Source organism: Pipistrellus hanaki (genome assembly GCF_964339955.1).
Source record: "Pipistrellus hanaki genome assembly, chromosome: 1".
NCBI lineage: Eukaryota > Metazoa > Chordata > Mammalia > Chiroptera > Vespertilionidae > Pipistrellus > Pipistrellus hanaki.
The window spans coordinates 94,636,782-95,790,214 of record NC_140503.1 but is presented as its reverse complement, the minus strand read 5'-3'; the positions used below and the strand labels follow the sequence as shown (position 1 = coordinate 95,790,214).

Here is a 1,153,433-nt window from a genome sequence, read left to right as displayed (position 1 = left end):
CATGCTCGGGTTGTGGACTTGATTCCCAGTAAGGGGGGCATGCAAGAGGCAGCCGGTCAATGATTCTCTCTCATCATTGGTGTTTCTATCTCTCTCTTCTCCCTACCCCTCTCTGAAATATATATATATATATTTTTTTATTCTCAGCTCTGAAAGTTTTCCTTATCATCTGTTTATATTCATAAATTCCCAAAGGAACTTTTGATATTTTTTGCCTTTTCTTTTCTCTCCAAGTTAAAGATGTGCTGCCAAATTTAATCATTTTAATTATTTAAAATTCTGCTCCATATGTACAGTACTTTCCAAGGTCTTGGTAGAATTTATTTCAAATTGTAATCTCATAGTTCCACTAATTCCCCCCTTCCTTTCTAATCTTGGTGCTGCCAGGGTTTGATTATTCATTGCCCTCCACCAGCTTATGCCTCTTTAGAATCCTATCACTGAAAAGTCCCTGGTTCTTTCTTCTGTAAGATTCAATAATGCAAAACCCTAGCTTGAATTCCTCTAGTGAAAGGAGTCACTTAGAATCATGAAGACAAGGAACATGCATCTGTGAAAAGATGGACAAACCTTTGCTTTCAATGTGCAGAAATACCAGTTTATCATCAGAATTATCTTATTTTGTATCAATTTCCCCAAATGTCCCTGCTAAGTAATAATGTAACTGACATACAAAAGAACACTGAGGAATGCCTTCTTCATAGAAGCAGCAGGAAAAGGCAAATGGAAAGGGTGTACCTGGTAACAGGGCCCTCCTGACAGGAGCACACAAAGGACCACACAGCTGGTCTCTGACTTGCAGGATGCTTGCTGGTGCTTCTGATCCCTGTAGTGGGTGGCTTTTCAATCCATCACCAATCGCATTACTTTGAAAGGGACAGGTATATGTGTGCCATACTGCTTCCTCTTAGGTTCAGAATGACCCTCATCCTGGTTCTGGGCATCAGAGTCTCCTGTTTTTCAAGGGTTCTTGGAAGGCCCCTTCCTTACCATCCTCCCAGGCTACAAAGGCAAAGCAACAGTAAAGGGCTGATAGCAGGATGAGAAGAAGCTACTATTAGTTAATGAGGAGATCTTAAGGAGTGAAAATGTGGGAGAAAAGTAGTGAACAAAACTATCCAGTCACAAGACGGGGATCCTATGTTGCTGGTAAAGCAACTCTAATGCCACTCCAAAAGAGGCAGGCAAAAAAGCTCCACTAAGTGACTGCTGAAAAAAAAGCATTGTTTCTTTGGATCTAAAAGTGCTATATATTGTTATTTTAGTGGAAAATGTTTTATTACTTTATAATAATATTCATATTTAATCATAAAAATTCCTATTGAATCTACTTCTGGAAGTCTATAGCTGAGAAATAAAGATTTGATTTTCTAGAGTTAGGAAAAAACTCCAGTACCCAGTTACTTGGGGTATGGTCACCATTCAAACAAATGCTTCGAGTTTGGGGAGCACTGTGAATCTACTTACATCTATGTAAGGTGAAGAGTGAGGGGACTGGAGTAATGTGGATAAAAACATAAAAGCACCAAGGAAATCCAGTTCACTGAAAGATTTAATTATGCATTTTAGATGCAGGCTAGATTGAATAGCAGCAGGGACAAGGAAAGTTACTAATACTGAAATAGCCCAATAACAAATCAGACATTACATTATTTCCACTTTCAAACACAACACACACACACACACACACACACACACACACACACTGAAAGCACATAACTGCCACAAAGAATATGCAACATAAGAAAGGACAACAATGCCGAAACCGGTTTGGCTCAGTGGATAGAGCGACGGCCTGTGGACTGAAAGGTCCCAGGTACGATTCTGGTCAAGGGCATGTACCTTGGTTGTGGGCACATCCCCAGTAGGGGGTGTGCAAGCAAGAGGCAGTTGATCGATGATTCTCTCCCATTGATGTTTCTAACTCTCTATCCCTCTCTCTTCCTCTCTGTAAAAATATCAATAAAATATATTTTAAAAAAAGAAAGAAAGAAAGAAAAAAGAAAAAAGAAAAGGACAGAAAAGGACAGAAAAGAAAGGGTAACAAGAGATCTTCACATCAAATTCTCACCAGGTGTACCTCTCCAAAATGCTACTGGATCAACCTAAAGAAAGTCCTTCTTCACTGTCACATCAAGGACAGGATGTAAGGTCTTTCCTCCTGTTTCTATAACCAGGAAAGCAGTAGCCAGGCCCCTGGTAAGCCTGAGAACTATCCAGGTTCTAAGTGAGGATTTCAGGCTGGTTCAGTCTATATGAGCACCATCCACCTATGCCAATGTCTCCTACTCCTCACATCCCTTCCTTGCTTACCATAACTGGATGTTGGAGCCCAACCTCCACATACAAGTTCTTCTAATAATATACTGTATCCTGTTCATCTTAATACCCCTTAGAGTGCTTCGCAAGGAGCTTTCTCTATCATATATGCTCAATAAATGATTAAAAAACAAATAAGACAAGTGAACCTGATCTGGTGAAATTGAGCAAATGACTGAATTTAAGGAGTATTATGATACTGTACCATGTCTTATTGTGATTCCATATTCAATGACACTTTAGAAAACTTTATGTAATAGAGCAGAAAAACAACAAATGTATTTCAAACATTTCATACTGATCATTTCCCTGAGCTTCTGGCTAAAGGTATTCTCCCTTTCCTCTTCCATTTGCTCAAACCATGTTATAACAACAGCTTGATACTTACTGAGTATATGCTACCTACCAAGTACTGATTGTACCAGGCATTTCACCTACATGAAGTCCAATTCCCCACAATAACCTTGAAAGTTATGATTATCCTCATTGTAAATATGTATTTTGTTAAATGAGGATTGGAGAAATTAAAGAACATCCCCGAACTCACACAGTTACTAATGGTGAGCAGAAAAAGGCATTCTCCCACTGCACAATGCAACTTCATTAACACCTCTGGCATGAGAAGACTCTATGTTAATGTCAGCTACTGCTTCATAAACAGACAACAGAACACCTAAAGCTTTGGGGGCGTAAGAATTTACATAGCTTTTGTTTCTTTATTCCAGACTGGCAGTTGTTTTAAACTCTAACAATATATGGACCTCAAACAGTAACCCCTCTTATTTTTTCCTTCATTTCTTTTAATCCTTTAGGGAACTGGGAGATGCATTAACTAACTACACTTATTAAACTTGGTGTGACGTACAAACGCACAGTATGCAGTACAATGTGAACCCATGAAGGTGCTTACCAATATATGTCTAGATAATAATGGGGATACTGAGATCTGCCAATTCCTCGGACTCCAGGCAAGTTATGATAGAATCAGGCCCTCAAGGGCTAAGCTGGGGTAGGAGCTAGAGACTGCACAGCACTATCCTTTCAGACCCTCTCTCAAAACACTGATTCTTCAATCATATAACTTCCTAAAAACCCTAGAGACCATGGCCCTGCCTCGTTGAAGTCGTGTTGCAGTGCCTAGGAAGTTCTGTGGCCTCTGCTCACAGCACTGGCCCAAGAGCCTCTTCTCAGCTCTGCCTCACAGTGAGCCTGCAAGTCTCTGCATTTAATTAAGGAATCTCATTTGAGCAAATTTCATCTAATTTTACACTCATCTAAACAAAAACTTTAACAATAAATTAGAATAAAACATCTTCTTTAATAAAATGTGATGGACCAAACAGAATTTGTTCTCTTCTATGTGGCTCAGCCTCAATCAAGGTCATGAGATGACTGACAAAGCAATTTCTATTTCTTAGTTTGACTTTGCTGTCTCTTCTCCCCACCCATGTGGGGTCATCAATCTCACCTCTCCATTTTCTGTTTTTACTCACTAAGGGCTGAAAGAAGAAACTATTTCTCTTGTTTAGAAGTGGATGCAAAGGAGGAACATGAGGGCAGGAAAAAACCAAGGACAGTGTTCCCCTCGGCCAGAGTGCTGATTCCCTGAAGGTAGAAATCCCTAATGAACAAGGTCACAGCCAGGCTGGGGAGCATTGGTTTAGAACTTCAGAGCAAAGATTTTAGGACAGGTTCTGGTTACACTCCCCACATCTCCTGCCTTCTAGACAGTGGAGGCTACACACAGGGACAATGAGTAAGATGACAGCACTTTTCTTTGTTGTTTGCTGTCACTCCCTACTATAATGTTCACTGTGCAATCTCTCCATCCAGAACTCTTAACAAATATCTGCTAAATAAGGAAGGAAGGAATGAAAAATATACCTATTTAAAATTTCTCTACAATAATTAATAACATCCACAATCCAAAACCTTTAATAAACTCTGTCTGAGCTGGAACAACTAAATTCAGGGGGGAAACTTACAAAGAACAGTGATAGCAAAAGACACCTGAGATTCTCTTCAATCTTAAAAGAAGAAGGGCCATTTTATCACAGTAACCAGTCATTAAGTATACAGCCAATACTGGGACTTTTCCCCAAAGTTCACTGCAGCCAGCAAGGAGCAGTTTACAGAAACTAACCCCCTAGCATTATACAAAACACCACTCTTTTCCTTGTAGGGAGTAAGGTCGTGCTTTCAACCTTTTTAAAACAAAAACAAACAAAAAAAAATATACATATCATGTCCTACTCTGTATCTCATCAAAAAAAGTAAAAGGAGAAAAAAAACAAAACAATTTGTAAAAATAAAAGGCAGAAAAAATTTCAGAGAAAATCCAACTCATATTTTTGCACTTATGATTTCCCTATAAGAAAAACGAAAAAAGTCTAAAATTGGATTACAGTAAAATAAATGTGCAGGATCCAATATAAAGATAATTATGATCCAATTAACTATTAACTTCTAGCAAGGCACATCATCCATCAGAACTTGCCTCTCACCTCTAAGAAAGAATAGGTAGGGAGTCTATGCAACAGAGACCTGTGTACAAAATGACCAGGAGATTCCAGAAGCCAAGAGACAAAAAAGGGAACTCTGATTATACACTAGACTGAAACAAGGCAACCACCACCAGGTTTCAGTGATAGACAACATCCAAAACACATGCACAAAGCTCTAAAAACTGAAATAATAGATGTATAATCAGAAATTATCTAAAAGCACACAAAGAAACTAAATAAACAAAATTAAAAAATGAAATAAGATTATAAGATGATATTACATCAAAGATGGAAAAACAGTACATATAGCTCAGAACAAATACAGTGGGGAAAATATGTGAGAAACCTAGTCAAGACAGCTATAATAGAAAATAAGTACACTATGGTAAACAACCCAGTGTATCCGTTTTCACATGAAAAAGGATAAAGTCATACATGATCTGACTCATTATGTGGAATATAAAACAAATATATGAACAGAAAATAAAAACTTATAGATACAGACAAGAGGATAGTGGTTACCAGAAGGGAATAGGGTGGGGGCAAAGAGTTGGGTCAGAGGAAGCTCGGATGACAGAAGAAAACTATGCTTCAGGTGCTGAACACACAAAAAGTATAAAGATGTTGTATTATATATGAAGTTGTACACTTGAAATTTATGTTATTAACCAATGATACTTCAATACATTTTTTGAAGTTTTTTTAAATAAATCTTTATTGTCCCTACTGTCCTCATCCATAGGTGAACGATTTTTGTTCAGTCTCTTCCCTCACCCCCCATATCTCTTTCCCCCTGAGAATTGTCAGTCCACTCCCTTTCTATGCCCCTGATTCTATTATATTCACCAGTTTGTTCTGTTCATCAGATTTTTTATTCACTTAATTTTTATATTCACTTATTGATAGATATGTATTTGTTGATCATAATTTTTATCTTTTTTCTTCTTCCTCTTCTTAAAGAATACCTTTCAGAATTTCATATAACACTGGTTTGGTGGTGATAAAACTCCTTTAGCTTTTTCTTATCTGTGAAGCTCTTTATCTAACCTTCCATTCTGAATGATAGCTTTGCTGGGTAGAGTAATCTTGGTTGTAGGTTCTTGCTATTCATCACTTGGAATATTTCTTGCCCCTCCCATCTGGCCTGCATAGTTTCTGTTGAAAAATCAGCTGACAATCGTATGGTGCTCCCATGTAGGTAATTAACTGTTTGTCCCACCCTGTTGGAAAAACTCTCACCTCACCTGTGGATGATTGCTTGAGGACATTCCAAACTGAATTTAATCAGTCTGCAGACAAAGGCAGTAGAGCAGTGTTTCCCAACCTTCTCTCATGATGAGAATCACCTGGTGGAGTTGTTAAAACACAGATTCCTGAATCCCAACTAAGAAGTGCTAAACTATAATAGAATTTTTGAGAACATATAGGTAAAATTGCATACCTAACTTAGTGCTCTGTATATAACATCTGTGTTAGAGCACTAGTTAAGCACTAGTAAAATTGCATACCTAACTTAGTGCTCTGTATATAACATCTGTGTTAGAGCACTAGTTAAGCACTAGTAAAATTGCATACCTAACTTAGTGCTCTGTATATAACATCTGTGTTAGAGCACTAGTTAAGTATACAATTTTACCTATATGTTCCCAAAAATTCTAGTTTAGCACTTCTTAGTTGGGATTCAGGAATCTGTGTTTTAACAACTCCACCAGGTGATTCTCATCATGAGAGAAGGTTGGGAAACACTGCTCTAGAGCACATGTGTCAAACACAAGGCCCGCGGGCCAAATCCAGCCCACCAGGCCTTGCAATGTGGCCCGCACCGCGCTGTCATCACTGCACTCCGCTGTCAGTTTATGACATTGTCAGTTTATGACTGTTCAGTAAACCATTCGGCCCGCGATTTAGGCTGGATTTTAGATTTTGGCCCCTTCTCTGATTGAGTTCGACACCCCTACTCTAGAGGCTTTGAGTCTTTGCCTAATATAATTAGAAACAGCAGTTTAGGTCCCTGCCATAGACACCATCCCAGACTGCTCAGCAAGGCAGAAGCCAGCAAGCTGCTATCTGCAGAATCAGCTCCATGGGGGATGGAAGTAGAGCCTAGAACAGAGTCAATCAAGATCTGAGACTCCTCTGGAATAAGGAGTCCCTGACCACTGGACAGCTGCCAGGAATACACTGGGATTGAACCTCACTGGAGTAAGTCGGAGGAGAGAAGTCCCACAAATGTGACATCAAAAATCAAGACCCAGTTACACCAGGAGAGCCCAAACCACGACACAGGGGCATTCCTAGAGCATCCAGCTCAGGTGAACAAAGAGGCTACACACACCACTGGACACCTCAAGACATTTTTTGGCACAAAATTAGACATTTTTAAGTTTAAAAATATCTATGCTGTTAACACCTTCAGAAAATTTGACATATGGAGTTTTGAAGCTTGCTGCCAATACAAAATAGCATACATATGAAATAGCACGTATATCAACATATGTGTAACTCCATCTATTGAAAAAAATTTTCATTAACTGCCGAAACCGGTTTGGCTCAGTGGCTAGAGCGTCCGCCTGCAGACTGAAAGGTCCCAGGTTCGATTCCGCTCAAGGACATGTACTTTGGTTGCGGGCACATCCCCAGTAGGGGGTGTGCAAGAGGCAGCTGATCGATGATTCTCTCTCATCAATGTTTCTAACTATCCCTCTCTCTTCCTTTCTGTAAAAAATCAATAAAATATTGGGTCGGCAGCTAAGTAATTGCGGGTTTCACACATATATGGCTTCAGTTGAATTTTTACGTTTGCAGACATAGTACAAATGTAAAACACATTTTGTTATTTGATAGTTGGCTATTCAGCTGTTAATCAGTAAAAAAAGTTTTTTGATCTGTTTTGTAGTTTTCGTTTGGCGTTCATTGAAAAATGGAAAATCAAAAGGAACATTTTCGTCATATTTTGCTTTTTTATTTCCCCAAAGGGAAAAACGCATCGCAAGCTCATAAAAAGTTATGTGCTGTTTATGGTGACGAAGCCTTAAAAGAACGGCAGTGTCAAAATTGGTTTGCCAAATTTCGTTCTGGTGATTTTTCACTCAAAGATGAAAAACGCTCTGGTCGTCCAGTTGAAGTTGATGACGCCCTAATCAAAGCAATAATCAATTCGGACTGTCACAGTACAACACGTGAGATTGCAGAGAAGCTTCATGTATCACATACATGCATTGAAAATCACTTAAAACAACTTGGCTATGTTCAAAAACTCGATACATGGGTTCCTCACGAACTGAAAGAATCACAGTTAACGCAACGCATTAGCAGCTGTGATTTGCTAAAGAAACGTAATGAAAATGATCCATTTTTAAAACGACTGATAACTGGCGATGAAAAATGGGTTGTTTGCAACAATATCAAGCAGAAAAGATCGTGGAGCAGGCCAGGTGAACCAACTCAAACAACATCAAAAGGTGATATTCATCAAAAGAAGGTTTTGTTATCAGTTTGGTGGGATTACAAAGGAATTGTCTACTTTGAACTCTTACCACCCAACCGAACGATCAATTCTGATGTCTACATTGAACAACTAACGAAATTAAACAATGCAGTTGAAGAAAAGCGGCCCGAATTGACAAATCGAAAAGGTGTTGTATTCCATCATGACAATGCAAGGCCACACACATCTTTGATCACTCGGCAAAAATTAATGGAGCTTGGTTGGGATGTTTTGCCACATCCACCATATAGTCCTGACCTTGCACCATCTGATTACTTTTTGTTTCGATCTTTACAAAACTCCTTGAATGGTAAAAATTTCAATAATGATGATGTCAAATCGTACCTGATTCAGTTTTTTGCTAATAAAAACCAGAAGTTTTTTGAACGTGGGATTATGATGCTGCCTGAAAGATGGCAAAAGGTCATTGATCAAAATGGGCAATACATTACAGAATAAAGTTATTTAGTTCCATGAAAAAATTGTCTTTGATTTTCTTTTAAAAATCTGCAGTTACTTAGTTGCCGACCCAATATATATTTTTTTAAAAAATTTGCATTAACTGATACACTAAGTAAAATGTCGAGACAAAGAAACAATCACCAAATGAGTGAAAAGAAGGAATCTGTAGGAAAAAAACTTAATGAGGTGGAGGCAAGCAATCTATCAGGAAGCAATGATTATAAAGGTACATAAGGAACTTAAGTGCACATTATAACAGCATGAGAAGGGAAATGGAGGACATTAACAAGAACCAGACAGAAATGAAGAATGACATGTCTGACATGAAGAACACACTGAAAGGAATTAAAAATAGGTTGGATGAAGCAAAACACAGAATCAGTGATTTGGAAGACAACGTAGAAATAAATACCCAAGTAAAGCAGCAAATAGAAATAAGAATTAAAAAGGAAGATAGCTTAAAGGAGCTCTGGGACAACAGAAAACATAACAACATCCACAGTACAGGAATATTAGAAGGGGCAGAGGATGAGCAAGGAAGAAAGCACCTGTTTAAAGAAATAATGACAGAAAACTTCCCAACCTAGGAAAGGAAAATGCCACACGAGTTCAAGTGGCTCAGAGACCCAATCAAGATGACTCCAAAAAGACGCACTCCTAGACCCATCATAATTAAAATGGCAAATGTTAAAGACAAAGAAAAAATCTTAAAGGCAGCAAGAGAGAGAGAGAAAAGTACATACGAATGAGTTCCCAAATGTTAACTGACTTCTCAAAAGAAACTTCAAGCCAGAGGGAGTACATGAAGTACTTGAAGTAATGAAAAGCAAGGGCTGAAATCCAAAACTACTGTATCTAGCATTATTATTAAAACTTAAGTGAAATAAAAAGCTTTGCAGACAAAAAAAAAAAGTAAAATGAGTACATAACCACCAAACCAGCAATGTACATCAAAATAAAAAGCTTTGCACCACAAAAGAAACCACCATCAAATTAAAAAGAGAACCCACTTACTGGGAAAATATATTTGTCAATAATATATCTGATAATGGGATAATATCAAAATATATAAAGTACTCATATAACTCAGCAAAAAGAAGATAAACAATCCAATTTAAAAATGGGCAGAAGACCTGAATAGACATTTATCCAAAGAGGGCATACAAATGGCAAATAGATACATGAAAAAATGATCAGACACTATCATCAGAGAAATGCAAATTAAAACCACAATGAGGCATCACTTCATATCTGTCAGAATGGCTAGCATTAAAAAAAATCAATGAAGGTCGGGAGCGGCCAGGCCTGGAGCGGCCGGGCCTGGAGCAGCCGGGTCGGGAGCAGCCAGGCCCAGAGCAGCAGCAACCAAGCCCGGAGCAGCCAGATTGGGAGCGGCCAGGCCCGGAGCGGCCGGGCCCAGAGCAGCCGAATCGGGAGCAGCCAGGCCCATAGCAGCAGCAACCAAGCCCAGAGCAGCCAGGCCCATAGCATCAGCAACCAAGCCCGGAGCAGCCAGGTTGGGAGCGGCCAGGCCCGGAGCAGCAGCAGCCAGGCCGGGAGCAGCCAGGCCGGGAGCAGCCAGGCCCAGAGCAGCAGCAACCAAGCCCGGAGCAGCCAGGCCGGGAGCATCCAGGCCCGGAGCAGCAGCAGCCAGACCCGGAGCAAGCAGGGCCCATAGCAGCCAGGCCCGGAGCGGCCGGGCCCGGAGCAGCCGGGCCTAGAGCAGCCGGGTCAGGAGAAGCCAGTCCCAGAGCAGTAGCAACCAAGCCCGGAGCAGCCAGGTCGGGAGCGGCCGGGCCCAGAGCAGCCAGGCCCAGAGCAGCAGCAGCAGCCAGGCCGGTAGCGGCAGTGGCCAGACCCGTAGCAGCTGGTTGTGGAGCAGACCAGAGCAACAGAGGCCAGGCCCGGAGCAGCCAGGCTCGGAACAGCTCGCTCCTCGCCTGCCCACGCCCCAGGGCTGCCTCTCAGACATGGCTGGAAACTTTTGGGGGAACTTGAGGGTCTGCTGAATCAAGTGATGAAGACTTAGATCTGGATGTGTTGAGTTATTATAGCGCTGGGGTGCTGATCTGTGAGTGCCTTGTGTGGGGTCTGGATGAGGTTGGTTGATGTATTTGGAAATGTCTTTTGTGTGAAGTATATCCTTGGGCATGTGGAGGTATTATTGATTTGAGAAAATGCTAAGTAACTGATTTACTATCTGAAAAATTTAAAGTTCTGAAAGTTTAAGGTCTCTTGCCAAAAAGAGGTTTTAAAGCTAACCTCTTAATTTTAATGGAGAAAGGGGAGGACAAGCCCTTCCCACCCAGAACAGGTAATTCAATTCCAACCAGCAGCTATCTTTAAACAATGTGTTCATTTACATTTGAATGGCTACACCTTTTAATAGCCTAAGGGCAAGTTTACATGTAAACAAGTTTGCTCTCAATTCCCAGGGCAGAAAAAACAAGGTTTAAAATTATTAGATTTTAAAATTTATTCTTAGAAGTGTAAAAGTTTATTAATTAAAAACAACAACAACAACAAAAAGGAGATTGAAAAACCTGATGGACAATATTAGCTGTTGATTGTAGTAGAGTCGGAGATATGGGAGGGGAGTGGACTGACAGTTCTCGGGGAAAGGGGGAGTGGTGGATGCAGGAAGAGACTGAACATAAACTGTGCACCTATGGATGAGGACAATGGGGGGGTGGGGAGGGGGTTGGGGGTGGGGTGGGAACCTGGTGAAGGGGGAAGAAATGAGGAACCTTTGTAATATGAACAATAAAGATTGATTTTAAAAAAATAAATAAAAATAAATAAAACCTCCCCCCTTAAAAAAAAAAAAATCAATGAACAAGTGCTGGTGAGTATGTAGAGAAAATGGAACATTAGGTTCACTGCTGATGGGAAAACAGATTGGTGCCACTATCAAATACAGTATGGAGTTTTTTCAAAAAATTAAAAATGAATCTTCTGTTTGACCCAGCAATCCCACTTTTGAGAATATATCCTAAAATCCACCCCCCCCCAAAAAAAAATACAGAATATATGCACCCCAATGTTCATAGCAGCATTATTTACAATAGCTAAGATTTGGAACAGCCCACATGCCCATTAGTATATGAATAGATTTGGAACAGCCCACATGCCCATTAGTATATGAATAGATAAAAAAAAAAAAGTGAGATATTTACACTATGGAATACTATTCAGCTGTAAAAAAGAGGTAGCTCTTATCCTTTGGGACAGCATGGAAAGACCTGGAAAATATTATGCTAAGGGAAATAAACCAAACTGAGAAAGAGAAATACCACATAATCTCACTTATTTGTGTAATTTTAAAAACAAAATGAAGTGACCAACAAAATAAGACCCTTCCAAGGAGGCATGGAAGAGACTGAGATACCTCGATATGGTGTTGGAAGTAAAGAGAGAGATTAACCAAAGAATTTACATACTTATACACATAGCCCATGGACATGGGCAAGAGTAGTGAAGACCTGAGGAGTGGATAAGGCTGGGAGCAGGGGGACAAAATGGGGGATATCTGTAATACTTTTAACAATAAAAAATACATTAAAAAATAAAATAAAATGCAACCAGAAAAAAAAAAAAAAGATCTGCTACTGTTTTTAATAAAACTTGAATTAAAACAAAAAATGTTTAAACAGTCCATTTTCTTTCTAAAGCTGAATCAAAGATAAGGCAATTAGCTTAGCACAATAGACATGCAGTCCTGAATTGTTCTGTTTGAGTGCCCTGATCAGACAGGGAGAATTGAGAATGTTCAGCAGAGCTAGAAGCACAGCCAGTGTCCAAAGTTTCCATTCCATCATGAAATGAGTCTGATAGATACAGCATTAGCCTAGTTGCAATTCATTGTGTGTGGGTTTCACATGGATATGGGTCATGTGGGCAAAAAATGAGGAGCCAAAAGAGCACGCCCCCCTGTAACAAGAGTCCCAAGAGAGCAAGAGAGAACTCCTTTGTTTAGGAGTTTAAGTGTCTCAAATCTTACGGAGCTTGCAGTGGCCACACCTATTACGGCCAATGATCTGTTCCCAGGTATGACTTGACAAACAAATACAGTTGACCCAGATTTGGTTCTGATTGGTCAGTTTCTATGCCAGTCAGAGTCAAGAGCCCTCCTCCTAGGCAGCCACTGGCTCCTCACAATTCACCCAGGTTCTGACTGGTCAGTTTCTATGCCAGTCAGAATCTCTGAGCCTATCTCTGGGCCTGATCATAGAGACAGGGCTGATCAGCAACTGCTCCAGGCTGCTGGTGAGCTGCTAAACTGCTGACATGTGGGAGAGAGAGAGACTTGGCAAAAGAGAGAGAAGAGCAAGGTTTGATCACCCTGCTTCTCTATCCGGGCCTCACCAGCAGCCACTGCCACTGCTGATCAGCCCCGCCTCTCTTTCTTTCTCTCTCCCCCTTCCCCCTCCTCCTCCCCCTCCCCCTTCTTCTTTTCTTCTTTCTTCTCTCTCTCTCTCTCTCTCTCTCTCTCTCTCTCTCTCTCTCTCTCTCTCTCTCTCTCTCTCTCTTCAAGAGGTCAGCAATTCAGCCCGCTCACCTGCTGTGCATGCAGTCTGGTGAATGGTTGAGCCTCCCAGTTGTTGTGGATGTGATGGACCCAGGGTTTTTATATATTAGGATAGGATAGGATAGGATAGGATAGTGTTTTTCAACTCTGAATTGAACCCTCTAGGTTATAAAATCACTTTATAGGATCATGATTCATCCTTTCTTAAAAATGAAATTAAAAAGTTCAGACATAATAAATAATATGGAGTCATAAGGATACCTACTGATTCAAATATGTTTATAAATATAAAATATAGATTTGATTCCGAACTAAAATGTATTTTCTCAGTGTTGGTTACAGTCAAAAGACTGGAATGCCACAAGTACTTTGGTAAAACACCAATACAGTTATTAGTAGAGAGAATATGCCTAACTGCAAAGAGACTTAAATATAGCAGATATTTTCACCTACTGATGAAAATACCCTTTTAAACTTGAAAAAGAAATTAAACAGAATTCAAAATAAGCTACCAAAACTACTCAAGTTAGACACTGAATAATTTTTCTAATTCAAGTATTACTAATCATATCTTTTCATATAGTAATTTTGTAGATTGCACCCAAAACGTTATATCATTTATCTATTCCTCAAATTATAGCCTAGCAAGATGATCATACTTGCCAATGAGGCTACAAGCCCAAAAATGTTCATGACTGCATCTATAATAATAAAAGCATAATATGCTAATTAGACTGGAAGTCCTTCCAGAGGTCCTTCCTTCTGGACAAAGCCGGAGCAGGTGGAAGCCATGGCAGAGGCAGCAAAGGACCCTGGCCACAATGGCGGATGAGGGCAGGGCCCAAGGCCCTTGCATGCATATTTTGATGCACAAAATTCGTGCACAGGGGGTGGGGGGATGTCACTCAGCCCAGCCTGCATCCTCTCCAATCTGGGACCCTCAGGGACAGGGGTCTTCAAACTATGGCCCGCGGGCCGCATCTGATCCGGCCCGCCAGGTTTTTTGGGCAGTGAGCGCAGCCGAGGTGTTACAGTAGGAATTAGTAGTTCATATAGTCTGGCCCTCCAGCTCTCTGAGGGACCGTGATCTGGCCCCCACTTTAAAAAGTTTGAGGACCCCAGCTCAGGGATATCTGACTGCCCGTTTAGGCCTGATCCAGGTAGAATCGACTTAAAAGAGCGATCAGACAACCCTCTCACAATCCAGGACCGCTGGCTCCCAACTGCTTGCCTGCCTGCCTTCCTAATTACCCCGAACTGCTTCTGCCTGCCAGCCTGATCACCCCTAACCACTCCTCTTACAGCTTGTTTGCCCCTAACTCACCCCCCTTGCAGGCCTGGTCCCCTGCAACTGCTCTCCCCTGCAGGCCTGGGTGCCTCCCAACTGCCCTTCCCTACAGGCCTGGTCACTCTCAATTGCCTTCCTCTGCCAGCTTGGTCACCCCTAACTGCCCTCCCCTGCTAGTCTGACAGCCCACAACTGTCCTCCCTTGCAAGCCTGGTCCTGCTTAACTGCCCTGCTCTGGTGGCCATCTTGTGTCCACATGGGGGCAGCCATCTTGTGGGTTAGAGTGATGGTCAATTTGCATATCACTCTTTTATTACATAGGATAGAGGCCTGGTGCATGGGTGGGGGCCGGATGGTTTGCCCTGAAAGGTGTCCTGGATTAAGGTGGGGGTTCCCTTGGGCATGGGGCAGCCTGGACGTGGGGCCAGTGATGGTTTGCAGGCTGGCCATGCCCCCTGGTGACCCAAGTGGAGGCCCTGGTATCTGGGGTTTATCATCTACAATTGAAACTTTATAGCCTGGAATAGAGCCAAGCCTTCTGCTTGCAGTGGCGGCAGCCATTTCCTTTGGGACTTATGTGCCTTCTGTAATTTAAACTTTGTAGCCTTTAGAGGAGGCCTGGGTCGCCAGAGTGTGCGGAAAGCTTGGCTTCCTCTATTGCTGGAGGCAACCCTAGCTTCTTACTCTTTCCAGCTCCATGGCTCCCGCCATTTCTGTTTGGATTTATATATCTTCTATCTTTGAAACTTTGTAGCCTTGAGTGGAGGCCTAGGCTGGCAAGGGCAGATGGAAAGCTTGGCTTCCTCTATTGCTGGGGAACTCAAGCCTCCCTCCTGCTCTCTGTGGCCATAGTCATCTTGATTGGGTTTATTTGCATGTTCACTCCTGATTGGTTTGTGGGTGTAACAGAGTGATGGTTAATTTGCATATTACTCTGTTATTAAATAGTATAAGGAAAACAACAAATAGCTAAATGTCAGGTAATAAGAGACTGAAGTAGATGGAAAATTTACTATACAGAAAATTTTATAACTACTAAAAACAAAATGTTTATAAATGCATTTGTAATTGGGACAATACTTCTACTTACCATACTAAGTAAAAAGTTGGAACACTTTATATGCAGTGTTAGCATAATTACACTAGAGGCCCGGTACACAAAATTCGTGCACTGGAGGAATGGGGGGGGGTCCATCAGCCTGGCCTGCGCCCTTTCACAGTCCAGGACCCCTCAGGGGATGTCTGCTTGCTACAGCCCCTGCCCACTGCAGCTCTGTCCAGGATCAGGGGGATCAGGCCTAAGCCAGCAGTCAGACATCCGTCTCACAGTCCAGGACTCCTCAGTCCTTACCACCTGCCAGCAGCAGAAATGGGAGAGGCTCCACCACCACAACTGCACTCGCTAGCCATGAATCTGGCTGCTGGCTAAGTGGGAGGGGGTTGGGGGAGGCCCTTGTGGTCATTGCACACCAATCATTCTGCTGGTCATTCCGCCGTTGTCTATTTACATATTAGGATCTTATTATATAGGATGTTATACAGGTTTTGGGATTTGGGTTTTCCTGTTTTGGTGATGGTTTTATTTAAATAAATTCAGCTTTTAAAGGTACTAGAAGAGGGGAAAGAAGTGTGGGGGGCAGTAGAGGAGAGTATAGGGAGGATAAATGGTGATGAAAGAAGATTAGACTTGGGGTGGTGAACACATAATACAGTACAGATGATGTATTGTGAAATTGTGTACCAGAAACCTACATAATTTTGTTACCTAGTGTCACCCCAATAAATTCAATAGAAAGGCGGGGGGGGGGGGGGGGGGGGGAATTTACATACTAGAAAAAATTACACATATTCACAGTAGTTCTTGTGTATAAAACAAGCATAGCTTTGTTTCTTTGTTTTTAAGTTGTCTATATTTCCCATTTGTGCTCTAGCAAGCATATTGAACATTCAAAATAAAGAGTGATGTTACAAACTTCTCTTTTTAAGTATATCAATGCCACGAAGTTTTTAAAGCTCACTATTAATTTTCCAACTTCAAGGAACAAATAAATTTATTCTAAAAATAGAGGCCTTGCCAAAACTGGTTTGGCTCAGTGGATAGAGCGTCAGCCTGTGGACTGAAAGATCCCGGGTTCGATTCCAGTCAAGGGCATGTACCTTGGTTGCGGGCACATCCCCAGTAGGGGGTGTGAAAGAGGCAGCTGATCGATGATTCTCTCTCATCGATGTTTCTAACTCTCTATCCCTCTCTCTTCCTCTCTGTAAAAAAATCAATAAAATATATTTTTAAAAAAAATAAAATAAAAAAAAATAAAAATAGAGGCCTGCTGCACAGATTCATGCACATTAAAAGTAAATTAATTAGAAGGTGGCTAGTGGGCGGGACTGCGCACTGGCCACACCTGGAGCGGCACCGGGGCTTGAAGGGAGTCTGCAGAGTGAGAGGGATCCCTCACCGAGGTGGGGTCTCTAGGCCTGGCCCCCAACATCCCCCAAGAGATCCCAGAGTACGAGAGGGCACTCTGCAAAGTTGCTGTGTTGCTCAGCAGCTCCTGCATTGAGCGTCTGCCATCTGGTGGTCAGTGTGAGTCATAGCTACCAGCCAGTTGGCCCGTCAGCCAGTTGCTTAAGCTTTTATATAGATTGTGGAAACTTCAGCAGTCATGTAGATGGGAAGGAAAATGGGTTAATAGAATCTTCACACCATGAAATGGGAAGACAAACATTCAAAATTAAACAAGGTTAAATTTATTAACTACTGAACACGAATATTGTTTCATTCTAAGTTATACTTGGTGTAAGGCAGTCCAAACCCACCATTATTACTGATCTGATATGAACTAAAAACAAGTTCTTTTGAGGTATGAGTAGGAGAAAAAAAGAGCCTGTCACAAAACTAATAATTGTAGAACTTGCTCCGATCACTCTTAAGTCTCAAATGTGGAATGCAGCAGAAACTGTTATAGGAGGACATTATCAACATCACAGCCCAAAGCTGCATTTTCATTATATAAACACCATTACTTACCACCTTTTCTTTGACATTTAAGAGGATAAGTTCTACCCTATTCCTTCACTTGTCCCATAAATTAATTCAGGTCAGAACACAGTGAAAATCACTAAGCAAACAAGACACTATAAGTCTGATTTGGGTATATGCTACTATTCAAACTATTAGCAGATAAAAAGGAAGAGCCCATCTTACTAAATATTGCACTATAATACAATATTAACATGAAACCAAGAGAGAGCGAATTTCCGTGGGGCAATTCAATAAAACTAACCAGGGAGTCAGTAATCTCAATCTCACATAAGAGCCCCAAACTTGCCCCACATAAGGTCCAGCCCTGGGGAGAGACCAGTCTCAGGTGCTCCTATGTCTGTCGTTTCTTTTTACCCATATAATAAAATTTCATTTCTCAAATCTAAGCACCCCTATTTGAGTGTCATTCAGAATTGATCCCTACAAGAGGGCCAAAAAAGAGGAATCAGTCCTGGTCAGGAGGCTCTCCCCTCTTTTCCCCTCCTCCCTCCCCTCCTCTTCCCTCCTCTCTCTCTCTCTCTCTCTCTCTCTCTCTCTCTCTCTCTCTCTCTCTCATTAATCAATAAAAATTAAAATAATATAAAAAGTGGAACTAAATCAAGCAAAGTTTGCTTGCTTGCTTAGGAAAGTGCTCCAGTTTCATTTGTTAAGCACAGCCTTTAGGCTCGCTGTACACTGCTATCAAAAAACCCTTCTGATTTTCTAGTTATTTTAAGAAGAAATGGAAAATTATTGGCTTATTCTGAGTCTGAGGCACTGGGTAACATTTACAATGTCCCAAGTACACACACTAAAAGTAAAAATACAGCCAGCTTTGAGTCAAACAATTATACCCAGGCAGCTAATCAATTTGTGATGGAGCAAGTAATTTTTCTTCTCTGTTTCTCTGGACAATTTATATAAACACATGCTAATTCTAAGTCTTCTTTAAATCCTTATCAATAGTACCTGCTATGCTGGGAAATACATGTTTATTCAACATAACACTCTTTTTTTTTTAAATATTCATTTGAACTTCCAGTCAACATAGCAGTGTAGGTAAACACAGAGTACTAACCTCCTCCCACTACAACATCAAAATTACAATTAAACTATAGAACAACCATCATTCAGAACCTCCTAAAAGCTGGCTGAATGGAAGTCCTACAATGAGGGAATTAAAGAATTCACATCTAGAAAAAAGAGAAACCAAGATGGTGGCATAGGGTAGACACCCAAATGCAGCCTACCACAACAAATTTGAATTTAGAACTGAAAAACAGGGGAAACATCACCCTGAAGCGCCAGACGGCTGGCTGAGAAGAGGCTCTACCATCTGGGAAGGAGAGAGAAGGCGCGCTGAACCCCAGGAACTGTGAAGGTGTGGAGAACTGTGCGCACGAAAAGGCAGCCGCAGAGTTCGCTGCTGGCTTACTCCCTGCGCGGCTGGCTTTCTTGTTCGGGAGGAAACCAGAAACACCCTATAGCGCTGATAGACGGCCCCAGACAGGGAGAGGCTAGACTAACAGGCAGTGGACAGAGATCTCTCGGAGGTGTGTGAAGCCAGCAGCCATTACTGTGAGACTCAGAAACCAGACCCTAGTAAGGAGGGGCTGAATAAAGCTTGTCTGCACCACCCGAGACTCCACCCCATCCAAGCAGAGCACAGAAGCCCTTCCAGTGGCTAGCTTTCTAGTTCGTAGTGAATGGGACTCTCCTAGGGAGTGACAGACAGGAATCTAAAGCTTGTCTGCGCCTATACCAAAGAGGTGCGAGCACCTGCAACCAATTGTGCGGGTTTCAACAAAGCTTGTCTGTGCCACCCCAAGACTCCGCCCCATTCAAGTGGAATACAGAAACCCTACTAGATGAGACACTTCTGATCCTCATAGCCAATTAGCTTGGAGATCAATGCTTCCCAGTGATACCAACAACAAGCAAGGCTTAACAAGAAGACTGCACACACAGCCCACAAAGGGCTACACCAAGACTGTCCACCTCAGGTAACTGGGAGGCTGACTCACTGAATCATATAGGACACCTTACTACACAAAGCCACCCTACCAACTCAGGGAAGCTGTGAAAATGCCAAGACAAGGAAAAAGATCACAAACAAAAGAAATGGAGGAAAAGAAGTGACTGGATATAGAGTTCAAAACCATGCTTAAAAGGTTTTTCAAGAATTTCCTAGAAAAGGTCGATAAGACCTATGAGGATATGAAAAGGGATAAACTAGAAATAATAAGGATCAACAAGAACTAATAAGGGATCAATAAGAAATAAAGAATACATTGTCTGAAATAAAAAATATTATGCAGAGTCCTAAAAACAGAATGGAAGATCGCAAGAATCAAGTAAAAGATTTGGAACATAAAGAGCCAGATGACACTCCTCCGCAGAAGCAAGAAGACAAGAGAATCCAGAAAGTTGAAGATAATGTAAGAAATCTCTGGGACAACTTCAAGCAAACCAACATCAGAATTATGGGGGTCCCAGAAGAGAGAGAGCAAGATATTGATAACATACTGAAAGAAATAGTGACAGAAAACTTCCCCAACCTACAGCCAAAAATAATCTACCCTGCAAAGCTATCACTCATAAAAAAAAGCTAAAGGAGTTCATCACCACCAAACCAAAATTATATGAATTGCTGAAGGGGGTTCTTTCGGAAGAGGAAGTAAATAAAGATAAAAACTATGAACAACAAATACGCAACTATCAACAAGTGAATCTAAAAACCAAGGGAATTAAAAAAAAATCTGATGGACAATATTAACTGGTGAATAAAATAGAATCAGAGGTATGGAAGGGGAGTGAAATGACGATTCTCGGGGAAAGGGGGAGAGGGGGGTGTGGGAAGAGACTGAACATAAACTGTGCACCTATGGATGAGGACAATGGGGGGTGGGGAAAGGGCAGAGGGTGTGGTGGGAACCTGGTGAAGGGGAGCAATGGGGGGGGGGGGGAAATGAGGAACATTTGTAATAATATGAACAATAAAGATTTATTTAAAAATAAAAAATAAAAAAAATAAAGAATTCACATCTAGATTGGTAGGAAGGAACAGATCCAAGATGGTGGCGTAGATAAACACCTAAATTGCTGCTTCACACAACAATTTCAAAACTACAACTCAAAGACAAAATGTCTATCACCCAGAACCATGGGAAAGCTGGATAAGTGGAAGTTTTACAACTATAAAAAAAAGAGAAAAGAGCATTCAGTACGCAAGCACTGAAAAGCTGAGGTACAGAGGTGCACATGAACCGGGCTGGTGGAGGGCGTTGCTTTTTTAACCCAAAGGGAGACAAGCTCCCAATTACTCTGAAATCCAGTTTCTAGGGAGATGTGGGGGACCCAAACTCCTACGGGGAGAAGCTGGACTGTCTGTCATTGGGTCGGAAAGTGAGGGTGGCTTGCTTGCAGAGCTGCAAGAAGGAATAATTGTTTACTGGGCGGGGGCTAGGGACATGGGGACGAGGTCGGAGACGCAGAGATGGCTAAATGGCAGCCATCGCTGTTTGCCATGCCCTAGCCTAGTGACACCTTGATACCCGCGGCACACAATCTACAAACCTACCCAAGCTCCAAGCAGCAGCTTTTGAATATGAATGGCCTGCCTCATCACAGCTTAACCTAGCAACTTGAAACCCTGGTCAGACAGCTCCAAAACCTCCAAACCCCAAGCAAAGAGGAGAAAACTGTAGTTCTCGCTGTAATTCCTGCAGGTTGGCCTCAGACAGTAGCTGACCTGTACCCCATTGGAGATCCAGAAGCCAGTTTACCTAGTGGTTAGGGTGAGACACAGATTTCAACTCCTCACATCCATAAGTGACACATTTAAGAGACAGGCTCAGTGAGCACCAAAGCCCCACTGAAACAAGTCCTGCACCATAAGCGTGTCTCCACAGCACAGCAGTTCTTCCATTATAGACACAGCGGGTCCTTACAGCCAAGTGGCCTGGAGGTCAATTTCTCCCAATGTACCAACAGCAATCAAAGCTTAACTACACCAAGACTTTGCACTCAGCCAACAAAGGGGTACACCAAGAGCATACACCTCAGGTGATTGGGGAGGCTGAGCTTTTGGCCCCTAGAGGTCACCTACCACACAAAGCCATTCCATCTACACAGGGAAGCAGCCAAAATGTGGAGACACAGAAACATGTCACGAGTGAAAGAAATGGAGAAAAGCAAACTACTGGACGACATAAGAGTTCAAATCCACATTTATAAGGTTACTCAAAAATCTTCTAAAAACCACTAAGAAACTTGATGAGATCTCCAAGGAGCTTAGGTGAGACATTCAAGGACCTTAATGAGAATGCAAAAAAAAAAAAAAAAAAAAAAAAAAAGGAAAAGGACCAGTCAGAAATTAAGCATACACTGTCTGAAATAAAGAATATACAGAAACTCAACTGTAGATCAATGTACCCCAAGAATCAAACCAAAGATCTGAAATATGAGGAAACAAAAAACACTCTATCAGTAAAGCAAAAAGGAAAAAGAATCCAAAAATATGAAGATAGTGTAAAAAGCCTCGGGACAACTTCAAGTGTACCAACATCAGAAGAAGAGAGAAAAATATTGAAAACCTATTAGAAGAAATAATGACAGAAAACTTCCCCTACCTGGTGAAAGAAATAGACTTACAAGTTCGGGAAATGCACAGAACCCCAAACAAGAGGAATCCAAAGAGGACCACACTAAGACACATCATAATTAAAATGTAAAGGACAAAAGACAGAGAATCTTGAAAGTAGCAAGAGAAAAACAGTTAGTTACCTATAAGGGAGCACCCATACGACTGTCAACTGATTTCTCAACAAAACTATGCAGGCCACACAGGAGGAGCAAGAAATATTCCAAGTGATGAATAACAAGAACCTACAACCAAGATTACCCAGCAAAGCTATCATTCAGAATGGAAGATAAAAAAAGATAAAAATTATGATCAATAAATACATATCTAACAGCAAGTGAATCTAAAATTTTTCTGTCTACAAGAGACCCACCTCTGAATAAGAGACTCACACAGACTGAAAGTGAAGGAATGGAAAAATATGTTTCAGGCAAATATAAATGGGAAAAAAACTGGGGTAGCAATACTTATATCTGATAAAACAGACCTCAAAGTGAAGGCCATAACAAGAGATAAGGAAGGCCACTTCATAATACTAAAGGGATCGAAAAAAACGAGAGGATAAACCCTGGTAAACATATATGCACTCAATGCATATACATAAAAAAATCTGGCAGATATCAAGGGAGATATTGAAAGCAATATAGTCATAGTAGGGTACTTTAATACCCCACTGACATCACTGGATAAGTCCACTAGACAAAAAAATCAGCAAAGAAACAACTATCCTAAATGACTCACTAGATCTGATAAACTTAATTGACATCTTTAAAACATTTCATCCCAAAGTTAGAGAATATACATTCTTGTCAAATGCACATGGGACATTATCAAAGACAGGTCACAAACAAAGTCTCTCCAAATTCAAGAGGAGTGAAATCATATCAAGCATCTTCTCAGACCACAATGGCATAATATTAAAAATAAACAACAAAACAACCAAAAAAATTCAAACACTTGGAAGCTGAATAGCATGGTATAAAGCAATTATTGGATTACCAATGAGATCAAAAAAGAAATTAAAAACATCCCGAAAATGAATGACAATGAAAACACAACAATCAAAAACTATGGAACACAGTGAAAGCAGTCCTGAGAAGTTCATAGCACTACAGTCCTAGACAGAAGTTCATAGGCCTACCGCAAAAAATAAGAAAAAAACGGTAATAAAACATCTAACTCTACAACTTAAAAAATTAGGAAAAAAGCAACAAGAAAAGCCCAGAAGGAGATAATAAAGATCAGAGCAGAAATAAATGACAAAGAAGCAAACAACAATAAATCAAACAAACAAACAAACACCCAATACAACAGATCAATGAAACCAAGAGCTGGTTCTTTGAAAGGATAAACCAGATTGATGAGCCTTTAGTCAGTTCTCGAAAGAGGTGAAATAACAACAGACCCTACAGAAATTCAAAGGAGTATAAATAAATAAATAAATAAATAAATACTATGAACAACTATTCCAAAAAACTAAACAACCTAGAGGAAATGGACATATTCCTAGAAAATTTTGACCTTCCAAAACTCAATCAGGAGGAATCAAAAAAATCTCAACAGGTCAAAAACTAAGGAGGAAACTGAAGCAACCATTAAATAAATAAATAAATAAATAAATAAATAAATAAATGGATAAATAAATAAATAAATATAAAACCAGCAAAAAAAAAAAAAAAGACCTGGGACAGATGGCTTCATACTCAGAAAACTATAGGATGATAAAAAAATAAATTTAAAAAAGGATAGAAGAAGACATAAACAAATGGAAAAATATACCATGTTCATGTATTGGTAAAATCAACATCATTAAAATATTCATACTACCCAAAGCAATCTACAGATTCAATGCAATCCCCATTAAAATACCATCGGCATACTTCAAAGATCAAGAACAAAAATTCACCTGGAATAAAAGAAGACCCCAGGTAGCTGCAGCAATCTTGAGAAAAAAGAACAAAGTTTGAGAGATTACTATACTAGATATCAAGCTGTACTACAAAGCTACTGTTCTCAAAACTGGTTGATATTGGCACAAGAACAAACATATAGGACAATGGGACAGAACAGAGTACCCAGAAATGGATCCTAGCCATTAATATTTGATAAAGGAGGCAATAGCATACAATGAAATCAAGACACTCTCTTCAAAAAATGGTGCTGGAAAAATTGGATACATGCAAAAAAAAAAAAAAGAAAGAAAGAAAGAAACTAGATCACCAACTTATACCATATACAAAAATAAACTCAAAATGGATAAAAGACTTAAATGTAAGACAGGAAACCATAAAAATATTAGAAAAAGCCATCAGCAGCAAAATAGCAGATATTTACCACAGCAATATGTTAAGGATACAGCTCATAAGGCAATGGAAACTAAGGATAAAATAAACAAATGGGATTACCTCAAAAGAAAACGCTTCTACACAGCAAAAGAAACCATCTACAGAACAACCAGAAAGCATATTTGCCAATGTTATCTCCAATAAGGGTTTAATCTCCAAAATTAAAGGGAACTCATACAACTTAACAAAAGGAAGATAAACCACCCAAATAAAAAAATGGACAAAGGACCTAAACAGACACTTTTGAAAGAGGACATATTGAAGGCTGAGATACATGTGAAAATATGCTCAAAGTCACTAATCAGACAAGAAATGCAAATCAAAATGACAATGAGGTACAATTTCACAACTGTGGAATGGCTATTAGCAAATCAACAAATGATAAGTGCTGGTGAGGATGTGGAGAAAAAGGAACTCTCTTGCTCTGCTAGTGGGAATGCAGACTGGTGCAGCCACTGTGGAGAACAGTATGGCTGTTTTCCTCAAAAAAATTAAAAATGGAACTTGCGCCCTAACCAGTTTGGCTCAGTGGATAAACTTAAGGGTCTCGGTTTCGATTCTGGCCAAGGGCATGTACCTTGGTTGTGGGCACATCCCCAGTGGGAGGTATGCAGGAGGCAGCTGATCGATGTTTCTCTCCCATGGATATTTTTGACTATCCCTCTCCCTTCCTCTCTGTAAAAAATCAGTTTTTGTTTTTTTTTCCTTAAATGGAACTTGCCTTTAACACAGTAATCCTACTTCTAGGAATATATCCCAAGAAAACAGAAGCACCAATCAAAAACGAGATATGCATCCCTATGTTCATAGCAGCACAATTTACAATAGCTAAGATTTGGAAGTAGCCTGTGTCCATCAGCAGATGAGTGGATTAAAAAACGATGGTACATCTACACAATGGAATACTATGCTACAGTAAAAAGAAAGGAATCCCTACCATTTGCAACAGCATGGATGGAACTGGAGATCATTATGCTAAACAAAATAAGCTAGTCAGAGAAAGATAAATATCACATGATCTCACTCATTTGTGGAATATAATGAACAACATAAACTGATGAACAAAAACAGAGACAGAGAACATCGTCAAACCTCTGAGGGAAAGTAGGGAAGGGTGGGAGTAAGGGGAAGAGATCAACCAAAGGACTTGTATCTATACATATACTGGTAAGCCTAACCAATGGACACAAGACACCAGAGGGGTGAGAGCATGAATGGTGGTGGGGGGTGAGATGGGATTGGGAGGGCAATGGGGGGATAAGAACACATACGCAATACCTTGATCAATAAAGAAAAAAATTTTAATTAATAAGGTTAATCTATCAGAAAGTACGATTAAGTATGCAGTGGGTGTTTCCCACTATATTTACATACAGAAAAAGGAAAAAATAAAAAGAGAGCTCCTTCTTGAAAGATCTTACAGTTATTCTCTTATAAAAAATTTCTGCAATAAACACAGTCTTACTTTTAGAAATACAGAACATGTCTTGAAAACATTTAATGGAACATATAATAAATATAATAGAAATTTTTAAAATTCATGTGACTAGGAATAGGCAATGAGATGGTCATGGAGAAAACTGGGCCATGAATGACTGGCAAATAAAACAGGACTAGAAGGGGAAGGAGAGGGTCAGGGGAAAAGATAAAGTGGACAATGGGGTGGGGGAGGTGAGGAAGGAGGGAGAAAACAGCAAGATGGAAGATAATCTCCAAATCAACAACTGAAGCTAACATCTATAGAGAATCTGCTAGATCCCAGGTTCTTCACAAGCATAATCTCATCAATCCTAAACCATCCAGTGAGGTAGGTAATATTGACACTTTAAAAAAAAAACTAGGGTGATTTGCCTTAAGTCACTAGGTGTTAGAGTCTGTGCTCTTTCCACTCTGCTAGCGATTTTTCAACTGGGTTCTGTGTTACCAGAGTTATGTAGATACTTGGGCTGAGGCTCCAGCCAAGAGCAGAGAAGGCTCTTGGTTACCTTTCAGAATCTACCTGAGGAATTCTACTTTATTCCATTTTATGTACTATTGAGATCTATATAAGATGTCCTTTTGTTTTAAGTGCAGCAGGAGTTTCAATACTTCACAAATTTAATAATTTGAAAACACTGGCCTGTGACATACTGCCACTACGAAGATCCCTGAGGAGCTAAGATGTATTTAGTAGGTCTGCTGGACTGGGGAACATAGAAGTAAGGAACAGGCCTGCCGTGGGTATGCGTCAGGAAGCAGAAAGAAATGAGACTAAAACACTAGGGCTAAGAAAGTTTCAACAGCTATAAAGTAATGCAGGAGGAAGGAAGCCCTTTCATTAACTTACAACTGTCTGCTTTTAACTCACACCAAAACCAGTATAAGGTACATTCTCAAAGAAACCAGCATTTAAATAGAAACTTAAGAAAGGCTATTGTGCCCAGATGGCATGGCCCAGTGGTTGAGCGTCCACCTATGAACCAGTAGGTCATGGTTTGATTCCTGGTCAGGGCATATCGAGCCAGGTCGGGGATGGATCCCCAATGGGGAGCGTGCAGGAAGCAGCCAATCAGTGATTCTCTCTCTTCATTGATGTTTCTATCCCTCCCTTTCCCTTCCTCTCTGAAATCAATAAAAATGTTTTTTTAAATATACTTGGCAAAGAAAAAAAAAATTCAAATACCAAAACAAATGCAACAGATGTGCAATTCTATTTTAAAACCATCTGTATGTGTACCAATCTTGCAAAAAAGTGTGGGGTTTTTTAAGCATTCCTCTCCTAGGGACAGGGATACTGTCTGCTGGCTCACTAGGCATCCTTGACAAGTTTTTGGGGGATGCCTCTCCATTTTAGGTTTGCCTCCTACTAATTAATTATTAAAAGGCAGCACAAAGGGCATTTAGATAAAATCAAAATTAACTGATAAGAATTTACCTACATTTAACCATAAAATAAAGCAAGATCAAATTCTGCTATTGTGCTGATTTAATTTATACGCTATATTTTGTACAAACAGAATCTGATAGTTCCCACAATTTGAAAGTATACTCCTTAAAAGAAAGCCAATGAACATTTGGTATGAGATTTCCCATTTTATAAATGCTGAACTATTAGATGATGCCTTTATGAGAGACAGCAACAATAATGCATCCTTACTGCACACACAACCTTGAATTTAATGTCTTTATGAAAGTCAAGAGATAAAAGGGTTTTTGAGTTCTCTGCTTTGCTGTAAAAGTGACAATTATTTAATTCTTAGTCTGTTCAGAAAATCAGACCTTGGCAAATACTCATCAAGCACCCTATCCATGCACTGGGTGCTATAGTAATGCTGGGAATTCCAAGATGAAATAGAGTACCTGCCTTTTGGAAGTTTATAAAATTTATTAGGAGTGAGCTTGGCTGCCGGAAATGGATCATTGTTTCACTGATAGAAAGATGCAGAAGTCTGGTCAACCTTGAAGCTCTGAAAGGTCAGAGCCAAATCTAATTGAGGCAACAACTTCCCCATCAAATAATCATGTAAATCCTTACTGATATGATAATCCATTTAATACCTAAGGGCTATGGGTGTATCCCAAACCTGCTTAAGGATAATGGGTATATCCCATAGTCTCAATAAAAGGGATAGCAAGGCCAGAGCCTAGCGGTAGTCCTCCCACTAGAGGACTCCCACCTGGCCCCCCATATTGCCAAATTAGATTTCTTCTAGTCTCTTTTCTTTTATGTGTGGCCCTTCTCCAGAACCTGAACCCTGAACCGGAATCCTAAACCACACGGGACGTGAAAGGGGTTCCCATACCCGGCCAGAGTGGCTTAGCAGTTGAGCGTCAACCCAGGAACTAAGAGGTTGCCTGTTGGATTCCCAGTCAGGACATATGCCCAGATTGCAGGCTCAATCCCCAGTAGGGAGCGTGCAGGAGGAAACCGATTTTCTTTCTCATCAGTTTCTATCTTTATCCCTATCCCTTTCTCTCTCTCTAAATATATAAATTTTAAAAATATATACAAAAACAGATAACTTCCTTATTACTTGTTACAGACCGGAGTACTAGGGAAACACAAAGATCCGAAACCGGCTGAAAGGTCCCAGGTTCAATTCCGGTCAAGGGCATGTACCTTGGTTGCAGGCACAATCCCAGTAGGGCAGGGGTCTTCAAACTACGGCCCGCGGGCCACATGCAGCCCCCAGGGGAGTCTGATCCTACCCGCCAGGTTTTTTGGGCAGTGAGCGCAGCCAAGGTGTTACAGTAGGGATTAGTAGTTCATATAGTCCGGCCCTCCAGCTCTCTGAGGGACCGTGATCTGGCCCCCACTTTAAAAAGTTTGAGGACCCCTGCAGTAGGGGGTATGCAAGAGGCAGCTGATCGATGATTCTCTCTCATCAATGTTTCTAACTCTCTATCCCTCTCTCTTCCTCTCTGTAAAAAATCAATAAAATATATTATAAATAAATAAATAGTAATAAACACAGAAAGAGCCTGTGGTAGGCAGAATAATGGCCCCAAAGATGTCAATATCCTAATTCCTGTGAATGTTACCTTAATGGAAAAGGAGAATTAAAGTTGCAGATAGAATTAAGGTTTCAACTTAATGACTTTAAAACAGGAAAATGATACAGGCTTGTTTGGATGGGCCCAATAAAATCCACTTAAAAGTGGAAAATAAAGGCAGAAGAGAAAGATGTGATGATAGAAGCAAAGTCAAGAGATATGAGGTTGATGGCTTCACAGATAAAAGAGGGGGACACAAACCAAGGAATATAGCGAGAAAGGCAAAGAAATAGGATTAACTCCTAGAGTTTCCATTAAATACTAACAACCCCTTGACTTTAGTCTAGGGAAAATTCATTAGTCAACAATACAATGATTGAAATTTCTTTTGAGAGCCGAAAACTGACTTCTGTGCATAAGCCACAAAGTTCCAATCGCACATGGTATTTTGTGGAAGAGCCACACTCAAGGGGCCAAAGAGCCACATGTGGCTTGCGAACCGCAGTTTGCCGACCACTGGTCTAGGGGTACACATGTCAGACTTCTGAATCAGAGAAATGTAAAATAAGACATTTAAATTGTTCTAAGCCACTACACGTTGTGATGTGTTGTGGCAGCAATAGGAAATTAATAAAGAGCATTTCAATTAGGAAATTCAATTATTTATATACTAGAGGCCTGGTGGATGAAATTTGTGCACTGGAAGGGGTGTCCCTCAGCCCAACCTGCACCCTCTACAACCTGGGACTCTTTGGGGCATGTCCAACTGCCAGTTTAGGTCCAATCCCGCTGGGGTCAGATATCCCTCTCACAATCCAGGACTGCTGGCTCCTAACCGCTCGTCTGCCTGACAGCCTGATTACCCCTAACTGCTCCCCTGCCAGCCCAATCGCCCCCAATTGCCCTCCCCTGCCAGCCCAACTGCTCTCTCCTGCTGGCTTGTTCACCCCTAACCACTGTCCTCTCCTGCTAGCCTGATCAGCCACAAGTGCCCTCCCCTGCTGACCATCTTGTGGTAGCCATCTTTTGGCAACATGGGGACAGCATTTGTGACAACGCGGGGGCAAGATGTGACCTAGGCTTTTATTAGTATAGGTGAAAAGGGAACAAACATTCCTCCCAGCGCTTCATCGGTCATATACACGGTCATTAACCCCTAAAACACAAATGCCAAGTTGTACATACTCATCTATACTAATAAGAAATATGGTGATTGACCGTCACTTCATGATGCCCAGAGCCTATCAGGAGGCCAGTGCTGAAAGAGGGGTCTGTGGGCAGCAGCCACAGAGCCGGCCTGAGCACACAGGAGGCTTGGATCACCCGGGACCAGTTGCCAAGGGAGAGGCCTGCAAACAGCCCTCAGCCAGCCCCTCACCCAGGCTGCCCTGCCCCCCAAGGGAACCCCTACCCTTATCCAAGGCACCCTTCAGGGCAAACCAGCTCGCCCCCACACATGCACCAGGTCTCTTATCTAAACTAACAAAAGGGTAATATGCTAATTAGACTGGGAGACCTTCCAGGAAACCTTGCAAAGGTTCTTTTGGACAAAACCATTGTGACGGGGCTGAGGTAGAGGTGATTAGGGGCCAAGAGGGGAGGGCAGTTGTGGTTTGATCAGGTCAGGATGGGACAGCAATTGCGGTTATTAGGCCAGCAGGGGGCGACCAGTTGGGGCAATGAGGCTGGCAGTGGGGGGGGAGGGACAGTTGGGGGTGAGCAGACTGGTGGGGAGGGCAAGTGTGGGTGAGCAAACTGGCAGGGGGGGCAGCAGGGTGCTAGAAGGCCAGTGGGGGGGGGGGAGCATTTGGAGGAGAGCAGGCTGGCAGGCAGAGTGGTTAGGGGCAATAAGGCAGGCAGGCGAGCAGTTAGGAGCCAGCAGAGTCCTGGATTACCAGAGGGATGTCCAACTGCCAGTTTAGCCCCAATCCCTAAACTGGCAGTCGGATATCCCCCAAGGGGTCCCAGATTGGAGAGGATGCAGGCCAGGCTGAGGGACACGCCATTGCCCTCCTCCCCCGTGCATGAATTTCATGTACTGGACCACAAATCCTATATAATACCAATAAAAGGGTAATATGCAAATAGACCAAACGGCAGAACAACCAACCAATCAAAGTATAATATACTAATGATATGCTAAGGCTGCTCAACCGTTCACTATGACATGCACTGACCACCAGGGGGCAGACAATCAACTGGTTGACCAGTTGCTATGACATGTATTGACCACCAGGGGGCAGATGCTCTGACCAGCAGGTTAGCTTGCTGCTGGGTTCTGGCCAATCAGGACTGAATGAGATGGGCCAGACACGCCCTGGGGCCCTCCCGCGGTCCCTTCCCAGCCTGACTGTGCACCAGTGGGGTCCCTCAGCCTGGCCTGCGCCCTCTCGCAATCTGGGACCCATCAGAGAATGTTGGAGAGCCAGCTTCAGCCCAATCCCGCAGGCTACTTCCCTTGGGGGGTGCTAGGCACAGGGCTCATGGCAGACAAGTACTGCTGCAGCGGCGCAAGCCTCTCCCAATCGGGACTGATTGGAAGCGAGCCTGTGGCAGGCACAGTGGAGCTGGGATGAGCAGGAGCAACAGGTAGGAGCTACAGGCAGCACTGGACTGCAGGTTTCAGCCCAAACCCTGCAGGCCACCCAGAGGGACCCCACCCCTGCACGAGTTCATGCACCAGGCCTCTAGTCTATATACTGGCATATAAAAGCCTAAGTGACTGAAAAACCGGTCCACTGGTCGCTATGACACACACTGACCACAAGGAGCACTCAACACAGGAACTGCTCTGATGGTCAGTGCACTCCCACAGCCAACCTTCCACAGCTGGCCAACCTCCCGCAGTCCCTCCCCCCAGCTGGCCAACCTCCCATGGTCCCTCCCCACAGCCAGCTGGCCTGATGACCCCAATGGGGGCCGCGGGAGGTTGGCCAGCTCTGGAACCTCCCCCTGGCCAACCTCCCGCGGCCTCAATCAGCCCCAATCACTGGTGAGGCCGAAGGATCCCACCTGTGCACCAATTTGTGCACTGGGCCCCTAGTCATATTATAAGAAGTCTTCAGTACCTATGCCTATAACATCCTTCATAAATTCACCGATCAGAACAGCTGAGTTTGGGAGGCAAACTATTTGTCAGTACAAGGATACAACAATTCTGCCAATACTACTGACACTGTTATGTTTTTTTTGTTGTTGTTTTTTTTTGTTTTGTTTTTTTTATTTTATTTATTTATTTTTTACATATTTTCTTGATTTTTTTTATTGCCCCCCTCCCTCCCTCCCACACATCCCCTCCCTCCCCATAGTTTTATGTCCATTGGTTGTACTTATATGCATTTATACAAGTCCTTCGGTTGATCTATTATCTCCCCCTGATATCCCTACCCTCCCCACTGTAATTTGACAGTCTGCCTGTTGCTTTACTTTCTCTATATCTGTCTCTTGGTTCATCAGTTTATAAAGATCTTTATCATCCACCGATGTGTGAGGTCATGTGGTGTTTCTCTTTCGTTGATTGGCTTATTTCACTCAGCATGATGCTCTCCAATTCCATCCAGGTTGCTGCAAATGATGAGAATTCCTTCTTCTTTATGGCAGCATAGTATTCCATTGTGTAGATGTACCACAGTTTTTGGATCCAATCATCTGCTGACGGGCACCTAGGCTGTTTCCAAATTCTGGCTATTGTAGATTGTGCTGCTATGAACATAGGGGTGCATATATCCTTTCTGATTGGTGTTTCTAGTTTCTTGGGATATATTCCTAGAAGTGGGATTACTGGGTCAAATGGGAGTTCCATTTTCAGTTTTTTGAGGAAACTCCACACTGTTCTCCACAGTGGTTGCACCAGTCTGCATTCCCACCAGCAGTGCACGAGGGTTCCTTTTTCTCCGCAACCTCGCCAACACTTGTCGTTTGTTGATTTGTTGATGTTGGCCAGTCTGACAGGTGTGAGATGGTACCGCATTGTTGTTTTGATTTGCACCTCTCGGATAATTAGTGACTTTGAGCATGTTTTTATGTGCCTTTTGGCCTTCCTTCTGTCTTCTTTTGAAAATATTCTGTTTAGGTCCATTGCCCATTTTTTAATTGGATCATTCATCTTCCTTTTATTTAGTTGTATAAGCTGTCTGTAAATGTTGGAGATTAAACCTTTATCAGTGGTAATATTTGCAAATATGATCTCCCACACCGTGGGCTTTCTTGTTGTTTTATTGATGGTTTCTTTTGCTGTAAAAAAGCTTTTTATTTTGAAGTAGTCCCATTTGTTTATTTTCTCTTTAGCTTCCATTGCCCTAGGGGCAGTATCAGTGAAGAAGTTATTTTGGCATACGTCTGAGATTTTGCTACCTGTGGATGCTTCTAGTATTTTTATGGTTTCCCGTCTGATGTTTAAGTCCTGTATCCATTTTGAGTTTATCCTTGTGAATGGTGTAAGTTGGTGATCTAGTTTCATTCTTTTGCATGTGTCTGTCCAATTTTCCCAACACCATTTATTGAAGAGACTGTCTTGACTCCATTGTATATTCGTGCCTCCTTTGTCAAATATTAATTGAGCATAGTGATTTGGGTTGATATCTGGGTTCTCAATTCTATTCCATTGATCTATTTGTCTGTTCTTGTGCCAGTACCAGGCTGTTTTGAGAACAGTGGCTTTGTAGTATAGTTTGAAGTCTGGTATTGAGATCCCTCCTACTTTACTCTTCTTTCTCAGAATTGCTGTGGCTATTCGGGGTCTTTTATTGTTCCAAATGAACTTTTGGAGAGTTCTTTCTAGGTCAGTGAAATATGTCGTTGGTATTTTAATGGGGAGTGCATTGAACCTATAGATTGCTTTAGGAAGTATGGACATTTTGATGATGTTGATTCTACCAATCCATGAACATGGTATGTTCTTCCATCTCCTTACATCTTCCTCTATCTCTTTTTTCAGTGTCGTGTAGTTTTCCACATATAGGTCCTCTACTTCCTTAGTTAAATTTATTCCTAGGTATCTTAATTTTTTTGGTGCGATGGTGAATGGAATTGCTTTTTTAGCCTCTGTTTCTGTAGTTTCACTGTTGGTGTATAGAAATGCCATGGATTTCTTGGCATTAATTTTATATCCTGCTACGTTGCCAAATTCATTTATTAAGTCAATTAGTTTTTTAATGGAGTCTTTTGGGTTTTTTATGTACAATATCATGTCATCTGCAAATACGGATAACTTTACTTCTTCTTTTCCAATTTGGATGCCTTTTATTTCCTCCTCTTGTCTAATTGCAATGGCTAGTACTTCCAGAACTATGTCAAACAGGAGTGGCGAGAGTGGGCATCCCTGTCTTGTTCCTGTTCTTAGAGGGAATGGTTTTAGTTTTTGCCCATTGAGTATAATGTTGGCTGTGGGTTTATCATATATAGCTTGTATTATGTTGAGGTATGATCCTTGTACTCCCACCTTTTTAAGAGTTTTTAACAGGAAAGGGTGTTGAATTTTGTCAAATGCTTTTTCTGCGTCAATTGATATGACTATATGATTTTTATCTTTCAATTTGTTTATGTGATGTATCACGTTTATTGATTTGCGGATATTGTACCATCCTTGCATTCCTGGAATAAATCCTACTTGGTCATGGTGTATGATCTTTGTGATGTTCTTCTGGAGTCGATTTGCTAGAATTTTGTTGAGGATTTTGGCATCTATGTTCATGAGGGATATTGGCCTGTAATTCTCTTTCATTGAGTTGTCTTTATCTGGTTTTGGTATTAGGGTGATGCTGGCTTCATAGAAGGAGTTCGGAAGTGTTCCTTCCTCTTGGATTTTTTGGAATAGTCTGAGGAGGATAGGTTTTAGTTCTTCCTTGAATGTTTGGTAAAACTCTCCTGTGAAGCCATCTGGCCCTGGGCTTTTGTTTGCTGGAAGCTTTTTGATGACGGTTTCAATTTCTTCCCACGTCACTGGTCTATTGAGATTTTTAGATTCTTCCTGATTGAGTTTTGGCAGTTTGTATTTTTCTAGGAATATGTCCATTTCCTCCAGGTTGTTTAGTTTGTTGGAATAGAGTTGTTCGTACTATTTTGTAACAATCTGTTGTATTTCGGTGGGGTCTGTTGTTATTTCACCTCTTTCATTTCTGATTTTGTTTATTTGGGTCCTCTCTCTTTGTTTCTTGGTTAGCCTGGCTAGAGGTCCATCAATCTTGTTTATCCTTTCGAAGAACCAGCTCTTGGTTTTGTTGATCTTATGTATTGTTTCTTTGGTCTCTATGTCATTTATCTGTGCTCTGATTTTTGTTATTTCCTTCCTTCTGCTTACACTGGGCTTTTCTTGTTGCTCTTTTTCTAACTCTTTGAGTTGTAGAGTTAGTTCATCTGTTACCATTTTTTCTAGTTTTTTGCAATAGGCTTGTAAGGATATGAACTTCCCTCTCAAAACTGCTTTTGCTGTGTCCCATAGATTTTGGATTGTTGTGTTTTCATTGTCATTTGTTGCCAGGATGTTTTTAATTTCTTCCTTGATTTCTCTGGTAACCCAGTCCTTGTTTAATAGCATGTTGTTTAGTCTCCATGTATTTGATTTCTTTGGATTATTTTTATTGTAATTAATTTCCAGTTTTATGCCACTATGATCTGAGAAGATGCTTGATATGATTTCTATCTTCTTGAATTTGAAGAGACTTTGCCTATGTCCCAAAATGTGGTCTATCTTTGAGAATGTCCCATGTGCACTTGAGAAGAATGTATATTCTGTGGCTTTGGGGTGGAATGTTCTAAAGATGTCAATTAATTCCATCTGGTCTAGTGAGTCGTTTAGGATTGATATTTCTTTGCTGATATTTTGTTTAGATGATTTGTCAAAGGGTGACAGTGGGGTATTAAAATCTCCTACTATGATTGTATTGCTATTAATCTCTCCCTTAATGTCCTCCAGCAGTTTTTTTATGTATTTGGGTGCTCCTGTATTGGGTGCATATATATTTACCAGGGTTATTTCTTCTTGTTGGATTGTTCCCTTTAGTATTATGAAGTGGCCTTCATTATCTCTTGTTATGTCCTTCACTCTGAGATCTAATTTGTCAGATATAAGTATTGCTACCCCAGCTTTTTTTTTTTTTTCCTTTCTATTTGCCTGGAAAACTTTTTTCCATCCCTTCACCCTCAGTCTGTGTGCATCTTTTTTTCTGAGGTGGGTTTCTTGTAGGCAACAGATGTAAGGGTCTTGTTTTCTTATCCAATCTGACACCCTATGTCTTTTGATTGGAGCATTTAATCCATTTACATTTAAGGTTATTATTGATAGGTACTCATTTGATGGCATTTTTATTCTATACCTATGTTCCTTCTTCAATTCCTATTTCTTTATTTTTACAGTAGACCCTTTAGCATTTCTTGCATTGCTGGTTTGGTGGAAATAAATTCCTTCAGTCTTTTTTTGTCTGTGAAGCTCCTGATTTCCCCTTCAATTTTGATTGATAGTCTTGCTGGGTACAGTATTCTTGGATTCAAACCCTTCCTTTGCATGACTTTGTATATTTCATCCCATTCTCTTCTGGCCTGATATGTTTCTGTTGAGAAATCAGTTGCTAGTCTGATGGGGGTTCCTTTGTAAGTAACTTTCTGTCTCTCTCTGGCTGCTTTTAAGATTCTTACTTTGTCGTTGTTGTTTGCCACTTTAATTATAATGTGCCTTGGCGTCTGTCTTCTGGGATTCATTTTGCTTGGGATTCTGCGAGCATCTTGCATTTGTGTGGGTTTTTTCTTCTCTATCTCAGGAAAGTTTTCTGTCATTATTTCTTGAAATACTTTTTCCACGTCTACCTCAGTTTCCTTTCCTTCTGGAACCCCTATTATTCGAATATTATTTTGTTTTGTAATGTCCCAAAGCTCCCGTAGGCTCTCCTCCTGCTTTTTAATCTTTTTTTCTAGAAGCTGCTCTAATTGGGTATTTTTTTCCATCTTGTCTTCTAGCTCACTGAGGCGGTCCTCCGCTTCATCTAGTCTACTCTTGATGCTTTCTATTGAGTTCTTCATGGTAGCGATGTCATTTTTCATTTCTTCTTGGTTCTTCCTCATTTCTTCTTGGCTATTGTCAAATTTCTCTTCCATTCTTTTTAGCCAACCTATAATCATTATTCTGAACTCTTGCTCTGGTAGGCTGCTTGCCTCTGGCTCGTTTACTTCCTTTTCTGGTGATGCCTGCTTTTCTTTCATTTGTGGGGTGTTTCTTTGTCTTCCCATGGTATCTCTTTTCAGGATGTCTGGTTATGTGGTGTTCTTTCTCTTGCGTTAATTTATAGGTACAAAATACAACACTACCAGGTACAACACGAGAGGCACTTAACAGGAATGTATTTACAATATTAATAACCTCTAATAAAGGTAACCCCTAGCGATAGGCAAATTAGGGTATAGGAGAGAAGGAAGGAAGGTAAAAATAAAATAGAGAAAAATTTAAAAAAAAAAAATTAAAAAAAAAAAGTCAAAGAAGAAATAAAGTAATGACAAAATGAAGTTAGAAAACAGGGAGAAAAAGAAGAGAGAGAAAGAGAGAGAGAGAGAGAGAGAGGGAGAGAGAGAGAGAGAGAGAGAGAAGAAGCAAACTAAAAAAATGGGAAACAAACTATATATATGTGGAGAAAATTGCCATAGATCAACCACTGAGCCCAGCCAATGCCGGTAACAATACTTGGAGATTAATACAAACTACAATACAATATCCACTATTATTAAGTAAGGTTATGATATACAGAAGTCAAAGAAACAAACAAAAACAGAGGATTTAAAAAAAAATACAAAGCAACAATAACAACACTGGAATAAGCATAACAATTTCACTGAAAAGCACAAATATTCACAATAATCAACCTTCACTCAAACAATGAGAAAAGGATAGAAAGTAGAACCGGTTTTTTTTTGTGTGTTTTTTTTTTTTTTAACTAGTTAATATAGTGCAGAGAGTGATATTTATACACTTGTATCAGGGGTTGGAACTTAGGTCTATGAGTATAGTGAGAGCTTTAGCAGGGGGTATACAGAAAGAATAGAGGAAAAACTAAAGCCGGAAAGGGATAGGATAAACTGGAGACTAAAAGGTTAAAGTTTAGTAAGAGAGTGATGGGGTAAAGGTCGAATTGAGATAGGGTTGAATGATGCTATAGTAAAGATTAAAATAGAATGAAGGTTACTCCCAATGTAAAATAAAGACGAAGTAAAATGGTACTGGAGGGGAAAAGAAAAAAAAAAAATTGCAAAATAGCAGTAATAATAGTGATGATAGAGATTGAAAAATGTAATAATTGAAAAGGTAAAATCAAGTAAGGAAAAAAGAAAAAAAAATCGTTTCTGAAGTAAAAGATGTAAAAAATGAAAATTAAATAAAAAATGTAAAAAATGAAAATAAAATAAAGAATAGTATAATTAGCATAAAATTGTCCAGTAGAGTTCAATCACTTCCTCTGTTATTGTATTTGGTATGCCTGGTTCTTGGATCAGAGAGTCTTGCAGTTCCCAGCATTCCACTGCACCTCAGTTTTGTAAGGTAGTCCTTAATTTTAGGTAGGCTATATCTTAGTTATTTGTGTCCATTTATTTTTGATTAATTAAAAGAAAAAGAAAAAGAAAAAAGAAAAAAAAGAAAAGAAAAAAAAAAAGGCAGTTTGTAGTTCAGCCCTTAGGTGTCAGTGTTACCAGTTTGACCTCCCAGACTTTGGTTGCTCTGGCCCTCTTTCTCTCTGGGGGCGGGCCCTCGCAGCTCTCCTGGGCTACAATATAGGCGGGGCCGCGGCGTTCCAGGCCGCACTGGGGGCGGGGCCTCGCGGCGCTCCGGGGCGCGGCGCTCAGGGCTGCACTTGACACTGTTATGTTTAACCCAGTTACAAATTAATAGGAAGAGAACAAAGAGAAGGCTAGATAATATGGGCATGCCATTTGTACAGCTTTGCCAGAAAGCTGAAGTTTAACACTCTCCAGATCTGTTCCCCGCAGATCCTGTGGGAAGGGATTGGACAACAGATGCATGCCCAGGAAAGTCTGGGTGTTATAGGGAAGGGTGCTCACCTGTCAGTCATACCTGGAAATAGGGCATTGGCCAGAATAGGTGTAGCCACTGCAAGCTCAGGAAGATTTTATATTTAAACTTCAAAACAAAGAATTCTCTCTTGGCCCTCTTGAGCATCTGCCTCTTTTGTTGCAGGGGTGCACTCCCCAGCACTTGCCCACATGGCCCACAGCCATATGGACCCTATACAAAACAAACTAGTGGACTAAAACAAGCCTGCTATTCTGCTGGACTCAACTCCACCATGGAATGGAAACTTTAAAGACACTGGTTTTGCTTCTAGCTCTGCTGAACCCCCAACTGCACATTTTCCAGGACTAGTTTAAGGGAAATGGGACTTTGTAAACTGACTAATGTAACTACACATGAATAAAAATCACTCATTCTCTAGTATAAGTCTTAGAAAATTCTTTTTCTCAAGATATCTCAAGAACCCGACCTCTAGCTCCCACTGGGGGAAAAGGAAACCCCAGTCTCACTAGCATCGGACAAGTTCTGATACCATTGTTAAAATCTGGTTATTATTTAACAGGAAGGAGTAAAAGGAAGACTAGATATTATAGGCATGCCATTTGTAATTTAGCACTCTCTCTGAGTTTGTTCCCGGCTGATCATTGGGGGAAGGAACTGGACAAAGGTGGTTTGGACGCATGCCCAGTATGGTCTGAGTAACGTGGGAAGATGCCTACCTGTCTGTCATTCACATGGGATCGAATCAGTGGCCAGAATAGGCATGGCCACTGTAAGGGCACGAAACCTGAATATTTAAATTTCTGAACACAGGAGTACACTCTCTTGGCCTTTGGCTCCCTCTTTTAACTCCCTTTGCAGAGATGTGCTCCCCTATCCTCACACAATGGATTAACGGACTGAATCTAGACTGAATGTACTAAACCCAGCTTCTGGAACAGAAGCTCCAGACACTGGCCTTATTGTTGGCTGTGCGGAATCCACAGCTGCCCCTCTTTCAGGACTGATTTAAGGGACTTGATACTTTGGAACCCAAGGAATGTAATTATACGCAAACAAGGTCTTTTACAACATCACATTCTCCCATGCAAATCTTAGAAAATCCATATTGCAAGAACCCCGCTCCCAAAAGCAATGGAAACGTTTGATTCTCCAGTGACAGTTCTACCCACGCAAATTATCTGATAACACTACCACTCTGAACACTGAAGCAGTGTATGAGGCCCCTGGAACCCTAAGAAATGCAAAAATTCACTGTTAATAATTCATTCTCGAATTGCCCCCCTAGGGGCATGTGCCCCAGGTTGGGAACCACTGAGCTTGGCTATCTTGTTCTGCCTTAGAGGTTGTTGCTCTAAATCACATGTGTCAAACACAAGGCCCGCGGGCCAAATCCAGCCCGCCAGGCCTTGCAATGTGGCCCGCACCGCGCTGTCATCACTGCACTCCGCTGTCAGTTTATGACATTGTCAGTTTATGACTGTTCAGTAAACCATTCGGCCCGCGATTTAGGCTGGATTTTAGATTTTGGCCCCTTCTCCGATTGAGTTCGACACCCCTAATATAGAGTAAGTGTATAAAACCAAACCAAGATCCAGGGCATACTTAGAAGAAATCTAATAAGAATTCAGAATAAATAGAGAATGTTGGTTTCTGGATCTCTGTGTTGAAAATGACTCAGCCACACTGGGCAAGTCACATCCTTCCCATATCAAATGCAGGGTCGTCGATATGAGGATGAAAGGAGATGGCCCAGCCCACCTACTGAAGGGTCTCGGATTTGACTCCCTGTCAAGGGCATGTACCTGGGTTGGTAAATTATTGCTTGTTGGTTTCTCCCATGTATACAAGAGGTATACATGTTATTAAATTTAATGTTTGTCTAATTATTCTTGTCTCATGTTAACTTAATTATTAGTCCAAAAAGAAAAAGGTTGAAGAGTACAGGATAATTTTTTCTACCCAACATTACCACTGCCCAAACGTTTTAGAACTCCCTCTTTAATTACCCTATCAAATGCAACTTTTATACTAGAAAAAAATAAAAAACAAACGTTTCTTTACATAAGCAAAACCAGTAACAATATTCTGCCAAGGAGGAAAAAAAAAGATTTCAAGGTTTTCTATTTCGGTATTTAAAAGCAACCTTCCTGGCAAGGCAAGAGATGGCCAGAGTGAACCAGCTGAGAGATGACCAATCTAAGATGATCTCTGTTCTCAGAGCCATCATAGGGGTACCAGAACAAGATGATCAAAAATTGAAAACCTATTTTGAAAAAAATACAGAAAAACTTCCTGAACAATCAACAGAAAACTCTCAGGAGAAACCCTGGTACTTGAGGACCGAAAGTGGAGACGGAATAGAGACTGGTAGGAGAGGCGAAGGGCACCAGCTAGGTGCCCACAAACAACAAGTGAAGTCCCACAGAGATATCTCAGTTTTGGGGGGTTGCCACTGACAACTATAGGATCTCATCCCCAAGCTGGGCTCCCCAGCAGAGAGCACCAAACTGAGGAGGGTACCCAAATAACATTTGTGAAAAGCAGCAGGGGTGCTATCTGCAGGACAGTAATAGCTAAAAACTCAGGCACCTCCTTAAAGGGCCAATGCACAAAATTCCCTGTGAAGTCACCCAACAGTGTTCTGACAGATGGAGGATGAAGTGAACTTGAGCAGAAGCCAGGACTGGGGACTTGGGGAACAAAACTCAGAAGGTAGACAGCCCAAGTTTCCTGGGCTAAGTCATTCCCTGACACAGCAGAGGATATCTTTCCCATAAAGACATCTGTCTTGCCTGGGGGGGAAGACAGTCTACACATCCTATTGGAAAACACCTGGCCCTGAGACAACTTAAGAGATTAAAAATAACAATTAGTTTCCAGGCAGAAGAAACTGCCCAACTCTACTGAAAAAAATAAATAAATAAAATAAAATAAAATAAAAATAAAAATAAAAACCTCTCACCACACCTGAGGACCACTGCCTGGGGAGGCAACTCAAGATGGAATCCTATCAGTATGTAGACAGAGGTGATTTCTGGAGGCTTTGAGTCTATGCCTGATCTAATTAGTAAGAAGCAGCCTTTAACACTGTCCCATACACTGAGGTGTTGATGACCTACTTAATACATAATCACAAACCCAAAAAATGACAGCCAAAAAAGAGGAGACAAAGCAGCAACCCCTAAATGAAAAAAAATATAAAATTTTCCAGAAGACATAAATGAAACAGAGATAAAATTCTCAACAAAACATTAGCAAATCACATTCAGCAATATATTAAAAAGATGATACACCATGATCAATTGGGATTATTATTCCAGGGATGCAAGTCTGGTACAATATTCGCAAATCAATAAACATGATACATTATATAAACAAATTGAAAGACAAAATTCACATGAACATATCAATAGACTCAGAAAAAGGATTCGACAAAACCCATTTTTGATAAAAACTCTCAGCAAAATGGAAATAAAGGGAACTTATTTCAACATGATAATGGCCATATATGACAATCCTACACCTACAGCCAACACAAGGGAAAACAAAGGCTACTACATAATACTAAAGAGATTGACCCAATAAGAGAATATAACCCTAGTAAATATGTACCCAATATAGGAACACCTAAATATATTTTAAAAACTTCTAATGGACTTTAATGGAGAGGTCGACAACAATACAGTCATAGTGGGGGACTTTAACACCCCTGAATTCACTGGCTAGATCTTCCAAACAAAAACTTAACAAAGAAACAGACTCTAAAGGACATACTGGATCAAATGGATTTAATAGACATTTATAGTACATTTCACCCCAATGCAGCAGAATAAACATTTTTCTCAAGTGCATCATACACAAAGACAGACCACATGTTGGGACATAAAACAAGTATCTACAACAAGCATGTCAAACTCAAAGGCTAACACAGGCCAAATAAGCAAGGTCTAAGTTTATATGGGCTGCAAAAAAAACAAAAGCTTCAATTTTCATAGACATGCTGAATACAAAGGGCTGAAATAATAGAGAAATCAACATAAAAGGACATTTTAATAAAAATTAGTATTTTTTCTTGAACATTAACTTACCAGACACTGAATAACTGCACAAATTAATAAGCATAACACAAATAAAACTATTTTTCTTGTTCTCTGAAAGCGAAATATTTCCTGTTGCACATACCAAACAAGTCAGTCCAAAACGTGGCGATCGGCTGCTAAAATATTCACTGCTAGTGTTAGTGGAGAGAAATGGTGTGCCTGCACACGTAAGGTGCATAAGGAAAATGAATGCAACATGATTATAGTAATCAGTCATTAGTGAACGTTGTAGTTTATTATTAATAACTACCCTGTTTCCCCGAAAATAAGACAGTGTCTTATATTTTTTTTTTCTCCCAAAGTTGCGCTAGGTCTTATTTTCAGGGGATGTCTTATCTTTCCATGCGCTAGGTCTTATTTTCGGAGGATGTCTTATTTTTGGGGAAACACGGGTAGTGACCCAGTGCACATATTCATGCATATTTAAAGAAAATTAATTAGAGGGTGGTGAGCAGGGCAGGATTGGATGAGATGGGCCAGACACACCCTGGAGCCAACCTCCTGCAGTCCTTCCCTGGTGACTGTGGAGTGGGGTCCCTAAGCCTGGCCTGTAGGGAACAGGCCAAAACAGGCTCTCTGAAATCCCCCATGAGAACTCATAGAGTCCAAGAGGGCATTCTTCAAAGCTGCTATTTAGGGTGTGGAACACAAACTCAAGTGTGCCATAAACCAGATTCAGGGCCGATAGTGACCCAGCAACAACATAACCTATGGTGGCAAAAGGTGGCCTCACAGCCCCATGAGGAATCGGGATGTCTCCTCTCTGGTTTTGGGGTACATCAGCCGAGGACCGCCACTGCCAAGTCACTGCAACTCAGCAACTCCTGCATCGAGCATCTGTCCCCTAATGGTCAGTGCACATCATAGCAATCAGTCGAGACTTAGCATATTAGCCTTTTACATGTATACATTACATAACAAGTTATTGTAAAAATTAAGTTACCAAATATTTATTAAAATGTTTCTTACATGCCATTATATTGGCTGGGCTGCAAAAATATTCATTGTGGACAGCATGTGGCCCATGGGCTACAAGTCTGACACACTTGCTCTTCAAGTTCAAGAAGATTGAAATCATATCAAGCTTCCCCTCTTATCACAGTGCAACAAAATTAAAAATCAACTAGAGTAAAAACACCAAAAAAATATTCAAACACAGAGAGGCCAAATAGCATGTTATTAAACAATGAATGGGTTTCCAACGAGATCAAGAAAGAATTCCTGGAAACAAATGAAAATAAACATACAACCCCAAATCTCTGGGATAAAGCAAAAGCAGTCCTTGGAGGGAAATTCACACTACAGCCATGCCCCCTCAAAAAAAAAAAAAAAAAAAAAAATCAGCAATAACCTATTTAACCCTACAAAAAAAAAAAAACTAGAAAGAGAACTATAAGCACAAAGTAGATGGAAGGAAATAATAAAGGTTAGAGCAAAAATAACAGACTAAAAAAAGAAAAAGAAAAAAAAGAAAATCAAGAGCTGATTCTTTGAAAGGATAAACAAAATTGATAAATCATTAGGAAGGCTCATCAAGAAACAAAGAGAAAGGACCCAAATAAATAAAATCAGAAACAAAAGTGGAGAAGTAACCACTAACACCACATAGATACAAAGGATTATGAACAACTATATGCCAACAAGCTGGACAATGTGGATGAAATAGACAAATCCTAGAAAAATAGTGTCCCAAAATTGAATCAGGAAGAATCAAAAAACCTGAATAGGCCAGTAATGACTGATGAAATAGAAGCAGTAATCAAAAAATTCCCACAAAAAAAAAGCCCAGGTTCAGATGGCTTCAACAGGGGAGTTTTACCAAACATTCAAAGAACTAATACTTACACTCCTCAAACTATTTCAGAAAATCCAAGAGGAAGGAACACTTATAAACTCTTTTTATGAGGCATTATACTAAATCCAAAACCAAATAAAGACACTACAAGGAAAGAGAATTACAGACCAATATCTCTGATGAACATAGATGTGAAAATTCTCAACAAAACATTAGCAAATCACATCCAGCAATATATTAAAAAGATCATACACCATGATTAATTGGGATTATTATTCCAGGGATGCAAGTCTGGTACAATATTCGCAAATCAATAAACATGATATATTACATAAACAAATTGAAAGACAAAATTCACATGAACATATCAATAGACTCAGAAAACGGATTCGACAAAACCCATTTTTGATAAAAACTCTCAGCAAAATGGAAATAAAGGGAACTTATTTCAACATGATAATGGCCATATATGACAATCCTACAGCATACATCATACTCAATGGGAAAAAAACTAAAACCATTTCCCCTAAGAACAGGAACAATACAGGGAAGCCCACTTCCACCACTCCTGTTCAACATAGTATTGAAAGTTCTAGCCATAGTGATCTAACAGGAAGAAGAAATAAAAGGCACCCAAATTAGAAAAGAGGGTGACATAGATGATATAATATATGGATGGGAATGGCTGGGATTTGGGAGGTCAATTGGGGAAAACGGAGACATATGTAAAACTTTATAGACAATAAAAATGAATAAACAACCCACATCTTTAAAGAGAAAAAATAGAGCCAGAGGAAAAAAAATTTTAGAATAGAATTCTGTTATTTGCAGAATTTTAATATTTTCTACAATTTTTGTGATAGTATACTCCATTACAGGCCCGGTGCACAAATTCATGTATGGGTGGGTTACTTGGCCTGTTTGATTATCAAGGCCTAATGGGGGGACGGCCAGGCAGAGGGAGGTTGGTCAGCCAGCCCCCACCCCCAATTGGCTCCTATTGGAGGTCTGGCTGCCAAGGGGAGGGACCACAGGAGGCTGGCCAGCCAGAGCCCCCCCCACCCACCCCCGCCTATCGGGGGTGGAGAGGCTGGCCAGGAGGTTGGCCAGCTACAGGAGGTTGGCTGTGGGAGTGCAATTACCACCAGGAGGCAGCTTCTGCACTGAGCATCTGCCCCATAGTGTTCAGTGTGCATCATAGTGATGGTCAACTGGCCAATCAGTTGTTCCGGTTGTTCCAGTCGTTTGTCGAAACAGTTGCTTAGAGTTTTATATATATAGATTAGTACAGTTTTGGTAATATTATTACATTTAAAATCTTTTTTTCTTGAAATATTAATGTTTATTGCATATATTTAAAAAAATTTTCTTGAAATATTAATGTTTATTTCAGGTAACATTTAAAATCATTTTTCTTAAAATGTTAATGATTATTGCATGTAAAAAAAAAACTATTTGAAAAAAATGACAGAAAATTTGATGAAGGAATTAAACGTACACTTCCAGGAAGTGTGCAATGTCCCAAACAAGATGAACCCAAAGAGGTCCACACCAAACATAATTACAATGGCTAAGGTTAAAGACATAAAAGCAGCAAGAAAAAAGCAGTTAAGTTGGCGATTAGGAAGTTCCCATAAGATTTCTCAATAGAAACTTTGCAGAGCAAAGGCATTGGCACAAGAAATATTTAAACGATGGAAAGGACCTATAACCAAGATTACCTAGCAAAGCTATCATTTAAAATCAAAGGTCAGATAAAGAATTATGCAGACAAGAAAAAGCTAAAGGAGTTCATCACCACCAAACCAGTATTACTAATACATAAAATGTTAAAGAGTCTTCTTTAAGAAAGAAAGAAAAATATAAGAAATGTGAACAATAAAATGGTAATAAATATATATCTATCAATTGTATCAAAAAAATCAAAATAGCCAAAACCGGTTTGGCTCGGTGGATGGAGTGTCGGCCTGCGGACTGAAAGGCCCCAGGTTCAATTCTGGTCAAGGGCATGTACCTTGGTTGCGGGCACATCCCCAGTAGTGAGTGTGCAGGAGACAGCTGATCGATGTCTCTCTCTCATTGATGTTTCTAGCTCTCCTCTCTATCCCTCTTTCTAACTCTCTGTAAAAAATCAAAATATATCTAAACAATTTATTACCATTGTTTAAAAAATCAAAATAAATGAACAAGCAAAACAAACAGATTCATAGATACAGAGAACATTTTAATGATTGCCAGATTGGAGGGGAGTTGGATAAATGGTGAAGGAATCAAGAAGTACAAATTGTTTGTTACAGAATAGTCATGAGAATGTAAAGTACAGCATAGGGAATACAATCAATAATATTCTACTAACTGTATGCATAGTGTCAGATGGGTGTGATATTTATCAGGATGATCTCTTAGAAAGTTATATATTGTTTAATCACTGGGAATATACACCTGAAACTAATAATGTATGTCAACTATAAGTGAAAAATGAAAAATAATTGTAGAGGAGTTTGCTAGAAAGAGCAGTATTTCTATTCCAAATTCTACAGCTAGCAAGCTTCCCATTCAAAGCCATAGAGCTCTATAGAACTTTACCCTACCCAACTCTAGAATTCCAGTTATCCTCTGGTTTACCTTGAATACCGTTAGGGGCAATCAGGTGCTGGCTTCTATGGGCCACTGAAGTTTGGTGTAGATCTTGGAACACACTTCATGTTTAATACAAGAAAATCCACATGAGTGCCTTGTTCATATCGACATTCGTTCATCTGTTACTTTTTGGCTTATTAAGTGGTTTAGTCTCCCTCCCTCCCTCCCTCCCTCCCTCCCTCCTCCCTCCCTCCCCCCCTCCCTCCCTCCCTCCCAAAGATAAGTTTTTCATTTATTCTAGAGAGAAAGGCAGAGGGGTAGAGAAAAACATCAACATAAGAGATTCATCAATCACTACCTCCTGAATGCATCCCAACCGGGCATGGAACATACAACCTGAATACATGCCCTGATTGGGAATTGAACCCGCGATCCTTTGGTGCATGGGAAACTGAGCCACATCAGCCAGGGCTTAGTGTCATTTTGATCCTCATTTTAGGTACATCAGGGCATAAGGCAAGGCAGTATTTTTAGATAGTATTATAAATAGTAAAGTGAGGCTCTGACAATAAAGGACAGAGATCTGACAATAAAGATGGAACCACAGAGCTGAAGGCACATTTTTATAAACGCCCTGGGAAGAGCTCTCACAGAATTCACTCCCCTTGAACTCCTCCCTCATTCAGAATAGAGCAGAGAGGAAATAGTCTCCTGACCAAGAGTCCCACCAACAAACTACTCAACAATTCAAGACGATGCAAAATGCTACAGGGAAAGTGAATTTTCTGCCTCCTTCCAGCAATAAGCTGAAAAAGATACTGAAAAGTGTGATAGGAGCTGATACTGTTAGTGCCATAGACTTACCATAGTTGCCTAAACGTTGAATCATGTTTTGGGCTTTAAAGTATGACAAGTATGATATTGTCAATAACTCTCTTGTGGAAGATACCAAACACTGCTTACTTAAAGTAAGCCCAACATGACACACATGGAGCAAAAATCTCTGACCCTGTGTGATTAAAACACTTTTAAAGCGACTCAAGTCTTGCCTCTTATTATGTTTTTTTCCTTTTGGTTCTGTCCTTTTCTGAATAGGAATGGATTTGATCTTTGCATTAGTTTCATCTAGCCAGAAATGTGAAAGCAATTCATCTCCTATGGTAATGGTAATAAATATATATCTATCAATAATTGTATCTAAAATATCAAAATAGCCAAAATCGGTTTGGCTCGATTGAGAAAATCTACCATTCCACAAAATTATTTAAATTTCACTCCTCTCAAGCAGCAGGGAAAAAAGTAAAAATCTTAATCACTAAGTATTGCTAACCAAAAACATACAGGCAACAACTGGATCCAAAACAAAGCAGCCATGGGCAGGCACCAGGATGTCAAAATCTAAACACAGATCCCTCCCTCCCTAATTAGTTGTCACAGGGCTATTGAGGTGTGGAACTCTAGTAAGTGATGGTAGATTAAACCCCAATTTTGTCACCAGTTAGCTGAGGAAACTCAAGCCCGTTTTTTAACCCTTAAGTTAAGGTTCAGTTTCCTCTCCTGTAAAATGGGTAGAACAATGTAAAAATTTAAATAGATAGAACTGCTTAGTAATTAGCAGAGTTCTTAGCCCAATGTTAACATGCAGAAAATTTTACTACCCCTGTCCATGACCTGTATGACCTGGGCAAGTGACTGTACCTCTCCAAGATATATTTCCTTATCTCTAAAGTGAGGGTATAATTCTAAATTATGAGAGTAAAACAAAATTAGCGTGGAGGTCACAGAGCCTTCATCATGCTTTGTGAAATGGCTCTCTCAGCACACCTGGACATTGTGCCTTTCTACACTGCTAACATGCAGTCAGTCCATGCAGAGGCAGTGTCTCCACAAATCTTTGAAGTCAGTATGCCTAATAAGTCTTAGTCGGAAATTAAAGACCACAAGTATGGTTTTGTCCATCAGGCTGGAAATATTAATGTGGGACTGACATTCAAGAAAAAGAACATTGAAGAGATACAGTTAAGTAGTTTGCAGATACCCAAAAAACCAAGAACAGAAGTTAAAGTTAACACTACAACAGGTACTATGATTTTAAATTGTTACTTGCCTCTTCACCCTTTTAATAATGTACTTTTTCTGGTTATACCTAGGATTAGCCCTTCCGGCTTCAAGCTTCTCTGGATATGGGAAGTTCAAACACCATTTACAATGTAATTTCAATTCCATGTAAGAAAATCAACATGAGTGACTATGCTCATAATTGCATATATTCATCTAGTACTTTTTGGTTTATTAAGCATTTTAGCCTCATTTTGATCCTTAAGAATGTTAGGCACAGCTAAGCCATTCATCTGAAGAGATAAGGAAAAAAGACTAAATAAATAGCACATTGTAACACAGAGTTCCTTTAACTACAACTTTCTTTCAGTTTGGGTTGGTTTTTCTTTTAATTATGCTTTAAAATCTATCCTGTTTCATTTTCAGGACTTCATCCTACCTGCTAGCTCTCAGGATAAAATACCAACAAAACAAAAAGAAATTCACATCCACTCCACTGGCAGTATTACAAGTCTTATCCATTCTCTACTTCCGCCTGCTTCCTCTCACCCAATAAATATATATGATGATGCTCTGACTCTGATGTTCTTAATAGGCTGGCTTCACTCATTCATTCAACAAATTATTAGTGTCTTCAAGATTTCAGGCAACTATGCTAGGCACATGCGTTATATATCCATGAACAAGACAAGAAAATGTTCTCATGGAATATCCATGAGCAGAAACAGTAACTATTATATGTGAATACACTTATACAGTGTCTTAGAGATGACATGTAATAAAGAAAGAGTAGGGCAAAGACTGTACACTAGGATTGCTGATAGGGTGGCATGAGGGACATTAAATGGGGTGATAAGGAAGCCCTCACTGAAAAGGTGAGACTTAAACCCAAATTGGAAACAGTGAGGATGTTAGCCAAGAGAATACACAGAGAGCATTCCAGGCAGAGGGACAGAGCAAAAGCCCTGGAGCAAGAGTATGTCTGGTATGTTCCATGAACAGCACTAACGGAGGCCAGTGTGGCTGCAATAAGCTAGTGAGTGATTGAGGAAGGCAGGCAGATTACAAAGGGCCTTGGAGCCCAGTGGAAGGCCTCCATTGTAAAAGTACACTGTAAAGCTTTTACTTCATGTGAAATAAGGAGTCATTGCAGTTTTTGAGCAGAGTGATCTGTTAAGTTTTAAAAAGGACCTCACCACAGCTGCTGTTAGGCTACTATATCAGAAGAGCAGCAGGAAAGGTTTTAAGAAGTGTCAAATTCTGGATATATTTTGAAGGTAGAGAGTCATGCTTTCCTAGCAGACTGGATTTGGGATGAGAGCGATACTGGTTGTCAAGGATAACAGCTGATCTACAAAGGATGAAGTTGCCATCAATCATTCTGAGGCCCAACTGATACTATGATACACGTTATAAGTATCCTGATTTATTTGGTCTCATCAAATTTTAAACTCTATTTAGTCCACTCTTCTCTTTCTCCTCCCACAGAAATAATCTACTCAGGGAAGGCCAACAATCTACTGCAGATAGATGAAGTTCCTTCTCAGAAAGGACGGCAATGATAAGACAGCCTGCTCCAGAAGGCAACCTCAAACTAGTTAATGTTTGATGACTAGTCAAGTAAACAATGGAAAGTTTCCACTGGTCATTTGTTGGCTGTATGACTTTGGACACATCATTTCTCCCTTCTCTGCCTCATTTCTTTGTCTTAAAGTAAGGATAATATTACCCATAGGGTTATTCTGAGTACTAAACAAACAGATGTCAAGCAGTATCTGGCACAGACTAAACAATACATAAAGGTTGTAATTATTACTATTATTATAAGAAATAATACCTAAGGAACTGATGAGTCTAATATAAATTTCAAAAACATGAATACTAATAATCTAACACTAATATACACTGAGTTAAAGACATGGTAAGCTTTTTTCTCACAGAAACCTAACGGCCTAACTCAATCACTGAAATCCTAAGGGACAAATATTACCCATGTGTGTTTGAACAGGGAAAACATGGATACATTAGTTCATTTATCTGTGTTTTAAAGAAACTAACCTGTTACAGAAGCCTCATGAACTTCTCTAAACCTTTCCATTCTATAATAGTTGTCTGGAACATAAAAATGATGGCGCCCAGTTGGCATGGCTCAGTGGTTGAGCAATGATCTATGAACCAGAAGGTCATGGTTCAATTCCCAGTCTGGGCACATGCCCCGAGTTTCAGGCTCGATCCCCAGTGGGGGAGGTAGGGGGGCGGCGGTGTTTGCAGGATACAGCTAATCAATGATTCTCTCTGATCATTGATGTTTCTATCTCTCTCTCCCTCTCCCTTCTTCTCTGAAATCAATAAAAATATATTTTATAAAAAGAATGATGGTACTTGAGCACCTCAGCTTTTATTATATGCTGTACTTGTTATATACTGTACTAGAATCAAGAATTGAGATGTAACCTACATAATTTTATTAACTAGAGGCCCAGTGCACGAAATTTGTTCCGGGGGGGGGGGGGGGGGGTAGGAGGGTGTCCCTCAGCCCAGCTTGCACCCTCTCCAATCTAGGATTGCTGGTTCCCAACTGCTCGCCTGCCTGCCTTCCTGATTGCCCCTAACCACTTCTGCCTGCCAACCTGATCACCCTAACCACTCCTATGCCAGCCTGACTTATGTCTAACTGCTCCCCAGCCAGCCTGTTTGCCCCAGCTAGCCTGGTCACCCCTAACTGCCCTCCTCTGCAGGGTTGTTCGCCTCCAACTGCCCTCCCCTGCTGGCCATCTTGTGGTGGCCATCTTGTGTCCACATGGGGGAAGGATCTTTGACCACATAGGGGCAGCTATCTTGATCTTGTGTGTGTTGGAGTGATAGCCAATCTGCATATCACTCTTTTATTAGATAGGATAGAGGCCTGGTGCACGTGTTGGGGCCAGCTGGTTTGCCCTGAAGGGTGTCCCGGATCAGGGTGGGGCAGCCTGGGCAAAGGGCCTGTGGTGGTTTGCAGGCTAGCCACACCCCCTGGCAACCCAAGTGGAGGCCCTGGTATCTGGAATTTATTTACCTTCTATAATTGAAACTTTGTATCCTTGAGTGGATAGAGTGTGTGGAAAGCTTGGCTTCCTCCCTTGCCTGGGAAACCCAACCCTCCCTTCTGGTAGCCATCTTGGTTAGGTTTATTTGCATACTCGCTCTGATTGGCTGGTGGGCGTGGCTGGTGGGTATAGCAGAGTGAATAATTTGCATATTACTCTTTTATTAGGTAGGCTGTTACCCTGGTAAATTCAACAAATAATTTATGTAGTTTTAAAATGTTTACTAAGCATCTAACACTACTGCATGCACACACATATCTATAATAATAAAAGGGAAATATGCTAATTAGACCGGACATCATTCCAGATGTTCTTCCTGACAAAGCCAGGACTGGAGGGAAGCCAGCCCAGTTCCAGGTGCCTGCGGGTGGCCCGAGGGAAGCCAGCCCGGTCCCGGGTGTCAGAGGGAAGATGTGCCTGTAGTCAGGGTAAAGATCTACTCTTGCACAATTTTTTGGGCATTGGGCCTCTAATATATATATATATACACACACACATACACAATGTATATACATGAAAATATATACACACACACTACATATACTGTATATGTAAATATATGTGTACACATATCCTCTTTAAGTTAAATCTGTTCTCTTGTCCAACCTCTAACACAGAATAAATTTCTATGGAAAGTGCCCTTGAACCATAGCAGCAATTCTCAATCCTGGCTGCATCTTAGAATTACCTCGAGAGCTTTAACCATGATCAAAGGCCCAGTCCTATATTTCTGAGCTAACTGACAACAATGCTGAGAACTGCTGGATAGGTAAATCCCAGAGTATTACATGAGCTTGGGAAACAAAGAAAACACTGTTTAAATATTTCTGGGTTTAAAGTAGCATCATCGTATGAACCACAGCCTAAATTAGAAATCTTCTTAACCTGACCTAGTCTCTTAAACTATGCTAAAACCTACAAAACAAGAATGTGATCTTCCAATGTTTTCTCAAAAGTGAGTGATGACCAAATTTAGATTTCTTTCATGTGAAAGAATACACAATACTATTCTATTTTTCTGGGGCAAAATCCTCCTAAGCCTTATTGCCAAATAGCTGGTTATAATTTCTGTGCATGCATGTGTGTGTGTGTGTGTGTGTGTGTGTGTGTGTGTAAGTTAACAGTATACAGCCTCTGTGTGTGTGTGTGTGTGTTTCCCTACTATAGAAACTAACAGTATACAGCCTGGCTCTAAGAAATGTGAATCTTTCTTCTGTTTGTATTTTTAATCCATTATCCTCCTATATAATATGCAAACTGACCATCATGCCCTCACACAAAATGGCCAGCAGGGGAGGGCAGTTGGGGGTGACCAGGCTAGCAGTGGGAGAGCAGTTGGGGGTGATCAGGCTGGCAGGGGAGGGCAGTTGGGGAACGATCGGGCTGGTGGGGGACAGGGGGACCAGTTGGGGGCAATTGGGCCAGCAGGGGAGCAGTTAGGCATTGATCAGGCTGGCAGGGGAGTGGTTAGGGGGCCAGCAGGCCAGCAGGCAGAAGCGGTTAGGGGCTATCAGGCAGGCAGGCAGGCATGCAGGAGAGAGGCTAGGAGATAGCAATCCCATATTGTGAGAGGGCTATGCCTAAACCAGCAGTCAAATCGGGCCTAAACTGGCAGTCGGACATCCCCTTAGGGGTCCCAGATTAGAGAGGGTGCAGGCTGGGCTGAGGGACACATACCCCCAGTGCACGAATTTCATGCACTGGGCCTCTAGTTTAAAACATAAAGCCTCACCCTGGCTGGTGTGGCTCAGTTGGTCGTGGGATATCCCTTGCACCAAAAATTGCTGGTTTGATTCCCCCCTCAGGCACAAGGCAGGCTTGAGGGCTCCATCTTCAGTAGGAGGCTTGCAGGAGGCAGCAGATCCACCTTACGCTCTCACACAGATATCTTCCTCCCCCTCTCTCTCTCTAAAAATCAATAAAAACACTTTTTAAATAATAAATTCTCTACCCAGTATTAGTTCACAGCACAAAGGAGAAATTATTGACATATGTTTTTGCCTGTCATATTAGCATAACTGGGATGGTGGGGGCTTGCCCTCAGGGGGATAGGAATAGCTGGGGGGAGGGGTCAATTGGGGGGAAATATATATATGTAAACCTTCAGACAAAAAAAAAATGTATTAAATAAATTAATAAAAATGTTTTTGCCTGCCAAGACAGTATAGGACTGGGTAATGGCTTTCTTTATTAAACTCATTCACTCACTCATTTCTTTAAAACGCAATACTTATTAACTCTTTATTATATACTAGACACTTCAGGTGTTTGTGACTATTCCAGTGATCAAAACATACTTCGTAACATCCTTTAGATGCCTTAAATTATATAAAGTATTCATGTAGTTCAAAAAAATCTAAAGAATAGGTTAAGATAATGGAAGTCCAAAATAATACTGGAAATGTCATATGGAACTTCTAATTTAATGAGCACCTATTATAAACAATACTAGAGGCCCACTGCACGGATTCGGCCTGCCCAGTGGGGATCATGCTGAAAATGGCAGTCCAACATCCCCCAAGGGGTCTCGGAGTGCGAGAGGGCACTGCCCAATCTTGCTGTCCATTGAGCATCTGCCACATGAAGGTCAGTGCATGTCATAGCTACCGGCCAGTGGCTTAGGCTTTTATATAGTATATAGATGCTGCAATGGTCTCTTTATATGTGGTACTCATTTAATACAGTTGCTGTCCTAAAGAAATCAAATCACTACTCAGAAGAATTTTTAAAAGGCCAAACATTCCTTTAATGGAGTTTAAATCTGGCTTTCCACACTAGAGGAAATACTCTATCCTAAAGTTGACAAGAATGAATGGCAGAGTTGAATCAATTTATTCATACAAGAATTTTTTTCAGATTAGTTCAACCACATCAACTGAGAGAATTTTAGTCAATAAGAAGAAAAATCAAGTTGTCATAAAAATATATTTAAAATTTTTTAAAGTTGAAAATTATGTAAACTCTAAGCATGATGCATAAATTGCCCGTCTGTAGATATTAAGCCAAGTAGCTTATTGATAAAATCGTATTAATGAAGATATTGATAAAAAACAACAGTAAAATAAATAAACTTTACTAGGTCAGTGATCAGTTTTTCAACTTCCTTTACAAACACTAGTCCAGAGCAAAAGTCACTGAGATCAATCAGGAATTCATAGAGCTGTAATTCAGCCCCAAGCAAAAACGGACAACTTTACCCAAAACTGTTTCCAAACCATTCTAACGATACTTAAGAAATTGTTTTAAGCATTCAGGTGGAGTTAGACTCCAATCCCTCAACCGCCTCCGGGGGGAGGGGTAAAGGGGCCCCTTGGTTTTGTTTTTCATTTTTAAAGGAAATGCAGGTGGGGGACAGCCAAGCGGGAAGTGGAGTCCATTAGTAAGTTTTCTGGGAGTTGACACAGGCCAACCCTAGTCTCCAATTCTAGGGGGACTAATCCCAAAAGGGTAGTCAACCCTCAGTTTGGCCAAAACCTGTCCATTCCGTTCACCTTTTAAAAAACCAACGGGCTCTGCCCGGTCGCCCAACAGCACGGCCGAGGCCCGGCCCAGCCGCCCCGCCCGGCCGGCGGCCCCCGCCCCCGCCCGGCGCCAGGCCGCCCCCGCCCGCGGCCCGAGGGCTCCGGGGCCGAGCCCGCGGCCGCGCTCACCGTCGATGTTCTCCCGGTCGCTGATGTGCTGCAGGTTGCAGCCCGTGTCCTCGCGGCTCAGGTCGGCGTCGGGCCGGTAGGACTCCAGCCGGGAGTGCGCGTTCCTCCGGAGCTTGGGGCTGGACGACACGCAGCACGAGGTAGTGTTCCCCATCGTCGGCGGCCCGGCGCCCGCGGCGCCCGCCGGGCTCCCGGGGCCGGACGCAGAGCGGAGGCCCGCCCGCCACAGGGACGGACGGAAGCGCGGTCAGCAGCGGCGGCGGGGGCTCGCCATGGGCGGCGGGCGGGGCGGCGGTGGCGGTGGCGACCAGCGGCGGCGGCGGCTCCCGCGGCCTCCGCGCCGCCCGGGCCCGTCCGCGGCCGAGGAGCACCGGCTGCGCGACTGCGGCCGCCGCGCCGGCCTCACCCCGCCGCGGCCATGGCGGGCGCCGCGCAGGCCGCCTCCCGCGCCTCCCCTCGGCGCCCGGTCCCGGCAGCGGCCTCCGCGAGAGGTTCGGGCGCGAGCGGCGGAGAAAGCCCGCGGGGCGGCGGCGGGGGCGGCGGGGGCGGCGGTGCGGCGCGGCCGGCTCGGCGCGGAGGCGGCTCAGTGCGGGAGGATGCTCGGCGCCGCCCCGCCCCGCCCGGCGCCGCCCCTTCCCGCTGCCCTGGAAGCAGATCCGCCCCGAGCGGGTTCGGCCCGGTGACCCGGCGGCCGGCCCGATGTTCTTCCTCCGGACCGAGGCTGCGCTGGGCCCGGGGAACGGGTCGGGTCGGGGGCCTTTCTTCGTCTTCTTTGTTAAGCTTTCAGAGGAAGCTGCCCTTGGTGGCTCTCTCCTCTGCTCTGAGCTTTGCGGAGGACCTGATGGCGGCCCGGGCTGCTTCAGTGTGGAGTCGGCCGCACCTCGTGCCCGCGGAGGAGGAGGTGCGGTGGTGACCCGGCCCCTGGCCACCTGCGTGCAGCCCTGCGGCGCCGGCCGGGCGGTGGATGCCGCTGGAGGTAAAGGGGAGCGCCTGCAGGGGGCTGCCTGAACCCTCACCCCATGCCCCCGCCTGTCTTGGCAGAAATAACCTTCCCACCCACTTCCAAACACTCCGTGAGGAGGGACTAGGGGGAGAATATTTTCAACACGAGGAAACTTGGTGCAACGCTCTTAATTTTTAACATTAGGAAACAGGCACAGAAAGATGAAGTGAGGGGAACAAAAGTACGGGAATTAATATTTAGGTGGCATCAGCATCTGTATACATCGTGCCAGAGGTTTTATAAACACTAATTCATTTAATTCTTGACATTCAGCCTTTTTTAAAACCTGTTCTACATTTAAACATTTTTATACGTTTATTAGGCCATCTTTTTTAAAAGCTCCTTGAACCAACAATATTAATGTTAGAATAAGCGGCGGATGTCCTTGCAATATAAATGGCAGCAAAGTGCTGATGTTGACAAGATGACAAAGGAAGTGTAGAAGAGTTCTGAAGCCTAAAAGCGGTGGAGAGATAGCAACAAGGCAAAATAAGGCTCTTCAGTAAGGTAGTCTGACACTCTTGCCGCCCAGGAAAGATGAACTGGAATATAACCACAAGTCAGTGAGTGTGCACATTCAGATTTTCAGGGCTACAATGTGGATAAGATGGCTGAAAATCAGTATATTTTGTATTCTGGATGCCATCAACACCCAATTACTAAACCATACGTATATGGCATATTCACTTAGGTACATTAAATAATTTTTATTTAATCATAAAATTTGCAGTTGATAAGGTTTGAAGGGCTTAAGAGGGTTGATCAGGTGGCACTGAGGAGACATAGCATGTCTGTCTCAAGGATTCTCTTCTGCGCATCACTAGGCAGTGTTAAGTGGGAAGAACATTTGAAGGCAGGGAAGACATGGGGGGGTGGGGGGTAGCCACAGACTCGAACCAAAAGGTGGGACAGCCCCTGATCTGCAGGAACTTTTCTGTTCAGACACCCCCTCCACCCTCTGTTTGACAGTTCCACTGTATTTCCCTTAGAAATGCACCTGTTGGACTTTTTCAGATATATGACTTTTGGTCAGTGGGCCTGGGGAGGAAAGATAAGTGCTAAAGCCTTACTAGTGATTTAGCTGAGTGCCAACCACCACACCCTTACACACATACACTCATCAAACTCCTCCATGCAGACAGATACACAGTGACACTTTAAGAAAGGTGTCACTTGTTGAATACCTGCTAAAAGCCAGGCATTGTGCCAACTATTTATGTATATATTTTTAATTGATTTCAGAGGAGGGAGAGGGAGATAGAAACATCAATGATGAGAGAAAATTACTGATCTGCTGCCTTCTGCATGCCCCACACTGGGAATCCCACCCACAACCCAGGCATGTGCTGTGATGGGGAATCAATCAACGGTGACCTCTTGGTTCATAGGTTGACACTCAACCACTGAACCACACCAGCTGGGCGCTAAGTATTTTTTACATATAAGCCTATGCTGTTATCTCCCATTTTACAAATAAAGACGCTTTAGTTCCAATAATTAAATCTGTCTAAGGTGAGACTACTGAGAAATGGCCTACCCAGAAGGTTCTGATTACAAAGTCCCCTCTCAGTTGCATCCAGCTGAGCCTCCTGCCCCCATCTCTAAGTATCACTGGACAGGACAGGAGCAGGGACAGATTAGAATAATGAGAGAAGAGATGTGCAGAAGCTTTGAGTGGAAAGAGACTAGTGTTGCTTCTTTCCTTTTGCTGACTGGAGTTGCAAGTGATCTCTTAGGACTAGTTCTAGACTTGGAGAAGAGAGAATGGAGCTTGCTAATTTCTGTGGGCCCCACCCTTCTCACCAGCATAAGTCTGATGCAGAAATTTAGTCGCACCTTCTCTGACATTGTATAACTTGTAAATGTAAATGTGGGGACACTTCCTCAGTATGATGGATATAGCCCAGGCTTGTGGCCGGAAGGGGAGAGGGAAGGTTACTGATCTCTCAAAACATTTAGCCTTCTTAGAAACCATCAGCCTGCATCTAATCAGAGCCAACTCTGCTCTTTGAGCCAAAAGAATCATGATATAATTCTTTTCCTTCATCTTTCTTTGTAACCAGGGTTTGAGAATTTGGTCATTATATGGAACTTTGGGTGAGCTAGTTAAGTCAATGCTCTTCACATTTTTTAGCAGTAGTAGCTTTTTTTTTTCCCCCAACAGAATTTTTAATGGAACCAAAATATTTCAAACAAATGATATTAGTATTAACTTAAATGTTTAAAGATCTTATAAAAACAAAATTGGTGAGTATATACCAACTTAATTAAATTAGGTGAAGCATAATAAGTACAGTCTTACTTCAGCTATACACATATCCATGAAAAATGAATCTCATTTGCACAACTCTCAGAATCACCTCCTAGAATACAGAAAACACTGAGACACATTAACCCAGGATCTGGACCTTTGGTCAAAAGAATGAAGAAGACTAGGCTCAGGAACAAAGGAAAAAACCTGCTCAAAGTATATCTGCCCTTTCCTGGCTACCTGGTAGGCAGTTTAGTATGTCAGTTACTCCAGCGTCTGTAAAGCAGTTGTGAAATAACCAAGACTCTGTTGTATTACCAATGCTCTTGTCACCCAATGAGCACCTCAAATAAGGACTCCCCTCCCTTTCCTATTCACTGGTAAGCAGTTCACAATGTAACAGCTTACTTAATGGGAAAGTATTTACTTTGGTAGCCACTTGACCTTGACCAATGTAGATGATTTGTTTATTGATAAAACATTTGAAAGAGTACTAAGCCAGGCATCTTGGGTATACAAAAATGGATAAGATATAGTCTTGCCCTAGAGAAACTCAATAGTGCAATAAACAGTAAAAAGAACAGATTGAGAACATGTACAGTAATATGAGTGATTATAGTCATTTAGTGCTAAATTATGAAGAATGCCAAGCCTGATATCTATAAATGTATACCTTTTTCACCGGTGGATACACCTATAAGATATTTATCCCATAATTTAAAGAATGTACCCAGAGACTGTCAGATTAAAAACCCAAAAGTAATTAAAGATGGCTAGTAGATTTAAACACCAATGACAAATCTAGACCAAAGTAATTGCTGAGAACATTATATTGAGAAGGATTCTGAGATCATGTTCCAACTTAACCAGGAAAAACTCTGCCATAAGGAAAGGAGGAGAGGAAGATAACACGCCACATATTTCCTACCCATGACTAAAACCTTGGTTTAAATAAGGAAGCAGAGGACATCATAGTCTCTGGATACCTGGGCAAAGGCCCACTTAGGAAATGATTTATCTACCTCACCACTGAGAATACACCACCTGTCCCCAGGTTAGACAGCCTATAAGAAGTCTAGTCTCTTTTGCCAAACTATCTTCTTTATCCCTCTTTGCTCACCATGGACAGAAAGGGTAAATGTATATGTAATCTCCAAGAACTAGGATGTGCTTTTGATAAGGCAAATTCCAGCATCTCACTGGGTCAAACATAAGTCAGGCTGGGAGAAGCTGCTACTTCCCTACCCATTGTCTATTCTTTCATCTCCCTTCGTACGGGTTCTCCATTTTGTGAGGAACAGCAATATGCCTGCCTCAAAGAGGATAGCTGGCCACATGGCTAAATCAGACCAATGAGATATGAGTGGAATATTCAGGAAAGCTCTCTGAAGAGGCTTCCTTTTTTCTACTTTCTGGAATGTGGACATGATGGCTGGAACTCAAGCATGCATGTTTGAATACCAGGTGACCTTGAAAATGGAAGCCATGAACTAAGGCCGTGGTTGGCAAACTGCGGCTCGCGAGCCACATGCGGCTCTTTGGCCCCTTGAGTGTGGCTCTTTCACAAAATACCACAGCCTAGGCGAGTCTATTTTGAAGATGTGGCGTTAGAAGACGTTTAAGTTTAAAAAATTTGGCTCTCAAAAGAAATTTCAATCGTTGTACTGTTGATATTTGGCTCTGTTGACTAATGAGTTTGCCGACCACTGAATTAAGGTAATATCCCTGTACTCTTCTTTTACCTAAGAGAAATAAACTATTGTATAAGCCAAGACGAGAACAGGTAACATTGTCTCAGGAAGTGCCTGCCAATGCTTAGATGGCTGATTAATTTCTTTTGGGGCTACCACTTCAGCTAAACACAATCATCTACAGGAACTCATTAATACACAAAGTGAGATCCATGGGATATTATCTGTTCTTGCCCTGGCTGATCCCTTGCTCATTCAGGGCATGTGTGGAAGGCAGCCAATCCATGGGTGTCTCTCACATTGGTGTTTCTCTCTATATCCTCCTCCCTGCCTTCCGATCACTCTAATAAAAATAAAATGTTATCTATTCTCTAATAACATAGTACCATTTAGTATATCTGATTAGCCAGAGTGATCACTTTTCAAGGCACTAAATGAATAGCAGAACATAGGGCAGCATCTTCACTCATAAAACTTAGGAGCCAGAGAAAAAGGAGCAATGAGAGAACAAGACCTGCTCCTCAGGGTTCCAGCCAGGAGCCACCAAGGAGTACACGGGAAAATAAGGGCACCAAATGCAAAGGGCATCAGGTGAAAAACAGTAAAATCAGTGTAGGGAAGACTCGTTGTACCTGCTTCCAAAATGTATACTTCACAACTTTGCCTTGGGACACTTCTGTGTACACTTACTATACAAAGCCATGGAATATAGTTGAGAGAAAAGGCAGACTGATCCTATTTACAAAAATACTGTATATTCCTATGAATAACAAAGAGACATTTTTGGGGACATTCACATATAGACTTAACAATGGTTATATCCAAAAAGCAAAACCTGATTCTGTTTTTCTCTCTTCATTTTTTCATTAAGTCTTTATCTTTTCCACTCACAATAATGTATTTCCTATTCCTCTCTCTAAAAAAAAAATAGCCTGACAAAATCCTTTTACCTTAAATGCTTTTCCCCCTCCTCCAGTTTTTGTCTAAACCATCGTGATTTGCTAAAACAAGCCAAGATTGTGCTCTGACTGTTGTGTCACAAGTTTGAATATCCATCAAGGGCATATACCTGGGTTGCAGGTTTCATCAGTGCAGGAGGCAACCAATTGATGTGTCTCTCTCCCCTCCCTCCCTTCCACTTTCTAAAAATCAATGAAAAAATATCCTTGGGTGAGGATTAACAACGACAATAAAAAACAAGCAAGGATTGTAAAGTAGAATCCATGCTCACGATAGAGCAGACTTCAAGTTACAAGAAGGCTTGGATTCAAGTGGAAGCCATAGTTCTACTGCAGCAAAGAGCAACCTGGAAATTTGCATTCTGTTCAGAATTCTAGCTCTTAGACCAGGTGTGGGGAACCTTTTTTCTGCCAAGGGTCATTTTGATACTTATCATTTGAAGGCCATACAAAGTTATCAACTTAAAATTAGCCTGCTATATTTGATCAAACAATTTACCCCTAAAGCCTTGCCAGGGCCAGACCAAATGATTTCATGGGCCAGATGTTCCCACACCTGTTTAGAACAAAAAATACTGGTGCAATTTATTGTCTTTGAGCATTGAACATATTATTCTCCATTTTATTTAACTTAATGTAAAATTATCTATGCTGCTACTTAAGCTAAGATACCTTCTGAATATATGAAACTATACAGTTTCGGTGAATCGACCTGTGCCTTTTAGTTATTAAAACAGTTTAAATAGGAAACCTCCAAAATGCAGACCATTGTCTTCTCCATTAAAAAGCATTTTCCACCCATCCACCATGACTTAGTGGTTTGAGCATCTAACTATGAACCAGGAGGTCATGGTTCGATTCCCGGTCAGGGCACATGCTTGGATTTCGGATCTCCATTAGGGGCGTGCAGGAGGTAGACAATCTATGCTCTCCCATCATTGATGTTTTTATCTCTATCTCTTCCTGTTACTCTATGAAATCAATAAAAATATATTTGGAAAAAAAATGTTAAAGCATTTCCCAAACATCTAAAATTGAAGATACTAAAAATTAAATATATTTTGTGTACAAAGGGAGAATGAAAAAAATAAACCAGCAAAACTAGGTTCATTTCCTTTAAGCAATATCTACTTAGAGGACTCCAGCATGTGGAACTCAGAACCTTGTCCCGAATGAGGTGATATATCACAGTACCTGCTCTGTAAAACCTGATATAGCCCTGTTATTGCCACTCCCGAATCCAGGTCTCCGTCCTCTGTTAATGTCTTCTCCATCCACTCAGGAGAATTACAGCAGCTGAGCTCTGTGAATTAAACAGAATGATCGAGCAATAGTGTTCTGAATACCTACAACATCTCTACAGAATTACTAGGCATTGAGATTATTTCAATTTGTAATGAAAGCTCTGTACAACAATGTTGTTGAATAAATTCCTTAATTCAATTAATCAATACAGAAAAATTAAATCAACAAATACTTAGGTATCTATCATGGGCCAAAGAATCTGAAGACCCGGCTGGAATGAGACTTAATTAGTCTAAGAGTTGAGAGAGAGAACCATCATTTTAGGCCTCAGTGGGCTGAGGAGGCTTAATGGGAAACACATTTATTCAGTGCCAAAATTCAAAAGGCCAGTAAGGCCGAAACCGGTTTGGCTCAGCGGTAGAGCGTCTGTCTGCGGACTGAAAGGTCCCAGGTTCGATTCCTGTCAAGGGCATGTACGTTGGTTGCGGGCACATCCCCAGTAGGGGGTGTGCAAGAGGCAGCTGGTCTTGCGGGCACATCCCCAGTAGGGGGTGTGCAAGAGGCAGCTGGTCGATGTTTCTCTCTCATCGACGTTTCTTGCTCTCTATCTCTCTCCCTTCCTCTCTGTAAAAAATCAATAAAATATATTTTAAAAAAAAAAAAAAGGCCAGTAAGGAATTTTTATAAATTATAGAGTGCTATTTTTATTATTTAAAAAAAAACACAAAAACATGAAGTTGTGAGTTGGGTCTGAAGAATAAAAGAAACTTTAAGCGATATTTAACAATGGAATTTATAAAGAATATTTTGTTAAAATTCTAATTCACTGAATAATAGCATTCTGAAGGCTATGGTGATAACATCCACTATCACCCAGTCCCATTCACAGAACCATTAGAAGAGATTTGAGTATTTTTTAAATCCTCACCAGAGAATATGTTTTTATTGATTTTAGAGGAAGGGAGAGAGAGAAACATTGATCAGTTGTTACCCACACACCCTGATCTGGGGATTGAACTAGAAACCTCTATATGTGCCCTAACTAGGAACTGAGCCTGCAACCTTTGGGTATATGGGACAACACTCCAACCAATTGATCCATACCAGCCAGGACGAGATTTAAATTTTAAATGTCAACATACTATAAAAATATAAAGAATTAGCTGCATAAATACTTTATCTACAAAAATACTTTATCTACAAAAATTTTTTTTGGAACTATGAAGTTGACATTTTTGCTATACTGGTTCAGTCAAGATGACCAGAACAATCTTAGAGAAGAACTAGAACTTAATTTTATTTGAACTAAGAAAATATAACTCTTATCATTGGTAAGGCCTTATTTCCTTTCTATTTTTTAAAAATCATTTTTAATGAGGTATGGTTTACATAATACAAGTTTCTCCCATTTTTAAAAATATATACTTTATTGATTTTTTACAGAGAGGAATAGAGAGTTAGAAACATTGTTGAGAGAGAATCATCGATCAGCTGCCTCTTACACACCCCCTACCGGGGATGTGCCCACAACCAAGGTACATGCCCTAGACCTGACCGGAATCGAACCTGGGAACTTCCAGTCTGCAGGCCCGACACTCTATCCACTGAGCCAAACGGTTTCAGCAGTTTCTCCTATTTTAATTATCAAAATATTTTCATGTATTTAAAAATTTAATATACCAGTGTAATCACCACTACTATAATCAAGATAAAGAACATTTTCATCACTCCAAAAATTCTCTTGTGCCCATCCAGTTCACTATTCCCCAACCTTTCTCTTTTTTTTTTCCCCTTAGCAAGATGGCAGAGTATGCCGTGACTACCCACATTGCCCATTTTTTTGGATCGGCATCTGCTTTTTCCATTTCTTGAGTTTCCCTTTGTAAAGAAGATATATAATGAAAAGGAATTATAACAAGGATATTGGCTCTCAAGTGATACCAGCATGGTAGACTTTGCTTTGGAGATACATTAGAATATATATATATATATATATATATATATATATATATATATATATTATTTATTTTATTTTATTTTTTATAGAGAGAGAGAGAGAGAGAAAGGACCACAGTTATAGCACAGCTAAAACAGCTTAGGCATAAACAGAACCAATTGTAATGTTTGAAGACCCAGAAACTACAAGATAAATGTAGTCAACCTGGGATGGTCAGATACTATTTGACTACTTGGCAAAAAAGCATGGTTTTAAGTAAGAATATTTAGATACTACAGATATGCAAAATTTCAATGTGAGTGTGGAAATTACTGTGTGGCAGCAGAATATCTTTACTTCTTTAGAGTGCTGGTTCCAGGAGCAGATAGAAATGCTTTGAATTTACTCTGTGGACAACTGACCGATGAAATCTTAATGCAGAATTGGGATGCAACCATGGAAGACCTTACATGGTTCAAAGAGACCATCCTATATACACCAAGTGGCCAGATTATTATGACCACCTGACGTTTGTAGGCAAATTAGCCGTACACTGCATCGTATGGGATATGGAAGCCAAAGGCCTGTTCTAACACCTTTGCTGTCTACAGTTACCAAGATAAAACGTCTCCAACTCACACAGGAACACAAGGATTGGACAGTTGAGCATTGGAAAAAAGTCATGTGGTCTGATGAATGACGTTTCCAGTTGCATCATACAGATGATAGAGTGAGAATTTCACCAAAACAACATGAAAGCATGCACTCCACATGCATGAGTACAATCCTTCAAGCTGGTGGGGGCAGTGTTATGGTTTGGGGCATGTTTTCTTGGCATGATTTGGGGCCTTTAATTCGTGTGAAACAACATCAGAACAGCACAACATACCTAAGTATCATTGCTGATCAAGTTCATCCTATCATGGTGATGGCATATCCCAGTGGAGATGGCTTCTTCCAATAAGACAATGCGCCATGCCACGGTGCTCGTATTGTGCAAGAGTGGTTTCAAGAACATGAGGGGAACTTTACCTTGCTTAGGTGGCCCCCACAATTACCAGATCTCAATCCAATTGAGCATTTGTGAGATGAAGTTAAAAGAGCCATCAGGCAACTGGTTCCACAACCATCAAATCTCACAGAACTGGCCGAAACCGGTTTGGTTCAGTGGATAGAGCATCGGTCTGTGGACTGAAAGGTCCCAGGTTCGATTCCTGTCAAGGGCATGTACATTGATTGTAGGCATATCCCCAGTAGGGGGTATGTAGGAGGCAGCTGGTCGATGTTTCTAGCTCTCTATCCCTCTTCCTTTCTGTAGAAAATCAATAAAATATATATTTTTTAAAAAATCTCACAGAACTGAACAGTGCTATTCATCAGGCATGGTGTCAAATTCCTCACATCACCTTTCAGCATCTCGTGGAGTCAATGCCAAAAATTGTCACAGTATTGAAGGCAAAAGGTGGCCCATCAAAGTACTAATGGGGTGATCATAATTATCTGGCCACTCAGTGTAATAAAAGGCTAATATGCAAATTGTCCCCACAAAACCAGAAGTTAGAGTAGACATGTACTGACCACCAGGGGGCAGCGAGGAACATGGCAGGCATCAGCAATGCAGTGCTGGCAGCAGTGGAAGTGCTTCTGGCCCCAATGGGCCCCAAAGAGAGTGGGACTGTAGCGGGATGGTGGAGCAGGTGAGCGGAGCAGCGCTAGACCAAGGCAGGTGCAAAAGGGAGGCCCCGGCGAGTGGTGGTGGCAGCCAGCCGAGGGAATGGAAGCCCCAGCCAGCAGCCATTAGGAACCCTACTACCCATGCACGAATTTCATGCACTGGACCTCTAGTAGGTAATAATTCTGTGAGTTCCCCACTCCAGTCTCTTCAGCAGTGTATGTGACTCATTCACTTGTCTCTTTTCTTCAACCACCCTGAAGGGTCCAATAAAGTTTTGATCACTTCCTTTACCAACCGCAGTATCTTAATGCAATATAGAGGATGTATTCACATATTATTTACTATTTGACTACAGCAGTCATAACAAAAATGTTCAAAAACGTCAGCAGGTACTAAAAGATCTAGTCAAAGTTACTCAACAGGAGTCTTACACATAGACCCAATTAGAGTTCGTTGAATTCTTTTTTTTTTTTTAATTAAATTATTATCTGTGTACATATTTTACCATTGCCCCCCACCCCCTTATTGAATTCTTATACGTTAACTTCTACTTTGGATCAAACTTGCAATCGAGGTATGTGCCCTTCATCAGGAATCAACAGGGGCTGAGGCTCAAACCACCGAACAAAAACGGCCAGCATATGAAACACTTCTTGTTGCCTTATCTTGAAGAATTCATTGAAAATGCCTGTCTCTTCCTATATGAGACTTTTCATTGCATCCTCCAGTGGATCAGCATTAATATGTTGGCAAAAACTGAACATGACTTCGGAAGAAGCTAAAAGGTAGATTGTAAATTTGATTAGAAGTACAAGTCTGGGCCCGGGCTGGTCACTTAGTTGGAGCTTCTTCCAGTAAACCAGAAGGCGGTGGCTTAGATTCCTGGTCAGGGCACCTACCCAGGTTTCCATTTTAGATCCCGGGTTATAGCACATGTGGAAAGCAACCATTCATCTCTCTCTCTCTCTCTCTCTCTCTCTCTCCCTCCCTCCCTCCCTCCCTCCCTCCCTCCCTCCCTCCCTCCCTCTCTCCTCCGCACCCCCTTTTCTCTCTCTCTTCCTCACTCCCTCTCTTTAGAATATCAATAAAAAAGAAAAAGAAAGGAATGCCACACTGGGTACCAAGATTGATCCTAAATTAGGTCATGTGGTTATGAGTAAAAATGTACTCCTATCTCTAAGTGATTGAAAAGACCAAAAGCTTTCATTTAGAAGCAACATGTTGGCCACGAATATTGAGAATAAGCTTAATCAGAATAGGTCAGAGGCTCCTAATTAGGCAACTCAAAAATTCTGAAAAACTGTAATAAAAAACTATAAAGGAAAAGAATAAATAAAACCACTATATAAAGGGTAACATATTGTACATTTAGAAACAACATATTTACCATAACCAATAAAGAAATTTTAAAAAAAGAAAACATAATGATTATAAGTTTTGGAGAATTTGAATAAAATTGGCTGTGTTTCAGGGGGAAAAAATAATTCTTTGACCCCAGACAACTCCTGATTTGTTTTCTGTCCCTTATGGATTATATTTGTCTTTTCTAAGGCTTCATAAGAATATAATCAAGGTAACACTCAGAGAAGGCAGGGGGCGGGGTGGGGTGGGGCAGGTTAGAGATCAGCCAAAGGACTTGTATGCTTGCGTATTAGCATAACCAATGGACACAGACACAGGACGGTGGGAGCGTGTCATAGGGGTTGGGGGGGGCGGGGCTCGGGCGGTCAATGAGGGGGAAAGAAAGGAGATATATAAAATATTTTAAACAATAAAAGAAAAATATATAGTCATGCAGTGTATATATAATTCTTTTGGTAAGGCTTCTTTCACTTTAAATATGTTTTACTGATTTTAAGAGAGAGAGAGAAAGAAACAACATCAATCTGCTCCTGCACCCCTTCCCCCACCACTGGGGAATCAAGCCAGAAAGCAAGTATGTGCCCTGACCAAGAATTGAGCGGATAACCTCTTGGTTCATGGGTTGACACTCAACCACTGAGACACACCTGCCAGGCAGTAAGGCTTCTTTTGCACAGCCTGTTTTGAGATTTATCTGTGTTGCTGAATGTATCAGTAGTTTATTCATGTTTATTGCTGAATAGTTTTCCAATGTATGGATATACCACATTTTATTTACATACCACAAATGTTGATGGACATTTAGATTGTTTCTAATTTTTGTCTATTATTAATAAAATTAGTGGCCTGGTGCATGAAATTCATGCATGCGGGGGGGGCGGGGGGGGTCTTTTCCCTCAGCCCAGCCTGCACCCTCTCCAATCGGGGACTCCTTGGGGGTTGTCCTATTGCCGGTTTAGGCCCAATTCCCCAGGCAGTCGGACATCCCACTCACAATCTGGGACCATTGGCTCCTAACTATTCACCTGCCTGCCAGCCTGATCTCCCTAACTGCTCTCCCCTGCCAGTCTAATTGTCCCTAATCACCTCTGCCCTGCCACCATGGCTTTGTCCAAAAGGACATCTGGAAAGTTTGATCTAATTAGCATATTACTCTTATTAGTATAGATTGATTTCAGAGAGGGAGAGAGAGAGAAGCATCAATGATGAGAGAGAATCATTGATTGGCTGCCTCCTCCATGCTCCACACTGGGAATCAAGCCCACAACCCAGGCATGTGCCCTGACAGGGAATTGAACTCCGGGCCCTTCAGTCCTCAGGCGGATACTCTACCCACTGAGCAACACCAGCCAGGGCTACACTTTCCCTTACCGCTGGGATGTGTTCTATCTGCTGGAGCTTAAACACTGAAGCTGTCTCACTGGGGCAGAGTGGGGTGCATCGGGCAGCTCAGGGCAGAGTGGGGTACACCAGGTTGGAGCAGGTGGAGCCCCCTGAAAGCTGGAGAGGGGCCTCATTTAACAGACACACTGTTTCATGGCTGTGCTGCCTCGCAGTTGAGCAATCACACTGTTGGGCTGTGCCACAGTCAGCGGGAGTTTACACAACTGAACTGTATGCACAGATAGCTTCCTCCTCACCAACCCCCCAAGCTGGGGGTTCCCCTTAGGGTGAAATGACACTGACTACCCTTGGTTGGTAGCCCAGTTGGCCACTTTGGAAAGAGAAGTGGGGAATCCTGATTTTATGTGAACGCTCCATTTTCTTAAGTTGGCAACTAATGCAAACTTCAGATGTTTGGGCCAAACCAGGGAGGTGGTCAGGCCTGGGTGGCACTGGGCTCAGCCCAGCTGTAAAGGGACCCTCAGTGTCTGGGCAGGTGAAGGGGTTGGGGGTGCGCTTGGGTAATTCTAATGTCACCCCACTTGGTTGTTGTTTTTTTCTACTAATCACAATTTACTATAATCTGTTGGCAGCATAGATAGATACTGGTTACCAGAACTATGTCTTCGTAGAAGTGGACAGGATGTAACCATTCTATGGGGAACTGTGTGTACTTAAACACATGATCTTTCAGTTTCTTTTTGTTGTCGTTGTTAATGAAAATAAGTGTTATTACATTAAGTAATAAATACAAAGAGGCAAACGGTATTAGTCACTTTCTTCCAAATGTTTGGATCCACTGATGGGAAAGGCGGAACTGAAATCTAATACATCCTTAGGGGAAATTTCAGGGGTCCTTGTCAGGCGAGGTTCAATAAGTAGCTCTTTCTTCTGTATTTGTAACTTGTGCATTTTAAAGATTGACTTCAAAGTACTAATAGTCATCCAAATGCGTAAGCACAAAAAACAATTACATTGGGCAGAATTTATACTGTGTGGTGAACGGCATGTGCTGAAACAAGCCCTCAGAGTGGGATCCGCCCAGAAGAGAAACATAAAGAACCTTGTGAGTAACAGAAATGTATCTAGAAGAGAAACACCGGCGTCTGGGAAGCCAACTACAGTTTGCTGTGAATGGTACTGATGTGCATCACGTAAATCAATGCCTTACAAAAAACACACAGAAAGCCCTGGGTAGTTCCTAACTAATATGTAAACCTAATAACTGCAAAAATCTCCATCTCAGCGATGGGAGGTTTGGAGCCTGACGGATCACATGAGGGAAACGGGGAGGAGAAACCAAGCTGTTACCATTTTGAAACCAAGTTTCATCTGAAAGGTGGGGAAGGGGACAGGGCAGAGTGGAAGGAGATGGAGAGCCTTTCGTGGTGACTCGGCGGCTAGGACCTGGCGTTTTTCTCCATCTCAGCCAAGCACCCCGGAACCAGCCCTCGCGTGGATGATGCCTCGTTTCAGTGGTATGGTATGTGTATGTTTAACTTTATAACAAACAACCAAACTCTTTTCCAATGTTCTAGTACCATTTTACATTCTGACCAGCAAGGTATGAGAGTTGTCAATAGTTCTACATTCTTACCAATATTTAGTATTGTAATTCTTTTTTCATCATTCTAGTGAGGATGTAGTAGTATTTTGCTGTGGTTTTACTTTGTATTTCCCTCATGACTAATGGTGTAGATATATTTTTGTACATGTATCAACATGGCTGTTAATATATATTATCTTGTAAAGTTTGCCCAATTTCATTAGGTTGCTTGTCTTATTGAGTTGTGATAGTTCTTTTTTGTTTGTTTTGTTTTTTGTTAATCCTCACCTAAGTATATTTTTTTTCCATTGAGTGAAAGGGAGGGGGAGAAATAGAAACATCAATGTGAGAGAGACACATTTAAAGTATTACATATGTCTCCTTTTTCCCCAATTGACCTACCCTTCACCCGTTACTCCCAACCTTCAGGACAAGCCCCCACTGCCCCATATGTGCCCAGACCAGGCCCAGGAATTGAGCCTGCAACTGAGGTATATTCCTTGACTAGAATCTAATCCAGGACCCGTTAGTCTATGTGCCAATACTCTATCCACTGATCCAAACTGGCTAGTGCATGATAGTTCTTAATATATGCTAGATACAACTCCCTAGTCAGATATGCACATAGTGAATTTTTTTTTTCCTAAAAATTAGGTTGGCTTGTCTTTTCTTGTTTTAGGTTTTGTTTTGTTGTTTGTTTGGTCGGTTGGTTGGTTTTTAGCAGTGTCCTTTGCAGGACACAAGGTTTAACTTGGTAAAAGTCTAACTTATCAGTATCTTCTTTTATAGCTGTTTTTTGTGTCCTTAAGAAATCTTCTACTATCTCCAGGTTGGGTTTAAATCTATCATTTTGCTCTCTGTTTTCTGTTTATTCTAAATCTTTGTTTCTATTTTTTATTTTCCCATTTTCTTCTGGGTTATTTTTTAGGATCCCATTTTATTTCAATTATTGGTTTATGACCTAGTTCTCTTTAATTATTCATGGTTGCTCAAAGATTTACAGCATAGCCCTTTAACTATCCAATCTAAGTTCAAATAATATTCCATATCATATATTATCTCTTACAACTTTATGCTTCCATGTTTCCTCTCTTGTCTTTTGAGCACTTGTCATACATTTTATTTTTACATTATAAACACAATAATACATTGTTTTATTTGTTTTTTGCTTTTGTTTTTTATATTTTTTGCTTTCCACAGTTACCATTTAACAAAATTGATAAAGAGATACAAAAGTTATTTTAGGGGATATTAGCCATTTCTGGTGACCTTCATTCCTTTGTGTATACCTAACTTTCATGTCTGGTAGCAATTTCCTTTGCCTGAAGAACTTCCTTAAATATTTTGCATAGTACAAGTCTGGAGATGACAGGTTTCATTTTTGTTTGTTTGGCAAGTTGCTTTTGTTTTGGAGAATTATTTTTACTGGATATAGAATTCTAGGTTGACTGCCTTTTAGCATTTTATAGAATAAGTTTTTTTCTTTCTGTATATCTCATGAGTCATCTGCTATAATTTTTATCTATGGTCCTCTGTATATAATATATTTTCCCTTAAGATGTTTCCTTATATCACTTCTTTTCAACAATTTAATATACTTCAATTTGTATAAAAATGTGTTTTTTCTGCTTGGGATTCTTTGTGCATCCTGGTCTGTGTTTTATAGTTGTTGTTTTATAATCCTCACCCAAGGACACTTTTTCCATTGATATTTAGATAGAGTAGAAAGGAGAGAGGAGGGAGAGAGAGAGAGCCCAAGCATGTTGGTCCACAGGCCAACGCTTTAACCACTAAGCAGAATGACCAGGGCAGTTATGTGTTTTTTTTTAATTAAAAAGTTTTAATGTTGACATTATTACAGGTGTCCCTCCACCCCTCTCCCTTTGCCCACATCCACTCACCCTCACTTTCCCTCCCTTGGCCTTCACCAAACCATTGTTCGTGTCATTGGGGTATGCATATTTGTCCTTTAATCCCTTCACCTTCTTTATCCATTTACTCCCATCCCCTTCGGGCACCTATTCCATGTATCCATGCTTCCGGTTCCATTTTGTTCATCAATTTATTTCCTTCATTAGATTCCACATATTTGTGAGATTATATGGTATTTGTCTTTCTCTGCCTGGCTTATTTTGCTTAGCATACTTCTTCCCAGGTTCATCCATGCTGTCGCAAATGGTAAGAGTTCTTTATTTTTTACAGCCACATACTGTTCCATTGGTAAATGTACCACAGCTTTTTTATCCACTTATCTGTTTGATGGGCACTTGCGCTGTTTCCAGTTCTTGGCTTTTGTAAATAATGCTGCTATAATTACAGGGATTCCCATCTTCTTTTTAACTGATGTTTATAGTTTTCATTACATTTGGGAAATGTTAGCCGTTATTTCTTCTGTTACCCACCCACCTTTCTGGGAGTTCACATACATACAGGGTGGGCAAAAGTAGGTTTACATATGAGTGACATTCCTTTGAATTAATAAAGCTATTGTAATAATTATAACCTGCATGTCTTTTTCCATATGAACAACTGTAAATCTACTTTGGCCAACCCCTGTATGTGCCATACCACTTAATATTATCCAACACGCATCACATAAACAAATTGAAAGATAAAAATCATATAGTCATATCAATTGATGCAGAAAAAGCATTCGATAAAATCCAACACCCTTTTCTGATAAAAACTCTTAACAAGGTGGGAGTAGAAGGATCATACCTCAACATAATAAAAGCTATATATGATAAACCCACAGCCAACATTATACTCAATGGGCAAAAACTAAAACCATTCCCTCTAAGAACAGGAACAAGACAGGGATGCCCACTCTCGCCACTCCTGTTTGACATAGTACTGGAAGTACTAGCCATTGCAATTAGACAAGAGGAGGAAATAAAAGGCATCCAAATTGGAAAAGAAGAAGTAAAGTTATCCTTATTTGCAGATGACATGATATTGTACATAAAAAACCCAAAAGACTCCATTAAAAAACGAATTGACTTAATAAATGAATTTGGCAATGTAGCAGGATACAAAATTAATGCCAAGAAATCCATGGCTTTTCTATACACCAACAGAGAAACTGCAGAAACAGAGACTAAAAAAGCAATTCCATTTACCATTGCACCAAAAAAATTAAGATATCTAGGAATAAATTTAACTAAGGAAGTAGAGGACCTATATGCGGAAAACTACACGACACTGAAAAAAGAGATAGAGGAAGATGTAAGGAGATGGAAGAACATACCATGTTCATGGATTGGTAGGATCAACATCATCAAAATGTCCATACTTCCTAAAGCAATCTATAGGTTCAATGCACTCCCCATTAAAATACCAACGACATATTTCACCGACCTAGAAAGAACTCTCCAAAAGTTCATTTGGAACAATAAAAGACCCCGAATAGCCACAGCAATCCTGAGAAAAAAGAGTAAAGTAGGAGGGATCTCAATACCAGACTTCAAACTATATTACAAAGCCACTGTTCTCAAAACAGCCTGGTACTGGCACAAGAACAGACATATAGATCAATGGAATCGAATCAAGAACCCAGATATCAACCCAAATCACTATGCTCAATTAATATTTGACAAAGGAGGCACGAATATACAATAGAGTCAAGACAGTTTCTTCAATAAATGGTGTTGGGAAAATTGGACAGACACATGCAAAAGAATGAAACTAGATCACCAACTTACGCCATTCACAAAAATAAACTCAAAATGGATACAGGACTTAAACATCAGATGGGAAACCATAAAAATACTAGAAGCATCCACAGGCAGCAAAATCTCAGCCGTATGCCAAAAGAACTTCTTCACTGATACTACCCCTAGGGCAATGGAAGCTAAAGAGAAAATAAACAAATGGGACTACATCAAAATAAAAAGCTTTTTTACAGCAAAAGAAACCATCAACAAAACAACAAGAAAGCCCACAGTGTGGGAGAACATATTTGCAAATGATACCACTGATAAAGGTTTAATCTCCAACATCTACAAACAGCTTATACAACTAAATAAAAGGAAGATAAATAATCCAATTAAAAAATGGGCAATGGACCTAAATAGAACATTTTCAAAAGAAGACAGAAGGAAGGCCAAAGGGCACATGAAAACATGCTCAAAGTCACTAATTGTCCGAGAGATGCAAATCAAAACAACAATGCGGTACTATCTCACACCTGTCAGAATGGCCAACATCAACAAATCAACAAACGACAAGTGTTGGCGAGGTTGCGGAGAAAAAGGAACCCTCGTGCACTGCTGGTGGGAATGCAAACTGGTGCAACCACTGTGGAGAACAGTATGGAGTTTCCTCAAAAAACTGAAAATGGAACTGCCATTTGACCCAGTAATCCCACTTCTAGGAATATATCCCAAGAAACTAGAAACACCAATCAGAAAGGATATATGCACCCCTATGTTTATAGCAGCACAATCTACAATAGCCAGAATTTGGAAACAGCCTAGGTGCCTGTCAGCAGATGATTGGATCCAAAAACTGTGGTACATTTTCACAATGGAATACTATGCTGCCATAAAAAAGAAGGAATTCTCATCATTTGCAGCAACCTGGATGGAATTGGAGAACATCATGCTGAGTGAAATAAGCCAATCAATGAAAGAGAAACACCACATGACCTCACTCATTTGTGGATAATAAAGAGCATTATAAACTGATGAACCAAAAGATAGATATAGAGACAGTATATCAACAAGTAGACTGTCAAATAAGATCTGGGGGAGATAATAGATCAACTGAAGGTCTTTTATACATGCATATAAGTACAACCAATGGACACAAAACTCTGGGGAGGGAGGGGATGTGTGGGAGGGAGGGAGGGGGGCAAAAGAAATCAATAAAATATATTAAAAAAAAACAACTACATTTTTTAAATGCAAATAAAATAAAATAAAGACAGCACATTCTAAAAAAAAAAAAAAAAAATCCAACACGTCTCCAAAGCTCTGTTCATTATTGTGTCAGATTTATTGAGTTATAATTTTTATACCATAGAATTCAGCCATTTAAAGTGTGCATAATTTTAATATATTGGGAAAGTTGTACAGTCATCACCAAATCTAATTACAGAACCCTTTTATTATCCCAAAGAAATAATAATTGTATCTATTAGCAGTCATCCCCATTTGCTATCCCTCCCAGGTCTAGCAACCACTAATCTTTGTGTCTGTGTCTGTGGATTTGCCTATTTTAGACATTGTATATAAACTGTATAATACAATATGTCATCTATTATAATTGGCTTCTTTCACTTAGTATAATGTTTTGAAGCTCATTCATGTTGTATAACTTATCAATACTTTCTTTTTGTCACCAAATAATATTCTGTTGTATAGATATACACTTGTTTATCCATGCATTAGTTGGTAGACAGTTCTGTTGTTTTACTTTTTTATTATTATGAATAATTCTGATATGAGAATTTATGTAGAACTTTTTATGTAGACAGATATTTTCATTTCTCTTGGGTGGGTAGATACCCAAAAAGTGGAATTGCTGGGTCAGGTCACATAGTAACATTTCAAGGAACGACAAAACTGTTTTTCAATATGGCTGTACCATTTTACCTTTCACTTGCATTAAATAAGGGTTCTAACTTCTCCACATCCTTGCCATACTTGTTATTGCCCTGTCTTTGATTATAGCCGTCTAGTGAGTGTGAAATGACATGTCATGGTTTTTACTTGCATATCTATGATGACTAATGATGTTCAGTACCTTTTCATGTGCTTATGAGGCATTTGTATATCTCTTTTGAAGAAGTGTCTATATTCTTTGTCCACTTTTTAAACTGTGTTATTTATATTATTGATTTGTAAGAATCATTTACATATTCTGGATACAAGTCACTTATCAGATATAAAATTTGCAAATATTTACTCTCATTCTATGGGTTGTCTTTTTATTTCATGGGCCCTCCCACATGGGAGTCTTTCACATGAGGGGTTCTTCCATTTGGGGGAGTCTTTCTCAGGTGGAGTCCCTTCACATGATGAAATCTATCTCCTGGTGGAGTACTCCCACATGATGAGATCCTACCTCACGATTAAGTCCACTTTGCCTCTCAAGTCTACATCTTTATTTCAGCTTCAGGAGAAACAGTCTCATTTCTGATTTTCCCTGTTCCACCCAACCAAACAACCTTTTCCCCTCCCTTTCACAGCCTAAGGCAAATCTTATTTCAGAGAATTTAATTACCTCACCATTAAAGCTGAAGTCTGTCCCTGATCTCCACTTCTGGTTTTCTGCACTTGATAACTATTTAGAAGAGCTTGAAATGGAGACTTTTTACAACAAATAGTGTCTGCTGGCCAGGTATTAGCCCTAAGAACTTTTAGAACCCTCTACTTAAAGCATTATTTCCTTAAATTTTCTCTCCCCTTTTTCCAAAAGAAGGTTTGAATCCAAAGATATAACTCTTACTGGTATCCATGGGTAGGGCCCTGCAATGCTAAAGCTTTACTGTCTAATATATCTATCAACCACATGAGGCTATTAGCACTTATAATGTAACTAGAGGCCCAGTGCATGGGGTCATACATGGGTGGGGTCCCTCCGTGTGGCCTTGTGGAGATTGGGCTGAAACCGGCAGTCCAACGCTGCCTGCTGCTCCCACTCATCCCAGCCATGCTTGTGCCCAGTCAGTCCCAATTGGGAGAGGCATCACCGCAGTGGCACTCACTAGCTGTGAGCCCTGTGTCTGGTGCCCATCAGTCAGCTGAGCAGCGCTCCTGCTGTGGGAGTGCGCTGACCACCAAGAGGCAGCTCCTGCGATGAGTGTCTGCTCCTGGTGGTCAGTGCACATCATAGTGACCGGTCATTCAATTGTTCAGTCACTTAGGCTTTTAGATATAGACTAGAGGTCCGTTGCATGAAATTCAGGAATTGGGGAGATGTCCCTCAGCCCAGGCTGCACTCTCTCCAATGTGGTATCCCTTGGAGGATGTCTGACTACCGGATGTCCCTGCCGGATCGGACTTAAACCGCAGTCAGACATCCCTCTCACAACCCAGGACTGCTGGTTCCTAACTACTCGTCTGCCTGGCTGCCTGATTACCCCTAGCAACTTCTACCTTCCAACCTGACAGCCCCTAACCACTCCCCTGCCAGCATGATTGCCCCAACCGCTCTCCTGCCAGCCTGTTTGCCCCTAACTGCCCTTCCCTGCAGGCCTAGTCGCTCCCAACTGCCCTTCCCTGCAGGCCATCTTGTGACAGTGTGGCGGCGGCCATCTTGTGATGATGTGGAGCAGCCATCTTATGACAACATGGGGTGGCCATCTTGTGACAACGTGGTGGTGGCCATTTGGTGATGCGAGGGCATGAGGGTCAGTTTTGCATATTACCTCTTTATTATATAGGATGAACCTGCCATCTTCTCAGGTACTCAACACCTAAATAAATCACTTTCCTTCCATCAGCACCTGTGCCATGCGTTTGGCTTCAGAGTGGCAGGCAAAAGAACCCAGGGGTCATTTTGGGCCAGTTTCAGAAGCAAGGTGCTAGGTGCTAATAGTCATAATGTGCCTGATGACAAATTCAAGAAGGTATATAAAACATGAATTTAAAGTAAAAAATTACACAGGGTGTTTTACAACCCTAAAAACTACCTTTAAAAAATATGAGTAGATTTCATGCACCTCAGATCAACCAGTTTTGTGATAGAAATGGAACATAGTGTAAATTATCTCAAGCATATCTTTGGACTTCTATGAGGAGCCAGATGGGTACCATCATCCCAAGGGTCATTACTCTAAAGATTCTGTATCAAGAGCCAGGCCCCAGTCAAGGATTTTGCTGTCATCAGTATGAAGGGCACCAACCTAATCTCTTTCCAAATGGACATCTTACCAGGAAGTATCCGTGTACCCCAATTATCAGTATTCAAAGATAGGAAGATATTATGACTGCTCTTTTTTCCTCGCAGGGGTAGGAAAAAGGAAGAATTAAAAAAAAGAAGCATGACTACAAACCATAGGCAACCCAAACACCACCTTATTTAACTGGGTGAACAATAACTGTGTTACAATCGTATGCTACCAGAGGCTGTGGCAACATATCTTGGTTACAATAAATTCACTATTAGCTGATGCCATTAGAATAAAATACTAATGGGCAGATTTTGCAAAAAACAACTTATTTATATCTGATATTTCATGTTCGTGCTTCCCAAAACCTCCCTGACACTGATTTGGTGTGCCCTCCTCCAGAATGTAAAGGATGTTGCTATATATTTCAAAGGGTAGCAGCATAGAGTTTTAAAACATACTCCTTAGCAAGGCAGAATTATAGCATAAGCTGTAAGAAAATTTCCATTTGTACAATACACTGAAAGCTTTGTAAATATAAAATTACAATTTGTATTAGAAGGTGCATTACTCATTTTGATATTTCCAATATATAACAGGTAAATTATTGGCCATGACCTTTATCTGACAACTCTGACTAAGGATTTTCCCAAGCAATGTCAGGTTTCATATTTTCCCAAACAGACAAAAGGGCATGCTAGTTCCATCCTGCACACACTTCTGTATTAGGCTACATAGGCCCTGCTATATGTAATTGTAATAACAGCTCTTATTAAGAGTCACTATCTTCAGATCAAATTACACTTGATTAATGTCTGTTCCATCCACCCCCATTTTTGGCTCCTCTTCCTCCGATCTCCAGCGTCTAGCCCCACTATTCCCCTAATGTCTGGAGACGTTTTTGGTTGTTGCACTTAGAGGGTGTGACTTGTGTCCGGTGGATAGAGGCCAGGGACCTTTGCTAAACGTCCTTTAATGCACAGGACTGCCCTCCCCTCCCCCAACAACAACAAAGGTGTCTGGCCCCAAATATCAGTAATACCAAGGTAGAGAAACCTTGGGCCTCCATTTGGGTCGCTGAGGGGCATGGCCAACCTGTAAACCATCATAGGTCCCTCGCTCAGGCCGCCCCATGCCTCAAGGGAACCCCCACCCTGACCTGGGACACACTTCAAGGCAAACCAGCTGGCCCCAACCCATGCACCAGGCCTCTATCCCATCTGATAAAATAGTAATATGCAAATTGACCATCATTCCAACACACAAGATGGCTGCCCCCATGTGGTCAAAGTACTCAGAGCACGGCACTGGGATTTCCCTGTAGGCCTGCTTGTGGACTTGTAGGGGCAGTGTGTGCTTCAGCAGAACACTGCAAATCGACTAATACTTTGGGAATTTTGATCAATGTTTTTAAATATCATTAAACCTCAACAGATCAGATTCAAAATCCTCAAGAGGAGGGAAGGTATGAATGGGAGGGAGGGGGGAATGGTAAGATATGTACACAGATAATAATTTAAATTTTTTTTTAAATCCCCAGAAAGAAAAAGAACAACATATATGTAAATCCAATATGCACCCATTACAAAGGATACATGGCATGATAGCACAAAATAAACTTATGGTTTTCTTTTTTAAAAAAAAATATATATTTACTAGAGGCCTGGTGCACAAAATTCATGCATCCCCCCCCAGCCTGCACCCTCTCCAATCTGGGACCCCCTCGAGGAATGTCCAACTGCTATTTTGGCCCGATCCAAGTAGGATCAGGTCTAAACAGGTAGTCGGACATCCCTCTCCCAGTCCAGGATTGATGGCTCCCAACTGCTCGCCTGCCTGCCTTCCTGATTGCCCCTAACCACTTCTGCCTGCCAGCCTGATCACCCCCTAACCACGCCCCTGCCAGCCTGATTGCCCCTAACTGCCTTTCCCTGCAGGCCTGGTCACCTCTAACTGCCCTCCCCTGAAGGCCTGGTCACCCCCAACTGCCCTCCCTTGCAGGCTTGGACCCTGCCAACTGCTCTCCCCTGATGGCCATCTTGTGTCATCTATCTTTGACCACATGGGGGCAGCCATCTTGTGTGTTGGAATGATGGTCAATTTGCATATTACTATTTTATCAGATGGGATAGAGGCCTGGTGCATGGGTTGGGGCCAGCTGGTTTGCCTTGAAGTGTGTCCCGGGTCAGGGTGGGGGTTCCCTTGAGGCATGGGGCGGCCTGAGCGAGGGACCTATGATGGTTTACGGGTTGGCCATGCCCCTCAGCGACCCAAATGGAGGCCCTGGTATCTGGGATCTATCTTCTATAATTGAAACTTTGTAGCATTGGGTGGAGGCCAGGGCCGGCCAGGGTGGGTGGAAAGCTTGGCTTCCTCCATTGCCAGGGAAACCCAAGCCTCCTGCTTGCTCCAGCTCCATGGCTGCCACCATTTTTTGTTGGGTTAATTTGCATACTCACTCCTGATTGGCTGGTGGGCCTAGCAAGGGTAAGGTCAATTTTCATGTTTCTCTTTTGTTAGATAGGATTGATTTTTAGAGAGAGAGGAAAGGAGAGGGAAAGATAGAAACATCAATGAGAGAGAAACATCAACATCCATCAGCTGCCACTTGCACACCCCGCGTGCTGGGGATCCAGCCTGCAACCCGGCATGTACCCTGATTGGGAATGGAACCAATGACCTCTTGGTGCATGGGTGGACACTCAACCACTGAGCCACACTAACTTGGCCTGGTTTCCCTCTCCTTTATAATTCCTAATAAATTATTCTTTTGGTTATATGAATGAGTATACAGGAACTCTGAGAATCCTCTATCCTATCTAATAAAATAGTAATGTGACATTTTTTACACATGCCCATTTCTACTGGCACTTCTCAAAATGCAACTTTCTAATCTTGATTATCTTTCCATTTACATGATTGCTCTGCCCTTACTGCTAAGTATTTTTATTAATGGCTATGATCTAGATTGAATTTGTCAACTATAAATTGTTCATTCTGAGATGCCCTTGGATGCCTGCAAATTATTTTTCTTGTTGACAGTTTTGTTCTTGATTTTAAAATATTAATGTATCAAAGTATGAACCTGCCCTTGCCAGGTGGCTCAGTTGTTTGGGCATCATTCCATGTACCAAAGGTTACTGGTTTGATTCCTAGTCAGGGCACATGCCCTGGGTTGCAAGCTTGATCTCAGGTAAGGGGCATACAGGAGGGAGATGTTCCCTCTCTTTTATGTTTCTCTTTTTTCTCTCCCTTCCTTTCTCTCTGAAAATCAATAAAAAATATTTTTTTAAAGTATTAACCTGTTTTTATAGAAAGATAGCAATTAAAATTTGCTTCTAGACAAAAGAAAACTATTATCAAGCTCACATATCTTAGGTGTTCACACGGTCAATGCATAAGAGCTTTGTGCAGCCAAGAATAAACAAAATGATGATTGCAATTTAACAGGGACTAAACTGAAGAGAGGGTACTTCCTTTTACCTCCACTCTCCTTGGTGAATATAAATGATTCTACTATAGGATATTTCCAGGAAAGTCTTTATGCCCTCTCAGACATCCCATTCTAGTGTTAATAAAAAACAAATACACACCTCAAAACACATTCATCGGGCCTTCCATCATGTTTAAGCATAGTAGCCATCAGTCTGTTAAACAAGGAATAATATGGTATTCAGGCAAAATTGTTCTAAATATTAATGTAGTGTCATAGTCAATATCTTAGTTCTGATGCCTAATTTTCTGAGTTTGAATTCTGGTCCTGCCACTTACTAGCTGCATGATCTCTCTAAGCCATCTTTCCTCCTATTTAAATAATAATAGGACCTATCTCACAGGGCATGTAAAGCACATAGAATGGGCTGGTATATAATAAACATTTAATAAAGGTTAGCTATTGTTGTTTCATCAAGTATACATGGATAATGACCATTCATTAGTACCTCCTTTTTTAATGAAAATTTTTCCTGATTATACTCATTACACACACTAATCATAATCAATAAACAGACATAAATGAAGAGAGTAAAAGTCCCCTCTAACCCTGCTCCTTAAAAATAACCACTGTTAAGAGCTTGGTATAGATCTTTTCAGATATTTTTTACAAATGCCCATTCACACACAAACACAGACACATATGCACATATACACACACTTTCACACATATATACATACGCTAATTTTTATCTCACAGGTTTCTGGCTTTGGTTGTCTATGCTTTAAAATTATGAACATATTTTTTTAAATATATACTTTATTAATTTTTTACAGAAAGGGAGAGAGAGAGTTAGAAACATCAATGAGTGTCATCAATCAGCTGCCTCTTGCACGCCCCCTACTGGGGTCATGCCCACAAACAAGGTACATGCCCTTGACCGGAATTGAACCTGGGACCCTTCAGTCCGATGGCCGACGCTCTATCCACTGAGCAAACTGGTTTTGGCATGAACATATTTGAGAGAGAGAGAGAGAGAGAGAGAGAGAGAGAGAGAGAGAGAGAGAGGGAGAGAGAGATAAACATCGATTTGTTGTTCCACTTATTTGTGCATTCATTGGTTGATTCTTGTATGTGCGCTGTCTGGGATCAAAACCATAACCTTGGTGTATCAGGACAACGCTAACCAACTGAGCTACCCAGCAGGACATGCCAACAATACCTGAAAAAAAGTTATTTTTTAAATATTATGATCCCAAATATGTATTTGTTGTTTCTCACTGCTGTGTGAAAAAAATTCTTTACTAATAGTTTGAAACTTGGGCAAATAAAGTTTATCTAATCCTAGTTTCCAGTAAAGAAAGAGAAACAGAAGGTAAAGTACATTATAAGGGAACAAATTTAGAATAAAAACATGTTTTCATCTCCTAGTTCTGAAGAGAATGTACATAAAACATGCTCTTTTTTATTGTATAAATTCTTTAAAAAATGCTTAGATCATGAGTATCACAAAAGTGGCATGAATCTAGTTCTTTCCCATGACAGAAAACAGGCTATAAAACTTCTCTTCAACACCTCAGTCACTTTGAGACTGTGATTTTTCTATTCTTTTAAGCCACATTTTTATTCTATTTAAGAGATGACAAATGAAATTGTATACACTAAGTGCCAACTAATAATAAAAATGCAAAAAACAAATTTTAACAAACCTGAATTGAAATCATACAAGGTATGTGCTCTAAACATAATGAAATTAAACTAGAACTCAGAAAAATAGGAAAATACCAAATGCTTGGAAATTAATACTCTTCTAACTTCATAAATCAAAGAGAAAGTCCCAAGAGAAATTACAAAAGAAAGTAGAACATATTAAAATTTGTGGAATGCACCAAATGCAGTGATTAGAGAGAAATTGATAGCATTCAGTGCTTATATTAGAAAAAGGGAAAGATCGCAAATCATAGTCTAAGCTTCTACTTCAAGAATCTAGAAAAAGAACAAAATAAACCTAACACAGGTAGAGGAAAGAAAACAATAATCACCAAAATTGAAAACAAAAACAATAGGGAAAATCAATGCTGGTCCTTGGAAAAGATCAATAAAATTGAAAAACCTCTAGAGAGACTGACAAAAATGAGAAAAGACACAACTTACCAATATTAGGAATGATAAAGGGGCTCCCATTGCAGACTTGGCAAACATTACAAGGGTTATAAGCAAATACTATGAACAACTCTATGGAAATACATCAGAACTGAGCAAGAAGGAGAGCAAGAGGAAACTGGGGATTATGGATATGTTTATTTTCATGATTTTGGAAATGGTTTTACACAGGTAAACCATGGTTTTACATACATAATAACATGAAATTATACACTTTACTGGTAAAGCATACTTCACTAAAACAGTTTTTTAAAGAAAACCTTTAGGGAACAGAACATTATGCCTTGAAAGTGGTTAGACCCTTTTTTGCATCCATTACCTATTGTCATGGCTGTCACCACCCTTACACATGTATCTTTTATTGTTCCTCCACCATTGACTTCCTCGTCACAATAACTGTCCCTAATACTTCCAGTATGTGCAATGACATCCTATATAATCCTACCTAATAAAAGAGCAATATGCAAATTAACCATCACCCTGCTACACCCACAAGCCACACCTACCAGCTACGCCCCACCAGCCAATCAGAGCGAGTATGCAAATAAACCCAACCAAGATGTCTACAGCCACAGAGAGCAGGAGTGAGGCTTGGGTTTCCCAGGCAGTGGAGGCCTCCACTCAAGGCTACAAAGTTTCAATTATAGAAGGTAAACAAATCCAAACAGAAATGGCAGCAGCCACAGAGCAAGCAGAAGGTTGGCTCCGCTCCAGGCTACAAAGTTTCAATTGGAGAAGGTAAATAAATTCCAGATACCAGGGCCTCTGCATGGGTCACCAGAGGATGTGGCCAGCCTGCAAACCACCACAGGCCCCTCACCTAGGCCACCCCACACCCCAAGGGAACCCCCACCCTGATCTGGGACACCCTCAGGGCAAACCAGCTGGCCCCACCCATGCACCAGGCCTCTATCCTATCTAATAAAAGAGTGATATGCAGATTGACCATTACTCCAACACACAAGATCAAGATAGCTGCCCCCATGTGATCAAAGATCGTGCCCCCATTTGGACACAAGATGCCCAGCAGGGGAGGACAGTTGGGAGACACCAGGCCTGCAAGGGAGGGCAGTTGAGAGGGACCAGGTCTGAAAGGGAGGGCAGTTGGGGGTGATCAACCCTGCAGGGGAGGGCAGTTAGGGGTGACCAGGCCGGCAGAGGAGGGAAGTTGGGGGCAAACAGGCTGGCAGGGAAGCAGTTAGGCATCAGTCAGGCTGGCATGGGAGTGGTTAGGGGGTGATCGGACTGGCAGGCAGAAGCAATTGAGGGGCAATAAGGAAGGCAGGCAAGCGAGCAGTTGGGAGCCAGCAGTCCTGGATTGTGAGAGGGATGTCCGATCAGGCCTAAACGGGCAGTCGGACATCCCTCAAGGGGGTCCCAGATTGAAGAGGGTGCAGGCTGGGCTGAGGGAGACAACTCCCCCACCCCAGCCTCTGTGCACAAATTTTGTGCACTGGGCCTCTAGTCCTATATAATAAAGAGGTAATATGCAAATTGGCCATCACTCCAACACACAAGATGGCTGCCCCAAGATGGCCAGCAGGGGAGGGCAGTTGTGGGCGATCAGGCCAGTATGGGAGGGCAGTTGGGAGGAACCAGGCCTACAGGGAGGGCAGTTAGGGGGGACCGGGCTGGCAGAGGAGGGCAGTTGTTGGGGGAGGGACCCAGGCCTTCAGGGGAGGACAGTTGGGGGGACCAGGCCAGCAGAGGAGGGCAGTTAGGAGTAACCAGGCTGGAAAGGGAGGGAAGTTAGGAGTGACCGGGCCAGAAGGGGAGGACAGTTATGGGTGATCAGGCCATTGGGCCTACACGGGCAATCGGACATCTCTTGAGGGGACCCAGATTGGAGAGCGTGCAAGCTGGACTGTGGGACACACACAACCTCCCCCATGCACAAATTTCTTACACCAGGTCTCTAGTATTATATATTCTATCCACATGTCTCATTCTCTATGCACTAAATTCTAAATCTGAAAGATGTTCATGTATACTATTGCTTAATTCACTTAAGTATAGTTTTTATCATCTAGTATTGTCAATTACAGTAGACTGAAATTATTCAGAAGTGTGTTCACCAGCAAACTTCCTAAAAGTACGTTTCAAAAGCCAGTTGGGCTTTAGGGAGAATCCACTGCCTTCATTACTGTTACACACTAGAGAACTTTATTTTAATTTAAAAATATTTTTTATTGGTTTCAGAGTGGAAGGGAGAGGAAGAGAGGGATAGAAACATCAGTGGTGAGAGAATCATGGATCTGTTGCCTTCTGCATGTCCCACACGGGAGAAAGCTCACAATCTGGGCATGTGCCCTGACCGGGAATTGAACAGTGACCTCTGGGTTCCTGGCTCAATGCTCAACCACTGAGCCACACTGGCTGAGCCAGACAAGAGAACTTTAACTAAAAGATCCCATTTAATGGAATGGTAACACCCAAGTGAAGTTCGCTCAATGTAGAACACTTCTTGGCACTAAATAAATACAACGTTGGAACACATCATAGCATGTAATTAGAGGCTAGAACTCTCTTGGGCACACTATTTGGACACTCTGAGGTTTATCTCTTCACTATCATTTTGTGGTTGTTAAGCAGATATGCAATTTATCTGTCCTAACAGACCAGCAGTAGCTTCTTCTTCATTGAAAGCCACACATTACTGCATCCCCATTTTCAATGTGTAGCAAAAAAGTCAGGAGGCTACAAAATAGAAAGCATGCACAGAATGAGCCATGTTTAGGTTGGAGCTTTGATTCCCTCATTTCTGTGTTAGTACAATCTACTCTGGAACTTCCTCCTCCTGCCCTCCTGCCTAATTTATTATTTTCTCGTTACCTTTCTCTCCTACCTTATCCTCTCTGGCACTGAATAGTTTCCAGCATGCTCTCCTTTTAAAGCAAACTGGCTCTTTGTTCCTTTTTAAAATGTAGACATAAACACCTACTACTGTGCAGACTAAACAAACCACAAACACATACGTGGCAAACACTAACACAGTATCCTGAGATCTAATAGTGGCTCAAAAATTGTAAATTCACTTCATTTTCACCATCACCTCTCTAAGACCAAAGTAGCAGCAGCAGTAAAGAAGAAAATGTGGCCAAAACCGGTTTGACTCAGTGGTAGAGCGTCGGTCTGTGGACTGAAAGGTCCCAAGTTTGATCCCGGTCAGGGCGTGTACTTAGGTTGCAGGCGCATCCGCGGTAGGGGATATGCAAGAGGCAGCTGGTCGATGTTTCTCTCTCATTGATGTTTCTGGCTCTCTATCTCTCTCCCTTCCTCTCTGCAAAAAATCAATAAAAAATATATTTTAAAAGAAGAAGGAGAAGGAGAAGGGGAAGGGCGAGGGCGAGGGCGAGGGGGAGGGGGAGGGGGAGGGGGAGGGGGAGGGGGAGGGGGAGGAGGAGGAGGAGGAGGAGGAGGAGGAGGAGGAGAAGGAGAAGGAGAAGGAGAAGGAGAAGGAGAAGGAGAAGGAGAAGGAGAAGGAGAAGGAGAAGGAGAAGGAGAAGGAGAAGAAAATGTGCAGGACCAGGAATGGTGAAATGGGAAGAAATCATACAAAAATGTCTATTTTCACTTCTTAGAACATTGGTCTGCTCAAAATGATTGCTCTCTAGCACAACTATCTGTTCTATAGTGATCCTACTTGCTTTGAAAGGAGAGTGACCCAGGTGGCCCAGTTCCTAACAAATGCTTCATGCTTTTTCTTCTCTTTGCTTCTAACTACCATTAGTAATTGGTTATTTATTCAAAATACTTTAGATGTTCAGCCCACTCCTTTCTTGGCTACTACTCGCCTCATCTATCCACACCTCTTTTTTTTTTTTTTAGATTTTAATCTAATAGATTTTTTTTATTGTTTAAAGTATTACAAATAGTAGTACATATGTTTCCTTTTTTTTTCTATCCACACTTTTTTAAAGCATTCTTCCCTGTTCTCCCTCACCTACAAATGCCTGATCTCTTGTCTCCTCTTCATAGTGAAACTGTAAAAATATTTTTCACTTCACATTTATTCCTCAGTCTACTGCAATCTGGTTTTTCCCAAAATCATCTAATCACTTATTCTACAACTATTTAAAGTGCGCCATTCTCTGCTAGATACTTTCTGGGTGCAAGTAGGCCTGCAGGATCAGAATGAAACCATCTCTCCAACATCCCCTGATGGGGCCTGATTGCAAGAGGGCACAGGCCAGGCTGAGGGACCCCACTGGTGCATGATCAGGGATGGGGAAGGTTGACCAGCTGGGGAGGGGTTATGGGAGGGTTCCAGGGTATATCCAGCCCATCTCACTCAGTCCTGATCAACCAGATCCCAGTAGCAAGCTAACCTACCAGTCAGAGCATCTTTCCCCTGGTGGACAATGCATATCACGGTGACTGGCCAACTGATCAACTGCCTTCCCCTGGTGGTCACTGCACATCATAACGAGCAGTTGAATGGCCATAGCATATCATTAGCATATTATGCTTTGATTGGTTGAATGGATGTCCAGACAACCAAACACTTAGCATATTAGGCTTTTATTATATAGGATATACCTATATTTATGCAAATGAAAGAACAAGAGAATTCTACAGAGGAAGAGAAATGAAATAAAAATAAGAAATTTATCTGATACAGAGTTCAGAATAATGATGGTAAAGATGCTCAACAACATAAAAAATATATATAACTATGAAAAAAGAGCAGTTAGAAATAAAGAACATGTTGGAAGGAATATACAGCAGATTAGGGGAAGTTTAATCAGATCAGTGAATCAGCAGTCACCAACCTTTCAAACTTCACAGACCACCAGTGGTCCTTCGACCACCAGTTGGCAACTGCTGAATTAGAAGACAGTAGAAAAAAAATAACTCAGTAAGAAGAAAAAAAAACAAGACACAATTAAAACTTAGGAGGGCCAAAACCAGTTTGGCTCAGTGGTAGCGCGTCGGTCTGCAGACTAAAAGTCCCAGGTTCAATTCTAGTCAAGGGCATGTACATTGGTTACGGGAACATCCCCAGTAGGGGGTGTGCAGGAGGCGGCTGGTCGATGTTTCTCTCTCATCGACGTTTCTACTCTCTATCTCTTTTCCTTCCTCTCTGTAAAAAAATCAATAAAATATTTTAAAAAATAATAATAATAAAATTAAAAATACCTTTAAATTAATTTTAAAAAAAACAACAACAACAACAACAAAAAAAGGAGATTGAAAAACCTGATGAACAATATTAGCTGTTGATTGTAGTAGAGTCAGAGATATGGGAGGGGAGTGGATTGACAGTTCTCAGGGAAAGGGGGAGTGGTGGATGCGGGATGAGACTGAACATAAACTGTGCACCTATGGATGAGGATAATGGAGGGTGGGGAAAGGGCAGAGGGTGGGGTGGGAACCTGGTGGAGGGGGGAAGAAATGAGGAACCTTAGTAATAATATGAACAATAAAGATTGATTTAAAAAAAATACCTTTAAAAAAAAAAAACTTAGGAGGACAGCTTAAGGGAACTGTGGGACAACATGAAAAGTAATAATATTTGCATAATAGTGAAAAGTAATATTTGCATAATAGTGAAAAGTAATATTTGCATAATAGATGCGCCAGAAGGGGAAGAAAGTGAGCAAGGGAAAGAGAAGGTGTTTGAAGAAATAATGACAGAAAATTTCCCTAACCTGGGGAAGGAAAAAGTTACACAAGTTCAAGAAGATTGAAATCATATTAAGGCACTTTTCCTCTATAGGTTTAAATGTTCCTCTGCTGGATAGAGTAGATTTTAACGTCTCCCTTTTACATTGTTGTGGCTTTTCCAAGAATTTATGACAATATCTGGTGATTTATCTTGGCAAGTTCCAAGATTGCTGACTTCTTTGTTCAATGGTGAAATTAGCCTCATTTTTTCCTTCTTTCCCTCCTTTTGCCCTAGCAGCTATCTTACCTGCCTAACACTGTTATTCCAATAATTTTTTTAAAAACTGCTTTTGTCCAGGTACCAAAATTTCCATGTCATATCCATGTGTCTATTGTCAAATTTTTATTATTATTATTATTATTATTATTATTATTATTATTATTATTTATCAGGAAAATCCTATCTAATAAAAGAGTAATATGCAAATTGACCATCACTCCAAGACACAAGATGGCTGCTCCATGTGTTCAAAGATGCCTGCCCCCATGTGGACACAAGATGGCCACCACAAGATGGCCTGCAGGGGAGGGCATTTGTGGGCAGTTAGGGGTGACCAGACCAGCAAGGGAGGGTAGTTGTGGAGGACCCAGGCCTAAAGGGGAAAGCAGTTGTGTGTGATCAGGCCAGCAGAGAGGGCAGTTAGGGGTGACCAGACTGACAGGAGAGGGTAGGTAGGGGTGACTAGGCTGGCAGGGGAGTAATTAGGGGTAATCAGGCTGGCAGGAAGAAGTGGTTAGGGGCAATCAGACAGAGGCAGGCAAGTGGTTGGGAGCCAGCAGTCCTGGATTGTGAGAGGGATGTATGACTGCCAGTGTGACAGGGCCTAAACAAGTGGTTGGACATTCCTCAAGGGGTCCCTGATTAGAGAGGGTGCAGGCTGGGCTGAGGAACGCACATCCCCTCCGAGCACGAATTTTGTGCACTGGGCCTCTAATCTATACTAATAAAAGGGTAATATGCTAAGTAGACTGGACATCTTTCAGGCATTCTTTTGGACAAAGCCACGGTGGTGGGGGCCAAGGCAGAGGAGGGCAGTTAGGGGTAATCAGGCTGACAGGCAGAGGTGGTTAGGGATGATCAGACAGGCAGGCAGGTGAATGGATAGGAGCCAGTAGTCCCAGATTGTGATCTTGTGAGATTGGACCTACACCAGCAGTTGGACATCACCTGAGGGGTCACAGAATGGAGAGGGTGGAGGCAGGGCTGAGAGACACCCCCCACTCCTGTGCATGAACTTCATGCACTGGGCCTCTAGTGAATAATAATTGGCTTTAAAATCTCATAAAGAGATTATTATTGTTATTGTTAAGATAATAAATAAGTATAACTAAAATAAAGGGGTTTTGATAAAGCATTTTAGTAATAATTATATATGCCTATATATAGTTTTCCAAAGTCTTTGGTAAATTAAAAAATGTTGAAACATTGCTGGGTTAAATAACTAAAGTTATTGAACATCTAGATATTTTTAAAATAACATGAAATACTGAAACACTGATTGCTAAACAAGTCTTAATTAAGTTTGCCTGCTTTTAGTTTTTCATTGCAAAGTCTGTAAAGTAAATTTGAAACTATTATATAATGTCTCCTACTTTGTTGAAGGTGTGTTTTCTTGAAAGAGTGTATTTAAAATGTTTCATAAACATCAATATAAGGAATGCTGGTATTTACTTTCAGTTATAATATACAGAAGAAAATGGCTTAGTTAGAGAAATTTACAATGATTTTGAACATGTAAAGTGTTGAAAGACTTCATTGTACATATTAATTGTATTAGCAATCAGCAGGTACTTCTGAGAAAAATATTTGCCTCTCATGTATTTTTGAACTAATAGTGTAAACAGTGAACTTTTGGTCTCATGGACTTAATAATCTTCAGTCCCATAGATTTTTGTCATAAATAGAGGTAAATCCTTATTCTCTCTACCCCATAACAATGTTTAGCAGTGGTAAAATTTTGAGATTTTTTTTTCAGCACAGAGTAAAAATTGAAATTTTTCTGAATGAAGACTTTTCTCAACTATTCTTGTTAAACTCTGAATGACTTTGGAAATTAGCTTTTGCTGCAGACTTGATAATGTTTCTCAATGAATTGAATTTAAAACTATAAGGCAAAATTAATCTTATATACAAAACTTATACTGCAATGAAGAGAAGATCCAAGATGGCCGCACAGGTAAACACCTAACTGCAGCCGCACACAACAATTTCAATAAAATACAACTAAAATATAAAATGGACATTGCCCAAAGCTACAGGAAGTCGACTGACTGAAAATTCTACAACAAAACTTATACTGCAATGAAGTCATTTTGATGATAACTCCCATTGTTTGAATTACAAGTAATAGCCAGCTGCTTTATTCACTTTCTATACCATAAAAAACAAACAAACAAAAAAAACAAAACAAGGAAGATGGGCGAGGGAGTGTAGTGGGAATAATCAACTAATGACCTTGTGTGCATATATGCATAACCCATGGACACAGACAATAGGATGGTAAAGGCCTGGAGTGGGGGACGGGGGCAGGCTGGAGATGGTCAATGGCAGGGGGAGAGGAGAATACCTAATACTTCAATAATAATGAATTATTTAAAAATGAATAAATAAAAATAAAGCACTCACAATATTGCGAGGCATATAGTAGATGTTTAATTAAGTATATAATAAAATTAAAATGAAGAAGTGAGATCTCCATCCCATTTATACTTGTTGGAAATATATTTCCCAAGCTCAACCTATAGTTCCAGCAGTATTTTTTGAACCTCAATACACATGTCTGTGTCCAACAGTATATATGCATACAAGTTCTTTGATCTCTCCCCATCTACTCACCCTCCCCCACCTTCCCTCTGACATTCCCCAGTCTGTTCTATACTTGTATGTCTCTGGATCTATTTTGTTCATCAGTTTATTTTGTTCATTAGATTCCACATATGAGTGAGATCATGTGATACTTGTCTTTCTTTGACTGTTATGCTGTCTCAAGGGTAAGAGATCCTTCTTTTTTACTGCTGCATAGTATTACATGGTATATTTATCCACTCATTTACTAAAGGGCCCTTGGGCTGTTTCCAGGTCTTAGCTATTGTAAATTGTGCTGCTATGAATATAGGAATGCATACATTCTTTCTGATTGGTGTTTCGGGTTTCTTAGGATATATTCCTAGGATCACTGGGTCAAATGGGAGTTCCATATTTAATTTTCTGAGAAAACTCCATACTGTTTTACGTAATGGTTCTCCACATCCAGTGTAATAGGATTCCCTTTTCCCCACATCCTTGTCAACACTTGTCATTGGCTGATTTGTTGATGATAGCCATTATGACAAGTGTGAGATGATACCTCATTGTCATTTTAATTTGCATCTCTGTGATGATCAGTGACTTTGAACATTTTTTCATATGTCTCTTGGCCATCTGTATGTCTGCTTTGGAGAAGTGTTTATTTAGATCCTTTGCCTTTTTTATTCAATTGTTTGTCTTTCTTTTGTTAATTGTATAAGTTCCTTATATATTTTGGATATTAACTCTTTATCATATGTATCATTGCCAAATATGTTCTCCCATACAGTGGCCTCCCTTTTCATTTTGTTGATGGTTTCTCTTGCTGTGGAGAAGCTTTTTATTTTAACGTACTCCTATTTTGTTATTTTCTCAGTTTCCTTTTGACCATAAGGATGTATCCATAAACATTGCTTCAAGAGAGGTCTGAGATTTTGCTGCCTGTGGTTTCTTCTAGGATTTTTATGGTTTCCCAACTTACATTTAAGTCTTAAACATTTTGAGTTTATTCTTTTTTTTAAATATATTTTATTGATTTTTTACAGAGAGGAAGAGAGAGGAATAGAGAGCTAGAAACATCGATGAGAGAGAAACATCGACCAGCTGCCTCCTGCACACCCCCTGCTGGGGATGTGCCCGCAACCTGGGACCCTTCAGTTCGCAGACTGACGCTCTATCCACTGAGCCAAACCGATTTCGGCAAGTTTATTCTTGTATATAGGGTTAGTTGGTGGTTTCATTTCTTAGTGGTTTTTTGTTGTTGTTGTTTGTTTGTTTTGCATGTACCTGTCAAATTTTGTGAACACGGTTTATTGAAGAGACTATCTTGACTCCATTGTATGCACTTGCCTCCTTTATCAAACATTAATTGAGCATAATGGCTTGGGTCGATTTCTGGGGTCCCTATTCTATTTCATTGATCTATATGCTTATTGTTGTGCCAGTAACAGGTTGTTTTGACTACAGTAGCTTTGTAGTATAAGTTGATATCTGGAATTGTGATCCATCTAACAATGTTCTTCTTTCTCAAGATTGCTGCAGCTATTCTGGGTCTATTTTGGTTCCATATAAGTTTTTGAAGTATTTATTCTAGATATGTGAAATATGCTATTAGTATTTTAGTAGGGATTGCATTGAATCTGTAGATTGCTTTGGGTACTATGGAAAATTTAATTATGTTAATTCTACCAATCCATGAACACAGTATATTCTTCCACTTGTTTTCTTTATCCCTCTTTTTTCAATGTCCTGTAGTTTTCTGAGTACCTCCTTAGTTAATTTATTTTTAAGTATCTTACTTTTTTTGTGCAACAATAAATGGAATTATTTGTTTATTTATTTTTTAAATTTCTTTTGCCAAATTTATTATTTATTATTATTTTTTTTTACTAAGGTATTATATTGTACATACCTTACCATTGCCCTCCACCCCCAACCCACTCCCGGATTATTTGTTTAGTTTCTCTTTCTGAGAGTTCATTATTGGTGTTTAAAAAATGCCATCAATTCTGGCTGTCAAATTTGTATCCTGCTACATTGCCAAATTCATTTATTAAACATAGTAATTTTTTTGGTTTTTTTTTGGGGGGGGGGAGTGTGAAGTCCTTAGTGTTTTCTTTGTATAATATCATGTCATCTGTGAATAATGAGAGTTTTACTTCCTCCTTTCCAATTTGGATGCCTTTTACTTCTTCTTCTTGTTTTATTGCTGTGTTTAGGACTTCCAGTACTATGCTGAATAAGAGTGGTGAAAGCGGACATCCTTGTCTTGTTCCTGTTCTTAAGGGAAATGGTTTTCATTTTTGCCCATTGAGTATGATATTCACTGTAGGCTTATCCTTTATCATGTTGAGATATGATCCCTATATTCTCACTTTGCTGAGAGTTTTTATTTTAAAAGTGGGTGTTAGGATAAAAAATTTTTTTAAAGAAAAAAAGCAGGTGTAATATTTTATCTAATGCTTTTTCTGTGACTATTGATATGATCATGTGATTTTTGTCTTTCAATTTGCTTATGTAATGTGTCACATTTATTGATTTGTAAATATTGTATCAGCCTTGAATCCCTGAAATAAATCTCACTTGGTCATGGTGGATGATCTTTTACTATATTGCTGGATTTAATCTGACAATATTTTAAAAAATATATTTTACTAGAGGCCCGGTGCACGAAATTCATGCATGGGGGTGGGGGTGTCCCTCAGCCCAACTTTCACCCTCTCCAATCTGGGACCCCTCAAGGGCTGTCTGACTGCCCATTTAGGCCCGATCCCAGGCAGTCAGACATCCCTCTCACAATCCAGAACTGATGGCTCCCAACTGCTCACCTGCCTGCCTTCCTGATTGCCCCTAACTGCTTCTGCCTACCAGCCTGATCACCCTAACCACTTTCATGCCAGCCCAATTGATGTCTAACTGCTCCCCTGCCAGCCTGTTTGCCCCCAACTTCCCTCTTCTGTCGGCCTGGTCACCCCTAACTGCCCTCCCCTACAAGGTTGATCGTCTCCAACTGCCATTCCCTGCTGGCCATCTTGTGTCCACATGGGGGCAGGATCTTTGACCACATAGGAGCAGCTATCTTGATCTTGTGTATTGGAGTGATGGTCAATCTGCATATTACTCTTTTATTAGATAGGATAGAGGCCTGATGCATGGGTGGGGGATGGCTGGTTTGCCCTGAAGGGTGTCCCAGATCAAGGTGGGGGTTCCCTTGGGGTGTGGGGTGGCCTGGGCAAGGGGTCTGTGGTGGTTTGCAGGCCAGCCACACCCTCTGGCGACCCAAGCAGAGGCCCTGGTATCTGAAATTTATTTACCTTCTACAATTAAAACTTTGTAGCCTGGAGCAGAGCCAAGCCTCCTGCTCGATCCATGGCTGCCGCCATTTCTGTTTGGATTTGTTTACCTTCCATAATTGAAACTTTGTATCCTTGAGTGGAGGCCTGGGCTAGCCAGAATGTGTGGAAAGCTTGGCTTCCTCTGTTGCCGGGGAAACCCAAGCCTCCCTTCCGGTAGCCATCTTGGTTAGGTTTATTTTCATACTCGCTCTGATTGGCTGGTGGGCTTTAGGGTGTAGTGGAGTGATGGTTAATTTGCATATTACTTTTTTATTAGGTAGGATTGTTTTTTACTGGGAGGAAGGGAGAGGGATAGAGAGTTAGAAACATCGATGAGAGAAAAACATCAATCAGCTGCCTCCTGCACACTGGGTATGTGTCTACAACCAAGGTACATGCCCTTGAGTCTGCAGGCTGATGCTCTATCCACTGAGCAAAACCGGTTAGGACCTAGTTGACAATATTTTGTTGAGTATTTTAGCATCTATGTTTATCACATATATTGGTCTGTAATTCTCTTTCTTTGTAGTAGTTTTTATCTGGTATCTGGTTTTGGATTTAGGATAATGCTGGCCTGATAGAGTTTGGAAGTGTCCCTTCCTGTTGGATATTTTGGAATAGTTTGAGGAGTTTAGGTGTTAATTCTTCTTTGAATGTTTGGTATAAATCCGCTGTGACGCTGTTTGGACGAGAGCTTTAATTTGCTGGGAGTCTTTTCTATTACTGCTTCTATTTCATCAAATTTTTTTTACATTTTTTTATTAAATTATTATCTGTGTACATATTTTAACATTGCCCCCCCCCCCCCCCATACATACCCTCCCTATTTCATCAGTTGTTATTGGCCTATTCAGATTTTCTGATTCTTCCTGATTCAGTTTTGGGAGACTGTTTTGTTTTTTTTTTAAATATCTCCATTTTGCCCACATTGTCCACCTTGTTGGCATATAGTTATTCATAGTATTTTCTTACAATCCTTTGTATTTCTGTGGTGTCCATTGTTATTTCTCTGCTTTTGGGGTTTTTTTGTTGTTGTTGTTGTTGTTTTGTTGTTTTTATTTCTTTATTGATTAAGGTATCACATATTTGTCCTCAACCCCCATTCCAATCCCCCACCCTTCTCCACTCATTCCCCCACCCCCCACTAATGTCCTTGACCACTGGTTAGGCTCATATGTATGCACTTAAGTCCTTTGGTTGATCTCTCCCTTTGTTTTTTATTTTATTTATTTGGGTCCTCTCTCTTTGTTTCTTGATGAATCTGGCTAGTGGTCATCAATTTTGGTTCTTTTCAAAGGATCAGCTCTTGGTTTCATTGATTTTTTTGTATTGTTTTTTAAGTCTCTATGTCATTTATTTCTGCTCCATTCTTTATTGTTTCCTTCCTTCTAGTTACTCGGGGATTTTCTTGTTATTATCTTTCTAATTCTTTAAGTTGTAGGGTTAAATAGTTTATTAATATTTTTTTTTGAGGTAAGACTGTATTGCTATGAACTTCCCTATGAGGACTGCTTTTATGTGTTTCAGGGATTTGGGTTATTGTGTGCTCATTTGTTTCCAGGAAGTTTTTTATGTCTAGCTTGATCTCAATTGGTAACCCATTAATTGTTTAATAACATGCTATTTAGCCTCCATATGTTTGAATGTCTTTACTGAAGTTGATCTCTAATTTCATGCCATTTTGATCTGAGAATATACTTGATATGATTTCAATCTTCTTGAACTTGTAGAGACTTGTTTTTTGTCCTAATATATGGTCTATTTTTGAGAATGAGCAATATACACTTGAGAAGAATGTATATTCTATAGCTTTGGGGTGAAATGTTCTATAAATGTGAATTAAATCCAACTAATCCAGTGTATCTTTAGAGTCACTGTTTCCCTGTTAATATTTAATCTGGAAGACCTATCCAGTGAAGTCTCTGAGGAATTGAAGTCCCCTAGTATGACTGTATTGCTGTTAATTTTTCCTTTAAACTCCTCTAGAAGTTGTTTGTTTGTTTTTTAATATTTAGGTACTTCTATATTGGGTGCATATATGTTCACCAGGGTTATATACTCCTGTTGGATCAATCCCTTTAGTATTATGTAGTGACCTTTTATGTCTCTTTTGATTGCCTTCATTTTGAAGTGTATTTTGTCATATATTATTATTGCTACCCCAGCTTATTTTTAAAATCCATTTGCCTGGAAATTTTTTTCTATCCTCTATCTCTCATTCCATTTGAATCTTTTGTTCTTAGGTGGGTCTTCTGTAGATAGCATATAATTGGGACATGTTTTTGTATTCATTCAGGTACCCTATGTCTTTTGGTTGGAGTAGTTAATCAATTTACATTTATGGTTATTATTGAAAGATACTTATTTATTGCCATTTTAATTGTCTATGCCCATTTCTCTCTACATTTCTTCTCATTACAGCAGTTCATTTGTCATTTCTTGCTTTGTTGGTTTGGTGGTGATAAACTCCTTTAGTCATTTTTGTCTGATAAGCTCTTTATTTCACCATTTATTTTGAATGATAGCCTTGTTGGATATAGTAATCTTTGTTTCAGATCCTTGGTTTTCATGACCTTGAGTACTTTATGCCATTTCCTTCTGGCCTGTAGAGGTTTATTTTATTTTATTTTATTTTATTTTATTTTATTTTATGTTATTTATTTATTTTTATGAGAAATCAGCTAACAGTCTATGGGAGCTCCTCTGTAGGTAATAGTTTTCTTTTCTTTTGCTGCTTTAACATTCTCCCTTTGTCTTTAATTTTTGGCATTTTAATTATGAAATGTCTTGATATGGGCCTATTTGGGTTCTTCTTGCTTGGGACTCTCAGTGCCTTGATATGATTTCAATCTTCTTGAACTTTTGTAACTTTTTCCTTCCCCAGGTTAGGGAAATTTTCTGTCATTATTTCTTCAAACACCTTCTCTTTCCCTTGCTCACTTTCTTCCCCTTCTGGCACATCTATTATGCAAATATTACTTTTCACTATTATGCAAATATTATTACATTTCACTATTATGCAAATATTATTACTTTTCATGTTGTCCCACAGTTCCCTTAAGCTGTCCTCCTAAGTTTTTTTTAAGTATTTTTATTTTATTATTATTATTTTTAAAATATATTTTATTGATTTTTTTACAGAGAGGAAGGGAGAGAGATAGAGAGCTAGAAATGTTGATGAGAGAGAAACATCGACCAGCTGCCTCCTGCACACTCCCTATCTGGGATGTGCCCATAACCAATGTACATGCCCTTGACTGGAATCGAACCTGGGACCTTTCAGTCTGCAGACCAACGCTTGACCACTGAGCCAAACTGGTTTCGGCCCTCCTAAGTTTTAATTGTGTTCTGTTTTTTCTTACTGATTGATTTTTTTTCTACTGTCTTCTAATTCAGTGGTTGCCAGCCGGTGGTCCAAGGACCACTGGTGGTCTGTGAGGTTTGAAAGGTTGGTGACTGCTGATTCACTGATCTGATTAAACTTCCCCTAATCTGCTGTATATTCCTTCCAACATGTTCTTTATTTCTAACTGCTCTTTTTTCATAGTTACTATATATTTTTTATGTTGTTGAGCATCTTTACCATCATTATTCTGAACTCTGTATCAGATAAATTTCTTATTTTCATTTCATTTCTCTTCCTCTGTAGAATTCTCTTGTTCTTTCATTTGCATAAATATAGGTATATCCTATATAATAAAAGCCTAATATGCTAAGTGTCTGGTTGTCTGGTCATCCATTCAACCAATCAAAGCATAATATGCTAATGATATGCTATGGCCATTCAACTGCTCATTATGATTGCACTGACCACCAGGGGAAGGCAGTTGATCAGTTGGCCAGTCACCATGATATGCATTGTCCACCAGGGGAAAGATGCTCTGACCAGTAGGTTAGCTTGCTACTGGGATCTGGTTGATCAGGACTCAGTGAGATGGGCTGGAGCCCTCCCATTACCCCTCCCCAGCTGGTCAACCTCCCAGGTACTTCCCCATCCCTGATCATGCACCAGTGGGGTCCCTCAGCCTGGCCTATGCCCTCTTGCAATCAAGGGATGTTGGAGAGATGGTTTCGTTCTGATCCTGCAGGCCAGGCCAAGGGATTCCACTGGTGCACGAATTTGTGCACCGGGCCTCCCGTGTGTGTGTGTGTGTGTGTGTGTGTGTGTGTGTGTGTGTATGAATTCGTGCCTGAGTGGGGTCCAGCCAGGCTGGTCAGGGGAAGGGGACATGGATGGTTGGCCCGCCTGCCTGCTGGTAAAACTCCTGGTCGAGGTGACAATTTGAATATTAGCCTTTTATTATATAGAATATATACTGAGTGGCCAGATTATTATGAGTCACATGGAACATTTGCTTACCATGAAGATTCCAAAACTTACTCCCAGATTTTTACTCAGTAGTTCTAGAATGAGGCCCTGGAATATTCACTCATAACAAACAATTCAGAATATTCTGACCTGATGACACAATGACAACCATATTTTGAGACATATCTTTATGGCTCCTGATTTTCATGGCCTTTGTTCTGTCCTTCACTTTAGGACCAAGAGGGTCTTCATAAAGCTCCATTTTTATTTTTGTATGCGAACTTCCTACATAAGAGGAAAGCTAGGAATAAAGTTCAGCCCATTCCACCTTGGTATTTTATTCAGTTACGTATTATAAATCTTCGCACTTATTTGCATGAAATTCTAGAATATAGCAGTGCCTTGAACTATTTTGTTTGTAACTACCTAGAAGAAACTCAGGTTTAAAGAGTCAACTACCAAGTAAGAAAACTTACAGTTGGAAAATATTGGGTCGGCAACTAAGTAATTGCGGGTTTCACACATATATGGCTTCAGTTGAATTTTTAGGTTTGCAGACGTAGTACAAATGTAAAACACATTTTGTTATTTGATAGTTGGCTATTCAGCTGTTAATCAGTAAAAAAAAGTTTTTTGATCTGTTTTGTAGTTTTCGTTTGGCGTTCGTTAAAAAATGGAAAATCAAAAGGAACATTTTCGTCATATTTTGCTTTTTTATTTCCTCAAAGGGAAAAACGCATCGCAAGCTCATAAAAAGTTATGTGCTGTTTATGGTGACGAAGCCTTAAAAGAACGGCAGTGTCAAAATTGGTTTGCCAAATTTCGTTCTGGTGATTTTTCACTCAAAGATGAAAAACGCTCTGGTCGTCCAGTTGAAGTTGATGACGCCCTAATCAAAGCAATAATCAATTCGGACTGTCACAGTACAACACGTGAGATTGCAGAGAAGCTTCATGTATCACATACATGCATTGAAAATCACTTAAAACAACTTGGCTATGTTTTAAAACTCGATACATGGGTTCCTCACGAAATTAAAGAATCACAGTTAACGCAACGCATTAGCAGCTGCGATTTGCTAAAGAAATGTAATGAAAATGATCCATTTTTAAAATGACTGATAACTGGCGATGAAAAATGGGTTGTTTACAACAATATCAAGTGGAAAAGATCGTGGAGCAGGCCAGGTGAACCAACTCAAACAACATCAAAAGCTGATATTCATCAAAAGAAGGTTTTGTTATCAGTTTGGTGGGATTACAAAGGAATTGTCTACTTTGAACTCTTACCACCCAACCGAACGATCAATTCTGATGTCTACATTGAACAACTAACGAAATTAAACAATGCAGTTGAAGAAAAGCGGCCCGAATTGACAAATCGAAAAGGTGTTGTATTCCATCATGACAATGCAAGGCCACACACATCTTTGGTCACTCGGCAAAAATTAATGGAGCTTGGTTGGGATGTTTTGCCACATCCACCATATAGTCCTGACCTTGCACCATCTGATTACTTTTTGTTTCGATCTTTACAAAACTCCTTGAATGGTAAAAATTTCAATAATGATGATGATGTCAAATCGTACCTGATTCAGTTTTTTGCTAATAAAAACCAGAAGTTTTTTGAACGTGGGATTATGATGCTGCCTGAAAGATGGCAAAAGGTCATTGATCAAAATGGGCAATACATTACAGAATAAAGTTATTTAGTTCCATGAAAAAATTGTCTTTGATTTTCTTTAAAAAATCCGCAATTACTTAGCTGCCGACCCAATAAAATGTGACCAATATTCATTGTTTATATCCCTAGTTGGTTTTCTTAAAAATATATATTTTATTGATTTTTTACAGAGAGGAAGGGAGAGGGATAGAGAGCTAGAAACATCAATGAGAGAGAGACATCAATCAGCTGCCTCCTACACCCCCCCACCCCCACCCCCCACTGGGGATGTGCCTGCAACCAATGTACATGCCCTTGACCAGAATCGAACCTGGGACCTTTCAGTCCACAGACTGATGCTCTATCCACTGAGCCAAACCGGTTTCGGCCCAAGTTGGTTTTTTGGGGGTTTTTTTGTTTTTTTTGTTTTTTTTTTAAGTCTTAAACAATGTATTAAACTCAATAGTCTTTCATTTTAGTGATTTTTTTTTAAAATCTCTACTGAAATTTCAAATACACATGAAAAAAACCATTCCTTATTGCATACAAAAGAGATAAATGCTTTTATTTTAAATAACCAAAGAGAGTAGAAGGGAATGGGCAGGGAGAGAGATAGAGAAAGAGAGAGAGAGAGAATGTGAGATAGACACATTGACTGATTGCCTCTCACACGTGCCGTAACTGGGCCAGGATCAAACCTGCAACCCTAGACCCTTTGGTGTATGGAATCAATGCTCTAACCACTGAACTGCCATCCAAGTGATTATTAATGGCTATGTTTGTGCAAGTTACACTTTAGTCCACACAATCCAATACCCTTTAAAACATAATACATTATTCAAAACAAAGGTTTTTTCTTCTAGGAAGAAAAATGATTTTACAGGATCAAGGCTCACCTGGTGGCAAAAAGCTCCAGGGAAATAATTTTCACTCCCAGCTCAGCTCCTGGTGTTGATGTAACTGAAAGGGGTGTCGGTTCATTGCCCAGTTTCCTCATCCATGTATCTGGAATAATAACACCTATTTTACAAAGGAACCATGAGGTACAGCAAACCAAATGACAGCAGAATTTTCCCAATTCAAGATATAAATTAGCGCCTCATTGTGATTTTCCCCACACACTCATCAATGATTCTCTGCTATTTTAACTATTAATTGCTTGTTCATTCTCAATTTCAGTACCTTCCAAAGTCAGATCACTTTCAGCCTTCAGTCTCTGTTGGTGAACCCCCAACAAGCTTTCTGATGAACATTATTCCTGACTCCTCGATCACCCTTCCTTCCTAGCAACCTCTGGCTCTGCAGGCAGTGCTCACCGCCATGCCCTGGCCTGTGATGTCTCTGGACAAGCCTGCCAGCCAGCCAGCTATTGATGGGGTGGGCACAATGGCTCCTGCACAAGATGGAGTGCACATCTCTCCCTGACTCCTACCCATTTCTCCCCTGTCAGTCCTGCACACACTGTAATAATGCCCCTTGTGTGTCATAACTATGTCATGACCCCCTCAGGGCATACATATGTCACCCCTTCTTTTAGATACCCAGTGGTCTGTACCTAGGCAGTTCAATATATGCCACCAACTCAGTAACTAATTGTTAGATTTTTATTCATCAATGATTTGGTTTGTAAATTTGGGTTGAATAAAGATGAGATGAGAGGTAATAGGCTTCAAATTCAGGAATCCTATAGTATCCTGAAAACTGATTTTATCTCTGCCCTCAAGTACCATTTCACATTTCAATGTCAGATTTTCCCCAGCTAAGTGGATTTCCTCTTTCTAATCTAATCAGTAAACATTTTACACAAATATCATTAACTTAAAATATAGTTTTATCTTAGTGTTTGTTGTTATTATATATATACATATATATAGAAAGGAATCTGTATGATTCATCCTCTCTAATAAAAGAGAAACATGTAGCCTGGACCGGTTTGGCTCAGTGGATAGAGCGTCGGCCTGGGGACTGAAAGGTCCCGGGTTCGATTCTGGTCAAGGGCATGTACCTTGGTTGCAGGTGCATCCCCAGTAGGAGGTGTGCAAGAGGCAGCTGATCAATGATTTTCTCTCATCGATGTTTCTAACTCTCTATCCCTCTCTCTTCCTCTCTGTGAAAAATCAATAAAAAGAGAGAAACATGTAAATTGACCGTACCTTCGCCACATCCACAAGCCAAGCCCAACAGCCAATTAGGGCAAGTATGCAAATTAACCTAACCAAGATAGAAGCTAATTTGCATATCCAGGCAAGAGTGAAGACTGATAACAGTATAGAAAGAAGCCAAGCACTGCAGAAGGGAGCGAAGTTGCAGAAAAGCAAGCAAGTGGGGCTGTGGAGTAGGAAGGGAAGCAGGCGAGGAGGGGGAGAAGGGAGGGAAGCAGGCTGGGCAGCAGAGACCAAAGCAGGAAGCCCTATTGCAAAAATCTTCCTACAAGGGGCCTCTAGTTATTATATAAGAAAACTAGAGGCCCGATGCATGACATTTTTGCATGGGGAGGGGAATGGCCCTCAGCCCAGCCTGCACCCTCTCCAACCTGGGACCCTTTGAGGGATGTCCGACCACCTGTTTAGGTAGTTGGACATTCCTCTCACAATCCAGGACTTCTGGCTCCCAACCACTCGCTTGCCTCTGCTGATTGCCTCCAACTGCTTCTGCTTGCCAGCATGATCACCCCCTAACCTCTTTCCTGCCAGCCGGATCAATGCCTAGCTGCTCCCTGGCTGGCCCAATTGACTGTAACTGCCCTCCCCTGCTGACCTAGTCACCCTTAATAGCCCTCCTCTGCCAGTTTGGTTGCCCCCAACTTCCCTCCCCCTACAGGCTTGGTAATCCCCAACTGCCCTCACCTGCAGGCCTGGTCCCCCCCAAATGCCTTCCTCTGCAGGCCTGGTCACCACCAACTGGCATCCCCCACAGGCCTGGGTCCCCACCCAATTGTCCTCTCTTGCAGCCTGATCCCCCCCAACTGCCCTCCCCTGCTGGCCTGGTCCCCCCAACTGCCCTCTCCTGCAGATCTGGTCCCCCAAAACTGCCCTCCCCTGCAGATTTGGTTCCCTCCAACTGCCCTCCCCTGAAAGCCTGATCTCCCCAACTGCCCTCTCCTGAAGGCATGGGTCTCCCCAACTCTCCTCCACAGAAGACCTGGTCTCCCCAAACCCCAACTGCACTCCCCTGCAGTCCTGGTCCCCCCAACTGCCTTCTCCTACAGGTCTGGTCCCCCCCAACTGCCCTCCCCTTCAGGCCTCCCTTACAGGAAGCTTGGCTTCCTCCATTGCTGGGGAAACCTAAGCCTCCTTCTCACTCTGTGGTTGCAGCCATCTTTTTTGGGTTAATTTGTATACCTGCTTCTGATTGGCTGGTGGGCATGGCTTGTGGGCAAAGCAGAGGTACAGTCAATTTGCATGTTTCTCTTTTATTAGTGTAGATGGAGCTCTTCCCTGTAATGCCACAATACTGGACATTACTATCCTATCTAATAAAAGAGTATTATGTAAATTGACCATCACTCCAAGACACAATATGGCTGCCTCCATGTGGTCAAAGATTGCCACCCCCATGTGAACACAAGATGGCCACCACAAGATGGCCTGCAGGGGAGGGCAGTTGTGGGTATTTAGTTGGCAGTTATGGTGACCAGGCCAGCAGGGCAGGGCAGTTGGGGAAAACCAGGCCTGCAGGGGAGGGCAGTTGGGTCAAACTATCCTGCAGGGGTGGGCAGTTAGGGGTGACCAGGATGGCAGGGGAGGGCAGTTAGGGGCATTCAGGCTGGCAGGGGAGCAGTTAGGCATCAATCAGGCTGGCAGGGCAATGGTTAGGGGGTGATCAAGCTGGCAGGCAGAAGCAGTTAGGGGCAATTAGGAAGGCAGGCAGGCGAACAGTTGGGAGCCAGCAGTCCTGGATTGTGAGAGGGATGTCCCACTGCCCGTTTAGGCCCAGTCTTATCAAGGAGTCCCAGATTGGAGAGAGCTCAGGTTGGGCTGAGGGACACACACCCCTGTGCACAAATTTCATGCACCAGACCTTTAGTCCCATATAAATGACAATTCTAGATTAATGAAAATTAACTCTTTGAAGATCAATCCTATGAAAAATTTTACCATTTTTCATGGAATGCTTAGTAATAAAATTAATACTAACATAATTGATTATCAATGGATTCTTTTCTAAAATAATATAGATGTCTGTCTCCTTTTACAATGGAAATCAAACATCATTTAACTTTTTCATCACATCTCCAAAGTATCATTAAGAGTATCTATTATTGAATATTGTATTAATCAAGTTCTAATTTTACTTCTTAGAATTCTTGTAGTTCAAGGGTTCCAGATGATACTTCATGCTATTATTTTACCTGTTGATCCCTTATAATTTACTGCTTTTAATATACTCCAGGTCAGCAAACCAGGTAATCAAATTTAAGAGTTAGAAACATGTTATCCACTGTTGGTTGAAGTGTAAAATGGTGCGGCTGCTATGGACAATAGTATGATGGTTTCCAAAAAATTAAAATAGAATTATGATATGATTAGTAGTAATTATATTTTTCAATATATACATCAAAGAATTCAAAACATGTTCTCAGAGAGATTTGAACACTCATGTTTATAGCAGCACAATGTGAGCCAAAAGGTGGAAGCAATTTAAGTGTTCTTGGACAGATGAATGGATAAGGAAAAGGTGGTATCTATACTATAGGATATTATTAATTGTTAAAAAGGAAGAAAATGTGGCACATGCTACTACTGGTACATGAATGAACCTTGAAGACATTATACATCAGGAAGTAAGCCAGTCACAAAAAGACAAATGTTCTATGATTTCATTTATATGAGGTACCTAGGGTAGTCAAATTCATAGAGACAGGGGGAAATGAGGAGTTGCTAATGAGTACAGAGTTTTAGTTTTGCAAGATGAAAAGAGTTGAGGAGATTAGTTTCACAACAATGTGAATGTACTTAACACAAATCAATGGTACCCATAAAAATAGTTAAAGTGGTCAATTCTATTCTATTTTTCCACTATTAAAAATAAACTTAAAAAATAAAATAAACTTAAAGAGAATTAGAAACATGTATCACTTCTTTAAATAAATATTTCTCTGGTGTCTATTATATATCAAGCCCTGTTCTTGGTTCCAGGGATAAGGTGTTGAACAAAATAAATTTTGGCCTCATGGAGCTTACATTCTTGTATACACACACACAAAAAAAATCAAGGTTTCTAAGAGTTAAGAATTTTAATTAATTGGAAATATATTGTGATAAAAGATATAAGGTATGGAAATATATTTTGAAGGAAAAAGGTTAATTGTTATAAAACTGGTTATGTCTCAATGGGTCTAAAGGCTTGTGAAAGTTATGTAAAGATTTGTAAACGTTATAGAAAGTTTGTTAAAAAGAAGTTATTTAGATGGCACAGGACAGTGATCCAGGATAAGCAGAATAGGAAAACTGAGACAAATAGATAGACAACAGTTTGCAGCTATCTAGGAAATTTTATTTTCTCTAAACCAAGGACAGAAGAATAAATGGTTTGCACATTTCCTCCTCAGCCAGAGGGTAAATACTACTCAGAACCAGAAATCCAATTAATCGCCAATTTATTTTATTTATTTATTTATTTTTTTTTTACCACACTCAAGGACAAGTGAAGTTAAGAGAATAAATCTCATTTTAGTATGTCAGCATAAAGTTGATAAATTATATGAGATTGTCCACTAAATGCCCAGTCTTTAAAACCCCTCAAAATGAAGGCCAAGCATGTGCTCTTCTGAAAAATAAATGTAATTAAGTAAATAAATTTAAGGATCATCAGTAAGCTAACATAGCCAAGCTGGTATGGCTCAGTGGTTGAGCATTGACCTAAGAACTAGGTCACAGTTCAATTCCTGGTCAGGGCACATGCCTGGATTGTGGGCTCGTTCCCCAGTAGGGGGAATGCAGTATGCAGCCAATCAATGATTCTCTCTGATCATTGATGCTTCTATCTCTTTCTCCATCTCTCTTCCTCTCTGAAATCAATTATAATCAATATATAATAAAGAGGGAATATGCAAATTGACAACTCTGGAGGCTATGCCCCCTGCCTGGCAGGGCTTTATGGTGAAGCAGCCATCCTACCTAATAAAAGAATAATATGCAAATTAACCATCAATCCGCTACGCCCACAAGCCAAGCCCACCAGCCAATAAGAGCAAGTATGCAAATTAACCCCAACCAAGATGGCTGCAAGCACAGAGAGCAGTTGGGAGGCTTGGGTTTCCCCGGCAATAGAGGAAGCCAAGCTTTCCACACACCCTGGCCAGCCTAGGCCTCCACTCAAGGCTACAAAGTTTCAATTATAGAAGGTAAATCCTAAGAAAAATGGTGGCAGCCATGGAGCTGGAGAGAACAGGCTAGGGTTGCCCCTGACAACAGAGGAAGCCAAGTTTTCCACCAGCCCTGGTTGGCTTAGACCTCCACTAAAGGCTACAAAGCTTCAATTATAGAAGGTAAACAAATCCAAACAGAAATGGTGGCAGCCATGGAGTAAGGGGCTTGGCTTTGCTCCAGGCTACAAAGTTTCAATTGCAGAAGGTAAATAAATTTCAGATACCAGGGCCTCCACTTGGGTTTCTGGGGGGTGTGGCTGACCTGAAAACCACCACAGACCCCTCCCCCAGGCCACCCCACACCCTAAGGGAACCCCCACCCTGATCCGGGACACCCTTCAGGGCAAACCAGCTGGCTCTCACCCATGCACCAGGCCTCTATCCTATCTAATAAAAGAGTAATATGCAGATTGACCATCACTCCAATACACAAGATGGCTGCCTCATGTGGTCAAAGATCCTTTCCCCATGTGGATACAAGATGGCTACCACAAGATGGCCGGCAGGAGAGGGCAGTTGGGAGGCACCAGGCCTGCAAGGGAAGGCAGAGGCGATCAACCCTGCAGGGGAGGGCAGTTAGGGGTGACCAGACAGGCAGAGGAGGCAAGTTGGGGACAAATAGGCTGGCAGGGGAGCAGTTAGACATCAATCAGGCTGGCATGGGAGTGGTTAGGGGGTGATCAGTCTGGCAGGCAGAAGTGGTTAGGGGCAATCAGGAAGGCAGGCAGGCAAGCAATTGGGAGCCAGCAGTCCTGGATTGTGAGAGGGATGTCCGACTGCCAATCCCAGTGGTGGGTCTAAATGGGCAGTCGAACATCCCTTGAGGGGTCCCAGGTTGGAGAGGGTGCAGGCTGGGCTGAGGAACACTCCCTGGACCCGTGCACAAATTTCATGCACCGGGCCTCTAATCTTATATAAAAACTGCTGCTTGAAATTTTAACCCTGCTATTTTCATTTCTGTAAATGCTTGCTTGCTTAAGTAATAAGGAAAATAAGACTACTCCCATTTCATTTTAATAAAGAGGAAATATGCAAATTGACAACTACTTTCATTTATCCTATATAATAAAGAGGGAATATGCAAATTGACCATCACAAAGATGGCAGTGCCCACAGCGGAGGTGGGGGTTTCCAGAACACAAGAAGGCTGCACCCACAGGGGAAGCCTAGTTCCCATAATGAGCGTTAAGGAGCAATCAGCAGGGACCTGAGGCTACTCCCCTCCCCCCCACCCCTGTGGGGCTTGACAGGGGACCTCAGGCCACATCCCCTGCCCCAGCACAAGGCCAGGGGACCTGAGGCCATGCCCCCCGCCCAGCAGGGCTTTACGGTGAAGCATCCATCTTATATAACACATGTGTCAAACACAAGGCCCTCGGGCCAAATCCAGCCCGCGGGCCAAATCCAGCCCGCCAGGCCTTGCAATGTGGCCCGCACCGCGCTGTCATCACTGCACTCCGCTGTCAGTTTATGACATTGTCAGTTTATGACTGTTCAGTAAACCATTCGGCCCGCGATTTAGGCTGGATTTTAGATTTTGGCCCCTTCTCTGATTGAGTTCAACACCCCTATTATATAAAAACTGCTGCTTGAAATTTTAACCCTGCTATTTTGGCTTCTGTAAATGCTAGCTTGCTTAAATAATAAGAAAAATAAGACTACTTCTATTCCAGAGAGGCCATAAGCTATGCTCCAGACAGAGTTGTCAGTGCTGGCACCAGGCCAGGCCTTGAGCTATGGTCTCATGGCCCCTTCCCAGCATGCAGGTCTTCTTTCTCAGAAGGCCCAGAAGGCTCATTCCAAATTTGGGAAATAAGAGAGCTAGAAAAAGTATAAATAGAGTTTCCTCCATGTTGGGGGACACAGAATTTAAGACACATTTTTCTCTGGGTCTGTGAAAAATTTAATAATTAAAATGCAACTCCCTTTCTTTAAGCATTGTTTTGTGTGTTGTTTTTTTTTCATCTTCTGTGGCATTGGGGGACCTCAAGATTCAACCCCTGCACTGGTGTTAGGCTGGGGGATGCCAGGCCACACACCCCTCCTGGCAGGGCTTGACGGGGGACCTCAGGCCATGCCCCCTGCCCTGGACCGGGCCAGGAAACATGAAGCTGCGCGCGCGCCCCCTCTCACCCGCCCCCCCCACACACACACACACACCTGGTGGGGCTTGAAAGGGGACCTCAGGCTGTGTCCTCCGCCTGGCAGGGCTTAATGGGGGACCTCAAGGTGCTCTCCCTTGCCCCAGTGCTGGGCTGTGGGACCTAAGGCCATGCCCCTCCCCCCAGCAAGGCTTGACAGGGGACCTGAAGCTGCGCACCCCCTCCATGTTGGGCTTGACAGAGAACTTGAGGCTGTGCCCCCCTGCCCAGTGGGGTTTTTCAGGGCATCTCAGGCTGTGTCCCCCACCTGGAAGGGCTTGATGGGGGAACCTCAAGGTGCATCCCCCACCATGGCCTGGGCTGGGGGACCTCAGGTTGAGCCCCCCATCCCAGTGCCGAACCAGGGGACCTGAGGCAGCACCCCTGCCCAGCAAGGCTAGACAAGGGTGGGACTGGCTAGGTTTGACTCTAGCCCAATATCGGGGGCAGCTGGGTCTGGGTCTTGTGCAATTTTGAGGTACACATGGGTGGGCAGGAACTTGACTCTGGGTCCCGTAGTGTGCCCCATACTGTGACAGAAGCAAGATTTTCATATACATTTTACTAATTTTCTTTCATCTCTGACACTTCTATTATAAAGGGCAAATAACAATATTTAAATATTTCCTCTAATTAATCCTTTTTTAATGTGCATGAATTTCACGCACCAGGCCACTAATAAAATGGAAATATGCAAATTGAGTGTACATCCATAACACCCACCAGCCAATCAGGAGTGAGTATGAAAATCAACCCAACAAAGACGGTGGGTTAATTTGCATATGCAGGCATGGAGCAGCAAGTGGGGCAGGACGCCTGCTATGAGGGTAGGGCAGGAGGCAGAGGGTGCTACAGGAGCAGTGCTCCGGCGGGGAGCCAGGACTTTCAGGCTCCCGGCAGCCAGGAGCAAAGTCAGAGTAAGGAAGGCCGATTCTTTTTTATTTTATTTTAATATATATTTTTTATTGATTTTTTACAGAGAGGAAGGAAAGGGAGAGAAAGCTAGAAACATCAATAAGAGAGAAACATCGATCAGCTGCCTCCTGCACACCCACCTCCCTCTGGGGATGTGCTCACAACCAAGGTACACGCCCCTGACCAGAATAGAACCTGGGACCCTTCAGTCTGCAGGCCAACACTCTATCTACTGAGCCAAACTGGTTTTGGCAGGAAGGCCTATTCTTGCACAAATCTTCGTGCAATGGGCCTCTAGTATATAATAAAAGCTAAGCAATCATTACAGCTGACTGGTCACACTGATAAGCTCTGGCCACCAGGGGGCAGATGCTCAGTGCAGGAGCTGCCCTCTGGTGGTCAGTGCACTCCCACAGGGGGAGTGCTGCTCAGCCAGAAGCTGGGCTCACGGTTGGCGAGAGCAGTGGCAGTGGCAGGAGCCTCTCCTGCCCATGCGGCAGCAGTAAGGAGCAGCAAGCTGAGCAGTAAGGAGCGAGGGCTTCTGGATTGGAAGAGGGATGTCTGCCAAGGGGTCCCGGACTGTGAGAGGGCACAGGCTAGGCTGAGGGACCACCCTCCCCATTGCACAAATTTTATGCACCAGGCCTCTACTGTGTGTGTGTGTAAGCTAACATAAAGTTAAAATTTGGTTCTTTTTTCACTTTGTTAAAAAGACAAGAGCTTTCCTTTTACTTTTCAGATATAAGATTTTTTTAAAGAACAATTTGGTAAATTATATATTTTTCTCCCTATGTGATACCTCCTAATTTGGCAATTCTTTTTTTAAAAAGTATTTTTTAAATAAATCTTTATTGTTCATATTATTACAATTGTTTCTTCTCCCCCCCCCCCATAGTTCCCCCCTACCTGGTCCCCACTCCACCCTCTGCCCTTACCTCCCCCTCCTACAACCAAGATTACTCTACCCAGCAAAGTTATCATTCAGAATTGAAGGGCAGATAAAAAGCTTCATGGATCAGAAAAAGCTAAAGGAGAACACCACCACCAAACCAGTATTATATGAAATGCTAAAAGGTATTCTTTAAACAGAGGAAAAAGCAGAAAAAAGATAAAAATTATGAACAGCAAATACATATCTATCAACAAGTGAATCTAAAAGTCAAGTGAATTAAAAATCTGAGGAACAGAATAAACTGGTGAATATAATAGAATCAGGGGCATAGAATGGGAGGGGATTGATAATTCTCAGGGGGAAAGAGGTGTCTGTGTGAGGGATATGGGAAGAGACTGGACAAAAATCATATACCTATGGATAAGAACAGGGGGGGGGGGGGGCGTGTTAGGGCAGAGGGTGAGTGGAGACCAGGTGTGGGGGGGGGAGAAACAATTATAATAATCTGAACAATAAAGATTTATTTTAAAAAATGTAATATGTTAATGTATGCTAAGGTTGTTCAACTGCTCACTATGACGTGTACTGACCACTAGGGGCAGATGCTCCGACTGGTAGTTTAGCTTGCTGCTGGGGTTTGGCCGATCAGGACTGAGCAAGGTGGGCCAGATACGCCCTAGAGCCCTCCTGCGGTCCCTCCCTGGTCCAATCATGCACTGATGGGGTCCCACAGCCTGGCCTGCATCCTCTCAAAATCCAGGACCCCTCAGGGGATGTTGGAAAGCTGGTTTCAGCCTGATCCCGCAGCAGGGCTCATGGCTGGTGAGTGCTGCTATAGCAGCACAAGCCTTTCCTGATCAGGACTGATTGAGCACAAGCCCACAGCAGGCACAGTGGGGCCGGGATGAGTGGGAGTGGCAGGTAGGAGATGCAGGCAGTGTTGGGCTGTGGGTTTCAGCCTGATCCCTGCATGACATCCGGGGGACCTCCTGTTGCACAAATTCGTGCACCGGGTCTCTAGTATTGTAATAAGGATGTATGGTGTCAGATGGGTACTAAACTTATTGGGATGATCACTTTGTAAGGTATGTAAATGTCTAATCACTATGTTGTACACCTGAAGATAGTATAATATTGTATGTCAAAAAAATTTTTAAGTATAAGGTTTGGTTTATGAGGAATATGAAGCTTATAATTCATACTTTATGCTGATCACCACTTCATTTACATGATATATTATAACTTAGTATTGTTCAATCAACCTTGTCACATGAGCAAACAGAGGCTCATCCTATATAATAAAGAGGTAATAAGCAAATTGACCACCACTCAACACACAAGATGGCTGCTCCCATGTGGTCAAAGATGGACATCCCCATGTGGATACAAGAGGGCCAGCAGGGAGGGCAGTTGGGAGGGACCAGGCCTGCAAGGTAGGGCAGTTGGGGGCAACCAGGCCTGCAGAAGACAGTTGTGGGGGACCCAGGCCTTCAGGGTAGCAGTTAGGCGTCGATCAGGCTGGCAGGGAGTGGTTAGGATAGATCTGATTCACATCAATGAAATCTCACACCACTGAACTTAAAAACATGGTAAAGACAGCACATTTCGTGTTTTTAAAAACCTTTTATTATTATTAAAAATATTTTTACTGATTTGAGAGGGAAAGAGAGAGGGGGGAGAGAGAGAGAGAGAGAGAGAGAGAGAGAGAGAGAGAGAGAAAGAAACATCAATCATGAGAAAGAATCATGGATCGGCCGCTTTCCACATGTCCCCCACCAGGTAACAAGCCATAAAAAAAATGGTAAATTGTATGTTATGTGTATGTTTTACCACCATTTGTAAAAAGTTCTTTGAACTATAGAAACTGAAAGTAGATTAATAGTTCTCAAGGCCTGGGACAGTGAGGGAGTGAGAGGCAGTGACTGCTAGTGGGTATTGGGTTTATTTAAGGGTGATGAAAATTTTTAAAATTGGATTGTGGTGATGATTAAGCAACTCTAAATATAATAAAAACCACTGAATTACAAACTTTAAATGGGTAAATTATCTTATGTAATTTAGATCTCAACGTTTTTAAAGAAACCAACAAGTTATACCTTCCCTATGAGCTCCCTTCTGTGCTGTCCATCCATGCAGTCCACAACTGGGTGCCCTGAGGGGACAGAGAGGACGAAATCTATTTGGTTCAGGGTTATTCAGATTTTGACTGGTTTCTGCACAAGGGAACCAAAGAAATTCCTATTGTAGATCTGGCATAGGTCTTATCTCTAACTCTCATCTGCTGCACAGGGAGATAAAGGCACCAATTGTAAGAACAGGGCAAATGCAGTGTGAGTGGGTATTAGTTCAAATAACCCATCCTGGCCCAGCCTTCAAAGCTGTTTTTCAAGATATTTTGAAAACAAAGACCTGGAAAAAACTCTGCATCTTTGTAAAAATTGACCGGCTTAGACATAACAGAGTTTGCCCTGGCCAGTGTGGCTCCGTTGGTTGGAGCATTGGCACAGGATGCAAGGATCATGGATTCAATTCCCAGTCAGGGCACATACCCAGGTTGTGGGTTTGTTACCCAGATGGATCGATGTTTCTCTCTCTCATCTCCTCTCCCTTCCTCTCTCTAAAATCAATAAAAATATATCCTCAGGTGAGGATTAAAGAAACAAAAAAGGAAATAAAATGGTTGTATTTTATTTGAGCAAGTACAATATAGTATAACAAAGCAGCTAGTTTTCTCCTTTTATTCATCATTTCCCATCCCTGCTGGAATTATTTGTGTGTAAAGAGAATAGTCCTGAAACAAATATCTTAAACCTCATTATAAGTTAGTTATCACAAAATGGCAAAATGGGTTTTTGAAGAACAAAGTGTTAAAAATGTACTTATGAGAAAATGAATTTATATAGAAAAAAGCTACACATAAAGCATAAAGATTAAGATACACCAAGCTTAAGAAATTCAGAATCAGGCCTGTGTCTTTAGGATGACCTTAGAAAAGAAGAGGCACATTTCTGAGAATTTTGGTCTACTACGATGAAATGATGTCATGGCTAGCTGGCTGGCAACAGTTCTTGTCTCAAACATGTCCAAATTGCTTAGTTGCTTTTCACTGCAATCTAGAATAACATAGTGCTGGTTTCACAAGTCCTCCCTATATATTTAAAGTTGTACTTTAGGCACACAGGAAGCATGAACTGGGCACAAGAAAACGGAAAAGGGATGGAGCATGTCTTGTTTCGTGCACGCGTGGTGCAAAAACACATTTCAACACAGAGAAGTTCATTTCTTTCATTTCTCCATTTCGCATGTTTTAACATGATGAACTACATAATTAAGTATGACAAGATGGTGTAACCCCATGATCCAGAATCAGTAATTTCTATATTCAAAAGTCCTGGTTCTGAAACTTTTGGAATGACCCCCCCTTTTCCTCCAAATTCAGCTCTGGATTCTATGCACCTATGTGGTCAAGATGTAGATATCCATGCAGCTTCCAATTTACTTCTTGCTGTGTTCAGCACATTTGTAGGCAGTGTCTATTGGAGGCTGAGAGTTATAACACCAAGCTATTTTCATAGCAAGAGCTTTGGTTTCACGGACAAACTGAATGAGCAAGAATTCAGTTCCAATGCACCTTTGAGAGCTCAGCTGAAGCCCTAGTTCAGCGTTTTTCAACCGCTGTGTGCTGCGAGATGTTGCCTGGTGTGCCGTAGGTGCAGACAAGACAAGAATTTTATAATTTTTCACTATTTTGTTTACTTAATATTTCATAATAAAGTAATTATAAAATACTTTCTTTGTGTTTATTTGATTCCTATTCAAGAGAATTACTTTATATATAGTCAATGTAGGCACAGAGTTAAATTTTTTAACATTTTCTAATGGTGGTGTGCCTCGTGATTTTTTTCATGAAACAAGTGTGCCTTTGCCCAAAAAAGGTTGAAAAACACTGCCCTAGTTATCTCAAGCTGTTACCACCTTCGGAGCAATGTATGTCCTCACCATCTCTGGATGGCAGCATTGTCAGTTGCATCAACAGCTTTCTTCCAGAACCCATTTTATTCAATATTGATGGCCATGCCTCACAGAAGCCTGGGACGGTCCCAACCCCAGGAGTTGAATCTTCACTGGAAATCCAGTGCTTTAAATTCCATTCTCCTTACCAGTGACTAGTTATGATAAAAATCTAGCTAGTAAGGACTCAGAGGGTCCTCTGTGCAAGTTGTCCTTGCTTTTCAAATAGGACAAAAGGAAGAGATGCTGCCTGTCTCCTCCCTGTAACTGGGACAGCAATATTAGATCAGGGGACCCAGCCTAAACAGAGCAGGGGAAAGGTCTGGTTGTGATGCCATTAAGTCACTGTGTTGATCAGCCTAGGATTTCCTACCTCTGGACTTATTTGGTGAGATAATAATATTTTATTTACTTATTTATATTTTTTTGTTTAATCCTCACTGGAGGATATTTTTTCCCCTTTGATTTTTTTTAAATCAATCTTTATTGTTCATATTATTACAAAGGTTCCTCATTTCTTCCCCCCTCCACCAGGTTCCCACCCCACCCTTCGCCCCCTCCACACCCCCCATTGTCCTCATCCATAGGTGCACAGTTTATGTTCAGTCTCTTCCTCCCTCCCTTTCACCGAGAACAGTCAGTCCACTCACCTCCCATATCGCCGACTCTACTACAATGAACAGCTATTATTGTTCATCAGGTTTTTCAATCTCCTTTTTTTGTTATTGTTATTGTTTGTTTGTTTTTATTAATAAACTTTTACACTTCTAAGAATAAATTTTTAAATCTAATAATTTTAAACCTTGTGGGTTTTTTTTTGTTTTTGTTTTTTTTTTCTGCCCTGGGAATTGAGAGCAAACTTGTTTACATGTAAACTTGCCCTTAGGCTATCTAAAGGTGTAGCCATTCAAGTGTAAATGGACACATTGTTTAAACATAGCTACTGGTTGGAATTGGATTACCTGTTCTGGGTGGGAAGGGCTTGTCATTCCCTTTCTCCATTAAAATTAAGGTGTTAGCTTTAAAACTTCTTTTTGGCAAGAGACCTTAAACTTTTAGAACTTTAAATTTTTCAGATAGTAAATCAGTTACTTAGCATTTTCTCAAATCAATAATACCTCCACATGCCCAAGGATACACTTCACACAAAAGACTTTTCCAAATAGATCAACCAACCTCATCCAGGCCCCACACAAGGCACTCACAGATCAACACCCCAGCGCTATACTAACTCAACACATCCAGATCTAAGCCTCCCTCACTTGATTCAGCAGACCCTCAAGTTCCCACAAAAGTTTCCAGCCATGTCTGAGAGGCAGCCTTGGGGCGGGGGCAGGCGAGGAGCAAGCTGTTCCGGGCCTGGCTGCTCCAGGCCTGGCCCCTGTTGCTCTGGTCGGTTCCACAACAAGCTGCTCCGGGTCTGGCCACTGCCGCTCCCGACCTGGATGCTCTGGGCTTGGCTGCTGCTGCTCCGGGCCTGGCCGCACCCGACCCAGTTGCTCTGGGCCCGGCTGCTTCAGGCCTGGCCACTCCGGGCCTGGCTGCTCCTGACCTGGATGCTCCGGGCTTGGCTGCTGCTGCTCTGGGCCTGGCTGCTCCCGACCCGGCTGCTCTGGACCCGGCTGCTCTGGCCCTGGCCACTCCGGGCCTGGCAGCTCCCGACCTGGCTGCTTCAGGCTTGGTTGCTGCTGCTCTGGGCCTGGCTGCTCCCAGCCTGGCAGCTGCTGCTCTGGGCCTGGCAGCTCCAGACCTGGCTGCTCCGGGCTTGGTTGCTGCTGCTCTGGGCCTGGCTTCTCCCAACCCAGTTGCTCTGGGCCCGGCTTCTCCGGGCCCGGCCACTCCGGGTCTGGGTGTTCCTGGACTGGCCACCCTCTGCTTGGCCACCTCCGCCTCAGGCCTGGCTGCCACTGCCCCAGGTCTGGCTGCTCCAGGCCTGGCTGTTGCTGCTCTGGTTCTGGCTGCTGCTGCTCTGGGGCCTGGCTGTTGCTGCTCTGGGCCCAGCTGCCACTGCCTTGTGCCTGGCCACTCCAGGCCTGGCCACCGCCATTCCAACATTCTGTTCTTTTTTTTAAAAAAACGCATTTATGTTGCAATGTTGACTGCTGAATTGAGTTCTGACTTAGTCTTCGATTTTTCAAGATCTTCTTTGTATTCTTTCTTAAGTAATTTTACTATCTTTTGCTCTCACTTTATTTCTTCATATTGAAAACTTCTTCGGTTTCTTCCTCCTTGTCCTGGAAGCTCAGCAGGTTGGCCTGTGGCACCCCTTTATTCTCCGTGGGCTCCTGCGCTGCTTCAGCCTGTTGCCAGGGTTGGCGCCGCCCAGGAACCAGCCCCTGGCCTTGGCTTCGTGGCCCGCGATCAGCTGTCAAGGGCCCAGGGGCACACCACCCCCCTTGGGGGCCCCGTCGCCCGGCTCCTTGCTGGCGCCCGGCTGGCCGGTGTCCGGCAGGGGCTCCTGCTCCTCGTCGCGTTCCTCCAGTCTGGAACTTTTTTTTCTCCTTCCCGCTAGGGGAGTTTAGCATCAGAGTCAACAGACTGTCCTCTGCGTGCAATGTGCGCGACTCCAGGGGCTCTGCTTTTCGCTGCTCCCCTGGGATTCCGCCTCACAGCCCAGTCTCCCCCTGCCTGAGCCTGGGTCCTCAGGGTCTGGCCTAGAACTGGGGTTCAGAGCAGTCGGGACTGGGGCTCAGAACCGCCGGAGGTTTTGTTTCTTACTGCCAGGGCAATACAGCATCAGAGTCAACATTCCTTCCTCTGCGAGCAATTTGCGCGACTCCGGGGGCTCTGCTTTTCGCCGCTCCCCTGGGATTCTGCCTCACAGCCCCGTCTCCCCCTGCCGGAGCCTGGGTCCCCAGGGTCTGGCCCATAACTGGGGCTCAGAGCTGCCGGTTCGGGGGTTCAGCCCAGGCTGGGGGTTTTATTTCCTTCCTGCTAGGGAACGCCGGGCAGCACCCAGCCCTCTTCTCCTCTCCGCACTCCCACGTGCATGCATGTGCGCAGCATGTCTCCGTACCTTAGGCTTTTTCAGCTCCTCTGATTTTCCTTCTGGTTTTCTCTTTTCTTCTTGTTGTAGAATTTTCAGTCAGTCAACTACCTGTAGCTCTGGGCAATGTCCACTCTACATTTTAGTTGTATTCCATTGAAATTGTTGTGTGCTGCTGCGGTTAGGTGTCTACCTGAGCAGCCATCTTGGATCCTCCCCTCTTCCTTTTTTATATCGGAAGGGAGGGTGGGAAGGGGAAAGAAACATCAATGTGAGAGACACATAGATTGGTTGCCTCTTACACGCAGGATCAAACCTGCAACCCAGATATGTGCCCGTGACCAGAAATTAAACCTGTGACCCTTCAGTCTGCAGTCCAACGCTCTAACTACGTAGCAACACTGGCCAGGGCTAAGTTTTTATTTTTAAAGCATTATGGAGATGAGGGGACATTTATTTTTGGCCCCAAGTAATCAGATGCAATCCTCTTCCTCTGAAATAACTATTTTAGAGTGAAGCACATTCTTTTTTATACCAAACTAATTCTTGTGTGGGTACTAGCTTGACCTTCCCCCTGTCCAAAATTTAAGCACCTTGGAGTGTGAGCTCTGGATTTCGTCTGGAGGACCTTCCTCCCCAGCACTATCACATCCACGTCTGGTTCAAAATCTGCCTCCTACAGAAACATTCTTATGAAATCCTTGCCTACACGTTGCTCTAATTCTCACACACAGCATTTACGGCTTGTCTGCTGACTCCTGAGTCTTCTCTGTGCCTGCCATTGGGCGCACATGATTTAGTGCTTACTGAACGAATGACTGACTGAGTACAAAGCACCATTTTCCTTCCCCTGAAACTTGGGGTTTTCCTTATTCTTCTTATCTTCTTTCCTCATCTAACATCTCTATAAGAGACAAAAATTGAGATAAATTTAGAGCTCAGACTCTAAAGAAAGGATAGGTGTTTCTAAAGAAAGCTCCAACTGGTATGCCCTGCCTTCTGAGTTACAAATAAGTGACAGAATTATGATGGGGGAGTAGTTAGATGCTTTATAAATGACCTCCCGCTGCTGAACCAGTTCTATCACGGAAACTAGGGATGGGAGGGCGGCATCCTCAACAAGGCAGAAGTTATAGTAGAAAATATAGTATAGCAGAGTCTACCACAGAGTAGGCCTTCAACAAAGGTCTTATGAGTGAATGAGAGAAGACATAGGCAAAGAACAGGGCATGGTTATGGCTTTGGGCTTATTCCTTGAAGCTTTTTATTATAAACATAGAATGAAATGTGGATACCAGCAATAATACTGCTGTCTCAATGTAACGAACTTCATCTAAGTGTGCTAACATAAAAATATTTGATCTAATGTAGACTTCAAGCTGTTTTGAAATGGAAAATAAAATGTTGGGTTGTTTTTACTTTAAAACTCCTATAGTTGTTACCTTTAAAACTCAGAATAGATGTCTATCAGCAGATTTCCAGACCCTCTGCCGAAAGGCCTACTCCACCACACAAGCTGAGCTCGAACTGTGGTTGTGCTGTGTAGCAGCTCTGGGCTATCCTTCAGAGGAGACGGCAGAAAGAGCATTTGCAGAAATCAGACCTGGTGTGGAAATCAGCCCGAGCACCCCTGAAGGTCTGCAAATACAGTTCTAAGTCTAACTTCTACCCCGTTCCAGGTTATCAACAATTTGTTGTAACTTTCACTAAGTAACATTACATCAACACTGGAGCTTTTGCAAGATCTTTTCTATTATACAATAGAATAAAGATTGTAGGAAACGTTCAGACAGTTAAATGACCATCGAACGCTACATGTGAAATCAACATGGTTTCGCTCAGTGGATAGAGCGTCGGCCTGCGGACTGAACGGTCCCAGGTTCGATTCCAGTCAAAGGCATGTACCTTGGTTGCGGGCACATCCCCAGTGAGGGGTGTGCAAGAGGCAGCTGATTGATGTTTCTCTCTCATCGACGTTTCTAACTCTCTGTCCCTCTCTCTTCCTCTCTGTGTAAAATCAATAAAATATATATTTTAAAAAAAAGAACGTCCTCCAACTACGGCATTCAAGGACAGTAACACAATATTTCCCGTACAAAGCAACTAATTATAAAAATCTGCAAATGCCATAAATGCATTTATAGGCTCTTATTATCATAAAGGCATGTCACTAGTTTCTTTCCAAAGTATTTTTTGTGGTTTATTTTTATTGTATTGCCAGATGCATTACCTTTGATCATCCTTTCCTAAAATGATTTTTAAAAGACCTGCAGAAAATTTTATTGCATAGGACACTATTGAGGACACAGAAATTGGGAACTGCAAATATGTGGCATTATAATAAGTCTTACAAATATTTCATTTTAAAAATTTGTTAAATACAATTTTTTTGTAGTTTGACTCTTTTAAAAAATTGAAGTTACAGCTAAGTTAACTACATACAATGAAGCATTTTTAGGAATGTTAGAAATTCGAGAATATGATGAATGATACAAAGGAAAAAAGCCATAATTCTTGTCGGCTACATATTGTATTGCCTTCAAAAGCAATTGTACATGTTGTATTCAGTTCATAGTTAAATATTTCTACTAATCTGTTTTAGGAGAGCAAATGTCTTTCAAGGTTTCAAGTTCCTCTATAAGCTTCTTGTTCTGGACTTCCAGCACTGCAACACGACTCTCCAGACATTTTACATATTCTTTCTTTCGACGTCGACATTCTTTAGCAGCTTCCCTGGAAAAAAATAGAAGCGAAAGGGCAAACAAACAATTTTTGCATGCATGCTATTGACAAACAGGCTGAAGTAAGCTTGTTATATGTGACATGGTTGCACTCCAAATCTTGGAACAACATTTCTAATTAAATTTCAAACACTAAGCCAAACCGGATTCTTAAGGGTCACAAATGTCCCTTCCATATGTCCACATGGCAATTAGAAGAATTGCTCCATCTCCTGCCTTGATTAGAGTTCACAGTAAACAAAGTCCACGTCAAAGACCGTTACTCTGCTTTATGGCAATAAAGGTCTTTAAGGGCCTTGAGTTCCTCAATGAGAGTCTTGTTTTGGTTTTCAAGCACAGCCACACGATTTTCAAGACATTTGACATATTCTTTCTTCTTCCTGCGACACTCCCGGGCAGCTTCCCTGGAACCAACACAAGGCAAATGACTCAGGAACAACCTACCAGCACCATCCAGAGGGGCTCAATGAACTCTGACCCCCAAACTCAATAGCCAGTCAGTCCTAGGTAAAATCTGCACAACGCCACATGACAAATGTACTCAAGCACATGCCATTTTTTAAGGTGACTAAGACAACAGGAACAACTTGAGAGCACAGTCCATTTGACCAGCATTCATCGTAAGTGGTGTTTTCTTAGGGTATACATTCCATGAGAACAGTGACCAGAATGGTTTTCAGTAACCTGAAACAATAGAACCATATCCCAAAGTGGAATTTCTACAAAAACATTTACAGATCCTTTCAATTATCTTAGTCATTTTTATCCACCAAAAGCCACACATTCCATCACAATGAGTTAACTTTTTTTTTTTAATCAAAAATGATTATAAAAATCAATCCTCAGAAACCTTAGATGTCAATATGGGAGATTTTAATTCTTCAAGACTAAATCTCAGTGAAACAAGTAAATCAATCACGACTGCAGTTTATTGACTGAGAAACAACACGAATAAAAATAACAATAAATGAATTATAAGTCATGCATATTTTCATAAACCAAAATGAAATGAACTCTGCTTCTGAAAATTAAAAAAGGAAGAAGGCATGGTACATAATAAATATTCAATAATTCAAACAATTTAAATCCAGTAATGTGAGACACCACAATTAAAACCATGAAAAAGAAGCTACTGAATAACTCAAAAGCACACCGCAAGACTCTTCGACCAGCACCTGTATTTACTAACCGACACACTGAATTTTAAAGTACTGTAGGCATGCCCAAAGGAAAAAATAGACCAGCAGCCAGTGCAACAAACACAATAAATAGATGAGTTACCGTCATTTTCATGCATGACCCTACCCTCAAAAAACAAAACTAAGAAAACAGCTAATATTTTCTCTCTTCTTTTCTTCAGGGTGGGGAGGGGTGGCAACTTCATAATTTAATTCCTTTATAGGATGTATCCTGATAATTTTATTTTGGAGTTTTCAATTCAGAATAAATGCCTTTGGAGTAACCTTCACATAAAAAAAATCCTACATTGCAAGATAATTCAACATTTTATCAAAAGTTGTATTGAATGTCAAAATACCAATGACTATAATGTCAATTACCATTGCTGCATTTCTGAACTTGGACTGATGGACACAACAGATTTGGCCAATTCAGCTGTATTTTTAGGATAGTTGACTCTAATAACTGTCTATTTGTTTTGTCTGTGGGAAGCTAAAGTCAGCAGAAAAGATCTTGAAATCCCAATGCAATGCAGGAAAAAAAATCACCCTTATTTCCGAGCCAGAAACAATGCACTCACCCTGTGAACCTGCAAAGTTCTTAGACTTCTCAACTGGTTGGTTAATAAAACAGTAATAATATACAAGTGAACTGAATCTGGTAAATGCTGATTAACTTAATCTAAATGATGCACAGGAAAAAGTTAAGAATAAATTCAAGCACACATAAATTTGCCAGTTGGTGAACACAATTCAGGAGCTAAAATATATTCAATTAAACCCGGGGTTTAATGAATAAAAAATTAAATTAAGTTCCAAATATGGAAGGAAGATAGTCTTTTTAAAAAGAATTCATCATTAAATGGAAATTTAAATGTCTAACAGGTGCTTGCTTTGGCAGCACATATACTAAAATTGGAATGATACAGAGAAGATTAGCATGGCCCCTGAGCAAGGATGACATGCGAATTTGTGAAGTTCCATATTTAAAATAAATAAATAATAAGTAAGTAAATATCTAACAGCAGTGTTGTGGTCTGATCAATTTTTAAATTTGTGTTTACCAAGGTGTACTATTTACTGTGAATACCCATACTTGGTATTTCACCTGTGTGCACATGTGTGCCACCAGAGTCAAATGTTACAAGCACAAAGCTTAATAATCACACTAGTAGATGGCACATTCCCAAGTATTTCTCAGCTATGGAAAACACCTGTTTCTCCTATTAATAGTTAGCTCTGTTTTCAGGCCTTGCATTTGTCTGGATATATCTTCAGCATGGAGAAAAAATACATGGTAAACAAGAAAAACTGACACGGCTGTAAAAATATAAAAACTGTCACCAGATTGGTAGAAATATAATTAAATATCCATTATAAATGGTAGCAAAGAATAAAAAAAGAAAAATGTATAAAAGCTCCTTCATGTTAATGAGCAAACCTACATTCTTCCTGTGAAGTTAAATCTGAAACTCACACTGAGATATTTTTGGGGTGACTCGGGTGTTGCAGTGGACAAGCTCTGGAATGAAGCCTGATTGCATGTCCAGGTTCTGTCCACTTCGCACTGCGTAACCAATTATGTAAACTCTGTGACCCTTAGTTCCTCAACTGCAAGGTAAGAATAATAACCAGCCCTATTCGCATGTGAAAGTTAGGTGACAGTTACAGAAACAGTAGTTATAACTTACATATGGTATTTACTCAACAGATACTGAACAACCTAATAGCCATTTATTATCTGTTTTTCCTTTGTCTTGCTCTGAAATGGAGATTTGGAAAGCGAAAATAGAACCTTCTCAGAATCCCTTGCAGCTAGAGATTCTATTAGCTATTTCTGCTCAATGAGATGTGAGTGAACGTTGTGGGAAGGGTCTTCCAGGAAGCGTGTTTAGAAGCGTCAGACACAAGCAGCCCGTTTCCAGCTCCAGTTCTTCTCCCTTCTTTCTAACTGAAGCGATGCCTGGAGGTGTGGCAGTCATGCTGTGATCACAAGAACGAATGTCACAGTCAAGATGACAGAGCAGGGAGGAAGAGCTGGATCCTCGATGGCACTGTGGAGCCTTTGTTCTGGCTGCATGCGCCTCTGGACTGACAATCCAGGTAACACCTACCAGGGTGAGCCTCCATTCCCTCGGGTTATTTAGAGCCCAAACACAAATGCTATCCAAAAGTTATTAAGTAATCATTTTTTTTAACTCTTAAATTTTATTTTTATTTTCCCCCTTAGGGAGAGCTGATATGCATGTGTATGTAGATGTGGGACACCTTTTATAGGAACCTACTGCCTAATATTTTGTCTAGTTTGTTTCTGTAGTTCTGACAAAAAAAATTTTTTTTTAAATATATTTTATTGATTCTTTTACAGAGAGGAAGAGAGAGGGCTAGAGAGTTAGAAACATCGATGAGAGAGAGAGTCATCGATCAGCCGCCTCTTGCACACCCTCCACTGGGGATATGCCCGCAACCAAGGTACATGCCCTTGACCGGAATCGAACCCGGGACCCTTCAGTCCCCAAGCCGACGCTCTATCCATTGAGCCAAACCGGTCCCGGCCTGACAAAATTTTTTAATCTAAAAATAAAGGTGGCCCTAGGTGAATAGAGCATTGGCCTGTGGACTGAAGGGTCTCAGGTTCAATTCCAGTCAAGGGCACATGCCCAGGTTGAGGGCTCGATACCCAGTAGGAGGAGTGCAGAAAGCAGTTGATCAATGACTCTCTCTTATCATTGATGTTTCTATCTCTCTCTCCCTTCCTCTCTGAAATCAATGAAAAAATACTTTTTTTAAAAAAGATGTGTGTATCTAATGAGCCTATTTCTGGTAATCTGTTGAGTTTCACAGGGTAGAAAATTCCATCTCATAATTTGTGATAACTAATAAACTCAGGAACTGTAACAAACATAAGAAGTCCTATAATATATCAAATCGTGCCATTTAAAAGGCTATATTAGTAACCTGAAAATAGCTGCTGCTGCTTCACGTTCCGTTACAGAGGATAGTGATGAACTCAGCAGTTGTTTCTGTTTTTGAGAGGCTCAGAAACCACAATTTCTACATTAACCAGGTTGCTCACATCTAGTAAATTAACTACTCCTATGTGGTCCTAATCATATGAAAACACATTAAGTCCATCTGAAATGTTTTGTTTTCTTACTTTAATTAATGACATTATTTAAAACCTAGAAATAAGGTAACAAGACAACAGTACTGGGAAAAGTCTATTCTTATTCTGTTCATTTTGAAAATCAGATTGATTTGTACCATTCTCCATAATAAATATTAAACCAAGAAATTATATGCAAACTAGATTTTAAAAAATAATTTTGGGAAATAGCATTTGTATGATATACTGCTTTAAAAAAAAAAGAAAAAAAAGCTACAGCCCTGGCCAGTGGGCTCAGTGGCTAGAGCGTCAGTCCATGTATCAAAGGGCCTCAGGTTCTATTCAGGTCAGGGGAACATGCCTGGTTTGCAGGTTTGAACCCAGGCCTGGCCCTGGCACATGCAGAAGGCAACCAATTGATGTGTCTCTCTCACATCAGTGTTTCTTTCTCTTTCTCTCTCTCTCTCCTCCTACCTTCTTTCCCTTCCACTCTCTCTAAAAATCTAAAAGTCAATGAAAGAAATACCTTGGGATAGGATTAACAAAAAATAAAAAAATAAAGTTACAGTGATAGGGTACAAAAACAAGTGAGAAAATGAGAGAGAGCAGGCTAGAAATGTATATACTACTAGAGGCCCAATGCACAAAATTCATTCAAGAGTGGGCCTTTCAGTTCCAGCTTTCTCAGCCCTCACAGTCCCGGCTTCATCTGGAAGGTTGTCCGAACGGTCATTCCACTGTTCAGCAGTTCAGTAGATTTGCATATTCCACTTTTATTATTTTAGACTAGAGAACCGGTGCATGAAATTAGTGCACGGGGGGGAGGAGAGTATGTGTGTCCCTCAGCCCAGCCTGCATCCTCTCCAATCTGGGATCCCTCTCACAATCCAGGATTGCTGGCTCCCAACCACTAGCCTGCCTGCCTGCCTGATTGCCCCTAACCACTTATGCCTGCCAGCCTGATCATGCCCTAATATCATCCCTGCCAGCCTGATAGATACCTAATTGTTCTCTTGCCAGCCTGGTTGCCCCCAACTGCCCTCCCCTGCTGGCCCGGTCCCCCCTAACTGCCCTCCCCTGCAGGCCTAGTCATCCTTAACTGCCCTCCCCTGCCAGCCTGGTTGCCCCTAACTGTCCCCCCCTGCAGGCCTGGTTGCCCCCAACTACCCTCCCCTGCAGGCCCGGACACCCCTAACTGCCCTTCCTTGCCAGTCTGGTCATGCCTAACTGCTTTCCCCTGCTGGTCTGGTTGCCCCCAACTGCCCTCCCCAGCAGCCCGGGTTGCCCCCAACGGCCCTCCCTGCTGGCCCAGTCACCCCTAACTCTCCTCTCCTGCAGGCCCAATCAGCCCTAATTGCCCTCCCCTACCAGCCTGATTGCCCCTAACTGCCCTCCCCAGCTGGCATGGTAACTCTTAATGGCCCTCCCTTGCCAGCCTAGTCACCACTAACTGCCCTCCCCTGAAGACCTGGTCCCCCCCACAACTGTCCTCCCCTGCAGGCCTGGTCACCCCTAACTGCCCTCCCTTGCAGGCCTGGTCCCTCCCAACTGCCCTCCCCTGCAGGCCTGGTCCCTCCTAACTGCCCTCCCCTGTTGGCCATCTTGTGGTGGCCATCTTGTGTCCACATGGGGGCAGCCATCTTGTGTGTTGGACTGATGGTCAATTTGCATATTACCTCTTTATTATATGGGATTATTATATAGGAAAATATCAGTAGTTATCCCTAAGTGGGGGAGGGGGTGGTTATGAGTAATCTTAATTCTTTCTGTTGTTTTGTATTTTCATTAGACTACAATTTATCGGAATAAAGATGTCTTTCAGTACAATCAAGAAAAAACAAAGTTACAAAATAGATCAAATGAAACGTGTAAAAAAATTTAAGAGCCCTACCCAGTTTGGCCCAGTGGATAGAGCGTTGGCCCACAGACTGAAGTGTTCCGGGTATGAATCCAGTCAAGGGCAAGTACTTCAGTTGCAGGCTCAATCCCTGGCCCAGGTCAGGGCATGAACTGGAGGCAACCAATTGATGGGGGTCTCTCACACCAGTGGGTCTCTCTTACTGATGTTTCTCTCCCTCTGTCTTCCCCCCTCCCTTCCACTATCTCTAAAAATCAATGGGAAAATATCCTTGGGTGAGGATTAACAAAAAATAAATAAAATAAAAAAACTTAAGAAAATTCTTAACACATACAAATTTATTTTACTAATAAAGTAGTTAGAAAATTATACTTATCACCTAACTTCACAAAATAAATACCAAGTACAAAATAAAATTTTATTTGTAATAAAGCCTTTCCAGCCCTAGCCAGTTTGGCTCAGTGAATAGAGTGTTGGCCTATGGACTAAAAGGTCCCAGGTTCAATTCAGGCCAACGGCACATACCTGGGTTGTGGGTTCGACCCCCAGTAGGAGGCGTGCAGGAGGCAGCCGGTCAATGATTCTCTCCCATCATTGATGTTTCTATCTCTCTCTCCCTCTTCCTTCTTCTCTGAAATCAATAAAGAAATATATATTTTAAAATAAAATAAAGCCTTTCCATCATCATTAAAAAAATTAATGTATCTTTCAGACATTACTTTTCTAACACAAGGATGAATCTCCTGCTGATTGAATAGGTTCATGGTTAGGAACTTAGCAGACAATCTATCATGCAGAGCACAAGTCCACATAAAATGCCACTTGATACTGAACTTGCGAGAAATAGCTTAGGAAAAGTAATTTTTGAATAAGCCCCAAATAACAAATTATATTTCCTGTAAGTGGTTGCTGATTTCTAGTGAACCATCTTACCTGTTTTTCATTAGCCTCAGCTCTCGTTTGCGTGTGGCTTCTTCTGCAAGTTGCTGGGGGCTGTGCAAACTTCCTGGGGAGGCAGCCATCACTACTCCCTGTGGCAAAGCAGTAGTAGGCGCTCGAATCTGGTAAGTTGGCATGTCACCAGTGGCAGCTGCAATAAAATATTACATGTTTATATAAACAATTTAGAACTTGATATTTTCATATAAAATTACCTGGAAGTAATATACTTCTTATTACACGTTCTAAGAAGTGATCTTGCCGAAGCCAGTTTGGCTCAGTGGATAGAGCGTCAGCCTGCGGACTGAAGGGTCCCGGGTTCGATTCCGGTCAAGGGCACATACCTTGGTTGTGGGCACATCCCCAGTGGGGGGCGTGCAAGAGGCAGCTGGTCGATGACTCTCTCTCATCGATGTTTCTAAACTCTCTATCCCTCTCCTTTCTCTCTGTAAAAAATCAATAAAATATATTTAGAAGAAAAAAAAAAAGAAGTGATCTTGCTAATGTTTAAGATGACTATTCTGAGCATTACAGAAATTGTAGGTATCAAAGATCTTCAGCACTTGGAACAATAATATTCCGCACGCTCTATACATTTAAGGTAGAAAAATGCCTAATGCATTTTAGATAAGTTTTTATCAAAGGCTAACGGTAGAGAGGTTTTTCAATTGAGAGTTTGCTAAATCTAAAATCAGTGATGTGCTGATAAATGTTTAACAACTAGCTTTGTGGGGGAAAAGCCCTGATATATCTGTAGCATGACAATTCCCATGATGTAAATGCTTGCACCATGGCCAATTTCAAGCTACCAATGTGACTTCAATGAATGTAGAGTTTGGAAGATATACAAAGTAAGTAGCATACCATACAGATAAAAGAGATGTAAGTAACTGCAAAAGCATAGGTAAAAAATTACAAATGATAAATTTGAGTATTTATTAATTTTTAAGTAACTTGTTAAATGTATATTTACATTTTTAATAGCTATTTTAACAATCAGCTCACAAAAATCCTTAAAAGTTAACAATCAGTTCTAGCAAATCAATGGGAGCTGGCTCTAGCACATCACTGTGAAAGTTTAATTAAGCAGAACATTTCTATCCAGTTAATTTTCCTATATACCCTCACCTAATATCTTTAAGTGGAAGTCCTAACACCAGAATATGATGTAAGTACTGGGAGGAAAATACTAACTCACTGTGTTTTCATTTAAAAGCAAATAAAAAACAAAACAGCAAAGCTCTATTTAAAACTGGTTTCTCTGGGGAATGATAATTTTTGTCTGTCTTAGGTTTATTGAGATAATGTTAAAAGCATGTTTTCCAATGATAGTATAATTATAGTTAAATGACACTTAGTATTTATTTAGTATTCAGATTGAATACTAAAGTCCTCAAAGTATCTTAATTTATAATCAAAATGTGTATCTACTGCAGTAAAAACTGCCTTAAGACAGAAAGATGGGTTGAAGTGATAAAACATTCCTACCATCACTGTTTCAACTTTGAGAACATGCAATCCAAAGTGCATGTGACATTCTGATGAAATATGACAAAATATATGCCCCCCTCAGAAATCAATGCAAGAAAATGGTTTTTAAAGTTATTAAATCCTATAAAACTTGGTCTGAACCAAATACTAATCAAAATATGAAACACATTGCTTCTATATCTCATAAAAATGTGTTATATCCATTGACTAAGAACTGAAATTTTACTCAAAAGGGAGACAAATGTTTTTTTCAGTTAAGTGGAATAGTATTACTGAAACTAGCCAATTAGGTTAAAAGGTTAATCAAAATTGATCTATGTGTTTCTTTTTGGGGTAAATGCCAGGTTTTTACACCCCCACCAATGGGCTTAAGAATTAAAGGAAAGAATAAAACAATAAAAATATGGCTTTGGGTGAAGATCAGAGATCTTTATAAGGCTAATTAAAATATCACTTACAATGTTGTACTGCTTTTTCTATATATAATTTAAGAAATAATAATTAGAAATTATGATAAATAATCATCACCAACTTGGAAAAAATCCTAAATTTGTTTTTGTGACAATTTAAAATAGTATATACACAGATGTCTCATTATATGTTAGAAATTTTATAACTTTGAAATATTTGAAGAGAATTTTCAAGTCAATTATAAACTACTTACTTACGATTTAAAATATATATATTTAAATCAGATTGTAGAGAAGATTGAATCATAGAATAATAGTTATCTTCTCTGTTCTCTTTACCAACATCTGGAAAGAAGGTTATGGGATAATAAAGGCTGAAACAATGGAACAGCTAGAGCCTACAAAGGCTTTCTAAAATTGGAACAATAGCAGTGACGATGGAGAAGTTTACATGTCATCATGTTGACATTTTAAGCAGCAGGGATGCAGACCTTGGTCTAGGGCTGTTCTTGCCAAATTGCTCCCAAATAAGAGCAATAAAATTAATACAAAGCTACAGAAGGGTTCATTATTCTCTCTAGTTTTGTACACATATGCTTTTTTTCTGTACTTAAAGCAGGATGTTTATACAATATACAAAGTAATTTCAGATTATCTATTTTTTTTAAATGAAAAGGGAAGGCAGGAATACTTCACAGATAAAAAATAAAGTTCATTCGTTGATCTTAGAATCAGAAATGGTTCTAAATTTTTGCCTATTTCCAAAAGCTGAAGCCACCTTCAAAAGATCAAATCTGGCACCATGAAGAATAAGGGCCACTCAAAAGAAGCATTCTTGCTGAAACTGGTTTTGCTCAGTGGGTAGAGCGTCGGCCTGCGGACTGAAAGGTCCCAGGTTTGATTCCGGTCAAGGGCATGTACATTGGTTTTGGACACATCTCCGGTAGGGGGTATGTAGGAGGCAGCTGGTCTATGTTTCTCTCACATTGATGTTTCTAGATCTCTATCCCTCCCCTTCCTTTCTGTAAAAAAATCAATAAAATAATTTTTTTAAAAAGAAGCATTCTTAAAACATGTTGAGCAACAGCTTAGAAAAAAATACCTAAAATACTAAGTTGGAAAGTGTTATCCGAAAGGGGACGTGGCCCTGAGCAGGTCTGCTTAGGGCCAGCAGGTAGTGTGTGGGTTCTTGACTTCATGCAGTAAAGATGTCACAATTTGCATCCAAGTGACTGAGAGGACATTTGTAAAAGCTGGGGACAGTGAAACAAGGAAGAGCCTGGCATAGAAGTAACAGGAAAGAGCTAGGCAGGGCTGCTTTAACTCACTAGGAAGTCAGAAAAAAAAGGGGCCTTAGGGACAAGTTCAGGGTGTCAGCCCAGCTGAGCTGCCACTGCCCATTGCTCCCCTAGTTGCAAGTTTTGTGGGAACTGCTGGAGTTTAGGTGATGCATACCCGTGGGAGAAGAGGAGGAAGGGAAAGCTATGTGTATATGTGCTGGGTTCTTTGTAGGGTTTTATCTCTTTCTTGCAGAGGGAATCTTAGTGGAGACCTCAGGGGCGGTTTCAGCAGAATATTCATCAGTTTTCTAGGTGTGCTCATTTGTTATCGTAATGTCTGCTGATGGGTCAGTGCCAGGGTAGGGGGTCATTAGCCACTGCAGCTGGTCCTGGTGTCCTCCACCTGGTTTTGCTGCTTTTCTGAGTCTAGAGCTGGGATAAACCCGAGGCCTTGATATTATCTCTAGGGGGGGTGACCTTCCGTATCTGCTGTCAATTGCTCTGCCAGTTTGTTTAGCTATCTGCCTCAGTTTTCCCCTTCCATTGGCCAAGGAATTTTCCTAGCTTCTTACTATCCTGCCTCCAAAGGATGATATATTTAAATGTATTCTCAAATGTTAGCTAACAAACTGGTTTTAACACAATTTTCAGGGATTTCTTCTTCAACAAAAATCTGATTTTATTTTATTGGTTCAAGCAGAAATATGAATTAGTATAAATTACCAGAAATTAGTATAAATTTCTGGTCATGATACATGTCCAATAGTGAATAAATATCAATGGATAAATTCCATATATTCAAATATGATCTATTAGTGAATACAGTAAAAAGATATGGGCAAAGAGAAGCCCTTGTTTTAAGGAAATCCAAATGTCAAAAAGTTTTGTTATTAAAACAAGTTATAGAAAAGTTTTTATATAAAAGTTAGTTTCTATTTCTAATATTACAAGTTTAGTGATAATTTAAAACAGATGAGATACCTAGCATAACAGTTCAAAGAACTACATTCTTTTTTTTTTCTTTCTTTTTTTTAATATATTTTATTGATTTTGTTCAGAGAGGAAGGGAGAGAGATAGAGAGTTAGAAACATTGATGAGAGAGAGTCATCGATCAGCTGCCTCTTGTACACCTCCCACTGGGGATGTGCCCGCAACCAAGGTACATGCCCTTGACCGGAATTGAACCTGGGACCCATCAGTCCCCAAGCCGACGCTCTATCCATTGAGCCAAACCGGTCTAGGCAAAGAACTACATTCTTTAATGAAAAGTCAATTCCTGTTCCACCTAACTACTAAAAGGGCCCAAATTATTTTTTATTCTAAAATTTCATTGTATAAATTATTTATGAAAATAAATGGGTCATCAATGAGGAGTGTAAACTCATGATTGAAGAAAGATAATAAAAAAGATACACTAATTTTATTCTAAGGCAGCAAAAAACTTGAGACAAGATACCTTTTTACCATGGCATCCCTACAATCCAGCACAGCACTTGGCATATATGGGTGATTGGTGAGTTTACTATGAATTTTGAACTTTCCAGGGTTTTGCACAAGCTCACTGCCATTTGGAATGTTTCAAATAGAAGCCTTATTAATATAATACTATTATTATAATTAAGTCTTTAACCCTAATACATGGAAACCTCTAAAAGACTTATTCAAACTGGCCTTTCTTGATAAAATGCATTATTTCCTAAATCTTCCTCTAGATACTAATAATCTAACCTGGAATGTTAGAAGCAGAGTAGTCCTACTTTAGTGTTTCCAATCATCTAACTCCTGACATGAAAACAATGTTTTAGGTTTGGTATCAAATATTTCACGGGAAAGAAAATTCCTGGAACTCTCAATTCATACCTCTCTGCGCAAGCTTTACACACGGTACAGGAGGAGAAGTGAGGGGGTTGGAATCTGGGTTCTAGTGCAGCTCTGCCACTTACCAGCCATGTGACTTGGGGCAAGTTCAGTTTCCTCATCTGTAAAATGGGATACATTATCTCATTTAATACTCACAATAAACCCTGTAATATATGTCAAAGTGTCTAGCACAGTGCCTGGCACATGGTAGGCATTCAGCAAATGTTAGTTCCCTTCCTCTTCCCTTCCTTAAGTTCTGAAAGACAATGTTCCAAATTATGCTTATACTGCATATTAATTAAAAGGCAAATAACATCCATAAATATATTATTCCCTTGAGTTTCCCTTCTAACAAATCTAGGTAACAGAATGATTGACATGTGTGGCTCTTATTCCTTATTTTGTTTATAAATATGCCTACTAAAAACATTTATAATTTTTATTATATCCCTTTAGAGAATAAATTATTAACAGATAATATCACATAATACCCCTTTAAATGTATGTAATAACTTAAAATAGATGATGAGGAATCACAAAAAAATAAAATGATATAATCTCATCAGAGTGGTAAACCCCACAAGTCAAAGAAGTGTTTGTTTCTTCCTAACAAAGAAAGAAATAAGAAACCTAGCCAAATGACCATCTTGATAGTTTCCAAAGTAAAAGAGTTTATCAACACCCTAATGGTGATTTTATTTGCTTATTATTTGTCGATTGAGATCTCTATAGTACTGAACACATTAACTGAACAAAACAATTTTTATTTTTGGAGCTCCTACATTCATAAGTCATTTCACTATGTGTCACTAATCCCAAGTACACTAGAGGGGCCAACAGAGGTAACGGTCATACTCAGAAGCAGAGAGCTCCTCACTTTTCTTTGTTCTCTCCCTCCCTACTCCACACCAGGTCTCCTAACGCCCAGATCACGATTGTCATTACCTGGCGTCTAACATTATCAAAAAGTTTCCCTCCTCCATTGCTCCACTTTTTCCAGTAAAATTAAATCCTACCTGAGTAAGACTATTTAAGCACTGAAGATTTCAAATTTGTTACAAACACAAACCACATAAAATTAAGTTGTTAATATTTACTTTAAGTTACACATGAGTTGTGGATTAAGTGAAAATCTTAAGAGTGAAAAAAAAGTTTGTAAAAAATTATAAATATCGACATTTAAAGTTCTATATAATAAACATATTGTCCTAGGAGAGTAATAATACTCTATAAAAAATCCATTTTATGTAGTCAAAATGATGTTAACTTCCTTTTTTATGTTTTATAAACAGTGTTAGTTTATCAATGTCAGGTGAACTTTGAGGAGCAATATAAAATGGTGTGACTAGAACCAGATACAGGCAGTCCTCGATTTACGTGGGACTCGACATACGTATGTTGTCATCTCCATTTATATATATATATATAAAAAAATGTTCCGTCATTTCAACTTATGTGCTTTATATTTTTTATTATTTATTTACCACAAATAAAGGTCAGGAATTGTTATCTTTAATTTTTTTTTTTACTGTGTCACTTCATTACGGCTGTGTATATGCTCTTTATGAGTGATATAGGTGCTTATGTAGGTGGGTTCCAACTTATGGCGAAAATCACGTTATGTCACTCCCTAGGAACAGATCTCTGATGTAACCCAAAAACCTACTGTAGTCTGAAGAGCCAAACTGGTTTACCACTTATTAGCTGTGTTAGCTTGGGAGAGTCATTTATCCACGCTGGTCTGTGTTATTATATGCAAAATGAATGTAATATCTGTATATCAGGGAGACTGCATGGAAACTGATTTTCCTTATGGGTTATTTAAATACTAGAGGCCCGGTGCATGAGATTTGTGCACTGGGGGAGGAGGGGTCCCTCAGTCCAGCCCGCACCCTCTCGCAGTCGGGGACCCCTGGGGGTTGTCCGCCTGCCAGCTTGGCACGATCCTCTGGAGGATGGGGCCTAAGCTGGCAGTCAGATATCTCTCTTGCAGTCCAGGGCTCTCCCAGTCCGGGGCCCTCGCTCCTTACCGCCCACTTGCAGTGGAGGTGGGAGCTGCTGCTGTGTGCTGCTGTGCTCGCCAGCCATGGGCCCAGCTTCTGGCTGAGTGGTGCTGCCCCTGTGGGAGCACACTAACCACCAGAGGGCTGCTCCTGCGTTGAGCATCGGCCCCCTGGTGGTCAGTGGGCATTATAGTGACCAGTCATTACACCATTCAGCCGATTTGTATGATTTTGTACAGAGAGGAAGGGAGAGAGATAGAGAGCCAGAAACATCGATGAGAGAGTCATCGATCAGTTGCCTCTTGCACCCCCCCCCACTGGGGATATGCCCGCAGTGGGGGGGTACATGCCCTTGACCGGAATCGAACCTGAGTCCCCTCAGTCGCCAAGCCGACGCTCTGTCCATTGAGCCAAGCCGGTCTCTCAGCCGATTTGTATGTTATGCTTTTCTTCTATAGGATGGTTTCCTCAGTGAGGCTTACTCTGATCCTTCAACCTATATTACCTGTGGGTCTTTCATGATCTGATAGTTTCTTTGATAGTTTCTTACCACATTTATATTTATTTTTATTTGTAACATTAAATGATTTTTTTATTTTAAAGTTTACATAAATGCAAAGTATTATTTTATTAGACAATATGTTTATATAGGCTAATTAAACTGGGAAAAGTAAAACAACTGTCCCAAATTATCTTTCATTAAACATTTTTCAAAAATAGTGGGAAAATAGCATAATGGCAATTTCATACAGATTTGGAATACTATTGAAACTTATGATGACTCATATTTCCACTTCCAACATGATTATAACTTGCCTTACTACCAACTTCAAGAAGCTATTACAACTGTTACAAATCATTCTTTTATATGAAAATATAAAAAAAAAACCTTTTCCTATCACAAAGGTGAAATGTATATCCCTGTATTCCTATTCTCATGCATCAAATATTAACTAAGATACTATTTTTCAAATTTGAATTAATTGGAATGTATGTTTTTAATAATTAGATGTCCATGCTGAATACTACTTCTGAGTTTTTTAGACTCAGGGACTAAAAGATAAAGAGTTAGGCTCTTAACATCAGCTTATAAATAAAGCCAAAACTATTTCTAATAAAAATGTAAATTATATCCAACAGAATGATATAATTCTGTAAACTATAAATATTTCCTTTTCACATTCAATTCAATGATCCTATAAGTAAGTGCTCATAAAAAACTTTCACAGGACAGTCATTGTTAGCAGCCTGATTTTGGTCTAGATCGTTTTTTTAAACTGTAAGATGTAGACCATTGGTGAGTTATAAAAATAATTTCTTGGGTCAAGAATAGCATTTTTAAAAAGGAAGTAGAAAAGTATGAATACATTACATATATTAAGGATAAACATTATTTTTAAATGGATTTTATACAAAAGTAGGGTACACACACACACATCTACCACATCATGATATAAATGTGGGTCACGATAAAAAAGTTTACAAGCCAATAATCTATCAATCCACCTCAAAATACAAACAAACAAAACAAGAGGCAATGTCCTTTCCACTTTCAAATAGCATTTCAAATGGAATTGATTCTGTCAGAACTGACCAGATTTCCAAAACAATGATTTTCAAAGGCACAATGAGGTCTAGTAAAAAAAAGTTTGACATTTTAAAGTTTCAGCATTTAGAAAACTTTGAATTGAAAGGGTAAACCATGAATAAGCATTATGGGTGATGTTCATTTATTTACAAGCAATAGTTTAAAAGCTGCAAATTTTTACCTTAAAGATTCATCTTTAAGTATATTCTGAGTATTTTCAAATAATTTTATTTTTTGTTTGATTTTCTATCAAGCTTAGAGAAGTCAAATGGTAAATTGAAAGGCTTAGTTAAGAAAGATATAAACAAACTAATCACTTTTAGAAAATGAATATATGCACAAAATGCATTTGGTTCTAAAATCATTTGACATGCAGTATTTGAGTTTAAGTCCATCTATATCTTATAATAGAGAACTTCTGCAATCTATAATATCACTAAAACTTTACAAAACTTATTTGAGAAAAACAATAGCTCAAGGTAATTTTAAAAACAATTTAATACCGGTGTTACTTGCTCAAGACAACGGAATGTTTCTATCTAGGAAGAGGAGCTGAGACCCACTTGTGAGCAAACTGTTTACAATTATCCATTCTTCATGAATTCAAATGCAATTCAGTACTGGGTAAAAAATAAAGCACCACTCAATAAACAAAGTTGCAACAACATAAAGGACATTAGCGACTAAATCAGAAGCATTACGTATGACTAAGAAAACCAAACCACAGAAAGCATTACAAATAACAGGTTTAAAGATTGTGGTCTGAGGGCGATTTCAAACATGCGCTTCCCTGCCTGTGCACTAGAGGGCGCCGTGAGTAGTAAATCCCGCAGAGAGGTGGGGTGAGGGTGCCTGGGCCCGGAGCCCACCTCTTCCAGCACCTGTGGCCACGGGAGTGGTGCAGGGCTCTGGGGGATCTGCCCACAAACGGGCGGTGCCAGCTTTCTAAAGTAAATACTTACCTGCAGAGAAACACTAAAGTGAGGCTTACAAATCAAGCTACTCAGTCCAAGAGCGATCTCAGAGACAGGCAGGCCAGGAGCTAGTTAACAGCCTCAAACCGTAACAGCGCTCTGCTCAGCTCGATGGAGCCGAAAGGAACTGACTCAATCACAACCTGACTCGGGGCTGACGTAAATGCGCAGTCCGCTTGGAGTTTAACTTTTCCACTTTCCTGAGGAACCTCGATTCCAGGAAATGCAGTGACGTCAGCCCTTTGAACTCCATTAGAGAGGAACAGACCATTTTAGACACTCGAGCAAAGAAACAAGTCGGTACACAAACGCTGGTCTGCTTTGGAGCTACGTTGCACACAGCCACGGAATCGGAAGCTTGGCTTTTTTACAAATTGAACCGTATGTATGTTTAACTTGTAGCTGCACTGGATATGTAACAGGTTGCAGATGAAGTAACAGCTTATTTTAGTGAAGCAGAAAGAGAGAACTGCCTTGGATCAAATAATATAATACTGAGCACAGAACCAATTACACTAAGATGCCTGTGTACTGAATAGATATAAAATTCCTCAGCTACTAGAAAAGCAATACTTTTGAAATACTCAGAGGTCCGTAAATATTTTTTCAAAACTTCCAAAGTAATTTTACAGAATTTAAATCTTTATCTGAAGTTCTTACCGGTTTCATCTCCAGTTACAGCCATGATGGGTTTCTGCATACAGAACTGCCCTGTTCCTCCTCTCACAGGTCAACACAAAGTGTTCCAACTAGCAAGCATGTGCAGTTATAAGTGGCAGTACTGACATCACAATGACATCACTAGCCTATCACTGCCATCAATCTGCTTTGTCACAGATGGGCTCACTGAAACCAAAGCCCTTATAAAAAGACTGTAATAAACCATCAACTGCTATTGTTTCTATTTTTTCATAAAAATCTGTTGAGAAGGGCTCTGACAAAAAAAAAAAAAAAGTCTCATTAGTATTAAAAGTTACCTGCTTGTTTCTTATGGGGCTACTTTATTAGTGTTCTGTCCAAGGTTTCTAGGTAAACAAAGGGGGCATTAGCCCTTTGGAGGACAAAAAACGTGGAGATTTAAAAAGTAAACAAGTGACAATCAGCACAGAGAGATGCTGTGAAATACACAGAAATGTATTTTGCAGACACTTCTAGATTCGCCAAGTAAGAAATAACTAAAACAACAAAAGAATAAAAAAAGAAATACCTAACGACCATTGTTTTCTTGTAACACATTTCTACTTGCAACCCCAGAAAATCCAACTGTTCCGAAGGGAATTTGCCAATTTCACTTGAAAGGAGTAAATACTGAAATTTTAAAAATTCAAATATAGTGTTATATAACCCATAAATATTAGATTGAACCATATGAACTTGCTCATATTTGACCTTTTTGGCCCACAAAAAACAGAAATTTGATGTGGCTCAATCTAATATATAATTTTACTAAATTAAAATCCCTTGAAAATATTTTTTTGACATTTAAAAATTCATAAATAAATCATAATTACTATTTGTAAAATTTAAAAATATATCCAATTTTATTCACTTAATGAAGGTTTGGTACATGGAAAGCTGGATCGCTATAAATTTATTAAGTCCAAGGTTAGACACAATATTGGTACCTGTTCAATAGTATAGCACCACAGCCTAAGGAAAAAAATGATTTGCATCTCTACAGCACAAAAGTTGCATGTCACTGAGAACTTTTACCTTCATCAGTGGGCTGTACAAAGTCCAGTCCCTTGTATGCTTAGAATTCAAGCTGACCTTAGTCAATGAAAGGTCATTCCACTACATTTTTTTAATCCTCACCTGAGTATTTTTTCCCATTGGTTTTTTTTAGGAAGAGTGAGGGGGGAGTGGGGAGAGAAAAGCATTGATGTGAGAGAGACACGCTGATTGGCTACCTCCTGCAATCGCCCTCACCAGAGCCGAAATCACCTCGACCAGGGCCAGGGAGCCAGCCTACAATCAGGGTACGTGCCCATGACCAGGAATCCATGGGAGTTGAACCTGCAATCCTTCAGTCTCTGGGCCCACGCTCTAACCACTAACCAAACTGACCAGGGCCCACTACAATTTTGCCTTATTCAGTGAAGCACCTTCTAGAAAAGGCAGGGACTTGACACTCAGATGCTAAGGAAGAGAAACATCAGGAAGGACCCATTACCAGTAATTCTCCAGAACACACCAACTGAAGACGTCCTGCTAGAGGCTCTATAAAGGACTCTGCCGTCACAGCCATGCCTCAGGGTTTGGATCTAAGAATACTAGTTGGTTTTATTTCAAATTTCAGAAAGTTCAGATTATTCTCAATATTTCTTTACATTGGCACTTAGGTGCTCAATAAATATTAGTGTAAAAAAAGGGTCAAGAAGAAAAGGAAAGAGGGAGGTTGGATGCTTGGTTGGCTACTATTAGTAAAGTTTTAATAAATTCCCTACACCCAATAAACTCAGTTAATCATCACACAGAACTAATAACATTTTCACCAGAGAAAGAGTATTTCATTTTCATTCAGTAAATGGCTACTGAATATTCATCATACTAGAGGCCTGATGCTGCACGAAAATTCATGCAAGAATAGGCCTTCCTTACCCTGGCTGCTGGCACCTCCTTCGCTCTGGCCAGATCCGCCTCCCTTCTTATTGGCTGTGTGCACCGCCATCTTTGTTGCAGAGTAATGGTCAATTTGCATATTCTGTCTTTATTAGATAGGATGCCAGGGACTGTGCTGGGGCCTAAAAATCCCTGTCCACACAGAAGTTACCATCTAGGCAGGACCCTGAGGGTCACAATTCAGTGATATATGCCCTGAGAAGTTACAGTGGGAACTGCAAGAAGTGACCTAAGCCAGATGTGCTCAGGGAAGTGCTAATCCAAGGTGAAACAAGAACAACGTCTCAGGGGAAATGGCTATGTGTGAAGGCCCTAGAGAGGAGAAAGGGCTCAGCTATGCCAGGAAATGAAAGAAATTCAGCGTAAGAGCTGAGAGGGAGGAAGTAAGGCCTAGATCAAACAGAGATTTGGCCATGTTAAGGATTTTGACTAACAAGTAATAACATTTGTTGAAGGGTGTTGAGCCAGAGGCTAACATGATTAGATGTGAATTTTAGAAATACCACTCTGAATTACAGAATTAAGAGTATAATGGAGAAAGGGAAATGTTGGATGTCTGCATTGTGTTTTTAAGAAATATTAGCTCCTAGAATCGGTGGAAAGGATAAAGAAAGAGAGTCTAGCTGAACTTTCAGGAACAATTACAAAAAAAAAACCAGGCAGAGAAGGGATATGCTGTCTCTGGCAGGATTAGGAAAATCGGTACACTGCTCCACAGCTACCAGCTTCAGGCCAGACACCTGGCAGACCAAAGTCTGCTGCAGGAATCCAGGTCAGAGGGGACAGAAGCTGGAACTGGGATTATAACAGTGGGGGTGGAGAGGATAAGTGATTTGGCAGGAGGAAAAATGAATGGAGAAGGTGAGGGAGAGTAAGACATGACATCCAGATTTCTGGATTGAAGCTACAGAATAGACAGAACCCATTACGGAAAGAGAGTAAACAAAAGGAGAGTTGGGGTAGGAAGTGGATGAGAAGTTTGGGATTTTAAAAGCCAGAGATGTGTGAGGTATATCTAAGTAGCCAGTTGGAGTCAGGGGACATAGTCATGGTGAACTGAAGCCATGGCAGGGATAAGTTCAACCTGGGACAGTACACAGTCAGATGGAAGTTGGTCCAGGATGCAACCTGAGGAACACCACGAACACTCAGGAGATGGGCAGAGGAAGGATAGACCAATAAAGGAGACTGAAAGAGAGGCAGGAGAGATAGAAGAAAAAATGGTAAGAATGTGGTATCAGAGAAGTGAAGGAAGCAGAGGTCAACAGGGTTAAATACTGCAGAGACACCAATCAAGATGAGATCTGAGATCTCAAAAATAAATCGCTGTGACCTTTCAATGGGATAAAGAGTAAGACAAAATTCCCACTGACATGTTTCACACAGAATTAGAACTCTTGGCCATCATTATTTTTTTTTAATATATATTTTAATTGATTTCAGAGAGGAAGGGAGAGGGAGAGAAACATCCATGAAGAGAGAGAATCATTGATTGGCTGCCTCCTGCACTTTACATACTGGGAATTGAACCCACAACTTGGGCATAAGTCCTTGACCGGAATTGAACCCAGGACCCCTGAGTCCACAGGCTCATGTTCTATCCACTCTGCCAAACCGGGTAGGGTAACCATCATTCTTTTTAAAAAGAAAAAAAGGAAAGGAAAAGAGGCAAGACAAGGAGAAAAAGAAAACAAGAAGAATCAAGATGGGAAGGGAAGAAACAAAATATCTTATTTGTACCTGATATAAATATTCACATAGTATCACATAGATTAAAAAAGAATCAGTATACTATTAAAATAATTAAAGTTTCAAAGGTTAACAGGCAAGATACTTTAAAAAATTAGTAATATTTTCTACACCACAACAACTAGAAAATATAATAAAAAGGTATCATTTAAAATAGCAGCAAAAACCTGGATATGTTAGTAGCATGGTGACTATAGTTAATAATATTGCATTGTATATTTCAAAGTTACTAAAAAGTAGATATTAAAAGATCTCATCACAAGAAAAACAAATTTGTAATTATGTGCAGGGATAGGTGTTAATTAGACCTACTGTGATGGTCATTTATTGTCAAATTATTATGTTGTACACCTAAAACTAATATCATGTGATATGTCAATTATTCTATATAATAAAGAGGTAATATGTAAATTGACCCTCACACCCTCATAAGATGGCTGCTTATGACCAGGCTGTCAGGGGGGTTAGTGAGGGATGACCAAACAACTGAACAGCAGGCTGCGTGGGGCAACCAGGCCGGTGGGGGGAAAAGGGGCAGTTGGTGGTGACCAGGCCAACAGTGGGGGCAGTTGGGGGCGACCAGGCTGGCAGGGGCAGTAGTTAGGGGAGATTAGGCTGCAGGGGGGGAGGGGGCAACTAGGCCAGCAAGGGGGAGGCAGTTAGGGGCGACCAGGCAGGCAGGCAGGTGAGCGATTAGGAGTCAGTGGTCCAGGATTGTGAGACAGATGTCTGACTGCTGGTTTAGGCCTGATTCCCGGGATAAGGCCTAAACCACAGTCAGACATCCCCCAAGGGGTCCCGGATTGGAGAGGGTGTAGGCTGGGCTGAGTGTACCCCTCAACCCCCTGCCCTGTGCATGAATTTCGTGCACTGGGCCTCAAGTACCTCAATAAAAAAAGAAATACTTAAGTTCTCGCTAAATTAATCTATAAATGAAATAAATCTCATCATTGGTTTATATTATTATTATTATTTAAAAACTCAAATGTATTCCAAATGCATATGAAAAAATAATGGTTTACAAAAGGTAAATCAGCACTTTAAAAAGACAAAAAAAGAGGAACTTGTTTTGTGAGATAATAAATCAGCATGATACTGGCATATAGAAAAAGAGACCAACGGTACAAAATACAGAGTTGTGAAACAGATCCAAGTATACATGAGAACCTATTGTATAATTAGATTGCCCCATACATTAATGGAAAAAGGACAAACCATCAGTAGGGGAAAAGTGGCTCCATGTGTAGAGAAAAAATAAAAATAGATCCCTGCCTAATTCTGAGGTGAACCTCCGGTGAATTAGGGACCTAAATGTGAAAGGTAAAACTATGAAGCTAATAAAATTTATGTATAAAAATATATAGGTGGCTTATGGAAGAAAAAAAGTTCTCAAATAAACCCCAAAAGGATAAAACTTGTGTATTATCTATGCAAAACAAAAAACAATTAAAAAAAAACTCTCATTGTTAAAGTATCGAGTTTGTGGTGGTGTTTTCATACTTAAAAATTTAGAAGAAATGATTATTCTTTATGATTATCCATCCTATCTAATAAAAGAGTAATATGCAAATTAACCATTACCCTGCTACACCCATCAGGAGCAAGTATGCAAATTAACCCCAACCAAGATGGCTGTGGCCACTGACTAAGCAGGAGGGAGGCTTGGGTTTTCCTGGTGATGGAGGCCTGATCTCAGTGGGATTGGGCCTAAACAGGCAGTGGGATTGGGCCTAAATGGGCAGACCCAGGCCTCCACTCCAGGCTACAAAGTTTCAATTATAGAAAAATAAATTCCAGTAGAAATGGCTGTAGCCACAGAGCGAGCAGGAGGCTTGGCTCCGCTTCAGGCTACAAAGTTTCAATTGTAGAAGATAAATAAACACCAGATACCAGGGTCTTCCCTTGGGTCTCCAGGGGGCGTAGCTGGCCTGCAAACCACCACAGGCCCCTCACCCAGGCTGCCCCACGCCCCACCCTGATCCAGGACACCCTTCAGGGCAAACCAGCTGGTCCCCACCCATGCACCAGGCCTCTATCCTATCTAATAAAAGAGTAATATGCAGATTGACCATCATTCCAACACACAAGATAGATGCCCCATGTGGTCAAGAATCCTGCCCCCATGTGGACACAAGATGGCCAGCAGGGGAGGACAGTAGGGAGGGACCAGGCGAGCAAGGGCAGGCAGTTGGGGGTGATCAAGCCTGCAGGGGAGGGCAGTTAGGGGTGACCAGGCCGGCAGAGGAGGGAAGTTGGGGGTGACCGGGTTCGCAGGGAAGGGCAGTTGGAGGGGACCAGGCCTGCAGTGGAAGGCAATTAGGAGTGACCAGGCCTGCAGGGGATGGCAGTTAGGGGTGACCAGGCTTGCAGGGGAAAGTAGTTAGGGGCAAACAGGCTGGCAGAGGAGCAGTTAGGCATCAATCAGGCTGGCAAGGGAGTGGTTAGGGGGTGATCAGACTGGCAGGCAGACGTGGTTAGGGGCAATCAGGAAGGCAGGCAGGCAAGCAGTTGGGAGCCAGCAGTCCTGGATTGTGAGAGGGATGTCCAACTGTTCTCAGTGGGATCGGGCCTAAACGGGCAGTCAGACATCCCTCGAGGGGTCCCAGATTGGAGAGGGTGCAGGCTGGGCTGAGTGACACCCCTCCTCCATGCACCAATTTCATGCACCAGGCTTCTAGTTTAAATATAAAAGGTTCATGAGTATGAGGCAAATGTACAGTCCCCAACTGAAGATAGTTTGTTTACAATTTTTGATTTTACAATGGTGAGAAAGTGACACTCATTCAATAGAAACTACACTTGGAATTTGAATTTTGATCTTTTCCACAGTCAGTGATGTCAGGTTCAATCCTTTCTCCCGATGCTGGGCAGGTGCAGTGAGTCCCAGCTCCCAGTTAGCCAGGGGATCACAGGGTCTATTGTGTTTGTTGTGTGACATGATTGTGCCCAACTGTGTCTAATGTGCCTAACTGAGCACATTTAAGGTAGGCTCAGCTAAGCTATGATGTTCAGCAGGTTAGGTGTATTAAATGCATTTTCAACTTACTATATTTTCAATTTACGATGGGCATTTCAGGATGTAATCCCACTGAAAGTCAAGGAGCACCTGTAATGTGTGGCTTTAATATACATTTAAAAGAAAACATTAGAGTATTGAGTAAGTAATATATAATATATATTTTTTATACACCATAAATGCTAGCACTTCAGTTCTTCATACACTTTTATTACAGTCCACATTAACCTTCAAAATACCTAGGAGTAAAGCTAATTAATAATATATATATATATATATATATATATATATATATATATATATATATATATAAATTATAATCTGCTCCTCTCACCAACCACTTGGAAGATTTTCAAACTAAAGGAACTAATAACATTCCTCTTAAAATTAGTGCTATGTCATAAGTCCTCAGTAAATGGTCCAAAAAGAATAGAATTAAATTTAAAATGCAGAATTTTGAAAGTTATAATAAAGTTATAAGCACAACTGAATGAAATTAAAATAATGTATAACTCTAATTTAATTGAAATCTTGGGTTTCCCTAAAATACTTAGGGCTACCATACAGCTGCTTTATTTCATTTCTATGAGCTTCCATAAGAGGTAGATCAAGTACCTCAGAATTCAACTATATTAATAACAGTCTAAAGAAAAAAAATTAGCTATTGTTTTGAAATGAGGGATCTACAAGACTTAAGTATAAGAGTTTGGGAAAGGCCCAAATTCAGTGCATAATAGACTGGATACTCAAATCTTTATAGTCTAAGTAATAAACATGTATTAGGTACATATATAACCCTCAAATAAAAGATTCTTAATTAAAGAATTCACTCAGACGTTCAACTCCATTTTTTCATCATGCTACTTTGAATTTAACTTTCCTTGAGAGCCAGTAAAACCTGCTAAAAACAAAATTCATATCATTTATTTAACTTTTTTAATATACTAAAATAATTCTTCTTCAAGCCATTTAGTGCTTCTTCCTCCCCACCCCCATCCCATCCCATCTACTTTCTGTATATTTCAGAAAACTATAAAATCCCCACTAAATGGTGTGGTATAGAAATCCACAGGTATTCTAAAGGTATCAGATTAATAAAATATACCTTGAACAACAACCTGGCTGCCTGGGACAAAGAACTGCTGTGTGCCATCAGCTGACTGCGCTGCATATTGTACAATTGCAGCACCTGGTGGAGGAGCTCCTGAATTTGTCATTGTTAATGCCTGTAGTCCCTGTACACCATCAGATCCTGGGTTAGAAATCTGGATTGTTCCACCTTGGGCTATAGCAACTTAACAGAAAAAGAAAAGAAATATTAGATTATTTCAAGCTTCATTTTTAATAATCTCATATTGGAAGAATATATTCTGGATCTACATGTTTATTACCAATATTCTCAATTTACCCATATTTCTCTATGTTAAATTGATAAGGAGATCCTCTTCACAGGACAATATCCTTTTTAAAAAATATATATTTGTATTTATTTCAGAGAAGAAGGGAAAGAGAGAGAGAGATAGAAACATCAATGATGAGAGTCACTGATCAGCTGCCTCCTGCACATCCCCTATTGAGGATTGAGCCCTCAACCCAGGTATGTGCCCTCGGCCAGAATCAAACCCGGGACCCTTCAGTCCACAGGCCAATGCTCTCCAGGGGTCCTCAAACTTTTTAAAGTGGGGGCCAGATCACGGTCCCTCAGAGAGCTGGAGGGCCGGACTATATGAACTACTAATTCCTACTGTAACACCTCGGCTGCGCTCACTGCCCAAAAAACCTGGCGGGCCGGATCAGACTCCTTTGCGGGCCGAACGTGGCCCGCGGGCCGTAGTTTGAAGACCCCTGCTTGAGCCAAACCAGCTAGGGCCAAGGGCAATATTCTGAAAAGGCTCCTAAGTACTTGAAAATAACTTATATTCAGAACTAATTAAAATATATAGAGCTCATGGAGCCTTCCTCTTCTCTGGCATCCACCTAACTAAATTATTTAAGAAGAGAGGAGATACATCTAGGGAGAAAGTCCAGCTTCAAGCGAGAGATAGAAACATAGATGAGAGAAAATCATCCATCCGCTGCCCCCTGCACGCCCCCTATTGGGGATCAAGCCCACAACCTAGGCATGTGCCCTGACCAGGAATTAAACTGGGAATTGAACTGTGACCTCCTTGTTCATAGGTCAATCCTCAACCACTGAGCCACATTGGCTAGGCCCTTTCAGATATTTTTAGATATAAACAGCATTCTTTTAACATTTAAGAAATAGTCAGTGAAATTCCATTGAGCATTATAAATACAATGAATTTGTACCTTTATTCAACTAACTACTTTTCTAATTTATCATCAGAAGAAAATAGCTTTTCATAGAACATATATTTTGTTTTTTAAAGCTCAAGTCAACAAAACTGTAGCCTTGACTATTTTGACTATAACAGGAGAATCCTGAAATATAAAATATTGAGTTGGAAAGGACCTTAAAAGATACTATATTGAAACAATTTGTGTTACAACATTAACCTCTACACCCAGTGTCTTAAATAACTAACTCAGCTAATAGCAACAACTATGAGGATTTCCTCTAAATATTGAGACTTGCCAGTCATGTTTAAAAATTAACATATTAACTGAAAGTTTCAAAGGAATAAATGACCAAGTAAAATGTTTTTAAATGTCACTTAATAGACAAATCTAAGTACCATTTGAGAGTTAGGTATGACTATGTTTTAAACACTAGAGATTAAGTGGAATCAATAGCTATCATATATATATATATATATATATATATATATATATATATATATATATATATAAAATATATATATATAATATATATATATATATTTCAGAGAAAATGAAAAAGGAAGTTGGAAACATCAGTGATGAAAGAGAGTCATCAATCAGCTGCCTCCTGCATGCCCCAACCGGGAATGAAGCCTGGAATGCAGGCATGTGCCCCGACTGGGTATTGAACCATGACCTCCTGGTTTATAGGTCGATGCTCAACTACTGAGCAACACAGGCCAGGCCTATCTTTTTTGTAATCACATAAACTAGCTAACTAGTTTTTAGAATGAAGAAAAAATAGCACATCATCAGAATAAGACAATACCAATAAACCAATGTACTAGTAAATACCTTACAGGAATGTTACAGTAGCATCTAAACAATACTCCGAACATTTCCAAGTCATTCCCCAATATTTTAACAGTATCTAAGCAAAGGGCCACTAAGTGATGAAGTGATCCTATAAACCTGTCAGAACTATTGGAAAGAGTGACAATAATAAATCTTTAATCCTTTGACATAAGGTTCTAGGACCTTACACAAAAAGATGGGTTACCATTTTTTAAAGAGTTCAACATAGATACATTCTTCGTGTTTTAGTTCACTGATAGACCACTCTTAGAATAGGATTGACAGAAACTGAAGAATCAGTTATGAAATATCAATATAGCAGAGGTTGAGAAACACAGATATAACATCACTTTATCTGGTTCATCCACAGCATTATATTCTGTACACATTTTAAAAACAAGATTTCATCACGACTTTCCAAAGATTTCAAGGGTCTCAAAATTCACCTCTTTCAATGAAAGGGTTTGGGAGAGATTTAACCATATCTATCTTCTTAAAAGAGAAGTACAGTATGAAAAAGAAGAGATAATGCTTCCTAAACCTTCATGGTGTGGCGTGAATAAATTTTGTTATCATACATTTGAATGTATGATTTCAGCTGATAATTAGTTTGATGTCATAGAAAAAGTGCTTTGAGAAAGAACACCCATAGTAATGTAACTACACTGTGTAAGAAACACAGGCCTAGTGTTAACCTAAATTTTAAAAGCCGAAATAAGACAACAAGCATTTATTTGGGGTCAAAGAATTGTAATTTGAGGTGCAGTTTCAGGCAGAAACTCAAATAGTGTCCCAAATACAGGGTGAAAGCAAGAAGTTTTTATGAGAAAAAGGAAAGGAATAATTATATGAAAAGAAAAAAAAATCATATTAGTACTAATAAGCTGAGTTACTATTGCTGATTCTATCTTCAGATAGAAAGTCTACAGTCATTACTCCTTGTGATCAGTCTGTTTGCTGACTTTATAACTGTAAAACAATAGTGGTTTGGCCCAGTCAGTCCAAAATTTCAAGAAACACATGGAGCAAGACAGTTCCTCTTGAATGGCTGCTTTGGCTCCATTTTAAAATGGCCTCATTCCTGCCATTTTTCACACTAACATATAACAGGCACCCAATATGATAAATGGATTCCTCATTTCCTCAAGACAGACTGTGTTATAAACAAGTTAAGCTACTTAAGGATCTAGGAGAGTTAAATTAAGTATGATTTCAAATTCTGATAATAGAACTTAATTTTTAATGTCAATTATTAGTTTTTGAACTGGTAAAAAATCTGAGGTGACAGTAGTTACTTCCAAAGATAAGAACTACAAAATAGGTAGATAACAAAGACCCTTACTTTCTTTATTTTTTTCAAAGTTTTTTTTTTTTCAACCCTCTCCTCCCCTCCCCCTTCTCTGTCAATATTTCCCCATAGTTCCAATGAAAATTTGTTGCTTTCACACTGTAAAAGCTGGTATATCAAGAATTTGTTACTCTCATAACTTTGTTTTTGGGTTAAGTCATTATAGAATTAGATGTGAAAAGCAAAAGTTGAATAGACACACAAGGTGGCTCTAAGGCAACCACATTTCTCCTGGTAAGTCTGGTACTTCTGCCTTTTATTCTTCTATAATAAAGGTACTCTTAACTATGGCATTATCAAATGAGAGAGGGCCTTCCCATTTCAAATGTTACCTCTCATTTGATAATAAACAAGATTTCCCAATGCTCCAGGATACTGGAAATAGGCTTTGCCTGTACATATGTGTATTCAAAAGATTTAGAAAATGTTTTAGATTACAAAATATTCAAGATAGTTCAATATTATTTCAGTAAACAGTCATTGAGATAAATAATGGGAAAATCTAAGATGAAATCAACTAAATGAGTTCAGTGTGATCTTTTGTTTAGCTCCTTTAAAAAAACCTTCAAGGAATTTTCTAGCAAGAATTTTGTGCCACCTATTTCCCCTGCCCACTCATCTCAAACTTTTTTTTAAATTTAGTTTGGAGTATTTCCAAGCAAATTTCAGATATCACATCTGATTAATCATTTTTAAATAAAATGTTTGGCCCATAACAAATCCATTAATAACCAATAAAAATAAAATGCCTTTGTATTTCCCACTAATTTTACTTTGGGGACCTAAGCTTTATTAATGCTTTCTTAGACTGACACATGCAACTGAAGCATAATGCCCATTCCTATGCCCACACTGATATGAGCAATGAAGAGTCCACATTGATCTATGAATATTACTTGGGACTCAAGCAGTAGTAAAATTGTTCTTTTATTCTGAACTATATGCATACTTACTTTCCTCTTTTAAGTAATCCTTAATAACATTACAGTTTCATAAAATATCTAAATTGAATTAAAAATGAATAACTAGATTATATAATCAACTAAATTCTACTCCAATGTCCAATATTAACTTGTTCAAGCCTGTTAGTATTATATGTTATCTGCTCATAGTAGTGGTGGGTAGAGGTTAAGCTCTATTGCTCTAGTTGTTCTGGGAGATACCTACCTTCCCCCATCCCAAATCTCAGGTTTGCTATTCCACATAATTAAGTGGGGCACTCTATATGCACCAGTTGAATGTTGGACACACTGATATTTCATTAAGAAAGAGATTGTTTAGGTAAAGTGTAATTCATTAATTTACTAAGTTATTTTTCTACTACATTAGTTATAGTGGTTACACAATGTTTTTATAGATACCCTTATATGGCATGGTATTAGTCTCAAATCAGTATTAACCCAAGTATGATTTCCCCATCTCCAATCCATCATTTAGCACAGTAACCAAGATGCTATCATATCAACTAATCCAAGCAATTAACTATTTTAAAATTCCTATTATACAAAACCATGTTTTAAAAATATGCTATTTCTACTATTCATTACCATTAAGGACTTCTCTCCTAAAACTATTAATATTATTGTACAGAATATAATTCTTATAGGATGAAAATTCAAAAATTTTGATTTTTTAAAAAGTTTAATTAAAAGATATTCTAAAGCCTTGCAAAATCAATAAAAGACAAAAAGAAAGATAAATAAGGGTAGAAAACAAGGAAAAAAGTTCATGAACAAATAAGGAAAGATAATTTATTTAAAATTTCATCTGACTGCCCCTAACCGGTTTGGCTCAGTGGAAAGAGCATCAGGCTGCATCCAGCCAAGGGGGCACATGCCCAGGTTGCAGGCTTGATCCCCTGTAGGGGGCGTGCAGAAGGCAGCCAATTGTTGATTCTCTCTCAACATTGATGTTTCTATCTTTCTCTCCCTCTCCCTTGCTCTCTGAAATAAATAAAAACATATTAATTTTTAAAAAAAAATCAAAAGAAGATAAATCTTAAAAAATAAAATTTCATTTGACCTCTTTTTCCTTGATACTAAGATATTTTTAAACCTACAGCTATATGAATGAGCTAATTCAAATACATAAACATGTATAAATGTTTAATTATATTTTAAAACCATATTTATTCCAAATTACAATGAAAAGACTCATGATTAAATTTTCATTAAATTTAACTTTAAATAGAACAGCAGAATTTTTTCCAGTGAGTTCTCAGCTTTAAATTCAAACTGTGAGTACAAAACAGATTGTGTAAGTAAGTACCCCTTAAAAGAAGAAAAAGCACTAAAACAGCCTCAAGCTAAAACAAGAATAGCAACACCAAGGTTAAAAAGCCAGATTTACATTAAGCAGATACCTTTGCTTTGGCAATTACCTTGGGAGAATGTAAGCAGAGTCACTACTTACAATAAATAAAAGCAACTGCATTTACTTTAGAATATGTAAGCCTATCATGTGTAAATTCTTATTATGAAGAATTGGATTTTGTTTATTCATTATGAATTGGAATTCTGAATTCTTTAGTAGTCCACACAGTTCATTTGTATCTTTTTCATAATGGTGGGTTTTGGATTGACCTACTTACCTTTAGTGTATAAGAATTCCAGTTAATAGAAACTCATTCTAACAAAGTCTCTAATAAAATAAAGTAGGAGTAATCAAAGAGACAAGGGACATTTGGAAAATTAATATTTGAAGTCTTGGGTAATAGTCCTTATTTGTTAAAAGGTTAGGCTGGGTATAGTAAAATGAGGGATAAAAAAATTGTCTTTAGAGAAAAGTCAATGAAATATACTTCAAACATTTTAATAATAATCTCTATAATTGCTTTAACTATGAATTTATGAATTTTCTCTCATTTAATTTATGTCTTACACAGGAAGTAAATTTTTTGCTAATTCTAAACTTCTGAACCACCATCTTTAAAAATATTCTCCTGCCGAAACCGGTTTGGCTCAATGGATAGAACGTCGGCTTGGGGACTGAAAGGTCCCGGGTTCGATTCCGGTCAAGGGCATGTACCTTGGTTGCGGGCATATCCCCAGTAGGGGGTGTGCAAGAGGCAGCTGATCGATGACTCTCTCTCACCGATGTTTCTAACTCTCTATCTCTCTCCCTTCCTCTCTGTACAAAAAATCAATAAAAAATTAAAAAAAATAAAATAAAAAAATATTCTCCTGAAGCGGCCAGGCCCGGAGCAGCCGGGTCTGGTGCGGCCAGGCCCGGAGCAGCGGCTGCCAGGCTGGGAGCGGCCAGGCCCGGAGCAGCCGGGTCTGGTGCGGCCAGGCCAGGAGCAGCGGCTGCCAGGCTGGGAGCGGCCAGGCCCGGAGCAGCAGCTGCCAGGCTGGGAGCGGCCAGGCCTGGAGCAGCCGGGTCTGGTGTGACCAGGCCCGGAGCAGTGGCTGCCAGGCTGGGAGCGGCCAGGCCCGGAGCAGCAGCTGCCAGGCTGGGAGCGGCCAGGCCCGGAGCAGCGGCTGACAGGCTTGGAGCGGCCAGGCCCGGAGCGGCCGGGACCGGAGCAACCGGGCCCAGAGCAGCCGGGTCGGGTGCGGCCAGGCCTGTAGCAGCAACAGCCAAGTCCAGAGCAACTAGGTCGGGAGCGGCAGTGACCAGACCCGGAGCAGCTGGTTGTGGAACCAACCAGAGCAACAGAGGCCAGGCCCAGAGCAGCCAGGCCCGAAACAGCTCGCTCCTCGCCTGTACCTGCCCTCTCAGACATGGCTGGAAACTTTTGCGGGAACTTGAGGGTCTGCTGAATCAAGTGATGAAGGCTTAGATCTGGATGTGTTGAGTTAGTATAGCGCTGGGGTGTTGATCTGTGAGTGCCTTGGGTGGGGCCTGGATGAGGCTGGTTGACCTATTTGAAAATGTCTTTTGTGTGAAGTGTATCATTGGGCATGTGGAGGTATTATTGATATGAGAAAATGCTAAGTAACAGATTTACTATCTGAAAAGGGATTTACTATCGGGGAAAGGGAGGGAGGAAGAGACTGAACATAAACTGTGCACCTATGGATGAGGACAATGGGGGATGGGGAGGGGGCAGAGGGTGGGGTGGGAACCTGGTGGAGGGGGGAAGAAATGAGGAACCTTTGTAATAATATGAACAATAAAGATTGATTAAAAAAAAATAAAAAAATAAAAAAATAAAAAAATAAAAAAACTTTTTGATGCATCTATAAGCATATGCAATTTTCTTTTCTTCTATTAAACTACCTTTTGCCATACAAAAAAAAAAAAAAAAAAAAAAAAAAAAAAAAAAAATATTCTCCTGAGACAGGATAAGTTTTCTTTGACCAGAATGATTTAATTGGCATACAGCAAACCTATAGCTAAGAATTGTACATTCAGTAACCATATTGAAGTGTAGTTCATTTTCTACAATAATGTTACAATAATGAATCCCTGCCCATTTTAAGTTATTTTTCCTAACCCCCAGTGTAGAAAAGTTAGCCTATCCTAACTTTCACTTCTTAGTTTTGTTATTAAAAATCAAGTTGAAGTAATAAGGCCAACTTCTGTCAAATATTTAACATTTAACTATTTAAAATTAACAACTTAGCCCTGGCTGGTATGCTCAGTGGTTAAAGCATAGGCCCGCCCACCAAAGGATGTCAGTTCAATTCCAGGTCAAGGGCATGTACCTGGGTTGCAGGTTCAATCCCCAACGTGGGCAGGCCACCTGTGAGAGGCAACCAATGAATGTGTCTCTCTCACATCAATGTTCTTCTCTTTCCTTCTCTATCTCTCTCACTCCCCTTCCCTCCTACTCTTCCATTCTCTCTAAAAATTAATAGGAAAAATACCTTCAGGTGAGGATTAACAAAGAATAAAATAAAAATAAGTATAAAAATGTGCCGAAACTGGTTTGGCTCAATGGATAGAACGTCGGCTTGGAGACTGAAGGGTCCAGGGTTCGATTCCGGTCAAGGGCATGTACCTTGGTTGCGGGCATATCCCCAGTAGGGGGTGTGCAAGAGGCAGCTGATCGATGACTCTCTCATCGATGTTTCTAACTCTCTATCTCTCTCCCTTCCTCTCTGTACAAAACCAATAAAATATATATATATATATTTTTTTAAAAAGTATAAAAATGTAACAACTTGCATATGGGGAAACCTGAATACATTTTAAAAAAAAAAAATGTTTTTATTGATTTGAGAATGAGAGAAAGGGAGAGGGAGAGATAGAAACATTGACGAGAGAGAAACATTAACTGGCTGTCTCTCGCCACTGAGAATCAAGCCTGCAACCTGGACATATGCCCTGACTGGGAACCAGTGACCTCTTGGTTCATGTGTAAAAGCTCAACCATTGAGCCGAAACCTGTTTGGATCAGTGAACAGAGCGTCAGCCTGTGGACTGAAAGGTACCAGGTTCGATTCTGGTCAAGGGTATGTACCTTGGTTGCAGGCACATTCCCAGTAGGGGTTGTGCAGGAGGCAGTTGGTCGATGTTTCTCTCTCATTGATGTTTCTAGGTCTCTATCCCTCTCCCTTCTTCTCTGTAAAAAATCAATAAAATATACAAAAAAAAAAAAAAAAAAAAAAAAAAAAAGCTCAACCACTAAGCAACACTGGCCAGGCAATCCTTACTTTTATTTCTTCAATTTGACACTCAAAGTTATTTACCTCTTTTTGTTTTTAACTTCAACTTATTATACCAGTTTAAAAATATTATGACATAATAATCTTTGAAAAAGAAGCAATGTTTTGGGAAAAGTCATCCACGGAAAAAGGTTAAAGAAAAAATTAATTTTTATAATAAAAGGTTATAAAAATCTCAAAAATAGGTACATGAAAATACATAGAAAAATCTTCAGAAATTCTAGTAAAATAAACTTCACCAGTCTAAAACCAAAGGACACCAGATTGTTTCTGTTTCTAGATATTTAGGAACATGCCGAAACCTGTTTGGCTCAGTGGATAAAGCGTCGGCCTGTGGACTGAGGGGTCCCGGGTTTGATTCTGGTGAAGGGCCTTGGTTGTGGGCACGTCCCCAGTGTGGGGTGTGCAAGAGGCAGCTGATCGATGATTCTCTCTCATCAATGTTTCTAACTCTCTATCACTCTCTCTTCCTCTGTAAAAAATCAATAAAATATTTTTTAAAAAATATTCACTCTTCAAATGAAAGAATTATCTACAGAAAAAAACTGTTACTAAATGTTTACGCAATTCATTTTTAACATAGGCAATACCATTTATTGTGAATCGATACATGCCAAATTTTACATGGAACAATACACATAGAACCAGCACAACTTTTCATTAAAATAATTGCCAGGACCAACATTGTATGTGTCCAAATTAAGAAAAGTAAGGAAGAGATAGTCCAGGACCTCTAATGTGGCAAATAGATAAATGCCTAACTTCTAAAGATTGGACTTTCCATTTTTCACCCAGAGATCCTGACTGCACCCCTTCTTGCCCCAACTCACAGTGACGTTTAAAGCTGAGATTCTTCTTCAAACTGCACCAAGAGCACAAGAAGTAAAGGCCTCGGGGATGTGAATGAGACATCGCCACAGCTAGCTTACATTTCTCTGTGACATGTCAAAGTAGCATGTTTCGAGAAACCAAGATGGCAGTATAAGGTAGACACCTGAATGCAGCCTACCACAACAAATTTGAATTTAGAACTGGAAAACAGGGGAGGCATTGCCCTGAAGCACCAGACTGCTAGCTGAGAGGAGGCTCTGCCATCTGGGAAGGAGAGGGAAGGCGTGCTGACCCTCAGAGACTGTGAAGGTACGGAGAACTGTGTGCGTGAAAAGGCGCTGGCTTAATCCCGGTGCGCGGAGAGGGAGGGCCGGGCCGAGATGGCTGCTGGCCGAATCCCTGTGCGCAAAGAGGGCAGGCCGGGCTGAGTTCGCTACTGACTTACTCCTGGCATGCAGAGAGGGCAGACAGCTAATGCAGGGCTGTCTTTCTTGTTCGAGAGGAAAACAGAATCACCCTATTGCTCTGATAGACAGCCCCAGTCAGGAAAAGGCCACTGTCAGGCAGCAGGCAGAAATCTCTCAGAGGAGTGTGAAGCCAGAGGCCTTTACTGCGGGAGGAGCCACTTGGGGAGGAGCCCACAGGAAAACAAAGCTTGTCTGCACCAACCCGAGACTCTGCCCCATCCAAGCTGAGTACAGAAGCTCTCCCAGAGGCTGGCTTTCTCTAAGGAGGGACTGGCTGGAATCTAAAGCTTGTCTGCGCCTTTACTAAAGAGGTGTGTGCGCCTGCAACCAATCTTGCGAGACTCACCCGAACAGGACTTTTCTAAGGCGAGACTGACAGGGAACCAAAGATTGTCTGCGCCACCCCGAGACTCCGCCCCATCCAAGTGGAGTACAGAAGCTCTCCTAGCTGAGACACTGCTGATCCTCACAGCCTATTGGCTTGGAGATCAGCGCTTTCCAGTGATACCAACAATAAGCAAGGCTTAACAACAAGACTGCACACACAGCCCACAAAGGGCTACACCAAGACTGTCCACCGCAGGTAACTGGGAAGGCTGTGCTACTGGGCTCTACCGGAACACCTAGCACACAAAACTATTCCATCAAGTCAGGAAAACAACTAAAATGCAGACAAGAGGCAGGACACAAAGGAAGGAGATGGAAGAAAAGAAAAGAATGGACATTGAGTTCAAAACTACAGTTATAAGGCTTTTCAAGAATATCCTAAAAAAAAGGCCGATAAAATAAATGAGACCTATAAGGATATGAAAAGGGATCAACTAGAAATAAAAAGGGATCAACTAGAAATAAAAAGGGATCAACTACAAATAAAGAAAACATTGTCTAAAATAAAAAAAATATTACACAGAGTCCTAAAATCAGACTGGAAGATCGCAAGAATCAAGACAAAGATTTAGAACACAAAGAGCCAGAGGACACTCCTCTGCAGAAGCAAGAAGATAAGAAAATCCAGAAAGTTGAAGATAGTGTAAGAAACCTCTAGGACAATTTCAAGCGAACCAACATCAGAATTATGGCGGTCCCAGAAGATGAGAGAGAGCAAGATATCGAAAACATACTGAAAAAAATAGTGACAGAAAACTTCCCCCACCTGGTGAAAGAATTAGACTTACAAGACCAGGAAGCACATAGAACTCCAAACAAAAGGAATCCAAAGAAGACCACACCAAGACACATCATAATTAAAATTCCAAGAGCAAAAGACAAAGAGAGAATATTAAAAGCAGCAAGAGAAAAGCAGGTAGTTACCTATAAAGGAGCACCCAAACGATTGTCAGCTGATTTCTCAACAGAAACCATGCAGGCCAGACGGGAATGGCAAGAAATATTCAAGGTGATGAAGAGTAAGAACCTACAGCCAAAAATAATCTATCTAGCAAATCTATCACTCAAAATCGAAGGCCAGATAAAGAGCTTCACTAATAAAAAATAAAAAAAAAAGCTAAAGGAGTTCATCACCACCAAACCAGTATTATATGAATTGCTAAAGGGGGTTCTTTCAGAAGAGAAAGTAAATAAAGATAAAAATTATGAACAACAAATACGTAACTATCAACAAGTGAATCTAAAAACCAAGGGAATTAAAAAAAATCTGATGAACAATATTAACTGGTGAATATAATAGAATCAGAGGTATGAAAGGGGAGTGAACTGACGATTCTTGGGGAAAAGGGGAGAGGGGGGTGCGGGAAGAGACTGAACATAAACTGTGCACCTATGGATGAGGACAATGGGGGGTGGGGAAAGGGCAAAGGGTGGGGTGGGAACCTGGTGGAGAGGAGCAATTGAGGGGCGGGGGAAGGAACACATTTGTAATAATCTGAACAATAAAGATTTATTTAAAATAAAATAAAATAAAATTTTAGAAACTCACACGCAAAAAAACAAACAAAAACCCCCCACAAAGTAGCATGTTTCTTTTCCCCACTTTTATCTGTTATCTCCTTGTGTCCTCACACTAACTCCAGAGTTTTCCAATTTACTATTATTCCCTCTTCAAAGACTAAACACCTGAGACGGGAAAAACAAAGCTTGCTTTGATACAGTTGGCAAATGACAGCACCAGGATGCCTTCACATCATCTCTAGCTTCAACATTCTCTCAACCCAATGTTTTCATGAGTTCAAAATTTCAGCTAATAATCTAAGCAAATTATCCCACTGCTCATCCCTGTCCACGTCACCTGTAAAGAGATCACTGCTTTTATCAATTCCTAAGTGGCATCAGGATATGCCAGATGATGTTCAAAATTATATGTTCAAGATGGCAGCATCTTAGATAGTTCCTCTAATTTTAAGATGTTCCCTGAGCTTTATTTAATCAGTAATTTCCAACCTTTTCCCTGTTATTACACAAATAGAAAATGATAATATGTGCACAGCTTGACCAGTCAGAAGGTTCCAGAAGGTCCACGCAAGCCCTGCACAGCCACTGTGGGGATGGTGGGGACTGTGTGCTGCACAGTGCCACGGCACACACCTGGCAAACTCTGACTTTCAGTTCTAAAACTCCCACCATACATTCGTGTGGCCCACACACAAAGGCATATAAATCTGGGAAGTAACAAAAGAGAAATGACAGTGAAAACATCAAGGTCCAACCTTTACAGACAGCAGAAAGTTTTGCTTTCCTAACACAGACTAAGGACATGTCCACTCAGCATCCTGTAGGGACTGTGGACAAATTATACCCCAATTCTGCCAGGTGTTCTGTAGGAGATACTCAAGGAACCAGAATAACCAAAGGAGAGTTTGATGCTGCAAATCTACCACCACTGTAAGAAAAATCCTAAAAAACCAATGACTCTATAAGGTTTTCCCAAAGACTAAAGGAGATTATAGCTTGTTTTAAGAGAAAAGTCTTAAATTAAGACTTGAGACTTTTTTAGGTATTACTACTTTAAAAAATATTTTAATTTTTTTTTTTTTTTTTTTTTTAGAGAAAGAGGAAGGGAGAGGGAGAGATAGAAACATCAATGACGAGAGAGAATCATTGATAGGCTGCCTCCAGCATGCCCCCAATTGCAGCCATGTGCCCTTGACCAGAATTGAACCAGAAACCCTTCAATCTGCAGGCCAATGCTCTATCCACTGAGCCAAACCAGCTAGGGCTAGGTATTACTACTTTTTAAAGGAAAACAGAAAACACATATGAAATCTTAACACTGTTTTTGGATCAACACAGTATTTAATATCACACATATTCCAGTACCTAAGCAGCTTTGGTGGACTTCTTTGCTCTTTGTCAGTCCTTTTTCTATCTTGTTTCCCTACACACTTTTTCCTTCCTAGGGCTCCAGTTTTACTAAAGTATTTTTATGTATCAAATGGTCTTGATTTGGGGAGGGGAAAACCTAGTGCCTTAATTGGAGTAAAAAGCAGAGAATGAACAGCCCATTAAAATGCACAAGACTAAATGTGACTTTATCTGTTTATTTAGAGCTTTTGGTGCTTAAAATTTCAAATAAAATGATCTGTCTAATTGCTGTAGTTTTAAAAAATTAAACATTTTTCCATTCCTGTCTGGGAAAAACTGCAGCACAAATCAACACAGTAGACTAGTGAAAAAGATTACATGTAAAAACATAATTTAGAAAACATATGTACTCATTTCAAAATTAATAAATAAAAAATGTAATTGTCGATAGTGAAAGCCAACAAGAATGAAATACAGACATTTGTATCTTATGTTTGCATGCATCATAAAGGAACAAAAAACAGTAAGTTTTAAATTTTTACTAAATATTAATATAAACATATAAATAAGAAAAAAAAACTACCTTTATTTTAAACTCAAAAATTCTTCTATATTCAGTAAAAAAAAATTTACTTTTCAAAAGTATGACAGTTGTCAATACAAATCTCTCACTTATTTAAGACATACAGTTTATGTATTATGATGCATTTTTAAAATGAAACAGTTTAATGTCAAAGCCCAAGTTGCTTCAATGTAACAAGAGAAAACTTAAAGCTAGCACTATCATATCAAATTGTAGCATACATACTGTATTGCCCCGTGCTAGTCTGATATATGCTAGTCGGTACTGCCATGGTAGCGATGTTAGGTGGTGTTCCTTCTCCCTCTGATTTTTCTTCTTCAATCTTGGGAACACCAGGCACATCAGAGGAAAGTTCATTCAGTATTTTTCTAAAACATAATTTAACAACAAATAATTAAGATAGAGTAATTAGAACTAAAACAGAAAAGCTATAGTGGAAGAATTGGTTTGGTGTATAATTAAAGTATCATTACAGTGGAAACTTAACTTACCGATAAGAGGGTCTTCGTGAAAGGATTTCTCTGCGTTTATGAGAATCAATTACACCTTCTGATTCTGTAGACTCATCTGTCTCTGTGATTGTTGCTACCTATAATACAAACGTTTCTGAAATGCATCGTAAGAGATGTGATCTCCCTTATTTAAAAAAGAGTAACTAAGGCCCTGGCTGGGAGGCTCAGTTGGTTGGAGCATCATTCTGTGCACCAAACGTGGTGGGTTTGCTTCCCATCAGGGCACATACATACCTAGGTTGAAGGTTCAAGCTTCAGTCAGGAGGCAACCAAAAGACATGTCTCTCTCACATTGATATGTCTCTGTCTCTCTAAAAAACATATACTCCAGTAAGAATTTAAAAAAAAAAAAAAAAAAAAAAAAGTGTGGAGAGAAACCAAGATGGAAGTATAGGTAAACACCTAACTGCAGCCTCACACAACAATTTCAAAAAAATACACTAAAATACACAATGGACATTACCCAGAACTACAGGAAAGTTGACTGACTAGAAATTCTACAACTAGAAGGAAAGAGAAAACCAGAAGGAAAATCAGAGGAGCTGTAAAAGCCTAAGATACAGAGACACGGTGTGCGCGGGGAGAGGACGGAGCTGGAGAGGATGGGGAGGCTGAGTGCCTGGCTGGCGTTCCCTAGCAGGAAGGAGATAAAAGCTCCGGACTGTGCTGAGCCCCAGTTCCGACAGCACTGAACCCCAGTTCTAGGCCAGACACTGGGAACCCAGGCTCATAAGGAGGGAGTCTGGGCTTTAAGGCGGAAACTCAGGGAACGGCGAAAGGAAGTCCCAGAGGAGCACACATTACGTGCAGAGAATGGACGGTTGACTGTGCTGCTGGATTGCCCTAGCGGGAAGAAGACAAAGCTCCAGACTGCTCTGAACCCCACTTCCAACTGAACTGAACCACAGTTCATTGGGGAAGAGCTTAGACTGTTTGGTAGTGGGTGAAACTCGAGGGCACCTTTCTCTCAGAGGTGCTTGCACTGAGTACCGAAGGAAACTGAGGAACACTGAGACTCAGGAACCTCATAGGACGGGGCTGACAGGAAGCCAAGGCTGTAAGCTCCACCCTGAAACTCTGCGCTATCCAAGCTGAGCACAGAGGCTTTTGCAATTTTCCAAGTCTAGTCGAATAAGGCTGTCTCTAGGCATAGACACAGCTGATCCTCACAGCCAATTGGCCTGAGGGTCAGTTCCTCCCAGTGATACCAACAACAATCAAGACTTAACTACATCAAGGCTATACACACAGTCCACAAAAGGGGTCACCAAGAGTTTCTACCTCAGGTAACTGGGAGACTGACTCACTGAACCATATAGGAGACCTTAGCACACAAAGCCACCCTACCAACTCAGGGAAGCTGCGAAAATGCAGAGACAAGGAAACAGATCACAGACGAAAGAAATGGAGGACAAAAAGTGACTGAATATAGAGTTCAAAACCACAGTTATAAGGTTTTTCAAGAATTTCCTAGAAAAGGCCAATAAAATAAATGAGACCTATGAGGATATGAAAAGGGATCAACTAGAAATAATAAAGGATCAACAAGAAATAAATAATACATTGTCTGAAATAAAAAATATTATACAGAGTTCTAAAAGCAGAATGGAAGATCGCAAGAATCAAATCAAAGATTTGGAACATAAAGACCCAGAAGACACTCCTCCACAGAAGCAAGAAGACAAGAAAATCCAGAAAGATGAAGATAATGTAAGAAACCTCTGGGACAACTTCAAGCGAACCAACATCAGAATTATGGGGGTCCCAGAAGAAGAAAGAGAGCAAGATACCAAAAACATACTGAAAGAAATAGTGACAGAAAACTTCCCCCACCTGGTGAAAGAATTAGACTTACAAGTCCAGGAAGCGCACAGAACCCCAAACAAAAGGACTCCAAAGAGGACCACACCAAGACACATCATAATTAAAATTCCAAGAGCAAAAGACAAAGAGAGAATATTAAAAACAGCAAGAGCAAAGAAGGTAGTTACCTATAAAGGAGCACCTATACGATTGTCAGCTGATTTCTCAACAGAAACCATACAGTCCAGACGGGAATGGCAAGAAATATTCAAGGTGATGAAGAGTAAGAACCTACAGCCAAAAATAATCTATCTAGCAAAGCTATCACTCAGAATGGAAGGCCAGATAAAGAGCTTCACTAATAATAAAAAAAAAAAGCTAAAGGAGTTCATCACCACCAAACCAGAATTATATGAATTGCTGAAGGGGGTTCTTTCAGAAGAGAAAGTAAATAAAGATAAAAATTATGAACAACAAATACATAACTATCAACAAGTGAATCTAAAAACCAAGGGAATTAAAAAATCTGATGAACAATATTAACTGGTGAATATAATAGAATCAGAGGTATGGAAGGGGAGTAGACTGACGATTCTCGGGGAAAAGGGGAGAAGGGGGTGTGGGAAGAGACTGAACATAAACTGTGCACCTATGGATGAGGACAATGGGGGGTGGGGAAAGGGGAGAGGGTGGGGTGGAAACCTGGTGGAGGGGAGCAATGGAGGGGGGGAAAATGAGGAACATTTGAAATAATCTGAACAATAAAGATTTATTTAAAAAAAAAAAAAGAGTGTGACTATGTGTCTCTGTGTTCAGTATTAAGCCAGGTGCTCAGGAAGTGTCCAGCAAACAGAACACACTGAAACAGCACTAATGGAGCTTACACTTGGGTTAAGAAAGGAAGCACAGACACAACCATTTCAGTTGTAGAACAAGTGTGTCTGAAAAGGAATGGTGCAGATAAGTATTCTGTAATAATAAGTATTACAGAAATGCAAATAAAAGAGTGATCAGCATGTCAAGTGAGGCTTCACAGGAAAGGCCTACATATAAGATACAGTAGACCAACCCTGAAAGCACTCTCACATATCCAGCAGGGAGTGAATGAGCCAGTAAGAGATGCAGGAAAAGCATCTTGATTTCACTGCCCTGTTCACAACACTACAGCTGACTGGAGCTGGGTTTTCAAATTAGACATTAAGTGGGCCCAAAGAAGGAAGAACATTTAAGTAGGTAAACAAGCCTGTATTACAAGTCCATTGGGGCTTGATAATGGTAGGTTTTGAAGGTCAAAATAAGGAATTTCTCCTTAAAGGAAAGATTTTTGTTTTAAGCATGACTTCATCTTTTTTTCAAGTCAATAACATGATTATTAGACAAAGTCAGAGAACTAAAATAAAAAATCTCTCTATAACATGACTGCTTTCATTATATTCAGCCATTTCTCATTCAAGGCCTAAGATAGTTCAGAGTTTACAAAACTCACTTGACTTAACATTGCAATTATATGGAAATTTTATTTAGGCAAAATCAAAAGAGCTTATTAAAATATGAACAATACAAGCAGGAATACATACTTCCCAAGGCACACAGGACAAGCATACATGTTCACCTACAAATATGACCATGCATCTGTGGTCATGGACGTTCCACCAATAAGCATACTTGCCAATGAATCGAATTTATTAGAAAAAATGTTGTAATCAAATAATCATATACACCATCAAATATTTATCAATTTACACTGGGCTTTCACATATCTCCCCTATAATCATAAGAACCTCCTTATGTGAGCTGTTTGTTAATCTACCCATTTCAGAAAGGCAAAAATTGAAGTTCACACAGGATTGACTTGTCCATCGTTCAACAGGTAAAAATTTTAAGATCCATCTCTACCTAAATCATCCATTTCACAAAATCCAAAAAACTTATTGAATACAAGACAATACTTTCTCCCAATACCAGCCAGGTTAAAACTAAGAAATATCTGTACACCAATGAAAGTCATAATACAAAAAGGACAGTGGAAAGATTTTCTTGTTTTATTATTAGAGTCAGAAAGAGTCAGACACTCTTGGAACAGAAGGATAAAAATAAAAAACAAGCCCTAGCTGGTTTGGCTCAGTGGATAGAGCATCGGAAGAGTCCCAGGTTTGATTCCAGTCAAGGGCATATACCCAGGTTGCAGGTTCAATCCCCAGTAGGGGGCATGTAAGAGGCAGCCTGTCAATAATTCCCTCTCATCATTGATGTTTCTATTTCTCTCTCCCTCTCCCTTCTTCTCTGAAATCAATAAAATTATATTTAAAATTTAAAAGACAATACTGAGAATTATTAAGACACATGGTGCTGCAAAGCTAACTAAGCTTTTAATGAATGTGGATTTATTACTTCAAACATCAAGTTGCAACCTTCATCCTTATTTTGCAATAAACTGTATTAAATATGCAAGGGAAAAACAAGACTGATTAAGTAGTGCTTCTATAATATTTTTCCCTCAAAGATCTTTTGTCACCAATTAGGTTCAAATAAGTCTAACTCTAAAGGTCAATTACAAACTGACCTAAAAAACGGAAGAGAAATAAATTCAATAGACAAGAAAAGTATCTATACTTAATAATTTACATTGATTGATACACACATAAAAATGTTGTTTCAAGAAATGCTAAGGATTTGAAAACAACCTTGAGCCCGGCTGGCACGACTCAGTGGTTGAACATTGACCTATGAACCAGGAGGCCACAGTTCAATTTCCAGTCAGGGCACATGCCCAGGGTCATGGGCTCAATCCCCAGTATAGGGTGTGCAAGAGGCAACAAATAAGTGATTCTAACTCATCATTGATGTTTCTATCTCTCTCTCCCTCTCATTTCCTCTCCTAAGTCAATAAAAAAATTTTAAAGGAAAAAAAAAACACACGCACACAACAACCTTGATAATGATAAGTAATAAAATATATCTCTGGATCACAACCATAATAATAATCACATCTACAAAATCAAGGTTAAATCTGAGAAGAGTATACGATGAATAAACATAAGACCAATAGACAATACATAATTAATTTCCATGGATTATGTATGCTGAATTAAAAGTAACATACTGCCATCTATCCCTCTCCCTTCCTCTCTGTAAAAAATCAATAAAATATATATTTTTAAAAAGACCTTAGCCGAAACCGGTTTGGCTCAATGGATAGAGCGTCGGCTTGGGGACTGAAAGGTCCCAGGTTCGATTCCAGTCAAGGGCATGTACCTTGGTTGAGGGCATATCCCCAGTAGGGGGTGTGCAAGAGGCAGCTGATTGATGATTCTCTCTCATCGATGTTTCTAACTCTCTATCTCTCTCCCTTCCTCTCTGTACAAAATCAATTATATATATATATATATATATATATATATATATATATATATATATATATATAATTTTAAAAAAAGACCTTAAAAAATAAAAATTAAAAAAAAGTAAAATTAAAAATAACATACTAATGCCTACTAATGTGATAATTCATGAAAATAGCATCAGTACTATAATCTTTATATTAACATGTTTATCAGGCATCTTTAAAGAATCTGCAAAATATTTTTAAGCACCTTTGGAGATCTTTGCTAAATAAATCCGAGTTTGAGCCAAGAATAACAATGTGAAGAATGATTTATCTGACAATTACTCATCCTGCAAATTAAAAGCTGACAGCAAAATGGCAACTCTTAAGTCATTGCAGCAGAGTACAATGCACCTCACAGGTAAAAGGAAAATCCATCCAATTCTCTAATAAAACAACTTGATCATAAAAGTTACCTAAGGAAAAGATGATAAATTAGTAAAGAAAAAGAAGAAAAAGCTCAAGCTCAAGAAAGTCAAAGACAAATCACCCAGGCAGCTAACCTGAACAGTTTGTATCTGTGGTGACTGAATAGCCGATGGCTGTGGTGTCTGAATTACGCTCTGGACATGTACAGTTTGGCCAGAAGGTAACTGCACTAGAGTTATAGCTGGGGAGCCTCTTCCGGAGCCGGATCCAGCTACAGAGACCTGCAAAGATGAGCATGGTTGAGGATTAAGGCTGGACCTTTTCGTTGTTCTTTTTGCTTTTTTTTTTTTTTTTTTTTGCTTTTTTTTAAGAAATATCATTACTATGATAACTGTACTATTTTTCCTGCTTCCAAGAAATAACAAGCAAGCCAGGATACTTACCATTAGGAAGTGGTCACTGTCCTGGAACAGTCATTCTCTGATGTGATAGATAGTAAAGAACCCATGCTCCTCACTTTCGGTTCCCATGCTTCGGTGGCTAAGAATGTTCTAAGCACAAAGTTCTAAAGCAGTTAAACTACCTCACTACAACCTCAGGACTACCAACAGGCCAGAGTATAAACTACCCTCTCTAACTTCTTAAGAGAAACTGGAGACAGAACTTAAATATGGTGAATTATTTTTAATAAATGAAATGTTTGGTGTGGTGTTCTAGAATTATTCCAGATGCAAACTAATGCCTTTTCTCAATACTGATGTAAATAGCAAAGTTACCTTAATGCCCTCCTCTCCCCCCCCTCCACCACCATAATCACGAAAAAGACACAGGCCAAAGAAATCCCAAGGTCTCTCATGCCCTTCGTGTCTCTGACCCATAAAAGGCTCATGCCTGGGAGTTTGTGTGACTCACTATTCCTCTCCCCTAGCTTGGGCATCCAGATAGAGAGCTAGAAGCATCACTTAGCTTGCACAGAAAGAAGACAGTACAGATATCTTGATTGCTTTTGACAGAGATCCCCACTAGGAAAACACAATACCTCCATGCCTCTGGTTTCAAAATCTGCCAGGTTTTCTAATTAGTAAACAGCTTGGTCAGCATACCCTTAGAAACTGCCACATTTTACTAAGTTTCAGTATTCATTATGACTTACTCAATAACCTGCCAGTTTCCATTATGAGTGGTAGAACCAAACAAATTTTGCAGAAAGCATCTGTGGGACCTCACTTTAAGAAACAGCAGTAATTTCCAATCTACTTATACTAATACTTTAAGAGAATTATTTAAAACTGGGTTTAAAACAACTGAAACTTCCTGGCCGGTGTAGTTCACTGGTTGAGCATCATCCACCTACGAACCAGGTCGTCACGGTCCAATTCCTGGTCAGGGCACATGCCAGGGTTGCAGACTTGATACGGGGGGGGGGCTGTGCATAAGGCAACCAATAAATGATTCTTTCATCGATGTTTCTCTCTCTTCCTCTCTAAATCAATAAAAAATATGTATATATTTTTAAACAACAACTAAGATTTTTTTTTTTATAACATCATGTCCTTGGAAAGTAAACTTCTTTAGCAATCCAAATATAAGAAAATCTTTTTAAAAATATATTTTATTGATTTTTTACAGAGAGGAAGGGAGATAGTTAGAAACACCGATGAGAGACAGTCATCGATCAGCTGCCTCCTGCACACCCCCCACTGGGGATGTGCCTGCAACCAAGGTACATGTTCTTGACCGGAATCGAACCTGGGAACTTTCAGTCCACAGGCCAACGCTCTATCCACTGAGCCAAACCGGTTTCGGCAAGAAAATCTTTTATTCATGCACTAGAATCTATGTGATGAGCATTGTACTGGGTACAATAGAGTAAAAAGCAAAATTACTAAGATGAACACCTAAGAAACAATAAATAGCACACCAAACAGTTGAGAGCCAGGTGCTCCATTGTATAAGCCATGAAAGTCTACAGAGCATAGAATAGAAAGATTAGTATGGACCTGAACAGTGTGTTAAGGCTTTGTATAGAAGCCAAAGCTTGAGCTGGGCCTCAGTATGAACCTGGAACAGTAGAACAAAAAAGTGAGAAACTAGGGCAGACACTCAACATGCAGTGTGTCCCCCAAAAATATATATACACACTTTAACAGTTGATAGCTCAATTTTAAAAATGAAATGTATATTAATAAACACTGCCTTTACAATTATTCAAAGTGTGTGTATATATTTATTTTGGACACCCTATATATACCAAGGGCAAATTCATCCCACATGCGCTAGGGTATTATTGTCTACCTTAGATTTTTGGGAAAATAAAAAAGTTATGGCATAATGGAACCAGTAGACTTAACAAGTAGAAGTTAAAAAAATAAACAAGCAAACGAGCAAAACTATTGGGAGTGTCTTTTCTTTAAGTGTTCCCAGCACAAAAGGCAAATTTTTAAAAAGGGTATCCACCTGTGTGAATCAATTACTAAAGGTACTCCTTTTGCTATACAACTAATTGTCAAACTTTTTGCTATCAGGACACCCCTTTACACTCTTAAAATTAATGGTGACTTCGAAGAGCTTTTGTTTATGTGATTTATATCCAGTAGGGTGCTATAAATGTTTAACAACCAGATCTTGGGGAGGGAGAATGTTGATTTGTACCTTTTGATGAATTATATAATGTAAATACTCCTACTACCCTGTTTCCCCGAAAATAAGACAGTCTCTTATATTAATTTTTTCTCCCAAAGGTCTCCCAAAGACCTTTCCATGCGCTAGGTCTTATTTTTGGAGGATGTCTTATTTTCGGGGAAACATGGTATGGCAGATTTCAAGCCAACAGCAGATGACACTGAACACAAATTGGATAAAGTGCACACAATCAGCTCTCATGAGTTAGTGCCAGCACAGCACTTGGTATATATGTTTTGATATATACTATGTTAGAAATTAAAACTGAGAAATTTAAAAAATACTTAGCAACTCATTAAAGAACAATAATTCTATTACAAACTACAAATAATATTTCATGAAGAATAATTACATTTTACAAAACAAAAAGTAATGACAAGTGTTTCACATTTGTACAAATATAAAAATATTTTGTAAATAACTTACCAAAACAGCTAGATTCTCATACCTACTCATGCACAGAATCTATTGTAATGTTATTTTAGTCAGTATGTGGGGGGAAAACCCCCCAAAAACTCTAGTTGAACCTCACTCAGACATGATTGGTAAAGGAGGAGTATTTTAATAGCTTTTTCAGAAAAATGTGTATATTGTTTGATATTACACCAAAGTGGTTGTCTCTTAAAGGTTAGTTGCAATGTGGAATATGAAATCATATCTGTTACATTAAAATCTATGGATCTATACTGTACTTTGCATGATTGTTATTCATGCACAATTTTGTAACATCATGCGGTAGTTACTTGGAAGATATTGGCTCATTGAGTTGAGCAGATCGCCCAAATGCTGACATTTCATTATATATTATCAGAAAACCACATTAGCGCCAGCACCGGTTTGGCTCAGTAAATAGAGCGTCGGCTTGTGGACTGAAAGGTCCGGGGTTCGATTCTGGTCAAGGGCATGTACCTTGGTTGCGGGCACATCCCCAGTAGGGGGTGTGCAAGAGGCAGCTCGTCGATGACTCTCTCTCATCGATATTTCTAACTCTCTCTATCTCTCTCCCTTCCTCTCTGTAAAAAATCAATAAAAAATATATTAAAAAAAACACCACATTAATTAAAATCAACATCAATCTCATCAGAAAACTATACATATTGGGAAGCTATCAAGCTCAAAATAGAAGATGCAGGCTTTCCAAACATCAAAACTTCTGCTTAAAAGTTGGAATTTTATCATTGGCAATAAAAACTGTCGTTTTCCTTGAAGTGACAAACTCACTTCATTTGCATTTGAGATAAAATGTGTTCCAAATAAGTGTGAATAGCCAGTTTGGTTATTAGACATTCTTTTGAGAAATTTATGTCCTGTGAAAAAAACTCAGCTAGTTCATCTTGCCACTCAAACAATAACTCGTGTTATCTTTTCAAAAACACCATTGGTCTTCAGTATGCAGCAGAAATGCTTTCAGTGATTGTCCTAATTTCATAACTCAGAATATTAAAACATGTACTTAAGGGTCAAGATGCAATACAACTGGTAATATTTACTGCTTCACCAAGAATATTCCTAAATGAAACTGACTTTTTTCCCCACTCTAAGTGAATGGCAGTGAAGAAAACAATGACATCTATCCAGTTTAGTGCCACTGACTTGATTCCAGCTGAGGCAGCAACAGTTTTACTCCCCATTATTTTGGCAACATTAGTATAAATGTCAACACAGAAAAAAGGAATATAGGTCTTAACATCATTGTGAAAGTAGTTTTATCCTCAGAGACTCCCTCAGCCTTCGGTGCACCACACTATGAAAATTGCTGCTCTTAATGTAGGCTCCAGGCCCTAACTCACAGGGTGAAGAGCAGGCTGTAATTTCACCTCCATAGTCAAATCACCAACTCCAGTAACCTTGATGGAGATTTCATATGTCAGAGAATGAGCAAACTATTATATAAATTATACCCAAGAGTACCACAAGTATTCCTAAAGACCACACCTGGGGATTGAGATGGCAGATAGTGCTAACACTCACTTTTGGGGGGGGGAGGGGGGAGAGCAATGGGGGAAAGGGGATGGACCACCTTCAGAGAAATTAAATATTTTGAGGAATTGAGAAACAACTCAAGAAAAAGTCATAGCTTTTTTTTTTTTTTATCAGTATAAATCATGTTTTAAGTTGCTTTGTCTTTCAAGTATAATTTTCAGGATTTTAATTTATTAAACAATCACTCTATCAAAATGGCTTAGTGTCAAGAATACTGCTATTGCTCAGTTGGTGTAGCTCAGTGGTTGAGTGTTTACCTATGAATCAGGAGGTCACGGCTCCCGGCTCGATCCCTAGTAGGGGACATGCAGAAGGGAGCCAATCAATGATTCTATCTCATCATTGATGTTTCTATCTCTTTCTCCCTCTCCTTTCCCTCTCTGAAATCAATAAAATAAAGAGTACCTGCTACAGAAAAGGAGCTGATCTAACTAATATAAAACTATATTCCCAGACTTCTAGAGATAGATCATATAAATTCTATAATTGCAAAGAAACTTCTCTATATCCAAACTATGGAGAGTGCAAAAACCTCATGAAACAACTCTTTCATTACCCGATTGAAATAAAGGCTGAGAATCAGCACAATGACATATTCTACGATCAGAATTCATATGTACAGTATCCTTAAAAACAAAACAAAACAAAACAAAACCCCTTAGATCTAGAGAACCTGTCAGACATTCTATATTCTCGTTGCCAAAAGTGACTGGCACTGAGTAGTATTAAGCCTGTAACTGTGTTGGTAGAGTTAACAGGCTAAATTTCACTTTTTTTTTTTATAATATATTTTATTGATTTTTTTTACCTTTCAGTCCACAGAGAGGAAGGGAGAGATATAGAGAGCTAGAAACGTCGATGAGAAAGAAACATCGACCAGCTGCCTCTTGCACACCCCCTACTGGGGATGTGCCCGCAACTCAGGTACATGCCCTTGACCGGAATCGAACCTGGGACCTTTCAGTCCGCAGACCGACGCTCTACCACTGAGCCAAACCGGTTTCGGCCTAAATTTCACTATTATTCATAAAATTTTAAAAAATTCACATGGCTCCCTATCTTGAACATCTTAGTATTATTTTATTATTATACTCATTATATAGCACCCATGTAGTATGGTACACAGATGGCACAGAAGGAACAGGCAATGACTGAAGAACATTCATGGTGGCCATAAAGGCAAAGATGGGTAAATAAAGAAACATCTTTTTGTTTTGGGTAAGGTGGAAGATTCAGTTAGAAAGACTAGCTTGGAAGCAATGGTAGGGCAACCAGGTGGAAATGTTTAATAGGCAAGGAGAATTATGAGACTCATGCTTGATTACAGCTCAGACAGAAAATAAAGATCTGAGAAATACTGACAAAGTATAATCTATAGAGTATTATAGAGTTACTTAATACAAATAGAATTCTAAAGAAGCCCTTGAAAGAAAAGGGAATTAAGTCTTTCTTAAAAGACACCAACTACTGTTACAGAGATGTAAACTTTACTTCACTTAAACTAATATATGCATACTGAAGGTAGAAATAGAAAATTTTCTTTTAGCCCTGGCAGGGTAGCTCAATTGTTCAGAGCATCAAACCGATATGCCAAGGTTTTAGGTTTAATCCCCAGTCAGGGTACATAGAGAATCAACAATGAATGTATAAATAAGTGAGTAGAACAACAAATTTCTCTCTCTCTCTCTCTCTCTCTCTCTCTCTCTCTCTCTCTCTCTCAAATTAATTTAAAAAAATTTTTAAAGAAAAATTTCTTATAAACATCAAATATTAATTTGAAGAGTTTCTAGTAAGCAAAAATCTCACAGGAACAAGGGAGCATGCCATGTTGACTAATCTAGACAGTAGGGACACAGCAGTGAACAACAAAAGTCTCTTCTTTCCTAGATCAGGAGGAGACAGAAAATAGATGAAGAGACAAGTATATAATTTGGGATGGTACTAAATTCTTAAAAGAAATAAAGCAAGGTAAATAATTAGAGACTGAAAATATTATTTAGAATATCTATCTTCCACTCGATGTGGAAAGCTCATCAGAGGAAACATTTGCGTAAAAAGCTTAAATGAAGAGAGGGAGAAAGCCATAGGAAGATCTATGAATATATTCACCACATTCCAAAAATCAGGTGGGTGTACCTTTTCAAAAACCAAAAAGTATTAAATGGATATATTTGTATTTCATAATTTTATACCACTTTTTATACAGAAAGATCTCACAGTTGACATAATTTACCTTTTTTTCCAGCTCCCCTGAATAATCCTCTTCTATAGGATGCCTGAAACATAGATTATGCTGATGCCACCACATCCACAGAAAACCCCACTACAGACAGTGGTTAATCTGAAGAAATAAGTTAAGATGATGCAATTGACAGCCTTAGTTGGCTTGGCAATAAAACACAAATCCTAATAATGACATTTATAACTGGGAAAACCTCACAATTTGTAACACAGTATTTTATTAACGCCTAGTAGACTACCTGCAATCCGTAGCTAGGTTCTTTTGCAATAGGGTTTATGATGTCACAGTGCATATGCAAATGTCACATGTAGTGGGCCTGCATTTAAAACAGTTAATAAGGGGTGGGGGAAAAAATGTGAGTTCACAATATAACAGATTTTGCTATCAACTCTGCTGCTGACAAATCAAAGCTATATACAATTACCTATTTTGATGACAAAACTACAATGAAAATCCATTAACAAAGCAAGCAAGAAGTTGGAAAACTATCTTGATTTCTGTGTATTAAGACAGTATTCTCGCCGAAACCGGTTTGGCTCAGTGGATAGAGCGTCGGCCTGCGGACTGAAGGGTCCCGGGTTCGATTCCGGCCAAGGGCATGTACATTGGTTGCGGGCACATCCCCAGTAGGGGGTGTGCAAGAGGCAGCTGGTCAATGTTTCTCTCTCATTGATGTTTCTAACTCTCTGTCCCTCTCTCTTCCTCTCTGTAAAAAATCAATAAAATATATTAAAAAAAAAAAAAAAAAAGACAGTATTCTCAAAGGACTCTGTTTCTTCCATAGAAGTATTAAAAAGAATATTTCAAACATTTTAAGGTGGAAAACAATATTATAAATGTGAACACTTGAATAAAGATGCAAAATATTTTAATTTGTTTTTAAAGTCTTATTTAATTGTGCTAAATGAAAATAAACACAAAATTAAAAAATGTAGAGTTGGTCTCATTTTAGTGTCTTTAGCAGCTTTTTTCCCCAATGAGTGTTGTTGTTTTTTAACAATGTGGCTAACAAATTGCAAAATCAATGCAGTTAAATTTTACTTAATTTTACTTTGAGAATATCAATTAAAAACATTTATTGAGCCCTAGCTGGTTTGGCTCAATGAAAAGAGCGTTGGCCTGTAGACTACAGGGTCCCAGGTTTGATTCCAGCCAAGGGCACTTGCTTGGGCTGCAGGCCCAGTTCCCAGTAGGGGGCGTGCAGAAGGCAGCCAATCAATGATTTTCTCATCTTCCTCTCCCTTCCACTCTAAAATCAATAAAATATATTTTTTAAAAGACATTTACTGATAATTTTATAACTCCAATGTTAAAATTCTAAAGAGAACTACATGAAGATATTATTGCCCCAAATCCTTTTTGTATGTGTAAAACATAAACAAATAAGATCTAAAATCTATATTTAATTTAAAAAGGGGAAAGTAGATCCCCGTTCCTGGTATTGTTAATATAAATAGCTGAATATTATGTCTCTTTTTAAAAAATTCCCCTCTTGAATCAAAACAAATATCAGAATCAAGTCATTCTTGCCTGGCCAGTGTGGCTCATTGGTTGAGTGTCAACCTATGAACCAGGAAGTCACGGTTTGATTCCTAGTCAGGGCACATGCCTGGGTTGTGGGCTCGATCCCCAGATGGGGCATACAAAAGGCAGCCAACCAATGATTCTTTCTCATCACTGATGTTTCTCTCTCTCTCTCCCCTTCTCCCTTCCTCTCTGAAGTCAAGAAAATACCTACACACATATATATACATGAATCAAGTCATTCTTAATTAGAATCTATTTTGATAATACTTCCAATAACCAGCACTGATCATTTGAGGACATATTAAAATTAGGAGTTCTTTACGCTTTGAAAAACAATGTACTTTTATCAATTCATTTTCCCAACACCATTTATTTGTTTGTTTGTTTGCTTGTTTTTTATAGATTTTTATTGATTTCAAGAGAGGAGGGAAGAGAGATAGAAAGAAACATTCATGATGAGAGAGAGTCATAGATCAGCTGCCTCCTGCAAGTCCCCCACTGGGGATTAAGCCCACAACCCGGGCATGTATCCTTGACAGGAATCAAACCTGGGACCTTTCAGTTCACAGGCCGATGTTCTACCCACCGAGACAAACTGGGTAGGGCCCAACACCATTTATTGAAGAGGCTGTCTTGACTCCATTGTATGCTCTTGTCTTCTTGCCAAATATTAATTGAAAATAATGACATGTGTCGATTTCTGAGGTCTCTGTTCTGTTCCATTGACATATATGCCTGTTCTTGTGCCAGTGTCAGGCTGTTTTGATTATAGTGGCTTTGCAGTACAATTTGAAATCTGAGATTTGATACCTCTTTGTTCTTTCGAAAGATTGCTACAGCTATTCAAGATCTTTTTGGTTCCATATAAATTTTTGGAGTATTTGCTCTAGATCTGTGAAATATGCTGATGGTATTTTAATAGGGATTGCATTGAATCTATAGAAACCCTTGGGTAGTATGGACATTTTAATGATGTCGATCTACCAATTCATGAACACAATATATAATTCCATATGTTTATATCTTTTTTCAACATCCTAGTTTTCCAAATATAGGTCTTTTGCCTGCTTGGTTAAGTTTATTCTTCTTAATTTTTTTTATTGCAATGGTAAATGGGATTGCTTGTTTAGTCTCTCTCTGAGAATTCATTATTGGTGTTTAAAACATCAATTTTTGGGTGTTGATTTTGTATCCTGCTACATTGCCCAATTCGTTTATTAAATCTAGTAGTGTTTTGGTGGAGTCTTTAGGGTTTTCTATGTACAATATCATGCCATCTGTAAATAATGAGAGTTTTACTTCCTCCTTTCCAATTTGGATGCCTTTTATTTCTTCTTGTCTAATCACTGTGGCTAGGACTTCCAGTACTATGTTGAATAAGAGTGGTGAAAGTGGACATCCTTGTCTTGCTCCTGTTCTTACGGAAAATGGTTTTAATTTTTGCCCATTGAGTATGATATTCACTGTAGGCTTATCCTATATGGTCTTTATCATGTTGAGATATGATCCCTCTATTCCCCTTTTCTATAAAGTCAATGCATGTAAAGCACTTAGAAAAGTGCCTGGAAAATATGGAGTATTCAATGAATGCTCAATTTTATTTTTTTTATTGTTAATTTTACGTTAAATTTTTAATTACATTAAAATATTTCATTGAGTCTGCAAAAAAAGAGGTCTTCTGCTACATAAAATATACCTTTTTAAAGGAAAACATTTTTCCTGAACTATTTCTATTTGCATTGTCTTCATCTTATATTGTTGCTTAATACATGCAATACCATAACCAGGCTTTTCTCTCCCCTGGCTTTTTGGAGAACAACAGTGTTTTATCTCTGATAGAGCTTAAGAAAACTCTGAAAGGCACTATTAAAATGTCATCATAATTAATCAATAAAGTGAAAATTTCCCAAAGCCCATGCTTTCCAAATGTAATTCCTTTAACAGTATGAGGTTTACAATGGTTGTAGTAACAAAAAATTAAACAAGATAAATAATCTCTGAATTTTATTCAAAGAAGAAACTATTAAAATGTTGCCCTTTTTCATATCCCAATGTCCTGTCTACTCTTTCATTGTTGTTCTGTTTTTATTGTAGTAAAAAATACAAAATAGAGCCCTAGCCAGCTTGGCTCAGTGGATACAGCAACAGCTTGCAAATCAAAGGGTCTCAGGTTCAATTCTGGTCAAGGGCATATGCCCAGGTTGCAGGATCGATCCCCAGAAAGGGGCATGATTCTCTCTCATCATTGATGTTTCTATCTCTCTCCCCCTCACTTCCTCTCTGAAATCAATAAAAATATATATTTAAGAATCCCATGAAACTCACATTAAAAAATAACATAAAATTTATCATCAGTAAATTTACAGTTCAGTAGTAAGCATATTCATATTGCAAACCTGAAACTCTATACCCCTAAGTAACAGTTCTCCTACTTTTAGTAGAGAAAAACCTAAGGATAAAAAGAATAACTGCATTTACACCCAGTTATTTTCCCATTATAGCTAGTGACAAACTAACCATTACTAAAATTAAGAATGTTAACATCAAACGAAAAAATCCAAACCTCAAAGAAAATCATTATAAACTAGAGGGCTGGTGCATGGATTCATGCACTGATGTAGTCCCTCAGCCTGGCCTGTGGCCTCTTGCAACCTGGGACCCCTCAGGAACTGGCCAAAACCAGCAATCTGACATCCCCTGAGGGATGTAGCAGTGCAGGAAATGTCAGGCAGCCGGGGAGAAGCCCAAGCAGGGCCAGGCACTGCTCCACTCATCCTGGCCCCACCGCACCTATTGCTGCTCGGTAGCGCTGCCACAGAGGCGGGAGTAGCTCACACCGATGCAGCTATGCTCATGAGCTCGGCTTCTGGCTGAGCAGTGCTCCTGCTGCGAGAGCGCACTGACCATCAGGAGGCAGCTTCTGCATTAAGCATCTGCTCCCTGATGGTCAGTGCGCGTCATAACAACGAGTCATTTGTTTGCTTAGGCATTACACACACACACACACACACACACACACACACACACACACACACACACACTAGAGGCCCGGTGCACGAAATTCATGCATGGGGGGTGTCCCTCAGCCCAGCCTGCAACTTTTCCAATATGGGACCCCTCAAGGGATGTCCGACTGCCAGTTTAGGCCTGATTCTACAGGGATGGGACCTAAACCAGCAGTCGGACATCCTTCTCACAATCCGGGGCTACTATCTCCCAACCGCTTGCCTGCCTGCCTAAGTGCTCCTAACCACTTCTGCCTGCCCACTCAAACACCCCCTAACACTCCCCTGCCAACCTGATCGATGCCTACCTCCTCCCCAGCTGACCCGACTGCCCCCCCTCTCCCAGCCCGGTTGATCCCACTTGCCCTCCCCTGCAGGCCAGATCTTGCCCCCACCTGCCCTCCCGTGCAGGCCTGGTCCCCCTAACTGCCTGCCCCTGCCAGCCATCTTGTGGTGGCCATCTTTGACCACATGGGGGTGGCCATCTTGTGCAAGGGTATGAGGGTCAATTTTCATACTGCCTCTTTATTATATAAGATAGATGACAGAAAATATTTAACTATCTCTCAAACACTAACACAAATTCCAATGCAGTTTTGTGATTATCCTATATATTAAAAGGCTAATATGCAAATCAACCAAATGGCAGAACAACCAGTCACTATAATAAGAACTGACCCTCAGGGGGCAGACACTCAAAGCAGGAGCTTCCCTCTGGTGGTCAATGTGCTCCCACAGGGGCGAGACTGATAGGGAACCAAAGATTGTCTGCGCCACCCCGAGACTCCACCCTAACCAAGCGGAGTACAGAAGCCCTCCTAGCTGAGACACTGCTGATCCTCACAGCCAATTGGCTTGGAGATCAGCACTTCCCAGTGATACCAACAATAAGCAAGGCTTAACAACAAGACTGTACACACAGCCCACAAAGGGCTACACCAAGACTGTCCACTGCAGGTAACTGGGAAGGCTGTGCTACTGGGCTCTACCAGAAGACCTAGCACACAAAGCTATTCCATCAAATCAGGGAAACAACTAAAATGCAGACAAGAGGAAGGACACAAAGGAAGGAGATGGAGGAAAAGATTGGACATTGAGTTCAAAACTTCAGTTATAAGGTTATTCAACAATATCCTAAAAAAGGCTGATAAAATAAATGAGACCTATGAGGATATGAAAAGAGAGCAACTAGAAATAATAAGGGATCAACTAGAAATGAAGAAAACATTGTCTGAAATAAAAAATATTATACGAAGTCCTAAAAACAGACTGGAAGATCGCAAGAATCAAGACAAAGATTTAGAACACAAAGAGCCAGAGGACCTCCTCTGCAGAAGGGAGAAGATAAGAGAATCCAGAAAGTTGAAGATAGTGTAAGAAACCTCTGGGACAATTTCAAGCGAACCAACATCAGAATTATGGGGATTCCAGAAGAAGGGAGAGAGCAAGATACCGAAAGAATACTGGAAGAAATAGTGACAGAAAACTTCCCCCACCTGGGGAAAGAAATAGACTTACAAGTCCAGGAAGCCCGAAGAACCCCAAACAAAAGGAATCCAAAGAAGACCACACCAAGACACATCATAATTAAAATTCCAAGAGCAAAAGACAAAGAGAGAATATTAAAAGCAGCAAGAGAAAAGCAGGTAGTTACCTATAAAGGAGCACCCAAACGATTGTCAACTGATTTCTCAACAGAAACCATGCAGGCCAGACGGGAATGGCAAGAAATATTCAAGGTGATGAATAGCAAGAACCTACAGCCAAAAATAATCTACCCAGCAAAGCTATCACTCAGAATCAAAGGACAGATAAAGAGCTTCACAAATAAAAAAAAAGCTAAAAGAGTTCATCACCACCAAACCAGAATTATATGAATTGCTAAAGGGGGGTATTTAGGAAGAGGAAGAAGATAAAGATAAAAATTATGATCAACAAATACGTAACTATCAACAAGTGAATCTAAAAACCAAGGGAATTAAAAATTCTGATGAACAATATTAACTGGTGAATATAATAGAATCAGAGGTATGGAAGGGGAGTGGACTGATGATTCTCAGAGAAAAGAGGAGTGGGGGGTGGGGGTGTGGGAAGAGACTGAACATAAACTGTGCACCTATGGATGAGGATAATGGGGGGTGGGGAAAGAGGAGAGGGTGGGGTGGGAACCTGTTGGAGGGGAGCAATTGAGGGGGGAAAGAGGATCACATTTGTAATAATCTGAACAATAAAGATTTATTTTTAAAAAATTAAAAAAAGATTATATTATATCTAGAGAATATGTGTGACTGTTTTAAAACTGCTTGTATGTAGTCACTTGGTTTTTCACCATTTTAGCTTTGGGAAAGGGTTTCCTCCTGGTTTGGTTATTTAAAATAGATTCTCCAAATTATTATTATTTTTTAAAATATATTTTATTGATTTTTTTACAGAGAGGAAGGGAGAGAGTTAGAGAGCTAGAAACGTCGATGAGAGAGAAACATCGACCAGCTGCCTCTTGCACACCCCCTACCGGGGATGTGCCCACAACCAACGTACATGCCCCTGACCGGAATCGAACCTGGGACCCTTCAGTCCGAAGACCGACACTCTACCACTGAGCCAAACCGGTTTCGGCAGATTCTCCAAATTATTACCAAGAGTTTTTCCAAGGGGAAGGGGAATGGGAATCTAGTCTTAATATATCAATACATATACTTAACAAATAAGATACCAGCTAAATTAAAAGTATATCAACATTAAAAAAAAAAAAAAAAAACCTGTGGAAAGAAAGCCATCACAGTCTTGCTCAGCCATTGAGAGTCAACCTATGAATCAGGAGGTCAGGGTTCGATTCCCAGTCAGGGCACATGCCCAGGTTTCAGGCTTGATTCTGAGGCTAGAGCATGCAGAAGGCAGCTGATCAATTAATCTCTCTCATCATTGATGTTTTTATGTCTCTCTCCCTCTTACTTTGTCTCTGAAATCAATAAAAGCACATATATTTTTAAAAAGCTGTCACAATATTTAACCTCAACGATTTGCCACCCCAGGGTTTATTTATGATGTAGGGGATAAAAAAATAATAATAATACTTTTCCTCCTACCTTCTAAGTTCATCTGGCTGAGCCAATAACTAACAGGGGGGAAAAATCAAAGTTTAATACATGCACATGGGGAATTCATGATCAATACATAAAAATCCCAAAGACAGTGAGGCAACTTGGGTATATAAACATTTTGGACAAAGGAGAAAAGGGGTGGGGAATAAATGGGTACTAGATTTCAGAAGTGAGAATGGGTGATTTATAGTTGAGGAAATGCAGACCACACAGGGAAGAAAATCCTTATTAGCTCTCTAACAATGGGACATAGAGAGTATCTAGCTAACAGGTGCTTGCCTAAAGCTGTTCAGTTTATCACACATAATTCAAACAGGCTGAGTCAGCATCCTAAGATCTTCCTGAAGCAGGTTTCTCTTCCTGAATTTTCCTGGGCAGGAAAGGGAAGAGGGCATAAGTTTCTTTCTGAGTCTTGTCCTATATAATAAAGAGGCAATATGCAAATTGACCAACACACAAGATGGCCACTCCCATGTGGACACAAAATGGCTGCCACAAGATGGCCAGCAGGGGAGGGGAGTTGGGAGGGATCAGGCCAGCAGAGGAGGGCAGTTGGGGGTGACCAGGACAGCAGGGGAGGGCAGTTAGGGGCAAACAGGCTGGCAGGGGAACAGTTAGGCATCAATCAGGCTGGCAAGGGAGGGGTTAGGGGGTGATCAGGCTGGCAGGCAGAAGCAGTTAGGGGGAATCAGGAAGGCAGGCAAGCGAGTGGTTCAGAGCAGTCCTGGATTGTGAGAGGGATATCTGACTTCCCACCGGGATCGGGCCTAAACAAGCAGTTGGACATCCCTCGAGGGGTCCCAGATTGGAGAGGGCGCTGGCTGGGCTAAGGGACACACACACCCCCATGCACGGATTTCATGCACCGGACCTCTATTTTTATAATAAATGGCTTAAAATCAATATCCCAAAAAGCAGCTTCTGGGTGGCAGAACTTTAGTCCCTACAATGGCATCTCCTAATTCCATCTCTTTCATATTATCATCACAGTGACTTCTATTTACTTTGAATACAAATAGAAGAGAAAGGCTCCATTTATAGCTTCGAAGTTATAAAACAGAAAAACTGAAAACTCCAACTTTCCTTGGAGCACTACTGCCTCCCACAATCAGTTAGTAGAACAGAGGTCTGTCAGCCAAGAGCAAGCTCAAGTTTACAGATCTTGTGATGATGTGCAGGGTAAACTTGACTAGCAGATGCTTTGGAATGGCCAGAGTACTCAAAACCACTACTGTTAGTGTAGGTAACTAGTTATAAATAAAGTAAGAAGCAAAGGAAATCAGACACTATTAAGCATAATAAACTAGGGAGCTAAATCAGACAATAAAGCCTAATTAAGTGTGGAAGTTACAACTTCAGACACCTCAGGAGGTCATAGCATTATGCCATCGAGGGGATTAATACCCCTCCCGTCCCTCTGTGGGAAGGAAGGGCCGGCTTTCCAATCTCCCCAGGGTACAACTAGTTCACTGGCTGTACTGGAAGTGGGAGGGGGCACAGGAAAAAAACAATAAAGAGGAAATTCCTCTACTGGGCACATGCCCAGTAAAAGACAAGATAGCACAGGAGGAAGTGCTTCTACTCGGAGACATATGGAGTTGGAGCCAGATGGCAACCATAAAGACCTGTTTGTCTAGCCTGGGGAAAGGATCAGATTGGATATGGGACCCAGAACCCCAAAAGATCTAGGAAATGGGATTGGTTAGGGAGAGGGCCCAACATCAGCCTGGGCAGGATTAGGAAATTGATAGTACAGTTTGCAAGAGCACCTGTTCCTTTCCAAACCCGAGACAATATAATCCAATCTTAACAAAGGCAAGCTCTCTCTATGGTCCTGTAACAAGTGTTTGTTCACATGTTCTCTCAGTAGTAGTCATGTGGGCCTAGCAGCTGCTAGGCAATGTAGCTCCAGCTGGAGTGTAATTGGGAGGAAGAGAGGATAGAAATGACACTAGACACTAACTGGAGGAACTAAGGCTGAACTAGACTAAGCTCCGGGATGAACTGAATCAAAGGCACAGAATTTGTGGGCGCTGGCCTTTCCTCTGGGCTTGATGAAGACAGTAGGACCAAAGAAGATGAGAGCCTGGGAACCTGGGGCAGCCTTCTATTTCTATTCTTTTTTTTAATCCTCACCCAAGGATATTTTTCCATTGATTTTAGAGAGAATGGAAGAGAGAGGGAAAGTCAGAGAGAAATATCTATGTGAGAGAAACACATTGATTGGTTGCCTCCTGCACATGCTCTGATCAGAGCCCAGGTTGGGGAGGAGCCTGCAACTGAGGCATGTGCCCTTGACTGAAATCGAACCCAGGACCCTTTAATCCACAGGCCAGCACTCTATCCACTGAGCCAAACCAGTGAGGGCTATTTCTAATCTAATAAACCTTATCACTACATCTCATCTTCCCATGCCTGAGTTTCTCAAAATGCTTTTTTTGTGACTCCGTGAAAGGACCCCATTTCCACCAGCAACACTATTACTATTAGTAAAAGACCAGATGCAAAGGATCAAAATGATTAAATCTTTTTTAAAAAAATATATTTTATTGATTGATCTTGTACAGAGAGGAAGGGAGAGAGATAGAGAGTTAGAAACATCGATGAGAGAGAGTCATCGATCAGCTGCCTCTTGCACACCCCCTACTGGGGATATGCCCACAACCAAGGTACATGCCCTTGACCGGAATTGAACCCGGGACCCTTCAGTTCCCAAGCCAACACTCTATCCATTGAGCCAAACCAGTCTTGGCAAAATGATTAAATCTTTTTATCACACCTTTTGTTTTCACACTATTTAATAATTTGAGCATGTAAAAAAGAAAATATTAAAGATTTCTCTTTATATAAAACTAAATATCATTTAAAATTTCTGAGAATTTAGTGCTTCAGTTTGAATAAAATGAAATAAGTGACAAGTAAATACAATGACACCTGGAATTATTCAGAAGAGTCAATCACTTTTAGCATACATTATAGGATAAGGATTTCAGTTTGGCCGAAACTGGTTTGGCTTAGCGGTAGAGCGTCGGTTTGCAGACTGAAAGGTCCCAGGCTCGATTCCAGTCAAGGGCATGTACATTGGTTGCGGGCACATTCCTGGTAGGGGGTGTGCAAGAGGCAGCTGGTCGATGTTTCTCTCTCATCGACGTTTCTAGCTCTCTATCTCTCTCTCTTCCTCTCTGTAAAAAAAAAAAAAATCAATAAAATATATCTTAAAAAAAAGATTTTAGTTTGATTTTCTAATCCTTCTATTATATAATATTGCATAATAATAATAATAAAGACTAATCATAAATGAACAAATTCAGGCATCATAAAAGTCTAAGTTGGTAATGATGTTTAGAAAATTTTGACTGCTGAGAACTGTGTCCTAATTCATCAAAAAATCATGATCTATGCATAACATAGAAGATAACTCTTCCGTTGTTGTTGTTAATCCTCACCCGTGGATAATCTCCCATTGATTTTTAGAGAGTAGAAGGGAGCGGGTGAGACAGAGAGAGAAACATCAATATGAGAGAGACACATTGATTGGTTGCGCCCCACATGTGCCTCAACCATGGTGGATGTGATCAAGCCTGAAACCGAGGTATGTGCTCTTGACCAGAACTGAACCCAGAACTTTTCAGTCAGTGGACTAACACTCTATCCACTGAGCCAAACTACCTAGGGCGAGGATAACTCTTATTTAACCAAAATAATCAATGAACTCACATACAGATTATTTCTTAATTTCTTAACATTCCTACTAGGTGAAAACCACAATTTATTTTTTTTATTATTTGTTAAAATATATTTTCATTGAGAAAGGGAGGGAGGGAGGAAAAGAGGGAGGGAGAGAGAGAGGGAGAGAGAGATATATATATATAAACATCAATAATGAGAAAGAATCAATGATCTGCTGCCTTCTGCACACCCCACCCCCAACTGGATTAAGCCCGCAGCCTGGGCATGTGCCCTTGACTGGAATCGAACCCGGGACCCTTCAGTCTGCAGTCTGAAACTCTATCCACTGAGCCAAGCAAGGTAGGGCATAATTTATTTTTTATTAAATATTTTAAAAACCAGAATAATATAGCAAGTTCATGAACTTGCTATCTAGATTTAATGAATATCAACAGTTGATAGATTTGAGATTTTGAAAAAAGTTAAGGACTATAAATGTAAACCACGGGCTTTCTCTAGTTCTGTGATGCAGCCTTCACAAGTCTCTATCTCCCCCTTCTATTTTGTTCAAAACACACAAAACTTTCCCACACCCCAGATCTCTTCTTTGTCTCACAGACCCATCTTTCTCTGTTATTTCGCAAAAACATTCCTTGAGGAATCTATACTTGCAATTTCTACTTCCTCTTATTTTTCTCTAACCCACTAAAACCTAGTTTTTGTTGGACTCTAATTCCAAAACCTCATAAATCCAACGTTACTTTGGAGGCTTCAGGACCCAGGCTGAAGGTCCTCAGAATTGCAAATTTATTATCTACAGACAATGGAGATCTATTGTTTTGACTGTGCAGGACCAGAATGCTAAGAAAAAGGCCTGTGTGGAGGTCAGTGAGCCAGTTCCTAAAGGGAGGGAAGGGGAGGCAGAAGGAAACTTTGCTTTAGACTACCACTTAGGCAAGGAAGAAAAGAATTTCAGCACAGGAATCATAAAAACTCTAGAAGACCTCAAAATCATGAAATAATATATGTGCACTCTATCATATTCACACACAGATGACTAGAGAATATACACCAAAACGCTAACAATGATTGATTATATTTCTCAATGTTAAGGAGAGCATTTATTTTCATATTTATAATAATACCAGTGACTCGTTACATGAAATCGCGCAAGACCTGGGACCCCTCGCCCCCCAAACCTCCCATGCCATAGCACCACCTCAAGTCCCAGAGTCCCGCCGCATGTGGCCAGTGCACGATGGGACAGCCGCAAGTCTTGGAGTGCCGCTCTGATGCCCTTCTCCAGGCCATAGAGTGGCCACCAAGACCCCTGTGCCCCCGTGGGGCTGCAGGAACCCCGGTGGAAGCTGCGCGGACCAGCCACTGGCCCTGTACCTGCTGTGCATGCCCACATCTTATGACAGCATTACGGCATGAGAATCAATTTGCATATTACCTCTTTATTATATAGGCCTAGCAGCCCTGTGCACAAAATTTATGCAAGGGGGGGGGATGCCCTCAGCCCAACCTGCACCCTCTACAATTCGGGACCCCTCGGGGGACGTATGACTAAACCAGCAGTCAGACATCCTCTCACAATCTGGGACCACTGGCTCCTAAATGCTTACCTAACTGCCTGTCTGATCACCCCTAACTGCCCCCCATAATGGCCTGGTCACCACAACTGCCCTTCCCTTGCCAGCCTGGTTGCCCCTGATTGTCCCCCTCTGCCAGTCTGGCCGCCCCTCACTACCCCCCATTACCAATCTGGTCACCCATAACTGCCCCCTTGCCAGCCTGGTCACCCCACACAACCTGCTATTCAGTTGTTTGATCACCCCTCATTGCCTCCCCTGTCGGCCTGCTGTTCAGTCGTTTGGTCATCCCTCACTACCCTCCCTGCTGGCCTGGTCTCCCCATGCAGCCCGCTGCTCAGTCGTTTGGTCAGCCCTCACTAATTCCCCTGACAGCCTGGTCACTCCACACAGCCTGCTATTCAGTCGTTTGGTCGGCCTGCCTGGTCGCCCCATATAGCCTGTTTGGTCATCCGTTCAGTTATTTTGGTTGCAATGGTTGCTTAGGATTTTACACACACACACACACACACACACACACACACACACACTCTAGAGGCCCAGTGCATGAAATTTGTGCACTGGAAGGGTGTCCCTCAGCTTAGTCTGCACCCTCTCCGATCTGGGATATCCCTCTTATAATCCGACTGCTGGCTGCCAACCACTCACCTGCCTGCCTGTCTGATTGCCCCTAACTGCTTCTGCCTGCCAGCCCGATCACCCCCTAACCACTCCCCTGCCAGCCTGATCAACATCTAATTGCTCCCCTGCCAATCCAATTGCCCCCAATTGCCCTAATCTGCTGGCCAAGTCGCCCCCAACTGCCATTCCCTGCTGGCCCAGTCGTCCACAACTACCCTCCCTGGCCAGCCATCTTGTGGTGGCCATCTTTGACCACATGGGGGTGTGCCATCTTATGCCAGGGCATGAGGGTCAATTTGCATATTACCTCTTTATTATATAGGATAGATACTGGTATATTTACTTTATTTTCTTCAATGAACATGCATTATTATTTTTTTTTTAAGTAAGAAAAAGGGTGCTATTTTTTTCCCCTTAAATAGCAATATATATAGATACCTGTCTTCCAAGGTAGCAAAGAAGGATGTTGCCAGGGAGATGCAGCTCCACAGAATACTTGGGAGAAGAAAACTCTGCAGGGTGATTGGGTGTCAGGAGCTTAAAAGAGTTAGCAGGCTGGGTGCATGAGGCTCACTTAATCTCAGAAGAGAACTCAAGGGTACCGGTCTAGCCTGAGACAACCCAGGAAATGCCTAGTGTGACCCCTGAGCCATCTTGTCAGCCGTCAGGCCCCTTATATTCTCCTTTCAAATATAGTGGCAATCTCATCGCTGTTCTGTCTGTCCCCACACTACCATGACCTCACACGAATGATAACCCCCTACTGGCTCACTGACTTCCAATACAACTTCCACACAGCTGCTAAGTGTTCTAAACACAGTGAACACTGGAACATATTTCAAGTATATTTAGAATACAGGATACTCTACATTCTCAAATGTATACAACCATCTGCTGACCTTGCCCAGCTCCAATTCCCAGCCCAGACACTAGCCTCGGTACCTGCAGTTCCCTGTCTGCACAGTTTTCCCTGGACTAGAATTTTCTTCCCTATCCCTACCTAGCTGGCAAACTCCTACACACCCTTTACATCTAGCTTCAAAGTCAATTCCTCTGCAAAGCACTCCTAGTCAACTGGCTTCTCCCTCCTCTATATGTTTTAGTGGTTTTGTACATCTTCTTGCTATCATTTAAATACCTATCTAGCCCTACCTGGTTTGGCTTACTGGATAAAGAATCAGCCAGTGGACTGAGGGTCCAGGGTTCAATTCCGGTCAAGGGTACATGCCTGAGTTTGTACATGCCCAGTAGGGGTTATGCAGGAGGCAGCTGGTCAATGATTTTCTCTCATCATTGATATTTCTATCTCTCTCCATCTCCCTTCCTCTCCGAAATCAATAAAAAAATATTTTAAAAAGTACCTGTCTATCCCACTAAACCATACTTAAGGTCAAGAACCACATGTCCTCATTCATCTAGAATAGTGCCTAGGGGTACTCAATAAATACTCGATTAACTAAATAAATACATGAATTTGTTTTTATTATAAATATCTATATTTTCATACAATCTCAAAAACAAATTTTAGAAGTGAGAAAACAAAGTTTAAGACCTAACTTTTTTAAAAAAGAAAATAAAGATTAAACCAAACATATACTGGGCAAACGGTAAGAATTCTGACATAGCCTATATAATAAAAAGCTAACATGCAAATAGACCGAACGGATGAACAACCAAACAACCAGTCGCTATGACGTGTGAAGACCACCAGGGGGCACGTGAAGAGTATGGTGGATTTTGGCAGCAGGTGGCAGAGCATGGAACATGGCGGGTGTCGGCCGCAGCAGAATGGTGGAGCAGGTGAGTGGGGCTGCCAGACCAAGGCTGGGTGCTGATCGTTGTCAATGGGGCAAGCCTCTGGTGGTTACTAAAAATTCTTTGCTACCATGTGCTGCTATCCCACCTGGCATTTGCACCTGCGGCTGGTGCCAGCCCCACTAGCACCCACTGCTGGCTCCCTGCGCTGAACCCGATTGCTCGGCGCCGTCAGCAGTGGCTGCAGGCCCTGATTGTCCCTCAGGGCTTCTCCACCTCTCCCTGCTCCTTAGGGGAAATCAGGGCCATCAGCTGCTTCTCACACCCACTGACAGTGCAGGAGACCCTGCTTGCACCTACTGCCGGTGCCAGAGCCAGCATTTGCATGTACTGATGGCGCCGGCCCTGCTTGCACCTGTTGCTGGTGCTGGCCCCAGTTGCTCCACATCAGTGTGTGGGAGCAGCGGCAGCAGGAGCAGGGCTGCCAGCAGACAGGGGACCAGTGGCCTCAGCAGGAGGGGCCGGGGCAGAGCAACGGAGGATGGGCTGAGACCCATTCCTATGTCCACCATAGCCTTGTGACCCACAGGTCCTTTCAAGGTGCAAAAATTTGTTCACTGGGCCCCTAGTTTATAAATATATATATACACAAAATAATAATAATAATTTGAGGATTATATGTTGTGGAGAGGTTTTTTATTTTTTCCTTTGCATAAGTGGTGGAGGAGCATGGCAAAGTGTCTGTTATAATGCAAAAGTAATTCAATTATGTACAATAGATTCCCTTCTACATCAAATCAGTAAGGATAGCTGATAACCAGGAAACAGGGAAACTTAACATCAATTGCAATAAAACAGAATCTAAACATATTTCTCATTTCCATATAGTTTAACTTTCATCAGTGTCTGACTATTGCCTACAATGAATTTACCTGAGCTAAATTAGGGATTGAATTTTGGCCAGTCTGGGCCAGCATATTTGCAGATTCTCTCTCTGTCAAAGAATCTGTTACACTTCCATCCTGTTGAGATTCAATTGTTTCCATGGTCATTTGTCTGAAAAGACAATAAAAAGGAAGAAATATTAAGGTCTTATCAGAAACATTTCTCTATTTTTACCTATCTTTCTTTTTTCTTTTTTTAAAATATATTTTATTGAGAAAAAAAGTCCCAATCAAGAGAGAATCCAAGATGGCGGCATAGGTAAACACCTAACTGCAGCCTCACACAACAATTTCATAAAATACAACTAAAATACAAAATGGATATTACCCAGAACTATAGGAAAGTCAAATGACTGGAAATTCTACAACGAGAAGGAAAGAGAAAACCAGAAGGAAAATCAGAGGAGCTGTAAAAGCCCTAGTTACGGGGACACATTGTGCGCCCGGAGAAGACAGAGCCGGAGAGGAGGGGCAGCTGAGAGCCTCGCTGGTGTTCCCTAGCAGGAAGAAGATAAAAGCTCCGGACTGTGCTGAGCCCCAGATCCAACAGCAGTGAACCCCAGTTCTAGGCCAGACCCTGGGGACCCCGGCTCATACAGAGGGAGCCTGGGCTGTAAGGTGGAATCTCAGGGGAGTGACGAAAGGCAGTCCCAGAGGCGCGCACAATGGGCGCAGAGGATGGACTGTTGACTCTGCTGCTAGATTGCCCAAACAGGAAGGAGACAAAAGCTCTGGACTGTGCTGAACCCCAGTTCCCACTGCACTGAACCCCAGTTCTAGGCCAGACCCTGGGGACCCAGGCTCATACAGAGGGAGCCTGGGCTGTAAGGCAGAAACCCAGGGGAGTGGCAAAAGGAAGTCCCAGAGGAGCGCACATTGAGCGCAGAGAACTGTGCCACTGGATTGCCCTAGCGGGAAGGAGACAAAAGTTCCAGACTGCTCTGAACCCCACTTCCAACTGAAATGAACCCCAGTTCCAGGCTCATTGGGGGAGAGCCTAGACTCTTTGGTAGCAGGAGAAACTCTAGGGCACCTTTCTCTCAGAGGTGCTTGCAGCGAGTACCAAAGGACCTTGAGGAATACAGAGACTCAGGAGCCTCATAGGGCGTGGCTGACGGAAGCCAAGGCTGTAGGCTCCACCCTGAAATTCTGCCGCATCCAAGTTGAACACAGAGACTTTTAAGGCTACCAAGTCAGGGAAGCTGTGAAAATGCCGAGACAAGGAAACAGATCACAAACAAAAGAAATGGAGGACAAAAAGTGATTGGATATAGAGTTCATAACCATGGTTATAAGGTTTTTCAAGAATTTCCTAGAAAAGGCCAATAAAATAAAAGAGACCTATGAGGATATGAAAAGGGATCAACTAGAAATAATAAGGGATCAACAAGAAATAATAAGGGATCAACAAGAAATAAAGAATACATTCTCTGAAATAAAAAATATTATACAGAGTCCTAAAAACAGAATGGAAGATCACAAGAATCAAGTCAAAGATTTGGAACATAAAGACCCAGAAGACACTCCTCCGCAGAAGCAATAAGACAAGAGAATCCAGAAAGTTGAAGATAATGTAAGAAACTTCTGGGACAACTTCAAGCGAACCAACATCAGAATTATGGGGGTCCAAGAAGAAGAGAGACAGCAAGATACTGAAAACATACTGAAAGAAATAGTGACAGAAAACTTCCCAAACAAAAGGAATTCAAAGAGGACCACACTAAGACACATCATAATTAAAATTCCAAGAGCAAAAGACAAAGAGAATATTAAAAGCAGCAAGAGAAAAGCAGGTAGTTACCTATAAAGGAGCTGTCAGCTGACATACGACTGTCAGCTGATTTCTCAACAGAAACCATGCAGGCCAGACGGGAATGACAAGAAATATTCAAGGTGATGAATAGCAAGAACCTACAGCCAAAAATACTCTACCCAGCAAAGCTATCACTCAGAATCAAAGGACAGATAAAGAGCTTCACTAATAAAAAAGAAAAAGCTAAAGGAGTTCATCACCTCCAAACCAGAATTACATGAATTGCTGAAGGGGGTTCTTTAGGAAGAGGAAGAAAATAAAGATAAAAATTATGAACAACAAATAGGTAACTATAAACAAGTGAATCTAAAAACCATAAGAATTAAAAAAATCTGATGAACAATATTAACTGGTGAATATAATAGAATCAGAGGTATGGAAGGGGAGTGGACTAATGATTCTCGGGGAAAAGAGGAGTGGGGGGTGTGGGAAGAGACTGAACATAAACTGTGCACCTATGGATGAGGACAATGGGGGGTGGGGAAAGGGCAGAGGGTGGGGTGGGAACCTAGTGGAGGGGAGCAATGGAGGGGGGGAAAAGAGGAACATTTGTAATAATATGAACAATAAAGATTTATTTTTTTAAAAAATAAATAAATAAATAAATAAAATAAAATCCCAACCAAAAATAAATAAATAAATATATTTTATTGATTTTTTTACAGATAGGAAGGGAGAGAGAGAGAGAGTTAGAAACATCAATGAGAAAGTCATCGATCAGCTGCCTCCTGCACACCCCCTACTGGGGATGTGCCCGCAACAAAGTACATGCCCTTGACCGTAATCGAACCTGGAACCCTTCAGTCCACAGGCCGACGCTCTATCCACTGAGCCAAACTGGATTCGGCTTTTACCTATCTTTCTGATACTCATTTTTGTCATCCAAATATACTAGTTTATTTTTCAAAAAATAAGTTTAGTGGCAGAGTCCCAACTCTCCAAAATTAGTTTCTCCTCTGCTCAGTGAATATGAACTGAAAATGTTTTATAAAAATTAGTTTACCAAAAATGTTTTGAATCTTATAGTAAAGTTTCCTTGATAATTCTTTTAAGCCCTATAATATAAATGAGTGATAAAAATCAGTGTTTTTATTTTACATAAAGTCCATGATTCTCAAGGCCAAATATATCTGCTTTATAATTTGATGTAGTATGAAAGTACTTTGCCACTGTCCTAATTGAATGCATTATCATCCTATATAGTAAAAGGCTAATATGCAAACCAATTTAACGGCAGAACCGGAACAACTGAACAACTGGTTGTTATGACATGCACTGACCAGCAAGGGGAGTATGGAACATGAGGGCATCAATAGCAGTGGATAGTGGAGCAGGTGAGCAGGAGCGCCAGACCAAGGCGTGGCACCAGTCGCTGTCATTGGGGCGAGCCTCTGTTAGTTACTCAAAATTCTTTGCTCCTGCAAGTGCTGTAGTCCCACCTGGCTCTCACACCTGCTGCCAGCGCCAGCCCAGGCCCAGCTCGAACCACAGCCAGCACCAGAGCCACTGTTCACACCCACTGCCGGTGCCCAGCGCCATCCCCAATCACTCCATACCATTAGCAGGTGTGAGTGGGGCCGTTGCCATCGATGCATGGGGGCAGCGGATGCAGGGCAGCCAGTAGACAGAAGATCGGGGGTGGTGATGAGAGCGGCCAGGCAGAGGCATAGAGGATGGGCCGAGACCTGCCCCTGTGCCCACCGCAGCCTCACGGCCCACAGTTCCTTTCAAGGTGCATGAATTCAAGCACTGGGCCCCTAGTCTTATATAATAAAAGGGTAATATGCATACTGACCCTAAAGGTGGAACAACAGGGAATTGACCAGTCGTTATGACATGCATGGACCACCAGGGGGCAGACACAGTGGTGATGGCAGAAGCCTCTCCCACCTCCGAGACAGCGCTAAGGATGTCCAACTGGGAGCAGGCCTAATCAATCATACTAGACATCCCCCAAGGGCTTCCAGACTGTGAGAGGGCACAGGCCATGCTGAGGGACCCCCCCCACACCCCGCCCAGTGCACGAATTTTTGTGCATGGGACCTATAGTATAATAATAAAAGGTTAATATGCAAATTGTACCCATGGGCGGGGGTTTGACCAACTAGGAGTTAGACATTCACTGACCACCACAGGGTGGCATGGAAATGGCAGGTGTGGGCGATGCAGCGCTGGAAGCGGGTGGCAGTGGAGGTGCTGCTGGCTCCGATAGGCCCTGATGAGAGTGGGATTGTAAAAGATGGTGAAACAGGTGAATGGGAGGCGCCAGGCCAAGGCGGGTGCAAGCAGGGTCCCCAATCGCCCTGCTGGTCACCCCAAAGCCCCAAAGACAGCGACCAGTGGCGGTTGCAAGGGGTGGGGCCAGCAAGCAAGCAGCACCAGGCCAAGGCAGGTGCAAGGAGGGGTCCCAATTGCCCCGCTGGTTGCCCCAAAGATGGTGACCCGTAGCAGTGGCAGGGGGCGGGGCCAGCAAGCAGGCAGTGCCAGGCCAAAGTGGGTGTGGGCAGGGGCCCCGATTACCCTGCTGGTTGCCCCACAGATCAGCCTTTATTACTCGCCAGTCCTAGGGACCCTACTAGTGCCCAAATTTCATGCACCGGGCCTCTAGTTATAATACAAAGGTGTATCTAGCTTTGTCAGCACTAAGTAGTTTCTGATAAACAAGCCTCTCAAATTAAATCAGTCAGAATGGACCATCTATCCTACATTTCCCGTTACTTAAAGAAGAGATTCTTTTTTTTTTTTCCCGGGAAAAACTTTTGTATTATTGTTTTCAATTTAAGTTAATGATTTCTACATGAATCTTTCAAAATAGAAGGTAAACCTCATCAAAATAAATTTTACCCTACTAAAAAGTTAAAATGCAAACAAAATAAACAAACTCAATTTTTTATTTCCTTTTTTAAAAAATATACACCTTTTAAAAATATATATATTTTTATTGATTTCAGAGAGGAAGGAAGAGGGACAGAGAAATAGAAACATCATTGATAAGAGAGAATCACTGATCAGCTGCCTCCTGCACGCCCCCTTCTAGGGATCAAGCTCGCAACCCGGGCATGTGCCCTTGACTAGAATAAAACCCCAGACCCTGCAGTCCACAGCCAACTCTCTATTCACTGAGCAAAACCAACTAGGGCTATTGTACATCTTTTAATTGTCAGTAATATAATATCCTTGTTTTCCGTCTTTGAGGTCAAAATATGTATCCAACAAGTATGCAGACCACTTACAACTTTGAATAAAATGTCCAGATCTTTTTGCCAGATTTAATTAGTTGCCAGATCCTACAGATCCTTCAGTTCAGTCTTTCACTTAATACCTTCTTTTGCATTTCAGCAGCCACTACCTACCTGAATCCAAGCCTTCCTTTCTCAAACCTGTGGGCTATAGTCTATGCAGCAGTCACCAACCGGTCAAGGACCACGGTGGGCCAAAATGCTGGTGACCCCTGGAGTAGCAGTTGAGCAGCACTTGTCAAACGCAGTTGACCACTAAAAACCCTTTTCCACAAAGCATGTCCTAGCAGTATTTTGGAAACAACTTGAGAAATGCTGTCTTATGCTATTTCTTACACCTTTGTTAAAATTCTCCTAAGGTTCTGTCAGGAATTTAAGTCTCAACTTTAATTACTGAAGAGCCTTCCCGAGTAAACTCTATTTACTTTAGAAACATTCATTTAGCACAATCTACATCACAAGCCTGAGAATACAAAAGTGGGTTAGTTACAACCCATGCCCATGCTCTAAAGCACATGTGTCAAACACAAGGCCCACGGGTCAAATCCAGCCCGCCAGGCCTTGCAATGTGGCCCGCACCGCGCTGTCATCACTGCACTCCGCTGTCAGTTTATGACATTGTCAGTTTATGACTGTTCCGTAAACCATTCGGCCCGCGATTTAGGCTGGATTTTAGATTTTGGCCCCTTCTCTGATTGAGTTCGACACCCCTACCCTAAAGGGATTCATTGACTAGTTGATTCTTAGTTTTCCAAGTATAGTCCTTGTGTTACAGGATTCCAGGGCAAGCAGGGGGTGGGGGGGAAGGGGGAGAGATAGGAAAACTGAGATAGGAAAGTTAAAACAGGACAAACAGTGTGGGCAATCTGCAGCCAGCTTGTAACTAACAAGCCATTATCTTCCCAGTCAAGAACACAGAGTAAATGGTCTTTAAAAACCTCCTTACTGAGAGAATGCAGAAAGAGGGGAAAAGGAAAAAAGGGCAGTTTTTCTCCCTAAGCAGAGAAGCCAGCAGTCTCAAGATCTGGCAAGATAAAGTTGCCAGGTGTTTCTCATGATTACTGGAAGACCTCCACGAATTAAAAAAAAAAAAAAAAAGGAGGAAGACATTGAGAATTAATTTCTACTAAAATGGTCAGCAAAGGAATTTTGAGACCTACAGACAAGAGGGTATATAACACCTCAGACTCCCACCCAACTTGCTCTTCAGACTACCTGAGCACCAGTCTGAGCTTCATAAGCCAAATGTATAGGTTTGCTTACTTTGCTTTTTCAATGAAGAGGCACGATTTTAATTGCTCTAGTAAATTGACTTTTCACAACACAGTCAAGGTCTCTCATATAAATATATTTATATGAGAAAACAAGGATGGAGGTTGGGGGCAGCCCTCTACCACTAACCCAGGGGCTGCCGTGTCCTCTGGTGTCAGTGAGAGGTGCCTGTAACACTTGGACAATCCAGGTCAGAACTAACCACCATAGTTGTTAAAAATAATAACAGTAATGCAGATCCCCAGGCTCAACCCCAAATCTACTGAAACAAACTTTGAGAATTGAATTTTTTATACTAAAGAGATCCCAATGTACATTAAATTTTGAGAAAAACTTAATTTATTGGTAAATTCTATCACAAACTGGCAGTCAGACATCCCCTGAGGGCGCAGGCCTGGCTGAGGGATACCACCCTCTGCCCCCACCCCACACGAATTTCATGCCCTGGCCTCTAGTTTACAATAATTATCCTGAGTCATTAAGAAAAGTTTAACTATACTTGGTATAGTTTAAGCAAAGAGGAGTACACATAATAGAATACAGGATGATTCCCATTTTTAAAAAATGCTTAAAAGGTAAACCTAAACAGGACCCATTTTTAGAGATATAACAAAAGACTTTATAAGTTAGTAATATTTTAAAATGTTTTACACATGAAAGTATTTTTATCTGATGCAATCACCTTAATTGTTCCCTTTTTTTACTAGGTCCTACCCAGAATTTAATCCTTTGTCCTTCTCCTTTTTTCAATCTACACATTCCGTATGGTGGTTAAGTCCCAAATCCCTTTTATGCACAACCCCTCCTGCTGGGCATCTACACCGAGGGTTTCAGACAGCCTTCCTTCCTTTCATTCTTTCTTTCGGTCAAAACCCTCACTGTCCATTAAGCTCCAAAGCTAGAATCATGAGTCAATACCACAAAAAAAAAACCTCCCTCTGTTAAATAACAGCTAAATCAGGATGCCACAAGGCCCTGAGCCTCCTAGTGAAAAAGGAAGGAATAGAAGCTTAGTTCATTCTTCTTGCTACACTTTGTATTATTAACTATCACTTCCAATCCCAACACTACACCAGCAATTGTAGTGGCTGCTCCTCACAATTGCTACTGTCCACTCTAAGGACCATATACCACAGACCATGGGCCTCCCCCAAAAGCCAGGACTAAACTGTGATGCCCTTGCAGCCATACCAGAATTACATCCATTAACACCTTACATTCTTATTTTCCCAGACAATGCGAAAGATAGATTCCCCTCCCATTATTTCATCTTCACTTTCATAGCTAGTGTTTCCTTTCCCTACAAAATACAATTACTTCTATTTTCCTTCTAAGCCTTTGTAATGTGCTACCTGAAACTCCAAAGTCTCCACAGCCCTCTAAAGAGCAGCTCATCTTCCCACACCTTATAAAGATCAGAATGTTGACTTGGCATCCTCTTTGATTCCCACTACTATTTCCCAGCTGTTCCTCCTCTGCTCCTTCGTAAAATCCCTTGTTCCCTCAATGTAGGGAGCGGTTATAAGATTAAGCTTCGGACTAACCTGCTGGCAAAGTCGCAAACAAGTCCCAGCTTGGAGGGCACAGTTCTCCAAGCATAATTAAGCCTGATCTTGTGACTGCTTCCTAGATCTTTCCTGGGTAGCTAATGGGCTGTGGGAAGGGCAGCAAGTGCTGCCAAAATAAGTGAAACTTAGAAGAACATTGTAAATTACCTATAAACAAAGCATCAGCTTTGCAGTCTGAATCTGTTCTGTGGCCTCAGCCAGACACAGAAGATCCACCTAGATCCAGTTTATTCTCTTTGCCGGTCTTTTCTTCATCCTTCACCAGCCCTCCCTCAGGCTCCCTGAACCCGTCCGTGGCTGTGCTGGCGCGGCACACCTCAAGGCTCACAGTAAGTAAGTATACCATCCTATAAATAGAGACTTTGGCACCTGCCTCAAGAGCCTTCCATTCCATCAGTCTGTGTTTTGTTCAATACAAAGGGAAGAACCCATTCCTCTCACCCTGATGCCTCAGTTCAATGACTTTCTCACTCCACTTCAAATACCTACTTGAGTGGCTAGCCATACATTGAATCTTTACTGTGTTCAAAACTGCTCCATCTCTGAAAAATTATTTCTGACATCCTATTCTCCCATCTTACATCCTCCCTCTATAACTCCTACCACTCCTGTTACTCAACTACACTGAGATCTCCAGACCACTTTCTTCCTTTCCCACAGCCTACCCATATCTTCACATCCCACCCGATTCAGTTTAGAATCCATGGTTTCTCGTTTTAACTACTATTTCCCAATATCCTTGGTAGAGAGCACCTGGGAAAGGCCCCTGAATACAGCAGTGCCAGGCAGAGCCATGCTCTGGGAAACATACCGTGCCAGAGACAGGTGTGTTGTCAACCTGACTTTCTGGGGGTGGGTTTCATTATCTAAATCCAGCCAAGTACCCGGAACAAACAAGATTATCCCAGCCCACACAGAAGTGATGATTACAAAGAAGTCACAAGAATGCACTTAATCTCCTTTGTCTTGGGCTTTAGTAAAACTTTCTGGTATTTTGCTGTATAAAATAAATATGCTTTATGGGCCCTGGGTCACTGTCTATCCAGAAGAGGACAGCTATCCCACCCGGCCCAGCTTTTTCCTTCTATCTGTGTCTGTCTCTTTCTTTCATTTTTCTCAATCCCCAGCCACTCCTACTCAGGAACCTGACCACTCTAGCCGGGCTGGATGTGGAAAAGAGAGCAATATTTAAAATCCTTTTATTGTATATGTTTAATAAATGCTAACTCAGACAAAATCAATTCTGTCTCTTCCATTCCTTCACCAGTATTAAAGTTATTAAATTCAAATGGGCAGTAATTTTATTCTTTTCCTAGCAAACTTACTCTCCCATTCTTTTTTTTTTTTTTTTTTTTTAATATACTTTATTGATTTTTTACAGAGAGGAAGAGAGAGGAATAGAAAGTTAGAAACATCGATGAGAGAGAAACATCCATCAGTTGCTTTCTGCACACCTCCTACTGGGGATGTGCCCGCAACCAAGGTACATGCCCTTGACCGGAATCGAACCTGGGACCTTTCAGTCTGCAGGCCAATGCTCTATCCACTGAGCCAAACCGGTTTCGGCTCGCCCATTCTTTACAACTATTATAAGTTTCCTCTCTCAAATTACTGAGCTCACCTACTATGTAAAACCTTGCTGTAAATAAGTACACATAACACTAACATCTGTAAATTAGCCTCAGCTGGTTCAGTTAGAATTTATTTATAAATATAAGAGAAAGATCCATTATACTCCTGCATTGATTATTATACATTTTATGATAAAATTGAAGAAACACAGAATGCTTCCCCCAAAATATCACTTTCTGCAAAAATCAAATATTAAACATAGTGTACTAAAAAATTAATAGAATAATATATCAATTAATTATGCAATGTTTTAATCTTAAACGATACTTCTTATTAGAGAGAAAACACCAATTAGTAACTACAAATTATAAGATGAAATAATAATAAACTAAAACAAACAAAAAAGTCAATTATAAACTAAAAGCAAACAAAATACTGGAAAATATTCCACAATTCTAAAGAACAGATAAGGATTTGCTAAAGTGGGTATATTTACACTTAAGATTAACGGTAGTAGCATATTCTTATATAGATTAAATATTTCACATGAAGTCTTCTTTTTATTATTTAGCAAACCATTTTCTTTTGATAGAAAAGGAACCTTATCTCAATATGTTCTGAATATACTGGAATTCAGTTTAACATAATATTAACATACTTATTGTTTTAAACAAATAGGATTCATCCATTAGCACATTTTTTAAAGATATCTCAGATTAGCTATTTTATTTGGGGGGGGGTGTAGAACTGTATTTGTTTGCTTTCTTTGTTATTTTCTGGGACATTAATAGTACATCTACATCATACTGCAATTACTCCCCCAAACACCAAAATACAACAGAATTGTACTGTTTATACAGTACAACATAAACAATAGATAGACAACCAATAACAAACTTTCAAGAAATAAATACAAAGAAATATATTCATAAAACTACATTTACAATTATAGAAATGCCAAGATAATTATGACCAAAGTTATTTAGGCATACATACCCTATTTCCCTGAAAATAAGACAGTGTCTTATATTAATTTTTGCTCCCAAAGATGCGCTAGGTCTTATTTTCAGGGGATGTCTTATTTTTCCATGAAGAAATATACGGTACACATTTATTGTTAAATGAAAATAAAGGAAATTTATTACCTGTATACGGTACGGCAGTATGGTAGTTGTCAACACAAACCAGACAAACTGTGAATCCTACAGTATCAAGAATTTACTCATTTATTCAATGACAATCAGGTCATCATCTTCTGGAATATCATCATAACAATCCAATTCCTGAATTTCCTGGTGAATTTCTTGTGACTCCATTTCTTTCAGAATCAGTAGACCAAATCTCTCATGTTTAGCAATAGCAATCTGAGACGGGGCCTTATTTTCGGGGGGATGCCTTATATTTCACTCAGAAGGAAACCTGTAAGTAGGTCTTATTTTCGGAGGATGTCTTATTTTCGGGGAAACACAGTATGCATCAAGAACACACAAGCCTAGTGAACAACATAGACTGATGAACAAGAACAGACCCAGAGATAAGGAGCCATGGTTCAGACTGTTGGACCTCAAAGGGAGGGTGGGGATAAAAGGGAGAGAGCAACCAAAGGACTTATGTGCACATGAGCCTACCCAGTGGTCAAGGACAATAGGGGGGTGGGGGCATGAGTGGGGGGGAGTGGGGGATTGGAATGGGGGATGGAGGACAAATATGTGATACCTTAATCAATAAAGAAATTTTAAAAAATAAAAAAAGAACACACAAGCCATGTAAGTAGGAGACAAAATGAGAAGAAAAAGAAAAGGCATTTTAAAGAAATGCTATTATAGTTACCTAGGAAAGTTTCTTAAAAGAGAAGATAGAAACAAAGAAAGGAAAAGGAAACAGGCAAAAAATATCTGAATGAAAATAAGTCAAAGGCAGTTTCCTAGTTATAATTAAAATGTTCAATTAACTAATAAACTTGTAAAATCTTAGTTGTATCTAACGTTGCAAAGACAAATTACCCTGGTAAAAAAATTTTTCACCTCTTTTAAAAACAGAACCCAGCTGGAAAAGAAAAAGTATTGTTTCTAGCCCTGGCCAGTTTTCTCAGTGGTTAGACCAAGGGTTGTGGGTTCAATTCCAGGGCAAGGGCACACACCTGTTGCCAGTTCACGCTGGTAAGGGCACGTACAGGAGGCACGTGCCCTTACGCCCTCCTCCCCATCTACTTCCCTTCTCTCTAAAAATCAATGGAGAAAATATCCTTGGGTAAGGATTAAAAAGTAATAATAATGCTCTAACCGGTTTGGCTCAGTGGATAGAGCATTGGCCTGCGGAATGAAAAGTCCCACGTTCGATTCTGGTCAAGGGCATGTACCCTGGTTGTGGGCACATCCCCAGTCGGAGGCATGCAAGAGGCAGCTGATAGATGTTTCTCTCTCATCGATGTTTCTACCTCTCCTTCTCCCTTCCTCTCTGTAAAAAATCAGTAAAATATATTTTTTATAAAAAAGTAATGATAATAAGTAAAGTTGTCTCTATTCTCTATTTCTAAATCGTTTTACAAAAAAAGTCATAGAAAATTTATCTTCTTTTTTTTTTATCTTCTTTTTAAAACTAGATCCAACTGATAAACCAAAATTTCTCTGAAAGTAACCAAAATAAAAGTTGAAAAATTCTAATTGGGTTTCTGTAAAATATTGGTAGAGACTTGAGCAAGGAGGGAGGAAAAGGAAAACTCTGTCCACATCCCTATAGATGGTCTCCTTCCTAAGGAGAAAGGCCAGCATTTAGAATAAGCTAAATGTGCAGGTCCACTTACTCCCTACAGAATCCAATAGAGTACATAGTTGAAGATGAATTCCTTAGTTGAATGGCTGAATAATATGCTGGTTTGGCTCAGTGGATAGAGTGTCGGTCTGCGGACTGAAAGGTCCCAGGGGTCGATTCCAGTCAAGGGCACGTACGTTGGTTGCGGGCACATCCCCAGTAGGGGGTGTGCAGGAGGCAGCTGGCCGATGTTTCTCTCTCATTGACGTTTCTAGCTCTCTATCCCTCTCCCTTCCTCTCCGTGGAAAATCAATAAAATATATTTTTAAAAAATATATGGATGCATATGATTATATCTTACTAGTAGCCCTGCGCATGAATCCATGCACCAGTAGCTCACTGCCTCCCTCCAGTAGCTCTCCACCCACTGCCCCACCCTCCTACAGCACCCTGCTGCCCCCATTGCCCCTCATTGCCTGCTGCTCCTATAGCTCTCCACTGCCCGCTTGTAGCCAGTAGCTTGCTGCTGCCCTCCCGTAGCTCTCCACCGGCTGCCCCACCCTCCTGTAGCTCCCTCAGGCCCCCCCACCCCCCTTAGCTTGCTGCCCTGACCCCTCCAGTCGCTCTCTCCCCCACCCTCCGGTAGCTCTCCACCACCCACCTGTAGCTCACTGCCCCACCACCCTGCTGATCCGGTCATTACGCAGTCAGTTATTACACTTCACAACGTAACAACCATTTGCATATTACATCTTTTTATATAGAATTATAATACATATACATGTATATTTATGTATGTGTACTTATCTACATTAACTTATACATTTTAACTTTAAATGCTCTAAGTAATATTTTCAAAACAAAAAAACAAACATATGTATACCACCTACCTTAAATTTGTCTTAATATATTTTTTCCTGCTGCATTTGTTCATTATTAAGACATTTGTAATCAATGCTTTGCTCCTTCTCGGTTTTCTTCTTTATTTACCCTGCAGTGAAATTATAATGTTGAATTGGGAGGTCATAATTTTTTTTAAATAAAACCTCTCAAAACTACACCAGAAAAATATCCTAATTTCTGTAAAATTGAGAGAGAAAAAAAAGCATAGAAAGCTGAAAACAATTCCATATTTTTTCAATTTTATGATCTTCCTAGGAAAAGATTTCAAAATCCTTAAATCATGTGTTCTCATTCTTTTCTACTGAAGAGAAAGCAGTGCTAATTACTTAATATGTACTATGCACTACTCATAGGTATCAGCTCTATTTTTATTTATTTTTCACTTTTTTAATCCTCACCAGAGGATATATTTTCAACTGAACCTGCAACAGAGGGATATGTCCTTGAACAGGAATCCAACCTGAGACCCTTCAGTCCCTGGGCCAACGCTGAGAAAACGTGGCCAGGGCTATGTTTAAATGGTAATAATCACTTAATAAATTGAATAAATCATTTTCCCTCTTTCCCTTTTATTGATTTTTAGAAAGAGAGAGGAAGGATATGGGAAAGGGAGAGACAGAGGGAGGGAGAGTGGGTGAGAGGGATAGAGAGAGAAACATCAATTTGTTGTTCCACTTATTGGTTCCTTGGTTCATTCTTGTATGTGTCCTAACCAGGAATCGAACCTACAGTCTTGATGTATTGGGATGACACTCTAACCAAATGAACTATACAGCCAAGACAAATCATCTTCTTAAATTTCACTCCACTGCAACAAATTTGTCGACCATTTTACATTTACCTTAAATCTGAAACTGGGTTTTGGCAAAGAATTTTAATTCCAAACAAAATATTAATGTTTATTTAAAATCTCCTTCGAGAGGAAGTAAGATAGCAGCATAGGTAAATGCCTATACTTGCTGCCTTTACAACCACATCAAAACTACAATTAAAATACAGAAAAACCATCATTCAGAACTGCCTGAAAGATGGCTGAATGAAAGTCTTACAAATAGAGAAAAACAAACACATTAAAACTGGTAGGAGGGGTGGAAGCAATGAATGGGCTAGTCCAGTGGTCGGCAAACCGCGGCTCATGAGCCACATGCGGCTCTTTTGTCCCTTGAGTGTGGCTCTTCCACAAAAATACCACGTGTGGGCGCAAACATACAGTGCGATTGAAGGAGTACCCTAATTAAGTTAATAACAATGTACTTATCTATATAAAGTTTAAAAAATTTGGCTCTCGCCAGCACCGGTTTGGCTCAGTGGATAGAGCGTCGGCCTGCGGACTGAAAGGTCCCAGGTTCGATTCCGGTCAAGGGCATGTACCTTGGTTGCGGGCACATCCCCAGTAGGGGGTGTGCAAGAGGCAGCTGGTCGATGATTCTCTCTCATCGACGTTTCTAACTCTCTATCCCTCTCTCTTCCTCTCTGAAAAATCAATAAAATATATTTTAAAAAAAAATAAAAAAAAAATTTGGCTCTCAAAAGAAATTTCAATCTTTGTACTGTTAATATTTGGCTCTGATGACTAACGAGTTTCCCGACCACTGGACTAGTCCAATACTCATATGTGCTGTTTTTTATTTTTATTATTATTTTTAAAATAAATCTTTATTGTTCATATTACAAAAGTTCCTCATTTTTTTCCCCTCCATTGCCCCCCTTCACCAGGTTCCCACCCCACCCTCTGCCCTTTCCCGTCCCCGCATTGTCCTCATCCATAGGTGCACAGTTTTTGTTCAGGCTCTTACTGCACCCCCACTCCCTTTTTCCCCGAGAATCGTCAGTCCACTCTCCTTCCATACCTCTAATTCTATTATATTCACCAGTTAATATTGTTCATCAGGTTTTTTAATTCCCGTGGCTTTTAGTTTCATTTGTTGATAGTTACATATTTGTTGATCATAATTTTTATTTATATCTTCTTCTTCTTCCTAAAGAACCCCTTTCAGCAATTATATAATTCTGGTTTGGCGGTGATGAACTCCTTTAGCTTTTTTTTATTTGTGAAGCTCTTTATATGGCCTTCGATTCTGAGTGATAGCTTTGCTGGGTAGAGTATTTTTTTTTTTAATATATTTTATTGATTTTGTACAGGGAGGAAGAGAGAGGGATAGAGAGTTAGAAACATCGGTGAGAGAGAGAGTCATCGATCAGCTGCCTCTTGCACACCCCCTACTGGGGATGTGCCCGCAACCAAGGTACATGCCCTTGACTGGAATTGAACCCGGGACCTTTCAGTCCCCAAGCCGACGCTCTATCCATTGAGCCAAACCGGTTTCAGCATGGGTAGAGTATTTTTGGCTGTAGGTTCTTGTTATTCATCACCTTGAATATTTCTTGCCATTCCTGTCTGGCCTGCATGGTTTCTGTTGAGAAATCCGCTGACAATCATATGGGTGCTCCTTTATAGGTAACGACCTGCTTTGCTCTTGCTGCTTTTAATATTCTCTCTTTGTCTTTTGCTCTTGGAATTTTAATTATGATGTGTCTTAGTGTGGTCCTCTTTGGATTCCTTTTGTTTGGGGTTCTGTAAGTCTATTTCTTTCCCCAGGTGGGGAAAGTTTTCTGTCACTATTTCTTCCAGTATGTTTTCGGTATCTTGCTCTCTCTCTTCTTCTGGGATCTCCATAATTCTGATGTTGGTTCATTTGAAATTGTCCCAGAGGTTTCTTACATTATCTTCAACTTTCTGGATTCTCTTATCTTCTTGCTTCTGTAGAGGAGTGTCCTCTAGCTCTTTGTGTTCCAAATCTTTGACTTGATTCTTACGATCTTCCATTCTGTTTTTAGGACTCTGTCTAATATTTTTTATTTCAGACAGTGTATTCTTTATTTCTAATTGATCCCTTTTCATATCCTCATAGGTCTCGTGTTTTTTTTTTTTTATCAGCCTTTTCTAGGAAATTCTTGAAAAACCTTATAAGAGTCGTTTTGAACTATATACCCAGTCGCTTCTTGTCCTCCATTTCTTTTGTTTGTAATCTGTTTCCTTGTCTCTGCATTTTCACAGCTTCCCTGAATTGGTAGGGTAGCTCTGTGTGCTAAGGTGTCCTATTTGGTTGAGTGGGTCAGCCTCCCAGTTACCTGAGGTAGACAGTCTTGGTGTAGCCCTTTGTGGGCTGTGTGTGCAGTCTTGTTGTTAAGCCTTGCTAGTTGTTGGTATCACTGGGAAGCATTGATCTCCAAGCCAATTGGCTATGAGGATCAGGAGTGTATCAGCTAGGAGGGTTTCTGTATTCCGCTTGGATGGGGTGGAGTCTCAGGGTGGCACAGCCAAGCTTTGGTGAATCCCGCAAGATTAGTTGCAGGCGCGTGTGTCTATTTGGTATAGGCACAGACCAGCTTTGATTCCTGTCTGTCCCTCCCTATGAGAGTCCTATTAGCGGCAAACGAGAAAGCTAGCCACTGAAAGGGCTTCTGTGCTCCGCTTGGATGGGGCGGTGTCTCGGGTGCAAACAAGCTTTATTCGGCCCCTCCCTACAAGGGTCTGGTTTCTGAGTCCCGCAGTAATGACCGCTGGCTTCACACACCTCCGAGAGATCTCTGCCCACTGCCTGACATTCTGGCTTCTCCCTGTCTGGGGCCGACTATCAGAGCAATAGGGTGGTTCTGTTTTCCTCCCGAACAAGAAAGCTAGCCACACACATTAGCTGTCCGCCCTCTCACCGCACAGGGAGTAAGGCAGTAGTGAACTCGGCCCGCCCTCTCCACTCTCCGCAAGCAAGCCAGCAAGGAAGTCTGGTGGCCGCCTTTTGCATGCAGTTCACCGCACCTTCACAGTTCCTGAGGTTCAGCGTGCCTTCTCTCTCCTTCCCATATGGCAGAGCCTCCTCTCAGCCAGCCGTCTGGCGCTTCAGGGCGATGTTTCCCCTGTTTTCCATTTCTAAATTCAAATTGGTTGTGGTAGGCTGCATTTAGGTGTCTACCTTATGCCGCCATCTTGGTTTCTCTCATATGTGCTGTTTTTTAATCAGGTTATCTCTGCTACAGATGCTGCCTGTGAGAAGCAAAGGGTCCCAGTTGCACACTAGACCACCAGCACAAGGTTCCAGAGCTGGGAAGAAAAGTCCCTGAAACTATAGGCTGTAAAAACCAGTGGGGATTGTGGCTGAGTGACAAGGAGGCTGCTGGAATACTTGGTGTTCCTCTTAAAGAGCCTGCACTCAAACGTACACAATCCGGCTTCTTCTGACCTCCAGCACCAGGAGACCCAGAAACATACAGGAGGAACTGGATTGTCTGGCATTGGGGCAGGAACTTGGGGACAGCTTTCTCCCAGACAGGGGGCATTGTTCCCGTGCTTTGACCTCCCCTGTTGCAGGGCTGACTGGCAGGCATATCTGAGGCTCCATCTGCCTGGAGCACATGTTTGCTCCACTTTGGGGATTCCCCGAGACCCTGCCACATCCAATTTGCAGCCCCTCCCAAATTGTTTGCAACAGCTTTTCCATATGAATGGCCTGTCCTGGCCCAGGCTTCAGACTTTGCTGAAATCTCTCAACAAGTTACAGCATGCCCCAAATCCATCAGAAAAGGCTTAAGACCCAGCTAGCACCAGCCTGCTTTGCTTCACCAGGGATTCCAGCAGCCTCCTTGTCATTCACCTGGCACCTCCAAGCTCAATACAAATAGCAAATTGCAGGTCCCTCTGTAGTTCCTACAGTGTGGCCCTAGGCAGTGGCTAACTTTGCATCTCCCTGGAGGTCCCAGAGCCAGTGCACTTGGTGGACAGATTCAGATCATAGCAGAATACAACTCTACACATCCATAAGCAACATATTCAAGGGGCGAACTCAGTGAGCACCAAAACCCCAATGAAGCAAGTCCTGCTCCATAGCGGTGTTCCCTGCAGAGCAGCTCTCCTACTGTAGTCACAGATGTTCCAAACAGCCATTGGCCTGAAAGTCAACTCCTTCCAGTGACATCAACAGCAATCAAGGCTCAACTATATGACTATGCACACAGACCACACCGGGGTGCATCTAGAGTGCCCAGCTCAGGTGACTGGGGAGGCTAAGTCACTGGGCCTTATAGGCCAGTCTACCAACCTAGCAGCTTTAACTAATACATAGAAACAAATACAGGGAAGCAAGTCAAAATGCAGAGACAAAGAAACATGTCACAAATTAAAGAAATAGAAGCAAGCAAACTACTGGATACAGAGTTCAAAACAATGATTATAAGTTTACCCAAGGATCTTAATGAGACTTTCAAGGATCTTAGTGAGAATGTCAAAGACATGAAAAAGGACCAGTCAGAAATTAAGTATACAATAACTGAAATAAAGATAGTTTACACAGTTTCAATAGTGCCCATTTAAATGGGCAGTGGGACATCCCTCAAGGGGTCCCAGATTACAGAGTATGCAGGCTGGGCTAAGGGACACACACACTGTGCATAAATTTTGTGCACCGGGCCTCTAGTGAATAAATAATGATAGAAAACTTCCCTAACCTGGTGGAAGAAGTAGACTTACAAGTCCAAGAAGCACAGAGAGTCCTAAACAAGAGGAAGCCAAAGAAGCCCACACCAAGATACATCATAATTAAAATGCCAAGGATTAAAGACAAATAGAGAATCTTAAAAGTACCAAGAGAATTACCTACAAGGAAGCACCCATATGACTGAGAGCTGATTTCTCAACAGAAACTTTGCAGGCCATAAATATTCAGTGATGAATAATAAGGGCCTACAACCAAGATTATTCTACCCAGCAATGCTCTCACTTAGAATTGAGGGTCAGATAAATAGTGTCACAAATAAGAAAAAGCTAAAGGAATTCATCACCGCCAAACCAGTATTATATGAAATGTTGAAGGGTATTCTTTAAGAAGAGGAGGAGGAGGAGGAAAGAAGAGAGAAGGAGGAGAAAAAAATATAAACAATAAAATGGTAACAAATACATATCTATCAACAATTGAATCTAAAAATCAATATAAGCCAAAACCAGTTTGGCTCAGTGGTAGAGCGTCGGTCTGTGGACTGAAAGGTCCCAGGTTTAATTCTGGTCAAGGGCATGTACATTGGTTGTGGGCACATCCCTGGTAGGGGGTGTGAAAGAGACAGCTGGTCGGTGTATCTCTCTCATCGACGTTTCTAGCTCTCTATCCCTCTCTCCTCCTCTCTGTAAAAAATCAAAAAATATATTTAAAAAAAATTTTTTTTAATCAAAATCAAAATAAACTAATGAAAGCTAATGAACAAAATACACTGGTGAATAAAATAGAATCAGAGGCATAGAAGCTTAGAACACACTGACAAATCTCAGAGGGAAGAAAGGTAGGGGTGGATAGGGGGTAGCAGGAAGAGATTAAGCAAAGTTCTTTTTTTTTTAAAATATATTTTATTGATTTTGTACAGAGAGGAAGGGAGAGAGATAGAGAGTTAGAAACATCAATGAGAGAGAGTCATCGATCAGCTGCCTCTTGCACACCCCCTATTGGGGATATGCCTGCAACCAAGGTACATGCCCTTGACCAGAATCGAACCCAGGACCCTTCAGTCCCCAAGCCGATGCTCTATCCATTGAGCCAAACCGGTTTCGGCCAACCAAAGTTCTTTTTTTTTTTTTTTAATATATTTTATTAATTTTTCACAGAGTGGAAGAGAGAGGGATAGAGAGTTAGAAACATCGATGAGAGAGAATCATCGATCAGCTGCCTCTTGCACACCCCCTACTGGGGATGTGCCCGCAACCAAGGTACATGCCCTTGCCCGGAATCGAACCCGGGACCTTTCAGTCCCCAGGCCGACGCTCTATCCATTGAGCCAAACCGGTTTTGGCCCATCCACAATATTTTTAACAAAAAAATTAAAATCTCCTTCAATCTATTAAAGAACTGTTTTAGACACTCTAGCAATTAAACTCATTTTTTACTAATATGTATTTTTTAAATTATATCTTTATTGATTTCATAGAGGAAGGGAAAGGGAAAGAGAGATAGAAAGAGCAATGATGAGAGAAAATCATTGATTGGCTGCCTCCTGTATGTTCCCTAATGGGGATCAAGCCCGTAACTCAGGCATATGCCCTCAACCGAAATCGAACCTGGGACCCTTCAGTCTGCAGGCTGATGCTCTATGCACTGAGCCAAACCGGCTAGGGCTAATAAATTTTTTAAATATGCCTTTGGGATGCTGAATGAAGTAAAATTAGCAAAGAAAAAAAGATAAGAGGATATCTGGGGGCCCTTATTTTAGGGTTGCAAAGGACAAAAGTGCACATCCAGAAGTACCTCTTAGGCATCTATCCAGCAATAGTGGTGCTTAGTCACAGACATGTCCCTTCAGAGTTCCCTCCAGAGTGGTCCCCTCTAGGGTGGTTGTACACCATCCCAGTAAATTCTGGAACTGAATTTGCCCCACTTAACTAAGGACACTATGGCAATGGTTATTTTTGCCACACCTCCCCCAGTACAAGGACAATAGATGGTAGGGCATATGAACCACACTACCTACAACATGACCAAAAAGCATACATGGTGCCACTCCTTCAGATTAAACTATGCCTCTGATCCTATTTTATTAACAAAATTTATTTTGCTCATTAGATTTCTTGTTCATTTGAGTTTTAGATTCAACTGTTGCCATTTTATTATGACATTTTATTTTTTTTAATTTATTTTTTTAAAATATATTTTATTGATTTTTCACAGAGAGGAAGGGAGAGATATAGAGAGATAGAAACGTCGATGAGAGAGAAACATCGACCAGCTGTCTCTTGCACACCCCCTACTGGGGATGTGCCCGCAACCCAGATACATGCCCTTGACCGGAATCGAACCTGGGACCTTTCAGTCCGCAGACCAACGCTGTACCACCGAGCCAATCCGGTTTTGGCAATATTATGACATTTTACATGGGGATATTTCATCTTCCATAAAAATTGTGGCAAGCACCACTTATTTATTACATAGTAATCTGGGCCCTCGCGGGTTTGGCTCACTGGATAGAGTATCAGCCCGCTGACTGAAGGGTCCCAGGTTCAATTCCAGTCAAGGGCCCGTACCTGGGTTTCAGGCTCCTCCCTGGCCCAGACCCTCCTTGAAGCGCATGCAGGAGGCAACCAATCTATGTGTTTCTCTCACATTGATATTTCTCTCAGTCTTCCACTCTATTTAAAAATCAATGGGAAAGTATCCTTAGATAAGGATTTAAAATATATATATATGTGTGTGTGTGTGTGTGTGTGTGTGTGTGTGTGTGTGTGTGTATATATATATATATATATATATATATATATGTATATTAGGCACCCATGATATATAGGCCTTTGTGCTTGGCATCAGAAACACAGATAACAAAATGTCCTTGCTCTCCAGGAGCCTGCAATCTAATGAGGGAAATGATTAAACAAAGAATAATGATTTTATTGGAATAATAACGATGATCAAGACACAATATAAGAAATAACTGCATTTTTTTTATAAGTTTTTTATTGATTTTGAGAGAGAAAGGAAGTGAGAGAAGCATCATCAAAAGAATTTTTATTGATTTTGAGAGAGAGAGAGAGAGAGAGAAACATCAATTGGCTACCTCCAGCATGCCCCCTACTGGGAATTCAGCCCATAATGTGGGCACATGCCCTTACTGGCAATTTTCCAATACATGAGTTGACACCCAACCAACTGAGTCACACCCGCCAGGGTATAACTGCTAATTTCTATATTTTTCTTGGAAATATTTTCTTTAGTTTAATTTTTTACTAAGTAACATATTCTTTTTTTTTTAATATATATTTTATTGATTTTTCACAGAGAGGAAGAGAGAGTGATAGAGAGCTAGAAACATTGATGAGAGAAAAGCATCGATCAGCTGCCTCTTGCACACCCCCCACTGGGGATGTGCCCGCAACCAAGGTACATGCCCTTGACCAGAATCGAACCCGGGACCTTTCAGTCCACAGGCCGTCGCTCTATCCACTGAGCCAAACCGGTTTCGGCAATAAGTAACATATTCTTAGGATTCAGAATTTAAGTAGAAAAGGATATTCAGTGAAGTCCAGGAATAGCCACTCATTTCCTATTCCCCGAGGCAAACAGCACTGAAGAGAGTACTAGCTTCCTGTTACCATAGCCATGGGATGGCATTACCAGAATAATGACCATCATGTAAACCTGACCCTGACTGAGGCTTATCAGAGAATTGTTTCATCCCAAATACTAAAAATTCATCATGGAATGACTGCCTGCTTGCCAAATCTAAAGTATACTTCTCAGTCCCTATCTTCCTTAACATTCCCACCGCGTTTCCTGCTCTCCAAATTTCATCCTCCTTTAACCTTTTGTTGTTATTGTCTTAAAACAACACAAATTAATTACCCTACAATTCCGCAGGTCAGAGTCTGAAATGGGTCTCACTAGGTTTATCAAGGTGTTGGCAGGGTTGTTTCTCTGGAGGCTCTAGGAAAGAATCCATTTCCTCGCCTTTGCTAGGCTCTAGAGGCTGCCCGTATTCCTCGGCCCCTTCATCCATCTTTAAGGTCAACAACATTAGGCTGTTTTTCTCGTGCTGCCATCTCTCTGGTTCTCTCTTCTTGACCTCTTAATGGTACCCTTAAATCCTTTTCTCCTAGATTATCTAGTCCTTTGTTCTGTCTTCTTTGGTCCACACTTTAAAAGGGTGGTATTCCCACCTGGCTGGTGTGGCTCAGTAGTTGAGTGTCAACCAATGAACCAGGAAGTCATGGTTCAATTTCTGGTTCCTGGTCAGGCATGTGTATGGGTTGCAGGCTTGATCCCTATTAGGGGCACGTGAAAGGCAGCCAATCAATGATTCTCTCTCATCATTAATGTTTCCGTCTCTCCTCTCCCTTTCTCTCTCAAATCAATGAATATATATATATATATATATATATATATATATACACACACACACATATATATGTACATATATATATATATATATATATGTGTGTGTATGTGTGTGTGTGTGTGTGTGTGTGTGTATATATATATATATATATATATATATATATATATATACCGATAGATAGATAGATAGATAATAGATAGATATATTTAGTTTTTTTAAGGTAAAAACTGACCTTGTCAGGAAAGATGCCAGCCTAGGACAACATCGGCTCAAAATTGAGTGAGCCCCACAAATAGTGGACCCAAAGATCTTTGAGTGTGTGAGTTTGGGTTTTGTTTTTTGTCTTTTTGGTGTGATGTGAGAAGATCTTTTGTTTTTCGTTGTTTTTCCTTCCTTTTTTTCCTTGCATGTCTCTAATTTCTCTTTCCTTTTATTCTATTGTGGACAAAACGGGCCACATGCTAACCTGACTAGCTCAGGGAAGGCCTGCATGGCAGCCTTGTAAACTCAGAGATCTAAAGTAACCAGAAAGGATGGTCTGAAATTAAACTTTTTAACTAAAAAGCAGTTTATGATGGGTAGTCACTTCCTAGGTAGGCATCTTCACTGATAAGATCAACCTTTACCTTAACTGAGCCTGTCTGTCTTTTTGCATCTATGATAACACACCTTTGAAATATCTGGGTAGTAACTTCCCTTTTTCCGGACCCCTTGGGGCACAACCTAATGTGCCAGGGCACCAGAACAGATACCACAAATTCCTTCATATTATTGTTATCATGTTAACTGTTGACAGTTGGGTCTAGTCTATCCTTTTACTCTTTATCCAATCCCAAAGGTTCCCCCCTCCTGAGCTTTCTCCCACCTCTCTAACCTAACACCAACGGATTTCCTATAACCCACCAACTTCCCCTTCGATTACATCTGTATCATTTCAACTTATTCCCCACTTGGTGCCTGCTTTTGGCTTTTTCATAGTCAAACAATTCCAGAATGGGCAACTGAAAGAGAAAATGAAGCAGAAACCGGTTTGGCTTAGTGGTAGAGCATCGGTCTGCGGACTGAAAGGTCCCAGGTTCGATTCCGGTCAGGGGCATGTACATCGGTTGCGGGCACATCCCCAGCAGGGGATGTGCAAGAGGCAGCTGGTTGATGTTTCTCTCTCATCGACGTTTCTAGCTCTCTATCTCTTTCCCTTCCTCTCTGTAAAAAAATCAATAAAATATATTTTAAAAATAAATAAATAAAAGAGAAAATGAAAAATAAATTTAAGTTCAGTGGTTGAGAGTCGACCTAAAACCAGGAGATCACAATTCAATTCCTGGTCAGCACACATGCCTAGGTTGTAGGCTCAATCCAAAATAGGGGGGGGAGGGGGTGTGGGCAGTAGCTGATCAATGATTCTTATCATTCATGTTTTTCTCTCTTTCCCTTTCCCTCTCTGAAATCAAAAACATATTTTTTAAAGTAAATAAATTCAAATAATCCTGGTCTACACTCCCAACAACACCACCCCCACTGCTACCACTAACTTCATGAAGGGCAATAAAATTTAAAATCTCTTAGGAGAGCTATTTGCTGGACAAGAATCATTGTAGAATTTTGTTTCATTACTGCAGTTGAAGTACATTCAAAACATTTATCTATACACTATATACCAATGTACTGACTACTAACCAGTAAAGCTGGGAAAGAGTAGATAATTGAGTCACCTTAAAGTTCAGAAACTAATTACAATGTTGTTATACTTACCTAGATGGATCCTATCTTGTGTATTTGAACAATACTGTACCTTTCTAGATGCAGAAACATGCCTAAATAAGTTAAATGTAATTCCTCCAGCAATTTTAGGAGTAGCATGTAAATGAAAAAGGGCCATGTGCTAACCTAACTCAGGGAAGGCCTGCATAATGGCCTTGCAAACTCAATAGACCTCAAGTAACCACAAAGGATGGTCTGAAATTAAAATCTTTTAATTAAAAAGCAGTTTATAATGGTAGTTATATCCTAGGTCAGTATCTTCCCTGACAAAAATCAATTTCAATCTTTACTGAGCCTATTGTCTTTTTGGATCTAAGATAACATACCTGTGGAATGTTAGGGTAACTTGTAACTTCCCTTTTTCTGGACTCCTCAGGGTACAATAAATGGCACCAGTGTGCAGACCACAAATTCCCTGTTACCATGTTAAATGTTGACTGTTAGCTATCCTGTACCTACCTATGTAAAAGAAGTATGTGTCTATCATTTTACTTTTTATCCAATCCCAGATGTTTCCCCACTTAGCTTTCTCCCACCTCCCTGATCTATCACCAATGGATTTCATGTAACCAAACTGCCATTCTCCAGAGCACTATCTCAATAAGTTGAGATTCTGCTTCCAGGCAATTGTTGACAGTTTGGCTCAAATAAACTCACAAAAATTCTTTACAGGTTTGAATGTTTTTGTTGTTGTTTTTTTATGTCATGCATCTATATACAGTGACATTGGTCTTTATGCAAGATATAGCTGCCCCAATTGCAGAACCAGAAGCTTTCATCATAACCAAGGCTACCAAAAAAAACCTTCTTAAAACATCTCTCAAAAACAAAAAACAACCCCAAACAAAACAGCCCTAGCCAGTTTGTTCAGTGTTTAGACTAGAGCACATGTGTCAAACACAAGGCCCGCGGGCCAAATCCGGCCGGCCAGGCCTTGCAATGTGGCCCGCACCGCGCTGTCATCACTGCACTCCGCTGTCAGTTTATAACATTGTCAGTTTATGACTGTTCAGTAAACCATTCGGCCCGCGATTTAGGCTGGATTTTAGATTTTGGCCCCTTCTTTGATTGAGTTCGACACCCCTAGACTAGAGCATCAGTCTAAGGACTGGAGTCACGGATTTGATTCCTGGTCAAGGACACATATCTCCATTGTTGTTAGATCCCATCCTCAGTCAGGTGGGTGCAGGAGGCAACTACTTGATGTCTCTCTGATGTCAATGTCTCTCTCTCTCCTTAAACCCCTCCCTCCATTACATTCTTAAAAATCAATGGAGCCGAAACCGGTTTGGCTCAGCGATAGAGCGTCGGCCTGCGGACTGAAAGGTCCCGGGTTCGATTCCAGTCAGGGGCATGTACCTTGGTTGTGGGCACATCCCCAGTAGGGGGTATGCAGAAGGCAGCTGGTCGATGTTTCTCTCTCATCGACGTTTCTGGCTCTCTATCTCTCACCCTTCCTCTCTGTAAAAAATCAATAAAATATATATTTTTAAAAATCAATGGAAAAAATATCCTCAGGGGAAGATTTATTTTTATTTATTTATTTATTTATTTTCTCAGGGGAAGATTTAAAACAAAAACAAAAAAAATATTTTCACGCACTCAATGGGGGGGGGGATGAGGCTGTTTGAGATTATGACATTATGAGTTAGGATTGTCTAATTTTAAGTCTGCAGAGTTGGAGAAAAAAAAGCTTCACTAAGATAACTGAAGGAACTTGAGTTTGTGAAAATCTCAAAGTAAAAATTAGAATCACATTAGCCAACTGTCAAAATTTCACAGGATTTTAACATTTAATTGGTCTGCTTTGTACTTTGTTCAGAAAAATATGCATAAAGAGGCTTCCTATTTTAGGAGAACTGGGAGGCTTCAAAAAAACCTCACACAAGAGTTGCTAGTAAGATTTCCTAGGAGACAAGCATGGTCCATCACTAGGGAGCCAGTTTATTTAAACAGTCTTTAAGCAGAACTCCCATATAACTTCCTAGCCAATGCTTTTCCTCAAAATTGTTTCACTTACACCCTGCCAGTAATTTCCTCCAACACTCCCAGGAAGGCCAGTGAAGAAATGTGCAAAATATTTTATTTTTAAACTTTGCTATAACTGAATTATACCAATAAGACTCAAAGTATCATCATGAATAATATCAGTATAAATTCCCATTAATGTTATCCTTAGGTTTTCCTCTTCATTCTCCCTTATTCTCTATTGGATATCCTAAAGCATAAAAAAAAGAAAAAAGAAAAGGAAAAAGAAAACCCATGAAGTTAAAGTGTTTACTTTTAACAGCACTGTTTATTGAGAAGTTCCTATGGTAAAAGGTATTTTAAATACCTTATGTATTCTTTAAAAGGAAATTAACAAAATTTTAAATGTTTATATCTACCTATGTGAAACAGGTGAGAAACACTTTCCCTGAAATCTACATTTTTATAATTTATATATTTATATTAACAATATTGAAAAACATTCAATTCACAATAACTTTTCTCAAAGTTGACTTTTATATATGGAATCCACCAGTTCAATAAAGTAGAAATACTTAACAGAAGGCAACATTTCAGGCTTATTTCCTTGATGTCAAATATCAATGGTTCAGGTGTTAAGTGTTTGCATCGTTCAGGTTTTTTGTTTTTGTCTTTCAGTCCATATCTAAATGAAACAGAACATTTGAGTGCTTTTTACCCACTTCAGCAATAGACCTGGCTTAATTTTTAGGCTCAATACAGTAGAAACTCGGTTTTCAAACTTAATCCCTTCTGGAGGCTATTCAAGAAGCTATTCGTGCTGAAACCCGTTTGGCTCAGTCTGCGGACTGAAAGGTCACGGGTTCGATTCCGGTCAGGGGCATGTACATTGGTTGGGGGCACATCCCCGGTAGGGGGTGTGCAAGAGGCAGCTGGTCGGTGTTTCTCTCTCATCGACATTTCTAGTTATCTCTCTCTCCTCCTCTCTGTAAAAAATCAATAAAAATGTATCTATATTTTTTAAAAAAAGCTATTTGTTCAAAAGACGAATAATCATTTCCCCATTAGAAATAATGTAAATTGAATTAATCATTCCAGACCCCTAAATGATTGTTTTTAACCTTTCTTATATACAGTACATGTCTAATGTACAGTTCAGTCTATAAACAAACACTTATTTTCTTAAATTTGTCAAACTATCCTATTAGCCTTAACCAAATCACTTTCTGCACTGGGTCCAGGGGTGTCTTTCAGGAAGTCAGAGATAGCATCCCCTACTTTCTATGTAACGGCCATGACTCTAAACAAATCTTATATTTTAATCATGGAATGACCCGCCTCAGTAGGAAACTAGAGTAATTTATGGAGTCTGGAGTTTGTTAAATTCATCAGATGTAAATTTCATTACCCTTCCAGGACAATGCAAAAACAAAACAATTCAAGAGCTCCTTTGCGTTTCCACATCCAATAAAAATTTATTCATATACTCTTACAAAAATATGTACACAAAACAGAGTAATTACAGCTTCACACTCGCCAAAAACAATTCCAGGTTGACCAGAAAGTCACTGGGAAAACATTTGGTTAACATTGATCTATTTACAAATTCAACAAAAACATTTTAAGTAATAATCAACACTTTCTATGACAATGCTTTCAGTGTTTACTCATCCAGGATCACATCCATTTAAATATCTCTTTAAAAGTTATCTTTGGGTCAGTTAAGTACTAGTTTTTAATACACAGTATTCACTGGTCAAAACGCACTGTTTGCAATTTGCCTTCCATTGGAGAAAGAAAAGTTAAAGTTAAAGGTTTAAAGACTACTCTGACTTATGAAAGGAAAGCAGCTTGTCACCCAAAAAGAGTATAAAGACTGAGAGAAAACTGGCACCTAAAAGAGAACATGAGTCATTAACGTAATCTATTACAATTTTCAAACTGCACCTCTATCGCTGTGCATCTAGGCTTTTATGTCATGGGAAAGGGGCTCCACTCTTCCAGGCCCGACACATGAAGCAAAAAAATAAATCCTATGCAAGCCACGCAGGTAAACCGCGGTGTTGGGGGCTCAGTGTTAGTCCCACTCCCGGGCGGACCCCGGAGTCAGGACTTCTGGCCGGAAACGGACGGCGCGGACACAGGCAGGTGTTCAAACCCCGGCTCCGGCGGACTGGAAATGGCAGTAGAATAAGGAGCTATGTTAATAAGTTGACTATTCCCTGTTCATTATGTTCTGGGAGCCTTACTAGTTGGCCATAAAGAGACAAAAATGAAAAGTAAACAGTAAGAAAAACCGCGCTGTAAGGCGGATTTGCTCTTCGCAGTTATCTCACCAGATCATGTCTGGGGCTCAAAGCGAGTCAAAGGCGATGTCCCTCAGATTCAAGTTTCGGCGAAGAAACGGGCTAACGTTAACTTATATGCCAAATGAGCACAGAAAGCAAGGGCCGGGACCACTCGCGGTCAGCGGTGGCCAAACCAGCGTCCGGACTTCGTGCTTCCTCTTTCTTTTCAGAGTGGGGACCGCTCAGGGCAAGGCTTTTCCGGGAACTTTCCCCTCGCGAACCGGGTTCACAGAGGCGGGCTGACCGCCGGCGAGCAGCCCCGCTCCGGCCGCCGGCCGCCGCCGCGGAGGCGGACGGAGCGGGCGGGGCAGCGGACGCGGCCGGGAGCCGGGAGCCCCGGAAAAGCCCGCTGCCCCGCACCCGCGGCCCGGCCAGGGCTCGGCCCCGCCTCCTCCCGCTGCCTCCGCCTCCGGCGCCGCGTCCCAGCTCCTGGGTCTCCAGTCCGGGCCGGCGCGCCACTTACCCACCGCGAAGGGATTTACGTAGCGGCCTCGTCACTGCTTACGGACGCGAGGAGGTGGGGACCGCAAACCAGCAGCGCGGCGCCGGCGGCGGCCCCACGTCGTCCACGTCAGCTCTGATGCGGCAGCCGCGGTCTCCCCACTGATCCGACCTAAAGTAGCGCAGCAGCCGCACGAACTGCGTCCGCGCGCGCGCCCCGCCCTCCCTTCCGCAGCTCCGCGACCGCCTCCCGGGGGACGCCCGGCAGAAAAATCCAAGCTCGAACTCCGCCCCCTGCCGGCCGCCTGCGGGAGTGCGGCGCTGACAATCCAACAATTAAATGGAACGGGGTACGGAGAAGCGCCAAGGGGCGGAGCCTCAGGCTGGAGAGGAGGAGCGATCAGGGGGCGGGGCCTCAGGTGGAGAGGAGGAGCGATCAGGGGGCGGGGCCTCGGGTGGAGAGGAGGGCGGTCAGGGGGCGGGGCCTCTGGTGGAGAGGAGGAGTGGTCAGGGGGCGGGGCCTCGGTGGAGAGGAGGACCGGTCAGGGGGCGTGGCCTCGGGTGGAGAGGAGGACCTGGAAGGGGGCGCAGCAAAGAGAGAGACCAGTGTGGGCCTGAGGAGAAAGACCTAGTGGCGAGCCAGGCTGGGAACCGGAAGCTTTCACCGCGCGTGCCCAAAAGCCAATCACCAGGATACAAGCCCGTTGGTGGTTGCTGACCCAAGCTGAGATCCGCGTTATAGGTCTCTCCAGCCTGGACGTGCAAATGCGGAATCTCAAGAGTCTCCTCTCTCCCACAGCTATACAGCGTGCGCCTTCCTGAGAAACGCTCCCATATGCTCAGTCTGCTGCCGCCGCCACCTACCACCCTCCCCCGCAGCGGCCTGGTCTGTGTATCTGTGGCTGAGAAACAGCCATGGCTCCCACTTGGAGATGCGCCAGTGGAGAGGAAGACTGTGCTAGCAAGGAAAACCCTCTGCCTGTAAGGGAGGATAGTTTTGTTTTCATCAACTGGGAACCTGGGACTGTAAATGAGGCGCTTGTAAACTAGGAACCCATTTATTAGTATGTGTACTCGGAACATACTAAGTTATCTTTAGGCAGAGTGGGCCCTCAAAATGCAGTGCTTTTAGCCTAAAAATAAGCCTCTTTACATTCAAGAAAAACGAAATCAGTAAAGTGTCATGCTTGAAACTGCTGTCAAGGCCTTCTGAATAATCCAAGCACTTAATAAGAAATGACAATAACTGATTTTTCGGTTTCTAATCTATACACTTACTCTAAAATTTATAGTAAACTTTAAAATGATATAATAGGGATAAAGAAGAACAGCATTATAACTGGACAATCAATGAGTCCAGGCTGCCAGTCACTACTTGAGCCAATTAAGCAGAGACAGGGTTAAATCATACATGAGGGTTTATTCCAATAATGCCCAGCATTATGATAGAGCAGCAGGTCATCCGCAAAAATCTGCTCAGCCCCTCCTTATAAGCCAGTTGCTTATATTGGGTAGAGGGACAAAGATCACATGGGAAAGTAAGAAATACACACATGGGAAAGTAGGCAAGTACAATGATTACAGGTTACAGGCAATGCGGGCTGGGGGGATTGCAGAGAGCTGGATAATAGTCAATAGGGGCCCGGGATTTGCAAAGGGTGTGTACCTCCAGGACTAGATTGTTTTATCCACAAGGTTGTAAATCTTTCCATAATGACAGGCAGTTCTTGTAAAAGGAAGATGGACAGCATTCCATTGTTAGCTCCCATGTCTGAGGGCATACAGCTCTCAGCCAGGTTAGAATGTGCTTTCTCTAATCAGAACAGAACAATCATGTTAAACAGCATGATTAATATTTCTTACTGGAGGCCTGGTGCATGAAATTCGTGCACAGGTGTGTTGGGGGGGATGTGTCCCTCAGTCGGGCCTGCACCCTCTCCCAAACCAGCACCCCTCAGAGGATGTCCCTGAGCCAGCAAGGAGACATCCCTCTTACAGTCCAGGATCCCTCACTCCTTAACACCTGCCTGTTTGCTCCTTACCACTCGGCTCACTGCTCCTTAGCACAGCCATGGAGGCAGGAGAAGCTCCCACCACTGCCACTGCGCTCACCAGCCACAAGCCCTGCTTCTGGCTGAATGGCCGCTCTCCTGTGGGAGCATACTGACCACCAGGGGGAAGCTCTTTCATTGGGTGTCTGCCCCTGCTGGTCAGTGCACATCATAGCAGCCAATTGTTCTGGTCATTCTACCATGATGGTCGCTTGGGCTTTTATTATATGGACTAGAGGCCAGTGCATGAAATTTGTGCACTCAGGGGGAGGGGGGGTCCTCAGCCCTGCCTGCACCCTCTTGCAGCCAGAAACCCTCAGGGGATATCCAACTGACAGCTGAGGCCTGCCCCCAGTTGGACATCCTTAGCATTGCCACAGAGGCGGGAGAGGCTCCCGCCACCACTGCTGCAGTGATTCACCCTGAGCCTGGCTTCTGGCTGAGCGCTCCCACTGTGGGAGTGCACTGACCACCAGGGGGCAGCTCCTGCATTGAGTGTCTGCTCCATGGTTGTCAGTGCATGTCATAACAACTGGTTGTATCACCAGTCTATTTGCATATTAGGCTTTTATTACTAGGACTAGAGGTCCAGTGCACAAAATTCGTGCACAGGGGAAGGGGAGAATTATCTCTCAGCCCAGCCTGCACCCTCTCCAATCTGGGAACCCTCGAGGGCAGTCCGACATCCCTCTCACAATCCAGTACTGCTGGCTCCCTGCAGTCCAGGACTGCTCGCCTGCCTGCCTTCCTGATTGCCCCTAACTGCTTCTGCCTGCCTTCCTGATTGCCCCTAACTGCTTCTGCCTGTCAGCCTGATCACCCCCTAACTACTCCCATGCCAGCCTGATTGATGCCTAACTGCTCCCCTGCCAGCCTGTTTGCCCCCAACTTCCCTCCTCTGCCAGCCTGGCCACCCCTAACTGCCCTCCCCCACAGGGTTGATCACTTCCAACTGCCCTCCCTTGCAGGCTTAGTCCCTCCCAACTGCCCTTCCATCTTGTGTCCACATGGGGGCAGGATCTTTGACCACAGGGGGGCAGCCATATTATGAGTTGGAGTGATGGTCAATCTGCATATTACTCTTTTTTTAAAAAATATATTTTTATTGGTTTTTCACAGAGAAGAAGGGAGAGGGATAGAGAGCTAGAAACATCGATGAGAGAGCTACATCAACTAGCTGCCTCCTGCACACCCATCACCAGGGATGTGCCCACAACCAATGTACATGCCCTTGACTGGAATCGAACCTGGGACCTTTCAGTTTGCAGACCGACACTCTACCCACTGGACCAAACCGGTTTCGGCTGCATATTACTCTTTTATTAGATAGTATAGAGGCCTGGTGCACAGGTGGGGGCCAGCTGGTTTGTCCTGAAGGGAGGGGATTCTCTTGGGGTATGGGGCAGCTTGAGTGAGGGGCCTGTGGTGGTTTGCAGGCCAGCCACGTCCCCCAGATACCCAAGCAGCCGCCCTGGTATCTGGGATATATTTACTTTCTACAATTGAAACTTTGTAGCCTGGAGCAAAGCCTACCCTCCTGCTTGTTGTTTCTGCTTGGATTTGTTTACCTTCTGTAATTGAAACTTTGTAGCCTTGAGTGGAGGCTTAGGCAGCAAGGGCAGGCAGAAAGCTTGGCTTCCTCTGTTGCCAGGGAAATGCCTCCCTCCTGCTCTCTGTGGCTGTAGCCATCTTGATTGGGTTTATTTGCATACTCACTCTGATTGGTTGGTGGGTGTGACTGGTGGGTGTGGCTTGTGGAGCAGAGTGATGGTTAATTTGCCTATTACTCTTTTTTTTTTTTTTTTTTCTTTTTTTGAGAGAGAGATTGCCTATTACTCTTTTATTAGGTAGGGTAATTATAGCTAGTCCCCAATATTCTATTTCTGCCCTAACAGTATGTTTATAGAGTATTCTCATTTTGTATTGTGGACAAAAGGGGCCACATGCTAACCTGATTAGCTCAGGGAAGGCCTGCATGGCAGTCTTGCAAACTCAAAGACCTAAAGTAACCATAAAGGATGGTCTGAAATTAAAATGTAACTAAAGCAGTGATGGTGGGTAGTCACCTCTTAGGCCATTATCTTCCCTAACAAGGTCAATCTTTACCTTAAGTGAGCTTGTCTTTTTGCATCTGAGATAACATATCCTTGAAATGTCAGGTTAACTTGTAAGTGCCCTTTATTCTGGACCCCTCAGGGCACAACCAAATGCCCTAAGCACCAGAACAGACACCACAAATTCCTTCTTTGTTATTGTTATCATGTTAATTGTTGACTATTAACTATCCTATACCCATCTAAGTAAAATAAGTATGTGTCTATCATTTTACTCTTTATTCAGTCCCAGAGGTTCCTCTCCCCCTTTGCTTCCTCCCGTCTGTTTACCCTACCCTGTTTCCCCGAAAGTAAGACAGTGTCTTATATTAATTTTTTCTCCCAAAGTTGCACTAGGTCTTATTTTCAGGGGATGTCTTATCTTTCCATGCACTAGGTCTTATTTTTGGAGGATGTCTTATTTTCGGGGAAACACGGTATCACCAATGGATTTCATGTACCCCACCTACATCTCTTCCGATTGCAACATATAAAAATAGATGAAACCCACCATTCTCTGGAGCACTATCTCAATAAGTTGAGATTCTGCTTCCTGGCAATTGTTGACAGTTTGGCTCAAATAAACTAACAAAAATTCTTTCCAGGTTTGAATATTTTTACCTTAACATTAGAATCAGCAACTTGTCAAACTCAAAAGAGTCTGGAGGTTTTGCTAGAAATAAATGATAAAAATTTATTCAAGGCTCTTAGAGTTTGCAAATCATGAGAAAGCCATGCAAAACCCCAGATGTTACAAGCAAGAAAGAGAAGTTGAGTTTTTATTGTTAAAAATGTATTCCTGAAATACTCAGTCCTGCATTCTTAGCCCTAGATTACATTTTCCATTCTTTTTCACTCCATTTTCTCACTAATTTTCTATACTTACCTACTAAAGTCTTACCCATCCACGTCTGATACTTCTACAAAGATTCTTAGTCAACTACGAATACCCAAAAATCAGACTGGAGGGAGGATATGCCCCTTTATCTTCAGAGCTGAATGAGTTCAGCTCTCATTTATACAGCGAAAGTTTTTTGCTCAGACTTTCAGAAAGCAATTCCAACTGAAAAGCTACCCTTGATCAGTTTGGCTCATTGGATAGGGCGTCGACCTGTGGACTCAAGGGTCCCAGGTTCGATTCTAGTCAAGGGGTGTGCAGGAGGCAGCTGATTGATGTTTCTCTCTCATCGATGTTTCTACCTCTCTATCCCACTTCCTTCCTGTCTGTAAAATCAATAAAATATATATTTTTTTTTTAAAGAAAAGCTAAAATCATAACCAGCCACCCATTTTTTCCCCTCCAGTCTCAGCTTATAGCCTTGGTTCTGTCAACCCATAACTTTAGTCCCACCTTGAGGATTTTAAAATACAACTCAAATAAAGTCAGACCCTCTACCAAAAGCAAGGAAGGATTTGGATCCAAGAGACAATTCACCCATGTTCACCCAACAGGCAGGGTACCAGCAGGCTCAATAGGCTCCTTGCTGGATCCTAGCATCAAGTCTTGTTCTGCAGGTTGGTTCTGAGTGAACTTCTTTGGAATCATGCTGACTACACCAAGTAATGTTAACATAAAACATTGAAATCTGTAAAGAGTTTTTGTGAGTTTATTTGAGCCAAACTGTCACCAATTGCCAATAAGCAGAATCTCAATGGATTGGGATAATGCTCGAGAGCAGTGGTCACCCCAACCATTTGGACCTCACGGACCACCAGTGATCCCTGCTCCAGAGAATGGCGGTTTTTCACCTATTTTTATACATTGCAATGAGAAGAGGAGACATAGGTGGGTTACATGAAATTCATTGGTGATAGATTAGAAAGGCAGGAGAAAGCAAAGCTGGAAAGCCTCTGGGATTGGATAAAAAGTGAAATGATTGACACATATTTTACTTGTAATAGATGGGTACAAGATAGTTAATAGTCAACAATTTTGATAACAATAATGAAGGAGTTTGTGGCGTCTGTTCCGGTGCTTAGGGCATTTGGTTGTGCCCTGAGGGGTCCAGAATAAAGGGCACTTACAAGTTAACCTGACATTTCAAGGATATGTTATCTTAGATGCAAAAAGACAAGCTCACTTAAGGTAAAGATTGACCTTGTTAGGGAAGATAATGGCCTAAGAGGTGACTACCCACCATCACTGCTTTAGTTACATTTTAATTTCAGACCATCCTTTATGGTTACTTTAGGTCTTTGAGTTTGCAAGACTGCCATGCAGGCCTTCCCTGAACTAATCAGGTTAGCATGTGGCCTTATTTTCATCCACACTGCATCCAAAGGATGCATTGATGACCAACTTTTTGTCAGATAATGGAGTCCCAGGATACTAGGAAGGCTCATTCCTAAGAAGTCTCAGTGTCAGCATTTGTCTTGCTAAACAGGGTAGACCACTGGGGATAGGGCAAGACCATAACCTTAGATGGCATTCAAAAGTACAATTATTATTCAAAATAAAAGACAGATAAATGAGAGACAGTGAGATCCTACAGATCCTTGTTAAAAAGTATTCTAGATCATTTTTCATTTTTGAGCCATCTTAACTCAAGTTTTTTTGCTGTTTGTGTTAAGTTTGATTTTTCTGCATCTAATGTAACATTTACTTACCTAGAACAAAAGTAACAATATTACACCAGTAGCACAAATTAGGAACAGGAATGTCTAATACTAGACAAGGAAAGATCTGAGGGGAACAACTATCTACTATTATCCAGAAGTTCTAATTTTTCTTCTGGGCAGTTAATTGCATCCATTCCTATATTTAGACAATACTCATCTAAAATACTCCTCTTAGATTGTAGCCTAAAAATGTACCAAAGCTTATATGGATAGAAGACCACCAGTGTGTGACAAAATATTAACATCATTATCATAGCTGATAATCAGAATATCATTGTCTAGTAGGTGGGAAAGATTAGCAGCTACCCAAGTTAATTTTTTTGTCTAATAAAAGGTTGAGGTCTGGGGAGACAGATATTGTTTCCACTAGGAAACCATAAGGAGGATAATATTAAAATTATTTTATATACATTCATTTAATAACAATTAGGTAATATAAGAACAAGGCTTGAACAGCATCAATTTGTGAGCATTACAGGCCTTGTTGATGTCTTCAGATAACTGCCTATCTCCTCCATAGTCAATGATTTCTCATCCTTGAGATGAAAGCAAGTGTAAGAAACAGGGGCAGATGTCCATTCCTGGCTAGGTATCTAATAAGGTAAGATATTAACATTGTTGGAGGGAGTCTTTAATTAATGTATTTCCCAGTGGTCAAATATCTCCTGGTTCTTGTGGTCTTTGAATCTTTATCTCCTGGGAGTACTGTGAAATGAATGTTACTAATTTACCAGTTGCTATAATGCAGAATGTCTGCCTTTTAGTTTTCCTTATGTTTGGGAAACAAAAAAATTAAAATCAACAATATTTTTTATCAGAGTCATAATAATAATTATTCTCAATTCAGTCAGTCCCATAACAACTTTTGTTTATCCTGATTATTTGCCAGTATTTTTTAAACAGAGTTATTCCTTGAAGTTCTATAAATCTTCATCTAGTTCAAAGATATATAAGCCTGAAAATTAGAGTAAGTCAGGGTCCCTTTCATGGATTTTTATAAAGATATATCTGCAAGTGCATCAGAATAAAGCTATGACTATCCATAAATGATAGAAGTTAAAAGTGGCATGGTTATAGATTTTATTATAATGCAATTGATAAAAAAAAAAACACCTGTTTTTCTACAAGATATAGCATTCCAAGATAACAATTTATTTTTTAAAAATATATATTTTATTGATTTTTTTACAGAGAGGAAGGGAGAGGGATAGAGAGTTAGAAATGTCAGTGAGAGAGAATCATCGACCAGCTGCTTCCTGCACACCCCCCACCGGGGATGTGCTCACAACCAATGTACATGCCCTTGACCGGAATTGAACCTGGGACCTCTCAGTCTGCAGGCAGATGCTCTCTCCACTGAGCCAAACTGGTTTCGACACAAGATAACAATTTCTTGGAGGATCCAAGATGGCTGCGCCCAGGTAAACACCTAGCCGCAGCCGCACACAACAATTTCAATAAAATACAACTAAAATATAAAATGGACATTACCCAGAACTACAGGAAAGTTGACTGACTGGAAATTCTACAACGAGAAGCAAGGAGAAAACCAGAAGGAAGCGCGTAGGAGCTGTAAAAGACCAAGGTACGGAGACACGCAACGCGCGGAGAGGATGGAGTCGGAGAGGAGGGAGGCCAAGTGCCTGGCTGGCGTTCCCTAGCGGGAAGGAGATAAAACTCCGACTGTGTTGGGCCCCAGTTCTGACTGCTCTGAACCCCAGTTCTTGGCCAGACCCCGGGACCCAGGCTCATCCACAGGGAGCTGGGCTGTGAGGCGGAACCCCGGGGAAGTGGCGAAAGGAGGTCCCGGCGGCGCGCACATTGCGAGCAGAGAAGGGATGGTCGGCTGTGCCATGGGATTGCCCTGGCCAGAAGGAGACTGGGGCTCCAGTCTTCTCTGAACGCCACCTCCAACTCCACTTCCAACTGAACTGAACCCCAATACCGGGCTCATTGGGAGAGAGCATAGACTGTTTGGCAGCAGGTGAAAATTGAGGGCACCTATCTCTCAGAGGCACTTTCAGTGAATACTGAAGGACCCTGAGACGCAGGAGCCGCATAGGGCGGGGCTGACAAAAGCCAAGGCTGTAGGCTCCACCCTGAAATCCTGTCCCATCTGTAACTGAGAAATGCGAAAACGAAATAGATCACAAATGAAAAAAATGGAGGACAAAAAACGACTGGATATAGAGTTCAAATCTATGCTTATAAGGTTTTTCAAGAATTTCCTGGAAAAGATGGATAAGACCTATGAGGATATGAAAAGAGATCAAATAGAATTAATAAGGAGTCAACAAGAAATGATAAGGGATCAACAAGAAATAAAGAATACATTGTATGAAATAAAAAATATTATACAGAGTCCTAAAAACAGAATGGAAGATCGCAAGAATCAAGTCAAAGATTTGGAACATAAAGAACCAGAAGACACTCCTCCACAGAAGCTAGAAGGCAAAAGAATCCAGAAAATTGAATGTAAGAAACCTCTGGGACAACTTCAAGCGAACCAACATTAGAATTATAGGGGTCCCAGAAGATGAGAGAGAGCAAGATATCAAAAACATACTGAAAGAAATTGTGACAGAAAACTTCCCCCCGCCTGGTGAAAGAATTAGACTTACAAGTCCAGAAAGCACACAGAACTCCAAACAAAAGGAATCCAAAGAGGACCACACCAAGACACATCATAATTAAAATTCCAAGAGCAAAAGACAAAGAGAGAATATTAAAAGCAGCAAGAGCAAAGAAGGTAGTTACCTATAAAGGAGCACCTATACAATTGTCAGCTGACTTCTCAACAGAAACCATGCAGGCCAGACGGGAATGGCAAGAAATATTTAAGGTGATGAATAGTAAGAACCTACAGCCAAAGATAATCTATCCAGCAAAGCTATCACTCAGAATCGAAGGTCAGATAAAGAGCTTCACTAATAAAAAAAAGCTAAAGGAGTTCATCAACACCAAACCAGAATTATATGAATTGCTGAAGGGGGTTCTTTCAGAAGAGAAAGTAAATAAAGATAAAAATTATGAACAACAAATACGTAACTATCAACAAGTGAATCTAAAAACCAAGGAAATTAAAAAAATCTGATGAACAATATTAACTGTTGAATATAATAGAATCAGAGGTATGAAAGGGGAGTGAATGGACGATTCTTGGGGAAAAGGGGAGAGGGGGATGTGGGAAGAGACTGAACATAAACTGTGCACCTATGGATCAGGACAATGGGGAGTGGGTAAAGGGCAGAGGGTGGGGTGGGAACCTGGTGGAGGAGAGCAATGGTGGGGGGGGGGGAAGGAACATTTGTAATAATATGAACAATAAAAACTTATTTAAAAAATTAAAAAATAAAAGTAAACTTAAAAAATAATAATATTACCTGGAGGAATAATAAAAAACAAAGATAACAATTTCTTGGTAAATGGTAATTACTATAAAATGACATAGAGAGTAATATAAAATCTGTATATATTTAGATTCAATACATAATTTCAGCATTTAAAGAACAAACAATATGTAAGATTTTAAAATGTGTCACATGGGTTATTGCAAGGGGTGTATATTGAATATTGAAACCCTCAATATGAGAAACACAAATGCCAGAGTATCACTGGCAGATTCCTCCCAACAAGGAATCACTTTTATCTTGCCTGGTGTCCCTGATTGGACACCTGCTACCCCTGAGAGTTTCTTGTTTGAACTTGGTTCTGAATCTTTGCAAGTTCCTTTTTGAAGCAGACTGAAATTTTTATAACATTCATTTAAACAAAATATATGTGTATAAATAGAACATAGTTATCATTCATTTTTATTTGACAAAGCTTCCCATATAATTTCAAATATATTAAATTAGCCTAATTTAGTTTAAAAATATTTCTCTTAAGAAGAGAGAATAAATCCTTGAGTTATCTGAGGGCCCATTGGAATGACTCAAAGTCATCTCTTGGTTAAAAAGTCTTAAAATTTAAACTTTGGAAATATTGTCAAATATATTTAACCAAAGATTATATCATAAGGCTTAGCAAATCTAGGGAAAACATATTTTATGGTAAGAACTCTAAATTAATCAAACTTAAATCTGTTTTAATATTAAAAATTTTGTAAATACTTACAAAAGTATTTAATTTTTTAAAATTAGGCAAATAAAAGATTATATCCTAGTAATTCCATCTGGAAGCTGAAAACTTACCACACATAATACATAGACAAAAATATACCACATAGCGGTTTGGCTCAGTGGATAGAATGTTGGCCTGCGAACTCAAAGGTCTCAAGTTCGATTCTGGTCAAGGGCATGTACCTTGTTTGTGGGCATATCTCCAGTGGGAGGTGTGCAAGAGGCAGCTGATTGATGTTTCCTCTCATCAATGTTTCTATCTCTCTATCCCTCTCCTTTCCTATCTATAAAAAATCAATAAATTATATTTAAAATAAACGCATAAAGACCATACACATAAAGATAATAGCATAATTCAAATTACTAATTTTTCAGAGAAAATGCATGAATTTTTTCCTCAAAAATGAATTTCCATACCTCATGCATTCTATTTTCACAACATATAAATTCTCTCAACTTAATTTGAATTTTTAACTCTTAGAAGTCTCAATTTCTAATAATAACCAAAATAAAATAAGTGACCAGTATTCCTTAGATTGATGTTTATGAACATGTTTATTTATTTTTTTTAAAAAAACTTTGTTGCTCAGATTATTACAATTGTTTCTTCTTTTTCCTCCTAAATCTTCCCTCCACTTAGTTTGCACCCTACCCTCTGCCCTTACCTTTCCCCCACTGTCCTCATCCATAGGTGTACGATTTTTGTCCAGTCTCTTCCTGTATCCCATACCCCTTTTCCCTTAAGAATTGTCAGTCCACTCCCTTTCTATGCCCCTGATTCTTATATTCACTAGTTTATTCTATCCCTCAGATTTTTAATTCACTTGATTTTTAGATTCACTTGTTGATAGATATGTATTTGTTGTTTATAATTTTTATCTTTACCTTTTTCTTCTTATCAAAGAGTACCTTTCAGCATTTCATATCATACTGGTTTGGTGGTGATAAACTTCTTTAGTTTTTTCTTATCTGTAAAGCTCTTTATCTGAACTTCAATTCTGAATGTTAGCTTTGCTGGGTAGAGTAATCTTGCTTGTAAATTCTTGCTATTCATCACTTTGAATATTTCTTGCCACTTCCTTCTGGCCTGCATAGTTTCTGTTGAGAAATCAGTGACAATCCTATGGGTGCTCCCTTGTAGGTAATTGACTGTTTTCTTTTGTTTTAATATTCTCGCTTTGTCTCTTGCTCTTGGCATTTAATTATGATGTGTCTTGGTGTTGTCCTCTTTGAATTCCTTTTGTTTGGGGTTCTGTGCTCTTCCTGGACTTGTAAGTCTCTTTCTTTCACCAGGTAAGGGAAGTTTTCTGTCATTATTTCTTCAAATAGGTTTTCAGTATCTTGCTCTCTCTCTTCTTCTGGCACCCCCATAGTTCAGATGTTGGTATGCTTGAAGTTGTCCCAGAGGCTTCTTACACTATCTTCATATTTTTGGAATTTTCTTTTCTTTTTGCTTTTCCGATTGGGTGTTTTTGCTTCTTTGTATTCCAAATCTTTGACTTGATTCTTGCATTCCTCTAGTCTGCTGTTGGATCTCTGTATATTATTCTTTATTTCAGTCAGTGTATGTTTAATTTCTACTTGGTCCTTTTTCATATCCTTGAGGGTTTTAGTAAATTTGTCAGCAGTTTCTAGAAAATTCTTGAAAAACCTTATAACAGTGGTTTTCAACTCTATATTGTCATTTGCTTTTCTCAATTTCTTTCATCTGTGATCTGTTTCTTTGTCTCTGCATTTTGGCTGCTTCCCTGTGTTGATAGAGTGGTGTTTGCTAGGTGTCCTAAAGGGCTGAGTGGCTCAGCCTTCCCAGTTACCTGAGGTAGACACTCTTGGTGCACCCCTTTGTGGGCTGTGTGCATAGTCTTGTTGTAGTTAAACCTTGATTGTTTTTGGTATTACTGGGAGGAATTGACCTCCAGGCCAATTGACTGTGAGGATCAGCTGTATCTACAATGGGAGAACTTCTGTGCTGGAGACACCCTTATGAGGCAAGACTTGCTTCAGTGGGGCTTTGGTGCTCACTGAGTCTGCCTCTTGAGTGTGTCCCTTATGGGTCTGAGGAGTTGTAATCTGGATGGTCCCACTCTAACCACTGGGTACACTGGCTCTTGGATCTCTAAGTAGGTGCTAATTTAGCTTCTGCCTGAGGCCACCCAGCAGGAGCTATAGAGAGATCTTCAGATTCCTTTTCTTGGTTTGGGTTTTGGAGATGCTCAGATTAGGCCCAGTTATGAAACAATGAAAGCAGCTGTGGGGCCTTGGGCCTTCTTTTGGATGTTCTGGGTCTCTCTGACCCAGCTTCAGTTTGTTAGGTAATTTTAGATTGCAGAGGGTCAGGACATTCATATGCAAAAGCCTCTGCGTACAGCTTGGGTAGGGTGGGATCTCAGGGAATCAATAGAGCAGAGCAAACAGCTATGGCTGATTCTCAACCCTTCTTTGGTGCGGTCCTCTTTGTCTTATTGTCCCTCTGAGAGAAAGCTGCCCTTGAGTTCAGCCTGATGCCAGACAGTCCAATTTCTTCCATATGAGTTTGCGTCCCCAGAGTCTCTCCCGGAACTGGAGTTCAGAGCAGTTTGGAGTTTGTGTCTCTCTCCTGATTGGAAAAGACAGCTGTATACTCAGTTGCCAGCCCCTTCTGCATGCGCCTCTATACCTCTGAACTTTACTTCTGCACCTCCTCTGAATCTCTGTGTGCTTTTCTCTTTCCTTCTAGTTAAAGAATTTCCACTCAAATAGCCTTCCTGTGGTACTAGATGATGTCCGTTTTGTCTTTTAGTTGTAGTTTTGAAGTGGTTGTGTGAGGCAGCAATTGCAGGTGGTTACCTATGCCGCCATCTTGGTTTCTCCTGGTATCTTCGTTCCAAAATTCACATTTTTTTGTATAGCATTTTCATTTGTGCATCAGCCCTTCCTTCATATCCTGAACCTCGCCATGCAGGTCGTGGCAGTTATCTACAAGGGAGCTCCCATAATACTGTCTACAGAAATTTTGCAGGTCAGAAGGGATGGGCGAGCAATATTCAAAGTGATGAAAAGTAAGATAACCAACACTACTTTACACAGCAAGACTATCATTTAAAATTAGAGGAGAAATGAAGGTCTTCCCACACAAGAAAAAGCTAAATGACTTTAAGAATAAAATGGCAACAAATATGCATGTATCAATAATCACCTTAAATGCAAATGCCTTGAGTGCTCCAATAAAAACACATATGTTAGCTCAGTGGTAGGCAAACTCATTAGTTAACAGAGCCAAATATCAGCAGTAAAACGATTGAAATTTCTTTTGAGAGCCAAATTTTTCAAACTTAAACTTCTTCTAATGCCATTTCTTCAAAATAGACTCACCCAGGTTGTGGTATTTTGTGGAAGAGCCACACTCAAGGGGCCAAAGGGCCGCATGTGGGTCGTGAGCTGCAGCTTGCCCCCCATGGGGTTAGCCGAATAGATAAGAAAGAAATAACCATATAAATGGGTCAACATGAGATTCACCTCCGAACAAAAGATACAAACAGATTAAAACAGGATGGAAAAAAATAATTAATGTGAATGAAAATGAAAAAAGAAAAAGACTTTAAAACTAAGGCTATAGATGGATTAAAAATGGTGGCAGAGTAAGTGGATGATACAAAGATACACTGCCAGGACCGTAATGAAATTACAACTAAAATACAAAAAATATCCAGAATAATCAACTGAAGACTAGCTGGGGATAACTCTGATATCAAAGAAAGAAAAGTAGACACTGGTAGGAAGAGCGGAGACACAAAAGTACTGGCTGGGCTCCCACAGACAGCAGCTGAAGTTCCAGTGAGATATATCAGCTGTGGGGGAATGCCACTGACAACACTGGGGTCTAATCCCCAAGCTGGGCCCCCAAGCAGAGAGCACCAGAACTGAGACAGGTGCCCACATAACATTTGGCTATGAAAAGCAACAAGGATGCTGTCTGCCAGGGAAAGATGGCTGTAAATGCAGGCACCCTCTTAAAGAGCCAACACACAAAATTCTCTGTGCAGCCCTGGCTGGTCTGGCTCAGTGGATAAAGCGTCAGCCTGTGTACTGAAGAGTTCTGGGTTTGATTCCAGTCAAGGGCACATGACTGGGTGGTGGATTTGATCCCCAGTGGGGGGCTTGCAGGAGGAATGCAATCAATGATTCTTTCTCATCATTGATGTTTCTATCTCCCTCTCCCTTCCTCTCTGAAATCAATAAAAATAAATTTTAAAAACATTTCTTGTGCAGCTACTCATCTTGTACTCTGGAAGAGAAGGACAGAGTATATTGGAGCTGTGTGAATAGAAGCCAGGACTGGGACTTTGGGGTTAGAGCTCAGAAAGCAGACACCCCATCTCCTGTGCTGAGTCATTCCCTCATGCTGAGGAGATCATCTTTCTCATGTAGACATTTACTATCCAGGCAGGTTTTTCTGAGTGTGGGGGAGGGGGAGAGGGAAGATAGTTGACCTACCCTATTGGAAAACACCTTGCCCCATGGTATGGAGTTTTTGAGGCACATTAAGAATAATAATTAGCCTCCAAGAATAAATTGCCCCACCTTGTTTGAAAAACTCTAACCACACCTGTGGACAATTTCCTGAAAGCTACTTAAGACTGAATCCAATCAGTCTGCAAGCAGAGGCAGGTTTCTGGAGGCTCTGAGTCACTGCCTGATGAAATTATTCAGAAACAGTGTTTGACACAGTCCTGTACAAGAGATTGAGAGGCATAGTATATCTACCTAATATAGATACAAACAAAAACAGTCAGCCAAAATGAGGAGACAAAGAAACAATGCCCAAATGAAGGAATAAGAGAATTCTCCAGAAGAAGAGATAAATGAAATGGAGATAAGACATTTGTCAAATATAGAGTTCAGAATAATGATGGCAAACATGCTCAACAGCAAAAGAAAAGATAGTAACTATGAAAAAAGAACAATAGGAAATAAAGAGTGACCAAGCACAAATAAAGAACACATTAGAAAGAATACACAGCAGATTAGGAGAAGTTGAGGATCAGATCAGTAAATTAGAAGATAGGCTATAAAATAATCACTCAATCAGAGAACCAAAATGGAAAAAAAAAAATTAAAAAACAGGAGGATACTTACCTGGCAGGTGGGATACCATGATCAGGAAGATGCTTTCCCCAGGGTGAAGCTTATCTATTGCACTCTGGATATGCTGATCCCTGTGATTTCCCAAAATCTGGAAAATTTGACTGCATAATTTGTGGTAGTGGGGGACTGTGTTTGTGCTCTATAAAAAACCAAATAAACAAACAAACAGAGGGAAACCAAGATGGCAGCATAGGAAAACACCTAAACTGCTGCCTCACACAACAATTTCAAAACTACAACTAAAAGACAAAACACCTATCACCCAGAACCATGGGAAATCTGGCTGAGTGTAAGTACTACAATGAGAAGGAAAGAGAAAAGAGCATTGAGACATGCACAAGCGCTGAAAAGCTGAGGTATGGGAGGCATGTGAATTAGACTGGTGGTGGGTGACTGGTTGTGCTGGTTTTTTCAACCTTAAGGGTTGAAATTGCTCCTGGTTACTCTGAACACCAGTTTCCAGGGAGATGCTGGGGACCCAAACACCTACGGGGGAGAAGCTGGACTGACTGTCATCGGGTCAGAAAGTGAGGGTGACTTTCTTGCAGAGGTGTGCCCAGCAATCATTGTTTACTGCGCTGAGGCTCAGGATGTGGAGCCTTGGAAAAGCGGAGATGCAGAGATGGCTGCCTTGCAGCCATCACTGTTTGCCATGCCCTAGCATAGTGACTCCCTGAAACTCCACCTTGCACAATCTACAAACCCACCCAAGCTCCGAGAAGCTGCTTTTTCATGTGAATGGCCTGCCCTATCGCAGCTTAACCGAACAAACTGCAGCTCTGGTCAAACAGCTCCAAAACCTCTAAACCCCAAGCAAAGAGGAGAAAACTGCATTTCTCACTGTAGCTCCTGCTGGGTGGTCTCAGATAGCTGACCTGCATCCCATTGGAGATCCAGAAGCCAATGTACCTAGTGGTCAGTGTGACACAATATTTCAACTACTCACATCCATAAGAGACACATTCAAGAGAAGGACTTGAGCACCAAAACCCCACTGAAACAGGTCCTGCTCCATAAGCATGCCTCCACAGCACAGAGTCCTTCCATTATAGACATAGCGAGTCCTCACAGCCATTTGGCCTGGAGGTCAATTCCTTCCAGTGACACCAACAACAATCAAGACTTAACAATAATAAGGGTGTACACACAGTCCACAAAGGAATGCACCAAGAGTATCTCTCCCGCCCCCCCAGGTAACTGGGGAAGCTGACCTTCTAGGCTCTATAGGACACCTAGCACACAAAGCCACCCTACCAACTCAGGGAAGCAGCAAAAATGTGGAGACAAAGAAACAGATCACAAACAAAAGAAATGAAGGAAAACAAATGACTGGATATAGAGCTCAAAACCAAAGGTTTTTTTTTAAGAATTTCCTAGGAAAGGCCAATAAATTTAATGAGATCCTCAAAGATATGAAAAAGGACCAAGTAGAAATTAAACATACACTGTATGAAATAAAAAATATTATACAGAAACCTAAAAGCAGATTAGAGGAATGCAAGAATCAAGTCAAAGATTTGGAATACAAAGAAGCAAAAAACACTCAACTGGAAAAGCAGAAAGAAAAAAGAATCCAAAAATTTAAAGATAGTGTAAGAAGCCTCTGGGACAACTTCAAGCATACCAACATCAAAATTATGGGGGTGCCAGAAGACGAGAGAGAGCAAGATACTGAAAACTTATTTGAAGAAATAATGACAGAAAATGTACCCCACCTGGTGAAAGAAAGAGACTTACAAGTCCAGGAAGAGCACAGAACCCCATACAAAAGGAATCCAAAGAGGACAACACCAAGACACATCATAATTAAAATGCCAAGAGCAAGAGACAAAGTGAGAATATTAAAAGCAGCAAGAGAAAAACAGTTAGTTACCTACAAGGGAGCACCCATAGGATTGTCAGCTGATTTCTCAACAGAAACTATGCAGGCCAGAAGGAAGTGGCAAGAAATATTCAAAGTGATGAATAGCAAGAATTTACAAGCAAGATTACTCTACCCAGCAAAACTCAGAATTGAAGTTCAGATAAAGAGCTTCACAGATAAGAAAAAGTTAAAGGAGTTCATCACCACCAAACCAGTATGATATGTAATGCTGAACTGTATTCTTTAAGAAGAGGAAGAAGAAGAAAAAGGTAAAGATAAAAATTATGAATAACAAATGCATATCAATTAACAAGTGAATCCAAAAATCAAGTGAATTCAAAATCTGAGGAACAGAATAAACTGGTGAATACAATAGAATCAAGGGCATAGAAAGAGAGTGAATTGATAATTCTGAGGGGGGAATGGGGTGTTTGGGATACAGGAAGAGACTGGACAAAAATGGTACACCTATGAATGAGGACAGTTGGGGGAAGGTAAGGGCAGAGGGTGTGGTGGGAACCGGGTGGAGGGGAGCTATTGTGGGAAAAAGAAGAAACAATTGTAATAATCTGAACAATAAAGATTTCTTAAATTAAAAAAAAAAGCAGGAGGAAAGCATAAGGGAGCTTTGGGATATGAAACATAAAAATATTAGCCGAGTAGGTGTGCCAGAAGAGACAGAAAGAGAGAAAGTTTTAGAGAATGTGTTTGAAGAAATAATGGCCGAAAACTTCCCTAACCTGGTGAAGGAAAAAGTCACACAAGTTCAGGAGGCACCAAGAGTCCCAAGCAAGAAAAACCCAAGCAGGCCCATACTGAGAAACATCATAATTAAAATGCCAAAAATTAAAGACAGAGAGAATCTTAAAGGTAGCAAGAGAAAAGCAACTTGTTACCTGCAAAGGAGCTCCCATAAGGCTGACACCTGATTTTTCATAAGAATCTCTAAGGCCAGAAAGGAATGGCATGAAGTACTCAAGGTAATGGAAAGGATCTGAAACCATGGTCACTATATCCAACAAGGCTATCATTCAAAATAGATGGTCAAATAAAGAGCTTCCAAAATTAAAAATTAAAAAGGTTAAAGGAGTTAATCTACACTGAGCCAGCATTACAAGAAATGTGAAAGGGACTGCTGTAATGAGAAGAAATACAGAGAGAAACCTAGGATACAGAATTAAAATGGTGATAAGTAAGTACCTATCACTAATAACCTTAAATGTGAATGGATTAAATACTCCAATCAAAAGACATAGGGTAGCTGAATGGATACAAAATCATGACATATGCTATACACAAGAAACCCACATCAGAACAAAAGACTCACAGCAAAAGAAAAAAAAGCTGGGGTAGCAATACACATATTGGACAAAATAGACTTTAAAACAAAGGCCATCACAAGAGACAACAAAGGTCACTACATAATACTACAGACATTCATCCAACAAGAGGATATAACCCTGGTAAACATATATGCACCCAATATAGAAGCACCTAAATATATTTTTTTTTAAATTTAGAGGACTTTAACAGAGAAATCAACAACAATACAGTCATAGTAGGGGACTTTAACACCTCGCTGTTTTCACTCTTTCCTTTTATTCTATTGTGGATGAAAGGGGGAACATGCTAACATGACAAGCTCATGAAGGCCTGATGGCAGTGTTGAAAATTCAAAGACCTAAAGTAACAACAAAGGATGGCCCAAAATTAAATTGTAATTAAAGCAGCTATGGATCGCCGGCCACGGAGCCGAGGCCGGGTACTGCTTCCTGGGCGGCGCCGACCCCCGCAACAGGCTGAAGCCGCACAGGAGGCCACTGAGAACAAAGGGGTGCCACAGGCCAACCTGCTGAGCTTCCAGGACAAGGAGGAAGAAACCGAAGAAGTTTTCAATGTGAAGAAATCAAGTTATAGCAAAAAGATAATAAAATTACTTTAAAAAGAATACAAAGAAGATCTTGAAAAATCAAAGATTAAGAGAGAACTCAACTCAGCAGCCAACATTGCAACATAAATGCATTAAAAAAAAAAAAAAAAAGACAAAATGTTGGAGCAGCAGTGGCCAGGCCCAGGGCAGTGGCAGCCAGGCCCAAAGCAGCAGCAGCCGGACCCAGAGCAGCAGCAGCCAGGCCCGGGGAAGCCAGGCCTGGGGCAGAGGTGGCCAAGCCCAGGGAGGCCAGGCCAGGAGCAGCCAGACCCGGAGCAGCCAGGCCTGAAGCAGCAGCAGCCAGGCCCAGAGCAGCCAGGCTCAGAGCAGCAGAGGCCAGGCCCAGAGCAACCAAGCCGAGAGCTGCCAGACCCAGAGCAGCGGGCCCGGAACAGCCGGGTCGGGAGCATCCAGGCCCAGAGCAGCAGCATCCAGACCCGGAGTGGCAGCAACCAGGCCCCAAGCAGCAGCAGCCAGACCCAGAGCAGCTGGTTGTGGAGCTGCCCGGAGCAACAGAGGCCAGGCCTGGAGCTGCTGGGCCCGGAACAGCTCACTCCTTGCCTGCCCATGTCTCAGGGCTGTTTCTCAGACATGGCTGGAAACTTTTGGGGGAACTTGAGGGTCTGCTGAATCAAGTGATGAAGGCTTAGATCTGGATGTGTTGAGTTGCTGTAGCGCTGGGGTGTTGATCTGTGAGTGCCTTGTGTGGGGTGTGGATGAGGTTGATTTATCTATTTGGAGGTGTCTTTTGCGTGAAGTGTATCCTTAGGCATGTGGAGGTATTATTGATTTGAGAAAATGCTAAGTAACTGGTTTACTATCTGAAAAATTTAAAGTTCTGAAAGTTTAAGGTCTCTTGCCAAAAAGAGGTTTTAAAGCTAACGCCTTAATTTTAATGGAGAAAGGGAATGACAAGCCCTTCCCACCCAGAACAGGTAATCCAATTCCAGCCAGCAGCTATCTTTAAACAATGTGTTCATTTACATTTGAATGGCTACATCTTTTGATAGCCTAAGGGCAAGTTTACATGTAAACAAGTTTTGCTTCTCAGTTCCCAGAGCAGAAAAAAACAAGGTTTAAAATTTTTAGATTTTGAAATTTATTCTTAAAAATATAAAAGTTTATTAATTAAAAAAAACAAGGAAATTAAAAAACCTGATGAACAATATTAACTGTTGATTATAATAGAATCAGAGATATGGGAGGGGAGTGGGCTGACAATTCTCGGGGGGGAAAAGGGGAGTGGTGGATGGGGGAAGAGACTGAACAAAAGCTGTGCACCTATTTATGAGGACAATGAGGGGTGGGGAGGGGGTGGAGGGTGGGGTGGGAACCTGGTGGAGGGGGGAAGAAATGAAGAACCTTTGTAATAATATGAACAATAAAGATTGATTTAAAAAAAATTAAAAAAATAAAACAGCTATGGTGGGTACGTATTTTCTGGCATATAAGACGACCCCCTAATTTTACTGTTAAAACATAGGTTTAGGCCTATATTCGCTGTATAAGACTACCCCCCACTTCCGAGGCAACACCAGTTCTTTTTTTAATAGACCACCTCTCTGACTCTGGCCAATCTGAGCAGGCTTTTTACTAGAACACAGTGTAGCTTCGGGTACAGAGCATGTATAATTTGCATGCATAAAAAGCCTGCTTGGATTCGCTGAGTTAGAGAGGCGGTCCGAACAGCCTTGCAGTGATTGGTGCGGGATCGAGTTGGGAAATTTGTTTAGCGGCATATCGAGACGTTTTTCGGGATATACTCGGTGTATAAGACGACCCCCGATTTTAGGTTGACTTTTTTTCGTTTCAAAAGTCGTCTTATACGTCGGAAAATACGGTAGTCACTTCATAGATGGGTATCTTCCCTAACAAGGTCAATCTTTATATTAACTGAGTTTATTGTCTTTTTGAATCTACATAACGTATCATTGAAATTTCAGAATAGCCCTAACCGATTTAGCTCAGTGGATAGAGTGTCGCCCTGCAGATTTAAGGATCTCAGATTTGATTCCAGTCAAGGGCATGTACCTTGGTTGCGGGGACATATCTCTCATCGATATTTCTGGCTCTCTGTCCTTCTCTCTTCCTCTCTGTAAAAAATCAATAAAATAAAAAAAAATTTTAGTGAAAATATTCTTTCACTCTTAAAAAAAAAAAAAAAAAAGAAATTTCAGAGTAATTTGTAACTGCCCTTTTTTTTTCTGGACCCTTTACAACCAAATGTCCTGGCACCAAAACGGATACACAAATTCCTTCATTGTTATTGTTACCATGTTAATTGTTGACTATTAACTACTGTATCCTATTACCCACCTAAGTAAAAGAAGTATGTGTCTATCATTTTACTCTTTATCCAATCCCAGAAGTTTCCCCACTTTTCTTTCTCCTGCCTCTCTAATCTATCATTAATGAATTTCATGTAACCCACCTACTTCTCATCCTTTGATTCAATGTATAAGAACAGGTGAAAAACTGCCATTCTCTGGAGCATTATTCCAGTCCATTGAGATTCTGCTTCTTGGTAATTGTCAACAATGTGGCTCAAATAATCTCACAAAAATTTTTTACAGACTTGAATGTTTTTATTTTAACACTATTCTTTAATCTAACACTTTAGCCTATTCTTATTGTTAACATTTCTTATTTTGTTTTGTTTTTCTCCTTTTCTTCATTTGTTTTCCATCTTATTTTTTCCTATCTGTATCTTAATATACCCATTATCACTACATTTTTAAAAAATATATTTTATTGATTTTTTACAGAGAGGAAGGGAGAGAGATAGAGAGCTAGAAACGTCGATGAGAGAGAAACATCGACCAGCTGCCTCCTGCACACCCCCTACCGGGGATGTGCCCGCAACCAATGTACATGCCCCTGACCAGAATCGAACCCGGGACCTTTCAGTCCGCAGACCAACGCTCTACCACTGAGCCAAACCGGCTTTGGCCCATTATCACTACATTTTAATTTCATTATTATTATTTCATTTATTTTCTGTTGCCTCTTTTTTCTTGCTAGTTCTTTTTTTTTTAAATATATATATTATTAATTTTTTTACAAAAGGAAGGGAGAGAGATAGAGAGCTAGAAACGTCGATGAGAGAGAGACATCCACCAGCTGCCTCTTGCACACCCCCTACCGGGGATGTGCCCACAACCAATGTACATGCCCTTGACCGGAATCGAACCTGGGACCTTTCAGTCCGCAGACCAACGCTCTACCACTGAGCCAAACCGGTTTCGGCTAGTTCTTTTTTCTTAATATATTTTATTAGTTTTTTTTTACAGAGAGGAAGGGAGAAGGAGAGAAAGTTAGAAACATCGATGTGAGAGAAACATCAATCAGCTGCCTGATGTATACCCGCTACTGGGGATGTGCCTGCAATCAAGGTACATGCCCTAGACCGGAATTAAACCTGGGACCTTTGATGCTCTATCCATTGAACCAAACTGGTTAGGGCCCTGTGCTAGTTCTTTTAGCTTTCTCTTTGCTTCCATATATTCATTTTTCTTCTTTCTCCCTTTTTCTTTTTTTCCTCATTACAATTCTTTTTATTCATGATCTGAATCTGTCTCCTTCATTATGAAGTGAATCATTATTAATCTGCAGTACTAAGAAAAGCATACAAAAACCTAGACTATTATTAAATCATTAAACTCAGAGTAAAGGTGGGCAAAGAAGCTCACATTGGAATCACTGGATAACTACCACCAGCTATGTTTTTAATTTATTTTCTATTTTATTTCCAAAGCAAAATATACTAATTATATTAAAGGAAAAATACTGTAATGTGTTTGATGCATGGGGCTGCTTTTTTACTTTTGTAAATGTAATTGCTGAAATTCTGTATTCTGTGGTACACAATATATCTTGTATCCATGCATCCTACTTGATACCTACAGGTGTCATCAAGTATGTAAAAAGTAAACTTACTAGGTAATAAAGCAAAAATAGGACAGTAAAAACAATATGGTGTTCATTTCTTTCTTTCTTTCTTTTTTTTTTAAGCAAAAGTGTTCTTAACAATTGCTTGCTGTTGGCTCACGGAACTAGAGAATGAATATTAAAACCTCAGTTCTCAGAAAATGATTTATTTCCCTTAGCTACTATTTGTCTAAGAAGTGATAAACCTTATAATTTACAAGAAAAAAACAAACTACCGAATCCTTCAGAAAAACACAACCTGGCAGTCTGTCTGACAAGCAAAACGATGAAGTGGCAAGGGTGTGATGGAGAAACCAGTCTTCAAGAACATCAGGTAAGAGAATCCAACTATGTTTGTATGGTTATGAAAATCAACTCCTTGTGAACAAATTCCACAAAAACTTTCTCGTGACTCTTTGAATCTTCTGTAACTCAGCTTGAGGAGATTTTAGTTTTGCTTGATCTGAGTAAGCCATTTGAAGGTTAAACTGCCGTCTAACCATCTCTAGCTTGTGGGAGTGAGAATTCTCGGTCTGAATTTTCCAACTGTTTATTTCTTTTTTCTTTTTTTTAAATATATTTTATTGATTTTTAACAGAAAGGAAGAGAGAGGGATAGAGAGTTAGAAACATCGATGAGAGAGAATCATCGATCAGCTGCCTCTTGCACACCCCCTACTGGGGATGTACCCGCAACCAAGGTACATGCCCTTGCCTGGAATCAAACCCGGGACCTTTCAGAAGAGAGAGGGATAGAGAGTTAGAAACATCGATGAGAGAGAATCATCGATCAGCTGCCTCTTGCACACCCCCTACTGGGGATGTACCCGCAACCAAGGTACATGCCCTTGCCTGGAATCAAACCCGGGACCTTTCAGTCTACGGGCCGACGCTCTATCCACTGAGCCAAACCGGTCCCGGCTGAATTTTCCAACTGTTTCTTGACCCATGGAAGACTAAGTATTGATAAATCCTTCTGCTTTATATTGTGTAAGATGAGTGTTCTTCAACTGCTGCTGCAAAGCTGCAGGCTTTACGTTGTGATATATTGATGAATGATATTGTTTCAAGAACTAAGCGAAGATCTTGTTTCTCAAGAGAAAATACAGCTTGCAGTTTTTCTTCCTCTTTTTCATGGAAAATGTTCTCAGTGTTGAGGTGAAGTTTTCGAAGAATTCATGTGAGCCATCATAGAAATCTTCCGTTATTTATTGCATTTATCAGTGACACTGCTGTTTTCATGCTGGGGCTCTCCCACACGATCATGGCAGAGGATGCTGCCAGCCATCCTTGAAGCTCTCTCCTTTTTTCTTTATACTCCCTCTAAGTCTTTGATCATGTGTCTCTTAGTACGCCTTTTTTTCTTTTCTTTTCTTTTCTTTTCTTTTCTTTTCTTTTCTTTTCTTTTCTTTTCTTTTCTCTTCTCTTCTCTTCTCTTCTCTTCTCTTCTCTTCTCTTCTCTTCTCTTCTCTTCTCCTCTCTTCTCTTCTCTTCTTTTCTTTTCTTTATTTTCTTTTTCCTTCATAGTCTTTCCTGTTGCTGATTGAGTAGCTTGATTTTTGTGGTGTTTCTGGTTTGGCCCTGTTTTATCTTATTCCATTCTGTCAGCACCTGTATAACAGCTGGCACGACAAAATTGGGGTTGAACCTCACTGGCAGCAAGTCAGAGGGGAGGTCCTTCCCACATATGGGACATTAACAATCAAGTCCCAATTATAATAGGAGAGCCCAATAATGCATGCAAGGAGTATTCCTAGATGTCAGAGACAGCAAGAGCTCTGCATGAGCACTGCTGCTCTGAGTTGTTCTGAGTCCATATATTCTTCTAAATTCTTCCTGACTTTGCCAGGGCAGGTTCCTTCTCGAACCCTGACTACTGTACTAACTGTTGGGAACTTAGTCCAAGTTCCTCCTTCATCCTCTGCTCATTAGGTACAGGTGTTGAGTCCGAGCCTCTCCTCCTATGGTGGGACCTCCTTGGACACTGGGTCTTAGATGGAGAAGCCATGAGAGGTTGTGGGTGTATAAGAATCAGTGCCTATGCAGAAGCCAGTGGCCACAGAGTCATCAGACAAGACAGTCCTTCACAGCAATCCCATATAGGCAACCGAACACCAGGTGGTAAATATATCCTCCCCACACATCAGCAGTAGCACCATTAATAGCCTCTGTGCCTACACCAGAGCAGCTGCATGCTGCCTCTAAACTCACTCCCTATTCAGGGGTCCTCAAACTTTTTAAAGTGGGGGCCAGATCACGGTCCCTCAGAGAGCTGGAGGGTCGGACTATATGAACTACTAATCCCTACTGTAACACCTTGGCTGCGCTCACTGCCCAAAAAACCTGGCGGGCAGGATCAGACTCCCCTGGGGGCTGCATGTGGCCCGCGGGCCGTAGTTTGAAGACCCCTGCATCTGAGCTCTCAGGCTCAGGAGCTTCTCCTGTCTCCCCTGCCCGGCACACTGGCTGGTCTCTGTAGCCTTACATCTATGTGTAGCACATTCCAGCAGACTAGTTGATACGTAACTTGTATATTATTCCAGAGACAAAGAAGGCTTCGTGCCAATAGTTACATCAACCATATTGTGGCTACAGAAGGGTATGCATGTGCAGTATACCATGGAATTCTTGTTCTTATGTCCTTGCACCGCTTATGGTATCTTAGCCTAGGCACAGAGTGGCCTTAGACATTCTATGTATTGACAAGGCCTCTATACTTTTATTGGTCTTGACTGTCTCTAGAGTGGTTCCCACACTAAAGCATCCAGCTCAGGTGAATAAAGAGACTGCACCACTGGGATCTGTCAAGACACTTTCTACATTAAGCCATCTCACAAAGACTCAGAGGGATAACAGCTCTATATAATGCATAGAAGAAAATATAAAGAGACTGCTAAAATGGCGGAGACAAAGAAGCAACCCCAAAATGGAAAAAGAGAGAGAGAGAGAGAGAGAGAGAGAGAGAGAGAGAGAGAGAGAGAGAGAGAGAGAAATCTCCAGAAAAAGAACTAAATGAAATGGAGGCAAGTAACCTATTAGACATAGAATTCAAAGCAATGGTTATAAAGATGCTTAACAAATGCAGTGCAAATTACAACAGCATAAAAAGGGAACTAGAGGCCATGAATAAGAACCAGACAAACATGAAGAATGATATATCTAACATCAAGAACACACTGGAAGGTATTTAAAAATACATTGAATGAAGCAGAGAATCAAACCACTGATTTGGAAAACAAGGCAGATATAAATACCCAATTAGAGCAGCAAATAGAAAAAAGAATTGAAAAGCAGGAAGATTGTTTAAGGAAGCTCTGGAACAACATAAAATGTAGTAATATTCATATTATAGGAATACCAGAAGTGAAAGAAAGAGAACAAATAACAGAGAACTTGTTTAAAGAAATAATAACAGAAAACTTCCCTAACTTGTTGAAAGAACATGTCACACAAGTTTAAGAGGCACAGAGAGTCCAAAACAAAGAGACCAAAGAGACCCACATCTAGATACATCATAATTAAAATGGCAAATGTTAAAGACAAAAGAAGCGGAAACCAGTTTGGCTCAGTGGATAGAGCATCAGCCTTCGGACTGAAAGGTTCCAGGTTCGATTCCGGTCAAGGGCATGTACCTTGGTTGCAGGCACATCCCCAGTGGGGGTGTGCAGGAGGCAGCCGATTGATGATTCTCTCTCATCGATGTTTCTAACTCTCTATCCCTGGAAACAAATTAAAATGAACACTCCAACACCCCAAACCTATGGGACATGGTGAAAGCAGTCCTGAAAGGGACGTTCATAGCACTACAAGCCTATCCCAAGAAACAAGAAAAAGCACTAATAAACTAACCCTATAACTAAATGAATTATATAGAATAGCAATAAAAGCCCAGAGCAAGTAGAAGGAAGGAAATAATAAAGATCAGAATGGAAATAAATGAAATAGAGCCTAAAAAGAATAGTACAGCCCTACCCGGTTTGGCTCAGTGGGTAGAGCATTGGCCTACGAACTGAAAAGTCCCAGGTTCTATTTCTGTCAAGGGCACATGCCCAGGTTGTGGGCTCGATCCCCAGTGGGATACTTGCAGGAGGTAGCCAAACCATGATTCTCTCTCATCTTGGATGCTTCTGTCTCTCTCTCTCCCTCTTCCTTCCTCTCTGAAATCAATAAAAATATGTTTTAAAATAAATAAAAAGAATAGTACAAAATATCGATAAATCCAAGAGCTGGTTCTTTGAAAAGATCAATCAGATTGATGAAACCCTAGCCAGACTAATCAAGAAACAAAAAAGAGAGGACCCAAATAAATAAAATAAAATAAAAAATGAAAGAGGTGATATAACTGATACCACAGAAATACAAAGGATTGTAAGCAAATACAACTATATGCCAACAAAGAGGATAACCTGGGTGAAATGGACAAATTCTTAGATATGCTATCTTCCAAAACTCAATCAGATAGAATCAGAAAATCTGAATAGTCCAGTAACAACTGATGAAATTGAAGCAGTAATGAATAAACTTCCAGCAAACAAAAGTCCTGGACTGGATGGATTTATAGGTGAATTTTACCAAACATTCAAAGAAGAACTAATACCTATCCTCCTCAAACTATTCCAAAAGATCCAAGAGTTAGGAACACTTCTATGTTCTTTTTACAAAGCCAGCATTATCCTAATTCCAAAACCAGATAAAGATACTACAGAAAAAGAAATATACAGGCCAATATCCCTAATGAACACAGATTGAAAATCCTCAATAAAATATAATATTAGCAAATCTGATCCAGCAATATATATAAAAGGTCATACACCATGGTCAAATGGGATTTATTCTAGGGATGCAAGACTGGTACAATATTTGCAAATCAATAAAGGTGATACATCACATAAATAAATTGAAAGATAAAAACCACATGATCATATAAATAGATGCAGAAAAAGTATTTTAAAAATTCAGCACCATTTTTTTTTGGTAAAAACTCTCAGTGAAGTGGGAATAGAGGAATCATACCTCAACATAATAAAGGTCATATATGACAAAACTAAAGCCAACATAATGCTTGTTGGGCAAACACTAAAAGCATTTTCCTTAAGAACAGGAATAAGACCGGGATGTCTGCTTTCACCACTCTCATTCAACATAGTACTGGAACTCCTAGCCACAGCAATCCGACAAGAAGAAGAGATAAAAGGCATCCAAATTGGAAAGGAGGAAGTAAAACTGTCATTATTCACAGATGACATGATATTGTACATAGAAAACCCTAAAGACTCCACCAGGAAATTAAAATGAATAATAAATGTATTCCACAAGGTCGCAGATACAAAACCAATATCCAAAAATCAATGGGATTTTTATGCATCAATAATAATCTCTCTAAAAGAGAAACTAAAAAATCAATCCTATTTACCATTGCAAGAAAAAGAAATAAAATACCTAGGAATAAATTTAACTAAGCAGGTAAAAGACCTGTAGTTGGAAAATTATAGGACATTGACGGGGGGGAAAATAGAGGAAGATAAAAAAAAAAATGGAAATGTATACCATATTCATGAATTGGAAGAATTAACACCATTAAAATATCTATACTATCAAAAGCAATCTACACAATTCAACACAATCCTTATTAAGATACCAATGGCATAGTTCACAGAGCTAGAAAAAATACTCTAAAAATTTATATAGAATAATAAAAGACCCTGAATAGCTGCAGGAATCTTGAAAAAAAAGAACAAAGTAGGAGGGATTACAATGCAGATATCAAACTATACTACAAAGCTATTATTATCAAAACAGCCTGATATTGTCACAAGAGTAGGCATGTAGACCAATGGATCAGAACAGAGACCTCAGAAATTGACCCACACCATTATGATAAATTAATATTTGACAAAGGTGGCAAGAACATACAATGGAGTAAAGACAGTCTCTTAAAAAAATGGTGTTGAGAAAACTGGACAGACACATGCAAAAAGGTAAATCCAGACCTCCAACTTATGCCGTACACAAGAATAAAATCAAGAGGGATAAAATACTTTATTGTAAGGCATGAAACCATATAAATCTTAGAGGATAAAATAGGCAGTAAAATCTCAGACATCTCACATAGCAATCTGTTTATGGATATATCTCCTAGGACAAAAGAAACTAAGGATAAAATAGACAAATAGAACTACATCTTTTTTCTCTTTTTTCTTTTTGGTTGGGGATTGTATCAAACTAAAAAGCTTCTGCACAGCAAAAGAAAGCACCATCAAAATGAAAATGGAAACTATTGTTTGGGAGAACATATTTACCAATGATGCATCTGATAAGGGGTTAATATAAAAAATATATTAAGTTCTCATACAACTCAATAAAAGGAAGACAGACAATCCAATAAAAATAAGGGCAGCTGAAACCGATTTGGCTCAGTGGATAGAGTGTAGGCCTGTGGACTGAAAGGTCCCAGGTTCGATTCCAGTCAAGAGCATGTACCTTGGTTGTGGGCACATCTCCGGTGGGGAGTGTAGAGGGGGCAGCTGATAGATGCTACTCTCTCATCAATGTTTCTGACTCTCTATCCTTCTCCCTTCCTCTCTGTAAAAAGTCAATAAAAATACACTTAAAAAATAATAGTAGCCGAAACCGGTTTGGCTCAGTGGTAGAGCGTCTGTCTGTGGACTGAAAGGTCCCGGGTTCAATTCCAGTCAAGGGCATGTACCTTGGTTGCGGGCACATCCCCAGTAGGGGGTGTGCAAGATGCAGCTGGTCGATGTTTCTATCTCTCTATCTCTCTCCCTTCTTCTCTGTAAAAAATCAATAAAATATATTAATAATAATAATAATAATAATAATAATAATGGGCAGAAGACCTGAATAGACATTTCTCCAAATAGGAGATACAAATGGCCAAGAAACAGATGAAAAAATGTTTAAAGTCACTAATCATTAGAGAAATGCAAATTAAAATCACAATGAGGTATCACCTCATACTTGTTAAATGACTGTCATCCAAAAATCAACAATCAGCAAGTGTTGGCAAGGATGTGGAAAAAAATGGAACACTAGTTCACTGCTTGGTGGGAATGCAGATTGGTGCAACCACTATAGACAACAGTATGGAGTTTACTCAAAAAATTAAAAATGGAACTTCAGTTTGACCCAGCAATCCCACTTTTGGGAATATATCCTAAAAACACCAATCAGAAAGAATATACCCTGTTTTCGCGAAAATAAGATAGTGTCTTATATTAATTTTTGCTCCCAAAGATGCGCTAGGTCTTACTTTCAGGGGATATCTTATTTTTCCATGAAGAACAATACGGTACACATTTATTGTTAAATGAAAATAAAGGAAATTTATTACCTGTATACGGTAAGGTAGTACGGTAGTTGTCAACACAAACCAGACAACTGTGAATCATACAGTATCAAGAATTTACTCATTTATTCAATGACAATCATGTCATCATCTTCTGAAACATCATCGTAACAATCCAATTCCTCCTGAATTTCCTGGTGAATTTCTTGTGACTCCATTTCTTTCAGAATCAGTGGACCAAATCTCATGTTTAGCCTGGGGGGGGGGGGGGGCTTATTTTCAGGGGGATGCCTTATATTTCACTCAGAAGGAAACTTGTAAGTAGATCTTATTTTCGGAGGATGTCTTATTTTTGGGGAAACATGGTATACACACCTGTATTTATAACAGCCTTATTAACAATAGCTAAGAGTTGGGAACAGCCCAAGTGCCCATTAGTTGGACATCCCTCTCAGAATCCAGGACTGCTGGCTCCTAACCACTCCCCTGCCTGGCTGCCTGATTGTCCCTAACCACTTTGCCTGCCAGTCTGATCACCCCCTAACCGCTCCCCTGCTGGCCAGATTGACACCTAACTGCTGCCCTGCTGGCCCGAAAACCCCCAACTTCCTTCCCTGTATGCCTGGTCACCCCCAATTACCCTCCCCTGCAGGCCTGGTCCCTCCAAACTGCCCTTCACTGCAGACCTGGTCACCCTCAACTGCCCTCCCCTGTAGGCCCAGCTGCCCCCAATTGCCCTCCCTGCCAGCCATCTTGTGATGACATGGGGTGGCCATCTTGTGGCATCCATCTTGTGACAACACAGGGGCGGACATCTTGTGACGTGAGGGCATGAGGGTCAATTTGCATATTGACTTCTTTATTATATGGATATGCATAGCCAATGTATGGGAACCCCTTTCACATCCGGAGTGGTTCAGGGTTCCGGTTCAGGGTTTGGGTTCTGGAGAAGGGCCACATGCAAATTAAAGAGAGACTAGAAGAAATTTAATTTGGCAATATGGTGGGTCAGGCAGGAGCCCACCTCTAGTGGGAGGACTGCTGCTAGGCTCTGGCCTTGCTATACCTTTTATTGAGAGCTTGTTTGGAGGTTCTAGCAGGGGAGTGCAGCTACTCGTATACCCTTGACCGAAGACCGGTCCTCTCCTCTTGGGGGAAAGTCGTCCTCTTCGACCGAGCGCGCAGCTTCGGGAGGGATGCACATGGATCGGTGAGGGAGGAGGGGGACACCCGCCTAGCCAGCCAGATCAGCCGAATCAACCCTGGCGATCAATGGGGTGACAGATGTCGCAGCCAGATCGCCCTCACATCCGCTATACCTTTTATTGAGACTATGAGATACACCCATTACCCTTAAGCAGGTTTGGGATACACGTATAGCCCTTAGGCAGATAATAAGCAGATTATCCTATCAGTAAGGATTTACATGATTACAAGATGGTGAAGTTGCGTTAGTTACCATTATCTCAATTAGATAGGGAGTGGTTGGTTCTGACCTTTCAGAACTTCAAGGTTGACCAGCTGCTGAAAGTGTGGTCTTAGACTAGCAGCTTCAACATTACTGAGGAACTTATTAGAAAAAAAGAATATCAGGTCCTTCCCAGATCTATGAATCAGAATCTAAATTTTAATAAGATCTCTAGGTGATTCCTTTGAACATTAAATTCAAAAAGTACTCCTTAGCCGAAACCGGTTTGGCTCAGTGGTAGAGCGTCAGTCTATGGACTGAAAGGTCCCAGGTTCGATTCCGGTCAAGGGCATGTACATTGGTTGCGGGCACATCCCCGGTGGAGGGTGTGCAAGAGGCAGCTGGTCGATGTTTCTCTCTCATCAACGTTTCTAGCTCTCTATCTCTCTCCCTTCCTCTCTGTAAAAAATCAATAAAATATATTTAAAAAAGTATTCCTTAATGGAGTCAAGTTATGCCAGCTCACCCTTTGGACTTCCCATTTACATGAGCCAGTACATTTCTTTTGTGCCTAAATTTGTTTCTGCCATTTGTAGTTATAAGATTCCTGATGATCAACGCAGTAACCATGTATTGTTAGGTGCTTTAGTCTCTATAGGGATTCATATAATTTTGTTGAATTTAAGTTATAATGGAATCAATCATCTATTCACATGCATGGATCACACATACAAAAATATTAAAAACAGCAAATAGATTTCAATTCTCATGCTAACCCTGGGCAATTGTTAGTAGCTCCCTGGTTACTCTCATGTTGAGAAGATTCTAGATTAGTATAAGGGTTCAATAACAAAGAATATACTTACTATTGACTGATAGTCACAAGCTAAGTACATATGGTGACATTGATGCCACCCTCTTATCTCAGAGGCAGAATCACATATTATAGTACAGTTAGGGGTGGTGGTGACAGGTCAGCTTCAGTATTGCTCATCACTCACTGATTCAATAATTATTTATTAAGATTTACTATGTCTCAAGAATTTTAATAGGTACAAGAATAAAATGGTATAAGACACACATGGTCCACTCAGACAAAACTTATTCTCAATTGGGAGAGACAGACATTACTTAAACATTAAATATACAAATATCTACTTGAGCCCTTGCCAATGTGGTTCAGTTGGTTGGCTGTCATCCTGTGTATCAAAAAGCTGCCAGTTTGATTCCCATCAGGGCACATGCCAGGGTTGTGGGCTTGACCCCCTGGTAGGGGTAAGGTAGGAAGCAGCGAATCCATGTTCTGCTCTTACATCAATGTTTCTCTCTATCACTCTCCCTTTCTCTCTCCCTAAAAATCAGTAAAAATATTTAAAAAATATATGTCTACTTGATGACACTGTGATAAGGATTTGAAGAAAAAATACAAAAAGTTACAGGGACATAAAATAAGAACCCAAGAAAGTCTAAAGGGCAAGTTGGTTTCCCTGAACAGGAAGCTTTTGAGCAGAATCTTGAAGGATAGATAGGAGTTAGTTCTGAATAGAGGCAGTATAAAATTGTCCTGGGCAAAGGACAGCTTGTAGAAAAGCTCTGTGTTTTGAAGGAGTTTTGGCATTTGAGGAAGTACAAGAGGACCAATATGGCTGGTGCATAGAGTACATGCAAGAGAGTGAGGGAGGTCAAGGCTGGAAAATTAGGCAGGGACAGAGCTCAGAGTCTCTTTACAACTACTATCTAGGAATTAGAAAGTCCTGAGAAAAATTTGGTCAGATTCAAATGAAAACCATTTCCAATCAAGAAATCAGTTTAATAATTGATTCCAAAACTTACGTCCAACATTATGAGCATGAGCTGCTCAGTAAGAAAATGAAACTAGAGAGACAAACATGTCTACCTGTGCTGAGGGATCTCCACTCCAGTGCATGAATTTTCATGCACCAGGCCTCTAGTATACTAATAAAAGTATAATATGCTAATTCAACCAGATTGACCAGACATCTTCTGGATGTCCGACTTACTTCCGGAAAAAGTCACGGTGGCAGGGGCCAAGGCAGAGGTGGTTAGGAGAGATCAGACTAGCAGGGGGGCAGTAAGGAGGCAGCCAGTCTGGCAGGGGACCATTTAGGGGGCGATCAGATCAGCAAGCAGAGGCAGTTACAGGCGATCAGTCAGGCAGGTAGAGGTGGTTAGGGGGCATCAGGCAGGCCAGCAGGGGAGCAGTTAGGGTGCAACCAGGCCAGCAGGAGGTCAGTTAGGGGACAATCAGGCAAGTAGGTAGAGTGATAAGGAGCCAGAGGTTCCGGATTATAAGAGGGATGTCCCAGATTGAAGAGGGTGCAGGCTGGGCTGAGGGACCACCCCCTAATCCCCACCCCTCCCCCATGCACAATTTTTATGGCACTGGGCCTCCAGTCCTATTTAATAAAAGAGTAATATGCAAATTAACCACCAGTCTGCCACACCCATAAGCCACACCCACCAGCCAATCAGATTGAGCATGCAAATTAACCCTAACCAAGATGGCTGCAACCACAGAAAGAAGGAGGGAGGCTTGGGTTTCCCTGGCAATGGAGAAAGCCAAGCTTTCCACATTACCCTGTCTGGCCCAGGCCTCCACTCAAGGGTACAAAGTTTCAATTATAGAAGATACATAAATCCAAACAGAAATGGTGGCAGCCACGGAGCTGAAAGAGCAGGGGCCTAGGGTTGCCCTGGGCAATGGAGGAAGCCAAGCTTCTGCAGCCATGGCCAACCTAGACCTCCATTCCAGGCTACAAAGTATCAATTATAAAAGATACATAAATTCCAACAGAAATGGCTGCCGCCACAGAGCAAGCAGGAGGCTTGGCTCCTCTCCAGGCTACAAAGTTTCAATTGTAGAAGATAAATAAATTCCAGATACCAGGGCCTCCACTTGGGTCACCATGGGGCATGGCTGGCCTGCAAACCACCACAGGCCCCTCTCCCAGGCCACCCCACACCCCAAGAGAACCCCCATCCTGATCCAGGACACCCTTCAGGCAAACCAGCTGGCCCTCACCTGTGCACAGGCCTCTATCCTATCTAATAAAAGAGTAATATGCAGATTGACCATCACTCCAACACACAATACGGCTGCCCCCATGTGGACACAAGATGGCCACCACAAGAGGGCCAGCAGGGGAGGGCAGTTGGGAGGGACCAGGCCTGCAAGGGAGGGCAGTTGAAAGGGACCAGGCCTGCAAGGGAGGGCAGTTGGGGGTGATCAATCCTACAGGGGAGGGCAGTTAGGAGTGACCAGGTCAGCAGAGGAGGGAAGTTGGGGGCAAATGGGCTGGCAGGGGAGCAGTTACACATCAATCAGGCTGGCAGGGGAGTGGTTAGGGGGTGATCAGGCTGGCAGGCAGAAGCAGTTAGGGGCAATCAGGAAGGCAGGCAGGCAGGCAAGCAGTTGGGAGCCAGCAGTCCTGGATTGTGAAAGGGCAGTGGAACATCCCCCAAGGGGTCCCAGATTGGAGAGGGTAAAGGCTGGGCTGAGGGACACTCCCCTCTCCCGTGCACAAATTTCGTGCACAAGTAATTGGAAGGCAGCTGATTATTAGAATTGAGGTTCATCAACTTCGGACTCCTCAGCTGCAGCACAAACCCACAGCATGCTCAACAATCACCTTGGTTGTTCCATTTCACCCCAGTACACTTGGGGGCTTGTGGCACGGGAAACCAGTGTAAGCACATAGCTGGTGCTTCCTTCTGTGCAAAGTCTTTTGTCTCTAACCTGGAAGTTTCATGTTTTCTACCAGCATTTATGAAAGTGTGGCAACTTGTCTGCAAGTAGTGTCAATTCTCAGACCCTTCACAGCTGTTAAGATAAGTTACAGCTCAATAGGTAAGTTACAATATGAAAAGAAAATTGCTCATAAAGTATGAGTATCAATACTAGTTCAACTTGGTGGTAGTGATTGGGAGAATAGAATCTGTAGGATGAGTAGGGCTCTTACTAATAGAAAAGAGTACAGGCAGTCCTCGGGTTATGTCAGACTTGAGTATGTTGTCTCTTGGTTATGTCACCATCTCCCATTTATTTATTAAAAAACAAGTCCCATCATTTCAATGTATGTACATATGTGCTTTATGTTTTTTATTATTTAGTTACCAAAAGTAAAGGTCAGAAATTATTATCTTTCTTTTACATTTTTTTTTTTTTTTACTGTTTCACTTCATTACTGCTGTGTATGTGCTCCATGTGAGTGACGTAGGTGCTCATGTGGGTGCGTTCCGACGTATGGTGAAAGTCGCGCCATAGGAATGGATCTCTGATGTAATCAGAGGACCTACTGTAAAGATATTCCTGATAGAGGAACAGTGTACATGAAGGCAAAGAGCCATTAAGGGGCTTGATTTGTCTAGAGACAGTATAAAGCTTGGTGTAAAACAATGATTTTATGAATACTGAAAATAATATTGGAAAGTATTAGCCCATTAAAGGAGGATATGTTCAAAACTATAAAATATAGCTGTAAATTGCAGTTTTCTGACCTTATTTTCAAACAAATTAATTCTCTCAGAAGTAAACATATCTTTGAGCAAACTTGTCTATTCTGGACAAATTTCAAATTCAAGTAGTGTTATTATTCTATATAATAAAAGACTAATATACTAAGTGTCTTGTCATCTGGTCAGCCATTCAACCAATCAAAAAGTAATATGCTAATGATATGCTAAGGCTGCTCAACCACTCACTATGATGTTCACTGACCACCAGGAGGCAGACTCTCTGATTAGTAAGTTAGCTTGCTGCTGGGGTCCAACCAATCAGGACTGAGCGAGATGGGCCAGACATGCCCTGAAGTCCTCCTGCAGTCCATCCCCAGCTGGCAAACTCCTGCATTCCTCTGTGGACCAGATCATACACTGGTGGAGTCCCTCAGCCTAGCCTGTGCCCTTTTGTAATCCAGGATTCTTTGGGGGATGTCTGAGAGCCAGTTTTGCCCCAATCCCGAAGGCCAGGCTGAGGGATCCCACTGTTGCACGAATTCGTGCACCAGGTCTAGATTTTTAACAAAGGAAATTGTTTAAATGTATAAGTATGTTTATTTTTTTAAGACCTTATAAAGCATACTAAAGAAGTTAATGGATTTGGGGATCACAAAATAATAGATTTTTGTTTGTCTTTTTAAATTTTTTATTTTATTGATTTGAGAGAGACATTGATTTGTTGTTTCACTTATTTATGCATTCATCAATTGATTCTTATATGCGCCTGACTGGGGATTGAACCCACAACCTTAGCATATCAGGACAATGCTCTAACTAATTGAGCTACCCAGGTAGGGCTGTATACCTTTTCTTAATACATATAAGTTATTGTTCATCATGCATACATACTTGTAATATATTTTAAAATATTTGAAAAATACCTTTTCTAAGATCAAGTGCTGTAGCTTAAGTTGTTTTTCTTTTAAATATCAGTTTTCACCATTTTATTTTATTTATTTTTTTCTTTCATTTTTTATTAAGGTATTATATGTGTACATATCTTACCAATCCCCCCCCCCCACTCCCATATATATCCTCTATCCTCTCTCCCCAGACTTTTGTATCCATTAGTTATGCTTATATGCATGCATACAAGTCCTTCGGTTGATATCTTTCCCATATCTCCCTCCCCTCCCCACTGTAATTTGACAGTCTGTTGCTTTACTCTCTCTGTATCTATCTTTTTGTTCATCAGTTTATAATGTCCCTTATTATCCATAAATGATTGAGGTCATGTGGTGTTTTTCTTTCATTGACTGTCTTATTTCACTCAGCATAATGTTCTCCAATTCCATCCAGGTCGCTGCAAATGATAAGAATTCCTTCTTTTTTATGGCAGCATAGTATTCCATTGTGTAGATGTACCATTGTTTTTTGATCCAATCATCTGCTGATGGGCACCTAGGTTGTTTCCAAATCCTAGCTATTGTATATTGTGCTGGTATGAACATAGGGGTGCATATATCGTTTTTGATTGGTGCTTCGAGTTTCTTAGGATATATTCCTAGGAGTGGGATTACTGGGTCAAATGGGAATTCCATTTTCAGTTTTTTGAGGAAACTCCATACTGTTCTCCACAGTAGTTGCACCAGTCTGCATTCCCACCAGCAGTGCACGCAGGTTTCTTTTTCTCCGCATCCTCACCAGCACTTGTCATTGGTTGATTTGTTGATGATAGCCATTCTGACAGGTGTGACTCACCTTTTTATTTTATATATTCTTTAAAAAAAAAAAAATATATATATATATATATATATATATATATATATATATATATATAATTTATTTTTTACAGAGAGGAAGGGAGAGGGATAGAAAGTCAGAAACATCGATGAGAGAGAAACATTGATCAGCCGCCTCTTGCATAACCCCTACCGGGTATGTGCCGGCAACCAAGGTACATGCCCTTGACTGGAATTGAACCCAGGACCCTTGAGTCTGCAGGCTGACGCTCTATCCATTGAGCCAAACCGGTTTTGGCATATTTTATATATTCTTTACCAGCACAGATAGGTAAAGCCTATAAATAGAATTGCAAATGTGGAATCTGAAAATAAACTTAAGATTCTTCTAGACTAGTATTATTCTGCAAGCTGGATGTAATTGTTCTACCACTGAAGGTGAAAATTGTTGACTTAATTAATAAAAACCATTAGGTTAGTAGACATAATATTTTAATTTTCAATTTTGCATTCTTAACATTTTTGCATAATTTTTGCCTTATATTTTTCAAATGAGAATCTACATGCGATAGCATCTGAATTAGAATAAATTAGTTATTAACTGTTAAAAGTATAGAAATAATCATTTTATAGTATTCCTTTAGAAATGTCTCAATTTCCAGGCACCATGTCTCTTACCCAAGTTTAAGTTCTCTAAATCCTTCCTTTCATAGAGGGATCTGAGACTTCCTTGGAGATTATAAAATTTGTTCAGATGAAAGATTGGAAACCCTATGTTATGAATATGTTTCCTGCTTTCCCACTGCCCTGGAGCCCTCTTCTGTTTTTAATTCCTCCTTCTTACTACCAGTACCCACTCACAGATATAGGCATTTCTCTTTCTCCCATTCTTTAGTAGGGTTGATTGGTTAGAAATGTCCAGGAAAAAGTGTGAAAAACTTAAATGAGCATGAACATGGATGAGAGTCCATGATGACATAGAAAGAAAACAAAGTGATATGAATAAGAGGAGAGACTACTGGGTGCTGGAAGTCTTCTTAATCCTAATCATGGTGGCTACACAGATCTATATATGTGTTAAAATTGATAGAACTGCACACCTCTCTCCCAATAAATTTTATTGTATGGTCATTTAAAATAAAAGTAAATGCAGGATACGAAGTGCAAACCTGTGCATGGGCTCCTGCCTCCAGTTTTTCCTATCTTCCACAACAGTTATATGGGAAAGTGTTAAGGATTTAGGCTATGAGTGAGTAATTTGTTTCAAATAGAGTAGGGTAAAGACCCACCACATTCATACATATGCTGCTTTCTAAGACTACATATTTCGTGCTTCACTTTGTTTTTTCTTCTGTATTCCCCACAATGCTCCCCCCCCAACCCCCAACCCCGACACACACACACTAGCAAAAGACATCTTTTTGGAAGCAAGAGGTTGATAACAATTTTTTTCAGTTTCGTGTGAATCATGAATATTTATTTTATTAAATATTAAACCATTATATAATTCTTACTATATTATTAGTCTTATTTGCTCTCCCACTGAGTAAACCACAAGGCATTAATACCCAACTAAATTTCTTAACCTTGCATATGTAAATATGCTATTTTAGAAATTTATTTGCATGTATATTCCTATTTCCAACATTGATGTTTTGCATACTTAAGCACTTAAAACCAATTTGGCACTTTTTATCAACTACCTTCCTTTGCCCAGAGACTATGTTTTTTAGCCCATTTACTAGTATCGTTGTTCTAAATTAGCTTCCTTCCAGACTTGTTACATTTGATTTGCTCTGCTTTCTTTGTTTCTTTCTTCTATCATCACTTTTATCTGGGTGGATCATGATTCATGTTCTAACTCCAGTGACACACATCCTTTAAATATGATGTAACAGTTAAGAAAAATACCTTCTCTATTTCTTTCACTTGTCACATATTACTTATTGCATTCCTTTACTCAGATTCACTCTCGAGTCCCAGTTCTGAGAAATCACCTTCTAAATGAACTCTCAAATGATGTAAATATTGGTATTTCTTTAAAATCAGCTCTCAACAGAGCCTTAATCTTGTTAAGTTACCTGTCTGAATGTGACTGCAAAAAAACGTAAAGGACTCATAGATAATATTTTTTTAATGTAAAAAATAATACATTTTCTTTTATTTTTTACTAGTGACCCAGTGCATGAAATTCGTGCATATTAAAAGGGGATTAATTAGAGGAAATAATTTAACATTGCTATTTGCCCTTTCTCTATAATAGAAGTGTCAGAGATGAAAGAAAATTAGTTAAATGTATATGAAAACCCTCTCCTGTCAGAGTCTGGGGCATACCACGGGACCCAGAGTCAAGTCCCCGCCCATCCACATGCACCTCAAAATCATGTGAGACCCAGACACGGCTGACCCTCCTCCCCCATTGGGCTAGATTCAGACCAGGCCAGTCCCACCTTTGTCAAGCCCTGCCGGGCAGGGGACATAGCCTCACATCCCATGGCCCGGCACCAAGAGGGGAGGCATGGCCTGAGGTCCCCCAGCCCAGACTGGGGCGAGGGGCGTGCCTTGAGGTCCTCCATCAAGCCCTGCCGGGTAGGGGACACAGTCTAAGATCCCCTGTCAAGCCCTGCTGGGTGAGGGGAATGGCCTGAGGTTCCCCGTCAAGCCTCGCCAGGTGGGGGTGGGGGTGGGGGGGATGGCGACGCAGCCTCAAGTTCCCCAATCCAGCACCTGGAGGGGTGGGTAGCTTCAGGTCCCCCATCAAGCTCCGCTGGGCAGGGGCTCCACCTGAGTTCCCCCAACCTAGCACTGGGGGTGCACCTTGAGGTCCCCATCAAGCTCCACCGGGCAGGGGGCATGGCCTCAGGTCCCCTGGCCTGGCACTGAGGTGGTGGTGCAGCCTGAGGTCCCCTGTCAAGTCCCAGGGGTCTGGGGAAGGCCTAGCCACAGGTCCCTGGTGATTGCTCATTAAGGCTCCTTATGGGAACTTGGCCTCAGCTGTGGGTGCAGCCTTCTTTGTGACAGAGGGATGGCAAAGTAGCATATTCCCTCTTTATTAGATAGGATTGCCTAAGTCCACACTTCATTCCCATTTCCTTAGCTTTTCTCTGATGTTCCATTCCTGACCCATTTGCCACCCAGGATTCCATATTGTTTATTCCTCAGGTCTGCTCAGGCTCCTCTGGGCTATGACAGTTTCTCAGAGGATCCTGTTCAGAACATCTCTCCCTGAGACTGCCTGATGTTTCTCCCAGGACATCCTGGTTACTGCCTCTCTACCCTCACAGTCCAGTGCCATCAGCCTCCTGGGCTCTGGGCTCAACAAGTCACATTTTCAGCATCTGGGTTTCTGCTCAGAAAGTCACAGTTCTATTCCTGACCTGAAGTGACTGCACAGTGAAAAGAGAAAAGGACAGTGTCCTGAGAGAACACCTAGGTGGAGTGCGTCCGGGAGCGGGCACCCGCGGCTGCATGTCGAGGTGCGCACCTTCTCACTAGGCAGACCTCTGTGGAGGGGACGCTGTGGGAAACAGGCCACAGTCAAGCAGGTGAGCAGGAAAGGCTTTCCCAGGAGAGGGCATGTGGGGGGAGGGAGGACGGGGAGACAGCCTGCTCAGCCTGGGCCGGGGCAGCTCCGCCAGCCCCGCGCACACCTACTGCTGGGTCCACCTCGGCCCCAAGTGTCACTCCGGAGTGGAGCTGTTCTTTCTTTCTTTCTTTCTTTCTTTCTTTCTTTCTTTCTTTCTTTCTTTCTTTCTTTCTTTCTTTCTTTCTTTCTTTCTTTCTTTCTTTCTTTCTTTCTTTCTTCCTTCCTTCCTTCCTTCCTTCCTTCCTTCCTTCCTTCCTTCCTTCCTTCCTTCCTTCCTTTCTTCTCTCCTCTCCTCTCCTCTCCTCTCCTCTCCTCTCCTCTCCTCTCCTCTCCTCTCCTCTCCTCTCCTCTCCTCTCCTCTCCTCTCCTCTCCTCTCCTCTCCTCTCCTCTCCTCTCCTCTCCTCTCCTCTCCTCTCCTCTCCTCTCCTCTCCTCTCCTCTCCTCTCCTCTCCTCTCCTCTCCTCTCCTCTCCTCTCCTCTCCTCTCCTCTCCTCTCCTCTCCTCTCCTCTCCTCTCCTCTCCTCTCCTCTCTCTCTCTCTCTCTCTCTCTCTCTCTCTCTCTCTTTCCTTTCTTAAATATTTTTAAAAATACATTTTATTGATTTTTTTACAGAGAAGGAAGGGAGAGGGATAGAGAGCTGGAAACATAGATGAGAATCATCGATCAGCTGCCTCCTGCACACCCCCTCCTGGGGATGTGCCTGCAACTAAGGTACATGCCTTTGACCCGAATTGAACCTGGGACCCTTCAGTTCGCAGGCCCACGCTCTATCCATTGATTCAAACTGGCCAGGGCAGAGTGGAGCTGCTCTAAGCGTGTGCCACTGTCCCCTGGACACACTGCGTCGCCTCCCGGCCAGCGGTGCTCTCCGCGGGGCGGACAGACAGCGGTGGTGGAGAGGCTTGCTGGCTGCGCCAGCTGTCCATGGCACTGGCTTCCTCTCAGCCTCTGCTCCATGGCCCTCAAAAGCAGCTGTTCGCTTGGCTGAAACTCTATAATTAGTACGCTGCAAGGAATTTTAACCAGCCGTTTCCATGGCAATCTGGCGTCTTGACGGCTTGTCTTCTCCTGGGCAAGGCTTGCCAGGATGCTCGGATGCTCGGGCAAACATGAATGACGAGCTCGTCGTCCCTGTGCTGACAGGACAGAGGCCTCCTCCAGTTCCATCTGCGTGGGCACCGTGCAGGGGTCACCTTCACCACTGTGAGCGGCTGACCCTGGTGGAAGCTGCACATCTCACTTCCCCACGGAGCTCCTCAGGAGTGGGCGTCCCATCCAGGCTGGTGATCTGGATGTCCCTGCACGCGTGGGATTTGAATAAGTGAGCGCTGATCTTGGTGGGCGCTTTGGAGAGCAGCAGTGTCACAGTTGAGCTCTGAGGACTAGGTGTCCCAATTCAGTCCCCAGAGAGAGGCAAGAGCAAGGCAGGAAAAGCAGGAAGGAAAGGGAGGATGATCTGGACCTGGGAAGGAACCCAGGGTGCAGCCCAGGGCAGAAAAGGGGTGTGGGAGGAAGGGGAGAACTGGAAGAGGAGGGAGAGGAAAGGGAAGGGCAAAGAAATGCAAAAGAGGAGAGGGAAAGAGGAGATGGGGAAAGGGAGGAAGGAGCAGAGGTCTGGAAGGGAAGGAAGGACGTTTTCTTTTCTTTTTAAATAGCTTTGAACCAGAATTTTCTAGGAGAGTAAAAGACACAACCTGTTCATTTGGTTCCACCTTCCCATACAGAAAATCTTAGGGGCTCCTAGCTTTTCTGATTAGAGACTTTGTACTTTCATTTTTCTTTTAAGTGTACAGTTGGGTGGTTTTAAAAAAATTAATGACTATTTTTTAGAATAGCTTTAGAATTTACACAAAAATTGAACAGTTAATAAGGAGTTCCCATTTACCTTCTTTCACTCACTGCATCCCGTTTTCTATATTAACATCTTACATTAATATGAAAATTTGTTACAATTGATGAATCTATTTTGATATTGTTAATTAAAATCTAAAGGTTCAGATTTTCTTGTGTTTTGTTTTGTTTTGTTTTTCCTAATGGCCTTTTCCTGTTTAGGATCCTATCCAGTATATCACAACACATTCGCTACTCATGTCTCCTCTTGTGAGTATTTCTCAGGGATGTTTTTGATAACCTTTTTTTTTTTTAATAAATCTTTATTGTTCATATTGTTACAAATGTTCCTCATTTCCCCCCTCTTCATTGCTCCCCTCCACCAGGTTCCCACCCCACACTCTGCTCTTTCCCCATCCCCCATTGTCCTCATCCATAGGTGCACAGTTTATGTTCAGTCTCTTCCAACACCCCCCGCCCCTTTTCCCTGAAAATCGTCAGTTCACTCCCCTTCCATACCCGATTCTATTATATTCACCAGTTAATATTGTTCATCAGATTTTTTAATTCCCTTGGTTTTTAGATTCACTTGTTGATAGTTACGTATTTGTTGTTCATAATTTTTATCTTTATTTTCTTCCTCTTCCTAAAGAAACCCCTTCAGCAATTCATATAATTTTGGTTTGGCGGTGATGTACTCCTTTGGCTTTTTTTAATTATTATTAGTGAAGCTCTTTATCTGGCCTTCAATTCTGAGTGATAGCTTTGCTGGGTAGAGTATTTTTAGCTGTAGGTTCTTGCTATTCATCACCTTGAATATTTCTTGCCATTCCTGTCTGGCCTGCATGGTTTCTGTTGAGAAATCAGCTGACAATCATATGGGTGCTCCTTTATAGGTAACTACCTGCTTTTGCTCTTGCTGCTTTTAATATTCTTTCTTTTTCTTTTGCTCTTGGAATTTTAATTATGATGTGTCTTGGTGTGGTCCTCTTTGGATTCCTTTTGTTTGGGGTTCTGTGCACTTCCTAAACTTGTAAGTCTAGTACTTTTACCAGATGGGGGAAGTTTTCTGTCACTATTTCTTCCAATATGCTTTCAGTATCTTGCTCTCTGTCATCTTCTGGGACCCCCATAATTCTGATGTTGGTTCTCTTGAAGTTGTCCCAGAGGTTTCTCACATTATCTTCAACTTTCTGGATTCTCTTGTCTTTTTGCTTCTGCGGAGGAGTGTCTTCTGGCTCTTTATGTTCCAAATCTTTGACTTGATTCTTGCGATCTTCCATTCTGTTTTTAGGACTCTGTATAATATTTTTTTTTATTTCAGACAATGTATTCTTTATTTCTAGTTGATCCCTTTTCATATCCTCATGGGTCTCCCTTATTTTATCGGCCTTTTCTAGGAAATTCTTGAAAAATCTTATAAGTGTGGTTTTGAACTCTATATCCAGTCGCTTTTTGTCCTCCATTTCTTTCGTTTGTGATCTGTTTCCTTGTCTCGGCATTTTTGCAGCCTCCCTGAGTTGGTAGCCTTAAAAGTCTCTGTGTTCAGCTTGGATGGGGCTGAGTTTCAGGGTGGAGCCTACAGCCTTGGCTTCCCTCAGCCCCACCCTATAAGGTTCCTGAGTCTCAATGTTCCTCAGGGTCCTTCGGTACTTGCTGCAAGCACCTCTGAGAGAAAGGTGCCCTCGAGTTTTGCCCACTACCAAACAATCTAGGCTCTCCCCCAATGAGTCTGGAACTGGGGTTCAGTTCAGTTGGAAGTGGGGTTGAAAGTAGGGTTCAGAGCAGTCTGGAGCTTTTATCTCCTTCTTGCTAGGGCAATCCAGTGGCACAGTCAACTGTCCTTCTCTGAGCGCAATGTGTGCGCCTCTGGGACTTCCTTTTGCTGCTCTCCTGAGTTTCTGCCTTACAGCCCAGGCTCCCTCTGTATGAGCCTGGGTCCCCAGGGTCTGGCCTAGAACTGGGGTTCAGTGCTGTGGAACTGGGGTTCAGCACAGTCTAGAGCTTTTATCTCCTTCCCGCTAGGGAACGCCAACCAGGCACTCAGCCGCCCCATCCTCTCCAGCTCTGTCCTCTCCCCACTCGGGCACCCTGTCTCCGTACCTTAGGCTTTTACAGCTCCTCTGATTTTCCTTCTGGTTTTCTCTTTCCTTCTCGTTGTAGAATTTCCGGTCAGTCGACTTTCCTGTAGTTCTGGGTAATGTCCATTTTGTATTTTAGTTGTATTTTATTGAAATTGTTCTGTGAGGCTGCAGTTAGGTGTTTACCTATGCCACCATCTGGGTTTCTCTCTGAAATCAATTGTTTTTGATAACCTTGATAGTTTGAAGAATACCGGTCAGGTATTTTGTAGAATGCCCCTCAATTGGAATTTGTATGATGTTTTTATCATTAGATTGGAATATATGGGTTTGAAGTAGGAAGATCACAGAGGTAAAGTGCCATTCTGGCACTGATTATCAACAATGAGTTATCATTGTTAATGCTGACCATAATCATTTAGCTGAGGTGGTATTTGTCAGGGTTCAGCACTGTAAAGTTACCCATTTATTCATTTATTTGTTTGTTTTAGACAGTTCTGTCTTTACCCAATGAGAGCGAGAAACTCCTCGTCCAGGAGCTCACAGCTTCTGGGTTTGGGCCCGAGAGCCAGTCCTATTTATTTATTTATTGTTGATTTTTAAATAATTCTTTATTGTTCAAAGTGTTACATATGTCTCATTTTTACCTCCATTAACCTGCTCCAGTTTGCCCCTGTTCCCTGCCCCAGGCCCTCATCACCCTATTGTCTGTGGGCCATGCATATATACATGCATGATTCTTGGTTGATTATTTCCCACCCACCCATCCTCCCCCACCTTCTCTCCAAAATTCCACACTCTGTTCCATGCTTCCATGTCTCTGGAGCCACTCCATCAGTTTATTTTGTTAATTAGATTCCACATATGAGTGAGATCGTATGATACTTGTCTTTCTCTTTCTGACTTCTTTCACTTAGCATAATACTCTACAGGTCCCTCCATGCTGTTTCAAAGCATAAGAGATCCTTCTTATTTACTGCTACATAGTACTCCATGGTATAAATGTACACCGCTTTTTTATCCACTCCTCTACTGATGGGCAGTTGGGCTGTTTACAGACCTTACCTATTGTAAATTGTGCTGCTATGATTGGTGTTTTGGTTTTCTTAGGATATATTCCTAGAAGTGGGATCACTGGGTCAAATGGAAGTTCCATGTTTAATTTTTTTGAGGAAACTTCATACTGTTTTTCATATTGGCTGCACTAGTCTGCCTTGCCATCAGCAATATACTAGGCTTCCCTTTATTCCACATCCTCTCCAGCATTTCTCATGTGTTGATTTGTTGATGGTAGCCGTTCTGACAGGTGTGAGGTAATACCTCATTGTCATTTTAATTTGCATCTCTCTTATGATCAGTGACTGAGCATTTTTTCTTATGTCTCTTGGCCATCTGTATGTCCTCTTTGGAGAGGTCCTTTGCCCATTTGTTAATTGGATTGTTTGTCTTCCTTTTGTTAAATTGTATGAGTTCCTTATATATTTTAGATATTAACTCTTCATCAGATGTATTATTGCCAATTATGTTATCCTATACATTGGGTTCCCTTTCTCTTTTGGTGTGCAGAAGCATTTTGTTTTGCTGTAGTCCCATTTGTTTATTTTCTCTTTAGTTTCTTTTGCCCTAGGAGATATATCCATAAACATATTACTAAAAGAGATGTCTGAGATTTTTCTGCCTATGGTTTCTTCTAGGATTTTTATGGTTTCAAGACTTACATTTAAGTCTTTTATTCATTTTTTTAGTTTATTATTGTATATGGTATAAGTTGGTGGTTTAGTTTCATTTTTTTGCATGTATCTGTCCAATTTTTCCAACACCTTTTATTGAAGAGACTGTCCTGGCTCCATTGTCAAATATGAATTGAGTGTAATGACTTGGGTAAATTTCTGGGGTCTCTGTTCTGTTCCTTTGATCTGTATGCCTGTTCCTGTGCCAGTAGTAGGCTGTTTTGATTGCAGTGGCTTTGTAGTATAACTTGAGACCTGGTATTGTGATTTCTCCAACTTTGATTTTCTTTTTCAAGATTGCTGAAGCTATTTGGGGTCTTTCTTAAATTCATATACATTTTGGTGTATTTGTTCTAGGTCTGTGAAATATGCTGTTGGTATTTTAATTGGAATTACATTGAATCTGTAGATTGCCTTGAGTAGTATGGACATTTTAATGCTTTTGATTCTACCAATTCATGAACATGGTATATTCTTCCACTTGTTTATATCTTTTTTCAACATCCTGTAGTTTTCCAAATACTGGTCTTTTGCTTTATTGGTTAAGTTTATTCCTAAGTAACTTAAATTTTTTGTTGCAATGGTAAATGGGATTGTTTAGTTTCTCTTTCTGAGAATTCATTATTTATTATAAAAATGTCACTGATTTTTGGGTGTTGATTTTGTATTCTGCTGCATTGTCAAATTCATTTTGTTGCAGAAGACCAAAGAAAAAACAAGCGATGCCTTAAAAAAGAGGAGGGACACTGTTTAATACACCGGACTCAGGGAACAGCCTTCCAAATCTGAGTGAAGGAACATGCATGGGGCTTTCCTTTATATCTCCCTCCCTGTGGTCCTTGTCCCACAAACATGGATTATGCTTCTGGTCCTTTTTGCAGGCCTTGCAAGAAGGCCCCAGTGTTGTGGGTCTCCAGGCCATATCTGATGGTCTGGCCTGGCGCCAGCCTTAATAACCCTCCCTCCAAGGCAGTGCACTGTTCACAGTAACAGGTTCTGCAAGATCAGTATCTGGGAAGGAAGTAGTAACTTAATTATAGGTTATCAGGAATGTACACTGAGCTTGCTGGCATGGATTCAGATTGCTAGCCCCCAAATATCAGGGTTACATTGGAATTAACCCTTTGTAGCCTTTTCAGTTTATTAAATACAGTAGTTTTTGGTGGTCTTTAGGGTTTTCTATGTACCATATCATGTCATCTGTGGAAAATGAGAGTCTTACTTCCTCCTTTCCAATTTGGATGCCTTTTATTTCTATTTCTTGTCTGATCGCTGTGGCTAGGACTTCCATTACTATGTTGAATAAGAGTGGTGAAAGTGGACTTCCTGTCTTGTTCCTGTTCCTAGGGTAAATGGTTTCAGTGTTTGCCACTTCTGTGTGATGTTCGTTGTGGTTTTGTCATATATGACCTTTATTATGTTGAGATATTGTAAAGTTATGCTTTTAAAATTCCATTTTGCCCTGGCCAGGTAGCTCAGTTTGTTAGAGCATCATCCCAATATGCCCAGGTTTGGGGTTTAACCTTGCATTAGGGCACCTACAAGAAGCAACCAATGAATGCATAAATAAGTGGAACAGCAAATTGATCTCTCTCTCTCTCTCTCTCTCTCTCTCTCTCTCTCTCTCTCCCCCTCTTTCTTCTCTCCCAAATCAATAAAACAAAATTCTCCCTGGCTAGTGTGGCTCATTTGGTTGGGCATCATTCCATGCACCAAAAGGTTGCCAGGTCAGGTCACATGCCAGGTTTGCAGGCTCAATCCATGGTGTGGGATGTGCAGGAGGCAGTCAATTGATGTTATACTGCCTCATTGATGTCTCTCTCTCCCTCTCCCCTCTCTCCCTTGCTCTCTTTCTAAAAATCAATAAACTGTTTTTGAAAAATTTCCTCTTCATATTATATTCTTTGGAAGGAAGTCACTCTTTCTGGTCTGCACTTTGGTGAAGAGTTATGCCACCTTCCTCCTTTGGGGTGAAGTATCTACATAATTTATTTGGAACTCTCCTGCATATGACTGATCTCCCCCATTTATTAATTTATTCAATCATTTATGTATATGAATGTGTGTCCATGAATATTTATTTTATTTTATTTTTAAAATATATTTTATTGATTTCTTACGGAGAGGAAGAAAGAGGGACAGAGAGTGAGAAACATCGATGAGAGAGAATCATTGATCAGCTGCCTCTTGCACACTCCCTACTGGGGATGTGCCCGCAACCAAGGTACATGCCCTCGACCAGAATCCAACCTGGGACTTTCAGTCTGCAAGCCGACGCTCTATCCTCTGAGCCAAACCAGTTTCGGCTATTTTATTTTTGGGGTTATAATCCTCAACTGCATTATTTTCATGCTCAAATTTTCTAGTGTTGGCCACAGGGAGCTCTTTCAGTTGATTCCTGTGCCCTTTGATAGAACACATATCAACGTAGATGTTTTTATTTTTGAACATTTCCTTACTTTCTTACATTGCAACATGCTCCAGGCTCATCATGTGTATACCTGATACAGTCCTACAGTCAAGATATTTTTCCAAAGAGGAGCCTGTCACTTTTATAAGCATAAAACTGCCCAGTAAATATTTAAGAAATAATTATTCTGATTTACTATATAGAATATGAAAATGTGATAAATTATTTAAAATCATAAGTGTCTCAGAAAAGGTAGGGCTCTTTGGGTTTCATGTCTATAAAGAAATAGTCTACTTAAAATATTTTTCATGGGAGGATCCAAGATGGCTCCATAGGTAAACACCTAACCTCAGCATTATACAACAATTTCAATAAAATACAAATAAAATACAAAATGGACATAACCCAGAACTACAGGAAAGTCAACTGACTAGAAATTCTACAATGAGAAGGAAAGAGAAAACCAGAAGGAAAAGCAGAGGAGCTATAAAAGCCTAAGGTACAGAGACACGCTGCGCACTCAGAGAGGACGAAGCCGGAGAGGAGGGGGAGGCTGAGTGCCTGGCTGGCGTTCCCTAGCGCGAAGGAGATAAAAGCTCCGACTGTGCTGAACCCCAGATCTGACAGCACTGAACCCCAGTTCTAGGCCAGACCCTAGGGACCCAGGCTTATACAGAGGGAGCCTGGGCTGTAAGGCGGAATCTCCGGGGAGCAACAAAAGGCAGTCCCATAGGTGCGCACATTTTGCACAGAGGACAGACTGTTGACTCTGCTGCTAGATTGCCCTAGTGGGAAGGAGACAAAAGCTCTGGATTGTGCTGAGCTCCAATTCTGACTGCACTGAACCCCAGTTCTAGGCCAGACCCTGGGGACCCACGCTCATACAGAGGGAGCCTGGGCTGTAAGGCAGAAACTCAGGGGAGCGGCGAAAGGAAGTCCCAGAGGTGCGCACATTGCGTGCAGAGAATGGATGGTTGACTGTGCCGCTGATTGCCCTAGCGGGAAGGAGACAAAAGCTCCAGACTGCTCTGAACTCCACTTCCAACTCCACTTTCACCTGAACTGAACCCCAGTTCCGGGCTCATTGGGGGAGAGTCTAGGCTGTTTGGTGGCGGGCGAAACTCGAGGGCACCTTTCTCTCAGAGGTGCTTGCAGTGAGCACTGAAGGACACTGAGGAACACTGAGACTCAGGAGCCTCATTGGGCAGGGCTGAGGGAAGCCAAGGCTGTAGGCTCCACCCTGAAACTCAGCCCCATCCAAGCTGAACACAGAGACTTTTAAGGCTACCAACTCAGGGAAGCTGCGAAAGTGCTGAGACAGGGAAACAGATCACAAACGAAGGAAATGGAGGACAAAAAGCGACTGGATATAGAGTTCAAAACCACACTTATAAGATTTTTCAAGAATTTCCTAGAAAAGGCCGATAAAATAAAGGAGACCTATGAGGATAAGAAAAGGGATCAACTAGAAATAATAAGGGATCAACATAAATAATAAGGGATCAACAAGAAATAAAGGATACATTCTCTGAAATAAAAAAAAATATTATACCTAAATGTATAAAAACAGAATGGAAGATCACAAGAATCAAGCCAAAGATTTGGAACATAAAGAGCCAGAAGACACTCCTCCGCAGAAGCAAAAAGACAAGAGAATCCAGAAAGTTGAAGATAATGTGAGAAACCTCTGGGACAACTTCAAGAGAACCAACATCAGAATTATGGGGGTCCCAGAAGATGACAGAGAGCAAGGTATCGAAACATACTGGAAGAAATAGTGATAGGAAACTTCCCCCACCTGGTGAAAGAATTAGACTTACAAGTCCAGGAAGTGCACAGAACCCCAAACAAAAGGAATCCAAAGAGGACCACACCAAGACAAATCATAATTAAAATTCCAAGAGCAAAAAACAAAGAGAGAATATTAAAAGCAGCAAGAGCAAAGCAGGTAGTTACCTATAAAGGAGTACCCATACGATTGTCAGCTGATTTCTCAACAGAAACCATGCAGGCCAGACGGGAATGGCAAGAAATATTCAAGGTGATGAATAGCAAGAACCTACAGCCAAAAATAATCTACCCAGCAAAGCTATCACTCAGAATCAAAGGCCAGATAAAGAGTTTCACTAATAAAAAAAAGCTAAAGGAGTACATCACCACCAAACCAGAATTATATGAATTGCTGAAGGGGGTTCTTTCGGAAGAGAAAGAAGATAAAGATAAAAATTATGAACAACAAATACGTAACTATCAACAAGTGAATCTAAAATCCAAGGGAATTAAAAAAAAATCTGATGAACAATATTAACTGGTGAATAAAATAGAATCAGAGGTAATGAAGGGGAGTGAACTGACTATTCTTGGGAAAAGTGTAGCGGGGGGTGTGGGAAGAGACTGAACATAAACTGTGCACCTATGGATGAGGACAATGGGGGGTTGGGAAAGGGCAGAGTGTGGGGTGGGAACATGGTGGAGGGAAGCAATGGATGAAGGGGGGGGGGGAATGAGGAACATTTGTAATAATGTGAACAATAAAGATGTATTAAAAAAATAAAAAAATAAAATATTTTTCATTAATTTTCCTTCTTAAACATTAATTTATAAATTATTTGCCTAAGAATTATTTAATTGTGCTGATAAAGATCAAGAAGTGGCTAAAAAGTAGCATTTATATTTTAAAAATAGCATATCTATAATAGGATCTAACTTGTATATTTAATCATATTCATAGTAAACTAGGGGCCCAGTGCATGAATTTGAGCACTTTGAAAGGAACTGTGGGCCACGAGGCTGCAGTGGGCATAGGGGTGGGTCTAGGTCCATCCTCTGTGCCCCCATCCAGCCCCTCCCCCCACAGCCCCTATCCCCTGTCTGCCAACAGCCCCCTCCCACCACTGCAGCTCCCACTTGCTGACCGCACCAGCCCCACTCGCACCCACTGATAGTTCTGAGTGATCAGGATCAGCGCAATACTGGCAGTGTGTGCGAGCAGCGGCTCTAGCACCAGCTGTGGGTGCAAGCAAAGCAGGAGCTAGCAGTGGGTGCCAGTGGTGGGCGGGACTGCAGCACATGGCAGCAAATAATTTTCAGTAACCACCAGAGGCTCACGCTGATGACAGTGACCAGAGCCCCACCTTGGTCTGGCGCCCACACTCACCTGCTCCACCATCCTGCTGAGGCTGATGCACACCATGTTCCACGCTCTGCCTCCTACTGCTGATGCTCGCCATGTTCTACACGCGCCCACTGGTGGTTAGTGCACATGATAGCGACCAATTGTTCAGTTATTTGGTTGTTCAGTCTATTTGCTTATTAGCCTTTTATTATATAGATATATTAAGGAATATTTATCAACCTTAACATGGCTGCCTATTTCTGTAATATTGGCAGGTTTTTTGTTTGTTTGTTTGTTTGTTTGTTTGTTTGTTTTTAACAAAAAAGGAGTTTTCCCTACCCAATTTGCTCAGTGGTTGGAGCTTTGGTCCATGGACTAAAAGGTCCAAGGTTCAATTCCAGTCAGGGGCATATACTTTGTACCTCCTTTACAGGCTCGATTTCCCACTCTGGTCCAGGTGCCTGTTGGAGGCAACCAAACCATGTGCTTCTCCCACATCAATATTTCTGTCTGTCTGTATCTCCTTTTCCCTTCAACTCTGTCTAAAAATCAATGGATGGTGGACACAGACAATAGGGTATTGAAGGCCTGGGGTCGGGGTGGGGAGGAGAAGTGGTGCTAGAAGGGGCTAACGGGGGGAATAAAGGGGACGTAGTAATACTTTCAACAGTAAAGAATTATTTAAAAAACAATCAACGGAAGGGCCTGGCCCTAATGGCTCAGTGGTTGAGTGGAGACTTACGAACCAGAGGTCATGAGTTCGATTCCCAGTTGGGACACATGCCCAGGTTACAGGCTTAATTCCAGTGGGGGGCGTGCAAGAGGTAGCAGATCAATGATTCTCATCATTGTTGCTTCTATCTCTCTACTTCTCCCTTCTCTGAAATCAATAAAAATACATTTAAAATATCAATGGAAAAAATATCCTCAGGTGATGATTTACAACAACAAAGGAATTCAATAAACATTATACAAAGCTCAAGCAAGCCCAGCTGGTTTGGCTCAGTGGATAGAGCAGCATCAGCCTGTGGACTGAAGAGTCCGGGTTCGATTCTGGACAAGGGCACATGCCCAGGTTGTGGGCTTGATCCCCAGTAGGGAGTGTGCAGGAGGCAGCTGATCAATGATTCTCTCTCATTATCGATGTTTCTAGGTATCTCTCCCTCTCTCTTCCTCTCTGAAGTCAATAAAAATATATTAAAATAAAAAGAATATAACATGCACACACACAAATAAAAAGCCTAAACATATCTAGTCTTTGTTAAAAAGTAAAACAAGGGAAGAATTTATAGATGAACTAGGATTTGAGGTTTAATTTGGAGGTGAAGACCATCCATTGGTTGAAGTGGTGGTTTGAAAGGTTGGCTAAAGGGTACCTTTTTTATTTCCGCAGAAGGAAAAAATTAAACTAAATTTAATATTAGGGGGTTGGATGCTGTAACTTTTTTTGAAATGTCTTTTTTTGAAATGTCTTTTTTGAATAAGCTATGATAGGATGAGAGAGACTTTGAAATTTAGAAATAGAGGGATGTTGTAGTGATACTTGTTTCACACTCTTTATGCTAGTTCATATCTCTCAATAAAGTTTATTTTTTAAAAATTGTATTTATTGCTGAAACCGGTTTGGCTCAGTGGACAGTGCATTGGGCCGCGGACTGAAGGGTCCCAGGTTCGATTCCGGTCAAGGGCATGTACCTTGGTTGCGGGCACATCCCCGGTAGGGGGTGAGCAGGTGACAGCTGATCGACGATTCTCTCTCATCGATGTTTCTAGCTCTCTATCCCTCTCTCTTCCTCTCTGTGAAAAATCAATAAAATATATTTTTAAAAAAATTGTATTTATTGCTTTGAGAGAGAGAGAGAGAGAGAGAGAGAGAGAGAGAGAGAGAGAGAGAGATATTGAGAAACATTGATGTGTTGTTTCACCCATCCATGGACTTATTATGGGTTGTTTCCTGTATGTACCCTGATGGGATGTAACCGGCAACCTTGATGTATTAAAGGATTCTCTAACCAATTGAGCTACCCGACCAGGGTTCTAGCTAGAGTTTAAAAGGAAGTGGTGAGAGCAGAGGTGGTTATGAGTCACAGCAATGGTTCTCCGACTTTTTGTTCTCTGAAACATTTTATACTCTTGAAAAGTATTAAGGTACTCAAAGTGCTTGTGTTTGTGTGTGTTATATCTATCAATAGTTACCAATTTAGAATTAAAAAATATCTTTAAAATTATTTATTTAAAAATAATAAACTTAAGCACATGTTAACATAAATTAAATGTTTCTATGAAAAGTAACTATTTTCCAAAATAAAAATTTTAGTGAGAAGAATGACATTGTTTTCCATTTTGCATATCTCTTTCATATCTGGCTTACTAGAAGATAGCTAGGTTCTCTACAGTTGAAATATATGAAGAAAATAGGAGGCCTTCGGAAGATACAATAATAGTCTTTTTGCATAAATGTGAATATCCCTTCTGACACTATAGAAAACTTGACAAGTTGTAGTTTCTTACAGGTTAATTGTAATGAAGAATCTAAAACCACATAAAAGAACCTTTGTATTCTGCTTTTATGTATGAAAGATTTAAGTTGGTGGTGCTGTCCTAGCCCGTTTGGCTCAGTGGATAGAGCATCAGCCTGTGGACTGAGAGGTCCCAGGTTGATTCTGGCCAAGAGCACATGCTGGATTGCAGGCTCCCTCCCCAGTAGAGGGCATGCAGGAGGCAGTGGTCAATGATTCTCATCACTGATGTTTTTATCTCTTTCTCCTTTCCCCTTCTTCTCTGAAATCAAAATAAATAAAATTAAAATAAAAAATAAAAGTTGGTGGTGCTACACTGGCAGGCTAAATAGCCATCTTAGTCAGTGATTTTTAAAACATTGAATTTATTGAAGGAAAAGGGGACAATGTCTGGGATATCCAAAGGGAAGGGCTACACTGAGAAAAGGGGGCCTTGGAGACAGGTTCAGGGGGTTAGCCATGGAAGAGCTGCCATTGCCCATTGCAAGCCTCATGAAGTCCCTTAGAGGTTATAGGAAATGTGCCTGCGAGGGAAGTAAAGAGGAAAGAAAATGTCAGGGGTGTCCTCCTTGGAGGAAAGTAACACTGGGTCCTTTGTCCTGAGCATGTTTATCTCTCTCTTGCGGTGGAAATCTTAGGGAAGGTCTCAGAAGAATGGCTCAATAGAATACTCATCAGCTTTCCAGGTGTGCTCTTTCAGGGTTCTGGTCTCTACTGATTGGTCGGTGTCAAAGCAGGGGCTTATTAATCAATGTAGCTGCTCCTGAGGCAGCCACTGAATCTTTTATCTGGTTTTGCTGCTTTTCTGGGCTTGAGGCCGAAATAAACTGAGGCCTAGATCTTTAGAGAGGAAAAGATTAGGGGGTTAAAACTGCCTGACCAGAGATTTGAATGATCCAGGATCCAAACAGCATGACCAGTGATATGCTAGGGGAGGATAGATTACCTTGGGAGTGAGGTTCTTGTTTTCCCAGATTTTCCAGCTAGGCATTCGGAGCTTTCTGCCCTTGGTGAGTATCTTTACCTGGCCCATTGTCCTTGCTCTGCTCATCTCTAACAATGTGTGCACACACATACACATATGTGCACACATACCTATATGTCCACTGGTCTATCTTGCAAGCTGGGTGAATCTTTTATCCATACATGATTTTGTAATGTATTGCGTTGGTCATTTGGAAAATGTTGGTTCATTGTGTCATGTAGATGACCCATATGTTGACATACCTCATAAGATATCAAAATGTCATATTCATTAATCACACTGCAGTTTCCTTAGGAAAGTCTGTAAGCTGTCAAATTCATGGTGGTGAGCACAACTTCTGCAAATTTTCAAATTTCACTTGAACACTAAATTGTATCACTGGTAACAAACACTGTCAAGTGTTCTGCTTGAAGTGTTAGGCTTATTTTGGAGAAATATTGCTTAATTCCTAAGTCAAAGTAACATTAGTTTGTTAATTGTTCTCTCAAGGAAAAATGATGTTCCATGAGAAAAGCACATAGTTCAGCTTATAACTCAGTCACACCAGTGTCTTTCTTCCAGTCATTTTAGCATGTGTATTTCCCATTACTTCTCACAGACTATTAGAAAGATATGTACACAGGGTTGACACTTATAACATTAATACTTTTTACTACCTCATCAAGGATATTCTGAAGTTAATTTTTTTAAACAGTTTTTGGCAAAGTAATATAAATGGCATGCCTATATCTAGTTTTCTCTTTCCTCCTTTCCTGTTAAGTAATAACCAGGTTATCACAATGAATAGTAGGGTAGTTTTGTGTCACCCTCTTGATTCCTGATAATGCAATGTCAGTAATATTACTATTGTTTTGTACATCACCAGTACAAATGTGACCCCAACACCCCTAAAAAGACAAAAAGCATGTATTATTATGAAAATTGTTTTTTAACCTCTGGATCCCAAAAGACTTTCAGATTTCCAGAGGCCCGGGAACCACCCTTTAATTGCAGAATTAATAGAGGGAGAACATGTGAGAAAAAGGTCATATAATGGAAATGTAGTAGGCAGTTAGACAGATGAACAGAGCAAGGACGATGGGCCAGGTACAGAAGGTCACCAGGATAGAAAGCCCCAGGTGCCTAGCAACGAACAATTGTAGATTGGAACCTCATCCCCAGGGTGACCTTTCTTCCCCTAGCATATCCATGGTCATGCGGATGGGACTCCTTGACCTTTCCTCCCTTGAGATAACATCTAGGCCTCAGCTGTATTTCAGCTGTAGATCCAGAAAAGCAGCAAAACGAGACCAGTGACCCCCTGGCTGACCTTAGGACCAATTGCATTGAATAATGACTCCCTGCCTTGGAGCCCACCAGTGAATCAGTGGAGACCTAAACCCTGGAAGGATACACCTGGAAAGCTGCCGAATATTCTATTAAGCTCTTCCCCTGAGCCCTCCCCTAAAATCTCCCTCCTAAAAACACTTAGGGTAGAGGGCCCAGTCAGCTCTCCCTCTCAGAGGCATGCCTGTGCCTCCCCCCTCTCCTCCAGGCTTGTTAGTTCCAAGCTTCAAGGGCCCTTCCTTTGCCTCTAAAACTTGTTTTCTAAGCCCATCTCTTCTACCAATTACCTTTTCCACCTCTGTGCTTTTATAACTAAACTAGAGGCCTGGTGCACGAATTTGTCCACATTGAAAGAAAATTAATTAGAAGAAATATTTTAGAGGCCAGGGAGGGATCGAGGGAAGGCTCCAAGGTATATCCTGCCCATCTTGCCCAGTCCTGATCTGCCAGACCCCAGCAGCAAGCTAACCTACCAGTCAGAACGTCTGACCCTTATGGTCAGTGCGCGTCATAGCCACTGGTTATGGATGTTCTTTTACAATTGGAGTCTGAAGTCTTCCCTAGCCAAGGTTAACAAAGGTTGCTGAATCCAGGTCCAGTCTGATCCCATGGGTCTAACACCCAGTGCTGTCAAGCAGCCTACAGCAGAAACAAACAGTTGAATTGACTTTAGTATATAATTTTATTAAAACAAAGGATACAGACTTCAAGTACCAGGAGAAGCAGATTAGGAGAAAAACGAGTGGGAGACAGGATTTTAAATGGGCCTTGAAGGATTGGTACAAATTGTCTGAAGAAAGGGTTGGAAGGTAAAGGCTTGCTCAAAACATGCAAATGAAGAACTAACCAAGGTTCTGACTAGACTGACCACTGAGATCTTGTGGATATGAAAGGCAAGTAAAGAATAATACCAGGCTTTTGTTCCATTGTGGTCCTATATATAGGAGGTGATCAGTAAATCTAGGTTGTCAATATTACCTTCAAAATTGTGAGGGAGCCCTATAGGTGGTTGAGTGGTTGAGTGTTGATCTATGAACCAGTTCATAGTTCAGTTCCCCGGGTTGCAGGCTCGATCCCTGGAGTGGGGGATAAAGGAGGCAGCCGATAAATGATTCTCTCTCATCCTCTCTCTCTCCCTCCCTCACCTTTCCTTTCTGAAATCAATAAAAATATGTTAAAATAAAATAAAATTGTGAGGGAGGCCCTGGCCAGGTAGCTCAGTTGATTACAGCCTCTTCCCAATACACCTAGGTTGTGGTTTGACCCCGCATCAGGGCACATACAAGAATCGCCTAACGAATGCATGAATGGGTGGAACAAGTCAATGTTTCTCTTTCCTTCCCTCCCTTCCTCTGCCTCTAAAATCAATGAATTAAAAAAAAAAAAAAAAAAAGTGAGGGAGGAAAGTTCTTTACACTGATAGACGGTAATGATGGGGAGGTCAAGACTCAGCATTTGTCTGTAGATGAAAATCCATTAGAAAAGGAGTATGTCAGAGAGAAAAGCAGTTTTGCTAATGTATTCCTGATTATTGGAAAAGCTCATAGGAGCAACTTTTCAGCCTTTTGGCTGAAATCAAGTGAAAAGCCCGTGGAATCGTTTGGCAAGGAAAAGGGGGTGCCTGAGAATATTCACACAGGTCTGGAAAAACTCAAAGAAAAATACTTGTGTTGAAAACAGCATTCCAACATATTATGAGTATGTCAGATCCAAATTCGGTGGGCTCTGAGTCTCTTGAGCTCAATGAATGAAACGTGGCAGCCTCCCTTCAGCCCAAGGCTGCCAGGCCTTTCGCGATTGCATAAAGCGGGCCCTCTGCGCTTGCCGTAACGCGGACTCTACCATTGCGCTCCGAGGGGGGGATTTGGCTGCAGCGGAAGAAGGGGAGCACAGGGTGTGTGTTGGGAAGCCGGGCCCTCAGGAGGACAGTGGCTTCACGGATTCCCAACCAACCCTTCCTTCTCCCCTTCACCCCTCCCCTCCGCCCCTGTCCGGCCCGGGCCTCTGTGTCTCCTCGCGGTGGCAGGTGAGCGTGGGGCGCGCGGGCTCCCGGGTTTCGCCGCGCACCCCCTGAGTCCCGGGGCGGATGGCGGCGGCCGGCCGGGGAGGCGGCCTCGGCACAGTAATGGCAGCGCTGTGAGCGGGGGAACGCGAGTGACAGCCGCCGCCGCCGCCGCCGCCCACTCTCCGCGCCTGGGCTTCGTCCTTCATTCCTTCGAGCTGCCTCCCCTCCCCTTGCCCCTGTCCGCGTCCCGCTTCTGTAGAAGGTAACCCCTCGGAGGGGCCGGGAGCCGGCTGCAGGCGCCGGGAAACTTGCCTCCCCGGCTGATGGGTGGCGGGGATGGGGCGGGGGAAGGAGTTGGGGGCAAGGACGGGGGATCGGGAGGGGGGAGCGGGTGGCCTGGGAAGATGGTGTCCTGTAAGTGTGCCCGGCGTCCCAGAGTGCTGTCCCCTGAGTCCAGCCACCCCCTGCACCGGGTCCCTGGCCTCCACGACCTGGCCTTGGCCGCCCCTCCCTTGGCCCCGTTTTCCTCGGGAGGAAGGAAGGTGAGGGTGCGTGTACTCCAGTGCTTATTGACGTGCTCGCAGGGACTCACAACTCTGTGTTTGTGGTAGGGGGCGGCGTCAGTCTCTGGCATCCTTACCACGAGTATTTTCACTTTTGTTTCCGCAGACAACGAGGATTGATAGCTATGGGGAGGAGTAGCCTATGTACATGCTAGCCTGGCTTAACAATTAGGGTCTGATGAAATAAGATCCTTAGGCTCTCTTCAGAGCACTTACACACGAGGAAGTCTGGACCATTCCCTACCACCCCACAAATGACGTGCTTGTAAATAAGACATCTGTGAATTGCACGCTGATTATTGTTACATCTTCTCTCTCTCTCCTCCCCACCCCCCCCACGGGTTACTATTACCATTGAAGGACCTTACTTTGGAAGTTTAAAGTTTGAAAATAATAAGATATAAACTGTTAACAGTATCTGTAGATCTATCCTCTACCCTGTGATTTTTCCATGTTTTATAAGTGTGAAGTTAGTTTACACGTCTTTTATGATCACCAGCCTGTCACTAAATTTAAAGTCGTGGATCTTTTCTAAAGTCATTTTTGCCTTGTCTATCAGTTAAATATTTATTAAGCACCTGGTTCTTATGCGAAGCTTAAAACACTGAAATTTCAGTTCTCCTGAAGTTTCAGTTTTGGTGGTAGGGTGGGAGAGATAGCCAATGAATGAGACATAGGAATAATTTCAGAAAATCATGTGTTATAAAGAAAATAAAATAGGGAGTTGTGATAGTGACTGGGAAACTACTTCAGATGCTGTGATCAGGAAAGCTCTGAAATGACATTTGGCTTGATATCAGGAAAGTGAGAGGGTCCTAGCCTTTGGAACTCTGACTGAAGTGTTCCTGTCTGAGGGAACAACAAATGGAAATGCCCAGAAGTAGTATCAAGTTTGGGTTTAGGGAACTGAAAGAAGCTCTGATAAGGCTCTAGTGAAAGATAAGAAGTAAGGTCACAGCCTGGGGCCAGATTGCGTGGGGTCTTATTGCCCAAAGGCAGTTGGCTTTTATTTTTTTAAAGTACTTGTACTGGAATTTTTGCAAAGCCGGGAGTGTTAGGGCCTGATTTACAATCTGACTGGAGGAGTTAGGATGAAAGGAAAAAGGAAGCAGGAAAACTGTAAAGACTGTGGTAGGCTGAGTAGAGTAGTGCTAGGGACAAGTAAAAAAAGGTTTTGAGGTAGATTTTGGAGTTAAAGGTATTGAATTTGTGGTTTGGATGGAAGTGCATTTGGTTGGGACTGATGCTTTCTGGGTTTTGGGGTTTAACTGGAGGATGGCAATACCATGTATAGAGATGGGGAAGAATTGAGGGAAGCAGGTTATATGGGGATAAAGTAGGATTGGACATGCTAAATAGAAACTATTAGATGTTCAAGTGGAGATTAGAAGTAGGCATTTGGATATGCAAATTTGGAATTTAGTGGAGAGGTTAAGGAGTTGTTTATTCAACAAATATTTTCCAAGCACCAGCTATGGACCAGGCAGTGGGGATATACTAGTAGTGAGAAAATAGATAAAAATCTCTGCCTTCATGGGACTTAACTTTTGATGAGGAGAGAAAGAGATGGGGACTCATCAGCATTTATCTCTTGGGTTATTTATGCTTTGAATAAAAACTACATTCACGTGAGTCAAAATTTAAAATGTTTAAAAAAATGTTTAATGGAGTATAGAATGAAAATCTATATTTTTTTGTCTTCCATTACCAGTTTTGCTTGGAGCCAAACAATATAAATGTTTCCACATATAAGCAAATATGTACATATTCTCCCTACTTTGCAAAATTGGTAGCATAATTCACCTGCTTTGACATCTTCCATTTTTTTTTAGAGTATTAAATAGTATTTAAAAGTTATGAAACATGAAGGGCCCACCTAAGAAAACATGTGGAAAGCAGAGAAGAAAGTCATGGGGCATGGCAACATTTTCTGAGTTGTTCTTTGCCCTCTGAGTTTTGGACCTATAGATGTGGAGTTGTTTAAAGAGCTTTTTGTGAGATGTTTTATAAAAGTTAGCATTGTTTATTTTGTGCCCCTTTCTTATCTGCCTGTTTTCTTTAAAAAGTTAAAAAAAAAATTGATTTCAGAGAGATGAAGGGCGAGGGAGAGAAAACTAGAAACATCAATGATGAGAGAGAATCATTGATCTGCCGCCTTCCGCACACCCACTACTGGGGATGGAGCCCACAACCCAGTTCCGTCCTGAAGGGAAATCAAACCATGGCCTCCTGGACTATGGGTTGACACTCAACCACTGAGCCATATCACAGGGCTGCATGTCCTCTTTATATGCTGGAAAAATATTTGATTATTATCGAAAGCACTTTTTTCATGTATGTATTCTCAAAGTAAATTGGTGATAGGATCAGGCCTTGAATCTTAATATGTTGAAAACTTTTTACTGGCTAATGTTAAATCTTGGAAAAAGAAGCAGAAATTTGGAATGTTGCTATCTTACCTAATAATAAACAAACATGTAAATTGACCATACCTTTGTTATGCCCATGGCCAATCAGAGTGACTATGCAAATTAACCCAAAACAAAATGGTGGTTAATTTGCTTACACAGGCGCCCAGATCATTGTGAGGTAAGCCCTGGGCAGGAGCGGACCCCCTGTGATTGATGGAAGGGAGTGGGGGCTCTCATCCTCTCCAGGCCGTAAGCCCCAGGGATCAATCTCAGGCAGCTGGGGCTTGGAGCAGGAGCGGACCCTCATAGATCCCTTCTGCTTTCAGCCTGGGCAGGAGCGTACCCCTGTGATTTATGGCAAGGAGCTGGGGCTCCACCCCTGCCCAAGAGGCTTTCCGGCCTGGGTGGGCCTGGGCAGGGGCGGAGTCCGTGATCAGAGGGAGCTGGAGGGGCCCTATCCAGGCTGAAAGCTTTGCCAAGAGGCTTTAGGCCTGGGCAGGGCCCAGCCTGTGATTGGTGTGAACTATAAAGGAAACACCTTTTCTTTTCTTCTTCTCTTTTTTTTTTTTAATAAACCTTTATTGTTCATATTATTTCAAAAGTTCCTCATTCCCCCTCCCCCCCACCAGGTTCCTATCCCACCCTCTGTCCTTTCCCCACTCCCCATTGTCCTCATCCATAGGTGCACAGTTTATGTTCAGTCTCTTCCCGCATCCCCCACTCCTCTTTTCCCTGAGAATCATCAGTCCACTCCCCTTCCATACCTCTGATTCTATTATATTCACCAGTTAATATTGTTCATCAGGTTTTTTGATTCACTTGTTGATAGTTATGTATTTGTTGTTCATAATTTTTATCTTTATTTTCTTCCTCTTCCGAAAGAACCCCCTTCAGCAATTCATGTAATTCTGGTTTGGCGGTGATGAACTCCTTTAGCTTTTTTTTATTAATGAAGCTCTTTATCTGGCCTTTGATTCTGAGTGATAGTTTTGCTGGGTAGAGTATTTTTGGCTGTAGGTTCTTGCTATTCATCACCTTGAATATTTCTTGCCATTCAGGTATGGCCTGCATGGTGTCTGTTGAGAAATCAGCTGACAATCGTATGGTGCTCCTTTATAGGTAACTACATGTTTCTCTCTTGCTGCTTTTAATATTCTCTCTTTGTCTTTTGCTCTTGGAATTTTAATTATGATGTGTCTTGGTGTGGTCCTCTTTGGATTCCTTTTGTTTGGGGTTCTGTGCACTTCCTGGACTTGTAAGTCTAATTCTTTCACCAGGTGCGGGAAGTTTTCTGTCACTATTTCTTCCAGTATGTTTTTGGTATCTTGCTGTCTCTCTTCTTCTGGAACCCCCATAATTCTAATGTTGGTTCGCTTGAAGTTGTCCCAGAGGTTTCTCACATTATCTTCAACTTTCTGGATTCTCTTATCTTCTTGCTTCTGTGGAGGAGTATCTTCTGGCTCTTTATGTTCCAAATCTTTGGCTTGATTCTTGTGATCTTCCATTCTGTTTTTAGGACTCTGTATAATATTTTTTATTTCAGACAATGTATTCTTTATTTCTTGTTCATCCCTTATTATTTCTAGTTGATCCCTTTTCATATCCTCATAGGTCTTATCGACCTTTTCTGGGAAATTCTTGAAAAATCTTATAAGCGTGGTTTTGAACTATATATCCAGTGGCTTTTTGTCCTCCATTTCTTTTGTTTGTGATCTGTTTCCTTGTCTCGGCATTTTCGCAGCTTCCCTGAGTTGGTAGCCTTTAAAGTTTCTGTGTTCAGCTTGGATGGGGTGGAGTTTCAGGGTGGAGCCTACAGCCTTGGCTTCCGTCAGCCACGCCCTATGAGGCTCCTGAGCCTCAGTGTTCTCAGGGTCCTTCGGTACTTGCTGCAAGCACCTCTGAGAGAAAGTTGACCTTGAGTTTCGCCCGCTATCCAACAGTCTAGGCTCTCCCCCAATGAGCCCGGAACTGGGGTTCAGTTCAGTTGGAAGTGGGGTTCAGAGCAGTCTGGAACTTTTGTCTACTTCCTGCTAGGGCAATCCAGCAGCACAGTCAACCGCCCGTTCTCTGAGCGCAATGTGCGCGCCCCTGGGACTTCCTTTCGCTGTTCCCCTGGGTTTCTGCCTTATAGCCCAGGCTTCCTCTGTATAAGTCCCAGGGTCTGGCCTAGAACTGGGGTTCAGTGCAGTCGGAACTGGGGCTCAGCACAGTTCGGAGCTTTCGTCTCCTTCCCACCAGGGCAATCTAGCAGCAGAGTCTGTGGTCCGTCCTCTGCGCGTAATGTGTGCGCCTCTGGGGGTCTGCCTTTCGCCGCTCCCCTGAGATTCCGCCTAACAGCCCAGGCTCCCTTTGTATGAGCCTGGGTCCCCAGGGTCTGGCCTAGAACTTGGGTTCAGTGCTGTCAGATCTGGGGTTCAGCACAGTTTGGTGCTTTTATCTCTTTAACACTAGGGAATGCCAGTTAGTCACTGAGCCTCCCCCTCCTCTCCGGCTTCGTCCTCTCCGCGTGCGCAACGTATCTCCTCTTATTTTCCTTTTGGTTTTCTCTTTCCTTCTCGTTGTAGAATTTCCAGTCAGTCGACTTTCCTGTAGTTCTGGATAATGTCCATTTTGTATTTTATTGAAATTGTTGTGTGAGGCTGCAGTTAGGTGTTACCTATGCCACCATCTTGGATTCTCTGTTGGGAGGTTTTTGATGCAATCTCTTTAGTGTGTTCATATTTTTTTTTTTTTCATGAATCAGTCTTGGTTGGTTTTATATTTCTAAGAATTTATCCACTTCTTCTAGGTTGTTGAAATTGTTGCATATAATTATTCATGGTAGTCTTCTCTGATCTTTTATATTTCTGTGCTATCAGTTATAATGTCTCCTTCATTTCTGATTTTATTGTTTGAGTTCTTGCTTTTTTGTTCGTGGTAAGTCTAGCAAAAGTTTTGTCAATTTTGTTTATTTTTTTAAAAGCCAGCTCTTAGTTTCATTGATCTTTTCTATTGCCTTTTTAAGTGTATTTCATTTATTTCTACTCTGGTCTTTGTTATTTCATTTTTTTGTATTAACTTTGGGCTTTTATAGTTTTTTGACTTTTGAAGTTAGGTTGTTTATTTGAAATTTTTTGTTTCTTGATGTGGACATTTCTTCCCTCTTAACACTGGTGTTGCTGTAGTCCATAAGTTTTGGTTTATTGGATTTCCATTTTCATTTGTCACAAGATAGTTTAAAATTTTTTAATTTCTTCTTTAACCCATTGTTTAACCTCCACATACATGGATAGGCAAAAGTAGGTTTACAGTTATTCCTATAGAAAAAGATATGCAGGTTACGATTATTACAATAGTTTTGTTTATTTTATGTTTTAAAATACATTTTTATTGATTTTAGAGAAAGAGGAAGTGAGAAGGACAGAGAGATAGAAACATTGGTCAGCTGCCTCCTGCACACCCCCAAATGGGGATTGAGTCTGTAACTCAGGCATGTGCTTTGACCTGGAATCGAACCAGTCACCTCTTGGTTCATGGGTTGATGCTCAGTGACTGAGCCACATTGACCAGCACTACAATAGCTTTATGAATTCAAAAGAATAAACTTGGTTTTGCATGCTTAAAACTATAAACCTACTTTTGCCAATCCTGTATTTGTGACTGAGTTTTTTTCTTGTAATTCATTTCTTGTTTATACCATTATGGTTAGAGAAGATGCTTGATATGATTTCAATTTTCTCAAGTTATGTTAAGACTTGTTTTTTGGCCTAATATATAATCTGTCCTAGAGAGTGCTCTGTGTGCATTTGAGAAGAATATGTATTTTGTTGCTTTTGGGCGGAATGTTCCATGTACATTTGTTAAGTTTATCTGCTCTAACGTGTTGTTTAAGGCTGATGCTTCCTTATGATTTTCTGTCTGGATGACCTATCCATTGATGCATAGGGGGTATTAAATTCTCCTCCTGTTATTGGATTGCTGTTTATTTCTTCCTTTAGGTCTGTTAATTTGTTTTATATATTTAGACATTCCTATGTTGGATGAATAAATAATTATAAATATGATATTCTCTTAAATTGACCCCTTTATCATCAAGTCCTTTTATTAATGTTTCTTGTTACAGTCTTTGTTTTAGGCTGCTTTTTTTCTGGTACAGGTGTAGCTGCCACACTTTGGTTTCTATTTGCATGGAATGTCTTTTTCTTTATTCACTTTCAGTCTGTGTGTATTTTTACATCTGAACTGGGGTCTCTTGAAGGCAGTGTATAGATGAGTCTTGTTTTTAATCCATTCAGACATTCTGTATCTTTTAAGAACGTTTTTATTGATTTTAGAGAAAGGGAGAGAGATAGAAACACCAATGAGAGAGAAATATCAATTGGCTGCCTCCTGCACGACCCTCACCAGTGATGTGCCCTGACTGGGGATTGAACCTGGGACCTCTAGGTTCATGGTTTGATGCTCAACCATTGAGCCACACCAGCTGGGTCCAAGCTATATCTTTTGATTGGAGAATTTAGTTCACTTACATTGAAAGAATTATTAAATATGTACTTGCAATCTTTTTTTTATTGTTTTCTGGTTGTTTTATAGTTCTTGTTTGTTTCTTTTATTCTATTCCTTTGTGGTTTGATGATTTTCTTTAGTGGTCTGCTTAGAGTACTTTATCAAGTCTTCTTGAATTTGTAGAGACTTAGACTTATGTGTGATCTTTCTTTGATAATGTCCCATGTGTTTTTGAGAAAAATTTATATTTTCCAGCTTTGTTGTGAAATGTATCTGTAAATGTCAATTAAACCCATTTGATCTAGTGTGTCATTTAGGGTCTTGTTTTCTTGTTGATTTTTTTTTTTTTTTTTTTTTTTTTTTTGTCTAGAAAATCTATCCATTGATGTCAAAATCTCCTACTATGACTATATTGTGGTTTATCTCTTCAAGTCCTCCATAAGTCTTTTTATATATTTGGTTGCTTCTGTATTGAGTACATATATGCTTACCAGGCTTATATCCTCTTGTTGTATTGGTCCCTTTAGTATTATGAAGTAGCCTTCATTTTCTCTTATGGATGTCTATTTGTCAGGTATAGTATTCCTATCCTAGGTTTTTTTGTTTTTGTTTTTGTTTTTGTTTTTGTTTTCATTTCCATTTGCATGAAATATTTTTTTCCATCGCTTCACTTTCAGTCTTTGAATCTTCTGATTTGAGCTGGATCTCTTATAGACAGCATATATATATGTGGGTTATGTTTTCTTATCCATTTAGCTATCCTATATCTTTTTATTGTAGCTTTTTAAGCCATTTACAACTAAGACTATCTATAATAATAAAAGCCTAAGTGACCATTGCAACCGAACAGAAGACTGAATAGGCTGTGTGGGGCAACTAAGCCAACAGGGTGGTTAGTGAGGGACGGCCAAACAGCTGAGCAGCAGGCTGCATGGGGTGATCAGACCAACAGGAGGGTTAATAAGGGGCGACCAAATGACTGAACAGCAGGCTGTGGGGGGCAACCAGGCCAGCATGGGGGTTAGTGAGGGGTTATCAAACGATTGAAGAAAGGCTGCATGGGGCAACCAGGCCAGCAAGGGGGGTATTTGGGGGCAACCAGGCATGCAGGTCGGGCCAGTGAGTGGCAACCAAATGACTGGGCAGTAGGCTGTGTGTGCGACCAGGCCAGCATGGGGATTAGTAAGGGGTGACCAAATGACCGAACAGCAGACTGTGTGGGGCGACCAGGCCCGTGGGGGGGCATTTGGGGGCAACCAGGCCAGCAAAGGGGGGTAGTGAAGGGCAACCAGGCCAGCAGAAGGGGGTCGTGAGGGGCGACCAGACTGGTTGGGAGCAGTTGGGGGCGACCAGGCTGGCGGGGGGGGGAGGGGACAGTAAGGGGCGACCAGGCTGGCATGGGGGGGGTGACAGTTAGGGGTGACCAGGCCTGCGTGGGGGGCAGTTCAGGGTTACTAGGCCGGCAGGTGGGGTAGTTAGGGGTGACCAGGCCAGCAGGGGTGCAGGTAGGGGCGATCAGGCAGGCAGGCAGGCAGGTGAGCAGTTTGTGAGAGGGATGGACAATTGCCGGTTTAGACCCAATCCGAGGGGTCCTGGATTGGAGAGGGTGCCGGCTGGGCTGAGGGGACCCCTCTCTGGCCTCTAATCTATATATATAAGCCTAATCGACCAGCTGACTGGCCAACCGGTAGCTATGACATGCACTGACCACCAGGAGGTAGACATTCAACACAGGAGTGGAAACCACAGACATGGAAACATGGAACAGATTAATGAATCTCAGAGGGAAAGGGGGAAGGGAGGGGAGGGGCAGAGATTAACCAAAGATCTTATATGCTTACTAGAGGCTGATGCATGGATTTGTGCACTGTGGGGTCCCTTGCCTGGCCTGCAGGAATTAGGCCAAAACCAGCCTGGTGTACAAATTCATGAACTGGTGGGGTCCCTTGGCCAGGCTTGTGAGGATCGGGCTAAAACCGGCAGTCTGACATCCCCCAGGGGCCCCTGAATGCGAGAGGGTGCAGGCCAGGCCCCTAGTCTCTGTATGTAAAAGGATAAGTGACCGGCTAAGCAGCTGACTGGCTGGTAAATATGATGTGCACTGACCACCAAGGGATAGATGCTCAACACAGGAGTGTTGAGCAACAGCAACTTCGCAGATTGCCCCTTGCACTCAGGGATCCCTTGGGGGATGTTGGGCTGCCAATTTTGGCCAGATTCCTGCAGACCAGGCTGAGGGACCCCACCTGCTGGAGGGAACCTGCTCACTCTGCAGATGCCCTTTGAGCCCTGGCGTTGCTCCAGGTCAGAAAGGGACCATGGGAGGTTGGCTCCAGGGCATATCTGGCCCATCTCGCCAGCCCTGCCCCACTGGCTACCTTTTTTTTAATTAAAAAAAATTTTTTTTTAGTATGTTTTATTGATTTTTTACGGAGAGGAAGAGAGAGGGATAGAGAGTTAGAAACATCGAAGAGAGAGAAACATTAATCAGCTGCCTCCTGCACACCTTCTACTAGGGATGTGCCTGCAACCAAGGTACATGCCCTTGACCAGAATCAAACCAAGGACCTTTCAGTCTGCAGGCCAACACTTTATCCTCTGAGCCAAATGGTCAGGGCTCTTTGGCTACCTTCTAATTAATTTCCTTTTAATGTGCATGGGTCAGTGTACCGGGCCTCTAGTTTTTAATAGGTAGTACTTATATGTTGCCATTTTTATTCTTTATGCCTGTGTTCCCCTCTTTCTCTCTCCATTTCTTCTTCTTACAACAGTCTCTTTAGCATTTCTTACAGTGCTGGTTTGGTGGTGATAATCTCTTTTAGCCTTTTTTTTTTTTTTTTTTTTGTCTCCATAACTGCTGGATAGTGTTTCATTGCTGGATAGAGTGGTCTTGGATTCAGTCCCTTCGTTTTTATTACTTTGTATACTTCATGCTATTCCTTTCTGGCCTGAAGTGTTTCTATTGATAACTAAGCTGACAATCAAATGTGAGCTCCCTTGTAAGTAAGTTTCTGTCTCCCTTGCAGCTTTTAAGATTCTTTCTTTGTCTCTGATGTTTACCATTTAAATTATAATGTGTCTTGGTGTGGGTCTTTTTTAATTCATTTTGATTGGGACTCTGTTTCCTGAATTTGAGTGACTTTTTCCTACACACGATTAGGGAAGTTTTCTGTCATTATTTCTTCAAACAGATTCTCTGTTCCTTGCTTAGATTCTTCTTCTGGAACTCCTGTAATTCATATGTTGTTATTTTCATGTTTTCTCAAAGATCTCTTAAATTCCCCTCCTGCTTTTTAATTGTTTTAACAATTGCTGCTCTGAATGGGTTTGTTTTTCTACCCATGTTTTATTTGCTGATTCGGTCTTCTGCTTCTTCTAGCCTACTATTGATTTCTTCCAAGGTATTTTTATTTTATATGTCATTCTTCATTTCTACTTGATTCTTATTCATGTTTTTTACCCCCCTCTCTCCTTTTTTTAATGCTGGTATAGTTCTCATTAAGTTGCTTAATCTCATTAAATTGCTTCTATTTTTCATTAAGTTGTTTGAGTACCCTTATAACCATTACTTTGAAATCTTTATCTGACATAATGCTTGCTTCCAGTTTATTTAGTTCCTTTTCTGGTGATTTCTCCTTTTCTTTCATTTGGGGGTTGTTTCTGTGTCTTCCCATTTGCGCTGTCCCTTTGTATTGTTTCTGTGTATTAGATTAAACTGTTAAACGCCCCAGTCTTTGTGCAGTGTCTTATGTCATAGATGTCCTTTTGTACCCAGTGGTGCAGTCTCTTAGATCTGATGACTTTGATGCTCTAGGAATGACCCTTGTTTGAGTTATTTGGGTTCTCAGGTTGTAATTGGGTCATGAATGTTATCCCATTTTTTGATGGAATCTGTTCTCAGCATGGCTGATTGAAGCTCACCTCTTTATCACATAGTCCAAGCTCTTATGGAGGTGCTGGCAGAACAAAACTAAATATAACAAAGCAAAACATGAAATAAAATAGAAATGTTCACAAAACCCCTACAACAACATCAAAAGAAACCACAAAATAAGAGAGAATTAGGAAAGAGAAGAGAGAGCAAGAATGATAGGAAAAAAAGGACAAAATGAGAAAAAAACAGAAGAAAAAGGATTATGAAAGAACAGAAGTGTAATAAAGTAAATAAGACAACAGAATAGAGGAAGACTGTATAAAAGAAAGAAGGAAGAAAAAAATTTAAAAAAATATATATTTTATTGATTTTTACAGAGAGGAAGGGAGAGGGATAGAGAGTCAGAAACATTGATGAGAGAGAATCATGGATCAGCTGCCTCTTGCACACCCCTCCTCCCCCCCTGGGGATGTGCCCACAACCAAGGTACATGCCCTTGACCAGAATCGAACCTGGGACCTTTCAGTCCGCAGGCTGACACTCTATCCACTGAGCCAAACCGGTTTCAGCACAGAAGAAGAAAATTTGAAGAGGAAGATAGAGGAGAAATCAATAAAGAAATATAAAAAAAGAAAAAGAAAAAAACTGTCTTCTTTTGGCTTTCAGCAACCTTTTTAAAGCTCCAAGCATTCCGCAGTTTTTGTCTGTGTCCACTACTTGACTGCACACAGGAGGGGCCAGGCTGCCCTTAAAGCAGGTTTGTTAACAGGACTGGGCCAGCAAACTTCCCTAGGTTCTCCAGGCTCTGCCTCCTCCTGCCTTTGTCTGCTAGCTAGCTGTCGATATTAATCACTCAAAAGTCTGTTTCTGAAAGGGCTTTAGGGGGAATTCGGAGTATGTATAGACTTCTGGGTTTCCTGTGTGAGGGAGGTGCTGTTCAGATTTCAGGGAAAGTGGTGTATTTCCCTGTCCTAGAGCTACTCCTTTCAGAGAGACCCAGGCAGAGTATTATAAGTCTGCCCTTGGCTAGCGGAGATTCCTGTAAGCAGTCCAGTGGAATCAGCTGGAAACTTAGAGTTCCTATCACTTCTCCCATGAGGGGGAAGCACCACACAGGTTCCCACCGCCAGTGTACTTACTGATGCTTCCTGAGACTGTTCAAACATGTAGACTTGGCCTCTGTTGCCATCTCCTCTGCAAAAGAGGTGATGGCAGAGTGTGGCAGTCAGGGCTCCGGAGGTTGTGGTGGGCTATATCACCTAGGGTGGGTTTTTTTTTTCTTTTTCTCCTGAGCTGTGACTTCTGGAAGAGGCTATTTGGGTGTGTGTGACTGAATACAGGGCTCACAGCTGCCTTTATTCCACATCTCCCCCCAATGCTTTCCACCCCAACACTATCCCTCAAGCAGAGGCTAGGATGAGTAGCTGTTAATGAAATTCTTGCTGTGTTCTGGTTTAAGAAAAAGAAAGAAAAAATAAACAAACGAGGCTTTCTCTCAAAAGAGCTCTGGCCTACTAAGCCCAGCCTGGTTTCTGGGCCTCCATCTTCTTAGAAAAATCCTCTCATAGCCGAGCAATCCCTCCTCACTCTTGACTTGCTGCCCCACAAAAGCTTGTCAGCCCTTCTCATGACCTCTCCCTTCCTCCCAGTCTCCAGGTGTTTTCCTTGATACAAATCTCCTCAACTGGACCTCAGTAGGTAATTTCAGGTGAATGTTCCCCAATTTACTTTTATTTCCAGTCTGGCCCTGGGAGGAAGTGCAAGAAAGGTCTGCCTATTCCTTCCTTTAAAATCTTGCTCATTGCTTGTAAACGATTGGAAATTGTTTGCTGAGCAATGTTTAATATTTCTGCAAGTTGTTTCTGAGTTTGACATGCATCTTCATCCAATAATGCTTGTAATTGTTGGTCTTCAAACATATTTGGTTGACCTGGACATTCTTTGTCTTTTCCATTGAAAGCATCACTTTTAAAGCGTTCACAAGTATTTTGAGATGGAGCACGTTCACCATAAGCTTCCCGAAGTATATGATAACTTTCAGCAGCACTTTTCTTCAAAACAAAATAATGAATTAAAACTTCCCACAAATGCTCTTTTTTTTGTCACAAAATTTGACATTTTTAAGTGTAAAAATATCTATGATATTAACACCTTTAGAAGATTTGACATATGAACGTTTGAAGCTTGCTGTCAATACAACAAAATAGCATACATTTCAAATCGCATATATATCAACATATGTGTAATTCCATCTACTGGAAAAAATCTGCATTGTTAACTGGTACACCTGGTAGAATCAATCAATGAGTGTATAAATAAGTGGAACAAGTCGATTTTTCTCTCTCTCCTTTCATCTTGCTCTCTAAAATTAATAATAAAAGGGCCTCATTTTAGAATTATTATAATTATACAAATAAATTCTTTAAAGTCAGATATCCCAGCATCATTTTTTTTTAAAAATCCCACCAGCAATATAAAAGTGTTAAATCTGCCCAGCCAGCATGGCTCAGTGGTTGAGCATCAGTCTATGAATAAGATCACACATAGTTCCACTCCCAATTAGGGCACAAACCTGTGCTGCGGGCTCTATCCCAGGTGGGGTTATATAGGAGGCAGCCGATCGATGCTTGTCTCTCATCATTGGTGTTTCTATCTCTCTCTTCCTCTCTGAAATGAATAAAAATATATTAAAAAAAATAAAAGTATTAAATCTAGATCCAAATAAGATTAATCACTATTTCATTAATGTCCTTTTTAGTCTATTTTAGGACAGTTCCCCTTTCATATGTCTCTCCTCTCTATTTTTCTCCCCTCTCTGTCTCCTATGTGTGTGCATAGTTTATTGAAGGAATTTGATAATCCAGGAGTTTCCTACAGACTGGATTTTGCTGACTTGTAGGTTGAGCATTAGTTATGCTTGTATATATAACATATATATACATATATGGGATATATGTGTATATGTATATGTAATGAAAAGTATATAGAAGGCATTTAATAAATGGTAGTTAACAATAATGCATTTTCCTCTCATCAATAAATATATATAGCAAATGTAACTTTGTCAAAATCTTTATAAGAAAACTTTGTAAAGAGAGCTTACTAATCCATTTTTAAAAAACCACTTAACTCAAAATTATTGATATTAAACAAGGCATTTTAATTGTGGGGAAGTCATCGTTTGTCATACCAAACATAGTAGAATGGATCCAGATACAGGCAAATGAAATAGTACTAGGATTAAGGAAATCCTATGTATTAATATGGAATACTTCCCCAGGGTACTGTTAATTGAATGTACTATTGAGTAGTATAATACAATTTATGTAAAACAGATGAAAAATATGTATATGTGATTTGTATAAAGGGGCAGAATAACAAATCCTATATGTGTAAATTACACACACACACACACATACACATATATATATATAGCCTCTGGGAGGAGCTGGTGGACTAGAGCATAGGAGTAAAAGGGACACTGAAATTTCAGAATTTGCAATCATGTAAATATACCTATTCTTCTTTCCCTCATTAAATTGCACTAAAGTTTTGATAGAATTCTGATTTCATTTTTTAAATGTATAACATCTTTATTGAGATGTATTTCACATACCATCAAGTGTACCCATTTGAAGTGTACAATTCAGTAGTTTTTAGTACATTTACAGAATTGTGCAACCATCATGACAATCAATTTTAGAACATTTTTATCACCTAATTTATTTTATTTTATTTTATTTCTATTTATTTATTTTTAAATATATATTTTATTGATTTTTTACAGAGAGGAAGAGAGTCAGAAACATCAATCAGCCACCTCCTGCACACCCTCTACTGGGGATGTGCCTGCAACCAAGGTACATGCCCTTGACCGGAATCAAACCTGGGACCTTTCAGTCCGCAGGCCGATGCTCTATCCACTTAGCCAAACCGGTTTTGGTTTATCACCTAATTTAGCAGTTTCTTTCCATATCTCTCCAAGTCCCCTAGCTCTTGCCAACCACTGAAACCCTTTCTGTCTCTACAGATAGATCTATTCTGCATATTTCATATAAATGAAATCAAATAGTATGTTTTTTTGTGACCAACTTCTTTCTCCAAGGATAATGTTTTTGAGCTTCATCCATATCGTAGCATCTGTCAGTGCTTCATTACGTTGTGTTGTAGAATACATTTGTATGGGTATACTACATTTTATTTATCCATTTATCAATAATTCCAGACATTGGAATTATTTCTACTTTCTGGCCTTTATGAGTTACAGAGAACCGGAATAAATCAAGCAATGCTCAGAGAGTTTGGAATCACACTTTATTCACTGGTGGGCTCAGAGAAAATGAATTCAAATTCTAAGCAGAACTACAAGCAGAACTTCCCTTTTTATTAAAGAGCCAGCCCTATGTGCTTGGTGGTTATCTCGCTAGTGGTCTTGAAAACAACATTGTTCTATCCAATTAGAAAATACACCTGGAATGGCATTGAGAGCATGGGCGTACCTAGTCTCTGGCCTATAAGGTCAGACAGCTAAATTTATCTTCCTCATTATTCAAGCAGGCTAGAGCAGGCTGAAAAGCAAAGTTATTATTACTATTTTTTTTTTTTTTTTTAAATAAGAGGCCATCTAAAAAAATAGCAGATAATTCCGAACAGTAGTTTTACAAAATAGGGGTTAGCCTTCTCACTCGGGTTACAGAGATCCGTGCCTATAGTGTGACTTAACACAATTTTTGCCATAAGTTGGAAACCACCTATATAAGCACCTACATCACTCACGTGGATCACATATACAACAGTAATGAAGTGACACAGTAAAATTAAAAGATAACAATTCCTGACGTTTACTTGTGGTAAATAAATAATAAAAAACGTAAAGCACATATGTACACATATCGAAATGAAGGAACTTTTTTTCCTTTATTTTTTTAAATTTCTTTACTGATTAAGGTATATGTGTCCTTATCCCTCCATTACTCCCCCATCCACCCCCACTCATGCCCTCACCCCCGTTGTCTGTGTCCATTGGAACTTTTTCTTAAACAAATAAATGGGAGATGGCAACGTAACCACGAAATGCCGTACGTCCAGTTTGACGTAACCCAAGGACTGCCTGTAATGCTGCTTTGAACATTTGTGTATAAGTTTTTGTGTAGACATGTTTTCTCTTGAATATATATAACTAGGAGTTGAATTGCTGGGTAATACGGTAACTGTTTATATAAATCACTTTTGTAATTATTTAATTTACTATTGATAGTTTAGAAATGGAGCTCTAGTGAGAAAAATCTAATCTACACATTGTTTTCAAATAAAGGAAAAAATTTAAAATATAGTTAATATTGCCCTGGTATCTGAAAACGTAGTAATTAAACATGAATTTTTATTTTGCCTTTTAAAAATATTTATAGCCTATGATTTATTTTTAGGTACAGTAATTATGTGCCAAAGAGTTAAAAATCCAATATTGCAAGACTCAGAAGAAAGCTAGAGGAGATTGTGATAATTCGAGATTTGAACTTTGCCAGACACTCAGTGGGACATAATTTAACTGAAAGTGGATGGAAGTGGTTCTGACAAGACATCAGGGATAGGACCATGATGTCCCTAGTTAGGTCTAGGAATGAATAAGACTCATATTTTTATGAGTTGTCTGACAGCTTGAGAGGCAGAGAAGAATAGTGCAGTGGTCATGGCTTTTTCTCTAGCCTTTCTCTTTCACATCCTTACATAAATTCTCCATGAATAAATTATCACCTAAACAATTTATTAAAATGAAAGAACTTACATTTTTTCATTGTATGTGCTTTCTTATTGGGCAAGCAATTTCAGCATACTTTCTGTTATTGGTTTATTAGCTTTAAAAAATATTTTTATTGATTTTTTCCAGAGAGGAAGGCAGAGGGAAAGAGAGTCAGAAACATCGATGAGAGAGAAACATCTATGAGAGAGAAACATCATGAACATCGATGAGAGAGAAACATCTATTAGCTGCCTCCTGCACATCCCCTAGGGATGTGCAGGAGGCAGCTAATAGATGTTTCTTTCACCTACTGGGGATGTGCCCGCAACCAAGGTGCATGCCCTTGACCAGAATCGAACCTGGGACCTTTCAGTCCGAAGGCCGACGCTCTATCCACTCACTGAGCCAAACCGGTTAGGGCGATTTATTATTATAGCTTTTGAAAATATATTTTTGTTGATTCCAGATAGGAAGGAAGAGAGAGAGAGAGAAACATCAGTGATGAGAATCATTGATCATCTGCCTCCTGCATGCCCCCTACTGCAGGGATCTAGCCTGCAAACAGGGCATGTGCCCTTGACTGGAATCGAACCAGGAGCCTTCAATCTGTAGGCCGACTATTCACTGAGCCAAACTGGCTAGGGTGGTTTGTTAGTTTTTAATGTGTTTCACTGGGCTTGTGCTTCTCTCATCTTGATTTCCATATGTTTCATTCATCTAAGAATGGGTTATCACTATACTTGTATCCATTCTATCATAAATCTGCTGGTCTCTGCAGAGAAGTCTGTGATAGTGATTCTGTCAAAACTTGATAAGGCTAAAAGACAATCTCTGCAACAATTAAAATAATTTTCAGCAGTGTGTATAATATCCCATTTTTAAAAAAATATATATTTTATTGATTTTGTACAGAGAGGAAGGGAGAGAGATAGAGAGTTAGAAACATCGATGAGAGAGAGTCATTGATCAGTTGCCTCTTGCACACCCCCTACTGGGGATATGCCCGCAACCAAGGTACGTGCCCTTGACCGGAATCAAACCCGGGTCCCTTCAGTCCCCAAGCCGACGCTCTATCCATTGAGCTAAACCGGTCTCGGCTAATATCCCATTTTCATAAGGGGGGAAAAGTAATATGAAGGGGACATTGACAACTTTTTGGTATACAGTTATAAAATAGCCCCTATCCTTAAGAAACATTCAGATACTTATAGTAGAGGTAAGCATAGAGTTCTCATTTCATATGTAAAATACCTTATCAAGCTTAAGTGGACTCAGTTTAGGTTTAAAAACAGATACACTGGACCAAGGCTTTTTTTTTTTTTCTTCATGTGTACAAATATTTATTTATTTATGATATAATAAATCTTTATTGTTCAGATTATTACAGGTGTTCCTCTTCCCCCACCCTCCCATAGCTCCCTTCCACCTGATTCCCCACACCACCCCATGCCCTTACCCCCGCCACTGTATTCATCCATAGGTGTAAGATTTTTGTCCAGACTCTTCTCGCACCCTTCAGACCCTCTTCCCCCCAAGAATTGTCAGTCCACTCCCTTTCTATGTCCCTGATTCTATTATATTCACCAGTCCATTTTGTTCTTCAGATTTTTTTTATTCACTTGATTTTTAGGTTCACTTGTTGGTAGGTATGTATTTGATGTCTTTTTGTTGTTCATAATTTTTATCTTTACCTTTTTCTTCTTCTCTTCTTAAAGAATATCCTTCAGCATTTCGTGTAATCCTGGTTTGGTGGTGATGAACTCCTTTAACTTTTTCTTGTCTGTGAAGCTCTTTATCTGACCTTCAATTCTGGATGGTAGCTTTGCTGGGTAGAGTAATCTTGGTTGTAGGTTCTTGCTGTTCATCACTTTGATTATTTCTTGCCACTCCCTTCTGGCTGTATAATCTCTGTTGAGAAATCAGCTGACAGTCATATGGGTACCCTTGTAGGTAACTATCTGTTTTTCTCTTGCTGCTTTCAAGATTCTCTCTTTGTCTTTTTCCCTTGGCATTTTAATTATGATGTGTCTTGGTGTGGTCCTCTTTGGAATCCTATTGTTTGGGGTTCTGTGTGCTTCCTGGACTTGTAAGTCTGTTTCTTTCACCAGGTGGGTGCCGTTTTCAGTTACTATTTCCTGAAATAGGTTTTCAGTATCTTGCTCTCTTCTTCTGCCACCACAAAAATGTGGATGTTGGTACGCTTAAAGCCGTCTCAGAGGCTCCTTACACTATTCTCACGTTTTTGGATTCTTTTTTCTTTCTGCCTCTCTGGTTGGGTGTTTTTTGCTTCCTCATATTCCAGATTTTTGGTTTGACTCTTGGGGTATGTTGATCGACAGTTGAGTTTCTATAAATTCTTTATTTCAGACAGTGTATGCTTAATTTCTGACTGGTCCTTTTCCATTTTTTTTTTTTTTTTTTTTGCATTCTTATTTAGGTCCTTGAAGGTCTCACTAAGCTTCTTGGAGGTCTTATCAAGTTTCTCAGCAGTTTTTTTTTTTTTAAATATATTTTATTGATTTTTTTTTTATAGAGAGGAAGGGAGAGAGATAGAGAGTTAGAAACATCGATGAGAGAGAGTCATCGATCAGCTGCCTCTTGCACACCCCCTACTGGGGATGTGCCCGCAACCAAGGTACATGCCCTTCACCAGAATCAAACCCGGGTCCCTTCAGTCCCCAAGCCGACGCTCTATCCATTGAGCCAAACCGGTCTCGGCTCTCAGCAGTTTTTAGAAGATTTTTGAGTAACCTTATAAATGTGATTCTGAACTGTGTTATCCAGTAGTTTACTTTCCTCCATCTCTCCCATTTGTGACATGCTTCTGTGTCTCCGCATTTTGGTTGCCTCCCTGTGTTGACTGAGTGGCTTTGTGTGGTATGTGTCCTATAGGGGCCAGTAGCTCAGCTTCCCCAGTCACCTGAGATGGTTGCTCTTGTCACACCCCTTTGTGGGTTGAGTGCAGAGTCTTGGTGTAATTAAGCCTTGATTGTTCTTGGTACACTGGAAGGAACTGATCTCCAGGCCAATTGGCTGTGAGGACCCACAGTGTCTATAAAGGAAGAACTGCTGCGCTGGAGATGCGCCTTGTTTCAGTGGGGCTTTGGTGCTCACTGACTCCGTCTTCCGAATATGTCACTTATGGGTGTGAGGATTTGAAACTGACCACTAGGAACACTGGCTTCTGGAGCTCCAATGGAATGCAGTTCAGCTACTGTCTGAGGCAACTCTGCAGGAGCTACAGCAAGAGCCACAGTCCTCTCCTCCCTCCTTGGAGCTTGGAGGCTTTGGAGCTGTCTGCACCAGGTTGCAAGTTTGCTAGGTTATAATGTACTAGAGAAGGCCATTCATATGCAAAGCCATTGCTTGGAGCTTGGGTGTGTTTGTAGATTGTGTGGGGTAGAGTCTCAGTGTGTTTTAGGTTAAGGCGTGGCTAACAGTGATGGCTGTCCTCAGCCATCTCTACCTCTCTCACCATGTCCCTGCATCTCCCTGTGTCTAGTGCCCCTGCACAGCATACAATTATTCTTGCTCGCAGCTCTGCAAGCAAGCCACTCTCACTTTCCAACCCGATGGCAGGCAGTTCAGCTTCTCTCCAGAAACTGGATTTCAGAGAGATTGGGAGCTTGTCTGTCTCCAGGTTGAAGAAAGCAACGCCCTCCGCTAGCCGGGATCCGCTGTCCGCCTGTATCGCGCGTGCCCTCGTACCTCAGTTTTTGAGCACTTGTGCCCTGAATGCTGCTTTCTCTTTCAGTCTATTTGTAGAGCTTCCACCCAGCCAGCTTTCCCATGGTTCTGGGTGATAGACGTTTTGTCTTTTAGTTGTACTTTTGATTTTTCACAGAGAGGAAGGGAGAGGGATAGTTAGAAACATCAATGAGAATCATCAATCAGCTGCCTCTTGCACGCCCTCCACTGGGGATGTGCCCGCAACCAATGTACATGCCCTTGACAGGAATCGAACCTGGGTCCTTTCAGTCTGCAGGCCGATGCTCTATCCACTGAGCCAAACCGGTTTTGGCTAGTTATAGTTTTGAAATTGTTGTGCATGGCAGCAGTTTAGGTGTGTTTTCCTATGCCGCCCATCTTGGATCCCCTGGACTAAGGCTTTAATGTTAGTAAGAGTTAGTTGAATGGGGGAAGATGAAAGTAGGAAACAGAAGAATTTTAAGTGTAGAAAACAAAGGTAAAGGCAGGGTGTGTGAATCAGTTCACTGGCCTCTAAGCACAAGTTACTGATTATGTTGTTGAGGAGTGTCCCATAAGAAGAAGCTGGAGAGGTGCTTTAGTATAAGTAGGGTCAAATCATGGAAGTTTGGTGTGCCATGTTGACCTTAAACTGAATGCTGTGCATAGTGGAAATTATTAAGAAAATGATAACATTCTCAACTTTTTGGTTTAGGTAGGTTATTTTTGTCTTTGAGTGCCTATTCTGATATTCTAATCTTTTTGAAGGTCAAAACTGTGTTTATTGATCCTAGAACAGTACCTGGCAAATATTTAAGTATTCCCTAAAAATGTTAGTAAGGCAGTATAGTTGCATATAGCAGTTTGAGAGCTTGGGCTCCTGCACAGTTCTGAATCTTGATGCCACCATTAAATAACTCTGTGACCTTGAGCATATTTCTAAACCACTTAATTTTCTTATCTAGGAAATATAAAGAACAGCAGAACCTACCTAATCAGATAAAGTGAGTTTATATAAAGCACTTAGAATAGTGCTTGGCTCATATTAAACACTATATAAATATTAACAGTTATTTCTTTTATGAATGAAAGATACAATACAAACTAGAGCTGCTAAGAGCTTGATCCCAGAGCATATGCAGAGTTACATAGTAAAGGATGGAGTTAAGAAATATTCAGAAACACAGTTGGATAGGATGTGGTAAATAAGGATTAGAAGGAATTAAGCTTACTTCCCTGATAGGGCTTTAGGTTTTCTCTCCAGGGTTCCTGTCCCTTCCACAACACTCAACACACACACAAAGAGTAACTAGTAAATGATGACTAATTTATTCTAGTTAGTACAGGAAATTTAAGGCCAGGAGATGAAGTCTTTGGTAGGTTGAGGAAAGCATTGATGAATTGTGGCACATCCTCTTTTGGATTTTTGTTTGGTTTTTCCCTGGTTCCTATTCTTTTTCTTTAAAAAAATTTTTTTTTTAAATTTAATAAATCTTTATTGTTCAAATTATTACAATTGTTTCTCTTTTTTCTCCCCATAGCTCCCCTCCACCAGCTTCCTATCCCACCCTCTGCCCTTATCTCCCCTTAACTGTCCTCATCCATAGGTGTACGCTTTTTGTCCAGTCTCTTCCCACACCTCCCCCTTTCCCTTTCCCCCAAGAATTGTCAGTCCACTCCCTTTCTATGCCCTTCATTCTATTATATTCACCAGTTTATTCTGTTCATCAGATTTTTATTCCCTTAGTTTTTAGATTCACTTGTTGGTAGGTATGTATTTGTTGTTCATAATTTTTATCTTTACTCTTTTCTTCTTCTTCCTCTTCTTAAACAATACCTTTCACCAGTTCATATAATACTGGTTTGGTGGTGATGAACTCCTTTAACTTTTTCTTGTCTGTGAAGCTCTTTATCCAACCTTAAATTCTGAATGATAGCTTTGCTGGGTAGAGTAATCTTGGTTGTAGGTTCTTGCTGTTCATCACTTTGACTATTTCTTGCCACTCTCTTCTGGCCTGCATAGTTTCTGTTGAGAAATCAGCTGACAGTCATATAGGTGCTCCCTTGTAGGTAACTAACTGTTTTTCTCTTGCTGCTTTCAAGATTTTCTCTTTGTCTTTTGCCCTTGGCATTTTAATTATACTGTGTTGGTGTGGTCCTCTTTGGATTCCTTTTGTTTGGGGTTCTGTGCGCTTCCTGGACTTGTAAGTCTGTTTCTTTCACCAGGTGGGTGATGTTTTCAGTTACTGTTTCGTCAAATAGGTTTTCAGTATCTTGCTCTCTCTCTTCTTCTAGCATCCCCATAATTCTGATGTTGGTATGCTTGAAGTTGTTCCAGAGGCTTCTTACACTATTTTCAACTTTTTGGATTCTTTTTTCCTTTTGCTTTTCCAGTTGAGTGTTTTTTGTTTCTTTGTATTTCCAATCTTTGACTTGATTCTTGCGTTCCTCTAGTCTGCTGTTGGGTCTCTATAATATTTTTTATTTATTTAAAAAATATATATTTCATTGATATTTTACAAAGAGGAAGGGAGAGAGATAAAGAGTTAGAAACATCGATGAGAAAGAGTCACCCATCAGCTGCCTCCTGCATGCCCCCCACTGGGGATGTGCCCACAACCAATGTACATACCCTTGACCAGAATCAAACCTGGGACCCTTCAGTCCGCAGGCCGACACTATCTACTGAGCCAAACCGGTTTCAGCTGTATACAATTTTTTTTTTTTCTTCTGTCAGTGTATGTTTAATTTCTAGTTGATCATTTCTCATATCTTTGAGGGTCTCATTAAATTTATTGGCCATTTCTAGGAAATTCTTGAAAAACCTTATAACCATGGTTTTTAACTATATATCTAGTAGTTTACTTTTTTTCTATTACCTTCATTTGTGACCTGTTTCTTTGTCTCCACATTTTGGCTGCTTCCCTGATTTGCTGGAGTGGCTTTGTGTGCTAGATGTCCTAGCAGGGCCCAATGGCTCAGCCTCCTCAGTTACCTGAGGTGGATACTCTTGGTGTGCCCCTTTGTGGACTGTGTGTGCAGTCTTATAGTTAAGCCTAGATTGTTAGTATCACTGTGGGGAGTTGACCTCAAGGCCAATTGGCTGTGTGGATCAGCTGTGTCTCCACTGGGAGAGCTTCTGTGCTACCCTTGGATGGGGTGGAGTCTAAGAGCTGAGCAGACAGCCTTGGTTTCCTCTCAGCCCTGCCTTATGAGGCCCCTGTTTCTCAATGTCCTGTGGAAATGGCTGCACACACCTCTGAGAGAAATCTGCCCAGAGTTTTGCCTATTGCCAGAACGAGTGAATATTTAAAGTCTCTCTCGGAACTGGATTTCATTGCAGTCAGGAGGTTTTTCCCCCCTCCTGAACGAGAAAGCTAGCTCGCGCTTGCTGCCTGCCCCTCTCTGAGAGCTGCGAGTAAGCTAGTCACGTATTCAGCCACCTGCCCTTTCTATGCTCCCCAACTGTGTCCTCCACAGCTACTCTGAGTCTCAGGGTCCTTTTTTTTTTTTTTTTTAATAAATCTTTATTGTTCAGATTATTAGATTATTATAGGTGTTTCTCTTTTTAATTTTTCCCCCCCATAGCTCCCCTCCACCCGATTCCCCACCCCACCCCATGCCCTTACCCCCCACTGCAGTCTTCATCCATAGGTGTAAGACTTTTATCGCATCTCTTCCCACACCCTTCAAACCCCCTTCCCCCTGAGAATTGTCAGTCCACTCCCTTTCTATGTCCTTGATTCCATTATATTCACCAGTCCATTCTGTTCTTCAAACTTTTTATTCACTTGATTTTACAGTAGTTTCACTTGTTGGTAGGTATATATTTGATGTCTTTTTGTTCATAATTTTTATCTTTATCTTTTTCTTCTTCTTCCTCTTCTTAAAGAATATCCTTCAGCATTTCGTGTAATCCTGGTTTAGTGGTGATGAACTCCTTTAACTTTTTCTTGTCTGTGAAGCTCTTTGACCATCAATGATACCTTTGCTGAGTAGAGCAATCTTGGTTGTAGGTTCTTGCTGTTCATCACTTTGATTATTTCTTGCCACTCCCTTCTGACCTGCATAATCTCTGTCGAGAAATCAGCTGACGGTCATATGGGTACTCCCTTGTAGGTAACTAACTGTTTTTCTCTTGCTGCTTTCAAGATTCTCTCTTTGTCTTTTTCCCTTGGCATTTTAATTATGATGTGTCTTGGTGTGGTCCTCTTTGGAATCCTCTTGTTTGGGGTTCTGTGTGCTTCCTGGACTTATAAGTCTGTTTCTTTCACCAGGTGGGGAAAGTTTTCTGCCATTATTTATTCTAATAGGTTTTCAATATTTTGTTCTCTCTCTTCTTCTTTTTGTTTTTCTGGTTGGGTGTTTTTTTTGTTTAATCGTTTGACTCATGGAGTATGTTGATCGACAGTTGAGTTTCTGTAAATTCTTTATTTCAGACAGTGAATGCTTAATTTCTGACTGGTCCTTTTCCTTTTTTTTTTTTTTTTTTTTACATTCTCATTAAGGTCCTTGAAGATCTCATCAAGTTTCTCAGCAGTTTTTAGAAGATTCTTGAGTACCTTATAAATGTGGTCCTGGACTCTATATCGTCCTGTAGTTTGCTTTCCTCCATTGTCCCCTTTTGCAACATGCCTCTGTTTCTCTGCATTTTGGCTGCTTCCCCGTGTTGATGGAGTGGCTTTGTGTGGTAGGTGTTCCACAGGGGCCAGTAGCTCAGCCTCCCCAGTCACTGGAGGTGGTTGTTTTTGGTTCACCCCTTTGTGGGCTGAGTGCAAAGTCTTGGTGTAGTTAAGCCTTGATTGCTCTTGGTACCCTGGGAGGAATTGTTCTCCAGGCCAATTGGCTGTGGGGATCTGCTGTGTCTATAATGGAAGAACTGCTGCGCTGGAGACATGCTTACCATGCAGGACTTGTTTCAGTGGGGCTTCGGTGTTTACTGAGTCTGCCTCTTGAATGTGTCAGTTATTGATGGGAGGAGTTGAAATCTGTGTCTCACAGTGACCACTATGTTCCCTGGCTTCTGGATCTCCAATGGGGTGCAGGTCAGCTACTGTCTGAGGCCACCCTGGAGGAGCTACAGCAAGAACTACAGTCCTCTCCTCCCTGCTTGGAATTTGTACATTATGGAGCTGTCTGAACCAGTTTGCAAGTTAGCGGCAAGTTAGCAGAGATAGTGAAGGCTATTCATATGCAAAAGCTATTCATATGCTTTGGGCTTGGGTGTGTTTGTAGATTGTGCAGGGCAGAGTCTTAGGGTGTTACTATGTTAGGGAGTGGCAAACAGCAATGGCTACTGGTCAGCCATCCCGCACCTTCAACCACATCTCCACGTCTTGTGCCCCAGCACAGCAAACAATTATTCCTCTGTGCCGCTCTGCAAGCCAGTCACCCTCACTTTCCGACCTGATGGCAGACAGTCCAGTTTGTTTCCGTAGGAATTTGGGTCTCGAGCTTCTCCCTTTCGGGTTGAAGATAGCAGTGCCTACTGACAGCCGGGATCCGCCGCCAACCCATATAGTGCGCACCCCCGTACCTCAGTTTTTCAGCATTTGTGTACTGAATGTTCCTCTTTCTTTCCATCTGGTTGTAGAACTTCCACTCAGCCAGCCATCCCGTGGCTCTGGGTGTTAGATATTTTGTCTTTTAGTTGTAGTTTTGAAATTGTTGTGCACGGCCGCAGTTTATGTGTGTTTATCTACGCTGCCATCTTGGGTTCCTGAAAAATATATGCCTGGTGCTGTTAGGTGTGGAGACGTGAGAGCAGTGCTGCCAGGAGGATGTGTCTCAGTGGCCTTTTATCTTTCCTTCTAATTGTAGAATTTCCACTCAGCCAGCTTTCCGGTGGTTCTGGTCGATGTCCACTGTCTTCCCGTTGCAGTTTTGAAATTGTTGTGCGAGGCAACAGTATAGGTGTTTTACCTATGCCGCCATCTTTGTTTCTTCCTCTTTCTCTTTCTTGAAGTCTATTTCTTGGACTCCTTTTGAGTCCTTTTCTTTACAAGTCAGAAACATAAGAAGGACTTACGACCACTTTGACCTATTTTCCTTCCTTGCCTCCTTTTCTCTTTCTCTTTCTGTCCCCTCCCAAACCCCATTATTTTCCTAGCCTCTTTTTGCCACAGTGGGAGACTTGAGAATAGATGTGCCTTCCTTGTTTGGCCTGGTTCCAGACTAGTTTGGTGTTTCACAATTCCCAGTAATAAGGAAAAAATAAATATGTTTTTCTTAGTACCAGCAGTTATTCTCTTGTGCACTTAAATTTAACTTTAAAAGGTTTAATTCTGTTCTCATGTGATATTGAGAAAGATTTGAATCTAGCTTTTGAAGCAAGTTTCTATAATCTTTTTTGTTTTAGAAACCAGCTAACTCTTGAATACAGCTTGTCTGCTAGGCAAAAGGAGTCTTTTAGTTCACTATTAGGCTGGTGAAGTTCACCTGAGCCAAGGGTTCCAAGCCAGAGTTGTGCTGTTTATTAGAGTAGTGGGGCTGGAATATCATGAGAATCTGAGAAGGAGCAACCCTTCTTTTTTGTTTTTCTTTTTTAAATATATTTTTATTGATTTCAGAGGAAGGGAGAGGAAGAGAGAGAGAGAAATATCAATGATGACAGAGAATCATTGATTGGTTGCCTATTGCATGTCCCCCACTGGGGATCGAGCCCGCCCTTGACCGGAATTGAACCTGGGACTCTTCAGAGTCCGCAGGCCGACTCTCTATCCACTGAGTCAGATCAGCTAGGGCCCTGCTCTTTTTTTGAAATCTTTATTTTAATATAGTAGTTTTTAACCTTTCTGATGCCACGACCCTTTAATACAGTTCTGCATGTTGTGGTGACCCCCAGCCACAAAATTATTTTCATTACTCCATAACTGTAATTTTGCTACTGGTATGAGTTGTAATGTAAATATGTGTGTTTTCTGATGGTCTTAGGCGACCCTGCTAGCGGTTCTCAGCCTGTGTATTTTCGTTGCTACTTCATAACAGTAGCAAAATTACAGTTATGAAGTAGCAATGAAAATAATTTTATGGTTGTGGGTCACCACAACATGAGGAACTGTATTAAAGGGTTGTTGCATTAGAAAGGTTGAGAACCCCTACCTTAACGATTCATGTGAATTATGCATTCTGCTCTAGAATTCATCTTTGTTTGTTTTACTATACATTTTCATTTCCTTCCTAATATTTTACCTAAACTGATGCTCGGGAAGATAAAACCTTCCGTTTTCTTATGTGTTCTCCTGGTCCCCTGCATACCACCTCATTTTCCAGCTTTTAAGGATTTATGGCCGAAACCTTTTTATTAAGTGTCTCTTGCATATTTCTCATGGTGGTAGATGGCCTTTGGCTAACTGAGTTACAACTTCTTAGCCTTAACACATTAAATAATGCTTCTAAATCCTGATTATAAATAATTTGTACTAAAAGCTTTTCCATTGTAAAAAATGCAAATATTCTGTGGAATTCCTTGTCTAGGTAGTCATAAGAAGGTAATAGTCAATGTTTATTGTGATTTTACTATGTGCCAGTTTCTGTTCTCACCCCTCTAATCTATCATGCTATTTAATTATGCAGTGATTTAAAAATAAATGATTTAAAAATAAATAACTGATCTTATGGAACTCATGCTACATTACTATTATTTATAATTAACAGATTTCAACACTAAACTTGCACAATGTCTTTGAAACCAAGAGTTGTAGATTTTGATGAAACATGGAACAAACTTTTAACGACAATCAAAGCTGTTGTCATGTTGGAATATGTTGAAAGAGCAACATGGAATGATCGCTTCTCGTATCCTTTCAGTGACATTGATACATGGTCTTCTATTGATAATGATATTATATTGATAAATATATCAATTAACATGATAAATGTTCTAAAATTGATGCACTTGTTCAAAAGTGAGAACAGGTTGAAACATAAATGGGAGAATATTCCAGTGTTCTTGTATTACTGTATACATTTCCAAGTTCATCACCTATATGTAGCAGTCATTAATCTTTGATATCCTTTCATTCAACTTATATGCCAGGTTTTACTTTAGGGGATCCATTTGTGAATAAAATACACTACTTTCTGTTCACTCTACTAAGTGAAACAAACAATAAACATATTAAAAAAATCTAATGCCAGTGCTTCTAACAGGGAGTGATAAATACTGTGGAGAAAGTAAAGCAGGATAAGGGCCATCAATTCCAAAGGAGACTAGCCAAGAAATGAAGAGAAGGCTGAGACTCACAAGGGTAGCAATGAGAGAATTAGGAAAGATCACCAAGAGCAAAAATGTGTCATTAGAGACAAGGCTAAGATCATCTACCCTTGTGTTTCCAATTATTGTGTACTGATGCAAAAGCTGGCAGTGAAGAAGGCTGAGAGGAAAAAAATGGATTCATTTGAAATATGGTGTTGGAGGATAGCTCTGTAGAAACTTGAATTGGAAGAAAGACAAGTGAGTCCAAGAGCAAATTAAGCCTGAAACATCTCTGGAGGTAAAAATGAAAAAAATGAAACTGTCCTATGTCAGACATTTCATGAGCAGGCAGGGTTCTTTGGGAAAGCTAATAATGCTGGGAAAAGTAAAAGCCAGCAGGAAAAGGGAAAGACAAAAATGAGTTGGATTGATTCCATAAAAGAAGCCACACGCATGAGTCTGCAGGAGCTGTGTGGGGGATATCACTCATTCATGAGGGGGTAGAAAGCCAACTCAACAACACAACAGTGGTGTGGAGAATGGTTGAAGTACATACATGAGTGGCTCTTTTGGAAGGGATATCAAGGAAGGCCTTTTTGAGGAGGATGATAATTGAGGATTGGCTGGAACAAAGTGAGGGAATAAGTCCTATAGATATCTGAGGGGAGGGACTGAGACAGAAACATGTTTTGTTTTATTTTAAATATATTTTATTGATTTTTTTACAGAGAAGAAGGGAGAGGGAGTTAGAAACATTGATGAGACAGAAACATCGATTCAGCTGTCTTCTGTATATTTCCTACTGGGGATGTGCCTACAACCAAGATACCTTGGCCCCTCAGTCTGCAGGCTGATGCTCTATCCACTGAGCCAAACTGGGTAGGGCACCATGTGTTTTTTTTTATTGGGTTGTCTATATCTGTGAATTTGGAGTTGCGTATGAAGAAACAAATATGAGGTTTCCCATTCTAAAACCTGGTGTCCTGCATTTCTACATGATGGCAATCTTAAAAAAAAAAAAAAAGTATTAATGTGTACAGTATATGATTACTTATATAATAAGTATATTTATTTGTATAATAAAATGTAATTTAAATAGTATCATGTATATAAGAGCCACACTGCAAACCTAGCACTTTGGGTATAAACTCTGGCACCAAGAAAAAAAACCCAAATATTAAAATACTTTAGCTTCTTGGGATTTGAGAGGTTAAGAGATCTCTGGGAATCCTTTGCTATAGGTTATGGACTGAGTTGTGGACAGCAGTCTTAACAACACTGCCTAGTGTTTGCCAGGGGCCATAGTGGGGTAAGCATGGGGATAACATATGTACATTGAAATATGTATACTGTCAGACTCCTGTGCCACCTCAGTCTTTTACCACAGGAAATAATCACATGTGTCACATCTCAGGGTGAAAAGGGGGGCAGGGTAGAGGCCTGGGTTTTGGGTCCAAATAGTTTGGCAGTATCCTAGGGTCCTGAAGGAGGACTTGAGGACTGGATGGACACTGTAGGATCAGAGATTCTTTCTGAAAAAAAGTGAGGTGAGAAGTATTCATAATGTGTATGGAGGTTCGGAGTTTTTTCAGGCTCTATGCTGCCTCTCTAGCAATCTTATGGGGCTAAAGGATGGGTACTTTTAAGGCTATTTGAACTAAAATAATGAGCAGAGAGAGAAGAAATTGTTGATTACAAAAAAAAGGGAAAATGAATATAATATAGAAAAGAATAGATTTGTTCTTCATTATTGTACAGAATATACAGCTTAATTGGTTGGTTTGTAAATGGTTTTGAAATAGCTGACTTACCTGGAAAGTCAGTTATTATTTTTAAGATGTTTATTGTTTGGTACCTCTAAGATGGACTAGTTATTCTTGACCTGATCATGGATTTTCTTCTGCTCCCCTTAAAATAATAATAAAAAAAATCTACAAAAACAGTAAATTAAAAGTAATCTCTCACTTTAATTTGTAATTAAGAAAATAAAGGGCTGTGTTACTAATTGTCCCAAAGTAGAATTTTCTCCATTTCCCTGTTATTTTGCCCAAGAATATATGATTGATTTCTGACCTTAAGTAGAATTTTAAATGCCATAAAACCTTAATATATATTTTTTTATTTTTTTATTTTTAAAAAATATATTTTATTGATTTTGTACAGAGAGGAAGGGAGAGAGATAGAGAGTTAGAAACATCGATGAGAGAGAGTCATCAATCAGTTGCCTCTTGCACACCCCCTACTGGGGATATGCCCACAACCAAGGTACATGCCCTTGACCGGAATCGAACCCGGGACCCTTCCGTCCCCAAGCCGACGCTCTATCCATTGAGCTAAACCGGTCTCGGCAAACCTTAATATATTTTGAAGATGAAAAATGCTCCTTGAAAACTGTGTACTGCCATATGTATTAATACTTGGGGGTGTGTGAAGTATAATACATATGTGGAAAAGCTTGTAAGATATACATGTAGAGTTCAATAAATAATTATAACACCTGTATAATCACCACCCAGGTTGGTTAAGAACTAGAACACTGCCAGCATCCATCAACTCCACATCACCACATGCCACAGTATAACTACCTATATACACAACCTTAAACAATATTGGTTAATTCTTTCTGTGTTTTGAACTTTATATAAATAGAATTGTACTATATACATTTGTCATTTTTTTCAATTAGTTGTTCAGTTAATTTTTTACAAATGACCTTATAAAATATGCATTATTAGTCCAGTTTTGCAGTTAAGAATATTGTGGCCCAAAATGGGTAAGATGACTTACTGGTATTGTAGGATAGAATGTTAGGGTAAAAATGCCCAAGTTTTGCAGTTGGCATTAAGGAAGCTTGACTGCCAATCGAAGTTAGGAAAGCTTTTTTCTGTAGTCATCTCTGGTTGGTGCACCAACAATACTTTTATTCTATGTTTCTAAATTAAATCAAACCAATATCTGATGTTGATGCTGATTCTAGTTAATGGTTTTTATTTTATTTTTTAAAAATATATTTTATTGATTTTTTACAGAGAGGTAGGGAGAGAGATAGAGTCATCGATCAACTGCCTCTTGCACGCCATGCCCCCTATTGGGTATGTGCCTGCAACCAAGTACATGGCCTTGATCGGAATTGAACCCGGGACCTTTCAGTCAGCAGGCCGATGCTCTATCCACTCAGCCAAACCGGTTTTGGCTAATTAATGATTTTTACATATTCATTTTTAAATGTGGCATTTTATTCTTTAGAAATGTCAAACATCTCTTCATTATAAATAAAAAAAATTTTTGTTTGTTGTCTTATTATTTTCAATGTTAAGATAATTTTTACTTTTATCACCATTTCAAAACTCATTGTGACCCACTACACACTAGGATTAATAGAGTTAAAACTCAAAATTAAGTCCAAATATAGGAAGCACCTTTTAATGGAGAAAAATGAATTAAATAATTTTGCTGCTGGCCAACACTATTGTGGTTGTAACAGTTCAGAGCTTTTGCTCTGGAACAATTTTGTTTTTGACTGAGAATTTTTAAGTGAAACGTTCATAAACAGGAATTTTTATATTCCTGAAGAAAGATTTAAGGAAAAGATAACTTTGGGGAACTGAATGTTTAAATCTGACCTCCAGATATTTCTTGCTTTTTGACTTTTAAAATATGCTTTTCTTGATTTTTTTTTTTTTTTCATTTTTTAGAGAGAGAGGAAGGGAGAGGGAGATAGAAACGTCCATGAAAAAGAAACATCAATGTGGATTGGCTGCCTCCTGCACAGCCCCATCATTTTTTGTCTTTTAAAGTGTCTTGAAAAATGCTCTTCTTGGGTTGTTTTTCCTAAGGCCTAACATTTCCATTGAATATTTGAATAAGTTAGAGAAAAAGAACATATTTAGGAATATATTTTAGGCAGTTGAATAAAATTAAAAAATGGTTAACTGAGATGAGTGAAATATTAATTTAAAAATGTTGTTAAAAAGGTGAGTCCAGCCAAAACTGGTTTAGCTCGGTGGATAGAGCATCGGCTTGCAGGTTGAAGGTTCTTAGGTTTGATTCCTGCCAGGGGCATGTACATTGGTTGTGGGCACATCCCCCGTGAGGGGTGTGCAGGAGGCAGCTTATTAATGTTTCTCTCTCATCGATGTTTCTGGCTATCTGTCCCTCTCTCTTCCTCTCTGTGAAAAAAATCAATGAAATATATTGAAAAAAAAAACTAAACAAACAAACAAAAACAGGTGAGTCCATTAAAAAATTGGAGCATCGTATCATACACCAGAAGGTGGCGGGTTTGATCCCCTCTCAGAGTGAGTGCAGGAGGCAGCCGATTCATCTCTCTCTCTCCCTCTCTCTTCCCTTCCTTCCTCTTTCTTAAATCAATAAAAATATATTTAAAAATATATGAATACATTCTCACTTATATTTGTAATGAAAAGGGAAAGTAGCCCTAAATTGCCTCCCCTGCAGAAAAAAAAGGTAAGCCCTATGTTGTGAATTCTTATAGTCAATTTTGTGTACATGTACATGCAATAGATATATTGAGAAAACATTTGAGCCCATAATTATCATATGGTGAATTTATGGAATTGAATAATTTTATTTTTTAATAGGTTTTTATTGATTTAAGAGGGAGAGGAAGGGAGAAGGATAGAGTTAGAAACGTGACATCCATGCACATCCCCACTGGTGACTGAGTCTAAAGCCTGGGCATGTGCCCTAACAGGGAATCAAACCAGTAACCTCTTGGTTCATGGGTTGATGCTTAACCACTGAGCCACGCTGGCTGGGCTGGTATTGAATCATTTTAATTTTTTAGTATCGAGTAAGTTGTGTATTGTAGAAATAAGTGTATATAGCCTAAGGAAAAAATGGGTGAAACAAATATTTTGGATGAAAATTCTTTAAGTAGGTATTTAGAACTTAATAATATTAAATAAATCACATTTTTACTAAAAGGATTATTGATCTAAATTCTGGCTGAATTTAATCTTAAAAACACACATGAGGAATACAAATGAATTTTCACAAAGTGAACGTACTTGTGTATTCAATAACTAGAACATTTTAAAAAAAATCCTTACCAGAGGATATGTTTATTGATGAGGGGAGAGAGAGAGAGAATATGAATGAGAGAGAAACATTGATTGGTTGCCTTTTGTACATACCCGCCTCATAGTCGAACCCACAACCTAGGCATGTGCCCTGACCAGGAATTACACCTTTTTGTTGTACCAGATGATGTTCCAACCAACGGAGTGACCAGACCAGGGCAATAAATAAAACACTCTTAGCACCCTCAAAAATTTCTTGTTCCTTCTCAGTCACTAACCTTAACTACTATCCTACACCTAATACATTTAATTCAAACAGCTCTTTTGTATTTGATTTTACTAGGGTAGTGAGTGATGAGTAATGGAGATCAAGTATAACTCTGTTAGGACAAACACAACAAAACTTTTAGAGATTTAAATTATGTAGTGAACTATAATAGAACTTTTTTTAAAAAAAATATGTTTTATTGATTTTTTTACAGAGAGGAAGAGAGAGGGATAGAGAGTTAGAAACATCGATGAGAGAGAATCATGGATCAGCTGCCTCTTGCACACCCACCACTGGGGATGTGCCCACAACCAAGGTACATGCCCTTCACCGGAATCGAACCCAGGACCTTTCATTCTGCAGGCCAACGCTCTATCCACTGAGCCAAACCGGTTTCGGCAAACTAGAACTTTTTTAAATAAAAGGAGTTTGTAGCTGAAACCTAGAGGGAATCCAAGTAGGATCCAGAGCTCATATAGTACCTTATTTTGAAGCTCCTTTATTGATGCCTGTTTCGTCTCCCATCCACCAAACCATTATTATTAATTTTCTATAGACTTTGTGTCCAGATAAATTCTTACCGGTACTTAGGTGGTGTATATTCAGATCTCTACTTTCTTTGTAATATAGGTTAATATTTTGATATGTTATTGCTGATCTTATATAGTATTTTACTTAGGTAATCTTTTCATTATTTTATCTGAGTTGATTTAAAACAATTGTAATAGTTTCCTATTTGTGTATATATGTACATATCCTGTATAATACAATAAAAGGCAAATTGTCCCCACAGGCAGGTGTTAGACCTATCGGGAGTTAGATATGCGCTGATCACGAGGGGGCAGTGGTGACAGGCAGCGGTGCGGGAGGGGAGGGGAGGGGGGAAGGCTCCGGCCAGTGGCCAGCAGCTGCTAGGGATCCTACCTGTGCATGAATTTATGAAAAAATCTGGCACAGTGATGTTACACTATATGGATATTTTTGGTTCACTGTTTTTTTAATATACAGAAAATTTTAGCCCTAGTAGGTAGGTCAGTTGCTTAGAGTAGTGGTTGCCAACCAGTGGTCTGTGGATCACCGATGGTCCATGAGGTCTGAAAGGTTGGTGACCACTGGTTTAAGGAAACCTTTGGAGCAGCGGTCGCTAACTGGTGGTCCGTGGGATCCGAAACGTTGGTGACCACTGGCTTAGAGCATTGTCCTGATATGGCAAGGTTGCAGGTTCGATTGCTGGTCAGGGCACATATAAGAATCAACTAATGAATGTATAAACAAATGGAACAACAAATCAATGTCCCTCCCTCTCTCTAAAATCAATAAAACCTTTAAAAAAGAAAATACTTTTATTTAATAAAATAATATTGAAGAAATATATACATATATACATGAAGATAGTTTATTTTTTTACTAATATTAATTAAAAATAAAGAAAGGGGTTTAAAGGAACATGGGAAAGTCTGACTGATATCTACCAGACTTTCATGTGAGGAAGACTGCTTGCTCTTTCCAGAGTAATGATACTAGGTTAATAGGCAGAACATGTGTGATTTGATTCCTATTTCCTTTGCATCACAAAGCATTGACTAAGTGTCTGTTACATGCCATGAACTCTGCCAGGAGGCTGGGAATATAGAGATGATTAAGAATAGGATAGTGTGGATAACAAAGCTATAAATAATTTTTACTGTATAAAAATAAGTTTTATAGAAGAAGAATATATAAACTAGTAGCTCTGTGCATGAATCCATGTGCCAGTAGCTCGCTTCCACCCTCCTGAAGCTCTCCACCTGCTGCCCTGCCCTCCTGTAGACCCCCTTCCCACCCCCCCTTCACCCCCCGCCGACCCTATAGTATATTGCCCTGCCCTCTCCTGTAGCTCCACCTCCAGCTTGTAGTTCACTGCCCCATCCTCCTGCAGATCTGTGATCTGTTACATGGTTGGTCATTATGCCTCACGGCGTAATGGGTAATTAGCATATTCCTCTCTTATACAGGATGTTATGGGGATTATAGATGGGAAGAACCTACATTTTATCTCTGGTATATTTTTAAAGTACACATTTTTATTTTGTCATATTTCCTGATTCTATGTTTAATAGAAATACTTGACTCCATCCCACATAACCTTATTTTCAGATTTTATCTGCATCTCTAATTAGGCTGGTTTCAGATTGCTTCAAGTGTGTTTTTTCCACATTTGGTGCTTTTACATAGATGAATTTACTTGGGTCTTACAAGAATCTATAGAGATGTCCTACGTAATGTTATCTTTATCTTAGAGATGAGGAAGTAGCCTTGAGAGGTTAAGAGACTTGGCCAAGATCACTGGCTAGTAAATGCCTCAAGCCAAAAATCATTTTCTCTGACTCTTGATAAAGAACTCTGTACAGCATATGACCTGTGATACCTAGCAAAGTACTTAGTGGGTGTTCAAAAACTTAATTGATATTGCTGATCATACTATAATTCTTCTAATAGATTAAATGTTAAAGGACAGCAGATAGGCTGTAGAATATTCTGATGGATACTATGGTGTGGGAAAATATATCAAGTGAGTAATTTTTGTAACTTGATTTTCAAAATTGCTTGAGTCCATATCTGCCGCTTGTGATATTCTATAGCCCTTTGTTGGTATTGTTTATGTCATTTTTTACATAAACCGTATTTTGTAGCTGACCCTCTGAATTTAATTTCTCTGAGAGGAACAGTTTTCTTTACCATCAAATAATCCTCAATAAATATTTGTTGAATGAGTAAATGAACATATCTTCTAATGCTTTTAAAGTAAGCATGGTTATAATTTTCTCTTTTGTTCTTTATCTATGTCTATATAATCTTAAACCACAAAAATGTGTGAAGCTTGAGTTAAATAAATCTCATTTGTTGTAAAGAATATTTCCAATAAATGTGAAAACCTTAACAGTTTAACTAGAGATATCTATGCTTTGTGTGTGGCCTATCCTGAACCTCTTGGAGAAAGACTTTATACAGAAACTAAGATTTTTTTGGAAAATCACGTACGGCATTTGCACAAGGTAAGGAATGATACATACATGATATAAATATGTTTGTAGTTGCATAGTTATTTGCTTAGTTCACTGTTTTGCACTACAGAACTAAGATCAAATTAAGGTTTATTTGTTTTGTTTCCTAAATGGCATTTTTTCTAGTTATATATATTTAAGATCTATTTGTCAAGAACTGTGCTTTTCCCACAAGGGAAATTAGTGTAGTTGCTCAAGATTATGTAAGTAGTAAGTGAAAGAGCAGGGTTTATTCACTTTTAAAATGTGTTCCTATGTTCTCTGGAAAGGATTAAATTTTCTCTTATTGTTGCTTCCCACCTCTTGGTATATCTGTCTTTATTATTATCTGTCAACTTGTTAGCTGCCTCTTCATATCCTGTTTAAAGTCTTACAAAAACCTAAAATTAAAAAGAGAAATGGTAAATTTAAAAGCATGATTGAATTTTTTTCTGACCAATTTATTAGGTTAGTATATCATGTATATAAGAATAACATCACAGACTTGTTCTGTGCAAAACTAAATTTGCAGTATCTGACTTGCCTACTGATCTTGTTCAGGAGTTGAGTGAGGTCATTTATTATCTGAGCTAGTAACTTGACTCTCACCTTTTAGTAGCTGTGCGACCATGGACAACTTACATAACCTACTTTAAGTTTATAAAATGGAGATAAAATAACACAGTCTAATGCCTAACCCTTAGAACAGATAGTTTTCAAAGTGTAAATAACTCATAAGTAAAGTCCAGTTGATCGAGCATATGATAGTTTCCTTTAAAACATTCAGAGGATATGCTCTATTTTCTTTTGTATATGGCAGAATCAGTGGTTCTTAATATGTACATTTACTAGTTCATGAAAGCGATGTTGATCACAAGTACTTCAAATCAGTCTTAAAATATTTCCTATGTTAAGTTAGTTTTAAAATTAAAGTTCTGCTAGGGTGAGCATAATTGATAATTGTTTAAGGCAGTTATAAATTTTGTAATTTTATATTTTAGCATAGGTTGTAAGTGATTTAAAAAAAACTGTGAAATAATTTTAGATTTATGGAGAAGTTACAAAAATAGTAGATCTTGTTCTCATATACTTTTAATCCAGTTTCTTAATGATAATGTCATGCATAATAGTGTTATGGTATTTAAACTAAGAAGTTGTGTGCTTAAAAATTGTATTTTGAAGTAGTTTTATGATAGTTTATAATAGTTACACACTGTATGTTCTCATATCCAGTGACAAAAAAAGAAGTTGGCTAATGTGTAGATGATAAAGTAAATTGTTAATATAGCCAACAAAATCAGTTTCACCTCTGAGAAGAAAAGAAAATTAAATATATTTTTATTGATTTCAGAGATGAAGGGGAGGGAGAGAGAGATGGAAACATCAATGATGAGAGAATCATTGATAGGCTGCCTCCTGCACGTCCCCCACCTGGGGGATTGAGCCCACAACCCAGGCATGTGCCCTTGACTGGAATTAAACCCGGGACCCTTCAGTCCACAGGCTGACGCTCTATCAACTAAGCCAAACCTGCTAGGGCTGAGAAAAAAATTTGATTTGATTCGGGGAGGGAACTTTTTAAATTACTAAAGTATTATATTACCATTACAAATAATTTAGGATATACAGATAAGTAATAAAGAAGAAAGTAAACATCACCATACATAACTCCAGAATTAATCATTGTTAATAGTTTCCGTATATGTTTATTAAAATAAATCTCCTTTGGTACATACTAATACACATGTAATTTGATTTAATAATTACTATAATGTATATTTTTGCTTTGTGTAGACTTCTATTTTTTATTAGAAAGATAACTTTAAAATATTGGACCTCAGATTTAAGTTTGATTTTCATTTTTTCAAAAAATAGCATTTTCTCTTAAGTAAATAAAATAAAAAATCTTGCTTGGGGTATGTGGAAAAAGTATCAATTTTCATAAATATTCTTATTCACAAAAGTGAATAATTTGAAGTAATGATATATCAGTCTGATTTACGTATATACTAGCAGGTTGATCACATGTTATAGATTTGAGGAAACATATAGAAACATGACAATAGAATTGTATTCTATATGAATTTATCTTAATATATTCTAGTCCAAAGAAAATTTCAAATCATTACACTTGTCCTTTTATCTTAGAGAATGAAACAGTTACTCTCCAGTATGATGCTTCACTTTCATATCTAAGACTCACACGTTTTTCTAGTTGTTTCTTAGAATGGAATTTATAAATGTAATTTATAATGTTTAAATTATGTCTGTTATTTTAAAATACTAACTTTTGACAAATTTTATAGCTTACAAATGAAAGTGATTAGTGCTTTCCAAGTGAAAAATTTTTCTTCTTTGTCTAGAGAGTTCTGGAATCTGAAGAGCAAGTACTTGTTATGTATCATAGGTATTGGGAGGAATATAGCAAGGGTGCAGACTATATGGACTGCTTGTATAGGTAAGTATTCTTTTAAGCTCTATGACAATTTCAACAGTATTGCTTGCATTTATAATTGAAGTGTTTTTAAAGATATTTTTATTTTTTAACTTTATTTTTATTGTTGACACTATTATAGATACTCCATTTTCCCTCCCTTTGCCTACCTCTACAATCCTCACCCCTCTTCCCTCTGACTCTTATCACTGCTGTCTGTGTCTATAGGTTATGCACATATGCTTTTTGGCTAATCCCTTCACCTTTCGTCTAGTACCCACTCCCCTGTCCCCGCTGACAGCTGTCAGATTATCACATGCATCCATGTCTCTGCTTCTACTTTGTTCATTAAATTCCACATATTATTGAGATCATATGGTATTTGCCTTTCTCTGACTGTTACAAAAGGTAAGAAAGATTTTCTTTTCTTTTAAAAAAAAATATAATAAATCTTTATTGTTCAGATTATTACAGGTGTTCCTCTCCCCCCTCCCCCCCATAGCTTCCCTCCACCTGATTCCCCACACCACACCACCCCATGCCCTTACCCCCCGCCACTGTCTTCATCCATAGGTGTAAGATTTTTGTCCAATCTATTCCCGCACCCCTCAGACCCTCTTCCCCCTGAGAATTGTCAGTCCGCTCTCTGTCTATGTCCCTGATGCTATTATATCCAACAGTCCATTCTGTTTTTCAAACTTTTTATTCACTTGATTTTTAGATTCACTTGTTGGTAGGTATGTATTTGATGTCTTTTTGTTGTTCATAATTTTTATCTTTACCTTTTTCTTCTTCCTCTTCTTAAAGAATACCTTTCAGCATTTCATGTAATCCTGGTTTGGTGGTGATGAACTCCTTTAACTTTTTCTTTTCTGTGAAGCTTTTTATCTGACCTTCAATTCTGAATGATAGCTTTGCTGGGTAGAGTAATCTTGGTTGTAGGTTCTTGTTGTTCATCATTTTGAATATTTCTTGCTACTCCCTTCTGGCCTGCATAGTTTCTTTTGAGAAATCAGCTGACAGTCGTATGGGTACTCCCTTGTAGGTAACTAACTTTTTCTCTTGCTGCTTTCAAGATTCTCTCTTTGTCTTTTGCCATTGGCATTTTAATTATGATGTGTCTTGGTGTGGTCCTCTTTGGATTCCTCTTGTTTGGGGTTCTGTGCGCTTCCTGGACTTGTAAGTTTGTTTCTTTTACCAGGTAGGGAAAGTTTTCTGTCATTATTTCTTTCAATAGGCCTTCAATATTTTGCTCTCTCTTTTCTTCTGCCACCCCAAAAATGTGGATGTTGGTACACTTAAAGCCGTCTTAGAGGCTCCTTACACTATCCTCACATTTTTGGATTCTTTTTTCTTTCTGCCTCTCTGGTTGGGTGTTTTTTGCTTCCTCATATTCCAGATTTTTGGTTTGACTCTTGGGGTATGTTGATTGACAGTTGAGTTTCTATAAATTCTTTATTTCAGACAGTGTATGCTTAATTTCTGACTGGTCCTTTTCCAATTTTTTGGTATTCTCATTAAGGTCCTTGAAGGTCTCATCAAATTTCTCAGCGGTTTTTAGAAGATTCTTGAGTAACCTTATAAATGTGATTCTGAACTCTGTGTCGTCCAGTAGTTTACTTTCCTCCATCTCTCCCATTTGTGATATGCTTCTGTGTCTCCGCATTTTGGCTGCCTCCCTGTGTTGACTGAGTGGCTTTGTGTGGTATGTGTCCTATAGGGGCCAGTAGCTTAGCTTCTCCAATCACCTGAGATGGTTGTTCTTGGCACATCCCTTTGTGGGCTGAGTACAAAGTCTTGGTGTAGTTAAGCCTTGATTGCTGTTGGTATACTGGGAGGAATTGATCTGTGATCAATTGGCTGTGAGGACCTGCTGTATCTATAATGGAAGAACTGCTATGCTGGAGACACGCTTATGATGTAGGCCTTGTTTCAGTGGGGCTTTGGTGCTCACTGAGTCCAAATGTGGCACTTATAGAAGTGAGGAGTTGAAATCTGGTGTCTCACACTGACCATTAGATACACTGGCTTCTGTATCTCCAATGGGGTGCAGTTCTGAGGTCACCCTGCAGGAGCTACAGTGAGAACCACAGTCCTCTCCTCCCTGCTTGGAGCTTGGAGGCTTTGGAGCTGTCTGCACTAGGTTGCAAGTTTGCTAGGTTAAACTGCAATAGAGAAGGCCATTCATATGCAAAAGCTGCTACTTGGAGCTTGGGTGTGTTTGTAGATTGTGCGGGGTGGGGTCTCAGGGCATCACTAGGCTAGGGCATGGCAAACAGTGATGGCTGCCAGTCAGCCGCCTTTGCCTTTCTGTCTGCGTCCCCATGTCTCGCGCCCCCGCACAGCAAACAATTATTCTTGCTCGCAGCTCTGCAAACAAGCCACCCTCACTTTCCAACCCGATGACAGGCAGTCCAGCTTCTCTCCAGAAACTGGATTTCAGATTGATTGGGAGCTTGTCTCTCTTCGGGTTCGAGAAAGCAACGCCCTCCGCTAGCCTGGATCTGCTGTCAGCCCGTATAGCGCGTGCCCTCGTACCTCAGTTTTTGAGCACTTGTGCCATGAATGCTGCTTTCTCTTTCAGTCTAGTTGTAGAGCTTCCACCCAGCCAGCTTTCCTGTGGTTCTGGGTGACAGACATTTTGTCTTTTAGTTGTAGTTTTGAAATTGTTGGGTACGGCAGCAGTTTAGGTGTGTTTACCTAAGCCACCATCTTGGATCTCTCCTTTTCTTTTTAAGGTGGTGTAGTATTCGTTTGTGTAAATGTACCACAACTATGTATGTATGTATGTATGTATGTATTTACATATTGATATTAGAGAGAGGAAGGGAATTACATCTACATATATATCTATATCTATATCCTTATATATCTATATCTATATCTGTATCTATATTATTTCAGAGAGGCAGGGAGAGGGAGAGGAAGATAGAAACGTCAATGATGAGAGAGAATCATTGATCAGCTGCCTCCTGAATCCTATTGGGATTGAGCCCGCAACCCACACATGTGCCCTGACTGAGAATTGAACCATGACCTCCTGGGTCATAGGGCGATGCTCAACCACCCAGCCATGCTGGCTGGGCTACATAGCTTTTTTACATACTCATCTACTGATGTGCACTTGGGCTGTTTCCAGATTTTGGCTATCCTATATAAAAAAAGGCTAGTATGTAAATAATGCCCTTGGGAGTTTGACCAACTGGGAGTTTGACTGCTTGCTATGACATGTGCTGACCACCAGGGGGTGGTGCCGAATGAAGGAAAGGTCTGGCATCTGGCAGCTGGGGAAGGAATGATCGCAGGCCAGGGACCCTACCCATGCATGAATTTCGTGCACTGGGCCTCAAGTTGTAAATAATGCTGATGTGAACATAGGGGTGAACATATTCTTTTGAATTGCTATTTTGGGATCCTTAGGATACATTCCTAGAAGTGGGATCGCTGAGTCAAAACACAGTTGCATTTTTTATTTTTTGAAGAAACTCCATGCTGTTTTCCACAGTGGTGGCACCAGTCTGTGTTCCCACCATCAATATAATAGGGTTCCCTTTTCTCTACATCCTCTTTAGCACTTGTCATTTTTTATTTTGTTGATGGAAGCCTTTCTGACAGGTGTGAGGTGATACCCCATTGTTGTTTTAATTTGCATTTCTCTGATGATCAGTGACTCTGAGCATTTTTACATGTCTCTTGGCCATCTGTAAGTCTCTTTGGAGAAGTGTCTGTTTAGGTCCTTTACCCATATTTTTAAATTGGATTTCTTCCTTTTGTTAAGTTGTATGAGTTCCTGCCTTAGCTGGTTTTGCCCACTGGGCAGAGCGTTGGTCTGTGGACTGAGAGGTCCTGGGTTTGATTTTGGTCAGGGGCACATGCCCACATGGCCAGCTCAATTCCCAGTAGGGGGAGTGCAGGAGTCAGCCAATCAATGGTTCTTTCTCATTGATGTTTCTACCTCTCCCTCTCCCTTCCTCTCTGAAATAAAAATATATTTTTAAAAAAAGTTTCATGAGTTCCTTATATATTTTGGATATTAATCCTTCATTAGATGTATCATTGCCAAATATGTTCTCCCATACAGTGGGCTCCCTTTTCATTCTATTGATGGTTTCTTTTGCTTTGCAGAAGCTTTTTAATTTGATGTAGTCTCATTTGTTTTCTCCTTAGTTTCCTTTGCCCTAGTTGATGTGTCCATAAACATGTTGCCATAAGAGATATCTCAGATTTTGCTGCTTCTAGTTTCTTCTAGGATTTTTATGGTTTCCCACATTTAAGTCTTTTATCCATTTTAAGTTTATTCTTGTGTATGATGTAAGTTGGTTGTCTACTTTTTTTGTTTTGTTTTTTTTGCACATATCTGCCCCAATTTTCCCAATACCATTTAATAGACTGTCTTGAGTCCATTGTATGTTCTTGCCTCCTTTTTAAATATTAGTTGAATGTAATGGCTTGGGTTGATTTCTGTCTTCTCTGTTCTGTTCCATAGATATACACTGAGTGGCCAGATTATTATGATCTCTGAACATGTAATAATCTGACCACTCAGTGTGTGTGTGTGTGTGTGTGTGTGTGTGTGTGTGTGTGTAGAGGCCCGGTCCATGAAATTCGTGCATGGGGGGAGGGGAGGGTCTATCTGTCCCTCAGCCCAGCCTGCACCCTCTCCAATCTGGGATCCCTCTCATAATCCAGGACTGCTGGCTCACAATTGTTCTCCTGCTTGCCTGCTTCATCACCCCCTAACCACTGCCCTATCAGCCTGATTGATGCCTAACTGCTCCCCTGCTGGCCAGATTGCCCCTAATTGCCCTCCCCTAAAGGCTGGTTGCCCCTAACTGCCCTCCCCTGCAGGCCTGTTTGCCCCCAACTGCTTTCCTCTGCTGGCCCAGTCATCCCTAACTGCCCTCCCCTGCTGGCCTGATTGCCCACAACTACGCTCCTCTGCAGGCCTGGTCCCTCCCCACTGCCCTCCTCTGTTGGCCATCTTGTGGCGGCCATCTTCAATCACATGGGGGTGGCCATCTTATGCGTTAGACTGCACATGTGTCAAACACAAGGCCCGCGGGCCAAATCCAGCCCGCCAGGCCTTGCAATGTGGCCCGCACCGCGCTGTCATCACTGCACTCTGCTGTCAGTTTATGACATTGTCAGTTTATGACTGTTTAGTAAACCATTTGGCCTGCAATTTAGGCTGGATTTTAGATTTTGGCCCCTTCTCTGATTGAGTTCGACACCCCTACGTTAGAGTGTCAGTCAATTTGCATATTACCCTTTTATTAGATAGGATATTAGAGGCTTCTGGATGAGTGGTGCTTCCCCTGTGGGAGCACACTGACCACCAGGGGGCAGCTCCTGCATTGAGCATTGGCCCGTGGTGGTCCGTGCATGTCAGTGCATGTTTGCTGTTTGGTCAGTTTCCATATTAACCTTTTATTATATAAGATGGATTTCAGAGAGGAAGGAGATAGAAATACCAGTGATGAGAAAGAATCACTGACTAGTTGCCTTCTGAATGGCCCCCACTAAGGATCGAGCATGCATCCCAGGTATGTGCTCTTAACTAGAATTGAACCTGGGAATCTTCAATCTGCAGGCTGACACTATCCACTGAGACATACCAGTTAGGGCAGTGTATGAGTCTTTTGTTGTGAGCTGAGTCTCTTGTAGACAGCATATAATTGGCTCATGCTTTTTCATCCATTCAGCTACATATTGTCTTTTGATTGCAGCATTTAATTCACTTACATTTAAAGTTATTATTGATAGATGCTTATTTATTGTCATTTTAGATTTCTATGCCTACATTTTTCTTTCTTTTTTTATTTTTATTGATTTTTTACAGAGAGGAAGAGAGAGGGATAGAAAGTTAGAAACATCGATGAGAGAGAATCATCGATCAGCTGCCTCTTGCACACCCCCTACTGGGGATGTGCCTGCAACCAAGGTACATGCCCTTGACCGGAATCGAACCCGGGACCTTTCAGTCCGCAGACGCTCTAGCCTAACTGGTTTAGGCTCTATGCCTACATTTTTCTTTCTATTTCTTCTCAGCAGTTCCATTAGCATTTCTTGTAGTGCTGGTTTGGTGGTGATAAACTCCTTTAGTCTTTTTATTTTTATTTTTATTTTTTATTTTTTATTGTCTGGGAAGCCCTTTATTTCACTATCTATTTAGAATGATAGCTTTGCTGAATGTTGTAATCTTGTTTTTGGATTCTCACTTTTTATTACTTTGAGTACTTCATTCCATTCCTTTCTGTCCTGTAGAGTTTCTGTTGAGAAATCAGCCAGCAGCCTTATGCAGCTCCTTTGTAGGTAACAAATTGCTTTTCTCTTGCTGACTTTAAGATTCCCTCTTTTAAAAAATTTTTTTGTCATTTTAATTATGAAGTGTCTGGGTATGTGTCTGTTTGAATTCATCTTGCTTGGAACTCTCTATGCTTCCTGATTTGTGTGACTTTTTCCTTTACCAGGTTAGCGAAGTTTTCTGCCATTATTTTTTTCAAACCAGTTCTCTAGCCCATGCTCACTTTCTTCTCCTTTTGGCATATCTATTATATGAATATTGTTACATTTTATTTTGTCCTACAGCTCCCTTAAGCTGTCCTCTTGTTTTTTTATTGTTTTCTTTTTTTAGTTGCCTGATTGAGTGATTTTTTTTTCTACCTTATCTTTTAATCCACTAATTTGATTCTTTGCTTTCCCTAATCTGCTCTGTATTCCTTGCAGTGTGCTTGATATTAGAGCCATGTCATTCTTCATAGCTCTCATATCTTTTCTAATGTTTTGAGCATTTTTACCATCATAATTCTAAACTCTATGTTTCATAAATTTCTTATCTCCATTTTATTTAGCTCTTCTAGAAAATTCTTTTTTCTTTCTGTTGGAGGTTTTTTGTCTTTCCATTTTGGCTGCTTATTTGGGTTTGTGACTGTGTATTAGGTAGATTTTACCTAATCTTTAGTGCAGGACAATGTCACACACTGTTTCTGACTAATTAGATCAGATGCCTCTTGATCTAATTAGATCAGAGCCTCGAGTCTAGAGACTACCACTGCCTGTAGAGTGATTGTATTGTCTAGACTCTAGAGCAGTGTTTCCCAACCTTCTCTCATGATGAGAATCACCTGGTGGAGTTGTTAAAACACAGATTCCTGAATCCCAACTAAGAAGTGCTAAACTAGAATTTTTGGGAACATATAGGTAAAATTGTATACTTAACTAGTGCTCTAATACAGATGTTATATACAGAGCACTAAGTTAGGTATGTAATTTTACCTATATGTTCTCAAAAATTCTAGTTTAGCACTTCTTAGTTGGGATTCAGGAATCTGTGTTTTAACAACTCCACCAGGTGATTCTCATCATGAGAGAAGGTTGGGAAACACTGCTCTAGAGTTGCCTCAGGCAATCCTCCACAGGTGGGGCAAGAGGTTTTCCTACAGCATGGGGCACTTATTTCTGCCAGAAGCTAATTGTTATTCTCAGTCTCTTAATGGCCCTCAGAAACTCCACAGGATGGGGCCCAGGTTTTCCAATAGGGTGGGTCAACTGTCCACTCCTCCAGTCAAAAACCCATTTTGATAGCAAAGGTCTCCCCCAGAAAGATGACCTCTGCATGGTGAGGAAAGGACTTACTATAGGAAACTGGGGTATCTGCTCTCCAAGATCTAACCCCAGAGCCCTAACCCTGGCTTCTGCTCACACAGCTCCAAACCACTCTTTCCTTTCTCTGCTGGTGCACAAGGTGAGTGGCTGCACACTAAATTTTGTGTGTTGGCTCTTTAACCAGTTGACTGCCTCAATATTTTGAATTTAATTAAAAAGGTCCTACGTTTGCATCCGCAGATGCAACCTTGCTGCTTTTCACAGCCAAATGTTATGTGGGCACCTTTCTCAGTTCTGATGCTCTCTGCTAGAGGCCTAGCTTGGGGATTAGATCACAGAGTTCTCAGTGACAACCCCTTATAGCTGAGATACCTCTCTGGAACTTCAGCTGCTGTCTCTGGGGGCCTTCATAGCTCTTCTGTGCCTCTGCCTTTCCTACCAGTATCTATGCGGTCTCCACTTTCCATCCTTGGAAAAATTATTGCTAGTTTTAAGTTGATTATTTAGGAAGATTATTTTGTATTTTAGTTGCAATTCCAGTTTTCTCCTGGGTTTGTGTGTATAGCATCCATTTACTCCACCACTATTTTTAATCTCTTAGAAACATTTTCTTTATAAAGCTGTTTTTCTCAGGTAGACAGAGCGATCAAAATGTCAGCTTTATTCATACTTCTTACGCTCTGTAACAATTAATTTCATTTTCTTACTCACTGATTGTAATTTTTTTTGTTTAAAATTGAAACCTTCAATCCCCAACCCTCCCTCTCCCACCGCCGCCGGCAGGGAAAAGTATAAATTAGAGAACATACCTGACTTTGAGTTTTTAACCATTTTCTTTTTTAATTATTTGCAAAGCAATCTTATTTCGACTTAACGAGAATGATCTGGAAATGATCTAATGAGATTGTTAAAGGGTTGTCTGTTGGATAGATCCATTAGGCTATAGGCTTTTGCAGTTTCTATATCCCTCCCTCCCTCTTTCCTTCCCTTCCTCCCTTCCTCCTTCTCTCCTTCCTTTTTTTTTTGTTTTTCTTCTTTTCTTCCCCTCATCCAAGTATATGTTTATTGTTTATTGATTTTAGAGAGAAGAAGAGAGAGATGTGAGAGAGGAAGAAACATCGATGCCTCCCATATGTTCCCTGGTCAGGGATCGAACCTATAACTATGTATAGACTCTGACCAGAAATTGAAACTACAATCTTTTGGTGTATAGGATGATGCTCCAACTAACTGAGCCACCTGGCAAGGATCTCTTGAGTTTTTAAATTGAAACTGTGATTATAGGTTGTTTTTGTTTTGTTTTGTTTTTGCTGCTCTAAAGGTCTTATCCTTTGTCTCTTAAGTCCTTACATAGAAAGTTGGGTAATAATTTTAAATCTTTTGGATATATTACTCAACTGCGTATTCTGTATTTGATTTGTAACCCTAAAATTATTGTTCCAAAGTTGCAAGCTATTTGTTTTCCTACCTATTTGACATACTTTTCAATGATATTACATTTGTTTTTCAGGTATCTTAACACCCAGTTTATTAAAAAAAATAAATTGACAGAAGCTGACCTTCAGTATGGCTATGGTGGTGTAGATATGAATGAACCGCTTATGGAAATAGGAGAGGTAAAAAATTCTTTAAAATACTGTCAAGCATAAGAATGTTTTTATTTATTTAAAAATATTTGGTTCACTGTCCTTTTTTTTAAAGGACACTGAATTAACTAGGTTAAAATTCAAAACATCCTAAATTTTAAATAAATAAAATACTATAATGATTTTCTAAGAAACTTCAAATAGATGAGAAGAACAGAAAAGATATGATAAGAATTTTATATTTTAAATTTTAAAAGTAATTTAAAGTAAAACAGTGATATATGCAGCTCAGGTAGTTTATTCAAATTTAAGTGTGGAGAATTATATAATGCATGTGCTGATTGTGAAAGAAATACTCTAGTATAATGTTTGCTTTTCCAGGTAATATGTATTTGTTGAGTAGCCAGACATGGTAGATGCAGTGGTGAACAAACATAAGGTCCCTGTCCTCATGGAAAGCAGATGCCAAAGAAGTAAAGAAATTAATGTTAAATTATGATGAAGGAAATAAACATAAGATGTAGTTATTGAAGGAAATAAACATAAGATGTAGTATTATTAGAGATTTACATTAGAATCATCCTTTTAAGAAATTTGTTGGAAATTTGTTTGAAAGTATTCCTTGCAGTCAAATTTATAATGGATAGACAATATAAATTTCCAGTGGCCAACAATAAAAAGCTTATATGGAAGAATATATCCAGTATGATTTTGTTATAAAAGTGGGCAAATGAATAAAACAGTAGTAGAATATGGTTCATAGGACCTTTAATGGTATATTTAATAGGAATAAAATTGAAGGGGAAAAAGGATACCGTGAAGCACATTAGTGAGAAATATCAGTATCTTAACAATGGTTGCTTTAATTTAGTCGGTTTATAAGTGAGTATTTTACTTAATGATTATTATTTATTAACCCATCAAACCTGCTCCTTTTCCCTGAGGAAATCACTATACACAATTTGATTTATATCTTTGCCTTCCCACCACAGCTCAGATTTAAGTGTGGAGAATTGTATAATGCATATGCTGATTGCGAAATAAATACTCTAGAGTAATGTTTGCATTAAAACATTTGTATTAAAATCTCATTTTATGTATTACCTTCTATTTTTACTTGTTCATGCTATTTTAAAAAAATGCAAAACTTGAAGAATGTTCCTTGTAAGAAAACAGATGCTTTTATTTATTTGAAATAGAATTACCAATGGATCTGAGTAGAGTTACTCCAGAGAAACAGAATATAGAGGCAAAAAAACAGTCTTATACCTCTGTTGATGCAGTTCAGTTAGAAACAGGAGCAATTAGTTTTTGATTCTGGAATAATTTGTACTATGTACAGGAAAAATATAATACAGTAGTTTAAAGGCTTAAATGTGAAAGGGAAAACTTGAAAACTTTTGGGAGACAATATAGAAGACCTTATGATCCTATGACCATACCCTTATGACCTTAGGGGAGGGAAAGACTCCTTAAAAGTCACAAAAAATACAAATGATAAAGGAAAAGATTGATAACTTTGAGCATATTATAATATATTTTTACTAAAAAAATAAAGTAAAAAGTCAAGTCACAAACTATGACAAACTATAATATGTAAAACTGTCAAGGGGTTAATTTCTATAATATATAAAGAACTCCTAGGTTTCATTAAGAATGAAATAAATATTAATGAGATAATGGGCAAGAGGTGAATTTCACAAGAAAAAAACTGATATGCACCATAAACATAAAATGATACTCAATTTCATTTGAGAAAAGGCCATTTAAAATTACAGGAGATGCTATTTTACATTCAACAGATTGGCAAAGTTTAAAGTCATACTTGTTGCCAAGGACGTTAACTAATGGGAACACTCCTTCATTGCTTATCTTCTTCTATAATAATAAAAGTATAATATGCTAATTAGACCGGATGACCTTCCAGATGAAGCCAGGGCTGCGAGGGAAGCTTGGGTCCTGGGTGCCTGGGGTGCCTGTTGGCTGCTGGAGAGAAGCCAATGCCGGCAGCCAGGGGAAGGAAGGCCTTCTTTTGCACGAATTTCGTGCATGGGCCTGTAGTGTGAGCACATATTGGAAAACCATTTGGCTTGACTTAATAAAGCTGTATATGTCCCTAGCCCTATAAAGCAGCATCTCCAATCATAGGTGTGTATCCGAGAACTTTTTGCTTATGTTCACCAGAAGATATATACAAGATAGTAGCATTTTTCTCAAATAGCAAAACCGGAATCACAAACATGTCATGAGCAGTAAAAAGGAAAAATAAATCATGGTGTATTTATACAATAGGTTACTATGTAGCAGTGTCAATGATTAAACTATATAGCTGTATCTTTCAATTTAGATAATTTCAGTAACAGTTAAAAAAAATTTAAAAGCCATTCATAAAAAAGTATAGTGTGATTTCATTAGCAAGGTCAGAAATGGTCAACTTTAAAAATATTATATGGGGATACTTATATATTTGGTCCAATTGTAAGTGAGGGAATGATTTAACACAAGATTCAGGATAGCAGAAACGTCTGAGGGGGAAGTAGGAGTACATTTGGGGCAATGGTAATGGTGAAGTCGTATTTCATAAATCTGGTAAATACAGATTTATTTTATTTTACTATCCTTTAAGTTGACTTATCCTTTTATGTTTGTATGAGAGGCTTTATAATTTAAAAAATTAGCTAATAGCCAAATTACATTATTTTATTCAATGTAACTCCTTTGGTTGTTACAATCTTGGCATCAATAGTCCCTCCATAATACTGAGCATTTAATAGTTATATAAGGTTTTATAAAAATTAATTATTTCTGTAAAATTTCAACTAATTTAAAGAAGGTTTATTCTGTTTTTTGTACAAGTCTGATATGTCATTTAAAATTAGACATTAATTTTCCTTACATTTATTAAATTTTATTTGAATTTTGAAATATTTTAGATAAAAGTCTTAAACAAATGTTATAAAGAAATACTAAGTAATTCAGTCTTTGATGGTTTTTATTTTTTTGGCAGCTAGCATTGGATATGTGGAAGAAATTACTGGTTGAACCACTTCAGACCATCCTTATCCGAATGCTGCTCAGAGAAATCAAAAAGTGAGTTCTGATATTTACCTTCTTGAGTCAGTTCTAATTTTCTGTTTTGATATTGTTTAATAGTTGCTTGGCTATTGACCAGACATAGGTCTCATTTTATTGTAATGAGCCTCATTTTCTATCTTAATGCCGATGTTTAAAAATTGTTGTTAATTTTGGGGGCAAGTCTTTGGTCTATACTTATAGCTTAAATGTGCTTAGTAAATAAATAAGTCCTTGAGGGAAGTAAGTCCCTTACTGTTTCAGTTCTGAAACCTCTTGGAATTTATAGGGAGTGCTGAGTTGTTTGAGCATATTATTTCAGTTTAAAGCCTGATGAGGATAACCTATTAAAGAAAGCAGATTATTCTAGTTAGTTCCTTTTCTCTTAGCCTCAGTGTTAAACCAGTAACTTGCCTGTTACTGTCGGGCAGATTTATGGGAAATAGCTTTCCATTCTACTCATGGCCCAGAGTGATTGACTCTTTACCTAATTGCTATGTGAATCGAGGTTGAGACAAAGGAAGTTTTCCTATGGAGTTCAGAATAGAATATCCGTGGGTCAGCTCTGGCTTAAAAGATTTTTACTAATCTTTGGAAGTCAGAAGAATTAAATCAGCTTTGGAGAAGCAAAAGCATTAAAAGTCAGTTAATCAATTTCAGGTTACTGGAACTAATGTTTATAGGAATTACTTAGACTATTGAATTGCAGTGTGATAATGACCACTCTATCGGAATCTTCTTTCTTTTTTACTTCTTTCTTATTTTTTAAAATTTAATTTTAAAATTTTTATTTTATTATTAAATTACAGTTTATAGTCTATTATTTTGTATTAATTTCAGGTCTATACATAAGCACATATTTTTTACAGTGTTCCCCCTGATATTTCCAGTACCCACCTGGCACCATACATAGTCATTATTGGCTATAGTAGAGGCCCGGTGCACAGAATTCATGCATAAGTAAGGTCCCTAGGCCTGCCTGGTGATCAGGGCCGATCTGTGAAGTGACCAGCAGGGCGATTGGGGGACCCCCACTGGCACCCTCCTTGGCGGACCTGGCGCTGCCCACTCATCAGCCCTACCCCCTGCTGCCGCCACTGGTTGCCTCCCTCTGCAGGAGGTGACCGGTAGGGCGATTGGGGGGCATCATTGGCCTGCTCACCAGCCAGCCCCAGCCGCTCACCAGTTAACCCCTCCTGCTCCCTTGGCTGTTGAACAGTATAAGAAAAGATTCCCCTTAAAGGTAAAAAGTCTCCTGTGCTTGAATGGGAAGAAACTCAGCAACTCTTGCAGATCTCTCTCTCTCTTTCTTTTTTTTTTTTTTTTTTAAATATATTTTATTGATTTTGTACAGAAAGGAAGGGAGGGAGATAGAGAGTTAGAAACATCGATGAGAGAGAGTCATTGATCAGCTGCCTCTTGCACACTCCCTACTGGGGATATGCCCGAAACCAAGGTATAATACATGCCCTTGACCGGAATCCAACCCGGGTTCCTTCAGTCTCCAAGCCGACACTCTATCCATTGAGCCAAACCGGTTTCGGCTCTTCCAGATCTCTTAGAGAGAACTAGTTATTAGCCATTTCAGTGAGTGATGTTCTATAGACAAATCTTATAATAGTGTTTTTGGTGAGTGAAGTTCAGATATTCTTGACCACCAACATTAAAGTATTGAATTGATGGGCTTATATCTACTCTAAAATTAAAGGATAGTTTTAGTATCAACAGAATATGCTTAATTTTACAATCAAGGCTTTTATTTATTGAAATGACATCCAATATGTTCACTAAATATCAAATATTAATTCGGCTGTTAAGTGAAAAAGTTAAAATTTTAAGTGTTATGACACATTGATGCTTTACAATTTAATTCAACTAATAGAATAAGCAGTCATGTTTTGTCATACTTTGGTATTTCCATAGTTAATTTGTGTTCTTAAGAATATTTTGTGTCATACTTTCTTTTAGTGATCGTGGTGGTGAAGACCCAAACCAGAAAGTAATCCACGGGGTTATTAACTCCTTTGTTCATGTTGAACAGTATAAGAAAAAATTCCCCTTAAAGGTAAAAAGTCTCCTTTAAAATCTTGTGTAATCAGACCTTTAATTTCTTAAATTGCTTGTTTTTATTTTTTTCAACCTGATTTTAATTGATTTATTTAGTTTTATCAGGAAATCTTTGAGCTCCCCTTTCTGACTGAAACAGGAGAGTATTACAAACAAGAAGCTTCAAATTTATTACAAGAATCAAACTGCTCACAATATATGGAAAAGGTAAGAAAGAAACGTATGTTAAACACATAATTTCTTATATTCAGGCATGGTTTTATGGAACAGTTTTCTTGTTAATATATATTTTTAATGAAAAAGTTTCTGTTTGGTATTTACTCCGAGTTATAGTTAATGTACAATACCTATTGATAAATTATTTTTCTTGCTGTAGCATATTCCATGAAGAAATGTGCTTTTCTGATTTTTATCATAACTGATACTTTTTGATAAATCCTGATTGCTTGATTTGCTTGTCTTTAAAATTAACATGTATTTATGTTTTGGCAAAATCTATCTTTCATGCTTAGTGGATATGTTTAGGGAATAGTATAGATGCTAGGTGTTTAGGTTTTTATCTTCTTCCTTTAAAATGGAAGGAAAAATATAATAATTTTGTAGATACTTGGATAGATCACTCTTCTGGTCTGTAAAGTTTTTAATGAAAAAAAATTTAATTTCTCCACAAGAAATTTTTATTTTTGAAATTGATTTCAGAAAGGAAGGGAGAGGGGGAGAGGAACAGAAACATCATTGATGAGAGAGAATCAGTGATCAGCTGCCTCCTGCATGTCCCCCACTGGGGAGCGAGCCCGCATCCCTGGTATGTGCCCTAACCGGGAATCGAACCATAACGTCTTGGTTCATAGGTCGATACTCAGCCACTGGGCCACAGTAGCTGGGCTCTCCACAAGAAATTTTAATCATTAAACCAACACATATTGATGACCATATTTAAAATTCTATGTGTATTTTCTCAGTAAAAGTATTAGTCATAGTATAAATTCAGTCATCACACAAGATATGTAAGAAATTTTAATAAGGTTTTTTTTTTCCCATCTGCAGTATTGGATTTCAAGCATTTCATTATAGGATGATTTTTCTAATTTAAGCAAGAAAGATAAATATAAGTAGAATAGCTATAGTATGTACATAGTTCATAGTATAGAACATAGGTCAAGAAATACCGTTACTTACTGATAAGCTGTTATATATTTCACAAAATCCAGGCCTAGAAGTCTGAGCTGTTTAGCCTCTTCCTTTTTTTGTCACTCATTAGCTCTTGAGTAAGTCATCTGGGGCATTTTCCTCCATCTATTGCATGCAGGTTACACATTAGTCCTCAGCTCTTAGCCTTTATGCATCTTAGACTCTTATTAAAGGATCTAGATCCAATCTAGAAAAGTGCTCACAAAATTAAGTGATGCATACACCTCATTATATCTGGCTCTCAAAAGAGGCCATTGGCAAAAATATTTTATACTTTTTAGATGAAATATCTAGAATAGGCTAATTCTTAGAGACAGAAAGTAGATTAGAAGTTTTTAGAAGGTGTGGATAGGGAGTTATTGCTTAAAGTTTGGTGTGATGAAAGAGTTTTAGAAATTGTTCATTGTGAATATAATGCCATTTAATTATATATTTAAAAATGGTTAAAATGGCAAATTTTATGTTATATACATTTTATCACAATTTTGAAAACACTAATAATCTAATATACCAAAAACTTGAATTCACCCTTGCATGGGTGAATCATATGATATGTAAATCTTATATCAAACTGTTAAAAGCTCTGTTGGGAAAATAGCATTTATAAGAGTAACCAAACTAAATAATGTAGCCTTCCTACTTCCCTTTCTATATATATTTCCTCTTAATTTTGGCCTTTCCCCCCAGCTATAGTGGTTTTATAGCTATTGAAGCCCTGATTCAGACACTCCAGCCTTGTCTGTTTCTCTTAATATGCACCTAAGCCTCAGCCCCACCCAGTTAGCAGTTTTCTTTTTCTCCTCCTCCCTTAGCTCCCTCAGACCCACATTCTTAATTACTGTTGCATTTAGTTAATCCATAAAATATTAAAGTCAGAGTATGGTATAAATAACTATTAGACATGCTACTTTTAGTACATTTTTATTTTAATTAATTTTAATTGAACTTATGGGTATTTGTCTATCTTCACATAATCATCTTCCCTCTGTATAAGAACTTATTTTTTATTTTTTTTATTTTTAAAAAATATATTTTATTGATTTTTTACAGAGAGGAGGAGAGAGGAATAGAGAGCTAGAAACGTCGATGAGAGAGAAACATCGACCAGCTGCCTCTTGCACACCCCCTACTGGGGATGTGCCCGCAACCAATGTACATGCCCTTGACCGGAATCGAACCTGGGACCTTTCAGTCCGCAGACCGACGCTCTACCACTGAGCCAAACCGGTTTCGGCAAGAACTTATTTTTTAAATCTTAAAAATATACTTTTATTAATTTCAGAGAGGAAGGGAGAAGGAGAGAGAGATAGAAACATCAATGATGAGAGAGAATCACTGATCATTTGCCTCCTGCATACCCCCACTGGGGATTAAGCTGGCAACCTGGACATGTAACCTGACTGGGAATCATAGATTGATGCTCAACCACTGAGCCATGTTGGTCGGGCAGGACTATTTTTATTTAAAAAAAAAAAAACGTGATGACCAAAATGACTTACTTTGTTGATGAAATACACTAGACCCCACCTTTGTTTCTACGACTTTGCCCTGAACTCCTGGCTCCACACAACATGGTAGCACAATAAGAAAGATAGGATTGTGTCTCTCAGTCTTGAGTCTCACTTTCATCGAAAGATATCTGAGAGGTTTCCAGGAATGTGTTATTTCCCCTCTCAACATCATTTTTTCTCTCAGCATCACCTTATGCACAGGCAAACTCAAGCAGTTCTTCCCAAAGGCTTAAATGCACAAAGTTCCTGGGACCAGTTCAGAAACTCTAGATCCATAGTTTTACATTACAGAATACTTTCCTTTTTCTGTTTTGTTAATCCTCACCTGAAGATATATTTTTCATTGATTTTTAGAGAAGGTATAGGAGAGGGAGGGATGGGGGGCGGGAAGAGGGAGGAATGGGAGGGAGACATCAATGTGAGAGACACATCAGTTGGTTGCCTTCCACAAGGAATGGAACCTGCAACCCAAGTAATGTGCCCTTGACTGAGAATCAAACCCAAGATCCTTCAGTGCATGGGCTGACGCTCTAACCACTGAACATGTCAGTCAGGATCAGAATATTTTCAAATCTAAACATTTGTGTATGCATGCTCTGTGCTGGCATGATTTTCATTGCAAATTAGTTTTGTTTTGAGGTAGAAATTAGCCCAATTCTCTGGCTGTTATCTTTATTAGTTCTTGTTAATGTTAACCAGTGTATTGTTTGTAGCTCAGTGCTTTTTATATAGGAAAAATAAAAATAAAGGTCTTGATCGACATATTTAACTATGCCTAAGTATATTTTGACTTACAAAAATTTTAATGAAATCTTTACTGTGATAGTTAACTATGATATTAATACCATTTTCAAGGCACCAACATAAAATAATCAGATTAATCTACTTGATCCAGTTAATATGACTTATTTTTATATGAATAATTAGATATTTATAAAGTGACTATCTATTTGGTTTTTAATAATCTTTACTCGCTTGTCCTATTGCATGTTAGGTTGTCTATATGATAGGATCAGTAAATGAAGACAAAATGTAGACTACATAACTTTAGTTCTTTTTCATAAGACTGTGGTGAAATATAGGTGACAGTTAGTAGCTTAAATAAAATTTGAATTCATTTATGGAATGTGGATTTAAATTGCTTGTGTAATCATTATTCATTACTTGGCCATGTTTAACTGAACCATTAAATTAGGCTACCTAAGCTACTTACTGATATTACAGTTTTTTTCTCCTGGTAGTTTATGCTATAACAATATATTTCTAAAGGTTCTAGGTAGATTAAAAGATGAAGAAATCCGATGTCGAAAATACTTGCACCCAAGTTCATATACTAAAGTGATTAATGAATGTCAGCAACGAATGGTAGCAGACCACTTACAGTTCTTACATGCAGAATGTCATAATATCATTCGACAAGAGAAAAAAAATGGTAAGTGACACGAAATATAAATGTAAATTAAAATAGAATTATAAACCACTTTTTATGTAGTCAAGTTAACTTAAATTTAAAGTATATTTTAGTCATAATCTCTAAATTCATAATTTATTTTAAAGGACTATTTTGGAACCAAGTATATTCACAAAGGGCATTCTAAACTAAAAGAAAAACCTGAGAAAATAGGTTTGCACTTTTTATGTATTATAAGAGCTAATTGCCTTAATTAAGAATTTTAATAACAATAGGAAAAAGGAAAAGAATATAGCAGGGAAATATAAATGAATTTTAAATATATGGAGATGCACAATCTCACTCAAAATAGGTGGCAGACAAAATAAAAATACAGCAGCTCTCTCTATGGAGCATGCCTGCACCTTTTCCCGGGTGCATTTTCCTGGTCCTGGTCTCTCTCTTCCTCCTAAGCTCCAAGAGCCTTTTTTGCTTCTGTAACTTGTTTTTTAAGCCCATTTATTCTACAGATCACTACTTGTAACTCTCTGACTTTCTAAATGAACTTTCTCTTATGGTTTCTGTTAAATAAATAATTAAAAATGAAAATACTTGATTTAAGGCAAAAGGGGCACTACAGAGTATTAGGTGAAAGATGATAGTCTTTTCAACCCATAATGTTGAATCAACTGGCTATTCATTTAGAGAAATGTGAAATTTGATCTCTACCTTAGACACTATATAAAAATCAAGTTATTATAGGCTTTTTAAAATCCTCACCCAAAGAGTGAGGATATTTTTTTCTACTGATAACTAGAAAGAGTAGAAGGAAGGAGGGAGGTGGAGAAAGAGAGAGAGAAACAAGACACATTGATTGGTTGCCTCCCATACCGGTCAGGAATCGTACCTGGGACCCAGGTTCATGCTCTCAATTAAGCAGGAATGGAACCTTTGAAATTCTGGTGTGTAGGCTGACACTCTAACCACTGATTCATGCTAGCCAGGGTCATTGTAGGCCTTTTTTTTTTTTTTTACTATATATATTTTATTGATTTTTTTACAGAGAGGAAGGGAGAGGGATAGAGAGTTAGAAACATCGATGAGAGAGAAACATCAATCAGCTGCCTCCTGCACACCCCCTACCGGGGATGTGCCTACAACCAAGATACATGCTCTTGACCGGAATCGAACCTGGGACCATTCAGTCTACAGGCTGATGCGCTATCCACTGAGCCAAACTGGTTTTGGCTCATTGTAGGCTTTTGATCTAAATGTAAAACAAAAATAATTCTAGGAGATAATATAGGAGAATAACTTTATGACCCTGAAATAGGGAAAGATATTTTAAGTAAGACAGAAAAAGCACCAACCACAAGGAAAGATTGATCAAGTGGACTGCTTTAAAATTAAGAACTCTGGTTTATCAAAAGATAGTCATAGGGTAAATATATATTTGCAGTGACTACAAAAGGTTTATGTTCAAATGTAAAATGGCCAAGAAATTTGAACAGGCACAGGAGAGTAGAGGATATCCAGATGGCCAATAAACATAAAAAGACACTTAATCTCATTAAAACAGGAGAATGCAAATTAAAACCACACTAAGCTATCAATACTTCTGATTGAAAGTTTAAAAATTAAAAATAATAATTTTGGACCTTGGTCAATGTGGCTCAGTATTTTGGGCATCATCGCAGGCACTGAAAGGTTGTCAGTTAGATTCCCAGTCAGGGCACATGCAGGGATTTGGGCTTGATTCCCAGTAGGGGCTGTGCAAGAGCAGGCAATCGGTGTTCACTCTCACATCAATGTTTCTCTTTCCCTCTCCCTTCCTCTCTTTCTAAAAATCAATTATAAAAATCTAAAATAATAATAAGTGTTGGGAAGCATGTAGAATAGTGGGAACTTGTTATATTCTGGGCTGAGAATATAAATTGATGCAACCACTTTGAAAAAAATGGCATTAACTGCTAAAGTTGAATATATGAAAGCTATCCCTTTCATATACATATAATTCCCTGGCAAAAAAATATGCAAATATATACAAAAAAGTTCATAGCAGCATTTTTTTGTAATAACCAAATGGAACAACTCAAATGTCTAATAACAATAGAACAGATGAAGTACAGTATATTCATACAATGGGATATAATAGAAAAGTGAAAATGAACAAATTATATTTACATATAACAACATACATATAAACATTTGAACAAAAGAAGGTAAACATAAAAGAATTGTATTGATTCCATTTTTATAGATAGTTCAAAACAGGCAAAAGTAATCTTTGGTTTAGTTCTTATGACAGTGATTACCACTGCAGAAGAGCAAGAGGAGTAATGATTGGGAAGAGGGGGGAAGGGGACTTCTAGGTGTAGGTAATGTGTTTTTTACCCTGAGTAGTGATTACATGAAGGTGTTTGTTTGTGTTCACTTGTGATAATTTATTGAGATACACACTTTTCTGTATGTATATTATATACTTTAATAAAAAAAAGTTTAAAAAGAAGCCTTTGGACTGAGACATTTTTCACCTCTCATTGGCACAGGTCAAAATGCTTGATAACACATTGTTGGCAAGGGAGCTTCCTGCTATTGGGAGCCCTGTTTAGAAGGATCCTTCTAGAAGATTAAGCTTTGACCCAGCAATACCACTTCTAGGGATTAATACCATAGATGTTTATGTCCATATACAGAACTATTAATTGTAACATTGTAGTATCAAGAGATTGGAAGCAACCAAACTTCCAACAGTTGTTAAGTAATTTTATATATAATAGAGTGATTTACAGTTGTAAAATATGAAGAAATGCTCTGTGTACTGATAAAAAAAAGTCTCTGAGTAAAAATGTATTTTGCAGTTGCAAATAATACACAAAATAAACTAAACTCTTATAAAAAGGGGCAGAGGGAAGAATATATGTACTTGCTTGAGTGTGCATGAAAGAGCATTGAAAGAACACAATATTGCTTTCCCATGGGAAGGAGGACTGGGTGGTTGGGAGACAGGACTTGGGGATTTTCTCTGCATACTCTTTCTGCATTTTGAGCCATATATTACCTAATATTTTAAACATATTTGGAAATCTAATACAAATTTTTCCCCCCTCAGACATGGCAAATATGTATGTCTTACTCCGTGCTGTGTCCACTGGTTTACCTCATATGATACAGGAGCTGCAAAATCATGTCCATGATGAGGGCCTTAGAGCGACCAGTAATCTTACTCAGGAAAATGTGAGTTATATAAGGAACTGGGGGATTTTTCTCTTAATCAGATTATCATGCATTTAGGTTTTTTGTTATCACTTTACTGTCTTTAAACAATGAAAAAAAAGTCTTACCATGCCAATAGATTAAACATCTTTATTAAAATGTTTCAAGTCTAAAGTCTGTTGGACACACTTTGGAGTAATCAAATTATTAGAAAATAATTGAATGAGATACGTTTTTTTCTTAGATATATTGATATGTTCACTTAGCATTTTAAACAATTGTATTTCTATATAACTAGCACTAATAGTTGTAGTGGTAATGAAATTAATCAATAGTAATATGGAGAACTGACAATTAGCTTTCTTTATATATACTATGAGTTTGATAGCCCAGGAAGCAAAGTTAGATTAAAATGATCTTCCCTAAATATATGCTTACTACCCAATGGTTACCACTATGTCCCTAATACCCACTTTTCTTTAAGAGTTCTCTGACAATCAAATGACTATTTACAAAAAGGCATCTTTCCTATCACTGTATTCCTATCATCAATCTTGTTGGACCATCTTGTTTTTACTAGTGATGTTTGATGAATAAATAGATATGACATGAGATGTTCTTTATCCTAAGTAGAGCTATTTACTTGTCATCTATAATGCAGTAATTGATAATAGACAACATTATTCAGATGATTATCACTTTAGTTGTAGATTTATTTGTCTTTGGCAAATCTTAGATTTTATGTCCTACCACTGTAATACAAACTATTAGTTGCCCTCTCTGGTTTGGCTCAGTGGATAGAGCATCCGCCTATGGACTGAGGGGTCCCAAGTTCAATTCTGATCAAGTGCACATCCCCATTAGGGGGCATGCAGGAGGTAGCCAATCAGTGATTCTCTCTCATTATTGATGTTTCTCTCTCTCTCTCTCTCTCTCTCTCTCTCCCTCTTCCTCTCTGAAATCAATAAAAATATATTTAAAAAAAATAAAAATAAACTATTAGTTGATATATTTTTATGTTTATTAATCTGTTATTTATTGGGTTTATTAATTAATTTTATTAGTTTTACAGATTCATGTTAAATCATATTCAGCATAGAGGCATAGAGTTTGCTTCAAAGACTGGGAGATAGAAATAAAAGAGAATGAATTTGTAATAGATTCTAATAATTTTAGCTGACTTAGTTAACTCTTAAGTACTATATAATTATCCCCATTAAGAGGGAAAACTTACACTCTAAATGGTTGCTTAGTGGTTAGAGCATTGGCTCAAGGACTGAGGGTTTGTGGGTTTGATTCTAGTCAAGGGTATGTACCCCAGTTGCAGGCTCAGTTACCAGCCCCAAGCAGGGCATGTGCAGGAGGCAATCAATATGTCTCTCTTACATGGATGTTTCTTTGTGTCTTTATCTCTCCCTTCCACTCTCTCTAAAAATCAATGGAAAAAATATCCTCGGGTAAGGATTAACAAAATAAAAAAATAAATAAAATAAAAAAAGAGTGAAAGCTAAGTATTTCCTCACTCTGAGTTGTGGGGGATTGTCCAAATCCAGGGATCTCAATTTTCACAGATACTTGCTTTTGAGCTCTGCTCTCTCTTTCAGACTTCAGCAGCTTTGAAGGCAGTTTTTGTTTATATAATCCTCTTTGAAAGTGATAGGTTTGGTGGTTCAGAGACTGTGTCTTGTTACCCTTAAGAAACAGTATTCCAACATTGGAGAGAAGTGTGTTTTCAGTGAGTTCTTCAGGCAGAGGAATTATAGCCCTGCATTGCTGGTGTTGAATGACAGCTAATTTCAACATTAAAGTTTTAGATTTTTAAGACAGTTTCTAAAAATATATATATTTTAATTGATTTCAAAGAGAAAGGGAGAGGCAGGGAGAGAGAATCATTAATGATGAGAGAGAATCATCAGCTGCTTACTACACTCCCCACACTGGGGATTGAGCCTACAGCCCAGGCATATGTCATGACCAGGAATCGAACTGTGATCTTCTGGTTCATAGATCAATACTGAACTACACCGGCCAGGCAAAACAATTTTAACTAAAAATATTTTTTGAGAAAGTGTGTGCTTGCATAACATTAATTTGCTTGGAAAAAACTTAATTAAATGACAATTTTTGATAATCTTAATTATATGTTTGAACTTAAAATGTATTTTGTATTTATAGATGCCAACACTATTTGTGGAGTCAGTTTTGGAAGTACATGGTAAATTTGTTCAACTTATCAACACTGTTTTGAATGGTGACCAGCACTTTATGAGTGCATTGGATAAGGTAACTTTAATAATATCTGTATCTACAGATGCTTCTCAAGTTATGACGGGGTTATGTCCTGGTAAACTTGGCATAAGTTAGAAAAATTTTAAATAAAAATTTATTTAATGCACCTAACCTACTGAACATCTTACCTTTGCTGAACCTACCTTAAACATTCTCAGGACACTATCATTAGTTATAGTTGGGCAAGGTCATCTAAATTCATGAGGGAGTATCATTATTTATGGCACACTTAACAGGAAACTGTGGCTCACTGCCACTCCCCAGCATTAGTATAGAATATTGTACCACATATCACCAGCTTTGGAAAAGATCAAAATTCAAAGTACAGCTTATTGAGCACGTATCGCTTTCTCACATATTAAAGAAAAAAAAAAATCATCTTAAGTCAGGGAATGTCTGTATAAATACAGTTGACCCTGGAACAATTCAGGAAATAGTAGCCCTGATACTCCTCTCCTTTAGTTGAAAATTCACATATAACTTTTGACTTTCCCAAAACTTCACTACTAATGGCCTACTGATAGCATAAACAGTCACTAAGTGCATATTTTATATGTTTAGAATAACTATATTATTACAAAGTAAGTTAGAGAATAAAAAATGTTATTAAGAAAATCTTAGAGAAGAAAAAATACATTTACAGTATTTGTATCAAAAATCCGGGTGTAAGTGGACCTGTGTTGTTTAAAAGTTAATTAGAATTCTGTTTCTTTATTCATTCTTTAGGGTGGTTTCAGGATTGAGGCTTCTAAATTACGAGTTTTCTAATCTTGACATGGAGATTACATAATTTAAATGTGAACATCAAAATAATAACACAACTTTCAAATTAATAACAAATAGTTAAATTGAATGTTAGAATTATATGGAGATTGAATTTCTCATGATTATGAGTACAGTGATTCTAAGGGGAATTGTTAGTAAACATTCTAACATGTTCTGGAAAAACATGTATAATTTTAATGTTTTAGTGCTGATTTTTAATTTCAATATAATCTGTAGGCTATATAAGTAATATTTCAAAGAAATAAGTATATTTTTACAAATTTTTGAATTTTGGTATTCTTTAAAGGAAATTTGCTGATATGGTTATTTTAAGATTTTTTAAAAATTTAGTTTTATTTTATCTGTGTTCAAATATCAGTAATGAGTTATAAAGAATAGCTTTCAGTAGGAATGGAATATATAATTGGTCTATAACTATCATGAGGCATATAGTTAGAGGAGTTTACCCTGTGTTCAAAATGAAAACAAAATTAACAAACTACAACCAAAATATTGTGTTTTGTGTAGGTTAATAATATATGGATTTGCAGATTATACCCTATTACTATTATAGTTAATTACTGGCTTGTTTTCTATTTAGGCTCTTACATCAGTTGTAAATTACAGAGAACCCAAGTCTGTTTGCAAAGCTCCTGAGTTGGTAAGTTTGATGATTGCTTAAAAATAATCTTATGGACATCAATATTAGAAAATGAAAACTGAGGAGAATGTTAAATTAATATGTATTTGTAACATTTTTTCAGAAGAAAAATCCATGAAACTAAATTATTAAAAGTAAAAATTATCTACATCATATATAATTTGGCACTTATTTAAGGAATATACTTGGGCCTATGTACTATAACCGTTTCTTGAGAAATAACTGAAGGAAAAAAATACTTTATTTAATATAAAGTTTGGTGTGTGTGAGTGTTTTAATATGAAATGCTTCACTGATTTGTGTGCATCTTTATGCAGAGGCCATGCTAATTTTCTCCGTTGTTATAATTTTTTTCAAGGCTTCTAAAATCCAAGCAGTACAGTTTGGGTTTTAAAGTATGTCTTCTTTGAAATAATTTGCATTACTTCTCATAGAGATTTTGTTTTGTCAGAAATTTGATGATAATTAAAGAAAATTTAATTATAAAGTTGTGGTAAGAATAAAAAAAGTAATTATTTAATGTCGAAAATTATAGAACTACTCAAAACGCATATAGGTGTTCTTTTGAAACTTCTGTTGTTTATGTTAGTGTTTTATTGTTCACTAAATGTTGATTGTATTTTTGACTTGTTTATAGGTTTCTTAAAAACTTGCCTTATGACATATTTTGAATTCTTTAGTGCATGTTCATAATTTTAAAAACAAAAACTTTAAGATGGCAGAGACTTTATCCATTGATATTCTGTACTATTGTCCTTTGCCTCTGTTGAGGCATGTATATAGAAGGGCCCTTTATAAGATATACTCTCCATTTCTATTTGAGCTTGCTAAGTACTGTGACAACTTACTAAAGAAATCAGCAAAGGGGATGACTGAGAATGAAGTGGAAGACAAACTCACCAGCTTCATTACTGTTTTCAAATATATTGATGATAAGGATGTTTTTCAAAAGGTAAGTTGTAAATAAAGAAGTTTTATTTGGTTTAATCAGATTTTATTTATTTTTGAAATATAAGTCATCAGAAAGAAAGTAATCTTTAGAAATATTTTTTAATATAGTTCTACGCAAGAATGCTGGCGAAACGTTTAATTCACGGGTTATCTATGTCTATGGATTCTGAAGAAGCCATGATCAATAAATTAAAGGTAATGTGAGCCTTTCATCTGATTATGTCCCAGAAATTATTCTACTAGCACAAAGAGATGTTCATTGTAGTATTAGATATAACAACAGGAAATAATCAACAGGTGATTGGTTAAATTTATAATGATATATCTATATGATGGGATATGCAAATACTGTATTAAAGAAAGCTCTCTCTATATACAAGGTGTCCCTTAAAATTTTTTACACACTTTGAATATATTAGGTGTACCAGTTAATAATGTGGATTTTTTCAGTAGGTGGAGTTACACATATGTTGATATATATGCTATTTGTTGTATTGACAGCAAGCTTCAAAACTTCATATGTCAAATTTTCTGAAGGTGTTAACATCATAAATATTTTAATGCTAAAAATGTCAAATTTCATGCCAAAATAAGAGCATTTGCGTGAAGTTATAATTCATTGTTTATTTTGAAGAAAAGTGCTGCTGAAAGTTATTGTTATACCTTAGGAAACTTATGGTGAGCATGGTGTATTTCAAGATACTTGTGAACATTGGTTTAAATGCTTTAAAAGTGATGATTTTGATGTAAAAGACAAAGAATGTCTAGGTCAACTGAAAAAGTTTGAAGACCAACAATTACAAGCATTACTGGATGAAGATTCGCGTCAAACTCAAAAAACTAGCAGAAAGATTAAACATTGCTTAGCAAACAATTTCCAATCATTTACAAGCAATGGGAAAGATTTTAAAGGAAGGAAAATGCGTGCCACATCAACTGAATGAAAGACAAATGGAAAACAAATAATCATCAGTAAAATGTTGCTTTAATGGCACCAAAGGAAGTCTTTTTTGCCTCGAATTATGACTGGCTATGAAAAGTGGATTTATTTTGAGAATCACAAATGCACAAAATCCTGGATTGTTCCAGGTCAACCATCAACATCGACAGCAAGGCCACATCACTTTGGAAAGAAGACAATGCTCTGCGTTTGGTACAATCAGGAGTGTGTGGTGTTTCAAAGGCTTCTAAAACCAGGTGAAACCATTAACACTCATTGCTACCGACAACAAATAATCAATTTGAACCACGCACGCTTTGATCATGAAACAACCAGAATGTGCCAGAAGACATGGCAAAGTAATTTTGCTTCATGATGACACACCATCATACACTTTAAAACCAGTTGAAGACACATTAAAAGATCTTGCCTGGGAAGTATTAACCCACCCGCTGTATTCACCAGACCTTGCTCCTTCAGATTGCCACTTGTTCCATTTGATGGCACATGCACTTTCTTAGCAGCACTTCAAAATGTACAAAAAAGTGGAAAATTGGGTCTCTGAATGGTTTGCCTCAAAACAAGAAAAGTTTTATTGGGACAATATCCACAAATTACCTGAATGATGGCGAAATGTGTAGCTAGTGATAGACATTACTTTGAATAAAGCACTTTTGATGTTTCTCTTGAAATTATCGTGTTTTCTTTGATTATTATTAACAGGTACACCTAGTAATTACAAAGGCAATGTTTATTAAAATATATTTTATTTTCATTTAACAGCTATCAGGTATTAAAAGTGTATACATTTTTTGGGACATTCTGTATATTGATATAGACTTATCCACAAAATAAACAGTATTAACAAAAGATTTACATTATTTATAAATAAATGCACCTGAAATATTCCTTTAAGTACAAGTTTTGTAGTGCTGTTGAATTTTAGTTTATTTTTGCTTCATTTTAGGTTACACATTGGTGAAATAAGTAGTAGCTGAGACATAGTTATGCTGAAATATCCAGTAGTTGATAATTTTTCTGAAGAGTAGACTTGAATATAATATGAATACCCTTGACCATAGAACTAGCAATAGTAACATGTTCTAATTAATTAATATGTTTTATTATTATTCTTTTTAAATCATGTGTTTGTTTTAAACTTTTTACAGCAAGCATGTGGTTATGAGTTTACCAGCAAGCTGCATCGGATGTATACAGATATGAGTGTCAGTGCTGATCTCAACAATAAGTTCAACAATTTTATCAAAAATCAAGACACAGTAATAGATTTGGGAATTAGTTTTCAAATATATGTTCTACAGGTATGACTATATGTTTTATTCTAGACATTTACTACTCATTTCAAATAGTCTGATCCAAACAATTAATAAATAGAGACCTCATTGCATTTTCTTCAATAAATGGATTGTAGCTTCTAACGTTATATGTTATATTGATTTGGAATGAAATGTACCAAGATAGTAATCTAATGAGTTTTATCAACATTTGAGAAAAGAAAAAAAGAGGTGCTTTAGTTTAAATCATTTTTTTAAATAAATATTTATTTTCAAGTTAGATGCTTGTCTATTTAAATTTTTTATTTTACTTATTTTCTTCTAGGCTGGCGCATGGCCTCTTACTCAGGCTCCTTCATCTACATTTGCGATTCCCCAGGAATTGGAAAAAAGTGTACAGATGGTAAGTTTGCAGGATATATATTAGAAGACCTAAGGAATTTTAATAGTTATCTTCATGTTAAATCACTTTAAATATTTTCCAAAGTCTTAATTGCTTGTGATATAAAATATATATTCAGAAATCAGTTATATACTTTGTAGGAAATGTAAATTATTAGTTTTTAATATTAAAACTCATAAGCAAAGGTTGTCATAGAGTTCTTTGTGAAAACATGACTCTTACAGTTAAATCTATTATCAGCTCTTAAGCAGTTTTAAATTACAAAAACTCTTGATATTAGAAGGAAGGTTAGAACTTAATACTTAAATCACTTTCTAATTTTTTATTTGAATTTAGAGCCATTTTTATACTTTATTTATCCCTTGAAGTTTTTTATTTCTGGGCAATTTTTTTTTTAAAACTAAATTTATTGGGGTGACATTGGTCAACATGAACATACAGGTTTCAGGTGTGAGTTTCTATGTTACAAGATCTGTATATTGCACCAGGTGCCCATCATCCACAGTCAGATCTTTTGTCACCATATATTAGGATCCTTTTCTATTCACAATGTCTTCCCTCTGGTAACCACCACACTGCTGTTTGTGTTCATGAGTTTCAGTTTTCTATCCTACATATGAATAAAATCATATGGTTCGTAGCCTTTTGTGACTGACTTATTTCCCTTAGCATAATGTTCTCAAGGTCCATCCACATTATTGCAAATGGTGCTATTTCATCCTTTCTTATGGCTTTATTAGAATTTCATTGTATGCTAGGTATATCACTTAATAATACAGATTTTGTATTCAAAGTAAGCACAATAATTTCAAGAGAAACATCAAAAGTGCTTTATTCAAAGTAAAGTCCATCGCTAGCTACACATTTTCACCACCTTTCAAGTAATTTGTGGATAACCAATCCAAATAGAACTTTTCGGTTGTGAGGCAAACCATTCAGAGACCCAATTTTCCACTTTTTTGTACATTTTGAAGTGCTGCTAAGAAAGTGCATGTGCCATCAAATGGAACAAGTGGTAACCTGAAGGAGCAAGGTCTGGTGAATACAGCGGGTGGGTTAATACTTCCCAGGCAAGATCTTTTAATGTGTCTTCAACTGGTTTTAAAGTGTATGATGGTGTGTCATCATGAAGCAAAATTACTTTGCCATGTCTTCTGGCACATTCTGGTTGTTTCATGATCAAAGCGTGCGTGGTTCAAATTGATTATTTGTTGTCGGTAGCAATGAGTGTTAATGGTTTCACCTGGTTTTAGAAGCCTTTGAAACACCACACACTCCTGATTGTACCAAACGCAGAGCATTGTCTTCTTTCCAAAGTGATGTGGCCTTGCTGTCGATGTTGATGGTTGACCTGGAACAATCCAGGATTTTGTGCATTTGTGATTCTCAAAATAAATCCACTTTTCATAGCCAGTCATAATTCGAGGCAAAAAAGACTTCCTTTGGTGCCATTAAAGCAACATTTTACTGATGATTATTTGTTTTCCATTGTCTTTCATTCAGTTGATGTGGCACGCATTTTCCTTCCTTTAAAATCTTTCCCATTGCTTGTAAATGATTGGAAATTGTTTGCTAAGCAATGTTTAATCTTTCTGCTAGTTTTTTGAGTTTGACGCGAATCTTCATCCAGTAATGCTTGTAATTGTTGGTCTTCAAACTTTTTCAGTTGACCTAGACATTCTTTGTCTTTTACATCAAAATCATCACTTTTAAAGCGTCTAAATCAGCCTTTCCAAGTATCTTGAGATGGAGCATGTTCACCATAAGCTTTCCGAAGTATTCAGCAGCACTTTTCTTTAAAATAATGAATTCAAACTTCCTGCACATGGGCCCAAAAAAGATGGTTGCTGGCAGGACAGAAGTGAGGGAGAAGAAGTGAGTGAGTGAGGGTGTGAAAGGAGAGTGTGTGGATGTGTGTGGTGTGTGTATGAGTGAGTGAGGGATAGTTAAATCTTGCAGGAGCAGCAAGGGCTGGTATACCAGGCTCTCTTGGACAAGGAGAGATTACTACTGCTGTGGACACTCCCTGGATTGCAGGACTCAGACACAGGAGCCCGCAGCATTTTAAAGGGAACAGCGGCCTTTTCTAGAAACTCAGCAGCACCACCACCAAGATAAGACTTTGACACTGTCCACGACCCACCAGCCATTCCAGCCAAAATCCTGCTATTGTAGCTACAGACCCATGGACCCTGGGACCTCCCCCTCCAAAGGTGCACCATTCCCACAGCAGTAAGTGCATCTTCCCCCTTCCCAGCGGCAGAACTCTGGACACCACTTCCATGCGTTTCCAGCCGCACAGGCATCCAGGGCACACCACTCTGCAGGCAGTGCCTGGGAGCCATGGAGATCCCCTGTTGGATGTGATTCTGTACAGACTAGGGTACGCTGCCCCACATATTTGGAGGAACTTACACATTTCTTCTAGATTATTGAATTTGGAGGCATATAGTGTTTTATAATATTCTAGTATGATTCTTCATCTATGATGTCTGATAATTTCTCCTCTTTCATTCCTGATTTTGTTTACATGGATCTTTTCCTTTTTTTTCCTTAGTGAGTAAAGCCAGTGGTTTATCATTCTTTTCAAAGAACCAGGTGTTTATTTTATCAAATTTTTGTATAGTCTTTTTTCTCTCTATTTCATTCAATTCTGCTCTAATTTTTATTATTGTCTTTTCTTCTGCTTTTGTTCTTTAAGATGTGATATTAGGTTGTTTACTTGTGATTTCTCTTGTTTCTTGAGATAGGCCTGTAATGATATAAACTTACTGCTTCTGCTACATCCCAGAAGTTTTGATATGTTGTATTCTCATTCTCATTTTTCTCTATATATCTTTTGATCTCATCTTTTATTTCTCCTTTGACACAGATTTTTTAGTAGTATGTTGTTTGATCTCCAAATATTTGTGAATTTCCTTACTACCTTTTTGCAATCGATTTCTAATTTCAAGGCATCGTGGCTGGAGAATATGCTTGGTAAAATTTCAGTCTTTTTGAATTTGTTAATGTTAGTATGGTGACCCAACATATAGTCTATCCTTGAGAATGTTCGATGTGCACTGAAAAAGAATGTGTAATCTGATATTGGGGGATAAAAGGTTTTGCAAATGTCAATTATCTCCATTTGGTCTAGTGTTTCATTTAAGGCTGATATTTCTTTATTGATTTTCTTTTTGGTTCATCTGTCTAAAGCTGTTAGTAGAGTGTTAAGGTCCCCAACTATGATTGTGTTTGGATCTGTTTTGACCTTTAATTCTGTGAGTAATTTTATATACTAGTATTTCAGTGCTCCCGGATTTTGTGCATAAATATTAAGAAGTGTTATATTTTCTTGATGTAATGTTCCATTTATCACAGGGGTCCTCAAACTTTTTAAAGTGGGGGCCAGATCACGGTCCCTCAGAGAGCTGGAGGGCCGGACTATATGAACTACTAATTCCTACTGTAACACCTTGGCTGCACTCACTGCCCAAAAAACCTGACGGGCAGGATCAGACTCCCCTGGGGGCTGCATGTGGCCCGCGGGCCGTAGTTTGAAGACCCCTGATAAAGTGAGATAAAAATATGCCTACACCTGCTTTTCTGTGGATGTTATTTGCTTGGAGAATCATTTCCCAGTTTTTACTTTGAATCTACCTTTGTCTTTGCATCTTTAGTTGTGTCTCATGTTGGCAGCATATGGTTGGGTTTTGTTTCTTTGATCCACTCTGCTATTCAGTGCCTCTTTATTGGTGAACTCGACCATTTACATTTAGGATACTTATTGATGTATGAGCATTTCCTATAGCCATTTTATCTTTTGTTTTCTGGTAGCTCTGGGCCTCCATTGGTTCTTTTCCTTTGTGTTTCTGTCTGTTTTTGTTTGGTGGTATTTCATACTTTTTTCCTCTGTTTCCTCTTTTTTTTAAGTTATGTGTCCTGGTTTGGGAATTTGTTTGTGTGGTTACCAGTAGGTTTATAAAAGATAGCCTTGCATATATATCATTTTTTTTTTTCTTTTGAGTTCATCTGATCTTTATCCTCTTTAGCCCCTCCCGACACTCTTACCTACTGAACCAAACCAACTAGGGCTGATAATGATTATTTAATGATTTAGTTAAGTAAGGTTTTACATCTTTTGTCTTTTTTGCTTTTTTCTCACATGAGGATATGCTTTTAAAATAGATTTTTAGATAAAGATAGAGAGATTGAGAGAGAGAGGAAAAAAAGTATATATAAGAGAGAAACATTAATTGCTGCCTCCTGTATATATTATGACCAAAGATCAGACCCATAACACAGGCATGTGCCCTGACCGAGAATTAAACCTGCTACTTACTGAGCACCACCAACCAGGAAATAGCTTTTGTCTTTTTTTTTTTAATTTTAATTGTCTTAAGTTTTACATATGTCTCCTTTTCCCCCCGAATTGAACTTCCTCCCACTTTCCCAACCATCCCACCCCTAGAAAGCCCCCACTGCCCTAGTGTCTGTGTCCATTGGTTATGCTAATATGCATGCATGCAAGTCCTTTTTGGTTGCTCTCTAACCTCTTCTCTCCACTGCCATTTATCTCTGGATCTATTCTTATTCATCAAATTATGTTGATAATTTTATCTCACATATGAGTGAGATCAGGTGATATTTATCTTTCTCTGACTGGCTTATTTCGCTTAGTTTAACGCTCTCCAGGTTTATCCATGCTGTTGCAAATGGTAAAAGTTTCTTCTTTTTTATAGCAGCATAGTATTCCATTATATAGATGTACCACAGGTTTTTAATCGACTCATCTGCTTATAGGAACTTAGGTTGTTTCTAAATATTAGCTATTGTAAATTGTGCTGCTATCAATATAGGGGTGCATATATCCTTTCTGATTGGTGCTTCTGGTTTCTTAGAATATAGTTCTGGAAGTGGGATTACTAGGTCAAATGGGAGTTCCATTTTAACTTTTTTTTTTATAATTATTTTTTTAAATATATTTTATTGATTTTTTACAGAGAGGAAGGGAGAGGGATAGAGAGCTATCAATAGAAACGTCGATGAGAGAGAAACATCAACCAGCTGCCTCCTGCACACCCCCTACTGGGGATGTGCCCGCAACCAGCGTACATGCCCCTGACCGGAATCGAACCCGGGACCTTTCAGTCCGCAGACCGACGCTCTACCACTGAGCCAAACTGGTTTCGGCTCCATTTTAACTTTTGAGGAAACTTCATACTGTCTTGCACAGTGGCTGCATGAGTCTGCATTCCCATCAGCAGTGCACAAGATTCCTTTTCCTCCACATCCTCGTCAGCACTTGTCATTTGTTGACTTGTTAATGATAGCCATCCTGACAAGTGTAAGATGGTACCTCATTGTCATATTATTATTATTATTATTATTATTAAGGTATTATATGTGTACATTTCTTACCATTGCACCCCCCCCCATCCCACTCCCACACATGCCCTCACCCCCCAATGTTTTGCATCTGTTGTTTATTCTTATATGCATTCATATAAGTCCTTTGGTTGATCTCTTATCTCTCCCATCTCTCCCTAACCTTCCTGCTGTAATTTGACAGTCTGTTTGATGCTTTACTGTCTCTGTATCTTTTTGTTCAACAGTTTATAATGTTTCTTATTATCCACAAGTGAGATCATGTGGAATTTTTCTTTCATTGACTGGCTTATTTCACTTAGCATAATGTTCTCCAATTCCATCCAGATTGCTGCAAATGGTAAGACTTCCTTCTTTTTTATGGCAGCATAGTATTCCATTGTATAGATGTACCATAGTTTTCTGATTCAGTCACCTGCTGATGGGCACCTAGTCTGTTTCTAAATCTTAGATATTGTAAATTGTGCCGCTATGAACATAGGGGTGAATATATCCTTTCTGATTGGTGTTTCTAGTTTCTTAGGATATATTCTCAGGAGTGGGATTACTGGGTCAAATGGGAGTTCCATTTTCAGTTTTTTGAGGAAACTCCATACAGTTCTCCACAGAGGCTGCACCAGTTTGCATGCCCACCATTAGTGCATGAGGTTCCTATTTCTCTGTATCCTCGCCAAAACTTCTTTGCTGATTTGTTGATGATAGCCATTCTGACATGTGTGAGATGGTACCGCACTGTCATTTTGACTTGCATCCCTCAGATAATTAGTGACTTTGAGCATATTTTCATGTGTCTCTTGTACTTTCTTCTGTCTTCTTTAGAAAAGATTCTATTTAGATCCTTTGCCCATTTTTTTTATTGGATCATTTATCTTTTATTAAGTTGTATATGCTGCCTATAGATGTTGGAGATTAAACCTTTATCAGTGATAACATTTGCAAATATGTTCTCCCATACAGTGGGTTTTCTTGTTGTTTTGTTGATGGTTTCTTTTGCTATGAAAAAGCTTTTTATTTTGATGCAGTCCCATTTGTTTATTTTCTCTTTAGCTTCCATTGCCCTAGGAGCAGTATCAGTGAAGAAGTTCTTTGGGCATATGTCTGAGATTTTGCTGCCTGTGGATTCCTCTAGTATTTTTATGGTTTCCTGTCTTATGTTTAAGTCCTGTATGCATTTTGAGTTTATTTTTGTGTATGGTGTAAGTTCGTGATCTAGTTTCATTTTTCTTTGCATGTATCTGTCCAATTTCCCCAACACCATTTATTGAAGAGAATGTCTTGGTTCCATTGTATGTTCATGCCTCCTTTATCAAATATTAATTGAGCATAGTGGTTTGGGTCGATATTCTCCATTTTATTTCATTGATCTATATGTCTGTTCTTGTGCCAGTACCAGGCTGTTTTGAGGACAGTGGCTTCATAATACAGCTTGAAATATGGTCTAAATTCCTCCTTCTTTATTCTTCTTTCTCAGGATTGCTGTGGCTATTCGGGGTCTTTTTTAATTAAAAATGAATTTTTGGAGAGTTCATTCTAGGTCTGTGAAATATGCCGTTGGTATTTTAATGGGGAGTGCATTGAACCTATAGATTGCTTTGGGTAGTATGGACCTTTTAATGATGTTGATTCTATCAATCCATGAACATAGTATGTTCTTCCATTTTTTTATGTCTTTCTCTGTCTCTTTTTTTTCAGTGTCCTGTAGTTTCCTGTGTATAAGTCTTTTACCTCCTTAGTTAACTTTGTTCCTAGGTATCTTAATTTTGTTGGTGCGATGCTAAATGGAATTGCTTTTTTAGTCTCTCTTTCTGTAAGTTCACTATTGGTGTATAGAAATGCCATAGATTTCTTGATGTTAATATTGTATACTGCTACATTTTTGAATTCTTTATTAAGTGTGTTAGTTTTGTGATGGAATCTTTAGGGTTTTTATGTACAATGCCAAGTCATCTAATAAGGACAGCTTTACTTCTTCTTTTTCAATTTGGATGCCTTTTATTTCTTGTTCTTGTCTAATTGTAATGGCTAATACTTCCAGTACTATGTCAAACGAGTGGTGAGAGTGAGCATCTCTGTCTTGTTCCTGTTCTTAGGAGAAATGATTTTGATTTTTGCCCTTTGAGTATATGTTAGCTTTGGGTTTATCATATATAGCTTTTATTATGTTGAGATATGATCCTTCTATTCCCACCTTGCTGAGTGTTTTTATCAACAAATGGTGTTGGGCCGAATCTGGTTTGGCTCAGAGGATAGAGCGTTGGCCTGTGGACTGAAGGTTCCTAGATTCGATTCCAGTCAAGGGCAAGTACCTTGGTTGCAGGCGCATCCCCAGTAGGGGGTGTGCAGGAGGCAGCTGATCAATGATTCTCTCTCATCGATGTTTGTAACTCTCTATCCCTCTCTCTTCTTCTCTGTAAAAAATCAATAATTTATATATATATATATATATATATATATATATATACACATACATACACACACTTTTTTTTTAAAAGGGTGTTGGATTTTGTCAAATGCTTTTTCAGCATCAATTAATATGACTATGTGATTTTTATCTCTTAATTTGTTTATGCGATGTATCACGTTTATTGATTTGGGGATATTGTACCAGCCTTGCATTCCTGGAATAAATCCTACTTGGTCATGGTGTAGTATCTTTCTGATGTAGTGCTGGATACGATTTGCTAGAATTTTGTTTTTGGAAGCTTTATTTTTTTTTTAAATATATTTTATTCGGGTTTTTTTGTTTGTTTGTTTTTTCAGAGAGGAAGAGAGAGTCAGAAACTTCAATGAGAGAGAAACATCTATCAGCTGCCTCTTGTACACCCCCTTCTGGGGATGTGCCTGCAACCAAGGTACTTGCCCTTGACCGGAATTGAACCTGGTCAGCAGGCTGATGCTCTATCCACTGAGCTAAACTTGTTTCGGCTTGCCCAAAGTTTTTTAATGACTGCTTCAATTTCTTCCATAGTTACTGGCCTATTGAGCTTTTTAGATTCTTCCTGATTGAATTTTGGAAGGTTATATTTTTCTAGGAATATGTCCATTTCCTCCAGGTTGTCCAGTTCCTTGGAATAGAGTTGTTGGTAGTAATTTTTAATAATCCTTTGTATTTCTGTGGGTCTGATGTAATTTCACCTCTTTCATTTCTGATTTTATTTATTTGGGTCATTTCTCTTTGCTTCTTGGTGAGCCTGGCTAGAGGTTCATCAGTCCTGTTTATCCCCTCAAAGAACCAGATCTTAGTTTTGTTGATCTTTTGTATTGTTTCTTTGGTCTCTATGTCATTTATCTCCGCTCTGATCTTTATTATATCCTTCTTTCTTCTTACACTGGATTTTCTTATTGCTCTTTTTCTAACTCTTTGAGTTGTAGGGTTAGTTAATTTATTACCATTGTTTCACATTTTTTGCAGTAGGCTTGTAGAGCTATGAATTTCCCTCTCAAGACTGCTTTTGCTGTGTCCCATAGATTTTGGATTGTTGTGTTTTCATTGTCATTTATTGCCATGATGTTTTTAATTTCTTCCTTGATCTCTCTAGTCATTCTTTAAAGCATGGTGTTTAGTCTCCATGTGTTTGATTTCTTTGGATTGTTTTTATTGTTGTTGATTTCTAGTTTTATGCCACTGTGGTATGTGGAGATGCTTGATATGATTTCTATCTTCTTGAATTTGAAGAGACTTTGCCTATGTCCCAACATATGGTTTATCTTTGAAAATGATAGACCCATGTGCACTTGAGAAGAATGTATATTCTGTGGCTTTGGGGTGAGATGTTATAAAGATGTCAATTAATTCCATCTAGTCTAGTGAGTCATTTAAGTTTGATGTTCCTTTGCTGATTTTTTGTTTTGAGGATTTTCCCAATGGTGATAGTTGGGCATTAAAGTCTGCTACTATGATTGTATTGCTGTTAATCTCTCCCTTGATATCCTCCAGGAGTTTTTGTATGTATTTGGGTGCTCCTATATTGGGTGCGTATATGTTTACCAGAGTTATTTCTTCTTATTGGATTGCTCCCTTATATTATGAAGTGGCCTTCCTTATCTCTTGTTATGTCCTTCACTTTGAGATCTAATTTGTCAGATATAAATATTGCTACCCCAGCTTTTTTTTTTTTTTTTTTTTTTTTTTTTTTCATTTCCATTCGCCTGGAGAACTTATTCCTTCCCTTCATCCTCAGTCTGTGTGTGTCTTTTTTTCTGAGGTGTGTTTCTTGTAGACAAGATATGTGGGTCTTGTTTTCTTATCCAATCCATTACCCTATGTCTTTTAACTGGGGTATTTAAACCATTTACATTTAAAATTGTTATTGATAGGTACTTATTTGTCGCCAATTTTATTCTTTACCCCTGTGTTCCTTGTTCGCTTCCTATTTCTTTCTTTTATAGCAGACCCTTTAGCATTTCTTGCATTGATTGCTGATTTGGTGGTGATAAATTCCCTTAGTTCTGTTTTGTCTGTGAAGCTCCTCATTTCACCTTAAATTTTGATTGATAACCTTTCTGGGTACAGTATTCTTGGATTGAGACCCTTCCTTTACATAACTTTGTATATTTCATTTCATTCCCTTCTGGCCTGATGAGTTTCTGTTGAGAAATCTAGTCTGATGGGGGTTCCTTTGTATGTAACTTTCTGTTTCTCTCTGGCCCCTTTTAAGAGTCTTACTTTATCGTTGGTGTTTGCAATTTAATTATTATTATTTTTTTAATATATTTTATTCATTTTACACTGAGAGGAATTGAGAGAGATAGTTAGAAACGTCGATGAGAGAGAAACATCGACCAGCTGCCTCTTGCACCCTCCCACTGGGGATGTGCCCACAACCAAGGTACGTGCCCTTGACCAGAATCAAACCCTGGACCTTTCAGTCCGCAGGTTGACGCTCTATCCACTGAGCCAAACCAGTTTCGGCAAAAAAAAACATTCTTTTTTAATTAAATTTTATTACAACAAAAACCATTTAAAAGAAAGAATAATGTTCACACTTGCATTGTTTGTTGATATATTTTACTTGAACGGACATTGTGGTAGGCAGCCTCTAAAATGGCCCCATGCTTTGGCCAGTATGGTTCATTTGGTGGAACACATCACATACACCAAAAAGTGGCAGGTTTGATTCCCCTTCAGAGCACATACCCAAGTTGGTGGTTCTATCCCCAGTCAGGGCAGGTGCAAGAGGCAACTCATTAATGTTTCTCTCTCTCCCACCCCACTTCCTTTCTCTAAAATCAGTTTTTGTTTTTGTTTTGTTACGTTTTTTTTAATTAAATTATTATCTGTGTATATATTTTAACATTGTTCCCCCTTCCATATATACCCTCCCTCCCCAGAGTTTTATGTCCATTGGTTGTACTTATATGCATGTATACAAGTCCTTCGGTTGATCTGTTATCTCCAAATCTAATTTAAGTGCCTTGGTTTCAGTCTTTTAGGGTTCATTTTGCCTAGGACTGTGTGAGCTTCTTGGATTTGTGCGGGTTTTTTCTTCCCTATATCAGGGAAGTTTTCTGTCATTATTTCTGCAAACAGGTTTTCTATTTCTTGCTTAGTTTCCTTTCCTTCTGAAACCCCTATTATACGGATGTTGTTTTGTTTCATGTTGTCCCAAAGTTCCCTTAGGCTCTCCTTCGTTTTTTGGTTTGTTTTTTTTCTCTAGATGCTGCTCTACTTGGATATTTTTTCCCACCTTGTCTTCTAGCTCACTGATGCAGTCCTTTACTTCTAGTTTATTACAGATGCTTTCTATTGAGTTCTTTACAGCAGCAATGTCATTTTTCATTTCTTCTTGGTTCTTCATTTCCTCTTAGTTGTTACTCATATTGTCAAATTTGTCTGCCATACTTTTGAGCCACCTTATGACTATTTCTCTGAATTATTTCTTTGACAGCATGCTTGCCTCTATTTCGTTTACTTCCTTTTCTGGTGATGCCTGCTTTTCTTTCATATCCTGGCTGTTTCTTTGTCTCCCCATGGTCTCTACTCTGGTTGGCTGGTTATGTAGTTCTCTCTCTCCTTATCCCACCTTTATGTGGTGGAGTGAAGGGCTCTTTTGAATCTGCGTGTTTGTCCCTATTGGGGACAGGTGTTTTGGGACTCACAGCTGTTTGGTGGCTGCTGCAGTTGTCGTTTTTCAGGCTTCTGATAAGATCCACTTTCCCCTTCAAGATGGCCTGGTCTCCGTGTCTGAGACTGTAGCTCCGGGTTGGGACCCAGCAGCAGTGGGGGCTGCCTGGTCAGGGGAACCCCATCCAGCAGTCCCTCATCTTCTCCTGGAGTTTAGCTGTCCCTTAACTTGCCAACAAACAGTCCCCATTTGGCCCTCAGCTGTTCTTTCTCTCTGCTTCGGGACAAGGCTCGGAACATGGCTATCTCTTCCACTGCCATTTTCTGCCTGAGCTCATTGTCATTTTAATTTGCATCTCTCTGATGATTAGTGACTTTGAACATGTTTTCATATATTTCTTGGCCTCTGTACGTCGTCTTTCAAAAAGTATCTATTTAGTTGTCTATTTTTTTATTGGTTTGTTTATCTTCCTTTTGTTAAGTTGTATGAGTTCTCTAGCTTTTGGAGATTAAACCCTTATCTGAAATAGCATTAGCAAATATGTTCACCCATGTATGGGCTTTCTTGTTGTTTTGTTGATGGTTTATTTTGCTGTGCAGAAGCTTTTTATTTTGATGTAGTGCCATTTGTTTATTTTCTTCTTTCTGCATTGCCTTAGGAGTTGTGTTGGGTAAAGACATTGCTATGACATATATCTGATATTTTGCTGCCTGTGGAGTCTTATATGATTTTTATAGTTTCTCGTCTTACATTTAAGTCTTTAAGCATTTGGAGTTTATGTGTATGGTGTAAGTTAGTGATCTTGTTTCATTTTTTTGTATGTAGCCTACCAAATTTCCCAGCACCATTTATTGAAGAGACTGTCTTGACTTCATTGTATGTTCTTGATTCTGTCAAATATTAATTGAGCATAATGGTGTGGGTCAATTTCTGGGCTCTCTGTTCTGTTCCATTGGTCTATATGTCTGTTCTTGTGACAGTACCAGGCAGTTTTGAGAATCGTGGCTTTGTAATATAGCTTGATATGTAGTATTGTGATTCCTCCAACTTTGTTCTTATGATTGCTGTGGCTTTTTCTTTTTTTTTAAATTCCAGATGAATTTTTAGAGAGTTTATTCTAGATCTTCGAAATATGCTGTTGGTATTTTAATGGGATTGCATTGAATCTGTAGATTGCTTCGGTTATTAGTATGGATATTTTAATGATGTTGATTCTTCCAGTCTATAAACATGGTATGTTCTTCCATTTTTTATGTCTTTCTCTGGCTTTTTTCAATGTCCTGTAGTTTTCTGAGTACAGATCTTTTACCTCCTTAATTAAATTTGTTCCTAGGTATCTTAATTTTTTTGGTGCAGTGGTTAACATGATTGTTTGTTTAGTTTCTCTTTATTTGAGTTCATTATTGGTGTATAAAAAGGCCATAGATTTCTGGTTGTTAATTTTGTATCCTGCTACATTGCCGAATTCATTTATTAGGTCTAGTAAGTTTTTGATGGGGTCTTTGGGTTTTCTAAGTACAGTATCATATTATCTGTGAATAAATACAGCTTTACTACTTTTCCAATTTGGATGCCTTTTATTTATTTATTTATTTCTTCTTGTCTGATCGCTATGGCTAGCACTTCCAGTACTATATTGGACAGGATTGGTGAAAGTGGGCATCGTTGTCTTGTTATTCTTAAGGGAAATGAGTTTAGTTTTTGGCCATTGAATATGATGTTGGCTGTAAGTTTGCCATGTAAGGCTTTTGTTATGTTGAGGTATGTTCCCTCTATTTCCACTTTGCTGAGATTTTTTTTTTTTTAATCAAAAAAGGGTGTCGAATTTGTCAAATGCTTTTTCTGCATGGATTGATATGATTGTGATTTTTGTATCTCAGTTTGTTTATGTGATGTATCACATTTATTGATTTGCAGATATTGTGCCATCCTTGCATCTCCGGAAGAAACCCTGCTTGGTCATGGTGTATGATCTTTCTAATGTAATGCTGAATTTGATTTGGTAGAATTTTGTTGAGGATTGTCCATCAAAGATACTAGCCTGTAGGTCTCTTTTTTTGTGATGTCTTTATCTGGTCTTGGATTAGGGTAGAAAGAGATTGGAAATGTTCCTTTTTTTTGAATTTTTTGGAATAGTCTGAGGAAGATAGGTTTTAGTTCTTATTTGAATGTTTGGTGGAACTCCCCTGTAAAGCTATCCAGACCAGGGCTTTAATTTGCTGGTAGATTTTTTAATCACTCCTTCAATTTCTTTAGTGGTTACCGGCATATTCAGGTTTTTCCTGATTTGAGTTTGGGAGATTTTACTTTTCTAAAAATATGTCCACTTTGTCATGGTTGCCCTTTTTGTTGTAATATAGTTGTTTATAGTATTTTTTTCATTATCTTTGGATTTCTGTGGGATCGGTTGTTACTTTGCCCCTTTCATTTCTGATTTTGTTTATTTGAGTCCTCTCTCTTCTTTGATTTGTAGGGTTAATTAATTACCGTTGCTTCTTGTTTTTTGAGGTAAGCCTGTAGACTATGAACTTCCCTCTCAAGACTGCAACAGCAAAACACAACACACAAGGCACCAAACACAAATGTATTCATACCAATAACCCCAAATAAATGTGACCACCAGAGAAATGAGAGTTAGGGGAGACCAGAGTGTAAAAATCATGAGGAAATGAAAAAATGCAAGAGAGAATAGAAAGAGAAGAAAAAAGAAGTGGGTTAAAGATATATATGGGGAGAAAAATCCAACAAACCAACTACTAATCCAAAAAATGGAAACAACAAATACTTAGAGAAGAAACACTTAGAGAACAAACAACAACTAATTAAAAAAAAATGCAAACAACAAATATTCAAACAACAAATATTCAAACAACAAATACCCAGATTATTCTAATGAGATAGAGCTTATTTCTAGAAGGTAAGGTCAAGGAATTCAATGAATGGGGAAATGGCCACGATTCAGTATAGACGAGGGAGATAGAGAATGAGTGTATAAGAAGAAAAATAATAAAATATTTACAAAAGAAAGTATATATATTAAAATATACATATTAAAAAATCCTATATAATAAATAGCTAATATGCAAATTGTCCCCTCTATTGGGAGTTTGACCAGGGAGCAGGGCTAGCCATCAAACCTCCCACATCCCCTCTCCCACAGCCAACCCGGGGCCGATCAGCCTCTATTGGGGTGGGCTGACTAGACCCCACCCATGCACAAATTTGTGCACCTGGGTTCTAGTAATGTATATGTATATATATAAATATAATGTGTGTGTGTGTGTGTGTGTGTGTGTGTGTATATATATATATATATATATATATATATATATGTATATGAACACACACACACTATACACACACACACACACACACACACACACACGTATACACACACACATTACTAGAGGTCAGGTGCACAAATTTGTGCAAGGGGGAGGCGTTGTTCCTCAGTCCACCCTGTACCCTTTCCAATCTGGGACCCCTTGAGGGATGTCCAACTGCCCATTTAGGCCCGATTCTGATGCAGTTGGATATCCTCACAATCCAGGACTGCTGGCTCCAAACTGCTCACCTACCTGCCTTCCTGATTGCCCCAAACCACTTCTGGCTGCCAGCCTGATCACCCCCTAACCACTCCCATGCCAGCCTGATTGATGTCTAATTGCTCCCCTGCCAGTCTGTTTGCCCCCAACTTCCCTTCTCTGCCGGCCTGGTCACCCCTAACTGCCCTCCCTTGCAGGCCTGTTTCCTCCCAAGTGCCCTCCCTGGTTGCCTGATCACCCACAACTGCTCTCCCTTTCAGGTCTGGTCCTTCCCTTATGCCCTCCCCTGCAGGCCATCTTGTGGTGGCCATTTTGTGTCCACATGGAGCAGGATCTTTGTATACACGGGGGCAGCTATGTTGTGTGTTGGAGTGATGGTCAATCTGCATATTACTTTTTTATTAGATAGGATAGAGGCCTGGTGCAAAGGTGGGGACCAGCTGGTTTGCCCTGAAGGGTATCCTGGATCAGGGTGGGGGTTCTCTTGGGGTGTGGGGTGGCCTGGGCAAGGGGCTTGTGGTATTTTGCAGGCCAGCTACATCCCCCTCTTCCCCTCAGCAACCCAAGCGTAGGCCTTAGTATCTGGAATTTATTTACCTTGTACAATTGAAACTTTGTAGCCTGGAGTGGAGCCAAGCCTCCTGCTAGCTCCATAGCTGCTGCTATTTCTATTGGAATTTATTTACTTTATATAATTGAAACTTTGTAGCCTGGAGTGGAGGTCTAGGCCAGCCAGGGCTGCAGAAGCTTGGCTTCCTCCAATTCCTGGGGAAACCCTAGCCTCCTACTCTTCCAGCTCCGTGGCTGCTGCCATTTCCAGCTCTGTGGCAGCTGCTGCCAGAAATGGAAGGAATTTGTTTACCTTCCATAATTGAAACTTTGTATCCTTGGGTGGAGGCCAGGGTGTGTGGAATGGTTGGCTTCTTTCATTGCCAGAGGAACCCAAGCCTCCCTCCTTCCCTCCTGTTCTCTGTGGCCGAGGCCATCTTGATTGGGGTTAATTTGCATACTTGCTCTGATTGGCTGGTGGGCATAGCAGAGGTATGGTCAATTTGCATATTACTCTTTTATTAGATATTTATGTATATGTATACACACACACACACACACACAGCGGGGACTTTATTCTATCTATGTATTCATCCATTTTGAGAATACAAGCCTGGGTTGGTGATTGAAAATAATTAAGCTATTAATAGAAGAAGAGAACAAGTGAGGAGAGAAAACACAGCACCAAAAAAAACCCCAAAACAACAACAACAAAAAAACCCAACAACCAAAAACAACAAGAAGACAGAAAGAAAGAAGGAAAAGGGGAGAAAAGGAAAGAAAAAAATTGGCTAGTGAAGAAAGCGAAGAGAGAAGAGTGCATGGACTTGTGGCAGGGAGAGGAAATAATACATATGAGTAAGATCTATTTTTGACAGTGAGTGAAAAAAAGGATAGAGAAAAACTAAAGCAGGAACAGGGTAAGAGAAATGGGAAAAGTCAGGAAGAGAATGTTGGCATAAAAGAATAATTGAGATAGGGAAAAAAAAATGCTAAAAGGAAAATAAAAAGAATGTAGAACACTGATTCTAACATAAAATAAAATAAAATAAAACTTTAAAAAGAAAAATAATAGTAATAAAAAATAGTAAATTAAGTGAGAAAAGATGAAAAATTAGTGTCTTAAGTAAAAGGTCAAAAATTAAAAAGTGATGTAATGAAGTTCATTCACTTTAGCGGGGCTTCGGTGACGCATGGGGCTCTTTTAAGACCCCATTTCTATTGTTGCGTCTTGCATGTCTTTTCTGTCAGGTAGTCAGCACAGTGATGAAGTTCCCTGCAGTCTACTGCTCCTGTGTCATAAGCCACAACCTTGTTTTCAAGAAGGTAGGATGTCTCTGATCACTTTATTTCTCTGCCTGCCTTCAGTTGTATTTACATAAGAGTCAATTTTTGACACTCCCCCTCGGTTTCTAGGTTAGTTTCCAGGACCAAATGGCCCCTTGAGCCAGTGTTTAGACTCTTCTTTCTCTGCCACACTTAATACTGAGTTAGAGGAATGGACTGCTTATCTCTCCTAATTGTGACACTCTGTTTCCACAAAAACAACTTTCCCCTGATCTCGATGAGTGTTTTTAATTGGAAGACCCTATGTACTGGGCTTAGCAAGCAAAAGTAAGGAATTCCAAAAGACAAAGCAATTGCACCGCCTCGTGTCTTTTTCCCTCCAGCACTGTAAGGTCAATATAGAACTGCAGGCTGCCTTTCTGGGCACAGTCTCCCGTGGCATCTAGAATTCCCCTCTGCCAGCAGCCCTGTGGACCCCCTTCCACATTCGAGGGCTGCACTGACCCCAAGGGCCACGGATTTGGTGGGGTGCAGTCTCCCTCTGAGACTCTAGTCCCTGCTGTGTGTATTTCTCCATCCAGCCCGGATCCCAGATCTCACCTCTCTCCAAGGGATCTCTGACCTTTCTATCCACGGATTGCCTCACCAGCTGTGTTTAAATTGATGATTTTAGGTGGGTGTTATTTGATTTAGCTGTTTCTTCTATCTGCTCTATGAGAAAGAGCAGGACCCCACCATGTATTCGGCCACCACCTTGTCTCCCCCTAGACAAACTTTTTAGGGGCCGGTGGTCAGAAAGACTGGAGTTTGGTATTCATCAGTTCACATCAGGTTCCTGAGTGTTGTACCTGTAGATACCAGGAGGTATCCGAGGTCTCCCCAGTTGAAGGTAAGGCTGGGTTTCTGAACATAGCTGCTCTCACTTCAAGATGGCGCAGTCTCTGCAGCAGAGCGGCCGCTTCTGGAGCAATTTCAGTAGTAGGAGATGCTGCCCAGCCAGGGGAGCCTGGTCTGCTAGTCCCCAACAGTCCTACGGAATATAGCTGTCCCTCACTCACAAATACCAACACTCCCTGCACATCCATGCACTCTCCTTTCGCTCTCTCACTCACTCACTCACTCACTATCTTGCAGCCTACCATCCCATTGGCCACCATCTTGGATCTCAGCTTCTGTCTTTTAATACCAAATAAATTTATATTATTCTCATTTAGAATTGAATCTTTTTGTTATGATTAGCTATTCAGATATTTAAATATAGAGTAATGGGTGTTTTTTTTGCATATCAGACAAGATCGGGCGCGTTCAGGGTGGTATGGCCGTAGACGTGGCATATCAATATCATCAATAAAATTTTACTCATAGTACCAGTTGCTAGGAGTAAAGAGAGGTAAAACACGTGTCTTCAAGCTTTGAATATATACCCTTTGAAGATCTTTTTGCAGTTAAATAATTTGTAAAGGACATTTATCAGTTGTACCGGTTAATAATAATGCGAATTTTTTTCAGTTGATGGAGTTACACATATGTTGATATATACCGTATTTTTCGGACCATAAGACGCACCAGTTTTTAGAGAAGGGAAATGAAGAAAAAAAGATTCTGAAACAAATAGTGTCCTAAAATATTTTATGTGCATTAAAACCCAACATCACAGTCATAAACACATGTAATCAACCCTGTAAAGTAAACAGCAGCATTTAGAACCATTTTAGAGCCGGGCAAGCACACAGAGACCACACAGAACCGGGCAAGTAAAAAAACTTTTTTTTTAAAGTATATGTGTAGGCTATATTTGGACCATAAGACGCAGGGACTTCCCCCCCCCGCCCACTTCTGGAGGGGAAAAGGTGCGTCTTATGGTCCGAAAAATACGGTATGTGATTTGATATGTGTGCTATTTTTTGTATTGACACCAAGTTTCAAAACTTCATATGTCAAATTTGCTGAAGGTGTTAACATCATAGGTATTTTTACACTTAAAAATGTCGAATTCTGTGCCCAAAAAAGAGCATTTGCAGGAAATTTTAATTCATTATTTGAAGAAAATTGCTGTTGAAAGTTATTGTATACTTCTAGAAGCTTATGGTGAACATGCTCCATCTCAAGATACTCGTGAACATTGTTTTAAATGCTTTAAAAATGATTTCGATGTGAAAGACAACATTCAAGTCAACCGAAAAAGTTTGAAGACCAACAATTAAAAGCATTATTGGATGAAGATGCATGTCAAACTCAAAAACAACTTGCAGAAAGATTAAACATTGCTCAGCAAACAATTTCTAATAGTTTACAAACAATGGGAAAGATTTTAAAGGAAGGAAAATAGGTGCTACATCACTGAACAAAAGACAAAATGGAAAACCGAAAAGTCATTAGTAAAATGTTGCTTCAGTGCACCAAAGAAAGTCTTTTTTTGCATCAAATTGTGACTGGCTATGAAAAGTGGACTTATTTTGAGAATCCCAAATGCACAAAATCCTGGGTGGTTCCAGGTCAACCATCAACATCGACTGCAAGGCCAAATCACTTTGGAAAGAAGACAATGCTCTGCGTTTGGTACAATCAGGAAGGTGTGGTGTATCATAAACTTCTAAAACCAGGTGAAACTATTAATACTCATTGCTACCAACAACAAATAATCGTGAAACGACCAGAATGTGCCAGAAGGCACGTCGAAGTAATTTTTCTTCATAATAATGCACCGTCACACACTTCTAAAACAGGTCAAGACATGTTTAAAGATCTTGCCTGGAAAGTATTAACCCACCTGCTATATTCACTAGACTTGCTCCTTCAGATTACCACATGATCTGATCGATGGCACACACACACTCTTAGTAGCCCTTCAAAACAAGATAAGTTGTATTGGGACGGTATCCACAAATTACATGAAAGATGGAGTAAATGTGTAGCTAGGTGATAGACATTACTTTGAATAAAGCATTTTTGATGTTTCTCTTAAAATCATTGTGTGTTTTTTATTACAAAATCCGCGTTATTAACCGGTACACCTAGTAAACTTTTATCAGTTTCAGAAATGTTTTCATTTGCTTTTGTCTACTAATTCATTATAAATGTTTAAAATCCTATATAATATAACCCTAATATACAAGTTGACCGAATGGCTGAACAACTGGTTGCTATGATGCACACTGACCACCAGGGGGCAGACGCTCAATGCAGGAGCTGCTCTCAGCCTACCGGTCCTGACCAGCTGTGGCAATGGGGAGCTGGTCCAGCATGTGGGCAGGGCCTGGCCAGCCAAGGCAGGTGCTAGTGGGAGCCCCCCTGCAGGTCACCGCGCAGATTGTCCCTGATCGCCAGCCAGGTTTAGGCATCTTATCCGTGCAGGAACTTTGTGCACCATGCCTGTAGTTAAATAATAAGCTGTGTAACAGTAATTTCATTTTATGAACACCCTTGGAGATTATTAATTGGTCAAAGCATACTTCTGGGATCCTTTTGTGACATATTTTTATTTTCTCTTTGTCTACATTTGAATTAGGAAAGAAATCTTAAGTATTCCAGGTGCCGATCATTTCCTATTCATCATGCAAAGTGTTTGATGGATTTGCTTATAGAGGAGAATGATGCACTCTTGAAGGGAAAACAAGTGTATCTTAGTTTCCTAGGAGTGAGCAAAGTTGGAATAAACTGCTGAAAGAATTTATTAATTTTCTTAGCTGAGAGTGATTAGTTTTGTAAGGAGTGAGCATAGTGCAGCTGATTGGTCAAATGTTACTAATTGCTTTATTTAAACTTCTTTTTGAAAGTACAAATGGTAAAGTTTGATACACAAATAAAAGCTTTATATATATTACATATGACACATCATTCTAAAATGTCTGTCCACATTCTGGCCACTGTGGCTCAGTTGGTTGGGTACTGAAAGGTTACTGCTTTGATTCTCGGTCAGGGCACATGCCTGAGTTGTGGGCTTGATCCCCAGCAGGGGGTATACAAGAGGCAGCCAATTGATGTTTCTTTCTCTCCCTCTTCCTCTCTATTAAAATCAATAAAAAAATCTTAATAAAAGTCTGTCCACAATCACAATTCAGAATTGTGACATTTCAATAAACTTGACTTTATCTTTTTAATGTATAAGTTTTATTTTCTCACTATATTTATGTAATAGCTGATAATAATTGAGTCTTGGCTGGGTTGCTCAGTTGGTTACAGTGTTGAACTGATATGCCAACCAACATTGCAGATTTAATTCCTGATCACAGCACATACAAGTATCAATCAATGAATGCATAAATAAGTGGAACAACAAATTGATGTTTTTCTCTTCTCTCTCTTCCCTCATTCCCTCCTCTCTAAAGAATATAAAATTATAATAAATAAATAAAGATATGAACTGTGTTTTTTGGATTAGTGTCCTACAATTGCAAATTCAGTCCAATAAATGAATATTTTTTAAAGTTACAATAATAGAATGTTTAATTTTTTGTAATAATATCCATAAGAGAAGATACAAAGATAAGTACTCTGAAGCTTTGCTTGTATTAGTGTTCTACTGGATGTAGAAGTTAAATATTGAATGTCGATTTATACTAACCACTGATATATTAACCTCTCCTTCCGCAAAGGTATATATATACATTGGCAAACAGATTAAAAATAAAAGTATGACTTGTATTTTCATATTGAAATTTATGGTAGTGTTTTTGGTTCGCAATTAATACAAAGTCTGAATTGATAACTTTATTATTTATTTATTTATTTATTTAAAAAATTTAATAAGTCTTTATTGTTCAAATTATTACAATAGTTTCTCCTTTCCTCCCACCCCCATAGCTCCTTTCACCCAGTTCCAACTCCACCCTCTGCCCTTACCTCCCCCCAACTGTCCTCATCCATAGGTGTACAATTTTTGTCCAGTCTCTTCCTGTACTCCCCACACCTTTTCCCCCCTGATAATTATCAGTCCACTCCCTTTCTATGCCTCTCATTCTATTATATTCACCAGTTTATTCTGTTCCTCAGATTTTTAATTCACTTGATTTTTAGATTCACTTGTTGATAGATATGTATTTGTTGTTCATAATTTTTATCTTTACTTTTTTCTTCTTCCTCTTCTTAAAGAATACCTTTCAGCATTTCATATAATACCGGTTTGGTGGTGATAAACTTCTTTAGCTTTTTCTTATCTGTGAAGCTCTTTATCTGACCTTCAATTCTGAATAATAGCTTTGCTGGATAGAGTAATCTTGGTTGTAGGTTCTTGCTATTCATCACTTTGAATATTTCTTGCCACTCCCATCTGGCCTGCATAGTTTCTGCTGAAAAATTAGCTGATAGTGTTGGTGTCACTGGGAAGAATTGACCTCTGGGCTAATTGGCTGTTAGGACCTGCTGTGTCTATAGTGGAAGAATTGCTGTGCTGGAGGCATGCTTATGGGGCAGAACTTGTTTCAGTGGAGCTTTTGTGCTCACTGAGTCTGCATCTTGAATGTGTAGTTGAAATATGGTGTTGTCTCACACAGACCACTAGATTCACTAGCTTCTGGATCTCCAATGGGGTGTAGGTAAGCTGCTGTCTGAGGCCACCCAGCAGGTGCTATAGCAAGAATAGTTTTCTCCTCTTTGCTTGGGGTTTGGAGGTTTTGGAGCTGTCTGACTGGAGCTGCAGTTAGTTTGGTTAAACTGCAATAGGGCAGGCCATTTATATGCAGAAGCCTCTTCGTGGAGCTTGGGTGAGTTTGTAGATTGTGTGAGGCGGGGTCTCAGGGAGTCACTAGGGTAGAGGGTGGCAAATAGTAATGGCTGCCAGTCAGCCTTCTCTGAGTTTCTGCATTTCCAAGTCCCCGTGTCTTGTGCTCTAGTGCAGTAAACAATGATTGGTGGGTGCACCTCTGCAAGAAAGTCACCCTACTTTCCGATACTATGACCAACAGTCCAGCTTCTCCCCGTAGGAATTTGGGTCCCTCACGTCTCCCCAGAAACTGGATTTCAGTGTAATTGGGAGCTTGTCTCCTTTAGGGTTCAAAAAAAGCAGCACATTCAATTGCCCGCCACCAGCCCTATTCATCTGCCTCTGTACCTCAGCTTTTCAGCACTTGTGCATGTCTCAGTGCTCTTTTCTCTTTCCTTCTAGATGTAGAACTTCCACTCAGCCAGCTTTCCTGTGGTTTTGGGTGATAGACATTTTGTCTTTTAGTTGTAGTTTTGAAATTGTTGTGTGAGGCAGCAGTTTAGGTGTTTACCTATGCCGCCATCTTGGTTTCTTGATAATTTTAAAAGATGATATTGAATTACTACGTTATTTCCAATTTTATTTTTAAAAAAGTCAAATTTGTAGGACTGTGTTTTAGTAGAAAGAATCCTTGACAAGATTGTAAGTGAAAAGAGCTGGAGTAATTTTCATATGTTGTTTAGAGACTTGCACATATGTGTTTTCTCTTTTGTAAAACAAGTAGATATATCTGATGGGATATAATGTCTTTTTATAACATGAACTTTTAAAAACTTTTTTTAGTGTAGTAATAGCCAAGTAAGTTGTTACAATCGTGGAAAATAATTTGACTTTTTTAATTTTTTACAGTTTGAATTATTTTACAGCCAGCATTTCAGTGGAAGGAAACTTACATGGTTACATTACCTCTGCACAGGTAAAACAAATTTAATTATATGTAATTTAATGAAATTTATCTGCTCTGATTATGGTAATAATTTAGAAAGAGATTTTCTGTAGCTAAATTGTAAATTGCTATTTTTCCTCCTACTGATGGTTTTTAACCTTTTCTTCTCTACCTTCCTTTCTGGTTATCATTAAAGCAACTAATAATGAAATTCAAGTGCAGCACTTTTTAAAAAATTTATTTCAGAGAGGAAGAGAGATGGAGAGATAGAAACATTAATGATGAAAGAGAATCGTTGATAGTCTGACTTCTGCACACCCCATATTGGGGATTGAGCCCATAACCTGGGCATGTGCTCTGGCTGTGAATGGAACTTCGACTTCCTGATTCATAGGACAATGCTTAATACTGAGCCACAGCAGCTGGGCTGGTCTAGCACTTTAAAATAGTATTTTATAGTTATGGGGCCCGTCAGCGGAGGGTATCTGTGTGGCCCTGGGCATGAAGCCAGATTTGGTGCCAGCAATCTCCCGAAGGGGGCACTTTAAGGCTAGTGCTGGAGTGGAGAAAGGAAGAGAGCCAAAAATTGCTCTGCAGGGGGTATGAGATGGTGTGGTGGCAGTGGGATCTGCTAGGTAGGGTGGTGAGCTCTCAGGCTGCTGAGACAGAGGAGCCATAGACTAGGGAACCGGCGGATGATCAGTGGGATCAAAAGTGGTGAAGGAGGAGGGGGATTTGAGATTCTCTGGGGGCTTAGAGTAAAGAAAAAAAAGTCTGGTGAGGGAGAGCATCTGTTACAGAGAGAAGGATGTGTCCTTGAATGTAAAAAAAAAAAAAAAAGCCTAGATATATATAGGATCTCAGACCACTTATCCTGCCTACGGCAGTAATAGTCAAGATCAATTAGTATTTGGAGATTGAAAGTGTCATTTTACTGAGACCAGACGTTCTGCATGAATTCTAGAGTCTGAAGGCTTTTAAGTAGACAGCCGAGAGGTGTGGTGCGGGCAATGATCGACTGCGAATTCCCCATGGTGACTGGCAATGGCTTAACGCGTTTTTTGTCTTCCGGACGGAAAGTATAATGTCAGTCACTGGTGACTGACTAGATGCTTAACGTGTTAAGGTCTGCTTTCCGTGAAGTTAAGGCCAGAAAGGCGTCCCTGTCTCCCCTTAACGTTCACAAGAAATGGACGGAGCCCTCCCTCTGTGACAGGCGTCCCCATCAGGAGAATGGGGAAGGGAACCTGGTTCCCCCAGAGGACTTGTCTGGAGCAGCGCTGGATTTCCATGGGGCCGGCTGAATAGTATCAGCCCAAAGCCTGGCTCTAAACACAAAATGACAGGACAGCCTGGAAGGAGGAAAACAGACTAAAGCCACTTACTTAAGAATCTATGCCTGGCGTCGATGCAGGAGACAAGGCAAGGAGAGGCCCCCTATCCAATCACGGGCGAGCACAACCAGACCAGTCCCGAGGAAGGCTAGGGGGGCCCAAGTAAGTGTTGTGAGTTTTGCAGAAGTTCAGCTGTGCAGGAGCCTGGCTGGGGGCTTCTCCTGACACAAGGGAGCTCAGGAGCTGGACGATCACGGTTTCTCTGAGTGCCAAGTGCGGTTGCTGGAACCTTGCAATGGCTCTTACCAGACCCCTCAACTAGACCTTTCCGGCTTTTGGCACCAAATGAAATGTTCAGAGTGGGCCGGGGTGGAGCACCTATGACATGTGCCATAATGTATCAAAAAATATTTTATTCCAGGTACCTGGGTGCAGGTGGACTGAGATAGAGAAAGACATCAGCAAAGAGAGCATTTTTAAGACTGACATTCTGGATTTGTCACATTATTTAATTGTGATGTATTTTATTTGTTTTCTGATTCCCTATATTTTCTGTTAAGTGGAAATTAGGTCTAAACGTTTCATTATAGCCGAAACTGGTTTGGCTCAGTGGTAGAGCTTTGGTCTGCGGACTGAAAGGTCCCAGGTTCGATTCCAGTCAAGGGCATATACATTGGATGCGGGCACATCCCCGGTAGGGGGTGTGCAAGAGGCAGCTGGTCGATGTTTCTCTCTTATTGACGTTTCTAGCTCTCTATCTCTCTCCCTTCCTCCTCTCTGTAAAATATCAATAAAATGTATTTTTTTAAAAGTCTAAATCACATATGTTAAACACAAGGCCCGCGGGCCAAATCCAGCCCGCCAGGCCTTGCAATGTGGCCCGCACCGCGCTGTCATCACTGCACTCCGCTGTCAGTTTATGACATTGTCAGTTTATGACTGTTCAGTAAACCATTCGGCCCGCGATTTAGGCTGGATTTTAGATTTTGGCCCCTTCTCTGATTGAGTTCGACACCCCTAGTCTAAATAAATAAATAAAAGTTTCATTATATTTAGGTTAAATATTGTTGGCAAGAATACTAAGGATTCTCTGATCTTAATAGTACAATAGAGAACATGTAATATCAGATTGTTTCACTATTAGCGACACTAAAGTTGCTCACTTGAATAAGGTGGTAACCAACAGATAGCTCCATTGTAAAGATATATTCCCCTTTTCATTTAGCAGGTAATTTGAAGGGCAATATTTAGGTCCCAGTCTTTTCATCCATAAGCTGACCAGTAAGAGCATGATGTGGAAAAACGGGAAGAGGTCCATGTATCCCTGATCTTGATAATTTATTTAAAAAAAAATATATAGCAAGAAAAAGGTGTGATACAAAGTTTACTAGTTGAGCCCTTTTTAAGTTGCAGACTATACTTGATAATAAGTTGTAGACTATATTTGATAGTGACACTTTCACCCCTTATTTGCACTGTCTCCTCATGCTGTTTTGATTATAGTGGTAATAAAAGACTATTTATGTCACAAAAGACTCGTTCTGTTTCCAAACCCATGGCAGCATATTACAACATCAAGGACATGCTTTCTGATGGTCTCATTTAGTCATCGAGGTGCTTGATACATCCTATATAATAAAAGACTAATTTGCAAATTGTCCCCTTTACCAGGAGTTCTACTGGAAGTTCAACCAGGGGGCGGGGGCGGCCCAGCCCAATTGGCCCATATGGGTTGGGCCAGCTGAACCCCACTCATGCACAAAACTATGCACTGGCCTTCAGTTGCTTTATATTTTTTTCTATACTAGTACGGCTAACAGTCGTCACACAAATGATAGAATATAGTTTATGTGATGTTTTGCTCCTTGCCACATTTTCCAAACTTACATGTTGAGATGAAAGCCCTTAATGTACTCTTTATATTAATTGTTAGTAGTGCACACTAGTGACAATCTCTTACTTAAAATCTTTGTGTGAAATGAATATTCTAATTAATATATTAAACTTTCTTTTATGAAAATTCAGAGATTAGGGATTTTTTCCCCCTCCCAAATAATTTTGAAGAATATTTCTGAATATCAGGTTTTATAAAAAAATAAGTCAAGGTATAATGAAACTTAAAATAGGCATGTATGTGCTGATAATAAATTGGCAAATTTATATTCTTTAAAATATTTAAATAGTGAATAAAGTACAAAATCTTGGTCAGAGTTACTAATATGGGGAATGCAGCCTCTGGGGTTCCGTTTACTAGTATGTGAAATACAGCTTCCTTGAGTTAAAATGTAGGGTTCTGAAACCAATTTTCATGCTGGGTTAGTTTACAATCCATTGACAGTCAAATAATGCAAGGTGTGTGTATGTGTGTGTGTGTGAAAGAGAGAGAGAGAGAGAGAGAGGAGAGAACTAGTACAGTCACTGCACCACATTTGTAGGAAGCAGTTCTTTGATTTACCTTAACTTTTTTTTACTGTTACTGAGGTTTACAGAATGCATACATGTTGGTCATACAGTTTGTTGCAAGCTTTTCAGTGTTCTATTCCTGGAATATTAAAAAACTGCAGTATGCCTAAACCTGCTGTATATTTAATAGCTCTTGGGGATAAGGTAGAGTCTAGCACACTGTTATTCTATCAGCTGTTTAAATTAAGATCTGTCTGTGTCTCCTCCCATTCTTGTTTTCCCCTAAAAAATTGCTGGGAAGAAAAATGTAATTTTAACAATTTTGGCAGAAGTTATAGTTTAATCATAGCTGTAGGATAAGCATTTCCTTTGTGCTCATAGACCTCCCCATAGGCTTGACCCTTCCCTGGGTTAGAGCAGATGGAGACAGCATATGAAGCCATTGCTAATAGCAATCCAACATTCTCTACTCTTTGTCTGTTTTTGTTTTTGTTTTTGTTTTTGTTTTTTGGTGTGTGTGTGTGTGTGTGTGTGTGTGTTTTCCTAACCTCAACTTCTCTTACTGTTTTTTTCCTAAGTTTTAGTTACCCTTCCATTAACTAAAGACATTGTTTAAATTCTGCTGGTAAAGTTATGATAGCTTAACCATGATTTATACTCAAAACTAAGAGCCCTACCCCCAATCCATCAAACAAACAAAATAATTGTATTGCTAGCAGGAATGGCTTTACAACAATTAATAAGTCCCTATTTCAGGAGAATAATATCTAAAATAAACAGTTATTATTTAAGTGATTTCAAAATGTTTTTTTGAATGACCAGTTTATTGTCACAATTTTGTTTTAATTGTAGGTGAAGTTAAAATGAACTATTTGGGCAAACCATATGTAGCCATGGTTACAACATACCAAATGGCAGTTCTTCTAGCCTTCAACAACAGTGAAACTGTCAGCTATAAAGAGCTTCAAGACAGCACACAGATGAATGAAAAGGAACTGACAAAAACAATCAAATCATTACTTGATGTGAAAATGATTAACCATGATTCAGAAAAGGTATGGAATTTAAAGATCTAGGAATTTAAAGTTATAAACATTAAAGCATTTTCATGGGATGTTCACAGTATTGAAAGTAGGTTATAATTGTTAATGCCCTTGGTACTTTGGAAAGCACTTGAATCAGCTACATTACTGCTGGTTTCTTACAACTGTGAACTTGAGGAATCACAGAGAAGGCTATGTAAATTGGTGCCTATATATACCTTTTACAATTTGATTTAATTTTTCCTATACTTTGACACTGTACTGAAAAATTGGGAAAAAATGCCACTGAGAATTTTTGATTGAGGTTGAAAACTGTAGCTTATCTTAAAATTTTCCAAGATACTTTCTCCCATGTATTTGGTTAATGTTTAATTGCATGGTTCTGTAGTAGGAAATGACAGCTTATTGATGTCATTTGTATGATATTTAACATATGTAACTTCAACCCAAACACACTCATTTTCATATCCTTTAATTTTAGAACTCAATCAGATTTTTAAAATATCCATCATGAGACTAGCAAGCCAAGAGTATATTCCTTTTTCTTTATAACTTTTATTTATAGTAGTAAGTTTTTGTTATTGTAATATATCTTGGATAATTAAATAGTTGTTTTGGGGGGGGGTAATTTTGTTTTTTTAAAAATATATTTTATTGATTTTTTACAGAGAGTTGGAGAGAGGGATAGAGAACTAGAAATATCAATGAGTGAGAACATCGACCAGCTGCCTCTTGCACACCCCCTACCGGGGATGTGCCCGCAACCAATGAATAGTTTTTAAAAAGCAGCAGATATGAGTTAAATCTCCTACTTTAAATTATTGTACCTATAAGAAAAAAATTCTTGTAGATGGTATTTCATTTTTATTTTGGTAAAATTGATAGCCTACAACTTATATCTCTCATCAATTCATTTTGCTGACATCTCTAAGATTATGATAACATTTTATAGCCCATAGTTGAACAGCTCTAAATTACATATATTCTGAAATTCAAATCTTTTTAAAGGCTTTTCTTAATTTTGAGAAGTGATTAATTTTTTTTACTTCAGAATCTTTACATGTTAAAATTCTTAATATTAAGATTTTAAATACAGAAATTATGACTTAAAGCAATTAATTTATTTTTTAAGGTAAAAAATGTTAAGCTTGATTGCTGAATTAGAAGCTATATATATTTTTGAAATGTGTTATTTTCACTGCCCAAAAATATAAAAAATAAATATAGGTTATTTGCACATTAAATTTTAAATATGAATCTGTTGGTTTCTTAGAATTTCTTAGTTTATTATTGAAACTGAGTCTATTTACCTTACTACGTGCATCTTTTTTTTTTTTTTTTATCTACATCCAAGTAATATCTTCTTCATTGATTTTCAGAGAAAGTGGAAGGGAGGGAAGGCAGGAGGGGAGAAAGAAAGAGACATGCACATGCCTTTGACAGGAATCAAACCCTCCACCCTTCGGTGTGAGGGTCAAAGCTCTAACTACTGACCCACACTGGCCAAGGCCTACTTAAGTGCTTCTTGATCCTGCTGGTAGAGAAATTTCAGTATATGATATAAGTGGCTTTCTTAAGCCTGATAGAGAAGTTGTGATTCTAAAAGTTGCCTTAAAAACTTTCACTTGAGAAAAGGCCACTTGCTTCTGGCAGAGTGAATAAAACATGAATTGAAGAGCAGACTCCTGGCAGAATCACACCAGGGTCATGGAGAAATGATACTTGTGTGCCACTGGAAACAGCTTGCTTTTATAGTCAGGTAACTTATAATTGGTATTGTTATTGCAGCACTTAATAAAACATTTGGTTCAGTTTTTCAAAATGGGGTGATGGGGAAATTATGAGTCATCATTTCATAAAATTTGAAATGTCAAATTCTGTGTAAGCCAATAAGCTTGATTCTTTTGTCTTATACAAAGATAATAATGTAATAGTCAGGCAAGAAATTTGCTTATTTATTTAATCTAAATTGATTAAAATTCTATCAAGTGTAAATGAGAAGAATTGTTTTTTGCTTCTTTGTTTGACAGAAGACAATTATTTTTCTCTCATAATTTTTATAATGTAAAAGATTATGAGAATTTAGGATGTCTTTTCTTGGTTATTACATAGCATATTTTTTGCAACAACTCTTATGTAATTGTTTTATGTTTTATAAATATAAGTGAATTATTTGTAATTGTAGGAAGATATTGATGCAGAATCTTCATTTTCATTAAATATGAACTTCAGCAGTAAAAGAACAAAATTTAAAATTACTACATCAATGCAGAAAGACACACCACAGGTAACTGCTTTTCTATGTCATTTCTTTTGGAAATATTTAAGCATCGTACTTTGCAAGTAGAGAAATATTGAGAGATGATGCAAAACTCTGCACATCAAAATTAATAATATGCTATATCTTTTCTGGCATATTCTTTGCACTTACTAATCTTACAAACAAAATCTCTGCCAGTAGTTTAGATTTTAAAAACAGTAGTATAATGGGTACCTAAGGAAAAGGGTGCTGCATTGCTCTTAAAATAAATGTATTGCTTTGCTTTGCATCTTTTTAATAATTCCTATGTTGAATAGTAATATAATATCTTACATTTTTTCATTAGTAAAATAAAGGAAAGTTTTTCTTTCAAAGGAAAATTGTTAAAAATGCTTCTCAAACTTTCATGTGTAAATGAACCACCTGGGAATCTTGTCAGAACTCAAATTGTGATCTATAAGGTGTGGAATGGAGTGCAGACTACCAGATAAGCCCGTTTGCATGTGTGCTGTTGATTCTTTAACTCAGCAGTGATTATTGCTTATTTCTGGATGGCCTATTCACATCACTTATGCTTCCTTATTGCTAACTTGGGCTTGGGGCAGGATGTGAAGGTATATTCAGGGGTCTTCAAACTACGGCCCGCGGGCCACATGCGGCCTGCAGAGGAGTCTGATCCGGCCCGCCAGGTTTTTTGGGCAGTGAGCGCAGCCGAGGTGTTACAGTAGGAATTAGTAGTTCATATAGTCCGGCCCTCCAGCTCTCTGAGGGACCGTGATCTGGCCCCCACTTTAAAAAGTTTGAGGACCCCTCATATACTATATATGATGTAAGGCACTCTTCAGGAACTTCCCCATGGGGAAACAAATGTTAATGAATTGCTATTAAATTTGAATCCTAAAATGTTCAATATTCTATTTCCTTCAGACTAATGAATAATAATTTGTAAGATATGGGTTGTATTTTTTTTCTGTTAAAAGCTATTATGAGATCCCTATTAATGTGGTATTGCCTACTTCTGTGTCTTGCTTCTATTGTTACCTTGAGCTATATGATTTATGCTCTTTTTGGCCCATTCTTTCTGGCTTCTCTGCTTGAACCAAATAGAACCCTCCACAGTTCTTCCCCTGGAAGCCTAGTCTAGTATGCATCTGGCCAATTACTGAAGCATCTAAAAGCATTGTGGCATATTATCTGCACTCACTGATAGGACAGCAGTCTTGAAAATTACTGTTCAGTGTCATTTAAATTCTTTATTGCCTGTTTACATTAAATACAGTCTGTAATAGTGTTAATTTTTTAAAATAACCTTCCAACTTAAATCCAACAAATTGTGTATATCTCATTGTACATATTTTTTTGGTAAAGATTATTTGATTTTGGGTTTATAATAACTGTATAATTTTAATGCTCGGTTTTTGTTTTTTGTTTTTTTGTCTTTTTTGCCTTTTTATTGAATTTATTGGGGTGACACTGGTTAATAAAATTACACAGGTTTCAGGTGTACAGTTCTACAACACATCCTCTGTTCACTGTACCATATGTTCACCACCCCAAGTCAATCTCCTCCATCATTATTTATTCTCCTATACCCTCCTCTACAGAATGCTCAGTATAAATGCTCACTGATAAAATGAATTCAGAACAATTATGATTTAATGTCTCATTTGCTTTTTCCCACCTGTAAAACAGGAAATGGAACAAACTAGAAGTGCTGTAGATGAGGACCGGAAAATGTATCTCCAAGCTGCTATAGTTCGTATCATGAAAGCACGAAAAGTACTTCGGCATAATGCCCTTATTCAAGAGGTAAAAGAGGGAAAAGTCTTCAAAACTTCTTGGGGTAGAGAGGATTACCAATGTACAGATGAGCAATGTTTCTCCATTGATTTGCAAACAGCATAAAGATATGCTTCATTACATATGGGAACAGTACCCATTTACAATTTCAGAATTAAGTTCAGATATGCTTTGGCTTGAGTTCAGATATATAAACTTTACCAGTTTATTGAGTCTTTTCTCCAGTTATTAGAGGAAGTTGATCACATCAAAGACTCATTCCATTAATAATATTGAGTGTCTATGGTGCAGTAGCACTGTGCTTGCTGTTGGGGGTTTAATGCAGAGCAAAGCAAAATGTGGTTCCTGCCCTTTTGTAGTTCAGAGTCTAATAGGGAAGAAACATATTATTGAAATAATCTCTATATATAAAAGCCTAAGCAACCATCTGACCATTCAACAGGTAGCTTTGATATGCACTGACGGGGGCAGATGCTCAATGCACAGACTGATGAATCTCAGAGGGAAAGGGTGGGAAGAGATTAACCAAAGATCTTATATGCATAATAAAGGCCCAGTGCATGGATTTGTGCACTGGTGGTGTCCCTCGGCCTGGCCTGAGGGGATCAGGCAAAAACTGGCAGTTCAACATCCCTTGAGAGGTCCTGGATTGCGAGAAGGCACAGGCCAGGCTGAGGGAACCCCACTGGTGTACAAACCCATGCACTGGGTCTCTAGTATGCACTATAAAATTACAGAAATATGCACTGAAAAAAGTTATACAATACTGTGAGAATGTACATAAAAATCTTGACTTAGAGATATTGGGGAAAGCTTTCTTGAAAAAGTGTTATTTCAGCTAAGAGCTAAAAGTTGAGTAAGGAAAGCTTGAGAGTATGGGTATTTAGTAGATTAATTAGTTTTTAGTTTTATTTATGTGTGAATATTATATATATATATATGTTTTGCATTTTAATTCCTTCACAACATAAACATTAGACTTTTTTCTTTGCACAAATTATTACTTTTGGTCATTATGTCAAAATTGATCTAATTCTCTCTCCTTATGCACTGCTCTCTGAGTTTAAAATTTTAAATATTGTTATGGCATTCTCTTACTTGATATATCACGTGTATCCATTTAATATGATTTTATTCTGTTTAATATAATTTCATAATTATTTTAAGTATATTTTTCTATATGGCTTAGATATCCCTGATGGAAACTCAATAAAATTGAGAAAATTTTATAGCTGATTGGTTAAAAGTAATTATTTATAACTGATTAATTGGCAGTAGTTTGACACCCATGTCTCTCTTACAGGTGATTAGCCAGTCAAGAGCTAGGTTTAACCCTAGTATCAGCATGATTAAGAAGTGTATTGAAGTGCTGATAGACAAACAGTACATTGAACGCAGCCAGGCTTCAGCAGATGAATACAGTTACGTAGCATGATGTTGCTCTCCTCCTGTGTGGGTGTGAGAAGATCATTGCCATCACCATTTGGTGTGTTCCTGTGGGGAAAAGAGCAGGCCTATGCCTCCATAATTTGGTCATTTGGCAGCCCCTGTTTTTCTGCTGTTTACAACATCACCAGTGCCACGTCATGAGCGTCAGAGAAAATGCCTAGAGATATTTCAAGCTCATGTCATTATGACATTTCTTAAAACTTTATTAAAGAATGAGTGAAGTATTGCTGAAATGTGGAAATTTGGTTGGGTACCATGCTTTTTCTCCCTTTCACGTTTGCAGTTGATGTGTGTTTTTTTTTTTTTAAATGTATCTTAAAGGACATAAAATAAAAATCTTAAATATCGTAATATGACAGATAACCTAATAATTGTACCTACATTAAAATGACAAACATAATATTGCTGCTTGTCAAATAAAAAAATAAAGAAGTAGAATGCCTTTTTTATGTGGATGGAGTATCACACTAAATCATATATGAATGTTCCTGAGTCATCAAAGCAGCGAATGCAGCTTTAGTTGCATTTTTATCTGAATGGTTTAATTCACTTGTACTCCTACTTAAATCTTACTTAAATATGTCGATTTTTCTAGAGTGCGTAAAAATGCATTCATCATAAAGAATATTTTCTTTTTAAGGATTAGAACTACATTGGATTTGAGCATTTTGAGTATTAAGGATTTAATTCCATCAACAGTTTCTGGTGATGTGCTACACCACAGAAATGGAGGATGAGGGGGATATGTGATGACTTCAAGTCTGGCATAAAAAGAGTCTTTCATTTAAAAGTCGTCTTCTGTTTTCATAATATATTAATTCTAACATAGAATAATGCTACCACTCTTTCGCTTTCCCCTCTCTACCTTTCTCTGAGTTGCAAGAGATCCTATCATACCAAAAGATCCTTATACCCCTCTAACATTTCCATGCTAGATTCATAAAACACAGCTATGCTTAGCAATGCATAGCCTAAACACTTTTTAAAAAGTCTGTATATTGGTACGTGTTGCCAGACTCTGTTGGTTAAGAAGGCCTCCTGGCCCAAGGCCCTCCTCTTGAGTTACCAGCTCATCGTCGTCAACCAAGAGACTACGTTCATTCTAATCAAGACTTGGAAGGGAAAAAAGTTGGAACCATCCTAGGAAGGACCCTATCTCATCTTGCTCACTACTGAGACTGCTGTTCGGACTACAGAATGAGGTTGGACCCATCACACATGGGTTAAGGGCGGACCACCAGCTTCTCCAGGTGGAAACACCTCAACTTGGATGGCCATACCAGGACATAGCCCCTTGAAAGTAACACTAAAGAAACTGTAAGCTGTCTATTTGCTTTAGGGCCCTGGCAAATTACAGGGACTTATAATGTGGGCTGGGGAAATGTGTACAATCTAGATCATGCTTACCCAGTTAAGTTATTGATTATAGACAACTTGAATGACTTGGATATTTCAGCCTTTAGGCCAAAAGGTTGGCTACCACTAGCTTTAAGAGTAGATGTCACAGGACAAGATACCCTAGGCCAATGTCACCACCATGTGAATAGAAGTAGGATATAAGGGAACGAATGCCTGGTTGGAATGGATTAAATAAAAGAGACTGTTATATTTGTATTGTCAGGAATGCTAGAGGCTCAAGTGGTCCCATTTTCATTCAGATAGACCTCAGACAGAAACGGGATGGAATATGTACTTGCCCTGTATCAGGAGAAAAATCGCCTGGGGAAACAATTCATGTAAGACTTTCTCCCTGTTCCCATCCAATAGAGGTAAAGAGCTAGGACCCTCCCTTCCCTCCCTCAGGCCCCCCCCCCAAAAAAAAAAAAAAAAAATTTGATCCAGCCTTAGTCTTCCACCGTAAACTACACCTCCTGCCTCTCAAGGTAGGAGAACAGTACGTGGAGTTTATGGGGAATTTATCCGGATGTGTAAATGGCCAAGTATCCTCAGAAGCCAATCTTTCTGCACTGTCGATACCCTGTGCTGATGTCTGGTGGTATTGCAGGGGACCATTATTTGTGACCTTGCCCAGCACCTGGAGTGGAACTTGCGCTCTGCTACAATTGGCTGTCCTGTTCACTTTGGCATATTGTAAATCTTTTTCAAAGGGCAGACAGACTAGGAAGAAGAGAGAAAGAGAGAGTCCGGGGGGCTCCTATGATCCTCATATTTACATAGATTCCATTAGGGTTCCAAGAGGGGTTCCAAATGAGTTTAAGGCTAGAAATCATATTGTGGCAGGATTTGAATCAGTCCTGTTCTGGTGGCTCACTGTAAACAAGAATGTGGATTGGATTAATTACATTTACTATAACTAACAAAAGATTGTTAACTATACTCGAGATGCAGTTAAAGATATAGCTGAACAACTAGATGCCACCAGCAGGATGACCTTGGATATGATTCTGACAGAAAGGGGAGTTTGTCTAATGTTGGGGGCCAGTGTTGTACATTAATCTCTGACAACACAGCTCCAGACAGAACCATTACTAAGGCCCTACAGGGTTGAACAACTTGAGCTGTAAGCATAGAATTCTGGAATTGAGGATTCTTTCTCTGATTTAACTAGAGCAATGGTTCAGAAAATAGAAGGGAATGAAGGTGTCCATATTCACCCCTTTGATAATCAGGTTAGGAGACATTGTAATGGGATGTTATATCATCCCCTGCATGAGAGGTCTTATCCAAAGGTTAATTGAAATCACATTGATCAAACAATCTCATTCTCCTACACACTGCAAAGCATGAAAGTCAGTGAATGTTAGCCAAGTTTGAAGAAAAGAGTTAAATAAGAAAAGGGGGAATTGTGAAAATAAACAAGTAATCTTTTTTGTCAAAGAAAGGAGTTTAGTAGATCCCCTGGGGGGCTGCCATTTTGAAACAGCAAAGGTCAACTCCTCCCTTTTTTCTTTAAATTAGCCAATTGTGTGAGAATGTGAGCCTGGCTCTGGCCAATTAAGAGTGAGGGACAGGTGATGTTCGTCAGGCATAAAACCCTGAGCAGACTGCCTGCTCAGTGTACGTGCTGCCAGACTGTTGGTACATACCCTTCTGCAGAAGTAAAGATATTTTCCTTGCACACACAAAAAAAAATCTGTATATTGTATTACACCAGGTGCCACTTATATAGAGACATGAAATTCCATTATTTTGTTTATTATATATATCAACAACCAGTATTAGAATACTGTGGTCTGTTATCATATTTATTACCTACTTACTCTATTTCCCCCACCAATACAACCCACACATACACACAACTCTTTTAGGTAGAATCTTTTAAAGCATCTTCCACACAAACCATTTCACTTGCAATACTTTAGTGTACGAATATTCTAGATAAGGCCTTTTATAAAAAAATAAAAACAATTGACTTTTACAATTGGTTTGGTTGTACTTTTTCCAACTTAGGTCTCCTAAGTGTTTAAAAAAATTCTCATGAGCTTATAATAACTTATATACTATATATCTCATTTTACCTTCCTCGAGAGAAAATAATGGCAACCATATAATATAGATTTCACTGTCAAAAAACAATCCTTTGTCCTAATAACTTTTTTATAAAATTTTTCAAATTGATTCTTTTTTACTTAAATATTTATAAATCTTAAATCAAGTCTTATTCCATTATCTGTTAAGAAAATACAGGGTGGGGCAAAAGTTAGTTTACAGTTCTCATATGGAAAATAATAGAATAATTCATTAATGATACAACAATAAATTCTGTGTTTTGTGTACTCACAACTATAAACTACTTTTGTCCAACCTGTGTATTATATTGGAAAGGGGGCAAAATAATGTGCTGAAGTCTACAGAAATGACTGGCAAGAGTTTTCTCCGCATCGTTTTTCCATTTTATCTGAAAGGAATATATCGAAGTTATGCTTATGCATGAGTAAGAAAGGCCAGATATGTTTAACCAAGCCATCAGCTCCAAAGGAAACAGTGTTTAGAATGAATTTAGGCCATATCTTCCCCTCAGGGTAGTGAGGGAAGGGTTACAGTCTCCTGAAATCCTTACTGCAGGAGATCTGAGCACACAGCCCAGAAGAGGTTGTATGCTTCCTGCTGTGGGCAGAAAGGGTTAGAGCTTCAAAAAGGAAAGACGAGGAAGGGAAGAGGATGGTTTCTCTGTGCTTTATTTCAGAAACCAAAAATAATGTTATTAAAGCTTCAGAGCTTAAAAAATATAATACTGAGATAGTTAACATGCATGAGTCTGATACATTTAATAGCTTGTGCAGTTCTTGTCAACAATCCATCCTTTCCCTTTGAAACCTAAAATGGTTATATATTTTATACATTGCTACAGTAAATGCAGATTCATTCTAAGATTTAGTTAAATATTTTATGATAGTTTGATTTAATACAAACAAAAGACTAGGGAGTCTGAGATTTGTGTTTTACTTTATGAAGTATATCTATAGTATTTTGTAACCTGTAAATCCTGCAGTGCTGTATTTTTTTTTTTTTTAACTTTTATTAAGTGCAGGTTAGGACAGGTGCTTCCACCTATGTTCTTTTATTTGATCTTCAGATAATCTTGTTGATGAGGCAATGTTCCTCTTGTTACTGAAACAGGTCAGGCTACTTGGTAGGTGTCAACCAAAAGAACACTCCACATTTGACTGTGTTAGTCGGAACTTTATTGCAAGCGCTGGAGCAAGGAGTGCACTGGGGATTATTCCCTGAGCGGAGCCTGCCCAGAACAAAAGACCACGTGGTACAAAGGGATAGTTACTTACATCTTCACATTTTAAGGTATGGTTTGGGTGAACATGAGCAGAAATGGAAATGGCTATACATATATTGCCTATGTAGAAGATGGTGTGTAAGTTCCACCTTGGGCAGAGATTTTAGTATTATAATGAGGGTATAATTAGAAAAGTTCATGCTATCAAAGGGTCCTCTGGTCTGGCGTGGTTTTCTAATCTTAACCTTCTAGCCCTGAAGGCAAGCTTTTGTTAGCAATCAAGCAATGACCAAGTTTAGCAAATGCTTAGGTCATTATATAGGTTTTCTCTTGTGCCTTCATCGATGAGAAAACTAATAGAGTTTTTCAGGAGTCATTGCCAGAAACTGCAAAACCTGAGTTTAATCCCATTCAAAGCTGTGATCCTAATAAATGTAGCACAGCCTATAATAGAAATAGCCTCATCTTATACATTAAGAATAGATTTTCCTGACTTTTAAAGAAAAATTTTTTTTCTAGTTAAATAATTTGTGATACTAAACACTTCTTTTTTTTTTGGTTCTTAAAATACTTATTTAAGATGTGAATATAGCCGAAACCGGTTTGGCTCAATGGATAGAGCGTCGGCTTGGGGACTGAAGGGTCCCGGGTTCGATTCCGGTCAAGGGCATGTACCTTGGTTGCGGGCATATCCCCAGCAAGAGGCAGCTGGTCGATGACTCTCTCTCATCAATGTTTCTAGCTCTCTCTCTCTCCCTTCCTCTCTGTACAAAATCAATAAAATATATTAAAAAAAAAAAAAAAAAAAAAAGATGTGAATATAATGGTTAAGTGGCTTGGCTCACAGCCGAATCATGGCATAGGGTACTTGTGAATATAATATTTTACATTCACATATACAACTATAGAACATTTATTTCAGTTCTATTTACTTAATGCAAACCTGTTTTCAGTTAAAATGAATAATTTATTGAGCCTTTCATTTTTGGTTCCTAAGAAAAATTTTTGGTTGAGCAAGGTCAAATGTGAAATGATATGAACTTTTAAAATTCTAATCCTAAAGGCAGTTACACATGGTCCTTAGCTAAGTGAATGGCAGTTAATATGGATAAGCCCACTGGTTGGAGTTCAATATGTTTATGAAGCATTTCTAAGGCTGAAGCAATTAGGCAGTCCATATATATATATATATTTGATTTTTTACAGAGAGGAAGGGAGAGGGATAGAGAGGTAAAACATCTATGAGAGAGAAACATTGACCGGCAACAAGGTACATGCCCTTGACTGGAATCGAACCCAGGACCCTTCAGTCTGCAGGCCGACTCTCTATCCGCTGAGCCAAACCGGTTTCGGCTAGGCATTCCTTATATGAAACAACTTCTAGTTTAGAATTCATTAAAGGTAGGATTGTTTTCAAATGCAGTAACTACACTTCACAGGGAATTCTAAGGTATTTTCCTTCCCAGCCCTCCATATATAACTCAGGAAGTCATCTTCCTTTCTCTTATAGCAAACCTTTACTAGTGCCAGGGTATAGTGGATATAGTTGCTGCAATGATTAGACAAGAATATAAGGTTTGTTCCCATATGGAACTTTTAGACATGTCATAGTCATAAATATGCCATTCCAAATATCAATACTTGTGAAGGGAAATCCTGGATACTCTGAGGAGAATTGCATGGGAGAAGTTAAAGGGGCAATGAAGGCAGGAGAGCATATTCTTAAAAAAAAAAAAAAAAATATATATATATATATATATATATATATATATATATATATATATTAATTTTTTACAGAGAGAAAGAGAGGAATAGAAAGTTAGAAACCTCAAAAAAAAAAAAGACACATCAATGAGAGAGAATCATTGATCAGCTGCTTCTTGCACACCCCCTACTGGGGATGTACCCGCAACCAAGGTACATGCCCTTGACTGGAATCGAACCTAGGACCTTTCAGTCCACAGGCCGACGCTCTATACACTGAGCCAAACCAGTTTTGGCAGGAGAGCATATTCTAACAGGAGTGACAGCTAAGAACCTGAGGTAAGAAACAGCAGCCAGAACCCAAGAATCAAAAGACCTGTATGACTGAATTATGTGGATTTTAAGCAGGGGAGTTATATTTGCATGAAAAAAATATTAATATGTTTTCTTAACTTGGGTGATGGGTGAATGAATATTCATTTTATTATACTTTATAGCATACATATTTATATATTTTTCTTTGTGAGCTATTTCATAATATTTGCAGACTTTAGTGGGAAATGGATAATCTGGATTAGGGTGAAGAATGAACTCTAGAGGCTAGTAAGGGGGTGGGACCTCGGTAGAAGATACGCAGTTTATGTGAACGGCAGTGGCTATCTCTGGGGGAATAAAGTAGGTAAAATTGACAGTTTAATGCTGGGTTGGAACGGGTTGGGTGAGTGAAGAAAAGGATGAATTGGAGAAGACACCTAGATTTTTGGCTTTCACAACTAATGCCATTCAGTGAGTGAGGAACCCTGGACAGGACGAAGATGGAGAACGCATATATGGCATTGGCTGTAGACACCTTGCATTTGATGTGCTTTTGAGATAGGTGAGTGGAGCAGGCCTGTCTGATCTCCACTACATGAAAGTTCTGATTTTGATCTTAGAAACCAATCCATAGAGACATTTTAGTCCATCTCATTTCTCTGATATGAAGCTCATGGATTAATATCTAGGTTAAATGTGACTAGAGAGTAACTAACATTTACCACATGAATATATTACATACATTTTTAACTCATAAACACAAGAATGAAAGGGTTGAGTGTTTAGTTGTTTAAAAAGTTCTAGGATATGCCTTCCTAGGACTTGAGTGGGTATCTTTGGCACTTCACCTTGAGGCAAAGAAACATTTATAGAAGTTGTGTAATTGAACCAAAAGGAAATCTGTCATCTGATTATCTCTCTTTTTTAAATATATAAATCATTTTATTTCTATGAATCAAAGGGCTATAAATTATTTGGCATAGATTTACAATTATTATCTTATATTCACAAATCTTTGTCAACTACTGGTTAAGCAATGCTCTTGAGGTAGAAATAAGTCAATGTTTTGCATTTTCCTGACAAGTTTAACAGTACAATTTTTCAGCAAAAGGAGAGAACATTTGGGAATCCATTTATGGAAAAGAACTTCATTAAGAAAGAAAGGGTTTTTAAGATTTTGTTTATTATTATTTCCTTTTCCCCTGTTGTTAGTAGCTTACTATTTTCAATAGTTGCAGTAATTGAGAATTTCAGACAATGTTGAAGTTAGCACTGCTGGGGAAGGGGTAAAGTTAGTGGATTGCTAATTTCTGTATTGACAGATAGGTATTTTCCTTGACAGAGTTTTGGTGTTGCAGAAAAAGATGTAAATTTTCTGTGACTTTATAACCAGGTTTGTTTAGGTATCAGCTAGCTCATGAGACTACTCCTAGCATAGCATGCAATCCTATGCAGAGAGCCTCAACTTCTTAAAGTGAGTGGTTTTACCTGTTTTCTAGGGAAGAAAAGACCCACATAATAAGCAAAGATCTACTTTTTGCCTAAATAAAATGGGTTAGCATAAGTTCTTTAGCATAACATCTGCTCCAAGGAGGTAAGTGATACAACAGAGGTACTCTGACATTAAAGGAAAAGTTGAATGCTGACTAGAAAACAACAAAAAAGCTGTTTTATCATTTTAGCTTATATATAGCTGAAGTGATTAAATTCAAATCAGTGCTATGCTTTGAAGTAAATATCTGAGATTCCTTATTTAGGTGATACATTTTTTTAAAATATATTTTATTGATTTTGTACAGAGAGGAAGGGAGAGAGAGATAGAGAGTTAGAAACATCGATGAGAGAGAGTCATTGATCAGCTGCCTCTTGCACACCCCCTACTGGGGATATGCCCGCAACCAAGGTACATGCCCTTGACCGGAATCGAACCCGGGACCCTTCAGTCCCCAAGCCGACGCTCTATCCATTGAGCCAAACTGGTCTCGGCTAGATGATACATTTTAAAATAACTGTCTCTAAACGTTGATAGCCAAGAAGAATGAGGCCCTCCAGCCACTTTGGTAAGTGGAATATGGAATGGAACTACAAGGTACCAGAAGCTGCCTGCTTTCTCTAGTTGTCACCCATGTGCTTGATCCTGGTTGGGGCCACCCTCTCCACTGCTCCATAATGCAGGGAGAGAGGCACTCAGAGCAAGGATGAGGTGTCCACTTTGCTGCTCTCTTCCCACAAGAGTTGGCCTGTGTCTAAACAGGGCTCCAGTTTGCATTCCTTAGGGGGCTGCCCGTTTAGGAGGTCAACCGTGTAACCTACCAAATATACAGATTAGCAGGTAGCCTAGCAGAGACTTTTATTTAGAATTCATAGCTTGGCTTAGCTTAACCTGTAAACACACTTAGATCACCCTAGATATTATGAGGTTTGTGTAACCACAACCTATAATTTGCTGGTTTTAACAGAAGGCTGAGACTTAATTGGTTAAACCTTTATATCTGCACCCTCCCTGACATTGACAACGTCCAGACTATCTTTTCAAGGACAAGCCCAGGATGATTTACAAGACGAGGGGCTGATCTGGCTCAAACCGCTCGAGGCTGACCAAAGTGGCTTGGAGGACCCTCTACTGACCTCCCGTGAACTTTTCTCACTGTGACTTCATTTTAATATAAAGTTCTCCCAGGGGCAGAGATTTTCCACCATTTTTGAACATATGAACCATGTTTTCTAACTGTGAAAGCACAGAAATACCCCTACCTATACATTCAATGACAAAGCTCACCTTGTTTACGCATGATTTCCCCAAATAAAGACAAACCCAGTCCTTTGTTCAGAGACACATGCTTTGGGAAGTAGCCTTCTCGCCTCCCTTCCCTTTTACTCCCATTTCCTTGCCTACAGCTGACAATAATGTATATGTCTTCTCATGAAATCTCGGAGTTGTCATTTGGCTGGCAACTACTGAGTAATTGGACCCAGTTTGGTCTGGTAATGACCTTTGTTCTAGAAAAATCAGTCAGGCTCCCTGCCAGATCTCAATCCAATCTGATTAGATCAGAAAGCTCTGAGACCAATTTAAAGTCCTTGAAGCAAGCAATCTGGAATTCTCTGGGATGTAAATAAAGGAAGAGGAGGATCAGACAACTAGCTAATTCAGTTTGGTCCCTACTACACCATCAAACCTACCAGGAGTGGCTGATAGAAGAGCAAATATGTGGCAAACTGAAAACTCTCACGGGACATAGTGGAACTTAGAGTGCTGTCGTTTCTGAAAATAAACCAGAAGTACAGTGAAGTGTGATGTGAACTCAATTCCTTTTCTGACTTGAAGTGCTTGTTAACTTCTTTGTTTTACAGTTGGTGGGTATGTTGATTTTTATGGGAATCATCTAATACCTTGTATTTAGTTACATATTGATTGTACCCTGGTTGGGGCCATCCTATTCACTGCTCCATAAAGCAAAGAAGTTAGTTATTGCATTGGGCTGGATAATGCCTCCTCCCCGCCCGCCTCTACCCCACCCCAATCATGTCCACTGAGAACCTGGAAGTGTGACCTTATTTGGAAATAGGCTTTTTGCAAATATAATCAAGGTCATAGTGGATTAGGGTGGGCCCTAACACAATCATGTTCTAACAAAAAAAGGAAAATTTGATCACAGACACACAGGAGAGAAGACCATGTGAAGACAAGCAGAGATTGGAGCGATGCGGCAACAAGCCAAGGAACGCCAGGCTTCCTGAGCACCTCCTGGAACTGAAGAGACGAGAAAGAATCCTCCTCTAGAGTTCTCAGGAGAGTGCAGTCCTACCAACACCTTGGTTTTCAACTTCTAGCCTGCAGCTCTGTGAGAAAATAAATTGTGTTGTTTTAAGCCACCAAGTTGATTGTACTTTGTAACGACAGTCCTAAAAACTAATACATTTCCCTTAATAAAGGTTTTAAATTGAATTGCTTAAAATTTTTGTGGGCTTTTATATTTTAAATGTTTTATATTTTATTTAGGAGATTACACTTTAATATAAAAGCCAGCTAAACAAAATCTTCTGGTTTTTCCTTAACAAAACATAGAGAAAATAATTTCTGAAGAATCACCACTTACCAGATGAAGAATGAATGAATATAATATATATATACATATACATATTATATTCATTCATTCTTAGTGTGTGTGTGTGTTAATAAAAGGGTAATATGCTAATTAGACCCGGAGACCTTCCGGACATCCTTCCTGATAAAGCCATGGTGGTGGACCAAGGCAGAGGTGGTTAGGGATGATCAGGCCAGGAGAGGAAGGCAGTTGGGGGTGATCAGGCCAGCAGGGGGGCAGTTGGAGGTGAGGAGAGGGAGCAGTTGGTAAGCAGGCCAACAGGCAGAGTGATTAGAGGTGATCAGGCTGGCAGGCAGTTGAAGGGTTAGGAGCCAGTGGGCCCAGATTGCAAGAAGGATGTCTGACTGCCTGTGGCCTAAATTGCCCGTTGGACATCCCTCTCACAATCGGCAGTCAGACATCCCTCAAGGGGTCCCAGATTGGAGAGGGTGTAGGCTGGGCTGAAGAGACCCCCCCCCGCCCCCCGCAACCCCCCGTGCACAAATTTCATGCACCCGGCCATTAGTATGTATATAGATATATATCCTATCTAATAAAAGGGTGATATGCAAATTAGCCATCACTCTGTCACAAAGATGGTTGCGCCCATAGCAACTGGGGTGGGACGCTCGTAGCATCACCCCAACAATGTGAGTCCAGCGTTCCACCACACCCCAATCACGTGGGTAGAGGGAGGGGCTTCTTGGCCAGAGGCTGGCGTGAGGGACACTGGCATTGCAGGTTGGGCTGAGGGACACTCCCCTCCCCTTCTCCCCCCCTCCTGCACAAATTTCATGCACTGAGCCTCTAGTATATGAATAAAAAGCCAAACTTCCACCCACAGGTATGATTGGTTAGTGTATTTGGAGAGAGAAGATTTTTCTTCAACTTTGCATTTGCTGAGGTTGGAAAACAGACTATTCCATGGGAACCTGAGGAAAGAATTTCAGGGAACTACACATGGGAGATTGTGGTATGGTGGCATGGTTTATTTGTGATGTAATATCAAAAGAGTTCACTTCCTGGTTTCCAATGTCCTGTTTCCATCTGTCTTACCATGGAAAAATACAACTGTGTTTTCACAAGGCAAAGGCCAGTGCCCAGAGCTTCTGCTTCACAGTCCTTGGAAGCCGTGCAGGCTGACACAGCCACTAGACCTGTCGCGTGCTCCCCAGCGGGAGATAACATGAACAAACAAGTTGAGTGCAAATCAGAGAGAGAGAGATTGAGAGATTCTTTGTACATCTGGATTATGAAATTATGTATTCTGAGGCTGGGAGGAGCCAGAAAGTTTTTGGAAATAACCATTTAGCTTTCCTGGGCTTGCATTGGCTCCACCCCCCCAACCCCCAGCCAATTTTCTTTGTCCCAGATTTGACTGACAGGTCTCTCTAGCACCTCCCCTATGCCATTTTGACTTGATTACACATGTGCTTACCTCACCTTTGTTCTATCCCTTCCCCCAGTGACTTAAGAGAACAGACTGGTGATTTTCTGAGGGAAATATGAAGCTATGGCTTCCTGGTGAAGCTAAAGGCCTCTGCTTACCAGAAGAATATGCTCAACAATGTCTGATTTCCTTTTGCTCTCTTTTCTTCTTCTTTTTTTTTTTTAATATACATATTTTATTGGTTTCAGAGAGGGAGAGAGAGATAGAAATATCAATGATGAGAGAATCATCGATCAGCTGCCTCCTGCATGACCCCTATTGGGGGTCACCACTCAACCATTGAGCCATACCAGCCAGCTCTTTTCCCTATTAATAACCAGCTACCTACAGTAGCACATTCAGTGCAATGTGTGCATATGATCTTCACTGCTCACTGGTCAATCTTCTCTGCCTCTGCAAATGTACACCAAACCCACTCCGACCAGGAAAAGTGAGGGAGATTTGAAGCAAACCCAAACCTGCATTAAAAACTTCAAAAAAAGTAATTGCTAATACCGGTAGTGAGTATGTAGCATCCTCTCTGCATATACAGCAAGGCACACACTAAAGAAACTCAATGAGGGAAAACCGCTTAGATCCTATCTCGTGGCTGTGTGAATGGCTGCTAATTATTTGCTGAAGAAAGCAAGCAGTTTTCCAGTAAGCAGTCTTCTCTGCTGGTTCTTCCTCTTATTTCATATTTCAAGGTAGGAGTCTCTTGGTTCAGTCCTTAAACTTTTTCTTTTTTCTCTTTTCATCAACCTTTTGGTGACTTCATCTAATGTAATGGCCTCACTCCTATCTGTGTCCCACCAACATCCAAAATAATAACCACACCTCTCTTCCAGTCCACACCTCTCTCCCACATTCCAGAAGTATCCAATAACTATCAGTCTCCATTCTTAGATGGTTAAACGACCTCTCTGGCTTAGCATATCCAAAAATGGACTCCTAATCGTTCCCCAATCCTATATGTGTTCCTCTTACAATCTTGCCCATTGCAGTTGCTGGCAATTTCTTCCTTCCAGTTTCACAGGCCAAAAGCCTTGGTTTGTTGTTGTTGTTGTTGTTTGTTTGTTTGTGTGTGTGTGTGTGTGTGTGTGTGTGTGTGTGTGTTTTCCATTCTCATCTCTTTATTTCACATCTCATAGCTCTGCTTTCAGAACATATTCAGATCTGGCAAATGGGTCATCCCAGAGACAGTGTCAGTAGTCCAGCAGCATAGCAGATATGTATCAAGGCATTCGCTGCAGATAAGCATACCAGGATTACCTGAGGTAAGGAGCACTCAATAGTATGGACAAACAGGGAAGGAGTCAGCAAATATCAGGATGTGGAATGTGCAAGCAAAGGCCCAAGGCTTAGGGAACAGAGATCCAAGTATGAGAAGCAGGACAAATCCCCAGTTAACCTCAGTGGAGTCTTGAGCATCTCAGAAATAGGAAGACATTCACCTATCAGAATTTGGACACCAGACAAGCCTGAGTCAGCAGTGTTAGACTATAAACCTCTTATTGCACAGATTAGGTCTAGAGGACAAAATGGGGCTACACCTACAAAGGGTTTTGGAAATATGTGAGATACTGGGTTGGAAGCCACACTGGCCTGACAACATACTAACAGGTTCACCAAGGAAACTTGTTTCTGAAATACTCCGTTTCCAAACAAGAAGAATGGCCAAGTTATGCATATACTAGAGGCCTGGTAAAATTCATGTATAGGGTGGGACGGTGTCCTTCAGCCAGGCCTGCATCCTCTCCATTCTGGGAACCCTTGGGGTATGTCCGACTGCTGGTTTAGGCCCGATCCCAGGGCCTAAACCGGCAGTTGGATATCCCTCTCACAATCTGGGACTGCTGGCTCCTAATTGCTCGCCTGCCTGCCAGCCTGATCACCCCTTAACCCCTCCCCTACCAGCCTGATTGATGCCTAACTGCTCTCCTGCTGGCCCAATTGCCCCCAACTTCCCTCCCCTGCCAGCCATCTTGTGGTGGCCATCTTGTGATGACCTATGCTTTTATTTGTTTAGATAGTAAGGACCTGAGATGTAGTTCCCAGGTCTTGTGTTTTATCAGACCCTGTAAGATCAATTCATTCAAGTTGGATAGGCCTTAAAGAGCAAATATTTAAAACTTTCACACTGAAAGATCCCCTTCTCAGAGCCTGACAGACTGGTCTCTGAATAGCGTTTATGATATTTAAGTCATCATAAGCCTACTGAAATGGCTCCCAGTAGGCCCTGCTTTGCTGTCTCTACCCCAGCTTCCCTAATCTTCCCTAATGCCACACATGGCATTTCATTCCCCAGGCCCACATGCACTTTCAGCACACCATGGTCCTGTGCATACTGGGCCCATTGAAGTGACCTTAAACTATAGTGCTCCTTGTGCTCTTTCTTACCTACCCCCTCTTCTCATTCCACTGGCCAAGTGCATTGGGTTAGCTTTAAACCATGAGTCTCTTCCCTTAATTTCTGTGCAGTTACCCAGCTTCAGCCAAAGACAGCTTTTTCAGAACTCAGATGATTATGAGGGAATTTGTCCTGTTGGCTCTGGCCCCCAACTTTTTGCCATTAGTGTTATGGTCCTTTGAGGAAGGACCAGGAACTGTTGTCTAGAATCCCTAGCTGCTGTTCAACCTATTGCATTGGAGCACCTGGTTTCAGTGACTGCCCACCTGGTGCTGAATTTACCACATTATCTGACACTAGGTTTTTTGTTTTGTTTTGTTTTGTTAATATGTTTTCTTGATTTTTTTTTTACAGAGAGGAAGGGAGATAGGCAGAGAGTCAGAAACATCGATGAGAGAGAAATACCAATCAGCTACCTCCTGCACACCCCCTACTGGGGATGTGCCCACAACCAAGGTACATGCCTTTGACCGGAATCGAACATGGGACCCGTGAGTCTACAGGCTGACTCTCTATCCACTGAGCCAAGCCAGTCAGGGCTGATACTAGGTTTTGAGATAGCATGAAGTTTTTGCAGGAGAAAGACTCTAGCTATGTGATTTTTTTCCCACTCCTTGTTTCCACAACTTCTCCACAGATCTTTTCCCTGCCTAGTTTCCAATATGCCTCATACCCAAGACAACCTATTGGTTCCAGTTTGGTTCTCTGGAGCAGCAGAAAATACATGCAATCTCCTGCTGCATGGTAATTTTTCACAACTTATTTCCTGCAAACTAAGCATCTTAATTTAATATGGTTTCCAAACCATTTTCTATAATAGTGCACACTCTTTCGCTCTCTAACCGGGAAGTCTTTGTTAGCTCAATTCTTCAAGTGTCACTGCTGAAGAGGCTCATGACTTGCCTAGAATGACCATGGGCAAAAGAGGAGTTGGGTTTTGTTTGGTTTTGTTTTTATCTTCTCCTGAGCATATACAAATTGATTTGAGAGAGAAAGAAAGGGGGTGGGGAAAACATCAATGCAAGATAGAAACATTGACTGATTAGCTCCCTATTTGCCCCAACCGGGGAATGAACCTGCAATGGGGATCAAACTTACAACCTTTTGGTGTATGGGATGGTTATTTTCAGCAGATTACTGGATCAGAAAACTATGGTACATCTACACAATGGAATACTATGCTGCCATAAAAAAGAAGGAATTCTTACCATTTGCAGCAACCTGGATGGAATTGGAGAACATTATGCTAAGTGAAATAAGCCAGTCAATAAAAGAAAAACACCACATGATCTCACTCATTTATGGATAATAAAGAACATTATAAACTGATGAACAAGAAGATAGATACAGAGGCAGTAAAGCATCAAACAGACTGTCAAATTACAGAGGGAAGGTTAGGGAGAGTTGGAGGAGATAGATCAACTGAAGGACTTGTATGCATGTATATAAGCATAACCAATGGACACAAAACACTGGGGGGTAAGTGTATGTAAAGGAGTGTGGGGGGGTGGGCAATGGTAAAATATGTATACATATAATACCTTAATAAAAAAATGAAAAAATATATAATAAATAAATAAATAAATATTTAAAAATAAAGTAATTGGGGCTATTTAATCTGATTTAAATTACATGGGGAACTTTGCCAAAGGAAAAAATATATATATACTATTTGTATACATATATTTTTATTAAAATGAATGTTCTAAACATTTCAATCTGCCCTAGGGAGGAACTTGTGAAAATTCAAAGCCAAGTTCAAACACGGAGCTCCCAGAGATAGCAGGTGTTCTGCCAGTGACATCAGGCAAGCCAAGAATAGTTCCCTGTGGGGAATTCTGGCAGTAATACTCCAGGTGTCTGTGCTCCATACATCAGGAGTTTATGAATTGTTTCTAATGCTCAATGCACATTTCCAATAAGCCATGTGCAATGTTTTAAAATCTTGCATATTATTAATTTTGTATATATTGAAATTGTGTATTTAATCTAATATATGTATGTGAGCTGGTATGTATAGATATATTTTATATACTTTACTCTATGTCATTTTACAGTAACTTTATTTACCAAGAAATTATTGTCTTGGAATGTTATATCTTATAGCAAAGCAGAGTTTTTATAATTACATTATAATCAATCTATAATCATGCCACTTTAAGTTTTTTCATTTATAGACATTGTATTACTCTAATACATTTGCAAATGTGTTACATCTTTAGAAAGATCCATGAAAAGGACGCTGACTTATTCTAAATTACAGGTTTGTAAACATGTCATATTTTGTAACTAGATGAAGATTTATGTGGTAGGCAGGAGACAGATATGGCAGAGCAAGGACAGTGGATCACGTAAGAAGATCCCGAGGATGGAAAGCCTCAGGAGCCTAGTAATGGACAATCCATTCTATTGATAGGATGGGACCTCGCCCCAGAGTGACTTTTTCTCCTTTAGCATATCACTGGTCATGAGGTTTGGACCCCCTGACCTTTCCTCCCAGCTCCAGACCCAAAAAAGCAGCAAACCAGCCTCAGGACCAGCTGCATTGAATTATGGCCCCTGCCCTGGTGCTGGCCAATCAGTGGAGACCACAACCTTGAATGGACACACCTAGAAACTTACAAATCTTCCCCTGAGCCCTCCCCTAAAATCTCCACCCTTAAAGCCCGTATGATGAAGGACCCAGTGTGCTCTCCCTCTTGGGAGCAAGTGCATGACTTTCCCGTCCCCCTCTTCCTCCCTGCCCCCGGCAGTTACCATTAGCTTCCTCACGCCCAAGCTCTAAGAACCTTCCTTTACCTCTACAACTTGCTCCCTAAGCCCATTTCTTCCAGGGGTTACTTCTTCTACCTCTGTGTTAACCAAATAAATGTTCTCTTACAGTTTGGGTCTGAATTCTTCTGACCCCACTAGTCAGACATGTGGTTTGCTGTTCCTGCTGCCTACAACACTAAGAAATAACGGAATTCATGAAAATACTGGCAAATAGCCCTGGTCAGTGTGGCTTAGTTGTTTGGGTGTTGTCTTGTGCACCAAAAAGTTACAAATTCCCAATCAGGGCACATGCCCATATTTCAGGCTTAATCCCAAGAGGAGGTTGTGCAGGAGGGAACTGATTGATTTTTCTGTCCCACATAAATGTTTCAGTCTCTCCCTTTCTCTTCCTCTCTTTCTAAACATCAATTTAAAAAAAATAATTTTTTTTTAAGAAAAGAAAATACTGGCAAATAATAAGGATAAACAAAGAATTGGTTATGGGACTAAATGAACTGAGGATAATTATTATTCTTATGACTCTGGTTTAAATAGTGCTGATTTTAAAATCTTTTTTTTTCAAATGTTAAAAATTAGGAGAGCCCCAAAGCCAGTGGTTCTGGCAGAACACAAAAAATACTTGAGAGCCAGACATCAAGGTAAATACCGTATTTTTTCATGTATAAGATGCTATTTTTATCTAAAATCTTTAGACTGAAAATCAAGGGGCATCTTATACACAGAAGTCAGCCGAGGAAGAAGCCACATGGGTGGGTAGCTGTCCATACCTTGTCAAAATGGTTTGCTCCAATCACAAGCGTTATTGTTACTGATGTCAGCTGACACCGTAATTAGAGGTGGAGGTGGAGAATGCGCAGATGCAACAAGGATCAGAGCATTCTGAGCTCATAAAGATGTCAAAAAATAAAAAGATAAATACCAGTAAGCAATTGTCTTACTCTGCAAAATTCAAACTAAATGTAATCAGCTATGCAAAAGAGCATGGAATTTGAGCTGCAGAGACAATTTGGACCTCCTCCCACTGAGTGTATGATCAGACAGTGGAGAAAACAGGAAGAACAACTCCTTAAGATGCACAAAAGGAAGAAGGCCTTAAGAGGAAAACCAGTGATACCAACAACAAGCAAGGCTTAACAACAAGACTGCACACACAGCCCACAAAGGGCTACACCAAGACTGTCCACCTCAGGTAACTGGGAGGCTGACTCACTGAACCATATAGGACACCTTAGCACACAAAGCCACCCTACCAACTCAGGGAAGCTGTGAAAATGCCAAGACAAGGAAATAGATCACAAACAAAAGAAATGGAGGAAAAGAAGAGACTGGATATAGAGTTCAAAACCACGCTTGTAAGGTTTTTCAAGAATTTCCTAGAAAAGGTCAATAAGACCTATGAGGAGATGAAAAGGGATCAACAAGAACTAATAAGGGATCAACAAGAAATAAAGAATACATTGTCTGAAATAAAAAATATTATACAGAGTCCTAAAGACAAAATGGAAGATCGCAAGAATCAAGTCAAAGATTTGGAACATAAAAAGCCAGAAGACACTCCTCCACAGAAGCAAGAAGACAAGAGAATCCAGAAAGTTGAAGGTAATGTAAGAAACCTCTGGGACAACTTCAAGCGAACCAACATCAGAATTATGGGGGTCCCAGAAGATGAGAGAGAGCAAGATATCGAAAACATACTGAAAGAAATAGTGACAGAAAACTTCCCCCGCCTGGTGAAAGAATTAGACTTACAAGTCCAGGAAGCGCACAGAACCCCAAACAAAAGGAATCCAAAGAGGACCACACCAAGACATCTCATAATTAAAATTCCAAGAGCAAAAGACAAAGAGAGAATATTAAAAGAAGCAAGAGCAAAGAAGGTAGTTACATATAAAGGAGCACTATACGATTGTCAGCTGATTTCTCAACAGTAACCATGCAGGCCAGACGGGAATGGCAAGAAATATTCAAGGTGATGAATAGCAAGAACCTACAGCCAAAAATAATCTACCCGGCAAAGCTATCACTCAGAATCAAAGGCCAGATAAAGAGCTTCATTAATAAAAAAAAAAAGCTAAAGGAGTTCATCACCGCCAAACCAGAATTATATGAATTGCTGAAGGGGGTTTTTTCGGAAGAGAAAGTAAATAAAGATAAAAACTATGAACAACAAATACCTAACTATCAACAAGTGAATCTAAAAACCAAACGAATTTAAAAAAAAATCTGATGAACAATATTGACTGGTGAATATAATAGAATCAGAGGTATGGAAGGGGAGTGGACTGACGATTCTTGGGGAAAAGGGGAGAGGGGAGGTGTGGGAAGAGACTGAACATAAACTGTGCACCTATGGATGAGGACAATGGGGGGTGGGGAAAGGGCAGAGGGTGGGTGGGAACCTGGTGGAGGGGAGCAATGGAGGGGGCGGGGAATGAGGAACATTTGTAATACTATGAACAATAAAGATTTATTTTTAAAAAAATAGAGGAAAACCAGCAAAATGGGCAAACTTGGAGCAGAGGCTTAAGACTTGGATTATGTGTGTGAACCAAGCTTATTTGATGTCAGGCAAGAATGTTTGCAAGTGAGATGAACATTGTTGATTTTATAAGAAAGGCAAAATGGCACTTCATTTTCATGAGGAGAGAAGGGTTGGCTATGAGAACATGAACAAAATTAACTCAAAAAATGCCAGCAATTTATGAGGATGATCTCACATATATAGACAGTGACTCAGAAGACAGAAGTAATACAATAGAAGTAGAAGAAATTGATGTGTGAAAGAATAGTGATGAAGAAGAGAGCAATGATGCAACAGAGGCTGAATAAAGTGATATGCTGCATAATTTCATACTACTGGTATGTAAACATTACCTGCAGTAACTACTAAATAAAAATTGTTCTGTTTTATATTTAAAATATTGATTTCTTAATTTTGGGTTAGAAAAGTGGGGGCGTCTTATACATGAGGGTTTCTTAACATGGAAAAATATGTTATCTTTATTTGTGCAGAGGATATTCAACCAACACAGGGTCTGGTAAGCACACATACCAAATAGGAAGTCCACTCAGATTTTTTTCCCTTTCGCCTGCCTTCTTTCCCTTCACTCTTGATTGGTCAGAACTTAGGTTCATATTCTTGCACAATTGAATAATTCAAAAGACTTGTGGAAGGGTTGAAGTTTACAATTTCAAAATGGCAGATGCTTAAAACCCTTTGACAGAAAATATTCCTTATTTATTCTCACAATATCTCCCTTTTCTTATTTAACTGATTTCACTCTTTTCTTCAAACTTGGTCAGAAGTAGCTAATTTTCATGCTCTGCAGTATCTAGGAGAAGATTATTTTGCTGTTTGGTCAATGTGTTTTCAATTAACCTTTGGATAAGACCTCTCATACATGGGATGACATAACCTCCCATCATTGTAATTCCTAACACAATTATCAAAGAGGTGAATAAGTATACCATCACCCCCTTCCATTTTCCGAACCATTGCTCTAGTCACCAGAATTCTGGAATTGAGGATCCTTTCTCTGATTCACTAGACTCTAGAGTGGGGAAAGGGCAGAGGGTGGGTGGGAACCTGGTGGAGGGGAGCAATGGAGGGGGCAGGGAATGAGGAACATTTGTAATACTATGAACAATAAAGATTTATTTTTAAAAAAATAGAGGAAAACCAGCAAAATGGGCAAACTTGGAGCAGAGGCTTAAGACTTGGATTATTCACTAGACTCTAGAGTCTAGAGAATCAGAGAAAGGATCCTCAATTCCAGAATTCTCAGCTAACTTATTAGCTAAAGTTGTTCATCCCCGTGAGGCCTTAGTAATTGTTCCATCTGCAGCTGTGTTGTCTGGGTTGAATGTGCAGCATTGATCCCCCAACATTACACAAACTCCTCCTTTTTCTGCCAGACTCTTTCCAAGGCCAACCTATTCTCCCACATTATCCTGCTGGTGGCATCTAGTTGTTTAGCTATACCTTTAACTGTATCTCGAGTTTAGTTAATAAAACTTTGTTGGTTATAGTAAATATAATTAATCCAAATCCACATTCTCATTTACAGTGGACTACCAGAACAGGACAGATTCAAATCCTGCAGGAATCTGATTTTTAGTCTTAAACTCATTTGGCAGCCCTCTTGGAACCTTAATGGAATCTATGTAAATATGGAGATCAAAGGACTCTGTCAGTTTGTTGAAAAAGGTTTATGATATGCCAAAGTAAAAGGGATAGCCAATTTTATGAGTGAAAGTTCCACTCCAAGTGCTGGGCCACAAATAATGGTCCCCCGCAATATCACTAGACATCAGCACAAGGTATCAACAGCACAGAATGATTGGCTTCTGAGGACACTTGGCCATTTATGCATCGGATAAATTTCCCATAAACTCTGAGGATTTGGAGTTAGGATGTATAGTTTATGTTGGAGGATGGGGGCCAGGTTGTTTTGGGGGATCCTTGCTCTTTACCTCTGTTGGATGGGAACAACAGGGAGAGGGTTTTACAGGAAGTGTTTCCTCAGGGCAAGTACACATTCCATCCCATTACTGTCTGAGATCTATCCACTTGGGCCCCTAGCCTTTCTGCCACACAAGCATAACAGTCACTTTTATTTAGGGAGTGTACAGAATATTTAATCCATTTCACCCAGGCATTCATTTCTTTATGTCCTACTTCTATTTGCATGGTGGTGGCATTGGCCTAAAGTATCTTGTCCTGTGACTTCTACTACTAAATCTAGTCTTAGCCAATATTTTGGCCTAAAGGCTGAAATATCCAAGTCATTCAAGTTGTCTATAATCAATAACTTAACTGGGTAAGCATACACATTTCCCCAGCCCACATTGTAAGCCCCAGCAATTAGGCCAGGGCCCTAAAGCAAATAGACAGCTTACAGTTTCTTTAGTGTTACTTTCAAGGGGCTATGTCCTGGTATGGCCGTCCAAGTTGAGGTGTTTCCACCTGGAGAAGCTGGTGGTCTGCCCTTAACCCATGTGTGATGGGTCCAACCTCATTCTGTAGTCTGAACAGCAGTCTCAGTGGTGAGCAAGATGAGATAGGGTCCTTCCCAGGATGGTTCCAACTTGTTTCCCTCCAGGTCTTGACCAGAACGTAGACTCCCAGTCGATGACAATGAGCTGGGGATTCAAGAGGAGGGCCTTGGGTCAGGAGGCCTTCTAACCTGAGAGAGATTAAAGTAGAAGCAATACCCAGTACATACGGTAGTTCTTAAGAAACTGGTCCTTAGTCTCTATTGTAGGAAGATCTTAAGGCATTCTAGGACCTATTGGAATGACCTAAAGCCAATTCTAAATCAAGAAAAAGTTTAACTTAATTTGTCCTTGGGTGTGGACAGCAAATGACTCTAATTGGATTTCTGCTGTCTCCCGGAGTACTTTGATATAAGCTATTTGCCCTCTGGTTAGGGAGGCAAAATGCAATTCATTTACTCTTAAGTGTCCTTGGTTTAAGGAAGATGGGGTTTACTAAATGGCTCCAAATTGCTGCTTAATCATCTCAATTTCCTTATTCTATATATCCTGGCTTACTGGAATGGGACATTTATATAACTTCCTTTTAACATTTCTCTTTACAAACTTTACCCTTCCTCACAAATGTTACAACTTCCAGAACCCACATTTTTTCCCTTCAAAATGACACCAAAACAATAATTTATTTCCAATTAGAGTTATTAACCCTTAGAAGCTTTAATATTTAGGTGATGTGTAAGTAATTCACATTCCTCTGATTAGCAATATATTCACATTTTAGAGAAATTTTATATAAAATACAAGACTTATTTATTGACAGATTCAAATCCATCCTTTAGTTTCTCCATACAATGCAAACTCAGATCAATATAGTCAGTATCCTGTTATTTCAAAATTTCTTTTTTTATATATATATTTTATTGATTTTTATACAGAGAGGAAGGGAGAGAGATAGTTAGAAACATTGATGAGAGAGAGTCATCGATCAGCTGCCTCTTGCACACCCCCCACCGGGGATATGCCCGCAACTAGGGTACATGCCCTTGACTGGAATCGAACCCGGGACTCTTCAGTCCCCAAGCCGACGCTCTATCCATTGAGCCAAACCAGTCCCTGCTATTTCAAAATTTCTTGATATTTAACAATTTTACCATTTAACCCAGCAAATTTTTAAGTTACAGGCCCCAGGATGTGGGGGTCAACTTTGGAAAGTGGTCCACTCTCATCCAAGAACTGCCCATCATCATGGAAACATTAACCCTGCCTAACGGGTTTGGCTCAATGGATAATGCATCGGCCTGCAGACTGAAGAGTCAGACTCTATTCTGGCCAAGGGCATGTACCTTGGTTGCAGGCATATCCCAAGTGGGAGGTGTGCAGGAGGCAGCTGATCGATGTTTCTCTCTCATCGATGTTTCTAACTCTCTATCCCTCTCCCTCTCTGTGAAAAATCATAAAATGTGTTTGTTTTTTTTAAAAAGCAGATTTAAAAAAAAGAAACATTAACCTTGTTACCTAAACAATGAAATCCCACCCCAGCCCGCATTGCTTACTTCCCCATGCCTTTAATTCCTACTTCACCATGTCACACTAAGTCCCCCAAAATATAGAAAGCAAGCAAGGCAAATCAGTAACCAAAATTACATTATAGACATATAGACAAAAATCTTACTAGCTAAGAGTTTCTGATGGCTGATGCCCTGAGAGGGAAAACAGAAAGGTCGCCAAGCTGGGATGCTCCTGTAATCTCTGCCACATGTTCAGTCTCACCATAAATAGCTGTCTCCCCCAAAGCAGCATGTGCCACATATTTAAACAAATTAAACCAAATAACAAAGAGACACAAAAAAAATCAACACAAATACTTTTAGACCGGTGCACATGACCCACAGACACCACAGAATGCCCTGCCTAAAAACCACCGAAGCAGAGCAATGTCTCCTGTGCTGAACCTCAGCATTCTCCCCAATGAGCTATTTGGGGGAATGTATTCCTTAGGCATAGAATTTTGTTTCCCATCCTTGGAAAGTCCCCAGTCACATATCCCCAACCTCTCAGGACACCCAGTCACCAAAGTGTACTCCGTCCAGTTTCCCACCTTGGCTCATGCCATGGATCTTGCTTGCTTTGGGCCTTCCTGTATTGCTGGCTGACTCTCCATCCCAAGCTCGTAGTGTACCTGAGGGTAATGGCTGCCCTCCTCACCTAGGTCACCGCAACTTGGCAGCGGGGTGCACCTCCTCAGGACACCTCATAGTGACCAATGAAATCCCTGATGAGCCCCCAAAATGTGGGGTCTTGGCAGAACACAAAGGGTACTCGGGAGCCAGACAGCAAGGCAAATACCTTCACTCCTGCAGGAGGGTGCACAGCACATGGCCAGGGAGCACAGCACCCTGAGCAGTGGTCTGCTCAGGCTTTTATTCCTGACACATGTGGTCTGTCCATAACTCCTGATTGAAAAAGCTTAGGCTCACAATCTTGCACAACTGGCTAATTTAAAGGGAGGGGTTGACCTTTGCTGTTTCAAAATGGCAGCTCCCAAGTCGCGTGACCAAAAATGGCTGCTGCCTTAACTCTCTTCTTTGACAGAAAAGATTTCTTGATTACTCTCACAGACTCCTGACCTTTCCTCCCTAGAGATAACATCTAGGTCTCAAGTTGTATATCTACCAGTATGTATTTCAGCTCCAGGCCCAGATAAGCAACAACCAGCCTGATCTCAGGACCAGCTGCAGTGAATAATGACCCTTGCCTTGGAGCCCATAATCACTCAGTAGAGATCTAGACCCTATAGGGAAATACTTGGAAAGCTGCAGAGTATTTTAATAAGATCTTCCCCTGTGACTTCCCCTAAAATCTCCATCCTTATAACCCTTAAGGTGGAGGATCCAGTGAGCTCCTGGTTCATAGGTCAATGCTCAACCACTGAGCAAACCTGCCTGGGCTTAAATACTTAAAATTAGGTCCAGAATAACTTACACGTGAATAATAAAATTTTCAGAAAGAAATGCTAACACTTCTGTTTTAGGAATGAATACAAACATAATGTGCTGGTTCTTGAGTCAAACTCAGAGCCATTAATGCCTTATCTTTGAAGCTGAAGTAAGGGTCATAGTCAAGGTCTGGCAAGATGCACAATATCCCTCACTCTATATTGGTCAGAGTTTAGGCTCACATTCTTGCACTATTGGCTAATTTATTGGAAAAAGGGAGATGTTGACCCTTGCAGTTGTCAAGTCACACAAGCCAAAATGGTGGTTTCCTATACTCCCTTCATTGACAGAAAAAATTGCTTATTTATTCTCTCAGGGATCATGGTCCTGAGTTTTTCATCCTGGGCATGGCAGGAGGCCTCCTCCTTCACCTGCCTGCTGACCTCAGCTTCTGCTACTTTAGGAAAAGAAGTTGGTAGTTAAAAAGGGATTAGAAAGAAAGTGTGTTACCACTGAGTTGGTTTAATCTAGTATAAACAACCATGACAATTTCCATGAAAGGACTTATTCTTTGGCTGCAGAGAGAGATCTTTATATTTATTACTAAAGGCCTGGTGTGTGAAATTTGTGTGGAGTGGGGGTAATGAAAAGGGAATTTGCTAATTGACTGCCACACCCTCACAAAGATGGCAGTGCCCACAGCCAGCAAAAAGGTAATAGGCTAATTGACTGCCACACCCTCAAATGTGGCAGTCAATTGGAGAGGGTGGGGGGGTGGGCTCAGCCCAGCCTGCACCCTCTCCAATCCAGGACCCTTCAGGGGATGTTCAGTGCCCAGCCTGCACCCTCTCACAATCCTGGACGGCTGGTTCCTAATCGCTCACCTGCCTGCCTAGTCACCCCTCATTGCCTCTGCATGCAGGCCTGTTTGCCCCTAACTGCCCCCTCACTGCCAACCTGGTAGCCCCAAACTGCCCCCCACCAGCCGAGTCACCCCTCACTGCACACCCTGCCAGCCTAATCACTCCAAACTGCCCCCCAGCTGTCCTGATTATCCCCATCTGCACCCCCCTGCCAGCCTGATTGCCCCCAACTACCTCCCCAACAGCCTGGTCACCTCTTACTGACCTCCTGCTAGCTTGGTCACCCCACACAGCCTGCTTATTCAGTTGTTTGGTCGTCCCTCACTAACCCCTCTACCAGCTTGGTCGCCCCATGCAGCCTTGCTTGTTCAGTCCTTTGGTCATCTTTCAGGCTGTCCCTGGGTGGCTGGGGGCTGAGGGGACTGGGAGGCTCTGGAGGCAGGACCATGGAGTGGCTGGGCCCACCTGGGGGCAGGCCCGGCTGTGCCGTGTGCCTGCTGCCCTGAGGGCTGAGAGGACTGCGCGCTGCCATCCTGTGGCTGTTGGGTGCTGCCACATTTGAGGGTGTGGCAGTCAATTAGCCTATTACCTTTTTGCTGGCCGTGGGCACTGCCATCTTTGTGAGGGTGTGGCAGTCAATTAGCAAATTCCCTTTTCATTAGATAAGATTGAATAGGCAAGCAAATATTATTTATCAAACACTTAAAATGCTAGGCTCTTCAGATAAATTATCTCCTTTAATCCTCACAAGGATGCTATGGTTATTGTTTGTTGAAAAATATTAAGGAACCTATTCAGGGTTACTGGAGGCAACTATTTTGGAGACTAGAATTATTCAACATCTGTTGAGTGTCTATAGTTCACCATGGGGCCAGGGACAGAAACACAGCCTTCCTGACAATCTAGATTCCACATCTTTAGTTCCTGCAACTTGTACATACATCATGCACTTGCACAGGTACATATACCAGTTGTTACGACAAAAAGGTACTACCCTAGCCGAAACCGGTTTGGCTCAATGGATAGAACTTTGGCTTGGGGACTGAAGGGTCCTGGGTTCGATTCCGGTCAAGGGCATGTACCTTGGTTGCGGGCATATCCCCAGTAGGATGGATGACTCTCTCTCATCGATGTTTCTAACTCTCTATCTCTCTCCCTTCCTCTCTGTACAAAATCAATAAAATATATTTTAAAAGAAAAAAAGGTACCACCCTAGTTGGGAAGACAAAACTTCATATTCTAAAAGAGAATAAAACTCACCCCAACATTTGAATGTGTTAAGTTACAATGAATCGCTTGTATTTGCTTAAACGCACACCACCCGAGGGAGACAAAGAGCTCTAGCTGTGAACAGTGGGAAATGTTTATTTTCCAAATTTGGGCTTCCTCTCAGTGTCTCTGCCTTTTCCACATCTCTGTGAGGTGATCCTCCCACTTCCAGAGCCCTTCAGATTGTCTCCTTCCAACCAGAGCTCAGGATTTGTACCTGAATCCTTCAGGTGAACAGAAAGTTAGTTTGCTGGTTTGTCTGATGAAAAAGCAAAAGTATTCCAAAATGTGTGAACATTCTCAGAAAATCAATTTGCACAACTAAGTCCAAAGGAATCTTGAATAGGTAAATTTTAGACACTGAGATCAGGGTAATATTTGGAGGCTGTTTTTGGTCTGAGATTTTTCCAGACCTTTTGAATGACAGTGGCATAGAAGCCTGCAATCCTGCTTCCATTCTAGAGAACACATTTTTGGTTTCCCAAGAAATTTTATCCTAGTGTCAGGGAAGAAGATGCCCTCAGTCCTCTTTCTTATAAAAACATAGGTAAAGCATTTGCGTCTCATATATTCTATTCCTCTAGACATCCTTCCACTTGGCTCTCAAAGGGAACACCTTGAACTTTATACTCTAACTAGCGGCCTGGTGCACAAAATTCGTTCACTGGGTGAGGTGGGGGGAGCTTCTCAGCCCAACCTGCCCCTCTCACATACTGGGAGCCCTCAGGGATGTCCTACTGACAGCTAAGCCACAGGCTGGCCTCCCTTTGTGGGAGTCAACCAGGCTGATCAGAGGAAGGCACCAGCCCCATCACCTGCTGCTGTAGCCACTGCCAGTCACCACAGCCACCAAGGTGTTTTCATGAACATGACTTCAGTCCCTTTACCAAGAAAAAATGACAACTTTCTTTAGGCATTTCCAAGATGTGTCTTTTATAGAATATGCATTTCTTTCTTTCTTTCTTTCTTTCTTTCTTTCTTTCTTTCTTTCTTTCTTTCTTCCTTCCTTCCTTCCTTCCTTCCTTCCTTCCTTCCTTCCTTCCTTCCTTCCTTTCTTTCTTTCTTTCTTTCTTTCTTTCTTTCTTTCTTTCTTTCTTTCTTTCTTTCTTCCTTTCTTATCCTCACCTGAGGATATGTTCCCATTGACTTTTAGAGAATGTGGAAGAGAAAGGGAAAGACAGAGAGAAAGATCAAAGTGAGAGGAACACTTTGATTGGTTGTCTCCTGCATGAGCCCTGACCTGGGCCCCGGCCGGGAGAAGCCTGCAACCAAGGTAGATGCCCTTGATCAGAATTGAACCCAGACCCTGTGGTCAGCAGGCTGAGGCATTATCCACTGAGTCAATCCGGTTATGGCAGGATATGACATTTCTTAGCCCTCCAGGAGTGTGGTGGGAAAAGCCTAGATCACCTTTTTGGATTCTTATTACCCAACTTACTAAGAATATTACCAGTGGCATACAGGAAGCTTAGCCAATGTGCAGTCAGAAAAGGTGTTTCCTTTATAGTTCACACCAACTGTGGGCTGGGCCCTGCCCAGGCCTAAAGCCTCCAGCTCCCTCTGATCTCAGACTCTGCCCCTGCCCAGGCCTGCCCATGTTGAAGGCCTCTGGCTGAGGCTGAGGCTTTGGGCAGGAGGGGACCCCCAGCTCCCTGCGATTGATCGCAGGCTCTGCTCCTGCCCCCTCATTCTGATTGCAGACTTGGCCTTGCCTAGGAGCCCCCTGGCTTGGGCCCTTCCCAGGGTGCTCTGGGCTCAAGGGGCCTTACCTCACAGTAACCTGGGTGCCAGGATGTTCCTGGGACACAGGCCCTGGGCGCCTATGTATGCAAATTAATCACCATCTTTTTTGTTAATTTGCATACTTACTCTGATTGGCTATGGGCATAGCGAAGGTATGGTCAATTTACATGTTTGTCTATTATTATGTAAGACTAGAGGCCCGGTGCACGAAATTTGTGCACAGGCCTCTAGTGTTAACTACAATATAATTACTGTTAGGGTTTAGCCAGTGACTAGGTTGTGAAAGAACTCACAACTAAAAGAAGAGTTGCAGAGAGGAAGTTTATTTTATTTACAAAAGGAGGAAAGGGTTGGTGTATTGCTAGTCCTGTAGTTTTCTGCATATAGGCCTTTTACCTCCTTAGTTAAGTTTATTCCTAAGTATCTTAATTTTTTTGGTGCAATGGTAAATGGGATTGCTTTTTTAGTCTCTCTTTCTGTAAGTTCACAATTGGTGTATAGAAAGGCCATAGATTTCTTGGCGTTAATTTTGTATCCAGCTACATTGCCAAATTCATTTATTAAGTCTATTAGTTTTATTTTATGGAGTCTTTCAGGTTTTTTATGTTCAATATCATGTCATCTGCAATAAGGACAATTTTACTTCTTCTTGTCTGATTGCTATGGCTAATACTTCCAGTACTATGTAAAAAAGGAGTGGTGAGAGTGGGCATCTCTGTCTTATTCCTGTTCTTAGGAGAAATGGTTTTAGATTTTGCCCATTGAGTATGATGTTAACTGTGGTTTAATTATATATAGCTTTTATTATGTTGAGATATGATCCTTCTATTCCCACCTTGCTGAGAGTTTTTATCAAGAAAGGCTGTTGGATTTTGTCAAATGCTTTTTCTGCATCAATTGATATGACTGTGTGATTTTTATCTCTCAATTTGTTTATGTGATGTATCACATTTATTAATTTGCAGATATACCAGCCTTGCATTCCTGGGATAAATCCTACTTGGTCATGGTGAATGATCTTTCTGATGTACTACTGGAGCCAATTTGCTAGAATTTTGTTGAGGATTTTGGCATCTATGTTCATGATGTATATTGGTCTGTAATTCTGTTTTATTGAGTTTTTTTTGTTTTTTTTTAAATCTGGTTTTGGTATTAGGGTGATGCTGGCTTCATAGAAGGAACTTGGAAGTGTTCCTTTCTCTTGAATATTTTGGAATAGTCTTAGGAGGATATGTTTTATTTCTTCCTTGAATGTTTGGTAAAACCCCCCTTTGAAGCCATTTGGCCCAAGGCTTTTGTTTGCTGGAAGCTTTTTAATGATTGCTTCAATTTCTTCCATAGTTATTGGCCTATTGAGCTGTTCAGATTCTTCCTGATTGAGTTTTGGAAGGTTATATTTTTCTAGGAATATGTCAATTTCCTCCAAGTTGTCCAGTTTGTTGGAATAAATTTGTTCATAGTATTTTTAAACAATCCCTTGTATTTCTGTGGGACTGTTGTTATTTCACCTCTTTCATTTCTGATTTTGTTTATTTGGGTCATCTCTCTTTGCTTCTTGGTGAGCCTGGCTAGAGGTTCATCTGTCTTGTTTATCCTTTTAAAGAACCAGCTCTTCACTTTGTTGGTCTTTTGTATTGTTTCTTTGGTCTCTGTGTAATTTACCTCCTCTCTGATCTTTATTATTTCCTTCCTTCTGCTTACACTGGGCTTTTCTTTTTCTCTTTCTAACTCTTTGAGTTGTAGGGTTAGGTACTTCATTACCATTTTTTTTTTTTTTTTTTTGCAGTAGGCTTGTAGAGCTATGAACTTCCCTCTCAAAACTGCTTTCGTTGTGTCCCACTGTGTATATATAAAAAGCAAAGGTCCTGGAGGGCTAAGAAATGCCATATCCTGCCATAACCGGATTGACTCGGTGGATAATGCCTCAGCCTGCTGACCACAGGGTCTGGGTTCGATTCTGATCAAGGGCATCTACCTTGGTTGCAGGCTTCTCCCGGCCGGGGCCCAGGTCAGGGCTCATGCAGGAGACAACCAATCAAAGTGCTCCTCTCACTTTGATCTTTCTCTCTGTCTTTCCCTTTCTCTTCCACATTCTCTAAAAGTCAATGGGAACATATCCTCAGGTGAGGATAAGAAAGGAAGAAAGAAAGAAAGAAAGAAAGAAAGAAAGAAAGAAAGAAAGAAAGAAAGAAAGAAAGAAAGGAAGGAAGGAAGGAAGAAAGAAAGAAAGAAAGAAAGAAAGAAAGAAAGAAAGAAAGAAAGAAAAAAAGAAAGAAAGAAAGAAAGAAAAAAAGAAATGCATATTCTATATGCATTCTATATATATTTGATTTTTTACAGAGAGGAAGGGAGAGGGATAGAGAGTCAGAAACATCAATGAGAGAGAAACATCAATCAGCTGCCTCCTGCACACCCCCTACTGAGAATGTGACCACAACCCAGATACATGCCCTTGACTGGACTCGAACCTGGGACCTTTCAGTCTGCAGGCCAACACTCTATCCACTGAGCCAAACCAGTTTTGGCTAGATTTTGGATTGTTTTTTCATTGTCATTTGTTGCCATGGTGTTTTTTATTTCTTCCTTGATCTATCTGGTAATCCAGTCATTGTTTAATAGCATGCTGTTTTGTCTTCATGCATTTGATTTCTTTGGATTGTTTTTAATGTAATTGATTTCTAGTTTTATGCCACTGTGATTTGAGAGGATACTTGATATAATTTATATCTTTTTGGATTTGTAGAGACTTTGCCTATGTCCCAACATATGGTCTATCTTTGAAAATGACTGATGTGCACTTGAGAAGAATGTATATTCTGTGGATTTGGGGTGAAATGTTCTGAAGATGTCAATTAATTCCATCTGGTCTAGTGAGTCATTTAGGATTAATGTTTCTTTGCTGATTTTTTGTTTAGAGGATTTGTCAAATGGTGATAGTGGGGTATTAAAGCCTTCTACTATGAGAGTATTGCTGTCAATCTCTCCCTTGATATTTTCCAGGAGTTTTTGTACGTATTTGGGTATTCCTGTATTGGGTGTGTATATGTTTATCAAAGTTATTTCTTCTTGCTGGATTGCTCCCTTTAGTATTATAAAGTGGCCTTCATTATCTCTTGTATGTCCTTCACTTTGAGATCTAATTTGTCAGATATAAGTATTGCTACCCCAGCTTTTTTTTCATTTCCATTCTCCTGGAAAACCATTTTCCATCCCTTCACCCTCAGTCTGTGTGTGTCTTTTTTTCTGAAATGGGTTTCTTGTAGATAGCAGATATATGGGTCTTGTTTTCTTATTCAATCCGTTACCCTATGTCTTTTGGTTGGGGCATTTAATCCATTTACATTTAAAGTTATTATCAATTGGTACTTATTTGTCTCCATTTTATTCTTTACCCCTGTGTTCCTTCTTCACTTCCTATTTCTTTCTTTCTTTTCTTTTTTTTTTTTTCAGCAGACCCTTTAGCATTTTTTGCATTGCTGGTTTGGTGGTAATAAATTTTCTTAGTCCTTTTTTGTCTTTGAAGCTTCTGGTTTCATCTTCAATTTTGGTTGATAGCCTTGCTGGATACAGTATTCTTGGTTTCAGACCCTTCCTTTGCATGAGTTTGTATATTTCATTCCATTCCCTTCTGGCCTGATGAGTTTCTGTTGATAAATCAGTTGCTTGTCTGATGGATGTTCCTTTGTATGTAACTTTCAGTCTCTGTCTGATTTTAAGATTCTTACTTTGTCATTGGTGTTTGACAATTTAATTATAATGTGCTTTGGCATTGGTCTTTTGCTTGAGTCTCTGGGAGCTTCTTGGATTTTTGTGGATTTTTCTTCCCTTTATCAGGGAAGTTTTCTGTCATTATTTCTTTAAACAGGTTTTCTAATCTTTGCTCAGTTTCCTCTTCTACTGGCACCCCTGTTATGTAAATGTTGTTTTGTTTTGTGTTGTTCTAAAGTTCCTTTAGTCTCTCCTCCTGCTTTTTAATTTTTTTCCTAGAAGCTGCTCTACTTGTTTTTTTTCCTATCTTGTCTTCTAGCTCACTGATGCAATCCTCTGCTTCTTCTAGTCTACTGTTGACTCTTTCTTTTGAGTTCTTTATAACAGCAATGTCATTTTTCATTTCCTCTTGGTTCTTACTCATATTGTCCACTTTATGATCATTTCTCTGAATTCTTTCTCTGACATGTTGCTTGCCTCCATTTTGTTTACTTCCTTTTCTGGTGATGCCTGCTTTTCTTTCATATGCAGGCTGTTTCTTTGTCTCCCTGTGATCTCTCTTCTGCATTGATTTAAAGGGACAAAATACAACACAACATGGCACAATGCACAAGGCACTGAACAAAAATGTATTCATAATATTAATAACTCCAAATAAAGATGACTACCAGAAAAAGGCAAATTAGACTATAAGAAAAAAAGATTTAAAAAAAAGGAGTGCAAAATGAAATTGGGAAAAGGAAAAAAAAAGTAAGTGAGAAAAGAAGGAGAATAGAAATAAGAGGGGAAATAATTATTTATATGTGGAAAAAGCTACAATTAGAACAGCCACTAATTCCAACAAATACCAGCAACAAATACCTAGAGATGAATGCAAACTACAAGCAACATCTAATATCAAGTGATGTGAGGGAAAACAGAAGCAAAAAACAAAACAAAACAAAACAAAAAAACAAAAAAAGGAAAAGTGAAACAATCTCACAAACAAGCATAAAAAACCAATATAGCCGGGACTGGTTTGGCTCAATGGATAGAGCGTCGGCTTGGGGACTGAAGGGTCCCGGGTTCGATTCCGGTCAAGGGCATGTACCTTGGTTGCAGGCATATCCCCAGTAGGGGATGTGCAAGAGGCAGCTGATTGATGACTCTCTCTCATCGATGTTTCTAACTCTCTATCTCTCTCCCTTTCTCTCTGTACAAAATCAATAAAATATATTAAAAAAAAACCACACAATATAGTCAACAATTAAGCAAACAACACAAAAAGACAGAGAGGGGAAAATTTTTGCATAGTGAAGAAAGAGAAGAGAGAGGTGTGTATGGACTTGGAGCAGGGGATTAGAAATTAGATATATAAGTAGGGTGAAATTTTAACAGGGGGTAAAAGTAAGGAATAGGGAAAATCTAAAGCAGGAATAGGGTAAGAGAAACAGGACAATAAAAGGGGAAAAGTGAGGAAGAGAGTGTTGGCATAAAAGTAAAGTTGAGATAGAGTAAAATGATGCTAAAGGAAAGATGAAAGCAGAATGTAGAACACTAATCCCAAAGTAAAATAAAAAGAAAATAAAATGACAATTTAAAAAAAAAAAAAGGTAAAATAGTAGTAGTAATAATACTGATTGAAAAGAAAAAATATAATTAAAAATGTAAAATCAAGTGAGGAAAAGAGAAAAAAATTAGTTTCTTAAGTAAAAGATGAAAACATAAATAAAAATAAAAATATGCAGTAGTGAAGGTCATTCACTTACTCTACTGTTCTGTTTGGCATGCCTGTTTCCTAGTCAGGACAGTATTGAAGTTCCCTGCTCTTCAGTGTTGTAGGCCACAGTCCTGATTTTCAAGCAGGCAGTACTTCTTTGTTTCTTATATTCCTTTATTTGAGTTTACATAAGAGTCAATTTGTAATTCAACCCCTGGGTGGCAGTGTTTCTGGATTGGCCTCTGGGTCTATAAGTCCTCTCTAGCTAGTGTTTAGGTTTTGTTTTCCCCGTGTCACTTAATACTGGTTTGGGGGAACAATCTCTGATTGTTATTCTCTGATCTGATTCCCAGGTTCCAGAAAACAAATTTCCCCTGCAGTTTCTTAGAGTGTCCCCAATTGGGTGATCCTATGTATTGGGCTCAGTAATCAAAGGCAAGGATTTAAAGAGGGGGAAAAAAAAAAAAAAAAAAAAAAAAAAAGAGCCAGAGTAAGTGTGCAAACTCAGGCGCTGTGTGCAAGTCTGTGCAGTCTTTCCCTTTGGGTCTAAGCAGCCGGCACACTTTTTAAATTTTTAGGCTGTCCTTTTGTACCCAGTTCCCTTCTGTTAGCAGCTCTGCGGATCGCCTTCCACATTCGTGGATCACACCAGCCCCAAAGGCCATGGAGTTTTTTGGGTGGAGACTTCCCCGGATCTTTCAGCTCCCATAGTGCTTGTTTCTCTCTCCTGCCTGGACCACAGACTTCACCTTACTCTAGGCAAAATCTGACCTTTCTGTGAGGGGGTGCAGAGCTCCTCTGAATCAGCGTGCTCATGCCACTTGGGGTCCGGTGTTCTCAGGTTCTCAGCTGTTCACTGCTTTAGTTGTAGATTCCTGGGCTTTTCAGGCTTCCGATAACATCCACTTTCCCCTTCAAGATGGTGTAGTCTCCACATCAGAGCCAGTCGCTCCAGGAGGAAGCCCAGCAGCAGTGGGGGCTGCCTGGTCAGGGGAACCCTGTCCTGCTGTCTCCTGGAATATAGTTGTCTCTCAACTCACCAAGGAACATTCCCTGTGTTACCACACACTCTCCCTTTTTTCTCTCACTCACACACTATCTTGCAGTCTCTAGTATCCCATCTTTAGATATTAGGCAACCAAATTATTTTACCTGTGGTAAACAGAATCGATCTTGTTCTTTCATAGCTAGCTATTGTAATAAGTATATTGTGTCCTTTTGGGAGTCTAGTAATTTTCTAGAACATCAAACAAAACCATTCACATATTGGATTAGAGTGGAATACCCTGTTTCCACCGAAAATAAGACAATGTCTTATATTAATTTTTGCTCCCAAAGATGCACTAGGTCTTATTTTCAGGGGATGTCTTATTTTTCCATGAAGAAGAATACGGTACACATTTATTGTTAAATGAAAATAAAGGAAATTCATTACCTGTATATGGTATGGCAGTATGGTAGTTGTCAACACAAACCAGACAATCTGAATCCTACAGTATCAAGAATTTACTTATTTATTCAATGACAATCAGGTCATCATCTTCTGGAATATCATCATAACAATCCAATTCCTGAATTTCCTGGTGAATTTCTTGTGACTCCATTTCTTTCAGAATAAGTGAACCAAATGTCTCATGTTTAGCCTAGGGGGGGGCCTTATTTTCGGGGGTATGCCTTATATTTCACTCAGAAGGAAACCTGTAAGTAGGTCTTATTTTCAGAGGATGTCTTATTTTCGGGGAAACATGGTAGCTAGGAAATTTAACATCATCTAAGCCAGGATTTAGTATCTATAACAATAAAAGCATAATATGCTAATTAGATTGGACAGCCTAAGGACCTTCCAATGTCATTCCAGACATCATTCTGGATGAAGCCATGGCAACAGGGGCTGAGACAGAGACAGTTAGGGGCAATCAGGCAGGCAGAGTGTTTAGGGATAATCAGGCAGGCAGGCAGATGAGTAGTTAGGAGCTAGCAGTCCTGGATAGCGAGAGGGATGTTCAGCTGCTGGTTTAGGCCTAAACCACAGGCCTAATCTGGCAGTCAGATATCCCCAAGGGGTCCTGGATTGCAAGAGGGTACAGGCCAGGCTAGGGACTCCTTCCACCCCTGCCTCCCATGCACAAATTTCATGCACTGGGCCTCTAATCTAAGATAATAGGTGAGATTCTTTGTATATACTTGAAGTGTTTACTATCCAAGTAAACTTTTGATTTTTCCAGGTTAAAGTGAATAAATATTGATTGTCTTTCTACTGAAATGCTGAAGAGGGCGCTACATAAACTTACTATTGAAAAAATTTGACAGTCCACAGGAATGGCTACTAATAAGATATGTGAATTTGAAACCATAGGATGTCTGGGAATAACTACCAGCTTATTTATAGCTCTGATAATTTTGTACAAATCTTTGTCATTTTCCATTTGGTTTCTTTACCGGAGGATAGGAGAATTATAGGGACTTGAACATGGAATTATAAGTGCACTTTTTTTTTATATAATTTTAATTTCTCCCAAGCTATTAATAAGGAGAAATGGAAATGCCTTCTTGTAGTCCTCAGAACAGCCCTGTGCTTGTTTCTCTGGGTGTGTTTTTAAAATCCCATTACAATTCCCTATAATCCTTAAAGTGGACAGACTTTTCTACAGGGAGTACTTATTTAGTAATTCTGTTACTTTTGCTCCCAGAAACCAGTAGACATATTAGTTGAAATAGGTTAGAATAGCCAGGATCACATATTCTAATAGTTAAATTTCTTTGCAAACCCATCAAAGTTCCAGAGAATATCAGGAACAATTGCTGGTTCTTTCGGGCTGAAACCAACTTTTCTCCATAGGGAGCTATTAGAATTCCTATTCTCGAGGGATCCAAGATGGCTGCGCCCAGGTGAATACCTAGCCGCAGCCGCACACAACAATTTCAATAAAATACAACTAAAATATAAAACGGACATTGCCCAGAACTACAGGAAGGTTGACTGACTGGAAATTCTACAGCGAGAAGCAAGGAGAAAACCAGAAGGAGGCGAGGAGGAGCTGGAAAAGCCCAAGGTACGGAGACACGGTGCGCAGAGAGGACGGAGCCAGAGAGGAGGGGGAGACGGAGTGCCTGGCGGGCGTTCCCTAGCGGAAAGGAGATAAAACTCCGACTGTGCTAGGCCCCCGACTGCTCTGAACCCCAGTTCCCCAGACCCCGGAGACCAAGGCTCATCCATAGGGAGCCGGGCTGTAAGGCGGGACCTGGGGAAGCGGCGAAAGGAGGTCCCGGAGGCACGCACACTGCGCGCAGAGAAGGGACGGTCGGCTGTGCCACGGGATTGCCCTGATGGGAAGGAGACTGGGGCTCCAGACTGCTCTGAATGCCACCTCCAACTCCACTTCCAACTGAACTGAACCCCAATACCGGGCTCATTGGGGGAGAGCATAGACTGTTTGGCAGCAGGCGGAAATCGAGGGCACCTTTCTCTCAGAGGCGCTGGCAGCGAGCACTGAAGGACCCTGAGACCCAGGAGCCGCATAGGGCGGGGCTGACGGAAGCCAAAGCTGCAGGCTCCACCCTGAAACCCCGTCCCATCTGTAACTGCGAAATGCGACAACAAAATAAATCACAAACGAAAGAAATGGAGGACAAAAAGTGTCTGGATATAGAGTTCAAATCTACGCTTATAAGGTTTTTCAAGAATTTCCTAGAAAAGATGGATAAGACCTATGAGGATATGAAAAGAGATCAACTAGAATTAATAAGGAGTCATCAAGAAATGATAAGGGATCAACAAGAAATAAAGAATACATTGTCTGAAATAAAACATATTTTACAAAGTCCTAAAAACAGAAGGGAAGATCGCAAGAATCAAGTCAAAGATTTGGAACATAAAGAGCCAGAAGATACTCCTCCACAGAAACTAGAAGGCAAGAGAATCCAGAAAATTGAAAATAATGTAAGAAACCTCTGGGACAACTTCAAGCGAACCAACATCAGAATTATGGGGGTCCCAGAAGATGAGAGAGAGCAAGATATTGAAAACATACTGAAAGAAATAGTGACAGAAAACTTCCCGCACCTGGTGAAAGAATTAGACTTACAAGTCCAGGAAGCGCACAGAACTCCAAACAAAAGGAATCCAAAGAGGACCACACCAAGACATCTCATAATTAAAATTCCAAGAGCAAAAGACAAAGAGAGAATATTAAAAGAAGCAAGAGCAAAGAAGGTAGTTACATATAAAGGAGCACCTATATGATTGTCAGCTGACTTCTCAACAGAAACCATGCAGGCCAGAAGGGAATGGCAAGAAATATTCAAGGTGATGAATAGTAAGAACCTACAGCCAAAAATAATCTATCCAGCAAAGCTATCACTCAGAATCGAAGGTCAGATAAAGAGCTTCACTAATAAAAAAAAGCTAAAGGAGTTCATCACCACCAAACCAGAATTATATGAATTGCTGAAGGGGGTTCTTTCAGAAGAGAAAGTAAACAAAGATAAAAATTATGAACAACAAATACGTAACTATCAACAAGTGAATCTAAAAACCAAGGAAATTAAAAAAAATAATCTGATGAACAATAGTAACTATTGAATATAATAGAATCAGAGGTATGGAAGGGGAGTGAACTGATGATTCTTGGGGAAAAGGGGAGAGGGGGGCATGGGAAGAGACTGAACATAAACTGTGCACCTATGGATGAGGACAATGGGGAGTGGGGAAAGGGCAGAGGGAGGGGTGGGAACCTGGTGGAGGAGAGCAATGATGGGGGGGGGGGGGAAAGGAACATTTGTAATAATCTGAACAATAAAAACTTATTAAAAAAAAAAAAAGAATTCCTATTCTCATTTTCCTTTAAGTCAGTAGGGAGTGTAGTGGAGGAGATAGAAAGGGAAGAAAGAAGGATGGAGAAGGGCAAGTTCAGACAAGGAAGCTCAGCAAAGGTTATAGTGAAGGAGCTATAGAAGGGGGAGGAATGGGTGTAGGCATTTATTAGCTTTAGAAGACTTCAGAGACAACAAAATTTCCTGAGATATTAGTGGTAAACTGACTCATTCAGGTGCATTCTCTCCTTTGTTTATGGCCTGAGAGATGCTTTTGTCATGCTAATGTAACTGCATGAAAGGGTTACCAAGACATATTCTCTGTGAACAACTTGGTCAAGAACCAAATTATTTGAGATGGGATACATTTGATGAAGTTTGACTGTATCTCAAACAAACCTCAGCATACTCTATACCTCTTGCTGAGTGGCCCCAGGCCCAGCATGTGTGGCAGCCTAGCATGTGGTTCATAGATGGGCCTTTCCTGGGCACCTCTAAGCCCAGCACAAGCAGCAGCCATTTGAATATTGCTTTGTAGCTCATGCAGGGTGACCCCAGACAGAACACAGGTTGACTGATTGGCTAGCACCTTGCAGTAGACTTCAGAGCCATCATATACAGTGGACAGCTTCAGATCACAATTAATCACCACCCAACCAACTCCACAAGTGACACATCAGAGCCCCACTGAAGTAAGTTCTGCAACTTATGGTGGGTTCCTAAATAGCTTATCCTTAATGGTAGTAACAGTCAGTCCTTGCAGCAGATTGGCCTGGGGGTAAATCCTTACCATTGACATGACAAGTGAAATCAAGGCTAACTACAGCAGGAAGGGGTTAAAAAAAAAAAAAAAAGGTTTGTGGGCAGTGGAAAGAGCAAATTATGGTGGGAGTGGGAGGCACAACTTGAGTGCTCAGACTGGGTGATCAGGAATGCTGTGCCACTGGACAATAGAAGACACCTCCTACACTAGGTCATTCTACCAACCGCAGGATATGTAGCACAGCTCTGCTTAATATATAGAAACAAATGCAGGGAGGATGCCAAAATGAAGAGACAAAGAAACATGTTCCAAATGAAAGAACAGACTAAAACTCCAGAAACAGAACTATACAAAATGAAGACAAGCAATCTACCAGTCACAGAGTTCAAAACACTGGTTATAAGGGTGCTCAATGAGCATAGGGGAAGAATAGATAAACTTAGAGAGAATTTTGTTAGCATAAAAATGGACATGGAAACCATAAAAAGAACCAGTCAGAAATGAAAGATACACAACTAAAATGAAAATAATTTATAGGGAATCAAAGGTAAAGTAGATGAATCTAAGAATCAAATCAGTGATTTGGAATATAAAGAAGCAAGAAATACCCAATTAGCAAAAATTGTAATTAGGAGAATAGTGTAAGGAACCTCTGAGATCACTTCAAGAGTACCAACATTCGCATCCTGGGAATGGTAGAAGGAGAAGAAAGAGAACAAGAAATTGAAAAGCTACTTGAAAAAAATATGACAGGGAGGAAACCTAAGCCGCCACCTCACACAACAATTTCAAAACAACAACTAAAAGACAGAACGGACATCATCCAAAACCATAGGAAAGCTGGCTGAGTGGAAAAATCTGCAACTAGAAAGGAGAGAGGCTCACGGATAAGGGAAGCTGCAAAGCTCTGAGATATAGTCTGGCCTGCATAGTTTCTATTAAAAAATCAGTTGATAGTCATATGCGTGATCCCTTATAAGTGACTGTTTTTCTCTTGCTGCTTGAAAGATTTTCTCTTTGTCTTTTGCCCTTGGCATTTTAATTATGATGTGTCTTGGTGTGGTCCTCTTTGGATTCCTTTTGTTTGGGGTTCTGTGTGCTTCCTGTACTTGTAAGTCTATTTCTTTCACCAGGAGGGGGAAGTTTTCTGACATTATTTCTTCAATTATGTCTTCAATATCTTGCTCTCTCTCTTCTTCTGGCATCCCCATAATTCTGATGTTGGTGTGTTTGAAGTTGTCCCAGAGGCTTCTTACACTATCTTCAACTTTCTGGATTCTCTTCTCTTCTTGCTTCTCCAGAGAAGTGTCCTTTGCCTCTTTGTATTCCAAATCTTTGACTTGATTCTTGCGTTCCTCTAGTCTGCTGTTGGGTCTCTGTATAATATTTCTTATTTTCATCAGTGTATATTTAATTTCTAATTGGTCCTTTTTCATATCTTCGAGGGTCTCGTTAAATTTATAGGCTTTTTCTAGAAAATTCTTGAAAAATCTTATAACCGTGGTTTTGAACTCTATATCCAGTCTTTTGTTCTCAATTTCTTTCATTTCCTTGTCTCCCCATTTTCACTGCTTCCCTGAGTTGGTAGGGTAGCTTTGTGTGCTTGGTGTCCTACATGGTCTGGTGGGTCAGCCTCCCCAGTTAACTGAGGTAAACACTCTTGGTGCTACCCTTTGTGGACTGCGTGTACAGCCTTGTTGTAGTTAAGTTTTGATTGTTGTTGGTATCACTGGGAGGAATTGACCTCCAGGCCAATTGGATGTGAGTATCACCTGTGTCTAAGCTGGGATACCTTCTGTATTGGAGACAGTCTTATAGGATCAGACTTGGAAAATTGCAAAAGCCTCTGTGCTCAGCTTGGATGGGGCAGAGTCTCAGGGCTGAGCTGCCAGTCTTGGCTTCCCGTCAGTCCTGCCCTTGTGCGTGTGCCTCAGACTTCTGCCTTCCATGGATCCCCTGAGTTTCTGCCTGACAGTCCAGATTCCCCTTGTAAGAGTGTGGGTGCCCCAGGGGGTCGCCCTGAACTGGGTTTCAGTGCTCAGTGCAGTCGGAGCTGGGGATTCAGTGCAGTTAGGAGCTTCTGACTCCTTCCACTATGGAGAGGCTGCAGCAACCTCCACGGTCAGACCTCTCTGCATGCACTCACGCACTGCGGCTCCCGGCTTCCCCGCATCTCCCAGACTCTGAGTCTCCGGGTGCCTTTCTCTACAGTCCAGACTCCACCCGTGTGAGCCTGTGTCCACAGGGTTTCGGCAGGGGCTGGGGTTCAGTGCAGTTGCAACTGGGGTTCAATGCAATTGGGGGCTTCCTTTTTCCTCCCGCCAGCCTGGCACTTAGCTGCCCTTCCTCTCTGTGCGAGCGTCTCTCTACCTCAATGCTTTGCGGCTCCCAATCAGATCTGCGAGCCTCTCTCCTTTCTAGTTGTAGATTTCCTGCTCGGCCAGCTTTCCTGTGGTTTTGGATGATGTCTGTTCTTTCTTTTAGTTGTTATTTTGAAATTGTTGTGTGAGGCAGCAGTTTAGCTGCTTACCTAGGCCACCATCTTGGTTCTCCTCACAATTTGTACTTAATCACTTTCTTTTCACTCATCCCCCCAACCCTTTTTTATCTTGCAATTGTCAAAAATGTTCTATGTATCTACGAGTTGGTTTTTAGTCTGCTTGTTCTTTATTTTTGGTTTTTCAATTCAATTGTTGCCAGATATGTTAATTGCTATTTTATTGTTGATAATTTTGTTCTTTTTCCTTCTTCTCGTTCTTCTTCTTCTCCCTCTTCTTCTCGTTCTTCTTCTTCTTCTTCTTCTTCTTCTTCTTCTTCTTCTTCTTCTTCTTCTTCTTCTTCTTCTTCAATACTCTTTAACATTTCATGTAATACTGGTTTGGTGGTAATAAACTTCTTTAGCCTTTTCTGGTCTGGAAAGCTCTATATTTGTCCTTTGGTTCTAAATTATAACTTTTCTGGGTAAAGTAATATTTGTTGTCATCCCTTGCTTTTCATCACTTTGAATATTTCATGCCAATCCATTCAGATGTGCAAAGTTCTGTTGAGAAATCATCTGACAGCTAAATGGGGGCTCCTGTGTAGGTAACTAACTGCTTTTCTCTTGCTGTTTTTAAGATTCTTTCTTTGTCTTTAACCTTTGGAATTTTAATTATGATTTGTCTTGGTGTGGGTTCTTCTTATATGAGATTCTGAAATTCCTGTATTTTGTATGTTTATTTCCTTCACCAGGTTAGAAATGTTTTCTGTCATAATTTTTTCAAATAGAGTTTAAATTTCTTGTTCTCTCTTCTCCTTCTAGCATCCCCATGATACAAATGATGGTATACTTAAGTTGTCATATGGGCTCCTCATTGTTTTTGGATTTTTTTTTTCTTTTTGCTGTTATGATTGGTTGTTTCTGCTATCTTATATTCCCAATTGATGATTTGATTCTTGGTTTCATCTACTTTACTGTTAACTCCCTGTAAATCATTCTTGGTTTCAATTGTGCAGCCTTCATTTTTGACTAGTCTTTTTTTAATGTTGATGAGGTTCTCACTAAGTTCATTGAACATCCTTATAACCAGTGGTTTAAACTCTGCATCTAAGAGATTGCTTGTCTCCATTTTGTTTAGTTCATTTTCTGGAGTTTTGTTCTTTTCTTTTATTTTGGGACATGTTTCTTAGTTTCCTCATTTTGGCAGCCTCCCTCAGTTAGTTTCTACATATTAGGTAGAGCTGCTCTGTCTCCCAGGCTTGGTAGAGTGGCCTAATGTAGTGGCACCCCCAGGCTTGGTAGAGTGCCAAAGCCTCCCTGATCACCCAATCTGGTCCCTGAAGATGCAGCTCCCATGTGGGCTGTTTACACACTTTTGTTGTAGTTGAGCCTTAATTGGTGTTGGCATGTCAATAGGAGGGGTTTACCGCTAGGCCAATCAGCTGCAAGGACTGGCTGTGAACACCAACCGCTGACCTCTAACCATTGTGAAGGAAGAGTTGTACAGAAACCTGACCCACAGAACTTACTTCATCAGGGCTCTCTGGCTGCTGAGTCTATCCCTTGAGTGTATTGCTTATAGAGAAAGGTGGTGGTGCTTTGGTGTGGTCTGAAGCTGTCTACTGGGTGAACTGGCTATGGATCCTCCTGGGACTTGCCAGCCAAGATCAGCCATCATCTGTGTCCTTCCTGGGGCCACCCAGCATGTGCTATAAAGCAATTAACATATGGCTGCTACTTGTACTGGGCTTGGAGGTGCCCAGGAAAGGCCAAGCTGTGAACCAAGGCCAGCTGCCACTAGTACTGGGTCTAGGGCCACTTAACAAGAGGTTTGGGGCAGGCTAAGACCAGAAAAATCTGAAGCACGAACCAAGACAGTCCATTTGTATGAAAAGCCACTGGAAATAGGATGGATAGGCCTGAAATTTGCCTGGAGTGGGCCTTCAGGGTATCACCAGGGCTGGGCAAACTGTGTGAGCCAGGTTTATGGAGTCTCAGATATGGCACAAGCCTGTTGGCTCTTTAGAGGGAGGTCTCAGAAAAGGAACAATGGCTTCTGCCAGCCTTCTGTCCGAGAGAAAGCTGTCCCACCCCCATCAGTTCTCACACTGATGCTGAACAATTCAGTTTCTCCTCATATATCTTTGGTGCCTTTCAAGTGCTGCACCAATGCTAGAACTCAGATGGACTGAATCTGAGTAAGTTCATGCATGGACTTTTTAAGAGGAACTGCCTGGGGCTACAGCAGCCCTATGTCCATTGTTTTTTTTACAGCAAGAAGTTATGGTGATTTCTCTTCCTGGCACTGGATCCCTGGGCTGGGGTGCAAGTGGTAATTTGAAGGAGCAAGGTCTGGTGGGTTAATACTTCCCAGGCAAGTTCTTTTAACGTGTCTTTAACTGGTTTTGAATGTGTGATGGTGCATTATCATGAAGCAAAATTACTTTGCCGTATCTTCTAGCACATTCTGATTGTTTCACTATCAGAGTGTGGTTCAAATTATTTGTTGTCAGTAGTGATTAGTATTAATGTTTTCACCTGTTTTTAGAAGCTCATAATATACTACACCTTCCTGATCCCACCAAACACAGAGCATTGTCTTCTTTCTAAAGCAATTTGGCCTTGCAATCGATGTTGATTGTTGATCTGAAACAATCCATGATTGTGTGCATTTGGGATTCTCAAAATAAATCCACTTTTCATTGCCAGTCATAATCTGATACAAAAAAGACTTTCTTTGATACCGTTGAAGCAACATTTTACTGATGACTTTTCGGTTTTCCATTTGTCTTTCATTCAGTTGATGTGGCACGTATTTTCCTTCCTTTAAAATCTTTCCCATTGCTTGTAAACTATTGGAAATTGTTTGCTGAGCAATGTTTAATCTTTCTGCAAGTTGTTTTTGAGTTTGACACGTATCTTCAACCAATAATGCTTGTAATTATTGGTTTTCAAACTTTTTTGTTTGATCTGGATGTTCTTTCTCTTTCACATCAAAATCATCACTTTTAAAGCTTTTAAACCAGCATTCACAAGTATTTTGAGATGGAGCTTGTTCACCATTAGCTTCTGGAAGTATACGATAACTTATTCTTCAAAATAAAGATTTAAAACTTTCTACAAATGCTCTTTTTTTGGCACAAAATTAGACATTTTTAATTGTAAAAATATCCATGATGTTAACACCTTCAGCAAATTTGTCATATGAAATTTTGAAGCTTTCTGTCAATACAACAAAATAGCATACATATCAAACCACATATATATCAACATATGTGTAACTCCATCTATTGAAAAAATCTGCATTATTAGCTGGTACACCTAGTAAAACTAAGAAACCAATATTGATACATTACTATTAACTGAATTCTAGACTTTATTTTTTTTTTCCAGTTTTGTTCCAGGATCTCAGCCAGTGCACTTAGTTGTCATGTTTCCTTGATTTCTTCTGCTCTAGGACAGTTTCTTGTTTTTTTTCTTTCTTCTTCTTCTTTTTACTAGTATATCTTGTCAGTTTTGAGACATATTGGCCAAGTATTTTATAAATTAGGTCTTATTTTAAAAATATATATATATTATTGATTTTTTTCAGAGTGGAAGAGAGAGGGATAGAGAGCTAGAAACATCGATGAGAGAGAAACATCGACCAGCTGCCTCCTGCACACCCTCTACTGAGGATGTGCCCGCAACCAAGGTACATGCCCTTGACCGGAATCGAACCCGGGACCTTTCAGTCCGCAGGCCGACACTCTATCCACTGAGCCAAACCGGTTTCGGCAATGGTATCTTTTAAAAAATAAAATTTCTAATTGGCTATTGTTAGTAAATAGAGTGCAACTATTGTTTATATGTTTATATCTATCATCTTGCCAAATTCAATTTCCTTTTTATATTTACTAATTTATTTGTTAATTCTTTTCAGTTTTCTATGAAAATAACCATATCATGTTATTATTTTACTTTTTGTCTTTTAACTCTTATGACTTGAATTTTTTTTTTTTAATTTCTTTATTGATTAAGGTGTTACATATATGTCCTTATTTCCCCATCTCCCTGAATTTATTTTTCTTGACTTATTTGGCTGGGACATGTTGACTGGACATGGTGAAAGTGGACATTTTTGTCTTCTTTCTGGTCTTAAAGGCTACTATTCCTTTTAATTTTAAAGTAAGAGTTATACTTCTTCCTGAAATGAGTTTGGAGTAATTTTTTCCCTCCATTCTCTACAAAAGTCTTTATAAAGTTAGAATGATCTATTCCTTCCTTAGGTAGACTTGCCTGTGGAGGTGAAGCCCATCTCTGACATCCATCATGCAATTTAGCAAGACACTAATTTTATTCATTTATTTCTTTACTCTAGAAATTTATTTTTATTTTTATTGAATTTATTGGAGTTGCTTTGGTTGGTAAAACCATACAGGTTTTAAGTCTACTCTAAAACACATCTGCATACTGCATTGTGCATTCACCATCCAAAGTCAAGTTTTTCTGGCTCTGGCCTACTAACTCAGTTGGTTAGAGCATCGTTCCAATATGCCAAGGTTGTGGGTTTGAACCCCAGTCAGGTAACATAAGATTCGACCAATGAATGCATAAATAGGTGAAACAACAAACTTACATGTGTGTTTTTTCTGTCTCCCTCCCTCTCTCTCTTAAAAAAAAAAAAAGTCTCTTTCTGCCACCATTTATCCCCTTGTTGCCCTCCTCCAACCCAAAACACTAATTTTATAAGCAAAAACCTATTAATGACACTCATTTTGTTAATAAAAAGACTCTCCCATTGAAGCCTTTGTAGTAATTGACTGCTGACTCTGCTGTGAGGCTTTAAGGTTAAATGTTAACTGACCATTCCTGAAGAGCAAGTTCCTGATGAAAAACTGACTTCTGCTTACGTGCATTTTAGAAGAAAACGAGAGAGAGAGAGAGAGAGAGAGAGAGAGAGAGAGAGAGAGAGAGAGAGATCATATTTTCTTGCAAATATTTTAAAGAAAGTTATAGCATTTTAAAGTCAGTGAATTTTCTTTGTGTAGATTTAAAAAATATATTTTGTGATCCCAGGCTGACATTTTTTTTTTTAAACACCAAGTTAGTCTACTCATTTGCTACCCTACTTGCTGAAACATGAATACCTGGAAAGAAAGCTCTCAGTGAAGCAGAGATTAACTGTGAGAAAGAGGAAGAAAAACAGGCATCTATAACAAGCCTGAGCAAGTTACTCAGGTATTCGTTAAGATTCAGTCCTTCATGGACAGACTAAACTCTTATTCCCAAAGATAAGATCAACTTTTTGGAGGAAATGTCAAAAATGTAAGAAAGCAGAATAAAGTCTTTATTAACCATTCACCCATTCATATAGCAGTGATTGAATGCCTGCTATGTGCAAGTAACTATGATAGACACCAACATTATGAAGAATAAATATGGAACAATTTTTGCCCTCAAGTAATTCACAGTCTAGATATAAAAGATACTTGAATATGCAAAGGGTATTATGAGTGAAGATGAGTGTTCATACTCAAGACTTTGTTATCAGTAAACAAAATAAATGATAACTCAATTTCTACTATGAGATATGAGCTGAACTACATAATACTCCAATCTTCTTGTTGAAACCAAAAACAAAAAAAAAACCTTAGACAACATGTTTAAATAAAATAAAATAAAAAAGCCTTTCTGAAAGCAACAAGGACCTAGAAAGATAGTGAAGAGATACAAGGATAAGATCTGGGATGAGAGAAGTTCAGGTTGTTCCAGGGGTAGAAGAGGCATGAAGGATGACATTCAGGACAGATACTCTGTGGGCAGCAGGAGTGGATTTAATACTTTTAAGCGCAGGAAAAATTATGACAGAGGTTACTCTAGTCTGCTTAAGAGAGATTTGGGGGCAAAACCCCAGAATCATTTTTTAGTGCTGCAAATTACACCAGCTTTGGAAATAATTGTATGTCTGCTGGGATACAGACCAGTTTTAGTACTTATCAGAATGGCTGTGATAACACTCCACAATATGGAAGTAATGTTCCAATATGCACAGTGGTATATGATCCAACAGGAATATGCATATCCTGCTATTACTGCTGCACCTGTGATTGGTTATCCAATGCCAATGAGATATTCTTATTAAGACTCTAAAAGTATATGTGAATGTCTTTTTTTCATAATTGAATTTTATATTGTGTGTTATCAGAAAAGATAGTTATTTAAGGAAAATGGGTAACGCAGAAATGACTGCAGTGTAGTAGTAATTATGGTGCACTTTCCCCCCTTAAAGTTGTATATTTCTCTACATTCCTAAAACAATTTTTGTGGGTTTTTTTTTTGTACTAGAAAATGCAGGAAATATTTTCACAAAAGTAAATGTACAGTTATTTGAAATATAATAAATAAAAGCAATGCATGGCTTTCCACTAAAAAAATATTTGAAGACTGAAAATAAAGGATATCTCTTATAATGACATAAAAATGATAAACTACTTAAAAGTAAGTCTTACTAAATATGTGTAAGATCTCTATGTACAAAATTATAAAATATTGTGAGAAGTGAAAAAGAGCTAAATAAAGTGAGAGTTATACCATGTTTGTGAATGGAAGACTCAGTACTAAAGATACCAAATTTCTGTAAATTGATGAATAGATTCAATGTGATTCTATCTCAACAGATTTTTTTTTATAATCTGATTTAAAAATTTTATGGAAATACAAAGGACCAAAAATAATCAATACAGTCCCTTTAAGAAAAGTAAGGTGGAAAATCTTTTTTTAAAATATATATTTTATTTATTTTTTACAGAGAGGAAGAGAGAGGGATAGAGAGCCAGAAACATCGATGAGAGAGAAACATCGACCAGCTGCCTCTTTGCACACCCCCTACTGGAGATGTGCCCACAACCAATGTACATGCCCTTGACCGGAATTGAACCCAGGACCCTTCAGTCTGCAGGCCGACGCTCTGTCCACTGAGCCAAACTGGTTTCGGCATGGTGGAAAGTCTTATTCTTCTAAGTTCCAAGACTTATTGTCACAAATATTAAGTCAACACTGTGTTGATATAACAATCAGCAGTAGGATAGAATATAGAGCCCAGAAACAGACCTTTGAATATATAAACATTGATGTTAGCAAAGGTGTCACTGCAGAGCAGTTGGGAAAAGATGCATTTTTAAATAAATGATCCCAGAACTTTTAAATAAATGGTCATTCATAAGAAAAAAATAAAAATTGACTTCTACCTCATACCATGCATAAACCTCGGGTAGACTGTGGATTAAATGTGAAAGGCAAAACAATAAAACTTGTAGAGAAGAATATAAAAGTATCTTTATGATCTTGCATTAATATTAAAATTTTTAAAAAGATTGATATATTTGCATACATTAAAATTAAGTTTATTGGAAGATACTAACAACAGAATACAAAAGGCCAGCCATAGATTGGGAAAAGATCTTTGCACCATGTCGAACTGACGAAGGGGCTATATAAAGAATATGAAAAGAAGTGCTGCCAATATTACAATAGAAACATTGGCAAAAGATTGATTAAATTTTACAAAAATAGAAACCCAGATGGTCAATATACATGGAATGATGCTTACCCTCTTCAGTAATTAGGGAAATGAAAATTAATAACACAATGATAATACTATTTCCCTCTCACCAAACTGGCTAAAATTTTAGAGAATGACTATTCCAGGTTGTGAAGCTACTGAAAATTGCATGCATTACTGGTGGGAATAAAACTGGACAATTATTTTGGGGAACTTTGGCACTGTCTCCCAAAATTGAAAATACCAATACCCTGTACCCCAGCAATTCTATTCCTGGATATATATGCTCATAGAAATTAAAGAGATACATGAAGATCTCTTTTATAATGATACGTAGCAGCGTAATAGCCTATGGCTGAAAAGAATCCAAATGTCTATCAACAACAGAATGGATAGACCATGGTATAATCAAGTATAAAGTGCAATGAAAATGATATTCATTGAAAGTGATGCTAATGAACTACAATATGTGCAACAATCAGGTAACAATTGAAGTGACAAGGAAGACCCTACCCTGAGTTGGAGAAAAGTGAGCACACCACACAGAGAAGCCCTGGTTGGAGATGCCTCAGTTCCCAGCTCTCAAACCCGAGGTCCCATCTGCTTCCTACTCCCCCTCCTTCTCCTTGCAGTGCTCTAGGTCCTTTATCATTTTAGAATCTTCAACTCGTTCTTTTGTTTTGTTTTGTTTTGTTTTTTAATCCTCACTCGAGGATATGTTTATTGATTTAAGAAAGAGAGGAAGGGAGAGAGAGGGATAAACAACAATGGGAGAGAGAAACACTGATTGGTTGCCTCCTACATGCCCCCTGACTGGGATAAGAACCTGAAACCTAGGATGTGCCCTGACTGTAAATTCGAAACTGCAACCAATTGAGCCACCCAGCCAAGGCCAACTGGCTGTCTTGATGAGAGTCCCCTCCTTTCTCAGGGTTCCTCATTAGCTTATCATTAGTCTCCCTACTAAGATGTAAGCTCCTCAGGGCAGATACACAAATCTGTATGGACCATTTCACATGACGAGGGCCTGAGAGGGCATAGTCTCACAGAAGAGGCTCAGTGACTACAGTTGTCTGATTGAAACCCGGTCCCACCTTAGCCTTGACTGGCAAAGCGACACTTAGCAATGATCTTACTCTTTCCTGGGTTCCCATCTCTTCCCCTGTGAATGAGTTCTACTCCGAATCCTACGATTCTCTGACCTTTGGTACTGGCCTCTGTAACATGTCACCCAGTATGCTAAGGAGTGGATGAAGAGGGAAATATTCTCCTTCACCTTTTCCCTCCTCCATCTTTCTCAGAGGAGGTTTGGAAAAGATCTGAAGCAGAAAGGCAAAGTGGAGTAAGTGAAGTTTAACTGAGTGCCAAGGTCTGTGATGGGCTCCCCATATTTTTTTCTCTTGTACTTAAAAATAATTTAATTATCAAAACAACCCTTTCAAGTGGTTGCCATTATCTCTTTTTCACAGGTGAGTTAACGGAGGTTTAGAAAAGGTGAACAATCTGCAGAGTCATCAGATTGTATGGCAGACTGGCTGCAGGGTTCCTGTGCTGCTCTCTCTGTTGTCTCCCCAGGTCTGATCAGAGGGCGTAGGGTAGTAAGTGAAAAGAGGATCAGTTGTGGAATTAGCCTCTGTCTTAAGTTGGAAACGGACTTCTACTTTCTTTAGGTTGTGATGCCTTAAGCAGTTTACTTAACATCTCTGAGCTTCAGGTTCCTCACCAGTAAAATAGGCAAACTTGGCCCTGGGGAGGTGCAGGTGAGCATTGTGCTCTGGGTGGGTTTCACCAGGTCAGGAGTTCAGGTGTGTTCCAACCTCTGCTCTGTCCTGTCTCCAAGTCTGAGAGGGGCTGGAATAATGGACACCTCAAGGGCAGCAGGTTTTTGAGGGAAGCTTCACCTCACCTGCACTGAAAACTCCAGGGGAGGATCAGAGTCCACAGGTCTGTAGTGCCTCCTAAGTGCCAACCCCTAAGTGCCACCACCTGACATGTGTGATGTGTTAGTTGCAGGACATTGCTACAGTACTTTGGATACTACAAAGTCCCCCTCTAACCCTGGGCTCATTTGTACCATCTCCTTAACTTCTACCTTAGAAAATACCTGCTGTTGAGTCTTGTTTATTCTAGAGAGGCTGAAGTTTTCTCAAAAAGGTCTTCATTCTTACTCCTTCAAGCTGTGAACTCTTCTACAGACTGTTGCTATGGCCTCCTCCCTTCTCATCTCCTTATACTGTTCTCTCAGCCTCTTCAGATCAAAATCCCACTCATCTTTCAAAGTTCAACAACTTGGCCACCTTCCCTAATCTCTTTAACTCAAGTTAAATCCTTTGATGCCCTTTCCAACTTTTATTATGACATTTGTTTCACAATTCTGTGGGTTTCTGTGTTTCCACACATGGATGGTGAGCTCCTTACAGGCATTTGTCTCTATCACCTCCAGTGCTGGGCCCTCACTAAGTGCTTGAGTGAGTGAATAAGGGAATGACTAAAGAATTCAATGGTCTTCATTCCTTTCCTCTGCTACTGATCAACTTGAAAGAACATTGAAACATTTCATACTGCTCTTTGCTCCTTTCTCTCAATTTTTCTTTTCTCTTCTTCCTTCTTGTGGCCCAAAACAGCACAGTCAGAGTCAGGGGTGGCCAAGTAACATGCATGGGAGATTCCAAAATTCTCCAGCTGGTCTTTTTCCTTAGACCTCCAGAAATGGAGTACTGGGAATCATTTATACTGCTTATCTGGAATGCATTTACTCTCAAGATTTGACTCCCAAGACTTCTTCCACTATATTTTAGAGAAGATGTTGTAGAGCTGCTCTTTTCTCCTATATGTTCTCCATTTCTCCAGTCAGAAGATATAATCTAGGGAGAACAAAAATGTACCCAGACCTGCATATAAGGTGATGCTCTGACAGTGGGTCTCTGCTCAGGCAAAGAATGTCCTCAGGATATTTTCTCATTGCAGTTCTCTTCTTCTCCCACCTCAATTCCAAAAAGGAAATGCTCAGCTTATAGATGTTCTGAGGCTGAGTTTTGGGAGCTCCCCAGCAGTGTCAGGCTGGCTTGTGGTCGCTGCAGAATCCCAAGGAGTTGTGAGTTGGCAGTGAGGGCTCAGGGTTAGTAAGAGAAAGGAGCATGATTCTAATTCTGGGAAGGGGGTGATAAAGGTCTCTAATGTCTGTAGATACCATCAGGATTTTCTAACTTGTGGGGTTGAGAGTTTGACTCCAAGAACCTCCAAAAGACTTCATCCCCTGGTCCTGCTTATTCAGGGTCTATGACTGTTTGTAAGTCTGCTTCTTGACAGAGGCTTCCACATTCTGAGGACTGTAGCACTCGGGAGGGAGCCTAAAAGCAGGGCACCAGCCTCTGTCCTGGGCTGGAGCTCAGGGCCTTAACACTGACTATGCTCTTGCTGATACTTTCTGCCTTCAGGGTCTTCACAGGTTTGATTCTATCTATCCCATGAAAACCCCTATGCCTGCCTAATTCTCCTTACTTCATAAACCTTCTTGGCTCTGAACTTCCTCAGAGGGCATTTATTTCAAATCAACAAAAATTCCTTGAGATTCTAGAGTTTTGGTCTCTGCCTTCAAGGAGTCTTTAACTTTTGTAGTTGTTACGAAGCAGGGTCCAATTTCTCAGTAGTTGCCAGTCAAAAGACAACTTCTAGACAATAATTTTAGGAGAAGGAACAAACTTTATTGGCAGCACACAGTGTGTGTGTGTGTGTGTGTGTGTGTGTATGTGTGTGTGTGTGTGTGTGTGTGTGTGTGTGTGTGAGAGAGAGAGAGAGAGAGAGAGAGAGAGAGAGAGAGAGAGAGAGAGAGAGAGAGTTTCCAAAGTGTTGTGTGTCTGAACAAAGGATTGGGTTTGCCTTTATTCAGGGATATCATGCATAAACAACAAGATGAGCTTTGTCATTGAATGTATAGGTAGGGATATTTCTGTGCCTTTGCAGTTATAAAACATATCTATACATACATCATATGTTCAAAAGTGGTGGAAAATCTCTGTCCTTGAGAGATTTTGGTATTATGATGAAGGTACAGTGAGAAAAGTTCATGGGGAGGTCAGTAGAGGGTCCTTTGGTCAGCCCTGGTTGTTCAAGTCTGATCAGCCCCCTGGTCCTACAAATTTCATCCTTGGCTTGCTCTTGAAAAGACAGCTTTGGCAGCCATCAATGTCAGGGACGGCATAGATATGAAAAAAAGTTTAACTAGCCCTTCTGTTAAAGTCTTAGCAAATTATAGTTTGTGGTTACAAAACCTTATAACATTTAGGGTAATCTAAATGGGTTTATACAATAGGTTAATCTAAGCAAAGTTATAAATTCTAAATAAAAGTTAATCTCTTTTTTAAAACAAAAAAGCAAAAAAGAAAAGAAGAGAAAAGAAAGAAAGAAAGAAAGAAAGAAAGAGAGAGAAAGAGAGAGAGAGAAAGGAAGAAAGAAAGAAAGAAAGAAAGAAAGAAAGAAAGAAAGAAAGAAAGAAAGAAAGAAAGAGAGAAAATCTCAAATAAGCTGCCCAAGGTCTAATGGTGAGGCTGAGATTTGCCCCTGGGTAAGTGTGACTTTAGAGCCTGTAATCTCTACCTATGAGCTGTGATAGTTCTTAATTTTTGGTTAACTAATTTCTGAAATAATGTTAAATTCTGAGCCAGATTGATGTTTAATCCTAGGTTTCTGAAATAAAAAGTATGAAGTTATTTTGGAAACTTTCAAAAAGTTATTTTGGAACTGTTGTGAATCATCTCTTAATGGAGAAGCTATGGATTTAGAGTGCCCAGTCTTGAAGAAATCATGGATAATGTGAGTATTGCTTATTTATGGAAAGTATGAATATACATGAATATTCTATCCAATAAAGAGGGAATATGCTAATTGACTACCATGCCCTCAAAGATGGTGGCGCCCATAGACACAAGATGGCGGCGCCCAGTTCCCTCAGCCCCACGGTGGAGAGGCGGCATGCGGCATGGTCAGGCCCATTTCCAGGTGGGTCTGGCCACTCCGCGTGCCTTCCTCCAGAGTCCCCCAGTCCCCTCAGACCCCAGCTGCCCAGGGCCGGCCTGAGGCACAGGCAAGCCTTGGATGGCAGCTGCACAGTAGCCCAAGGCTGCCTGAGGCTCAGGTAACCAGGCCTGGCCGAGGCTTGTGCTGCCGGCAGTGGCAGCAGAGGTGTGATGGGGCATCACCTTCCCCTGATCGCTGGGTTGCCTCCTGCCTCTGAGGGCTCCCAGACTGTGAAAGGAGCAGGTGGGCTAAGGGACCCACATCCAGTGCATAAACTTTTATGTACCGGGCCTCTAGTCTATATATAAAAGTCTGACAATCCAACCGTCCTACTGGTAGCTATGACGTGCAATGACCACCAGGGGGCAGATGGTCAATGCAGGAGATGCCTAGCGACAGCAACTTTGCAGAGTGCCTTCTAGCACTCTGGGACCCCTTGGGGGGTATTGGACTGCCGGTTATCAGACTCCTAATCCCTGCAAGCCAGGCTGAGGGACCCCACCTGCTGAAGAAACCCCGCTCACTCCACAGACACCCTTTGAGCACTGGCACTGCCCCAGGTACGGCTGGCCTGGGAGGGACTGTGGGAGATTGGCTCCAGGGAGTGTCTGACCCATCATGCCCAGTCCTGCCCCACTGGCCACCTTCTAATTAATTCCCTTTCAATGTGCATGAATCCATGCACCAGGCCTCTAGTAACAGTATATATATGGAACTGTATATGAATATATTAAGATTCTATGACACACTAAAGAAAAAAAAGTTAGTCTCTGCTAGGCTACCTGCAAGGCTTTATATATAAAGTTTAGGTTACATAGTGAAAATAAGACACTTCTACAAAAAGCAAAATGTAGCATGTGGTGAGTGTTCCAGCAGTTGGGGAAGCAAAGGGCTACTGGAGCATAGAGGAGGATATTATTTCCAAATGAGTAGAGGGAAAAGGGGTAGGGTAAACTTGGGAAGGCTTTTTAGAGGAGGTGGCATTGAGTTGGGCTTAAAAGATGGCATATGCTTCAGGAAGTACAGATGGTTGGACAAGGACAGTAGACAAAGAGAGGGCATGTTTGAGGAATTACCAGCATTTTGCTATGGCTCAAGTACAGGTGAGAAAGTGAGATAGGAAGGGTGCAAAGGAAGGTTGAAATGTAATTTAGGGTCTTCATATCAAGCTCAGAAGCTTACACTTTTGTAGATAAAAGGAAGCTGGTGAAGAATTTTGAGTGAAGAAATGCCCTGCTCTCAAACTGGGAGCCATTCATATCCCCATTCAGTCACCAAATCTACATTCATAACCTCTTTAGAATCTCCCCAAGTCTCTCCTCCCTATAGTATCACGGATTTTGTTCATGCCACAATCTCCACTCACCTGGATGATGCAACAGCACCATGACTAGCTTCCAGATTCCCCTCAAACACATCCACTTTTAATGTGTTTTCTTTGTCAAAGTGCAAATCTAATCATGTGAATTTTCTGCTTGGAGACTTTTAAGAGATTCTCTTTACCCTTGGAATAAAGTAAAAATTCCTTATGATGCACCTGTCTCCTGCCAGCATATTAAATGATCTCTAATTCTGCAGTCCCTTTCTCAATGGGCATGCCCCCTTCACTCATCACCTGGCTGAAACTTCCAGGTTGGTGAGTCAAGGTTCAGCTCAGGTGCCACTTTCTCAGGGACCCAGGGCTGACTACCACCCCACCCCCTGGCTTCTCCTGCTGTCTGTGCTTCCTATTGGCCTAGCACTCATCACAGTGTTGAAATTGTCTGTTGGTGTATTTCCCCTGCTCTCTATTTTACTATATGACCCATCTTCCCACAGAGAAGGTTCTTGGAGCTCCAAACAAAAAGTCATCAAAGGGATGAATAAATGCTCACTTCTCTCTTTTTTTTTTTTAAATCCTCACCTCGAACAGAGGAAGAAAGAGGGAGGAAGAGAGAGAAATGGGGGGTGGGGGAGAAGAAAGAGGAAGAAAAGAAACATTGATGTGAGAGAGAAACACCAATTGGTTGTCTCCTATACCCACTCTGACCAGGATTAAACCCTCAACTTGGTATATCCCCTGACTAGGAATCTAACCTGCAACCTTTTGGTGTATGGGACAACACTCAAACCAACTGAGCCACCAGCAAGGGCTACTTCCCCTTTTGACTGACTTCTCCTGTCCCCCACGGGACAAATATTTTGCTCCTGTTTCTTCTTCTTCCCATCGTTTTTCTGTCCTTACTTCTGTCCAACGAGATGACCGTGGTGCAGTAGAAGAACACACAGAGTCTTTTACAAACATTAGCTATGGAAGAAGCTGGAGTAAAATACCAAACATTAACAGTCGTGGTCTCTGAGAGATTATATTTTATTCTTTCTATTTTACTTTAATTTATTAAATTTATCGTTGTATTTTGTAATGGGAAGCTACTCTTTTTTAAAAGAAAGACTACTAGGCCAAGACCAAAAGAGGTTGGTTTCAGTCAAAATAGTAGAATAGTGTATAAATTATCATATCTAAAAAAAGAAAAGTAGAAAAGCATATATTTACAAAATCTTTCTGAAGGGACATAGAAGAAATGGACAATGTCAATCACCTCCTGATAGGGCAGCTAGGAGGTTGGAGCCCGGGGAGCTAACTTTACACCATATCCCTACATACATTTTGGATTTAGAACCATGTGACTCTACTAACTATGCAAAAATTAAATAACTAAAGTGTCAATTAAAAATAGCTGAACTTGAATTCTAACCTCCTGGATAACTTGGGAAGCTTCACTTTCTCCATCTGTAAAAAGGAATACCCCAGCCTCACAGGGCCATTGCAGGGAGTGGATGATGCAGGAGTGTGGATACACACATGGTGAAACAACACCTCTGGCCTTCCAATTACACCCAGTCATCCCTCCTTTTCAGCTCTTCTCAGACTGAAAATGAAGTTGTCAAGGTCAAACTCTGTGTCTGCCAACATATCCCCACAGGAGTTGCCTCTCCTGGTGCCCTGCCTGCTGGAACACAGCCAACAGCAGGAAGGGATAGCAACATTTCGAGGATCTAGGCATTTCAAAGCAGGCAAACAGCTCTTTTTGTTTCCTCAGGCTCTTCAGTTTGCCAGCTAGTTCCACACATTAGAAATATTTTGGGTCAGCAATATAGTTGGCAACCATAGCGGAGTCATTTTGTTTCATAACAACTTTCTTATAATAGCTCTGGGAAAAGCTGCACTGCGCCTAGTCCCAACCCTACTCTTGGGCTTTGCAAGGTCCATTCAAGATGGGGTCTTGGGTAATAATCATAAAAGACGTCAAACTCTCCTGCAACTCCCTAGGACTTAACCTAGAAAAAGGATTGTGTAGATTGAATTTCTAAAGGGCTGCCATTGCTCCTTCCTTCCTTCCTTCTATCCTTCCTTCCTTCCTTCCTTCCTTCCTTCCTTCCTTCCTTGCTTCCTCCCTCCTCCTCCTCCTCCTCCTCCTCCTCCTCCTCCTCCTCCTCCTCCTCCTCCTCCTCTTCCACATCAATTGATTGGCTCCCATACATAGCTCCAACTGTGTGGCTGAGGAACTGCAACCCAGGTAGGTGCTCTTGACTGGGAATTGAATCCATCATCCTTTGATATGACCTGTCATGACCTTCTAACTGTTTGAGACAGAAAAAGAAGCTTAATTTATCATATTTCTACTGGATTAGCTGTTCCTGCTTTTCTATGCAGCCAGTGGATTTTCTCTCCTATTTGTGAATGTTTACTGAGTGTTGATAAGAAGTGTGATGCTGAAGGAGGTACTTTCTTTGGTACCTGGGATACGGCTGCCAGCTCTTGCAAATAAAAATACAGGGCACTTAAACAAAAGTTCTAGTTACCCAATAGACACCTTTTTAATTTAAGTATGTCCCATGAAATATTTTCATACTAATATTAAATATTATTAAGTAGTGGCCCGGTACACAAAATTTGTGCATGGCTGGGCGGTGGCGTCCCTCAACCCAACCTGCATCCTCTCCAATCTGGGACCCCTCAAAAGATGTCCTACTGCCGGTTTACAGGGATTGGGCCTAAACCAGCAGTCAGACTTCCCTCTCTCACCTGTCTGCCTAAATACCCCTAACCACTCTGCCTGATGGCCTGCTCTGCTCTCCCTTAAATAATGCCCCCCCCCCCCCCAGCCTGATCAACCCCACTTGACACCCTGCTAATCTGCTTGCCCCCAACTGGTCCCCCTGCTGGTCTTCACACCTTCCAAATCCCCCCGACCCCCACCCCACTCCCGCCAGCCTTATCACCTCCAATACTCACCCCTCCACCCCCGCCGGCCTGATCACCCACAACTGCCATCCCCTCTTGGCCCCTAACTGCCTCTACCTTGGCCCCGCCACCATGGCTTTGTCCAGAAGAACGTCCAAAAGGTCTCCTGGAAGATCTCCCCAGTCTAATTAGCATATTACTTTTTTATTATATAAAGGCCTGGCGCATGGGTGGGGGCTGGCTGGTTTGCCCTGAAGGTTGTCCCAAATCAGGGTTGGGATTCCCTTGGGGTGTGGGGCAGCCTAGATGAGGGGCTTGTGGTGGTTTACAGGCCAGCCATGCTCCCATGGTGAGGAGCTGAGGGCTGTTTTCAAGCTGGCCACACCCCCTTCAGGGTGGGGGTGCCTGCTGGAGTGCCAGCCTGAGTGAGAGTCTGATGGCTGTTTGCAGGCTGCCCACCCCCCCCAGCAGGGACTCTTTCTCCATGGGGGCATGGCCAGTCTGTGTAAGGGGCTGAAGGCCATTTTCAGGCTGGCCATGGCCCCAGTGACCCAGGCTTCCAGCCTCTCCTTGAGCAGAGGCCAGGGTGGGCAGGAAGCTTGGCTTCCTTCATTGCCAGGGGCAACCCAAGCCTCTTGCTTGCTCCAGCTCCATTGCCGCCAATATCTTTGTTGGGTTAATTTGCATTCTCACTCCTGATTGGCTGGTGGGCATAGGGGAGCGAAGCCAATTTGCATGTTTCTATTTTATTAGTGTAGATTGTTGATCTGAGATTCAGATTTAATGGGTGTCCTATATTTTATCTGACAACCCTGTCTTTGAGAAACCAGGAGGCCCATTTCTCTTGCTCTCTTGCCTGGTCCTATTCCTTTAAACCTGGGTCACAGATTAAAACCCAAAAGGAACAAAGCCTCAGCTCACTTGCTTTGTGGCACACACACTCTCTCTCTTAGGACTGTGCTTCACCCTTTCTAGCACTCTGTTTCTGGAACAGTATCTGTACAGGAACTCCCAGTTCCTGTTTTAGCACCAGGTTTTTCTTCAGGCTTCTGCTCTGCCTGGAACTCATTGCCATCCCATACAGCTTGTCTGGGGTGCCTCACTCCTTTAGCAATGCACCTGCATTTTCTCTGAGTCTCTTCTGTGTCTACTCTAAATAACAATTCAGCTTGAGTCAAGGCAGCCCCTATAGCTTGCTCTGGTCCCAGACCCTTTAACTCCACTCTAGATGTGTCGATTCCTCTTAAGATGAGTCCTGGGTGTCAGGATCCAGCTCAGAGAAGGAGATTGTAAAATACTATCAGTCTAGAGGCCCTATTTCCATAAAGCCAGTTGCTTTTATTGAAAGCCTATTATCTGAAGCTGTGGGTGGATTCAGAGGCAGGAGTAACATGCAACTGTTCTGAGTTCCAGAACAGTTGGGCTCAGTCTTTCTGGTGTAGGTAGCGATAGGGGTATACTTGCTGAAGTTTCGAGCTGGCTCAGTAGGTAAATCTCCAGTAGAATTTGGGCCAGAGTCCTCAGAAAGAGCTGTGTCATCTGAGAAGACAGAATTTAAATTAGACTCACTTTGCACTGCCAGATGCCCTGCTAGCCCTGGGAGGCCCATGTTCAATCAATGACTTTCTCACAATTGTGCCTTGTGATGTGACCCTTTAATGAGTGGCCATGTGAATAAGCTGCCTTTGCAACTGATGGTCACCAACACGGTATTCAAAGATACCCCACTGTGGCTTACTGATACCTGACATTATGCTTCATGTCTGGTATAAGTCAGAAGGCATAAAATAGCAAAATCTGTGATGGTTTGCTAAAGCTGGTGTAACAAAGTGCCAGAAATTTATTGTCTCTGTTCTGGGGACTGGAAGTTCAGTATGGGGACCACACTGTCTCTGAAACCTGTAGGAAAGGACCCTTCATTGCCTCTTCCTGACTTTGGTGGTTGGATATCTCTCTTTGGTGTCCACTGGTTTGTAGACATATCAGTCCAACCCTTCATCTTTTTAAAAAATATACATTTTCATTGATTTCAGAGAGGAAGGGAGAGGGAGAGAGAAATAGAAACAATCATTGATCGTCTGCCTCCTGCATGTCCCCCGCTGGGGGATCGAGCCCACATCTTGGGCACGTGCCCTTGACCAGAATCAAACTTGGGACCCTTCAGGTTTGACTCTACTGAGCTAAACTGGCTAAGGCCCAATCCTTCATCTTCACATGGCTTTCTCCCTGTGCTGTCAGTCGAATGCTTCTGATACACATGAATTTCAACAAAAAATTATTGGTTGCTAATAAATAAAAATTGAAAAATTTTACACAAGTCTGGATTACTGTAGGCCTTTGTAATTAATTAATTTATTTATTTATTTATTTCTGTTAATCCTCACTCGAGGATATTTTCCTATTGATTTTCAGACAGTCAAAGAGAGAGGGAAAGACTGAAAGAAATATTGATATGAGAGAAACATGTCGATTGGTTGCCTCCTGCATGCTCTCTGACCAGAGCCAGGGCTGGGAAGGAACCTGCAACCAAGATATGTGCCCCTGACCAGAACTGAACCGGGGACGCTTCCGTCTACAGGCTGACTCTCCATCCACTGAGCCAAACCAGCTAGGGCAGGCCTTTGTGATTATGATTACAGTTTAGACTTTTTCAGGGAGCAGGTGACAGTTTTGTCACACACAAGTGTAAATGAGTTTGTCATATATCCTTTTCATAGGCTCTGGGCACTTGAGGTAGGAAGTCAGAGTGACAACACCGAATGGAGTAAAAATGAGGGGAGGGTGATGGAAGCTAAAAGGTGGGTGCTGAAGGCTGTCTACCCCTTGGCAGGCAGGGGCAAGGTGGTTCAACAGGCAGAACTGAACCTCAGACTCTTCCTGTGTGGCTCTGGGCAGCAATCCTGATGCTCATTCAGCCATCCTCAGTCCTCCCCTCCCTCTGTGCAACCTGCGTTCCAACCTCTCAAGGGTGTCATACTTCTCTAGAAAATTCCTCAGTCATGAGAAGAGGGTTTTCAAAGGGTATTTTTGGAGACCTTATAATACAAACAAGTTTTGGCTAAGGAAGTGTTTGCTTCAATTCCTGGTGGTGCCTCCTGGCATCCGGTTTTACATGATTTTTGTGGCCACCCTCAACCTTCAAGTTAGAGTTCTAATTTTCATTAATATTTTCACTATTTTTGTATTATTTAGAGTTTTAAAAAAATATATTTTATTGATTTTTTACAGAGAGGAAGGGAGAGGGAATAAAGAGCTAGAAACATCGACCAGCTGCCTCCTGCACACCTCCTACTGGAGATGTGCCCACAACCAAGGTACATGCCCTTGACCAGAACCAAACCCAGAACCTCTATCCACTGAGCCAAACCGGTTAGGGCTTATTTAGAGCTTTTGCTGAAAACAGTTCCACAAATTGACATCTCTCTTTATTTTTCTGTTTCTAGAGCAGAGTGTGCAGTAATTTGTTCACATCCTTGCTCCAAGGCAACACCTTAGCTAAAATTCGTCCCCTTAATTTACCCCAAATTTGGACTTTCCTGGTCATCACTGTCTTAATTTTTTAATTTTTTTTTTTTTTTTTTTTTTTACCTTCATCACTGATACATAGCATTTGGCCTTTTAAGGGCTATTTCCTACAAAGCTATTAGTCTTTTAAACATTTAAAGTATAATATATGCACAAGCTAAAAGGTTATAATTCTTCATGAGAGCTGGAATGAAAAGAGTTCACTGAGCTTCAACTGCTGGTGGTCAGCAAGGTGGGATGATTGGGACCCATTGTTCTGGGTTTACAATATACAAGATGCTAGCTATGTGTTTCACTTGCATGACTCTATGAGGTAGACATTACAATCACCCATGCATGGGTTAGAAAGAGATTCAGAGTAGTCATTTTTCTGGCTACAGTTAAATAAAAGGTAGGCAATGAGCTATGCCTTTAATTAGGAAAGAAAGGCACTCAGTGAGTGGGTGCCTTCTTCCCAGGGTCTTTTCCGAACTCATACTCTGGATCTTCCCTTTCCTCCTTTACTCAGACCCTTTGCGCTGACATTTGGAACTTGATTATCCTAAAAGCAGGCACCTGAAATCGCACTGGGTCCTTAGACAGATAGCTGGCAGGGACAGGTGCCCATGACAGTAGGAAGAAATTGCAATGTACGGTACATATTTCTAGTAGATGGAGCTAAACAAAAATACAACCAGCCTAATCCTAAAGCGCGTGCCAAACACAGTGGTGTGAAGACCTCTGTGATGAGTGAGTCCAGGGCTGGGGGAAGAAAGGCCCACGCATCACAGAAAGCTCTAAGGAACAGCGCTGCCTGGTGATCTGTGTTACCTGTGAAAGGGACACACCGAAGGTAAATGGCCACAGGCAGCCTGAGCTCCCGTCACACGTCTGGCTTTCCCTCCGTTAGAGGCAGACAGTAAAGCACAGAGGGGCAGCCAGGAGGAACTGCAGAAATGCTTTGGTTGAAATCTGAAGGGCAAGAGAGGACTTTATAAAGCGACTGCACATTTGTTTTACTGAGATATAATTGACATATACTATTATATTAGTTTTAGGTGTGCAACATAGTGATTTGATATATGCATATATTGTGAAATGATCACTGTAAGTTTAGTTAGCTTTCATCATCTCACATCTTTTCTTTTTTAAAATATATTTTATTTATTTTTTACAGAGAGGAAGAGAGAAGGATAGAGAATTAGAAACATCAATGAGAGAGAATCATTCATCAGCTGCCTCCTGCACACCCCCTATTGGGGATGCACTTGCAACCAAGGTACATGCCCTTGACCGGAATCGAACCCGGGACCTTTCAGTCCACAGACTGATGCTCTATCCACTGAACCAAACCAGTTTCGGCTCATCTCACATCATTTTATTCACAGATTGAATCACTGGTAAGTTTGTCATTAGTGTACATTGTGTCTGATCTGTTGAAATGCACTTCTGGAAACATATGAAACATTAGGGAAAACTGCTTCCACAGTGGAAATATTGTTGCAAGTTAGAAAAACCACTTTCTGAAGAAAGAAAAATGCTGGGCGGAGAAGCAGGGAGTGTGCCTCTTGGGACCCTGTGCAGAGTGGGCATGGGGATGTGGCCAGGGACCAGATCCCAGACCTCAGGGACTCTGCCAGGTAGGCCTGGGCTCACTGCACACACACAGCCAGAGACAAGCCCTGGAGAGATGTCAGCTCCCGGTACTCCCCACCATCGCCCACCACCCAGGGAGTGAGGCTGGGCGCCTGCACCACGCCCCACAGCGCTGTTTCGGAGTGAGCTGGGACTGAGGAACCAGAGGACTCACTGGAGTGAGGACTGATGAAGGAGAGCCCTGGATGGCCCACACTTAAAATCATAAAAGAGATTTTTTTTCTTTTTAATGAAAAATCTGAGCTAAAAAGAAGCATACTGACATGAGACTTGGGCACAACTACACACATTTCTCATTTCCTGGACATGTACACTTTGTTGGGTTGGTTACTCACAGTGGTTGGGTTGTGGGTTCAGGCAATCACTGGGGACTTGGTCAATCACAGTTGTTGTTTTTTAAAGAATGTCTATAGCATCTTTATTATTTTTTGGGGGGAGGCAATCACAGTTTTGAGAGTTAAAACAAATAAAGAAGATTGTATATGCATGCCTCTAAGTGGCTCAAAGCGAAAGGAGAAAGCAGGGTCTGCGTGTCAGCTGGCAAATGGACTGGAAAAAACCTGTTCCCTCACGTGCTAACTAAAGGGGAGGACTGTGTATATCAAATTTCCTGTGCCTTTGTCCTCTTATTTCCACCCACCCCTGCCTTGCCCTGGCCTCCAAAACAAAAGTAAGCTAAGCTAAGCCTAACTAAACCAAACAAACGAATAGAAAAGTGACGATGGTGGCTAGCTTATAGATAAGAGTTGTAAAAAAAAAGTCAAACTAGATTTTGAAGTCTGCCCTGCTTAAGCTACTTGCAAGTAGTTAAATCACACGTCTGGCTTCCCCTCCAGTTGGGTTGCCCTGGTTTTAGGATACCCCAGGTGTCTTTAATTATCTGAGGGCTATTGTGAAATTCTAAAAATAAAATCACTTTAAGTTCTGCAATTTAAAATAAACTCACACCTTATATTCTCTAAAGCACACAATTTTAGTGGGGAAAGTGATTGTGAAATTCAGCCCAACAGATGCCACAGAAACCAAAATACCACTTTGTGTGTTTTAAAAATATGCTTTATTGATATTTTACAAAGAGGAAGGGAGAGGGATAGATTTAGAAACATTAATGAGAGAGAAACATCGACCAGCTGCCTCCTGCACACCCCCTACTAAGGATGTGACCACATGTGACATTCACATGTACTATATATAATTGTTCTGAATACAATTTCCAACCCATAGATGAAAATAATTTGGCAAATTAATAATTTTCACAGTCATCTACTCATCTCAGTAGATAACCATCATATAAATTCATATCCACTCCTGGAATTTGACATAGTTTATTTGTATTTTGGGGAGTTGGAGCTACTAGTAAAGCTGCATTAAGTATATCAACACTCACTGAATCCAGAGAATACTGTCATATTATTTTATATTTTACTCTGAAGGAATAAAATAAAAAATTTTAGAATAGAAAAACATATGTAAGAAAAATCTTTATTTCCTTTGTAAATTGACCAATTCTGGCTGTATGCTTTTAACTTATTTCAATATTTTTACAATGTATAGTTAGATCTGCATAAAAATTTTATCATTCCCCAGAACATAATATACATTACAGAAAACTACTGTCCCACCGACAATTACAAAATGAAAAATCTAGAAACTAGAGTCTAGTTCATTTTCTGCAATAGTCATAAAAAGCAAATGTTTGTTTTCACTTAGGAAATAGGATGAGCATTATGCTAAATGAAATAAGCCAGTTAGAGAAAGATAAATACCACATGATCTCACTCATTTATGGAATATAATGAACAACATAAACTGATGAACAAAAACAGATCCATAGATAGAAAAGCAGCGATCAGACTGTCAAACCTCAGAGGGAAGGTAGGGGAAGGTGGGGCAAGGGGGAGAGATCAACTGAAGGACTTGTATGCGTGCATATAAACCCAACCAATGCACACAGACAACAGGGGGGTGAGGGCATGAGTGGAGGAGGCGGGTGGTTTGGGAGTTAATGGGATGATGAGGACACATATGTAATACCTCAATCAATAAAGAAATTAAAGATTGAAAAATAAAGAAAAATAGGATACATTTTAAAAAATGAAATTAGACTTCTGATCAAGATGAGGCTGTAGATAAAAGCAGTACTTGCCTCCTCTCACAACCACATCAAAATTACAAGTAAACACGCTCTGCCATCACCTCAGGGACCTCGAGTGGTTTGCCAAGCAGCGACAACAGACTCCAGTAGCCAGGAGCCGGCACCTTCAACCCCAGACGATGTCCGGCAAAAGCTCCATGATTCTGGCCTACAGTGGTGGCCTGAACACTCCTTCATTCTTATGTGGCCAAGGAACAAGGCCATGATGTCACTGCCTACCTGGCCAACATCAGCCAGAAGGAAGACTTGGAGGAAACTAGGAAGAAGGTGCTGAAGCTTGGGCCCAAAAGGTGTCCATTGAGGACGTCAGCAAGGCGTTTGTGGAGGAATTCATCTGGCTCTCCATCCAGTCTACTGTGCTGTATGAGGACCATTACCTCCTGGGCACCTCTCTGGCCAGGCCCTGTGTCACCTGCAAACAAGTAGAAGTTGTCCAGCAAGAGGGAGCCAAGTAGGTGTCCCACGGCGCCACGGAAAAGGGCAACGACCAGGTCTGGTTTGAGCTCACCTGCTACTCACTGACCTACCCAGATTAAGGTCTTTGGAGGATGCCTGAGTTCTACAACTGCTTCCAGGGCTGCAGCAACCTGATGGAGAACACCAAGCAATATGGAATTCACATCCCGGTCACCCCAAAAAACCCGTGGAGCATCACATCAGTTACGAGGCCAGAACCCTGGAGAACCCCAACAATCAAGCCCTTCAGGCCTCTATCCAAAGACTCAGGACGGCTAAAGGACCCAACACCCCTGATGTCCTTGAGATTGAGTTCAAGAAAGGGTCCCCGCAAAGGTGACCAATGTCAAGGTTGGCACCACCCACCGCTCTCATGATTCCCTGAGACCCTGGGAGCTCTTCATGTACCCAAGAGAAGTTGGGGCAAGCATGGCTGGGCCGCGTAGACTTCGTGGAGAACTGCTTCATCTGGATGAAGTCCCTGGGTATCTACGAGACCCCAGTGGGGACGGTCCTTTACCACGCTCATTTAGACATCAAGGCCTTCATCACGGGTTGGAAAGTGTGTGAAATCAAGCAAGGTCTGGGCTTGAAATTCGCCGAGCTGGTGTGCCCAGGTCTCTGGCACAGCTCCAAGTGTGAATTTGTCCGTCACTGCATCGCCAGTCTCAGTAGAAGGGAAAGTTCTGGTGTCTGTTCGAGGGCCAGGTGTACATCCTCTGCCGGGAGTCCGCACTGTTCCTCTACAACGAGGAGCTGGTGAGCATGAACGTGCAGGGCCAATACCAGCCGATCAATGCCACCGGTTTTATCAGCATTAGCTCCCTGAGGCTGAAGGAATACCATTGCCTCTAGAGCAAGGTCATTGGAAAATAGACTAGCTGACAACGAGGAGCTGGGCCTTCTCACTTTGTCCATTTCCCAAGTACAGGCTCTGATTGTCCTGATAATTTGTAGTTGTGACTTGTTCTCTGGATGGGGCTGGCAGCTCAGTGGGGGTGCCAGACTCCAGCTTTGTTCCCTGGTCCCCTGTAGCCTACAAAAGTGGTCAGTGAAGGGAGATGACAATTAAAAAAAACAAGATACACAAAAAATATTACAACTAAATTACAGAATAATCATCATTCAAAAGCACCTGAAATCTAGCTGAATGGAAGTCCTACAAGTGAGGTTCAGGGACAAGCTCCTCCTGGGCAAGACTTGACCTCCTGGGCAAGAAAAATCAGAAAAACATGCATGAACAAGCAGGAAAATGTGACATGTTTTATGCCACACAAAAGCAGCCACAGCAGGCTGGTCAGTGGCAGCTTATATAATGCTCAAACAAGCTCAAACAAAAGTGGCTTCTTGTCAAATAGTAACATCAATATTTTGGTTACAGAAAGGCATGTTGGCATAGTGTAAAGCTTGCAGCATCCTTGCACCTGCATGTAGTATCTTAGCCTTGAGCACCCTAATTAAGCCCAGGCTTAGAGTAGCCTTAAACATCTGGTGTATTCTAGACAGGGCCCCAAAGAGGATATAAAGAAGAAGCCACATTGCCTGGCCAGTGTGGCTCAGTAGTTGAGTGTCAACTCATGAACCATCAGTCCCCAGTTCAATCCCCTGTAGGGGGCATGCAGAAGGCAGCTGATCAATCTCTCTCATTGATGCTTCCATCTCTCTATCCCTCTCCCTTTCTCTCTCTCTAAGATCAACAAAAACATTTTTAAAAAATAAAGAAGAAGCTACATTGAGACTGGTAGAATGAGTGGGGCTGCGAAACAGGCTGGCCCCATGCCTATGTATGGTGGATAAAAATTGGGAGGGATATCTCGGCTGTAGAGGTCATCCTTGAGGAGTGAGGGGTCATAGCCTCATATCAGAACCCCCAGCCCAGGGTTCCAGTGCTGGGAAGAGAAGTCAGCATAATTTCTAGCTGTAAAAACCAGTGTGTGTGTTTGGGGGTGGTGGGGGAAGGCAACGGTGGAGGGTGGGGGAAGAGGACAACAACAGTGAGTTTTTGACTGAGTGAGATGGAGGGCAGCTGGAGCCCCTGGCAGTTCCTCTTAAAGGGCTTATGCACAGACTTACTTTGAGTTCCATCACTGGGGAAGCAACTTGAAAGGTACCAGGGATATAGGGGGAGGAACTGAACTGTCTGATATCAGGGTAAGAGTTAGAGGGACCGTGCTCGCTTCGGCAGCACATATACTAAGAGTTAGAGGGACAGATTTCTGCTAGACAGAGGTACTGGCAGAGGCCATTGTTCTTTTGATGATCCCCCCCTACAGCCCCCACACAAAGCCTGCAGATGGGTGCCATAACTGAGTCTCCATCACTCTTTGTCTTGCTCTCATGATTCCCTTTCCTACCCAATTTTCATGCCTACCAAAGCTGTTTCTAGTGGCTTTTCTATATCAGTGGCCTGTCTATGCTTAAGACTTGCCTAAATTTCCTCAAACAAGAAGCATCTGGCCTCAGCATGCCCATTACCTCACCCTAAGTAATCCACGTATGGCACTCATGGCAGCCTACCTTGGTTCACAGCTTGGCTTCTTTAGGACACCTCCAAGACCAGCACAAGTAGCAGCTATCTGCAGATCACCTTGTGGTTCATGCCAGGTGGCCCTGGGAAGAACTGAGGCAGTGACTGATTTTGGGTCCAGAGACAATGCACCTAATGGACAGCTCCAGATTACATTGAAGCACCACCGATCTACTTCTACAGGTGACACAATCAAGGGGCAAACTCAGTGGACACCAGAGCACCTGCTGAAGTAAGTCCTACTCCATGGGGCAGGCCCCTGCATAGCTGATCTTTCACAGTGGTTGCAGCCAGTCTTTACAGCTGATCTATATGGGGGAAATCCCTTCAATTGACTTGCCAATAGCAATCAAGGCTCAACTACAACAGGAATGTGTGTACAGTCCACATGGGGCACACTTAGAGTGCCCACTCAGATGAATAGGAAGACTGTGCCAGTGGACCCGACAGGACACTTCCTACACTAGGCCATTCTACCAACCCTGGAATATGTAGCACAGCTCTATATAATACATAGAAATAATCATAGGAGAATGTCAAAATGAGGAGATAAAGAAATGTCCCAAATGAGAATAGCTCGGAAACAAGGATGGTAGCATAGGTAAACGCCTAACTGCAGCCTCATATAACAATTTCTTTTTTTTTTTCTTTTAATATATTTTATTGATTTTGTACAGAGAGGAAGGGAGAGAGATAGAGAGTTAGAAACATCGATGAGAGAGAGTCATCAATCAGCTGCCTCTTGCACACCCCCTACCAGGGATATGCCCGCAACCAAGGTACATGCCCTTGACTGGAATCGAACCCGGGTCCCTTCAGTCCCCAAGCTGACACTCCATCCATTGAGCCAAACCGGTCCCGGCCTCACATAACAATTTCAAAAAATACAACTAAAATACAAAATGGACATTATCCAGAACTACAGGAAAGTTGACTGACTGGAAATTCTACAACTAGAAGGAAAGAGAAAACCAGAAGGAAAATCAGAGGAGCTGTAAAAGCTTAAGGTACGGAGACATGGTGCGCACATGGAGAGAGGACAGAGCTGGAGAGGAGGGGGCAGCTGAGTGCCTGGCTGGTATTCCCTAGCGGGAAGGAGATAAAAGCTCCAGACTGTGCTGAACCCCAGTTCTGGGCAACACTCTGGGGACCCAGGCTCATACAGAAGGAATCTAGGCTGTAAGGCAGAAACTCAGGGGAGCAGCGAAAGGCAGAGCCCAGGAGGCATGCATGTGAATATGCGCAGAGGACGGGCTGTTGACTCTGCTGCTAGATTGCCCTAGCGGGAAGGAGACAAAAACTCCGGGCTGTGCTGAGCCCCAGTTCCAACTGCACTGAACCCCAGTTCTAGGCCAGACCCTGGGGACCCAAGCTCATACGGAGGAAATCTGGGCTGTAAGGCGGAAACTCTGGAGCTGTGAAAGGCAGAGCTCCGGAGGTGTGCACGTGAATGCGCGCAGAGGACGGACTGTTGACTGTGCTGCTGGATTGCCCTAAAAGGGAAGGAGACAAAAGCTCTGGACTACTCTGAACCTCACTTCCAACTGCACTGAACCCCAGTTCCAGGCTCATTGGGGAGAGACTAGACTGTCGGGTAGAGGGCAAAACTCGAGGCCACCTTTCTCTCAGAGGTGCTTGCAGCGAGTACCAAAGCAGCAAGTACCAAAGAACACTGAGGAACACTGAGACTCAGGAACCTCATAGGGCAGGGCTGACAGGAAGCCAAGGCTGTAGGCTTCACCCTGAAACTCTGCCCCATCCAAGCTGAACACAGAGGCTTTTGCAATTTTCCAAGTCTAGTCAAATAAGGCTGTCTCCTGGCATAGACACAGCTGATCATCACAGCCAATTGGCCTGGAGGTCAGTTCCTCCCAGTGATACCAACAACAAGACTTAACTACAATAAGGCTGTCCACACAGTCCACAAAGGGGTGCACCAAGAGTGTCCACCTCAGGTAACTGGGAGGCTGACCTACTGACCCATATAGAACACCGTAGCACACAAAGCCACCCTACCAACTCAGGGAAGCCGATACAGGGAAACAAATCACAAATGAAAGAAATGGAGGACAGCAAGTGACTGGATATAGAGTTCAAAACCATGGTTATAAGGTTTTTCAAGAATTTCCCAGAAAAGACTGATGAAATAAATGAGACCCATGAAGATATGAAAAGGGATCAACTAGAAATAAAGAATACATTGTCTGAAATAAAAAATATTATACAGAGCCCTAAAAACAGAATGGAAGATCTCAAGAATCAAGTCAAAGATTTGGAATACAGAGAGCCAGAGGACACTCCTCTGCAGAAGCAAGAAAACAAGAGAATCCAGAAAGTTGAAAATAGTGTAAGAAACCTCTGGGACAACTTCAGCGAAACCAACATCAAAATTATGGGGGTCCCAGAAGAAGAGAGAGAGCAAGATACAGAAAACATATTGGAAGAAATAGTGACAGAAAACGTCCCCCACCTGGTGAAAGAATTAGGCTTACAAGTCCAGGAAACGCACAGAAACCCAAACAAAAGGAATCCAAAGAGGACCACACCAAGACACATCATAATTAAAATTCCAAGAGCAAAAGAAAAAGAGAGAATATTAAAAGCAGCAAGAGGAAAGCAGTAGTTACCTATAAATGAGCACCCATACGATTGTCAGCTGATTTCTCAACAGAAACCATGCAGGCCAGATGGGATTGGCAAGAAATATTCAAGGTGATGAATAGCAAGAACCTACAGCCAGAAATACTCTACCCAGTAAAGCTATCACTCAGAATCGAAGGCCAGATAAAGAGCTTCACAAATAAAAAAAAAGCTAAAGGAGTTCATTACCGCCAAACCAGAATTATATGAATTGCTGAAGGGGGTTCTTTAGGAAGAGGAAGAAAATAAAGATAAAAATTATGAACAACAAATATGTAACTATCAACAAGTGAATCTAAAAACCAAGGGAATTAAAAAATCTGATGAACAATATTAACTGGTGAATATAATAGAATCAGAGGTATGGAAGGGGACTGACAATTCTCAGGGAAAAGGGGAGTGGTATATGTGGGAAGAGACTGAACATAAACTGTGCACCTATGGATGAGGACAATGGGGGGTGAGGAAAGGGCAGAGGATGGGGTGGGAAACTGATGGAGGGGAGCAATGGAGGGGGAAAAATGAGGAAGATTTGTAATAATATGAACGGTAAAGATTTATTTAAAAAAAAAAAAAAAGGAAAAACAAAGAAATGTCCCAAATGAAAGATCAAAACAAAACTCCAGAAAAAGAACTAAAAAAAATTGGAGGCAAGCAATTTACTAGATGCAGAGTTCAAAATACTGGTTATAAGGATTCTCAATGAACTTAGGGGAAAGAGTAGATAAACATAGAGAGGCCATGGAAATAATAAAAAAAACAATCAGTTGGAAATGCAGAATACACAAACTGAAATGAAGAAAAGTTTATAGTGTTGCTTGGTTGGTTGGAACATTGGCCCATACATTGAAAGGTTCTATTCCCAGTCAGCTCACATACTCAGGTTGTGATTTCAAGTTCTAGTTGGGGTGCATGTTTATCTCTCATATAGACTCTCCCTCACTTTCTTCTGTATCTAAAATCAATAAAAAAAAATATATATTCCTCTAAGATTCTGAAATGGCAGCGGAGTAAATGAAAGTTACATTGACAATATGCCAGGACCAAGTTGGAAATACAACTAAAATAAAGAAAAACCCCCCTGAAAAATCAGCTGATGACTACCTGAAGAGAGCCCTGATAACCAAGCACAGAAAGTTGAGACTGTATAGAGACTGGAAGGAAGTGTGGAGACATGAAAGGGCTGACCGGGCTTCCACAGTCAGCAGCTGAATTTCCAGAGGGATATCATAGCTGTGGGCAGTTCCCACTTAGAACTCTGGGGTTTAAACCCAAAGCTGAGCTCCCTGGCCCAGAGCACCAGATGATAAAGGTGCCCACATAACAGCTGTCTGTGAAAAGTGGCAAGGTTGCTGTCTGCCAATGTGAGATGCCTGGACATGTAGGCACCCTCTTCAAGGGACAACACAAAATTTCACCTGTAGCCACTCACCTTTGGCTCCGGCAGAGGTAGGGCAGAGTGGACTCGAGCTGTGTGAGCAGAAGCCATGATTGAGGGCTCTGGGGTTGGAGTTTGGATGGCAGCCAGCCCAGTTTCCTTTGCTCAGCCATTCCCTCACACTGCAGAGAAAAGCTTCCTCATGTGAACATTTGGTATACAGGCAGATTTTGTATAGTGGGAAGGCAGCTGCCCTATCCTGCTGGAAAATCTCTCACCCCACCCTGTGGACAGTAGCCTGAGGATAATCAAGTCTGAAAGTCATTGGGGCTCAGGCAGAGGAGGAGTCTCTGGAGGCTTTGAGTCTTTACCTGCTATAATCTAGAGCCCAGGCTAGAAAAAGCAGACCCTGGTGCACACCATGGTCCTTTCCAAAGGTTCTTAGCCCCAGGAGAGGGAGCCACAAGCCCTGGATAGCTCTAAGCAGTGTACTCAGGGCCAGTCACAAAGAGGCCTTGTCCTGCACTAGAGTCTGGGAGTCATGGTAGATCAGACCCAGTGACCTCACTTCTAGAAATATATCCTAAGAAACCTGAAACACCTATCAGAAAGAATGTATGCACCCCTATGTTCATAGCAGTGCCATTTACAATCTCTGAAACAGCCCAAGTGCCCATCAGTAGATGAGTGGATAAAAAAGCTGTGGTACAGATATACCATGGAATACCAATCAGCAGTAAAAAAGAAGGATCTCTTATCCTTTGAGACAACATGGATGGACCTGGAGAGTATCATGGCAAGTGAAATAAGTTAGTCAGAGAAAGACAAGTACTGTGTTTCCCCGAAAATAAGACCTAGCGCATGGAAAGATAAGACATCCCCTGAAAATAAGACCTAGTGCAACTTTGGGAGAAAAAATTAATATAAGACACTGTCTTATTTTTGGGGAATATATGGTCTCACTCATATGTGGAATCTAAGTAACAAAATAAATTGGTGAATGGAGTGGATCCAGACATGGAAGCATGGAACAGAGTGTGGAATCTGGGAAGGAAGGCAAGGGAGGGTGGGTGAGTGGGAGATACTTTGCCAAGGACGTTGTATGCATTTATACATGGCCCATGGACACAGACAATGAGGCGGTGAGGGCCTGGGGCTGGGGGCAGCTCCTGCATTGAGCACCTGCCCCCTGGTGGTCAGTGCACATCATAGAGACTGCTCACTTTGCTGTTTAATCTATTTGCATATTATGCTTTTATATACATAGACTAGAGACCTGGTGCACAAAATTCATGCATGGGGTGAGGGGGCGTCCCTCAGCCTGGCCTGGCCTGCACCCTCTCCAATCTGGGACCCCTCAGGGGATGTTAGACTGTCTCTCGCAATCCAGGGCCTCTGGCTTCTAACTGCTCACCTGCCTGCCTGCCTGATAGCCCCTAACCCCTCTGCCTGCTGGCCTGATCACCCCTAACCACCTCTATCTGCCTACCTGATCCCCGCTAACTGCTCACCTACTGGCCTGATTGCACTTAACTGCTTCTGCCTTGCCCTGCTCCTGGGACCTGAGCTTCCTTCACTCTGGCCAGCCTCAGGCACCCAGGACCCGGGCCAGCTTTACCCGGGCTAGCCACAACCACAGGAGACCATGGGTGGACAGCTTCTCCCAGGCTGAAGCCACAGGCACCTGGGAGAGTGGAGCAGGCAGCTTGTCCCTCTCCCGGGCTGCAGCCACAGGTGCTGGAGCCTGGGACCATAGGGCGGGAGGCTTGTCCCTCTCCTGGGCCTCAGCCCCAGCCGCTGATGCCCGAGACCACAGGGCAAGTGGCTTGTTCCTCTCACTGGATGGGGGTGCAGCTGCTGGCACCCGGTTCTCAGGGACCTTGGGGAGTGCAGGTTGTCCCTCTTCGGGGCTGCAGTTACTGGCACAGCCTCTGATGCCCGCAACCACGGGGCAGGCAGCTTCTCCCTCTCCCAGGTCGCAGCCCCAGCTGCTGGTGTCCGGGACTGCGAGGCATGTGATTTGTCCCTCTCCAGGACTGCAGCCTGGCTGGTCCCCAGTCCTCTCTCCCCAGTGTTGAGTGTCTCAGCTGTTACCGTGTGATGGTGTGAGGGTGTGATGACCATTTGCATATTATCTCTTAATTATATAGAATAGGTCAGATATGGAAGCAAATGTCCATTAATCAAAGAATGGATAAAGAAGTGGTGCAGCAGAAACCGGTTTGGCTCAATGGATAGAGCGTCAGCTTGGGAACTGAAAGGCCCTGGGTTCGATTCCGGTCAAGGGCATGTACCTTGGTTGCGGGCATATCCCCAGTGGGGGGTGTGCAAGAGGCAGCTGATCGATGACTCTCTCTCATCGATGTTTCTAACTCTCTATCTCTCTCCCTTCCTCTCTGTACAAAATCAATAAAATATATCAAATCTTTAAAAAAAAAAAAAAAAAAAAAAAAAAGAAGTGGTGCATATCTACAGTGAAATATTATCCATAAAAAATACTGAAATTTTGCCACCTGCAACAATATGAATGGACCTAGAGTGTATTATGCTAAGTGAAATAAGTCAGACAAAGACAAATGACATATGATTTTTTTAATATTTGGAATCTAATAAGCAAAAGAAATGAACAAACAAAACAGAAACCATGTCATAGATACAGAGAGCAGACTGGTGGTTGCCAGAGGGGGAAGGAGGGTGGAGACTGGGTGGAAAAGAGGAAGGGATTAAGAAGTATTAATTGGTAGTTACAGAATAGTCATGGGGGCCCTAGCTGGTGTGGCTCAGTGGATAGAGCATTGGCCTATGGACTGAAGGATCCCAGGTTTGATTCTGGGCAAGGGCACATTCCCAGGTTGTGGGCTCACTCCCCAGTGTGGGGCATGCAGGAGGCAATTGATCAACGATTCTCTCTCATCATTGATGTTTCTATCTCTCTCTCCCTCTCCCTTTCTCTCTGAAATCAGTAAAAATATATTTTAAAAAATAGTCATGGGAATGTAAAGTATCAATATAGTCATGGGAATGTAATTTTGCTACTGTTATGAATCTTAATGTAAATATCTGTCTTTTCCAATGGTCTTAGGCTCTACAGCAGTGGTTCTCAACCTGTGGGTCATGATTGCCCCTTCTTCAACAAGCTTGCTCTAGGTCTTTGTCTTGAGGTATTTTTAATCTTTTTTTTTTTTTTTTTGGTGTGTGTGTGTGTGTGTGTGTGTGTGTGTGTGTGTGTGATAGAAAATGTTAGGGGAGGGTTTCAGTAGAATATTTATTAGCTTTCCAGGTGCATTATTAATATGCTGATGCTCACAATGAGCATATGGGGGAATTTGGGATTATTCTTTGGTCTGCTTTCCTGCTTTACTTTTATCTTGGGTCTGTCTGGCTTTAAAGGGGTTTTTGTTATTTGTTCCCAACTTCATCTGTCCTTGGGTTTAGCTGGCACAAGTGGTATTAATTGGATTTTTGTTCTCTATTTTCCCAAGTCAGGGTGATTTAAATTATGTATTCTCTGGTTGGGGAGAAGAGGTAGAAACCACTTGCTCTCAAGTGTCCTTGGTTGGGGAAGATAAGGTCTTGCTATTTCCAAGCTGGTTGTAGGTTGTTCTAATTGTTTGGACTTGTTTAATTTTCTTATCTCAGTTTCCCCATTCCACTTGCTCAGGAATTTTCCTAGCGTCTTATTATCCTGCCTCACTACAAGGAAAAGAAATGTCTTGAATGCTGTGTTTATAAACCTTAAGGAAATATAACACTATAGCAGTATGTTTTAAAAGTAAAGGTTTGAGTATTAAAGGGTGGCTTTAAAGACAAATTAGTTGAGACACTTAGTTTATTTGGAGAAAACTCAATTTTTATACCCTTCATCTACCTGGTACCTGGGAAAGCTTCCGTAGGAACATGGAAAGTCTCCATTCTGCTGGGGTTGTAACACCTTGTGGAGAAACAATCTGTAGGGTTCTAACGGTCTCAGTGGTCTCTTTGGGACTTACCTGTAGGAAAAAAAGGAAAATTACCAATTTCCTCCCAGCGCCTGTCATGGGCCTGCTGAAAACACTTTTCCAGGAGGCCTGCTTCAAGCAGTCTGGCTCAGGACTCCTTCCTCTGCTCACCAACCCCACTCCGACCCCCAAGGAGGAAGCCTGACAGCTCAAGGCTGCAGCCAAAACTGCCGTTGAAACCCCATGCTCTGATAGTTCCTGCAGAGACCACTCACGTTTTTTGCTTTGGAATCACCCTCTCCAGGAAAAGCCTTATATGAAACATTTAAAACTATGTAAAGTCACAAAAAAATATTCTTACTGACAAAGAGGCAGGAAGAGCCAGAGGCTGCCTGACTTTTGGTGAGGGCCATCCTTGACTCATCCAGGATCTACTTCATCAGTGCAGGAACTGACCCTAGCAGCTTCTTTCTCTAAGGCCAGAAATTCCAGGGCACTGGGTGAGGTGAGCCATGCTGTCTGCCATATCCCAACTGGAGCTGGTTATGCAGTGGCAGGCAGTCTCCGAGGACTCCTGTCAGCTCTGGACTCTGAGGCTGACTCCAGTTCACCGTTTCAAATATGCTCTCTTGATGAATGTCTGTGCTCATTCCTTAAAACTTTCTGAAACAGGCTATTAAATAACTGATGACTTCAACCTTAAATGGAAAGGAGTAATAAAAAATATAATGAATGTTTACATAACATCTTTCTTCAAGAAACACGAAGCACTTTGTATCCAGAGGAAGTCTTAAAATACAGTCCACAGACCCCAAAGCTCCAAGTTGCCTTTTGTCTCTTGCTATAGGACTCTGGGTATATATAAATATTTTTTCAGCTCTTTAATATATTACTTAAATTTGTTGCAATAGTCCATGCATCTGGTTTAAATAATTCCAACAGAGCACAAGGGCTTCATGGAAAGCCACAGGTTCCTGTCCTTCCTCTCTTCACCCTTTCCTCCCCCTGCCCTCTCCTTTTCTCTCGGCTTTTGTCAGGGTACTTTTCATTTTACATAGTCATGGGTAACATCCTTCAGAAATAGAACGGAATATGCTGGGCTCTATCTGTAGATTTAGTTCAAACATGTAAATGTCAAGATCTGTGTCTATGTGATCACAAAACAAAACCTGGCATGGTCCATCTTCCAAACATCCCCTTTGGGGTGACAGGAATCATACAGGCAAAGGTTCTCCATTTCACCAGATGTACATGGCTTGTGACCAGATTTGTGAGGCATGCACAGACACTGCGCAATTACCTGAGAGGTAATTACCAACTATGTCTTGCTCACTGCCTTGCAATAAAAATCAAAGAGTAGGAGTCCACAGCTCAACCTTGTTCAGGCCACCAGAAGGCCCACTATAGACTTCTGAGCATGAGTTTTAGGCCAGAAGAAGTAGAGCTGGCAAAAGTGAAAATGCAGGCTTTTGTTTAGTTTTCAGTGCACGTTGACATCATCCTGCATAGGCAGAAAAAAAATAAAAATTAAAATAAAATAAAAGATTTCTCGCTGAAACCGGTTTGGCTCAATGGATAGAGCGTTGGCTTGGGGACTGAAGGGACCCGGGTTCGATTCCGGTCAAGGGCATGTACCTTGGTTGCAGGCATATCCCCAGTGGGGGGTGTGCAAGAGGCAGCTGATCGATGACTCTCTCTCATCGATGTTTCTAGCTCTCTATCTCTCTCCCTTCCTCTCTGTACAAAAACAATAAAATATATTAAAAAAAAAAAGATTTCTCAAAGCTCTTGATAGACAAAGTACTTTTTAAACAGATGCAAAAATCCTTCTCATCAAATAATTGTTATCAAGTACCCACATTCAGGCCATTGCTCTGTGAATATCAGCAAAGCAACGACGCTCCTGCTTTCAGTTTCGGAGACTGGGTTCAGATGGACGCAGGTTTGATGCTTGGCTTTGTCCCTCATGAGTTGTTGACTCTGTGAACCTAATCTCTGTAGGACTGTTTCATAAGGTGTAAATGTACCTGCTATGTATTTCTTGTGGGATAATGACCTAACATGCTCAGCACAGAAGGATTAAATAAAAGCTGTTCCTTCTCATCTATGATTTCTTCTTTTATTCCAAGAATTTTGGGAGTTTTTACTCTAGCTGATCCTATTTCAGACAGGGTTGGGCCAACAACTGAAGACTGACTTTGTCTTCAAATGCATTTTTTAAACTAGAGTTTCTGGAAAGAACTGCAGCTGTTTATCCATTCTGCTTTTACTGACTGGAATTTTTAAATTTCAAAGTATTTTACCATACAGCTTTACTAAATGGAATTTTTAAGTTCCAAGATATTTTACCTTTTCCAGGTAGGTTAAAAAATAACATTCTTTTTAATTTCTTGACATGCAATACTATAAGCATTTAGAGATATGTAAATCTCAGTTAGACTAAGCCTACTGAGTTGGAGCGAGAGTGAGATGATAAAATTCTGGTGTTTTATGATTATCTAATGGAGATACAGAATGTGTGATACGTTCCAGGTGAGAAAGCATAATATGTATCTGCATGGGCCTCATTTTAGTGTTAGGATTAATTTCTAGTCCAAATTTTTAAAAGCTGACCATGAGTAAGAAAGCCTTTGTACTATATGATCTCATTTATTAAAATACTAGAGGCCTGGTGCACAAAATTTGTGCACTATGGGGGGAGGGTCCCTCAGTCTGGCCTGCACCCTCTCGCAATCCAGAACCTCTCAAAGAATGTCCGAATGCTGGTTTAAGCCCCATCCTGCAGGGCTGTGGAATTGGGCCTAAACTGGCAGTCAGACATCCTTCTAGCAATCCGGGACTGCTGGCTCCTAACTGTCCTCCTGCCTGCCTGCCTAATTGTCCCTAACTCCTCTGCCTGTCTGCCTGATTGCCCCTAACCACTTGCCTCTGCCTCAGCCTCCACTGCTGCGGCTTCATCCAGAAGGACATCAGGAATGATGTTTGAAAGGTTGTTCAGCTTTCCAGGCTAATTAGCATATTATGCTTTTATTATTATAAATAGCTATATCTCACCTATTAAAACCACGCACATTTCCATTTAACATAGTGACAATCCTATATAATAAAGAGGCAATATGCAAATTGACCATCACTCCAACACACAAGATGGCCGCCACAAGATGGCCAGCAGTGGAGGGCAGTTGGGAAGGACCAGGCCTGCAAGGGAAGGTAGTTAGGGGTGACCAGGTCAGCAGAGTAGGGCAGTTGGAAGTGACGAGGCCTGTGGAGAAGGCAGTTGGGGGCAATCAGGTCAGCAGGGGATGAATTAGGTGTTGATCAGGCTGGCAGGGGAGTGGTTACAGGATGATCAGGCTGGCAGGTGGAAGCAGTTAAAGCAATCAGGCAGACAAACAGACAAGTGGTTGGGGCCAGCAGTCCTGGATTGTGAGGGGGATGTCCAGTGGGATCTGGCCTAAACGGGCAGTTGGACATCCCTCAAGGGGTCACAGATTGGAGAGGGTGGGTGCAGGCTGGGCTGAGGAACACCCCCCTGCCCCCAGGCCTCTAGTCATTGAAATAAAGGAACATTATTGGTAGGTATAAATATATACAAAAATCGCCATCATTACTAAATAAGTTGTGCATTCAGAATTAATGAGCAATGAAATTACTCTTTTGCACTTTAACTCAATGTTTTTAAAAAAATATATTTTATTGATTTTTTTACAGAGAGGAAGGGAGAGAGATAGAGAGCTAGAAACGTCGATGAGAGAGAAACATCAACCAGCTGCCTCTTGTACACCCCCTACCGGGGATGTGCCCGCAACCAAGGTACATGCCCTTGACCGGAATCGAACCTGGGACCTTTCAGTCCGCAGACCGACACTCTACCACTGAGCCAAACCGGTTTCGACTAACTCAATGTTTTAAAGAAACTCTTGAGGCATCTTCAAACAAAATAAATGAACAAACAAAGGAGAAGCAAACTCATAGATACAGAAATCAGATCAACAGTTGCTAGCAAGTTTGGGGGGCTGGGTGAAAAAGGTGAAGGGATTAAAAAGTACAAAATTGGCAGCTACAAATAAATATATTATTTGGGGCCCACATATTTCCACAGATAAGAAAAACCTAAGGAGTTCATCACCACCAAACGAGTATGATATGAAATGCTGAAAGGTATTCTTTAAGAAAAGGAAGAAGAAGAAAAAGGTAAAGATAAAAATTATGAACAACAAATACATATCTATTAACAAGTGAATCTAAAAATCAAGTGAATAAAAAATCTGATGAACAGAATAAACTGGTGAATATAATAGAATCAGGTGCATATAAAGGGAGTGGACTGACAATTCTCAGGGGGAGGGGAGAGGTGTGGGGGGTGCGGGAAGAGACTGGACAAAAATCGTACACCTATGGACGAGAACAGTGGGGTGGGCGGTAAGGGCAGAGGGTGCGGTGGGAACCAGGTGGAGGGGAGCTATGGGGGGGGGGGGGAAGAGGAACAATTGTAATAATTTGAATAATAAAGATTTATTAAAAAAAATAAATTAAAAAAGGAGGTTTTCTCTATCCACCAAAATATTTAATTTGTGGCTAATCCAGATAGTTTAAGTGAGCTGTCAACTTTGGCTTCAGTAGTTGCTTTGCCTCCTGGCTTACCCCAGGAGGCTGTGAGTGGCCTGCCCTCTTTCCTTGACAGCTGTTGGAGTCAGTTCTAACCAATAGCCATCTGAGCCTCCAGCATGAAATCACCTTCATCTGCCCTGGGCCCACTTTTAATCTGAGTGTTAAAAGAAAAGGCAGAGCAAGGAATGAATATGCAGTGCAAGTAGAAAGTTCTGGTTATTTTGCTTAAGGAAAAAGAAGTTGGTAAGATGGAAATAAATTCATATACTTTTTAGATTTTAACAATATACTTTAGAATCTCTCTATTTCTTTCTTAGAACATATATTTCAACAGAGAACAAGTCCAGAGGCAGAGTTGGCTGTGAACATCACTAGACATAGGCTTCACCTTGCTTTTGCCGGCTGCTCAGAAGCTGGTGACCTCAGAAGCTGGGTGACCTCTGCCCTCTGCTGCCTTATCTATATTCAGCTGAAAAAAATGGCTGCTGTCAGTTGAGGCTGAACCAACTTTGTGCCATGCACTTGCTAACAATCCATGTCTTAGAAGCCTGCAGGCCAAAACGACTAATCTTTTGTTCAGTCTATTGATGAATTATGAAAAGCAGACTACTACAATTTGCCACAATGCATGAATTTAAAAAGGGGAAGCTGCAAACCTGTTGAACTTAGAAATTGCTCTGAGAATGTGTTTGGGGATATTTACAGTCCTTGAGCACAAGGCTGTCTAGTTGTCTACTTTCCATACAGTAATGGCTGATCCAGTATTTACAAGGGGCAGCTTCATCTCCATCTGGTCTATTCCAAGGAGCTACTGGAATAGGACATGCTTTTTTTGGGTGAGGGGCTGGTTAGACTGCTTTAAATGAATTCCAGCAGAAAATTGAAAAGCCAGTGTCCTCTTTAACTTCTCCAGCCCTCTCTGCCCCTCAGTCAAGTCTTCCAGCCTTGATTAGAACAGAGCTGCTCTGTTATTCAACACTGCCCAGCTTTAGGGGGAGCTAAAGTTCCCAATCTCTTACAGCTCAACCAAGTGTGAAGAATTCTACTATCAGAGAGCTTTCCTTGGTTTCCTTAGTCACTCTGGAGCCGGAGCCTTTTTTTTTTTGAGCAGGTGCCTTTAAAACACCACGGTGTGGCCTTAGGAGGGTAATATCAAAATGTAACTTTTGTTAGTTCATATTCAGAGATCACATTTGCTAGCTGTCACCTGGAGAAGCAGAGAGCACCTACTTCTTGGTGGGGAATGGGAAAGGTGAAGTGCTGAAACAGGGAGACAAACAGAATGCTGGGGAGAGACTCCTAGAAAGTCCTTATGGTGGTGGTGGGTCTCCCTAAGGATAATTTTCTTGCTTAATTTTGCATATGGTCTCTAAAATCTAAAACAAGTCAGCAAATTTCTAGAAGGGCTAGTGTTATTGTGATGTAAATCACTGTTTAAAAGATTCTAGTAGTTACTAGTAATAGTTCAGTTTGAGTAGGTCTACTGCTCATCTGTTTGCTGTTAAAGGTGTCATTGTAATATTCTTCAGCTGGAAGGAAATAAATCCTAGGTCCTGAAGGCAGATGAACAGGGGTGGCTTATGTACAATTGCTTTGGCTCAAGTTCAATTGCTTTATGACTGCCTAATAAACCCCATGGCTGTTTTTAGCTACTATAATACCATTTGATTTCCCCTTTAATCTGCTATAAATACATTTATAAATTCAACATCTTTATTTTCTTCAGAATTTTTATATATATAATTGAATTATTTAGGGCCCACATATTTTCAAAAACTGCTCACTATAATTATGTCTAGTTGTTGGATCCCAAGTCTAGAGATAAATATGGTCAATATTATTTGGCATTTGCCCACTAGCAGGGTATGTACTCAATGGGCTCAACAGCACGAAATAAGAGATGATTGCTCTTCTGACCAAAAGCACTTTCTTGAATGACAATGATGAAATGGATCTGCTGACTTGAAATCACACACAGGAAATCAAATAGGAAAGAAACTTGGTTTTGATACATAGTGCCCAAAGGACAATGGTCGAGTTCTAAAATCCCAGTATCCTTTCTTCAAAAACCATTTTATAGAGTTTTGCAATCAAAGTGCTCTCTGCAGCGATAATCTTCCTGCAGAGGATAATGCCTTTGAACCTGCCCAGCTCCTGTGGCCCCAATGTAGGCTTGCAAGAGCTAGACAAGCATCTCTGAGTAGTTCCCAGCAAGCTGGTTCTCACTCTCATCAGTGTGTGTGCTGTGTTCAAATGCAAAAAAATATAGGCATTCATGCACCAGCAGAGTGTATGTTCAGTGAGGAGTGGGACACTAGAATTCCAATTTCTACTTGAAATTAAAAATAAAATCAAGTTTTAATTTCCAACAATTCAGGGACAATGATTACTGAATGCTTATTTTTTGAGTACCAGGCACTTTCTAGGCACTGGAGATTGCCTGGGAGTAAAGAGAGTAAATATTGCTGCCCTTATAGAGCTTACATTTTAGTAAGGAGAAAAAAGACAATAAAGTAAACAGAAAAGGAAGAATACTATGAAGCGGAGTGGGAAGAAGGAAGTTAATGAAGGGAATGGTGATGTGAGGCTTGTATTCAGAAATGTAGCAAACTGAGTTGTTTAAATAGGCATGACCATGTTTTCAGCCTGGTTTATGATGAGCGGGTAAGCTACCAGCCCTGGTGTCACAGCACTGTCCTTTCTTGCTTCTGGCAGAAGTGCTGGGGATACCATCATCATGTTAGTTCCATTTGAGTTATCCTATCTAATAAAAGAGTAATATGCAAATTAACCATCATTCCGTGACAAAAATGGGGGCGCCCATAGACACAAGATGGCGGTGCCCAGTCCTCTCAGGCCCAGGGAGGACTGCACTGAGAGCAGGCAGTATGAGGCCCCGGCTTTGGCCTGGGAAGCGCCTTCGCACTCCGGCGCGATCAGCTCCCAGCCTCAATCAGGGCAGTGGCCTGGGAGGTGGCCATGCACCCCCCTCCCTCCTGTGTATCCCCCCCTGCGTGATCAGCTCCCAGCTGCAACCTGGGCCATAGGCCTGGGAGGCAGCGTGCACTCCCTGCATGATCCACTTCCAGCGGCAACCCTAGCTGTGGCCTGGGAGGCAGCTGTGCCCCCAAGAGTTATCTCTTCCCTAGGACAGCCTGGGGTGTCAGCCTCCAAAGGGCCTGCACCCCCATGGAGTGATTCCCCTCCTCCCCCTCCCTCACACACACCTATAGCCTTGGAATTTCCCTTGCCCCCAGGAGAGTGACTAGAAACAGAAAAGGAATAAAAGGAGAAAAGAAAAAAGGACAAAAGGTGAAACATCAAGAAAAGGATAGAGAAGGAAAAAAGGAAGAAACAACCACATGATATCACTTTTCCAAGGTCTCATGAAATTCCTGTTTAACGAGTTTATTTTATGACACTTTTAGTTTGGGTTTATATTTTTACTGGTTTGTCAAGACCATGGCAGGTACACTGTCTAATATGTTAAAGAAAAAAATCCTATCTAACAAAGAGGGAATATGCAGGGGAGGGCATTTGGGGGTGACCAGGCTCTCAGGGGAGGGCAGTTGGGAACTATCATGCCAGCAGGGGTTAGGCGTCAATCAAGCTGGCAGAGGAGTGGTTAGAGGGTGATCAGGCAGGCAGAAGTGGTTAGGGACAATCAGGCAGGTAGGAAAGCAATTGGGAGCCAGCAGTCCTGGATTGTGAAAGGGATGTCTGACTGCCTTTTTAGGCCTGATCCCCTAAACAGGCAGTCGGACATTTCCTGAGGGGTCCCAGATTGGAGAGGGTGCAGGTTGGGCTGAGGGACACCCCCCCCCCCCCCCCAGTGCATGAATTTCATGCACCAGGCCTCTAATAGGAGAAGGTAATGGAGAAGGTGATTTAGGATACAGTAGCCAGGAAGTTTGGTATCTCTCAACACCAGAAAATGCAGCCACATTTATGACCATAATTATGCATATTTTCTATAGAATAGTAGTCTCTGAATCTCAGAGAGAGAAGACAGACTCCATTGAAAGGCTAATGGGTCAGTATTTGATCCAATCCCATTTCACAACACAGATCTGGTGTGATGAGGGAGTGCTGATAAATGTCTAGTAATCAGCTCTCTGAGGAAAAAAAAATGTATATGTAAAATTTCATTATAAACTTTATTGATATAAAGGATATGTAGCACATAATATATAAACAACAACAACAATAATATATACAACTTTAGCAATACTTACAATTTTACTTTTACTTTTTAGTGGACACAAAGACAATTTGCTGACAGAAAACAGTAATTTGAAGAGCCCTGTTCACAGACAGTGACCCCCCTTCAAGCGGGTCTTTGTGGACATCTACTTTTCACAATACCGAGTCTTTATTATTAAAAGTATTACAGATGTCCCTTTGTATTAGTTTTTTTTTTAATTTTTTATTTCCCCATTGATCTCCTCCTGCACCTGCCCCTTCCAGGCTTTCTACAGACTATTGTCTGAGTCCATGAGCTATTCCTATCTAATACATAAAAATCTAGGAAGATTTAGAGAAAATAAAAGATATGCCAGGTAAATTTTAAATGGAAGAGCTGAAATTGGTGCATGAATATTGGATATAGGCTTGAAACTAAAACACAACTTATGAGATAAAGTTAGTCATTGCAACATAACAAAAGGTTCCTTTCACTAAAGAGATAAGATGGTTCCAAATATTTATACACATAATAGGACAGTGTCGGGGTTCAGAATGAGCCTCACCAAGATGTGTCTCAGTAATATGCAGATTTTTGAGCTAAGGGCAATTTTAGCTTCAGGCTCAAGTGAAAATTCTGCCCCTCCATTTAATTACCTAAAAAAAAAAAAAAAAAAAAAAAAACCCAAAAAACAAAAACAAAAACAAAAACCTGAATTAGAGGTTTTGCCCATAATAACACATTATCTTATATAATAAAATACTAATATGACTGAACAGAAGAATGACCGGTTGCTATGATATGAACTGACCACCAGGGGCAGATGCTCAATGCAGGAGCTGTCCTCTGGTGGTCAGTGTGCTCTCATAGGGCAAGCACTGCTCAGCCAGAAGCTGGGCTCATGGCTGGCTAGTGCAACAGCAGTGTTGGGAGCCTCTCTGAGGGCTCCCAGCCTGCAAGAGGGTGCAGTCCAGGCTGATGGACATCCCTTCAGTGCACAAATTTTGTGCACCAGGCCTCTAGTGGAAAATAATACAATAATTAATAAATAATGATAAAAGAATAAACTGTTGTGTGTACTCACAATGTAAATCTACTTTTGCTCCATCCTATATGTCATTTCCACCACATGAATACAAAAAATATAAATAGCCTTGAGAGCATAGACAATAATAAAATGTAGTATAATTATTAGAAAGATCAATTTTGAATACTTATTACCTTTGTTTTTAATAAATATTTTAACTGAAATTTTCAACTGTGGTAAAAACACATAACATAAAATTTGCCATCAGTGCCAAATCCACTGTCATGAAGTAGCTCCCTTTATGTTTCTTCAAAGAGTTTCATAGCTTTAGTCTCAGGTTAAGGTCTTTGATCCACTTTGAGTTAATTTTTGTATATGGTGTAAGCTAACGGTTCAGCTTCATTCTTTTGCATGTGGACATCTACTTTTCCCAATACCATTTGTTGAAAAGACTCCTTCTCCCCATGGAATGATCTTGGCATCCTTATAAAAAGTTATTAGACAATACATACAAGGCTTTATTCTGGGCTCTCTCTTTTATTCCATTGGTCTATATGTCTGTCTTAATGCCAGTGCTACACTGCTTTAATTATTGTAGCTTTGAAATAAGTTTGAAATTAGGGAATATGAGTTCTCCAACTTTGTTCTTTTTAAAGATTGTTTTAGCTACTCAGGATTCTTTGAGTTTAAATTTTAGTGTGGATTTTTCTATTTCTGCAAAAAAAAAAAAAAATGACATTGGGATTTTGGTTGCATCAAATCTATAGACTGCTTCAGGTAGTGACATCTTAACAATAATAAGTTTTTCAATCCATGAAGATAGGATGCCTTTTTATTTATTTTTTTTCTTTCTACATTTCTTTCAGCAACATTTTGTAGTTTTTAGTATATAAGTCTTTCACCTGGAATTAATAGAGGGAAACCAAGATGGTGGCACAGGTAAACACCTAACTGCAGCCTCACACAACAATTTCAAAAAAATACAACTAAAATACAAAATGGACATTATCCAGTACTACAGGAGAATTGACTGACTGGAAATTCTACAACTAGAAGGAAAGAGAAAACCAGAAGGAAAATCAGAGGAGCTGTAAAATCCTAAGGTACGGAGACATGGTGCGGGCGTGGGGAGAGGACAGAGCTGGAGAGGAGGGGGAGGTTGAGTGCCTGACTGGCGTTCCCTAGGGGGAAGGAGATAAAAGCTCCGGACTGTACTGAACCCCAGTTCTTGGCCAGACCCTGGGGACCCAGGCTCACACGGAGGGAATCTGTGCTCTAAGGAGGAAACTCAGGGGAGCAGTGAAGGGCACAGTCCCAGAGGCGCGCACGTTATGCGTAGAGGATGGACTTTTTTTTTTTCCCCCTCTAAATCAAGCCTGCTTTATTGGAAACGCCCACATGCCACAAATGTACGTGAAAATACCAAGATGTCGTTTAACACAAATCCAGGGGCAGGCGCGGCAGACGGACAGTATCCCCGACAGGCATTAGCACCTGGTCACACACAGGTGGACCCGCAGCCAGCCAGCCCCGGGGGGACCCGCCGGCTCAGCTGTCTGGTCAGTCACGCTGACGGGCAGTGGTGGAAGGCACGGCTGTCCCAGGGCTGGCCGTGCCCGAGGCCTGCAGGGTGTCACATTGTCTGTGCACCCACCTGCGCCTCACCCGCCCGGGCCAATGCGCTCGCCCGCAGGGGGCACAGCAGGGGCCGCAGCTCCCGCTAAGGACGGGGAGTGGGAGCCTTGCCAGGGTCACACAGCGGCACCCTCCTCCCCCCGGACCCACTCTGCCAGGCCCTGGCCCCAGTGCTGTGACCGAACGTGGAGGGTCCAGGGGTCTGGGGAGGCCTGGGAGGCTTTGACCTGTGACCTGTCCCCAAGCCCGCACCAGAGGCTGAGAAGGACACGCGGCCGGTCAGACCACAGCTGTCCTGTGTTAAGTGTCTTGGGTACTTATTCATCGCGCCCAGTGGACGGACACTGCTAGTCAGAATCTTGATCCCAATGCAAAGGGGCCTGGTGGCCATCGGGGGCCCTGGCCTCCCTCAGTCCCTCCCTGGCCTGGGGGCTCGGGCGAGGCCAGGGGAAGTGTGGGTGCCACGACCCACCCACAGCTCTCTCACCTCACGTTCTCAGGCTGAAACCTCTGGGTCCCTGCCAACAGCCCGCTCCCTCGCCCATGACTTATCCCCTTTAGGTCTCAGCGATCTCCTCCTCACGGAGTGGCCGTGAGGCTGAAGCAGTGGGAGGCTGCACCGCCCCAGCGCGCCGAGGGGCCATCAGGGCAGGGCCTCCAGGCCTGGACTCCAGGGCCAGGCCCGGTTCAGACCCCGGCCCACTCCCGGGCGTCTCCAGCCCAGCTCCTCGACCTCGGTGAGGAGGGCGTGTGGCCTCCCCAGCCAGGGCGCCCGCTGACCCTCGAAGCCTGGAGCAAAGGGCCCTGCCCTCCTGCCCTCGGAAAGGCAGCCGAGAGGGGGGAGGAACCCCTGTATGGAAGGGTGTCCGCAGTCGGCCTCCTAGGGCTGACAGGTGGAGAGGAGACAGCCGGAGCAGGGGGTCTCTGAGCCCCTCAGACCCTCGGAGCGCCTGCAGGCTGTGGCCGGGGGCGGCCTGGGGAGCGTCTCTCTGTAAGGAAGGGATAGACTCCAGACCCACCTCCCTCCCTCCTTCCCCGCCCCCCCCCCCCCCAAGCGGCTCTCGCTCACACACACGCCGTGCACACGAGTGCATACAGGCAGACACCTGATCATACACACAGGTTGGGGACCCAGATGCACGCACACGCCATGCACACATGACTGTGGAGAACACACACAGGTGTATGCACAGACACGCACGCACACACGCCGCTGCTGGCCAGGCAGCACATGGTCCTCTGCTTACAGCCAGCCCTGCCCACGGGGGACCGTCAGGACCTCTCCCGGCTGAAGCTGCGGAAAACTGCAGTGCACTCCGGTGCCAACACGGCAATTCGCCGGGACAAGCGCGTTCTCGGCATCTGGCGAGTCCTCCGCACAGGGTGGCGCGGTCCAGCTCCCAGTAAGAGGGTGGTGCAGGGGCACAGCACAGGCTTCCCGCTCCCCAAGGCAGCGCCCCCCTCCGGAGCGGCCCCTCCCGGCATCTACGATGCCCCTGGGTAGAGTGCCTGCTCCTGAGACCACCACCCAGGTAGGGCGAGGGGCAGGCACACGGCCACAGCACAGGACCAGAGAGCCCGGCCCCCTGCCTTCCCCCATCTTCCTGACCATCCTCGCAGGGTGGCCTCGACGGCCACCTAAAAGGAATCCCAGAAACTGGGGAGGGGTGCCCCCCAGACCTTCCCCTACTGCAGAGGATGAGGCGGCCGAGAGACAGGGCCAGGGTGCTGCTCCGGACTGGCGGCTGGTTGAGGATCCGGAGGCGGGGCTGCAGGCCTGGGGGGGGGGGGGCGGGCGGGGGGTGCTGAGGACAGGCAGAGCTGCTGGAACCACTGGGACGGAGGAAGATCCCAGAGGCCTGTGCGCCCCGGGCTGGCCCTCGGCCTCGTGCAGCCTCCACCACTGCACGGCGCCCGGACCCTTGCCTGGCAGGCGGGGCTGAGCTGTTTGCCCTTTGCGACCCCAGGAAGGGCCTGGGTCGGTACCAAGGGGCCCGGTGCCCAGTCCGTCAGCAGCAGGTGAACCGCAGGACACATAACACAGAAGGGGGTGGCTGTCACCTTGGAAACGGAGTAGGCCGACGGCCGAGCTGAGGGCCAGGTTGGGCAGTGGGGTGTGGGCAGGCCTTGTGGGCTCTGCACCTCCAGCCCAGAGGGGAGGGAGGTGGGGTGAGTCAGGCCCAGCTCGGGGAGCGGCCCCGCCCAGCGATGCCCTCGGAGGGCTCGAGGTGAAGGCGGCGGGCGGCAGGCACAGGAGCCCGCACATGGCAGGCGGGCCACGGATGGAACAGCGTGGAGCTGGGTAAAGTGCTGCGTAAGGGCGGCTGCCGGGGTAGTGCGATCGTCCTCGCCTCCTAATGAAGCCACAGCCCCGTCTCCCCAGAACTACAGGCCCCCTCCCCCGGAACTGCCATCTGAATGCCGCCTGGGAGGCCTCCCCCTGCCCCACCCAGCTCTCCCCGCTCCCAGCCCCTGCCCCACCCTCGGGTGACGCAACCTGGCTGAAACGCTCTGGACAGGGGGGTGAGCCGTCTTCCTGGGCAGGAGCCCCCCTGCGGGCTCCTCGCTGCCCCTCACAGGGACCTGCGGGCGGCTTCTCGGGCTGGGCCCAGGCCGCCCCTCCACACAGCAGGTGACCAGGAACGTGTGAGCCGAGGACACTCTTGGGGTTGAAGTGGGGGGGCAGCACTGGGACCCGGTCAGAGCTCCAAGAAACCGGGGCGCTGCTGGAAAACAGCTGGAAAACGCTCCGGCCAGGCTGCGCCGCTGGCTGCAGACTCTTCCCAACTCTGCTCAGTCACGCCGTCCACTGGGGAGGCCTCCGGAGCCGGCGTGCAGGGGGCGCTGCCTCCTCTGTGCCCCGGGCCCGGGGCTGGACAGGCAGCGGCACCGAGGCGGCCCGGCAGACGGAGGCCGCACACCCCCGAGCAGTCCCGCGTCCTGGGCGTGGACACAGGAGGCGGACGGCCGTCACCACCACAGGTTGGGCGGCTCCTTGGCTACGCGGCTCTTGAACAGGGTGATCTCGTCCAGGTGCGCCATGGGCACGTCCCAGATCACGTCCGCCAGGCCCCCATGCAGCAGCGGGAAGATGACCACGTTCAGCGCAGGCCGCTCGGCCTAGGAACTGCGGAGGAGGGTCTGCTGCAGGCTCCTGCAGGTGGCCAGGGACTCGCCGGTGAACATGTGGCACACGACGACGTGCGGGCAGCGGGCCATGAAGGCCAGCACGGCCTCGGGCTGCAGGGTGCCGCTGCGGGACACCAGGCACAGGCGCTGCAGCCGCGGAGCACTGGCATAGCGCCTGGAAGAACTGCGCGTTGGCGCTGAAGTAGGGCTGCTCCAGCCTGAAGTCCTTCAGCCGCTTGCAGTGCTTCAGCATGTCGGACAGGGCGGACATGTACACCACCTTCCCCATCATGCCCATGTTGGCCAGTGAGAGAGACTGGAGCTGCTGGCACTGCAGGCCGATGCTGACCAGCCCGGAGCCCGTGAGAATGCTGGGCAGCTGGGCCAGCGTCAGGTGCCTCAGGAAGGCCAGCTGGCCGATGGCGGCCACCGCCGTGTCCCCCACGCTCTGCGCCCGGCTGCAGGCCGGCAGCGAGTTGCGGATGGCAGGCTCGTTGCGGGGCATGGCGGAGGAGAAGTTGTACCCGATCAGCTCGAGGCGCTGCAGGAAGGGCAGGCTCTTCAGCAGAGACCAGAACACGGAGGAGGGCTGCGGGCCTGCCTGCCCCGGGAATGGACTGGGACATGCCTGCACACTGATGCGCACCTTCTTGCCAAAGCCGCAGGGCACGGCGTGCATGGCAGGCTGGGCTGGCTTGCGGTCGGCCCGCGGCGCCGAGTCGGCCACGGAGCAGAGGGGCACGGACAGGAAGCGCAGGTGGCTCAACTGGGCCAGCAGCTGGCACAGGTGCCGGCCCGGGTCCTCGGCGCTGTGGTGGTGGGCGGCCGACAGGTTGAGGTGCTGCAGGTTGCAGCAGGCGACCACCAGCGTCTCCAGGATGCCGTTGTCGATGTCGTCCTCCGCCCTGCGCAGCTGCGCATTGGGGGCCAAGCAGTGGGTGCAGCCGCTGAGGTTCAGTCTGGCCAGGCTGCGCAGGTCCTTGCCCCCGTTGAGGATGTGCTGGATCAGCAGGCTGCCCGATATGGTGCAGCGGCTGAAACTCAAGTAGAAGGGATTGTGGAAGCTCATGTGCTGGAGCAGGGCCGAGCCGCTGAGCCAGGACTTGGGCAGCTGCAGGGCGTCCAGCACCACGTTGCGGGCCATGGAGTCCAGCAGGTTCTGGGTGGCCCCGCTCTCGGCGAAGCTGCCGGGCACAGAGATGAGGAAGGCTGCAGGTTCTCGGGGGTGCGGTCGCTGAGCATGGCCAGGTAGAGCCGTACCACCTCCTGGTTGATGTAGCTGGGCGCCAGGCGGGCGTAGAAGACGCGCAGGTTCTGGTAGTGGGGCACGTTTCTCTGGCCCACCAGAAGCTGGCCGGACAGGATGGCGCCCTCACACGTGCGGTCCAGGATCTCTAAGTAGAGCATCAGCTTCTGAGGCTGGTGCAGCAGGGCATCACACCGAACGAGGGCGTGAACAGCGTCTGCCGGAGCTCCTGGACTCAGCTTCCTGTCAGCCCCGCCCTACGAGGTTCCTGAGTCTCAGTGTTCCTCAGTGTCCTTTGGTACTTGATGCAAGCACCTCTGAGAGAAAGGTGCCCTCGAGTTTTGCCCACTACCTGACAGTCTAGTCTCTCCCCCAATTGCGATCCCGCTTCCGATCCCACTCCCAACTGCACTGAACCCCAGTTCTGCAAGGCCACACTGAGCCGTGTGCCAGAGCTCCGGCAGACACTGTAGGCTCCACCCTGAAACTCCACCCCATCCAAGCTGAACACAGAGGCTTTTGCAATTTTCCAAGTCCAGTCGAATAAGGCTGTCTCCTGGCATAGACACAGCTGATCCTCACAGCCAATTGGCCTGGAGATCAGTTCCTCCCAGTGATACCAACAACAATCAAGATTTAACTACAATAAGGCTGTACACATACTCCACAAAGGGGTGCACCAAGAGTGTCCACCTCAGGTAACTGGGAGGCTGACCCACTGAACCATATAGGACACCTTAGCACACAAAGCCACCCTACCAACTCAGGGAAGCAGAGAAAATGCTGAGACAAGGAAACAGATCACAAACGAAAGAAATAGAGGACAAAAAAGTGACTGGATATAGAGTTCAAAACCATGGTTATAAGGTTTTTCAAGAATTTCCTAGAGCTGAAACCAGTTTGGCTCAGTGGTAGAGTGTCGGTCTGCGAACTGAAAGGTCCCAGGTTCGATTCCAGTCAAGGGCATGTACGTTGGTTGCGGGCACATCCCCAGTAGGGGGTGTGCAAGAGGCAGCTGGTCGATGTTTCTCTCTCACAGATGTTTCTAGCTCTCTATATCTTTCCCTTCCTCTCTATAAAAAAATCAATAAAATATATTTAAAAAAAAAAGAATTTCCTAGAAAAGGCCAATAAAATAAACGAGACCTATGAGGATATAAAAAGGGATCAACTAGAAATAAAGAATACATTGTCTGAAATAAAAAATATTATACAGAGTCCTAAAAACAGAATGGAAGATCGCAAGAATCAAGCCAAAGATTTGGAACACAAAGAGCCAGAGGACACTTCTCCGCAGAAGCAAGAAAACAAGAGAATCCAGAAAGTTGAAAATAGTGTAAGAAACATCTGGGACAACTTTAAGCGAACCAACATCAGAATTATGGGGGTCCCAGAAGAAGAAAGAGAGCAAGATACCGAAAACATATTGGAAGAAATAGTGACAGAAAACTTCCCCCACCTGGTGAAATAAATAGACTTTTAAGTCCAAGAAGCCCATAGAACCCCAAACAAAAGGAATCCAAAGAGGACCATACCAAGACACATTATAATTAAAATTCCAAGAGCAAAAGACAAAGAGAGAATATTAAAAGCAGCAAGAGAAAAGCAGGTAGTTACCTTTAAAGGAGCACCCATATGATTGTCAGCTGATTTCTCAACAGAAACCATGCAGGCCAGATGGGAATGGCAAGAAATATTCAAGGTGATGAATAGCAAAGAACCTACAGCCTAAATTACTCTATTCAGCAAACCTATCACTCAGAATCGAAGGCCAGTTAAAGAGCTTCACAAATTAAAATAAGCTAAAGGAGTACATCACCGCCAAACCAGAATTATATGAATTGCTGAAGAGGGTTCTTTAGGAAGAGGAAGAAAATAAAGATAAAAATTATGAACAACGAATAGGTAACTATCAACAAGTGAATCTAAAAACCGAGGGAATTAAAATATCTGATGAACAGCCAAAACCGGTTTTTGCTCAGTGGATAGAGTGTCAGCCTGTGGACTGAAAGGTCCCAGGTTCGATTTCGGTCAAGGGCATGACCTTGGATGTGGGCACATTCCCAGTGGGGAGGTGTGCAAGAGGCACCTGGTCGATGTTTCTCTCTCATAGATTTTTCTAACTCTCTATCCCTCTCCCTTCCGCTCTTAAAAAATCAATAAAATATATTTAAAGAAAACAAATCTGATGAACAATATTAACTGGTGAGTATAATAGAATCAAAGGTATGGAAGGGGAGTGGACTGACGATTCTTGGGGAAAAGTGGAGTCTGGGGGTGTGGAAAGAGACTGAACATAAACTGTGCACCTATGGATGAGGACAGTGGGGGGTTGGGAAAGGGCAGAGAGTGGGGTGGGAACCTAGTGAAGGGGAACAATGGAGGGGGAAAAAGGTGAGGAAGATTTGTAATAATATGAACAATAAAGATTTATTTAAAATTTTAAAAAAAGAGTCTTGCCGAAACCGGTTTGGCTCAGTGGATAGAGCGTCAGCTTGCGGACTGAAAGGTCCCAGGTTCGATTCCGGTCAAGGGCATGTACCTTGGTTGCAGGCACATCCCCAGTTGGGGGTGTGCAAGAGGCAGCTGGTCAATGATTCTCCCTTATCGATGTTTCTAACTCTCTATCCTTCTCTCTTCCTCTCTGTAAAAAATCAATAAAATATATATATTTTTTTAAAAAGAGTTCTTCACCTGGTTAGATAAATTTTTCCTAAATATCATTGACTATGATATTTCCGCTGACTTTTCATAAATGGCCTTTATTATGTTGAGGTAGTTTCTTTTTATTAAGTGTTTCTATCATATGAATGTGTTGAATTTTGTCAAAGACTTGTTTTGCATCAATATAGACTATCATGTTTTCTTTCCCTTCATTATGTTTATGTGGTATAGCACACTGATTTATTTTTAAATGTCGAACCACCCTTGCATTACAGGATGAATTCTTATTGGTGATGGTGTATAATCCTTTTAATGTGCTATTGAATTTTGTTTGCTAGTATTTTGTTGAGGATTTTTGCCTCTATATTCATTAAAAATATTAGTCTCTAGTTTTCTTATAGTGTATTTGATTTTCATATCAAGATGATGCTGGTCTCATAAAATGAATTTGAAAGTATCCTTCCTTCTCTAATTTTTTGGAATTAAATGAAATTTATATAAACTAATTGTTAAAAGTGTCTGTGTTTAGCATTTCAAAAACTATAGTTTTATTCTAAGAAACTGAAAACCAGAGCAGTTCTAATAACTATTTCCTAACCCTTTCTCTAACCTCTTTGCAGTGTTTACAGTTTACTGTCTTCTACTCATTCTTGATGACATGAATACAGGTACAGCCCAGCAGGTGTGGCTCACTGGTTGACTGTTGACCCATGCAGCAAGAGGTTGCTAGTTCGATTCCAGGTCAGAGTACATGAACGGGTTGTACCCTGGGCTCAATGCCCAGTAGGGTGCATGCAGGAAGCAGCTATCAATGACTCTCATTATTGATGTTTCTATATCTCTCTCCTTCTCCCTTTCTCTTTGAAATCAATAAAAATATATCTATATATATATAAAAGCCAAGTAACCAGAATGACCAGAATGACTGGAATGACCAGTTGCTTTGACAACCTCCCGTGGGCCTCCCCCTGGCCAGCCCGGCCCCGATCGCCCCCAATAGTGGTGGGGTTGGCCAGCAGACATCCCACAGCCCTCCCCACCAGCCTGGCCCCAATCAGCACTAATTGGGCCTCTAGTATTTAAATAAAAACAAATGGGTACAAACATGATTCTGTCTAACTCATCCTTCAGATAAAGAGCCTGACTCAGCTTTTTCTCACCATCTCCACTAGTATGGTTGAGGTCCAAGCATGGTCATCATTTCAGTCACTTGGCATTATTTCATTCACTTCATATTATATTATGCATGGAATTATATCTTCCCAAAATGTATATGTTTAAGTTCTAATTGCGGTGTGACTATATTTGGAGATAGGGCCTTTAAAGAGAAGGTTAAATTCAGTTAAATGAGGTCATAATTTAATATAACTATTATCCTTATAGAAGAGGATACCAGGAATGTGCACACACAAAAGAAAGGCCACATGGAGACACACTGAGAAGATGACTATCTTCAAGGCAATGAGAGAGGCCTCAGGAGGAACCTGCCTTCCAACACCTTGATCTTGCATGTCTAACTTACAAGATTGTGAGAAAGAAGATGTCTGTTAGTTAAGCTACCCAGCCATTTTATGATGGCAGCCCCAGCTGATTAGTATAACTCTTGACTGGTCTCCCTGCTTCTGCCTTTGTCCCGGTGGTCTATTTGCAACACAGCAGAAAGGTGAGCCTGTTGAAAAGTGATTATGGCACGTCTTCCTTCTGCTGAAAATCCTATTGGTTCCTTATGCAACTCAAGCCATAGCTCCTTCTCATGCTGGCCACAATCTGTTATTTAGATCTTGCTCTTTCTTTGACCTCATCTATTAAGTCTCCCTTTTTTTTTTTTTTCCCCCACATGACTCCAACATGGTGGCCTCTTTTCTCTTTCCCAAACATGATGAGCATGCTTCTGTCCTAGGGTTCTGGTAGTTGTCTTTTTGTCCAGAATACTCTTTGTCCAAATATCATCCAGGACTCACACATTTCTCCTTCTCCTGCAGAGTGCCCCTCAATATCATCCTTTCAGTTGATCATTCTGACCAAGCAACATAAAATAGCAAACTTTACCCTCAGCCCAATGCTTTTTATCCCCTTTTCTGAATTTATATCTCTTTGCATTATTACTGCCCTCTGACAATACACATTTGATTCTTTATTATTAATTTTCTGAGTTTGTTTATTGAATGAACAAAGAATTAATAAAGTTTCTTTATGTTCTTTCTACCTGTAAGTATTCTACTATGGTCTGATTTTATTCCTAAAGACTTGTGATGCAAGTATAAGGGGACTATTTATGCCAAGTATTAGGAATGAAGTCAGAAGATTAGGCTCCATGAGTTTCGGTGTGGTTTTACAATACTGGAGTGGGGGTCTCTCAAGACCTGGGAAGTAGCAAATGATAACATCATAAAAGCTGGGCCCTTGTTATTGTGTTTAAGTGAAACAAGTGCAAGTCAATTAAATACTGTGCTCTTGTCTTTGAGTGAGAAATAAATATATGTGAATTGCATATCCTTAACAAAAAGTTAATGGCTGTAAATTGGGGCACCAACTGCCACTGGCCATAATTAAAATAGAGTATTATGGAATTATAATTCTGTTAGATGCAAATCCATCTTGCAGGGAGTGTTAACAAATGAAGAATAAATTGCATTAGACACAACTACCTACTCAAACTGTGCTATCTAGCCTGGCCAGTGTGACTCAGTGGTTGAGCATTGACCTATGAACCAAAAGTCACTGTTTGGTTCCTGGCAAGGGCACATACCAGGTTGTAGGATCAATCCCCAGTGTGGGGTATGCAGGAGGCAGCCAATCAATGATTCTGTCTCATCATTGATGTCTCTATCTCTTTCTCCCTCTTTCTTCCTCTTTTAAATCAATAACAATATTTAACAACAACAAAAACCTGTGCTGTACAATACAAAGAGGCCTTGAAGGCCGCTTACTGTGCACCTGGGAGCTGTGGGTGGAATTGCCCCTCCTTTGACGTGTGTCACAGAGTGGCAGCTGTGCGGAGTGAAACAAAGCTCCCACCCCATCAGATTTTCAGTGATCAGGGAAGAGACACTAGAGACACAGTTGTAGTTTGGATCAGCTGGCATTTAGTGATATCTAAGGGGATTTCTTTGCGTCTTAAACTTATTAGTGTCTTCATAAGAATGATTTTGCTGTGATTAGCAAGTAGATATGACTCCTCAGGAAAATGGAATGAGAAGAAAATGTGAAGGGCCTCCTTTTTGAAGCAGCTGGAAAGTCCTGTCAGGAGGTGGTAAATCCTAGAGAACAACTGATTACACAAAAGGAGAGCAGCTGAAAGGGAGTCCCTGGAAGCCACTATCCCAGAAAGCCACTGAGCTGGCAGGCCTGGAAAGGCAGAGCTCTCCAAGTTGAGCTGACAGCTGACACTTAAGCCTCATCCCCAGCAGGGTCATTTTCCTGGGCTGGAAACTGGAAAAGTGGGAATAGCAATTCTAATTCAGCTGTTTGGGTAATTCTAAGCACTTGGCATTACCTCTGGTTACTGTTTAATGTATTTCATTTCACATTGGATATTGAGGGATGAAACTAGTCACCCACAGAGGCAGAGAGCGTGGAGAAAGAACTCACTTCTGAACAAGTCCTAGGGTCACAAGGTTAATATACTTCTATGGCTGTTAATTGAAGCATGGCTCAAGTCCAAGAATACAGGAATGTTCTTCCTCTAGTCATCGCTGTATTGTTATGATTACTTCATTCAGCTCCTCCTAGTGGTGACCCCCTCTGCCTTCTCGTGGATGCTACCAACTGCTAGGATGTGGTTGTCTGTCACAATACAACATTTGTGTTTTTCTGTCACTCAACTGTAATTTAGATCTGGCTCTTTAAAAAGAAAATTTCTAATACTCAAGTTGCATCTGAGTCATTGACATGTGATAATTTCATAAGAGCAGACATGAAAGATAGTAAGCATGAAGCATTGCTGTTATTATTACTAGATTCCTCAGTGGGAAAGGGAATTGTGTGTCCTTTAAATAGTGAGTCTTAGGGCAAAGCATGTGGGGTTTGGACATGGGTTTGCATTCAGATTCTGCCTCTTGAAAGTTGTATGACTGTGGACGAGTCCCACAGCCTATGTCCTCTCCTCTGAGTGAAGATAACTCCAGACCGCAGATGATTCCTGTGAGTCCAAGGAGATGAGCTATGCAAGCGTGCTTTGAGAGCTGTCCATGCAATACAAACACGGGTGGCCTTCTCAGCCTGGAGGATTTCAAAGCTCTCCATAGCATGCATGCCTGTCGCATGTCCCCTATTCTTCCTCCAACCTTGCCCCCCTCCCCCCCAGCATAACTCTTCTGTCCCACCTTATCTTCCTTTTCCCATTTCCATGCTCTTCCTCCTATTCTTCCTAAGCTTCAGCTACAATACATTCGTCTGGGAGAGACCTCAGTGATCTTTGAATTTGTCATCTGTGTACATCATTTAACACAGGAGTGACAGCATATCCTTCTCTACCTATCTCTGTGCCAAGTCGTCTTCTTCTTCTTCTTCTTCTTCTTCTTCTTCTTCTTCTTCTTCTTCTTCTTCTTCTTCTTCTTTTTATTCTTCTTCTTTTAAAATGTATTTTTATTGCTTTTTTTACAGAGAGGAAGGAAGAGGGATAGAGAGTTAGAAACATCAATGAGAGAGAAACATCTATCAGCTGCCTCCTGCACACCTCCCACTGGGAATGTGCCTGCAACCAAGGTACATGCCCCTTGACCAGAATCGAACCTGAGACTTTTCAGTCCACAAGCTGACGCTCTATCCACTGAGCCAAACTGGTTAGGGCCCAAGTCTTCTTGAGTAGATTCTTAATCCCCCAAGAGCAAAATCAAACTTGGTGTACTTTTCTGGCCATAATAGCCAGTTGGGAGGCTCAACAAACACCCAAGTGCCTACTTTCTGATGACAGGATTGAAATGGTTTTGTTGAAATTGTGTACTAGTTTTTCAGAGTTTTCTGTTATCCTCATCCAACTTGGAATTAAAATGCCTACCATTGATAGATGGTGGGACTGCCATTCCTTGTAGAAGAGAGGAGGCCCCAGGCTGACTGGGTGCAGGAAGATGGAGGCTCCTTCCACTGCTCTGCCAGCCTCAACTGAGCTGTTTGCAGAGCATCCTCAGAATGGGGAGTGGGGCCAGCAAGAGCCAGAGAGCTCTTTTGTTTCCAGAAACAAAGGCTTTCTTGTGACTTTTCTTTCTTATTCTAAAACATCTATTGAGCTTTCACAATGAGCCAAGTACTATTTATAAAATATCTAATAAGATGGTTCTTACTCTCAGAGTCAGTTTTAAAAGCACAGTAATCATAATATTTTAGGTAGTAAAGAAATTTGTTTTCCCAAGTTGCAAATGGCTGAGCCTGCCCATGCTGTAATTTGCAGCTCAGTGGACCCACAGAGGTTGGCTTTGGCAAAGCTGGGGAAGTAAACAGTGTGGTCTCTCCAGCCCAGGTGTAGCATCCTTCTTGTTGGTGTTCTGCTGCTAGCCATGCAGCCCAACCCTAGTCCTGAGCAAACCTTTCTATATCCCTTGCTCTCTAAAAGATAAAACTTGCACTACTAGGATGAACCAGACAAAATGTAGGACAAATATCAGAAATGCCTTATAGATCATCTAGTATATGTCAGATTGACAGATAAGCTTATTTTAGTTAATAACACAAGGTATCTTAGCTGTGAGTAGGAACCTAGGCTCCAGAGTTAGATAGGCCTGAGCTCAAAACCTGATGCTGCCTCCCTGGCTGCCCAGCATGATAACTGTCAGGTCCGTTATAAAATGGAGATACTAATGCCTACCGCGGAAGTTTGGGGTGACAATTAAAATTCCAACCTAGAAGTAGGCTCTCAATAACTGACAGGCATTTACTACTGGTAAGTCTTTTTTTTTTTTTTTTTTTTTTTTTTTTTTTATAAATACATTCTATTGATTTTTTTTACAGAGAGGAAGGGAGAGGGATAGAGAGTTAGAAACAACAACGAGAGAGAAACATTGATCAGCTGCCTCCTGCACACTTCCCACTGGGAATGTGCCCACAACCAAGTTATGTGCCCTGACCAGAATCAAACCTGGGACCTTTCAGACTGCAGGCCAACTCTCTATCCACTGAGCCAAACTGGTTTTGGCTACTACTGGTAAGTCTTTTTTTTTTTCTCTCTCTCTCTCTTTGACACATTTATCTCCTCCATGTATAGTCCAGGTGGCAGAAATAAAACACATGGACTTTGGGGGATATGTTTGACATTAAATACATATATGACCAGATCATGCTATTTTCATTTTAGATTTCCATTTGATGCTTCCGTGTGTCATACAGCCAATAAAATACTATTGATAGTATTATAGATGATTGTATAATGTTTTACAGTTGACTTGCAGCTGAATTCTTTTTTTTTTTAAATAAATCTTTATTGCTCAGATTATTACACTTGTTTCTTCTTCCTCGCCCCCCCTCCCCCACCCCATAGCTCCCTTCCACCAGGTTCCTGCCACACCCTCTGCCCTTATCCCCTGCCCCCTCGCCATTGTCCTCATCCATAGGTTATACGATTTTAATCCAGTCTCTTTCTGCACCCCCATACCCCTTTCTCCCTGATAATTATCAATCCACTCCCTTTCTTTGCCCCTGATTCTATTATATTCACCAGTTTATTCTGGTCTTCAGGTTTTTTTTGTTGTTGTTGTTGTTTTTGTTTGTTTTTTTGTTGCCAATGCAAAAACTAAACCACATACATGTTATTTTCAAAACTTGAATGTCAAGAGCAAAACTCTGACTATTAAATAATAACAACAGCGCCAATGCAAAACAACAAAATGAGAAATCAGAATTATGGACAGACATATTAATATTTTTAGCTACTAAATGAGTCTCTTTTGTTGCTGGTGTAGATTTACTCAGAGTCCTTGGACTTGCTGCACAAGACTTTGCAGAAGACTGAAAACTAACAAATGCTAGCATGAGCAGGAACATGATTAAAGAAGTAGCTTCCACTCCAGCCTTTAATTTCTTCAGATGACTCCATGTTGGCACCTCAGTCCCTTGTGTAGCCTTCAGTTTTCTCCTCCCACTTTGCTGTCGTCTGGGCAATCTCAGTCCTTTTGGGTGAAGGGACACAGGAGCTTCTCTGAGTCCATTCTGATGATGGACATAACACTCTGGTACCAGAATTGGCTGCATTGCTCCTTCTTTCCTTTCATTTTGTTTTTTATTTATTTTTATTTATTTTTATTTATTTTTTATTTTTTAAATATATTTTATTTATTTTTCACAGAGAGGAAGGGAGAAAGAAAGAGAGCTAGAAACATCGATAGAGAGAGTCATCAATCAGCTGCCTCTTGCATGCCCCCTACCAGGGATGTGCCTGCAACCAATGTACATGCCCTTGACCAGAATCGAACCCGGGACCCTTCAGTCCACAGGCTGACGCTCTATCCACTGAGCCAAACCGGTCTCGGCTTTCCTTTCATTTTGAACCCAGGGCTCGACCCCACAACACTCCGGGCCTGGCTGCTCCAGGCCTGGCTGCTGCTGCTCCGGGCCTGGATGCTCCGGGCCTGGATGCTTTGGGCCTGGCTGCTCTGGGCCTGGCTGCTCTGGGCCTGGATGGTCTGGGACTGGCTGCTCTGGGCCTGGATACTTCAGGCCTGGCTGCTGCTGCTCCAGGCCTGGCTGCTCCAGGCCTGCCATTCTTCCATTTCTCCAGCTGGTCACATTTTAAGAGCCCCATCGGTCCCTCATTGCTCTTATTATCATGTTAATTGTTGACTATTAACTACCCAGTACCTCCTTCCTGTGGTTTTGGATGATAGATGTCCTTCATATTAGTTTTAGTTTTTAAATTGTTATGGAAGTGGCAGACCAGTTTTTACCTATGCCACCATCTTGGTTTCTCCTACTACTACTGGTAAGTCTTGATGGCGTATTGGTAATGGAGCAGATCTTAGACAGCAAGTTTTCCTTCATCTGTATGGAATGCTTAGTGCATACACATCAGCACTGTTCTAAGTAGTTGACATGTATTATTGTGTGTAACTCAATAACAACCCTCTGAGATGCTATTATGATTATTATTCCCATTGTATAGATGAAATAGAAACACAGAGGGGCAATTCACACAGCTGGAAAGGGGCAGGTCTAGAAATTCAAATCCAGTCTGCCTCCAGAGCTTACATATGTAACCTTCCTGCATCTTACTTCTTTCTTATACCTGTAATCTACTAGGATATGAACTAGATTTTAAAAAAATGTCTTATTAAAAAATGGGCAAAATACCTTAATAAGCACCTCACCAAAGAATATACACAGCCAAAACCGGTTTGGCTCAGTGGATAGAGCATTGGCCTGCGGACTGAAGGGTCCCAGGTTCGATTCTGGTCAAGGGTATATGTACATTGGTTGCAGGCACATCCCAGGAAAGGGTTGTGCAGGAGGCAGCTGGTTGCTGTTTCTCTCTCATCAATGTTTCTAGCTTTCTATCCCTCTCCCTTCCTCTCTGTAAAAAAATCATTAAAATATTTCTTTAAAAAAAGAAAGAATATATACACATGATCATAAGATATGAAAAGTGCTGAGCATCATATGTCACTTAGGAATTACAAATTAGAACAATAGTGAGACACCACTACATAGCTATTGGAATAACTAAAATTCAAAACACTGACAGTACCAAATGCTGGAGAGGATGTGTAACAGGAACTCTCACTCACTGCTGGTGGGAATGCAAGATGGCACAGCCACTTTGAGAGACAGTTTGGCAATTTCTTACTAAACACGCTTTTACTGTAAAATTTAGCAATTGTGCTTTTGTATTCATCTGAACACAAAATAACCTGAACATGGATGTTTATTGTAGCTTACTTAATAACTGCCAACACTTGGAAGCAACCTATATGTCCTTCAATAGCTGAACGAATGAATAAACTGTGGTAATTTCAGATAGTAGAAGATTATTCAGCATTAAAAATAAATTACTATCAAGCCATGAAAAGATATGAAGGAACTTACGTGCGTGTTAGTAAGTAAAAAAGCCAATTCAAAAAGGCTACATACAGTGTGATTCAAGGCATATGCCATTATGGAAAAGGGGGGAAAAATACTATGGAGAAAAAAAAGATCAGTGGATGCCAGGGTGGAGGGGGATAAAGGGATGAATAGGATGGCACACAGAGGATTGTTAGGGCAGGGAAATGATTCTGTATGATGCTATGATAGCAGATATCTGTTATATATTTGTCAAACCCATCGAATATACAACATCAAGAGGTAAACTAATTGACTTTGTGTGACAATAATGTGTCAAGGTTGGTTCATCAATTAAAACAAAAACAAAAACAAAACAGTACACTCTGGTGAGAGATGTTAATAGTAGGTAAGGTTTTAGGTGTGTGGAGACAGGGGTAAACGAGGAATCTTTGTAATTTTTAATCAGTTTTTCTGTGAAACTAAAACTGTTCTAACAAATGGTTTATTTAAAAACAACACCACCATTTTTGGAGCGCAAAGAAAACTTTGGGCTGACTTTACCTTTAAATCCCCTAGGATCTAACTTCATCACTTAGAAAGAAAAATTTCTAGTCAAAACCGCTTTGGCTCAGTGGTAGAGTGTCGGTCTGTGGACTGAAAGGTCCCAGGTTCGATTCCAGTCAAGGGCATGTACAGTAGGGGGTGTGCAAGAGGCAGCTGGTCGATGTTTCTAACTCTCTCTCCCTTTCCCTTCCTCTCTGTAAAAATTCAATAAAATATATAAAAAAGAAAGAAAGAAAGGAAGGAAGGAAGGAAGGAAGGAAGGAAGGAAGGAAGGAAGGAAGAAAGAAAGAAAGAAAGAAAGAAAGAAAGAAAGAAAGAAAGAAAGAAAGAAAGAAAGAAAGAAAGAAAAACTCCTAACTCTAAACCCAGAGTTCACCATACAAACATCAGGCCTTGCCGAAGTTATTTGCATGTTGATAGGGGAGAATTCCATGTTCATGCATGATATTAAAACATGGAGCTGAGAAATTAGGAAGTTTCTAGATATTAGATTGGACAGAAGAACTTTCTGGTAACCTAAGCCCAGGATTTTCAGGCCAAGGCTCTTGGCATATTAATTATGTCTTTGACACACTTGAGAGCATATGGTGTGTGGGCTCATGTCAGGCAATCACATGTGAATGAGTCCAAAGAGTTTTTAAAAAATCCAAGCTGTTTGTAAAGTCAATATATTAAACACATGTAGAAACATCAACACTGTGCCACTAGGAGGTAATCTTTAGACATGTCTGATGTGGAACTAATAAACGCAGATGCTGAGTTCTGAAATATTTATTCTGTCCTTCATTTCTTTCTTATATTACAGTATCAAAACTCAAACCATGTAAGTCTGCCCACTAAATTAATTTTGACTAACAATTTCAGAGACTAAATGGAATTATGGCCAAGCTTAAAAAAAATCTCAGATTTGAATAAAAATTAAAAATACCACTTGTAGGTAACTAGCATGGTTTTTAGGCAGTACCTCTCTTCATAGCCAAATGCTACTTCTGTTGTACCTGAACTATAAAAGCAGATTTATAAGCTGAGTTTTAAAAATTCTATCTTTAACAATTTGAGAGCATCCTATATAATAAAATGGTGATATGCAAATTGACCATCACTCCAACACACAAGATGACTGCCCCCATGTGGTCAAAGATGGCTGCCCGCATGTGGACACAAGATGGCTGCAACAAGATGGCCAGCAGGGGAGGGTAGTTGGGAGGGACCAGGCCTGCAAGAGAGGGCAGTTGGAGGCAATTAAGCCTGCAGGGGAGGTCAATTGGGAAGGACCTGGCCAGCAGAGGAGGGAAGTTGGGGGCAATTGGGCTAGCAGAAAAGCAGTTAGGCATCAATCAAGCTGACAGGGTAATGGTTAGGGATGATCAGGCTGGCAGGCAAAAGCAGTTAGGGGCAATCAGGAAGGCAGGCAGGCAAGCAGTTGGGAGCCAGCAGTCCTGGATTGTGAGAGGGATGTCCGGCTGCCCGTTTAGCCCCGATCCTACTGGGATCAGGCCTAAACAGGCAGTCAGACATCCATTGAGGGGTCCCAGATTGTAGAGGGTGCAGGCTGGGCTGAGGGACACCTCCCTCTGTGCACAAATTTTGTACATTGGGCCTCTAGTATTACATAATAAGTCTGCTGTATTGGAATCCTGGTATTCAATTAGAGTAGAGGATAACTCACTTCGTTATCTTCTGGGTTTCTATTTTTTTTTTAAAGAGTATTTCTTCTGGATCATTCTCCCCTTGTGAGGAGGTTAAACATTGATGAAGAAAAATAGTTACCATACAAGACCCACCTTTGTTCTTTGCTTAGGCAAATCAAAAGAGTACCCAAAAATTCTGAGCGGTCTTTTGTGGTTTACAATTGCTTTAGATGTAAATTATTTGGAGTCAATGTTTGCCTCTATTTTTATCCACATTTTTTAATATATATATATATATATATATATATATATATATATATATATATATATATATTTATTTTTTATTTATTTATTTTTTTTTCCAGAGAGGAAGAGAGAGGGATAGAAAGTTAGAAACATCGATGAGAGAGAATCATCGATCAGCTGCCTCTTGCACACCCCCTACTGGGGATGCGCCCGCAACCAAGGTACATGCCCTTGACCGGAATCGAACCCGGGACCTTTCAGTCCCCAGGCCGACGCTCTATCCACTGAGCCAAACCAGTCCTGGCTTTAAATATATTTTAATGATTTTATACAGAGAGGAAGGGAGAGAGATAAGAGAGTTAGAAACATTGATGAGAGAGAATCATCAATCAGCTGCCTCTTGCACACCCCCTGCTGGGGATATGCCCGCAACCAAGGTACATGCCCTTGACCGGAATCGAACCCGGGACCCTTCAGTCCCCAAGCCAACGCTCTATCCATTGAGCCAAACCGGTCCCGGCTTTATCCACATTTTACTAGACTGTTTTTCATGCTGACATATTTAGTGTCCCTTAAGAACTAGTTATAGCTTGTTTCTATGAATAACTAGTTTTGGGAATAGAAAAGAATGTGTAGAAATAATTCATACTCTTCAAGAAGTACTCATTATCCGTGAGGTGTTCCTTCCTTTGGAAAGTCATTTGAACCTCAGAGGGTTCACGGTAGATAGGGCAAGAATACTCTGTTAGGGCATAAAAGAAACTTTTCTTAGATATTCTTTAACAAAAAAGTGAAATAAGTTTTTAGTCTGGCATAAAGTCTCTAGATACTACATTACTTTATGACTCTACTTAAGGAATGCTCAGGGAAATGGTTATCATTTGAGCTACTTGATCATCTTCTCAAAATTATTTTAAAAATAATTTTTATGAGGCCAGATAATGTTCTGTATGTGCATTTCTTTATCATGCTAAGTGATTTGGACATGTAGAGACTAATTTGAAAATATATTAAGATGAAATTATGAGATTATAAGTTTAAATCAACAAGGAAAATGAGTTGTCCCTTTCACTCTGTCAAATCATTCCACAAATGAATCCCCCATCTGTGAGACTGGTGGTCAGCCATCAGGAATGTGGTTGAACTAATGAGAAGCTGAAGGTCCAGATTTCTAGGCTGTGGTTAGTGATGACAATGCCTAGACACTGTTGACATGTGTTCAGTCTGAGGAGTTCATTAAATTTCAGCTAAACAGCCTCAGTTGGTAGTTGGAATGAAACATTTGAATTTGATGCATCAAGATAATATTCTCAACTGTCATCTTTCCTAGAAGCTCATAGTTGTGACATCAGGCGTCACATCCCTATGTTATATGGATCCTATTACTTTGTGGCACAGTGCAGAACTGCCTAAGTCCCTCCTAGCTGGGGCTGGCCTGGAGAGTGGGGCTAGCAAGGCCAGGTGGGATCCCCTGCTCTACCTAGTGCAGTGGGAGAGCTCTGGACCCAGGCTCCACCCATTCTGGGCTGTGACTGCTCTTGACACACTGTGCCTATTCACTCTCATTCTCCTCTGAACATTTACATTTCCCAGAATGCTTTTCTCACATTACATTGTGTTGTGTTATTTTTTATCTAAGGCCCAGTGCATGAAAATTCATCCACTGGATGGGGGATCCCTCAGCCCAGCCTGTCTCCTCTCATAGTCAGGGAGACCAGGCAATCAGGGAAAGGAGACACCCCCATTACACCTCTGCTGCTGCTACTGCCAGCAGTGCAAGCCTAGGCCACCCCTGGTTACCTGAGCCTTGGGCGGCCCTGGGCAGCTGGGCAGCCGCCATCTGAGGCTTGACTGTGCCTTGGGTCAGCCCTGGGCGGCTGAAGGTCTGAGGGGATTGGGCACCATCATCTTGTGGCTGTGGGTGCTGCCATATTTGAGGACATGGCAGCAATTAGTATGTGCCCTCCTTACTGGCTGCGGACACCACCATCTTTGTGAAGGTGTGAGGGTCAATTAACATATTCCCTCTTTATTAGATAGGATTGGGCTATTGGCACTAAGCTAGAACATACTGTTTTATTTTTGTTTCATGGTGACGTGGTAGACCCTCTGGTCACTCATAGCTCCAGAGATGATATTTAGAGAGCAAGTACTGGTAGTAAACACAGATTAATTGATTGATTGATAGATTGTCTCTGCTTTTTGCTTAACTTACTACAATGCATCCCTTTGAGAAAAGGATTGTGTGCAACTGAAGAATGGGCTTTGCAGTTGGCTGAGTCTAGAAAACCTCTTGTCCAAGAGGTCCAGCTCTAAGAGACTGGATTAAAGATTAAACCCAGAGAAGCCTAGTCTCGCCCGGCTAGCTCAGTCGGTAGAGCATGAGACTCTTAAATCCAGAGAAGCCTTAAAGCACGCAAAACCTTAGGATTAAAAAGTTGTGGGGAAAAGTGAGTTCATGCGTGGCAAGCCCAGACTGTTTGCAGTCTTCTATGGCTCAGGATCATGTGCAACAAAATAAAAATAAATGTTATAGTCCTGGTTTCTGACTGAATGAATTAGTCAGAAATATGAAAGATTTATTTTCCCTTTGAGCCACATAGTCTCCTACTACAAGGAACTAGTGAAAAAAAAAAAAGGCCATTTGAATAGCAAAGAGAAGTTATAACTCTACTGGTATTCTCGAAATTGTAATGTCTATCTTTGTCTTTAGGTTTAATGTTGAGCACTGAGGATCAGAATTTTATTATAAGTCAGAGAAGATTTTAGCTGCCATTCCCAGGCTCAAACTGACTCAATGAATGCATGGGGTTTGATTTTTGTATTTATAATTCTTGGCAAAAATAATATTGGTCAGGCTAATTGCTAAATTAAGCTTAATTAAACTCAGCTGATTAATTTTAAAGGTAATTGACAATAAACACTCATTAGGAGTGTTTAACCAAGCTAATATGTATTTTTAAAACAGAAATCTTATGCTAACCATACTCTAAGCCTACTAAATAAAAACATGCATTATAAAGCCCTACCCATTATCCACAAAAGGAAAATTATAGCACATATATATTATATATTATATATTATATTTATATACCTCATCTTAGCTAAAATTCTATAATTTGTTGGGTACGATTATAGAAAAAGGATAAATAAGGAAATGATTTGGTTCTGATGAAATTTTAGCTATAAAATGTTACAATGGCTTGTAGTTTATTTAAAAATCCCCCTGCTCAGATATGAAATTGATGCAGATGTTTTAGAATGAATAAAATTCAGATGCATAGGGCTTCACCTCTAAATAGCCAAAGCATTTTTTAGCTATAAAACTATGATTCTTTTGCCAGAAGATTTAAAAATCCATGTCACATATTCCTATAAATCATGAATACTCATTTGGCTAATTTTCCTTGTTATAATAAAGTGATCTGTTCTATAACTTCGCACTTCTATCATTGGCAGGAATGTGTCTCTAACCAGAAAAACATGTTAGCAATTTTCTGGCTCTATGTGGCCCATGGTTTTTTAGGAGCTCCATGTGAAACTCTGATTTATTTGTTAAAAGTCAGCTAATATAAGTGGGGGGGTAGGAACAGCCATCCCCCCCCCGCCCCCTCCTCTGGGGTATTTTGGGAAGAGCCTGGTTAGGGTTCTGCACTCTGCCTCACAGCAAATGTTATGATAAGCCCAGGGTTTAGGTATTAGGCAGTGAAACTACCCCCATTGGGCCTGAGATTTGATGCTGAAGAATTGGGTCTCTTGACTTGGTGTCTTACTTTTAAAAATATTATTTTATTTTCACAGAGGGGTATATTCTGACTTGACATAAGGATGTTTCTCAAGTCATAAAATTATAAAACACACCTGCACATATGCACACTGGAACTCAGTGGAAAATTCCAGCCCTTGATTCCATAAACCTGGCTTCAAATATAGGTTCAGTTCTCATAGCTCTGTGACCTGAGGGAAGTTAATTTATTTTATCATTTATTTATTTATAAAATGAACACCATTATGCCTATCTTGAGGGAGATGACAGATATAATGCTCCTGGAAGAGAAAAGAGTATATTTTAAAAGGCCTGGGTATCCATACCTTCATGGTGCTGCTATGTATCAAAAGATCTATTTTAGTACCCTGTGTTTACCAGTACACTAACCCATTTAGAGAATAGACTTTGAAAATAGGGCTAAGATTTCTGGTTATATCTCTTTCCCAATGCTAATAGAAACACAGACGAAGAGACTGTGTTATATTTTGTTAATTGTGCAGTTTCCTCGCCACCTAAATATCTGCACAAGCTTAAAGGAGAAAGAAGTACTTGACTGAGGTACCTTTCACCTAGGTGAGTTTGAGAGAATTGATGGATTTCTCTGAGCTTCAGTCTGTTCATCTATGAACTATAGAGATTAACGTTGAGCTTGCTGAATCATTTGGACGTGTTACATAACCTAACATGAAAGGCTGCTACCATGAACACATTGTTTCATTTCTCCAAGTACTGTCAGCAGTGCCGCTGAGGAGATCCCCTGAGAAGAGAGGACAAACTGTTCACGTGAAGCACTGACCACCTTCACAATGAGAATAGAGACTGTGTAGCTGGACACATGGTAGTTTTTCAGGAACAAATATTTCCAAATCATTATATGACCTGCTTTTGTTTTTTTCCTCTATGGGGGAATAGGAAATTTAAACTCTGAGTCATACTCCTCTTCCCCAATCCTCAGGAAATATAAACACATTTGAATAAGCATATTATTAAAATGATAAAAATATATTCCAAGGCTAGGTACATATTGTGTTAGGATTGTTTGATTCATGTTGACTATAGTTTTACCTTCTTCTCTCTATGTGATAGGTTTGATAAACTTACAAGAAACCATAAAGTTCTTTCTTACGAGTCAGGGACATTCAAGTGAGAGATGGGAGAATTGATTTTCTAAACTGTTTGTTAACTCAGAGTAGACATGAGCCCCTCTCCCCTCCTGAGCTCACTCAGAACGTGACTGCGTGTCCCACAGGGGTCCACTGGGACTGGCCTCCATGCCTGTGCTCCTGATACCCATTCCTCCTCCAGCCAGAGGTCAGCCATACCTACTTTCTATTCAGACCACCCACTACCAGAGAGATTGTAAGAACAAAGTCTGCACCTAACATCACTTTGATTCCCAGGAGATTTTCTCCTGACTCTGGAGTTTCTCTGACTTTTCAATCTGCACTTGACCCCGTTAGGAGGAATAACAGGTTAAGCTCCTATTACTGAAAGGAAAACAAATTCTTAAGTATTGTACATTTCTTATCCTCTCAGAGTAAGACCATACAACACTCAATGTCTAGTAACATCATATTTCATTTTCATCTTTCTGTTCAGTGCTTTCCTACTCTTTTCCCTGGCCCTCACACTTTTCCTTCTTCATTTTATTTTATTCTTAAAATAGATTTTTATTGATTTCAGAGAAGAAGGGAGAGGGAGAGAAAAAGATAGAAACATCAATGATGAGAGAGAATTATTGATTGGCTGCCTCCTGCACGCCCCACCATTGAGGACTGAGCATGTGCCCTGACTGGGAATTTAACTGTGACCTCTTGGTTCATAAATCAATGCTCAACCATTGAGCCACACCAGCACCTGAGCATGGGGACTTCCCTAGTGCACGAGCTCTGGCACCCTGGAGAAGGGTAGCAGTGTGAGTGAGAGTGAATTCAGCAGACACCCCACATTCTCACCACACCTTTGTCCCAGTCACCCCCACCCCCAGGTAGCTCTCGAGAGGCTGCAGCCCCTTCTGGAAGGCCCAGAGGCCCACACTGGGCCCTGGCCTGTGGTGTCTGGCTGCGCTAACTTAATCTCCACATGGGGACTCGGGCACTGTGACTCAAGCAGAGGGCAGTGAGTGAGGGCTTAGGGGCCTAAGTGCTGCCTAGGGCCCAGAGGGTCAGCTGGGACCTGCCCTTCCATGCCAGACACTTATGCTTTGATTGCCTGGCAGACCTAGAGACCGAACCTCTGTATCAGTTGTATCAATAGTTTGTGTTAGCATTATGAGGAGCTTTTAAATACTGTTTACTGCTGAGCCATACAGTATGCTATAATTACTTTTTCTTCTTTATACTTTTCCATTTCCAATGAATAATCACTTTTTTGCCTTTTTGTTTTGCTTTTTTATAAACTTAATCTTTTTTTAAAATATATTTTATTGATTTTGTACAGAGAGGAAGGGAGAGAGATAGAGAGTTAGAAACATCGATGAGAGAGTCATCGATCAGCTGCCTCTTGCACACCCCCTACTGGGGATATGCCCGCAACCAAGGTACATGCCCTTGACCGGAATTGAACCGGTGACCCAAGCCGACGCTCTATCCATTGAGCCAAACCGGTTTCGGCGAGAAATCTTTTATTTTATTTTATTTTCAATAGCTTCTAACTTAAATCTTATTCCTTCAATTATGAATGTGGTAGTAGACCACAGAGGTAATGGCTCTATCTGTGGACACTGTCATAAAATTAGGGCTCTCCTGGCAAAAAGAAATGCAGAGTGGTGGTGGCTAGTAAAGCAGTATTGCGTGTTCCATTGGATGACACTTCCCCAATTTGCTTTTGGAGCCTTTGTGCTCTTGTTGAGAAGGTGTTGATGTACTGTGACTCTCAACTTCCACAGACAGTATGAGGACCCCATTCTTGTTATTTCAAAGGTCTCACAAGGAACAAACTGAAGCCTCTTCAATCCTAGGAATGAGAGAGCTGCCTTGGAGGGCTCCCTCTTGTCCACTGGTCACGCTGTGTCATCTAACATCTGTCTCTTCCTCTTGTACATGCTTTATACCCCCTGCCTGGGTTGTTGGTTAGAACTCCCACTCTACTCCAGTGTCACAGGTCAGGCTCCCGTTCCCCTGAGACTTGGAGTCCCAGCACCAGTGAAGAATGCCAAGGTGCTTCATAAATGTGTCTCATGAGGATAAGGTTTATCCTAAGCAGGTGGTTCCCTATGTCTCTGAATTGTACTTGGGATGTTCCAATGAAATAAAATCAATTTTAGATTCAGGTGAACATTTCTTTTAAAAAAATTTTTTTACTTATTTCAGAGAGGAAGGAAGAGAGGAGAGAGATATAAAAATATCAATGATGAGGGATAATCATTGATGTGCTCTCCTGCAATCCCCCTACTGGGAACCACAACCTAGGCATGTGCCCTTAACCAGAATCAAACCTGGGACCCTTCAGTCCACAGGTAGACGATCTATCCATTGAGCCAAACCAGCTAGGTCTCGGGCAAACATTTCTTTATCTTGAGTATATTGATGAGATGAAGACAGTAAGACTTTTGATACATACACACCAACATTAAATTATCTTTGGATTTTGTTGTAAAGGTTGAACCATAAATATTTAGAGATAACACCACTCTCCTGTTAAAATTTGTTTCCTGTCACAGCCCTAGGTATTCTGATGGGATTGTAACTCCAGTTTATTTTGAAAATTGATGTTCTAGGACAGTGATTTTCAACCAGTGTGCCAAAAAAATTTTAAAGGATGCCATACATGACTATTTAGTCAGGGATACTGACCTTTTCCCCCCCCCTTAGGTTTTTAAACAAACAAACAAACAAAAATAATAACAGCCCACGCTGTGATTGAATCAAAATTTTTTTGACAAATCTGCAAAAAATATATTTTTTGGTGTGCCGCAGAATTTTAGTAATTAGTTTATGTGTAACATGAGATGAAAAAGTTTGAAAATTGCTGTTTAACGTGATCTCTTGTTTTTACAATTTGCATGTCTTCCTTCCTTTATCCCAAGTGGCAGAGGCTGTTGTCATCTGGCAACATCATCTAGGAAGGCCTGGGCAACTCTTCGCTTCCCCTCTGCAGGCCGGCTTTCATTCTGTCTTGACTGCAGTGAATTAGGGCGCATCTTCTCTTCTCTAACCATGGCATCTCTGAGATCTTACAAGGGGTTACAACATAAGGTTGAAAATCTCCCAGCTTTTTGCTTTCTGCTTTGTTTCTATATATAAACCTGAAATTCCACCTGCCCCCAATTTTCCATGAAACCATATTGCTTCTCCCTTTTCTCCTCTCCACATTGAACACAAGTAAAGTTTGCTCTGAGCTGTAGAAGAGCCCACAGCCCTGGTAAGAGGAAAGATGAAGAGAATAACTTTAAACACCAACAGACAAATTCAAATACTCTTTCCTGGCAAGTATTAGAATCTTCACCCTTGTCCACACCCATACCTGGTTGAGGGCTGACACTCGCTCACAGTACTTCCTTGAAGCTGGATCCTACCTATCCAGGAGCAAGTCCAGCCTGAACCAGAACTGCTTGAGGAGGCTTCTTCCAAAGGGTAGTGGCTGTTAGTTCTGTCTGCAGGGTTGCTTTTGAGCCTATGGGTCAGGGGCAGATTGAGAAGAAGGCTGTTGGCTCTCTTGGCATGGAGACCTAGGTTCACAAGCAGGTACAAAGAAGGGAGAATTCATTGAAATACTGGACAGGCAGATATGGAATGAGAACCTGACAGTTATAATTTAGGTGAGCTGCCCTTAAGAATCTGCTGATTTTACAACTGCTTGCAACTATCCTGTGGTAGAAATACTAGGCTACATCAATCCCTGGCCCCAGTGCTGACAGACTAGACTGCCAGGTAACACTGTAGAAAGTCACTCATGCTGTGTAATATGAGGGACACCAGCTGTTTATTAGGCCCCCAGATGTCCTTTTTCTTAAGGTCTTAGTGTTTCAGATGCCTGAATCATTTATTTGGCCTACAAATAAAGAAAATCCAAAATTAAAACGCAAATTTGTTACCCTGAAGGGCATTATGGTGCAGACAACGTATCATCCATAATTACCCATTACAGAAAGGTTGCTTGTCTAAGTAAGCAGCCTGTCAGAGAAGGGGCTTGAAGAATGAAGGCCAGAAATCACTTGGTTTGAGGGAAGGTGGTACAACTGTCTAGAACTTTCTATTTTTAAAAAACCACATTTTATTGATATTTTTACAGAGAGGAAGGGAGAGGGATAGAGAGTTAGAAACATTGATGAGGGAGAAACATCAATCAGCTGTCTCCTGCACACCCACTACTGGGGATAGAGCTGCAACCTGGGCATGTACCCTGACCAGGAATTTAACCAGTGACCTCTTGGTTCTTGAGTTGGCACTCAACTGATGAGCCACCTGGCCATGCCTAGGTTGCATTTTCTTAAGAATGACAACAAAATCATCACCAAATATTTCGTATATTTAATATTTTGAAAGTTATTTGTTTTTATGATTTTTGCATTAATAAATGATATCAATTTGAAATTTTTATTGTAAAAGTGTGCAAACTCCGCTTTCAAAATCAATGTTTTATTTCATCAAATAATTCCAGAATTTTCTTCTAAGATTTGAAACAATTTAAGCAGAATTAAGTACTACCTTCTTTTTAAAGATTTGGTAGACTGGTCCTGTGAAACTTGTTGGGTATTTTTGAGGGAACTCTTTAACTTTCTCTCCTTCTTATATGAAAATCAGTCTGTTTTGACTTTCTCTGCTGGGAGTCAATTTTGTCAAATTACATTTTCTTAGAAAATTATGTTTCATTCACATTTTCAAATATCTTTTCATGGTGTCAAGTAAAATAGTTTTGTTTGTTTTTTTAAATATATTTTATTGATTTTTTTTTACAGAGAGGAGGAGAGAGGGATAGAGAGCTAGAAACATTAATGAGAGAGAAACATCGACTAGCTGCCTCTTGCACACCCCCTACCAGGGATGTGCCCGCAACCAATGTACATGCCCTTGACCGGAATCGAACCTGGGACCTTTCAGTCCGCAGACCGATGCTCTACCACTGAGCCAAACCGGTTTCAGCAAGTAAAGTAGGGGTTTTTTTGGTTATTTTAATTTAATATTTTTTGTGGTAATTTTGCTATTATTGTTTTTTATTTTGTAAATTGCATTTTTATGTGCTTCCAGATGGTGGCGGAGTAGGTGGGTCTTTCTTGTACCTCCTTCCAGAACCAAATTGGAAATAGAATAAATTGGGAAACATTCACTCTCAATTACCACCTGAAGATTAGCTGAAGAGGAGACTTTTAACATGGAAGGGCAGAAACCACCTTGAGACTGGTGAAAAGGTAGGATCCAGAGGGGACGGCTCAAATCTCACGGGGCAGCAGGCTGAGAGTGAAGAGGGATAGTTTGGCTGCAGAAAGGTTTTCCCTGATATGAGTGAGGCTCAGACCCCAGGCTGGACTCCTCAGTCTGAAGCATCAGAATGGAGAACAGCAGCTCACTTAACATCTAACTGTGAAAGGCTGTGGGGCTTCTATCTACCAGGGAGAGACAAAGCCTGTCGGAGACACAGCCACTTCAAAAACAAAAAATAGAGCACAAGATTTTCATTTGTAGCCACTCAATGGAGGCTTCCGTGGGGAGAAGGCAGTATGGACTGGAGTCACCTGAGGAGAGTCAGGAGTGGAAAGAACTGGGGGATATGTGAAGAGGATTGGCTGGACACGGTCATCCCCTCACACCACCACAGAGAGGCACAAGCCCTTCTCAGCAGCAACAGCCTGGGAAAAGGCAATTACTTTGTCCTCAGGGATACAGCTCTCTCCTATGTCTGGACCCCTGAAGAGGCAGCAGCGAAGGCCAAGCCTATGGATATGGTGGCATCAGGCACTGGCCTTAGTGGTCCCATTGCTCCTACTTTCCTGGGAACCTGACTTGTGCTTCTTCCTCATAGGAGAGCTGTTAGAAACTCCTAGCTTCCAGCAGACCCCACTGGACTGCATATGAGGGACTCAGCCCTGCCCAGGTCAGAGAAATAGTCCAGGACAGACTCAGAAGTATGGCTATGGGACAGGGGAACACATTCACCATCTTTCCTGAAATCTGAATGGCACCTTCCCTTCATGGGAAACCTAGACATCTCATCCTCCTGATTCTGCAAAAAGCCCTTTCAGAAAGTCTTTTCACTGAGGCCGAAGCAGATATTGAAGTGCCTAGGGGCATTTGCTGACCCACCCCCAAGCACCATGCTGCTAACAAGCCAGCACTAGAGTATGGCTTGGTCCATCCCATGTGCAGCCAAGCCCTGTGGAGGCAGCCACAAATTAGATTGCTTGGAGTTTCCAACAGGTTGCCAAGAGTCAAATGTGGACAGCTTCTGACAGTGAATAGCACCAAAGTACCTACCAGGAGGCCCATAACTGGCATACAAAACAATCAGCATCAAAAGGGAGATCCTAGTAGGCACTAAACTCTGCTGAGACAAACTCTATTTCTCTTTTCTTAATTTTTTTCAACATTTTATTTATTTTTTACTTTTTATTGCTTTGTTGTTGGTTTTTTGTCATTTTTTTATGTCTCTTATTTTTCTCTTTCCTTTTCTTACACTATTTATTTCTTTCTCCTTCTTCTCTTCTTTATTCCCTTTCTTACTTTTTTCTTTCCCATTTCTCTTCTTTTCTCTCTTTTATAATTTTTCCTTTCTCTTTTCTTTTATATCATTTTCCTTTTCCTATATTCTTTTTTCTTTCCCCCTTCTTTCCTTTTACATTCTTTTTCCTCTCATTTTTTTTTCTTTTCTTTTATTACCTTTGTTCTTTTTTCCCTAAGTCTCTTTTTCTTTGTGCTTGTATTTGTTGTTGTTGGAGTCTTTTGTAAGTTTTCATTTTGTTTCTTGTTTTGTTTAGTTGTGTTTTCTTTTGTTCTTACCACCTGCATATAGCTTGCATGACATGTTTGGGGTTGAGCCTCACAGTCAGCCAGCCTGAGGGGAAATCCCACCTATGAATGGGACAGTAACAATCAAGACCCCATTGCAATAGGACCCAAAGAACCAACACAAGAGACGAGCATCCATCTCAGGAGAGCAAAAAGACTGGGTTCCAAAGGATGCTTATTACATAAGGCCACCCCACAAAGACTGGGATGCATAGCAGTTCTATCCAATACAGAGAAGTAAATACAGAAAGATAGTTAAAATGGGATGCAAATAAACAACCCCCAAGTGAAAGAAAATGAGGAAGTTCCAGAAAAAAAATTAAATGAAATGGAGGCAAGCAATTTATCAGATTAGAGTTTGAAATAATGGTTATAAGTATGCTCAAGGAACAACATGAGAATTACAAAAAAATTATTGGAATCTAAAACAGCATTAAAAAAGAAATCGAAACCATGAACAAGAACCTGAAAAAAATGAATACCATCTCTGACATCAAGAATACACTGGAAGGAATTAAAAGCATAATAGATGAAGAAGAGGATCAATGCAGTGATTTAGAGGACAAAGTAGAAAAAGAAAGTAGAGCAGCAAAAAGAAAACAAAATTAAAAAATCAGGAGGATAGTTTAAGGGAATTTTGGGACAACATGAAACATAACAACATCCACATCATAAAGGTACCAGAAGTAGAGGAAAGCAAGCAAAGCATAGGGAACCTGTTTGAAGAAATAATGACAGAAAATTTCCCTAACCTGGTAAAAGGAAATGTCACAGGAAGCACAGAGTCCCAATTATAATTAACTGAAAGAATCCCACACTGAGACACATCATAATTAAAATGACAAAGAAATAATCTTAAAGGCAGCAAGAGAAAGACAGAAAGTTACCTACAAGAAAGTTCCCATTAGACTATCAGCTGATTTTTCAACAGAAACATTTTAGGCCAGAAGGGGTTGGCATAAAGTGTTCAAAATAATGAAAAGCAAGGGCCTAAATCCAAGGCTATCATTTAAAATTGAAGATGAAATAAAGAACTTCCCTGACTAAAAAAGATTAAAGGAGTACATTACCACTAAAAGAACACTGCAAGAAATGTTGAAGGGACTGCTGTAAGAAGAAAAAGAAATATATAGAGAGGGAACATATCTATACAGAATAAAAATGTCAATAAATAAGTATCTATTAATAATAACCTTGAATGTGAATGGATTAAATGCTCTAATAAAAATACATGGGGTAGCTGAATGGCTAAGAAAACAATATATTCTTATATATATAAGAATATATAAGACCCATATATATTCTGTCTACAAGAGAGCAACCTTAGAACAAAAGACTCACACAGGATTAAAGTGAAGGGATAGAAAAAAAATGTTTCATGCAAATGGAAACAAAAAAGTTGGGATAGCAGTACTCATATCTGATAAAATAGACTTTAAAACAAAGGCCATAAAAAAGACCAATAAGGTAACTACATAATACTAAAGGCATCAAACCAACAAGAGGATGTAACCCTGGTGATCACATATTCACCCAATTCAAGGAGCACCCAAATATACAAAAAAGAACTATTAGTGGACTTTAAGGGAGAGTTTGACAGTAATATAATCATAGTAGGAGACTTTAACACCCCACTGACATCACTGGACAGATCTTCCTGACAAACACTTAATAAGGAAAGAGCAACCCTAAAGAACACATTAGATCAGATGGAATTAATTGATATTTATAGAGCATTCATTCCAAAGAGGCACAATATATATTCTTTTCAAGTGCACGTGGAACATTCTCAAAATTAGACCACATGTTAAGATACAAAATAAGTTTTAACACATTTAAGAGGGTTGAAGTCACACTAAGTATCACAATACTGTGAAACTGGAAATCAACCACAGTAACAAGCATACCCTCAAAAACATTCAAACACATGGAGTTAAATAGTATGTAATTAAACAATGAATGGTAAATAAATAAATAAATAAATAAAATAAAAACAATGAACGGTTTACCAATGATATTAAGGAAGAAATTACAGCCGAAACCGGTTTGGCTCAGTGGATAGAGCGTCGTCCTATGGATTTAAGGGTCTTGGGTTCGATTCCGGTTAAGGGCATGTACCTTGGTTGCGGGCATATCCCTGGTGGGGGTCATGCAGGAGGCAGCTGATCAATGTTTCTCTCTCATTGATGTTTCTAACTCTCTATCTCTCTCCCTTCCTCTCTATAAAAAATCAATAAAAAATATATATTTTTTAAAATATATTTTATTGACTTTGTACAGAGAGGAAGGGAGAGAGATAGAGAGTTAGAAACATCGATGAGAGAGAGTCATCGATCAGCTGCCTCTTGCACATCCCCTACTGGGGATATGCCCGCAACCAAGGTACATGCCCTTGACCGGAATTGAACCCGGGACCCTTCAGTCTCCAAGCCAACGCTCTATCCATTGAGCCAAACCGGTCTTGGCGAAAAAATATATTTTTTTTAAAGGAAGAAATTAAAAACTTCCCAGAAATAAATGAAAATGAATATACAATCCAAAATTTATGGGACATAGCAAAACAGTTCAGAGATGGACGTTCATAGCATTACAGGCCTACCTCAAGAAGTAAGTAAATGCTCAAATAAATAATTTACCCTACAATTAAAAGAATTTTAAAGAGAGCAAGAAAAGAAAAGCCCAGAGTAAGTAGAAAAAGGAAATAATAAAGTTGGTTTCATTGATTTTTTTTAGTCTTGATGTCATTTATTTCCATTGTGATCTTCATTATGTTAAACAAAATAAGCCAGTTAAAGAAAGACAAATATCACTAATATGTGGAATATAACAAATAAAATAAACTGAGAACAAAATAGGTCCAGAGGCATGCATGAATAATTGGAACAGAATGACAAATCTCAGGAGGTGGGGTGGGGAAAAGATTAACCATATATATAGTCCATGGACACAGACAATAGTGTGGGGAAGGCTTGGGATGGGACAGGGGCTGGGGCTGGGTGGAGGGGGGCAAAAGGGAAAAAAATGAGGGTTATCTGTAATATTGTCAACAATACAAAATATTAACTAATAAAACATTTCATTTCTACTTTTATCCCTTAAGTTAGAAAGTTTTGCATTTTCTCTTATTAATTCCTTTTCTCTACTTTCCTTCAAATTATTTTGTTATACCTTTTTAAATCTAGATACTTGATTTATTTTTATTTACTTTTATTATTTATTTATTTATTTATTTAAACCTATAAATTTTCCTCTGAGTGCTGTTTTGGCACTATCTCATAGATTCTCATATGTAGGAAAAATTTTTAAATTATTTTTTATTATTGTCATTTTATAGGAGTTCTGCAATTTTTATCTAAAAATACTTAAAATATTAAAATTCTTTTAAAATAAATTTTAAAAATTTCTAGGTGGAAGGGAATTTTTGTTATCTGATTTTAAAAATTATTCTATAGCTTTATTGCATAGTGATCACAAAGTGTTGCTTATGTTATTTCAACTTTTAGGAATTTATTGATTTTCTTTGTGGCCTAATAATGTGGTCAGTTTTCCTGAATGTTTTATTCTTGAATGTTCTTGAAAATAAGAACACTGCCTAAAGAGTTCGACACACCTATAATAATAAAAGTATAATATGCTAATTAGACCAGACATCCTTCCGGATGGCCTTCTGGATAAAGCAGGGTCTGCAAGGGAAGCCCAGGTCCCAGGTGCCTGCCAGCAGTCGGAGGGAAGCCTGGATCCTGGGTGCCAGAGGGAAGCCAGTGCCAGCAGCCAGGGAAAGGAAGACCTACTCTTGCATGAATTTCATGCATCAGTTCTCTGGTATTTTAATAAGAGCTTTCATATTTAACATGTTATATGAGAGTTCTACATTATTTATTTTATCCACTTGATTTGTCATAAACTAAAGACACAGGAATAAATCCAGCATGTTTTTATTTATTTCTCCTTTTATCTCCTATAATTTTAAGTTTATGTGTGCTATTGCTTTGTTCTTTGGTGGTTAGCAATTTATAACTATTATATTATATCTTTACTGTGAATTATACCCTTTGGCATTATAAGGAGCTTTTATTGGTCTTGCTTAATCACTTTTTTTGGCCTAAACTCAATGGTCTAGAAATGTCCATTCTGTTTTCTGAACCTTCCTATTGCAATTGGTTCTTGAGTAGTGTTGTCCCTTTTGTGGGTGGCCTTGGTTCTCAGACTGGCTGTCTATGAGACTCAACCCCAGCCACGTGTGGCAGCTGTTATAAAGGAACTGACAGAATAATACAAGACAAAACAGGACCAATTCAAAAACAACACATACATAATAAAAACTAAAAACTAGAACCAAAACCACCCCACCAACAACAACACAATAAGAATAAAAGAGGAAGAAATGGAAATAAAACAAAAAAGTATAATCAAGAGACCAAAGAATTAGAGTAGAAAGAAGGAAAAGAAGGAGGGGACTTTGAAAGAAAAAAAAGGTGGCCAGAAGAAAGAAAATTCTATATAAAAGCCTAAATGACCTTTATATCTGAATGACCAGAACAACCGGTCAACCAGTTGCTATGACCACACTGATCACCAGGGGGCAGACACTCAGTGCAGGAGCTACTTCATGGTGGTCAGTGCATTCTCTTCCCACCACTCAATGTAGGAGGGGGTCAAAAAGCAAACAAAACAAATACAAAAACCAGCCCCTCTTGGTACTTCAATCCGTGCAGCCAGCCACCCTCTGGCAGGGCTTCTGCCCAGGCTCCATTTGGCTAGATGTCCATGTCCCCTGCCATAGGGGTACAGATTTCTAGCCCTGTGCCGTTTTCCTTTGGCTTGGATCACAGCAGAAGGAGAAGATCTGGCAGATTCATGGGTTGGAAGCAGGGTGCCATCAGTGCGCTTAAGGTGGAAGTGAAGTAGGGAAGTCTGATCTCATTTTCCCCCTAGACACACAGACCAGCCCTGTCTGGCTCTCTGCCTAATGTTTTACCAAGATTGGAGACCCTTTCAGAGTCATTGGTGGGTGTACTGATCAGCTCTCTCTGCAGTTGAGCTCTGCTGAGGTGCCTTTTCTGCAGCAGCGGTTTCAGCTGCCCAGGTCTCAGTGGGATTCATCAAGAGTCTCTGGTGGACAATGTTGCTGGCCCACCCTGCAGGAGGGCTAAGCATTTCCTCCTTGATAGATTAAATAGAGAAGGTAGACCAGAGACCCGGGCGGCAGGACACACAGGCTTTACTGGAGGGAAGGGTACCCCTGCCGGCTGCTTCCACTGAGCGGTGCGAAGAGAGAGAGCGAGGGGCTTACAAGCACCTTTAAGGCTAGAGGGCGGGGCTTAGGGCACTCAGCACACACTGATTGATTAGGGGACTTAGCCTGTGTGTCCTGCCACCCAGTCTCTGGTCTACCTTCTCTATTTAATCTATCACCCAAAAGGAGCTTTCCCAGGAGATACAGACCTACTAATAAAATCTCAATTCTGTGAGGACTCTCACACCACAGATCCAAGCAGGAGGGGTTCCAAAATCAGGCCCGTGCAGGACTCAGATCTCTCCGCATCGCTGGTTTCAGCCACAAAGGGCCAAGAATTCCAGCTCTGCTGGTGCTCTCATCTTGTCCTATTTTAGGCCCAATCCCCCCTATCTGCCCAGCTCCTCCATGCTGTGCTGCTAACTCCACAGGAAGAGCAGTTCCTGAGCCTCCACAGGTGGGAGTTCCAGCCCCGCAGAGGAGGAGGAAGAATCCTCCTTTTGCCCTAACCGAACTGTTTAGTCACTAATTGGAGCTCTGCACATGCCTTCCAGGAAAGTAGGGCTTCCCTCCAAGTCACTGCTGGGTGCAGGTTCCAGGCCCCCTTTTTTGGACCCACAAACCGCAGCACAGCCTTTCCAGTAGTGACAGTCCAGGCGAACTTCCCAGGCTGGGCTGTTAACCAGAGGTGGACTCCTTCCCTGGGAGTGTGTGGTCCCAGCCTCCCAGGCAGACAGAATTCCATTAGTTGTGACAATCCCTGACATTTACAGACACTGACAAGTATCTCCTGAGTAGTAAAACCACCTCTGGTTGAAAAATGCTGTCTTAAAGGAAAGATCTTGCTTTGCTGTTAAAAGGGAACCAATGTGTCTATATCTTCCTCTCTCCCCTTTTCACTTTCTAGTAATGCCTCTCAAGAAAAAGAAGGCTTTTGCAAGGGTTACAACTCTGATAGCTATCTGCAACTATGAGGAAAAAAGATACAGTGGGCTAAAAAGTTCCCCCAGAAATCATTGCTATTTATTAGCCATCACCTATTATATGTTTATGTTACTATAGAGAGACTTTCTCAATTTTTATCAAACACATTCCTAAGTGATTGTGTGTGGAAATGAAGCACATGTAGGGAACTAGGGAAAGGCATACTCCCACTTCAGCATGCACACAGCACTCAAAGATGCAGGATACAACATCAAGATGTGAAAATCAATTGTATTCTGTGTACTAAGAACAAACAAATGAAATTAAAAATATCATGTTTGGCCCAGCTGATGTAGCTCAGTGATTGAGCATCAATCTACTAACCAGTAGGTCATGGTTCGATTTCTGTCAGGGCACATGCCTGTGTTGTAGACTCAATCTCAGTATGGGTGTGTAGGAGGCAGCTGATCAATGATTCTCTCTCATCATTGATGTTTCTATCTCTCCCTCTCCCTTCCTCTCTGAAATCAGAAAGAAAGAAAGAAAGAAAGAAAGAAAGAAAGAAAGAAAGAACCAGGTATCAATAAATATGTAATATTTGAATATAAATCTGACAAGATATGTGAACACTGAAAGAAAAACAATTGAGAGAAAAAACTTCGATAAATGGAGAGATATGAGTTCAGAAAACTCCGTATTGATAAAATGTCAGTTCTCCTCAAATTGATCTATAGATTCAATGTAATCCTAATAAAAAACCTTGTATGCATTTTCATATAAATTGTCAGGCTGATTCTGAAATTTTAGAAAAATGTTAAAGAGCTAGCATAGCAAAATAATGTTGAAGAAAATAATAAGTTGGAGAACTTATATTATACTACCTGATTTCAGACTTACTATAAAGCAGCCAAGGCAATGTGGTGTTGGCATGAAGATATACATATAAATCCATGCAACAAAATTGAAAATTAAGAGACAGATCTATACATGCATGGCTAATTCATTTTTGACACAGGTGTCATTCTAATTCAACATGGAATAGGTAGTCTTTTCAATAAATGGTGCTAGAAAAACTGGATGTCCATATGGAAATAAAGGAACCTCAAGTCTTACCATATACAAAAATTAACTTGAAATTTATTTTATATATATATCAACACTATTAAGATCCTAGAAGAATACATAGGAGAAAGACCCAGGTTACTTGGGATAGGCAAAGATTCCTTATATAGGGGGGAAAAACACAGACCACAAAAGGAAGAACCTGATAATTGTTCTTCATCAACATAAAAACCTCCTTTTTCTTGAGGAAGTGAAATGGCAATCCATAGAGAAGAGAAAATATTTGCAACCCATATAGCTGACAAAGAACAAGATCCAGAGTACATAAAGGATTTATACAACTCAATAATGAGAAAAAAAATTCCCTAATTTTAGGATAGGCAAATATTTGAACTAATATTTCACATAAAAAAAGACATAGAGTAAGTAAGTAGAGGCAAAGATGCTCAATATCATTAATCATCAGAGAAATGTAAATTAAAACACAGTGAAATATCTCTGCACACCCACTAAAATGGCTAAAATTAAAAGGACTGACCAAATCAAATGTTAAGGAGGATTGAACACAGGAACTCTCATGCCCTGCTGGAGGGAATGTAAAAGATGGTACAACCACGTTGGAAAACAGTTCAGCAATTTCTTAGAAAGTTCAGAATAACTTATCACATGACCAGCAATTCAAATTCTAAGCACTTAACCAAGAAAACCAAAAACATATGTCCATAGAGACTTTTATACATGAATAATCCCAGTAGCTTTATTAGTAATAGTAAACAACTGGAAACAACTTCAATATCTATCAACTGATAAATGAATACACAAATTGTGGAATGCTCATAGATAGGATATTACCTGGAAACTGTATATAAAAATCTCCTGATATTCACAACAACATGGAGATGCAAAAATATGTACTATATGGTTATATTTGTTTTAAAAATCCAGAAGAGGCAAAACTAATCTAAAGTTGCTGTTGGGGTACGAATTTAGCACTTTTCTGCAAAGGGGCATGAGGAAACTGGAGTAATAGAAATATTCTATATCTTGATTGTGGTGGTGATAAATACACAGATGTATAAATCATTCAAAACTCACCTATCTGCACAGTTTAAATGGGTGCATTTCATTATAGTTGATTTAAGGAAGATGACCAAGTTTTGGTCTGGTCTTCCTTCTGTTGTCTGGTAAACAATAGGAGAAACTCTCACCCTGAAGTGATGGGGGGGAGGGGGGGCAGGAAGGAGGTTTGGAGCGGGGAGAAGCATTGGTTTTCCAGCTCTGGGACTAGATGAGTGTGTTTGTCTTATTAGGGGAAATAGTAGGTTAATTTGGCTGCTGATCTAAGCCACATTTTTTCATTATCAGTAACAAACGAGATGTTTTAAAAAACACAATATAACTTAAGGATTTAAACACTTATTTCTGACCCCATGCTTCACCCATTCTAAAATATAAGCTTTTTCTGCTTTTGTCTCTTATGCCTGGCACATAGTGTCAGTAAGATTTAATAGATGCCCACTTGTTATCTTTGTTTTATTTTTCCACCAGTTCCAAACTCATAAAGGAAAGATGGGATTGTTTATTTTTCTCTAAAACTCCAACAGTTTTCTCTTCCTACTGAAAACAATGACACACAATAATAAACCATACACTGGCCAACATTTATTGGGTGTTTACTCTGTGCCAGGCTTTTTATGTATGAAAATGCTTATCAAACATTATATCTTGCCAAAACCGGTTTGGCTCAGTGGATAGAGTGTCTGTGGACTGAAAGGTCCCAGGTTCGATTCCCGTCAGGGGGATGTACATTGGTTGTGAGCACATCCCCGGTGGGGGGTGTGCAGGAGGCAGCTGGTCGATCTTTCTCTCTTATTGATGTTTCTGGCCCTCTGTACCTCTCCTTTCCTCTCTGTAAAAAAATCAATAAAATATATTTTTAAGAATTTTATCTTTAAACCCTCATAATAACCCAATAAAAGAATACTATTTTTATTTGCATTTTGGGAGTTGGTTAAATCAAAGCACAGAGAAGTAACTCACCCAGAGTTACACAGTTAGTATGTGGCAGAACTAGATTTTGAATCCAAGTAATGGGCTTCCAATATGATGGTCTTATCCATAGCTGCCTCAATTCTTATCTGGTTCCAGTCCATTGTCCACACAACAGACTGAACAATTATTTTAAGGTAGATTTTATCAGGTTAGTTCTCTGCTGTAATTCCTTCAATGGATCCTCATGACCCTTAGGGAGAAATACAAACAAACAAAACCAAAACCAAACAAACAAAACTTTGATACAGTTCATGGGACCCTGCATGACCTGACCCCTGCCATTCTTTTCAATCTCCTTGAAGCTCCTTTCTCCTCACTTAATACCCACCTTATTTTGGTCATACTAATCAGTACATCAAATGGTTTCCTGACTCAGGACCTTTGCATATGCTATTTTCATTACAGAGAAGCTCTGCCTCTACCCTACCCCACATCATTGGTGACACTTCTTTGACACCCTCTCCTCCAAATCCAACCATATCTCCTAGTTATTTTCATTTTCACCTATGCTTTACAGCCATATTACTTATCACAATTTGAAATTATTTTTCAATTTCTGTATATAACTGGTATGACCTGCTTCACCAGCTTGGGTTGAAAATTGAGTCACAACGCTTTATTCTTCAAGTCAGAACTGGCTCTAGTTCCCACTAGCCAGATTTACAGGAAGCTTATTCCCTTCCTGAGTTTGTGAGGAGGTTCTTCTCCCATCAAGTTGTCTGGTAACTTCAGGGATTTACACTTAATTCTAAGGGGCCCGTCATAAGTAAGCTGGTGCCTCTGATTAATTCAGTAGTTCACTCTAGTTTTTTAAAATGTTATTGCTTCCCTAAGTTTTATTTGGCTTTTTGTTTGTTTGCTTTTTGTTAATCCTTACCCGAGGACATTTTCCCATTGATTTTTAGAGAGAATGGAATGGAAGAGGAGAAATGAAGAGAAAGAAACAACAATGTGAGAGAGACATATCCATAGGTTTCTGGGGATCAAGCCTGCAACCAAGATACGTGACGTGCCCTTGACCAGAATTGAACCCGAGACCATTCAGTCCATGGGCTGATGCTCTATCCACTGAGCTAAACCTGCTAGGGCTTGCTTCCCTTAGTTTTAAAAACTGACCCTATATTCTGTGATGGGCCAAGTGTCCAGTGGCCTTAGTACACCTTTGTTGGCCCAGAGCTCACTCTTTGGGCTCATTGGGCTGGCATGGGAATGACAGAGGTGGCCGTTGGCTTAGCCCCAGGCTGGGCTAAGGTTTGCTCCTAGACCCTAACTTCTTACATCCCCTGTGACCATAGATCCTAGCACTATACCCTCTCACCAGCCAGCCGAGCCTGTTTGTGGCATTTGATGACAAGATTCTGCTGAGATTCAGTAAGACCCCTTCCTCCCACTTCAGAGTGTAGAAGCTTATACTCCAGAGCTCCCCATGAAACCTGCTGAAGCTGCCCTCGGGGAACTCTGCGGGGAGCACATCCTCCTGCTCCTTGTCAGTCCTGCTTCCCCATTCCCTAAGCTTCTCCCAGGACAGCCGCCTCAGGAAACCACTTGCTGATGAATCCTCATTTGTCTCAGGGTATCTTCTGGAAGGGATTAAAGACACTCTGTCACTGTGAGCCCCTCTTCAGCACTCTTGATATTCTTCCTGCCAGCAGATCTCTGAAGCCATCGTCATCTTAACAGTTCTAAAACTTTGCACCCATCTCAAAGTCTCCTTCCCTTTCATTCCAGGAAGTTCCTTGGCCCTGTCTGAGTTAGCTCACCGCCCCAGCTTACTCAGGACTGGGAAAAGCAGCTTCTATTGGGCACACACACCAAGAGCCTTATCTCCTTGTCCTAAAATAATGGGTGCCACTCACCCTCCCATCACTAAGCAGGGTCACTCAGGTGATTTCTTCTAACCCAAAGAAAATTTACTCCCCCAAACTGGAGATTTTCCTAAATAGAAATTGTGAGAAACTTTTACATAGAGGTTCATTTCAGATTTTTAAAATTTCAAACTTCATCCTAGCTGGATGTCTCTCTCCCTGATTAAGTCTCAGATTTTCTGCTTTCCTGTCAGCCCAAGACCTCATACCACTCCTGGTATCTGATGGGCATTCAATTAGTGTTTGTTGAATGAATGAATAAATGAATGAATGAATCATCAACTTCTGAATAAAACAGTGTCTAAGAATGAATAGTTTGAGAACCAAAGGATCAACAGAGAATTATCTAATTATTTAATTAAAAGCTGATCGTGTCCAGATATATGTCTATATACTTGTAATTTTATACTCTTATTTTAAAGAAGAGCTCCTCCATTTTATTTTAAACTTTCAAGAAAGATTTTAGACATTCAAAATGGTATAAAAATAATATAGCAAATGCCAGGAAATCCACCCTAAAGTTTAGGAAATAAATCAGAAGTCAATTAGTTAAAGTCACCTAAGTAACCTGCCTCCCTCTCCCCCTCCCTTTCCTTCCCACTAGAGGTGACGATTGTCCTGAATTTAAGGAACTTCCACAGTCCTCAAACAATCACGCAAGGCATGGGCTTGCCCTGCCCCCTCCCATCACAGGTGAAAAAGCAAAGGTGGCCTGACACACCTAGGTTATTCTGCTGCTGCTTCTCAGGAATTTGGAATTGAGAGCCTGATCAAATTTGTTATGCCAATTTAGGGGCTTAGACTTTTTTTTTTTTTTGGGGGGGGGGGGGGGTAGCTATGGTGAGCCTGGGCAAAAAGAAGAATGTGAAAAGTGTGGAGGGATGAAAAGACAGAGCAGAGGAAAAATAATGGGGTGAGGAGGGAAAGAGCCTTTTGCCTTATTTCCAAATAGTTTTCTACTTCCCTGTTCTAGCCTTCTAAGACTTTTCCTAGTTTTGTGAGAGTTCTTTATAAACTTCCCATGATCTTCATTGTACTTGAACTAATTTGGATAGGTTTTATTACTTTTAGTTAAGTAATCCTCAAGATAAGCTTTCCCCATTTAAAAAAAAAAAAAAAAAAAAAAGAAAAGAAAAAAAGAAAGAAATTTTATTCACCAGTACAAGTGGTCAATGTTCCTAGAATCATACAATTTGATTCATTTGACAGGTCTTTATTGAGCACCTACTATAGGGTGGGACAAAAGTAGGTTTACCATTGTGAACACAAAAAGAAACACAGAGTTTACTTTTATATTATTAGTCACTCTATTATTTTCCATAGAACAACTGTAAACCTGCTTTTGCCCCACCCTGTATATAACAGGCTTTGCACAGATCTTCAGTCCAACCTTCCAACTAGGTTGGACTCAGTTTGTGGGGACTGTTCCAGTTTTAGTACTAAAAGAGTTACGCCCTGAAAACCACCTCAGACTGGGTGAAGTGAGGCGTTGAGTTGCATTACTTGCAACCAAAGCAGGAACCCTACTACAAAGTCCCTTACTGGTCTCCCACCTGGCGATATTACACAAGCATTTGGCTACACTTCAATGGCTAGAAAGTTCTTTTTGCTGAAGTTAATTCCATCTTTATAGAGTTTTTACTGATGTATTCTGCCCTGATTCTTCCCTTATAATCCATACTAGAAGCCCAGTGCACAACATTCCTGCACTCAAGGGGGGGAGTGCTCCTCAGCCCAGCCTGCACCCTTTAGCAGTTCAGGAGCCTTTGGGGGATGTCCCACTGATGACTTAGGCCAGGATGGGCTGACATTTCTCTGTGGGAGTGCACTGACCACCAGAGGGCAGCTCCTGTGTTCAGCATCTGCCCCTTGGTGGTCAGTGTGCCTCATGGCGACCGGTCATTCTGCTGTTTGGTTGAGTTGCATATTACCCTTTTATTATATAGGATTTTTTTCAGTATTAAAACTTATTCCTTTCTGACCAGGAGTATGCTATAATTTAGGCCTGAATTGGTTACCTACTGTCCACCCACAAATGGGGTGCTTCCCAGGCTCCAACAATCCCGCTGTGGTGGTGCCTATCTATACCCGTCTCTTCTTTAGGAGGGGCTTTTGAGATCTCTCCCTTTTTTGCCAAGTGATCCCAAAGGGGTTATCAGTACATGTGAGCAAGACTCCTTCATTTGTTCACCAAACACACCCATAAAACCTCTAGTCTATAGACAAGTTGGGAAGAGGAGTCTTGAATGCCAATAAATATAATACAATGTCAAAAGGGCTAAATTCTGCAAGGGAGAGGGATCCAATGCTAACATGACTGAGAGGAACGAGTGACCACAGGCAGCTGTGGGAACCAATTACCTGAGATTAATACACTGTCTGGAAAAGCAGTGGCTCCACTGCACTTCTCTAAACTCACAGACCAAGCACACTGACATCACTTTCAAATTTGACTCATTTAACAAGTCAAACTTTTGGAGACAACATGAAAAATGTTTGTTTCATGTTCATATCAAAGTACTTAGAGCCCTCTTCCTTTGGGGAGTTGCACAACCTACTCTTGAACTTCATGTACATCTCTGTTTAAATAGCATCTTCATGAAGGACTTCTCAGACCACTCGCTCTAAAATAACACCCGCAGCCACCATTCCCTCATCATGCCTCTTATCAGTCTACTAAATAGCTTCTGTTTGTTTAATCTCTTCCCCTGTCTGGTTAGGAGGTAAGCTACATGGCAACAGGGACATTATTTATGTGACTCTCTGTTATATCTACAGAGCCAAGAACAATAGGTGTTCAACAAATATTTGCAGAAGAGTGAAGGGAGACAGGTAAGTTTTAATGGGAGAGGAAGTGTTGCCGAAGTAGAGCAAGTTCATGCAGTGTCCCCCAGTTTTGGCACTTACTTGGCTGAGTGACCTGAACTAGTTACTTAATGTCTCTGAACCTCAGTATCCCCATCTATAAATGGTGATAATAACAGTACCTGTGGGCCTTGAAAAGTTGTCAGATTACATGGGATTCTACATATATTTTTTAGCAAAGTGCCTGGAAGTAGGATAACATGCCCAATGCATAGCTGGAATGATTGTGCATAGTGTTAGCAGGGGAGAGGAGCCAAAGCCCAGATGATGGATGCTCTTGGAAAGGTGGTTCTCCTACAGGGAGGGACAGGGAAGGGTCTTGAAAGCACAAAGTGGGAGCCAGGGGGTCCATGATGGAGATGCATTTGGTAGTTGGTGATGGTTGATGACCCAATCAAACCTTTGCTCTAAAAACCAGTTTTTCAAACCTCCAGATATCACAGTTTCTTTGAGGATCAAAAAAAATACCTTACATGAAGTTTCTTTTAAACCACAGATTGTTAGATGAAGGCCTGTCACAGCCTTTCTGCTGCAAGCGTTCAGGAATCTGAAGAAGGGCTGTGTGTAAATGAATAAACCAGACATGAAATACCAATTTGAAGTCATGGGGAAAGCCAGGCAGAAACTTAGTTCTAGTGACTAAGTTCCTCAAATCTCCGGACCCAGGGCTTTTTATTCACACAGTTTTCCCTTTAGCACAGGGCAAATATGAAATATACATATCAAAGGTAAGGCCTGGTAAACAATAAAGGACCATCAGGTTAGGGGAATTGCCTTCAGCTATTCCAGCTGCAGGTTATACCAACATGCAGATTTTCAGCCCTGCTGAATATGTCCATTCAACCTTTTAGGACTTCTCACATCCATTGTGACCTGCTGAACTTAGCCTCCAGAAAAGGCCCTTATTATAATCTCCCAGTTTTGCCAGGGCTATCTATAAAAACACTCATCTGTCTTGTCCTCAGTGATGCTGTCCTATTCTCTAGAGACTGTGACTTAGGGACTGTTCAAGCAGAAACCTTGCTGGTTATCTGGTTGTATCTCTACTCAAAAGATTCACTTTGTCCCCAAATTTACTTCCTATTTATTTTAGCCTATGGTCTTGTAGCAGAATAAAGATACTTTTTTATTATTCTACTTTATCCTATTAGTAAATATTATTTCCTTTAGAAAATGCTGTTTTTAATAATGTAAACACTATCCTCATCTGTTGATGCAAATCCTTTGTTCAGTTTGTAAATATCTAAAATAGTAATATGCAAATTGACCATCACTCCAACACACAAGATGACTGCCCCCATGTGGACATAAGATGGCCTCTATAAGATGGCCAGCAGGGGAGGGCAGTTGTGGGTGATCAGGCCAGCAGAGGAGGGCATTTGGGAGGGACCAGGCCTGCAAGGGAGGACAGTTGGGGGCAATCAAGCCTGCAGGGAAGGGCAGTTAGGAGTACCAGGCTGGCAGAGGAGGGAAGGGCATTTGGGGTGGGACACCCAGGCCTTCAGGGGAGAGCAGTTGGGGGTGACCAGGCCTGCAGGGGAGGGCAGTTAGGAGCAATCAGGCTTACAGGGAGCAGTTAGGCATCAATCAGGCTGGAAGGAGAGTGGTTAGAGGGTGATCAGGCTGGCAGGCAGAAGGAGTTAGGGGCAAACAGGAAGGCAAGCAGGTGAGCAGTTGGGAGCCAGCAATCCTGGATTGTGAGAGGGATTTGGATTGGGCCTAAATGGACAGTTGGACATCTCTTGAGAGGTCCCAGATTGGAGAGAGGGTGCAGGCTGGGCTGAGGGACACACACTCCCGTGCACAAATTTCATGCACCAGGCCTCTAGTCTGTGTGTGTGTGTGTGTGTGTGTGTGTGTGTGTGTGTGTGTGCGCGTGCATGTAATCTTGGCTCATTTTTATTCCCGTAATCCTCTCCCTATTCTTTTTTAATAGCATGGTTTTTTTTTTATTGATTAAGGTGTTACATATGTGTCCTTATCCTCCCCTTTGCCCCCTATCCCACTCCCATTCATGCCCTCACACTCCTGGTGATTTTTCCATTGGTTATGCTTATATGCATGCATATAAGTCTTTTGTTGACCTCTACCCCTTTCTCCCACCCTCCCATACTGTCCCTCTGAGGTTTGAGCATCTGATCCATGCTTCTTTGTCTCTGGATTTGTTACTGTTCATCAGTTTATGTTGTTCATATAATCTGCAAATGAAGAGATCATGTGATATTTATCTTTCTGTGACTGACTTATTTCACTTAGCATAATGCTCTCCAAATCCATCCATGGTGTTGCAAATGATAGGAGTTCCTTCCTTTTTACAGCAGCATAGCATTCCATTGTATAGATGTACCACAGTTTTCTAATCCACTCAACTGCTAATGGGCACTTAGGCTGTTCTTCTCAGTTAAATCTCAGTTATTGTAAATTGTGCTGCTATGAACAGAAAGGTGCATATATACTTTTTGATTGGTATTTCTAGTTTCTTAGGATATACACTGAGTGGCCAGATTATGATCTGGCCACTCAGTATATATTAGGGGCCCAGTGCATGAATTCGTGCATGGGTGGGGTCTGGCCAGTCTGGCCAGAGGGAGGGGACATGGGCATTTGGCCAGCCTTCCTGCTGCTCGAACTCCTGGTCAAGGGGACAATCTGCATATTAGCCTTTTATTATATAAGATATACACTGAGTGGCCAGATTATTATGCATTCAGAGATCATAATAATCTGGCTGCTCAGGATATTCCTAGAAGTATGATTACTGGGTTAAATGGCAGTTTCATTTTTAGTTTTTTTGAGGAAACTCCATACTACTTTCTCTATAGTGGCTGCACCAGTCTGCATCCCCACTAGCAGTTGTCATTTGCTGATTTGTTGATGATAGCCATTCTGGCAGGTATGAAATGATTCCTCATTGTCATTTTGATTTGCATCTCTCTGATGATTAGAGACTTTGAGCATGTTTTCATATGTTTCTTGGCCTTCCTTATGTCCTCTTTTGAAAAGTATCTACATATTTAGGTGAAGTGCCCATTTTTTTAATTGGATTGTTTATCTTCCTTTTGTTAAGTTGTATGAGTTTCCTATAAATGTTGGAGGTTAAACCCTTATCGGAGATCACATTGGCAAATATGTTCTCCCATGCAGTGGACTTTCTTGTTGTTTTGTTGATGGTTTTGTTTGCTGTGCAGAAGCTTCTCATTTTGATGTAGTCCCATTTGTTTATTTTCTCCTTAGTTTACAGTGCCCTAGGAGCTATATCTGTGAAGATATTGCTTCAGTATGTGTCTGAGATTTTGCTGCCTGTTGATTCCTCTAAGATTTTTATTGTTTCCCATCTTACATTTAAGTCCTTTATCCATTTTGAGTTTATTTTTATGTATGGAGTAAGTTGGTGGTCTAGTTTCATTTTTTTTTTCTTTTGCATGTGTCTGTCCAATCTTCCCAAAACCATTTATTGAAGAAACTGTCTTGACTCTATTGTATGCTCTTGCTCCCTTTGTCAAATATTAATTGAGCATAGTGGTTTGGGTCAATTTCTGGATTTTCTATTTATTCCAATGGTCTGTATGTCTGTTCTTATGCCAGTACCAGGCAGTTTTGAGAACAGTGACCTTGTAATACAGCTTTATATCTGGTATTGAGATCCCATCTACTTTGTTCTTCTTTCTCAGGATTGCTGCAGCTATTCAGGGTCTTTTTTTATTCCAGATGAATTTTTGGAGAGTTTGTTCTAGGTCTGTGAAATATGCCATTGGTATTTTAATGGGGAGTGCATTGAATTTATAGATTGCTTTGGGTAGTATGGACATTTTAATGATGCTGATTCTACCAATCCATGAACATGGTATGTTCTTCCATCTATTTATATCTTCCCCTATCTCTTTTTTTTAATATATATATATATATATATATATATATATATATATATATATATATATAATTCATTTTCCACAAAGAGAAAGGGAGAGGGATAGAGATCTAGAAACGTCGATGACAGAGAAACATCGACCAGCTGCCTCATGCACACCCCCTACTGGGGATGTGTCCGCAACCAATGTACATGCCCTTGACCGGAATCGAACCTGGGACCTTTCAGTCCGCAGACCAATGCTCTAACCACTGAGCCAAACTGGTTTTGGCTTCCCCTATCTCTTTTTTTCAGTGTCCTGTAGTTTTTTGCATATAGGTCTTTTACCTCCTTAATTAAGTTCATTTCTATGTATCTTAATTTTTTTGTGCAATGGTAAATGGGATTTTTAAAAAATCTTTCTTTCTGTAAGTTCACTATTGATGTATAAAAATGATTTATGGATGTTAATTTTGTATCATACTACATTGCTAAATTCATTTATTAAGTCTAATAAATTTTGATGGAGTCTTTAGGGTTTTCTATTTATAATATTATGTCATCTATAAATAATGACAATTTTACTTCTTTTCCAATTTGGATGCTACTTATTTCTTCTTGTCTGATTGCTGTGGCTAGCACTTTCAGTACTATGTGAATCAAGCATAGTGAAAGTGGGCATCCCTGTCTTATTCCTTGTTCTTATGGAGAATGGTTTTAGTTTTTGCCCATTGAGTATGATGTTGGCTGTAGGTTTGTCATATAGGCTCTTATTATGTTGAGGTATGATCTCTCTATTCCCAATTTGCTGAGCATTTTTATCAGAAAAGGCTGTTGAACTTTGTCAAATGCTTTTTCTGCATCAATTTATATGATTATGTGATTTTTGTCTCTCAATTTGTTTATGTGATGTATCAAGTTTATTGATTTGCAGATATTGTATCAGCCTTCCATTCCTGAAATAAATACCACTTGGTCATGATGTAAGATCTTTTTAATGTAATGCTGGATCCAGTTTACTAGAATTTTGTTAAGGATTTTAGCATTTATGTTCATATTTATTTGGCCTGTAGTTGTCTTTCTTTGTGGTGTCTTTATCTGGTTTGGGAATTAGGGTAATGCTGGCTTCCCAGAAAGATTTTGGAAGTGTGCCTTCATCTTGAATATTTTTGAAAACTCTGAGAAGGATTGGTTTTAGTTCTTCTTTGAATGTTTGGTAAAACTCCCCTGTGAAACCATCTGGTTCAGGGCTTTTGTGTGCTGGAAGCTTTTTTTTTTTTTTTATTACTGTTTCAATTTCATTAGTATTTATTGGCCTATTCAGGTTTTTTGAATCTTCCTGATTGAGTTTTGGAAGATTGTATTTTTCTAGTAATGTGTCATTTCATTGAGGTTATCCAGTTTGTTGGAGTAGAGTTGTTTGTAGTATTTATTTTAATTTATTTTACAATCCTTTGTATATCTGTGGGGTCAGTTGTTACTTCACCTCTTTCATTTCTGATTTATGGTTATTGGGTCCTTTCTCTTTGTTTCTTGATGATCCTAGCTGGAGGTTCATCAATCTTATTTATCCTTGAAAGAACCAGCTCTTGATTTCTTTGATCTTTTGTATTGTTTCTTTTGTCTCTATGTCTTTTATTTCTTCTTTGATCTTTATTATTGTCTTCCTCTGGTTACTGTGGGCTTTTCTTGTTGCTCTCTTTCTAATTCTTTAAGTTGCAAGGTTAGATAATTTATTATCTTTTTTTTTTCTTTTTCTTTTTTGAGGTAGGCCCTGGCTATAACTTCCCTCTAAGGAGTGCTTTCATTGTGTCCCATAGATTTTTGATTGTTGTGTTTTCAATGTCATTAGTTTCCAGTATGCTTTTTACTTCTTCTTTGATCTCTTTGGTAACCCAATCATTGTTTAATAGCATGCTAATTAGCTTCCAAGTATTTGATTTTTTTCATTGTTTTTATTGTAGTTGATTTCTAGTTTTATGCCATTATGATCCTGAGAAGATGCTTGTTATGATTTCTATCTTCTTAACTTTGAAGAGACTTTGCCTGTTTCCTCACATGTGGCCTAACTTTGAAAATGTCCTGTGTGCACTTGATAAAAATGTATATTCTGTAGCTTTGGGGTGAAATGTGCTGACGATGTCAATTAAGTCCATCTGGTCTAGTGATTCATTTAGGGTTGCTCTTTCTTTGGCAATTTTTTGTTTAGAGGATTTGTCCAGTCGTGTTGGTGGGGTATTAAAGTCCCCTATTATGATTGTATTGCTATTGATCTCTCCCTTGATATCTTCCAGAAGTTTTTTTTTGTTTGTTTGTTTGTTTTGTTGTTGTTGTTTTTAATGTATTTGGGTGCTCCTGTAATGGGTGCATATATGTTTACTATAGTTATATCCTCTTGTTGAATTGCTCCCATTAGTATTATGAAGTGGCCTTCCTTATCTCTTGTTATGACCTTTACTTCAAGGACTATTTCATCAGATATAAGTATTGCAACCCCAGCATTTTTCTCATTTCTATTTGCCTGAAAATTTTTCCCCCCATCCCTTCACTTTCAGTCTATGTGAATCCCTTGTTCTGAGGTGTGTCTCTTGCAGACAGCAAATATATGGGTCATGTTTTCTTATCCATTATCTACCCTATGTCTTTTGATTGGAACATTTAATCCATTTACATTTAATGTTATTATTAATAAGTACTTATTTGTCATCATTTTTATTCTTAATGTTTGTGTTCCTTGTTGCCTTTCTGTTTCTTCTTTTTACAGCAATCCCTTTAACATTTCTTGCATTGATGCCTTGGTGGTAATAAACTCTTAGCCCCTTTTTGTCTCTGAAGCTCCTGATTCCACCTTCAATTTTGAATGTTAGCCTTGCTGGGTATAGAATTCTTGGATTCAATTCTTTGCTTTGCATCACTTTGTATATCTCATTCCATTGCCCTCCAGCCTGGTGTGTTTCTGTCAAGAAATCAGTTGATATTCTAATGGGAGAGCCCTTGTAGGTATCTATCTGTCTCTTTCTGGCAGCCTTTAAAATTCTTACAAGGAGGCACCCTGGAGCCACCTATAAGGGCAGCAGACTCAGTAGCCCTGCATGTCAGCAAGGCATAATTGCAGTGTCCAGAGCTCAGCAGCCAGGGAGGAGAATGTCCCAGTTTTTGCTGCCTTGTGTCTTTGGTTGAAATCGCACGGGATACCTCTGAGGGCTCACAGAGGCCCCCAGGAGCTGTCTGTTGGGGAGATTGGGCTCAGGATATTGCTTCTGGGGCCTTGTATTCTTGGTTGGATTAGTGCATGCCCAGTGATGGCTCATCCAGGAGCCATCTGCTAAGGAGATGAACTCAGTGTGGCCCTCCCATTGAAGCTGCATGACCAAGGTGTCAGATTGGGGGTGGGAGGGGGACTCTGAATTTCTATTGTTGGGGCTGTGCACCTTTGTTTGGATAAGAGTGCGCCCAGCAATGGCTCACAGAGGCACCCAAGAGCTGCCTTTGGGGTGGAGAACTCAGGAGGCCTGCATGCTGGAAAAGCATGACTGTGGTGTCCTGAGGTAGGCAGCTGTGAAGTGAGAAGACTCAGTTTTTGCTGCTGTGCCCTTGGTTTAGTTCGCATGCACCCAGTGTTGGCTCACAGAGGTATCCCATGGCCGATTGCAATAAAGAGCTGTCTTTGCTCCTGGCTCCAAGCTCACCACTTTTCAATTGGTCCTGACTGCAACACTGTGAGGCACCGAAAGTTGAAGCAGCTGCCCATGCTTGTACAATCAGAAGTGAACGAGCTGGAGCTGGGACCTGCATTTTCTACCTTCCCAGAAAATAGAGGTGCCATCCCAGTGTGAAAGCCAAAATAATTCTATGACCTTGGAGGATAAGTTGGGTAGAACCATTGGGATCTGCATGGGTGACTGAGGAACCCCAGACAAATAACTAACTAGGGGAAGACACTGGCTGAAAAAAAAGGGCCCCAGATAAGAGGGGCTATGAGTTCATAAAGTCCAGCCACACTTTCCCCAGGGGCTTGTTCAGATGCATTGAATAGAGCAGATGGTAAATATGAAAGGTCTGCTTTCATGGGTCTCCTTAAGACATTGGAGTTGAGGCAGGGGAAGGGTACAACATTTTGGCGGCTTTGGGTGGATTGGAGGCCTGAGGTACTTGGTGGATAGTAACATTGTGGCCCTTATCAGGGTTTTTGGATCCTTAGGTATCACCCCATATGGTTTTAGGGACCAGACATGGAAAATGAGTTCTCCTTTGTAATAGCCAATATGGTTCACTTTTTAAATAAACCCAAGGCATTCTTGGGGACTTCTTTGAACCAGTCAGAAATAATCCTATCTAATAAAAGAGTAATAAGCAAATTGGCTGTCACTCCAACACACCATATGGCAGCCCCCATGTGGTTAGAGATGGCTGCCTCCATGTGGACACAAGATGGCTACCACAAGATGGCCAGCGGGAGAGGGCAGTTGTGAGTAATCAGGCTAGCAGGGGAGGGCAGTTGGGAGTAACCAGGCCTGTAGGGAGGGACAGTTGGGGGGGACCCAGGCCTGCAAGGGAGGGAAGTTGGGGGCAATCAGGCCTGCAAGGGAGGGCAGTTAGGGGTGACTAGGCCAGCAGAGGAGTGAAGTTGGGTGCGACCAGGCTGTCAGGGGAGTGGTTATGGGATGATCAGCCTGGAAGACAGATGTGGTTAGAGGCAATGAGGCAAGCAGGCAGGTAGGCAGGCAGGCAGGCAGGCATGCAAGCAATTGGGAACCGCAGTCCTGGATTGAGAGAGATGTCTGACAGACATCCCTCAAGGGGTCCCAGGATGGAGAAGGTGCAGGCTGGGCTGAGGGACACTCACCTCTTCCCCCCACACCCATGCAAAAATTTCATGCACTGGGCCTCTACTCTATCATAAGTTGGGTCCTCCTAACTCTGCCAGTGGACAGGTCATGGACTCAGTGCTTTGCTGTTGTAATTACACCTTCCTCAGGAGAGAGCAGGTGGCAGGAACTGTGAAATGCATAACAACACAAATGGCCAGCACTTGCTAAATGTTGAGTTTGCCCCAGGTGTGGTATTTAGTATTTAGATTCATTCTCTTATTTTTTTAAATATATTTTATTGATTTTTTTACAGAGAGGAAGGGAGAGAGAGAGTTTAGAAATATCAATGAGAGGGAAACAACCATCAGCTGCCTCCTGCACACTTCTTATTGGGTATGGACCTGCAACCAAGGTTCATGCCCTTGATCAGAATCAAACCTGGGACCCTTGAGTCCGCAGGTCAACACTCTATCCACTGAGCCAAACTGATTAGGGCCATTCTCTTATTTAACCCCCCAAATAATACTGAGAGGTCAATGTTATTACTGTCCCATATTACACATGAGAGAATGGACAAAAGAAGAGATTCCTAAGTTTTTTCTTAAGTTAAAAGTTTATGGACCAAGGGTTCTACAAGCTTCATGTGATCATCACCCTTTCTTATTAAACTGAAAAGTCCAATTCAAATATATCTTATAAAAATTCTGAGGCTACTTTGCAAATGGTCAGCATGTTCTCCTTTTCTTCTGTAATTTGAAGTTTGTTTTCTCAATGGACTGGTCCTTCCTTGGGCACCCTGGAGGTGTAAAGTGACATCACTATCTGAGCAGCATCTGAAAATATGTTGGCCAATTGTTTAAAAATAGAGACCTCAAATGTGCTATCTTAATTATATTTGACCATTTGAGCAGGCTGCATGGAAACCCTGGGCAACAGCCTGTTCTGCAATTTGTTTTTAAAACAAGTTCTTCAGTCTTTCAGGCTAAGAGGATTCTATTTAGAGGGTGTATAGTGTGAGTCACAGTTTCAAAGGGAAACAACAATACAAATCTCAGCCAAGCAATTTGTAAAACTGGATTGCTGGCAGAAACCTAGGAAGCAGCACGAAAACAACCCAGCACAAAGCAGTAAAGTGCCTGCATGGACGTTGAAGTAACCATGTGGAATGAGCCCAGGATGAAGCGGATGAAAGAGGGAATAAAGGATTCCAAGAGGCAGTCTTGTTCTGAAAAGCTGGCAGAGTGTGATGATCTGAGCCTGAAATCATTTGGGAGCCCAGGGTGGCAGGTTCCCCTGCATTTGGTACACAAGCTGCCTTCACCTGCTCTTAATATGTGCTCTGTTCACCATGAGAACAGGCGCCTGAGTGTGTGGGGGTTTTTTCTATTAGATTCTGTGCTTCATTATTTTCATTAACTCAATCAGTACAAATCTCTTTACATAATTACTTTAATATTTTTTGGTCTTTTTTTTTTTTTTTTTTAACAACAACTAATATATATTGAGCTTTCTACCTTCAAAATGTATCCAAGTATCTCTGAATATAAGCTCCACAAAGGCAAGGAATTTTATCTATTCTGTTCACTAATTTATTTATAGAACCCAGAATAGTGCCCAGTACATAGTAGAGACTCAGTAAATGTTTGATGAATAATTGGATGGGTAAACAAACATCTGTTGCACTTTGGCAGGCAACATTCTAAGTGCTTTATTGATAGGTTTAGTCTCCATCACAATCCTATGAGAATTTACTATTAGTCTTGCTTTACTATTCGTCCTGTTTTTCAGATGAACCAATGAAATTCCATTGAAATTAATTAGCTTGTCCAAGGTCAGATGGTTGTAAGGGGAAGGGAGGCAGAATCAAACTTGGGCAGTCTGACTCCAGAATCCACTTCTCCACACTGTTAGTCTTCAAGCTTCATATTTTCACTTTTAGTCTTTTCCTTCATTTCCCTACATTTAATCCTATATAATAAAAAGTGATATGCAAATTGATAATCACTCCAACACACAAGATGGCTGCCCCCAGGTGATCAAAGATGGCTGCCCCTATGTGGACATAAGATGGCCACCACAAGATGGCCTGCAAGGAAGGGCAGTTGAACCCAAAAAGAACTGCACCAAGACATATTATAATTAAATTGGCAAACACTAAGAACAAAATAAGAATCTTAAAGGCTGCCAGAGAGAGAGACAGAAAGATACCTATAATGAATCTCCTATCAGACTATCAACTGATTTCTCAACAGAAACACATCAGGCCAAAAGGGGATGAAATGAAATATACAAAGTGATGCAAGGTAAGGGACTGAATCCAAGAATACTACAGGCAGAAAGGCTATCAATCATAATTCAAGGTGAAATCAGGAGCTTCACAGACAAAAAAGGACTAAGGAAGTTTATTATCACCAAATCAGCAATGCAAGAAATGCTAAAGGGACTGCTGTTAAAAGAAAAAAATTTGAAGAAAAGAAGGAACACAGGCATAAAGACTAAAAATGGTGCCCTAACCAGTATTGCTCAGTGGATAGAGCATCAGCCTGTAGACTGAAGGATCCCAGGTTCAAATCTAGTAAAGGGCATGTACCTTGGTTGTGGGCACATGCCCAGTATAGGATGTGCAGGAGGCAGATGATCAATGTTTCTCTCTCATCAATGTTTCTAATTCTATATCCTTCTCACTTCCTCTCTGTAAAAAATCAATAAAATATTGGGTCGGCAACTAAGTAATTGCGGGTTTCACACACATATGGCTTCAGTTGAATTTTTAGGTTTGCAGACGTAGTACAAATGTAAAACACATTTTGTATTTGATAGTTGGCTATTCAGCTGTTAATCAGTAAAAAAAAGTTTTTTGATCTGTTTTGTAGTTTTTGTTTGGCGTTCGTTGAAAAATGGAAAATCAAAAGGAACATTTTCCTCATATTTTGCTTTTTTATTTCCGCAAAGGGAAAAACGCATCGCAAGCTCATAAAAAGTTATGTGCTGTTTATGGTGACGAAGCCTTAAAAGAACGGCAGTGTCAAAATTGGTTTGCCAAATTTCGTTCTGGTGATTTTTCACTCAAAGATGAAAGATGCTCTGGTCGTCCAGTTGAAGTTGATGACGCCCTAATCAAAGCAATAATCAATTCGGACTGTCACAGTACAACACGTGAGATTGCAGAGAAGCTTCATGTATCACATACATGCATTGAAAATCACTTAAAACAACTTGGCTATGTTCAAAAACTCGATACATGGGTTCCTCACGAACTGAAAGAATCACAGTTAACGCAACGCATTAGCAGCTGCGATTTGCTAAAGAAACGTAATGAAAATGATCCATTTTTAAAACGACTGATAACTGGCAATGAAAAATGGGTTGTTTACAACAATATCAAGCGGAAAAGATCGTGGAGCAGGCCAGGTGAACCAACTCAAACAACATCAAAAGCTGATATTCATCAAAAGAAGGTTTTGTTATCAGTTTGGTGGGATTACAAAGGAATTGTCTACTTTGAACTCTTACCACCCAACCGAACGATCAATTCTGATGTCTACATTGAACAACTAACGAAATTAAACAATGCAGTTGAAGAAAAGCGGCCCAAATTGACAAATCGAAAAGGTGTTGTATTCCATCATGACAATGCAAGGCCACACACATCTTTGGTCACTCGGCAAAAATTAATGGAGCTTGGTTGGGATGTTTTGCCACATCCACCATATAGTCCTGACCTTGCACCATCTGATTACTTTTTGTTTCGGTCTTTACAAAACTCCTTGAATGGTAAAAATTTCAATAATGATGATGATGTCAAATCGTACCTGATTCAGTTTTTTGCTAATAAAAACCAGAAGTTTTTTGAACGTGGGATTATGATGCTGCCTGAAAGATGGCAAAAGGTCATTGATCAAAATGGGCAATACATTACAGAATAAAGTTATTTAGTTCCATGAAAAAATTGTCTTTGATTTTCTTTAAAAAATCCGCAATTACTTAGCTGCCAACCCAATATATTAGGGGGGGAAAAAAGAATATAAATGGTGACAAAAACGTACCTATCAATAATAACTTTAAATGTTAATGGATTAAACACCCCAATCAAAATACATGGAGTAGCTGAATGGATAAGAAAACATGACCCATATATCTCTGTCTATAGGAAACCCATCTCAGAACAAAGGACTCACACAGACTGATAATGAAGGGATGAGAAAAAAATTTTCTGGTGAATGGAAATGAAAAAAAAAGTTGGGGTAGCAATAGTTATATTTGACAAATTAGACCTCAAAGTAAAGGCCATAACAAGAGATAAGAAAGGGCACTTCATAATACTAAAAGGGAGCAATTCAACAAGAATATATAACTCTGGTAAACATATATACACCCAATACAGGAGCACCCAAATACATAAAAAAAAAAAAAATACTTCTGGAAGATATCAAGGGAGAGATCGACAGCAATATAGTCATAGTTGGGGACTTTAATACCCCACTAACACCACTGGATAAATCCTCTAAACAAAAAATCAGCAAAGAAACATCAATCCTAAATGACTCACTAGATCAGAAGGAATTAGTTGACATCTTCAGAACATTTCACCCCAAATCCATATAATACACTTTCTTTTCATGTGCATATGGGTCATTTTCAAAGATAGACCACATATTGGGACACAGGCAAAGTCTTCAAATTCAAGAAGATAGAAATCATGTCACGCATCTTCTCAGATCACAATGGCATAAAATTGGAAATCAACTGCAATAAAAACAATTTTAAAAATCAAACACTTGTAGGCTAAATAGCATGCTATTAAACATGATTTCAATGGAACTTTATTGGTTCATCTGAAAAACTTGATTGGGTTACAAAAGGAACTTCATTGGTTCATCTGAAAAATAATAATTGGGTTACAAAAGAGCTCAAAGAAGAAATAAAAAGAATCCTGGCAACAAACAATAATGAAAACACAACAGTCCTAAACTATGGGACACAATGAAAGCAGTCTTAAGAGGGATATTCATAGCTCTAAAGGCCTACCTCAAAAAAACAAGAAAAAAGATGGTAAAAATTGTCTACGCCTACAACACAAAGAGTTAGAAAGAGAGTAACAAGAAAAGCCCAGCGTAAAGAGAAGGAAGAAAATAATAAAGATCAGAGCAGAAATAAATGACATTAAGACCAAAAAAAATAATACAAAATATCAACAAAACCAAGAGCTGGTTCTTTCAAAAGACAAAGAAGCGGATTGGCAGCTAAGGGGCAGTGGAACTCTAAAGGAAGGTAAGGAAGGGTCCGCTGGACAGGATTTCCTGACCAAGCAACCAGCGCTGCGGCAGCGGAGACCTCTCCCGGAGCTACGGGCTCAGAGGGAAGGCTGCGCCATCTTACCAGGAAAGGAGGATCTTCTCTGGAAGATCCCACAGCAGAGGAGACCAATGAGCAGCTGTGACGCCCCAATCGGCACAAACACGTAGATTCAAGGGAGTTCTTCGATCACCCACGGAAAGGTCAGAGTTTGCGGGGATATCGTGAGGGTTCTGGGTCCCTGCTGCGCCAGCAGCAACTAGCCGCGGAGCTCCAGCCCCACCTCCACTGTAGCCACGGAGCACCCGAGCAGCCACCTGCGCCGAGCTGCACCAAAAGAAGGCAGCACTGCAGAGAAAATCCTTCCCTGCGCAACCCAGTGCTGGGTTTGGCGTAATCTTCCCCAGAAGCGGGACTTTTTTTAAAACACCAAGGGACACGGGACAGATTATTAAGAATCGGGGCTGACCCACCAATGGCAGAACATCTGGACACCTTGACGCCTGATCCCCTTCACCCCCTTGCTTCTGAATACTAGGGAAGGACTGCCCAGTTGGGCAAATCCTGGGGACTGCAGGGAGAAGTTGCCTGCCTGGAAATGGGGAATCAGAGCCAGCTGGCATTCTGCCAGCTAGAACCATAGAGAAAGAAGGCCAGAGCAACCAAAAATACTGGGAGGTCAAACCAGAAACACTGCCACCTAGGGGCTGAACTACAAACTGCCTTTTTTTTTTTTTCACTTTTAATTAATCAAAAATAAATGGACACAAATAACTAAGATATAGCCTACTTAAAATTAAGGACTACCTTACAAAACTGAGGTGCAGTGGAACGCTGGGAACTGCAAGAATGTCTGGTTCGAGAATCAGGCGTGACAAATACAATAACAGAGGAAGTGAATGATCACTACTGGACATTTTTATGCTATTTTTACTATTCTTTATTTAATTTTCATTTTTTACATCTTTTACTTAAGAAACGAATTTTTTTCTTTTTTCCTTACTTGATTTTACCTTTTCAATTATTACATTTTTCAATTTCAATCATCACTATTACTACTGCTATTTTGCAATTTTTGTTTCATTTTTCTTTTTTTTTCTCTCTCCAGTACCATTTTATTTTTTTCTTTATTTTGCATTGAAAGTAATCTTCATTCTATTTTAATCTCTACTATAGCATCATTCAACCCTATCTCAACTCGACTTTTACACCATCACTCTCTTACTAAACTTTACCCTTTTAGTCTCCTGTTTATACTATCCCTTTCCGGCTTGAGTTTTTCCTCTATTCTGTCTGTATACCCCCTGCAAAAGCTTTCACTATAATTATAGACCTAAGTTCCAACCCCTGATCCAAGTGTATAAATACCACTCTCTGCACTATATTAACTAGTTAAAAAACAAAACAAAAAACTGTTCTCCTCTATCCTTTTGTCATTGTTTGTGTGAATGTTGATTATTGTGAATTTTTATGCTTTTTAGTGAAATTGTTATGCTTATTCCTGTGTTGTTATTGTTGCTTTGTATTTTTTTTTAAATCCTTTGCTTTTGTTTGTTTTTTACTTCTGTATATCATAGCCTTACTTAATAATAGTGGATATTGTAGTTTGTATTAATCTCCAAGTATTGTTGCTGGCATTGGCTGGGATTAGTGGTTGTTCTATGGGAATTTTCTCCATATATATATATTTTGTTTCCCATTTCTCTCTTAGCCTGCTTTTCTCTCTCTCTCGCTCTCTCTCTCTCTCTCTCTCTCTTTTCTTTTCTCCCTGTTTTCCAACTTCATTTTGTCATTACTTTTTTCCCTCTTTTTCTATCTCTTTATCCCTCTTTATTTATTTATTTATTTTTCTGTATTTTAATTTTACCATTCTTCCTTCTTTCCTATACCCTAATTCGCCTTTCTCTAGCGGTCACCTTTATTAGAGGTTATTAATATCGTAAATACATTCCTGTTAAGTGCCTCTTGTATTGTACCTGGTAGTGTTGTATTTTGTGCCTTTAAATCAATGCAGGAGAAAAATTAGCATAAAAATAACCAGGCACCCTGAAAAGAGAGACCATGGGGAGACAAAGAAATAGCCTGCACATGAAAGAAAAGCAGGCATCACCAGAAAAGGAAGTAAACGAGTCAGAGGCAAGCAGCCTACCAGAGCAAGAATTCAGAGTAATGATCATAGGATGGCTAAAAAGAATGGAAGAGAAATTTGACAATAACCAAGAAGAAATGAGGAAGAACCATGAGGAATTGAAGAAGAACCAAGAGGAATTGAAGGAGAACCAAGAAGAAATGAAAAATGACATCGCTACCATGAAGAACTCAATAGAAAGCATCAAGAGTAGACAAGAAGAAGCAGAGGACCGCATCAGTGAGCTAGAAGACAAGATGGAAAAAAATACCCAATTAGAGCAGCTTCTAGAAAAAAAAAACTTGAAAAGCAGGAGAAGAGCCTACGGGAGCTTTGGGAAATACAAAACAAAATAATATTCGAATAATAGGGGTTCCAGAAGGAAAGGAAACTGAGGTAGACATGGAAAAAGTATTTCAAGAAATAATGACAGAAAACTTTCCTGAGATAGAGAAGAAAAAATCCACACAAGTCCAAGATGCTCACAGAGTCCCAAGCAAAATGAATCCCAGAAGACAGACGCCAAGGCATATTATAATTAAATTGGCAAACAACAACAACAAAGTAAGAATCTTAAAAGCAGCCAGAGAGAGTCAGAAAGTTACATACAAAGGAACCCCCGTCAGACTAGCAACTGATTTTGCAACAGAAACTTATCAGGCCAGAAGGGAATGGGATGAAATATACAAAGTCATGCAAAGGAAGGGTCTGAATCCAAGAATACTGTACCCAGCAAGGCTATCAATCAAATTTAAGGGGAAATCAGAAGCTTCACAGACAAAAAAAGACTGAATGAATTTATCTCCACCAAACCAACAATGCAAGAAATGCTAAAGAGTCTACTGTAAAAATAAAGAAATAGGAAGCGAAGAAAGAACACGGGTATAGAATAAAAATGGCGTCAAATGAGTACCTATCAATAATAACCTTAAATGTAAATGGTTTAAATGCTCCAATCAAAAGACATAGGGTAACAGATTGGATAAGAAAACAAGACCCATATATCTGCTATCTACAAGAAACCCAGCTCAGAAAAAAAGACGCACACAGACTGAGGGTGAAGGGATGGAAAAAGGTTTTCCAGGCGAATGGAAATGAAAAAAAAGCTGGAGTAGCAATACTTATATCTGACAAATTAGATCTCAGAGTGAAAGACATAACAAGAGATAATGAAGGCCACTTCATAATACTAAAGGGAGCAATCCAACAAGAAGAAATAACCCTGGTAAATATATATGCACCCAATACGGGAGCACCCAAATACATTAAAAAAAAAACTGCTGGAGGACATTAAGGGAGAGACTAATAGCAATACAATCATTGTAGGAGATTTTAATACCCCACTGTCACCCTTCAACAAATCATCTAAACAAAAAATCAGCAAAGAAATATCAATCCTAAATGACTGACTAGACCAGATGGAATTAATTGACATCTTCAGAACATTCCACCCCAAAGCCACAGAATATACATTCTTCTCAAGTGCACATGGAACATTCTCAAAGATAGACCACATTTTGGGACATAGGCAAAGTCTCTTCAAAGTCAAGAAGATAGAAATCATTTCAAGCATCTTCTCAGATCATAATGGCATAAAACTGGAAATTAACTATAATAAAAATAATCCAAAGAAATCAAACACATGGAGACTAAACAGCATGCTATTAAACAAGGACTGGGTTACCAGAGAAATCAAGGAAGAAATTAAAAACATCCTAGCAACAAATGACAATGAAAACACAACAATTCAAAATCTATGGGACACAGCAAAAGCAGTTTTGAGAGGGAAGTTCATATCCTTACAAGCCTATTGCAAAAAACTAGAAAAAACGGTAACAAATGATCTAACTCTACAACTCAAAGAGTTAGAAAAAGAGCAACAAGAAAAGCCCAGTGTAAGCAGAAGGAAGGAAATAACAAAAATCAGAGCACAGATAAACAACATAGAGACCAAAGAAACAATACGTAAGATCAACAAAACCAAGAGCTGGTTCTTTGAAAGGATAAACAAGATAGATGGACCTCTAGCCAGGCTAACCAAGAAACAAAGAGAGAGGACCCAAATAAACAAAATCAGAAACGAAAGAGGTGAAATAACAACAGACCCCACTGAAATACAACGGATTGTTACAAAATACTACGAACAACTCCATTCCAACAAACTGAACAACCTGGAGGAAATAGACATATTCCTAGAAAAATACAAACTTCCAAAACTCAGTCATGAAGAATCTAAAAATCTCAATAGACCAGTGACTTGGGAAGAAATTGAAACAGTCATCAAAAAGCTTCCAGCAAACAAAAGCCCAGGGCCAGATGGCTTCACAGGAGAGTTTTACCAAACATTCAAGGAAGAAAAACCTATCCTCCTCAGACTATTCCAAAAAATTCAAGAGGATGGACTACTTCCAAACTCCTTCTATAAAGCCAGCATCACCCTAATACCAAAACCAGATAAAGACAACTCAATGAAAGAGAATTACAGGCCAATATCCCTCATGAACATAGATGCCAAAATCCTCAACAAAATTCTAGCAAATCGGCTCCAGCAGAGCATCACAAAGATCATACACCATAACCAAGTAGGATTTATTCCAGGAATGCAAGGATGGTATAATATCCGCAAATCAATAAACGTGATACATCACATAAACAAATTGAAAGATAAAAATCATATAGTCATATCAATTGATGCAGAAAAAGCATTTGATAAAATCCAACACCCTTTCCTGATGAAAACTCTCAACAATGTGGGAGTAGAAGGATCATACCTCAACATAATAAAAACCATATATGATAAACCCACAGCCAACATCATACTCAATGGGCAAAAACTAAAACCATTCCCTCTAAGAACAGGAACAAGACAGGGATGCCCACTATCGCCACTCCTGTTCGACATAGTACTGGAAGTACTAGCCATTGCAATTAGACAAGAGGAGGAAATAAAAGGCATCCAAATTGGAAAAGAAGAAGTAAAATTATCCTTATTTGCAGATGACATGAAATTGTACATAAAAAACCCAAAAGACTCCATTAAAAAACTAATTGACTTAATAAATGAATTTGGCAATGTAGCAGGATACAAAGTTAACGCCAAGAAATCCATGGCATTTCTATACACCAACAGTGAAATTACAGAAACAGAGACTAAAAAAGCAATTTCATTTACCATCGCACCAAAAAAAATTAAGATACCTAGGAATAAATTTAACTTAGGAAGTAAAGGACCTATATGCGGAAAACTACACGACACTGAAAAAAGAGATAGTGGAAGATGTAAAGAGATGGAAGAACATACCATGTTCATGGATTGGTAGAATCAACATCATCAAAATGTCCATACTTCCTAAAGCAATCTATAGGTTCAATGCACTCCCCATTAAAATACCAATGGCATATTTCACTGACCTAGAAAGATCTCTCCAAAAGTTCATTTGGAACAATAAAAGACCCTGAATAGCCACAGCAATCCTGAGAAAGAAGAGTAAAGTAGGAGGGATCTCAATACCAGACTTCAAATTATATTACAAAGCCACTGTTCTCAAAACAGCCTGGTACTGGCACAAGAATAGACATATAGATCAATGGAATAGAATCGAGAACCCAGATATCAACCCAAATCACTATGCTCAATTAATATTTGACAAAGGAGGCACGAATATACAATGGAGTCAAGACAGTCTCTTTAATAAATGGTGTTGGGAAAATTGAACAGATACATGCAAAAGAATGAAACTAGATCACCAACTTACACCATACACAAAAATAAACTCAAAATGGATACAGGACTTAAACATCAGACGGGAAACCATAAAAATACTAGAAGCATCCATAGGCAGCAAAATCTCAGACATATGCCAAAAGACTTTCACTGATATTTTCCCTAGGGCAATGGAAGCTAAAGAGAAAATAAACAAATGGGACTACCTCAAAATAAAAAGCTTTTTTACAGCAAAAGAAACCATCAACAAAACAACAAGAAAGTCCACTGTGTGGGAGAACATATTTGCAAATGTTACCACTGATAAAGGTTTAATCTCCAACATCTACAGACAGCTTATACAACTAAATAAAAGGAAGATGAATGATCCAATTAAAAAATGGGCAATGGACCTAAATAGAATATTTTCAAAAGTAGACAGAAGGAAGGCCAAAAGGCACATGAAAACATGCTCAAAGTCACTAATTGTCCGAGAGATGCAAATCAAAACAACAATGTGGTACCATTTCACACCTGTCAGAATGGTCAACATCAACAAATCAACAATCGACAAGTGTTGGCAAGGTTGAGGGGAAAAAGGAACCCTCGTGCACTGCTGGTGGGAATGCAGACTGGTGCAACCACTGTGGAGAACAGTGTGGAGTTTCCTCAAAAAACTGAAAATCGAACTCCCATTTGACCCAGTTATTCCACTCCTAGGAATATATCCCAAGAAACTAGAAACACCAGTCAGAAAGGATATATTCACCCCTATGTTCATAGCAGCACAATCTACAATAGCCAGAATTTGGAAACAGCCTAGGTGCCTGTCAGCAGATGATTGGATCCAAAAACTGTGGTACATCTACACAATGGAATACTATGCTGCCATAAAAAAAGAAGGAATTCTCATCATTTGCAGCAACCTGGATGGAATTGGAAAACATCATGATGAGTGAAATAAGCCAATCAATGAAAGAGAAATACCACATGACCTCACTCATTTATGGATAATAAAGAACATTATAAACTGATGAACCAAAAGATAGATATAGAGACAGTAAAGCAGCAAGCAGACTGTCAAATTACAGCGGGGAGGGGAGGGAGATCTGGGGGAGATAATAGATCAACCAAAGGACTTGTATACATGCATATAAGTACAACCAATGGACATAAAACTCTGGGGAGGGAGGGTATGTATGGGAGGGAGGGGGGCAAAAAAAAATCAATAAAATATATTTAAAAAAACAAACAATTAGGTCATTTTCAAATTAAAGGCTCCCCATTGTCACCAAAAATAAATAAATTAATTAATTGATTAATTAATTAATTAATTAATTTTAAAAAAAGATAAAGAAGTTTGATGAACCTCTAGTGAGGCTCATCAAGAAGCAAAGAGAGAGGACCAAAATAAACAAAATCAGAAATGAAAGAGGTGAAGTATAATAACAACCGACCCCACAGGCATACAAAGGATTATAAAAAATACTATGAACAATTCTATTCCAACAAACTGGACAACCTAGATAAAATGGACAAATTCTTAGAAAAATGCAAGCTTCCAAATCTCAATCAGGAAGAATAAAACAAAACAAAACAAAACAAAACAAAACAAAACAAAAAACCCTGACTAGGCCAGTATCTTCCAATGAAATTGAAGCAGTAATCAATAAACTACCAGCAAACAAAACTCTGGTCCCAATGGCTTCACAGGGTAGTTTAACAAACATTTAAAAAAGAACTAAAACCTATCTTCTTCAGATTATTCCAAAAAGTTCAAGAGGAAGGCATATTCCCAAGCTCTTTCTATGAAGCCAGCATTACCCTAATCCCAAAACCAGATACAGACAGTATAAAGAAACAGAATTGCAGGCCAATATCCCTGACAAACATAGATGCTAAAATTTTCGACAAAATTCTAGCAAATCAGATCAAGCATTACATTAGAAAGATCATACACCATGACCAAGTGATATCTCTCACGTTGATATCCCTTTCTCCCTCCCTCTCTCTCTCTCTCTCTTTCTCTCTCTCTCTCTTCTGTCCCTTCCACTCTCTCTAAAAAATCAATGAAAAAAATATCCTCAGGTCAAGATTAACATAAACATATACACAAAAGTTTATTCAGCATGTAAATTTTTATTTTTTAATAAAAAGTGGATTTTATTAATTTTACCAATAAGTCATATACTCTGCTGCTTTATTTACTCTATTGTTCACACAATACTCAGATAAAAATTACATCATTTTTACAAATGGAGAAGTTGAGACTCAGAGAGTCTAAGTTAATAAAGTTTAGGCTATGTCACATTATAATATGAACTGAGTATTAGAATAGACTAAGAACAAATTTTTTATTTGGGGAGGGGGTGAACTTTCCTGACACAATTGTCTAACATGGCATTCTTTGCTTCCTAACTGACTTTAAAATTTTTGTTTTAAAATAATCTTCTAGCCGAAGCCAGTTTGGCTCAGTGGATAGAACATTGGCCTGCAGACTGAGGGGTCCCAGGTTTGATTTCTGTCAAGGGCACGTACCTTGGTTGCAGGCACATCCCCAGTAGGAGGTGTGCAGAGGCAGCTGATCAATGTTTCTCTCTCATCGATGTTTCTAATTATCTCTCTTCCTTCCTCTCTGTAAGAAATCAATAAAAAATATTTTTAAAAAATAAAAATTAAAAAATCCTCTAGCTTCATCAGTTTCCCAAGAGCCTTTCTTCATCTTTTGATGATCAAATCACTCTTATTTGAAGCAGTTACCTTGCATCACCTTTGCAGAGTCTTTCTTCAGTTTTAAGCAGGTCCTCCCTGGGCACAGCTCTGCCTATGATGAGAGCCATTCTCCAGCATTGTTTCTATGAAAACCCTCCTACTTCATAAGATTGCAATTCCACTCTGTTCACATCTGCACCAGATGTTTACATATTAGACAACAGATAGTTAAACGAATAAGACTTTGATGAGCTTCATGGCAAAAGAGACATGAACCTTTAATAGAAAGATGTTATACTGGTCATGCATGGTGCCCTTGATCTGAATTGAACCCCAGACTCCTCAGTCCTCAGGCTGATGCTCTCTCCATTGAGCCAAACTTGGTAGGGCCATACTGAATAGACTTTAAAGGGTAGAGAGAAAGAAAACAAAGTGGAGTTTGTCTTACATTACTTTGTTTTACTTCATGGAAAGACTACTTTCACAAACAAGGTAAGATGTCCAGAAAGAGGATGCGCCAAACACTAGTTATCTTTGGAGGCAGGGACAGGGGAGGCACTCACTTTTTCTCTTATCTATTTCCATTTTTTTTGAATTATGGAAGCAGAACATGGTTACTTTTATAATAAAAAACCATGATGATAAATGTGATCTCTTAAAACATCAAGGGAAAGAAATCATTGCTATGAGCAAAATATTATTGATGAGAAAGAGAACAAGCTGAAAAACAAAATAGCAATCATCATAGCTGACATTTGTAGAATACATTGCATTTTACAAGACAATTTCATTTTAATGATCTCATTTGATTATTATCCTAGAGTTATGCATTTTAATCATTCACATTGTGTAAGTGTTGGAACAGAATGTCATAACTGTAGTTACATCACTTGACCAATGACACTGCTAGTGAAGTGAAGGCTCAAATTCATATTTTACAACACTGAGTATTGTATTGTGAAGATACAATAAATATTTACATGTTTATTACATATTTATTTGTCAGGAACCTGGTCTACTCCCAATGGACTGTACATGGTGGCCTCCTGGACATGACATAACGAAGCCATGTTACCAGAGCCACATTGACAACACTCTTCCGAACCATATTTCGCTTCCCTCTGTGAATGTTGGAATCTTGATGTGTTTAACACCTCACCTTTGCCCTCTAACTTCTAACTAACATTCCTGCTTAATTCCAAACCTATCAATGACCCCATCATTTTTTAGTAGTATATGCTTAAACTCCAGTTTTCTTTCCTTTCTCCTTGTCATTTTATTCCATAGTTGGTCATTTTTAAGACATTTTTTGCTTCTCTTTCATAGGAACTCACAGATCTGTCTATTATCCATTTCCATGGATTGGATCCTCCCCACATGATTCAGTGACTTGCTGATGATCATCGATTTTTAAAAATTATCTTTTTTTTTTGAAAGCTTTGCCTGACCACAGAGGATTCTAGCCCTTGTATCTGTGGGAACTGCACACTGCATTATGATGGCATATTTACACCACTCTCCTGCCACACCACTCCCACAACCAAGAAAAGGACATCTTGAGACAAAGATTGCATCTCACCTTATTACCATTATTTAGCACAGTGCTTGGCAAAATTCTAACTTCCCAATAAAATTTGAATGAGTTAACAAGTTTTCCACAAAAGACTCAAAGATCTACAAGGACACCTTTAGAACATATGAAATATGTTGTGCAGAAGTGGGGACAGGGATGCTAAATGTCAGGAGCGGTAGGGAGATGACCAAGGCACCTGGACCTTGGGCTGAGATCCAGTTATGCTGAAGGAGAGGAGAGGCAGCCTCAGTATCATTTTATACCGGAAAAAGGAGCTGGCTTCATGCTATGGCCTACCCTTTTCCCCCGCGCTCCTAAGTCACTCCTGAATCTGGGAAACCCATGGGAACATTTCGGAGGGACCTGCCACATCTCTAGCTAAGGGTAAGGGAGGTGAGTGAGCCAGCTCGGGTTCACTGTAGAGGTTGGGGAGCATCAGGATTGGGAGAAGTGAGCTGCAGCAGTGCAGTGTGGAACCTGTGGTCATGTCCAGAGGCAGTGACCTCAAGTGATTGTATCCAAGAGGGCAGCCCAGTGAGCAGGTGAGCCCTGCTGACGGCCAGCCCTGAAGAGGGGAGGTGCTCACCATTCAGGGGAGGATGGCTTCCCAACCCCTCACTGCAACCACTTCTCGTTACTGTTTGTCAGATGATGAGGCAGGGAGATAAACCCAGATGATCTGCCTCCTTTCCCTACCAGACACTTTCACGACCCCACTCTTGTACTCAAAATCCTTGAGACTCCTCACTGACTACTGAATAAAAGGGAAAGTTTGGCATGAAAGGCCAGCCATAGTCTGGTGCCCTAGCACACCGTTCACCCTCTACCTCCAGCCACTGACTTCCAAGAATCCTCCACTTTCTTGGGCTTATTTGGTCCTCTGTGCTTCACCAAAGGCTCCTGCGGCCCTGCCTCCTGCTGGATGACTTGGAAACCATCCTCAGGACGCAGGAAGGGAGGCTCCACACTGTTGCAGAGCTGAGCAGGGACCCAGGGCAGCACAGGGTGGTTGCAAATGCATGCACACACAGAGATCCAACAGCCTCTGGCATGTCCTAAGCAAGGAGGCCCTCACTCCCCTTTTCTAGAGTCACCTTTCAGGTGGTATTAAATGTTCATTTTGAAACTTTTGAGATACTTTATTCTACATCTTGACACTAATTTTAACTTGTTTTAGATGTCATTTTGGGTTAGTTCTTCAGTACTAAGCGCTCCATACCACCCTAACATGGCCCTAAATACAATTATCCATTACATAATTTATTCAACACACAAAAGAACTTTTTCTGTGCTGTTCTCTAGGGGCTAATGGTGAGTAGGACTTGTAATGCTCTAGAAGTCCAAGGAGACAAACCGATTAACTAGAGCTTCTCAAACTTCCATGTGCATCATAATCACTAGGAGGGCTTATTAAAAAACAGATGGCTGGGTACCTTCCCCAGAGTTTCTGCTTTGGTAGGTTAGGAATAGGGCCTGAAAGTCTGAGTTTCTAACAAGTTCCTGGTGAGGCTTATGCTGCTGATTCAGAGACTCCACTTGGAGAACCATTGCTGTACACTAACTCTCATTCTAAGAGACTACTTTGAGATAATAGACTATTAGTTGAGTAAGGGATTAGGTGTGTTTTCATTTTGTTCATGGCTATACCCTTAGGGCCTACTAGACACTAGCAGACATGCAATAAACATTGTTTGAAAGAATGATAGAATTGCATGCAAAATGTAATGGGAACCCAGAAGTGGGAGGCTGTTCTGGCCAAGGGATTTTGATAATAGCTTCACAGAGGAGGTCATATTAGAAATTGAATAGGTATTTTTTAAAAAATATGTTTTTATTGATTTTAAGAGAGAGAAAAAGGAAGAGAGATACAGAAATAGAAACATTGATGGGAAAGGAACATCATGGATTGGCTGCCTGCTGCATGCTCCCTCAGGGAGTGATCCTGCAACCCAGGCATGTGCCCTGACCAGGAATCAAACCAGCAACCTCTTGGTTCCTGGGTCAATGCTCAACTGCTGAGCCACACTATCTGGGCAGAAATTTTTATCAGGGGAGCATGTTCTAGCCAGAGAACACAACATGTAGTTGTGGAGGTGCAAGAACATGGTATGTTTGACACTCATTCCCCCTTCAGCCATTTCCTGGTCACTTCAGTTTTGACCACTTCAGCGCATGGTGACATTTCCTCTTTTATTTTTAGGACAACAAAGTTAGTGTTTTGATGACTTAAACTAGTGATAAGAATCAATCAAGATTTCAGAGCTCCACCCTACATCTACTGAATCAAAATCCATGTGTTTAGAAGCATCCTACATGATTATTGGCATCAAGCCATACTGCTTAAGAGGAGCCTTAAAATTTCAAGGTATTTTAAAATATAATTCAAGGAGTTTATTATATTGACATATAACTGGGAAAATAGGTCACAGGTCACACAAAAAGAAGTGGAGTCACACCTATAAGAATGGCTATCATTGACAAATCAACCAACAAGTGCTGGTGAGGATGTAGAGAAAAGGGAACCCTCATGCATTGCTGGTGGGAATGCAGACCGGTGTAATCACTATTGAAAACAGTATGGAGTTTCCTCAAAAAACTAATAATGGAACTGCCATTTGACCCAGTAATCCCACTTCTAGAAATATATCCCAAGAAAACAGAAACACCAACCAGAAAAGATATATGCACCCCTATGTTCATAGCAGCACAATTTATGATAACTAAGATTTAGAAACAAAGTGCCCCTCAGCGATGAATGGATTAGAAAACTATGATACAATTACACAATGAAATAGTATCTTTTTATTTTAAATAAATCTTTATTGTTCAGATTACAATTGTTCCTCTTTTTTACCCCCATAGCTCCCCTCCACCAGGTCCCCACCCCACCCTCTGCTCTTACACCACCACCTACTGTCCTCATCCATAGGTGTACAATTTTTGTCCAGTCTCTTCCCACAACCTCCACACCCCTTTACACCCGAGAATTGTCCGTCCACTCCACTTCTATGCCCATGATTCTATTATATTCACCAATTTATTCTGTTTCTCAGATTTTTTTATTCACTTGATTTTTAGATTTACTTGTTGATAGATATGTGTTGTTCATAATTTTTATCTTTACCTTTTCCTTCTTCTTCCTCTTCTTAAACAATGCCATTCAGCAGTTCCTTTAATACTGGTTTGATGATGATGAACTCCTTTAGCTTTTTCTTATCTGTGAAGCTCTTTATCTGACCTTCAATTGTGAATGATAGCTTTGCTGGGTAGAGTAATCTTGATTGTAGGTTCTTGCTATTCATCACTTTGAATATTTCTTGCCACTCCCCTCTAGCCTGCATAGTTTCTGTTGAGAAATCAGTTGACAATCATATGGGTACTCCCTTTTAGGTAATTAACTGTTTTTCTCTTGCTGCTTTTAATATTCTCTCTTTGTCTTTTGCTCTTGGCATTTTAATTATGATGTGTCTTGGTGTGGTCCTCTTTGGATTCCTTTTGTTTGGGGTTCTGTGCTCTTCCTGTACTTGTAAGTCTATTTCTTTCACCAGGTGGAGGAATTTTTCAGTCATTATTTCTTCAAATAGGTTTTCAGTATCTTGCTCTCTCTCTTCTGCTGGCACCCCCATAATACTGATGTTAGTTCGCTTGATGTTGTCCCAGAGGCTCCTTACACTAACTTCATATTTTTGGATTCTTTTTTCTTTTTGCTTTTCTATTTGGGTGTTTTTTGCTTCTTTGTTTTTCAAATCTTTGACTTGATTCTTGTGATCCTCTAGTCTGCTATTGGGTCTCTCTATAATATATTTTTTAATTTAATTAAAAAATGGAACTGCTATTTGACTTAATGATCCCACTTCTAGGAATATATCCTAAGAAACCCAAAACACCAATCAAAAAGAATATATGCACCCTATGTTCATAGCAGTGCTATTTACAACAGCTAAGATCTGGAGACCAAGTGCCCATCAGTAGATGAGTGGATAAAAAAGCTGTGGAACATTTATACCATGGGATACTATGCAGCTATGAAAGAGAAGTATCTCTAACCCTTTGAGAGAGCATGGAGGGACCTGAATAGTATTATGTTAAGCTAAATAAGCCAGTCAGAGAAAGAAAAGTACCACATGATCTGACTCATATGTGGAATGTTGTGAACATGATAAACTCATGAACAAAATAGATCCAGAAACACAGAAGCATGGAACAGACTGTGGGATCTCAGAGGAAAGGTGGGGGGTGGGTGGGAAGAGATCAACCAAAGAACCTATATGCATAGTCCATGAACACAGACAATAGTGTGGTGAAGGCCTGGGGTGGGGAATGCAGTGTCAAGGTGGGGGTCAATGGGGAAGCAAAAAGGGGGACATCTGTAATACTTTGAACAATAAATATAAATTAAAAAAAGAGGTGGAGTCAGATTTCGCCTGTGGGCTAAACAGACAACTATGCTTTTTAAAATATATATATTTGTATATATATATATATTATTATTGATTTTTTGCAGAGAGGAAGAGAGAGGAACAGAGAGTTAGAAACATTGATTAGAGAGAATCATCGATCAGCTGCCTCTTGCACACCCCCTACTGGGGATGTGCCCACAACCAAGGTACATGCCCTTGACCGGAATCAAACCTGGGACCTTTTAGTCTGCAGTCCGACGCTCTATCCACTGAGCCAAACCAGTTTCAGCGACAACTATGCTTTCATGAGTACACACCTTCTCTTTCATGGAGAGGGCAGGTCCACTCACCACAGGTACATCTGAGCACACACAACCATACACACAGATGGCATCTACTATTTTTTTTTTTTTAATTTTGAAGTTTTTTGTTTGTTTGTTTGTTTTAATATATTTTTATTGATTTTGTACAGAGAGAAAGGGAGAGAGATAGAGAGTTAGAAACATTGATGAGAGAGAGTCATCGATCAGCTGCCTCTTGCACGCCCCCTACTGGGGATATGCCCGCAACCAAGGTACATGCCCTTGACCGGAATCGAACCCGGGACCCTTCAGTCCCCAAGCCGACGCTCTATCCATTGAGCCAAACTGGTCTCGGCGGCATCTACTATTTTTAAAATAATAACTTAGGAATTATAATGACATCAACCTCACAAGGCTGTGCTTTGAAGTGAAGATGATGCCACACATTCACTAGGTGAAAGGAAAAATTCCCAAGTGACAAGTGTCTTGCTGGTCATTATTTACTGAACTTATTTAACAAACTAGGGGCCCAGTGCACAAATTCATGCACCTTTGAAAGGAACTGGGGGCCATGAGGCTGAGGTGGACATTGGGGTGGGTCTCAGCCCATCCTCCATGCCCCTGCCCGGCCCCTCCCACCATGGCCCCCACTCCTGTCTGCCTGCAGCCCTGCTCCCACCTTTGCTGCTCCCACCCACCGACAGCTCAGAGCAATTGGGGCTAGGGCCAGCAGCAGGTGTGAGTAGTGCTGGTGCTGTCAGCAGGTGCTAGTGGTGGACGCTGCTCCAATTGCCCCTCAGGAGCACAGGGAGGTGGAGAAATCCTTAGGAGTACCCACATTTTCTGGCGTATAAGACGACCCCCTAATTTTATAGTTAAAACATAGGTTTAGGCCTATATTCGCTGTATAAGACTACCCCCCACTTCAAAGAAAAGACTTACTTTGCCATCAAGATCTGCAGGTAATTTCTGTGCAATTTTGGTCTTTTGCCCCCGATTTTCGGTTGACTTTTTATCATTTCAAAAGTTGTCTTATACACTGGAAAATACGGTGATTGGAGCTGGCTGCCTGTGCTTGCATCCACTGATAGCATCAAGTGATCCAGACCAGTGTGGGGCGCAGGCAGCAGGCGTGAGCGCAGGGCAGGACTACTGTGCCGGGGAGCAAAGAATTTTCTGAAACCACCAGAGGCTCACCCCAATGACAGCACCTGGCTACTTTGTCTTGGTCTGGCACCCCCACTCACCTGCTCCACCATCCTACCATGTCCTGTGCACACTGCCTAGTGATTGGCACACGTCATAGTGACTGGTTTTTCAGTTGTTCCGCCCTTTAGTCTATTTGCATATTAGCCTTTTATTATATAGGATGAGTATGGAGCATCCTGTACAGACTAAGCACAATTGCAATTGCAGACACAGAGGACATAGTGTGTAACAAAGTAGAAGGAGTCTCTGCTCAGGGAACTTATACACTTTTGGAAGAGATAGGCAATTAATTAATAAGCAAGTAACTATAATGTTACCATATGATATGTGCTATGGGGAAAAATTGTTATTCTATGTTACCTGGTCAGGAAATGCAAAAGTGGCATTGGGCAGAGGCTCAAGGAAGTGAAGGAGGAAGTTGAACAGATACTGGGATGAAGAGCATTCAGGCTGAGAGAACAGCAAGTACAAGGCCCCAAGAAGGTGCCTTCTGAGCCCGTTTAAGGACCAATAGGGAGACCAGGGCTCCTGGGGCAGAGTGGACAGGAAGGATACTAGAAAAGGCTTGGGATAAAGAATGGGTAACATAGACCCTTGTATTAGTAAATCATTCTAAGGACTTTGCTTTTATCTCTGAATGTGATAGAGAGCATTGCAGGGTGCTGAGCAAAGAAATAACATGTTCTGCCTCACAAGATCACCCATTTGATAGAGGGCTGGGGGCATGGACATCTGTGACTGCTTTGTCAGCATAAAGATTTCTTGCTTCTGTGGGTCTAGCTACAGGACTGAGTCCTACTTCATCATGTTCACACAGTAAACCTCCCCAGATGACATAAGCTTGTAGCCCCTGCTTAGACACTGGGAAAATGAAATTTTGAAGCACCAGAGCAAGCTTTTGAAATTGAACTCTTAGTTTAAAAGAGTAATTTAACAGAGGAGGTAAGAATGAGGGAGCCATTTAGCAGTGATGAACACGCACTGGTATGGCACACCTGAATCATTACATAGAATGCAATGGGCTTCATCGGAGAGTAACCTCAACACCACTCACCTTCTTCTGACATAAGCAGGTCTGGCTCTGGGGGAAGAGGACTCAGTGATGGTGGGGGCATGAGAATGGTCTCAGGCTGGTAACCCAGGTATGCCCACAGCCAGGAGGCACTCTGAGAAGGTCCTGCATAGTTTGTTTACCTCTACCACACTGACTACAGTTAAAGGTTTTCGTTTTAATTATTTATGTATTGATTGATTTGAGAGAGAGGCAGAAACATTGATTTACAGTTCCACTTATTTATGTTCTCACTGGTTGATTCTTGTATGTGCCCTGACCAGTGATCAAACCTGCAACCTTGCCCAAACCGATTTGGCTCAGTGGAGAGAGCTTCTGCCTGCATTTGAAGGGTCCCGGGTTCGATTCCGGTCAAGGGCATGTACCTTGGTAGGGGGTGTGCAAGAGGCAGCTGATTAATGATTCTCTCTCATCAATGTTTCTGACTCTCTATCCCTCTCTCTTCCTTTCTGTGAAAAATCAATAAAATATATTTAGGAAAAAAAAACAAAACACCAAAAACCTGCAACCTTGGGGTATTAGGATGACGCTTCAACCAACTGAGCTACTGATCATGGCAGTTAAAGCTCTTCTCTTACTCATCCTCATTGTTTCAGGATTTGATAATTGCAACCATTTAATCTTGACAGGGTCAAGAAAAAAAATATTGTTTCAATTATTTTTAATGCACTTTCCCCTTTTTTTCTTTACTGAATGAAACTGCTTAAACATATTTGTTAAATAGTCTTTAAAAGCTGATTCATATCCCCTTAACAGATGTCCTTTAGAGTTCAAATTTATCTAAGCCTTGGTGAGAGATTTTATGTTAATTCATTTCATTCTTTTTCTTTTTATCATCAAAGGTTAAATGTCCTCTGGGTGAAGAGAATTTAACTTCATAAGAAGTTATTAAAATAATTCCTTGATCACCTCATTTTCTCAGTTTTTTTAGAATACAAAATCACAAATAAAAAATAAGACTCAGTACATTATGTTCCTGACAGTACCCTGCAGGAATTGTCTTCTACCCAGCAGAGAATTCTGATTCAGACACTAAAATTCCATTAACAGCAGTAATTTCACTAGCTACACTTCTGGTTTCTCCAACAAATTAGAAGGTAAGCACTCTAAGCCTCATTAGGGAACTTGACCTTGAACTTTGCTCTCTAAGATTCAGATGAAAGAACTGGCATTTATTAAGAACTCTGTGGAAACACCTCTCCACACCTCTGGATGCTCTGAACCCCCCTGCAGGATTAAGAGAGTAAGTGGCTTAGCTGCTTGCTTAACCTTCCAGAAGATTTGTTAAGATTTAACAATGTTTAGTATAACATAGGCAAATAATAACTATTTGGTGAATAGTGATCCAATTCACCTACTAGCCTGAACTTGTGTGAGATGAAGCATACAAAATTGTTAATCTGATCTTAAGTATAATATTCTTGACTAGGCACTCAATGCATATGTGTGTGAAATATCCCAGAGATAACTTTAATTTCCAAAGTATGACAACATTTAAAAAACTCCTATAAGGCAATAAGATATTGGGCAATACAATACTGTTCCTATACACTTGGGGTGTGTTTTTATTTTATGAATGCTGTATATATGTACATATGTACATATGAATGCTGATGGATATAGCTGAAATTATAGTCCATGTGGCCACACCTGCTCATTTGCAGATAGGCATAAAGGCTGGGTGGATCCTAATTAATCCTTGGAATGTTCTGGGGTTTTCACAACTGATTGAACTAATCAACTGTAAAAGAGTAATACATCTAAGATAAGGGTTGTAAGTTTTTACTTGAAATATGCAGATTTTGAGTAAACACACAGGAAAATATTTATGTATCATCTGTCACTTTACTTCCATGATTTTGCTTCTCTTTGGGCCTGGGTTGACTTTTATGTTCACCTCAGGCCAGAGCAATTTAAGCGGAACACTTTGCAGAGGGGAAGGTAGCCTGGCCCTGAAGCTTTACGGCTAGATGTTGGGTGAATATATTAGCGAAAGTAGATACATTATTTGTGAGGAAATTTTATAAATTAGACTTAATAAAAGCCTATGTGGTCGTCATGCCCTCATGCCGTGATGCCTTTACAACTTCACACTATAACAATCCATCACCAGGAGGCTGCATGCACAGTGGGCGTTCGTGGGTGGGGTGGGCAGGGACTGGATGCTGCGTGTGCTGCACAGAGGCGGGTCCCAGAGGCTCCCTGCGGCTACAGCAGGGGCGGGACCCCACAGCTCTGCCTACCTCTTTGGGGCAATCCATCAAGGAGCCCCAAATGCGTGGGCGGGGCCTACTTCTCTGGGGAGATTGATTGCGGGGCTCCCACACTGTGAAAGGGCACAGGCTAGGCTGGGGACTCCCACACCCAAGTGCATGAATTTCATGCATCAGGCCTTTAGCATCTAGATAAAATAGGTAGGTTTGCATAAAGCTTTAAAGGCTTTATCTGGTTAGTTGGATATTATAGTTATTAATCCTACAGATCATATTTTTTAAAAAATTGTCTAAACCTTTATTAGCTATTGCATAGAAAGAATTTATGTAAATAAGTGATATACATACACTCTTTTTGAAAGTAGGTCTCCCTCCCCAGAAGTACCATTAACATTTTGCTAGAACTTAATATTTAATGTCTTGAATTACAGTTATTGAAGCTATTTTATTCTAAGCTTTATATTGTCTTTCCTTACTCACTTTTATAATTCTGTAAAATTTAGCCAGTGTTTTCCACATGGAGGATTTTCTGTAACTGCATGTAGAATCTAACTGAAGTGAATTTAGTACAGGCCTGAGGGTTATAAGTCTTGGTCCAGTTCCTCAACATTCTTATCTCTAGCCCAGTTATTCTTGGACCTTGGCTCCTGCTCCCCTTGTTTTTCTTTCACCCTAACATTATAATTTGCCATTCTGTCCTGACTTAGTTACCTTTCACCTACTTTATGGTAACTGAATGGACTCTACTACACTATACATTTCCATGTGGCAGCATATACTAAATGTCTTAATATGGTACATTATTTTATTTAATCCTCATAATTTGAGATGGAGATAATCAGTTCCACGTTTAAGCTGAAAAACAAAACAAAACAAAACAAAACAAAACTGAGTTTGGATTGAGATTGAAATCCATATTTAAGGCACTAGTTAATGGTAGAATCAGGATCTGAACCAAGATCTATGTAATGTCTGATGTACTGTGGCTATTGCCTTTTAATCAAAATTATTTTGAAAAAGCCCTATTCTAAGCTGGTATACTCCAATACATTAAAATAGAAATATCTATAATTATCAGTAACTGCTGTGAATAGAAGTATTAAAATAAGAAGTAAAGATGACCTCAACAGGAGTAGCCATAGTTGTCACAAACTTAATCAGTGGGTAGAAAGATTGAAAGTCACAGCAACATAGGAGAGTACTATGATAACGATGGATGTGTAATAGAAGGAAACCTGGGTTCCATTCCTGGGTCTGTCTCAAACTTTCTCTCTGGTCTTGGGTAAGTGACTTCACCATCCCATCAATATCCTGGGGTAAGGTGGAAATGATTATACACAGTGCTACTTATAGCACTGGTTTGCTAGGACATGAATGAGTAGATGGGAGCAAGTACAATGTTTCATATGATAAACTGCACTATCTCTGGGACAGTGGGGAAGGTTGCAGGGATTCTGGGGAGCAGATGGATTTCTTTCTCCTGTTTTCTTATTTTAAAAGTAGAAACCCAGTGCACGATTTCATGCACCTTGGAAGGAACTGTGGACCCTGAGGCTGTGGTGAGCACAGAAATGGGTCTTAGCCCATTCTCTATTCCCCCATCTGGCTTCTCCTGCCATGGCTCCTGGTCCCCTGTCTGCCTGCAGCCCTGATCCCACTGCTGCCACTCCCATGTGCTGACTGTGATGGCCACACTCACACCCGCTGAAGGCACAGATGTGAGGTGTCAGCAGTGGGTGCAAGTGGTGGCTGCTGCTCCTCAGGAGCAGGGGAGATGGAGAAGCCCTCAAGGGCGATTGGGCTGGCAGCTGCTGTTCATACCTGCTGATGGCGCTAAGTGATTGGGACTGTCACCAGGCACCAGCAGTGGGTGTGAGCAGTGGCTCCAGCGCTGGTAGCAAGTGTGAGCGGGGCCATCACTGGCAGCGGGTGCAAGCAGTGGCTGTTGGTCCCGATCTCCCCCCAGGAGCAGGGGGAAGTGGAGAGAAGCCCTAAGGGGCAATTGGGGCCCACAGATGCCGGTCACACCCACTGACGGTGCCTAGCGATCAGGACTAGCATTGGAAGCTGGCACTGGGTGTGAGCAGGGCCAGCACCAGCAGCAAGTGCAAGCGCCAGGTGGGAATGTGGTGTGTGGGAGCAAATAATTTTCAGTAACCACCAGAGGCTTGCCCTGATTACAGCGATCAGTGCCCCGCCTTGGTCTGGCGCCCCTGCTCACCTGCTGTACCATCCTGCCGCAGCCGACGCCTGCCATGTTCCACGCACATCCCCTGATGTCTGTACACATCATAGTGACTTATTGTTTGGTTGTTCTGCCATTTGGTCTATTTGCATATTAGCCTTTTATTATATAGGACTAGAGGCCTGGTGCATGGATTCGTGTACTGGTGGTGTTGCTCGGCCTGGCCTGTGCCCTCTTGCAATACGGGACCCGTTGGAGAATGTCAGACTGTCGGTTTCAGCCCAATCCTCGCAGGCCAGGCTGAGGGACCCCATTGGTGCACAAATCCGTGCACCGGGCCTCTAGTATGCATATAAGATCTTTGATTAATCTCTTCCCGTCCTCCTCTTCCCCTTTCCCTCTGAGATTCATCAGTCTGTTCCATGTTTCCATACCTGTGTGTTGAGTGTTTGCGCCTTGGTGGTCAGTGTGCATCATAGCTACTGGTTGAATGGCAGAGTGGTCACTTAGGCTTTTATATATATAGATTATATAGAATTAGTGGTCTGATGAATGAAATTTGTGCAAGGGTCTCGGTCCTTGCAGTTGCAGCAGCTGCCTTGGCCCTCATAATCCCAGCTTCACCTGGAAGGTCATCGAGCAATCAGGTCTAATTAGCATATTATGCTTTTATTATTATAGATGGTAGGTGGAGTGAAATGGATGGTCTCCAGCCCTTCCTGCTCAAAATGCTGAAATTTTACTTGAGCTCACAGGAGCTGTTAATGGCCTTCACATATTCTACAAATAGCAAGAATAAATTGACTACAGTTTGGGACATACATGGGCCAAGGACTCTTGCTGACATATGCCATTCTTTAAACACAATAGCATCCAGTTATTAAGGAATCACAGTTCACAGCTAAGGCAGAGATGAACGTCAATCACTTTTCTTGACTTGGCCCACGTTCTTTTGAAAAGACTCAGGTCCCACCAGCACCAAGGCACTAGAGTCCATTTTCTCAGGGGTGGTGATGGGGGGTGAAGGGAGGGTCAGCATCACATTTAAGTGCTCCAGCAACATGGGGAATCCCTTTCAAATCCCCCCCACCGCATTCTGAAATTTGGTCATAAGTTTGAGTTAGGGTTGGTTCACCAGGAGGTCACACAGGAAACTTGAAGGTAAATAGTGGCCCTCAAGAGAAAGGCCAGATCGAGTGAAAGCTTCACCAGCCTCTCTCCAGAACAGACGATTAATTTTTGCTTCCAAGTATAATGTGGTCTGCTAGGCCCAGCAGCCCAGCGAGAGCCGGTGCCAAATCCTGCCAGGCTGTGCGTTCCGCCGGCCCAGCCCCGTCCCACCTTCCCCAGGAGGCGGAGACCGCTCCTCTCCAAAGATCTAGGCGCCAGGAGTAAGTCTCTCTCTCTGGAAGCGAAATCCCCGGTACCCCTCAGTCCAAGAAAGGGGATTAAAGCCACAAAGAAAGAAGGGAAGGGGTTGCTCCGGAGAGACGCGGGCGCCTCGGAGGGGGGCTGGGGTGGGGCGAGCGCAGCCCGCCGCGCGCCGGGCTGGCGGGGGCCGGACGCGGAGCCAGGCTCCGGCGGCGGGGGTCCCGGGCGCTCCGCCTCTCGCGGGGAGCCACCGCCTCCCGCCGCACGTGCGCGGTGTTGTGTGCCGCGGCTCCTCCCCCTCTCAGTCCCTCCCTCCTTCCTTCTATCCCTCCCTCCCTCTCTCCCTCCCTCCCGTCACCGCCGTCCCCTCCCCCGCCGCCCGAGCCCGAGCCCGAGCCCGAGCGCCGCCAAGCCCAGGCCGCCGCCGCCGAGCGCGCGAGACGCCGAACAGGTGGCCGGACCGCGGGCGCCGCGGGGACAGGCGGGACGGGCCCCGGGGGCGAGGGCGCCGCGCCGGGCATGTGAGCCGAGCGGCTCCTCGGCGTCGCTGCCCGCGCCCCGCAGCCACGCGCCCGCCGCCCGCCCCCGGCCAGGGCCGCTCGCCGCCGTCAGCGAGGGGCGCGGGCGCGGGCCGGCCCCGGCGGCGGCGGCATGAAAGTGACCGTGTGCTTCGGGAGGACCCGCGTCGTCGTGCCCTGCGGAGACGGCCGCATGAAAGTGTCCAGCCTCATCCAGCAGGCAGTGACCCGCTACCGCAAGGCCATCGCCAAGGTGAGGGGCCGGGGCGCGGGAGGCGGGCGGCGCGGCGCCGGGATCAATATGGCGCTTCCTGGGGAAAGGCGGAGGGAGCGGGGAGGCGGGGAGAGGGAGCGCGCGGCGCCGCGCGGCCTCCGGCGCCCCCGGCCCCGGGCTGCCGGCCGGAGCCCCCGCGTGGCCGGGTCGGAGCGCCGTCCCTGCGGCCGCGCGGGACCCGCGCCCCGGGCCGGACGCGGGGCGCCTGTTCCCCGAGGGCCGGCGGCGGGGCGGCTGGTGCCCGGCGCCCCGGGAGCGGCCGGAGCGGCGGCGTCGGACCCCGGCCTCTCCCCGACCGCCTGCCGCGGTGGAAATCCAGCCCCAGGCCTCTCCCGCCCCCAGGCCTCGGCGGAGCTGGGACAGGCAACTTTTGGTCGGGGGGAGAGTTTCCTTATCCATCCCGCCGGAGCGCGGCTGCGTGTCTGCTGCCTCCACTCCCCGCGTCCGTCGGGGAAGGACCTCGGCGCCGGGCGAACCTCCCGCCCGCGCGATGGCCCCGCGGGCAGCGGGGGCCGCCGGCCGGGGGGGCGGGCGCGGGGCGCTCCCCTCCGCCAGCTGGCGGGCAGCGGGGCCCGGGCCGCAGCCGCGGGGGCCCGGGAGCAGGGCTGCCTGGTGAAGCCCGAGCCTGGGATGAAAAGTTTTCCTCCGAGGCTTCAGCGCGGACCGAGTGGACTGGCTTCATGTGGTGTCGAGGCCGCGGGGCCTGTGATTTCGGAGTTGAGTAGGTTTCCCTTTTTCTGGTGGAATGATAACATTGTCTCCACTTCACTGCATTCCTGTACAATGTGTCAGAAGTGAAAAGGCATTTTGTTAAATTGTTTTATCTGCTGTGCCTGACAACAGGCCAGCCACCGAAGTTTTCTCTCAAGCAACTGAGGGTGTTTCTTTGCAGTAATGTGTGATGGAAAGCATATTCACATGTAAAATTTCCCATTTATTCCCGATAGTGATGGCTCCTGTGAGATTTGGGGCAGCAGGTGAGGGGGACGATAGCTTTATCAGCCTGAGTGTGTATGGGGTGCTCCAGGTGGCATCCCCTAATTTTCTCCGAAATTAAGGGGAAAAAACAAAACAAAACTCACACCTTTTTACTTTTTCCCTTTTTCTTTTAGTATATATTGGAAAAATATCTTAAGTTTGGCTTTTTAAACGTAATCTTGGAGACGTTTAGAACCTGACACACATGTTGACTAACAATTCTAAAATGTTCCTTACAGTTAATTGAACTCTCACTGAAAGTCAAATAAATTTAGCAGAAAGTAGGCACCTGCTTATTTTGCAACGCCAATGGAGGGGGAGTGGTGGTGGTGTGATGGGTAGCACAGCAGATAAAACAATACCTACATTTAGTATTTTAAAGGATTGTTTGTGAGTGACAGTTTATGATTAACTTTTATAAAGCACTAATCATCCAACAAAATGAATCCTGAAAGGAAAGAGAAATACATTAATATATACTTTGCGGTGTGCCTCGTTTCCTGAGTAGGGAAAGGTGATCCACATTTTCTTGCTTACATACTTGTAATTTACATGCTTAAATTATTTATATGATTAACAATTTATATGCTTAAAATGATTCACATTTCATTATGTGTACAATGCACATTGGTTGAATAGTGTGGGAGATGCAGATGCAGTTGTTGGAGTCATTTGTTCATTCCACGGAAATTTTTAAGCATCTGCTGTACTAGTCTGTTCAAGGCATTGTTCTGGGTACTGTATGTTTAGGGGACCCTGGGCTGTAAGAGTCTAGGACCAGAGTCTCCATGGCCCTCCACGGGGAGGAGGCAGTGGAGTGAACTGGTGTGTTGTGCAGTGGGGAGAAAAGGAGTTGGGAGGCCTTGGTGGACCCTTAAAAAAAAAAATAGTACCGGTGGTTATTTCACAGTGACTTAGGAGTGTGGAAAAGTAAGTGCAGTTATCTTAAGGGAGTCTGGGAACTCATCCCAAAGGGAAGGGGCATATGGGCTGAGTTTTGAGGGAAAGTAGATTGCCAGATTGGGGAGGAAGTAAGGGTAATTCTCAGGGTGATGGTAGTATTGGAGTTGGATAAAATGAGAGGGAGGAGTCAGATGATTCAGGGGTTTGCAAAATTATTTAAATGCTCTTTAAGTGCAACTCATACTTCAGAAGGAGAATTTTCTGGTGGGCTTTGTAGTATATGAAGTTCAGCCATTGGATTATCAGACTCTTTGACTCTCAGATGTTTCAAGAGCCTGAGGATCTTCGAGGTCTATTTGTATTTTTATCTCTTAAATCAGTGATTCTCAACCTTTCTAATGCCCCGACTCTTTAATACATACAGTTCCTCATGTTGTGGTGACCCCAACCATAAAATTATTTTCTTTGCTACTTCATAACTGTAATTTTACTAGAGTTACGAATCATCACATAAATATCTGTGTTTTCCGATGGTCTTAGGCTACCCTGCTAGCAGTTCTCAACGTGTGGGTCCAGTGCTGTAGAGCCTAATGCCATTGGAAAATTCAGATATTTACATTACGATTCATTAACAGTAGCAAAATTACAGTTATGAAGTAGCAACGAAAATAATTTTATGGTTGGGGGTCACCACAACATGAGGAACTGCATGTATTAAAGGGTCATGGCATTAGAAAGGTTGAGAACCACTGATTTAAGAGAAAAAAGTACAAATAGACCTAGACTTAATTTAAGACTTAAATTATCAGGTAATGGTTACAAAGAAATTTCTTTATTTCTCCCACCTCATTTAAAATAAATATGAAGCAATACATATTAACACCAATTTCACCTTTTATTTTTTATCTCTTTCTTATCCCTATTGTTTAATAGAACAAAGATACATTTTGTATGAAGAATTGGGAATCTGGGAATCTATAGAGTGGTGTTTAGGTTGCTAGGTGACATGCATGACAAACTCCTGCTCAATCTGGTAGAAAATGTGGAAAGATCATGTTTATGGCTTTGTATAAACACCAACTAAACCAAAGAAGGGAAAAGAAGGATAAGAGAAAGAAAGATCCCAAGTCACTGAGGCTTTCTCTGCAGTAAGCATTTTGTGGTGTGTGTGTGTGTGTGTGTGTGTGTGTGGGGGGGTGGTATGGGGGGGAGGGAGGGGAGAGAAACGCTAATTTTTTGGCATTATATTTGAGCTGTTTTCTCTTTGGGTTAAACAAATCAGTTTTTCTGACAGTGAAGTGGTGTGACTTAATACCAAAAATATCCTCAATAAGCAGATATTTAAAGTCTTACTCTTAGTCATAGCATTTTTTGTCTAGTGAAAAACTTTTTTTGCTTATGATCATTGACTGGTGAAAATATTTTTGCTGTTCATCCTCATCCATTGATTTTTCTCAAGTGCTTAGAATGGGAGGACTGATTGCCTGTGTATGTGTCTGTTCTACTATTGCCTGTGGCCTGACTCATCCATGGTTTCCGATGAATACAGGGAGTGGAGCCCCAGCTGCAGTGGCTGTTCGTGTGGTATGCTAGGGCTTTGTTGGGGACTCCTTAATTCTTAGTGAATCAAGGGTGGCACTGAGTGAGGCTTCCCGTTTTTCCTGCTATGCTTCCAAACTTAGGAGAAAAATAAAATTGCTATGCTTGTTTTAAAAAAAAGGCTTCTTTGTACAAAATGCCATGCTCTGTGAAGAAAGAGACTCAATTCTTGCACTCAAGAAACATACAATGTAGGAGTCAGGACAATTATGGAAAACTACAAATAACAGTAGGCTTTAGCATTAATTGGCAGCAGGGTGGTACAGATGGTAATTGCTTCTGGATTCAGAGGTGGGAGTGGTCATAAATGGCCCTGGATTTGCATTGGGTATAGTGAGTGGGAAGTTTTGCCTTGTTTTGGGTAATGGAGTGACCTCATAAAGCACATGCGTGGCCAGGGCATTTTGGTTCTGTAGGCCTGCAGTGGGGTCCAGGCATGTGAATGTGGAAAGTGTCTGGTTGATTCTGAGGAGTAGGAGGGAGGGCTTTGTAGGATGTGAAGCAGTCTGAACAAAGGTGTGCCAGGCTTCCGGGGCTCTTTTGGTTCCTGTGGAGCATCCAGGTGAGGTGGTGGGTCATGATCGAGCTGAGGAGGACGGAATGCCAGGGCGAGACAGCATTTTATGTAGTCTGGTGGTTTACGAAGAGCTGGGGTATTTGGGTAGAGCAGCAGTGTGGACCAGTGGTCCTCTGGCAGAGGCCGGGAGCTGTGGTGTGTGGGATTCACCTCTGCTGCTGACTGCTGAGTAACAACTTAAAGGGAGAAGGAAGGACTGAAAGGGAGGGAGGTGGGGTAGGAGTTGTGGGAACCTCTTCACTCGCTGCTCTCTGGATTGGGTGTGGAGACCTAGGTTTTTTTCACCATTTAATGTTGGCAAACCAACCCCACAGAGCTTCACTTTCCTCATGTCTAAAATGGGACACTCCCTTGCAGGGTCAAGGTGAGTGAGTACCAAACAGGATGGTGAATGTGAAACTCAGTCCTGCATCTGAATCATGAGTATGTTTTTACTCATCAAACAGTTTTACTCGATGGGAAAGTTTCCCAAGTATGCTATTCCTGTTTGGTTTCTTCTCTGCTTAAGAAGGTAGTGTGATACGGGGGAGATAAGAGATCAACCAAAGGACTTGTATGCAAACATATAAGCATAACCAATGGACGAAAAACTCTGGGGAGGGAGGGCATGTATGGGAGTAGGGGTGGGGGTGGGGATTGGTAAGGTATGTATGTACACATGTAATACCTTAAAAAAATAAACAAACAAAAATTCCTGCAACAAGCAGCAATTTAATTGGGTAGAGCAGCATGTACTGTTAATCAAAACAAGATATCTCAAAATTTTAATAAATGTAACCCTGTTGAATTTTATGTTAACACTATCACAATATCAGTAATGTTTAAAGTAACTTTTAAATAAAATATGTTTAATAATAATAATAATGATAATAATAATAAGAAGGTAGTGTGCACTTTAAAGAATAAGTGACAAATGTTTTTTTTTTTTAATATATTTTATTGATTTTTCACAGAGAGGAAGGAAGAGGGATAGAGAGCTAGAAACATCGATGAGAGAGAAACATCCACCAGCTGCCTCCTGCACACCCCTACCGGGGATGTACCCGCAACTGATGTACATGCCCTTGACCGGAATCGAACCTGGGACCTTTCAGTCCGCAGACCGACGCTCTATCCACTGAGCCAAACTGGTTTTGGCCACAAATGTTACCGTTTGTCCCAGCAGCGTCACAATCAGAAGTGCAAATTGGGTGAGCAGTGTGTGTGTATGAGGCAGGGAGTATAGTTAAAAGCTACAGATATTGGCTGTATTCTAGATTGATTATCTGGTGGTTTTTTTCTTTTGGGGTGGGGCAGGGGTCACTGCATCTGTCCCTCAAGCATGGAAACCTTAGAGCTATTTAAAAAACAACCAACTTGAGTTAATGAACAGTAACTTATCTTTAAAAATGTTTTCTTTTCCAAATATATTTTTATTGATTTCAGAGAGGAGGGAAGAGGGAGAAATAGAAACATCAATGATGAGAGATAATCATTGATTGGCTGCCTCCTGCATGCCCCCAGTGAGAACCCAGCTGAAACCTCATGTGCCCTGACTGGAAATCCAACTGTGAGCTCCTGGTTCATAGGTCTGTGCTCAACTACGGAGCCACTCCAGTGGGGCAGGGACAGAGGGACAGTAACTTTTGAAAATGTTTGCTTTTTTTTTTTGTGCTGAGAGAGGACTATAGACTACTAAATCATGTAAGTCATGGTTTTATGAAAAATCTTGTTCTGGTTTGAGTTTTTTCTGTGAATAAGTGCATATTGTTATACACTTAAAAGCTTACTGAGACTTTTAGGAAAATATATTATTTCAGAGTTTGAATGACAATAGAGGCAAGCATAACAATAGTCTAATAAAATAGATTTTCTTTTATTAACATTTTTTGTCTTCTCAAAAAAAAATGTTTGAAAGGCTGGTCTCTCTGAAATGCAAATCTTATTATACTCTCTGCTTCAGTGCCTCTGTGCCCCCTTTCCTCAGAGGCAAGCCCTGCTGCCTCAGCACAGCCTGCCTTGCAGGAACCCCTCCTGACTGCAGCTTCTCCCTCTCCAGACCATCCAGCCCCACACCCTTGGACTTGCTTGCATTTTTCTGCCTTTGCTCTGGCATTTTCTGTTTCTTCGGCCAGGAATGCTTGCTCCTCCCATGGCTGCTTATCTGCTGAGCCACAGCTCAGACCAGCCTTCCCTGCTCCTAAAGTTGGCTGAAATCCTCCCCTCTTCCTCTCAGCACCTGCGCTGACCTGGATGAATGTGCTCGCTGTGTGGTGCTATAGTGTGTTTGTCTGTGGAACACAAGATTTGTGCTCCTTCCTCCAGGCGAAACGTGTGAAGGCCTCTGCCACATAGAGTTGTCTTAGAGGTTGAGTAAATACAAAGTTAAGAATAAAGACATCACACATATTCTTCCACACACACAAAAAAATTACACTTTTACATAGGAGATTTTAACCAGCACTTGCTAATTTTAAGGACATTAATAAGTGTTGTGTTTGGCATATTGCCACAAAGAGCTTGCAATTGAAGTGAAGCTTTAGTGTGATTTGGAGTTTCTGGAGTTATTCTTTTGTGTCAGCTATTTTGAAGGAGCTCAGTCTGTTTTCAGACCAAGCGGAGGATAGTCCTGGGGTTTGCATTGGACCAGATTCAAGGCAGGTGGCCAGTGCAATGTGGGAATCTGGCTTGAAGCACACCTATGCTCTGTTGGTGCCTCTAATTCTGTCAGTTGGGATCTTTGGGACAGTGCCAGGAGTAAATAGAAAAGTTTAGGATCTGAGATTTGCAGGGAGAGTGACTGGTGTGAAGTTCTTCTTGGCTCATAGTGAACGTGCATGAATTAATTGGTCATGGAGGTAGCACTTGCACCACTAACCCATCGACAGATCCTCCATCCGTCCTGGGAGCTTTTACTGCCTGTGGAGTTGGATGCAGGTTGGTGATGGTGAACACTCAGTAGATGATTGCAGTTCAAGGATAGAAAGAAATATGTAAGATTGGTTCAGGAAGGTGCTTTCCACAGGTTAATTTTCAAGGTGGGAGAGGGAGGTGGTAGGTTAGGCACATGTGTGCTTTCCTCCTGCATGGCCGCCCATGCAACTGTCCTGGATGGGACCAAGGCCAAGAAAGTAATGCCAGGGGGTCAGTAACTTTATACAGTTTTACTCACTTTTGTTATCTTTTTAGTTATTATTTTACCCTATTTAAATTTTTATTTTTATTTTGGAGAAATTATATAAAGACTAAAGGCTCATTGCACAAAATTCATGCACTGAGGATCGGGGGTGTCCCTCAGCCCAGCCCGCATCCTCTCTAATCAGGGACCCCTTGGGGGATGTCCGACTGCCCGTTAGGCCCAATCCCACACTGGCAGTTGGACATCTCTCTCACAATATGGGACTTATCAGCCTGATCACCCCCTAACCACTCCCCTGCCAGCCTGATCGATGCCTAACTGCTCCCCTGCCAGCTCCCCAGCTGCCCTCCCCTGTCAGCCCGGTCACCCCAACTGCCTTTCCCTGCTGGCCTGGTCACCCCTAACTGCTCTCCCTGCAAGCCTGGTCTCCCCCCTCCCCAACAGCCCTCCCCTGAAGGTTTGGTCCCCCCTACTGCCCTCCCCTGCTGGTCTGGTCTCCCCAACTGCCCTCCCCTGCTGGCCTGATTGCCTACAACTGCTCTCCCCTGCCAGCCATCTTGTGGTAGCTATCTTGTGACCACATGGGGGGCAGCTGTCTTGTGCGAGGGTGTGAAGGTCAATTTGCATATCACCTCTTATTATGTAGAATGACTTTTCTTCACACTCTGTGTCTTGTGTCTGGCCTGTCACCTTTTCATTTCATTTTATTTTAAAGTTTTTGTTGTTGGAAGTATTACATATGTTCCCTTTCCCCCCTTTTGACCCCATCTAGCCAGCCCCACCTCCCAACCTCCACCCCAGGCCTTCACCACACTATTGTCTGTGTCCATGGGGTATGCATATATATGCATACAAGTTCTTTGGTTAATCTCTTCCCATCCACCCACTCACCTATCCCCATCTTCCCTATGAGATTCAACAGTCTGTTCCATGCTTCTCTGTCTCTGGATCTGTTTTATCAGTTTAATTTGTTCATTATATTCCACATATGAATCAGATCATGTGGTACTTGTTTTTCTCTGACTGGTTTGTTTTGCTCTCCAGGTCCCTCCATGCTCTCTTAAAGGGTAAGAGATCCTTCTCTTTCATAGCTGCACAGTATTCCATGGCATAAATATACCACAGCTTTTTTATCCACTTATTACTGATGGGCACTTGGGCTGTTACTAGATTTTAGCTGTTGTACATAGCGCTGGGGGCGGGGACACACACACACACACACACACACACACACACAACACACAGATACACATATATTCTTTCTTTTTTTTTTCTTCACATATATTCTTTCTGATGTGCATACATTCTTTTTGATTGATGTTTCAAGCTTCTTAGGATATATTCCTAGAAGCGGGATTGCTCGGTCAAATAGTAGTTCTATTTTTAACTTTTTGAGGAGACTCCGTGCTGATTTCCACTAAAAGTGCACTAGGGATCCTTTTCCTCCACATCCTGGCTAGTACTTGTTTTTTGATTGGTTGAGGTGGTACCTCATTGTCATTTTAATTTGCATCTCTCAGATGATTAGTGACGTAAAGTATTTTTCCATATGTCTCTTGGCTTTTTGTATATCTGCTTTAGAGAAGTGTCTATTTAGGTCTTCTGCCCATTTTTTGATTGGGTTGTGTATTTTCATTGATTTGTATGAGTATTTTAAATACTATGGATATTAACCCCCTATCAGATGTGTCGTTGGTGAATATGTTCTCCCATACAGTGGCTTCCCTTTTCATTTTGACGCTGTTTTTTTTTTTGCGGTGCAGAAGCTTTTTAGTTTGATATAGTCTCATTTATTTTTTCCTTTGTTTTTATTGTGCCAGGCATTTTATCAATGTGAGATGGCTGCTATTATGCTGCCTATGTTTCCTTCAAGGATTTTATGGTTTCATGACTTACATTTACATTTTGAGTTTATTCTTGTGTATGGGGTATGTGGTTTATATCATTAAATAAAAACTTTTGCTTATTTTTTCCTCCATGAATTGATATTAGAACTTAGAAATAAAATTTCAAGCTTCATATTTAAATGATGTGAAATGTCAATTATTTACTTTTTCTATTTATATTATACTAGTGAGCCAGTGTACAGGTTCATGCACATTGAAAGGAAATTAGAAGGTGGCTGGAGGGTTGAGACTGGGTGAGCCAGGCTGGACACTCCTGGAGCCAACCTGTAGAGTAAGCAGGGTCCCTCTGGCAGGTGGGGTCCCTTGGCCTGGCCTGGCGGGGATCAGGCTGAAACCAGCTCTCCGATATTCTTTCTGATTGTCGTTTCAGGCTTTTTAGGATATATTCTTAGACGCGGGATTCCTCGATCAAATAGCAGAAGTGGGATTGCTTGGTCAAATTGTCCGATGCATGCTGAGGGGTCCCGGATTGTGAGAGGGTGGTTCTCGGGTGACGCACTCTGGAATTGGGCTCCCTCCTCTTTAGTTCCAGGGTGCATCACCAGAAAACTGCCACTGCCAAGTCACTGCAGCTCAGCAACTCCTGTGTTGAGTGTCTGGCTTCTGGTGGTTGGTGCTTGTAAATATCTACCACCTGTTTGGATGGTTGGATGGTTGCTTAGCCTTTTATATATATAGATATGAGAAACGAAAACACCTGTCTTCTCACAAAAAAATGTACATGAATGTCCATAGCAGCATTATTCATAACTAGAAACCCGATGCATGAAATTAGTGCAAGGAGCAACCCTCACAGCCCTGGCTTCATCTTGAAGGATGCCGGGAGGTCGTTTGGCTGTCTGGTCTAAATAACATAGTATGCTTTTATTATTATAGATAGCAAGAAAATGGAAACAACTCATATTTATCAACCTAACAAAATATGGTATATCCATACATTAGAATAATAGTCACAATAAAATAATGAAGCACTGATACATGCTATGATGTGGGTAACTGTGCTTTATGAAGGAAGCCAGTCACAAAAGCCCATGTATTGTATGCCTTCATATACACTGAGTGCCAGATTATTATGATCTCTGAACACTGTGTGTGTGTGTGTGTGTGTATTCATGCATGGGTGGGGTCTGGCCAGCCTGGCCAAAGGGAGGGGACATGGGCTGATGGCTGGCCTGCCTGCTGGTTGAACTCCTGGTCGAGGGGACAATTTGTATATTAGCCTTTTATTAAACACTGAGTGGCCAGATTATTATGCGTTCAGAGATCATAATAATCTGGCCACTCAGTGTATATGAAATGATCAGTATAGGCAAATCTATAAATAGAGAAATCAGAGTAGTGGTTCGCCTAGAAATGGAGTTTGGGGGTATTGGAGAGTGACTGCTGATGGCTATGGGGCTTGGTTTTTGGGGAAACTAAATTTAGATAGTGATGATGGTTTTGTGAATATGGTTTTGTGGTATGATTTTGTGAATATACTAAAAATCATTGAATTGTATACTTTAAGTGGGTGAATTTTATGGTATGTGATATTAATAAAGATTTTTTTTTTTTTTAAAACAGGCTACATAGCCACTGTGAATAAACTCCACTTTTAGGTATTTTATAGTTCTGAGAGTCCCATAAAACATTTGTTTCTATGTCAGAGATGTTCAGAAACATTACATAAATGTGTCTATATAAATAAAAACAGGTAAGCTAACTATTAGTAATTTGTCAATTTTTTAACGTATGCATTTGGAAAACCTACTTTATTATATATAACAGACTTTCAGCTTTAATGGACATCCTCTTGCCTGAATTAGTCTGTTATATAGAGGTTTTATTGTTCTTTTAAGTGTAGAATAAAAACTAGATGCCTGCTGAAACCAGTTTGGCTCAATGGATAGAGCGTCGGTCTGCTGACTGAAGGGTCCCAGGTTCGATTCCGGTCAAGGGCATGTGTATTGGTTGCGGGCACATCCCCAGTATGAGGTGTGCAGAAGGCAACTGGTCGATGTTTTTCTCTCATCGATGTTTCTGGCTCTCTATCCTTCTCCCTTCTTCTCTGTAAAAAAATCAATAAAATATATATTTAAAAAAACAAACAAACAGAAAAAACTAGATGCCTGACTGGTGTGGCTCATTGGTTGAGGGTTGATCTATGAACCAGGAAGTCACAGTTTGATTCAGGTCAGGGCATATTCCCTGGGTTGTGGGCTCAATCCCCAGTAGGTGGTGTGCAGGAGGAGGCATGCTGGAGGCACCCGAGAGCATCATTGATCAATGATTTTCTCTCATCATTGATCAGTGAGTCTCTCTCTCATTATTGATGTTTCTATCTCCCTTTCTCTTCCTCTCTGAGATCAATAAAAATATATTTTGAAAAATCTAGAAAAACTTTTCATGTCTTTATTTTAATTTTCTAAACTCAATATTAAATCCAGAATTAAAAAGTAAACTGTTTTCCTGCAAATACACTTTCTTATACCACAAAGGCAGTTAAGGTATATAATTTATAATTCTGAAGCCCATTGTGCAAAGTCATATGTGAACAATAGTCAGTCAGGTTCCTGCCCAGCAGCCTGATACTCCGCACTGAAATTTTTCTCATTGTTGCCAGCAGCACCTCTGGAAGACGGAGGTGATATTAGTTCCTAGAATACCACCCAACAGGGCAACTAATCTCTAAGCTCATTCAAGTTGAATGCAGAATTTGGTACCTTTACACTTGGTTCAAAATATGGAAAAAGCTTTCAGACAAATCAAGGGTTTCTGAAAGTGAAATGCATCATTTAGCTTGATAACGGTATAAGCAGCTACATAAGAAGATGGTGCTTTTTCAGCATTTGTACTATCTGAAGAATACAGTATAAGTATATTGTAAATTATGAGGGCACATATTACCAGAGTTATCTTATTTTTTCAAGGAAACCCTGAATTTCCTGTGATGGGCTCAGTTTTATCATTGGTATTTTATGACCCACTTTTTAAAATACAGATGCTTGCAAAAACACAATTAGCTAAAGGTGGAAAGTTTGATGGTGGGTGCTTTTTTCTCCTAGGAGGCAGACGTGTAAGATTTCATGTTCTGGACCAGGGTTCCGAAGAGCAGTTTCCATCATTTATGTGTCTGAGAACAAAAAGGATAATCCTGTAAGCCTAAGATCTGTGGCTTCAAAAATACCTCCTTCTTCACGGGACTATTGTGACTATTGTTAGGGTTCAAACAGGACTAAAAAAAAAAAAAAAAAAAGTGATGTTAGCAGTACTATTCTTTTGTTTTTGCTAAGAATGGTTACTAGTGATTTAGACTCATTGGAATAAACTCTCCTAAATTATTTCTTCTCATGTGCCTCTTGGCCTTCCTTCTGTTTTTTTTGGAAGATATTCTATTTAGGCCCATTGCCCATTTTTTAATTGGATCATTCATTTTCCTTTTATTTAGTTGTATAAGCTGTCTATAGATGTTGGAGATTAAACCTTTATCAGTGATAACATTTGCAAATATGTTCTCCCATACAGTGGGCTTTCTTGTTGTTTTGTTGATGGTTTCTTTTGCTGTAAAAAAGCTTTTTATTTTGAGGTGGTCCCATTTGTTTATTTTCTCTTTAGCTTCCATTGCCCTAGGGGCAGTATCAGTGAAGGTCTTTTGGCGTATATCTGAGATTCTGCTGCCTGTGGATGCTTCTAGTATTTTTATGGTTTCCCGTCTTATGTTTAAGTCCTGTATCCATTTTGAGTTTATTTTTGTGTATGGTGTCAGTTGGTGATCTAGTTTCATTCTTTTGCATATATCTGTCCAATTTTCCCAACACCATTTATTAAAGAGACTGTCTTGACTCCATTGTATATTCGTGCCTCCTTTGTCAAATATTAATTGAGCATAGTGATTTGGGTTGATATCTGGGTTCTCTATTCTATTCCATTGATCTATATGTCTATTCTTGTGCCAGTACCAGGCTGTTTTGAGAATAGTGGCTTTGTAATACAGCTTGAAGTCTGGTATTGAGATCCCTCCTACTTTACTCTTCTTTCTCAGGATTGCTGTGGCTATTCGGGATCTTTTATTGTTCCAAATGAACTTTTGGAGAGTTCTTTCTAGGTCAGTGAAATATGCCGTTGGTATTTTAATTTAATTTTATTAATTAATTTATTTTTTATATATATTTTATTGATTTTTGTACAGAGTAGAAGGGAGAGAGATAGAGAGTTCGAAACATCAATGAGAGAAAGTCATCGATCAGCTGCCTCTTGCACACCCCCTACTGGGGATATGCCCGCAACCAAGGTACATGCCCTTGACCGGAATCGAACCCGGGGCCCTTCAGTCCCCAAGCCGACGCTCTATCCATTGAGCCAAACCGGTCCCAGCTGCCGTTGGTATTTTAATGGGGAGTACATTGAACCTATAGATTGCTTTAGGAAGTATGGACATTTTGATAATGTTGATTCTACCAATCCATGAACATGGTATGTTCTTCCATCTCTTTACATCGTCCTCTATCTCTTTTTTCAGTGTTGTGTAGTTTTCTGCATATAGGTTCTTCCTTAGTTACGTTTATTCCTAGGTATCTTAATTTTTTTGGTACGATGGTAAATGAAATTGCTTTTTTAGTCTCTGTTTCTGTAATTTCACTGTTGGTGTATAGAAATGCCATAGATTTCTTGGCGTTAATTTTGTATCCTGCTACATTGTCAAATTCATTTATTAAGTCAGTTAGTTTTTTAATGGAGTCTTTTGGGTTTTTTATGTACAATATCTCATTTGCAAATAAGGATAACTTTACTTCTTCTTTTCCAATTTGGATGCCTTTTATTTCCTCTTCTTGTCTAATTGCAATGGCTAGTACTTCCAGTACTATGTCGAACAGGAGTGGTGATAGTGGGCATCCCTGTCTGTTCCTGTTCTTAGAGGGAATGGTTTTAGTTTTTGCCCATTGAGTATGATGTTGGCTGTGGGTTTATCATATATGGTTTTTATTATGTTGAGGTATGATCCTTGTACTCCCACCTTGTTGAGAGTTTTTATCAGGAAAGGGTGTTGGATTTTATCAGATGCTTTTTCTGCATCAATTGATATGACTATATGATTTTTATCTTTCAATTTGTTTATGTGATGTATCACGTTTATTGATTTGCGGATATTGTACGATCCTTGCATTCCTGGAATAAATCCTACTTGGTCATGGTGTATGATCTTTGTGATGCTCTGCTGGAGCTGATTTGCTAGAATTTTGTTGAGGATTTTGATATTTATGTTCATGAGGGATATTGGCCTGTAATTCTCTTTCATTGAGTTGTCTTTATCTGGTTTTGGCTCAAAGTCAGTAATTATCCGAGAGATGCAAATCAAAACAACAATGTGGTACCATCTCACACCTGTAAGAATAGCCAACATCAACAAATCAACAAACGACAAGTGTTGGCGAGGTTGCGGAGAAAAAGGAACCCTCGTGCACTGCTGGTGGGAATGCAGACTGGTGTAACCACTGTGGAGAACAGTATGGAGTTTCCTCAAAAAACTGAAAATGGAACTCCCATATGACCCTGTAATCCCACTCCTAGGAATATATCCCAAGAAACTAGAAACACCAGTCAGAAAGGATATATGCACCCCTATGTTCATAGCAGCACAATCTACAGTAGCTAGAATTTGGAAACAGCCTAGGTGCCTGTCAGCAGATGATTGGATCCAAAAACTGTGGTACATCTACACAATGAAATACTATGCTGCCATAAAAAAGAAGGAATTCTCATCATTTGCAGCAACCTGGATGGAATTGGAGAACATCATGCTGAGTGAAATAAGCCAATCAATGAAAGAGAAATACCACATGACCTCACTCATTTATGGATAATAAAGAACATTATAAAGTGATGAACCAAAAGATAGATATAAAAACAGTAAAGCAATAAGCAGACTGTCAAATTACAGCGGGGAGGGTAGGGAGATCTGGGGGAGATAATAGATCAACCAAGGACTTGTATACATGAATATAAGTACAACCAATGGACACAAAACTCTGGGGAGGGAGTGTATGTTTGAGTGGGGGCAATGTTAAAATATGTACACAGATAATAATTTAATAAAAAAATAAAATAAAAATATTATATTGTAAAAAAATAATAAATTATTTCTTCTCACATCATAAGAACTGGCTCTAGATGTGTGAAGCTGAATGTGTGCTAAAACTGTTCTCCCTTAAAAAAAAAAATCACAGGATAAAAAATTATTTAAAAAAATTTTAACTTAAATTAAAAAGTCCTTTTAAAAAATAAAAACAATTTTTAAAAAAATCACAGAATCATTCTTCTGCAATTTAAGGAAATTAAAAGGAATTTTTAAGAAATCCTACTGCCATTGATTTCGATACCACAAAGATGAGTGTAACAGAAGAGCTTTTCCAGTTTTATTTTTTATTCTTTAGTAGTTTTCAACTCTGGCAAGCTCTGTAAGTTCTTTGAGCTTCAGTTTTTCCACCTATTATTTGGGAATGCTTTCTTTTGTTGGCTTCAGTGATTTAATGTAGAGAATGCCCCTGTCATGTAATAGGCTCTTAGTCAATATTAGATCTTTTCTTTCTCTTCAAGTTTTAAACATTATTAGGCACAATTATAATGGCTAATTCAGGAAGTCATCTTGATTTTCATTTTATTTATGCTGCCAAGTATTGTTTTTCAGGATGATTTGGTAAAAGATAATTTTTTCCCTTAAAAATATTATAGAAATTCCAGTGTTAGTATTTACTAAGAAATCAATAGGAAATAGATGAAAAAGAATGTTCTAGTCACCCAGTACAATAAAGAAGATTCTTTTATAGGTCGAGGAGAATTGTATTTGTCCAACTATCTTAGTTATGTGCCTTTTTGCTTTTACTATTAGCCATTGTTACTTTACAAAATCTGCCATACTGCTAGATCAAAGGAAATTATGTAAAATTTATTTGCTGTATTTACAGTATTTTAAAAGACATTGATTACACATTTTACATTAAAACATCTTGAAATTTGGAAAGAATGAAACTAGCAACTGTAAATACTATTGATATTTGTAAAATGCACAGATGTTTTAAAGTCCTTTAGTATTTATTTACTGGTAGTTCTGAGAATATCCTGGAGCTCAGAGATAATCTGAGATATAAAATAAAATGGGAAAGTCAACATATTTGTGATCTTCTTAATTCTTTGTTATACAGGCCTCTATGATATATGTGTCCATAACCATTTACCCTTCTCTGGATCTCACGATGGTTTTGGACAGCTAAGGCAGCAGTCAGTGAACACAGAAAGAACATCATCTCCTTAGATAGGTGGTTGTAATGGTTGACAGATTGATGCAACTTTTAATACTTAGTTCACCTAAAGGCATCCAACGCTAGTCACCTGAAGACTTCACCCAAGAATTGACCTATTTATCATACTAAATAGGGAGTGGTGTCTTTAAGGCTTGCCCAGGTTCTGGGCATGGTAGTGTTCTTGCGTCAGACTTGCCAAATTATCAACAAAGCACTGGCTTCGTGTTCAAGAGGACTAACCCTCTCATTCATATTTTCCACACCAAGATATTGTAAGTTGTCCTTTCTTTGAAGATCTTGGACATCTTATTAATTAAAATTATGCTTTCTCCCTCTCTTCATATGTGTTTAGGGAAGTTGCTAAGTAGTGATTAAAATAATAAAACTCATCTAGTTATGCAGTGCTCATGTTTTGACTTTGATCTCTTACAGTATTTGTAAACATTGTTTCACATGAGTGCAGTTGAAATCCAAAACTTGTTTAAGACAGGACGTGAAAAACAGAGCAGCATGGGAGACTGAAATTTATATCTAGCTCTTTCTTTTACAACATCCTGTGTTTTTTTCCTTTGTTAATAAAAGTGAAAATTCAAAAATTTTCTAGCCGTGTCCAGTGTGGCTCAGTGGATAGAGTGTTGGCTTGTGCACAGAAGGGTTGCGGGTTCAATTCCTGTTCAAGGACACATGCCAGTTTGGTCAGGGCACATGTGAGAGGCAACCAATTGATGTGTTTTTCTGACATCACTGGTTCTCTCCCCCTCCTCGTTCGCAGCCGCCGCGCCCCCCCCCCCCCCCCCCCCCCCCCCCCCCGCCTCTCATCCCCTAATCCTTTTACTTTCTAATAATTAGTGGAAAAAAACTTCCCAGAATACCCCAGCATTTTATAGTAAAACTGTAGAGAAGTAACTTGGTGGGAAATTTTTCTTTCCAGGTTTATCCTATATAATAGTTACTATGCTAATTAGACCACACAGTGGAACAACCTACAACAACCTTCCAGAATGACCAGTTTGTGGGGGGCGGGGCCATGGGGCCGTGGGGCCATGAGGCTGCTGGGCTGTGAGGGCCTACGCTTGCACTAATTTCATGCATTGGGCCTCTAGATGAGGTATAACTGACAAATAAAATACTAAGATATTGAAATAAATACATATATATTTCAGAAAGGAAAGACAAGGGAGAGATAGAAAATACCAGTGAGAGAGGATATTTGATCATCTGCCTTCTGTATGCCCCCCATTGGAGATTGAGCCTGCCTGCAACCTGGGCATGTGCCCTCACTGTTAATTGAACCATGACTTCCTGAATCATAGGTTGACACTCAACCACTGAGCCACACTGGCAGGGCAGAAAGATATTTAAAGTATACAATATGGTGGTTTGATATACTGCTGTGAAGTGCTTCCCCCATTGTGTTAATGAACACATCTATCACCTCATATTTACCTTGTTTTATTTTATTTTATTGGTTAGAATATTTCAGTTCTCTCTAGTCTGTTTTGATATGTGAGATTTTAGTCTGAAGCAGAAGAGTTTTTGGTCCTGGAGGTGTGGGTACTTTTAGTTCAGTCTTTGCTTTTGGTGCCATTACATTTTTTGGGTCAGGACTGATGATTGAAAGCTCTTGTGCAAGGGGCGCTATATCAGAGGCATCTCCCTATCAGGTTTGGGAGTTGTTGAAGAAGTACCTTTAACCAGATGCCTATCATGTTTCTCAGTCCCACTTCATGGAGGGATTTCAGAGAGGTAGGAGGAGAAACTAGAAACAATGGTGTCAGGAAATAGTGGAGGTAATCCCATTATTACTGGTAATAGTGTACATTTGTGGAGCATTTTGTGTTTCAGGTAGTAAGTACTGGGTTCAGTGCTTTCTGTGTATTAAATTCCATGGAATGGTGGTGGTGTCAGTGCAATCCCAAGTTTACAGGTGAGAACACTTGGGCTAAAGAGGATAAGAAAATTGCAGAAGGACAAGAAAGATACACATGCTGCATGGCTTGGCCTTCTGTGAGTGCAGAGCCTGCACTGTGCCCACTGCCCATGGCACACTGGTGTGATTCGTACGCTAGAATGTGTAACCACAAGAGCGAGTGCCCATAGGACGAGACAGGTTCGTTCTGACTTGCATTTGCTTGGATGTCTCGTGAATTTGGGGAAGAAGTTGATGACCAAGTTGATGAGTGTGAATGAGGCTGGGTTACCTGTTGAAAACCCTTGCTACTCAAGTGTGCTTTATGGACCAGCAGCATTGGCATTCCTTAGAAGCTTATTAGAAATATGGAATCATAGACCTCATCCAGACTCTATTAGAATTTGGGCTTTAATCAGATCCCTGGATGGTACCAGAGCAGTTGTTCTCAACCCTAACTACAAGTAGGAACTCTAAAAACCAATGCCCAGTCTCCACGTAGAGCACATGTGTCAAACACAAGGCCCGCGGGCCAAATCCAGCCCACCAGGCCTTGCAATGTGGCCCGCACCACGCTGTCATCACTGCACTCCGCTGTCAGTTTATGACATTGTCAGTTTATGACTGTTCAGTAAACCATTCGGCCCGCGATTTAGGCTGGATTTTAGATTTTGGCCCCTTCTCTGATTGAGTTCGACACCCCTAACGTAGAGCAAGGGAAGTAGATCTCGGAGTAGGGTTTGGATATTGGTATTTCTACACAGCTTCTCAGTAGTTCTCTGTGCAGTCTGGGTGGAGAGCTGCTGGTCTAGAACAACTTCTAATCTTCTAGGGTTGTTGTGTTAAGTGATGTGGGATCCTGCTCCTCTTTTTAGCTGTACACAGAAATTTCCAGAATACAAGTTGGGAGGATCAGCTAGGGTGCTCAAGGGCTGATCCTTTCTGTGGTAACTAGAGGCCCAGTGCATAAAATTCGTGCACTCGGGGAGAGGGGGTCCCTCAGCCCAGCCTGTGCCCTCTCGCAGTCCGGGAGCCCTTAGGATGTCCAACTGATGGCTTAGGCCCGCTCCCCATGGGAGCTGCACACCTGCCCATGGGAAGCCTAAGCCGTCAGTAGGACATCCTTAGCTCTGCTGCGGAGGTGGGAGAGATCCCTCCACTGCACTGTGCTTGCCAGCTGTGAGCCAGGCTTCTGGCTGAGCGGCGCTCCCCCTGTGGGAGTGCACTCACCACCAGGGCGCAGCTCCTGTGTTGAGCGGGATCTTGCCGGCTCTCTGACATCCCCCCGAGGGGTTCCTAGGCCTGGCCTGAGATCAGGGTCTATCGGGGCTTTTCTTCCCTGGGCTGTAGGCAGCTGGCCCCACCACCACCATTACCACTGCTTGCCATCTGTGCAGCGCTGCCCCTCCCCCCCTTCCTGCCATTGGTCTCCTCCCTCTACAACAGGCATGGGGTGTGATGGCTTGGCTGGCCTGGGCCTCCCTCTTTCGGGTGATCGCTGGCCAGCTGCACACCTGCCACAGCGTCGTCGGCCAGTGGCCTGAGCCTCCCTCTTTCTTTTTTTAAGTAAGAGTAATGTTTACTGAGCGATATGGAACTGAGTACTATGAAGAGCTTAGCAGGATGGAAATGCACCGCACCCCGCCCCTGCCCCCCCCCAACACCCAGACGCTACAGTACTTAGAAGTTACACGCAACGGCCATAACTGCTGAATATCTGTTTGTAACAAACCATAGCATATTTATATTGTATCACATCGAGTGATTATAGAAATAAATTTACATATTGCTTGTATAAAATCTTCTTGTAAGAAATATTAAGTAAAAATAAAAAATAAAAACGTGCATTTGAAAGCCCAGCCTGGACATCCAGTCTGTAAACATTCAGTGAGTATGTGCTTTGGAAGGGCTCCTGTGCCTCACGCCCTCAGCAACTCCAGCAGGGCTGGCGAGGATGCGCCCTGGGTGGTTGCCACTCCGGGCAGGACTGAGCTGGACCACAGTGGGTGGACTGTGGCCTTCTCTAGCCTTGTATCAGGATCAGGGTCAGGGTCAGGGCTTGGGGCAGGGAGATTGCAGATTCACTCTAGTTCCATACTCAGACTAATTTTAGTTGTAAATCATGGCTTTTCCTGGCTGCTCAGAGGTCCTTTGGGTGGGTGCCCTGGCGGAGAAGCCGGAGAAGTGCCCACAGCTGCTTGGTTGGGCATCTCTCCAGCCCAGAGCCTCTGTCCTGCCTCCTGCAAGCCTGGCCCCACGCAGAAAAACACCCTCTTCAGGACTACTTTGGTCTCAGCGCTTGGTCCTAGGTTTCATCAGCCTGGGTCTCTTCCTTGTGTGGCTGATCTGTTTCACAAAAAAGCTTGGCCGATGCTGGTTGTGCTGAGCCTCATTGAAGAGTTAGTCATGCAGCAAGGAAGAGCCCTCTGGGACCCTCCTCCTCCTCCCTCTTCTCACCTCCTCCTCATCTACCTTCCCAGCCCATGGTCACTTCTCCAGCTGCTCCAGCAGTGGGTTGCCTTCTAGTTGGGAGTCTTAACACCGTCAATTCTGACAAAGCAGGTGGGGCGATGCCAGCTGAGCATCAGGAAGAGCTGCTGCCTCTCCTGCTTTAGCTCATCCATCTGGGTTTCCACCTCTGCATTCATGAGCTCCAGCCACTCAGATTCCCGCTGCAGAAACTCCTTCTTGTTCCGGCATGGGGCTGCCGCCGCTGTATTCTTTCCCCAGCACCTTTTCCTCCGCACTACTTGTAAAATGCTAGTCACTAAAATTTTTATGATGATTCAATGTTATATCTAATATATATCCAGGGATTTAAGTTTTAATATTTAGTGCCCATCCCCTCCTCCTCAGCTCCTTATGATTTTAATTCTTTATTCATTGAAAAAAACTGTAATTACCATTCAATATATGCAAAACTTTTGTAAAATTGATTTTTAGATAGAGAGCGGAAAAAAGAAATGGAAACATCGATTTGCTGTTCCACTTATTTATGCATTCATTGGTTCCCTGGAGCCTGCAGGCAGGGGAAGGGACCAAGAGGCCAGTCTGATGGCAGCATGCCTCTGAGGGGGAGAGACCAACAGGTGCTCCATGCACTTCATGGTGACTGGTCGTTTTGGTCATAAGGCCTCTTGGCCTTTTATTATTATGATGGGTCATTCTATACATTTTTATTTCTGACTGTTGAAGTCAATTCTCCTGCCTGTTAATTTTGAGTTTTATTTGGGGAAACAATTGACAACAGCTATATTAGGAATTTCTTAGGTTTTATCTGTAAACTTCATTACGTTCTGATCTGAGTTTAATGACCACTTTACTAACAGAAATACGTTACGGGGGCCAGGAGAGATAGTAGAAAGAGGAGTGGAAGGGTAGTGAATGGGAGAGGGAATGATCAAGATGAGTAAAATACCTGAGTGATGGTGTGAGTCAGGTGATAGCATCTGGGTGCCTGTAACATAGAAAAACAGGACAACTAAGATTTGGTTTGAGGTAGAGTAAGGAAGAGAGCTTGTAGTAGATTAAACATATTCCTCTTGCTAGAGTTGCTTCAGCTTGCTTGTGTTGGGGAAACAGAACTGTGAGAGAAGACTGTGGGCGCTGTAAAAGGAAGCCCATAGGGTTCAATTTATACACTTTTCATTCAACTTCATAGAACATTGCCATTAAACAATTTCCACCCCTGCACTAGACCACCATGGTGCCCTGGCCGATGCTGGCAAATATGTGCTTCTGATCTGAGGCCTCTTGAAACATGGGTCAGATGATTTGCTTGCCTGTGGACCAGTTTTATCATCTTCAACACAGCATTGTCATTTTTGTTTTCTCTTTCAGCATGGCTCCTTATACATTTCATATACCACTAAAAGTAGGGAAAAGAGGAGACAGATGACCAAGATGCCATTCTTTGTACTGTCAGCCTGAGCTCAGGTATGCACTCCTGTGCAGGCCTTTACAGCACTCCTTCCTGACCCTCCCGTAGTGCTGTGTGCACCGAGCAAGCCGAGGACTTGCATAAAAATCCCAGTGTTTGTGCCAAAACTGGCGAGAGGTGACTAAAATAGGAAATAATTTCCTTAAGGGTGTTTTCAGAGCTACAAAGCACAGTTCTTGGTAACACTATTTAAAACATTGTCTTCAAATATTATATAGCTCTAAGAACATACTAGTACTGAATTTTATAGACCTAATGAGACATACTCATGTAAGAATTTTCCTTCTTATTTGACAGTTTCAGATAGCACATAACCATAAGTTGATTAATAAAATTGTTGCTTGAAAATTAATGTATATAATATGTACATTATATAATAATATATTGTATATATATTATATTTAATAATATATATACAATATATTATTATATATATTGCTGCATAACAGACTGAAACTTGATGGCTTACATCAATCACTATTTAATGATATCTCATGATTTGGTGGGTCAAGAATTTGGGCAGGGCTCAGTTGGGTGATTCTTTTGCTCCACTTGGGGTTACAGGAGGATATTCAACTGGCAAATGACATGCTCTGAAAGGTCCTAGATAGGGCCTCTCACATGATGCCTGGTGCTTGGTGCAGATGGCTACAAACCTGGGCTTAGCTGGGACTGTTGACTGTAGTGCTACACATGGTGTCACCAGCATGGAAACCAGCAAAGCATCATTATCCCCATCTTCTACTACCCTGTTTCCCCGAAAATAAGACAGTGTCTTATATTAATTTTTGCTCCCAAAGATGCGCTAGGTCTTATTTTCAGGTGATGTCTTATTTTTCCATGAAGAAGAATACGCTACACATTTATTGTTAGATGAAAATAAAGGAAATTTATTACCTGTATACGGTACGGTAGTACTATAGTTGTCAACACAAACCAGACAAACTGTGAATCCTACAGTATCAAGAATTTACTAATTTATTCAATGACAATCATGTCATCATCTTCTGGAACATCATCATAACAATCCAATTTCTGAATTTCCTGGTGAATTTCTTGTTACTCAATTTCTTTCAGAATCAGTGGACCAAATCTCTCATGTTTAGCCTAGGAAGGCCTTATTTTTGGGGGGATGCCTTATATTTCACTCAGAAGGAAACCTGTAAGTAGGTCTTATTTTCGGAGGATGTTTTATTTTCGGGAAAAAATGGTAGTATGTGCCAGACCAGTCACTGAGTGACCATGATCCTGGGGAAAAGGACAAAAGTTGATCTCCATTAAACAATACAAGGAATGTAAAAAACCTTGTGGCCCCTTTTATTCCTCCACAGTATGTGTGCATGCATATGTGTTTATTGCATGTAGCATCAAACACTTAGTCTTTTTATTGTTCTGTGTCATGTTTTAAAATTGTTCTATTTTTGATCTGGGCATGGGTAATAAAATATATATCCTGAACTTTTTTTTTTTTTTAAATATATATTTTATTGATTTTGTACAGAGAGGAAGGGAGAGACATAGAGAGTTAGAAATATCGACGAGAGAGCGTCATTGATCAGCTGCTTCTTGCGCACCCCCTACTGGGGATGTGCCCGCAACCAAGGTACATGCCCTTGACCGAATTGAACCCGGGACCTTTCAGTCCCCAAGCCGACGCTCTATCCACTGAGCCAAACCGGTCTCGGCACTGAACTTCTTTTTTTAAATGTATTTTATTGAATTTTTACAGAGAGGAAGGAAGAGGGATAGAGAGTCAGAAACATCGATGAGAAACATTGACCAGCTGCCTCTTGCTCACCCCCTATTGGGGTTGTGCCTGCAACCAAGGTACATGTCCTTGACTGGAATCGAACCTGGGACCCCTGAGTCTGCAGGCTGACACTCTGTCCACTGAGCCAAACTGGTTAGGGCTATATCCTGAACTTTTAAAGCTGTCAAACCTAAGAAGTAGTTTGCATTCGTAATTTATGAGTCCAAAGATCTGACAGCTTTCCCAGGCTCTGTAGTCGAAAGAAATAAGGAAAATAACACCTTAGGTGTATGTGGCATCTTCTTCTCAGAGGTTCAAAGTGGTTGTGCCACTCACAATCCCTTTATCAGAATGTCCTGTAGGGTAAATAAGCTGTAGTACCCCTAAGTTTATACATAGAATAGGAAATGAGGTCATGCCATTAGTTTGCTAATGGATAGAGGAGATCAACTTTTGTACATCTGGTGATATTTTAAATTATATACCACTAGAGGCCCAGTCATGCTCTGGATAGGGCCCAGTGATCAGGGGAAAGTGACATCCCATCACATCTCTGCTGCTGTCTCTGCCAGCAGCACAAACCTCTGCCGCCCCTAGTTACCTGAGCCTCGAGTGGCACTGGGTGACTGGGCAGGTGCCATCCGAGGCTTGCCTGCACCTTGGGCTGGCCCTTGGCAGCTGGGCAGCTGACATCTGATGCACAGGCAAGCTTCAGGCTGGCCCTGGACAGCTGGGGGGCTGAGAGGGCTGGGGGATTTCGTGCGCCTGCCACCCTGGCAGGACTGAGGGGATTTGGGTGCCGCCATCTTTGAGTACATGGCAGTGAATTAGCATATTCCCTCCTTATTGGCTGTGGGAGCCGCCTTCTTTCTGAGGGTGTGATGGTCAGTTAGCATATTCCCTCTTTATTAAATAGAATTTGGCAAGCAATGTCAAGTTTAAAGAATAGTTACTTTTCTGATGTGATTTTTTTTTTTTTTTTTGGTAGAGGCTTATGGGTATTTCATCACAGGGATGCTTCCCTTTAGTGGATTAAATTTTACATGCTCAGCAGAGACAGAGACACTGGAAAACTTAAAGGTAGTGATGTGGCTGCTCCTGAGTGTGTGGCCTGGGCTGATGGTGACATTTGAAGAGGGAAATCCTTGAACCCTGTGTAGAATGCTCCTCAGTACTCTCATGTGGAGCACCCCCTAGTGATCTTGCTTACATCCATTCAGTTCTGCTTAAAATGAGATACTTTACATATCATTGACAGGTATCAAGTTTGGGAATAAACATATCTTCAGCCTCAATTTGTTATGGCTGTCTCCTGGTTCATGAACATCCACCCATGTGAAATGAACCCCCTACACAGTTCCTAAGGACAGACTTCCTCATAGTCTCTCCAGGACAGAAACCCATAGTTCTGCAGGGCTTTCCAAGTCACATTCAAATTCATCAGCCTGAAAATGGACCCAACCTGCCTTTCCCGTTGAGGTGCCACCGCTGCTTCTCACTTGCTGTCCTATATCATGACAGAACTGACTCAAAGGTCATGCTGAGTTTTTCAGTTCCCTTCACTGTGTACATGTCCCTTCACCTGGAATTCTTTCCCTCGTTTTCTCTCTCTCACCTTGTTTTTTCAAGTCTTTCCTCTGTACTGCTGCCAGAGCTATGGTGGTTTTGCTTAGAAAGTTTAAGAGGCCTCCTGTTGCCACCAAGACAGTTGTGCCTCCTCTTACCTCCAGTGGCATTCGAGGGTGTGCTCTGGGGGTTTCTCTCTGCCTGGGCACCACATGCCATTTCCCAAGCCCACACTGGGTCATCTTTCCACAGTCCTAGGCATAGCTCAAATGGTGCCTTCTCACCACCCCACCCACAATCCTGAAATTCAAAAATAGATATGCTGAGTTAAAGAGATAAAAGAATCCCTATGCAAAATGTACTTTTTAAAAGGAACTTATTCCAGTAATTTTGATTGTTACTCCATGTTTTATTATAGGGAAATAATTAAAAGTGGAAGAACTTTTAAGAGCTAAGAAGTTGATACCATTAAAAAGGATTTTAAAAATACATATTTTTATTGACTTCTAAGAGGAAGGGGAAGGGAGATAAAGAGACAGAAACATCAATGATAAGAGAGAATCATCCATTGGCTGCCTCCTGCACATCTCCTACTAGAGATCAAGCTTGAAACCTGGACATGTGCCCTGACCAGGAATTGAACGGTGACATCCTGGTTCAAAGGTTTGTGCTCAACCACCAAGCCACACTAGCCAGCTGAGAAGGGTTTTTCACAAATGTTTTTCTTTAGTGTGTAACTATTCCAGCAGCCATCTCTACAAGAGACTCACAGCATCCTACACCTTACTCTGATGACAACTGTCACTCGACACACTGGATTTTCTGTGTTCAGGTGTTGCCATAAAAATTATGGGTAGATATGCAAATTCCAAGTGGTGGATTACTTGCCTATAAAATGGATAAAAGTGTGAAATGTATCCATTGTGGAAAAAGAGTCCTTGAAAACTTCAGGGCAATTATGACTAACTAGAGGTCCAGTGTACGAAATATGTGCAGGGGGGTGGTGTCCCTTAGCCCAGCCTGCACCATCTCCAATCTGGGATCCCTCTCACAATATAGAACTGCTGGCTCCCAACTGTTTGTCTATCAGCCTGATTGCACCTAACTGCTTCTGACTGCCAGCCTGATCACCCCCTAACCACTCTCCTGCCAGCCTGATCAACACCTAAATGTTCCCCTGCTGGCCTGATTGCCCGTAACTGCCCTCCCCTGCTAGCCTGGTTATTCCTAACTGCTCTCCCCTGCTGGCCTGGTGCCCCTAACTGCCCTCCCCTGCAGGCCTGGTCCACCCCAGCTGTCCTCCCCTGCTGGCCCTGTCACCTCTAACTGCCCTCCCTTGTCAGCCTGGTCACTCCTTATTGTACTCCCTTGCAGGCCTTGTTCTCTTTCCTCCACCCCCACAATTGCCCTCCCTTGGAGGCCTGGTCCCTCCCAACTGCCCTCCCCTGCAGACATGGTTACCACTAACTGCCCTCCCTTTCAGACCTGGTCACCCCTAACTGCCCTCCCTTGCTGGCCTGGTCCCTCCGAACTGCCCTCCCCTGCTGGCCATCTTGTGGTGGCCATCTTGTGTCCACATGGAGGCAGCTATCTTTGGCCACATGGGGCAGCCATCTTGTGTGTTGGAGTGATGGTCAATTTGCATATTACCCTTTTATTAGATAGGATGATATATAATAGTTAATTAAATACTCCTCTGGCTCTGAAGAGGCAAACTATTTTTTAAAATTAAATCTTTTATAATTAAGCCTGAATGAATATTAAAGTTTTTTGTTTGTTTGTTTGTTTGTTTTTTGCATTAGTTGTGTTCTGAGGAGGGGCATCTATGAAAGTTGCTAATGGGAGAACATGTGCTGCTATATAAATGGGAACATTTTTGAACTGAGTGAGGAAGGAGAACTGGAAGCTGGAAATATTTATCTTTCTTTGCTTCGAAGAACTCAGGCTTTTTGGACTCCTTTCTGTCATCACTGGTTTTCTCTCTCTCAGTGTTGGGCAAAACAAGAGATTTGTGCAGAGCATGTGAGTTAAATTCACCTTGCCCAGAGGTTGACTTGGCAATTCTGAAGGTGCCTGGGAGGCTCGAGGGAGTTGGATAAAGCTGGGAAGGTGGGCAGCATCCAAAGGATTCCATGTGGAGACCAAGGACTGCATCTCAGAGTGTGCAGGCTCTGGAGTTAGACGAAGTGACACCATTTTAGCCCCCCAAGGAGATGCTGAAGGGCGGCTGTTTCTGACAGGTGGGAACCTTTGCTATTCTGTATCTTGCTGCCCCACATCAGCATGTGTTCTTCATTCTTGTCTCTAACCAAAATAAGTTCTTTTAAAGAATTTGTCCTTTCAATCAGAGCACAGCATTGGCTTAGCTCACAACTTCCTGTGCAGATGCCTGCTTGTCCTGAGGGGCTAGGCTGCCTTTGTCACTCACCGCTCCCAGAGCCTTGTGCTTGTTGCTGGCACAGGCTTCATGTTTTGAGAGCTTTGCAAACATTGGCTTGATGGTTGCCAGCAGCACAGTGTAACTGACTCAGTGATGAAGACTCAGGCAAGCTGCTTCTGCCAGTGACTGTCAGGTGCCCAGACTTAGCTTAGGGTGGTTTGAATTGACTAGTGGCCTCTGGTGTGGTTACTACTCCGATGTGATTTCTGACCCTTTCAGTAGCATCCTATCGGGTCTAGTAATAATTGATGTCGTTTTCAACATTCGTTTAAAATCTTGCTTGGCGTTGACTTGTATTGACATAACCTTCAAACACGTGGTATCTACAGAACGTGTGAAGTGCAATTAACAAGTTTTGCTTGAAAAAGTTTGTGTTTGGTTTGGTTTTTGTTGCAAAACTAGGGCTAAGAAGATGGCGGATGAAGAGCATATTCGGCACTGCATGCTTTACGAGTTCCAATTAGGAAGAAAAGCAAGTGAGGCTGCAAAAGACATCAGTAGTGCTCTTGGTCAAGATGCAGTTAGCGCCAGAAAATGCCAGCGTTGGTTTGAGAAATTTCGCGAGGGAAATTTTTCGTTAGATGACAAGAGTGGTCGAGGCCGTGTGTCCAATTTTGATCAAGAAGCTCTTCAAGCTCTTTTGGTGCAAAATCCTCAAATTACCCAACAAGAGCTTGCGACAACTTTAAATTGTTCACAAAAAACAATTTCCAATCAATTGCGTGCACTTGGCAAAGTCCAAAAGTTTGGAAAATGGGTTCCTCATGAGTTGACCGACAACAACCGTAATCAAAGAGTCACAATTTGCAGTTCGCTCCTCTCTCGTCAAAACCGTTTGCCGTTTTTAGAGCAAATTGTTACCGGAGATGAAGAATGGATGCTGTATGTTAATTTGAAAAGGCGGCCTCAATGGTTGGACAAAAATGAGGCTCCGCAGCCCACGCCAAAACCTGACTTGCATGCGAAAAAAGTGATGTTGTGTGTTTGGTAGAATTTCAAAGGAATTCTTCATTATGAACTTTTACCATCTAACCAAACCATTACAAGTGCAGTGTATAGTGCCCAATTGGAAAGGTTAGCCCAAGCTTTAAGAGAAAAAGAACCCGCGCTGATTAATCGGAAGGGCGTAATTCTTCACCACGATAACGCACGACTGCATACTGCAAGAATCACTGCTGAAAAACTGCGCCAGTTGGAATGGGAAGTTCTCCCTCAACCTGCATATTCTCCTGATATTGCCCCTTCCGATTACCATTTGTTTCGTTCTTTGCAAAACTTTCTTCTTGGAAAAAAATTTAATAATGAAGAATGCCTCAAAAATGCATTGACCGAATTTTTTGCATCAAAATCACAAGAATTTTACAACAGAGGGATTAAAATGCTTCCTGAGCGTTGGGCACAAGTAGTAGAAAACAACGGCAACTATATTGTTGATTAAATTTTGTTGTATTGTTTAAATAAATTCGATTTAAAAAAGTATTAGAAAACGACATTAATTATTACTAGACCTAATATATAAAAAAGAAGAGTACTATGCAAATTGACTCTAATGGCAGAATGACCAGGAACGACGGGTTGCTATAATGCGCACTGACCACCAGGGAGCAGATGCTCAGTGCAAGAGCTGCCTCTTGGTGGTTAGTGCACCTCCACAGGGGGAGTGCTGCTCAACCAGAAGCCAGCTCATGGCTGGCCAGTGCATTGGCGGTGGCAGGAGCCTCTCCTGCCTCCGTGGCAGTGCTAAGGATGTCCAACTCCTCACGTATAACTGCTGGCTTAGGCCCGATCCACTAGGGAGCAGGCCTAAGCTGACAGGTGGACATTCCCCAAGGGGTCCTGGAATGTGAGAGGGCACAGGCTGGGCTTAGGAACCACTGGGCCTTTAGTAGAATATAATAGAACTAGAGGCCCGATCCATGAAAATTGCACAGGGGTGTGTGTGTGTCCCACAGCCAGCCTGAACCGTCTCCAATCTGGGACCCCTCTCACAATATGGGACTGCTGTCTCTCAACGGTTCCTGTGCCTGCCTGCCTGATTGCTCCTAACCACTTCTGCCTGCCAGCTGATCACCCCCTAACCACTACCCTGCAAGCCTGATGGCCCATTTGCCTCTCTCATTGCCCTCCCCTGCCAGCCTGATCATGCCCCCAACTGCCCTGCAGGCCTGATTTCACCCCAACTGCCCTCCTCTGCATGCCAATTTGGTTCTCATTGGTCAGTTTTTATGCCAGTCAGTGTCAAAAGCTTCACCTCCTAAGCAGCCATTGGTTCCTTACACTTCACTCAGATTTGGTTCTGATTGGTCAGTTTCTATGCCATTCAGCATCTCTGGGCTTATCTACGCGGAGCTGATCAGCAGCCTGGCTGTAGGCCTGGAGAGAAATGGAGGTGCGGCTGCTGGCCAGACTGGGAGAGAAAGAGAGAGGCAACGGATCAGTCCCTGCTTCTCTCTTCAGGCCTCTCTCTGGCCCTGATTTGCAGCCCCCTCAGCAGTTTTGGGGCACCATGCCTGTAGCAGCGCTGAGTTGCCATCCTTCCCGTTGGTCAAGCCTCGGTCGTTACTAGATGTTACGACCCAGGGTTAGGATGACGACTTCAAATTAGAACCTAAGTGTGCATCTGTGGGGGTATGCCCATGTGCACTGTTGGTGAACTTGTGCCCATGTATGTGCATGTGGGAGGCTGAGTTGCAAGGGATTGTTGCTACTGAACTGTGAGTTTTCTAGTGAAAGACTTGGAATTTATTTTACATTCAGAGGCTGTCTTTCCAGTAGCAAGTAATTCTCTTGTGTATTTCTATGGATTAAAAAAGTTACAGCCAGTTTTTGTGTGGCTCAGCAGATTTAGAAAATTCCACTTGTGTTGGGATACATTGCTGGAATATTTACTACAAAACTTTTCTTCTTTTTCATTTTTGGGGAATTAACTTGGCTACCACTTCATTTTTCTTGGTTTATTTTAAAGAGGATGATCACTCCCCTCTCTCCCCCACAATTTCCTGGTATTCTAACTTTTCTTGCGTGGATGCTGGCTGTGAGAGAAGTGAGTGATGGGGTGGGTATTGAAACAGAGTAAATGAAGAACTTGCTAGCCATGTCACAGGGAGGGCACAGTTTCTAAGTTTTTATTCTCTATCACTTTCAGCTGACCTACCATGTGTGCACTATGCTGTTACCAGTGAAATTATTTTAGCTACTTTCCTCCCTGCAGCAGCATCATTACTGTGCATGGCCCAATGGTAATTAGTGCTGGCAGAGGAAGTAGGAAGACAATGTGCAAGTGTGTTTTATTTAAACAGATACACTCTATAGTTTGCTTAATTGGACTTTGGTCCTCTGAATGAGAACACCAGAAGAAATCCTATTACTGTTTAGGAACTGCTTGCTCATACCAGATTACAGGCTTTGGAGTGTGTTGCTTGAAAGCATGTCTTTACTAAATGAGGTAACTTCCTGATTCATCAATAATTAATCAGGAAAATGACAAGTTTTGAGTTTTTACAGAGAGGAAGGGAGAGGGATAGAAAGCTAGAAACATCGATGAGAGAGAAACACCGATCAGCTGCCTCCTGCACACCCCCCACTGGGGATGTGTCCGCAAACAAGGTACACGCCCTTGACCGGAATCGAACCTGGAACCCTTCAGTCCACAGGCGGACGCTCTATCGACTGAGCCAAACTGGTTTTGTAAGGAAAATGACAAGTTTTATCCCAACCTGAAGAGTCAGTGTGCCAGAGCAGAGGATTCTTCCAGAGATACTGGTTTGAGTGAGACTAATGAATATTTTCTTGAAAAACTGTTAAGCATTAGTTGTTTACAATAAAATAAATAGTCTTATTGCAGGAAATTTATAATATACGTGTGATAATTTTATAGAAGATAGAAGTCACTCATTTTGCCACCCAGAGTAATATAAAATTGGAGTATTTCTTTTCAGTCTTTCTGTATGTCTGTGTGTCTGTAAAGTATATACTTTTTAAAATAGTTGAAATCATGATGCATATACCATTGTTCTTACTTAATGTACTTAACATATTTGTATTTTCTCATGTCTTTAAAAACATTGTCATAATAAAATTTAAGGACTATAGTATTTTCATTTTATTGAAATATTTACATATATATGTGTGTGTGTATATATATATACACACACATATTTATTTAACTATTTGACTGTTATTGGAAATTTAGTTTCCCCCTTTTCTCAGTTAAAAATATTGCGATATTCTGCATAAAGATTGGTTCACAGTTTGTATTATTTATTTAAATTAAGTATATAATTATTGGGTGGAAAGTCATGAATATTTTTAAGGCTCTCATTTCATGCATTTTGCCAGCTTGCTTTCAAGAAAAGTTGCTCCAGTGAGTGTATGCTTGGCCTGGCTGGGAGATCGCTGCCTCTTTCTGCCAGGGAGACCTCCTGGGCCAGGGGTGACAGTGCTGTTGCCCTTTTGCAGCTGTGCCTCCCTGGCCCAGGAATGAAGTCTCCAGTTTAATTTTGATCATATTAGCTGGGGTGTCATATCAGCTTCACCTTGGAGATCAAATGAAAGATGTATATGTAAAGGGTCTGACCTAGAGTTTGGCCCAAGATAGGCAACTGATGCAAGATAGTTCTGGTGATTGATCTTATGTCCCCTCTACATTTTTCTGTGTTAATGGGCAGAGTGATGGGTTGGGAAATAAAAGCTGATTATATTTCCTTGTTTACACTTTCAGGAAGACACATATGCTTCTTGAAACAGGGATTTTATGTAAAACAATTTGAAAACCAGTATTTAATACCCAGAAACTTTCCCTTTCTGAGAATGTTATGTGGAATGGAATTCAAAGGTATCCTTGTGTGTAGATAATTTCTCATTTGTTCACATGACCACTGTGTCTTGTAAGACTCTTGGATGAAACTGGCCATTGGTGCTTGGTTACTGAATGTCAGCTAGCCCCTCTGCTCTGTGCTTTGGGTGTGGAATGACATTTTTCACAGCTGGATAATGGGTATGAAGGTTATCTCTGGTACATGCACTTTAAGACATTTCATTTGCCTCTTTGGTCTTTATTTTTTTTCCAACTTTAATATGCTATAAAATTGCTGAGTATCTGCAACATTATTTATCCAACTGCTTAAATGTTCTCCAACTTGATTGAGACCACTTGCACATATACTCTTATAAGTTTCCTTGATAATTCACATATTTGGTGACTCATCTTCTCATTGAGGTGGAAACTTCTTCCGCTTACTTGATCAACATTTTGTCTTTTGTTAAGAGTCTGCCATTTTGGAATCATTGCTATTTTGTTTTCCTCTTCTTTTGAGTGTATCTTGTTCCCCCCATTTTATGTGAAGAATGTCTCCTTGTTACCTGTTGCGTTTGTATTAATCTGTACTTTTTAGTACTATTCATATGAACTGGGTTTTATCTTTGTATTCTTAAAATGAATGATTTTTGATAGTCTTTAAGAATTAAGGAAAGATGTGAAAGACCCTGAGTGTTTTTGATTACTTGATTTTGAGCTGGATGTGATGCTAAATTTTAGATTAATTGCTTTAGAGAACTTTTAACAAATTTTATTGGTTTCAGAGAGACGAAGGGAGAGAGAAAGAGAGGGAGAGAGAGGAAAAGAGAGAGAGAAGGATATATCAATGATGAGAGAGAATCGTCAGTTGGCTGATTGCTGCATGCCCCTACTGGGGATCGAGCTTGCACCCCAGGCATGTGCCCTGACCAGAATCAGACCATGACCTCCTGGTTCATAGATCAACACTCAACCACTGACCTACACCAGCTGAGCACTTTAGAGAACTTTTAAAAAGTTTTTCAACTGTGTCTACTGTTCTTGGCATTTTATCTATCTGAAATAATGTGTATTAGTTGCTTTTTCTTTGCAATCTTAATGACATTTTTGGACTTTTATAAACAAACTAGGGCCCCAGTGCACAAATTTTTGCACATTGAAAAGAAATTAATTAGAAGAAATATTTTAATTTTGCTATTTGCCCTTTCTCTATAATAGAAGTGTCAGCCAAATTCATGACCGACAATAACAGATGGAAACACATGCATGCAGTTGGCACCAGTGACATGCATATGCAAGTCAACTTAGCCTTTTATAGATATAGAGTAAACTTGCTTAATTAGACCTGCTTTCTGATTTAGCTAAACTTCTTCTAGCCCAGTGAAACACTCCAGCTTCTCTTTCAGGTGATTGTCAGCAACACAGCAGTTAATATCAACATGAAGCAGATTATTATAGATCACACAGGGAGAACAAAGTGTAAACTATTTAACTGTAGCAGTGTTTGACTATATTCTGTACAGAAAACCTGAAGTCTGAAGTCATTTTCAAGTTCCACCATTTCTTATTTCTTTTCAGTTGGGTCAAGTTTCTAAACTTTCTAAATCTCCATTTTCTAGCTAATGAAAAGAAAATAGGATTCTACAGAGTCTCCTGTCTACCTACTCCAGGACTTCTGTGAGAATTAAATGAGATGAGGCATGTGAAAAGGCTTCACAAACATTTGGTTGAAGTGTGAATGTTTGCATGTGGCTATAAAGCATGTTGTGTTACTGGGCTGAGGAAACTACGTGGAGGCTAGTTATTGCTAGGGAGAGGAAGCCAAGCGTTGCCACGTGACATCATTAACCGAATGGTTGGACGCTTAATATATTAGTTTTTCATATATACATAGGCCCACTGCACAAAATTCTTGCACTGGTAGGGTTCCTATCGGCTGCCGGCTGCTGGCCAGGTACTCTCTCCCTTCCCCCAGCTGCCTGTTGCCGCCATTGCCACTGCTGCTGGCCAGGGCCTCTCTCCTTTCCTTGGCCACCTGCCAATGCCAGGGCCTCCCTCCTTTCCCCTGGCCATCTGCTGCCAGGGCCTCCCTCCCTTCCCCGTGGCTGCCTGCCAGTACCAGGGCCTCCCTCCTTTCCCTTGGCTACCTGCTGCTGCCAGTGGGGTTCCTCGGCATAGCCTGTGAGGATTGGGTTGAAATTGGCAGTCCAATGTTGCCTGGCAGTCCAATGCCGCCTGGCACTCCTGCCTGCCAGTCCTGCTCATCTCGGCTGTGCCTGCCGCCACCGCTGCTCAGGAGGCTCATTGCCACTCTGCTGTGGTCTGTGGGTTATGGTGGCTAGCTGTGAGCCCTGCATCTGGCGCCTGTCGGTCAGCTGAGTGGCACTCCTTCTGTGGGAGCGCACTGACCACCAGGAGGCAGCTCTTGCAATGAGTGTCTGCCCCCTGGTGGTAAATGCATGTCATAGTGACCAGTTGTGTGGTCTCTTAGGCTTTTATATATATATAGACTAGAGGCCCGGTGCATGAATTTGTGCACAGGTGGGGTCGCTCGGCCTGGCTGGCAATTGGGGCCAATTGGGGTTGTGGGAGGTTGGCCAGTGGGAGAAGGGGCCATGAGAAGTTGGCCAACTGGGGGGAGGGGCTGTGGGAGGTAGGCTGGCTGGGGGGAGGCGCCGCGGGAGGTTCTGATTGGGTCCATCGGAGCCAGCTGGCTGTAGGGAGTGGCCACTGAGGGTTGACTGGCTGCCCTGTTCGTGGCCAAAGCGGCCAGCCAGCCGGGGCAAAGGACCATGGGAGGTAGGCCAGCCTGGGGGAGTGATTGTGGGAGATTGGCCAGCTGACCCTATTGGGGGCCTATTGGGGCCAGCCAGCCAAGGGGAGGGACTGCAAGAGGTTGGCTGGCTGTGGGAGTGCACTGACCACCAGGGGGCAGCTCCTGTGTTGAGCATCTGCCCCCTGTTGGTGAGTACGCAATATAGTGACCAGTTGTTTGGTTGTTAGGTTGCTTAAGCATATATTGGAGGATGGGTAAAGGGCTGAATGTATTCTTTGGTGATGCTAAATTTGATGTTCCTTCAGAGACTTTCACTTAAGCCAGTTGAAGGCAGTATTTTATGTGAAAACTTGTTTGTAGGGTGGGTAAATAAGTGGTGACAGATTTCATCAGGGTAGTGGTCTGAGAGCAGTGGCTGCATATGTTGTGTTATTGGAAGTCCACCAGCATTGACCATACAGAAGTCCTGATATTCAGCTGTTGCCCTCAGCACTTATCAAATAGCTGCACAGCATGACACAGAGCAATGAGCAGTATGTGGGCCAACTGTGATTTTATGGAGAGTGAAGGTTTATTGACAGTGACATCAGTTTGAAGTTGACATAGGATGGGATAACAGTATTTATTCAGTTTTAGCAGGAGGCAGAGTTAAAGGAATTTATTGATGGAATCCTTGAAAGGGGAGGTGTTGAACATGAGTGAGTATTACCAGATATGTGCACTGAGATTGACAATGAACTAGAGTTCAATGCTGGAAACCGGATATTTACCTGTTTATACTTAAGTGAATTGTACCCATTAGAGCTCTTTCTCCTTGCACTCGGTTTTTCTAATTCTTGTTGTCTCCCTAGGATTTGGCCACATCCTAATTACGCTCAGCAGGTGATGGCATGTGGGTAGGGCTTCAGCCAGGGCTGGGAGCCAGGGACCAAGCCATTTGCCTGGCTTCACATCCAGTGTTCAGAGAATAAAAGTGGGCCAGTGCCAAGTCAGGTTTCTCTCTCTCTCTCTCTCTCTCTCTCTCCTTTTTTTTTTTTTTTTTTTTTTTTTTTTTTTTTTAACTATGTTGTGACATTCTCAGATAATAATTCTAGGCCTATATATGGTAAACATGGATCCTTAGATGGAACTGACAATATAAGGAGACTAATGGGAAAAATTTTGCCCATTTGTTTTCAAAAGAAATGAATGCCTGTTATAGAAAGATTGGAATCTCTTAACATTTACATTTCATCTCTTTTCCCTCTCACATTTTATTAATTTGGAGGTCATACTAAGTACGATCATTTCCTGCTTTTAAAAACATATTTGTGTCTGGTTAGGTGGCTCAGTGGTTTGGAGCATCATCCAGTACATCAATAGGATGTGGGTTCGATTTCCAGTGAGGTCACATATTGAGATTTTGGTTCGATCCCTGGTCGAGTGAGTATAGGAGCCAATCAATTGTTTCTCTCTCACATTAATGTTTCTCTCCTTTCCCCCCTTCCTCTCTCAATACAAAAAAAAAAAAAAAATTCTCAGGTGAAGATTTAGGAAAAAAAAAAGAATATAATTGAAAAGTAAGATAAAAAAGTTAATGTTTTCTTGTTAATGTTTCACACTTTCCTAATGGCTTATATGTAGTTTTAGATCCTAAGCAGAGGATATTTTTTCCTGTTTTTTGAAAGAGAGAGAGAGAGTGAAAGAGTGTGCACGCACACGGAGGAAGCAGGATGCAGGGTGGGAGAGAAACATCAATGTGTGAGAGACACACATAGATTGGCTGCCTACCACAGGAATTCCAGCTAGGCCAGGATGACCTGCGATGCACACCAGTCAGGGGAGCTTATATGATTCTTTGTATGGATATACATTGAGTGGCCAGATTATTATGATCTCTGAACGCATAATCTGACCAGTCAGTGTATATCCTATATAATAAAAGGGGAATATGCAAATTGTCTCCTTGACCAGGAGTTTGACCAGCAGGCAGGCCTGTCAACAACCCATGTCCCCTATCCCTGGCCAGGCTGGCTGGACCCCACCCATGCATGAATTCATGCACCGGGCCTCTAATATATATCTATATGTCTGTATGTCTATATGTCTATACTGTATGTCTAAATGTCTATATCTATAATCCATAATCAACTGGTTGGCCAGGCTATTATGCATTCAGAGATCACAGTAATCTGGCCACTCAGTGTATGTTTATAAAACTTTAATTCTTAGACACAATCTGTTGGTAGAAATATCCTTATAATGAATTTGTTTATATGTATGTAAATTCTTATCTAAATATCCAATATTATCTTGAGGTTCCAAAAGAGGAATTATTAGGTTAAAGAAAAGGAACTTTATGTATCTTGCCATGTTGCTTTTTATTATTATTATTTTTAATTTTATACTTTAAAGTACTACAAATACTAGTACATGCCTCTCCCCCCCCCCCTCCCCCCCCAATTGACCTTCCCCTATCCTCTGGCACATGGCCTCACCACCCCCACTCCCCCAATGTCTTGTGTCCATTGGTTATGCTTATAGAAGTCCTTCGGTTGATCTCTTACCTCCTTCCCCCAACCCCTCCCCAGCCTTCCTGCTGTAATTTGACAGTCTGTTTGAAGCTGCTCTGCCCATATATCTATCTTTTTGATAATCAGGTTATAATGTTCTTTATTATCCATAAATGAGTAATGCAAATGGTAAGAATTCCTTCTTTTTATATCGATAGTAGCGTAGTATTCTATTGTGTAGATGTACCACAGTCTTCTAATCCACTCATCTGCTGATGGGCATTTAGGTTGTTTACAAATCTTACTATTGTATATTGTGCTGCTGTGAACATAGGGGTACATATATCCTTTCTGATTGGCGCTTCTGTTTTCTTAGGATATATTCCTAGAAGTGGTATTACTGGGTCAAATGGCATTTCCATTTTTAAAATTTTGAGGAAACACCACATGTTTTCCACCATGGCTTCACCAGTCTGCATTCCCACTAGCAGTGAAGGAGTGTTCCTTTTTCTCCCCATCCTCTCTAGCACTTGTCATTTGTTGATTTGTTAATGATAGCCGTTCTGACTGGTGGTACCTCGTTGCTTTGATTTGCATCTCTCTGATGCTCTGATGATTAGTGACTTTGAGCATGTTTTCATATGTCCCTTGACTTTCTGAACGCCCTCTTTTGAAAATTGTCTATTTAGATCATTTGCTCATTTATTGAGCAAGGAGGAGGCATGTACTAGTATTTGTAGTACTTTAAAGCAGTGTTTCCCAACCTTCTCTCATGATGAGAATCACCTGGTGGAGTTGTTAAAACACAGATTCCTGAATCCCAACTAAGAAGTGCTAAAGTAGAATTTTTGAGAACATATAGGTAAAATTGCATACCTAACTTAGTGCTCTGTATATAACATCTGTGTTAGAGCACTAGTTAAGTATACAATTTTACCTATATGTTCCCAAAAATTCTAGTTTAGCACTTCTTAGTTGGGATTCAGGAATCTGTGTTTTAACAACTCCACCAGGTGATTCTCATCATGAGAGAAGGTTGGGAAACACTGCTTTAAAGTATCCTTTTGTCAGGTGTATGAGTTCCCTGTAAATGTTGGAGATTAAACCCTTCTCAGAAATAACATTGGCAAATATGCTCTCCCATGCAGTGGGCTTTCTTGTTGTTTTGTTTATGGTTTCTTTTGTTGAGCAGAAGCTTTTTATTTTGATGAAGTCCCATTTGTTTATATTCTCCTTAGTCTTTTTTGCTGTAGGAGCTGTGTCTGTAAAGATATTGCTACAGCATATGCCTGCAATTTTGCTGCCTATGGAATCTTGTAGGATTTTTATGGTTTCCCGTCTTACATTCAAGTCCTTTTAGCCATTTTAAGTTTGTTTTTGTGTATGATGTAAGTTGGTGACCTAGTTTCATTTTTTTGCATGTATCTGACCAAATTTTCCAGCACCATTTATTGAAGAGATTGTTTTGACTCCATTGTTTGCTCTTTCCTCTTTCGTCAAATATTAATTGAGTATCGTGGCTTGAGTCAATTTTAGGGTTCTGTATTCTATTCCATTGGTCTATGTCTGTTCTTGTGCCAGTACCTGGCAATTTTGAGAATCATGGCTTGGTAATATAGCTTGATGTCTGGTATTGTGATCCCTCCAACTTTGTTCTTCCTTTCTCAGGATAGCTGTGGCTATTTGGGGTCTTATTTAAATTCCAGATGAAATTTTGGAGAGATTGTTCTAGATTTTTGAAATATGCCATTGGTATTTTCATAGGTATTGCATCAAATCTATAGATTGCTTTAGGTAGTATGGACATTTTAATGATATTGCTTCTACCAATCCATGAACATGGTATGTTCTTCCATTTGTTTGTCTTTTTTCTTCTATTTCTTTACTGTCCTATGGTTTTCAGAGAACAGGTCTTTTATGTCCTTAGTTAAGTTTATTTGTAGGTATCTTAATTTTTTTTTGGTGTAATGGTAAATGGGATTGTTTTTTTCATTTCTTGTTCTGTTAGTTCATTATTGTGTATAAAAAGGCCATAGATTTCTGGGTGTTAATTTTATATTCTGCTACATTGTCAAAATCATTTATTACATCTGGTAGTTTTTTGATGGAGTCTTTGGGGTTTTTTATGTGTAGTATCACATCATCTGTGAATAATGACAGTTTTACTTCTTCTTTTCCAATCTGGATGCCTTTTATTTCTTCTTCTTGTCTGATAGCTATGGCTAGCACTTCCAGTACTATGTTGAACACGAGTGGTGAAAGTGGGCGTCCTTGTCTTGTTCCTGTTCTTAGGGGAAATGAGTTTAATTTTTGCCCATTGAGTATGACGTTGGCTGTAGATTTGTCATATAAGGCTTTTATTATGTTGAGGTATGATCACTCTATTCCCACTTTGCTGAGTGTTTTTATCAAGAAAGGGTGTTGGATTTTGTCCAATACTTTTTCTGCATCAATTGATAGGATTATGTGATTTTTTTCTCTGTTTGTTTATGTGATATATCACATTTATTGGTTTGAGGATATTGTACTATCCTTGCATCCCTGAAGCAAATCTCACTTGGTCATGGTGTATGATCTTTCTAATGTATTGCTGAATTCTAATGTATTTCTAGAATTTCGTTGGGGATATTAGCATCTATGTTCATCAAGGTTATTGGTCTGTATTTCTCTTTTTTTTGTAGTGTCTTGATCTGGTTTTGGGATTAGAGTAATGCTGGCTTCATAGAAAGAGCTTGGAAGTGTGCCTTCCTCTTGAATTTTTTGAAATAGTCTGAGGAGGATAGGTTTTATTTCTTCTTTGAATGCTTGGTAGAACTCCCCTGTAAAGCTGTCCAGTCCAGGGCTTTTATTTGCTGGAAGATTTTTTTAAAAATAATATATTGATTTTTTTTTTTTTTTTAACAGAGAAGGGAGAGATATAGAGAGCTAGAAACATCAATGAGAGAGAAATATCGATCAGCTGCCTCTTGCACACCCCTCACTGGGGATGTGCCCATAACCAAAGTATATGTCCTTGACCGGAATTGACCCTGTGACCCTTAAGTCCACAGGCCGACGCTCTATCTATTGAGCCAAACTGTTTAGGGCTGCTGGAAGATTTTTAATCACTGTTTCAATTTCTTCAGTAGTTATAGGCCTATTCTGGCCTATTTTTTTTTTTTTTTAATTCTTTTTGGTTGAGTTTTGGGAGCTTGTATTTTTCTTAGAATATGTCCATTTCATCTAGGTTATCCATTTTGTTGGAATAGAGTTGTTCGTAGTATTTTTTCATAATCATTTGTATTTTTGTGGAATCTGTTTCTGATTTTGTTTATTTGGGTCCTCTTTGTTTGCTTCTTGGAGAGCCTGGCTAGAGGTTCATCAATCTTCTTTATCCTTTCAAAGAAGCAGCTCTTGGTTTTGTTGATCTTCTGTATTGTTTTTTTGGTCTCTATGTCATATATATAACTTTGCTCTGATCTTTATTATTTCCTTCCTTCTGCTTATACTTGGCTTTTCTTGTTGCTCTCTTTATAACTCTTTGAGTTGTAGAGGTAGGTAATTTATCACCTTTTTTTTTTTTTTTTTTTTTTTTTTTTTTTTTGCTATAGGCTTGTAGAACTATGAACTTCCCTCTCAAGACTGCTTTCATTGTGTCCCAAAGATTTTGGATTGTTGTGTTTTCATTGTGGTTTGTTGTCATGATGCTTTTTATTTCTTCTTTGATCTCTCTGGTAACCCAGTCATTGTTTAATAGCATGCTTTTAGCCTTCAGGTGTTGGATTTTTTTTTTTTATTGTGTTTATTTTAATTGATTTCTAGTTTTTGCCTTTGTGATTTGAGAAGATGCTTGACATGATTTCTATCTTCTTGAATTTGAAGAGACTTTTGCCTGTATCCAATATATGTTCTATCTTTGAAAATGACCCATGTGCACTGAAAATAATGTATATTCTGTGGCTTTGGGCTGAAATATTTTGTAGGTGTCAACTAATTCCATCTGATCTAGCAAGTCATTTAGGATTGATGTTTTTTGCTGATTTTTTGTTTAGAGGATTGGTCCAGGGGTGTTGGTGGGGTATTAAAGTCCTCTCTATGACTATATTGCTGTTAATCTCTTCCTTGATATTCTCCAGATGTTTTTTTTTTTTTTTTTTTTTTTTTTAAATAATCTGGGTACTCCTGTATTGGGTGCATATATGTTTACCAGAGTTATTTCTTGTTGGATTGCTCCCTGTAGTATTATGAAGTGGCTTTCCTTATCTCTTGTTATAACCTTCACTTTGAGGTCTAATTTGTCAGATATAAGTATTGCTACACCAGTTTTTTTCTTTTTCTTTTCTTTTTTTTTTTTCCATTTTCATTAGCCTGAAATACATTTTTCTATCCCTTCACCATCAGTTTGTGTGAGTCCTTTTTTTCTGAGGTGGGTTTCCTATAGACAGCAGATATATGGGTTATGTTTTCTTATCCATTTAGCTACCCTGTGTCTTATGATTGGGGTATTTAATCCATTTATGTTTAAAGTTATTATTGATAGGTACTTGTTTGTTGCCATTATTATTTTCTTTATTCCTGTGCTCCTTTTTCCCTTCCTATTTCTTCTTTTTACAGTAGACCTTTTAGCATTTCTTGCATTGCTGGTTTGGTGATGTTAAAAATCTTAGTCCATTTTGTCTGTGAAGCTCCTGATTTCACCCTCAATTTTGATTGATAGCTTTGTTGGATACATTATTCTTAGATTCAGACCCTTCCTTTGAATGACTTTATGTATTTATTTCCATTCTCTTCTTTTCTGATGCATTTTTGTTGAGAAATTAGTCACTAGCCTGATAGGAGATCCTTTGTAGGTAACTGTCTGTCTCTGGATGTTTTTGAGATTCTTACTTTGTCATTGGTGTTTGCCAATCTTTACATATAAAATGCCAGCGACCAGAATGCTGTAATGACTGGAATGACCGGTCGCTATGATGCCCACTCCGACCAGTAAACTGGCTTGATTGGGCGTGGGCTGGATGTGGGTTAGGGCTGTGGGAGGTTGGCTGGCCTGCCCCACCCCCAGTTGGCCCCTTCACCCTGATCAAGGATGGGGTGGGGCTGGCTGGCCATACCCCAATCAGTCCATGACCCCTCCCCCGATCAGCTCCACCTCCGATTGGGCCCCCCACTCTGTTCAGGAGTAAGGCTGGCGGCTACCACCCTTGGCGCCTCCCCCCAAGCCAGCCCGGCCCTGATAAGGCCCCAATTGGGGTAGGCTGGCTAGCCAACCTCCCTCTGTCTTATCCTGATAGGCCCGGCCCCATCCTTGGGCTGGCTGGACCCCACCCATGCACTAATTCATGCTCTGGGCCTCTAGTTTAATTATAATTTGCTTTGGTGTCGGTCTTTGGGTTTCATTTTGTTTGGCACTCTGAGTTGCTTGGACTTGTGTGAGTTTTTCCTTCCCTATATCAGGGAAATTTTCGTCATTCTTTCTTCAAACAAGTTTTCTGTTTTTTTGCTCTGTTTCATCTCCTTCTGGCACCCCTATTATGCAGATGTTGTTTCATTTTGTGTTGTCCCAAAGTTCCCTTAGGCTCTCCTGTTTTTAAGTTGTTTTTTTTTTTTTTTTTTTCCTAGATGCTGTTTGCTTGGATATATTTTCCTATCTTGTCTTCTAGCTTACTGATGCAGTCCTGCACTTCTTCTACTCTACTGTTGGTGCTTTCTATTGAGCTCTTTATTGCAGTGATGTCATTTTTCATTTCTTCTTATTCTTCTTCATTTTCTCTAGGTTCTTACACATATTGTTGAATTTGTCTTCAAACCTTTTTAGCGATCTTAAGTCCATTTCTCTCAATTCTCTCTCTGATTGATGTTTCTCTCTCATTGATGTTTTCTCCATCCTCTCCTTTTCCTCTCTTTAAAAAAACCAATAAAATGTATTAAAAAAGAGGAGAAAAACTATATGGGGAGAAAACTCCAATAGAACTACAACTAATCCAAAAAAAATGTAAACTAACACCCAGATATGAATGCAAATTACTAACAACCACCAGTAACAAGCGAGGAGAGGAAAAACAGAAGCAAAAATAAGTAAAATAAAATAAAATAAAATAAAATAAAAAGACACTGTCACACAAACAAAAATACCAATCTAATCAACAATCAAACTAACAACAAAAATAGGATAGAAAGAACAAAATGAAACAAAAAATAAGTTAAAAAAAACTACGAAAGGCAAACGAAAAAAAAAAAAAGAGAAGAGAAAAAATTGGATAGTGAAGAGAAGAGAGAAGTGTATATGGACTTGGAGCAGGGTATCGGAAATTAGATATATAAGTAGGATAAATTTTTAATGTGGTAAAAAGAAGGAATAGGGAAATTCTAAAGCAGGAATAGGATATGAGAAACTGGACAACAAAAGGGATAAGTGACGAAGAGACTATTGGCCTAAAGGTAAAGTTGAGATTGCGTAAAATGATGCTAAAAGAAAAATGAAAATAGAATGTAGAACACTAATCCTAAAATAAAATAAAGAGAAAATAAAATGAAACGTTTAAAAAAGGTAAAATAATACTGATTAAAAATAAAATATAATAATTAAAAAGTGAGAAAAAAAAAAAGTAGTTTAAGTAAAAGATGAAAAAATAAAAACATGCAGTAGTGAAGGTCATTGGCTTTCTCTACTGTTCTGTTTGGTATGCCTGTTTCTTGTCAGGTATTTAGGACAGTATTGAAGTTCCCTGCGTTCCACCATCCTCTGTGTTGTAAGCCACAATCTTGATTTTCAAGCAGGCAGTATTTCTTTGTTTCCCAGAGTGCCTTTAGTTGTATTTACACAAGAGTCAATTTGTGATTCAACTCGTGGGTGGCAGTGTTTCTGGATTGACTTCTGGGGTATAAGTCCTCTCTAGCCAGTAATTAGATTTTGTTTTTCTTGCTGTACTTAATGCTGATTTGCGAGAATGGGCTGCCACAGAGCTGATTTTCTGATAATTTCTCCCCTCTGATCCCCAGGTTCCACAAAAACAACTTTCCCCTGCAGTCTCTGAGAGTGTTTTTCCTATGTACTGGGTTTAGTAATCAAAAGCAAGGATTTAAAGAGAAAAAGCCAGAGGAAGCAGGTGAACTCGTGACTTTTATCTCCTAGTACTGTGTGCAACTCTGCTCATGTCTCTGTGCATGTTTTATTCCCTGGCACAGCACAGCTGATATACTGGTGAAACTTCAGGCTGCCTTTTTGTGCCCAGCCCAGCTATGAGTTGATTTCTAGAGTTTCCTTCTGCTAGCTGCCCTGTGGATCCCCTTCCACATTCGCAGACCACACTGGCCCCAAAAGCCATGGATTTTGTGGGGCGCAGACTTCCTACCTCAAGATCCTGATGCAAGCGTTTCTCCCTCAATCCTGGATTGCAGACCTCACCTTTCTCTAGGCAAAATCTGACCTTTCCCTGAGAAGGTGCTGAGCTCGTCTGGGTTTGTGTATTTGTGTTGCTAGAGCCCTGATGTTTGTGGGTTTGCTGCTGGTCCCTGCGTGCAGTGGTTGTAGGGTCCTGTGAGGTATCCAATTCTTCCTAACGGAAGGTAAGACGAGGCTTCCAATCACAGCCACTCTCCCCTTCAAGATGGCGTGGTCTCTATGGCTGAGCTGGTCACTCAGGGAGAGATTTCAGCAGCAGTAGAGGCTGCCCGGTCAGGGGAGCCAGTCCGGCAGTCCCCAACAGTCCCTTGGAATATAGCTGTCCCTCACTACAAGTAGACATTCACCATATGTCCACACACTCTCCTGTTGTTCTCTCACTCACTATCTTGCAGCCTGCCTTCTAGTCGGCAGCCATTTTTGATCTCCTCTCCCATGTTGCTTTTTAGAAAGCCTGTAATTTTATATTCTACTAGCATATTAGTATTGTACACACTTCCACCTTTATCAATTTAATGATATAACTTTCAAAATTTTGCTAATTTTGTTAAACAATTGCAATTAAATAAAGTGCGATGGTTTCTGGAAATTTATTGAATTTGCATCCATTAATGATTTGGATTGCAACAGAAACAGGTTTGGAGCTATTTGTCAACCAAAACCCCAAAAAGAACTGAATGCCACTTTTCAAGATGCTTTTACTTGTATTAACAAAAAGTTGTTCACTGAATTCCCCTTGAGGTTGAATTTAAAAGACCAGTCAGTTGAGCCTTCTCAGGCTGCACAGGTCTTCTGGAACACCCTGTGAGGGCCTGTCAGTTACTTACCCTGTTTCCCCGAAAATAAGACAGTGTCTTATATTAATTTTTTCTCCCAAAGTTGCTCTAGGTCTTATTTTCAGGGGATGTCTTGTCTTTCCATGCACTAGGTCTTATTTTCGGAGGATGTCTTATTTTCAAGGAAACACGGTATGTCTCCAGAGCTGTCTTCCTCTCTTCCTGTTCCCTGAAGCCACCTTTACAGAGGAACAAGGTTCAGCAGCTAAGGGAGCACACCTCCTCTCTATCTTATTATCTTGTTTTCTTTCTTTCAGTGCACTGTCATCAGCTGAAATTAGCTTATATCTTTGATTCTGTCTTGCTTCCTTAGAATCCAAGATCTCTTATTAACAAGAACTTGGTTTTTCTTACTCATGTTGTCTCCCCAGGATCTGACTACATTACGTGCTGGATATATATGTTCATTGAATGAACTCCACAGGCTTTCTGTTGCCTGTGGAAACAAGTGCAGACTTTCACCCTATCTTCAATTTGCCCTGTGCTACCTTTTCAGACCGTCTTCATGAATTACACTTTTCCAAATCCATGAGCTGCTCTCTCTGGTCCCAGGTGCGCTGCAGCGTGGGGTGGGAGTCTGGGAGTCCTTTACCTGGAATGGCTCCTTTCACTTTGAGCCTGGGTCTGAAGAAATGTTGAATCTTTAGTACCCAACTCAATTTTTTACTTGTCTCCTCCACAAAATCTTTTCTAATTAATCACTTAAAATATGGCTGGTAGGAATCTTGGCCAGGATCTAGTCTCATTAGAATGTGTACCTGTGTTTTTCCATTAACTTTTGCCCCAGGAGCTTCAAAGAATCTTTGGGGCTAGTAGCAAATGTGGATAATTGTTTCTTGATTAGGAGTCAGATTTGACACTTCCTACTGAAATGTTTTGCTGTCTGGGATTGAAGCAGATGGTCCTTTATGGCAGAACAGATGTGTTGTTGAATCAGATCTTTTTAATCTGCTCTTGAACCCTGAAGTGTTTCCCTGGGGCCTACGCAAATGCCCACTCTGACCTGCTTGTTTCAGCTGTTGGTGATTTCCCCCTATTAAGGGGCAACATAGAGCATTACAAATAAATCTGACAAAATATGGTGAACAAAATACAAATTGTAATTGAATGCTGGTTAATCCCCATACTTATTCTAAGGCAAGTACAATGTTTTCATTGAAAGGTAAGCAGTGATTCATTAATAAACTCACAGTTAACACAGGCTATTGATTATAACACTTGGAATGGTAATTTCAATTAAATATAGTTTGATTCTTGGGATTATTTGTTGAGTGGTAATATCAGTGGTTAAAAGCATGGACTTTAGGTGGGCTGCCTGGTTTTGAAACTTAGCTCTGTCAGTTAAGACCTGTATAACTTTTAGGCAAATCACTTAACATTGCTGTGTTTGATTTCCTCATCTGTAAAATGGGAGTGGAGGAGGGTGGTAATAATAGTATTTACTTTTAGGATTGGGTGAGGATTACATAAATTAACGGATGAAAAGTGATCATAATCACTATAGAAATGTTAGCTCTGTTATTATTATCATACTTGTATCATCATCATTGTTGTCTTTTGAGAAATAAGAGCTCTCTTCTCATGTACAAAAAGTAAAGACTGGAGGAAGTACCAAATGTTATTAAGAAGTGCCTGCTGAAACCTATGAATGGTCTACCTGGTTTGGTTTTGTTTCTCCTTCTATGGGAGTGGTTGAACCAACTGTCACCTGGGAAGCGAAATGCCTGTGAACTGCATTGATTTAAAAGTATAGGTTTTTGGACATCTTGTTGAGGTTTGAGTCATCATCCTCAGATTGTACTATGTTATTCTTTGTTTGAGAATAGAAATGTTGAAAAAAGGTTTTAGAAAACAAGTGTATTGAAGTTGAACTGTACTTTTTTTTTTTTTTTTTTTTTGGTAGTTATCTAAATGCTATGTAATTCCTTTTGGCCCATATAATTCCAAACATGGGAAGGATGCAAGAGTCTTATAATAGGCAAATCTGTGTTTTTCATGCTGTGGGTGGTACTAAGAACAAAGATGTCTAATTCCACCCTCCCAGAGTTTTTAACCTGATTGGAATGTAAAGTGTAGTATTGATAGTGCAGGCTATTTAGGAAGATAAATGTGGTTTTATCAGACAGTGGTTTGATTCAGTGTTGTGTGCTGGGCTGAAAAAACACGCGCACACACGTGACAGCAAGGCGTTCCTCTGGAAGTGACTTGTCTCCAATCAGGTTAAAAGCTTTGTACCTTGTGGTGCAAAGCTCACATGGAGAAGGAGACCCCCCCTCCCAGTCTCAGTTTTGCCTTCACTTTCTTTTCAGCAGTAGTTCCACCAGTTTTCACTTCACATTTCACATGCCTCCCTCCAAGTGTCCCCCCACATTTTTTTTTATTATGGAAATTTTCAAACTTGTAAGTAGAGAATAGAATAATGAGCCTGCAGGTATCCATTACCCAACTTCAACAGGTATTAACACATGACTGATCTTGTGTTTTTTCTTTTTAAATCCTCACCGAAGGATATTCTTTCCATTTATTTTTAGAGAGTGGGGGGTTGGGGAAAGGAGAAAGGGAGGGAGGGAGGGAGGGAGGGAGGGAGGAAGTGATGTGTGAGAGAGGCACATTGATTTGTTGCCTCCAGCATGTGCCCCACTAGGGTTAGGGATAGAACCTGCAACCAAGGTACGTTCACTTGACCGAACAGAACCTGAGATCTATGGGTCCATGGGCGGATGCTCTACCAATGAGCAAAACTGGCCAGGGCTTAACTTTTGTTTTCTTTAACTCCCTTCCCCCTGCTGGATTATTTCAAAGTAAATTACAGAAAATATCATTTCCCCCCTGTAAATTCTTCTGTATATATCACTTGAAGATAAGGACTTTACAGATTTTTTTTATTTTAAACTGTATTTCCCACAATTTTTTATTCATGAGGATTTCATTTACTGGCTGAAATAGATAGGTTGTCTATAACAGTGTAACCCAGATTTAGATGGCATTCCTTCAGAAGTTTCAAAGGAATCCTAGGTTGCTCATTCTCCTGAAATTTTGGCAGATATCTAACCCCTATTGATAAAAAAACAAAACAAACAAACAAACAAAAACTTACATTAGCTTCTTGAGAAGCCTAAACCTGTAGTAATATATGACCAATAACTGGGTATCTCAGAACTTTAAAAAAAAATACATATTTTTATCGATTTCAGAGAGAAAGAGATAGAAACATTAATGATGGGGTAGGGGAAAGAAAGAGACAGAAACATTAATGATGATAGAATCATTGATTGGCTGCCTCCTGCACGCCCCCTACTGGGGATAGGGCCCTGCAACCTGGGCATGTTGCCCTGACTGGGAATCAAACCCTGACATTATGGTTCATAGGTCGATGCTCAACTAGTGAGCCACCCTGGCTGGACAGAGCTTCTTAAACAGAATATAAGATGGTGATGCCCATCAGTCCTCAGGGAGGCCAGATATGAGTAGACTCAGGGTATTGTATTAATTCTATTTTAAAAATATGAAATGGAGTCAGAAACGGTCAGGAACCACAGCCTATTGGTGATGGCCATATGGTCTGAGTTAAAATACAGCAAGATTACTCTGTTGATATTTTTTTGTCTTGAAAATATTTGGCTGGAAGGGATAAAGTCAGTGGAATTTATTTAAAATTTGAAAAGAAGATTCTACCTGTAGAGCACATATGTCAAACACAAGGTCCGCGGGCCAAAAACAGCCCGCCAGGCCTTGCAATGTGGCCCGCACCACGCTGTCATCACTGCACTCCGCTGTCAGTTTATGACATTGTCAGTTTATGACTGTTCAGTAAACCATTCGGCCCGCGATTTAGGCTGGATTTTAGATTTTGGCCCCTTCTCTGATTGAGTTCGACACCCCTACTGTAGAGGTTGGGAGAAGTTTTGCACAGTAAGTATGGTGGCACAAAAGTCAAATAATTGAATTGGGAGCCAGGAGATGTGGGTTTCAGTACCCTGAATACCTAGGTATACTTTGGTTACATTCAGCTTTCGATTTTCATTTCCTCATGCTTAGGAGATGGATTAGGAATGGGCTATAAATGAGATGAAGGTTGCTTTGGCCTTCCTTTGTGGAGTGGAGTGCAGTGAATAGGTGATTTACTTCCTTATCTTAAGCTGCTGAGTTCAGAGTGGTGGTTCTCTACCCCATATGACTGAACATCCCTTTTTTCTTTTAAATTTGAAATAGTTATAGATTCACAGAAAGTTGTGCTGATAGTACAGAGAGTGCCCATATATCATTCACTTAGCCTTCCCCCGGGAGTGCGATGGCCAATTGATGACTCATGAAAGTGTGTAGGATTGGCCACTCAACATCACAAACAGCATTGCAAATGGTAACCAGTTTTTACACAGTTCTAGATAGTCCTTGCTCAACTTATCTGATAACTATATTCCTGAAATATTGAGTGCTGCTAAAACTGTGAAAAAAATTGTGTTTTTGTGTAAAACATATTTAAGCTCAAGGCTTAGAAATCTGTAAATCTCTGACCTTCAGAAATTAAAGACAATTCCTTCTTGGAGACTGTCTAGATATTGCAGGATGTCCAGCATTCCAGACCTCTGCCACTAAATGCCAACAGTACCCCCAAACAAATTTGACAACAGAAATTCCACAATGTCTCACAGGAAGTAGAACCACCACTTTGAGAGCTACTAAGAGAGGGATAGACATGACTGTTCATGATGGAATCTGTCTTTTAGTACCGGTGCTGAAGAGAGAATTCTCAGGGTATGGAGTCTTGTTTTGAACCAGTATGATAATTTTGATGTTCTGATGTTTTTTATTCTTAATAATAATAATAATTTAGTGGAGATATATGTTGGTTTGCAAAGGAACACATTGTATGCTTTGAACTGTAACTGGCAGGTTTGCTGCTTGCTGGATGTTAGAGCTTCTTACTTCTGTGAGTGCAGAGCTTTGGTAGTCCAAGCATAGGTAGCTGGGGTTTTTTCATCAGCAACAGTCTAACTCAGTCTCTAACCAAATAGTTAGCATCATATGGATAGAAAGAAACTTAAAAATAGTAAAGTGTTTAGTAAAATAGGTTGCTATTATAGAGTTCTGGGACCAGGTGGTCAAAGATGGCTGCCCTCATGTGGATACAAGATGAGGGGGGCAGTTGGAGGGGGGCAGCAGGGGGGGCAGTTGGAGGTACCAGGCCTGAAAGAGAGGGCAGTTGGGGGTGATCAAACCTGCAAAGGGGGGGGGGGGCAGTTAGGGGTGACCAGGCCAGCAGAGGAGGGAAGTTGGGGGCAACTGGAGCTGCAGGGAAGGGCAGGTGGGGGGTGACCCAAGCTTGCAGGGGAGAGCAGTTGGTGGGGACCAGGCCTGCAGGGGAAGGCAGTTAGGGGTGACCAGGCCAGCAGAGGAGGGAAGTTGGGGGCAACTGGAGCTGCAGGGAAGGGCAGGTGGGGGGTGACCCAAGCTTGCAGGGGAGAGCAGTTGGTGGGGACCAGGCCTGCAGGGGAAGGCAGTTAGGGGTGACCAGGCCTGCAGGGGAGGGTAGTTAGGGGCAAATAGGCTGGCAGGGGAGCAGTTAGACATCAATCAGGCTGGCAGGGGAGTGGTTAGGGGGAGATCAGGCTGGCAGACAGAAGTGGTTAGGGGCAGTCAGGAAGGCAGGCAGGTGAGCAGTTGGGAGCCAGCAGTTCTGAATTGTGAGAAGGATCCCAGATTGGAGTGGGTGCATGCTAGGCTGAGAAATACACACCCTCCGTGCATGAATTTCGTACATTGGGCCTCTAGTATGTGTGTAAATGCATACACTCACACATTGTCTAACCTTGCTTTTTCAACTCTACCTTTGTGCACCTGCCTACTTGCTAAGATCTGTAACTCCAGAATCAAGGCTTGCAGAGCTTCCTTGGCCATTGGGCCCAGCCAAGGTGCAGGAACTCTGCAGACAGACTCGTGTTCACAGTCCCAGCTGAGGTCCAACAGGTGCCACTGTTTTCTTGTTTCTGCTCTAGTACGTGAACTGGGGTCTGCTTCGCCACAAATTCCATTGGGGCTTTGGCATTTCTCTGCTTCCTGGTGGCGTCTGGCTGTGTGGGACGGCCAAACTGGTGTCCAGTGGCTGCCGGTTCCCTGAGCCCGAGAAGACTGCGTGGTAAAATATGGAGAAAAGATCGCGTTGTAAGCAAGTTCAGGCTGCCCCATTTCAACCTAAGGAATCAACAGCAACCATCACAGACGGTGTCCTTTCCACAGAAACACAGCGCTGCCCCGAGCAAGCACGGTGCCGACTCACTGGGGCCCACAGACCAGCAGTGATGGCCACTTGTGTGATGCTGGTGGTGAGTCCATCCTGGCCCACGTCCGGACCTAAGCCCCACAATGAAACCTGTGGTCAGGCACCGACAGGCGGCTCGGGGAACCGACATAGCCATGTTGGTACCACCACACTTTCTCTATGCATGTTTAAACCATCCGTGTTCTTCTGGATAGAAGGGCTTTTTCTCCCACTCTGGATGGCCACACTACCCCTGCGGCTCCTGAGGACCTGGACTACCTGGCACTCCAGCTTGCTGACCCAGCGGGCCACACTGCCCTAACAGCTCTGTACCTCTGTGCAGCCCGCCTGCGCTGTCCAACACAGTCTGTCCATCTGCACGTCCCTCGAAGCTGCCTGGCCACACGTTCTCGGGCTGCTCCTGCCTGCACTCTCTTTGCGGCTGGATATGGGCCTAGTGCGCCCGCACAGAGCTGCGCCTCGGTGACTACCCTTTGAGAAGATGCCCTTTCTTTATTTTTAAAAGACTGCACCGCACAGGGGCCACCAGCGGTTTGCAGGCTGGCAGCGCCCCCGATCATGGTGGGGATCCCCTCTGGGGCGCTAGGCTGGCCTGGGCGAGGGCCACCAGTAGTTTCTAGGCTGGCCACGTCCCTGATCCATGCGGGGTCCCCTCTCATAGTGACCAGTTGTCCGTCTGGTTGTGATGGCCCTAGTCTATTACTGGTATAGATATCCTATATAATAATAGAGGAATATGAAAATTATCTGGGATGCCCTCATGGGTAACGGTGGACATGGTTGTGTGCAGCTCGCGGCCTGGGGACATGAGGCTGCGTCAGATAAAATAAAATGCGCTCACATGTCCTAAAGCACCAACATCCCAGCAGATAACTCAATTCGGGTTATTATGTAATCACAACGATTACACAATAAATCTCAATGATTACACAATATTGATTACACAATAAACTTATTTTCACCAAAATAATATAACACCTTCATTTAAAGATGCTCCAGTAAGGCTGCTGAGGCTTTCATCTGTCCCTTTCTACTCCGAAGATGACAGGGTTCAAGGAGGAAGGGCTCCAGTTTCGTTTTCTCAGCACCTAGCTAGGCGACCTCCCTGGGTGGCTCTCCTCTCTGAGGGAGAAAGAAAACTCATGTTTGTGCCTTGAGTAAAGCGAGAGGGAGAGAGAGAGGCTATAGTTTTTTGTTTTTTTTTTTTAAAGGTAATTGAACCACTTTAGTATTAAGTTTAGAGATTTAAAGTGTGACTAAGAGAATCCTTTGCCAAGCCTGGCTGGTGTGGCTCGTTTGCCCTAGCCTCTTCCCTTGAACCAGGAGGTCACAATTGATTTCCGGGCAGGGCACATGCCTGGATTGTGGGCTCTATCCCCAGTAAGGGTGAGTAGGAGACAGCCTATCAATGTTTCTCTCACATGAATGTTTCTCTGTTTTTCTTCCTCTCCCTGAAATCAATAAAAACATATTTAAAACAATTATTTGCCAAGTCTATGCAGTGCCACTTTCTTCAGTCTAAGAAAAATGATGTATTTTTAAAATTCATAAATGTTCAAGACATATACATTAGAAAAAAATAGTGTAGCCGAAACCAGTTTGGCTCAGTGGATAGAGCGTCTGCCTGCGGACGGAAAGGTCCCAGGTTTGATTCCGGTCAAAGGCATGTACCTAGGTTGCGGGCATATCCCCAGGAGGGTGTGTGCAAGAGACAGCTGATAGATGATTCTCATCGATGTTTCTAACTCTCTATCCCTCTCAAAAAAAAAAATTTGATCAATAAAATATATTTAAAAAAAATAACATAGTCTTTCATATTCAAAGCTCATTTGAGTTATTTGTATTTTCAGTGCTGAGATTTGATTAATAGAAGCAGCAGTATTTTCTCTAATTCCTTTATTTTGATTTTTATTTCTCTTCAGTGCCTATGCTTTTGTAGATTTTCTTTTTCTATTTTTTACCCTTTCTGCTCTTCTTGGGCAGCAGTGAGTATCTGAAGTCATCCTTCGTTTATCCTGAATTTGATAATCTATTCTGTCTGACACAGCCTTCCATCATGACTTGGTTTAGCTGTTTCAGTCACACCCATTGCAGTTTATATAATGGGGGATTTACAGTGTTATTGTGCCTTCCTTGTCACTCATCACCAAACTGAAGTTATCAGGGTTCAGATGTGCTTTCCCCAGGGGTGGGGCTTGAACTCTAGTTCTTGCTTTTATGTTAGGACATGATCTTGGAAATTTTTTTTGTTTTATGAATGAATAACTAAAATTAATTCAAATGCAGTGCTCCTAGGATTAAAATGTATTTACATATTACACTGTCTATAAGTTAAAGGTCCATAGTTCTTGATTGCCTCAACTGAAAAATGAGTCATACTTAGGTAGAAAGTATGACATGATACAGGAAAAAGGAAATTGCAGGTGAAACAATGACTCTTACAATTCACTTTGCTTTGCTAATATCCTTTATTTCAAAGCTTACCTCCTGCACTGAGATACAGTGCAGTGTGGTGGAGAGGCTTCAGAATGATGTTCTGCCACTTTCTAGCTGATAATTGGGAAAAATTACTAATCTTTCTGAACCTGGTTTCCTGATCTCAGAGACCAGCTTAGGTTATCTGTTATCACCAGAGTTGCAGGTCCAGTTCACAGTGGCTCTGAGCCCAGATACACTCTGTAGATAGTACCTTATGAGCTACCATTTGGACCTCCTGAAAGGAGGATTCCCTGTCAGGTATCCTCTGGTGTGGGCCCTGTAGTTGTTATTGAAGCTGTGAGCCCTTCCATTGCATCTGAAAACTTTTGTCTTTGGCTTCCTACACTTGGTTTATGGATCTTGGAAAAATGACTATACCACCATTATTGAAATCTTCAATTTGTTCGTAAGTGCAGGGGATTTCTTTGTTTGTTTTTATTTTTTTTTAATTTTTAAAAAGCTTTATTGTTGAAAATATTACATATGTCTCCCCTTTCCCCCACTGACCTCTTCTAGCCCACCCCCGCCCCTTACCCTAAGCCTTCACCATCCTATTATCTGTGTCCATGGGTTATGCATATATGCATACAAGTTCTTTGGTTGATCTCTTCCCATCCACATACCTTCTGCCTTCCTTTTGAGATTTGACAGTCTGTTCCATGCTTCTGTATCTCTGGGTCTATTTTGTTCATCAGTTTATTTTGTTCACTAGGTTCCACATATGAGTAAGATCATGTGAAACTTGTCTTTCTCTGACTGGCTTATTTCACTTAGCATAATATTCCCCAGGTCCCTCCATGCTTTTATTATGCTGAGGTATGATCCCTGTATTCCCACTTTGCTGGAAGTTTTTATCAAAAACAGGTATTGGATTTAGTCAAATGGTTTTTCTACATCAATTGTTATGATCATGTGGTTTTATTATTATTTATTTATTTATTTATTTTTTTGGCAATTTGTTTATGTGATGTATCACATTTATTGATTTTAAAATATTGTGTCAGACTTGCATCCCCAGAATAAATCCCACTTTGTTTTGGTGAATGACTTTTTTTTTTTTTAAATCCTCACCCAAGTATATTTTCTCTCCTATCAATGTTTCTTATTTCTTCTTTGATCTCTAAAAGTAGGAAATAGAAGAAAAAGGGAGAGAAAAAGTAAAAAAAAAAGTGAAGTGGTGTTCGCTTCAGCTGAGGTTAGTGTCCCATGGGAGGTCGCTTTAGATCTCACTCTTCTGTTCTGTCTGCCAACTCTGGCCTTCTTGTTAGGTTCTTAGGTGCTAACCACTGTCAGGCACTGTCCTTTGGCTTTCAGCAACCTGCTTGAAGCTCCAAGCGATCCACTGATCCATCATTTGTGTCTGTTTCCACAGGCCTTGGTTGCAAGCAGAAGGGGCTAATCTGCCCTTTAAAGTTGTGTGTTAGTAGCAAAGTGCCCAGGACTGGATCAGCAAACTTCCCCTTATTCCCTGGGCTCAGCCTCTGCCCTTTTTTGCCAGCTAGCCAGCTGTCAATCATAATCATTCAGAGGTCTGCTTTAGGCAAGGGAGGTGCTGCTCAGCTTTCAGGGAATGTAATGTGTTGGGTGTGTTTCCCTGTCCCAGAACTACTCTTATGTTAGTGGCCCAAAGATTTGGCTGGGCAAAGATTCTTGAATGGATACCAACGGGGTCAACTGGAAACCTGGAGTTTTTATCAGTTCTCCTGTGCAGGGAAATTGCTGGTTCCCAGGATAGTGGGGTGGACAGCCCTGTCCACAATCCAGTCAATAAGGGTTTCTGAGACAGTTCAAACCGGTAAGCTTGGCTTCTGCTTTTGTTTCCTCTGAAAAGCTAAAAATGCAGGGTGTGGCATACAGGGCTCCTGAGGGGTGGGGGTGGGGTGGGCTGAATCACTTAGGGTGGGTTTTTCTCTGTACTTCCTTCTGGTTGCTGGGAGTGGCTAGCTACTCTCAGGAAATTTGGCTGTTTCAGTTTGGGGACCTTTTACCAAATGTTCCTGGCTGCTGTTTTTCCAAGTTCCACCACAATCCTTCCCAGCCCAGCCTCTCCTTATGTGCCTCGAGTGTGTATCTCCCTCCCTGCACCAAAACCTTGAGTGAGTTGCTGCAAATGAAAACTGTGCTATGAGTTAAAAAACAAACACACAAAAACAAACACACAAAAAACCACACACACACATACACACACACCTGCCCCCCGAAACTGCAGCTTTCTCTTCAACCAGCTCCAGTCTCCCTTATGGCCAGCAGCCCTGCCTCCCTTTACGGCTGAATGTTACATGGGCCATGGGTCTTGGCTTTGGTGCTCTGGGCTGTGGAGCCAGCCTGTGTTCTAGGCCCCTAATGTCTGAGGGAACAGATCCTCATAGTCCAATGTCTCCCTCATCTCTCAGCCTGCAGGACTGCGGCCCTGGAAGCTAGTTGATCTCTTTTGACCTCACCCTTCCTATGGGTCTCCAGGTGTTTTCTATCCTTCCTTGATATATCGTCTCCTCAGGTGGACCTTAGTTGATAATTCCAGGTGAATGCTCTCAAATTTAGTTGTATTTCCAGTCTGGCCCTGGGATGAGGTGTGAGACAGGTCTGTCTACTCATCACCCTTTTTTTTCAGCCTCTCAAGGGATTTCTTGCAAGAGATCCTGCATCTTTGCTAATTAACCCAATCCGTGTTCTCATTACTATTTTTTTTTTTTTTTGGCTTTGGTTAAGTATCTCTTCCTGTTATTAATTACTCATAAATGCCATTTATCAAGATAGAATTGGTTCTTCTAGAAATTTTTGTATGCTTGTATTTAAGTCTGTAATCTAACAGTCTAAAATACAAGGTGTCCCTCCATATATACACTTTAAAATCTGATAGCTCAATTTTGAAAATTAAATGTATTTTAATAAACACTGCCTTTATAATTATTCAGAATGTGTACATACATTTTGTGGAGACACCCTATAGTTTTTGGAAGTTGGTATGGTTTCAATTTAGCCTAACTTGTTCAGAGAAGCCTAGAATTTATTGGTTTTACCAGAAGATGGAAAATCTGCCTTTTGAAATCAGTGACTTTAACAACTGTGTATATGTGATATGAAAAGGACATATTTATCGAGACAATATTCTTTATTGCAAATAAGGTATTTGAGTATGCCATGAATAGCCACATGGATGACAGAAAATGGATTAATTTTAAAATATAGTATTTGCTTTTAAGGAAGTTGGCTTTTGGAATACAGAGCAAGATAGAAGATGTCACCTAAGGCAGGGTTGTAGTGTTAGAAATAAGGCGAGCTCCCCAAGTCAGGGATCCTGGTAAAACACAAAACATACTTGAGAGCCAGGAAGCAAGGCAAACATCTTTACTTCTATGTAGACTCTACATTGTAGAGGGTGCGCACACATGGTCTAGATCTAGAAGCACACGCACCGAGTAGGCTGTCTGCTTGGGTTTATAACCCCTGACGCATGTGACCTGTCCCTTGCTCTTGATTGGAGATCAGGCACACAGCCTTTTGAAATTGGCTAATTCAAAGGGAGGGGTTGGCCTTTGCTGTTTTAAGATGGCGGCCCCCAGGGGAGCTGCAAGCCATGTGGCCAACATGGTAGTTGCCAAGTCACGCAGTCCAAAATGGCGGCTGTATAGACTATTCTTTGACAGGAAGGATGATTTGTTTATTCTCTCAGTGGTAATAGCCATTAAGGCTTGTAAGTTTTTATTGGGTTTGTGAACAAATACTTACATATTTCTCAATCAAAGATCCAGCAAAATTAATAAAATATGCTGTCTTCCCTTTAACAACTAATTTTTGTTTCATTTTTCTATAGTATCCTATAAATCACTTACATATAGTATGTTATTCAAAACTTTTGGTTTTTGTTATAGGCACCACCATTTTTATTTTCTTAACATGCTATAAGCCTAACAAGCACTCCTATTTTCTAAAGTATCATACATTAGAAATATCTGCTTCATTTGTGTTTTGAGGTTGTCATGTGTCTCCCCCCAACTTCCCCCCTCACCCAAAAAAATACACAATCTTCTTGCTTGGCAAACTTTGAGATCACTGTTGTGGCTCCTCTTTCCCACAGCATGCTCTCTTGTGATTCTCTGCTTTTCTCTGGCTGAATTTTCTGGTCCATAGTTAGTAGAAGAAGATTCGAAGGAAATTTTATTAATCAAACATTGGAAATCCCTGAGTTCACACAACTTTCTGCACTGCCCTCTGGAGACCATCTGGCTGCTTGGAGGATGTTCTCTCTTCTCAAGGAGTTCTCAGGAGTCTGGGAGCAGACTGAGACACTTGCTGTGGAAAACCAATAAAGGCACTCAGTATGGAGGGAAATAAACTTGTTTTCAGATGAAGTGTGCCACAAGATAATTCACCCCATATCACATTGATTAGTAGAGGATTTTGTAGGTTGGAAACAAAAAATGCCCATTCAGGAAATCCATATACTTTAAAAGAATGCTGTAACCATATTCAATAGCACTTGTATTTTATGGTGTGAAATAATTGATGTTTATACTTTATTCAAATGGGTTAGGATTTAAGGGAGAAAGGAGGAGAGGAAAACTTACTATCAAATTAACAAAAATTAAAAATTTGCTTTTAACTTTCAATCTTGGTCTAAAACTTCCAGTTCTCTGTGAAAAATTTATTATGCTCTAGTATCCTGTTACAATTTTTGTAAATAGCTAAATATTTACTGTTATCCTCGCTATTTTGATATGCAGTAGTAAATTATAAAGTTGTATTATTTGACTGGAGTATGAGCTATTTTATATGTTACTTACCATTTCATGTGGTAAGGTCTTAGAAATATTTGTCTGTGCCTTTGGACATTTTAAATGAATACATTTCCAAGTGTCATTTGTAGTGGTCTGCTCTTCCATAGGAGCATTATTAAAGTAAAATTAATTGGTGTGTTCATTCAGCTGTGGCACCTGGTGCCAACCTGTGATTTCACAGTTGGCACCAATTTGCCTCTCCTTTGAGGTTTGCCGGAAGCTTGGATGCCAGCTTTTCCCAGGGTGTCCTAGACTTTTGGTTGTTTTTCCATTTGTCAATTCAAGTGCCCTTGGGTTGTGAACAGTGTGCTATCCAGTTCTGCTCCTCAGTTGGGTGTATGTGAAGAGGAGACTTCATTTGTACACATAGTTTTGAGGATCCGAGCCAAGCTGGAGTCTGAGGACTAGCCCTGAGGACATGTCCTTGGGGTTGGAGATGGCAACAGACTAAGGCCACCCAGTGTGTCAAGGAAGGGGTTTACTTTCTATTTTGGGTATTTTCTTCCATCCTCAAACTTCTCAGGATGGAAAATTTGGAAAAAGAGGTAGTGGTAGAAGTAGAAAGAATTTCCACTGTCACTCTGAGACAATTTCTATTAATATTTTGGTGTGGAAGGATAAGCTTTTGGCTGAGACAGCTCCTGGCTCTTCATTGGTAGAAAGTACGACAAATCAATGCACTGTATTCTGGCAATTACTAAGTACCAATCTTTTTAGTGTGACAGATAATAGCATTCCTTTCCCCCTTAAGAACAGGTGTCCGTTATAAGACATCATGTGCACAGTGTGACACATTTTATTTGAATTTTTTGAGATTTCATTAAATTGAGGGACAGTAAGTATTTGATGTAAGTGATTACATCTGATCACATAAAACACTCTAAAAAACGCCACAACTGGTCTTCCTATCAGTTAGCTTCAGATATGAACACACACACACACACACACACACACACACACACACGTACGTGTGTGTGTGTGTATATGTATGTATATCTATATCTATCTACCTACCTATATCTATCTATCTATCTATCTATCTATCTATCTATCTATCTATCTATCTATCTATCTATGCTTGCAAGACTTTATTAGCTTTTTCTGTGGCTTCAGAGTATTTGAATGACTCTTCTTAAAAAGCTATTACATAAGTAATTAAGAGGGCTGACTTAAGTTAGTAGTACAGTGATCTGTGCTTACTGCCAAATTGGCAATGCTGTCTGAGCTGTCTGCACAACATGCTGACTTGGATAAGTTATTAAGGTTTGAACTTAGGATGGGAAGAAGATAGCTTTTATCATACACTTCTTCTCTGACTAGGTATGAATTTTTCTCTTCTTGTTTACTCACCTGCAGTAGTGCGTTATAATTTATAGGCACCTTAGAAGCTGTTTTTTTCTTTTTGTTGTTGTTGTTACACAGGAAAATGCCCCACAAAATAGTTATTGACCTGGCTGGTGTGGGTCAGTTGTTGGGTGTTGTCTTGTGCACTAAAAGGTTTTCAATTCCATTCTGGTCAGTACATGCCTGGGTTGTGGGCTGGATCCCTGGGGTGGGAGTGGGGCAGCAGGAGGCAGCTGCTCAATGTTTCCTTCGCATATTGATGTTTCTGTCTCTTCCTCTTCCTTCCTCTTTTTCTAAAAATCAATTTAAAAATCTTTTAAGAAACAGTTATTTGTTAGGAAAATGTGACTAAAATACAGTGTTCTGGGAAAAGCATAATATTAAATTAGGAGAGCTACATGTCTTTGTTGTATAACCCTGTCTTACAAGCAGAGTACTATGTTAAGTAGAGGTGGTGTTACTATTGTCCTCATCAGGACAGTATCCATGCCATTTATTATGGAATTATGTGCTAGGTATGAGGCTGAGAATTTTTATTGCATTTAATACTTACAACATTTCAGTGAAGGTTTTGCAGATAAAAAATGGTCTTATAGAAAATAAGCAACTTCCCTAAGATAATGCCAACTGTGTGGCAGAGAGGGGTTTTGAGCCTCACTTGTCTGATAGCAGAGCCTGTACTTCTCTCTGTGCCTACCATCCCCAATTTATAGTACAAAAGAGTACAAATGAGAAAAGAAAAACGATTCTCTGTCATTACTAAGAATAATCCAAATTGACATGAGAAAAATGTATAAACATTAGACAAGTTAATCAGAACATGCAAGAACTAAAGACTCTGTGCCCCTGCTCATCTCCTCTACATGTAAACATGTTAATTGTGCCTTCTGTATAGCCTTCCAGTGTGTGTACGTGTATATGTGAGAGAGAGAAAGAGAGGGAGGGAGGATAGGGGGAGGGGAACATAATCCAATCTAGCATCCAGCTAGTTTATGATAGAGAATATAATACCAGTTTGAGTAACAATGAAAGTATGTCTATAGCTTTCTAGAAATTGGGTCATTTTTCTTTTAATAACCACTCTCTTCTGTTTTTGCTTGAAGTGTCCTCCTATATAATAAAAGGGTAATATGCAAATTAACCATCACTCCATCACAAAGATGACAGTGCCCATAGCCACAAGATGGAGTCCCCCAGTCCTGGGTGGGTGGCCGCTGAGAGTGGGCAGCATGAGTGTCCTGGTGGAATACTTGCTTTGTTGTCATGCCTTGCTCAGGTCGGCCCCTTAGAGCCGGAGTGGACAGGACAGAGATGGGGGCTGGCCTGCAGTCCCGTGGCTGAGCGCAGGCCCAGAGGAGATGGCAGGCCCGCCTCCCATGGAAGCAGTGTAGGTCCCTCCCACCTCCTGTGGAATCGGCGCGTGTCCCTCCTGGCTCCCGCGGAAGCAGTGTGGCTCCTGGTGAAGATATGTTTGACTCTATTTCTGTTTCTGTATTCTGGTCCATTTACTTACTTTTCTTCTTCTCAGTTCCAAACTTTAAAATTTTAATGAGGTGCTCCCACATGGCTTTTTGTTTTCATAATTTTTTGAATTTTTTTTTGCTGTATTTCAAGATTATAACTTTAGACTTATTTTGTTAAAGTCACTCATTCTGTTACTCTTGCAATTAGCTAGTTAATAATAGGAAGAACGCAAAAGGGAAGCCAAATGTTATAGGTATGGCCCTCTGGGCAGCTTCACCAGGAAGCCACAGCTTTGCACTCCTCAGGGAACCACTGGTCCATTCCCTGCAGATCACTGTGGGTAGGGGCTGGACAAAGGGGAGATGGACGCATGCACGGAAAAATCAGGGTGATGTGGGGTGTAGGGAAGGTACCTGTCGCGTCAAACCTAGGTACTTAACTCTCTTGATTGCAACTTTTTCTTGTTATATTTATAGATAGGCTACAATTTGTATATGAGAAAGCAATTTTATTAAAATAATTTCTGTGATCTTTATGAATTATCTTAGTCTTATAGTGCAATTTTATTACATTAAAATAATGATAATTTTGCTTCCTTTCTGTATTCATAGCATATCTTTATTTTTCTGTTCAGATATGCTGGCTAGCATTTCCAGAATCATGTTAAGAAATAGGGTGTTAATAAGAATCAATATAACTATATGCTGGACTACATAATAGTGCTTACATGTAAGGTTCTCAAAGTCTACCATAAAAACATGTGACTATCTTATTTATAGTTTTTGAAGAAAAATAAACACAGAAGTACATGGGGGAGATACGAGAACAGGGAAGAGTTTGTGAGGACTAAATAATGGGAAAATCTAATGGAAGAAGATGAAAGTCAGTCCGATGGATGGGTTGCCGTTGATGGTTGCTACCTATGTATTTCATTAGTGCTTCGTAGTCAGGTAAATGTCAGGCAACAGCTGTGAAAATCAGGAAGTAACATCTTTTAATGAAACATTCCAGACGCAGGGGGTTCTCTAACAGTTTGTGAAAGAATACAAGAAGCGAGGATTCTTACTGACTGGGTATAGTGGAATCCTGGATGTTGTAAATGTGTCATTGGGAACAGTTGTCATAGGATTTTACAACAAGGCACTTAGTCCACCTTTATGGCTGCATTCCCTGCAACCAGAACAGTGTTTGGCAAACTTAGTTATACATAATTAATAGGTTTTCAGGCATACATTAATAGAGGACAGAAATCACTACTCATGATTTTTAGCCAGTGTCATGGAGGAGGTAAGCTAGGTTTTTGCTGATAGAGAGAGTGGATGGAGAGGAAGAAATGGAAGAGTTTGATGCAAGTGAATTATCAGAGTGGTATCAGAGTGGAGGAGCAGATCTGTTCTTTTTGAATTATAGAGTATTTGCAGGGAGCCAGGTGTGGGACGGGAGAACATAGAATGGCAGAGAGTAGGGCCTTCTAACTGCTTCAGGGTGGAGGTGTCTGGTGGCCTATATTACAACCTTTGTGTGACTGGCTGGCTTAGGCACTTGGCCCGACATTATCTGTGTTTTTCAAAAGGATTGTCCAGGTACTACTTTTCCATCCATTCCTGCATGCCATCCCTGCTGTTTGGTCAGGTTTGGTTTATGCTTCATCTGTTGGAGAACTGTTTCATATGCTCAGCACAGTTCCAAGGGATCTTTCTGCTTCCCACTCACCTTACACGAAGACAGCAAGGTTCAGAGGGGTTCAAGAATACAGTGGAACCTCGGTTCTTGAACTTAATTCTTTCGGGAAGCAATTTGTTTGAAAACTGAATAATTTTTTCCATTTAGAAATAATATAAATTTAATTAATTTGTTTTAGACCCACAATTGATCCCATTTTAAACTTTCTTATATATATAGTACATATCTAATGTACTGTTTAACCTATTAACAAACACTTTTCTTAAATTTATTGAACCATCCCTACTAATCTTAAATGAATCACTTTCAGCACTCAATCTAGGGGTGTCTTTCAGGAGGTCAATATGTGGCATTTTCACTTTTCCACATATCACTGCTTCTGAAATGCTGTCACCAGCTAATTGCTTTTGTTTATCCAAATCAACAACAGCTTGTCTACCTCTTCAATGGCCTCTGAGCATTGTTTCTTTCACATCATGAGCAACATTTGCACTCTTTATGTTTTACAGTTGTGCTAATTATCTATTTTACCAGCAACAAAAGGAAAAAAACCCACAAAAATATTTACAGCATAATTTCCTGAGGTGTTAGCAATGTGAAGTTTAGCCATAAACTGACTCACATTTTCTCCTTTGTTTGTGGCCTGAGAGAGACTTTTTGATGTATCAGCATGAAAGGGTTGACAGGTCTAGAGCTTGTGATATTATTTTCATTAACAGCTTGGTTGAGAACTGAATTGTTTGAGATGGTAGACGTTTGAAAACTGAGGCAATCAGTTGCAGTGTCTGCCTCAGAACTATCCTAAAAAGCTGTTTCTGTAACTATTATTCTTTCATCCACTATATTGTGAATATATTTCAGCATCTTTCATGAGTGGTGTTTTAGTTATTGTTGGTCATGGAGCCTTTGATGAAATGAATTCTTGTAAGGGAGCTTTGTATAATGGACTATTACAAAAATAACTGCTTTGTGTTTGGGGAAGGTGTTGAGAGGAAAAGAGCTAAGACCACCTATTCTATTTAATAAAGAGGTAATATGCAAATTGACCATCACTCCAACATACCAGATGGCCACCCCCATGTGGACACAAGATGGCTGGCAACAAAGCAAGTATTCCACCAGGACACTCATGCTGCCCACTCTCAGCGGCCACCCACCCAGGACTGGGGGACTCCATCTTGTGGCTATGGGCACTGTCATCTTTGTGATGGAGTGATGGTTAATTTGCATATTACCCTTTTATTATATAGGAGGACACTTCAAGCAAAAACAGGGAGGGCAGTTGTGGGCAATCAGGCCAGCAGGGGTGGGCAGTTGGGAGGGACAGGCCTGAAAGGGAGGGCAGTTGGGAGGGACCAGGCCTGCAGGGGACAGCAGTTAGGGGTAACCAGGCCGGCAGGGGAGGGCAGTTGGGAGCAATTGGGTGGCAGGGGCGCAGTTAGGCATCGATCAAGCTGGCAGGGGAGTGGTTAGGTGGTGATCAGGCTGGCAGGCAGAAGGGGTTAAGGGCAGGCAGGCAGGCGAGTGGTTGGGAGCCAACAGTCCTGAATTGTGAGAGGGATGTCCGACTTCTCGTTTAGGCCCACTCCCACCAGGGTCAGGTCTAAATGGGAAGTCGGACATCCCTCGAGAGGGTGCAGGCTGCGGTGAGGAACACACAACACACATACCCAGGCATGAATTTTGTGCACCAGGCCTCTAGTTTTACCATAATATCTCCTCTCTGGGACTTTGAGGGAGGTGAGGGATATAGGCTGGGTATTGTGGAAGCCCCTTAAAGCTCAGGAAGAATGCAGGCAAAGAGTATTTGTGATAGCAAAATTTTTCACTTTTCATTGAGTGACCTAGAAGGTGGCAGTAGAAATTAGGAAGATTGACTCTACATTCATAGCTTGCAGTATTTTGCTATTATTTTTTAAAGGAGGATAATAATATGTCCTTCAGTATTTATAAATGCCACCCTTATTGAAATACAAAACCCTGCAGGGCTTCGGTTAGTGGTAGATCCTGAAGGAGAATGGCCAGGAGGCAAAGGAATTGGCACTTTAACCTTTTCCAAAGACAGTGCCCCTTTCTAAATTCCTCTCTGCTTTCTGTAACTGTGGTCACACCCAGGCACTGCAGCTCTTAGAATCATGGCTCAACTGCTATACCTAGAATCCATTTCCTGGTTTTTAAAGCTAAGTGAAAAGAACCCAGCAAGTTAGTCAGAGGGTGGAGACATCAGAAATATTAATTTACAGTGAACAACTTTCTGTCCTCACAGTATCAGCAAAAGCAGGAGTGAGAACCAAATTCTCTTTAGTTGAATGTACTTAATTTCCACTACAAGGAAAGTTTCAACAAAACAACACAGAGGAGCAGGGACCAGGGCTCACCTTCTAATTCCTGCTGCAAAGGGCTGAGGAGCAGATCTCTGAACCCAGAACTCTAGGTCTTCATGCAGAAGCCAGAGTGTTCTGCCTGAGCATGGCTAAGAGATTATTTTATATATATGTATATGTATATGTATATGCATATGTATATGTATATATATGTATTGTTTTTTTTACAGAGAGGAAGGGAGAGAGATAGAGAGCTAGAAACGTCAATGAGAGAGAAATATTGACCAGCTGCCTCTTGCACACCCCCTACCGGGGATGTGCCCGCAACCAATGTACATGCCCCTGACCGGAATCGAACCTGGGACCTTTCAGTCCTCAGACCGATGCTCTACCACTGAGCCAAACCGGTTTCGGCAGATTATTATTATTTTAAATCTCTGGAAGAGGATATGGTTCCTTTTCAGTAACAATTTCACAGAAATTAACTAATATTTTATAATTTAATTTCCCAGTGCTTCATTAATTGAAGTAAATAAATTCTGGTTTCTAAGAGGAGATTCCTGGAAACTTAGAAATTTGACATTGAAAGAAAATAGGGTATGCAAATAACTGTTGTTTGGGTTTCTTTCATAACTTTTCACCTTTTAAAATGGTTAAGTTGGCTAAAATGTTGGACTACTTATGGGCATATTTACAGAGATACTTAGAAACCTAAATTTGAGACATTTAACTTCCATAGTTTCAAATGTAAATTATGTTGCCAATATTTTGAAAATAGAATTGAGAAATTAATTTAGAGAGTTATTCTTAGAATATGCTGTGCTATTTCCTTTATTCAAACAGGGTCACTAAGTTAATAAAAAACAGTTACATGTAAGATCCTAGTTTTGGGGGTGGGGAGGGAAGAAGCCCATTGCAATATTCTAAGTCAGAAGAAACTGTTTAAGGTACTTTATGTTTTAACATGAAGTTTATGAGTGGGTACAATGTGCTTTGAGAATCCTTATCAGAAAGTGTTTGTGAGTGTATCTCATTTTGGTGTGGAATTTTAGTACAGAGTTGCTTACAGAACTACCTTTAATGAACAGATTTTTGATAAATTGTTATGGGAAGGACTCTGGTATTTTTTGTTCAGTTATATCACAGAGTAGGGGTTTTGTGTACATTATTTTATTAAGTTCTCACACTAATTCTCTGAGGTAGGTAGTAGTATTCCCAATTTGATAATAGACTAAATTGAAATAAAGTTAAGAAACCTGCACAATCTCCCAGGGCCTGCAGTGAGAGAGGCAAGATTGATGCTCAGAAACGCCTGGCTCTGGAGTTCTGGGATGGAGGAAGTCAGGTCCCTGGTCTATGAGGTGATTTGACCACTTATTGGAGAGCACATTGTGTAGAGGGGGCTGCTAATATTGAGAGGGAGTGGGAGCTAGGATTTCTTCCTATTTAAAAAATTCAGAATTCCTCGACTGCACTGTGGTGGTAAACTTAACTGGTCAGCCACCATCGGAGCACACGTAAGTCCTGACAAACCAGTATCTTTCACAGCTTTATTTTTACACTTAGCCAGTGTTTCCCAAACTTTTGACATATGTGTACTCCTTCTATAATTTTCGTAACACTGAGTACCCATCGTACTCATGAGAACGTAGAATTAGGCGTAGCTAAGCACGGTGCAGTGCATATCCCCACCAAACTCCGGTGCAACGCGTACCCCCACCAAACTCTTCCCGTACCCCTGGGGTACGCGTACCACACTTTGGGAAACACTGCTCTAGGCCAAACTCATTAGTCAACAGAGCAAATATCAACAGTACAACGAGTGAAATTTCTTTTGAGAGTCACATTTTTTAAACTTATACTTCTTCTAACGCCACTTCCTCAAAATAGACTCACCCAGGCCGTGGTATTTTGTGGAAGAGCCACACTCAAGGGGCCTAAGAGCCACATGTGGTTCTCAAGCTGCAGTTTGCCGACCATGGCTCTAGGTAATTTCTTTATTTCTTTAGCATCCATGAACAGTACACTGAGGTTTTCTGGGACCCCAGCACTTTGCAAGACAGTATTCATTTCTGAAATTTGTCTCCTTGATTCCCATTTGTATAAAATACAGGGCTGGTTTCTCGGTTACTGCTGTTCACTTTCTGGGGTCAGGACAGAGACTTGGTGCCTGGGAGGACCCACAGGATCCTTACCTTTGCTTTCTCCAGCTGATGCTTCATCCTGTTTGGAGGTGGAGAATTGAGCAGAAGGTTGAAGTGAAGAACAAGTGATGGTGTGGCTGTCTCTAACCCGAAGTACCTGTGCTCCTGGGTGAACACTAATTTCCTGACGCCTATTTATGCTCTTCTGATATCCGAGGAGAGTAGTGTGGCTTGTGATTCTGATGATCATTTTGGAGAGGAATTTTTTAAATTCCCTTCTTATCAGACAGGACCCACAAACAATCCTATTTTTATTTAAGATTTTGACATTTCATTTATCATGGATTTTTTGCATTAATTTTGATTATTTTCAAATACTATTTTCAAATACTTATGACTACTGAGATTTTGGCACCCCCTTAAATTTTGTCTCAGAGGCAGGTACCTCTCGTGCCACCCCAGACCTGGCCCTGCTCCCTTCAGTGCCTTGATAAGACTATAATTTTTTTCATTTGTTGGTAAAAGTAGTTATCAAAGTCAAGTAACTTGGAGGCTTAAACATAAGATTCTAGTGATATGCTGGTAACAGATGTCTGTTTATGCTGACTTAGTGGCTGGGCAATAGCAGTTGCAAAAACCTGACATAGAAACAGGTGTAAAGGCAGGCCGTGATAGAGCCTCCATTCTCTTCCCTTGGGGTGAAAGAAGTCTTTCACATTTTATTCCTGGAATATAATTATACACAGCCAATTATTGAATTAACTTTTAAAATTTTGTTACTTTTTATAAAACATTTTAAAATGTTTTTATTGATTCTACAGAGAGAGAGAGAGAGAGAGAGAGAGAGAGAGAGAGAGAGAGAGAGAGAGAGTGAGTAAAGGAGAGGGAGGGAGGGAGATAGAGATAGATAGAGATAGAGAGAGAGACAGACAGACAGACACAGACATCCATGTGAGAGAGAGACACCATTTGGTTGCATCCTTTATTTACTCCAGCTGGGGATCAAGTGCATGTGCCCTGACCAGGAATCTGACCTGCGAGTCTTCAGTAACCTCTCAACCAACTGAGCCACATGGACCAGGGCTTGTATTACTTTTGAGATGGTAAACGTAATACCCTTGCTATTGAATTCCTCTTAATATTGAGCATGTTTTAAAATTGGTATTTCTTATTGTAGTATTTTAAGATTAATATGGAAAATGCAAATCTTGCCCCAACGTGGGTAATGTTAGGAGAAACAGATCTGTCTGGCTTATTGCCTTTTACCGATAACATTTAATTGCTGTGCTAGTGATTATTATTTCTAAAGTAACACCATGGAGAGACCAGGGTAAGATGCAGGAGTGAAGCTCTCCTTGACTGGTCTGAGCAACTGAGATTCATTTTCCTCTGTTATTTGGATGGGCCCAGGCGTGGCTGTTTATTGCTTATTCCGCAGCTCAGTGTGTGTGTGTGTGTGTGTATCTCTTCGACTAGCAGAGACATGCTTTTACTCTGAGCAGTTTACAGGTAGCCCTGAGGGAGTATTTGTCAGGGGCACAGCACTGCCAAATATGGCAGGGAGAGGGCAGCAGTGGGAGGACCTGCTCTGTTTTCCTCTCCCCTCCTTCAACCTTGACACTGACTTTTCTAGGCTGAAATGCAGGTTGAATTTTCACAATAAATGCAACATATATCTTCAACTTTAGAGACTCATTTGCCAGTCAGTGGTGTATGTAAAATTTGTTGAGGTTGGTTAGGATATTTGTGTGGCTCAGCAAAAGTGGATTTTAAATAGAAGAGAATTTGGTGACTTGGCTTTGTGGTTCTGTGTTCTGCACTAATTGGCAGGTAATCTCAGGATCTGAAATTTAGTGTATATTTTAATCCATTTTAAGGCAAGTATGAAATACGGTCCTCTGTGTGGCAGGTAATAATTAAGTTGGATTCTATTAGGGGAGATTAATCCTACATTTAGTTGTATAGTTAAAAGACCTATCAAAGCACTAGTCTAAATTTGTGTCACCTTTTCTCCCAAGATGACAAAGTTATATTAGGTCTTTGGTTTTGAGCAGACAAGAGGACTAAAACTTTGAACACATTGTGTGTGTCTGGTTCTTTAGGAAACTGTTCATGTGATGAGGACAGCAGCAGACAAACACCATGGCCAGGTGTGGGATTCTGTCAGGACATTGGCCCCTTCTGTGCACATGTGGTCATGGAACCTAGAAGTTCCCAGAGGGTTTCTTGCTAGAAGAAAGATATAATAGAAAAATAATAATGAGAAGATGATGATAAGATCTAATTGCAAATCTACTAAGTCCAATGCATTCTCCTAGCCTTCAACATGTACATTTATAACCCAGTGAGTTTGGTATTACCTTTATTTTATATAAGAGGAAATTTCAGGTTGGCAGTCTTAGTAATGGTTAAAGACGACTTGGAGCCAAGACTGTATGACTAAAGCTTTTGCTTTTAGCAAGGAATCTGTGGTAGGAATGTGCTGTCACAGTTTCTGATGATGGCAACTTGCCTTTCCCTGTTGCTGATTATAGATTCTTCACGGTGGAAGCAGATAATCTTGCCTATATTGTTTCCCTCCTTTTTTCAAAAAATTGGTTTTAAAAGTAGTACATATAATTGTAAGCAGTATGAAAATATTCCCTGTGGCCTGTCCTGTTTACAAAGTGAAAAGGTGATGTGACGAGATTGTTCGGCAGTGATATGGTGGTTCAGTGGGCTTCTTTGTATTTTTTAGGTGCAAGTAATGACACTTGATTTTGTGTCATACAGTTTTACTCTTAACCTGACAGGGAAACAACAAAAAAAGTAAAGAACTTGGGATATGTTAGATGGAAACTGCCCATGGGGGTGATGTTGTTTAGAGGCTATCAAGCCAAGAACTGGCTGGGATCAGGAGATCTGGTGTGTCAGTAGATGCAGTTAATCTCTTTGGTTCCTCACCCCGTTCTTCCATGAAATGGGGATATCACAGGCATTTCCATCTCCCAAATATATTTTGTAAACTTTTATGTTTCTAATGATTTCAAAATATTAAGAATCATTCTGTGAGTTATTAAATAAAACCCAATCATTACTTTTTGTATTGAAGCATTTTACTCAACTTTTTTTTTTTAGCTTTTCTGTGTTGTATATGCTTCATTGATTTCTATGAATAATGAGTGATTTCTCCACGAAATGGATAGCATACTTATTTCATACACGATCAGGGATAATATGATCCCAGAATCTTTTCCTCAAGGATACCGAGTGCCATGATGGCACTGACCAGCAGGAGGAGTTTCTGTGCATACAGAGGGTATTCTCTTTGTTCTCTGGTCCACTTGCGGTTGGATGTCCTTATCTGTACTGGGACTACATTTCTGCATGTTTGGGGACATTCAGAACTATTATAATTTTTCCTGTACAACAACAACAACAACAACAACAACAACAAAAACAAAGGACACAAGTGGGAATTAGCCCTTCTTCTTGTTCATCAAAGATTTTTTTTTTAAGATAGAAATAAATATTTCTGGCCTTATAAAAACATAATAATAGGCTTTTCTATAGGCAATAACCTTATTTTTAGGTTTGCTATTTTGTTTGGAGATAAGGTCTGCCCATCTGGAAGTATACCAATTTCATTAAGCCATGATATTCATTTTGAGGGGAATGTTTTGTGTAAATAAATAATTTGCATTTACACTCTCATGTGTTTTGTTAAAAGTTCAAGATTCAGTGATGTGAGATATGTACAATATTATGTGTCCACCAGATTGTTGATGTAGCGATGTTTCTACATAGACTATTAAAGTTGTTTCACATTTTAAACCACTGTTTACAAATTATACTTGGTATAATTGGTGACTAAATTTGTGTTTTTCTGTGAAATCTGAATCTAAAAAAATATTCAAATTTCTTTTAAAATTTCAAGTAAAGATTCTGTATTTGAATTACTAAGAGAGGGGAGTGAACATTATCAAGAGGCTGGTGGGGGAAACATTTTGAAGCTTCAGAAGAGATTGATGTGGAAATACAGGATGCCTGGGGGCATTTTAGATATAAGGAGTGGAAGATGGGAGGTGTGAGAATTGGGCAGGAGCCGAAGGAACAGGTCAGCTCTTTAATAGTCCTGTCAAGAACTAAGGATAAATCTCCAGCCTATATACCGGTAATAAAAGGCTAATATAGAAATTGACCGACCAGCGGAATGACTGGTTGCTATGATGCACACTGACCACCAGGGGCAGATGCTCAAGGCAGAAACTGTCTGCTGATGGTCATTTTTGCTCCCACAGGGGAAGCGCACTACTCAGCCAAAAGCCGGGCTCACGGCTGGCGAGCACAGCAGAGGTGGTGGGAACCTTTCCACCTCTGCAGACGCCCTAAGGATGTCCAACTGCCAGCTTAGGCCTGCTCCCTGTCGGCTCCCGGACTGTGAGAGGGTGCAGGCCCGGCTGAGGGGACCCTCCCCTCTCCCCCTGAATTTTATGCACTGGGCCTCTAGTTTTGTTACAGCTGGCAAAAGTGATTGACAGAGGAAGTTGTTGGTTTCTCTGCCACTGATTCAAAAGGCTGGTGACTTTGAGATACTTGGATCATGAAAGAAGCTGAATCCTAATGGTGAATTTGTTTATGGAGAGACCAGATCTCTTGATACTTAAATTTTTTTTTTTTTTAAATTATTTTGCATTCAGAGCATCCATGTCTTCTTGAATTAACTACTATCACAGAATGTAGGAGAGCTCTTGGAGTCATCTCCTATCAACTCATCTTAGAGCTTTGCGGGGCCCAGCCTGACATGCACTGGTTATAATGTTGAATTGTCAGTGACATTGGGAACCTTTCTCTCTTACCTCTGCAGTGGTTTCATATTGCCTTTCCTTTCCTTTCCTCTTGGGATGGCATTAGGGGCTGGCTCTCAACAGCTGCTATCTTTACTTTTCTTCATTCTTTAACTAAAGCCATCTGAATCTTTCCTCCCGCCCACTTACTTCCCTGTGACTGTGCCTCCTGTGCCAGCAGGTGGGAGTGGTGCCGGTGTTCCCACCTTCCGTGGTGATTATCATGTGCCAGTTCTGAGATCTTGTTCTGCTCTTACCTTTAACCATTTTTTTTTTTTAAACAAAGATAGAGAATATTTCCCCCTTAGATTCATGAAAATGTTTTGTAAAGAGACCCTCTGTGTGTGAATTAGTGTTTAGTTCTAGGATATCAGTTAAGGGAACGATATTTTCTATTTTCTCTCACTTCAATAGCATAGCACTAGTGAAATTAACTGTTAAGGATGCTTCTCTAAGTTTAGGAAAAGCTGTCAGATGTGGTATTTAGAGAAGTGGAAGGTAGTGCCTGTAGGGAAATCTCTAGGAGTCTGGCACATGTCAAGGTTCTGAGGTCTTTCCCAGCTCCCCAACACAAACTCTGTTATTCTTTCCCCGCTTCCCAACTCTCCTGGCATTTGTGAGATTTTATTATAGCATTTTAATTAACATAGGGCCAGTGGGCACTTACCTTGCTAGATTTTTCAGCAGTACTTGAAATGGTTGATACTTTCTATTTTCTTGAACAACCTTGGTATAGTATTAATTGCATTAAAAAATAAACTGTTAGTTTCGGAATGCTTTCAGATTATAGAAAAGTTGCAAGGAGAGTACAGAGAGTTCCTTTATACCTACCACCTAGCCCTCCTTGTTCTTACCATGGTTCATTTGTCAAAACTAAGAAACCAACAATGGTGTATTACTTAACTAAACTCCAGACTTTATTTGGTTTTTACCAGTGTTTCTGTTAATGTCCTCTTTGTATTCTAGGATCCACTTCAGGATATCACATTACATTTAGTTGACAACTGTATTTTAACTAAAAACTTGCATATATTTCAACGATTGGTAGTTTTGTTTAAGGGGGTTGTGGGGAGAGAGATATTTTCTATTGTTTCCTTCCATTTATAAATATTTCATTCTAACATATCATAGCCATTTGCTGAATAGCTCCATTTGTACTTGTTCTATCTTTATGTTTTATAGTATTGTGTACTTTAAACAAATTTATATACTACATAAGAAAAGCCTAATATGCAAATCGACTGAACGGCCGGATGTGCACTGACCATCAGGGGGCAGATGCTCAATGCAGGAGCGGCTCCCTGGTGGTCAGTGTGCTCCTACAGGCGGAGCACTGCTCAGCCAGAAGCCAGGCTCATGGCTGGTGAGTGCAGTGGTGGTGGCAGAGCCTCTTCTGCCTCATCCGCTGCAGGCGGGTGGTAAGGAGTAAGGGGTCTCCAATTGCGAGTGCTCCAGACCCTTCGAGGGGTCCTGGACTGCAAGAGGGCACAGGCTGGGCTGAGGGGACACGATTTTATGTACTGAGCCTGTAGTTTACCAATAAAATTAGCAGTGGGTTCCCTTCCACTTAAGAGATTTTGAATACATAGCAGTTTTGATGTGCCATTGAGCTGATTAGAAATAGTATTCTACCTCTCGGCACAGGTGGGTTTAGTACCAGCTTTCCCAGTGGTTCTTGTAAAAGACTGATCATTCTCTCCAATTTTCTGACAAAAGTATTTAGATGTGTGTATCACATAGAATGGTTAGTCCAATGTATGTGGGGGAAGGGAGTGGGGAGGAGAGGTTGTGGGTTTTTTTGGTGAGTTAAACCTGGCCAGTGTCTCTCAGTGGTTGAATGTCATCCCATGTGATCAGGAGGTCACAGTTTGATTCCAATCAGGGCACTTGCCTGGGTTGTGGCCTTAATTCCCAGTAGGAAGCGTGCAGCAAGAAGCTGATAGTTTCTCTTGCGTTGATTTTTTTTTTTTGTCTCTTTATTCCTCTCCCTTCCTCTCTCTAAAATAAATAAAAAATATTTTTACAAAAGAGAATAAAATAGAAAATATTTGAGAACATTGCATGCATTAAGACCCATAGCCTTTAGGAGAAAAAGTTCAAAATTCCAACTTATTCAACAAGATTTTACATCTCGTCTTTGTCCTGGGCTGCCCGCTGAGATGCATCCTGTATTTTGGATTCTCTACCCTGATCGATCGGTATTCTGCACACCACTTGCTATCTGTCTCAGGCTTTCTGACTATGGCTGCCTTGCTCTGGTTTTACCTCCCTAAATATAAGCTTGTTGGGGAAGGGGAAATGACTTTCACCTCTGTGGCCCTGGGGTAAGTTCTACGCAGCAATGTTTATGGCAGACGTATTCCCAGTCCATGGTGGGGCCAAGGTTAACTGCATGACTTCACCTGTTCCTGAAGGCAAAATGGAGCCAGGACCTCCAGAAGAGTTTTTAGCTTTTGACTGCTGTTATTGCAGAAACAGGATGTCCTCCTTGCCTGACCATGTAACCACAGAATAAACTTTGGCTTCTGTTAAAAAGTGAAAAGCAAATTGTATGAGTGAGATACCGTTGACCTCACACCTGTTAGTTCAGCCACCTAAATACGTACACTGTAGGATGAATTATTGGAACCAGGTCAACACCCTGCACCACTGTTCCTATCTCTATGTCCTTCATTTTTCTGATGAGATTTGGATAATCCACCTGGGATTGTGCAGTATCTCAACAATAAAAGGGGAGGGAGAGACTTGTTTCTGGAATGTCTAAAATAATCTCTTTCTTTGTTTCTAATCCTCACCTGAGATATTTTTTCTCCTTGATTTAAAAAAAAAAAAAGATATTTTTATTGATTTCAGAGAGGAAGAGAGAGGGAGAGAGAGATAGAAACATCAATGATGAGAAAGAATCATTAATTGGCTACCACCTGCACACCCACACTGGGAATTGAGCATGCAACCTGGGTATGCACTCTGGGCTGTGACCTCCTGTTTTGTAGGTCAGTGCTCTATCATTGAGCCACACCATGGTTGAGCCATGCTGGCTGAGCTCTGTTGATTTTTAGAGGGTGTGGGAGGGAGGGAGAGAGGGAGGTAAGAAGAAAGAAAAGGAGAGGGAGAAGGAGAAGAAGAGGGAGAGAGAGATGTGAAAGGGAGAGATCCATCTGTTGACTCCCACACTCACCCTGACTGGGGTTGGGATTGAACTGTAACCCAGATATGTACCCTTGATAGAGAATCAGACCCTTGATCAATTGGTGCCCAGGTTGGCACTATAACCATTGGGAAACACAGGCCAGGGCAAAATAACCTATTTCTAAAATTTCAAAATAGTTTGTAAGCATTCTTCTCTGCAGTTGACACCTCCTCGCCTCCCCAGCCCCACTGCCCCTGCCAGAGTGGCTCAGTTGTTTGGATGGTTGTGGGTTCATTCTTGGGTCAGGCCACACATCCAGGTTGCAGGTTCAATCTCCACTTAGGGCACATACAGGAGGCAATAGACAGATGTTTCTTTCCCCTTTTTTCCCCTCACTTCCTTTCTTTAAAACAAACAAACAAAAAAAGGACATTTAATTGTTACTTAAAAAAGAAAAATCCTCACCTGAATATTTTTTCCCATTGATTTTTCTGACAGAATGGAAGGGAGGGCGGAGGGAGCCAGGAGAGAGAGACACATTGATTGTTTGCCTCCTGTACGTGCCCTGACTAGTGTCAAATCCGCAACCAATGACGCTCCAATCACTGAGCAAAACTGGCCTGGGCTAATTGTCACTTTTTAATGAATAAAGAATAGTACAGAATCACTTAAGTAACCTATTTTTTATTTTTTTAAATAACACTGTTAATGAAAAAAGTCAATTATAATTGAGTTTAACCACACACATAATAAATGCATGTGGTGCCTGAGAAAGTGAACTTAACCTATTAGAGGAAACCATTTATCTGTTTATTCATTCCACGTTTATTAATTCTATACTTGAGACTGGATTCCATTCTAATTTGGGCTATGGTAGTGAATGGGAAACATAGCCCCTGACTTCATGCACTTGGCTTACTGTCCAGCTGTGTGGATGGTGGTATCCGTCACGGAAGTGGGGGTGTCTGGGCAAGAGCAGGCTTGGAGGGGCTCAGACGGCTGCATTTGGCCAATGTTGAGTTTCAGATGCCAGTAGTATATAGTTTTTTGTTTTTTGAAAGTCCAAAATTCTGTACTCATTTTCTCATGACCAAAGAAAATCATTACACCCTCCCAATGTTTTATTTTGTAATTTAAAAAAAATTTGCCAAAACCGGTTTGGCTCAGTGGATAGAGCGTCGGCCTAACCTGAGGGGTCCCAGGTTCGATTCTGATTAAGGGCATATACCTTGGTTACGGGCCCATCCCCAGTAGGGGGTGTGCAAGAGGCAGCTGATCGATGACTCTCTCATTGATGTTTCTGACTCTCTGTCCTCTCTCTTCCTCTCTGTAAAAAATCAATAAAATATATTAAAAAAAAATTTCTATTTGACCAATATAATGGTCATCTGTTTTTCTTTTTTCAGTCATCATATATGCATTAAATAAAAATGAACATTTTATTTTGATTGTCTTCTCTTCACCCCATTGATGGGGGAGGGATTTCTTCTGTAGGGTTATGAGGATGACCAGACACATATATTCACAGCTCAGAGGAGGAGAACACTGCTTAGCAATCAGGAACACTGATTTTTTAATCTTCACCTGAGAATATGTATATTGATTTTTTTTTTTTTTTCAGGGAGAGGGAGGGAAAGAGAAAGAGAGAGAAAGAGAAACATTGATGTGTTAGAGAAATATCCAGTGGTTGCCTCTTGTACTCAACCCGGGATTGAACCTGCAATCTAGGTATGTGCCCTGACCAGGAATAGAACCTGTGACCTTTTGGTGTACAGGATGACACTCCAGTCAACTGAATCACACTGGCCATGGCTCATTCCTACATTTTAGAAGGCAGTAAACTATTTGGGAAAATAAATGCACAGATAATATCAGTATCACAAAATATGCAATTATCATGTGAGTGACATAAGCTAGTGCCGGGGTTAACTGCATGACTTAACCCATCCATCTTCTTGTTAAGCCACGGCTTAGCTGGGGCCAGAGGACTGATTGGCAACAGCTTTGTGTGGCTGGATGGAGACCGGAGCCTAAGTGGCATCTGGGAGCATTCCCTCAGTATGCATGACTGGCTAGGTCTATAAAGGATTTTTTTTTTTTCTTGAGGAGAACACATCCTCCCAGGGCCAGCTCTGTTATGAGGCCAAGGGACTTTTCTTTCTACATGAAATTTTAACTTCCGTTATCCTTGCTAAAAAGAAGAAAACATGCCTGAATAAAAAACTTAGTGTTTCAAATATCGATATTTAGTTAATGATATGTATACTGAAGTGATTATAGGAAAAGTGTACTGATATCTGCGACTTATTTTGAAATACATCAGAAAATAAGATGGAATAATGGGTATAAATATAGAGGCATGGATACACAGATTTGTGGTAAAGCAACCATGGCATACACTTAAAGTAGAATGTAAGTATTGTGTACACAGGTATTGATAGTATAGTTCTTTCAATTTTCCATGTTTGAATGATTTCTTAATAAAGTAGGATAGAACACATGGGATGTATTTTATTACTGGGAAAAACTGGTATTAAGAATTCAAATATTTGCATGCACAGATAAGACTGTTTAGTAGACTTTTTAAACTTTGTATTTCTGTATAAACTTTTTAAACTTTGTGTTTATGTAAAAATATATTTTTTACAATTTGAATACACTAGCCTCAGGCATTTTTTGGTATATTAAAGAGCAGTGGTGGTTTTGAGGCTCTAGAAAGATTTAGCACGGTCTTCACCTTGCAGCCTCTGCTTAGTAAAGAAGAGCTACAGTTAAGTAGATGATATTCCAAGGGTCTGAATTAATGAATTTTTGTTCAAGGAATTGATGTTGTTGAAGAATTAGCATAAGTATTAGCTCATACCATCAGCACCAGCAATATCTTGGAATACTTGATGTATAAGTCCGATTTGCTTGTGTTGTAGCAGATCCTTTGAGGAAGAGTGGGGATAATGCAGAGAATTTAGACTGTTAGTTATATTGGGGTTCAATGTCAGATTGAGTTTGGATTTCAGTTTGCATCTAGTGAGCAGTCTTACAATCATCAATGCATATCCCATATTATTATTTGTTTCCAGGAAGTTTTTTATTTCTTTCTTGATCTGATTGGTAATCCATTCATTGTTTAAAAAAAATTAATTTGAGAGAGAGAGAGAGAGAGAGAGAGAGAGAGAGAGAGAGAGAGAATGAGAATGGAGAGGGACACACAGAGAGAAACATCGATGAGAGAGACAGGACAACATTAATCAGCTACCTCCTGCACATCCCCCACTGGAGAGCAAACCTGCAACCTGGCCATGTACCCTGTCTGGGAATCAAACCAGTGACCTCTTGGTTCATGGGTCAAGGCTCAGCTACTGAGCCACACTGGCCAAGCCCTGTATCTTTTTAAATGAAAATAACATTTCCTTTTTGTGAACTTACATAGTATTTTTATGTCTATTTTTTATGACATGTGATCTACCTATTTTAAACTATTTATGATATTTGATGAATTTTAATTTCTCGCAGTAGATAATGATTGCTGCTTTAACTCAGTGCTTTGCACAAAGTGAACACTCAGTGTTTTTTATTGACATGGATTTCTCAGTTACTTTTCTGATGTTATACATATATATTTTCACTTGAAAATGGACAGGATATAGACCATTGCTGTATGCCATGGTAATGTAAGAGTAGGGCACTATTTCCAATTGCAGATACTTTTCCTGAACCTTGCTTGGACATAATATATGAAGAGCCCCTTTGGTGGGGGTCTTTAGAGTTAGAAAAAGGGAAAACAAGTTACTGCCTATTTTTTCAAAGAAGGATTAATAGGATTAAAATTATTTTGATATGTAGTATTGCAAGTTTTTTCTCTTCCTTACATTCTTAACCTATTAATTCTGAGATGTTGAGGAAACTGTCTTGGGAAACATTTTCCATTTTTCTTGTCTCACATATTTACTTTGCTTCTCTAGTAATTACTTAAAAATTCATTACAGCATTTACTTTTCTTGTGGTTTACTTTTAAGGTAAAGATTTAGGCAAAATGTGTGGCATACTGAAAAACATATTGCACTAGTTGTTAGGATTCACTTAAAGTTCAGTGATTTTTAATGGCAAATGATTGCTTTATATTATTTTATGGCCTAGAAATTACTGTTTTATGAAGAACACTAGAGGCCCGGTGCATGGAATTGTGCACTCAGGGGAGTGTCCTTAAGGTTGAACTGCACCCTTTTGCAGTCCAGGAGCCCCAGGGGATGTCCTATGGGGAATCCTGTGGGAAGCGGGCCTAAGCCATCAGTTGGACATCCTCAGTGCTGCTGCAGAGGCGGGAGAGGCTCCCATCACTGCTGCTGCACTAGCTAGCTATGAGCCTGGCTTCTGGCTGAGCGGTGCTTCCCCTGTGGGAGCCCACTGACCACCAGGGGACAGCTCCTGCATTGAGCATCTGCCCACTGGTGGTCAGTGCATGTCATAGTGACCGGTCGTTCTGCTGTTCAGTCGATTTGAATATTAGCCTTTTATTATATAGGCTAATATAATATAATATAATATAATGTCTTATCATAGGCAAGACCTCTAATTCAAGTTTTTTTTTAGGTAGTTGATAGGAGGGGCAGGATTTTCACTTGAGCCTGAAGCTAAAATTGTCCTTCACTCAAAAATCTACATACTGCTGAAACTGGTTTGGCTCAGTTGATAGAGCATTAGCCTGCTGACTGAAAGGTCCCGGGTTCGATTTCGGTCAAGGGCATGTACCCTGGTTGTGGGCACATCCCCGGTGGTTGGTGTGCAGGAGGCAGCTGATCGATGTTTCTCTCTCATTGATGTTTCTAGCTCTCTATCCCTCTCTCTTCCTCTCTGTGAAAAATCAATAAAATATATTAAAAAAAATAAATGCAGAATAAAGCATTAAAAAAATCTACATACTACTGAGACACATCCTAGTGAGGCTCATTCTGAACCCCTACACAGTTCTATTATGTGTGTAAGAATTGGGAACCATCTTATCTCTTTAGTGAAAGGAACCTTTTGTTATGTTACAATGACTAACTCTATCTCATGAGTTGTGTTTTGGCTTCAAGCCTATATTCAGTATTCTTGCAGCAGTTTCAGCTCTGCTGTTCAATATTTATTTGGCATATCTTTTATTTTCTCTAAATCTTTCTAGATTTTTATGTATTAGGTAGGAATAGCCCATGGATACAGATAATAGTCTGGTGAAGGCCTGGAAGGAGCGGGTGCAGGGTGGAAGAGATCAGTGGCGCGGGGGGGGGGGGGGAGAGGTGGGGGGGGTGGGGACACGACTAAACAAAGGGATATCTGTAATACAATAAAGATACATTTTAAATAAAGGAAAATATCTTAGTTGAAAAGAGGTTTATGTGAAATAAGTAATTGCTCTACACTGTACTTTATATTCTCAATTCCTCTCAAAGATATTAATTTACCCTATGTTCACTTAATGTTAATTGACCTCATGTTCATTGACTGCAGTTCTGACTTCTGCCTCACCAACCCAGCACTGACTGTCATGGGGGCTGCGATCAGACCCTGCTTTTCTCTCCTGGCCTCTGTCCAGGCTTGATGGCAGCCCCCTCGGCAGTCAGTGCTGGGTCACTGAGGTGCCTGCAGCGCCATGGTGACCCAACACTGACTGCAGGACTGACTTCTGGTGTTTGGTCAAGCCTTCAGTTGTTTTGGATGTTATGGACCCTGGCGCGTGTGCGCTCGCGCGCGCGCTCTCTCTCTCTCTCTCTCTCTCTCTCTCTCTCTCTGTGTGTGTGTGTGTGTGTGTGTGTGTGTGTGTGTGTGTGTATATATATATATATATATATATATATATATATATATATATATATATATAGCTATAGGTTTTTGTGTTGCTTCCAATGAATTTTGAATGGTAGTTCAGGTAGTGTGATTCCTGCTTGGCACCTACTGTAGTCAGAATTAGAGCAGTAAGTCTAACTTAACAACTGTCAGTGTTAGCAGTTAGTGTAAAGATTAAGGTAAAATAACATCCCTCTAAAAGTCGAGTGAAATTTATAGGGCAACTGAGGAAGATCTCATACCAGATTACATACTGTTTAAAACAGCCCTAATATATAGAAGAGTTTCTAAAAGAAGGTGATCAGTCATAATAAAAATTCTGATATTTTTCTGGGTCTGAAGGCCATAAAAAAGTTGAGGGGAAAATACAGTGGTATAAAGAGATAGGCCACAGCTTATTATCTCAATATCTTATTCATGTATACATTCACAGAGATATAAATATCTTTATAATGTGGATACCCTGCCTATGGAAATTCATAGCTATAAAATTCTTAAATTTGGAAACAAAATTGTATATTTTATAAAACTGGACTGTGTAACCAGATCAGATTATGGTTATGTAGCTATCCCCTCTTCCATTGCTTGTGGCACTAGGTCATTTCCCTTTAATGAGGAATGTTAGAATAAACATGCTTTTGAAACTCAATGCAGGATTTATGAAAGAATGATTTTGAAAATATGCTTTACTATGTCTCACACAGCATTCTCTGAGAATCCACAGAGGAATTTCTTCCTGGTGTAAATGTAGTTGTGATTGTCGTCTTGTGCTCACGGAAAGGCATCCCCTCCTTGTCTAGGCTGCTGGTGCTGTCACAGCCAATCTGGAGACCTCATGCAGTGCCTTTTGAGTTTTTTAACTCATGGGTTAATTAGAAGTCTGCACCTTTACTTTCAAGTATCCAAACATTTGGAGTTTCCAGATACCTTTATTATTGATTCATAATTCTGAGGCTAGAGAATTGATGTTGTATTATTTCAATCCTTTGAAACTTATGGAGACTTATTTTATGATTCAGCATATGATTGTCTGGGTGATATTCCAGGTGCTCTTGAAAACCCTTTTGGTTCTTATTCTAGCTAGAAAAGGAAAATGAAAAGGGATTTTTCAGTGGCTAAGGTGTGGGAGAGATGCAAGCTTTTGTGTTCACAGTGACCTTGCTATTGTATTGCGGGAAGGGAGGCTGGGAGTCCCCTTCCATGTGTGATTGATTGCAAGGCTGTAATAATGAGACAGGAGGCATTTATAGCCTATAAAAGGAAGATTTACTAATTGGTTTCTTCTTCAAATTGCAAATTTACTCATTCTTTGGGCACTAAAAAAGTGATGGAAACATAATTTGTGTTATTGAAATTCCACTTTTCAGCAGTAGGTCTATCTGTAATATGTATACATATTCTAAGGATGATAATTTTATAGGTGGGTAAATTAATTTTGTTGTAAAATGACAATTTATGCACTATATGTTTTCCCATTAAAATAAGTACTAAGTTTTGCTGCCTTGAGCTCTTTCTATCTTAACTTATAATTTTGTAGCTGGAGTATAGCAGGTAGAACAAAACACCTTGAGTTAGGACAAAATTATTTTCACATTCCCTTATAGAACTTAGACTAGCAAAGGACTCTATCAAATAAATAAAACTAATTTTTTTTCTAGGAACATTAACCCAACTGAATTCCCCTAATTCCTAAACGTTGGGTTTTTAAAAAACACTTTTCCTATACTGGATTGCCATAAATTTAAAATCATGACAAATCACAATTACAACCAAAATTATCAATTACCTCAATACTAATAATATTGATATATTGTTCAGCACACATTAAGGCCAATGAAAAGCAAAAGTAACACATCTGAGAAAATTTGATTTCAACCATTCATTGATTTATTAAATAGTTGAAAGTTTTGAAATATTTACTATATCTTTTGGAAAGCTTGGTAACTGCCGTCTTGGTTTCTCCCAGAATTCTGTTATATTTTGAATGCAATGTCAACTCTGGAATTGGTATCTTTATGTAGCTATTGGTCTTTGTAGAGAGTGTGACATTGCTTAAGATTTACTACAATAGTATATGTAAGCAACTCAAGTTGCTTCACTATCCTATTTCCTTAGGCAAGCTTTTTCCAGGATACTTAGAATAAACTAATTACTTTTTTTTTAGGATTTTTATATTGCCTTTCTAGCATTATGCAGCAGAATGTTTTATCAGATGCCTTCTAATTAGTCTGAAAAGTGTTTTCTTTTACTTCATAATATTGTGACTTCTCATTAAATAAGAGTCACAGCTCCTTTTTTTTTTAATAGTACACGTTTAAATTATTTTATTTTATTTTTTATATATTTTATTGATTTTGTACAGAGAGGAAGGGAGAGAGATAGAGAGTTAGAAACATCGATGAGAGAGAGTCATCGATAAGCTGCCTCTTGCACACCCCCTACTGGGGATATGCCCGCAACCAAGGTACATGCTCTTGACCGGAATCGAACCCGGGACCCTTCAGTCCCCAAGCCGACACTCTATCCACTGAGCCAAACCGGTCTCTGCCATTTAAAAAATTTTAAATCCTTGCTTGGGGATATAGTGATGGTGGTGGGGGGAAAGAATGGGGTGGTGAGAGAAAGGAAGAGGGAGAGAGAGGGAAGGAAAAAGAAGAGAAAGAGAAATATCTGTCAGTTGCCTTCCCTATGCTCCCTGACTGGGGATCAAACCCACAACCCAGGCATGTGCCCTATCTGGAATTAAACTGGCAACCTTTCTGTGCACGGATGACATTCAACCAACTGAGCTACTATAGCAAGTTATTTTATGAAAAATATGGTGAATTTTTTCTTACTAAAAATTTGAAACATTTTTATGACTTAAGTTGAGGAGAATTCTTGAGACAATGCAAAATGGCATTGTTTCCAAGGCAGGTTTTAACATTTTATTAAAAAAACAAACAAACAAAAAAAACACCCAAGTTTCAGTAATCGACACTACATTTATTTACTAGAGGGTGAAATTGATTCTTAACACACTTACACCGTGAACCAAAATTTTGGTGCCAGTCCTCATTTCTTAGTCCATCCAAATTACAGACAAGTTTTTGCAGGAATATCAGATGACTGTGGGGCAGGTGGGTAATGAAATTAAACTAGAGGCTTTGCCTCAAAACCACTTGGGCTTTGCCTCTCCTGTGGCATCATATATTGCCGGGGCTGACTGGCAGACCGGTGAATGATTACTTTAACCATTTGTTTCTGTGAAAGAGAGGGCTAATGCACTACGTGGCTATCAGCGCCACGTAGCCCTACTCACCTACCTCCTTTGGCTTTTTTAGCTTGAACCAAAATTAACTTCTAGATGCAATCATCAGGGTTAGTATCCTTGGAAAAGTATATGCTTCTACCAGGTCCGGTCTTTAAAGACTAAACATAGAGATTCTAGTAAATCATCCCGGGGGATCAGACTTGTTTGGAAAAGTCAAAGTGGCGCTACCGCCTCAGAGGCTCCAACCTTTTAGAGAATCCTCCTTATAGACAAGTCCTGTGCTTCCCCACAAGAATGGGCTCTGGTATTATATTTCACATATGTGGTGCTAATTTTATGCTAATTAAGTCATGTATGTGCTACTCATTAGTTCAGCTGTGATATGTAAGTTAAACGTTTGTTCAAATCTCAAGTTGCCTTTAGCAGTAGAAGAAGGTAAGATAGTTGTGTGGGAACGCCTCATTGCTGCATGGCATCAAGCTCATCTACCATAAGAAGGCGGGTTGCTGTTTCTCTTGCATTTTTACTAACATATTTGTGGCCTCAGCTGTCAGACGAGTTTTGTTTTTCTTGTCTGGTCCTGTTTTATTTTAGGCTTTTGATAAACAGGAATAGCTGTTGTTATACTCCAAGGGAATGTTTGAAGAAACTGTTAAACAAATTGAGAATTGAGAGTTTTATCCAGAAAGGATTTAACTTTAAAAAGGGAGGAGTTGGGGGGAGAATCAAGATAATCACACAATTCTTAATATCTAGGATAAAAAATTGGAGTCTTTTAAAATATTTTTTTCTTCTTCAAATCTCAAATTTGCTGCAGAAGCACCAACTAGTTATTTTCCTAGTTGTTTAAGGCAAGTGTGACACTTTAGGTGATGAGCTTGAGTGCTATCAGTTTTCACCCAGGTCTAAAAAGTCCCCTGTAGTCCAGCCCTCCCATGGGTCCTGTGCATGGCCAGTTCAGCTAACCCTATCGAGGTGCTGGGGGAAAGAGAGTACGGTGAGAGCCAAGTGCTGAAGGAAGTCATGCCCAGGCTTTATTCCCTGTCCTTCAGACATGCCATGCATGTTTTGGCCTCCTTGCCTTGTGCTAAGATTTCTCCGGATTGAAATGAAGTAATTTCTTCCTGAACTATTCTGTGTTTTCTGAATTTTGTAATGGTTGGCATTTTGTTTTTGTAATTGGGTATTGTTAGTGAGCTTTCCATGTACCTATGGGTTGCCTTCTAAAATTGATATTAAATTATCATAGATTTGGCTGTGCCTCCTTTATTCCCAATTACTTGCAGACTGAGAAGGTGGGTTGCTGTTTCTCTTGCATTTTTACTAACATGTTTGTTGCCTCACGTGTCAGATGAGTTTTGTTTTCTTAGTTGGCTGGTTGTATGCACAATGCCAGTCAACTACCTCCACTTGTTATGGTTTGCACTAACAGTGGAGATGTTTTCAGTCATTAGGAACCTCCATGTGGATGGTCTTCTTATCCTTGGCTATTCCTGCTGACAGGATCCAGCAGTCCACATGGGGCCATGATCTTGCTTGCTGTGGTGTGCTTTCTACTGGGGGTGTGTCATGGTTCTGACATCATCACTGGACTCTGGTTTGAAAAGCTGTTCTGAGTAGATGGTGTCTGCAGAGTTCAAAACTCTGCTACTGTGAGGACACGTGTTTACAAACATATGGCTAACAGAGCACATTGTAGGAAGGTTAGGCAGTTTTTAAATTTTTTATTGATTTTTAGAGAGAGAAAGGAATAGGAGAGAGAAACATTAATGAGAGAGAAACATCTATTAGCTGCCTCTTGCATGCCCCCTGGGGATTGAGCCCACATGTGCCCTGGTTTGTGCCCTGACCAGGAATCAAACTGACGATCTTTTGATGCATGGGAGATGCTCAACTGACTTGTGCAGTGTCAGACCACTTAACTCAAAATATTTTTATTTATATAAAATATTTTATATATTTTATAAAATATATAAAACGTTGATTATATATTTAAAATATATAAAATTTGACATATTTTATAAAACATATAAAAGGTTGGTAACTTTGGTTAATAAAGTTATATAGGTTTCAGGTCTACAGGTCTACAATACATCATTTGTATATTGTATTGTGTGTTTACCATCCCAGGTCAGGCCTCCTTCCGTCACCATTTATTCCTTCTTTACCCTCTTTTACATCCCCCAACCCCCTTTTCCCTCTGGTAATCACCATACTGTTGTCTGTGTCTATGAGTTTTTTCCCCCCAAAGAGACATTTTATTGCCCCTTTTTGTGTGACTGCTGAAATAGTATGTGCCACTAGATGCTTTTGTCATTAAAGTCCTAAATTTTGTCATTAAAGCACTGGATTCTTATTGCATCTACTCTATCTGTGCATTTTTAAAATTCTCACCCAAGGATATTTTTCCATTGATGTTTAGGGAGAGTGGAAGAGAGAGGTAAAGACAGAGAAATATCGATGTGAGAGAAACATTGATTGGTTGCCTCCTGCATGAGTCCTGACCAGGGCCTAGACTGGGTAGGAGCCTGGTACATGCCCTTGACCAGAATGGACACTCCATCCACTGAGCCAAACTGGCTAGGGCTATCTGTGTATCCTTAAAGCTTCATAAACTAGCTTTGCTCCTCTTTTTGTAACCAACCCTTTCTGGTACAAGTTACAAGTTTTACTGTTTTTGAGATAGTCCATTTCATACTTTAATTACTAGTTATGTAATTACGTTGTGCTTAAATTCTCATAGAGTTAATTTGTTTGTTTACTTCCATGCAAGATTTTTGTCAACATTTTACTTTTAAATATGCTGCAGAATAGTAATAGTAGAGACTGTGGTATGTACTTGCTGTGTTTTTTGTTTTAGTGCTTAGATTGTTGTACTCTTCTTTCCCCCGACCCCCCATAGTATGTACTATAATTTTCAGAAGGAATAATTGAAGGCACAGATATATAGATTTCAAATACTTCATAGGGGAAAACTTTATAAGGGCAGAAAACTAACCATATATTTAAGGAATTAAGAAATAATGTGGCACTGATGTATATAATCTCCTTTACTTGTATTTAATAAGGTGTCTTTGAGCTCCCATTTAAACAGTCCTCATTTCATTTGCATTTGAAATTGACCAGATTGGCCTAGGTAAAATCTTAGGTCACATTAGGGACTTTTGAACCACGTTAGGGACTTTCAGGAAAAATCTGAGTGCCAACAAATTTTGAAACAAATAGATTAATAAAAGAATACAGATTGCTCTTTGGCTTGAGATAATCAGTAACGTATCTCAAAGCATTCTTTGGGGGTGTGAAGCTATGATTATGAAAAAGTTCCTGTGCTTTTATATACTAGACTAAATATTCTAGGAGAGTAGGGACCATATATTTGTCATCTTTGTGTCTGGTTCAGTGCCTGCCACATAATAGATGCTCCGTAAATATTTGAATGAATGCATAATCTCCACAGCCCCATTAGGACAATAAATTGTAACGATGGACATATACATCTTCAAAACATTGTTGTAAGTGCTATGGAGTTGTAGGATAGAAAATAAAGTGGGAATGCAGACTGATGTTGCAAAGAGATAGGATGTTAGGAATTGAAATTTGGGTAAGATTTTCTTTCACTAGTTAAGAGATGGGGAAAACTTTTCAGGAGGGCACAAATAAGCAGTAACACATTTGAGCGGCAAGGAGATCCCATAGATGACTAGCTGATATCTTGGTGTATATGAATCTACACATATATGCCCTTTGTCTGTCTGTAGAGCTCCTTTCCCTGCTGAAAACCTTTCCTAAAAGCTGACATGTAATCAGTGCCTGCAGAGATGTTCTTGGTAATAAGACTCAGGTGCACTCTGGTCTTTGTCAAATCTTTTGAAGATATTATTGTGGCTCTTCGTAAATGATAGTAGGAGTGTCCTGGGAGGAAAAGGGAACCCCACCTCTGGCATCAGCAGTCCTCAGGAGACATGTTCATTCACTCTCCCAAGTGGGTATGGTCTGAGCCACATTCTGAGTACCGCCATCTGGTGTCCACTGCCTTGAGCCACACTTACTTCGTGATGTTACAGTGCTGTGTTACTCTCAGCTGGACCCCACATAGTGTGGTGCTGGATTTGAGTATAGGAGCCTTAAAGTACAGCTGGATCCCCTTTTGCTCAGGTTTCAAAAGAGGAAATCTGAGGTAGGTGCAAATCCTCTGAAAAATTTCACTAATTCCATACAGTCTTCTTCTCTGCATGAGCTTGAGAATATTTCTTTTGATACAGTCATGTTTAGTATTGCCAGGTGTAAGGAATTATCATGTATTTTAAAGTAATTTGAGATAATTTCTTTAAGAAAAATTTGGAGGTGGTTTTGGATAAAGTAATATGAGTAGGGAGTGGAGATCTGCTTTGGGGTCAACTTTTTGTTGGTTCATTGTAAAATTCTGAGCTATTTAGAGTTGATCATGTTTCATTGAGGTTTTCTTTACAGCTCAAATTCCCTTTTGTCTAACTCAGTCTCTCTTGTTTGCTAATAGGAGCGTATAAGATGTGAGGGTAGGTTTTTCTTTTGTGAGGTTGGATGACTAACCGTAGGGATCTCTTGGGTTGGTTATTTCTTTTATAGGTACTAGAAAAGTATTCAGCATTTTAGTTCGCTTTAAAGGATCTCACACTACATAGTAGTTAATGTCTTAGCTGCACGTGGTCTATGATAGGCCATAGATTGAGTCTGTAACTTCAGGCATAGAGGCCTTATTTTAATGTTCACAGATTGTTTTTTCTGCAGAGTTGGATCTAGCACTATCTAGTGCTTCCTAATCAATATATCTTTGATAGATAACGTGGTGTAAATGATTATTTCCTGATATTGAAGTTAGTGAAATATATTAATTAGTGAGTGGTATATTTTTCATTTTAAGGAAATTCTTTCTTTTTTTTAATAACAGAAGTTCTCACAGTTAAAATTGTTGCATTTTCTTTTTGTGATGCTAACTTGATGCATTTGATATTTGTGTTCCTTTGTACAGGATCCAAGCTACTGGATACAGGTGCATCGACTGGAACATGGAGATGGAGGAATATTGGATCTTGATGACATCCTCTGTGACGTAGCAGATGATAAAGACAGAGTGAGTTCAAGTATAGGGAAGCTGCTCTAAATGCCTGTTATGAAGACTGGGAGGGAGTGGGTAGGTGGGAATACTTTGCTTCCTGTTTTAGACACACATACTTTAAATAACATTTGGGCCACTCACTCTGGAATATTTGTTTTATAATAAGTATTATGAATTTTCACTACCCTGAACCCTAAGGTATAATGCTTTCCTTGATACCCGGGATGCAGTGCTAAGTTTTGGAATTTTAAAATTGTAACTAAGTGGATATATCTTTAAAAGGTGTTTTTTCCCCATCTCCTTCTCCTCTCCCCTCCCCCTCGTAGCATCTTTCTTGACAACTCTCAAGTCCCTCATTGTGATCATTATGTGTTTCAATGTGCGGTACATAGGTTTCTGAGTTCTTTTTTTTTTTTTTTTTTTTTTTTAAATATATATATATATTTTTATTTATTTTGTACAGAGAGGAAGGGAGAGAGATACAGAGTTAGAAACATCGATGAGAGAGAATCATCGATTAGCTGCCTCTTGCACACCCCCTACTGGGGATATGCCTGCAACCACCGTACATGCCCTTGACTGGAATTGAACCCGGGACCCTTCAGTCCCCAAGCCGACGCTCTATCCATTGAGCCAAACCAGTCTCGGCGGTTTCTGAGTTCTGATCCCCACTTTGGCTCATCTCGATAGCTGGCCTGTGGGATGCACCACCTGGCTACAAAACCAGTGTGCAGCCCTAGGATCTCCCTTGTGTCCTGGGCTCTCAGAAAGCCATCTTTTCCTTCATGTTACTTGGGTAATTTAAGGGAATGCTGTCTTTAATGAAGCCTATGATTTTGGCATGGTGAATGTGGCCACCCACAGGCACTTCCATTATTTGCTTGTACTAACCCTTTTGACTGCACCCTAAGTGGGGAAGGAGGGGGAAGCGAGAGAATAATAACTCTGCATTTTAAGATATTTGTTTCTGCATATTAAAGTCAGCAAATTAAAAAAAATATTTTTATTGATTTTAGAAAGGAAGGGAGAGAGAGAGAGAAACATTAATGAGAGAGAACCATTGATTGATTGATTGATTGGCTACCTCTTGTATTCCCCCCACTGGGGGTGGAGCCTAGTCATGTGCCCTTACCAGGAATTGAATTGGAATTGAACCGTGTCTTCCTGGTTCATAAGTTGACGCTCAACCACAGAGCTAAGCAGTCCATACATCAGTAAATTCTTTATTGTAATGAGGTGCTGTGACTTGAATAGGCTTTGGCTACACCCTCTTTTGTGTTGCCTTATAACAAATTGTAGAAAGGCTCAGTGGCATACACAATTGTGTCATCATGGCCATGTAATAGCACAAGTTAGATTAAACCAGCGAGGATATGTCCTGGGGTTGATGGTAAAATTCACTGGGCTCTGGTCCTGCTGGGAGCTCTCTCTTATAACTGGTCTTTTGCCTCATCCTCCATCCTCCTCTTTGCTTGGCTGTGAGCTGGGTAAGCACAGCTGTTATGTCTTGTTTACTCCTACATTAACATGGTTCCTGCCTCAGAAATAGTGGGTGTCTTATATGTTTTCTTGAAATATTAAAAAAAAATTAAAAATTTCAGGTGCCAAATATTATGCACATTGAGGGATATCTGATTTTATTGTTTCTGTGGGCCAGGAGCACATAGTGTTAGAAATGCAGAACTTTTCTGCCCAGTTGTGATTTGCTGTCATTTATCTCTTTTGAACTTTCCAGTGGGTGACTTCCAAATTCTTTGCCTGCCTTCCACATAAAGACTTAAATTATAGTCACTTTATTGTGTGGTTCAGCTCCAAAGTTTAAGGCAACTACAGAGATTTATGTAGGTTTTAAATAGGTGCCCTTCCCTAGACATAATATTATGTAGCAGGCTATGGTCATGCCTTTGTTTCAGTGCTGCATGATAGATGTTAGTGTCCCCATTTTATTATTTTATTTTTTAAAAATATATTTATTGATTTTTTACAGAGAGGAAGGGAGAGAGGGATAGAAGTTAGAAACATCAATGAGAGAGAAACATTGATCAGCTGCCTCCTGCACATCCCCTACTGGGGATGTGCCCACAACCGAGGTACATGCCCTTGACCAGAATCGAATCAGTCTTCAGGCTGATGCTCTAGCCAAACTGGTTAGGGCTGGGTAACGCTTTTAACAGTAGTGCAATATATAACAACACTTTGTTGCCTTTAAATTTCCTGTGCTTGTATTATTTATCAGTAGATATTCTGGTATACACTAATGTTTGATTATGTAGTCTCTTCAGTTTTGTAGTTTCTTTAATGATTGCTTTATGTGGTTTTTAAAATAATAATGACATTGCTCTTGCTAACAAGTAATAAACTCTTAAGATTATTAGCTAAATTAAAAAATATTTTCTTGAATATACTGCCTTTCAGTTCATGGGTTATGCTTATGTATGTCCTAAAGCTTTGAGTTTTGTGGGCTCTATTATAGTTTAATAGTACCGGAGTATTAATTGTGTTGTGAATATTCATAGTATTCAATGCTCACTAGAAACCTAATTCTCCCTTTTCTCATGTATTTTATTTTTATGTTCCCTTCTCACACTCAGCTTCAGTTTAGTTAGATCTGAAATGAAGTGAAGGAAAGGTACATGTGTTGACTTTTGAGGGGATACATAAACACCTCTGATCTTTTTTCTGGAACAGAGAGGTTTTTTAGACTCCTATTTCATTTTCTTGTGAATATTTTGTCCTATATTTATCTGAGTAAAAGGTGTATATTTAAGCATTTGATCACTCCATTTCTCATACACTGGAGGCAGAGAATGTTTAAGGAGCCAAAAGGATGGTCCTGCTAAGAGCAATCCTGTTTTTGGAGTACAAGTTATGTTTTGATCCTATCCTATAACCTCTGTCTATTTTGGCAAAGAATGAGTTGGAACCTTTGAACCTGATGTGTTTACTCACACCCTGCTGACAGAAGGTGTGTTGCTACACCCTGTTTTATTCCAGTGTAACTCTTTCTGCCCTGTTTAATTGGCAAAGGTTCTTTCATTTAGTGCAGTGGAGCCTGTCACTAGTCTCCACTAAGCCTGGATCAGTGCTGCCATAAGCAAAGTCCTCAGTCCATGGAGTGTTACTTAGCGTGGGGTGGGCTCTGTCCTTATTTCCCACTGATTTTCATTTTGCTACTTTCTTGAGGACTTAGCCTAATGCAGGTCGAATATCAGGATTTGGGGACTTTTTATTTGAGGATCATTTTATTCTGTACTTAGTTTTGGAATCAACTTCCTATGGATTTTACCTTCCTTATAGGGTGAGTGGGCAGAAAGAGTGAAGAGAAAACTACAGAGAGGTATTACTTTTTTTCTGGTTCCTCTCTAAAGGTCTTATTTAGTGAAGGCTCTGAGATTTGCGCAAAGTCATTGAACCTCAAAAGGGCCATTTCAGAAATCAGCCAAAAGTAGGTTGGTATAAAAATTTCTCCTCTTTAAATTTCCTTTGGAGTTGAAGAAAGTAATATCTTTTTATTATTTATTTCATAATATTCTTTTGGAAAAGTTTCTTGATTAATTTGATCATTTTTTATAGCTTCAAAGCCATATTGACATTCTCTGTGCTGTCATTCAATTTATGGATGTTTATTTTTATTGTATGTCACAAAACAAGCAGTTGTAATGTTATCAGAAGATTCTGATTAATATGGAATCTTCCAAAATACTATTTTAATCAGGATCCTCATGGTACTCAAACATGTTACTGAAAGAACTAGTTGACCTGTATGCATAAACAAAATGTTAGAATAAAAGCTAATTTGTGCTTTTATAATAGCACTAGAGGCCCAGTACACAAAATTCATGCATGGGTGTGTGTGTGTGTGTGTGTGTGTGTGTGTGTGTGTGTCTGTCCCCATCCATAAGCCCAGCCTAGACCCTCTCCAATCTGGGATTTCTCTCGTAATCCAGGACTGCTGGCTCCCAATCGCTTGCCTGCCTGATTGCCCCTAACTTCCCTCCCCTGCTGGTCCAGTCACCCCTAACTGCCCTCCCTTGCCAGCCTGGTTGCACCTAACTGCCCTCCCCTACCAGCCTGATCACCCCCAGTTGCCCTCCTTGCAGGCCTGGTTCCCCCCAACTGCCCTCCCATGCAGGCCTGGTTGCCCCTAACTGTCCCGTGACTCTCCCCCCCCCCCCCCCCCCCCTCCCAAGCCTGGTCTCCCCACACAGCCTGCTGTTCAGTCATTTGATCACCCCTCAGACCCCTCAGTAAACTCCTCTGCCAGCCTGGTCACCCCACACAGCCCACTGTTCACTCATTTGGTCGTCTCTCATTAACCCCTTTGCCAGCCTTGTTGTTCAACGCAGCCTGGGTTAGTCCATCCAGTTGTTTCAGGTGTGACTGCCCCTGGCTTTTTATATACTAGGATTTATTATATAGAGGCCTGGTGCACTAATTCATTAACCAGTGGGGTCCCTCGGCTTGCCTGTGGGATCGGGCTGAAACTGGCTCTTCAATATCTCCCAAGGTGTCCTGGATTGTGAGAGGATGCAGTGCAGCCCAAGGGACCCCATTAGTGTACAATTGGGGCAGAAAAAGGATGTGGGATGTTGGCCAACCAGGGAAGGACTGCTGGAGGGCTTCAGGGCATGTCCGGTCTGACTCACTTAGTTCCAATCGGCTGAACCCCAGCAGCAAGCTAACCTACTGGTTGGAGTGTCTACTTCTTGGTGGTCAGTGCATGTCAGAGTGACTTGTAAACTGGTTGACAGTCTGCCCTCTGGTGGTCCGTGCACGTCATAGTCAACGGTTGAGCAGCCTTAGCATATCATTAGCATATTATGTTTTGATTGGTTGAATGGCCAACTGGACGACCAGACACTTAGCATATTAGGCTCTTATTATGTAGGATTATTATTTCCCATATGAACAACTGTATATCTACTTTTGCCCACCCCAGTACTTTTGTCTTCACATGTATGCTAAATCCTGAGTACTTTTAGTTTCATCTTCTTTTTCCTTTATTTTTTAATTTTTTTTATTATCATGGAGAACATGATGTATCAAAAACAAGTCAAGTATGAGAAATTCCTAATCTCTAATATATTTTCTCCAGCAGAAACCATATTCATAATAGATATTTGTGGCTAAGAATTTTCAACAATCCTGAATTATTTCAGTGTGGCAGATTTTATGTTCAGATCAATGTAATTTGAGTTAAGGACTCAGTAAAAACCTGTTTTTAAGAAATTAAACAGAATATACAGAAAGTAAAACAGCAATAAATGAGGAAATTAAGGGTGCTGATCCAGTTTGCAAAATCTTTTCTTCTGTCCCTTTGAGAAACATGGAGTTTATAAAACAGCTTTAACTTGAGGAGGGGGCCCTATGTGTTGGCATTGAAATGAATGCCATGTTTTGCCATTAATGACTTCATAGCACTGTTTATAGAAGTTGGGTTCTCTGCTCAAATCCAGTTTGTTTGATTAAGTTCTTCCGATCATTTTGAACTCCCTGCCCTAAACTACTTCTAATGGACTGTAGTTTCAGTGGTGGTAATGAACATGCTTCTAAGTTGTTAAGTTCTGAGCTGTCAGGTAAGATGATACTCTTTCTCACCTTAAAGATGAGGTGTGGTCTTTTGGAGGATGCAGGAGAAGAACTTAGACCTCCTATGCACCTGGGTCATTTTTTAATGATGAAAAAGATACTTCCCCTCTCCCCCTCAAGCAAGACATATGTCCTCTTTGGAGCATTGTTTCTCTGCTACAGCTAGTGTGTGACATTTAAGCAGTGATATAATTTCAGTTATTGCATCACTTTGAAGAAAGGTTTCTATAGAAAATCTAAGTTTCAAAATTATTGTTTTGTATATTCTTTGGGGGTTAGGAGGATGATAGTTAGAATAAGAGTATAGAGTTACCTCCATGAGTTGTCAAGTGGGTTGATATAATCCTATATAATAAAAGGCTAGTAAGCAAATTGACTGAATGGCTGAACGACAGGTGGCTGTGATGCACACTGACCACCGGGGGCAAATGTTCAATGCAGTATCCACCCCTTGGTGGTCAAGTGCTCCCACAGGGGGAGTGCTGCTCAGCCAGAAGCCCTGAGCCAGGCCATGGCTGGTGGGCACAGTAGCAGTGGTGGAGCCCCTCCCACCTTTGCGGCAGCACTAGGCCATCAGTCGGACATCCCCCGAGGGCTCCCAGACTGTGAGAGGGCACAGGCTGGGCTGAGGGACCCCCCCAACCCCGAGTGCATAAATTTCGTGCACTGGGCCTCTAGTATCTAAATGAAAAATAATTTAGAGAAGCTGAAATGTTAAATATTGGACAGCTTGCTTGGCTAATGCAAGGTCTTCAATTTAAAGCACGTATGGTAAAAAAAAAAAAAATCTGCCTCAACAAAAACAACATAGTTTTTGAAGTAAATGGATGAAATTCATGTATCATGTGTTAATGTTTTAGTGAGTGGATTTCAGTCATTTATGTTAACACCAACACTGTGATTACTTATCTATATATCTTATCTAGAAGCTGATTTCTCAATCTTGGTAATATAGAAAATCATGTCCATGTAGAAGTCAGCAGAACGAAACATTCCCACAAGGTAACTCAATGGTGGGAAACAATGAAACTGACTCAGAGTTACACCATTTTTAAAATTCAACAAAGAGAAACCTTAAGAGCTTTAAGTTAGATACACAATTTACAGCTTACCTGTTAAAAAGCCTTTTGTTATAAGCAGAACACACTGAACTCAAAATAGCTGCTGCAAATGCCAGTGCCCAGGTAGTGCCTCCACACAGTGCTTGTGCAGTCCTCCATCAGAGATGACTTGTTGGAGACTGAACCTTAGAAATTCAGGAGCCTGCTAAATTTGGTCCATTTAATACTTAACATCCACAGCTCCACAGCTGTATTTATTTATTTAAAAAAAATTTAAAAAAAATATATATTCTTTTGTTTTTTTTTTACAGAGAGGAAGGGAGAGAGATAGTTAGAAACATCAATGAGAGAAACATTGATCAACTGCCTCCTGGGGATGTATCCGCAACCAAGGTACGTGCCCTTGACCAGAATTGAACCTGGAACCTTTCAGTTCTCAGGCTGATGCTCTATCCACTGAGCCAAACTGGTTTAGGCTCCACTGCTGTATTTAAATAGGACTCATTCATAGCGACTACAGACCTTTATCTTGACTGTTCCCCAAAGGGCAGCAGGAATCTCAGCCCATCTAGGAAGTGTTAAATGAAATGATAGGTTGTGTGAGATAACCAGGCCTTTTTAAAGCCTTTGCTTGTAGGAACATCTATTTCCAGGTTTGCATCTTATTCTTTAGATTTCACATTATTACAAGGTGCTCTGGGTCTTACCAGCGACTCCTCACAACATCACCAACATGAAAAGAGGAACATTCACAACAGATCTTGAGTTTGTTTTAAGATGAAATACATCAATATTAAGAATTAAACAATAAAACATTCATGAAAGTTCTTACCATTTCTTTTAAGAATTTCTTTGGAAGCTGACTTAACATTGTTGCATTTATTACAGTCATTTTACAGCTCAATTTGGCTTTTTAGGTTTTTAAAAAAATATATATTTTATTGATTTTTTATAGAGAGGGAGAGAGAGGGATAGAAAGCTAGAAACATCGATGAGAGAGAATCATCGATCAGCTGCCTTTTGCACGCCCCCCACTGGGGATGTGTCCGCAACCAAGATACATGCCCTTGACCGGAATCGAACCCGGGACTTTTCAGTCCGCAGGCTGACGCTCTATCCACTGAGCCAGACCAGTTTCAGCTGGCTTTATAGGTTTTTAATCTTGTGTTTTAAGATGATATAGCATTACATTAAGTTTCAATTCATTTATGAAAGTCAAATGTAGTTCTCAGATCCAGGTGCATCCCACATGGCAACATTAGAATGAAGAAAGTCTTTTTATTTATAAACAAACTGGAGGCCTGATGCATAAAATTCATGCAAAAGTAGGTCTTCCTGCTGGCACTGGCTTCCCTCTGGCATCTGGGACCCAGGCTTCCCTCACAGCCCCTGCTTCCAGTCTGATTAGCAAGTTACGCTTCTATTATTATAGATTTTTCGTTTTTCATGAGTATTTGAGATGTGATTTGCATGTTGGGTTTCTGTCTGGAATTGGTTTCTCCACTAGCACAGAGAAGGATCATGAAACATCGGTCTTATTGCACCTTACTCTTTTTTTTTTTCATCTTTTTTTTTCTTTTAATATATTTATTGATTTTTCACAGAGAGGAAGGGAGAAGGATAGAGAGCTAGAAACATCGATGAGAGAGATACATCGACCAGTTGCCTCCTGCACACCCCCCACCGGAGATGTGCCCACAACCAATGTGCATGCCCTTAACCGGAATCGAACCTGGGACCCTTGAGTCCGTAGACCAACGCTCTATCTTAGGGGTGTCGAACTCAATCAGAGAAGGGGCCAAAATCTAAAATCCAGCCTAAATCGCGGGCCGAATGGTTTACTGAACAGTCATAAACTGACAATGTCATAAACTGACAGCGGAGTGCAGTGATGACAGCCCAGTGCGGGCCACATTGCAAGGCCTGGCGGGCTGGATTTGGCCTGCGGGCCTTGTGTTTGACACATGTGCTTGAGCCAAACCGGTTTCAGCTGCACCTTACTCTTTGACCTTGTTCTTTAAGGTTTTCTTTTAGGCCCCTGAAGCTGTGCTTAAATGCTCCCATTCTGCTAGTTTCAAACACTATGAAGCTAGGGTTCCAAATAGGTTTACTGTTTCTTGACTAAATATTTTCAAAAGTTGACATGCCCTAGGATTTCTCTCTAATAGTAGTTAGCAACCACTAATATTGATTAAAAAACAAAAAGTGAAATTATGTTGTGCCTGCTAGCATTCAAACCAGTGTGGTACACTAATTGCTGCAAGAAAAGGAATTTTCAGAGTTTTTTCTTTCATGTACAGATGTGCTTCTGTGAACTTAAATAGGAGTCTTTAAAGCATCCATTTTTACTTCCCTGGTACTATTTATGTCTTACAATACAAAATAACTTAAATTTTATGGAGTTGTATTGGTAGGATTATTGTCTTTGTGAAAGCTTTGCTCAGCAGTTTTCGAAGTCAACCTCTTTATTTAATTCATCCACGCTCCCCTTGGTACATGTATGTTGAATGCTTATAATGCACTCTTCCAGTATCTGGCACAGAGTAGGTGAAGACAGGGCCTTGTCCCCAGGAGACTGTCTCTCAGCTTGTTGCTCACCAGTGGTGGGCAGTTTGAGGGTCATTTACAGGAAGGGATGAGTAATCGGTGTTTGTTCAAAATGTGATTCCCATTAGGTATAGACATAATGAAGTTCTGTGTATAAAAAGATGTCTCACTTTATTGAAAACAACTTACCCTCCCCTGTTTACTCATAAAGTGAATGATAGCAATCAAGGTGGAATAATAAATAAAGCTCTTTGCTTAAATAAAAGCAAATGCTTTCACATTTCTAAAAAATAAATACCTCTGCCGAAACCGGTTTGGCTCAGTGGATAGAGCGTTGGTCTGCGGACTGAAGGGTCCCAGGTTTGATTCTGGTCAAGGTCATGTACATTGGTTGCAGGCACATCCCTGGTGGGGGGTGTGCAGGAGGCAGCTGGTCGATGTATCTCTCTCATCGATGTTTCCAGCTCTCTATCCCTCTCCCTTCCTCTCTGTGAAAAATCAATAAAATATATTTAATAAAATAAATAAAAAAATAAATAAATAAATACATCTGTGGGAGGCAATATCAAAGATAAGAGGTACTTGGGAATTTGGAGAGGAAGACAGTAATTATATAAGAGAACATGCTGTTATTGAATTAGTGATGTCACCAGGGAAAGTTCCTCTCTAAGAAACAATCGTGTGCTTCTGTGAAGACTGTTCTCTGATTGACATAAAACTCTAGCAGAACTTTCCTCTCGGGCTGTGAGTAGATGATGATCATACTTTGTAACTTATTGCCAAGTTACTATTATGCTCTGTGAGGTATGAAGTGATATTAATGACCATTTTTTATCAATGAGAAATAACACTTTATAGCATTGCTATAATGTAAATATATTAAAATATGTTGCAATGGGGAAGAACACCCTGGGGAGAGAGAGAGATGAGACTTAGGAGTTGGGAAATTATTTGGATAGCAGAGAAAGCTTTAGGGCAAAATTTCAATAAAAAAAATACATTATTTTCTAAACTATTCAGGAGGGAAGAGAGTCTTCTACTCATGCATCCCCTGGACTTAAATATTGTTACAAATAAAATGTTTAGCCAATTGTAGTCACTTATCTGCACTAATAAAAAAACAAGAAGTTATTGATAATGTTTTTTCAGAAAAAAAAATTTATTTTCCCACTGTAAGCATTTAGAGTTTAAAACCGCATTCTTAATATTTCTAATTTGTTTCTTTCATAAAAACCCATACTTTTGTACTGTCGTTATGTTTTGAGGGATAATTTCCTAGTTCCAATAACATTTACTTTGTCAAGGTTCGGAGTTATCCTGAAAGGCAATCAGTTGGAGAATTTCTTTTCCATTTTTAATTTAGCCTAAAGTGTTATTCTTAGTAATAAAATACTATCTAATTAAATAGCAGAAAAATTAGAATTCATCAAATATAATAACACATTTAAGAATATTTATTTATTTATTTATTTTAATAGAGTATAAGGGGTAGAAAAAAATATCAATGAGAGAGAAACATCTACATCTGCCTCCTACCTGCCTGCCCCTTGCTGGGGATCAAGCCCACAACCTCAGCATGTGCCCTGACAGGGAATTGAACCTGTGACTCCTTGAATCACACCAGCCATGCTATAATACATTTTTATAGTTTGCTCTAAAGATCTGTTAATTAGTTGGTAACTTTCCCCTGTATTTTGACTCCTCTCTGTCTCTCCCCTACCCCCCAGTTTCTTAGAATTTTTATTTATTCACTGATCCATTATTTACTGTGGCTGCAGGAATCAGGTTGTGCTCAGCACAGAGAGAAGTAGCTGCCATCCCAGCCATTCCCCTTCCCCACTTCCCCCAAGATAAGAGGCCTGCCTAGATTAAGTCCTAAGCCATCTGGCAGAGGCCATGGGGCTATATTTAAGGCTCAAGCTCCAGAGGCTGTGCTGCATCAGTTCTGGGAACATGAGGACTCCAAGTAGTTATCTTGGTCCTGCTGTTCACACCCAGTGGCTTTCCCCGCTCCCCCAAGTCCCTTGACAGAGGCTGAGGAAGCTGGTGTGGCAGGAGAGCTGAGTGGTTCCAGCACTTATTCTTCAGCCCTGTCTCTGTTATCCTTAAGAGGACAGAGGCATGGGAATACTGAGGGGCTGCACAGTGGCACTTCAGAACTCCAGAGGCCGAACCCTGGAGCCCACGGCAAGCCCATTTCCAGGGCCAGTATTTCTGCTCTTAAAGCTAAGTTTATTAATTTCTTCATGAGACCATGCGTTTCGAAAAAATGCTTAGTTGCTTTTAGTGGCAGTGTTGATTCTAGAATCCCATTATCTCTCTCTAACTTTCTTTCTTTCTTTCTTTCTTTCTTTCTTTCTTTCTTTCTTTCTTTCTTTCTTTCTTTCTTTCTTTCTAATATATATATTGATTTCAGAGAAAAATTAAGAAGGAGAGGAGATAGAAACATCAATGATGTGTGAGAGAGAGTATTGATCACTGGGGATTGAGCCTGCAACCCAGGCATGTGCCCTGACCGGGAATTGAACCATAACCTCCTGGTTCATAGGTCAATGCTCAACCAATGAGCCACACTGGCTGGGCATATTATCTTGGTTCTTTATACAGTGTAACTTTCTTCAAATCATACTATCTGCTTATCTGACACCTCTCTTGGAAAATTAGGTGAGAGCATCCCAACAACACAAGAAAACTTAGTGGAATATCCAGTCTTCATTTTACTCATTTTAAAGACTATATATTTTTTACCCTTACTTATTGTTGAGTCCAAGTTCCTCTTCCAGGGACTTGCCCTCTTTAGATGTCAGGAATTGGAAAAAGATATGAGTGGCTGTAGGCAGGTAGGTTATTCTTTATTGCAAACAAAGCAGCCAACCACCGGCTGGTGAGTGGCACTTTGTATACTCACTCAGACAAAAGAGGCCTCATGCTAATTAGTGACATCTGTACTAGTATTACATTAAAATAAGTAGGTTGTATAAGGGTGCGTCTGTGCTGTGTGTATACTGTTACTGCTGAGTCATTGCCCTCACACATGCATATGGTAAGTGTGCCTGTAGTGTCTGGCGTACTCTAGTCAGGGCCCCACACTTTTTCAGCAAATCAGTTCCTTAAAATTCATAAACTGTGATCCTGGCTGGTATGTTTCAGTGGTTGGAGTGTTATCCAAAAAGTTGCTGGTTTGATTCCCAGTAGGTTCATATACCTAGGTTTCCAGTTTTGTCCCTGGTTGGAGTGTGTACGAGAGGCAACCAGCCAATGTTTCTCTCTCACATCAATGCCCACCTCTCCTCCACCCCATCAAAATCAATGAAATGTCCTTGGGTGAGGATTGGGGAAAATCCATAGACTATAAGATTTAATTCCAATTTCCTTATCACTGAGAATTCTAGTGCAACTGAGCTGCACATGCTGAATGGATTTAGTGTGGCCACATGCTAAGATTGCATGGTTATTGTCATACCCGCTAAAGGACATCCTCCAGAAACTGGAACCAGACTGTTATCCTTATTCTGTAGAATTGTTCTTGAAATAAGTTGCCAAGAAGATTCCCAAGATTCCGTGTACACTAATGATGTGTGAAGCACTTAGTGTGCCTAGAACCTTGAGGATGACTCCTCTCGTCAGCTGCTCTTGGCCATGTCTGCACTGTGGCACCAGAGAATACAACTGCTGCCATGTGAGCAGTCATAGCTGGGCCATTGGCACTTAGTTACTACTTGCATGAAGCAGTTTTAAAATATTAAACTTGATAAACTGAGCTGGGTAAAGACTTTGTGTCCTGCCCCAGCTGGTTTTATTCAGTAGATAGAGCATTAGCTTGTGGACTGAAAGATCCAGGGTTCGATTTCGGTCAAGAGCATGTACCTTGGGTGCAGGCTTGATTCCCTGACACTGGGGAGGCAACCAATCCATGTGTCTCTCTCACATCGATGTTTCTCTGTCTCTTCCACTCTCTAGAAATCAATGGGGGGAAAAATTCCTTGTGGGAGGATTAACAACAGCAACAAAAAACTTCGTGTCCCTTGGATCCTACCATATTTGATGGGTTTTCAGCTGGAAGGCAATGTAGCTCCTCTGGCTACACTCTTAGGCACTAGGATGTGTAGCTGGCAGGCTTGACTCTGGAAGCCCCAGAAGACACAGAGACATGGTTTGGAATATTGTTTGTTTCAGAGTTAAATATTCAGTCACTGTGGGCAGCTTTACAATGTTTTGCTGCCTAAAAAAATTATGCAGGCAGCAAAACATTGAATGGAATAAAAATCTGAAACACAGACACACAGAGACAAACACACGCACATGTACATCCATGCATGGAGTCTTTTCCTTCTGTATGTTCTGTAGTCCTTTTTTAGATTTACATGAGAAATGATGTTATTTTAAAATATGGAGCCCTGAATTAAGCTCTTTCCAGTGGTACTATATTTATAAATGTCAAAGCACAAAAAGAATAAAAGAAAGCTTTTGTGCCCATTTGACTTATTTATTTAGACTGTAAAATCACAGAATGTCTTATTCATTCACTGTACAGATGTTCTTTGAGCTTTTTCTCCCAAGCCCAGTTTTATTGAGATGCAATTAACACACGACATTGTGTAAGTCTAAGGTGAACAACATGATGATTTGATACATGTATGTATTGTGTAATGTTTACCACAAAAAGGTTAATTCACACCTTTCTCACCAAACAGAATTACCTTTTTATGTATATGTGGTGAGAACATTTAAGATCTACTTACTTAGCAAACTTTAAGTATACAATATACAGGGGTGGGCAAAAATAGATTTCCAGTTGCCGGTATGGGAAACAGTTTATTCTTGTATTATTATTCTTGTATTATTTATTTGTATTATAACTGTAAACCTACTTTTGCCCACCCCTGTAATATTGTTAACTATAGTCACAATGTACATTACATCCCCAGAAGTTATTCATCTTGTAATTGAAAGTTTGTATTCTTTCATGCATTGTCCCCACTACTGAGCCTCTGCAACCATCTGTCAACTCTTTTTCTATTCGTTCCCATTTTGTAGATTTTACTTCTCAGTGAGAACCTATTTGTCTTTGTCTAAATTACTTCATTTACCATAATGCCCTCAAGGTTCATGGTTTTTCAAATTTCAGGATTTCCTTTTCACAGCTGAATAATATCCCTGTGTGTGTGTTGTATGCATGTGTGATATTTACTATATCCATTGGCAGGCACTTAGGTGGTTTCCATATCTTCAGAGCTATACGCAGGAGTGGAACTGTTTTCCATAGTGTTTGAACCAATTTATATCTCCACAAACAGTGCGCGAGGCTTTCCCTTTTCCACATCTTCATCAACATTTGTCTCTCCTCTTCTTAATGAACAGGGATGAAGTGATGTCTCATTGTAGTTTGGGTGTTCATTTCTCCAATGATTAGTGATGTTGATCACCTTTCCATGTACCTATTGGTCATTTGTATATTTTCTTTAGTAAAATGTCTGTTCTTGTCCTTTGCCCATTTTTGATCAGATTGGCCAAGGGAAGATGGGGGGTAGGTTCTGTCCTGCTGGGGCTGGGAAGGGCAGCAGAGTTGGAGACTCCAGTTGAAGTGATTATGGCAAGACAGTTCATACCACTCACTTTGCTCAGCACCATTGTAGGCTCAGTGAAAAAGCCAAGTTTCTGTGCTTGTGATCTTTATATTATGAAGGTGGACAATGAGTGTTATTGCAATAGACAACAGTACATCAGGAGGTGGGAGTGTGGATGACTTGTAAACAGGGTGGTGACAGAGTGGCCAGAGGTATGGAATGCTGTTTTAGATAGGCTGATTCTGTGTTTTCTCTGGTGGTAACACATTTCAGGCCCTTTTAGGCATAGTAAGGTTTCCAGATCAATTATAAGATCACAGGGAGCCATTGAGGGGTTTACAAGGGAGTGACCAGATGTAGGTTTTAAGAAGCACCTCCATTGCAGGTCATTAAGCCAATGAAGAGGCTCCTTGGATCTAGAGTAAGAAGAGAGAGGGAAGAAGGTGGATTTGAGAGTGAAGCCATTCAGGAGAGGAATTGACTGGTCTTGGTGAATGAGTCCTCCAGGGCATAGGAGAGAAGGGTGTCAGTCTTTTTGGCCTCAAGGATTCTGGCTGGTGCAACAGAGAAGGGGGATGAGATTGGACCTGAGAGGTGATCATGAGGGGAGATATGGACACTATGAGTGGTTGTGCTGTGACACACTGAGTGGATGTGCTGTGTGGCCCTCAAATTTCTATATTGAGCAGATCATTAGATTTGGGGCCCCGAGGAGAAATCTGGGCTGGAGAAATTACCTTGTTGTGACTGAGGAACAGAAGTGATTGGTTAGGGAGAGTGTAGGGGGTTTGAAGGTAAGAGGGCCTCTAGCATTCAAGGCTAGCTCCTGAGGATGGGCACCCGCTGAGGTGTTTTTGAGAATGGAGGCCCTGTGGAGAGCTAGATCCTCTGCTGGGAGTGGACAAGGGGAGAACAAGCCGAGGCAGCAGGTCTGCAGAGGGAAAGGCCGGTGAGGAATTTGAAATTGCAGAGTGGGATATGGCTGAGTAGGGTTGTAGCTGAAGAGGGAAGAGGATCCAGTCCAGGATGGTTTTGGAGGAGTGGAAAACAAAAGAATAATTTTGGGAGTTATGGTGATAGCTGAACTTGTTTACAGGGTAACTGGGAGGATGGGTGGAGAGACAGGTGGATGATACAGAGGCAGTGAGAGACAATGGACAGTGCCAGGGTTGGAGGAAGCAGGAAAAGCTGGGACCATCTGGTGGGTGCTGGGGCGTAGGCACAGGGGTCTCAGGAAACGATTGGTATTTGTATGGAACTTTTGCAGTGCCATTTAATCTTTTTCACAGCTGGGTGGGAAAGAGCTTGCCCAGCCAGTAGGTGGAACCTCAGTGCTTCTCGTTTCTTTTGAGCACATGACCAGCACATCTTGCCCTCTTTTCCCCTCCTCTCAACACACCATAAACATACACTGAATGTTACACGGGACAGGATTAAGGTTCACCCAGTGATAACCTGCTGAGCCATTCCTAACAGGTGCCTGCCTTCCCGCAGTGTTTCAGTATCCTGTTTCATAGACGAGGGAGCAGACTCCGAAGTGAGGAATTGCATCCAAGCTTGCCCAGCACTTTTCATGGCCATGCACCCATGGGCATACAAGGCCCAGGGCCCTTGGAGCAGGGGTATGGGAGGAAGGGGGGAGGGCAGCAATGTGTGTGTGTGTGTGTGTGTGTGTGTTTTAAAAAAATATATATTTTATTGATTTTTACATAGAGAGGAATTGAGAGGGATAGAGAGTTAGAAATGTCTTTGAGAGAGAAACATTAACCAGCTGCCTCCTGCACACCCCCCACCAGGGATGTGCCTGCAACCAGTGTACATGCCCTTGACCGGAATCGAACCCTAGGACCTTTCAATCTGCAGGCCTACACTCTATCCACTGAGCCAAACCGGTTTCGGCCAGTAATGTGTTTTGATTGGCCCTGCTGTCCTGTTTCCTGTGCATGTCCAGTATCTTCAGGACACGATCTAAGGAGAATCTAGAGGCCCTGAGACTCTTACGTAGTACATGTTATCATTACTTAACCTGCTACTATTAAGTGCAAGATTGGACTAGAATGTAGAATTCAAGTGCTCTTACATTTCTCCTGTTCATAAGTTAGCTCAGGGAGGACTACTGTATTTTTCGGACCATAAGACGCACCGGACCATAAGACGCACCAGTTTTTAGAGAAGGGAAATGAAGAAAAAAAGATTCTGAAACAAATAGTGTCCTAAAATATTTTATGTGCATTAAAACCCAACATCACAGTCATAAACACATGTAATCAACCCTGTAAACAGCAGCATTTAGAACCATTTTTAGAGCCGGGCAAGCACACAGAGACCACACAGAGCCGGGCAAGTAAAAAAACTTTTTTTTTTACAGTATATGTGTAGGCTATATTTGGACCATAAGACGCAGGGACTTTTCCCCCCCACTTCTGGGGGGAAAAAAGTGCGTCTTATGGTCCGAAAAATACGGTATGCCTTCTGCTGAAGAGGCCAAGACTGGCCCAAACCTTACTCCCACAGAGCTTCTGTGAGCTCTGGTAGGCCCGAGGACAGCATGGCTGATTTCATTGCATTGCAGCTTTGGCTTCTGTTGTTCCCTCATTGGCTTCAGATGTTTTTAACACAAGTAAGAATTCAATTTTGGAGTTTGTGTAATTATAAAATACATTGTGCTCATGGTGAGGAATCATATATCACAGGAGAAGGTGAGGAAGAAGATAGAAGTGTCCTACCATTTCCATCTCCATTTTATTTGCCACAATTAATCACAAATTACATTTTTCATGGCGCATTGCTGTAGAAATTTTAAGTGTACAGAAAGGCTTTTCTAGGTAAAATAAATTTAATATGTAATTTGGGTCTCTTTCTTGATGAGCATATTCTGTTCTTTTTAATGATCACAGAGTATTCCATATTTATTCATATATCACGGATTCTGTCTTCATTCTTTTTTTTTCTGTAAAAAACAAGACTGTATTGAACTTGTTTGAATATAATTTGCAGAATATATAACTGGCAATGGAATTGCTGGATCAAGGGGAGTGTACATTTAAAATTTGGATGGGTGTTCTCAAATTATCCTCACTACAAATGCCTTTTAGTGGAGGACTTGTGAGGGCACCTAGGATTATGAAACCTCCTGGGCCAGGATGGGCAGGGATACCTCTGAGCTTCCTTGGTACCCTCACCGTCTTCAGCAGCATGTGTGCTAGTTGTAGCAGTTCCTCCTGTTCTTTCTTAAATTGGACAAGAGGAAGTCAAAGAATGCTAGTCCAAGAGGGAGGGATTGACTTCTGCCCTTAGCATAGAACCTTGCAATGTTTTGTGGAGATAAGTGGAGGGACCACTGTCGTCTGTCGTTTGTCTTCTCCCTGTATGGATGTGCTCATATATAGTCTAGTGTTTGTCACGTTTGAGATATGTGCTCAGCGAGGTATCTATGTGAATTCTCATAACAACTTGCTCTGTCACTGCTGTTCCTCCTGCTTCACAGTTGAGGAAACAGAGGTTCATGCTGAATGGAGAAGCCTAGATCTGCTCTCACTCTGCACCCTCCCCACACTGATGGGCTGCTTCAGCCTGTTTGTTTAAAACAGCCATTTTCAACCAGTGTGCTGCAGGAATATTTAAAACAATACCTGACTAGTTAGTCAGGGGCACTGATCTCCTTTCCCTTAGATGGTCAAATAAAAAACATGACAACAGCCAACACAATAGCTATTGTGAATCAAAATTATACCTATTTTTTGGTGTGCTTCAGCATTTTAGTAATTGTATGTGTCAATGAGATGAAAATAGTTGAACATCAGCATGTTCCTATGAGTATTAAAAGAAGTGGTAGTCATAATATATACTTTACAAGAAGAGGTTTTGTATCATCTTTATTTAAACATTTTATGCCTTATTGTATCTTGTTTCATGACTAGAATGAATTTGAAACCAGAGAAAATTTTAAATATGCTAAAAGGCATGAGGAGCTTAGGTCTCGTAAGAAATATTATTTGAAATAACTTAATATAGTCATATTTAATATTTTATATTTATTTTTTAATAATTATGAAATAATTAATTTTATTTCCCCTGGAGGGAGAATTCTGAATCATAAATACAAAGATGTTTGTGGGTGGTTATAAATCAGTTTATAACCGATTTCCAAATAAAAAAAAACCCCACTGAAAGCCTAAGCTTTTCTTTCAACTCTTTGGTAAAACTAGGTTGAGGGGCTGTTCTAAGACTAAATAATTGAGCTGTTCTGTGGTATTTTTATTTCAAAATACTCAGTCAATACTTTTGTCTTTTTAGAGTGTTATTCTCAGAATACCCAGCAGAGGTCACTGCCAGGTTGTGATTGAACATAATTGCAGACATCCAGGGCAAGACTGTGGCTGTGGTGCTTTCCAGAGGAAATAGATCTGAATGTGATGTGAAAATAGTTATATTTTATTTAGAATGTTTTCATTAAAATTATTATAGGTGTCATAACAGCATTTGTAAAGTATCTCAGATGACATAACTGTTTCCTACTATGTAGAAGTACTGAACATTTTACAGTTAGCCACTTATCAATATGGGGAATAATCCTAAACATGGCTTGATTCCCTACTTTGATTCCTGTCCCAAAATTGATTTGAGTTTTAGAAATGAAATTTTACTACTTATGAATTTAGGGAGCAAATATAATTTTTGGTAAAATTTTATTTTTTTGTACACTCCAGTGACCAGACATTACTTAACTTAATACATGATCATTACAATAAATCCTGAACCCATCTAGCACCACACCTAGTTATTAGAATATTATTTATTATATTCCCTGTGTTGTATTTTCATCCCCAAAACAACTATTCTGTAACAACCAATGTGTATTTCTTAAACCCTTCAATGTCCCCTCACCTCCCAACCTCTTGCCCACCTGCCAACCAACAAAAAGTTCTCTGTATTTATGAGTCTGTTCTGCTTGTTCATTTTGTTTGTAGATTCCATTGTTGATAGCTACGTATTTATTGACCTTTTATTATTCATATTTTTATCTTAATTGTTGGTATAAGTTAATATGTAGTTAAAAAGAAAGCATGACAAGTCCTTAAAGGTAGCTTCATGACTTTGTTGAGTTTTAATTGTTCTTAAATTTCAATAAAATATTCCTTAATCAGTTCTGAATCCTGGTAAATAACTGTGCTTTAAATGAAGAATCATATAGCCTAGTTATGTGTACTCTCCATTTTTCTTCTCCCACAATGTCCAAATTATTATTTTTTGTATTCTTTGTCTACTAGATTAACACAGCCATTATATTTTTGTGGACTTTGAATTGCCACAGTTTTCCTCAGTATACAAATGGTGGGGTGCAATAAATGTACGTGTGTGTATTGTGTGTGTTATATATTGCACACATATAGATACAGATACATTTTGCCAAAGTTTTTCAGTAAGTAAAAGTTTTAGATAATGTCTACTAGTAGACATGTCTACATTTATGAGATTTGAGTATTTCTTGCCTGTGAACTCGAAAATTTGATGCCCATAGAATACCGTTGTATTCTTTAGCAGAGAATCATTTTATATTTTCTTAGGGTAACTTTTTCTGTTTCTTCTCCTTACATTAATTTGTTTCAGGCCTCATCTCTCTTGCTTATTTCACATGTTTTTTTCCTCCCCAATTGCTCTGTGCTTCTTTAGAAATACTGTGTTGGCAGAGTCCACGAGAGGGCAGCAGAACTCTGCAGCAAAGGTCAGCTTGGCAGGTGCGAGGTGCACTTGTGAGAACAAAGCTCATTATTACTAGAGGGCAGAAACCGCAGCGACAAAGCATTGTAGTGAATTCAAATACACAATTGGGAAATTCTCTGTCCCCATTGACTGATCTCCACCACAAGGCCTATGCACACAATCGCTTGTAATTAAACTAACACTGTGGATGGGATTGAGCTAAATGCTAATAGATGTCTCATTGTGGAACTTCCAAAATCTGTGGCAGGCCTCTGATAGTGAGTTATTTTTTATTGCTTGAATACTTATGAGTCATAAAAATGGAGGAAAGCTTGCTCTGGCCTCATCTTTGTTTTTTAAAAGAATGGAAAATACTTGCAAATAAAGACATATGGATTGCTTTGTCCATCTTACAAGAAACTTGCTCATAATACCTGACTGAGTCCTTGCTAACAAATTAATTTTATTTATTGATTCCTAGAAAAAACTGGACCGTTTAACTATTAAGTCTTTGGAAAATTTTTATTTTATTTTATATTATTAAGTTTGTTTTTATATCATTTCTGTGTTACACTTTATCTTGACTTTTTTAAAATTCTATTTTTCAGTACAGTTGACATTTAAGATGATTTTGTATTAGTTTCAGGTGCACATCATAGTACAATAGTTAGATAACAAGGTTCTCCCCAGACTTTACCTTGAGTTTAAGTTCTTTTTTTTATTTTTTTTTTCTTCAGGTTTCATGCCTTATTTTCAACTTTCTTATTGCATCACATAGAGTTTTGAATGTGATAAAGCCAGGCAAACAATTGCCGAAGAGGTTTTCATAATTTAAGCAATTGCAAAATTCCTCCACCCTTAGATCTCATGTTTAGCATACTTTTCCCAAACCCTGCACTGCTGCTCCTGCCTGTCCATTATAGCAGCCATGCCTACCTGCCCACTTTTTCTTCATGTTCTAGCCCTCTAATCTAGCATGCAGGTGAATTAGCAGAGACATAGCTAATTATGAAGTAAATCCGTTTATTCTTTTAATTAGTTGACAACATTAGCCTTGATGGGAACTGGCACTTCAGCACCACTGTTCTTTTGACTTTGGGTGGGATTTTTGTTTTTTATTCTCCTGCGTGGCAGAAGCACTTATGCAGTCACTGTTTTGTTTTGATTTTTTTTTTGGTCTCTTGCTTCAGTCTCTCTCACCAGCAGCCTGCACAGACTGGGTGGTGAGATCAGGCAAGGTACCAGCAGTGAATAAGTGTCAGAGAAGTGAGACTGCTACGAAGGGTCAATAAGAAAGGAGGTGTTGGCCACAGGCTCTGATGGAGGGGTAGGGCTCATGTGGAGTAGAGTGCAGCTGTCGTGGACTTGGGTCACTGGGTGGTATGGAGATGCCAGCCCTGGTGGAGGGCTGGGAGGGGTTGTATTTAGATGTACAAGAGCCTAGGGCTGATGGTTGGTTTGGTTTAAACTGATGAAGGGCTTCAACACATGCAGAGGAATTAGTTCATCTTTCAGGCAGGGTAAGAAAAACCATGGGAGTCTTTTTGTTTTAAAGAAAAACAATATATTAAGAAAAGTAATTCCTACCATCATTGGAACCAAACTGATAGAATATGATGTGATGTGGGTTGTGTACAGACTCTGTACTCATCAGGCCTGGGCTTTCGACTCTCGTTTGCCACACATCATCGCATCTGTGATCTCAGATAGTTCCAGAACCTGCTCAAACTTGGACCATTGATCTGTGTAATCTCTACTCACATAGATCATGTGGACATTGTTAGATTATGTTTAGAAAAGTCCAGCACATTATCTGCTAAATTCCAGCAGGTGTCACACATTGGTTTTCCTTTCCACATCATCCTTTCCAATTGAATTAATAGAAAATATAGTAATTAAAACAATTATGTTGAGTATTTTCTACACGTTGGTTGCTGACCTCAAGGAATGAACAGTGTAGCAGACTTGATGGATGTGTTTAAGATAATAGGTGATATAATTTTGAGCCTTGGGTTTATACCAGCTACTGTACTAGGTGCTTTATTATATTACGTAGTCCTTTTAATAACTCTGTCAAGTTGGGAGTCCTTATCACTGCTAAACTCAGCTTACCCCTGAAGTCACTAGGGACAGACAGAAAGGCTTAACTAACATTTCCATGATGGGAAAAGAAAGAATCAGGCCTCATGCCCATTGTCTGGCCCCAGTGCCCAAGCCCCAACCATCATGCCCAGTGCCGCTCACTCACAAAGGTAGCCCAGAGCTGACCTTAGCAAAAATTGATTTACTAAACCTTTGTAGTCCTGCAGCTGAAATGCCATGCCTTTAGCATTTCCATGCATATATGATGAGTGCAGGCAATGTGGTCAGTACAAGCACCCAGGGGGAAAGACACTTAAGCTTGAGCAAGTCATGTCATGCCTGCTGGCGCAGTTCTATTTGGTGCAGTGTTTTACATCAGGGCATTGCCAACGATCTGGAACTACAATTAGGAGTTACTATTTGGGGACCTCATGGAGGACCGCATTCTTCAGGCTGATGTTGGGCATTCAACAGTGTTGTGTATGTTGCCTTTATTAATGCCAGCCAGCTGGCTCTTGCCTCATTCATATTCAGGATGTCGCCTCTTTGCCTTTTGATGCCTTTTGTTACCAGCATTGCAGCTTCCCTCTTAACTAGAAATCACCTAACAAATGGAAAAGCTTCCAATTATGGAATTACTAGAGGCCCGATGCACGAAATTCATGCAAGAGTAGGTCTTCCCTTCCTCGGCTGCGGGCACCGGCTTCCCTCTTAGCCCCAGCTTCATCCAGAAGGTCACCCAGAAGGACTTGCAGTCTAATTAATTAGCATATTATGTTTTTGTTGTTACAGATATTTTGTAGCTTTCTTTTAATATGTAATGGTATCCACAAAAACAAAGCTTTTCCAAATTACATTTGCAGTGTAATTACTGTGTGTGAGGGGACTTTTAGCTATGTTTTGTTTCTTTCCTTTTTATTAAACAGAACAATTCTTGAAAACCTTGCACCTGCCCTGCTTTGAAAGTTTTCTGTTCCGTTACAGCCTCAGTTTTTTTATGTTTTTGCTTTTGTTTTAAATTGTAAATGTAGTTCATGCTCATGGAAAAGAAAGTGTGTAAGTATAAAATTAAAAAAAAAAGCCCTGAATACCACTCCCCTTCCCTCCCATGGAGGAAAATACAATCATCTTTTTTTTAGGAGTGGACATCCTTCCAGAAACCTCTGTATGTATATGAATATTTCAGACATCCCCTGTCACTCCCCCACACAAATATTTCTTACATACTGTTCTGCCAGTGCATCTTGGATATATTTCTGCATCAGCAAATATAGATTGACTTCATCTGTTAACAGCTCCTTAGTATTTAGGGGATAGTTTCTTATAACTCCCCTATTTTTTGTTTGTTCCAAAACATGTTTTGGACACATTCCCACTCCACTTCCTATTATCCTTGCTCTTCCGGTCCTGCTTCCTTAGGGAGAGGTTTTTTGTTTTTTGTTTTTTTTTCTTTCCCCCAATCTACTAATATTATCCACTTAGCATTTCGTAGTTTTCGATTGCCCAGTTGTTAACCACTACCTTTTTAATTAGAAGGGTCAGGTCACAGAACTCGAGCTGGAATAGATAGGCAAATGCATTGAGTATGGAATTGGGGCGGGGTGATGGGGGGAGAGGAGGATGTCGCCTCTTTGCCTTTTGATGCCTTTTGTTAAATCTCAAAACTGTAGCTTCTGACTCCGGACAACTTCTGGGTTGAAAGTTCTGCCTGGTTATTTGATTGACAACCCAGGTTCCCCTGCCAGAACTCCACTGCTTCCTGGGTTCCTTCCTGAGTTGTCTTTGTCCTCAGGGCTCTAGTTACCATTTAGATTTAATAGGAAGTAAAAAGATGCTCAAACAGCGTATTAGAAAAGCCGTAATCAAAATTATAATTGACTCATATTTGAACCAATATAAATGTTATAAGTGCTTTGATGATATTATAGTTTGCTAGGTTTATTTTCTATAACTGTGTGCTACCAACAATTTACATTTGTGTATAATCAGTATAATTAGCTCTTAACAGCATAAAATTTTCATTGTCAAAATGTACACCTTTATCTAATCACTTTTTAATTTCTCTCTAAATTAGACACAGCAATTCTGAGTTTTTCTACCTGGTGTAAATACCATAGAAGCTGGGGTTGGCAGCATAATCTATGATTATCTATACCAAACTATTCATAACACCACTGTTTACTTTTGTTTCTGTATGTTTTGTGTGTCAATCTTTAAAAGTTAATTCCTTTATGCTAAGTACCTTAAGCCTGATGCACCGAAGTTCCTTAATCTCCTAACTGATATCGGGAAACGGCGTGGGGGTGGTTTGTTTGGCGCAGATTATTGAGTTAGATTCTGTGTGTGAGCACACTGCGGACAGGAGAAGGAAGGCTTAGGAAGCAGAATAGGTAAAATCGGCAAAGAGCCAGATGGTGTGGTCTTAAAGGAACAGTTTTTTTTGTTTGTTTTTTGTTTTTTTTAACTGACAGCACTATGAATTTTTAATTCTCTCATATTTGTTTAAATACATATAAGTGCCAATAATTCCAAGCAGTTACCAGTCCTGTATTATGTGAAGTTAGAGTAGTAGGATTTGTTCTGTTGTTTTGGCGATTCCTCTAATGCTACAGGTGTCAGTTATCTGAGTAGACAGCTGGGGGAAGGTAGGTCAGGTCCTTCACTGGCACCATAAAATGGAGAGTGAGGCTCCCAGGCTCCCTATAACCACCACCCATCCCATCCTAAGGGCGAGCTGACTGCTGGCCTGGAGAATGTTTTTTCTGCACTTGTGCCTTGACTCTCACCTTACCCTGGTCAGTATACTTGCCTTGACATCATTTACATTTTCCAGCCATATCTGATTATGTTTTTGTATGAAATTTAGCAGAAAGCATGTTGGATTGATTGATGGAGGGTAGCAGGGAAAGTTGGTCACATAGACATTTTGCCTCACTAGTTACTTACATCAGCCAGTTATGATAACTTGTGGATTTACAATTTTGGAAAATAAAGAGGTCTTGTTTGGTTCACAGAAATCACCGTGTGTGTGTGTGTGTGTGTGTGTGTGTGTGTGTGTGTGAGAGAGAGAGAGAGTGTGTGTGTGTGTGTGTATGTGTGTCTCCTTAAAGAGAATGGTTGCATGTGGATGGGAATGTCCATGTGGGCTGGCGGCCATGGCTGGTCATGCATTTGAAGGGTAGGAACCAGGACACAGAAGGAGCTGCTTCCTGCGGTGGGGCTGAGGCCAGCCTTGGGCATGGTGCTGTGGCCATGTTTTAAACAGTCATAAAGCCAAACAAGACCTCGGAATGAGTTTGTTTTCCCAGTTTTGGTGATTGGGACCATCTCTGTGCTGAGTAAGCTCAAGACCCAAAGGGAATGGAAATATTTTTTTATTTTCTAAAATCTTGCTGTGGCTGTCATTTTAAATCTGTCCCACCTCTTCCCTCCCCACTCTCTTCTTGTTTGATGGGGTGTCTGTTTAGGTAACTTATGTAAGAGCTGCTCATTTATGTGGGGAATACCGATCAAATTCAACTGACCACAGTGGGAACAGCTGTATGTGTCTTCATGTATCTTACACATTATGTATTTAACTAAATATCTACATACTACATATACTCAGTATCTGAACATTCTCTGTCTATAGTATTTGCTTAGTGAATAAATAAGCACCATGGACTGTTGACCTCAGGAAAATGACAAATTATTTAAAGAAATAATCTTAAAATCTCCGAATGAAAGCTGAGTGTCTTGAATATTTTGGTGCTTGTTGTTTTAAACACGTAACTAAACAGGTATGACAACCAGATGAGGTATTTTATCTTAAGCATTTGAGCTACTGGGTGGTCTCTTTATGGGTCCTCAATAAATGCAGTGCAATATTAATTTTGATCAACCTTTGTGCCTACATATGATATATGGGCATTTGGGCCCATTGAGGGCTTTCCTCTAGCAGATTGGGGGTGCCTTTATTTCTGGGGTTGTAGTAAGTAGCTGCCCTAAGCAGCAGAACAAACACACTGCCATATCTGTACTCAATGACCTTAACTCCCATGAGGCAGGGAGGGAGAGAGGGAGAGAGAGAGAGAGAGAATATATTAAGGGAGGAAAATCCCCCCTTAGTATTTTGTTACAAGTAGACTGAAAGACTTCCTCTGCTTTTTGGTAAGACTATAAAGAGAGACTACATTAGTATAACCTTTGCCTCCTAAGGTGTGGGTGAGTGCCTTGTGGTTGGAATTTAATTTTAACAGCTTCTATCAAACTGCTAAAAGATATTGAAAATCTTTAATGTGAGAATCAGGGGTAGTAAATCACACTCAGGCTTGTTAAAATTGATGTGCATAGTGTATGGGTGCAAGGACCACGTATTTCTGCCCAGGGACTTTTCATGACTGTGCCAAGCTGTCCGTTACTCTCACCTTATAACTTTGCAATATTAGATGGCTCGTAGAGCCTGTGCTGAAGTGGGGGTTTAACACCTTCTTTCTCCTTTTTGGGACAAGGTTGAAATACCTATTATTTTACCCATTTGTAGGTTGTTTGGCTTTTCATAGGGATTTTAAAATATTATATTTGAAGCATATAGTTAAATAATATTAGTGTCACCTGTGACATTGAATATTTGCTTGTGAACTCTATCACCAGTGATGGAGAAGGGGTGGCGATGGGGTAATGCCACATGGGAGACTTATCCCAGCCTGGCAGGAGTGTTGATGTGCATAGGCAGAATGTGGGCCTTGAGGTTGCAGTGCTCTGATGGCCCTCACCTGTTTTGACACCAGAGTCAGTTGAGCAGCCCTTGCCCTGGGTGGGTCTCTATGGGTGTCAGCTTTCTTGAGGGGCCTGCACAGGGTGGGGTGTCAGACTTCTGCAGAGGATCTAAAGGAGCAAATATAATGAAGACCTATTCTCTTCTCAGCTGCTCTGGTTATCATAGGGTGGGTCTTGCTGACTGTGTTGGCCTCTGGGCACACCTGTGACATCTCAAAGGGCTCACCTGACTTTGGGGTGACAGGGCTCACTCTCTTTCTGCTTTGGGTGTATGAATTGGATCCATTTAATCCAGTCTTGTGGCTTTAAGCAGAAATGAACTTGTCTGCCCAGATTCTGCCCTTAGTCACCACAGGTCCTTTCCTTTGTGGTTTCTATCCAGTTTCTTTTCAGAAAGTTCTTCTTTTCTCACAGTTATGTGACAGGGGTTAAAATATAGTGCTTATTATGTAAAAGTTGTGGCTTATATTCCAACTGCTAGTTTCCTAACCAAGGGGAGGGGGCTTTTTAGTTTTTTATGTACATTTTTCTGCCTAAAACACAGGCATAAACATTATAGTGGGAGACACCATCAGGAAATACAGTTTTTCACTGAGAATGTATGTATGTTTGCCATGGGAGATGAAAGAAAATATTGTGCAGATGATAGCAGTGGGTACATGATTTTGTGTGAGTTCTGTGGGCCAGACCGCGTGTGGCCAGCAGTGTAAGAAGGACACGTGAGTTTGGGGTGAGATTGTCCAGCAGGCCTGTTTGGAGAAGGATTTGGAGGTCAAAGAATGGATTGGATTATTACCTTTGCTGAAATGTGCCTAGTTAAATTTTTTTGGCCCCTTTTGGTTACCTGTGGAAAGTGTAGTCTCTTAGTTTTCCTTTTTAAAAATCTATATTGTTGACAGTATTACATATGACCCATCCTCCCTTATGTGGGCGCCCCCACCCCCCTCCCCCAACACACACATTGACCCCTTCTAGCCCCCACCTTTTCCCCAGGCCTTCACCATCTATTGTCTGTGTCAATTAGTTATGCATATATGTATACAAATCCTTTGGTTGATCTCTTCCCACCTCCTTGCCCTCTTCTTTTAACCACTTGTTTTGTTAAGATGGTAAAACATTCTTGTTCCAAAAGTTTTAAATTCAAATACCTTGCTTTTAATAAAAGTTGAAGGTGTTACATTAATTAAAACTGAACACGATTAGTTAGGGGAAAAGTTTGATAGCCTATTAAAAGATGCATATAAAATTCCCATTTTGGTTTAGTAGCATCCCTAAACAATGCATCTCTGATGTACATCTGTAGTCATGAGCCTGGAGATGTTGTCAGACGTGGTGAAATGCTGTGCCTTCACACTGGGAGCAGCCTTCGGTGTTCTGTGCTTCATACAGTAGGTGTTACCAACACAACGTGTGAAAGTATCAATTTTCACTTTTGGGGCTATTGAAGCTCAGTTTATATTACTTTATGTTTTTGTGTGTCTTAGTAGGACACTATTGGGGTAGATTTTTGTTGTTTTATTGCTTTTCTTACTTTACCTTCAAGGCCCAGAAACACAAGTTTTACATGTAACCTGCAAACTCTTAAACTGTCACAAAGGCTGGAGAGCTAGAAGAAGGTTACACCATTTGTCAGGAAAAAGAGGAAATAAATGCAAAAAGGTACTGAAAAAGTTTATTAACACTCTTCCCCAGTGGCCATTTTGGAAGATTATAAGAAACTAGAGGCCTGGTGCAAGAAATTTGTGCACAGGGTTGTGTGTCCTTCAGCCTAGCCTGCACACTCCAGTCTGGGATCCCTCTCACAATCCAGGACTGCTGGCTCCCAACTGCTCATCTGCCTGCCTTCCTGATTGCCCCTAACCGCTTCTGCCTGCCAACCTGATCACCCCCTAACCACTTTGCTGCCAGCCTGATTGATGCCTAACTGCTCCCCTGCCAACATGTTTGCCCCTAACTTCCCTCTCCCGCAGGTCTGGTTACCCCTAACTGCCCTCCCCTGCAGGCCTTGTCCCCCCCCAACTGCTCTACCCTGCAGGCCTGGTCTCCCCCCTCCCCCCCAAATGCCCTTACCTGCAGGCCCGGTCACCCCCAACTACCCTCCTCTGCCGACCCGGTCACCCCCAACTGTCCTCTCCTTGTAGGCTTGATTGCCCCCAACTGCCCTCCTTTGCAGGCCTGTTCCAACTTCCCAACTTCTCTCTTGTGGTGACCATCTTGTGTCCACATGGGGGCAACCATCTTGTGTGTTGGGGTGATGGTCTATTTGCATATTACTCTTTTATTAGATAGGATAATATTCACGTGAAATATTCACTGGGCACTAAAAAACAATAACCCTGGCCAGTGGGTCTCAGTAGGTTGGAACATCATTCCATACACTGGAAGGTCATGAGTTCAATTCCTGGTAAGGGCACTTACCTGAGTTGCAGTTTTGATCCCTGGTTGGGGTGCATATGGGAAGCAACCAATTGGTGTTCCTCACTCCCTCCCTTCTTTTTTCCCCTCTTTCCCTGCTTCTCTCCTCCCTCTCTAAAGTCAACTATAGAAAAAGTAACAAAAATCACAACCCGGGCAGTACTGTTCTGTTATGTGTGTGTGTATATATTTATTTTGTCTAGAAAAAGAATCTTGTAAAGGAAACTAAACACCTGATTAAAGTTTATCCAATAAGTTCATTCACCCATAATTTATTTATTCAATGTTTTTATGTAGTCCGATGGGGCTAATTACAATTGATATCTATCTTCCTTATAGATACAAACTCATTTTATCTTTAAGTGACTCCCCCCCCCCCCCCCCCCACACACACACACACACACACCACAGAAGGAGGAAAGCATTCTCTTGTGACAAATACCTAACTCATCCTGTGTGATGATAGAAATGACTAGCTTGACTTAAAAAAATTATATTGTAAAATTATTTCCAGTAATTTCAAAGAAGAAAGCATAATTTTTCCCCACACATACCATTTTCTCTTTTGATATCCTTTTGTTTAATTCATGATATCTGGAGGCTTTGGATTTTAATTTAAACATTAGCCTGCAAAATCAAAATTGATATTTATGTAGAATTTATGGAAAATATAAATAATAAAAATTAAGTTCTTTTGAATAAATGATGATCTTGAATTTTTGTTCCTGGAATGTTTTCCAAATTAAGTTCTATAAATGTATCTTTCCTTCTGGATATCTCTAATAGGTGTGTAATATATGCCCCGTTAGAGGACTTCTATTATTTGCTTTCAACAAAAATATGGTCAGATGTAATACGAGCTTGATTGGGGTTAAGTAAAATTCTCTAATTGAAACAAGTAAAGGAATGGCCACCTTTAGGAGAACCTGGTTCTTCTACTGAATTTTACTAAATCTGTGTAAATACAATAATTAATAAATAAACAATTGAGATTCATGTGTTGAGAACTTTCTTTAGCTGGCACAGAATGTTATGTAAACCTGAGCTCTATGGGTTGGATACTTACAAAATTGCATTTTAAATCAAAATATACTTAGATTCCCAATCCTTTTCCAGTTTTAGTACCACAAAGTAGGTATAAGAAGAGAAAAATTTGACATTAAAAGAAATTAAATCTGTGCACTATATGATTGTATTTGTCCTTATTGGAATAGCCTGTCACTAAACTTTTAGAAATTAAAAACATTATGCATGCTTCTTCAGAAAGTATAGTGTTTAAATAAAAGTTAATATAAGATTTGTGTGCAGAGGTGTGAAGGTAGAGTGGCTGGCTATTCATTTTAGTTCATGGTGGTGTTGCAGATAAGCTGCCAGGTGACGCAGGAGATTAATCAGCCAGGCACTCAGAGGGTATTCAGAAAAGTAGCCTCTATTGAAGATGCACTAGTGCTGTGACTCAGGGGAGTCAGTCTCCAAATCCTGAGTGATGGATATGGATGAAGCTTTCCCTTTATACCTTTAGTTTGTGTCCCCCAAATATGGATCAGGCTTCTGGATTTTCTCGGACTTTGCAGCACCCCATGAGTTGGGATGGGGGAAGTGAGATTACACTTAGAGGTTGGGCCTGTCTGGCGCCAGTGCTGCTAACCCCCTCTGGAGGTTGAATATAGCTCATGGTTTATGGTCTCTGTAAAATGGGAGTATTCTGGGAAACAGGTTCAGCAAGGCAGGACAGGCATCACAGATAAGAATGGAGTTAATTTTCGGCTAGCAAGAGTGTGCATCAGAATGCAGGTTACTGGCACAGATTCAGATAGCTAGGTGCCCCCTCCCCCCAAATATCTTATTTTCCCTTTCTCTCTCTCTCTCTCTCTCTCTCTCTCTCTCTCTCTCTCTCTCTCTCTCTCTCTCTCTTTCTCTCTTTTTTAAAATAAATCTTTATTGCTCAGATTATTCCAATTGTTTCTCCTTCCCCCCCCCCCCATAGCTCCCTTCCACCCGGTTCCCGCCCCACCCTCTGCCCTTACCTCCCCACCACCCCTGCCATTGTCCTCATCCATAGGTGTACGATTTTAATCCAGTCTCTTTCTGCACCTCCCACACCCCTTTCCCCCTGATAATTATCAATCCACTCCCTTTCTTTGCCCCTGATTCTATTATATTCATCAGTTTATTCTGTTCCTTAGATTTTTAATTCACTTGATCTTCTTCCTCTTCTTAAACAATACCTTTCAGCATTTCATATAATACTGGTTTGGTGGTGCTGAACTCCTTTTAACTTTTTCTTATCTGTGAAGCTCTTTATTTGCCCTTCAATTCTGAATGGTAACTTTGCTGGATACAGTAATCTTGGTTGTAGGTTCTCACTATTCATCACTTTGAATATTTCTTTTTCTTTTTCTTTTTTTTAAAAATATATTTTATTGATTTTTTACAGAGAGGAAGGGAGAGAGATAGAGAGCTAGAAACGTCGATGAGAGAGAAACATCGACCAGCTGCCTCTTGCACACCCCCTACTGTGGATGTGCCCGCAACCAACGTACATGCCCCTGACCGGAATCGAACCTGGGACCTTTCAGTCCGCAGACTGACGCTCTATCACTGAGCCAAACCGGTTTGAGCCACTTTGAATATTTCTTGTCACTCCCTTCAGCCTGCATAGTTTCTGTTGAGAAATCAGCTGATAGTCATATGGGTGCTCCCTTATAGGTAACCAACTGCTTTTCTTTTGCTGCTTGTAAGATCCTCTTTTTGTCTTTTGCCCTTGGCATTTTAATTATGATGTGTCTTGGTGTGTTCCTCTTTGGATTCTTCTTGTTTGGGGTTCTGTATGCTTCCTGTACTTGTAAGTCTATTTCTTTCACCAGGGGGAAGTTTTCTGATATTATTTCTTCAAATATGTTTTCAGTATCTTGCACTCTGTCTTCTTCTGGCACCCCCATAATTCTGATGCTGGTACACTTGAAGTTGTCCCAGAGGCTCCTTACACTATCTCCAACTTTCTGTATTCTCTTTTCTTCTTGCTTCTCCAGAGGAGTTTCTTTTGGCTCTTTGTATTCTAACTCTTTGACCTGATTCTTGTGTTCCTCCATTCTGCTGTTGGATCTCTGCATACTTTTTTTTTTTTTTTTTTTTTTTTCCCCAATTTAGTGAGTTTAGTTTAAATTTTAGTTGGGCCTCATGAAATTTATCAGCCTTTTTCTAGGAAATTCTTGCATAACCTTATAACTGTGGTTTTGAACTCTATATTCTCTATCTCTTTCATTTGAGATCTATTTCCTTGTCTCGGCATTTTCAATGCTTCCCTGAGTTGGTAGGATGGCTTTGTGAGTTTGGTGTCTTATATGGCCCAGTGGGGTCAGCCTCCTCAGTTACCTGAGGTAGACACACTTGGTGCTCCCCTTTGTGGACTGTGTGTACAGCCTTGTTGTAGCTAAATCTATTGTTGTTGGTATCCCTGGGAGGAATTGACCTTCAGGACATTTGGATGTGGGTATCAGCTGTGTCTACTCTGGGATACCTTCTGTATTGGAGACAGTCTTATAGGATCAGACTTGCAAAATTACAGAAGCCTCTGTGCTCAGCTTGGATAGGGCGGAGTCTTAGAGCTGAGCTGACAGTCTTGGCTTCCCGTCAGCCCTGCCCTTTTGCGCTCGCCTGAGTTTCCGCCTGACCTCTGCCTTCCACAGCTTCCCTGAATTTCTGCCTGACCATCCTAGATTCCGTGTGCAAGAGTGTGGGTGTCCCAGGGGCTCGCCCAGAATTGGGTTGGGTCTCTGTAGTCTGGAGCTTCTGACTCCTTCTGCTATGGAGAGGCCACGGCAACCTCCGTGGTCAGATCTCTGTGCGTACTCACTCCCGCGAGACTGTAGACCTGGTTGCCCCGGTCTCCCAGTCTCTATGAGTCTCTGGGTGCCTTTCTCTACAGTCCAGACTCCACCCATATGAGCCTGGGTCCACAGGGTTTTGGCTGGGGTTGGGTTTCAGTACAGTCAGAAAAAGTTAAGTGCAATTGGGAATTCCTTTCCCCTCCCGCCAGCCAGCCAGGCTTTCGGCCGCACTTCCTCTCTGCCCGCGAGCGTCTTCCTACCTCAGTGCTCTGTGGCTCTCAATCTGATCCATGAGCCTCTCTCCTTTCTAGCTCTAGATTTCCCACTCTGCCAGCTTTCCTGTTTTTGGATGAAGTCTGTTCTGATTTTAGTTGTTTTTGAAATTGTTGTGCGGGGCAGCAGCTTAGGTGCTTACCCAGGCCGCCATCTTGGTTCTCTCTCTTATTTTCCCTTTCAGTGTGGAGCTAGGTGTTGTGGTCCCCACGTGTATTCTGGAGCTGCTAAGAATGTACAAATATGTCATGCTCTAATGTGAAGTGTTGGAAACTACTAATCCTTCAATGTATCTTGCCAGATCAAATCTTCTGTGCAAACCTTGGAATAGAGTGTTCTCCTGCTGTGTCTGTTCAAAGATTTCTTATCAATATGACATTGCTGAGGGAAGGCTTGAGGTCACACCTTGGCCTCCTTGGTAAACGTGTGCCATTCCTGATATTGTGGCGACACTTGCACACCATGCTCACTGAGTTGCCATGAAACTTTAGGTGACTCAGCTGGGTGATAAGTAGAGAATGCACGTGGCAATATGGTGATGCTGGCCCCTCCCATTTTTAAGGTTTGAGTGCTTCTCATTGCATGTGTAGTTTTCATAAGGAATGAGAGTTGGTTCACTGTTAATGATTCAATTTTGATTCAGAAATTTCTCACTTCTCTTTCAAGCTTTTGAATCAGTTTAATTAGAGTATCCAGAAATTGCAAATTTTATTTGTAAGAATTTTAAGCTGAGAATGTGTAAGTACCGTAAAACAGAAATGCAAAAACTAATTGGGTTCTGAAGTTCATATAATCTTCAATCCTAATTTCAGTTTACTGTTTAATTCCTCAAACAGCCCCATTGTTTTCTTCAATTGTCTTTTTAATAACAAAATGCATTCCAAATTAGACAAGTTTTTGCTGATGTTGATTTAGTTTGTTTTTATAAGAAGGTTCTCTGAAAGATTTTGTTTGCAAAATGCTTTCTCCTCCTGGTTCAGAGAGTGAAATGGAGGAAAAGAGAGAGAGTTTTTTATTTTACAAGTCACGTGACCAATGAGAAAGTCTTGGGGAGTGGTAGCCAGGTGACATTAGAAAGGAAACTGGGTCATTGTGGTGGACTAAACTATTTCCTTGGCATTGGGGTACATGCCCTGTGATTGAATATGGAGGGAGAGGTGTTGATAAGTGAAAAAATGACGAATAAGACATGAAGAATTTAGTATTTTGGAGATCCAATTGGAAATGGTCAATGAGGGAGATAATGTAGCTAAAAAGACATTTGAAGTTTGGAAATGTCATCTATTTTGAAATGGTTCTCCTCTTTGTTGCTTTAAACATGCATTTGGTTTATTTTGAGTCTATTACTTTTGTGGTGCATTTTCTTTAAAAGTGGGATCATAGGTATTTACCAGAGTGCTATTCTTTTTTTTGAGAAATTACTTTCTCATTTCTACACTAATTGTGACTCATTTTGTCAGTGTTTTGGAAGTGTTCTCACATGCTGGTGTCACTGATGCAAGATGTCACTTAACATCTCCAGCGTTGAAAATAGCTATTTTTAGTGGGGTGGGAAAGGAAGGCATATAAATTTTTAAAGGCATCACTTAATTTTCAAACAAAGGTAAGAATTTCTAGAGCTTAGATATTTGTGCATTTTGTAATGTTGGAAGGTCTTAAGTGAAAAGGCTTCAGATTTTATTCAGGTTCTTTGTAGGTCATTATTAGTTATTCATTATCGAATGCTTAACAAACAGATATCCTTTGTTAACATTTAAAAAATATTTTGTTATTGATTTCAGAGAGTAAGGGGGAGAGAGAGTTAGAAACATGAATTATGAGAGAGAATCATTGATCAGTTGCCTTCTGCATGCTCCCCACTGGGGATTGAGCCTGCAACCTGGACACATGTCTCACTGAGAATTGAATCAAGATCTCCTGGTTCATAGGTTGACTCTCAACCACTGAGCCACATAGACTGGACAGTTCTTAACATTTAAAAATAAAGATTAGGAAGACTGAATTTCAGAGGAAGTGATAGAGAAGTTGTGCTTTTTTTTCTTTTTTTTTTCTTGCTCCTAGTGTTAGGGTACACAGAGATCATAGTTTTGAGGATCTTCTGTTGGTAAACTAATACAATTTTTGCAGCAGAGAATATAGGTGACTACCAATATTTAGAGATAGGCCATAGCTAAACTTAAATTTCAAAGTAAATTGCATTTCTTTTAATTTTTACCTCTCACTGTTTTGCCCAAAATTAATAAGTAATAAATAAATAAATAAATAAGGATAAACATATAAAGATGTACATTTAAAGATGTAAGTTTGCTTTCTTTAAGCTCTTTGCATCCCTAGAATATAGCCCTTTATTCTTCAAGGGTAGCTGTCCCTTTTATGAGTTTAAATGTACGTATGAAACTTCTCCCTCCTTGTATGTGCTCTGTTTTCAGTGTGTAAATCTGTTAGTTAATTGTGGTCAATAGGGCCAAAATCTTAGGTTATTAATAGACAAATTGAAATATGCTTTAGAAAGCTTTCTTTTAAAATTATGTAAAAATGTCAACAGGTATGTTTTAAATATATGTTAGATATTTTGAGCATGATTTAAGGAAAGAACTCATCTGGGTATAATAAGATAATCTAGTAATAAATGCTGTCAATTAGTTTTGTTAACCTTGAACAGTATACTTTTTTTAGGGGTGGATCTCACCCTAATTTTTTTTTTTTTTGAACTTTACTGCTTTTTATTCCCTTTTCTCGGTCTTCTTTTTCTCTTTCTTTTTTTTTTTAAAAAAAATATATTTTATTGATTTTGTATAGAGAGGAAGGAAGAGAGATAGAGAGTTAGAAATATCGATGAGAGAGAGTCATCGATCAGCTGCTTCTTGCACACCCCCTACTGGGAATGTGCCCACAACCAAGGTACATGCCCTTGACGGGAATCGAACCCGGGACCTTTCAGCCCCCAAGCTGATGCTCTATCCATTGAGCCAAACCGGTTTCGGCTGTCTTCTTTTTTTCATTTTTATTTTATTTTTTATATATACCAGGGGCCCGTGCATTATGAAAGGAACTGTGGACTGCGAGGTTGCGGTGCGCAAAAGGGTGTATCTTGGCCCATCCTCCATGCCTCCGCTTAGGCGCCCCCCCCCCCCCCCCCATGGTACATCCCCTTTCCCTCCATGGTGGCCGCTGTCCCCTGTCTGCTGACAGCCCCAGCCCCGCGGCCACTGCTCCCATGTAGTGAAGGCCAGCCCCACTCACACCTGCTGTTAGCGTGGAGTGATTTGGGCTGGCACCAGCAGCAGGTGCAAGCAGGGCCTGGATCATCAATGGGTGCGAGTGTCGGCTGCTGCCCTGATTGCCCCTTAGGAGCAGGGGGAGGTGCAGAAGCCCTCTGGGGTGATTGGGGCCTGCAGTGGGTACAAGTGCCTGGCAGGACCATGGCATATGGGAGCAAAAAATTTTCAATAACCACCAGAGGCTTGCCCCAATGACAATGACCAGTGCCCCATCTTGGTCTGGTTGTTTGGTTGTCCTGCTGTTCAGTCTGTTTGCATATTAAGGTATTATATCCTAATATATAAAGAGCCAGGGGCCATCATGACTGAAATGATAGAACAGAAGACTGGTCGCCATGAGGTGGCATTGACTGGTGAGTGGGCTGAATTGCTGACCTCTTGTTTCCCTCCCCCCTGACTCCCGTGGGTGCAGGCAGCTCCTTCCCACCTCTCGCTCCCACTTCCTGTGGACACCGGCGGTTTCCACTGGCCTTCAGTGAACCACCACTGCTGCTCACTGTAGCCAGCAAACCAGCCTGTCCAGGGGGTGGGGCTGGCCAATCTCGCAGCCTCTCCTCCCACCAGCCTGCCCCTGATGGGACTCTTCCATCTCAATCAAGAGAGGGCTGCACAGAGCCTGGACCCTTCCTGGCAGCCCTGAATCCCTGGGGTTGAGATTTCTAATGGCCTTGCCCAGAGAGTAGAGGCGCCTGATGGACAGGGACAGGGACCACAGGTGTCCAGGGAGCACCGCAGAGTTGTCAAGGAGAGGAGAGGGAGGAGGCGAAGCCAGCAGACATCAGCCCAGAATCCAGCCCTTTCCCCGGAGGCAGTGGGCCCTCAACACATTCCTGAATCATAGGAGTCCAAGGGAGGCTTCAGGAAGCTCTACTCAGAGCTGCACATTGAGAACGAGAGACTTGGTGAGGGCTGACCAAGACCATGCTGGAAAGGCATCATGAAAACCTGGAATTACTCCCTCATGTTTCTTTTTCTTTGCCTTACATGTCCCAGCAGTGGTAGGACTACTGTGGACTGTTAACTTTTATAGATGTAGCTTCTTTACCCCCTAAGACTAAAGAAAAACCAACCATCCAAGAGAAATTATGGAAAATCTTGTTCCACAGCATACTAACTTGATGAAGAGAAATAGATGAGCTATCTTTTCTCCACTTCTAGCCCTCTTCTCCCTTCTCTTGGTAACTTTGCCTTAGTTTGAGGCACCCATGCTCCATATTGTTTTCCCCTCGCACTCCAAGCATAACCCTTTAGATACCCACCCGCATATGTGCAGCTATACTATATAGTATAATTTCTCCTATGAGAACTAGCAAAATGAACAAGAATTTGTTGATGAACTTATTAGTTTTATAACTCTCATAGAGGCATATTTTATTTTGGCAAATTTCCTTTGCTTTCGGGGCTGTCTTTGTGAAATAAGGGAATCTACCCTTTGATTTCAAGGTAGCAGGTTTTTTTTTGTTTTTTTTTTAAACCATGTGGTTTTTAAATTTCTTATTCTCAAAGGTGTATGGGACTAAAAACACCATTGACTATCATCACCCTTCTGCAGGATTTGGGTATAGAGGAGATGAGGGTATATTGGATCATTATCCTTGTGTAATATGCCCTCTACTTGTCTTTCATTCAACTGAAAGCAGTGGCCTAAGGCACTTTAATTTTTTCCCCTTGACTCTACATGTATATTTTACGATCACTCTATATTTTATGTTTTTCTGCATATTTATGTTTTTAAAAAATATTTTTATGTTTCCTTCCTCACTTTTTACAGCCACTCCTCTATTTTTTCTCTGATAAGCTGGATGGATTTTTACACCCTCATATACTACCCCGTTTCCCCGAAAATAAGACAGTGTCTTATATTAATTTTTTCTCCCAAAGTTGCTCTAGGTCTTATTTTCAGGGGATGTCTTATTTTCGGGGAAACACGGTGTTACACACTCTGGTTAGGAAGTCTTTGGCAAAGAAGTTAGTTGTTGGGATCCTTCTTCTTTGCTAATTGCTTTGATAAATGAGGTTCCTTTCTGAGTTTTGAGCTCTGATTGACTTAGGAGCTCCTTTTCCCAAACACAGTGTGGAAATCCCCATCTTGAACTGAGTATCTACATTTCAACATGTTTCTTAGCTGTTTGCATTCAGTTTTGTGTTATTTTGGAGAGAAACAGGCAGAAGGGATAGTCTTTGCAGATTAAAATCAGGCAAGTTACTAGTAATTTTGTGATTGGGCAAAGAGAATTAGCTCCTGGGACTCTAGGAATATGTCAAGTCTTCTCTGCTAAGGGCAAGATACCATCAAGGACAAAGATGAACTCTTATGGGAAACAAGGATGCAACTTTATTAACACCAGAGCTTCAAAGCACTAAGCAAGTGGTCCTTTCTAATTTAAAACTTCCAGCCCACCAAGGCACCATAGCTTCACTGACAAGCTGCCAGCGAAGAGTAATTTTCAAAGCACAACATTTATTTTTGTGATCTACTCCCTTAGGTCCTATGTCCTCTCTCTGCTGTATCCCCTGTGTGTAGAATAGTGTTTGACGTGTGTAGCCACTCAAATATTGGTTGGATGAGAGAATGAAGACTTTTAAATTTCATTTCCTATGTCTCTTTCCCCTTCTCCACCATTTATAGTTAATGTAAAAGCAGAAAGGCAACATTAATTACAGACATTTGCTGAATGCTTGATAATGGAGAACCATTGGGCACACATAGAGATAAAGTAAAATTTATTCTTTGGAGGAAGGTCTAGGCTCAAAAATGGGTATTCCATTGCTGGGGATGGATGAAAGAAGTAGAATATGGCAGGAAATGAGTAGGAGGATCCTGGGGACAAACTCATCCTAATGACTGGAGGAGCCAGCACTGAAGGATGGTGTGTGGGACTTATTTTCTTCTCCTTCTTGTTCCTGCTTCACAGCTGTTCTGCAAACACAGACCAGTCTCTGGGCCAGAAACAGTTGTTTCAGGTGTGGATTATGTTTGTGGTGGCAGAAGGGGGGAAGGTCGGAAATTTAATAAATGGCCACAGGAATGACAGAAAGAATTTTTTTCAAATATCTGGGTACTTTGCCTGAAGTGTTTTTTCCTCACCTCACTGCTCCTAGACACAGGATTTATGAAGTTCGCTCTTGAAGATATTAATGGTCAATTTATGTTGGGGAAATTGTAAGGGACACAGTTAGACTCTGTGGGCATTTTCATAGTTTTTGCTGTTATGCAAAATATCACCTAACAGCTAAATTAGTTTACTGTTAAATAACTGTCAGACAGGAATCCTTAATTGACAGGAAGAAGAGAGCTGTGGTATTGATCACGACCTCTCCTTTGTCCAACAGAAAAATTAAAAGTGTTACCCTTGCTCTGTTTTAGTTTCCAACTACCACAACAACCCTCCCTCCTCCGATTTAAAAATTGTAACAAACAGAATTGTACTCTGGATCAATGAAAATATGATCAACTCTGGATTATTTACTATGATAATTTTCAAATAAATGTGCTTTTCTTTTTCCTTTCCTCCAAGGAGAAAATTGGAAACTAGGGGAAAACAAAAGGAGAAATCACCTAGGCAGAATATACTTCATGTATTCTGAACATAGATGCAAAGTCAGTTTGATCTGTCACTGTTTTAGGGCTTCTTTGATTGGACATTCTGAGTCTTGTTCCTCTGCTAGCACTAATTTTGAATTACATTTGAAAAGTGGTTGATGAATAGCCCCAATTACCATTGCACATGAGCCCCTTTGGCTAATGTTGCCCACTGCCCATTTACAGTGAAAGAGAAGAGACTAACAGAAGACTTGAGAATGATACCTTGCTGATACACACACACACACACACACACACACACACACACACACACACACACTAGAGGCCTGCTGCATGAAATTTGTGCAAGTGTAGGCCTTCCTTCCCCTGGCTGCTGGCACCAGCTTCTCTCTGGCACCTGGGACCTGGGCTGGCTTCCCTCCAGCCACTAGCAGGCTTCCCTCCCAGCTCCGGCTTCGTCTTGAAGGACGTCTGGACTAATTAGCATATTACGTTTTTATTATTATAGATAGCCAGTGTGCATCATGGCAGCTCTTGCGTTGAGCATCTGCCCCCTAGTGGTCAGTGCACATCATTGCTACTGGTGGGATGGACAAACAGCCTTTTATATATATATAGATTGTTAAATCATAGGTTACTTAATTATTTTTAAAATAATTTTACTTTGTATTTCTTTATTGTTGTACATGTTGCTTAATAAAAAAAAAAATCCTTACCTGAGAACATGTTTATTGATTTTAGAGAGGAAAGGAGACAGGAGAGGGAGAGGGTGAGGGAAAGAGAGTGGAAGGGGAGAGGGAGAAAGGGAGAGGGAGAGGGAGAGGGAGAGAGAGAGAGAGTTTAGTTGCTTCCCATATGTGCTCAGACAGGGAATTGGCTGGGAATTGAACCCACAACCTAAGTATATGCCCTGACCTGGAATTGAAACTGCAACTTTTTTGGTGTGTGGGATGGTGCTTCCACTGACTGAGTCACTGGACTGGGCACTGGTTGTTTGTTTTTTGACCATTTGTCATGTGTCCTCCATAGCATAGTATTTTTAAAGATAGTTTGTATTTTAATATAGAATGAATTCCAGTAGAGCAATACTTCTCAGGTTTTTACATGCACATTAATATTGAAGGGATTTTGTTAAGTAGCAGATTTTAATTCAGTAGGTCTTAAATGGAACCTGAGATCCTGCCTCTAAACGTGTTCTCCAAGTGATAGTGTTGCTGTTGGCCCTCAAACCACGCCTTGAGAAGCAGGGCCAGTACTGGCTGCGGGATTTTCAGGTACCAGTGCAGAATGAAAATGAAGGTCTCTTGTTCAAAAATGTTTAAGAATTTTGAGGCTGCCCCAGCTGGCACGGCTTAGAAGTTGAGTTTCAACCAATGAACAAGGAAGTCACAGTTCGATTTCTGGTCAGGCACATGGCCAGGTTATGGACTTGACTCCCAGTGTGGGGCTTGCAGGAGGCAGCCGATCAGTGATTTTGTCATCATTGAGGTTTCCATCTCTCTCTCCCTCTCCCTTCCTCTCTCCTCTAAAACCAAAAACCTCTCCTTTAAAAACAAAAACGGAATTTTAAGGCTGCAGTAGTAGAGCATTATACCAAGTGCAAGGGGCTATTTGTGAATTTACCTGTGGCCTGGCACATCCAGAAGCAAACCATGAGCTGATTTGCTCCTGAATGGGAATGATTACAGGATACTTATTCATACTGATGTGTCAAATGATTACTTTTCTTGGCCAGTGATAAAATCCTTTTAACTAATCATGACTTTACATTTTGTCATTATAAAACCTGCCTATGAATATGGGTAAGCAGTAGCATGCAGGAGATATAAATGCAGGAGATATAAATGAGTTTCCCCTGGCACTCTAAATTTCTTTATGTATAAAACAGTATTATCACCAACATCACAGTGATTATAATATACTAGTGCTGTGGTGCACGAATTCATGCACATAGAAAGGTAATTAACTAGAAGGTGGTTGGGGGTGGGACTGGGTGAACAGGCTGGACATGCCCTGGAATCAACCTCCTATGGTCCCTCCCCGGCTGACTGCACCTGGGGTGGTGCTGCAGCTCCAAGGGCTTCTGCAGAGTGAGTGGTGTCCCTATGCCTGGCCTACGGGGATTGGGCCAAAACCGGCTCTCCGACATCCCTTGAGGGGTCCTGGATTGCGAGAGGACGGTCACCGCAGCTCGGCAGCTCCTGCCTTGAGTGTCTGCCTTTGGTGGTCAGTGTGCGCCACAGCTACCAGTCATACGTTTGGTCGGTCAGTCGTATGGTCGCTTAGCCTTTTATATATATACATGAAATTCATGCTTGGGGGATGGTGTCCCTCAGCCCAGCCTGCATGCTCTCCAATCTGGGACACCTCGAGGGATGTCTGACCACCCACTTAGGCCCGATCACAATCCAGGATTGCTGTCTCCCAACTGCTCTCCCCTACAGGCCTGGCTTCCCAAACTGCCCTTCCCTGCAGGTATGGTCCCCCACAACTTCCCTTCCCTGCAGGCCTTGGCCCCCCTCCTGCCCTCCTGTGCAGGCCTGGTCTCCCCCAACTTCCCCCTTCTGCTGGCCTGGTCACACGTAACTGCCCTCCCTGTAGGCCTGGTCCCCTCCAACTACCCTCCCTGGCAGGCCTGGTCCCCCAACTGCCCTCTCCTGCAGGCCTGGGTCATCCCCAACTTCCCCTCTCTGCTGGCCTGGTCACACATAACTGCCTTTCCTGCAGGCCTGATCTCCCCCAACTCTCTCCCCTGCCAGCCTGGTCACCCCCAACTGCTCTCCCCTAGAGGCCATCTTGTGGTGGCCATCTTGGGTCCACATGGTGGCCACCATCTTTGACCACAGGGGGTGGCCATCTTGTGTCTTGGTGTGATGGTCAATTTGCATATTACTCGTTTATTAGATAGGACTAGAGGCCTGATGCACAAAATTCACGAAAGTGTAGGCCTTCCTTCCTCCGGCTGCCTCTGGCACCCTGGACACAGGCTTCCCTCTGGCCACCATCAGGCACCCAGGGCCCGGGCTTCCCTTGCAGCCCCAGCTTTGTCCGGAAGGACATCAGGTCTAATTAGCATATTATGCTTGTATTATTAAGAAAGATAATTTCCTTTCTTTGGGAAGTTTTAAAGGAGTCAATGCCATGGCACATGAATTCCTATGCCAAAATGATGAACATTCCTGTTTGTCCTTGAGACTACACTGTGTCTGCTTTTTAATAATAGTAGTTAATTCTGAGAGCAAAATTCATTCTATTTTTGCAAGGTGGAGATTATTATAATAACTATAATAGTTCAAAAATTGATCTTAAAATGCTTTAGTTACATGAACAGATGGATTTGTCATTTTGTTGTTTGCAAAAAACCACATACTCCTATGTATATCTTCAGATGTGGCCTCCATTTCTCCCACTTTTCCCTTCCCCTCCTTTACATTAAGGGAACTGTGTAGATGGATAATTCTGGAAGCTAAGAAAAATGTTTTTTTATTTGAGATTAGCCCAAGAAAACCTGATAAAAATGGTCTGAGGTGTATTCTTGCTCATCTGACTTGATTGCCTCTTGATGCTTTCCCAAATTTTTGATACTGAGTTCTATGATCAAGTAATTATTTTAAAGAAAATGATCAGATCATTACTTCTTTTATATTCTTACCATGGGTCTAGTGCATGAATTCGTGCACCTTGAAAAAAAAACAACTATGGGCCAAGAGGTCGTGGTGGGGACAGGGGCTGTTCTTGGCCCATTCTTAGAGCACCAATCTGGCCCCTCCCAATGTGGCCCCAGTTGCGTCTGCTGCCAGCTCTGCTCTCACCACCGCTGCTGTCATGCACTGAAGGTTCCGGCCACGCTTACACCTGCTAACAGCGTGGAGCGATTGGGGCTGGCCCCAGCAGCAGATGCAAGTGGGACCAGCACTGTCAGTGGGTGTGAGCAGTAGCTGCTGCACTGATCACCCCTCAGGAGCAGAGGTGTGTGTGTGTGTGTGTGTGTGTGTGTGTGTGTGTGTGTGGAGAAGCCTTCAGGGGTGATTGGGGCCCGCAGCTGCCACTCCCACCTGCTGATGGCACTGAGTGATTGGGACTGGTGCGGGGCACCAGCAGTGCAAGCTGGCTTCAGGTGCAAGTGGGACTGGTGTCGGCAGCAGGTGTGAGTGCCATGCAGGACTGTGGCACATGGGAGCAAAGAATTTTTAGTAACCACCAGAGGCTCACCTGATGACAGCGACCAGCATCCCACCTTGCTTGCACCCTTCTCACCTCCTCTAACATCCCACCATGGCTGATACCCACCATGTTCTATACTCTGCCACCTGCTGTCAATACCCGCCATGTTCTGTGTGCACACTCTGGTGATCAGCACACCTCAGTAACCGGTTGTTCAGTTGTTTCACCTTTCAGTCTATTTGCATATTAGGGGTTTTACATATATACATTATTTTCTACCTTATTTAGTATATATTTGTTTCCCATTGTCCTATTTATTTATTTTTCAATTGAGGCTGAAAACTAATGTATGTTAAAGTAGTAGTTGTTAGTTGACATTACTGATCTATTTTCTTCTCATGCATATTTAAATATTATGGGATTTTAGGGAAGATTTTAAAAAAATGCTGATAAACATTTTGTGGAGGTCTATAATGATAATGTGCATTTTAAAAATAAATGATGTATTCATATGGCTCAGAATTCAAAAGACAGAAGTAACACTACCATCTTTAAGCTATCTTCAATTCCTTCCTTGGAGAAATTCAGTGGGGTACATGTGTCCTAGACTTAGTTTAGTTTATTAGAAAGTAAGCACCTCTCCTTCATTTTACCCAAACAACAAATTATTTTCTACTGTTTCCTTCTTTTAACAAATTACGTGCACTAACGTTATAGGATTTACAAAAGACAAAAAACTGCAGTGTGTAACCAGTGGAGGCAGACGATTTGAATGGTGGGAAGTAAGTGTGCTCAATAATATGAAAGCACACTTGCAGGCCACGATTATCTTCTTTTACTTCCCATAATGTTGGTATTATCTCCAGATTCCTGGAGTTTTGACAAAAGAAGAATTACTAGAAAAAATGATGGGTCTTAGTACTAGGAATAATAATAGTTTTTTTTTTTTTTTTGTGAGTGTGTGACTCCCTTAGTTTATAAAGGAACTGAAAATTGTTTAGAGAACAATGAGTCAATGTTTGCTCATCAGTTTTTTTTTTTTTTTTAAAGGATCTAAGATTAGGCATTAGAGAATAGAAGAAAATTTCAGGAACATTGTTTTTTTTTTTTCAAACTGATTTTTTCTTTATTATTATTTTTTAAAAATCAATCTTTATTGTTCATATTATTACAAAGGTTCCTCATTTCTTCCTCCTTCCACCAGGTTCCTACCCCATCCTCCGCCCCCTCCCCACCACCCATTGTGCTCATCCATAGGTGCACAGTTTATGTTCAGTCTCTTCCTCCCCCCCCTCCCCCCAGAACAGTCAGTCCACTCTCCTCCCATATCGCTGACTCTACTACAATGAACTGCTGTTATTATTCATCAGGTTTTTCAATCTCCTTTTTTTTTTTTTTTAAATTAATAAACTTTTACACTTCTAAGAATAAATTTTAAAATCTAATAATTTTAAACCTTGTTTTTTTTCTGCCCTGGGAATTGAGAGCAAACTTGTTTACATGTAAACTTGCCCTTAGGCTATCAAAAGGTGTAGCCATTCAAGTGTAAATGGACACATTGTTTAAACATAGCTGCTGGTTGGAATTGGATTACCTGTTCTGGGTGGGAAGGGCTTGTCATTCCCTTTCTCCATTAAAATTAAGGTGTTAGCTTTAAAACCTCTTTTTGGCAAGAGACCTTAAACTTTCAGAACTTTAAAATTTTTCAGATAGTAAATCAGTTACTTAGCATTTTCTCAAATCAATAATACCTCCACATGCCTAGGGATACACTTCACACAAAAGACATTTCCAAATTGATCAACCAACCTCATCCAGGCCCCACACATGGCACTCACAGATCAACACCCCAGTGCTATAGTAACTCAAGACATCCAGATCTAAGCCTTCCTCATTTGATTCAGCAGACCCTCAAGTTCCCCCAAAAGTTTCCAGCCATGTCTGAGAGGCAGCCTTGGGGCGGAGGCAGGCGAGGAGCGAGCTGTTCCGGTCCTGGCCTCTGTTGCTCTGGTCCGTTCCACAACCAGCTGCTCCGGGTCTGGCCACTGCCGCTCCCGACCTGGCTACTCCGGGCGTGGCTGCTGCTGCTCCGGGCCTGACTGCACCCAACCCGGCTGCTCTGGGCCCGGCTGCTCCGGGCCCGGCCGCTCCGGGCCTGGCAGCTCCGGGCCTGGCCGCTCCCAGCCTGGCTGCTGCTGCTCCGGGCCTGGCCCACCCGACCCGACTGCTCCAAGCATGGTTGCTGCTGCTCTGTGCCTGGCTGCTCCAGACCCGGCTGCTCCGGGCCCGGCCGCTCCGGGCCCGGCCGCTCCGGGCCCGGCTGTTCCGGGCCTGGCAGCTGCTGCTCCGGGCCTGGCCGCACCCGACCTGGCTGCTCTGGGCCCGGCTGCTTTCAGGAACATTCTTAAGAAATTATTATTTCTTTCAAATGTGATTTGGAACAGTAAAGGGCAATATATTTATAACACAACCTTTAAGACATCTGAAGTGGTATGAAATTCAGATAATGAAACTTCCAGCAAGTCTTTATATTGGACCTTGGTGAAAATTTTTAAATAGTTAATATAAGCTTTATATTTCTTTAGTTGCAGAGCTAATGTAAAATGAGCTTGCTATGTTATACAGAATGCCTTCTAGTTAGCCAATGAATCAACTTCTGTGTATTTCTTTTGTTGTCAGGCATGACCATAACATTATTGTGAGATTCTAATTCATATTTATCACCAGTGAAGTCCCTTCTTTCTACCACTACTTCTTATAGGCTCTCCAGGATTCTGGTTCTTTCCCACAATTTGTTTTCATCAAGTTCAACTCTACACCAAGAGAGAGCAAGTCCTGGTTTCTCAAAGACCTGGATCTTGGTTCTCTATTTTCTATAAAATGTGTGAAGCATAGTTACAGTACAAAATCAGGCAAATTGATTTTTTTTTTTAAGGCCTCATTATCTCCACATTTAAAATAGATTGATTTAAAATACAATTTTCTTCCACTTTTGAAATTCTAAAACTTTTTAGTAACCTATATTTTTCTGCATATAGGTCTTTTAGCCCCTTTATTCCTAGGTATCTTATTTTTATTGTTGTTGCAATGATAAATGGGATTGTTTCCTTGGTTTCTCATTCTGACTAGTTCACAATTGGTGTATGAAAATGTCATTGATTTTGAGATATTAATTTTGTAGTCTGCTACTTTGCTACTTTCATTTATTAAGTCAAGTAATTTTGTGGTAGATTCTTTCACTTTTTCTATAAACGTGTCATCAGCATATAATGACGATTTTACTTCCTTTTTTACAATTTGGATAACTTTTGGTTTTCTTGTCTTGTTGCTGTGGCTAGGACTTCCAGCACTTTGCTCATCTGTATATTGTTCCTGATCTTAAGGGATGTGCTTTTAGTTTTTGGCTGTAGATTTTTCATATTAATATGTTGAGGTATAATCCCACTATTCCCACTTTGCTGAGCATTTTTATCATAAATAGATGCTATGCTTTGTTGAATGCTTTTTTGCATATATTGATATGATCACATGATTTTTACCTTTCATTTTGTTTGTGTGATGTATGACATTTATTGATTTTTGAATATTGTACCTACCTTGCATTCTTAGAATAAATTCCCCTTGTTCTTGTGTATTATCTTTTTTATGCATTGCTGGATTTGCTTTGCTAATATTTTGCTGAGGATTTTAGCATCTGTGTTCATCAAGTATATTAGCCTATAATTTTCTTTCTTTTTAGTGCCTTTGTCTGGTTTTGGAATTAGTATAATACTGGCTTTGTAAAAAGGACTTGGAAGTCTTTCTTTATTCTCAATTTTGTGAATTGGATAGTTTGAAGAGGATAGGTATTAGTTCTTCTTTGAATGTTTGCTAAAATTACCTGAGAAGCTATCAGGTGCAAGACTTTTGTTTGCTGTGAGATTTTTGATTGAGTTTTGGAATATTGTGTGTTTCTAGGAATTGGTCCATTTTGCTTATGTTGTCGAATTAATTGGCTCTTGACTTCATTGATCTTTTGTATTTTTATTTTTTGGCCTCTATTTCATTTATTTCTGCTCTGATCTTTATTATTTCCTTCCTTCTTCTTACTCTGGGCTTTGTTGTTATTGATTTAGAATTAAAAAAAAATTACAAATACATTATTTTCTGGTAGTCTATGCAGTTTCTATTGGAAAAAATTCTCATTCCATTTTACAATTAGGGAAGATGAATCCTATGATAACTCATCTTATTATATTAGAGCATCAGTGATGAATTTGGGCAGTGCAGGAAAAGGGTGTGAGGAGAACATCCTGGATTCTCATTCAAATTAGATTTATTATGCTGTGCTATGTTTTCAGCAGCAAGGCCAGCCATTTGAGACGTTTACAATTTTGAGTCTGGGTTGTCATAATAGTTCAGTGCATGAGACTGGAAAGGTCTCTTGGGCAAAGATGCTAATTTAAGAATGTAATCAGTTTAAATATTCCTAAGGATTAAGAAAATTCTACAACAAATAAATAGACATGTTTGGAAGATTTTCCCCTCAAGTAATTTCCAGAAGACTTACACGAGTCATTCACTAAAACTAAATATGCAGTTATATTAATGAGGCCAGCTCACTTGAATTGGCTGTCACTAAAGGAACTTCATCTCTAGACTTGAGTCCAGCTATATGAGCTATACACTAATTTTAATTAGAATGTATTTATAGTTAGAATCTGCTCCTGTGCTTTTCCCCCCAAGAGTCAGTCTTGCCTCCTCATTAGTATTCAGAGCTCCATCATTCTGCAGTTAAAGCTCTATTTCCTTGTTTTGTCAGAGAAGATGATGGAGCAAGGTTGCTTAGAAACACTTAGCCACACTCTCAATGGGAATTATTAATCTGTTTGGTACATACACCTCTACACACGGGGAGAGAAAATTGAGTTTTGCTGTTGACAACGTTAATTGATTGAAGTTGTTTTAGTGGTTGTATGATGTTGAAAACTAGATTTCCTTTCACTTTTATGCAGTAGATGAGAGAAATGATAGTGACACATTTTACTGTAACTAAAATTATCATAGAGGTATTTAATCGTAGATTTGTATGCTTTAGTTTTCAGATCTTGAAAATGGTTAGCCTATAGGATTATCTTTGGATTTTAGAGACTGTTTCTGTAGTGATTTGTTGGTTTCTAATAAATTCACACAGCAGTCTCCTTCAGTAGAGTTCTGAATACTGTAGTCAAGAAGTGACACATGTGCCAAGGCCGATTTGGCTCAGTGCATAGAGTGTCGGCCTGCGGACTGAAGGGTCCCGGGTTCGATTCTGGTCAAGGGCATGTGCATTGGTTGCAGGTGCATCCCCGGTGAGGGGTGTGCAGGAGGCAGCTGGTCAATGGTTCTGGCTCTTTATCCCTCTCCCTTACTCTCCGTAAAAAAATCAATAAAATATATTAAAAAAAAGAAAAAGAAAAAAAAAGTGACACACAGAATGCAGGGTGTTTAGAGGAGTGAAATGAAAACCAGCCACCATATGATTACCTCAAATTTTATATGCTTAAAACAATGCCTTTGTCTCTTTTTTATTTCTGTCTTCCTCCCCTATGTTCTAGTCAGATAGTTGTCTTAAAATTTTTCTTGCCCTAAAATGTAGCGTAATGAATACAGTTTGTGTCTTTGGATGGTTTCATTTGACTTGAATTCATTTTTAATGATTCTCTGATTTAGATATTTCAGCTCTTAAAAGCTGAAAGAAATGGAAACACTGCAGATGAGAGCAAGTTAAGACAAGCAAACAAATAAATATTCTTCTGACGTAGGAACAGGTAGATTTAGGGTAAGGAAGAGAGGCCAGAGGCAAGCAAATAATATTATTTTGTTTGGTCCTGTAGCTCTTGTCCTCCATAGCACCTAAGCCAGCTCGTATATTTAAGATATAGTGTCTTTTGCCATAACACATTTTATCAAGGACTCCCATTGAAATGAATGGCTTGAGATTTGGGGAGATTTACCTTTTACTCCTTAATACTGGTTCTTATTTATTCAAGACTACAGCTTCTAGAAAAATGCCCTATACATTCTAGAGAGAAAGAGTAAAATCAAATAAAATCAAAGTATTATTAGGAAAATAATTATGAACCTAAGAACCCCTAAAATAGGCTTCAGGAAACCAAATGTCCATATGAATCCAGAACTAGTTCAATGTTTTAAGCTTACACAATCTTAAAGGGAAGGGCTCCTGTCCTTTAATAATTAAAAAAGAGTCAAGCTATATACTGTATTATTTCATTTATATGATACTCTGAAAAACACAAAATATAGTAATAGAGAGCAAACCAGTGGTTTATCTTAATTTTTAAGCTACTAGGGTTAATCTGCTAAGAATGTAAAGTCCTTAAATTCTGAGAAATTTATGTTCTCTTTTCACTATTACATAAAAATAAAACTTGATAAAAAAATGAGGGGAAAAAAAATAAAGTGCTTTCCCTGGCCTATTTTACCTCAGGGCTGCACAAGTACATGTGCATCTACAGCTCTGACGTCTTCCCTGAACACACAGTCCTTCTCTCAAGTCCTTCTTAAACACCCACGCTGCTGTGTCACTTTCTTGCTTTCTCTCTGAAACCAGTTGCACAAAACTTTTCACACACTCACACAAAAATAGAAACATCTATTTTGGCTGAAACTGGTTTGGCTCAGTGGATAGAGCGTCAGCCTGCGGACTAAAGGGTTCCTTCCAGGTTCGATCCCGGTTAAGGGCCTGTACCTTGGTCGCGGGCAAATCCCTGGTGGTGGTGGTGGTGGTGGTGGTGGTGGGTGTGTGTGCAGGAGGCAGCTGATCGATGTTTCTCATCATTGATGTTTCTAACTTTCTACCCTTCTCCCTTTCTCTCTGTAAAAAAATCAATAAAATATATTTAAAAAATAAAAAATAAAACTTGATTTTAAGCCATGTATTAGACACCATTTTTTAAATTAAATTATTATGTGTACATATTTTAACATTGCCCCCCCTCCCGTACATACCCTCCCTCCCCAGAGTTTTGTAGACACATCATTTTTTAAGAAAGGCAAGCACTAAAAAGTATAAAGAAAGTTCTTTAGCTACCTTTATTCAGAATTTTTCACATTCATAGGTCATTTTAAACATTCATCAACACTTTATTGCCAACATGAAGTATAAGTTAATGATATGCAAAGTTTTAAACCTCTTATATTCAACTAGAGGATCTATTAGCTTTGAAAGCAGTAAATAATAATTCCACTTACTGAATTTTAAATAGGATCTACACGTTGAATTTTCGTGTAGAGTACATAAAGCTGTGCAACTTGATGTTCTGAGATTGCAGTAACCTTTTAGCATTTAACCTAAAGTCTCTTCCTTATTTTAATATGGAGTATTTCCTCCCTTTAATTGCTAACATGTTTTTCAAATATTTACAAATTATTTTTAAGGTGCTAATTGGCACTAGAATAACTGATGGCTGGTAAACTCTTGGGATCAACATTAACTTAATGCAAATCCATAATAAATTTTTGTATCCTGGCCTGGAATTGCGGGCATTTGTGTGTTAAATGCATCACTAGTCTAGCAGTAAAATACATAAAACAGCAGCAGGCACTTTTAGTATTTACATCACCAGAGTCTCAGGATGCCAGCTCTTGGGTCTGTTGGCTCTGACAGAATTTGATAGAGTTTTTGTAGTATCGTAAATGTTATGGTGAGGGTCTAATTATTATTATTATTTTTAAACAAATCATTCCCTATTTATGTGTTCCAGTGTTTTTTTCTTTTTCTTTTTTTTTTTTTTTTTAAACTTCTTCTAAAACCCTTAAATTTGATTAATGTAAACTTTTGTATCTCACGCTGGCTTTTTCATGACTGCAGTGAAGGACTGAAGGTTGATTTATGGTGATTTGCACATTCTTCTAAGTCATCACCAGGATCTCACCCAGTATATGTTTGTTTTAAAGTATGGCCACATAGTGTAGTTTTTTAGTTATATTATGTAGTATCATTTTGTGGGGTGTTTTAGTATTTGAAGTGCTGCTTTACGTAAAGGCATAGTCACTTCAAGTTATTACTGATAAAAGTTTCAGTAGGTTTCATTATTATATTCTAACTCGTGGCCTGGTGCAAGTAATTCATGTCTGGGGTAGGGGGTCCCCTTAGCCCACCTGCACCCTCTCCAATCGGGGATCCCTCGGATATCCCTCTCACAGTCCTGGACTGCTGGCTCTTAATCACTTGCCTGCCTGCCCGCTTGACCCTTTAAGTAGTGTGTAAATTCAGTGCCTTTTAGGAGATGTACATGTTTTTACTACAGAAAAAGCAAAAGTGTACAATGGGGGCAAGGAGTGGCCAGCCTTCCACACTGTGCAGAAGACCTGTGTAATCAACTACTCACTCATGCCATCACATATCATCTGACTTCATATTGTGGGTTGTGGGCTATTTTTGTCAGGGTTCAAAATGAAAGTAATTCTCAACTGTATAAAGAGAATACAGGAGCTGTGGATAAAAGAATGTTTTGTTTGTTTTTGACTTAATGGGTTTCATCATAAAATGTTAGCTTTTAGATGACCTGGGTTGTCAAGTGCCCTAGGTCAAAGGCAGTCATCAGAGTTCTGCTGCTATACAAACCCATAGTATACCCCAACAAGGATCCTAATTCAGAGGGTTTCTCATGTGGAAACAGCACTATTGCAAGCAATTTCCAAGGTATTGGATTTTCAAAGATGTCACAATAAATGTATTAAAGAAAAATACATTGGATTGAACTTTCTATTGTTGTTGGAGGATGCCAACAAAAACATTAAAAAACTTAACTATTGAGTTGTGCGTTATCTGATGGTTGCAGTATAGTTTTCCTGCTCCTGCCCATCCTCCTTAGAGGTGCTTTGGTAGTTTGATTAGTTGGACACAGCAGAAATAAGAATGAATATGCCTGGATTGTTACTCTCTGAGTAATTCAGGGTTGACTTTTTATAATATATTTTTATTGATTTCAGAGAGGAAAGGAAGAGGAGATAGAAACATCAATGACAACTAGTGTATCATTATTTCACTGACTCTTACACGCCCCCTACTGGGGATCAACCCAGTAATAACTGCAACCCAGGCATATTCCCCTGACTGGAATCAAACCTGGGACCCTTCTGTCAGCAGGTTGACGCTCCATCCACTGAGCCAAACCAACCAGAGCCAAGGCTGACTTTTGAGAATGATGAACAGAAAATTATATTAGGAATGTGATAAAGACCAAAGGAATACTTGTTGGAAGTGACAAACATTTAAAGTATTTACAAAAGTAAAGCCCATCACAAGCTGCCTCTGCTGTGGCTCTTTCTTTAGTTCTTGCCTTAGGATTGGGAAACAGTGAGAAGACTGGCACTTCCCATTTAGAAGACTAGTGTTGAGGAACTTTCTTCATAAGCCACATTCAGACTACTTACTATAGGGTAAAGCCAATGCTATTTGGGTAGTGAATTTCATGCTACTTTAAATAGTAGAGAAACTTCTATAGAAAGCTAGATAGAAAAATGAAAAGAGGGTACAAATAGTTTTTGACTTATAGAACCCTGAGTTCCAGCTTTAGTAAATGTTATTGCTTTCAAATAAGTTTATTATATAAAAATAAATTTATTTATTTGCTTGCTTTTAAGAGAAAACCATAATCAGCAATCAGCATTTTCTCATGGATTTTATGAGAGAAAGAAAGAGAGAGAGAGAAAGAGACAGACAGACAGACACTAGGGAGGGAGGGAGAGAAATATCGATGTGAGAAAGTCACATTGATTGGTTACCTTGGTTGCCTCTTGCATGTACCCTGACTGAGGCCTAGGTGTGAACCTGCAATCCTGGTAAGTGCACTTGACCAGGAATTGTGGGCCGATGTTCTAACCACTTTGCAACACTGGCTGGGACTGCTTATATATTGTAATAGCTGTACTACTACAATATATGGATGTATAGTGATTAATGTAAAGTATTTAAAAGTTTTAGTAGAATTATTACAAATATTTTTTCTTTCAATGTTTATGTTGATAGGTTCTTCTTGACATCTTGTTCATATGTTTATCTTTGCCGATAAGTGCTTTTGAGCATCAGTGGTGTTTGAACATTGTCTCTCATTTACATGAGGAAATGCCACTTTGAGAAGATTCCACCTTACAATCTTGATTCACAGAGTTAAGTTCTCTCTCTCTCCTATCTAGACTCTTCAGATTGGGAAAATGGAATTTTGGTACATTGAATTCCTGTCCATTCATTTTCCTAGCTTTTCCACACTCAGGTCCTGTTCATTCCTTCTAGCTTTTGGTGTGCAGGGGCCCTATCCATTCATCATTATAGCTTTGGCAGCTTGGTGTACGGAATTCCCCCTGTGCCATATTGCCCATTTAAGGAGACACGCTGTTGCTCTGATTGAGTGTCTAAGGTAACACTACTGATCATTGCTCCAAGATACCTTCCCTTTTCCGAAAGGAAGAGAAACCTGCAGTCTCAGCTCTCCTGGTTTTGCTTCTGATTTCCATACTTGATCCAGATTTAGACTGGAGAGCTTTTCTAAACTCATAGTCACTGCCACTCAGTAACATTTCTTTAGCCTTCAACTCCCTTTCATTCCCAGTTGTCTACTGGGAATCATATATATTGAATATCTGATAGTTTTATCTGAAATTGAATATTTTTTTTTGTCCCAAAGTTGGTCTTGTGCTTGCCTTTGCCCAGTTACCCACACCACAAACCAAGCATTTCAGATTCATCCCCTTTCATGCTCCCGCCCACTCACCATGTAACAAACTCTTTTAAATAAGTCTCTGTCTGTATTTTAACAATTATACATTTTAATTGTCTTTTCACTCCACTGGGCTTTCCATTAATTTAGACCTTCATGACTTCTTTATTATCACACAAACGAGCTAGGAGTGTTTACCTTCTTGTCCTTTATTCTTGAAACCTGCAGAATAAATGCAACTTAAATATATGTGCATTCAAGGGTGAACCCTCTTTTGGATAACCCCAGTCTCTTAAAATTCTCTCAAGTAAGAATTATACTAGCTAACATTGATTGAGTACTTGCTATTTTCAGGAACTATTGTGAGCAATTTGTCATAATTAAAAGAAGATAACAGATAACACTTATCATATGCCGTCCAGTACTAAGACCTATACTGTTAAAAAAAACTGCTCAGGTTTACACAACTGGTAAATTGTGTAAACTGGACTCACCTTGAGGAACCAATTCAAGATTAGCAACCTCATGGTGGAGTGTACCGCAGGTGACAGGATACATGTGTCTCTATCTCCACTGCTCAGGTCTTCTAAGAGTCATTTTCCTGTGAGATAATAAATGACAGGAAAGTACAGGCATTGCTTTCCTCAAATGTATTTCCCTAAAAATTAAGTTTCCAAACCTTTTGTGTTTGGCTTAATCCATTAGATGTCATTTTATTTAAAAAGATTTGCATTAAATTTCACTCATAAAGCGATTTGTGGATTGGGGGAAATGTTTAACTTCTAACATTTCTTTTACTTGTGAAATACAAGGGATAAATGATTTGCACACAATTAGTATTTATTCTCTGCTTTCCTTTTGAAAAAACATTACTAAAGAGGTTATACAGTTGAAGAGTTGTTATAATGAATTTAATTATTTGTTTTCTGAATAACCTTGCCAACTGATTAAAAATTAGCCTAATTTAATCAGTATTGTATTCCATAGTAAAGGTAATTTAGGCTAATGTCAAGAACATTTTTATCTTTGTAGAAGGTATTGAAATAACTAATGTCACAAAAAAAGAAGTCAGAAAATGTTTGAAGTTTTCCTTCTTTGCCTCTGGGATTTTGTAAAGCTCAATTTTCCTTTTTGCATGCAGATTAAACTGAAAGGCATTTTGTAATATAACATTAGCACTTTTCACCATTTCTTTGTTTGTTCAGTTCTTTATTTGTATCATGGTGGACTCACAGATACTTAGTTTATTTCTGGGTTATAATTTATTTAGTTGTTCACAGGTTGTCCCAGCTTTGGCCATTGGGATCTTCTTCAGGTTGTTACCCAATTCCCTTTGATGTGCCTCCATCATTTTTGAGTGCATCACAGGAGTCCAAGCTCATCATGTGTTCTATCTGCCCCAGTCCTGGAGCTATTTTTTTAAGGAGCCTAGTTTATTTTTTGGAGAATGGTAATAGAAACCAAGATCTGGGTACTTGTGTTCATTGGTACTGGGTGTTATTGATTCTAGGATCTGGTAGTAGATGAAACTAAGAAATACATTTTTTTTTTTTTTTTTTTACCACACATGCATTAACATCCATTTGTACTCATCTGTCAGTCGACTTACCTACCTACCTACCTACCTATAAAAACCATGAGTTCATATTAATGCCTCTAATTCTAACCTAATACCAAAGAGTGCATTTTCTTATTTGTTTCTTTAGTTTTGACAGTAAGAATTTGGCTCCCATTATCTCAAATATTTTTCTTTTTCATTTATTGCTGGTGTGTGTGTGTGTGTGTGTGTGTGTGTGTGTGTGTGTTTGTGTGTGTGCGCGTGCGCGAGCATGGTAATAGTGGTGGTTATGGTCATAGTAGTGTGAGAATTTATAAATTATACACTTGTGAGAAATAAATTTACTAACCAGAATACAGTTATTTCTAAGGCAGTTCTTATTGTCATTTGCTTCACATTAAACGGTGAAAAAGTTTTTCAAAGTCACTCAGTTTATATCTTCCCTAACACCTTCAGTTGGTTGAATTTTTCATTGATAACATATTTAGGTTTATTTGTATTCCATTTTAGATTATCCTGCTCTGTGGTTGATTTCAATTATTTATTTGTGTTTTAGGTTTTTGGATTATTATGATGGTTCTGAGAGCCACTTACAGAAGTATCACTGCACTAGTATTTCCATTATCATTATCATTTTTTCTCTACCTCTCTCTTTCACCCCTATTTCTACTAACTCATTGTAGGCAATACATTTCATTTTATATCTTTCCTAAATTTCTATCTCTCTTAGTATTCTGTGACATTAAAACATTTTTATTGTTTTTCACCCATATAATTTTGGATATGAAATGCATAACTTAGAAAGGAAAAAATAAAGCATCAAAACTCAGGGAAAGACAATTTCTTGAAGTTTTGCTTCCTAAAACATAACATTGCTAGTAGTATAAATATCAGTACCGTTTCTCTGTCAGAGTAATGGAAATGCCTTGGCATATAATATCCCCTTTACCTTTCTTTTCCAGCTGGTAGCAGTGTTTGATGAACAGGATCCACATCATGGAGGTGATGGCACCAGTGCTAGCTCCACAGGCACCCAGAGTCCAGAGATATTTGGCAGTGAGCTTGGCTCCAACAATGTTTCAGCCTTTCAGCCTTATCAAGCAACAAGTGAAATTGAGGTCACACCTTCAGTCCTTCGTGCGAGTAAGCGACAATTCTTTCTTTAATGCACATTTTATCTTAAATTACAGGCATGCCAACTTTTATTATCCAGCCATGAACCTGTGAATGGAATTTTATAGAAATAGTTTTTATAAAAATTGATTAAGTTTATAATCAGAACAAATGTATTTTGCAAAAGAAATAGGCAAGGTTCTTTACATTTACATAGATTGTTCTTATTTTACTTTGGACTGGTAGACTTTTAATTGTTCACTAAAAGTATATATTTAAAAGCATAATATGCTAAGTGTCTGACCACTCAGTTGATTGTTCGACCAGTTGCTATGATGCACACTGACCACCAGGGGGCAGACACTTTGACAATAAGTCAGCTTGCTGCTGTGATCCGGCTGATTGGGACTAGGTGAGAGGTGCTTGACACACCCTGGAGTTAACCTCTCTCAGTGGTCCCTCCCCAGCCTCTAAAATATTTCTTCTAATGAATTTCTTTCAGTGTGCACACATTCATGCATTGGGCCTCTAGTATTAGTAGAAGAGTTAATTTCCTGAATTTTTCTTTCATATAGTTCTAACAGAAATAACTAAAGAGCTTTACATTGAAATAAAATATAGCATGTTTGCCAGTCAACTTGGTTATAACCATTACTTGAACTTTGTCTGTTGAACAGGAGGAGAGACCTCAAAGCCATAATTATCTTCAGAGATCTGGAAGAGATGTATTAGAATGCCATCCCAAGGGAAGAAAACATAGGATAGAGAGAGTTTATATTAGGAATCCTAGGACCCAGAGTACGGTAGTTCCAGTACACTTGCTTGAAGAATTCTGTCAGTCATTCTTAAAAGGTTACTCAGAAAAGTGAGTAACTTTGCTGGAAAACATGTTTAGTTTTTTTTTTTTTTTTTTTTTTTTAATTGTATAATCTTACTAGATGCCAGTGCATGAACATTCTTGCACTGGAGGGGGGTCCCTCAGCCCAGCCTTCCCCCTCTCACAATCTGGGAGCTATCAGGAGCGGAAAGCAACCCGGCATTCAGGGGAAAGTGACACCCCCATCACGCCTCTCTTGCTGCCACTGCTGGCAATGCAAGTGTCAGCCACCGTCTGAGGCTTGCCTGTTCCTTGGGCTGGCCCTGGGTGGCTGAGGGGACTGAGGGACTCAGGTGCTCAGAGTATTGTAGAAATAATATTTAATTATAGTACATAAATAATGCTACTAAAATTTTTCATGTTGAATTTTCTTGGGGCAAAATATTTTAAAAGATGAGGCTTAAACTATGTATAGTATACTAGATAATATATAAATGTTATACAGGTTACCTTATTTTGTTTCCTGTTTTTAAAAACATGTTTTATTGATTTTAGAGAGGAAGGGAGAGGGAGAGAGATAGAAACACTGATAAGAGAGAAATATCAACATCTGTTGGCTACCTCTTGCACTCCCCCTGCTGGGGATTGAGCTTGCATCCTGGGCATGTGCCCTGATCAGGAATTGAACCAGGACCTCTTGGAGCATGGGGTGACATTTAACCACTGAGCAACACATGCAAGAGTAAGCCTTCTTTTCCCTGGCTGCTGGCACTGGCTTCCCTCTGGCACCCAAGCCCCAGGCTTCCCTTGCAACCCCAGCTTTATCTGGAAGGATGTCTGGAAGGACATCTCGTCTAATTAGCATATCATGCTTTTATTATTATAGATATACCAGCTCATTAAATCTGTGCTTTAATCCTTATCTGCTTAGAATAAGCATGTGTATAAAGTAGATTGCATTTAAATAAAAATTCAATTATACATATTCAAGTACCTGAGGTTTAGAATATAGTGGTTGTATGTGAATAATTACATCCTAATGTACATTATTAAATACAGAATTTTTTTGTTATTGTTAGTTTTTTTTCCTCATCCTATGTAATAAAAGGGTAATATGCAAATTGACCATCACTCCAACACATAAGATGGCTTCCCCCATGTGGTCAAAGATGGCTGCCCTATGTGGACACAATATGGCCACCATAAGATGGCCTGCAGAGGAAGGTAGTTGGGAGTGACCAGGCCTCCAGTGGAGGACAGTTGGGGGAAAGAGGGGGCAGGCCTGAAAAGCGGGGGGGCGGGGGGAGGCAGTTGAAAGGGACCAGGCCTGCAAGGGAGGGCAGTTCGGGATGACCAGGCCTGCAGGGGAAGGCAGTTGGAGGTGATCAGGCCAGCAGTGGAGGGGAGGTTGGAGTGACCGGGCTATCAGAGGAGGGCAGTTGGGGGAGACCAGGTCAGCAAGGGAGAGCAGTTGGGGGCAACCAGGCCTGCAGGGGAAGACAGTTAGGGATGACCAAGCCTACAGGGGAGGGCAGTTGGGGTTGACCAGGCTGGCAGGGAGGAGAGTTAGGGGCAACCAGGTTGACAAGGGAGCGCAGTTTGGGGTGACCGGGCCAGCAGAGGAGGGTAGTTGGAGGCAACCAGGTCTGCAGTGGAGGGGAGTTGGTGGGGGACCAGGCCTGAAGTGGAGGACAGTTGGGGGAGGACCTAGGCCTGCAGGAGAGGGCAGTTGTGGGGGACCAGGCTGCAGGGGAGGATAGTTAGGGGCAACCAGACTGGCAGGGGAGGGCAGTTAGGAGTGACCAGGCTGGCAGGCAATCAGGCCAGCAGGGGAGCAGTTAGGCATCTATCAGGCTGGAGAGGAGTGGTTAGGGGGTGATCAGGCTGGCAGGCAGAAGCAATGAGGGGCATTAAAGCAGAGGCAGGGAAGTGGTTGGGAGCCAGCAGTCTTGGATTGTGAGGGGCCATCTTTGACCACATTGGGGCAGCCATCTTGTGTGTTGGAGTGACATCAATTTGCATATTACTCTTTTATTAGATAAGATGGTACCTATATAATAAAAGGTTAATATGCAAATCAACCAAATGGTGGAACAACCAGTCACTATGACATGCACTGACCACGAGGGAGCAGAGCATGCACTGAACACAGGAGCTGCCCCCTGGTGGTCATTGCACTTCCACAGGGGGAGTGCCGCTCAGCCAGAAGCCTTGAGCCAGGCTCATGGCTGGTGAGTGCAGTGGCTGTGGCAGGAGTCTAAGCTGTCAATTGGACATTGCCTGAGGACTCCCGGATTGTGAGGGGGTGAAGGCGGGGCTGAGGGACACCCCCTTTCCCCACCTAGTGTACCAGGCCTCTAGTTAAAAAAACAAAGAAGCTAGGAAATGTTACTAGAGTTACCTAAAGGGCCCTGTGGGCAAGTTTAGGTTCCCACTGCCCCAAGAGGGACAATTGAAACATGAATAAAGATAGTAACAGCAGAAAGTTCATGCATTCATAATGATAGTAAGTAAGCAAATTGTGGAAAAAATGCTAGTGAAACAACTTTTAGTAATTGGAAAACATAAAATCAGCATCTATGGTGCATTTCATTTATCAATGGTATTATTGATTAACCAAATGGTAGATGAGGAGAGGTTTCTTTTTATAGATTTGACTAGAGGCCTGGTGCACAAAATTTGTGCATGGGGCAGGGGTTGTCCCTTAGCCCAATCTGCACCCTCTCCAATCTGGGACTCCTCAAGGGATGTTGATGATTGCCTATTTAGGTATTGGGCCTAAATGGGCAGTCGGACATCCCTCTCACAGTCCAGGACTACTGGCTCTCAACTGCTCACCTGCCTGCCTTCCTGATTGCCCCTAACCGCTTCTGCTTGCCAGCCTGATCACCCCTAACCACTCTACTGCCAGCCTGGTCACTCCCTAACTACTCTGCTGCCAGCCTGATTGCCCCTAACTGCCCCCCCCTGCAGGCCTGGTCACCCCTAACTGCACTCCCTTGCAGGGTTGATCACCCCCAACTGCCTTCCCTTGCAAGCCTGGTCCTTCTCAACTGCCCTCCCTTGCAGACCTGGTGCCTCCCAACTGGCCTGGTGCATGAGTAGTGGCCAGCTGGTTTGCCCTGAAGGGTGTCCCAGATCAGGGTGGGGTTTCCCTTGGGTGCGGGGCAGCTTAGGCGAGGGGTTTGTGGTGGTTTGCAGGCCAGCCACAGCCCCTGGCGACCCAAGCAGAGGCCCTGGTATCTGGGATTTATTTATCTTTTACAATTGAAACTTTGTAGCCTGGATTGAAGGCCTGAGCCAACCAGGGCTGCAGAAGCTTGGCTTCCTCTATCACTCGGGGCAACCCTAACCTCCTGCTCTTCCAGCTCAGTGTCTGCTGCCATTTTTGTTGGCATTTATTTACCTTCAATAATTGAAATTTTGTACCCTTGAGTGGAGGCCTCGGCCAGTCATGGTATGTGGAAAGCTTGACTTCCTCCATTGCCAGGGAAACCCAAGCCTCACTCCTGTTCTCTGTGGCTGCAGCCATGTTGGTTGGGGTTAATTTGTATACTCGCTCTGATTGGCTGGTGGGCGTGGCTGGTAGGTATAGCAGAGTGATGGTTAATTTGCATATCACATCTTTTTATTAGATGGGATGAGTCAGGAGCCCTGTCCCTAAGCACGTCTGCCTAGACTAGTGTGTGGATTCTTAACTTCATGAAGGAAAGATTTCACCATATGAGTCCAGGTGACTATGAGGGTACATTTGTTAAAGTTGGGGACGGTAAAGCAAAAAGGAAATTAGCATAGAAGAAGCAACAGGATAGCCTAGACTGGTTACTTTGGCTCACTGGGAAGTCAGAGAAAAGGGCAGCTTGGACACATTCAGAAGGTTACCCCAGGATGAGTTGCTGCTGCTCATTGCTTCCCTTGTTACAAGTCTTGTGGTACCCTTTTAGTTTTGGAGATGCCAGGGGTATGCTGCCCAGATGGAGAATGCAGGCTGGGTTCTTTGTCTTGAAGGTTTTTAGATGTCTCTTATAGGCTGCAATCTTAGGGGAGTTTTAGGGAAAGGTTTTAGCAGAATATTTATCAGTTTTCCAGGTGTTCTCTTTCAGGATCTTGGTTTCTACACTCATTGGTCAATGCTAGGGGGTCATTAATAATTGCAGCTGGTCCTGGTGTCCTACACCTAGTTTTGATGCTTTTCTGGGCATGGAGCTGGAATACATTTGAGGCCTAGATAATTGTTTCTAGGGAAGTGACCGGTATCTGCTGTAAATTGCTATTCCAGTTTGTTCATCTACCTCAGTTTCCCCATTCCACTTGTCCTGGCTTAGTGGCCTATCTCAGAAATATTCCAGCTAATAAGTGAAAAAGTAATGATAGAATTAGAATATCACTATTTTACAACTTTTGTTGAAACAGTGGATCTACACATTGATCCTTAATTACTGTTAATGTAAAATCCTATCTAATAAGAGTAATATACAAATTAACCATTGCTCTGATACAAAGATGGTGATGCTCATAGCTATAAGAAGGCGGTGCTCAGTCCCCACAGCCCTGACAGAGTCCCGCAGTCCTGGGTGGGTGGCCTCTGAGAGCCAGCAGCATCAGTGGCCTGGCAGAATACTTGTTTTGTCTGTGATGATGAGGCAAGCATCCTGCCCTCGCCTCAGAGAGCCTCTTGGCTGTGTAGATCCTCTGGTCAGCAGGCATGGAGCGATCAGGCCCCGCAGAGAGCAGATAACCATGGAGAGTTGGCCTATAGCAACCAGGCTCCCGGATTGCAGAGGGCTTTGCTGAGGGCTTTGCTGAGGGCTTCACTGAGGGCTCCCAGATTGGAGAGGGTGCAGGTCGGGTTGAGGGAACCAACCCCTGTGCACAAATTTCATGCACCGGGCCTCTAGTTTTATAATAAATTAAGGCACTGTATTCCTGATGGAGAAATACACACTTCTTGGGTAGTGGTCTTAACAATAGAAACCTATGTCTCATCAAACATCTAGATCCAACTGCCAATTTATAGGAAATACAGAACCCTGGGAAACATGCTAATACCATCGGGTTGCAATCAGCCACGACAATACTGTGGAAATGACACAAGACAAATGACTTAAATTCTTGAATAGATCATTTGCAAGGAGGGAAAACAGAGAATTTACAGATTAAGACATTTAGGAGGCAAAGAATCCAATCATAATGTGCAGATCTTGTTTCAATCTCAATTTAAATAAAATTTAAAACAACATTTATATGCTGATAGGAGAGTTGAATGCAAATTGGGAGTTATTAAACATTTTTTAAAGAGTCTTTATATTTTAGTGATTCTTAATGAAATATGTGTGGTGGAAATTATTTATTTAGAATTTGCTTTAAAATAAAGCAGGCTGTGCAAGTTGGGAATGGATACTTCAGTGGATACATGAGGAGTTAGTATATTATTCTGTCTACTTTTGTATGTATTTAAAACCACTATTAAAGGTTTTTGTTTGTTTTAGGAAATACATATATATGACACATTTCTTTAACACTTTGAAAATTTACTTTATTCTTTTTTCCTTCTTGAGATTATATTTTTTCATTTCATATAATTCAGAATTTTAACCTAATATATTTTAAGCTTGAATGTATTTTGTTGGCCATGCTTTCATATTTCTATGAAACAAAGAATATATATTGCAATTTTTAACTCATAAATTTTCTATAAAATGTAAATGTACTGTGTGACCATTATTCGTGTACAAGTGATCAAAATATCATAAGTATAAAATTTAAAATTTTTGCTTATTATTGTGAGAATAAATGAAGAATATTCAAATGAGAACTACTTGTTATTCAGAGATTTCCACGCAAGGGTACCAGCCACTATTACTTGCATTTGGCAGAGGCTCAAAGCAGGCAGAGGAATGGGAAAGGTTTTTAGTTGGGAGAAAAAGAGAGGGTAGGGAGTAGGTTTTAGGTGTGCCCTGACTGGAATCTGTAAATGGGCATTCTAAAAGTGGGGTATCTTTTGTGATTGGTTAAGGGTGCATTTTTGGCTTTTTCTGGTTGTTCTTAATTTTGAAGAAGCGTAAAGCATTAGATAAGTTGTCATTTGTAAATACGGTCCTGGCTATTTTCAGCTGATTATTACAGGGCTATTGTTTGGCTTTCTGAGCTGCTTGCTGCAGATCATAATAGTCTAACACCCTGAACTGGCTACTGTAGGTATCAGGCTGGCTTCCTAGGCTGGTCTCCCCAGATTGTGGATAGATTTCTGTCCTTTGCATAGATTGGGCACTGTCCATTTTTATATTTAGTCTGATAAATTATAAAAGTTTTTTTTTTATTTTATTACAAATGTATTTCTTTAAGATGGGATTTCCTCCTCCCTTAGTACTGTCATCCAGTGAAAAATATTAAATATTTGTAGACTAAGAAATCTTTTTTATAGACATAAATAGAAGGAAGTAGATGGAGTTTTATTATAACCTGATTACCTAATTCTTGTAACTCCTGCCAAGGGGGGAATGTCAAGTATCGGTTATTCTTCAACACAAATTATTTTTATTGATATGTCAGAAAACAGACAACCAATTGCCTAATGTCGAAAGGAATGAACTGGAAACTAGCTGACTGGCAAAAGGATTTGTTACTCTGAGTCATTTACTTTCTCAACAGGTCACTGTATAAAATGTTCCTTTGTTTGGCATTCTGTAAGTTTTTATGTGCTGTTGTACATTGTGTCAATTGTAAGATGTAGGTTAGGTAATACTTATTTTTGTATCTTATAATTTTTAATTAAAAAATTACTTTAACTTGAGGCCCGGTGCATGAAAATTCATGCACTGGAAGGGAGGGGGTGTCCCTCAGCCCAGCCGGCATGCCCCCTCTCACAGTCCAGGAATCCTCAAGGGTGGGAGGCAACCTGGTGATCAGTGGAATGTGGTGCCCTCCTCATACCTCTGCTGCTGCCACTGCCAGCAGCACAAGCCTCGGGTGGCCCTGGGCAGTTGGGCAGCTGCCACTGAGGGTTGCCTGTGCCTTGGGCCGGCCCTGGGTGGCTGGGGGGCTGAGGGCAGGTTAGGCTGCACAGTGTGCTTGCCACTCCCCTGGCTGGCTGAAAGGAGTGGAGGACTCAGGTGGGGCTGAGGGGACTGGGCACTGCCATCTTGTGGCTGTGGGCACCACCACCTTTGTGATGGTATGACAGTAATTTGCATATTCCCTCTTTATTAGATAGAATTTTGTGAAGAAGAAGGATGTGCCTAGATCTTCACAGACCCCCTCCTTCCTTAATACTATCAATAATAAAAAGTACATATCATATAACCTTACATATTTCAATATTTTATTTTTTTCTGTCCTAGGTTAAATTTAATACTTTTTAATAGATCCTAAAATTATTATATTTGTATGATGTGAGAAAAAATCAAAACAATGTTTTTCAACTTTCAAAGTTCATTTTTTCCTTCTGATTTTAAGAGAAATTAAAGCATTTGGACCTTTCTTTAAAAAAAAAAAAAATATATATATATATATATATATATATATATATATATATATATATATATATAATTTCAGAGAGGAAGGTAAAGGAAAAGATAGAAACATCAAAAACGAGATAGAATCCTTGATTGGCTGCCTCCTGCATGGCTTTCCCCCCTGTCCCTTCTCCCATTGGGGACCACGCCTGCATGCAAACCAGGCATGTGCCCTGACTGGGAATGAAACTATTGACCTCCTGGTTCATAGATGATTCCTCAACCATTGAGCAACACTGGCAAACATTGGACTTTTAAAAGTACATTTGGCCTTAGCACTGTGCCTCATGAATATGTTAGCCTAGGGCTATTGACAAAGGAAAACTGAGTGGGAAGAACCAGCATTTTACTTGACCTCTTTGTTTGCAGGCCAGTAGAACCATTTTAGGGAATGATGCATATGGAAGGTGAAGCTTTTGACATCAAATCCCTAAACTTCCATGTTCCCTCATATGTCTTGGAAAGTCTACCTCATCCCAGGCATAAGCATATTTAAATTTAAAGCTAATTGGTTACCGAGTAACCTACATAAATTTTACTGTATTCAACCAGTCTTTTGATAAGTTTGAGTGGGAGTATGTTTGACTTTAGGCTTTTTAAATATGAGTTTACTCTGCAGTCGCTCCTTTCTAGGATAGTAGTGAAACGTACTCATAGTTCAAACAGAGTACTGAAGATGTCACATCAGTCTGGACATTTGGGCAAGATTAGTAATCTTTCCAGCCTCAATAATTGTTAGTACCTACTACCTCATAATTGCTATGAGTAGTAAATGAGATGTTTAGGGTACTAATACATTGCCTGACACATAAGCACTAGGTTAGTAGAAGGTTGTAGAATGGTAATGATAATATCTCTTGAATGCAAAGCCACTTATTATTATTATATTTGAAAGGGTTGAGAAGTCACAGAAACCAAATAACTAGAATATGTATTCTCTTTCTTTTTTTAATCCTCACCCAAGGATATTCTCCCATTGATTTTTACAGAGTGGAAGGGAGGGAATTTTGGAAAGAGATTGGGAGAGAGAGGAGAAAGAGAAACATGGATGTGAGAGACACATTGGTTGCCTCCTCCACATTTCCTGACCAAGACTGGGGACCTAACTTGCATCTCAGGTACATGCCCTGACCAGTAGTCTGATGGCCAACGTTCTAACCACTGAGCATGCCTGCCAGGGCAGAACATGTATTCTTGAATATGGCATACTGGTCATCTTAGATAGGTAGGGTGTAGTACTTTTATACAGAATCAAATGGACCCGTTTTTCTTTTAATCTCACAATCTGGTGTTAAACATTTAACTGTCTCCAATTTCCGTGTTTACAAATCCAGACTTTATATATATATATATATATATATATATATATATATATATATATATATATATATATATATTTTAGGTAAAGGGAAACCTAATATACTCAGGGCACACATATCCTATGAAATCATTGAGTCCAAGTCCAGTGATTTTTTTCACTCATTTTTTTTCTTTTTAAATTATCAAGTTTTTAATTTTTTAAATTTTTTATAGAGGTCAGATAGTTTGGGTAACCTTGCCTTAGAATGGTGGCTGGATTCCTTTTAACTCTAGAATGCTGATTTTGTTTGTTTGTTTAATGTTTGTGCTGGAAGATTCAGGCTGCAGACTCAAGATTCCTTTGGGAGTGGCATATGCCCTTGGTGATGGTAAAATTTCTGGAAATAGCATTGTTATAAATTTTTTGAGTAATGAAGTATCTGATTTATTGTGTGTGTGTGTGTGTGTGTGTGTGTACTGTCTTTTAACATTTAAAAATTTTTCTAAGCTATGTTAATGTTTCAGTTACTTTTTATCCATTATGCAGCTAATTTTTTCTGAAATGGTGCTACTTAATTAATTGGTAAGATTTACTAGCATCCTAACTTAGATGTAAAAAGGTATCAATAATTGTTATAGAAGGATCATGTTATAAAGTGAGCACTCCTTCCCTTTATGTCTTAATTTTTTTTTCTTACCCAACAATATGGATATTGATTTTGTCTTACTAGGATATCCAAGATCTCTGATTTAGAGATCTATCTTCTTAACATTAACTGGTATTAGAATAATATATTCTGGATTTGATTTAAATATATATTGAAAAATAGGACTAATATTCCTATTGTGTTTCCTTTTAACTTGTGAAGTGGAGCATGGCATACAAATGATATTCTCAGTATTTCAAATAATTACCTTCTTACTGTGCAAGTTCTTTTCAGCATATAAAACTCATCCAGTTTTGTTATAGATGCAATCTGATTATTTCATGTTGACAGGGTCATATATCTATTAATTGGATTGGAGATAGGATACAAAATTGCTGTAATTATTGTAATTTTCTAGCTAATTGCAGGGTTGGTGGTGAATATTTTACTTCTGCAAAATGAAAAACAGTTTTCCATCAGAAGTTGTGTTATGGGGATTCACACATTTTGTTTTATATCTTTGGTGCTTTTTGCCCACAGTATCTCTCTCTTTTCTGTGTGTGTGAGTGAGTGTATGTGTATATCAATCCGTCTCTGACTGTCAGAGTGCTCATTTTCAGGGGTCAGTAGAAGCAAGCAAAGACAGAGAGCAGAGTGGTACTCTCATCTGCCTTTGTCCTGGTTTCCACCTTACCTCTATTGTTTATTTATAAATTGGAGTACTCTCCTTTCAAAACTATAGTAAAGGTTAGACGGGTCAGATCCAGTTGGAAGAGTAATTCTTTTATCTGCTCTCTTGTCACCTGTGCCCTACTTAGAAAAGCTCCCTAAATTGAACATTTTTAAATTAAAATTCAGATTGTGTTTGCAATAAAAATTAAGTGAATTATTGGTCAGGCCACTTAGTATTGTTGCGTGGAGCCTGTTTTGCATATTGTCTCTCCTGTATTTTTTTTTTTTTTAACCTTTATTTAAGCTAAGCAAGCTTTCAGAGCTGAAAGCCCACTTGACATTTTAAAAATAATGGCACAGTCTCCTTAAAACTCAGAAACAATCAGTAAACCTGAATAGGCCAATAGTAAACAACTGATGGAATAGAAGCAGTAATAAAAACAAAAACAAAAACCTCCCTACAAACAAAAGCCTGGGTCCAGATGGCTTCCCAAGGGAGTTTTACCAAATATTCAAAGAACTATCACCTATACTCCTAACTAGTCCAAAAAATCCAAGAGGAAGGAATACTTCCAAGATCTATTTATGAGGCCAGCATTACCTAATTCCAAAACTAGGTATAGATAGTACAAAGAAAGAGAATTACAGGCCAATATTCCTGATGAACATAGATGCTAATATCCTCAAAAGAATTTTAGAAAATTGGATCCAGCAATACATTAAAAAGATCTTACATCATGTATCGTAAATTATTGAATGAGATACAAGATGCCTTAATGAGCCAGTTAATTAGGAGTCATTTATTCCTATGTGGCCCAGAGGGAGTTGTATTTTCCAAATCTCTGAGCATCCCACACAGGAAGTTTTTCTGTATTTATACTTTTCAAGTCTCCTTGTTTGCAGATATTACAAAGGGCTCTGTGTGAGTTATTGTTACAGACAGTTATAACCTTGAAAACATAATGAGTTTGTACTTAGCAAAATTATTATCAGTATTAATCTATTAAATTGGATGGCTAGCTTGCAAGGTCAGATAATTAAGTTTATCTTTTTCTATTATTTGAATGAAAAACAAAGTCATTTTACAGAATAACAGACTGTTTTAAAGGGACAAAGTTTATAATGACAGAGTTTACAGGACTAGGGACTTTCTAACAATAGCAAAGAGTTTTAAACAGTTGTTTTTTATTTAAGATGGAGGTTACTATGCTTCACATCAAAAAGTGAGATTAATTCCAGGGATACAAGACTTGCACAATATTTGCAAATCAATAAACATGATACATCACATAAACAATTTGAAAGACAAAAATCTCATGATCATATCAGTAGACACAGAAAAAGCATTTGACAAAATCCAACACCCATTTTTTTTTAATTAAAAACTCTCAGCAAAGTGGGAAAAAGGTAACATATCTCAATATGACAAAGGCCATATATGATAAACCTACACGTACATCATACTCAATGAGCAAAAACAAAAACCATTTTCCCTAAAAACAGAAATAGGACAGGAACGTCTGCTTTCACCACTCTTATTCAACATAGTGCTGGTAGTGGTAGCCACAATGATCAGATAAGAAAAAATAAAAGGCATCCAAATTGGAAAGGAGGAAGTAAAACTCTCATTTTCCACAGATGACATGATACTGTCATCATAATAGAGTCTTTAGAAAATACTAAATATATACCAAAAAAAAAGCCAACTAGATTTAGTAAATCAATTTGGCAGTGTATCAGAATATAAAATCAATACCCCAAATTGATGGCTTTCTTATACACCAATAATTAATTCTCAGAAAGAGAAACTAAACAATCCTATTTACTATTTCAACAAAAAAATTAAGATATTTAGGAATAAGCTTAATCAAGGAGGCAATAGACCTGTACTCAGAAAATGACAGGTCATTGAAAAAAGAGTACAAGAAGATATAAAGAAGTGGCAGAATATACCATGCTCATGGACTAGTAGAATAAAAATCATTAAAATGTTCATACTTCCCAAGGCAAACTACTGATTCAATGCAATCCCTATTGAAATGCCAGCATATTTCACAGAGCTAGAACAAATACGCCAAAAATTTATAGGGAACCAAAAAAACCCCCCAAATAACTGCAGCAATCTTGACAGAGAAAAAACAAAGTTAGAAGAATCACAATACTAGATTTCAAATTATATTACAAAGCCACTATAATGAAAACAGTCTAATACTGGCATAATAACTGGCATATAGATCAAAGAAATAGAACAGAGACCCCAGAAATTGGCCCAAGCCATTATGCTCAACTAATATTTGACAAAGGAAGCAAGAGCATACAATGGAGTCAAGATAGTCTCTTCAATAAATGGTGTTGGGATAATTGGAGAGATACATGCAAAAAAAAAAAAAAAAAAAAAGAAAGAAACCAGACCAGACCAGTAACTTACACCATATACAAGAATAAACTCAAAACAGATAAAAGACTTAACTATAAGTTAGGATACCATAAAAATCCTAGAAGAAACCATGGGTAGCAAAATCTCAGACATCTCTTGTTTTTGTATGTTTATGGATACATCTCCTAGGGCAAAGGAAACTAAGGAGAAAATAAACAGATGGGACTACATCAAAATAAAAAAAACTGCTGCCCAGCAAAAGAAACCAACAAAATTAAAAGGAAGTCCACTGAATGGGAGAACATATTTGTGGATGATACATCTGATAAAGGATTATTATCCAAAATATATAAGAACTCATATAACTTAACAAAGGGAAGATAAAACAGTCCAATTAAAAAATGGCAAAGGACCAATACTTATCCAAAGTAGTCAGTCATACAGATGGCCAAGAGATATATGAAAAAATAATCAAAATCACTGATCATCAGAGAGAGGCAATGAGGTATCACCTCACACCTGTCAGAATGACTGCCATCAACAAATGGCAAATGCTGGTGAGTATATGGAGAAAAAGGAACCCTAGTACACGGTGCCACCATTATGGAGAACAATATGACGTTTCCTCAAAAAATTAAGTATGAAACTGCCATTTGATCCAGAGATCCCACTTCTAGGAATATATCCCAAGAAACCGAAAACACCAATCAGAAAGAATGTATGCATCCCTATGTTCATAGCAGCACAATTTACAATAGCTAAGACCTGAAACAGCCCAAGTGCCCATCAGCAGATGAGTGGATAAAAAAGCTGTGGTACAGTTATACCATGGAATACTAGGCAGCAGTAAAAAAGAAGACTCTTTTACCCTTTGAGACAGCATGGAGGGACCTGGAGAGTATCATGCTAATTGAAATAAGTCTGTCAGAGAAAGACAAGTATCACATGATCTCACTCATACGTTGAATCTAAGTAATAAAATGAACTGATAAATGGAGTGGATCCAGAGACATGGAAGCATGGAACAGAGAGGAATCTGAAAGGGAAGGCAGGGGAGGGTGGGTGTGAAATAATCAACCAAAGTCCTTGAATGCATATGCATAATCCAGACACAGACAGTATGGTGGTGAAAGTCTTGGGAGTGGGCGGGGTGGGCTGGAGAGATCTCTGAGGTAAAAAGAGGGACATATGTAAACTTTCAACAATAAAGTATTATTGAAAAAAAAGCCAAAACCAGTTTGGATCAGTGGATAGAGCATCAGTCTGCAGACTCAAGGGTCCCAGATTTGATTCCGGTCAAGGGCATGTATTGATACATTAGTTGCAGGCACATCCCCGGTTGCGGGTGTGCAGGAGGCAGCTGGTTGATGTATCTCTCTCATCTATGTTTCTGTCTATCCCTCTCCCTTCCTCTCTGAAAAATCAATAAAATACATTAAAAAAAAAAGAATAATCCCCCCCCCCAAAAAAAAAACAAACAAAACAAAACAAAACAAAAACAAAGTAGCAATTATTATTAAAACCTGTTAACCGGGGAGTTCCCTTTTTAATGACGCAACCTGTAATGGGCGCATACTCTTTCACTAGGACGTGTCAGTACGTCACGCCTGGAGGACGTAATTTCATATATATATATATATATTTTTTTTTTATTTATACTTAATGAAAATAAATGAAATATATATATATATTTTCATTTATTTATATATATAAAGCACAAAGGAAAATACAAAATTACAAAAAAAATAGAAAAGAATACCGACAAAAAAAAAAATGGACACGTCGAATTAAAAAATTATAAATTTTACAAACAATGATGAAGATTACAAAAAATAGCCGAAACCGGTTTGGCTCAGTGGATAGAGCATCGGCCTTTGGACCTAAAGGTCCTGGGTTCGATTTCGGTCAAAGGCATGTATCTTGATTTCCGGCACATCACCAGTGGGGGGTGTGCAAGAGGCAGCTGATTGATGTCTCTCTCTCATCTCATCGATATTTCTAACTATCCCTCCCCTTTCCTTCCTCTTTGTAAAAAAAAACCAATAAAATATTAAAAAAAAAAAAGATTACGAAAAATATATACCGTCCCTCTCGGGGCGCAACATATATTTCAAGGACGTATTCATACGTCCTACCCGTTCCCGATATTGTTTACATTTGATGTATTTATAGGTCCCGCTCGGTTAACAGGTTAAAAAATAAAAAAAAATAATAAAAAATTATCCTATATAATAAAAGCCTAATATGCTAAGTGTCTAGTCATCCAGTTGGCCATTCAATCAATCATATCATACTATGGTAAGATATGCTAAGGATGCTCAAATGCTTGCTATGACATGCACTGACTACCAGGAGGAAGATGCTCTGAATTGTAGGTGATCTTACTGCTGGGATCTGGCTGATCAGGACTGAGCGAGACAGGCCGGACATTCCCTGGAGCCCTCCTGTGGTCCCAGCTGGCAAACCTCCTGCATCCCTCTCTGGCCCCAATTATGCACTGGTGGGGTCCCTCGGCCTGGCCTGCACCCTCTCACAATCCGGGCTGAGTGAAACTGCCCCTCCAAGTGCACGAATTTTGTGCACTGGCTCTCTAGTTAAAAAATAATGGTCAGTACACAGGTGAGTCTTTTTGGAGGGTAGCATATGGGTAGAATGATGCTTCTAAGTGGGTTTGGAAGCTCACTGAGGAAGATGGTAAAAGCAGGCTGATGTTTACTTCCTTTTGAAACACACTGGAGGCGCAGGTGAAAATTGCCGAACCTAATGAGCAATTTGGCAGATAAGACAGTTCTTCAGACGCTATCAGTTCAGCAGAGGTGCACTGTCTATGAATGAACCAAATTGTTTGCTCCACAGGACCACATTTAAATACTGTAAATAAAACTCTTTTCATTGGTATTTGGTATCACAAAAAAAGCCTCCAGTTTTCCAATTAAATAACCAGCAAAAAACTTATTTTAACTTTGGAAAATTATTTTTAAACTTTCCTGTTCACATGTTTCATCTATAAAGAAGCAAACAAAATTCATTTTCCCTATATTAGAATACAAGTTAAAAATTAGGCTTTAAAACCAATAATAAAATGTAATTGATCATTTGCTTCATTGGACTAAAACATTCATTTGTGGTCTTTAGGTTGGAACACTCGAAAGTATCTTTATAGTCTTTTTAATGTACTGTGTTATTTATATTTACCCAGGAACCGTTTCCTTCCATTGAGCATATGAAAATTTAGGCATGTGCATATATTCTTCCCACTGTGGCTTTTAGTATATTATTTGGCACAGGAGACATTTGGGAAAGCTTTTCATATCTCTGTAGAATGTTGAAGCCCCTTAGGAAACTTCCAGATCCACATTCTTTATTTTTACCATTGGGAAGTGGTGGCAGAATCCAGTAAACCAACACAATCTGGGTGTAAGGCATAACCACAGCTTCATATTTAATACCAGGAAAGTTATTGCTCAAAATGTGTGACTATTTACTGTATGTCAAGATGCCTCTTTTGTTTTCTTTGTGGCATATCCAAACCATCTTTGCAGTTCCTACCTGGCATCAGTATTTCTGAGGTATCCTTCAGCAAAAGAAGCATTTGCTCCTTAAATAATTTAATTATATCTATGTGAAGCACTTAATTTTAAAAAATCTTCACACATATGTATTTAATAATAATTTAGATTTAATAATAGTGAGTCAGTCCATTGGGTAGAAGAGTGTTATTATTTTTTAAATTATCTACTCCATGTAGTCACATGGACTTCAGCCTCTAGTTAGCAGCTGATCCTTAGGTAGTGTATTCATCTGAAAGGCTTGCCTATAGGGGATTCCTAGTGTTGCCTATGCAGAACTCCTCACTTTGGGGTGGGATGGTTTGAAATTAAATGGAAATCATGGGGAACTGGACATGTATACAAAGGTCAAAATGTGGCAGGATGCACGGGAAAACGGTCAGTCAGCATTCTAAGGGAGGAAAGTTTAACCTTTATTTCGCAGATCTGCTAGTCCAAGGGAATTCCAATCCTAAGCCTGAACTGAACTCGTGGGGAGGCTCTGACCTATATATCCCCTTCTGTGGAGGGCCCCTGATGGTCCCTGCAGCTCCGCCCAAGTCAGTCTTGGTGAGCCTTGGGGGCATGCTCTGCTGCACTGCCCAAGTCAGCTGTGGCAGGGCCCTGGGGCTAGGCTCTGCAGCTCAGTCCAAATCAATCAGAGTGGGGAAGTAAGACTACAGTTTTAACCAGATATTAAATTGGGTTGCAAACACCCATTCTCTTTTTCAAAAACTGGCTAAATCTTTGGGAAGAACTGTTTTACTGATTCCTCTTCCTCCCGCTAAAGATTTCTCCATTGTGCAATCAACTTCTTCCCTTCTAACTTCTTTTGTCCTCAGCCACTATGTTTTTCTTGATCCTGAGGTCTTGCCTTGAACTCTTGCTTTTGTATGAGAATATACCTTATTTGTCCAAGTATATCCTCTTTTTAAGAAATGCAGAAACATTTGATGAATGCTACCACTTAATAGTTTTTAATAGTAATATGGCTATGAATATATTAATACAGGTATAATTTAAATCAAAGTCAGAAGGCCCATTTCCAAATTATTACATAGGGAAAATAATACTGTGAAAATGCTTCAGTTGAGAAGATTAAATTGTAAACAGATTTCATATTCATTTTCTTCCATTCTAACCAGCTATTAAGGTTCTTTTCACTATTATTGCAAGTCACAGAGAAACACATTTTAGATTGCTTTGTGACCATGAAAGCCAGGCAGAGGAAATATTTACTTCTCTTCTTGCGGCACGTGTTATAGATATCCTGTTTACTTTTTGAGGCCAATATTGGAGAAATGTGTGCATGGTCTTCTCCATTGCTAGTGAGAGTGTGGTTCTTGGGGTCCTACTGAAATAAGAATTGCCAGAGGTTCCCACTGGAGTTAGAGAGTTTTATTTACATGGAATTATATAATTGGGTCTGCAAAGTCCTATTTCCCTTAATCCAGTCCTGGAAAATGGGCAGTTGGGGATTTAGATCTAGAAACAAAGCCAGACCAGAGTTTCTGTTCCATGGTGGATCTGGGTATGCTATGGCATTAGACTAGTTGCAGTCCATTAGTCCATTGGTGGGCCACGTGGGCGAATGAAGGGGAGACGAGAGTGTACCCCCTGCAACAGGAGTCCCAAGAGTCCCACGGAACTAAGATGCAAAATAAAAAATTCCTTTATTTAGGAGTTTATCTCAACTCTTCCTGCACTTGCAGTGGCCACATCTACTCTGGACAGTGACCTGTTCCCAGGTGTTATTGATAGACAAGTAACTTTCCTGTATTACCTAGACTTTACTGGACGTGCATCCATTCTCCCTCTCTGATTCCTTGCGAGTGTTAAACTGCAGCTTACTCCCATAGCTGCACAAATGACATGTCTATAAAATTTGGCCTTCCTTTTGCTCCTTTGCAGTTATTCATAACTAGTTAATTACAACAGTATCAAGACTATGTTTGCTTCTTTATATTTTAATTGCTTTTAATGTCAGAAGTGGCTTTGCATTCCCAGTCTTGTTTGCTACTGTTTGGCCCCAGGACCCAGTTGATCATATCTCAGAATCATTGTGTCAGTCCCACATGTTTGAAAGACCCAGAGGAAGCTACACAAAAGGCACAAGGTGCTTGGTAAATGTGACTCTGATCTTTTATCCCCTTCTGGAACCAACATTTTAAAGGAAAATAAGTTTAAATTAGTATATTAATTCATTATGCTGTTTTATTTACTAAATGTATTTATATAGACCTAAATTAATTTATTAATCATTATTTATCAATTCATTGTCTACATCAGCGTTTTTCAACCGCTGTTCCGCGGCACACTAGTGTGCCGCGAGATGTTGCCTGGTGTGCCGTAGGTGCAGACAAGACAAGAATTTTATAATTTTTCACTATTTTGTTTACTTAATATTTCATAATAAAGTAATTATAAAATACTTTCTTTGTGTTTATTTGATTCTTATTCAAGAGAATTACTTTATATATAGTCAATATAGGCACAGAGTTAAATTTTTTTAACATTTTCTAATGGTGGTGTGCCTCGTGATTTTTTTTTCATGAAACAAGTGTGCCTTTGCCCAAAAAAGGTTGAAAAACACTGGTCTACATATCAGCAAATAATTCTCCTTCCTAAAGAGTCTGGGTGCTACCTTGTGTTCACATAGTGTGCCTTATGAATGTGTTATTGCACATGAGTATAGGTGTGCTTGAGGAACACATTTGAGAAAGGATCAATATTGCCTTTTCACAAAGAGTTCTTTTTCTTGGACCTTTTTCGGTGCGTTAGATTTGATGCTGCCTTTAAATATTTTTCTTATATTGGCACTTGAGAGTACTTAAGTAAATCTAGAATTTTTATAAGTCCAAAAAGCGGAGTATGTTTTAATTTCCTTACCTACTGTTTCTCTCTCTTGGTCTCATAATTCCAGATCATTGACCTAGCTTACTCTTCAATACTGTCACACACTGATTTGTAGGATGGAATACCTTTGTATCTGCATTATCATTACACATTTTCAGTGTTCTAAACGTTGTAGAAAGTTTTCTGTACCCTACATTTTTATATCCGTCCTGGGGATTATATGATCACTATCTTTTATTTTTTTAACTCTTATGTTGCAGAGTCCAGGGCAAATATAGCCATCACAGCAGCTTGTCATCTGCGTTGCTTTTGTTTTTTCTAGCACAGTATAAAAGGATCTTTTTCTTGTCTTTAGAGTGGTACCCTATTTAGTGAGGCTGTATATGGAAGGAGTGTAGAAGTGACATGTAACTTCAGGAAAACAAATTGTTTTGTAATGATGACTCCCTTGTTTAAAGATGGATAATTATAACTGGGCCAATTTAGGAAGCCTCAGACCAACAATAATATGAAAAACACACACACACACAAAAGAAACAGTGACCAAAGTCCAAGTGGTTAGGGTGTAGAGGATTACAGGTTCAATTCCTGGTCACCAACCTGGTTTGCAGGTTTGATCCTCAGCCCTGTGAGGCGTATGGGGAGGGGGCGAGAGAAAGAAACATCAATGTGAAAGAGACAAATCCAATGCGCCTCCCTCCTCCCTGCTCCTTTTCCTCTCTTCCCCTCTCTCTGAAAATCAATAGAAAAAATGTTCTCAGGTATTAAAAACAAACAAAAATAACAAAAAAGCATGATAAATTAGATAGAAAAATGTTTATTTTAAATATATAATTTTTGTTAATGCTGGAAAAGAAAATTCTATGGCAGAGATGTTACAGCCTAAATATTTATGACTTAGAACACCAAAACTAGCTGCTGGTCTCTTTGCATGAGTAGTATGTATCTACTAATATTTAATGATAGCTTAATCACAGTTAATATATAGTTTATTTGCCTCCAATTTTGAACAACAAGGTGTATGTAATTTTCTTTGTATGTGTATTTACATATTACATGTATTAGTTTTCTTGCTATAACAATTTGATACAAACTTAGTGGTTTAAAATAACACAAATTTCTTATAGCTCTTTAAATCTGAGCTGAAATCCAGCAGTTGGCAAGCCTGTGTTCCTTCTGGAGGCTCCGAGGGAGAATCTGTTTGCTTGTTTTGTCCAGCTTTTGGAGGTTGCCTATGTTCCTTGGCTCACAGCCCCTTCCTCCATCTCCAGATCAGCAAGCTTGCCTCTCTGTGTAGACCCAGTGCCCCCTCTTTTCTTCTGCTCTTCTCTTTCATTTTTAAGGACTCACGTGACTATATTTGGCCCACTTATATAATTTAGATTAATCTCCTTATTTTGAAGTCTTTATCTTAATCAAAAAAGCAGAGTCATTTTTTTTGCAAGGTAAGATAACATAACAGGATCTATGGATGAGGTTGTGGACATTTCTGCCTACCACAGTGTATTAATGTTTTAATACTGTAGAGTAGTGTGGAAAAAATACCACTTCCATTGCTTTGCTATGATGGCATTTTCTTCCCTGATCAGGTGACTGGGTATGACAATGAGCCAACAACATGCATGTGGTGGTCCCTTTGATTTAAGTGCTTTGGGAGGGAAAGTAATGAACAGTGTGGCAAACCACTTCATTTGTAACTGTTTCTTTGAGACTATTTTTTATTTAGGTGTGCCCAAATGGAGAACTAGTTGTAAAACTAAAACTCTAACCATTGTTCTGTGATTCTGTTTGCTTGGTAAAAATAATGTGGTAACAAATTCGATTTCTTTTACATAATTAAAAGGAATTTTCATAACAGTAATACTTTTTATGCTTATAAATATAATTTTTATTATAAAATTATGTACACTTTGTGAATATTAAAACATTGGGTAATTTTGTTTTCTCTGGTGTGCTCTCTCTTACTGCTCTTTTCTACCCTTCTTTGTGATTTATTTTTTAAGCTTTACACATTATTGTAAACTAGAGGCTTGGTGCATGGATCATGCACTGGTGGGATCTTTTGGCCTGGCCTGTGGGATTGGGCTGAAACTAGCCTGGCGCACTGTTGGGTTTCCTTGGCCTGGCCTTTGGGGATCGGGCCAAAACTGGCAGTCCGACATTCCGTGAGGGGTCCCAGATAGTGAGAGGGCCTGTAATATGCCTATAAGATCTTCCCCTTTCCCCTTTCCCTCTGAGATTCATCTTCCTTATCACCTTCCCCTTTCCCCCTTCCCTCTGAGATTCATCAGTCTGTTCCACGCTTTCATGCCTGTGCATTGAGCACCTGCCCCCTGGTGGTCAGTGCGCATCATAGTTACTGGTAAAATGGTTGAACACTTAGCATATTAGCCTTTTATATAAATAGATAGATGTTTACTTATGTTCTAGACCTATTCATAAGGGATCTGAAAGATGAATTCCAAGATAATTACAGAAATTGATGAAGCTTGTAAATAAATATTGAATGTAATTTTTAGTCTTGAACTTCTATATCAGTTCCTCTTATCAGGCTATTTTAGAAGCCTCTAATAATTCACTTTCAACAGAGGCTTAAAAGTGACTGAAGTCTAGTTCTAATGAGTATTCATGAATATATTCACTTAAAGACCTTTTGTCTGTATTACTTCATTTTTTTTATTCTTTTGATTATTAATAAGTATATTCTTGGGCACTTACCAATCTTTTAAAGAATAATGTTTTCTTAAATATTTCATGTTTTTTTGGTGTGTTTTTTTTTTGTGGGTCCTTATGTTGTGCTTTATTTTGTATTTACTTATGTACCTCTCTAGCATGTAAGTTGGTATACAGCAAGAATCATATTTTCATCATCACTTTGTCTGTATTGCAACTGGCTCACTGCTTTGCGTTCCACAGGGATAGTTCCCTTTCCTCTCAGTCCCCTGTGACTGGCAGTGCATATAGAGGACAAAGCATGGACTCTGTCAGAGCTGGCTTAGAGGGTAGAGAGTCTATTTAATTCAGTTTCTAGATAATGTAACAAGATAAAAGACTATTCACATCTACTGAATGTAACATTTCAACAGATCCAAATTCAAAGGTATACTTGATCTTTTAATTTTGTTTTTTTTTAATTTGCTAACATTTCTTTAGTAGGAATGTTTTTATACATCGAAGAAATATTTTTTGAACATAATTTTTCAAATATTTCAATTTTTGTTCATTCTACAAGATAGTAAATTTACCTGGGAACCTTATAAATAACCAGTACATCTATAATCTCAATTAGATATTGAGAATATCCTGTGTTTGTTTCTATTTATTGGATAGAGCTGCTTGTTTAGTGGCCAATGTAACGCTCTACTATTGTAGAAAATATTGAGATACTTGATGAGATAAAATGTCTCCTGAAAGCACATCTAAAATGATTACTCTCTGCTTTCTAGTTTTGTAATCCACCTTCATTCACTCCCTTTATATAAAGAAACTAAGGGTCCAGTGCATGAATTCGTGTACCTTGAAAGGAACTGTGGGCTGTGAGGTTGCGGTGGGCACAGCAGTGAGTCTCGGCCCATCCTTTGTGCCCCCGCCTGGCCATTCCCACCATGGCCCTGGTTCCCTGTCTGCTCCTGCTGCCACCACTCCCGAACGCTGACAGCACTGTCTGAGCTCGCACCTGCAAACGGCACGGAGCGATTGGGGCCAGCGCCAGCAGTGGGTGCAAGCTGGGCCAGTGCTGTTGTCGGTGCAAGTGGTGGCTGCTGCCCTGATTGCCCCACAGGAGCAGAGGGAGGTGGAGAAGCCCTCAAGGGAGATCTGGGCTGACAGCTGCTGCTTGCACCCAGCATTTGGGGCCAGGCCTGAAAGCAGGTGTGAATGCTGGGCAGGATGGTGGCAGCACATGGGAACAAAGAATTTTCAGTAACGGCCAGAGGCTCACCCCAATAACAGCCACTGGTGCCCCACCTTGGTCTAGCGGCCCTGCTTACTTGCTCCACTATCTTGTCGCAGCCGATGCCTACGCTGTTACATGTGTGCCCCCTGGTGGTTAGTGCATGTAATAGCTTACCAGTTGTTTGGTTGTTCAGTTCCGCTGTTCAGTCTATTTGCATACTAGCCTTTTATTATATAGGATATTAAATTGCTGCATTTTTGTTAAAATCTTATAGTATAAGGTTTGATTGCTTCAGTAGAGAAGTTTTATTTAGCTTTTTTAAAATAGCAACATTATGTATTTCTTTATTGTAGATGTGATACAGTACTTTTAGACACTCATTTAATTTAACTAATTGGTTTTTGAAAATATGTGTACATGATACAAATTTTAAGGGAACAAAGTACATAGAATAAAATTATTTCCTACATATTTATTTCTTTTTCAGAAGCAGTCACTCTTTTTAAATATGGAGTTGCATACAAATTCTATGTATATACAAATAACTCCCAACATGTGTGTATATGAGTGTAATTATAGGATAATTAAGTATCTATTCTTGGCCCGCACCCCCCAAATAGGATCATGTTGCATACTATTTTGCACCTTGCTTTTTTTTGAAACAATATATTGGAAATTGTTTCATATTAGTAGATGCATGGCAACCTCTTTTTTCCTAATAGGTACATTATATTTTGTTGCATGAATGTAGTGTCATCTTTTAAAAATTTCTTATTTTTAAACTAGTGCCCCAGAGCATGGATTTGTGTACATTGAAAGGAAATTAATTAGAAGATGGCCAGCGGGGCAGGATTGGGTGAGACAGGATGGACATGCCCTGGAGCCAACCTCCCATGGTGCCTCCCCAGCCCACAGCACCAAGAGTGGCACCACAGCTTGAAGGGAATCTGCGGACTGAGCAGGGTCCCTTCAGCAGGAGGGGTCCCTCAGCCTGGTCTGTGGGGATCAGGCTGAAACCAGCTTTCTGAATTCCCCTAAGGGTCCCAGATTGTGAGATGGTGGTTCTCAGGTGATGCACCCTGGAATCAGGCTCCCTCCTGTCTGCTTCTGGGTGCCTCACCCGAGAACTGCCACTGCCAAGTCACTGCAGCTCAGCAGCTCTTACATTGAGCATCAGCTCCCTGGTGGTCAGTATGCATCATAGCTACTGGCCAGAGCATCTGCCCTTTGCTGGCAATTACGTGTCATAGCTACCAGTCTGACAGATAGTTGCTTAGCCTTTTATATATATACACTGGAGGCCCGATGCTTGAAATTCGCAGCCCCACTGCCTCAGCTGGCCCTTGCAGCCCCAGTCGGCCCTCACAGCCCTTCCCAGCCTCGGCCAGCCCTCACAGCCCTGGCTTGGTCCAGAAGGTCGTTCAGCTGTCTGTTCTAATTAGCATATTATGCCTTTATTATTATAGATAAAATAATAATAAAGTTAAGTTCATTGAGTATCCTTAGAAACAGTGTTTCAAACTCTCCATCTGGAGGAGTGTTGTTTATTTTTGGAGTTTTGTTCTGTTCTTTCATTTGGGACACATTTCTTTTTCTCCTGGTTTTAGCTGGCGCTGGCCCCAATCGCCTCCCTGTGCTTATTTCTATGTATTAAGTAGGGCTACTATATTCTTGTTCTTTGTAGAGTGGTCTTATTTAGTAAGTGTCCTGTGGGGCCCAGTGGCAGAACCTCCCTAGTTACCTGAGCTGGGTGTTCCGGGTGCGCCCCCTGTGTGGGCTGTGTGCAACCTCCTGTAGTAGTTGAGCCTTGATTGCTTTAGCATGTCCATGGATGGGAATTACCTTCAGGCAAATCTGCTGCAAGGACTGGCCTAGACCTCTGTGGAAGATATGTTTGTTGTGTAGGGGCCAACCCCACACAGCACATGTCACTTAGCAGGGCTCAGATACCTACTGAGTCCACTTTTGGAGTGTGTTGCTTATGTAGGTAATATTTCTTCACATATTTATAGCAATATTAAGGAATATCATATGACATGATACTATTTACAAAGCTGAAACAGTCTTTTTCGGCATGGTTAGTATATTGTTTCTGAGTAAATGAAATGTTATATTTTCTAGATTTTTAAAAAATTTACTGTCATAAATTCTGTCCTTGAAATACACACACCCATATACATACATGTCACACACAGGTATACTTTTATAGGCATTATTAATCTGATAAACTTAATATATACTGAAGTCTATCTACATCTGACTGCCTTTTATAATTTGCTTTTAATTTCTGTAGGTTTTATGCTGCTCACATTTGAAAAATTTTTTTTTTTCCTATCTACTGATTTTATTGGTAGATGTTATCTTTTTGAACATCTATTAATATGCTTCAAGGACATTTAAAATAATCTTTATATATAAAAAGCCAGCCACTGGAACAACTGGTTGTTATGACGCCCACTGCGGTCAGTGAACTGGCTCCATCACGGTCAGGGCCCACAGCCAACCCCCCAGCAGCCCATCCCCCAGGTTGTCCCTGTCCCCAATCAGCTTCCCCACCCCAATTGGCCCACAGCCCCTCCTACCCAGCCGGCCCTGGCCCTGATCGAACCCTCACAAGCCCAATAGGTGGTGGGGCCTGTTGACCAACCTCCTGCAGCACTTCCCCACAGCTGGCCTTACCCCCCCCCCCCCCCCCCCCAATGGCCCTCCATCCCAGTCGGGGGTGGGGCCTTCTGACCAACCTCCCGCCGTCTCCTCCTCCTAACAGGCCTGCCCTGATCTGCCCTGATTCACCTATGCATGAATTTGTGCACTGATCCTCTAGTATAAGAATACCTAATTTTCACATTCTTCACCATTTCTTATTGTGTATCACTCCACTGTTCCTTTAATTATTTTTTTCAGAAAGATCTACTAGATATGTGTGGGCATAATGCAATTTCTTATTTGATCATGATGAAATGTACTCATCTTTCTGAAAAATAAAAGAAATGAGAGTAAGTTGCATTTGTGACTTAACCTTTTTAAAGTCAAGGTGCATTAAAGTAAATGGGGTTCATGCCCACATCTAGACTGACTAATCATGTTGTTAAATTTCATATTACATCTTAAGTCATTTAATTTGTAAGAAAAACCATTTTAGGAGGCTGGACTTAGGAAATCTTTTCAGTAAAGCCAAATCTCTTCTGAATGAATATTTTATAAAATTAGCACAGTTGTTCTAAAGAGATTGAAGTGTAGTGAAATCATTATGATGGATATGCAACTTTATAAAGGCAGCTTTCCTTTTTAAAAAACTTTATATAATTCTCTTCGTAAAAATGACTGATTTAGTATCATTGCTTGCATCTACTCATCTTTATATTTTTATACTTTGCAAGATCATTTGTCATTTAAGTTTATGATATAAAATTTCAAACATATACAAGACTGAAGAGAGTCTATAATAATAAAAGGGTAATATGCTAATTAGATTGGACATCTTTCCAGATGAAGCCTGGGCCAGAGGAAAGCAGCCTGAGCCCCAGGTGCTTGCCCGTGGCGAAGAGGGAAGACTGGGTCCTGGGTGCCAGAGGGAAGCCGGTGCAGGCAGCCAGGGAAAGAAGGGCCTACTCTGTCATAAAGTTTCAGGCATGGAGCCTCTGTGTGTGTGTGTGTGTGTGTGTGTGTGTGTGTGTGTGTGTGTGTGTGTGAAATCCTAATATGCAAATAGAATGAACGGCTGAACAACCAAATAACCAAACAACTGGATGCTATGATATGCACTGACCACCAAGGGACACATACGGAACATGGTGGGCATCGGCAGCAGTGTGGAAAATCGGAAGGAGCTGTTTGTATTGGGCTTGGAGGTGCCCAGGCAAGGTCCAGGTGTAAAGACAGGCAGGCTGGTGCTAGTGCCAGATCTTGAGTCTTTTATTGATATGTTTGGGGCACGCTGATGCCACTTGAAGTTTATTTGAGAGATTTTAGCACAGGTGGAAGCCTGAGCAAGGACAGGCCATTTATAATGAAAAGCCTCTGCAAACATCTTGGGTGGGGCTGCAAATTGAATGGGGTGGGGTCTCAGGGGGTCACCAGGACAGAGCAAACAGTGTGGGCCACACTGATGGAAACTCAGATATGGCTGGCAGTCAGCCCTGTGACAGGAGAAGTCCCAGCATAGGAACAGTGACTCCTGTGAACACCCCATTCTGGGAGAATGCTGCCTCTGATGCCAGACAGTCCACTTCTTACCCATATGTGCCTGGGTCTCCCAGAGCTGCCCTCAGGTATTGGAGCTCAGAGGAAGTGGGACCTTGTAAGTTTGTGTGCCCGCCCTTTAAAAGGAACACCCTTGTCTCCAGTAGCCTCTGTCAATCAGCTACAATCCCCTCTGGTTTTTATAGCCTGGAATCCTGGGGATTTTCTTCCCTTCCCATCTTTGGAACCCTGGGCTGGACCCCTTGCTCCTCACAGGCAGCCTCTCCAGAGACAATCTCCCTCTCAATTAAAATAACAGCACATATGGGTGTTGGACCTGCCAGGTCCACTCCTCTGCCCCTCCTACAAGACTCCATGTGCTTTCTTCTTTACTTCTTTAGTTGTAGGATTTCCATTCAGCCAGCATTCAGGCAGTTCTGAATGATGGTTGTTTTGTACTTTAGTAGTTATTTTGATGTGTTTGTGGGAGGTGGTGAGTACAGGTGTTTACCTACACCACCATCTTGGTTCTCTAATTTTGATACTTTAAAACTTACTTTCCATTGTGGAAATATTTGATTTACATTGTATAGACCCAATAATGTATGTTTTGATTATCTAGTAGATATGGTAATATGTTGATCTCTAAAATAACAAATAATAATCTATAATAATAAAAGTGCAGTATGCTAATTAGACCGTCTGACCGTCTGTCTGACCGATCTTCCAGATGAAGCCACAGCTTTGAGAACTGAGGCAGAGGCAGCTGCCATGGCTGCAAGGACCAAGCCCTTTGCACAAATTTCATGCATTGGGCCTCTAGTTAGGAAATAAAATTAGAGAATTATGAAAAAGAACAATGTAAGTTGGATTTTCAAACTCAGAAAAAGGAATAGAAATGTTAGCTATATGTATATCTTATATAGTTTTAAGGGCCATAGTTTTGGGTTTGTTTTCTAACAGCTAATGTGAAAAGGAAAACAAGGTTGATATTTTTAACTTTTTCTTCTTTATCAAACATTTTGACCAAGCCAGCTTTGTCAGACTCCTGGCAGCTATACACATAATTTGAGTCCATTGACCTGTGAGGATCTTTAGCATTACCCACTTTTCTTTTAATGGCCATATTGCTTAAATTTTCTTTGAGCTTATGTTACTTCATCTATAAAAGCGAATTTCTGTGGTAGTTTATTGACATTAAGTGTTCTGAGTATTGAATAGTAAGAGAATATACAGAGTAAGTTAAAAAGCAAAAACAAAAAAAACCAACAACAAAAATCCCCACAAAAAACAACAACAAAAAACCCGAACAAAACAAAAAACACCTCCCCAAAAAACAAATATAAATGAATTGAAATTAATGTGCAAGAAGGTACTCACTAGCACACATGCTGCTATTTTATGGAATTTTTCTATTATAAGCTGCTAATCTTGCATTATAACTACTGTTATATGAGAATGAGTATATAGCACCAGTGGAGTACTTGATTCATGAAGGGAACATAGATCCAGTGAAGTCCAAAGGCAGATGATTATCTCTGGGGAATGAATTATAATACATTAATCTAGCCTTTTGGGATAGACAATTAGAAAAACGGTAAACATTCTTTCTTGAAAAGCCCCATTTTGCTTTTCATTCCTTTAATTTACCAATCATTGAGAGGTGAATTAACAGGAAAGCACCACAGTGCTCTTTGCCTGCAGCTACTAAATTGGTAGTTTTGCCTGATTGTTTAATCATTTCAACCTAAATTCCTAAATTTATGAAGCCTGGGAATGAAAGGACTACTTTGGTGGAACTATAGGTTGTTTCATAAGATTGCAGTGACACATTGTGTGAGAATATAGATTAAGGACATCCAGCACATTTCTGTTCATCCAAGTAACTATTCCTGGTATAATAGTAGGTAGAAGAACAAATGCCATCATGGTTACAAAAGCTGATGTAAAGTGTAAACATTTTAACAGCCATGTAATAGGATATTTCAAATATCTTGTAAAGATTAATTGCTAAAGTGTAGATCTTATAAAGAAAAAACTTTTTACGGTAAGTGGTTTAGAATAACATACAACAAGGGGTTGAGGGCATGCGTGGGGGGGGTTGGGGGTAATGGGGGGGATAAAGACATATATGTAATATTTTAATAAAGAAGTTAAAAAAAAAAGAATCTTTATTCTGTAAGTTATGTTTCTAGACAAAACAGCCCTTCCATATTTATTTCTAAAAACCAAAAGCTGTAGAGTCAGAAAGGTCTTTAAGATGCAATCTAAATTCTTGTAACAGATAAAGAGACTGAAACCACGTGAGAAGGTGAACAGCCCAGTGCTGTTTTCTTTTGTCCTTTGAAATGTGGTGGAATTAAGACTTAAGTATATATGAGTTTGTCTCTATAACAGAAGGTGACTGACTTCCGTTGTATGTTGAATCAATGTATGGTCATATTTTCAGAGAAAACTAAGGTTGCATGTTAAGGAATCTATACTAATCTAGCTAAGTTTTGTAAAATCAACAAGATGGATTACCATCCCTACTTAATTCAGAGCCAAAGAAGGGAATCTAATTTTTCCATGACTCATTTGCCAGAATGAAAATGGCATTTTGCTTTGAATCTGTTTCAATGAAATAATTTTCAATATTATTATCTTTGTGACATTTTGACAAGTAAAATGTATTTTCGAGCCTACTGGAAATGCTGCTAATTTTTATTTTTTATTTTCCACTAGCTGTGCTTGTTGCCTAGGAAACCACTATTCTGTTTGCTTTGTTGTCAGGCTCTCGGAGTTATGGGTTTTGGTTTTCTAGATGTGGAAGTGCTTCTTAAATATTAGAAATGTATTAGTAACTACATTAAAGTGCTTTATCACCTCAAAACACAGTCAAGCAGTTGTTTGATTTTTGTAATAATAAAAAGAGGATTTCCCTTCCTTGATAATTATTGAAATTTTTTGCTTTGTATTATTTTAATTGTTACATTGGTTTAGTTCTAAATATAGCACTTCAATGAAAAATTCTTTTGTAAAATTTGTGTACTGCTTTGGGACAGCTGATTCCCCAAATATGCAAATATAACCATTATATTCTAACTATATAAAATGCTAATATGCTAAGTGTCCTTCCCTTCATTTGAGTAATAACTTCAAGTAGCAGCACCTGGCTTCCTCTCCCTAGCGATTAGCCTCCTTGCAGTTTCTGCAGCCCAGGAAAACGACTTGCTTCATAGCCAGGTGGAAACACTTCACACCATAACCAGATGTCTGTGAAGTGTTTTCCTGTACATTATTTCATTTGATCCTCACAGACAACCTGGAGCAGATAGATAGGAGACTCAGTGGAATTCTTTTTTCTTTTCATTAGCTGGAAAACAGAGATTTAGAAAGCTTAGAACCGTGACCCTGAAAAAAGTAAGAAACGGTGGACCTGGAAAATGACTTCAGGTTTTCTCACTGCACAGAACATAGTCAAACACTGCTGCAGTCAAATATTTTACCCTTTGTTCTCCCTTTGTGATCTACAATAATAATGTTCTTTGTGTTGATATTTACTGCTGTGTTACTGACAATTACCTGAAAGAGAAGTTGGAGTGCTTCCTTGGGCTGGAAAAAGTTTAGCTAAATCAGAAAGCAGGTCTAATTAAGCAAAGTTTATTCTATATCTATACAAGGCTAAGTTGACTCATGCATGCATTATACATATAAAGCTCTCTCTGGTGCCAATTGCATGCGTGTGTTTCCATCTGTCATTGTTGATCATGAATTCGGTTAACACTTCTATTTTAGAGAAAGGGTATATAACGATATTAAAATATTTATTCTAATTAATTTCCTTTCATTGTACACAAATTTGTTCACTAGGCCACTAGTATTACATAAAACATGTAGTGAAACCTTTGAAAATACAGGCTATTTAATCTATATCTGAGAAGCTAAAACCACTCTTGTATAACCTTTTTAAATTAAACTTTAAATGAAAGCCTCAGATCTTATCCTTTTTTAGTGATTAAAAGTTTATAAAGCTGAAACTATAAAATTAGTGAATATTTAGTTATTTATTATTTTGCTTAGCCAAATTTAGTGTTCTACAGAATTGTTTAATGCAATAAACATTTCAGAGATATGCCTTTGCACATTATGGTAGCCACTAATCCCATGTAGCTGCTGAGTCATTGACATGAGGTCAGGGTAACTGAAGGATGGAATTTAAATTGGTAGCATGGCTAGTGGCTACTGTATGTTACAGCACAGGTAGGGGACTTGTTAGAATGCAGAATCTCTGGCCGCACACTGAACCAATACTGAATCAGGACCTGCCCTTTTTTCTTTTTACATCCTCCCTGAGGATATTTCTTCCATTCCATTGAAATTTACAGAATGATGGGAGGGGAGGAGGAGAAGGGGAGAGAGAGAGAGAAACATCAACATGAAATAGACATATCGATTGTTTGCCTCCCACACGAGCCAGACTGAGGTCTCAAATAGAACCTGTGATGCCTCAGTTTGTAGGCCAACTGAAGGGTCAAACCGGTTAGGGCAGAACCAGTATTTTATAAAAAGATCTCTTAGGATTGATTGGCAGTGCTCTCCAGTCAAGAGAATTGATTCCCAATCTTGGCTGCACATTTGATTCGTTTGGGTAGATTTTAAAAGTAATATCTGGGCATCTCATCCTTGATCCATTTTTCAATATTTCTGGCTGTGGGCCTGGGAACTAGCATTTTACAAATATTATTTTAAGTGTCAGCTGTTCTAAAAGTTTATTTTATCCACCTATGGTTATTTTCATTACGTACCTTGTTGTACTTATTACTCTTACTTATGTTAACCTATTTTTTTTTTTTTAACTAAAATTAAAAAAAAAAAAATTTGTCCCAAGCCCATCACTGAGGTAGTCTATTAGAGTACTTGCTCCCTTTTGAATGTTCAGATTGAAATTGAATTGCAGTGATTTTTGGACAGTGACTCTCAAAGACCCTTTAGCCATTATTTGTAAAAAATCTATAGAATAATCATAGTGTTTAGTAGATGTCTGTTGATTGAAGTAGCTAGACTTTATACCTGCTATAGCCAAACTTAATAGCACTGCTGGCTCTGCTCTGGGAGGTCTGAGCACTCCCTGGTGGGTCCTGGTAGGTGCTCAGGGTTCTGACTAACAGACCATTTCTCCTGAGCTGTGGTTTTCTTAGCAGAGGATTTGGAGACACTAAGTTTTTATGTACAGATTCAGTAGCAGGTTTATATTTTTATAAGCAGGTGGTTATTTACATAACTGCCTTAGGCCTGGCCCTACCCTCTCCACTAGGAGACTGGAAGATAAAAGCGAAAGACTTTTCACCTCTACAGCCTATTCTTATATTCTTATACACCTTAACCGCTGTTTTCTACTCTCAGGGGGATGAATGATAGGAATCACTGGATTGTAATTGTATCTTTCACAATTGGGGAATATTTTGTTCTTGACTGATGTAATTTAACCAACTTCTAAAAATTTTAGTTCCTGTTGTGTGTGTGTGTGTGTGTGTGAGCGCACATGTGTGTGTAGGGAGGGAGGAAGGGTGGTGACAAAAGAGTGAATATTTGTCCTCTAGTTAAATGACTAGCTGATGCTATCAGCAGCAGAAACTAAGTGCATTGAGAGAAAGGAGCAGAGGAATTCCACTAGCATCATGAACTACATAGCTTTCTTGTGTTCCTCCAGATTCACTGTCCATTTTTGTCTCATGTTGTCAGGGCTGACCTCTCATGTGCCATCAACCAGGTTCTGGAATCTAACTTAGGCCTGGGGATGCTCCTGGAGGGCATTGATGGAGAGTGGGAAAAGAGCAAAAACACCTCTCATTTCTGGGCCGCCTCTCTGCTTGGCTGTGGTTTGCTGGTAGCTATGTCCCTGCAAACCACAGCATAGCTCTCCTTGCTCTGGGGGTGGTAAAGGCCTATGGGGACTTCATCGCTTGTTGCTTTTTCTTAATTCTGCCATATATTTGTCAATAGTCTTTCCAATAAATGTTCCTCTAATACCCCTTTCTGGATTAGCCACCTGTTTGCTGGTGGAACACTAATACTGTAGCTGACAAATTTGAGGGATTGGTACCTTTTGAGGAAAACCCATAGAGCTTAGGAAACTGTACAGCAAAAGTTGTAAGTGGGATAGAGGGAATATACTGGCCAGTCTGTTGTCATTGGTAAGGTGTAGAGTTGTCCTGTTGTGAGGCATGTTGAGGAAGCCATCAGAGTGGATATTCTACAGCAAGCATGCCAAACTCAAAGGCTAACACAGGCCAAATAAACAAGGTTTAAGTTTATGTAGGCCACAAAAAAACAAAAGCTTCAATTTTAATAGAAATACAGGTTTAGCCGAAATGGATAGAGCGTCAGCCTGTGGATTGAAAGGTCCCGGGTTCGATTCCGGTCAAGGACATGTACCCTGGTTGTGGGCACATCCCCAGTAGGGGGTGTGCTGATCCATGATGACTCTCTTTCATCGATGTTTCTAGCTCTCTATCCCTCTCTCTTCCTCTCTGTAAAAAATCAATAAAATATATTTAAAAAAAAGAAATACATGTTTATTTCATTAGAGACAAGCTGAATACAAATGAGTAATCGTTAGTATAAAATAATAGAAAATTTTAATAAAAATTAATATTTTTTCTTGAACATTAACTTACCAGACACTGAATAACTGCCCAAATTAATAAGTGTAACTCAAATAAACCTATTTTTATTGTTCTCCAAAAGCGAAATATTTCATGTTGGGCACACCAAACAAGTCAGAACAGGAATCATGACTTGGCACTTGGCTGCTAAAATACTCGCTACTAAATGGTTTGCTTGTGTGTAAGGGAAATGAATGCAACACAATTATAGTAATCAGTCATTAGCAAACATTGTAATTCCTTATTAATAATTGTGTGTAGCAGGATATTATAAAAATTATGTTGAAATTTTTATTAAAATTCAGTGAACCATTGAAGCTGTCCTATTATCTATAGAAATGTTTTACATTCAACCTTTTCAATAAATCACCTGTTATCTCCAGTGAAATGTAAGCGTAATGTGGATTTGACACATTTAGTTCTTCCCAGACAGCAGTGTGGTCAAATCCAAATTGTGAGAGCAGGGCGTCAGTTAACAAGCTTTCCTTTTACAGTTGGGTCACAGAGCAATGCGACTGTGACTCATCCCTAAATCTGTTTGTCTGGTTCTTAGTGCACTCATCTGTAAGTGAGATATTTTAATTTATATTTAAGGCAAATTCCAACTACAGTATTATTTATTATTTACATATAAAATAATAACAGGGTGATAAAATTCATTTTATATCCTCTCTCTGAGTCATTTACTATTTTTTAAAGCTTATTTCTTACCTTGTTTTCCATAAATTTCTATCAAGGATTTTACCTCAGTAAGTGAAATACTAGTAAATATCTTTATAAAAAGGGGCAATATACTGTATATTGGAAGGTCAGTTTTGCAATCTTGATGACAGGTTTTTATCTCATGGCATGTTAATAACTTGGTTTTTATCATGTCTTTGGAAACGTATAATATCCCCAAAGATTGGGAGGCAGTCTTCATTATGCATAAAAGTAATTTTTGCTTTTGGTATCATAACTTCTAATAGATCATGTTAAACTATATCATTTGTAGATTTGATTACATACCTCTTTGCTTGGAGATGGTTATTCATTGATTTGAGTGGTTAAATAATTTAGAAATCACTAGAAGAATGAAACAAGAGAAGCAATTGGAATGCTGATTAGGAGTAAGTATGGGGTATTTAACAGTTAAAAATATACACTGAGTGGCCAGATTATTATGATCTCTGAATTAATAATAATTTGGCCACTCAGTATATATCCTTTATAATAAAAGGCTAATGTGCAAATTGTGCCCTCTACCAGGAGTTCAACCAGCAGGCAGGTTGAACTGCCCATGTCCCCTCCCGCTGGCCAAGCTGCCAGGACTCCACCCATGCACGAATTCATTCACTGGCCTCTAATACACACACACACACACACACACACACACACACACACACACACACACACACACACACACTAGAGGTCCAGTGCATGAAATTCATGCACAGGGGATGTGTGTTCCTCAGCCCAGCCTGCACCCTCTCTAATCTGGGACCCCTCGAGGGATGTCCAGCAGTAGGACATCCTTCTCACAATCCATGACTGCTGGCTCCCAACTGCTTGCCTGCCTGCCTGCCTTCCTGATTGCCCCTAACTGCTTCCGCCTGCCAGCCTGATTGATGCCTAACTGCTCCCTTGCCAGGCTGTTTGGCCCTAACTACCCTCCCCTACAGGCCTGGTTGCCCCCAGTTGCTCTCCCCTGCAGGCCTGGTCCCTCCCAACTGCCCTTCCCTGCTGGCCATCTTCTGTCCACATGGGGGCAGGATCTTTTACTGCATGGGGGAAGCCATCTTGTGTGTTGGATTGGTGGTCAATTTGCATATTACTCTAATTAAATAGGATAGAGGCGTAGTGCATGGGTTGGAGCTAACTGGTTTCCCTGAAGTTTCCGTTGGGGTGTAGGGGGCCTGGGCAAGGGGTCTGTGGTTGTTTGCAGGCCAGCCACACCTCCCCGGTGATCCAAGCTGAGGCCCTGGTATTTGGAATTTATTTATCTTCTACAATTGAAACTTTGTAGCCTCCAGCAGAGCCAAGTCTCCTGCTTGCTCCATGGTGGCAGTCATTTCTGTTGGAATTTATGTATCTTTTATAATTGAAACTTTGTTGCCTTGAGTGAAAGTTTGAGACAACCAGGGCAGCAGAAGCTTGGCTTCCTCCATTGCCGAGGGCAACCCTAGCCTCCTGCTCTTTGAGGCTCCGTGGCTGCCGCCATTTCTGTTTGGATTTGTATATCTTCTATCATTGAAACTTTGTAGCCTTGAGTGGAGGCCTAGGCCAGCAAGGGCAGGCAGAAATTCAAGCCTCCTTGCTGCTCTCTCTGGCCATAGCCATCTTGGTTGGATTTACTTGCACATTCGCTTCTGATTGGCTGGTGGGCATGACTTGTGGGCGTGACTTCTTTATGCAGTATATGTCTCACCAGGCTTGTGGATGTAGCAGAGTAATGGTTATTTTCATATGACTCTTATTAGATAGGACACACACACACACACACACACACACACACACACACACAGAGTGGCCAGATTATTATGCGTTCAGAGATCAAAATAATCTGCCCACTCAGTGTTTATCTGCCTTTTTAGTATTTGCTATAATTCATTATTCAATTTGTCATTTCCCTCTTATTTCAAAGGCATCCTAACTAAAGAAGCATCAGTGCTTAAAGTGAACTAGTGCCATGGAGGATTTTAAATCTTGTGATGAAAGTTAATTGCTGTTTTATCACTCTTCAAAGGAATGCACACATCAAACCGTCACCACCATCCTTCTGGACCCAGTGTCATTGCACCAGTACCTATGAGCTTCAGTCAGGAGCTTAATTATTGAAAAGCCTCATCTTTGACTTTTCTTTTTAATAGAGAATAAACTTTGAAAATTTAGATTTAAAAAACATCTGATATTACAGGCAGGAATTATGTTTTTAAATATATTGATTTCCTTAAATTGAGGATGAGGAATAGTAATAACCAATGGTAATGAACAAATTACCTTAAATGTAAAACTCCTATTATTTTTATTTGTTAAGTAGTGTTTCAGTGTAGAGACAACAGATTTTTTAAAATATATTTTTATTGATTTCAGAGAAGAAGGGTGAGGGAGAGAGAGAAAAAACAAAACAAAAAACATAAATGATGAAAGAGAATCATAGATAGCATGCATCTTGCATAACCCCCAATGGGGACTGAGGCAGCAACCCAGGCATGCACTGTGACCGGGAAAAGAATCATGATCTCTTGGTTCATAGGTCAGTGTTGAAACAGTGAGCCATGCTGACAGGATGCTCCTATTATTTTTAATTACTATAAAGAACACAAATTACATAAAAATACCAGTAATGCTGACATACAATGTTGGTCCCAGAAATATGAACAAATCATAGAGGAAAAGGCTGTATTCACATTTCTTCCACTGAGTGCAAGACAATCGTGCTTTTTTTTTTATTTTTTTTATTTTTTTATTGATTTCAGAAAGGAAGGGAGAGGGGAAGAGAGATAGAAACATCAATGATGAGAGAAAATCCAAATATGCATTCTTTATGCAGTATATGTCTTACCAGGACAGTGAAAGATGAGAAACCTGTGGGATGAACCAGGCAGTAGGGTTTTATGTTTCATTTTGTTGATTAAGGCCCAATGTTTATAGTATTTTTTTTCTACAAAATCAGGCTCAACTTGGCACAAGGCCTCATGCCATTTGTGGCTGCATCTGCACCACTACTATAGCTCTGGTGTTGCTTGTAATACTTTAACCAGTTTTGAGGCACCTGATAATGGTTGCTGAAAAGGCTTTGAAATGCTTTTATTATTATTTTTTAAGTACATTTTTCATTAAGTGTTATAAGTTCTGCTGGGATGAAGCTTGGCAAGTGATCACTGGTGTAGGTGTGTATAAACTTAAATGAAATAACATATTTTTGCATAAAAAAGATCTGACCCCATCAGTCCAGCCTCTGTTTTTATAGTTTTGGAGACTGAGGCCTGGAGAGGTGAGCAAACTTGCAAGGGTTGCAAGTCTAGCCACTGGTTCTTCATATGTAGTCTATGGGTCATGCGAGTCACAAAGACCATGTCAAGGGGATAGTGAGGGAAAAAAGTTTTTTTTTTTTTTTTCCATAAACTTACTAAGATAAATTTTGTGTTCTTTGCTGGGTTGTCATCTGTGTCAGTGATGCCCTGGCACTGATGGGTAAAATGCATGCCCTTAAGACATATCAAAGCAGTGGCATCATATGTGTTTACCCAGAACACACACACGGTTTCTTTTAAAGATTAATGGTTTTCTTCAGAAAAACTTTTATGTGATGGCTTGAGATAAACTGAAGTAGCCATTTTTATTTGAAAGAAGGACAAAAAAAACAACAAAAAACTGTGGTTATTTAGCCGTTGGTGTCTGGAAGATTTAGAAAATGAGTGAAGTTACAAGACAAACACCTGACAGCATTTGTTGTCACAAATAACCAGTAAGCTTTCAAGTGAAAATTCGATTTTGGAAAAATTACATCCTGCTGTGAACATGACAACTTCCCAATGCTTAGTGACTTTTCTGATGAAAATGGTGGTGATGTTTGTTCACTCACGTAATTTTCTGATATGAAGAAATATATCAGCATTTGGAAAATTGGCATAACTCAATTACTAATATATTTCAAATAACAAATATTATAATTTTTTCATGGGTTTATGATCCATTCAAAGGATAACAGACAAATAGATTTTAATGTAACTAAGAATGAAAAGTTTACATTTCCATTGCAGCTAATCTTTGGGCAATTCATTTATTAAGTTTGGTGTGGTATCAAAAAAGAATATTCATAATTACCTAGAAGAATGATTAAAATGCTGTTTATTTTCCAAAGGACTTGTATGCACACGTATAAGAATAACCAACGAACACAGACCAGGGCAGTGAGAGCATGTGCTGGGGGTGGAGAGGGAGTGACTGGAGAGAGGTCAGTGGGGGGAAAAGGAGACATGTACTGTGCTTCCCCGAAAATAAGACCTAGCGCATGGAAAGATAAGACATCCCCTGAAAATAAGACCTAGCGCAACTTTGGGAGAAAAAATTAATATAAGACACTGTCTTATTTTCAGGGAAACAGGGTAATACTATATGCAATACTTTAAAAAATAATGAATTTTTTAAAAATGCTGTTTCTTCTTCCAGTTAAATATTTTTGAAGTTTTAAAAAATATTTTGTCATATTGCAGCAGATTGAATGCAGAAGCAGAGATGAGAACCAGATGTCTTTGATTAAGCAATATGTAAAACTCCCACTAATTTTGCTATTTTGTAAAATGGAATTTTCATATAATTCTCTCCTTTATGTTATCATGTAATGGTTTTATTATTAACTTAAACATGTATTAATAAATTTTTTTCAATATTTTTTTTCATTTTTACTTCTAATATGGTAACTGTTCTTAGCTATATCCCACATAAACAAAAGTTTTTGAGGTCCTCAATAATTTTTATGGTGTGAATGGATCCTGAGAAGAAAGTTCAAGATATCTGCTACAGGCTCTTCTTTTCTGGGACATTCTTGTTAGTTTATACGCTAGTGGCCTGGTGGATGAAATTTGTGCATTGGGATGTGTGTCCCTCAGCCCAGCCTACATCCTTTCCAATCTGGATCCCTTGGGGGATGTCCGATTGCTGGTTTAGGCCCAATCCCAGGCCTGAACTAATAATCAGACATCCCTCTCGCAATCTGGGACTGCTGGCTCCTAACTGCTCACTTGCCTGCCTGCCTGATTGCTCCTAAACACTCTGCCTGCTGGCTTTCTCACCCCCAACTTACCTCCCTGCTGGCCTGATCGCCTCAACTCTCCCCCACTGCCAGCCTGCTCACCCCCAACTGCCCCTCCTGCTGGACTGATTACCCCCAACTGCTCTTCCTCCCCTGCAAACCCAGTCACCCCCAACTGCCCTACCCTGCCGGCCTGGTCATCCCCAACTGCCCTCCTCTACTGGCCTGATTGTCCACAACTGCCCTCCTCTACTGGCCATCTTGTGTGACGGCATGATGGTCAATTTGCATATCACACCTTTATTATATAGGATAACCTTTAGTGCCTGTAATTAGTTTGTCTTTAACATGCTCAAGTATTTATGAATTTGTATCATTGACCAAAGCATTAGTGTTCTAAAAATGTTTCTCATAGTGTAAATGATGAGTTTAAAATACCGCTAAATCTGTTTTCTTAGAGACCTTTTAATAAATATTTAACCTGCATCCTGGTTTTTGAAAACAGATTTAGCATATATCAAGCTAATTTTTTTTGCCTTGTTTTTAAGTGATTTTGCTTGGTTGATGAGTAGGGCTTTTGGGTCTGATTGTCAATATTATAGACTTACATACTTTCATTTTTCTCATTTTTTTCTCTACATAGCAGTGATTATATCTGCCAAAATGTTCTTAATGCTACTGATAACATATGTTAACCTGGGTGTCTTAATTGATTTTGTTACAGCATTTGCAAATACCTCTCTTATACAAATACAGTTATTAAAATGTCTTCTATGTCATTTTGTATGTGTATATGCCAGATACTACTTCCTTATTAGCATATACTTTTAATATTTTTAATGTTAAGGACACAAAATATGATTAACCTTTCTGATAATAATTTGTTGAACAAAATAAATATTTATTGAACAGAATTCTTTAATAGTCTAGATAAACACTGTTTAGATTTATATTTTTAATCCAGTAGATATGATTTAAATTTACATGAAATTTGTTTTGTGCCTTATATTTATTAGTTATACTTTATTTTTAGAATATATATTTTATTTAGAAATATTAGGATAATAATGACAATAATGGTCATTATTACTCTCTGCCGAGTATACACTTTGTATCTGGCCCTGTTTTTTTTTTTTTTTTTTTTTTTTAATATATTTTTTGATTTTTTACAGAGAGGAAGAGAGAGGGATAGAGAGTTAGAAATATCTATGAGAGAGAATCATCAATCAGCTGCCTCTTGCACACCCCCCATTGGGGATGTGCCCGCAACCAAGGTACATGTCCTTGCTTGGAATTGAACCCGGGACCTTTCAGTTCGCAGGCTGACGCTCTATCCACTGAGCCAAACCAGTTTCAGCGTATCTGGCCCTGTTTTAAGCATTTTATATCATTTAGTTCTCACAGAAAGAAATACTGCTGTTTTTGTATTTTGCCTATGAATGCACTAGAGACAGAGGCTGGATAACCAACTTGCCCAGAACCATATGAGTGGCGAAACACAAATTCAAGCCCAATTTTACTTCAGAACAGGTCTTTCCTCATACCACATTTCTTTTTCAATAAATTGTTTTAAAGGAACTAATGGAATTTCTGTCTAGAATATTGATCCATCTTAAATTGTTATTTTGCTCTTTAATCTTTGGGATTTAACTACTTTTAACATGTAGTTTCCTGTCTTGATTTACCCTTTTTAAGAAAAATGCTGTTTTGTATTTGTAGATATGCCTCTTCATGTCCGACGAAGCAGTGACCCAGCTTTAACTGGCCTCTCAGCTTCTGTCAGTGATAGTAATTTTTCCTCTGAAGAGCCTTCACGAAAAAACCCCACACGCTGGTCAACAACTGCTGGCTTCCTTAAGCCAAACACTGCTGGTAGCCCTAAAACCTGTGACAGGAAGGTAACCGCTTCTATTTTGTCCTCTTAGTTTCTTCACGATAGTCAGTGTATGTGCTTAATGAGCTTTCACCTCTAAGTTCAGATAGCTTCCTATTTTATATTGCCTTTGCATTTGTGCTGTATATGATGTACATTTATTTATCCAATTTTGAATAGATAATATATTCACAGGATTAAAATGAAAACTTTCTGATATGAAGTATGAAGTATGTGCAAGTAAAGTCCCTACCTTGTTTCCTGTCTCACCTCTGTTTTCTTTATGGGCAATGCCCTTGTTAGCTTTTTGCATGTTTTACAGGTACATTTTACACATGTATAAACAGATACTCATATTGGGACACAAGATACATTAAAGAAATTATAGCATTATCGATTTTGAAGGATGAAAATGTTCTCTATGGTCATTTATTCTAACTACACAATTGATAACTTTATTTTCCTCCAAAATGGAAGTGTTCTTTAGTCCAGTGGTCGCCAACCTTTCAAACCTCATGGACGACTAGTGGTCTGCAGAACAACATTTGAGAACACTTCTAGTCTACAAAATGAAAATTTACTTTTTGACCTAATTTATTTTAGTCCTGACCTAATTTTTTAGTCTGTTTTGTTTATTTTTTCTAATTTGTTTGTTAATGTTCTTTGTCATATATTTCTACAGAATGCTTATCATCTTATTCTGTTACACTTACAACCCTTTGCCTAATGAGCTTTAACCTGTTAGTCATTTTCCATATTGAACCTATTGAATAATGTTCAGTAAAAATCTACTGAGTGAATTAATGAACATTTTTCAATACTAGCAGTTATGTATTGTGTGTATGTGTATATATGTGTATATATGTGTGTGTGTGTGTGTATTGAGAAATGTGGAACTATACTAATTACATGTTAATATAAAAATGAATGTGGCTTGAAGTTTTCTTTATTTGTTGCATCTATAATATATGAAAACACCCATTTAAAATTTTTTCTTTTAATTTGGTTTTGCATTTCTACAAACTTTGTACTAGTTCAAGTAAGAAAACAATTATGTAATACATGACTATAAACTGCAAAGCATCTACCAAGAAAAAAAAGTTTACTGAAGTCTCTGATTTTTTTGGATTATGGTTTTAACTGTAAGGCCCATTCTTCTGAAACAGTTTATTATATATTTGATGAGGAATTTGGAGTATTTCAAATACAACTGGTCTCATTTGGAGTATTAGCTTGAAATTTTAGAATGCTTTATCATGTAGTAGAAACATGCAGAATCTAGTTTATAAATAGACCTCATAATATTTAACTTGTGTTCAGAATAGATCTAATTTCTATGGATATTCATAAATGTATAAAGTCGAAGAGGTGAAGTGATTGAGGTGGGGATGGGGAGCAGAAAAGAAAGAGAAAGCACTCATGGACACAAACAACTGTGATGGTTGAGGATGTGGAAGAGGGCCTAGGGGGAATAAATGGTGGTGGGGAAAAAATTCATTATTTTTAAAATAGGGTTTTAAAAATTATTATCATTATTTTATTGATTTTAGAGTGGAAGGGGGTGGGGGGAGAGGTAGAAACGTCAATGATGAAAGAGAATCTCTGATTGGCTTTCTCCTGCATTCTCCCTACTGGGGATCAAGCCTGCAACCCAGGCATGTGACTTTGACAGGAATCAAACCAGGGACCCTTCAGTCCACAGGTCAATGATCTGTTTACTGAGCCAAACCAGCTAAGGATAAATAGCTTTTCAAGTAGTTGAAGTGTAATGAGTCAGAAGTTGTTGAGTGTAATCATTTTTTCCTTCATAACTCATTTAATATCTTGGGTGTGTGGTTCAGCTTCAGTTGTAGCAAAGAGAAGCACAGTAGCCATGGACTCAGACGATAGAACTCAGGCTGGGTGCCAGGGATAACTAGAATAGGTCAATGGGAAGGAAAAGGGAACATATGTAAAACTTTTAATGAAGATTTAAAAAAAATATTGATGACAAAAATTTGTGTTTATTTGGTTTTCTCTTCTTTAGGTAATAAAGTTTTGCAAATACATTTAACTTAAAAACTGTTGAGTTTTTTCTTTTTTTAAAATTCTCACCTGAGGATATTTTTCCATTGATTTTTAGAGAGTGGAAGAGGGAAAACAGAGAGAAATATTGATGTGAGAGAAACACATGGATTGGTTGCCTTCTGCATGTGCCCAGACTAAAGCCCAGGCTTGGGAGGAGCCTACTAATGAGGTACATGCCCTTGACTGGACTCCAACCGGGACCTTTCAGTCCACAGGTTGACCCTCTATCCACTTAGCCATACTGGCTAGGAGTGTCCACTTTTTAAAAATACTTGACTCTAGTTTGATTATTGAATAACATAGATAATCTTACATATTCATAGTTAAGACTACCATATTTAAAAAATCATTTACACCAAAATAACTGTTTCCAGATTGAAAATAGAATATACTATGTACATTTCAATCAGAAACAGTTAATTTCCAAGCATATATTGTGAAATAGAAAATGTTTGGGAAGTTAAGATGTGAGTGATGCACTCACATTGTACAGGCAGTACCATGACTTTACCAATATAGGACTATATTCTTCGTATGTATGTGATCCAAACTTCAGACAGAATTGTCAGCAAGATCATGGCTGGCTAGTAATACCTGCATGGTGTTATCAACAAAGTAATATATGTGTTGCATAGTGATTAATAATATATTTTATAAATTCTTTATTTGCCTAAAAATGACTGAAGACTACTGCAATTTTCCCCCCACACATCACAAATAAATTAATATATGAATTCATTATTGACTTTACCATCACAAAGAAAATTAGGAAAACATTTTTGTTATCATGGCTTAATGTCAGTTTTATTTTTTTACCAAGTAACTTCTCTGAATTGATTCTAAAAATATAAAACTGTGAATGTTTCATGTGGACTTCAACATTTATCTGATTACTCTGTAGTTGTCTGCTGCATGAATTACATGTCATAGTTAATGTAACTGGAGATATTCCACACTGCTTTTAAGATGATTTGGAAATAATTGCATTTTCCACAGACATTGAATACTGGAGGTATGACATTCATTTAAAACAGGCACATAACAATGGTTTACATATTTTAGGGTAAATCTGAAAATTCTTTTACTACATTTTCACTGAAGTTTATGTCTTTTAAGGCATTTCATTATCAATTTTTTAAAGAACTTATAGAAGTATTCTTTCAAAGTGTTAGTATTATGAAACCATCTGAAATAAGAAAACATTGTATTTAAGGACAGCCATCTGAGTTGGTGTAGGCCACTAAGCTAAGTGGTTGAGTGGAAAGATGCATGCTGATATTTTGTCTAGGTTTCACTGTAATAGTGGAAATAGTAATTTAAAAAATTAAATAAATTATAACTTAGAACTATAATTAGAAGTAAAATTAGAATATAGTGTTAATAAGAAACATGACATTACCAGTTCTATTGATAATTATGGCGTGCTTCTTAGAAAGGTAGACTTTGTACTAGGGGTTGATAAGTGTTTGTTTTTTTACAGAATAAATGTTCTTGAGAGTCTAGGTTAAGAAAGATGATTGAAGGTCAAGCACACTTGCCTGGGGTTCCTCTGGTAACTTACAGTGCTTGTCCTAGGTGTGACTTGACCTTGTAGGAACTGTCTCTGTGGGACAGTGCATGGTACATTGTAAGAGAGCATAAGGCTTAGCCAGTGTCCAGCTCAAAGGCTATAGTAATTTCAGATAGGAGAGAAGTTGATCCTGAATGGGTGATGGGCTAAATGTAAAATCTTGGCAAAGAACAGCAGATTACCAAGATTTAGCAATTGTAAGGATTAGAGAGGAAGGAAATTGTTGAAGAGGATTATGAATAATTTTCATTGATAGATGAGTTTCATTTTGAATCTGTTGATTTTGATGTATCTTTGGGACATCCTATTGGAAATTTGGATCATGAATTCAGAAAAACCTTTAGAGTTGGTGACCTTTGCCTGGAAGTTGTTAGGGAGGAGGTGTTGATATTGTACACTTTTGTCTGGGGAGGCAGTAGTAAGCTATTTATTGTAAGAGTCAATAAGAGTCATTTAAAGGAAGAGCAAGAGTGACAGAGAATCAAAAGGAATGTAATGGAAGTACTAGTAGCATACTGTGTTCTCGACGCCAAGAATAGGAAGCAGTTTGTGGCATCTAGTCTCTTTATTTTAAATATATATATTTCTCTTTGTAAGTGGTATTTTGTCACCGTGCACACATCCAGGTCAGTGTTCACTTTTTACCTAACAGTTTTTGCATCCATTGATTATCTTTGAATGAATGAGTTATTTCATTAGGAGTTAAAGATTGTGATTTTTGTAATTTTATTATTTTACTTTCACTAATTGACATTTTTCTGACAAGACAAGCTTTTTTCCTTCTTCCACGGACATTTTTGGCTTCTCTGAAATACGGTTTCTATTCAAAGTAAGAATATTTTTAAATACTTTTTCTTTAATACATTTTTCTCCTTAGTGGGTATTTAACCCAAAAATCCTTGACATAAAAATTCTACTCGTGTTTCTCTATACTTCCAACTCCTCTTGTCTTCCTGGACATTTAAGGTGCTGTCATTAGTAACTTTATGTTCTCTTTATGACTTATTTGACTTTCTCATCAATATGGACTATCCTGTGAAACTGATAGTTTTGCTTTGTTTTGAAGTTAACATGTTCAAGTTTTAAGGAGGGATTCTTAGTATTTAGAAATACATGGGCTTTAGTATTTTTATTTGCTTCATTCTTTTTTTGGACTTTGTCTCTGCCCTCTGTTTATTTACCCTTTCTATGTTCTTACAGGCAAGGTCAGTCCCCAGTCTCTGGGCCTGGAGCAGCATCTAACTCCTACCAGCATTCTTTTGCACTCAGGATTATGCTCTGTCACAGCTTTTTTGAGCTGCTCTGACCAGAAATGTACCAAGATTTTCTAGTAAAAAGTACTTGCTGCTAATGTTTAATGCTGCTATTATTTTTTAAAAAGTTCATTTTCTGGCCCCAGCCAGCTTTGTTTAATGGATAGAGCATTGGCCTGTGGACCGAAGGGTCCTGGGTTTGATTCTGGTCAAGAGCACACATTTAGGTTGCAGGCTTGATCCCTGGTCCTGGTCAGGGTACCTGTGGGAGGCAACCAATCAATGTGTCTCTCTTATATGTATGTTTCTCTCTCTCCATCCTTCCCTTCCTCCCTCCCTCTCTCTTTAAAAATCAGTGGAAAAATATCCTTGAGTGAGGATTAGCAAAAAAAAAAAAAAAAAAAAAAAAAAAAAAAAAAAAAAAAAAGTTTATTTTCTGTAGGTTAATTCAAGAAACTTTAAAAATGTCATGCTAAAGTTTACATTGATTAATATGTATAGATTAAAAGTATTTTTTTTTTCATTTCTCAGTATTGGCATAGATCCAAGACTTATAAATTAATTTTTAAGTTTTATTATCTTAAGGGACTTATGAAGGAACAAAAATAATATCCTAAACTGTTGCTAAGATCTATACAATGCAAACCTTTTATATCACACTTTTTTCTATGTTTATATTCACGGTTCATGATTTAAGTAATGAAGAATAAGAATCAGTCATGAATGTAAGATGTATAGATACATTTTTAAAATATATATATTTTGTTGATTTTTTTTATAGAGAGGAAGAGAGAGGGATAGAGAGTTAGAAACATCCATGAGAGAGAATCATCAATCAGCTGCCTCCTGCACACCCCCTACTGGGGATGTGCCTGCAACCAAGGCACATGTCCTTGACCAGAATCGAACCTGGGACCCTTCAGTCCGCAGGCCGACGCTCTATCCACTGAGCCAAACCGGTTTCGGCTATAGATACATCTTAACAAAGTTGTTAAGGAGAATGTTTTAGTACTTCTCTTGAAGTGGAGTATTGATGTAAGTGAGATGAAGGTAGGTTAACATTTCTAATTTGTTAATGTAGGAGATATATAGATTTAGTTATTGAACTAAAATGTTTGTATTTCCTACCTTATATTAGTCTTCTTATTACTTTTTAGAGCATTAAAATTAAGTTTTATAGCCTGATAGCCAAAGCAAATTATTTAAGCTGTGGTTTAAAGCAACCATCTAATAGCCTGTGGTTGCTCTTGACATTTTAACCCTTTCATGCTGACACACCAACATGAGGGAAAGCTTCTCTCAGGCAACAAATAAAGTAGAAAAATGCCAGTCACTTAACCTAAGGTTGTTAATATCTCAGGAAATTGTGCTGTGAATATTTTTCCTGTTTTTGTTTTGTTTGTTTTTTTCTTTTGTTGCTTGTGAAAAAGATGAAAAGCACAATTTTAAAACATAAAGAGGCCATCAAGTGTGTTGATGTTGCTAAGGGTGGGAATAGAAGAGGTAGAAAAACTGTTGATTTAGATAAAGGAAAAACAGTTAGCCAATGACAGCATTTTGGAGGCAGTGATATAAAAAAAGGGAAGATGTTGTGCTTCTGGAAGGAGCACTAATGGTGACTTGTTTAAGACTACTAGGGAGTGGTTCGATATATTGAAGAAAAGTTAAAATAGGGAACAGATTAATTCAATTTACATTATTTTTAATGAGGAAACAATGATTTTGTGTGTGTGTGTGTGTGTGTGTGTGTGTGTGTGTGTGTGTTTAACAGATTGCTTCTCGAACAGCCTTTCAGAACAAATGTAAGTTTGAGAATTGAGGTCCCACTGTATTTATTAACTGACTAGTTTGTTTGTGTTTTTTTTCCTTTCTTTTTTGGAAATCAAATGTTTAATACTATAAGAAATATGGTGAGCCCCCAATTCAGGGGTCCTGGTAGAACACAAAACATAATTGGGAGCCAGGCAGTAAGGCAAACATCTTCACTTGTATGTAGAAGGGCATACACACATGGCCTGGGGGCACGTGCACTCTGAGCCAGGTGGTCTGCTCAGCTTTATAATTCCTCACGTGCACGACCTGGCCCTTACTCATGATTGGAGCTCAGGTGCACAGTCTTTTGCGATTGGCTAATACAAAGGGAGAGGCTGGCCTTTGCTGTTTCAAGATGGCGGTCCCCATGGGAGCTACAAGCCATGCAGTCAACATGGCAGCTTCCAAGTCATGCCGTCCAAAATGGTGGCTGTCTAAACTGTTCTTTGATAGAAAGATGATTTGTTTATTCTCACAATACTATTCCCTTACACAATCAATTTTTCAGGTAGTATCACATTTGGTCAGGTTTTATGGATACAGAGGATGAATATCATAAATCAAATTGAAACTGACAGTCTTGCATTGTCACAGAAGAGTATTAAAGATTCAAGTTATCACTCTAGCAGTAGAAACAACTTTGGTCTCTAACAGCTTAAAGATATCACTGTCATATCCCTGTGGACAATTATGCTCTATTAGAGGCCCAGTGTATGAATTCTTGAATGGGTGGGGTCCCTTGGGGTGGCCTGTGGAGTTCGGGCCCCAGCTCGTACCCCCCGCCTGGCACCCTCCGCCTGGCACCCTTCCTTGACCTAGTGCAGCCCTCTTACCTGCTCCACATTCCTGCCTGCAGGGCGATCAATTGGGGCCCGCTCTTCCTCTAGTCCTTCCGCCAGGCTAAGTGACTGGGATCCGGGTGGTGGTCTGTGTCCCCTCCCGTACCCCCCCCCCCCCCCCCCCCACACACACACACACACACACACACACACACACGGCCACAGTCTGCAGGGTCCCACTGTGATCAGGGCCCAATGGGCCTGGCAGCACCTCCACTGCTGCCACCTGCCAGCACCATGTCACCAACGCCTGTTATGCTCTGCTCCGTCCCCTGGTGGTCAGCGCACATCATAGCAAGCATTCCAACTCCCCATTGGAATGACTACCTCCCAGAGAGGACAATTTGCATATTAGGCTTTTATTATATAAGATTATGTACCATGCATTGGGATAGACTAATTTGTTTCTTTACTTGATATCTGAAATAATGCTCACAAATAGCTTGTGAACATTACAAGCTCAGAACAGCCAAAGGGTCTTACATTTCTTGCTCAAAGTCATAAAACTATAAAGATCTAAATGGGGAGCCAAATTCATTAGTCTTTCTTATTTTACTAGTAAACCTTTTTGGTAAACTATAGAAAATATCTCAAAATATTATGAGATTGGAAAGAAGAAGAGAATAAAAACAGTAAAAGTTTTATATAGAAAGTTTTTTTTTGTTTTTGTTTTTTTTTTGTACATATACTTGGCTTGGGGAGGTTGATTTGGGAGCAAGTGCAAACCAGGTGAATCATTAATTTGCAGAATCTGTCTTTTACAACACAACTTTTTGTTTCTTTTTGAATAGAAAGATGAAAATTACAGAAGCCTCCCACGAGATACAAGTCACTGGTCTAACCAATTTCAGCGCGATAATGCTCGCTCATCTCTGAGTGCTAGTCACCCCATGGTGGACAAATGGCTGGAGAAGCAAGAACAGGTAACATAAGGAATCCTTTTCTACATTTTTGGTATAATATTCTAACCCATATACCAAGATATATTTTCTTCCATTTCAATGAGGATTAAAGGTAATTTATTCAAACAGAATTTGGTTAAATAACGGGCTGTATGTTATAGTTTGTCTAACATTAATATAAAATGACTCTGTGGTGGTTCCTGAGCACAGGTTTCTCATAAGGAGTTATCAATATTTGTGATACTGATAGTTTTAATTAAGACTATGTTTTATAGGATAAACCTAAAATATTTTTTGAATGTAGGATGTTCTAATATGAAACTATTAAAAAGAACAGTTTGAATGTGATACCACTGATGGTAAAGGACATGTACTGATTTTTATCCTAAGTAAACATTAGCATACTAAAACATTGTGTGATTGAAATAATTTTGGATAATTAGAAAATCAGGCAAGTTCTATTTAGGTAAAACATAGTTTTCTCAAAATAATACAGATTTCAAGCTAATTGGTATTATTATTTCATTATCACTTAAATGAAAATGTTTTTAAGTCTCAGATTATTTAGCATGGGCCTGGAGTCAGACCTGCTGATTATTAGCTTTTTACTATATATGAGATTTAACATGAGGTTCTGGCATAATGTTAAATTAGTCCATACCTTAGTTTACTCATTTATCAAATGGGGATAATCATAGAACCTTCCTCAGATGGTTGCTGTAATGTAATACCTGTGAAGGAGCTGGAATCATGCCTGGTTAAAATTGTCTGCTGATAACAGAAAATCTAGATTGTATAATAAGGAAACATTCATTACTCATTGATAAGAAGCCTGAAGGAAAGGAAGGGGGAGGCAGAGGTGGTAGTGGAGAGTGAGGATGCTCATTTGCACCTCAGTGACCTCACTGTGAATCTGAATTCTCCATCTCTTCCAGGAGCCTTCACAGGGCTCCTTGCTGTGCTTGCAAGCTTGTTCTTTCCTGCCAAAGACCCAACCATCAAACCCGTGTACAGAGGAAGAGGAATAGTGCTTTTTATGATGTGGGGACTTGCATTACTTGCTTGCCTGTTGAGTTCTAAATCAAAGGGAGTAAGAGTACCTTGGTTTAGAGTTTGGCTGGTTGAGCTTGTGTGAGGTGTAGTCAATTCTCTTCCCTGAAGTATAGCTGCTCATCATTGAATGCAATTGGGGTTCTGTTAAGCAAGGAGGGAAGGTACAGTTAGCTAAGTATGTAAATATGACCATTTTTATTACTAGATTAGGAGAAAAAAATGTCATCCCAGAGTTTTAAAAATATTATACATTTAATTATATTCTAAAAGCATAACTTTATCTTACTACTGCATTTGTAGATTTCTCTTAAGGAAGTAATATTATTTGTCTTTGTAAATCCTATATAATAAAGGAGTAATATGCAAATTGACCACCACACCCTCACTTATTTCTTGGCACCCACAGTGGGGGGTGGGGCAGCGGGGAGCAGGCTCCACAGGCCGCCTTCACCAGGAACTGCTGTCTCCCCAGCCCACCGCCGGCTGCCTCCCCCAGCTGTCTGTCTGCAGACTGCAGGGTCCTAGGCAGGCGGGGTCCGGTGTCCTTAGACTGCAGGGTCCTAGGCAGGCGGGGTCCGGCGTCCTTAGACTGCAGGGTCCTAGGCAGGCGGGGTCCAGCGTCCCCAGACTGCAGGGTCCTAGGCAGGCGGGGTCCGATGTCCTCAGACTGCAGGGTCCTAGGCAGGCAGGGTCCGGTGTAGTCCACGCTGAGGTGGGTGAGGCGGTGCGTGGGCCAGGGCAGTCCCTGTGGTGCAGGGACAGACTGAGACTTCAGGTGACTCTCCTGTGGCTTCCAGGTGTCACTGGGCTGCGCTTGGGGTGGGGAGGGCTGGGTTGAGGTGTGGTGGGGTGGGTGGGGGCAAAGCCTACTGCAGGCAGCAAGGTTTAGTGTGGGAGACAGGGAGGGGCGTGGCCCTTGGAGGCTGTAGACCTGGAAGTCCCTGCAGGGCGGGGCACCACCTGAGGGGCAGGTCTGGGAAGGTAGAGACAGCGCCCTGGAGCCCAGCACTGGACTGCCTGGAGCCAGACAGACACTGTTGTGGAATTTCACGGTCACCCTGCACTTCTCTTAATATTTTCAAAACTAGCGCAATGCACACAAGTGGGAGTTTTGTATGATAGGGAGTAGACCTTAGGAGTGGTGGCCAGAGGAAGCCTGAGGCCCAGGGGGTCATAGAAGCAGGTCCCCAAAGACTGACCTCCCGCCTGTTGGGAGAACGGGCTGAGGTGATAAAGTCCACAGACAGGAACAGTAGGGAGCAGGCTGCAAGTATGTCTCACAAATTCCAGTTGCTTTGTGGTAATTGCCATGCCTGGAGTATTGTGTAAACCCTGGAGAGAAATGTATAGATCATTTCAGCTTTTATCTCTTAAAAACGGGATTTTTAAACTGCAGCTCTGTTTAACATACTGAATGTAAGGCCCCATATTTCTTTGAAGGGATGTGACCTAACATGGCAGTCATGTCAGGATTAATGATATATCACGTAAATTGATACCATGTGGTTAAAAAACAGGACTTGCCTAAGTCAACAGGTAAATTCCCATTTTAAATTCCCTATATGAAAATAAAAACAGAGGAACTGTTGCCTTTCTGTAAAGATGTACATATTCTATTGGAAAATAAATTAAGAAATAGCTTTGCTTTAATTGCCATGATTCTCTTATGATAATATTCTGACTTTTCTGGGAGAGGTCTAGAGTTACAGTTTTGGTCACATTTTTAGATCACTGCGATTCTTCCCTCCCTTTTCCCCCAGCCATATATTATATTTCTGTTGTAACTATGAGATTGATCTAATTTTGCATTCTTATTTATGCTAATATTCCTTTATAGGCAACTTTGGGGGAGGGCACAAAAGTCTTCTTTGAAGGGCTTTGGATAGTTACTGAGGGTGTCAGAAGCAGTGTTGATTGATCTATTTGGTTTGACATTGAACTCTCAGAAAAACTGTCAGACATTACTGAAGACATTGAATGCTGTTAGGTCCCGCCAAGCTGCCAAGGCCAAGTTCCTTTGCATAATGTATTGAGCCAGCAGTTGGAAATCCCCCGAGGGATTGGAGAGAGTGCAGGCTGGACTGAGGGAGCCCTGACCTCCCACTGTGCATGAATTTCATGCACCAGCCCTCTAGTTTGATATAAAATAGTTTATTTATTTTTTAACATATATTTTATTGATATTTTACAGAGAGGAAGGGAGAGGGATAGAGAGCTAGAAACATTGATGAGAGAGAGACATCGATCAGCTGCCTCCTGCACACCCCCTATGGGGGATGTGCCCGCAACCAAAGTACATGTCCTTGACCGGAATTGAATCTGGGACCCTGCAGTCTGCAGGCCGGCGCTCTATCCACTGAGCCAAACCGGTTTCGGCTAAAATAGTTTATTTTTTAAGCAAAAGGGATTGCATGTAAAAGCCACATATTTCCCCCCCCCCCCCCCCCAAAATTGTCTTGATTTGTTTCTCTTGAAATTATTTGAAGTATTAGTTACATAATCGAGCTTTGTAGAAAATAAGTACTTCCTTTGTCTATGTGGTCTAATATAGATGACATTAGCTATGAATCCTGAGCTTAAAAAATCTTTTTCCTTGGCTTAAGCTTAAAAAATGATGTAAACACTAAATTTATGTAAACAGGATAATTAACTAGACTGAAATCTATTTAACTGGACAATAACAGCAAAAACTAAACCTATATTAAAACTTAGACTGAAAGCAAGCACAGTTGTTTGTGCAGAAGAGGACTAATAGGTTATGCTGCATGCACTGGAAATGTCTTCCAGCTATTCTCATTTAATTGTGAATTTATTCTTGTAACTGTTCCCTATTAGTCACCTAACTTTAATGACCTGATGGCACTTCTGTGGCTTTTTTCTAATTAGGTTTTTCCATTAAAAATATAGTAAAGAGAATGGTAGATAAAAGAATGCTACATATGGTAAAAGAACAACAACCACAAACAACCCTCTGCCTGTACAATTGGGATTACCAGGGTAGAAATGATGGCTGGCTGCCTTATGTCATCTGGACTAAAGAGGTTTATGGAGTTCTAGATTTTATATGTCTCCAATGTTTTTGTCATTGTTCTATTTCCTACTAGAGTGCTTGTCTCTTGTTATCTGTTTTGTTTGAAGACACTTATGAGCACATCAGCTTTGCAGTGGGAATAAACAGTAGAAATTGAAAAAGACAAAAGAGTGCATAGAATGCTGAGCTGGCAGGCACCTCTGGAAGCTGAATGTGTCTTTCTCCTTTTTGTGGAATTGTTCCTACATAAGGAAATATTGAATCTTCTTTTCCTCTGTTAGAATATTAGTGAGTTATGCCTCTATAACAAAAGATTAGTGATATGCTGTATATTATTGGAACTCTGTACCAGGAAGCACTTGGTATCAAGCTCAACATTTTTTCCAAAAATAGTAGTCTTGCTTTTTAGTGAGTAGTTCACTTTGCTCAGAATTGCCTAGAGCTGAATCCTATATCAGGTTCAATGTTAACCTGTGACTTTCTTTTTCTGAGAGATCTCAGAGGAAGCATGAAGGATTTGAAGAATAAATGGGAGTTGGTTGTATTGCCTTAAGAAAGTGTTCATGCTTATGCAATTTTGATTCTCAGACCAAAGAAACAATAAAAGTAACAAGCCCCATAATTTTGATGTTTAATATACTTTAAGAAATCTGAATTCCTTTTAACCATTACCATTTCTCTATGTGTAGACTATAATTTAATGTTGGAAGTTATTAGATTATATGCCAACTTGTTATTATATCTCCACTGTTTATTTCAACTAATTAATTCTACAAAAGAAAGTCAGGAACTTTACACTAGTGGCCCAGTTCACAAAATTCATGCACACTAAAGGAATTAGAGGAAATATTTTAATATTACTATTTCCCTTTATTATAAAAGTGTCAGAGATGAAAGAAAATTAGTAAAATGTATATGAAAATCTTCCTCCTGTCAGAGTCTGGGGTGCACCACGGGACCCAGAGTCAAGTCTCCACCTATCCACATGCACCTCAAAATTGAGCTAGACCCAAACCCGCCAGCCCAACTACGCTCCCCACCCCCTTTGGGCTAAAGACCCAGCCAGTCCCACCCTTGTCAAGACCCTCTGGGTGAGGGGGTGCACCCTCAGGTCACCTGGTGCTGGGATGGGGGGCAGGGCCCGAACTCCCTGTCAAGCCCCACAGGGATGGGGGTGGCCCAGCGTCAGGTGCCTGCTGGTTGCTCATTAAGCCTCGTTATGGGAATTTGGCCTCCACCGTGGGTGCAGCCATCTTGTGTTATGGAAACCCCTGCCTCCACTGTGGGTGCCACCATTTTTCTGGTGCAGTGACAGTCAATATGCATATTCTCTCTTTATTATATAGGATTATTGAAAGAATTAAGGACCAGAATGTAGAGTCCTTGGTGTACAGGCCTGTAACCAATTTGCAAAGATAGCAAGGAGGTGCTAGTCACCTTCCAGCCACAGCTTAAGCTCTGTTATAGGAGAATATAACCTTTGGAGGAAAATCCATGTTCTAGGTGTTCTTCCCCCCGCCCCCCCCCCCCCCCCCCGCGCCCCCCCCCCCCCGCGCCCCTTCCCCCCCCCCCCCGCCTCAATTAAGCAAAACCCTTAGATGATTGACAGATTATACTAAAGGAGAGAAACTGTTTTAGGAAAACTATTTTAAATGTTTGGTGATGACTCAATTCAAGTGTGTCACTCTCACCTTTGTACCCTTGTCTGCAAGTCCCTCCCTTCAGTGTCAAGTCTCAGTCTCGAAACCAGGAGTTTTAGGAGCAAGCTCAATATCTTTTTCCTTATTTTATGCACTTTTTTCTTGCGTTATGTTTATTAATTTGTGCAGTTATTCAGTGTCTGGTAAGTTAACGTTCAAGAAAAAATGCACTTTTTTCACTGTCTCCAGCCATAATGCTTTTATTTCATCCTTCATACTGAACATAGCATTCCTGACCTGTTTATTCCTTCTATATGAAGATGGCTAATATAGGAATTTTGTCTGTTTTTCCTTAGCCTGTATTTGTTGAGTCCTAGATATTAGGATTAAAAAAATAGCTAAGTGTTAAGTAAATAGAAAATATATTTAAATAAAATATTGCTACAGAATGCTTATTGTTTCTCTTATTTCCAAAGAAGAATAATTCAACTATTCTAAAAGTATTATTCTAATACTTTTTTAAACGTTTGAAAATATGCATTGTAACAAATATTTGCATAATACACAATGAGTATATTTGTAACTAGAACCAAGGTTTGGCTGCCTGTCTCCATAAAAACTAAACACATGAGACAGGTGCCGGTAAGAAACAGGAAAGAGGTTTATATAAGTGCTGATCACCTGAGAATATGGGAGACTTTTATCCAAAACCCATCTTAGCATTTTCAGTGCAGGCAGGGGTTTTTATAGTGAGGGAGAGGGTAAGAAAACAAAGAGATCAGAAGGTGGGGCTGTGGACATGCAGTCTTGTCTTTGCTCATCCCCACATGGACCTTTAATGTCAGCATACTGGAGCTGACAGCATACCTCCAGCCAATTCCTGCAGTTGGGTGATCTGCATCAACTGAAGCTATGATCATGGCCTTTAAGTATGTGAATTCCTTTTATCAGTTTGTTACATTTTATTATAATTCCATTTAATGGTTAGTCAGTGTAGCATAGAGTTTTTATTCCCTATTACATATTCACAAACATGGGAATGGTAGGTTTCTAAGAAAATGTTTCCATTTTATTTTATTTATTACAGTTTAAGGCCTGGTTTTTGAAGCTCTAGGGCAAACATGTCAAAGTCAAAGGTTAACATGGGCCAAATAAACAAGGTTTGAGTTTATGTGGGCCACAAAAAAACAAAAGCTTCAATTTTCATAGAAATGTAGGTTTGTGTTGATAGAGACATGCTGAATACAAAGGGCTGAAATAAATGAGTAATCATTAACATAAAATAATAGAACATTTTAATAAAAATTAATTTTTTCTTGAATGTTAACTTACCAGACACTGAATAACTGCACAAATCAATAAACATAACGCAAGTAAACCTACTTTTCTTGTTCTCCAAAAGCGGAATATTTCCTGTTGCGCACACCAAACAAGTCAGTGCAAGGCTAATGGCATGACAATCGGCTGCTAAAATAGTCACTGCTAGTATTAGTGGAGAGAAATGGTGCGCCTGTGCATAAGCACATAAGGGAAATGAATGCAACATGATTACAGTAATCAGACATTAGTGAAAGTTGTAGTTCGTTATGAATAATTATGTATATCAGGATATTGTGAAAATTAATTTATGAAATTTTTATTAAAACATTTCTTACATACAGTTATATTGGCTGGGCCGCAAAAAGACTCCTGGGCTGCATGCAGTGCACTCGCTGCCAGTTTGACATGCTTTTAATTAATCTAGGGCAAAAGTAAGTTTAAAAATTAGAGTCTGTTTTGGATGTGAGTAAAAAGATAGTAGTCAAGAAACATTTTACTAGTAAACTTAACCAGATTTGCCCAACTAGTGTAGCTCTTTGATTTAATGTTGAACTTTGAACCATTTCTGGTAAGGGTACATGCTTGGGTTGCAGGCTTGATTTCCAGTGGGGGGCATGGAAGAAGTAGACAATCAGTGATTCTCATCATCGATGTTTCTATCTCTCCCTCTCCCTTCCTCTATGAAATCATTAAAAATATATATAAAAAAATAAACTTACCCAGAAATTACTTGGGCATACTTTATAGCAAATGATCAAGGCAGTCATTAAGTCAGGTTTTTCCTGTTTTCCTTGATGTGATGAAATGTGATGTGGAGTGATCAGGCCATGAGTTCTGCTTTCACAAGTCTTATCAGTTAGTTTCTCCTCTGATCTGACTGCATAGGGGAAAATTTTCTTCCTTTCCCTTATATAAGTGAAAAAAATTCACATTTCACAGACATCGAGAATTATCCAGCTTACATAGAGTTCATATTATGAAATGATACTTAATAAAAAATAAGAAGGTGACTTCTTCAGAAAGCTGATTTTAATAGCTGCTGACTGGTCAGTGAAATGACTGCAGAGTCATTTCGCTAAAACATGTAGGAGCTGTAGAAGTTTTGACATATGCAGCCGTATCAGCCATTGTTAATGGTAAGGTTCTGATGCTAGAAGATAGCAACTGTAATGCATTTTGTTTGTTTATGTATTTTTTAATTATTTAGCCCATAGACACTGAGTAACCATATTACTGGGTTATAGGATTAAAGTACTCAAAGGCCCCTGCCTCCAACTTCTGACTATAGTTTTCTATTAAAAGGAAGGGAATTTATTTTTAATTTTTATATTCTCAAGGGATTCTCTACATTTTATTTTATTTGTTAATAAATCTTTATTGTTTAGGTAATTATAATTGCTCCTCCTTTCCCCCCCATAGCTCCTCTCCACCCGCTTCCCACCCAACTGTGTACAATTTTTGTCTGGTCTCTTCCCACACCCCTATATCCCTTTCACCCTGAGAATTTTCAGTCTATTTCCTTTCTATGCCCCTGATTCTATTATATTTACCAGCTTATTCTGTTCTTCAGATTATTAATTCACTTGATTTTTAGATTCACTTATTGATATATAAGTATTTGTTATTCATAATTTTTACTTTTTCTTTTTCTTCTTCCTCTTCTTAAAGAATACCTTTCAGCATTTCATATAATACTGGTTTGTTGGTGATGAACTCCTTTAGCTTTTCCTTGTCTGTGAACCTCTTTATCTGACCTTTAATTCTGAATGATAGCTTTGCTGGGTAGAGTAATCTTGGTTGTAGGTTCTTGCTATTCATCACTTTGAATATTTCTTGCCACTCCCTTCTGGCCTGCATAGTTTCTGTTGAGAAATCAGCTGACAACTGTATGGGTACTCGCTGGAAGGAAATTAAGTGTTTTTCTCTTGCTGCTTTTAATATTCTCTTTGTCTTTTGTCCTTGGCATTTTAATTATGATGTGTCTTGGTGTGGTCCTCTTTGGATTCTTTTTGTTTGGGGTTCTGTGTATTTCCTGCACTTGTAAGTCTATTTCTTTCACCAGGTGGGGGAAGTTTTCTGTCATTATTTCTTCCAATAGGTTTTCAGTATCTTGCTCTCTCTCTTCTTCTGGCACCCCCATAATTCTGATGTTGGTACGCTTAAAGTTGTTCCAGAGGCTTTTTACACTTATCTTCAAATTTTTGGATTCTTTTTTCTTTTCTGGTTGGGTGTTTTTTGCTTCTTTGTATTTCAAATCTTTGACTTGTTTCTTGTGATCCTCTAGTCTGCTGTTGGATCTCCATATATTATTTTTCATTTCAGTCAGTGTATGTTTAATTTCTAGTTGGTCCTTTTTCATATCCTCAAGGGTCTCGGTAAAATTATCGACCTTTTTTTTGAAAATTCTTGAAAAACTTTTTAACTGTGGTTTTGAATTCTATATCCAGTTGTTTGCTTTCCTCCATTCCTTTTGTTTCTGATCTGTTTCTTTGTCCCCGCATTTTGGCTGCATCCCTTAGTTGATAGAGTGGCTTTGTGTGCTAGGTGTCCTATAGGGCCCAGTTCAGCCTTCCCAGTTACCTGAGGTGGACACTCTTGGTGCACCCCTTTGTGGGCTGTGTGCACAGTCTTGTTGTAGTTTTAATCCTTGATTGCTGTTGGTATCACCGGGAGGAATTGACCTCTAGGCCAATTGGCTGTGAGGATCTGCTGTTCTATGCTAGGAGAACTTCTGTGCTGGAGACACCCTTATGAGACAAGACTTACAAAAGTCTCTGTGCTCAGCTTGGATGGAGCGGAGTCTCAGTGTGGAGCAGACAACAATGGTTTCCTGTCAGCCCTGCCCTAATAGGCCTGTGTGTCTCAGTGTCTTGCAGTAATTGCTGCAAGCACCTCTGAGAGAAAGCCACCCTCAAGTTTTGCCTGCTGCCAGACAGTCCAATTTCTCCCCGAATGATTCTGGGTTCCCAGAGTCTTGCCTGGTACTGGAGTTCAGAGCAGTAGGGAGCTTTTGTCTCCTTCCCGATTGAGAAAGCCAGCTACATACTCAGTTGCCAGCCCTCTCCATACACGCACCTCCGTACCTGTACCACTGCATTACACAATTCCTTTGAGTCTAATTGTGCTTTTCTCTTTCCTGACTGTCCAATTTCTCCCCGTATGAGTTTGGGTCCCCAGAATCTCGTCTGGAACTGGAGTTCAGAGCAGTAGGGAGCTTTTGTCTCCCTCCCGATTGAGAAAGCCAGCTGCATGCTCAGTTGCCAGCCTTCTCAGCACCTGTGCCTCCCTACCTTTGCCTTCTGCAGCTCCTCTGAGTCTCAGTGTGCTTTTCTCTTTCCTTCTAGTTGTAGAATTTTCACTTAGCCAGCCGTGGTTCTGGATGATGCCCGTTTTGTCTTTTTGTTGTAGTTTTAAAATTGTTGTTCGAGGCAGCAGTTTAGGTGTTTATGCTGCTCTCTTGGTTTCTCCTTAGAAGGGAATTTAGTATTATTTCCTAATTGGCAAAATTTTGCAGAACTTATGCAGAAATTAACATAATTGTGTTTAGCTCTAGCAATAGCAAATGTAGAAACAAAAATCTGTGTTTTAAAATTAAATTCTGTTTTTGTTATAAAATCCCAGAGCATTTCTTTATAGAAGTCTATCATGTTCACAGTAGCAACAAAAACAAAAACAAAAACAAAAACAAAAACAAAAAACTTTTGAAGAGAGTTGCCATATCACCTGGATATATTAATGCCAATCGCAGATTATTTTGTTGATCTTTGATAATATGATGACTGGAACCTGTCTTAAACTTAGCCAAATTTTAAAACATAATGATTAAAGCATCCCATATGTATGTAGCACATAATAATTTTCCATTAGCTTTACATATTTCTACTTTTATTATCAATGAACTGCGGAGTAGAAACATCAAGTGAGGAATAGTACTGGGACCTAAGGACCTGGTGGAAATTCTTCTGAAGTGGACATACTAGTACTCATTTCCAGGGGAGCCTTGCCAGCACATGCAAGGCCTACTTTGGGTAGTGTTTTCGAGAGCTACAGGCAGCATTTCAGCCTTACATAAATTCAGCATTGAAGACAGTGTGAGCCTGGAGCATGTGTACCAGAATTGGAAACCTGCCCTTCTAATGCGGGCCCTATTGTCTGCCTTCATTCACTGCTTATGTGGTCTTGTCTAGGTTATATAAACTCCACAAACTTAATTTTCACTGTGTGTGAAAGGGGGAAAAAAATACCTGGCTTTGTGTTTGAAAATAATCGATGTAGCACATGTGAAAATGTGGGTCCTGTTTCTGGTGTAGTGTTGTAGGCACTCATTACATGCTACTTTTCTCTTAATTTTGGGTAAGAATAGGGTTAGTGGTTATTCCTCAACAGCTCTCTAATAATAAGGAACTAATTTTTTTCCTTAAGTAATATTTCCTCTTTCCTTATTGGACCATTTGGTATCCTGGGCTGGTTCATTTTCATCCCTGGTGTCTTTTTAATATGCTCTTCATTCTTTCAGAATCGAATTTTAGCTTCTATGAAATTTTATTATAATTAGAATAAAATATAATCTTTTAAAATCACTTCTGAATAATATAAACTGACATAAACACATTAGTTTTCATCTCTATGTCTGTGTCCATTTTTAATATTCACTTTTGTTTTTGGCAAGCATACATGATTTTAATGCAATTAAATCTAAGGATATTGTTTAAGAATGTTGAGTTTCCTAAAAAAGGCTTTGATTGGCTACTTGCTAAACATCTGGGTTCCTTTCTAGTATATGCAAATGGCAATACAGAGTGATTTATGTAGTTTAAGGGGTACTCATCAGTTCTCCTGTTCCTTTATGACTGGCCATGTTATTGCTTCTTTGGCCTGTGGAGCTAAAAGCCTAAAACAGCAGGGAAGTTAGTCAGAAATTCTACTGCATGAAAAATCTTTGATGGTGTGTGTATTACTGCACGGGGAATCAAGGATACTCATGATTTTCTTGCTTTAGAACACAGCTGCTAGAACTAGGCATTAAAGGCTTGCACTGTGGATAAAGATATCCACATTCATTTTTAGCCATGACCTTCAGGTGCCTTTTTATATTTTCATTGCAGGCAGTCATAAAGATATTTGTTCTAAGCTGTGCAACTGAATGTGATGATGAAAATAATAACTTTATATACTAATTCTCTTTATTCTTACTTATCTGTATGCCATTTGTTTTAGAAAAATTTTTCTTCTACAATCAGTGAGCAATGGAGCTGCTATTCTTTAAAAAAATATTGGTTAAGAAATTGCATTAACATTTTAAGCCTACAGTATATTGTTCTCACTAATCATGAGGCCTGCCTGTAGAAATAGAATCAACTCATAAGCCACTTTTAGTTTTGAAATAATATGATGCATATAATCAGTGCTACACAGGCCATTTCCAGTTGCCTTTAACATGGTTTTATAATGGTCTAGAAAAATTGCTATTTTAAGTGCTAAGACATTTTATCCAATGGTTTTATGTTCTTTATTTCCTCATTGAGACCTAAGTATATGTGCCCTATTGTATTTTCATTTGGTATCTCTAAGAGCTGTTTTCTTGTGTTTTTCTTTCTTCACATTTTCTTTTTTCTCTGTTCTTATGGCTGAAAGGAGATTGTAGATCAGCTTTTAGTAGTTGAACAAATTATATAAAGAAATTAAAGTACTGAAAGTAAGCATGAAGTTTCCACAACAAATTCCTAATGATATAAGGGGATGTTTTGGGGTAAGTTTTCAGGTTTCTTTTAATTTATTATCTTATTACTTTCTTTTACAATAAGCAAGCATTATTACTTTGAATTTTTTTTAATTTTAGTAAGTAAATCTGACTGCATAAGATTTGGAGAGTGAACATTTTTTCCCCTTTTTCTACAAATACTGTAATTCCCATATTGTAAGATGAAATAGCAATATTGCTATTTATTGGAATTAAGTTAAACATTTGAGAAGCATTGTTGCTTCCTACTTTTAATAATCCCTAATTCTCTAAAGTAATTCATTAACTGCCCCTCTTCTTCATACTCCACTGAAGACATAGAAGCCAAGCTTCCACAGCCTTGGCCTGCCTGCCTTGGTCTCTGCTCGAGGCTACAAAGTTTCAATTATAGAAGATAAATAAATCCTAGATACCAGAGCCTTCTCTTGGATCACCGGGGGGCGGGGCTGGCCTGTAAACCACCACTCGTCCCTCGCACAGGCCACCCACACCCCAAGGGAATCCCCACCCTGATCTGGGACACCCTTCAGGTCAAACCAGCTGGCTCCCACCGATGCACCAGGCCTCTATCCTATCTAATAAAAGAGTAATATGTAAATTGACTGTCACTCCAACACACAAGATGGCTTCCCCCATGTGGTCAAAGATGACTGCCCACATGTGGACACAAGATGGCCAGAAGGGGAAGGCATTTGGGAGGGACCAGGCCTGCAAGGGTGGGCAATTGGTTGGATCAAACCTGCAGGGAAGAGCAGTTAGGGGTGACCAGGCCGGCAGAGGAGAGAAGTTGGAGGCGATCAGGCCTGCAGGGAAGGGCAGTTGTGGGGGACTCAGGCCTGCAGAGGAGAGCAGTTTGAGTGGACCAGTCCTGCAGGTGAGGATAGTTAGGGTTGACCAGGCCTGCAGGGGAGGGCAGTTAGGGGTAAACAGGCTGGCAGGGGAGTTGTTAGGCATCAATCAAATTGGCAGGGAAGTGGTTAGTGAGTGAACAGACTGGCAGGCAGAAGTAGTTAGGGGCAATCAGGAAGGCAGGCAGGTGTGCATTTGGGAGCCAGCAGTCCTGGATTGTGGGAGGGCAGTCAGACATCCCTCTAGGGGTCCCAGATTGGAGAGGGTGCAGGCTGGGCTGAGAGACACACACCCCTGTGCACAAATTTCATGCACTGGTCCTCTAGTGTTTTCATATGCCTCTTGGCCTTCCTACGCTCTCTTTCGAAAAGTATCTATCTAGGTTCTTTGCCCATTTTTAAAATAGTTCCTTTTAAGCATTCTCTAAAGCAGAAGGCTGGTGACACAGTTGGCCAGTACATGAGCTGAAAATGGCTTAAGCACAGGCCACTCAATTCTCCTTATTTCTGTAAGAAAAAGAAAGAATTTAGGAGGGGGTGGAGTTCCTGTTTTAGAGAGTTGTGTTCAGTTCTTTAGTATTTGCATATTTCTGTTCAGAAATACCTCAGCTGGTCTCAATTTTTCTTTCTCTTTTAATCCTCACAGGAGGACATGCTTACTGACTTTAGAGAGACATGGAGGGACGGAAGAGGGATGTGGAGAGAGGGATGTGGAGAGAGGGATGTGGAGAGAGGGATGTGGAGAGAGGGATGTGGGGAGAGGGATGTGGGGAGAGGGATGTGGAGAGGGAGAGGGAGAGAAGAGAGAGAGAGAAAAGAGAGAGAAGAGAGAACATCAGTTGGTTTCCATCTGTAGGTGCCCTGACCAGAGATTCAAAACCTATAAACTGGCAACCTTTTGGTATATTAGATCACGCTCCAGCCAAATGAGCTACACTGGCCAAGTCTTAATTTTTTTCTTCCTTATTTAACTTTAATTTCTGTATTTTTTTCTTCCAAAATCCCTAAATTTCTTGGCAGCTGAGTGAGCACTGTGAGAGCTTAAATGTAGGAGAGCATTCAAACCTTATAAAATTATATTTTAAGTTATAAATAGTTATTAAGATTATGATTTTTTGTTTACTATGGAATCAAATTGATAAGGTTGAGTGTAAGAAATGATTTTCTTCACTTGCCTTCCTTGGAAAAATTAAAATAACATTTTTGTTACTATTAAATATATAAAATTCACAGAAGTGAGATGATATTTTATAAAAATATTTTGCCTTTGACGTAACTTTGTATTTTTTTCACATTGTAAATCTCAGGTATTCATATAGATATTTTCTATTATGAGTTAGAATGACCATATCCTCCCAGAGGCCCTCCCCCCAAATCTTCTAGTTGAGGACAACTGATCAATAATTATTCTTATTTGCATAATTTGTTCTAAAGCAAATGAATTCATTGGTGGTACAGGGAAAGGACAAGATTTTTTAATGAGTAGTTCACTAAGTACTTCTTGAAAAATAAGTTTATGCTCAATTTGCAAAATAGTAATTTGTACACATAAATTCTGTTAGAGCAGAATCAACGTTGTTTTTCCTTTTAATGTAGCTCATGGTGAAGAGTTAATTGAGATTGATTTCTGTGCTTACATTTTCCCCCTGCTATCCCTTGAACTATTTGAAAGACTTCATTTTCTTCTCAAACTTAAACATGTTGTTTTGTCTTCAACCACTTAGATTTTAAAAAAGGCTCAGCTTCTTGAGATACAAGGACTTGTTTTGATGGAATTGGTCTGTTTGGGGTTTGAGAATGTTGGCTACAGATATTATAATAGTGTGTTATTTATAACCTTTGTTATCCCATGAAGGATTGTTACAAATTTAAATTCACTTATTCTTTTATCACCTATTAGGACCTGGTATTATTCTTCCTCTTTCTTTCATTGTTCTAACATTTCATGGCTTATGTAAATGTTGGAGGAATCCTGGCTGATCAGAATCTTCTGACTGTAAATGTACTGCCTGCAAAGTAACTGGTTTAGATTATCATTGTTATTTCCAAACATCTCCCATTCTGGTACTTAGAAAGTTGAGGTGGTAAGGTTATGGTACCTGCAATTTCAAAAGAAGTATCAGTGATAGCTACAAATGCAGTGATTTCATTCTTAGTTTTTTTAAAAAAATTTATTTATAGCTTTAAAATGCAGACCAGAAATGGTTACAAGAATACATACACCATTAAGAATTAATATTACATTAATTATAGATATCAAATGCAAATCTCTAAAATTTCATTTAAGTTCTAGAAAGATGGGATATATGTCACCATTTAAATGCTCTTTATAATCCCATGTTCCATGGGCACTTTATGTCAGTTTTCCTATCCCTTACACATAGATTAAAGTAGTTCTAATGTATTAAATGTCATGGTTGATAAAAATTGATTTAAAATCTGGCTCAAAGTATAAAGCCTTGATAAATATGCATAAATGTTTGTGTATGAATGTGGTTGTTATTACCTTACCTAGAAGCTATTTTTATTAAAGAAAATATAACCTAGGATCCTGTTTCTTGCATCTTCGACCAATCAGTGATATTTTAAGTATTATTTCTCACTTTTTCAATTTATTTTCTCTGTATCTTTATTCCTGGAGATTTTCTTTCAAAGTGTCCTTAAATTTACTCCTTTCTTTACATTCTATTTTCCTCCTCCGGAGTTCAGGCTGCAGTAAGTTCTCATGTGGTCACTAGGAGAGCATCGTGGCATTCTCTGTTATCTGTGTTCCACTGGGGTCAGTGACATGTGATGAAGAACCGTGCACCTTTCGGGCTTTGCCTGTCCTCAGGAGCAGTCAGAGGCCAAGTGGTTAATAGCTGCCTTATTTCAGAGTGTGGTGGGTTGGAATTTTTTAGCATGTATAATGCTAAGCAAATTTCTGAAGTTTCTAAGCCCGAGATCAGGTTTCATAACTTTCTAAGACCTGTTACAGAAGATTATGAAACTTAGATGCATCACTTTATGTAAAACTTTAAAAACAGTGCATAACCAACTGTACAGGAAACAATAATATTAGCTTTGTTGCCAGGCTGGCATGGTTGCCAGGCTGGCATGTTTAAAGTTTGGTTGTTTTCTGCTTTCGTTCGTTCTTTCACTGTAGCTCAGTTGCTTCTCCATTGCAATCCCAACTGTACTGAACTCATTCTGGTCTCCAGCTGCATCTTGCTCTTGCGTATTTGGCCTTTTCACATGCTAGCAGATTCTTTTCTCTTCCTGATCCTACTTTTTTGTCTCAACTTTGAGATCTCCATCTTCAGGATACTTTTTGTAACAGCTATGTATATCCTGCTAAGTTTTCCATACTCCTCCCCTGCCAAAACTAGAGTAAAATGCAAATGGTCTCCTTTTTAAAAAAATGTATTTTTTTTTTTTTTTTACAGAGAGAAACATTGATGAGAGAGAAACATCATCATTTGGCTGCTTCTGCACACACCCACATTGGGGATTAAGTCTGCAACCCAGGCATGTGCTCTGAGTGGGAATTGAATCCACCACCTCTTGGTTCCTGGGTCTGATGCTCAGCCACTGAGCCATGCCAGCCTGGCAACAAGTGGTCGCTTTTTATTCTTTTTACATCATCATATTTAACACATTTCATTTTAGTTATTCGTTTTTTTCTTTTAATGAGGACATGAGCCTTATCTATTTTTCAGTGCTTTTCTTTTTTGTTTATTTTTGAGAAAGGCATGACCAAACTCCTGGTGGCATTAAATCTCTTTTATATTGTTTGCTTCTAAGCATACCATACTTTTATGAACACACTTGTAAAGAGCTATATGCTTGTAGTGTGCGTATGTTAAAATGTTCTCTTAAAACATTTTTATAGCAAGTATTTTGATTAAAAAAAGTACCTTATTCCATAGATAGCGGTATCTTTCTTTATATTGAATCTTTACCTTTTCAAGAATCTCTTCTATTATAGATTAAATTGGAGGCAGTTTGAGGGGAGGGCAAGGAATTTTAGACTATATAGGAAGAAATTAAGATTTTTGGACTTACTCAGATTTTTAAGTCCCTTCAGGAACTAATTTTCCTAGAACTTTGTATTTTAATTATAAACAGACTCAATGCAACAATCTTTTTATTAATCCTTGGCTAACACGTTGGTATTTATGTCCTGAACTCTTAGAAAAAAGAAACATATTTTTGTAGGTTGGCCAAGAAAAATAGTTCTCAATTCAAGTAAAAATAATATGTTTGTTATTTTAAAGATATTTTTTCCACTGAGCTATGCATTAAACTGTTTGCTAATTTAGTTTTCTAAAATTGCGCATGACTTAGGCAGTGATTTAAATTATTTTCTGTGGCTCATTTTTCATTTTTGACTTCAGTAAGATTTGTTAGTGTATATATTATTGTTTAATGGTTAACTTTTATTTATTTTTTTCTGGATTTTAATAAAAGGATGAATCCTATATCTTATTTTCTTAAATATATTGAAATTGGTAAAATCTGCAAAGAATTCTCCTGAACAGTGAAAATATTTTTTAAGGTACATGTGGAGCTTTTCTCCTGCTGTTAGTAAGTGGCTAACTGAGCACTTTGAATCTATAGGATCCCTGAAAAATTCCTTCTTGGCGTCTCCGACATCCTTTTTCTAAGCTCAATTGTTTTATCATTTAAAGAACCATTTTTTGTCTTTTTTGACTATGTGCGTGCAGGTTGTTTTTTTTAGCTGATGTTTAATATTTTCTTCCTTGATGTGACATTTTAGTTTCTGTTCCCATCTCTCCAGCCTTAACTTAGCCACAAATACTAGCTGGGTAATTCTAAGTCTTTGAATTATCTTTGTACTTCTCTATAGTGAATCCTTTATTCCCTAGTCTGTAAGGCAAAGTTGAAACCCCTTGTTTTGGACCTGATTTCTGCATCTAGTTGTACAAAACATTCCAGTCTTTCTATGCCAGAATGACCTTACCCCCTGTGAAAATATAAGTAATTTCCAAATATTTGCCTAGACATAGAAGAGTGCATATTTGTGTATGATTCTCTGATTTCTTGTAATTTTGACATGAGTCTCCCAGGTTGCAAATTACTTTTCTTTCATTTTTTTTTACTTCTTCATGCTTACCTATTGCCAGGTATTATATGTTCTGCCTTTATTCTTTCATATGTGTATGTATCTTTCTGCTTTCAAAACTCCTCTCCTAATTTCAGCAATATTCCTTAAACTGATGTAATATTTGTCTTCTTCTACCATCTGTTCCCTCTTTGATCAATTCTGCATATTCCTTTTTTCTTAATTTTTCAAACCACAACTTATATTGTATCAACTTTAAGTTTAAAAGAATGAAGAAACTTCCTACTGCACTGTCCTAAAATTAAACTCATCAGCTTGGTATACTATGTACTTTGCAATACAAATTCCAACTGAACTTTTTTAGACCTCATTTTTCTATGGTAATCTCATGCATATCACAAGATCTATGGGCCTACTATTCCTTCCTTTTAGTTTTTTAAAAAAAAATTAATAAATCTTTATTGTTCAGATTATTACAGTTGTTTCTCCCCCCCCCCCCCCCCCCAATAGTTCCCTCCACCCGGTTCCTACCCCACCCTCTGCCCTTACCTCCCCTGCACTGTCCTCATCCATAGGTGTACAATTTTTGTCCAGTCTCCTCCCATACACACCACACCCCTTTCCCCTGAGAATTGTCAGTCCACTCCCTTTCTATGCCCCTGATTCTATAATATTCACCAGTTTATTCTGTTCCTCAGATTTTTAATTCACTTGATTTTTTATTTACTTGTTGATAGATACGTATTTGTTGTTCATAATTTTTATCTTTACTTTTTTCTTTATATTCTTAAAGAATACCTTTCAGCATTTCATATAATACTGGTTTGTTGGTGATGAACTCCTTTAGCTTTTCCTTGTCTGTGAACCTCTTTATCTGACCTTCAATTCTGAATGATAGCTTTGCTGGGTAGAGTAATCTTGGTTGTAGGTTCTTGCTATTCATCACTTTGAATATTTCTTGCAACTCCCATCTGGCCTGCATAGTTTCTGTTGAGAAATCAGCTGACAGTCCTGTGGGTGTTTCCTTATAGGTAATTAACTTTTTCTTACTGCTTTTAATATTCTCTCTTTGTCTTTTTTTTTTTTTTTTATATATAATATATTTTATTGATTTTTCACAGAGAGGAAGAGAGAGGGATAGAGAGTCAGAAAAATTGGTGAGAAACAACCATCGATCAGTTGCCTCTTGCACACCCCCTTCTGGGGTGTGCCCGCAACCAAGGTACATGCCCTTGACTGGAATCGAACCCGGGACCTTTCATTCCGCAGGCTGACGCTCTATTCACTGAGCCAAACTGGTCTCAGCTCTCTCTTTGTCTTTTGCCCTTGACATTTTAATTATGATACGTCTCGGTATGGTCCTCTTTGGATTCCTTTTGTTTGGGGTTCTCTGTGTTTCCTGGACTTGGTTTCTCTCTATTATTCCTTTCTTTTAATTAAATAAATATTCTGTTCCTTTGCTTCATATGTCCTTTACCTACTGAATCAGCAGTATGTCATTACTTAATTCAATCTCTAATCACTCTGTATTGATATGTTGCTCTAAGATAGGGGTGTCGAACTCAATCAGAGAAGGGGCCAAAATCTAAAATCCAGCCTAAATCGCGGGCCGAATGGTTTACTGAATAGTCATAAACTGACAATGTCATAAACTGACAGCGGAGTGCAGTGATGACAGCGCGGTGCGGGCCACATTGCAAGGCCTGGCAGGCTGGATTTGGCCCGCGGGCCTTGTGTTTGACACATGTGCTCTAAGACATCAGCATGTTTGAAGATAAAGTGGTTAGACAGAGGTGTTAGGTAGACCAAATGGAATCCTAGTTCATATTTCTTAACTGGAATCTTGAGTAAGCTACTTACACTCTAGTTTCCCATAAAAGCAGAACCTAGTTTGAAATGGTTACTTAATGAAAATGAATATTTCAGAAATTACTCTGGAAAAAATGATGGTGGTAAAATCTTGTGGAAATCCAAATTATTTTTTTCAATTAATGATTTTTCCACAACATACCAATTAATTTTTGTTGTAATACTTGCATGTTTTTATGACAATGAGTAAACCTCTTCTCCCTGTGTGGGGAGCCCTAGGAGGTCTTCTACCTATAATTCGAGGCTTAGATTCTACTTCCTCTGAGGGATTTATTAAGCTAACCTCTCCAAGCTGCCATTTCCTCATTTGAACAATTGGGGAAATTACCTCTTTCTTCCTAGTACAGTTTTTTGTGATCATACCATAGTGGTCAACATCTTACTCTCTCGATCCAGAAGAAGTTAGATTCCTGTTGTGCTTATCTGTGGAACTTTGGTCACATTGATTTCACTCTTTCCTGCTTTGACTTTCTTATTTGTAAATACAATAGATAATAGAAACTTTCTATTTCATGGGCATTTGTGAGGATTAGATTAAATCAAGTAACACAATATTCAATATATATTCATAATTGCAATTATACAATGTTCTAATCAAAACCTAATTTAGATTTTATTGTTGTTCTCTGCCACTCATTCTGTCCTGGTGATGGCTACGCATTTTCTATATTCATGTACTATTCATTAGGAACCAAACCTGTTTTTTATATTTACTTATAGGCATTCTTGGATAATAAATAAGCAAATTATATACAACAATCTATTCTACTGTCAAAATTCTAGGTTATGATTTTTTGTATTTGAAACATATTTGTAGTATATAATCTGTATTCTGTTTGTATTTTTCATAAGTATTAAGCAGTTATGCTTTTCATATATTTATATGTATTGTTAAAATCCTTTGATAATTGAAAACTTATAGCCAATTCGTATATTTTTCTACTAGCACTGAAAACACTTTATTTCCAGTAACTATGTGGGGCCATACCTAGTTATTATAATACTAGAGGCCCATTGCATGAAGAGATTTGTGCAATAGGCCTTCCTTCCCTTGGCTTCCAGCACTGGTTTTCCTCCAACACCTGGGACCCAGTCCTTGGCTCTGGCTGGAGTCTGCCTTCTAATTATATAGTATTTGTTTTTGATTGCTTTGTCTAATACCTTCTAGGTTCATTTATACTGTTACAAACAAAATGAAGCCTTAGCTTTTGTAACAGTATAAATGAACCTAGAAGGTATTAGACAAAGCAATCAAAAACAAATACTATATAATTTAACTTATATATGGAATCTAAAGAACAAAATAAACAAAAATTGAAAGAGATTCACCAAACAGACCTATGGTTGCCAGAGGGGAGGCAAATTGGAAGATTTGTTGAAAAAGCTGAGTAGATTAAGAAATACAGTTAGTAGTTACAAAATAGTCAAGAAAATGTAAAGTACAGTATAGAGAATATAATAATCTACACTAATAAAAGAAAAACATGCAAATTGACCATCACTCCATAATGTCCAGCAGCCAATCAGGAGGGAATATGCAAATTTGGCAGCCACCCAGCTGTTCTAGGAGCGGAGTGTTCCAGGGGCAAGATGCCTACTATGAGAGGGAGGGAGGGCAGGATGCACCAAGGGATCTACAGGAGCAGCACTCCGGCTGCAGCGAAGACGAAGATGGCAGTCTGCAGCGAAGCAGAGAGGACAAAAATGGCAGACTCTGGCCTAAGTCTGCTGCAAAGTTGAAGAAGGCAGACTCCAGCCAGAGCCAAGGACTGGGTCCCAGGTGTTGGAGGAAAACCAGTGCTGGAAGCCAAGAATTTAGTGTTCATGTGTGTAGAAGATGAATATTGGAATTTAAATAGGACTCAGGCTATAAAAGTATACAAATATGTAATAATGCAGAGACAACATTAAACAAAAACATTAAAATATACTGAAAATTTTGAGAAGAGAGAGCCCCCACTAAGAGTATAAAAAGTAATGTCCTAAACCCAGTGGAGATGGAAAGAATAAATGGGATAGATATTAAGAGGTAAATCTTCTGATTTTGTCAATAATCAGGATGTGAATTTCTATGACTGAGACATTAAAATTGGCTCACAATACTGTCCAGGTTGCTTAGTTGGTTGGGCTGTTGTCCTGTACACCAAAAAGGTTGTGGGCTCGATCCCTGGTCACCACACATATGGGAGGGAACTGATCCATGTTTCTTACCTCTTGCTCTAGCCTTCCCCCTGCCCTTCCTTCTTCTTAAAAGAATATTAATAAAAATAAAAAACAATAAATATATCCTCAGGCGAGGATTTCAAAAAAAGCTCACAGCAATCACAGTAGAAGGGAAGCACATACATGAGATTTATAGGGGGGTTGAGGAATAAATGGGAACTATAAAAGATGTAATGCAAAGAGAAATGAAAGTATTTGTTTTTGTTTTTTTTTAAATGACTTGCCTGCTAATGGGAATGAGCCACTTACTCTTTGATAGGGCTATTTGCTCAAAATTTAAACCTAATGAGAATCTTGATTCACTTTCATTAATAAGCCAAATTTCATCATGCTTCATATTTGATTATTTATTTCCTTCTGGAAGTTTTCAAATATATTTTTGGTTTCTACTAACCTAAATAGTTATGTGTTATTGGCATTTATCTTGCTGTCTGTCTCATCAAATTTCTATGCATATTAGAGGCCCTTTGCATGATATTCCTGCACTGAGGGGGTGTAGGGGGATCCTTCAGTCCAGTCTGCACCCTCTCGCAGTCTGAGACCTTCAGGGATCAGGCCTAAGTCGTACAGTCCCTAGGCCTCGCCTGCAAACAGGACCATCTTCTCGGGCTGCCTACAGCCAGCCCTGCCACCCACTGCAACCCACCCCACATTGCCTGACAGCCAGGGGAAGGGACCGAGAAGTGGGCCATTCTGCCTGCTCCCCAGACCTGCTGCCACCCATCTCAGTTACCCATTTGCCATCGGGCAATCGGAACCTGTGAGCCTAGGAAAGGGACCAAGAGGTGGTCAGCGTGCCTCATAGTGACTGGTCGAGCAGTCGTTCTGGTGGTTCCATTGTTAGGGTCAATTTGCATATTAACCTTTTACTATATAGGATGTCTAAGGGATTGCCAGAGATGGAGAAAGCCAACCAGCTGATACAGATGTGTTAATCAGGCAACAGTGGTCACAGAGAGAAAGCAGAACCAGGATGAAAGAGCTGGGAGACTTTTATTAGAAATTTCCTAATGACATGTTCCCGGATTTGAATAGGAAATAATATTTGGTATTCAAAAAAATTCAAAATTAAGAGAAAAGAGGTCGCTCTGGCCCTTGAAAAGCTAATCTGAATAACAGGCTGAGCTTACATTACAGGGGAAGTGTTATTTATCTTTGCTTTGTCATTATTTGCAGATACTATGCATTGTTCACACACATTAAACACATCCATTCTCTGGAGTGATGGCATTCAGTGGCTAGGTGTTGTGGCTTTAACAATTAGACTTACTGTCTAATAAGTAAAATTTTATTTTAGTTATTAGTTACAAAGCCTGTTTTCTACTGAATTGATGTATTGCTGGGTAAACTTTAAAGAGAGAAAATTCCCAATACTAGTAGTCCAGTTTAATCTGGTCTATTTGAAACACAAGCGGATAACATGATCCTGATGTCAGGAATAAATAAGTAAAACAGTTCCTATCCCTGAGTATAACCTAAATAAATGCTTTAAATATTTTATTTTTGTATCTGAAAATAACTAGTATCTGTTGTGTTTTATATTTTTTATTTGCCCTATATATACTTTTTGTATTCATTTATACAAAAAATTGTAACAAGTCTCTTACTTTGAAGGCAGCACTTTCTGATAAATATTGATGAGACAATCTTTCATATAAAATGAGGTGAGATTTTTTTTTTAGTGCATTTGCAAATCATGAATTCCAGATTTAATTATATCCTAAGGGAACAACCTAAGGAAACCACGAGTACTGACATGATTAGATAAGATTGTGTAATCAAAAGCAAATGATGGGGTTATTAAATCTAATGAAATGATTTCCCAGCATTTAATTCATTTCTTTGATTGAAGAAACTTTGGCAATAATAAGCTGTGTTGAAATGGACATTCTAAGCAATCACAATTCCTAAACAGTTCTTTCCTTTGGACCATTTTTGGTTGGAAATAGTTTTAAAGGTTACATGTAAGAGCAGATAGTTACTATCCTTTGGGACATCCGTGAAAGGAAAGATGGTAGGAAGTGAATTTGTGTCCTTATTAAAACCAAAAAGAAAGCAATGAAAGAAGCAAATTGCTTATATAAAGTACTGTTTTCTTGTATTATCACCTCCATTTCACATAAGATGAAAATGAACCATTTCACAAATATGATATGTTCAACCTCACTAGTAATCATAAAGTCAAAAATAATAGCAACAAGACTTCTATTTTTAAATTTTTATTTTAAAAAACTTATTAAATGTTAGAGGATATTTATACACAATTAACAAATCCTTTATAAACAATTGCCAATCTTACCAAATTGTAATTGTTTCTATGCAGTCTTGGAAATTTTGTAGGGAAATTGGATCTACAAAATATTTTTTTAAGAAAGCTTTAAAACTAATCGTAGGCAAAATTATGTTGAAAACTGAAACCTCTGTATGCAAGTGAGTGAGGTCTCAAACACACTTATTCTTTGTCCCAGTGACAAAGTAATAGAAAAATGAACATTAAACTGACGGAGGAGATAATGAATAAGTATTCCATAAACTAGTCAAATTTTTAATACTTTTAGAAGCAGTGTCATTACCAGGTATCAATAATCATGTACTCAAATAAAATGAATATTAGTCAAATTAACTTTCTAGGAATAAAATACTGCTCTAAAGAGGCACCTCTTATGTATGTTAAAGAAGTATTCATTTTGAAGGCTTTGGTGATAACCATAAACTATACAGGAGATAGTCTCTTTACACAGAATAATGATAATTTATCCCTTTTAGAAGAGAATAACATCTCTTTAGTAGTGTTGCTGAAAAAAAACAAAACAAAAGAATACACACACACACACACACACTGAGTGGCCAGATTATTATGATCTCTGAACACATGATAATCTGGCCACTCAGTGTGTGTGTGTGTGTGTGTGTGTGTGTGTGTGTGTGTGTGTGTCTGTGTGTATTAGAGGCCCAGTGCATGAATTCATGCATGGGTGGGATCCAGCCAGCCTGGCCAGGGGGAGGGAACATGGGCAGTTGTCCAGCCAGCCTGCTGGTCGAACTCCTGGTCGAGCGGATAATTTGCATATTAGCCTTTTATTATATAGGATATACCCTGAGTGGCCAGATTATTATGCATTCAAAGATCATAATAATCTGGCCGCTCAGTGTGTGTGTGTGTATATAAATATATATATTAGTAATAATAGGGTAATATGCTAGTTAGACCAGACATCCTTCCATGCATCATTCCAGATGTCTTTCCAGATGAAGCCAGGGCTGGAGGGAAGCAGCCCCGGGTCTCAGGTGCCTGCCAGCAGCTGGAGAAGGGAAGCCCAGGTCTCGAGTGCCAGAGGGAAGCCGGAGCTGGCAGCCAGGGGCAGGAAGGCCTACCCTTGCACAAATTTTCATGCATGTATTGTATGAAATACACACACACAAGTTCAAAATATGATGGCAACACAAAAAGTGGCCAATAGTTTTTGTCTTTGTTTGAGGAGTACAGTCTGTATAATTTAACAAAAACTGACTTTGAATCTTTATTTCAAAAACATTCTTCTTTCCTGATACCATTCCAGATAGCAGATTCCAAACCAACTTAGCTTGGATATAGTTCAATGAAGCAAATAGCAACCAATTTACATCAAAGATTAGGAACCAAAATCATATCAAAGTATTTGAAATCACATGGAATTTAAAAATTTGACACTTCGAAATGTTCCCCTTGAGCTAGGATGCTTTTTATGTATAGTCGCTAGTAAAGCAGATGCATTCCACCATTCCAAGTTGTACTTACAAATGATGCTTGGTGTTGAAAGTAGATGTTATGTTTTAGCACAAAATGGTAGCAATTATGTTTCATGAAAATCTTTGGTCTGACGCAGTCCTGTAGAAACCACCTTATTTTGTTTCCCTCCTCCCTCCTAAGATTCTTAGAATATTTAAGTAATTTTCAGAGGAGAAACTATTGTAGAAGACCATAATGAAGGACCAGAAACCATCCTGCTTTGCTGTATCACCTATTTCATATCAAATTTCTTTTATAGTTTGATACTGTATGCTCCAGCAAATGATTGCCACATATGATATCTACCTGACAAGCTGGATCAAGATCCATTTTTCTTCTTAGAAGAATATTTGCAGTAGTTGCTTTTCCTGAAACTCGGACAAACTTATTTTCCTATGGTTTAAATATCCCATGCCTTTATTAGCACCAATAAACTCTAGTATTAAAGACCTATCGAGTTCAGGTGGAATCCAACTTTCTTAGATCTTTATTTGCTTGAAGGGACTGGCTGTGGTTTAGGTACTTGTAGACACCTTTCTTTATAGAAATCTTGCATTTGCTTCACCCCCCCACCCCACCCCTTTCTCTAGGTTGATAACTAGTTTGTATAGTAATTGTTGGTCCAACCTTATCTTATAAAGTTATGTCTTATGTACTACTATGTTGCAAGCTTTCAAAAGACATGAGACTTCTGAGTCAGAGTCAAAAGATTTCATTACTTTAGCACTTGTAAGAAGCACAAACCTCAGCATATTTCATTCAGTTTCTTTTATTCCCCAAACCCTTGGAAGTGTCACCAATGGGTGCAGACGGAAATCTGCACACTCTGTGGGTTATGTTACAGGAGAGGAACCACGAGCTGAGGAAATCTGACTTTATAATGCACTATTAAGATTCCTGCCCTTTGCTTGGGACTTGAGAAGGAGATACTATCTCTGTTCTGAAGACATGCAAATATGCAAGAATTTAATGAACAATTTTCTTCCAATACAGATAATAAATGCTGATATTAGGCTCTGTACCAAATGGTTTGGTCCTTTTAGAAGGTAATTTGGGCTGTAGCTGGTTTGGCTTGGTGGATAGAACATCCGCCTGTGGACAGAAGGGCCCCTGGTTTGCTTCTGGTTTAGGGCATTACCTTGGTTGCAGGCTCCTCCCTGGCCCAGGCCCTGGTCTGGGTGCATGTAGGAGGCAACCAATGTTTCTGTTTTTCACCTCTCTTGCACTCTGAAAATCAGTGGGAAAATATCCTTGGGTGAGGATAAAAAATAATAAAAAAAGAACAATTTGGCCCTTAGTACCTTAAAATCATTTTCACTTAAAACATTCTGTGTTTTTACTTTTTTCAAAGAAAATAACCTAAATATTGAAATATTTTTATTTAGATATCTATAGTTACTGAATTTTAAAAATGTGTTTTGATAAGTGAATTTGTGAAATATTAAATCATTAAAAGTGGTTTCTTTCTGTAAATTTTGAAATAAAATCACACATTAAAATATTTATATTTTATTATTATATAAACAAAACCTATGATTTGAAAAAAATGGAAGGAAATGTCAAAGCAAAGGTGGAGGAGGTAGGAATCATGTCATATCAGCACATTATTTTCTTAGCATGGCAGACTTAATATAATCAAGCTTTTGTTCCATATAAGATAGGACATAGGTTTATTTATTTTTTATTCTATATACGGATATGTTTTAGAGAGAAACATTGAAGTGAGAGAAACATCAACTGGTTGCCTGCAGTGCACACAATTAGAAACCAACAGGTTGCATAATGGGGGATCAAATCCACAACCATTTTCATGCATAGAATTACTCTCAAACCAACTGAGTTACCTGGATAGGGTGTGGACTTATTTTTAAAACCAAATTACATGTTGTACATCAAGTTTCTAAAAATATATTTTTTGTTGATTTCAGAAAAGAAGGAAGAGGGAGAGAGATAGAAACACAGTGATCAGAGAGAATAATCAAATGTCTGCTTCCTGCATGCCTTCTAGTGGGAATTGAACCCACAATCCAGGCATGTGCCCTGACCTCCTGGTTCATAGGTTGAAGCTCAACCACAGAGCCACACCAGCCAGGCAAGGTGTTTCTTTCTTTGTAATTTATGTAGAAGACAGTATTGAAAACCTATGTATCACCTAATAGTTCTGAGACAATGTTTTAAGTATTTTACATTAGTTAACTTTAAGTTCCTTATAGAAACTCATAGATACTATTATTATTTCTAGCTTATAAATAAGTAAACTGAGATAGAAAGATTCCATAATTTTTCAAAATCAGGCAGAATTCGTTTTTCTTAAAACCTAGGTTACCTTGCCATACCAAATATAATGTATATTTAATACTTCAAATTAGTGTACTTGTTTAACAATTTACATTTTTGTTTGGCATTTGTATCACATTCTGGATATAAAGGACAGTGCAGTAATACACAGCAAATCAATTTTACGAATGCTAATCTCTAAATTTATTTTAAACTTTTGAACCATGATTTAAAAATTTAGCATTCAGACTAATGATTTTAAATTGAGCATTTTAGACTAATTATCTTTGCAATGTACTTTGTTTCAAACATATTATTAACTTTCATTTCTTTGAGGGAATATAACCTTATTTTTAAAAAAGGAAACATTTATTTATTTCTCATTGATTTCAGAGAGGAAGGGAAAGGGAGAGAGAAATAGAAACATCAATGATGAGAGAGAATCATTGATGTGCTGCCTCCATCTCCTACTGGGGATGGAGTCTGCAACCTGGGCATGTGTCCTTGACCTGAATTGAATTGGGACCCTTCAGCTGTAGGCTAATGCTCTATCTACTGAGCCAAACTGGCTAGGGAGAGAGAATGTAACTTTTTGAGCCTCAGGAAATCTATCAATTGGCTTTTGCTTCATTAATTCAACTAGAAAATTGAATGAAATAAAGATTTTTTTTTAAAGCAATTTAAGTTTATCCAAGTTATTGATTGGTTTGTGAAATCATAATTATTATATTGGACAGTAACAAACTTGAATAAATATTTACATGACTGGATTTTGTTATAGAAGCCATGTGTTGCTCCTTGGTATTTAACAAATTAATGAGGTGTAGGACTTTTGGACTATAAAATGTTTTCTTATAAGGCCCTTCAAAATTAATAATGGTGAAATATGTTTTTATCATCAAGGAAAACACTGAAAATATGTGGCTTGCTGCCCCTTATGTTTCTGTGGACCACAGAGCTCAATGATGAACTTGCCTTGTGTGATATTTCTTCATTCTTAACTTTATTCTTTCTTTGATTCTGTTGAATTGAAATTTCTTCCAGTTATCTAATTTATTTGATATGGCAATTTACCTGACTTTTCTTATCTTAAACTTTTTTGCTATCTGAATACTATACCAAAATATTAATTTAAAAGTCACTGTGCTCATCTTCTAGGACAAGTAAAATGTGATATATAATGCATCAGTATTAATGAATATAGTTCCATCTTTGTACTTCCCTATAATGTTCTATTTTCTTTCTAAGTCCTTGGTTCTTTGTGCAGTTACATTTTAGAGAAATTATAATGTAATAATGTTATGTACTAGTAAAAGAAAGTAATTTATAAAAGTATTGTAAGATGTGCTTTTTTTAAAAATGGCCTTTATTTCTAAAATATTCTATGCTCAGTGTGTAAGTTCTGAATATTATAAACACACAGTAAAAACTCTTGTTGTCCTGCCACCCAAACATAGCCACTGGTAAGATTTCCTGATGTTTCTCCTAAAATGACAATTTGCAAAACAAACATTTGAATAATAATTTTCACTCTATATGAAATAACATTTATTATATGTTCAGAATGTAATATGTTTTTACAACAAATTTTATTATGTTTTCTTCTGATAAATTTTGTACCTCACATGTACTAGTTGGCTAGGGTCACCTTTATATTTAACTAGAGGCCTGATGCACGAAATTCATGCACGGGTAGGGTTTCTAGGCCTGGCTGGTGATCAGGGCTGATCTGCAGGGTGACTAGTGGGGCAATTGGGGTCCCCACCTACTGGCATCCGCCTTGGCTGGCCTGGGGCCTGTGGGCTGAGGGCAGCTCCTGTGTTTAGCGTCTACCCCCTGGTGGTTAGTGCGCTTATAGTGACTGGTTGTTCCACTGGTTGTTCCTCTGTTCAGTCACTTTGCAAATCAACCAAACGACTGAATAGAACGACTGTCCATATGACCTTCCGGATGACCACGCTATAACACACACTGGTGCCAGGCCAGCTAAGGCCTGTGTGATGCAATCGGTCAGGGGGCCCACCATCACCCCACGATTGCCCTGCAGGAAGGCTTAGGCCACTGGCCAGCAGGCTGATCAATCAGCGGGCTCCACAATCACCCCAAACAGGGAGGCCCAGACCACCCTCAGTGGGGTGGTCGATGTGGGGGAGTGATCCATGATCAGTTCCCCGCCCCCCCCGCCCCCCCAGAGGGAGGCCCAGGCCACCCTCTACAGGGTGATCAATTGGGGGGCTCCATGGAACTGAGCAACCAGGGGTGTGGGGTAGTGGACGTGGGCAGTGCCAGGCAAAGGCGGGTATGGGCAGGGAGTGGGGCTGCGAGGCAGCCAGGGCTGCTTAAGGCCTACCTTCGCACAAATTTCATGCATCAGCCTCTAGCATAGGATAATCTGGCTCACTCGTTTCTGAGTGAAATTGAGTGAAACAGACATGGTGAAACTGAAGGACCACAGACCTTGATGCAGTTTTTCAAAATCCCAACTATTATACTAAAGAGAAATGTGAAATATTTTTTAGGCGTAATTTCATCACAATAAGAATTCTAGCTTTTTGTGATGATTAAATGAAACACTGTGTATAATTTGTGGTACATTCTATATGTTTAGTGAAAATAGTTCTTTTTCTTTTTCCTCAACAATTTATTTTTATAAGTAAGGTGCTTTGCATGTAGTCCAGGAGTATACAACGGTAAGCTTATTAGATTGATTAAGTCATTTTTAAAAGTATAAATTTATTTTTAAATTAAATGGCTTAGTTTGTCCTCTTCTACAAAAGAATGAAACTGGATTAGTTTGTCCTCTTCTACAAAAATTAAATCAAAATGGATCAAAGACCTAAATATAAGACCCAAAACAATAAGTTTCATAGAAGAAAATAAAGGTACCAAGCTTATGGACCTTAGTCTTAGAGAACACGTTATGAACTTGATCCCAAAGGCAAGGGAAGTAAAGACAGACACACACACACAAATGAATGGGACTGTGTCAAAGTAAAATAATTTTTAAAATTCAGATTAAGAAAATAGAACTTGGAGAGATGAATAAAGTCATGGCAGAGGCAAGTTGTTCTTTATACCTCTGCACATGCTGGATGGGTCAAGTACATTTGCATGAAAATTTTTTCCCACCCCTTCACTTTCATTCTCTATGAGTCTTTTGTTCTGAGGTTAGTCTCTTATAGACAGTATATATGTGTTTCATGGTTTCTTATCCATTCAGCTACTCTATGTCTTTTGTTTGGAGTGTTTAATCCATTTATATATAAGGTTGTTACTGACTAGAGCCCCGGTGCATCAAGATTCATGCACTGAAGGGGATTTTTCTCAATCCAGCCTGCCCCCTCTCACAGTCCAGGAGCCGTCAAGGTTGGGAGCCAATCTAGTGATTGGGGAAGGTGATGCCCCAGTCACACCTCTGCTGCTGCTACTGCCAGCAGCACAAGCCTCTGCCGGTCCTGGTTACCTGAGCCTCTGGCAGCCCTGGGGAGCCACCATTCAAGGCTTGCCTGTACCTCAGGCCAGCCTTGGGCAGCTGGGCAGCTGACAGCCGAGGCTTGCCTGTGCATCAGGCCGGCCCTGGACTGCTGGTTTTTTAAGGGGACTGGGGGACTCTGGAGGCAGGCACCCTGGCAGGACTGAGGGGACTGGGTGCCACAATGTTGTGGCTGTGGGCGCCACCATCTTGGAGGGTGTAGCAGTCAGTTAGCATATTCCCTCCTTATTGGGTGTGAGCATGTTATGTTTGAGGATGGGGCAGTCAATTACCGTATTTTCCGGCGTATAATACGACTTTTGAAATGAAAAAAAGTCAACCGAAAAGACGACCGGGCATATAAGACGACCCCCTAATTTTACAGTTAAATCATAGGTTTAGGACTATATTCGCCTGTTTTTGGGATATACTTGGCGAATAAGACAACCCCCGATTTTCGGTTGACTTTTTTTCGTTTCAAAAGTTGTCTTAAACGCCAGAAAATACGGTATCCGTCTTATTGGCTGTGGGTGCTGCCATCTTTGCGACAGCGTGAGGGTCAATTAGCGTATTCCATCTTTATTAGATAGGATAGGTACTTGTTTGTTGCAATTTTTAGTCTTTATGTATTTGTTCCTTTCTCTGTATATTTCTTCTTTGTACAATAGTCCCTTTAGCATTTTTTGCAGTTTAGTGATGATTAACTCTTTTAGCTTTTTGGTGGTGATAAACTCTTTTAGCTTTTTTTTTTTTTTTTTTTTTTTTTTTTTTTTTTGTAAGTTCTTTATTTCACCTCTAATTTTGAATGATATCCTTGCTAAGTAGCGTAGTCTTGGATTTAGTCCCTTGGTATTCATTACTTTGTATACTGTATATCAGTTCATTCTGGTCTGAAGTGAAATGAGCTAATAGTCTAATGGGAGCTTCCTTTTAGGTAACTTTCTCTCTTTTGCAACCTTTTAGAGTCTTTGTTTGTCTTTATCATTTACCACTTTCAGTATGATATGTCTAGTTTAGGGTCTTTTTGGCTTATTTTGATTTGGATTATCTCTGTTTCCTGGCTGTCAGTGGCTTTTTCCTTCACTAGGCTAGGTAAGTTTTCTATCATAATTGCTTTTTTTTTTTTAACTTTAAAAAAAATATATATATATATATATATATTATTGATTTTGTACAGAGAGGAAGGGAGAGAGATAGAGAGTTAGACACATTGATGAGAGAGAGTCATCGATCAGCTGCCTCTTGCACACTTCCTACTGGGGATATGCCCGCAACCAAGGTACATGCCCTTGACCGGAATCCAACCAGGGTCCCTTCAGTCCCCAAGCCGACGCTCTATCCATTGAGCCAAACCAGTCCCGGCTCTATCATAATTTCTTTAAGCAGGTTCTCTATTCCTTGCTCAGATTCTTTCATTTGAGGGTTATTTTTTTGTTCTCCTTATTTTTGCTGTTCCTTTGTATTTATTTCTATGTATTAGATGGAACTGCTCTGCCTCTCAGGGGTTGTCTTATGTAGCACGTGTTTTGTGGGACCCAGTGATAGTCTTTTAGATCACGTAGGCGAGGTGTGGTAGGAATGCCTTGTTTGAGTTATTTGGGTTATCCTGTTATTATTGGTATTCAATGTTGTTGTCCTATTTGTGGATGGAATCTCCTCTCACTCTGAACTGACTAAAAGGCTCAACCCTGACCATGTTGTAAGAGCTTTTGTGGAGGTGCTGAGAGAGAACACAACAAAATACAATAATAGGAAACAAGAAATAAAAGAAAAAAATATATACAGAGGGTTCTTACAACAACATCAAAAGCAACCGTAAAATAAGAGATTTAGGAAAGAGAAAAGAGCGCAAGAATTATAAAAGAAAAGAAAGAAAAAAGTACTAGGATAAAAAAGGAAGAAAATGGAATATGACTGGGCAGAGCACTAATGAAATAAAGAATATGGGAAGGGAAATTGTATATTAGAAAACAAGGAAAAAATAGAAAAGCTATAGAACAGTAGATAGACACAAAATAAGGAAGATAGGTGAGCAAGTGGGAGAAAGAAAAAATAGAGTAGGAAACAGAAGAGAACTATATATATATATATATATATATATATATATATGAAAGAAACAATAGAGACTAAAATAATCAGTAAAGCAGATAGATTAAGAATATAAATAAAAAGAAAATAAGAAAAGTATGAAGTTATGTTCATCTCAGCAGAGCTCAGTGCCTCCTCAGAGTTCCCTTTGGATCCTGCTCTTTTGATGACTGCAGCTGACTCTTCTGTCTGCCAATTTTTTGTTTCCTGGGTGATAAATAGGTGCTAACCATGGTAGAAACTACTCTCCTTTGGCTTTCAGCAACCTGTTTGAAGCTCCAAACCATCCACAGTTTCTGTCTGTCTCTACAAGCCTTGACTGCATACTGGAGGGGCTTGCTGCATTCTAAGGGTGGTTTGTTAGTGGCATGGGGCCCTGTGCTGGGCAGCAACTTCCACATGTTCCCAGGGTTCTCTCTGCCTGCCTTCACCTGCCAGCCAGCTGTTAATCTTACTCATTCAAAAGCCTATTTCTGAAAGGGCATTAGGTGGAATCGGAAGTACAGCTATCTGGGTTCTCCCATGTGGTGGAGATGCTGTTCAGATTTCAGGGAAAGTGGTGGGTATGTTTCCCTGACCCAGAGCTAATCCTCCCAAAGTGTTTTAGAATATTATTCTCTCCTCAGCTGGGTGGAGTACAGTAGGATCATTTGGAAACCTGGAGTTTCTATCTACTCACCCCTGTAGGGGAAGCACCAGTCTGGTTCCCAGGATAGTGGGTGGCCCCAACCCCAGTCAAGTCTCTGATGTGGCCTGAGACTGTTTAAACTCCTAGACTTGGTCTCTGTGGCTGTCTCCTCTGCAAAGGTAGACATGCATGGTGTGGCAGGCAGGGATCCTGAGAGTGTGATGTGTGCAGGGTTTTTCCTTTACCTTTTCCTGAGCTGTGGCTTCTGTGAAGGGCTGTTTTGGTTTTGGGGAGGGGAGGGTTGTGACCTAATGCAGGTCTCTCCCTTCCCCTGCCACACCTCCCTCCTTCCCCCACAGTGCTTCACACCACTGCCTCCCCTTAGACACCTAGAGTCTGTACTACCTCCCCCCCCCCCCGCCCCCCAAAAAACCCAAAAAAACACACCAAAAGCTAAGAAAAATTCCTGTGCTCTGGGTTTAAAAACAAGACAAAACAAAAACCCCCAGGCTTTCTCTCTGACCAGCTCAGATCTACTGGCTCCAGTTTCCTGGTCAGCCAGAAGCCCTGCTGCCTTTCATGCCCAGATGTTACTTGGGACTTTGGTCTTGGTTCTGGTGCTCCAGGCTATGGAGCCCAGCTTGGGTTCTGAGCCTCAGTCTTCTCTGGGAATTAACCCTTAGGTAGCCAAGTAATCCCTCCTCATTCTCAGCCTCCTGCTGAATTATCTTGTAGTTGCGTAAAGTTACTATAAAATATTTATTGAGGTATATTTTATGTAATCTATTTTTCTTTTCAATAATAGTTAACATTTATTGGGCAATTACTGTGTGTCAGGCGCCATCTTATCCTCTCAATTGTCTTTTGAAGAATATCCCCCCCCACCCCCCAATTTTATAGAAGAAGGAGGGATAGAAATATAGAAGGGCTGTATTAGCATATGGTAGAGATGGCATTGAAACCCAGGGCTGTTTAATTTTCTAATCCAAACTCTTAACACTACAGCTTGCTAAAAAATGGAGGAAAGGGAAAGAATTTAAAAGTATATTGACTATATCAACTCACATGGAGATTTTTTTAAACATTGTGTAGTGTATATTAATACTATGGGCCTTCACTATTAATTTGACATAAATAACACCAATATTCATTTACAGTAATCCTTTACCCATGGTTTTGCTTTCCATGGTTTCACTAACTCACTGTCAATAGCAGTCCAAAAATATTAAATGGAAGACTCTGTAAATAAATAATTTACAATTTTAAATTGTGGGTCTTCACATTTTGTCCCCCTTGGGACAGACTCACTCCTTTGTTCAGCTGTATACTCACCTTGCCCGTTAGGCACTTACCAGATCCCTTATGTGAGGGGAAGGGTGTCCACATTCACATAATTACAGTATATTTTAATTGTTTTATTTTATTATTTTTATTAATTTCTTACTGTACTATATAATTTGAATTTTATCATAGATACTAGAGGCCTGTTGCATGAAGATTTGTGCAATAGGCCTTCCTTCCCCTGGCTGCTGGCACCAGTTTTCCTCTGGCACCTGGGACCCAGGCCTTTGCTCTGGCCACTGCCTTCCGTCTTTGCTCCAGCAGGAGTCTTCAGTCTTTGCTGCGGCTGGAGCCTTCAGTATTCGCTCCAGCCAGAGCACTGCTTCTGTAGCTCCCTCTGACCCCATTCTCTCCCTCATAGCAGGCATCCCACCCCACCGAGTCACTCCACACCTGTATGCATGCTGCCCAGAGACCCAGAGCAGCTGGGGGGCGGGGCCACGACCATCTTTGTTGGGTTAATTTGCATACTCCTGATTGGCTGTGAGTGTCACAAAGTGATGGGCAATTTGCATATTTCTCTTTTATTAGTGTAGATGTATTTATAGGCAAAAAAACCTATATAATAAAGAGGTAATATGCAAATTGACCCTCATGCCCTCATAAGATTGCCATCCCTATGTCATCACAAGATGACCACCACCACATTGTCACATGATGGCCACCCCCACGTGGTCACAAGATGGCCAGCAGGGGAAGGCAGATGGCAGCAGTTGGGCAGTTGGGGGAGATCAGGCTAGCAGGGAAGCAGTTAGGTGTCAATCAGGCTGGCAGGGGAGCAGTTAGGGGATGATCAGACTGGCAGGTAGTTAGGGGCAATCAGGAGTAGTTAGGGGCAATCAGGCAAGCAGGCAGGTGAGTGATTAAGAGCCAGCAGTTTTGGATTTTGAGAGGGATGTCCCCCAAGGGATCCCAGATTGGAGAGGGTACAGGCTGGGCTGTGGGACACGCCCACCCCCAGTGCACGAATTTTGTGCAATGGGCCTCTAGTAGTGTAAATAGCATTGGAACTTTCTGTGGTATTGGGACCCACTGAGGGTCTTGGAATGCACCCCCTTCAGATCAGTGAGGACTATTGGACTGCTTATAACGGAATTCAATGTATAACTCTTGTTAAAATTAACTATGTTCAGAAACTGCTTTTTAAAAGTATAAAACAAGAACTGAAGCAATATAGGAATTAATATTTCCACATCCAAAAATTGGTAAATTCTAAGTTGTGGCTCCCACCACAATTGCAGCCCAACTTCAGGTCAGTGGGTATTGCAATCTAAATTGAACATCATATGAAGCTTCATAAAATAATATTCTACACACTGTAGGAGGCCTGATAATGGCCACTGTGGGCACAGATTATCAGTAACTGTTTACCACTGTGGTTTGGGGCGTATCGTTTATGTGACTGCTTTTCTTAGTGCAACATAGATGTTTCAAATATTGTGGTGGCATTTCAGTGGTGCTTAAATTATTCATAAATACTGAACCAAAGTACCTTTAATTGTAAGATTATGTTTTTCATCTGATTTATAAACAGTCACTTTGCTCTCCTCCTCTATTCCCAATCCCAAAGGAAAAGATACTTTTGTGGTATGTGATCCCATCTACTGGTACAACTCAGAGAAATTCGATTCTCAGAGGAAATGTCAATTGGACATTATCAACTGCTTTACTTTGCCTTAATATTGCTTCAATAATTTGTAATATTTTTGACACTGTGTCATAAGCTTTGCTTATCATTTTATTGATTGATGTCTCTATTGACAGCATACACATTTCTATTATGAGTCTCTCAAATACATGTTTAAACATATAAAATTTTTGCTTATGATGGACTATCATATAGGTAGTTGTATAAGTTCACGTATAAAATTACTGTTATCTAATTCATGTGATAGAAAGGATAAACTTCACAGGTTATTTGTGTACATTAATTATATACATAAACTTCCAAGAATTAAATTCAGTAAATTGTATTTAGGTATGATTTTGTTTTTATTAGCAAACTATTTACAGAATATCTAGTGGGTGCCCAAAACACTGTGGTCCAAGGTAAAGCTTACAAGAGCCTCTTAGCCACTATGTTTGGAACTCTGAGTATTTTCTAAACATTCTAATTTGGTTAGGAAGACCACTGATGTCAGTCAGGCATGTTTATTGTTATCCAAATGATCCTGAGAAGGTGGCTTAACTGTTAGTGAACTAGTGTTTCCCAAACTTTTGACATATGTGTACCCCTTCTATAATTTTCGTAACGCTGAGTACCCCTCGTACTCATGAGAATGTAGAATTAGGTGCAGCTAAGCACAGTGCAGTGCATATCCCCACCAAACTCCGGTACAACACGTACTCCCACCAAACTCTTCCCGTACCCCTGGGGGTATGCGTACCACACTTTGGGAAACACTGCATGAAAAAACAATGACCATGATTATATATAAAATAAGTTTAGTCTTGGGTGACATTTCATTTATTTTTATGAACCATCACATTTAATCCACATGGCACCTTTTTGAGTATCAGCATTTTACCCAATCCCAATTTGTACAACATGTTGGAACATAGTTTTTTCATGATTCTGCCTTTGTAAAAGTAAGGATACCAAGTTGAGGGTTGATTATGTTGCTCTGTGCCCTTTGCTTGGTCCTTCATTAATAGAAGTAAGAAGAAGTGATTCTCTAAAACTAAGATCTTAATGCCTTTACAGGTAACTCTAGCCAATTGGCTCAGAGTAACTTGAAGTGATATTTCACAGGATGAAGGATTTGAGTCACTTATTATACTTACTGCATACTCATTTTGCCAAGCTGTGTTAGTGAAACTTAGGGACTGACAAATAGGACTTTGCAGATTTGGTAGTCATTAAGGATTATAATGGTCTCCACTGTTGAGTAAGAATTTTAAACATACGTACTCAGTGTCATGTACACATATTTATTAATATATTGATACTATATTATTAACATACTATAACATAAAATTACTTTCTAAAATATAAACCAAAAAGTGAAGTAAAAATGATAAAAGTTAACTTTAATTAGAAGTTCTAATGTTTTCTTATTACATTGGTATCTTTTTCACCTCCTGAGAAATGCTAAATCAGTTGACTATTGCTTTGAAATGCAACTTTTCATATATACATACCCATCTAATTATTAAAAAGTCATCTTCAGTAGAGAAAATACCTAATTATAACATGATCATAATGCCTGCCAGTCTCGTTTTATCCAGCTTTCTTTCACATTTTAGGAACAGATCTAACATAGAGTGTGCTATTCTTTGTGTTGTGCTCTTAGGATGAGGATGGGATAGAAGACAACAGTCGTGTTGAACCTGTTGGACATGCGGACAGTGGTTTGGAGAACATACCCAACTTTTCTCTGGAGTAAGTTACTGATTTTTTAAATTAAATATGTGATATACCTGCAGCATCTCAAAGTGTTCCAAAAACATGGCATGTGTGGGATGTTTGTGCTGAGTTAAAAACATGCCTTGCATTAGTTTGTTTTCCAAAGAGCATCTTTCATTGATTGTGTTAATTATTATCTAATGTAAAAAGAATAGCATGGAAATTCACATGTCTCTGTCCTGAGTTTCATGCCTTGCCAAATACTATTAAGTTAGAATATAAAATAGTATTTGATTAAAAATGTTTGCTGTGTTTACAGCACTACAACTGTTTTCAGGTTGCTTTGTATGTCAGTATTTTGGTCATTTGTTTGTTGTTCAACTTATCTAAATTAAAAAGATTATAAACATACTTTAACTGAAAAACTATTTGAATCATATAAGCATTAGCTATTTTAGCATTTATATTTTGATTTAAAAAATAGAAACTCTCAAGAAATTTGAAAAATTATAGGTCATAGGTTAGGGACCTGAACATGATTTTAAGTATGAAAGGACGGAGTAAAATTTTCTTATATTATTATCACAACTGTACAATTATTTTAAATATTGGCATGTTTAAATGACTGGGTAAAAGTTAGGGGATCTAGGCATTAACATTTAAATTTTTTCTTCTTTGGGTCTACCAAGGGAAGGTTCTAAGAACTTCCTCAGTGAGATTAGGCACTAGAATCAGATTATGTTTGGATATGGAGTAACCAGCACTAAGTATTTTCTTTTAAGAAATACTTGCCATTTCCTAATTCTTTTTAGAGAAAATGTAAAATAGCAATAATTAGAGTAACTACACTATTCTTATTGGACAAACCAATCATTAAAAACTGTGTAAATGGTAAATAGTATCTAAAATGGTATAAAATTCTATGAGAATATTCTTAAAAATAAAAATTCATTTGTTGTTTCTTTAATATAGCTAATTTTTTATTTTGTCCTAATTAGTATATATGATTAAATCTGTGCACAAATGTATTTCAATTTCATTTTCAGCGAGTACTTTTCTTTAGCCCTTAGGCTTTTATTTAGGTAGTTTAAGAATTGGCATTTTCCATTATATAAAAAACTATATTATGACCTTTGTCAAATCTATTGATAAATCATTTATGGTTGTTGGTGTTGCTTAAACTAGGTATTTAATTAAAATACTACTTCCAAATATTGCCTATTAGATAAGCATTGCTTAGATTTCTATAGAGTATCCTCCCCCTTGCGCGCATGCATGCATGCGAACGCGCACAGGAGCACACAAGCGAACAAAATCTGCAAAGGAAGTGAAATCTCATTTAAATAGTTTAGAAAGTTTGCATTCTCTAAATTATACCAACTTTCATTAAACTTGGGCTTATTACATTAATAGTAAATTACTTAAGTTATATAATAGAAGTTACTTTATATAACTAGCTTCATTACTTTACTTTAACTTCCATTTTCAAACACTTTTATGAAAATGATTTGTTTTTTATTGGAAATCTGTTAGCTTTGAAAAAGGAATTTCATGACCTGCACTTGCAGTGGTTTAAGAAATGGCAACTTAAATTGTTATGGAATGGTGGAAAGTCAGGATTGCTGGATTACATCTGGACTGTCACCTGACCACAGGAGTAAAAATTTTGACTTTATTGAATTATTGAAAGAGTCAATGATGTGACATATTTAGGAGCTCTTTGTAAATTATAAAGTGCTCTGTAGCTTGCAACACCTTTATTCAGTTAATCTTCAATGCCCTTGAATGTAAATATTGGGATGGAAAATTTTCATTGGAAATCTAGAGATTTGACTTGAAAATGCATACTTGTATTACACAGAAGAGTATGGGCCCAGAGAAATGGTTCTGTGTCATTTTTAATGTAGTTATTTCTGATGATTGTTCTCCTTCCATGCCATCAGACTAGTGTTCGGGTATGTAGTGTTTAATGTTGCCTTCATCACCATGCTTATATTCCAGAATGTGTGTGTACATGCTTGTGTGCTTGGTGGGATTTTGTTTCGTTCTCTTTTGTTGTTTATTGTGTGTCTGTGTTATTGTGTGTGTTTTTCTGTTTTGTTGTTTCGGTTTGTTTTGTTTACAGTCCATGTTCATGCTCCCTCATTCATCATTGTCTCACAGTGATATGGTAAAGCTCGTACACGTCCCCAACGATGGAGGGCCTCTGGGAATCCATGTAGTGCCTTTCAGTGCTCGAGGCGGCAGGTAATGTATCTTGCAGGTTTTTAATTGAATCATAATGTGGAGTGTTTTATCTTTATTTATACTCAGATATATAGAGTTTTCAATGAAATGTTTTCATTTGTGGCAACTGCCATTTAATTCAGATGTTTATATCATAATCACAGAAGGCACTTAAGCTGATGAGGAAATCAAGCATTCAAATTATCCTAATAAATTTATTGTTCATTGCATCTTACTTTGCTATAAATTGATGATAGATTTTAGTGTCAGAACTCCAGATGAATTTGCAAAGTGGAGGGCAAGAGCTTATTGTTTATGTTTATTTAGTTCCTTAATTTTATAAGATTTTTATGATTATGTTTGACATTTTAAAAAGTAAGATAAGTTCTAGCTTTACATCCTTTTCCATTGTCTTTGGTTCCTTCCTTTCAATATCTCCATATTCAAATGTGAACATTTTATTTCGTTTATTAATATGATTTCATCCTTGTTTGGACCATATATCCTTAAAAACTTAAAGTATTATGTGAATTTCTCTCATTCTGCTGCTTTTTTCTGTGAAAGCATTATTTTGTTTTAATATACTCAAATACATAGTATGAACTGATTTTGCAGCTAATGGTTGATGGGCTTCTGCCATGGACAGGCCTTCCCAGGGCACTAACCATGCACATTTAACTTGTTGAAGTTTTAGCACATCCTCTTTTATTTACCCACTTAATGACTACATGGAGAAATATTTATTTTATGTAGCAGTGGTGCCACTCACTATTATCCCTAGAGACCCACAGCAATATTTTTTCCCAATATATTTTTATTGATTTGAGATAGGAAGCGAGAGGGAGAAAGAGATAGAAACATCAATAATGAGAGAATCTTTGATTGGCTGCCTCCTGTAGGCACCCTACTGGGAATCAAGGCCACATCCTGGGCATGTGACCCAACCAGGACCTCCTGTTTCATAGGTGATGGCCAACCACTGAAGAATATAGGCTGGGCTATTTTGACTTTGTTTACACTGTGAGATGGGGAAGCTGAGAAGTTGCCTTAGATCAGTGACTGAGGACTTAGAACATAGTTTAAACTCTGGCCAAGGAATTACAAGCATCCTGTGTTGTAAAAAAAAAAACATGTAATTTCAATACGAGCATGTGATGGGTATTTGAACAATTGTACTACATTCCTGTTATGTCTTCCTATCTATGGCAAGTCTAGATTTCATCTCTTTAGTGAATGTCTGGATGCTGAAACTTTAAGTTACCCTGAGCTCAAACCCAGAGTCTGAGGCTTGAATGTTAGTGTTGTATAACAAGATGTGAAATTCACCTTTAATTTTGGGGTGGTGTTACATTCACTGAGTTGTAACTGCTTTCACTTTTTTCCTCCTTTTCTCTTTTAACTTTTAAATGTTGGAGAAGCATTGACATTTCTTCAAGGAACTTTTCAGTTAAACAAACTTTGTTGTTTTCAAAATGGCTAATGTTTTTATTTTCCTTTAAAATATATCATTTTAAATGATCTGAAAATGTAAATCATCTTTTCACTTATAACTAGAAAAATAATATAAATATATGGCATATAGCTCTCAATATTAATGTGTCTTTAACCACATGTAGAATATAACTTACTACAAAGAAGACTTAATTGTTTATATACCACCTTTGAACCAGTATCTCAATGGCACACATGTTATTTTATGTCGTCATATATTTCCTTTGTCAGTGTGTAAGGATATTAAAATAAAATAAATCAATGAAAAGACTAAAACAAAAGGGGAATAAGAGAAAAATAAACACACTCTAGATTAATTCAATGGAAGGCATTTCGCAGAATCCACTACAGTTACTGGTTACCATGGTGTTCAGTTTTGATATACAGAACACATTTAAGTAGACAAGGATCCCTTTGCAGAACAAGAAATTATTTTTCAGCCAAGTCATTACCTGTTGATTTGACAATCAGTGAAGAAAATCTCCTGCAGCTTTCCTATATAAAGGACAAAGGGATTAATAAAATCAAACTCTTTACCAACCCTATAGACATCATCGGTTTTCTTATTGGGAAACAGAACTAAACTTTTTCCAAAGCCAGTGTTGTATTTTTAAGCTTCCTCTTGGACTTAGTAATGGCCTCATTTACGTAGGCTGATAATGGGAGTGGATGCCCAGACAGGTTGCTCAGAATCACAGGAGCCAGAAACATCCGTCTTCCTTGTTCTCAGAAATGCTTACCAGTGGGTTCTTCTCATTCAGTTACATACCTTACCAAGCATTTAGCCTATGGTAACTCCATTTTTTAGGACCTAGGAAACAAAGATGAACAGGACTTAGTCTTTCTCTTTTAAATGATCTCAAAGGTTAAATTTTTTTTTCACTTATTAGTAGTCATGGTGGAGTGATAGCTAAAAACTCACAGAATTATAATTATGTGATGTATGTTGATATCCTATATGATAAAAGCCTAATGTAGGCTAGCTTGCTGCTGGGATCCGGCCAATTGGGACTGAGCAGACCACGCATGCCCTGTGGTTCGCCAGCCACATTCGGCTCTTTGGCCTCTTGAGTGTGGCTCTTCCACAAAATATCATGGCCTGGGTGAGTCTATTTTGAAGAAGTGACCGTAGAAGAAGTTTAAGTTTAAAAAATTTGTCTCTCAAAAGAAATTTCATTCGTTGCACTGTTGATATTTGGCTCTGTTGACTAAGCAGTTTGCTGACCACTGGTTTAGGCCCACTCTCTGCGAGTTCATGGACTATGAAAGGGTGCAGGCTGGGCTGAGAGTGTGTGTCGTCGTCGCCCCCCCCCCCCCCGCCGAGTGCATGAATTTTGTGCACCTGGCCTCTAGTAGTTATATAATAGCTACTCTATGAGCTCATAAAGTATTGTCTAAATTAGGTAATTGAAACTGGCTTGTGGGAAAAGATAATTTTAAGTGTGATGATTGCTAATAAAGGTAACCTCATCATCTTCATGGTGGCTGTAAGGGCAAATTATGCAATTCAGTATAGGAGAAAGGAAGAAATTGAGTGGAACTTGTGAAGAAATTGCACATATATCTAGTGGGAATGCAAAACTGCATATTCATAGGATGTAAGGTGAAATTTCTAAGAATAACTTCCTTTTTATGAAATTCCAATTCTTCTTGGGCCATCTCAATTTTGGCGATACAACTAATTGAATAACACCAAGTAATTACAGGAATATAGTAGGTCCTTATATAACACTAGAGACCCGTGGACAAGTTTCATGCACTCAAGGGTGGCTGTCTCCTTGTCCAGGCCTGTGCCTTCTCACAGTCCGAGAGCCCTTGGGGGATGTACCACTGATGGCTTAGTCCCAGTCCCTGTGAGGAGCAGGCCTAAACTATCAGTTGTACATTCTTAGTGCTGTCTCAAATTTGGGAGAGGTTCCCATCACTGCTATTGCACTGGCCAGCCATGAGCCAGGCTTCTGGGTTTCTGGCTGAGCGATGTTCCTTCTGTGTGATCACCAGGGGCAGCTCCTACATTGAACATCTGCCCCCTGGTGGTCAATGCGAGTCGTAGCAACTGGTTGTTTTGCCATTTGGTCAATTTGTATATTACCCTTTTATTATATAGGACTAGAAGCCCGATGCACACAGATTCGTGCTAGAATGGGCTTTCCCTTTCCCTGGTGGCCGGAGCCACCTCTTTCCACTCCAGCTCCACCCCCCAACTCTGCCCAGAGGCCCTGGGATATGAGGGTGGGACAGAACACCTGCATCCCACCCGCCCCGTCACTTGGCACCTGTGTATGCAAATTAACCACCATCTTTGTTGGGTTAATTTGCATAACACTCCTGATTAACTGGTGGAATAGTGGAGGTACAGTCAATTTACATGTTTATCTGTTATTAGGTAGATAGTTTTGTTCAACCTTGTTTACCTAATAAAAGAGTAAAATGCTAATTGACCGTACCTTTGTGATGTTCACCAGCCAATCAGGAGTGAGCATGCAAACTAACCCAACATAGCTGGCAGGTTAATTTGCATATACAGGTGCCTGGTGGCCGGGACTGGCTGGATGCTTGCATCATCTCCATGGCTGCGACACAGGCATTCTGCATCACCCAGCCGCTCGGGACTTCTGGGCAGTGTGGGGAGGCAGAAAGGCAGAAAGGTGGCTCTTGGCCTGATGGAAAGGCTGTTCTGGCCAGAACAAAGGCCGTGCAGGCAGCCAGGGGAACAAAGGCCCATTCTTGTACAAATCTTCAATCGTATATTGTGCATAGGGCTACTAGTTTTGTTATAATGTTTATGAGATGTGGTGGGAGCTTAACTCATATTTACCAATTAGCCTGTGGTAAAATGTGTTGTTTTTATCACATTGCATTATCTTATCCATGCTGTTCAGTGAAGGCTTACTACACCTGGTTTTTGTTGCACTTCACTTTGAGTTTTGCTACTATTACACTCCTTATAAATTAAGGTAGATCCTTAACACATAAATAATTTATGGCTCGCTGAAGGCTGAGGTAAATACTAGCATTTTTAGCAATAAAAAGCATTTTGAATTAAGGTATGTAAATTTTTCTTGTTGTAAATCCTAAGGATATGTTGTTAACCTAAGGAATATATATATATTTTTTTAAGAGAAAGTGGGAGGGGGAAATACAGAGAGAGATACATAGATTGGTTGCTTCCTGCACATGCCCTGACCAGGGCCAGTGATTGAGTTTGCAACTGAGATTCATGCCCTTGACTGGAATATAACCTGGGATCCTTTGGTCTAAGGGGTGAATGTTCAGTCCACTAAGCAAAACTGGTTGGGGTAAATTATGTACATTGTATGACATTAATGCTAATGCATACTTGCTAAACTATAATACAATGTAAGCACTTTTATATGCATTTGGAAACAAAAAAATTTTTGTGACTCATTTTATATTGTGATATTTGCATTATTCCTTTGGCTGTAACTAACCCTACAGTATCTCTGAGGTCTGCCCTTAGTTTTATAAAAATGGCACATATGTCAGTTTTACTTTCTGGTTTAGATTTCAAAGTCAATGGGTCCAGGGAACAATACAGACTGGAATTATTTATCAAAAAGAAACAACTCAATGCAGAACATCTCAAATATAAAATATAATTAGGAAAATAGGAAAATGTGAAGTCAATGTTGGAGAAAAATTTAAAGCCACTGAGGTATAATTATGGCCTGAGGTATAATGAAGTTTTGTGTTTTTTTTTTTGTTTGTTTGTTTGTTTTTAATAAAGATCATACTGGGTCTATTTAAAAAGGCTGTTTTCTATAATAGGTTGGGTGTTGATCTTTGAATGGGGCAACTGTGACAATTGGCATGTAATTGCTCATCTTCAAGCCACTGCTTCTTATTTCCAGAAATAGAGACAAATACAGGTGTTCCCTCAAAAATATATATATGATTATATGAATGATTATATGAATGATTATAAAGTCAGTGTTTATTAACATAGAGTTAATTTTAAAAATTTAGAAGAATCTATGCCTATTTTTAAACTAATATCTGTTCTGGTCCAGGCACTGCTGATAACTCGAAGCAATTAAATTACAGACGTCAGGAACCATTTTGTTCAGTATTTGTGTGCCCTTAATTCATCCACTTTGCAGGTTTTGTACCATAAGTTTTTTTTTTATGCATCCCCATAAAAATAGTCTAGTGGCACTTTGGGATAAATTTTTTTTGTTCAAAGCTTAGTCTGGCCATATCCATTATTTCAAATCAGTTAAACCTCAAAATGAGTGAAAATTAAGTAACCTATAAGCTGTGTGTACATGTGTTTGAGGTTTACCCTATAGACGCATAAAAAAAGGCAGCCTTATCTTCCCCTTGCTGCCATTTCTCTTTAATCATCATCTTTTATGTTATTAAAAAATAGTTAATTGACCTGCAAGCAGAACTATTTATTAATTTTAATCACCTAGAAATCAATTTTCACTTCATACAAATAATTGCATTCTGTCCTTATTTACTTTGTCAAACAAAATTTCCTTATTTAAATAACAATTATTACTATATTCAGAAAGAAAAAATTATTTCCTATGGCACATACCTGGGTTCCTATTTGGATCTTCATCCTGGTAGGGCATATTCTGGAAGCAATTGATGTGTTACTTTCACATCAGTGTATCTATCTCTCTCTTACTCTCCTTCTCTCCCTCCCCTTCCCTTTTTCTCTCACTAACCTTTTCTTCTCTCTCCCTCTCTCTCAAACTAAATGGAACCAGGCTAATGAGGCTCAGTGGTTGAGTGTTGATATATGAACCAAGAGTTCATGGTTTGATTACCAGTTAGGGCACATGCCCAGGTTGTGGTCTCCATCCCCAGTAGGCGGTGTGTAAGAGACAGCCCATTAATGATTCTCTCTCATCACGGATGTTTCTGTCTCTCCCTCTCAATTCCTCCCTGAAATCAATAAAAATATATATGTTTATAAAAATAAAGCTCAATGGAAAAAAATATCATCCAGTAAGGATTAACCAAAATAAGAAATAAAAAAGGTTAGAGTTAAAATAAAAGAGACCATCTCTTGATGACCATACATGAAAATATGTATTCATGTTATCAAATTAATATTGAAAATGATTGAAATATAAAGTTTGTTTTCTGTATCAGATGACACATACTGAATAATTTTTCTCTCAAATAAAAACCAAAGTTTTCATAAAGTATTTAACTAGCCTGTCTACAAAAGTAGTTAGCAACTCTCTTTTAAAGGTCTTGAAAATTTCGTGCTCACTTAATTATTTAGTAAAAAATCTGAGCTTGGTTTTCCCTCCTAAGATTAACATGGTCATAATTATTCTTATTTATAACTTAGCTCATCTAGCCTATACTTTATTAGTTACAGCACATCAAAAATAGAATTTTCATTTTCTTTTCAGAATTTTAGTTAGAAATGTATTGCTTCTCTGTGTCAATAAGTTCTGACTTGAACAGATGCAAAGTTTCTATCTTATTGTTAGAACAGTCCATAGTTTGAGGCCAGGGATATCTTTGAATGGAGCTTGGCTCTCTTGTTTTAGTAAGTGTGGCCTGGGCAAGTTAACTTCACTTACATCGCCACTCTTCACACCTAAGGGATGAGATAGATACTCTTATGGCTTTGTACACTTTTAATAAGAAAATACTTATAATTATACATTAAAATACATGTGGTACTTGGCTGTGGCCACTATGAGAATAAATTTTTTTGTATGCCTACCACCTAATGTCAAATTTTCTTGCATCACCATATATACTTGAGATACACACACACACACACACACACACACACACACACACACACACACATTATCTGTATGCTTGAAATCTATGTGATCTTATTAACCATTATCTGCCCAGTAAATTTAGTTTAAAAATAAAAAAAGAATGATTTTTTATCTTTCTCTATGTGCATTAAAACTCCCTCCTTAATGCTTTTTGGTCTGGTTTTCTAGGTAAGTGCGGATTAGTGTATATAATAATAGAAAAATTATCACTTTTTTTAAAATCATGAATCTAATATGAGGTTTTACTGTTATATCATAAATTTGAGAATATCAATACATACTTATCCTATATAATAAAAGCGTAAAATGCAAATCGACTGAACAGTGGAATGACTAGTCGCTATGATGCCGCTGACCACCACCAGGCAGACTCTCAATGCATGAGTTACCCCATGGTGGTCAGTGCACTCCCACAGGGGGAATCCTGCTCACCCAGAAGCTGGGCTCTTCTGCCTTCAAGGCAGTGCTAAGGATGACTGACTGTGAGAGGACGCAGGCTGGGCTGAAGGACCCCCCTCCCCCCCCGAAGTGCACAAATTTTGTGCACTGGGCCTCTAGTTATGTTAATAAAAATATAGCCAATTTGGATTTTATGCTACTACCTCAGTGTAAAAGAAAGCTTTATTTGAGTTTTTTATGTTTCAGTTCACTATAGAGTTTTAAAACAGATATTACCTCTAAAAGAAAAAAAATGCTCTTGAACTTTGAACACTCAGTTTTAATTTATTTACTTTAGTAAAAACCAATTTAACGTGACTGCACCTATTGATTTTTTCTGAAAGTTTTTAATTGTACATTCTCAGCTGCAGACTTGCTTGTTCCAATAAAGGACATAGTAAGTAGATTTGTTTTTGAAAGAAAAGATGGATTTTACATTTAAATACATCTTATTTCTTTAAATGTAGTAGTATGATGTCTTGTCATTTCTGCCTTAATCTGAAGAAATTCTCTATTTTTACTTACTCTTTTTTGAATCTATTTCATCTCATCCATTAAAAAAATTAAGAAATCAAGATACTGTTTTAGCTTGTAATTCCTTTAAACTTTTGTTTGTTTGTGTAGGCTAAGACAGTGGCTGTGGTTCTCAGTGATCCACTGTAGTTAATTGCCAGCCCCTTCGGTTTCTCACTCAGTGAGGTGAGAGGATCAGTTGATGGGATCCATTCTATCCATTCGTACTCGGACTTCACTAAGTTGTGGTGTTTATACTGTGTTAGTTTTTATTAAGATGAAATGTCATTATTTTCACACAGCTGGGTGGTAGTTGTGGGGATTTGAATTATCAAAGCAAAACTAAGACTTGCTCAACAATCTAGATGTCAATAAAACATTCCTTATTTATTTTCAGTTTTATCATTGGTTGTAATTTATACTTAGATTTAAAATTGTTAACGTGTGACTGAGTTTATTTAATTAAGTGTCTAATTAGGCTAATGAATCTTGTAAAAATGTAGTGGTATAATCCGTAATATAATCAAAGCAGTTAAATTTCTAATTATGCATCCAAGATCATGTGCAAAGATGCACTATTTCAATGGCATGCTTTCTGTGTCTCGATCTCTTTTTCTATTTGGGGAATTTGCATTATGTTTTGTAAGAAACCTTATTCAAAAGCCACGAGAAAAGGCTTAACAACAGTGGTTCTCAACTTTGACTTGATTAATATAGAAACTCCTATGCTTAAAGGTCAAACTGCACATAGGATATGAGGCCCTTCTTCTTTATTTTTTTAAATTTAGATCTTTGGTTATTCCGAGTTCCCTTATTTTATGGAAATATAACTTCTGCCTTTCCCTTGTCTTATGCAAATGTACCTTTTTGCAGCTTAATAGAATGTGCTTTTTCTATGTTCCCTTTTAATTTTTAAAAGTTCCCTAAACCTACCTATTTCATCCCTAAAAAATTCCTATTTCATTTGCATTTTTTAAAAGAAATTTATTCAAAAGTGAGATTTGTGGATATAGTGTCACACACACACATACACACTCACCGTGGATGTGGTATTCTCCCTCCCGCTACCCTCTTCCTCCCCCCACATACACACAATTTTGAAAAAGATTAATAAGAAGCAGTAAAAGAAGACTGTGTTTGGGGATGTTTCAGATTTATAAGAAAAAATATTTATTTGCTCAAAAAGCATATATGCTATGTTGGGTTTATATTAGATTCATATGGGAGGTCAAGGAGGTTGTGTATCATATACCCCATAACCCTGTAGCCACATCTTCGTAATTCTGCTGTTCCAGAAATATATCTGCTTGGACACACACAAGTACACCGAGTCTTCTTTCTATCTGGGTGGTTGTTTCTGTTCCTGGACTATTTCCCCAAACAAAGTTTGTCCAGCTCCTCATTTCCCTCTCTTTCTCTTATTTTTTGCAAAGTGGTTTCTTTTGATGGAACATGGTTGCTCTTAATGAGGAATCCTGGTAATTGCCAAGGTGAAAAACTATTCTCTGTTCCAGCATATTGACATGCCAAAATGTTTTGAAGTTCATTACCTTCAGTTATTTTCTTTACTAAAAGTGTTTTAGGAACCACAATACCAGAGGTAGTCAATTCTTTATTACTTCAGGTCAAGTTCTAATTGCTGGTTGAATTTGCAAGATAAATACTTTGTTTTTATTATATATACTATTTGAGATTCCTTTAAATTGAATGTGGGAGGAATAGAAATATATCTGCTTGGACACACACATTTTCCAGGAAGATGGAAGCATCTGTTATTGCTTCCCGTTGATTTCCCTTCAGAAAGTACTTTTCATTCTCAGTCTAGTTGTTATGTTATCAGTTTAATTTTCTTGTGAAGTTTTTTTGTTAGGTCATTCCCATTGCTTTGTAGCCATTTTCACCTTGTTAGTGAAGCTAACAAGATAATTTTGCAGATTGTGCTACTTTACTTTTAACTGAATTCATTCTTTTTCAGAGAATGATTCTAATAGTGTGGTCAAGTACTTAGAAGTCAGAAGGCTACTAACTTCTGAATTCAGTCTGTTCTTTCATTCCCTGATTACTTGCCATGTCAGGGTGAAAATCTTCCTCTGCTGACTAACCCCACCCATCTGTTCTCTTATCTCTTATCTGCTGAGAAATAGGATTCTGATATTTTGTGACTATTTTAACAACTTTGAATTCTAAAACTTCATTTAGTAAACCTCAGTTATATTTTATGTAAGTGTGGTAGTTTATTATTTGTAGTGTTTTTCTTTTTTAAGTTTTCTGTTAGGATTATTGATGCATTTGGCCATAAATGAAGAATGCCATGCCTTTTTACTTTAGATTATCATCTAGAGTGATTCCCAGAAAGAAAAAAGTAAATTTTAAAAGAAAAATAATTATTTAAATGAATATAAATCCATAGACCTGTTCATCTGAAAAATATTGATGCTACCTATAGAGTTAAATTATAGATTTCTAAGTTATATTATTTTAAACTGTCATAAATACTGAATTAATACTATTAGAGATACATTTATAAACTTAAATTATCAATGTTATCTGCTAAGTAATTTCTGTTAAACATAGTCTATATATCTTTTAAAAAAATATTCTGTGGAATCTTTTGAAACACACCACCTATTTTAGACTATATCAAAACATTATTACTCAATTTAGGCTGAAGAAATGCTGTAATTATGATTTCACTGATTAAAAACTAACTGAATTACTCTTGGTAGCATATATTTTTACTGCAGAAACCATGTTTTGTTTTGTGGGGCTTTTTTTTATCCTCAGATGGGGATATGTTTTTATTGATATTTAGGGAGAAAGGAAGGGCGAGAGAGTGAGAGGGATAAATATTGATGTGAAATATCAATCAGTTGCTTCCTGCATGTTCCCTATCCTGGGCTTGAACCGGCAACCTGGGTTTATGCCCTGACTGGGAATGGAACCTGCATCCTTATGGGACACTTCAACCAGTTGAGCCACCTGCCAGTGCTGTATTTTATTTATTGTTTAAGTAGTCTCAGTCTGTAGAAGCAGCTTGTAGCAGCAGGTGTGGCACCACATTTGCAATTATGTCATGATGGCTTTTGGGTCATTTAGTCACATTTTCCTTTGAAGGTAAAGTAGCTAAATGTCTTTTACTTGTTCCACTAGTATCAGTAACTGAGATTTAATATGATTTCTCAAATTATTTTGTCCCATTCAACAGAATCATAGATATGTCTTAACTTGATTCTTCTTCTAGAACACTGTTCAATTGGACATAGAAATAACTTAAACAATAGGGAAGCAAAAGGAGGTAGACTTTAGGTATGATGATATTTTAACAATAACTTCATCATTGGTGTGGCATATTATGAAATCTCTTTTCTTCCAAATACAGATTCAGTCTGTTAAGTTGCTCATGCAGCTAAGTCAGTATGCTTTATTCTTACCTTGAGCTCAGAGAATTTTTATATTGATTTATTTCCAATATATGGTAGTAAGCAATAAAAATTACTTATATCACTCACTACACTCACTAGATTTTTAGACTCTTACACTAGTAGATGCTAATCTTCAAGTGGTAAAGTTGCAGTAGGCAATTTAAATGTTATCTTCTCTTGTTTTTCTTGCTAGTTGTTAGACTTGGCCTAATAAAACACAATGCTTCTTTACTATATTTAATAATAAAAATTGAATGAAGGTAAATGATGACTGTAAATATTCATGAAAGAAACAAAATTAAATTGCAAAATAATTGAAGAAGGACCTTTGCTACAACTTAATTTATTTCAGTTCAATTATAGATTTGGTGTAAATGACACCTTCATGAAGGAAAGGATCTGAGTTTCAGTTTCATTTCATTTGTATTCTATTTTGCAAAAGCTAATTAGAAATATGAGACTTGTTTGCCTCAGCTACACTCAGTCACCCATTCATTCCATTGTCACTTACCACTTACTACTAGTTAAGTGCTTGAGCACATATTATTAAAGCCCATCTTCTCCATCTTCCAAGAGCTTACAGTGCAATAGCAGAGAGAAAGCGTGTGTATCAGTAACAATAACAGAGGAGTAAGATGGATGGCCACAGAACAAATAACAACACTTACTGTAAAAGAAGAAACTCTTTGGGTATAGATCTACTGGAAATATATGTAGGGTACTTCAAATTGTATGCTATTGGAAAATATTTATATAAGCTATTGGAAATGATGGTATCTTCAACTTTAATTTATGCAGGATTCTAAATTGTATTATCAATCTGGGCATTTTTTCTCTAAATGGTAGGGTTATAAAATAAAACACAAACTTTGGAGAGTCCGAAAATAAGTTCATAAAAATTTTAACATGATTCTGATATAGAATTTATGCTATCCATCAAGTAAGTCACAGCACTAGAACTAAGTAAAAATTCGTATTTCTTATATTGTGTCCTATAAAATTTTGCTGTTTGCTCTGGGGAATGAATAATGTCCTTCCTTGTCAGTCAAATAGTTCATGTTCTAGAGCAGTGTTTCCCAAACTTTTGACATATGTGTACCCCTTCTATAATTTTCATAACGCTGAGTACCCCTCGTACTCATGAGAACATAGAATTAGACGCAGCTAAGCACGGTGCAGTGCATATCCCCACCAAACTCCGGTGCAACGCGTACCCCCACCAAACTCTGGGGGTACGTGTACCACACTTTGGGAAACACTGTTCTAGATTATGTACAATAGTAATTTTTACCTTTCTCCCCTTCACATAAGTCTCTAAAAGTTTATTCAGGCTTTTCTTTCAACCTGAAGTTTGAATATACATTAAAGAGATGAGTATGTGGCATTATTTTAACCTGTTACTTGTTTTCCTCCATAGGAATAATGACAACAAGTTACTACAGGGAGATCTAACAAGTTTTGAAATTCAGAATATTAGGTCAAATTCAGAAGCCAGGAATGGAATGTCTTCTATTTTTAATTCTTTTATATTTTTCTTCTCAAACGTATAATGTGCTCAAGTAGTCTTTCCTCCCTCCTTTTACTTTCATGGTAAGATGGAGGTTGCCATTAGCAGTGTACCAGCTGGTGGAAAACACAAAACCGACAAACTTATGCACAAATGCATGCTCATCCATAACCCATACTGCCATATCCACTGAGCCATCAGTCTAGCTCTGTTTAAAGCATTTTTAACCATAGAGAGAAGTATACAGTTTGTTCCAGAAACACAATACTAACCAACCAGAAACGATTTGTTATATTTTTTGAAAGGATTCTTTTCTACACATCATTTATAGTATTTAACTTTTTCTGCAATGCTGTTTAAAATAGCAATTTAATGTGCCCCTTTATTAGGAAGTCTCTATAACTATACCACCAGCATTAAAGCAGTGGGACATTGTACATGATCAAAATATTATGTGTGTAATGATATGCATTCTTAATGTTCCAGAACCCTGGGGTTATTAGTAAAACGATTGGAGAAAGGTGGTAAAGCTGAACAAGAAAACCTTTTTCATGAGAATGATTGCATTGTCAGGATTAATAATGGCGACCTTCGAAACAGAAGATTTGAACAGTAAGTGTGCGCTGGAGACACTGCAGTGCTTCCTTTCGTTAGGCATGATAGAGTGCAGTCATCGAAATTCTTCCCACACCAAATCTGGGATCTCTGTCCTTGTACGAGAGAAGTATTTTCTGGTTTATGTAACTTTTTTTTTTTAATATATTTTATTGATTTTTTTACAGAGAGGAAGGGAGAGAGATATAGAGCTAGAAACGTCGATGAGAGAGAAACATCGACCAGCTGCCTCTTGCACACCCCCTACCAGGGATGTGCCTGCAACCAGTGTACATGCCCTTGACCGGAGTCGAACCTGGGACCTTTCAGTCTGCAGACCGATGCTCTACCACTGAGCCAAACCGGTTTTGGCTGGTTTATGTAACTTTTAAACATTTAATCAAATTGGAGCTAATTACTACCATCAGACTGTATTTTAAAATGCCCTCTGGCCCTGGCAGTTATGCCCAGTGGATAGAGCATCAGCCTGCGGACTGAAGGGTCCCTGTTTTGATTCAGGTCAAGGGCACATGCGTGGGTTGTGGGTTTGATGCCCAGAGCGGGGCATGTAGGAGGCAGCCAATTGGTGATTCTCTGTCATCATTGATGTTTCTATCTCTCTCTTCCTTTCCCTTCCTCTCTGAAATCAATAAATATAAAAATATATTTAAAAAATATAAAATGTCCTCTGATTGGTAGAATATTTCTTAAATTATAATGGCCCCAATTTAGGCTTTACAGTTTTGATATTCTCACCTTTTGGAAAATTTACCAGGATACCAGTTTGTTTTATACTGTAACTCACATTTCCAACTTTGTCTTATATAATGTCTCTCAGGACAGATAAGCAAAGGTTCTTAGAACCACAATGAATGGTTTGTCCAGATTTTCTTATCCTGATAATTTACACAAAGATAAAGTTGATCTCAGTTTTTGTAAAACGGAAGGAGTGAGCGGAAATCATAAGGACTTTGCAGTCAGTATGAGGCAGTGCAGTTCCTGGACTGGTCATGGAGTAGCACGGGGTCAGTGACTCCTAGCATTCTGAATCATGGAGGCTTATTGGTGTTCTTAAAGTTTTTGCATACACAGACTTGGATTAATTTTGCTGATACATAATGTGCTTTCTATTGTTTTGTAAGTATATTTCTAAGTATTTTTATTTCTTTAAAAGCTCAAATGGTTCCCTATAAGGAAATAATTTAGAAATTTGTGTGTGTGTGTTTTAAAATATATTTTTATTAATTTAAGGGAAAGGGAAAGATAAAGAGATAGAGAAACATCAATAATGAGTGAGAATCATTGATCGGCTGTCTCCTTCATGCCCCACACTGAGAACCGAGCTTGCAAACTGGGCATGTGTCCTGACTGGGAATCAAACCATGATTTCCTGGTTCATAAGTCCACCCACAACCACTGAGCAATACCATCTGGGCTATAATTTTAAAAATATATTTTTTATTGATTTTTTTACAGAGAGAAAGGGAGAGAGACAGAGAGTTACAAACATTGAAAAGAGAGAAACATTGATTAGCAGCCTCCTGCAAACCCCTTACTGGGGATGTGCGCGCAACCAAGGTACATGCCCATGACCAGAATCAAATCTGGGGCCTCTGAGTCCGAAGGCCGATGCTCTATTCACTGAACTAAACCGGCCAGGGCTGGGCTATAATTTTTTAAAAGTGGTATTGGAGGTTGTAGAGAGGAGGTTGTATTTAATTTCTATTAATATTAAAATTATAATGCCTCCATTGTACTTAAAACTATTATTTAATGATTTATAGTTTAGAGCACAGTATTTTATCTGTAGTTATGATGATTTTCTCCTTTTTATTTAGAGAATGAGAAATTTAAATTTGGAGAAACAGCTATGCTTTTATCAGAGCTTGAAAACTTGATTGATAAATGGGATATCAAAATTTTGGTTTTCACTCTCAACAAACTATATCATTTCTTGTTGCTTAATTAGTATACTTAATTAAGCTCATAATGTCTTTTGTCTGCAAGTCTTAATTTGCTAATTTCCATTCATTCTCAAACCCAGAGCACAGCATATGTTTCGACAGGCCATGCGAACACCCATCATTTGGTTCCATGTGGTTCCTGCAGCAAATAAAGAGCAGTATGAACAACTCTCCCAAAGTGAAAAGAACAATGACTATTCAGGCCGCTTCAGCCCTGACAGCCAGTATATTGATAATAGGAGTGTGAACAGTGCCGGGCTTCAGGCACCGCAGAGAGCACCCCGATCGACCCACCAGGCGGAGCAGATGGACTCACACTCACGACTACCTCAGAGTACACAGCCCGTGGGAAAGCCACCGGCAGCTCCAGCCCCAGCACCACAAAGCGTATTTGGAACAAGTGTAAGCAGTGGTTATAACACCAAAAAAATAGGCAAGAGACTGACTATCCAGCTTAAGAAAGGTACAACCTAACTTGTTTTTGTTTAATGGAATTTATTCTAAAACTAAACCAACTAATCCAAAACACCCTATGTTTTATTCCATTATGTGAAAGAAGTAATGTAATGATTTTTTAAAAAGTACTTAAAATGTATTTTTATGCTTCTCAGATTAATTTGGCTATATAAAAATTCAAATGATCAGAGAATGAGACTAAAAAATAAGTTTCATTTGAAAGTATCAGTTACTACTGCAGTAAAATTTTTAACAATGAAGGAAAATGATTTCAGGATGTTACATTCAAACCCAAAACGTGAGGATTTCACTGTTTTGATCATCCCTCTTGATGTGGACTTTAGAAATGTCCTCCATTTCAACCCTACCATTTTGGTTATTGGAAGTGATTGATTCCTTTGACACTGTCAATGGCGTGGGGTTGAATGAGGAGAAACTAGTTCATTGTTCCAGAATATTACACTGCTTCCATTTCTTAAGGAGACAGGAAGATTATAATGGGCCTTGCTAAATATTTATTATATCTATGTTATGTCAACTTATTTCTTTAAGTAACCCTGTCCTATACACCATGGATCCTTGAATACAGGATCTATGATTTAAAGCATATACTAGAATTTCTGATTTCCAATTGCTGTCCTCTCCAGACATTGAGATATACTTTCACTATCAGTCATCAATTTTAACCTATCATTTTGGTATGTTTTTAAATTATGTCTTTAAAAATGGTATTATTGTAAGAACTAGAGGCCTGGTGCATGAAATTCGTGCACGGGTAAGGTCCCTAGGCCTGGCTGGCAATCAGGACCAACTGGGCCTTCCCAGCAGCCAGGTAGGGCCTTCCTTCATTCCATGCCGCCCCCTGGTGGTCAGCACATGTCATAGCAAGCAATCAAACTCCTGGTCAAACTCCAGAGGAGACACTTTGCATATTACCCTTTTATATATATATAGATACTTTTATTTTTGTGAGCCCAACCCATTCCTATAATTAGATGGAAATGAACTTGAAGAGAAAGTTGAGCAAATTATCTGACATCACCTGCCTGTTGCTGGCATTAATTTCCTATTAGAACATTCCATATCTTAACATTTAGCCAATTTTCTTTCCATCTGGGCTAAGGTTTACAAGGTTGTAAGCTCTGAGATTCCTATTTACTTTCTAAGTCATGTTCTTTCGTTGAGGTTTATGTGAACCACAGATTCCTTATTTCTGGTTATTGACTTTTAAGCTCCAACTACTTAGTTGACATGATTCGGAACTGACAGCTTTATTCCACTTTTGAAACACATTACAAACAGAATCATACCAGCATAAACCCCTTTTAGCTCTATTAACTCCTAAATGAGAAATGGCAGATCCTTTTCCTGTTTCTGTACTAAAATGACAGGCCCTAATTTTTAAGCAAAAACATCAAGAAGCACAAATAGAGTTATAAAAAAGATAAAATTCTGCTTGGGATCTCTCAACAAAAGAAAAACATTTTACCTAGTCATTGTCATATAGATATTGGTCACAAATATCATTATCTTTTTACACTGTTACAGGCACAATTTTGACACAATTCTTACATTTTAGCAGTTCATTATATATGAACTTTTTAAATAAAGTGAAATGTTATTTGCTATTGAAAGAATCATTTTTGAATAAACTTTTATTTTAAGAGCATTTTAAAAGCTATGGTTATATTTTATACAAGTTAATTTACAAATAATGTGCTCTATCAACATAAGAAAAATAGAAACATTGATATTTAAAAAATATTTTGCTGATCTTGAGTAATATAAATATTAGAGAGCTTCATAGATCTACCATTATTTTAATTTACTGTGATAATACATGACAAAAGGTTGGAACTGCCTATGGATTCCTGTCAATACTTACAAATATTTTACATAAAAATAGTTTACTGTAAATAAGAGTGAAGAATGCTGATTGTCTGATTAATACTAAATACATCTACTTAAATAATAATTGCATGGGAGTTGAACAAGCTTTCATTGTAATTAATAGGTGTTTTTACCAATTATGTTACAGTTAACATTTTAATTAATTTATTTTTTAATCCTCCCAGGATATTTTCCATTGATTTTTAGAGAGAGTGCAAGACACAGGGAAAGACAAAGAGAAATATTAATGTGAGAGAAACATATTGATTGGTTGCCTTCTGCATGTGCCCTGACCAGGGCTTTTGCTGGGGAGAAGCCCCTAACCCAGGTACATGACCTTTACCAGAATTGAACCCGGGACCCTTCGGTACATAGGTTGACACTCTATCCACTGGGACAAACCAGCTAGAGGATATTTAACATTTTTAAAGAAGTACATAAAATACTTAGGGTATGTCAGTGTTAAACTTTAAATTCAATTCTATTTAACCTGAAATGCTTTGACAGAAGCTCTTTATAAGCTGAGATCAGTTTTAAGTACTTAAAAAAAGAAGCCTTCATTATGATAATTCTTTGTCATAATTTTGGAATTATGCCATATAACATCACAAAATAGAGTAGCCCCTATGTACTTTCTTCCATAATTATGATTTCTTAATATTTATTGCCATTCTCAAATACCCTGCTCTTTTGTAGAAATTAGCTTTTTAATAAAGTCAGAAGGGAAGATCAATAATCTGTTTCATTCAGTGCAAAATATTTTGTTGGCTTTGATAAATGAAAATTGTGATCTATCTATCTTTCTTTTAAAGGTCATTGCTTGAACCTTGAGCTTACAGATTTAGAGGTTATTGCTAACATTTTAGTAGTATTAAGTTTTAATCAGCCTTTATAATTCATTTAAATTAATATTGCAAAAGGAGAATAATTTAGAATTTTTTCTTAATAAATGTTATTCCAAGTCATTCAAGTTTCATGAAAGCACAGAGACATTTGGAAAAGTCCCAGCAGAATAATTAGGAAAATTTCATAAAGACAATGTGCCATTCAAATCTTCAGCACAGAAGACTTAAGAAATGAATAGTCTAGGCATATTTAAAGTGACTTTAGATTTGCAGTAAATGAATGCTTTGTTTGAACTTGAAAATATTTACAGTAGATTTTGATGCAGGTATAATTACTCGATATTTTCTTCATTTCTACTTTATGTTTCTTCTTTAACTCACTTTTTCATTGGTATTTATTTGCCCATATTTGTTTGTTTACTTATAGTATATATTCTGTTCCTCATAGTTTATACAGAGTGCTGAATCAAATGAATGAATGTTATAAATTTTTTGCCTTTATACATCATCTATTCATTCTGAAATGAGCAAGTATGTGTTCGAATATCATTTTAACTGAAATGCAACCTAATATCTTAAGTTTAACTTTTTTAAAACTTCTAGTAGAAATTAGTCATTATTAAAATGTTATAGAAGTTCTTTGATTCATTAAAAATTTTTAATCTTCACATTTTTTTCTAGGCTTATTCTGACCTATTGCATATTGGTTCCCGTGATACATAAGCACCTTCTACACTGTATTGAGCTTATAAGAATGTCTGTCAAGAAAGCTGCCAAGTGACTTTCAATTGAAATTATACAAAGCAGCGTAGTAATTCTTAAATGCTTCATTAAATTTAGTACCTTTAAATATGATATGTTGATTTTCAGACCTGCCATCTATGATCTGTGATGGGTTCTTCACTGGGTATTTTTGCCTTGGTTGTTTTTTTTTTTTTTCCATATGTACATGGTCAGATTTAGGTGAGTTAGAAGAGAACTAGGCAATTATAATGGTTTCATTCTGTTGGCAAATTGCTGTGACTAATTATAGTTTGGAGAGATTCTGTTATCTGTATCTAGAAAAAGTTCTCTTTATTTCTCTTTAATCTCCCTGAACATTTCTCTTCCTCTCCACCTTCCTACTTGTCAAATGTAGATACCATTATTCCACAATTATACTTGCTATTGGAGGTACTGTGTATTTTAACAAATTTTGTTTTGTGTCATAGAGAAATTAAATTTATTTTCATAATCAAAGGTTTAGACCAATTTAAAAACTTATAGCAACCATATTTCTATATGTGCATATTATCTTTAGACTGTCTTTAGATAGATTCCAATTTTTTTCGCAAAATAATGAATTTTGATACGCAACGCATTTAAACTATTCAGAATTTAGTCTATTTTGAAAAATCTGTTGCAACTTTTAAAATACTAGAAGACATGTAGGCCATTGTGAAAGTTATAAAATGTTAAGTTGGTATAGAGAATAATGACAGTTTTTTAAAATGTATAATATACTTGTAAACTGACAAACCTAATTTTATTTGCTTTCATTTTCTGCTATATATTTAGGTACAGAAGGTTTGGGATTCAGCATCACTTCCAGAGATGTAACAATAGGTGGCTCAGCGCCCATTTATGTGAAAAACATCCTCCCCAGGGGGGCTGCCATCCACGATGGGCGGCTGAAGGCAGGAGACCGCCTGGTGGAGGTGAGAGGCTTCCAACTCAGAAGTTCCATAGCTCTTGGAAGTTACTTTTTAAAAATGTTTTTATAAAATATGAAACACATTTTAGCAGAAGTATGCATCACGAAAAAATGCATTTCTGCTTTACTTTTCTGTTATCCCATGTTATTTGATAAGAAATACATTTTTCGTTTAGAGTACTCAGTTTTAGTAACCCAGACATTTGTCTTCTGAAGTACCATAACATTTTGACATTATTTAAGTACAATGCCTATGATATTATATTCTAGATGGCTTTAAATTTATGTCTGGCAATATAGAAATGCTATCTAGTTTGTAATCAGAAAAGAGACAATTGAAGTAAATGAAACTGTATTTTAATGAGAGAAACAGGAAGTTTTTAAATGGCAGCATGGAAAATGAATTGAGACATAATAATCAAATGTCAGAAGAAAAAGAAAAGTTTTCAAAATTTCCTTTCTGTGCCTCATGAGTTTTGGTTCATGGGTCTTTGGAAATGTTTTTGATTTTCACATAAACAAAAGTCTGTATATTTATGTGTGTTTGTGCATATGGAAATAAAGGGATTAATAGTGAGTAAAATATACTTTATTTGCTATTTTTTCTTACTGTTTTCTTCAGAAAACATACTCTATATTCTTAGCACAAGATATTAAATAGTATTCAAATTCCAATGTTTTTATATTACCCCTTTTCCTGTATTTTTATACATTTTTAAATTTAACTTTATTTTTCCATCATCTTTTATCTCCTATATACCCTTTACCACCTCTACCTATCCATCCCCCTTCACCCTAACAGTCACCACACTGTTGTCCATGATGTCCATGAGTTCTCTCTCATTTTTTCCCCAATCCCTCCCCCTGCTTTCCCCTCCCACTAATGCTGTCTGCTCTCTCTGTGATTCTGTTTCTATTTTTCTTGGCTGTTCAGTTTGTTCATTAAATGCCACATATGAGTGAAATCATATGGTGCTTGTCTTTCACTGATTGGATTATTTCACTTAGCATAATGCTCTCCAGGTTCATCAATGCTGTCACAAAGGATAACATTTTCATCCTTTTTACAGCAGAATAGTATTTCATTGTGTAAATGTACCACAGTGTGTTTTTCTAATCCACTCATCTACTGATGGATTTTTGGGACTATTTCCAATTCTTGGCTCTTTTAAATAATGCTGCAATGAACATAGGGGTGCATATATTCTTTCAAATCAGTGTCTTGGATTTCTTCAGATAAATTGTCAGAAGAGGAATCATTGGGTCATTTGAACTCTCCATATTTAACTGTCCTAACCATTTTTTGATTTTTTCATGCTTACATTTTATACCTAGATTACTTAAATCTTAAGCTCTTATTCTTTTTTTATCATTTCATATGGCACTATATTTTAAACTGACACTGATAGAAGAGGCTGAATAAAAGGAAATGTTTGAGTACAAATCATACTTAAGGTGTTGTTTATAAAAGGGACCCCTTGTCCTTGGAATATAAATTGTGAGAATGGATCATTGCACAACACTGACACCCGTGCGTTTGAAACTCTAGTATAACTTTTTTTAAATTTAAATTTCTTATTGTTTAAAGTATTATGTATGTCTCCTTTCCCCCATTCACATTTCCTACATCCAGCACATGCCCTCACCCCCTTACTGTCTGTATCCATTTCATAACCATTGAGTATAACTTTGATTCCCCATAAACTTACACCTACTGGTTTTCTACAGTTGATCAGAGCCTTACCAATAGCATAAATAATTGATTAAAATATATTTCACATTATATGCATTATATAATGTATTCTCACAATAAAGTAAACTAAGTAAAATGTTAGTAAGAAAATCATAAGGAATTGAAAATACATTAATAGTACTGTACTTATTTGTTGAAAAAATATCTGTGTATAAGTGGGCCTGTGTAGTTTAAACCCATGTTGTTGAAGGACCAACTAGAATATTATTTTTAGTGGTATTTGTAGTGTTTTTTATTTAGTAAATGTCTCAACTGGGACTTGAATCTTTGCCTCTAAGTCCTCTCTTCCCCCCAGAAAAATGTCCTTCTTTCCCAGACTTCTTCCTATCCCTGAATTTGTCCCCGTGTAACCTTCTTTCTTCCTTATTTTATTTTTGAGTCTCTCTTTCGTCACATAATTGCTCTACTGTTTAAAACACATCACAAAGACAATTTTTTTATTTTATTTTTAGCAATGGGAAGGGCTTGCAACCTGCATTTTTTCTGAATTAGGTTTTATTTTTTTATAGCTATTAGCTTTCTCTAAAGTTAAAACTATATTTCACATATTTTAAATCTAATTCCACTCTCATTTCTGTTAAATATATAGTGCTTTCCGATAATGTTATTATACTTTCTACAAAATTAAAATGATGCAATTCTCAGGACTTGGTTGTTTTAAATCTTTTGTTGTGGTAGAATTTTTTTAAAACATTGAAGAATATTGAGGTGAAATATTGCTATTCCTCCAAAATAATCCCCAGGATTATTTTGTGGAGATTATTCTTTAATGCTAGCCCTTTAGAGTCGAAAAGTTTATCTTCATAATTGTTAGTAGAATTTCTTTGAAAATTAAAATATTTTTTAGTTTGTTTTTACTACCATCTATAAAAGATACAACTTTTTATTTTGGTGTAAAACAGCCTAAGCTGCACAGGCCATCAAGATATCTCAGTTCACAGCCAGGAAGTTTTGTGTTAATTTGACATGTTATATTATTTGTTTATTACTTGTTACTTGTTAATGCTCTGGTGGCTGTAGCTTTTGATTTATTGATAAGCACTGAAATATTTACTACTTCATGTCTCACTTCTAGAAAACTTTCCTGCAATTTTTTTTTTTTTTAAGCACAACAGCCTGGTGGTCACCAAATTATGCAGAATTTTACCATGGAATGAGTTATATTTTATAGCAGATATGATCTGTTCTACAATGTGTGTCTTTTCTTCTGTTATCTGTTTGCATAGGATTGCAGCTGAAAACTTGTTGTTTGTTTTAGGTAAATGGAGTAGATTTAGCAGGCAAATCCCAAGAGGAAGTTGTTTCCCTGTTGAGAAGCACCAAGATGGAAGGGACAGTGAGCCTTCTGGTCTTCCGCCAAGAAGATGCCTTCCACCCCCGGGAACTGGTGTGTACCCTTGGAGCACATGAAAGATTTCTCTTGCACTTGAGCCAGGGGTGGTCTGGGCTACCACCTAACCAATGTTTACTGGGATATTTTCCAAGCAGTTTCTGTATTCTGTATGTCTTTCAACCTTAACTTAATTCAGGCATTCTTTTCTCAAATTTCTTCATGTTTAGAAATAGATGTCTACAATGTTGAGTGGAGGGTTATTTAAAAATAAGATTGCAGGGATATTTTCTACTACAGCAAATGTTTATTAATTACTGAATGATTTCAGATGGCCTATTGAATACAGTGATGTTGATTATTACATTACTGTCTCACTTCAAAGTCTCTTGGTGAAATCTTGCTGTGTTCTCTACTACCTATGACAAACCTTCAGATTTCAGATTCTCATGGACCATGTAGCTAAGCAAATAAAGATGCTTGCTTCTTTAATGAAATGGAATACCTTTAAAATATTGTTATTGCAAATAAAAAGACTTCAGTGTCAGTAAGCCCATGACCATTAGTTACTAACATAAACATTATTGCAAATAACATAAATCAAATGAAAAAAATATTTTTTTTTGCAAACTGTTTCACTTTTTAAAGAATATATATTTTATTGATTTTTATAAAGAGAGGAAGGGAGAGGAATAGAGAGTTAAAAACTTTGAGAGAGAAACATCAATCAGCTGCCTCCTGCACACCTCCTACTGTGGATGTGTCCACAACCAAGGTACATGCCTTTGGCTGGAATAGAACCTGGGAACTTTCAGTCTGCAGGCCAACCCTCTATCCACTGAGCCAAACCGGTTAGGGCCTGTTTCAATTTTATGCATATATCAACACATCTAAATATTAGATAAGGGTATTTATGTAGTACTGGTGAAAAGGAAATATGTATATTAAGTTAACATAATTCTAAGTGTTTTTCTGCAAAAAGGGCAAAGTTTTTCTATATACTAGAGGCCTAGTGCGTGAAAATTTATGCACTGGAGAGGGGTGGTCCCTCGCTCACCTGCCCCTCCTGTCCGGAAGCCCTCAAAGGTGGGAGGTGACCCGGCAATTAGACATCCCATCACACCTCTGCTGCTTCTACTGCGGCAGTGCAAGCCTTGATGGCCTTGGTACCTGAGCCTCAGGTGGCCCAGGGCCGCTAGGTAGCCATCATCCAAAGTTTGTCTGGTTCTCAGGCTGGCCCGGAGGGTCTGGGGGACTGAGGTGACTGGGTGAATCCGGGGGCAGGCATGGCTGAAGGGACTGGGTGCCACCATCTTGTGGCGGTGGGCACCACCGTCTTTGATGGTGGGGCAGTCAATTAGCATTTTCCCTCCTTATTGGCTGAGGGTGCTGCCATCTTTGCGATGGCATGAGGTTCAATTAGCATATTCTCTCTTCATTAGATAAAATATAAGAAGCCAGCTATCATAATGGCCATAACGACCTGTTATTATGATGACCACAGTGGCCAGCGAACCAGCCCTATCAGGGGTGCGGGTGGCCAGCAAAACTTGTGGCCCTTCCCCCCTGCCGTCCTGCCCCTGATTGGACTCTCCCAACACAATCAAGAGTGGGATGGGCCAATTGTCCCCTCCCTACCCTCCCAGCCCCACCCTCATCAGCCTGCCCCACCACTATAGGCCCACAGCCCCTTCCCCACCTGCCAGCCCCTGATCACACCCCCACCCCAATAGAGGGCAGGGCTGGGCAGCCAACCTCCTACAGCCTCTCCCCCTGGCCACCTCATTCGTGATCACACCCCCACCCAAATAGGAGTGGGCCCGCTGGCCAATCTCCTAAAGCCCCTCTCCTTACCCAGCCCCACTACAATCAGGGGTAGGACCAGCTGACCAACTACTCATGGCCCCTCCCTCAGGTCGCTGGCCCCTGATCAGCACACCAAACCCCATTCGGGAATGGCACTGGCCAGCCTATAGCCCCTCCCAATGGCCGGCCCCACCCCCATTTAGCCCTCTAACCCCAGTCAGTGGCAGGGCAGCCAGCCAATCACCTACAGCTGGCCCAGCCCTGATTGGGCCCAGATTGGGGCCAGCCAGCTGGCCAACCTCCCGCCAACTCCTGATCCCTACAGGTCCAGCCCCGATCTGCCCCAACTGGGCAGGGCTGGCAGGCCTGCCCCCATCTGTACATGAATGCATGCACTGGGCCTCTAGCTTATATATGAAAACAATGTAATTTGAGGAATCACCTTTATCTTTTGATGTGGTGAGAATTGTTTTACTTCAAGTACAAATGGTATTTTAAATATTTCAAAAATATTTGAGCTGGGTCATTTTACAACATTTGACATCTCTTTCTGCTAGCTTTATAGCTTTATCTATAAAACAGTTCATATATACTAAAGTGGCAAGGTTTTAGGAGCACAGGTCCTAATTTGTTTTATAGCCCTAAAATCTCGTAAGCTGATACTTCAAGTATGGATGTGTCATGGTGAATAAAATTGTGTCAGATAAATTTTAGTTATAAGAATATCCGATCTCATGGTTACTAACAGATCCAATTTTTTGTGATTTTGTAGAAATTTCAGATTTTGATAAAAATGAAAAGTGACCACTTTTGTTTTAAGTAGATTTTTAATAATTTCTATTTTAAAATGTTTAATGCATTACTCTTTCCTCCACACTGTTATCCAATTTTGTGCTTAAAATGCCACCTGATCCTAAATCTGGAGATGTCTTTATTAAGTTGTAAATTTGCATTTAAAGCAAAACTAAGATTTGGATATGTTTTGATGAAGCTTTAATTTTTCCTCAGTATGAGAGCTTGGGTAATAGCATTATTAGATTGCCAAAGCTTGCACACGCTCTTAAGCAGCCTTTCCAGAGTTAGTGCCAACATACAGTCAGCTTAAGGTTATTTAGGTTCTTCTTGTCTAATTTTGATATTACAGGCTTCTGTTTTCCCCTTCTGCTACCTACTTTTTTTTTTTTTGGTTATTTAATTTATTGCCTTTGAGTGTTTCATTAAGGAGTGAGCCAGTAGGCTGTCAGTCTGTTACTAATTTTGCATCTGCTTGTCATGATTTAAAAGAATAAAATTCTAAAAACTTAAAGAGGGCATAAAATGGTCTTTAATCCAGTGACCAAACTCTTCATTGGTTTGGGGTGTCTGTGTATAAATTCTGTGTTTACAATGAAATACTTTTATCAATATGTAGATTTTAAATTAATCAACCTTGTTACTGTAATTAAATCTACTCTATAATATATGAAATAAATCACATTTAAAATCTTTGTAATATTTTTAAGTATAATGCTTTAGGTTCACACTGTCATTACCTGGTCTAGCTATCAAGTTATATAACTTATAATATATTTAGTTGGAAAAATTAAAAATAAATTAGAAATAATGCTATGAAATAGAAAAGCTCTTTGTTGAGATTTGTTTTTCTTTCTGTATTAAGTTGATGATGTACTGTGAATGAGCGATTAAAAACATACATCTAGAAAAATTTCTTAACCCCCTTCGCCCAGAAGATAACATAAGCATCGCAGTGAAAGTTTGGAAGACGGTGTAATACATCAACCAAAATATAAACATACTCTATTTTGTGGATTTTAGAAGCCATGATTTTCTTTCAACTAAAGCTTTATGTCCCTGTGTGTTGAAGATGGCTTTGGTCAGTTTTGTATTTATTTTTTTTTCCCAATTCTTCTAGAATGCAGAGCCAAGCCGGATGCAGATTCCAAAAGAAATGGTAAGAACTTTGTCTTTTTCAGGATGCAGAGATGTTTGAAACATAAATGGCACTAACTTCTTACTAATTAAGTAACTATGAAGTTAACTTGTCCTCCCTTTTCCTGGCACATATTATTAAATTCCAAAGTGGTATTGTCTTAAGGCGATTTACTGTTACTATCCCCAATATAGAATTTTGCATGCTCATTTTTGGTTAGACAAAAAAGGGAGATAAATTAGATTAGTTTTCTATTAACTGCATAAGAGAGACCAAAAGTTGGTGAGTCTGATAGTTTAACATATATCTAAAGAACTTCATCAGTTGCGAAATGCTTTAAGTGGCTACAAAGTGAAAAAACAAAACAAAAACAAAACTTGATTCAGACACAGAAAAAATAGGCAGTGCTAAAAGTACAATAGAAATGTCTCATAATCAGGAAAAGTAAAATGTCAGTAATTAGGCTAAATATACTAGTTTTCTTAATAACCCAGAGGTATTTTAGTATAAATTATATTAGCCTATTATTAACAGGTAATTTAATAAAAGTAAGTATTCCCAACATGGATTAAAATGCAAATCTAGTTGTATTCTCTTTAGAAAACAAACCCTAATATATACAGACTGGAAATCTGTACTAATAAAAGGATAATATGCTAATTAGACCAGATAGATCGGACATCTTCTGGAAGTCCTTCTGGAAGTCCTTCTGGACAAAGCCACAGTGGCAGGGCTGAGGCAGAGGCTTTTAGAGGCAATCAGGCAGGCTGGCAGGCAGAGTGGTTAGGGGTGATCAGGCCAGCAGGCAGAGGTGGTTAGGGTCAGTCAGGCTGGTGGGAGAGAGCTGTTAGGGGCATCAGGCAGGCAGGCAGGTGAGTGGTTAGGAGCCAGCGAAGGGATCAGGCCTAAACCGGCAATTGGACATCCCCTGAGAGGTCCCAGATTGGAGAGGGTCCTGCCAGGCTGAGGGCTCCTCCACCCTCCTATGTACAAATTTTCTGCACCAGGTCTCTAGTAAAAAGAATATGTTGAGTTCTACCAGGCTGACACAATGAAAGTAAGACATGCCAAATGAGTTGTGAAAATAAATTTTTTTAAAAATATATTTTATTCATTTTTTACAGAGAGGAAGGGAGAGAGGTAGAGAGCTAGAAACGTCAATGAGAGAGAAACATTGACCAGTTGCCTCTTGCACACCCGCTACCGGGGATGTGCCCGCAACCAAGGTACATGCCCTTGACTGGAGTCGAACCCGGGACCCTTCAGTCTGCAGACCGATGCTCTACCACTGAGCCAAACCGGTTTCGGCAAGTTGTGAAAATAATTTTTTAGCATGGATGCCCTGCATGGAAAAATAAAGAAAAAGTGTTTATATCCTATCTAATAAACAGGGAATATGCTAATTGACCATCACTGTCACAAAGATGGCTGCACTCACAGCTGAGGCCAAGTTCCCATAAGGAGCCTTAATGAGCAATCAGGGACCTGAGGCTATGCCCTCCCCCACCCCCATGGGGCTTGACCGGGGACCTCAGGCCGCACACTCCACCCCAGCACCAGGGCAGGGGACCTCAGGCCATGCCCCCACCCCAACACTGGGCCAGGGGACCTGAGGCTGTGCCCCCCTGCCTGGCTGGGGTTGACAGGGAACCTCAGGCTGTGCCCCCACCCAGGGGGGCTTGACAGGGGACCTCAAAGTGCATCCCCAGTGCTGGGTAGGGGGAACTCAGGCTGTGCCCCCCACCCAGTAGGGCTTAACGGGGGACCTGAGGCTACGCCCCCTGCTAGTGGAGCTTGATGGTTGTGCCCCCCTCCTGGTGCTGGGCCAGTGGACCTGAGGCTGCACCTCCACACCTGGCAGAGCTTGATGGAGGACCTCAGGCCATGCCATCCATCCACCCGGGTTTGATGGGGGACCTTAAGGCATGCCCACTGCCCTTGTATGGGCTGGGGGACCTCAGGCCCCGCTCCCCATCCTGGCACAGGGCCAGAGGATCTGAGGCTATGCCCCCTTCTCAGTGGGGCTTGACAAGGGTGGGACTGGCTGGGTCTGGATCTAGCCCAATGGGGCGGGATGGGGGTGGGGGCACGTGGCCAGGACTGGGTCTCACGTGATTTTGAGGTTCATGTGGGTGGGGTACTTGAATCTGGGTCACGTGGTGTGCCCCAGACTCTGCCAGGAGGAAGGTTTTCATATACATTTTACTAATTTTCTTCCATCTCTGACACTTCTATTATAGAGAAAGGACAAATAGCAATATTAAATTATTTCCTCTAACCCCTTTTAATGTGCAGGAATTTTGTGCACCAAGCCATTTGGCAACATTCTAACAGGGCCTTTTACGCATTAAATAACATAACACAAAGCATCATTTCTAAATTCTTATAAGGAGAAAGAAAATTTAACAAAACCATAGCCACATGGTGATGCTAATATATATTTTCAAAAATTGTCATATTAGGTAGACCCAAAATGGTAAGGATATGAAGAATTTGAATAACATAATTAGCAGGTTTGATTTTCTTTACAGATTCATAAATAAGCAAATTTGAATCTAATCAAACAAAATGTTTAAAACCTACACAATATTTTAAAGCACAGTGCTTGTGGTTCTATCATCACTAATTAGTATTTTAGTTTTTATAACTACCAAGTTATAATATAACTTATAACTTAGATTTAGTTGGAAAAATTAAAAATAAATTAGAAACAGTGTCATGAAGATTTCATAATTACAAAGATGGATGGCTAATCAGACCTGTGAGGAAAATCAGTTAACAATCTTGATAAAATACATTCATAAGTATGGGTTGTAGAAAATTATAGTCTTAATTTTTTATTTCTAAAGTCAATAGATAAGTGACAGCCAGTCAGAATCCTGGTGGTGGTGGTGGTGTGTGTGTGTGTGTGTGGTGGGGTGGGTTGAAAAGTGAGGGAAGTTGAACAGATTGATTATAAAGAATAAAGTGGGCACAAGAATGATTTTTATACTATTTTAAAATTGTGAAAAAAAGTATTCTATAACTAAAATACTTACTAGTGATGATATAGACCTTCTGTGTAGATGTATGTTAAGGGTGGCTTTTCAAAATAATGGTAAAGGATGGTTTCTTTAATATTTAAAACAATTAGTTTGCCATTCAATTTAAAAAGTTCGATTTCTTTTTTATCTCACCATACTGTAAAATAAGTCCCAGTTGATTCTGAAATTAAACCAAAAAAAACACCAAACATTTTAAGATGAGACATGTGAAAATCTCTTTGTTAACTTTGAAGGAAGAATGCTGTGCGAGCCGGAAGAAGCCACATGTCCCTAGATAGTAAATGGGTGGTAGATTATTTGTGTATGAATGTGTGCATTTGAATACTTCTGTATAGCAATAACCAAAAGAAATGCTACATGGGGGCAATATTTTCTAGTGTAATCCCCGGGTAAAGAACATTCTTTGTTGTTAGAATCTTAATAAAATAGAAATTTCTGGAAAACAGAATGATTTCAGACATAAACTACATCAGTCAATGTTTATGACAGTTTGAGATAAACATGATGCTCTAAGCAATGAAGATAGTATGTTCTTTCAAAATATTTAGTCAGTGCTAGTGAGGGCATTGGTGATTAGCCCTGAACTTTTCAATCACTAAGGGGAAGCAGCAGCATGGACTTTTAAGTGTGGTATTTATTCCAGTGAGAATCTCATGGTCCATTCTAATCCATTCCTCACCCACAAGCCCTGTGTATCCATGAGAGCATGCCAGAGATAATGACAATTCCGTCACCTTAACAAAAGTAGTACTATACATATGCTTGCTGCCTGGGAGTTCCAATTACAAATGGAATTTTTTTTTTCCCCTGAGGTGAGTTTTCCTAGCAAACTGAAAAAGCATGCAGTCTTTTTTTTCAAATGTTTTCTTTTCAAAACATGTCCTCATATCTTTGCTCTTGCTCTATATAGAGTACCATTTTGGGTTGTGAAAAGCTTTCTGTTAAAATTTTAATTTAGCAAATTGACTTCCAGGGCCTCTCCCACTCTTTATACCATGTGATGACTAACCATTACATTAATTTAAGTGTTGGAATTCTCTATTATTTAAATTGTCATGTTATTGTAAGCACCTTGAGAACAGATAAGTCCTAAAGCTCAATGACTTTGTAGACTGATTTTTCTCAATGATCCATAACTGATTTAGTCTGAGAAATTAATAAGAGTATTAAGGTTGATGATTAGGGTAACTGCATAATAGTTGCTAATAGACTTTTTTTTTTTAACTTTTGTGATGTAAATTTCCTCTACATTGTTGAAATATTGTATTCATTAATGAGAGTGGGAAATTAGAAACTGGTTTTAGGTTACCTAATTCAGAATGGGACAGAAAGCTGAATTATTCAGCAAAGTCTCAATGTCACGTGTTCCACATCATGAACAAACTCTTTGCCTTTGAAAAGTTTATTCACTTGATATCGGACACTCATGTGAATGTCCAACTCGGATAAGATATTCATGGATATATTAGAGCTCTCCAGATAAAACCAGTAGAATGTGTGTATATAAAGAAATATATTCAATATTTAGTGTAATGAATTGGCTTGTGTAATTGTGGATGCTAGTAAGGCTCAAGACCCAGGAGGGCTCTATTCCAGTTCTATTCCTAAGGCTGGCAGGCTGTAACCCAGTAGAACAGTGGTACAGATGAAGAACAAAGTCAGTCTGTTTGACAATTCACCCTTTGCTCTGAGAGGCCTTTCTTTTCTGCTCAGGCCTTTAACTGATTGGATGAGGTCCACCTACATAGTGGAGGGCAATCTGTTTTATTCACGTTTACCAATTTAAATATTTAATGTCATTCATAAATACCCTCTAAATTGATACCTAAAATTAACATTAGAATAAGGTAGTGAAGTTACCTGTTGGCTCAGGCCTTTACTTCCCCAAATGTCACTTTCTTCCTGGACTAATGCAAACCTGCATACTAAGTAAGCCCTACAAAACTCTTCGTTAAGATCGAGGTAAGAATATAATTGTATGTTAAATAAATTCAGGGCTATTGGATTAAAGTAGAACTTTAGAAAATATTACAATTTTTAGATGTTACTAGACCATAGAAATAAGACATGTTTACTTTATGGTTAAATATCATGTCAAAATGAACTCCAGAAAGAGTTAGTGGCTTCTTACAGAAACTGCAGGGATTTATTGGGGATTTTGGGGAACCTTCCTGAAAATCAGAAGGCATCTTGATAAGCTAACTTCAGAAGGAATGAATAGCCTTGATTTAGAAATTTAATGAGCAAGGCAATAAGCATGGTTACTAATGGGTTCAGTTGACTGATGATTGTAATAAATCAAGCAAATGTTACCATATTGACTCTCTGCCCCCGTAAATTCAGAAAACAGTTGAAGAAATAAATTCCATTTGCAATAGCATTAAAAAAAGACTAAAATACAGTTAGGAATAAACTTAACCAAGGGGTAAAAGATCTGAATGCTGAAAATTATAAGGCAATATTGGGAGAAGTTGAAGACACAAATAAATGGAAAGATAGTCCATATTCATGGATTTGAAATATTAGTATTGTTAAAATATTTGTTTTACCCATATGATAATACAGAATCATTGCAACCTATCAACATTTCAGCATTTTTCACAGAAATAGAAAAAAAATCCTAAAATGTACATGGAACTATGAAAGACCCCAAGTAGCCAAAGCAAAGAATAGCAAAGTTGGAGGCACACACTACCTGATTTCAAACTATATTATAAAGTTATAGTAATAAAAACAATATGGTTTTGACATAAAAACAGACACATAGATCAAGGAAACAGAATAGAAAGTTGAGAAATAAACCCATGCATATATAATCAATTAATTGATGACAAAAGAGCAGTGAGGAACAACATTCTCTTCACTAAATGGTGTTGGAAAAATTTGATTACTGAATGCAAAAGAATGAATTTGGCCACCAATTTCATATTCAACTCTAAGTGGATTAATATTTGAATGTAAGACTTGAATCCATAAAACTCCTAGAAGAAAACTTTTGGGGTAAACTGCTTCACATCAGTCTCAGCAATATATTTTTGTTTGTTTTTTGGATTAGATACCAAAAGCAAAGCCAACAAAAGAAAAAATAAATAAGTGGGACTAAATTAAATACAGAGCTCTGCACAGCAAAGGAAACAACAGCATTAACAGAATTAAAAGGCAATCTATGGAGTATGAGAAAATATTTGCAAATCATAAATCTGTTAGGTTAATATTTAAAATGCATAAAGAACTCATAAAACTCATTAGCAAAAAAAATAATCTGGTAAAAAAATTGGTAGAGGGTCTGAATACATTTTCCCCCCAAAAAAGACATACTAGTGACCACCAGGTTAGGAAGAAGTACTCAACTAATCATTAGGGAAATACAAATCAAAACCACAGGATATTATCTCATATCTGTTAGAAGAATGTCTTATCAAAAAGACAAGAGATAACCTATTGGTGGCCATATGGAGAAAAGAGAATCCTTGTTCACTGTTTGTAGAAAAGTAAGTTCATGCAGCCACTAGAGAAAACAGCATGAAGATTCTTCATAAAATTAAAAATAGAAATACCATAGGTTCTAGCAAGTCTACTTCTGAGTATACAAGGTATCTTTCCGAAATGTATACACTCTCTAACAACTGATAGCTCAATTTTAAAAATGAAATGTATTTTAATAAACACTACCTTTACAATTATTCAAAGTGTATACATACATTTTTTCAGACATCCTATTTATTAATGGAAATGAAATCAGGATCTCAAAGAGCAAGCTGCACTCCCATTTTTGTTGCAGCATTATTCACTATAGGCAAGTTACGGATAGACTTAACGATATATCAACAGATGAATTATTAAAAAAGATGATATGTGTATGTGGAATATCACATAAAATTGAATATTATCCAGCCATGAAAAAGAAGAACATCCTACCATTTGCAACAACAGTATCTACCATAAGGGCATTATGCTAAGTGAAATAAGTCAGAGAGAGAAAGATAAATACTGTTTGATACATGTATAACTGACATATGGAATCTAAAAAAGCCAAACTCACAGAAACAGAGAGTATAGTGGTAGTTCCCAGGGCCTGGGGTTGGACGGAAAGGGGAGATGTTGGTCAAAGAGAATAAACTTATAAGATGAATAAGCTCTGGACATTTAATGTATAGCATGGTGATTATAATTATGAAAACTGGAATATAAAGGTGTCTCCAAAAATGTATACTCACATTATTAATAATTATAAAGGCAGTGTTTATTAAAATACATTTCATTTTCAAAATTGAGCTATCAGCTGTTTAAAGTGTTCATGCTTGCTAAAAAATAGTTCTTGCTAAAAAAAAAAATAGTTCCTAAATATTCTTACCCCCAAAAGAAATGGCTGTTATGTGGCATTGGAGGTGATAGGTAATAGTATGGTGGTAATCATTTTTCTGTGTATAAGTTTATGAAATCGGCATGTGGTATACTTTAAAGTAACACAATGTCAGTTATATCTCAGTAAAGCTGGGGATGAGGAAAAAAATAGATGAACCAAAGTAAATGGGGAACATAAGGGAGAAATAAATTGAGTCATTATATCTTTATTAAAAATTTATACTAATTCTTTGAGATAAACTCTTCATCAAACCATGATGTAGGTTTAGGCTTATAATGTAAGTTAACTTTGATATCTAGAGAACATAGATGAAAGTGTACAAAACTTTATAATTTGAGATTTTGTTGAAAATTTATACTATCATGCACTAAATATGTTGACCTTAATGATTTGGCTTTGAGTGTCCAATGTTGCTATTGTCACGAAGAATTTTATAAAACACTAGTGGCCTGGTGCATGAAATTTGTGCACATTATAAGGGAATTAATTAGAGGAAATATTTTAATATTGCTATTTTCCCTTTCTTTATATTAGAAGTGTCAGAAATGAAAGAAAATTAGTAAAATGTATATGAAAATCCCCCTCCTGTCAGAATCTGGGGCTCACCATGGGACCCATAGTCAAGTTCCCACCCATCCACACTTGATTTATAGTCAAGTCCCGCCTACCTGTGTACACTTAGAAATTGCTTAAGACCCAGACCTGGCCGGCCCCACACCCATCAAGCCCTGCAGGGCTGAGGTGCAGCCTCGGTTCCCCACCCCAGTGCCAGGCTGGTGGTGCAGCCTCAGCTCCCCCAGCACCAGCACGAGGGCATAAATGTGTGATGACCATTTGCATATTAGCTCTTTATTATATAGGATTTACTACCGTATTTCTAGTGCTTTAGATGCTCAAACTTACCTTAAACTTATAAAGTAATTAGATAAATGTTATTCAAATGATTCACACTTATTTAAAATTCTTATTGCAAAATTGGAATATATTAATATTTTCATGATATTAAAAAATAGTAATGACTTTCATGTAGTGATCTGTCGATGTTTAAGGATTTCATTTGAAATTGCTTTTTATAACTATAGTAAGATAAGGATTTCTTAATGTTTAGTACGCTTTTCTTTAGGAAATATATCTTATTTTTTATTGTCTTTTTGTGGTATAGTGACAAAATAGATATCTTTACAATTTAGTGGTTCTTCTTGCTGTTGAACTCAGATTATTTTAAAGATTATGTTGGTAATAATATCTGATTAAAAAAAAAAAACTATATTAGGTACAGAAAAACTATTCTGAATAATTTCGTAGGTTTAATTGTTATTGTGATATTCCAGAATTTTCAGAAGTTTTAGAATTGTTCAGAGTTTCAGTATACCCTTCACCCTCTTTTCTCAGTTGTTAATTTCCCACTTTCGATATATAACTTTCTTCCATTCCTCCCTCCCCCGCTTTTTTGATATATAATTTTCTTCCATTCCTCCCTCTCCAACTTTTACACATTGTAAAAAAGCATGCAGAAATGAATGAATGTTTGAATGAATGCATAAGCATTAAAATCTTGTTCAGGTTCCAGTTTAGGATCAGGCATGAGACTTAATCATGTCTCCTTGTTCTCCCTCAATTTGAAATATATCTTTAGTTTATATTTATTTTTCAGTTTTGAAGAGCAAGTTACTTTGAGAATGGCCCTCAATTTCGGTTTGTGTGACATTTCTTTGAATGGATAAGGGTTTTTTCTAGCTTAACATTACAGATCAATGGTATGAATCATATGTTTTTCAGTATTTGTGTTATCAAGGAACACATTTCTAAATTCTTTAAATTTTATACCCACTATTTGAATTAGAAAAGAGCACAATAAAGCCAGATGTGACATTGTTAACTTTGCCAATAGGAAAATTAACCCTAAAATATTATCACAAATAATATGTATAAACATTCATTTCACATATAGTATAAACTAAAATATTTAACATTAAGCAACTTTGGGAGTAAGTATGACTGGAAAGTTATTTTTTTAATGCAAATATCTAACCTCTATATTTAAAAATCATCTTCTTAATTATAAACAGAAATGTTTACTATTTATGGTAACATATTTAATTATAATATTCACTTTTATAAGAACTTTCGTTAGGTGTGAGAATGTAATGGCAGCCACTATGGTGTAATTGTTTTGTAAGAGCCAGTCTTCCCCTTCCCAGCACCAGCCCCCGCCCAACATTTCCTTCTCTTCCATACTGTGTTTTTGAAGGAGTGTTAAAGAATGGTACAGAATGGGGGGTTTATAATGCACAAAAGTAATGTATATTGATGTAGAAAATTAAGTCAAATAGAGAAAAATATCAACCAATCACCTGCAAATCTGTGACTTCAGTGCCTCAATTTTGATGTGCATTTTAAAAAATTATTTTCTTCTTACCTATGTAAATAATATATATTATATCCCAGTCATATGTCATGTAGCTTATAAATGTTACTTCCCAGGCAGAAGGAAAGACTGGTATATCTCTTCCTCATGAAGCTTTTACCGATGTGAAAAGACAGGCACTGAACAGTTTAGGATATCAAGGTTGATGTGAATGTGAAGTGCTGGAAATTATGATAGTCCACAGGGTAAAACCCAATTTCTTAGTTATAGATGATTTTGTCTCACTAGTGTTTTTAAAGGACAGTTTAATAGTTGAATGGTATTCCATTGTGTAGTTATATCTTAATCTACTTAATATTATACATAAAGCTTATTTTCAATTTTTAGCTATTGTGATTATAGCAGTGTCCACCCTAACAGTTAAATTTTTTTTCCTAACCACAATTAGCTTTTTAATCACATATTATTAGAAGTTATATTTTTAGGTTAAGCAATAAGCATTGTCAAATTGGCTTTCATATATAGTATAACTTCATATTTTCATTAGCAGTGAAGAACTTGTGCTTCTGAATTATTGAATATCATTACTTAAAATAACTTATTTATTTTTTAGCCAGTTGATAACTTTTGTTGATTATGTGTCTTATTGCAAGTAAGATTGAACCTTTTAGTTATTTTTTTGGTCCTCTCATCTTTAGTGAATTGCTCATTCATATCTTTTTCCCATTTGCTGTGGCAGTGTTCACATGTTGTTAATTTATCATGACCTATGCAATAAAAATATTAACTCTATGGAGAGGAAGTAGCAGAGAAATCAGTAAATTAACGCAAAGCCATGAGCAGGAACAAACTGCTGTATTTCTCTACTCACACCTATCAAATGTGTGAGCTTTTCCACACCAAGCATTTCTGACATTAGCCTGGAGTTGTTGTAGACCCCACAAGTTAAAGACTTAGTCCCCCAAGACTGTCTCCCCTTCAGATGCCAATGTCAAGGAGTGGGTCCCCAGGTTACACACAACTTCTAACTCTCTCCTTGAGTTCAATAATTTGCTAGAACAACTCACAGAACCCAGGGAAATATTTTACTTACTATTGTTGATTTATTACAAAGGATATTTTAAAGCATGTGAATGAATGGTCATTTGAAAAAATATTTAGGGTGAAGTCTGGAAGGTCCCAAGCTCAGGAGCTACTGTACCTGTGGGTAGAGGTGTGTCACCCTCCTAGCATGTGGATATGTTCATTAAATTGGAAGCTCTTTGAACCCCATACTTTTGGGATTTTTATGGAGGCTTCATCATGTAGGCATGATTGATTATTAACTTTATTTCTATCTCGGCTTTCCTCTTTGGAGAGTGGAGATAGGAATAAAAGTTTCAAGCTTCTAATCATGGCTTGAGCTTTCCGATGATCCACCAAAAATCACTTCATTAGAATAAAAGATGCTCTAATCACTCAGAAAATTCTAAGGGTTGGCCGGCTGGCATGACCCAGCATTTGAGAATCTACCTATTGATCCAGGAGGTTGCGGTACGATTTCTGGTCAGGCCACATGCCTGGGTTGTGGCCGCAATCACCAGTAGGGAGGATACAGGAGGCTGTTCATCACTGATTCTCTCCCATCATTGATGTTTCTATCTATCGCTTCCTTTCCATTCCTCTCTGAAATCAATAAAAAAATATATTTTAAAATCGTTTAAAAAAAGAAAAAGAAAATTTGAAGGGGTTTTGGAGCTCTGTGTCAGTACCAAAGGCTAAAATATTAACAGGAATCAGATTTCACAAGTGATAAAATAATATTTCACAAGTGATAAAATATGTGCTGAGTCACTTATTTCTTTTCTGAGCCCCATATCAGCAATTTTACTCATATCTATAATTTTATGGACTCGTATATATCAAATCCTGTTTCTTTGGCATCTCTTTACTATTTTGTACACTCACCAAAATTTCCATATGTTGAAGCTCTGATTTCTCTCTCTCTCTCTCTCTCTCTCTCTTTTTTTTTTTTTTTTTTGCTACTTAATATAATCAACATTTATTTATTCTGTTAGCAGATGCATTGTAGACTCAGAGTGACCTGGGGGTCATACTGTTGTTGGGGAAGAAGGAAAGTTGGGCCTTGTTGGGACTTGTGTCTGGTTTTGCTGTCTCACTGCAGATAGAAGGATGTGTCTTGTCTGCTGTTCTGAGGATAATGGGAAGTAAATAGCTTGCAAATTGCCTATCCTGCATGTTCTTTGGTTTTAATATGCTCAGTAAAAATGACCTGTATATACTGGGCATTCAAAGGGCAAAATGTCAATAGAGTAATGAGCAAAGAAAGACCTGACTGGTTGCACTGATGGAAAAAATTACTTTAAGTGTACATGTATGTATATGAGGGACATGATTATGTATATGGTTTGAAGAGCAAATTCTATAGAAAGAATTTGATTCAAGAAACTTGATAAAGTTCAGAATCTGTATGAAATAATAATTAAAGTGAAAGAAAATTTGCTCCTCCTTTGTATCAGAATGAAGAGATCCTTTACTTAGAAGACTTTGCAACAGTTCTCTGTAATGAAGCATTTAGCATTCTAAATATGTGATAAATGATATCAGTATAATAAATGTGTGGCAATGGCATCAGTATATAAATATGTGTTAATGATATCAGTATACTAAATATGTGATATCATCAACATATTTATGTTATCAGTATACTAAATGCTATCAGTATTTTGATGTGAGTACTTAATGTTTATTTCTCTCCAATACCTTGATTTTATTTGAGCTATTACTATTCATATTTACTGTGATACCAAAGTTTATTTACTTTGTATAATTAATGTAGCTTCTGCTCTGTATCTTTACAAAGCTATTCTTATTTTATATCTTTATTCTATAGTTTTTCTGTTTTAATATTAGCAGTACTAGTGGCCCGGTGCATGAAATTTGTACACAGGAAAGAGGGGTTCTTTTAGCCCAGCCTGCACCCTGTCCAATCGGACATCCCTCTTATAATCTTTGACCGCTGGCTAACCTGCCTGCCTGGCCTGCCTGCCTGCCTGCCTGTTTGCCCCTAACTGCCTCTGCCTGCCTGCCTGCCTGTCTGATTGCCTCTAACCCCTATGTCTGCTTGCCTGCCTGCCTGCCTGATCACCCCTAATTGCCTCTGCCTGGCTGCCTGATCACCCCTAACTGCTCACCCCTGCTGGCCTAATCTTGTCCCCAACAGCCTCTGCCTGCCTGATCACCCCTAACTGCCCTTCCTTTGCCAGCCTGATCTTGCCCACAACTACCCTCCCCTGCTGGCCTGATCTCGGCCCCAGCTACCTTTCCCTGCTGGCCAATTTGGTTCTCATTGGTCAGTTTCTAAACCAGTCAGTGTCAAAAGCTCTGCCTCCTAGGCAGCCATTGGCTCCTCACAGTTCACCCAGATTTGGTTTTGATTGGTCAGTTCCTATGCATTTTTTGTTGATAGAATATGTCATCTCACTGCAATTAATTAGATTAGATTTTAAGCTTTCATTTCTTCCTTGCTGTGTTAAGGTGTGCAAAAGTTTATGTAAGTTAAAATATATTGTATTCTAAAACAGTCTTTTATGCCTTGATGACTGCAATTATGGCATTAAAGCTTGTATATACAGCTAATTACTTAAACAATATCACTTGAAAAATTCCATCTATAGTATGTGAAAGGTTAACAATGGGTGGTACTTGGGCAGGCTAAATAGCCATCTCAGAGAGTGGATAAAGAAAAATTGAATTTATTTAAAGAAGGGATAAAGGATGGTATAACCAAAGGTTGCATAGCATCAAGCCAAGGGGACACGGGGTCAGTGATGGTAGCACCAGGAGCTAGAGTTTCATCCTTCCCTGAAGTCACTGGTGGGAGGTGCTTGTGAGTGGGTCTGGGAGGTGAGCTGGTGGGCTTGGAATGTGGATGGAATGCAGGTGTGCCATCAGGTGCCTTCAGGACAGTTTCCATTCCTTTACACTCTGACTCCTGGTGTCCAGCAAGTTTTTCCTGGTCTTTGTTCTCCTATGTCAGGAAGCTTACAAATGGCCTTTAAGGATGTATCTATAGTCCTAACATTATATTTGGTACAGTTTTGTGAAAAATCTTCTCTGCATAAAACTATTAATAGCATTGAAAGTTCCTAATGAAAAGCAAGGGACAAATGAGTTATATTTACTTATTTTGATTTGTATATTGTTTTTCTCCTGTGGTTTAGAATATATACAGGATGAGGCAAAAGTAGTCCATAGTTTTTTGTATTGAAAATAATACAATGATTAATAAATAACTCCGTTCCATTTACTTTAAACTGTAAATCTACTTTTGCCCCACCATGTACAAACAGAAACCCTCCTGCCTCTCTATTCCCCCCGCCACTCCCCACCCCTTCCCCCCCCCCCCCCCAAAAAAAAAAAAATAATCCCCAACTCTAGGAGTATTCATGTTTTCAGTCCTTTTCACTATATTTCCCCTATCTTTCTGATAATCTGTTTTGGGTTTGTTTCAATATTTAAATAAATGCTGCATATAAATAATAACTGCTGTCCCCAGGAATCCTTCCAAGGGGTACAGATGCACTGCTAGTTTGGATTTTGTCATGGAACTCTGGTGGAGATGCTGTGCCTGTTAAGATTAAGAACTGCTCATTATCCCTTTAAAAATATTGTGAGGAAGAAACATTGGAATATAATATGCTTTGCAATTTTGTTCCCTATTAGAAAGCAGACGAAGAGGATGTTGTTCTCACACCAGATGGCACCAGGGAATTTTTGACATTTGAAGTTCCACTTAATGATTCAGGATCTGCAGGTCTTGGTGTCAGTGTCAAAGGTAACCGGTCAAAAGAGAACCATGCGGATTTGGGAATCTTTGTCAAGTCCATTATTAATGGAGGAGCAGCGTCCAAAGTAAGCAAATGTCAACTTTATTGAGCGTATGTCCATTAACAAAATCTTTAATTTTACCTCTATATCTATTTTGGAAATGTATACACTGCAGAGGAGGACAGACTTTCTATACCTCATAGATTGTGTTTCTGAGGCCATTAGTTAAATTTGTGAGACAAAAGCCAGATTAATAGGAGAAAAAGGTTAAAATTTTATTGAAGTTAATATTTTAAATTTTATATATATTGGGGCTCTACAGAAAAGAAGTGTAAACTGAAGAAACAGTGAGACTTGGAAGGTTATATTCCATTTAAGCAAAGAGCAATCAATACATCTTATCTAATAAAAGAGTAATATGCAGATTAAGCATCACTCCACTACGCCCACAAGCCATGCCAACAAGCCAATCAGGAGAGAGAATGCAAATCAACCCATCAAGATGGTTGTGGCCACAGAAAGAACACGTGGGAGGCTTGGGTTTCCCCAGCAATGGAGGAAGCCAAGCTTTCCGCATCCCCTGGCTATGTAGGCCTCCGCTTAAGGCTACAAAGTTTCAATTATAGAAGATAAATAAACCCCAACAGAAATGGCTGTTGCCATGGAGCAAGCAGAAGACTTGGCTCCTCACCAGGCTACAAAGTTTTAATTGTAGAAGATAAATAAATCCCAGATACCAGGGCCTCCGTTTGGGTCACCGGGGTGTGTGGCCAGCCTGCAAACCACCATAGCCCCCTCACCCAGGCCGCCTCACGCCCCAAGGGAACCTCCACCCTGATCAGGGACACCCTTCAGGGCAAACCAGCTGCCCTTCACCCATACACCAAGCCTCTATTCTGTCTAATAAAAGTGTAATATGCAGATTGACCATCACTCCAACACACCAGATGGCTGCCCCTATTTACGGTAGTCAAAGATCCTGCCCCCAGGTGGACACAAGATGGCCACCACAAGATGGGAGGAACCAGGCCTGCAAAGGAGGGCAGTTGTGGGTGATCAGGCAAGCAGAGGAGGGCAGTCATGGGGGACCAGGCCTGTAAGGCTGTAAGGGAAGGTAGTTGGGGGCAATCAAGCCTGCAGGGAATGGCAGTTAGTGGGAACAGACCAGCAGAGGAAGGAAGTTGGGGACAAACAGCCTGGCAGGGAAACAGTTATATATCAATCAGGTTGGCGGGGGGGGGGGGGGGGCGTTGAGGGGGAAAGGTGATCAGGCTGGCAGGCAGAAGCGGTTAGGTGCATTTAGGAAAGCAGGCAGGTGAGCAGTTGGGAGCCAGCAGTCCTGTATTGTGAGAGAGATGTCTGACTGCTCCTTTAGGCCCAATCCCATCAGCATAGGGTCTAAACGGGTAGTCGGACATCCCTTGAGGGGTCCCAGATTAGAGAGGGTGCAGGCTGGGCTGAGGACACCCCCCTCCCTGTGCATGAATTTCATGCACCAGGCCTCTAGTTGTGTTTAATAAAAGAAAAAGGGGTTTGGGCTTCTATGAGCTGTAAATTTTGGGAAAGTAATTATATCTTGGAAACTAATGATAGATAAGGTTTATTTTGTAAGGTTTGTTTATGCAGACTATTCTTTTTGCCATCTATATCTCTGGTTGTGAACATTGTCCTTCTTTCCTGGTTTGGGAGAAGTGGGAACACTTTCATAAAGGAAATACATGTCCTTTGTTCAGGCAGAAGGGAGAGCAGAAAACACTTGTTGTGTCTGTCATTTCTCAGTTGCCATTAGCTCAGAATCCTTATGCCAGAGTGGTATATTTTGTGTTGGCATATTCTGATATTCTATAGCACTTAATGAATATTTTGTTTGTGGGGTTTCTTTTCCATAATATCCTAACCATGATCAAGCAACTAGAATAAAAATCAGTGATCTCTCACTTTGGGTTGGTGTCCATGGCTTCAACTACTTTGTCTCACATATTTTACAATCCATAATTATTCTAGTTAAATTAAGATAATCTATGCAAAGACCTAGTTTAGGTTCTGGCTTTGATCTGCCATAAAATAAAGGTTTATCTTTTCTTTTCTCCCTTACTGTCTATGGATCATTTATCCTATTTCCCAGTCTATAGAAAATTTCCTGGTTGTTTGTTAAAAGGGCACTTGTCTCTCTGCACTTGTCTAATAGCCTTGAGCTTTGGCATGTGTTGGGTTGTAAATAACCTTGTGGGTGTCTCTGGAAGGAATAAAGTAATCACTTTGAATCCTTTGAATTAGTATGCTATTTTGGTAAACAGATTATGATAATGACTTGATTTACAAATGTATAAATGATTGAAATGGACAAAGACTACAGTGACTGCTTGGACAATATGCTAGTACTCAACTGGGAAAGTCCATTAGGATTAAAGTCATCCAGTCCCCCTGTCTCTTCTTTTTTTTTGGCATTGTTTTTATTTTATTGTTATTATTTTTTTTAAACTAAAATGAAAGCAACTTTTTTTTACAATAGAGTTGTTTTTACCTGTTTTCTTCTCAGGATGGAAGACTTCGGGTGAATGATCAGCTGATAGCAGTGAATGGAGAATCCCTGTTGGGCAAGACAAACCAAGATGCCATGGAAACCCTCAGAAGGTCCATGTCCACTGAAGGGAACAAGCGAGGAATGATCCAGCTCATTGTTGCAAGGCGAATAAGCAAGTGCAGTGAGGTAAAGAACAAATAAATGAAGAGACCAAAGGCATTTGCATTTGAAATCATAATAAGACTTAGTTTCAGTCCTGACTTTGTACTGAGCATAGCAAGTCCTGGGACTTTTCCTTGAACCACTATAAATTATCTTTGCTTGCTGTGGTTTTATTGTTTTATCAGTGAGTTGTGATGTGTTTTCGTAGTCTGTGGCCAAAATATTCCTACTTGCACATTAGTATTTCTGTTGCCAACTCAACAGATAAGATGGGGATCTTCAAGGCACCTTTGGCTGACATCATACCTTCCTTCTCAGAGCCAACAATTCTATTCTATTAAACAATGTTGTAGCTGGTAGGAAGAAACAAGGAAACTAGAGTTGTTCGTTTTTTTATCAAAAATGGGTGCCTCTGACAAAGCCCCTTGATCCTTTGGCATTGTCACAAGTATGAGCCTCCACTTCTATCTGCTACCTCCACTTCCTCCTTCATTATAAGGTTAACTGTTTTTCCTCTTGAGTGCCTGATTTTTTAGTTATATCTATTATGTAATGCATTCTTAGTTCAAAATATATGCTGTGTTATGTAATTAGGGGTAGTAGGAATATTATGGTCCTGTCTTCCCAAATAAATAAAAACATGTTCTTTTTTAGCAAGGCATTTGAAAATTAAATGTAAAAATAAATTTATATATATATATATATATATATATATATATATATATATATATATATAAAATATATTAAAAAAACTAATATTGGAACCTTAAACAAATTTCATAGATCTATTGTAAATTATGTGCCATCTATAGAATAATTAGGACCGGATAGTTTATGAAGAACAGAACTTACTGAAAATGTAGTTTATTTTTATTGATGCTAAAATTTCCATATTTTTAAATAAAGTAAGAAAAAATTACTAACAAATCATGCATATTGAAAATGCTATCAGAATAGCTTGTGCTTTTCTTAATTTTAAAGTCTATGTTTAATAAGTATCTAAAGCATGCTTTCTAGGTTGTGATGATTACTTATCTGATCCTATAATACAATCATTTTTTGCAAAAAGTATATATATATATATATATATACACACACACACACACACACACACACATATATATATATATATATATATATATATATACACACACACACCCTTGAACTCAGTGGGTAGTCAATGTAGAGGCAACCATGTTTTGAAAGGTTATTGACCATTGACTTGCTTTTGTGTTATTTTTTAAATGGAGAATGAGTTAATAGTAATTAAATTAATTTTTATACCAATAAGGAACAATGTAACTGTAACTAAACATCGCACAGTGGAAAGCAGTATGATGTAGAAACATTCACTTTTATTATATAACTAGATGCCCAGTGCATAAAATTCATGCACTTGGGGGTGGGGGGTGGGGGGCGTCCCTTAGCCTTCTGAAGCATTACTAGAATATAATGAGTTATTAGCCAGATTGAAAAGGGTTAATTCCGCTCAGTGGATAGAGCCACAGGTTGAGAACCACTAGCAGGGTTGCCTAAGACCATCAGATATTTACATTACAATTCATAACAGTAGCAAAATTAGTTATGAAGTGGCAACAAAAATCATTTTATGGTTGGAGGTCACCACAACATGAGGAACTGTATTAAAGGGTCACAGCATTAGAAAGGTTGAGAACTACTGGTCTAGAGTATTATTGACCCGTTCGTGGATGGAGTCTCCTCTCTAGGTGTCTGGTTATGTGGCTCATTCTCTAGCATGTTGGCCAAACAGAGTAACATTCACCTCGACAAGACACAACATAAAGGGAACAAAACACGAATGTATCCACAACACCGATAACCCCAATATAAGTGACCACCAGAGAAAAGAGAATTGGGGGAGAGTAAAGAGAGCACAAATGATATCACAGAGAGAAAAATGGGATGAGAGAAAAGAAAAGGGAAAAAAAATTATATATATGGGGAAAACACCAGAGAACAAACAAATAAACTAACATAAACACCAAATTTTCAGTAAAGAGGGTGAAGGCAGAATCTTCTATACAGAAAGTAAGGTTAATAATTGGAAGAATATGGGGAAGACCTCAGTTCACTCTAGAGGAAGTAAAAAGAGGATGAGTTGATAAGAAGAAAGAGAAAATAATAATAATCCTATTTAATAAAAGCATAATATGCAAATCAACCAAATAGCAGAATGAGCGGTCGGTGGGATGTATGGCTGGTGAGGAGGTGGTGCCAGGCCAGCCAAGGCATGTGCCAGTGGGCAGAGGGAGGGAACAGTGATTGGGGCCGGTGGGGTGGGGGGTGGGGAGAACGACCAGTAGCAGTGGAGGGGCGATGGGAGTGAGGCCAGATTGCGGCTTAGGTCTGCTCCCCGGGAAGCTGGCCTATACTGTCAGTAGGACATCCCCTGAGGACTCCTGGACTCTGAGAGGGTGCAGGCTGGCTGAGGGACTCCCTCCAGTGCACAAATTTTTGTGCACTGGGCCTCTAATAATAAATAAATTGATTTAAAAATAGGATAAAAAAATAAAATAAATTAGAATTATGGAAACAATGTGAAAAGAAATAGAAAGAAACAAACAAAAAAGGAAAATAAAGAAAGAAAAAAGATATAAAGTAATAATAAAATAAAAATGAAAAAGTGAAGTGTCCTTCCTTTGGCTGGCTTAAGATCCCACTCTTCTATACTGTCTGCGGTTTCTGTTTCCTGTTGCTCGGACTGAGGGCCTCTCTTCAGGCCAGTCCCTGTGGACTCTCAGGGGCTTTTCAGATTTTTTCCCTTTATACCGCTCAGGGTGGCTGCATTGGTCTCCTGGAGTCTGCAGCGAGGGGCTATCTCTTTAGGAGAAAATGGCTGCCTAGTCCAGCTTGTCTGGTCTGACTCAGCACCAGACTCATGGCCACCTCTCCCGGACCCTCCTCTCCCCAGCGCCCCCTCAGGCTCCACAAGTCCGCACCTCAGCATGACTGAGTGTCCGCATCAGAAAGGTCCTGTGAACTAGACTCAGCGAAGTAAGCAAAGACCACAGAGGGGGGAAGACTGCGCCTCTGGAGCCCCTCTTCCAGCACCGTGCGGTCTGGGCAGCCATGCTGGATGCCCCTCTGGGCTCAGTCTGTGGTGACTATGGGCCCAGATCTAGAATCCCCTGCCCACCTCCTTTCCACAGACAGATGCTGTGCCTGTCCCAAGAGGCCAGCCTCTGTGCCATGTTTCCTTTGACCCTCTGGGATCGGAGGTCTTGCAGTTCTCCCAAACCCTGATTTACTGTCCTCTAGGCAGTCTCTGCTCCCCGCTGCTAATTGTCTCACCAGCTGTGTCTACTTCCCCAATTCGGGATGGATGTTGTTTGATTTAGTTGCTCCTTCTATCTTCTCTGGGACAAGGCTCAGGACACGTCCATCTATTCCGCCACCATTTTGTCTCTCTCATGTTCCTCCTTATGCATGTGAGTGGGTCTCATTGACTATGAATGTTTTGCTCAGGCAATTTGTATTCTGATGGTATTGGGATGTAGTATATAATGAAAGCACAGATTTTATTTATTTATGTTTTTATTGATTTTAGAGGGAGAGGAGGGAAGGAGGGAGGGAGGGAGGGAAGGAGGGAGGGAGAGAGAGAGAGAGAGAGAGAGATATGAATCCCCTGCACACCTCTCCTGGAGATCGAGTCCACAACCTGTGAATGTACCCCAACCAGGAATCAAGCTGATGTCCTCTTGGTGTATGGGACAATACTCAACCCACTCAGCCACACCAATCTCGGCAAAGCACAGACTATTATCACATTTATGCTCTGGGTTTGCCATGTACCGGTAGAATAACTCGGGGAGATTCCTTCACCTCTCTGATCTTGCTGTTGTCCACATGGGGATGGAAAGAAAGTTAAGTGTGGTCCTGCATGAAAGCAGGACTTGAAACTGGATCCTAAACGTCCTGCTACTGTCCTCCCAAAGCTAAACCCTGTCTATTCATTGTTTTCTGTTCACGTATCCTTTGGATGTATTTTCTCAATGCATAATTGAAATCTAGGTCATTTTCTTTTCATTTCAACATTGTTCAGTTCCATCAACTTGAAAGGCCTGCTTCCTTGTGGCCTAGTGTGTATAAGATCTCTATTAACCAATTTAAGGAATCTCTGAGTCATTGATTTGGGATTAACTTTATTCATCTCATTATTCAACCAGTGTGTGCTCTGTGTCAGGCATTGGGGATAACAAGTTAAGTCCATGATGACTGAAATATCGAATAATAAGATCGTGCCAAATACTAAGTAGGACCCACTTTTAAATTTGTGGAAGCTGGTGAGTGCCATATGACCAGCTTTTCAGTGTTTACAGTCGAGATAGTGGGATACATTTTTTAATTGAAAGACATCATTCAACCTGCTATGCATACTTTAAACAACATGAAATTTTACTAAACCCTACAGAAATTATATTAGTTTTATATAAGAAACCAAGATTTTAATTTTTCCTAATATGAAGAAGCTATGTATACAATTAAAAGCATATTTATTGGACAATATCCAGTTTTTTGTTACTAAATATCATTTGTTATTTCCTGATTATAACAACAATATATGATCATTTGAATATCTTTTTAAGGAGCATATTATTCATATTATTTTTAGATATTGAGTTCATTCCCAATTTTTATACCTTTTTAAATAAAGTTCTGAGAAATATTGATTTCCTTGAATTTTTATTATTCACTTTGCTTATTATTTTGTAAGGTTAGTGACAACAAAGTGAGATAACTGGCCTGGTCAAACGTATAAGGTATTTTTTGAACAGTCATATATACTTTATATTTTCACATTACTTTAGGAAAAGACGGCATCACTTTACACTGCTACACATTGTTATTTTGCTTCAACCTGGAGCTTATTTGTCTTCAGCAGGTGTTGAGCTTTACCATTTGTAGGGATGGAGCTCTGAACGGAATGAAGCGGGGTTGATTAACGTTTTTGCACTCTAAACAACTAACGAAAAAGTAAAAATTGCAGTTCATTTCTCCTCTTTTCTAATTAAGCTTAATTTTGATAAAGTTTTGCTATAAGGAGTCTGAAAGGGCCTGGGAGCAGCCTGAATTGTAGAAAGGCCTGGACTGCTCTCCCAGGGCCACCAGGCTCTGCCTCCTCCCTGAGAGCTGAGTGCCACTCTGAGGACACTTCTTGTTCTTAAACTTGTTTTCTAGTACACTCACACAAATCAGCAAAATATTTGAAGTCAGGTTTTGTTTTGTGTTTTTGTATTTTTTTAAGTAAAAAGACATTGTATCTTCTGTTAAATATTTATGTAGTAGTTCATTGATTTCTCCATTTAAATCTGTCTTTTGAGATGTAAATTAGATGTGGTTAGGGAGGCAGAGGAGGTATGTACTCTGTTTCAGGGAAGTGGTCAAGTTGGAAGTTCTATCTGATCAGGCATCTTACTGTTTTTCTCAAAAAGCCTGCATGGACAGTTTTTAAAATCTTATTTTTATTTGACTTTGTAAAATTCTAAAGTAGCCTCTTGATATATTTAGGACTTTCTCATAAGGAGCTTTATAAAGATTTTATCATCTAGAAAACTGCAGTTATATAGTTTAACTATTTGTAAAGCAAACTTTAGGATATCTTATGATGAAATAAATTGTTGCATAGCAAGTGTGTCTTGTGTGTAGAGCACCTATTGTATAGCAAGTCTTTAATGTATATGCTCATTTAAAAAATTCAAATATACTTGTTCTTAAAGATTCCAGTATTTGTTTCATTTGCTTTTGTTTTTATGTCTCCAGAGTACCTTGGAGTTTAGCCTTATTATTCTTTCAGAAAATATTCTCTTATTCTTATACATCAGAGACCTTGAATATTTCATTTACTTTTCAGAAAAGCTGTCAGTTGTAATCTGCAACTTAAAAAAAAACAAAAAACAACTAATAAAACAAATGCTCATTTCACAATTTAAACCTTATTGAGTCTAATTCACTCGCGCTGTGAGTTTATTTTTCTCCTGCAGTTTGACGTGCCTCAATTGTAATTGTGTTGACCCTCCAATGCATTAAATCTCCCCAGTGCTTATCCGACTGGGAGAGATAAGTCTGCAATTCGGAACTTCATTAAATATCTCATTTATATTAAACAGATGATATCTTCTTACAGAAATCATAATTTGTTCAGGCAGCAGAACTGCCACAGTGGGGTTTCATCTGTTTGGAAAATGCAGTCTCCTTCCAGCTTCGCTGTGTTGTGCTGGGCCGCCCTGCCTCCCAGGCACTCTCTGCCTCTGGCTGCAGCCAGCACCAAACATCCTAAGATATTGGTCCCTGGGTTAACCTCAGAGCCCACATTGGGAGGAGTGTGGTTAAGTGTGCTTTGTTCTTCCGTGAAGAAACGTAACGTAGGTTTTTTATTAATATTATCTTTATAGGGAATATGACTTACAAGGCACTGCTATTTTAAAGAATGCCACATGTAATTTTATTCATAGTGATAGAAGTTCACCCACTGTATATGTTTGTGAAATACACATCTTTGCCTATTTCGTTAGAATATTGTTTGTATTATATTAAAGTGCTTTTCTCGGTTATTCACTGTCTCATGCTTAAGATTACAATGAGAGAATAGGATGGTTATTCTTAATGTCTAGCAGAAGAAATTTAGGCTCAGTGTATTGTTTAAGATACATGAGCTGACAAGTGATCTTTAAGTCTTACAGCATGAGTAGTAATTATACCAGCACACACAGAGACTGTAGGTGTAAAAGTAAAATTTAATTTCCAGCTTCCATTCTGATATTGCCTTGTGCAAAGCAACATCTTATGAAAAACTTTGAATTAAATCTTTACAAATTGATTTCAAATAGATACTAACAGTCAATCTGAAAAACATAAGCAACCAGATAAGTTTTTTTTTTAAAAAAAGCTTTTAATATACATATGTTTCCTCTAGTGGTTGAAATCTGACAGAACTTAATGGGAGGCATGGTGGAAAGTGGCCCAGAAAGTCTGTCATTAGGCAGAGCTGCCATCACAATTATTATGGTATGTGGCGAGGAGTTAGTTTAGTTGGTGCCAAGTTGGATGCTGGCCTTGGACAAGTTGTTGTAATGTCCCCGTGCTACTCACGGGCCTCCAGTCCTGACTCCCCTGTCCCCTTCTCTACAGCTGAAGTCACTGGGGAGCCCCTTGGCCCCTGAGCTGCCCATTGAAACTGTGCTGGATGATAGAGAACGAAGAATTTCCCATTCCCTCTACAGTGGGATTGAGAGGCTCGATGAATCCCCCACAAGAAACGCTGCACTCAGTAGGATAATGGGTGAGTCAGGTAAAGCTGTTCATCACATCTTATTTTTATGCTTTAACTGGTTCACACAGAGGTTATTAATGTAATATTAATGCAAAAGAGGGCCATGTTTTTCAAGAGGAAAAGGGAAGAATCATTATAATCACTCAGGAAGGGTTAATATGAAGAGAGTAAATCAATACATTGCTTTTTAAAAGTGAGTTTTGGATCCTGTAATGTAGGAAGAAAAATAAAGGGATCCCATAGAAATGTTTTCCAGTGATCAAGATATTTTTAGCTTGTTTGAGATAATAAATGAAGCCGAGTTTTTTAAAAGATCAAAATGTAGTGGTTTATGGCAAGGAGGCTTCACGGTAGTGCTGTTTGGAGGGAGAGGAAAAATATGTATGTGTATATAAGATACCCACATTTATTTTGTTTGCATTTAATTGGAGAGTACCATTTTTTCTTGCATCTCTACTATTTCAAACCTTCATTTTAAATCCTAAAACAAGGTTTTTGCATCCATTGTTTGATTCAACACCGTGCTGTGTACATGGCCCACTGTGGGTAATGAGGTTGTGCACATTTGCTCTGCAGCAGGGTAACTTCTACTAACAGACCCAGTTAATAAGACTTATTTTGCCACGTGACTGTTTGGATGTACAAGGAGTTGCTCATCTTGGTATTACCTTGGGAGTTTTTGAATTTAAAATATAGCAAGCTGTTTTCATTAAAATGGCAACTGACATAAAATACTTTTATTGCTGGTATGTTTTGCTAATATGAAGTTAAACTCTAAATTTTACTCTATTTTGAGTACATTAAGTATAGATTTAGTACATTTAAATTTTCCATTATGGAGCTTCATTAGAAGGATTTACTTCATTCATCAGTGGATGTTTATTGGCAAGGCATTGCATACACACTTTTGTTATTGATACAAAGGAATACAAACAATCTGTGCTTTCAAAGAACTTTCTGCTGGGCATGATAGGAAAATACTTAAACATGACTGCTAGAGTTTTCTGTTGTTCTTTCTCTAATTCCTCTAGCTTTCTAGTTTGGAAAAATTGCTAAATTCTCATTTATTTTGTTACACATGGAATTTAGACATGCCAACTGTAGTTTTATTTTGTCACCATTCTTCCTTTCCCATGGTTGGCTTACGTGAAAGCAGAGGAAAATGATAAAGATATTGTACACCTTTCAGGTGACAGGCATCTCACATAATTATCACATTAATTTATCACTGCTGTTGGATTTTCCATACTTTCTTGGATTTGGTATAAAACTTTATCTTTGCTAAATACTTTTTTATTGATAAAAGTTCAGACCCCTTGAGAGAGAGAGTGCATGTGTGCCTGGATCTGTGTGCATACAAAGTGATATGCTGTAATTTCCCCTCTATTATAGGAACATAGGACTTGCCATACTGAATCAGACCATTGGTCCACCAGTTCCTGTAACCGGCGTCCTGCCTCCAATCCCTGATGCTTCAGAGGAAGGCGAAAAACTAAACTAAAATACAAACCAAAAACCAAACAAAATCCACCTAGTAACCTTTTGAAATGCTGTATATTTGGGTTGAGGATTCCTCCATTTTCATTATAGTCTATTGCCCTGATTTTGTTAGCTATGGATTCATGAGTATGCTTACTTTTGCATTGTCATTGGCATTGTTTTCCATTCCCTCAGATAGAGATGTAATGGACTTTTAAAACTTTATATGCTTCCCTCAAGATAGTAACTTCCCTCCCAGCTCTGTGCTTTGTGAAATACTGTGCATGCCCTTTGGGCTGGGGGGTGACAGACTCTTCACATTGGATAATAGGTCAATTGATGTTGAATAATTAGATATTTTCTTAAGACAATATTTTTATATGTTGTACTGTAATCTAGGGATCCCATTGAGTGTTACCCTGAGAAATACATGTACTTAATGTGATTTATTTTTAGTTTTGAAAATCTGAGAATTCCTCAGTCTTTGTCAGCCCCTATTTCAATAGCATTGGCCCTAAAACACAGATATGCTTTAAGTCAGTTCCCCTTAAAGTTAGAAATCCTGAAAATCATGTTACCTTACAACAAAACAGGTTACCAAATATAAAATATTAAGAACACCGAATTTCTATTCATCTCTACCAATACCAATAGAATTTATTGATTTGCAGAGTATCTAGATACATGGAAATTTCTCAGATCTTGCTTAGTAAATGCCTGTCTTTTATGCTTTTAGATTAACTCCTGTTAGATAATAGTGGGGGTGATGGTATTTACTTCTTGATCAGTTATTATTCTATTAGAACTTGGTATTGAAATTCTAGCTGACTACATTATTTTATGCAAACAGGATGAATTTTCACATAAAATATTTCTTATGCAGGCCTGACTCCAGACCAGAATGACTTTGAGACTTTCTGACTCATATCAATGGGAACATATCCTAGGAAATAAGCTCCTAAAAAATAGATTTAAAAAGGTAGAATTGTTAGAAATGGAAGGATATCAGATGCCATCAGCCACACTTTCCCAATTAAAAAATAAAGGAATGAAATCCCAAGATCCCATGGTGATTTTTATTTGTTTTCTGGGGAATACTGAGATCACACAACTTGTGACATTCATTCTTTATTCCCATCAATTTATAAGTACTCACATCTTTAAGTAAAAATCATTAGACAGTCTCTAAAATCTATTCCATTTTGGCAACCACTGTGATCTAAAAATCAAAGAAGTCAACCTTTTAAAACAATATTAGAAATCATATAGTCCAACCTCCTTATGTTCTATTTAAGAAATTATAGACCAAAGAAGTTAAGTGACAAGTCTGAAGCTTTATAGTTTCTGTGCTTCTGAACCAAAATGATGATGTATATTTTTGAGTCATGAGTCCCACATTACCCAAACCTATTCCATCTCCTTAGCTTTTTAAAAAAAATTCTTTATTGATTAAGGTATTACATATGTATTCTTATCCCTCATTGCCCCCCACCCTCCCACTCATGCCCTCACCCCCCTGTTGTTTGTGCATCTCCTTAGCTTTTGATAAGGTCAACCATATTTGCAAACAAAGGTAAGATGTCTCCAAATGTCATTCCTATTGGCTGACTTTCTACTATTGTGCATTTAAAAGAGTCATCCTGGACTTTTATCACAAAGAAATCTGCAGTGAGTCTGCATAGGATTTCTTTATTTTAAAAGCTTTAAAAATATTTTACAAGTTTTTAGACCATCCTAACTAGTTAATAATAACAGTACTAGGCATAGCTAACTTAACCAATATACTTATTTCATAAACTTATTGTACAAGCTGACATTTGGGAGCATTGAGCCTTAAATTTTTTCCAATGTTTTAATCTGAAGAATTTTTCTATCTAAAGTAAAAGTGAAATCTGTTGTATCCATTTTAGAATTTAATCTTAGTAGCTTTTATTTTCACACATTTGTGGTGAATTTTTTTAAAATGTTAATATTATTTCATCTTGTTAGAAATTCAATATAGAAAAAAATGGAACATTAATATTTTATTGTGAGTCAATCACTGGAAAAAAATTTTCTCATTTCATCTGTTTTTTATATCACATATGGCATTGCCTTCTATGTAAATGTGCCAATGAATAAATGTTTAGTAAACAACCATCCTGCATCCCATTGTTTCCCTCCTCTTCAGAATATTGACTGGTTGACATTTTAGTTTGTAGTTGTTAGTTAACTAGTTGAGGACAAGGGAATATTTATCCATCAAAAAATAGATCAAAGGCTTCTCAAGTCATCCTTCAAAGGTTTCACATTTATGATGTGCCAAATATAGCGAACGTAATTAAGAGGTATTGACTAGGTGGAGTTTGGTACAATATGGTGTTGATAATTTAGTCATCCATTACTCCCAAAATGTTCCTGGAGTTGGATTCTAAAACTATACTCCTAGCAAGATGTTAAAAAGTAGAATATTGATGGAAAATATGAATTCTCAAATTTTAAAAGATATTAGCCTGCAGAATCATGGATGAGAGAAAATAGCCAAATTCCTATCTCACTATTAGGGAAATTTCTTGCCATTCATTTATGTATAATTTTTTTTTTAATCACTAAGGTATAGTATTGCTACTAAAAATGTCTTATGAAAAAGGATTGTCATTTGAAGAACCATTCAGTGTTCGATATTGATTATTAGGCTGTCAGAATAGATTGTATAAACCCAAGAGTTTTAGTTGTATTAAAAATGAGTTTACAGTAATTATACCATAGTGTTTCCTTCCCATATATTTTGCCTGTGTGGGGTTTTGGCATTTAATGCTTTAACACATGCCTTGTCAATTTCAAGCTGTCAGGGAAAATTCAGGTTTTGTCATTCTGTACACTTTTGGAGGGAAAAGTATGTCTTGAGAAGGAAATATTTCTTTGGGGAATAGTGCTAGGCTGTCTAAACCTTATTTATGAATGATATTTTATTGAACAGATTTCTGTCTTTTTGCTAATATCCTAAAACTCTAGTGGGAATAAATGAGTGACTTGAATTCAAGAAAGGCAAACAATTACTAAATATGATTTATATTTTTATTATGAGTGTTCATAGAGGTTGCTAGTTTTTATAGTTTGTCAAAATGAATGCAAATCGAATCAAAGTAGAGTGTTTTTCTTAATAAAATGCCTAGTAGAACTTTTAGTGAACATGTAGTAGTTCTATAATAGAGTAGTTTATGCTAAATAATGAATGCCTCTGAAATTTCTAGCAAAGTTGTTTTTGTGGGATATTCTGAAAAAAAATATATATATGACTTAATTTTTGCTTCTTTGTTGAAATGTCTGGTATTATTTATATTTTAGAAATCTTTAAAGACCATTTGACATCCCAAAATTTCCATAATAGTATTAAGACAAACATTATCATTTACTTCAAAATTTAAATCTAAGACTGATGTTGAAATGTTAATAGACTTTCTATACATTGCTCTTGTGCTATTTTAAGCAATCCTATCTAATAAGAGGGAATGTGCACATGCCGTCACAAAGATGTCGGCACACACAGCCAATAAGGAGGAAATATGCTAATTGACTGCCACACCCTCAAAGATGGTAGCACCCAGTCCCCTCAGCTCCACCGTGTACCTGACTCCATTGTACCCCAGTCCCCTCAGCCCCCAGCTGCCCAGGGCCAGCCCAAGGCGCAGGCAAGCCTTGGCTGTCAGCTGCCCAGCCGCTCAGGGCTGCCTAAGGCTCAGGTAATCAGGGCTGGCCAACGCCTGTGCTGTTGCCATTGGCAGCAGAGGTATGATGGGGATGTCACCTTCCCCTGATCACTCCTCCACCCCTGAGGGCTCCTGGACTGTGAGTAGGGCAGGCTGGACTGAGGAACCTCTCTTGCAGTGCATGAATTTTCATGCACCAGGCCTCTAATGCTTTATAATACAGGAAAAGTGTACTTATTATTTTTATTGGTATTAAGAACTATTATAGCTGATTTAACAGCTTTGGACATTGGAGTTAAAAATGAGAGTTTTCTCATTCTCTTGTAAGGTGATGGAAAAATTGTCTATTTTCCTTGCTTTGTTGGAAAAGCCAGGCCAATGGGTCCAGATCATCCATGCTACAGATTTCTGTGCACATGGCCTCCCACAAAGTATTCATGTGGATCAAAGCTTGGTCCACAGTTCTTCCTCATAATTATGGCACAAGGTTTTGGAAGTTAGTCAGAAGAACAATAGGCATTTTTGGGAGGAAAATGGCATTATTCAGACCCCAGCTTTCTCTTTAAGGTAGGGGTGTCGAACTCAATCAGAGAAGGGGCCAAAATCTAAAATCCAGCCTAAATCGCGGGCCGAATGATTTACTGAACAGTCATAAACTGACAATGTCATAAACTGACAGCGGAGTGCAGTGATGACAGCGCGGTGCGGGCCACATTGCAAGGCCTGGCGGGCTGGATTTGGCCCGCGGGCCTTGTGTTTGACACATGTGCTTTAAGGGCCTGGAATCATAATTTTATCCTAAGAAATGTAAATTCCTGTCACGATGATCTGTGAACCTGAGCCAATTTTCCTGAAAAATACTAAGAAGTGTAGACAGTTCTTACCAAGAACACTATATCCTAATTGAATAAATCAAAATTTATAGGCTCCCTTGTCTTAGGCTAAAAATCTCTGGGCAGTCAAATTCTTGTTTGTTTTTTTTTTCGTTTTTTTTTTTTTTTAATCCTCACCGAGGATAGTTTTCCATTGATTTTTTTAGGGAGAGTGGAAGAGAGAGGGAAAGACAGAGAGAAACATCTATGTGAGAGAAACACATCAAATGGTTGCTCCTGCATGAGCCCCAACCAGGGCCAGTGCTGGGGGAGAGCCTACAACCGAGGTACTTGCCCTTGACCAGAATTGAACCTGGGACCCTTTGGTCCGCAGATCTACGCTCTATCTGGGCCAAACCGCTAGGGCTCAGATTCTAATCTTTACTTTTCTAGATCAATTGTGCCATCTTCCCCCAAATCTTTGATTCTGTATGTGCTCATCTTTGAAGCATCACTTTAATGCACAGTGGGCATTTCTGCTTCATGCATTGAATAATGATCCTGTCGATGAAAAAGACCTTATTAATCATTCAAACCCCAACTCGGATGTTAACTTTTGTTAAGATTTGGAGCATCCTCTGTCTCTGGTTACCCAGGCAGTAACAGTATTAGAGAATGCTACAGTACTTACTGCACGTCATTCATAGCACCAATCAGTCATCACCTTTTAAATGTCTCCTTCTCTAGGGATTGAACAATTTAGGAGCAGAAATTAAGTCTTTCTTACATGCCTGCTACATGAATGAATGGGTGAATGGTTGGTGTAAGTCTGCAGGGCTTCCCTCTGAGTTTCCTGATAAAAAATTTCATCATAATGTAGAAACTATGTAGCATTTTCACACTAGAAGACATTCTAGAGATCATCTCTGCCTTTATGAAACTTAAAACCAGAGAAAATGAGTACTCACATCAGAGCTACATAGCCCTGGTGGTAGAGAAAGGAATAAACCTGAGGTGTCCATTTGACATTCATCTATGAAAAATAAATTGCCTTAATTAAATTGTGTTCTATCAGGTTGAACAGATGTTTAGAAATTTAGATTTTTTTTCTGATGTAGCAAAGTATTAATACACATTAACAACAGGAGTCTAGAATTTTTTTTTTTTTTTATTTGACAGGTAAATACCAGCTGTCCCCCACAGTGAATATGCCCCAAGATGATACTGTCATTATAGAAGATGACCGGGTGCCAGTGCTTCCTCCTCATCTCTCCGACCAGTCATCTTCAAGCTCTCATGATGACGTGGGCTTCGTGACAACAGACGCTGGCCCCTGGGCTAAGGCTGGAATCAGTGATTCAGCAGACTGGTAAGTTCACACTCCAGGGAATGGAAGACATTAGTGAATTACAATAACAGTTTATCTGTTTTTAAAAGATCTATCACTGAGCACAGTTAATCTATTTTTTTTTTTTGGGGGGGGGGGGACCCAGTGTTCTATTTTCATGGTTTGAATACCCTTATTAGTTATCATTCTTTTAATAAAAAAATTCCTCAAAACCTATGAACTTGCCCAATTGTTTTAGTCTTTGCAGGGCTGTATAGTAATTTAGCTAAAACAATAACAAAACTACCAGTAATTGGAAAACCCTATTCGTTTGTTAATTTACTATTTATTGGTTTTTATCAGTGTCAGTTTGATGAATTGTTTTTCTATTAAGTTAAATACATTTTAAGCAAATCTCTAAGGTAACTCAAAATTTTGTTATAATTAGATGACCTTGGCCAAATTAATAGTTGATACGTTCTGAGAATGGGAAGATTTATTTTAAGAGTGCTATAGCTAAACTATTTATTTTTCATGGGCTTTTATTTTTTTTCCCTAATTGAATTTATTGGGGTGACATTGGTTTACAAAACCATACAGGTTTCAAGTGCACAACTCAATAAAACATCATCTGCTCACTGCATCGTGCATCCACCAACTTTTACCCACCTCCACCCCCACTTCCCTTTGGGGGTTCCCACTGTTTTCTGTGTGTGTGTGTGTGTGTGTGTGTGTGTGTATACACACACATATATGTTTTTTTTGGGGGGATAATCCCTTTACCTTCTTTCACCCAGTTCTTGCTTGTAGCATTGTAACTTTGGGGTAGTCTGATGCAATTTTTTTTCCTCCTGTATTTTTTAAATTGAAGTAAGCTTTTGATATTATTGAGAAAATGTGTGGTCCATGAATGTGAACGTGGGTTTTAGTTTGCATGCCTAGCAATTATATAAATCAATAAACAATAGGAAAGTGCTGCTTCTCGATGAGCTTGTAAGATTGTAGTGATAATTAACACAAATGGTGTGAAGCATTAAACCAGAATTTTCTCATTGCCCTTTCTCTGGGATCTTTTAGGAATACATCAGCAAAATTATATTTTAATGCTAGTGGCTTAGTGCACAAAATTTGGGCACATTAAAAGGTAATTAATTAGAGGAAATACTTTAATATTGCTATTTGTCCTTTCTCTATAATAGAAGTGTCAGAGATGAACGGAAATTAGTAAAATGTATATGAAAATAATATATAAATTTATTAATAAACTGGGTGGGAACACAGGCAGGCAGTGTCACATTTCAGGCCGGGAACACAGGCAGGCAGCATCACGTCCCTGGCCAGGGACACATGCAGGCAGCATCATGTTAGTGCTGGGCAGGCCTGCACACCTCTGCCAGGGGCGGCCTCCAGGCCAGGCCATGCAGGGGCCGGCTCCACCAGGGACCAACTCGGGCTGGGCCGCAAGGAGGCCCTCCTGGTGATGGCAGTCCCCACCCACCGGCTCCTTCTGTACATGCCTCCTGCTGAGCAGTTGTGACATTATGGTGTCCTGGACAATTTGCATATTCCTTTATTATTATGTGGGATTATAGTATTGTTCCTTCACCACTTACCCATTTCTGCTTCCTCCTCTTCCTTAGACTTGCATCAACATTAAATATTAGATAGGAAGAGTCCTGGTGACTGGCATTTATTTGTGTTAACATTTTAGTGATGACCTTAACAAAATGAATGACCCCTGCAGTCCTCTTCCCCCATTCCTCTCATGAGCTCATGAAAACACATTCCGGTCATGGGTCAGTTCTCCTGGGTAGTGTTCTTTGGGAACAATCTCACCTTTTATTTGCACCCTTGAAAAGTCCATATCTCTTTTTTTCTCTCCTCCCCTCCCTTCCCCTACTATCTTCTTCTTTTTCTCTTTCTCTTTCTCTTTCTTATCTCTTATCTCTTTTTCTCTCTCTTTCCTTAATTCTCTTATTGAAGCACAGGATTTAAAAATGGACCTCTAGCCCAGCTAGTGTGGCGTGGCTCAGCAGTATATCATCGACCCAGGAACCAAGAGGTCACTGGTTTAATTCCCCCATCAGGGCACATGCCCAGGTTGCAGGCTCAATTCCCAATAGGGGGCATGCAGGAGGCAGCTGATCAATGATTCTCATTATTGATGTTTCTATCTCTCCTGTTCCTCTTCCTTCCTCTCTTTAAAAATGTATATATATATATTTGAACTCCACAGATGCTTTTACATTTGCTGCTGGAGAGTTTATCTTTCTGAAGTGAGAGCAACAACAGGGAAAAGCATTCATCTTAGGGACAAAAGCCTTTGAATCTCTACCATGATGAGAAATTGTGATGGTAGCAGAGGAATAGTTCCATCGGGGTCTCTGTGTTGGTGAAAGTATATAAATAACTAGCAGGGATTAATTGTGGCATTATCTTCCCTGAAGAAATTCCTGAAATGGCGAGGACTTGTATGGTTTTTCTCTGGGGGATGTGGGGCAAAGAAAACAATATGAATAAAGGGTTATCTAAACAAGAATGGCAGCTGTTCTGAATCACAGCAGAAAATGTAAACTTTTCAACCTGACAATATCTCCCTAATCCTTGATGAAAATGTTATGAAAACAAAAGGGAAATAAGACAGGATTAATAACTGGAATTTTAATAACATTAGGGGTCAGGATATGGTTACATTCTTTAAAGAGTCAGCTGTTAGTCCTGAATTCTGCTGCCCTGTTTATTGTGTCTGAAAGCAGTTTAATGGGTCTATTGATAGGGAAGAATTAATATGTCATGGTTTAAGAATATTTAGTTATATTAAGACTCATTAATTCACTAACTCATTTGACATTTTAAATTGTGTGTGTTTACAGTTAACTCTACTGGAAGGATTACTATGTCAAATAGCTAAAATTTTAATTTGTTAACTAATAGAATATATTTTTTTCAATCCATTAGTTGATTTAGGGAACATTAACAATGGTTTATGGGGAAAATAGTATATCTAATTTTAATGACAACATAACTTTAGAGGATATAAATTGGTTTATGAAATATGATAATAAGTAGTTTTCAAATAACATTACCAATAACAATTTATATTTCTTTGAAAAATTTTTACCAGTAATTTTATTAAAATTGTATTTCAAATTCATTCTGTTCATCAATTTGATGCCTTATTGGAGTTCAGGTTTTAAAATATTCCACATGACACTAAAACAAACAAACATGCAGAATGGTTGAAGAGATCAACTTTCAACATATGAAAAGTAATTTTATTGAAAATGTGTTATTTTGAGTTTTCCATTACTGGATTTTAATTATATGGGTTTTAATTTTTCACTTCTAGGACTGTATATTTAAATTGGGATGTATGTGCTTTGGAAATTGTAAGCATAGCAGTATCTGAATACTACTATGTAAGCATAACACACAAGCATATATATTTAAGAAACATGCATAAATAATGTACAATTTTATATATATATATAATGCTCACTATTTCTGTACATTCCTATATACACATTGCAGTTGACCTTTGAATATTATGGGTCCACTTAACGTAGATTTTTTTTTTAATAAATATTGTACTGCTTCCATCTGTGATCAGAAGTCTGCAGATACAGAAGACTGTATGATTGCTGTACACCATTTTATATTGAGAACTTGAGTATCCATGGATTTTTGGTACTGGAACCAATCATGGATACTGAAGGACAACTTAAGATTTTGGGGATTAAAAACATATGGATGTTTGACTGCTGAGGGGGTGGGGGGACAGTTGGCTCCAGAAAACCCAGTGTTGTTCAAATATCAACTGCCTGTAAGCATCCTTGGATATGAATGGGCACATAAGGCTTCAAGATAAAGTTTTATAATATATGTTAAAAATGGGAAGAGTTAGTATAGAATATAAACAAAATAACTTCACTAGTGCATATGTGTATATGGTAGTGTTTTACAAAACAAAAACAAAAATACACTGTTATTGCCTTGGGCTCACCCCCCAGTCTCTGTGGGTATGACCTTTTTCAGGGCTTGGGCCAGGACAAGGTGAGGCAGGGTACTTGCCCAGGGTTCAAATGCTTACTCACTCGCAGGTTCCAACCCTGAACTTGCATGGTCCTGAGAGTGAGTACTGCCTTAAATTCAGAGCCCTGGGCACTTACCTTGCCTCATTTTAGGGGAATTCTTTGTATTTGGTGGAAAAGACTGAGAAAGAGTATTCCTTGTGTGGTTTTTAAGGATCCTATTTCCATGATCATATTTAGTATTTCCTTTTTAATCTGAGAAAGTCTTTGTTGGGCAATAATAAGTTATTTTGTATAGGGTTTTGCAGTTTACAAAAGGCTTTCACTTATGTCATTGAATTCTCTCATGGGCCTTGTGAGATGGATGAAGCAGCTAGTATTCTCTCTATTGAGCGTAGGACATGCGGGTAATACATTTCAGTTCACCTAGCCCAGTGGTCGGCAAACCGCGGCTCGTGAGCCACATGTGGCTCTTCCACAAAATACCACGTGTGGGTGCACACATACAGTGCGATTGAAACTTTGTGGTCAACCGCAGAAGTCGGTTTTCGGCCTGGGTGAGTCTATTTTGAAGTGGCGTTAGAACACTCAAGGGCCAAAGAGCCGCATGTGGTGACCTAGCCTGACATGAGAGCATTTTCCTTGGTGTCTTCCTTTTCACCAGTTTTGGTTTAGCTACTTTGTAAGAGCTAGTTATTTTATGCTCAGTAAGTTGTAACTTAATATCTTAAAGATATCCAAACTAGATCACTATCCTTTTCCCGATATGGAGGATAATTCTCAAAAAGGGCTCGTGAAGCTTGCTTTCGTCAGGAGCATAAGGAAGGTTGTCATAAACCCAGTGACATAGTGGAAGTGGCCCCCTCACATTCCAGTGGATTAGTTAACTGGGGAGGCAATTCTGCTACCTGGTCAGATAGGTAAGGTGGCACAGCACTGACACAGGAAAGCTATTTATTTTCTCAGTGTGCCAGAGGAGAATGATTTTCATTGTATGGGCTACGCTCAGAAAACCTGAGATGCTTTTTAAAGTCTTTACAGGTTTTTACAAATAGGAGTGATTTCCTATCATCCCTGCCACTTCCTTTGGGAAAACACATCAAAATGTATCCTGTTCCAATGGTTTGCCATACACTTCATCATCTCTGCTTCAACCACTGTGTTGATATGACCATATCAAATGTCATCTAGTCTAAGTCATGCTTTTCCTGACTTCCTCAAATACTGTTTATTCTCTCAGCTATGCAGCCACAGCTTCTGCTATATATTTCTTGTTTGGCATTTTTCTTAGGAGATTTGAGATCTTTTTCTTTTTTAAAAAGATACATTTTTACTGATTTCAGAGAGGAAGATAGAGAGATTAAAATATCAATGATGAGAGAGAATCACCAATCGGCTGCCTCCTTGCATGCCCCACATTTGGGATCGAGCCTGCAAGCTGGGCATGTGCCCTGTGAATTGAACCATGACTCCTGGCCATGCCGGTCAGGCAAGATCAGAGGTCTTTTGATTTTGGTACCCAGTAGGAGGCCTTAATCAGAATAGGTTCTAATAAAGATTGTTGAGTTGACATTCTCAGTTGATTAAGTATTGCAGAGAAACTACATCCTTATAAAACTACCGTTTCCCCGAAAATAAGACAGTGTCTTATATTAATTTTTTCTCCCAAAGTTGCGCTAGGTCTTATTTTCAGGGGATGTCTTATCTTTCCATGTGCTAGGTCTTATTTTCGGAGGATGTCTTATTTTTGGGGAAACACGGTAGATGCCAATAAGGTGCTTTTGTTTTGTTTTTTTTTGTAACCCCAGCTAAAGGATATGTAAGAAGACCAGAAAACATATCTTTTTTAAAACTTCTATTCATTTTCAATTTATATAGTTACTTGTTTTCTGTCAATATTTATATTAATATATGAAAAATTTCCTGAAATTTTTAATCATTTTAATGTCTAAAAGACACAAGGCTTATTTTTGATAATTATTTAAAAATAATAATGTATTGTCAAGTAGAGTGAGGAAAATGTCAGAGGGGAGTAGAAGAGGAGAGAACTCACATGGAGAAAGAATTACTAAATTAAATGTTGTATTTTTCTATTACTATACAGTCACAGTTTAAAAAATGTATTATTTTTGTGTATTTTAGTTGAAATGTTTTTGAGGAATATACTTATATACACACTCATATACACAGGTATATATGACCTTTCCTAAATGGAATGTCTTTTACTTTTAGTAAATATGTTTATGTTTTTCTTTCTTTTCATACCAGCTCTTTGAGTCCAGATGTTGATCCAGTTCTTGCTTTTCAACGAGAAGGATTTGGACGCCAGAGTATGTCAGAAAAACGCACAAAGCAATTTTCAGATGCCAGTCAATTGGATATCGTTAAAACACGAAAATCAAAAAGCATGGATTTAGGTAGTGAGTACAGTCTCCATGAATCTTTATCTATATAGATGCTTTCAGATTAAAATTGATAGTCCTAAATACATGTTGTTTACTTGGAGCAATAGAGAAATGTAAAATGTGATAATTTGGCAAAAATTAATTTTTCTCTGAGTTTGACATAAACATATTTCTCATAAATGGCATGCTTATATAATGTGCAATATATCAATATATATGTTTTCTAATGAGAAAAGAAACAAACACATATGCATATCATGCTGTATTCATATATCTTTATTTGAAGCAATGAAATGTTTTAACACTGGCTGTTTAAAACCAATTTCATTGAAATAATATTTGTTTGGTTTTGGCATTATGACTAAAAGAAAAAAGTTTTGGAGAAAAATCATTATCTCAATCCATGTCTAGAATTTGGGTACTTCATATTTTCCTTTTAATGCTATTCTTTAAGGTTTATTTAATAGAAACTCTCATGTGTTGAGAAGAAAGGCATTTAATTGAATAGTAATTTGAGAGACTATTGTAGAAAGTATTTGAAGCAAATGAGAGCAGGAAAATAACCATAGTTGTTCAATCAAACACCAATCAGGTATCTTTTTAAATTCTAATCCACCCAAACAAACAAATAAAATAATCATGTCTGTACACTGATTGAATGATTTTTAAACCCTTTGTTAATCAACTGTAACTTATTTATGCTATTCCTTGGTGGCTTTTTATACTTCAAGACTAAAAGCATTAATTTAAATTAATTACATTGTACATGCATAGAAGAAAAATTTGGCAATACATTGCTTTGGCTAATTATGATATGCTAACATAAATAACATTACATGTCTGTGAAATGAAATGACTGGCATATTGCATGGAGACACTGCTTCCTCCTCCCCTTTTGATTATATATATTTGCTTGAGTTTTCATATTATTTGCATGAAATATTACATAAGAATTACCTCATAACTGAAAAGATCTGGGAATGGTTGAAGCATGTTGGGCTGTGGGACTAACTGGGCTAACCGGTATACATTTACCTTTTAACAGTAGCTGACGAGACTAAACTCAATACAGTGGATGACCAGAAAGCAGGTAAGAATGGACCATTAAACTGTTGCCATAGAAACTGTGGTCCAAGAAGCTTATCATAATTATAGAGCTGCCAGTCATACTGTATGTACACATAAATATTCCAGTCTTGCATGGATATTTTCATTGTACAAGAAGAAAACGTTTCTGTTAGGAGAAATTTATCAGTGTAGTACATCTAAATTGAAATGTAATTTAGTGCTTCAAAATTGCTTAAACAATGTAGATTTTCTTAATTATATTTGTGTAGGAATGTTTTGTCACAATTTAAGAAAAATCAAAATCCTAAAGACATGATCTCTTGGGTAGACTTTTGTTTTTAAATTATTTGTTTTGCCTAGATTAACATCCAAAGAAATATTTCCAAAGTGGTGACTTTTACTTGAAGGGTAATAATAGCACACGTGTAAATATTTGTCATCGAAGGTCAATGTCTAATATTACTATCATCATTCACTCAGAAAATCTTTTTTTTTTCTAATGTAAGAATTAGGTCATAGTTTCCTGACATTGAAATTAGACTGTATTATGCATATTGTTCCTTATCTTAACTTTGTGAACCTGTCCAAAAGTTTTTGTCCACTAGACAGTTTGGCTCAGTGGGTACAGCTTCGGCCTGTAGACCAGAGGGTCCCCGCTGTGATTCTGCTCACACCACAGTTACAGGCTCCTCCCTGGCCCAGGCCCTGGTTAGGGCGCATGTAGGAAGCAACCAATCAGTGTTTCTGTCTTTCCCTCTCTCTTCCACTCTCTTCAGAAATAAATGGAAAAATAGCATCAGATAAGGATAAATAAATAAATAGAATAATAAAAGTTTTTGTTGTTTTGTTGACTATTTAGGGTGACTTCAAAATGCTGTGTAAACCATTCCATAAAAACAATGGCTTATATTGAACTGGGATTTTGCATTTTAGTGTATTTTACTTTTTATGTTATTTTATGAAAATAATAAAAGGAAAGTTTTTATTTACAATTAAAGTATTGTGCTCTGTACAATTGAGAATAATGTTTTAATTATTCTAGGCCCAATATGATGTAGCATTTATACCACTTACCGCTAATAAGGTTCAATTCACTTTTTTAACCTACAGTAGTAATTGGTTTGAAAATGTTTCTCCCACATATATATGTAAAGATGATTGTGAATTGGAGTTTTCACATTCTGTAGAGTAAAAGATGGATTGTAAAAATTATATCCAATAAATCATGGATTCACCGTAGTACACGGCAAATGACTATAGCCTCAGCTGTTAGTAAGTAATTATTTCTCTTATCAAACATAAAATTCATTTAAATTTTGAAATAAGGCTAAAGAAAATAATTTTTCATAGTTTCCATATGCAAATTAGTTATTAGTTTTTGGAGATATTATTGTACAGTACTTTTAGGAAGTAATTTCTGTCCAAATTAATGTTCATAAAAACCAAAGTGAAAAAATTCAATAAAGAACATGAATTTTTATATTATTTCTGTTCAAATTAATGTTCATAAAAACCAAAGTGAAAAAATTCAATAAAGAACATAAATTTTTATATTATGCCATTTAGGTAAAGTAAAGGAAAATACTTAATTTAAACAACTCACTACAATGAAAAAAGAATAGAATAATTCATTGTGATTAAAATATAATGATATTTAGATTTTAACTAGAAACATTAAATAACTTTCATGATGAGAAGGAAAATTTTATCACCTTAATTGAATTGTGTTTATAGTGTTTTAAGATCCTAGATATAAAGAGCTTTTTATTTATTTTTTCGGTTTTTTTACTATGTGCAGTCCATTCTACAAATTAAATTGGAAAAACTTGGGCTGGGGGAAAAAAATTATTATATAGACAACAAATTTTCAGTTATTTTTCTCATTTCACTTCACTTGAATTGTTCAGATTATCATGATTTTATAGTTTAGTCCAGAGTTTTTTGGTAGAGTCATAGTGGCATTTTTAGCATAGATTGTCTAGCCATAGCCTTTTATAATGAAAACAAATTCCATTTCCCTTTGCCCCTTGTTTTTCAGCAAGATGGGTAGGAATAGAAATAGAGACTTAGGGAAAATAGTGTGATGATTATTTTCATTAAATTCCTGGAATTAAAGGTTTTCTGATATTTGGGAGGTAAATTTACTTTCTGAAAGAAAAGAGAAGACAGGAATTTGAAGAAAATTGGGTTGCTAACAGTTTAATCCTTGAATAGAAAAAGGAAAATATCCTAATGAACTAAAAGATTTATTTAAGGATCTTTAAATATTGTTTAAATATTAAAAGATATTGATTTTTTGTGTGTTTTGTAAATACCACTAATTCTTTGATCATATTATAATAGAGAAACAAATTTTCAATTTTCCTTACTAGTAAATGCAGAATTTTTAATGTTAGGGATCTCATTAACCCTCATCCAGGAATTTAAATACATTAGTTAGCAAAACCTTTGTTAAAGTTTCTTTGACAAATATAATACTCAGGTGAATAATATCCATTTTACAGATCAAGAACTAGCAAGCTCTTTCTATAAAGGACCAAATAGCAAATATTTATATAGGCCATTATAGCAGTTACTTAATTCTGATGTAGCATAAAGCAGCTATAAAATATATGTAAACAAACAGGCAAGATTTGTTTCAATTTTTTTTCTAGATTTGGCCCCAGGTCTAGTGATCCCTATTATTGACTCACAAATTACAGATGCTTTGTTTTATAACATTTTATTGTGAAAAATTTTAACCATATATTAATATAGAGACAGTAGTTCATTGATCTGTCATATATCACACACACACCATTGATAATTATCAACATTTTGTTAAAATGTTATTCTACAGTATAACCTCTGATTTACACTTACAAAATATCTATTGCTTTTTTAGTTATATTTGTTTTGCTTCCCAGATTTGTTGTGTTTATGTATTTTTAAAATTTATTTATTTTTAACCATCACCGAGGATATTTCTTCCGAGTTTTTATGTTTTATTTATTTTCTTTTTAAAATTTATCTTCATTGTTGAAAGTATTACAGATGTCCCCTTTGTTTTCTTTTCCCATTGACCCTCTCAACCCCACACCAGCCCCTTCCAGGTCTTCACTGCACAATTGTCTGTATCCATGGGCTATGCATACATGCATATAAATTCACCAGTTAATCTCTCCCCACCCTTTTTTATCTGTTCCATGCTTCTATGTCACTGGATCTATAAAAGTTTGTATTTTGTGCATTTTATGAAACCAAGAAATCACCAAATATTTGCTTTATTCACTTTGGTTCCTTGATTTCTTACTTGTTGTTCAGTTACTTAGAACAAAATTTGTTTTTCATCCTGTGACATAACTTTTACAGGTATTTAGAATACAAACTCATCAAAAGTTATACTAATGTTATCAAGAGAAAAAGTAATATTGATCATCCTGGAAAGAGTCATAAAATAATCTATATATATGTAAACCTACATTGAGAAAGTTAAATAAATCATCTTTTTCTTCCCAAGCACAATATGGGATATTTCTTCTTTGGAATCACCCGTCTGTCTTTCTGCCCATTACATTTTTAACATATTTAAATTTAAAATTGCTATCTCATGAAAATAGATGAAGATGTAATGTAAATGAATCTTAAAAAGATAATTCTTGTTTTGACTCTGAATTTATTTTTTACTCAGCTTTACACTCTGAGCCATGGAAAGCCTACGTCAGTGGTTGGCAAACCACGGCTCGCTAGCCACATGCGGCTCTTTGGCCCCTTGAGTGTTCTAACGCCACTTCTTCAAAATAGACTTGCCCGGGCCGAAAAATGACTTCTGAACATGGGCCACAAATTTGATTGCACTGTACGTGTGCACCCGCATGTGGTTTTTTGTGGAAGAGCCACATATGGCTCTTGAGCCGCGGTTTGCCGACCACTGGTCTATGTCATCACCATATATCTTTTAGTAATACCATACCAAACTACTCCTGAGTTATTAATCAACCTAGGGGCTGATGACCCATGTAGGGACAAACTAGTCTCTCCTACCTGCGCATTTGTTTGCAGGAGTCTTTCTAATCATGTACATGAAGAATTAATTCTGTAACTTGGATTTCCCAGGTGGTAGTACAAAGCAGTTACTTCAGTCATCTAGAGGCTAAACTTATCTACTTCTAAGTTCCAGGTCAGGCATTGATGGATGATACTTGCTTACTTAGTTAAAGAGTTTTGATTGCCTTCTAAAACATGGTGCTTTTGGTGTTATCTCAGGCCTTTCTGCCCTAGATCTCAAGAAATAGGGGCAAATTGTGAATTCTGAGTTCTTCCCTCCATATTACTGAAAAGTTTTTTGGTACTTGGTAAGCCTTCTTCCTTCTATTTAGCAAATCTTTCTCAAGGAGATATTTCCAGGCCTGGAGGCCTAACTCCTCATGTCAGCTCTTTAATCTCTCCTCCATACCTTTCTCTAGGAGAGCCCTTATGTAATTTGTTTCTGTTCAAGTCTTGTATTGACCCTTTCCATAGAGTGCTAATACTGCCCAGAACGAGGTTTCAGCCTGGGGTCAGGGTGCCTTCATGGTATTGGTGACATGTAGTCTTTTGTGCTCTCTTTCAAGTATGAGTTGTGAACCTGCACTATACTTGACTGAGCTCATTGATATGAAAGTGTAACTTCTGTTAAAAATTGGAAATATATTTCCAAATTTTGAAATATCAAAAACTAATTTTGGTGAAGTTAAAAAGAGTAGTACTCTTGGTTGCTTACCTTTGCCTTCTCATTATTTGTGCTCTACTAGTGAGCCTTTGGGATATTCTGGTTCTTTTGCATTATTTACATAACTTGGAATAGATGATTTGACAAAAAATTCACTTGGGCCAAAAATGGAAATTAATAACTTAAAGCTTAAAGTTTTACCTCATGAAAATAAAGAAAATAGACAAAATTTAATATATATTTGGGAAAAACGAAAACAACTTAATTTTCCTCATAATTTATAAATGTTCAGGAATATAAATTCCACCACTAATTCTAATTAACATTTTATTTTTGTAACCCTCCAAGGTTCCCCCAGCAGAGATGTGGGGCCTTCCTTGGGTCTGAAGAAGTCAAGCTCATTAGAAAGTCTGCAGACAGCAGTTGCTGAGGTGACTTTGAATGGAGATATCCCTTTCCATCGCCCACGACCTCGGATAATCAGAGGAAGGGGGTGCAACGAGAGCTTCAGAGCTGCCATTGACAAGTCTTACGATAAACCCACGGTGGATGATGATGATGAAGGCATGGAGACATGTAAGTTTATAATGTCATAAAGAAAAACAGTTGAAATAGCTCAATAAAGCAGCAGTTTTTTAAAGAGTACGTCAGGCAGCCCTGGGGTTCACAATACCCTTCACAGGGAGGTCTAACCTACTTTCATAATAAGAAGAAGTCGTTTATCTTTTTATTCTAATTCTCTCACAAGTATACAGTGGGGTGTTTGAGAGGCAACATGTAATGTGACATTATGGTAAAGTGAATGCAGATCAGATAGAAGGATCTGTTTTTTCAGCTAGGTTTTTTTTGTTTTAGATTTTTTTTTTTTAATATTTTTTTATTGATTTTTTACAGAGAGGAAGGGAGAGAGATAGAGAGCTAGAAACGTTGATGAGAGAGAAACACCGACCAGCTGCCTCTTGCACACCCCCTACCGGGGATGTGCCCGTAATCAAAGTACATGCCCCTGACTGGAATCGAACCTGGGACCTTTCAGTCCGCAGACCGATGCTCTACCACTGAGACAAACTGGTTTTGGCTGTTTTTGATTTTTTAATTTAGTAAATTTTTATTGCTCAGATTATTACAGTTGTTTCTCCTTTTTCACCCCCATAGCTCCCTTCCACCCAGTTCCCACCCCACCCTCTGCCCTTACCTCCCCTGCACTGTCCTCATCCATAGGTGTATGATTTTAGTCCAGTCTCTTCCTGTACCCCCACACCCCTTTCCTCCTGATAATTATCAATTCACACCCTTTCTTTGCCCCTGATTCTATTATATTCACCAGTTTATTCTGTTCCTCAGAGTTTTAATTCACTTGATTTTTAGATTTACTTCTTGATATATATGTATTTGTTGTTCATAATTTTTATCTTTACTTTTTTCTTCTTCCTCTTCTTAAAGAATACCTTGCAGCATTTCATATTATACTGGTTTGGTGGTGATGAACTCCTTTAGCTTTTTCTTATCTGTGAAGCTTTTTATCTGCCCTTCAGTTCTGAATGATAGCTTTGCTGGGTAGAGTAATCTTGGTTGTAGGTTCTTGCTATTCATCACTTTGAATATTTCTTGCCACTCCCATCTGGCCTGCATAGTTTCTGTTGAGAAATCAGCTGACAATCATATGGGTGTTCCCTTGTAGGTAATTAACTGTTTTTCTCTTGCTGCTTTTAATATTCTCTCTTTGTCTTTTGCCCTTGGCATTTTAATTATGATGTGTCTTGGTGTTGGCCTCTTTGGATTCCTTTTGGTTGGGGTTCTGTGCACTTCCTATACTTGTAAATCTATTTCTTTCACCAAGTTGGGGAAGTTCAGCTAGGTTTTAATGAGATTTGCTAAAATATAAAACAGTGCCATTGTTCTCACTATTATTTTTGGAAAAAAACGTATTTTTTTTGTAAAAATGTAATTCCTGTTAATATGAAATTTTATTTTTATAATGTAATTAATATTTTTGAGTTTTCTGTTTTAATTCACTCAATATTGATAACACATAATATTTTTACTTTGAGTTTTCAATAATTTTTAGGAGCATAAAGGTATCCTAAGACCAAAATGTTTGAAAACCACTGCAACAAAGTATATGTATAATGTGATGTCTCCAATGACTATATTAGTAATCTATTATTTTAAAAACATGTTTTTGTTTTATTTTTATGAATTAATCATACTTTCCTTAAACTGAACAAACAAGGTATTTTTGTGAGTGTATATTTCCAAATTGCAAAATATTTTAAGCCAAGACAATTAAAAGGTTAATATGATCAATATGTTTTCCATCATATATTGGGTGAAAAATTAACATTTATAAATATGTACAATCATATGCCTCAGGGAGTTATCAGATATTTATGGTATAGTATAACCATTTAATTTAAAAGTAAGGGAAAAACTCTACTTGTTTACTTGGAAGAGAAAGGGCTTAAGAGTTTTAATAGTAAAAAACTATTGATTAGCTTATATTTTTCATAACTACTAATTTACATTAAGAAAAGTTGGAGATACCACATCTTGAAGATAAAGCAAAGACCAGAGATAATTAAAGTGGAATGTAAGCTACTTGCAATTTAACTTTTAGTTATAATTTATTCTCATACTTATGTAAGAAAAATGGTGGCGAGGAAGAGAGTTGTTGTTTTAATTTAAATTTTTTATTGTTTAAAGTATTACATGAGTCTACTTTTCCCCCATTGACTTCTCCCCCACCACCGGCACCTCTAAGCACAAGCCCTCACCCTCTACTGTCTGTGTCCATTGCTTTTGCTCATATGCATGCATAGAAGTTCTTTGGTTGATATCTTACCCCCGCACCTCCCTGCCTTCCCTCAGATTGGACAGTCTGTTTGATGCTTCATCAGTTTATATTGTTCATTATAGTCCACAAATGAGTTGAGATCATGTGATATTGATCTTTCTCTGACTGGCTTATTTTGCTTACCATAATGCTCTCCAGGTCCATCCATGCTTTTGCAAATGATAAAAATTTCTTCTTTTTTTATAGCAGCATAGAATTCCATTGTGTAGTTGTACCATAGTTTTCTAATTCATGCATCTGCAGATGGGCACTTAGGCTGTTTCCAAATCTTAGCTATTGTAAGTTGTGCTGCTATGAACATAGGGGTGCATAATATCCTCTCTGATGGGTGTTTCTATTCTCTTGGGATATATTCTTAGAAGTGGGATTACTGAGTTAAATGGGAGTTCCATTTTTAATTTTTTGAGAAACCTTCATACTGTTCTCCACAGTGGCTGCACCAGTCTACATTCCCACCAGCAGTGCAAAAGGGTTCCATTTTCTCCACATCCTTGCCATCACTTGTTTATTGATTTGTTGATGAAAGCCATTCAGACAGGTGGGAGATTTGCATCTCTCAAGTGATTAGTGACTTTGAACATGTTTTCATATGTCTCGGCCTTCTGTATATCATCTTTCAAAAAGTATCTATTGAGGTCCTTTGGCCATTTTTTGATTGGATTATTTATCTTCCTTTTGTTAAGTTGTTTGAGTCACCTATAAAATTTGGAGATTAAACTCGTTTTGGAGATAACATTGGCAAATATGTTCTCCCATGCAGTTGGCTTTCTTATTGTTTTGTTGATGGTTACTTTTGCTGTACAGAAACTTTTTATTTTGATGTAGTCCTATTTGTTTATTTTCTCCCTTATTTCTATTCCTCCAAGAGCTGTATCAGTAAAAGTATTGCTACAACATATATCTGCTATTTTGCTGCCTATGGAGTCTTCTAAGAATTTTGTGGTTTCTGATCTTACATTTAAGTCCTTTAACCATTTTTTTTTTGTTGTTGTTGTTGTTGTTGTTTTGTTTTGTTTGTTTGTTTGTTTGTTTTTTGTATGTGAGCAGGAACTGGATTGTGTAGCATTGGGGCAGGAACTCGGCAGGGAAGCTTTCTCTCAGATGGAAGTGTTCATAGGGATCATTGTTCCTATGCTGGGACCCCAGGATCAGATCTTTATTGTAGCTCCTGCTAGGTGGCCCCAGGCAGTGTGTATACCCTAGAATCAGTGTATCCTGTGGTCAGTGTCCTATCATACCAGATTACAATTCTACACATCTGTAAGTGACACGCTCAAGGGGCAGCAGACTCAGTGAGCATTAAAGCCCCATTCAAACAAGTTGTGCTCCAATGGGGTGTTTCCTACACAGCAGCTCTCCCAACTACAGTCGCAAATGGTCTGGAGGTCAGTTCCTCCCAGTGACACCAACAACTTTCAAATCTCAACTACAACAAGACTGCTCACAGCCCACAAAAGGGTACACCTAGAGCTCCCAGCTCAGGTGAATAGGGAGGCTGAGCCACTGGACCCTATAGAACACCTACTAAACAAGGCCACTCTACCAACTCAAGGAGACATAGCGGCTCTACCCAATACATAAAAACAAACACAGGGAAGCAATCAAGATGTGAGACAAAGAAACATGTCACAAATGAAAGAAGTGGAAAACCAACTACTGGATTTAGAGTTCAAAACCACAGTTACAAGGTTACTCAATAATCTGGTAGAAGTGCTTAAAAAAAAAATGGAAAAGGACCATTCAGAAATTAAGAATATAATAAAGAATGACTAAAATAAAGAATAATATACAGGGATTCAAAAGTGGAGTAGAGGATTCAAATTATTGATTTGAAATACAAGGAAGCAAAAAACACCCAACCAGAAGAACAAAAAGAAAAATGAATCCAAAAATATTAAGATATTGTAAGGAGCTTTTGAGACAACTTCAAGTGTACCAACATTTGCACATTCACATATGGGGGTGCCAGAAGAAGAGAGAGAGCAATATTGAAAACCTATTTGAAGAAATAGTGACAGAAAACTTCCTGTACCTTGTGAAAGAAATAGACTTACAAGTCCAGGAAGCACAGAGAATCCCAAACAAAAGGAACCCAAAGAGGACCACACCAAGATAAATCATAATTAAAATGCCCAGGGCTAAAAACAAAGAGAGGAACCTAAAAGCAGCAAGAGAAAAAGTTAGTTACCTACAAGGGAATGCCAATAGATTGTTAACTGTTTTCTCAATGGAAACTGTGCAGGCCAAAGGGAGTGATAAGAAGCATTCAAAACGATTAATAGCAAGAACCTACACTTAAGATTATCCAGCAAAGCTATAATTTAGAATTGAAGGTCTAATAAAGAGTTTCACAGACAAGAAAAAGCTAAAGGAGTTCATTACCACCAAATCAGTATTACATGTTATGTTGAAGGGTATTCTTTAAGAAGAAGAAAAAGAAAAAGATTAAAAATATGAACAATAAAATGGCAACAAATATATACTTAACAACAACTGAATCTAAAAATAAAAATAAATAAATAAGAAATCTAATTAACAGAGCAAACTGATAAAATAGAATCAGAGACATAGAAATGGAACAGATTAACGATTCTCAGAGGAATGGGGGTTAGGGGACTGGGAAGAGATTAAACAAAGATCTTATATGCATTACCTATGGACACAGACAATAGGGTGGTGAAGGCCTGGAGTATGGAAGGAACTGAGGGGAAGGAGATAATGGGGAGGAAAAGAGGGATATTTATAATAATAGCAATAATACAAATAATATATATATATATATATATATATATATATATATATATATATAAAATCACATTTTTAGGAGTTTTAAAATATATAATTTTTGCCTGTTGCATATAATATGTTTGGGAAGATGAATATTGCTGCCATAATATAACATGCAAAGCAAAACTTAGAGAGAAGATTGCTCCACCTTGTCTCCCTCCTAATTCTCTGTATATATCTGGACAGTTTGTGGTGTTTCTTTTTTACTTCACCCAGTCAGTGATTTCAAATTTATGCAGCCTATTCTTGCCAGACGAAGAATGTATTTTTTATATTTGCTGCCTCACCTGATCTCCAAGATTGAGTCATATGAGCTTTCAACCTCCTTGAGTTTTTCCCCATTGTACCCATGGTTCCTTGCCATGCTAACAAATATGACTTGTGCAGCTCTTCTAAGGCAGGAACTGTATTACCTGTAGATGTTGCCTCTGTATCTACTGGGAATATATTTAATAAGAGACGTAGTACTACATCTAATAAGTACTACATCTCTTATTAAATATTAAGCATCTATAATTTATGATGCTTATGAACATGTTCTTGTTAAAATGTTATTTAAATTCCATTGTTTAATGAAGTTCATTTCCCTTACATTACTCATTTCAAATGCAAACAGGGGATGAAATCTTAATTCTATAGGGCACACATGTCAAACACAAGGCCCGCGGGCCAAATCCGGCCCGCCAGCCTTGCAATGTGGCCCGCACCGCGCTGTCATCACTGCACTCCTCTGCGTCCATCACAATGATGCGCGGTGACATAGGAGGCTTGTGATCTCGCCGGCCGCCTCGCCGCCGCCATACTTGCTATCTATTACGCATGCGCATAGATAACAAGTCACGCGAGATTCAGAAGGCGTGACCTATAGTCCGGCATCCAGTGTGGTTGTGCGGGTGGCAGAGCAGAGGAGAGAGTGAGTGTGCGGGCATAAAAAATACACAGCAGAAGCTGCCAGTTCCTGGCATAAAGTGCAGGCATAAAAATCGCAACAGAATCTGCTATCTGTACCCAGCCAGGCATTTATTGACTGACTTTTTTTTCTCCACTCCATCTGCCAAATCAAGCTATCCCTGTGCAGTTTTCAACTTTTTCCTTCTAACGCAGATTTCCAATAAACTACATCTTTTACTGCCAATATTGATCCCAAAATGTCCAGGAAAAGAAAAGTTGACGGTGAAGGCAGACAATTTAATGACAAATGGGAAAATGAATACATGTTTGTGCTTAGAGAGGGCAAACCAGTGTGTATATTGTGTTATGAGACAGTGTCGGTGATGAAAGAGTACAATATACGTCGTCATTTTGACACCAAACATAATGTTAAGTATGGCAAATATACTTTGGCAGAAAAGCATAAAATTGTTAAAGAACTAAAAGGCAAACTACAATCACAGCAGCAAATGTTTACAAAGGCTACAGCGAAAAATGATGCTGCAGTGAAAGCAAGCTTTATAGTAGCTGAAGAAATTGCCTGTATTTCAAGGTGTTTTTCAGAGGGTGCCTTTTTGAAGCAATGCATGCTAAAAGTGTGTGAGCAAGTATGCCCAGACCAGATACAGAGTTTTCAAAATGTCAGTTTGTCAAGAAACACCATTGCAGATAGAGTTCAAGAACTCTCAGGAAATCTATCATCACAGCTGGCCGAACAGGCATGCAGTTATCTCGCTTTTTCACTTGCTATCGATGAAAGCACAGACAACACTGATATAGCGCAGCTGTCCATCTTTATACATGCTACGAAGACCGACCTCTCTGTCACTGAGGAACTTTTGGATGTAGCTGCCATGCATGGGACGACGACTGGTAGAGATATATTTGAGGCTGTGGAGAAATCTATAAATAATTTTAAATTACCCTGGGAAAAGTTGGTGGGGCTAACTACCGATGGCGCACCTTCAATGTGCGGAGAAAAGAAAGTCTTGGTTGGACTAATGAAGGAAAGAATGCAAAAAAGTCACTGCCACACACCCTTGATTACTTATCATTGCATTATCCACCAAGAGGCTATGTGTGGAAAAGTTCTGGACATGAATGACATAATGACCACAGTCATTAAAACTATTAACTTTATACGGGCACGTGGCCTGAATCATTGCAAGTTCCAGCAGTTTTTACAGGAGGTGGGTGCAGAGCATGGAGACGTGCCATACCACACAGAAGTAAGATGGCTAAGCAAGAGCGCAGTCCTCAAAAGATTTTTTGAGCTCAGAGAACAAATTGCTCTTTTCATGGAAAGTAAAGGAAAGCCCTTGCCTGAACTGTTGGATCCCGCCTGGCTATGTGATTTTGCTATGATGTGTGACATATGCGAGCATCTCGCCCAACTGAATCTGAAGCTGCAGGGACGCAAACAAGTCATCACGAAGATGTCTGACATGATCAAAGCATTCCAGCGTAAACTTCAACTATGGAAGTCCCAACTGGAACAGGACAATCTTGCCCACTTTCCCGTTTGTTTGAGTATCTCAACCACTATTTCTGGTACTTTTCCTTGCAGTCGGCTGGCTACCAAAGTTAGCCGTTTACTAAATGAATTTGAGCGGTGCTTCTCTGACTTTAGAACACAGCACTCAGGCTTTGACATCTTTGCCAATCCTTTTACAGTTGATGTCAACAATGTGCCCCATCACCTTCAGATGGAGATAATCAAGCTTCAGTCTGACAGTGGCCTGAAATCAAGGTTTCAGGATGTTGAAATTGAGGACTTCTACCCTCTACTGCCCCCTGACTCAATGCCAGAGCTCCGACTTCATGCTGCCCATATTCTATCCATGTTCGGGAGCACCTATCTTTGTGAACAGATGTTTTCAATAATGAATCTGAACAAAAACAAGCACAGATCACGCATTACCGATGACAACCTCCATGCTGTTTTGCGGGTTGCTACAGCCCAAGAAATAAAACCGAACATTGACTCATTGATCCGGGGAAAATGGTGTCAGACATCTAGCCAGAAAACAAAACAATGAGCATTTTAGGTACATTCCAATATTACTGTTTTGCTTGATACCAATATTACTGTTTTGCTTGATAGCATGTGAGTTGGTTAACAGCACTGTTAAGGAAAAGATTGTTCCACTCATTTTAAATTCACATTTCTGGTTAACATTGTCAGTTTATGACTGTTCAGTAAACCATTCGGCCCGCGATTTAGGCTGGATTTTAGATTTTGGCCCCTTCTCTGATTGAGTTCGACACCCCTACTATAGGGATAGCCTCCAGAGCTTCCCTCCAAAGTGGACATCTCAGTTTTTCCCTATATAAACTTAACTTCCTTTTTAAACTATAGATAACATATTTATGAATATTATATTAAAGCTTATTCATCCAACTATCATGAATACCAAAACAAGTAAATAGACTAATTACAATTTCTGAGCCTGAAGTAAAGTTCTGGACAAAGCTGGCAATGACAGTTGTGACATGAGCACTTACAACTACAAAGTACCCTGTTTTCCAAAGTCTGATTTTTACAGAGCAGTCTTCTGGACGTTGGATGGCAAATGAAAGGCAACTGTCATACATTTCTAATATTTGCACTTTGAATTGTTGAAATTTAATTATTAGAGTGGAGCAAACACTGACCTGGAGTTCAGATCATTTGCATCCTAGTCTAACCAGCTTGGAATGTGGTCAAGCCATTTAAAATCTTTTTGAGCTTCTCACTTGTGAAAATGAAGATTTGGACACCTAAGTCACTGATTTTCAGATTGTGTATGCTGATGTCTGGTCAGAAGGCCCTCAATGGTTTGGGGACCATCAGGAAGCAAATGGGAGGCTGAGCAATGGGACTCTGCAAAGGCTTCATGCCTCCCTTGCTGTCACCACTTCTCTGTCTTGACAGTTGTGGGGTTTTTAAAACCACTTTTAATACATTGTGGTTCTTTATAAATTTTAATTTTAATAAAAGGTAGTTTGTTGTTATTCATAAAAATTTTGAAAGACTCTGGTTTAGATGATTTCTGAAGTCCCTTCTAAGTTTTCCTATTTCATGTTTCTTGTATACCTGTCAGTTACCTCCCCAAGTCCTGCCTGCAATCTCTCTCACTTTTGTAAGGTCCATGAAAGAGAACACAATTATGTCTATTTTATTCCTGCACGAGGCTTGGCAAATCATAGGATTCAATGTATATTTGTTATGCCACTAAGTGAGCTCCTACATAACTAGCACCATTGTGTGCCAGAGGGAGGGAGAGAGAAAGAAAGCGAGAGGAAGAGAGGGGCACTTTCAGAATGCAGTAAATGGGATGGTCATGACATTCTGCTGTTCTTGTTTGGGTCCAACACTGGACCTGCATGTTACTGACCTCAATATCTCAGCAAACTTTTTTTCTGAATTATATATAATATATCTCATGTATATATTATATAAAGCAGGGGTCCTCAAACTTTTTAAAGTGGGGGCCAGATCACGGTCCCTCAGAGAGCTGAAGGGCCGGACTATATGAACTACTAATTCCTACCTCGGCTGCGCTCACTGCCCAAAAAACCTGGCGGGCCGGATCAGACTCCTCTGCGGGCCGCATGTGGCCTGCGGGCCGTAGTTTGAAGACCCCTGAATAAAGAATATATGTCTATAATCTCTCGAGGCTTGTTTTACTGCCTGTAGTCATTAGACTGTCACCTTCACATGTAACTAGAAAGAAAAAGGTGTTTCATGGCTCCAATCATGAGAAAGAAGTCAGCTCAGCTAGCTCTTCCTTTTCAAAGCCTGGCTTGTGGATTCTCACAGCACACTTCTGTTGCTGGGCCTTTCCAGAATCTGTGTTCCCATTTCTAGTTGTGCTCCTGCATCCCTGCCTTGCAACATGACCCTTGCTGTGTGCCCAGTATCCTATCGTTGTCTGTGCTCTGTGGGATTCTGGCAGAGTGTACTTCCTTGTAAGGTGGTATGACAGCTGCAAACACCTGTTGAGATGAAAGTGCGATCACTATTGAATGTTGCTTTGAAAAGTAGACCAGTGTCTGAGCAGAGCATTTTTTGTTATCCAGGACGTCTTGTAAGGATGCAGGTAGTGCACCCTGGAAACATTGGGATGGGGAGGGCCTGTTCTAAAAAAAAACTGCATAAGGAGAGTCCAGGCTGGGTGGTGTAGGCAGGCCTAATTGCTTTCTCCCGTCACTGAGCCCTTTTCATCTTAGGCATGGGTACCATTGATTGATCTTGAAACTGGGGTTGAGCATCTCCCTGGTGGCTGTATTTCATGGCTCTAAACAGGCTTGTCTCTTCTTAGCAGTGTTGAAATCATGGCATTGACACAACACAGGGGCCCAAAAGACAGGGGCAGGATCCATATGGTATCTGGTATCTGTCATATTCTGTAACACTTGCACTCTTCCCGTGGAGATGGCAGAAGTCAGCATTTTAATCTCTCTTGTAATCCATCTGGCCTCTCCATGTTGTATGTATGTTTGGTTCAAGATGGAGCTTTGTGCCCTGGGACTCATTATCTCTAAGGTTGTAGCCATGTTGACAGGTCAAGGCATATACAGTCTGTTCTCTCTTTTATGTAAATTACATACCCTGCTTGGCTCTCACCAAATGGCTTCCGCATGCCCCATAATTAGTCAGTTTCTGTTGCTACCAAGAAAATGCATGCAATAACATTTCTTTGTTTTCTTTTTGAAAAATATGTAGTTCTGTCCTAGCTGGCCTGGTCAGTGGATAGAGCGTCTGCAGACTGAAAGGTTTCAGGCTTGACTTCAACCAAGGGCACATGCCCGGGTTGCAGGTTCAATCCCATGTAGGTGGCCCCCAGGAGGTAGCCAATCAATGACTCTCATCATTGACGTTTCTATCTTTCTCTCCCTCTCCCTTCCTCTCTGAAATGAATAATATATAGTTCTATTATTTCTCAATTAAAAGTTGGGAACTTTTTTTGTTGGGATCAAGGAGGTGAAACCCAACAAAACCAAATATATCCTATTGATTTTAATATGCTTAGAATTTTAAATGTGAAAACCCATATACCTTAGAACATAGAGATAAATTGCTTTGGAGTAGCTTGCCTACTTTCATATGTATTATTAGGAGAAAGAGAAAGCATTGTTCTACAATAAAAATAACTTAGGTTAGCAGTATCAGATTTCAAGAAACTAAATTTACTACATTAGTAAGCCAGCTAATATGAAAGCTTCCTTGGGAATTATTATTTGCTTTATTAGCTACAAAATAGCATATTGCATTTGTTTTCCTGTGTGTGTTTTTTTTAAATGTTTATTTTATTTTTGATTTTTGCATCTTAATTTCTTTATTGGTTAAGGTATTACGTATTTGTCCTCATCTCCCATTACCTTCCCAAACCCTCCCCCCACTCATGCCTTTCTTCTCCCTCCCTTCCCTTGTCTGTTCACTGGTTAGGCTTCCCCCCACCCCTCCCTACCTTCCCTCTGAGGTTTGACAGTCTGATTGATACTTCCCTGTCTCTGGATCTATTTTTGATCATTAGATTGTGTTGTTCATTATTTCCCATAGATGAGTGAGATTATGTGATATTTATCTTTCTCTGACTGGCTTATTTTGTTTACCATAATACTCTCCATTCCAATCCATGTTCTTGCAAATGGTAGGCATTCCTTCTTTTTTAGCACAACATAGTATTCCATTATGTAGATTGGACCACATTTTTTTGAATCCACTCATCTGCTGGTAGGCACTTAGGCTGTTTCCAAATCTTAGCTGTGGTAAATTGTGCTGCTATGAACATAGGGGTGCATGTTCATAGCAGCACAATTAATCCTTTCTGATTAATGTTACTAGCTTCTTGGTATATATTCCTAGAAGTGGTATTACTGGGTCAAATGGGTGTTCCATTTTTAGTTTTTTGAGGAAACTCCATACTGTTCTCTACAGTGGCTGCACCAATCTGCATTCCCACCAGCATTGCACGAAGGCTCCTTTTTCTCCTCATCCTCTTCAACATTTGTTGTTTATTGATTTGTTGATGATAGCCATTCTGACAGGTGTGAGATGGTACCACATTGTCTTTTTTATTTGCATCTCTTGGATAATTAGTGACTTTGAGCATGTTTCATATGTCTCTTGTCCTTCCTTCTGTCTTCTTTCGAAAAGTTTCTATTTAGGTCCTTTGTTCATTTCTTTGATTGGATTTTTTGTCTTCCTTTTGTTGAGTTGTATGCATTCCCTGTAGAGGTTGGAGATTAAACCCTTATCAGTGATAACATTGTCAAATATGTTCTCCCATGAAGTGGTCTTTCTTGTTTTGTTGATGATTTCTTTTGCTGTGCAGAAACTTTTTATTTTGATGTAGTCCCATTTGTTTATTTTCTCTTTATTTTCCATAACAGTATCAGTGAAGAAGTTCCTTCAGCATATGTCAGATTTTTCTGCTTGTGGATTCCTCTAGTATTTTATGGTTTTCCATTTTATGTTTAAGTCCTTTATCTAGTATTTGGAGTTTATTTTTGGGTATGGTGTAAGTTTGTGGTCTAGTTTCATTTTTTTGCATGTATGTGTTCAATTTTCCCAACACCATTTATTAAAGAGATTGTCTTGATTCCATTGTATGTTCATGCCTCCTTTGTCTAATATTAATTGGGCGTAGTCGTTGTTGTCGATTTCTGGGTTCTCTATTCTATTCCATTGATCTATATGTCTGTTCTTATGCCAGTATAAGGTGGCTGGAAGGCTGAGTGGACTGGGGAACTCCAGAAGTAAATGCCATGGTGGGGCTGAGCACTGCCATCTTGTGGCTGTGGGCACCCCATCTTTAAGGGTGTGACAGTCAGTTATCATATCCCCTCTTTATTGGCTGTGGGTGCCACCATCTTTGAGGGTGTGGCAGTCAATTAGCTTATTCCCTTCTTTTTTTTTCTTTTTTTTTTTTAATATATTTTATTGATTTTGTACAGAGAGGAATGGAGAGAGATAGAGAGTTAGAAACATCGATGAGAGAGAGTCATCGATCAGCTGCCTCTTGCACACCCCCTACTGGAGATATGCCCGCAACCAAGGTACATGCCCTTGACCGGAATCGAACCCGGGACCCTTCAGTCCCCAAGCCGACGCTCTATACATTGAGCCAAACCGGTCTCGGCAGCTTATTCCATTCTTATTAGCTGTGTGCTCTGCCATCCTTGTGATGGCATGGGGGTCAATTAGCATATTCCCACTTTATTAGCTAGAATGTTGAATCCTTTGTCTTCCAAAGTAAATTATAAATTACTCAATAATACTTGTTTATCATTAGGTATTTCCAGTATTGGGGGTAATTCTTTATGAATAGGAAGTAATAAAGAATAGTTTTTACATGGTTGGCTTTTTGTTCACTCTGTCATTTACTCAGCAGATATTTTTTAAAAATAAAATTGATTTTTTTACAGAAAGTAAGGGAGACGAATAGAGTTAGGAACATCGATGAGAGAGAAATATCGATTAGCTGCCTCCTGCTCACCCATTACAGGGGGTGTGCCTGCAACCAAGGTACATGCCCTTGATGGGAATCAAACCTGGGACCCTCTATCTTCTGAACCAAACTGGTTATGGCCACTCAGCAAATATTTAAGGATGCTTATTGGGCTTTGCCTGCAGAGGGGAATGCTTGTTTACTAATTAATAAAAGTAATTATATCATTTTTATTTTGTATTCTTCTGTTTATACCTATTGAACAATTCATTGAACTCTAGTAAAACGTCTGAACAAATTATTTAATTATAGTAAACTTGTCAGAGCTGCCTGGAATGACATTCACTGTTAAATCTTAAACTTGTTATAAATAGCATTGTAGGTATTTCAAAATTGCGGTAAAGTCTGACTTATATAATATACTTATTAGGATGCTTTTAGCTTCATTCACTAGAAAATTCAATTCATAGCACTTTGCACCATTAGGAAATACAGTCTTACATAACTGAATTCTAGAGTTAATTGGGAAATGTCTGGGATTATTGATTCCACAGCCTTACCTTTGTTATCAAAGACCAACATCTTTCTGCTCCTTTAACTGTACTGTTCACAATCCAGAGGGTAACTGCAGAGCTCAGAGGCATTTTACTTTCTTGTTCATATCCAACAGAAGGCAGTGAGCCATCTTCCCAAGCATGGAATATGTCCGTTCAGATTAATGGGGTCATTCTGGGCAATAATAACACTGGGCTATTAAATCAATAAGTTAGACTTATGTAAACTTTATAATGGATTAACCCCCTTGGAGCTAGATTGCATTCCTGAACACAGAGTCCAATTAGGAAGAAGAAAGGGAGAAATGGATTTTGGATAAGCAGCCAGCAAAGATCAACAGTAGCATTATTGCTGCTGCTGCTGCTGCTGCTGCTGCTGCTGCTTCTTCTTCTGCTGCTGCTGCTGCTGATGCTGCTGCTGCTGCTCCTCCTCCTCCTCCTCCTCCTCCTCCTCCTCCTCCTCCTCCTCCTCCTCCTTCCCCTCCTCCTCCTCCTCCTCCTCCTCCTCCTTTTTTATTAAATATATTTTATTGATTCTAGAGAAAAAGGGAGAGGGAGAGAGAGATAGAAACATCAATGATGAGAGAGAATCATTGATTGGTTGCCTCCTGCATGCCCCCTCCTGGGGATCAAGCCAGCAACCCAGGCATGTACCCTTGGCCAAAATCGAACCCTGGACCCTTCAGTCAGCAGGCCAACACTCTGTCCATTAAGCCAAACCAGCCAGGATAGCATTGCTTCTTAATGGCGAGGGTAAGGTCAAGATCCTTGACTGTGTGGCTTATAGTTAGCTTTTGACAATAAAATGTTTGTGATGACTAGATAGAAATATTTATTTATGGTATAAGGTACAGAACCTTGAGTTTCAGCTGAAATTGGAAGTCATTTTCTTCATAATCATTAACATATTAGTGCCCAGTTTTTTCCAAACTTCTTGGTGACTCAGTCCTAACAGGATGCTTGGCAGAATTGAGTAGCTTAATTTGTAACACAGACTAGAATTTTAATTGAGTTTTATTTGCATTTGTTAAAAACATGGTAATTAAATGTCTTAATTGTATGAGTGTGCTGCATTAAAGAGAAACAAGCAGCTTCATGTTATAACTTCTTTAAAAAGAGAAACTTCAGAGTATCTATTGTTATAGGTAATCACATAACTGATAGTTCAGTGCATCAAGTTAGTTAAAATAGGCATAAATGTTCATAAAAAATAGAAATTTCTATTTGTTTGGAAGGAGAGCATATTTCTTTGTGTAGCCTCTCTGCAAAGGGAAAGGTAATAATCTATAAAGATGAGCAAAATTAAAGAGAAAAATTGTAAAAATTTATATACCATTTAAAATAGTAAATTATCTAAATGTAGGATTATGGTTAATTCTTACACTGTAATTTTCTATATGAACACATAAATCAAGCTATTTGTAGCTAATACATTCTCAGTAGTTTTCTTACTTGAAAAACTATTTATATGGTTTCTTATTTTATTAGCCTCTTATTTTATTAATTTTGAATTGTATCTTATTATAAAACTAGTATTAAATATACGGAAATTGATTTTAAAACTTTAAAATAACCTGACTAGAATATCAGTGACCTTGAGTATGTATGTGTGTGTGTGTTTGTGTGTGTGTGTATATATATATATATATATATATATATATATATATATATATAAATAATTTTTTTTTAAATTTAGCATGCCAATTTGTTAAGTTTTTAAAAGAGTAATCTTGCATAGGATAAAGTGAGATATTCCTATTTTTCCCTATCAAATAATTTTAGAGTTTGAAACATATGTAATGCCATACTTTAAAAAACATCTTATGTTTGTACATATGAAGCTACATATTGCTAAATATTTTTAATTAGTTAGCATCAAATGGATTAGTAAAATAAGTACACGACCAGAAGAATTTCTGTGATAATTTCTGTGATAATGTATTATCAAAATTAGAATGTTCAAAGTAAGTATAAAGAATTCTCAAATGTCAGATTATCATCTTAAATAGTTCACTGGCATGGGGCGGGAAACTGTAGGATATTTTATTTTATAAAATGTGTTTATAAAACCCAAAGTTAATAAATGATTTAATACTGATTTTCTCTGTTTCACCCAATTTATAAAATAATTGATATTACATACACCAGAAAATTGTTGTGATTATGAAAAGAATTGGCAACAAATGTAACTTCAGTGCCCAGTTAGTTGTGAAGGCTCTGCCTTTATTCTGTTACCAAGCCAAGAGCAGACATATGCCCCTGTACTTCTGCCAACTATCAGGCCGAGAACTAGCATTCATGCGTTATGGTGATGGCTGTTGTGGAAGACAAAGTTGTTTAATTTACTGGGCTCATTTTTTTGTTTTTAGTTTCAAACATTGATGAGGGTTGTATAATCCATTAGACAAAACATACAGGACTAACAATAATATGATAAAAATATATCAAAGATGATGAGAGCCGAAACAAGTACAGTTGACCCTTAAATATCGTTGAGTTTCAACTACACGGGTCTACTAACACGTGGGTGTTTTTCAGTAAATAAGTACAGTACTGTCAGTGTATTTTCTCTTAGGGTTTTCTTAATGACATTTTCTTTAACCTACTTTATTGTAACACAGTATATAATACATATGCTATACAAAAGCTATAAATTGACTGCTTATAGTATCAGTAAGGCTTCAGTCAACAGTAGTCTATTAGCAGTTAAGTTTTGGCAGAGTTAAAAGTTACATGTGGATTTTTGACTGTGTGGAAGTTGGTGCCTCTAAACCCCGTGTTGTTCAAGAGTCAAGTCTTCCCGGTGTTACTGTAGTTGGGGTCTGGCCAGTGGGCATTATTCTGAAGCTAGAAGAATGGCCATACCCAGAGACTGCATAAATGCTTGTATGGTTGGGATAAAGCAATGAGTTAGTAATCTTTCATTTAAACAACCTTTTATGAGCAGCTGTTGCCCGTCTGGCATTCCTCATTTTAGAAGCTCAGAAAGTGGGAGATAGACATATGTGAAGTGCAATAATAAAAGTTTGTTACAAAGAGATATGGAAGTGTATAGCTAAAAGGAGTTTTTCATGTTGGGTTTAGAAAATCCACTACCATCCATCTGTTTGAGTATAACAACCAACCTAGATTTGTAGCTGGCAAGAACTTTTTAGAATTGTTTTATAGTGATTTGGTCATTTATCTCAAAGTTGAGGCCACACCTACTTCCCAAAAGGTTAAGAGAGTGGTTGGTAATCAGAGCATAACCATATCAAGGGTATTGACAAGGTGCTGCAGCCCTACTAAAGCTGTATTTACATTCTTCTGGGAGTCTGTCATTGAAATGGCTTCACATAATTAGCAAGTTCTTGAAACACTAGGCCAGAATATTCTTTCCCTCCTTTTTGTAGACCACAAAAAATTACAGCCTTAGCTCACCATTTATTTGCAAAGCTATCGATTTTTACTAGCAGTGGCCATCAAAATTGTAACTGGTTTCCTTCAATAAATCTGCACAATTCCTATTTATGCATTAGTTGAAAAAGAATAAAAGAAACAAGTTGTTGTGTTGTTTGTTTTTTTTAATCTGCCATGTTAATTGGAAGAAGAGAGTGGCTCACGCTTGATAACCCAGTACAGAAGGAGGACAATCTTTCTACAGTTGCTAACCCATCCTAGAGCCACTGCACAATTGATCTTGCTTCTTGAGTGATTCATCAATGTGAGCCACAAGTCACAGTATTCAGTTACCATACAGAGTTGACAACGCGTTTCTGAAATATACTTCTGACTGCTGTAATTATCTTCTGGGAAAACTGTGTAATGACTGGTTGATAGATTACTGAAATATATGCTGAATGAAACATGGAATCTAGCCAGAGTTGACTAAAAATTCATGAAGGTCTTGCTAAAGTACAACTGTACAAGGATATAATAGTAGAAAGATCCCCACGCAGGAAGTGTGCTGGACCCAGATCTCTCTGTTTCCTCAGCATTTAGAGGAAAGTTGGTCTAAATGACCTCCAGAGTACTGCCTGGATTTAGACTCAGTGATGTTCTTACTCTTTTGCTAGACCTAGGGTATGACCTGCTGAAATGGGCAATATGTTGGCTCATGTCTTTAACTAAATGTGTCAACAAAAAGAATTCTTTTAGTATTATGGTAAATAGCTGGCATTAATAAAAGTATCAATTGGCTGTATTCTTGTCATCATTTGATAGTCTCTTTTCAGATGTGTGCGAGTTTAGTAGCATAACCTAAGATATTGAGTTTGTTTTAATATGTCTTCTTATACTCCTGTTATTGTGTATTGCTAACTTAAGTGCTCCTCATTGAATTTCACTTGCAGATACATTAACTTGATTTAGAGATCTGTTCTTTGTGAAAGATTGGGAAGAGGCCTACTTGTTCTTTTTGGTTCTACATTAGAAGAAGCTTAAAAATATTGATTCATACTTTGTTGATGGAGAAAAAAAGATGAGCCGGGACCGGTTTGGCTCAGTGGATAGAGCGTCGGCCTGCGGACTGAAAGGTCCCGGGTTCGATTCCGGGCAAGGGCATGTACCTTGGTTGTGGGCACATCCCCAGTAGGGGGTGTGCAGGAGGCAGCTGATCAATGTTTCTCTCTCATCGATGTTTCTAGCTCTCTATCCCTCTCTCTTCCTCTCTGTGAAAAATCAATAAAATATATTTTAAAAAAAGAAAAAAAGATGATCTCAGAATTGAAGGGGTAACACAAAGCCCCAAATCATAGGCAATCAATCTCAGAAAAGATCTTATGAAAATGGCTGAATATGTGTATCTCTTGCTTCCCAACTTAAATTTTGAAAGATTTTTTGGTAGCTGGAAACCCACTCTAGTTACCTGTCTTCTTTCAAATGCAAACAGTTCGGGGTATTGGCCATATTTTTATGAAATGTTGGTTCACAGGATGGAATCTTGTTATTTAAGTACAGCTTATATCTGCAAAATTCAGAGGAGTATGGGGTTATTAAATCACACATTTTCATGATTCTATCCAACTCTGTTTATCTGCTATTGTGTAGACTCACATGCAAAATTAGTTAGGATTAGAAGATGTAGTACCATTTGCTTGTGATGTTGACCTTATTTAATAGCATCATAAATAAAAGCTGCAGAAGCTGTGAAGATCCAGTCTTCTGTTTGCAGAAATGACAAATGGACATGCTTGGGAGCTTGAGGAAACAAATTATTGTACTACCATTGGTGTGCTAACTAGAGAGTGGTATAATATAACTCATTAATGAGGGGCCAGAGTGGATCCACTTCATTCTTACCCAGGAGGAATGTAAGCACTTGGGGAAGGACTGCTTATTTTCGTTTTGCAAATATCGTAAAAAGGACCATTATGGGTTTGTGCTGTGATGAGGACCAGCCAATTCCCACAGCAATACATGTTCTGTGTCAAGGAGGATGTTACTCTGGGGAAATCAGCACCTGGCTGAAAAGCAGCTTCTCTTGACCTATTGGCACATCATTTTCTATACAAACGTACAGAGGTCATCCATATCACATATTCAGTTTTAATTCCACGCAGAAGTAAATGCAGCCCATGTTAATAGCAACATGTGGGAAAAGAAAATCCTCACATATATTTTAATTCCTTATTTTTGTTCCTTTGTTTCACTGCATTCCTTATCTGTTTTTGTTTTTGTTTCCTTACAAGTGGAAGAAGACACAGAAGAAAGCTCAAGATCAGGGAGAGAGTCTGTGTCCACAGCCAGTGACCAGCCTTCATATTCTCTGGAAAGACAAATGAATGGAAACCAAGAAAAAGGAGATAAGATTAATAGGAGGAAGGATAAAACAGGAAAAGAGAAGAAAAAAGATAGAGATAAAGAAAAGGATAAAATGAAAGCCAAGAAGGGAATGCTGAAAGGTCTAGGAGACATGTTCAGGTAAGTCTTTACCAACCAAATCAGATCATTCCTCAACATATGTATGAGGTTAATAAGAAATACTAAAACACAAATTTGAAAACATTATGTTTGAGCTCAACCAAAATTCTTTTCTAATTTCCAGTCTTAATTACTTCATTGTTATATTCTTAATGATTTCACCTTCCTGATTTTAGACCATTTTATCAGCCTTAAAGATGATATTTTGCTAACTATGGAAATGACTGTAGAGAGGAAGGAGGGACAAGTCTGTATCTTAGCTATGCATAAGATTAACAGCCCATTGAGACAAAAGACTATTACAGCAGTGTTTGTACTTCTGTGAGTATGAACAATGGTTCATTATTTAAATTTAACATAGAGCTCAAGTTAGAGGTAGCATTAAAGGTTCATTAATAACAAGTCTAATAAAATATTACAAATAGAGCTTCAATTAAGCTGTGTTGATTAATTCATGTTATTTCAGTCTTTAAAGTTTAACTAAATGTAGTCTCTAGCTGTTTTCTGACAGAAGTTTTTGTGCCCCTCAATTATATTTTAGGATTACTTAGCATATCATGCTTTACAAATGATTGACACACAATAAAAGTGACAAGTTTTTCTTAAGTTGCACTGCAACTCTTCCATAAATGTTCATCTAAGGTGATTTATAATATTTAGGTATTTAATGTACAATATAAAGATTAGTTGATTGTCTCATAAATTAAACCCCTAAACATATCATGATGATGGTTTAAATTGAAAACATACAGCATAATCATTCAACTCTTCAAAAAGTAGTTACCCTACATTATGAATCCCTTCCTTTTGACCTTTTTTAATTAAAAATGTGAATGAGCTTTTCACAGAAATTTTTTATTGATGATCCTGAGGTTACCCTCAGTAACTCAAGAAATTATAGATATGTCAAGCCTACAGCATTGAGGATTTAGGGTTAAGCCTTCAGGCTACACAGCACAATAGATGTGGTGCTGTAGATGTCTGATTAAGACAAGTGCATGGAAGAAGTAAGCAATAGATCGAGATAACACAAAACCTGGCCTATTAGCTGTGTCCATTTTATTTTAAGTACAATTGGATTTCCATTTCCGGTGCCTCAGAACACTGGGATTTTGATAGTTTTACATTTTTTTTTCTTGCTTATATACTGATTCTTCTGAATCCATTTTCAGTCATATCACCATTTTTCATTATATTCCATGTCCAAGAACACTTGGGGTGAAGTTGCCTTAATTGCCACTTTATTTCTGTTTCTGTGTTAGCCAGGAGGCTTTTCATTCCTTACATGCAAACTAACAGCTCCTAAATGATCACCTACATAACACACATAAATAAGGTGGTTGCCTATCGATTAAAATTTGAGTAATTTGTACTACTGTCTTATTCAAATTAGAGAATATGAGAGGTGAGCAAGCCTCCTTTGAGACTTACAGAGCATACTTGGAGCCCAGTCACATTTTCCAGGGTTTCTCCTGAAGTCTTATTGAAAGCTAGTGGCTTATTAGTTTTCATTCATCAGCTAATATTTATCTAATAGACACAGTGCTCCATTCTCATGGAATAGGGGATAAGAAAACTTTTAGTTTGTCTATAACTTATTTTATAAATTATTTTAACTATAAATGCTTTTTTTTTTAAATTTCAGAATAAGAGAGACCTTATAGTAGAGTTTTCTTTTGGGGGCCAGAGGAGTGGAGAGTGTCAGGGCCATGGGGAAATATATATTGTTTCAAAGGGACCCTGAAATACAACACAGTACAACCTTCTTTTTGATAAAAGTTCTCTGAAATACTACATGATGTTTTTTTAGATCAAAGTCTACAGCTTATACCTTTCACCAGCGTTGTGATGAGGAAGTGGACCCATTTACGCTTTCAGGGCCTGGTATTCTTGCAAATAAACTTCTATGTTTAGGTTCCAGGGCTGAGGTTTTTTTCCCCCTAAGAATTAAGTTTATGTCCTTCCAGTATTTAAGAATGGCTATTAATAAAATCAGAGATGTCTATTCTTTTCTGGGTATATAACATGATTCTACTAGAATAACATGACATTGGCTTATGAGAGCCAGTTGTTCAATTTTTAGAGATTTTTGCCAACCAGTTGTTAAATACAACCATTACTAAAAATTAAATAAGTTCTACAAAGTACTCAAAATCTGTCACATCTTAATTGTTTTATTACATTTTACTATAATCTCTGCTTCTGAGGTTATTGACACTGGTGCTAGCTATTGGCATGGTGCTAGCACTGTGTACGGTGTACTCTTCTCAGCTTCAGTTCTGGGACCTCATGCTGCCAGCTTAAAATCAGCCATGTTGGGAGGACTTGCACTATGGAAGTATGTGAATTCCACAAAACTGAGCTTTTTCTCCCATGAGAGCACCATACCACATGGGGAGGAGAAACAAATTCTCTGCTACCCTTCTAAGTTATCCCAGTTGAAGAAATAAACAAAATAACATGAGACGGATTAACAAGAGAAAATTACCAGATTTATTACCTGTACACATATGGGGTTCCTAAGAACATGGGACCTGCCTCTTTAACAGTGGCACACAGAAAGGACTGACTAAATGGCTCTTGATAGGCTCCTCCCTGCCTATCACACTAATTCATATTAAAATATAGTCATCTATGATAATTGCTCCTTTAGTACAAGTCTTCTAAATTCTTTCAGAAAGTTAGGGGGAAGATCAAAGATTTTTCCTGATTCTGTCATTTCTTAAAAATAACTACTTTAAAATGTCTTTAAAAAAAGGGGCATATTTTGGGGTGGCAAACTTGGCTTCCCCTCACCATGGAGAATGTAAATATGTCTTAAGCAGGGTTGTTCTATCTTGTCTACTTCTCTTGATCATGACTGTCTTTCTGACTGCAAACCAGTGCTTATCCCTCTAGGAAATGGTTAAAGCTTACCAAACACTCTCCTTGGAAATGAGTTGAGAATAATTTATTAAACATAAAGTAAGTTTTTTGTTTTACTATTGGCTCTCAGTCATTTCTTCATACTATTTTTATATCTCTATAGTATTTCAGAAGACTTTTAAAGCATTAGTAGGTTTTTAAAAATATTTTTACTGCCTTTCATACATATTGGATCTAATTATTTGAGACTAATAGACTCTCAGATTCTTTTATGCTTTTTTAATAGCATAGGGAAAATAGTAAGATTTTTAAATTAGTCGTTTCCCTTCTCTTTGTTCTTTTAAATAGTATGTGATTTCCTTAGCAAGGTTGCTTTTAAATAGCTTAATAAAAAATGTGTATGTGCATATAGATTTTTTAGAACAGTGTGTAAGGAGATTCAAATATAGCTTGCCCATGTTGGCCTAAACTACAAAGCAGGGATGTGTATGTGTGTGTTATGATTTTGTTTCTGTGTGTTGTTTCAGATAATAGAAAAATGTTTTTCTCTTTAGTTGCTTGACAGAGTAGTAATGTGTTTTCTTTTGAAGATAGGCTCACATGCTCTCCTCCCTCCCTCAATTCCACCCCACCCCCGCACCTTTCGAAAAAACAAACCAACCACACACTCTATTCCTACCCCAATAGGGTGTATGTGATTTTTGGTTAAATTTGATGAGGGCCTAATAGATGGACCATATTTTTAAAACTCTACGAGAGGAAGGTGTGGAACATTGAGCAGGTATTTTAATTCATTGGTATATACAAATGACATTGTTTTTTGTTTCACACGCTGAATAATAGCCACAAAAATGATTTAATTATTTTTGTTTTTTAGTCTAAAACATTCGTCCATCTTTACCAGCTGATATGTTTTAATCAATGAGAGAGGAAACAGAGATAAACATTGATTGATTGCCTCTATACGTACCTTGACCAGGGATTGAACTGGCAACCTAGGTGCCCTGACTGGGATTCAAACCCCCGACCTTTTGGTGTACAAGACAACATTCCAACCCATTGAGCCATATGGTCGGGGCAAAATGATTTAATTATTGATAACTCTAGGAAAGAATATGTGTCACATGAGTTCTGTCTATAAATTATGGAGTATATGAAGTGCAAAGTTGTCTTAATACAAGTTTTAAATCTATAAGGAATCAACAAATGTAAAATGTGTCATGTTTGTATGAATTTCTACTTGAATATACAACATGCATGAAGCTTACCAAACACTCTCCTTGGGAATGAGTTGAGAATACTCATGTGTGTACTTATTGAATAGGTAACATGACTTTCTGAGTGCAAAGTGCAGAGTAGGGGGACCGGCTAAACTTTTGAGTCTATATATGTTTGATTCTCAGATGCTTGACTATTCAGATTTAATACTCTAAAATACTTCTGAGAATTCTGCAATTGTATGATATTGGCACCAAAGAGGGACAGATATCTATTGTGTAATTTTTAATTTTTAATTTTTTAAAAATATATTTTATTGATTTTTTTACAGAGAGGAAGGGAGAGGGATATAGAGTTAGAAACATCGATGAGAGAGAAACATCAATCAGCTGCCTCCTGTACACCTCCCATTGAGGATGTGCCCGCAACCAAGGTACATGCCTTTGACCAGAATCGAACCTGGGACCGTTCAGTCCGCAGGCCAACACTCTATCAACTGAGTCAAACTGGTTTAGGCTCTATTGTGTAATTTTTAAAATGTATTTATTTTAAAATGAGAATAATAGCATTATTATTTCTTAAATTGATTTTTAGAGAAGAAGGGAGAGGGAGAGAGAGAGAAATATCAATGATTAGAGAAATCATTGATTGGCTGCCTCTAGGATGCCCCACACTAGGGATCAAGTCTGCAACCCGGGCATGTGCCCTGACTGAGAATCAAACCTTGACCTCCAATAACAGCATTATCAAGCAACATGTTTTTGCCTCATTTTCTATCCCCAGCTTGAATAATTTGCAAGATATTAAGCATTTAAAAATACTGTTCTTCAGCCCTGGAGTAAGTGCAATTTGATATTGCTTTTCTTGAAAACTCAGAATTATTATCACTTGAATGTCATAGAATTGCATGCACTGAAGATCTTTCTGTGCACGAATCAGGTTATTTGTGCTGTTGTCCTTGTGTGGTAGCCTAGACCCTATCACTGGAAGCTCAAGAAAAAGTAATGTTGCAATTTTCCTATTATTAAAATAGAATCCTCCAATTACATTTAAAACGATGATCTGAGTCCCTGTGGCATTGTTTACTCAGTTCTGTAAGAAGAAATAGATCATTTAGTTTGAAACCTTGTTTGGTTTAGAATATAATTGTTTTCAGAACATAGTGAACATGATCACATTTTAACAGTTAATGTGCCAGCTGGTGTTGGCTCAGTGGCTGAACATCAACCTATGAACCAGGAAGTCACTGTTTGATTTCCGATCAGGGCACATGTCCTGATGTTTTTATCACTCTCTCCCTTCCTCTCTGAAAGCCATTAAAAATATGTTTTAAAAAAGTTAATGTCATAGTTGGGTTATACCTTTTATACTGTTGAGACAATAACAAACACAATTTACTATTGCTTCTTCCCTTACTTGTGCGTACTAACTGTGTGTCTGTACCGTGTTTCTCGTTCAGCCTTGCCAAACTGAAGCCTGAGAAGAGATGAACAACAAACCAGATTCAAAAATGGCTTGAAAAGCACATGTTGCACAGATGTTTTTAAACAATAAATTTACTTTTAATGAATTCTTAGTGGCTGTTGACAAATTTTGTTTACGACATCAGCAGTTTTGATGGCTGAGTAATTTCCATATTAATCAATTTGGAACTTCTTTATTTTGATTTCAATCTTGGTGTTTAAATCACTGCTTGGAAAGGCAAAGAAGTCTTTTTTCCTATCATTTTAATGGAAAACCATATTCCTAGCTGCTGGCGTATTCAGAAATCATCAGCACACACCGATTAGATGTAAGAATCAATGCTTTCAAGTGTATGTAATGTACTAATTTGGTTTCATTATGAAGGTCAGTGGCTAGGGACACAGGCAGGCAGCAGATGAACAGTTCAAGGGAAGGAGGTGTGTCCACTGGGATAGTCGCTCATCAGTTGATGACCAAGTGGGCGAGGTAGAAAGTGACCTTTGGGCAAAGAAAAGTGCCTTCATGGGTTACAAAATTTAGATTTAAAAAAAAAAAATGAAGGGTTAAGAAAATATCTGTGTTCAGGGATGGCTGAACCAGCAAGTACTTCCAATCGGAAAAGTGGAGATACTTTGACCAGTAATCCTGAGGTTTGTTGAGACCATAGGGAATGGGGGTACACACTTTTATAGAAATGTTTCTGGAGAGAGTCTGCCTGGGTAAGTGCTCCAGTCACAGATCCAAGTGCCGGTCCAGTGTCCTTACGTTAGAATGAAGCTTTGTGCTGGGAAGAAGGCTTTGTTTTTCATGGCCCCTCAGGATTTCACACACAGTCTTCATTTAGCAAGCTCTGTTTCTCTGAAAACCTTATGGTTACTGCATTCCACTTACAAATGAATGTGATGATGAAAAAAAAACACACACACACACACAAAAACAACACCACCATTTAATAAAAGGGTGTTGGGGAACTGGGTTGTGTGCCAGGAGAAGGATTTCACTCTGAAGACACAGTAGAGCTTGCCATGCCACCTTCGCTCCCACTCTGCCAAGTGGAATTTACCTATGTTATAGGAAGAATACACAACAAAACAGGGTTTATTTGTTTGTGTCAGAAGTGTTGGGACTTGTAGTTTTGTAGGACACGGGCCTTGTGAATTAATGTGACCAGTTTCCTGTTGGAAAAATCAAATGGCATCTGATACAACCTGCCGGGGATTTAGGGGATGCAATTTAAATCACCCCAACGAGGTGCAGGAGCAATACTGCTTCATGGCAAAGGCTGAACTTAAAGGGAATGATTCTGCATAATCTTACTTGTCTTCTTATTTCATCTGGAATATAGCATTTATTGTTCTATAAGTACACCTACTGGGGAGTTTCCTTGGAATAAGTTCCAAATTTGTAAATCCCAAGTACTTACTGTATGCTTCTTTTAATTTGAATGTAAACAGAGGTTCCATTTTTTTAACGCAGGAAAATAAGTGTTAGCCTGACTTGTTAGCAAAGACAAGTTCTAGGGAAGCTGATATTCTATTCTTCAAGTATTCTTTTCCTTGTTGGCAGTTTTAAGTAGAGAGCTGACATCTACAGCACTGGAGCTGACTGCAAAGGGAGCCAGAGGGGCACAGAGCATGACAGCTAGGCCTTTCTGAGGCCTTCCTGGCACTTCTTAACATTTCTTTTCCGTAGACCTGCACATGAATATAGAATGCAAGTATCATGAATGACACTTACTTTATAGACTCTGCAAAGCAAATCTTTTTGCAAAAGAATTTTGACAGTTCTGAAATGCTAAGTCAATTTCAATTTCAGACTGGCTAAGAAATGGAATCCTTTTTTTTTCTTTCTTCCAATTGATATGAAAATTGAAGGCTAGTGACTATTCACCCTCTAATAACACAGGGTAAATAAATACTATCACACCATTGAAAAATATACTAGAAGACAGGCTCGGCTAATGACATTTGCCACAACATGTATTGGCAATATTATATCTGATATTTTTGATTTGTTACCAGTAGAAGTTCTGTATCTTTTACATTAGAAATAATGGATCAAGTACATGTTATTTCTAAATGTATTTTTATCATGCCACAAATTATTATATAAAGGTAATTGTTTGATCCTTCCAAATAGTTTTTTAAATAATTCACTGGAGAAGTTCTTTCATAATTAAATGTAAGATGGTTTGTTGTTGTTTTTTTTTTTTTAACCTATCTTTAATAATAGCCAATTTAGAAACAAAAAACAAATTGGATTAAATTTCCTATCATAGCAAAATGACCATGTCTTCTGTTAACATTTCTACTTAACATTTTATTTAAGGACTAGATGCACGAAAATTCATGCAAGAGTAGGCCTTTCTTCCCCCTGCTGCTGGCATTGGCTTCCCTCTGGTACCTGGGACCCGGGCTTCCCTATTCTGGCTCCTGGCAGGCACCTGGGACCTGGCCTGGCTTCCCTCCAGCCCCCGCTTCGTCAGGAAGGACATCCAGAAGGACATCCAAAAGAAGTCCGGTCTAATTAGCATATTACCCTTTTATTATTATAAATGGGTGAGCCACCCATGGTTTAGGCCAGCAATTTTCAACCTTTTTCATCTCATGGCACACATAGGCTAATTACTAAAATTCTGTGACATACCAAAAATATATATTTTTTGTCAATCTGACAAAAAATAGGTATAATTTTGATTCATTTACACTGGACAGCTATTGTATGCTTTTTTATTTGACAATATAAGGGAATAGAAGTCAGTGCCCCTGACTGAGTAGTCAGGTATTACACGCCTTAAAAATTCTTGTGGCGCATCAGTTTGAAAATTTCTGCTTTATGCTAAGGCCATGCCCCCAAACCCATTCTGATTCTTTCTTGCCTGTTCCAGCACTTTTGCCTATCCACAGTTCATTCTTCTCTCTCCCATGTCAGGAATTGCCCTTCTCTACTAGACTATTTTCACATTATCCTACACTCAGCTGTTATTTCCTCCATCTCAGAGAAAAGTCTCTCTCTACCTACTCCTTCAACTGCTACCTCATTTTCTCTTCCACTCTTAAGAGCAAACTTTTGGATACATTTGTACTTGTTGTCTTCATTTCCAGTTCTTTCTTAAACTCCCTGCAATGAAACTTTCACCCTCCATGGTCCCATAAAACCTGTTCTCATCTAGTTCACCCATGGCCCCTTTATGGGTGAGACTTCCCTGTACCTCCTCAGCCCCGCAACTGCAGGTGCACTTGGCACATCAGCTCTTGCTTTCCTTGAGATCACCCTTGCTGTTTTTCCTTCTTCCTCTCTGCACACTGTTTTGTCTCTTTTGCCAATTCTGTATCTAGCTCTGTTTTCCTGATATTAGAGTGCCTCTTTTTCTCCTTTCAGTAACACAATTTTTTTATTCCTAGGAAACAGAGCCTCAGGGCTCTAAAGACAGCTTATGCACAGATGACTCCCATTCAGGTATCCACTGTGAACTCTAGATTTGGAGGTCCAACTGTCTTCTTGATATATTCGCTCATATGTCAACCAGGCATCTGGAACTTAATATGCTCTCAGCTCAATTCCAGACATTTTCCCCCAAATGTCTGTCAGTCTTCTCTTTCTCAGAAAATGGCAGCTGTGTTTTCAGTTGGTTAGGTCCAAAACCTTGGAGTTATCCTTGACTCTTAGTTTTCACTTATACCCCACATTTATTAATGTTCAAAGGCCAAAGCCTTTTTGATCTGGTTTCAGCACATATCTCTGATCTTAGCACTTTCATGCCCCCACTGCTGCCACCACTGAGGAAGCCCTCCTCCTCCTTACTTTCCCTGATTTCACACAGAACCTTAACACGATAGCTAGAGGTCACATTACTTCCCTGCTCTTTCAACTCCCTAGTAGCTTTCTGAGTCACTCAGAGTAAAAGTTGAAATCATTAGTCACCTGTTGGACCCTATAGGACTTGCCCCCACTCTCTCTGACCTCATTCCTTCTACTCTTTCCTTAGCTGACTTTAGCTACACTAGCCTCCTCTTTTCTGATTCTATCAGGTACACCAGAGTCTTTGTCCTTGCTTACTGTCTGCCAAGAATAATCTTTTCTCAGATAACCACAGGTTCTCTCTTATTCCTTTAACATCTTTACTCAAATGTCAGCCTTTCGGAGGTCAAGCCAACATCATAAACTTTGCTCCCTCCCACCTGATACTTCCTGCCCCCAGTTTTTGGCATTGTTTGTCTCCTCTGCATTCATTACATAACATTTACTTACATCCCCCTGACTTGGTTAATAGTAAGTCAAGAGTGGCAGGGCTTGTTAACCCTTTCCCCCTAGCAGACTGACTGGTCCATAGTCAATGCCCAGTAGTGTAACAGATGCCAAGTCACTGGTAGCCCTTCAGTGCATCCCCCAACTTTAGTGGCCAGTTTCTGCCTCTGTGCCCGAGGACTTTCTGGAGTCTTGGAAGGAAGTGCTGCTTCTCTCTGCAGGACTACCAGTATGCCCAGGTATGACACCTCTACAGAGCAGTCCTCAGCCAATGACCCAAGAAAATCAGTGTAAATCCAGGTACTTACTCCAGTCCCTGTGGCTCCTAAGAATATAATTCTAGGGCGTCAGTCTATACCCTTAGCTCTTAAAGTGGGTCCTTAGACTAGCAACATGGAAAGATCTGGAGCCTGTCAGAGGTGCAGGATCTCAAGACCCTCTCCAGACCTACTGACACCAGAACCCACAGTTTAACATCCCTGGATATGTCTGTGCATGTTACAAGTTAAGAGCTGGCCTGTGGGATTGAGCTCTCCTGGCCCACAGTAGTAGCTGGCTTGAGAACTCTTCCTTTGGGTTGCCTTTCTGCCCTTCTGTCACATCTCCACTTCCCTACCGTGATTCTTGCAGCTTTCATAAAATCCCTGTCCTAAATATCTGTCTCAGAATTGCTTTATCACGAAATTCAGACTAAGATAAGTATTGTTTAAAAAAAAAAAAAAAAAAAAAAAAAGTAAAATTTCTAGAGTGAGGGGTCCTATACATGAGGAATTTTTACCTGGTATAATTTCATAAAATTATAACAAGTTGTCACTCCTGGGCAGTGCTAGTGCTGGTGTTTGTTCTCATCTTTTGAAAGATGATGCACTTCCAAAGTCAGCCTTGACTAAGGAACTGTGATCTCTTGGAGAGCAGGCCTTGTCATGCTCTCCACCAAACATGTCAAACTCAAAGGCTAACATGGGCCAAATAAACAAGGTTTAAGTTTATGTGGGCAACAAAAAACCAAATGTTTCATTTTTCATAGAAACATAGGTTTATTTTGATAGAGACATGTTGAATACAAAGGGCTGAAATAAATGAGTAGTCCTATATAATAAAAGCCTAATATGCAAATCAACTGAGCAGCAGAACAGCCAGTGGAACAACCAGTCATTATGACATGCACTGACCACAAAGGGGCAGACCCTGAAAGCAAGAGCTGCACCCAGCCCACGGGTCCTGACCGGCAGAGGCGGCAGCAGAGGGTGGAGCTGGCAAGTGGGCAGTCCCAGGCCAGCCAAGGTGGGTGCCAGCCAGAGCCCCCTGACTTCCCGTTTGTTGCCCTGCAGATTGGCCCTGATTGCCAGCCAGGGCTAGGGACTCTACCCATGCACAAATTTTGTGCACCAGGCCTCTAGTTGTTAACATAAAATAAAAGACCATTTTAGTAAAAATTAATATTTTTTCTTGAACATTAACTTACCTGACACTGAATTACTACACAAATTAATAAGCATAACACAAATAAATCCATTTTTTTTTCTGGTTCTCTGAAAGTGAAATATTTCCTGGTATGCACACTAAACAAGTCAGTATAAGACTAATGACATGGCCTGCATGTAAGGCAAATGAATGAAACACGATTATAGTAATTAGTCACTAGCAAATGTTGTAGTTTTTATTAATAACTAGAAGCCCGATGTACAAAGATTTGTGCAAGAATGGGCCTTCCTTCCCCTGGCTGTTGGGACCACCTTTCCATTCAGGCCCTGGAGCCTCCTCTTTCCATTCTGGCCCCACCTTCCCATTCTGTCCAGAGGCCCTGAGTGGCTGGGGCAATGCAGAACGCCCAACCACTTGGCACTTGCATATTAACCTACCATCTTTGTTGAGTTAATTTGCATGCTCGCTCTTGATTGGCTGGTGGGTGTTGTGAAGGTACAGAAAAATTTGCATATTTCTTTTATGTGTAGATTATGTGTAACAGGATACTGTAAAAAGTTAAGTTATGACATTTTTATTAAAATGTTTCTTGTGTACCGTTATATTGGCTGAGCCACAAGAATATTTGTTGTGGGCCATGTGGACTGTGAGTTTGCCATGCTTGGTCAACAGATTCATAGTTTGTTCTTTGGTTTGTTGTTGAAATTACCTTTTTCTTGGCTTTTAGTAGACATAAAAGATGGAATTATTTCCTATTACTGCAGATTTGCAAATCTTGATTTCCAAATTAAATTTATTTCAAGCAGTTTCCATCCTTCAGGCTGCGAGTTGTATAGTTGAAGGTCATGCCCAGAATACATGTTAAAATTGCCCTATTGATGTCTTTGTAAGCTTCAAAATGCCAGCCTCCAGGAGATGGTGTAAAAAGTCAGAACCTTGACTTTACTCTTCACAAGTCTGTGATCAGCTGCTGTGTGGAGAATGAACTCCTCTGGAGGCCAGGCTGGGCAGTTAGCAGACTGCTCACCCTCGCTGGTACTCTGGAAATTTCCCATTCCTCCCATCAGCCCCATGCACTGCTGAGCCCAGAATCCCCCTTATTCTCCACCGGGGGTGGAGACAATCTCACCTCTTAACTTCTCCTTTCATAACATCTATAATATTTGTATTATAATTTGAGTTTCTTCTGTAATCATTTCTCCCTCTTTGGTTATTTAACAGTTCCAGTTCTTTAAAAAAGAAAACAAAGGAATAACTTTACATTCTTTTGTCCACACAAAGAAATAGAGACTTTGAAATGAACTAAAGTGACTTACACTAACTGCAAAAAGTCCCTTCTTTCTGTGCTCGAGTGCTCCTCCAGGTGACTTCTGAGGTTACACATTATCACTTCAGTTCCCCTTTCTGATTGTTTTGGGTAATTGCTGGTTATTACGTCTTCCCTAAGGAGAAAAGTATGCCATGACTCCCCTCAATACTAGGGCTGCTGGTTGGCACTTACTGAACAGTCTGCTAAAACTGTTTGTAATAATCACTCAATCCATGTAATATCCCTCAGGTAGGTGCTCGTTTAGTCCCATTTTATGGGTGAAGAAACTGAACACAAAGGTTCAGAGAGGTAAACTAATTACCAGGCTCACACAGTGGTTGTATGTGGAGCCACGCTGAACCCACTTATGGATTCAGAATACTGGTCCCCCTCTAAGGCACGTGCAGGCCCCCTCTGCTGAAATAGCCTCTTCCACTGTGTTTTGCTGCTCCTAAACCTGTGTGGAAGCCAAGATTGCTATGTAGTTCAACTGTAAGGCAGCATTGTTCCTGTGTGCTATGAAAAATATAGATCCTGCTTGCTAACTGGGAAGTGAGGAAGTTAATGTCCTTTGAAGCTGGCTTTTCATTTGTGTTCCTGCCCTATTTAATTTCTGTAGCTTTCTGTGTCTGAGTCCTTTCTTGTCCTAAAATCGTTCCTAAGGACTCGGGATTTTGTTAATTTTAAAACTACCAACTGCCATAGTCCCTCGCCAACAACTGATTGACAGACCTGCCTACACTGGACCAGGAACCCTAAGGGAGATGAAACAGCAGAGTGTAGCATTCCTCCTGCTCTTTCTCAGGTGGCTGTTGTAAATGCTCTTCTCCTTGCCTGTTTTGATGCTCACTTCCCTCCCCTTTCTACACACCTTCTTGTACTTCAGCTCTGCTCCACTGCTCCTGTTACTTTTATCGTCTCCCATTAAAATAATTGTGAGGCTACACTTCTTTTCCTTGGGCTTTGTTGGAAGTCTGTGCTTTGCCTGCTAAACCTCTGGAAATTCTTTGTCTCCTCACCCTGAACCCTGTCATCGCTGCCCAGACCAGCATGTCTGCCTGACCCTACAGATGACTCTGAGGCCAGCTCACTCTGGGGCTCAATAGGAGTTGCCTGCCTGTAGGGCTCCTCTGCTCACATGTCTGTCTGAGCTTGGTGAATTTCCACTGCTGCTTATAGGGAAATAATTTCTTATCTACTTCTGTTTTTATAACTGATTTTAGTCATGAGGAAAGCATTTCCGATTAGTTTACTTTTGAATTTCTAGAATTTCAGGTTTCATTTCTTTCTTTTTTTCTTTCTTTTTAGAATGTAGTCATAAAAACATTTTTTATATTGAGTAAGTGATATAATCTACATACTTTTCTTCAGTATAGGTTGATTCTGAAACAACTGGAAGACAGTGAACTTTAAACCAGCTGTCAGTAGGACCTCTCACGGGAAGGATAGTTCCCTCTGGTGTTCTTTCCAGAGCACAGCAGCAGCCAGTTCCTGGTGTTACTTAGAGCACAGTTGGGAGCATGGGTAATCGTCCATGCAGGACACTCTGCTACACACCTGATTTGTCCTAGACATATTGGGCGAAAGGCTCTTGCCCTGACATAAACTTGGTTTGCTGTGTCTCAACACCAAGTAAGTATAAATGAGTAGTAAACCTCCTGATGGGGAGTCATATTTCAGCACCTAACAATAAGTACCCTATTAAAGATTAGCTTGCACTACTCCTTTGCCAGTTGGCGGGTGAGAGCTGCAGATCTGGAGGCAAAGAAATCTACAGTTTGTGAAGTGAAGCCTGATGAGTGTGTTGGCCACTTGGTGCTTCTGGTGGGAAAGGCCAGTAACTTGCTGTGAGAAGGGTGTGGACTTGTAGCCCTGGTTACCTCTCAAGGGAACAGTTTCATTTCCTTACCATATGCAGTCTCTGCTTATGTTCCCCTGTCCACTGTAGGTCTATGTAACTCCAAGACAAACACTGGGGGTATATACGCTGAGTGGCCAGATCATTATGATCTCTGAACGCATAATAATCTGGCCACTCAGAGTGTGAGTGTGTGTGTGTGTGTGTGTGTGTGTGTGTGTGTATTAGAGGCCCGTGTGTGTGTGAGTGTGTGTGTGTATTAGAGGCCCGGTGCATGAATTCGTGCATGGGTGGGGTCCGGCCAGCCTGGCCAGGGGGAGGGGACATGGGCGGTTGGCCTGCCTGTCTTCTACAATAGTTGAACTCCTAGTCAAGGGGACAATTCACATATTATCCTTGTATTGTATAGGATATACACTGAGTGGCCAGGTTATTATGTGTTCAGAGATCATAATAATCTGGCCACTCAGTGTACATGCATGTGCCTTATACAAAGAATCACTTGGGCAGTGAAGTAAATTAAGGATTTTACTGTTCACCTGGCAAGAACTGTTTTTCGCGATGAATAGGTGGAATTTTTTAATTCCAGTTTTGGAATTTATATGATTCTTTAGTACTTGTAAGGTAAAACCATTAATTTACATATTCTACCAATATTTAGCAGAGGCCTACTATGCTAGGCCTCATGCTAAGTGAGAGGACTTTAGTGGTGGGTGTAACTCAGCAAGCAGGTGTTGAGAAAGGGCCTATGGTCATGGTTGTGTGAAGGCCTTGCCCAGACCACGACAGTCAGCCTCCCTCTGGAAGCTGCTAGTGAAAATGAGTCCCAAAAGGTGTTTGAGTTCTCTGTCTGAGGAAGGCTCTGGGGGAAAGGAGTATTCAGACTCTTTTGATGTGATCTTCAGTAAGAAATCAGTTCCACCTTGCAACCTTATGTAGACATACATACACAGTAACTGAAACATTGCACAAAGTTAATGCTTGTTCTTCCTCTCTATGATGCGCTCTGATGGGTATTGCTGAGAGGCAGCCAGTTAAGGGCCTGGACTCTGAAGTTAGGTCACCTGGCTCCAAATCCGAGTTGCACACTAATCAGCCTTGTGTTTTGGCAAGTTAACAAACATCCCTTTGTTTTACTTTTGTCGATTGTAAAGTATGATTAGTCATGGTGCCTTCGTCACAGGGTTGTTTTGAAGTTACACTGAATTATTGTGTACAAAGCACCTTAGAACCCCTCCTGGTACAAAGAATGCACTGTGTAAAATGATAGCTTCTGGATTTGTTACTATTATTATTCTGTAGTTCATTTAAAAATTACTAATAATTTGTATTACTAGTGGCAAATAGTGGGTTGTAACACACAGTTTGAAAAATATTGTTTAGCTGGTGGAAATCTCTACACTTGCCAAAGGTAGCAGGAAGGAGCCTGGATGGGTCTGAAAGGCAGAGGGGCTTAATGTTAAGGCCAATTGAAAGCCATTCAAAAGAATGATTTGATAATATTTACACTTTTTAGAAAATTAAAAGATTACTATAACCAGTGTGTAGGATAAATTAAAGAGCTAAACCAGAGTGAATGCCAGGAACATTTTTAGGTAGCTATTGTAAAAATCATGGCCAGAAATGGTGGTGGCTATGGGGACAAAGATTCCATATATATTTCTTAGAAGGAATCTAGGTTATTTGGTTAGATCAGTGGTTGGTAAACTCATTAGTCAACAGAGCCAAATATCAACAGTACAATGATTGAAATTTCTTTTGAGAGCCAAATTTTTTAAACTTAAACTATATAGGTAAATTATTATAAACTATATAGGTACATTGTTATTAACTTAATTAGGGTACTCCTAAGCTGGCCTTTGCTAAAAACTAAGAGGGACAGAGTCACATGTGGCTGGAGAGCCACATTTTGCCGACCACTGAGTTATCGATAGATGTAAGAAAATAAGGAAGACTAAGAAGCACTCTCACAGTTTCGACCTGATTACCTGGGTAGATAGTCATACACTGACTAGAAAACATGAAAGGAGGATCATATTTGAAGAAACATGATATGTTGAATCTGACTTTCACTTGTCTGCAGTTTGCCCAAGTGGAGGTGCCTGATGGGCAGAAGAGGGGTAGAGGCTGGCCAGAAAGCTGATACTTGACACCATGGCAGTGCTAGTGGAGGGTGGTCTGGGAAGCCTGCGCCCAGAAAGAGGAGCAGGCTGAGGCCAGAGTTCTGAGGATTCTTCACATACAGGGGGCAGCTCAGGGTAGGGAGTGGACTGGGCTGGTGGAAGATGTTGATTATTGAGAAGAAGCTTCTGTAGAGAAAGGTAGAAAACCAGAAGAGGATGGTCATTAAAGCCAAAGCTAGAGTATGTTTTTATTAATTAAGTACCTGGTCAATGGTGTTCCTGCTGAGAGGTCAAAAGGTACTCATGGTCTCAGCTGCGTTGGAATTATCGATGCCAGTATAAATCACTGGACCAGTTTGAATGGTTGCTCCTTGTTATATGATACCCTTTACTGTTTCTGCATGATGCCAGTACAGACAATCTCTTGATGCTAGTGTTTCTTCCAAGTTAAAGATATTATATATTAATTCTTATTTTAAGAAGCAAAGCTCTTTCCCGTACTAACATTCCCTACATAAAGACAGAAACCTGTGCCAGATTTCCATATTTTTGAGACATTTGTTACTTAAATAAAATTTAAGTAACATTAATCCTAATTGTAGTTTTTTACAAAGGATTGTAGAAATTAGGGTGCATTTTTTTTTAAAGTAAATTATTACCAAAATATAAGTTGGAGGGAAAATAAATTTAATGATTATTTTTATTGACATGGGATTACTTCTTGCCTTCAGTGATGAGAGAATCTATCATCCATCCCCTATCTGTTTCTCTTTTGTCTTATGTGGTGGCAGTTGTGGTATTGACCAGAGTTGGAGTGGATTCTGATGACATCAGCTACTCTAAATTAGAATAGTACTTAGTTCCAATTTTTGCTTATATTTATAAAACTAGGAAAGTAATTAGGTCAGCTGTATAGCTTCTTTCATCAAAGTACCAGGTTTAAAATTACTTTCTTTGAAAATATTTTTTTTTTAATTATGGCATTTAACCATTATAACGCATAATCAGGAGTCCTCACTCTATACTTTCACACATTTCAGACTGTTTTCCTAGGACCTATTTTCCCAGGCTTTGTGGGTATTTTTCATTCTCATGGCAAAAAAAAAAAAAAAAGAAGAAGAAGAAAAAGAACTGCGATTTGCAGATGTCCTTGTTTTTCAAGGCAACACTGTTCACTTTTTATGTTCTGTTATAAAATGTTGGGCATGTCCTAATTATTAATGCTTAACAAATAGGCTATTGAAACTGCTATATTGAGCATGCCCAAGATTTTAGTTTGTCAAGCTTTTAGAAGTGTACCTAGCTGTGTTCTGCATACCTGCATGATTTTTAAGAATATTTTTGCTCTTTTAACTTGTATTTTAAATATGAATCTTTTGATGATTATGTACTTTATGGTCATTGTTGCATTAAAAAACATTTCAACTAGATTTCTTTCCGGAAATATATTTCCCAGGAAAGTGTAGAATTATGTATATGATTCTGTGACACACTTTGGGTTTTTAAAAAGTAGAAGACAGTCGAAACCGGTTTGGCTCAGTGGTAGAGCATCGGTCTGCGGACTGAAAGGTCCCAGGTTCAATTCTGGTCAGGGGCATGTACGTTGGTTGCAGGCACATCCCCGGTAGAGGGGACGTGCAAGAGGCAGTTGGTCGATGTTTCTCTCTCATCAACGTTTCTAGCTCTCTATCTCTCTCCCTTCCTCTCTGTAAAAAAATCAATAAAATATATTAAAAAAATTAAAAAGTAGAAAACATAATTAGTTAGTAATTGTTTGGTTCTAGGCAGATACCATTACAGCAATAGGCTTTTACTGATTTTAGGTCTGCCTTTTCAGTCTTAAGATACAAATCGAAAAAAGTTATAAAACATCTTTTTCTGTGTAACTATTTTTTGGAACGTTCCCATATTTAAATATAGTTTTATTCATATATGTCTTATTTTACTGTCTATGTTCTACAGTTTTACTCATAGAGTAGACCCCAGTCTATTTTGTTTTGCCAAACTCCTATGAGATGGAAGTCATAATTCACTAAAGCAGAATTTTCATACTATTTCCAGTTACCTGTTGTCAGCAGTGGAAAAGAACCTTTTCTTTTTGACCTGTCTTCTGCTGTTCTATGTACATACAGCTGGTGGGCAGCCATCTAATTAAAGAGAAACCCCTATTGAATAAAAGAAAGTTTGTGAAGGCATTTCTACTCACTAACTGGCATCAGAAACAATGGAGATAAAATTAAAATCATTTCTGGCTCATGTAGTGTTGTTTTCCTCTTGCCTTCATACTGGAAGTCTTTGTCAGCTGGAATGGCACCTTGTGCTGAATAGGTGGGGCTGCATATGGTGGTTATTTTATCAATTAGTTCTGCTCTTACACTCCGGAAAGGCTGTAGGTGCCCTCTTGCCCTCTGTTGGCTACATAAATTGACTTTGAGCTTACCGTCTTCACTATAGGACTGACCAGTGAAGAATTGGTGTGAAGATGGGATCATTTACAAAGATGTTATGAATAATATACTTTTCTTTTCCTGTCTGGGAATTCAAATATGTAAAAGGAAATAATTATTCTTGTCTTTTTAGGTCTGTGATTTTATCTGTGAAAAATTGTTGAGTTGTAATATAGACCCAAGTAATTATGGTTTAAACATGATAGCACATTTTTTTCCTTCTAATTTAAAAGAAACATGGAGATTGGTACTCCAAGGCATATGTGGTAGTCCCAGAGCCTCCTTTTGATGCAGCCATGCTTAAAATGTATTCCTTTATTTTTTTAAATTATGGTAAAATATACATAACATTCATCACCTTAGCCATTTTTAAGTGTTCAGTTCAGTGGCATTAGTACATTCACATTGTTGTTCACTCATCTCCAGAACTCTTTTCATTTGGCAAAATAGAAACTGTGCCCTTTAAATACTAAACCCATTCCCCCTTCTTACCCCTTTCTATATTCTGAATCTCTGAATGTGAGTACTCTACAGACTTCATGTAAGTGGAATCATACAGAAATTATATTTTTTGTCATTGGCTTATATCACTTATCATAATGTCCTCAAAGTTTGTCCATGATGTACTAACTATCAGAATTTATTTTCTTTCTTATGGCTGGATTGTATTCCATTATATGTATATGCCATTTTTTGTTTATCCACTCATCCATTAACGAACACTTAGCTTGCGTCTACCTTTTATACCATGAACACAAGTATCCTCACATGTATTTCTGTCCTCACTGTCACTTGGTAGTTACAGTTCTATCCATCTTGTCAGAATTCTAAGCAGGAAGGGGAAATGACAACTTCTAGTAGAGTTGGCCTCCTTTTTAAGGATCTTTCCCAGGAGTCCTATAATCATTTTTATGAACCAGAAGTAAAGAATAACAATGACAATAAAATTGTTAATATTTGCTGAAAGTCTATATGTGCTAACACACAGTAAATGTATAATTCATTTAATTCTCAAAATAAACCTGTGATATGATGACTACGTTTTGTCAAAGAGAAATTGAGGCCCAAAGAGGCTGAGTTGTCTGAGTACATGATTCACATGGCTGCACACCATCTAGCTAGTAAGAGGCAAAGCTGGGACTTTGATTAAGGAATCTGGCTCTGTTTTTTTCCTGTTTTCAAAGGTAGCTGGGAAGAGTAGTTTTATCTCAGTAGGCATATTTCCTCTCTCTACCAAATTAAGATTCCACTTCTAAGAAGAGAAGGAGAATGTATATTGGGTAGGCAACTAGGAATACCTGTTGTGGAGTGCCTTCTCCTGGGAACTGCCTCTCCAACCCACTGTGTCTGAAGCCAGGTAGCCTTGGGCTTCTGAAATTGTAACTGCTTCATAGCACACTCTATTGTGCTGACCAAGACCAACCACTACTGGACAGATCATTCTGGTTTAACCAAAAAGGCAGGGAATAGAGCACCAATGCTGAAACATATCCACCACTTACAATGGCCATGATATTTCCAACTTTGGGAACCTGGAAGAGCTACCTGGTAATGGAGGAGGGAAGGGATGCCTATAGAGATATTTTTGTTAGAAAAGTGCATCTCTTTTTTCTTTTCTTAGAGTGAGGATTTCTATAGTGTGCTTCATGTTCAAAAACATGCTCATATTTAATATTTGATACTACTATTTTTATAAATATTTTATTAGTATTCCATAGTGACAGTTGTTAAACATCCAATAACAATGTTTTTCTGTGCCGAACCAGCTCATCCAGGTTCAGTGAGCCTGAGAGGGCAGTGAAGGATTGATGAAAGACAGATTATAGAATAAAAGCTGGGTCTGGGTGGAATGCTGCCCTCTCTGATGGAGAGAGAGAGTGCCACAGCCTGTAAGCTGTCTCTTTATTTTATACTCAGATTCCATGAGGCAAAGTAAATGCATGGTTACAAAGTAAATGCGTGGTTACAAAGTTCTTGTGAGTTTCAAATCTACTCAATTACAGGCACCGAACTCTATCAAGCCCACATCATTCAGGCACATGGGACCATATGTTCGGACCATAGGTTCAAGCTTACAGGTATAGCCTCTGGCTATAATTTTTCTGGGAGGGCTCTGTCCTCCAAGCTGGGCCTTGCACTTGGCAATAAGAGGACTGTGTCCTCTCATTAGTCCGAGACTTGTACCTGTCCAAACAATGTAGTCACTCTCCACATATTCTCTCACTCCTTTTTTTTAAACACTTCTGTTTACATCATCAAAAGCTCTAGGCAAATTATTCAGCATAATCAACATCAAGAACAAATTTCTGACTATTAACAAAACAACCAACACAGTAATATTAATGTGATACAGCAACAAGAGAGAACGAAACTCTATTAATAAAACAATAAAAAAGCAATGTCAATGAAACACAGCAATAAGAGAAAAACCAAACTAAAGACATGTTAACATTTTCAGGATATCTTAATCAGAGCCCTCAGATTTAGCTGTGCCAAGACTTTACTGAAGACTGACAGCTCACCAATGCTAGCATTGCCATAAACATGGTTTCTACTTCTTGCTTTTCTGCCATTTGCTTGGCCGCAGTCGTCATCCTCTTCAACTGACTCCATGTTGATACCTCAGTCCCTTGCATGGTAAGATGCCGTGATGTGAAGATATCGTCAATGCAAGGCTGATCCACTGGATCAGGCTGCTTGGATGGCTGGCTTTGGGACTGAGACAGCACTAGTTCCAGTCAAATCAGCCCCATCTGCGCTGGTGGAAGTCTGGTTCCTTCCTCAGTTTTTTTCTTCAGCCACTGCTACATGGAAACGAGCAGTCCTCAGTCTTTCGGAGCTGGAGACCTCCATCTCTGAGTCTGGACCTAAAATTCCAGGGAGCTATCAGGTCACACAAGAAAGAAATAACCAAAGCCAAGAAACAATGTGACTGCCTCAAAAGCTTACAAGCTAGGGCAGAAATAAAAGTTACTTCCTCAAACAGCATCAACCATAGCCATTTTTGTTTCACAGTCCTTAACAAAATGTCCTGGCCTGGCTTTAAGCATCCTGCTGACCAGGATTTCCATCCTTAGCTTTAAAGTTCCCAATGATCTATCTCTTATTTTCTATCTTCTATTTCTACCACTTGTTTTCTCCCACTTATTTTTTACAGCTTATTTTCTACTTTCTTTTACTCTCTTTAAATGACAATTATGCTTTACAGATCTGTTTTTATTGCTTCAATAAGCATTGCTTTAGGGATCCTCTTCTTTTTCTGTTTTTCATCTTATTTCTTAATCTATTTTCTACTGCTTTACTAAGCATTATCCCATGTTTTACACCCAGTAATTACTAAACCTTGCTCCCTACCCTACTTTTACTTTCTGCACGCATGCCTTAAAAGAGCCTCATTTCACCTCACAATTATTGTACAATTCCCCCATACTCGGGCCCCACGTTGGGTGCCATATGAGCCGAGCCAGCTCATTGAGGTTCAATGAGCCTGAGAGGGGGCGGTGAAGGATTGAGAAAATACAGACAACAGAGTGAAAGCTGGGTCTGGGTAGAACAATGTCCTCTCTGATGGAGAGCCTCTCTAATGGAGAGCTAGCAACAGCGCCACAGCCTCTAAGCTGTCTCTCTATTTTACAGCCAGATTCCATGAGGCAAAGTAAATGCGTGGTTACAAAGTTCTCATGAGTTTCAAATCTACTCAGTTACATGCAAATGAACTCTATCAAGCCCACATCACTCAGGCACATGATACCACGTGTTTGGACCATAGGTTCAAGCTTACAACTATAGCCTCTGGCTATCATTGTTCTGCGAGGGCTCTGCCCTCCAAGTTGGGACTTGCACATGGCAATGAGAGACCTGTGACCTCTCATTAGTCCAAGGCCTAAACCTATCCCAACACTGTAGCCACTCTCCACATCTTTCTGATTTTTTTAGTATAAGCTCTTAATCAGTGCTCTACTGTACTGACTTCGATGCCTTTTTAATGTACTGGTTTTTATGGCTACACCCCCCAAATATATTCTTAGGTTATAATATGCTAGATCTTATCATCTAAGACTTAGCCAGTTATTTGCATTCAGCTTTACCCATCTCAGTAGAGTCTTGCTTCTTCAGTTTTTAGAAAGTACTAGATGGATCATTGAAGGTAAAGACCAATAAACCTGCCACTTTCCTTTGAATCCTCTTCTTCTTCTTTGAAAATAAGGAATATATCTCATTGAGCTTAGTTGTCTTAAACACTAACCCAGTGGTACTCAACCCACCAGGGTTTTGCCCACAGGGGACCTTGGCAGTCTCTGAAGATTTATTTGGTTGTCACAGTGGGGAGGGGGTACTACTCATGTAGTTGCTACAGACCAGGGATGCTGCTAAACAACCTGTGATGTACTAGAGAGCCCCACTCTCCCCTCACTATACAGGATAATCTGGCCCCAAATGTCAGTGATGCCAAGGTTGAGAAACCCTGCTCTTGCCATCTCATCTACCGTGTGATATGTAATTTTGTTGATCTTCACATAAGTTATCTGAGTTTTGAGTGTTTTATGCCTAATTGTCCTCAGGTCCATCCACCAACAACACATCTCCATCTTTGTTCTGTGTGAAGAACATTGTACCATGCATTTAGGAGGGCGCTTAAGAGTTAAAATTACAGAGACCACTTTCAAGTATTTTACAGTCTCATTAGTATTAACACCATTTAGGATGCTTCCATAGTGATCTTTAAAATTTATTTAAAAATATTATTTCAGTGTAATAAATAAGTATTTTACTAATTCATGAACTCTTAACATGTAAAGTAACATGAAGAACTCAAGAGGCATATGAAGAGATTGAGGGCAATTTGAGAGGGAGAACAGTGTTCTGTTATATATCTTTCGAATTTGGGATTTAGACTTTGAAGTTCTCGCCTCTCAACCCAGCTCCACATCTCTGGCATTTAATCTGACAGCCTCAGTTTTCTCATTTCCATGTTCTTCATATTTCATTTTAAGAACTAAAATAATGTGTATGAAAAGCTCTTTGAAATTTAAAGTACTGTACATCTGTCAGCTTTTTAAGTTCTTTTCACGTGGGCTTTCTTTTCTTGGATTAATTATTTCTGCATTAGTTTGTAGATAGGTATTTTGCATACCTTTCATAAAACATTTTATGTGGGTTATTTCTACCTTTTAGGATATACATCTATCTATAAGTAGATAGACAGACATAGTGTTTTCAATGAAGTGAGGTTTGCTAATACACCATGATTATAAATACTAGCTTGAGCTAGACAATTTCAAACTTTTGTCAAGGAAAAGCAACCTAATGATATCTTGTAAAAGCAGCCATCCTTGGGAAGACTTGACGATTTAAACTGATATTGGAGGTATTGGCTCTGGTTCCAGGACAGCTTATTGGACAAACACATCTGCTCTTCCAGAGATCCACTTTTGCCAGCAAGTCCATGAGCCTCGGACCACACAGCAGGCTGTGCAGATGTGACAGTTCTTAGGAAATGGGAATGAGTTGGAATGAGAGGAATTCTAGGCCAGTACACAGATCAACAAGTTCTATGTTTGAATGCTTGTTGAACTATTTAGCCAAATAAGGAAGAATATGGTGGTTTACCATTCATCTAATTTCCTATTTCCCTTCACATGAGGAATGTGCTTGAATGGGGCTGAGACACCAAGCAGGTCTCCTTGTTGTAAGCCTTGTCACTCAGTCCCCAAAACCATCCCAAAATTTCAGATCCTCATTGCCAGCTGGGTTCTAACCATGGTTGAGTCATAAATAATTCTCAGAGCTGTGCATCCTGGTCTAGTCAAACTGCAGCACAGAAGCGTAAAGAATCTTTTGGAAAAGAGAGGTTGTCATATTTAATGCCACACTATCATCTCTGTGTCAAATTTACCAGCAACCAGGTGTGCTGCAAGAACACAGAATTTAACCAACTGTGTGTGGCCTTTAGTCCCTCATTCTTCAAGAGGCTGCTGTGACTCAGATAGGCCGTGGTGTTGGCAAGGAGGCCTGGGGTTCTGCAGTCTCTGCAGGAATCTGCTCTTTCCTATTCTGAGAATTAGGCATGGCCTCAAGCTCTGGCAGCTTGCCCCCAGAGCCCAATAAGTGAATCAACTGAAAGATAAAACATGGAAATCCTCACCTCTTAATTTACTCTATAGAGAGCATTCTCCAAGAAATGGAAATCAACAGAAACTGTTTCCTGTCATCTTCAGAAAAAAAGTGCTAACACCTTAACTTTACAGATAATGAGGTCTTTGGGGAAGTTTTAATCTTTCAGTTTTTAGGAGCTTTACAAAAAGTTTGTTCCCCTCCTTCCCACATCAATGACCATTTTCTGTCTGTCTTTGTCATTTCCATTTGCTCTATAAACATAAGCATGAGAACATAAGGTGTTTCAGCTGTACTTGTAGGTAGGTCTCACAGCAATAGGTACAATGTTGTTTCCCAATGTGTATTTAATTGAGGGTAAATATTTCTAACTCAAAAAAGGTATACATGTAGCTCTAGCTTGTCTGGCTCAGCGGATAGAGTGTCAGCCTGTGGACTGAAGAGTCCTAGGTTTGATTCCAGTCAAGGGCACATGACCGGGTTGCAGGCTTGGTCACCAGTAGAGGGCATACAGGAGGCAGCCAATCAATGATTCTCTTTCATCATTGATGTTTCTGTTTCTCTCTTCCTCTCCTCTCTTCTCTGAAATATATATATTTATTTTAAATGTATGCATGTATTAATTACCTCATAAGCATTTACAAACTGAAGGCCAATTTGATTTCCAGATAGGCAACTGGTAACAGAAATTTTTTAGAATAATTATCATTGCTACTATAAATACCCTTGATTCTTTTTCCTAAAAGGAAAGAAGCTGTGGAATGAAATCTTGTTCTACCTTTTTACTTTTTCTTCTTTCAACTGCCCTTTTAAATGATATATTGTTGTTGTTTGTTTTTTTTTTACTTGGATCTCATTAGCATTTCACACAGAGACTGCCTTTGCCAGTTCTGCTTACTAAATTGTTGTGATGCTTTAGGAAAAGGAAAACCGTGGTAACCAGATGCAGGGAATGATTATTTGCCTCTGACCTGACAAAGTCAGGGTTTAATAAAATAAGCTTAATAGAAATGTTCAAATTGACCCTTCTCATCACTTGGGCTAAGAACTCAATCAGTCTCTCATTATTATCAGAGTTATTTGAGCAAAGGCAGTAGTGATAGTATTTTTCATAATCATTCCTTGAGTCAACTGTAATTGCAATTTGTAGTAAAATGAGCAGAGCAAGAGTTAATAGTAAGGAAGGACCCAGAGGAGTTTTGTGAAAGAGTCTCAGCATCATTTTAAGTGAATGTCTCTGATTTCGGTGCCACATTGAACATTTAGAAAAGTCAGACTTATGTGTTATTTTAACTGTGTTAAAATGTGTATATACTCATATCTAATTTTATATATAATATATATTATTTATTATAAAGTCAGTATAGAGGGGAAACAGAAAATATTATTTGCAATTTACTTGTATTTGCATGCTTGGCTTTATAGGGTTATTAGTGTGGTTTGATTATTTGTAAAACAAATAAGGTATATCAAGCCTTATAAAAAAAATCTCCTATGGAGCAGTGATTACTAACTCACCCCTTTTTACAAAGAGGAATTTATTTGTGCAGAAAATATGTCATGTGATCTATGAACTAGCTATTGCCTAAAAAACTATAATAGTATAAATAAGATATACCTTCACTAGTTTTCTGTCATTTTACTTGAATAGCTCTAAGTATATATTATAATGTTATTTTTAGAATTACTTAGGTATTTATCTTATGTTGTGAAGGATTACTGAATTTGCTTGGGTTTGTTGTTTTTTTCTTGTCTTTATACCTAGATCCCACCGGTATGTTTGTGTCTGTGTGTGTATGTATGTGTGTGCGCGCATGTGAGTGTTTTTTATTTTGTTTTTGAGATCTTTGGAGTCTACCGTTATTCTTATAAAGAAAAACTGATAATGTGCTTGTTCAGTTTAATTTGTTTGTTTATTTGTTTTGTTTTGTTTTGTTTACTATTTTCTTGTTTTGTATTCTGGTAGGGCTGCTGAAGTGGAGAGTGAGTAGGCGTATCAGTGCACTCTTGTTTAAATAGCACAAGCTACAAGGGGACAGTTGCACTTATATGGACATTTAATAGGAGTCCTGAGAAGGATATGTTCATTAAGCATATATTGTACCGCCTGGCTGGTGCTGCTCAGTGGTTGAGCCAGGAGGTCACTGTTCCATTCCTGGTCATGCCATTGTTGATGTTTCTATCTCTCTCTCCCTCTCTTTTCCTCTCAGAAATCAATTTTTTAAAAAATTTAAGGGTGCATTGTACCTCTAAAGGCTATTCTAGTTTGGCTATATAGAAGCAATATTTGCTTTGGAAAAAGTAACTTCCGCCAGGCCAGCATGGCTCAGTGTTTGACCATCCTCCTGTAAGCCAGGTCACTGTTTAATTCTCGGTCAGGGCACATGCTTGGGTTGTGGGTTCAGTCCCCAGTGTGGGACATGCAAAAGGTAGACAATCAATGATTCTCTCTCATCATTGATGTTTCTATTCCCTTCTCCCTCTCTCTTCCTCTCTCTGAAATCAATAAAATTATTTTTTAAAGGAAAAATCACTTTCTTTCTCCTGAATGCCAATCAACAAAAATTTAGTTTATTAAATCTAATCAGACTAGCACTGATGAAGATTGCGCACAATCAATGATTCTCAAGTTTGTGAATTTTTGTTTAAAGAGAACCCCTGCTAAATTCTGTCAATTTAGAAATGAATCCCATTTTGAAAAAGCTTTAGTGAGTAGTCATGTGCCTTTTTCTAAGGCCCCTTTTCATATTATTGATTACCAAGTTAGTGGGATTTTCTTTTTATCTGAATAGGAGCTTTACTTTTTCTTCCTTATGAAATGGAGGCTGAGGGGAAAAAAAAGATAGGGTCAGAATCCATGAACATATATATCATTATGACAGATAAATGCATCCAGTGATTTAAAAATATATATATTTTATTGATTTTTTACAGAGAGGAAGAGAGGGATAGAGAGTTAGAAACATCGATAAGAAAGAATCATCGACCAGCTGCCTCTTATACACCCCCTACTGGGGATGTGCCCTCAACCAATGTATATGCCCTTGACCTGAATCAAACTCAGGACCTTTCAGTCCGCAGACTGATGCTCTACCACTGAGCCAAACTGATTTTGGCATGCATGCAGTGAATTTTTGCTTTCTTGTCCTATGATTGTGTTTGGCAGTTTAACATGTTTCTGCTAATACCTGGCAGTATTTGCATATGTCAGTAAAGACAGTTTTGACTTTTAGAGTGTCATTGCATTTAGGAATATTGGCCATGCCTGGGGATAGGGCTGTTTTACTATTCTTTCCAATGGTAGGATTAGTTGCATACAGATGCCAGCCTTTAAAGACAAATTCCATTTGGAAACAATGTCCCCTGGATCTCATTGCTACAGGCAGTGCAAGAGTTACATCATTTACTTCAATAAAGATGTTTTAACCATTTGCTCTCTGTAAAAAGAACAGAGTGGCTGACTGTCTTTGGTTACTAAAGGTTTTTGAGGCACCTATGTGTGGTAAAGAGAGTGTTGGGTCTGAAATCTACCTTTGTGATTTCTTTGCTATAAGACCTGTGAGGCCCTAACTGGTTTGGCTCAGTGGATAGAGTGTCAGCCTGCGGACTCAAGGGTCCCAGGTTCGATTCCAGCCAAGGGCATGTACCTTGGTTGAGGGCATATCCCCAGTGGGGAGTGTGCAGGAGGAAGCTGATCGATGTTTTTCTCTCATTGATGTTTCTTACTCTCTCTCCCTCTCCCTTCCTCTCTGAAAAAAAAAAAAATCAATTAAAAAAAATATATATATATATTTTTTAAAGACCTGTGAGATTATTAAATTGCCCTCTATTTTTTGAGGTGACCCTTAAGAAGGAGGATGATAGTACCTACTTCACATAGTGTTTGTGGGAATCAGTGAGATGAAGTCCATAACAAGAATTCAATAAATTCTGGTTAAGTGTAATTAAATAATCAAAAGAGCATTCAATAAGTGCTCAATTACGGTATATGTCTCAGGATTTACAGAAAGTGAACTTCATAGGTCTGAGAATTTTATTTCCTCTAGAAGGATCCAAGTTCAGAGCCTCCAGAATATCTAAACTAGCTGTGATTGACCCCAGTGCAATTTCTAGCTTTCATTGTGACTTTGGGCACCTCTGCATACCTCCTGGGCCTCATTTCCTTGTTTGTCAAAGACCTTGGACAAGGTGACTATTCTCTAGACTTTGATTTTCAATAACATGTATACTTATACCTTCAGTGGACATGGACAAAAGTATAATAGAACAAGCTACAAAGATATAATGTTAGCTCTGTCCAGTTTTCTGAGTGGTTAGAGCACCAGCCCCTGGACCAAAGGGCCGAGGGTTTGATTCCCTATCAAGGACACATGCCTCAGGGCTCATGCAGGAGGCAACCAATCAACATGTTTCACATTGATGTTTGTCTCTCTCTCTCTCTCTCTCTCTCTCTCTCTCTCTCTCTCTCTCTGTCTCCCTCCTTCCCTTCATCTTTCCCACTCTTTGGAAATCAATGAAAAAAAAACAACAAAAAATCCTTGAGTGAAGATTAATTTTATTTTTTTAAAGAATTATGAATATATTAGGTCATCTGGAAAACCAGATGGTCTGAACCCCAGAATAGCACCAGCCTTGAGTAAGGATGAGAGAGAGAGAGAGAGAGAGAGAGAGAGAGAGAGAGAGAGAGAGAGAGAGAGCGCTAGATTGATTGATTGTTGAAATATATTTTTATTGATTTCAGAGATGAAGGGAGAGGGATGAAAGAGAATCATTGATTGGCTGCCTCCTGCATGGCCACTACTGGCAATCAAGCCCACAGCCCATTCATGTGCCCTTGATGGGAATTCAACCTGGGACCCTTCAGTCCACAGGCTGATTCTCTATCCACTGAGCCAAATCAAGTAGGTCAAAATTTTTTCTTTATATAAAATTTAGAGCCATTACCTTTTAGGGCTCTAAGACAAAGGTAAGTTCATAACTGCATTAGAAATCAGAGTGATGGGTTGAGGGGAGTGAAAGCTCACAGCAAGATGTGGAAAAAAATAGTACCAGAATCAATTGAAAAAGATTTCCTAAAGAAAATTGGATCTAAAGCCATTTAGAAAAAGTAGGATGTGAGGCCACAGCCCATGTGGCCTGGGTTCAAAGGCCTGGAGAAAGGGCTGACTTCCAAATTAATACACAAGACAAGAAATATAAAATTGGAAATTATGGGGGAAGCCAGCTGTGAACTTAGTTCAGGAGGCTAAGCTCCACTGAATCTCCACACCTGTCTCCTTTTTATTTACTAGAATACACAGTTGCCTTTTAGGAATGCAAATAGACATGTCAACAGTTATGTTTAGTAAACAGTGAAAGATTATCAGGTTGGGGTGGGGGTTGCCTTTGGCCATTGTGTCAGCAATAGGTAATAACATGCAGACATTCAACCCTCTAAATATCAAAGCCCTATTCAGCCTTCTGACTTCTGGCATTTGTATTAATTACTTGTTGATCTTGGCTTCCAGCAATAGGACTCAAAGGACTAGAGAATAATGATGTTAAAATCTCATGGTAGTGCTTTGATTTGAGTGGACACTGTACTCCAGGGCATGTAGAGGGTTTAGTTCACCTGATGGACACAATACAGAGTATGGGATTTTGTTGTACAAGGTCTTGAACTCAGCTCATTGGACAGCTGGCATCTCTCAAGGATTCTTAGGGCAAATGACAGCATTATCACAGCAGGCAGTAGTCAAAGACAAATTAGCACAGTGGCTTTTACAAATGTGTGTCCACCAAAAGTGACTAGAAGATTACAGAAAGAGATAAGGAAAATGGAGAATGGCAGAGATTGAATCATGTGATGATCAAATATGCAGAAACAGGGGCAACATTCAGGGCAGGGCATTGAGTGAAATGATTATGTTGACTACTCCAAGGCTGGAGCTGTGTTTGGGGGAAGATAGATGGCTTCTGGTAGATGACAGGAATTTTTCTTTAACCCATATTCAGTCCCCTCCTCAGCCAAGCAGTATCACTAAATCTACACATCTTAGAATAAATAGTAAGACAAAAGTATTGTCGAAAGCTTTTGTTGCACATGAAGACCGCGGTAATTCCAGATTTCTAGGTGACATTTTGTTTTTTGGTTTATTTTTTAAAGAAAATCTCAATTTTAAATATTATTCCTCAAAACCTCTAAGATAATTGGTTCTGGATATTCTCTTCATCTACTATTACTTTTAAAGCTGACTATAGGTTTTCAAGACTTTCCTTTTGCTGCATTGTTTTTAAATGTGATATTAAGAAAAGCCCTTTTGTTACAAAACAGTTACATTTTTATGTTATCATTCAGCAAATTTTTTCTAAAGACTTATAATTTTATTAAGTATGGTAAAACATTTTAATGTCATTTACATTGCAAAGAGAATTAGGCTTACTAAAAACCAAAATGACTGTTTAATAGCCTGAGACTCTTGTCAATAGTAAATTTTTACTAACAGTTCTCTCTCTCTATAAAAGCAATAGGATTTTGTTCCAGTCCTTTGTTGCTGCTGTGTGTTTGCTTTTGCCATGCAGCAGTGCATGTTTACCCATAATCCTTTACTGTCCAGTCTGTGGCTGACCTGGCAGATGGCAGTGATCTCAGTTCTGAGGCATCACAGTACAACCCCTTTAGCAAATTACTTTGACATATTTTGGCTGAATAAAACATTGCTGTATTCTCTATGAAGAGAGCCATATAGTTAAGAGATGTCACAATCAGTTCGATTCTGTTGAATAGAACTGAATCTTTCTGTTACTGTCTTTAGTGGCTTTTTGGTAGCAGTACCTCTAAAACAAAAAAATTTTTTTATCAACTTTTTTACAAGCTCAGTGTTTTTCTTTATTTGACAAAAAAGGTCATGGGGCATATGTGACCACTTTCTATTTCAGCATCATACCTGTGAGATGGTGGTTTCCTATGTGAATATTTGTGTGGGTTAGTCAGAAGACAGTTCATAAAACGGATTCTCTGCTGAGAATGGGTTTGCTTCCTGGTCATACTATTGGCTCAGTATTTTTTCAACTATTCTGTTCCTTGGGAAGTGACCCATTTGAAATTCACCAGTGGCTTTTATAAGATAAAATAAATATAAATTATATTTGTACATTACTCTTTTATTAGATAGGATAATTTCCTTTTTCTTTTTTTATATAAAAAAATCTTATTGTTCAGAATATTACAGATGTGCCTCTTCCCTGCCCCCATAGCTCCCTTCCACCTGGTTCCCTCCCCATGCCAGGCCTCCCCTCCCCCACCACTGACCTTGTCCATAGGTGTAAGCTCTTTAACCAATCTCTTCCCCATCCCCACAACCCCTTTCCCTAAACCACTTCTGCATGCCAGCAGAATTGTCAATCTGCTCCCTTTCCATGTCCCTGATTATATTACATTCACCAGTCTTTTCTGTTCATCAGGTTTTTTATTCATTTGATTTTTAGGTTCACTTGTTGATAGATATGTATTTGTTGTCTCTTTGTTGTTTAGCCCTTGAGTGGATAGGGCGTCAGCCTTTGGTATGAAGGGTCCCAGGTTTGATTCCAGTCAAGGGCATGTACACTTGTTGATAGATAGGTATTTGTTAGTCCCTAAGCTCAGCCTCCCCAGTCACCTGAGTTGTACTCTCTTGATGCACCCCTTCATGGGTTGTTTGCACAGTCTTGTTGTTATTAACCCTTGATTGATGTTGGTGTCACTAGGAGGAATTGACCTTTAGGGCAATTGGCTGTGATGATCAGCTGTGTCTACACTGGAAGATCTGATGCGCAGGAGACACCCTTATGGGGCAGGACTTGTTTCAATGGGGCTCTGGTGCTCACTGAGTCTGCCCCTTGATTGTGTCTCTTATGGATGTGAATAGTTAGTAATCTGGTATGGTCTCACTCTGACCACTGGGTACAATGGCTCTTAGATCTCCAAGGTGGTGCAAGGTCAGCCACTGTCTGGGGCCACCCAGCAGGAGCTTCAGAGACATCTGCAGATTTCTCCTCTTTGTATTGGGTTTGGAAGTGCCCAAATGAGGCCCAGCTGTGAAGCAAGGCAGGGTGCTGCTGCCAGTCCTTGGGCCTTCTTTTGGAAGCCCTGGGGCTCTCTGACCCAGCTGCAGTTTGTCAAGTTTTACACAGAGAAAGGACAGGCTATTCATATGCAAAGGTGATGCATACAGGTTGGGTGGAGTTGTAAATTGGGTTGGGTGGGGTCTCTGGGAATCACCAGGGTGGAGCAAATAGCAATGGCTGCCAGTCAGCTATGCACCAGAGAGATCCCCAGGTCTCTGCATCCTGCACCCCTGTGCAGGAACAATGATTGCTGCGAGCACCTCTGAGAGAAAGCTGCCCTTGCATTCCTGTCTCGATGCCAGATAGTCCAGTTTCTCCCTATGTGTGTTTGGGTCTCCCAGAGTCTGATCTGGAACTGGAGTTCAGAGCTAGTGGGAGCTTGTATCTCTCTCCTGATTACAAGAGCAGCACTCCAGGAGCCATCACTTTCTGAGCCTCCACTCCTCTTACCAGTCTCAGTGGGCTTTCTTGACCTCTCTGGTTGTAGAACTTCCACTCAGCCAGCTTTCCTGTGGTTCTGGGTGATAATTGTTCTGCCTTTTAGTTGTAATTTTGATGTGGTTGTGAGAGGTAGCAAGTATAGGTGTTTATATATGCTTCCATCTTGGTTCTCCCCCTCCTTACTTTTTTATAGAATAATCTTGACTATAATTTGAAAAAAAAAAGTACATTTTAACAGTTTGGTAATAAATTTACAAATAAAAAAATATTATGAAACAGTCTAGGAAACTAATATTTTAATATAATACAATGAAAAAAATGTGATTCTTAAATGTGAGTCAAGATTTTGTTTTTCTTTTTAATCTTGTGTCTCCATGATAAAAGGCTGAAAGTTGGTAAACTTAGGTAAAAAACTAAAACTTTGTTTACAAAGTACACCAAGACCACTATAAAGGAAATGTAATATAGGTAATTAAACTCAGTGTTAGGTTTGCAGCTGAAAATATACAAACTGTTTTGAAACATGGAAAACTCACTAAAATTTTCATTTTATTATTAACACAATTTTCTTGTAAGATGAAATTATACCTTTTTCTGTTTCACACATATCAGAATGATTACCACCAACATATCAACAAACAAGTACTGTTGAGGACGTGGAGAAAAGGGAATTCTAGTACACTGTTGGTGGGAATGCAGACTGGTTCAGCTACTATGGAAATCAGTGTGGAGTTTCCTCAAAAAAATTAAAAATTGAACTGGCATTTGACACAGTGATCCACTTATAGGACTATATCCTAAGAAGCCAGAAACACCACTCATAAAGGATATATAGATTCTTATGTTCAGAGCAGAATTATTTATAACTAGAGGCCCGGTGCATGAAATTTGTGCACTCGGGGCGCAGGGGTCCCTTAGCCAAGCCTCTGCCCTCTTGTAGTCCAGGATCCCTTAGGTGATGTTTGACTGATGGCTAAGCCAGCAGTCTGATATCCTTGGCTCCTGTGCTCAGCAGCCGTGAGCCTGGTTTCTAGCTGAGCTGCACTCCCCCTGTGGGAATGCACTAACATCAGGGGACAGCTCCTGCATTGAGCGTCTGCCCCTGGTGGTCAGTGTGCATCATAGCGACCAGTTCTACTGTTTGGTTGATTTGCATATTAGCCTTTTATTATATAGGATAGCTAAGATCTAGAAACAGCCCAAGTGTTCATCAGTAGATGAATGGATTAAGTAAGGGTACATTACTCAACGGAATACATTGCAGCTGTAGAAAAGAAGGATCTCTTACCCTATAAGATAACATGGAGGGATCTGGAGAGCATTATGCAGAGAAAAATAAGCCAGTCAGAGAAATACACGTATCACAAGATCTTACTTATAAGTAGAAGCTAATGAACAAAATAAATGGATGAACAAAAAAGATCGAGACATTGAAGTAACAGACTGACATAGAGGGAAGGAGGCAGGATGGGTGGTAGATTAAACAAACAACTTACATTAGTACAGGAAAGGCCTGCTGAAGGGACAGGAGGGAAATGGAGGGGGTCACTGGGGGTGAAAAAGAGAACACCTATAATACTTTCAACAATAAAGTTAAATTTAAAAATATGTTCTCTGTATCTATGGGTCTATTTCTGTTCTGCTTGCTCATTTATTTATTTATTTAAACATTTTTATTGATTTCAGAAAGAGAAAGTGAAAGGGAGAGAGAGTTAGAAACATCACTGAAGAGAGAGAATCATTAATTGGCTGCCTCCTGCATGCCCACTATGGCCTCCTGGTTCATGGGTGGAAACTCAACCACTGAGCACAGTAGCTAGGCTAGATTCAATTACTGATGCATATGTATTTATTGCAATTTACTTTTCATATTTTTTAAATTAATATCTATTGTTGAAAGTATAACAGATGTCTCCTTTTTTACCCCCATTGACTCTCCATCCTGCCCCCATTGTTCCCCCCAAGTCTTCACCACACTATTATCTGCTTCCAAGAGGTATGCATATATGCACATAAGTTCTTTTCTTATTTTTTATCTTATTTTTTCTTTTTCATCTAAAAGAAGATGCTTTAACCTTTTATATAAAGACTAGAGGCCCATTGCACAAAGAGATTCGTGCAATAGGCTTTCCTTCCCTTGGCTTCCAGCACCGGTTTTCCTCTGGCACCCAGAATTCAGGCTTTTGCTCCAGCCAGAGTCTGCAATCTTCACCTTTGCTGCAGACTCTGGCCTGAATCTTCCATCTTTGTCTTCGCTGCAGACTCTAGAGCACATATGTCAAACACAAGGCCCGCGGGCCAAATCCAGCCCGCCAGGCCTTGCAATGTGGCCCGCACCGCGCTGTCATCACTGCACTCCGCTGTCAGTTTATGACATTGTCAGTTTATGACTGTTCAGTAAACCATTCGGCCCGCGATTTAGGCTGGATTTTAGATTTTGGCCCCTTCTCTGATTGAGTTAGACACCCCTACAGAGTCTGCAGCATTGTCTTCACTGCAGCACTCTGCTCCTGTAGATCCCTTCACCCCCCACCCTCCCTCTCATAGCTGGCTTCCTGCCCCACCTGGCCACTTCATGCCTGGAGCAGCTGGGAGGCCACCATCTTTGACCTTATAATTTGCATATTCACTCTGATTGGCTGTGGGTGTAGCGGATGTATGGTCAATTTACATGTTTGTCTATTATTATGTAAGATACAAGGACTTCCCTTCCTGGTACTGGAACCCTGGGCTGATGAAAGGCTGAGGGACCCCTGGTTTCTCGGGGAACCTCTGCAGTCAAGATATCCCTCCCAATTAAAAACTGCCACAAGTAGGTGTAGGGCCAGCCTGTTCTCAGTCTCTACCGCCCACTCCTTACCAGTCTCCATGCAGCTCTTTGATTCCCTAATTGTGGGACTTCCATTCAGCCAGATTTTAGATGGTTCTGAATGATGGTTGTTCTCTAGCTTAGTTGTAATTTTGATGTGATTGTAGGTATGGGAGGAGGCGAGCACCTCCTTTGCCTCCTCCGCCATTTGACAAAAAAAATCCCAGAAATTAATACATTATATATTTCCAGATGCCTCATTGTTGCAGAATTTTTAAGATAGAAATTTACATGGGCTTCATATACTGTCTACATGCTGATGACACTGTAGTTAATCTGTCTAGCCCTGTCCTCTCCCAAGAACTATTTTTTTAAAATAAAGTTTTTATTTTTAATGCTCTGTGGATGTTCAATAAATTTTTGTCAAATAAACATACATTATGTTTTAGATATTGACTTGGACTGAGATGTATACACTTTTAAATATTCATTCATTCTGTAAACTCCATCATTATGCTTAACTTTTAAACATCATTGATTTAAAAAAATAAAGAAAGAGAAAGTTTTTATTTAGGAATATATCCCAAGAAACTAGAAATACCAATCAGAAAGGATATATGCACCCCTATGTTCATGGCAGCACAATTTACAAGAGCTAAAATTTGGAAACAGCCTAAGTGCCCATCAGCAGATGGGTAGATTAAAAAAACTGATACATTTATACAATGGAATACTATGCTGCTGTAAAAAAGAAGAAATTCTTACCATTTGCAACAGCATAGATGGAATTTGGGAGCATTATGCTAAGTGAAATAAGCCAGTTAGAGAAAGATAAATATCACATGATCTCACTCATTTATGGAATATAGTGAACAATATAAACTGATGAACAAAAGCACATCCATCAAACCTCAGAGGGAAGGTAGGGGAGGGTGCTGGTAAGGGGGAGAGATCAACCAAAGGACTTGTATGCATGCATATAAGCCTAACCAATGGACACAGTAACCAGGGGGGTGAGGACATGAGTTGGGAGAAAGGAGAGGAAAAGGACACATATATAATACCTTAATCAATAAAGAAAAAAAAAGTTAATAAAGAAACTAACCAGAAAATATAACTGGGAATAAGGAGTAAAAAGGACAAACTTGCTAATTATACTAAAATACTATTATTTGATACTTGGGGCCAGGTGCCCAAAATTTGTGCACATTTAAATGGGATTAATTAGAGGAAATATTTTAATATTGCTATTTGCCCTTTTTCTATAATAGAAGTATCAGAGATGAAAGAAAATTAACAAAATGTGTATAAAATCTTCCTCCTGTCAAAGTCTGGGGCATGCCACATGACCTAGAGTCAAGTCCCCACCCACCACCTGCATGCACTTTGAAAACACAGGAGACCAAGACCTGGCTGGCCCCACTCCCATTGGGTGAGACCCAGACCCGCCCATCCCCACCCCCGTCAAGCCCCTCCAGTCAGGAAGAGCAGTGTAGCCTGAGATCCCCTGTCAAGCCCTGCCAGGTAAGGTACTTGGCCTGAGGTAGCTCGGGCCTGTGCTTGGGTAAGGGGTGTGGCCTGAGGTCCCCCATCAAGCCCCATGGGGTAGGGGGTGCAACCTGAGGTCTCCTGGCCCATAGCTGGGGCGGGGGGTGCAGCCTGAGGCTCCTGTCAAGCCTAGCTGGGTGAGGGGCACGGCCTGAGGTCCCTTGTCAAGTCCAGCTCCTCCCTCCACCCCCTACAGCATCACATCAGCGCAGAACAGGGATGCACACAGGCAGTGTCACACCCCTAGCCAGAGATGCAGGTAGGCAGCTTCATATCAGTGCTGGGCAGGGACACACGCAGGCCCACAGACTGGTTGTGACTGGGACATTGTAAAGGACAAATTAGCATATTACCACTTTATATGTATAGCTATTCCCATTTGGTTACATTACTTTAATAAAGATATATTTTAAAGCCAAAAAATGGTTTGAATATAATAGTTTTAAAAGTATATTTTATCCCTCATTAGAATTGTTTAGATGCTGGACTTAAATTCTTGGGATTATTTCTTTTCTTTTTTTTTTTCAATTGAAATGATCTTTTAATTTCTAAGTAACATTAAAATTTAAGTGTAGACATACACTGAGTGGCCAGATTATTATGATCTCTGAACCCATAATAATCTGGCCTCTCAGTGTGTGTGTGTGTGTGTGTGTGTGTGTGTATTAGAGACCTGGTGTATGAATTCATGCATGGGTGGGGTCCAGCCTGGCCAGGAGGAGGGGACATAGGCAGTTGGCCAACCTGCCTGTTGGTCAAACTCCTGGTCGAGGCGAAAATTTGCATATTATCCTTTTATTATATAGGATATACACAAGTGGCCAGATTACTATGTGTTCAGAGATCATCATAATCTGACCACTCAGTGTATTTTATAGAAGTTAATTTTAAAGCCATTTTTGAGTGCTATCTAGTACTCTACATACTTTTTAAAGTAATGGTGGTGGTTTTTTTAACTTTTCTATTTTAACACTTTTAAGGATGCTTTCTTTTCCTTACATACATTTGCAGAATGAAACTTCAGTTAACATATGAGATATTGTCATGCACACTTCACACATCAACCAATATTTGTCATCAGATTTATATATATAATAATAAAAGCATAATATGCTAACTAGATCAGACATTCTTCCCAATGACTTTCCAGATGAAGCTGGGGCTATTATGGAAGCCCGGGTCCTGGATGTCAGAGGGAAGCAGATGCCAGCAGCTGGGGAAAGGAAGACCTACTCTTGCACGAATTTCGTGAATCAGGCCTCTAGTTAATAAAATAATGACCTATTCTACTAACCAATCCATTACTTGAAATACTTTTCTTTCTTTTATTTAAAACTTGAGTTTACCCTTCACTTCTCTCTTTTTTCATATGACTGTCACCAAAACTAGGTTTCTACATTGTCCTCAGATAGAAATATCAGTATACTTATTTATGAATGCTTATGAGTAACTGTCTATAAAATTTCTTTTCTAAAACATCTGGAAAGCAAATCACTATAGATCAAGATTATTTGAGGGTATGTAGCATAAGTGTTTCAGACAACATGGTCTTTTATTGGAGAAAATAAAAGATCAGGAAAAAGAATTGATACTAAGGCTGACATTGCTTAGTGTTTTCTTAGAGAGCTTCAAGCTCAATGTCTATCTGTGGAAGTTGGTTTGGACTGTTTTTGAATCATGCATGTGTGTTGTTGTTGTTTTTAATCAGATATAGATTTCCAAGTTAAAGAGTCTACCTTCAGCAATTGCTTTCCATCAGATTTAGGAAAAGAATTTGATGAGAATGCCTGAAAGCTTTCAATTTTGTAAGCTAAAAGTATTATAGCACTGTAAATTATCCTTTGTACTTTAAATTTTACAGCCATGGTCTGGTTTGTCAGTTTTTAAACTGTCATGAAAGTTTCCAATAAACTTGATTATGAAAATAAAGAATAGTTGTTATAGAGAGGTTATTACACAGATGACTGTGTATTATCATTCTCTCTTCCTAACAGAAACTGCTCCAATTCAGACTTTTATCCTCCATTATCTGAAGTATTGGGCACTCAGTCCTACACATTTATTAATTACTAGAGGCCTGGTGCATAAAATTCGTCCATGGGGCAAGGGTGTCCCTTAGCCCAGCCTGCACCTTCTCACAATCCAGGACTGCTGGCTGTCAACCACCCGCCTACCTGCCTGCCCGATTGACCCTAACTGCTTCAGCCTGCCAGCCTGATCACCTCCTAATCACTTCCCTGCCAACCTGATTGACACCTACCTGCTCCCCTGCCATCCCAATTGCCCTAACTGCCCTCCCCTGCTGGCCTGGTCACCCCTAACTGTCCTCCCTTGCAGGCCTGGTTGCCCCCAACTGCTCTTCCCTGCCGGCCTGGTTGCCCTCCCCTGCAAGCCTGTTTGCCCCTAACTATCTTAGCCTGGAGGCCTGGTTGCCCCAGCTTCCCTCCCACTCTGGCTTTATCACCCCTAACTGCCCTCCCCTGCAGGCCTGGTTGCCCTCCCTTACAAACCTGTTTGCCCCTAACTGTCCTTCCTTGCAGGCCTGGTTGCCCCCAACTTCCCTCCCCTACAGGCCTGGTCCCTCCCAACTTCTGTCCCCTGCTGGCCTGATTGCCTACAACTGCCCTCCCCTAACGACTATCATGTGGCAGCCAGCTTGTGTCCACATGGGGGCAGCCACCTTTGACCAAGTGGGGCAGCCATCTTGTGTGTTGGAGTGACAGTCAATTTTCATATTATTCTTTTATTAGGTAGGATTTGTTTAATAAGAATGAAATTAAGGGTTCTATTATTGTATTGTTGTTTATTTTTATTTTGCAAAAGAAAAAATGGATATTGAGGTCATTTTCCAAAATAGTTTTCCCTGGCAAGTTTTAATGAAAAAGGAATAAAATAATTAAGTTAAATGTTAATACTGGGCAAAACTAGCAAACCACAGGAGACAGTTTGGCCCTGATTTTTAGGGAGCTCACATTTATTGGGTATATATGTCTTTATCACAAAAGAAGAACTTATTTTGGATATATTGACAAGTTAGAATTTTTTGTTGTCACAGGTTTGGCAAACATCGAAAAGATGACAAGATTGAGAAAACAAGTAAGATAAAAATACAGGACTCCCTTACTTCAGAAGAGGAGAGAATACGAATGAAGCAGGAGCAGGAGAGGTAGATATCAGTTATTTGATTAAACCTCATTAGATAGAGTTTCTTCTTTTCTTTCTACTCTTTTTTTTTATTTTATTTTATTTTTTTTTTTTTTTAAATAAAGAATTTGGCCCTGGCTGGTGTGGCTAGTTGGTTAGAGCGTTGTCTTGTACACCAAAAGGTGGCTGGTTTGATTCCCATTCAGCGCACATATCCAGGTTTGTAGGGTTCACTCCCTGGTGGGGGTATGTGCGGGAGGCAGCTAATCAAATATTCTTCTCTCCCTCTCTTTCTTCCTCTTTCTAAAATTTATAATTAAAAAAAAAAGTAAAAAATTTACATTGAATTGATTTTTATTTTTTCTGCATGAATCCAGATACTGATGGTTATGGGATGAATACAATGCAAAAAAAAGGTTCAAATGAAAGAAAAACTTACCGTATTTTCTGGCGTATAAGACGACTTTTGAAACGAAAAAAAGCCTGCTCAGATTGGCCAGAGAGGCGGTCTATTAAAAAAAGAACTGGTGTTGCCTCGGAAGAGGGGGGTAGTCTTATACAGCGAATATAGGCCTAAACCTATGTTTTAACTGTAAAATTAGTGGGTTGTCTTATACGCCGGAAAATAGGGTACATTTTTGGGGGGCATTACAATTGATTTTATTGGTTTTAGCTAAGCCATTTTGCATAGGAGGTAGTAAGACAGTAAAGACAGTAGATGCATGCATCTGGAAAAAATATAGAGTGTTTACTCAGTTGGCTTCAAACTTAGTGTTCAAGTTCTCAGAATTTTGACATCAGAATCAGAATCCATGTAATTTCAGGTAACCTTTGCATTTAGGTCACACATTGTCATAGAAACAGCTTGACTTTTAAAAAATTAACCTTTTTATAGAAAAACTAGAGGCCCGCTGCATGAAATTTGTGCACAGGTTGAAGGGTGTCCCTCAGCCCAGCCTGCACCCTCTCCAATCTGGGACCCCTCGAGGGATGTCCAATTGCCTGTTCAGGCCCAATCCTGGTATAATTGGTCCTAAACGGGCAGTTGGACATCCTTCTCACAATCCAGGACTGCTGGCTCCCAACTGCTCGCCTGCCTGCCTTCCTGATTGCCCCTAACAGCTTCTGCCTGCCAGCCTGATCACCCCCTAGCCACTCTCATTCCAGCCTGATTGATGTCTAACTGCTTCTCTGCCAGCCTGTTTGCCCCCAGCTTCCCTCCTCTGCCAGCCTGGTCCCCCTAAGTGCCCTCCCCTACAGGCTTAATTGCCCCTAACTGCCCTTCCTTTCAGGTTTGGTCCTCCCCACCCCCCAACTGCCCTCCCCTGCAGGCTTGATTGCCCCTAACTGCCCTTCCTTTCAGGCTTGGTCCTCCCAACTACCCTCCCCTGCAGGCCTGCTCCCCCCAACTGTTCTCCCCTGCAGACCTGGGTCCCCCCAACTGCCTTTCCCTGTAGGCCTGGTTACCCCCAAATTCCCTACTCTGCCAGCCTGGTCACCCCTAACTGCCCTCCCCTGCAGGGTTGATCACCCCCAACTGCCTTCCCTTGCAGGCCTGGTCCCTCCCAACCACTCTTCCCTGCTGGCCATCTTGTGGTGGCCATCTTGTGTCCACATGGGGGTAGGATTTTTGACCATCTGTTGGAGTGATGGTCAATCTGCATATTACTTTTTTATTAGATAGGATAGAAGCCTGGTGCACAGGTGGGGACCAGCTGGTTTGCCCTGAAGGGTGTCACAGATCAGGGTGGGAGTTCCCTTAGGGTGTGGGGTGGCCTGGATGAGGGGCTGTGGTGGTTTGCAGGCTGGCCACGTCCCCTGGCGACCCAAGTAGAGGCCATGTATCTGGAATTTATTTACCTTTTACAATTGAAACTTTGTAGCCTAGAGCGGAGCCACGCCTTTTGCTTGCTCCATGGCGGCAGCCATATCTGTGGGGATTTATGTATCTTCTATAATTGAAACTTTGTAGCCTGGAGTGAAGGTCTAGGCGGGCTAGGGCTGCAGAAAGCTTGGCTTCCTCCATCACCAGGGAAACCCAAGCCTCTCTTCTGCTCTCTGTGGCTTGGGTTTATTTGCATATTTGCTCTCGATTGACTGGTGGCTTGTGGGTGTAGTGGAGGTATGGTCAGTTTGCATATTACTCTTATTAGATAGGATTGTGAAAATAAATGACTGTAGAGCTTGTGGATGGGGAGAGATTGGTGGGGCTAAAGTTAATAAGTTTCGTGGAAATGGTTATTTGGTATCTAGGTGTAGCTCCCAAGAACTTATGCATTTAGAAAAATGGAAAAAATTCTGTACCCACAGCCAGTCCCACCTTATCCTTCACCCCATAGAAGTATCCTAGAGGGTAGGCAATCTTTGAAATTTTTAGATTCTTTCAAAATTTTGGTTGAATTAGTGGTTAGTAGTATCTCTCTATGAATGATTTTCTTTTATATCTTTAAAAATTTCAATTTTTTAAATCTGGCACCACCTCATTTTAGCATTAAGGGATGAAACAACTTTTCCTCATACCTATTAGGTAGGTTAAAGAGCAAAACTTCAGTCATAGAAATTTGAAGATCTAATTAGTCCTATTGAATAATTCTTAAATCAGACACCTTCCCATCTAGATGTAAACAGGTGGTCTGAGGAACCATGAAAAATAGACCGTTTTTGTAGAAAACTGGGCCGGACAAGAAAACCATTAGCGAAAGAAAAGAAAGGATTGTTTCAGGCAAGGTCACCTTCCCAAAAGAAGTTGGTCTTCTCAGGCTGATAGTTTCAGCTTTCTTTGGGGAAGATGGAGAAGCCCACAGGGTAGATTACCTCTTTGGTGTTGACCAGAAAATTCAGACTGACTGAGACTACATTTCCAGAGAAGGTTCGAAACTGTAGTTGGTATTAAGGTGTATCATGTCGAGGTCCAGTGTTATGGGCTTTAGCATGATAGTGCCTCCATTTGGGGCCTGTGGTTTTCTTTTTAATAGGTACTTCTATCGACTTCAACATATGTTCTTCCCTTGAATTGGAAATGTGTCTTTAAAACAGATGTTCCTACATGAGAAAAAAAATTTAGGGACCATTTTGAAATCTATGTAAGTCTTTTCAATGAGCTTTTACTCCGATATTACAAAAATAATAAAAATACCACTTAAAATTATGACTTTTTTCTATTGATGACTTCTATTATTGCTACTGAAATGGCATATTTTACATATTTTAAAAGTAAGAAATTTAGTGAAATATTGTCTCTCCTTTGGGAATTCAGCATAGACACTAAGTTGGTAGCTTATATTTTGGTGGGTGGCATTGTTAGCAGGGTAAGCTAAAGCTTTGATGGGTTGAGCCACCTATTAAAAAGAAAACCACAGGCTCCTAATTCTGAAGTCTGTCATTTGCAGAAGTGTTTTGAGGAGTAAATAGAGTAATTAGTTGGCTAAAAACTACTTTATATTAAATTATTTCTTCCAGTTGTCTTTTAGCATAAATTTCATTCTATTATGAATTTAGATTTTATTTAGTGAACTTTTGTAATACTCGTTTTTATACAGGAAATACTATTGGGGAAAAAACCCAGGAACTTTCTTATTGTTTCTGGGTGACAGTACAATAACTTTGGGTAAAATGTTTTTCAAAAGAGTTGATTGTACGATCTTCAACATTGTTTTGAAGGTGATTAACAACTATCTAATATGTAGCAATTTGAAATTTATCTTTAAATTTTTTGTTACACTAATATTAGTACATTTTATCTTCTGTTGATATTTACAGCATTTAAAAATTAAAATAATTTAAGATCAGTTTCTTTTTTTGAGTCTTTTGAAAAAATGTACGATTGATAGTTTTATGTATTGAAGCTTTTCCCTCTCTCCCTCTCCCTTTTGTATTGAAGTTTCTTAAGCTTTAGAGATTGAAGTGTTTGGGATAAAATGGAGTGATTTAAGTATGCAATTGACTTTCCATCCTGAGGAGTTGGTCACTCCTTTTTTGGACATAAAAAGATTTTACTTCATAGTCATAAAATAGTTATTCTCATCTTACTCCAATGCAATTAGTGATAAAACCATTTATTATAAAAGCAAAAATCCTCATGAATAGAAACGTTACAGGAACAGAAGTCTTGTATGTTTTATCTTCATCGTGCAACATCCATCTTAATTAGAGAAAAGGGTTGTGAACACTGTGACAAGAGTCTGGAATGAAATCACTAATTGATGTCAAGCTGAAGAGAGACTGTTAGTATGAATTTAGTGACAGCAGGACAGAAATTAACCTTATTATTTTATTTAATATACAATGCAGGTTCAAGGCCACTTTATTACCATCATGTAAACGAACCCCCTCCTCCCTTTTTTAAGCAAAAACTAAAGGTGTTAATATTTTTATTTCAATTACAAATTGAAATGATAATTTATTTTAAGTCTTAGTAAAAAACATTAAAGGTTTTAATATTTATTTTCCCTCCCTCCTTTCCTTCCTTCTTTTCTCTCTTTCTCTCTTTACATGTCAAGGCTAGGGAAATAGTTCATGATGGTGCTACCCAGCAACATTAGTCAGTACAGCTGTCTATGGTCATTTAAATCTCAGAAGAGCTCTGTTGTTTATAACTAAGAAGGACTTTCTGAAAGCAATATATATTTATTTCCTTTGCTAAGTTTTGGGCTAATCAGTTTCTTCTGTCATTGTTGAGGTTTGGCCTAAGATAAATAAGAGGAATGCTGAACAGCAACCTGACTCTTCAGAAAAAGGGATGACTCATATCTTAGAGATAATTTGTGACTTCAGGGTCACAAAAGAGAATAGAGGGGGTGTTTGTTTATGGTATTGACCATTGGAACCATTGTGGGCTCAACCATGACACACTACCTTTTTTTAAAGTTTCCTTAATAAACTATACTATTTTCTCCTCTCAACCAATTATTCCTTTCTTGAAATAAGTTTCTCCACAAAGAAGGAAAATATATAACATGTAAATAAAACTCTGGTTGTGTTACAAAGTTTATTTTCTCAAATCAAATCATAATAAGCAAGACATTCAAGTATAAAAGTCTATAATAAAACCATTTGTGTATTTTGTTACTTTGACTAAGTTGTCACTAAAATTCCCCAACCTACAATGCATTCCTAGTTTTTAAAATCTGCTTTTAAGTGACATTTGCACAGCAAGCTTCCTTAGCATTTCCTATAAGAATGAACTTTAAAATGCACACTCACTTAGGCTAACCATCAGATTTTGTAGCTTGCGCAGCACTTCTTTCACCTTTGTGCGCTGCAGGCCTGCTATAGTTTAATTTAATGTTTTCATTGCAAGTGTGAGCCACAGGGTGGAAAGGAGGAGTGCAAACAACTTTTTTTTTTTTTTAAAAGAAATCTTTATTGTTCATGTTATTACAAATGTTTCTCATTCCCCCCTCCCCCGGCCATTGCTCCCCTCCACCAGGTTCCCACCCCACCCTCTGCCCTTTCTCCACCCCCCATTGTCCTCATCCATAGGTGCACAGTTTATGTTCAGTCTCTTCCCACACCCCTTCTCCCCTTTTCCCCGAGAATTGTCAGTCCACTCCCCTTCCATACCTCTGATTCTATTATATTCAATAGTCAATATTGTTCATCAGGTTTTTTTTTTTAATTCCCTTGGTTTTTTGATTCACTTGTTGATAGTTAGGTATTTGTTGTTCATAGTTTTTATCTTTATTTACTTTATCTTCCGAAAGAACCCCCTTCAGCAATTCATATAATTCTGGTTTGGCAGTGATGAACTCCTTTAGCTTTTTTTTTTATTAGTGAAGCTCTTTATCTGACTTTCGATTCTGAGTGATAGCTTTGCTGGGTAGAGTATTTTTGGCTGTAGGTTCTTGCTATTCATCACCTTGAATATTTCTTGCCATTCCCGTCTGGCCTGCATGGTTTCTGTTGAGAAATCAGCTGACAATCGTATGGGTGCTCCTTTATAGGTAACTACCTGCTTTTCTCTTGCTGCTTTTAATATTCTCTCTTTGTCTTTTGCTCTTGGAATTTTAATTATGATTTGTCTTGGTGTGGTCTTCTTTGGATTCCTTTTGTTTGGGGTTCTGTGCGCTTCCTGGACTTGTAAGTCTAATTCTTTCACCAGTTGGGGGAAGTTTTCTGTCACTATTTTTTTCAGTATGTTTTCGATATCTTGCTCTCTCTGGTCTTCTGGGACCCCCATAATTCTGATGTTGGCTTGCTGAAGTTGTCCCAGAGGTTTCTTACATTATCTTCATCTTTCTGGATTCTCTTGTCTTCTTGCTTCTGCGGAGGAGTGTCTTCTGGCTCCTTATGTTCCAAATCTTTGACTTGATTCTTGCGATCTTCCATTCTGTTTTTAGAATTTGGTATAATATTTTTTATTTCAGACAATGTATTCTTTATTTCTAGTTGATCCCTTTTCATATCCTCATAGGTCTCATTTATTTTATCGGCCTTTTCTAGGAAATTCTTGAAAAACCTTATATGCGTGGTTTTGAACTCTATAACCAGTCTCTTCTTTTCCTCCATTTCTCTTGTTTGTGATCTATTTCCTTGTCCTGGCATTTTCACAGCTTCCCTGAGTTGGTAGGGTGGCTTTTTGTGCTAAGATGTCCTATATGGTTCAGTGAGTCAGCCTCTCAGTTACTTGAGGTGGACAGTCTTGGTATAGCCCTTTGTGGGATGTGTGTGCAGTCTTGTTGCTAAGCATTGCTTGTTGTTGGTATCACTGGGAAGTGCTGATCTCCAAGCCAATTGGCTATGAAGATCAGAAGTGTCTCAGCTAGGAGGGTTTCTGTATTCCGCTTGGATGGGGCAGAGTCTCATGGTGGCACAGACAAGCTTTGTTGAATCCCGCACAATTGGTTGCAGGCGCTCGCACCTCTTTGGTATAGGGGCAGACAAGCTTTCGATTCCTGTCTGCCCCTCCCTAGGAGAGTCCTACTGGCAGCGAACGAGGAAGCTAGCCACTGGAAGGGCCTCTGTGCTCTGCTTGGATGGGGCTTAGTCTCGGGTGGTGCAGACAAGCTTTATTCAGCCCCTCCCTACGAGGGCCTGGTTTCTGAGCCCCGTAGTAATGGCCACTGGCTTCACACACCTCCAAGAGATCCCCGCCCACTGCCCGGCAGTCTGGCCTCTCCCTGTCTGGGGCTGTCTATCAGAGCAATAGGGTGGTTCTGTTTTCCTCCTGAACAAGAAAGCCAGCCGCACATTAGTCGTCCACCCTCTCCGTGTGCAGGGAGTAAGCGGGTAGCAAACTTGGCCCGACCTCTCCGTGCTCCCACAAGCAAGCCGGCAGCTTCACAGTTCCTGAGGTTCAGCGCGCCTTCTCTCTTCTTTCCAGATGGTAGAGCCAACTCTCAGGCAGCCGTCCGGCACTTCAGGGTGATGTTTCCCCTGTTTTTCAGTTCTAAATTCAAACTTGTTGTGGTAGGCTGCATTCAGGTGTCTGCCCTATGCCGCCATCTTGGTTCTTCTTTCGCAAACAACTTTTATAACAATTTTTTTAATATAACTAAATTCATTGGTGATGACAATGTTAACAATAAAAATATAATTTCTTTTGTTATTGAGCTTAGAGAATATCAGGTTTTTTTGGAATCTACTATAGAAGTGACTGTGATATTTATTGGATTTTATGATAGTGGCAATTAGTAATATTATGTCAATTTGGGTAAGAGAAAGCAATTAAGAACAGAGCTTTATGAATAGTATTTCATGCTGCTGAGCATTTCTTCTGAGCAATTGACTTGGTAAAAATTGAACTTTTTTGAACATTTGTTTCTGAGTGATTTGGCACAAAGGAACATTCAAATCTAGAACTCATCAATAATATAATGACACTAGAGGCCCAGTGCAAGGAATTTTTGCACTGGTGGGAGTGTGGCCTGTGGGGATTGGCCTGCTGTGGGAGCGCTCCTCAGCCCGGTCTGCCAAGCCACTGTGGACCTGCCCTCTGAGTGGCTGCTCCCTGGTCCAGGGTCTTCTGAAGCACTCACCTCTCCAGGGGACCCAGTTGGGGCTGGGCCCAGGGACAATAGCACAGAGAGGCGGAGGAGTAGGCCTCAGTCCCACGGCGGCCATGAATCCGCCTCTCAGCCTCTTAGGTCAGTTCTGCGAGTAGCAAACTGACCACCAGGGGTAGCTCCTGTGTTAAGCCTTTGTCCCAGATGACCAATGCACATCATAGCAACAGGTCAACTGGTCGTTCTGGTCATTCAGATGCTGGGTTTTTATTATATAGACTAGAGGCCCGGTGCACGAAATTCATGCATGGGGGTAGGGGGATGTCCTTCAGTCCAGCCTTCACCCTCTCCAATCTGGGACCCCTTGAGGATGTCCCACTGCCCATTTAGGGCAGTCAAACATCCGTCTCACAATCCAGGACTGCTGATTCCAAACTGCTTACCTGCCTGCCTTCCTGATTGCCCCTAACCACTTGTGCCTGCCAGCCTGATCATTCCCTAACCACTGCCCTGCCAGCCTGATTGATGCCTAACTGCTCCCTTGCCAGCCTTTTTGCCTCCAACTTCCCTCCTCTGCTGGCCTGGCCACCCCTAACTTCCCTCCCTTGCAGCTTGATTGCCACAACTGCCCTCCCTTGCAGACCTGGTCCTTCCCAACTGCCCTCCCCTGCTGGCCATCTTATGGTGGCCATCTTGTGTCCACATGTGGACAGGATCTTTGACCACATGGGGGCAGCCATCTTGTGTATTGGAGTGATGGTCAATCTGCATATTACTCTTTTATTAGATAGGATAGAAGCCTGGTACATGGGTAGGAGCCAGCTGGTTTGCCCTGAAGAGTGTCCTGGATCAGGGTGAGGGTTCCCTTGAGGCATGGGTGGCCTGAGCGAGGGGCCTGTGGTGGTTTGCAGGCTGGCCACACCCCGTGGCGACCCAAGTGGAGGCCTTGGAATCTAGGATTTATTTATCTTCTACAATTGAAACTTTGTAGCCTGGAGTGGAGCCACGCCTTCTGATCGCTCCATTGCAGCAGACATTTCTGTTGGGGTTTATTTATCTTCTATAATTGAAACTTTATAGCCTTAAATGGAGGCCAAAGCGGGCCAGGGCTGCAGAAGCTTGGCTTCTTTCATTGCCGGGGACAACCCTAGCCTCCTGCTCTCTCCAGCTCCCTGGCTGCCAACATTTCTGTTGGGATTTACTTATCTTCTATAATTTAAACTTTGTAGGCTTTAGTGGAGGCTTGGGCCAGCCAGGGTGTGCAGAAAGCTTGGCTTTCTCCATTGCCGAAGGCTTCCCCCAAGCTTCCCTTCTGCTCTCTGTGGCCGCAGCCTGCTTGGTTGGGATGATTTGCATACTCAGTCCTTATTGGCTGTTGGACATGGCTTGTGGGTGTGTAATGGTTAATTTGCATATTACTCTTTTATTAGATCGGATAATTCCCTGTCATCTTATCACATGCATTATTTTGGCCCACTTGAGAGAAATGAATTGCTTGTAATTGTTGGCTATTTCTGGGTTCTTAATTATGTTTCATTGATCTATTTGTCTATTCTCCACACAGTCTTAATTAATATAGATATATTCCAGTCTTTCAATCATGAGTGTGATTTCTCCCACTTTATTTTTATTGTTCTTTTTCACACTTGTTTAGCTATTCTATTTTTTGCCTTTTTATATAAATTTTAAAATAATCTTGTCTGTAGTTACATTAATCTTGCTGGGGTTTTTATAGGAATTACATTAAACGAGTATAACAACTTGGGAAGAATTGACTTCTTTATTATGTTGAGTCATCCTTAATCACAATGTCTCTCCACCTTTTGATATTTGATTCTTTCATTAGTATTATGTGGTTTTCAGCATATAAGTCTTGAACAGGTTTTGTTAAATTCATATTTGTACATTTTTAATATACCTACAAACTAACATTTATTTATACTTATGTATCTATGTGTTTCATTATTAGTGATTATAAATTGCAGTGTATTTTTTATTTCAGCTTCTGTCAGCTTATAGAAATTCAGTGGATGTTTGTACATTGAAGTAGTATCCTGTTATCTTACTAAATTTACTTTTTAGTCATAGGAAATTTTTATAGATTCCTGGGGATTTTCTATATAGATAATCATGGCATCTATAAATCAAATGGTCTCATTTCTTCCTTTCCAATCTGTGTGCCATTGATTTTCTTTTCTAGCTTAGAGCGTTGTCTAGAATTTCCAGAACTATTGCTTGATTACAGTGGTAGGAACAGCTATCCCTATCTTTTTCCTAAACTTAAGAAAAAACATTCAATCTTTCTTTAATATGTATAATATTACCAAAAATTTTTTAGATGCTCATTATTAAGATTAGTTCTTTTCTATTACTAGTTTTTTGGTTTTTTTTTAGAGTTTCTGTCATGATGAATGTTGAATTTTATCAAATGCTTTTTTCTGCATCAACTAATAGAGCATGTGATTTTTTTTTCTTTATCCTATTATATTGATTGATTCTTGAATATTGAATCAATCTTGCATTCCTAGATAAGCATCACTTGGTCATGCTGTAATTCTTTTTATATATTACTAAATTCTATTTGCTCATATTTTGTTAAGGATTTTTTATATCCTTAACATATTCATCAGGAATATCGTCCTGTAGTTTTCCTTTCTTTTTAAACATGTTTTTATGGGTTTCAGAGAGAAAGGGAAAGGAAAAGAGAGATAGAAGCATCAATATATGAGAGAGAATCATTGATTGGTTGCCTCCCTCATAGCCTACACTGAGATCTACCCCTAATCAGGGCATATACCCCAACCAAAAATTAAATCATGACCTCATGTTTCATAGGTCAATGCTTAACCACTGAGCAACATCAACTGGAGCTTTAGTCTTTCTTTCCTTCTTTTTTTAATATCTCAAGAATAGCTATTTTAAATATAAGTAACATGCAATAAGCACCAATTATTAAAGAAAAAAATGATTTTAAATATAATATTACATGCAATAAATATTAATATTTCAAGAAAATATGATTTTAAGAACACAATATTACCAAAACTGTAGTAACATAGTATGATATCACAAAAGGTGTATGAAATATTAAAAATCTGCAAATAATAGGATTACTTCTATTGTATTCTAAATCATTTTCCTTCTGGCACTGTTTTTGTTCATCAAATTATTTTGTTCATTATATTCTGCAAATGAGTGAGAACATGTGATATTAATCTTTCTCCAACTGGCCAGGTCTATCCACGCTGTTAAAAATGGTAAGAGTTCCTTTTTTTTACAGCAGCATACTATTCCCTTGTGTAGATGTACCAGTTTTTTAATCCACTCATGTGCTGATGGACACTTAGGCTATTTCCAAATCTTAGCTATTGTAAATTGTGCTGCTATCAACATAGGGGTGCATATATCCTTTCTGGTTGGTGTTTCTGGTTTCTTGGGATATATTCCCAGAAGTGGGATTACTGGGTCTTATTGGAGTTCCATTTTTAATTTTTTGAGGAAACTCCATACTGTTCTCCACAGTGGCTGCACCCAGTCTGCATTCCCAACAGTGCAAGAAGGTTCTTTTTTCTCTGCATCCTCTCTAGCACTTGTCGATTGTTGATTTGTTGATGATAGCCATTCTGACAGGTGTGAGATGGTACCTCATTGCTGTTTTGATTTGTATCTCTCAAATGATTAGTAATTGAGCATGTTTTCATATGTCTCTTGGCCTTCTCTATGACCTCTTTCAAAAAGTATCTATTGAAGTCCTTTGACCATTTTTTTTATTGTGTTGTTTATCTTCCTTTGTTAAGTTGTATGAATACCCTTGTAAATATTGGAGATTAAACCCTTAAAGGTGATAACATTGGCAACTGTGATCTCCCATGCAGTAGGCTTTCTAGTTGTTTTGTTGATGGTTTCTTTTGCTGTGCAGAAGCTTTTTATTTTGATGTAGTCCCATTTGTTTATTTGCCCTTTAGTGTCCATTGTTCTATGAGCTTTATTGGTAAAGATATTGCTACAAAATATGTTTGATATTTTGCTGCCTGTTGCCTCTTCTAAGATTTTTATAGCTTCCGATCTTACGTTTAAGTTCTTTATCCATTTTTCAGTTTAGTTTTGTGACCTAGTTTCATTTTTTTGCATGTATCTGTCCCATTTTCCCAACACCATTTATTGAAGAGACTATCTTGACTCCATTTTATGCTCTTGCCTCCTTTGTCAAATACTTATTGATCATAATGGCTTGGATCGATTTATCGGTTCTCTGTTCTTTTCCATTGGTCTATATGTCTGTCTGGTGCCAATACCTGGCAGTTTTGAGAACAGTAGATTTGTAATATAGCTTGATATCTGGTATTGTGATCCCTCCAGTTTTGTTCTTCTGTCTTAGGATTGATATTGCTATTCGTGATCTTTTTTTTTTTTTTTTTTTTTAATTCCAGATGAACTTTTGGAGAGTTTGTTCTACGTCTGAGAAATATTCCATTGGTATCTTAGTGGGGATGTATTGAATCTATATATTGCTTTCAGTTATATAGACATCTTAATGATATTGATTCTATCAATCCATAAACAATGGTTTATTCTGCCATTTGTTTATGTCTTCCTCTATCTCTTTTTTCAACATCCTGTAGTTTTCCAACTATAGTTCTTTTACCTCCTTGGTTAAGTTTATTCCCAGGTATTTTAATTTTTTTGGTTCAATGGTAAATGGGATTTTTTTAAAGTTTATCTTCCTGTAAGTTCATTATTGGTGTATAAAAAAACCCATAGATTTCTGGGTATTGATTTTGTATCCTGCTACGTTGCTGAATTTATCTATTAAGTCTAGTAGTTTTTTAATGGAGTCTTTGGGGGTTTCTATGTACAATATCTTGTCATGTGGGAATAATGACAATTTTATTTCTTCTTTTCCAATTTGGATGCCTTTTATTTCTTCTTGTTCTCTGATTGCTATGGCTAGCACTCCCACTACTATGTTGAACAGGAGTGTTGAGAATGGACATCTGTATTGTTCCTGTTCTTAAGGAAAATGGTTTTGTTTATTTTTTTCCCATTGAATATAATGTTGGCTGTAGGTTTGTCATATATGGCCTTGCTCCCTCTGATGCCACTTTGCTGATAGCTTTTATCAAAAATGGGTGTTGGATTTTGTCGAATGCTTTCTCTAAGTCTATTGATATGATCATGTGATTTTTGCCTTTCAGTTTTTTTTACGAGTATGTGATGTATCACATTTATTGATTTGCGAATATTGTACCAGCCTTGTATTCCTGGGAGAAATTCCACTTGATTATGGTGTATTATCTTTTTCAATATATTGCTGGATATGGTTTGGTAATATTTTGTTGAGGATTTTGGCATCTTTTGTTCATGAGGGATATTGGCCTGTAATTCTCTTTCTTTGTACTGTCTTTATCTGGTTTTGGAATTAGGATAATACTGGCCTCATAAAAAGAGTTTGGAAGTGTTCCTTCCTCTTGGATTTTTTGAAATACTTTGATGAGTATAAGTATTAGTTCTTTGAATGTTTGGAAAAACTCCCCTTTGAAACTGTACAGACCTGGGCTTTTGCTTGGTGGGAAGTCTTTTGTTTTTGTTTTTAATTACTGCTTCTATTTTGTTAGTTGTTATTGACCTATTCAGTTTTTTTTATTTTTCCTGATTCAGTGTTGGGAGATTGTATTTTTCTAGGAATTTTTGTATTTCATCCACATTGTCCAGCTTTTGGCATGTAGTTGTTCATAGTATTTTCTTACAATCCTTTGTATTTCTCTGGTGTCCATAGTTGCTTCTCCAATGTTTCTGATTTTATTTATTTGGTTTCTCTTTTTTTTGTTTCTTGATGAGTCTGCCTAACTGTTCATCAATTTTGTTTATCCTTTGAAAGAATCAGCTCTTGTTTCATTAATTTTTTTTTTGTCTTTGTTATTTATTTCTGCTCTAATCTTTATTATTTCCCCCTTTCTAATGACTCTGGGCTTTTCTTGTTCTCTCTCTAATTCTTTAAGTTGTAGGGTTACATAGTTTGTTGCTGTGTTGTTGTTGTTTTTTTGTTTGTTTGTTTTGTTTTGTTTTTGAGCTATGCCTGTGGTGCTTTTAATCTCTTAAGTAGTCTCAGGGCAAAGTGTTTTCCAATAGGATGTGGAAAAGATGTCCTCCCCTGTGTGAGGCAAAGACTCAGTCCAGGAAGCTTGGAGTGTCTGTCTTATGAGCTTTATTCCCAGAGTCCCCAGTCCTGGGTTCTGCTCTCACAGCTCCAGTTCACTTTACACTCCCTCTGCGAGAGCACAAGGTGAGTGGCTCCGCAGGGAATTTTTGTGTGTTGGCCCTTCAAGAGGGTGCCTGACTTTCAGCTGCCACTCCCTGAAAGACAGCATTCCACTGCTTTTCAAAGCTGCATGTTATGTGGGTACCCAAATCAGATTTGGTGCTCTGCTAGGGAGCTCAGCTTGGTGATTAGATTCCAGAGTTCTTAGTCTCACCCTTCCACATATGAGATATCTCTCCAGAACTTCACTTGTTGTCTGTGGGCACCTGGCCAGCCCTTTTGTAACTCTGCCCCTCCTACCAGTCTCTATGTGGTCTCCATATTCGGACTTCAGATATCAGGGTTCTCTCCTGTGATTTCCTTTTTTCTCTTATGTACTGTCTTTATCTCATGTTTATATATTTTCTATATTCTTTTGAATATATATTTATGTGTCATTTATTCAAGCAGTGATTTATTTCAAATATGAAAGAAGTAAATAATTTTGCAATAAAACATTAAATTCAGTCTAAAATATTGCTTTATTAAATGAGATCACTTTTAAATAAATATTTACATTTGTATTTTCCCCATAAAAGATCATCAAAAATATTTTTGCAGCAAAAATAATTAAAAATTATGAAAATCCTATATTTAGCTAAATAAGATTGACTTAGAATAACTTATATCAATATCTTCTTCGTTGAAGAGAACTTTATACCAAATAGCTTAATAAAATCTTAGGAAATAATTCAATACATTCTAAGTGAAAGAGTAAGACATATACATAATATGCCTAGACCTAAATGTACAGTGACCACCAGGGGCATCTCCTGCATTGAGCATCTGACCCCTGGTGGTCAGTGCATGTCATAGCAACTGGTCGTTCTTCTGTTCAGTTATTTTGCATATTAGCCTTTTATTATATAGGATGGTTCTTGTTTGTGTGGGGGGGGGGGGGCAGTAACTTTTTAAGAATCATTTCTTGCCTTACAGAAGTTCATGTTGAAAATATAATTAGATGCCTAAAACTTTCTGTTCTTTGTGGATTTTTAAATCTACTTAATAAGGCACAATTTAAATTAAGGTGTACATCATGACTATACAGTACTCACATTAACAAAAGCTATCTGACATTATTATTTTTGAGCATCGATGACATTAGTCTGAAATTAATATAACAATGTTTATACCATAAATTTTCATATACTGTATGAAATAAAATGTATTTTACAACATATTTTGATGAGTGTTTCTGTATACAGTTCTTAGAGGAGACATAGCTTTCCTTATTTCAATTTTGTTCTCATTTTACAGGATTCAAGCCAAAACTCGAGAATTTAGAGAACGACAAGCTCGGGAACGTGACTATGCTGAAATTCAAGATTTTCATCGGACGTTTGGCTGTGATGATGAGTTGATGTATGGGGGAATTTCTTCTTATGAGGGTTCCCTGGCTCTCAATGCCAGACCCCAAAGCCCAAGAGAAGGACATATGATGGATGCTTTGTACGCCCAAGTAAAGAAGTCTCGGAATTCCAAGTCTTCACCTACAGACAGGTAGGCTGTCGTGGGTTGGTGGGGGCCACTCTAGCCCAGGATCAGAGTCACTGGCACTCAGCGTGGCCTCACGCATACACCTAGAATCAAGGACCCCACTTGCGCTATGCTGAAACAGAGACCCCACTGTGTGTGCAGAAATTCAGAGTCCCCTCGCACGTGCCAGGAGTCAGAGTACCCTTGTACCCGCACTAAGAATTAAATATTAGAGTGTCTGTTGCTTGGTGCAACCTCACACCGAGAATCATGGTCCCTATGTGTGCATGCACCAAGAATTGGAGCCACTGGCTCTGAGTATGAATGCACTGGGAATCCGGGATCCTAGGCGCTTGTGATGAGAAACAGAGTCAAGTCACTTGTGCTCAGTGCTGCCTCTCACATGGAGAATCAGGGTCCCCAGTCTGCTTGGGGGACCGGGCTGCACAGTAGCACTGTGTTGGCAGCAGGTTCACTCCTGCGCTGCAGAAAACAGACTTCTGTGTGCACTTGCCCAGAATTGAAGTCAGGTGGCACTGTGGTTCGGTTTCCTGATTGGTTGTGGGGAACAGATTCCCACTGTCTGCGCACTCCCAGGCTCAAATTCCTGCAGCATAACTGAGGCCACGAAGGGTGGGTCTAGCAGTTCCTATGGCACTGCCCACAGCCTGCAGGGATGGGGATGGGCTTTGTGCTCACAGAAATCTGTGGCCCGGATGTCTGGATTCTTGGTGTTGGTGGGTCTGCAGCTGTGGTCGCAGGTCTCTCTCCCCAGTGGCTGCAGGGTCCTGGTTTTCATCTGAGACCAGACTGGGTGGTGCTGAGGCCAAGATCCTAGTCTCAAGCAGCTCTGTTTTTCCTATCCTACACCTTTTGATAGAAGCATTTAATCCATATACGTTTAGAGTTATTAATAGGTACTTATTTATTAACATTTTAATTCTGTATGGCTAGGTTTCTTTCCCTGTTTCTTCTTCTAATTAGAGCAGTTCCTTTAGTATTTCTTGTAATACTGGCTTGGTGGTGATACACTCTTTAGCCTTTTTTTCTTTCTTTTTTTTTTTTTTTTTTTTCCTGGAAAGTTCTTCATTTGACCATCTATTTTGAATGATAGCCTTGCTGGATATAGTAATCTTGGTCTCAGATCCATTCCCTTCTGGCCTGTAGCATTTCTGTTGAGAAATCAGGTGTCTGCCTTATGAGATCTCCTTTGTAGGTAACAGTTTTCTTTTTTCTCGCTGCCTTTAAGATTCTTTCTTTGTCTTTAATTTGGGGCATTTAAATTATGATGTGCCTGGGTGTGGGCCTGTTTGGGTTCTTCTTTCCTCAGGGTTCTCTGTACCTCTTGAACTTGTGTGACTTTTTTCTTTACCAGGTTAGGGAAGTTTTCTACCATTATTTCTGTAAACATCTTCTCTCTTCCTTCTTCCTCTTTGTCTCTTCTGGCACACCTACTCTTCTAATATTATTACATTGCACATTGTCCCACAGCAACCTTAAGCTGTCCTCATGCTTTTTTTTTTTTTTTTTTTAAATACATTTTATTGATTTTTTTACAGAGAGGAAGAGAGAGGACTAGAGAGTTAGAAACATCGATGACAGAGAAACATCGACCAGCTGCCTCCTGCACACCCCCTACTGGGGATGTGCCCGCAACCAATGTACATGCCCTTGACCGGAATCGAACCTGGGACCTTTCAGTCCACAGGCCGACACTCTATCCACTGAGCCAAACCGGTTTCGGCTGTCCTCATGCTTTTTAATTGCTTTTTTCTTTTTGATTCTCTGACTGAGTGATATTTTCAACTTTTTTCTTCTAATTCACTGAATCTATGCTCAGCTTCCCCTAATCTGCTGTGTATTTCATCAAGTGTGTTCTTTATTTGTGTAATGCCATTCTATATCTAAGAATGTTCTTTTTTATACTAACTATACCTTTTTTCATGCTCTTGAGCATCTTTACTATCATTACTCTGAACTCTATTTCAGATAAATTTCTTATCTCTGTTTCTTTTACCTCTTCTTCTGGATTATTCTCTAGAACTTTAATCTGGGTGTTATTTCTTTGTCTCCTCTTTTTGGCTGTCTGTGTGGGTTTGTGCCTATGTATTATATAAATTCTCTACACCTCTAAATCTCTAGTGCAGGACAGTATTAAAGGCTGTTTCTGACTAATTAATTAAATCAGGCAAAGACTCAAAGACTCCAGAGACCACTTCTGTCTGTGGACTGATAGAATTCTGATGTGAATTGCCCCCCAGGCAATGATCCTCAGGTGTGGTGAGAGTTTGTTTGTTTTTTCAACAAGTCGGGGCAGTTGCTTCTGCCTGGAGGCTAATTATTATTTTTAATCTCTTAAGTGTACCCATTGCAAGATGTTTTCTAATAGGGATGTCAACTGCCTTTCCCTCAGGCAATGTAATGTCTATGTGGGAAAGGTATCTTATGCAATGACTCAGCCAAGGAAACTTAGGATGTCTGCCTTTTGAGCTCTATTCCCTGATTCTCCAGTCCTCACTTTTGCTCTCACAGCTCCAGTTTACTTTCCCCTCTTTCTGCTGGCTCCACTGGGAATTTTTTTTCCATTGGCCCTTTAAGAGGGTGCCTGAATTTCAGCTGTCACTCCCTGGCAGATAGCATCTTGCTGCTTTTCACAGCCAGAAGTTATGTGGGTACCCTTCTTAGTTTTCGTCCTTTCTGCTGGAGGCTCAGCTTAGACCCCAGTGTTCTCAGTGCAACCCCCAGAGTTGAGATATTTCTCCAGGACTTCAGTTGGCATCTGTGGGTGCCTGGCCACCCATTTAGTGCCTGCGCTCCTCCTATCTGTTTTTATGCAGTCTCCACTTTTGGTCCTTGGTATCAGGGCTGTCGCCTGTGAGTTTTCCATTGATTATTCAGGAAATTTTTCTGTATTTTAGTTGTAATTCCAGTTTGTTCCTGGAAGCATGTTTGTGCAGCATCCACTTACTCTGCCACCATTTTAAATCCTCTGCCAGCTATATTTAATAGAGGTTTGCAAAGATAACAGGTAACCCTCAGGCAAACCCAAGAGGAAACATATTAAAGAATAGCAAAAGCAAAGTAGATATTAAGGTACAACTCTGGTCAGATATGTGTTCTGTTGTTTCCTTTTTTTGGTTCATTTTGTTTTAAGTTTTCTTTATTGTTTTGTGAAAATCTGATGTTGACTGTAATGAGTGATTAATGTAGGTTAATATAGGAGGCTTATGGTTTATTTACACTCCTTTCCTGTGATCACCTAAAAGGTTCACAGTACTTATCAAATAATACAGATGTGTCAAGATTCAAAGACTAAGGTTGTTATTAGTGACAGTGACATTTTCTTAAAAAACTTCTTACTGGGCTTTTGCTGTTTATAGATAGTCAGATAGCATCTGAAGGTCATGAATGTCCATTGAAAGTTGTTTTCTTGGGAGAAAGAACAGGAGAAACTCTGGCATTGCCAATTAGTAACTTTTGGAAAAACTCTAAGAAAATTAGTTATTGTGTAATTGGTCATTGATAAAAGTATTAATCATTTTAGCACCATCCACATCTGGTTTGAAAGTCTAAATAATAGTGGATGTGTAGTTGTTCCCAAAGCTCCGAAGTCCTGTCTGACATGAGAGTTGGTAGTTAGGAGGCATTTTTCTGGCTCCTGATGGCAAGAAACTATTGCTTTAAACCCCAGTTTACATCCTGGTGCCTGAAGGTTTGTGCAAATTTTCAAAAGGGCTTATCTGCTCAGAACCCTGTCTCCTACTGGGCTCCAGCATCCCTGCCTTCATTTCTACTTGCATGAATGCTGACCTCACCTTGAAACTCAGCCTTCTGACTAATTTCCATAAAAAACCCACTCAGCAAAACATTCCAGAGTAGACTTAAGTCATGGGAAAGTCATGGGAATGAGTCACAAAAGCAGTGAATAGCTCAAAATCGCATAATAGACATTGCTGCATTCAGGCTACTTGCTGAGGACTGTACAGTCTATGCATTTGTCCCTGTTCCCCCTTCCCCCCAAAGGGTATTTGGACTAGAGCATTTCTTTTATTTTTAAAAAACACACATTTTATTTTTTCCATCACTATGCATCCCCCCTATACTCTTTCCACCTCTAACCACCCTGCCTCTCTTTTCTGCAGTCATATCCTAGAGGGTTTCTAAGACATTTCCAACTCAAGGGAGAGAAGTTTTTTAAAAGACGGATCTGAGAAATGTACATTTGGGTTTTTTATTTTATTTTATTTGTTTGTTTGTTTATTATGCAGAGTAAGATGCCCATTAAATGGTGATATTTCTAATCCAAAAAGTTGGGACTTAGCACACCTGTGAAGTACTTCTTCAGCAACTGGGAATTTAATATAAATTTGATGAAGAAATAATGGCATCACCTCTATTGTCTATTTCTGTCAGAGAGAAAACTATAGAAAACTGTTTTTTAGACTTGAGTATTGTGGAGACTCTTTTAAAAGAAAAGACAGTCTTTTGATACTGCCATATAGAATTCAATTGTTTTGATTAAAATGTTACTTAAATGTATAAAAATAAAATAGGACTAAACTCATTTTGCTTACAGCCATTATACAACTATAAAACCAAACATCTTTACAAATTAAATACAAACAAAACAGCAAAACCATTACATCCAAATGAATGACATTAATTTAATATGGTCAATAATGGGTGTTTTTTAATCTAAACTCTTGCACAAATCATGAGTATGGTGGCTGCTGGGTGGCAGGTTCCTTTGAGATTATTTGCATGAATCTACAAGCCAGGGGCTGCCTCAGTTCACCCTCTATTTTTCTTAGTCCATCTCTGCAGTTCTTTTGCAGGTCTGTATGCAGTGATCTTCGGCCTGGGTATGCTTCATCAATGCATTGTTTATGCAGCAAGTCCAGCTTGCTTCTATTTTCATTAATAGATGTGAAAGAGAATAGACAGTGAAAGTAACATTTTTTGGTGCCTTTATATTTGTAAACTGAAATGGAGACAGTGAAATAACATACCAATAAGATGATCTAGAATATGCTTCTGTTAACTCTTTAAAAAATAATTATTTAAATGGAAAATAAAACTGAAAGGTCCTCAGAGAATATATCTTATATGAGGAATAGACATGACAAATAAATTTCTATCAATTAACTAAATTTCACCCAAATTTGCAATTGGTGTCTGATGAACTTTACAATTCTGATTTTTTTTATTTTATGGGAGTCTAGGCAGTCAGTTAACAATTTGAAGCATAGCCTGAATTTGTTCTGAGATTTTCCTTGTTCAGTGAGAAAGCAATATACTGAATTTCATTGCTTAATCAATTTGATTGAACTTATAGTTAGAAATGTGGACCTGGTAGCTCCACATAGAAATAGCCAGAGATAATGTATTAAATGCTGTGAATTTAATGTTGAAATAGGGTACTCTCTCGATTTCATGTGTTGTTTATAAAATACTTTTTAAAGATAGCTTTATATGTGTCTGGAAATATTTCCATGCCTGTTTAATCTGATTGACTCACAAGTTCTTATCTGACTGTATGCTTTGGTCACAGTGTCATTGTTGCCAGTATTTATTCATGCTCTTGGTAACATTTTTATTTTTCCAAGAGAAGCTGACCCTACCCTTCTGTTGGATATGAATAACAAGGCTGGAATTAACAGAAATGTTGGTGTACTTATCTTTTATATTGCTCATAACTAGAGACCTCAACGATTTAGCTGTTGTAAATAATTAATAATTCTATATTTATTTGGCAAGAGTGCATTTTCTGTTTGGTTGATATGTCTTCAGCTGGTGAGAATGCAGTCTGATACAGTACTTTCTCTGTTCCCACCTTTCTGCTCCACTGTGGAAGACACTCCAGTTGCCTGTCTTATACCTCTTCTCTTTTCTTCCTTACTTAACAGAATCCTAATTTTGTTCAGGCTGACAATGTGCCCAGCTAAAAATTTCAATATTCCAGGTTCCCTCATAGTAAGAGGTGACCATGTGCCTAATGAGTTAAAAAGTGGGTCTAAGATGGGACTTCCTGCAAAGCTAGTTTTTTCCTGATTAAAGTGGCTCTGATTCACCTTTTTTCTTTTGCCATTTTTCCTTCTCTCTTCCTGGAATTTTGATCAGTGCTCCAAGGTGGGGTTCACATGAAGGTCACATAGAGCAAGAAAGAAACAGCTTCATCCATTCCTGGCTGGTACAGCCTCTATTCCTTATTATCTTTGGAACTGAGCCCCTTACTTTTTTTTAAAAGTATGTCTTTATTGATTTCAGAAACAGGAGGGGAGAGGGAGGGAGAGAGTTTGAAACATCAATGAGAGAGAAACATGACACCCTGACTGGTGATCAAACCCACAACCCAGGCATGTGCCCTGACTGGGCATCAAACTGGTGACCTGGCGCATGGGATGATGCTCAACCAACTGAGCCACACCTGCTTGGCATGAGTTCCTTACTTTTTAGGTCACCCTCAATCAGCTTTCTGTTTCATGGAGCCAATACCAATCTGAGTGCAGTGAATTATGCACATAGGAGCTCAAAGAAAATCATCATTTTTAGATAAAACAACTCCACAATATTTTATAAAATTAAATGGACAGAACTCTCCATTGCTAGGCAATTAGCTCTTCTTCTTTTCATTTTGTTTAGCTTTTACCTAAAGAAGTATTAATAATCAAATGTTTGCTAGCATAGATCCTTAACCCTGACATACAACTCCTCCTGCTAGCAACTCCATTCTGTAGGAGACAGCTGAGTGTGAAGTACAAGACAATAAACTATGGAGCCACGCTGCCGGCATTTGATTCTGGGCTTTGCCACCATCAGCTGTGTGAACTCTATGCTTTATTTTCCTGAATTGCAAAATGGGATAATAACAGACTCGGTCCTCTTAAGCTTAGGGAGGACTGAGTGTGTCAGCACTTACAAAACATTTAGCATAGTACCTTGTCCACAGTCAGCACTGTTGAAGTGTTTGATGTTGACGTTGCTATTGTTAGTTAGGAAGCAGGCACTTGTTCTCCGGAAAGCACTGCATTCTCACCTGGATGCAGAAACAAGCAAGGAATAAAAAACAAATTAATAAAAATAGGTTTTATTCCTTATACTTTACGAAGTTTGGGGATACAATTCAGTGGATACCTCTTCAGTCATTAAATAGCTTGATCTCTAAGTGTTCTCTATGAGTCACATCATATCATGAACAGTTTCTCTTTAACTTAGAATTTACTGAGTTCAGTAGAACAAATGCTTTGGCAGAATAAATGCTTGGAATAAAAGTGCTGCAAATGGCTTATCTGAGAGTGACTCGGGGGACAGTGGTGTAAAAACATGATATCAATCAATTTCCGTCTCTCCTTTGTCAATTTGGAAGTCTCCATTTTGTATTTTTATGGAATTATTTGAAATTCTTCATATTCTACTTTTATAAAATTCTTGCTGATTCCAAGCTTGTAACGCTCCATGGAGATATGGAGGCTTAAAGATCTCAAACCTAGTCTAAAATGTTGATATTTCTATTATATAATTATCTCTAGGCAGGGCAGGGAGGCAGGAATCTTGATTTTTAAAAATTAAATATCCTATCTAATAAAGACATAATATGCAAATTGATTGTAACTCCATCACAAATCTGGTGGAGCCCAGTCTCCTCAGCCCTGCTGGAATTGTCCTTTTTAACCCTCGCCATGGTGAGGGGCAACCAGGCCCCTACAGAGAGCACACAACAGGGCCATTGCAGAGAGAAGACAGCAGGGCCCTGCCTGCCCCTGGCGGCAGAGGCGAGCAGCAAGCAGGCCCTCTCAGAGGGTAGACACCAGGGCCTGTGGTGGTGATGAGCAGGCAGGTCTGCAGAGAGCAGAGAGCAGGTCTGAGCCATCAGTAGGACATCCCCTGAGGGCTCCCAGATTGGAGAGGGTGCAGGTCAGGGTGAGTGGCCCACCTCCACCCCCATGCATGAATTTTGTGCACCAGGCCTCTAGTATTTGGATAATACTGGTTAATAATATATAAGTTTCAAGTGTACAACTTTATTATACAGTATTCATATACTCCACCATGTTTCCCATCACTTGAAGTCTAATATCTTTTCATATGTTTGACCCCTTTTACCCTCTTTGTCCTATACCTACCCTCTGGTAACCACCATTTTTCCATTCTGTTGTCTGTGTCTATGAGCTTGTTTGTTCATTTGTTGCTTTTTGTTTTATATCTCACATTAGTAAAATCATACAGTTCTTATTCTTTTGTATCTGACTTATTTCACTTAACATGACACTCTCAAGATCCATTCATGTTGTCACAAATAGCAGTATTTCATCTTTTTTTGTCTGGATATTATTCCATTATATATGTGCCATATCTTTATCCAATTATCTATCAAAGGATACTTCAGTTATTTTCATGTTTTTTGGTTATTGTGAATAATGCTGAATGACCATAGGGATACATATTCTCTTTTTGAATAAGTATTTTCAAATTTTGTGGGTAAATAGACATAAGAGGGATTGCTGGGCCCTATGATATCTCTATTTCTTTCTCTCTCTCTTTTTTTTAAGGAGAATCTATACTGTTTTTCATAGTGATTGCACCAATTTATATTCCTCTCCAATGCTTGTTATTTCTTGTTTTATTGATAATAGCCATTGTAAAATACGTTAGGTGGTATCTCATTTAAGTTTTGATTATCATTTCCCATAGAACTAACTAAGCATCTTTTCATTTATCTGCTGTCTGTCTATGTCTTTCTTGGAAAAATATCTATTCAGGTCCTCTGCCCCTTTTTTTTTAAATTGGATTGTTTGGGGGTTTTGTTGTTGTTGTTGTTGTTGTTGTTGTTGTTACATTGTATTTGTTCTTTATATATCCTGGATATTACCTCCTAATCAGAGCTTTCGTTTGCATATATCTCTTTCCATTTAGTTAGTTGCTTTTTTAAATCTTCACAAAAGATATGCTCTCATTGATATGAGAGAGAGAGAGAGAGAGAGAGAGAGAGAGAGAGAGAGAGAGAGAGAGAGAGAGAGATCAGTTGCCTCCCAATCATGCCCCAACTAAGAATCAAACCCCAAACCTTTCAATGCATGGGAATGCACTTCAACCTACTGAGCTACAACAGCCAGGGCTGCCTTTTTGTTTTGTTGATATTTTGTTTGCTGTGCAGAAGCTTTTTAGTTTGATGTAGTTTCATTCATTTATTTTTCTTTTACTTCCATTGCCTTTGGGGTCAAGTTCACAAAAACCCCTCTGAGACCAAAGTTCATAAGTTTAGTGCCTATGTTTCCTTTTATGTATTTAATTGTTTCAGGTCTTATATTCAAGTCTTTTATCCATTATGAGTTAATTTTTGTGTGTAGTGTCAGATAATACTCGTAGTTTCATTCTTTTGCTTTGACTTTCCAATTTTCCCAGCACCATTTATTCAAGAGGCTTTCCTGCCTCCTTTGTCAAAAATTAGTTGCCCATATATGTGTAGGTTTATTTCTGGGCTCAGATTCTACCAAACATTAAAAGATATAATACCTATCCATCTCAAATTTTTCCAAAAAATTAAAGATGATGCAATACTTCTAACTCATTGTACAAAGCCAACATTACCCTGATACTAAAACCTGGCAAAGGCAACACAAAGGAATAAAATTATAGTCCGGTATCTCTGATGAAGGCAGATGCAAAAATCCTAAACAAAGTACTGGCAAATCAAATACAACAATAAATTAAAAAGATAATAATACATCACGATCTAGTGGGGTTCATGCCAGGGATGAAAAGATGGTTCAGGATAAAAAAATAAATGTGATACACCACATTAACAGAATAAAGGATAAAAATCATATGATTTATATTAATATCGAATAGATACAGAAAGCATTTGACAACATCAATTTGTGATTAAAACACTTAATAAAATGGGTATAAAAGGAAAGTACCCCAACGTACTAAAGGCTATCTATAGCAAATTCTCTGCCAATATCATACTCAGCGGTGAAAAATATGAAAGCTTTTCCTCTAAGATCAGGAATAAGACAGAAATGTCCATTCTCACCACTGTTGTTCAATGTAGTACTAGCCAGGGCAGTCAAGAAAAAGAAATAAAAAGTATCCATGTAGGGAATGCAGAAGTAAAACTGTCACTCTTCACAGATGACATGATTGTATATATCAGTGGTTCTCAACCTTTCTAATGCCGCGTCCCTTTAATACAGTTCCTCATGTTGTATTGACCCCCAACCATAAAATTATTTTCGTTGCTTCTTCATAACTCTAATTTTGCTATTGTTATGAGTCATAAGGTAAATATCTGTATTTTCCAATGGTCTTAGGCTACAGCAGCGGTTCTCAACCTGAGAAAGGGATCACAACCCACAGGTTGAGAACCACTAGCAGGGTCGCCTAAGACCATCAGAAAACACAGATATTTACATTACATTTCATAACAGTAGCAAAATTACAGTTATGAAGTAGCAACGAAAATAATTTTATGGTTGGGGGTCACCACAACATGAGGAACTGTATTAAAGGGTCGCGGCATTAGAAAGGTTGAGAACTATTTGTATATATAGAAAACCCTAAATACTCCACCAAAGGACTATTAGAAACAATAAACAAATATAGTAAAATTGCAGGATACAAAATCAGTGTATAAAATTCTATTGTGTTTCCATGTACTAAAAATGAAATACCAGTAAAAGAACTGAAGAAAATGATCCCATTTACAATTGCAACAAAAAGAATAAAATACCTAGGCATAAACTTAACAAAGGAAGTGAAACTTGTGTACTGAAAACTATAAAACATTGTTGAAAGAAATTGAAGACACAAAGAAATGGAAATATGTTCTATGCTCATGGATTGGAAGAAGAAAAAAAACATTGTTAAAATGGCCATAGCTGTAAAGCTATATACAGATTTAATGTATATAATGTATATTTAATGTAAATCCTAATGGCATTTTCCACAGAAATAGAACAAAACCAACAAAAAATCCTCAAATTTGTATGAAACCACAGAAGACCCTGAATAGCCAAAGCAATCCTGAGGAAAAGGAACAAAGATGGAGTTAACATACTCCCAGACTTCACACTATATTGCAGAGCTACGATAATCAAAACTATTGCCCTGACGAGAATCATGATCTTAAGAACTGTCACAGACAGTGTTCCAAAATAGTGACTTTTCAAATTTTAGCATGCATACAAAGGACCTGGATTACATGCTTTGCACAGATGCAGTTTTGTTGACCTCTCAGAAGTATTCTGATTCAGTAGATCTGGTTGGGGGCTAAGAAACCACCTTTTCTTTTCTTTCCTTTTCTTTTCTTTCCTTTTCTTTTCTTTTCTTTTCTTTTCTTTTCTTTTCTTTTCTTTTCTTTTCTTTTCTTTTCTTTTCTTTTCTTTTCTTTTCTCTTTTCTTTTCTTTTCTTTCTTTTCTCTTCTCTTCTCTTCTCTTCTCTTCTCTTCTCTTCTCTTCTCTTCTCTTCTCTTCTCTTCTCTTTTCCTTTCTTTTCCTTTCTTTTCTTTTTTATTGTTAAAGTATTACATATGTCTCCTTTTTCCCTGATTGACTGCCACCTGGCCACTCCCACCCCTGAGGACAAGCTCACACTGCCACCCCAGTGTTTGTGTCCATTGGTTATGTGAATATGTATGCATACAAGTCCTTTGGTTTATTTCTACACCCCCTGCCCTATCATTTGTCTCTGGATCTATGTTTGTTCATCAGTTTATATTGATATTATATTCCCACATATGAGTGAGATCATGTGATATTTATTTTTCTCCCACTGGCTTATTTCGTTTAGCATAACACTCTACATTTCCATCCATGCTGTTGCAAATGGTAAAAGTTCCTTTTTTTTTTTTATACTGTGTACTATTCCATGGTGTAGATGTACCACCATTTTTTAATCCACCCTTCTTGTTGTTTTGATTTGCATCTCTCAGATGATTAGTGACTTTGAGCATGCTTTCATATGTCTCTTGGCTTTCTACATGTCCTCTTTCAAAAAGTGTCTATTGAGATCCTTGGCCCAGTTTTTGATTGGGTTATCTTCCTTTTGTTAAGTTGTATGAGTTTCTTGTAAATGTTGGAGATTAAACACTTATAGGAGATAACATTGGCAAATATGTTCTCCCATGCAGTGGGCTTTCTTGTTGTTTTGTTGATGGTTTCTTTTGCTGCGCAGAAGCTTTTTATTTTGATGTAGTCCCATTTGTTTATTTTCTCCTAAATTTCCATTGTCCTAGGAGCTGTATCGGTAAAGATATTGCTATGATTTACATCTGATGTTTTGCTGCCTGTGGATTCCTCTAATATTTTTATGGTATCTCGTCTTATGTTTAAGTCCTTTATCCATTTTGAGTTTATTTTTATGTATGGTGTAAGTTGGTGGTCTAGTTTCTTTCTTTCTTTTTTTCTTTTTTTTGCATGTATCTGTCCAGTTTTCCGAACACCATTTATTGAAGAGACTATTTTGACTCCATTGTAAGCTCTTCCCTCCTTTGTCAAATACTAATTGAGCATAATGGCTTGGGTCGATTTCTGGGTTCTCTAAAAACCAATGTTCTCAAAACTGCTGGAGCTGGCACAAAAACAGATAGATAGACCATTTGTGCCAGTTCCAGCAGTTTTGAGAACATTGGTTTTGTAATATAGCTTGATATCTGTAATATAGCTTGATATTGGTTTTATAATATGGCTTGATAGCTCCAACTTTGTTCTTATTTTGCAGGATTACTGTGGCTATTCAGGGTCTTTTTTTATTCCATAAGAATATTTGGAGAGTTTGTTTTAGGTCTGTGAAATATGCCGTTGGCATTTTAATGGGGATTGCATTAAATCTATAGGTTGCGGTGGGCAGTATGCACATTTTAATGATGTTGATTCTACCGATCCATAAACATGGTATGTTCTTCTAATTGTTTATGTCCCATAGATTTTGGATTGTTGTGTTTTCATTGCCATTTGTTACCGGGATGCTTTTTATTTCTTCTTTGATCGTTTTGGTAACCCAATCATTGTTTAATAGCATGCTATTTAACCTCCAAGTGTTTGATTTTTTTTCATTGTATTTATTATGGTTGATTTCTAATTTTATGCCATTGTAATCTAAGAAGATGCTTAATATGATTTCTATCGTCTTGAATTTGAAGAGACTTTGCCTATGTCCCAATATATGGTCTATCTTTGAAAATTACCCATGTGCAGTTGAGAAGACTGTATTCTGTGGCTTTCGGGTGAAATGTTCTGAAGATGTCAATTAATTCTATCTGAGCTAGTGAGTCACTTAGGATTGATGTTTCTTTGCTGATTTTTTTGTTTACAGGATTTATCCTGTGGTCTTAGTGGAGTATTAAAGTCCCCTACTATGACTGAATTGCTGTCAATCTCTCCCTTGATATCATCCAGAAGTTGTTGTTGTTTTTTTTGTTTGTTTTTTTATGTATTTGGATTCTCTTGTATTGGGTGCATATATGTGTACGAGAGATACATCTTCTTATTAGGACCCACCTTTTCAACAAGCTCTTCAACTGCCTTTTATACCGCCAGCCCATGCACCCTTTGAAAAGCACTGCTTTTGGGCTAATAAAAAAACAAATTGGGAAGCCAATATAAGTTAGTTTATTAAGGCCTTTTAACAGTGAAGCTGTGAAATCCTATATAATAAAAGCCTCATATGCAAATGGTCCCCTCAACTGGGAGTTCGACCGCTTGCTATGACGTGTGCTGACCACCAGGAGGTGGCACGGAACATGGCAGGCGCCAGCGATGCAGCTCTAGCAGCAGGTGGCAGTGGAAGCACTGCCGGCCCTGAAGGGCCCCGAGGAGAGCAGGACCATGGTGGAATGGTGGAACAGGTGAGTGGGTGGCACCAAGCCAAGACTGATACGAACAGGGCCGGATAACCCCACAGATGGCGACCAGCAGCTGTGGCAAGGGGCAGGGCCACTGCCCAGCTCCTAGGCACTGAGAATGTCAGGCTGGGACCCAATGATTCAGGCAGAGGGGGGCACGTGGAGGTATGGGGGCCCAGGTGCTGTCTAGGGCCCAAAAGTTAGCTGGGGCTTTCTTTTCCACGAATTTTGTGCACCAGGCCTCTAGAAAATTATAATTTCTATATTGGATCTTGGCATTCATAAATTTCCATTGTTCACCTAATAATCATTTTATTTAAAAGGTAGCCTGCCATTGTAATATTTGTAAACATTATTAAGTATTTCCTTTTTAAATTAATTAATTTTTAATCCTCCCCTGAGGACATTTTTTCCATTGATTTTTTAGAGAGTGTAAAGGAGGGAGGAAGGAGAGACAGAGAGATAGAGATAGAGATAGAGATAGAGATAGAGATAGAGAGAGAGAGAGAGAGAGAGAGAGAGAGAGAGAGAGAGAGAGAAACATCGACATGAGAAAGACACATGGATCAATTGCCTCCTGCTTGTGTTCTGACTGGGGCCAGGGATTGACCTGCAACCGAAGTATATGCCCTTGACTAGGAATCAAACCCACAACCCTTCAATCTGTGGACCAATGCTTTAACCACTGAACAAAACTAGTCAGGGCTATGGAGTATTTTTTTACACCAATAAATTTCTTTTCATAAGAGTTATACAATTTCAATTAAAAAATTTAGTATGCTTTGAACTCTAACAAACAAATAATGAAATAAATGCTGGTCAATAATGCTTTTTTTTTTTTTTTATTAACTTGAGGACACAATGTAATTCATATTTTTATATCCAGATATCAGAATCTGTAGTTAAAAACCTCACAGAAAGATAGCTCTAGTTGACATTTGCTAACTGTCACTATACAATCATATGCCACCAAGAGTGCATTGTCCTCACATATAATTGAAATAGGTACTGTGCTGCTATAAATCTAAAGAGCAGGAAAATAGTAGGCTACCCTCCCCCTGCTTGTTGAGGGCACCTTAATGGAAACGTAAATACCATAATCATTTGCTTTTTACATGTTTTTTACCACTAAGAGAAAAATGATGATTTTAAATGAAAAGACCTTAGTGAACTTGTTTTTCCATCATTAAAACTGGAATCCAGCTGTGTCAAAAGGAAGTCTGCCAAACACAGAAGAAAACTAATTTCCTTAGACACAGACAGTTATTAAATGTGTATTCTTTTAAAAATGTTGGGTCATAACGAAGTTGTATTTGCTATTCAAAAAGTCAAATACCAGTTTATTTACATTTACTTGGCATTATTTATCTCTGCTTTTCTTGAAATATATGGAAGTAATTCTCAAAGGTAGTCAGTCTCATTGTTGTATGAGTTCTGCATGTTGGAGCTATTGCCATTGTTAATCAACGTGCTCTGCCGTGGCCCCTCTCCAGGTCCTTAGCTGACCATTTCTTAACATGGCCAGTTCCATTCACCTCAGCAAGTGTTCCAAACTTTGTTGTTCCTTCGACATATGTCGCATCTTCACACCTACCACCCACTTACATCTGCACCTAGGCTACCTCTTTCTCTGCTTCCAAGCCAGCTCTGTGAACACTGCCAGATTTCCGCCCTCTTACTGCCTCTCTACCTTTCCTTCAGCCTGTGCCTCTCCTCTGACACTTCTGCATAGCTGGTAAACATGCTAAGAATGTAAAATGTCTTTATCATGTTAAAAAAATACTTTTTTACTCTCTAACCATTTTCCTCTTCACTTATAATCCAAACTTGTTGAAAGATTAATCTAGATTTGATATTGACTGCTGCATCTTCTTTCCCACATCTTGTTCACTTTGGTAGGCAGAATAATAGTTCCCCAAAGATGTCCACACCTTAATCCTTGGAATTGTGAATGTGTTACTTCGCACAGCAAAAAGGACATTGCAGATCTGATTAAGTTAAAGATCTTAAAATGGGGAGATTCTCTTGGAATATCCAAATAGGTCCATTGGAATCTTTTTAAGTGAATAAGGGGCCAGGAGAATCAAAGTCAGAAAGGGTTTGGAGATGCTAGGTGGCTGCTAGCTTTGAGATAAGGATGCAAGTGGGTTCTAGGAACTAGAAAAGGCCTGGCTTCCCAGAGCCCGTAGAAGGACCTCAGCCCTTCCCACACTTTGATTAGGCTCAGGGAAACCCATTTTAGACTTCAACTTCTAGAACTATCCTATATAATACTAGTAAAGAGCTAATATGCAAATAGACCAAAAGGCGGAACTGAATAACCAGTTGCTCTGACATGTGCTGACCACCAGGAGGCGCGTGCAGAACATGGCAGATATAGGCAGCAGGTGGCAGAGCATGGAACATGGGGTATCAGCTGTGGCAGGATGGTAGAGCAGGTGAGTGGGGGTCGGTTGCTGTCATAGGGCTGAGACTCTGGTGGTTACTGAAAATTCTTTGCTCCCATGTACCACTGTCCTGCCTGGCACTCTCACTTGCTGCTGGTGGCTGCCCTGCTGCCCTGCTGACACCCACTGCTGGCACTGGAGCCACCACTCATAGTCGCTGTCAGTGCCCAGTGCCCAGTGCCAGCCCTGATTGCTCAGAACTGTCAGTGGGTACCAGCAGCATCTGTCTGCCCCAGTCTCCCCTCAGGGCTTCTCCACCTTCCCCTGCTCCTGAGAGATGATCGGGGCCAGCAGCCACCTCTTGCACTGCAGCTGGTGCTGGAGCCACCGCTTGCACCCGCTGCCACTGCCCTGAGCCGGTCCCAATCACTTGGCACTGTCAACAGGTGTGAGCGGCAGCTGTTGGCTCTGATAGCACCCGAGGCTTCTCCCTCTTCCCCTGTTCTTGAGGGGTGATTGAGGCAGCAGCCGCCACTTGCACCCACTGATGGCACCAGCCCCAATCACTTCACACCATCAGTGGGTGCAAGAGCAGTGAGGGGGAGCCGGGCTGCGGCCAGACTGGGAACCAGGGGCCATGGTGGGAGGGGCCAGGCAGGAGCACAGAGGATAGGCTAGACCCACTCCTGTGCCCACCGTAGCCTCGAGGCCCACAGTTCCTTTCAAGGTGCATGAATTCGTGCACTGAGCCCCCAGTAATATAATATATACGTATTATCATAAGGCACTAGTTTGTGGGCGCTGGTTACAGCAGTTAGTTTCCTAATGTCCCCTTGATTCCTAATTCAGTAAGCACTGCTGTTCTTTTCATTCCAGATCTCTCTCTGGTATTCCTGAAACTGTTCTCTTAACTTCCATGGGTGCTACTGCCATCTCTTGCTTCCGCCTTGCTTTCTGACTATTTCTTCACTATCTCTTTAAAATTCTCTTCCACTTGCCCCCTAATTTTGAATTCCGTAGGAAAATAGCTCAACTCCACTGATATACCCTAGGTGTCCTTTTGGATTGATTTAATTACCAGGTGGCACTGGTACTATCCCAGCTCTCTTCTTGAAGCTCCAGGTTCCTGGAGCTAAGGATCAGCTGGGAAAGTGTGCTTCCTGTGTCTCTCAGGCACCTAAATACCTAAACCCAACTTAATTCAAAACCAGATTTATAATTTTCATTCCAAGCCTCCTTTAGTTTTATGAGCCTAATGTCAGATAATGCTATCACCACCCACACATCTGCACAAGCCTTAAGCCTTTCTTTTGCTTCCAGCCTTCCCCATAGTTCCCCATTCACCCCCCACTCCCCCACTCCTTACCCCCCGGATCAGTCAGTGATAAGACCTACCAGTTTTACATTCTAAATCACTCCGAATCTTTTCTCTCCCTCCATACCACCACACATGGATACGGGAAGTAGTTTCCTAATTTTCCTCCCTGCCTCTATCCCTGCTCTCCTCAAATCCCTACTTCACCCAATAGCTGAAACTTTCTATCTAAAATAGAAATATGACATCTCATTCCCTAGTTGTAAGATACCCCATGGTAGTTTATTGTCTCCACGATGCAGTCTAAGCCCTCAGCATGGTGTTTGTGGGCTCTAAGACCTCCCTTTTCAGACTCAGCCCTAATTATATCAGATTACGTCATATTGGTTCATGTCATACTTTTCTAATGAAGACTCAGTCTCAAAGTATAAATCTATACATGTGTAAATTAAGTGGCTCTGGTGTTATATGTTTTGCAAATGTTAAATCTTGGTGAGTAAAAACAAGTAATCGCCATCCATTAAGCTATTCTAATATAGTTAGAGATGCATCAGTGAAATTAAAGGCTGAGGTGGCATAAGCAACCCAACAAATGAAATCTTAAAACTAATGACACCATTAATAAGGGCATGGCTAATTGTAAAGCCTTCTTGTTTAATTCTTTTTGTTGATTAACATTGCCTAAAACCACAATTTGTTTGTGGAAGAAATGTGTAATAGGTTGTTTTTTTTTATATATTTATTTTAACCTTAGGGAAAGTTTAAATATTTTGTAGAAATATGAGAATAACAGAAAACTACTTTAGACCTTGATAGCAGTCATCAGGCAAATAGTCTTCCAGCAGAGAGTGTTTTTTTTTTTTTTTTAATTTATTCTTTTTATTTTATTTTAGAGTCTTTTCCTCTTCAGGGCGCTGAGCTTTTGGGTCTTTGATGATGAGCTGACCACACTGTGATCAAAGTCTCCTTGAGCTGCATTGTATTTCATTTGACTTTAGTCTCTAACAGATGCTCCAAGATCCTGCTTACCTGAAGATTGGCATGATAACTCATCTTATTATTGGACCCAAACCCCTGGTTCTTCATTACACAGGCCAAACCCACAGATTCCAGTACCAATCTTATTGGTGTAGTGGTCTGAGGTTGGTGTTATTTTCTTTCTTACTCCTGCACAAGGATGAAATATCAGTCAAGTTCAAATTTAAATTCATGAGAATTTATGTGAAACCCTGTTGTGAGATGTATTTTCAGCTTCTTAGGAGACTTTGTCAAGACTTGAATCTAAAATCCATTTTAATTTTAATTTTTGGATATTTTTTCCCCTATTGATTTTTATAGAGAATGGAAGAGGGCAGGGGGGGTGGGAGGGAAGAGACAGAAAGAGAGCAAAAAGATGAATATATATCAACTAGTGACTCAGAGCACAAAATCATGCGAGACCCAGGACCCCAGAACCCGCCCCGCTGCGGGACATAGCACTGCCCACCCACTCACGCCTTGCTGGGCACACAGCCTCCTGTGACCAGTCTTTGGTCGTTACAGCATTAGGGCCACTGGGTTTTTATACATAGATGTGAGAGAGACACATCAATTGGTTGCCTGAGCTCTGACCAGGGCTCTGAATCAAACCCAGGACCCTTCAGTCCCCAGGCTGTTTGTTTATTTTAAATATTTTTATTGATTTCAGAGAGGAATGGAGAGGGAGAGGGAGATAGAAACATCAATGATGAGAGAGAATCATTGATTGCCTGCCTCCTGCATGCCCCTATTGGGGATCAAGTGGGCATGTGCCTGACTGGGAATCAAACTGTGACCTCCTGGTCCACAAGTTGATGCTCAACCACTGAGCCATGCTGACTGGGTTCACAAGTATTTTTAAAACTGAATTTTCAGTATCAGTTTATGCGTTTTCTTATTACTTCTACCCAACAGCCTATACAGGGTTTATATTGTGGAATCCTTAGAAATGCAGTTCTAAAAATATATGTTCTCAAAATACTTTGGGGCCCGGTAATTGTCTCCAAGATGATTCCTTTGGCAAGGGGCAGGGTAGGTGGCTAGCTCTTTGAGCTTAACTGTTTTACAAGTAAATTTGCTACAGTGACTAACTGGAAGAAAAGGTGACTGTCACCATTTTCCCCACAGGAGCTAGGGTGGGTTTGTTGGAGTGCATTCTGGAAACTGGTTGGACTTTGCCTAGCGATTGCCCAGTGTCCCCCCTTGTGGGGGAAATGACTGGGAGGTGTATAACAGGATGGGATGCTGACAGCTCCCTGGGACTCTGTGTGCCAGATGTGGCCTTTGGTGGTGGCTCTGCTTTCCCAAGAGCTGCTGTGTGTGAAGTAGCAACTGTCAAGCCTCTCCAGTCACCAGGCATCATCATTCGGTGGGATCCTGAGCTTCCTAGCCCTGCGGAAGCTTTGGAGCATCTAGGCAACGGGGCGATGGTTTACACTCTGCTGGGAGACACCTCTGATTCTCTTGCACTTTCATGTTGTTTAGGTTTAAAATTTAAAGTTGTCTTAAGAGTGTTGCTACCTTCTTTTTTACTTTACCTTCTGTATGAGTTTCCAATTAAAGGAAAGCCAAAAGGGTGGAGAAATGGTTTCTTCAAGTTCCCCAAATCTAGTAAGAATGAATATAAATTCATTGTAAAGCTTAGGTAATATTTTTGTAGGTCTCAACACCAACTTAAACCATTGGAAATACTATCCATTTCAGGAGTATTCAGTAAGTTCATTTGCTTTGGCAACCAGGCAGGGTAAAGAGATAAAAGGTTATAGATTCAGGTTTGTTAAATCGGGTATTCCAGATGTCGAATTGAGTTACTAAGAAACCCAGGAGGTTTGTGTTCTGTTTGCAAAAATTAGAGAAACCTGGATGAGGTTAGATTTAGTTTCTTTGGCATTTCAGGTGGTTAAGAAATGCCCAAGGGGTTAAATCAAAAGGAATTTAAAAGTAGCCCTCTAAGTGAGGATAATTAAAATGTTTGATTGACAATTGAGATTTTAATGGCACCTTATTTCTTGGTGGGGCATGGGGGCTAGGCTGATTCTAATCAAAGTTTTAGTTGCATAATTGGTGCCCAAGCGCCATTCGAAGGAAAATAGGACTTTTGAATTTTGTTTGAATACATATTACTTAGGCATTTAAATGAGTTATTTTTTATGCCCTTATTAAAAAAAAAAAATGTGACTCAAAATTGGATTAGGTTACTTGTAACTGGAGGAATTGGCTCCTTTATAACAGTCTCATGCCCAATGGATAGATTCCCTTTGTCATATGGGAGTACAATATAAAAATTCAGATGAAAAACAAGGTGTTTCTTTTTAAAAAGTTTTTTTAATTTATACTTTCTGTATCTTCCAGGTGTTATATCTGTATTTGGTAATCAGAAAAGTTATTAAGCCCATAGCTCAGTTGGTTAGAGCATCCTCTTCATACTCCATGATTGTGGGTTTGATCCTGGTCAGGGCACATACAAGAAGCAACCAATGAGTGGATAAGTAAGTGGAGCAACAAATTGATGTTTAAAAATGTTATTAAAAGAATCATAATATTTTTAAAATAAAATAAAATATTATTGGGTAATAAATAAATAAATAAATACCCTTGACCTGAATTTGTGCTGCTTTATTATCCTTGTGTTAACTGAAATGATTGATTACCTCCCCAAGAGGCTCACCTGGTTCAGCCTCAGGTGATGTGAACCTTCCCAGGGTGGAGCCTGACTAAATCTATAACAAACTAGAGTAACAGGCCACAGAATACAGCTTATAACCAAACCCAGGCTAGTCTCATGAAATGGAAAATATTACCTTAATAAACTGGACCTGAATCAGCCACAGAGTAGAAAAGTAAAATTTTAATTCCAAGTTTGCTTTAAATTCTAGTGTCACTTTGAATCCTTAAAGAAGGTTGCAGGAGAGGGTGGGTGGCATATAAAGGGAATTGAGGAGTACTGGGGGATATAGGCTATCAGTGGAACAAGTTATGGACTAGACAACTCCAGGGATTTCCATAAAACTACTAATTATTGTGATTTGGACAGTTATGGTGGTTTTTGTGTCCAATGGCAGTCAGTAAGGGTTTTCTCCAAATTTCACCATGTCATTGTGTGGTCTGTGGGGGAAAGAAGGAGAACCTAGAAAAATAACTTAAATTCTAAATTATAATTCAGGCACAGAAGACCTTTTTTGTTTGTTTGTTTGTTTTGTTTTATTTATACAAGCTGCAGTAGCATAATTTTTATTTTTATTTATTTATTTTTCTAATAAATCTTTATTGTTCAGGTTATTACAGTTGTTCTTCTTTTTTCCCTCCATAACTCCTCTCCACCCGATTCCCACCCCACCCTCTGTCCTCCCCCCCCCCCCTCCCAAATGTCCTCATCCATAGGTGTACAATTTTGGTCCAGTCTCTTCCCACACCACCCACACCCCTTTCCCCACTGAGAATTGTCAGTACACTCTCTTTCTATGCCCCTGATCCTATTATATTCACCCATTTATTCTGTTCATAAACTTTTTATTCACTTGATTTTTAGATTCTCTTGTTGATAGATATGTATTTGTTGTCATTTTGTTGTTCATAGTTTTTGTCTTTAACTTTTTCTTCTTCCTCTTCTTAAAGAATATTCTTCAGCATTTCATATAATACTGGTTTTGTGGTGATGAATTCCTTTAGCTTTTTCTTATCTGTAAAAGTCTTTATCTGACCTTTAATTCTAAATGATAGCTGTGCTGGGTAGATTAATGTTGGTTGTAGGTTCTTGTTATTCATCACTTTGAACATTTCTTGCCACTTCCTTCTGGCCTGCATAGTTTCTGTTGAGAAATCAGCTGATAGTCATATGGGTACTCACTTGTAGGTAACTTTTTTCTTGCTGCTTTTAATATTCTCTCTTTGTCTTTTGCTCTTGGCATTGTAATTATGATGTGTCTTTGTGTGGTCCGCTTTGGATTCCTTTTGTTTGGGGTTCTCTGTGCTTCCTAGACTTATAACTCTATTTCTTTCACCAGATGGGGGAAGTTTTATGTCATTATTTTTCAAATAGGTTTCCAAAAATCTTGCTCTCTCTCTCTCTCTCTCCTTTTGGTACCCCCATAATTCAGATGTTGGTACACCTAAAGTTGTCTCAGAGGCTCCTTAAACTATCTTCATGTTTTTGGATTCTTTTCTCGTTTTGCTTTCTAGTTGGATGTTTTTTTCTTTTTTGTATATCAAGTATTTGACTTGATTTGGGGGATCCTCTAGGCTCCTGTTGGATCTCTGTTTATTATTCTTTATTTCATTCAATGTATGCTTAATTTATAGTTGGTCCTTTTTCATATCCTTGAGGGTCTCACTAAATTTATCAGTGGTTTCTAGAAGATTCTTCTATAACTTTATAACCGTGGTTTTGAACTCTGTATCCTGTAGTTTGCTTTCCTCCGTTTCTTTCATTTGTGACCTGTTCCTTTGTCTCCACATTTTGGCTGCTTCCCTGAGTTGATATCATGGCTTTGTGTGCTAGGCGTCCTATAGGGCCCAGTGGCTAAGCCTCCCTAATTACCTGAGATGGACACTCTTGGTGCATCCTTTTGTGGGCTGTGTGCACAGTCTTGTTGTAGTTAAGCCTTGATTGTTGTTGGTATCACTGGAAGGAATTGACCTCCAGGCCAATTGGCTGTGAGGATCAGTTACATCTATGATGGGAAAACATCTGTGCTGGAGACACCCCTTATGGGGCAAGACTTACTTCAGTTGGGCTTTGGTGCTCACTGAGTTTGCCCCCTGAGTGTTTCTTTTATGGATCTGAAGAGTAGTAGTCTGGATAGTCTCTCTCTGGCCACTGGGTACACTGGCTCTTGGATCTCCAAGGAGAGAGGCCTCTCAGCAGGAGCTACAGAGAGATCTGAAGATCCCTTCTCTTTGTTTGGGGTTTGGAAGTGCCCATATGAGGTCCAGCTGTGAAGCAATGCAAGCTGCCATGGAGCCTTGGGTCTTCTTTTGGAGGCTCTGGTCTCTTTGACCCAACTGCAGTACATTAGATTTCAGATTGCAAAGGGCCAGGCCATTCATATGCAGAAGCCTCTGCTCACAGCTTGGGTGAGGTTGTAAATTGGATGGGGCAGGATCTCAGGGAATCATCAGGGTGGAGCCAACAGCAATGGCTGACCATCAGCCCTGCCTGGAAGCGGTTCTGTGTCTCTGTGTCCCGTGGCACCATGCAAGTACAATGATTGCTGCAAGTATCTCTGAGAGAAAGCTGCTCTCAAGTTCCACCTAATGCCACAGTCCAGTTTCTTCCCAGAGTTTGGGTCCCAAGAGTCTCTCCCCAAACTGGAGTTCAGAGCAGTCAGGAACTTTTATCTCCCTCTTTATTGAAAAGCCAACAGCATACTCAGTTGCCAGCCCTTTCCACAACGCGTGCCTCGGTACCTCTGCACTTCACTTTTGCACCTCCACACATCCTCCAAGTCTCAGTGTGCTTTCCTCTTTCCTTCTAGTTGTATAATTTCCAGTCAGCCAGCCTTTCCATGGGTCTGATTGATACTTGTTTTGTCTTTTAGTTGTAGTTTGAAACAGTTGGGTGAGGCAGCAAGTTCAGGTGTTTACCTATGCTGCCATCTTGGCTTCTCCCCTGCAGTAGCATAATTTTTAAAAAGCACCTGCGTTGTAACAAACTAAAGCTGAGAATACTTATTTCTAATTATTCTCTTTTTCTTCCATTTCCTTCTTTTCTATAGTTTGTGTATTTAAGCTTTGTAAAATAACGCTTAAACTCTTTGAACAAGGCCAAAGTTCTTGTGCATGTTTGTATTCCAGCCTCTGTGACTGTCCTGGCAGGTATTCAGTGGCTGCTGTGCTAAGGATTGTGGAAGGTTTCTGGGTCACAGAATGAGCAAGATCTGACTCACCTCCTAAGTTACTCTCACTTGGTGCCACATGACAGACCACATGCATTATGTTGTACAAAGAATGATAGGAATGAAATAGGATTCTGAGAATATTGACTCAGGGAAGGAGGAGCTTCTAAGAGGTGATGTGATTGAGCTAAAAGTTTCAAAGCCATATATATAGTTTTGACTTTGAATCCAAGTGCAATCTAATTAAGATGTTGGATTTATGTACTATTGGTGAATATTAAATATGGTCAACACTTTACTTTGTAAATTGCTTAATATCTACAGCCCCTAAAAGTCACTGGCAGAACTGGTATGAGGCATGCTCAGCCTCTGAAGCTTTTGGTGTCTTAAACCCTCAAGCAGGTGGGACAAATACAAGGAGATGCTACGACCCCATTAGGTAGCATCTGATTTGGGGTGGGGGCACGGTGTGCCCCGGATTCAGGTACTATAAGTGACAGCTGTGGTTGGTGATACTGTCTTTATGGATCAGTTCCAAAGTAGGGATGTGAGAATATTAATGTCTTTAATATGGTATCACTTTAAGCATTTGAGGAATTTAAAATTCTTGTTTTGGGTATTCATGACTGTAAATGACATCTGAATTGCAATATTGCTAGGGCCTGCAGGCTTCCTGGAGCACAGAGGGAGAGGTAACTATATGATTCACTGGCAGTTATCAGTTGAGCATCTGCTAGACACAAGTCACTAGTCCAGTTCAGAAACATTGGTGGAACTCATAAAATCATGATTAACCAACATCTTTTTCTAATGTTAGTACTAAAGAATCTCATTTGCTTCTGGGAGAGTTCTGTTAATCTTTTTTGTAATGGATGAATTCAAAGTGCACCATCCTATTTTCTCTTAAATATCAGAACATCTGAATTGTGTTGGTTGTTATAGAAGACTTCAGCTTTTATACTAGATCAAGGCAAACTGGTTGTAGGTGTAGTGTGGCCCTTGCTGACTGTGGGGCTTTACACTGTCCTACAATACTGGCATACTTAGAGTTGAAACAGTGTGTTGGTTGACTTTCAAAGGGCAGGCAGTGCTCTGATTGTTACTATTATTGTGTTAGGATATTACTTCCCCACTTTTATATCTGGATACCAATAGAATTATTTCAAGCTACACAGATGAATCTGTTAGAAATCTTGTAACAAGAATATGGCCTGCAGACGGGAAACCCTACTTGAGGGTTCAAGACAGCAAGAGCTCTAGAAGCTGGCTGTGCCTTACTTGCTGAAATCCCATAAAACTTTTCAAATATACATCCCGATTTTCAAAGAAGAAGATGCCACGAAGTGCAGGAACTACAGAACCATTTCCCACACAAGTGAAGTGCTGCTTGAGGTGATGCAGCAAAGGCTTCTGCCTTACAGAGAGCCAGAAATGCTGGACAGTCAAGCTGCGTTCAGAGAAGGAGAAAGCACTCGAGACCTAATTGTGAGCATTCACTAGGTACTGGAGTGCCACACAGAATCTCAGAAAAAGGTTAATCTATGTTGTGTAGACTATACTAAAGTCTTTGTGACCTTCATGAAAAGCTCTGGGTTGCTCTGAAAGCAATGGGCATGCTTCCACACTTGATTGTCCTAATGTTGCTGTCACAGTATATGGAGAGAGAATGGTTTCCTAGAAGCAAAGGTGTCAGGCAAGGGTGCATTTTATCTCCCTATCTGTTTATCTGTACACAGACCATATCATAGGAAAAACTAGGCTAGACTCGGAGGAAGGAGGAGTGAAAATTGGTGGAATAGCAATAATTTAAGGTATGGGATGGCACCATCTTACTTCTGAAAAGTAGCAATGACTTGAAACTTCTGGTGAAAGTGCCAAAGCAGGACTGCACTTAAACATTAAAAAGATAAAAATCATGACTACAGAAGAAATATACACCTTGAAGATACTGATATTGTTAAAGATTTTACTTTGGTTCAGTCATCAATTTCAATGGAGACTGTAGCCAAGAAATGAAAAGAAGGCTGAGACTTGGAAGGGCAGCAAATGAAAGATTGTCGAGAGCAAAGATGTGTCATTAGAGACCAAGACTAAGGTCATCCACCTTCTTGTTTTTAATTACTGTGTACAGATGAGAAAGCTGGCAGTGAAGAAGGTCGAGAGAGAAAAAATGTATTCACTTGAAATATGGTGCTGGAGGATAGCTCTATGGAAACCTGAATTAGAAGAAAGACAAGTGGGTCCAAGAGCAAATTAAGCCTGAAACATCTCTGGAGATAAAAATGACAAAAATGGAACTGTCCTACTTCAGGCATTTCATGAGAAGACAGGGTACTTTGAGCAAATAGGGATACCAGAGTGGGGGGGAAAAACAGCAGGAAAAGAAGAACAAATATGAGATGGACTCACTCCATAAAAGAAGACACAGGCATGAGTCTACAGAAGCTCATCAGAGCTGCTGAAATAAGACATTGTGGATGTCGCTCACTCATAGAGTCTCCAGGAGACTAAATGGCATGTAGGTCACACACACACAGATTTTGAAAGTATTTAAAAGTAAAGTCACAGTGCCAATACCACTCTCTCACATGTATGTACGAATTGGTTGGACGAGATTGCATTCCTCAGAAATAGAAACCGTGGCAAAAAGTAGCCAAGTAGGTACTGGTGATATGCTCTACCATCAAGGGAGAACTTGGACCTGAGACAGATACAAGCCAGGGCTCTGCCACTTTCCTATCATGGGACAGGCATGTGGAGTCAGCTGTTCTTTTTCCTATGGACTGAGGCCCTTCTTTAGTGTTTTCTGGGCTCTGGGCCATGCTTGCAAGTGGCCACCAGGGTGACTTTTCTTATGTGGGCTTCCTGCTTTCCTCTTTGCTGCTAACAATGGGAGGGCAGAAGAGGAAATGATTGGTTAGGGAGTGGAAGATGGGCCAGGTGACAAGTTGGTTTGCATTCCAAGCAAATTCTGGGCCAACCATTGCAGGAGCCTCAGCCCTTAGGAGGGAGAGTCACAATGCTTCTAGGTGGAATGCCATGCTCTCTGGAGCACTCACCTTGGAAGAGCCCAGGTGCCTCTGAGGGGGCCTGGCTTTGTCCCCACAGCAGCATGAGGGAGGGTGGTGCAGGCAATGCTACCAGCAGTGACTAAAACCAATTGATATGAGAAAATACAAATAATTTAAAATTTCAACTCTGCCTTCCTTCTCCTTGAACTCTCTGCCTTTCCTGCTATGTTTCTTACTAGTGCTTATAATGTGATGGTGTGGCATCTTCACACTTTAAAGTTTTTGTCTGCCAGTCATCTCTAACAATTAGAATGAAATTCCATTTTAATGTAGGACTTTTTGTCTCTCGTCCATTCTAGAGCCTGAAACATAGGTATTCAATTATGTTAATTAAATGAACATATGTGTAAACCCAAGTCTTCATCAGCATAGCAAAGACCATTTATGGAGTGTAGTATATAATAAAGAAAAATGGAAGCTGTATTTAAATACAGAACACCTGCTTTAGAAAAGAAATGTGGAATTTCAGCAAAATATTGTTAAACATTTTCATTGTTTAAATCCCCTTTGCTTATATGTCAAGTCCATGACTATTCTACATTTCCTGGAACTTATATAATGTTGAGAAGGAGAGAGGGAGAGCGATGTCATAGGGTACCATACAACATGACATGCTAGTAGGATGTGATGTAAATATGGTTAAGAACATAGGCTCTGGTGCCAGCTTGAGTTCAAAGCCCAGCTCTGTCTATAAACCTTCTGAGCTCCACTTCTTGCATCTGTAAATGGGGATAATAATAGTACTTGCCTCATTGGGTTTTATGTGAGGATTAAATGAACAACTACATATAACTCACTTTGAATGCAATTATTATTATTACTATTATTATTATTATTATTATTATACCATCACCACCACCATCATTATCTATATTCTTGAGCTCCAGGATATTTGAGAGTTCCAGTTTGCTGCATGTGAATTATATATTTTATGTAATGATTCTATATTTTTAGCATATTTTTTGTGTAAAAATTTATTTTAGGTTTCTCAACCTTTTTTTTTTTTTTATCATTGTCTGCAGCTTTTTACATTATATAGTGGTGCTGAAATGTGTGTTGCTGTGGACATGGGGTTAACTTCTGTAATTAGGAAGTACAAGGATTTGGTGGAGTGTTTAACTTGAACAGCCACAGATTTGTTTCAGAGCAGGAGGCTAAGGTTATGAGGGCTGTGGCATCAGAGGATGGGAAGCTGGTACAGGCCTGGGCTGCAGCCTGTGCATGTTCACACCTTGGAAGAACTATTTGCTGCTTCCCTCTGGGAGGCCAAGGGTGGAATAATGACAATAAAGATAAACTTAAAAAAATTAAAAATAAAATACACACAAAAATAAATTAACAGTTCTGTGATATACTGAAATAAAAACTATCATGTAATTGTGTAATATTAGTATTATAAATGCCTTCTATCCATTATATCAGCAACTTTCAACCTTTTTCATCTGGTGGCACCTGTAAACTAATTACTAAAATTCTGCAGCACACCAAAAAATATATTAGCCCTTGTCAGATGACTCATTTGGTTGGATCATTGTCTTGTACACCAAAAGGCTTCAGGTTCAATTCCTGGTCAGGGCATATACTCAGGTTGTGGGTTCGATAACCTAGTCAGGGCACTTATTAGAAGCAACCAATCGATGTTTTCTCTCTTATACTAGTGTTTCTCTCCCTCCCTTCCTTCCTCTCTCTCTCAAATCAATAAACATCTTTAGGTGAAGATAAAACAACAACCATGTTCTCAGGTGAGGATTTAAAATATATAAATTTTATATCCATACTAATAAAAGCCTAGGTTGTGTCTTGCCCTTGCGTCATCCCAAGATGATGCCCCCATGTCATCACAAGATGGCCACCCCACATCATCACAAGATGGCCACCCTCACGTCATCACAAGATGGCTACCACAAGCTAGCCACCCCCATGTTATCAAAAGATGACTGCCACAAGATGGCTGGCAGGGGAGGGCAGTGTGTGGTGACTGGGCTGGCAGGGAAGTGGTTAAGGGGCAATCAGGCTGGCAGGCAGAAGCAGTTAGGGGCAATCAGGCAGGTAGAAAGGTGAGTGGTTAGGAGCCAGCAGTCCTGGATTGTGAGAGGGATGTCTGACTGTAGGATCGAGCCTAAACCAGCAGTCAGACATCCCTCGAGGGGTCCCAGATTAGAGAGGGTGCAGGCTGGGCTGAGTGACACCCCCCTCAGTGCACAATTTTGTGCACTGGGCCACTGTGTGTGTGTGTGTGTGTGTGTGTGTGTGTGTGTGTGTATTCATTCACACTGGATGTCTATTGTGTTGGTTGTTGTCATTTTTAAGTTGGCAATTTAAGGAAAAACAGGTTAATGCCCCTGACTAAATAGTCCAATATTGCATGTTTTAAAAATTCTTACAGCACACTGGTTGAAAATCACTGCATTATATGTTAATTAATTAAAATAAGAGTCAGTGTTAATAAACATATGGTACAGAGTATTATTGATGTTATATTTATGGTAAACAACAAATAGCTCATGTGATTTTTTTTTTTTAATTCCTAGCTTGGAAATGTTAGATCAAATATTTTAAAAAGGCTAGACTTTTCTCTTATATATCTTTTTCTGGCACATTTTGTCCACTCACCTGAGATCAACTACATCACAAAATGAAGTCTCATTATACCCAAGGACAACTAAATGCTCGTCAAGGAATAAATGAATGCGTTTGAGTTGTTTTAATTAGCTGGGTGTGATTTAAAGGTTGCTGAAATCAAAAAAGCTTATTCATTTTTCATCAATAATCACTTACCTTAATATTTCATTAGCACTCGCTGATTTGCAGACCTCCTTCTGGGCTTGGATTTATTATGATGGCAGACATAATTTGACTTCTCTCTTTTTCTCATTCTGTAGTATACACTTTTGCCTCTGAGACACTGTTAAGATGTTTCCAACATTCACAGGATTGCTAATGATCCAACTTTTGAAAAATTGTTCTTAAAATTAAAAGTTCTAGGCTGTAGAAAGATGTGTGTGTGTGTGTGTGTGTGTGTGTGTGTGTGTGTGTGTGTTTAGGCAGTTTTCTTTCATCATTTGAACAGCTGCTAGTAAGGTGCACACTTCCTGTTTCATATGTTTGAGAGTATGTATTGATGTATCATATGCAAAAGTCAGAAAGTAAAGAGTTTAGACATATTCTTAGAGTATGCCATCAATTTGCAAGAATAAAGCACCTTGTGTGTGGCATACTCAGCAGATGAGATCACTATCTGCAGCATGTACCTTATTTCAGAACCTTTCTCTGGCTGCTGCAGACACAGACTCACATGTGGCCTCAGGTGTTCATTGTGCCTATGTATCCTCAGGTAGCATCACTGTCCCGGGCTTCTGTGCTGCCACCTAGGGAGTGCTGCTCTTCACAGTGAAGTCCAGAGCCTGCCCTCACTATAATATGATGCATGTGCAGAAAATAGCTATTTCTTTTCTTAGACTATCCACTGGTTGGATGTAAGTGACCACAGCTAGAGACATCCCAGGCAGGGTAGGAAATCTGATTGGAACCTCTGCAAAACCAAAATTCCAAGCACCTCTCCTTAAATGCACAGATCTAGTCTAGGTTTTTAGAAGAAACAAATCTAGAACATGGAAACATCTCATACAGACTGAGATTCTGACAGCTAATGCTGGCAATGAAAAAAAATGAATAGATGAAGATACTTTCTTTTTTCTAGATTATAAAACACTATGTCTGTATTTTATACAGCCATGTTTAACAGTTTGTATAAAGTACATATTATTAATTTTCACTAGCGATACCAGTATTGAGCTGGGCAAAAATTGCTAAATATTAAGAAATAAAAATGTGTACACGTGAACATTTGGAAAATGTATATGTATTCAGAATTATACATATTTTCATTGGACTGGAAACTTTCTTTCCTTTTTAATATTTCCCAGAAAACACAATGCTTACTTTCCTTTTATCCCAGATTTTTTTTATCCCAGAAACATGTTTAAAAAATTAATGAACCACCAAGTCTCTACTTATGGAGAATTAAAAGAGCACTTTTGTGTGTGAGGAAATATTATCCACCATTAAAAGTTATAAGTCCTTGTTCACCCAGAGCTATTCTTCAGATTTTGCTTAGCTTTGGAATCTGTGCTGATAACTCTTTCCATAAAATACATGCATTTTGTTACATATTAGCATTACTGTGACTTGCTAGCTGGTGTTTCGATAATTCTGTTTTTTGCTTATGATACTCTTCAGGTTTCCAGGGAGAAGTTTCAAGACAGTGTATAATATTTCTTTACTGGACTCCTCCTTTATCTTCGTGATCCAGTAGCCTTTGTTCTAGTGTAGGGGCAAGTGCAGCCAGGTGATAGAGGAGACCCATGTGGCTTTACGTTCACGTCTTGGCTCTGACACTTACTTGGATGTTTGGCAAGTTATTTAACTTCTGTGAGCTTCATTAAACTCATCTGTATTTTAAATTTTTTGCCCCATTGTTAGACCATATGTCAGCTGTGTTTTATATGCAGAAAATATGTTCTTTATAACCATGCTTCATGATCTGTGTTAGAAAGTATTGGGGCTGAAAGAGAAATCCAGATCCAATCTCTGATAGTAATGCTCTTCCAGTCTTTTGGGAGAATAACAGATGGACTTAAATAGCACAACCAGTTTTATTGACCATGCTGTTTATTTTAATAGCTAGACCAGAATGATTTGATTGACTTTTTAAAAATCTGGTATTTTTTTTACCATATGGACAAGGCCATATCTAGAGTGCCAACCTAATAAGCCTTCTTTTCTCTGACAATGAACCATGAAAAATGTTAGCAAAATGTTTTATTTCGAATTGATCCATGCTCTTGGTGATGTAAATACCAAAATGCAGATTACCATTCATCAGTTGTTGGAAATTTGTTGCACCAAAGAACTGTAGGCAACCAGTATGTGAAATGAGCTAGAAATGAATGTACACAGTGAGGTTGGGGAGCCTACAAGTGAAATAAAACTACCCGAAATCAGTCCATTGTGGGTATACAGAACAGGTTGCTTTCTTTAAATTGTGTTGTAACACTTCAAGAATGTAAATTTAGAAGTACTTACAGTCACATTTTAAAAAGATAAGATTTAAAGCAGAAAGACTTTGTGTGTTTTTCCCCTCATTTTTACAATGGGCTTCCTAGACAAATCATTCTAAGTCAGAATACCACTAATTGCTATGTTTGTTATTGAAATACTATAACACCATTAAGTGGTCTTCTAATCTAATCAGTTCTTAAGTATTCATTTCATCCGTAGCCTCTTTGGTACAGTCTCAATATGTGTACCTTCCATTTCTCTCCTCATGTTGGTAGTATTCCTTTACGTCCTTTAACATATATACTGAATCTAAAGACCCTTGTTAAATGTCATTTCCCTCAAATTCCATCATAATTTCTGAATCTTTCCTATTATTTTTCTTCTGGTTGTGGATCACATTTTTTTTCTTCTTCTTATATCTGATTTTTTTTTTTTTTTTTTTTTTTTTTTGTACAATGTTAGACATTTTGAATTTTATGATGTTGAGGCTATTTTTTGTTTGTTTGTTTGTTTGTTTTTGTTTTTTTGTGAGATTTTTTTTTTTTTAAGTGTTGGATCTTTCCTGGCAGGGCATGAATTTACTGGCTAATTACTGGCTAATTGTTATTTTTCTGTGTTGTTATTTTTTTTAAAATCCTCAGCCAAGGATATGCTTTTATTGATTTGAGAGAGAGAGGAATGGAAAGGGAGAGAGAAAAAAGAAAGGAGGTAGAGGTGGGAGATAAAGAGAAAGAGAGAGACAGACAGAGCGACAGACAAACAGACATTGATGTGAGAGACAAACATTGATCAGTTGCCTCCCATAAGCCCGACTGGGGATTGAACTTGAGACCCTGTGGTGCACAGGACAACACATATATTTATTTTTAGGTGGCTTTTCAATGTCTTCTAGGCGAGGTCCAGGGTAGTCTTCATGCAAAGGCCTCATTTAATCCCATTTCCAAAATGTTCCCTTCTTGACGGAATGAATGCCCAGTGTGCTCAGCCTGCATGTTCCATGAGGTCTCCTCTGGTTGGAGCAGATGTGCCCAGTTCTGGCACTGTAAGAGTGCACACGATTGTTCCTCTTACTACTGCCTGGGAGTTATTTTTTTTTTTAAATTTCTTTATTGATTAAGTTATTACATATGTGTCCTTATCCCTTCATTGCCCCTTCCCCCATACCCTCACTCATGCCCTCACCCCTCTGTTGTCTGTGTCCATTGGTTAGGCTTATATGCATGCTTACAAGTCCTTTGGTTGATCTCTCCTCCTTCCCCCCACCCTCTCCTACCTTCCCTCTGAGGTTTGATGGTCTGAAAGATGCTTCTCTGTCTCTGGATCTTTTTTTGTTCATCAGTTTATGTTGTTCATTATATTCCATAAATGAGTGAGATCATGTGATATTTATCTTTCACTGACTGGCTTATTTCACTTAACATAATGCTCTTCAGTTCCATCCATGCTGTTGCAAATGGTAAGAATTCCTTCTTTTTTATGGCACAATAGTATTCTATTGTGTAGATGTACCACAGTTTTTTAATCCACTCATCTGCTGATGGGCACTTAGGCTATTTCCAAATCTTAGCTATGGTGAATTGAGCTGCTATGAGCACAGGGGTGCATATATTTATCCTTTCTGATTGGTGTTTCTAGTTTCTTGGGATATATTCCTAGAAGTGGGATTACTTGGTCAAATGGGAGTTCCATTTTTAGTTTTTTGAGGAAACTTAATGCTGTTCTCCACAGTGGCTGCACCAGTTTGCATTCCCACCAGCAGTGCACAAGGACTCCTTTTTCTCCGCATCCTCACCAACACTTGTCATTTATTGATTTGTTGATGATAGCCATTCTGACAGGTGTGAGATGGTACCACATTGTCATTTTGATTTTCATATATGGGATAATTAGTGACTTTGAGCAAGTTTTCATATGTCTGTTAGCCTTCCTTCTGTCTTCTTTAGAAAAGTATCCATTTAGGGCCATTGCCCATTTTTTGATTGGGTTGTTTATCTTTCTTTTGTTAAGTTGTATGAGTTCCCTGTAAATGTTGGAGATTAAACCCTTAAAAGAGATAATATTGGCAAATATGTTCTCCCATGCAGGGGGCTTTCTTGTTATTTTGTTGATGTTTTCTTTTGCTGTGCAAAAGTTTTTTATTTTGATGTATTCCCATTTGTTTATTTTCTCTTTAGTTTCCATTGCCCTAAGACCTTGGTTGGCAAACTGTGGCTCACGAGCCACATGCGGCTCTTTGGCCCCTTGAGTGTGGCTCTTCCACAAAATACCATGGCCTGGGCGAGTCTATGTTGAAGAAGTGACATTAGAAGAAGTTTAAGTTTAAAATATTTGGCTCTCAAAAGAAATTTCAATCATTGTACTTTGATATTTGGCTCTGTTGACTAATGAGTTTGCCGACCACTGCCCTAGGAGCTGTATCAGTGAAGAAATTGCTTAGACATATGTCTGAGAGTTTGCTGCCTGTGGATTCCTCTAGTATTTTTATGGTTTCCCTTCTTATGTTTAAGTCCCTTATCCATTTTGAGTTTATTTTGGGGTATAATGTAAGTTGGTGGCTGGCTTGCTTGCTTGCTTGCTTGCTTCCTTCCTTCCTTCCTTCCTTCCTTCCTTCCTTCCTTCCTTCCTTCCTTCTTTCCTTTCTTCCTTTCTTCCTTTCTTCCTTTCTTCCTTTCTTCTTTCCTTTCTTTCTTTCTTGCATATATTTGTCCAATTTTCCCAACACCAGTTATTGAAGAAACTGTCTTGACTCTATTGTATGTTCATGCCTCCTTTGTCAAAGATTAATTAAGCATAGTGGTTTGGGTCAGTTTCTGGGTTCTCTATTCTATTTCATTGATCTATATGTCTGTTCTTATGCCAGTACCAGACTGTTTTGAGAACATTGGCTTTGTAATATAGCTTGATATCTGGTATTGAGATCTCACCTTCTTTATTCTTCTTTCTCAGGATTGCTGTGGCTATTCGGGATCTTTTTTTAATTCCAGATACATTTTTAGGAATTCTGTTCTAGGTCTGTGAAATATGACATTGGTATTTTAATGGGGAGTGAATTAAATCTATAGATTGCTTTGGTTAGTATGGACATTTTAATGATGTTGGCTTTACCAATCCATGAACATGGTATGTTCTTCCATCTGTTTATATCTTCCTCTATCTCTTCTTACAGTGTCCTATAGTTTTCTGCATATCAGTCTTTTACCTCCTTAGTTAAGTTTATTCCTAGGTATCTTAATTTTTTTTGGTGTGGTGGTAAATGGGATTGCTTTTTTAGTCTCTGTTTCTATAAGTTGACTATTGGTGTATAAAAATGCCATAGATTTCTTGTCATTACTTTTGTATCCTGCTACATTGCCAAATTCATTTATTAAGTCAATTAGTTTTTTGATGGAGTCTTTTGGGTTTTCTACATACAGTATCATGTCATCTGCAAATAAAGATAGTTTTACTTCTTTTCCAATTTGGATGCCTTTTATTTCTTCTTCTTGTCTAATTGCAGTGGCTAGTACTTCCAGTACTATGTTGATTGGAGTGGTGAGAGTGAGTATCTCTGTTTTGTTTCTGTGCTTAGGAGAAATGGTTTTAGTTTTTGCCCATTGAGTATGATGTTGACTATGAGTTTGTTATATATGGCTTTTATTATATTGAGGTATGATCCTTCTATTCCCACCTCGATGAGAGTTTTTATCAAGAAAAACCCATTTGGATTTTGTCAAATGCTTTTTCTACTATACATCAATTGATATGACTATGTGATTTTCATCTCTCAATTTGTTTATGTAACGTATTACGTTTATTGATTTGTGGCTATTCATAGAATGAGTTTGGAAGTGTTCCTTTTTCTTGAACATTTTGGAATAGTCTGAGGAGGATAGGTTTTAGTTCTTCCTTGAATGTTTGGTAAAACTCCCCTGTGAAGCCGTCTGGCCCCAGGCTTTTGCTTGCTGGAAGGTTTTTGTTGACTGCTTCAATTTCTTCCATAGTTATCAACCTATTGAGATTTTTAGATTTTTCTTGGTTGAGTTTTGGGAAATTGTATTTTTCTAAGAATATGTCCATTTCATCTAGGCTATTCATTTTTGCTGGAATAGAGTTGTTCATAGTGTTTTTTCATAATTATTTGCTTTTCTTTAGGATGGTTTATTACTTTACTTCTTTCATTTCTGATTTTGTTTATCTGGGTCCTCTCTCTCTGACTTATTTGAGATAAAGAATGTTCTTCATTAACTGCAAGTTCAGCTTGTCCCAGGATATAGGACAGGTTGCAAGCCTTTGGCCATCATATCCAGGTGTTTTTCTTAGCTATTCATCATTCATCTCTATAGCTATACAATATTCATCCAGATTTCGTCCATATACAGTTCTACCAGTGGAAATTTCAGAGAGGTATTCTTAGAGGTATTTGCCTAAGGTGGGTCTTTTATAGTAGAAATAGCCAGAAAAAAATGTATCAACGCTTATATTGATAGTAGGAGAATACCAATGTGTGGCCAGGAAAGCATTAATTTCACTATCATACCTGATACTCAGAACATCATTGTGTAGTAGGTGGGAAAGATTAGCAGGTATTCAAGTTAAAATTTTCATATCTAATAAAAAGGAGGTCTGGGGAGGCAGATATTGTTTCCACTAGAAAACCATAAGGATGATAATAATAATAATATGAAAATCATTTTATGTACATTCAATCAATAACAATCAGGTGATATAAAAACAAGGTTTAAACAATATAAGTTTGTGAGCATACAGGCCTAGACATTGTCTTGGGATAGCTGTCTGCCTCCGTGGTCAGGAACTTCTTGTTCTTGAAAAGTATCAGCTGTTTCTCATCCTTGAAAAATCTTTGATCTCCGATGCAGATAGAGATGGGTGTCAGGGATGGGAGTAGATATCCATTCACAGTCAGGTGCCTTTTTTAAATAAGAAATGTGAATCATTGAGCTAACTCCTTTAAGTTTAGCTGCTCATGGGTTAGTTAGTAATACCTGGTAAGGTCCCCTCCAACGAGGTTGGAGAGAGTCTTTTATTTGGTGTCTTGGAATCTCCTCATTGTAAGCCATGATCTTTGAAATCTTCGTCTCCTGGGAGCACACTGTAAATGAGTCTGTTACCAATTTGTTAGTTCCTACAATGCAGAATGTCTGTTCTTTACTTTTCCTTATATTTGGGAAACAAAAGATTTGAAAGTCATCAATATTTTAAACAGAGTCATAAGAATAATTATCCTCAATTCATTTAGTCCCATAGTTATTTTTGTTTATCCTGATTATTTGCCAGTAGTTTTTGAATTCAGTTATTCCTTGGAGTTCTATAAACCTATCCAATTCAAAAATATGACCTGCTTAAAAGCCTGATATTCAGAGTAAGTTAGAGTCCTTTTCATTGATTTTTCTAAATATATAATATACCTACAAATGCATCAGAATAAAGCTATCCAGGAATGACAAAATTTAAAAGTGGCATGGTTATAGATTTTACAAAAAAACTTTGCTTTTCTATAAAATATAACATTCCAAGACAACAATTTCTTGGTAAGTAATAATCCCTGTAAAATGACATAGAGACTAATATAAAATTTGTATACCTTTAGATTCAATTACAATTTCAGCATATAAAGAACAAGTAATATGTAAGATTTTAAAATGAGGACATGGCTTATAGCAAGCAGTGTACTGAGCATTGAAAATAATTCATAAACTCCCAATATGTGAAAAACAAATACCCAGAGTATCACTGGCAGATGACCCCACAGGGAATCAATACTCTTGGCTTGCCTGGTGTCCCTAACTGGACATATGCTACCCCCCTGAAAGTTTCCAGTACGAACTTGGCTCTGAATATTTGCAAGTTTCTTTCTGAAGCAGAGTGCCTTAATGCACGTGACCTGTCCCTTGCTCTTGATTGGAGCTCAGGTGCACAGTCTTTCCCGATTGGCTAATTCAAAGGGAGGGGTCGGCCTTTGCTGTTTCAAGATGGCAGCTCCAGGGGAGCAGCAAGCCATGTGGCCAAAATGGCAGCTGCCAAGTCACACAGTCCAAAATGGTGACTGTCTAAACCAGAGGTTCCCAAACTTGTTTGTGCCGTAGACCCCTTGCCATGTTTTTCGGTTTTGGGTAGATCCCCTACTTACCTGATATTGATTTTTTTGTAAATTTCTAACTGTAGTGAAGTTTAGTGTTAAAAACTTGAAATAAAAACACATGTTAAGTTTTATACATTTATTTATTGAATTTAAATTAAAACTACTCAAAATAAAATTTTGTATCTGTTATATAAAATATACGTAACATAAAATTTAATAAAAAATAATGTACCTACTTTTCTCTGGCATTCTCAAACAAAATAACACTGATTCACTATAATTTGTATGATAAACTACCAGTTTATATTTTTTAAAATGTTTTCTCAGCACTTTCCTATTCAAGATTCAGGAAACGAATGAACGTATTTTTCTCACATTCATATTTATAGAGTGACGAATTGAACAAGTCGGTGCAAGTTCGCGAAGCTTTGAGACAAAAATTGGCAAGAATGTTTACTGCACGTATGCTTGTAACAAGATGATACTGGTATATCATTATGTGCAGGTTTTTATCCTACAACTTACACAATTTTATAAACATATATAATAAATTTTTTACTTCATAGGTACTTTTATAAATAATTTATATGTTTTTATATTATAAGATAATATGATGTAAGTAAATAGGTACTATCAGTGTATGTTGAGATCCACTATCGTGGACCCCCATTTTCATTTCATGGACCCCCAAATTTTTTTTTCGCTGACGTAGACCCCTTGCAGGTTGTCATAGACCCCTGGGGGTCGATATAGACCACTTTGGGAATCACTGGTCTAAACTATTCTTTGACAGAAAAGAGATTTGTTTATTCTCACAATAAACAAGGGAAGAGCAAACCAAAGTCCCTGAAAGATAGATAGCCAAAATTATATTGCAGACAAGCAGAAATCTCACCAGCTGTTCTGGTGGCTGAACCCTGAGAGAGAGAGCAAGAAGAGCCCCCAAGATTAAGAATTCTTGGCAGCTGCTGGGAAGTTCTTGCAATCTCTCTCATGCTTTCAACCCTCACACACATAAGTAGGCTTTCCCAAAGTGGGACTTGCCTCTTCTTAAAATAAATTAAACAACAAAGAGACATAAAAGAGACATAAAAACATCAATACTCCCATACAAGCATGCAGAACATATTAAAAGTTTACACCAGAGGATGTCCAGCATTAAAAATTACCAAAGCAGTGTCTTTTGTACCTGGTTTAGGAACTGCCTCTTTCTACAATTTCAGTATATTCCCAATGGACTATTTAAAAAAATTTTCTTTTCTAGTTGCCTCTAAATCAGAGACAAGCTTCCTATGGAGGAAAAACAGAGTGTAGACATTTATTAACTTCAGAATAATTCTGAGACAGTCTCTAAATTTTGTATTAATTTCCATCTTATTGGAATAATTTTTTTTCTATGTTTTTACTTAGAAGCTTCTAATTTCCAAATCAAGATATGCTTCCCATATTTCAGAGCCAGCATTTTCTAATTTCTGCATGCAAAATATTAACATAGGTACCCCAAACAAACTGCATTTTTGGCCATTTCTCAGTTAATATTGTCTAGTTAAATCTTCCCATTTCTGTAAAGTACTTGCAAGTGAAGTGTTCCTATCAGGAGTATTAAATGAGGGCTGGGGTTTTGGGAGCTTCTGGCCTTGGAGGCACAATTTCCCACGTTAATTTTTTTTTTTTTTTTTTAATTTTGAATATCTGTAGTCTGAGCAAACTTTCTAAACATGTTATGCAGTGGGTCAAATGTGGCCTCAGTTTCTCTCCTGGCTGTCTAAAACCACAGGAAAAGTTCTGGGCCTGGACTGACCAAGCCTTATGGTGGCCCCTTAGATGAGCCATTTAGTTCATTACAATTGCATTGGGCCTCCTGCATTTCTGACACCTCCACAAAAATTCTTAGTCACCTAAGAACACCCAGAATTGGACTATTCTAAAGAGAGAGAGAGAGAGAGAGAGAGAGAGAGAGAGAGAGAGAGAGAGAGAGAGAGAGAGAGAGAGAGAGAGAGAGAATATGTTGCCCCTTTATCCTCGGAGCTGAATGAGTTCAGCTCATTTATACAGCAAAGGTTATTTTTGCTCAGCTCTCAGTAATTCCAATTAAAAAAGCCAAAATCAAAGCCAGCCACCCATTTTTCCCTCTATTCCCACCTTAGCCTAGGTTCTGCCAACTCTTAACCTGGGATTCTGTCAACCCTGGTTCGACCTCGAGGATTTTAAAACACAGCTCAAATAAAGTCAGATCCTCTTCCAAAGCAAAGGGAAGGTCCTGAATCCAAGAGACAACTCACCCAAGTTCACCCAATGGGTGGAGAAGCAGCAGGCTCATGGGCCCTTTGCTGAAATCTAGCATTGAGTCCAAGTCGATGGTTCTGGCTGAGCTTCTTTGGAATCCTGCTGACTATACCAAGTAATGTCAACGTAAAAAAACAACAACATTGAAACCAGTAAATAATTTTTGTGAGTTTACTGAGCCAGACTGTTGACATATGCCAAGGAAGCAGAACCTCAAAGAATTGAGCTAATGCTCCTGGAAGTTAATTTTTCATGGAAGTTGTTCCTGTCTGGGCTGGTGGAGTTTTACTCACATGCACTTTGGTGTTAAAGCTAAAGAGGATCCTTACAGGTTTCTGGATCTTTCTCTGTGTGGATACTTTCAGGTAATCTTTTCCACAAATTCTGACCACCTTAGCTTCCCCAAATTCAGAATTCTGTCTCCTCCCCTTGTGACTGCGGTGATGTTGGTGTTCCTTTCCCTGCACACAGTTTGGGAAGTACCACCAGAAAGCAAGCCTGGGTGATGGCATGGATCACTCCTTTGTTTCCTTTCCTCAGATATTTCATTCTAGGCTTCCTCATCCCCTATTCCTGAAAGTATTTGTATCCTGTATTTTTCTATTTTTCTATTTGCTTATTGTAAGAAGATAACTCTAAAATACATTATTTTCTCATTGCTGGGAGTGGAAAGCTTTTTAAATTATTTGAATAATTGCTCTGTCAAGGGCTTTTCCCTCTTACCTCATTCTTAGACCAGAACCACTCACATTGGCCTCAGCTCATCTCTGCTAAGACTCCTCACAAGTGACCAAATTGCCAAATCTGGGTATTTGTACTTTCTGAAATATTTAGTCTTTTTTTTTTTTTTTTTTTTTTTTTTTAATAAAAGAGAATTGTGTCAACTTTGTTTTTAAAAAAATTCTTATTGTTGAGAGTATTACAAATGTCCTCCCTTTCCCCCTCATTGTCCCCTGAAATATTTAGTCTTGATGACAATTCCTCCACATAATCTTAAGAAGTCATCCACATTCAATTTGCAGAACGCTCTTCTTCCTTGGTCTCTGATGCTCTTATGTATTTTCTCTGCTGACCTCCACCCTTTCAGAGGATTCTTTGGTCCCCTATATATTGCAGTTCTCAAGCCCTACTCTCCCACCTCGATTTGGAAGTAAGTTGGTCTATTTCTGAGTGCCAGACCTACTTTCTACAAGTGTCTCTGGGTATCCTGACAGTACCACAAACTCAACAGGAACAAATCTGGTGTTACCTTTATATCAAAACTGTGGCTACCATGATGTCTTCTCTCTCTGCTGTTTCCACCACCATCCTCATCTCCTCTGCTTTCTTCATCTCCTTTCTTTATCCCAATAAGTAGTTGAGATGTTTTATTGATTCTGTTTCTAGACAGTTTGTCTTATCAATTTATTCACACTTATTTCATTTTCCCAATTTAGGGATGCATTATCCCTTGTCTAGTATAACAACAAAGCAGCACTTACATTTTCACACCCCTCTCCACCACCCTGTGATCTTCTTACACAATCCTGTCAGCATTTTCTTCCTAAAGGTCACTTGCATGGCATTACTCCTGCTCAAACAAACCTAACTGCAGAATCAAGTCCACACTTTTTGGTGTGGTATTTTCCTAGAGATCCACCAGTCTTACTCCTCTGTACTTGTCCTCTTCAAAACTAGTCACTCTAGGTTGTTTCCTATCCCAGAATATCAAGCATTTTCCTACCTCAGTCCCCATTTGAATGCTTTTCCCCCCCCAATCAGTAAAGAACTGATGCATATAGCCTTCAATATCTTTATTATTGAAATACCAGTTCTCAAGTAGCATCTCCTCTGAAAATTTAGTGCATCTCGTTGGAATGTCTCTCTTCTCTTACTTGGATTCAAAGCAGTTCGCATGCCTACTAAAGATTTCCTTCAAAGCCTATACAGGATTGTATCTCCTCTATGCTTCACATGGTTTGTGTTTTTCCGCATGTTCTTCTGGACATCTTTAGTGATAGTGGGAGATCACCAAGGCCTTCTCGGGAATGTCCCTGCTTACAGTAGGACTTATGCTGTTGCTAGAAAGCAATCTTCTACTTGGGAACCTTATGACTCCTAAAGGAGATCAGGATAAGGTCATGCCTTATTCACCCTTATACCCTCCAAATGCTTCTGTACATTTTTAAAGAATTTAAAGGTGGAATCTAAGATGCAGGAATGAAAAAAAATTGACTTAAAGTTGTTTAATGACTTGATTTATAAGAAGATTCCATAAAGTAGCATGTGACTTCAGCCTGTAAAGAAGATTCAATTTATAAAAATTAGGTATACTTAGTTTTAGTAACATATCAATGACATAGAACAGAATATATTGCTTTACAAACCCATTATTATACTGTAATTTATTGGAAGGACTCCCCTCCCCCCCCCAAAAAGAAATAATTGTAATTCAGAAGTGATAAAGCTGTGTGTGTGTGTGTGTGTGTGTGTGTGTGTGTGTGTGTAAATGTATATACTAGAGGCCCAATGCATGAAATTCATGCAAGAGTAGGCCTTCCTTCCCCAGCTGCCTGCACTGGGTTCCTTCTGGCACCTGGGCTTCCAGCACAGCCCTGGCTTTGGTTAAAATAGGGGTGTCGAACTCAATCAGAGAAGGGGCCAAAATCTAAAATCCAGCCTAAATCGCGGGCCGAATGGTTTACTGAACAGTCATAAACTGACAATGTCATAAACTGACAGCGGAGTGCAGTGATGACAGCGCGGTGCGGGCCACATTGCAAGGCCTGGCGGGCTGGATTTGGCCTGCGGGCCTTGTGTTTGACACATGTGGGTTAGAAGAATGTCCTGTCTAATTAGCACATTACGCTTTTTATTGTGAAAGATATGTGTAAATTTCTTAAGCCAGTGATTTTGATATATCCTTCACTGATAATATTGGATTAAATACCAGGCATCCGAAGGAAACAAAGAGTGTGTGCTATTTGGGGGTCCTCCAATATCTTCACTCTTGTCCATGTTTTTTTCTGTGCCGATATTCAGATATTACTGGGCACTATGTTTAACTAGACACAACGTTTTTCAGATTTTCTTTAAATGTTTCCTGAAAAAAAACACACCCACATTTTATCATTTAATCAGCATCTTTTTAGATATCTGTTTACACTAAACAAAATCGTATTCCAATTAGTTTCAAATTCTAAGCAAAAGCTCGGGTAATTAAACATTGTCTGATGGAACATCTTGTTAGGGTACTGCAATTTTGAAGTTGAGGTGCAGTAGAAATAATACTAGTATTAAGCTTATTAGCACACTTACCAATTTAAATGATCAACCAAATAGAAGGACTAAATATGACATAAGGATTTTTTTCCCCATCTGAATTTAAGAAGCTTAACACCTCTATTTTGTCATCTGTAAAATGAAATAATAGTAACTATATATGAATAAATAAAAACCACTATCTTGTAGCATTGTATAGGATAGATGAGATAATATAGGTAACATATTTGGCATAGTGCCTGCTTGCAGTATCATAAATATATGTCTCAGAACAAAATTATTTTATGATAAAAAAAATCCTTCTAATGAATAGATCTTGAGAATTCAATTAGTAGCATAGTTTTTCGAAGAAGCATTTATTTTTAGCAATTGTAAAATTTTGGACATCTTTATGGACTTAATTTTTTCCCCTTTAAAATGTTTATTGTTGATTCTATTACAGTTGTCCCTCATTCTCTCTCCATTCAGCCCCTGCTCCCCCCAAGCCTTCCCCACTTTATTGCCTGTGCTTGTGCTTATGGGTTATGCATAAATGTATGTATGTTCTTTGGATGATCTCTTTCCAACCTCCCTCACTCCTCCCCTCTGAGATCTGTCAGTCTGTTCCATTTGTCCATGCCTCTGGTCTTGGACTTATTTATTTTTTATTTATTTTTTATTGATTATGGTATCACATAATTGTCCTCATCCCCCCATTCCCATCCCAAACCCCTCCCCACATATGCCCCTATTCCCCTGTTGTCCATGGCCACTAGCTAGGTCCATATGCATGCACACAAGTCCTTTGGTTGATCTCTTCCCCTTACCCCCACCCTCCCCTACTTTCCCTCTGAGGTTTGAGAGTCTGATCGTTGCTTCTCTTTCTCTGGTTCTGTTTTTGTTCATCAGTTTATGTTGTTCATCATTTCCTCTAGATGTGTGAGATCATGTGATCTAAGAAATACCCTTGTAAGAACCTAAACTGAGACAAGCCATAATGGTTATGCTGAGAGGCAAATGAATCAGTCTGTAGTGAGTTCCTTTCTGGGCCAACAGTATTTTTGAGTCCCAATTTTAATGTCAAAGAGTTCCTTATGTGTACATGTCAGCCATGGTATTTCAGATCTGGTTGGTGAACAAATGGTGGTGATGCAGGTCCGACCATCTCTGGTTTGGTCCTGGGCATCCTTCAGCAACATGCAGCTGCTGTCTGCTGGTATGGCGAAGAGTCGTCAGCGTCTTCCATCTCTGAATTGTTGCTCTTCTGTCTTCATGGCTGGAGCACTTCTATCTATTCCTCTCTATTCCAGGAATTGGACTTATTTTTAAATGCAATTTAATCTATATAAACTGCTGGCCAAACTGTGGGTAAACAAAATGAAGTAATCTCTGAACATGACATATTGCACAATGTACTTACTCTGTGTTGCACATGCATAATAACACTTTGTATCTGCCTATTGTAATGTTATCCAGATACTGTTGTGAATGTGGGCATCAGCTGGATGAGGGCATTTCAAACTTCTGTAGATGAACCACTATAGCATTAATTGGCACCAGAATTTATTTCATGTATATGATCTGTTGCAATTGTAAAATAGATTATTGTTAGATTCCTATATAAAATTGTTTTCTCACTAGATAATTATAGTCAGCTCTGTGTGTAAGATAAATTTTAAATATTTTATGTTATTAGTAACATCAGTGTAGCACAGGAATTATTAGCAAGATAGAAATGCAAATACATTTCCTTGTTTCTTAAACTGTGCTGCAAACAGAGAATTGGTTCTGTAAATTATTTTTAATGTGCACATTTTTTAACAAGGTCCTTAAAGTGGTAATCATTTCCTGGATTCCACCATCGTGGGGCAGCAATGCTTTGACAGCTTTTGTTGGTGATAAAATATTGATTTTCATTAAATTTTATGTTAAAAACTTATTTAGAATCAGAGATTTTTTACCTCGTAATAGCTGGAAGGAACCTGATCTAACAGGCCTTTTCTTACAGAAGTGGGAGCAGAGGGGCGGGGGTGCAAATGAAGGTGGTGGCTGCTTATGTTGTGTTCACTTTTAAGGAAGTATTGGTTCCATGGCAAGAATACCTGACCTGGAGTCAGAAACCTCGGGGCTTTAAATAGATGTGCTGCCTGTGTGAGTCATCCCTTCACAAATTTATAAAATAGAAATGATCACATAAGGAAGGGAATACTGATCAAATAAGGTTTGTGTGAGAGCATACTTAAAAACATAAAATATGCTATTATAATTACTCTGCCGACTGACCTCTTCCCAGACCTCTGAAATTATGGAGCGAGTTGATTCAAAGAGAAGATGTACGTGATAGCAACTTTAAGAAGTAGAGCATGCCTTCCCTTGCCAGCAGGTTATTGGAATTCTAGATGTTTCTGTAATAAGTAATACCCAAGCAAGGTCTTAATGGACTTCAAATGAGGAGGAATTTTTAAAAAAAAGAACTTAAAACGTACAATATAAGTAATTATAACTAGATTTACTAGTAGTTCAAAGTTAAATGGACAGTTATGTGTCTGTGATTAAACAATGCAGTGTGATTTCAATGTTTGTTATCCTTTCTCATTTAGAACTTGGTAAGGATGCTCTGACTTGAATGTCTGGGTCCATTTCCTCTAAACTCCATGTCATCTTTACTATTATGCTGGCCCAAGTGGTTGCGGGGCCGTTAGCTGTTGTTAGAGATTCTTGTGAACTATCCCCATGTCTCTTCATTGCAGTGTGACTGATATATTGAACCTGTTCTGCATTCAATGCTCAATTTTCCTGCTTTCTTTGCTTTGGCCCAAACCACCCTCTGCCCCACCTTGGGCCACTGCTCCCCAGCACCCTACCCAGCAATACTAGCCTCCTCAGGGCTCCTGGACCAGGCCAAGAGGAGTGGCCACTTGCAAGTGTCTTTTCATCTGCTGGATGCCGTGCCTTGGATCCTGACATGATGGCTTCTTCTGTCACCCAGGCTTGGCTCAGAGTTCCCTTTGCAGAGCAGGCTTCTTGATGCCCAGTCTAACGCAGGAGGCTGCCTTCCTCCCAGCCCTCCCTAGTCTGTTCCCTTCTTCAATTCTTTGCATACATGTATCCCTATCTCACATTGCCCTCTTCTTTCATGTGTTTTTTATGTCTAATTCTGCCCTCTTGACTATTAGTCTGCAGGAGCAGAGACCCCATCTGTCCTGTCTACATGTGTGTCTGTAAACTAACAGTGGCTGGCAAGCAGTAGATGCTAGTTGATATTTGTTTGTTTGTGTGTGTGTGTGTGTGTGTGTGTGTGTGTGTCTGTATTTATGGGTGTTTGTGTACATATGTATGTATTTATACTTGTATATATGCATATTTGTATACTCTCATAAATGTGTGTATGCTTATATTTACATGTATATTTTTGTATGGAGGGATGTTTGTGTGTACATATGTGTGTTTGTATGTTTTGTATATATACTTGCATGTATGTGGATATATTTGTATGTATCTCTGTGTGTTTGTAAGTATGTATGTGTTTTTATGTGTGGTTTATGGGTACACATATGTCTGTGGAGTGTGGGCTCCCAGCCCATGCTCACATTCCTTTCCTTGTTGGGTAAGCTCTCTCAGGCAGTCCTCTGTGCTGTCTGCTCTAGTTCCTCAGTTTACAGTTTTGAACTCTGCCTGGTGGGAAGGACTATTTGTCTAACCTCAGAATATATTGTTGGATGGGTGTGGCTGACTCCTGGGTGTGCCACCAAGAAGATACCCCTGCCAAAAGCAAAACACCTCTATAGCGCTTTCCATTTCTTATTTGTAGAGTACTTCCTTTCACCAAAATCCTCCAATCCTAAAGGCAGATATATATAAAAGATTTTGCTTCAAACCCTTCGTGAGTGCCTTCTAAAAAAATTTCTGGGATAAATTTAGTGGAGGGCTTCTGGAAATTGTCATTTAATTAACATACATTAATAGTATGACTCCTTTAACTAAACCTTAAATTAACTTAATATTAAAGTCATACTTTTAAAATAAAACTGAGAAAATGAACATCCCACCACAAAACAATAACTGTTAACATTTTAGAGTATATTCTTACACGCACACACAGATTGATATTTGTATAGTGAGCTTATTCAAAACTAAAATAGAATTGTACTGTACATAGCCATTCAGTAACCTGCCTTTTTACTTAATATGTCACAGACATCTTTCCATGCCAGTAAGTATTCTCTTACAAAAGTATTTTTTTAAATGGCTGTGATATTTTATTTTATGGCTTTATCTTGCTTAAATTGCTTAACCAGTTTTCTAGCCTAGAGGGCTTAATGATCATGCCTTCAGTGGTCTCGGGGAATTAAAGGAGAAAGTGCACATAAAGCACTGAGAACAGTGCCTGTCACATAGTAAGTGCTCAGTGATCAGTCCCTGTGGTTTCTATTGATCCATCTCCTACTTTCTTTTAACAACTTAAAATGTACTTTGATCTAGCCTACTATTTCTTATACATCCAAATGTGTACTTGTATTTTATCAGTAAAATATTTTAAGCTCTAAAAATAAAAATGTTCTTTATTTTCAAATAATATTATCAAAAATGGTAGAACATCTTTAGTGAAGGCTAATCCCAAATTAAAAACACTTTGGTTTTATAAAAGCAATTGCTTCCAGGGTTTCCATCAGCAAGTAGAAGTTCCTCCCTCTTCACTCATCCTCTCTCATCCTCGGCTTCTGCTACCCAAACTTTGACCTATGACCTCTGGCTACATTAGTTTCCAATTTTCTGCAGATTCCCACCAGGTTGGTTCAAAATGCAGCTCTGGGCCTTCTACGATCTTCTCCTTAGTCCTCTTGTTGCAGAAGACCAGAGAAAAACCAAGAAATGCTTTAGAGAAAAGGAGTTACACCAGTGGAGTCCGTAGAATAACTTCCAAGTCTGAGCAAAGTAACATGCAGGGAGCTTCTCTTTTATAACTTTCTGGTGTCTTTGTCCCTCAAATATGACTATGCTTCCAGTCCTTTTCACAGACTTTGCAAAAAGGCCCCAGGTATTGGGGGTCTCCAGGCCATATCTGATGGTCTGGTCTGCCGCCAGCACTAATCACCTCCCCTCCGGGGCTGTGCTCTGGTCATAGTTTTATGGCCTCTGTGAAATGTGAGCATTTAGGTAACAGGTTCTGCAAGACCAGTTTCTGGGAAAGAGGTAGTGACTTACTTATAGGTTATCGAGAATGTACCTTGGGCTTGCTGGCACAGATTTAGATTGCTATCCCCCCAAATATCAAGGTTTCACTAGAATTAGCCTTTTTAGCCTCCTCACTCTTCTCATCCCCTCTTTAGGCTCCAGCCTCAGGGTGGTATTAGACTAAAAGCATTGTCTGTTAGTGTTGAGTAATTCAACAACAATCTTTTAGAGTGCAGGTGACCTTAACTAAAAAGTTGTTTAATTTGATTTAAAGTGAACCTTCTTATTTGAACCTTATTTATCATTGGGTTAAGCATGTAACTAAACAAATTTAGAAATGTTGAACTGTTTCTGCTATTTTGCATTATTTTAAAAAATACCCATCTCTATTTCTAATAAAGATCTATTTCCCTTTTAAAATATGCCAAAGTTAAATTTCAGGCTGAATTTATACATATTAAAAATCTATATTCATAGTTTCATGATAGTCATTAAGAACTGGAAAGAAAGTGTTGTTTAGGTTTTAAGTTGACACAGTATATCTGTTACTTTTTCTCCATTTATAAATTACTCATATCTTTCTAGAAGAGGGTAGAGTAGAGTAGAGAGATATATTCCTTCACAGTAGAGTCAGTAAAGTGAGCATCTCTAACCTTGACAACTGTTTCTCAGGGATTTAATGTGTTCTGTACTGCATAGGTTTTTTGTTTGTTTGTTTGTTTGTTTGTTTTTAAACATTTTCCCTGCTTTGGAAAATACTTTATGTTTCCTTTTAAAATGTCATATCATCTTTTTCATATTTCCCTTTCTTAATTTAAACCTATTATTGGCTGCCAGCTCCTGGGCCCCTATGTTTGGGAGATATGTGGGATTGAAGGAGTTTGTTAGCCCTATGAACATTTGTATTATCTAAGTGGAAATGGCTATTGAAAAATGCTAACACAAAACCTCAGCCACTCCTTTATTCATGCATTAAAGATCTTGACTAAATTTATAACTCAGAAGAATCTTGTTGAGCCTGAATCTGCTAGGCTCTGAAATGCACCCTGGGTTTTGAAGAAGTGAGCACATTTATAGCTTTAATTATTCATTCGGGATACTACAGTCTGTTGCCAAAGCCAGTTATCATCAGCTTTGATTAGAAATTACGAAAGACAGCTGCTGAAATGCAGCGTGAAAAGAATTGTATTGGATTAGAAAGGCATTCTTTTGAATCTGAAAGAGAAGGAAAGTATCTTTGGGAAACATCTGAATATGCATTTATTTTAATAATGGAATGGCTAGAGGTATAGCACAGTACATTCTAGGTTGAAGTGATTTTTATTATTAAATTAAGTGCCTTTGTTCAGTTCATCTGGATCTTCTTATTGGATGCTGTAGCCTTTGTCCTCCTTTAGCTCTGTTTGCTGCAGTGTTACATCCCTATTTGTGGTTGAAATGTGTCAGTATTCATAAACTAAACTCATGGACCATCTTCCCAATTATTTGGGTTGATGAAACACCATTTACCAGAGTGAAGCCAAGCCGGGAGAGGCATATAGAGCCACTTTCAAATGCTAAGCATGAAAAGGCAGTTCTTCCTTCCCAGTCCTGTGAGTGGAGGAGCACTACTCTGAGCCATATTGTTTAGCCGTGGATGGCAGTGTATATCAGAGCAATGCCGCATGCAGATGCCCCTAAGTAAATAAAAATTTCAGTGCTCAGTTCAGAACATGGATATTTCACAGTTTGCAAAATCAAAAGACGTGTCAGGAAGGTTTGCTTTCTGTATCTGTAAGCTGTTTGAGATATTGTATGGCAACTTAAATCAGGCTATATCCTCTTATCTTTAAACTTTGTTAAACAGCAGCATTCCTTCTATTTCTACAAAAGAGGATTTTAGTTGCCATATATATATTACACAAAAGTATGTCTAGCCCTTAAATAGCTATATAAGCACTAAGAATGGTTGTATTTGTGGTCATATTTACAGGAGAGTAAACATTTATGCAAATACATTAAGAAAGATTATCAAACACTTTGTCTCCATGTGGTGCTCTAGCTTCAAAGTAAAGCTGAGAATTTTCACCCAATTATTTAACTCTAGGCAGTGTAATGCTTTCAACAAAACAAAGATAACATTCTTTACCTACACAATGGATCAAAACAGCTTCCTTCATCCTCACTTTGGACCATCTGTTTAAAAGAAACTAAAAACCTCCAGGAAGCAAGCCTCTAATCTGTGGTTAAGAGTTTAAAGACACATGCTCCTCTGACAACCAGCACAGGGCTCCTGGTGCTGCAGTAGTTTCGTAATGTCTTAACCTCAGCATCTGTCAATTACAGATTCTCTGTTCTTGATAGGGATTTAAAAATTCTTTTCATAAAACATCTAAATCTATGTTGTTTTTAACACCAACTATTACAAATATTGGCAGTGATATTTAAAGAGGTAAATTATTCTTAAAGTTTCCACATACTTTGAGTATCTTAATTCTCAGCCCACCCCTGCCTGTGTGATGAAAGGAGCCACAGATAGGTGCCAGTGACCTGCTGGCACAATGAGAGTCGTTCAGCCTTATTGGAGAATAGACTTGATTGGTGCTAAAGAGAATGGTGAAGGCCTTTATCCCACACTATCCCTTCTTAAACCCCACTAAAACTTTGGAAAATTGAACCATGGTTGAAAGATTGTCCTTTGGGAACACTGGCAGTTTGAGCATCAGCGTGGGGTAGAGCCACTTCTTGTGAACAAGTGCTGCAGACAGCTTCCACATCACACTGACCGGGAGACGGCAACAGAAGGCACCTGCTTTACTAGAGGTGAAATAACGTTTTCCAAATTAAAGCTTTTCATTATTTATCATATATTCATTGTAGAAAAATGGCATTATTTTTAGTCTTATATTTGACATAGTTAAGTAAATTATTTGTTCTTTGTTATAATTATGGGAAAACTCTATTAAAAATGGCAATAAAACTGTACTGATCAGGTAGCCCTGGAAACTGAAGTGGGGTGGGGGTGGGGAGTAAAAGTAACTTTCAGTGTCTGAGTGGAAAAGTAAATATAGTGTCTATTATTCGATACTTTTCTTTGATTGACATTCTGTCACTGGACCACAGGCTGTCTAGATGTGGAATCTAGTCATTAAGCTTCCAGAAAGTGCTCACTCTCCATTTCTCTGGATCATAAACCATGGATTATTCATATGCTAGCCATCACAGACCCTGACACCAGCCCTGCACTTTTTGTAGATGGTTGTGTTGGACACAGTCTTCAACTCTTTTTTTTTTTTTTTTTAACTCTGTCTCACATGCTGAGTATTCACCAATTATGGAACAGATGAGATTGTCATACTGGCACCCTTTAGTTGGGCAGAATGTTCTTGGTATCTTCTGTCTCCATGATACAGACACCATTAAAAACACATGAATGTTCTTATCTGGTTGCATACTTTTGGAAGAAAATATTGTGTTTGGAAGAATTTCAGCTGGAAAATGCATTGCAGTAAATATTGTAATATATTTTCTTAAATCAAATAAAAATCATTTAATACTATGTAAAATATCAAAGACATGCACATACAGAAGTAATTATTGTAACCCTCACTTCTACAAATAGGCATCACTGATTGATACTTAGACCAATAAAATCTCAAGTGAATATCATTAGTCAGAAAGTGGCAAAACTTGACTTTATGCCAGTCAATTAACACACACACATACACACACACACACACACACACACACACACACTCCTTTATGTCAGTCATCAGAACTCAGTAAATGGCAGTGGTAGTAAATGTGGCATTTTATAAACACTGTATATAAATTGGAAATAGTGAATAGTGAACAGTTGCAAATAATGCCTTATCCATCAGAACAATATCTGTAAGTAGGAGAGAACAAGATTAAGGTGAATAATTTGAGTGAGGGTTTACAGAAAGTCTAAGTGTAGAGTCTCGAAGGATGCCTAGAACCTCTCCGGTCCCTGAGCCAGTTCTGAGCCAGCTCGTCTGTCCTCAGCAACAGCAGTGGGCTGACACTGCAGAGCTCTCATTGCTCCTTTCTCACCAAGCAACACATTTTATATTTTCAGGAGAACTTATGATTCCAACCTATGGAATTGAAGGAGTGTTTATAGATCTATAACGTAATAATTTTACTTTAAAAAATGAATGCAGGAAATACAATGAAAGGTAATAAATTCACATTAAGTAGGAGCATAGTCTAACTAAATTAGTGGCCTGAATTATAGAATCTTAAAAAAAATAATGGTAATTTAAGTACTTTCCAATTCATGGCGTTCCTTGGAGAAATTGCTTTGATAAGTACTAGTAGATAGAAAAATAGCATATCAGTTAGTAAATAAAGCAATATTTCTAAAGAATCCACCAGGGACTGGTATTTTTAAGTGGTTTCCTCCCTGAAGTATATGTATGTTAATAATTGGCCATTCAAAATCTTTATTTATAAGAAAAAAAGAGCCGAAACCGGTTTGGCTCAGTGGTAGAGCATCGGTCTGCGGACTGAAAGGTCCCAGGTTCGATTCCGGTCAAGGGCATGTACATTGGTTGTGGGCACATCCCTGGTGGGGGGTGTGCAGGAGGCGGCTGGCTGATGTTTCTCTCTCATCAACGTTTCTAGCTCTCTCTCTCTCTCCCTTCCTCTCTGTAAAAAGTCAATAAAATATTTTTTAAAAAAAGAAAAGAAAAGAAAAAAATAAATATTTCTAACTTTTAGATTATTTGTGATGTTTGGAAATCATTCATTTACAGAAACATAGGAATAGTAGTCACTCATTTATTTATTCATTCATGCCTTTTTTATTGAACAAATATATGGGGAGGTCATTTTACTGGGCACACATCAGTAAGTTCAACAAAGTCTTTGCCTCTTGTATCCTGGGGTTGCGGTTTACTAAACATTTAAAAAACAAATAAACATTTAATTGCAAGCTATGATAATAATGCAAACAAGATACAGAAATACTTTCAAATGAAGATTTTTTAAAAGAAGGTGCCATTTGCCCTGGACCCTGAAGGATGTGTAGAACTCAGATGGGGAGAAGAGCAGCTTAGGCAGAGGAGCTGTGTGAACTAAGTGATAGGCAGGGGAAATTTCAGCATGTTCCAGAAATGAGAAGAACCAGAGAAATGTGTACATTGAAGCTACCTGGGCAATGCTTACAAGATGAGTTTTATTCAAGGTGTCATGGAGGAGCCATTATAGTGTTCTTTAGATTATAAGCACAATCTGGTTTATAATTTTAAAATATCCCAGTGTCTGTGGGTGAACGATTGATTATAAGGTGGATGTGTCAGCCAGGAGAACAGAAACTGCACTAGGTATTTCAACAGGTGGGACTTAGCATAGGGTCTTGGTTACCAAGGTGTTGCGAGAAAAGAGGGGTAAGACAGAAGTATCTAGAGATAAAAAGTGTAGGAAGCAGCTCCAACAGCATGGAGCAGAGCATGAAAAGGTGGCTTTGGAGCCCAGAGATGCTAGATAAATTCCAGCTCTGTGGGCAGTAGCAGGCGCAGGAAACTGTTGCACTTGGGCGGAGATGAAACAAGGCAGGCTGGGACTAGGCGGTGGGATAGAAAATTAACAGATTTGAAAGAGATTTTGGAGGTAGAATCAAGAGGACCTGCTGTAATTGAGTAGGAAATCAAGATTGACTTTAACAACTGAATGTATGGTGGCACCACTTATTGAGGTTGGGAAACCATGAGGAGCAGGTGTGGGAGAAATTTAAGTGGTGAGTTTAGAACATGGGGAATGTGAGAGGTCAAGTGAATCATTTGATATGGAGTATGGATGTCAGGATGTATAGGCTGAGATACAAGTGTGAGAATCATCAACCTGCAGACAGTATTGAAAACCATGGAAATGCTGTAGCATCTAGGGGGAAGATGAAGAGAGGGGCTATTTCCTATTGCTGTGAATCGCCTGTGTTGAGAGGTCAGTGCAGGAGTGGGAGAGAGCAAAGGGAACTGACACAGGCTGGAAAGACGATAGGAGGGAAGTCAAGAAAGTATGGGACTGTGGAGACCTCTACAGGAGGGGTACAGTGGTCAGTGTTTCTATAAGAAATAAGGGGAGCCCCCAAATTCAGGGGTCCTGGTAGAACACAAAGCACACTTGGGAGCCAGGCAGCTAGGCAAATATCATTATTTTTACACAGAATGGTGCACACACGTGGTCTGGAAGCGTGTACATACCAAGCAGGTGGTCTGCTCAGCTTTTTAATCCTTACGCACATGACCTGTCCCTCGCTCTTGATTGGAGCTCAGGGGCACAGTCTTTCATGATTGGCTAATTCAGAGGGAGGGTTGGCCTTTGCTGTTTCAAGATAGCGGGCCCCAGAGGAGCTGCAAGTCACGAGGACAAAATAGCAGCTGGCTAAAGTGTTCTTTGACAGAAAAAATGACTTGTTTATTCTCACAGTTTCTAATTGTGTCAGAAAGTGAAGTAAGATGTGGACAGGGTGTGATTACATTTAGCAACATGAAATTTGGCTACATTCCTGATGAAGTGAAAGGCAGAAGAGTTTACAGAAGTCAGAGGCACTCCATCCTGACACAAGTAGTCCTAGGGGATATAAAAGCCAAATTGTATCTTCAGCTTAGGTCCCAGCTAAAGCTGGGGGAAAATTGTTATTCATATTTGACCCTAATGTTTTGCATTCTGATAGTGTTCCTAGCTTGAATTTTTATACCTATTATCAGTCAGAGATCCCATCTACTCTTCCAGGTCATTGCCTCTGCATTATAATTTGGGGACCAAGTGGTTATTTACACTGTACAGCATCCATTAGAGAAAAACCTCGCTATAACAGGCTAATTCAGGCAACGGGGTGTTCGTTAAAGCTGAAAGTACATCATGTAATAAAGTAAGTCTTCCAAGTGCATATGTTAAAAATTTGACAAATTAGCTAGCTTACCTATTTTTACCTATGTAGACACATTTGCATAATTAAAATTAAGTATGCATTACTGTAATTTTTAATTTATATTGAACTAGAGGCCTCTTGCACAAAGATTCCTGCAATAGGCCTTCCTTCCCCTGGCTGCCAGCACCAGTTTTCTTCCGGCACCTGGGACCCAGGCCTTTGCTCTGGCTGCTGCCTTCCATCTTCGCTCCAGCCTGAGCACCACTCCTGTAGCTCCCTCTGCCCCCTCCTAGCAGGCATCTTGCCCTGCCTGGCTGCTCTGTGCTTGGATGCATGCTGCTCAGAGGCCTGGAGTGGTTGGGGGATGGGCCACCGCCATCTTTGTAGGGTTAATTTGCATACTCACTCCTGATTGGCTGGTGGGTGTTGGGACATGATGGTCAATTTGCATATTTATCTTTTGTTAGTGTGGATAGGTCTAGTAAATGCATGCATTCCCTAATCACCATGAGGAAACAAAAGTGCCCCTCTGGGGTGTGGCTTAGTGCATGTCCAAGTCTTGGCCTTAAAACTGCTGCAGAAAGTCACACCTCAGAGGGAAGGCAGGGGAGGGTGGGTGAGAAGAGATCAATCAATGAACTTGTATGCATATGCATAACCCATGAATACAGACAATGGGATGGTGAATAGGGTGAGGGGCTGGGAGCAGGCTGAAGAGGTTAATGGGGGAAAGGAGACTTAGGTGATGTAATACTTTCAACAATAAAGATAAAAAAGACAAACATCAAAAAAATATAAATACATACATACATACATACATACTGCAGAAAATCACTCACAGACAACAGAACCAAGTACTGAGGGTGGTTCTGTGTGAACACATGCTAATAATTCACCCAACATTGTTCACAAGGGGTGACTTCTTAGATTTCAATATGTAGACTATTGTTGTTGATACACAATGTTTATTTATGTTGGCAAAATTACATGTTTTTTCCAGCATATGAACTATTTGCTAAAATTTGTTAAAAATAACAGTGAATTAATGACAAAAATAATAACCTGCTAATTTAATTATAAGCAAATCTTGGTTAAAAAATATTTAAAAATTAACAGAGTATTAATTTTCACATATGACATGTGGACTGGAAATTTTGTCCATTAAACCTGAAGTTTGTTTAATTAAGGTCTGCAGAATTGAGGGTTTACTGTACTTAACTATTTTTATGTCCAACTTTCTTCAGTCATACTGCTCAATAAAGGAGGACAGCTCCATCTACAAGTCTAAAAGTCTTCTTGTTTGAACATCTCAGGATATATTTTAAGTCTAATGAAAGGCTTGCCTTTTCTAAGTGCCAAAGTGAAGTCTACCTGCAGCATTTGCATGTTCCCTGAACTCTGTAGGTCTTCTCTGGGATACCAAAGATCAGTGTTACTGTAATCTTTCCAGGTTTTCCTCTTATCTGTCATATACAGGTCAAGCCATCTCAACTGAATAGAGAGGATGATGAGACTGCAGTTATTGGAATCTGTGGAAATCAATATTTTCTCAACTTTATTCAGTCCCCAAATATCCCATCTGCACCAAAAGCATACCTTAGGTGTTGCTATTATCTACCTATAAGACTTTTTTCTAGTGACACTGTCTCAGTGACAATAGCATCTGCCTCTACTCTGGGAGCCAGCTTTGGAAAAGGGATTGTTCTAAATGATTGATTAATATTTGAACCTTTATTAGATTTCCATGGAATGCCTGACATAGCACTGAGATGTCTAGACTATTACTTCTTCATGCATAAGTTATCTTTCAGTTTGCTTTGCTACCATAATTAGAGGGATGAGAGCAGAAATCCTATTTGTTAATCAAAGTGCTATTTTTATAGCAGGACAAAACGTGCATTGTTTTACTTTACTTATCACCAGGCCACACTGCTATTCACTAAGGTTGTGTTTAATAAGTATGTTCTGTTGGACCAAAATGTCAAATCTATCCCTAATGAGTTCAATGACATCACCGAGCGTGCTCATGTTCCTTGCCAATAGTCTGCATTGTTGGAGCAGATCACATTAGCTGTCATTCAAGCGCAGATGCCTGGGTCAGCGCATTAATAAGCAAGAGAGCCTCAGAAAAAAGATGAAGATTTAAAGCAAAGTCTGTCCTTGTCAGAGGACAATGGGCAACTGTTTGGAGGAGAGTGGCGGAGACTTTCCAGGAAACGCATTTGCCTCAGACACATTTTCTGGACATCTCTGCCTGTGAAACTTGTGTAAGACAGTGATGGACCTGGAGATGCTTCTTTAACCACAGCTGCCACTACGAATGTGGGGTTTTGGAATATGCTGCAGACAGCCCTGACATTCTAAAACTGATTGAAATTTTATGACCTTCAGAGGTAACTAATATATTTCCAGCTATTGTGACTTCTGGAAATAATAAAGTTCAGCCACCAAAGTTGATTCTTCACAGCAAATAGTGCATGAATGCAGTTCATTTGTTTTTATAACACTGAAACATGTATCAAAAGGGAAAAAAGCTCATATACTATATATACTTCCCTGTAAGCATGGAGTTTATAATTTCATTTCAAGAAACATTGTTCATTTGTGTATATGTGGATATCTGATCTAATTGGACAAACCTTGTCAGATTTTTGTGGCTGAATGAGCCTTTTGGGGACAGCTAGAGCACTTAGGAATAAAAGGAACCCAAGGGAAAATTGGTGTTTTCTTTTAAGTTATTGCTTGTACACTTTCCTTTCTGACCTTGTCATTTTTAGGTGAATAGAGAACGAGTTCTTGTGTTTCAGGTGACTAGTTTGCAATGTAAAAGGCCAAAATGGAGAAAGACATCTCCAGTATTAAGCTGAAAGATGCATCACTTGGAGGTGATAGAGCCATTCCGGGGCTCTACGTGTTTAGAGGGAGTTGCTAGTCATGGAAAGCTTCCAGTCTGTTTCTTCCCGAAACCAACATCTACATATTGGCTATATTGAAATGTTGTTTTACTATTGCTTTTTGATAAATGTAAACAAAGTGCCTAGCCTTACCAATGTGAATTTAGAAGGAAACCTGTCTTCAGATAGCCGTGTGGGGTGGAAGGAGTGGGCAAGAATGGATGGGTGTGCAGCACGTCAGGGCCAGCTGGGGCTGCGGTCTGGGCTGGGCAGTGCCTGCTGTATTTTTCTCAGGTCTGGAAATTGACAACTTGAGGCTTTCCTGGTTTCTGTGTTTGGGTTTGTTTATGTTCTGCTGTATGTATTTCTTTACTGGTTGCAGTCTTTGATTTGTGGTTGCTCAATGTATTAAATAGAGCCAAAAGGCCAAATTGTTTCATCAGTTCAGGGCCTGCCCAGAGCTGGGCAAGGAAAAGTTATTCATATCTGACATTAATGTATTTGAGTTTCCTATCTCACCTCATAGCTGACCAAAGGTATAAATATGAACTAAAGCTATGTTGTTTTCAAACTACCCAAACGTAAATAGTAGATAACATCAGAGCCACACGATAAGAAAGGGCTAGTGGATGAATATCTGCACTGAAGACTTTTCTTGTGTAACTAAAAGTATTTAAATGGGAAAATTGGATTAATCATTTAAAATGAAAGAAATGTTTCTTGTTGCATCAGCAGTTTATTCATTCATTCATTTGGTCATTTATTTCCAAACAACAAAAATGCATTATGTGCAGGGCATTATTTATGATGTTTAGTTTTTAATCTGGTTGTAGACACACACACACACACCAATAAGAAAATAATGACAAAGGGACATATGAATAAGAGCAAAATTAAGAGACATTTTTAGGCTTAATAGTTATGAGATACGTTCTGAAAGAAGAGTGTTGAGCCACATTTGGAGAAATAGACATACTAGTAGGTGCTCTGGAGACTAGGAGGGGTGTTCTATGTAGAAAGAGTCCTGTGGCTGATGCTTGAAAGCCCACTTGCCAGGTGTGTTAGTGAAATGGAGTAGCTATTTGGGGGAGATGTGGCTTTAGACCAAATGATACAGAAGAGGTGGTTGCTGGAGGTTTTGAAACTGAGGAAAATTATCAGGAAACACTTCATCTCATCTGTTTCATGAGAAACAGACCAGGCGACTTTAGTAATCTTAGCTAATAATATACAAACATGTAGATTGACCATACCTCTGCTATGTCACCAGCTAGTCAGGAGGGAATATGCAAATTAGAAGGACAAAGATGGTTGCTGCCCAGCTGCTCCAAGTACAGAGTGGTTGGGTGGGACAGGACACCTGCTATGAAACGGAGGACGGACTGAGGCAGGGGAGGGGTGGGGGGGGGGGTATGTGTGAAGGGATTTACGGGGAATACTCCAGCTGCAGTGAAGACAAAGATGGCAGACTCCAGCCTGAGTCTGCAGCGAAGATGAAGGTGGAAGACTCTGGCCGAAGTCTGCAGCAAAGGCGGCAGACTCTGGCTGGAGCAAAGGCCTGGATCCCAGGTGCCAGAGAGAAAACCAGTGCTGGAAGCCAAGGGAAGAAAGGCCTATTGCACCAATCTCTGTGCAACAGGCCTCTAGCTTAGATATACAGAGTAAGAAAGCACAGTCACAGGCAAGATAGGGTGACTATATACATGAACAGCAGAAAGGAGAGAGAATTCTAACTAACTCAGTTATTCTTCAAGCACAAAAGTACATGAGAAAAGAGTTCTGCATAGTTGAAGGTATTTATCAGCATATGTTGGGGGCATGATGTTCATTCTTTATGCATTTGTTTCAAAAATTTTATCGTGCACTAGATTAATTCAGCTACCATGCTGCCTAAAAATTCTTATCTTTCTCTCCTATTTTTATCTTAACCAATAATTTTAACAGCTTTATTGAGGTATAATTTATATGCCATAAAATTCACTTGTTTGAAGTGTATAATTGAATTATTTTTAATAAATTTATAGCTTTATACAACTATAATACAATTCAGTTAAACAGTTTTCATCTTCCTCAAAAGTTCCCTTATGCTTATTGGCAGTTGTTCTCTGTTCTCAACCCCAACCTCAAGCAACTACTAATCTGTTTTCTGTCTTTATATAACTGCCTTTTCTAGACATTTCATATTTCATATAACTTGAACTATACAACATGATATTTTGCATTTGGTTTCTTTAACTTAGCTTAATGTTTTTAGATTCATCCATGTTATAGCATATATTAATAGTTTATTTTTATTCCTTCATAGTATTCCATTATGTAGATACATTATATTTTGCTTGTTTAGTCACCAGTAAATGGATATTTAGATTTTTTTAGTGTGGGGCTATTATGAATAATGCTCAGAACTTTTATATACAAGTTTTTTGTGGACATGTTTCATTTCTTTTGGGCAGATAACCAGGAGTGAGATTGCTGGGTTATACACTAAGTTATATTTAATTTTTCAAGAAACTTCCACAGTTTTTCAGAGTGGCTGTACAATTTTATATTTTTACCAGCAATATATGAGGGTTTTTTTTTTTATTTTATTCACATCCTCACCAAAAATTGTTATAGTCTTTTTTATTATAGCCATCCTAGTGATAAAGTAATATCTTATTATTTTAATTTGCATTCCCCTAATGACTAACAATGTATAACATATTTTCATGTATATTAGCCATCTGCATATCATTTTGGTAAACTATTCATATATTTTGCCTATATTTTAATAAGATTGGTTTTTTTGTTATTAGGGAGTTATAAAAGCCCGTTGCATATTCTGGATATAAATACTTCAAAAGATATGTGATATACAAATATTTCTCATAAACCAGATTGTCAGTTTTCTTAATGATGTGTTTTGAAGTACAAAAGTTCTTAATTTTGATTATGCCAATTGAACAATTTTTCTTTTCTTTTCTTGATCATGATTTTGGTGTCATGTCTAGGAATTCCTTCCTAACCCAAGGCCATGTACATTTTCTCATGTTTTTTTCTAAACATTTTATTTTTATTTTTAGCTCTACGTTTAGGTCTTTGATTCATTTTGTGTGTGTGTGTGTGTGTGTGTGTGTGTGTGTGTGTGTGTAAGGAACTAAAGTCATTTTGTTTGAAGGTGGATATTCTAACCAATCCTATCTAATAAAGAGGGAATATGATAATTGACCATAATGCTCTCACAAGATGGCGGTGCCCAGTCTCCTCAGCCTTGCCTCATCCAGCCAGAGTCTCCCAGTCCCCTCAGCCCCACCTTATCCAATAACTTCAGTCCCCCAGTCCCCTCAGCCCCACCTTATCCAATAACCTCAGTCCCCCAGTCCTCTCAGCCCCACCTCATCCAGCTGGAGCTCCCTAGCCCCTTCAGCCCCGCCTTATCTAGCTTCAGTCCTCCAGTTCCCTCAGCCCCACCTCATCCATCCAAGTCCCCTGAGCTCTCAGGGGAAGGCAGTTGGGGGAAATCAGGCTGGCAGGTGAGGGCAATTGGAGACGATCATGCCAGCACGGGAGCAGTTAGAAGCTATCAGGAAGGCAGGCTGAGTGGTTAGGGGCAATCAGGCAGGCAGGCAGGCAGGTGAGTGGTTAGGAGCCAGCAGTCCCAGATTGTGAGAGGGATGTCTGACTGCCGGTTTAAACTGGCAGTTGGACATCCATCCCCCAAGGGATCCCAGATTGGAGAGGGAGCAGGTTGGCGTCAGGGACCTCCTCCTTCCTCTGTGAACAAATTTTGTGCACCAGGCCTCTAGTAATTACATAAAAGATAGTCAAGAGTCTGCCTGGAAATATTCCATTCATCCTTCGTAACCCATCTTGGATATTTAAGTTCTCCATGTACAAGCTTCTCAATTCTGATAGAACTTACTCCTTTCCTATCTCTTTGTATCACTGTTGAATGTAAGACCCTATATTATCATGATGTGTTTATGTCTGTCTTTCTTGTCAAAATATGAGCTTCTTCATCTCTTTATTCTCAGTGTTTGAAACATATTTGGACCAAAAATATTTCTGGTTTAATTTTATTAAATATGAACTTATATGATCCTTGAAAATCCCTTTCCCTCTCTCTCTCTCTTTCAAAATGTAAAATAGGTTAGCATTTGAAACAACAGCAATAATGACAGTAGTCCAGGGAACCAGCGTATTCAGGAAAAGGTATTAATCATCCTAGCTGTGAGTACCCAGATTTCTCCAGAGCTGCTGTAGCTTTTTGAGAGAGACATATGAAAAGAGACAGTGATTTGATGGGACTTGAACATGGTGATGGATAGCTGCCACAGTCCTAATGCAATAGCACAGCTAAGAAAACCTGGACGCCCTCAGATGACACCAGACATGCACACAGCTCTCTCTCTATGATTTACTTGCAGTCTTTCTGTGCTCTCTTCAGCTCAGGGCTTTCTTTGTCCCAGTTGATCACAAAGACATGTCCTTTTACTTCTCCCCATCCGCACACTTCCTGCTGTGGCTCCTAAGACACCATTGTCTTAGTCCACAAGGTGAGACATCAACCAATACCTTGGGATTTATTTTAAACTTGTGCCAACAAAGGTTTGATTATAGAATCCTACCTAATAAAAGAGTAATATGCAAATTAACCATCACAGTGCTATATTCACAAGCCATGCCCACCAGTCACGCCCACCAGCCAATCAGAGTGAGTATGCAAATAAACCCAACCAAGATGGCTACGGCCACAGAAAGCAGGATGGAGGCTTGGTTTCCCAGGCAATGGGAACATCCTCCAGACACAGGCTGCTCCTAGCCTGTAGGCCCGCAGGCCCTAAGCAACAGGGGTCCCAGAATGTCCCCTGGCTACTCGGAGACTGTGAGTGCAGGCGCCAAGCGGCTGCGGGCGGGGCAGTGACACAGGGATGTTTCATCCCACCTGCAGCCACTTGGGAATGCTCCAGCACCAAGGGCGGATTGGGTCCATGCCCTCAGCCTAGGGTCTCAGGCCGGCAGTTACTCCCGCCCACGCGGCCATCGGGCCGTGCACCCAGCCTGGGGGCTCAGGCTTGCAGAGGCAGGCAGACCCATGCAGAGATCCCCTCCCAGCCCAGCCTGGGTTCTCAGCCACTGAATCACATCAGCCAGGCAGATATGGAGGAATCTTAAATGTTTCTTTTTTATATATATTTTATTGATGTTTTACAGAGAGGAAGGGAAAGAGATAGAGATCTAGAAACATCTATGAGAGAAAAACATCGGTCAGCTGCCTTCTGCCCAGTCCCCACTGGGTATGTGCCCCCAACCAAAGTACATGGCCTTGACGGGAATCAAACCTGAGGCCTTTGAATCTGCAGGCCATTGCTCCATCCACTGATCCAAACCAGTTAGGGCTGTCCAATATGTTAAAGAAAAAACCCTATCTAATAAAGAGGGAATATGCAGGGGAGGGCATTTGGGGGTGACGGGGCTGTCAGGGGAGGGCAGTTGGGGATGATCAGGTCGACAGGAGAGCAGTTAGACACCCAGATTGGCCAGGCTGAGGAACCCTCCCTCCATGCACAAATTTCGTGTATTAAGCCTCTAGTTTCTTTACAATCAGGTGATCTTTCAGTTTACTTTTTCCATACATATTTATTAAGGATTTAGTATGTATTAAGCTCTTTGCCCTATGCCCTGCATAAATACTTACTTGAATGAGACCTGGCCCTTCCCCCAAGTCAGGGTATGGTTCAATAAGTTTAAAGCATTAATAAAAACAAACAAAAAATGTTGCCCCAATTTCCTTATGTGCCTTTGTAAAATCTTGTGAGATTTTTCCCAAATCTGACTGAGAAATAATCTTTCCATATTGTCAATTTAAGCAGGATTCAATGAGTGATCTATTTGGATATTGATCTTCTTAATTATGTCTTATGGAAAGCTTTTAAGTCAATCTCTTAAGGTTTATTGTTTTGAGATAGGAAATTAAGGGCAGTAATGATCAGGACTTGGCATAGACTCTCAGAATGAGACTTGTCCCTCCTGAGGCTGACGTACACAGGAGTTGTACCATATCAAACTGTAGTGATCAAATATATTCTCAAGGTTTAACACAAGCACTTGAATATTCACCTTTATTTCCTTATCACTCATCTAATTTAAAGCATCGAATTTAAAATAATAATTAGGCTGGGATTTGAAATTATAAAGACCTGGGTTGGAATCTTGGACTGTGTGTCCCTGACATATTACATGGGCTCACTGAGCCCCAGTTTCCTGTTCTGTAAAAATGGTGTTCACTAAGGTTAGCTAAGATATAGAGGGTGTGTAGATCTAAGCGTCACACATAATAAGCTCTTAAAAAATGGCTGTCATTACTGTTTTAAACTATTTCTGTGCTGACATGAATTTTGTTAAGTCTATACGATCTCTTCATAGCATTCTGTGCCTTAAATAGTGTCCTTGCTTTTCCTTTTATGCTTTAAACTAGAAGCCTGATGCATGAAATTTGTGCATGGGGGGAGGGTGTCCCTCAGCCCAACCTGCACCTTCTCCAACCTGCACCCTCGAGGGTTGTTCGACTGCCCTCTCACAATCCAGGACTGCTGGCTCACAACTGCTCACTTGCCTGCCTTCCTGATTTTCCCTAGCGACTTTAGCCTGCCAGCTTGATTGCCCCCTAACCACTCCCCTGCCAGCCTGATTGGTACCTAACTGCTCCCCTGCCAGCCTGTTTGCCCCTAACTGCTCTCCCCTGCAGGTCTGGGTCCCCCCAACTGCCCTTTCCTGCAGACCCAGTCACTCCCAACTTCCCTCTGCAGACCAGGTCACCCCTAACTTCCCTCCCCTGCAGGCTTAATCGCCCCCAACTGCCCTCCCTTGCAGGCCTGGTCCCTCTAAACTGCCCTCCCCTGCTGGCCATCTTGTGGCAGCCATCTTGTGTCCACATGGGAGCAGAATATTTGACCACATGGGGGCAGCCATCTTGTGTGTTGGAGTGATGTTAATTTGAATATTACTCTTATTATTATGAGTGGGGGCCAGCTGGTTTGCCCTGAAAAGTGCCCAAGATTAGAGTGGGGGTTCTTTTGGGGCTTGGGATGGCCTAGGTGAGGGGCCTGTGGTGGTTTGCAGGCTGGCTATGCCTCCCTGCGACCCAAGCAGAGGCCCTGGTATCTGGAATTTATTTATCCTCTGTAATTGAAACTTTGTAGCCTTGAGTAGAGGCCTGGGTTTGCCAAGGTGTGTGGAAAGCTTGGCTTCCTCCATTGCCAGGCAAATTCAAGCTTCCTGCTCCATGGCCGCAGTCATCTTGGTTGGAGTTAATTTGCATACTCACTCCTGATTGGCTGATGGGAGTGGCTTGTGGGTATAGCAGAATGGTGGTTAATTTGCATATTACTCTTTTATTAAATAGGATTTCTTATTAAAGAAATTACATATTAAAATGTGTCAAATTTATCTCCCATTCCATTCACCTTCCCCCCTCAAAGAGGTAAGCTGTCTCATGATGTTTGTCTCTGTCATTTAGTCCATTTTTAAATACTCTGCCCTTCCTAATCTATGGTGATGGATGATCTGGCTGGGTGGTGGGCATACAGTGCAATACACAGATTTTGTAATGTAGAAACCCACACCTGAAACCTCTTTGATCCTCTTAACCAATGTCACCCCAATCAATTTAATTAAAAAAAATACTCAATCCTAATAAGTTAATATTGACTCAGTGATATCTAATATATAATCTATAGCCAATTTCCCTATTGGTATACTTTGTTTTTTATTTATGATCCAGCTGAGTTTTATGTACTGCATTTGGTTGCAATGTCTCTTTTAGCTTCTTCTGATCTAGAACATCCTGCAGATGCAGGTGCATCCCCCACTTTGCCCTTGCTTCATCTGCAAGGCCACATGTCCTACTGACCTCTCAGAACCTGCTTCTCATCTAAAACACGCGTACACCACAGAAGATGGTCATGAGTTCCAAATGAGGTGATTTATGGAAAGGCCTAATGCAGGCACCTGGTCAATGTGCAAAGAGGCGGCCAGATAGTAGAGGGAATCAGTGAGAGAGAGGCCCCCAGGCCTGGAGAGGATGGGAGTAGACAAAGCACATCCTAAATGACAGTGCCAACAAATGTCTGAGAGGGTTGGGGATTTGTTTTCCTTTCTGGCATTTTTTCCTCTGTTACGTGGGGTCCAGAAGGAGCAGTGCAGCTGAGGCTTTGGAGCAGGAGACTGAGGGGCTGCTAAAGCAGAAAAGTCCCCTTTGAAGGGGGAAGGTAGTAAAGACCTTGCTGGTATGGGTGAACTGAAATGGGGGTCGAGAAGCCCATTGTCTCCCTTCACACCTCCAAATGGATCTCTGCCTCTCTGAGTGTTGTCAGGCTGGACGCCAGGAAGCTGCTGCTGTGACTGTTGCTTCTGTTGGCACATTTATTGCAAAAGCAGTAGGGTATATGGAGGGTTCCTAAATCTTTAAAGTGTCTTTACATTTGGAGCCTCGTGTCATTGGTCCCTAGGAGCCCTCTTATCCATGCTGCTCTCTGTGAGAAGGCCAGCTCCTAGTCCTCCTTGGACAAGCCTCAGGTTTGCTTAGGTCACACCACGGCAGAGGCTTGCACACTGTCAGTGCCGGCCACGTGGCTCACAAGGCCCAGTACAAAAGGAAAGCGCTGGCTCTTGTGCAAAATGCAAGAAAAGTGACATTAAAGGTACAAAAACAAAAAGCTTGTTGTTTTTCTTCTCTGGTCTCTTCTCATCTGTCATGATGTTTTTCATTTCCTTTTAAGTTGTTTTAAGTAAATAAACATTGAAATTTTAATTGCTAGCATGAATTTTACCGTTCATCTTTAGATTGTGCAATGCCAGTGTTTAATTGCAGTAAATACTTCATAAAATTTCCCATCATAACCACTTTTAAGCTCAGCAGTGCTAAGTACATTCACATTGTTGTGATTATTGCTAGTTTGAAATTCAAATATAAGAGTATTTAACTCATTCATAATTCGTAGCAGCTCATATATCCATATGTGTTGCATTGTCAGTAGAGTAGTGAAAACACTACAGAATTTTTATTTCATCTCTTGATAGTTTCTACCAACATTCTCTACTTTTGTCTTACCAATGAATAAGGACTAAAGGAGGAGGAACTTGGTGTAGTCCTGTCTTTTCCTTTGCTTCTATTCCACCCTTTACATTGTGTGTAGGGCTATTTATGAGAATTTACATGAATAAGAAAGAATATCACGGGGCTCCTCGGTCGTTCCTATTTCTTGCAACACCATTGCCTTCTTTCTGCTTTCAAATCTAATTCTGGTTAGAATGGAAAGAGTGGCCCCTGGGGCTGGCACAGCTCTGCTGTACCCGCAAAGGAGGTGGGCGCTCCCAAACCCTGTGCTGCGGGTGTCAGGGACGGGCAGTGCTAACGGAGGACTAGGAGCAGGGTGCACAGGGACAGTGCCAGGACCTCCTCTCCTCACACCACCTCCAATGTCCTGTCAGAGGTCACGGACTCCTAGATAAATTAGACTTCGGGACAGTGACATCAGAGGCCTCTGTACATGGTGCCTATGTGACTGACTGCCCTGGTCGTTCCGGTGAAGCTGGCCCTGCTCATGGGCGTTGCTTGGCACAGCTTTGCAGGAGGGGAAGATACTGGGTACCACACGCTTTGGGGAGCCCCTTCAGTCTCCCCACTTCACTTCCTACTCCCACCCTCTGTTGTCTCCCTGGGTTCCCAGAACTAATGCAGCAAGAGGGGCAGTTGGGTTTGCTTTCCCCATCAGAATACATTTAACTAATTCAGACAGTTTTTGTGAACCAGTTATACTTTTATCGAATGTATAAAACATTAGTTACTTAATGAATATTTTATTGAATATATTGCTGAGAGGGGCAGAGGATATTCACGGCTGTGTCCTAAGAAGAAGCTATCATCAGCCCATTCGTAGCTGATGCGATTGAGGCCCCAAATAGGTAGGGTGGTTTTGGCATTCCTCAGCCACATTGCAAGCCCCCAGGTTCTGATCCCAGAGCTTTGTCATCTCCTGATCAGTGGGCTAAAGGAAACTCCATCTCTGCCAAGTGTCATCAGTCTTCTGAAGCAGTTCATGTCTGAGCATAAAACTGTTCGGGTGAAATGCACACGAGGAGGTGCAAGGTGCAAGGTGCCATTCAAGTGGAGGACAGTACTCATTATTTTGAAGGTTGCAAATGGATTTCTAAAGTGGGACTGTCCCTTTTGCTTACTTCTGGAAATGAAAGTGCACAGTTCTCTCAACATATTTTTTCAAAAGCTATCAGAAACCTCATATTTTTAAAAAAGCAGTGTGTCACTTCCCATCATCTCTGTAGTTCCCCTGTGGTTTAACATTTTAATCAGCTGTTTTGTGCTCTAAAGATTTTTCATTTGATTTACAACTTGTAGGAGTGGAGTTGCAGTGAGTAATCAGGGAGAATGCCAGAGAGGACATGGGGAAGGTGAAATGCAGTGTTAATAATTCAGTTTCAATAACCTTAAAAGGTTTACTGTTCAGTTTTAACCTTGTATCATCCCCAAAAGCAAGCTACTGCAGTGAATCATAAAAATGTTTCTTTTAATTTGCAAGTGATTTCTTTAAGTCCACTTGTGGGGCCTGATGTGTCCCTTCACACAGAGGTCGGCAGCGCTGGCTTCCATTCTGCCTCTTTGAGGCTGCTCTGCCTTTGATGGGAAAGATCTTAAGGTTTAAATGTTGTAGAGGCTTGTTTTCAAAATTTATGGATTATTATAGTGTTAAATTATTAATTTAATAATGCTTTAGTTCTGAGCAAGTCAGAAAAAAACTGATGCTGGTATAGAGGCAAGGAGAATGTAGAGGTGATTTTTGGTGGGGACAAGATTTGCAAGTGATATTTAAAACCTAATGTCAAAACTAGGGGGCATGCTGGGGCTATGCTTGGTGAGGAACTTTAAAACACTTGCAAAGTATAATTTTAACATCTCAGAAGGATGGCTAAGTTAACAGGTTTATCACCCAGATCTCATTACCAACCCTATTAAAACAATCCCTGCTGAGCATTATACTACACCATTGCATAGAAAATCACCAGGTGCATAAAGGTGAGCTTTGTTTTATGATTGAGGTGGGTGGGATGGGGAAGGGGATACATATTCCAGCTAATGTGAACGTGGTAATGGAACATTTCTTCGGGGATCTTCCTTGTCTTAGATTAAGACTATGTACCATAATAAATAGAACCAGTTTTTTCTAGAATGTTTATTTTATTTCTGGTAATGAGGTTTGTCAGTGTAGTAAGCCATTGCTTAATGTTGTCGACGGGTTCTGTGACTTTAAGCAAAACAACATTCACATAAGGAAGTCAGTTTTATTGCAGGCCAATTGACAGAAACAAGAGTGAGTCCCAGGGCATCTCTCAGTGGTGTTGTTTGAGGACTGCTATATTTGTTGCTCAGTTTCTCAGGAAGTACTGAGCAGCACTTCCTCCTGCTGGGCCCTTCCTGCAGCTGGGAGGGAATAATCTTGAAGAGCAAGAGAGGCTATGGTTATCTGGAAATCCAGAAGGAAGTTACTTGATCTCGTTTTGATTTTAATGATTTAAATTAACAGACCCAATTGAGGAGGGGAACTCATAATTCCTAAGTCATCAGTGGATTTTGATTTTTAAGGTGAGCATTTACAATGGGCTCTTCCGCTTTCTCCTGGCCTGTGAATACCAAAGTCCTGTTGGCCCGTGCCTGCAGTTTCCTCCCTCAGGGATCTGAACTGCTGACTCAGTGTCTGTGGGTGGGTGCGGGAGTGCACACTCTGACAGTCTGAGCTGGACTGAGACTGGGGTGCAGCACAACTTCACACTGGGATCCCTGGGCCACTTCTGCTCTTTCACCTTCTGAATTGGATGCACCTGTAGTCAGGCCCGCCAGCAGCCCTTCTTCACCAGTTAGAAAAGGCGCCCCTTTCTCCAGTTTCATTGTTTCCTCTCTCCGTGGCATTTTAGGAACATGGGACACTTACTGTCACCTGCCATAAAATTGTCATCACAATTACAGATTGGCTTTGTTGCAGTGGTGCCCGCGGAGTCATGGCCCACGTATGCGCTGTGCAGCCTGGGCAGCTGTGCGAGGAAAACTGAGGGATTGTGAGGAAGGCTTCAGGATCAGTCACGGCTCTGCCACTCGCCAGTCCTGTGGCCTTGAGCAAACGGTCTGAACTCTGACTCCGTTTTCTTGTCTGTTAGGAATAAGGACAGAACCTCCCTGTCAAGTGGGTACAGTGCTACACACACAGAGTGGTATTAGTTTCTGTCTTTTCTGTCGTTTTTGACACACGTAGTGAACTTCGCCATGCTTGCATTCTTGAGTGATAGAGAATCACCTCAGGTTGTGATGGACTCCATTGAAAATGACCATTTCTTTTTTACACTTTTTCTATCGATATCTCTAATATTAAGGGTTTTTTGTTGTTATTTTGAGTTCTTTCTGTAAGAAAATTTGTCATTGTTAATTTTAGCTTGTTCTTTTAAGATTAATAAAAGTGATGTTAAACATGTGAAATCTTAATAAATGTCCATCTTAAACTATTGAAATTCAGGCAAAACTCCATGATTGCACAGCTGTCCTGTCACCAGTGGGCTAGCAGGTGCTCAGCGGAGACATCGCCGTGTGTTAGCGTAAGTCTGAGGAGGCCTCTGATTTGGGAAATAGGTTGTTCACAGGCCCCCTCTGTTTCCTGTCTTCCGCTCGCACGCTCCAGCCCTCAGTGCGGTGCTGCTGAGTCAAAGTAGGTCCCTAACAGTGGTTTCTTGGTGCTCTTGCCACTGCGCACCAGCACTGATTCCAGTTCTTCCAGCGGGGCTCTTAGGTCTGTTGATTGGAAATTTCTTGGATGCTTTGATTCTTCTGTGGGCTTCCTTTTTTGCTTATATTTGGCACATTTTTCTCACTCTCTTGTCTTAGAAAATGCTAGGCTAGTTTCAGTTAAGTAGAGGAGATCTAATTTAATTTGCAAAAGCTGACCTGATCTTAAAATATCCTTATGGTCTGTCATTCTTGTGCCACTGATTGCAGAACAAATCCATTTTGCCCTTCCCCTTCCTCTGTGGTCTTTAACATCCTAGTCATCCATGCCTTCCTCTCTCCATGTCCTCCAGGCCCTCTGCCTTCACCCGCCTCCTCTGTGCCTTCTCCACCCAAAGGTGGGGTCAAATCACTTGTTACACCTCTGGTAAAGGCCCTTTTAAGGATGAGTGATAATGAATTGTCCTTTCCAAAGGCTTACAAATGTATGGAGACTTTTACAAATGGAGAAGGATCCATGCCCTTCCTTTTTCATAATTAAAGGACAGCTTGCATCAGTACTGTGGTGGCATTAGGTCCTATCTTCCAGGTGAGGACAGTATCTGGTTCTGCCTTCCTGGAGGGAGGTAAGCAAGGGCTCAGGGCCAGGCTGGCAGTTGAGGCGACTTACCCCGCCTGAAGATGATGTCTCAGGAATTGCCAGAATTCATGGATTTTAGTCTCTAATCTTCCATGCTAGAAATAGTTCTTTCCTCCAGCCCACCAATTCTTATCACCCACATTGGTCTGAGGAAGAAGAATGATGTCTTGATGGGTATTCATTTAAGGTATCACAAATAAAGAAGCCATTTGTTCAAAATATAGTTAAATAAGAATCAAATATATTTGAGATGAATAGTTTCCTTCCCCACCCCCACCCCCCGAAGGATGCCATTGCATGGGGGTGACTATTCCCCTTTTAAAGATATCAGTGGTCAGAACATGTGTATCAAAATAATTTCTCCTAAAGTGTAAGTGGCTGTAGTGTTAATCTCTATGTCCACAGACAAGTAAACCACCATTGTAGTTTTCACATATGAGGGATATTAAACATGCCTTGTTTACATTATTGCCATTTATAAAACATTTAAACAGCTCTTCTGCTGAGTAAACTTTTAAGAGCCTGAAAGATAAGTCTGAAAGATAAGCATACCACTTAAACTTCTTAAGATTAAACTTTCCAAACCATTTCCTGTCGGGGGGACACAACAGCAAAATTGCACACTGTGTATCCGAGATGAGATAGGCTGAATTAGATTAAGCAGCTTACTGTTGACGTGTCTATTTATCTGGGTTCAGTGCAGCTTCCTGTCTGTGCCAGCAGCCAGGTTGCTGTGTACAGTGACAGCGGCCTGGTTTATGTGGAGGGACTCCAGCATCAATTACTCCAGGAAGGCAGTGGCACCGGGAGATAAGGTTAAGCTGCTCGCAGTGTTTAAAACTACTAAAATCCAAGCAACATATTTGCTGTCTAAAATGTTGCTTATAAATTTGACAGTGTTCCACTTATAACATTTCCAAAGAGATCATCCACTGTTATTCTCTGCAGCAGACGTACAAACATTATGAATGCTTATTGTTAAAACAGTGTAACCCACTTCCTCAGTTTCATGCCCTGTTTCTTAAGTATTTGTGTAAAGATACTGAATTGGGTGGCAGGACATCATGAATGTTGCAGAGCCACCTTAGTCTAAATAATGTCAGCCATTTTATATTCGGATATTTTGATTTCTTTTTTTCTGAGACCAATTGAATAAATTCAGTGGGTAGTGCTAATACCCACTCATATGTTCTTAAAGAGCACTATTTTACTAAATGCAAAATACTACATCTTCAATGGAAAAACCATGGGGAATACAGGAAAGCACGATGGGAAAAACAAATGTCACCATCCAATGATAATTATTATGTGTTTTTGGAAACAGGCATTATTTTAAATTTGTATCTCTCCACTACCCCTGTATACACACATGTGTACATTCTTATTCTTTACTAAATGCTCATTTAATTGTGAATATAATTTGTTTTTTTTTATTTTTGATTAAAGGAAATACATCTTTCCTTAGAAAGTTTTTACTATTTATCTTGCTTCACACTTAACAGAAAGGATGGAAGTTGAGCCTGTATTGATATACTTCTCTAGCGACTATCGGAAAGGCAGTATTATTATCCATGGAGTTGGAACTCCTAAAAAATTCTTTAGGTCGACTATTTAAGTCTGTTCACACAAGTTGTTATGCTTCATGCTTAAAAATGTAACTCCTTTTATTCCTATAAGAAATGTTCACAGAGTAAATTCCATGTTTTCTGATGAGACAAAGATACTATGGATAAAAGGATAAATTTTTGAAAGTGACATTTCAGCTTGCCTATCATGACATTTTATGTATTTTTCAATACACATTTATCTTACAGATATATTCCTTTAGTACAGGTAGAAACAGAGCTTCATATAAAACTTAGAAAATCCTTTAAATGTAATTTGATGGAAACTAGACCTGGAAATTCGGCAATTCTGAGTACATTTTACTAATTTAATCATATTTTCTAGATTGACCTACTGAGATTGATACCATCCTCAATAAGGCTTTGCAACATTCACACTATTCTATCTCCTAAGAGTGATGCAAAATAAATGTATTCAACATGAACTTAGCATTTATTGGCATAGTTTTAGGTTTTATCTTTTAATGAGATTTTAATTGGTTTTATTGAAGAATTTATACCAGGTGCCTGGAATGCAAATAGAAAAGAGAGACCTAATAAGTTAAATGGGCCATTACAATTAATGCTAATATGACATCTGTTAATAGAGCTAGCGTATTAACTTCCTGACTAGGTCTGAAAAGGAAGGCAATGGCACTTTAAGTTTTTCAAGTAATCTAGACTCTCTGAAGTGCTGAAAACGCATTTCATAGTCTTCCTTTTCTAAAAAGTCCTGACTTTGAAAAGTTTTTTATTTTTTATTTTTATTTTTTTTACTTTTTATTGAAATTAGCGATGACATTGGTTAATAAAATTATATAGGTTTCAGGTATACAATTCTATAATACATCCTCTGCATATTGTATTGTGTGTTTATCACCCCAAGACAAGTCTCCTTCTCTCACCATTTATCCCAACTATACCCTCTTCCACCTTCCCCCACCTCCTTTTCCCTCTAGGAAAGTTCTTGTCTTCAAATTGCCACTTTCTGATGTTAGACTTCTCCTGAGAAAGGGTTGTTAAAGTCCCCTTTCTATATGATATTTCAGGGATTCTTTATGTGACAAGTTCAATAGAAACAACCAAGCTTTCCCCTAGTTACACAGAGGTGGTGGCAACCAGAAGAAAGGGCCGATGGGAGACCCATGGTTGTTCTCTCCTCTGTGCACAGAATAGTCACAGAACAGTAAGGCCTTTGAGGTCTGTTTACCTTGTCATTGATGATGTGAAAGGAAGAAGCATTAAATTCTTTCATAACATTTGCATGTATAGCCAGATTAAAAGTGACAGTGACTTTAGGACAGTTTCCTGAAACCACAAACATCCACCTGCTTCCAATATGTGGACCCCAAACAGCTATAAGTTAAGGTACTCTACTTAATCAAAAGAGTCCACATATAAAAATTAGCATGAAAAATTACACTGTAAAAAAATCAAAATAGTTGGAAAATGTGTAACAGAAAAGTCATGTTTTTTGGGTTTTTTGTTTTTGTTTTTGTTTTTTTGTCATCAAATGAAACAGTTATAAAATGGAAGTGGCATTGGCTGCCTAACCTGCCATCCTCTGAGTTGCCTGGGTAGTTGTTTGCCCCTCATCCATGTTACTTATAACATCCAATCTCTACTACAAGACAAAACATGTTTTGGTCTTATCTGCCTTATATTTGTAATATTTTATGGTTATACATTGGAAGTTATATCCCTAAGTAAACATTTTGAGCGCCTCTCTTTACATCCCCACACAACTGAATTTCACAGAAAGCCATACACTTATAATCCTCAGTAAATTTGTATTTGTTCATTGACTGTATCAAGTTAGGCCAGTAGTTTTCTAGGTCTGAGTGGGATGTAGGGAGTGAGGATGAAATAAAGGTTGGCTTCATTGGAGAGAAGACACAAGGGTGTTTGTGAAGCCCTGAAGTAGTATGAACAACAAAGAGAGGCCAGTGAATTGAAGTTGATTAAGATGATTTTAAGAGTGGAATAGGATAAGAAAGTTGTTGGAGATTAAGGAGCTTTTAAGAAGGATGTCTTGATTTTTCTGATGAGCCTGAGGGTTGGTGGAAGTGTTGATGAAGATAAAAAATCTTTTTCCTGGCCCTGGTCAGGTAGCTCATTTGCTTAAAGTATGTCCTATATACCAAACCTACATTGCGGGTTTGATCCCTAGTCAGGATGCATATGAGAGGCAACATATCTCTTACATCTCTCTCTGTCTCTTTCTCTCTCTCCCAAAAATCAATAAAAAACATATCCTCAGGTGACTATTTTTAAAAAATCTCTTTTGTGGACTCTTGCCAGAGCTTTCTAACTTTTTTTGTCACGACCTTCTCCTCTTTCCAATTCATTCTCAATATGAAGATTTCAAACCAGGTTGCACTCCTGATTTATGAGCAGCATTTCTTAGTACTCCCCCCCCCCCCCCCAATTAGGTAAATGGTCATATCCAGGCATCTTACAGTCCTACAATGACCTGGGGTCCATCAGCTATCCTCTCATCCCACTACTGCAGCCTAACTCCTAGTCCCCCCAGCACCCTTTTGCACCCCCATCGGAAGTCTCCCATCAACCCTTCCATCCTTCTGCACCCCACAAGAGACTGAAAGACTGACAAAACATGTTTTGGTCTTGTCTGCCTTATATTTGTAATATTTTATGGGTACACATTGGAAGTTATTTTTTTTAAGTGAGGTTTTTTTCTAAATAAATCTCTCAGTAGCTGCCACAGCCTATTATCTTAGAGTATTCTGACTTCAGAGTGATGGGAATAAAGCTGGAAAAAGAAAGGAGAAAACAAAATAATGATGCTACTTTGGGCTAAAAGATACTGCCATCGGGGATCAGGCTGAGACAATATGAAAGATGGAAGGCTGCTTAGGGAGGTGTTGACACCCACAGCATTCAGAAGAATGAGCCTAGATAGCAGGACTCTGAATTCTGTCTTAAGTTTATTAGAGATGTTTTAAAATATATATTGGCAAAGTTGTGGGAATATAGAAAATAAAAGCAATGGGGGGAGGAATGAGTGTCAGATTTTCCAATATGACTCATCTGATACCATCATAAATTTAGTTTGGATAATGGTGAATTGAGCATACTTAAGTAATTAGAAACAAGAATGGGAGGAATGGGCAGAAAAACACATGGGGGCAATATATAGAGCTGAAATTATGGGAACAAAAAAGAAAGGAAGTCAGATTCTGAATAAATATTACATGGAGCACTAAAAAGAAGTCTTTCCTGTTGGTGGAAGGAGGAAAGGCAGCAGAGAGCGCTGGTGAAAGGTGAACAGTAGCAACACTCATGCTGACAGAGAATGAAGCGCTCAGGGGAGGGACAGACATCTGTACTCGGTTTTCCAACTGGCACTTTGCTTCCTGCTCCTTTTCCTTATTTCTTCCTCTGTCTTTGCCTTTATCTCTCTCCTCTTGGCTTATGCCCTCTTCATATGCTGAGTATTTCTAGCATATAGTCCTTCCCTGTTACCACGACTGATTCTAAAGAGAAACACACTTTGTAGGAGGTGAATGGCAGAGAGGAAAGGGCTTTGGGGACCAGTTTGGCCTGAATTGGGCTTGTATCCTTACTCAAGACATGTTTCTGCATCTATTGGTTGGGGGTGATTATAGTGACCTCAGAGAAATGTAAGAATTAAAGGTTAAGGGAAGAGAACCAACATTTTTCAGTGTTTATAATGTACCAGTCACAAGTATAGGGCTGTGTATCAATTCTCATGACAACCCAGTGAAGTAGGTGTGATTAAGTGAGATAGCACCCATAAATAGCTTGATAGAGTGCATAAAAAGCAGTACATTGTCAGCTTCTAATATTGGGAGAGGAAATCACAATAGGGTATGACACCATACTCTTTACCAGCACACTACATTGAAGAATTAAGTCAATAAGAAATTGTCTGTGAATGGCCACTGTGGACTGAATTCTAGTTTTCTTAGGAATCAGATGGTTGAGATAATCCCAGACCACCACATGTCCTGGGAAATGAGTCTAAGTTGTGACAGGGATGGCAATGTTTTAAAGTTGAGGCATTTTTACAGGTAGCAAATTGGTGGTAATTATCTATTATGTCAGTCAAGAGAGAATGATAAATTATTTCCACTTTGTGCCACTGGTATATCTTTTCTCAATGGCATAACAAGAGGCATAACAATCTGAGTTGTTCAGATGCTACAAGAGCATTCAACCTCAATGCAAAGGTGACCTATAAGAAATACTTTTCATCTCTACTGGTGTCTTCAAATGGTCATCCAACACTCAAACACAAAATTTGTTAGAGCAATATTCCTGTGAAAGAGCGGTTGTGATATGTGTTAATATGTCACGGAAGAATTAAACCATGACCTTATTGAGCAGAGAAAAGAAATAAAACCCAAATGTGCCTCATATTCTTTCAATTGCTCCTCTCTCCACCACATACAACACTCACATATGCATAACATGTTCACAAATGCACAACACATATGAGTGCACACACCCATTTTTACATTTATGGTAACAGAGGAGAAATATGAGATATTTTCTTATATATTGGGAAATCCTTAGTCCTGGTCTTGTACATATCACAAAGAGACTATGGCACGCAAATGTTTACATTTCAATATGAATTCTAAAAAAATCTTCCTATCCTTACAATCTGTGGATAATTTTGTTTTTACTTTAAATAATTTTTTAATTATAGTTAACATACAATATTATATTGGTTTTGAGTGTATAACCCAGTGATTAGACATTATATAACTAATTTATCATCTTGATAACTATAGTACCCATCTCACACCATACATAGTGATTACAACATTATTGACTATATTCTCTATTCTGTAATTTACATCCCAATGACTATTCTGTAACTAACAATTTGTACTTCTTAACCCCTTCATCTTTTTCAGCAAACCTCTTAAACTTTCCCCCCACATCTGCCAACCATCAAAATGTTCTCTGTACAGAGAATGTTCTATGAGCATGTTTCTGTTCTGTTTGTTTGTTTATTTATTTTGCTTTTTAGATTCACATGTAAGTGAAATTATCTGGCATGTGTCTTTTTTCCTGTCTGACTTTTTTCCCCCCTCAGCACAATATGTTGTAGGTCCATCCATGTTGTTGCAAATGGCAAGATTTCTTTTGTGTGTGTGTGACTAAATCATATTCCATTATATATATATACCATTTCTTTATCCATTTATCTATTGATTAACACTTAGGTTGCTTCCATATCTTGGCTACTGTAAATAATGCTACAATGAACATACGGATGTACTATATTTATCATTTATCTTCCTTTTAGTGTTTTGGGTTTCTTCAGATAAATACCGAGAGGTAGAATTGCTGGTCCTTCTTTGTCTCTTATTATATATAAAAACAGCCTTTGTTTTAAAGTCTATTTTTTCCAGTGTAAGTATTGCTACACCTAGCTTTTGTTCGTTTATTTTCATTTTCATGAAATACTTTTTTCATCCATTTACTTTCAGTTTGTTTGTGTCTTTCTAGACAACATATGTAAGGGTCTTGTTTTGTTATCCATTCAGCCTTCATGTGTTTTGATTGAAACATTTAACCCATTAGCACTTAATTACCCGTGTTTCCCTGAAAATAAGACATCCTCCAAAAATAAGACCTAGCGCATGGAAAGATAAGACATCCTCTGAAAATAAGACCTAGCGCAACTTTGGGAGAAAAAATTAATATAAGACACTGTCTTGCTTTCGGGGAAACAGCGTATTGATAGATATGTATTGCTATTTTATTATTCATATTAGAGGCCCAGTGCTTGAATTCATGCATGGAGGGGTAGGGAGAGAGGGGGCACGGGAGGTTGTTGGGGGTGAGGGGAACCACGTGAAGTTGGCCACCAGCCCTCAGCCTCCCTAGGAAAGGGACTGCGTCCATCGCCACCCACCCATGGTTCCCCATCCTAGCCTGGGCCCGAAGGCCCTGGTGGGTCAGGAGAGGAGGCAACAGTCGCCAGGCTGGGCACGAAAATAATGGCTGCCAGACACTGACACCACCATTGGTGCCCCGCCACCGCACGGTTCCCCACCTATCCCCTTCCTTCTCCCCTCACTGCTGCACCACTACCAAGGGAGAGAACAGGAGCAAGACAAACCCTTGTGTTAAGGGCTGGCTTTCAATAGATTGCATATATGAAAAAGCCACTGGGAAGTGCTTTAGGGGCCTGAAAGTTGGATGGAGTGGGGTATCAGGGAAACACTCGGGTTCAGTGAACACTGTTAGCCACGCTGATGGAGAGTTGGATGTTGTGTCCTCCTGCCAGCTCTGTGGGGAAGGGCTCAGGAAAAGAACAATGGCCTCTGCAGGCACTTATGTCTGGGCCAAACCTGCCCCTACAGCTCTCACCCTGATGCCAGACAATTCAATTCCTCCCCATATGTCCCTGGTGCCAGAGCTCAGAGCAAGTGAGTTGGAGTAAGTCTGTGCAGGTCCTTTAAGAGGAATGCATGGCACTCTGACAGCCTCTGTCTCACTCAGCTACAATCCCTGCTGATTTTTATAGCCAGAAGTTATGGTGACATCTCTTCCTGGGCTGGGGGCCTAGTACAGAACTGGGACTCCTGGTCCTCAGGGAAGACCTCCACAGCCCAGATATCCCTCCTAATTTTTATTTGCCTCTGCATCTCTGCCCCTCCTACCAGTCACAATGTGGCTTCTTTAATTTCCTAGTTGTAGGCCTTCTGTTCAGCTAGATTTCAGGTGGTTCTCAATGGTGGTGGTTCTGTAATTTAGTTGTAATTTCATTGTGGTTGTAGGAGGTTTGAGTACTGTGTTTACCTACACCTCTGTGGATAATTTTAGAAATATATATGTTAAAATTGCAATGAATTTAATCTTTCTAGGAAGGATTTTTGGTAACTGAGAATGAAGTTTACATATGAATGATAATCAAACTGGGTACCTGTTTTTATTTCTATCCATAAATATCTTACCTGAATAGCTTTATCATTGCACAATCTTGTTATAAAAATAATAATGTTAATGATAACCAATAATAGCTAACATTTAAGTACTTTCTCGTGCAAGAATTTGCATGCATTTTCTCTCTTTGTTTTCATTGCGTCTCTGTTAAGCGGGCATTTTTTAAACCACTTGACAGTACTCAGAGCTTACAGAGACTTAGAGATTTCCTCAGCTAAGAAGTGGTGGAACCAACATTTGAACCCCTATTTCTCAGACTCTAGTTTCTTTGCTCTTGAATCTAAAAACCAAGGAAATTTTTTTAAAAAATCTGATGAACAATATTAACTGTTGAATATAATAGAATCAGAGGTATGGAAGGGGAGTGAACTGACGATTCTTGGGGAAAAGGGGAGAGGGGGATGTGGGAAGAGACTGAACATAAACTATGCACCTATGGATGAGAACAATGAGGGGTGGGGAAAGGGCAGAGGGTGGGGTGGGAACCTGGTGGAGGAGAGCAATGGTGGGGAGGGGGGGGGAAAGGAACATTTGTAATAATATGAACAATAAAAATTGACATATAAAAAAAAAGAAAACTGAATTAAGAAATATTTCCCTGTTTATAAAAGATGTTGAATTTTTACTTTGATAGTTTTCCCACAGCGCATTGATATTTTCCAGTAATTTTAATACCTTTTATCTCACAAAGAACAGAATCCGCTATGCTTTGTTTCTCAGAACACTTCTCTTACTGCCCGAACTCTAATACTGGCCCTGATGCTGTGTCCACGTTAATTCTACCCCTCTTTCATCTCTAGAATATTTAATGGTATGATATGAAAAGAAGTTAAGTACTATTGAATTGTTTGGGTTCCTGAAAACCAAATAATTATCCTACTAAATATTCTGCTAGATGTTTGATGAGAAGATATGTTTTCTGTAAAATGAAGTTTGTTTCTCATTAAAGCAACTAATACATTAATATTTTGTTCATCTCTCAGCCCAAGAAATGAAATTTAAAGTAATTGGGGATAGTTAGGTTAAAAAATAATATAAAGTCATGTTTCCCTTCTATCTAATTTTAAACCACAGGATTAAAGTTTACTTTGTCTTATTTTTTATCAAAATATCATTTGTGAAAATTTAATTTTCATTAAATGGTTATCCTCAAGTGATATTACTTTTCCCTTCTAGTCAGAATATTCATATATGTATCATCAAGTATATTTCTGAACATTTAAAGAACTTGAGATATTTAAATTTGGGGAGGAAGTTTTACTGTATGTCTGTTTTTTTATAGAGGTTTCCAATGCTCAGCTTTTGTTGAAGAATTATGAACTCCCTTTGTGCTATTTTTTTTTATTTAATATATCAAACCCTATGACTAAGTGTCTGCAGGGTCCTTAGAGACCATGTCCTGGACTCTCAGAACATGTGGGGGTTCTGATGGCCATTGGCTTTCCAGCTTTGTGCACAATCTGATGTGGCCATTGTTAAGGTGGGTACACAGCTCCTAATCAGCATGCTGTTGTCACTGAGGAACCAGGGAACCATCCTGTCATGCATCACACATTTCTGCTGACACATTTGCTGCCTCTCTTCCCTGCTTTCACTATTATCTTTAACCCTGTGCAAAGTAAGACTCACAAAAAATCAGCTATAGATTTGCCCAGGGCAGGAGGGGTTGTAAATTGTCAACAGCCTTGTTAAAAACGCAGTTAAAGGGCCTTAGCCAGGTGGCTCAGTTGGTTGGAGTGTCATCCCATGCATCAAAAGGTTGCAGGTTCATTTCCTGGTCAGGGCACTTATGGGAGGCATCCGAAAGATGTTTCTCTCTCTCCCTTCCTCTCTAAAAATCAATAAAAAAACATACCTTTGGGTGAATCTTTAAAAGTAAGAAGAAAACACACACACACACAAAAAAAAAAAAAAACCAACAACAACAACAAACAAACAAACAAACAAAAAAAAACCCACAAGAAATGTATTAAAGGGTTGTGATTCCCCTGGTGGTGTTGGCAAGTATTTTGAAGATGGAAGACAGAAGGGATATTATAGTGATGTTAGATGAGAGCTCCCTAGTATTGGAGTTCTCATCTTCAACAACTGAATAAACAGTCATGCAAAATCTGTGCCATTTACTTCAGCTTCCAGAATTCAGGCCACCTGTAGGCAATCTACCTTATGAGTTAACCTTATTATCAGTTACTTTTCTTTGCTAAAATAGTTCTTCTTTAATGAATGCTATTATTTGCATTTGATTTGACATGACAGGCTGATTTTTTTAAATGATATATATGAGGAAAAAATAAATCTTATGTTCATGGTTATTTGTCTCTAGAAAATGCAATTCTGTTGACTTATGGCTAAAAGCCAGCCTATTAATTAGCAAAAGTACTTACAATCCTATATAATAAAAGCCTAATATGCTAAGTGTCCAGTTGTTTGGTCAGCCATTCAAACAATGAAAATATAATATGCTAATGATATGCTAAGGCTGCTCAACTCCTCGCTATGACGTGCAATGACCACCAGGGGGCAGATGCTCCAACTGGTAGGTTAGCTTGCTGTTGGGGTATGGCTGATAGGACTGAGCAAGCCGGGCCTGACATACCCTGGAGCCCTCCCACAGTCTTGCCCCCTCCTCCATCCTCTTCCCTCCTACACTGGCCAACCTCCCACATCCCTCCCTGGTCCCAGTCATGCACTGGTGGGGTTCCTCAGCCTGGCCTGTACCCTCTTGTAATCTGCAATCCCTCAAGGGATATCGGAGAGCTGGTTTTGGCCCGATCCTGCAGGCCAGGCCAAGGGACCACACTGGTGCACAAGTTCGTACACCGGGCCTCTAGTTGTTTTATAGCAGAGAGAATATCCAAGTTTTGAAAAACAATGCATGAGAATCTCAGGCATATTTTGTCCAGAGAGATCTAATTACTTTTCCTCTTATGAAAAATTAGATCACTGCCTCTTTTGACATAAAATTTCTATTTTTGAAAAAGGACAGGAAGCATACTTATTTTTTGTTTATTTTAAAATCAGCCATTTAAACTTTTCTAATAAAGTGTCAATGTCCATCATAAAAAGTAGAATCATACTGGTTATTTATATTTAAAGTTGGGATTGAGAAATTTAATATGAAATCTACTTGGTAAATATCCACTGGGAATCTCATAAGATTTACTGTGTTTTTACTAGTGAGTATTTTGGGGAAGAGATTTTTTTTTAAATTTTATTTATTGATTAAGGTATTACATATGTGTCCTCATCTCCTCATAATCCCCCCCTCCTAAACTCATGCCCTTGTGTGGGAGATTTGTAAAAAGAAGGGAAAGGGAAATAATCTTTTCTTGGTTTAAGAAAAAAAAAAAGAAAGGTGGTATATACATTTAACCTTCAGTGACCCTAGGCCTTATTTATGTAACTAGCCTTTGTCAGGAGTGAGTGAAACTCAATCCTTGGTGTTTCAGCCTGCAGTGACCCCTGACCCTCCATCTGAGAGCCAAGGGGCAGTTGTGCTCCATACACTTTGGAAATGTTTTTACCAGGAGTCCCATGGCTGGGGCTTCACTTTTCTTCCTCCCAACTTGTTTACATTAAATTAACTTGTAGGAGAACAGCAATGATATCTCCCAGCAGTTAGTCTAAGGGGTGCTTACTGAAAATACTTGCTGCTGTGCTTATTTTTATTTATTTCATTGCTTCCCCCCCCCCCCCGCCCCCAAGATTTGCAAAGCAACCAGGCATTTGAATGAGAGATAATTAGAAGACTGAATCTTAATGAATCATCTGTCCCTCTAGGTCACATGTGTCAAACACAAGGCCCGCGGGCCAAATCCAGCCCGCCAGGCCTTGCAATGTGGCCCGCACCGCGCTGTCATCACTGCACTCCGCTGTCAGTTTATGACATTGTCAGTTTATGACTGTTCAGTAAACCATTCGGCCCGCGATTTAGGCTGGATTTTAGATTTTGGCCCCTTCTCTGATTGAGTTCGACACCCCTACTCTAGATAAAGGGAGAATATATTTTTAGGCGGGAATTCGTACTATAAGCTTAATAAGTCATGTTTCTCTGGTTAAATTGTAAACAGGGTGGCATTCCTGCCCCAGTGCACCAAACACACAGACTACTGTACTGACGGCATGCACACACCGTGGCAGATGGTGACGTAAGGCTAGGCACTGGGTAACTGACAACCAGATGCCTGTTGGTTGATGAAACTATATAGAGTCCAGTATTATTCCTTTTGATTGTAGGGAGAGTACACTGTTTTCCTCTAACTATATTCAAGAAAACTTGCTCCAGAAACATACAAATAGGACAGACCTAGATCCAGCAGAGGCTTGACAAGTCTCAATAGCAAAAGGAGGGCCATAGCCGAAATCAGTTTGGCTCAGTGGATAGAGCGTCAGCCTGCGAACTGAAAGGTCCCAGGTTCAATTCCGGTCAAGGGCATATACGTTGATTGCAGGCACATCCCCAGGAGGGGGTGTGCAAGAGGCAACTGATCGATGTTTCTCTCACATCGATGTTTCTAACTCTATCCCTCTCTCTTCCTCTCTGTAAAAAATCAGTAAAATATATCTTTAAAAAAAAAAAAAAAAAAAAAAAGGAGGGCCATAAAAGGAGACTTGAGAGTTCACTCAAGGTATTTTATGTTTTCTGAGATCGCTGGATTTGCTAGGACTTTCTTATGACAGACACATGAGACCTGTAGACTAGTTTGATACCCCAATGTGCTAAAGACTGGAATTAGTAGCCAAGGCACAATAGAGCTCTTGACCAGTCCCCATGTGCTCTTTCCTCTCTGTCTCTTTGCCATCATGTCAGGCACAGTTCTGGCTCTATCTCACCCAGCAGCCACCTCTCACATCTGCTCTAGAGCCACCCACCCACCCTCCTTCTCTCTTCCTCAAGACTGAAGATAGGTCCAGTAAAATAATACATGGTGTTGACCACCAAATTGTATGCCTGTGCAAGAGTTTTTTACATCATCCATCCCTTCCCAACCTTCCCTCCACAACGCAGCTCCTCCCACTCTCAGCATCAGTCTTCAGCCATGATCCACTGGGTTTTGGTGACAGCAGCCCACAGATGCCAAGCTCCAGGGGCTGGAGGGGCCCTATAAAGATTTTTTAATTTTTAAAAATACTACAAAAAAATTTCAGTACTTTAAATTAATTTATTTTCTAATACATTGAAAAGTTTTCTCTTTACAAATGGCCTGTTGTGGGAACCCTAATCAGAGTACACCGAATGATCCAGGCCCATTTGCCATCCGCAGATATGCAGGCGAGGACACTGCAGTATTAGCTGGTGAAAGGCCCGTTGATCTTAGAAGGTGCAAGGGCAATGACTCAGTAGTAGCAATATCTGTACCGGGAAAGCTCACCCTTATGTAATCTGTTTATGTTAACACAGCACGAGCATGGACCGCTAATTGGCGCCAGGCCCCTTTTGTGTGAGTGTGTATATAACTTGCCACTGACCAGCGGTGCCCGGCTGCTTTTGTGGGGCTACTTTAAAGAACTATGTTGTATGATGGCTACTTGGCTTACAATAAAGTCTCTCCTATATATGCCTGCGACTTCTCATTCTTCCTCTCACATCCAGCCTCTGAGGAGCTGTTCCTCCAGCACCTGGGTAGCATTTTCAGAGACTTTAGGCAAACATAGGGTTATTTTAAAATTGAGTTCAGATATCAATAACAGACTAAATATAGTCAGATTAGGCAAGTTTAACATCAGGCGTTAAGATCTCAGCTTCTGCTAATTCTCACCTGAAAGTTCCAATGACTTCAGCATCAGCTGTTTCTTAGTTAAGAAACAAAATCAAAGATTTCCCCCCATTGTTAACTAACACACCTAATTGATTTCACTGGAGCCCTGAGGCTGCTGTTATGAAATGTGCTTATGATGCAAAGGTTTATAGTGTGTTGTTTTCCTTTTTTTTTTAAAGATGATTGTCCCCAGACTCAAATTATATCTTATATTTGCTGTATTGATGCCAGAATAATTATTTTTGCTTAATTATGGTTAACTGCCTAAAACTGCCTTTTCCTTGAGTCATAGTAAAGTTTTATTGAAGCTCTTTAGTATGATTATAAAAATTAATAGGCTTATAATTAGATGTGAGAGAAACAAATCCAAAGTTTGCCCAACAGTTCTTCTATTTATTAAAGTAACAACTGACCAGGAAACCATAATAGAGATGGTATGCATTGAAAAATCTTATTCTGGCTAATATCCACATCAAGAAATATAATTTGAGCCCTGGCTAGTGTGGCTCAGTTGGTTGAATGTCATCCCATACACCAAAAGGTTGCTGGTCCCATTCCCGGTCAGGGCATGTGCCCAGGTTTTCTGATTCAGTCCCCAGTCAGCATGCTTATGGGAGCCAATCAATCAATGTTTCTCTCTCTCTCTCTCTCTCTCTCTCTCTCTCTCTCTCTCTCTCTCTCTCTCTCTCTCTCTCCCTCCCTCCCTCCCTCCCTCCCTTCCTCCCTCCCTCCCTCCCTCCCTCCTTTTTCCCTAAAATCAATTTAAACTATTTTAAAAAAAGAAAAGAAATACAACTTAAAAATTAATTTATATCCTCTTATAACTTTCATTGAAAAGGTAACATTATCATCATTGAAATTAGAACTGTCAATAAATGTTGATATGTTTACATCATGTATACCTTCCTTTTTGGAGATCTAGACTTAGTCAATACATGTATTACTCAGAAACCTCTAATATGAAATCATATGGTTCTTAGCTTTTTCTGACTGACATTTCACTTAGCATAATGTTCTCAAGTTCTATCCTTGCTGTTGCAAATGGCACTATTTCATCCTTTCTTATGATTGCATAATACTCCATTTTGTATCTCTACCACATCTTTTTTATCCAGTCTTCTATCACAGGACACTTTGGTTGTTTCTATGTCTTGACCACCATGAATAATGCTGCAATGAACATAGGGGTGCATATATCTTTGCGAATACATGGTTTCAAGGTTTATATCCAGGAGAGGGATTGCTGCGTCATAAAGTAGCTCTATTCTTAATTTTTGGAAGAATCACCTTCCACAGTGGTTGTACCACTACATTCCCACCAGCAGTGAATGAGGGTTCCCCTTTTTCCACCACCTCTCCAACACTTGTTATTATTTATTAACAGTAGAACTGACATATTTGGTGTACAGCTCTGTGGATTTTAACATACAGAACCACACAAAAAGTCAACTCTACTCTATGTTGATTTAAAAAAAATTTAAGTCTCCCCTTTTGAAAGAATCACTGTTGGCACACTGAAGAGATGGATCAGCAGCTGGAATTTCTCTCCAAAATAAGCTAGTCTTTATTATATGAATGGCATTTCATTTCTTTCTACTTTTTAAATTATATTTCTCTTGTTTTTCTAATAATTTTTAAGTAAACTTTTGTTTATGCTGAGATAAGGATCTTTCTTGTTAGAAAATATTGTTTTTAAATAATGGGAGAATACCTGTTTCCTTCCAAGAGTCTTGCTGTGGAAATAAAATATAGTTTATCAGCCTTATACATACACACTGGAGGGGGTAAAAGGAGAGATTCGCCAAGACTGTGCCAAAGATTTTGTTCAAGTTGCCCCTGTTTCTGAAACGGTGAAGGCTGATGTAGGGACAGCCACTGTCCTCTAGATGCCTGTGCCGACCACCACAGCCAGCCAACAAACCACCTGCTCTGGCAGTTCTGGTGTCTGCATGGGAGCTTGCCATTCATGCTGCAGCAATAGCCCCATGTGGCTTCGAAGAGTGATAGCCTAATGACTAAAACTTTGTTCCTTCCTTCCTATTGTCACTCCTTCCAGTCCATTGATGCTCAGTCCACAGCAAGTCCCAGCACCATGAGCTATCAATACCTTATCAGAATTGAATAAGTGCTAACCCTTGTGATGGATGGGCAGAGAGCAATTAACAGTTTCTGTTTCTGAAACAGACTGACTCCTCCGCTGCAGGTGAGCAGTCGCTGGATTGGTTCTGCGCACTGCCACACATCCATCTCCTGCCGTGTTTCTTCCCTCCTGGGAGGTTAACTCCTCAGTTTCTCCCCAGGGCAGCAGCCATCTTTCAACCTCCTCTCATACTCAGCGACTATCACATGTCCCTAAGTAAGCTAACTGTCAGCAGAAAATTTATTTACTTTCTCTGTTGTTAAGAGGTTTTGGAAATCAACACTCTTGGAGTATTGCTCATCCTGACTCTAACTTGCTGGGTGACATTTGGCAGGTTATTTTCTGTCTCTAAGCTGTACTTTCCCGCAAAAGAAAAGTCATGGTGCTCCCTCTCTCATGTGGATGGGTTTGGAATTGAGACAATAAATATAAACTGCTTCCCATCGCTGGAGATCAGTACGTTATTCTCACTATTTGTAACAAAGACTCATATGATCATAACCTCAAAGATAGTTGATTTCTAAAAATAGTTCATATACAATTCCACTTTTTCTGAGCAGGCCTTTACTTACCAATCCCATTTTACGGCTCAACAAAATCCTGGAATCACTGGATATAGTATTCTGCTATATATGACAAAGTCATATAATTGCCAGGATAGCTATGCAGTTGCTACTCATGTTTCAAGAATAGTCTTTGCTGTTTAAGCGCCTAGAAGAGTGCTAAATGAAGCTAGAACTAAGCACTCACTCCTTTCTTCTGGCCCAGCTGAGTATTTGTTCAGAAGTGAAAGGTTGCATCCTTATTCTTAAAAGTGGGAGTGACAAGCGATTGCTATACACTTGGCAGGAAAGTGAATTTTTAAGACCCTAATTGCTTTGTTTTATTAATGTTTCCTCAACATAAGAGGCCGGCCTTTGCTGACAGTGAACTGGAGTTAAGGGCACTTTCAGTGGCTTCAGAGCAGAGCAAAACTCCCTAGTCACCCACTGGAAACTCTGGCCTTGGTCTCCTTAACTCTGGGTTCTGCCTGCACTAACCAGCCCCAGGGGATTGTCAGCTGTTATCTGTTGGTCCTCACACCAGTACTCCTGGGAAGGTCCTTCCTCCAGTTCTGTGTGTGGCGTGCGTGTTTGTGACTTCTCCAAGCTGAAGTCAGTTCTTACTTAATTTAAGTCATCCCTCTGCCCATGGAGCAGAGACACACATATTATACAGAATGGGCAAAAGTAGGTTTATAGTTGTGAGCAAAAGAGAGAGTTTATTATTGTATTATTACTTATTCATTATTTTTCATACAAACAATGGTAAACCTATTTTTCGCCAACCTGAATAGTGCAAAGCTATCAAGTCACAGCCCAAATTAATTCAAGCTCTGAGATTTAATCTGACAATTGTGCTTTTCCTTTGTATTTGCCTATTTTATGAAGGAATCAACTTCTTTTGACAATTCTGTAATCTGTAAAGATATGTCAGGGGTGATTAGGTGGTTCAATTGCCTGTTGTAAGGCAAAATGGCAGCCAATGAATATTTTCAACCAAAATAGAATAATTTCACTTTTTTAATGATAAAAGGAATAGTCTTAATTATAAAAAGTCAAAACCACAGACAAAGATAAAGAAAAAAAAGGTGATTCCATGTCCTACCAGGAGCCTTCTAGGACCTTCCTCCAAATATCTCTTTGTATTGATATACACAAGCCAGTCAGTGGTTTCAAATGGGTATTTTTCTAGATTTTAAATTAATTTGGGTTAAAATCAATATTCATGTAGATTAGAATTTATTTATATAAATCTTTTGCTGGATCACTAATTGAATGTTAATTATGAGGGGGGGGGAAAAAGTCATATAATTGCCAGAATAGCAATGAATTTCTTTTTAATATGTGTGTGTTGATTTTTAGAAAAAAAGAAAGATAAAGAAAAACATTGATTGATTACCTCTCTACTGGTGTGTTTGAGATGGTTGAGTGTCACCTCCATGTTCTATGAGGTTACTGGTTTGATTCCTGGTCAGGGCTTATACCAAGGTTGCAGGCTCAATCTCTAGTAAGGGGCATACAGGAGGCAGCTGATCAATATTTCTCTCTCATCAGTATTTCAATATTTCTTTTCCTTCCACTCTCTCAAATCAATAAAAACATATTTTTAAAAATTGAATTAAAAATACAATGGTTTTAAATTTTAAGTTGATTAGAAATTATGCATGTTTTTTACTTATGGATAGAATTTTTTTCACATTTATATTTACTGCACCATCTTCTAAAAAAATTGCTGCTATCATTACTAATGTTAAGAGATATTCTGTGAATGTTGAGTCCTAAGAGCATTTCTCATCTTTTTTTAAAATACTGATAATAAATATTCTGTAGTTAGAGATAAGGTTACACAGTAAATTATAGTGGAGAATTCAAACAAATAACTAATTAATTTGTTAGAAAATACTTTGATGTGTTAACCTGAAGTTCTGAATTTGCTAGTTCACTCAGTAAATACCTAGTAAGAGATTTTTATGTCCCAAGGTCATTAAACACAAACTAATGATGTTTGCTTTGCATCGTTGAAGATTTGATGATGGAATACATGCCAGGAACTTGAAAGTGTAATCTGTTCACCAGGCACTGCATAAGCATTTTACGTGGATCCAGTAAAGTTTTGCAACATTTCACTTTCACAACTCTGAGTTCCTACTATTGTCCACATTTAATACATCAGGAATAGGTTTAGAGAGATGGTGAATGAGCTTGCCCAAGGTTCCATAGCTAGCAAGTGGCCGGCTTTTCTCTGTGTACCTAAAGAATCTCTCGTATTGTTTGATGGCACCATACACTCTTCTTAACATTGTTTGGGGTGTTTGAGCCATCCACATGACTCTTAAATACATTTTAAGTGATGGCACTTTCTGATCCTTCGCGGTTTGCATGTAACATACAATGCTTTATAATTTCAGCTATATAAATGTATCTTGTCTCATAAGCTAGAGCTACTTTCTTGAGATTGATAATTGTGACTTCTGTCTCGATCCATAATATTATATAAATGTTGCTTTGACAATGGAGGGAGAAAAGTATTTGCTGGGGAAGAGAATTGGAGAGGTGGAAGAGGCCATATGGGGGATAAATGGTGATGGAAAAAAATAATAATAAAGTAAAACAAAAGAAAAACAAAAAGAGTTATTTCATGAATTATTTTAGGATATGCAGTTCTCACTGATTTCCAGAGACTAGAGTTGACACATAAATTCTCTAATTTGTTTAGTGAAATCAGCTCAAGTGTAGACTCTGTTTTTGCTTTTTCTGTGAAATCTTGGTGATATATCGGTAGGACTGAGGCACAGGCAAGTCATGTGACCAGCTTGGGCCCACATAAGAAGCTTCGATAAGCTCTGTGTTGGGAACTTCCTCCAAAGAATGGTGCCTCGGCCTCCCTTATGTTCATATCTAGCTTTTCAGCTGTCTATCGAGGATAAACTCATCTGCCAGATAACATTATTTACAACTAAAAGAATGTCAAGCCGAGGCCGGTTTGGCTCAATGGATAGAGCGTCGGTCTGGGGACTGAAAGGTCCCGGGTTCGATTCCGGTCAAGGGCATGTACATTGGTTGCGGGCACATCCCCAGTGGGGGGTGTGCAAGAGGCAGCTGGTCGATGTTTCTCTCTCATCGACGTTTCTAGCTCTCTATCTCTCTCCCTTCCTCTCTGTAAAAAATCAATAAAATATATTTAAAAAAAAAAAAAAAAAGAATGTCAAAACTCTAATTTTGCTTAGGTTTGTCTAATTTTCAACAGACAGCTCTCTTCTATGAAACTCAGTCAGAGCATTGACCTAAAATTACTTCCAATTTGTAGAGCGGGACCGCCTTCTGTAAGTGCAGTGGTTATTTGTGAAGCTTGAATGGTGGGTGAATTCCCTGCCATGTTCTAATGAAATTAGAGAGATAAAATGATAATGTTGAAAGCACTTATATTTTAAGTGTTTTCTACCGTTATGCTCCCTCTGAATTCCTTGCAGAAATGGCTGCTGCAGGAAACCTATTCCCAGAATCCTGTCTGAGCCCAGGCTCAAGGCCCAGGAAGAGAAGCACCTGCATTCTGTGATGTTAGTAGAACTATTGGGTCGGCAACTAAGTAATTGCGGATTTTAAAAAGAAAATCAAAGACAATTTTTTCATGGAACTAAATAACTTTATTCTGTAATGTATTGCCCATTTTGATCAATGACCTTTTGCCATCTTTCAGGCAGCATCATAATCACACGTTCAAAAAACTTCTGGTTTTTATTAGCAAAAAACTAAATCAGGTACGATTTGACATCATCATCATTATTGAAATTTTTACCATTCAAGGAGTTTTGTAAAGATCGAAACAAAAAGTAATCAGATGGTTCAAGGTCAGGACTATATGGTGGATGTGGCAAAACATCCCAACCAAGCTCCATTAATTTTTGCCGAGTGACCAAAGATGTGTGTGGCCTTGCATTGTCATGATGGAATACAACACCTTTTCGATTTGTCAATTCGGGCCACTTTTCTTCAACTGCATTGTTTAATTTCGTTAGTTGTTCAATGTAGACATCAGAATTGATCGTTCGGTTGGGTGGTAAGAGTTCAAAGTAGACAATTCCTTTGTAATCCCACCAAACTGATAACAAAACCTTCTTTTGATGAATATCAGCTTTTGATGTTGTTTGAGTTGGTTCACCTGGCCTGCTCCACGATCTTTTCCGCTTGATATTGTTGTAAACAACCCATTTTTCATTGCCAGTTATCAGTCGTTTTAAAAATGGATCATTTTCATTACGTTTCTTTAGCAAATCGCAGCTGCTAATGCGTTGCTTTAACTGTGATTCTTTCAGTTCGTGAGGAACCCATGTATCGAGTTTTTGAACATAGCCAAGTTGTTTTAAGTGATTTTCAATGCATGTATGTGATACATGAAGCTCTCTGCAATCTCACGTGTTGTACTGTGACAGTCCGAATTGATTATTGCTTTGATTAGGGCGTCATCAACTTCAACTGGACGACCAGAGCGTTTTTCATCTTTGAGTGAAAAATCACCAGAACGAAATTTGGCAAACCAATTTTGACACTGCCGTTCTTTTAAGGCTTCGTCACCATAAACAGCACATAACTTTTTATGAGCTTGCGATGCGTTTTTCCCTTTGCAGAAATAAAAAAGCAAAATATGACGAAAATGTTCCTTTTGATTTTCCATTTTTCAACGAACGCCAAACGAAAACTACAAAACAGATCAAAAAACTTTTTTTGCTGATTAACAGCTGAATAGCCAACTATCAAATAACAAAATGTGTTTTACATTTGTACTACGTCTGCAAACCTAAAAATTCAACTGAAGCCATAGATGTGTGAAACCCGCAATTACTTAGCTGCCGACCCAATACAAAAAGCAACAAAGAATGGCCCCTGCTTGTTCTCCAGCTTCAGACAGTGCTCTCGTTGGGATGGGGGGATTTTCCTAATATAAATTCAAGCTCGAGAAGAGAGGGATGTGGAGGAAATCCAATTAACAGTGAAGGTCATACAGAATAAACTACTCGTCACTAAAAGAAATAATTTTTAAAGTGGATGAATATTTAGATTAGAATTGATAAAATGTCCTTATTGTAGAAGAAAGATGCGCTTTGCAAGTAATATTTCTTAGGAAGCATCATCTGCTTGAGGATGTTTCCTTTCTTATTAAGAGCATGATCAGAAGTTTGGAGCCTTTTTCATCATAATTATTAGCATGCAGGGAAAAGACTTCCTATTGCTCTCTGTGTATACAAAAATTAGAAATTGTCTTGAAAGTACTTTAGGTAAGCAAGGAAAAATGCCCTGTTTGTTTCCGTATAGAAATGACATTTTTATTTAGGGAGAAAAAAATCTATGAATTTACAATCTCTCCCTTTCTCTATTTTTCAGCTTTTCTTGCAAATTGTATGTAAATGAATGCAAATAAGCAATTTTCACTATCAAGCTTCTGAGAAGTATACGATGCATAAAATTAAGATGCTGAGAAAAACATGCAACTAGTTAAGATAGCAAGTAAAGAAATGTTTAAATTCAAATTAGATACTTCAGTGGAAAATATTAGTTCTTTAATTCAAAAGGTGTTTTATATAATTTAGGGAAGACTTGTCCTCAGTAGTGTTTCCATTTTCTTCAAAAATAAGTTTTAGGAGCTTGCACTGGCTCCATTAAACTAAAAATTGAGTTTAACGTAAGAGTTAGAATGTAATAAAAAATGTGTTCTAGTTTTAATGCTTCTACTATCAGCACATATAAGGGAGTCAGGTGTGATCATCTGAGAGTGAAGATGGTGGAAATAGGGATCATTTTCTATCCCATTCACATGAAGCCCCCGTGGTACTTCCATGTAATAGGCTCATAGAAAGCCTTCATACACAGACCACAGCCAGCCAGTTAACACTAGACCCACAGGTTTTCTGTGCGATGCAGGAAGGATTCCACCCACACCATCGCCAGCACCTGCCACCTTCCATCCAGGCATTGGGCATCTGCCAGCCCTAAGAGGGACAGAAGAAAAGCAAAGAACTTGGTCTCTAGTTAGGAGCCTTTAGTTTAAATAAATGGAAAACATTTTTGCAAGGCATAAAGCAACAAGGAAATTATAGAATAATTTAAGATCTTTGTTGAGAAGATGTAAGCTATCTTATAAGATTGGTGCTATTTCTGCCCCCAGACAGAAAAACAGACAGGAAAGTGGTTTGTGCTAGTTTTCCAAATGCTCAACTTTGAAAGTGTTCCACAAAGTTCCACTTAGCATGGGGAGAGTTGTTGTTTTCTACCAACTTGGTGTTCAGACTGGGTTTTCTGATTTCAACAAAGCCCATGTTTTAGCCCAAAATATCTATTTCTTGGCTTCAGAGATGAAACAGCTTTGACCACATGTAGTGTTCAAAACTCTATCATAGACTTGGCTTCCCTCATCTGCAATTCCTCTGTCTGTGTCTGATATGGGGAGTCAGGAAATCAACATTTTTACATTTTTAAAAATCCCTTTAATATCTGGCTTATTAAGAAAACAGCTAGATTCTCATAACTGCCTCTACATTCACTCTGGTTCAGTGGGTTGTTTTGTTTTCAGTTTATGAAGATGATGAACCTCAATTATGGCTAGTTTTCTGCCTGAAGACTTGATGAGTGATAGTTTCTTACCTGCTATTGTAATGTGAACCCTGAAACCACTTACCTTTACCTTTACCATATCTCCTGCTTTCAAACCTTTTTACCCATGTGATTGAGTTATACCAGGCATTGGTCACTGAAAATATATGGGTCCACTGAGTTGTAAAGATTTTCCAAATGATGATACAGTTATAAAAAAAAATAAAAAGACAACAGAGATCTCCAAGTGCTAAAAGCTATCAAACTCATGGTGATAGATATGTTTTCCAAAGTTCTAATATTTACTTGATAGCTCAAGTTTTATCATTGGCAACAAATATTGTCAGTAGCTTTCCTCAGAACAGTTCCCTTTGTTCATTTTCAAGAAAATGCCTTTTGAATACTTAAGTCTGATAAAAGATTTTTATCAGTTGATCTTCTGAAGTAAAAACGGTGCTAAGTGGGGAAAATGGCTGGTTCAGCTGCAACTCAATCACACCAGTGCTTTTCCTTGAGACAAACATCAGACTCAGGTGTGTAACAGAGCTGCTTTATGTATACTTGCTTTCTTGTGACAGAATATTAGAAAGAAGTGTATTCAGGGTCAAGATTTATTAAAGTTGATATTTATGGCCTCACAGTGGTGTGCTGAGGTGAAACTGACTTTATTTTCCTTCACATGCTTGGAGGGGAAAAGTACAGTGACCATTAGTATTGTTTGGGGCCAAAAGTGTCTTTTCACTGTCACTGCAAATGTTAATCTAGTGAAGGAGGCAAATAATGTTTTAATCCTATATAATAAAAGCCTAATATGCTAAATGTCCATCATCTGGTTGGCTGTTCAACCAATCAAAGTGTAATATGCTAATGATATGCTAAAGCCTCTCAACCACTTGCCATGATGGGCACTGACCACCAGGAGGCAGACATTCAACTTGTTGACCAGTTGCTATGGCATTCACTGACCACTAGGGGCAGACACTCCTACCAGTAGGTTAGCTTACTGCTGGGGTCTGGCGGGTCAGACTGAGTGAGCCAGGCCAGACACACCCTGGAGAACCTCCCACTGTCCCTCCCTGGCCCCTATCATGCACTGGTGGGGTCCCACGACCCGGTCTGTGCCCTCTCATAGTCCAGGACCCCTTGGGGATGTTGGAGAGCCAGTTTCGGCCCAATTCTGAAGGTCAGGCTGAGGGACCCTGCTGGTACATGAATTCATGCACTGGGCTTCTAGTATTACTATAAAACAGTTCTGACCTAGGGAACCATTTAAAGTTCTTGGAGACCTCCAAGAGTCCACAGAGCAAACTTTGAGTGCCAGAGGGCTCGAGAGCCAGGTAGAGGCCCTTTGCTTGAGGCTTTAGAGTTAGTCTGTGATGGGCTGGGAAGGATGTGAAAGGAACGAGTGGCATGGTCAGATTTGTACCCTAGGGTGACAGTGGTGGCAGCAAGGGGAACTCATTCCTGGAAGGAAGTTGGAGATTGGAACTGGGCATCGTTGCCAAGAACTAGCCATGTTTTTTTGTGTGTTGCCAAATGACTGTAAAAGATTGAGTAAGCCACAAACTCTTAAACACATTCAACTTATGCATATAATAAGTTTAAGATATATATCTGGGTGTTCTTATTTCTACTCTGTGGGGTATTCAGGGATGAATCCCAGGCGCGTGTGTGTGTGTGTGTGTGTGTGTGTATATATATATATATATATATATATATATATATATATATATATATATATAAAGTTTGAATGTGCATCGCTGGCTCATGGGCCTCCCAGGTTGCTATTTTCTAGCCCAGTTTGTCGTTGTGCTTTATCATCAGCTCATTTCCTGGATGACACACATTCATCCTGTATCATATGTGGAAAACATTTATTTACCATGGAGACTCATTAGTTAGAAGGTCTAGGTCCATATGATATTCAGAAGTAATCACAAATCATTCTGACCAGCTGGCAGTACTTGCTTAGGACTCCTGCCTCTCTGTTGATATTAAGCAAAGACAATGAATCTTCAAGCTCAGCTGACATCATTGTGATTGATCTGAGCCAATTTTTAAGGTAATTGATGATTTTGCCTTACTTGAGTCTATTAGTGCAAATAATTATTAATCAATATGCTCTCAGCTCTTACTTCAGAAGATAATTCTAACCCATGATTTATTCTGAACATTTCACTTGAGCTAACTTTACAAGAGGAAAATCAATTGGCAAGTGGTCTAAAGCACTTTAATTATCTGTAGCTCCATATTCCTTTCTCAGCCGTATTTACCCAGGTAGCTTGCTGTCCCTTTCTGGCAATGGTGACAGGAAAGTTTTTATTGCCATGATGGCAAGATAATATATAGTTCATCTTTGATTGACTACGTTGATTTATAGTGATTTAGTTAAATGTCTTAAAAACAAAGTGTTGTGGCATTGCTTTGGAGAGTAGTTAGCATTGCCCTTGAAAAAGAAGGAACATATTGCCTGTTGGAAAGCAGTTTACTAGTGTGGATAGTGATGGAAGTCAGTTTACCCTGAAAACACAGGGAGATGGGAATCACAGGACATAAGGTATGAAGCATTTTATGGGCTGAGCTTATAGTACTCACCACATTGTTTCTCTTGTTGAAGATGCTTGTGGCTTCCCTATGCTAAGGTGCTCCTACCTGGGAGTTGGTGTTTTGCCAGGAAATGTCTTGAAAGTTGTGGTTTGATTTTTTTTTCTGTGAGAAAAGATGCAGAAGAAAACAGTCAGCACCAGGAATGAGCCTGCATTTGTTCCCAAGTGGAGTGTCCAAGCATCTGTTTTTGCTGTACTGTGGAGGGCACAGGAATGTGTGGGCCTTGACCTGAGATGTCCAGACATGATTTTAACAGATGGGAATTCTAAATGTCAGTTCCCTGAATTGTCATTGTAGAAGCACTTCAACCAGCATTGAGATTCTCTGTCACACCTCTTGACCAATACCTTGCCTCTTGCTATTGCAGCAGATCAAAATGGCAAAACATTAATGTGTCCAGCAGCCTTCAAGGCCAGTTCTTCACTGCCTCCACTCCCTACCCCCATGCACTTCCGGGACACCCAAAGCTTGGGCCCAAGACCTCACATACCAATAAACTAAAATTCCAACTCTTTGTTAACAGCTGGCTTGGTGTCATGTTTCCAGAAGGTAATGTTCTTAAGCATTGAATAGAGCTTATACTATAAATTAAACAATGAGAGAGAGGGAAGGTGGGTTTTGAGCAGACTTGGGGTTTCACAGAGCTAATTCAGTGGATGCCTGGCTTGGAATTAGCACTGTAGGGAAGACCAGGAAAAATGAGGTCCTGCTTCTGTCTGTAGGAAGTCCCAGACCTGGTAGGGAGGGTTGGAGTAGAGAAGTGAGACAGGAAGAATACGGTAGAGAGGGGGATGACACCAGATGGACAGGCTGATGTCCAGAGAAGAAGAAGGAGAGGCTGATAGACAAGACTGGTTGATACCATCCAGGAGCCCCGAGACACCGCTGCTGTGTCTCCTCCTCCCCTCTCCCTGCCACCCTTCTCTGTTCTCTGGGAAGAGCAGCTAACTCTAGGCTGATCAGAAGGAAACTGAGGCTTAAAACCTGGGGCCAACCATGGTCTTTGTGATGACTCTTGAGTGACTGTCTTTGAGTTGCAAGTGAAGTCCAGGGGACCTTGTAACAGAGAATAGAGACTGAGTATCAGAACCATTGGGGTTCCAGCTCACAGATTCCATATTCCAGTTCACAGATGCAAATCACAGTGTTTGGAAATTTTTCTGACCAGGGGGCACTTTGGAAGCTGGTGTGTCACCTTTCCTAGAACATTCCTCCCATCACATTCCTCCTGTATTTATTCTCTCACCACCTTGCCTCCCACCTTGCTCGTAAGTTAAGCAAGTGTTGAGAAGTCTAACCTTCTCCATGGATTGGCTGTTCCCTAGCCTCAAGTGCAGGTTGTGCACCTTGATTGGCAGTGTGAATCTTGGATATGTCACTCAACTACTTTGAGGCAAAGTTTTCCTGTCTGTAAAATGGATATAATACTTTACTCATGGGATGGTTGTGAAAATTCTTAGAGACAAATTTTAAAGAACTTTATAAATAAACTATAAAACCCTGCAGTATAATATATAATATGTATACACATATGTATCAATGTAGCATGATTAGTAAGTTTATTTTACATTTTCAATATTATTATTCCTCCTTACCTACTGCCTACTCTGGGGCCCATTAACATTCCTATAATTGTTTTAGTTCTGAGATTGAGCCCCGAGTAGTTATACTGATCCCTGTTTGCCTTATCTTTTTCTATCCAAAGTGACTTAAATGTTCTAGAGCCGAAATATGAAAGGTAAAAACATCCTAAAAATAAATTCCATGTCTTTGTTGCATAGAGTACTTCAACAAATACCTAGTAAATAAAGGGATTATTTAAAATGGTTCCTTCTTTTCCTTTTGTTTTTTGTTATTGTATTTTTCAGTGTTTTACATACAAGAAAACTAATTTAAAGCCTTTCTCCTCTTCTATGTATATTTAGAAACTTATATGACAATTTTGCTACTATCCTTGTGTCATACTAATGCCAGCATATGAAAAGACAATGTTCTTTAGGACAAAGGAATGGAATTTTAAAGACCAGTAAAAATTGCCAAAGACATACCAGTATGTGGATAAGGATCCAGGGCAATGCTTACATAACCTCTCAACTGTTTTCCCAGGTTTAAAGTGAAAATAAAGGCAGTAATGACATGTCTAAACATGATATATTAATAGCTGATCCAATCTACATAAACAAAACAAACCAGGAGTCTAGGCCCTAAAAGTGATAGCTATGGCATCGAATATCCTGTTCACATTTATTCTAGAATAGGGGTGTCGAACTCAATCAGAGAAGGGGCCAAAATCTAAAATCCAGCCTAAATCGCGGGCCGAATGGTTTACTGAACAGTCATAAACTGACAATGTCATAAACTGACAGCGGAGTGCAGTGATGACAGCGCGGTGCGGGCCACATTGCAAGGCCTGGAGGGCTGGATTTGGCCCGCGGGCCGTGTGTTTGACACATGTGTTCTAGAAGATAGGGCTGTGGTGGTGAAACACAGCACTTGTTTACACAGAGGAAGACTATAAAACATTCAAGGGCAGGAAGTGGCAATGGGTAGAACATGCAGTTTGGAGCAGTGGGACCTCGAGGTGAGCAGAATGCAATCACTCAAAGTGGAATTTGGCCAGGGCCTCCTGAGTCCCATCAGGACACAGTGCACTTTCTAAAATGTCAAAGACCTCTGTCTTATCTCCTCCCAAAGATGAGAAAGTGAGATATGAAGCCCTTTTCTGGAGGTGGTATTTGTTTTTAATGATAGCTTCTGATCTCTTTTGCAGGCTTTGAGCATATGAACCAAGAGTTCAAAAATAGCTCCTTGAGGGAAACAAAACAAAACAAATCCCCAGAGGCCTGGAACACAGGTTGATGTGCAGACATCAGTGATCTGGGGTTGTAAATGGACAATTCTGTTAACAGATGATGATCTAGTTAAAGAGACTGGTGTTCTTGTAAGGCATGAGTCAGTGCTCTGGGCAGTTTGCCCCTTTGGGAAACAGAGTAAGGCTGATAATTTGCATTGATATAATACCCCTTGGCTTGTAGCTCTACAAGAACTTCGCAAATGTTAATTAATTCTCTAAACCCCCTGTGAGGCAGGGGTGTCACAGGTAACTCTCAGGAAGGCAGGCCAGTGATCCTAGCCAGAGTGGAGATGCACATTAGAAAGCACTGCAGGCTCCAGAGCCCAGGAAGTTGAGTGAAATATTTATGAGGAAAAAAACAACAAAGGTTGAATGTTTATCAGCCTATATGGGTAATAAACCTGTATACTACCCTGTTTCCCTGAAAATAAGACAGTGTCTTATATTAAGTTTTGCTCCCAAAGAAGCGCTAGGTCTTATTTTCAGGGGATGTCTTATTTTTCCATGAAGAAGAATATGGTACACATTTATTGTTAAATGAAAATAAAGGAAATTTATTACCTGTATACGGTAGTACAGTAGTTGTCAACACAAACCAGACAAACTGTGAATCCTACAGTATGAAGAATTTACTCATTTATTCAATGACAATCATGTCATCATCTTCTGGAACATCATCATAACAATCCAATTCCTGAATTTCCTGGTGAATTTCTTGTGACTCCATTTCTTTCACAATCAGTGGGCCAAATCTTTCATGTTTAGCCTAGGGGGGCCTTATTTTTGGGGGGATGCTTTATATTTCACTCAGAAGGAAACCTGTAAGTGGGTCTTATTTTCGGAGGTTGTCTTATTTTCGGGGAAACACCGTATGACCATGGGCGAAGTTCTAACATCTAATTATTTAGTTTCTCTCCTATGATCCCAGGCATTTGTCATGAAGTGTGCTTTGTGACTGTTTTGTCTTTGGTCTTTCTTTCTTCATTTTCAAAGCTCTGCTTGTAAGGGGTTTCAAACCCCAGTGTAAAGATCAGGGCCTAGTGTATGAGGATGAGTGGCAGCCAGACCATAGTAGAAATAGTATTTTTATAGCTGTTTTAATAGTCAATTTAAAGATTCATTCATTGATTGACCTATTTACTCAATCATTACTTTATTTGACAAGCACAGGTTTTTTAGTTTGCTCCCTTTAGACATTGAGGTACCCCAAGAATTTATATGTAAGAAAACCATTTCTCTGCTCATGGTCTAGGACTCAGTACTATTTTCTTTATTCTCTTCATGTTTTGGAAGTATTTCCATTTCGCCAGTTTGTATCGATACAGGTGTTAGGACCATTGGAATGTTTTAGCACTTTGGATGTAATTTACCAGTGAACATTATGTACTTGAATTTCTTATAAGAAAGACATACTGCATAGAAGATCATAATGATGTGGCATAAAAGAACCCACTTCTCTGTGTACTTAAATCTCACCACCTGTTAGAAGGCCTGTTGGAATTTGTGAAAAGTTCAAATTTTAACTTTTTTTAAAAAGAAAGTGTGTGTGTTTTTTTATGAAGTACTAGGGGCTCAATGCAAAAAAATCATACAAGAGCAGGCCTTCCTTCCTCGGCTGCCGGCACCAGCTTTCCTCTGGCACCCAGGACCCTGGCTTTCCTAGCAGCCCCTGCTTCGTCCAGAAGGACGTCCGGTCTAATTAGCATATTATGCTTTTGTTATTATAGATAGTTTAATGCTAGACCAACAAAGTGCTACTTACTGGTGGTCCTTGGGGAATTTGCTTGTGCTGAATAGGTAAGATTTGTGCACGATTTGGCTTGTGTCATGTGGAATGGATGGTTGTTCTGAGGTACTGAGAGCTGATTATAGCAGTTGTTTTACGTAATAGATTCCCATTGTGTTAGATTTTTTTTTAATTCAAATATTTGCACTTTTTACAGATTAGTTCAAAAGCCAACTTCAACCTAACTCTTCCCAAGTTATAAGAATTGGTGGTAGTATGTGAATTCTTGGGATGTACTCTATGTTCACATACTGTGGTGCAAGCCAGATAAGATGTTACTTTCAGGTTAACTAGAGAGACCTTCTGGGGAAAACAAGGTGTATTATTTCTTTCAAGTAATTTGGAACACTAGGAGAAAGAATGAGATTATGCAATTGCTCCCAAAGTCCGAGCTGGAGCTGGCTGTCAGGACAGCCACCCAGGCATGGCCTCAGGAAGGTGTGTGTGAGAGATCAAACACACCAGGCTGGACTGCTCCCAGCAAGACACGCACTTTCTTTCAGTCCGTTGCCAGTTGGTTTTGCTGTGGGCAGTGTTAAGCTTTATGGATTGAAAACACTTGGCTTTCCATCAGCCTTGTGTACCCAACAGGAGAGCAGTGTTAGCCAAAATAAATTCACCAAATTCTTATCTGACATATTTACTTGACTTGAATTTAATAAGTTGGGGCAATTTCTGAGAATGAATCTTGTTATCAACTGTGCAACTGTTCTCGTCTATCCTTACCCTGCCTTTGGAAGAATCTTCATTTTAAAATATGGACATAAACCTTTATTTGGGGCTTTCAAATGCAACATCAGTAGTGATTCCTGAAGGTACCAAGTTATTTGCATAGAGGTCACACACACTGTTTCCTGTAGGAACTTCCTGACAGGTAGATTCAGAGCAATCCCATGTGACCAGATGTCAGCAGGTTCCAAAAACGACTTGTGACCTGTTGCGGTTAAGAGCATTTGAAGTCTAGTGTTAACTGATTTCTGAAGAAATAAAGAAAAGAAAATGTGTAAATAATAGAAAAGCTGTATTATCTACTAGATACAGCCTGAGAAACAGGTGCAAATTATGGTGCTGGGACTCCTGGTTGCCTTTACCTTTGGAAAGCATTCTTTATGATTTTGTAGCCATTTCTTCTGCCCCATTTTACCTGGCTTGGTAGAGAAATTTCAAGACTGAAGCTTAATTTAATTCTACCTCTGAGTTAATTCCAAAATTGCCACCACACAGGTTCAGACCTTTGAGCAGCAGTATACAGACCCCACTGAGTTAAGACTTCAGAGCTGACTAATCAGTGTTTATAATTGGTTGGGTGTTGTCATTGGTCTTAGCACTTTAACTTGAAGTTAATGAGAAAGTTTTTCTTATAGAGCTGATAAAAGCCAGGACTATTTATATTGTGCCAGCAGTAATGTCGAACACCTATTATGTTCTAGCACAATAGTAATCCTATCAAGGTGGTAGTAATTATCCCCATTTTACACTGAGGCTCAGAGGTAAAGGCCCTAGCTCCAAGTCGTTAAGCTAGTAAGTTCCTAAGTTAGTTGTTCCCCTGGTAACCAAAAATGTATTGGAGCCTAGGTATCCTTGAGTTTTTTAGCCTAGCCCCTCCTCCATATTCTAAATTGCTCAGAGGATAGAAAGAAAGCTAATATCCTTGAACATGCAGAGTGATTTACCAAGCACTGGGCTAATCATAATTCCCCTTGTGATTGGTGCTGTAGCCACGGAGGCTTCTCTTCTGGTCCACACATACATTTACTGTTGCCTCAGGGCCTTTGCACTTGCTATTTCTTCTGTCTACAATTCTGTTTCTCCAGATTACCATATAATATTGAAGTATTACTTGTCATTTTGAACTCAAACCCCTCTTCCTTAGAGAGGCAATCTAACCACATTGCCTCAACAAAATTATATCTCAAACCACTCAAAAGAGACTTGACTCCCTGCAGATATTGAGAAATGGCCTCTTACTTCTCTATCTCCCTGAATTATGGCATCCTGATTATTAATCAACCTGTCCTGTATAAACCTACCCCTGCACCTTTGCCTCTTCTCTTTTACATCACAGGTGGGAACATCTGACCCACAGGCTGTTTAAGACCAGAAAAATCATTTGATCTGGCCCTGATAAGGCATTAAGTGTGAATTAATTAAATGTTTGATCAAATATAGCAGGCTGACTTTTAAGTTGATAATTTTGTATGACCTTCAAATTATGGTATAAATGTCCAAATGGCTCTTGGCAGAAGAATGTTTCCCACCCCTGTTTTACATATTCCTCAAGAAAACAAGTGAGAAATAGGCTCTATTAAAAATGTCTGTTTGATGAATATTGCTTTCTTGTTGCTTTTTACCTTGGGCTTAGCCTTCCCTTTTCAGAAGGCTAAATATGTGTTTTGTGCAGGTTTGTTGGATTAGAACTAGATATCAACTAGAAGATAATTTTATTTAGAACAGGTATAACCAAGCATATGGTATTTGGTATGCATTATGTGAAGAAAGTCAAGTTACATTATGAACAAATGAGTTCTGAGTTTCTTTCTAATGTGGAACATTTATTTATCTTGGATTATTACAGTGATTTTCTTTTTTTGTTATAATTACCTGATTAATATTTAAGTGGTATGTTTATTTATATGAAGCTTTGCTTTTTCACCACTAAGACACTCAGGTTTCTTGTTACCCTAGTCATGGAAACCATTCTCTCTGCTCCATGCCTTCTGCATCAAAGGCTTTCCCAGTTAAAGAATGGTAGTGTTCACCCATATTGTTGTGAAGCGGCAGCAGTCACACAGCCAAAATGTTCCACCAGAGGGCTATCCTTCCAGATCTTCATACTATTTATAGATATCTTTACTTAAGACCTCTATGACCTGCAGTAAATTGTAAAATACAGTCTTTAGCTGTGTGTGTGTGTGTGTGTGTGAGTGTGTGCACGTGCAGTGTGTTTACTGCACATGAATTTCCTTTGTGTTATTTCTGTGTTAGAAGGGCAGGGAGAAATCTTGACATCTCCTACCACACTCCTGCCCCATATTGGTGTTTTCCCTCCATTTCCCTCTCTGCCAGTTCCCTGAGAGGTGAGGCTCCGGGGCAGCAGCATTCATTTGTCTGACTGTCTGGGTGGTGCGCAGAAGCCATCTGCCACTGCCCAGCCTCAGGCACAGGCATGGAGTCTGGAATTCCACTGCTTGTTTCCCACCATATCCTCACCAAATCCTTATCTTCTTTGAACTTCAATTCCATTATTAGTAAAAAAATTATAACTAGAGGCCTGGTTATAATTTCTGCACAGGTAGGGTACCTAGGCCTGGCTGGTGATCAGAGCCAATCTGCTGGCTGACCAGGGCACCTACTGGCACCCACCTTGGCTGGCCTGGCACAGGCTGCTCACCAGCCCCACTGCCACTGGTTTCCTCCCTCTGCTTGGGCAATGCAGGGGGAGGAGGGCTGGCACCTGCCTTGGCTGGTGGCCTGGAACCATCCCCTGACTGCGTGCCCCCCTCCTCCCTGCCACCACTGCTGGTCAGGACCTGTGGGCTGGGGGCAGCTCCTGCATTGAGCATCTGCCCCCTAGTGGTCAGTGTGCATCATAGTGAGTGGTCGTTCCACCATTCATTCCACCATTTGGTCAATTTGCATATAAGGGTTTTATTATATAGAATAGTATATAATAGTAGTTCACCAGTAGCTTGCTGCCACCTCCTGTAGCTCTCTGCCTGCTACCCCACCCTCCTGTAGCTCCTGTTGTCCCCCTCCCTCCCGCCCCCCATAGCTTGCTGCCTTGTCCCCTCCTGTAGCTCTCCGCTTCCCACTTGTAGTTCACTGCCCCACCCTCCTGCTGATCCGTGATCTGATCATTACGAAGTGTAACGACCATTTGCATATTACATCTTTATTATATAGGATTGTATTAGCTGATCACTATGCAAATTATGAAAAGTTAAAATGATTATATATCCGTTATCACCAAAGAAATTTCCCCCTCATTCCACCACAAATCATTCTTTTTTGAAGTTGGCAAATGTTCATTCCTTTGTAGACCCCATCCCCCGTACCTCAAGGCCCAGTGTTTCAGGATGAGTGCAGAGCTGGTCTGTGGTGATTGCAGGTAATACAGGAGAGCCATTTAGTCAGGAGGATCCATGAGGTCTACTTAACCCTTTTTTTTTCCTTAGGAGAAATCCTCACGATAAAGGTCAGTGTTTGTGAAGCATGCTACCTCTCCTGGCTTTCTTTCTTTTACATGGACTTTAAAACTCATTGTCTTATATTCAGGAAAAAAACAAACATTGGTAACAACAGCTTTGAGGGCTGTGTGAGCTATTGACCTACCTGACTTGTTCTCAGAATGTCTTGATTTAAATTAATCTCCCCTTTCAGTGCTAAAATCTTAGGATTTTCATTTGCTGAACTTGGATTATAAATAAAAGAAACCAACTTTGCTGTAGGCAATTATGTTGGAAGAAAGTTTACTAGTGTCACTGTTCATTTCATTAGAGAAGGCTCAGCTTATTCACGATGCATCTTTTATCCCTCATCTCTATCAATGCACAGTTTACAGATTTGCAGCCAAAAATGTGTTCTAATTGGATCCCTTTTATCAAACATAAAAATTTTATTTATATGTCATCTTTTATAGCAAAGACAGTAGAAAATACTCTGTAGACATTGATAAGTATACTTAAGATTATGTTTCATTATTGTAATGTATCTCAGGACAATGATAATAATGTGTGTAAATTAACTTCATCGGGTCTGAATGGCTGAGGGCTAGAAATCCCCTTCAGGAAAAGAAACGCATGGCGGGCGCAGATGAAAGGGTGATTGCCAAGGAAGCTCGCACTCTTTCTGGTGTCGCTGTTAACTGGGAGGGCGGATGTCGCAGGATCTTTAAAGCATCTGTGATGTTCCAGAGACTGGTGCCGGCTTCCTGCCCTTTCAAGGGGACTCCTTGATCATGCATTAGACTGAAAGGAGGTGGTTGGAAAGCAGTTCTTGTGTTCTAATTGCCCAGTGGGTTGAGGTTTGGGGACAATAAGTGGATACCAAGGAAGGGTCAGGTTTGAAAGCTGGCATCCCAGAGAGCAGACCAAATCAAAGAGAATGGAGGATGACTCTTTAAAAATATTATTTTGTCTAAGATAGAGGTTTTCTTTCTTAAACATTTTGAAATCTGCTTGATGAATACTTGTCAAATTGATTTGGGGGTGCTTGTCTTACCTTTTATCTCATTTGTCAGATCATTAATGAAAATCACAGCTCTAAAAGAGGTTTAGACCAAGGATTGTTCCACAAAAAGGATAATAAAGAGCACAGGAGCTATGAAGGGCGGGGAGTGGGAGAGAGGAAGGGCACAGAGCCAACCTTGTGCGGGTGGGGCTTGTGGTATTTCCTGCTGCTGCCTCCAACATCTGCTGTGCTAGCATGCGATTTTAAATATCTGGCATATTCTTTAAAAACTACAAGACCTTTTGCTACTTTCTTGCCTTCAGCAGAAATGTCTATATATACCAGCCTTAGATTTAAAGATATTTGTAATAAAAACTAATAGTAAACTGGTACCTTCAACCCCACTCCTCCTAAGGAAGGCTTTTTAAAGAAAAACAACTTGGACACAATTGCAAATCATTTCCCGTTGACAGTCTTTTAACCCAGGAAAGCCATTTGAATTGCCTTGCTTTGTCATTTAGAGTTTTATGATTGCTTGACTTTATTAATCCCTGTAGCAGGGTTTATCATTTGCAAGCGTGTGAGTGTGTGTGTGTGTGTGTGTGTGTGTGTGTGTGTGTGTGTGTGTGTGTGATTTTTCGAAGCTGATTGCACCAGCCTTTGGAACACCCAAGTCCCTTACCCCAGAAGTCCAGGCTTCCTTCGTGGCTTCTGATGGTGCTGGAGAGTGATTGGCAAGCCTGAATGGGGGCAGGAGGGGATTGCAGGGACTGGTACAGGTGGCAGAAGCTGCCCCAGAGACAAAATATGACACCACTGGGCCCATTATTTTGGTAGGAAATACGTAAAAAAACCTTTTCTCAAGGTAGAAACAATAAACAAATTATCCACTTCCACAATGAGCTAACTGAAACTGTCTCTCAATAAACAAGTGGATAATCTCCAGTGCTTTTCTGCCTTCCCCCCATTTTACTTATTCTCACTGAATTTTTTTGTATTGTTTTATTTTTGTTAATCTTCACCCACAGATATTTTTCCCATTGTTTTTTAGAGAGAATGGAAGGAAGGGAGGGGGGAGGAGAAAAAAATGGATGTGAGAAAGACACATTGATTGATTCCCTTCCATATATGACCCAGCCAGGAATGGGGATCAAACCTGCAACCCAGGTATGTGGCCTTGACTTGGAATTGAGCCTGGGTGCACAGTTGAGGCTCTAACAACTGAGAGGCACAGACCATGGCTCACTGAAATCATTGAAATTACCTTACATCTTAGTAATACTTAATACTGTATCCCTGTTTTTGCATCCTCTTGACTCAAAGTCCATGACTGTCATTTGATTGCATGTCACAGTTGTTTTTAATTGAAATTAAAATTAAATTGATTCAACTCATTTTATATTCTTGGCTGTAATAAGTCAAGGAAGGGAAATGGCAGCCACAGCAGCCCATGGGCATGCAAAACTAGTCATTTTAAAAGCAAGTCAGTAGCCTTCTTTTTTATAATCACACATTATTTTAAAATTATCAGATTACAATTTGTTAAGTATTTGAATAACTTACTAATTGTTTCTGGAATGTTTTCAACCAGTGGATGAAGGATGCTTAGTAATTGAAATCACTGTTTGGAAATCATCTTAATATATTGAGGGGAAGAGAATGCTATAAGTACGAAGAGCATAGTCTAACAACTTAAACCCTTATTTTCTGTTTAGCAATATAAGGTGTTTTAAATAAATTGATAAGGGGAGATTTAACACTTAAAATATTAATATAACTTTATTTTTAAAATGTTAATCATCTCATAAAATTGATTTTTTAAATCTTCATTGCTGAAAGTATTGCATACCCCCCTTTTCCCCATTGACCCCTTCTAACTCATCCTCACCCCAGGCCTTCACTGTTTTAAATTCCCTTTCTTAGTATCTCCTCTATTCACTCTATATTACCTCTGAATTCAAGAGAAAGTAGTAGCTTTATTAAGCTTCTTAAAATTAAGAATGTTCATTTATTATAATTTGCCTGATACTTGAATGTCTAAGTAAAATATCCCATTGCTTGCCTGAGGAATATTTTTTCCCTAGTGCAAATGTTCTATGTGATGGTGATGGTGAAATTGCTTAGTATACTTTTGAATCAAAAATTCTTGTAGACAATTTAAATGTACAAGTTTATGATCAAGTCTCGGGCCCATGCACTGGAGTATGGAAGCATACTTAAATTTATTTTTAATTTCTTTTATGACTGGTCATGATTTCCTTTGATTTAGACACATGCATATTCACTTGTGTAAATGTGTGTGCGTGCGCATGCACGTATGCACAAACACACACACACACACACAAACACACACATGCAGAAAGCATAAACAGGGCTTTTCCAGGCTATCAAGGCAATTTTCTGAATGAGCTGCAAAACTGAAATTAATATCTTTTTTTAGAGTCATCAAGGACAAAGCCCATCACCTATTATCCCTGCCTGATGCTCAACTCTCCATGAAGTTAATGTGGATTTTGTACATAAGGACACATGATCAGGGGAAGCAAGCAATTCCTTTGACCATGCACAGTTAAATCCATAATGGTGCATGCTCTGATTTAATTAGTTCTCATATAATGTGATGCAGCCAGACTAATGTAATTAACAATGATGGTGCTGGCAAGAACTTTGCCATTACAGATACTAGAAACTCTAGGTTTCAAGTTAAGTATTTATATTGTTTTAACAAGACTGTGATATTTAAATTAATTTTGAAGTGAACTTTATTAAAAAGAAAAAATTGCTTTAAATTAATCAATACTGCTCTTTCCTGTGATAACAAAGAAGGTAGCTTTCTATCATTTGTGTCATTCTTTTTTTTTTTCTTAAAAAAAAAATTGTGAATAGAACCTCAGCATATAAAACTCATCAAAACAATTTCATTAGTATAAACTTAGATTTAAGGTCAAAGGTGTTACATTTATTCTTAATATAAGTTTTTAAGTATATTGAGTCATCTCTGTAGCATCTTAGCTTTCTGAGAAACATTGTTTGAAAAACATCCATCAGCTGGATGGTATCCAAACTCTTTGATTTGATGATTTTCTTACTTTATCCACAATCCAAATTTCTGCCTATCCTTTTTGCACCAGCCAGACAGGTTACCTCACTTGCCCTGAGCATCAGGGTTTCCTAACAGCATGTCCCTAATCTGGAATGTTGTTCCTCACCTCTCTTTACACAGTTTTCCTGATCTTCAGGATATAGTTTAAGCACTTCTTTCTTATAATTGGTGCTATTTCAAAACACCTCTTGTATTTACATCCTTAGCTCTGTAAAGTCACTTACCTGCTTATATGTGCACTAGAGTCCTGGTGCACGAAATTCGTGCATGGGGTGTTGTCCCTCAGCCCAGCCTACACCCTCTCCAATCTGGGACCCCTCAAGGGATGTCCGACTGCCCATTTAGGCCTGATCCCACCAGGATTGGACCTAAACGGGCAGTCAGACATCCCTCTCACAATCCAGGATTGCTGGCTCCCAACCACTCACCTGCCTGCCTACCTGATTGCCTCTAACTGCTTCTGCCCCAACCTGATCACCCTGTAATTACTACCCTACTAGCCTGATCGATGCCTAACTGCCCTCCCCTGCTGGCTTGGTCATTCACAGCTGCCCTCCCAAGCTCTCCATCTTGTGGTGGCCATCTTGTGTCCATATGGGGGCAGCCATTTTTAACCAGATGGGGCGGTCATCTTGTGTGTCAGACTGATGGTAAATTTGCATATTTATTATCCTTTTATTAGATAAGATGTCTTGTATTTCCATGTAGATTGCAAATTTCTTGCTTTAAAAATAAGGGGTAGGTGGACCCTACACTGTTCCCAAACTTAGCCTAGCATGATGCTGTGCATATAATCACTATATGACTAATATTAAAGGATGAATTTATGACAGTCCTATCTTTGAAAATCTATTTTGACCAGTCCTACTCAAATACATAGCACCTAAGTTTATTTCTATTTGTCCATAGGTAAGCCTGAATACATTTTCATGGAGAGCATTATTATGCTTGGTGACATTCCTGGTCAGCCCACCCAACCAGCACATATGACATTGCTCCAGGACCAGTTATGTAGCATGGTTATAGGAGGAAAGGCTTCCTTTCCTTGCCTGAGAGGGAGTGATCAGAAACTTCTTAGTGGGCTCCCTTGGTGATGGGGATACGGCCTTGAGTCCTTTCACTGAAGAGCAACTTAAAGTAGGGAAGGGAGCCAAAGCTATGATTCTTGGGGCCATATCAATTTATTGACCTTCTTTATTGTCTATGATAAGAAAACCTTCTGTGTCTATTTTCCCAGGGGTTCAAATGTGGAAATGGGGTGGGGGGCAGTGACTGGGCAGCTGTGTGAAGGGGCTTTTCAGAACCTAGGAATGACCTTGCCCTTAGAGCAGTGTTTCCCAACCTTCTCTCATGATGAGAATCACCTGGTGGAGTTGTTAAAACACAGATTCCTGAATCCCAACTAAGAAGTGCTAAACTAGAATTTTTGGGAACATATAGGTAAAATTGTATACTTAACTAGTGCTCTAAGACAGATTTTATATACAGAGCACTAAGTTAGGTATGCAATTTTACCTATATGTTCTCAAAAATTCTAGTTTAGCACTTCTTAGTTGGGATTCAGGAATCTGTGTTTTAACAACTCCACCAGGTGATTCTCATCATGAGAGAAGGTTGGGAAACACTGCCTTAGAGAGTCAGTCAAATATATGTCTTCCTGCCAGAAGAGTGAGAATAATGGTGTGGAAGTTGGAGGGTTTGATAAACACTTCTCCTAGCTTTGCTATTATGCTGGTAAGCTGCTTCTCTGCTTTAGTTTACCCAGAAGAAAATGACAACATTCTTCATCTTAACAAGTTTCCTGTGAAGTTGCATGAATAAAAAGTGGGTCCATTCAACCCCTGGAGGGAAGAAATAAATTCCAAATTTTTTATCAAGCCTTGCAGTTATGTATTGAATGTTTTCTCAGAACATTGGAAGTTTCCGAGCTCTGACATTTATCCCCTGCTCTCAACCCCTAATTCCAGGTGGCAAATACAACTGGATTTGTTACAATTACAACAGCATGAATTCTTACATTGTGTACATGAGTATGGCTGGTTGTATGGCCTTGGTTTTCCAGTACTGATTTTATAGGGCATGCAGTTTATTTCATAGTCAAGAATGCATGTCGAGGGACTCTTGAAAATTCAAAAGGAAGAAGACATAGTCCACACCATCACAGAGATTAAAAATCTCGATATGAAAAATTAATGTGTGCAATAGGACTAAACATTCCTGACTAACTAGTCATGTGGTAAACAAAAAAGTGCTTGAATTCAAAACAGGCCATATCTCTGAAGTCTGGATTGATTTGGAAGATTTTCTGAAAGGATTCCCAGTGCAGTAGGATATCAAATAGTAGCAGAGCTGGTGATGATGAATATTTGTTGTTTTTTATTTCTTTTTTCATTGTTCATGTGTAATAATGAAGACATTGCTTATTCTAATCAGTAGATATTATTATGTAAATTTCATAGCAATTATCTATACCTGTTTAGCAGGATATTTTAATTCTCATTGATGTCATTTTACTTGGATTTTTTTTTCCTTCTGGTCATCAAGTGAATTGGAATCCCAGAAAGCTCAGAGATACATAACTTAGTATAAATTGCATGTGTTGAGTGGTGACAGCAGATGGGTGATCTAGATTGATTCTGGCTGCTCAGATGTGGCCTGTGGACCAGCAGCAGTGGCATCACCTGGGAGCTTGTTATAAGCACAGCAGAATCTGAGGCCCCACCTGAGACCTGCTGAATCAGATGTCATTTTCACAAGATCCCCAAATAACACATGTATACATTCAGTGGTAGGAAGCATTTTCCTCAGCTACTCACACTGGGCATTTAGTGTTGTGTTCTCATCCCATTTGTTGGAACTCTTTACCAATTGTGAAAGTAGGTGTTTAATCACTCTGTATGCAGTCTTCCCTGAGAAGGATACATTCTCTAACAGAATAAAGTTTTGTAGCATTAGGGATGAATGATTCTGGCCAGAGTTTAAAGTTAAGTGAATACCTAAACTATTTTCCCAGCACTTGGAGTTTTTAAAAATTCAAACCATGTTTTGGAAAACACTATTTTCCCTTTTATATCTAAGTCCATATGAATTCAATTTTGTGGGAAATTTAAGCCACATGTTTCTGATTCATTTATATTTAACCCGTGAGAAGCTTGTGCTTGTTACAACAAAAATTGCCTGTCCAAAAAATTCTTAGTTTTTTAGTAAATCCTTCATAGGGCAGAGAGATGGGGAAAAGAGAAATGAGGAGAAGACATTGGAAAGACCCAGAGAAGGTGGGATTTGAGTTCAGGACTCTGAACCTGGAGGTAGATCTGTGAAGATTCCACCTGGGGAAGGCTTCTGTTGTACACATCTTTGGCAAGTGTAGGGGAGGGCACTATACTAGTATGATCTCATGTGGATCATGCAGCAGAGACAAAAGTCAGACTTTTATTAATCATTCTAATATATAAAAAGCCAGGGGGTGTCACAACTGAAACCAGATGGACAACCAAACAGCAGGCTGTGTGGGGCAACAAGGCCGGCAGGGGGTTAGTGAGGGATGACCAAATGACTGAACAGCAGGCTGCGTGGGGTGACCAGTCCAGCAGGAGGGGCAGTTGGGGTTGACTAGGCTGGCAGGAGGGGGCGGGGAGGGGCAGTTGGGGATGACCAGGCCAGCAGGGGAGGGCAGTAAGGGGCAGCCAGGCTAGTGGGGAGGGGGGGGCAGTTAGAGGTAACCAGGCTGGCAGAGGGGAGAAGTTGGGGGTGAACAGGCCAACAGAGGGGCAGTACAGGGTGACCAGGCTGGCAGGGGGGCACTTAGAGGTGTCTAGGCCAGTGGGGTGGGGATAGTTGGGGGTGACCTGGCCAGCAGTGGGAGTAGTTAGGGGTGATCAGGCCAGCAGGCAGAGGCAGTTTGGGATGATCAGGCTGGCAAGGAGAGCAGTTAGGGGCGATCAGGCAGGCAGGCAGGTGAGCAGTTAGGAGCCAGAGGTCCCGGATTGTGAGAGGGATGTCTGACTGCTGGTTTAGACCTGATCCCTGGCAGTCAGACGTCCCCTGAGGAGTCCCAATTGGAGAGGGTGTGGGCTGGGCTGAGGGGAAGCCCCCCCTCCCCCTGCCACCTCCCCTCCCATGCACAAATTTCATGCACCAGATCTCTACTACATTAATGTTTCTCTTCCTTTCTTCTACAAGTTGTATTTTTGTCATTTTGTGAGAGTTCTGTATTTTGATCCCTTCAAAGACCTTGTCCATATTTAGTAACAGCCATCCTCTTAGTGATGCTGACAGGCGAGAGGACCAAGTGCTGCACATAACTCCTGGGAACCTCAGTGGGGGACGAACTTAAAAAAGCAACCTTCACTCTCTTTACTTGGAGTGTTATAATTTGATCTGATGTGTAAACAGAGAATTGGAAAAATTCATTAAGCTTCTTTTTGCCTCCCAACAAAGCTTGAATTCTAGCTTGTCAAGTTGTACATTCAATGTGACATTTTTTATTGATTGATGGATAGAATTTCATATAAACGCATGTGTATTCATATGAGAATATATGTTATGAATATAGAGTGAGTGTTTATGGTGGAAGAAAACAGTGATCAAATTAATCATGTTTTCTATTTAGACATCTATCCCTACATTTCATGCGTTTGTTTAAATAAGAGAACTTGGCTTGATTACAATTCTTAGTAGCCGTTGGTAAATCAAAGGGCATTTGAATTCTATGTCTAACACGTTATCCCAGGCAGCCAACAAATACATATTCATATGACAGATGCTCTAATCAAGGCTGAAGGTCTTAAGTATTTAAAAAAAAAAAAAAAAAAAAAAAAAAAAAAAAAAAAAAAAGCAGGCTTGATGCTAGAAGGCAAATAGAATGCTAGGGGAGATTATGATTTTGCCAGTTTACCCCTGCTATGGGCTTTGCATGATCATCTTTTTTGTGGCGTGTAATGCCTTCAAACATGCCCTTCCCACTCTCTAGAGAGAAAGCCTTACTCCTCTGTCATCAGCTGCCTGACTCTTTTTCTCCAGCCTCACCCAAAATCAGTCCATTAACCTTCTCTGTACTCTCTGTCTAGCATCAGTGTCCACCATCTGTGCTTACCTCTCTAACTGGTTATGTGTCTGTCTTCCCCAGGGTAGTGACTCTGTCTCATGTAGCTGTATGCCTACCACCAAACAGGAAGCCCTCAGTGAGCAGTTGAGTGAATAAACCTGTGACTTACAGAATAGTCTAAACCAGCTCTAAAAGCTAAACATTTTCTAATAATGCCAGACTAAAATCTGAGTTTGTAGATTGAGTCTGATAAGGATTGTGTAAATGAATCTCATGTTGTAGTTTCCTGTCACGTGGAAGCTTTGCTTCTCTGAGTTCAGTCTGGGGTTCTCTTCACTGTCCACTTCAGAGATATCCACTGTGGGTCAGTGAGGCTGTGAATGAGCAGGATGGCTCACTATGACCTTCAAGGCCAGAAAAAATAATCCCAAGCAGATGTACCAAGAAGCAGATATACCAAGATGTACTTTGTTTGGTCCTTGGAAGTTTGTGCTCTGAGGTTTCCATTAGGCTAGTAGTATGTGCCATACCTCATCTGCTCCATTTTTTAAGCTGTTGAAAATACAGCCCAGTTTTAAAGAGTTTCACAAATGACATTTTCACTTTTCTTCTATAACCTATTCCATTATTTGTTTAGTAAGTATCACTGTCATAACTGTATTCTTTTTTCTTATCTAAATCCCCAAATGCCCATTTTCCTCCATTCAGTCCCCACTATGGAGGGGAACAGCTGGCCCCTCAAAGTTTTCTTCTCTATCGGCCTCTTGGATCATGTATCATTTCCCTAGGGTTTCCAGAATTTCTCATTATGTTTGTTAGTAAAAATAAAGACTCGGATGTTCAACTTCAAGTTTATCATTAGAAAATCCAGCTCCCTTTGTCACCTCCTGCTCCACGTCTTCTCCCAGGCTATGTTCTGTTTGCTTTTGTCATCGTCATGGGAACCCAACTGTATTCTGTTTGCATTTGGTCTTCCTCTGCAATTCATAAGCTTCTTGAAAGCAAAGATTCATGGCTCTTTGTATTTCCTGCAATGCATGGTACTTAGAAATGGAATTTTCAACAGCTGCTCCTTTCTTTGACATACCTAGCCTCAGTTTGTCTAAAATTTATTACAAAAATGGAGCTGGTAGACTTAATTCCTACTGTTAGGGGAAAGTTTGTAGAAAGAAGAGGCATTTTAGGAAAGGAAGTTCATCAAAATTGAGTATGAAAAACACAACATGGAACAGAGAAAATTCTGCAGTATACATTCCAGAGTTCTTATTCATTAACAGGCAGCAGACATTCTAGGTAGCATTAAAGCATATTCCATTAACTGCATTTCCATGGTGCAATTCAATATAGAAAGTGGATTCATTAATATTACAGATAATTAGGATAACAGTAACATCAATAATTACTGTGAATGTATTTTGTATGACATAATTAATGCCCTCCAAATATTGAGAAATTCATAGATGAAAGAAGATACAGAAGTGGGAGTTTTGGTGTTGAAAAGACAAAAGCAAACTGTGTTTGAAAGAAGTTACCAAACATCACGTTTTATGAGCACAGATTGTCGAGACAGCAGGACACAGCTGTTAGTGATAGATGCTCTTTTCAGTAACTGCCTCAGAGCCAGTGACCCTGTGCAGAGAGAGCCAATCAGGGCCATCACAGCAGAGTGTGTTGCCCTCACAGTGACTTATCAGGTCGCATGCCTGTCCTGGAGATGTCCCCCAATGTCTCAGAAAGTCTGAGACTAAGTGGAACCACAGAGCTAGCTATGTGTGAGCCTGAACGTGTAACATCAAAATCAAGCTTTGGCAAGATATGCTGGCATAGCTCAAAACATGCTCTTCATTATGCAGATGAAGGAAAAATAAATTAAAATCAGAAACGCATTTTAAAATTAGTGTCTGCTATGGCATGTTTTATACTAACATAATTTTGCAGGAAAAAAAAACATTTTAAATCAAAGTATGCAGCAAGGGAAACGTCTACGAAGCTCTCATACCAATTACAAAAATATTACTGAATAACTATTTCTGAAACTTAATATGTAGTCTATAATGTATGATATTGTTAACATTTCTGTTGGAGGAGGATTTTCAATAAAATATCTCAGCACTTTATTTTGGCAACTGATACTAAAGATATAAAATGAAGATAGTGTGCATGTTACAGTTCTATCACGTACTTAGTTTTTTCATTAAAGAAAAAGAGAAAAAGAAAAATCCAATAGCAAGCCATTATTAGTGGCATAATCTTTACTCAACTAAGTTCCTGTTTCAACGTAACACTCCTGCACCCCTGGGAGCAGGTAAAGGCCAAAGGGCAGCCCTTTCTGTTAATGCTGGTACATGCTTTTAGGGCACAGGGCCAGTGGATATTTCAGTTAGTACCAAGAGCCTATTATTATACCAAAGGACACAAGAAGTAGCAATAAAAATAATTAAACTATGGCCAGCTGGTGTGGCTCATCAGCCCGTGAACTAGGAGGTCACAATTTGATTCCCGGTCAGGGCACATGCCCGGGTTGTGGCTCGGTCTCCAGTAAGAGACATGCAGGAGGCAGTGGCTCTATTATGTTGCTCTCTCATCTATGTTTCTCTTGAAACACCCTCCCTTACTTTCTCTAAAAGCAATAAAAACATAATTTAAAAATATATTCTGGCAGATTATTTTTAAAATAACTACCTTCCATTCCTAGAGTAGAGACATGTTCAAGTATAAATAAATTATTCTGTTTGAAGTTGGTAAAACAAGTTTAAAATGTATCAATGAGAAATTACCCTTTAAGAAAGGTATTTTACTTGGTTCTGCTTTCTGATGTTTTTCATTTCAGATGTTCTTTTTTCCATTTACCTGATATTATTTTTTTCTATTTTCTACTACTAACCATAGAACTAATTGACCTGTGGTTTTAAAAAATACTTCTTTAGAGACTGATAAAGCCTGGTCACTTAGAGCACTTCATGAAAAGGACTTAGTGCTCTTCCTGGTGTAGACTTGTTATAATGAAAAGGCCTCACAGAGAGCCTGACTGTGCAGCATCGCATGCCATTGGTGCCTTAACCCATCACACACCAGGATGCACATGCTGGCCACCTTGAACAATGAGGGCTGAGGGTCACAATAACCTGAGGGGTTCAGTATAATTTTGGGCTAAGGATACTTAATTATAATTAAACTTGTTGGAAGTAAGATCCAGATGAATAATAATTAGAGAACAATATTTAATTGGTCTTTGTGGATAAGTGGGAGATTTCTACAGCCAAGCTCAGCTGCTCCTGTGTATGAGGTTATTCCCTCAGATAGGCCCCCAGACAAGCCCTCCAGCAGCAAATTTAAAAAGAGCGGAAAAACCAAGCTGACACCAAAGCAGGTGTAAATCTCTGGTTTATATCGACTTGGTTCTGCCCAGACAGGGCCCAAATAGCCGCATGTGGCTCTCGAGCCGCAGTTTGCCGACCACTGGGCTAGCCTATAGAAGCAACAAACAGAGAGAGATAAAAGATGATTAATAATTTGGGGATAGTCCTTAGCAAAACAAATAATTCTTGTTTTAGCCAAGGGATCAGAGTCGGCAGGGTCAATTTTTGCAAGAAATATGAAGACCAGAAAGAAGCCACTCACTGCCTTAAGATCTTAAAAAATCATTTGTGAATGCAGAGGGAGCTCCTGAAGCCAAATTGCTGGATATTGAGAAAACAGTGTGCACTGAGGGAGTGGTGTGTGATGACTCTCATGCAATGTTGGGTATAAAGAAGTAGATAAAGAAATTAGTATTTATAACTCGATTGAATAGGAAACTTAAGGAAAGATTAATCAACCTGAGGTACATCAACCAGCAAGGAAAGAGGCATTGATGGTATCAGGGGAAAATAACTCAGGCAGTAAAGTCCTAATGACTCATCCAAAATGAGTGAGGATAGAGAGGGAGGTGGGTGGAGGAGGCCATACAATTAGAGACACAAAAGATAGAGTTGTCCTTGAGAAAAAGCAAGAACAGTTTTTCCTCTTGGGCCATAATGGCGTTTGTCCCCATACATCACATTGCAAAATGCTACATATTCAGTAAGATTTCAGCACACACAAGAGTGGCTTTTAAAACTTCTAAATTTTCCCAATTTAAATATTTGTAAAATTTGGTATCTGTATATAGAAAGGGAAGTGGAGAAGAAGGCAAGCTTAACAATCAGTGCTAAGGGATGGAAGTGAGGCTCTATGGGAAAGTTAGAGAATTGAGATTCACTTAGCCTGTAAAACAGAAAACTGGTTGGAGACCTAGTTCTTATTCTTTGAAACACAAAGGGTTTTATGAGGAGGAGTCTGACCAGTTTGCCCCCGCTCTTCTGGAGGCCAAGCAAGGGAAAATGAGTTTAAATTAAAGGAGACTTTTGTCTGTGGTTTAAAAATAATTTCACGAAAATATTAGGATGGGATTGTAATAGGGGCTATAGTGAACTTTAAAAAAATCTGTTTTAAATAATTTGTATTCAGTTGGCTGAAGTCAAGGGTCAAGGCCAGGTAATTTCTTGAAAATTTTCCAGTTAGTGACTTGATAACATCTATGGATTAATTCAGTCAGTCAGTTTGTTTCAGAAATGCTACTACTTGCTTTTTAAAACTCAAACAAGGGACTATGAAAATAATTACTGTGTGTGTCCACCCAACTAAAAGGGAAACCAAAAGTAGTTTCTTCTAAATTTTGAAAAAGGAGCAACATCTTTAAGTGAAAGTCAGTTTTAAATTGCACACAGTAAAACTACAAGTCATCTTTGGCAGTGGCTATAGAAAGAGTGTGTAAAACTAGTCATTGGAATTTGCTTAAATGTTCCACAAAGTAAACAAAAAAGTACTGGTTCTCATTTATCCAGACCTCTCTGCTTCTGACTATGCTTCTGTTGTCTTTCACTGTTCTATGATCTGAAAAGAATAATCCAACAAGAACTATTCTTCCATGAAAACTTTGAAATTTTATTTTCTAGAATATACAGTTGCATTATAGAATATATTAGCAATAAGTGTATTATTATAGTATAGAATGACCTGAAATTATCTATTTTTGGTTAATTCCTAGAGATTACAGGAATTAAAGCAGTTGCATGCAGAAGTAGTATGCGTTTGCCTATTGCAAAACTAAATTGTGATCATCTTTGACATATTTAATGTTAACAGCTCAGTGAAAAAGGTCCACATTTAAGAAAGCAAGTGACTGTTCTACTAATCTCTCATGAGTCAAAAACAAAACGAAATTTTTATGCTCATTTTTTTTTTTTTTTTTTTTTGGTAGCTCTTTGTTTCAAATTCCCAGCTGTCCATGATACTTGGCTGCTTTAGGCAGAGGCTGTGCTAGTGATTTGCTTCATTGCCCTCCATAGTTGACCATGGTGTGTGTATAATTGTGCCATTTTTTGGCCCATGTTTACTCATTATGTATTAAGAAAATAATAAATATGTAAATTAAAAAATGGAATAATAATTCAGTTTAATTACTTTGCCCCTTATTACTTCTTTCCCTTGGGTATTTATTGTTTTTGGAACCCTTTCGTGTAAATAACGAGGATCCATTCCTTCAGTGTGTTAATGTTATTCATTGGACTCCTCTCTTCCAGACCCTTGATTCTGATTGTGCTGTCCAAGTAGCTATTGGACCACAATGCTTAAGCAGATCATATATTTCTGAAACCCACTACAGCAGGGGTTTGTAAACTATGGTGTCTGCACACAGAGGTGTGCAAACTAAACTTTATTTAGGTATTGACTGTGCCTGTTTTTGAACTACAGAGACAAAGCTGAACAGTTAAAACAGAAATATTTTCTAGTTGCCCCTATTGAAAAAGTTTATTAGTGGTTCTTCATCCCACTATGTATTATTTGACCCCTATTTCTATATAATTTCATCTTCTACTCTTCAGTAAGGCATCCTATGTCCCCGCCAAAGTGATCTTACTTTTTTTAAAAATCTAACCACAATATTTTGCCTATGTTATTTTTCATCTCCTGCAATTTCTTTATATTTTCAAATTCTACTTCTGTTTTAAGATCTAACACACATGCGCCGAAACCAGTTTGGCTCAATGGATAGAGCATCGGCTTGGGGACTGAAAGGTCCCAGGTTCGATTTCGGTCAAGGGCATGTACCTTGGTTGCGGGCATATCCCCAGTAGGGGGTGTGCAAGAGGCAGCTGATTGATGACTCTCTCATCGATGTTTCTAACTCTCTCTCTCTCTCCCTTCTTCTCTGTATAAAATCAATAAAATATATTAAAAAAAAAAAAAAGATCCACCAGCATGAATTTCTCTAATTCCACAAGCATGAATTTATTTATTTATTTATAATGTATTTTATTTACTTTTTACAGAGAGGAAGAGAGAGGGATAGAGAGTTAGAAACATCGATGAGAGAGAATCATTGAGCAGCTGCCTCCTGCACACCCTCCACTGGGGATGTGCCCGCAACCAAGGTATATGCCCTTTACCGGAATCAAACCTGGGACCTTTCAGTCCACAGGCCGATGCTCTATTAACTGAGCCAAACCGGTTTCAGCAAATTTCTCTATTTTTAAAAATATATATTTTTATTGATTTCAGAGAAAGAGAGAGAGAGAGAGAGAAAGAGAGAGAGAGAGAGAGAGAGAGAGAGAGAGAGAGAGAGAGAGAATGAAACATCAATGATGAGAGAGAATCATTGATTGGCTGCCTCCTGCATGTCCCCACTGGGGATCGAACCCAGGATCTTTCTGTCCACAGGCCAATGCTCTATTCACTGAGCAAAACCAGCAAGGGCAGAATTTCCCTACTTTTGATCTAATTTTCTACCCTGCATTTTGTGGGTACTTTCTATCCTGGTCTAGATGTCCAGAAGCACATGTCTCTTCTTTAGGCTTAACTTTCCAGATAAGTGTTCAGCCCCTCGCTGACATGGCTGCTCTGAGTTCCAGCTTGGGTGTTGGGCTTAAATCCCCATCTTCAGTCTAGTGGGTGATAAAACACTTGTTTCTGAATTAAAAACGTAACAATTATCTAATACTCACAAGGCCCTGGAATTAGTCTATAGCAATGTGGAAAGCACAAACTCATGCACATCCGTAAGAGCACGAGCTTATTTCTGCACTGACGGAGTCTTGGACAGTACTGAGCTGTGTGTGCTGTGCATTCCCTTAGGACTCTGCCAGTTTTTGGAAGTGTTTCCAGCTCTGAAATTATGGGTTTCCCATGTGATAGTCCCTCTGTGCAAGCAACTCACTCCAGAGTTTGGGGGATGGATTTGAATTGTCATACTCCTGTCACAAATGTGTGTCCAGGCTGGTCACTTTAAATGCCATCAAAGTGCACTTTCATTTCATTGCTTGTAGGACTGTCTAGCCTACCAGGTTAACTTTCAGTGAAGTTTCTCTACTATCGTTTCCATTTATTTCAAGAATTCGGGTCAATGTTGTAAACTTAACTCAATCCAGATACACCTCATTTTTCTCCATCTTAGCATATAACACAGTTCTAGTTAAAATTTATCATCAGCACAATTGTTCCATGAGGACAGGAAACATACCTGATCTAGTCATCACTTTATGCCCAGCACATAACATACTAGGCTCTGCCAAAGGCATGCCAAAACATATGTATAAATTTGTAATCTCATGTCTCTCCTACTTTAGTGACTATCTTATTCATCTCTTTATTACCAATAAGTGTTTCATAGTACCTTTCACTCACTGTGTACTGTAGAAATGTTTGAGTAAATCCACTTCTCCCTTCTTGGCATTGAATATCAATTAAATACTCCTCTCAATTCATGCTCACTCCATTCTCTCTTTCATGATGCTCCTCCCTAGTTTGCAAAGGCCTAAGACTAAACCTACTGAGGGATGATGAAATCTTCCTCCTTATTTTCCCCAGCTGAGCCTGTGTACTAGAGACAGGCCCCAAAGGTACTTTACTTCTTTTCCGATGAGTGTTGCAGTAAGTTACTGCCCCCTTGTCCTTTAGTCCAACTGGTCAGTAACCGCACGCTGTGAATGGTCAGAGTTCACATGTTGGCAAAAAATCTGGGGCTACACATCATGTTCTCTTGTTTTCTTTTTCTATTGCAAAGCAATTGCTTTCAACGCCAAAACATGTTTTCGGGAGATTATACTTTTTAAAAGCAATCTCTGCATCTTGTTCAGTATGAGAACATGGTCTCTAAAATGTAGTGTGACTTGCACAGCAATTATGCACCTTGTTAGATCTAATTTCAGAACACCTCACTTGCCCATTATTTTAGCACATTTTTTAAAATGTACCCAAAGCAGTGTTGAAGTTGCAATTCTCTTGAAGTTGTTGACCTGGTGCCTTCTGGTTGTACCAACCTGTATATTCTTTTTTTCATTGTAAGCACTTAAAGGGCACCGAACCAATCTGTTGTGTTGATTGTAGCTTTATTATTCTACATGACTATGTCATATGTTCAGTGTAGTGAATATTCAAAAAAACCGAAGCTTACTACTTTTAAGAACCAAAATCTCTTCCTATATTGTCTTTAGTATTTAATGGGGATTCTCTTAAAGTATATCTAATGACTCCCTAACTTCTTCAGCAGTATGTTCAAATGACAATTGAACCTTACTTGATGGCTCTAAGTCCTGTATTTGCATTGATCATTTTCTTGGGTGATGAAGTTAGAAAGGACTGATTGCACCTATATTAACTAACTTAAGATAGTTAAAATACTTTAGTCTGTTTTATGAGACTTCTCTGTAGTCATCTATGATTTTTCAACTTCTGTTGTGCCCTTGATGCTGGCTGTTTAATATACTATCTCATTTTAAATACAAATTTCTGGGTGAGTCTGTTAAGATGAGTGTATTCCATATAGACCTACTACAGGCCATGTGTGTAGCAAATATGGAATAATAATTCCATGTGTGCACTTTGTTTTAATCCAAGTTCTGCTTTCTACCGGCTGCTGATTTTGACCATGTTACTGCATTTTTCCATTTCTCTCCTCACTTACCTCATCTAGTGAGTGGGCATACTAGTACTCACTTTCTAGAATTGTGTGGATTAGGTGCATAGCACAGTGCCAAGTAGCTGTGCCAGCTGTTCTGTGGTGGCTACACTAATGAATGAGCTAGCTCACAGACCCAGTTTAGGCCTGCCATGTTCTAGGTTTGAGGATTTACCAAGAGCACAGATTGTAAACTGGAAATTTGCTATTCAGATTATTTTATCTCCTGCAACTTCTAGATTTCCATACCCTTTTCTGGGAGTTACACAAATGTAAAGTCAGCTTTCTCTCTGTGTGATTTAAATCCATAGTTATCAGGAACTAGAGTAAGAATTGTTTGCACATCTGCCTGTGTACACACTATTGAGTATTGTGAATAACTACCACATATACCTTCCCTAAGCCTCAGCATTGAGTGCTTCCCTTCCACCCACTCATTTGCTTCTTAGAGGAGCTCATCAGTAGCTGGGGAGACTAAAAAGATAATCTGTAATTTATTCCAGGTCTTACAGCCAATCTAAGCATAGGCCTTTCCAAAACCTTACAGTGAACTAGTTTCTTGCCTCCTCTACCCCTCAAAGAACATTCAGCTGTTTGTCACAACACCCTTCACTGTATATGTAGTTGGAAGAGATTGCTATTTACCAGTGACTGAATTCCACAGTGAAACTCTTAATTTTTAATTTTATTTACTTTAGTTTTGTTCCATAAACTCTATTTCTCTTTCAAGCTTTGAAAATGCCAAATGCCTCAATTCAGTCCTGAATCTTGGAAATATCTGGTGGAATAAAAGAGTCAGGATAAGTATCTCCAAATTCTTATCTGTTCCTAAGCCTTATGACCTCATGTCTCTACCTGTCTTTAATAGGTAAAAGGGTTGTACTGTTAAGTATGAAAGCACTAGACACATTTGGCTTTTTAACTTTCAATTAATTAAAGTTAAATCAAATTTAAAATCAGACCCTGACCGGTTTGGCTCAATGGATAGAGCATCAGCCTGTGGACTGAAGGGTCCCAGGTTCGATTCAGGTCAAGGGAATTTACCTTGGTTGTGGGCACATCCCTGGTGGGGGGTGTGCAGGAGACAGCTGATGGATGTTTCTCTCCCATCGATGTTTCTAACTCTCTATCCTTCTCTCTTCCTCTCTGTAAAAAATCAATAAAATATATTTTTAATTTTTTTAATTCAGTTTCTCTATTGAATTAGCCACATGTCAAGTGTTCAATCAACACATGTAAGCTAATGGTGGCCATACTATAACATACATGTTGAACATTTCCAGCATAGCAGGAAGATCTGTATGGGGATATTCACAGAGACCCATGGTACACACACACTGTGACTAGCTAAGGTTTGGGACCTCGTTGTTTGTTGATGCGCTGTCGTGTACAGTGTTTCCCAAAGTGTGGTACGCGTACCCCCAGGGTTACGGGAAGAGTTTGGTGGGGGTATGCATTGCACCAGAGTTTGGTGGGGATATGCACTGCACTGTGCTTAGCTGCGCCTAATTCTACATTCTCATGAGTATGAGGGGGTACTCAGCGTTACGAAAATTATAGAAGGGGTACACATATGTCAAAAGTTTGGGAAACACTGGTGTACAAGACAGGGTCCCAGGTGAGCTTCAAGGCTTCCTCTGACCTTGCAGAATAAAGCTGGGCTGACTGGAGTCAGGGCTAAGCAGGACCTACTTTTCTGTTTCTCCTGGGTTCTGCCTGCTTCCTGCTGTTCTTACCATGCAGGCAACATGAAATGGAAGAGAAGAGAGAGTCAAACAAACAGAAGTTATCCAGAGCCATAGAGATGGAGATGCAAAGAGTGAATAAACCTGAAAGTGATTTCCCCAGAGGTTCTAAGTTCTTTGGCTTCTTTCATGAAAGTTATTGCCAACATTATGGAATTTAATGACTGAATTTTGCTTTTGAATCACATCAAAACTTCTCTCTTGAAATGAAAAGAGAGATGGACACTTTGAGGTTATAAACCATGAACTACCTCCCATCAGGTTATGAAATCATCTTAGTAGGTTGGTATCTACAATTTTTAAAGAGAATATTATAGCATAGAATAGAAAATGTAAGAGTACAAATAGTTTCATTTTATAATCTCTATTTCAGTTATATATTTATGTGCATTTGTACTGGTTGCTATGCCAAATGTACTTTTTTATCATGGGTTGTGGTCAAGTCTGACTAATACTGGTTAGAATTGTAGTTAACACAATAAATATAATTCTTTTTCTAATTTCCCAATGCTTGTTTCCTTCATAGCATTAAACTTTGTCATTTGTTTTAGGTCATCCTTGTATGGGTATCAGAACCCTGAAAAATTAGTGCTTCATTTTATTATGTGTGGTTATGACGGGAGAATACTGGATAGGAAGAAGATGATGGTCTCAATCTTTAAACATGAGTCATGCATTTGGAAATCTTGGAAATATATAGTAGAAAGAATTTTATTAGAAAACTAGAAGCCCAGTGCACAAAGTTCATGCACAGGGTTAGGGGGATGTCCCTCAGACCAGCCTGCACCATCTCCAATTTGGGATCAAGGGATGCCTAACTGTCTGTGGGATCAGGCCTAAACAGACAGTAAGACATCCCTCTCATAATCCAGGACTGCTGGCTCCCAACAGCTCACTTGCCTGCCTGCCTAATTGCCCCTAACTGCTTCTGCCTGCCATCCTGATCACTCCCTAACCATTCCCCTGCCAGCCTGATTGCCCCTAACTGCCCTCCCCTGCAAACCTGATTACCCATAACTGTCCTCCCCTGCAGGCCTGTTTGCTCCCAACTGCCCTCCCCTGCAGGCCTAGTCATCCCTGACTTCCCTCCCCTGCAGATCTGGTCCCCAAAATGGTCCTCCCCTCGAGGCCTAGTCCACCTCAACTGCCCTCCCTTGCAGGCCTGGTCCCTCATAACTGCCTTCCCCTGCTGGCCTGATTGCCCACAACTGCCCTCCCCTGCTGGCCATCTTGTGGCAGCCATCTTGTGTCCACATGGGGGCAGCCATCTTTGACCACATGGGGGCAGTCATCTTGTGTGTTGGAATGATGGTCAATTTGCATATTACCCTTTTACTATATAGGATTTATAGAATTAAGTAAAGGGAATCCTTCCTGATGTTCTGTGTTGCAAGGTGCAGGCACAGAATATAAATTTTTGTAAAAGAAATTTTTTTAAATTGGAGGAAATACCTGGAAAGTGGCCAGAAATTTTCATTCATTCAACACATTCATGGAATACTTACTTGCTTGCCTTGGGATTAAGGTTAAGGAAACAAAGAGGAATATGACAAGTTCCCTCCCCTCAAAAAGCTTGCTGAAGAGCATGAGCGTAAAACAGCTGAGCACAGAGGGCTGGTGGCCAGAGCTGCTGCTCACTCAGCCAGTGGAAGGGTATTTCCATCTTTGAGAATGCCTTCTCAAACCCAGAATCTGGTGCCCCACAGCACCCTCACTGTCCCAACCAAGTCCTGCCACTGAGATCAATGGCATTCACAGGATTCATAAGTAGCTATAAAATGAGATTTTAAAATTCAGTTTGAGTCTTTTTATATAATTATGTTCATTATTCAGCACAGGTTTTTTTATTTGCATTCATACTCAAAGGCTGGTAGTTGTTGTTTTGCCTCCTTTTTTCCACTAAAAGAATGCTAACAGGAATAAATTGAGTGGGCTGAGCCTTTATTGTCACCTTTTGTCACTTAGGTATTTATAGTAAGAAAATTAAAAGTGCAGAAGGTGTTCTTCTCGTTCATGTAAACCAAAGGTGTATGGAATTGAGTAAGTACCTGGTGGTGCTTTTGTTTAAGAATGGCATCCTGGGAGCTGGAGCCCAGCTAAGCCTGCCTCCACGGTCCTGGGTGGCTGCTCTGCCTCCACGGTCCTGGGTGGCTGCTCTGCACCAACATGGAAGCAGCCAATTCCAGCAGGTGCATTCCTGCCCTGGAGTTGTGTGGGGCTGGAAGCCAGTAGGACCTTCTTAAGCAGAAACCTTAACTGGCAATTCTCTTCTGTCCCTTCTGAGTTTTCATGAGGGAGCGCTTGCAGTCCAATCCTTCCCTTATAACTCCTTCCCTCATTTAATTCCAACTTAAAAATTAGGACGTGTACTTTCACTATGAGCAGTCTGTCATGGATATAGGCTATTTGAATGTGTGGGTGTCCAGCAAAATCCAGGACTTGTGACTATTCTATAAAAGTATGAAATGTAGTCATTTCGTTTCATACTTATTTGTAGCTTCTAGGTCATGTGGCTTGCATGGCATTGCCCCGTCCTGTGCAAAGTACTCTTCATTGTTATCAGAGTGGGAATCAGCTTCCAAGTCCACAGTGTGAGCCACAGCCCTCTGGAACTGAGCTAAACTGCTGTTCGTTACCCACCAAGCAGTTCACTGTGAATGAGCAGTGTGGCCTCTGCTCCTGCTTCTGAGGATCATGGTCAGTGCATTGTCCCAGCAGCACATGTTCAGTTCTCAGAGGGCCTATGTGTCCACCAGTGCCCAGCTTCTCCATTGAGCTCCTGTCATTGGCCCTTACTGCTGCCATGAGAACGCCCAAAATTAAGTTGTATAGTATACATATGAAAAGCAATTTTTGAACTGGAACCCAGATTCATTGTCCGCCGGAGTAAAAAAAAAAAAAAGGAATCCACGGACAGAAGGTAATATAGCAAAGGTGGAGATTTATTAAAGAACAAGTACAGACTCCCACATGGGGAGGGGGAAAGAGTCCCACAGACTTCCTGTTTCCATGGTTTATAAAGTCTGTAGTGCCTGTGTCCTAATATCCCCTCTGACTGGTCAGTATTACCTTTTGAATTGGTTACTATTGTAATTCCTGAGGCCTTCCTCCCTCACTGTCCTCCCATTCCTTCTGGGTTTTCTTCCTCCTTCTTTATTTTGTAAATATAGACCTTTTTGGCTACTTCCAGTTCCCTTGTCTTCTGGAAATGTAGCTGTACCAGGCTTCCTAGTGTTATGGAGATATAGCTGTTGCTGCTCCTTTGTTTTATGGAAATGTAACTGCACCTGGCTTCCTGTGTAATGGAAATGTACCTTCTCCCAGTCTTTAGCCCTGTGTTTTTTCATGGACCCCAATTTTAAATATTCCCTAAACCTGCCTATATTCTCCTAAAGTTCCTGTTTCACATATATGTGTATACACACATATTCTTAAAGGGTTTCTGAAGATGGGATAATTATTGATGTTTCTATGTCTCTCTCCCTCTCCCTTCCTCTCTGAAATCAATAAAAAAATTATTTAAAAATGCCCAAGGATTCATCTGCTCTAGCCCACATGTATCTGGCAGGGGGTGTTCAGAAGTTACTGTGTCTCCGTTCCCAAGTTATTCTGAAAGTTTCCAGGTTAGGCCAGGGTCATATAGAACTGACTCAAGGTTCAGGGTCATCAAAGTAATATTTATTCAAGACACCTGGGTGTCTTGAGAAAGGAGTCAGTGGCAAATGGGGAGGGATCAGGCTTTTTAATATGCCTAGGCCCTAGGGAAAGCTGCAGGCTTCGGCTGACATTTGTATCTGGGCCATGCTGCAGGCAGCTTCTTGTTAACCATGTGTCGGGGCTGGGCTTCAGGAGGCTTCTTTTGCTGTAGTGTCTGGGCTGGGCTGCAGGCAGCTTCGGTTGAGCATGTATCTGGGCTATGCAAGAGTTTGTGGTCTTAGAAGTTCCTGTAAGATATTTGCTCAAGGGGAACATGTTTTTACAAGGCTCAGGCTTGCAGAATGAGTTACTCTTTAACATTTGTTAGATTTTTGTAAGGCTCAAGGCTTGTATTCTCCAGTTAACCCTTTCAGGTCCTGGGCCCTGCAGAACTGAAACTGCCTCTCAGCATATTCCCTGATGCAGGCTTAGGTTCTGCCTTTTCCAGTATTCTGTGTGTCATTCCTTAACGTTCAGCTTCTAAAGTCTTATCTTTCATTTATTTTGGTCTCTTATTTTTTTTATCTTTGTAGTTTTAAGACTCATTTTTTCTTTGTTCATGCTTTAGCGGGGTTTTAGAAGTTAGCTGAGTCATATACACTGAGTGGCCAGATTATTATGATTTCTGAATGCATAATAATCTGGCCACTCAGTGTATATCCTATATAATAAAAGACTAATATGCAAATTGCCCCCTCAACCAGGAGTTTCACCATCAGGCAGGCCAGCCAACTGCCCATGTCCCCTCCCCCTGGCCAGACTGAACCCCACCCATGCACGAATTCATACACTGGGCTCTAATATATGTGTGTGTGTATATATATATATATATATATATATATATATATATATATATATATACTGTGAGTGGCCAGATTATTATGTGTTCAGAGATCATAATAATCTGGCCACTCAGTGTATATATATTCAGTCTGATTTCTTTTCTTCTGGTAGTCTTTTTAAAAAATATATTGAATTTATTGGGGTAACATTCGTTAATAAAATTACATAGGTTTCCAAAAAATTGCATAGGTTTGAAGTGTAGAATCTATAATACATCATCTGTATATTGTATTGTATTCTGTGTTCACAACCCAAATTCAGATGTCCTTCCTTCACCATTTACCCCCGTTTATCCTCCTTTACCTCTCCCAACCCTCTTTCCCTCTGATAATCACCTTCCTGTAGTGTCTGGAGGGGATTTTTTGCTTAATCCCTTGACCTTTTTTATCCAGCCTCCTAATCTTTAACAGCTCTCAGTCTGTTCTCTGTATCTATGAGTCTGTTTCTATTTGTTTGTTTATTTTGTTCATTATGTTGTGGAATTGGCATGGAAAAGCTACAGTTAAGCACTCAGGGTATCAGGAGAGACCTTTATTCAAGCAGTGCTGCTGGCTCAGGGGATTCGAAGATCCAAAGCCTGAACAAATGATATAATGAGAATGCCATATATATATATATATATATATATATATATATATATATATATATATATATATATTCCTAGGTTTCTTTGTTTTCGGTCTGTTTCCTAACTACCAGGCTTTTGTGGTGGGCTTCACAGCCCCTCCTGAGTCACTTAGGATTGGGAAGTTAGAGATTGTAGTATCTCAATGCCTGTTCTGGGTAGTGCCTCTAGCTAAGCTGTTACATTCTTTGTTTATGGCCCTTTGTAAATTGGGAGTAATTAGGAAAACAGGTCTTGTAAGACCAGATTGTTAAGAAAGGGCAGTGACTTAATCATAGGCTACCAAGAATGTGCACTAGGATACTGACTAACAGAGTCAGGCTGCTAGCCTTTCTATATTCTTTCTCAATTAGATTCCACATGCTATAAATGAAATCATATGGTATTTGTCTTTCTCTGACTGGCTTTTTTTTTTTTTTTATCCACTCATTTACTGATGGGCACTTGGGCTGCTTCCAAACCTTGGCTATTGTAAATAACATTGCAATGAACATAGAGGTGCATCACTCTTTTGAATTAGTGTTTTGGATTTCTATGGGTCATAAGACAGTTGCATTTTTAATTTTTGAGGAAACTCCATACTGCTTTCTATAGTGGCTGCACCAATCTGCATTTCTACCAAAAGTACATGAGGGTTCCCTATTCTCCACATCCTCACCAACACATTGTTTGTTGATTTATTGGTCATAGCCATTCTAACAGGTGTGAGGTATATCTCATTGTGGTTTTAATTGCATTTTTTTTTATGATTACTGACATTGAAAACTTTTCAAATGTCTATGGGCAATCTCTATGTCCTCTTTGGAGAAGTGTCTATTCAGATCTTTTGCCCATTTTTTAATTGGTCAACCTGTTGTGTTTGATTGGAGGTCTCAGCAGCCCCTTTTTTAGGAATAATCAACATCCACTTAGGAACCATTGACTACTTAAACCTGCCTCACCTACATGTGGTCATATGTAAGCCTGGCTGATACCCACTCCTCACTCCAAGCCCTCCTTAAGAATTGATCACCCCCTCCTCTTATTTTCACAAAATAGTATGCTTTACCTGTATCACTTAAGACATTACCTATTTTTATGTTACATGTTGAGTGTAGGAACCACTTATCCATCTTTATTCTTAACTATTTAAGTGATAGTACCTGCCACTTAATAGGTGCTTAATAAATAATGATGGTAGCTGTGGCTACATATTATGAATTAAAGAAATATTTTATACCAGTCTTAAGTCTCAACTAATCTTCCCATATGAAATGGAGAAAAACATTTTCAAGCACAAGTAATGAGTACCAACCCTGATGGAAGCTACTAAAATAGCAGGCATGGTGCTATGTGTGTTGTGGGACTAGGGAGGATGCAAAGAAATAAGCTACCATCTCCTGCCACCTTAGCCACTCTCTCTCTCTCTCATTAGAAATGAGAGGAGAGATAGAAGATGGGGGCACTGTCTGGGAAGAAACAATCTCTTGAGTAAATGTGCTTTAGTTTCCTACGAGGCAAGTGTGGCCTGCACATTCAGCCTTTGAAAATAATTGTACCTGCTCATTTATCCACTAGTGTTCCTTATTGATGAGGAGGATCAAGTGATGCCCGTCTGGAATTGCTACATCACTCCTTGCTCAGAATCCAAGCACGTTCATTGAATCCATTGCCAGGAAGGCCACACTGTGGGTCTTAAGGGGATTCACGTGGCTATAGAGTTTACAGCATTTCTTTTCTTTCAAACTCACTGAGGAGAAAGTTTCACTTTTATTTGCCCAATACAAATTATTATGTTCCCATAGGTAATTTTTTATTGAAGCCACCCATTATAGTTTCCCATCCAACAGACTATCCCCACACAATACACACGGTGATTTCAGTGGCAAGTATGTTTGTCAGAAAACTCTAATTGCTTTATATGTGAGAACATTAAACTGCAATAAATTTATGTTCACAGCTGCTCCATTACTAGAGAACAAGTTTTATCTCCTAATAAATTGATGTTTCTTTTTAGTGTCAACTAAACCTAAATTTACACCAGAGGAAGTGAACTTTAACATTAAGTAATTACTTCAATGCCACTAGTGGTGAAAAAGGGTACTTACTACCCTGCTCTAAAAGGCCTGAGCAGGGGAAATGGTGTTTTCCTCTGTTAATTGTTTCTGGAATGCACAGTTGCTCAGGGGCTTTAATTGAAGCAGGAACAGAAGCTATGCCCTTTCAAAGCAGACACTGTAAATGCTGTCATCATTTGGTATGAATTACACCATAAAGGAAAATACTGAAAGTTTTATTTATGTTAGAGGGTAAGGGGAAGAAAAAGATTTGCTTTGGTGGTTTGTCTGGAGTTACATTTAAGATAATGGAATACTTAAAATTCTCTGGACTTTAATATTTAATTCACTTTTCCTATAAGACTCTTAATGAAACTGATTGCTAATAAAACATACATCTTGGGCAAAGGAATTATAGAAATTTGACTGACTTCTGGAGGATCTGAATTGAAATGGCCAAAGGCTGGATTTCTTATTTTTGTTTTTATTATACCTCAAATATGGTACTCTTTTAGGAATGATGTACATCAAAGACTTCAATTGTTGATCTCATGTGGGATACATAAGAAATAGTATCATGTTTACTTTAAATTTATATTTTGAGCTCAAAGTTTATTCTGAGAAACAGATAGAAAGCATGCACACACTTGATATCTCCTAATTCAAGTATGGCACAGATGAGAAATCTCTCCCTCCACTGTCTATGGACCAGGAAGATGTAACTCACAATAGAGTGTTCACACATGTGCCAAACCTGGAATAGCCCTGAGCTAAGAACCTACATATTTGCATTGCCCTACACCTGCCATCTCCTACTTTGTTGACCATGGCATGTTATTTTATCTCTCTAGGTCTCAATTTCCTCATCAATAAAATAAAGGATGGGTCTTGGCTTAGCTTCCTTGTACACTACTACTTGGACATTGGTTGAACATAAAAGTACAAGAAAAACAGTGTTAGAGTCTGTTTGGAAAGGATAGCACTGAGTTTTAACAGATGCTTTGCTCCATTTTTTTCTCCTTTGTGCTCAGGTATAAGCTGGCACAGGTCCTGCCTTGGTGAGCTTCAAACACCAAGGCTGGTTTTGAAAAGTGCACCTGAGTTCCTGTGACCTTTGCTTCTTCTCCTCTTGGTTCCTAGCATCGTGGCTGGGTGCTACTCTTCCTCTGTCCAGCTCCTCTTTGTTAATGGGAAGATCAAGAATCCTGTGTTTATTAGAAAACAATTCTTCATTAAAACCTATAAAATGTTAAATGACTTTTTTCCCCCCCAAAAAAAGTTAAGTTAGCAAATTGTCAAATTAAAATCTTTGAACATTTTAGATATAGAGATTTGAAATTTTTACCTTATCAATCAACTTATAAAGGTCAAAAGTTTTTCATCAAAATTTTAATTTTAAACAATTTGGTCTGGAATTCAATATTATTGATACTTTTTATTTAGAAGTTTGAAAATTCTTGAAATTAAGAGAGAAAAATGTCAAACCAGAAGAAAAAAAATCTCTTTTATTATGAATATCATGCTCACAAAATAAGTAAAGATTTTTTCTCATTTTATTTAGCTATAGTTTAATTTTAAAGTCATGTTTAAGCACTACAATACAGTAAAATCTCACAAACCCACAAGCAAACCCACAGCTAACCAATGTGTTTGAAAATTAATTACACTTTTAGAAGAAAAATGTAGATGCATGCAAAAGTACTGCTGTTGGGAGTTTGTAAAAATAAATCAGAGAGAAAGCAAAAGGTCTTTTGGGATAATGCCTGATGAAGCAGGTGATGCTTTTATTTTAAACTTTAGTTAGCATTTTAAAATATAAACTGCACATAATAGTTATTACTTTGAAAACATGGAATTTACAAAAGAACGATACAAGACACTTTCAAATCCATCAATAATTCTAAATATGAAATGAGAAGTTAAATTGACTGGCATTTCTAACTCTTTTGGTTCCTCTATCCAGGTAGATTATTAGTGCATCAGGACATGGGTAAATTGTGAATAGATAAAAAGCCTAGTAAATTATTAATCAAAGTTAAAATTATTAACTACTAATTATGAATTTAACTAGGAGCATAAATGGAAGTTAAGAAATTATTAGTGAAGAAAAATATTTCAATGATCTAAAAAGGGTTTAAAAATTAGTAACGCATACCAATTTTTTCATTTGGGCACATTTGTCAACCAGTGGTCATTGGCATCATTTCAATGCCAACAGGAATCCCCAAATAGGGTTGTGGGGGTTTTTGGGGGAGAGGGGAGACTTTATTCAGTGCAGACTGCTCAATTGTGATACAGCATGGCTGTGAAAACAGCACAACTGTGTCACAGCTCAATTATAAAACAGTGCCGCATGGCTGTGTCCAGGGCCTGGTGGCCTAGGGCTCTCTCCCGCTAGACAGCTCTGCTCCTGTCTGCTTCACCCGCTCTGGTCTGCTCAGCTCTGCTCCTGTGCTGCTCTCCTCTGACAAGGTATCTTTGTTGTTTAAGCTCCAGCTGGTGAAAAGCAGTCTTCAGTCTTGAGCAGAAAGGAAAAATGCACATTTGAAGCCGGAGGGGAACTGACTTATGTAGAGAGACATCCTCACCTCTGAATCTCTGATTGGTCTGTCCAAACAAGGACTCCAAATCCTAACAGTTTGATTGGTCCAAAGAGCATTGATCTGATTGGTAGAGTGGAGCTGTTCTGATTGGTCAGTGAAAATGCTGATGTTAATATAGCTGCACAGCTAAGATGAGATGGAGAAAGTCACAGTCCTATTGGTTGAAATACAATTCCAGGAACTCCTTTAAAAGGGAACTCCTTTACAAGCGCTGTTTCAGATGGGAGAAAGAGTGCAGACAGGCAGTTCAGTGCAGGCTTCTCCCTGAAGTGCAGTTTGCATGACAGGCTTGTGTGTAGAAATGGCTGCTGGCCCAGGGGTATTTTTGTATGTTTTTAAATTGGAACCCAATTGGCCACCAAGAGCCTTTCTTATTAGGAATCTCCTTTCTCAGGGTTCACACAGCCAGTGTTCTGGCTTTAAAAAAACACGTGTGCACGCACACCCGCGCGCGCACACACACACACACACACACACACACACAAAAACAAAAAACAAACAAAAAAAAAAACTAACCAATGTATGTATTTACTTTTATTCTAGTGCTCAGAAACATTTCAGAGTTAGCAACTCATAAAATATACATTCTTTTTCATTTTAAGGCATTTCAGGAAAGCCATATAGAATTTAGCCTTGATTTAAAATTATGACATGAGCATTAAGCACTGCATTATACTGAAATTTTTATCTTTTTTAAAAAAGCTTTTTTTTGTGTGTAGTTGTTTGTTTTTGCAATTATTCTATCATTAAAGACAGAGATTGCAAAAATAATGAAAATGTTAGCCTTGAATTCTATTATTACTTCATGATTAAATAATTAAAATAATGGTTGTACAATTACTATGTTTGAATGATAAAACACTTCTCTAATATTAATAAGAACATGGTAATCATTTTCATTTTATAAAAATCTATCAGGTTTTATAATTTAATTTTCACTGCTTTTTTATTTCAAATTTTTTATCATGTATTCTGATGTTTGCTCTTCTTTTAGTTTTTCAAGATTTTCACCTGTAATATTAAATTCCTTTTCTTCTTTATTCAGACACCCAAGTGTATATTTTTGTTTGAAGCACAGACTTTAACTGTGAGTCACACTGGCTAACCTTTATATTCCCAGTGGTTTTATTGAAGGAATACTATAATGCATAAACTTTCTTCAGCTCTCTAACCTATTAGAATATCTTATATACCATTGCCATTTATTAGACAGTTCATGAAAATCACACACTGTCAGCATTAACCCCAAATTATAACTGCTTCTCGCATTGTTAAAAATGATGACAGATGCAGTTTCTTATACACAGTAATATTTAATTTTCAAGAATGCATTTAGCTCTGGCCAGTGTGGCTCAATTGGTTGGGTGTTAGCCTGTGCAACCAAAGGGTTGCTAGTTCAATTCTAGGTTGCAGACTGAATCCCCGGTGGGGAGCATGCAGCAGACAGCTGATCAATGCTATGCTCTCTCATTGATATTTCTTTCTCTCTCCCTCTCCCTCTCCCTCTCCCTCCTTCCCTCTCCCTCCCTCCCTCCCTCTCTCTCTCCCTCTCCCTCCTTCCCTCTCCCTCCCTCCCTCCCTCCCTCCCTCCCTCCCTCTCTCTCTCCCTTTTTCTCTCTCTAAAAATTAATAAAAATAAAATTTTAAAATGAATACCCTTAAATTCATTGAGATACCTGGGAAACATTTTCTCTCCCATAATTTATTCATATAAAGCTACACAAGGTAGCCAGCTAGCAATTTTGGAAGACTTTAGAGCAGTGGTTCTCAACCTTCCTAATGGCGCGACCCTCTGATACAGCTCCTCATGTTGTGGTGACCCCCAACCATAAAATTATTTTCGTTGCTACTTCATAACTGTGATTTTGCTACTTTTATGAATTGTAATGTTGCGACCCACAGGTTGAGAACTGCTGTTGTAGAGCCTAAGATCATTGGAAAACACAGATATTTATATTACAATTCATAACAATAGCAAAATTACAGTTATGAAGTAGCAACGAAAATAATTTTATGGTTGGGGTCACCACAACATGAGGAGCTGTATCAAAGGGTCGCGGCATTAGGAAGGTTGAGAACCACTGCTCTAGAGTCACAGAAAACGGCTCTGACCCTGTCTGCCTTCAGGGGACTGCAGAAGTTCCATTTGGATTTTCCCCCTATCTTGGGTTTTGAGCTCTAACATTCACTCTCACAATATTCAAAAGTAATTTCTTTAAAAAATTTTATTAGAATGCGGTTTCAGAAACAACTTTGATAGTTTTGTGATAATAATTTTTTAAAGCTTGCTAAGTAATATTACTTTTGTGCCATCTTAAGCCAATGCCTCATTGGAGGTGTGACTGCAATAGGTTTATAATCTTTTTGGATAGAACCTGAGTTGGATTATTTCTGTGACATTTACTAGTCAGGAAAAGCTTCCTCAGGCTCATAATAGAATGTCTTTTTTTTTTAATGTGTTTGTTGTTGCTTTCTGTGCACATATACATGTTCTATGTAGCTGGAATTCCCTCGAAAAAGTAAAGCTAAATTTATCTCCTGCCTGAGACCAATGACAGGCTAGTGAGGAAGAGTGATGATAATAAAAAAATGGGTGAGGGTTGCATTCCTGAGATTTTCCTGCTAATAAAAATGATAGCCCTCTTACTGAATGACCATGGAGGGACTAGGTGAGATTGAGTCCTGAGACTTCCTGATGGAGACAGGCGACCATCCTGTTACTCATCACATCAGAAGCAATTATTAAGCAGTATTAACAGCATAGAGACTATCCTTTTAACCCAGAGAACATAGCTGCGTGTTTTTAATTTGTGATGATTTATTACACCGAAATTGGTGTGAAATGGACAACAAATCTTGGGTGTCAGAATCTGAATATGAGCATGAGTGCCTTTGGCACTTGTGAAAGTTTCTCATAATTCTTTTCATAGTATAAATGATGAGTAAAACTGTGAAAATAAACTGACAATGGCATGCTATTTCCTAATTTAACATGTATACAAACACATAAATACCAATATGGCACTTAGCTTCACTTTAGACTTTGTCTTTAATTCAAGGTAGTTTGTATATATCCAAAGAAATATTTGCCTAAAAACAAAGTAAATATGAATACCATTTGTTGTAGCTCAAAGACGTCTGGGATTGTCTATAGAAAAATGCAAACATTGTAACAAAGTTTTTAATTTTTTTTTCAGTTCAAACTTGAAACAGAATTTATACCTCCATGCCAATATAAAAATGTTAAGATTGATGAAAAAGCTGCCCTAGTTAGAAACTAACTTTGCATGCATAATTAATTTGAGCACCACATTCCTACTTCACAAGCAGAAGAGAAATTGAATTCAGGTGTTTGGTGAACATGTGGGGGATTTACTGTGAATTTATGACCTGCGGTTTGAGTGTAAAACCCCAAGAAACTTGCTGATAAAACTTAATGAAGCTTGTGCAGAGGAGCTATTTTTATTTGTACTTTGGTAATTGATACATTTCTTGGTTTAACCCTCCCACTCCTTCCCCATAAGCTCATAAATCTTCTGGTTTGAGTGATCCGTAGTAGAAAATCCCAGTCTAAGCGAGGTTACTCTATGCTTCACTAATCTGAAAGTTCAAAGTTGGCTTTTTCACAGCATTTGAGTCTATTCCTTCTTTCTGTTTTAATGTAGTGATTTATGCTTCTTTGCCTGAGTAGGTGACAGGAGGCAAACCCAAGCATCTGGGGGGAAGTGCTGCAGGTTCCTCCAAAAGAAGCAAAAACTTTCTCAGAGAGGGCGACACCACTGCGGCCGTTTGAAGGAGGTAAAGATGAAGGCACAGTGTAGCTCACTATAAAAATGTGGTCAACAAATTCTTTACCATTAAACGGCTTTTCTCCCCAAGAATAAGCACATGTTCAGGGAGAGGAATCTGTCACGCATACAACCCTAGCAATATCTGCTTTCACGTCTATACCCAGGAGTTTACAAAAAAATACTATTGATTTGAGTGTCAGGAAGGAAAACATTTTGCAGGTACTCCATTTTATCATACAGTTGTAATGGGTTTAAATGAGAAACCTGTGCTTGCTCACTAATTTACAGCAATTACAAACTCAGTTCTGACATCTGTGGATTTTAACTCTTTGGTGATTACAGGATCAGGAATACTTTATGGAATTGCTAATCAGTATAGGAGCGCATTGCGTTGTTTATGTATAGTCTCTGAATGGCATCAGTTCCTGGGGGTTGTGTTGGCATCCCATTTTATTTCAGTGACATTCTGCCCCCAATGCTCTAGTCCTCCCTGTTCAAGACTTGTTTGTATCTGCTTTACGTTGCTGATAATCTGTTTTGAAATGTACAACTCTGCACATCCGTGCATGACATCACAGTGAAGCATTGCTTAATGATCTGAGACACTTTTGGTCATTGCTGGCTGCCTGTTTCTAAAGCTATGTGACAGATCTGTCCTACATATGTTTTTCCCAGTGTCACTTTTTGCCTAACCCGGTCCTGGTGTCTGTTTTAAGTGACATCTCTGAAATAGCTGAATTTTAGATTTGTCACTGGTCCAAATAAAGGGATTGAATGTTTTCTCTTTCTTAGGATGCAAGAAGAATTAGTAATTGGACAAGGTTTAGGGTGGAATGTATACATAATGTGCTGAATCTTTAGTCTTCCATTTGTGTAATTACCAAGGAAGTCAATATAAGTGACTAAAAAACCATGGGAACCTCCTGTGCAGGTTGCATCATTACCTAAATGCAACATCAGGGCTTGGAGAAGTCAAGATCCTTGAGCGTAAATGGAGCCCTTGGAGCTTTAATATACTGCCTCCTCTCTTCTAAGAATGCTGGGATAGACTGTGCTGAGGTTCAGAAGTCTTGATTGGGAATCCCAGAGCCTGTGCGACCCTAGGACTCTGCTGCTCTGGCAAGTGGAGGAGAAAGAGCTCCTTAAGCGGAGAATTGGCAGTTAGCAGAATTCTAGCATTTTCCCTCCGGCTATGTGTGGGAATACCTGAGTAAGAGAAATACAATAGGGAAAAGCATGAGTGTGGAGATTCATTGTTTCCAAGATCTCATGATATAATTTGGAAATTTATTTTTGTATTTTTTAATTGGGAAAAGAATAATGCCCTTTTGTATCCCCAGTAATTGGATGCCAAGTGCAGGTGTGAAATTCATTAGCATTTGGAATAAGATTTTGTACTTAGGTTCAAAAATAAATTACTAGGGCTGAGAATTAGATATCAAAAATGAAAAGGCTAAAGAAGTAAGCGGATATGGTTACCCCTAATCTTTTGTACATTGGGGGTTTGGAGGACATCTGTTAGCGCCTGGACCCTTGGCAAACTAAGTAAAATCAGTTTTAAAACCAAACTAAGTTGTGTGGACTCCAAGAGAGAAGGGCTTCTGGTGGCTAACTGGACTCAAATTGTAAAAAAACAGAGCCCAGCAGCCATTTCTCTATAGAGACCTTTCGTGCAAAATGCTCTTCAGAGAAAAGCCTGTCCTCAACTACCAGCCTCTGCACTGAACTGCCTGCCTGCACTGTGTTTCTGCCAGCTCAGCTAGCTGGTATAAAGGAGGTCCTGGAATTGTATTTCAACCAATAGGATTGAGGCTTTCTCCATCCAATGAGAGCTGTGTAGCTATATCTCCATCAACATCATCACTGACCAATCAGGACAGGGCCTTTTGGACCACTCAAACTGCCAGCATTTAGTCCTCAGTTGCATGAAGACAGACCAGTCACATACACAGAAGTGGGGACTTCTGTCTGTTTAAGCCAGCTCCCCTCTGGCTCGGAGAGCATACTTTCCTTTTCCATTGAAAACTTAAGACTGTGTTTCTCTTGGTGAAACACCAGACTGCCTCACTGGAGCAGGGCAGTGCAGGCCAGAACAGAGCAGAACAGAACAGCATGCTGCAAGGCAAAGCAGACCTGTCAACCAAGAGGGTTGTATTCCTGTTGGCACTAAATTGGCATCTATGACCATTACTAGACAGTTTAACCAGGAATATATCTCCTTGTGAGATTTTAATAGGTCACCCATCTCTGCTAGGAGTGAGCCCTTGGGTTCAGTTTTACCAAATGACCTGGTTGGCAGGTCTAGTTTCACTGTACTCTGAGGGAATGTCCACATTTCTGCTTTGATCTCATGAAGGCTAATTTTCAGAGATCAGAGCCAGAGTGGTGTGATTGGGAGGCTGACAAAAAGGAGTCATGCCTACATAAAATACAAAGTTTATTCTTGTACTATTATTTATTAATCATTGTATTATTTTCTATGCAAACTGTAAAACTACTTTTGCCCCACCCTGTATTTACTTAGTCCAGTTTTTCTCTGAGACCCAAACTTTGGCATAACTAACTATATCCATAATAGTGGTAAAATTTATTCTGCAAATATGGTTCCTCTCATTTATTCTGTTCTCACCAACGTGCTTTTGCAACAGTTAATATTTGTTTGGTTGCAACTGTGGATAGGGCATAATAGGTCTGTGTGCTTCTAGATTACTTTCTTTCATGTAATATGTATAACCCCCTAATATTTTTTAAGTGATGTGGTGGTGGTGGTAGTGTAGTGTAGTGTAGTGTAGTGTAGTGGGGATGCCCGTGTGTGTATTTGGAAAGTGTAGAGAGTTCGTTATCTTTTGTTGCAATGAAACACAAGAGAGCAGACTCACCTTGCCATTTTAAACCCCTATTTGCCTCACATCCACTGTCATCCTATTAGCCAAGTCAAGTCACATTGCTGACATTGGCATCAATGGTATACTTTTCTATTGCTGTATAACAAACTAACAGAGACTTAGCAGCTTAAAACACACATTAATTACTAGATACCAGTTGATAATGGCAGATATTTTAATCAAAGAAAACACGACAATTTCAAGAGAAACATCAAAAGTGCTTTATTCAAAGTAATGTCCATCGCAAGCTACACATTTCAGGTAATTTATGGATACCATCTCAATAGAACTTTTCTTATTTGAGGCAAACCATTCAGAGACCCAATTTTCCACTTTTTTATATATGTTTTGAAGTGCTGCTTCATATGTTTTTGAAGTGTGCCATCAATCGGAACAAGTGGTAATCTGAAGGAGCAAGGTCTGGTGAATACAGCTGGTGAATACTTCCCAGGCAAGATCTTTTAACATGTCTTTAACTGGTTTTTGAAGTGTGTGATGGTGAATCATCATAAAGAAAAGTTACTTTGCCATGTCTTCTGGCACATTCTTGTCATTTCACGATCAAAGCATGGTTCAAATTTGTTGTCGGTAGTGATCAGTATTAACGGTTTCACCTGGTTTTAGAAGCTTATAATATACTACACCTTCCTGATCCCACCAAATGCAGAGCATTGTCTTCTTTCTGAAGCTATTTGACCTTGCAGTTGATATTGATGGTTGACCTGGATCAACCCATGTTTTTGTGCATTTGGGATTCTCAAGATAAATCCACTTTTCATCTCCAGTTACAATTTAATGCAAAAAAAGGCTTTCTTTTGTGCTGTTGAAGCAACATTTTACTGAAGACTACAGTTTTCCATTTGTCTTTTGTTCAGTTGGTGTGGCACCCATTCTCCTTGCTTTAAAATCTTTCCCATTGCTTGTAAATGATTGGAAATTGTTTGCTTAGCAACATTTAATCTTTCTGCAAGTTGTTTTTGAGTTTAACATGCATCTTCATCCAGATATGCTTGTAATTGTTGATCTTCAAACTTTTTCGGTATACCTGGATGTTCTTTGTCTTTTGTATCGAAATCATCACATTTAAAGTGTCTAAACCAGCATTCACAAGTATCTTGAGATGGAGCATGTTCACCATAAGCTTCCCAAAGTATTCAGCAGCACTTTTCTGCAAAATAAAGTAATGAATTATAACTTCTCGCAAATGCTCTTTTATTGGCACGAAATTCAACATTTTTAAACATAAAAATATCTATGATGTTAACACCTTCAGCAAATTTGACATATGAAGTTTTGAAGCTTGTTGTCAATACAATAAAATAGCATACATATCAAATCGCATATATATTAGTATATGTGTAACTCCATCTATTGAAAAAAATCTGCATTATTTACTGGTACACCTAGTATATCTGTGTCTGTGGGTCTGGAGTCTGGCAACCGCTTAGCTGAATCCTCTGCTCAAGGTCTCATCCAGGGTATCAGCCAGGCTGGGTTCTCACCTGGAGGCCCCGGGAGGCAGTGTTATTCCTTTCCCTGAAGTCGTTGGCAGCATTCTGTTTTATGCAGCTATAAGATCCATGGCAGCTTTCATCTTCAAGAGAGATGGACTATTAAGGAGGACATTGTTCTTATATAAACACAACAATGTGATCATATACATTCCTTGACCTTTGTTGTATTTCACTGCACAGAAGCAAGTCACAGGCTGCCCACACTCAAGGGTGGGGCTTTGCACAAATGTGTGAATAGCAAGAGGTGGGAATCACACACCCACCTTAAAGTCTGTCCATCACAAATTTGTCCAACTCTGAAGCCTGTGGGCATTGTTTTCAAAAAATTCACCACATGGCACCTCCCTGCCACAAGAATGTAGCATACTATATATATATATATATATATATATATATATATATATATATATGCGCTAAGTGGTTGTGATAAAGGTATAAATTTAAGAAAGAAATATACATGTAAGTTCTAAAAACACTGTTGGGTCAGAGGATACTTATTATTGAAGAGTTGAAAACAGGTGAACATGGGATGGAGTAGTTAGGAAAGGCTTCAAGGAAGTGGAATTTGATTTCTTAGATTTACTAGTAGAATTATAAAAATGAAAAGAAAGGTGGAGGTTATTTCAGCAAGAGATGAGCAAATTTATCTTACCCTTTTCATTGGTAATTTATCTTCTTTTATGATATAGATTATAATTATCTCCCCCTATAAGGACCATGGGTAGCCTGCCAAGATTTATTTCCTCCCTCTGTTTCCCTCCCCCTTTTTTTCTTCCATGGGAAGGAGAATGTATACTACGATGGTACCTCCCTTTTTAAAAAACTACGTGGTTGTTTTCCCTTCTATTGAATTCTGAATCTTAAAGCTGTGCCCTTTAGTCCAATTTTTCACATTTCCTTTGCCTAATTAAAAATGTAAATTTGAATGTGCTCTTACTCCATAAAGAATCAGTCACATCACAAACTCTTCTTTCTCAGCACATGCAAGTCTGTAAAGATAGGCCAGAACTCAAGCCTGCAGGGCAGTCAGTGTAATCAGGGTTTGACAGATAAGAGGGAGCAGACACTTCACAAGAGGCAAGACTATCTGTACGATGCCCATTGTTTTAGCATTTGCTTTCTGGGACTGGGACCAGGGGAACCACTGGCCTTGTCTTGATGCAGTAAAAGTAAATTGCCTAGAAAAGCAACTATAAAGTCAGCAGCAGCTGCAGAATAAAAAGTAGAAGTTGCAAGATACTACACAACAGACATTTCTGGGGAGAGGGCTCGTCTAGCATCTTTAAAAAAGCCAACATTTAAAATTTTGGGCAAAAACTGTAGTTCTGACTTAAAAAAAAAAAAATTAGAAGCAAAGCCATCATCAGACCTTCAAGGCAACAACTTACTAGGACCAAGTAAGAGCCTCCCTTCTAGACCAAGCTTATTACTCCCATTTGTCACAGAATACACGCTGTGCTTCCCGTGGGGTCTCCTCACTCTTTAGTTAATGACCCGCAAGCACTGGAATTTGTCCCGATTCTGAAGCCTGTGGGCATTTTCAAAAAATTCACCACATGGCACCTCCAGTGCTTTTGAATATATGCACATTCCTGGGCCCTGCACAGGACTTAATGAGTTGGAAAATATCCAGGGCAATCTCAGTGAGTCGGCATTTTTTAACTAGCCCTTGGGACGGCTCTCATATAATGTGTGAACATGAGGACCATTGCCATAAATTTTTTCCCATTCACTCTTCGTAAGGAGATGGTTGGCTTGCCATCTGTGGAGCACAGGTACAGGACAGGTACCATGGCTGCAGCTGGCAGGAATTGTTCAGCCCCTTTTGTGAAGCACATTGCATAGGCCAATGTGAAGGTTCTAAAGCCTAGTACACTGTGCGGTCTGCCTCTGACTGGAAAGGACACATCCCCTGGCAGTTATAGATGGGAAAGATTAGAGTTCCATATATTTCAGGGTGTTGACATGCATGCCAGGTTAGGAATCTCCATAGTGTGTAATCCAGTGTACCCTTTCTTAACTCAGACTATTCTCAACTAAAACTAACCCTCTTTACTTAGCTAACATATAGGGTGTCCCCAAAAATGCATACACATTTTGAATAATTATAAAAGCAGTGTTACTTAAAAGACATTTCATTTTCAAAATTGAGCTATCAGCTGTTAAAGTATGTATGCATTTTTGGGACATGTGTGTGTGTGTGTGTGTGTGTGTGTGTGTGTGTAAAATTAAATTTTAATTAGGCTATAAGTACCAATTATACGGAGAGGCTAAGTGTTAGTATTGGACTCTACTGTCTTATTGTCCTCACCACTTCTTTCTGTTAACTATTATTAAAAAATTACTAGAGGCCTGGTGCACAAAATTTGTACACGGGTAAGATTCCTTAGGCCTGGCTGGTGATCAGGGCCGATTGGGGCCTTCCAGCTGCCTGGCGGGGCTTCCCTTCCCTGGCTACTTGGCAGGACCTTCCTTCATTTTGTGCTGCCTCCTGATGGTCAGCACACATCAGAATGAGCAATCAAACTCTCGTCTCTCGGTCCAACTCCCGAGGGAACAATTTGCATATTAGACTATTATATATATATATATATGATTTACTGACTTCTCATTGACTCTTATTGTCTTACCCATCAGATTGATTCAGGTGGTATATTTATTCTAGTCTTCTCAAAAATATAATGAGAAATTTTAAGTTGTCAGTGAATCCAAATATACGTTGGTTGGGGTGGGTAGCCATCAGTGCTAATGAAAATTTAAAATTTCCTTTGGCTTTCTTGGCAGAAGAGCTAACCAAGAACATTAGAAGTCTAAGTATGAATTATTGAATCATTATAGATGAGCCTGAGAAACAGAACTGAGCAGCTGCAATGGTTTCATCTCTTGAAGCCAGGATTTTACCTTCAGATGCCAATGTTATTCCCCAAGGATGCTGAATGGCCTTCCAGCCTTTGGAAGTCCTCATCAATCATGAAAACCATTGCAGCCTGCTTTCCAATTTCAACCCTTGGAGGGGCTTTCCTAGTGTTAGGCAAGTTGTTGGCATAGGAGAAAGGAAAAGAATGTGCAACAGTGGTCTCACTAACTGCTCAGATTTGGAAATAAGGGTGAAGTGACTTCCAAAACTCATCTAAATCTGTGAAAAACACTGAAGTTGCAAAAATTTCAAATGAAGAATACTAGGTCAATTCCTGTTGGGAGATATGCTTTCAATTATTCACAAATAGTTAGAAGTCAGTTTTCATCAATGGCTTGGACTTCATGAACCTAGTAATTATTGGATTAAAGCCGTCTGTGCTACATGAAAATAATAGAAACATGTTTGTAGTGATATTTGTTGGTCAAGCCTCCTACAATTCTGCTATAAATGTTATGAAGTATGCCCAGAACATAAAAAAGTACAGCTGGAAAGATGGCAATGAGATTAATGAATGTTTACTCTTCTATCTCTTTGTGAGTGTAACAATTCTCATGCCTACGCCATCACAGTTTCATAGAGAGAAACTCGGTATCGCATTGGGAAGCCAGTACTGATAATTTATCTGTTCAAACAAATGTTTTAAAAGCCAAAGGAAAAGTAACCTGCCTGGCTCAAGAGTGTGAAGGTCAAGTTTTAAAGCTGTACATAAATATGGGCTGAAGCCTCATGTTGTCAAGTAGCACATTTTAGAGACCCATTCACCTTTAATGTTCTCAGGCTAATCAATTCAAAAGATTTGTCAGAAAAAAAACAACCTTTAATTGACTGGAAAAATAATCAAATTGAGTATATTAGCAAGATATTCCAGAAGCTCTATTGAAATTGATAAAAATGTAACGGTGATAGGGACCAACCCAGTAGATTAAATGATGACAGACTATCCCGCATTCATGGAAGATATTAAGACTTTGGTCCTATACATGAGCATTTTTAATTTCAGATTTTTAAGCCTTTGCAGTTCTTCAAAATATGTGGAATTATACAAAGACATGTTGGTTTGAGAATTGTATATAGTCTACCATAGCAGACTTTTATTTTTCCAAGCTACCTCATAAATTCCATCACTCAGAGTGTGTGCAGCCAAAGGAACTCAGCAGCACACTGAGTATCCAGGGCAATCTGTTTTCAATGAAGAGACTTCATCTTCCTAATAACTTACTGCTTACCATTCTGCTAGCAGTTTAAAGGGTAAATGTGATAAATATAAGACGTGGTCTGAAGTCTTCTTGGGGAGACAGTATATTCCTAGTGTGCTTGAATAGCTTTTCTGATTGGATGCAACTTACTGCTCAGGGAATGGGATGAACCAAAAGTGGTGGGAGGTTTAAGATTGATTTACATTTGGTCATCTCTATTACTCTTTCAAAATACTGTTTTTAAAATCTGTATGATTTTGTAAAGGGGGGTTTTAGAATATAATATGTGTTTTACTAACTGACACATGGTATAGTGTGATGGGGACTGGACTCTAGAACCCAGAAAAATCTGGATTCTTGTCTTACTTTCGGCAGATGGGAGGCTTTTAAAAAGTCACTTGTCTTCTTTGAATGATAGTTTTTACATTGCTGTGTGTGTATTTGTAGGGGTGTAATACTGCCTTCTGAGCCTATGTTATAAGCATTTGTGAGAATATAGTCAAATTCAATGCAAGAAAAAAAAAGAAAGCGACATCATTATGAACTAACTGATTACATCAAGCTAGCACCTGAAGTTATTTTTAAAAATGCTTTTCGTTTATGCTCTGAGAGTTGCATTTTATGCATAGACCTCTGATAATGCATAGGTAGGAACTTTATATAATAGCATTATGATATACTGTAAGACTATACTGTGTGGTATTATCTTACTTGATTGTTAACAGCATGATATTTAGAGCAAAGCATGGTTATTATGTTCATTTCATATATTTAAAGAAACTGCAGCTTAGAGGCATCAGTGCCTTAGTCTAAGAAGGTGATGGGGCTAGGACTGAACCCTGATATTTCTGACTTTTAAAGCAATATTTTCCCAAAAAGTTTTTCTGTGGATACCTTGCCAAATTACAGAAAGAAAATGAGGCTTTTACATATAAGGAATGTCTAAAAATACTACTCTCCCTCTTGAATATTTGTCTGAAATAACTTTAATAAGTCTTAATTAAAATGAGAACATATTTCAAATGCCCAGATACTGTTTTTAAAATTCACCTTCTCTTAAATAGTGTCATCTGCCAGCAAGATGCCCCTTTCCCTAGTAGCTGCAAGGCACAGATTGTATTTGTGAAGGGTGTTCATTGTTGCCCATTCTCTCTTTTAGCAACAGGTCATCTACTAACAACCATGATCGGATACAGCGTCTACGGCAGGAGTTCCAGCAAGCAAAGCAGGATGAAGATGTAGAAGATCGGCGACGCACTTACAGCTTCGAACAACCCTGGGTGAGTATTTGGTTCTTTGACACAATGGATAGTCCTGCAACTTTCTGCAATAACAGCCACTAAACTATGACCTCAGTCTTTTATGAAGCGAGACAATATGGAGCCAAATTCCTTTGACTTTTAACATATCAACCTTCTCCTCATTTCCATGTGGGTTTCATCATTGCTAATTTCATTTTACATCTCGTTGCACCATCTGTCTATTACACAATAGCTTTCATTTGCCTTATGACAAGGCATAGCAAAACTATTCTTGGTCTCAATTATACATTTTTTAAGTTCAGTAAATGTTTTTCTATATATATATTTTCCTCAGAATCAGAGTCAGAATAAATTAGCTCAACTACGCATGACTGTAGTGTACTTACTATATAGAAAGTACAGTGTTTAGTCATTCTTATTTCTTTATTCTTCCACAGCCTCTTTGTGTAATTGCTGAATCCCTCTCATTTATCTGCTTCTACCCTGTTCTAATTCATCCTCCACATGACCGCTAGAGTGATCTTTCTAAAGTCAAACTTTCAATGGCTTCTCAGTGCCTACAGACACAGTGTGGCATGCTAATAAACACTCTTCAGTCTTGGGCTTCCATCTTGTGTTTTGCCTTAAAGATTATGGGAATGGGAGGTATTGAAGCAGACTTGGGGGTTCACGATGATGGGAATGTTTAGGAATATCTTTGGAAGCTTGAGGAAGAGTCCTTTGAGGATGAATAAATTGTCTGCTTGAGGCAAGAAAACCTAACTGAGGGTATTATTAAGGTTCCATAAACATAGTAATGTGACCATAACCAACAATGCTTAGAGGACTAGGAATTCTGTGAAGGAGATTGGCAAGATAGACTTGGCAGAAAGTTGAGGCTAGCACTCTGGAACCCTGGTGAGGATGCAGGTGAAGCGCCATCCAGTCTGAGTAGGGCAGTAAGTACTGCTCAAGGAAGGATTACCTTGATTGCCTAGGATAAAGCTAGAGAGGACAGAGGCAAGGGATCATAAAACCTAGGAGACTATTATCAAGATAATCCATTATTGGGAGTTCAGAATCTTGGAGGTGGCCCAATTCTACGTGATGTTGAGGTCCAAGATGTGCCATCCATGCGTGTGAGTTCCTAATGTAGATAGTAGGGTCAAAAAAGTTAATGAGTTCAATTCAAAGTGTTGGGAATATAATTACAGTATATATATATATTTTTTGGGGGGGGGGGGCAGAAAGAAGAATGGCGGTAGGAAAGACTTGAAGTAAAAAAAAAAAAAAAAAAAAAAAATCTGTTTCGTTTGGGGAAGGATAAAAAAAAAGTTCCCAGCTAACACAGAACTGAGAGATTGGTGATATAGAAAAGAAGAAAGAAAAGTAGAAATATATTGGGAGCCTTTAATGTGAGATTGAAGGTTTAAGATGATGGACAGAACACTCTCCCACTAACCAGGTAATCTGGTTCTCCAGGCACCAGTTTTCTTATTTGTAGACTCAGAGAGTTAGAGTAGGTGATTGGGTGTTTGTTATTAAATCAGGGGTCTTCAAACTTTTTAAAGTGGGGGCCAGATCACGGTCCCTCAGAGAGCTGGAGGGCCGGACTATATGAACTACTAATTCCTACTGTAACACCTCGGCTGCACTCACTGCCCAAAAAACCTGGCGGGCAGGATCAGACTCCTCTGCGGGCTGCATGTGGCCCGCGGGCCATAGTTTGAAGACCCCTGTATTAAATAAACCCTTTGTTTGAATGAATACTTAAGAGGAAACTGAGCATGTAAAGTAAAGAAGATGAAAGTAGAGCTTCTCCAAGTGTGATCCACAGACCAGCACCTTTCCTGATGTGGGAGCTTGTTAGAAATGCACCTTCTTATTCTGCCTCAGATCTCCTAGATCTGTACCTCTATGAGTGGGGCCCTCCAAGTCCTTCTGAAACATGTTTAACTTTGAGAAGCACTGCTGTAGAATTTCTATCATCTCTCTTTTGTCCTAAAATCCAGCACCCTCAATATGCTCTTACACAAGGCCAGAGAGCTGTAAAGGTTTTTTATCATGGGATTTACTGATCAAATTGGAGTTGGTGGAAGATGAATTTTGTGAATGCAAGGAGAAGACCAAACAATGAAAACACCATTACTAGTGTGAAGGACTTTGGTGTAATTCAGGTGCGGAATATGGAGCCTTAGAACAGGCAATTGTCAATATGAGGCCAGCATCCACTAGTAAAAACTCCTGAAATCAACCCTAACCCAACTTTGGGATGTTATGGGAAAAGTCCAGCAGATTTAATATCTAAGAAAATCTCTAGTTATTCTCTGCAACAAGATTACTATTAGTGGAATTTTAAATAAAGTTTATATAGTTTATTTTTCTAGCTGATCAAGTAAATTGAGTCATTTTCATGTAACAATATAGAATTTTTTAATCTACTTATGTAGTTTGGCATAATTGACTCAATCTACTTTTACTAGGTTTCTTAAAGCAGTGTTCTTTTGTGATATTTGGTAAACATCCTTACCTGTGAATATTTTCTCAAAGACATCTTTAACTGTGTATATTTGAAAAGAGTAATGAGTACAGGACAACTTGTTCTAGTCATTGGGTTTGGTGCTGAAACAGAAAGACGAGAGAAAAGAATGCCTTTAGAACTTTTAGTTCTATTTGTGATAAGGTTATGCACAGACTTTTAAGCACAGAGCAATTAGTTGTGGGTGGTTCGGGAGACCTGAAATAATACCTCTTCGAAGTTAGAATGCATTTTTTTCTTTCTTCAGCTGTTTTATCTTTATACATATATATATGAACAATTACTTTATTTTTTTAAATCTATCTTTATAGTTGAAAGCATTACAGATGTCTGCTTTGTGATTCTTTTCCCCCTTTGATGTCGTCACTCTGCACCACACCTCCCAAGCCTTTGCCAACCTATCGTCTATGTCTGTGGGCCATGCATGTTTGCACATAAGTATCCTGTTAATTTCTCCCCTCCAGCCTTCCCTGCCCCCCACCTTCTCTCTGAAATTCATCTGTTCATGGTTCATGTCTCTAGATCTATTTTATTCATCAGTTTATGTTGTTCATTAGATTCCATATATGAATGAAATCACATGGTACTTATCTTTCTCTGACTTATCTTGCTTAGCCTAATACTCTCCATGTCCATCCATGCTGTTGCAAATGGTAAGAGTTCCTTCTTTTTTACCACTGGGTAGTATTCCATTGTGTAAATGTACCACAGTTTTTCTATCCATTCATCTGCTGATGGGCACTTGGGCTTGTTGGAATACATTTTAAATGGATAACTTTGAGAAATAGAGAAAGGCCTGTTTGGGAACCAAGATGAATTGGGTTTATTTCTGGTTGGTGACATTGTATCCACATGCTTCACCTCCAAGTTTGTTTTAGGCTAAAAAAGCATTTCCTACTCTTAACTTTAGATGTTTTTCACTGGGAGAGGTGGAAAAGATTTAATATTCATTTTGGTTCCTTTATTTGTTTGAATGAGGACTGTAAATATGTTTCTATATTATCTACTTAATATGAACAATCATATTAAGAAAAATGTTTGACAAAATCTTATGGATTTAGAAATGCCACTATTGAAAGTCATGAGCCAAATTATTGTATAGCAAAATGCCATAGCAACTTTAAACAGGCAATTTGGCTTGTAGTTATCACTTCCTGTAGTTAATGAGAAGGCAGTTATTTGGATGACAGGCTGATTACTTTAGGAATGGAATAATTTCCTAAATTGTGGGGTCAGAAGTTGGCCTTTCTTTTTATTTATTCATTTTATTTTCAAACAATTGGGATTTTGTAGTATACTCTCCATTTTACCTGTCATATAAATGAGCCTCAAGTGACTATAATTCTACTTAGTGTATTAATTTTCATACCAATTCTCATTGTTACTCTAATAGGAGCTACTTGCTTATTCAAAATGCAGCTTAGTATATGGTATTTATTATGTGTTTTACCAACTGAGCTTTGAGTATCTTGGAGTCTTTTTTCTTTTCCTGTATTTGTTTTGACCTTGACAGGTCACTATGTTTGGAAAGAGTGAGAATCATTTTAGTTTTAAGGAACCACATGCTCATCTTCAAACTGTGTACAGCTTAAACCATATTAGTTGAATTTGCCATGCTTGTTAGAAATGCCCACACACAAAGTGCAACCAGATGTGTCATATAGAAAAATATCCAAGCCGATTACTTAATATACAAAGAGAGATACTGCAGAAAATTCATCCGAGGAGCTCTTTTCAATTCAACCATTTTCAAAATGTTCTCTCTAAACTCTATGGAATATGCACCTGTTTCTGGGCTTTTGTTCAAAATGATGTTTGGGCCTGAGGGAGCTGTTTTGTGGCACAAAAGGTCTTTAGAGGAGCAGAGGCCCAGAAAATTTCCTTAGCTTCATAAATGAACTGAATTCTCTCCCAAGTTGAGTAAGAGAAGAATCAGAAGAAAAAAGAAGAAAAGAAAAAAAAAAACCTTCTTCCCCACGTAGTGCCAGGTGCAACGTAAGTAAAGCAGCAAGTTGCTTTAAATCTTTCCTAAGTTAATGGAACAGTAGCCAAGGTTAGGGTTATTATCACAGAGCTTAGAAAGGGACAGGACTTAGTGTTGCTTTTAAAAGAATTAAATTGCAGGCTGCAGACATAAGTATAGTATGCTGTTCAAACTTTGCAGACACTTGAGTACTGCCCACAAGGAGACTTGCTGGCTGAGAGGACTGATAGATGGGATAATGGAGCCTTTAATAGCTATGTTGCTAAATCCTTCCCATCCCAGGCTGGTAATGACTGAGAGTAGTTTAGTCCTGCAGATAGAAAATTGATCCAATGCAATGTGAATATCCTCTTCTCCCCCAAGCTTTCTTCCTAGCTGTCTGTCTTTAAATAAATTTTTAAAAATCTTCTTGGACTTTTAATGGCTTCTCTTACCATTGTAGAGTTTTGCCTGCTGAAATTTAAGAGCCAATCTAGAGTACACAGCTGACAGCCACCCTGCACCGCTAGATTGTCTTCCCTACACCTGGGGAATTTGAGAAAATAATGGTTTTCTTTTAATTTTCATCTTTTTTAAGACTTCAAATGTATGTGCTCTTATTTCCTTACAGTGAATATCCATACTTTAACTCAAAAAATGCCTTCTTAGTTGATAGCTTTGAAGTAATATTGCTCCAGTTCACTTTGGGTGGAAATCACCTGCCTTGGAAATTGACCTGGAGAAAACCATTCTTGCAGCAAAGGGGTACCCTTTAGTCATGGCACAAACCTCTGTGTGGCTGCAAAGCTGTCCCCTCTTCCTATAGCCTGGCCCATCCAGCTGAGCAAAACCTCCAAGACCTGTGAGCCATACCACGGCAGAGCCTAGGAGATTCAGAAGCTGCCTTAGTCTGTGAGCCTGCAGCACCAGAGTGGAAGCCACACCTTTGTTTTCCATGCAGCTGCTACTTAGATGGGGGGAAATAGATACAAACACTGGTTGGGAAAGGTGAGATGAAGATAGTACTAAAAATGTTATGAGAGAAATAGGCATGCTCTGCAGATTTCTCAACCATTACATTATGAGTAGCAATTAAGCTTTTCAACATTCAGAACCTATAAAAGTTCAATTAATAGTTATCTAAATATAGTGGATAATGGGGTAGAGGTGGGTTGGAAAGACAAGATTGATAGACAAAAGTTAATGTTGGACTAAAATGATTTAAAAAAAAAAAAAAAGTCTTCTATCCTAATAAAAGAAAATCATGCAAATTGACCATACCTCTGCTACACCCACAAGCCACATTCACCAGCCAATCAGGAGTGAGTATGCAAATTAACCCAACCAAGATGGCAGCCGCCACAGAGCTGGAGCAAGCAGGAGGCTTGGGTTTTCCCTGGCGATGGAGGAAGCCAAGCTTCCCAACACCCTGAGGATACAAAGTTTCAATTATAGAAGATAAATAAATCCCAGATACCTACTTCCAGCCTATGCTTACAGGCTTGGGCCAGCCTGCAAACCACCATAGGCCCCTCGTTCAGGCTTCCCCATTCCCCAAGGGAACCCCCACCCTGATCCGGGATACCCTTCAGGGCAAACGAGCCTGCCTCAACCTGTGCACCAGGCCTCTATCCTATCTAACAAAAGAGTAATATGCAAATTGACCATCACTCCAACACACAAATGGCAGCCCCCATGTGGTCAAAGATTGCTGCCCTTCATGTGGACACAAGGTGGCCAGCCGGGGAGGGCAGTTGGGAGGGACCAGGCCTGCAAGGGAGGGCAGTTGGGGGCAATCAAGCCTGCATGGAAGGACAGTTGGGGGGGGACCTAAGATTGCAAGAGAGGGCAGTTGGGGGGGGCGGGCAGGCCTGCAGGACAGCGCAGTTAGGGGTGACCAGATCTGCAGGGGAGGGCATTTGGGGGGGACTTGGCCTACAAGGAGGGAAGTTGGGAGGGGACCAGACTGGCAGGGAAGAGCAATTAGGGATGATGAGGCTGGGAGGGTAGGGCAGTTAGGGGTGACCGGGTCAGCAGGGGAGGGCAGTTGGGGGGGACTAGGCCTGCAGAGGTAGGCAGTTGGGGGCAACCAGATCTGCAGGGAAGGGCACTTAGGGGTGACCAAGCTAGCAGGAGAGGGCATTTAGGGGCAATTGGGCTGGCACGGGAGCAATTAGGCATCAATCCGACTGGCAGGGGAGTGGTTAGGGGGTGATCAGGCTGGCAGGCAGAAGCAGTTTGGGGCAATCAGGCAGGCAAGCAGGTGAGCAGTTGGGAGCTAGCAGTCCTAGATTGTGAGAGGGATGTCTGACTCCCTGTTTAGGCCCAATCCTGTAGGATCCGGCCCAAACATGCAGTTGGACATCCCTCGAGGGGTCCCAGATTGGAGAGGGTGCAGGCTGGGCAGAGGGACACCACCCCCTCCATGCACAAATTTTATGCACCGGGCCTCTAGAAGGAAATAATGACCTATAATACCAATGGCCACTTATAAACAGAGTAAACTATTTATCCTATTTATATGATTCAGTGCCATAAAAATTACTTTTCTCTCTACCAAATCTTTAAATTATAATTATTATATCAGCATATTAGGGTTATAGCACATTTGAATTGCTAAAATAAAGATTATAAATCTCAAGGGGATATCAATATTCTTTCTGCTATTGCCAGTCTCATCATTCTCATCATCACCTTCACGATAGGTGTTGATGCAAAGCACACACACCTGTGTATTCTATTTTTGTTTTCTATACTTGCCATTGCATATATGTGGAAATTTGAAAAAAGTTTCTTATTCAGAGTATTTTAAAATTATTGAATGTTTTATGTAAATGTTAATAAAACAGTAATGGATTTTATTTCATAAGGGACATGTATACTTTTATATTAACCTTTAAAAATCTTATTACCTAGTTTTCATTAGTACTGAAACTTTGCACTGTATTTTTGTTCTTTTTTTAGTCTTATCAACTGTAAGCAGGTGTTTTTTTTTTTTTTAATTTTATCTCTATTATATTGCAACCTCTATCATATTGTCTTGGCAACCTTGTCATCAATATCATCAACAAGAAGACCAGGATTATTTGTAATTTGCTCTTTTGAAATAGAGTTATTGCCTTGTTATCTGATGAATCTCCAGAATTTTTCCAAGTATGCTTTACCTGTATGTTTCCCTGTATAGTCACTTTTTGTTAAAGCTTTTGATGCTGTTTTCTTTGAACACAGACACTTCTCTCTGGGGTTACAAAATATCTCTTCATGTTTGTCTATGTTTTTGTAATTTGGTACTCTCAATACATAATTCTGTTTCTGCCTTACACATGGAAAACTACAGTATTGAAAAATCAGGATTGTAGATTATAGTTCTGTTCCCACAATTTACATTTTATAAGAACTTTATTGAAATAATGAATGAGGTTATTTTCTATTCAGGCCAAATATAAAGCTTCCCAGATGGACTTAGTAAGTTGTTGCTTTAAGCTGGTCATGTATCCAATCTTCCTGGAAATCTCTGGCCCAATAAAATTTCATCTTAAAGATAAAAGTGATTCTTTTTAATAACCTACCCTTTTGTATGCTCTGAAAAGAGAAATTGAGTAAAACATTAATGGTAAGCCTGAGATTCATATTTCATCATAGTGAACACAATAGCATGAAATATGTCAATATGCTGATACCAAACTCATTCATTCATTTTTTTAAGTTTTCAGATCCCATCTCATAATAATTTCATTTTGAAGTTCATCAAGCTGCAACTAGATGCTTGCTGCTTAATAAAGTTTGAGATGAACAGTATCAGAAAACACACAGTTAAGGAAACAAAAGCCCTTCAACTTTTTTTTTTCTTTTCTATATTAGAATCAAATTTCCAGGTCTGGTAGAAACAACTTAAAAGTACACCTGATTCCCTGACCTGTTTGGCTCGATGTTTAGAGCATTGAGCCACAGACTGAAGGGTAGTAGGTTCGATTCCCAGTCAAAGTTATGTACCTTGGTTGCAGATTTGATCCCCAGCCCTTGTTGGGGGCATACAGGAGTCAACCAATTAATATGTCTCTCACTTGGATCTCTCTCTCTCTCTCTCTCTCTCTCTCTCTCTCTCTCTCTCTCACTCTCTCTCTCTCTCTCTCCCTCCCTCCCTCCCTCCGTCCCTCCCTCCCTCCCTCCCTCCGTCCCTCCCTCCCTTCCTCCCTTCTACTCTCACTGAAAATAAATGTAAAAAAAATATCCTCAGTGAGCATTTAAAAAAATACACCTGAAATTTCTATAAGACCTTGCATTTTCTTTTCACATCTCCACAGCCATGTGTCACAAACAGCATGAGCTTATGAAGCTGGTTACTAAATCTAAATCTTGCTGCAGAATGCCAGATCTTTTTAGGCTGCTTGACACGTGTATATGACTTATTCCAAGTGAAAAGAAAAGGGAAATATGTTTTGAAGGCATATTGTGTAGTATTTCCTTGCTTTACTTTCCCTCTGTCCAGTAGCTTCTCTCAGGATTCCCTGTAAACACTAGAACAGCTTGATTTTCTATTTAGCCAGCCTCTTCAAGTGCAATAGAAGAAAATGTTTGTCTTCTTCAATGTAGTTGAAGAAGATTGTTTGATGCTTTGTTTGCATAAACAGAACTCACTCAGTGAAATGTTTTTCTTGCTAAAGGCACCATTGATTCATTGAATCCCATGTTGTGGAGAGGGTCTGTGAACACACCTTTGTTCCTAAGAGTATGGCTGTAAATACCCACTTGTAGAAATTGGGGTAATCTTCACATATTATTTTTTGTATCAGGATATTTTTAATATGTTCACTGGCTATGCCCATATGCTTTGAAATTTTTATCCTGTGTATTGCCATATTGTTGCTTACCAATAAATAAGATAATGCTGGCCAGGCAGAGTGAATGATAGATGATGCTTGCTTTCTGTTCACACAAAGCATTGTTTCTGTTCACACAAAGCATTATTTAAGTTACATGATTTCTTATAGCTCTCCAAATGAATGCTATAACTCTATTATTCTAGAAAATTATTATGAGGTCAAAGTCTGCCATTGGCTTTCAACTCTAAAAGAAAAATGATAACTTGTTTTTAACAGACATTCAGAATATGCCCATTGCATAGCACCAAGGGGAACAGAAGTTAGCATGTGCCAAAAGGATTATTTAAGAGTGTGAGCCACTGATGCTATGATAAACCATCATTGGGTGTTTGTAGCATTAGAGGCATCATTGTCTATTTTTTATTTCAAAAAGCCAAATCTAGAAGGTAAGCTAAGACCTGCCAGTGAAAAGCCAGAGCATCCACAAGACTAGATCTATCCAACGCAGTGTGTACATTCAGTATCTGATTTGAGCGAGAGGCACAATCAGCAGATGACTGCTGACCAAAGTGTTCAGCAGACAGGATTGACATTTCTCATAGGATATGATTAACCTAGGTAAAAATGCCATTTCCTTATCACTAAGGCAAAATGTCTGGTCTCATAATTAATTCAAGTAGCAATTAGCTTTCAGGTTTTTTAATTTGATACGCATTTCTATTCCCCATTCAGCTACCATTCCTGGACTAGAGGACACTTGTATATGGCTAACAGCAGGTAGTTTCACCTAAACTTGATTCAAATTTAACTGTTATTCTTTTTCCCCCTTTGTTTTTTGTTGTTGTTTGCTTGTTAATGAATCCTCACCCGAGGATATTTTTCCTTCCTTTCTTCCTTTCTTCCTTCCTTCCTTCCTTCCTTCCTTCCTTCCTTCCTTCCTTCCTTCCTTCCTTCCTTTCTTTCGCTCTCTCTCTCTCTTTCTTTCTTTTGAGACAGAGTGGAAGAGAGGCAGAAAGAAACACACAGAGAGAAACTTCTAATAGTTGCCTCCCAACTGGGGGCTGGGAATCAAGCCTGCAACCCAAGTGTGTGCTCTTGACCACAATAGAACCTACAATCCTTTAGTCCACTGGGTTGGCACTCTAATCACTGAGAAACATTAACCAGTGCTTAACTGTCATTGTTTAGGAAAAGGGGGATCAGCTGTTGTGTCCTACTGTTAAACTAAAATACATAACTATCGAAAACTTTTGCCAGCATAGCTAACCTTCAATTTTATCAATATTTATTTACTTGACATTGAATTTGCCAAACCTCATTAGGAAGACTTAGGAAGGTTGCCCTCTCAATTTCTAACCATTCTAAAGCCATAATTAAAATTTAAGATGATTCAATATTTGGGACTCTTAAGAGCAATTAGATAAATGCCTCTCTTCTCAAACTTGAAATTAAATTTTATTTTAATTTCACAGAATTTTCCAGATGTTTCTAAGTCAGTCTACAAGAAACAATGTGATTCCCTTATCGTGAATTATTTTGCATTTTCTTCCTGCAGCCCAGCTCCCGCCCTCCGGCGCAGAGCGGCAGGCACTCGGTGTCCGTGGAGGTGCAGATGCAGCGCCAGCGGCAGGAGGAACGTGAGAGCTTCCAGCAGGCCCAGCGCCAGTACAGCTCTCTGCCTAGGTACAGTACTTACATATGCTCACCTCCTAAAATTGCCCTGGCTTCTCCACCATACCCACAATGGTCAGAGAGGAACTGCAAGAGGAACTGCAAGTAGGGGTTGTGGCCTGGCTTCAAGGCCACCTTACTGTGTGGCAAGAAAACTAGAAAGAAAGGTGTTTCAGGACATGCCAATATCATCACTTCAATACTGAATAATGCAAAGGCAGTGCAGGGATTGGACCTGGGTTATAGCTTTGGTTCTGCTGCCTCCCATGTGGAGAAAGTTTCCTCATCTGAAAAATGGAAATATAACTCTTATTTTACTTAGTTCCTAGGGTAACTAGAATAACTGCTACTTCAGATATCAAGAGCTCTGTAGAAGGGTGGAGTGAATACTCCATGCTCTATACTTAAGTGGGCCCTATTGCTCTGTGTTTCCTTGTGTTGATCTTCAGAGGATCCCAGTGTACCTACCTCATTACCTGACAGCCACATGAAGGTACCTCTGCTCTGGGGGCTCTGTCAGGCCTAGAAAATGCTCAGGTGACTGAGCCCTCACACATGGAACAACAACCATTTTTCCATCTGAGTATTTCATTATATACACTAGTGGCCCGATGCACTAAATTTGTGCACATTACAAGGGGATTAATTAGAGGAAATATTTTAATATTGCTATTTGCCCTTTCTCTATAAGAGAAGTGTCAGAGATGAAAGAAAATTAGTAAAGTGTATATGAAATTCTTCTTCCTGTCAGAGTCTGGGGCACACCATGGGACCCAGAGTCAAGTCCCCGAACACCCACATGCACCTCAAAATTGCACAAGACCTAGACCTAGCCAGCCTCTACCCTATTGGGCTAGATCCAGACCCAGCCAGTCCTACCCCATCACGCCCCACCAGGTGAGGGACATGGCCTGAGATCCCCTTTTGGGCAGGGGATGTGGCCTGAGGTCCTCCATCAAGCCCCATCAGGAGGGGGATGCAGCCTCAGGTCCCCCAGCCTGGCACTGGGGCGGGAGGTGTGGCCTCAGCGGGGGGGGGGGGGGGGGGGGGGGGGGGGGGGGGGGGAGAAGGGGTTGCAGCATGAGTTCCCTTGTCAAGCCCTGCTGATCAGGGGGGTGCAGTCTGAGGTCTCCAGGCCTGTCACTGGGGTGGGTGTGCAGCCTGAGGTCCACCATCAAGCTGCGCTAGGCGGGGGGCATGGCATGATGTTCCCCAGCCTGGCGACAGGGCGGGGGTTGCGGCCTCAGGTCTCCTAGTCTGGTGCTGGGGCAGGGGGTGCAGCTTGAAGTCTCCCGTGCCAGGTGAGGGGCACGGCCTGAGGTCCCTTGGCCTGGTGCCAAAGTGGGAGCACAGCCTCAGGTCCCTGCTGATTGCTCATTAAGACTCCTTATAGGAACTCGGCCTCTGCTATGGGTGCAGCCATCTTGTGTTACGGAAACCCCACCTCCTCTGTGGGAGCAACCATCTTTGTGGCAGAGTGATGGTCAATTTGCATATTTCCTCTTTATTATATAGGAGGAGAGTAAAGAATAAAAATGTTTTAAAATATTCAGCTTTCCAAACTTCCCAAAATAAGTCACTCTTAGTAATCACAATCTTACAGGCATTTGTTTTTCTACTTCAAACCTGGTGACAAAAACATTTCGGGTACAAAAACCCCTCCACTTACCTTGTTTTTATCAACTGTTTTTAATTTGAACAGAACAACTTTTATTTGAGGGGAGGAGAGGGAACAAATGCTTATTTGTGTAAACCTAACTGACCAATATAAAAGTGATCTTGATTCAATTTCTAATAAAGATGAGTCCTTTTAACTGTTAAATAATCACTATATTAACTGTGAGGGATTCGACTACATTGACCCAGGTCACCATGGGAATGTGGATGTGAATGAGAATCTATACTGGGGTGAATGCCATTACTACAGTAACTCATTCATTCAGTTCTTTTTTCCAGTTCATAAAATTATATTTCCTTTGAGTAATTTGTGTTTTTTCTTGTATACAGAATTATATTTTCTTTTAAATAGGAGGATAAATAACAGTTATTTAGCCTATCTAAGTAAGTGTCATTGAAATTTTAGTGTGGACTGGACCTGGAAATCATCTTGTCTTATAAGGAAACAGCTCTTTCCCTAAGGTCACACAGCATGGAATTCAAACACAAACCTACCCATGCCCTTTATAATCATTAATTTCCGTACCTCATTGCCACCAAAGCTTTTGCTCCCAAGTTTGGAATATTGACAGATGCAGGTGTAAAGTCCCCTTCTGGGCTCTATTGCCCTTAGCATTTGGAAGGAGCCCCTGCATGGCTCAGCCCAGGGTATCAGCTGCTGGATGCCTCGAGAATTATACATAAAGTTTCTTCCATGTGAGTGCCTTCTCTAGCCCTTTGGCTCTCAGTCATCAGAAAGATGAGCATGATAAAGAAGATGGATTGACACGCTGGGTATGGCCCTGCTCCCACAACCATATAGGTGGCCTGTAGCACATCAAGGCCTGTGTGTGTGACTACACCGTGCTTTAGGAATATATTGTCTGTGCAGGGACTGGATTCTTAATCTGTTGGCAAATAGTTTGGCTTTCTGTATTTTAGTTGTGTTTGAGAGTATTTATAAGTGAAAGAGAACTATCATATCTATACTAATAAAAGCCTAGGTGGCCCTTGCATGTGATGTTGCCACAAGATGGCCATCACAAGATGGCCATGCACACAGGGGAGGCAGGGCCTGGCAGCCGCACCACATGGTGAGGCCTGGGGGTCCCGCAGCTCCACGAGGTGTGGAGGAGGCTGGTCCCGGAGGAGGAGGTGCGTCACAGCAGGGGAGGGCAGTTGTAGGTGATCAGTCTGGCAGGGTAAGGCAGTTGTGGGCAATCGGGCCAGCAGGGGAGGGAAGTTGTGGGTAATAAAGCCAGCAGGGGAGAGCAATTTTGGGTGATCAGGCCAGCAGAAGAGCTGGTTAGGGGCAATTAGGCAGACAGGCAGGCTAGTGGTTAGGAGCCAGCAGTCCTGGATTGTGAGAGGGATGTCTGACTGCTGGTTTAAACTGGCAGTTGAATATCTCTCAAGGGGTCCCAGATTAGAGAGGGTGCTAAGGGCCACCTCCCACCCCCTGCACGAATTTTGTGTACTGGGCCTCTAGTAGTGTATATAAGAAGAGAGTGAATTGACCTGCACAGAACTAACAACGGGACGTGAGACAGATGGTGACCAGATGGCCTGGAGGGGTGGGTGCACTGGCAGGAGAGAGACTAGGGCCCTGTTCCTCAGGAAGAGGACACAGATCAATGCTTCCATGGAATTTCTTCTGGTCACATTCCACAGGAGCTAGGTATTCCAAGCATACCCTTTTGTCCTGGCATGTCTCTCACCTCTTCACTCACCACCTGTCCTTTTCCACCAACTCATTCTGCCTCCCTTCCTCTCTCCCTCTCCTCCTGAAGCACCTGGTAGAAGTATCTGTATTTTCATGTAGAAGATGATTGCTTCTATTGGAACTACTAGTGTCATTTAGTGTTTCCCTAAATAACTGAAACTTTCCATCTGGGTATTGTGACTCCCTGATTATTAGCCATTTTAGTCTGAGCAGATATGAGAAAAACAGAAAACTCAAAACCAAAGAGTTGTGTACATTTAGGCAACTGGTGTGGTCATGGTGCTCTTCTTTTAGAGCAGTGGTTCTCAACCTTCCTAATGCTGCCACCCTTTAATACAGTTCCTCAAGTTGTGGTGACCCCCAACCATAAAACTACTTTCATTGCTTCTTCATAACTGTAATTTTGCTACTGTTACGAATTGCAATGTAAATATCTGTGTTTTCCGATGGTCTTAGGCGACCCCTGACAGCGGTTCTCAACCTGTGGGTCACAACCCCTTTCACAGGGATTGCCTAAGACCATCAGAAAACACAAATATTTACATTGTGATTCATAACAGTAGCAAAATTACAGTTATGAAGTAGCAACGAAAATAGTTTTATGGTTTGGGGTCACCACAACATGAGGAACTGTATTAAAGGGTCTTGGCATTAGGAAGGTTGAGAACCACTGTTTTAGAGAATCATTCTCAATGTGGATCTTCACACGTGTGGGGAGGATTAAGAGTGCAGAGCCTTGTGCCCCACTGGCTTGCTAGCAGGGCGGCTGCACTGCATGGCAGACATGTGTGGAAACTTGAACTCGGTAAAGAACCCAAACAGGAGGTCAGAGGAGGACGGCAGCAGCTTGTGTGAGCTTGAGTCCAGTCCACGTCTCTGACATGTGATATTCTTCAGAGACACTGACCTCTGCTTTTCGGATGTTGACAATTAGCAGGGTTTTATCTAAACAAGTTAGTATGGCATTTGATACCAAAAAAGTTTTTACACACACACAAAAATAGTTCAGCTGCCAAGTGGAACATAAAGTAAAACAAATGGTCAAGACTTTGTCTCAGTCACAGTAGATAAGGTGGTTTGAATTAGAGGGATGTATATGAGCCAGAGTAGTTTGAAATTCTAACTGTAATTAAAGAAGCTGATTGGCAGAATTCAAGTTTCATTTTGAAATGTCAGTAGGAAACATTAGCCAGGTGGTAAAACTGGTTCTGTAGGAAAGGGGTCCTGAGTGGCCCCAAACTCAATTCTCAATCAAACTAAGATTTTTTTTTTTTAATTTTTTAAATTCCTAAATCAGTTTTCATTTTTACTTTCTTTGTTAAAATATATTTTTAGTCTTAAATTAGTTCCTTTATTTAGTATCCAAAAGGCAAATCTGAAACAGAGAATGTTCATAGTCATCAACAGAAAAACTTAAGATTCTTTATTAATTTTTTAAAATTTTCCTGCTGTCTCCCCATTTCTTCTTTATCTTTCCCTCTCCCTTGGTTTCACATCTGTTGGTGTCTTACTTCTATGCTTTGTACGTCTCACTTCTCCACTATGTCTTCACACTCTGACGTAGTCTCCCCACCACGCCCATTTGTTATGTCTCTGAGCTGCTTGTCAACTTGTTAGCCTTGGTTTTTATATCTTTCATCATCCTTCTGCATCCTCCTCACTTCGGTGGCTAACTAGCTTTCCACAAGGTGAGTCCTCCACATGATGATGGCCTTCAGACCACTTTAAAGATAATTGTAATCATTGACAAGCCAGGTGTGTGTGCTTTCAGAGGATTCAGAAATCTTGAGTGGGCTCATTCCAATACCAAACAAGCCTGCCTGTTGGGTATAAAGAAATTCACATTGATGGACATTGATGTTTTCTTACTGCTGTTGTTAATGTGGCATTTGGGCAATCATGGGACATTAGAAAGCTTCCTTCTTATCTCTGTGGAATTGTGTGGGCTTGTCCTCACTTAGTGAGGATTCTTCAGTTATTCTCTAGTATCTTTCTCTCCTCCTTGTTTCTACCCAATTTCTCTGGCAAAGGAAAAGAAAGCTAATATTTTTCTTCATTGGTTAGAAAGATGCTTCCCAAAACCCAGAGCCTACTCTTTGAAGGCAAAGTGACATTGCCTTCAAACTACTCCTCCAACCCCTATTAATCAGCCATTTACTTGGGGCCATACCTTTCTAAACATTTTGCATATGTTATTTTGTTCATTTCTGCCTCATAACCCTATGAGGTTAGCTATTATTCCTATTTCACAGAAGGGGCAATTTGGACCCAGAGAGCATAACTCTCCCAGCATCCCCCAACTGGCAAATGGCAGACTCTAGATGTGAATCTATGTCTGTATAATCCAAAGCCACTCTCCCATTGTGCCTACTACCCAGGTAATGGGTTTCCTAGTGTTGGAAACTCTTATTGTCTGCTGCACTCTTATGTTTCTCTGTGACCTGCTCATTTCCTGTGTCTTAATTAAGAATTGTGGATACCAATAGCTTTCTTACCAAGGAAGCATGTGTGTGTATGTGTGTGTGTGTGTGTGTGCATGTATATGTTTCTACATGTATGTACTTTCTCCCCATACCTTACTTTAAACCTCAGGGAGGTCTGTTTCCTTCTCTCTATACAATTAGTTTGAAAAAAAATTTTAGCTAAAAGAAATTCTTCCACATCATCAGAATTTCTATTCCTAACAAACCTTTAGTGAGTTCTCAGTGTGTTCCTGGAATGGGACATGACCTCCACAGAGCGCATCCTCAGGCTTTCCAGAGTTGGGAGTGCAGGCTGAAGAGGGTTCATGGGTCTCAGTAGGACAAGTATGAGAAAGCGGTGAAAGGTCTGCCGCCTATTTCTGATTATCTTTAGATTGATAACCAGCTTATGAAGGAGTCCCACTTTTGTTACTGTAACCTCAGTACCAAGTTTGTTGTTTTAATTAAAATTTCATGATTAATGTCAAATCCCTGGTTTCATGCTGGCTCTTTCCATCATTCCTGTCTCTGCAGATTAATGTATGACTTTTTAAGTCAAGATAGTCAGTGCTTTGGGCAAATAAACTATTCCACCAAATATAAGGAGTCTTGCTTGGGCTGATTGTACAAATGGTCTGATTCCTATTAACCCCTTGAATGTCATAAGCATCTGTAGATGCTTTAAAATCAATTTTTGTGAGAATTTTCAACTGAAAATATTCAAGAACACCCAAATTTTGAGTAATATATTTATTTTTATAATATTCATTGCAAATTGATTTTTTAAATTAAACTCAAAATCTCATGGCATGTGGGGATGGTTTCTGTTTTGGATGTGTGGCAGTTATCTGGTTAGAAGAGAATCAGATAGATATACTGTAGACTGTTCAATTAATCATAGTCATATCCAAGATGATGCTGATCATTAGTTCATTTCCTTATTGAAAATATCCCTACATTTTAGGCCATATGAAAAATAGGCAGATTTGATCCAAAGCCCTATTGATGGCGCTTTTGAATGTTCAAAATGCAAATTGCTTCATCCCTGTGGGAGATCCAGTGACTGCATCGACCCTGTTTTTCCTCTGCAAGGGCCCTTTTGAACATTCCATCATGTGTGTTGATGCAAAAGGCTGAGTAATATATACTGTCACCAAATGGTTCTCTTACTGATACATGGAGCAATAGATTTTGTTTTATTACTGGATTCTCTCTCCCATTTTTAAAGCTAAATATTAGGGCTTGTCTTCCTTTCTAACAAAAAATTGTTTTACTTTATCATATCCAATCTTATTGTGAATTCATAAAAGCATCTAGAGAACTGATAATAAATTAAAGACATTTCAAAACAGTAATGTTTCCTGAAAATGATGCGTAACTTTATTGCACAAATGATGATGATTTGAAAGTTCTGTGACTGATTTATTCCCCTGTCCTGTGGTGACCAAATGTGAGTTTAGTAAGCTGTCCTGGCCTTCGGTGAGGGCACAGTGCGGAAAAAGCAGTGCTCCCCCTGCAGACTTCCAGGTCTGTAGTCTTGATGAGCATGTGATCTGAGGAGTGTCCATTGCTGACATATACAACTCAAAAGCCAGGGCTGTAAGGGACTGCCTGTTGCATTTTTAATCATAAAGGAGTTGGGACTTAAATCTCTCATAGCTGGACTCACATTGTAATCCATTACATGTACTTCCTATTAGCCAGCATCTCTGGCTCCATGGTGGCAGTTGTGTAAAATATTTGTTTTGCTTGTTTAGAATCGAATTGTAATGTTCTGAAGCAAGCAATTATTGCTAGAGTAGATGCTGCCAAATCTCTAATCCTCCTCTAAAGCATTTGCCAATGTGTCTGAATTGCAGGAGATATATGTTCCCTAAGTAGAATAGACAGTACCTCCCAGACATGGAAGGCAGGCCCTATTTCTGAATAGCTGTCGGTTAGTTCTCTCTCCTGTTGAGCCCTTGTTTGTTCACTTGTCTGAGATTTGAGCTTGCTGACAGTCACATTTTCTTCCTCCAGCCCCCATCACAGTGCCTGGAGCACAGAACTATTTGTTGAAATACTGAAATGCATATGCCCCCTTACTCCTCCCCTCCTCCTTTTATTTCTCTCCTTCTCCCAATCTCACACTGACCTTTGACTTTGCTTTCTAGGCAAAGCAGGAAAAATGCCAGCTCTGTCTCCCAGGATTCCTGGGAGCAGAACTACTCGCCTGGGGATGGCTTCCAGAGTGCCAAGGAAAGCCTCAGGTACTCCAGCTACCAAGGCTCCAGAAACGGCTACCTGGGCGGGCACGGCTTCAATGCCAGGGTGATGCTGGAGACCCAGGAGCTCCTTCGCCAGGAACAGAGGCGGAAAGAGCAGCAGATGAAGAAACAGCCTGCTCCCGAGGGGCTCAACAGCTATGACTCGTATAAGAAAGTCCAGGACCCCAGTTATACTCCCCCTAAGGGGCCCTTCCGGCAGGATGTGCCCCCATCCCCATCTCAGGTCGCTAGGCTGAGCAGACTCCAGACTCCTGAAAAAGGGAGACCCTTCTATTCCTGAGCAGAAGAGCGGATGCTTCATTCATGCAATAAAGGACATTTTCCTATGGAGACTTGTATCTGGGGAGTTTTTTTAAAAACCTCCTTGGTACTATGGAATATTTCTGTTGTTGGTATCAGTGCCTTTAAGAAGTATGAGCAAAGAAATGGAAGGCCTTAATGTCTTTGCCAGTATGTCTCAAGTGTATTTCATGGAAGGATTCCCTACTGTCTGACAATCATCTGCCTGAAGCATTTGTCACAGCATCTCTCAGGAGAACCAGGAATTCTTGGCCTGACTCAAGAGATGTTCATGGATTTGTGTCACAGCCTTGTACAACTAGTGGTGACAAATTACCTTGAAGCTGAGGTAATGTTGTTTTCTTTTCATTCCCTTTAAATTTTCTGAGATGTGAGGCAAGTCTCAGTTTCTGGTGGATGAAAGTGGGTGACATACTCCAGAAATTGGGGCTTTACAGTACCTCATAGCACAGTCATTTATAATTGGTATGGTTTTCCCTTTTCATTCTCTGCTCTTCATAACAGGAAAGTTCCTTCATGTTATTAAGACGTTAAGCCATATTCCATCACTGTCGGGTTTTCATGGGGCTTCTTTTGTAACTGCTTTATAACTAAACATTACCAATAAAGTGATCATCTATTCTGAGATTATGAATGCTCTTATTTAGTTATGTTCCTAACACATGTGTTGAGTCACCACACCATGTAGGGAAGGCTGGAGGGACCTCTGGCGGGGTCTGGGCTGCCCATTGTCCTATGCATATCATGATGTGGGAGGTGGTAGCTAAGGAAACAATTCTCCCAGGATGAGCTTCTGGTCCATTATATCCAAGTAATTATTTTAATTAGTTTTTGATTGACAGGTTGGCAGGAAGGGCATAGAGTGGGACAAAGATAGGTCATTCATTTGGAGATTCTAAAAACTCATCTGCTTTTTACCATTCCCAAGTCGATAGGAATTGACATATGTCTAATGCATCCACATGCTATATGTCTGCTTGGTGATGCCATCCATGTTACTAAATAATTCTGCTATGAAAAAGAAAAGACAAATTAGGGAAAACCTGTCACACTTCACAAGGAGAACATTCTGGTGTCTGCAAACAGTGGTGACAAAAGTGCTTCTCATGCCAATATTTTCACGTACATGTGGGTCACTGAACTTCATCTGCTCTCGCATTTTCATCTTTTTGTCTCAACATCATGTATTGTAAACCATGGCTGAGTTGCTAAAGTGCCTGCAAATCCCGATGTGAAAAGCTTGAGATAAAAGCTCCACATCCATGTATTAATGAAAAAGGAAAAACAAAAAAAAGAGACATGTACTGATATGCCTATTTTTTTTTACTGGCACATTGTATTTTGTGTCCACTTGTTTTTAGAAAATGTGTGAAGTGCCCATATACGTACCTATGTCTCTTTTGCATTTCTGTAATGTTCTATTTGTTCATGATGTGCAGTGATGTTCAGTGGTGTTACCAAGGTAAACACAGTGACCTTGAATGACAGGGCTCTTTCTCACAGCCCACCCTAAGCTTGAAAAAGAACTTTCTCTGTACATATGAAACTTAAAATAAAAGGCATATTTCTTCCTGTTGTTTGTGGTGTCTGTAGTATTCTTGTGGAAACTCTCCAACTTGGAGTTATTTTTTTTTATGTATAGGGTATTCCAAAAAATGTATACACACACTTTGGATAATTATACAGGCCAGTTGAGATAAAGAACCTGCCATTTTGGGCATTTGCAAAGGATCAGCCTCCTGGTCAGTGAGAAAACTAACAATTTTTTTTAATTTGTTAATTAAAACATTAAATTAAAAAGTGTTTATTAAGCCGAAACCGGTTTGGCTCAATGGATAGAGCACTGAAAGGTCCCGGGTTCGATTCCGGTCAAGGGCATGTACCTTGGTTGCGGGCATATCCCCAGTAGGGGGTGTGCAAGAGGCAGCTGGTCGATGACTCTCATCGATGTTTCTAGCTCTCTATCTCTCTCCCTTCCTCTCTGTACAAAAATCAATAAAATATTTTTTTAAAAGTGATTATTAAAACATTGTTCATTTTCGAAGTTGAGCTGTCAGCTATTTAAGTATGTATACATTTGGGGGGACACCCTGTATATTAGCAGATGTGGGATATTTTTCATATTTAGTGAAAATTGGAAAAGGGACCTTCTTTTAAAACATATTTTAAATTGGTTTTTAGAGAGGGAGAGGAATGGGGAGAGACAAGACAGACAGATATCAATCTGTTGTTCTACTTATTCATGCATTCCTTAGTTAATTCTTGTATGTGCTCCTTCTGGGGATTGAACCCACAACGTTAGCATTATCAGGGGAACCTTCTGGTGAGTCCCATGGAAGGCCCAGGCTGCCAAAAGAAGCCTGGGAAATTCTAAATTGAAAGAACCAATACATTAGAACTAAATTTAAAACAAAAGGCAGAAAACTATTTCTATTATTGCCCTTTCCTTGTTTTGTATCATTTCAGCAAACCAAATGTTTTGATTGTGTACAGTGAGCCCAAAGAAATGTCCAAATTCTAGTTCACTTCCAATATTAACCTGTTTTATATTTCTCAAATTATGAAATAAGGTTTTGCTAAATCTTTCAGGTGGACATTTTGTAATAATTGTATGATGCTTTGATGATATGTAGATCCTAGGTATGTCTTCTGCATAAATGTTGACATGGTCTCTACCCAAAAGGCAAGCTTTGCTAAATCCTGTCAAAAATACCTTCTTGTGGAGTGCCTGACAACAGTTAGTTGCTTGTCACAGCAGCCCTCATCCGGTCCCGAGATCTAAATTCTATCACCTCAGGATTCTAATAAGAGATGGATAGCAAGCCAACTAATAACATATCGTTGGTTCTTATATGCATGCAAGGTGTGGAAAGTAGAAAAGCAAGATGGACAGATTTGTTAATTTTCTCACTGACCAGGAGGCCGATCCATTGCAAATGCCCAAACTGGCAGGTTCTTTATCTCAACTGGCATTGAGAAGTAGAGCAGGAGAGGTAATATTGAACGTTGTGGGGACCCAAATCACAAAGGACTTTGCAGATTAAAACTGGCTAAGTGAGCCATACTAGAAGTAGGCATTGTTATGGGTCATCACAGCAGTGAGACTCTGCTCCACGAGGCGGTCTTGTCCAAATGAGCTGATGACCTGTGGCTCCAGAACACTTCACCAGGCCTTGCACAAATCATGGGGAAAGTGTGGCTATGGAAGGCCAGGCTGGGCTGGTCTGCACATGCACTGTGCTCTGCCCATGCCTGCAGGGGACACCCCAAGTCATGAAATGGGCAGCCACATTTGGATGAGGAATCACTTAACTGTCCCTCAGAAAACATGGTTTAATTATTACATCATCACCACTTTAGACCATTAAGACTATATAGTCTTAAAAGAAATTTATATATAAACTAGAGGCCCAGTGCACAAAATTTGTGCACAGGGTGGGGAGTAGGGGGTTATTCCTCAGCCCAGCCTGCACCCTCTCCAATCTGGGACCCCTCAAGGGATGTCTGACTGCCCGTTTAGGCCTGATCCTAGTGGGCATCCCTCTCACAATCCAGTACTGCTGACACCCAACTGCTTGCCTGCCTGCCTGCCTGATTGCCCCTATCCGCTTCTGTCTGCCAGCCTGACCACCCTCTAACCACTCCCATTCCAGCCTAATTGCTCTCCCCTGCTTGCCTGGTGCCTCCCAACTGCCCTTCACTGCTTGCCTGATCACCCCCAACTGCCTTCCCCTGATTGCCTGATGGCCCCCAATCGCCCTCTCTTGCAGGCCTGGTCCCATCCAACTGTTCTCCCCTGCTGGCCATCTTGTGGAGGCCATCTGTGGGCAGGGGAGGGCAGTTGGGAGGGACCAGTCCTGCAAGGGAGGACAGTTGGGGGTGATCAACCCTGCAGGGGGAGGGCAGTTAGCGGTGACCAAGTTGGCAGAGGAGGGAAGTTGGGGATGACCAGGCCTACAGGGAAGGGTAGTTGGAAGGGACTCGGCCTGCAGGGGAGTGCAGTTAGAGGCAAACAGGCTGGCAGGGAGCAGTTAGGCATTAATCAGGCTGGCATAGGAGTGGTTAGGGGGTGATCAGGCTGGCAGACAGAAACAGTTAGGGGCAATCAGGAAAGCAAGCAGGCAAGCAGTTGGGAGCCAGCAGTCCTGGATTGGGAGCGGGCAGTCGGACAACCCTCGAGGGATCCAAGATTGGAGAGGGTGTGGGCTGGGTTGAGGGACACTCCCCCCCCACGAATTTTATGCACCAGGCCTCTAGTGTTATATAATGTATCTATATTATATGTAATTTAAGCACCACCACCACCCACTGGTCGATTAGAACACAGTTGCTCAGAGGTCAAAGCACCCACAGTGGCATGGCTTGTCCCATGAACAGGAAGGAGAAATTTGTTTCACTGGAAATCCTGTATGAAAGGGGCCAGAAAATAGTCAAATGGAGCTGACCACTTTGTGGGCATTTTGTTGCCATGTAAGACCAGAGATTGTCATTGCTTAAGACTTAGCCAGATATCCTGGTCATCTTGGGGACTGCTCCCTTTTCTTTAATTGCTTTTATTAGAGAGTACATGTTTGTATAGACATATAACAAGCATGTGTAGCATCTATAATAACAAAAGGTAATATGCTAATTAGACTGAACGTCCTTCCAGATGAAGCCAAAGTCGGAGGGAAGCCGGGGTCCTGAGTGCCAGAGGGAACCTGGTGCTGGCAGCTGGGGAAAGGAACGTCTACTCTTGCATGAATTTTGTGCATTGGGCCTCTAATATTTCTATAATTATGTGTCTACTAGAGGCCCTGTGCACAAAATTCATGTACAAGGCGGGGAGGGTGTCCCTCAGCCCAGCCTACACCCTCTCTAATCTGGGACCCCACTGGATCAGGCCTAAACGGGCAGTCAAACATCCCTCTCTCAATCCAGGACTGCTGGCTCCCAACTGTTTGCCTGCCTGCCTTCCTGATTGCCCCTAACCACTTCTGCCTGCCAGCCTGATCACCCCTTAACCACTCCCCTGCCAGCCTGATTGATGCTAACTGCTCCCCTGCCAGCCTATTTGCCTCTAACTGCCCTCCCCTGCAGACTTGGTCACCCCTAACTGCCCTCCCCTGCAGGCCTGGTCCCTCCCAACTTCCCTTTCCTGCAGGCCATCTTGTGGTGGCCATCTTGTGTCCACATGGGGGCAGGATCTTTGACCACATGGGGGCAGCCATCTTGTGTGCTGGAGTGATTGTCAATCTGCATATTACTCTTTTATTAGATAGGATAAAGGCTTGGTGCATGGGTGGGCCTGGCTGGTTTGCCCTGAAGGGTGTCCCAGATCAGGGTGGGTGTGCCCTTGGGGCATGGGGCAGCCTGGATGAGGGGCCTGTAGTGTTTTTCGGGCCAGCCATGCCCCCTGGGGCTCTGGTATCTGGTGTCTGGGATTTATTTATCTTCTACAATTGAAACTTTGTAGTCTTAAGCAGAAGCCTGGGCCAACAAGGGCAGTGGAAAGCTTGGCTTCCTCCATTGCCAAGGAAACCCAAGCCTCCCTTCTGCTTGCTGTTGCCTCAGCCATCTTGCATATTCACTCCTGATTGGCTTATAGGTGTAGCTTGTGGGTTTAGCAGAGATATGGTCAATTTGCATATTACTCTTTTATTAGATAGGATACTAGGTATATTGGTTAATAATGTGGATTTTATAATCAAAGAAAACACAATAATTTCAAGAGAAACATTAAAAGTGCTTTATGCAAAGTATAATAATATCCATCACTAGCTACACATTTTCCCCATCGTTCAGGTAATTTGGATACCTTCCCAATGGAACTTTTCTTGTTTTGAGGCAAACCATTCAGAGACCCAATTTTCCATTTCTTCATATGTTTTGAAGTGCTGCTCAGAAAGTGCCTGTGTCTGCCATCAATCAGAACAAGTGGTAATCTGAAGGAGCAAGGTCTGCTGAATACAACAGGTGGGTTAATACTTTCCAGGCAAGATCTTTTAACATGTCTTCTACTGGTTTTGAAGTGTGTGATGGTGCATCATCATGAAGCAAAATTACTTTGCTGTGTCTTCTGGCACATTCTGGTCATTTCACGATCAAAGCATGGTTCAAATTGATTATTTGTTGTCTGTAGAGATCAGTATTAAGGGTTTCACCTGGTTTTAGAAGCTCATAATACACCACACCTTCCTAATCCCACCAAATGCAGAGCACTGTCTTCTTTCTGAAGCAATTTGGCCTTGCAATTGATGTTGATGGTTGACCTGGATCAACCCATGTTTTTGTGCATTTGGGATTCTCAAGATAAATCCACTTTTCATCGCCAGTCACAATTCAATGCACAAAAGACTTTCTTTTGTGCTGTTGAAGCAACATTTTACTGATGACTTTGTAGTTTTCCATTTGTCTTTGATTCAGTTGATGTGGCACCCATTTTCCTTTCTTTAAAATCTTTCCCATTGCTTGTAAACGATCAGAAATTGTTTGGTGAGCAACATTTAATCTTTATGCAAGTTGTTTTTGAGTTTGACATGCATCTTCATCCAATAATGCTTGTAATTGTTGGTCTTCAAACTTTTTCAGTTGACCTGGATGTTCTTTGTCTTTCACATTGAAATCACTTTTAAAGCATCTAAACCAGCATTCACAAGTATCTTGAGCTGGAGCATGTTCACCATAAGCTTCCTGAAGTATTCAGCAGCACTTTTCTTCAAAATAAAATAATGATTTAAAACTTCCCGCAAATGCTCTTTTATTGGCACAAAATTGGACATTTTTAAGTGTAAAAATATCTATGATGTTAAGATCTTCAGAAAATTTGACATGTGAAGTTTTGAACTTGTTGTCAATACAACAAAATAGCATACATATTAAATCACATATGTATCACCATGTGAGTAACTCCATCTATTGAAAAAAAAAGTCCTCATTATTAACCGGTACACCTAGTATTTGTTTAATGTGTTCCTCATTTCATCCTCTGGGTCCTTAAAACCCAGGTCTTGCCCCCAGTCAGAACCAACCTAGGTGAAGCTGGTAGCGTTTTATTTCCGGGTCTGCTAGTCATGGAGAGTGTGCACTAGTATACTCTATGTCCACTCCATTACTGACGTCTTGCTTTGCATGGCAGAGTGCGCCATAAATTTAAATGTCTATTTAACAACCTTTTTCCCCTCACAATGATTACTCTAATGATGACATGTCAGGTAAGAAGATAATTTTTTTTTTTTTCTTCAGAGACAGGATATCATCTTAATAAGACAGCTAATAAGAGCCTTCACAAGTCAGAAAGTGAGAATGACGAGGTGCTTTAATGGAAAACCACCTTCAGCTCTGAGCAATGATTAGATCACAAAGTTCACTGAATTAAAATGACTTTTTTTTCTTTTTTCTTTTAGTGTGTGGAGGAGGAGGGTTGTAATTCTGAGCATAAGCTTTTCATTTCTTTCTTTTTTTAAAAAAAAAAAAACAAGAAACTGATTATTTTAGTTTGGATCTCATGGCGAAAAGGGAAAAATTATCATTGCATTCCACATAGAAGAAACTTGTCTCCTGTCAAATGTGTTCTTTCTGCCCAAACTCATCACCTTCCAAGCCTGCACTCATTTCCCTGCTATTCCTTTTCTCTTGGTTTTCATATCCCATTCAACAAAGTATAATAAAAACCTATGGGTATCCTTTATCCATAGATCTAATTTCTTCAGGTTAAACTCTATAAAAGAAAATTTCATTTTTAAATGATTCCATTTGGTTCTATTGATCAATCATCCTTTACTAAGGCAGATAATTACCTTTCCTCACAAGTTTTTTCTTCTTCTTCTTTTTGAGTTTAGATTTAAAGGATCCATTTTTTTTCATTTTTAGTTTTTTAAAGCAAGTTATATGCATGTTACCCTGCACACAGGAGAAAAGTGTAAGAAACAAGACCAAGACCTTTTTCCAGGAGGTGGAACAATTACTCATCTTTCCTCCTTAGCACTGATTTGCTCACAGGATCAATTAAATGTGTGAAAACACACTCTTCTGAACCACTCAACTAATTGCTGTCACCTCACACTGTAGTTGGCTTATAAAAGCCATTTGGACTTTGTCCCAGGACACTGGAGCTGCCTCCTGTGTGGCACCAGCCCGAGAGGATCAACTGCTGGAGCGGGGGCTGGTGGCAGGAGCCTCCATCTCTGAGGCAACTTTGCCGCTTGCTGTGAGACTCCTCCTGAAACTGAATTTTGGCTTCCACAAGAGGTTTTATGATGCAAATATTTTAAGTACAACTCTGAAGAGTTTGCCATTAAAAACAGTCTCACTTGGCTCAGGGCCCAGCCTACTGCAAACTACAAGGCGGGGAAGAGTGCCATGTATTGCTGGCAAGTGATGGGCAAGAGAACATCACAAAATTCTAAAACAGTCATAGCCTTGGCTAATGACCTGGTTTGGGGGTTCGGTTCAGATCGGACTTGCTTCTATTGAGCTCTAGTTGTCAGTGGCAACATACTTATCACAATTGTTTGTGTTGAGATGAAATGGGTGAAAACGTCAGCTCAACAATCCAGAGATGGGTCAGATTAGGATTTGCCAATGAACATGGGGTATTTTGGCATACTGCAAACCTTTGAACTTGTTTTGTAAAACCTCAAAGGGAATTTGCCCTGCACATGCCTTGACCTGCTACTCAATTTCCAAAATTTTTTTTTTAACTTTATCTGCTTGGTTTGCCTCCCATCTGAGCCCACAGATCTCCCCTCTGATGCAAGCACCCAAAGTATTTTCAAAAAACCTGAAATAAGAGTGCATAGCTGCCCCTGGCTGCTTTACTCACAGAGCACTTTAAAATTTGTTCAACACTCTCTTGTTTTTGGACCCCTAAACCTCTTGAAGTATGATAGAGAAATGATAGTCCAATTTTTCAAAATTTATTTTTATTATTGACAGTATTACAAATGCCCCCATTTTCCTCATTTTGCTCCCCTTCCACCGGCCCACCCCACCCCAGCATTTCCCTAAACTATTGCCTGTGCCATGGGTTATGCAAATACACATTTAAATTCTTTGGTTAATCTCTTCCCACCCATCACTCCTCCTTCTACCGCTTTCCCTCTGAAATATGACAGTCTGTTTCATGTTTCAATGCCTCTGGACCTATTTGTTCATCAGTTTATTTTATTCAGTAGATCCACAAATAAGTTAGATCATGTGATAATTTGTGTTTCCCTGACTGGCTTATTTTGCTTAACATAATAATCTCTAGGTCCATTCATGCTGACAAAGGATAAGACATCCTTCCTTTTTTACAGCCGAATAGCATTCCACTAAGTTTTTTTTATCCACTCATCTACTGATGGGCATTTGGACTGTTTCTAAATTTTAGCTATTCTAAATAACTCTGCTATGTACATAGGAATGCCTATATTTTTTCTGATTGGTGTTTTAGGATTCTTAGAATATATTCCCACAAAAGGGATTATGGGATCAAAAAGCATTTTCCATTTTTAATTTTTTGAGGAAATTCCTTAACATTTACCACAGTGGCTGTAACAGTCTGCATTTCTAACAACAGTCCACTATAGTTCCCTTTTCTCCACATCCTCACCAGCACTTGTTTGATGATTTACTCATGGTAGCAATTCTGACATGTTTGAGATGATAATACCTCAATTTAGCTTTAATTTGTATCTCTCTGATGATTAGTAATGTTGAGATTTTTTACATGTCTTTTGGACATTTGTATATCTTCTTTGGAAAAATGTCTATTAAAGTCTTCTGCCCATTTTTTAATTGAATTGTTTGTCTTCCTTTTGTTGAGTGTTATATGTGTACTTTATATATTTTGAAAATTAAGCCCTTATCAGATGTATCATTGGCAAATATGTTCTGCCATACAGTGGGCTCCCTTTTGATTTCTGTCCTAGAATATTTCCCTGACCTTGGCATGGTGGAGTCCCTCTTAGGCAGGCCAGTATGGCTTGCTGGAAGCCAGAAGTTTCTTTCAGTTCTCCCATGGGAGGGAAGTGCCAGCCTGGTTCTCCAGAAGGTGGGGGGAATGGCCTGTCCCCAAACCAGTCACTGATGCTTCCTGAGACAGCTGTCTCCTCAGCAGGGATTGAGATGCAGGGTGGGGTATGCTGGATTTTAGAGTGTGTGGTATTTGATATTTCTTAGGGTGGGTCCAGATGTATTCTATGGGGGTGTAGGTAGGATATTGCCTTTCTCCAGGCTTCTGTTATTGGGTGGGATTTGAGGCTCAGGAAAAATGGCTACTGTGACATCATGGGGAGAGGTGCAGGAGATAACCAGCACATGTACCCTGGCAACCTGGCAGCTTCCCAACCCCCCTCCCGCTGCAACTTTCCCCAACTCCTTCTACCCCAGTCTTACCTTAGGCAACTCCAGTCTGCACCACCATCCCTTGGTGGAAACGGTCAGGAACAAAAATCTGTACACCAACACTTTATAAGAAATGGCTTTGTCTTCAAGAGGCTCAGACTCTCTTTGGCTGATAGAAGCCCTGTGGCTAGTTACTGTGTGGGTGATTTTTCCCGGCTCTGGCTATCTGGGCCAGGGTGCCTAGCCTGGGGTCCAGGCCTCTCTCCTTTCAGCGGGACCCCTCCTCACCCTTGGCCTGTTGCTTCTGGGAATTAGGCCAGCCCCTCTTGAGACCCCACCCTTCTACCTACCAGTGGTTTCTGCCTTTCTTTGTTTGAAAGTGTCCTCTTCAGCTGGTAATTCAGGGTGAATATTCCCCAATTTAATTTTAATTCAAGTTTGGTTCTGGGAGGAAGTGCCAGAAAGATCCACATACTCTGCTGCTATCTTAAACCTCTCCCCACAGTAGCTCAGTTTTACAAACAAGGAAACTGAGACTCCAAGAATTTGTGACTTGCCAATTGGTGAGCAGCTCAATCAGAACACACATCTATTGTCCTGAGTGCAGGCATCCTTGTGATGTAAAGGTTTTATCAAAAGAAAAGTTTTTCATTTATAACAATTTTAAATTTCTTATTTGATGGTAATATTTTGATTGGGAAAATAAATACAATATAATGAATAAAGAGTTATGAAATTTGCAAGGCCTTGAAAATAAATTTTATTTTATTAACCACAGTACTATTTACATACACTAGAAAATTACATTTATATATATGTGTGTGTGTGTGTGTGTGTGTGTGTGTGTGTGTGTGATGTATGTTTGTGATATAAATGTAATGGTTTATTCACACTTTAGGCACAGAGTGTTGTAAATTTAAAATGCCTGTTGAAACCGACAATGCCAGGCTTCCATGTAGATTTGCAGACCCAGCAGGTCCCTTGTTGGTAACCACTCCATGCTTTAGACCCTTTGCTTCATCATTTAAATCTCTTACACAAGAAGGTATTCATTTCTAAGCCAGGCTTTCATTTTGAGAAAACAGTCATATTAAAGCCATTTATATATTAACAAATATATAACTGAGTAGAATCTATAACATGAGGAAAGTAGGATGCAATTGATGCAGTGTGGCCACAGCAAGAAGAAAACCATTCCTAGTAGGTCAATTTCTAAAGCAAATGCAAAAGAGACATCAAATGCTAATACAAAATAGAAAGGACTGCAAGGAGCTTGTGTGAAACAATAAAAAATTTACATTAAGTCATAAGCTGTATTTAGCACAGATGGAAAACCCTGTTACAAAATGTTGTAAGACAATTGCAGCAGGTTTCAAGCTGGATGTGCATTAAAAAAATTCTTAAGCTTTTCCCGGTGGTGGTGGTGAGGGGGAGGGGGGGGCGGGAGTAAATCATTTTTTGTGAGGATTTTTTTCTTTACTTATTTTTTTTATTTTTTTTTATTTTGTTTTTTTTGGTCAAGAGATGACATAGTACTAGCCAAAGGGAAATGATCCATTTGCAGAGTTGGATAAGTAAAATTCAAAGATGCAGAATATGAATTATACATGGAAGGAAACTTTTAGCTTTGAAACATTCCCAGTGAAACAAGTGATTTATTTCACTCAAGATCCTAATCAAACACAGTTACAGTATCTCAGAGAGAAACACTGGCAGTTCCTGAGCGTGGTTTGTATTTTAGAGCTGCAAGCAGAGTTTGGGAAGCTTAGGGGACTGACACAGGGGTTGTGCCTATCCTTTGTGTGTATGGGAGCATCTCCTTCCTCCTCCTTTAAGTGGACCAGGAGTTGTGAGTCAGGAGCCAGGATCTGACGCTCTAGGTCCCCCTCCTCTGATATCATGCCCCCAGAGAAGAGATACAGACAGTCACAGACTCAGTGTCTGCAAGAACTGGCTGGCCTAAGGAGACGTGTTTCCAATAATGAATCCAGCTGAATGAGGCACTTCTTTTGGCTCCCACTCTCCTTCCTGTAAGCCAGGAAATGTTCTCCCTGCTCATTAGGGGATGGCTCATCAGGGATTTCTAATCTCTGATTGGTTACTGGATATACTATGCTGGTATTTCTCTGCTGCCTAGCTTCAGTCCTCTTACGTTTCCCTCTGGATTAATTGAAAATCATGGATATCCTGTTTGTGTGATTTGTTCAAAGTAGTTGTAAGAGGCTAATATTGATTTTTAAAGAAGATGCCACTTTGTTTGACCTGAAATGTGGAGTCAGTTTAGAAAAAATAATTATCTCATATTCATTCACTCAATCATTCAGTTCATTCATAGCTGCCACTTTATGACAGATGCTGTACTAGATACTGGGAATAATCTAGCGAATAAGTCTTATTCTAATGGGAAGTAGCTATATAACATTAAGTGGGTGAGACTTGGCATGAAGAAAACATGGTAAAGTTTAGGGGATAGAAAATGAAAAGTTCCAAGGGACTACTGTTTCAAGCAGAGTTAAAGAATAATTGGAGTTGGGAGATAGAATGGTCAGGGAGTCATGTTCTAAATAGCCATTGTGGGGGGTGAGGGGGATACTGATAGGTGTGACCATGTGGAGAAGGTGGTTGACTTGATGTGAGGTAAGACAAGGTCAATGGAGATAAGAGGTAAAGGAACAGAGAGACAAGTATGTTAGGAGGATCTTCTTTGTGGATATTGAAATCAACAATAACATGGTTGTAAAATAGTTATTCAAGTATTAAGATCTTCAGAAAATTATAATCTTCAGAAGATTGCAACAAAGGTGAAGTAATACAGATTGTAGCTAATAAACAGGTTCAAAAAGGTGAGGGGGTTAGGGAAAAGAGATGAATAATGTCAAGAGGAATAAGAGAGATATCCACCCCATTTCTAAGACTGGAATATGTGCTGTGTGAGTGAAAAAGAGCCATCCCTGGGAAGGCTGTGGGTGCGTTTTGAGCAAGAAATGGATGGGAAATAGGGAATACCCTTTAGGGATGTCAGGCCACACAATGAGGGTGGCTTCATAGTCTTGGGCTTTTTCTTTTGAGATCTGAAGTAAAAGGGGATGCAGAGCACAGTGAAGTTCTGTGGTCTCTAAGGGGAGGTAGAAATTAATTTCTAACAATTGTCTACTTTTCCAGATGCTGAGAGGTAGTCTTGCAAGGAGCACAATGGGCCTCCAGATCTGTGGCAACCTTGTGTGGAGCAAGTCTATTGGCACCATCTTTCCAACAGCATTTGCTCTCTTCATGTTTCTATGTCACACTGTGGCAATTCTCACAATATTTCACACTTTTCATTTATTTATATATATATATATATATATATATATATATATATATATATATATATATATGGCTAAGTGACTGAGCATATGTCCACCTGACTGACTGATTTGCTGGTACACATGACATGCACTGGCAGTTTAAAAACAAATGTTGACTTGTGCATGTGCAATACATATTAAAATATTTTGTATTTTAATTTTATAATACTACTAGAGGCCCAGTGCACAAAATTGGTGCATGGAGAAGGGTCCCCTCAGCCTAGCCTGCACTCTCTACAATCTGGGACCTCTCAGGGGATGTCCAACTGCCAGTTTAGGCCCGATCCCAGCAGTCAGGATTGGGCCTAAACCAGCAGTCGGACATCCTTCTCACAATCTGGGACAGCTGGCTCCTAACTGCTCACCTTCCTTCTTGCCTGATCACCCCTAACTGTCCCCCCCTGCCAGCCTGATCACTTCACTGGATCACCACCTCTGCTGCTGGTATGATCACCCTTAATTGTCCCATGCCAGCCTGGTTGCTCCCAACTGCCTTCCTCTGCCAACCGCGCCCCCCCCCCTCCCCCCCCCGCTGACCTGGTTGCCCCACGCAGTCTGCTATTCAGACATTTGGTCATCCTTCACTAACCCCCTTATTGGCCTGGTCTCCCCCTGCCAGCCTGCTGTTTGGTTTTTACTGTTACTGTTACTGTGATGGCATCCCAGAAATTTTGCATACTCTTCTATTATTAGTACAGGCAGTTCTCAGGTTACATCAGACTCAACATAAGTCATTTCATGGTTACATCGCCATCTCCCATTTATATATATGAGATATATATAAAGTTCCATCATTTTGATGCATGTACATATGTGCTTTATGTTTTTTATTATTTATTTATCACAAGTAAAGGCCAGGAATTGTTATTTATTTTTTTTTTTTTACTGTTTCACTTCATTACTGCTGTGTATGTGCTCCATGTGAATGATGTAGGTGCTTATATAGGTGGGTTAGAACTTACGGAGAAAATCATGTTACATTGTGCTGTAGGAACGGATCTCCGATGTAACTCGAGGACCTATTGTATAGATATTACATATACTATCTTGACATGTAATTTTTTGCAGTAAGGTAATTACTGCATGAATCTTTCTTCTAATTAATTTCCTTTCAATGTGCATGAATCTGTGCACCAGGCCACTAGTTATTATTATATTTGTTATGGTGACCTGTGATCATTGGTCTTTGACATTACTATTTTAATTGGTCTAAGGTGCTATAAACCACTCCCACATGAGATAACAGACTTAATAGATAAATGTTGATGTGCTATGACTGCTCCACCAACTGGCCATTCTTATCTAGCTCCCTCTTCTTGGATCTCCCTAGTCCATGAGAGAAAACAATATTGAAATTAGTCTCATTAAGAATCCCACTTTGAAACAGACTAATTTGAGAAACCAAGATGGCAGCATAGGTAACCACCTAACTGCAGCCTCACACAACAATTTCAAAAAATACAATTAAAATATAAAGTGGACATTATCCAGAACTACAGGAAAGTTGACTGACTGGAATTCTACAACTAGAAGGAAAGAGAAAACCAGAAGGAAAATCAGAGGATCTGTAAAAGCCTAAGGTACAGAGACACTGTGTGTGCATGGGGAGAGGACGGAGCTGGAGAAGATTGGCGGCTGAGTGCCTGGCTGGCGTTCCCCAGCGGGAAGGAGACAAAAGCTCCAGACTGTGCTGAGCCCCGGTTCTGACTGCACTGAACCCAGTTCTGGGCAAGACTCTCGGGCCCCATGCTCATACAGAGGGAATCTGGGTTGTAAGGCAGAAGCTTAGGGGAGCGGTGAAAGGCAGAGCCCTCTAGTCCCGCACATTTCACGCAGAGGACAGACTATTGATTGAGCCACTGGATTGCCCTAGCTGGAAGGAGACATAAGCTCCGGACTGCTCTTAACCCCACTTCCAACTGCACTGAGCCCCAGTTGCGGGCTCTTTGGGGGAGAGACTAGACTGTCTGGTAGCAGGCAAAACTCTAGCGCACCTTTCTCTCAGAGGTGCTTGCAGCGAGTACCGAAGGACACTGAGGAACACTAAGACTAAGGTACCTCATAGAGCGGGGCTAACTAGAAGCCAAGGCTGTAGGCTCCACCCTGAAATTCCGCCCCATCCAAGCTGAACACAGAGACTCTTGCAATTTCCCAAGTCTAGTCGAATAAGGCTGTCTCCTGGCATAGATACAGCTGATCCTCCCACCCTACCAACTCAGGAAAGCAGTGAAAATGTCAAGACAAGGAAACAGATCACAAATGAAAGAAATGGAGGACAAAAAGTGACTGGATATAGAGTTCAAAACCACGCTTATAAGGTTTTTCAAGAATCTCCAGAAAAGGCCGATAAAATAAACAAGACCTATGAAGATATGAAAAGGGATCAACTAGAAATAATAAAGGATCAACTAGAAATAAAGAATACATTCTCTGAAATAAAAAATATTATACAGAGTCCTAAAAACAGAATGAAAGATTGCAAGAATCAAGTCAAATATTTGGAATGCAAAGCCAGAGGACACTCCTTCGCAGAAGCAAGAAGACAAGAGAATCCAGAAAGTTGAAGATAGTGTAAGAAACCTCTGGGACAACTTCAAGTGAACCAACTTCAGAATTATGGGCATCCCAGAAGATGACAGAGAGCAAGATACTGAAAGAATACTAGAAGAAATAGTGACAGAAAACTTCTCCCACCTGGTGAAAGAATTAGACTTACAAGTCCAGGAAGCACACAGAACCCCAAACAAAAGGAATCCAAAGAGGACCACACTAAGGCACATCATAATTAAAATCCCAAGAGCAAAAGACAAAGAGGGAATATTAAATGCAGCAAGAGAAAAGCAGGTAGTTACCTATAAAGGAACACCCATACGATTGTCAGCTGATTTCTCAATAGAAACCATGCAGACCAGACGGGAATGGCAGGAAATATTCAAGGTGATGAATAGCAAGAACCTACAGCCAAAAATACTCTACCCAGCAAAGCTATCACTCAGAATCGAAGGCCAGATAAAGAGCTTCACAAATAAAAAAAAGCTAAAGGAGTTCATCACTGCCAAACCAGAATTATATGAATTGCTGAAGGGGGTTCTTTAGGAAGAGGAAGAAAATAAAGATAAAAATTATGAACAACAAATAGGTAACTATCAACAAGTGAATCTAAAAACCAAGGGAATTAAAAAACCTGATGAAAAATATTAACTGTTGAATATAATAGAATCAGAGGTATGGAAGGGGAGTGGACTGATGATTCTCAGGGAAAAGAGGTGTGGGGGGTGTGGGAAGAGACTGAACATAAACTGTGCACCTATGGATGAGGACAGTGAAAGGTGGGGAAAGGGCAGAGAGTAGGGTGGGAACCTGGTGGAGGGGAAACAAATGAGGAACTTTTGTAATAACATGAACAATAAAGATTTATTAAAAATTAAAAAATAAATAAATAAAAGAATCCCACATTGGCCTCTATGTGTTCATTCAAGTGAAAGGAAGAGTCTCAAAAACTAGAAATGATCACGCTTAGTGAAGAAGGTGTGTTGAAAGCCAAGACAGGCTGAAGGCTAGGCCCTGTGTGCCAAGCAATTAGCCAAGTTGTGAAAATAAAGCAGTGGCAAGGTTTGAAAGGATTGAGTCCAATTTTAAAGACGTTCCACTGTGGATTAAATTTTATAAAACAGCATCACATGCTACAAAGAAATAATTTGTGAAAGGAAGAGTCCATCAATGTAGCAACCTTCACTGTTGTCTTATTTTAAGAAATTGCCACAGCTACCTCAGCCATTAGCAATCACCATTCCAGGGGTCAGGCTCCTGAATATTCATTTATTCATTCATTCACCAACTGTTCGTTGACTGGATCAGGCGCTATTTGATTTGAGGTGGGTGGGATATACTAGTGAACAAATCAGATCAAAATCTCTGTACTCATCAAGCTTACATTTGAGTGTGTGTTGGGAGAATGCAGGGAAACAGACAATAAGCAACCAGCTCAATTAGTGCAGGTTATAGCATGTTTAAAGTGATGCTTTGCTGGGAAGGAGCAAGCAAAGCAGGTGTATAAGTGAAGGCCAGGGGCTGGTTGTAGTATTGAATAGGTTAGTCCTGGGAGTGCCTCATTGATACCTTGTTTGTGTAAATACTGGAAAGCAAGGTGGTGAGCCATGTAAAAACTGAGATTATGAAAGAGCTTAAAGTATTGGTTATGACAGGTCCTAGAGTGAGTGGTTAAGACACATGAAAGATAATTGGAAGATAGATGTCTAAGAAAGAAGCAAGGATGTTATTATCATTATGAATACTGAGATCACCATAAATGATGACAAGAACAGCACTGGTAAAAGTGACAGCGAACCAGGACAGAAATCCTTGAGAAATGAGGAAGAATGATGTGATGTGATGGATAATAATCAATGATTGAGGAGACTTTTGTGAGAGAAGAAAAGTCTGGAGCTATAACAGGATAAAGGAAGATGCCCATCCTAGCTCTGGGCCCAGAACAATGAAGAATGTAGGAGACAAGCAGCCACCAAATATGCTGGCTGAGGAGCCATGCCCTCAGAGAGTTAGGCTCAGAGATGAGACTGAGAATACAGTAGCTTTGCTGTTGTAAATCTAAACACAGCGGTCCTGAAGCACTGGGGAGAAATCTAAAACTAGAGTATGGCCAGAAATGAGAGCAAAATAGGGGGTGCACAGAGTTCTGTAGGGTTTAGAGTGTTAGGGCATCTGTGGCTTCTTGTGATGACCACCATAAACATGAAAAATGGGCATAAACAGGAGGAGTGGGTATCAATGGCTTTTTATGAACCCCCATTAATGGAGGCTCTAGATCTGGGAAGCCACATCATACTCTATGCCTGGGGCCACCTCTTCACTCCCATTGAAGGTACAAAGGCTTGGGAGGCATGGGCTTCACACCAGGATACTGGCTTGGTTTTGACTCTTGTGGAGTTTCCAGGGCTCCTTCATGCCTCCTGAGGATTAACTTGAGGATGTCTGGGGAAGTCATCTAGAGGATCAAACAAGGGAGGGATGGGATAAGAGCAGCATTTGAGAAATATTAACTATACCACATATGCAGATGGAATGGATAGTACCCTGTTTCCCCGAAAATAAGACAGTGTCTTATATTAATTTTTGCTCCCAAAGATGCGCTAGGTCTTATTTTCAGGGGATGTCTTATTTTTCCATGAAGAAGAATATGGTACACATTTATTGTTAAATGAAAATAAAGGAAATTTATTACCTGTATACGGTATGGTAGTATGGTAGTTGTCAACACAAACCAGACAAACTGTGAATCCTACAGTATGAAGAATTTACTCATTTATTCAATGACAATCATGTCATCATCTTCTGGAACATCATAACAATCCAATTCCTGAATTTCCTGGTGAATTTCTTGTGACTCCATTTCTTTCAGAATCAGTGGACCAAAGCTCTCATGTTTAGCCTGGGGGGGCCTTATTTTTGGGGGTATGCCTTATATTTCACTCAGAAGGAAACCTGTAAGTAGGTCTTATTTTCGGAGGATGTCTTATTTTCAGGGAAACACGGTAAGATTTGCTAAAAGATGGTGGGGGAGGGCATACAGTATCAGAAGGTGCACAAACCCTAAAAAATTTTACTTAAGTTCTAGGAAGACAACTTGGTTTATCTCTAGATTTAATGAATTACCTGCTGAAGCTATTTGGTGGTGATGACAAAGCCTTATGCACTTTGTATTGGATATTTGGACATGATCTTTTTTCAGTGAAATAATATATGCATTAGTCTAGGTCTTTGAGAAGCACACACCAAAATGAGATTGGTTGTATGCTATTGGGGAGAGCTGGTGAGGTATTACAGGGATGGAGCCAGAGGAATCTAGAAGAGACATCTAATCATGCAATTCTACTTGCTATGCAGATAGAGGGAAGGAAGAAAGGCCACAGACTAAAATAAACTAAAAAAGCTTGATAAGGCCCATAGGGAGTCTTTGAGTCAAAGTCATCTCTCAGAAGAGCCCGGGAACAACTCTGCCCTGGTATCCTGCTGCCTTGCTGCCTGAGAGAAGATCATGGAAAATACAGCCTTGATAAAAGATAGGGATGAACATCAGAATGCAGCAGTCAGGACTTTCAGTCAACTACACTAACTCTGTAGAGACTCCTAGAGGTTCCCCTTTATAGTACACAGGTCTTTGGTTAACTCTCCATTCAGGATGATTGCCAGGACCATGGGCATTTTGTCTATCATCCAATAGATTGTATGAACCTAACCAAGCCCTCATGCCTGGTTAGGTCCACACATCTTAGAACATAGTTGGGAATTCCTATAGGACACAGGGATACTGTGTCATCATTTGTGACTTAAGTTTTTTTTTTTAATATTTATTATAAATTTTATAATACAGTAATACCTCAACAATACAATAAATGAACTTTAAATGTACTGCATATAGAAGTTTATTTTTTTAAATATTATATATTTTTATTGATTTCAGAGAGGAAGGGAGAGGAAGAATCATTAGTAGGCTGTCTCCTGCATGCCCCCACCAGGGATGGAGCCTAAAACACGGACATGTGCCCAGACTGGGAATTGAACCACAATCTTCTGGTTCATAGGTCGTCACTCAACCACTGAGCCAAGCTGGCTGGGCTTCATGTTCTTTTCTTTTTAAAAATATTAAATTCTTTAATTTTGAAACTATTACATATGCCCCCCACCCCCCTTTTCACTCCCTCCTTCCACCTCCTTGGCCTCTCCCAGCCTGTCCCCACCCCCCAGCCCCGGACTTAATCATTGTCTGTGTCCATTGGTTATGCTTATATGTGTACAAATTCTTTGGTTGATCTCTTATCCCCTGCTAGCTCACTTTCACCAACCCTCCCCTGCCTTCCCTCTGAGGTTTGAGGGTCCATAGTTTTTTAATCCACTCATCTGCTGACAGGAATGTAGGCTGTTTTCAAATCTTAGCTATTGGAAATTGTACTGCTATGAGCATAGGGGTGCATATGTCCTTTTTGATTGGTGTTTCTGATTTATTGGAATATATTTCTAGGAGTGGGATTACTGGGTCAAATGGAGGTTCCATTTTTAATTTTTCGAGAAAACTCCATACTGTTCTCCACAGTGGCTGCACCAGTCTGCATTCCCACCAGCAGTGTACTAGGGTTCCCTTTTGTCCACATACTTACAAGCACTTATGATTTGTTAATGATAGCCATTCTGACTGTTGTGAGGTGATACCTCATTGTTGTTTTGATTTGCATCTCTCAAATGACTAGTGATTTAGAGCATTTTTTCATATGCCTCTTGGTCTTCTGTATGTCTGCTTTCAAGAGTGTCTATTTGCCCATTTTTTGATTGGACTTTTTATCTTCCTTTTATTAAGGTGTATGAGTTCCCTATAAAATTTGGAGATTAAACCCTTATCAGATGTCACATTGGCAAATATATTCTTCCATGAAGTGGGCTCTCTTGTTATTCTGTTGATGGTTTCTTTTGCTGTGCAGAAGCTTTTTATTTTTATATAATCCCATTTGTTTATTTTCTTCTTAATTCCCATTGTCCCAGAAGATGTAAGAATAAATATATTGGTAGGAGATATGTCTGATATTTTGCTGCCTATGGATCTATTTAAGATGTTTATGATCTCCCATCTTACATTTAAGTATTTTATTCATTTTAAGTTTGTTCTTGTATATGGTGTAAGTTGGTGGTCTATTTTCATTTTTGACAGGTATCTGTCTAGTTTTCCCAGCTCCATTTATTGAAGAGACTGTCTTAACTCCATTGTATGTGCTTGCCTCCTTTGTCAAATATTAATTGAGCATAATGGCTTGGGTCGATATCTATCTGGGTAATCTGTTCTGCTCCGTTGGTCTATATGTCTGTTCTTGTGCCAGTATTAGGCTGTTTTGAGAACAGTGGCTTTGTAATATAACTTGATAGCTGGAATTGTGATCCCTCCAACATTGTTCTTTTTTCTCAGGATTGCTGTGGCTATTTGAGGTCTTTTTTTTATTCCATATACATTTTTGGAAAGTTTTTTTCTAGGTCTTTGAAATATGTGATTGGTACTTTAATGGGGATTCTGTTGAATTTATAGATTGCTTTAGGTAGTATAGACATTTTAATGATATTGATTCTACCAATCCATGAACATGATATATTCTCTAATTGTTTATATCTTCCTCTATCTGGTTTTCCAATGTCTTGTAGTTTATTGAATACAAGTCCTTCACCTCCTTAGTTATGTTTATTCCTAGGTATTTTATTTTTTTAAATTTTTTTTTTTGCAATGGTAAATGGGATTTTTTGTTTGTTTCTCTTTCTGTGAATTCATTATTAATATATAGATTTTTGGGTGTTAATTTTGTATACTGCAATGTTGCTGAAGCCATTTATTAAATCTAGTAGGTTTTTTAATGGAGTCTTTGGTGTTTTCTATGTACAATATCATGTCCGTTTACTTCTGTGAATAATGACAGCTTTACCTCTTTTTTTTTTTTCCCAATTTGAATGCTTTTTATTTCTTCTTCTTGTCTGATCACTATAGCTGGTACTTCCACTGCTATGTCAAACAGGAGTGGTGAAAAATGAGCATCCCTGTCTTGCTCCTGTTCTTAGAGAAAATAGTTTTAGTATTTGCCCATTGAGTATGATATTGGCTGAAGGTTTGTCATATAAAGGTTTTATTATGTTGAGATATGATCCATTTATTCCCAGTTTTCTGAGAGTTTTTATCAAAAATGGGTGTTGGATTTTGTTAAATGCTTTTTCTACATTAATTGATATGATCATGTAATTTTTATCTTTCAATTTTTATGTGATGTATCACCTTTATTTATTTTTGAATATTATACCCACCTTGCATCCATGGAATACATTCCACTTAGTCATAGTGTATGATCTTTTTAATATATTGCTGGATGTGATTTGCTTATATATTTTTTAGTATTTTAGCATCTATTTTCATTAGAGATATAGGCCTGTAATTCTCTTTCTTTGTAGTGTCTTCATTGGCTTTGTAGTGACTTCATAAAAAGAGCTTGGAAGTTTTCCTTCCTCTTGAATTCTTTGGAATAGTCTGAGCAAGATAGGTTTTATTTATTTTTTGAATGTTTGGTAAAACTCCCCTGTGAAGCTATCTGGACCAGGGATTTTGTTTGCTGGAAGTTTTTTGATTACTGCTTCAATTTCATCAGTAGTTATCTGCCTATTCAGGTTTTTTTATTCTTCCTGATTAAGTTTGGAAGATTTTATTTTTTTAAGGATATATTCATTTTATCTATTCAGTTTGTTGAAATAGAGTTGTTCATAGTTTTGTTTTGTTTTGTTTGTTTGTTTGTTTTTACAATCATTTGTATTTCTGAGGGGTGTGTTGTTCCTTCATCTCTTTCATTTCTGATTTTGTTTATTTGCATACTCTAGCTTTGAATTTTGGCTAGAGGTTCATCAATCTTATTTATTCTTTCAAAGAACCAGCTCTTGGTTCTATTGATTTTTTGTATTATTTTGTTGTTGTTGTTGTTGTTGTTGTCCTCTTTGTCATTTATTCCTGCTCTGTCTTTATTATTTCCTTCCTTCTATATACTCTGGGCTTTTCCTGTTGCTTTCTTTCTAATTTTTTAGTTGTAGGGTTAGATAACTTACTACCAGTTTTTCTTGTATTTTGAGGTAGGCCTGTGGTGCTATGAACTTCCCTCTCAGGGTTGCTTTCACTGTGTCCCATAGATTTTGAATTGTTGTGTTTTCATTGTCATTTGTTTCTAGAATGTTTCATATTTTTTCTTTGGTAACCAAATCATTGTTTAATAGCATGCTATTTAGCCTCCATGTATTCTATTGCCTTTTATTGTAGTTGATTTCCAATTTTATGCCATTGTGACCTGAATAGATGCTTGATATTATTTCAATCTTCTTGATTTAAAGAGACATAGCCTGTGTCCTGATATGTGGTCTATCTTTGAAAATGTCCCATGTGCTCTTTAGAAGAATGTATATTCTATAGTTTTGGGTTGAAATGTTCTGAAGATGTCAGTTTGTTCCATCTAATTTAGTGAGTCATATTGGATTGCTGTTTCTTTGTTGATTTTTGTCTAGAAGACTTATCCAGTGATGTCAATGGGGTATTAAAGTCCCTACTATGGTTGCATTGCTTTCAATCTTTCTCTTGATATCTTTCAGAAGTCTTTTTTTTTTTTCTTAATGTATTTGGGTGCTCCTGTATTGGGTACATATATGTATATCAGAGTTATATCCTCTTGTATCGATCCCTTTAATATTATGAAGTAACCTTCCTTATCTTTTGTTATGGCCTTCACTTTCAGGTCTATTTTGTCAGATATAAGTATTGTTAACGAGATTTTTTCCCCTTTCCATTTGCCTGAAATTTTTCCCCCCAGCTCTTCACTTTTAATCTGTGTGTGTCCTTTTTTCTAAGGTCTTGTAGACAGCATATATATGGGTCATGTTTTCTTATCCAACCAGCCACCCTATGTCTTTTGATTGGAACATTTAATCCATTTACATTTAAGGTTATTATTGATAGGTACTTGTTTGTTGCCATTTTTATTCTTTATGTCTGTGTTTCTTCTTCTGTTTCTATTTCTACTTCTTACACCAGTCCCTTTAGGATTTCTTGCATTGCTGCTTTTGTGGTAATAAACTACTGTAACATGTTTTTTACTCCAAAGCTCATAATTTCACCTTCAGTATTGAATGATAGCCTTACTAGATAGAGTAGTATTGGATTTAGTCCCTTGCTTTTCATTACTTTGTATACTTTATTCCATTCCCTCTGTCCTGATGTGTTTCTGTTGAGAAATAATATGATAGTCTAATGGGAGATCTTTTGAAGGTAGCTTTCTCTCTCTCTCTCTTGCACCCCTTAAGATTATTTCTTTGTCATTAACATTTGACATTGTAATAATGATGTGTCTTGGTGTGGGTCTTTTTGGGTTCATCTTGTTTGGGATTCTCTGTGTTTGTGTGACTGCCCCCCAAGTCAGGGAAGTTTTCTGTCATTATTTCTTCAAATAGCTCAACTTCTACTCCTTTTGGCACCCCTATTATGCATATGTTACTTGTTTTCATATTATCCCAAAGCTCCCTTAAATTCTGCTCCTGATTTTTATTTTTATTTTCTAATTGCTGTTCAGATTGGATGTTTTCAATACCATGTCTTCTAACTCACTGATTTGGTCTCAGCTTCTTCTAGTCTATTGTTGAAACCTTCCGTTGTGTTCTTTATTGCAGTTATGTCATTCTTCATTTATTCTTGATTCTTACACATGTTGGTGAATTTCTTATCCAGATGCTTAAGCATCCTTATAACCATTAATCTGAATTCTTTCTGTGACAAATTGCTTGTCTTCATTTCCTTTAGTTCTTTTTCCTGAGATGCCTTCTTTTCTTTCCTTTGGGGATATTATTTTGTCTCCCCATTTTTGCTGTCCCTTTGTATTTGTTTCTATGTAATGTGAGTTACTGTCAGTTTCTGGCCCTTGGAAATCTGCTTGAGGTACAAGAAGTTAAAGCCCTTAGCAGTCCAATGGTCTAGGAATCCTTAGCCCAGAGGCTGGGTCTACCTTGTGTTTAAAACCTTTATTGTCTCTGCTCTGAGTTGTATTTCTTTCTCCCATGGATCTGTTCCTTCAATTGTCCACTGTAGGTGCTCTGAGTTGGTGGGGGCATGTGCACACTTCCTCTGGTTTTCAACTCCCTGTGAAGTTCAGGAGCCCTCTGGCATGCAATTCACTGTGTACCTCAGTGTCTGAAACAGGGTGGTTCCCTAAGACCCTCTCACTTTCCCCATCAGCCTGGTCCTAGGGGCTGAGCAGGTTACTGCCTCAGGTTTTCCTGGCTCACACTCATTGGTGTGGTTCTGCTACCTGGGCAGGGAGGTGCTTGGAGTTCCCTCTGGCTTGCACTCAAAGCAGTGGGTCCTAGACTGAGTGGTCCTGAAGCACAGGATCCAGGAGCATGGGGAACAGGAGCCCAGTGGAGAGGCAGGACACAGGAAGTCCCTCTGGCTTGTGGTCACTGCAGATATCTGGGAGTGAGCAGTGAGGTAAGACACCATTCACTGCAGGGGCACTGCTGTGGTCCCTCACAAGTTATGGCTGGTGAGTAGCTCACTGAGTGGGTTCATGGTGGTGTCTGAGGGCAGTCTGTGTATTTGTGTGGCTTCCACTGCTCCCCCCTTCAAGATGGCATAGACTCTGTGCCTGAGCCGTGTTGGCTTGGGAGTACCCGTGGCAGTAGCAGGAACTCCCCTTCTATGAGAGCCTAGTCTGCCAGTCCCTGATACTCCTGCAAGATCCAACTGTCCCTCACTCACACATACACACAGACACAGACACACACACACACACACACACACACACCACACTTCTACACATTCCCCTCTCCTTTACTCACTCACATTCTCCCTCACTGCCATTCTTCTGGCTGTCATGTTGGGATCTCGCTTAATTGTTTTCTTAATAAAGTACATCATACAGATCATGAATGTTCTTACAAGTGAGGATCTTTTCTCTGATATACTTTAATATGCCACTTAATATTAAGAGTAATAACCGAAGTTGGGAATATTATTGATGTAGAATAATAATATGTCATATTTTATTTTATTTAATTTTTTAAACCTCACCCAAAGCTATTTTTTCCATTGACTATTTTAGAGAGACTGGAAGGCAGGGAGGAAGGGGAGGAGAGAGAGAGAGAGAGAGAGAGAGACAGAGAGAGAGAGAGAGAGAGAGAGAGAGAGAGAGAGAGAGAGAGAGAGAGAAACATTAATATAAGAGAGATACATCAATTAATTGCCTCCCATGTGTGCCCCAACTGGGGCTGGGATTGAACCTGCAACTAAGGTACATGCCCTTGACCTGTAATTGAACCCATGACACCTCTCAATTCACAGGCTGACATTCTAACCACTGAGCAAACAGGCCAGGGTAAAAATGTATCATATTTTAATCAGTTCCTTTTCTTAAGGGTCTTATTATACCGTGGTAGGTTATAAGAAGCCTCAAAGAAACGTGAGTACTAATACGATCTCTAAGTGAGTGACCTTTGACAAAACTTTGAGTTTTCTTACTTATAGATTTGCAATAGTATTATAGTTTCATTTACTCTGTACCTTAAATAGCTCTCCTCACTGCTCCTTCCCACCCCAGGTTATTCCTTATTAGTTTCTATCTAGGAATGATTTAATCTCTTTCTGCTAGTAACCATTCTGTGTTCTATGGGTAAGTAAAGTGAACCAAAATTGCTTTAATTGCTAGGCAAATCTATTTGCTCAGTGGCAATTTGTTTGTATTTACCAGTGACTTACACTAGAGAAGGTAATAGATAAACTAACTGCTACTGAGTGTGTGTAATATGCTTTAAAGAATTCTTCCCCTCCACTTAGCCCTATTTTCAAAAAAATTGGATGCATGAAGAACCCAAGAAGTTTTCAAAATCCTCAGGTTGATTCAGAAACGAAAGCCTTACATTCTGTTTGCCTCTTTTCTTAATCATTGATAGAGTAGGTAGAACAACTTTTCTTACAATGATAAACCCTTGGCTTGATCTTTCTGATTGGCCATATGGGAAGATTTTTTAAAGTTTAATTAGCATAAAACTTCAGCATTTGCAAATACTATAATTAAGAGGTCTCACTTACCTGCTGGGATCCTCTAGGATGGAGAATAGGATTCTAGGGGGAAACCAGTAATGAAGACAGTGGTTCTCTGCAGCACAGAGACCACCCAGGGTTTCTCTCCACACCTTTTTGGGCCCAAATCACAACTTTTTCAGAATGTGCCTACAAGATGACTATTTTTCACTAGAGATAAAATTGATGATGATCTAGAGATAAAGAGAACTCATGTAACATACTGGAATTTAGGATATAAGTTTTTCAGTTTCTTCTTGAGAGGGGAAGAGATTTGGGAGGACTGGGGCCCTAGTACCTATACAATCCTTTGGTTCTAGAGATGACAAGAAGCTTAGGATTCCAGGGCAATATGTTTACTATTTAATAATGTGGCTATTAGGAGACCATCAAAGATTCATGTTCAGCTAAGAAGTGCCAACTTTTCTTTTGTTGAGTGTTGGAGAGACTAACAACAATGCTGGCTCGGCCTGATGGTCTTTTGGCAAAGGTGGGAGTATTGATCACCCTTGAAGGGAGAGAAATGCTGTTTCATCTCTGATTAAAAGTTTCTTACAAAGGAAAACAAAGGCCTAAAGTGGTGGGCATGGTTAACAGCCTACATTAAAGAAATCTCTATATTAAGGATTGCACAATCTGATTGTCACCACAGTGGAACTTTAATGGATCCACTGTTGTTCTTCTTTTCCATCTTTAGGCTGACTTAGTCATCATTCATCTTCTCTTTGCCATTTTCTTTATAAACTTTTCTTTGCTAAGATCTGTGGTTTTTCCTTTGAAAATAGAACCATCAGTTGGAAAAAACAAAAACAAAACAAAACACCATGAATACTAGGATTTTTACAAACACATATATTAAGTCCCATTTTGGTAAAACTGAAGGTAAGATTGCATCACCTTAGAAAATGACTCATCCACATGATACAGGAATAAGTGTTTAAAAATAATTGGAGCCCTTGCCATGGTTGGGTGGCTCAGATGGTTAGAGTGTTGCCCTATACACCAGAAGGGTTGTGGGTTTGATACCAGGTCAGAGAACATACCTAGTCAGGGCTGGTATAGGAGGTAGCGGATTGATGTTTCTCTCTCACATTGATGTTTCTCTCTCTCTCCTTCTCCTTTCCTCTCTCTGTAAAATCAATGAACATATCCTCAGGTGAGGATTAAGAAAATAATAATAATAATAATAATAATAATAATAATAATTGGAGCACTCCAATACCATTTATGCACCCTGAATTCCTGATCTCGAGCTAGCCCTGAGGCACAATTCTGATGCTTAATATGCATATTGATCCTTTCATCATTGTCAGAGCAGTCAGAGCACTGGTACTCTGAGTCCATATATTCTTCTGAATTCTGCTTGACTATGCCAACTGTCAGGACAGGTTCCTTCTCAAACGCTGCCCATTGCACTAACTGTCAAAGCCAAGCCCCTCTGCCAGGGGCTGGACCCTCTTAGATGCCAGGTGATAGATGAAGAAGCCATGAAAAGTTGTGGGTATATAAAGTATCTTTATTGTAGAAGCTAGTGGCCATATAGCCATCAGACAAAAAAGTCCTTTACAGCAAAGTTTCATATAAGAAGCCGCACACTGGCTAATTAGATAATATATCTTTCCCATATGCAGTAGTAGTCTCTGTACTGATAGTTATTATCTGAGCAGCCACAGGCTGCCCCCAAACTAACTGCCGCGCATAGTAGTGGCACCTGAGCTCTCTACTCTTGCCTCTCTGGCCTCTTCCCTCTCTTCAGCTTTTCCTGCACTCCTGGACTCCTCTCGCAGCAGCAGCCATACACTGGCTGACCAGTAATGTATTATACCACTTAGACAAAAGAGGCCAATTGGCAATAGTGACATCAATCATTTGTGTCATAGAAGGGCACAGTATGCCATGAGATTACTGTGGCTTGCACCTGCTTATAGTATCTTATCCTTGAATATTCTGATTAAGATTCCCACGTTCAGAGTGGCCTTGGCCATCCAGCATATTAAGAACAAGGCCTTGAGTATATGGCATCTCCGGTGTGGTTCTCACAACCAGTTAACCTCAAGGATTTGTTTAAACCCAGTATTTTGACTTAGGCTTATTTCTGCTTTTGATTTTACTTCTATATTAAACAAGTCCTTCTTTGGTTACTTAATGCTCCACTACACTTTGGTTTGACCAAAGATCACAGCTTTATTTTTCCAAATTACTCCAGGTTTGGATCACACTCTGATGTCCCCAGAGATACTACATCTATCACTTCTGATAGGTTAACTTTGTGAAAATGATTGACCATGATATTAAACTGGCCCCTCCTGTTTGCTTCTTTTATCATAGTAGGCACCATAAATGTTTGTTGAGTGAATGTTTGTGTGAAACTTTATTTAAAGGAGTTAAACTTTTTGCTATATTTTCTTTCTAATTTTTCTTTTCCCCCCCTTTTTATTGAATTTATTGAGCTGACACGAGTTAACAAAATTATTCAGGTTTCAGGTGCACACAATTCTGCAACACATAATCTGTACACACTATTGTGTGTTCACCATCCCAAGTCAAGTTTCTCTCCATTACCATTTATCTCCCATGCCCTCCTCCACCTTCTTCAATCCTGCATGACCATACTGTTGTCTGTGTCCCTGAGTTTTTCTTTTTTTTTTTTTAATATATTTTATTGATTTTTTTTTACCCCCTCCCTCCCTCCCACACATCCCCTCCCTCCCCAGAGTTTTGTGTCCATTGGTTGCACTTATATGCATGTATACAAGTCCTTCGGTTGATCTATTATCTCCCCCAGATCTTCCTCCCCTCCCCGCTGTAATTTGACAGTCTACTTGTTGATATACTGTCTCTATATCTATCTTATGGTTCATCAGTTTATAATGTTCTTTATTATCCACAAATGAGTGAGGTCATGTGGTGTTTCTCTTTCATTGATTGGCTTATTTCACTCAGCATGATGTTCTCCAATTCCATCCAGGATGCTGCAAATGATGAGAAATCCTTCTTTTTTATGGCAGCATAGTATTCCATTGTGTAGATGTACCACAGTTTTTGGATCCAATCATCTGCTGACGGACACTTAGGCTGTTTCCAAATTCTGGCTATTGTAGATTGTGCTGCTATGAACATAGGGGTGCATATATCCTTTCTGATTGGTGTTTCTAGTTTCTTGGGATATATTCCTAGAAGTGGGATTACTGGGTCAAATGGGAGTTCCATTTTCAGTTTTTTGAGGAAACTCCACACTGTTCTCCACAGTGGTTGCACCAGTCTACATTCCCACCAGCAGTGCACGAGGGTTCCTTTTTCTCCGCAACCTCGCCAACACTTGTCGTTTGTTGATTTGTTGATGGTGGCCATTCTGACAGGTGTGAGATGGTACCGCATTGTTGTTTTGATTTGCATCTCTCGGATAATTAGTGACTTTGAGCATGTTTTCATGTGCTTTTTGGCCTTCCTTCTGTCTTCTTTTGAAAATATTCTATTTAGGTCCATTGCCCATTTTTTAATTGGATCATTCATCTTCCTTTTATTTAGTTGTATAAGCTGTTTGTAGATGTTGGAGATTAAGCCTTTATCAGTGGTAACATTTGCAAATATGTTCTCCCACACAGTGGGCTTTCTTGTTGTTTTGTTGATGGTTTCTTTTGCTGTAAAAAAGCTTTTTATTTTGATGTAGTCCCATTTGTTTATTTTCTCTTTAGCTTCCATTGCCCTAGGGGTAGTATCAGTGAAGAAGTTCTTTTGGCATACGTCTGAGATTTTGTTGCCTGTGGATGCTTCTAGTATTTTTATGGTTTCCCGTCTGATGTTTAAGTCCTGTATCCATTTTGAGTTTATTTTGGTGTATGGTGTAAGTTGGTGATCTAGTTTCATTCTTTTGCATGTATCTGTCCAATTTTCCCAACACCATTTATTGAAGAGACTGTCTTGACTCCATTGTATATTTGTGCCTCCTTTGTCAAATATTAATTGAGCATAGTGATTTGGGTTGATATCTGGGTTCTCGATTCGATTCTATTGATCTATATGTCTGTTTTTGTGCCAGTACCAGGCTGTTTTGAGAACAGTGGCTTTGTAATACAGTTTGAAGTCTGGTATTGAGATACCTCCTACTTTACTCTTCTTTCTCAGGATTGCTGTGGCTATTCGGGGTCTTTTATTGTTCCAAATGAACTTTTGGAGAGTTCTTTCTAGGTCAGTGAAATATGCCGTTGGTATTTTAATGGGGAGTGCATTGAACTTATAGATTGCTTTAGGAAGTATGGACATTTTGATGATGTTGATTCTACCAATCCATGAACATGGTATGTTCTTCCATCTGTTTACATCTTCCTCTATTTCTTTTTTCAGTGTAGTGTAGTTTTCCGCGTATAGGTCCTTTACTTCCTTAGTTAAGTTTATTCCTAGGTATCTTAATTTTTTTGGTGCGATCGTAAATGGAATTGCTTTTTTAGTCTCTGTTTCTATAAACTCACTGTTGGTGTATAGAAATGCCATAGATTTCTTGGTGTTAATTTTGTATCCTGCTACATTGCCAAATTCATTTATTAAGCCAATTAGTTTTTTAATGGAGTCTTTTGGGTTTTTTATATACAATATCATGTCATCTGCAAATAAGGATAACTTTACTTCTTCTTTTCCAATTTGGATGCCTTTTATTTCCTCCTCTTGTCTAATTGCAATGGCTAGTACTTCCAGTACTATGTCAAAGAGGAGTGGCGATAGTGGGCATCCCTGTCTTGTTCCTGTTCTTAGAGGGAATGGTTTTAGTTTTTGCCCATTGAATATGATGTTGGCTGTGGGTTTATCATATATAGCTTTTATTACGTTGAGGTATGATCCTTGTACTCCCACCTTGTTAAGAGTTTTTATCAGGAAAGGGTGTTGGATTTTATCAAATGCTTTTTCTGCATCAATTGATATGACTATATGATTTTTATCTTTCAACTTGTTTATGTGATGTATCACGTTTATTGATTTGCGGATATTGTACCAACCTTGCATTCCTGGAATAAATCCTACTTGGTCATGGTGTATGATCTTTGTGATGCTCTGCTGGAGCCGATTTGCTAGAATTTTGTTGAGGATTTTGGCATCTATGTTCATGAGGGATATTGGCCTGTAATTCTCTTTCATTGAGTTGTCTTTATCAGGTTTTGGTATTAGGGTGATGCTGGCTTCATAGAAGGAGTTTGGAAGTGTTCCTTCCTCTTGAATTTTTTGGAATAGTCTGAGGAGGATAGGTTTTAGTTCTTCCTTGATTGTTTGGTAAAACTCTCCAGTGAAGCCGTCTGGCCCTGGGCTTTTGTTTGCTGGAAGCTTTTTGATGACTGTTTCAATTTCTTCCCAAGTCACTGGTCTATTGAGATTTTTAGATTCTTCCTGATTGAGTTTTGGAAGTTTGTATTTTTCTAGGAATATGTCCATTTCCTCCAGGTTGTTCAGTTTGTTGGAATAGAGTTGTTCGTAGTATTTTGTAACAATCCGTTGTATTTCGGTGGGGTCTGTTGTTATTTCACCTCTTTCATTTCTGATTTTGTTTATTTTGGTCCTCTCTCTTTGTTTCTTGGTTAGCCTGGCTAGAGGTCCATCTATCTTGTTTATTCTTTCAAAGAACCAGCTCTTGGTTTTGTTGATCTTATGTATTGTTTTTTTGGTCTCTATGTCGTTTATCTCTGCTCTGATTTTTGTTATTTCCTTCCTTCTGCTTACACTGGGCTTTTCTTGTTGCTCCTTTTCTAACTCTTTGAGTTGTAGAGTTAGATCATCTGTTACTATTTTTTCTAGTTTTTTGCAATAGGCTTGTAAGGATATGAACTTCCCTCTCAAAACTGCTTTTGCTGTGTCCCAAAGATTTTGGATTGTTGTGCTCTCATTGTCATTTGTTTCCAGGATGTTTTTAATTTCTTCCTTGATTTCTCTGGTAACCCAGTCCTTGTTTAATAGCAAGCTGTTTAGTCTCCATGTGTTTGATTTCTTTGGATTATTTTTATTGTAGTTAATTTCCAGTTTTATGCCATTATGGTCTGAGAAGATACTTGATATGATTTCTATCTTCTTGAATTTGAAGAGACTTTGCCTATGTCCCAAAATGTGGTCTATCTTTGAGAATGTCCCATGTGCACTTGAGAAGAATATATATTCTGTGGCTTTGGGGTGGAGTGTCCTAAAGATGTCAATTAATTCCATCTGGTCTAGTGAGTCATTTAGGATTGATATTTCTTTGCTGATTTTTTGTTTAGATGATTTGTCGAAGGGTGACAGTGGGGTATTAAAATCTCCTACTATGATTGTATTGCTATTAATCTCTCCCTTAATGTCCTCCAGCAGTTTTTTTATATATTGAGGTGCTCCCGTATTGGGTGCATATATATTTACCAGGGTTATTTCTTCTTGTTGGATTGTTCCCTTTAGTATTATGAAGTGGCCTTCATTATCTCTTGTTATGTCCTTCACTCTGAGATCTAATTTGTCAGATATAAGTATTGCTACCCCAGCTTTTTTTTTCATTTCCGTTTGCCTGGAAAACTTTTTTCCATCCCTTCACCCTCAGTCTGTGTGCATCTCTTTTTCTGAGGTGGGTTTCTTGTAGACAACAGATGTATGGGTCTTGTTTTCTTATCCAATCTGTTACCCTATGTCTTTTGATTGGAGCATTTAATCCATTTACATTTAAGGTTATTATTGATAGGTACTCATTTGACGCCATTTTTATTCTATACCCGTGTTCTTTCTTCACTTCTTATTTCTTTATTTTTACAGTAGACCCTTTAGCATTTGTTGCATTGCTGGTTTGGTGGAGATAAATTCCTTTAGTCTTTTTTTGTCTGTGAAGCTCCTGATTTCCCCTTCAATTTTGATTGATAGCCTTGCTGGGTACAGTATTCTTGGATTCAGACCCTTCCTTTGCATGACGTTGTATATTTCATCCCATTCCCTTCTGGCCTGATAAGTTTCTGTTGAGAAATCAGTTGCTAGTCTGATGGGGGTTCCTTTGTATGTAACTTTCTGTCTCTCTCTGGCTGCTTTTAAGATTCTTACTTTGTCGTTGTTGTTTGCCAATTTAATTATAATGTGCCTTGGAGTCTGTCTTCTGGGATTCATTTTGCTTGGGACTCTGCGGGCATCTTGCATTTGTGTGGGTTTTTTCTTTTCTATTTCAGGAAAGTTTTCTGTCATTATTTCTTGAAATACTTTTTCCATGTCTACCTCAGTTTCCTTTCCTTCTGGAACCCCTATTATTCGAATATTATTTTGTTTTGTTTTGTCCCAAAGCTCCCGTAGGCTCTCCTCCTGCTTTTTAATCTTTTTTTCTAGAAGTTGCTCTACTTGGGTATTTTTTCCCATCTTATCTTCTAGCTCACTGATGCGGTCCTCTGCTTCATCTAGTCTACTCTTGATGCTTTCTATTGAGTTCTTCATGGTAGCGATGTCACTTTTCATTTCTTCTTGGTTCTTCTTCAGTTCCTCATGGCTCTTCTTCATTTCCTCATGGTTCTTTCTCATTTCTTCTTGGCTATTGTCAAATTTCTCTTCCATTCTTTTTAGCCATGCTATGATCATTACTCTGAATTCTTGCTCTGGCAGGCTGCTTACCTCTGGCTCGTTTACTTCCTTTTCTGGTGATGCCTGCTTTTCTTTCACGTGCGGACTATGTTTTTGTCTCCCCATGGCCTCTCTTTTCAGGATGTCTGGTTATGTGGTATTCCTTCTCCTGCCTTGATTTTGAGGTACAAAATACAACACTACCAGGTACAACACAAGAGGCACTTAACAGGAATGTATTTACAATATTAATAACCTCTAATAAAGGTGACCACTAGAGAAAGGCAACTTAGGGGATAGGAGAGAAGGAATAAAGGTAAAAATAAAATAAAGAAAAATTAAAAAAATAAATAAAATTAAAATTAAAAAAAATTAAGTAAATTAAAAAAAAAAGAGGGATAAAGAGATAGAAAAAGAAGAAGAAAAAAAAGTAATGACAAAATGAAGTTGGAAAACAGGGAAACAAAGAAGAGGGAGAGAGAGAGAATGAGAGAGAAGAAGCAAACTAAAAGAGAAATGGGAAACAAACTATATATATGTGGAGAAAATTGCCATAGAAAAACCTCTGGACCCAGCCAATGCCAGTAACAATACTTGGAGATTAATACAAACTACAATATCCACTATTATTAAGTAAGGCTATGATATACAGAAGTAAAAGAAACAAACAAAAACAGAGGATTTAAAAAAAAATACAAAGCAACCATAACAATACAGGAATAAGCATAACAATTTCACTAAAAGGCATAAAAATTCACAATAATCAACCTTCACACATACAATGCGAAAAGGATAGAGGGGAGAACGGATTTTTTTTTTTTTTTTAACTAGTTAATATAGTGCAGAGATTGGTATTTATACACTTGGATCAGGGGTTGGAAGTTAGGTCTATAAGTATAGTGAGAGCTTTAGCAGGGGGTATACAGAGAGAATAGAGGAAAAACTAAAGCCGGAAAGGGATAGGATAAACTGTAGACTAAAGGGTAAAGTTTAGTAAGAGAGTGATAGTGTAAAGGTTGAGTTGAGATAGGGTTGAATGATGCTATAGTAGAGATTAAAATAGAATGAAGGTTACTCCCAATGTAAAATAAAGAAAAAATAAAATGGTACTAGAGAGAGAAAAAAAAAAATAAATAAAAAATTTTTAAAAAATTGCAAAATAGCAGTAGTAATAGTGATGATAGAGATTGAAAAATGTAATAATTGAAAAGGTAAAATCAAGTAAGGAAAAAAGAAAAAAAAATTGTTTCTTAAGTAAAAGATATGAAAAATGAAAATTAAATAAAAGATGTAAAAAATGAAAATAAAATAAAGAATAGCAAAATTAGCATAAAAATGACCAGTACTGGTCACTCACTTCCTCAGTTAATGTATTTGGCACTTCTGATTCTCGGACCAGACAGTCTTGCAGTTCCCAGCTTTCCACTGCACCTCAGTTTTGTAAGGAAATCCTTAATTTTTAGTAGGCTATATCTTAGTTATTTGTGTCCATTTATTTTTGATTAATTAAAAGACAAAAGAAAAGAAAGGAAAAAAAGAAAAAAAGAAAAAAAAAAAAACAAAAACAAAAATTCCCCGCTTCTGGGAAGCTTATGCCAAACCCAGCACTAGATGTCGCTGCAGCCTTCTTAGGGCTCAGCTTTGCGGGCGCTCCATGGAGGCGGGGCCGGAACTCCCAGGCTACAGTGGCTGCTGGCGCCGCGGGACCGCGAACTCTCAGGCTTTCCCCGCAAATTCTGACCTTTCCGTGGGTGACCGAAGAACTCCTTTGAATCCACGCGCCAGCGCCAACTCGGGCGTCTCAGCTACTGGATGGACCTCTCCGCAGTGGACTTTCCAGGCCTCAGAGAAGCCACTCCTTTCTCACAGCGCCGCCGCCGCGGCCGCCGCAGCTGCTGCCGCAGCTGCCGCTGCCGCCACTGCTGCCGCTGTGGCAGTGTTGGCCACCCGGCAGGAAATCCTGTCCAGCGGATCGCTCCCTAGCTTCCTTGAAACCTCTGCTGCCCCTCAGCTGCCAATCAACCCTCCATGAGCGACTGAGATGTTACTTTTATCTGTTCTGGGACCAGAGTCAGAACAAGTCCGACTGTTCGGTCGCCATCTTCAAGCTCCGCCCCTGAGTTTTTCTTTCTTTTCTTTTTTGCTTACTCTCTCTATCCTGAACATCTGGTTGCCTGCTCTCTATCTGGATTCTGTTTTTATTTTGCTTTTTGGTTCACTTTGTTCATAAGATTTAACATATGAGTGAAATCATATTCTACTTGAATTTTCTGTAAACAATGAAAGAGAGAGAGACGGGGGGGGGGGGGGAGTGGAGTGTGTGTGTGTGAAAAAGATGTTACTGTGAGTCTGAAATAGAAAAACTTTAAAAAGACAAATTCTTGTAGATGACTTTATTTGGGAATTATCCCTAATGAAATTCAACATGTTTTAATAAAATTGGGTTAATGAAATCTTGACTCCCTCCTTCTTGGGTTTAATTTTGAGAATCCTTTGTTAATCCAGAAATGTTGGTGCTTCTCTGGGATCTGTCCTGGCCCCTCTTCTCTTCTCTTCTCTTCTCTTCTCTTCTCTTCTCTTCTCTTCTCTTCTCTTCTCTTCTCTTCTCTTCTCTTCTCTTCTCCTCTCTTCTCCTCTCTTCTCCTCCCTTCTCCTCTCCTCTCCTCTCCTCTCCTCTCCTCTCCTCTCCTCTTCTTTCTTCTCCTTTCCTCTTCTCTCCTCTCCTCTCCTCCTTTCTTCTCTCTGTCTCCTTCCTGCATAGTTTTTTCCACAGCTATCTACATGTTAAAGACTTCCAGCCCAAATGTCTCTGGCACCTTCAATTTTCTCTTGGTCTTTAGTCTGGCCTGTCTTGCTCCTCTATGTGGGCCAAGGAGTCACTTTTGTTATTTATTAACAAAATAAATACCCTGAAAATGTTAGTTGTTCTTCTTCCTTACAGATTCCTTTATAAATCATCTCCTCAAGTTCTTTTAGCATTAGGCTCAGAAGGGAGTTGATAGAAATGTTCAGAAAAACTAGATCCTAAACAGACAGTAAATGTGCTCTTCATCTCCCACTCTTTGGCTCTCCTTTCCTATTTCCTTTCCTCCAGCAGAAGCCTTTTATGTAAATTGACTGTTGAGAGCTTTGGCCTCTAATTCATCACAAATTCAGAGCTTATGCACCCAGCTGGGATGCTATAATCAACAATATTTCCAATATTGTGGATTTAACTCTTTCTCCATGAGCAGAGACCACCCTTGCTCCCAGAAGAGCCTGTCACCTTGCCAGCCTGTGGATGACTGCTAGCACCATTGCTCCTTGAGGACAGGGGAACATGGTCAGGATGTTTACTCATTTTTAGTTTTGCTGTTTCTGATGGAATTTCCCAGCATGTTTATATGGTAGTTACTTAAGTAACTTCAAAATCATACTTTATTTTTGAAGCATGTTATTCTCTTTAAGTGTCATACATTATAAAAATTACCAGGCTTCTTGGGAAGTTGTGTTTTAGAGTAATTTAATTCCAACCTGTGGGAAACAATTGGGAACTGTCTGGGGGGGACACACTAAAAAAACACCTATTAATTCATTCTTTACTTTTCCTGATTCTGCAGTCCAGTGAGGCTATGGATCCAGGTATGAGAAAATTGGTCGATTACCAGCTTGCACAGATGTTATAGGAATTCTCAAATGACTCCTTGCTTTTGTTTTTATTTTGTTTCTTTTGCAACAAGAAGGGCTCCCTCCATGAAAACAGCATGTAGAAGCAATGCCAAACTGTGAGTGAGGAGTGTCCGGTGCAGGTGGACACATAAGGACTGAGGAACACAGCCACACTGACCCTGAACAGTCGCTGGTGGTCAAGACCAGTTTGCCCAGTGCTGTCTACACTTGAATTATCCAGTTTGGGCTGTATCATGAAGCAAGACCAACCTCCCTCAGAGCCAACATTCTAAAGTTATTCTGCAACTTCCTTTGCTTGGTTTTGAGGCTTTCCATAATCAAGACTACCTTTCCAGCCTTTTATTTGTCATGTCCCCTCTCTAAACTTC

General features: G+C 39.9%; 4 protein-coding genes and 2 pseudogenes across 56 annotated transcripts in view; 3 read left to right on the top strand and 3 right to left on the bottom strand.

The window, feature by feature from the left end:
• The window catches only part of CCNY (cyclin Y), a 145,838-nt gene extending 89,087 nt beyond the window's left edge, over positions 1 to 56,751 (bottom strand). The window contains exon 1 of the mRNA XM_084877104.1: positions 56,352 to 56,751. Within this exon, the coding sequence (XP_084733230.1) occupies positions 56,352 to 56,505 (154 nt within the window). The 5' untranslated portion in view covers positions 56,506 to 56,751. The remainder of the gene's footprint in view (positions 1 to 56,351) is intronic.
• Positions 56,752 to 122,416: 65,665 nt separating this feature from the next.
• On the bottom strand, positions 122,417 to 220,892 carry CREM (cAMP responsive element modulator). 21 transcript variants are annotated; one of them, XM_084876924.1, is made up of 10 exons: positions 220,668 to 220,892; positions 204,254 to 204,354; positions 191,137 to 191,260; positions 168,159 to 168,305; positions 162,447 to 162,544; positions 162,181 to 162,323; positions 147,827 to 148,015; positions 134,853 to 134,888; positions 129,722 to 129,878; positions 122,417 to 122,638 (listed from the first exon to the last, which is right to left on the bottom strand). In XM_084876924.1, exons 2-10 carry the CDS (start codon positions 204,295 to 204,297, stop codon positions 122,494 to 122,496), a joined length of 1,083 nt encoding a protein of 360 aa, XP_084733050.1. In that variant the 5' UTR covers positions 204,298 to 204,354; positions 220,668 to 220,892; the 3' UTR covers positions 122,417 to 122,493. The 21 variants fall into 21 exon arrangements, with proteins under 21 accessions (XP_084733050.1, XP_084733036.1, XP_084733047.1 ...); XM_084876910.1 differs by having other exon boundaries at positions 122,417 to 123,050; positions 220,668 to 220,873; XM_084876921.1 differs by lacking the exon at positions 220,668 to 220,892 and adding an exon at positions 220,193 to 220,660 and having other exon boundaries at positions 122,417 to 123,050.
• A 59,834-nt stretch (positions 220,893 to 280,726) lies between these two features.
• Positions 280,727 to 383,674, top strand: CUL2 (cullin 2). Of its 4 annotated transcripts, none has more exons than XM_084876837.1 (22): positions 280,734 to 280,897; positions 295,997 to 296,069; positions 309,293 to 309,433; positions 318,076 to 318,178; positions 320,530 to 320,624; positions 329,716 to 329,821; positions 332,799 to 332,881; positions 334,832 to 334,928; positions 335,027 to 335,137; positions 338,902 to 339,064; positions 342,135 to 342,259; positions 344,414 to 344,521; positions 345,894 to 345,953; positions 346,777 to 346,905; positions 347,013 to 347,099; positions 349,014 to 349,166; positions 349,465 to 349,542; positions 372,906 to 372,972; positions 377,532 to 377,734; positions 379,908 to 380,009; positions 381,675 to 381,791; positions 383,086 to 383,674. In XM_084876837.1, the coding sequence occupies exons 3-22, from the start codon at positions 309,315 to 309,317 to the stop codon at positions 383,215 to 383,217; spliced, it is 2,238 nt and encodes a 745-aa protein (XP_084732963.1). In that variant the 5' UTR covers positions 280,734 to 280,897; positions 295,997 to 296,069; positions 309,293 to 309,314; the 3' UTR covers positions 383,218 to 383,674. The 4 variants fall into 4 exon arrangements, with proteins under 4 accessions (XP_084732962.1, XP_084732963.1, XP_084732961.1 ...); XM_084876835.1 differs by lacking the exon at positions 280,734 to 280,897 and adding an exon at positions 280,955 to 281,138; XM_084876836.1 differs by lacking the exon at positions 295,997 to 296,069 and having other exon boundaries at positions 280,727 to 280,897.
• Positions 383,675 to 450,130: 66,456 nt separating this feature from the next.
• On the top strand, positions 450,131 to 451,326 carry LOC311631630 (argininosuccinate synthase-like; annotated as a pseudogene). Its single transcript has one exon. The product of its transcript is annotated as an argininosuccinate synthase-like (transcript).
• A 24,050-nt stretch (positions 451,327 to 475,376) lies between these two features.
• On the bottom strand, positions 475,377 to 494,951 carry LOC311620688 (F-box/LRR-repeat protein 18-like; annotated as a pseudogene). The gene is made up of 2 exons: positions 494,946 to 494,951; positions 475,377 to 477,010 (listed from the first exon to the last, which is right to left on the bottom strand). The product of its transcript is annotated as an F-box/LRR-repeat protein 18-like (transcript).
• A 58,780-nt stretch (positions 494,952 to 553,731) lies between these two features.
• Positions 553,732 to 1,116,133, top strand: PARD3 (par-3 family cell polarity regulator). 28 transcript variants are annotated; one of them, XM_084876586.1, is made up of 25 exons: positions 553,732 to 554,161; positions 644,959 to 645,060; positions 703,083 to 703,263; positions 745,144 to 745,322; positions 753,630 to 753,761; positions 793,398 to 793,486; positions 795,614 to 795,697; positions 809,317 to 809,442; positions 811,469 to 811,851; positions 816,137 to 816,276; positions 819,284 to 819,412; positions 823,074 to 823,112; positions 837,595 to 837,783; positions 840,239 to 840,409; positions 847,535 to 847,685; positions 854,836 to 855,025; positions 861,283 to 861,344; positions 862,465 to 862,509; positions 867,526 to 867,753; positions 887,408 to 887,639; positions 928,649 to 928,759; positions 944,236 to 944,478; positions 1,095,072 to 1,095,192; positions 1,106,034 to 1,106,161; positions 1,114,144 to 1,116,133. In XM_084876586.1, exons 1-25 carry the CDS (start codon positions 554,042 to 554,044, stop codon positions 1,114,535 to 1,114,537), a joined length of 3,969 nt encoding a protein of 1,322 aa, XP_084732712.1. In that variant the 5' UTR covers positions 553,732 to 554,041; the 3' UTR covers positions 1,114,538 to 1,116,133. The 28 variants fall into 28 exon arrangements, with proteins under 28 accessions (XP_084732712.1, XP_084732733.1, XP_084732732.1 ...); XM_084876607.1 differs by having other exon boundaries at positions 861,283 to 861,431; XM_084876606.1 differs by having other exon boundaries at positions 861,283 to 861,434.
• Positions 1,116,134 to 1,153,433: the final 37,300 nt, after the last annotated feature.

What these genes read in the sequence shown, in the direction of transcription:
- CUL2 (XM_084876836.1), top strand. Translation starts at nt 309,315, where the DNA reads ATGTCTTTGAAACCAAGAGTTGTAGATTTTGATGAAACATGGAACAAA. An exon ending in ACATGGAATGATCGCTTCTC is followed by an intron (nt 309,434 to 318,075) that starts GTATCCTTTCAG and finishes CAGTTTAACTAG; the next exon opens with AGATATCTATGCTTTGTGTG. An exon ending in GTTACATTACCTCTGCACAG is followed by an intron (nt 372,973 to 377,531) that starts GTAAAACAAATT and finishes TTTTAATTGTAG; the next exon opens with GTGAAGTTAAAATGAACTAT.
- PARD3 (XM_084876585.1), top strand. Translation starts at nt 554,042, where the DNA reads ATGAAAGTGACCGTGTGCTTCGGGAGGACCCGCGTCGTCGTGCCCTGC. An exon ending in CAGGAGACCGCCTGGTGGAG is followed by an intron (nt 816,277 to 819,283) that starts GTGAGAGGCTTC and finishes TGTTTGTTTTAG; the next exon opens with GTAAATGGAGTAGATTTAGC. An exon ending in ATCAGTGATTCAGCAGACTG is followed by an intron (nt 855,026 to 861,282) that starts GTAAGTTCACAC and finishes TTTTCATACCAG; the next exon opens with CTCTTTGAGTCCAGATGTTG.
- CREM (XM_084876924.1), bottom strand. Translation starts at nt 204,297, where the DNA reads ATGAACAAATGCAGCAGGAAAAAATATATTAAGACAAATTTAAG. An exon ending in TATATTAAGACAAATTTAAG is followed by an intron (nt 191,261 to 204,253) that starts GTAGGTGGTATA and finishes TTGTCTTTTCAG; the next exon opens with ACAAATGACCATGGAAACAA. An exon ending in CAATCCCTAATTTAGCTCAG is followed by an intron (nt 168,306 to 191,136) that starts GTAAATTCATTG and finishes TCATCTTTGCAG; the next exon opens with GTCTCTGTAGCTGGATCCGG.